Here is a 1,147,855-nt window from a genome sequence, read left to right as displayed (position 1 = left end):
TGAATATATTATATTATCTCCTGAAATTGCTAAAATAATCCCATGGGGGAATGTTTCCATTGTAAAGACAATAACATTGAGGCTCAGGACAGGAGTCCAACTCAAGTCCGTTTGACTACTAAATTCAAGATCTTAATCCTTCTATCAGCTAATCTATTCATGAAGCATTGTTTTGGAAGCCTTAGGAGTCCATCCCACCCCACCCAAAGGTTGAAGTCTTTGTCAAAAACTTCCTCCATTTAATAACATTCACCTTATTTGCCCATTTGTTTCTTACTTCACAAGGCTTCCTGCTTATCTTTTATTTTCCCCATCAAATGATCCTTTTTATTTCAGTCCTAGAAAAAAAATGCTGGTGAGGTGAGTCATTGTTGCCAGCCTCTGTGGCAATTCTCTGTACTCCTCCTACAGAAACTTATCTAGCTCCTTGGGAAATTTTTTTCCATTTTCTCCAACTTGATTGTCCCTTTTCTGCCAAAGAATTTTCTGTTCCTACACAGCGAGATTAGAGGGAATCTCCTCTAAATTCCCTCTTGGGTTCAGGCAGAGCTGACAATATCTGAGAAGGTTTGGAACTCCTGGGAATGATTTTTAAGGAGGAGATTTGCTTTAATAGTCCTTGCTTGTTCCAGCTCTATCCCCACATCCAGGGCTTTTGCCCCCTCTTGATGGCCAAATACTCTCCTCTGGCTGCCCAGCAAAGCCTTGTTGGCAGGGTGTGCCCAGTGCTTAGCTCACGTCCTCTTTCTCCATCCCAAGTCACATATTCCAGATGTCATAGGATGGTCAAGGTGTTTGTAGGATGCAGTCAGTTAACTGGAGGACTTTTTATCAGATGGACCCTGGATAGCTCCTGATCTCCTCCTTACCCTAGGTCCTTCCTGGCCTAATTATCTCTCTCCAGACCTCAGTGCTCAGAGGTGTTACCTTAGGAAAGGTTCTGATTGAAACAATGGAATAGGTCTTGCTATGGGTTGAACTGTGTCCCCCACAAAATTCATGTGATGAAGCCCTTGCCCCCAGTACCTTAGAATGTGACTGTACGTGGAGACAGGGTCATTGTAGATGTAATTAGTTTCATTAAAATTAGGTCATCCCGGAGTATGGTAGGCCCCTAATCCAATATGACAGGTGTTCTAATGAAAAATGTCTTGCGAGGAGATAGATACACGGGAAGAACACCATGTGAACACGGGAGTTATGCAGCCACAAGCCAACGAACTACCAGAAGCTTGGAGAAAGACCTAAGACAGGTGCTGCCCCAGAGCCGCAGAGGCACCATGGCCCTGCTGACACCTTGATGTCAGACTTCTAGCCTCCGGAACTATGAGACAATAAATTTATGTCGTTTAAGCCTCCCAGTTTGTGGTATTTTGTTACAGTCTCTGGCCTTGTCTTCTCTCTCAGCCGGGGTTCTCCCAGTGCTCAAGATACATGAACTCAGACCTATAAGGGCGTTGGCTCTTGTTTCATACACTGACATCTTTACAGACTTGCTTTGTTTTTACCCATTATCTTCATAAACTGACACCTCCATTCTTCCTCAAGCCTCCACCAACAATCCCCAAAACAGTTTTAAGTTTTTGACACCAAGGTAATGAGGAGGAGGGAACACGGAAGCACATTCAAGAGCTTCCTTCTCAAAGACATCACGCCAAACGAAATGAGCCAGACATAAAAGGACAAATATTGCATGATCCCACTTACACGTGGTGCCCAGAATAGGCAAATTCATGCAGAGAAAGTAGTGTGGAGCTCCAAGGCTTGGGGGAGGAAGGAATGCAGAATTACTATTTAATGGGTGCAGAATTTAGGATGATGAAAAGTTCTGGAAATGGAGAGTGATGATACGACATTGTGAATGGGCTCAATGCCACTGAACTGCACACTTACACACATCTAAGAAATGGTTAAAGTGGTAAGCTTTATGTTGTGTATATTTTCATGTGATGGAAAAAAAAAATCACCAGAGGTAAAATCAACATTTTTACTGATCCTACATAATTACAATTTTCTTTTCTGAGTTACCAAGACTAATACCTTTGGGCATTTATATTAGATAATTTGGCTAATATTTGTACTGGTTGTTTTAAAATAAATTCCCTGCTTTCTTTTGAAAAAAAAAAATGAGGGGGGAATTCTATTCTCAAACCTGCTTCCTCTAACAGTGACGATAATACCCCAAAGATTTTACTCTGTTGGGTTCCAGAGTCTGTCTTTTCAATTCCATCCCTGGAGGCAGAAAGACACGTGATGCAAGATGCGGGGAGTAGATCTGGGAGAATGTGGGGTTGGAGGTGACCTGGTGCTTCAGGCCACTCGCAGCTGCCAAGTCTTTCCCAAGTGTGTATCTCCTTTGACCCTTCTGACCTACTGCTGACCCCCCTGACAGTCACTCTGCTCAGGCTTTCAGGTGAGATGGGATCTTTCTGGGTCACCCATAGCTACTGTCAGGCTGTCCGCACCAAACGCAGAGTGCTGGGCAGGCTGCAGGGGGAGCCCGCCTGCAGACACAGAGGGCCGCCTCCTCCATCTGCCAGGCTCCCAAGTGACTGATCTCACCGGGGTCAAGCAGCAATACCCAGCTTTCTCTCCAACCACCGTTTGGTTGGGACAATTATTATTATACACTGAATTATAAAAAAATATAATGAAAACTAAGAGACAGAAAGAACTCAAGGTACCAGGTGACTGAAGAGAAAGCGACATAGTGGGTGGAGTAAATCAGGGCTGCAGTGGGCGCTCTACATGCTGGGGAGTGGGAGAAGGAAAGCGAACTAGAGAATAAACAGAGGCTTCCCCTAAGCATTAGTGCTGCATGTCTTCCAGGAAAAAAAGAAGGGGGGGGGGGATGTGTTGCAATGCAGGGAAGGCTAAAATCATTGATTCCAGATAGTGGAGACTTGAAAGTGAGGGCAGTTTGATGTAGAACCAAGAGTGAGAGGACCCGAGGACCAGAAAGGAGGTGCCAGGTGAGCTAAGGATGGTGGCAGAGGGGATGCCGGGTGGGCTGACGATGAAACCTGGGACCATGGACCATCCAGAGTCTGGTTATTGTGTCTGATGGTGCCAAGCCAGAGACAATAATGAGACTTTCTTTACAACCACCTATCTTTACACAGCTTGATCTCTGGATAGGGTAGTGACTTCTGTGGGTCCGAGCAGGTGTTGCTTGGGAGGTCTTTGGAGGCACAGTAAAGATTAAGAGCTCTGGATTTCTGGGACAGAGGTAAGATCCTTATCCTTAGGGAGGGAGTTTTGTCCCCATTGCCTTTGGTCTTGCAAAGCAGTGGAAAGTTACCCAAGTGGGAGCACTGAGCTCTCTCACGTAGGACTTGTTACAGATCTAGTTTCAGTGATGGCTAGACTAAAGTAACACAGTCCCCTCTCACTCTGTCCTAGGCCCGACCAAGCGCCCACAACCTTCAGAAAACATACAAGCAAAGACCTTGGATCACTGATGACTTTTGTTCCTCACCCCCTCCCTTTCAAAAATGCAAAACTTTTAGTGTATTTCAAAGGCAGCAGAAAGATAGCGACTCAACTTACCTCCCAGTAAGGTAACTCTAGGTCAGAGAAGGAATTTCATACAATAGGCTTCATGCGCCCAGAGATCAGGAGGGTCAACTGAAGAAGCATATAGGCAGAAATGACAGGAGTGCAGAGTAAAGGCAACAAGTGGGGGGCGGGGGGCACTAGGAATTTCCTAGACTAGAACTACTGAACTCAGTCAACAGATAATGGTATTACTTACTGGCATACAACCGTAGTGGTAATAACAGTAATAACAATAATAATATAATACTCATATAGAATGTTCTTTATGTATATTAACTTATATAATACAACAGTCCTACAAGGTAGGTACTACCATAGTCCCATTTTAAAGATGTGGAAACTGAAGCACAGAAATTTTTAAGATGTAAGCCAAAAAAAAAGACACGTTCCAAGAGGGCTAGGATTAGTCTTTTTCTTTTTTAATTTTTATTTAAAGTTTATTTCTTTATTTTGAGAGAGAGAGCACGCGTGATTGAGGGAAGGGCAGAGAGAGGGGTAGCAAGAGAATCCCAAGCAGGCTCTGCACTGTCAGTGCAGAGCCCAACACAGGGCTCGATCCCACTACCCATGAGGTCAAGTTCTGAGCCGACATCAAGAGTCGGATAATAAACCTACTGAGCCACCCAGGCTCCCCTATATTCTTAATTTAATTTAATTTAATTTAATTTTAATTCCAGTATAGTTAACATACAGTGTTTTATTAGTTTCAGAACCACAATATAGTGATTCAATAATTCCATACATAACCCAGTGCTCATCACAAGCGTACTTCTTTTTTCTTTTATTTCATTTAAAGTGTGTTTATTTATTTTGAGAGAGAGAGCATGTGGGGCAGCGTGGGAGGGGAGGGGCAGAGAGAGAATCCAAAGCAGACTCGAACTGGGAGCTTGAACTAATCATGAACCATGAGATCATGATCTGAGCTGAAATCAAGAATCAAAAGCTTAACCGCTTAACCGACTGAGCCACCCAGGCGCCTTGACAAGTACATTACTTAATCCCCCATCATCTGTTTCACCCACCCCCCTTTCTCTCCGGTAACCATAAGTTTGTTCTCTGTAGTCTGTTTCTTGGCTTGTTTCCCTCTGTCTCTTTCTCTTATTTTCTTTTCCCTTGCTCGTTTGTTTTGTTTCTGAAATTCCACATATGAGTGAAATCACATGGTAAGGGTCTTTCTCTGACTATTCCCTGCCACTATCCCCAGTGTCTGCCACATAGTAGGTGTTCAATAATCATTTGTTAAATTAACAGTGAATTGGTCCAAGATCATGCCGTTAACATAGCAGGGATAGGATAGGAATTGAGGTTTGATGGATATAAAGGTCCCACTGTTAATTACTGAGTCGAACTGCCCTGGATGCACTTACAGGAGACGAGCTTTGTGTGTCTCCTTCAGCCTGAGTTACATCCGCTTAACAGACTATGCCTTCATTCTCAAAGTTGGCTATCTGAGGGAACACCTCCTAACTCAATGTATGAGACCAACATTAATTACCCTAACACCCAAGGATATAAAGACATGAAAGAAAGGAAAACTGAAGACCAATATGTCTTATTAACATATCCTCAACAAAATATCAGCAAACTGAACCCAATAATGTATAAAAAGAATTGTACACCGTGACCAAGTGGATTTATTCCAGGTATGCAAAGCTGGTTCAACATTTTAAAGATTAATCAATATGATCCACCACATCAGCAGGCTAAAGAATAAAAAAAGTTGTACCAACTGATGTAGAAAAAGCATTTAACAAAATCCATTCATGATAAAAACTCTCAGGAAACTAGGATTACAGAGAAACTACTTCAACCTGATAAAGAATATCCACACAATCTACAGCTTAGGTTCATCAGTTGTAACAAATGGGGGATACTGAAAATAGGGGAGGCTATGCCTTGTGGAGGGTAGGGGGTCTGCAGGAAATTCCTGTGCCTTCCTCTTAATTTTGCTGTGAACTTAAAACTGCTCTAGGGGCGCCTGGGTGGCACAGTCGGTTAAGCGACCGACTTCAGCCAGGTCACTATCTTGCGGTCCGCGAGTTCGAGCCCCGCGTCAGGCTCTGGACTGATGGCTCAGAGCCTGGAGCCTGTTTCCGATTCTGTGTCTCCCTCTCTCTCTGCCCCTCCCCCGTTCATGCTCTGTCTCTCTCTGTTCCAAAAATAAATAAACGTTGAAAAAAAAAATTAAAAAAAAAAAAACTGCTCTAGGGGCGCCTGGGTGGCGCAGTCGGTTAAGCGACCGACTTCAGCCAGGTCACTATCTTGCGGTCCGCGAGTTCGAGCCCCGCGTCAGGCTCTGGGCTGATGGCTCAGAGCCTGGAGCCTGCTTCCGATTCTGTGTCTCCCTCTCTCTCTGCCCCTCCCCCGTTCATGCTCTGTCTCTCTCTCTCCCAAAATAAATAAACGTTGAAAACTGCTCTAAAAAAAATGAAGTCTATAAGTATGGTGATATCTTTTTAGATACAACATCTAAAATACGATCCACAGAAGAAATAATTGATAAACTGGATTTTATTACAATTGAAAAGAAAATTTTCAATTTTCTTGTCAACAACATCGTAAATTTTGACAATGTCAAAAAATTAGAAGATAAGCCACAAACTGTTAGAAAATATTTGCCAAAGACACATCTGATAAAGGGCCATTATCCAAAATATCCAAAGAACACTTAAAACTCAACAATAAGAGACAATCTGATGAAAAAATGGGCCAAAGACCTTAACAGACTCCCCCCCCCCACCAAAAAAATATACACAGACGGCAAATAAGCATATGACAAGATAATGCACATCATTATCTTGGGAAATGCAAATTAAAACAATGAGATACCACGACACCGAATTGCCAAACTCTGGACCACTGACAACACCAAACGTTAGAAAAGACGCAGAGCAACAAAAACTCGGTCATTGTTGGCGGGATGCAAAATGGTACAGCCACTTCGGAAGGCAGTTTGGCAGTTACTTACAAAACTACTCTTACTATATGGTCAGGCAATTGTGCTCCTTGTTATTTACCAAAAGGAGCTAAAAGTTTACGTCCACACAAAACCCTGCACATAGATGTTTGTAGCAGCTTCAGTCATAATTGCCAAATCTTGAAAGCAACCAAGATGTCCTTCAATAGGTGAATGGATAGAGAAACTGTGGTATATATAGACAGTGGAATATTATTCAGCACTAAAAAGAAATAAGCTATCAAGCGGTGAAAAGACATGGTGGAAACTTAAATGCATATTGCTAAGTTAAAGAAGCCAGTCTGAAAAGGCTATATACTGCACGGCTCCCTTACACGGCATTCTAGAAAAGGCAAAACTATAGTGATAGTAAAAAGATCAGTGGTTGCCAGGGGCTTGGGGGCAGGGAGGAGGGTCGAATAGGTGGAGCACTGAGGATTTCTCAGGGTGGTGAAACTACTCTGTACAATAACTGTACTTGTGGATACATAACAGTATGCATTTATCACATACTATAGGACTTTCTAGCACAAAGAGTGAACCTTAATGTATACAAACTTTTAAAAAATGATGTAGAAGTCAGGGGCTCCTAAGACGAAGTCCAGAATGTGACAAAATAATCTAACTGTATTGCAAAGGTGTGGAACAGCTTCAGTGAAGGGAGTGGGGGAAAAGGTGCTGATTTAAGTATCTTTGGAAATGAGTGGAGTCTGTAAGACGAACAGAAAGTAAGTTGTACATCAATATTATGCAAGAGTTCACAGAAACTAGGAGGGGAGGATCCATGTAATAATGGATCAGAGCTGGAGACATCACATTTAGTTGAACGCGTGTAGTTTAATACAGATTCAAATGCTTACATATAGAACTATTTATAGACATGTCTATAGACACTGGTTAGTCCACACACATTTATTTCTCTGCTCTGTCACCTGAGAGAACCTCGAAACACTGACACCCCAATAGCAGCAAACGTTATCTAGTACCAGATCTTTATTTCTCATACCATTCTTCAGCAAAAGGTGCCAGGATTCCTGGAGAAATGGCTGAGTCTAGCCCTGAGGCAGGAAATATACAAGATAAGCCTGGATCCTCTTCCAGCGCCAAAAAGTAAGGAAACACACACACAGGCTCGAGATAAAAACCAAACTCCACAATAATGGGGCTATGCCAAAGGGATACAGGGGTCAAACTGAAAGAGCTCCTAATGGCCAAAGTTGGAACAATTTGAGCAACAAAATAAAGTAGTACGCTGGATTATAATGCAAAGAATAAAATAATTATCCACAAATCCACATTGATATGAAGACATTATTGAATAAATAAATGAGAGGGAAGAGAGAAATCTCCCGGGCAGCAGAAATCCCAACGATTTATGTAGATACTCCACCCTTGAGCTGAAAACGTAACTCCCCCCTCAAGTGTGAGGACTTTCTTCAGAAAAGCACTGTACGGAAAGGAGACACATGAGTAACTTCAGTGGAGACACCTGACAAACGCTACCTCAGCCAGGTGATCAAGGTCAACATCAACAGAGAGCCGTCATTTGACAGCATGTACCCTTTTTTAAAAAATTAAAAAAATTTATTTTTGAGAGGGGGGAGAGACAGAGAACAAGTAGGGGAGGGGGAGGAGGGGGGAGGGGCAGAGAGAGGAAGACACAGAATCTGAAGCAGGCTCCAGGCTCTGAGCTGTCAGTACAGAGCCCGACGCGGGGCTTGAACCCACAAACTGCAAGATCATGACCTGAGCCAAAGTCGGAAGCTTAACCGACTGAGCCACCCGGGAGCCCCTGACAACATGTACCCTTACCATAATGTGATGAGAATGGCACTTACCTTTTTTGGTCTTCCTCAAAACTCATAAGCCCAGTGTAACCATTAGGAAAACTTTAGGGACTCCTGGGTAGTCCAGTTCAGCTCAGGTCATGATCCCAGAGTCCTGGGGTGGAGCCCGCAACAGGCTCTGTGCTGAACAAAGAGGCTGCTTGGGAATTTCGAGTGCGCACGTGCGCGCTCTCTCTCCCTCTGCCCTTCTGCCTCTCTCCCCCTCTCCCCAACTTGCACACACCCATGTGCACACCCTCTCTCTCTCTAAAAAAAAAAAAATCAGACAAATCCCAATGGAAGGAAGTTCTACAAAATTTTCAAAGTTACCAAAAACAAGAAAAGAAACAGAAATTGTCACAGCCAAGAGAAGCCCAAGGATACATGGCAGGTAAATGTAAAGTGGGGTCCTGGATGGCTCCCGGAAAGAGGAAAACCTGAGGAAATCTGAATACAGAATAGGTTTTAGCTAATAATAACATATCAATGTTGGTTTATTAATTACCACAAATATACAATATTAATGTAAGATATTAATAATCAGGGAACCTGGGTGTGAGGTATATGAGGACTCTCTGTATTATCTTTGAAAGCTCTCTGTAAATCTAGGACTGCTCTAAAAACATAAAGGTTATCAAGTGTACTTAAAACCCTGGACTGCTATTCTGCCTTCCCAGATCCCCTACCCCTTGCAACCTGGGGGGAGGGGGAGGGAAGCTTTGGGGAGCATGGAGCTGCCGGTCTCCTGGGAACAGACTGGATTTCAGGTTCCTGGGTGGGTGTGAAGGCCCAGCCCGAGCGCAACGCCTTCCCCAGGGCTGGTGCCCTTCCCCACCGGCAGGGCTGGTGCGCATGCGGACCCGAGCACGCACTCCACAGGCTGCGCGCAGAGCATTGTCTGACCGCCCGGGTGGGCTGGAGTCTGAGGCGCGCGCAGTGCTGGTCCTGGTGGCTCTGGGCTGGGCTCTTCCTCGCCTGCCCTTCACGTCCCCGTGGGTTTCCTTGCCTGGCCTCCCTGGGCACTTGGTTCTAACGTTTGAACTCTCCGGCTCTCTCCAGGGGAGTGCAGATTCCCCACCCTACCCAGCGAAGCCCAGTCCTGAGAGAAACATGGGGAAGGGTTGAGCTCAGAAGCTAGGGGCTCATGATAAAAAGGAGGCTGGGCAAGGGGGGCATTTTCTGTGCCCCAGTTCAAAGCCACGGTCGGGAGGACGGGCTTTTTCACAGGCGCATTGGGAGGGAGGGAGGGAGCCAGATAGCGTTCTAGAAACTGAGCGAAAAAGAGCAGGGTCTGGGTGGGGAGAGCAGGATGACTACATCAAGTTTTGAGGGTGAGGAGGGGTTGCAAATTCAATGTCAAGCCTAGGAATATCCAGAGCACTTGAAGATTCCCCATGTTTTTGTAGCAAGGAAACTAGTGACCTTAAACCAGGAGGCAAGCGCTGCCAGAGAGGGATTTTGGAGAGGTGGCGGTTAACAGTGCGCTCTGGAAAGCTGAGGGTTGGTATGAGATGGTGCTTGCTGGAGAGAGGGAAGATGCGAGACAGAACCCCACAGCCTACTAACAGATGCCACAGAGAGGGGTGGAAACAGCCTGGAATCGGTGTCACCTCCCCCCGTGAGTGCCAGAAACCCCCGGTGAGGCGTCAGACCAAAGCCGCCCGCCCGCCCCGGACTCCGCACTGGCTGCGCCCTGCCCTCTCCAGCTTTACGCACGAGCCTGTCTTGTCTTCTGGCCCCTTGAGGAGGGCAGGGGACTTCCTGCCACCTTTCCTGAGGACAGATCTTTTCCCACAGCCACTGGGCTTTATACTCGGAGGTCCTGAGGGCAGAAGAAGCCAGCAGTTGGGGCTCTGCATCAGGGTGAGGGACAGGCTGGAATGGCCACGGGTGGCCTGGAGAGGGGCGCACAGCCTGGCTGGCGGGTGGCAAGGACCTCTGAGTTAATGTATAATTTCGAGCAGATGGCGGGGGCTGGTAGCAGCCTGGTCCTAGCTAATGAGGGACAATTAGCCCCAAACCTGGTGGGGGAGGTTGAGAGAGTCAGACGGTGAGGGCAGATATTTGCTCCTCAAACAGTCTGGTGCGCTGGGCAGAGGGCTGAGTGGCTGAGCCTTTGGGCAGGCTAGGCCCCCCTGCCAGGGCCCTTCCTCTCTTTTCCCTCCCCTCATCATCTCTGGGTCGAAAGACTCTGTTTGTTCAGACCCAAGAGCGTGTTGTAAAGGTGGGGGGGGGGGGAGAGGGTAGTTTATGGGGGAAATCGCTGCCACCACCATCTGCCAGGGCTTGTCCCTTCTCCCCCTGATACCCCTATCTCCACCCTCATGCAGCTGTCTATGAGAATAGCGGGTCAGGACCTGGAGACTTGCGCCCCCAGATCAGGGGCAGATGTGGGGGGAAGGGATGAGGCAGAAAAGGAGGACTAAGGGCAGGACTTCCATGGGACCCTCTCTCACCCAGGCATGGCTGAGTAGAGTGAGGAGCCGACCCAGCTGCCCAGAGATTGAATGGGCTCTATGGGCACTAGAGTATGTGCTGTCCTACCCACGATGCAAAAGCCACGTGCTACAGTCTCCCCCCATGGCCAGGGGCTCTAGGCCAGCCTGAGGGTGCTGAAGGAGGCTGGAAGAGGAGGGGAGTACAAATGGGGGTAAGACAGAAAATCCATTTCTGTGACACATTTGGCCCTGTTTTGAGAACAAGTGTTCTCAATCCTAGGATCAAGCTGAATGTACAACAACCCACCCCATTCCTCCCCCAAACCAGAGCACTGGCCAGCGAACTCTATTCTTCCACCCTCTGGGGCTACTCTTATTGCCCTACACCCTACTTACTTTCAGCCTGACTTCTGAGAGGGTTTCACAGAATCCAAGGTATGGAATGGACCCAAAGGACTTCCCATGTTGATTCCTTCATGAAGGATCTGCCCAAAACTATGGTGGCCATGAAGCTTCCATTGCTAGGGCTGTGTTTCTCTCACCTGCAGCATCCCACTCCAGGAGAACCACCTAGCCAACTACTGGTTTCCCCCACCCCAACAATGATCCAGATAACCTTTGGTGTCCTCTGTGGAAACAGGAGTGTCATTTATAACATAGAGTTTAATAGCACCAAATCCCTAGTAGAATGGAGCCTGCTGACATCTAGAGATGAAGAGAATAAAAACCAAGCTGCATTCCTCCTCATAAACACCCCACCTGCATCCTAACTACCCTTAGAGGCTCATTACCATCACCACTGTTGCCAGGGTTCTAGAGTCGAGGGTCCCCCTACTTCTAGGCAAAAATTCACCCTTGGTGTCACCTCAGTCAAGGAGCCAATTGGAGCATTGGTGAAGATGCTCTGTGGAGAGAGCTGGTGCTGTGTGACACGTGCTTTTCTATATGTACCATCGTTTTCTCAGAGAGTTAGAGGTCAACTTGGCCAGTATTCGGTATCAGTCTATATACCCATTTATCTTTGCTAGTAATACACACAAGACCCAGGAGTTGATCCCAGACCCCTGGCGTGTGCATTCTGGCTGGGAAGCTGTCTGTGGTTCTGGAAGTCACCCTTGGGCTTCTGTGCATTCCAAGCCTTGAGGATATAGTCTGAAATTCCCCCATCTCCATATTCTCCATTCCCTTCGGGAGTACTGGCCCCTGAGTGGGTGCACTCTGGGTCCAGGGGGGCCTGCATGGAAGATGGCTCTGTACCTGCTTTATGGTGGCAGGTAGACACAAGGTGGGCTCTGAGGACTTCCCATGGAAGGACAGAATGGGTCGGTGGCTGTGGTTTGCTCTGCCTCGGGGCCGGTGTCTGTCAGCCCCATGCACACCTCCCTCCTCCTCTCTCCTCTGCTCATGGCCTGTGACATCACTGGCTGCTCCCAGAAGGCCGCCCTCTGTTCCTGAGCACGGGCTCTCTGTAGCTCTGGACCCCCTGGCAGGACTGAAGCAGGAGCAGAGTGGAGGCTGTTCCTAGGACCAGACCACCATCACCCCTGGAACCTGCAGGGGTCTCAGGAGCCCAGCACAGGAGACTGAGACCCTCCCACTGAAGCACCCACCTCATTGCCTCCACACAGGTAGCTCACCTACAGGCTCATTGTCTGCTCTGCCTCCCATGCTGTCTCCATGTCTTTGTGTGACCAAGCCAACTTCTCTCCCCTTCTGTCTTTGCAGCCTAGCGCCTTCCTGCCTCTCCAACTCCTACCCTGCTTTTCCAACTTGTGAGCACCAGTTCTTTTCCCAGACAAGTTATTATGAGTGCTGGGAAGGAGTGGGTGGCTGTTGGGAAAGGTTGGATGTGGATTTAAGTTTGGATGTGGAACCTGAGTCCCCACTCCTCCTCTGAGTTCTGGTCACTTAGAGGGCACACAGTCATTTCAAAGGCTTGGCTGATATCCTGAGCTCCCATATCCCACTGCCCCGACAGAGCCCTTTGCATTCTTGACTCTCCTCTCTCCATTGCTTAGCTGGCAATCGCACCTATGGGAAGCAGGGTTGGGGGCAGAGAAAGAGCCCCACGATGAGGAGTCGGAAATGTTGTCTTCTCGTGAGGGACTGGCTTCTAACTAACCCTCCTTGAGTTTTGTTCCCTGGGTGGTCCCTGATTTGTGGGAATGCCGATCCGTGCCTCGGCTTTCTTTTTGGAAAGATCTCTGCCTTCTTTCCTGACTTTCTGGAAAGATGAGAGCTCAAAGGGGAATGTGTCTCTACCTGTCCGGAGAGGAGTGAGTAAAAGCCAATTCAGCCACCGAGTTGAAAAGCGGCTCCGGATGCCATAATCTGTGAGTTCCCTGTTTCCCCCCTGCGCTTCTCTCCTCTTCCCGGCTGCACTGTAATCTCTTGGAGGGCAAAACCTTTGTTCCTTTCTTTTCACTCCCTTCATCCTGAACAACCAGCAATGTGCTGATGGTTAATACTTTATTCAGCAAATAATTGCAGATTAGTTAACTGAGCCAAGATGGCATAGTTATTACAGGAAAGTTCTATGCACAAGCTATTTCCTGGGGTGACCTCTAGCCCTGCCAGGGTTCCAGGCATGAAAAGAGGTGGTTTCAACTCCTGTTACTTGCTGAGGAAAGCAAGAGAGACAAAGCTTCCCTTGCTGCTCAGAGACTCTCCTGTCCTCACAATGTATTGTGTCACCATGCAGCTCTCTCCTATTCCTCGCTCTCTGCCTTCAACATGCTTTCCATAAGTGTTAGTTCAACGAGTGAGTGTCTGATCCCAAGGAATTGGTCTCTGAGAGTGAAGCTCCTTCTCTGTGAGATCTAGAACTCTCCAGAGTTAATAAGAACAACAACCCCAGCAGGTTAGAAGATGCCAGGAGATGTGTCTTCTGAGAGAAGCCAGGAATTCATGCTTGTTCGTCAATACTTCCAGTGGGTGGAACCAGAACCTCGATTCCCCAGGGCGGGGGGGGGGGGGGGGCGAGGACGGAGCCCCTGTGTTTCCCCAGAGGTCCCTGGAGAGTACAAAAAGAGTCAGGAGCAAGACCTCCCAGGGGAAGTTTTCTGAGGAAAGCTTTCTGGTTGGTGGTTTGGAGAAACTAACCTTAATAGCTTCCTGATAGTGAAGGCAGAGTCTTGAACCTGGTCTCTAACCTCAGACCAAGGCAATTGGGATCTTTGGTCACTGATTGCCCTCTTCTGGCTAGGCAGAATATTCTAAGGTTTGGGTTTTGACCCTATTGAGACTGAATTTAGGAGGCCCAAGTGCTGAGAAGGCTTTTGAGGGATCAGAGACAACAGGTGTCCATTTGCAAAAGGGAAAGGCATGAGCGTTTGGGAGCATAATCCTTTTCCACCTCCCTGAATTCTTATAATGAATGTGTGAGAAGTGAGAACCCTCTCACCCTCCAGGCCCTTATCAGGTCATCCAGAAAGATCCAGTCCTCTGCTGGCCCTGTGATGTATTAGTTCATCACAGAAGGGCGTAAGTAAAGAGAATTTGGATTTTCTCAGCCAACCTTCTGGCAAATTTTAGAAACATGGCCCTCTATCACAAAACACTACAACCCAAGACGGTTCTGAGCAAGAGATTTCACCCAAATAACCTCAATCATTGTAGACCGAGCTCCAAGACCAAAGAAGGAGCTCCCAGGAGGAACCCCTCTCCCCAGTCTTCCCAGTTCCTGCCCTTCTGTGAGAAGTGTCAGCCTGGAACATGCCACAGGATGGTAAGACACCTGGGAGAAGTGGGAAGAACAGGTTGGTGCAAGGAGGGAAGGTATATCTCAGGGCCCTGCTTTCATCCACATGGTTTCCATGCCCTTGGCCAGTGTTCTGGGGGAGTTTGGTTCAGTCACTCCCTCTCTGCTCCACCCTGCTTCCCTTAGATCAGTGGGGTCAGTGCAAATGGCCCCAAAGCAAAGACTCAACTATGAGCCACCTCCCAAAGAAAGTGAGAGCTGGGGGACCCTGGGAGCAGAAGGGGAGCAGTCCCCTGGGGAGAGGACTTTCTGTGTGGTGGGAAACCAGACTTGAGGGGCCTGAGTAACCCTCCCCAAGAGGGTCCTCCTTGCCACAGGTGGGCCGGGGAGAGGGGAGATGTGTGGATGCCTCCTTCTCATGTCCAGGGACCAGCAGTGTGAATCAGCTGGGGGGGCTTTTTGTGAACGGCCGGCCCCTGCCCCTGGACACCCGGCAGCAGATTGTTCGGCTGGCAGTCAGCGGGATGCGGCCCTGCGACATCTCACGGAGCCTTAAGGTAGTATGCTTTACCAGGTGATGGGGACAAGAAGCAGGAACAAAGCACCCTCTTAAGGCAAGTCTGAGGCTGTTGCAGACTCTGAGGGCTTTCGAGGCTTGGGCTACTTCCTAGAAGACCCTCTTGGGGCCTGGGATGGGGAGCTTCAGGCTCCCAAAGGTGAGGCTGAATTCTTAACTCTGCAGCCTGGTCCAGTAAGTCTCACTTTGCCTTGGAGCCTCCTGCTGCCCTAGGGACACTCACCCTCTGCCCATCATGCCTTACCTGTCCTTGCTTCTTATCTGACCCAGGTATCTAATGGCTGTGTGAGCAAGATCCTAGCGCGTTACTACCGCACAGGTGTCTTGGAGCCCAAGGGGATTGGGGGCAGCAAACCCCGACTGGCCACACCCCCTGTGGTGGCTCGAATTGCCCAGCTGAAGGGTGAGCGCCCTGCCCTCTTTGCCTGGGAGATCCAACGCCAGCTCTGTGCTGAAGGGCTTTGCACCCAGGACAAGACTCCCAGTGTAAGTGCCCTCCCCTCCCTGCACCCAGTCTGGTGAACAGGCCGTCTGGGAAGAAGATCCCTTCTTACTTGGCAATGAGGCCATTCCAGCCTGGCAGGGCAGGGTTGCTGGGCCCCCTTCTGTAAAGTGGGAGTGGTGAGATAGGAGAGAAGAAAGGAGGCTTCCCTGGGAAAGATGTGTGGGCCAGGACGGAGGAGAGAAAGGCTACTGGGGAAACATCCTCAGGATATAACCCTGGGTCTGTGCACCACCTCCCCTCTCAACACCTTGACACCCCCAGGTCTCTTCCATCAACCGAGTCCTGCGGGCACTACAGGAGGACCACCGACTGCCCTGGGCACAGCTCAGGTCACCAGGTGGGTCTTGGAGCTGCAAACGTAAGCATTTTACAGGGATGATCAGAGCAAACATAAGCATCTTACAGTTGGCAAAGCCCTTTCTTGTTCTTTCTTGGATCACCCTCACTGACAACAAGACAATAAAGAGGGCCTGGCAAGGAGTATTGCTCTCTCCTGGCAGAAAAGAACTGAAGCTTGGAGAAGAGAAATGGCTTACCCAAGGTTACCAGCTAGTTGTTGGCAGGTCCTGTGACAGAACTCAGGTCCTCTGGCCCCTAGGTTCACAGGATCTGCCAAGGAAGAGGCAGGGCTGGACCTCCCACACCCTCCCTATGCCTCATGCACAGCCTCTCAGAGTGCTTTTCACATTCTGTGGAATCAGGCAAACCTGGGCCAACCTTGCTGCTGTTTCCCCAAACATGAAGCATGCACTCAACCATGGCATTGGGAGTGCCTCCCACTAAGTGCCCCTTTAGTAACCTCCAAGAAACTGTGAATGCCCTACGAGCATGGCTCTGCTCTTATATCCATGTTGTCCCTTATCCATAGCCCCAGGGCCTTGGGAACCCCATCTGATGAGAAGAAACATCACAAACCGCTACAAGCCACTGTCCCCCTTTACAGATGTTTTGACTCCAGTTCCTCACACTCCCCGCAGTGGCTGTGAGGTTCCTCGGGGTCCCCACCCAGGGACTGGCCACCGGAATCGGACCATCTTCTCCCCAGGCCAAGCTGAGGCTCTGGAGAAAGGTGCCAGGGCTGGGGCAGACAGCAGGTGAAAGGGTGCTTGGTGTGACACAGGCAACGGCCCTGTGGCCTGTGGGCAAAGGCTGAGAAGCGGAGACTGTGGGTGGCCTTACCTTAAGGAGGAGGGTAGTTTAGGGTCATAGCAGGTGGGAATGGGGCCTGAGGGGGAGATCCATGCCTTGCTCCTCTCCCTGTGACCTTACTACTTGAGCCTCGATCTCTGCAGAGTTCCAGCGTGGGCAGTATCCTGATTCAGTGGCCCGTGGAAAGCTGGCCGCTGCCACCTCTCTGCCTGAGGACACGGTGAGGGTGAGTGAACTCTGCCACACAAGGTGCACAAAATGCAAGAACAAAGACTCTGTGCTGAGGTGGTTTTGGGTTCTGGTGAGGGGCAGATGGCGGGGAAAAGGTGGAAAGAGATTCGTTTGTAGAAAAAAGTCAGACACAAGACCCTGCTTGTTCTCCTTCTGCTCTCTTCTCTTCCGCACTCCAAGCCTTTGAAGTGAGGAGAGGGACAGAGAACAAAGGCCAGAGCAGGGAGGAGGGACATCAGGTCTGAGGAAGGGTCTGTGCTCTGGGTCCAGACCAGAAACATGTGATGAGAGCAGTAGGTGCCAGGTAGCGAAGGGCACAGCCAGCTACACCGTTCTGCTCTCCTTCAGGTCTGGTTTTCCAACCGAAGAGCCAAATGGCGCCGACAAGAGAAGCTCAAGTGGGAAATGCAGATTCCAGGTAATTTTCCTGCACATCCATCCTTCCATCCACTCATCTACCCACCCATCCTTCCATGCATCCATGCGTGCATGGATCTATCCATGCATCCATCCACTCACCTATCCATCTATCCACCCACCCACCTGTCTGTCCCTCCACTATCCATCCATCCATCCATCCATCCATCCATTAAACATTTACTTGGCATCTTCCATGTGCCAGATTCTGTGTTAGATGCTCGGCATTCAGAGTCTCTGCTCTTTAGGTCTGCACTGCCCCGTTTACCATCCCTGACATTTAATCCTTCTTCCCCAGTCTCCCAAGGGCCTGCCTTGGGGAGGAAGGCAGTTTAGGGTTATAGCATCCATCTCCTCCCATCCCTGCCAGAAGTTGCCATCTTTCTTAGAGCCTCCCCGCTACTCCCCGCTCCCCAAACATATTTCTCCTTCTGAGTGGATCTACTCTCACCTTGTAGGTGCTTCCCATGTACCAACTGTGCCCAATGCCTCCCCTGGGATCATCTCTGCACAGGTATCCAGGAAGAGAGGGGAGTTTGTGAACTGGGAAGACAAGGGCTCACTGCTTCTCCCAATTCCTGACTGCTCCTGGTTCCTACAATTCACATTTCAGAAAGCACCATGCTCACAGTCTACTATGTGAATGGTGCCCTCTAGAGTTGTGCAGGAGACAGTTGGAGGCATGGGGGCAGCCTTGGGGCCCCAGTTCTGCTAAATAGGAGGCATCACTGACAACTGAGGGTCTCCTCTTACTTTTCGTGGCAGCCCCCTGGGAGTGTGTCTTCAGCAGTCCTGCCTGCCCTGGAATCCTTGGGTCCCTCCTGCTATCAGCTGTGCTGGGGGACAGCACCAGACAGGTGTCTGAGTGACAACCCACCCCAAGCCTCTCTCAAGCCCTGCTGGGGTAAGAATCCACAGGCCAGGCCTCACTCCTGCAGGGTGTGGGGAAGGCTTACTCCTTGACCCACAAGAGGGCATGGATCTCCAGTTGGGGTCACCAAGGGAACCTTGATACAACTTTCTTCATTCCTTCCATGGCCTACAAGGTTGGATGCTAACACCCGCTGAGTCTATATTTCCACCGACAGATGTAGAAGGAAAAGGGGGTTGGATTGGGATGTGAGTGTATATATCCAGGGTAGAGAACTGATATCTGTCCCTCTCCCCACCAGTGACTTTGAGGGGTGGGGTGACAGCAACAAACCCAAACTCACCCTCTCTTTGTCTCTGCAGGCCACCTGCCTCCTGCAGCTGAGCTCCCTGGATTCAGTAGTGCTTTGCCATCCTTACCCTTCCTTCCACTGACTCCGTGGCCAGTGTTGGTGCCCCTGCGGCCTTGCTCTGGTCCAGCTCCCCACCCCTGCAAGGCCTGGAATGAGGGAGGAGGGCCAGAGTGGAAAGGAGATGTGGTGGGGAGGATCTAATATCATCCTTCCCAAGCAGATTACTGGTTCCTCTTCTTTCCTGTGACTCTTTCTCCTCATCTGTGGACCCGGTCTGGTCCTGTCTCGCTGCCCCTTCTATGCGGCACCTGTTTGGAGGGTCTGGGAAAGCCGTGCCCACTCACGCTGGCCTTAAATGGCCTCTAGTTGGCAGGAATAAAAGCATTTTTTTAATTAGCAGTACTTCCTGTTTGTGTTTTTCCCATGAACATTCATACTCCCACCCCTACTTTTAACAATGATATAATTTGCTCTATATCTATCTAGCTAGCTAGCTAGCTGCCTTTTATCTTCCTATCTTCCAATCTATGTATCTATCTGTATGATCTCTTTATGTATGTAACTATGTATGTATCTAGCTGCCATCTATTTATCTATATGTTTATGGAACTGTCTACCCAATCTGTCTAATCTATATATTCATCTACCTGGGTGTATATCTACATATGTATGTAGATATGTATCTATATTAGTGTGGACACTCAGGCACTCATATTGTGCCCACACACACACTGATAGTACATCATGCCATGTCACTTTTAAGTCCCAACAGGTATCTCCAAAAATAAGGGACTTTTACATAACCACAGTATACAGTAATTCCTTAATCTAAGGAAATAGACATTACTTCCTTAATTGCATGTGTATTTTTTGCAAAGTAGCAGAGTGGAAATGCCATTTTTCATACTCTGTCCCTTTATACACACCCCTGGGGCATGTTTGCTTGCAACTTCTTGGCAGTAAGTTTCACATCTTCTCAGTTTTGTCTCTCTGCAAAAAAAAAAAAAAAAAAATCTGGCTCCCCCTGGGAAGCCTTGGTATGTAGAGAAAGAGGGGGAATATGGGGAGAATGGGGTGAAGAATGGGATATTTTGAAGAATAATATCCAAATTCTTTCCCTTTTGAAGAGCAGGGGCATGGACTGATAATGGCTGATGGCACAAAGTGGGATAAAAGGAGTGGGGGCACATTTGTTTTCTCTCATCTGGGAGTGCTACTCATCCAGAAGCTATCTTCATCAAACACTCTAGAGCTGTGCTCTGCAATAAGTAGCCACCAACCACATGTGGCTATTTTAATGTGACTAAAATTAAGTAAAATGCTGGGGCACCTGGGTGGCTCAGTCGGTTAAGCAACTGACTTCGGCTCAGGCCATGATCTCATGGTTCACTAATCCGAAGCCCTGGGTTGGGCTCTGTGCTGACAGCTGAGAGCCTGCAGCCTACTTCAGATTCTGTGTCTCCCTCTCTCTCTCTGCCTCTCCCCCGCTTGCTCTCTCTCTTTCTCTCTCTCTCTCAAAAACAAAACATTTCAAAAATTTGTGTAAAATGAACACCCCAACTCCTCATTCCCACTAGCTACATATCAAATGCCCAAAGGTCACGTGTCCCCTGGCTGCCGTATCAGACAGTAAACATTACAGAACATTTCCATCAGCACAAAATGTTCTATGGGACAGCATAGCTCTAGAATGAAATTCCAAGGGTGACGGAGCATACCCTGCCTCTGCCCTGCTGACAGACGGCCTAGGTAAATGGGTAAGGTTTTGTGGGAAGACAATCTGCACGGCACAGTCTGCGAACAAGCCATTCATTCAACTACAGGACTGATGTCAGCAATGGAGGGAGCTGTCAGCTGAGGCCCCATGGCCAAGCACGATCAAGCGGAGGATGGATGGCCACCTGGGGGAATGGGGCCCAAGAGACTATGAGTGGGGGGTGTGTGTGCCTCCATGCACACGCATACCTATGCATCTGAGTTTGTACATGCGTTTATGGAACGATGAGGAAGAGATCCTGCCTTAAATGACCCCCAAGGCCCTATCTATCTCTCTGAAGAGTGTATTCCACTCCATATCTTTGGCCTGTTCTTAAAGTTCTCTGGGAAAGAAATGCCCTAGTCTCTAGCGTTCTCAAGCTTCACTTATTATATTAAAATTTTTACAAAATTCTTTTATATCTCTTGAGGAGAAACATACTTACGAAAACCTGAGGCCATTTTCCTCTGTGCAGATGGAACCTCTCTCATGTTGTGGTTTTAGCTTCTTTTCTCAACAGATTTAAAAACCAGGCACTCATTATAGTGTGGTGCAATTCCCCCAAAGTGGGGGTCAGGCATCACTGTTGGTATTTGAGAACATTTTAGAAGGCATGTAGACACTGCTTTAAATAAGGGTGAGTCAGATGGGGCGCCTGGGTGGCTCAGTCGGTTGGGCGTCCGACTTCAGCTCAGGTCACGATCTCGTGGTCCGTGAGTTCGAGCCCAGCGTCGGGCTCTGGGCTGACGGCTCGGAGCCTGGAGCCTGCTTCCGATTCTGTGTCTCCCTCTCTCTCTGCCCCTCCCCTGTTCATGCTCTGTCTCTGTCTCAAAAATAAATAAACGTTAAAAAAAATTTAAATAATAGTGAGTCAGAAATGAGAAAATTATTCACCTTTCCACTCCCTTTCAATTCAATTTGATTGCATCAAACAGAAGCTTTCATTTTGGTCCTAGTATTTAGTGCCTCTATAACAGTTGTTAATCTTTTTGTTTTTAATGTTTATTTATCTTTGAGAGAGCGAGAGAGACAGAGCATGAGCAGGGGAGGAGCAGAGAGAGAGGGAGACACAGAATCTGAAACAGGTTCCAGGCTCTGAGCTGTCAGCACAGAGCCCTGAGATCATGACCTGGGCCAAAGCCGGATGCTCAACTGACTGAACCACCCAGGCGCCCTGCCCACCCTCCCTCCCCCTTTTTGTTTTAACAGAGGGAAAGGGAAACACAGGTTCTGAGCCTTGGACAGGGGAGGGAAATCTAATTAGGATTTGATAATCATTTTGTATTTATTTTATTTATTTATTTATTTATTTATTTATTTATTTATATTTGTGAGAGAGAGAGAGAGAGAGAGAGAGAGAGAGAATCCCAAGCAGGCTCTGTGCCCACAGCACAGAGCCCAATACAGGGTTTGATCTCACGAACTGTGAGACCATGACCTGAGCCAAAGAGTCAGATGCTTAACTGACTGAGCCACTCAGGTGGCCCTGATTGTATTTATTTTTAAAGTCACTTTCTATTTATGGCAAGTGATTCTGATCTTCCATTTTATGACAGTGATTAAAATATTCCTTTCTAAATAAAAGTACTTAAGAGTCTATGTCAATAAAGACATTGATAGAGCATATGGTAGGTAGATGAAGGCCAAAGTTATACAGACAGTACAAGAACGATGGTCATTTTGGAAACTCTGTTTTGATGGAAAGAGTAGTGGACATTACAGTCCATTCTAGTTGAGGAAATTGAGTCAGAAACCCCAGTCGTGGGACCTTGGGCAAATCACTTCAGCTCCCTGTAAAAGGTGGGCAGTGATGGGGAAAGTACCTGTCTTGCCCAACTGATGAGATCAAAGGTAATGATAAGGTGGGATAATTGGTAAACCTCCAGGGTGGTGCTGAGGGAGTGTGCTACACCAGCATAAGGTGTTATTACCATTGCCCTGTGCCCATAGGATTAGTAATCATTCTTTCAAAACCAAAAGGACAGCTAATCATATTTGGATTCTTAATCCTTCAGGGCAAAACTGGCTCCTTATGGAATCACTGGAAAAAGTCTAGCGATTCTGGTGGGAATGGGAAAGATCATTGTAAGAACTGGTTACCATTTGGTGCCGCCTCTTCTGGATAGAACTTGGAGTGGTCTGGGGCCTCAGTCTCCACCCATATCCAGACCCCTATTCTGTACTGAGTCAGATGCACACCAGGGTCTTGGGGGTGGCCTTTTGTGATGTATTGTCACTCGAAACAGGTGTTTTGCTAAACTGGGTAGGGAAAGTTGTGTAACAGATATTCTCATGGATTTGGACTCTGGGGTTCCTCTTGTGTTTAGCATAGTAGTTTCTCCTGGAGGATTTGGATTTCTGTAGGTAGCATCCCATTGACCTGGGAAGGGAAGAGGAAATAGAAAGCTTCAGTCAGTCATTTGCTGAGCTTAGGCTTTTAAGAAAAATCTGGTAAGACCATCTGTGAAAAGAGACAATAAAATGATTTGTTCCATTCTTGATGAGGGATCACATAGATGCATGTGAAGTTAATTGATAGGAAAAGACAGTAAAACTTATTTTTTAAATCATATTAATGGCATAAAAATAGCATCAGAGTTCAAAGGGATACTAAATTCAAGAGAAAAGATTTACTAAGAATTCAACAGGATTGGGGAAGACTTCTGATAGAGTAGAATGCACTAGGTGCCAGGCTGTTTACTGAGCATTTTATAATCATTATCTCACATAACACAACAATCCCAGGAGATAGATATTATATTCCCATTTTATCCACATGGAATAGGCTTTGTGAGGTTCATTTTTCCATGGTCAAACAACAAGTTAAACTGATAAAAATCTAATTTTATCAGAACCCAGTTCTGAGTCCAAAAATGAGCTCTTAACCACTATGATACACTGTCTATTGGAATGTCAGGCTGGGAGGAGCCTGAGAAATTTAGTTAAATCAAAACCCTTCAGGTAACAGATAAGAAAACAAGCCCAGTGTGATTTCATCCAGTTTGGCCATAGTAAAGGGTTTGTGTAGAAAACTGGTAGAAAATGGAAGAAGGGAGTGAACATGTATTAGGGGTCTATATCTAGATTCATACTGTCACTTGACCGTCATACCACCCTATGAAGTAGATATTATTCTCACTTTACAGATAAGGAAACCAAGGCCTAGAAATGTTAAAGCAATTTCCCTAAAGTTCCAGGTTTATATGATACAAAAACCAAAGTTCTTCTTCTTACAATATCCTCATAACTTTCCAAGTTGAGAAAGCGAGGTCAGCTATGAAGAAATGGGGCTAAGAGCAGTGAAACGTCCTGAAGAGGTGTGAACAGGGAATGATGGATTGGAGGCAGCAATCCTCCAATTGCTTTTCCTAACTTGGAAAAGCAAACTTGGTGTGGAGAGGAGATTGAATAGGATGGACCTGAGGCAGGGGAGTGATGCTGGGGCGGGGGGTTACTGCGGTGAAGGCTTTTGGTGACAAGCCTGGAACCAAAGGTACCAAAGGTAGTTAAGAAAGAGTAAGCCCTCAAGAGGCATAGTTAAGGGAGTACTCAAGAATTTTCAGGGTTTGGTAAAGGGAATGAAAGGGAGGAAGGAGACATGGTGCTGAGGTCTTGATCCAGAAGCATTTGAGAGGGCAGCCATGCCCTAGATGGCCATGGGGAGGGCAGGAAGGATCATCTTTGGAGAGAAGGGTGAGTCGGCTGATTTTGAGGGGATAGCAAGACAAAGTCAAGTCAAGTGCCCATCGGGAAGTTGGAAAGAGATGAAGTTAGAGTTCGGGAGGAGGGTCAAGGCTGCAGATGAATATTTGGGAGCCATTAGCACTCCAGGGATCCAAGGGTGTAGGGATAGAAAGTGCATGGGATAGAAAGCATACCCTCAGAGTTACCTGTCTCCCCGAAACATGGGACAAAACTGCATCTTAACAAACAAAGATAAACACACACGAGTACACCCAATTTTGTCCCCTGCAAGTTTGCTTGCACACTCGTGTCAGTGTGGCATAATAGTGAGAGATCTATATCTGATTGCCCCTCCTTTCTCTAGCAAGGCTGGGTTTAGAAGCCCTAAGAGGAAAGGCACATATCTGGAACAAATGTCTGGCATTGATCAAGTTGTGGGACAGACGTCAGCCCAGGGGAGGTGTTTTGGTCTCACTCTCACCCACCTCCCTTCCTTTCTTGCCCCTCAGTTCCTGCTCCCCCATCTCCAGGTCCTTGCCCATTTTGTCTTACCTAAAATTCCCAAATACACTCTTTGGTAATCTCCTCGCTGTCTGCCAACAGGGTGCCGCTTCGGTCGGATCGCATGTAGAAGCCATTGGGTGCCAGTACTGTGAGCAAGTTGCTCCCATGAAGCTCTATACAGAAGTTGAGAGCGAACTTTCCCCAAGGGCGAAAGGTGCCAAAGGACGTTATTGACCAGAAAGATCCACCCTGTGCTGAGGAGGGAAGAGCTCAGGTCAGTGCCCTATTCAGGACAAAGTTCTCCAACAGTACAGCCTAAGGAGGCTCCCGGGAAGCATGCCAACCCTCCCTGACTACCCTGCCCTGTCTGTGTTGGCAGGTCCCCCTACGGAAACACAGGAGGGCTGGGTTTTGTTCTGCCGACCCATTCTGGGGGGGGGGTCTTGAAGTGTGAAAACAAACAGAAACTCTGTTTCTCCTTTTATGGTGAGTAGGGTCTGAGCAGCAGGCTCTGAAGTCTGAGTTGGGGCCAAGGCAGGGCTAGACTCTGACCCCAGGGATGAAGAGGAGCTCCTCACCCTGGAAGTGGTAGATGCCTTGGCGGCAAGGCAGCAGGTGAATGCAGTCAGGCTGATCCATATTGCACTTCATTAGGTCGTGTTCTGCTGAGGTGCCCACATACCCATAACGACCTCGCAATACGAGGAAGGGACGGTTAGCTAATCGAATCCCAAATTCCTCATTTGGGCCTAAAAGAAACCGAAAGGAGTTATTTGGATGAGCTGCTTCTAGATGCCTTCACCGATAGAAGCAGGAAGAGGGGCCCTAATTGTAAGGTGTTGTCAATACTTAAACAATTATTGAACACCCACTATGTGCTGGATTGTATGCTAGGTGCTTATGAAATGTTTATGAAAGGACTTGTGGAACCCGAGAAATGTTGATGTTCTTCCTTCCTTTGAGATGTGTGAGACTATTTAATCCTCACGATAATCCTGTGAGGCAGGCAGGTTGGATATCACTTCCATTGATAATGGAGCCAATGAAACTGAGGCTCAACGAAGTGGTTTGCCCAAGCAATGACAAAAAATCAGTGACTCAGCAAATATACAGACCCAAATCTTCTGGTTCCAACTCCAGTGCTCTTTCTGTCATATCTCAGCTCCCTCTGAAAGCATCTCTGACTTGGAATAACCTGGCAGGAAGGCTGTTGTGCTTACCTGGAATGGTGGCTTTGGCCATCAGCAGGCCATTGTCTATGATGCCCAAGAAGCGTCCATTGGGAGCCTGCAGGATAATCCTGCCACAGTTCCAGTGCATGTGGAAGAAGGTGCCAGGCTCCATTGGGTGCCCATTAGCTACCACCGTCCTGTGGTGCCTCTGGAGAGATGATAGGGAGCAGAGAGGGGAAACAAGGACTGAAAATCTCAGCTTTCTTCCCAGCGTTTCTATTCCTAGACCCTTTCCCACATACCACCCACTAGCTTTCTTCATTCTCCCTACCCTGGGAGGGTATGCTTTATGCTTTCCCATCCTTTTTGGAAAACGTATTGTGGCCTTAGCTCTCCCACTTCCCCAGTTTGCTACTTCCCAGAGCCCATTATTAAAAAGGGACCTGGATATCCATATGGAGAGAAATAGTCCTCAGCCCAGGCTCCAAAATCATTTCAAAATGGATCATAGATTTAAAAATGAAAGCCAAACAATAAAATGTCTACAAGAAGACACGGGAAATTCTTTGCAACTTTGGGACAGGCAGTGATTTATTGGGATGAAAACTCACTAACCATTTATAAAATGGAGAAATTGGTACCTCATCAAAATTAAAAATTTGCTGCTCTAAAGACACTTGTAAGCAAATGAAAAGGCAAGCCACAGATTGGGAGGAAACACAACACATATATTTGGCAAAGAACTTGACTTCAGAACATAGAAAGAACTCTCAAAACTCAATAATAAGATAAACAACCCAGTGACAGATGGGCAAAAGATGTGAACAGACACCTCACAGAGAAGATCTACAAATGGCCAGTAAGCACATGAAAAGATACTCAACATTATTAATTATAAGGGAGATGCAAATTAAAGCCACAGTAAGATGTCACTACATACCTACTAGAGTGGCTAAAATTAAAAAGACAGACATCACGACGAGGATGTGGAGTAATTAGAACCCTCATACATTACTGGCAAGAATGTAAAATTGTATATTCCCTTTCAAAAACTAACATTTTCTTAAAAATATAAATGCACGTTGATCACGTGACCCAATATTTCGACTGCTAGGTACTTGCCTTAAGATAACTAAAAATACAGGCCCACAAAAAAACTTGTACACAGATGTTCATAGTAACTTCATTCATAATAGCCCACACTGGAAACAACTCAAGGGTTCATCGGCAAGCAAATGGATAAGCAAATTATGTTTGTGTTTATAGTACTAGTATGGAACACTACTCAGCAATAAAAAGGAACAAACCAGTGGTACACAGATCATGAATCTCACAAACGTTATGCTGATGGAAGAATACATACTGCAACCCCATGTGATTCCATTTATATGAAATTCTAGAACAGACAAATCTAATCTATAGTGACAGAATACATAAAAGGGAAAAGAGGGAATTTCTGTGGAGATAGAAATATTCTCTAACTTGTGATTGTGGCATACTTGCATAGGTATATATATATTTGTCAAAACTTATTGTATGCTTAAAAGTGGTACATTCTATTGTAAATAAATTCTGCCTCAAGAAAGTAAATTTTTTTTAAGAGGCCCTATTGGATAAAATTGGGCCCATTGGTTGAAAATTGATATGGGCCTCCATTGTTCACTTCAGCATCTAGTCACTTGCCTTGAAGAAGGAGAAAGTACGTCTAGAATGAGAGAACTCAGGGATCAAGGGTTCTCTTGCTCAGAAGACCAAGGTCTTACCTGGGCTAGGTAGCAGCCATTTGCTGCACGAAGCTGCAGGGTGAGGCTCTCGTTGTCACATTCAAACTGGAACAAGGACATTGGGGTTACGTGCTCAGAGGCAGCATATACCTCAACATCTGCAGAGAAAGAATATGTCAGAGGGAGAGTCTGGTCTCACCCTCAGTGTCAGCCCCTCCTCCACGATTTATGGCTGGGGTTCCCTCTGTTTGCCCCCCTCAGCTTTCATCCCCTTCTGGACCATAGGAGCTTGGAAAGACCCAGGCTACTTTCCCCTAAAGCCCATGACCCTGGCCTTATCACCCTGCTCCATGGCACAAGAGATCTTCTTGGGATCCCAGCACATTCAAAAATCTTTGCTGATCCCAAACATATTTTTCTCTTTTCAGCAGCCAGCTCTCCCTCCCTCCACAGCAGTGTTGAACCCAGCACTTGCCATAGATAATGGAGAGGAACTTCCGAGTCTTTGACCTGAGGCTGACCCACGTCGGACAGCGCTGTAGGATGAACCACTCCTCACCCCTATGGGGACTGGAGCCCAGGCCCAGGAGCAGACGTGTGCCCTGTGGATACAGTATGCCTCCTTCTCCATCGCTCAGTGCCACGAGTCCTCCAGGTCGCACTTGCATGTGAAAAGCTGTCTGTGATGAGGGTTGGGGGGCCAGCCGGTCTAAGTGGGACAAAAAGAAGTGTGTTGAGGTCTCCAGGTGGTAGCATCCATCTTGGAAATGCAACAGGAAGCCACATTCCTCCAGGCAGGGCACTGGCGCATCCACCCAGACGCGGCCTGTGGTAGGGTCAGCCCGGGCATAGCAGTGGTTAATGGGGCTGTAGAGGATCACATGGACATGCAGAGCTGGCCGGGGGGTCCACATGTGGTAAGCCGAGAGGACCCTGGAGTTGCAGAACACATCTTCACCATCAGACTCCAGATAACGACCACTAATAATGCACTGGAGAGTCCACTTGCCATTTCGGTGGAAACGCAGTAGGAAGCATCCATGGTGGCTGGTCCTTGGCCGGCCATAGGATAGACTGCCATCTGCCTCGCATAGGAGGTAGAGGCCCTGAAAGCTCCTTAGTCGTACAACAGCCTGTGCGTCGTGTTGATTGCTCACCAAGATCTCCCAGGTCTAGAGGCATTGGGAGGAAGAAGGAAATCAGTACTGCCACATGACTAGGCCAGGGAGCCCTACCACCATCACCCCTGGCATCACCCTAGAACCTTCCTTGGGACCAACCACCTTCTCCTCCCCATCAGCCTCCTTGCGGTCAGCTCTTCCACCCTCTCATCCAACAGTAATCAAAAGATTTCAGGGGGCCTCTATTCCTGGAATCAGAGCGCTTCTCAAGATCCCAAGAGAAGCTCCAAATGCTTACTTCTTCCAGGTACCAGAAGGTAAACTTCCCTCTTTCTTACTTGGTGGCTTCCTTCAATACCTAATTTTCCAAGAAGTGTTTTGGTTTCAATGTTCCTTTCCTCTTCCTCACTGTTGCCCCTGGAGAGCACACTAGCCACACTCCCATCCCCAAAGCCCACCTTGCCAGCATGGCAGGAGAAGAGTAAGACCTCTTACAGGTGGGTCCAGGCTCCAGGGATAAGGATGGGAACACACACAGTTGAGATGCAGTTGTCTGGTTCAGCTGTGATCAACCCTGTTCTAAACAAGGACCTTGCTACCGCCTCACTCTGTTGTACTGTTGCAGGGCTGCCTATACCCCTTTCTAAAATGAGCTCTCCTAGGCTTGTAGAGTACCCCATCCCTGAACTACAACCAGAACAGAATCATAGGCCTTGCCGTCACTCCACTTGTCCAACTTCCCTTGGACGCCCACAATTTTGCCTTCCAGCCTGGGCTGTTATCTCGCCTCTTTGTGATGATGCAACCACTCTGTATTGGGATGGCCAGGGAAGACTAGGAAGGAAGGGCTAACGCTTTGTCTCTCAGAACAGGTTTAGAGAGGGGGAGACGGAGCAGTGGAGACCTGTGACCAAAAGCCTGGGGTAGAAGGCTCTCAGCCTGACAATGTCAAAGGCTGGGAAGATGATTAGGCTGAGAGTGTACCCCTGCCACCACCGCGTGTACACACACAGACACATGGACACACGCACACGCTCACGAGAGCTTGGCCATTGGGAAAAATGGCTCCAGTACAGGTTTGCTTTGTTACCTGTCTCCGGCCCAAACCCCTCGCAGTAGCAGTGACTATATTCTTATACGTCTCATAAGTGAGGTAGGATCCTGCCCAGCTGATGAGCCCAACCCTTAGCTCCTCAGGCTTGGGGCTTTGCGTCCACTCCACGTCATCCATGGGGCCGGCACCACAGGTGATGACTCTGTCCGGCCCAGCCTTCCCCCCAGTGGTGCGGTTCCACAGGCCATAGGGCCTAGAATCAGGCCTGTAGTACCCACCAGAAGACGTTCCCAGAGGGAACTTCTCAGGCAGAGGCTGGGCTAGGGCCCAGCGCCTCTGTGACCCGGGAGCATTGTGACTGTGAGGGCTGCCTCTTATCCATAGTGGGGAAAGGGCACTGGCACAGCAGTGTCAATCTACAGCCCAGAGGAAGTGGGTCTAGGGCCTTGGGCATTAACCTCCTCACGTGACTCCAGGCACCGAGGTCGGCTGAACGAAGACTGGGCATCAGAACTTTGGCCTGTACCAGTGATAGCCCATGACTACAGGCAAGTCCTTCTCCTTCTTCATGTCTGTTCCTCATTTTAATGGCAGGGTAAAAACCAACCTCTTTCCACCCTCCGAAATGAGTTCTGCTTGGCTCCCTTGGGACTCAAGTGTTTTTAAAGTTCAAGATATCCAAGAAAAATCGATTAACTTTTACAGCCCTTGGGAGGATGAGGCCAAAATGTCTCAGAAGGTGCTTTTCAGGAAGTGTGAGGAAACCCTAGACAGATAACCAGCAAGGATCAAATTACTCATATTAATCAGAAAGGGCTGGCTTAAAGCAGGGTAAGGAAAATGCCCTAGATGGGGAGAGCACTGGGCATCTTCCTCATAATCCCCAGCTGCACTGCTGCTGGGCAGCCAGCGAGTGCTGGCCCTCAGGATATGAGCCCTTGCCCTCAAAGGGTCTCTGTTGGCCAACGGCCATTTCCTCTGTAGGGAAAGCCCTACAGGGCTCATTTCCTACAAAACTCATGGAGAAAATCAGTGAAGAACATGGAGGAATTGACAACATCAAAGGAGAAAGGCAAGAGGAAATAATGGTGGTGATGGTGGTTTTTGCTTAAGCTTTGCTGGGATTCAAAGAACGGGCAGAGTAAACCACACTTGGAGACTAGCCCACACTCCTGGTTCCATTCATATGCTTTCTTATTCCCTGTGGTGGGAGTAGGGGAATAGAGGGCAGGGTCATCTTCCCAGGTAGAAAGAGTTCCAGTGCAAGGTGAGGAACTGTAATTTGCAAGGCCCTACCAATGTTTTACAGAAGAAGGCTAATAGACTACGGGTGACAGAATCACCTGGGTAATTTTTAAGATGCATATTCTTGGGCTTCACACTGGTCCTGATGAATCATATTTTCTAAAGGTTATCTCGGGACCCTCTTTTTAATAAATATCCCCTCCCCCTGAATTTTAATGTGCACAGTAACCATGAAGAGCCACTGCTCTAAGTAGCTAGGAGATGGAGAGGAACAGGAAGTGTGTGATTTACAGAATCATGAGGTAGAGGCTGTTATCCTCAGCAAAGGCCCCCTGGAATTGGGAAGGGAGTGGAATTTCCTCCACTGGAACCCCCGAAGTACTGTATCCTCAAGAACAAGGAGGGAGAGGCTGAGCTAGGGGAAGGCAGCGATGTGTGTGTGCGCGCTGGGGGGAAGGGGTTGGCTGTGCAGCCTTAGCGTTTTGAGCCTCCCCCTGTCATATTGTCCCTTTGTACCCAACAACCCAGCCTCCCCCCAAACGCCCGCTTCTAGGCTACAGACAACACTGTGTACAAACCACAGCAAATTTATTACTCAATATCCAGTGCCACATCATAGCACCACCCGGAGCCCTCACCTTCCCTCCCCATCTGGCCCCAAGGGTACACCCAAAATGGAAAAAACAAAAGTAAACCCAGATCCCTGCTCCTCCTCTGGAAAAAGGGGCCTTAGCCCTGGAGGTCCCTTCCACAGGCTCCAGCAGGCAGGAGAGTGGACCCCTCCGTGCCCGGAGAGCGAGGCTCCAGGCTCCAACGACAGAGAGAACATGCAGGCAGGAGCAGGAGCAGAGGCCTGTGTCTGTGGGAGAGGAGGAGTGGGAGGGAAGGGCACTGCCTGAGGAGTCCGGGAATCTGGTCATCCCGGGATGCACGCGGGAGCTTCCGGGCAGCAGGGGCCGGCCCCTGGTTTGCTAGCGCTTCGACAGCTCATGGGACAGCCAGTCCAGCCCATCATACAGGCCTGTGCCTTGGGTGGCACAGGTGGCCTGGACGTACCACTGTGGGGAGAAGGAAAGAAAGGTCAGTAGCAGGGACGACAAGGGGATACCTTTCCTTCTGGCCCCAGCCTGTGGCTCCCCCGGGAGAGACAGGACCCTCACCGTGCGGCTGCGCAAGTGCTGCAGCCCCAGCTTGTCGGTCAGCTCGCTCACGGGCATGGCATTGGGCATGTCCTGCTTGTTGGCAAACACCAGCAGCACCGCATCCCGCAGCTCGTCTTCCTGCAGCTGAGAGAGACGAAGGGGATGGAATCTGGAGCCCTAGCAGGGTCTCCAGGCTTCCTCTTCCCTGCTGTGGAGGGAGCCCCCCCTTCTACCTTCCAGCATACTTGTGGGGAAGAATGTAATATTGTGCAGTCTGCTGCTGAACACAAGACGCAGAGTCATAAGTCAGCTTGAGGCCATCTGGCCCAAAGTCCAGAGCCTTTTTCTAATGACTTGCCCTAGTCAAAGTGACAACATTTCCAAATGGAAAACCAAGAATGAAGAATGTAAGATGAAGTTTCTCTCCACGACATATAATCCTCCTTTCCCTGCCAACTTCTCAGAGGCAAAGCCATAAGAAATCAGTTTCCTGACAAGGAAAAAGTCAGTCCTATACTTTTCACCTGACTCAAATTCAAAACAGGGCGAGATACTCCTTGTGTTGGTGTCACAAAGAGAAACACGTTCAAGGCCTGTGAGGCATTTCCTGACTTTCACACTGGCACAGAGATCTCAGAGCTCTGCCTCCAAACCAGGGCTCAGTTCCCAGTGCTCTGGGGGCTCACCATCTTCTGGAGCTCATCAGCAGATTCCTGGACCCGCTCTCGGTCATTACTGTCCACTACGAAGATGAGGCCCTGGGTGGGAAGGAAGAAAGAAAGGGCGAGCAATTACTCCCACCTGGGACATACCCTAGTCTGGCTTTCTTCTTCCCATCTTTGTGTCCAAACCCTTCTCATCTAAACTTTCACAAGGCTCTGCAAACATCCTGGCACAAACTGGAGACACCCTGCCCAGGATACAGCCTCTGCCCTCAGGCAAGCAGTGTGGCTAGGAGAGGTGCAAGGGAACAGGGAAAGACTTGATGAGACTTAAATGAGGCAGTATGAGGGCGCCTGGCTGTTTCGGTCGGTAGTATGTGCGACTCTTGATCCTGGAGTTGAGTTGAAGCCCCACACTGGGGGTAAAGCTTACTTAAAAAAATAAAATAAAATAAAATAAATAGGGGCACCAGGGTAGCTTAGTTAGTTAAATGTCCACTCTTGATTTCTGCTCAGGTCATGATCTCACCGCTCCTGAGTTTGAGCCCCTTGTCTGGCTCTGCACTGATAGCACGGGTCCTGCTTGGGATTCTCTCTCTCAAAATAAATAAATAAACTTAAAAAAAAAAAAAAAGTAAATAAGACAGCATGGACCCAGAACCCTGCTTGTCAGGAGAGTGTAGGGTGGTTAAGTCTCAGAAGACTAATAATGCCAGTTCTGAAGGACGAGTAGAGGCAAGCCTACAAACACAGATAGAAGGAGGTAAAGGGTTTTTTTCCTGGCTTGGGGGCCCAGCCTAGGCCAAAATCTCAGTCTTTGCAGTCCTAACACCTTTTCTCGTGGGGTTGGAGAGCCCCATCCCCACCTGAGTGTTCTGGAAGTAGTGTCGCCACAGAGGCCGAATCTTGTCCTGGCCTCCCACGTCCCAGACTGTGAAACAAATGTTCTTGTATTCCACTGTTTCCACATTGAAACCTGGAGATAATTGGAAAAAAAAAAAAGAAAACAAAGTCCTGAAAGAAAGGAACTCACTAAATCTATGTAGAGTCATCAGAGACCTAAAACCAGGAAACGATCAAGTCTGCTGGGAACAGAACCCCAGAGGACCTGCAGTCCACAGACCAGGCGGGGCTAGGTCACATTCACCCAGCCTCAGCACTATCCAGCAAGTAAAGGTAACTGTGACCCACTTCTCAGGTAGCCGTGTCTAGTGTCAGGGTCAGCCCCTGCACAGAGATAAGGGCCTCAGGCAGAATCGCGAGCAGACTCAGAGAAGGCCTGCCGCCAGCCTCCCGCTCCTCCCGGCCTCGCCTCAGAACTCACCTATGGTGGGGATGGTGGTGACAATCTCCCCCAACTTCAGTTTGTACAGGATTGTGGTCTTGCCAGCTGCATCCAAGCCAACTGCAAAGGAGAGGGGCAGAGGGCTGGAGACGGGAGCGAGGGAGCCCTCTAGAGACCAGGGAAGGGGAGAGGCCAGGACAGCCGATGGAGACGGGGGCGGAGAGCCCCTGCGCCTGCAGGTGCGCGCTGTTATCTGCCTTCGAGGCCTTGAGGGCGGTCTGATGGTGAACACCAACTCCAGCCCCAAAGCGGGCGAGGGGCTGAAGAGGGCTAGTGGGTAAAGGGCCTAAGAGGAGGGCCACGCTCCTTTTAAAAGTCGTCTCCAAGGGCGGAATCCTCCCTTCTTACCAGCCGGGCTGGGGCGTAGGGAGCTTCACCCCACCCAGGCCCGCAGCTCCCAAGCTCAGGCCCCGGGGTCGGCGCTGCAGACCGCGAGCCGCCCGAGAACAGTGACCCCAGCGGGGGTTGGGGGTGGTTAGGAGGTGGGTGACTCAGGGTCAGAGACCAGGCTGAGCCGGGATCGGAGGGATGCGGGGGCGGGAGGACTCCGCGGGGGCCGACGCTCCGGTCCGGGCCGCGCGCGCTTGATCTGCCTCACCCATGAGGATCCGCATCTGCTTCTTCCCGAAGATCCGCGAAAAGAGCGCGGACACGGTGAGGCCCATGGCGGGGCCGGGGGAGGGGGTGCGGGCACGGACGCGGGGTGCGGGCTGGAACCGGCCGGCTGCTGGGGGATGGGGCGCAGCAGCAGAAGGAGGAGGCTCCGCCGCCGCCTCCGCGCGTCCCGGCCCGCCCTACGTCATCGCGGGCCCGCCCCCGCCAGGGCCCCGCCCCCTCCCCGCCCCTTCCCCACCCCCACGCTACCTCTCCGGCAAATTCTGAAGCTGAGCGAGTCTCCGCATCCTTGCTGAATCCGGCGCCGGCTTTAAAGAGTGAGGGGTCTGGGTCTCTCCGTTTCAAGAGCGCTGGCAGGTCTATGGCTGCTTCACCGGCAGCCCGAGCGGGGTCGAGGAAAGTCTACAGTGCTCCACACGGCCCCCGACCCCTAGCTTAACTGGCCGGCCTTTCGGCTTTGGTTTGTCGCGTCCAGCCCACCCTGCGCTCCGGTGTAGCTTTTGCGAACTAGCATTATCGACTGTATGCACCACCCTCCGAGGGGAGCGGAAGGTCGGTGCAAGTATCTTATTCCTCTATTTGGCCCTCTCAGCGCCCAGAGAGAGGCTTTGAGCGTGGCAGGTGGTTCAAGTGACCCTAGAATCTCGAGAGGAGTGCGCCGGAGGTGGAAAAAGAAGGTGCCCTAGTGCTAGCTGGACTTCTTGGTTTTCCAATCAGCAGAACCTTCTCCTGCGTGCTGGAGAACTCCACCTTCGCCTCCATGGTTCCAGACACAACACCTTTCAGTTGATCCACGCAGCTTTTCTGAAGCTTCTTTACTTTCCCACAGACCTGAGAACCGGGATTTTTAATGTACACCTATCCAGGATTTTATGAGACTCTTGTGGCCCTAGACTCCAAGAGCTTCAGAAGTAATTTCCCCACTCAGCAACAGAGGGGAAATAGCAGGAAAGGAATTTAAGTTTCTTCTATGAGAGAGGCTGGGTCAGTGCCTGGCACATAATATATGCTTAGCAAATATGATACTTGCTGGTTTGAACGGACTAAAAGGATGCTCACTGGAGCAAGGACAAGCGATTTGAAACTGGATTGCCAGTTGGCTTCTGGAATCAATTGCTTATGAACTGGACATGGTGAGGTGAGCTGAGAATCAGAGAACCTTCATTAATTCACCTATTCCACAAATATTGAATGCCTACTATGTACCATTGTTCCAGGTCTCAGTTCAAATCTCAACCCCCGCGCCCCCCTTTTGAGGGTTTGGCTTCAACAATCCTCATAACTTGTTATTTTCTGGAAAAGGAGACCAATATCTGCCCTATCTCATGAGGTGATGGTGAATATTAAAATTATGAGACTATCTGAATGTTCTGTATGTTTCAGGTGGATGTTATCTGGGCCACTAAGAAATTGGGTCTGAAAATACCTCCAGGGTCTGTCCCAAACTGACCTGAAAAGTCTGTAAAGAGAATACACTTTGGGCACCAGGTAGGAGTGAGTCTAAGACTTTCCTTTACTCTTTAGCCATATACTTGCATTCCTAAGAAGGCTTTTTACAAGGTTGAAGAGTGCATTTAAAAGAGTTCCAATATAATAACACAACTAGAACTGACTGAGTCAGGTCAGTTTTACATCTTGAACTTACTTACTTATTTATTTATGAGGGGGTAGGGGCAGAGAGAGAGGAAGAGAGAGAATCCCAAGAAGGCTCTGCATTGTCAGCACAGAGACTGATGCAGAGCTTGATCTCACCAATAGTGAGATCTTGACCGGAGCTGAAATCAGGAATCAGATGATTAGCCGACTGAGGCACCCCAATCTTTAGCTCTTTTAATTAGACTTTTTTTTCCATCCCTGTTGTCATTACCCTATTTCACTATCATCTCTTCCTCAGGATAGAAATAGCCTCCTTACCAGTCTCCTGCCCCTTGGTATCTTTACCCCGTCATACAAGTCTTGATGATGCTACTCAATATTAAAATCCTTTAGTGTCTTAGCACTCAAGATAAAAATTGAAATGGCTTGGGGTGCCTGGGTGGCTCAGTCGGTTGAGTGTCTGACTTCGGCTCAGGTAATGATCTCAGAGTTTGTGGGTGCGAGGCCCATGTGTGGCTCTGCTCTGACAGCTTAGAGCCTGGAGCCTGCTTCAGATTCTGTGTCTCCCTCTGCCTCTTTGTCCCTCCACTGCTTGTTCTCTCTCTTTCTCTCAAAAAGTAAATAAACATTAAAAAAGTTAAAACATAAAAAAAATGCCTTAATTTAGGTACCTATCCATTGGGCCAGCCCCATCTATTGCCACCTCCTTCACCCTAAGCTATGGCCATGAAGTGATTCTCAATGCTTCCTGGGTGAGCCAGGCTTTCTCATGCCCTAGGAGTCCTTGCAATCATTTCCCTCTGCCTGGAATGCTTGTTTCCCTCATCTTTAGTCAGATCACTACACATGCTTCAACAACCCAAGTATTTTCCCTGAGAACCTTCTCTTCTTCCTCTAGACAGGCCTCCCTCCTAACTCCCATACCACTTTGAATAAACCCAAACATACAGTCATGAGAGCAGGACTTGTGTTTGCTCCTCTGGTTTTTCATTAGATGGGGGATCCGTGAGGGCAGAACCTTGTCTCTTCATGGTAATCACCAGGAGCAGCGCTTGGTATGTTGGGAGTTGGACAGATATAGATAGAATTCCTAGCTGTGTGACCTTGGGCATGCTATTTAGCCTCTGTGTCTCATGTTTGCACCCACTGAGCAGAACAATTTTAAGGGCTAAATACCAAAACTCTTGTGAAGGTCCTGAAATATACTTGGCACATAGGATGGAGGTCTTGGCTATAGGGTGCCGTCTACATGTATTTGTTGAATCAACACAACAGAACTCAGGAAGGGTGATAATAATTATACTAGATGCCTAGGAGTTGCCAAAACTGTCCCGTCAAGGGTTGAAGTTTTCGTGTTCTAAAAGGGAGTCTTAATTGTTGATCTTTAGAGACAAAGGTGCTGAGCCGCAAATGCGGGGACGCGTCGCTCATCCGGGTGTTTGGTAAGGACTTAGTGCCATGTTGCCCACTCTCTCTCGCTCATCGTAACCCTAGGGGTACTCCACCAAACCATAATCACTCCCGAGTTTTTGACTTCGCGGGCCCTGCGTTCAAAGCGCAGCTACGCTCTGTACCGGCTCTCTCCCACTCCCCCGGCGAAATAGCCCCACCCACCTCGCGCCCACTAGGGGCGGAACCTGATGCGTCGCGGTGTCGTCACTTCCAGCGGACCCGGAAGCGTCGTTCTCGGGCAGCTCTGCTTAGGAAGTCTTGATGGGGTTACGTTCGGTTTAAACTCTTGGCCGATCGTGGGCTGAGGGCCGTCTGGGACTGCTGTGACCCGGGCAAGCAAGGAGCTCGGAGCAGCCTCTGAGACAGTACAGGCGAGCCCTCGCCGTGTGCTGCTCTCGTCCCGGCGTCGCCCCGCCTCTAAGGTAGGACCCGCCCCCGCCCTCGGTGCCTGGGACCTGGCGGGCGCTTCTGCTAGGCTGCACGGTACCCGGCATCCGGTCTCGGACAGCTAGGAGGAGCGGGCGTGCGGCTGTGGGGACAAGTCTCTTTTTGTAGTTTACTGTCCCCGCCAGGGTCTTCGCGACCCTCTTCTGAGCTGCCAGAACGCTGACGTCGAGTAACCCGTTCTGAACATGGAGAAGTTTGGGATGAATTTCGGGGGCGGACCGAGCAAGAAGGACCTGTTGGAAACCATTGAGACGCAGAAGAAGCAGCTTCTCCAGTACCAGGCACGTCTCAAGGATGTGGTCCGTGCCTATAAAAGCTTACTGAAAGAGAAGGAGGCTCTAGAGGCCAGCATTAAGGTGCTGTCGGTATCCCATGAGGCGGATGTGGGCCTCACAGGTGTCCAGCCTCCAGGTCTCACTTTTCCTGACTCTGTAGATGACCGATGCTCCACTCACAGCGAGGATAGCGCTGGGACCGCCACCAGCTTGGATACTGCGGCCAGTCTCACCAGCACCAAGGGTGAGTTTGGGGTAGAGGATGACAGACTGGCTCGTGGACCACCACCTCCAAAGTCTGAAGAGGCCAACGGGTCGGAGAGTGGCGTCAGCAGTAGCAGTGGGGATGGACCGTCTGGGGGTGGGGAAGTGGACAAACGACTGCACCAGCTGAAGACTCAGTTGGCTACTTTGACCAGCTCTTTGGCTACAGTCACCCAGGAGAAGTCTCGCATGGAAGCGTCTTACCTGGCAGACAAGAAGAAGATGAAACAGGACTTAGAGGATGCCAGTAAAAAGGCAGAGGAGGAGAGGGGCCGTCTGGAGGGAGAATTGAAGGGGCTGCAGGACCAGATCGCAGAAACCAAAGCCCGGCTTATCACCCAGCAGCATGATCGGGCCCAAGAGCAGAGTGATCATGCCTTGATGCTTCGTGAGCTCCAGAAACTGTTGCAGGAGGAGAGGACCCAGCGCCAGGACTTGGAGCTTCGGCTAGAAGAGACCCGAGAAGCCCTGGCGGGGCGGGCATATGCAGCTGGTCAGATGGAAGGGTTCGAACTGCAGACCAAGCAGCTGACCCGTGAGGTGGAGGACTTGAAAGGTGAGCTGCAGGCTCTTCGAGATGAGAAGAATCGGCCTGACCCTCGGCTGCAGGAGCTTCAGGAAGAGGCCGCCTTCCTGAAGAGCCATTTCCAGGCTCAGTTGCAGCAGGAAATGAGGAAGGTAATTATTGCTCCAAACATTAGTCAGTTAGCCTGGAGTAGGAAATATTAGGGTATTTTCCTCTTTGGTAATTAGAACCAAGGGGCTGTGCTGTCAGGTTTTGATGCCATTCAGAAGGTTCCACCTTGAGCCCTGGGACATCTGTTCTGTGTGGTGTTGACGGTGTCCACAGAATGTGCTTCCAACAGGATGTGGGGTTTCTCAGTGTAGGCTGGTTTGGAGCCAGACATCTCTGAACCTCTGGGCATTGGCGTCTTCCCAGCCCTGCTCTGTGAAGCAGTGTCGTGGCAGCCATGCAGTGAAAGGTAGTGTGTCTACCATAGGTATATGCCTATATTTAGATAGGCCGTGGTGTATGCCTATAGGGAGGCGGGCGGGGGGGTGGGGCAAAAGGAATTTTTGCAGAAGTCACCTCTTGTAATTGCTTCCGGTCAATTTGCCTCTTCTGGAAAGGTGTGCCATTTTACAGTGCTCCTTTCAGTGTGGAGACAGAGAGAGAAATCCAACTGAGTTTTGAACTGCGGGAATATTGGGAGAGGAAAAGAATGTCCTGTAATTTCTTAGTAGGATCTGGGGAAGCAGATGATAAACAAAAGTCACACACTTCATATGCGAGCTTGGTGTATGATGGGGGAAAGTGGAGGCACTAAAGCAGAACAACAGCAGATACACACAGGTTCTTAATACTGTTTGGTTTATTGTTGGGGTGAGCACTGGGTGTTGTATGGAAACCAATTTGACAGCAAATTATATTAAAAAAAATACCGTTTGGTGGAATATATCTCTGGCAGCAGAACCCAGGCAGGTTATAGGAACTTTGGTTAGCTTCTGCATCAACAGAAAAATCCCCGGTTCCCATTCTTGCCAGGCCATCCCCATCCTATGACCCTTTTGCTCCCTTCTCTTGCTTTCTCAAAGATTGCCGTAGGGCTTTGTGACTTTTCTGGATGCGTTTCCATCTGCTCCGTTGTTTTCCAGACAGCCCTTGCAGAAGATCAACTACGCCAGCAATCTCAGGTGGAAGAACAGAGGGTGGCGGCCCTGGAGAATCAAATATCCGAGGTGTCGGAACTGCTGGGCACCTATGAGAAAGCCAAGCAGAAGGACCAGCTGGCCATCCAGAAGCTAAAGGAGCGCATTCTGCAGCTGGACCTGGAGAACAAGACCCTGGCTCTGGCAGCCTCCAGCCGGTCCCCTCTTGACAGCCATGGAGAGGAGTCCAGTCTGGATGTCAATGTCCTGAAGGATAAGATGGAGAAGCTGAAGAGGCTGCTGCAGGTTGCAGCCAGGAAAAGCCAGGTGACCCTGGATGTGGAGAAGCTCTGTGACCTGGAGATAATGCCCAGCTCAGAGGCTGCCGACGGGGAGAAGGCCTCTGTGCTCTACTACCAACAGGAGCTGAAACAGCTGAAGGAGGAGTTCGAGAGGTACAAGATGAGGGCCCAGGTCGTCCTCAAGAGCAAGAACACCAAAGACGGTAATCTGGCCAAGGAGCTGGAGGAAGCCCAGGAACAGCTTGCGGAACTGAAGGAGAAGTATATCTCCCTGCGGCTGTCCTGCGAGGAGCTCGAGCGCCAGCACCAGCAGGAGGCTGAGGACTGGAAGCAGGAGCTGGCCCGGCTGCAGCACCTCCACCGGCAGGAGCTGGAGCGCAGCCAGCTGGACTTCCGGGACCGCACGCTGAAGCTGGAGGAGGAGCTGCACAAGCAGCGGGACCGGGCCCTGGCCGTGCTGGCCGAGAAGGACTTGGAGCTGGAGCAGCTGCGCTCTGTGGCCTTGTCCTGCGGGCTGCCAGGGCGCAGGAGCCCCGTGGGTGGCGGGGGGCCCGGGGACCCGGCTGACGCGTCTTCCCCAGACAGCCTGACCCAGGCGCTGCAGCTGGCTGCGGCCAACGAGCCCACTTTCTTCCTGTATGCCGAGCAGTTGGCCCGCAAGGAGGTGGAGATCACATCGCTGAGGAAGCAGAGACACAGGCTGGAGGTCGAGGTGCATCAGCTGCAGGACCGGCTGCTGGAGGAGGGGGAGCGCCATCGCGAGGAGGTTGGAGCGCTGCAGAGCCACATCGAGAAGAATATCAGGGACCAGAGTAGGGAGGGAGCCAACCTGGAGTACCTCAAAAACATCATCTACCGCTTCCTGACCTTGCCTGACACCTTGGGCCGCCAGCAGACGCTAACGGCCATCCTGACTATCTTGCATTTCAGTCCAGAGGAGAAACAAGTGATAATGCGTCTCCCAACCAGTGGTAGCTGGTGGCCTTCTGGCAAGAGATGATGCCATTTTCACTGACTCCTGAAATTTCTGTGCCTCTTACGTGGGAAGGGACAGACTGGTTTCTACTGCCTCTTCTCTTACATTATCATTTTTTTCTTCACTGTGTATTGAAATGGGAGAGTCTTAATTGTGGGACGGGATTTTTCTGCCAAATGCCATTAATGCCACATTATCCTGGGGCCCTAGAGATACTGGAAGAGTCCCAACATCTTGGGGTGGTGTGTTTGTGAGGGGAAGAGGGGGCGAGAGATGAAGGTTGAGAAGTGCCAAAGTTGGGGAAGTGGTGAGAATCTTTTAAAATAAGACTTTTTGTTTGAGTATTATGCTCCTAGCGCAGAACCAGGAGTAAATGTGACTCCAAAGGGAGTTCAGTTATTTCTAAACACTCTCGGGACCAGCCGTTTACTCCGCATCTCATCACAATCTGAGTCTGGTCCACCGCTGCCCCAATTTTCTGGGGACGTAAATCCAGGCTGGAGAGGGATCAAGAAGTTTCAGATAGTGACAGATTGTCCACTATTATCCACACATTCTTCAGTCCTGGAACTGGGAGGCTTGGTCTAGTTGGGACTGGATAACGACCTAATCTGGACAAAACACATCACTGTGACCATCCTGTAGGGGGCGCTGAGCACCATTTCAGTCTTCGGGATTTCCTGAGTAGCCTGCTTTTGGCCTGGATAGGGATATGTTAGGTCTCTCACATTTGACCCTGCCTTAACCTGTCTGCCTAAGAGTGGGCTGAGATGAATGACTTTGCTGTCTTTTCCTCAGCGTCGAACTTTGATTAAGAAAAAAACTTGAGCTTCTTATGAGAGGGGTCAGAGTGGGAAACTCTGACCCTGTCTGGATGCAAAGAAATAGGTCAGAGATTTACAACCTCCCCCCTCCCCAGCTGTTTCTGCCCTTGTAGGACAGGGAAGAGGAGGGGGATTTGCTGATTCCAGAAGATTGCTGTGACTCTCACAGGAAAGTGGTGGAAATTCAGCCAAGGGCCCGGAGTGCTTGCTGCCCCGTGGATAGCATTCTGGCTAAGTCTCCATGTCCCTGCAGCCAGGGTGTTCATGGGTTACTGTCACCAGGGTATTTTGCCTTTAGGGGTTAATATAGTTACAGTACACAATCCTTGTCTTTCCTACATGCGTCACTATAATTTTCCCTCCTTCCTGCAATTTTTTATATTTGGTCTTGTGTAAGTAGGTTTATTCTGCACTTCAGGAAAGGGGGCTTCAGGCATCTGGAAAGGGGGAACTCAGAAAAGTTGGGTTCAAACAGTATCAGCTCCCCTATTTTTTCCTTTCCCCATCTTCTCTTGCTGGTTATAGAGATCTTTGGACCCCAAAGACCGGTGCTTTGCCACTGACTGGACTAATGTATATCCTTCTGTTATGTCATCATAGAGATCTGCTTTGTGAGGGTTTGGGATGCAGGAGACTTTGATGAAATGTTCTCATTGGGAGGCTGGGTGACCTGCACTATCTATAAACAGCAGACTTAATGAAACAGATGCAATGTGTCCAAGTGATAAACTGTGGAATCATTAAATCTGAACAACCTGACCTGTGTGCTTTCTTAATGGTATACACACACACACACACACACACACACACACACACACACACACAGTGAATGTAAATAGTGAATGAAAAGGATGGAAATAACATGTCTCTATGCTTTACCTCAATTACAAAACACATTTTTTAGCCTGGAATTACGGGTGTTTGTGTGTAAGCAGCCACACTGGAAAAAGCTTTTTCATGGGTTTAGTGGGCAGGCTTAAAGCTTCCATAATTGCTGCTTGAAACTTTTTAGAGTTAATCCGTTTATTGAACGCTTTATTATGCTTCAAGTTAGGGTTCATGGTATCCTGGGAACGTTTCTCAGGATTGCAAACTAAAGTAAATCATCATCGTCATCTTTTAATTGATCCCCTTAAATGTAGCCTATATTCTGGTTGCTCTCTCTGGTGGTTTTGGACAGCATAGAAAGATCCATAGTCCCAGCTGCTTTCCTAGGACTAGTAATTCTGGGGCTTTTGACTTTTGAGTAGATACCACATGGAGAAAGAAGCAAGTCAAGTTTTGATTAATAATTAAAAAATAATTTTTTTAATGTTTATTCATTTTTGAGAGACAGAGCACAGTAGTGTGGGTCAGAGAGAGAGGATCTGGAGATCCTCTGAAGAGAATCTGAAGCAAGGTCCAGGCTCTGAGCTGTCAGCACAGAGCCTGATGCGAGGCTCGAACTCACGAACCGTGAGATCATGACCTGAGCTGAAGTCGGACGCTTAACCAACTGAGTCACCCAGGCGCCCCTCTGATTAATAATTTTTAAAGTATTAATATTCATAAGCCTGTAAATGCTCCCAACTGAAATGGAAAAAGCTTGCTCCCTTCCTACCCTTAAGAAGAAGTTCATTGTCTTCCCACATTTTCCTCCCAAATATGTTTTCCAATTACTTGACTGGTTTTCTGGTGCTAGATACTCTAAGGAAAGGGAGAGAGAAAAAGAACTGAGATCAGATACAGAGAAAAATGAGTTTTCTCTTGGTCTCAGTTCCAGAATATCGGTGCACGAGGTGTGTCAATAAAGTAAGGAGACAACCTTACTTTCATTTATTATCACACAAATCAGGAGGATTGCTGAGAATAGATGCAGGGAGAAGGGCAGGAAGGCAAGTTGATGATTCTAAGGCTTTCTGCTTTCCTTTTTTTTCCTCTTCTCTTGTTGGGTACCTCCCCTCTGGGAAAAAAATCGCCATATAATCACGCCCTGGATGTAAGTCCCCCTCTCTTACCCAGTACTCTAAGGCTCTTGGCCTTGTCTTGAGAAGCTGCCACTATAGGGTTGTGTTTGCTCACTCTCGCCAACTGCCAGCACCACGTCGAGCCATTGACCCCTGTTACGCCACACACGTGTTGTTATCCTCCATTTTACAGATCAGGAGAGTGGCTGAGATATTAAATTTGTCCAAGACAATGTAAATGGCGGATGCCTGAACCAGGTCAGGTTACCCAATGCCTATTTAATCTGGGTGTGTTCCTGTCTTCTCAGGACTTGGGAGGGTCAAGGCCTGTCTCCACAGATGACTACTAGGGATGGAGAGACTGACCTCTAGGTTGAACTGGGCTGGTTCAAATGGAGAGATAATCTCCAGCTATAAATTTCAGCCAAGAAAATTTGCTATGCTGTAGAATTAAACAGGCAACATTGGTTCTTTATAAAAAGCCCTAAAAGCTGCCCTGTTCCCCAGGTTCCAGACGACAGCTAATATTTAGGACTCAGAGCACTCTAACAAAGCAAAAGGAGGGCTGAGTACCAGCTGTTGCCCTGGTGGGTTCCAACTATAGCCTCTTGTAAAGTTGGGGACACAGCTTGGGGAATTAAAAATAGAACCCTAACGAATGGGTCACTTTACCTCATCTTCAATCCCCTTTGCCTCCTCTCTGTTTTCGGGGGCCTTGCTAGGCAGCCTTACCTCAGGCTGATGGTTTTGGAGCAAAGAACTAGGTTCACACATTCTGGGTGGAAGTCTCAATCCAATCTTCTGCCGGTTCTGTGACCTTAATAAATTAATCTTCCTGAACTTAATTTTCTTAACATGGGGATAATAATACCTTTTCAGGGTTTTTTCCTCATCTTAGAGAAAAATTAAGTAAGTAAAGAACCAGCATAGTACGTACCCAAAACAAAGTAGGTTCTAAACCGTGTTAGATTCTTTTTTCCCAAGAGTATTTAGGTGGCAGAATGGAAGTTAGACTGAGCTCTCTGGATTTGAGTCTAGTGATTCTTAGCCACAAATGTTGCTGTAAGCAAAAAGAAATAACAATGGCCTTTTGTGGAGTGCCTGCTACAAAGCAGACTGCTAGCATTTTCCTACATTACTTAATTATCACAACAATCTTGTGAAGCATATCTATTTTGCAAATGAGGGCATGGAGGCTTGGCAAAATAAAATGAATTGCCAAAGGCCCAGGGCTAGTAATGACAGACTCAGGATTTAAACACGTGTGGCCCGGTCTCTATCTGTTCTGTGTCCCAGCAGAGGGCAACGGGGAAATACTGGAAATGTGTGGCTCGCTGAGAAATTTAGGGGGCTGTGTTTCTGGAGGCAGGGGAGAAGGTTCACCCTCTCTGCACTGGCAAGTGACTGTCTTCTAATTTCTTAGAAGCCTCATTCTAGCCCTGCAACGGAGCCCTTTCACCCCGAAAATCATGAAATGGGCTCGTGTGTTACAACTCAGTTTTATGTGAGTTTGGGTAGTGACGGCCTGTTTTTCCTGGGACCCTGATCTCCTGGATAACCCAAATGTCGAAGGTTCTGACAACCCACAGTGCAGGGAGTCCCAAAAAGCAAAAGCCACCAAGAGGCTAATGACCCACCTAACGTGGCAAACTATGTCTTTTCACTTAAAAATTTTTTTTTGTGTTTATTCATTTTTGAAAGACAGAGACAGAGCACAAGCAGGGGTGGGGTGGAGAGAGAGGGGGACAGAATCCGAAGCAGGCTCTAGGCTCTGAGCTGTCAACACAAGTCCCGACGTGGGGCTTGAACTCACAAACGGTGAGATCATGACCTGAGCCGAAGCCGGATGCTCAACCGACTGAGCCATCCAGGCGCCCCTCTGTCTTTTCATTTTAGCAGGTAGACCTTCTCTGGTTCCCTGTACATTTGTCTGTCCCTATAGGCTCTGGACAAGGGACTAAATGTTCCCTTTCACGTTTGAGAGTATGACTCTGAAGACTGACACCACTTCATACAAATGTTACTTTTTAAAAATGTTTTATTTGTTTTTGAGAGAGAATGAGAGAGAGCGAGGATGAGTGGAGGAGGGTCAGAGAGAGAGGGAGACAGAGGATCTAAAGTGGGCTCCATGCTGACAGCAGAGAGAGTGCTATGCGGGGCTCCAACTCACACACCCTGAGATCATGACCTGAGCTGAAGTCAGACTTTCAACCGACTGAGCCACCCAGGAGCCCCTATACAAATATTACTTTTTATTAAAAAAAAATTTTTTTTAAAGTTTATTTATTTTTGAGAGAAAGAGAGATTCAAAGTGCAAGCAGGGGAAGGGCAGAGAGAGAGGGAGACACAGAATCTGAAGCAGGCTCCAGGCTCTGCGCTGTCAGCACAAGAGCCCAACACAGGACTCAAACCCATGAATAGTGGGATCATGACCTGAGCCAAAGTCGGCTGCTTAACTGACCGAGCCACCCAGACACCCCTACAAACATTACTTTTTAAATGTAGATTACACATACATTTTTTTATTAACCGGGGGTGTGCTGTCCACTCTCAAAATATTTTGGAGGTTAGTATTTAGAGTAAAGCCCATTGTCTTTCTAGCACCCCGGGACTCACATTCTTTGAAAGAGTAAGCTAGGAAAGGCTGAGGACCACTCCTGAAAGAGATAAAAACAACATGCCGATTCTGTTGTCACCTGTCTTTGGGACCCTGGGGCCTTTGCAACTCACTGTTTTTAATCTGTTAGAGAAGAAGCAATGCATTTACGTAGTTTTTCAGTTATTCTAATGATCAAACCAAACAATGTGTTGCAAGTTCTTGGAAAAGTATAAAGTACTATAAATTGCAGTTAATATTAATGTCTGACATTTTTTACACTAGATAACACAATGCAATGATAAATTAACTACATGTTGGTGAAGTGTCACCCACCCCCCAGCCTGGCTCCCCCATCCCACTGTCTCCCTAAGAAATATAGTCTTATTCTCAAAAGGATGAAGTGGGGGAAAATATTAATATAAGTACTGATTTGCTACTGTTGCCATAACAAATTACCACAAACTTAGTGACTTCAAAATAACACAAATTATTATTTACCAGTTCTGGAGGTCACAAGTCTGAGAGGTGTCTCCCTGAAGTAAAATCAAGGTGTTCACAGGCCTCCGTCCCATTCTGGAGGCTCAAGGGAGAATCTGTTTCCTTGCCTCTTCCAGCTTCTAGAGGCTGCCTGTATCCCTTTTCTCATGGTCCCCTCTTTCCATCTTCAAAGCCAGTGATGTTACATTTCTCTGTGCCTTTCTCCCATAGTCTCTTCTGCCTCTTCTACTCTTGATTGGCCTTGTGATTGCATTAGGCCCATTGGAATAACCAGGACGGTCTCCCTATTTTAATTCCCCTTTGCCATGTAACCTAACAGGCTCTGGAAATTAGAACATGAACATCTGTGGGGGGACATTATTCTGCCGACCACAGTATATATTTGGTAAGTATTTTATCTGAAAATAATTTTAGCAAAAGCAAAAATGGAAAATCCAAACTCTCTCTAACTTCTTGGTAATAAAGCCTTCCAGTACTGCTGGATAATTCCTAGTGATATTCTTTTTCATGGGAAACCAGCAACACCTAGTGTCTCTCCGAATAAATTTCAACAGAAAACATAAAGCTTCCTGTAATTAAAAATAGACTAGAAGGTACAGCTCAGTGACTGGTGGTGGAGAAAGGAAATTCTCATGACTTCATAGAGGGAAAAGGCTGGTGATTCTCTCTTCTATCTGTTCTTTGGACCTAGTTGTGAGCCCCCACATCCATGCAGACATCCAGAAGTATTTAAATTAATTCTGTTTGGGGCATGACACAATATTGGGTTCTGTGATTGATGGAGAAAGATAAGAACACGATCCCCATCCTCAAATTGCTTCCAGTCTTATTGGGCAGACAAGCCACACGCTGGCAATAAAAGCATATATATGTACCCATTTACTCATAGATATGTACCCACTAGAGACTTAATGGCCAAGGGTACCAGTTATAATTAGGTTTAGTTGTACATATATCAAAACCCGAAAGAACACTGGCTTAAATCCCGGAGAAATTCACTTTCTGTTCTTGTAAAGTAATTGGTATAGTCACTGGCATCACCCTGAAAAGTTAAACATAGAGTCACCACAGGACCCAGCAGTTGCACAGCTAAATACACATCCAAGAGAATTGAAAACACACTTCCATACAAAAACTTTTACACTAATGCCTATTAACACATATAATAGCCAGAAAGCGGAAATGACACAAAGGTCCACCAACTGACAAATGGGTAAACAAAATGTGATCTCTCTATACAATGGAATATTATTCAACCATAAAAAGGAATGAAGTACTGATACATGCCACAATGTGGAAGAACCTGGAAAACATTATGCTCAGTGGAAGAATCCAAACACAGAAGGCCACATAGTGTATGATTCTATTTATATGAAATGTCCAGAACAGGTAAATCCATAGAGACAGAAAACAGATTAGTGGTTGCCAGCGGCTGGGGAGTAGGAAGGGAAGAAGGGAAGTGACCGCTAGTGAGCAAAGGGTTGATTTTGGGGGTGATGAAATGTTCTGGAATTAGTGGTGATGGTCGAATAGCTTTCTGCATGTGCTAAAAGCCCTAACCACCATTGAATTGTACACTTTAAGTGGGTGAATTGTTTGGTATGTGAATTATATCTCAATAAAGTTACTAAAAGCATGCTAGGAGGATCAAGGAGGCAAAAATGGGTGAGGAATAATTAGAGGACATGGAGAAGAGATTGGAAAAGTACCTCCTGTTGGCTGTTTGCTCCCCTCCCCCCAGCTCCTTCTCCAGGCCTTAGAGTGGTTGCCCTTTCTTTCCCATGTATTGGGCCTCCTTCCTCTCCTCCTACCCAACTACAAACAGCAGAATGTTCACTGGGTGAGGCTGACCTGGCCCCAGACAGGGAGAGAGATGGCATTTCTGATCCCTATGGAGATAAATAGAGAATGTGCTGATGGAAACGGAATGGAATAGGGTTCATGCCCCCTGCTACTGATGGTGTCCCCACATGGGAGGCACTTCTGGTTCAAGAGAACAAGTGTCCTTGGGAGTCTCTGGCCCTGATGGGACAGGGGAGGGGCTCTGTGAGCTTGATACATCCCTGTGGCCCACTGTGCAGTTTGCTCATCTGTTTGGAGGATGAAGAATCTTAGGGCTGCCTGTGTCCCTAATCTCCATGGGGGATGTGAACTAGCAGTGCCCGTCCCCCGCTCCCCTGGCTGGCCTTGCTCTGGGCCCTCAGGCTATTCGTCCTCCCTCCAGTCCCCACTTATAGAGTAGAACATACGTTCTGACACCTCCTTCACAGACATGTGGCTTTATTATTGATCTGTCTCCTGTTAGTCTTGTGCGGTACAAACCAAGTACCCTCCCTTACTCTCTCCCTTCCTTCCTTCCTCTCTCTCTCCCTTCTTTCTTTCTTTCTTTCTTTCTTTCTTTCTTTCTTTCTTTCGTTTTCGTTCTTTCATTCTTTCTCTTTTTCTTTTTTTGGAGTTGTCACACAAATGAAACTTTATTTGTGGCAAATAAGGAGATCACAGAGAATAACTTCCAAAGCCATGACTCCTCGAGTACTGTTTCTGACACCACTCTAAGAGTTATTTCACTCTAATAGACATAGATTGGATTAAGTATAGATTGGATTAAGCTCTGTGTGTTAACCTCGAGTGACTCCTGTCTGCCTCTGTGAACTTTGTCCCCATATTCATGGCTTCCGGGGGTCTAAGTAGGGTGGAGATGCATGAACTTTGACTCTGAGGTGGAGAAACCACCGTACAAGATAGAGTCCCAGCTGTCACAGCCAGGAGAAGTGTAAAGAGACATGATGACTAAATGTAACATGGTATCTAGGATGGGATCCTGCGATGGAAAACTGACATTAGTTAAAAATTAAGAAAATATGAATAAAGTGTGGACTTTGGTTGATAATAATATATTGATATTGTGTATTAATTGAGACAAATGTGCCATACTAATGTAAGATGTTCCTCACAGGGAAAACAAGTTTGAGGTATATGGAAACTCTCTGTATTATCTTTGAAAATTTTCTATAAATCTAAAATTATTCTAAAATTAAAACTTCATTAACCGCCCCCCCTCCCCCCAATACAGTGTCCTGATCTCCATCAGAGCATTTAGCTCTGGACTAGACAGACCATTTTATTTTATTTTGTTTTGTTTTATTTTATTTTTTATTTATTTTTTAAATGTTTTTATTTATTTTTGAGAGAGAGAGAGACAGAGAGTCAGAGCACAAGCGAGGGAGGGGCAGAGAGACAGACACAGAGAGGGAGACACAGAATCCGAAGCAGGTTCCAGGCCCTGAGCTGTCAGCACAGAACCCAACGTGGGGCTCGAACCCATGAATTGCGAGATCATGACCTGAGCCGAAGTCAGACGCTCGACTGACTGAGCCACCCAGGTGCCCCTAGCCAGACCATTTTAAAGGAAGCGTGCCATCCCATGTGCCTTCTTTTTTAAATCTATTTTTTAAGGGTCTTTAAAATTATTTTTAGTAGTTGCTGCACCCAGCATGGGGCTTGAACTCACAACCCTGAGATCAAGAGTCACAAGCTCCTTCAACTGAGCCAGCCAGACGCCCTCCATATGCCTTCTTTAAAGGGTAGTTCTCCATACTACTTGTATCATCAGTGCAGCCTGGAAAAGATCCATTTATCCACGTATAAAGGACAGGGTTTTAAAGTCCTGGGTGAGTGGATAGGAAGATGAGCTGAGGTGCACATTCTGGTCCCAGGGTGAATGAGGCCTTAAAGGACAATGAGTGACTGTGGTAACCCTGGGCCATGTCCAAATGGCTGTTAGGAAAGAACTGACCCATGAAGACACATCTCAGGGCACTGAGGTAAATTTTGCATCCATGGCAGAGCCAAAGGTCAGGAGCTGAAAGTGCAGCTGGGCTCTGTGCCAAACTCGTGAGCACAGTCTGAGAATGAGCAGGGGCTGAGGGGTATGTGTAAGCCACGTAACTGGGTCATTCAGAAGTGGGTTCAGGAGCTCTGGTTCCCAGGCTTCCGATTTGGGTGCACAATGGGCCAGCACACTTCTCATGACAAACAGTTAAAGATAGGTAGCCTGGCTGACAAAATGCCTCTGTCCACTCCTCTGGGGGACACTGCTGAGAGAAAAGAGAGATTGAAGAGGTGGAGGGAGGGGAGAGAAATAACTTGGCAGCCTGTCCTACTCTTTAAGCAATGACTGGTTTTCCTAGGGAGGTGCTTATATATTCAGTGTGATGGGCTGAATAGTGTCTCTCAAATTCACATCTACTTGGAACCTCAGAATGTGACCTTAGTTGGAAATAGGGTCTTTGCAGATATAATTATTTAAGATGAGGTCATTCTGGGTTCAAGTGGACCCTAACCCAATGACTTTTGTCCTTATAAGAGGAGACACAGACACAGGGAAGAAGGCCATGTGAAATCGGAGGCAGAGTATGGAGCGATACGGCCGGAAGCCAGGGAACAGCATGGATTGCCAGGAGCCACCAGAAGGCAGGAAGAGGGAGTATGGCACTGTTGGCACCTTGATTTGGGACTTGTAGGCTCCAGAATTGAGAGAGACTACATTTCTGTTGTTCTAGGCTACCTAGTTTGTGGTTCTCTGTTATGGCGGCCTGAGGAAATCGGCACACCTGATGGGGATGATGATGGGAAGATGTGCAGCACCAGCTATACTTGGAGGGCCTGAGGCTGTGGTGATGCCTGGTCCCTGGCAGATCCAAAGTCTGGAGCTGGAGCCTCATAATTGTGAGCCCCAACATGGTCCCCAAATTAATGAGAAATTAGTATGGGTGATAATGTGGGTTACCCTTGCCTTCTACCCACCCCCTCCCCTACAGTGAAGGCTTGCCCATGTGGGGTTTCCTTGTGAAATCTTTATGTAAACTCCTCCTGCAAAGTTTTCCCGGTGGTTCTATGGGATGTGACCACAATTTCTTCTCTAGGAGTTACCTGTCCTGCACTTTCAAGCAGAGATGCCTCTCTTTTCGGCTCCTTGGTCTGCTTGACCATTGTGGCCTCTGACCGCACTATGGTCATAGTGTGGCCACAGTCTCTGACACTATGAACCATCCCTTCCCAAAACTTCTCTCCTAGGTAGCAACACCTCTGTATTCTTTCTTCTGTGACTTCCTCTCTTCTTACCTCTGTGACTTAGTTGTCTTCCCCACTCACTAGAAAATGTTGACTTGAGTTCTGTATTTGAACTTCTCTCATTACTTCACAACTCTCTTGGGGAACCATCCAGTTTCCTAGCTTTAATTGCCACCACCATGTGACCCCTAACCCCGTGTTCTAGTTCTGGACCCTTCCTTGAGCTTCAACTTCATATACCCAATGCAGGGTTTCTGTCTGGTGGTACCAGTCACTTGTGACTCAGAGTGTTCTACAAACCGTATTGATGTGTCTCTTCCCTCACCTAGAACCACAGAACCATCTCTGGTGAGATGAAGAGTTCATAAAGAGTTTTCAGTGAAGATTTAAAAGATAGATGTTGAACAGTTTTGAAGGAAGTGAACACACACACACACACACACACACACACACACATCACAGTTGGTACCAGTGTAAGAATTACCCAATCAATAGACTGTCAAAACTTGTCTATACTCACTTTTATTATGATGCAAGAGGATTTTAGACACAAAGTACACATTTAAGGAAACCATAGGCTAAAGTATAATACATTTAATAGCTCCTTCCAGCCACGTTGTTCTCTCCCCTTTCCAGATCTTAGCCCCGACTAAGAGGCCACTCTTCTTGGTAACCTGGTATTGTCTTCAAGCCAGGCTGAGCCCTTTGAAGTCTCTTAAGTGGATGGAAAAGTACTTTTTCCCTGTCTCCATCCTCCTTTGTGCAGGTGAGTTCTGCCCTTCTTCTCTGAAGTGATGTCTTTCTGGCCTTGTTCTGGTACACCCAGCAGGCTGATGAACCTAGACCTCCTGTGTGAGCCATGGTCCTGAGCCTTTAGACCGCCACACTTCTCTCTGTAACCTGTCACCGCTTGCATTAACTGCCTTAGGTCAGAGTCCAGGCCAGCTAATACCTCTATGAAAGCATAAGAAATATCAAAATTCTGTAATGGTCCAAGGGCCATTAAAAAAAAAAAAACTTTAAAGGGTTTGTGAACCCAGAAATGGCCTGGGGAGTTGCGAGATGGGATGAGAACCCACATAATAAGGTTTATTTCCAAAGGTGGTATAAAGTTACCCAAGTCCAGCATCCCATTGATAAAGATGATAAAATCCTGACTCTAGAGGCCGAGAAATATATAGGTGAAGATGTTTGAATGGATAATGCTGGCCGTTCCCTTGGTATATGAATGCACAGTTTGTTTTTGAGACATCCGCAATGATTAGAAATGTGCCCCTGAGCTGCTCTGGGCTCAGCTATGGCACACATGTCTTAATTAGGTGGGTTTTGACTCATCATTATTTAGGTACCTATTTTTCCTTAACAGGGTGCTTTCCTTGTTTTATGCAATTAGAAGGAGGAAGCTCACAAAAGTCATCACATTACAGAAGAGATATGACAGAAAAGATCATTAATTCCATCTCACTGTACAAATCCCAGCAGTAATTAGGGACTTACATAAACAGCACCGCTTAAATTATTTAGTTGACAATTGCTAATAACAACTCCAGCTGTGTGGTGGTGCATTTTATTCTTCATAAAAGCAAAAGTGATTAGCTTGCTATATAATCTAATCATTGGAAAAATGTAATTCCCATAGCAACATCTGTTATTACTGCCTCGTAAAAGGGCAGGCAGAATTTTGACACATCCAGTTGTACTGCAGCCTGAAAATCAAAGTAAATGCTTCCTCCACTAGAGGGCTGGTACCCATGCTGTCCTGGGGAGCACCCCCCCACCCCGACCCCCTGCCCCAGGGGCGGCAGGCAGTGTGGACAGAGTGGGGCAGAACCTAATTTTCAGTAATTTCTTACTTTTTATTACCTGGATGAATTCTAAGAATAAATGCCTGCAGCAGCTAATTCTTTTGAGACAACAGTAGTTCTAGAAAGATGATTGAAGCTCACATGAGAGATTTGGGGGGGGGATTTTTAAACTTACAATCACAAACAATTCAATTTAAACATTTATCGGGCTCCTTGGCTGTGTGAGGATGTGGGCCAGCTGCTAATTACCATGCAGGGAGACACCTGGTGTCAAGGAGCTTCTTTCTTACTTGGGCCATTAGTAACATGTTTCCAGATCTCTGGGGCAACTGGTCACCTGCTAGAAGCTGGGTGTGGTCATGTCCCTTCAATAGGTCAAAACCTATAGAAACTCTTATATGATTCCTTCACTTCCCTATCTCCTGGCCAACAAGTGGCCAGCGAGTTTTCTTTTTAACTGCATCAAATCTAGCCCATCTTGTTACAGAAAGTGAGACTTCCTGCCACACCGGCTGGTGGACAATCAATGAGAGCACAGATACAAAGGCACAGCGGTTGGATTGTAATACGCCTTGGTGAAGGCGTTTTTCTTCCCCCCTCTTCCCTTTTAAAATCTCATGAAAAATGGGAATTCTTACTTCTCAAAAGAGCGCTGAATTCATGTGTATTTTTATACAGCAACGTCTAGAAATGTTTATATGAGAGATTTCTTCATTTGAGGTCTGGGTAATGGCTGGCATGATTTTACAGTTATAATATGTGGTAGAGTCTGCTGATTGTCTTCCAATATTTATTCTCTTCTTCTCCCTTAGCAATAGCACCTCAGTATCAAAATGGGCATGTTGTGCCTCAAGCTCAAAGACATTTGCTAAGGTCCGTTGCAGCTATGCAAGACCATGTGACTAGTACGTAAGGAAATGTTGAAATAAAGTACTGTTTGGGATTGCTCTTTTTTTTTAATTTTGTTTTTGTTTTTGTTTTTGAGAAAGAGATAGAGTCGAGTGGAAGAGGGGCAGAGAGATGGAGACACAGAATCTGAAGCAGGCTTCAGGCTCTGAGCTGTCAGCACAGAGCCCAATGCAGGGCTTGAACCCATGTACCATGAGATCATGACCAGAGCCAAAGTCGGACACTTAACTGATTGAGCCACTTAGCCACCCAGCCACCCCGAAGGCTCTTTTTAAAGGGAAGAAGTACCCCTGTCTTTTCCTTTGCTCTATTCTGCTGCCTGGAAAAGATATTCAGTGGCTAAAGCTCTAGCAGCCCTCTTAGACCATGAGGAGGAGGGCCCCACACTAGGGATGGTGGAGAGTGAGCTGGAAAGCACCCTGGGTCTTTTGTTACTTACTGGAGTGTCAAGTATGTAATGGATTGTCTACTTTTTTTTTTTTTTTTAGAGAGAGAGAGCATAAGAGAGAGGGATAGAGGGGGAGAGAGGTAATCTTAAGCAGGCTCCTTGCTCATTGTGGAGCCCAGCACGGGACTCAATCCCACCGTCCTGGGATCATGATCTGAGCTGAAATCAAGAGTTGGATGCTCAACTGACTGAGCTACCCAGGTACCCCTGTAGTGTCTACCTCTAGATTTCTTCTAGATGGAAGAAAAATAAATTCCTAATTTGCGTAAGCTACTGTTTTTAAAATTTTAACTGATGCATTTGGTCATTTTAAAATTGTGGTCAAGGGGCACCTGGGTGGCGCAGTCGGTTAAGCGTCCGACTTCAGCCAGGTCACGATCTCGCAGTCCGTGAGTTCGAGCCCCGCATCGGGCTCTGGGCTGATGGCTCAGAGCCTGGAGCCTGTTTCCGATTCTGTGTCTCCCTCTCTCTCTGCCCCTCCCCCGTTCATGCTCTGTCTCTCTCTGTCCCAAAAAAAAAAAAAAAAAAAAAAAAAAAAAAAAAAAAAAAAAAAAAATTGTGGTCAAAAAGTGAAATACATTTCTCATCTTAACCATTTTTAAATGTATATTTCAGTAGTGTTCACTATCTGCACACAAACCACTGTTGCTTTGGCTTTTGTTTATATGAAGCCAAACCTAACCCTAACTAAAACACAATAGAAGTTCTTTAACTGACCTCCAATTAATACCTTGTTAAATGAAGGGCTCTCTCCACTTGTCCATCATGTGAAGGCTCCTGGCTACTATATGCTCTAGGACAGTGCATCTCAATGTTTTTTTTGAAAGAGAGAGAGCGAGCGTGAGTGGGGGAGGAACAGAGAGAGAGGTGGACACAGAATCCGAAGCAGGCTCCAAGCTTTGAGCTGTCAGCACAGAGCTCGAACTCACAAACTGTGAGATCATGACCTGAACCGAAGTCGACCAACTGAGCCACCCAGGCGTCCCTAGGACAGTGCTTCTCAAACTTGCCTGTACTCAGAACTGATTACCGAGCTCCACTCCCAGAGTTTCTGATTCAGTTGGTTTGGGGTGGCCTGAGACTTTTGCATTTCTTAAGTTTTTGTGTGTTTTTTTTTTTTAATTTTTTTTTCAACGTTTATTTATTTTTGGGACAGAGAGAGACAGAGCACGAACGGGGGAGGGGCAGAGAGAGAGGGAGACACAGAATCGGAAACAGGCTCCAGGCTCTGAGCCATCAGCCCAGAGCCTGACGCGGGGCTCGAACTCACGGACTGCGAGATCGTGACCTGGCTGAAGTCGGACGCTTAACCGACTGCGCCACCCAGGCGCCCCTTTGTGTGTTTTTTTTTTTTTTTTTTTTAACATTTATTTATTTTTGAGAGACAGAGAGAGAGCAGGGGAGGAGCAGAAAGAGGGAGGCGCACAATCCAAAGTAGGCTCCAGGCTCTGAGCTGTTAGCACTGAGCCCAAAGCGGGGCTTAAACCCATGAACCTCGAGATCGTGACCTGAGCCGAAGTGGGATGCTTAACCAAATGAGCCACCCAGGCACCTGGGAGAATTTTGCATTTCTAATTGGTTCCCAGGCGACACTGATGCTATTGGTCTGGGGACACCACAGTCTTCTGTCCTTGTAGGGAGAGCTGAATGTTGCCAGGAATCACTTACGTACATCCTGAATCCTGTGTATGTATCGTATTTTTGATCGTCTTTTCAATTGTAACGATGTCAATTTGTTTATACGGAATGTACTTGTGATTACAATTTAATCAAATATCACATCAACCTATGAAAAAGTAGCTGCAAAAAACGATTGTTACTATGAAGCCATGCTGAATGTTTTTGGAGGGACTTAATATAGGTGCTCACTAAAATAATGTTTGGTTTGGTGGGGCAACTGTTGAGACCAGAAAAAAAAAGTCTGTAAAAATTTAGAGGAATTATGCATTTAAGCTGCTTTAACAGGGTCTTTAAATTATTGTTTTACTTTAAATAAACTAGGGATGGTGGAGGCTATGAGTTGTAAATGATGTGCGTTGGTTGTGATTTAGTCAATAAAAACAAAATAGAACTTTAGTCTCTGGTTCCAGTCTTTAAAGAGACAAAAACCTTTGGAGAAATTGCAAACGAATGCGTGCTCAAACATTTTAAATTGAAATAACATTTTAAATTAAAACTGAATGTTTAAATTAAAATAAATATTTAAAGTATGTTCCCTGCTTGCTTTTTGAGTGAACTGATTGTCTTAGCCTGAGTTACCCAGAATGCAGAGCTTGTGAAAATGGCTTATGTGCTATTACTTTAATCAGGAATGCAATCCAAGCAGGATGAAGAAAAGGGGAGTGAGGCAAGGAAAGAGGGAGAGCCAATATGAAAACGCCAAGCTGAACTGGCCCACGCTTACAATCAAGTGTGACCGATTTCTTGAACTTATGGGACTATTTTCTGAGACACTATATAAATGGTTGCTTTTTAGGACAGTATGTCTAGTGAAAAGAGGGAGAAGAATTTACTAGCTACTTCCCGCCTCCCATTGGTTAAAAGTTTGCTCCATGGAGTATTAACTTTCTTACACTCCCATTTAGACATGTATGGGCACTAGGGCTGGCTTCTTGGGCATGTGACCAATATACAGGGCCCCAAGCTCAGGAGGGGGCTGACTCCTGGGGTTTAATGTTCTGTATTACTGTCTTGAAATTCTTTTTTTTTTTTTTTAATGTTTATTATTTTTTGAGAGAGAGTGAGAGCGAGCGTGAGTGGGGAAGGGGCAGAGAGAGAAGGAGACACAGAATCTGAAGCAGGCTCCAGGCTCTGAGCTGTCAGCACAGAGCCCTAAGTGGGGCCCGAACCCTCATACCATGAGATCATAACCTGAGCTGAAGTCGAAAGCTCAACTGACGGAGCCACCCAGGTGCCTCATTGAAATTCTGAATAATTTTATCTCTGAATGTGTGTTTTGTAAGAGAATTTGAGAGACAATGAAGCCTGTGCTTGGGGACTTAGGATTCCTGCTCACAAGATGTCCTGTCTCTCCTCTTTCCCTGATTCCCTGGGATGGGTTCTCAGCAACCTTCTTCCCCCCCCCCCCCCCCGCCCCCGCTGCCGCTGCCCTCTGCCCCATGGCTTTACACTATCTATTAGCCTGAATGTGTCAGAGTGATGAGGCATACGGTGAGATAGTGGAGTCCATAGTCATGTGTCCCTTGTTATACTTTCTCTTTTATCAAGTGGGTCCCTTGGACCAAGGCAATGTTATATGTGATATAATGTCAATAGAATAGGCATTTGTAAACCCTGGATGGTGGTGCTGTTGGAGGCATTGTGGAGAGAAAAGGCAAATCTTAACCAGGCAGATGTCAAAGTCTGGAAAGAAGACTACTGTTCCCCATCTAACATAGAAGGTGATGTAAATGTAATTCCATGAGGAATAGTGGTACGTTAATAAATATTTCAGTGCCAGTCTCTGCTGTTGGAAGATTGAGCATTCAGCAGTGGTACGAGCTACATCAGCCTTGGTGAGAAGTAATTGCGTGTGACTCTTGATCTCGGGGTTGTATGAACCCCATGTTGGGTGTAGAGATTACTTAAAATCTTTTTTTAATGTTTATTTATTTTTGACAGAGAGAGAGAGTGCAAGCAGGGGAGGGTTGGAGAGAGAGGGAGACACAGAGTCTGGAGCAGGCTCCAGGCTCTGAGCTATCAGCACAGAGCCTGACGCGGGGCTTCAACTCATGAACCATGAGATCACGACCTGAGCCGAAGTCGGATACTTAACCGACTGAGCCACCCAGGTGCCCCAAGATTACTTAACATCTTTTTTTCAAAAAAAATTAATGATTTCTCAACCTTGTGAGGTCATTTTCTGACAGGCCTTGCTTTGCTGTGTTTTGTTTTCAGGTCAGTTCATATAGAGTCTGATGGAAGGAAGAATTGATCTGTCAGCTGCCATTTTGCCTCGGTCAAAGGTCAAAAACTTGCCCCATTGGGCATTAATTTCCTCGCACTTCCCAATTGCACATATGCGGGCAATGTATATACATGTGGGCAGGTCTTTCCTCCAGGAAAACCTGAAGGGGGAAGTGAGAGAAGTGGGGCGTGGGCACAAAGGTGGGTACTGTCAGATTGCGGCAGCTGGGCCCGGAACAAATGACCAAAATCCCTGGATTTGGGTAGACCAAGAGTGCCGAAGCAAAACACAAAAGGAGTGTTTGATTTATTAACCAATGACAAATCCCAGATGAATTGGGTTGGAGAGCTTCTGCTACATTTATCTGTGAGATGAAGGGTCTTAATCAGAATAATTGACTATTGATGGTCATTTACCCTATCCCAGGGACTTGCAGATCTCATGGCAGCTCTGACCTTTCCCTGCACCTCCTAACTCATGTGTCCAACTGCCTAGTTGATCTTGGCCACACACACATTTAATACGGCATTTCAAACTTAAAGTTGCCATACCAGAACTCGTAATTCCTGCCACCCCACTAGACTTGCTTCTCCTCCAAGCAGTTGCTCAATACACTTGTTCCTCTCTTTCCCTCAGCGACCCCTCCCGTGACTCATCTCCATTTGCTCCGGTAACAAGTCTTCCAAGGCATATCTTGAATATGCTCACTTCACCACTACCTCCCAGTTGAAGCCGTTTTTACATTTACTTGTATTATTGAAACAACCTCCCTTCTACACTTGCTCATCCGTTCTTCACAGAGCAGGAACACTTTCTAAAAATGGAACACAGATCATGTCAGCACCCTGCTTAAAACTCTCTGATTATGCTCCCTCCTATAATTAGCATAAAATCCAATCTTGTACGTGGTCTGGCTCCTGCCTCTCTCCCTGACTATCTCATACCACTCACTTCCTCCACCACTGCATTCCAGCCACACTGGCTTTCTTTCTGCCCATAGCTCTTCCCTCTGCCCAGAGGGCTTTCCTCCCTGAGCCGTGCGTGGCTAGTTCTTCTGAAGAGTCCATCAACGCAGTGTGGCCTACCCGTTTCCTGTCCCACACCCTATGCTGATATAATTTTTGTTTATTTGCTCTCTCTTGCTGACCTCCATTAGAGTGTGAGGAGTGGAGAGCTTATTCTTTTTCACTCTTTTTTTTTTTGTTTTGTTTTATTTTATTTAAAAAATTCTTTTTTTAGTGTTTATTTTTTTTTTTGAGAGAGAGATAGAGTGTGAGTGGGAGAGGTGCAGAGAGAGAGGGAGACACAGAATCTGAAGCGGGCTCCAGGCTCCGAGCTGTCAGCACAGAGCCCGACACAGGGCTCGAACCCACAAGCCGTGAGATCATGGCCTGAGCTGAAGTCGGCTGCTCAACCGACCGAGCCACCCAGGCACCCCTCACTCTTTTTTTTTTTTTTTTTTAATGTTTTGGGGCCCCTGGGTGGCTCAGTTGGTTAAGCGTCCGACTTTGGCTTAGGTCATGATCTCGTGGTTTGTGAGTTCGAGCCCCGCATCAGGCTCTGTGCTGACAGCTCGGAGCCCGGAGCCTGCTGCAGATTCTGTGTCTCCCCCTCTCTCTGCCCCTCCCCTGCTCATGCTCTTTCTCTGTCTCTCAATAATAAGTAAACATTAAAAAATTTTTTTAATGTTTTAAGTTTATTTATTTAATTTGAGAGAGACAGAGACAGCATGAGTGGGGGAGGGACAGAGAGAGAGAGAGAGAGAGAGAGAGAGAGAGAGAGAGAGAGAGAATCCCAAGCAGGCACCATGCTCAGCGTGAAGGCCAATGAGGACTCAATCCCACAACTGCGAGACCACAACTTAGGCTGAAATCGAGAGCTACCCAGGCATCCACCCCCCTTTTTTTTAAGTAGGCTTCATGCCCAGCACGGAGCCCAGTGCCAGGCTTGAACTCACAACCCTGAGATCAAGACCTGAGCTGAGATTGAGACTCAGAGGCTTAACCGACTGATCTGCCCAGGCGCCTCAGTAATTTTTTTTAAGTGGCATCCTGTTTTTCATTTGACTGAAGAAAACCTAGAAACTGTTTCTAGAGGACTAACAGCTTGGGCCCCATGGCCAGATAGGTCAAATAGGCTTCCCTATGGACAATTCAGACTGGGGATCAGTTGTGCAGGCAACTGCCAGAAACTCTGTGACTAATTTCAAATGGACCTCCCTGAAGTTAATTCTTATGCACAGCCTAAGGATGACCAGAGCCTTTAGGAGGCTAAGATGAAATCTTTCAAGCCCCAGCCTATGCCAGTGAAGCTATTCTGTTACCTAGATAGCACATAACATGAGAAACTCATTTTAGACCCATTGTAATTAGTGTTGTCTGCGTTTTCCATAGGAATGCTCTCAACACTCTTTGATATTATTTCTGGGATGGCCCTTGGAAATCATCTAGTTTAGCCTTATTTTATGGATGAGAAAAGTAAGATCTAGAGAGGGAAAGCAACTAAGCTAAGGTCATTTCGTTAGTCAGAGGCAGAGCCAGGACCAGAATTAGATCTCCTAACAGAGAGTGGAAGCTTTTACAATATTCCCTGACACCTGTTCCTTTATTCTCCTTGCCTCCTAAAAAAATGGCCTCAAGGGATTTACCTTAAACAATGTCCTTGTGAGTCCTGATGGGATCGCCTTGGGTCTCTGAACACTGGCAGTGGTGGTAATCTGAGAGGTGCTGATCTTCCTTTCTTATTTTGCTTGGACAATTCTTGACTCATTATCAAACACATCTTTACCACCAAGGGAAGTAATTGTGTATTCATTTAGGGCTCAGGCAGCGAGACCTACAAAAAGTCACAGAAACATTCTTATTCCAACTAGTTAACAGGCTACTGAAATTTACTAGAAAGAAATTACTGTGGGTGTGTTTTTTCACAGTGATTCATTCAGTTTGTCTCATCACGAATCAGATATAGTGGTCTTTCCTCTGTTAAGTTTAGGTTGCAGAGTTTCAGAAAGTTTATCCAGATCTCAAAAATCCAGAACTGTTTTTTTTCTTTTTTTTTTTTTTTTTGGTACTGTATTGCTGTAGTTAAAAGTTAGGACCACCAGGGAATGAGTTTGAATAATTTGTTTTGAAGATTTGGGAGGAAAATAGAAGGTTTTCCTTCCCAGAAAACAACTCGATTCTATATTCTCTTTCCTGTATATGTATTCACCATTTACTTCTTTCTCTGTTTGCCTGATTTCAGGGATGGGAGGAGGAATAACATCCAAATTTGCAGTTTTCTATCCATATTTGTTTCCTCCAGATAATTTTCAGGAGGATGAGGATTTGGTTGTTGGGGGTGGTGAACACCTCTGAGCAAACTGAGTAACTTAATAGCCCTGTGCATTTCTAGCTGAGCATGCGACCAGGAAGTTCAGGACTGCTGTTTTATGGTTGGAGCCTCTTGGTGAGCGTGCCCTTTCTAAACATTTTATGAGATGTGATTACAGCAGCACGATGTTCTTTTGTTTCCAGGGTGGGTTTGGGGAAACAGCAGACAACTCAGGACTTTTGAGTTCGTCCCTCCCGGAGCAAAAGCTTGAACCGACACAACCGGCTGAAATCCTCCCCGGTTCCTCCCTCCTGCAAACGACTTTGATATTTATTGCAGCTGCCTGTGTTTGCAGCGCTCTCCCGGCTCTGCTCCGTCCCAGAAGAGGCACCGGCACGTCTCGCTGCCCGCGTCCTGTAGCCCTACCTCTGTGCAGCCCTTCCCTCCCCAGTAAAATGTTCTCAGCGCACAAAAGCCGCCGCTGAAGGGAAGGAACAGCTTCGGGCCGAGAGGGAGGGAGCTGGCCGGCTGCACCATCTGCAGTGGAAAACGGACGCCGCTCACCCCGCCTAGGAAACTAATGGAGCGTCCCTAAGAGACCCAAACTCCAGCTTGGCTCACCCCAGCTTTCTCCCCCACCTCCAGACCCCCAGGTGAGACAGCCCCGTCAGCCTGCCTGTGGAAGGGCGCTTGCAGCCAGCTTCCGATCCCGGAATTCGACCGGAATCTTGAGCAGGTTTTGTTTTGTGAAAAGAAATGTTGTCATCACCGGTTTTTTCCCCCCTTTGTTTTCCAGCATTTTCTTTTCTTGTGGTAACTTAAAACATTTCCTCTGGGGATGGGGTGAGAAGAGTCGGACATAAATGTTTGCCAGTGCAAAGTCCTTTGGCTGAATGTGGTGTCTGCGACTTCAGAAAAGCCTCCTACTAACCGGGTTACCCAGGCAAGGCTTCGAACTGCCTCCGAAGAATGGTGGCCGAAAGCCAGGGGTAGGAATGTGATGCTGCGGTTTGTGGGGGTCTGTTTCAGCATTTATATTTAAATATCTTTCCCTCTAAGAATTTTTAATTGGCGATTTCGCCTTGAGGTGCTCCAGTAAATCAGAGAAGGAGCCAAACCTAGTTATTTCGCTTCGTAACCAAGCTTTATTTTCAGGGCTTTCTTTCCCCTGCGGTTCTTGCCCCGAAGCGATCTGTAAAGCGAACCCACTCTGATACAGTTTGAAAAGTGCATTTTGTACTTGGCTCTTTCTTTGATCGAATTAATCTGGGCTTTTTTGTAGTTCTAAATGAGGCCTATGGGCTGACAATGTAGCTGTTTAAAGGGGATTTTAGGGGATAATAGCCAATGCAAATAGTGCCATGAGAATGGCAACTTGCTTTTGCACTTTCAATCACGTAATAACAGCAAAGAAAGCTTTTAAAATGAATTGAAATTTTGTGGCATGCCATCTGGGATTATTTGGGGAAACAGTTCTGAATACTGCAGTTGGGCAAAAGAATGGTGGTTCGGTCTGCTCTTAAGCTGACATGTTTCAGATGGCAACCTTATGCTAACTGGTGCAAAGTTGGCTAGCATTTTTTTTTTTTTTATTTTATTATTTTCTTTCTCTCGGATTATCTGCAAAAATTCTCTTTGATTGCTGGTATTTGGGTCTGAAAAACTTTTCTATTGTTGAAGAATTCAATTCAACCCCTTGCAGCTGCTGATCCCCTCATTGTTCCACTCGTTATGTGTACGCGTCTCAGATGAATGTAGCCAAGCCTTTTAGCGCCTTAATAGGTGTCTACATAAAGGTCATTTATTCTGCCGTACTTGTTTTAACAAAAGTTTATACACAAACAACAACCACAGCTAAAACATTCACATTAATCAATTTCCTCCTGATGCAGAATGCAAAATCTGCTTCAGGCCACGGTGCGGGCATGAAAATTGTTTTCTGTGTATGATGTTGTAAAGCAGAAAGCAGTTTAAGCAATTTCATCGAGGGCAGAGCATAATTATTTCAACACAATCTCTGGCCGAGAGCACCCATTCTGTGCTTCTGTGTGTGTGTAGCTACGGTCAGGTGACACTGTAGGCAGAGAGGTGCTTCGCCTGGAATTGAGGCTTTAGCTTTTCCCTTGATGTTCACCCTGATTTGGGGGCTGTTCTCTGTGTGCTTCAGCTATCGTCTCCGCAGGGAAGGACACAGAGGTGATACTAGAATCTGGGGGAAATTGCATAAAGTTATCTAGAATTTGCAAAAAAAAAAAAATTATGTCCTCACAGGTGTAAGTCCTCCTGCTACACAAAAGAAAAGACAGGCACCTCTTTCCATCTGCAAACCCCGCAGCGGCTGCTTTCAGGATGAAGCAAATGATGAAAATAATGGCTTCCCACCGTAAAACGCTGGTAGGATGCCCCTAGGCTGACCAACTTCTAGTTGGGGAATTATTAGAGAGGGTTTCTAAGGGATCTTGGTGAGTGTTTGTGTGTGGGGGGGATTGCCCAGCACAGTGGACGTCACGTGGGAATTATAAAACTCTGGCCACGTGGGGGAGGGAGCGAGGAGGCCCACCCACCCTGCCTCCCTGAGCAAACCTTAAAGAGCTTGCCTCTCTCTCAGCAGGGTAATTCATGGACAGGGCCACATTCTTTGATCCATCTCAGGATGGTACTTAGTAACTGATCACAGCCCTAAATTCACTCCAATCCATAAACAAGTACACTGTTCAGTATCTACAGGTAGTTCTCTGCTGTGTCAGTTTACCTGCTCAAGGTTTAGACTTGGTGAGTTAAGGATTCAAGTCCTTAGATGCTTTGGGGGTTTTGTAAAAGTCAAAAAGCTCTGAGATTTGGCCTCTGGGTGTGGCTCCACCCCTTCCCTCAACCTCTCCTGAGGGTCTCTTCCCTTCATATGCTCTCCCAGGGGCCGGAGTGCAGCCAGCTGGTTCTCTCCCACAGGGACTTCTCTGCCTGGTGGGTGCTTCTCAGACTTTAAGGAGCTGCGGCGAATGACCTGGGGTCTTGTTAAAAAGCACACTGTGTTTCTGTTACTCTGAGATGGGGCCTGAAAATCTGCATTTCTAACAACTTCCTGGTGACACTGACACAGCCTAATTATCCATCTGTAAAAATGCCCATTGAGGCAGTCAGGGATTTCTTGACTTTTCAACCTTTTGGGAGATTGGGAAAGGCTTGGAGACAGTCTAGTTTTAGGGAGGCTTATCCTACAGTTTATCTTGTATCTCATTTGGTCCTTCAGTTACAAGCAGGAGAGACAAAGTAAAATGATGTTGGACCCAGTCTTTGATCACTTCTATATTATTTGCTCATTTAAAAAACTTACCAAATGTATATTGGATGCCTGCTATATGCAGGCACTATGCTGGGTGCTGTGGGTGCTCTCATCCATGTCCACAAGCAGTTCACACCCCTGGAGCCCTGCAGCAAAGGGTCTCACCCCAGCTGCACACTGGAATCACTTCGGGAGTTTTTGTGGCTAATATTGACTGAGCCCCACTCCCACTTGGAGAGAAGCACATTTAACTGGTCTGGGACAGGGCTCAGTCATCCGCATTCTTGAAGTGCTTTTTGGGGGAAATCTAGTGTGCTCAGGACTGGGCATCCTTGGCCCAAAGTGTTGAACTGGATGAACCAGAGGTGGGAGCCACCTCAAGTACAGGCTCCAAAGCGAGGGGAGGACAGTGGGATGGCCGTGTAAGGTAAGGGGACCTCTCTTTCCCTGCCAGCCTGCCTTTTCTGAAAAATCTTGCCCATCGTCGTGAGAGAGGAAATGGCAAGGTTGCCATGTGTGCCCTTCAGAACCTTGTGGCATCACAGCTACTCATGTGTCAGTGATATCATGTCTTGATTCTCAGGCCCAGGATGAGTGTCTCTCTGGCACTGGTCCCTCCACTCTCAGCTGAGGCTGTGTCGGTGCAAAAGAGGGGCAGGACTCCATCGGCTCTTGTTTGAGTGACCAACTGTCCCAGTTTGTCCAAGACCGAGGGGTTTCCTAGGATGTGGGACTTTTGGTGCTAAACCCAAGAAAGTCCTGGATAAACCCGGGCGAGCTGGCGGTCACCTTAGTCCTAGTGTCCCGACTCCTGCTGCAGGGTTGTCAAGCTTGACACATAAGGCATGAATCATGGAAAGAAAACTTGACAAATTGGACCTCACTAAATGAAACACGCTTGCTTTGTGAAAGACTATGTGAAGAAGTTGAAAAGATAAGCTACAGACTGAGAGACAATATTTGCAACCAAATATTTGATAGAAGACTATTAGCATCTAGAATAAACAATTGTCGAGACCCAATAGTAAATACCAAACAGTACAATTAGAAAATGGGCAAAAGACATGGACAGACATTTCACTGAAGAGGATATACAGATGGCACATAAGCACATGACAACATGTTCAACATCACTAGTCACTGGAGATATGCAAATTCAAACCACAATGAGGTATATGCCTATCAGAATTGGCTATAATGAAAAATGACGACGCCACCAAATGCTGGTGAGGGTGTGGAGCAAATGGATCACTCATATGTTGTGTGTGGGAATGTAAAATGGTACAGCCACCCCGGAAGACAGTTTGGAAATTTCTTATAAAATGAAACACGCATCTACCATATACCCACGCAATTGCACTCTTGAACATTTATCCCAGAGAAATGAAAACTTATGTTCACACAAAAAGCTGTTCACAAATGTTCATAACAGCTTTATTTGTAATAGCTAAACATTGGAAACAACTCAGAGATCCTTCAACAAGTGCATGGAGAGCCAGTGATTGCATTTCAGTAGATAAAGTCTCCTAAAACATTTCTTTTGGGGAAAAAAAATAAAAGGAGGCGAAAATGTTGAGAACTCCTAGTTCAGTGCTTGCCAGGTCTGGATATTTGACTTTGGGGTTCTACGTTCAGAGGGTAGTCAACCTGTGTGGTGAGCTGAGAAGAACCCTCTGAGGGGCTGGGTAAGAAGCAGAAAAAGACACAATGAACTGGAAAAAACAAACAAACAAACAAACCAAAGCCACGTTGTAAGTAAGAATACGCATATCGAGGATATTTAGTTAAAAAAAAAAAAAAGAGAGAGACTATTTCTAGGATATAGCTGATGCAAGGTCAACTTGATATTCTTCTAGGTCTATAGCCCTGTAGTTTAGGGATAACAAATGCTCATAATAATGATTGGATCAGGAAGTGCTTTCTGACTTGGAAAACTGCTTTATAAGTGTTATTATGAGTAGATACAATAGCATCACAATTTTCTGCAATGTGGTAATCATGGAGGGTCTTGTCATGGCATCTCTTAGTTGATTAAGGTTTGCTGATCCAGATCATGGTCTTTCCCATCGCTTGGATGTTCAGGAATTGAAGGGATCTGGACAAAAGAGAACTCACGAGTGCTTCCTTACATTGCTAATAGAAGGGCTTATTCATTGGTTCAGATCACCAGGTTGGATTTGGGGGCCCAAGCATCCAGAAGTACCAAGCCAAGGGCCTTACTTGTGTTTTTCATGCTAAAATAGCGCCCTCCTGGACCCCTCACCTCTAGTACCGTAGACATAATGACAACTGACTCCTATGTAGTACTTACGTCCCCTGCACCAGACGTTGCCGTTAAGTATTTTACTCATGTTAACTCATTTAATTTGCCTTACAAGCCTGTGAGATAGGTACTATTTCTATTTCCATTTTACTAATAAGTTAACTGAGTCACAGAGAAGTTACACTGCCCAGGGTCATGCAGCTTAGCAGAACCAAAGTTCAAACCCAGTTCATCTGGCTCTGGAGTTCATTCCCTTTCAAAACGAATATGCAAATACACAGGTTTTGTGATAGGTCTATTTGAATGCCAAATATTTTTATTTTAATATACCTTAAATGTTCTAGAATTTGTTTTGGTTCCCTTTTCTTTCTTTTAAAATATTTATTTACTTTTGAGAGAGCTTGCGCATGCACACGAGTGGGGGAGGGGGAGAGAGAGAGGGAGACACAGAATCTGAAGCAGGCTCCAGGCTCTGAGCTGTCAGTGCAGAGCCCAGCTTGGTGCTTGAACCCATGAATCGTGGGATCATGACCTGAGCCGAAGTCGGACACTTAACTGACTGAGCCACTCAGGTGCCTTTTTCGGAATCAGTTTATCTATTAAGAGTCTATATCACAAAGCCCACGGACTTAAACGCAATATTCCAATTTGACAAAGTGGTAACCCATGGTAGGTTGCATTATTTGTGGAGTCTCACAAATGGCAAAACAAGATCAAGAGCAATAACATTATTCTAAATGTCATTGTGCATGTCACCTGTTTTGATGAGGCCTGCATAATTTAACAGTTGCTGGTGCTATGGAATAATTGGTTGGATGGTATCACTTTCACTTATTTAAAATTATGATTCAAAATTGTGATTTGTATTCATGGATTGTCATTTTCCCCGTGGGCACCTTTGAAGGCGAAGGACAGCTTGCTGTAGAAGCCCTGATATCTTTTAAAGGGATTATCTCAAGTGTGTATCTGCCCTCCCCCTCTCCCATGTTGGCAAATCTACCGCAGATGGGCTGACCTATGAACATCAGGATGTTTTTTATTCTATGATACGTTCACAGGCTTGGAGGGATTTGAATGGCTCTAGATTTAATCAACAGGCTGCTGTTTCTTAGTGTAGCGCATATTCCTTCAAAAATGAAATGAGACCATGTTATCTTGCAGCCAGGTCTAAGGGATTTTTCTTGCAGGAGTTTGTTGTTGTTGGTACTGTCCCTTAGTATTGCTTCTCTTTCTTTTTTTGAGAAAAATCAGTGGCTGCACTAAGGATAGCTTACATGATTTCCCCCTTTCTTCACTCTCAGACTGCTGGGCTAGCTCAGTAGGGGAGCTAATGGTTGGTAATTAACTTTTAGATAAATTACTGCTTGAGGCAAAGAGAAGACACCTTGAGAGTTAGAAGTCAGTCCATCAAAGCAGTCAGTGGAGACATCCCTGTAATTTTGTCATTTTGCCAATGATGGCAATAATGTTTGCCTGACAATCTAATAGCATCTCAAGCACCCAGGCGTCCAAATTAGTAGGAAAAAACCCCATGTCATCATCTAAGCATCTTCTCTCTGACTCAGAACATAAGGGGCAGAGAGAACAGTGTCACCATGGTTTAACATAAGACTTAAACTTGTGCATCCATCGATTGGGTGACCAGATTGCCAGATTGCCAGAGCAATCTTCAGTATGATAAGAAAGTCATGGCCCAGTATCTAGCCGGACTATGGAAATTCTACTTTATCTGAGCCATCAGGCAACTGGCAAAAGGTGGAAAGAAGCATCAAGTACACACTGTTGTCATGGCAGTATTTGGACAGAATGACAAGAGGACTTCAGCTTTTTCTTATAATTTTAACCTTTATGCCAAGTCAATTTAAGTCATAATTCTGTCTTTGTTACTATTTTCCTCCTCATTTAGTTTTCACTTGATTAGTTCTTTAGAACTACAGTTTATAATTATGCATGCTAAAAAGGACAAGTTCTATTGGCGAAACAAACCACTTTTCCTATATAGTCCCTCTTTTTTGCCTCAGACTTTACTAAATTATGAAAACCTTCTCAACTATTTGAAGTGGTGTTACTATTTTTATTACATATACTACTTAAATTGTAATTCTATTGATATCTCAGAGACTTTTAGAACTGGAATGAGGGGCGTGTGGGTGGCTCAGTCAGTTAAGTATCTGACTGTGGCTCAGATCATGATCTCAAGGTTTGTAGGTTCAAGCCCTGCATCGGGCTCTGTGCAGTGTGGAGCCTGTTTGGGATTCTCTCTCCCTCTCCCCACTCCCTGTCCCTCTCCCCCTCTTCCTCCCTCCCTCACACTTTCTCTCTCTCTCAAAAATAAATAAACTTAAGAAGAAAAAAAGAGCTGGAGCACCTGGAAGGCTCCGTCGTTAAGCATCTGACTTCCGCTCAGGTCATGATTTCACAGTTTGTCACTGTTCTCGTTCTAGTCCCACATGGGGCTCACATCGGGCTCCCCTCCGAGTGAGCCCAAGCCCTGCTTGCAGTAAACCAAGCCCCACTTTGGGTGAGCCCTGCTTCTCTCTCTCTCTCTCTCTCTCTCTCTCTCTCTCTCTCTCTCAAAAAACAAACAAACAAAAAGAACTGGAATGAGCCTTTGAACCAATAATAGCCACGGCTGCAGAGTACTTAGTCCCTGTCAGCGATCCCAATCAATGTATGTTTCATTCTCTGCAATCTGTGGGGTGAGTACGAATTATCCCCATTTTACAGTGAGGATCAATGAGGCCTGGCAAGGTTAAAAAACACGGCCAAAGTCTGCCATCTGGTAGGGCTGGGAGGAAAAGAGTAACTGCTCTGACTCCCGTGTGTGTACTCTTAATGTCCAGGTTCTAACTCTGGGTGACTACCTTAGAAAAGAAAACTGAAGTCAGGAGAAGTTAATTTAGCTCAAGTAACATCGACAAATGGCTGATTTTCTGAATTAACTAAGTGAAGAAAAAAAAAAAAGGGAAGGCCAGGTGAAGAACCTGGTGTTCTGGAATGGAATTCTCTCCCTTTTAGGTCTTAGACACTTCCTCTTCCCCATCTCTGCAAACTTCTTCACAGATCAGAACACAGAGCACATTCTATCAATAAGGACTTATAAAGAAATAGCAGCTTGTTGAGATATAATTTACATATCATAATGTTCAGCCTTTAAAAATAGACAATTCAGTGGTTTTTAGTAGATTCACAGAGTTGTGGAGCCATTACCAACCACTGGCAACCACTGATCTGCTCTCTGTCTCGATGGATTTGCCTGTCTGCACATTTTAACTAAATGGAATAATTCAGTATGTGGCCTTTTGTGTCTGGCTTCTTTCACTTGGCATGATATTTTCAAAGTTCTTGCATGTTGTAGTATGAATTAGTTGCCTTTTAATGGCTGAATAATATTCCATTGTATGAATATACTACATTTTGTTTATTCATTTATCAATCAGCGGACATTTGGGTTATTTCATTTTTTTTTTTTTTTGGTTATTGTGAATAATACTGCTATAAACATTCACGTATGAGTTTTTGTGTGGATGTATGTTTTCATGTTTTGGGGGTATTCTAGGAGTGGAATTCCTGGGTCATACGGTAACTCTCACGTTTAACTTGTTGAGAAACTGCTAAACTGTTTTCGAAAGTGGCTGCATGGGGCGCCTGGGTGGCTCAGTCGGTTAAGCGTCGGACTTTGGCTCAGGTCATGATCTCACGGTCCGTGAGTTCGAGCCCCACGTCGGGCTCTGTGCTGACAGCTCAGAGCCTGGAGCCTGCTTCCGATTCTGTGTCTCCCTCTCTCTCTGACCCTCCCCCATTCATGCTCTGTCTCTCTCTGTCTCAAAAATAAATAAACATTAAAAAAAAAAAAAAAGAAAGTGGCTGCACTATTTTACATTCCCACCAACACTGAGGGCTTCGGTTTTTCCGCATCTTGCCCATACTTGTTATTATCTATCTTTTTGATTATAGCCAACCTAGTGTGTGTGAAGTGGTATCTCATAATGGTTTTTGGTTTGTATTTCCTTAATGACTAATGATGTTGAACGTCTTTTAATGTGCTTATTGGCCATCTTTGTATCATCTTTGGAGAAATAGCTGTTCACATCGTTTGCCCATTTTTAATTGTGTTGAGTTCTTTATATATTCTGGATAGTAGACCCTTATCAGATATATAATTTGCAAATATTTCACCCATTCTGTGGGTTGTCTTTTTGCTTTCTTGATGGTGTCCTCCAAAGCACAAAGTTTTTAATATTGATGAATTACAATTTTTCTGTTTTTTCTTAAATTTTTTTTTAACTTTTATTCATTTTTAAGAGACAGAGAGAGACAGAGCACAAGTGGGGGAGGGCAGAGAGAGAGGGAGACAGAATCTGAAGCAGGCGCCAGGCTTCGAGCTGTCAGCACAGAGCGTGACGCGGGGCTCGAACCCACGAACCGTGAGATCATGACCTGAGCCAAAGTCGGACGCTCAACCTACTGAGCCACCCAGGTGCCCCATCTATTTTTTCTTGTATCACTTGTGCTTTTTGTGTTGTATCTAAGAAGCCATTTCCTAATCCAAGGTCACAAAGATTTACGCCTGTATTTCCCTTGAAGTGAAATATGTACTTTTAGTTCTTATGGTAAGAACTAAAACCTTAGGTTTATAATCCATTTTGGTTTTTTATACATAGTATGAGGTAATAAGCATTTCTTTAAAAATTCTTTTTTAATGTTTATTTATTTTTGAGAGAGAGAGGATGAGCAGGGGAGGGGCAGAGAGAGAGAGGGAGACGTAGAATCTGAAGCAGGCTCCAGGCTCTGTCAGCACAGAGCCCGACGCAGGGCTCAAACTCACAAACCATGAGATCATGACCTGAGCCGAAGTCAGATGCTTAACTGACTGAGCCACCCAGGCACCCCAAGGTAATAAGCACTTTTGATGCAAGTTTATGGGAGTTAATCAAGTTGGCAGATAACACTTTGATTATTAAACTGATGTGTATTAAAGCCATATAGTCCATTACTTGAAATTATGTTAATCTGTTAATGTGATTGTGAAGAAATATTAGAATTTTGGCTTCAAATTTAAAATTGATTCTAGCCGTGTCTTTTCTAACTTTAATTTTCTTGAAACTAATCATGGTAAAATGTTCTATGATTCTTTGATTCCTATCTGTTAAGCCACTATACTGGGGATGGGAAATAATTTTCTGTTAAGGGACTTCTAACAGAAAAAAAAAAAGGCAATTCATTGAGCCATAGGAGTAAAACATAACTTTAATATTAGAAAGTACTATGTAAGCACTAAAGAATTAAGTATTTAGGGGCGCCTGGGTGGCTCAGTCAGTTAAGCTTCCGACTTCAGCTCAGGTCATGATCTCATGGTTTGTCGGTTTGAGCCTCGTGTAAGGCTCTGTGCTGACAGCTCAGAGCCTGGAGCCTGCTTTGGGTTCTGTGTCTCCCTCTCCCTCTGCAACCTCCTCTGCTCATTCTCTCTCTCTCTCTCTCTCTCCCTCCCTCCCTCCCTCCCTCCCTCCCTCTTTCAAAAATAAACAAAAAAAGAAGTATTTAAGCACGCTATAGTTCAATATGTTGGCCAACTGCTGAGGAAGAGAAAAAGGAGCGCCGGGATTGGGAAGGAAGGATGAGGGAAAATGAATCCAGGAGAGAGACGAATAGTCAGGAAAGCCATATGGAGATGGCACTTCATATGGAGTGAGGGGGACTGTGGCAGGGTGCAGAAGACCCGCCTAGATGAATGACACTCAGTTGAACATGTAAAAATTCTTATGCTGTTAAAATACAAAGAGAAACAGATTAAAAGAGGAAAGGAGGAGACTGGAGTAAACATAGAAATTTATCACAGCACTGAAGAGAAAAGCAGGTTTCATGAAGTAATAAGCATTTTGAGAGACTGGGATTAAGTCATTTTAAAGGGGGTGTGTGTGTTCCCTTTATACAATCAAAAAAATGAAAGATAGCCCATCTTGGTACCCTCACCCTGGGTAGGATGACATTAGGTTAGAGGCCCACCCAGCTTCACAAACCACATCTTTTCTCTTGGCCGCATCTGTCTCCTCAATCACAGCTAGCCCCGGTGTGGGAGACGGAATTTCTTCTAGTGAGTTCACAGGCATCATTGTTGTATATTATTCTGCTTATTTAATATATTTCACGCAGCCTCAGCACACCGGCCACTTATTAGAATCATATATATGACTTGTTTTTTTTTTTTTTTGTTTTTGTTTTTGTTTTTTTTTTTTTTCGCTTTCAAGGAACTCATAGCTGTAATACAGGTCGGTAGGCAACAGATTCTGGGTCTTCGATATAACATTAGACATATAACATTGTTATTGCCAACTTTAATTCAGACTGTGAGCTACTAGAATTCAGTTGTACTGAACTGACACGAGCTCCAGGCTCTGTACCTTGATAAAAAGGTTTGAAATGATTAAAACAAAATGTTGATAAATAGCCAACAATGTGAGACTCTATCAGCGTGTGTGACAAGTTTTTAATTTAAGAACATTACATGCTTTTGTATTAAGTCCTTCAATAATATTAATTTTCAAGAACATTAAATTCTGTCTAGTGTACTGAAGCTGGTAATTATAATGCATAAAAATAGCTGAATAACCAGGGTAGTGCCAATTACTCTGTCACTCATAAGTAATCAATTATTTTTGTGCAGCATAACATATATGGTGGCTGCACAGAGTGATAAGGTACAGCTCATAAATGAAAAATGATTTTTCAGATGCACGGTGAGGCACGCCTGAAAGCTTTAACAACTGTATTTGAGGGCTAGGTTATGTCTCTTTGAAGGGCGCTAAACTGAAAAGTTTGGAGGGATTTTGGTCCTAGGCTGGCCCGTGTGTCAGCCTACTGGGAGTTATGATAGATGCACGCCTTCCATGTGTGTAAGATGACCCATGTCACTTGACCGACCACATGTCTGATGTTGATGTGTAGACTGTGTGAGGAGCGGAGCATATGAACTGGGTGGATTACGGTGGTGGTGATGGTGTCTGTATGATGACTGGGCTTCGCGTCGCCAGGATTCCCCTGTCACTTCCCAGCAGCCACCCTATGAAGATAGGAGTCTTCTCCGAGGCTGATCACCCCTGGTGCTTCTTCTCGAGCTATGTTCTGGCATGCCCACCAGACCCCTCATCTTTTGGAAGGCCTCACCAGTGAGCCGTCCAGGTATCTCTGGTATAGCTCCCTTCCTCAGTTACGGGCTCCCTCAAGAAAGGAAGCTCAGGAAGAAGTTGATAAAATTCAGAAACAGCAAGAAAACGACTTGTGTGTACTGTGGGCCAGACACTGGTTTAATAGACATTAAATTGTAACTTTTACTATTAATTGTTATTAATGACAACTATGCATTGGACCTAATAGCTTATTTCATACTCTAACAATCTATTTCCCCTCTATGGAAAACTACATAGTCACAAAGGAGGTAACAGAGAGATGCTTTTCTTTGTAAATGCTGTGTTTCCTTTTAGATTTATGTAGAATTTAGTTTTATGTAGAATTTACGTAGGATTTATTAAAATCCCTCTAATTCAAATATGGGAAAAAAAAAAAAAGGTTTGGATCCAGAGGCATCCCAGAAGATGCTACGTAGAGTATGTATGATACAAAGCAAATTATTGGATTCGGTGGGTGGCGTTTATCGAGCATTTGCTGAGGAGCTCTGTGTGTAAGAGTGAACCTCAATTCTTCCCCCAGGAGTGTGTAAGGTAGCACAGGAGATGGGACAGAATACATGCCACACACACACGAGGAATTTATTGCAAACGCAAGGGGAGGTCTAAGACAAGGTACATAATGCAATGGGATAGGTAAATGTTAGCATGATCATTCCCAGTGAAGTTACAGAAAAATTCACAGAAGCTGAGCTAGAAGCGACCTGAGAGGAAAGGGCCTTGGTAGGAAGGAATGGGATGTGAGGACTAGAAGGAGGGCTCAAGTCGAACCTTGGTGAGTGTGTGTGTGTGTGTGTGTGTGTGTGTGTGTGTGTGTGTGTGTGTTGGGGTAAAAGGGAAAGGGGCATGAGGTAATAGAAACCAAGAGTGTGGGCTAGGGAGAGATTGGGAAGAAAGGATCCTAGTCAGTTTTACTGCATACCAGGTGCTGTGCTCCTGATGGGGATACGCTAACAAGCAGAGCCAGCCTCTGCCTTCATGGAGCTTGTACTAAGCAAGAGAGGCATGCAGACCAAGGCTAAAGGCACAGATCAGCTGAGAGTCACCTGCTATAATGTGGGGGAGAAATGATGGGGCCCTGAACTAGTTAGTGTCAGAGAGTACTTTTCAGGCTATAAAGCCCAGAACTCTCAGTGGCTCGATACAACAAAAGTTCGTTTCAAGTGGTATCACAGCCCAATATGAGTATCCCTGGTAGACAGCGTTCTAAGTGCTCATTCAGAGTCCTAGGTTCCTTCTATCTTGTGGTCCCATCATCTTCCAAGACCCAAGAGTCCACTCCATTCTGCTGGTAGATGAGGAAAGAGCCTTGGAATGTATATCTGCTTTGTAAATACTAAGTAGTACAAGTAACATCAGCTTATATTCCATGGGCAACAATTAATCATATGCTGTCTTCCCTATCCCCAGATACTAGGGGCTAGAAAATATAGTTTCCATCTGGATAGGTGACAATTCCATGCTACAGAGGAGGAAGGAGCACACATCTTAAGTGTTAGACTGTGGTGTCTGCTATAGTTGGGTTGGTGAGACATGAATGAAATAAAGAGTAAACCAGGAGCTGGAATCAACAGGTGAATTAATTAAGCTTCTGTGATTGATTGGATATTGCTATCTGAGGGACAGGTAAAGCTGTGGGTGACCCCAAGGTTTTTGGCTTGGATAGCGAAGTCAGCGATCAGAGATATAAGGAACAGAGGAGAGGGAGCAGTTTGTGGGGGAGGGGGGAAAGAATAGGGATTTGATTTTGGATATGTAGAGTTTCAGGTGCCGGGGGATAGCCGAGTGAAGATGATCCATTGTGGACTATGTGGATTACATGGGTCTGGAGTTTAGGGGAGAGGTCTAGGCTGGAGACGGGATGTGGGAGTCATCAGTACATAGATGGTAATCGGTGTCGTGGAAAAGGAAGAGTGTCTTGTTGTCTCTATCTAGGTGAGAGGCAGTGGGAGGGGGTCAGGCCTCCTGTCACGGGAAGGGGTCAGGAATGTTGTGGGGAAGAAGGGAGAGGAGGCAACCACGACACCACGAAACCATGTCCAGCTGCAGTTGAGGGGCTGGAAGGATAGTGCTGCATTTGGTAGATATGGGGGAGTTGGAATGGGCTGTTGATTCAGAAGGGGAGACAAAGCTCAGTTTTTATGGTAAAGCTATAGATATTGATACCGATACTGATTGATAACTGATGAAATCACAGCATTAAATAAGGGGCTTTGGAGGTAATCCCTCTTACTCTTAGTCTTTGAAACCTCAGGAGATACAGAAGAGGAAAGATCAAGGTGTTCTTCTAGTATGCAATATTAAACCATGTGCTTAGATACAATTCCCTAGACACCGCATGTTAGAAGGCCCCTGGAGGCCTGGCGAGGGAGTCTTTGTGGATTCTCATAGTTCAGTGGGCAGAGGAAGAAAAGAGGAGTGCAAGATCCTGGGGAAAAGAACACAGTGGAGAATGGGGTCAAGAAAGGAGGAAAGAGCAGTTAACATGGTGAATAACAGGAAGCATTCGTGTGGGGGGACATGCTGATGTGTCAATAAACATGTTTGCATCATCTTCCTCATGACATACGTTTCAAAGTTGTATCAGTAAAAGGACAGTTCCCTCATTTGTGTAGCTTATGTTTGGATTAGCGCGTATGCTGCATACACGAATGTCTGCTTGGTTTTAGAAAAGAATTAAAATGACAAAGTCTTGTGTCACGAGAGAGTTGAAGGCTAACACAAGAAACTGAACACAAGTTTGCAATCTATTGGGAATGAAGCACGTAACATACCTTAAATGGCTGAGGACCCTGAAAAGATTTGGTTTAGAAGCTGTTCTGTGGCTGCAGGGAAAGGAAGAACTAGATGATCCAGTACACTTATAGCCAACAGATGTCAGTGTTGTGATGTGATACACAGCCGAGTTTGGGAGCCTTCTCTTGCGCTGCACTTAAGGCTCTGATTTAATGTATGAATAATGTTAGCTCCCTCTCCCCTTTAAAAAATGCCAGCAAAAGTACGTGATAATGAAAGCTTTTCTATATACAGAGAACTGCTTCTCACACCCATTTATCTGATCGTGAGCATGGACAAGAGCTGATGGCATTTCAGTGCATCTCTTGCAACAAATGGTAGAATGATAGCATTTAGGCAAAGCTATCTGATAATGAATGTCTTAGAATGGACAGGGAAAATAGTCAATGGTGAGGAATATATTGGCTAAATGTTAGCACATATCTTTTTTTGTTTGTTTGTTTGTTTTTTTACATAGTCACTGGCTCTGAGGAGTGCCGTATTTATTCTTTCTCCAGGCTCCATTGTATCGTCTGAAAAATTATGTTCATTTAAAAGACACAGGAGCTCTGCAGTGTGCCCATCCTTCTCGTTTCATGTCTAGGTGTCTCGGAGGCTGGGACCCAGTTGCTTTGTGGGGTGTCTGCAACCTTGAGAGGGCTCAGCAGTTGATTCCTTCTTGTTCTTTGGAGAGCCTGCTACTGTGACCAAAAGCATTTGTTAGAGGCTGAACAGAGCTGTGTGTCTCACCAGGCTGCTGGTTTTTAGACCATTACCCAAAGCAGTGGCTTGGATATCAAACTTTTAGATCGAATGGGGATGAGCTTGCAGACTGAAGTCTAACTTCTGTTTCTCTGTGGATGGGACAGAGTTGCTGATATGTAAGCAACTGTCTGGTGGAAGCACAGGTAAGACGGAATGACACAGGGGTCAAGGTCAGGGGGAGAGAAGCTGTACTTCCAACACTTGTAGCTGCCTTGCTATCCTGTATTCTTAAGTCTATCCAGGGATTTGGCCTTCTTTGTTACCTGGCTTCCTAGATAAGACAAACTGCTCTTTTTTTTTTTTAATTTATTTTCAGAGAGACAGAGACAGTGCAAGTAGGGGAGGGTCAGAGAGAGAGGGAGAAAGAGAGAGAACCCCAAGCAGGCTCCGTGCTGCCAGCACAGAGCCGATGTGGGGCACAAACCCACGAACCGTGAGATCAGGACCTGAGCCGAAATCAAAAGTCGGATGCTTAATCGACTGAGCCACCCCGGCACCCCAAGACCAACTGCTCTTTTGAACAACATTGTATTTGAAAGGAAAGAAACTTCGACTCTATTGGTACTGGAGAAAATAATGCTGGTCTCCAGGACTTAAATTTATCTAGTTACAGTGTAGAGATAGTACTGACTGCTCAGCAGTTGGAAGGTGTGATGTTGTAGTTTATAATAATAAATGTAGTATATTTGGTCTTGTTCCTGTTTTGGCACAGAGCTCCTAAAACCCTCAGAATTTCCTAGGTGCTGAGGGCCATACAGGGGTCTTTTTTGATGCAAATGAGGCAATTTTTGGAAAGCTTCTAAGGACGGGGGGGGGGGGGGGGGGGGGGGGGGGGGGGGGGGGGGGGGTGGGGGGGGGCACCAGGGAAGCTAACTATGTGATTAGAGGGTTGGAACTTCTTGCCCCTCCTGACCTCTGGGGTAGGGAGAGGGGCTTGAGATTGAGTTTTATCAGTTGTTATGTAATGAAGCCTCCATAAAAACCAAAAAGGTTCGGAGGACTTCCAGGATGGTGAACTTGGGGAGATTGGGGAGAGTAGTGTGCCTGGAAGGTCGGCACATCCCCCCCCCCCCCACCCCCCCGCCCGGCACCTTGCCCTGCATCTCTTCCATCTGGCTGTTCCTGAGTTTTATCCTTCTATAGTAAGTTGGTCATCTAGTGAGTAAATGGGTTTCCTGAGTTCTGTGAGTTGCTCTAATTAGTCAAACCTAAGGAAGGGTCTCGGGAACCTCAGATTTATAGCCGGTCAGTCAGAAGTACAGTAACAACCTGGAATGTGATTTGAATCTGAAGTACAAGGAAGGGGGTGTGGAGACCTCCAGTCTCTAGTGGTTTGGTCAGAAACCAGGTAACGATCTGGGCTTGCTACCCAGATTGGGTGTGTGAAGTTGGGGTGTGTGTGTGTGTCTTGTGGGACTGTGCCCTCATGGAATCTGATGCTATCTAGGGATAGATAGTGTCAGAATTGCTTTTTAAATTAAATTACATTAAATTTCTTTTTTAATTCTTATTTTTTAATGTTTACTTTTGAGACAGAGACAGAGCATGAGCGGGGGAGGGGCAGAGAGAGAGGGAGGCACAGAATCCAAAGCAAGCTCCAGGCTCTGAGCTGTCAGCACAGAGCCCAACATGGGGCACCAACTCACGAACCGGGAGATCATGACCTGAGCCGAAGTTGGACACTTAACTGACTGAGCCACCCAGGTGCCCCAGTAGTGTCAGAATTGAGTTGAATTCATGGACACCCCATTGGTGTCCCAAGAATTGCTTGTTGGTGTGGAAGACGCCTGCCCCTACCTGGCCCTCACCACATTGCAGTTGGGTCCAGGAACCTAAAAAGAGAAGGATTTGCACATGGTAGTGGTTGAACATGATGACTGTAAAATCGCTTCATGTAGTAGGAGGATTCAAACTTAGAGCGTAAGGAAGCAAATTCTATCAGCACACAAGGTGGATGCTGATGACACATAGTGCGTTCTGAGATATTTGACTGGATATGGTACATTTACATCGTGTCATTTTCACTGTTCCTGGTTGAAGCTAACTTAGAAACCAGAAATATGGTAGCCGGATGCTGAGGATAGATCTTTAACTTACAATTGCACATATCCAGCACCAGGAATTGTGCTGGGATGATGCTAGAAAGCCTAGCAACTTGCCAGAAGTTGTGGAAGAAGTGCCCAAATTCTGATTATGACTCAGAAAGCAGGGGTGCTTGGGTGACTCAGGCAGTTACCCGTCCGACTTTGGCTCAGGTCATGATCTCATGGTTTGTGGGTTTGAGCCCTGCATCGGGCTCTGTGCTGACAGATCAGGAGCCTGTTTCAGATTCTGCGTCTCCCTCTTTCTCTGCCCCCTCCCTGCTCACACTCTGTCTCTCTCTAAAAAATAAATAAACATTAAAAAATTAAAAATAAACAAAGTTTGTTTTCATGCTCTTGGAGACCTTCCTTCATTGTTGTCCTAAGAAGTTACTTAATATTTCTATAGGGTTATCTAGTCATGGATGAAGTGGATAGTATTTGAAAACTGGTTGGAAATAGGAGATAAAAAAAAAAAAAAGTGGAGTTTCTGGCTTGGTCAATAGAGAGGAGAGAGAAGCCATTGACAAAGAACATAGAGTAGGTCCTGGATATAAAGTGCTGATAAGGCGCTGGAGGGAGAAACAAAGAAAGCTTTAAGACTCTGTCCCAAACCTTGCTGCATGTAAGAGCCATTCAAGCTGCTGACATACTTAATTATAATATTTATTGACTCATAATATTTTTAAAAATTCACTCCCATTTATTTCTACCTTCAAAGTTGCATTCTTTTAATATCCAGAACACACAAAGAAGTCCTGCAACTCAACAAAAACCAAATAACCCAATTAAAAAGTAGGCAAAGTGCTTGAAAAGACCTTTCTCCAAAGATGACATACAGACGACCAACAAACATGAAAAGATGCCGTACATCACTAGTCATAAGAGAAATACAAATACCACGGTGAGATATCACCTCATGCCCATTGGGGTGGCTGCTCTCAAAAAACCAGAAAAAAGCAAGCGTGGGCGACCATATACAGTGTTGGTGGGATTGTAAAATGGTGCAACCACTATGGAAAACAGTATAACAGGTCCTCAAAAAATTTTAAATCGAGGGGCGCCTGGGTGGCGCAGTCGGTTAAGCGTCCGACTTTAGCCGGTCACGATCTCGCGGTCCGTGAGTTCGAGCCCCGCGTCAGGCTCTGGGCTGATGGCTCAGAGCCTGGAGCCCGTTTCCGATTCTGTGTCTCCCTCTCTCTCTGCCCCTCCCCCGTTCATGCTCTGCCTCTCTCTGTCCCCAAAATAAATAAACATTGAAAAAAAAATTAAAAAAAAATTTTTTAAATCGAATTACCACATGATCCAGCAATCTCACTTTTGGGTATATATCCAAAAGAATTTTAAGCAGAAAAAAAAAAAAAAGAATTCAAGGAAGGGTCTCAAAGACATGTATTTACATGTTCACAGTGGCATTATGCACAATAGCCAAGAGATGGAAGCAATCTAAATGTTCATCGATGGGTAAATGGATAAAGAAAACGTACCATGGATATGGAATATTATCCTACCATTTGGCCTTAAAAAGGAAGGAACGACATGGATGAAGCTTGAGGACATTATGTTAAGCAAAATAAGCCAGTCACAAAAAGACATTTACCTTGTGATTTTACTTACGATGTGTCTAACGTAGTCAAACTCATAGAAACAGAAAGTAAAATGGTGGTTGCCAGGGGCTGGGGGAAAGGGAAACAGGGAATTTTTTTTTTTTTTCTTTAATGGGTATAGAGTTTTAGTTTTGCAAGATGAAAAGTTCTGGATATCTGTTGCACAAAAAAGTGAATATGGTTAATGCTACTCAACTGTAGACTCAAAAATGACTCAAGTGGTAAATTTTATGAAACCTATTTTTTTACCCCAATTTTTTAAAGTTACAACTTTTTGCCTTTCCTGTCATTACAAACCTAAGCCATCTCGTCTACGTTCAAAAAAAAAAAAAAAAAAAAAATCAGGCTACAAACAAAACATGGAAACACAATCTGTTACTATTTACAGGTACCCTGAATTCAGTTTAATCAAAGAGATGAGTTTGTGTCACAGGACTGTGGGAGCGTGGACATCAAGAGAGAAACAGAGCAAAGTGGCTTTTTAGTACAGAGCATAAAGAGATTTCCAGAGTAAGTCATTCAGCTGCCAACAAAGGGCGCCATTCGTATCACAAGAATGGATACTCCCTCATATGGCATGGCCTTCACCGTAGTTTCTCCCCTTAGGTTTGTGAATCCCATCTGTGTGTGGCCATGGTCACCCTGATGGTGATAAAACAGCAGGAATAATGTGTGTACTGGAATAGTAAGTAATATTTATTGAGCATTTGCTCTGTATAAGGTTCTAGGTCAAGTCTTTATATGCACATGTGAACTCATTCAATTGTCATGATGACCCTTTTAGGTTAGTATTACTTTTCATTCCATTTCTCAGTGGAGGAACCTGGGTCATGGAGAACTTAAGCACACATAAATCATAAATTTATGTGAAACTTGGGTTTGACCCAGATAATTGTATTTTAAAGACTGAAGCTTTAGCCACCATTCTACTTGTGGTAGAAGATAGGGTTTATTAGAGTAGGGCATGCTGAAATGTATACATGGCAAAAATAAAAGCAAATATTTAGAGTAGTGAATCATATCTGACTTAAGGGTAGTTTTCTTCTATGACTGAAAAAATCATGTACCAATATGTAACTATTTGTAATAGTTATAAGAGTACTTCTACTAAAATGCTAACAGTATTCGGTTGTGTGAGGGACGTAAAACTCCTGTTAGAGAGGAAGATACTATTTTAGTATGCTGATAGTAAAGAATGCCTTTTTTAATTGAACATTTATTGAGATAATTGGAGATTCCCATGAGTTGCAAGAAATAACGCAGAGAAATCCCACGTACCATGTACTCACTTTCCCCCAATGGTAGCCTCTTGCAAAACTATAGTACAATATCATAACCCAGATATTCAGATTTTCCCCATTTTTTTTAAGTTTATTTATTTATTTTGAGAGAGAGAGAGAGAGGGAGGAGCAGAGAGAGAGGAGAGAGAGAATCCCAAGCAGGCTCCGTGCTGTCAGTGCAGAGCCTGACAGGGGGCTCCAACTCACTAACCTTGAAATCATGACCTGAGCCAAAATCAAGAGTCAGGCGCTTAGCCGCCTGAGACCCTCAGATGCCCCTGCTCATTTTCTAAAGGATTGTTACTTTTTTTAAACTGTTGAATTCAGAGAATTCTTTATATTTTTTAGATCTTAGTCTTTTGTGGGACATGTGGTTTGCAAACATTTTCTTCCCATTTGTAGCTTGCTTTTCATCCTCTTCACAGTCTTTTGCAAAGCAAAAGTCCTCAATCTGATGAGGTCCAATTTATCGAGTTTTCCTTTAATGGATTATGCTTTTTGGGTCAAGTCTAAGAACTTTTTGCCTGTTCCGAGACCCAAAGTTTTTGTATATATTTTTTTGTTTCTAATTATAGTTTTATGTTTTCCATTTAAAGCCATGATCCATTTTGAGTTAATTTGTTCAGAAGGAGTAAATGCTTTTAATAGAAAAAATTGGGTGATATGTGCTGATTTTAGTTTTTTGGCTCCTGAAGATTGTATTCATGGTATCACTTATTTAGTAAGACTGTCAATGGATGTGAAAATAGACATCGTCTTTGCAGATAAACTGTGCAGGTTTTAACAGCAAAACAAACGTAAAATGTTTCTGATTCCCCTGGGCAGAGCTCTGGGCTCTTTTTCATGTGAACATCAAAAAAAAAAAAAAAAAAAAAGAAAGAAAGAAAGAAAGAAAGAAATTCCTTAATTCCTTACTTCGATTAAAAAAAATAATAAAAGACATTACCTCAGAAGAGAATTAAACTGGAGCTTCAAGGGAAAAAGAAAAAAAAAAAAAGAATACCTGAATTTGTAGTTCTTTTGAAGAAAGATAATGAAAACAGATTCTATGACATCTTTCTTGCTCAATTTATTTGTTGTGGGCTTGAGTAATTTTAACTGATGCCTTATACAGAAAAGAGCTCTGTGAACTGGTTTAATGCTCTCGGTATTAGCTATTTCATTACATCTTCTTCTAGTTTCAGAAGCACGAAGTGCCTTTTTCAGGGCTAAGTTTCTAATTAAGTTCCATATTATATTGTTGGACTATGGCTGGGGAGTACTGCTGAGGCAAGGAAGAGAGTGAATTTTGGAAAGGAATTAGGGAGATATTTGTAAAAGGTAAAGAGCAGCATTCTGAAGGATGGGACAAAAACAAGGATTATTGGTATTATTGCTAAATGGTAATAAGAGACCCATGGAGGGCCTTTCTCTCCATCCTAGATTATATACTGAAGAAGTAAATGTAAAATTGTATCTCCCTCTGAAATATTCAGAAACGTTCACTCTCATCAATTCAGATACATTTTTGTTCTGGTAATTTTATATTACAAATTTCATGATGGATTTCATACTCTGCATATGGAAGGAACAAATTCAACAGAATATAATATATGTACTTTGCGTTTCCAGAAGTCAATATGGAAAGTGAAGTGGCTTTTGTAATAACTCTAGCGACTGGATTGGTAGAGATAATTATGGAGTGATTCTATTCTTGCCCCTTGAAGATAGATTCCACTGAAATCGATGAAATTACATGCATGGATCAAAGATAAGATGTTGATTAATTTTCACATGTCAAATTAAATCAGCTCACGAACTAGTTGCTACATGTGCTGGAAGAGAGATTTTAAAATATAATCAGATGTTTATATACTTTTGCAAAAATTATTAGTTTTAAAGAATATATGTTATACATGTTATTTGGTTGTCAAAAATACGATCAAATGATATGAATGTTCTTGCTGCACACGTATCTTGGAAATGATGAATGCATAATTTCAAGGACCCCTTGGTGATATATCTGGTCTCCACAATTGTAGCTTGATTGTAGATCATCGAATGAAGGGAATAAGGCTCCAAAAATAAAAATGGCACTGTTATAATTAGTTTTTCTTCTTTCAAAGCAAAGACAGAAGCGAATATTCTAATGGAAAGTGGAAAACTTTGGTCTTTTTGGGCTAACAGCGTAGCGTGTCTTCTCTACCCACTTGTGGGCTCCACACGTGTGCTTGTTCTTCATTCTCAGCGTCTGACTGGCCATGGACATGTCACATGACATGCGTGCTCCTGCCTCCCACGATAGCTCCCTAATGCCCAATGGCCAGATCACAGCTTCTAAAATATCCTATTTAAGCCTTGGATCTAGAATTAAAAGGGCCCAGTGTAAAAATACATGTGTCAGGCTAATTACTTGAACAGAATCCTTGCTTTTTGTCTCTTTGGATCACCTGCTCATGTTTTCTGACCTTGCCTCATTCTTTTTGGCTTATGGACAATTCTCTGATACGTGTACCTTTATTTAGTCTTTGAATAGCTTATGCAAACATTGGTGAAATGGGACTGCATTCCTGTCCAATGATTGAGTGTGATACATGCTTACGTTAGCCTGAAAGGGCCCCTCTTGCAGCCCATACACTTTCATGGCTTCACTTGGCCATATGGTTGAGGGCTGAGTTTGCTTTCTTCAGTCCCTCCATGCAGAAGTAATAGCTCCCTTATGTGAATTTCCTCAGTACTCCATCTGATTCTTCTGATTCTGAGAATTTCCAACTCTTTGCCTTGATATAATTACCTATGCACCGGTCATATCTCTCAATAAGCTGGGAGCCTCTGGAGGGCTCAGGATGTGTCGTGGCTACCTTCACTTTTGTGGTTTCACATGGCCTCTGGTTGGGGCCTGAGCAGACCAGGCACAGGATAAAAGTGTGCGGGTTGTGTCAATGTTTTGCACGTATTCTGCAGTCTGAGTGAGGCATATTCATGATATTTAAGCTGAGCTATATATGCCGTAACACTTACTGACAAAGCTTTTGTTGGTCTGGATTATAGCTTTTGAACCAGTGGGTCTGGTGTCCTTATGACCAAATTTTCTGCATTTATGTCTTCAAAAGGAGAAGTAGCTATCTCTTCTCTTTGTTCCCTGTTTTTATCTCCTAGGACATGAAGCATGCTTATGCATGCATTTCTTGCTAATCACTACTTTGTGACTAATCATCAGGGACCTTAAATTTAGAAGAAAATATGTAAAATTCATGACCTGAATTTGTTTTTAGGGAGCCACTGAGATATTTTCCTGAAAAAAGAAAATCCCAGTCTTAATCCTTTCATTATTAATATTAGATTATCTTTAGAACATGTTATATAGTAAGCATGAAGAAACAACATGATATTTTTACAGAGGTATTTATCTTACATGAAAGAATGCTTCCAGTTTTCATGCAGAAGTACTGTATACGTCCAAAGTACAATTATTATTATTTTATGTTTTTAATTATTATTAAAAGTGGCTCTATAAAGCCAGGAAGATATATGTTTTCCAAGAAAACAGGACACAAATTTGGTTTTACTAGTCATACCTAGTGGAAAGTCATAAATTTTCTTCCAAGAATAAAATAGAATTGCAAGTGGGTGTTTAAAAAATGCATTAAAATGGCAATGTGCACATAATTTAAATGAGCCAAGAGCTGCTAATTATTCTGGTATGTATTCAGTTACTTTTGTACTATTTCTCCTCTAATGTAAACAAAAGAAATCCTCTTAATTGTCAAAAACAGCTTTTAGTAGAGGTTGCTTTTTTCTGTTTTTTTTTTTCCTATTCTTTTTGTACAGTTTGCACATTTAAGAACTAGTCACAAAGTGTGATTATTTAGAATATTTTTTTACAAAGAATGTCCTATCACTTATATTTTTCAGCTCTTAAAATCAAATTAAGGAGCTAATTAAGCTATTCATTTACTAGAGCGGAAAATAATTATGCAATGTGTATCTGGAGGAATAAATAGCCTCATGTGCATCCAAATGAGGTAAAAGCGGGTTGAGACTTAGTCATGTAACGGGGTACATGGAGCACGTTGCCTAATGAAGAAGGCAGGTCCTTTACTATAGTATACTTGATCATTATTTTCCAGAAATGACATTGATTTGTGGCTGTGACTACACTGTTCTTCACAGCTCAGGACCTTCAGTGTATGATTAAATGCTGCAGTTTTATTTTTAAGGCATTTTATCATGCATTTACAACATTTAAATGAGTTAAGTTTATTAGAATATGCTTCTGCTTCCTCCAGTTTGGTGAACTAAATACTCAGCTAGTTCCTGGATAAAACATACTTACTGATGAGTAACAGAATGTTGGGCCAAAATTCTTCCCCCTGAGTTTTGACTGAAGCGCCAATATGATAGATACCAAAGAGAGAACATTCTGAGAACCGTGTCGATGAGGCAGTAGATTAAGGACATGCAAAGGTCACTGCATGGGAGAGGAAAGGATCAGTGGGGAGGATATCTTTGGAGAAAACCGTGCGATAAATCCCACAGCTTCTCCCCACACAGAGGGAGATATTCCTTCTTCATCTCAGGTCCAGGGAGACTTCCATGGCACCATCTGCGGAGCTTTGATATATGTGGGCTGGAGTCTGATTCTGGTGTCGGAAATCCAGAGGACAAGAGAAGGGCTGATCAACCACCCTGTGACAGACATCGGGAGGGATTGGCTTTGAATTTTTTTTTTTGAAAAAGCTGTCTTTATGGATTCAGAGACAAGATACGATATGTGGGCACTTGGGTGAAAAAGCCAGTGTGGTTTCTCTTAGAGCCTCCCATCTGCAATGGGTGAAAAGATATCAGAAGATAGAGGCTGGTTATATACCACTGGTGTACAAAGACTAAGGGCGGGGTTGGGAGGGATTATGAATGGCCACTAAGGTTATTAAGGCACCCATTTGGGGCTAGACATTGTGAGAGAAAGCTGTCCATTGATATAGTAAGCTCTGAAGAGCTCATTAATCCTCAACTCATGAGGGCATCCATTCAAATAAGAATATTTGTCCCATGCCTCTTTGCCATCCTCCTGCTTTGACCCTGAAGACATCAACACATCAGCTCGGGAGAGGGAAGAGGAAGGAAGAGAAGAGAAGCCGAAGGCAGTGAATTAGGGAAGAAGCCAATCAGCCTGTCTTTCTCATTGTGGGCTTTCAGCTTGAAGCAGAAGGGAGCTGGGAGAGGAGGAGATTTACTGCTAAATCAAGCCCATAGTTATAATTATTATACAGAATTGGACATTCTAGTTTCTGAATCAAGACTGTTTTTCTTCCAGGCGTAGGGAAACATTACCCCTGCTAAATAAAGCCTAATGGAACAGTGAGAGGCAAAAATAAAGTTGTGTTTTGATTACATTATGATGTACATGTGCTTGAGTAACATCGTGATTTCAAATGCAGCGCTGTTTGTAGGAAATGAGGGAAATATCTAACAGTGTAGAAAAAAGAATCGTTTGTCGAAATTTGAGTAACAGATGCAGTGAGCAGTAAGGAAATGCAATCAGGAGACTAAGCCTTGTGCCCAATGAAGGTGAGTGAATGCAACATGAGACTTTTATTTTATTTTATTTTTTAAAATACGTTTGTTTATTTTTGAGAGAGAGAGAGGGGGAGAGAGCGTGCACCTGCGAGTTGGGGGAGTGGCAGAGAGAGGAGAGAGAGAATCCAAAGCATAGGACCATGGGACCATGACCTGAGCTGAAATCAAGAGCTGGACTCTTAACCAACGTGAGCCACCCAGGTGCCCTGAGACTTCTATTTTAGTTTAGACCCTGGAAGGGAGATAAGGCAGCTCCAGGTCTAGTGCTCCGTGACCCCCAGCAAAAGCAAGGGAAAACCTGCTCTGGAGGAGGGTGACCTCCGTTGGCCCTCGAGCTTCCTATAGATTAATATCTACCAAATATAAACTCACAGTCAAAGATCACCAAAATGACAGAAGAGAAAGCCTCTGTCTCACCATGAGAAGAGTCAGCAGAAACAGTAAACGAAGGATTGAGAGTCCTAATAAATTCAGACTTCAGAATTATGAGATACAAAATGTCAAATGATTGTATATGAAACGTTTAAAGAAATAAACGGGTATCTCACAGAAATGAGAAAGCAACAAGGAACTATTCACAGGAAGCGGGAAGATTTGGAAAGAAACCAAAAAACAAATTTCAAAATGGGAAAATATAATTGTTAAGTTTTGAAAAATTAATGAGTTGGTTAAACAGCAAATCAAACGATTGAAGAGATAATCATTGATAGATGGATTGAAAGAAATTACCTAGAATGCAGCACAGAAAGACATGGTGATGGAAGGTATGAGAGTTTATCACCAATAGGCCCTCAACGAATGAACTGCTAAAGCAAACATTTTTGTTTGTTTTAATGTTTGTTTATTTTTGAGATAGAGCGTGCCAGTGGGGGAGGGGCAGAGAAGGGGGGGGGGCAGAGGATCCGAAGCGGCTCCATGCTGATGGCAGTGAGCGCAACGTGGGGCTTGAACTCACAAACTGCAAGATCATGACCAGAGCCAAAAGTCAGACACTCAACGGATTGAGCCGCCCAGGGACCCCCTAAAGCAAACACTTTGGTCTCAAAATTCCTTTACATTCTTAAAAATTATTGACGACCCCAAAGATCTTTTGTGTACGTGGGTTATATCTATTTGTATTTATCATATTAGAAGTTAAAATTGAAATGAAAATTTATTTTTTAAAAAAGCCCATTTGATGTTAACATAAATTACTTAATAAAGAATAACTTATTTTTCATACACAAAAACATTAGGGAGAAATTGTTTTACATTTTTGACAATCTTTATTGTCTGGGTAATTAGAAGACAGCTAGATTCTCATATCTGCTTCTGCGCTCATTCTGTTGCTGTATGTTGTTTTGGTTGAAATATATGAAGAAAATCTGTCCTCGTACATATGTGTAGATGCAAAAGAGAGAAGTATTTTAATAGCCTTTTCAGATAATGGAGGATATTATTCTTGGTATTGTACCAACATTCAACAAATGGCAGTTTCCTAATGGTTAGTTGCCGTGTGGAATTTGAAAGCCATATCAATAAACGTGTTGCATTTTGTTACATTAAAGTTTATTTGCCTATCTTCAACTTTAGATGGATCTTTTACCTATGTATGATTTTGTCACATCATGGACTGGTAATTTGGAAAATACTGGTTCGTTGAGTAATGCAGGACTTCCAAACATTGATATGAAAGTCACATTCATTAATAACATCTGCGCGGATCTTATTAGAAAAGCCCACGTATTGAGAAGCTGTCAAGTTCATGGTGGGAAATATAAGTTTTCTAAAATTCTAATTTTCCTTGAAAACTTGAATTTTGTCATTGGCAACAAATTCTGTCAGTTGTTTTCCTTGAGGTAACAGGCTTAGTTCATTCAATTTTAAGAAAATGTCTGCCAATTATCCAAGTCTGAATAGCCATAGTTCATCTGTCAGTCATTCTTTTAAGTAAAGATGGTGTTCCATGAAAAAAGTGGTTACGTCAGCTTGCAACTCAATCACACAAGTGTTTTCCTTGAGACAACCATCATACTTCAGTATTCAGCAGAAGTGCTTTTTGTACTTCCCATTTGGTCACAGAGAATATTAAAAAGACATTGTGTAAGGGCCAAGATTTAAAAAAATTAATATGTTTTTTTTCTGCTTCACCAAGTATACCGTTAAGGGAACTAGCATTTCAGAAAATTTACTATGAGTGGGTGACAGAGAAGAACATGATTCCTTGCCTAGTTTGGTCCACTGCCTTGATTTGTGCTAAGGTAACAGCAATTTTACCCACCATTGCTTTCGCACCATTAAGGTGTGTGTCAATGCAGTGAATAAGACAAATAACACCTTACTATTGTTATGAAAGTAGTTTGACCTTGTTGGACTCCTCCTAAGAGGGTCTTGGAACCATAAAGCACACTTTGAGACTGCTAGTCCAAAGGAATGCGAAGAATCTCCAGAAGTAAGGTCTGAAATAGAAGAAGGTCTAGTGAACAAAGAAACTGGGAATCTAACAAATCTTATGTGTATAAAATAATAATGTCTTATTTGTTGGGGATGAAAACATTAGAGTTAAATTAGATGGGATGGTGGCATGTAGACTGGAAGAGGTGACCATAGCATGTGAATTGGGAAGGGTGTTCAAGGGAGGGTTAGGGCACTGAATAGCTTTAGAATTTAACTTAAATATGAAGGAAACGTTTTAAGAATGGGGAATATCCAATTAAACATTATGGATTGCATGTATGCATTTATTTTCACTCCCTTCCCCAAATCACAAGCATGGCAACAAATGGATATTTTTAAAAGATAGAAGTCTGTAGACCCAAGTGAGGAGACAATGGCAGCCAAATGTAGAAAGCTCATTTAGGAAAGCAGGTGGATGAGTGGTAATTGTCTCAGACAGCCTGGGAAAGCTAACTCCCAAGCTGCATGAGGAGTCAGCAGAGACAATGAAAAATGATTTAGATTCCTAAGAACTTCAGATGTAGAATTACCAGATGCAGAATATAAATTAATTATGTACAAAATTGCTTAAAGAAATAACATATGCACTCACATAAAAAGGAAAGCAACAAGACACTCTCAGAAGTGCAACGTGTACCTGGAAGAAATAAATGGCATCATGTGCATCCAGATGGAGAAAGCTGAGGAGCAACCTGGTGAGGAATGCTCCGATAGCTCCGGTGTCACCAGGCGGGTCCTGGAAGTGGGGGGAGGTGAGGCTATCAAAGGAGAAGTGGACGAAAGATTTTCCACCGAGTGGCTGGCCTTCCAGCTTCCTTCTCTACCTGAAGATTTCCTGTGGGTGGGATGATTCATGACTTCTGGGCTGGCAAGGGGCAGACTCAGCTGTGAGTGGGGTATGGTTAAACTTATAAATACTGAAGGGTAGGTACTGAGTGTGTGCAAAACAGCCGTCCCTATCTCAAATTCAAATAACTGTGTTGTGCAGATTGAGGGATGGTGTTTGTGCGTGTCTGGTAGCTTGTAAGAGGAGATGGGGTATGTGTGAAAGTGTGTTAAATCTTTGTTTTCCAGAATGGGAAGGTAATAGACAATGCCTAAAACAGAAAAATCAAGAAGTAGCAATGGAAGCATGTTATGTAGAGACATGGACATAAATAGTACAAGATTCATTGAAAACATTGGAAGTATTTACCTCTGGGGATCAGGAAATGAGGCTGCGTTTGACTCAAAAAATTATTTGCCTCTAAGCTATGTCTACACGTATCTTTGATAAAAATAAGAATGAGATTTTAAAATTATAAAGGTAACTACTGGGGTGCCTGGGTGACTCAGTCAGTTAAGCGTCTGACTCTTGGTGTTGGCTCAGCTCATGATCTCAGGGCTTGTGAGCTACAGCCCAGCGTCAGGCTCTGCGTTGACAGCATGGAGCCTGTTTGGGATTCTCTCCCTCTCTGTGTCTCTCTGCCCCTCCCCTGCTTGGTTGCACAGGCTCTCTCTCTCGCAAAATAAATAAACATTAAAATGATTTTTAAAAAGGCAGCTAGTAAAAGAATAGAAACAACTTTTATAATTTCAAACTCATCAGAAGGAAGCAAGCAGAAAAAGTAATCTAAGTAAGTAGTTAAAATCTTCCCAGAAAAGATACCAGGCCCAGATATTTTTTATCAGACTTTAATGAATAAATTATTGCAGCCTTATACTAATGCTTCCAGAATATAGAAAAAGAGACAATACCTCCCTACTCATTCTGTGAACCTTACATAAACTTAACACCCAAATTTGGCAATTATAGTACAAAAAGGAAAATTATTGGCCAGTCTCATTCTTGAACATGTAAAAATTAATGTTCAAATATTTATAAATGCCATTCATTGTATCAAGAGATTAAATGAGAAAAAAATCCAATAGATCCAGAAATTTTTTTTGACCAATTCAAAATCTATGATTTTTAAAAAGAAATCTGAATATTGGAGGACATTCCCTTAATATTGAAGCTGAATATTGGGGGACATTCCCTTAATCAGATAAAGGGCATTAAACAAACAAACAAACAAAACCAGCACTATACAGTGAACATTATTCTTAATGATGAAATCTTGGAAGCATTCTTTTTAAGATCCAGAAAAGGCAAGAGCACCCACTATTGTCAGTTTTCATTAACATTTTATTGGATTTATAGTAAGGCAAGAAATAATTAAGAAGCAGATTAGTCATTATTCGCGGATAATATGATTCTCTACCCAGCAAGTTAAAAGAATCTATAGGCTTCTTAAAGAATTAGTAAGAAGGTGGTTGGATATCATGTTATTACATAAACTATTTGCCATCAACAAGTAGAAAATGTAGCAGGAGGAAGAATATCTCATTTATGATAGCAATAAAAAATGGTACTTATGAATAAATCTACCAAAAGGTGTACATAATCTTTATGAAGTAAAATTTAAAACTTTATAGAAAGGTATTAAAGAAGATCTAAATAAATGGAGAACTATACTGTGTTGATTTGGTAGAAAATTAATATCTTGGACCATTGATTCTTTCCAAATTAATGTATAAATTCAATGCAATTCCAATTAAAATATCAGTAGGGATTTTTTTCTGTTTTGGTAGAACGTGGAAAAGCTGACTGCAAAATTTACATGGAAGGGCCATAAACCAAAAATAGAGCCACAATACTCCTGAAGAACAGGAAGAAGAGAAACTTGACCTACCAGATGTCAGGAACGCTTATAAAGCTACGGTACAATTACAATTATTTCAAAAGTAGCTAACCCAGAGTTAGTACTCAATAAATGTTAGTTATTATTACTATATGGTTTCCACATTTTAATATTTACATTCTTTGTGGTAAATATTTGTAAGGATTGTTTCTTTCCCTTATGAGGGGCATTTCAAAACGTAAGCCTTAGAAAAATTTTAAACGCTTTCTAAGGCCTGGGTTACAGCTGTACTGTACGTGGCTCCCGTTATGGAACTGAGTTCTCTATTTCCTTTGCCTCTCCTGCCAGCTTCCTCTCCTTCTTTGAGTCTGAATGGAAATGTAAGGTGTCAGGACAATGTCTATCTAAAATGGAATAAGGAGGTAAGAAGCAGTATCCAGATGCTTGTAACAAAAAAATGAAAGGGGTAAACTTGTAAAGAGGCTTACTTAGTGGACAAGGCAACGGTTGGTCAAAAGTGGTAAACTGGTGAATGAAAGTCATTCATTCATTCATTCATTCATTCATTCATTCATTCAAGAAAACTCTGTTACCTGTGTATGAAACACCGTGTCTGGCGTGGATATAAAGATGCATTAGACAGATCCCTGTGCATGAGCACTCACAGACTAGCTGGCAAGACATGCCTGGAAAATACTAAGATATAGGACGCCGACTACTAGAGCACGGTCGATACCAAACAGAGTTCTGTCAGAGCAATGAGGCTGAAGGACGAACTACAGAAAGCAGAAGCAGTTTTCTCGAAGGAAGTATCATTCATACTTGATCTTGGTATCTGTGTTGTTGAGGAGGGAGATGGCAGAGGCATATACCATAGGGCTAAACATGCAGAGTTTTCAAGTATGTTGAAGCAGTATCAACTTCTATACCGTAAGAGCTATGGAGATTTTATAAAGGATGTTCATACCACGCGGTTTACTGTTTGTGAATTTTAAACTCTCGCCTTCTTTCTTCCTACCTCTTGTTTGAGGAATTAATAGCCAAATTACCCCAAACTGGGCAGTAGTGGGGAGGAGGCAGAGAATCAGGATCCTGAGTAACAGCGTGGCTCTACAGAGTGTGGAGTAAAGGAGAATTCAGTGTTTCAGCTTCTTTGATTGGCATGGAAATGTTTGGAGAGTGAAGTAATTTTGAAGTTCTGTGGTTCTACCTGGGATTTAGTGTGAGGCTTCTTTCTTAAACTGTATGGTCCTAGTAAATGTTGAGGCCTAGCCGAAAATCAGTACAAGTTTTATCAGTGACCTTTTGTGAATCCTGCTCTGGTTGGCATAGTTGTTTCATCTGATCACACATTCAACAGAGTGGAGCTCTGAGATGGAGCAGGAGGGTGACACGGTGACAATTAGCACTGCTCCTAAAGAAGCCCTATGACTGACGATAGAACTCTAAAATGTGAATAAACTCTGTTTTGAGAAGGGGCTGCTCTTACAGAGAATGTTACATGACCCCGGAAGTGTAGGAAATGGGCTCTGAGCAAGAAAAAAGTGCCTCCACAAGAGGCATTGTTCTTAGAACCAAAATTTTGAGAGCATGATAGAGGAAATCTCTCCATCAACTGTCAAATTCCGTAAGTTCCAGAATCTTTCCTTAAGACAAACACCTTCCACCTGGAATGAAGGATGCCACAGGCCCCATCAAAATCGAAGAGATGGACAGGATGGTAAGCGTGAGGTGTTCAGAGGTTCATCTGAGTTTCCCCACAGGTGTCACTGACAAAGTGCACAGGTCTCTATAGTTCAAGGGTTCCTGCCTGGAGGGTACAGTGGGTACGAAGCTTCGTTGTATTTGAGATTCCTACACTTGGGAATCAGTTGCTTGGGGAGCTATGGCTGAGTTCAGGCTGAGATAATGTTTGTTTCAAAACCTGGGATAGCTTTTAATGTTAATTGAACTTCTTAGAGTTAAAGGGAGAAACACAAACCATATGGAAATAAGTGGGAAAATTTAATGGCAAGAGCTATAAACATGCAGATAAATCTTCCTGAAGTCATTGTAGTAGTTTATAATTTCTTCTTATGTCCCCTGTGAAGTCCTACAGTGCCCCTCAACCTTTTCCCCACATCACTAACTTTGAAGCTCCCCCAAGGGTATGACCATGGTCAGAGAAGCATTGTTGGTTTGCCACCACTTTTGCTGCCTTGGGGAACTCATCATACATGATTTACGTGCTAGCTTATATGGATAAATTGCATTTCTACACCTCCTGCCCTAGTATCTCCTATTTTTGCAGACCAAGGATTCGGGATCTCTAAAGTACATTTCTCTGTGTGTAACATTCTGTTAATAATAACAGAATGTAATAAACATTACGTTGCCTTTTTTTTTTTTAAATCAATGTAAATGATATCAACAGATTCTCAGTGCTTTAAAATCACTACATTGTGGTACTTTGAACGGACTATGTGTCTTCCTGATAATTCTTCATCTGGAATTGTACTGCCTACTACTGTAGCCCCTAGCTATATGTGGCTATTTAAACTTACATGAATTAAAATGACTAGAATTAAAACTTCAGTTTGGCAGTCACACTCGCCACATTTCAAGTGTTCAATAGCCACATGTGGCTAGTGCCTACTGAACTGGATAGGACAGATGTAAAACATTTCTGTCATTGGACAAAATTGGACAGTGCTGATCTAGGACATTTCTTGTATTTTTCTTGAGCTTTCACTGTTCTCTACCAGCTAACCCAGGCAACACCCACGGTGTGCCTAGACTTTTACAACAGACATCTTACGGTCTTCTCTCTCCAGTTTCTCAGTCCTTCCAGTGTCCTTCCATGACATCATCCTGAATCTGAGGGTCACGCCTGGGTCTTGTCATCACCCAGAATCACTGCCTCTGACACTTAAATCTAAGAACTAAGAACTAGTTTTGAGTTGCTTTGCTATCTGATACCACCGTGTCTGTTCTTCAGTTACACTGAGACCTCCAGTTCCTGGACCCCTCTGTTTATTTTCATTTGACTCCCTTTCTTGTTTTTTTTTTTTTTTTCAATTTTTTAAAAATGTATGAAATTTATTGTCAAATTGGTTTCCATACAACACCCAGTGCTCATCCCAACAGGTGCCCTCCTCGATACCCATCACCCACCCTCCCCTCCCTCCCAGCCCCCATCAGCCCTCAGTTTGTTCTCAGTTTTTAAGAGTCTCTTATGCTTTGGCTCTCTCCCTCTCTAACCTCTTTTTTTTTTCCTTCCCCTCCCCCGTGGGTTCCTGTTAAGTTTCTCAGGATCCACATAAGAGTGAAAACATATGGTATCTGTCTTTCTCTGTATGGCTTATTTCACTTAGCATCACACTCTCCAGTTCCATCCACGTTGCTACAAAGGGCCATATTTCATTCTTTCTCATTGCCACGTGGTACTCCATTGTGTATATAAACCACGATTTCTTTATCCATTCATCAGTTGATGGACATTTAGGTTCTTTCCATAATTTGGCTATTGTTGAGAGTGCTGCTATAAACATTGGGGTACAAGAGCCCCTATGCATCAGTACTCCTGTATCCCTTGGGTACATTCCTAGCAGTGCTATTGCTGGGTCATAGGGTAGGTCTATTTTTAATTTTCTGAGGAACCTCCACACTGTTTTCCAGAGTGGCTGCACCAATTTGCATTCCCACCAACAGTGCAAGAGGGTTCCCGTTTCTCCACATCCTCTCCAGCATCTATAGTCTCCTGATTTGTTCATTTTGGCCACTCTGACTGGCGTGAGGTGATATCTGAGTGTGGTTTTGATTTGTATTTCCCTGATGAGGAGCGATGTTGAGCATCTTTTCATGTGCCTGTTGGCCATCCGGATGTCTTCTTTAGAGAAGTGTCTATTCATGTTTTCTGGCCATTTCTTCCCTGGATTATTTGTTTTTCTGGTGTGGAGTTTGGTGAGCTCTTTATAGATTTTGGATACTAGCCCTTTGTCCGATATGTCATTTGCAAATATCTTTTCCCATTCCGTTGGTTGACTTTTAGTTTTGTTGGTTGTTTCCTTTGCTGTGCAGAAACTTTTTATCTTCATGAGGTCCCAATAGTTCATTTTTGCTTTTAATTCCCTTGCCTTTGGGGATGTGTCAAGTAAGAACTTGCTGTGGCTGAGGTCAGAGAGGTCTTTTCCTGCTTTCTCCTCTAGGGTTTTGATGGTTTCCTGTCTCACATTCAGGTCCTTTATCCATTTTGAGTTTATTTTTGTGAATGGTGTGAGAAAGTGGTCTAGTTTTAACCTTCTGCATGTTGCTGTCCAGTTCTCCCAGCACCATTTGTTAAAGAGACTGTCTTTTTTCCATTGGATGTTCTTTCCTGCTTTGTCAAAGATTAGTTGGCCATACGTTTGTGGGTCTAGTTCTGGGGTTTCTATTCTATTCCATTGGTCTATGTGTCTGTTTTTGTGCCAATACCATGCTGTCTTGATGATGACAGCTTTGTAGTAGAGGCTAAAGTCTGGGATTGTGATGCCTCCTGCTTTGGTCTTCTTCTTCTTCAAAATTACTTTGGCTATTCGGGGCTTTGTGTGGTTCCATATGAATTTTAGGATTGCTTGTTCTAGCTTTGAGAAGAATGCTGGTGCAATTTTGATTGGGATTGCATTGAATGGGTAGATAGCTTTGGGTAGCATTGACATTTTGACAATATTTATTCTTCCAACCCATGAAAACGGAAATGTTTTTCCATTTCTTTATATCTTCTTCAATTTCCTTCATAAGCTTTCTATAGTTTTCAGCATACAGATCTTTTACATCTTTGGTTAGATTTATTCCTAGGTATTTTATGCTTCTTGGTGCAATTGTGAATGGGATCAGTTTCTTTATTTGTCTTTCTGTTGCTTCATTATTAGTGTATAAGGATGAAATTGATTTCTGTACATTGATTTTGTATCCTGCAACTTTGCTGAATTCATGTATCAGTGTTATAGCAGACTTTTGGTGGACTCTATTGGGTTCTCCATGTATATTATCATGTCATCTGCAAAAAGTGAAAGCTTAACTTCATCTTTGCCAATTTTGATGCCTTTGATTTCCTTTTGTTGTCTGATTGCCGATGCTAGAACTTCCAACAGTATGTTAAACAACAGCGATGAGAGTGGACATCCCTGTTGTGTTCCTGATCTCAGGGAAAAAGCTCTCAGTTTTTCCCCATTGAGGATGATGTTAGCTGTGGAGTTTTCATAAATGGCTTTTATGATGTTTAAGTATGTTCCTTCTATCCCGACTTTCTCGATGGTTTTTATTAAGAAAGGATGCTGAATTTTGTCAAATGCTTTTTCTGTATCGATTGACAGGATCATATGGTTCTTATCTTTTCTTTTATTAATGTGATGTATCACGTTGATTGATTTGCGAATGTTGAACCAGCCGTGCATCCCAGGAATGAATCCAACTTGATCATGGTGAATAATTCTTTTTATATGCTGTTGAATTCGATTTGCTAGTATCTTATTGAGAATTTTTGCATCCATATTCATCAGGGATATTGGCCTGTAGTTCTCTTTTTTTTACTGGGTCTCTGTCTGGTTTAAGAATCAAAGTAATACTGGCTTCATAGAATGAGTCTGGAAGTTTTCCTTCCCTTTCTATTTTTTGGAATAGCTTGAGAAGGATAGGTATTATCTCTGCTTTAAACATCTGGTAGAACTCCCCTGGGAAGCCATGTGGTCCTGGACTCTTATTTGTTGGGAGGTTTTTGATAACTGATTTAATTTCTTCACTGGTTATGGGTCTGTTCAAGCTTTCTATTTCCTCCTGATTGAGTTTTGGAAGTGTGTGGGTGTTTAGGAATTTGTCCATTTCTTCCAGGTTGTCCAGTTTGTTGGCATATAATTTTTCATAGTATTCCCTGATAATTGCTTGTATCTCTGAGGGATTGGTTGTAATAATTCCATTTTCATTCATGATTTTATCTATTTGGGTCATCTCCCTTTTATTTTTGAGAAGCCTGGCTAGAGGTTTATCAATTTTGTTTATTTTTTCAAAAAACCAACTCTTGGTTTCCTTGATCTGCTCTACAGTTTGTTTAGATTCTATATTGTTTATTTCTGCTCTGATCTTTATTATTTCTCTTCTTCTGCTGGGTTTAGGCTGTCTTTGCTGTTCTGCTTCTATTTCCTTTAGGTGTGCTGTTAGATTTTGTATTTGGGATTTTTCTTGTTTCTTGAGATAGGCCTGGATTGCAATGTATTTTCCTCTCAGGACTGCCTTCGCTGCATCCCAAAGCGTTTGGATTGTTGTATTTTCATTTTCGTTTGTTTCCATATATTTTTTAATTTCTTCCCTAATTGCCTGGTTGACCCATTCATTCTTTAGTAGGGTGTTCTTTAACTTCCATGCTTTTGGAGGTTTTCCAGACTTTTTCCTGTGGTTGATTTCAAGCTTCATAGCATTGTGGTCTGAAAGTATGCATGGTATGATTTCAATTCTTGTATACTTATGAAGGGCTGTTTTGTGACCCAGTATATGATCTATCTTGGAGAATGTTCCATGGGCACTCGAGAAGAAAGTATATTCTGTTGCTTTGGGATGCAGAGTTCTAAATATATCTGTTAAGTCCATCTGATCCAATGTATCATTCAGGGCCCTTGTTTCTTTATTGACCGTGTGTCTAGATGATCTATCCATTTCTGTAAATGGGGTGTTAAAGTCCCCTGCAATTACCACATTCTTATCAATAAGGTTGTTTATGTTTGTGAGTAATTGTTTTATATATTTGGGGGCTCCCGTATTCGGTGCATAGACATTTATAATTGTTAGCTCTTCCTGGTGCATAGACCCTGTGTTTATTATATAATGCCCTTCTTCATCTCTTGTTACAGCCTTTAATTTAAAGTCTAGTTTGTCTGATATAAGTATGGCTACTCCAGCTTTCTTTTGACTTCCAGTGGCATGATAAATAGCTCTTCATCCCCTCACTCTGAATCTGAAGGTGTCCTCAGGTCTAAAATGAGTCTCTTGTAGACAGCAAATAGATGGGTCTTGTTTTTTTATCCATTCTGATACCCTATGTCTTTTGGTTGGTGCATTTAGTCCATTTACATTCAGTGTTATTATAGAAAGATATGGGTTTAGAGTCATTGTGATGTCCGTAGATTTCATGCTTGTAGCAATGTCTCTGGTACTTTGTCTCACAGGATCCCCCTTAGGATCTCTTGTAGGGCTGGTTTAGTGGTGACGAATTCCTTCAGATTTTGTTTGGGAAGACCTTTATCTCTCCTTCTATTTTAAATGACAGACTTGCTCAATAAAGGATTCTCAGCTGCATATTTTTCTGTTCATCACATTGAAGATCTCCTGCCATTCCTTTCCTACCTGCCAAGTTTCAGTAGAGACATCAGTCATGAGTCTCCCTTTATATGTTAGAGCACGTTTATCTCTAGCTGCTTTCAGAATTTTCTCTTTATCCTTGTATTTTGCCAGTTTCACTATGATATGTCATGCAGAAGATCGATTCAAGTTATGTCTGAAGGGAGTTCTCTGTGCCTCTTGGATTTTAATGCCTTTTTCCTTCCCCAGATCAGGGAAGTTCTCAGCTATGATTTCTTCAAGTACACCTGCAGCACCTTTCCCTCTCTCTTCCTCCTCTGGAATACCAATTATGCGTATATTATTTCTCTTTAGTGCATCACTTAGTTCCCTAATTTTCCCTTCATACTCATGGATTTTTTTATCTTTTTTCTCAGCTTCTTCTTTTTCCATAATTTTATCTTCTAGTTCACCTATTCTCTCCTCTGCCTCTTCAATCCTAGCCGTGGTTGTCTCCATTTTATTTTGCAGGTCATTGATAGCATTTTTTAGCTCCTCCTGGCTGTTCCTTAGTCCCTTGATCTCTGTAGCAATAGATTCTCTGCTGTCCTGTATACTGTTTTCAAGCCCAGCGATTGATTTTATGACTATTATTCTAAATTCACTTTCTGTTATATTGTTTAAATCCTTTTTGATCAGTTCATTAGCTGTCGTTATTTCCTGGAGATTCTTTTGAGGGGAATTCTTCCGTTTCATCATTTTGGACAGTTCCTGTAGTGGTGCGGAACTGCGGGGCACTTCCCCTGTGCTGTCTTGAATAACTTGCGTGGGTGGGCGGGGCCGCAGTCAGACCTGATGTCTGCCCCCAGCCCACCACTGGGGCCACAGTCAGACTGGTGTGTGCCTCTCTTCCCCTCTCCTAGGGGCGGGATTCACTGTGGGGTGGTGTGGCCCATCTGGGCTACTTGCACACTGCCAGGCTTGTGGTGCTGGGGATCTGGTGTATTAGCTGGGGTGGATTGGTAAGGTGCACGGAGGCGGGAGGGGCAAGCTCAGCTGGCTTTTCCTTCGGTGATCTACTTCAGGAGGGGCCCTGAGGCACCGGGAGTGAGTCAGACCCACCGCCGGAGGGATGGGTCTGCAAAAGCACAGCGTTGGGTGTTGGCGGTTCCCTTTGGGATTTTGGCTGTGGGATGGGCGAGGGAGATGGCACTGGTGAGCACCTTTGTTCCCTGCCAAGCTGATCTCTGTCATCTGGGGCTCAACAAGTCTCCCTCCCGTTGTCCTCCAGCCCTCCCGTTCTCCATGCAGAGCTGTTAGCTTATAACCTTCCAGATGTTAAGTCCCGCTCGCTGTCCGAACACACTCCGTCCGGCCCCTCCGCTTTTGCCAGCTAGACTCGGGGGCTCTGCTTTGCCGGTGGGCTGCCCCTCTGCCCCGGCTCCCTCCCGCCAGTCTGTGTAGCGCGCACTGCCTCTCCACCCTTCCTACCCTCTTCGGTGGGCCTCTTGTCTACCCTCTTCTGTGGGCCTGTTGTCTATGCTTGGCTCCAGAGAATCCATTCTGCTAGTCTTCTGGTGGTTTTCTGGGTTATTTAGGCAGGTGTGGGTGGAATCTAAGTGATCAGCAGGACGCGGTGAGCCCAGTGTCCACTTAGGCAGCCATCTTCCTCTTTTTTTTTTAAATTTTTAAAATGTTTATTTATTTTTGAAGGTGAGTGGGTAAGTGGGGGAGGGGCAGAGAGAAGGAGACAGAGAATCAGAGGCAGGCTCCAGACTCTGAGCTGTCAGCACAGACCCCGACATGGGGTTTCATGAACCATGAGATCACGACTTGAGCCGAAGTCAGATGCCCAAACAACTGAGCCACCCAGGTGCCCCAACTTGTCTGTCTTTCTTAGCCAGTCTGGTGTCCATCTTCACATGCTCCTCTTGCCATTATCCTAGACTCTACAAATGCTTATCCTTCTAATATATCCTCCTTAACTTCTCTGCCCCCTATCAGGTAAGTGGAGCAGGAAAACTGACAAAATTATACACAGCTGAAGTCGGTTAGGTGCACTCAACTAGTGTTTTTCCAACTGAGTCACAACCCACTGAGGAACTCAGTCTAGGGGGTTTTTGGGGGTGTTTGTTTTTTAGGTTAAATAGGATGGAGTAGAAAGCGTTCATCTCAGAAAGGAAGTGTAAATATTGTTTCACGAATCTTTTGTGTTAGTTATATACACACACACGCACACACACACATGTATTGGGCCATAATATAAAATGTATTTCTTTTTTAAAAAATATTTATTTATTTTGAGAGAGAGAGAGAGAGTGAGCAGGGGAGGGGCAGAGAGAGAGGGAAAGAGAGAATCCCAGGCAAGCTCCGCACTGTCAGTACAGAGCCCGACGAGGGACTCGTTCTCACAAACCATGAGATCATGACCTGAGCTGAAACCAAGAGTTGGACGCTTAACTGACTGAGCCACCCAGGCACCCCTGTTGAGTTTTTTGTCTTAACGTATCTTAACACACTTTCTATCTCAGTATATACACGTCCACATAATTCTTTAAATTGCTCTATAATTTTACATAGGATAGGCTTAATTTCCTTTTCTCCTACTATTGGGCATTTAGATTCTTTTCAGATTTTGGCCATTACAGAGAATACTGCTGTAAAAAGCTTTCTACATATATTGGATCATAACTGAGAGTGTATTTCTGTTGGATAGATACTTAAAAGTGGAATTGCTGGTCAAAAAGTATATGCATCTAAAATTTCAATACATACTGCCAAATTGTCTTCCAAATAACTGTAGCCAACTTATATTTCCATACAGACCTTTTCCTGATACTCTTACACTAACATTGAATGTTTAACATTTGCAAATCTGATTGTAAAAAGCATCCAATTGTTGCTTTTATTTGCATTCTTTTGATCATTAGTAATCCCAATCATCTTTTCACAAGTCTAGTGTGAAAAGTTTTGGTGAAATACTTGTTTTATCCTTGCCTTTTTTTTTTTTTTTTTATTTTTTATTTTGAGAGAGAGAGCGAGAGCGGGTGAGGGGCAGAGAGAGATGGAGAGAGAGAGAATCCCAAGCAGGCTCTGCACTGTCAGCACAGAGCCAGACATGGAGCTCAAACTCATGAACTGTGAGATCATGACCTGAGCTGAAACCAAGAGTCAGACTTTTAACCGACTTGAGCCACCAAGGTTGTCTATCCTTGTCTGTTTTTAAATTGTGTTGTCTTATTCTTACTGATTTGTAGGAGCTCTTAAAAATGTTTTCTCCCAGTCTGTTGCTTTTTCTTATCTTTTAAAAGGTACCTTGTTTTATCTAAAAGTTTAAATTTTTTATATGGTGAAATGGTCAATATATAGCCTTGGGTCTGGTAAAAAAAACTATTCACTCCAAGATTATATTAAAAGGGTCTTGTATTTTCTTAGGACACTTTTATAGTTTTGTTTTTACACTTAGCTCTTTAATCCATGTGGAATTTATTTTTGTGCAACACAGGAAGTAGGAATCTAATTTTGTTTCCAAATGGTTAGCTATTTGTGCCAATGCCATTTGATGTAAAATGCTGCCTTTATCATGACAGAAAGTATAAATATGTGTCTGCTTCTAGATTCCCTCTGTGTCCTCTGTTGACTATACCACATGTTTTAATCATTAAAGCTTTATGTTTTGAAACCTGGTATGGTAAATGCTCCCTTGTTGTTCTTTTTTAAATGTATTCTTATATATTTTTCTCTGCCAGGTGAACTTCATAATAAGCTTATAAATCCCATAAAGAACCACGCTTGGATCTTTTTTTTTTTTCCATGCTTGAATCTTGATTGAGATTATATTTTTATATTAATTGGATAGTTTTACAATTTTGAATTTTTTCATCCTGAAATATGGTATATTTCATTTACTCAGGTCTTCTTTAGGGCATATTTCAGGTAAATTTTATTTTTACTTACAAGAGTATTATGCATTTCTCATGAGGGTTGTTCCTGAATATTTCAAACCTTTGCTATTTCTGTGAATGAATTTTTTTTCGTTTAATGTTTATTTTTGAGAGAGAGACAGAGCATAAGCAGGGGAGGGGCAGAGAGAGAGGGAGACACAGAATTTGAAGCAGGCTCCAGGCTCTGAACTGTCAGCATAGAGCCCAACATGGGGCTCGAACCCAGAACCCAAGAACCACGTGATCATGACCTGAGCTGAAGTCGGATGCTTAACCGACTGAGCCACTCAGGAGCCCAGATGTTCTTTCCTTACATTTTCTAATTGATTATTGCTGGAATGAAGGACATTTATATATATTTTTTGTATTGATATTGTGCTTAGCCACCTTAATGAACTTCTATTAATTATTTATATATTAGGAGCGCCTGGGTGGATCAGTCAGCTGAGAGCTCAGTGCCTGGAGCCTGCTTCGAATTTTTGTGTCTCCCTCTCTCTTTGCCCCTCCCCCACTCATGCTTTCCCTCTGTCTCTGTCTCTCAGAAAAAAAATAAAAAAATTATTTATATATTAATATTTTTTCAGTAAATGCTAATGAACTTTCTAGCTTGACAGTGACATCATCTCCAAATAATGATTGTCTAATTTCTTCCTTTGAGATCTTCCCACTTATTTCCTTTTTCTTAAAAACTTTCTTAAAAACCTACACTGGCTAGGATGTTGTGGTAGCACTTTTGTTTGTTTCCCAGCATCCCTTTCTCCTAACCACATCTCGATTGATTATTTGTTTTTGTGGAATTACCTCTCCCCCATTGTGGGCAGTCACGGAAGAATGGTAAATCCAGGGACCCTACGTTCCCATGATGGAAGTAAAAGAAGCCCTTGGATATTTTTTCATTAGGTCATTCCCATTAGATGCCCTGCATAGTCAAAGGGCAAGTCCATGACTGAAGCTTAGCCAGTTAGACTTACTATTCCTAGGACTTTGGCTCTTGAAGAAATTGAACCATATGTAAGTAAGCAAGAAAAACTGCAATTCATTGATTCCAGAGACCAAAGAATTCCTGTGTTTCTGAACTAGGTTCTCCAGTCTTCTGGTTGATGCTGTGAACTTTCTACAAGCTTTCCAGTAAATCCATCCTCCCTTTGGATCAAATTAGTCTGAATCGGTTTCTGTTGCTTGGAACCCAGAAACTTTAGTCTGATACATTTTCTTGGTCTTATCTTTAATTAGAGTACCTTTAACAGTTCACCATAAAATAATTTGCATGTTTCTGATGGTTAACTTCTATCTAGAAAAAGGAAGTTTCTTTCCATTCCTACCTCATAAAAGGTTTTCTGAAATCTAAAATGGGATTTTTGCTTCAAAAAGACTGCTCTCTTCTATCAAATGCATTTTTTAGATGTATCAAAATGGAGAAAATCCTGATATTTTCTCCTTTGTCAGTGAGATTTCCTAACATTGACTTTCCTTGCATTCCTACAACAAGCCTTATTTTGTTACACACACACACACACACACACACACACACACACACTGCTGTATTTGATTTACTAGTAATTGGTTTAGGATTTTTGCACCTATATTTTTGAATAATATTGTCAATAACTGTCTTATTTAATGTGTAATTTTTGTCTAATTTTGATGACACAGTTATGTTTATTTTGTAAAATAAAGTGGGAAAACTTTCTACCTTTTCTATGATAATCTGGAATTGTTTGCCTAAAATAGAATCATTTGGGTGCCTGGGTGGTTCAGTCAGGTAAGCGTCCAACTCTTGATTTCAGTTCAGGTCATGATCTCACAGTTTGTGGGATTGAGCCCCCTTTTGGGCTCTCTGCTGACAGCAAGGAGCCTGCTTGAGACTCTCTCTCTCCCTCTCCCTGCTCCTCCCCCCCCCCCAAAACCAAAACAAAACAAAACATTTTTTTTCCTTAATTTTTTCTAGAACTCACTTGTAAAACCATCTAGATCTTCGTGATGCCTTCTCAGGGATAGATTTTTTAAATTACATTTCTCTTTTCTCCAGTGGTTGTTGGTCTCATTGTGTTTTCTATCTTCTCTTGACTCAATTATACTAAAAAAAAAATACCCACTTAATCTAGGTTTTCAATTTGCTGATAATAACCTGTATGTAATATTATTTTAAAAATAAGAACTTTCTGTTGTTATGTTCCCCCCCCCCCTTTTTTTTTGTCCTAAAAGGACAAAAGGACTTTTTTTTTGTCCTTTTTTTTTTGGTCCTTTTTTTTTGGTGTGTGTCCTTTCTCTCTCCTTAATCAGGCATGATAAAAGTTTGTCTACCTCATTGATCTTTTCAAATATTAAGTCTATCCTATTTTTCTTTTCCATTTTGTTAATATTTGCATTCATCTTCATTAATTGTTTTTTTCTACTTTCTTTGGGCTTATTTTGCTTTTGAGTTGTTAAGTTTCATGGGAGACCAAGCCTGACTTCTCTATAAAAGCTGAAAACATCAGTCTTTCTTGTCACTTGGACACAGGCACATGATCTGGGCTCTAAATAAAGCCAAGCTACCTACCCCAGTGTTTGAATTGGCAGCCAGCAAGGCACAGAAGTGGTTGTGGTGGCATTTGCAGCAAGATCAAGTTCTTGGGATCAGGCTGTCAGGGTCAGTGGTGCCAGATGCAGCTGCTGGCACCTGGTGGTCGCAGTAGCCTTGTCCTGTGCAGACTAGTCTGGTGACACTATGGTGGGCATTGTCCTAACTGTGCGCCTCTAAGCTTGGTCCTACTGCTAAGCCAGTGTTTCTGTGAGCTAATCTGTGTCCTTTAATAAATTCATTTTCTGCCTTAGTCAGCCAGAGTTGGTTTCTATTGTTTCCACATAAGAATCTTGACTCAATACATGCTTTCATTATTAGTACTTTCAAATAAATCATGTTTCTAAACAACATTTTAGTTTCCTCTTTATCATAGGAATTATTTAGAAGGATGTTTAAAATATTTCCCAGTTCCAGGGCACCTGGGTAGCTCAGTCAGTTAAGCATACGAGTTTAGCTCAAGTCATGATCTCATGGTTTGTGAGTTTGAGCCCCACGTCAGGCTCTGCGCTTATAGCTTGGAGCCTGGAGCCTCCTTCAGATTCTGTGTCTCCCTCTCTTTCTCTTTCTCTCTCTCTCTGCCCCTCCCCTGCTTGTTCTCTCTCTCACTCTCTCTCTCTCTCTCTTTCAAGAAAATAAAGAAGCATTTAAAATATTTCCCACTTGATAAATATTTGTTCTTTGTTGTTAATTTCTCTTTTTCTTGTGATATGGTCAGTTAATACGGCTTGTATGATTATCTTTTAAAAACATTTTTTAATGTTTATTTTTGACGGGGAGAGAGAGACAGAGAGAGAGTGAGGAAGGGAGAGGGAAAGAGGGAGACACAGAATCTGAAGCAGGCTCCAGGCTCTGAGCTGTCAACACAGAGCCCGATGCAGGGCTCGAACTCACAAACCATGAGATCATGACCTGAGCTGAAGTCAGATGCTTAACCGACTGAGCCACGCAGGTGCCCCTATGATTTTTTATTTTTGAAATTTGTTGAAAGTTTACCTGTGATCTAATATATGTCACATTTCCTTACCGTCCCATAGTATATTTTTCATTTGTAAGTAGGAAGTTTCCTCTCTGAATGTAGCCATTCAAGGATTCGTCAATTTTACCTTATATTTCTGAGAGTCTTCATAATCAATTATATCTTCTTTAGTATAAAATATTCTTTTTGTTTCATTTACTATTTTTCTTTTTTAGTCTTGAATCCCATTTTGTTTCATATTAATATTACTACATTTGCTATTTTTTTCTTACCAGTTGTATTTTCCATACTTCTATTTAAAAATTTTCTTCATAATTCCTTTCCTTCCATCTTTCCTTCTCTTATTCCCTCCTTCCTTCTTCCTTACCTCCTTCTTGCCTTCCTTCCTCCCTGTCTCCCTCACTCCCTTTCCTTCCCTCCTTCCTTCTTTTTCTACTACTACTTCTTTCTTTCTTTCCTTCCTTCCTTCCTTCCTTCCTTCCTTCCTTCCTTCCTTCCTTCTTTTTCCTCTACCCAATCTGCAAATCTCTGTCTTTTAAAAGGGGAATTTAACATATTTGTGTTTATTATGATTATAGATATGGTTGATTGTAGCCCTACTACTTTATCTTATATTTATCATTATCTCTTGACTTTTTGTTTTCCTTTTGGGTCTTTTGCTGGATTTATTACCTTCATTTAATTTTTATTTCTCTTTTCCTGATCATTCTCCTTTAAGTTTTTATCCCAGATATTTAAAATTAAAATTTGCCTTCAGATTTTAGAGCAGCACTGTCTAATAGAAATTAATGTGGTGATGGAAATGTTCTATATTCTGCAGAGAAGACTGCTTTCTGTATTATGGCAGAGTAATCACTAGCTGCATGTGGCTGTTGAGTACTTGAAATGTGGCTAGTGCAATTGAGGACCTGAAGTTTTCATTTTCATTTTAATTAATGCAATTAATTTTAAGAAATTCAAATCAATGCAAATTTCAACAACCACATGTAACCAGTGAGTGCCATTATATTAGCTTGCTACAACTGCCATTCAAAATACCACAGACTGGTGTCTTAAACAACAGAAACTTATTTTCTCAAAGTTCTAGAGGGTGGAAATTCAAGATCAAGGTGTTGGCAGGCTCCATTTCTCCCGAGGCCTCTCTCCTTGGCTTACAGATGGCTGTCTTCTTGCTGTGACCTCACCTGGTCTTCCCTCTGTGTACACGAGTCCCTGGTGTCTCTCTGTGCATCTACCTGTCCTCTTCTTATAAGGACACCATCAGATCAGATTAGGGGGCCACCCTGACTGCCTCATTTTAACCTAATCACCCCCTTAAATGCCCTATCTCTAAATACAGTCACATTCTGAAGTGCTGAGGGTTAGGGCTTCAACTTATAAATTTTACAGGGACACAGTTCAGCCCATAACAACCATATTGGAGGGTACAGGCCCAAAGTTAATCTGTACTTTTTTTGCATCCCAGATACACAGCTACTCACCTTAGGATACTTTGATTTTTCTCCTCCTCATCCAGTCCCACCATCTGCTATATGGTAATCATCTAGAATTCTACTTCCAATTTTTTCTTGCTTTCTGCATGAGGAATTGTTAGAATTAACTAGAAATTTTACATATTTCTTTATCATTTTTTCTCATATACCATGCATTTCTCTTTCTTAAGCTCATTTATCTTGTTGCTATAATATTGCTCTTGAGTAATTCTCTCAGTGTACTTTGAGGGCCAGGTATAGGATTCTAAGTTCAAAATTAATTTCTCTATTTGACGATATTGTTTAAACTGCTGGTGTCTCACTCAGATCCCCTTTAGCAGGCTAGGGCCCCCTCCCTCAACTCTTGTGAGCATTGGTTACTAACAGTTCACTCCTGCCCACCGTTGCATGAACTGTTCTTTATTCAATGACCGCTAACCACCACCCCCCCTTTTTTTTTGACAGCTAACCCTTTTGGTAAATTACTCACCACTACTCCTGGGGGAGCGTCCAGCCAATTATTGCCTGATAGGGGAGTATAAAAGGCTTTTAATATTGCCTCAAGGTGGGACCAATTCTGGGGGACTGTTCATGCCCCAGGGCTTTCCAAGGGATCAAGCTGAAGCCAGACTCCTGCTGACATATCTTAGTTTAGTTCCTTCCCCAGCCCTATTCTGTTTCTCTTATTCTCTCTCTCCTTCTAGCACTCCCTTAATACATCATGTGCAGCCAAACCCCTGTTTCAGGCTGGGCTTCTAGGGAACCTGATCTAAGATACATTGTCTCAATATTTTATATTCTCCCATGCCCTCATTCTTAGCCCAGGACCCAATGTCAATTAGACCTTCAGAAAATGTTCACTGAATGAAAAAATGGAATCATTTTCCTTGGGCAGCATGTTGATTATAGTACACTTTCTTTCTAAGTGTAATTTCTTTTTTTTTTTTTTTTTTTAATGTTTTATTCATTTTTGAGACAGAGAGAGACAGAGCATGAACGGGGGAGGGGCAGAGAGAGAGGGAGACACAGAATTGGAAGCAGGCTCCAGGCTCTGAGCCATCAGCCCAGAGCCCGACGCGGGGCTCGAACTCACGGACCGCGAGATCGTGACCTGGCTGAAGTCTGACGCTTAACCAACTGCGCCACCCAGGCGCCCCTCTAAGTGTAATTTCTGATCATGAAATTAAAATTCCTGATTTTGGCATAAAGCCTATTTCACTGGCTTACACACATTAAGCCCACCTGCCTTTATTTATTAGTCTACTCTGATTTTTTGTTTTTACTGATTTTATGATCCCAAACATTATTTAATTTTTACATCTGAATTATATATAGTACTACATTGCTTGTACATTGTGTTATGTGTCTTATTTCCTCAGCCGGAACACAATTTTATGGATTTTATGTTTCTCTGAATTGCTTAGGACCAAGCAGCTTGCTAGATACATAGTGCTCAATTAATAATTGTACAATGTTTATATAACAGTTTAGTTTAAAGGGATTGTATTTGAACACAAATTTTCTCTTAGAAAGTACTTCTTTTTTCTTTATTACTCTTGGATCATTTAATCCCTGTTTGAAAACTCTATTTCCATAGTAACAGATTGTCATAAAAGAAAGATTATCATAAAAGAAAGAAAAGTGTGGTCTTTACTTCGAATGGCCAGAAAGAGAAGCATGAGAAGGAAAGTGCAAAATTATAAATAAAATGAATGAATCAAGCAGAGGGAAATAGTGCAAAGAATGACAAATCATTTCTAACACTGTTAATGGTATTACTGTACTTCAAGATGATTAAACTAGCCAGCAGAATCCAGCAGCTCAAACATTAGTAATGTGATAAACTTTAGAAGCTGAAGGCAAAAAGCATTAGGCCAGTCCCGGGGGTCCTTCCTGGCTTCAAAGCAGTGCCCTCTATTTGATCAGTGACGGCACTGTAGTAAAGAACCTACGCTTTGTAATGATTTACAGTATCATCAAGTTCCCAATAAGCCTGTATTTAAGAGTTGCCCGAGGTGACTTTGTCTTTAATTTGCAAAAAGTGGTCAATACCCAAGTAGTGACAAACCGAATCTGGCCCACAAATGGGAGAGAAAAATAACGTGACACAAAACAAACTTCTTTTTGGAGAACCTAAAGAGAGTTCATGACAACCTTCGGTGACTGGAATTGGGTGGGTATTTCTTTGGCTTTAAGTGGCAAGATATTTTAAAATACACTTAGTGGTTGTTGCTGTCAACCAGACTTTCCTTGCCATTGAGGATGCTCGTCTCTTCTTGAAGTGGAGAATTTGGGGTTGAAAAAAGGACCGCCAGAGAGGTGTCAGAAGTTGAGGGGCTCCTGGCTGGCTCAGTCAGTAAAGCATGCAACTCTTGATCTTGGGGTTGTGAGTTCGAGCCCCATGTTGGGTGTAGAGATTACTTAAAAATAAAATCTTACAAAAACATTCAGAAATAGCCAAAGTAAAACTAATGAATCACTGAAGTAGTAATCAGTAAAAGTTTATTGAGCACACACCAGTAAGACAGTTTGTAAACTGAAAGGACTCAAACCAAGGCGCAAAATAAGGCTCAGGGGTGTAATGTTATAAAGCAGCTCGTGTAATGAGAAAGCACTGACTATTCTTCATAGTAATTATTATATTGGTTATAATATAAGAATTCTCTCAAATGATAGGGAACTGGTCAGTGGTTACCTAATATCAACCTTGCAGTTTAGGTTTTGCATATGATTATCAGAGGCATAAGCGAGAAACGACCCAGGTCAAATTAGTCTTGCAAAATAAGCTAAATTAAACTTTGTATGACTAAACTGGTTTGGTCTGCTCAGGGAATTTTCAAAGATTCTCTCTGTTTGTTTTTTATTTTAACAAATGAGATCACACCTAAAGCTGAAAACTGACCCAGTCTTGGGGGTGCAAAAATTCAGATAAATGTCTAAACATGGATTTCTGTTTATTAGCTTGGGATTCATTAGGCTTCTTCAGCGGAGGAGAGATGTCCCATCATTTCTGAAAAATTCTTAATCATCAATCCAAATATTTTTTCCTATTCTTTTTCTCTCTTGTCCTTTAAAAATTTTTTTAATGTTTATTTTTAAGAGAGAGAGAGAGAGAGAGAGAGAGAGAGAGAGAGAGCGCGCACAAGCAGGGGAGGGGCAGAGAAAGAGGGAGACACGGAATCTGAAGCAGGCTCCAGGCTCTGAGCTGTTAGCACAGAGCCCAACACGGGGCTCAAACTCAAGAACCATGAGATCATGACCTGAGCTGAAGTCGGACACATAACCAACTGAGCCACCCAGGCACCCCTCTCTTATCCTTTTAGAGCTCTGGTTTGGCATAATCTTTTGGTCTCTTTTTTGTAATTTCTATCAAGATCTCTCTATGTTACCTTCTGGATGATTGTTTCTGTCTTCCTGTTTCACACTTCAGCTTTTTTAGCCTATTAAAATTAAATTTTTTTTAGTTCTAGAAGCTGTATTTTAGTATATATGCTGCAAAAGTGAGCACTACGTATATATTTTTTGTTTATTTAAAAATTGGCTTCATCATTTCTATGATGTCTTTCTTTTTCCTCATATTTTATTATTTTTTTTAATTTTTTTTTCAATGTTTATTTATTTTTGGGACAGAGAGAGACAGAGCATGAACGGGGGAGGGGCAGAGAGAGAGGGAGACACAGAATCGGAAACAGGCTCCAGGCTCTGAGCCATCAGCCCAGAGCCTGACGCGGGGCTCGAACTCCCGGACCGCGAGATCGTGACCTGGCTGAAGTCGGATGCCCAACCGACTGCGCCACCCAGGCGCCCCTTTTTCCTCATATTTTAAACCATTCTTAAATTTATTTAGATACAAAGGCTTTTAGACTTTTTCTTCAGGTCTTTTCTGTTGGCTTTTGCACATGGTACTGGTTTTTTCCTCTGTGTTTTATGTAGTTTTGGGAGAAGGTTTTTTTTTTTTTTAATAGCGTGACCTCATGTTTTTTGGAAACTTATTTGCATAAACTCTTTGAAACTGTGATAAATCTAATACTCCAGAGAGGATTTGAATTTGTTTCTGTCAGGTACCTGGAGGAACTACCAGCCCAGGACAACTCTAAATTGACTTTATAACTTGTGATTTATTGGACCTCCCAGGTAGTGTGAATGTGGCCTATAAAACTGCATGAAGGCTGGCTGTGGTTAAGAAATTTTAGGGAAGAGTCCCACCCTCTCTGAGACTAAATTTCTGGATGGGTGATATTGTTTTCAGTTCTGTGAGTGCCAGAATTATTTTCTAGTTCACTCTCACACTGGGGGTGAGGCCCTTGGCAGTCTCGGCTTTATGAAAGGGGATCTCCTATTAAACCACCCATGTTGTGTGAATCCTGGGCTTTATTCTGTGGCTTTACTGGACTGGGAAAAACAAGGAGCATGTTCATTCAGTTTGGCAAATGCCCCCCAAGCCAAAACTAGCTTCATTTCTCTAATTACCCCTCTCGGTTCCTACTTTCACTGAATTCCCCATATACTCAATAGCCAGGTAATTTATTTTATTGTATTTTATCTTGTATTTTGTTTTCTGCAGGAAGGTCAGGTAGGGTACTCTTTTAACCCGAATTGCTAGAAATAAAGCCCAGATATCAATTTGATATTATGTTGGGGGAAAACTTTCCTAATACTGAATAACTAGAAGAGCATTTGATGACCCCAGAATGAAACACATGACAGTGCTTTTTATAAGTATAGCTAGCAATAATATTATAATGACATACATAGAATAGTGAAGTGGTATTTGATAAGGGTTTTTTTTTCAGTTTATTTTGAGAGAGAGAGAGGGCATGCACGCGAGCGTGCACGTGCTCAGGGGAGGGGCAGAGAGAGAAAGAGAGAGAGAGAGGAGAGAGAATCCCAAGCAGGCTGTGCACTGGCAACACAGAGCCTGATGTAGGGCTTGAACCCACAAATCGTGAGATCATGATCTGAGCTGAAATCAAGAGTCAGGTGCTCAACAAGCCACCCAGGTGCCAGATCAGGATTTTAATGCAAACATGTATATTTGATTTTATCATTTAATACTTCACTTGTGTTAATGATTGTGTAATAGAGCTAGGGTTTTATGGGGGTGAAATATTGTATTTTCCTGCCTTCCACTCTTCAAAGACCCTCTAATATCCTGAATGCTGGCCTGGCAATGAAGGCTCTTCAAAATGACAAGAGCTCATTTGCTTCATTTTTCCCTTGCTCCCTTTGTAGAGGGTGATACTCTCAACACCCAGACTTCACTGTTAGTAGCCCCTGACTGTGTTCTTCACCATTAGTAGCCCCTGACTGTGTTCTTTGCTTTGCTACCTCAAAGCCTTTGCATTTGTCCTGCCTCCTCTTCCCACCCATGCCTTGATTATTTTTGCAAATAATATGGTTTTGGGGAAATAATGCATCTTTTCTACCTCTATTTCTGCTCGGAGGTTTATTTAGAAAGCATCCTTCTGAAGCCTCATCCTGACGAGACAAGATGGGATCTCTTTCTTTACCACCCAGAGCCTTTGAAACCTGTCTTCAAGCTCTTCTATTCTGGCTTGCATTATCATTTTGATTTTTTCTTACCCTCTCTGTTAGAGTAAGCTTCTTGGATGCAGAGACTTATTCGTAAGTGTGTGTTCCCCTCCAGATGCCAAAAACAGTGTCCAAAACATGTGGAGTAGGTACAAGAAAAGCACCAGATGTAATATAATCAAAACCCATCTATTTAATGGGATGAAATAGACTGGCTTGAGCACAGAGCACTCTTCTTTCAGTGTCAGTGCATGTGAAATTATGAAAGGCGATAATAAGATGATATGGGAAAAAAGTGTGGCTTGTATGTAAGCAGGATTTGGAGCCCTTGTACTATGCAGAAGAAAGAGAATCATTATTCAGGAGGTAGGTGGAAAAAATGATTGATTTATTATCATTGACCTTGTGCATAAGTCTTTGTAAGCGGATCCAAGTTAAATTTTGCAGGATTATTGTCAAGAATGAGAATTAGAGGAATTCTTCTAGGATATAATTAAGCGTGGGCTAAATGCAAATTGCATAGTGTGAAGTCACCCAAGGCTAGCTTAAATTTAACATGACAGTTTTTCAAAATATTATTTTCTTATGTGAGGACCCCAGAATAAGCACAATCATTTTTTTGTGAGCAGCATATCTTTATTTCTGCTCCCTGTTAGGTCTTTTGTGTTTTCAGATGCCTCTGCTTTCATGTGAGACATCATCGCAGCCTCATGGCTGGCTGGTGGGATCGCTGCCTTTTCATACCCTTCACCAGGTACAAAGCCCTTTGTAGCCACACGGCACTTTGAACTTTTTCAAAGCATAGTTATAGTTACACCTTTTATGCCTGCAACTCTGTGAAGTAGGAAGCAGGAGTTTCACGACCCACCTTTTACTGAACAATGAGCCACAGAGAGGTTGAATGATGGCTTAAAGCAGTGGTGCTTCCTCACCAGCCTACTCTGCTTTCCTCCCTTCAGTGAAATTGTGTGGGCACACGAGCTCTCCTGGAACAAACACAAGCTGGGTTGTGTAGGCTACTTGACACACCTGTGTGATTGCTTGCTCTGCTGCGTAAACAGAGGGCTGCAGGAAGATGGATGTGTTCTGAGAAAGCTTGTTTATGAGTTCACATGTGTCATCCACACTGACGTGTGAACCCTGTGGGTGAGCCAATTTTCATAATGACTTCACATCATCATGCTAAGAGTTGACAATGATTTGGAAATTGGTTCACTTAATTTATGCCAGATACTTTCTTACTGTTTTATCACTATAGGCAAAATAACATTCAGATGTGAGAATTTTCATTTTGAAATTAACTTTTGGGCTCCCAAGCCAAACACTCATAAGACTGGTTAACCTGTCTTCTGGTAATAGCAAAGTAAGCCCATCTCTAGCCAAGAAGCAGGGAATTCTTCCAAATCATTTGTTTCACCTGGAACTAAATCCATGAATTAGCCCAGTGGGCATGATGACGTTATTTAAGAATTTACAGAAGAAGTGAATGAACTTATTCATATCTCCTCACTCTTTTAGTAATTCCTCTACAGACTTCTCAAAAGGCAAGTTTTTTTTTCTTAATACATTTATCATGGCTTTATTTACCCCAACATTTCCATTTAAAATTTTTATTCAGTTTTGTGGCACATTTTCACAGTTTTGCCATTTAAACCCATTTCATTCTTCAGGTTTGCATTAAAGAATTTATATAACTGTAGTGTTCTCTATGAATAAGAACTTTGATTCCAAAATCTGTTTTTCACTAATATATTTCTTCTAATCCTTAAGTGATTCTTATTGTTTTCCTCCAGACCAGATAAGTTTATTTCTCTCTTCTCCATTATGATCACCTATGTCAGTGCTGTAGACCAGAATATTCATTTTGCGTGTGAGGTAGGTCTCGCCTTTTAATGCTTCCACTAGCTGTATTCAAGTAGCTCCCTTAAAATAAGTCCCGGCCTTAGTTTTTTTGCAGAATGAAAGTGACAAAGTAAGATCACCAGCAGGCCAAGAGAGAGAGCTGATGGACTCTTATCCTCAATAAAGGGATGCTGGAGGTTGGGGACTAGGTTGGCAAAATGCAGTCTGGGGAGGACTGGGGTCATTGAAGACCCTTTACTAGTTGAATGGAGGTTGTATGGGTTCAGCCTAGCGTGCAGAGGTGCTGAACTTGGGGAAAGACTGAAGTTCTAGATCCTCTTCTGCTGCTTTGTAGCTCTAAGATCTTGGATAAATTACCCAATCTCTCTGAACTTCATATTCCTAATTTATAAAATAAGAATAATGGTTGGGGCGCCTGGGTGGGTCAGTCGGTTAAGCGTCCGACTTCAGCTCAGGTCACGATCTCATGATCCGTGAGTTCGAGCCCCGCGTCGGGCTCTGGGCTGATGATGGCCCAGAGCCTGGAGCCTGCTTCCGATTCTGTGTCTCCCTCTCTCTCTGACCCTCCCCTGTTCATGCTCTGTCTCTCTCTGTCTCAAAAATAAATAAACGTTAAAAAAATTTTTTTAAAAAGAATAATGGTAATATCTCTTAGGGTCAGTCATCTATTGCTAGGTAACAAACTGGCCCAAAACTTGATGGCTTAAAACATGATAATTTATTTGCTCGCAATTTGATCTGGGTTCAGCTGGGCAGTTCTTCTGTTGGTTTTTTGGGGTCACTAATGCAGGTACAATGATATGGGGGTTTGACTGGAGCTGGATGACCCCACACAGCTACCCCCTCACATAGAGGTCAGCTGGGACTCTCAGCAGAGTGCCTCCATTCTCTATGTAGCTGCTTCAACAGCAGAGCCTGGGTTTCTTACATGGCAATGGCAGTAATTCCAAGAAGGCAAGTCTCAATGTGCAAGGGCTTACCAAGTCACATGGCTAAGCTCAGGGTCAATGAGAGAGGGAACTATGCCACAATGTGGAGGCTCTATGTGGGATGATTTAGGTAACAGTCTATATATTCTTTCAGTCAAATATGGTGATCCATGGAAAATGATTTTTTTTAAGTGTACAGCGTACATTCTATGTCGTGTGTATGTGCACGTATCAGTGGAGATGGTGGTGGGGAGGAGATAGGAAAACTTTAACAGATATTGAACTCACAGTCCTGAAAATAATTATTTAGTTTTATCTTTGACCTCCATTATTAAATTAAAAATATTTAATTAAGGTGGGCTTAGAGGTGTAGCATGCTGGAACCTGGGTAAAGTGATCAGTATGTGAAGCTTAGAGAAATGGATTTAGCCACAGAGGATTAAAGACTCTGTGTTTCCAAAATATATCAGATTTATGGATGAGTTGGTCATTCATCGGAACCTGGATGTTCATTCTAACTGAGTTTAACTTGAAAGTCAGAAGGGTAGTAGTCAGGTGGAGAGTCAATGAGAGCTCTCCACATATCCTGACTGTGAATAGAGATTGTGGAGATGAAGATTCGTTTGAGACAGACTGGTGGGAACTAGGAAAGCACCATCCTTACAAGTAGAGGGAATTAGGGAAAGGACAGGGGACTTAAGGAAGAAGAAACCAAGAGAAATGCCTGCTTCTCTGGATACACAAAACTATATGGGTAGGGAAGGCAAATGGTATATGAATTTGGGAGTTCTGTGACTTAGGGCAGGATCAGACAGGAGCTTAGAGTTTCCATATGATACGTGTCCTTAATGGTAGCCCTTAAGTAATCTTGGGATGAAGAGGGAGGATGTGGAAGCTCAACAACCATCCTGAGCCACTGGGTCCCAGGTATAAAGGCAGGGGTGACAGTGGGGTTGAGTCTTTTAAATTTTCTAAGTCAGGACAAGCTCAGAAACTGGTGAAAGTGGCTGGCATCAGTGGGCTCAGGGGAGAAGTTTTGGAAGGCTGACCCTGTATGATAGAGGGTCTCAGGAATTTCCTTGTTAAAAGTGCACATCCCTGAACTCATCCCAGAGATTGTGACCCAGTACATCTGGTGTGGTGCCCAGGAATTTGCATTTTCAGGAAACAGCTTGGTGCTGATGATCTAATCTGTATTGTCCAATATGGTACACATGTGGCTGTTTAAATTTAAATTAGTTAAAATTAAATGAAATAAAAATTTGATTACTCATCTACTAGCCATGTTTCAAGTGCCCGGTAGCCACATATAGTTAATGGCTACTACATCGAAAGATGCAGGAGTGGAACATTATCACCATTACAAAAAATTCTATTGGATTGTGCCAGTTAAGCCATCTACTCTATGCATCCTTTTCTTCGGACCACACCTAGTTCTGCCAGACTTTCCCAGGTTTGTGCCTTGTGCCACATCCATAACCACATCTCTTCCCAGAGGAGCAAACCTAGCATGCATGACATTTCAGGACCATGGACAACGGCATACAGGTCCATCCCTCCCCTCACATAGGTTTTGTCACTCTGTACTTAAGTCTAAACAGTAGAGAAGCTATCAATGGCAGTCTAAAGTAAGGAATCCAAGGCAGCAAGCCATGTTGACAAGAGACTTTGACTCATACTGAAAACTTCAGTCTATAATCCCATAGCTCAATGGTAGTGATTTTGGCTTCTGGCCACATCAGTTTTTCTTAAAGAGAAATAAGGGGAAGGAGCCTTGAGCTGCTACTTAGAATGTATCACTAACAAGCACCATACATATTGATGTAGGGCAGAAAGTAAGAGATGAGCATGGAAGATTCAAGCAGGATTAAATTCTGGGCTGCCACTTACTTGTGGTGCCACCATGGGAATGTTACTTAACCTCTCCAGTCCTCAGTTTTTCAATCTGTAAAATGGCTATAATAATATTAATGTTATTAAATGATAAAATATATTTAATATACCTAGTGTAAGTACTAGGTATCTAGTAGGCATTCAATAAGTATTAGTTTTATTTCCCTTGTTGGTAAATTGAGCTTTATACTCCCTAACGTGGCAAGCTACAACTTATGGTACAGGGTCTCTACTCTCTGGTCGTGGTATCAAAATTTAGGGACAGAGATGATTTGATAGGCCATCTTTTAAAAATCTGTCCCCAGGTAGGGTCTAGTAGATCTATGTGCTTCAAGTACCCAGAAAACTGCAATATGGAAAAGATCACAATCTTATTATTTATCGGAGCTAGTAAGTTTTGTTAATGCAATCCTTTTCAAAATGTCAAAGTGTAGTGTGCCCTCATCTATTTGGGAACATAAATAAATGGTCATATCATTTCCCAAAGATCTCTCTCTTACGTAGGATCAGGTGATTTAAACTCCTCAAATAGAGATCAGTTTGAAATTATGCTTTGATACTATTTTTATTTTTAACTTTATTGAGTATAATTGACACAATTGCAAGACATTTAAAGTGTACAACGTGATGATTTCATATACATGTGCATCTAGTTAACTAACTTCTGGTTAATTAACACATCTGTCACCTCACATATTTATACCCCCTAGCTTTTTGGGTGAGAACATATGATTTCTCTCTTAGCAAATTTCAGTTATACAAAACAGTATTATCCACTATAATCACCATGCTATACATTAAATCCTCTTATGGATCTTATTTACCTTTAAACTGAAAGTTTGTATCCTTTTACCAACATCTCCCTATTTTCCCCACCCCCTCCCCAGCCCCTGGCAACCTCTTTTCTACTTCTTATTTCTATGAGTTCACTTCTTTTTTTTCTCTTTAAATTTCACATGTAAGCAATGCCATGAAAGATTTGTTTTACTGTCTGACTTATTCCATCAGCGTAATGTCCTCCAGGTTCATCCATATTGTCACAAATGACAAGATTTCCTACTTTTTTGAGGCTGAATAATATTCCAGTGTGTGTGTGTGTGTGTGTGTGTGTGTGTGTGTGTGTGTGTGTACACTAGGTTTTCTTGATCCAGTCATCCATTGATGGACATTTACATTGATTCTATACCTTGGCAATTGTGAATAATGTTGTAGTAAACATGAGAGTACAGATATCTCTTTGAGATAATAGTTTCATTTCATTTGGATATATACCCAGAGGTGAGATTGTTGGATCATATGGTAGTTCTATTTTTAATTCCTTGAGAAAATCCATGCTATTTTCCACAATGGCTGTACCATTTACATTCCTGCCAGCAGTACACAAAGATTCCTTTTTCTCTACATCCTCATTGGAATTTGTTATCTTTTCTTAAAATTTATTTTAATTTATTTTTATTTTTTATAAGAGCCATCCTAACAAGTGTGATATCTCATTGTGGTCTTTATTTGCATTTCCCTGATTATTAGAGAAGTTGTGGACCTGTTGGGTCAGTTGTATGTCTTCTTTGGAAAAATTGAATTTCCTTGTCCATTTTTAATGTAGGTTAGTTGTTTTGATTTTTTGCTATTGAGTTATATGAATTCCTTATATATTTTGGATATTAACTGCATCAAATATGTGGTTTGCAAATATTTTCTCCTATTTCATATGTTGCCTTTTCATTTTGTTGATGGTTTCTTTTGTTGAACAGACATTTTTAGTTTGATGTATTCCCACTTGTTTGCTTTTGCTTTTGGTGTGAAATCCAAAAAATCATTGCGAAGACCAGTTGTCAAGGTCTCTATGTTTTCTTCTAGGAATTTTATAATTTCAGATTGTATGTTCAAGTCTTTAATACATTTTGACTTGATTTTTGCATATGGCATAAGATAGAGGCCTGGTTTTATTGATTTGCATGTAGCTATCCAGTTTTTCCAACACCATTTATTAAAGAGACTATCCTTTCCCTATTGAATATTTTTGGCTCCTCTGTCATAAGTAGATTGACCATTTATGCATAGGTTTATTTCTGGGCTCTCTATTCTGTCCCACTGATATGCGTGTCTGTTTTAAATGTCAGTGTCATACATTTTTGATACTATAGCTTTGAAATGTAGCTTGAAATCAGGAAATGTACTGTTTCCATCTTTGTTCTTCTTTTTTCAAGATTGCTTTGGCTTGAAATCATGCTTTGATTCCCAATGGATGTAATATCTTCATTGGATATTTCTTTTCCAATTAATTGTAAACAGTAATATTTAGAAGTGCCTGCTTGTCCAGGACATTTATCTTTATCAACCTTAGGATAATGTGAAGGTTAAGTATCTATATAACTCATAATGAATCTATGTTCTAGTTAAGTTTCAAATAACAGAAAAACACATGTTTAGAGTAGAACCTTTTTTAATGATGGTATTTTAGTGACATGTCAAACATGGAATTGTCCATGCCATAGCAGGCATTGCTGTGTTAAAATTACTGTAATCCAAAGGCCCTATTTTAACTAACATGAGTATAAGAATGAATAATAGCATGGAAGCAGTGGGACACTTAGATTCCAATCCCCATCTTACCGTTTACCAGTAATGCAGTGCTGAACCACTTGCTTGGTTTCTCCAAGACTCACTGTCCTCCTGTATGGAATGGAGATAATAAGAATCTGCATATGAGTTGTAAGGATTAGAGATAATATACAGTGCTCAGCATGAAAATGGTAAAATTGAGTTTATATTACTTATATTTACTCTTGTCCAGGAAAGATTTAGGGGACATAGTATTGTATTAATAATGATCATGAGTGTTACCAGGAACTCCTATTAATATTATTAAAAGCAAACATGAACCCACACTATATAATGTTGATTTCATTCTTTGCCTTGCAGATAGTTATTTTAAGCATATGTATTAGAAGGTCACATGATTCTGGAATGTATTACTCATAAATTTAGAAAGAAATGGAATATGTGAAACTACCAAATTAAAAAAAAATTTTTTAAATGTTTTATTTATTTTTGAGAGAGAGACCATAAGCAGGGAAGGGGCAGGGAGAGAGGGGGACAGAAGATCCAAAGCGGGCCCTGAGCTGATAGGCTGACAGCAGTGAGCCGGATGTGGGGCTCAAACCCATGAACTGCAAGATCATGACCTGAGCTGAAGTTAGGCGCTCAACCAACTGAGCCACCCAGGTGCCCCTCCAACTACCAGTTGTTAAAAAATATATTGTTATAAAGTTTCACAACTGGAGAAAAATACTTCCCTTTCAAATTGCCCTCAAAGTGTTGTTTTTCATACCGGATGCATAACTTACTGTCTCATTTTAATCTGGTAAAAAATGTGCCCTCCAGAGAATTAATTTTAATTTACCTTTTTTTTTTGACCTAATATGTTACCTATTAAAATAGCTAGGAGTAAACCTTGGCTTTGACATGAGAGGAAAAAAAGATTATAATTTGAAGTTTTTTTTCTTTAGTTACTTGGACATTAACTTATTGTTAAAGGAAAGAAAAAACCCTAAGAAGTCTTTCTGCTTTGCATGTATGCCAACAAATAGAAATAAAATATATTTCACTTGGATTTTTCTAATTATTGTATTTATTCCTTTGTGACAGTGGAAACATTTGAAAATTTAAAAGTACTGTTTTCTTCCCTAATGATGTCATCTTTCCACACTGAAGCAGTAAAACTTTTCTTTGTCTTTCATTACATCTACTTCAATATCAAGGTACAAACACATTTTTGCTGTTCTTTGTGCATAATAAACTTAGACAAATTTGCTCATAATAGAGACTATGGTTACCTTTTCTATACAGCAATGATGAGCCTTTTGTTTCTAAGAAAATATTTCATAGTGGCATGTGGTGGTGATTTTTTAAAAATTACTTTGTTGCGATATGATTGACATGCTGTCCATATTTAACACATATAAATTGGTGAGTTTGGAGATATGTATATGCCTATGAAACAATCACCAGAATCTATGCCATAAACATATCTATCATCTCCAAAAGTTTTCTCCTACCCTATTTATTATTATTATTTGTTGTTGTAAAAACGCTTAACATAGACCTACTCTTTTAGAAAAATTTAAAATACACAATACGGTTTTGTTAATAGTAGGAATTATGCTGTATAGTTGATCTGTGGTGGTGATACATATTTGCACCTTAATGAGGTAGAAATAATAATGTTTTTTCACAGAGATTCATTAGAAAGGCAATAACCTCTTTTCATATAACAGATTTTCGAACACTTATTAGAGCCACTTGCCCAGGTGTACTGATAGACTACAGAGTTAGCTGGGGTGGTGTGGGGGCAGGGACATCAATCAGGTTAGCTCACCCTGCCCAGTCATGCTGGGAGGGGTGATGGGAAAGCCATCAATGGAAAACTGCAGTGTGGCAAATTAGCTGCAGGTACTGAAATGTGCTAGGAGGGCAACTGATAACGGTTAGTTGTGTAAAGGAAGCATTTTTAGTTAAAGAAAACTAACAAAATGAACTCTCATCCAGGCCGAGAGGTAGAACTTTGCCATATTCCAAACGCCCCCTCTGTGTTCCTGTCCGATCATATTCCTGTTCCTCCTGGCTGAATTTTACACGATACTGTCTTATTTCATTACAATTTTACCCCTTGTATGCATTTTAATAAACATATTGTTCAGTGTTTTCTGCTTTCTATAAATGGAATCATACTTAGGTATTCATCTGTAACTTGTTCCTTTTCCTCAGGTTTAGATTTTTGAGATTCATCCGTGTTGATATGTTTTATTCTAGGTCATTCGTTTTCACCAGTGTATGTTATTGTAGTATATGAAAACACGACCACTTAGCTCTCTGTTTTACTATTGATTGTTATTTGTGTTGTTTCTTGTTGTTGTGTTATTACTAACAGTGAGGTTATAAATATGCTTGTATATGTCTCCTGTACATGTGCATGAGTTTCTCTAGGGAATTTAACTAGGGGTAGGAATATTAGGTCACAGACTATATGCTTTCAAATAATATTTTGCAGATTGGCTGTAATAACTGTACCAACGAACAATCCCACCAGCTCTCTATGTTTGAAATGTGCTAGGAGGGCAACTGAGTTTGTGTTGTTTCACTTCTTTGCCGACACTTGTTATTTCTCTACCACATTTGTAATGTGACTGTAGGCTTTAGAGCTATAGTGAACTGGGGTTCAAACCCTAACGATAGCTTGTGACCTGGGGCTAACATTGTCAGCTGGTAGAGTTCTTGTAATGATGAAATGTGTCTTTACACTGGGAATAATCATTGTTATTGCTAATATCGTATAGTCCTTGGGATAAGCTTTAAGACTTTTTAAGAAAACTAAGTTGAAAAGATTCATTCTCTATCATATGTTATTTAGAACCATCCTAACTTCCTTTCTAATAGTCACTTAATGAATGCATATAGAATAAGATGCATGCATATTTTACATATACTCACCCACATATGGGCAAACTGAGAAAAAAAAAAACCACTTCCATATGTGACTGAGAATATTCTGTTGGTCTGGCTAAGAACAGGAATACTGTGGTATGTATAACCATTTATCTTTCTTATTGTATAAACATTTAGTCCAGGAAAAATTCCTTTCTGGCTTTCTTTAAAGGCAGACAGGAATATTTTTCTGTTCCTGATGGTTTTCTGAGGACATCTGTGATAGATTAAAAATTGTCTCAAATTCTTGGACATTCCTTCCATTGAGAGATCCATTTCTCTGCATTTGAATCAAGGCTGGCCTGGATTGCCTTGATCAATAGAACACAACAGAAGTGATACAATACCAGTTCTGGGCCTGTTCTAAGAGGTCTGACAGCTTTCTCCTTTGTCTCTTGGAGTCCTGATCATAAATCAGCCGTTAGTTAAGTAGTCTAACTACCCTGTTAGAGAAAACACATGGAGAGGTCCTGAGATTACATAGTGAGGGAGAGGAACTCAACTGAACCCTGCCATCTGCAACACCATCAAGACATTGGGCTTGTAAGGGAAGTCACCTGGGACCCTCTAGCCTAGCCCAGCCACCCGCTGAATAGCACGAGTGACCCCAATGATACCACACAGAACAGAAGAATCACCTAGCCTTGCTGTTCCCAAATTTCTGACCCACCACATCATAAAATAGAATAAAATGGATGCTGTGTTAAGCTACTGAGTTTTGAGGTAGTTTGTTACACAACAGGAAATAACTGGAAGAGTAGCTTTTCAAGGCTGGTGGCTGGGGCGGTGGAAGCTGCATTATTCTGCTTCTGGCTAAAATGTTTTCACATGTTTGACTGTAGAAATGGAGAGTGTTTCTATTTATCAAGGACCAGGAGCCATTGTGGCAGTGACTCATGGGTTTTCATCAAATCTTGAAAAGCTAAGAACTGCAGTATTTGGCAACATGGATGATTTGGCCAATTCTGTCTGGGAAGTAATACCAATGCATAGATTGCAAAAACGTAGGTGACTTTCATGGTGTCTCAAATGTTTAGTTTGAAAATGTTTAGGATTTGTCTCTCAGATATCTTCCTTTACCTTAATTACATTTTATTATTTACTAGTTAAACCCTGCATAATCATCTTCATGTGCTTGACTAAAACATTTTTATAAAGTGTATGTCCTTTTATTTGAACTTAATCTATTATCTTTTAAGCTTAAGTGGCATCCTCTGGTTCTAGCATGCTAGGATTTAGTGAAAAGGCCCCAATTACACTATTTCTGCCTCTGAATTTATAACCTTCAAGTCTCCAATGTTTTCTTTTGCTCTCTTGTTTTCATTGACTTTCCTTGAGTTTCTAATAAAATAATTAATTCCCCTTCTCTGGATTTTTTTTTGAATTTCCAATAGTATTTTTTTTTTTGGCAATTAATATATAGGATGGAATAATTTGTCTTCTGTCCTCTGTCTGATCCTAGGATTCTGTTGGCTTTGTAATTTAACTGCCTGTTGGGATAATATGGTGAAACTCTGCCTTCCCACTGATTATAGATATTCCCCAAATGATTTCTCATTGGTAGAAGTCCTGGAAGTTCACCTAGCCTTTTCTTTTCCTCTCCCCTGGGGATTGAGCACTGTCTTAAACTCTCAGTTCCTAAACTCACCATTCAATTCAATCAAATCTTCTAGAGAGGCTCTTGGCATAGAATGGATGAGCACCCTTGGTGATTCTGCCGTATCTTTGCCTTGACTTGAAAATAACACTTTAAAGAATGTATTTTCAACTTCTTATGGACTATGTAGCATAATCCAGGATGACTCCAGGACAAGTTCACCTATGTTAAGATAGACTTTTTTATACTTAGGAAACTTAAAAAAAAAAACCAAACACCTCTTTATTATGGAAATGTTTAAATATACACACAATAAAGAGAATAGAAAAGTAAATCTCTTGTACTCATCACTCAGCTTCAGCAATTATCAACACATGTCCAATCTTGTTCCCTCTATATTCCTAATCCACGCTCACCTCTTAACTTCTCCCCACCTCGCTGGATTATTTTAAAGCAAATCCCAGATATCCTATCACTTCATTGTAGACTTTAGTATTTGCTTCTAAAAGATAAAGAATTCTTTTTTTTTTTTTTTTTTAAAAAACCATAATACCATTATCATGTCTTCAATAGATATCAAGGTTTCAGGAAACAAAGTATCCCAGGAAAATAACTTGAGCCCATATAATATTATTAATGTATGTTTGAATTTCTTGTCTTAAAATGCATTATCTATCCTATTTATACAGTATGAAATCATCTAGCAATTCATCTTCATTCACTTAGCATGCACTATTAAAAGACATTTAAGGGTCATCTATAAACTTTGGTTCCTATACAATCACCTTCTTTACATTAGCATTGAATAAGATCGATTTGAATACTAATCTCTGGGGAAAGAAACCCTCTTGTTGACACATCTCCTCCCAGGGAAAGGTGTACTCAATATTCACCCCTTTGTCTACCATCTTTGTGAGACAAATTCCTCATCTACATCAAGATATTTCTTTCAGCCCCAGTTTTTAAAAATGAAAAGAAACTATTATTAAATAGTGTTTTATTCAAAGAGTTTGAATCGGTTTTGTTGAGGTATAATTTACATACAATAAAACTCACTTAAGTGAATTCAGTGAATTAAACTGGATTTTCAGTTTTGAAAAATGTATGCAATCCTGTAACAGACACCACAGTGAAGATGTAGAGCAATGACATCATCCCAAATGGTTCCCATATGTTTCCACCAATACTCTACCACTTGGCCCATGGCAATGACCAAACTGCTTTCTATCACTACAGTATGCCTTTTTTGGAATTCATATAGGATGGAATCTTTTGCATCTGGCTTCTTTCACTTAGCATAATACTTTTGCAACTCATTGCCTGTATCAGTAGTTTGTTCTTTTTGTTGTACGTTATTCTGTCATGCAAAGATGCCAACATTTATCTGTTCACCAGACGATGGATGTTTGGATTGCTTCCAGTTTGGGCTATATGAATAGGAGATCATGTTTGTGTAGATCTGTGTTTTCATTTCTCTTTGGTAAATACCTAAGAGTGGAAGTGCTGGGTCATATGGTAATTGCATGTTGAACTTTATTAACAAACTACCAAATTGTTTTCCATAGTGGCTGAACCAATTTGCATTTCCACCAGAAAAGTATGAAAGTTCCACTTTCTCTACATCCTCTAAAGCTATCAATATTTAATTTTAGCCATTGTAGGAATTGTGTGGTAGTATCTTGTGATTTCCCTAATGACTAATGACCTTGAACATCTTTTAATGTACCTATTTGCTATTCATGTATCCTCTTTTCTGGACTTTCTGTTTTGGGTCTTTTGCTCATTTTTAAAATTGGGTTATCCATCTTCCTATTGTTGGATCATAAGGGTCCTTTATATTCTGGACACAATACTTATCAGGTATAAGTATTAATATTTTCTCCAGACCTGTGGCTTACCATTTCATTTTCTTAACACTGATTTCTGAAGAGTGAAAGTTTTACATTTTGATGAAGTCTAATTTGTCATTTTTTTCTTTTAGAATTTATGTTTTTATATCATATAAAAAATTATTTGCCCAACCTAAGCGAAGATTTTTCTCTGTGTTTTCTTCTAGAATTCTTATAGTTTTAGCTTTTATATTTAGGTCTGTGACCCATTGTGAGTTATTTTTGTGTATGATGTGAGGTAAAGGTTAAGGTTCATTTTTATTTTTGCATATGGATATCTGGTTTTTACAGCACTCTTTTTGAAAAGGTAATCATTTCCTTATTTAATTGTCTTGGCACCTTTGGTGCAGATCAATTCACAATATATGTATGAGTTGATTTCTGGACTTTTTTGTTTCATTGTCAATTGTTACATTTATCCACATTTTCTATATTGCCATTCTGTATGTCTGTCTTTGTTTTTAAATTTTATAATTTTTTTTAACATTTATTTATTTTTGAGAGACAGAGAAAGAGCACGATCAGGGGAGGGGCAGAGAGAGAGGGAGACACAGAATCTGAAGTAGGCTCCAGGCTCTGAGCTGTCAGCACAGAACCCGATGCAAGGCTTGAATGCACCAACCATGAGATCATGACCTGAGCCGAAGTCAGATGCTTAGCTGACTGAGCCACCCAGACTCCCCTAGTACTATTTCTTCTAGAATCGATCTGAAAAAAATAGAGATGTCAAAAATGGTATAAAAATGTTTATTTCAGCATTTATGGTAGCAAACTGGGAAAAAAAGCTATATACTTAATGATAGGGGAATGATTAAATAACTAGTGATATATTGGTTCGATGAAATATTGGATAATCATTAAAAATGTAAATTTTAGAGACTATAAGATCACAGGATAGATAATTTAAAATGCCAGAATCACTTTATTTTTCTCTCTTTTTAAAGAGAGAAAAGTAGAGAGAGCAGGGGAGGGGCAGAGAGACAGAGAGAGAGAGAGAGAGAGAGAATCCCAGGCAGACTCCATGCTGTCAGCACAGAGCCTGATGTGGGGCTTGATCTTATGAACCGTGAGATCATGACCTGATCAAGAGTCAGATGCTCAACCGACTGAGCCACCCAGGCACCCCCCCAAATGACTTTCTGGTAACATTGAACCAAGTTACATTTATCAGTCATATTTGAGAGTATCCATCTAACTTTAGCCTTGCTACAACGAGTAATTTGAAAAAACACAATGTGGTATAATCCTAAATGTGTGTGAAATATGGAATTATACAATAAAGCCAATTTGGATGGCAAAAGTGGTATCTTGTTTTGATTTTTAATTCTTTGATTGCTAGCAACACTGAATATTTGTTCATCTGTGTAGACTAGTTGTGTAGGCTAACAGTTTTGTGAATTGATTTTCTCTTTGAATGGAATTTGGGGAAATTCTATCAGTTTGATTTGTTGAGAAGGCATCTAGTTAGTGAGCTTTTTGTTCTTTTATGAAGAGATCTATTTATTGTACTACAGTGTAGTTTACAAAGCATACTTTAAAGTGTTTAAATATTCTTTAGGTTTCGTGGGGAAAAATTCACATCAAAGTGATTTGAATAGTAAGTATTCATGATTCTTTTCTCATATTTCTTTGCTGTTTAAAAAGCTTATTATTAGGTAGGTGTAACTTGTGTTGTTAATTTTGCTTATTGTTTTAGATATTTTAAAATATGTATTTTTTTGCATATTTAACTGCTCTGCTCTTTCTGTGTTTGGAAGCATCTGCTTCTGTAACTTTCGATATTAAAGTTTCAATTTGAGAAATAAAAATAAAACTAATAAGCCAGGGCCAAAAGAAAATTGTTAAGTGTACAACTAAGAAATGAAAAGCATTCACCATCTGTCACTAAATTGCTTTTCTAAAATATAATGCCAAGATGTAGAAACGTACTAAATCGCTGTGTTCAAACAAGTGCAAAGAGTTTGTATGGGAGTGAGTATGACATGTTTGGAAGGCAGGAGAGATGGCTCACAGGGAGTGTGTTGGTATTGAAGAAAGGTGGGAAAAAGCTGGGGGGACAAGGTGGGACCAGATAATAGGAACCCTAGATGCCATGCTGAGAAGTTTGAAATTCTTTCTGTAGATAATTGGGAGCAATAAAGGATACAAGTTTAGAAAAGTGACATAATGAAAATAATATAAAAAAATTTTGTCTAATGTGTAACACGGTGACTATAGTTGATAACTGTACATTTAACACTATATTGTATTGTATAAATTGAAATTTGCTAAAGGAATAGAACTTAAAAGTTAACGCTTAAAAAAAAAAAGGTAAATATATGAGGTGATGGATGTGCTAATTAACTCAATGGGGGAAATCCTTTCATAATGTATACATGTAATCATGTTGTATACTTTAAATATCTTATAGTTTTATTTGTAAATTATACCTTAATAAAAAGAAGAAAGAAAAATTTTTAAAAAAATTAATGTTTATTTATTTATTTTGAGAGAGAGAGAGAGAGAGAGAGAGAGAGAAAGAGAGAATCCCAAGCAGGCTTCACACTGTCAACACGGAGCCTGACACAGGGCTTGATGTCATGAACTGTGAGATCATGACTTGAGCCAAAATCTAGGGTTGGACACTTAACCAACTGAGGCACCCAGGTGCCCTGAAAAAATTTGAATTGTAATGGTAGTCTTGAATCTATTCAGAGCCAGACGGTGAAGGGTCCTTACTTTAGTATCTGAGATGGTCCTTCTCTCTCCAGGCCACTTCTGTTTGCTCCAACGAATTTGACCAAAGTAAACAGAATGATTCCAATCAGCACTCATTTAAGCAAAAGGAGACTTAATGATTTTAATGAGAATGGTATATGTTACAGCCAAAAATATTATAGAGGCCAGCAAAGATGGGTTCTAGTTTGTGGTGGCTTCAGTGGATTTTCCGTGTCTGAGCCTTCATCCCGCCATGCTCACTGCAGCTGCATGACTCTTGATGGACTGTCATCTGCTCTCAGTGTTCATCCAAAGAAGACCTGAAAAAAACAAAACGAAACCAAAAACAAGACGTGGAAGTGTTCCGATGGTGTGGTGACGAGAGCCCTTACCCTGGTGACTCTTAGTTTCTTTCGATCATTATAAGTTAACTTCTGTAGGACTAAATGACTCTCTCTTAAAATAATAAAAGAATTCAACCATGTGTGTAATGTTTGTTCTTTGGGCATTAGGGAAAGGTATAGGATGGGTATTCTATTGCTACACTGATTAGCAACTCCTCTGTAAATAGGAGGGCGTTAGTCAAGATTAAAGACTAGAAGGAAGGTAGGTGATCCTGCTGTTTGTGCTTAGCTGAGTGTCCCCTAATATTTCACTGGGCTGACAGCCAGGGTCATTTCTGTGGTTTCAAAAGGCCACACTGGGGGGTGCCTGGGTGGCTCAGTTGGTTGAGCATCCGACTTCAGTCAGGTCATGATCTCACGGTTTGTGAGTTCAAGCCCCGCGTCGGGCTCTGTGCTGACGGCTCGGAGCCTGGAGCCTGCTTTGGATTCTGTGTCTCGCTCTCTCTCTCTGCCCCTCCCCTGCTCACGCTCTGTCTCTCTCTGCCTCAAAAATAAATAAAACATTAAAAAAACAAAACAAAACAAAAACAAAAACAAAACAAAAGGCCACACTGGAACAAGATGTGGGGTATGTTCCCAGAAAGATTAAAATTTGAGTGTATGTGAATGTTGTACATTCATTCATTCAACAAATATTTATTTTTAAAAATTTATTTATTTATTTTGGGAGAAAGTGTGTGTGATGAGTGGGGGAGGAGCAGAGAGGGAGAGAGAGAATCCCAAGTGGGCTCCATGCATCAGCCCCGATGTGGGGCTCAAACTCATGAACCATGAGATCGTGACCTGAGCCGAAGTCCAGAGCCAGATGCTTAACCGACTGAGCCACCCAGGCACCCCAGTTCAACAAATATTTATTAAGGGTATACTATGTACTGGGTACTGTTTTAGGTGTTGGGATTACAGCATTTATCAAAACAGATGAAAATCACTGCTATTAAAAGCCTATATTCCAGGCTTGTGTAGAACCACCAGTATATAAGATTGATTAAGAGGAAAAAGAGAGAAAAAAGAAACCAGTGGGTAAGAAAACTCTTGTGCTTTTAATGAACACCATTAAGAAGGGAAAAAATGACCCATAGAATGGGAGAGGACATTTGCAAATCATATGTCTGATATCATATATCTAGCGTAAAGAATATATAAGAAACTCAATAAGACAAATACCCCAGTTTAAAAATGAGCAAAGGAATTCAGTAAACATTTTCTCAGAGAAGATCCACAAATGGCCTTCTGGCACAGGAAAAGATGCTCAATGTCAGCAGCCATTGGGGAAATGCAAATCAAAACCACAATGAGATAACTACTTTATACCCACTAGGAGGACTAAAATCAAAGAGAGATAATAACAAGTGTTGGTGAGGATGTAGAGAAACTGGAACCCTCATATATTGCTGGTGGGAATGTAAAATGGCACAGCTGCTATGGGAAATAGTCTGGCAGTTTCTCAAAAGATTAAACACAGAATAACATGACTTCCTTCCAACAATTCCACTCCTAAGTATATCCCCAAGAGAAATGAAAATATACATCTGTACAGAAACTTGTACACAAATGTCTATTCATAATGTCCAAAAGTAGAAATAACCAAATGCCTGTTAACTGATGAATGGATCAATAAAGTGTGATAAATCTATAAAATGGAATTTTTTGGCAATAAAAAGGAATGAAGTACTGATATGTAGATGAACCTTGAAACCATTATGCTAAGAAGTCAGACACAGAAGGGCATATATTGTATGATTATACTTGTGTGAAATTTGCCTATTTCTAGAATAGGCAAATCCTAGAGACAAAAAGTATATTAGTGGTTGCCTGGGGCTGAGGGGAGAGGGCCTGTTGTTGGGGAGAAATGGAAATGACTGCTAATGGGTTCAGGGTTTCTTTTGGGGGTGATGAAAATGTCCAAAAATTGCGACGTTTGTACAACACCCATGAATGTACTAAAAACTATTGAGTTGTGCAATTTACATAGCTAAATTGTGTTTATGTCAATAAAGAAGAGGGGTAGAAAGGGTAATGGGCGAATGTGTCTGTCTCAGCCCTGGGTTACTGGCAGCTACAGAAACGAAACGGTTCTGGAAAGGAAGTTCCCATCCTGTTTGATTAGTGGGCATGGCAGCTCCGTGTCAGGCCTGCTGGGTTTTACCAGCAGCCCCAAGACCTAAGATCTGTCCTCCACTTCCCTAAAATAGCTCCGGCTTGGTAGTCTGGACACGGCCATTTGTGGGAAACACCGATCTTACTCCTACCCCAGATTAGATGGCTCAGTTCCCTGCTGCAGCCTGGGAAATCCTTCTCACTGAGGGCCAGGGGCCACGAGAGGGCCACGGTGAAGAGGGGTTAGAGACAGGCTGGTGGCTATGGAGGGGAGCAGAGAAGAATGCATCCAGTTTTCTTTTGAGGGAGGACACTATTTGAGAGAGAGGAGATAATCTTTGGCTTCTTGTGCAGAATAAGCAAAATTATGTTTGTTTTCAAAAGCCAAACTCAAAATATTGTATGCTTTTCAAGTGATATAAGCTTCATATTGCTTTTCAAGTCACTTCCAAATTCATGTACTTAAATCACTTTATATATGTTGTGAAAATTACAGTGATTCAAGAGACAGCCCGAATTATTATGTGGGAGAATATTAATAGACACGATCAGAAGACAAAAACAGAAATGGAAGTAATTCAAAATGGTTTGATATTCTGAATGAAACCAGTATCGATTAGGGATGAAAAAATTTTAATGCAGTTGTCTTCAAATGGTAACAGAGCATACGGGCTCTCAGTTGTTATCCATAGAAAGGGATGGAAAAACACACTGACTTCAGTGAGCATGGAGGTAGTCCTTACGACATTCCAGCAGAGGCTCCTTATCAAGCTGCACCTGTGGTGCAATTCATGCTTCTGTTCTTGGTGGCCGACTGGCTCAGCGCGACACTGTTTTGCCCCCAGCATCAGAGTTCTCGCCTCTTCCTATGTTGAAGTTATATGATTTGACTAGGCTGCTAGCACTTGTGCAATGGGTTTTTCTTAAAATATTTTCACCAGCAGAGGGACACCTGGATGGCTCAGACGGTTAGGTGTCCTACTCTTGATTTCCGCTCAGGTCATGACTTCATGGTTGGTGACTTCGATCTTCACACTGGATTCACTCTCTCTCCCTCTACTCCTCTCCCCCTGCTCATGTTCTCTTTGTCTCTAAAATAAATAAATAGACAAATAAATAAGTAAGTATTTAATCAGCATGAATTCTGTAGTCAGTCCAACTTCCAGTATTTGTCTCTGCGTGGTAGGCCAGTAATGCCCAAACTTTGCTGTACATTGATTCTCTTGATGATCTCTAAATATGCTGATGCATGGCTCCTACTCCCAGGTATTTTGGTTTAAGAGGTATGGTATACAACCTGATCATTGAGATTTCAAAAATTCCCCAGATGGTCCTCTGCAGCAAAATTTGGGCACCACAGTACTGTACTATTATTTAAAGACTCCATGTAAGCCACTCCCAGACCAAAAGGGAAGAGCATTAACCCTGGCAAGTCACCGTATACGGAGAATAAGATATCATATTTTGCAGTAGCATGTAAAGGCAAGTAGTAAGAGATGTTCCAGTGACACCATTTAAATACTTCTTACTACAGTTTTTTTTTTTTTCAGTTCTTAATTTTATTTAACGCCATTATTCTTAGCTCCGGGCTAAATGCTTTCTCTTGCTTCTTGGCATTAATAGCTTTTACGTATTTTTGTAACCTTATCTCTTTATTCTGTCTTCTCGTGGCAGGTTCTGCATATTTAATTTAATTTCTTGGTCTTTTTGATGAATGGATCCCTGAAGGCTCCTATTTATATGCTTTGCTAGCCATACCGTTCACAGGTTTCTTTCTTGTGTGCCCAGCTTGAACGTGACGTGGGACTGGATGGTCTCAGCGAGCAGGGAGGAAAGGCAGTGTTCTGCCTCCATACCCAGTCCAAATCAGCACTGACATGGTTTTCACTCACGTCACTGGAAACCAAATCTCTAATTTGTTTCCCATTATCATTCCAAGGGCTCTCCCGTTTCTCCACTGCTGTTCCTCCTTGCCATTTATTGCTTTCCAGGCTTCTCTATGATTGAATAACTATGCAGAAAAGAATTCCCCCGGAGGTATTAGATTGAATTTTTTCTCAAGATTAAAAAAAAATGTCCTGTTTATTAATGAATTGTACAGGCAGTTTGTATCTGGGTTGGCCTGTTTTTGCAGCCCTCCCTCTTGCTTTGCCAAGATACTATTTGAAATATGACTTAATATGCCTTGAACTTCCTTTTGGAAACTATTAATATATTAAATAACGTCAGAACCAAAGTAACAATAGACCAACATCCCTGTTGCCTTAAATGGGTAGGCTTTTTATTTTTTTCACTCACAGTTCTACCTAATGTCTGTATTTCTTTTACTCACTTTTTCTGATTACAAAAATAATATGTAATCATAAGAAAAAAATTTGAAATTACAGAATAATATTTTTTAAATTGAGATGGAAGTCACCTATAGTTATGTTGACATAATTACTGCCAATATTTTGGTGTATTTATTCTTAACCTTTCTCCTATATATATCTTTCAAAATTTTATGAGGAAATTTTTAAATATATAAAAAAATGGAAACACCAGCACAAGGAACACCTATCTATCTATACATATACTTACAACCTAGATTTGACTGTTTTTAGAATTTTGTAATAAAAGATTCATATCCCTGCATTTTTCCCCCTGTGTAATTGGCAAGAGTAATTATGGTATGAAATTTTGGCTCTTTTGAATATCATCTTTTCATCTTAATGGTTTGCGCATCCTCTGAGATTCTTGCCTGAATAAATGATTTCATTCGGGATTGCAAAATGGTGTTTTCTAATTCTGTTCCCTCTACATTTATTAGCTGGAATTATTTTGTAAAGAGCAGCTTTTCTTCACAAACTTTGGTTCCTCCTAAAAAGGCAGGGCAAATGCTTACTAATTTCCCTTTATTTACTAATTTTCAGAGTAAACAATGAGTGTGATATTTCATAGTTGTATTAAAAGCCATGAAGCTGAGATCCTAATGCATCTATGGTTTCTAGCCTTCTTTTTAGTTACTATGCTAGTTTATTGGAGTTAGCATTTTCCTGTACTTAAAATGATTTGTCAATATCTCCTTTAATGGCTACATATAATTTTTCTGTGTAGTTGGATCAAAGTTCTTTCCTATTAAGTATTTAGAGTGTTTCCAGTTATTCATGGTCACCAGAAATGTTTTTGCAATATTTTGTGCCTAGATTTTTGCTTAACTTTTGGATTATTTCCGTAGGATAGAGTCTATTTTCTTAAAACCCAGATTAAGCATGTAGCTATGAAGAACTGGCTCACATGTATAATGGACCTTTGTTAAAAGCTGGTTTCCTCCTTTAAGACCCAATGCTCATCAGTGCTGTAGTTTCCCTCAGGATTCCTTGTGTTTTGTTTCACTTGCCATGTGTATGTTCTCTTTCTAAATGATTCATAAGCCCTCTGAGGTCAGGTATTATGTTTTCTTTCTCTGTGTATCCCTAGCATCATGCGTTATGTTTAACTCACCATAGATGCTGAAGAAATCATCGTTGATTAATGATGGTGATTTTGTGATTTTTTTTTCTTTTTTTGCCATATTGTGGTAAATTTAGTAGCCTTAGCGTCGCTAGAGCTGGCTGTGATTTTGAAGGCTTCTGTCTGATGGAAGGCTCACTCACGTAGGTCTATCCTCCTATTGAAATTGTTTTGTGGAGGCCTGGGTGGCTCAGTCGGTTAAGTGTCTGACTCTTGATTTTTGGCTCAGGTCATGATTTCCCAGTTTGGTTTGTGAGATCGAGATGTCCGTCAGGCTCCCTGCTGAGGGCACAGAGCCTGCTTGGGATTCTCTCTCTCCCTCTCCCTCTCTGCCCTTCCCCTGCGTGTGTGCACGCCCCCTCTCTCTCTGTAGATAAATAAATAAACAAAAAATAATTTTGTGTATGAAGTACAGGATTGGCAAAGGTGATGCTATTGTGTTTCTTAAATTACTCCTATGTCCTAGATAATATATTGTAACGTTGGTGCTGACGATTGTTTATGATAACACAAAATTGACTACATCTTCTGTAGTATGCTGCTGAGAGCTGCTAGGTGTGGACCAATTAGTGAGTAATGTGGCTGGATGTCCCTCTCCATAGTGTGGCAGTATCTTCTCCTGCGAAGATTTCATTGACAGATGAGTCTGCATAGAAGGGGGGAGCAATTATTTTCAGACAGCCAAGTTAAAGGAGATAAAAGCTTTATTACCTACTTCGTTATTATTTACTTGGTATCGCTAGACATCAGCGATGCCCCCCAAACGACTACTTTTTAATGACTGATTTTTATGAAATGATTGTTTATCAGTGGCAAAACTTTCTCTTTGAGGATCCTTTGGTTTTAGTCCAATTAGGTTAAAGTTGATATTTAGATCAACATTATTACTTATAACCTATTTAAATAATCTGTCTTTGTTGTACTTCACATATATTCTCTTTTTAAAAAATTCACATTTTTTTTTTTTTAGTTTGAAACATTTTATATTTAGGAATGTCTAGACCTGAAAGTATGACATGTTTTTTAGAGTAACATTGGCAGATGGACAGAATTATTCTCTATGCGCAAATTATATCCCTGTTGTATAGACCACAAAGTTTTAAAATGCATGATTATATTTTCCTTTTTCATTGTTTTGAAATGAAAGTGAATTTCTTTTTTAAAAATTTTTTTAGTGTTTATTTTTGAGAAAGAGAGAGACAGTGCGAGTGGGGAGGGACAGAGAGAGGAAGAGACACAGAATCTGAAGCAGGCTCGAGGCTCTGAGCTGTCAGCACAGGGCCTGATGCGGGGCTCAAACCCGTGAATTGTGATATCATGACCTGAGCCGAAGTCAAAAGCTCAACCAACTGAGCCACCCGGGTGCCCCTGTAATGAGACAGAATTTCTTACATAGACTGTATCTATAGTGAGGACAGGAATCATGTCTTACTAATAAAATTGAATCTCTAGAGCCCAGTGTAGCACATCATAGTTGCTCAATAAATTTTTCTTTAAAAAAATTTTTTAAATGTTTATTTATTTTTGAGAGAGAGAGAGAGAGAGTGCGTGCGTGAGTGGGGGAAGGGCAGAGAGAGAGGGAGATACAGAATCCGAAGCAGGCTCTAAGCTCTGAGCTGTCAGCACAGAGCCCGATGAGGGGCTCGAACCCACAAACCATGAGATCATGACCTGAGGCGAAGCCAGACGCCTAACTGACAGAGCCACCCAGGCACCCCTCAATAAATTTTTCTTGAGTCGAAGAATGAATTTGTGTCTGTTGCTGTCATTGGTGCCTAAATAAAGAACAAATAAAGTAGCTCCTCTAGTCTCTGAACAACCTAAAATCCTTTGTGGTTCTTAGAATAAATGATGAGCGATAGGTGATGGGGACTGAGGAATGCAGTTGTGATGAGCACGGGGTGGTGTATATAAGTATTGAGTCACTGGATTGTGCATCTGAAACTGATATTGCACTATTTGTTGACTAACTGGAATTTATTTATTTTATTTTATTAAAATTTTTTTTAACATTTATTCATTTTTGAAAGACAGAGACAGAGTGCGAATGGGGAAGGGGCAGAGAGAGAGGGAGACACAGAATTCGAAGCAGGCTCCAGACTCCAAGCTGTCAGCATGGAGCCCGATGCGGGGCTTGAACCGCAAGATCATGACCTGAGCTGAAGCTGGTCCCCCAACCGAGTCACCCAGGTGCCCCTGACTAACTGGAATTTAAATAAAAACTAAAAAAGTGTAAAGTTATAATTAGAAGAGCATAAAAAAATAGAATAGATGGTAGTAATGCTTTCTTTTAAGTTAAAATGAAGTACTCTAATCTGTCTTTTGGGCCAAAGTAGATACTGCCATTTTTTTTTTAAGGAGTTTTACACAACACATACACACATCATGGAAAAACACATCAAAATTAATTAAACTGCAGTATTTTCTATGCTTTATAAACATTAGCCCCATTCATTATCATAATATCCTTATAAAACAAATATTATCATCTTCTGCAAATAGGTGGTTAAATTGAAGGACCATGTCTGCAGTGAATACGCTGAGTCATTTAGTGTCCTAAGAGTTTTCTTGTTCTTATATTAGGTACACAGAATCCATCTGTAGTTTTGATGAAATGCTATTTTCCATTATTATTAATTATGGTTAGGACAAATAATTTTTTTAATTCTGGGAACTATCAAACTTAAAAAAAAAAGAGAGAATAGGAGGTAGATGAAATATCCTCTACTGGACAAAGATTATAATTAGCAAAGCCAAAAATGCAGTGAAGTAAGAGAAACTAACCACTAAATTGCGATCCCTAGTATATTTGTACTTACCACCAACCACCTTGTTGATGTTACGTATCAAATATTAGTGACCTAGAACTATGACTTCTGTTCCCCTCTCTAGTTACCTGAAGACTCAGCTTTCCCTGTACACCTGTCTGACTTGTCAAACTCCAAAAGGTGGCTCTGGAACTGTGCTTTTCATCCATTTCACATAGTCCATCTTCCTTAACTGACTTACTTCCAATACTCCATTTATCCCCGTGAAACCAAGTGACCCTATGTGTACCTAAATGCACACCTGCATAGCCATCCAGCTGTCTTTATCCCTGTTTATCCCCAAAATGGTTTTGACAGAAGAATGTACCAGTGGTTTCTGGAGGGAAACTATATAGGTTGGACAGATGGTTCAAGTGCTAGATCAGATTTTGTTTCCTTCTAGGATTTTTTTTTTTTTTTTTTTTTTTTTTTTTACCACTAGCCTCCAACCACCCCACTCTGGAAACTCTTTCAGGACAGAAACTCCTCCTAGGCCTAGTTTAAAACCTCCCCAACCAAGCCATCTGGAAAAAGATTGTGAGCTGAAAAAAAAGATAAGGAGTACGTAGGGGAAAGGTGTGTATGTGGCAGACAGAATGTGACAAGGACAAGTTCTAGGCTCAATTCTGAAGACAAATTGTAATTCTTTGAATTACACTTTTTCCATTCCCTTCTTTAGTTACTTCATGCTACCTGGGGCACTTGCGTCAGGAGAGAAAACAATAAAAGTAATTACTCTAAAATTTTATGGTCTCACTATGATATCATTTCTTTTTATATAATATTATTTCTTTTTTATAGCCTCTGTGATGTAGTTAATAGTACTTACATTTTACAGCTGAAAAAAGTGGAGTTCAAAGCAGTTAAGTGATTCATAGAATCAGTAAATGGCGGAAATTGGACTTAATCCAGGGCTTTTGATGCTAACTAAACCACAGTGCAAAGACAATAAATAGCACTGTATATGGGAAATGACAAAAATGAACATAAGAAAAGAGGCCATATTTAAGATTTCAAAAAGTTAGTCTAACAACATTACAGAGTCATTATTTGGGTAGGAGATTGTCGAGAAATGAAATGCCAAACTTTCTTCTAGCTCACTAGATTGGTACAAGTCAACCCTGTAAAAGGTTGTGCTTCATTGATTTCAGAAATGACAACTACTGCAATAATAAGAATGGAAGCCCATAAAATTCACAGGAAGTACCTAAAGGAAATCTAAATGAAAAACATTTAAAAATGGAAACAATAGATCTATGTTAAGGAAAACACATCGTGAAGAATCAAAGTGAGGAAAATAAAAGAATTTCAATCTCAGTTGCTCCAAGAGTAAGTAACTAAAGTATGGCTCCCTTCTCATTAGAGCGTAACTGCTAATCAACCAAACTGCCATCAAAAGCCCATGGAACTGAAGACCATTAAGTATGATGAGGGGTTACATACAATACCTCCATGTATTATAAAAAGAGTCCTCTATATATTCCAAAGCATATTCTTTGCTTAGTGTAAAAAACATTTTGGGGCGCCTGGGTGGCTCAGTCGGTTGAGCGTCCAACTTCAGCTCAGGTCATGATCTCGCAGTCGGTGAGTTTGAGCCCCGCTCTGTGCTGACAGCTCAGAGCCTGGAGCCTGTTTCAGATTCTGTGTCTCCCTCTCTCTCTGACCCTCTCCCATTCATGCTCTGTCTCTCCCTGTCTCAAAAATAAATAAACGTTAAAAAAAAAAATAAAACATTTTGCCATCTTAAAAAACCCTATTACAATTAAAATAAATCTTTCTGGACTGCTTCCCTAGAATATTTCCTAATTTCCATGTGATGCAGTCAGTCCATCTGTGACTTGTTAGAAGGAAAAGATGAAAAACAATGGGAAAAAAAAGTCTCTGTTCAATCCTGTTCATTGAAAATGCTTTCTATGTCAATTTATTAAAGAAAAAAATTTGTACCTGTCAAGAGTCAGAGGCTTAACTGACTTAGCCACCCTGGCACCCCTTATCTTAATATTTTAAAGAAAAAATATTAAAACTAAAATATAAGGACAAGAATAAAATACATTTATAATTCTTCTGCCCAGAACTAACTACTGTTAACATGTTGGCATATTACTTATTTCGATTTCAAAATGCTAAATGGAATAGGTTATGCTTCAAAACGATTATTTTCATAGAAATGGCACTTTTTAAAAACAATATAAGGTCAAAACTTTGAAAAAAATTAAAGTGCCAATTATTTGTAATTACATAATTGCTCAGTTAGGATTGTTCTCTCTCAATGCTCACAGACTCTTGGTATTGAAAGGTACCCAAAAGACCAAAATACAGGAATCACTTCAATAGGTGGTATTGAATCTTTGACAGAAGATGATTTAATAATTGGCTTGGGTCATTCTGACAACCTTCCCCTTTAAATCATTTTACTTATTAAAGATTTTGGACTCAGTATTTAAAGACTCTTTCAAAATTGAAGCAAATATTTGTTATAGAGCAGAGCTAAAACATAGGTGTGCATCAGAATCACCTGGAGGGCTTACTAAAACCCAGATTGCAGAGTTTCTCATTCAGTCTGGGGCTTGGATGTTGCATTTCTAACAAGTCCTCATCCCATGTGGTGCTAGTGCTGCTTCCCCGGGGATCACACTTTGAGAATCACTGATATAGGGCATACTTATGTAAATGCAGCTTAGGGGGCACCTGGGTGGCTCAGTCAGTTAAGCCTCCGACTTTTGATTTTGGCTGGGGTCATGGTCTCCGGGTTTGTGAATTTGAGCACCGCCCCCTCTTGGGCTCCTCACAGACATCTTAGGATCCTGTTGGGGATTCTGTCTCCCTCTCTCTCTGCCCCTCCCCCACTCGCTCTCTCTCTCAAAATAAATAAAAATAAACTTAAATACATAAATAAGTAAATAAATGTAGCTTAGAAGAGGCAACTTCTCCTAACACTGCAAAAAATAGTTTCGTGCGTACAATTAACACGTTCCATTTCACACCATAGAGGTGAGCGGTAGGTTTTATTTAGGGGTTTTAAAATGAAATTTTAAAACTGATTTTAATGAGGACGCAGGAACAAACTCGAATATAAAGTAAGAGTTCAGTTTAATGCTGTATAGGTGTGAGAGGGAAAAAAACCCCACAATTCCTTCAAAAGAAAACCTCCCAACTCCTAGAATTTCCTACTTTTGTGCAGGTTGTCCATAAAAGCATGGAGGGTGTATGCCAGTTTATGAATCTGTATGTAGGGTGAATACTTCTGTTTCTTATGTGCTAAACTCCTGCTCTTTGAATTTTCCTCTCCAAACCCTAAACCTTATCAGCGTGAAACTCTTTCCCTTCTCTTCCCTGTGATCAGTATCTGGCCACTCTCACAGATACTCCTAGTCCAGAAGACTCATACATTTTCTGCTTTATAAAATATCTGCAGAGCACAAGACAAGAATGAGTTTCAGGGGGTCTCAGATCTTTGCCAGACAACCATGCACCAGTGCACTACCTCTATAAAACTTTGTATTTCTTTTTTTTTTTTTTAATGTTTTTATTTTTGAGAGAGAGAGAGAGAGAGAGAGAGAGAGAGAGAGAGAGAGAGAACGTGAGTGGGGGAGGGGCAGAGAGAGAGGCAAACAACAGAATATGAGGCAGGCTCTGAGCTGTCAGCAGAGAGTCCGATGTGGGGCTGGAAACCATGAACCATGAGATCATGACCTGGGCTGAAGTCACTTAACCGACTGAGCCACCCAGGTACCCCAAAACTTTGTATTTCAAATTGTCATTAATGAATGTCTTTATGGCCGTTGAGGCAGGATACTGGTTTGGGGATGAAGTGACCTCCATTCCAGCTCTAGTCCTGCTGTGACTCAATTGTTAACTTGAGGCAAATTGCTTAACTCCTTCTGTGTAGTGTTTAAGAGGTCATGACTTTGGTGCCAAACAGACCTGGGTTTGAGTCCAAGTTTCTGGTACTAACTGGCTTTGGGAATCTGTAAAAATGGGGATAATCACAACTAACAAATATGAAGGGCAGGGTTGATATCGACATTAGAATATATATATATACACTCCTCACAGTGTCTGCACACAGTAGGCACTCAATACTGCTCATTACTATTACCATCCATAAAATGGTAGGGCTGGATTGGATAATGGATGCTTGGGCACATTTCACCCCTACGATGCTATGATTTTAGCCTGAAATATATCGTTGAAAAATAATTATGGCTGTATTAGTCTTGCCATGGCTGCCATAACAAAGAATGACAGACTAGCTGGCTTAAATGACAGAAATTTATTTCCTCACAGTTGTGGAGGCTGCAAGTCCAAGTCAAGGTGTCAGCAGGGTTAGCTCCTTCTGAGGCCTTTCTCTGGTGCGTAGATGGCTGTCTTCTTCCTAAGAAGGTCTTCACGTAGTTTTTTTTCTCTGTGTATATATTTGTGTCCAAATTTCCTCTTCTTATATGGAAACCAGTCATGTTGAATTAGGGTCCACCCTAATGACCTCAGTTTAACATAATTACCTCTTTGAAGACCCTGTCTCCAAATACAGTCACCTTCTGAGGTATGGAGGTGAGGGCTTGAACATATGCATTTTAAGGGGACCCAATTTAGCCCATAGCAATGGCTAAGCAAGGAATGTGGGTTGTGGTTTTTTTTTTTTTTCCCCTACTGGGGTTGATGAAGAATTAGGAGTTTTATTTTTGCTTTGGTGAGTCGTTTTATGGTGAGCCTTTGGCTAGCCAAAACCAAAACACAAAAGAAACCCAAACGCCATGACCATCACCACCAGCACGATGTAGAGGAAAGCAGTGGCATTAATAATGTATTCTGTATTGTTTTACACTTTCCAAAACATTTTTAATACATATGTTGAAGTAGTCTAAATTGTGGTGACAAATGGACTCGAGCCGGGACTCAGTGCAACAGAAGTTTATTCCTCTCGCCTCTAATAGCCCTGGGCCGCTGTTGAGGTCAGCGTGTGACTCTCCTCCACGTTGTCCGAGAGACTCCTTTCATCTGTGATTCTGTTCTCCCCTAGGAGTGTTTTTGTTTTTGTTTTTTTAAGTCAGGTTTATTTAGATGTAATTTAACATATAGTGAAATTCTATCCCTGCGTCCTTTTTTTTTTTTTTTTTTAAGTAGGCTTCACATCCAGCACAGAGTCCAATACAGGCTTTGAACTCATGACCCTGAGATCAAGACCTGAGCTGAGATCAAGAGTCAGATGCTTAACCGACTCAGTCACCCAGGTGCCCCTGAAATTCTCCCTTTTTAGGTGTATAGTTCAAATAGTTTTCTATGAACATATACAGCTGTATGGCCGTCATCGGCTTTGAGATCTAGAACATCACCAGCTCTCCAAAAAGTACCCATGTACCCCTTTGCAGTCAATCTCCTTTCCTCCCCCCACTGATTTCTGTCCCTATAAATTTGCCTTTTCCAGAATGACATGTAGATGGGATCACATAGTAAATAGGCTTTTATGTCTAGATTTTTTTCACCTTGGCGTAATCTGGGGTCTTAGGCTTTTTGTGTCATGGGCTGCTTCGGCAGTCTGGTTGAGCCTCTAAACTTCCTTCTTGGAATAATGTTTACAAATGCATAGAATAAAATATTTACGATTACATAATGAAAATTATGTTGAAATGTAGTTATTAAAGTTTTAAAAGAGCTAATTTGTGATATAGTATTATAGGTACTTTTTATGAATACCTTAAATAATAAGATCTAGACATGAGTCTAGTAACCACTATAACATCAAAGTAGTGATGAACACACACTGTATTTTGAGATATCTCCAACAATTGTAATGAAATATGACAATATTGCTGATTTTTATTGGTGAAAGAGTCAGATGTTGGTCCTGGTGATGTGCTTTCTTGTTGCCTTCATTACTAATGACAGGAAAAAAATAATGCAAGGAAATGCAGCGTTTTAAGTAGAGGTTAGGGGAAATAAAGGTTTAAAGATTTTTGTCATTTGTATCACAGACTCTCTGAATTCTATCCATAGACCCTTTGGGGCTCCATGTACCCCAGGTTAAGAATTCCTATTTCTAGGGCCTCCTCATCACTTACAACCAGCCTATAGAATGGGAAGGGAATAGAGAAGTAGTTGAGGGAGATGTTTCTGGGCCTGGCTGCCAGTGGCATATGTCATTTCTGCTCACATTTTGTCACAGAGAACTTAGTCATATGGCTCCACCTATCTGCAAGAAAGACAAGAAACATAGTCTAGCTGTGTACCCAAGGATGAAGTGAAGGGATTTTGGTGGCGGGCTTGTCGTCTGTCAGGCTAACTTATTTAATTTAACCCTTATAGGATACCACCTTACACGATAACATCATAAATGATAAAAGCATGCTTTTGAAAAGTTTAATGATAACATAATTTAGTTAGTAAGTTAGAAACTCAGGACAAAAATCTGGATCTTCTTGTTCCAAATCCTAAACTGTTTGTGCTATGTCTTGGTGTCCTTATGACGCCATGGGATTGAAGGATCACTCCAAAGATCTATGTGCATGAAAATATCGCCTCCTTTTCTAGGGTGCCACTGTGCTTGGGGCTTAATGCTATGTGGCTACTGTCTTGAAACTCAATAATTTTATCTTTGAATTGGTGTTTTGTAGGTGAGATCTGATGGGACAGTGGAGCATTCACTGGGGTTTTGGAGCCTTGGTTCACATGCAGTGCCTCCTGCCACCCCCTCCCCTAGGTTCTTGGCTACCTGCTCTCTGCCCCCTGGGACCTGGGCCCACCTTGCCTCTTCCTCCCCACTCTTGCCCCAAGATCATCACTATCCTCTGCCTGGTCCAGCAACCAGGCAGCTTCAGCAGAAAGGGGGAAACCTGCATTCTCTTCTTCCCTTCTGCCCCTGGGAGTGGCCTGGGTACAGGTGCAGGTGGGGCAGAGTCTGGTGCATGTCCTTGTGGTGTCTCGAGTGGCAGCACCCCAGCATCTTTGGCAGGTGCATCGGAGGGACCGTCCCTCTTGAACAGGCACTGAGTGTGTACTGGTGTGGAAGTTATAATCTTTTGGGGGTTGCTTGTCCTCTTTGTTTGGGGCACTGGTTCCAAGCCCCTTCATTTTCATTTTGCACTGGACCTTGCAAATGATGTAGCTATTCCTGTGTGGGGATCCCAGTGAAAGGCACTATGCTGAATTATACAACAGAGGCATCTGCCATTGTTTCAGACGTTTTTTGTTTCTTGTTTTTTTTTTTTTTTTTTTTAATCCAACACAGATTTACCTAGAAGGGATGGAAGGATCCTTTATCAGTCTCCCACAACCACATTACCATGGATCAAGTTCATTAATTTTGCAAATTATGATCAAAGATCAAAGCTTAGAAACTGATCCTGAGGAAATCCAGAACTGGAAGATTTCTGCAGGTAAACGCCATGATAATAAACCCTGACAGGTAGTCGCAGGATGGGCCAAACAGCAAGGTTGGCAGGCTCAGGCAAAGTGTCTACAGGACTCCGGAGGATCTTGGCCAAGAAAGGCAAAAAAGAGACAGGGAAGTATGTGAGGCGGGCTGTGCAAGGGGAAGAAGCAGGACAAGGAAGAGAAGGGAAGAGCCAAAAGGCAATTCTCCTTTACTGCATAATTTTGCTTGGTCTGGGTTTTGCTTTGAAGACTGTTAATCTTGAGGAAAATGGCAGCAGGAAGCTGAGGTGTATGTCAGCAGTGTTTATATGCTCAAATCTAAAAGTAGCAATTTCTTGACACTTTGAAGTTTGGCTGGTAGTTTTGCACATTCTTCCAAGATGAGTAGTTGTATCTCTATTGCTATTATATAGTCTCTCACAAAAAAACATTCACAGTGACTTATGGACGCTTACAATTGTCCAAGACTTTTGTTATTTTTCTTCCTTAGTATCAAGGAGAAAAATGAGCAGGAGGACTAGAAATTGAAACTAGAAGTCGTGGTTGCCACACCACTATTCAAAACCACTCTTTTACTTCCTTTCCCACAACCATAATTTCACAGACAAAGCATTACTGCTTCAAGCAAGAAGGTAAATGCTATGAGTTGAATTGTATCCTCTCGCCTCCAAATTTATGTGTTAAAGTCCTAACCCCCAGTACCTCAGAATGTGGCCTTATTTGGACATAGGGTTGTTGCAGAGTGATTGGTTAAGATGAAGTCATACTGGAATAGGGTTGATCCCTACTCCAGTAGAACTGGTGTCCTTATACAAAGGGGAAATTTGGGCACAGATACAGGTACACGAGGAGAGCATCATGTGAACATTGTTAGGCTTTCACAAGACAAAGAACTATCAGAAATTAGGAGAGAGGCCTGGAACAGATCCTTTCCTCATGTCTTCAGAGGAAATGTGGTCCTGCCGACACCTTGATCTTGTATGTGTAGCCTCCAGAAATAGGAGACAATAAATATCTTTTGTTTAAACCACTCTGTGGTTACTTTACATGGCAGCCTTAGAAAACTAATACAGTAAGCAAAAGGATTGCTGAATCTGTGCAATAAGAAGTCATATTTCATATAGATTCTCCATTTTAGGGGCACCTGGGTGCTCAGTCCACTGAGTGTTTAGCTCTTAATGTTGGCTCAGGTCACGATCTCAGGATTGTGGGATCAAGCCCTGTGTAGGGCTCTGTACTGACAGCTCAGAGCCTGCTTGGGATTCTCTCTCTCCATTTCTCTTTGCCCCTCCCCAGCCTCCAAATAAATAAATACACATTAAACAAAGATTCTCCATTTTATTAATTACTTGTGAAACAAGAAGAAACAGAAAGCATGTATTACCAAGATACACAGAGTAAACTAAAAATTGCAATCAAGTAATCAGCCAGCAAATGACCCCCAAAACCCTAAATTGTTTTATTTTAGTTATAATTCTTAATGAATCACAGAATCTTCTGTCTGAAAGGGACAAAGAAATCCATCCTTGGTTCTTCTCTTTGTTTATTACCAATAGGAACAGATGTATTTTTTCTTATTGAATGTTTCCCATGCAAAGATTATGATCCTTCTCAGGAATCTTTTTCTTGGCCATCTTGATGTAGGTATTCCATCCCATACAGTTTATATCTACAGGAGGTAGATATAAATAATGTGAGTCAGTTGATGACTCTTTCCTCCTCTCTGATCTGGAATGACAATAACCATATTGGTGGTTGGATCTATAATACGATGTTCATTAAATAATTCACATCTCACCAATGAGACTCTTATTGCTGTAATACTATGTGATAATTATAGGTGATGTCTTGAGATTGGGCCTAATTCAACTTTGTCAAATTATATATTTAAAATAAAATGGGAGGATTCAGATTGAGAGAGCAAGAATGCATAAAGCCTCCATATTTTCCAGTTCATGCAGCAGCAACTGCACTCCAATTCTAAGACCTGCCTGCCTTTATTAGCTAGAAACTGTAGAGACCCAGTCCACAGCTAAGTACCTATGTGGCTTGGAGATGGTCAGTACATAAAGTTAGAATATAAAGGAATTAGATTCGGGGTGCCCAGGTGGTTCGGTCGGTCATGATCCCGGATTGAGCCCTGCTTTGAGCCCTCCGGCTCCCTGCTGGGCATGGAGCTTGCTTAAGATCCTCTCTCTCTCTTCCTCTGCCCCTCTCCCTTGTTCTTGTTCTCTCTAAATAAATAAATAAATAAATAAATAAATAAATAAATAAATAAATAGATTAGATTCTTAAGATCACTAAGCCACTCCCCAATTGTATGTTTCATGTCTTTGTAAATTATACTATTTTATGCTGTTAATCCCTTAAGGTCCCAGATGACTCGTAGTGACAAAGGATGAATATAATGATACCTTGTCCCCTGGGGGAACATAGGGGAATATCAGCCATGTCCTCACTAGATTTCAGAGAAAACCAGAAAGGGTTTTATGTTTCTCTTGAGTCAGTACATGAGCCTCTCACAGTCCATTATCTACACTATCAGCTGTAGTTTATAAAACCCAAACATGACTATGTTACCTTCTACCCTGCTTAAAACATTTATAGTTAGCAACCATTAAAATACCAATTTTAATTTGGCCTTTAAGTCATGAGTTTATCATCTACGTTAGAAGGTAAGCTTTGAGGCTTACTGCCCTGGGAAGAGAAAGAAGTTTCCTGACTTTTTAACTCTTGAAACCAGGCTTGGGCTAGAGATGATTATCTAAATTTCTGTAGCGTGTAAAGAACCAAGCTTACTAATTTGAGATCACAGAGTGTGCCAAGGTGTAGAGAGGCTAACCCATCCTCCTATGATAGGATAGCCAGGCCATGAAGCTTGCTGTCCTATGGTGGATGAAGGTATGGTGTAGAGCAGTGGTTCTCAACCTTCTCAGATCTAGTGTCCCATTTTCGTAACGTTTTATAATGTTTCGTATAACGTTTCGTAATGTTTTATAATGCTTCCCTTATCATCCTGAAATGAGAGGCATAGATAATATAAATTATCTCCACATAGAATTCCAAAAAGTCAATATAATAACCTAAGCCTAATATAAAGGAGAAATAAAGGGAAAGTAATTTATTATAAAATAATAAGTTTTTCTAGCCTAGACATGTCTAGACCAGAAGACATAATGAGGGGGTCATATGCTTGAATCTTGTTACAGTGAAAAAGTTTGAATTTAAGAGAAGTAAAAAACTCTTCTGTATAAGAAATACAAGAAAATGAAAGGGCAGAAATACAAGTGGAAATGAAAAATAAAAACCAGAATTAGGATATGTAATACCAAGAGACACTTACTTATATATGATAAGAGAAAGGGAAATAACCATAATTGAAGTGTGGATAATAGCCAAGACAAATTATAGATAGTTGAAATGGAGAAAATGAGGAAATAAGATATTGGTACAAATGAATTTGGTTTTATTTCTTATACAATGTAAAATAATTCCCTTTATTATGACATCAGTGATCAAGTGTCACGCACACACAAAACCTATCTCCTGTCTTAAAATTCCTCTGCATCCCATCTCTGGTCTTTTTTTTTTTTTTTTTTTTTTTAAATTTTTTTTTTCAACGTTTATTTATTTTTGGGACAGAGAGAGACAGAGCATGAACGGGGGAGGGGCAGAGAAAGAGGGAGACACAGAATCGGAAACAGGCTCCAGGCTCTGAGCCATCAGCCCAGAGCCCGACGCGGGGCTCGAACTCACGGGCCGCGAGATCGTGACCTGGCTGAAGTCGGACGCTTAACCGACTGCGCCACCCAGGCGCCCCACATCTCTGGTCTTTAAAAAGACCCTGGATACTGTATTCTTAGGCAAAGAGGAAGAAGGCAGATTGAAAAACAATACCATATCAGAAGAAGGTTGTTTGACAGTCTTCTGGGAACAGAGTCAAAGTAAGATTAAAAAACAACAGGCTGTTACAAATTAAAGTACCCAATTTTAATATGTAATTTTCACAGCACAGGCAATGGTGTGTTATACAACATTTAAAAAGTTAGAAATGATGTGAAATATTTTTAAAAACTTATTATTAACATGTAGTGAGATCCTTGTGTTTCAAACTCTGTTAAAAGGAGTCTCAAACTCCCTCGGGTACGTATTTGCATGTCATAGGAACACACGGAGACTGATATAGAAAAGCATGTTACACCAGTAATTCAAATACCATGAGGGCACTGCCACTGGTGATATGTTCTGAAATAAGGAAGAAATCTTGCTAAACTTCCAAAGAAAACAAGGTATAAGCAACACTCAGTTTACATGGTAGTTGCATTTCTTGAATTCACTGTATTAAAATCATGAAAAAATACTTCATGATTACAGCTGACTGTTGAACAATGTAGATTCTTTTTGAATAAAAAGAATCTGCTTATATGCAGATTCTTTTTGATAAATACAGTACAGTACTGTAAATGTATTTTCTCTTCTTCATGATTTTCTTAATAATATTTTTTGTTCTTTAGCTTACTTTATTGTAAGAATAAAGTATATAATACATTTAACATACAGAGTATGTGTTAATTGAGTGTTTATGATTGGTAAGACTTCCCATCAACCATATGCTATTAATAGTTACATTTGGGGGGAGTGAAAAGTTATACGTGGATTTTCAACTGCGCTGTCAGCACCTAGCCCTAACCCTTGTGTTGTTCAAGGGTCAAGGGTATATGTAAACTGGAATTCGATTCTAGGCTCAGATAATAAGCAATTTTTCCACCTTTCTGTAAGCCTAGTGGGTTGTTAAAACATCGGGCATATTTCTCCAGAGAAGATATACAAATGGCCAATAAACACATGAAAAGATGTTCAACATCATTAGCTATATTTGGGAAATACAAATCAAAACCACAATGAGATAGTACTTCATATTAACTAGAATGGTTATAATACAGACAGACAATAACAAGGATTAGCAAGGATATGGAGAAATTGAAAACTTCATCCACTGCTGGCAAGAATGTAAAATGGTGCAGTTACTTTGAAAAATAGTCTGCATTTCCTCAAAAAGCTAAACAGTTACCTTGTGACCCAGTAACTACACTCCTAGGCATATACCCAAGAGAAATGAAAACATATCTCCACAAAAACATGTCTATGAATGTTCCAGCAGCACTATTTATAATAGTCAAAAGTGGAAAAAAAAACCTAAGTGTTCATCAACTGATGAATGGATAAATAAAATGTGACATATTCATACAATAGAATATTATTTGGCAATCAAAAACTTGAAGTACTAATACGTGTTACAACAGGGGTGAACCTTGAAAACATTACACTAAGTGAAAGAAGTCAGACACAAAGGATCAAATATTATATATGGCCAATTATACAAAATATTCAGGATAGGCAAATCCATACAGAGGGGACGTAGATTTATGGTTGCCTAGGGATAGGGGGTTGAGGTGAAATGGGGGGTCATTGCTAATGGCCACAGGATTTCTTTTGGGGGTAATGCAATGTTCTAAGATTGATTGTAGTGATAGTTGCATGACTTTGTAAATATACTAAAAGAATTGAATAACACTTTGTAAGTTTTATCTCAGTAAAGCTGTCATTAAAAAAATGTCAGACTGGGGACACCTGGGTGGCTCAGCGGTTAAGCATTGGACTTGTGATTTCGGCTCAGGTCATGATCTCACAGTTCATGAAATTGAGCCCTGCATCGGGTTCTGTTCTGACAGCCCAGAGCCTGCTTGGGGTTTTCTCTCTCTCTCCTTTCCCTCTGCCTCTCTGTCTCTCTTTCCCCACCCCCCCTCTGTCTGTCTCTCAAAATAAATAAATAAATAAACGTTAAAAAGAAATGTCAGATGGAATGCTGCACCGAGTGTCCTAAGCACTGTGAGACGTCTGGTATCTTCTATACTGTTCTACTAAATGCTAGTTGCAGCTGCCAATCATTGTGACAACCAATAATACCTCCACAGAGTTCCAAACATCCCCTCTAGAGAGTCACTGAACTGTGGAAGAAGCAAAAATAAAGTCTACCCATGTTGGTGGACTAGATGGGTAAAGCAGAAATGAGGGTGTGAAGATAATTGGACCAATTCTCTTTATTCTGAGTTCCCGAAACTCTGGAGAGGAGATCACACATGATACCCTTCTCCTGGCCTCATCCATTTTGGGCAGGTATGTTCAATAAACTGGGAGGAACAACAGGAGTGGACAGATTATTCATCCACTCATTGTTTGGGATCCTGGCAGGAAGCTGCAGCACAGGGCAGTCCTGCATCCACTTGGGGGAGTACACACCATAGTTAAAGGATGCTGTGGTGTGTTTAGTCAGAGAGGTTTAGTTTGCATTCCTGGTTCTCCCTCAGTTCCATGTGGCCTGGATGCTGAGTTTAGAGCTGGCAGGCCTGTTATGGACAGTCTGCCAGAAGCTGGACAAAATATGTGGCAAATATACAGCTTGATCCCAGGAGAGGCTGGGCAGGGACTGAGGGGGGCACTACTGGGGCTCTGGCTATGCAGAGTGAAGAACAGTCCAGATGTTCATCTACTACAGATGTTAACAGTGAGCATTAAGAAGACATCCATATGACCCAGCGATTCCACTCTATGGTATATATCCAAGAGATATGAAAATAACAGGGCACCTGGGTGGCTCAGTTGGTTGGGCGTCCAACTCCAGCTCGGGTCATGATCTCACAGTTCATGGGTTCGAGCCCTGTGCCCTGCATTGGGTTCTGTGCTGACAGCTCAGAGCCTGGAGCCTGCTTCAAATTCTGTGTCTCCCTCTCTCTCTGCACCTCCCTCACTGGTACTCTGTCTCTCTCAAAATAAATAAACATTAAAAAAAAAAAAAAAAGAAAAGAATATGCCCACACAAAAACTTGTACGCAAATTGTTCATGGCAACATTTAATCGTAATAGCTCAAAATGGAAACAACCCAAAGTCCATCACCTGATGAGTAGATAAATAAAATATGGTGTATCCATACAATAGAATATTATTTAGCAATCAAAAGAAATGAAGTACTGATCCATGCTACATGAATAAATCTTGAAAACATAATGCCAAGTGAAAGAAGCCACACATAAAAGACCACATACTATATGATTCCATTTATGTGGGTGTCCAGAAGAGACATATCCATAGAGACAAGAAGTAGATGAGTGGTTGCCCTAGACTGTGGGGAGACAGGAATAGGGAGTTGCTAATAGGTACAGGATTTCTTTTTGGTCAGTGAAAATCAGGGTATGAATTACGTAGTGGTGATAGTTGCACAATTCTACAAGTATACTAAAACTGGGTTTCACCACTGAATTGTTCATTTTAAAAGGGGAGTTTTATTATATCAATTATATAATGTCAATGATATCTCAGTTTCATTATATGTACATGTAAACACATACAACATAATGACAATACATTTTGTGTGCATGTTTGAATGTAATGATTAGATCTCTAACCTTGACTACACATGCGGACGCTTTTTCTTTGCTCTGAAGATAAAGGACCTGTACACATGGCCTGCAAAGGTCTTTCCATCCTTATGCCACACCACGTCCACTGTGCAAAGTCACACTCGCCATCATTCTTCCATAAGAACTTTGCACTTGCCAGGCCCTCTTTCATCCTCACTTCATTCTGGATAATTCCATGTCACTTCCTTTTGCAAGCCTTCCCTGACCTCCCTGACAAGGTCAAATCTCACTATTATATTCTCTCATGGCACCATGTGTCTTATATTATGCACATTATATTTACATTGTCATGAGTGATTTTTGGGTTAATAGCTCTCTCTTCAATTAGTCTGTAAACTCCTTGAGGGCTAGTACAATCATGTCTGGTTTTGCTTCCCCCCCATACACCCTGGAGCAGCATCTGACACACCATGCCTGATCTATTTATAGAGATCAATACATATTCATTGAATGAGTTAATAACTCCCTTTCTCTCTAGTCCCTTTTATGCCGCTTCTGAGTTTATTTCCACTTCCACCCACATGTTCATTTAGTCAAAAATGTCCATTGAGTGCCTACTGTGTGCCAGACTGTATATGGTTGCCTGTGACTAACGAAATGATAACTAGTTTAATCAGTTGTGACTGTAAAGGTAGGAGTCCATTTACCTACAAAAGATTCTGAATAGGCCTCATGGATACAGGAATTCATTTGCTCATAGCATGACTATACCTATAGCGCCAGTGGAGGGTTTGGTAGACTTTTCCTTCAGAGTTTTCAATATATTATTCTTGGTAATGTCAGTCACCTAAATCACATAGTCTTGACTGTTTTTTTCTAGCTCCTAACCTAGTCCTGCTACCAACATCCACCTCATCTGCAAATTTAATTTTGTAGCGAATTGAACTATTGGAGTATGTAAGAACCAGGCACACTAACTACAAAAGTTTCTATCCTATCTGAAAACTGCAAAAAGTCAGCTAATTGACTGTCATGAATGATTTTGATTATTCAAGTAATTGTATTCTCTTAATGAATCATATTCTATGCATTTTTTAAATTTATTTGATAAATAAATCATAGCAAATGACATTCTTATATACTATGTATATCTGTACTAGCTCCGTAAGTATAAGTAGTAATGTATTTTTGGTAGAGGTATGGTTCCTCAGTGTTGACAATTATGAGTTTTCTGCTGAATGCTTACTAGAAGGAATTTTTTTTCCTTTTAAGGTTGTTTTAGCATCTTTAATCAGAAAGTAAATTAATGAAAGCATGTGCGTGGAAACAGTAGATTTCATATAATCTGGGGGAGATAGCGATTGTACAACTGTAAATTCCATGAGGGTCAGGTCACGGTTTTTGTTTTAGCTCATCGTGATATCTTCCCATTCCTAGGACTGTTACTGGAATAAAGCAAGTCCTCACTAAACACTGTTACATGAGTGAATCAAAATACTCTAACTCAATAGTTGATATTTTTAGAGGATGAAGTAATGAAATTTCGCCCAGTCAGCAAACACTTCAAGTACATATGGGGGATGGAAGAGGAATTATGTCTGTCCCATATACTCATCCTTGCTGGGTATGAAAGGCTCAGGAAGGCCAATTTCTTTTCTTTTCTTTTCTTTTCTTTTCTTTTCTTTTCTTTTCTTTTCTTTTCTTTTCTTTTCTTTTCTCTTAAGTTTATTTGTTTTGAGAGAGAGAAAGAGTGAGCATGAGCTAGGGAGGGACAGAGAAAGAGGGAGAGAGAGAATCCCAAGTAGGCTCTACATTGTCAACAGAGCCTGATAAAGGGCTCAAACTCACCGAGCTGTGAGATCATGCCCTGAGCTGAAATCAAGAGTCAGATGCTTAAAAGACTGAGCCCCCTGGGTGCCCCAGGAAGGCCAATTTCAATGCAATTGAATAAAGTGGAATGTATTATCTCAGGAGGTGGTAAATTCCCTGTTACTCAGAAATGTTCAAACTTTAGCTGGGCCTTTGATAGGAATATAGTAAGGGAGATGCAAGTTTTAGATGGAAGGTTAGAGCTTAAAAAGATGACTTTGAAGGTATTTCCAACCCTGACATTGTGCAAAGATGATTGGTAATTGAGCCAAATCTTTATTCCTCTAACCTCATATAGTACAAAATACAGTAAATTTGAACAAACTTTTCTCACATGAGCCATGTAATAATAAATCAGACTTATACTCTCTTGCTTCTCCTAATTCAAAGTTAGAATATATATTTTACTCACTGGTTTCTTTCATAAACGGAGACACAAACCAACAACCTACCTATTAAAGCCAATTACTTTTCCTTTCTCCTCACCACCTCTTTACATTTTTTTCTTGGATCCCCCCCCCCATTTTTAACACAAGGATGATGTAGGGATGAACAAATAGACTACAAAATATTTTCTGTAGACTCTTTTTTAGTACTCAGAGGACATGAGGTCTTTGTTTTCTTTAAGTGACATCCTAAGACACAGTTAGATGAGATACAAATATCTCAGATGTTTTCCAAATAAAATATAGCACTGGAGTTGAAGAGTCTTTGGACATTCACAAGTGGTTGGCTTGTGCATTATTTGCATCTTCACTCATCTGGCTAGGTGCCATGTTTAAAATGACCTTCCTATGACCAGAAAGACCACAATTTAAAAAAGGAAGGATTTTGGGGTTCCTTGGTGGCTCAGTCGGTTAAGCATCCAACTTCAGCTCAGGTCATGATCTCACTGTTCACACGTCTGGTGCTGTGCTCACAGCTCAGAGCCTGGAGCCTGCTTCAGATTCTGTGTCTCCCTCTCTCTCTCTGTCCCTCCCCCACTTGTGCTCCTGCTCTCTCTCTCAAAAATAAATAAATATTAAAAAATAAAAAATAAAAAAGGAGGGACTTCAATGAGATCTTCTCTCACATTACTGTATAACTGTTCTCAGTTTCACAAGTGGTGAAGAAAAGAGAACTAACATTAATGGGGGATTTTTCAATTTTCTATAGCAATTGTTCCTTTTTTAAAAAAAATTTCTGAGAAATGCAAAGCAAGTTTATTCCAATAAATGAAACTGTCATTCCTGACTGTGTTGGCACATTGTCTCTTCTAGCAATAAGATGTTTAGAAAGACAGTAATTTGACCCACTTTTTTTTCCCCTTCAAAGGCATTTCTTTGAGAAAAGAGAGTGACAGTAGATTTAGATACTCCCCCACAAAGTACTAAGAAGAAAGTGTCATTCTGTGGCATTGAAAACAGTGATATTAACTCCAGCATGTAGGTGTCATGAGCTGATTTAGTCCTGCCTGGCAACACAGGTCTTACCGAGAATCTTGCCACTCTGGATCCTGTGGTGCTTTCTCCTAAATAGAAGCTACTCTGCTTGAGTGGAGGGAGTAATTTCTCAAGGTTCTTTTCCAAAATTCTTACCAATCTAACTTTTTCTTACTCCATATATGACAATTACAATACTGAAATTGCTTTATGAACAGTCTGTTCTGATGACTCGAAAGTAGAAGAAACATTCAGCAAGCTTCCTGACTATATAAAATACCATCTACTTTCATATGCTCTAATTTTAGAGATTTCTCATATTCAAGGTATGCAACTTTCATCTGAAAAAATTAGAAAGTTTGGGGCGCCTGGGTGGCTTAGTTGGTTAACTGTCCAACTGCGGCTCAGGTCGTGATCTCACGGTCCATGAGTTCGAGACCCGCTCTGTGCTGACAGCTCAGAGCCTGGAGCCTGCTCCGGATTCTGTGTCTCCCTCTCTCTCTGCTCTTCCCCTGCTCATGTTCTGTCTCTCAAAAATAAATAAACTTAAAAAAAAATAGAAAGTTGGAATGGGAAAATTAATGTTAATTTAAGATATGAGTGATAGTTTTGTAGAAATTATTTTAGAAATTATTTAACATCTTGGATAAATATAAGTTCAGAAACCAACCATTTACTTAAAGTGTTTCACTGAAATAGTATTTTTTGTAGGTTATGGTCTGATTCATAGTAGTCTATGTATTCAGCTGGAATTAAGACCTGAGACATATGTATGGATTTTTAACTTTTGATTCAGTTTCTATAAGCCAAAAGCGTACATTTTTCCTGATACTCTGTCATTAGAGAAGATTTTGGATTTGGTAGTTCCAATCAATACGCTAATGAAGTGAGAGTTACATAAAGAAGTTAACTTCATTCTGTTCTACAGTCTTGAACTACAGCCTTATTTACTCAGTCTTGCAAATAAACCCCTTTGGCCATAAGGAAGAGCATTTGGGAGAATGAATGAAAACCAATGCCTTTTTAATGATGTAATATCAAGTGCAAAACTCTTCAATGACTATCTATTTATTTTTTTAAATTTTTTTTTTCCAACATTTATTTATTTTTGGGACAGAGAGAGACAGAGCATGAACGGGGGAGGGGCAGAGAGAGAGGGAGACACAGAATCGGAAACAGGCTCCAGGCTCTGAGCCATCAGCCCAGAGCCCGACGCGGGGCTCGAACTCACGGACCGCGAGATCGTGACCTGGCTGAAGTCGGACGCTTAACCGACTGCGCCACCCAGGCGCCCCAATGACTATCTATTTAAATAGAATCATAAAGCATTTACAATTTAGAATTTAGAATGCATTACCTTGCAAATACATAGCAATAGATAATCTATTAGCCAGCTATCCTTAAGGAATAGGTTTTGGAAACATCACATTTACTTGGGAAAAACCAACACATTAGTATTATTTTTTAAAGTTTATTTATTTTGAGAGAGAGAGAGAGAGAGAGAGAGAGAGAGAGAGTAAGAGAGTGTGAATGAGTGGGGAAGGGACAGAGAGAGAGGAAGAGAGAATCTGTGCTGTCACCACAGAGCCTGATGTGGGGCTCAAACTCAGGAACTGTGAGATGAGGACTAGAGCCGAAATAGAGTCCGACGCTTAACCACCTGAGCCACCCAGGCACCCCCAAACCAACACATTATTATTCATCCTCTATAATGCTCTCTTCTCTAATTCAAGTGAGTTGAAAAACTGTTGCTGCAAATGCTCCCTTGCCTTGTGCCCCTGTTGTGTATGACACCTTATAATTCCAGGGTTTCAATCATCTCTTCTGTGTTTGTCTTATGTGATTATTATGAAATAATATACTTTTTTACATGTATCATTTAGATTGGGAACCTCAAGGCGCCTGGGTGGCTCAGTCGGCTCAGCGTCCGACTTCAGCTCAGGTCACGATCTCACAGTTCTTGGGTTCGAGCCCCGTGTCAGGCTCTGTGATGACAGCTCAGAGCCTGGAGCCTGTTTCGGATTCTGTGTCTCCCTCTCTTTCTGACCCTCCCCTGTTCATGCGCTATCTCTCTCTGTCTCAAAAATAAATAAACGTTAGAAAAAATTAGATTGGGAACCTCAATAATTAGACTAGAAACTGCAAGAGGATAAAAACGTCCTAAATTATTCATGGATGCATTCGTAGGACCTAGTGTATAGGCACTAAGTAAATTTTGACTACAGGGAAGAAAATTTGTCTTACTATATATTCTCAGTTTGGCAGGATGTTTGAAATATAACAGATACTCAGTAAATGTTGGTTGAATGGATTTTCCAATAATAAATTAGTACACAGGATAATTATAAACTTTTTTTTTCAACTTCATATAACGTAAGAGTAAGCCAGAAAAACAGTTTCCAGTTACACAATTGATTATTAGTTTGTAATTATAAGATTAGAAATAAAGATTCAATTCAATTAACTTTTATTCTTTTACTTTTGTTTTGATAATTTCTAAAACCTACATAGAATTCTCAAGAATACTGGTTAAAAGGAGTCTCTATAATAAAACCATTGCTATATCTTCACAAATTACTTATTCATAACAAAAATAGAACTGTATAGTGGAGAAACTGAACAACCACTTAAACCAGTGATGAAGGTTAATATCAAACAGATATCACATGCTTCTGGTTGTGATACGCGGGAGAAAGACACCACATCCCTTATGTTGTATTCCATTCAAAATATATAAAACCTTAATCTAATCATGAAGAAACATCAGACAATCCCCAACTGACTCTTTCTATAAAACAACTGGCCTATATTCATCAAAATGTGGTTGTCATGAAAGACAAAGACTGAAGAATGGTTCCAGGTTGAAGGGAAGTAAAGAGATACAACTAAATGCAGTATGTGGTTTTAGATTGGGTTTTATATTGGAGCAAATAAAAAAGATTCACAAAAGGCATTATCAGGATAACTGACATAGTTATAATAATATAACAATATAATATAAATATCATATATAGTAATAACTATAGATGTAATAAAAGTATAGCTGTCCCTTGAGCAACTCAGGAGTTAGGGGTGCTGACCCCCACTTACCCCTCACAGTTAAAAATCCACATATAACTTTTGGCTCCCCCAAAACATTACTCGTTGCATGTTGACCAGAAGACTTATCAATAGCATAAACCATCAATTAACATGTTTTGAGTGTCATCTGTATTACATACTCTATTCTTACAATAAAATAAGCTAGCGAAAAGAAAATGTTAAGAAAATCATGAGGGAAAATACATATATAGTATTATATTGTGTTATTGAAAAAAGTCATGTATAAGTGGACCCATGCAGTTGAAACCTGTATTGCTCAAGGGTCAGCTGTATTGTATCAAATCATGAGTGTGTGTGTGTGTGTGTGTGTGTGTGTGTGTTTTCAGTAGGCTGTATGCCCAACATAGAGTTCTGACTCATGACCCCGAGATCAAGAGTTGTATGCTCCACTGACTAAACCAGCCAGGCTCCCCAAATCATGTTTAATCAGATCAAATCAAATCAAATTTAAATAAAATCAAATTTATCATGTTAAATTTCCTAAATTTGATAACTGTACTGTGGTTATGTAAGATAATATCCTTCATTTTAGAAAATACACCCCGAAGTAATAAGGGATGTGAAGGGGCATGATGTAGGCAACCTACTCTTGGATGGTTCAAAAATCAAATATGTGTATAGACAAAGAGAAAGAAAACAAATATGAGAAAATATTAAAAATTGATGAACTTTGTATTCTTGCAATTTGTGTCTAAATTTGAAATTATTTCAAAATTAAAACTAAAAAAAATCTAAACAGAACAGCCGCCACCCCTCAAAAAAACAAAAACAAAGTCATGAATGGTTTTACATGATGAATGGTTAATAGTTCCAAGTATCCAGCTGTGTGCTACATATTCTACAGCATTAGTACACAGTATACAATAGGAGTTCCTTTAATTGTCTTTGTATGATTGTTCTCTACATTGGAAATGAGTGTCCTTTTAGGCCAAGGGCCTTACTAAGCCAAACTCCTAAAATTGATTTTCCCCACTAATTTTTTCTTATTATATTTATTGCTAATCCAATCAAGCGCATCCAGTAACTTTTTATGGTTGCTTATCGTGTGACAGTAGTGTGCTAGATGATGGCAAAACAAAGAGGAGTAAGTTATGGTCTGTGTTCTTGATGAATTCTAAATGATGTGAGAATCAGATATTTAATCAGAATGGTGTACCACAGGAGAAGTAATGTGGAGCAATTATTTATCTGTGGAAACTGGTTTCATGGAAGGAATGACATCCGAAGTGGGTCTTGAAGGAGGAGTAAGAGTTTTCTAGATGGAGAGAAAACATATTTCCAGGCATAAGGAGTAGCATGTGCAAAGGCACAAAACCAGTCCAGTAATCGTTTCTAATTTCTGATTTCTAAGTATAGTTCACAGGCATTGAAACCTAGGTCAGCTACTTTAAAAAATATTTTTATTGTGAAATATTATACACATTCACAAAAATGCGTGAAACTATCGGCTGACTGAATTATTATAAAGCAAATATATATGTAATGATCATTGAGGTAAAAATCTATAAAATGGCCAGTAACGCCCAAATTGGCACCCTTTGCCAATCTTCTCCTTCCCCCCAAAGGTAACTACTATTATTTAAAAATTTTTTTAATGTATATATATTTTTGAGAGAGAGAAACAGAGTGTAAGTGGGTGAGGGGCAGAGAGAGAGGTAGACACAGAATCCGAAGCAAGTTCGAGGCTCTGAGCTGTCAGCGCAGAGGCCAGTGCGGGGCTCGAGCTCAAGAACTGCAAGATCATGACCTGAGCTGAAGTTGGACCCTTAACCAACTGAGCCACTCAGGTGCCCTATACTATTCTATTATTTTAATAGTTGCTTTAACAAATGGATATGTGCACACAACTGACACCTCTATCATCTCTCTCTAAAATTCCCTTGTGTCCTACACTCCTTCCCCACCCAGTTTAACTACTTTTTGCTTTGTTGATTTCTGAAAAGGGTGAGAAATACAATGTGGTTAGAGCATAAAGTTATGAAGTTGTGGGTGGGCCAGGTATAATAACGAGTATTTATTATTATTATATCTGTACTGTATTCCCGATCCTGCTGGGTGCTTTATTCATTAACTGATTTCTCACTACACTGAAAATAGCATACACCTGAGGAAACTGAGGCTCAAAAGAGGTTCTCACTAGCCTACAGACACAAAACCCATGAGTGATGGGTAAGGCTAACTAAAATCCAGATTTTTTTGACCCCAAAGTGCATGCAGTTTTCATGCTTCTTGTTAAGATTTGACTCCTTGTAGACAATTGGCAGTCAACAGGGATTTTAAATTGGAGAGTAGTACTAGATTTGTTTGGACCACAATTCTGTTGATAGTGTGGAATAATTGAGGGAGAGAGAGATGGCCAGTAGGGAGACCATGGCGGTAGTTATTGCAATGGTTCAGAGATGAGGTTTTAGACTAGAGAATTGGTGGTGCATATGGAGATAGGAAACTGTATTTGCTTGACCTTTCTGAGGTATAACCAATTGTTTATGGTGATGGGTTAGACATTGGGAATAAGCAAGATAAGAAACCTGTATACAAGTAACTTTCATTACTTTGTATTTGTGCATGTGATCTTCTTTATGACTCCAAGGCTTCTGTCTTGAGAGCCTAAATGGACAGGATGTTGATTAAAATTTGGAAGAGGAAGAGCAGTTTGGTGAGAAGTTCGGTTTTGGTCTTGTTAATTTTGAGATGCTGGGGGAAATTTAGATGGTCTGTGTCCTGTGTAGTTAAGAGTTTAGAGAGGCTCCAGGGACAGGTCTGACCTGGAGAGAAAATTTTAGTAATAATTAGCATATATGTAACTTGAAGCATAGGACCTGGACTCATACCTATATTTAAATCTTGGCTCAGACACTAATTATCTGTTTCTCTTTATGTAAAATGGGATAATATCTAACCCAGGATCTTTGTTAAGGATTCAGTGAAAAACTAGAAAGCACTTAGCACATTGTCTGAGTTCAAAAAGTGACAAAATTGTCATTAGCTATTATTATTAGATTACAACACAGACTTATAAACAAACTCCATTATAACAAAAAGCAGTTTTTAAAAATGGGACTCACTTAAATGTTATCTGAAACGCATTTGAATGGCAGACTTGTTTGTCAAGGATGGTTTGGTGCCCACGAGGCAGCATGGTGCATGCATTATGCCACCTGGCTAGCGAGACCTAAATGTGCATTAGTGCCAGGAATGAAAGATACAAGTCCATGTCAGAGACTTTCTGGTAGGCGACTTATCTCCAGGGCAGCAACCCAGGTATAAATAACCTACTCCTTCCTCTCCTTAAAATAAACATCTTAGGAAAAGCATTATCTTCTTTTTTCATATTATGTTGCTGGCCCAACACTTAGGTGTTAAATTCTATATAGTTGATAATCGTTTAATATTCCTTCCTCCAAATCAATTTTTCCATGACTCTTCTTAAACTTAGTCTCTATTTTGGCTCAAATGTTTATTTTTGAGAGAGAGAGAGACAGAGGGGCAGAGAGAGAAGGAATCACAGAATCTGAAGCAGGCTCCAGGCTCTGAGCTGTCAGCACAGAGCCTGACGCGGGGCTCGAACTCACGGACCGTGAGATCATGACCTGAGCTGAAGTCGGACGCTTAACCGACTGAGCCACCCAGGCACCCCTTGTGTTGCTATTCTTAAAGGAATCATACAGCATTAAAAAAATTCAGCAGCTTTAGCTAGTATCATTCTTGAAATGATCTGTGAGTGTATACAAAGATCTTCACAATAATTCTCCCATTCCTATATGCATGTCCTTTTGAAATGGGACTTTGCTGTTCTTCCCACCAAGAGGGGACTCTCTGCTGTCCTTTTGATCTACTTTGACTAATAGAATGTGGTAGAAGTGAGATCATGTAACTTCTGCAAGAGGTCTTATAGCTTCCTGTTTGTACCTGCCTGACATGCTGCCTACATATGAAGAAGCCCAGGCTAATCTCGAGGAAGAAAGGCTAGGGGGTAAGTACAGACAATAATCAATACCAACAACCAGTCAAGAGTGTGCCCAGTTAAGATGCCAGATGACTATATGCATGATCCCAGACAAGGCCAGTCGAAATCACTGATCTATAGAATTGAGAGTACATAAAATGGTTTTAAAGAACTATTTCTGGGGTGGTTTCTTATGCAGTAATAATGTGTACATGTGTGTGTGGATTTATGGTAGAATTTTCCTGCCTTGAAGATGAGACAATAATTTTAAACCATAAAATGGTCTTGGGTTAATCATTGGGATGTACTTCCAGACTTTAGAGATCAAGAAGTTCCGTAAAGCTGTAATAATGTGTCACGTAGGTTGTTGCAGTGAACAAGGAAAGGGGAAGACAGATAATTTTTCTGGGATGATTTGTGCAGAGTCGTTTTAGAGGTAGGATGATAATTCTAGATGTCCAAAGTCTAAGCTCTAAAGCCCTGTGAAATTTCAATTAAATTCTTGTGATTTAGCAACTCCATTTCCACTTCATAAACTTGTACATAGCATTTTAATACATTTCACAACTGACAGGATCTACTGGTTCATCTTTCACATACAGTGTGATCCAAAAATGGCTATGATGTGGAGGGGCACCTGGGTGGCTCAGTCAGTTAAACGTCCAACTTGATTTCAGCTCAGGTCATGATCTCGTGGTTTATGAGTTTGAGCCCCACACCAGGCTCTGCACTGACCTCATGGAGCCTGCCTAGGATTCGCTGCTCCCTCTCTCTCTGCCACTCCACGCTTGCTCTCTTGGGAATAAACATTAAAAAAAAAAAAAAAAAATGGCTATGATATAGTGTAGGCAACACAGAATAGGCAATACAGCATAAAGGCTAAGGTCATGAATTTCAGAGCCATACTGCTTGGGTTCAAATGCTGGCTCAGTTGTCTGTCAGCTGTATGTTTTTGCCTCAGTTTCCCTACCTGTAGAATGAAAGGATAACAAATCTCATTGAATTGTTGATAGGATTAAATGAGTTATTCTTGAGCTTAACACACTAATTAATAAATGTTGGATACTAGTATTGTTACAGAAGGCTCTGTTACTCTGTTACCTTCAGCAAATCAGTTAATCTCTGTTTCCTCACTTACAAAATAAGGTTTACAAGATAATTTCCATGGTTTCTTTTTATATTTAAAATTCTATAACTCAGTGTTCAATCTTTTACCCAGTGTCCAATATTTTACCCACACAAACATTGCAATTGTGTCCATAATTCTAATTTCTCAAAAATTGTTTAAAATTTATTCTATTAGCAAGCAGTTTTGGGGACCCTCTAGTACCAGGGTTACCCTCTAGGTTACTCAGGAAGCTAACCATTCTTTACTCATATGTGGTCTGCAAACATTTAGAACTCACATATCTGAAGCAGTGACTTTTCAGGTTTATGGCAACTTAAATTGTATATTCATTTTTTTTTTCAACGTTTATTTTTTTTGGGACAGAGAGAGACAGAGCATGAACGGGGGAGGGGCAGAGAGAGAGGGAGACACAGAATCAGAAACAGGCTCCAGGCTCTGAGCCATCAGCCCAGAGCCTGACGCGGGGCTCGAACTCACGGACCGCGAGATCGTGACCTGGCTGAAGTCGGACGCTTAACCGACTGCGCCACCCAGGCGCCCCTTGTATATTCATTTTTTAACTTGTGCGAAGTGTGCTTATAAAAGTAGGAAAAGATCCTCTGAAAATGAAAATATTTCACCTTAAATTTTACCAAAGAACTCCAATGTTAAAAATTACTGTTCAGGTGTCACATTTTTTTCGATACGCCTAAGTATACTGGATACAATTAAATATTACACAAAATGATTTTTATTGGCTGCATAACAAACACCGTCACATGGACGTACCATAATTTCTTTTACATATAAGTTGTGGCATTACATTTTAGTTTGACGTTGTGTGATGCTTCTTGACAATGGCACAGAAAAAAAATGATCCAACATAACACTCATGTGGCTGGTGTGTAAATGTACAGTACCTGGAATTCCTTTAAAAAGGTGGATCGCTTTCCTTCCTTTTCCTGTCACCCCTATAATCAAGCTGCTACAATCGTTCAAGACCTATGCAGATGCTCCGTTCAGTATTTTTACAATAACAAGTTTATCAATTAATTACTGGACCGACCACAAACTTTCCTATGCATTTTGAAAACAGATTTCAGCCACAGTTTGCTCTTCCAAAATACACACTGAGCCTACCTACTGCTAAACTGCTCTTTCAGGACCCAGCAAACCGACAATTTCGGCGCGAGGAGCTAACAATGCGAATGGGCTTTTTTCTCCCTTAAAATTTCCCGACCGTCGGTGGACACGTATTTGCTTGGAGAACCAGAATTCCGTTCTGGGCGGTGAGGAGGCAGCCTCTCCTGCCCCAAGAGGCGGCCACACGGGTTTGCGGAATTTGACAGACGACCTCGATCTTCGGGGATTTTCCGAGCAGGACGCGGGCACCGAAGAGGAGGGAAAGTGCATACTGCCCATGTGACGCACCTTCGCCTTCAGGTCCCAGAAGCGCAGTGCCGCTGCAGTCCATGCCGATCCTCCACCACTAGTTTTCCTCCCAAAGACCTGATGAAAACCACGGAGTTCTGGGAGGCACGCTTCGAAAATTGTTGGTTTTTCTTTTTTTTTTTTTTTTTAAATCGGCTTTTACCATTTTATAAGTGTGCTGACAATCTTTTCGGAGTCACCACTACTTACGGCTCACCCATTTGCCAACCTTTCCCTACAGTTCATTCCCGTGCTTTTCCAACCCTCCCAGGTTTGGTTCCACTCAAAGGAGAAAAGCGAGAGCAACAGTTTGGTCGCCCATCATCAGCCCGTCCGTCTCCCGGGCACAAACGACCCGGGGCTTCGGCTCTCCGTCGGCCCGCAGGAGGACGCGCGTACGAGGGGCCGGCCCGGGACACCGGTCGCGGCCCGAGGGCCACCGGCCAAGGTTCCCTCGCCTGGCCCGGCCGCGGCGCGTAGCCTCCCCACAGGCCCGGGCGCCCGGCCGGGCGCATGCGCGCGGCGCTCCCGGGCGTGCCGGCCACACTCCCCCCACCCACTCGGAGAGCTTGTCACTTCCTGCCCTCGCCCCATCTCCGTCCGGGGTCAGTCAGTCGCTCCCTGTCGCTGCGGGAGTCTCTGCTTCCCCCTTCCTACCCGCTCCGCGGCGGTAGCTCAGGCTCTTCGGGGAGGGGGAGACGGAGAGAGAGAGAGAAACTGACTTAATAAAGTTTCCTGAAACAACAACTACTACCAAAAAAGGCCCAAGGTGGGGGGGACCCCCATTCTTCCCCGCCCTCTCCAAAAGCCTGAGGGACCGTTGCAGGTGGAACGGCGCTGGGGGGAGCCGGGCTCCGGCGGCAGCCGTTGCCCCGGCGAGGGGCGCCCAGGTCCTGCCCGCTGTGGTTCCGGCTCCTTCGGGGGCGGCTGCGGCTTCTGCGGGGCGGTTCCTCCTGTCAACTGCCTGCGCCCGCGCGCCACCCGCCCGCCCAGCTCCACAGCGCGGAGGGACGCCGTGAGCCGCCGCCTCCGTCGCCGTCGCCTCGGGCCGCGGAGGGACGTGGTGAGCTGTGGCGCTTCCGCGTCAGCGCCGGCGGGGACTCTTTGGGAGCGCGTCGGGCCCGAACCCCGGTTCCCTTCGCGTGGTCCGCCGAGGCTGCGCCAGGTGGGGCCCGAAGCCGCCTCCCACGCCAGGCTGTCCCCGCGGCTGCCCGGCCTGCCTTCCTTCCTTCCGCCGGCCCGCCCTAGGAGTTAAGTAAGTTGGGCGCACTTGGTTATGGGGACGGGGGCTCCGCCGGAGAGACCCCAACGCACGTGCGTGGCGGGAGAGCGCGGCGAGGGCCGGCCTCCGGCGGGAGTCGCACCTCGGCCGCCCCTGTCGCCGCGCCCGCCGCCCCGCGGGCCCCGGCGCCGGCCGTGCCCGCCGCGCTCCGCGCCTCCGTCTCCGCGCGCGCCCGCCCGGGCCGGCGAGGCCGCTGCCGCCCGCGCAGCCGGCCAGGCCCTCGCCTTGCGCTGCGCGCCCCGGGCTGCGTTTCCGGGTAGGGCGGTGAACCTGTGCGGGAGTTTGGGCTGGAGAAGCCTTCGTGCATGTTTCTTTTTCAGCTCTAGAGGAAGGTGCGGGTCCGTGGAGGGAAAACGGAGCGCGCGGGTGGAGGGAACGTATCTGGAAAATAGAACCAGAGCCCCCCCAGGAAGTTCAGGCTGAGTGACGGGTTTGTGCTTCTTTCAACAGCCAAGCCGCAATGAAGAGCTTCTTACAGTGAAAGGAAAGTAGGTCTCGCCCACTGAAAATGCCTTTAAGGGACAAATACTGTCAGACTGACCACCATCATCACGGATGCTGTGAACCAGGTATACTCCTTTCTTCTCCAGTTACTTTGCCCTCCGTCAGGGTCACTTTGCCTTATGTTTCCTTCCTGCCCAAGAAGTCATTGCTAAGGAAGCAGGCTATAATTTTCCTCAGCATAAAACTAGTTATGAAACTAAAAGCTTGTACAAACAAGAGGTTTCCCCTGCTTGATCCCTTAAAAAAAGTACTGCAAGTGTCACCTTAAATCTTTTCCACAAGATCAATCACTCAGTCCGTTTTCCTGCTTTCAAGGCAGCCTGCAGTTAGTAGTATACCCCCTTGCCCTTTGAATGTTTCAAACTGAAGAGAAAGGAGAAAATAGGTAATAGAATGCTAGCATTTGTCTTCGTGAAAGTGGATTCATTTAAACTTTTGAAAGTTAAAGTTTCTCATGCGTTTTTATCAGGGAATGGCGGTTAGAGCCAAAAAATGAGTTTCGTTTGGGCTAAAAAGTTTGTTAAACTCAACTTGTTGGAAGAATCCGCTTTTTGCTCACTGCAGCCTTTAAAAATTTTTTTGGACAGAACACAGTGTATGGCAGAATAAAAAAGGCTGATTTTTTTAGGTAGAATACATAAGTGTTTTTACTTAAGGATCCATAAGGATAGTGTACTCAGTGGAACTGTTTTTAGTTGGATTTATGGAATGAAAAAGTTCCTTTTTTGAGTCTCATGAAGAATATTAGAAAACTTTGATAAATGGAGCATATAAACTGTTAAGTTTTTCTAGTTATTAGAAGTTTGATGTGTTTTGTCACAAACATATAGAGGTACAACTTACAAGGGAATCATTGAATACATATGTGACCAGACCAGACAGAGGCTATTCTAGTTTAAAGGCAGGTGTTTATCATTATTTTTGACCTAAAAGGTATTAGAACTTTTTACACTTGTGCTTGTTTTTTGTTGGAGTATTTTAACGGCTCCAGTGTACTTGGTCCTATATCACAGTAGACTTCATTTCAAGTAGTGAACTTTTTTGACTAATGGGAAAAAAAATGGTAGTGGTAAAGAGGAAGAACTCCTATTTTCAGAAAACTTTGGTACACATGAGAATAAAATTTGCTGTGACCCATCCCCCCCACTGGCTTGCTGGAAATCAGTAATAACTTACTTCTGCTAATAAAATAGTCCCAGGATGGGACCCAGTTTCTGTTCAACTGTCCCTGACCTATGTAATTTTCGGCACCCCTCCATACTGCATATTTTGTGTGTCATTTATGTTTTACTAAATATTGGAGTTTGCTAGTTTTGAAGTAGAAGGCTGTGAATGCCTTTTATAATTGTGTTCTACTGACCTTTTATTCTAGTTTTGGTGTTTTTTTTGTTTTTGTTTTTTGTGTTTTTTTTTTTTTTAAACATTTCAAGTCATTTAAGTTGAATTAGTTAATGAAATCATTTTGTTAAAGCTTCTTATTTAGGAAGAAGTTTATGTGTTCATTTTGTTTCTTTATTTCTTTGACAAGTTATTATTGAGCACCTGTTAGGTGCTAGGTACTGTCCAAGGCAATGGGGATGTAAGTGGCGAACAAAACAGATAAGGTCATCCCCTTATAGAACTTTTGAGTGGGAGGAGATGGATATAAAGTAAATAAGATAATTTGTGGCTGTACCTTATTTAGTGTATTCTGATAATTAAAGTTTCCTAGAGACTTCAGTGTCTTTTTAAAGATGTTTTTCACAGTTGAACTTTTTAATATGTATTGGAACCTCTTTGCTTTTTCTCCCTCATTAACAAATCATCTAAGTTGCATTAATTTTAAAAGTTAAACTTTCTTCTATGAGAAACTTTTTCAGTGACCAGGTCAAAAGTAGTTAGTGTCTCTTTGCTTTCTTAGCTAGAATTAAACACTTTCCAAAGGCTACTGTGGTGGAAAGCTAAAAGTTTGTTAACCTGTAGAGTAGTTAATTGTCATTATTTCAGAGGAAGTTATGTGCTGAGTGGGAGGATATTTCCAGTACCAAGAGGAATATGTTATGATGTGATAGTTTTTGAAAGAAGATGCCTTCAGTTGGAGGGAAGAAGATAATATGGTGTTTGAGAAATTCTTCTAATGGCCAATTACCAGAGGTCTATTCTCTTGAATTATGAATGGGGGGTGGGGGGGTGGGGGTGGGGGAGGGTTCCTGGATGAGAGCACTGTGTTCCTGAGGAGGCCTTGAGAGGATGGTCAATTCGTAGTGAAGGGTGGTGTTATAAGCCTGTCAGTGTATGTGAAGTACTTTTTTAGTTATGTTTTAAGAATGTTCCTGACAGAAATTTTCAAACATTCAGAAGTAGAGAGAATGGTATAAGGAACCTGATATAACCGACACACAACTCCCATCAGTTATTAATACATGGACAATATCTTTTCGTCATGTATTCTCCCCTTCTCTGCAGTTCCCTTCTCCACCCTCCAGCTACTTCCCTGTGCTCTATTGTTTGTAAGTAAATGCCAGACGAAAGATCTTTTAAAGCACTCGTTTTAAGCTAGGAGAGACTGTTGCAAAAGTAGGTATTTGATTCTGGGAAATGTGTTCTTGGAAGGATGTAAAGACAGATGTTAACTTCTGAGTGTTTGGGTGTTTTGATTTGAGGGTGATGATGGTTTTTTTCCTAATGGTCATGTAAACTGATCTTGGGAGGGATGATGGGATATATGAAAGGAAACTTTTATAAAGTACTAATATATAAACTTTTTTAGGGTTGAGAGTGTATTTTCAAGTGAAGAAGTTTTTTGTTTGTTTTGTTTTGTTTTTTTACAATGGGAACTACACAGATCTGTATATTAAGTGGATGTATCTGGATAAGTAAGCTAACCCTGGGGTTCTTACACACATGTTGATGTGTCTCGTGGTAGCAGTGTTCTGAAGGTGATTAGGTAACAAAATTTTGCTCTGGCTTTGAAATCAGATGTTGTCATGTGGAAGTGGAAGATGATGTATTATAGAAAGTTTTCTGGAGCATTTTTAAATGAGGAAAGGGGACTCTCAGGACGAGTTATCATTTTTTCCCCTTATCCCTTCCTTATTCATTACTGTTTTTTTATTGTCCCTTTCTAGATTTCTTGTCACTTATAGAGCCAAGCCTTGATGCTTTTGATTCTTTACAACTATAAAATTTTTACCCTCTTTTTGTAGTTAACTACTATTTTTTTGTAAACTTTTGTCACATGTTATAATGTACAAATAGTGAAAAGAGATCCATCTAATCCCAATAAATGGTATCATCGATTTATTTACAAACTTCTGCTATTGTATCTTTAAGGGGTTGAATTCTCCTTCTCTTAGATTTTGGAGACAATTTTTCAGTTTTTTGTGTCAGAAAGCAGTTGATTTGTACATGATGATGTTGGTCGTGGTGGTGGTGATAGAACATTTATTGAGCACTTACTATAACATAGGCTTTGTTTTAACCAGTTAACTAGTTTACTTGCATTAACTCATTTAATCCTCATACAACCCTGTGATTTGGGTACTTTTATTATCCCCATTTTAGAGATGAAAAAGAGATCAGAGAGTTTAATTTGCTTTAGTCGTATCTAATAAATGTCAGAAAAAAAAATTTGGTGCAGTAAGTCCAAGTCTAGAGTTGGACTACCAATTGGTAGAACACTACCAGTATCAGTGTTCTCAGAGTGAATTGTGGGTGATTCATTTAAAATACTCCTAGAGTATCTCTTAAAATTGGGAAAGTGTACTTAATAAAATCACTTAGTCCTGAGACATAGTCCCTCCCGTTTGGTGACCACTGAGCACCAGACTTGAAGACTTAAAGAGAATCTAAGGCTGTGTGTATATACTGAGCACAGCAAGCTTTAGCCCCCTTATCAGAAAGCTAAATGCTGTCCAAGACCAGGTCCTGAAGCAGTAGCAGCACACATCATTGTTTTCCCTCTTAATTTTCCCACAGACTGGACGATCCTGGGTTTAAGATGGTAATAGTTGAGTAGAACATTATAACATATTGAAAAAAGAGTTAATTAAAGTGGCTGGTTTTTTGTACCACAATCATGTCTTTATTTGGTATCTGATGGGAAAACTCAGTTTTCCTTCGCAGTTACTTTTTATCATAATCTAATTTATTACATAATTACACTGTGAACCTGAGAATTTTGGAAGAGACCTTTGTATATGAAAATGAAAAAATTTATTTTTAAAGTGGAAATATTATTTTTATTCATTATAGAAATGTGTTTTTTCTAGCATGCACTCTTCTAAAAGCCCAGGCAGGCTCTGAAGCACTAGTGAAGTATGAGGTAGAAAGTGAAAATCTCCCCTGTAAAACCCGCCGACAGAACCCTTGTTTTGTTGGTATCCCACCAGACTTTTTGTGTTTATATTAATGTCTGTACATACACACATGTACATTAAACTTCTTTCTGTATTTATTGAAATACACATTAATATGAGTGAGATCATATTCCACAACCTGTTTTTGTTGCTTAATCTATTACTGACGTTCTTTGTTGTTAGTATATGTAGATCTAGCTCATGCTTTCTAACAGCCATGAAGGATTCCATTGTAGGGATATTTCATAGTTTATTTAGTCTGGTTCCTGTTGAAAGACTTTTAAATTTGAATTTTTTTCTGAATTATTTACAGCGCTACAGAGTGCTGCAGTGAACATTTTTGAACATCTATCATTGTGCACTTCACTAGTTCTTTCCTTAGGCAGTGGTTTTTGAGTTTTGCTCTCATAATTGCCTGTACATTTGTACTAGATTGTCCAGAGGGTTTTGGAATGGTTTATGAGATGTGGCTAGGCCATGATTGCCCTAGAATTTTGGTTAAATACAGTAGTTCTTCTTCAAGGGGAATAAAAAGGCAGACATGACAAATAGGTACTAAGTAATACCAAAATAGTAAATCTTTGTGTTTGAAGCCTTATGTAGCTTTAATTTAGCCTTGAATTGAGGGTAATTTTATTTTTTTGCATTATTTCATTTTGCCTTACAAAGATGCTGGTGAAATATATACAAACAAGTGTGATTATCGTTAACATGATTGTAGCAAACCATTGTTTTACTTTAATAGTAAATGATTTAAATAACCCTTTTTTTGTGGGGATTGGGGTGGGTGTTTGTCTTCCATGTAGTTTATATCCTGGAACCTGGAGATGCTCCTTTGTTACAGCAACCACTACAGACATCCAAATCTGGTATTCAGCAAATAATTGAGTGCTTTCGATCAGGTATGAATGTTTTAGGATGTATTTTTCAATCTTCACATCGTAGTTAAAAACTACCTAGAAATCCTTAGAATTAATTTTTTTTAAATATTAAAATGTATACATTGGTTTTATAGAATACTTTTAATTGCCATATTTTAAAAAAGTGGATGAATATTGACTTGATCTAGATTCTTTTTCAGTACTATGTATTATGTATTAATATGGAAATAAGCTTGTTTATTATAAAGAAATACATGTGGTATTTTTATTGGTAAAGTGCCTCTTAATGATTTATTTTTATTTTTTGGCATATTCTTTATAAACTCTCAAAGGTGAATTCTACTGGGTCTTTAAAAGCATTGGCAGAGTAGACTTTATTCACAGCGTCTGAGATGTCACTTATCTTAGATTAATTACTTTATCATCACTCTTTATGTGACTCCTCTTCTTTGGCCTAACCCTGGAGTTTCAATATCTTAAATAGAGCACAAGATAGGAAAAATACTCCAGCCCTGGGATCTTCGGATGCAAGTGTTTAGCTTTTCTTTCTATTAGATTATTATAGTAATTGCATGTATAATAAGGGTACTTGTGCAGGTGCAATCCAATGCTTTAAAATAGTTGTTGCTTACTACATATACATAATTGAGAACTGTCAGAACTGTGTTATCAGTAAGATCTTAGGTTGCTCTGATTCTTATAATCCACTTATCCACCTTTTGTAGATTTGGCTTCTTTGACGTCGTAGACTGTTGAGTTAGATATAAATAAGCAGACACACATGATTGATGGGACACCTAACCGATGGAAACTTAGAAGATTAGAATATCTTTTGTTATTATTCTAAAGCTTACTATTTTAATGAAAAATTTCTAAGATTCAAAGGAAAAGATAATTTATATGTAATAACTTGTTTTGTGTTAATAAATTCTTTGAGGTGCTTGTTTTTAAGTCATTGTAAAGAGAAGTGGCATCTATTTGTTTTATTTTAGGATCTAAGAAATAGATTGTTCCTTAATCTAAAATAAAAAAGGTTTTCTGACTTTATAATATCTATTTCTTGGACTTTTCATCTATAGTCCTCATGGCATTGCTTTTATTTATATTTAATTTAGTTAAGTATTGAGTGTATACACATGCCTTGCTCATGTTGGATGGTGGTAAACCTATTTAGGTTTACCTAAATAGGTGGTAAACCTACTTAAAGATGTTTTTTGGTTTTTTTTTTTACTTTTGATAGTTGCCCTTCATTAACAGAAGTAACTGATGAGTCAGATTTTCCTTTAGTAAAGACAACTACAATTTTACTTATTAGGAGCCGTATTTATAATATATTTCTGGCGTAACAGGAGAATGGTTAGTTTTTGTAGTATCAGAGTTTTTGTTAGCTACTTTTAATAGAGAAATAATTCTTTTGCACTTTCTCCTGGAAATGAAGATAATAGCTTTTCCCATTTAGTTATATTCTTTGCTGTAGGTTTTTCAAATCCAGAATTTACAGAGAAAGACAAATCCCATATGATTTCACTAATATGTGGAATTAAAGAAACAAAACAGATGAACTGTGGGGGGCCGGGGAAGAGAAGAGAGGGAAACAAACCACAAGAGGTTCTTAATGGTAGAGAACAAACTGAGGGTCGATGAAAGGAGGTGAGTAGGAGGTTGGCTAGATGGGTGATGGGTACTAAGGAGGGCACTTGTGATGAGTGCTGGGTATTGAATTCAAGTGATGAATCACTGAATTCTACTCCTGAAACCAATATTGCACTCTATGTTACGTAAATAAAATTTGAATAAAATTTAAAAATCCAGAATTTGAAATTAATAAGGTTATTTTTTACTACTTCAATTTATCATAGTCTTATTTGATTAAGTAAGAATTGGTTCATTCATAAATGCTTTGTCTTGTAAAATATCCCTTTCCAAGAAGATCCTGTTTAGAATCTGTGTTTAACTGTGGAAGGTAAATATTTAAAAATGAAATTGTTTTCTTTTGCACTGTGGTCATATCTGTTTTCTGTGTTTGCTATTTCTTTACAATCAGAGCTAAAGAAAAGGGTCCGTGAAATGGGTAACATGTTTTTTTTTAAATGTCCCCAGCAGATTTGCCTTCTGAGTTATGTTTTATTTAGGCAAATTTTGAAAGTACTATAAATTTAAGGTACCCGCTAATTTATATTAGAAGTGATTTAGAAATATGCTTAGCGATACAAAGAAATTAACTCTGTATTTAAAAAAAGAGATTTTTTTTTACTTCGTTAACATGTCTCAGTACTAAGCAATTTTAATTTCCTCAAGATTGTAATCTCTCACATATCCGTGTAATCTAAAATCTACTAAGATAGCTCTTTAGCACTGAAGTATCCAGGTCCTGGCTGACCGAAACTTGGGGTGGATAGAATGGAAGCTTGGCCCGCATGACTTAGGGGCCAAGATCCATTCTCACCCTGTAAGTTTCTCCTGGTTCCATTCTACTCCCAACCACACCTTCAGTGACTCATTTCTTTCTAGGCTCTTTCCTTTACAGCTGGGTCACACACATTGCATTTAAAGAACCATCTGAAGTCCATGCTTTTGCTCTTGTTAACCTATAGAAACTAAATCAGGTTGGGTATTAGTAATGTCTTAGGATATCTAGCTTAATCTTTAAGCTCAGTTAGTTGTCTTCAGCTACTGTATCATCTCTAAGTGACTCACCTTCTTCAGCCTACACTGGACTGTCTATGATCTGATATGAATTCCTGCCCAAGCTGGAAGTTCATAAAAGGCTGAGGAAGGAGTTCTCTCATTTTTCAAGTCCACAGCCCCCTGTGTGCTATACTGACTGCTTGATCAGGTTTGACTTGTTCTCTTTGCCTCACACTTCAGTTTTTGCTTTGGACTGTTTTGCTGGCTTTAAGTTATCCTTCTTGACCTCTAATATCTCTTTATTTCTGGCTGCTTCACTTGTAAATTAATTTGAGTAGATTTTTTTTTTTGGAATTAAGTAATATTCCTATATTGGAATAAATAATGTTACTGGATTAAGTCATAAATGCCTGTGGTTTAAAAAAATAATGAAGTACAAAAGGATATAAAAAATATAAAAATGAGTCTCTTTGCTCAGGCAACCACTGCTACATGGTTTGTGTGTTTTCTTCCAAGGCTGTCTATACATATAGCCCTCATTTTCCCCCCCGGTATGAGTAATAGCTGACTCTGCACCCTGTTATGCATTTTTGCTTTAACAGTACATTTCACTGTTGTTTGACATCTGTTCGTAGAGAGATGCCTTATTATTTTAGGCTGCCTATTTTGCTCCAGACTATAGATTTTCTACTCTGAAATCCCTAATGGTTGGGTGACTTTGAGACATACTGTTTGCTCTGAATCCTTGGCTTCTGGTACTGCCTTGACTGGGCCCTGCCTTTTGCCTGAGTGCTGCCTTAGCTGTGTTGGTTCTTCTAGGATCAATCTGTGTGACTTGGCATCCTCAAATTTCCTCCTTTCTATTAACACTTTTAGCTTCCTTCCTTCCTGATCTCTCTCCCCAAACGGAAGCAGAATTTTAAGTAACAGCAACAACAACAAAAAGATGTACTTGCATGAGACGTTTATTAAAATTGATTTAATTGAGCTTAATAGTCTTTTTTAGTCTCTCAGCCTTCTGCTAGAGGCAAAGGAGCTATTGAATATCCTAAGGGTAGAAACAGAAAAATGGAGAGAAAAGAGAATGATAATTATTTAGTTTGGTATTCAAAACTGGTCTTTAATATGAAGTTGATACCTTTTTTTGAATCCTTGTAATATATAATATTGAAAAAAGAGGTAATATATAATATCGTAGAAAAAAGATTCTGCCTATAGAATACAGTACTGTGCAAGGAAGGGCATCTTTTCTGAATCTTAGGGAGGAGTAAAATTGTGGTGAAAAATGAGAATTAGCTTTTGTGATATTTGCTATTGCCATTATCATCTTAAGTTTAGGTTTGGTCATTTAACTTCTTAGAAGAGTTTGTTTTGTTTTGTTTTTGTACTATTTAAAGCAACATTATTTGTATTTAGTGTAAGCTGTGACTGGATGGTGATGCCTCCCTCAGTCCTGACTCTGCAAACAAAAACTTAGCTTGCAAGTATGATTTATCATAGATACATAAGAGAGTGCCATGGATTTTGTTTTTGTTTTTTGGTTGTTACATAACAACTGTAGGAAATTTAAAATCAGACTAGATATTTTTTTGGATAAATAAGAAAGGTGTAGATTTATTTGTTTGATTTGTTGTTCTTACATTCTTCTTCAAAGCATATCATCTGGGGCTGTGTTCCTAGGAGAGCAGTCATTTATATTAGTTTGGAAATTTCTTAAGGGCACAGATCAGATCCTTCACTTCTGTGTTTCCAGTGAATAGCATTGTGACCTAATATTTAATAGGTGTTCAGTAAATGTTTGTTATACTAAACTAAAAGATTCACCAAGTAGGCACTAGAATAATTTTATTCTACTTATGAATTTACTGTAGTGTATGGCAGTGTTCCATAATTAACCTAGTAATTTTTTTTTAACCAGCTGGTTTTAAGATAATAATTAAAATTTTCTTAAGTTTTCCCTGTTTTTTACCTTCGAGAACTTTTGTTAAGAGAAGATCAGCTAGAAATTTCCTTTGTATACCGGCCTTGAAAATCAGTTTTGACACAAATTATGGATTTGCTTGCAGTGTTGAGAGATGATACTGTGTTTAAACAGTCATGCTAAAAAAGATTGAGCTCATGTGTGGATCATCAATAAAGCAAACAGTATACCACTTAAAAATAATTATTGCTACAATTTAGGGACGCCTGGTGGCTCAGTTGGTTGAGTGTCCAGCTCTTGATTTTGGCTCAGCTCATGATCTCACAGATTGTGCCCCGCATCAGGCTCTGCACTGACAGTGCCCAGCCTGCTTGGGATTCTCTCTGTCCCCCCCTCTCTCTCTCCTCCTCCACGTGCGTGCATATGCACACATGCTCTCTCTCACAAAATAAATACATAAACATTTAAAAATCCATTATTGCCACAATTTAGAATGGTCATTGACCAACATATTCATATATTAAGAAAAAAATGAAAGCTTATCTTTCTAGCACAGAAGAGTTATAATTATTATCACATCATGTAAGGTGAGTGCAATCTACCCTACTGTAAAACTGAATACTGATTTCTTTTGAAAAAATCTTGTAAACATTTTTCTCAGTACACACAGAATATTTGACATTAAGGAATAGCACATGACTAAATCCTTGATGAGGTTTAAGTAATTTTTATGAGCACCTATTATGAGAATCTGAAATATTCACTAATTAGCTAATTTCTAGGCATCAAAAACTTACCCTTTGGAGGGCTGGTTTTTTGGAAGGATACTGATTAATGATCTATGTAAGCAGTAAATAGTGCATCCTACGATAGTTTTAAAACCTGAGGCAAGAAAAAGTTATTAATATCGGAAAAGGAATAATGAGGAGTAAGATACCCTGGCTCTTTCTGAATCAAGAGCTGTGGAAGAACTTTATGTTGCTGTTTAGATGACCATGTCTGTTGTTGTCTCAGGTGGTAGAAAGTTTTAGCTATTGACAGAGGCAGAGTTGATTGGCTGTGCCTAATTGTTAGTGAGCAAAGCAATAAGAAAATAGTAGCTGATTAGACCATTATGACCGCATGGGAAAAACAACAAAACCTTAAATGGCAACTGCTAACTTAGGGAAAAACTTCTGTTGTCTGTATTTATGGAATGGATGACCTCTTATTTTTCTCATTTGTAAAATGTAGAAGTAGAATTAGAAACTCTTTGAGGTCTAGGGGCGCCTGGGTGGCTCAGTCAGTTGAGTGTCTGACTTTGGCTCAGGTCATGACCTCACGTTCATGGTGAAGTTCAAGCCCTACGGGTTCTGTGCCTACAGCTCAGAGCCTGGAGCCTGCTTTGGATTCCTTGTCTGCCTCTCTCTCTGCTCCTCCCCTGCTCATGCTCTGTCTCTCAAAAAATAAAATGAAACATTAAAAAAAAAATCTTTGAAGTCTCTTGACTTCCCAGTCAACTTTACAATAGGCTAAAAGAAAGTTTAATTTATAGAGAAGGTTTTCTTTAACATAGAGTTCTCCAATATGTCATTTGACAAACATCAGTCAGGCATGGTTCTGAGGGCTGGGAATACAGTGGGAAGAATAAAGATACCTTCTCTTTCCTCTTTGAGCTTCCACTTCAATGGGAGTACAGAAAAGTAATTACAAGATAGTGGAATAATATAGTATAGATGTACAGTGTGCTATGGGAGTAGGGGTGAAGAATTCTTAAAAAAACAGGAGCCATCAGAAGGCTTCCTGGAGGAAACAACTAACTTGGAATTTGAAGGATTGCTGGAAGTGAGCCAGACTAGGGAAATGGAAGATTGTTATAGACAGAGAGAAAAACCTAGGTGAAGGCCTGAAAAGTGAGAGAGCGAGAAATTGGTGAACCTGTGGCTCTGAAAGAAATTTGATGTACCTGGATCAACACGACATGCTTGTGTCTGTGCATGTGCATGTTGATGTGTGTGTGCATGTATGTGTGTAGGTAGGGTGGGGTGGGGTGGGGGGAGCATTTGTGAATGAGTATTAAGATTGATTCGTTCAGGTTAGAGCTAGAGACTTGTTTTAGGGGGATGTTTATTGGGAACAGATATACACTCTACTGAATATAACTAGCTCTATAACTAGGACTAAATAAGAATCTATACATAGGTATAGACTTTTTTATGGTTGAGAGAATCTTACAGACAAAGTGAGAGCTCTGATTTAAGGATGCAGTCTTATATTTTTAGCAGTAACTTTTTTATGTATAACCTCATACTTTCTATTTAAATCTTCAACTGAATTCTTAACGTTAAACCTAGTTCAGGTTATTTTTGCATTGCTCTTCAATCTTTTTTGACTATCTTTAAAGGCAGAATTGAATCTTTAGTATGGGTCTAGCAGGTAATTTAATTTAGAATTGAAGTGTGCAAAAACTTTCTATGTTTTCTTTTTACTTTACTACACTTAACCGTTCTTGGGAATTATAGGTAGATCAAGTAGAGAGGTTTATCTAAAATATTTTTATCATTAGTCTGCCTCTCATAGTTTGTCCCTTAGGAGATTGTGAACTAAATATGTTAGCAGTCTATTGTCAATATATTTTGTAATGTGAAGTGGATAAAGTGTGTGTGTGTGTGTGTGTGTGAGTTTACTTTTATATAAAGAATATACTCAAGCTGTCCTCTGAATCTTTTTAAATTTGTGTTTTCTGATTTTGTGGTAATATGGTTTAGTGCAGTAAACATTGATTTGAATTTGAGAAATGGTGGAAATAATTTCATTATATATATATATATTTTTCCAGTAGAAACCCAGATGTGTAATTTAATTTTTCTGGGATTTAGGTTCATGTTTTCTTTCATGATTCTGTAAAATACGTTTGGTTTGGTTTGTTCATTTTACAAGGTGGATAGTAAAGTGTGTTTGCTCTTTAGTAGTCCCAGAGCTTAACAGAGTGTCAAGTGCTTGCTGAGTGATAGAACACTTTGCACCTAGATAGTCTTAAAGTTGTTTTTCTTTTTTTTTTTAATTTTTATTTTTTTTTATAACGTTTATTTATTTTTGAGACAGAGAGAGACAGAGCATGAACGGGGGAGGGGCAGAGAGAGGGAGACACAGAATCGGAAGCAGGCTCCAGGCTCTGAGCCATCAGCCCAGAGCCCGACGTGGGGCTCGAACTCACGGACCGCGAGATCGTGACCTGAGCCGAAGTCGGACGCTTAACCGACTGAGCCACCCAGGCGCCCCTTAAAGTTGTTTTTCAAGACACTTTTGTTTTTTCCTCTTTAGTTTAAGTCAATATCATTATCATCTTTTTTATTTGAGGAAATTAAAGGCTAATTAATTAGTAATGCACTGCAGATCAATTTTGTCAATTTACCTGTGGCAAAATCTTGTAGGAAATAATGACAAAAGATCTTCTGTTTGTGTTTTATTCCTGGCGGATATTTTTACTTTAAAGATTAGATGCTTATTGCCATTTATTTTTTTTTCTTGCCTTTTGACCTTCTGTCATAATGCTTAGGTTCCCTAGATCTGTGGCATTTCTTCAACTTATCTTTATTGAGCATTGTGAGAGCTGAACACTTTAGTTGTAAATAAGACAGGTTTGGTTTTGGCTGCTTTGGTGTTTATAATCTAGTGGGGAAGACAGGCTTTAAGTTAGTTTAAAGTGTAGAACTATCAGTATTTAATTAATTGTACTTGAAGTGAGTTTTTGAGGGAGAAAGAATTTGAATAAATGTATAGTGGTCTCAAGAGGCCTAAGCAAAATTCATGTTATGGATAAGGATTCTGTACTCTCACACTCAATGGCCAGAATTCCATATTGGCCTAGAACCTGAAGTAATTTGAGTTTTAAAAAAGTCACAGGCAGTCTTGGGACACAGTTCTGACTTTCTTTAAGGAATCAGGGGAAAATGTATTACAGAACTCCATCTTCATTTCACTGCAGAAGAGAGCTGTAGGAACCAGCCAGATACTTTGGCAGGGAGTAAAGGGGTAGGGGAGGAAGGGGCATGTTTAATTCTTCTTTCCCATTCCAGATCTATTGAATCAGAATCTCTGGAGGTGGGTCATGTACATCTTTATTCCCAGGTCATTGTGATGATCAACCAGATGTTGGAGTGACTGTTGGAATATCCTAAGAATTGATTGGCTGCTGAATTAGAAAAAGAATATCAGTTTTAGCTGTCATAATATTCAAATGATGATGCAATTTTGCTTAAAATTTAGTTTATAACTTAGTTCCGAATACACTATGGTGTATTGGCAATGTCTGTATTTTATTTTCAAAGAGTAATTGCACTTTGGATTGTCAACAGTGGTTGCCCAGTTAAAAGTGCGTGTTAAAGTTATCTTTTGTGTTTTCTTTTTTTTTTTCCTTCAGGAACTAAACAACTTAAGCATATTTTATTAAAAGACGTGGACACTATTTTTGAATGTAAATTATGCCGCAGTCTCTTCAGAGGATTACCAAATTTAATTACCCATAAAAAATTCTACTGCCCACCAAGTCTCCAGATGGATGACAGTAAGTTTTATTCATATATTCAGTTATGCATTTTATAGTTAGTTAAGTATTCCTATACTGTAGCTGTATGTTTGTGTTAAAATGGTATTGATAATTTAATGATGGAGAATAAAATTAAACACTTGACTTAATGTTTTATTCATTTTCTTAGATAGGTACTTTCATATGAGCGCTTTTTGCTTCGGTTTTTCTAAAGATATAGGAGGCTCGATTTATGAGTATATTTATTTGTATTAAAATACTGGGTATTGTTTTTGAATGTTTATGTAGACCAGATAGTATATATTCAGGATTTTTCTAAGTTAAAATATGAGTGCTTGAAGGGACTATTGATATTTTTCATTTTCACTTCTTTAACAACTTTTTACATATGACTGTTAATTTACTAAGATTACTGTTAAGTAAATGAGGCTAGAAATAGGGCAAAGAATGAGTAAATGAGTTGATTTCTTGGGGATGGTGAAGAGCGTTAAAAAATATTAATCTTTCCATTTTTTTCTGGGTCTTGGTTTGAAGATTAGTTTTGTTCTCAGTTAAATTTATTTATAGATCAGTCATTTTACCAGAAATTAGATTGTCTTATAGGCTAGCTTGAGATCTGAAATAGCTTTATGTGACAGAGGCAGGTTGAGGCTAATAATGTCTTTGTGGAGCCACATGTTTGTTGGATTAAGTATACCGACCATGTACGATTAAGTACGCAGTATACATAATGGTATTATTTTCTTGCTATAAAGAACCGGTACAAGTTCCTTAAAATATTTTATTAAGTAATAGGTTACATTCATTATGTCTTGTTCAGGGGTTTAACTCTTTGCGGACTTACAAATTTATAGAATTTGTTTTCTTGGTTTGATACTATAGTTACATTATAGATTTTGTGTACTTTTCAATTTAACTTTTTTGGGATGGGAATGAAATGAAAACTCCAAATATCTGAAGTACCACTTTAATTACTAGCATGAAGCTGATATAAAGTATATTATAGCACATAATTGAAACAAAAATTCCTCTATTTGGAAATTTTTCTTACCACTGTTATATCTTGCTATACTTGTTTTTAATCATTGAGATATAAATGAAAAGGCAGTCTATGGGGATAAGTTTTAAACCTGACCTTTTAATAATTGAATTACTAGTAGAAAATTAGTTATTTCTGATAGTTATTCTTTGCAGTTTTTTAGTGTAGAGTTGACTTTTAGACATATAGATAAATGGATTTGTTGGATTATTGTGTACTTCTCTTGGCAATACTCACTCTAGAAATACTTCTGTGAAAGTGTTATCCTTCCTGTAGACACTCCTTTATCCATTTTAATTAGGAAGATCACTAGAAGAGCAATAGTGAATCATTTCTTGATTTCTAAATGGATAGCCAGATTTGATGCTGTATTTGTGGCCAGATTTTAGAGTTGTGTGTGGAAACATAACTAGTGTTAGATAGTTCTGGGATATATAATAGGAATATTTGGTTTCCCATAAGGGATGTAATTATTGTACAAATAAAATAGCTCTGTTTTTTGAGTAAAAATCTATAGTTTTTAATCACTTGCTTTAATGGTATTGTGTCATGTTAAGAAAACATTGAATAGGACTGAGTTTAGCACTTCTATACATGTCATTCATATTTATATCCTACAGATTTTTCTTTTCCAATTCTATCAGATATCTGTACAAGTAGACTAGATTATTTATTATGGATTAAGTTAATAGGACTGCTGTTATGTTTCCTAAAAAAAGAATCACTTTATATAGAATAGTACATTCTTCATGATGTTTTATCCATCTTGGGTTGTAAGAACTTTGATGTGCCTTTGCGAGCCTAAAAATTTTAGACTAAAAATTTGAAATACTGTTTTTATTGTTTAGGACACTCATGTATTTGTATTAAGGGCACTTAGAAGTGGAAGTAGCTCTTTAGATTGCATTTATTCCTTAACATCTGTGTGCCATGATGAGATTTTAAATTAATTTTAGTTTAATTAATACTAATTTTTGTAAAACTACATTAAATGTATAAATTATAAAATACAGAAAAGTAGATAATGCTCTTATAAAAAAATACAAACCAGTAATGTAATAAGTTTTAAGATAGAAGTTCATAATACAACTTTAAATATTAGAGAGCTAGAGCAGGCTAATTATTTCAGATTAAAATGTTGTTTTTTTTCTTAACAGACCTTCCTGATGTAAATGATAAACAAAGTCAAGCCATAAACGATCTCCTAGAAGCCATATATCCAAGTGTGGACAAGCGAGAATATATTATTAAGCTAGAACCCATAGAAACTAATCAAAATGCAGTGTTTCAGTATATTTCAAGGACTGATAATCCTACTGAAGTCACAGAGTCAAGCAGTACTCCTGAACAAACCGAAGTTCAAATACAGGAAACTAGCACTGAACAGTCTAAAACAGTACCCGTTATAGATACAGAGGTGGAAACTGTAGAGCCCCCTCCTGTTGAGATTGTTGCAGATGAAGTTGCACCTACATCTGATGAGCAACCTCAGGAATCACAGGCTGACTTGGAAACTTCTGACAATTCTGATTTTGGTCACCAGTTGATATGTTGTCTTTGTAGAAAAGAATTCAATTCCAGACGAGGCGTTCGTCGTCACATTCGAAAAGTACACAAGAAAAAGATGGAAGAACTAAAAAAGTACATTGAAACACGAAAGAATCCAAACCAGTCCTCTAAAGGACGCAGTAAGAATGTTCTAGTTCCATTAAGTAGGAGTTGTCCAGTATGTTGTAAATCATTTGCTACAAAAGCGAATGTAAGGAGGCATTTTGATGAAGTTCATAGAGGACTAAGGAGGGATTCAATTACTCCTGATATAGCAACAAAGCCTGGGCAACCTTTGTTCCTGGATTCTGTTTCTCCTAAAAAATCTTTTAAGACTCGAAAACAAAAGTCGTCTTCAAAGGCTGAATACAATTTAACTGCATGCAAATGCCTCCTTTGCAAGAGGAAATATAGTTCACAAATAATGCTTAAAAGACATATGCAAATTGTCCACAAGATAACTCTTTCTGGAACAAACTCTAAAAGAGAGAAAGGCCCTAATAATACTGCCAGCAGTTCAGAAATAAAAGTTAAAGTTGAACCAGCAGATTCTGTAGAATCTTCACCCCCTTCCATTACCCATTCTCCACAGAATGAATTAAAGGGAACAAATCATTCAAATGAAAAAAAGAACACACCGGCAGCACAGAAAAATAAAGTTAAACAAGACTCTGAAAGCCCTAAATCAACTAGTCCGTCTGCTGCAGGTGGCCAGCAGAAAACCAGGAAACCAAAACTTTCAGCTGGCTTTGACTTTAAGCAACTTTACTGTAAACTTTGTAAACGTCAGTTTACTTCCAAACAGAACTTGACTAAACACATTGAGTTGCACACAGATGGGAATAACATTTATGTTAAATTCTACAAGTGTCCTCTTTGCACTTATGAAACTCGTCGGAAGCGTGATGTGATACGACATATAACTGTGGTTCATAAAAAGTCATCCCGCTATCTTGGGAAAATAACAGCCAGTTTAGAGATCAGAGCTATAAAGAAGCCCATTGATTTTGTTCTAAATAAAGTGGCAAAAAGAGGCCCTTCGAGGGATGAGGCAAAACATAGTGATTCAAAACATGATGGCACTTCTAACTCTCCTAGTAAAAAGTATGAAGTAGCTGACGTTGGTATTGAAGTAAAAGTCACAAAAAACTTTTCTCTTCACAGATGCAATAAATGTGGAAAGGCATTTGCCAAAAAGACTTATCTTGAACATCATAAGAAAACTCATAAGGCAAATGCTTCCAATTCACCTGAAGGAAACAAAACCAAAGGCCGAAGTACAAGATCTAAGGCTCTTGTCTGGTGAGGAACAGTTACAGAGTTTTGCTTTTTTCCCCCCCATCGAACTAAAAAAAATCATTTGACCATAATTTATAGCTGGTTCCATTTTAATACATGTTTGCTTCCATATATCTTATGGCATTGGGAACTGCAAGAGTAATGTGCATATTGCATTTACCTCTTCAGTGACCTTTATTCCAGTGGCTTGGGAACAAAAGTTAACTTCAGAACTTATCTTCCACAGGACAATGCATTATAGTTCTAGGTAGATGGCACAGGGTCAGTGCTTTCCTCTCAATGTTGTAAAATATATACGTTTATATTGGCTTATGTTTACAATAGAAGTCTTCTGTTTAACTAACTTTGCACAGGTTTAATTTGATTTAGTGACTTAGTCTACTAATGAATACATTGTAGGAAAAGTTAAATATATTAGAATGAATTTGTGAAGGCGATAATTATAGGAAAAAAGTCTTTTGAGGCACTGTAATTATTGTAAAAATTAATCTGTGATGGCTAAATAAAGTGCTGCACTAAGAAAAAGAAAATCCCCAAATTGAATTTAGAACAATTAGCATTTATTACTTATGTTTAACATAGTGCTTCCAGTCAAAGGGGGGAACTTGATAAACAAAAGTTTGGATTTTTTTTTTCCTTCTCCTTAGGAGTGTGTGTTAGTTACTGTTTTTAGTTTTGATCTGCGGAAAAAGTGATTATTTAGGTTCAAAATCTTACTTTTCCCTTTTTGTTTAAACAGACTTTTTGTGATCATTTCAACATAGTTAATATTATTAAGTAGGTTTTTTTTTTTGTTTTTTTTGTTTTTTTTAATCTTTTTTTGTGGTTGTGCGTTGCAAGAAAAGGAAAATCCCTATTGGGAAAAAAGAAAAAAATTTACTTTTTTAGAAGGTTTTGGAATAAATGTAGATTTTTAAAATGCAATATGAAATAAGGAGTAGACTCCCTCTACTTGTTTTTGCAAGTCTATCTATATTTTTAAAAGTTTACCTTCAGTACCTGTGTCCCCTGTATTAAGGCATTTAATATATTTAATTAGTATTAAATTAGTTTGGGATTCAGGTTCTAAGCAGTATACTTAGTTTGAGTACTGAGTAGGTTAAATGTTGTGATTTGAGTATCACACATGTTTTTATTTGTGTGGAAACTTGAGGTGAAACCATCCTTTAGAAGTGATTTACTGTTGTATAATTTTTAAAACAAGGTTTTACTGGTAAACTCAAAAGTGTTCATTTATTCCCATTTCTCCTCAGATAACTTCAAGTGATGTACGAAAAGGTTTGGAGTTCATTTTTGTGGAAAGACTTTAAATTGGTGTTAGAACCACTAAACGTCTTCAAATGGTACTATGAGAAAAAAAGGAAAAACATTTTCATAAATATTCGACTGTAACTGCTGTTTTCTGACTAAAATAATAACCATCTAACCACTTGTTTCTAAGGCACTGCCTCTTCCAGCACTTTCAAGTAGCTGTGACATTACATATTGTCATCACAGTCCATCAGCTAACCACCCTTGACCTTGTGCATTTGGTCTGCAGTTCCTACAAAAATGTTGCAAATTTTGTTTTCCAAACAATTTGTTGATTAAAGCGATCAACAACCTGAAGAATATATCACCACTGGTGATTTTTAATTGACAGAGACTTTATATCTTAGTGACTTTAGTTTTGTTTCACTTTATTTGGCAAAATTTTCATCTGAATTGTACAGATCTATTTCCTAGTGAGTGTATGTTAGGACCAAAAGAGAAATTAGTATCAACATATTATAAATATTTAGCCTACTAAGTATTTGTAATTATTTTTACATTCATTTATTTCTAACTTGTTCTCCAGCACTTAAATGTTTGAAAGTTTCATTCTAAAATATATTCAGCAGAAAGTTCCAGTTCATTTTCGTTCATGGATCATTATTTTTATTTGTCAACATCTGAGGTTTTTATGAAAATTAAACATTCCCCTTTTTTTCTTTAAATTTTATACAAAGCACTTTAATAATAGATGCAACTTAATTTTTCAGTTTCTGTATATTTTTTTTTTAAAGACCACACATTTACTAATGTTAGTATGAAGGTAGTAAATAGCTTACTGATATTTTATGGATGCAGACAATCCATGCACAACCACTTCTTATGATATTAGTTTAATTCTTTAAATATTGCTAAAAAAGGAAGATGGGAGTATAAACCCTGAAGTTTTTTCTCCCAAGTAAAATCTTAAATGACTACTTTAGATGATATTTGATTCCTACTGTAAAATTTGGAAAATAATGAATTCTTGTCCATTTTTGTAATCAAGATTTTAGGAAAAACAGAAGTACATCTATCTTTATGAAATATTGGGCAGGTTTTTGTGTATCAATATTTTGTACTTTTTAGGGAATATTTTATTTTTTAGTAATTTTTGTCAAATTATAATTTTAAAAGGTACAGCAGAGAACATACCATGTTTTTATATAGGTTCATACCTGTACTTAGGAGGGACCCTGTCCATCTATATACTTCTTGTAAAAATTTTAAAGTGTTGAAGATCCACAAGGTCATAATAAAATGCTTCTATAGCTAGAAAAACATTTACCCTTCCCAGTGCTTTGCACTAAAATATACTGTGAAAGGAAACTAGAAAGACTGTAACTGTTGCTGGAAATGTTCTATATTGAATGTACATGCTCTTGTTGGAAAAATGTACTATATGTGATGGAAATAAACCAGACTCAAAATATTTCAGCTAAATGTGCTTCAACAAAGGTGCATTGGTTGAAACTTAAATGTTTTATCAAATTTAAATTTATTCAGTGACTATGAGCAGCTACACTTGAATTATACCCTAATAGTTTTATTTTTAAGGATTAGAGTGATAATTTCTCTTTAATTTAAAAACAGATTTACTTTTCCACATATGGAAAACTTGTACTTATATACCTAACTTTAATGATTAATATCATAATATATTTAGGGAACTAAATGTGTAGGTGGTATTTCATTTATAAACCATCTTCATTAGTTGCACATTATTAAATCTGTATGTTTGACTTTTGCAAGGTGTTATCTTTTATACATTCTTACACACAAGACATCTTCCAAAGATACATTCCAGACTTAAGTACCTACAACCAGTGGAAAGATAGGAGTATTCCTAAAAAGTTTGGGGGTAGTTCTTTGCTACAGCCTCTCATCTATATGTCAGCCTATTGTTCTCTACTTTACTTGTTAAATACCGTAAGGAATAAAGAAAAATAGCCTGATGTTGATGGAGGGGAGCCCAATTACTGGAATTCCTTTATTTCAACTCCCCTATTTCCACAATACTATTCATAGTTTGTCTCCACCCATAACTCTAGGCCCACAGAGCAGGAATTTAGAAGGAGGAATTGAGGGTTCCAAGGACTGTCAAAAGGTTTCATCTGGGTCATAGAGGAAGAAATAGAACTATGTCAGGAGGCGTCTGTCTAAATTAGAATTGCCTAGAGAGATTGGGAATATTTTATCATAGTAGCCAAATCAATGGATCATGGCAGAGAGGAGTTAGAAGCTAAACAAGTTTAGAGAGGTGGAATGAACAAGTAAGAAGTTATTAGATGTTCTTTGTTCTTCCTATTTCTTTCTGGTCTTCATCTTTATTTTTTGGTTTTATTTAGATTCAGGATCTGTCTTCTCAGAGGCTGAGGCTTGAGACTCTTAAGGAGAAGAGTCCTAGGAAATTTGTGGCAGAAGCTTTTCTGCATGCAAATATAAGCAAATATTTGTAGCACTTTTTGTTGTGGGGAGGAGTAGTTAAGTAGGTAAAGAACCATCAGAAACTGCTTATTTTATATTAAAACCTATCTTTGGCTACCAATTATATCTACCTTTGCTATTATTTGATCAATCAAGAGTTTTCCTGTAGAATTCAACTCCTTGTTTCCTGAGATACCTTCCATACGTCATAAGTGGGGTGGAAGAGGAAAAACAATGAAAAGTATGGCTTGCATTTCAACTTTATAAGTTTGGGTAGTACAAGTGAGAGCTGGATGAGGTATGGCTGACACTGGGCAGGTGTTTATTAGAACATGGAGATATATACCTTGAATGTATGATAACTTTTTTTTTTCATGTCTCTGTTTCCCCCTCTTTCCTCCCAACTTCAGGAAGAAAGCCTCCTCTTGAAGAATATATATATTCTTTATTCTTGTAGAATATATAAATTCTTGGCCTACTTTTGTACATATGAGCTGAGTTTTTGGCTTGTATTATTGAAAAGTACTTCACTTTTTTTAGGGATATGTATTTGTTATATTGCTTTATGATCAATAGGCTTTTCTACTCATTTTGCTTGAAAGAGCCCATGGATGCAGTAGCAGGGAATTTTGTGGTCTTTCTAGGGCTTGAGTTTACCAATAGGTGTTATGGCAAGAAAGTATTGAGATAGACACAAGTGGCTATCATTTCCTATTGTGAAGTTGGAAAAGATGTTTTCAAATAGCATGACCTCTGAAAAAGAAATGCTTCTTAAACTTTAGAAATTAGGTTTCCAGGTTTCCTACAGTGGCCAATGGAAGTATTCTCGATCTTTAGTTAGGAGTTTTAGAAGTTACTTTTTTTAATGGAATCCATAGATTACCAGGATTATGATTTAGCTGTGACTCTAAGAGTTGATCTGAAGCTGAGCTCTAAGATACGTGTAGCAAAATGTTGGCTGTTGTATTATGCAAAATCCTTCTGTACTCTGTGCTATTCTTTCCCTCTTCTTCAACTTTAGAAACCTAAGGATTAGAAAGAAGTAAGGATCAGCAGTCTTAAGAATGGCTGTTGTTTGGTTTCTAAGGAATTAGGCACATGATATAACGTAGAATAAAACATGTTTCACTTAAACTCACCTGCAATTATTTTGACTTTTCTAACTTTCAAATTCACTCCTGTCTCCTAGAATTTGTTTCTGTACTATTTTACTCTGAGTTCTCTTCTGAATCTCTGGCTTTTCTTTTCTTTTTTTTTTTTTTTTGCTTCTCTACCAAGTACCAAGATAGCAAAAATGTTTTTTGAGAAGGTAAGAGGGTGGAAAGTCAGCTCATTTCTTCCTGAATATTTGTCATTCTAAATTTGATTTGTCAGGCTTATTATTTCTTTTCAAACTGCTTCTTCTGCATATATTCACCACCATGCACCCCCCAAGCAGAGGTGAACTTAATGAAGACCATAGTTGTGTCTGGTTGGGAAAATGCCTGAAGTTGGAGGTTTTACTGTTTGTGCCCACTCAGTAGAGTTAATTTGCTTGATTGTTTATATTTGAAGTCAGGGACTATGTCTTGATAATTTTGTTTAGTGCCTAGCACATTTTCATGTATACGCAGGCACTGTGAATAAAAACTTGATATTCAAGTGAGTGGTAGCTTTTTCCATCTCAGAATCGTGCTGTCATATACTTTGAGACTTCGGGTTTTAATTTCATAAACTTTTAATGTTTATTTATTTTTGAGGGAGGGATGGAGAGAGAGAGAGAGACAGGCAGACAGGCAAAGAGGGAGACAGAGAATCTGAAGCAGGCTCCAGGCTCTGAGCTGTCAGCACAGAGCCTGACGTGGGGCTTGAACTCATGGACTGTGCGATCATGACCTGAGCTGAAGTCGGACGCTTAACCGACTGAGCCACCCAGGTGCCCCATCATTTCATAAACTTTTATTATTTCAATATTGATTTTACTCATTTTAGAAAATGCTGCCAGTACTAAGATGATAGTTTGTAATAATAAACAGAACTCTTCATATTAGATAATAATAATGAGTATTCATGGAGTGCTGACTATATGCCAAGTACTCTGCTATCCTTTACATGCATAATGCCCCTCATCGACCAAGAAGACCCACCAATAAGATCCACCAGTAAGAACTGTTACTTCATTATCTCCATTTTATAGAATTCTGAGTTTCAGCGTAGAATTTCAGTGATTTACTTAAGTTCACATAGCTAGGGAATAACAGAATTGAGACTTGACACTAGGTCTTGACTATGAAGCATGTGCTCTTAATCCGTGCACGTTACATTTGCACATTGTACTGTTTACAAAGCACATCTACCACATTACCTTTTTGGCAGCTTAGTGTAATGATCTGGAGCTAGATTAGTTGGTGAAATTTTTGTATCCGCACATTATTTCCTGTGTGGCTTTGTACTAGTTACTTAATCATTCTGTGTCCTAGTTACCTCATCTGTGAAACGGGGATAATATCTACCTTATGGGGTTCTGAGGATAAAATGAAAAATACGTGAAACATTTAAAGTAGTGCTTGGCATGTTACAATAAATGTTGGATATGGTTACCGTAAGTGATTTTCATAGCATTGGAAATGTGTAATGTTTTTATTACCACTTAAAGTTTAGATTGAAATGGGTGCATTAGAAGAGAACTTTATTGCTACACATCAGATTTTAACTCTTGCTTTGTATTTGATTGGGACAATGAAGACAACCGACTGTATTATTATTTGCTGTCAATTTTCTTCTGATCAGATATTACTAGTTTACCATTCTCATAAATTTTTCACTCATCTTGAAAAAAGGTATTAGGTAGTTTTAAGCACATTCATTTTAAGTTTGGCTTTGTTTTTATGGTTACTCCCCAGAATAATCCATCTGTCTTAAAATTCTTATTAGTATCTGTCCCATCACACAAAAATTTTATTGTTGGTCATGTGCAGAATATTGACATGGAGCTAATATTAATTGATTAACATAGCTGAAACATTTCTGTAAAAGTATATATGCAGTACTATTTGAAAGAAAGCTTCAGTTATGGAATGAGTAGATTCTTCAGGAGAGCATGATTTGGGCTAAGTCAGGAATTTCTTGGGTAAATGTGTCATGAAGAGGTAAGAAGTGGTACTTTGAAAAGTCTTGCCCCTGGTAGTCATTAGTGGCAGTACTCCAAATTTCACTGAGGCCCAAGTACTGTTAGATTATCTGCCGAAAGGGTTTACGCACATACCCAATTGTTCCTGCTTTTACTTTGTTAACAATAAGATAATGATTTTAGAAACTTTTGTATTTAGGGACTTGTATAATTTGCAACACCAGAGAACGTTTGTCCCTAGGTTTGGATGAACCTTCGTATTCTGAACTTCAGATCAAGTGCTGGGGTTCCAGCGCCTGTGTTGTATGGCTTCTTAGTGATGCTGATACTCAAATACTTGTGTCAGGTATCTGGAGCATATTCCTGGCACACAAAACACTGTGATATGTAAGGCGTAGAATGATAATGCTTGAAAAAATAGCCAAACCAAAATAAACCAAAAAACAAAAACAAAAAAAACCCCCTCACTTTGAATGCTTGAGCAATAATAACATGAAGCTATCCGGGTGTCCTGCTTTATATAATCTCATTAGCACTTTCAGTACAAGAGTGTGTAATGATGTTACGTCGAGAGGAAAAGTTATTACACCAAAATGAACCCTAAGTGCATGGAACTGTTATTACAACTCAGGTTTTGAATATTCGTTTTTAATCTCTGCTATCTGTGGGATTATACTGAAAATAAATTAGCTCTGAGAAATGGAACTGTGGCTTTTAGTCAGACTTTCTAAGCTGTGCAAAAATATTTTTTTAAAGAAGTTTGAGACTCTTCTTGCATAGATTGGGCCTTTGGTAAACCTGAACACCAAAATACCTGTTAGGTGTGACTAGTAGCTTTTATTTTGGATGGAAGGAAAAAGCTAGGGATACTTTTCTTCTAAGAAAAAAATAGTGAAGCACTAGGAAGATATTGTATGCACAAGTGATTGAATTATGTGAAAAAATACTTTTAGGGATAGGATTTTTATGTCATTTCCTTGAATTTTTGACATAAGTTGTTAGGGGCTTTTTATAAAAGCTTCTGTAGGAGAGTGGCTATGTCATTTTCAAGCCTTTTGATCATTGGAGATTTGTTGAATTCCTTGAAGTTTAATGTGCTGGGCATTTGCAGATGGTTGAGACTTTCTGAGCTTCTTTGTCCTTTCCTTTGAATGGGCAGGCTTCAAGGTGATAAGATAGTCTAATGAGAGTGTCATAAAGATGGTCAAAAACATACTTAGTGAAATTTATGCATAATTTTCAGTATATCGTCAAGTTAAACTTTTTCTGAAACATTTTCACATTTTTCCAATTTGCCCTTTCTTTGCTTGTCCATCGTGACTAGTCAACTGTTGTTGCATATGATTATGAGAGAACAAAATCACTTATTTGCCATAAAATGTGGACATAAACAGATTATTGTACACACAGGAGGAAGAGATGATTTTGTTTCCTGTAGCTCCCTTGGATCTCTTTTTAATCTTTAAGTGCACAATTGTAATGATATAAATTGTTAAATTTAAAGGTTTAAGATACATCTCTGAAGCCCCACCCCCCCTTTTTAAAGACGGTTAACTAGAGCAAAGTAACAGTGTAACACTGTGTCTTCAAATCACAGATGCTACAAGATGGAACTAAGACCCACAATGCTTAGATTACCACCCACCCAGTTTGCCTTGTCATCTAATTGCAGCTCTGTTGAGTGTATGTGCACTCATATATAAAAATACTGTGCCATGCTTTATTTTATTTTATTTTATTTTATTTTATTTTATTTTATTTCATTTCATTTCATTTCATTTCATTTCATTTCATTTCATTTCATTATTTATTTTTGGTTGCATGCAGAGTTTTACTTGGTCTGTAGCTAGTAATGAAAGGCTTATTAGAAAGCTTCATGTGGGAAAATAAGGGAGATTGAAACTGGCTTCACCATATAGATTTCAACTAGGTGTTAACAGAACCTGGAAAAAATCAATGCAGCTGTAGCGACTGGGTATGGTCCTCTTCACAGCAGCAGTATTCTCTGCTGTTATTGCCCTTCTCAGACTCTGTTTTTACTTTTTATTTTTAAACTAATAACCTTATTCTGTATCTTTTCAATGTGGTTATAACTGCCTCATTACTTCTGCTGCCTGCCTTCTCTGCTTTTCAGCTACTTTCCATATAGCTCGTAAGAAAAAAATCTGATTAAGTTAGGTTTATTCCCTGTCGGGCAAATCTCCCATGCCAGGTCTTTTCATTGGTTGCTGGCCATAAGTTGCTCTTCATAGATTGGCTGCTTTTGGGATATGTGCTCCCCCATTGCTCCTGTCATTGGTGATCACGGTGGCAGAGTCAGTGGCATAAAACCTATTCCTGAACCCAATAAAAGGAATCTTGGTGGGAATCTTTTAAAAGAGGGATCTGGATAGTTCTGGAATGTAATCTTTCCAGTACACATGATTAGATAGAATTAGATAAAGGGGATTAAGAGTACTCTTCCTGAGGGGTGCCTTGGTGGCTCAGGCGCCTGGGTGGCTCAGTCGGTTGAGCGTCTGACTTTGGCTCAGGTCATATCTCGCCGTTCATGAGTGCAAGCCCCACGTCGGGCTCTGTGCTGACAGCTCGGAGCCTGGAACCTGCTTCGGATTCTGTGTCTCCCTCTCTCTGCCCCTTCCCCACTCATGCTCTGTCTCTCTCTGTCTCTCAAAGATGAATAAACGTTTAAAAAAAAAAAAAAGTACTCTTCCCGGGATGAGCACTGAGTAATGAATAGAATTGTTGAATCATACTGTACACCTGAAACTAATATGACACTGTATGTTAATTATACTTCAGTTAAGAAAGTCAGAGTTGGTAGGTACCAGATTTGTGGTGTTAATCTGTCTTGCTCTAAAAAAAAATAAACTAAAACTAAAAAGGTGATAGAATTAAAAGTAACCTGGGACTTTGAGTGTTCTGTCAGTGCAGCATCAGTCCTTTCCATCCTGAGAAAATGTGGAAAAGAGTTTTCTAATCAGCGTCTGCAGTTCCTTTTCTGAACTGTCTGGTGCTGTCTCCATTTTCACCTTTGCAGATTCATAGAAGTTTTCACTCTGAAAGCACCATTACATCTCCTGTACCAGCGTATTAGGCCATTCTGTCAATTGCTGCTGCTTTCCACACACCTCCAATTATGCTGTATGGTTTGAGTTGGTGATTTAGTGAGCCCTTTAAGTATTGCTTCTGTTTTTCTACTTGTATTTTCCATGTTTGGGTTCACTCTGCAATAGCTGTTTTATGTCTTCTCATTCATTCCTTCAATGACACATACCATTGGTTGAGTGGCCATCATGTGCCTGGTACTATTCCAGTCTTTTGGGGAAACAGAATTGTAACAGTGGTTAAAGCATGGATTTTTAAGAATGATGCAGACCTGAGTTCAAGTCCTGGCTCCTTTACTTGCTAGTTACTTAATCTTTCTAAGCTTGAGTTTTTGTCTGTAAAATGATAATATTAGAAACTACCTTATAGGTAGGTTTGTTGTGGGAATTTATACAAATTTAGTGATATATTGTATTTTATATACTCAGCACATTGCGTGGCTCAAGTAAGAGCTCAATAAATTTGCATTATTACTGTTGTAGTAATCACTAAAATTATTATCAATTTGCTCTGAAATACTTTCTAGCACTTGGTGTCTGGTTATCTTGCTTTGCCATTTGTGGTTCGTTGCCTTTTTGTTGGCATTAATCCAACCGTTTAATGAAAAGTCAGATATAACATCCGTGATAAAGCCAAGATACCCAGCAGTTTATTAAGGTAAAACATACTATTTTATGGTCTTTAATCTGCTGCCACTTTTAATAGCACCTTCTGCTGATTGTTAAAGAATTTGTTGAACCTTTCATATAATTTTGCTTCTCTGTGGCTGTTTTATAGAAGCATGTATAGTTTGAGTATAGAAACTCAAAGCAGCTTTTGGTTTTATTCTTTTGTTGTAAACATTAGGCTATGGGTACATGAACATACTCTGAATTTACAAGCAAGAATTATGTCTTCTATTTGCATCACCAGTGCCTCACAGTGTAGTTGGCATATAACAGGTGCTTAGAGAATGTTGAAGGAAGGAAAACGGAAGGCAGGAACAGGACATCAGGGATCTTCAGGCTTATCATTAGTCCACAAATATACCTTTGCTTTTAAGCTTCCTTCCCATTACATCATCTTCTGATCTATATAGTTTCTCTGCCTGTGAGCTCCTCTTTGTTTCTGTTACTGCTGGCTTCTGTTGCCTACCTTCTTTGTGTGAACCTCTTAGGTTCTGCCATTGCTACTCAGTGATGGTGACAGATTCAAACTCATGGCAGTGCTGTATTGACTGTATATGCTGTAAGTAATCCATAATCAATTGCACACTGTATGGATGCACATTTAGTGATTTTTTGGCTGGTTCTTTTAAAGGTTTACTTTTGTTTAATTCATGTTTATTGAATTCTTTGAAATTCAGCTCACATTTCACTTCCTATTCCATTCCCAGATCTCCACAAAAAGCAGGCAACTAATTGTTGATATTAGTTGTTGATATTGCTGCTTCTGTCATTTGTGTAATCTTAGAAATTGGGATTGATTAGTTATTTTGTTTATGTAATTCTCACATTGCCTACTTTAGAACTTTTGCACTGTCCTTAAAGCCTCCAGCTGTATTTTTGTTCCCTTGGTAAGAAGCAGCTTAGCCTGTATCATGGCAAAAGGTAGAGGCATTTCTTTATGCTCCCCTTCTGCATCACACTTACTTTCTTGTCTTCTATTCCTTCTTTGATTCTTTGCAGAAAGAAGTGTTCTTCTTTTCCAAGTCCAACACTTCTGCCCTTTTTCCCCCAAGACCTTCCTTCAACAACCCTCTTCTCTTTTCCCCTCCCCATCTTCTGTCTTCCTTTCCACAAGCTTCTCCCCCTCAGCCCACAAATATGCTCAAATTCCTTTCAGCCAGAAAGTAAACTTTACCTACATACTACCTTCAGTCTAGTTACTGCCATCTGTTCCTGCTTCCTTTCACTGTCAGGCTTCCACGTGCTTTCATACTGCTCTGTTTTAGCACCACTTTCACTATAACTTTGTATGTCCTTGTCCTCCTTCTCCTTTAGACTATAAAGCTCTTAGATATGTGTGTTGATCACCATTGATTCCTCAGGGCCTAGGACAGTTCCTGGTCCATAGTAGGCATTCAGTAAATATTTGTTGAATGAATGAACAATATAGTGCCATGCCTATACCACTCACTTGTGAACCATCTGCAATTTTTTTCTACACCTACGTTTTTATTAAAAGTTCACTTGAAGGACATCAATGCCCACATAAATGCTACATCTGGTGGCTTCTCGCTTTTCATCATTCTTGACCTCTTCATGACCATTAATACTTATAAATTTACTTTTCCCAGATTTTTACGGTCACTTATAACTGGGTCACCTTGGGATAATCTCAGCATGGTATTGCATCAAAAACAAACAAACATCTTTGTTTCCAAAAATCTTTGGAAAATAATGAACCTATTTACTATTTTACAGAAATTTCATGAGATAGAAAGGTACAATTACATAAAGCTTAAATCCTCATACAACTTGGCAGCTTCCTCCAATCTCTCTTCTGTAATATTTCTCCCAAAACATTCTGTGAACTTCCTATCCAAAACCCCTTGACCACTTTTCCCATCTTTATTTTCGTCTAAGAATAACTTTCCAGTTTAAATCACTTTAGCCTCTCAGGTTTTTCCAGTTCTTTTCATACCCATTATCCTGCTCAGGATTCTAAAAGTCTAGGAACATTCTCTTGATTTCATCTGGTTTGCCGTTACTAACTTTGCATGATTTTGCTTAATCTTGAAGCTTTAGATCAGACACTATGTCCTCCAGTGAGTATTTCCTGACTTCCAAAGTTTGGCTAGGTTTCCCCTGAGTATGTTTCTATAGAACCTCATCAATAACTATATTGAAATGATCTATTTGTGCCTCTTTCTTAGACTATAAGCATCTTAAGGGTAGGGCTCCTATCTTTTCTTCATACCCCTGGCATCTTATAATGCATCTGGAACATGGTGGATGTTAATAAATATTTATTGAACTGATGCTTCTGTGAACTCTGAGCCTTTCTTGCCTTTGGCATTTGTTAGTAGGCCTTTAAATGTGGATCAAACTTTCCTGAGTCCTTTTTCTTTTTTTTATACCGTCTCGGTGATTTCTTTACTTCCAGAGCATCAGTTATCATTTCTGTGAAGATGACCCCAAACCTGTTCTCTAGCCTGGCTGTTCTCCTGATTATAAGACCATTTGATTTCAAAGTTGCATGTCAGACATCTCTATAAAATGTTTCTCCAGTATCTTAAATGCAACAAAAACTCAGTAAACCAAACTTGTTATCTTCCCTTTAAACTTGTTCCTTCTTTATGTGTTCCCTGTATCAATTCTTCACACTCCTACCCTCTCAGTTGCCTAGACTAATTAGAATCCTAGGAAATACCTGGATTTTTTTTTTTTTTTTCTTTCTCTCACACTCTTCACGTAATCAGTGATCAACGCCTGTTCATCTTTCCTGTGACTGTTTTTTACACTTGGCTCTTCCTTGCCATCTCCATCTTTAGTAGTTTAGTTTGGACTCTTATCTCTTACCTACACTATTGTATTAGTCTTGTAACTGACCTCCTCTCTAATCTGTCTTCCATGCTGCTGTCAGAATTATCTTCCTAAAACACAGATGTGCTGTTACTGTATGTTCCTTACTTGACTGATTTATTCATTCTCAGGTGTCAGCTTGTCACTTCTAAAGAAAGACAACCTAAAGTATGTCTCCCTTGTAGTTCTGTTTCATATTCCTTTCCTACTTGTCATCTAATACAGTTTGTAATTATGCTTGTATTTGTGCATTGACTTGTTTAATGTCTGTCTTCCCAGTGGAGAAATTTATGTAAGAGACTGAGTGAGGATAGTTATGTAGACCCTGCGCCTAGCACAATACTCAGGACATGGTAATGCTTTAAAAATATTTGTTGAATGAGTGGATGAATGATAGCTTATCAGTATAGGCAAATAGGAGATAGCAAAGGCAGAGAAGTTACAGGGTCCTAGAATCTTCTACATCCTCATAGGCCTTCGTCTGTAGTTCTAGTTTTTCTGTAATAGTAATGGGCTTCTCCCTTCTGTCTATTGCATTTATTTCCATGAGGATGGGAGTCAACAATTACCCCACACTCACACTAATGCTGATGTGACTGCAGTTGATTTGGGGGCCACTGGGTGGTGGCAGCTAGATTTGTTTACCCGGTATTGATGCATAGGTGGTGTCCTAGGCATGCAGGCAAACAGGTATTTGCTAGGTTGAATTAACCCAGATTCCCTTTTAGCTCCTTGAGTGATGCAAGCCTTTATACCACATGTTAATTAAAGTATTTATTACTTGTAGGACTAGTTGTATTTGAAATGAGGTGTTTATTTGCCTTTTAAAGATTGAAGATTTCAATTGAACGAACTTTCATTGAATAGAAGCTGAATAAATCATTTGAAAATACTATCTAGGGGTAGGTCAGTAATAATAAGCAAATTAAACTTTTTGTCCACCCTGTGAGGCCTGCCCAGGTATCAAAAATCAAGGAATTTTATAAGTATTCTTCAGATTTTACTATTTCATAGATTGACTAGCTTCATCCATTCAGTAGGCATAAAGAGCTCCTGCCTTGTGTAAGGCACTGATTTAGGTGCTAGGGTTGCAGAGGTAAGAAACCGCTCTTCCTCTTTTTTTTTTTTTTTTTCAGTATATGAAATTTATTGTCAAAATGGTTTCCATACAACACCCAGTGCTCATCCCAAAAGGTGCCCTCCCCAATACCCATCACCCACCCTCCCCTCCCTCCCACCCCCCATCAACCCTCAGTTTGTTCTCAGTTTTTAAGAGTCTCTCATGCTTTGGCTCTCTCCCACTCTAACTCTAACCTCTTTTTTTTTTTTTTCCCTTCCCCTCCCCCGTGGGTTTCTGTCAAGTTTCTCAGGATCCACATAAGAGTGAAAACATATGGTATCTGTTTTTCTCTGTATGGCTTATTTCACTTAGCATCACACTCTCCAGTTCCATCCACGTGGCTACAAAGGCCATATTTCGTTCTTTCTCATTGCCACGTAGTACTCCATTGTGTATATAAACCACAATTTCTTTATCCATTCATCAGTTGATGGACATTTAGGCTCTTTCCATAATTTGGCTATTGTTGAGAGTGCTGCTATAAACATTGGGGTACAAGTGCCCCTATGCATCAGTACTCCTGTATCCCTTGGGTAAATTCCTAGCAGTGCTATTGCTGGGTCATAGGGTAGGTCTATTTTTATTTCTGAGGAACCTCCACACTGTTTTCCAGAGTGGCTGCACCAATTTGCATTCCCACCAACAGTGCAAGAGGGTTCCCGTTTCTCCACATCGTCTCCAGCATCTATAGTCTCCTGATTTGTTCATTTTGGCGACTCTGACTGGTGTGAGGTGATATCTGAGTGTGGTTTTGATTTGTATTTCCCTGATAAGGAGCGACGTTGAGCATCTTTTCATGTGCCTGTTGGCCATCCAGATGTCTTCTTTAGAGAAGTGTCTATTCATGTTTTCTGCCCATTTCTTCACTGGGTTATTTGTTTTTCGGGTGTGGAGTTTGGTGAGCTCTTTATAGATTTTGGATACTAGCCCTTTGTCCGATATGTCATTTGCAAATATCTTTTCCCATTCCGTTGGTTGCCTTTCAGTTTTGTTGGTTGTTTCCTTTGCTGTGCAGAAGCTTTTTATCTTCATAGGGTCCCAGTAATTCATTTTTGCTTTTAATTCCCTTGCCTTTGGGGATGTGTCGAGTAAGAGATTGCTACGGCTGAGGTCAGAGAGGTCTTTTCCTGCTTTCTCCTCTAGGGTTTTGATGGTTTCCTGTCTCACATTCAGGTCCTTTATCCATTTTGAGTTTATTTTTGTGAATGGTGTGAGAAAGTGGTCTAGTTTCAACCTTCTGCGTGTTGCTGTCCAGTTCTCCCAGCACCATTTGTTAAAGAGACTGTCTTTTTTCCATTGGATGTTCTTTCCTGCTTTGTCAAAGATTAGTTGGCCATACGTTTGTGGGTCTAGTTCTGGGGTTTCTATTCTATTCCATTGGTCTATGTGTCTGTTTTTGTGCCACAGTTCTTCCTCTTAAGTATCAAAGAAAAGAACAAATTATAAGGATACACAGAAGTGCAATATTAAGGCACACTGAGGAGTTGGGGAAGGCTTTTCATAATTCCTAAATTCATTCTTGAATTGCGTTTTGAAAGAGGCAGAAAAACTTCCAGGTGGGTACAGACACATGAGACCACACGTAGACCAAGGGAAGATGAGACAGAGTGATGGCCAAGTCAAGAAAGACCTTATGTACCAAGTAAGTAGTTTGAATCAAATTTTCAAGATTAAGGGTAGTTATTGAAGGATTTTAAGCAGGGGTATTTGATAGCATTGAGGAGATTGAATTGGGATAGAGAGTAAGATTTGTGGTGGGGAAATCAAATAGAAGCCACTTTTAGAAATCTAAATAGGAAGTGATAAGGGCCTAAATTTAGGTAAGGCAATGAAACTGAGGAGACAGATATGGACACTATAATTATTTCAGAAGTGTAATTTTCCAGGCAGTGGAGATGAATAAGGAATGTGACTGCCAGGTTTGGGAATATTGGTTGGGCAGGTGGGTCAGTCCATTCTTCAAGGTAGGAAACATAGGAGGAGGAACATTTTCTGGGGAGAAATGTTGAATAAAAGTTTAGATGTGTTGAGTTTGAGATGCTTATGGGACATCTCACTGGAGATGCTTAGTAGGACTAGGAGATACAGACTGGAGGTCAAGAGAGAGATTTGTCCAGAGACTTGAGATTTATGAGTCATTAGTGCACATATATTTTAAGCCATAGGTTATGAAGAGGTTGCAAAGAAGGATAAATACACTCCACATATCATACTATTTCTCACATTCTTCTGGTTTAGTGTGTAAGTTAGGTTGGTGCCTTTCTATTTCAGTTTTTCATTTGGGAAATGATGTTTGACTAGCACTGATTCTCTGCTCCAACCGCTACCACTCTCCACTGCCATTTATACAGTCTATAATGTAACTTATATTTGATATTACTTTAAGAAATGCTGGATAATTAAATTGTAACACTATTAGGCAATGTGAACTAATTTAGAGGACTTTAAAAAAATCTGTAAGACCTATTTTAAAAGATTATTTTTAGAAAGGAAATAACCTTCTTAAAATAATAAAACAACCTGTTAGTGTTCTGAGACTGAACAAGATGTGTTTGTTGAGTTCCATACCTTTCATATGTTCGGGATTTGTTTGTGATTTAGTCCCTGTGCTTCTGATCAAGGCAGAAACTATTTCTGAAAACTAGGAGGAAGCCATGTCACTAAACTAATAGAATCTGACATAATCCATATGATAAACTTAATTTAGTATCCACAGCCAGATTCTAAGGGGGAAAATATGCTATTAAATATTGAACAGATGATTTAAATATATTGATTTTATTTTGCCAAGCTACATTTTTTTGGATGGGTCAATATTTAAGATAACAGTTAAAAGCTAGGTCCTGCACTGTCATATATGTTCCTGTGGCCCTCACTGGTTTCTCCCAATTTCTTTTCACTTCTTTCTGAAGGGAGAACCTAACAATGGAACTTTAGATCTTGCCATTTAGATAGCCGCTAGAATTCTCTACAAGTGGAGGTTTTTGTCCCTTCAGAACTGACATGGAACAATCTGTTCACCTGGCACGGACCAATGGATGTTGAGGAGAGTGTGTAGAATGAGTTTTAAGAAGTCAGCGCTGCTTGGGGCTGAAAGTAATGACGTTGTACTGTAAACCATTTGAGCTATCTAACTTTTGATTAACTTTTAAAATCTGCCTTTGAAGGGAAGGATTCCTGGGAGACTTTCTGTGTCAGGTTTTAATAGAGTAAATTTATGGATGAGTTAGGACCCTTAAAAACTAAAGTCAATAATAGAAATGCTGACAGACTTGAACTAGAAGAGGACAGCTATAATAAAACAACATTTTATTATAACCTTATAATCTATAGTAAAATGGGGGGGGGGAATTTAAAGTTTTCTGTTCTAATGTTTTGAAAATGGTTTCATTTTCTTGTTATTTGAACTTTAATAATGGCCATTAGCATAAACTGAATATCCATGTCAAAACAAGGTACATTGCCATAGCTTAGAATTATTTTAAAGTGGTTTTTTTTGTAATGTTTATTTATTTTTGAGAGAGAAAGACAGGGTGAGTAGGGGAGGGGCAGAGAGAGAGGGAGACATAGAATCTGAAGCAGGCCAGGCTCTGAGCTGTCAGCACAGCCTGACGCGGGGCTCGAACCCATGAACCATGAGATCATGACCTGAGCCGAAGTCCGATGCTTAACCGACTGAGCCACCCAGGCGCCCTGTGTAGAATTATTTTAAATCATAAACTTTTAAGACTTGTTTCAAATCTTTTTTTCTAAATAAATTTGTTTCTAAACATTGCTTTTTTTTCAATATACCCATTTTCACCTCAGTAAGTCACTAAAAGATTATTGAATAAAGGTATTTCGGCACTTGAAAGTTTGTAACAAAAATGCAGAGTAGAATAGAATTTTAGAATACATATTGTCTGCACTGAGGACTTCATTTGTTTAATAACCTTTATATTTGTTGCTATTCTTTCTTGCCCCGTGCCAACATTTTAGACATTTTGTGTAGAAGTTTCTTTTTTTTATTAAATTTTTTTCTTCAACGTTTATTTATTTTTGGGACAGAGAGAGACAGAGCATGAACGGGGGAGGGCAGAGAGAGAGGGAGACACAGAATCGGAAACAGGCTCCAGGCTTTGAGCCATCAGCCCAGAGCCTGACGCGGGGCTCGAACTCCCGGACCGCGAGATCATGACCTGGCTGAAGTCAGACGCTTAACTGACTGCGCCACCCAGGCGCCCCTAGAAATTTCTTACAAGATTTATCATGTTACCAAAAACACACCCAGATTCTTTATCCAGAAGATAATGAATACCTTGAAGTTATGTATTATGCCAAAATTAACATATTAAGTGGTTAAACATTATTCTTTTAAGCTTTACGAGATCACTGGGAGATAGAAGGTAGTGTTTTGCTTTGTTTTGTATTGTTTTGGCATTCCTTCTGATGCAGTAAAATCCACAGCACTTTATTTCATCTGCTAGCCCCAATTCACAGACTTAATCGATAGGAAAGTAAAACTGGCACCTCTTGATTTCCCGGTTTTGTGTATCTTGGGTGGAGCTGACTCCTAAGTGTGTGAAGGTTGTGATAGGAAATGATGCTAGGTACTTGCAAGAAAATACTGGAAGAGGGTTGCCAAACATTTTCTCATACCTCAGCGCCCTGCCCTATTAAAAGTTGCATCTAGATGCATAGTGATCTTGTATTTAGCCTGTTCAGTCACTTTTGATACAGTGCTAGTGTGTCGTCACTCCTACGTAGTAGTAGTCTGCAGAGAAAATTTAGCAACCCTGATTCTCACGTGTTTTGCAAAGTTACCATTTAAAATCAAAGTATGATTAAAACTAAATTCATCATCCTACTACGAGCGCCGACTTGGTCCATGCTGCCATTATCTTGTTGCTTATCACACAGGGTTCAAAATCCTCTTTCTTTTGTGACTCTGTTCTTGACAGCTCCAACCCATGGTGACCTCTTCCTTTGATGAACTCACAACATTTACCTTACCAGTTATTTTTCACTCTCACCCTGTGTGTTACTATTGCATCATTATTTAACTAGAGTGTCCCCCACGATTAGACTCTAAGCCCTTTGAGGCCCAACAGTTTTTCTCCGCAGCATGTGGGATAATGAATGAACGGATCCCCAGGCCTCTTCCTGTTTTCTGTTCTCCAGCTGTCAGTTTGGGTGTCTTTTCTGTCACCTCTTTGTGTCCTACTTTGGTCTAAACCTTCTATTGCTGTCCTCTTGGCTACTCTGGTTCTGTTAGTATCTTGTTTATGAAGATTATCAATGATTTTGGGAGATTCTTGGGCTAACTTTATGGGAATAGGAGGTGATTTTTCAGCTTTTTTTCTTAGGATCCATTTTTAAACTCTACTGCAAAAATTGTACCTTTTTACAATTATTTTTAATATTCATGTATCAAGTATATTCTAGGAGTCTGTATCTTGGAAGCCATAGTTTAGATCTATAAAAAAGGAGGATTAACCTGAAGGAAAGAAGAGAAACATTGTTGCCAAACAGAAAGTTTATTCTCAGACTCTTTTGCTTGCTATGTTGCCTTTTTTTTTTTTTTTTTATATAGCCTCATGGGAACAGAGCAGGCGGAAGTGTAACTAATTACAATATTGTGTTATATAAGTCACTGCAAAGTAAGGCTTATAGTTATTTTTTTTTTTTAGCCACCTGGCATTTTGTATATGCTGTTTTTTGAGCCATAATTCTGTTGAATTGCAGATGGGGACTCTAGAGATTTAGCATACCCTCATTCTAAAGTGGAAAAAGTTGAGGTAAGTGGTTGCACAAGGTCACATGTGTAGTTAATGAAGAATTCAGGAATAGAGGCCAGCTATCTCTTAAAGATTAGTAGGTAATAACACATACATAAAAAAAAAAAACAAAAAAAAACACGGTACTATGAGGTGTTCTGTGAAAGGTAAGTTTTCCTCCTATCCCATCTCTCATTCTCTACCCCAGGGTCAAATTACCAGTTTCTTGGGCTTTCAAGAGTTGTCCTATGTATATATAACCATATAAATGTATAGCTTCCCCTTTATGCAAATGGTAGCATGTTTGTATACACTTTTCTGTACCTTGCTTTTCCCCCCCAGTTTTTCACATGGCAGCATGTCTGAATTTTGTGGACACTGGATATTTTTATTCTTTGGTCCATGAACTTTCATGTTACTATATTGTCTATCATTTAAACAAATAGTTTTTGTTCATATGAATGGACAAATTATTAAATCATTTTTTGTTTCTAGTATATATTGAGTTTCTTGTGTGACCATAATGTAGTATTTCACATTGCTTTCAGAAAGAGATCATGGTTATTGATTTATTTTATGGTATATGTTGAAGTTAAAAGATAAGTGAAATATATATAATAATTATTACCACTAGTTACCAATAACAGCTGATTAGGAAATTTTCTTTTTCATTTGAAAAAGAAGTGACAGGTAGAGTTTTCAGGGAAATGATTTACTTTTAGACTTGTATAAAAATCTTTCTGGTATGTACAAAAATCTTTCTCAGTGCCAGTGAAAGGCAACAATGTTATAAATACCAAACCACAAATGTTTATTTTCTAAATTTTTAAATACCTTTTTTTCCATTTTTTAGAAAGATTTTATTTGTAAGTAGTTTCTGTACCCAACATGGGACTTGAGCTCACAACCACAAAATCAAGAGTTGCATGCTTCACCGACTGAGCCAGCCAGGCGCCCCTATTTTCTGAATTTTTAAATCTCCAACCTCATATGCAAATAACAGAAATAATTTTTCATTTGTTTCTCAAAATGGATTGTAACTATATGTGTTAATCTTGATATGACTCATGATCATCTGTATAAAAATGTATTCTTAATTTTGATCATTCTGGGTTTCTCTTGGCTAACTTATGTATCAGTGCAATTACTGCTTTATTTATTAGAGATTAATGGGGCCTAAAGAACTCCTTGATTTTAGATCTTTTCAACCAAACCATATCACAAAAGGCAAACCCACTAAAAAAAAATGTGTCCCATGCCAGATGTCCGTGATAGGATTTATAGAGGTTAAGTATTTATATTTGGATTTTACTTTAGATAGACAGTAATCCTGCATTCTCCCTAAAGGTGGCAGTACTTCTCAATGCATTATTTACTGAGTAATTCTGTTTGAAAACAGTATTAATTATAATTCTATTACTGATTGGAAAAAAGTTAATCATACTAAAAGTATATTTTCGTAATGCTTTCACAATAGTTAAGATTCAGTAGTAGAACAAATAAGATTGTATTTTTGAGGTTTATAGCATTAGTGCAGCTTTTATGTGTATTATCTTCAAACCTGGACAGTTCTAATTGCATTCTGACTTTGGAATTCTTGGTGTAAGATTGAGAGCTAAAGTCTTGTCAAAAATTGTGATTAAGTCATGGTAGAACCTTGCTATATTTCTAGGTCTCTCTTCTATGGAGATATTATCAGGAAACAAAAACTGACAAAACACCCCAAACAAAAACCAGAACCCTTAAATAACTGTGTATTGTGTGAGACATGGGAATTTTTTTTTTAGTGTTTTTTTTTTTATTTTATTTTAAGAAAGAGCACACACAAATTGGGGAGGGGCAGAAGGAGAGAGAGAGAGAGAGAGAGAGAGAGAGAGAGAGAGAGTGAGTTTCGAGCAGGCTTCACGCTCAGCCTGCTGCAGGCTTGAACCCACAACCTTGGGATAATGACCTGAGCCAAAATCAAGAGGGGGATGCTCAACTGACTGAGCCATCCAGGCACCTGGGAAATGTTTTGATATTTATTGTTTGGTATAAATTTATATGTCTAAATTTTACTTGAATTTTTTTTCCTTAGGTGGCTAACTTATTTTAACAAGTGAAATAAATATTTATTGGTGCTACTAAAAAAAAACAATCTTGGGGCACCTGGGTGGCTCAGTTGGTTGAGCTTCTGACTCCTGATTTTGGCTCAAGTCATGATCCCAGGGTCATGGGATCAAGTCCCATGTCAGGCTCCACACTGAGTGTGGAGCCTGCTTAAGATTCTCTCCTTCTCTCTCTCTCTCTCTGCCCCTCTCCCTTGCTTGCACTCTCTCTCTGTCTCTCTCTCTCTCTCTCTCTCTCTCTCTCTCTCTCTCTCTCTGTCTCTAAATCAGTCAATCCTCAATTTTGAGGCTTTTCTGCTGTAAAAACAAAGCTCTGAATTCACAAGGTGGTGCCCTGGAGTCTGGAGAAACACTATGTTTTGTCCTCCTTTTTCCATCATTTTCATTCCTAAATGGTTCGTGTGTGCGCACATGCGCGTGCGCTGTATGCATGTGCACGTGTATGTGTTTAGTATGTGTTTGAAATCACATAGCATTGTAGTTTGAAGATGGTGAACAAGATAGAGCAGGCCAGCCTCCCCTCCAGGCCTCACAGGTCACTTTGACATGGCTATTACTTTCTAAGGCTGGCCTTGATTATTGGTTGATCTAGCAAGGTGACTGGGTGCTAGAGAACTGTGTCATCTAATGAGCCTCCTAGATACTGGTGTATAAATATTATAGTGCTAGTTTTTTAATTTGCAGGGAGAGGTATCAGACGCACTGGCTTCTCATGTTTATGGCTCAGTGTATTTTCTCCAAACAGGCAAATCTACAGTCTACTAAATTGTAATCAGAAGGTTGCTTGATGGGCATTGAGTCAGCTCACAGTGACCCAAATCAGCAAGTTCTGGTAGTGTGATGCATTCATCTTTCCCAAGGAATATATTTGCCACTCAGACCAGATGTTCAATTTTCAGAACATCCTTTTTACTAGACCAGGCTGCAGACAGATGGCCAGCTTTTGATTTCTTGATTTCTTTTCTTACATAGTTACCATGGACTATCTCCTTTAGCACATTTTTTTTCCATTGGAGTTTAACAAATTTGCATTAATACCTGTAAAACACTTAGCCCAGTGCCTGGCATACAGTAATTAAATAATAACTAATATTAATAAGTATAACTGGTGTTGAGTTCAGGTCACATTGATACTTGTAATATCACAGTCTTTTGGGCCATTTCTTTAGATGACTGATCTGTCTCATCTTTTACACTTTGAGCTATTTTCATTCTTTATTCTTTAAGTCTTTTAACTCCTTAATTTCATTTACCCTTAATATGGAATCCATAAGCTAATTAGGACAATCCTTTTTAGCTCTGAAAGACTTTGCTACCATTTTGTTTTTGAGACTTTCTTTTTCAAGTTTCAGTTTTTTGCTCCCAAATACCTCATTCTCCACAGTTCCCCATCTGCAATGTGAGTCTATTAAAAGAGATGATCTTCAAGTTACTGCTTAGCTCTAGAATATGTATAATTTTATATCTTATTTGAACAGATGATGTTTCAGTTATAGCCCTTTCCCTCTAATCATGCTTACCTTCATTTCAAGCTCTGCTTAAATTCTTTCTCATAGAATGTAAAGTTATTTTGAAAATGGTAGCAGCATCTGGATTCTTAGAATAGCAGGATTGCCATGGAATTGGGAGGTAATGGTTGAAAAACCCAGAGGTAGAGGAATGATGGTGGTGAATTCAGCAGTTGACAGTGACATTACAGGTAGGACACACAGCTGGCGAATCAAAATGTTTTGTATGGAAATGGGTACAGAAAGGAACAGATGAGTTGGTCACTGCAGCAACAATGAGCATTGTCAGCCTTCCCCTCTCCATCCATCTGGGGATCAGTTATTCTTTTAAGAGTGGCGGAATGGATTTAGGAAAACAGTGGAGACATTGCCATAGCTTTTTCTGGTATTCATAAAAATACAGATTATGGTGCATGTTTGAAGCTGGTGGTCTCAGAACCACACTTGGAGCCAACAGTCCTGGGTAGTTACTGTTGTGGGAGTCCAGAAAGTGGAGAGATCATTTCAGACTGTAATGATCGGGGAAAGCTCGTCGGGAGTGGCTTCGGTCTGGGTCTTGAGGGGTGGGAAGTGTTTGAATAGACGTAAGGAGGGAGAAAACATTTTTTTGATGGGTGAAATGCCAAGAACAAAAGCATAGAGGTGAGAAATAATCATACATGATAGGGGAGTGGAGTGGTATAGAGTTTCTTAAATATGGTCCATGAAACAGAATTGAAGCAGTGCTTCTGTCAAATACCACTAACTCCAGAATTAGAAGAAAACGGATGCTGTGCCATTATTGTTCAGCATGCAACTGGATAAACTATTGATGCCTCTCAGTGCATCAAGCTTCATGTTTTCATGTGCTCCCTGATGCCCTCAAGAAAGAATTCCATTTTAGGACCCTTTTTGGAAATTGGAAAGACTGTCAACAGTTTCAAAATAATCCTGTCTTTTTCTCTCTCTAATATTCAAATGGAAGAAAAAAATACTAGCACTCTGAGGGCAAATGTGCACCCATCATATCAGGCATACGTCATGGTTTTCCTGCTTTGATGAGGGAAGGCTAGCCACACGTGACTGTGTCTCATTACTTTCCGTATCAGCTGCTGTCACTACCTTTCCAACAGGTACTACCAAGAAATAGGAAAAGAATATGATGTTTTTCTCTACTAGGCAGAGGTTTGCTGCCTTTCAAGAGGTCTTAATTTAATTTGAAAGCAGGGGAAATAACATTACTTGACTCTAGGTTGAAAGCCTTGGAGGAGGGGTTCGTGGGTGGCTCAGTCAGTTAAGCATCTGACTGTTGGTTTTGGCTCAGGTCATGATATCACAGTTGGTGAGTTTGAGCCCCGCATGGGGCTCTGCACTGGCAGTGAATAGCCTGCTTGGGATTCTTTCTCCTTTTCTCTCTGCCCCTCCCACTATCTCTCTAATAAATAAACTTAAAAAAAATTTTTTTAAAAGTGTTGGAGGAATTTAGTGTTGCAGTACAGAGGTAACCTTAACCTGACAAAGCATTCTTTGGAATTCTGCTTGGGTTCTGTGTACCTTTGGGAGTCAAAGATTTCACTGCTTGTTGCCATGGAGAAAGAAGTTCTAACTGATTATCAAAGAAGACGTATGTGTTGCTGTATCAAAGACCATATCATAATTTTACTTCAATAAGCCAAATATAATTGAAATTTACTACTGAGCAGTTAGAAGCTTTTAAATTAATTTTCTTCAGGAAGCCATTTTTCTTTTACGAAAAATAACAATACGAGGGAGGTATAATCCTTTGTAAATACTGTTTTTTATACATTGCTTATGTTCAGGAAATCAGTTTCCAGTGCAGTGAAATAAAGTATATGGTGTATGCATTTCTGTGCATAATTCTGGAGGACAAAGCCCATATCTTTAATCAGAATCTCAGACTGGTCTTTGACTTTCCTGAAAGGCTAAGAACTAATAATTTAGCTAGTGTGAAGACAGTGGGATGCTGTGGATGAATCTGAGCAAAGGAATGATGGGAAGTTAGAAAGCTCATGCGAAGAATGTGAGAAATAAAGCTTTGGCAGGACTGAAGGGTGATTTAGGGATTCAGATTAGCTCCAGGGTCTGAGTTACCCTAATAATCTGAAGGCAATTTTCTAGATAGAGCTTCTCAAAGGTAGGAACCCTCAGTAATCTTTTGGTCTTCGTGTCTAAGCACAGTACTGAAACAAACAGTACTCAAAAACGTCAAATTAAATAGACTCACTGTATGGAGAATGAAAGTTAGACGATAGCACCAAAAATAAATGCTCTTCCATATCTGTATTCAGTCCTGTTTATGTTAACTGATTTGGTGAAAAATAAGGTTTTTGGAGAGGAAATGCTTTATAAAAAAGCTCATACACCATCTTTTTGTTCAGGAACAGTTAGTTAATACAAACTTTTTGGCCTCTCAGGATTTGTTCTCTGTAAATTTTATTTCTGAAGATCTTTTACTAAAAGTATGCCTCTAGACATGATAATTTTATCCAGTACCTTTAGAGAGAAGGAAACTTGCAGTATGGTGTGGTTGAGTAGGTCATCACTGATTTAAGCACTATTGTAATAAACATCTAAACTTGGATTTGTTCATCATTAAGTAAAATCAACCTGACAACTCTGAGGTCACTTTGGCTTAAAATATCATTGGAACTTCTCTCTCTTAAAAATAAATAAACATTAAAAAAAATTTTTTTTTTAAAAGGGGCGCCTGGGTGGCTCAGTCGGTTAAACGTCCTACTTCTGTTCAGGTCATGATCTCACGGTTTGTGGGTTCGAGCCCCACGTCGGGCTCTGTGCTGACAGCTCAGGGCCTGGAGCCTGCTTCAGATTTTGTCTCTCTCTCTCTCTCTCTCTCTCTCTGCCCCTTCCCCGCTCACACTCTGTCTCCATCTTTTAAAAATAAAAAAAATTAAAAATATCATTGGAACTTATAATGTATCTTGTATCAAATTAACAACACAGCCCTGGAATCCCACCCCTATATTATATTAATATAATTTTATGGTCATCTTTATGCATTTTCCTGGGACAAGGTTTAGCAAAAACCAGACTTCCTAGGTATTAATGACTGCTAAAAATTTAAATGTATTATATTGGAAGACCAAGATGTTTAGACTAGTTCATTGTAACATTTTAATTTGGCTCCCTAATTAATTTGGCTAAGTTCTTTGAAGTCAAAGAGACAATTATTGAATATGTTGTTAAAACGTTGGTATTCTATAAAACATTTGTTCCAAAACTATAATTGTTTTTTTCTGTTTTTAGTAAACTTTGTGTTCCCAAGTCTAACAAACCAAATTAGCTTTGTTAGAAACCCAGAAAGCTTTTTTCCCTCCCTTTTTTCTGAAGTAGAAATGATTACTAGAGTAAAATAAGGTATAACGTCACAAAAGACACTGCTTATGGTTAACTGCGTAATATTTAAGGGACAAGCTGCTTTGTAATACTCTGATGTACTCAGTACCTTTCAGGAAGATAAACTACTGGGGACCATCCATTCATTCTTAAAACCTGATGTCCACTAGTTTTCTAAACAATACGATTATTTTCAGAAATTTGACTTGGGAGAAAGAATGGGAACATAAGAAGGAATAAAGTTTTATTAAGTGTATTGTTTATTATAAAAATAAAATATGCTTATTGTATACAATTTGGGAAGCATATCAAGATTACCTGCGGCCTCATCACCTGGAGATGACCATTTGGGGTTTTTGTCTCCATTATTTTATACACGTGTGGTGTGCTGTGTATGTACACACATAAGTATACACCTCTCCACACACATTACAAATGGGGATGAGAACTGATTTTTTCATTCCGTCTAGTATACTTTCCCATATGATCAGGTATTATTTCCCAGCATTATTTTGATAGGCTAATATCTACTCTAAGAAAGAGTATAATCTGACTGACCTCTTACTGTTGGATATAGGATAGTTCCCGTTTTTCTTTAAATTTTTTCTTTAATTTTCTTCGCCTTTGGTTTTGTTGGTTTTTTTTCCTGTTATAGATACTGTACTGAACACCCTGTATGGAAATTTTGTATGTATTCATAATTATTCCTTAGGGGAAAATTCTAAAACGAGAATTGGGTCAAAGTACGAAACGATTTAAGGGTTTTGATACGTTTTCTCTAATTGCTAAAACACATACGCGACTTCAGCCGGAGGCCGTTTTCCTCCGATCGACACAGGTTTCTGTGCGTCTGCGGGACGGACAACCTGTTGGGCGGAAATGGCATCGCGCGGAGTTCGGGTTTGCGGCGCCCGGATTAGCTGGGAGGAGCCGGCGCGTGTGTCCCGTTTCTAACCGGCGTGTCTTTGTCTTTCTCCATGGGGACCGCTGCCGCCCGTGCGGGCCGAAGCCTCGGGAAGCCGTCGCCCCGCAGCGCCGCCGCCCTGCGCCCGGCCGCCCCGGGGAGCCGCTGCCCGCCCGCGGGCGCCGTCACCACGCGCCAGGCCGCCGCCAGCTGCCGCGCCAAGCTCCGCGGCGGCGCCGCCCGGGAGCGCCAGCACGCCGCCCGCGGCCTCGGGAAGCCCGCGCCGCCGTGAGCGCCGCCGCCCGGCCACCGGCGGGACCACGCCAGCGCTCCGCACCGCCCGAGTACCTCAGGCGCCCCCGCCGCGTCCCGCCTTCTTCCCCGCGCGCCCTGCAGACCGTCCCGGGCTCGGGCAAGTCCGCTCCGACGGCAGCGAACTCCGCGGTGTGCTCAGCTGTTCGCAGACCTCCCTTCACCCGCTCGCTGTGACCGAACCTGGCTCGCCTCACAACTCTTGCCCACGAAGCCCCTCAGGAGGACCGTGTGCCTTAGGGCCGGCGGGTCGGGAGGATGGCCTCCTTGCTAGTCTTTGCTGCTCTCCGAGCGTAACTTCCTCATCCTGCCAAAACCCCGGCTTTTTTTTTTTTTTTTTTTTTTTTTTTTTTTTTTAAGAATCTTCCCACTGGACAGTAGCAACCTCTTTCCCTCCTTGTAATTTATCCACTTCCTAGGCAGTTTCTTTCGTTATTAGTTCTTCAAAGGCCATTTCCCGCTTTAGTCTTCTTCACCTCAAATCCTATCATCAACAAGCTCCTCCCCACCCCTGCCCCACTGTCTGCCAGAGATTGGTTTAGTAAGTGTGCAAATCCCCGATGCCTGCGGGGTCATCGACACAGTCTGGAGTGTGTAATGCGTAACTGTGGTTGAACTCGAACTCCAACATCCTTGTAACTTCCCTCCTTGTAACTTCATCCCCAGTGACCATTTCTTCCCCTAGGAATCAGTCCTTGCCCCCATGGCTCTAGACTGCATCCCGGGAGATCCGCTACCGGGTTTGCACTGAAGCCATGCTCCTCCTGGCTACTCCCAGTCCCTAACTGAGCCTCGTGTGGGTATTAGTGATGGTCCATTCATGTGACATGCAGGACTCCTCTAAGGAGCAACTTTGTCTCGGGGACTCCTCAGCAGCCTGGTTGAACTTTCTTAGAACCGGGCTGCATGCAGTCTAAGGCTCTTCTTGCTGGATCCCCTTCTCCTTTCATAGGTGTCAGACTTGCATTATGGTATGAAGTCCTTCCCCTCCCTGCTCCTGTTTCCTTACCTTTCTCCTTCACAGATGTCCCCTCAATAAAACTCTTGCAAATTGAAGCCTGCCTTGGTGTCTGCTTCTAGAAGGACCTGAGCTAACAGGTTATCAAACATTCCACTCTGATCATCTTCCTATCCTTCTGGATCCCTTGTTTACTGACAGCTAATTCATTAACTTCATTTTCCCCGCTATCAGCCCCTGTTCTAGATTCACTTCCTTCCTTGTCTAGCCTGGATGCCACAGTCCATCATTATAATCCTTGAAATATAGTGCTCTCAGCAATCTTTAACCTCAATTTCTTCCAATTTACTTTCCCTGTAAACTCCCAGCTCTGGGGAAACTTTACCATCTGCCTTCCATGGGCTTTATTGGGACAACTGAACATTTTCTTTAAGAAAACCACACAATGCAGTTAGTTTCACTTTCAACTCATGTTTTCCAACCTCAAATTGGTGCTGTTGTTCCCACTGTAGTTTCAGTTTCCCACTTCTAATGCATATACCTTTTCATCTCTCCTCAAATTTTCTGATCCCTTCCTACCTGTTTACTTCAAACTTCTCTTGGAAAAGAGAAGATAATTGCATAAAAACCTCCTCATCTTCCCACCACAAAACCCTCCTACCCCCCAACCTCCCAACCCAGCTACCTTGGTAACCTCCTCCTTCCTTTTTGTGACTATGGAGGAAATTTCAAATTCCAGCCCCTCTTCTTGTGCTCTGGATCCCGTTCTCTGTCGCCTTTCCAAGGACTTTTCTCCTTAGGTTTTCCCCTTTCTCTCTTCTACATCATCAGTCCCTGTCTTGAATGGATCATTCTCATCTCCCTGCAGACACGTTCCAGCGTCCTCAATCTAAACCACGTCTTTCCCACCAATAGCCATTTCTCAGCTCTCCTTCGTAACCAAACTCTGTGGAGTTATCTTTATATATTGTCTTCATCTAATCTTCCAATTGCTTTCAATCCACAATGTGACTCCCCCTGCCCCACCACTGAAAGTGTCCTTGTTAAGATTACCAGTCACTTCCGTGTTATCCTAACAAAGGAGGATACCTTTCTGTCCTCACCTTGACCACTCTCTGCTTTTTAAATGTTCTGTCTTCTTATCCAAGGCACTGTTGTCTCCTGGTTTCCCTCCTCCTTCACTGATCAGTGTTATACTTCTGCCTGGCTTTGAGAAGTTGAGGTCTCTCACCTCCATTCAGCTCCCTCTTTTCTTTCCATGTACTTTCTCAGGACAGTCTTAATTTCCATCCATTTAAGCACTGTCTTTGTGCTAAAGGGTTCAACTTTGTTTCCCCCCTTGACCTGTAAGTTCTAGACTCATATCTAGTTGTTTGCTTAATATCTTCCTTTGGATAACTCAGATCTTTCAAACTTAACATGTCCAAAATCGAATTCCTCATTCTCATCCCAAACCTGTTTCCCCTCACCTTCTCTATTGCAGTAAATAGCACTGCCATCCAACAACCAAGCACGAAACCTAGGAGTCATCCTTGATTCTTTGATGACTTCTTTTTTACATCAAATAGGCCAGCATAATCTATCAACTTCATCTCCAAAATACACCTTTAATCTGTCTGCTTCTTTCCATTTTCAATGCTAGTATTTAATCCTGATGAGTATTTTTTCTCACTTGATTACTGTGATAGCCAGTCATACCTATTCTCTCTGCTTCTACTCTTGACCCACCACCCACTTCGGCGCATTCTTGGTAGAGTGGAAACAATGATCATAACTTGAGTTGAGTAAATTGTTGCTCACAGGATAAAAGCTAAACCCCCTGCCATGGCTTACAGAGTGCTGTGTGAACTGAACCTTACTGTTCTCTCCACCCCCAACCATGCTCCCCTCTTTATTGCCCACTGTGATGCAGCTGCACTGGTTCTTCCAACATGCCAAGATCTATTTTGCACCTCAGGGGCTTAGGAAATGCTGGTATCTCTGCTTAAGCTGCTCTCCTTGGCTATCCTTTATGTGACACTTAAATACATCCTGAGAAAGCCCTGCCCACAGCATTGCTTGAAAGTAGTTCTCACCACTCTTCTCCCAGTTTTTTGTTTCCTTCATTACTCAATCCCTCTTCTCAATTTGTAACTTTATTTATTTGTTTATTTACTTTTTGTATGTGTGTCTGTTTCTCATTCTGGAATGAATGAGGGAAGAGACTGTGTCTGGATGTCTAGATTCTTCAACACTGTATGTCCAGCCCCTAGCACAACTTGGCACATATCAGATGCACAATAAATACCTGTTGAAGGAACAAATAAACACCTTTGCTAATTTTTTGGTTGGGAGTTCACTTTTTATTGATTTCTAAGAGCTCTTTATATATTAAAATAATCAACTATTTGTTCAATATGCTGCAGACATTATGCCCCTTGTCATATATGTACCAATTTAATTCATGATGTCTTTGATATATAGAAATATTACATTTTCCATTTAGATAAATCTATCTTTTTCTTTCATGATTTCTGCTCTTGGTGATATGTTTTAAAAAAGTCTTCTCAATCTCAATGTTATATAAATATTTGTTTATGTTTTCTTTTCTCTTAATTTTTAAAGATTGAAATCTTTACTCCAAATGGAATTTATTTTTGATATAGATGTGATTAAGGCTCTAACTATTTATTTAGTTGTTGCATCATCGTTTATTGAAAACTCCCTCTTCCATTGTTTTAAACCACATTTACCAAATATTAAATTCTTAAATACACTTGGAGTGTTTTCTGGATTTATTGTTTGTTTGTTGGTTGCCTGGTAGTCTTCTCTATTCCCGAGCCATGCTGTTTTAATTACTGTCATTTCATAATTTGCCTTATTATGTGATTAACTTTTTAATGGGGCAAACGTTACTCTGGGGCAAACATTACTCTTCTTTTTCAGCTCTATTTGTGCATTTATTCTTTCAGATAAACTTTAGCTGTCTTTCAGTCAAGTTCCAAGAGAAATTCTATTAGCATTTTGTTTAGAATTGCTTTAATGTTATAAATTTATTGGAGGAAAATTGCCATCTTTGTAATATTAATTTCTCCATTCAGGAACTTGTCACATGTCAAGGTTGTTGAAGGCTTCCAAGGTATATACCAAGGTATACCAATATACCAATATACAATATACCAAGGTATATTCCTTGGTAATTTTGTAGGTCCTCCATATTTCTTGTTAATCATTAGATATGCCATATCTTTTTTGGGGTCATTTTCTCTTTATGTTTTATAACTGGTTGCTCCTTGGAGGCTCAAGCTATTGATTTTTGGTAATTCTTTTGAACTCTTCCATTAATCCTCCTAGTTGATTCTCTTCTAAGTAGACAATCATTTGAAGTGTAATTAATGATAATTTTCTCTCTTCCTTTACAATATTTATACCTCATATATTAAATAAATGATGGTATTAATTTTGCTTTTATTCCTGACTTTTGAGGAATGTCATTAATATTTCACCACTTTTAATGTTAGCTGTTGGATTGAAATAGAGGTCTCCATTAGGTTAAGGAAATGGTTTCCTGGCTCACGTATGCTAAGCATTTTATTGAAAGTTGTTGAATTATATTAAACATATCCTGGGAAACTAGAGATGATCATATGGTTTTACTTCCTTGACCTATTATTACAATAAATCATTAATAGATTTCTTAATGTTGGATTATTTCTGCATGAGATGCTTCCTATTTCATTATGGTGGGCTTTTTCCTCTTTCAGTATAATATAATAATGTTGAATTCAGCTTCTTACATTCTATGTAGGATAATTGCATTTATATTCATGGATAAGATTGGATGGTAGTTTTACATTTTTTAATTCTATTTTTGTCAGCTTCAAAAAATCATCTTCTCCGCTCTAGATTAGTATAGAGTATAGGAATACCTTATTCTTTGAGGATTTGGAAGAACTCACCCATAGTACTGTTTAGACTCCAAACTTTTTTTCAGGGTAGGTGAGTGGAAGATTACTCTGAAAACATTGAAGTTTTTCTTCCATAACTTTGGCCTAGGGAGGTTAACTACTATTTCTTGAGTATCAATTTAAAAAATAATATTTTTAGAGAAAATAATGCATTTTCATAGAATTTTAAAATCAGCAGACTTTTATATGTAATTATTGCAATTAAAAATATTTTTCTCTATATTTATAGTTATAGCTCCTTTCTCATTTCTAATTTTTTAGCTGCATTTTTCTTTTTTTTATTAGATTTGCCAGTCTTTTAAGTGAACCAACATGTAGCTATGTCATAAATTCTATTTTGACTATTTTTTACATCAGTAATGTAACTTTTACTCTTAATTCCTTCTTTATTATTTTCTTAAGTTTGTTTTGTTTTCTTAATGTTTCTTTGTAATTGATGACTTAGTTCATTTATTTTTATTTCTTTCTTATTTAATAATAGGATATATAAGGCTATAAATTTACCTGTGAGAACAGCTTTGACTGCATCTCAAAAGTTTTGGTATGTAGTCTCTTAATTGTTGCTGTTTTAAAATAATGGATTATAATTGCTGTTTTTATTTCATTTTTGACTGGTGTTATTTAGGATAGTGTTGTCAGGTTTTGTTTTTGTGAATCCTGATTTCTTTTTAATAAAGAATAAATTTATTAATATTTATGTTGCTATTTTAATAAAGAGCTAACTTTGTTTGGAAAAAGTGAAGCTATCTGTGAAGTGGTCTTATCTGAAGTTATATGCAAGCATTACCTAGAGTTCCTTCTTACAAGATCCTCCCCAAAACTCCCAACTAGTGGTGTCTATACTAATTATTGACAAGAGGGATTTTGCATACTAATACCAATAATTTACTGGAATTGTGATTTCTCTATAATGTCCTAGTTACTCACATAAAAGGCAAGAAAGAGCTTTCAAAATATTTATTGAACCCCAAATCCTCATAATATGGAACTTAAATGATCATTTAATAATTAGAAAAACTCATTATCAAAGTATATGAACTCAAGAAGGATTTGAAAACTGTGAGTATGGAATTTGTCACAAAATTTTGGCATTAAGAACAATTTTCCTTTGGACTTGGAAAAAGTAATTTAAAAAACATTTATTTTTATAATTAAAATGAGATTTATGTACATAAATAAAAATTATCTGTAACTCTATCACTCAGAAAAAAACACTGTTAACATTTTTTATATTTTTTTTCTAGGACTGTTTCTGTACATTGCTCTTTCTTTCTTTTTGATAGAACTGGGATCGTATTCCTTTGCATCTTGGTTTTGTGTCTTCACTTGTTTTTTGTGAGAACTTTCCTATGTTATTGGAAGTGTAGATGATTGGGAATTAATTTATTTCACTATTAGCAGTATAAGGATTGGGGTCTTCCTGCTGTGGTTTCCACTGCCCAGACTGCTTGCTTTTCCAACCTGGTCTTTGAAGACTCTCCTGGTAGTCTTCTATGTAATTTCTTTGTTTCTTAAACTGGAATGAGTAGTTTTTGTCACTTGCACTCAAGAACTTTGATAATAAGGTTTTGTTTTGATTGATAGCATTTTCAACATTCTTGTGCTGAAAGAAATCTCATGCACTTGTGTGCAGGCATGTGCATGTGCATGTATGCATACACCCACACCCGCACACCCATACTAATTTGGGGAATATTGCCTACTTTATTGGTGAATCTGGAGGTTCATGGCCATATTCTTATACTGAAGGCTCTGAAAAGTTCTGCATTAAAGTCAAAGGTTTGCTTTAAAAGTATGTATTTCAAACATTTCATTATAGAATACTTTTTTAAAAAAAAATAGAACTGTTAATATTTTTTATAAAACTTCAGGAAATACTGATTTTGTTTATTAGCTAGCAACATTTTGATGGCACTTTCTCTTGGCTTCCACACAGCAGTAATAATTGAATTAGTATGGATAGTATAATTCTCAATTGAGTTAGAAAATAGAACAAGTTTATTTTCTGGTGCCTTTATTGTTGCGTATGAAGGAGGTAGTCCCAGCTAGGCCTGCGGATCTGATCTCAGGATTGCCCTCAGATCCAGGTAAGAGAAGCCTCTGTTTTGGGACTCATGCTTTACAGGGCCCTTGTTCGGTTACTATTACTTTGCCAGGACAAATGAGTCTGGGGAGCCAAGGGAATATGCCCACCTGGACTCGGAGTCCTCTTCTGTAGAGTATATTCTGGGTGCCCGGAACTCCAAAGTCTCAATCCACACAGCTATCTGGAGCTTCTTCAGGTCCATCCTGTTGTGCCATCAGTTAAACACTCATAGGGCCCAAAAGTGACCAAAGGATGGCATTTGCAGGGGTGTGGACACAGCTTGGTTCTGCAGGCTGGAGAGTTCATACAGGTGCATGTGAGGCCCCACACAGTGTGGGATGCAGCTGGGACTGTGGGATAGGGACTGGTTATGACTAGGCCACTGTGCTCCAGTATGGGACTCTGAGGAACCCAAGAATTCTTGATTTAAATGTGGTCTTCTAGGAAATTATGAAGATATATGTGTGAATAGAAGAACAGAACTCATTTCATAGTTTTTTCTTGGTGTGTAACTTTAAAATATTTGGATGTCTGAGACACAAGTCTCCATTTTACTCTTGCCCCTGCAAATATTAGGGGTCAGACTGGTGCTTGGGGGGCTAGGAGCAAAAGTTGCAATCCTGGGAGCAGTGGCACACTGGGAAGTCTTAGGCCCTCAGAGGAAAGTGGCTTCTGGTGCCACTTGGGTGATAGAACCTGGGTGCCATGACATTCAGCCTGATGCAGCCCTAAAGCTCGGCATGAAGCACTGGAGCTTTTTGTCTTGGAATGAACCACAACCTGGCCAGTATCTCAGTAGTGACCATAGACCTCAGGGGGTTAGCCTAGAGGCCCTTGCTCCACTTAAGGGTCTTAAGCACTCCAGAAACATCCAGAATTCTGGGTTCCAAAAGCCTTCCCAAAACATGATTCCCCTCCCCGCATCCCCGTCGAGTGAGAAGTTCAGAATCAGATTCAATTTTACTTGGAAATTAAAGAAATAGCCCATCTTTTATGCCTGACTGTGGTGGCATGAGAGCCACACTTTGTAACAAGTGAAAAATGGTGCGAAAAGAAACACAGAGTGTCTTGGAAGAGTGAATCAGAGGGGCCTCCCTTGGTCTGGAAGTTCGGGTGAAGTTCTTGGAAGAAGTGCCATTTAGCTGAGAGGTGGACAATGAGCAGTTTCCAGGGACAGCATTCAAGGCAGGATAAGAGGAAGGACATTGCAAAGAGGAGAGAAGACTGTATGGGGAGGTTGGATATGGGAGAGAACGTGATGGATTAGAACTGAATGGAGGTCTGTGTGGTGTGGGAGTTGGAAGCAAGATGGACACTGTGGCAGGATAAGATCGGGGAAGGATTCAGAGGCCTGATCACATAGGGGTCTGTAAACCATGCCATGAGCTTCTTCAGGAAAACAACCAGACTGTTTTTTTTGTTTTTGTTTTTTTTATCTTCAGTGAGCTCGTGGTCTAGTGGAGAAAAAAAAATCCAGTAAGAAGATTATTATTATTATGTTTAATGTGTTTTTATTATTTGTTTTTGACAGAGGGTGAGCAGGAGAGGGGCAGAGAGAGAGGGAGACACAGAATCCGAAGCAGGCCCCAGGCTCTGAGCTGTCAGCACAGAGCCCGACGTGGGGCTCAAACTCACACACTGTGAAATTATGACCTGAGCCAAAGTCAGACACTTAACCGACTGAGCCACCCACGTGCCCTATCCAGTAAGAAAATTATTAAATACCGAGAGGAAACTGCTACGCTAAAGATACACGCACTGTTATCTGGGATCATGGAAAAAGGAGCACTTAAATATTGCTGAGGGACTCAGAGAAAAGTTTATTTTCAAGGACATAAGTGCTTGAATAGAACCAGAAGGACTGAGTGGGAGTTTCCCAGTGAACAACGGGTTGGTGAAAGAAAGAGAAAGGAAATAGCCAAGGGCACAAAGACTTGGGGTACTGAAATTATTCCCTATGGATGGAATTAGGGTGTGTGCCTTATTACATTGCTTGGCTGTTTTTCTCTGGGTGATGGCAGGTATTTACAGACCTCCAAGTAAGGACATGGCATGATTAGAAAGATCATTCCGAGGACAATGTGAAGGGTGGGTTTGCGGGACATGTAAGTGGTGCTGGAGGATATAGTAAAAACTTACTGCCGTAATACAGGTGTGAGGTGAGATTCCTGAAAGAGAGAGTTGGTGGTACAGGTGGGAAGAAGATGGGGAGAAGAGATGATTTGGAAATGGAAGGAACCAACAGGCTTTCTCAGATCTTTGTGTCTTACTCATCTCATCTCGACTTTAGACAACAGGCCATGAAAAACAGGCCATTCTGGGGTCGCCTTGGTGGCTCAGTTGGTTGAGTGTCTGACTTGATTTTGGTTCAGGTCATGATCTCACAGTTAGTGGGTTCAAGCCCTACATGAACTGCTTGGGATTCTCTCTCTCCCTCCCTTTCTACCCCTCCCCCACTCATTCTCTCTCAGTCTCCGTCTCAAAATAAATCAATATTTAAAATAAAAATAGGTCATTCTGTGATGACCCCATTCACAGTAATGTTTCAGTGACTGATGACAGCTGTCCTTTCTCAGAGGACTTTGGATTTAAAAGAGTATGCCTGGAATGGGCAAGGAATATGTCGAATGATGCGATTTCAGGTGCTTTGAATCCTGGCAGAAAGGTAATTATTGGATGGGGAAAGGAAGAAGAACTTATTGCTTCCTTTAGTTCAGTGGCTCTTAACTGGGGACACCTTTGCCCGGCCAGCAGACATTTGGCAGTACCTGGAGACATTTTTGGTTGTCACAACTTGGGTTAGGAGTGCTGGTGTTTAGAGGTGGGGGATGCTGCTAAACATCCCATGATGCCTAGGACTTCCCCCACCCTCCACCAAAATTTATCTGGCCCCGTAGGCAATATTGCTGAGGTTGAGAAACCTGCCTTAAATCATTACAATAATGGCTCTATATTAAGACTTGTCCTATATCTAAGAATTACACAATTATTAGGTCGAACAATTATGACTTGAGGGATGAAACCGTAAAGTGACTTCTGTTCTTGTCAGCTCTCCCTTTACAGTGGTTCTGTGGGGCTTATTCTTGTCCTGGCCTTGGATAAAAACTTGGGCAGCTGTCATGAATTTTCTGTTCACCGTTACACAACGAAAACAGTCCTATATTCATTTTTAACCACAAAGTACGTTCTCAAGTCAGTAATCAAAATGTCTAGTCCCCTGTAATAATCAATAATCCAAGCTTGATTCAAAGTTGAGCCTTCCCCTAGTCTCTTCCCCAAAGGCTGTGGTGGAGGAAGAGGATGAGGAGGCTTCTCCCCACTTTCCAGGTTTACTGCTCCTACCTTCTCCTAGCTTGCCCAGCCTCTAGGGTCAGAGCACAGGGAGTGAGGAAGCGAAGGGGGCCAGGAAAGTTCTTAATGAGCTGAGAGCGTCTTGAGTTGGTGTGGAATTTACTGGGCCTGGCAGGTGTTGACAGTTGATTCTAGCTCCTTGGATATTTCTAGGGGCCTCTCACCTAGAATTCCCTTCTGTGAGTCATGCACTCTCCCCTAGCACAGGGCTTCTTAAAAAGCCATCTGTGGGGGCGCCTGGGTGGCGCAGTCGGTTAAGCGTCCGACTTCAGCCAGGTCACGATCTCGCCGTCCGTGAGTTCGAGCCCCGCGTCAGGCTCTGGGCTGATGGCTCAGAGCCTGGAGCCTGTTTCCGATTCTGTGTCTCCCTCTCTCTCTGCCCCTCCCCCGTTCATGCTCTGTCTCTCTCTGTTCCAAAAATAAATAAACGTTGAAAAAAAAATTAAAAAAAAAAAAAAGCCATCTGTGGTGAAGAACCAGGAGTTTTGGGTCTGTGAAAGAAAGAGAAAGGGAACCATAGTTTCCAATTATTTCCGATCTGCTGTGGACAGATTGTTTTGAAATATACAATAAAAATGAATTGCAGGTAAAATAAAATGAACAGAAAAAAGACATACAAAATGAAACAAAGACAGAGAAAATATAAACACGCCTTTTAAATGACCACATTCCACAGACATTAAATTACTCGGTCAAAGTGCTATACAATTTTCTGAAAGCTTACTTTCGATTTCCGTACTTTTTCAACATCATAGACCAATAACAAGCAGTCTGTGGACCAGCACCAGTTCTCAGACTGAAGAGCACTGATGTAGCTCGTTGTTGACTGTTTCCCTAGTTGCCTGAGAGATGGCAACATTTGACTTCTCTCCTCTGCAGCATGTCTGCTCCCTACACTGTCTGACTATCCTTCCTCCATTACTCCCATTGTCCCTGTCATTTGGTCAACAGAAAACATTAAGGCATCCTTTGCTATGACGTGGCCCCAGGGCACAGATTACCCAACAGGGCTGCCTCCTTTGGCTCATGCTCCCAGCTGCTGGCCAACAATTACTCTTTGGGTGCGGTCAGCAGAATAATGTGCCTCCTCACCCACCAAGGTGTCCACGCCTGGTCCCCAGAATTCATACATGTTACTTTACGTGCCGAAAAGGGTTGGGCAAAACAGACGTGATTAAGTTAATGGTTTTAAAATGGGGAGCGTAGCTTGGATTCTCCAGGTGTGCCCAGTGTAATCCTAGCCGTCCTTATAAGTGGAGGTGGGGGGGGGGGGTGGGTGCAGGAAAACGGGGGAAGATGTGATGGCAGAAGCGGAGTCTGGAGTAATACACCAAAATAGGTGAGCAGCCTCCAGAAGCTGGAAAAGGAAGGACATTGATTCTCCCGTAGAGCCTCCAGAAGGAATACAGCTGCACTGACACTTTGATTTTAGCCTGCTGAGACTTCTTATCTGCAGAAAGGTAAGATAATCAATTTGTGTCATTTGAATCCACTAAATTTGTGATAATTTGTTACAGTAGCAGCGAAAACAAACAAGAGTCAGACCCCAGCTCACTATAGTGCGGAACTTGGGTGGTGTGCTCAAAGTACCTCTACTTTGACCTGCCTGAAGTCAGACTGCAGTTTCATTTGTAAACAGCCCAGTGCTTAGATGCTTGGCGGAACTCCCCTGTGAACAGCTTCATTGCTTGTTTGTGAAAGAAAAAAACAAAGCAAAACAAAACAAAAAAAATTTGAAGTCTGAACTGTGGTGGCAGTGCTTAATGAGCAGTTTATCGGTTTTGAGCTGAATGAAAACTATTCCCCAAATTATAAACCTTAAATCTGCAATTTTACTTCTATGCCAACTCTTTAACGGCATTGTTTCTGTCTAAAAGGGATATGCAATTGGCAATTTAATTTATTTGATTGCTTGATAATTTTCTCTTATACTATTCTTTCATTAAAATACTGTCAAGCGTGGGGCACCTGGGTGGCTCAGTTGGTTAAGCATCCGACTTCGGCTCAGGTCATGATCTCATGGTCCATGGGTTCGAGCCCTGCGTCGGGCTCTGTGCTGACAGCTCACAGTCTGGAGCCTGCTAAGGATTCTGTGTCTCCCTCTTTCCCTGACCCTCCCCCGTTCATGCTCTGTCTCTCTCTGTCTCAAAAATAAATAAACATTAAAAAAAAATACTGTCAAGTGCTTTGTAGAAATCAGATTTAATGCAAATAATATAATTAATTCTCCTCCGTTGGCTTTTGCTTGTAGTGTTAGCAGAAATCTGAAAATGATATATGCAAACCCAAGTTTCTCAGGATAAAGCAACACTTAAAAGTAGTTTGCTATCGTTTTACTTACCCGACTTCTCACTATTCTATGCTATAATGATTATTAATCATTGTGCACAAGAAATCAATCGCAATGGCCTAATGCTAATCTTTCAAAAGCACTTTGGCTATTACATGGTTCCATTTTTTAAGTCAGTAGAAGGTCTGTGTTTAGTAAAGGTAGACTGAGGCTCAGAAAGAACAGTGAGGCTAAGACTTCAAGTTCACAGCCCTCAGAAATATTCCTATTCATGCTTCATAATTTAGATATTTGCTGACTACTTAGAATATAAGTCAGTGCATTAAATTCAATAGAATGTCAGAAATTATTTTTCTTGATTAATTGCCCAGGAGATATCTCTAGGTAATTGGGTGATCATCCTCTCGCATGTGACTATTTCCAGGAGATGCCCACCTCAGCAGTATATCATATATATAAAATCAAGAAACCAAAGGGAGAAGTAGAGATATGTAACTTGAGAAAATCCATCATGAAAGAACTGATCTCCTGGCTGATGCAAATGCTTTAGAATCATCAAACTGTTAAAAAATGTCATGCTTTAAAAAAGATTTTTTTTTTTTGATACTCTGGGTTCCCGTGTAAGTTGAAAAGATGATAAAGGAACTAAAAGAGAAATGGTTTGCTTTTGAGCTGTCACTGTTCTGGGGTCCCCATCAAAGAAACTCAGTTCATTTTGATTGAGCAAGTTAATAGAAATGAATGAAGAGAATGGAATTGAAAATGGAAAGCGAGTGTGGTTCAATAGGATAAGCAAAAGGGGTCTCCTGGGTGGCTCAGTTGATTGAACATCTGACCTCGGCTCAGGTCATGATCTCACGGTCTGTGAGTTCAAGCCCCGCATCAGGCTCCGCGCTGACAGCTTAGAGCCTGGAGCCTGTTTCAGATTCTGAGTCTCCTTCTCTCTCTGCCTCTCCCCTGCTCATGCTCTGTCTCTCTCTCTGTCAAAAATAAATAAACATAATTTTTTTTTTAATTGGATAAGCAAAAGACTGGGACATATCTGACATCTAATAGTTTTGGCCACAGACACTACCTTTATCTTTTGATGCTGACTCCTTGATTATGAATAAAATGGAATCCGTGGGACTCCTTTAACTCTGTGTTCTTGGAGAACATAAGTTAATAAAAGCAAAATACTTACAATATAATGGGGCATTGAAAGTCCCACTACATTATATATTATGGTTAAAGACAGAAAGAGGGCCAATGTTGACAGAGAAAACAAACTGGACCTATCAGTTAGGGTCCTGTTTGAACTTCTATTATTCAAGGCTAATCTTTTACTGGTTTTTGGTACGAGTTTTTCCTTTAATTAATTAGAAGCTTGGAGTAATTCATAATCTATTTAAATATCTACTCATAGACTAGAGCTTCACATGCTTTTATTGCAGAAATGCAAGTTATCAGTACTTCTCTAGGCTGTGACCAGAAGCCACATTTTAAGTTGTCCCTTAAACAAAAATTCTCATTAAATGAGCAAACATAAGGCCAATTAAGACCCACTGTTCTTTTCAGCAGTATACACTGGTACTACTCTTTAAGCTTCCACTTACATTAAATTTATTCCCGTTATTTTAGCCGTATAGCAGAAAAGGGAATTTTATTTTATTTTATTTTATTTTATTTTATTTTATTTTATTTTATTTTTTTCAATATATGAAATTTATTGTCAAATTGGTTTCCATACAACACCCAGTGCTCATCCCAAAAGGTGCCCTCCCCAATACCCATCACCCACCCTCCCCTCCCTCCCACCCCCCATCAACCCTCAGTTTGTTCTCAGTTTTTAAGAGTCTCTTATGCTTTGGCTCTCTCCCACTCTAACCTCTTTTTTTTTTTCCTTCCCCTCCTCCATGGGTTTCTGTTAAGTTTCTCAGGATCCACATAAGAGTGAAAACATATGGTATCTGTCTTTCTCTGTATGGCTTATTTCACTTAGCATCACACTCTCCAGTTCCATCCACGTTGCTACAAAGGGCCATATTTCGTTCTTTCTCATTGCCATGTAGTACTCCATTGTGTATATAAACCACAATTTCTTTATCCATTCATCAGTTGATGGACATTTAGGCTCTTTCCATAATTTGGCTATTGTTGAGAGTGCTGCTATAAACATTGGGGTACAAGTGCCCCTATGCATCACTACTCCTGTATCCCTTGGGTAAATTCCTAGCAGTGCTATTGCTGGGTCATAAGAAAAGGGAATTTTAAAGATCACTTTCACTTAGGTGTATAAGTGATCCCTGAAATGACAGTGGAACCGACTCTTTTCAGACAGCCTATAGGCTCCGAGGAGATAAACCCTGGACTTCCTGGAGTCCTCTACAGTTCATTCCTTTCCAGATGAGTTTTTTGTTTGTTTTACATTTTACACCCCGACATGAGTGGCAGTGGTGACATGATGTCATTGGCTTTCAGCACACACACGGTCACAGTTTCTCATCCAGTCCTCTCGACGATCAAGTGATGTACATTGTTGGCACGACACGTTGAGTTTGATTTAAAATTTTTTTTAATGTTTATTTTTGAAGGAGAGAGAGAGACAGAGCATGAGCGGGGGAGGGGCAGAGAGAGGGAGACGCAGAATCTGAAGCAGGCTCTAGGCTCTGTCAGCAGAGCCCAACTGGGGGCTCAATGCGGGGCTGGAACTCACGAGCCGTGAGATCATGACCTAAGCTGAAGTCAGACGCTTAACCGACTGAGCTTAACCGACTTGCCGAGGTGAGACCACGGGCACCTCACCCGCATGCAGGACAGCAGTTTGTGGGCCCCGTGGAGGCTCACTCTGCCTGGATACGAGGACGTGGTAGTCCGTGGCCTCCACTCGCAAACTTTTCAGCACGCGGAGGTTGGCTTCGAAGCCATGCTGCAGCAGGACATGTGGTGTGGACAAGTTCTGTGAAGGCCGAGTGAGGTGCAGGTGGCTGGAGACGGATGGAATGTGGGAAGCACAGATTGTCAGCCTGCTGCCTTCACGTGCTGCTCAGGTGTGGACCTTTGCCTGACTCCTTTAGGGACAAAGTTTTTGGGCCTTTGAGGGGGCTGTGGTTGGGGAGGTGTTCTGTCTTTCCCAATCACCAAATGATTCCCTGGTTACGATTCGGAAGGAAATTAATTTCATGCAGAAGTACATGGTCAACATATTATGGGTTGGGTGCTTAGAAGAGATAATGATTTCCACACTTGAAGAAAAATGTAAGCCCAGGCTTGATGAAGAGCTGTATTAGAAAGTTCATGCTGCTACATGAGAGAATCCTGTCTCTAAGAAGAAACTTAACAGAGTTTAAAAGAAAAGATAGAATTCTCTTAAAATGTGTCTTGTCTGGAAGAAAGATCAGGTTGCTCAGAAGGTAGCCAGCACCCTCAGGGTTCAGGAATAGGCCTAAACTGACCAGTAAAATCTCAATTCTTCGTGAAAAATTCTTTGGCTAAGAATAAATTTATTGGTCAAGAAAAAAGAATTCTTCAAAAACATTTCTCTATGATTCAGCATTGAAAAGCTATGTACAAAGAAAGGCACACAAACAAAGCGATAGGACCTACATTTGGAATTAGGGAATCAAGTATTCATTTTTAGGGGAATAACTGCAATTCTACCCTTTCATACAAAGTAAAACCAAATGCTCTAAGGTACCCAAGAAGAACCCTTAAGAAAGCAAGCAGATGAAGCTATGGTATGTTTCTTCTTTTGGTATGTGCAAAATGACTACCTCTTGTAAGCCAAGCAAAGTCCCTGAAGGCAGAATTTGTCACATCCCCTGGACTAGGTGACAGATTTTTAAAGCAGTGAGGGAAGCTGGTGGGGACAATCAGGCCTGGTGCAGGCCTGCCGTGAAGACATCACACATGAACTCATCAGAAGCTTTCTGCTACCTTTGAGTAGAAACTCCGTAAGTTCCAGTAGCTTCTGATTTTATGGAGGGAGACAATTAAAGTGTGAGTTTAGTCAAAGTGGTTAGTAAATTCTAGTCAAACCCAGGTGTTCTTTGACCTGTCTTGAAATTATTCCATCATTGAAACAGTGCTAGGAAAGATCAAGATCCGGTGAGCATAGGTTTCTTGACACCTGTCTCTGAGTATAAAAGGAATTCTTTCAATAAGTATAAAAGACAAATTCCACCTGATAAGAAAGCAGTGTTACTTATTTTTCTGTAGTCCCTACAAGGGTGGCATTTTAGGTTCCATGAAACGCGTTAGTTTCTCTGGAATTCTGAGTCTCACACAGCATCAGGCACCCTGGGGGAGGTGACTCTCTGACTGGAAGAATGAATGGTGCCGTGGCCCCTGGAACTGGTGGCATTTTTCATGGGCACGCAGGTGGATTAGCGGTGTCTCTTTGAAGTTTTGAATTTGTTCCAGTTATTGCACACACTAACCAAAGTGGGCTTGTATGCCTCATGGGAGGAGACTTAGTGATGCAGAAGAAAGGAGAGACAGTAGCTCCGAATGTGAAATCTTTCTCTGTTCTAGCACTAGTCCCGGGATGTGCTATTGTAGAGGACGTTAAAACCACGGGCTTGGGGTACCTGTGTGGCTCGGACGGTTAAGCGTCTGACTCTTGATTTAGGTTCAGGCCGTGATCTCATGGTTCATGAGTCCAAGCCCCACACTGGGCTTTGCACTGACAGTGTGTAGAATCCCAGAGCTTGGGATTCTCTCTCCCTACTCTCTCTCTGTTCCTCCCCCTGATTGTGCTCTGTCTCTAAAAATAAATAAATAAACTGAAAAAAGTGAAACCATGGGCGTTAGAGTCAGGCAAGTACAGGTGGTACCACTGGCTTGATGTGTGGCCTTGACAGAGTTACTAAGTAGCAGTAGTTTCACGAATAAAACGATAATAATAAAGGAAGCCCTATACACTGGGGCCATGTGCTTAGCACAGCATCTGGCAAATACTAAGTGCCCAAGGGATGCTATTATGAGTGTTAAGGTAAAGACAGAAGGAATTATTGTTTCCCCTCTGTAAATTAGGGAGAAGAAAATGGATGGAACACGAAAGGCTGGTGTGCACATGGAGCAACCAGAACTCTCTTACATTCGTGGTTGCGGGGGGTGTATAGTTGTACGATTGCTTTGGAAGAGAGTCTGGCAGTTTCTCATAAGATTATATAGACATCTGCCCTGTGACCCAGAAATTTCACTTCCAGGTGAAATTCTAAGGGGAATTAATATGGCTACCCAAAGACTTGCAGAAGTATATTCACGTCAGCTTTCTTCATAATAGCTAAATATTGGAAATATTTGAGGTGCTCTTAAGAGGAGGATGGTGGTACTAACTGTGGTTAGCAACATACATATATTATCTATGGTATCTAACTGTGGCATCTGCATCCATACAGATGACATGCAACGGAACACTACTTAGCAGTAAAAAGGAATGGACTTCCAGTACTCACAAAAACATGCGTGAATCTCAAAAAACGCTATACTGAGTAAAAGAAGCTTTACACAAAGGAACACGGAAAGTATGATTCCATTTTGAAAAAGGTTTAGAATAGGCAAAACTGATCTATTGTGAAAAAAAATCAGAACAGTTGTGGCCTCTGGTGTGGGGCTGGGCATTGACTGGAGGGAAGCCCGAGGGCACTTTCTGGGGTGATGTTTCTGTCCTAGACCTTGACAGGGTTTTGGGTTAGCCAGGTGTGTGCATTTGTTGATAAAGAATAAATGAATTAAAATTTGTGCATTTTGGGGCGCCTGGGTAGCTCAGTCAGTTGAGTGTCCGATTTCGGACTCAACTCATGATCTCACAGTTTGTGGGTTTGAGCCCCGCGTCAGGCTCGGTGCTGACAGCTCGGAGCCTGGAACCTGCTTCAGATTCTGTCTGTCTCTCTCTCCTTCTCTCTCTCTGCCCCTCCCCTCCTCGTGCTCTGTCTCTCTCTGTCTCTCAAAAATAAATGTTAAAAAATGCAAAAAAAATTTGTGCATTTCACTGTATGTAAACCGTATACCAAAAGGAGAAAAGAGCTATAAACGAATACTGAAGTCTAACTGACAGTATGCAGGCTGACGTGCTCAGGAACGTACTAGTTACAAGTGTACTAATGCCTGCAATTTTGGCACGTATCAAAAATAGGACAGGTTGATGGACGGGTAGAAGGATGGAGAGATGGATTGGTATGTTATAACGCAAATATAGATAAAATGTTCATTGTTGGATTTACGGGGGGAGTGTACAGGTATACAGTGTACAATGATTTCACAATTATTTCAACTTTTCTCTATATTTTAAAAGTTTCATAACAATATGACGGGAAAACATGGCATATTTACACTTGTATAGTGATCATGTTCCTCTTCCTGGAGTTGGGAGATCAGGGCATTCATGCTCCAGTTAGACCTGGTACTCTTTAGCTTTTCTTCTTCCCACAAAGTTCTGTTCTACTTGCAGTTCCCTCTTATCGGGGTTTGATTTCTGGATATTTCCTATGCTCTCTGAAGCACCTGAATGCTCTGGATGTTTCAGCCTCTCAGCTTCTCAGCTGTTACTGATGGCGGTTCCTTGGGCCACTCCAATTCCTGTCCTTCGTTGATCTCACCTGTTTCCTTGAGTCTGCTGAATTCTCCCACTGCTGCCCTGCAACCTGGTTCTGTCTCCACAGCCCGCAGACCTCACCTAAGAGGGCAGGGGAGGGAAGAACCCAGTCCTCCCGGCTGCTCGGTTTATCCAATCTCACTTCCTAATGAACGTGTGTCGTGTGTGCTTGAGGATGTTAGGTGCCGGGGCAGCTCTTCTTTTACTCTAGGAGTTGGAATACGAGACCCACCGCACAAGGAAGGGGCTGTTACACTGGTGTGGTGTTGTGTAAGGGACACCCATCTGGAAGGGGCAACACCTGACTTCTTGCCTTGCTCTTTCTTCCATTAACTCATCGTGCAACCCTGGATCATTTACACTCTAGGCCTCGGCCCCTTAATCTGTAAGATGAGGGATGAGAGGAGAGACCCTGCAAAGGCTGCTTCAACACCAAAATTCCGAGTCCAGGCGGTTAGGTCAATGCCCAGTTTGAACTTTGCCCTACGTGACCTTGGGAAAGCTCCCCATATTTTTTGTTGTTTCAATAAAACTTTATTTACAAAATAGGCAGTGGGCATAATACAGTGAATGTCCCTTTTTTTTTTTTTTAAGTTAACATATTTGTTGAAGTCTTATTCTCCTTATTTGCAAAGTAGGAGCAATAATTACAATAATTATTTATCGCTCAGAAATTTCCTTACAGATTGAAGTAAGTAAGCATGGAGAGACCTTGCACAAGTCTGGGCACACAGTACACGCCTCAGTGCTACTGGCTCCCGCTGCTACTACCTTTGCTACTGGTTCTCCTCCGGCTCCTGTTCCTCCTCCCACTCAGGAAAACCGGAAAGCTACCACCAATGCAGGTAGCTGCAAACAGCTTCCAAAGGCTTCCTGTTTCTTTTTCTCTGTTGGAGAGAACATTATTGTTATTTTTTTCCGTTTGAATAAAGTTAACGGAGATATCCTGTCTCTGATTTATGTTTGCTAGCTTTATATTTGCAGTAACTTTGGTGGGGGGTGTGCTCTTTTATTGTTTGGCCGTGTTGATTTTTCAGAAGGAGTATCATATTAAAACTAAGTACCCGTTTTAATTCCACATTCTCTTCGTAATCTTTCATCTTCTAAAGGCAAAAATCTTCATATTCTTTCTTCAGCAAATCATAAGGAGTAAACTGAAAAATCAATTCTTCTGAAGAAAGGAGAAAAAGAAGTGTTATTAAGAAGTAAAGAATAGTCTAAGGATGACTGAGGAGATCAATGGAACCATCGGAGATATTGTTAGTTTCTAACTAAAAACTAAACCATCCCCTCAGGCTGCTGCTGCTGAACATCTGTTCCCATTGGAATCAGTCCGCAGAAATTAGGCAGTGCCCATTAGCCTCAGCTCTCGGGGTGTCTGCCTTTTACCTTTCACTCTGTTTTTTGTTTTTTTTTTGTTTTTTTTAATGTTTATTTTTGAGAGAGGGAGCATGGGGGAGGGCCAGAAAGACAGGGGTCAGAGGATCTGAAGCAGGAACCCCCTGTAGTGCTGAACTCACAAACCATGAGATCATGACCTGAGTCAGATGATTAACAAACAGCCACCCAGGTGCCCCAGCAAGAACAACAACTGAGACTATTAATCCAGTTAGGTGAATGCAATTAAAAAAATAATTCTAGGGGCGCTTGAGTGGCTCAGTTGGTTAAGCATCCAACTTCAGCGTAGGTCATGATCTCATGGTTTGTGGGTTCGAATCCCACGTTGGGGTCTCTGCTGTCAGCATACAGCCCACTTCAGATCCTCTGTTCCCTCCTCGCTTTGCCCCTCCCCCACTTGCACATGCTCTCTCTCTTAAAAACAAATAAAACATTAACAAAATAATTCTAGCATAAGAAATGAGCTACTTTTAGCTATCCAATATTCTATACTATTTAGAAGCATTTGAGTAGAAATTTTAGAAGCCAGAGAGTACAACTTTTAACCCAAAAGATGAATTATACTTCTAAAATAAATAATAAAATTTCCAGAATGCTAGGAGTGTAGAATCATGAGTGAAAATAAGGTGGTAGTATTTGATCAGAAGTCCCTGATATATATAACCTTTGTCTTGGGGCAATCTGCCGTCTCTTCAAAGAGCTTGTGGGAAATATGGGCACAGAGGACAGAAAACTGCAGGTGTCCACTTATAACTTTGGTGCCAAACCCTCCAGTGCAGGATCCCCTTGGCTGCCACCAGAGGCAACTCTGTATCTAGTACAAGGCAGGCTGAAAGCCTACTCTTTATCTGAAGCTCATTTCCAAGTCTCAGTCTCACCACCACTGGCAAGGAAAGGCCAGTTTAGAGCAAGCCAGCCACTGACCCCTCCTTAGGCCCTGTCAGGCTGGCACAGAAATTCCCTGGCTGGGAGGTAGGGTGTATTTCAACTTGGGAGATACCAGACCCCAGGTTTCCCCCAGCACACTAGAGCCAGTTGGGAGTAAAGAAAGCATGGGGTGGGGTTGGAGATAAAGATGTAGCCAAGAACCCTACAGCTGTTGCTGGGCTTCTGAATCTTGAATGAGACTGAAACGCATCCTCCAGTGAGGAAGAAGGGTTGCAGCTAACGCTATTATTAACACAGCTCTGGACACTTCCTGAACTTACAGGTGAAGGCTCTCAGTGAGTCAGCTGTGGGAAGGGGAGAGGGAAAGTGAAGCAGGCGTGAATCCTTTCCAGGGATGAATCTTTCTCTTCATTTTCATGACTCCCCCAGGAACTTGAGGGTGATGATGGCAGTATTCTGCAAGGGACCCCAAGAAGAGCCTCGTAGAAAAAAAACCGCAGGATTTCTCTGACAATCAGTCTGAGGAGGTATTGTCTCAGCCAAAGAGACCTTACTGACATCAGAAGGCTAAAAAGGGCCACCTGGTTACATGACTCCTAGGGCTAGTGGGTCAGATTGGGAACATCAGCACCTTTTCTGAGGAGACTGACACGGGTATAACATATAAGTTTGCAAAAGTAACAAAAAAAATGAGATTTTTTTTCTTTTTTAAAAGACTTAATATAGGATATCTTTCAGAAACAAATCTCCTAAGTGCAGATGAAATTTGGGTCGGTGTATCATCCAGCGTTTTAGGAATGAATGTATATCACTATGGTGGGAAGTATTCCTATGAGATACTTGTTTTGAAAGCAGACTGTAGGTCTTGTGAAAAACAACAATGACTAATGAATCAAAATCTACATATATGTCTCAGAGAGGTCAAATGAAAGCTTTGGCTCTAACCACAGATATACTAACTAGACCAATTTTCCTGGAGACATAATCCACCAGGAAATCAGAATATGGAGATCTCTGGTGAGAGTCTTTTGTCAAACTAGTTATAAAATGAGAGGGTTTGTGTTAAATCTACAAAGAGGAGAGGTGACAGGAATTCCCATATTATTCCCACACTATTTCTGAAAGCTAAGTCCATCAATCTTTTTTTAAATTTTTAATATTAGAGAGAGAAAGAGAGAAAGAGCGAACAGGGGAGGGGTACAGAGAGAGAGAGAATCTCAGATGGGTTCCACACTCAGCACAGAGCCTGACACGGGGCTCGATTCCACAACCCTGAGATCATGATCTGAGTCAAAATCAAGAATAAGATGCCACCCAGGTGCCCCAAGTTGTTATGATTAAATATAAGCCTGTAAAATGAAGCATTTCCTATTTTTAAATATTTATTTTTGAGAGAGAGAGTGTGAGGGGGGAGGGACAGAGAGAAGGAGACACAGAATCTGAAGCAGGCTCCAGGTTCTGAGCTGTGAGCACAGAGCCCAATGGAGGGCTTGAACCCACAAGCTGTGAGATCATGACCTGAGCCAAAGTCAGACGCTTAACCCACTGAGCCACCCAGGTGTCCCAAAGCGTTTCCTCTTGTATTTCTCAAGTTAAAAAGTACACACCAGAGACTCTGTACTTTACCCAGCCACTCTCACTGTGGGAAAGGACATTCAAGAGAGAAGAACCTTGTCCTTCCACCATGAATATCTCAGGGTGATCAGGGTGAAGCCCCCAAGACTGTTGTGATGAAGCCATCTCCCCCCCCCCTTCCCCCCCCCTTCTGGCTGCTCCCTCACTGTCACGTTGGACACCTGTGGCTGGCAGAAGGTCCTCTGTTGTTTATGGCACACTGGGAGCACAGCTTGGTTACTACTCCCTTTTATTCCAATTTTCTCAGTAACGCTTTGTGATTAGGGTTTTCTAAAAATTGTACCACTAGTTACTATATGAGAACAGGCAGGATAAAAGAAATGGGGAAAGTTCACAGTTAGAAAGAAAAGTCTGAAGTTTTTCAAGGTGAAATGTTCATCTTGGCGCTATGAAATCTGAATTCCTAGCCTGCAGCTGAGAGGGGGGTGGGAAACAGGGAGAAAGAGACATCTGAGAAATATATAGTGAGTGTTTTGTTTGTGGCAGCCATGATATTCAGGTAGTTACAAATTTCAAGTGGTCAAAAACATATACATAGCAGTCTTGAGAATCAAACAAATCCGTTCAAGGTAACTCAGTCACTGTCAGAGTCCTCCTTCCTCCACTCTTCCCCTTCTCCCCCACTGTTTACCTCAAGGGGCTTATCCACCATCCTGGCATGGGGGAAGGCTTCTGGGCTTTCTCAATTCTCTGTGGGCATCTACATTTTTATGGCTCATCATCTGTTCTCTTAGGCACAAGCCATACATGGCAAGTTCCCCAGAAACTCAGTATCTCCCTCTCCAGATCTGGTCCCAACCAGGGCTCTTTTTGGGACTTGCTATTCTGAGTGTCGGCAACATCCTCCTGGTCCCTCCTGGTTAATCTGTGGCCTCAGCTAGGAGTCAGCTTGCCTGGAACACAGTTACTCCTCAGTAGCTTTGCTGACTTTCAATCCTCAGCTGCCTTTAGTGCCTCTCTGGGTTTCTTGGAGGCCCCCGGAATTGAGGTAGGGGAGTGGTATTTATCTCAGTCTAGCTCTGGTTCAGATGGCCACCTGCTGCTTCCACTCCACTGCAGCTGCAGGCTAGTGAAGGGTATACCGAGCCCCCCCCCCCCCCTTCCAAAGACGATGGCGAGCAGGGCCCACCTCTGACTCTGGTCTCAGATCCCCAGCCTACTGGATAATTTCTACAGCTTGTCCCTACGGTGTTTACCGAGGGAGCAGGCAGAGACAGCGTATGTCCTCTAGGCCTCTGTGAAATGGTTATGTACTGCACAATGGTGTCACATCTAAGGGAGCTCTATTCACATCATAGACATCACTGATTTGTACATTTATTATGACAATCTTCTGGAAAATAAAAGCCATGTGTCTTGAGGAATGAGCACTTTTTTCTAATTCACACAGGCATCACATGGACACATGGTGGTTGTAAGTACCCAGCCCAATATGGAAACCCTCCTTCTCTCTCCAGAGTGCTTTCCCTGACCCGTATCTCCCCTGCATGTGGTAGCAAATTGGCTCTTAAATCAGTACATACCCTTTCCCATTCTCTGGCTTACTGTTACACCTAGAGTCTCTCAGCCTAGCTCTTGGTATTCAAACTAAGATCTTGAAATCCACCCCCATCAACCCCTTCCCTCTAAACATTCTTTCTCACCAATGCCTGGCTTTCAAAATGAAAAGTCAGAGCTTTCAAAGCTCTATTTGGAATTCAAAGCTGGAGATTTGAATTTGTTCATGCTGGATTTCATGACGGATAAAGAGAAAAATTTCTTGGTGGATGAAAGACAGGGAAGCACAGGTCTTGGCTAAGGAGAGATAACAAAACCATCACGGCTCTCTGTGCTTGTTGAGCTAACAGGACAGAAGGGGTGGGAGAGACACGGTCCAGTGACAATGGCAAGGTGCCGGTGGCCTTGGGATGGCAAGGGGGTGGGGGTCCTCTGTGCTGTTCTCACAAGACTTCATTCAGAGCGGGATAGATTCGGACCAAGGATGGAGAGCCACCACAACGATCCCATCTCAGTTCAAGCTCTGTTTATACCGCTCAGGTTTGAGACATGGCTTCTGGGAAACAGCCCCGTATGAGAGACATGGCCACAAGAAGCAGGCTCTTTCTGAGCACAGGGATGAGCGGTGTGAGACCATAGAGGAACAGCCATGAACAGAAACGGATGGAGCTTGTAATAGCCTCCGAGGCTCGCCGAGGGGCACATCAAATGCGCACCCAGGGTAGAACAGGCAGCAGGCTACTATGACTTGGATTCCTTCTAGCCCATCAGAAACCACATCGCCGGAAGTGTCTTTCGCCAGAGGAGGACGATGTGCTATAATCACCTCTCCGTGGTACCTCCGCACAAGCGCTCCGCTCCCGCACCCGCCGCTGGGCTGGCCTCCTTGGTTTCTGAAAAGCACAGTCCTGCTTCCCGCCTCTCTGTTTTCTCTGCTTTGTTCCTACCCAACCAGCTACCGAGGCTCACAGCTGAACTGCATTTCCTGGCCTCCCTGCCCTCACGCCAGCCTGGGAGGGAAGTGAAGTGTGAGAGCCTCATTATTACCTATAATTCCAGAGAACTACAAAACCCTGCTGTGTTGCCACTAGGTTTGCTGTCTGGTTAGAACAGTCACTTTAAGAACGTGAGATTTAGAAAAGAAAAAGGCGAAACAGCAGAAAACCTGTAATATTTTTACTATTGTTGCTGCAAATTTTACTCTATAATCTATGGAAACAAGCTCTTAACCACAGGACTTTTAAAGGTATGTTTTTTCAAGAGCAGCTAGCTAGAAGGTCAAGGTTAATTTTCTACCTTATTTAGGAATGCTAAGTATATAATGAACCTTTGCAAGTACAACTTCCACATATGGCTGTCATCTGAGTTCATGTCAGTGAAGTCCCTTATTGGTAAGTGTCCTCATGTGGGCCTGATTTTATTATCCTGGTTAACTGTGTCGGCCAGCTTCCGTGGGGAGGAGAGAAGGGAGGAGAACAGATAGGTATGGCGTGCCTAATGTGTGTGAGCTGCTGTGCTAGGTGCTTCACGTTTGTGATCTCATTTATTATCCCTAACAGTTTTGTAAAGTATGGATTACTCTGCCCATTTTATGGGGGAGGAAAAGGAGGCTCCTCCCAGAACTGATGTGACTGGATCAAGGTAACACAGCTAGGAAGTAGGATTTGAATCCAGGACTGTCTGGCTCCAAAGCCTGGGATCACTTGGTCAGTATGTGGCCCTGGGTAGTCCAAAGAGGCCAACCTATTCCAGATTCTAGCATGTCATGACATTTTAGCACAACTTTGGAAAAACACTAGTCCCCCCTCCCCCCCCCCCCCCCCCCGTTTTACTTGGTTCCTAACGTTTACACCAGCCCTGTTCTAGTAAGTGGTGTTACCCATACATCTTCCTAGACCCTCCCACCAACTCTTTTAAATACTAACCTAAGCCCCTATTTACAGCAGACACAATGTCACATCAAATAGCTTTAAGGGATTATCTAGAAAACGTCATTAAAGAAACCTATTACTTCTTTTTCAGTTTGTTTTATAATGAGGTCACTTATCTTTCTATATTAACAGGTGGACTTCACTAATATTTTTTTTTCATTTCTTTCTTTTTTTAATTAAGTTTATAAGTTTTAATTCCAATATAGTTAATATACAGTGCTATATTAGTTTCAGGTGTACCTTCACTAATATTTCTTACACAGTAGAAACATCTTTAGGTTTCTTCAATACATTTATAGTGATTCTCCCACAACTCACCTCTCAATCCTGTTCATCTGTATCACCAGCAAATGGTCAGCTTTGAAACATTACATCACAAAGGACACACATGTATATTGCTCAGGGGACAAATGCTACCCACTTAAGTGAACTTTGATAACACCTTTAAAAAATTTTTTTTTAATGTTTACTTTTGAGAGAGAATGTGAGGGGGGAGGGGCAGAGAGTGAGGGAGACACAGAATCTGAAGCAGGCTCCAGGCTCTGAACGGTCAGGGTCAGCACAGAGCCTGACGTGGGGCTCGAACCCATAAACCGCGAGATCATGACCTGAGCCAAATTTGGGTGCTTAACCGACTGAGCTACCCAGGTGCCCCAACAATACCTTTTTAAATATATTAATAATGATTTGTTATTTGTTAAATTATCAAAAAGCAAATGGACTTTGATAATAACTTTGATAGCATTTATCTTTGATCCATGTAAATGAACTTTGATAGTATCTTTTAATATGGATAATGTCACTTGTAGGTGGTAGTGCCTCCAGAGAGATTTGCTAAGTCAAATGGTAAATTGTGAGTTATTTCTGTGTATGACTTGTACATTTTATTTGCTTGTTCTTTCTTTCATTCACCCAGTTAGCTATTTTATTTTCAAAGGCAAACATGGTCTGGAATACTGGCCAGTACAGTATAAACTTCAGTTAAATAAGCAAGCAAAAGATTAGAGCTTTTCTAATCAAGTGGTTACTATTTAATGGCTGGTTCATGTGATGGGATTAGAATACCACTATTAATATCCTGGACTAAAACTCAAAAGAGCCAGACTGAAAGGAAACACCTGTGTACATAGCCTTCCCACAGTACCTCTTTCTAGAACCCTTGCTTCAGGGAGCCATACTCACGTGCTGGCTCTGATTGTCACTTACATGGGTTGGAATGACAAGGGTCCCACTGGACTAGCAAGAAGGGCCTGTGTGTGTGACTTATTGCCGCTCAGAAATCAGTGTGTTTTTCTTGTAGGAGCTGACACATGGTGTAAGTCAGTAAGTTTCCAGCTTTGATGCACACAAAAATCACCTGGGATACTTGTTGAAAGTATGGATTCCTAGATCCTACCATAGAATTTGGATTTGACAATGTTGGGGTGGACCCAGGAACCAGATTTATAACCAGCATTCATGATCCCAAAGCAAATACCCTGGACTAACCTCAAAAACCAGCATTTTAAGCCAGAGATGACTCGAGGTTGGATTACTAAGATCTAGATCATGGTTCTTCCACTTACTCTATGACTTTGGGTGAGTTACACAACCATTCTATGCCTCAGTTTTCCAAATAAAAAGGGTGGAGGTAATTCATGGGGTATAAATTAAGTGTGTTAATCTACTTAAAGCTCTTAGGGATATGCAGGTATACAATTGATGCTAAATAAGTTTTTTTTTTAAATTTAATTTTTAAAAAATTTACCTCCAAATTAGTTAGTATAGATGCTAAATAAATATTAATTGTTGTTAAGAACTGGAGGAAGATTTCATTGCTCTGGGACTTTTTTGAAATTTCTTTGAACTTATATTCTGAGATTTCTCAGCCCAGAATAGACCAGAGATCTGGTCATACGGTGCTCATACCTGCCGTAATTGGACCACCACTTGGGTGCTTTTGCTAAGGTATTTTTCCTTAGCTCAAGATTATCAGGGAGAGGGGCAACAGGGGTCCATGGGGAAGCACATACCTCTGAGCTATCTGATGATGAGATACTTCCCAAATACATTATTTAGGCAAAGCAAAACCATGTGAACTATGTACAGAGCAAGATACTGCAAAGTGAATCTTGAAACAGGGGTCAGGTTAACAATCTCTTTACCTTTCAGTGTCTTTTTGTGTTGATTTCATATATAATGTCTAGGTTCCTCACAGCACCCATTGGAGGACTGGAGAAATATTCCTACAAGCAGAGATCTTCTAAAATTATTATTTTTTTAAATTATTGTATGTTTAATGCACTGAGTGGCTAACATGCTCCTTAAAGCATCACTAAGGAGTGAAAAGTCCCAGTTTCTGGCAAGAAGGCCAGTAGCTATGCAGCTTTCTACAGAGCAGAAGCATCTCCACCATAAACTGTTTCATTAAACATGCTACATACTTACATTGCCTGTTGCTTAGTTTATATAAGAACATACGGCCATAGTCCATCTTGAACATACTGCTAGTAACTAATTTTAACATTATTATTCATGTATTTTTCTTGTGACAGAAAGAAAGAGTTTCTGCTCTTCAGGTTTCCTAAACGTGAAGACTTAGAATAGGACAGAGTCCCCGCACATGCTTCTCTGCAACTTCCCCACTCATGCTCTGTACTCTGACTCTTGAATAGCAAGGCCCCATAACACATGGGGTTTCCTCTTCAGCTGACCACACAAGAAACAAGGATTAAAAAAAACAAAACCCAAACCCATGGTTCTTGGCCTTCCTGTCCATCTGCATGGCGGTGGTCCTGCATCAGTAGTGAATTTGCAGTGTTCTGGACAGAAACCTCACCACTCTTCATTTCTCACAAAAATAAAAGTTAGGGGATGTGGTGAAATTTTTCTGCAAGCCTCTCAGAATACAGGATAGAGTTCATAACTTGTAAAGGATATGTTAACCTTTTTTTTTTTTTAAATAATGGTTAATTTGAAATGTACTATTGATGTGTCTCCTGTTCTTTCTTTCATATTAGCAAGTAAATTTTTTGCTATCTTGGTTTATCAGTGATTATACCTCAGATTGTATCTCTAGAATAGAGTTCATCCAATAGTATAGTCTTTTAAGATTGTAAACTAGGCAAATCTTATGGTACAGTTTAATCACTAGGCATTTATCCATGATCTACAATGTGTTACAGGGTGAGGGGATAAGAGAACAGGGTGTATTCTTTAAAAAAATTTTTTTAATGTTTATTTATTTTTGAGAGAGAGAGAATGCAAGCAGGGGAGGGGCAGAGTGAAAGGCAGACACAGAATCTGAAGTAGGCTTCAGGCTCTGAGCTGTCAGCACAGAGTCCAACGCAGGACTCGAACTCACAAACCGTGAAATCGTGACCTGAACTGAAGTTGGACACTTAACCAGCTGAGCCACCCAGGTGCCCCATAAGAACAGCGTGTATTCTTGCCTTCCAGGGGCTCCTAGTGTGGTAGGCAAGATAATGTGAAACTACTCAAATAATTCTGAGACAAGGAAAGTTTTGATAAATGCCATAATAGAGGTAAAAAATTATAATAGAAACATGATTACAGTATATGCTTTACTGTAACAACGAGCGTTTCCAATTAATTTAAGGTTTTGTAGTCTCAAAATTATAAAGTTAGAAGGATGTTTAGAAATTATCTAGTTTAAATCCCTCTTGTACAGGGTGGGTCTAGAATATCTTGTCATACCAAACAGTAAGACGGTTCTCAAAGGCTACTTTGGTAGTGTCAAAAGGACTCAGGAGTCAACTTGAAGAGGAATCCATTGGCCAAAGATGGGACAATTTGAGGTTTATTAAAGACAAGAAACTCCATGGATTGAAACCATATGTTTCAATATGTTTAAATAATATGTTAAACTAATGAGTTCATGATGATATAAAATTATTGGTAATATTCAGAAGATGACAGGGAGGTAATTATCTTAGAACTTTTTTTTAAAAGGAAAGAATCAAGCATTTCTCATACAAACTATATCAGTGGGTACACTGGGTGACTAAATAGTAGATGCACTAAGCATCTGTTTATAAAAATATGCCAGCTGATAAATGAAGATGAAATGTAGAAGTTAGAATATCACCATTCTACTACTCCCAATGAATTAATGGATTTGGCAATGAGTGTCAATGGCTGCTAACATCACAAAAAGAGAGACAACATGACCACCTACAGACTGACCGAAGGGATTGAGCCCAAGTCTGATCAAGTATTTGGATCCAGCTGCCATATGCAGGACATAGAGAGGACAGAAGCACATGTTGAACTGCACTAGACTGTGGGAAACCAGACTAACTGGTATGACTTCTCCATCGGATAACATGTGAGGGGGGAGAAAACCCCAGAAGGGAAAATCTATAGACTGAAAGAGAATTTAAAAGACATTTAAAGTTTTTGAAAATGGGCAAGACTAAATTATTGAGTCTAAAAAAAAAAAAAGGTATCTAAGGCAGTGCTAACTATCTAAGGGAAGATAGAGGTTACTTTTGGAGGGAAGGAGGAGGCTGTGATTGGGATAGGGAATATGGATAAGCTACTGGAGTGGTTGGCAACGGGCAATTTCTTGACCTAGATGATAGTTACAAGAGTGTTTACTTTCTAATATTCATTAAACAATGCACTTGTGTGAGGTTTTATGTATCTGTGTTTCATTTTATAATAACAAGGTAAAAGAAAAGTCTAAAAAGCCTAAAGACTAAGCCTGCCCATCAATCACAGAGTGTTACTTTTCTCCCTAAATTTCATTCTGTGCCTATTTTTCAACATCTCAGCTCACTCGTAAGCTCTAATGAACAGGGTGATCACGTACCCAGTTTGCCAGGGACAAGTCCCGATTTGTTTATAGTCTGGAGTAATTATTAAATAGTGTTTTCTTTCTCAGAAGTGTCTCAGTGTGAACAGTAAAGTATATGGTCACTCTACTAATAAATAGCACTATCTCTTTTCTGTCTAGGTTCAGATCTATTGAGAATAATGCAGGAATAAGACTGATAGCAAAATGTCAGCTTAATAACTGATAAAGCTATTGGAGAATATAGCTCTAGGTCTTGCCAATGGTTTTGTTCAGGATTAGGCAGATTTACCACCTAGCTACAGGCACCACAGAACAACCTTGCTGCCACTGTTCTTGCCTCCCATCCACGGCGGGGCGGTGGGGAGGGGGAGCTGCCCATACCATGGACAAGCAGAGGAATTAAGAAAGGCCAGTAGTGTTGCTCCCATGGTGCATCCTCTAGTTTCTTTGGTCTTTGTCTTTTTACCTTTCATTGACTTGAACACTTTTGAAGAATATTGACTTGTTATTTTGTAGGATGTATTTCAATTTACATTTTTCTGATTTTTCCTCATTATTAAATTTAGATTATGCATTTTTGGCAAGAATACCACAGAAATGATATTGTATCCTTTTCAGTGCATCATATTGTGAGGCACAGAGTTAATTTGCCCCATTACTGGTGATGTCAACTTTAATCACTTGTTGAAAGAGATGTCTGTCAAGTTTCTCCAAAAAGTTACTCTTATTGCCATTATAAGTAATACAAATCATATGGAAAGATAGATACTTTGAGACTCTGTAATTATCCTGTCTCTCATAAAATTTTCACTCTCACAAATTTTAGCATTTGTCGAAATGCTATATTACTGTGGTGTTTGCCAACTAGATTTTCCCTTTCTTCCTCCCTCCCTTCCTTCCTTCCTTCCTTCCTTCCTTCCTTCCTTCCTTCCTTCCTTCCTTCCTTCCTTCCTTCCTTCTTTTTAAAGATTTTACTTTTAAGTAATTTCTACACCCATCTAATCCATGACCCCAAGATCAAGAGTTGCATGCTCCACTCATTGAGCCAGCCAGGCACCCCTCCAAATAGATTTTCTATTTTCACGATCCCTTCACCCAATATTTGCTAGTTGAAAATCCATTGTACAGAAGAGATTTCATTTTACGTATGTTCATATGTATGTATTTAATTTATTTATATCGCTCTGAACTCTGGACTTTTATTTTAGTCCATGGTTATAACCAATTACTCTCCTTTTTTGTTGTTGTTGCTCTAATTGTCTCAGATCTGACTATTAGGAGCCCCTTCAAGTTGGGTACTGTGACCTTTTAACATATTTGAAGTTATTCCTATTTGAGACTAAAATGCTAAAAATATTCATTCAAATCCAAAGGGGCTCATGCCTGCTTTTTGGGACGCTGACTCTGTGGTCCAAGACGGCTCCTTAACAGAGTAGGCTATGCCAGCAGCTGAACCCAGGAGAGTCCCCATTTCTGACAGGCCGTCTCACCTACCATAGCATTCCCATCGTTTCACAGGTATTTAGATCTTTCCTGGCCCCTTTCAATGACTCTATAGCTGTGCCAAGTGGCAGAAGCACAGGGTCCTTCCTTTGGTGCACTTCCCATGGCCGGTCTGGCTATGTGTAACCTAAGATAGCCTTCTTGGCAGGATAGCAAGAGGATGAAGCTTCTATAACCTCTGCTACTTCTTTGCCTATAAGTTGTTCCTAAAAACTTCATTTTGCACTTACATCATGCAGTGTCTATGCCCTGTCCATGCCAACTCATCCCCTAATGCAATCCTATCATTTAGATATATTCATGTAATAATTTTAAAGAATATCAAAAGTTGCCCCCCTGGTGAAATTAATTATTATAAGTACCTCACTAGACTTAAGCTGTGGATGTTTTCACAATATTATATGTGACGTTTTATACTGGTTTATAGTGTTTCTACATTTTAATGGCATAAAAATGAACACTACCCAAACACAATATTATGAAAGAGTAAAAAACGGATGAAAGCAACAGTAAGTCAACACTGAATCCAAGTACAATGTACAATAAAAAAATCACCCAGTCCAGGGGCCCCTGGCTGGCTCAGTCAGTTATAGCATGCAGCTCTTGATTTCTGGGTTGTGAGTTTGGGCCCCACATTGGGTGTAGAGATTACTTAAAATTAAAAAAAAAATTACCTAGTCCAAATTAAGTTTTGGGAAACTCTAAAAATTAGATTATTTCAAGCATGGGCTATTAAGAAGCAAATATTAACTGTACAAAATTAACTGTTTTTATGACACAATGTTTTGTTCAATTTTATTTTATTTATTTATTTATGTATTTATTTATTTATTTATTTATTTATTTATTTTTTCAACGTTTATTTATTTCTGGGACAGAGAGAGACAGAGCATGAACGGGGGAGGGGCAGAGAGAGAGGGAGACACAGAATCGGAAACAGGCTCCAGGCTCTGAGCCATCAGCCCAGAGCCCGACGCGGGGCTCAAACTCACGGACCGCGAGATCGTGACCTGGCTGAAGTCGGACGCTTAACCGACTGCGCCACCCAGGCGCCCCTGTTCAATTTGATTTTAATTTTTTGTTGTTTATATAATGGGGCTTCACTTTTTATAAAAGAATTTTTTAAGAATTGAGAAGTAAGGATTACTTACAATATTCTTTTATAATAATTTTCATATTTTGTAAAGACTTGCTTTAATTTTTTAAATGCCTTACGGACCCTAATGGATATGTTATATTATGTTGGAGGTGTTCTGTGATGAAGGAGATTGAGACTCTTGACATCTTTTCAAGGAGGAAAATATAACACCTATTCAGAGTCAAAATCATATTTGGTTTTGTAGGGACTAAAAGCATAAAATGCAGTGTCCACTTTTGATTCAATTATGTAGTCTATGTGGAGGTATAGCCGGGTGGGGTTGAGCAGAGGCTCTGAAATGAGACCTGAATTTAGTTCTAAATCCCACAATCATGAGCTGCGTGACCTTAGACTATGTTCCCAACTTTCATGAAACTTGTGTAAAATGGCAATGTTTGTAGGACCAAACTGGATAATATTCATAAACAGCTTAGCACAGTGAGTAGACCATAATGAGCCCTCTGTAAGTGTGAGCTGTTACCATGATCTGAAACCAAACAATTGGGCAGGCATTTAATTATACATTTAATATGGAAGTGACGCCAATGAAAATGATCAATAGTTTAGTGGTTTTACAGAAACCTGGGGCCGGCTCCCTTTACATACATCAATGAATCTGAGATTTTAAAAGCTCCGTGCCTGGGGCATTCTCAAGGATCTTGACTCTCATCTATCATAATTAACTCCGTTGTAACCACTGAACTGACACAGTGGATTCATCAGTGCCTGGAAAGCTGATATAAAAAACACGTTATGGAGGCGTTCAGAAGGTGGAAGAACGTTATCCTGAGGTAGAGCAGAACTGTTGAGAAAAAGGTGTTATCTTTTCTCACACACGGTTTGACCACTTCAAGTTCGAATGCATGCGGGTTGATTTAAAATGCCTGGTAGTGTCATTTAGGTGTTTCTTAAAAAGGCTTTTGAAGACTTTACTTTAAGCTGTAACTTTAGAGCCTGTGGAGCCAAACAGATGTTTTCGTGGACTCAGGGTGAGTAATGTCCTCCTGTGGCCTGAGTCATAACTCATCAAATATTGCTCTAGTGGCCTGGAAGAGGCCATATATCTCTGAGTATGCACTGGGGATGTACTTTAATGCCACAGGATCTGGTTCACTATCCAAAAACATATTTAGAGCTTAAAATGAAAACCCCAATGGGAAACCCATGCTTTAAATACATTTCTAGAGGATCTTCCTTAAATCAGCCAACCATTAACTCTCAAGGTGTCGATGCCATTTGTGCTCAGAACAAAGCTCTTGTGGGAACAGAATTGTTACTAATTTTAATTTTTCAGTAAATCCATTAGCACCTTTGTCCTAACGGTAGTGATAGCAGCTGAATCTTGGTGGTATGGGTTGTTTCTGTGTTGTTGCATATGGCTCCAGAGCACTTGTTTTGGTGTGTTTTTGCATTTTTCCATGAATTGCCTCAAGTAATTAGTTTAGTGGGATATTGCCTTGGCTAGTTTAACTGCTCTCATAATTCTCGGAAATATTTGAAGCATGGAATAGGTATGGCCAGTCTAGCCTCCTTGTTGTTATTCTCCCCACAAAATGATCAGACTAGCAGGTCAATGAAGAGAAATGCTAACTTTTTAGCTTCCCATTTTTCCATCAGATATCCTTGATCATGGGGCTCAGGGTTATTATCTTAGGGGAGAGAAAAGTGCAGAAACAAATTCTTGACTTTGAACTCACAAACACAATAGTTCCTTGATGTCTACAAAAGAGTGAAGGATTTAAATTGCAGAAGCCCAGGTTTTTGAAAGAGAAGAGGTATTTTGAGTTCCAGAAGGCTAAGCGATGGAAGGATTCAGAGCATCAAGTTTATATAATAGACAATAGATTTGGAAAGACAGCATGAGAGTGAGGGCTAGTTCTCCTAAAGGGCTGGGTGGGGGTGCTGATATGGCTCTAGGAGCAGGGATGCCCCATCCCAGCCTCCATCATGGACTACCAGTAACACCATTACCTAACGCATCTAGTAGTTACTAGGTGGCAAGCATCATTCTAAGTGCATTACATATTTAAGTTCATTTACTCTTCTCATCAACCTTATGAGATAGATCCCATTTTCAGGTGAAAAAACTGAGGTACAGAGTGTTCACAGTTTGTGTAGATAGACCCAAAGTCACAGCTTGTGTCAGAGCCAGTGTTTGTATTCAGGCGGTCTGGTTCTGGGGTCCTTGTTTAGCAATGACCAGTCCCTGGGGGAGGATGATAGCAGCTCAGTGTGTTGTGGAGGGTTCCAGGAGAAGGGAACACCTGTGCCTTGCTTCCTGGGCGAAGCCTGAGTGTGCAGCAAACCTCATGAACTCACTGTGAAGCAGCAGCAAAGCAGAGACAGCAGCTGGGCCAGTCTCGGTGAGAAAGGTTCTGATAGTTTGGAGTCTCCTGAAGCCCAGAGAACGGCCCACAATAAATTTCAGTGTCCCTGAGAGGGTTGTGGACGTGGCTGAGAGAGGTTAGTGGTAAGGGTTCAGTGTAAGCAGGAGCAGTGCGGAAAAGCTGGAGGCCATAATGCACACTTGCACAAGGGCAGGGGATGCTGTGGAAAGAGGCCAATTACTAAAGACCAGCAGGTGGCGGTCGTCCTCATCGGGTGCCGGTGGAGGAGCTGCCTCAGTCCTCAATGCCTGCCGCAGGCAAACTCACAGAACTTCACTGCCATTTCAAGAGAATGAAAGGGAGACTGTGAAATCCTGAGTTTGTCTGATTTTATCCATGAAATGACTGAAGAATTAATTTCAATGAAATTAGGAAGATTAACTTTCCTGTTGCAGAGAAGGCTAGGAGCTTGAGATAGAAGTTCAATTACAGGAAAAGTAAAGGCTATATTTTTGCACCCCTGATCATTGGCTTCTAAAAGCTGTATTCAGTATGATTCCACTGAAATCATACGCATTCAACACAAGAAGCTACCAGGTGAACTTTCTGTCATGTTTTCAAGTGGAAAGTGCTTGGTGTTGGGCCTCGTTTGATGAGATGGACGCTCAGTCCCTAGCTTCACATTTCTTGTGCAGACACAACTCCTTGAAAAGCAATTTCCACTCAATTGCATTTGCTTTTCTACGGGCCGGAAGCAGTTAAGGGAAATGAAGGACATTTCGATGCCAATGTTATGTTGGTTACTGATACCAAATGATTTCTGTATTAGGAACACTGTGGTCCATATTGTGGCAGTAAAACTACGTCACACCCGGCTATGGATGAGGCTAATGTGTCAGTTTATAGACCTTGTATTCCCCAGAGTGCCTTGTAACTCTGTGAGCTGTCCCCAAGTGCTCTCGTTTAGATTGAGATCCCTGAGAGAGCTGGAAAATCAAATGAATAAGCACACAAGCATGTGAAGAGGTACCTGGTTAATTATGCGTCTCAGGAACTAGACGTGCTCCATTTCTTTTTTCTGTTTCTTTCATAAAGTTTTTTTTTTTTTTCTCTTGGTTGAATTTTTGTCAGAGAGACAAAAGGGGCTTCTGTTTTCTGAATAGAGGAGAACAAATTACTTCAGTAGGAATTTATTGGCCTTGGAAAGAAGGTTAAATGGCCAAAGTGGGTCTGGGATGGACTCCTAAGTGAAGAACAGGCAGATTCTTATTGTTACCACAGCCATTTAATGTTTGCTGAGAGTCAGCAACGCAGAGAACTCTGTTCTGGGTTTAACACACAATTATGTCTTCATTTTGTTGCTAGTAAATCATCGCATTTGAAGTCTTTTCCGTCAAAAAGCTCTTCTCTGAACTTACATGCGTGGTCCTTTGCTAAATCAACATGCTGCCTTGGAGCCAGGAGAGGCTCCAAGTCGTTCCATCATTCTATACTTCAATTTCTTCCTCCTTGCTAAAATGGAGATAATATCTGCCGCAGACACATATCACAAAGATGTTAGAGTAATTTGTGAGTTATTACCTGAAAAGTACTTTAAGTATCTTAGGAGAAAAGAATCATAAAATGTCGACCAGCCTTACTTTCACACTGCCAACTAGGAGAGATTTCACCACCTAACAGGTCTCCCCAGGAACAGGATCGGAAGTTGTGATTTACAGGTCTCTGAATACACCCCCCACCCCCAATACACCTCATCCTGACGCATGGAGCCGCAAGACCCAGGAGTGCAGGCCCTTCCACCTGTGACATAATCTGTTTCAGTTCTCTTGTCTGTCCATTTAGAAATGTAATTCACAGGATTGCCATATGGACTAAGTAATCAGGGTGCTTGCAAAGCCTTTTGCAAATAAAAAGTGCTACATATAAGTGAAGAATAATACTCAAGCACATGCATTTTGAATGCAGAGATATGGGTATTTGTCTGTTCAACCCTTTATTTGCAGGAAATGAATATGTTGGTTGAACTAAAGCCGACTACAGCTTTTAAGACGACAGCTGTGAGATACTTAAAAACATATGCTGCTTCACATTTTGTCTGCTTGACACCACCAGATTGAAGATTTAAAATGAGTTGCAAAGAATTTCCAAGGTATTACATATTTTGAAGGCTTTTTCATAAAGGACACATCTTTGGGAAGTATAATTGACATATAACATTATATTAGTTTTAAGTGTACAACATAATGATTTGACATTTGTATACACTGAAATGATCACCAACAATAAATCTAGCTACCATCTGTCACTATACAAAGTTATACATATTTTTAAAGGGCACAATTATTAATAGTCTATTTTGCCAAGCTACCCCTCTGTGATGTGCCTGCCACGGAAGGTCCTACCAAACAGTGTGTCTGGTGGGTGACCAGAACTTCCCTGGACATGTAAGGAAGTCTTCAGTCTACAGCAGGGACCGTCGTAATCCCAGATCAGCAACAGGGCCCCGAAAGTCGCACAAATCTGAATGCTGTTAGTTTGGTAGGACATGGTTCATTTTTAATCCCTTTATGGTGTTATAAACACAATATTTTTCTGTTATTTTTCTTAAGAGTTGGGGGCATACATTGTGTGCATTCTGGAGAGCTAATCAATGCCTGAATGTTACGGTTGCCTAGTAAATCCTGAAGAGAAGACCATCGTTGATAAAGAGTAGATACAGACAGGTGTTTCTTTCCTTGTGTGCTTTCCAACTTCCCTTCAAAACCCAGTGTCACTGAGGAAGATATTTTTACTCCCTAACTCTGAATTAGGAATATGTCTGACATATCATTGGAGCTCCAGAAGAGTTATTTTTTTGGTTATGTGTAGGTGGAGGTTCCCTGGCAGCAGACTCTGAAGAGCCAAAGTTCCAGGTCATTCCCTGGAGGTTCCAGGCCATTCCTACCAGTGTTCTTCTTGTTGGAGGACCACAGCCCTGAGCTTAGGAGAGGAGGTACTAACCAGTCATTGTGGCAACATTAAATCAGCAGGGAATAAAGGGAATGAAATAGCAAGCGAGGAGGCAGAGGGGCAGGTAAACTGGGGTGTCAAAGCTGACATCAAGGTGTGATCAAATGTGGGGATGGGAGAAGACCCTGGAGACTTGGTGCTGAGATTGGGAGGAGGTGTGGGTACAGGGTAGGAGTGGTCCAGTGAAAAAAATAGACACCAAATGCATTAGAAACATGGCCAGTGGTGGGAGAGGGAGATGGAAACAGGAATAGGCAACAGGGACAAAGTTCAGAAGTAAAATAAAAGTGAGACCTTTCTTGGAGCCAGGGAAAATGATGTGCCATGAACTGTGGAGTATAATTAATTCAATCCTCTGCTCCTGCATGTCACCAAGGACAGACAAAACAACCGCGAGGCTCTGGGATTTTGGCCCCTGAATCTTAGTATATGAATCTAGTAGTGTTCCCCAAGAATGGGGATTTAGCATTCTGGATTCTGCTGTACCAGATGTCTCTTGAACTCTTCTATCAGTTTCTGGCCTTTTCTCCCTCAAAGCATGGAGAGAAGGAGTGAGAGGCAGAGGCAGAATAGATCCCTTACCCTTTGCTCCTTCCTCCTTTTAAAACTTCTCCTCTCCTACTACTACTGTCAACAGTCTCTCCCAAGTAGAAAACATAAATTCTATGCATAATATATACAAGTCCATGGAAACAGGTATTGAATGGGGAGACAGTTTAAGAGAAGGGGGAGTAGAGAGGTGTCTATGTGGCTTTGTTGGTTAAACCTCTGACTTCGGCTCAGGTCATGATCTCATAGTTCACAAGTTCGAGCCCTGTATTGGGCTCTGTGCTGACAGCTCAGAGCCTGGGGCCTGTTTTGGATTTTGTGTCTCCCTCTCTCTCTGCCTCTGCCCTGCTCACACTCTGTCTCTCTCTGTCTCAAAAATAAATAAACATTTATAAAAAGAAAGAAAAGAAAAAAGAAAAGAAAAGAAAAGAAAAAGAAAGAAGGGGAAGTAGAGATTTGACTGCACTCAATATTGGAGGCTCCACTAGGCCAAGAGAGAATATTATTGAAATTAATTGGCACATAGATGGACAATTGCTGGATTCCATCATGCTTCTCTTTCTCTCTGTTTTTTCTTATTTTATAGACTGTGACCTCTGTGTTAAGATGGGTCTGCAGGTGCCCCTTGCTTTGGTCCCCTTAAAATTTTGAAGCTGCCAGTCTGGCAGATTGAATCATCCATCTCCTTACCAGACTCAAGAAAAGAAGTTCTGTATCGCTTCTGCTCAGGCCCAGGCCTTGAGTGACGGAGAATTTCTGAGATACTTACACAGTCCAGGGCAGCCCAAAAGGGAGCTCCTAAAATTGGGCTTTTGAGAAAATAGGGTGGACATTTGGCTATTGGGTCTTTGGCAGCACTTTACCCAGAGGCTAGTGGCTACCATAGTGTCCAAGATCCCTTGATGAGATCTGGCAGGCACAAATAATATTTCAGAGAGTATGTTGAAACTACTTAAATAAACTTCTCTAGCATTGAAGAAATGCTCATTCACAGAAAGTCAATAGGCTAATTATCCTTAGCTGTATATAGAAAGGCTCCCAAGGGCAGATTTGTACTTGACAGCACTTTGTCAGTTATTGTATTTATTTAACGGTAAGGAAACAAAATTTCTTTTAAAAATATCTTACAACTTTAATGGTCCCTCCCTGAATGAGAGAAAAACTGTATAGCTGGGATTAACAGCCCATCTTCACTTCTATGGAAATTTATAGTTGGCAAAGAATTGTCCAATATACCATCTTGTTTAGTCTTTACAACCGCCCTGTTCAATGATAAGAAAAAGGGCTGTTAAGGGCTTTGTCCAGGGTCACGCAGCCAGCATGGAGCAGAGTAGGTAGGATCGTCAGCTTTCAAATCTTATTTCCTGGTTCTTTGGTGCATCTTACACTTAGAATGAACTTGAACAAGGTGAATGTCAAGTCCTCAGCTCTCCCTAGGCTCCTCAAGCTGTTACATGCACAAACTGTGACAGTTTGAGCTCCTTGAATTTCCTTTGGGAAACTCCCCAACATTTTTCTCTCTCATTATTCCTCTCTCCCTTTCTCTTTTTGTAAGAGTCTTGAGAGATTTTTATAATTTTGTTTTGAGTTATTTGGCTACGAATAACTTGTTTAAAGGCTGACTGTGATGTCTTAGCAAGCACAGTAAATATACTCAGGAATCCCTGTAAGTGAGAATAATCTATCCTACGAGTTTTCAGATATAATAAAGATTTTAAGTATATTGGATTCAATAATTAATAGAACCCATGTAATGCTATATATGGTAGCACTTATATGTTTGTTTATATTTATATAGCTACATACTAAGCGTTTGTTTTCATTTTGCAGTTTCCTTTCCCTATATTTTTTAGGGATCACATATTTTCATAGGTCTTCAGAAAGCATATTTTCAGTTTTCTCATCCATAAATTGGATATAACAATGGTACTTTACTCATAGAGTTGTGATGATGACATCAATTTCAGTTAATAAGCTTGAAGTTCTCAGAACAATACCTAGCACATGAGAATAATGATTAGCTGCTATTATTATTATTATTATTATTATTATTATTATTACTCCTAGTAGACAAAGGAGCTTCCATTATATACCTCACCACAGAACATATTTGTAGGGAGCCATTAATTCGACAATTTGAATCCTAAAATAATCTGTGACTACTAGTTTATGCTGCATATCCAAATAATTTTGGAATATAGCTCTGAAGAAGTGACATGATTAAAGAGAAGAGACTGTATAAGGTAATTATAGTCAAATATAGCATGGATATTAATGGGAATGTTTTAAGGAGAGGCAAAAATCCTCTCTTCCCGGTAGAGTAAGATGATTAAAAGTATGGATATCCCGTTTCAAATATTGGCTTTGCGTTCACTCTCTGTGTGATCTTGGGTAAGTTATTGGAGCCCATCCATGGCTTTTATCTATCAATGGAGATATGAGTAGTGTGTACATTGAGGGCCAGGAAGGAATAAATGAGATGGTGCCATAATGCTTCGCCCAGCACCTGGCACAGAGTGATGGTCAAAATATTGGTTGTTAGAATTATGATTGTAAGCTCAGGGTAGGAGCCCCAACAGCTGTGATTTTAATATCTTTATATCTTGCTTATGCCAGTGTTTTGCAACCCTTAAAATCCTTGCCCATGCATGGCTAATTCTTTGTCTTCCTTTTTTTTGAGATTCCCATACCGACTTAGGGGTGAACCTCCATTTGAGAATCAGTGTACAGTATATTCTTCATATTTCTTCCAGCCAAGCAAATGTTGTCAAGTATTGGTATGCCCTTCGTAGCTTCTATTATGCAAATATATATACATATATACATGATATATGTATAGTTTCTGTAATATAGAAATATAATATTGAATAAATTAAAAAAACTCTAAGTCACATTTTCTGATTTCTCTATCCAGTTTGTCTGAAATATAACCTATGTGCAAATAGGAGACAAAGTACAGCAGTTACTGTTTGTACTTTGTGTAAGAAATATGTAGTTGGTCTTCATCCCCATTCTAGTGCAGAGCATCTAAAATGCTTGGAATTTTTTAAGTGATGACAGCCATAAAGGTGTCTTTTTTTATGTTAATTAGGTGACCTTGGGAACCCCACTTAAGGATGAGGGCTGGTTGCCTGTGGAATCAACCTTGTTATTAGAGGATTGGAACTTTCAGGCCTACCCCCAGAGGGGGTTGGATATTTAGTTTGATGGCCAATGGCCAATGATTTCATCACTCATGACCATGTAATGAAGCCTTCATAAGAACCCAAAATGATGGGGTGTGAGAGCTTTCGGGCTGGTGAAAGCATGGGAATTAGGAGAGAGTGGAACACTTGGAGAGGGCATGGAAGTTTTGTGCCCTTGCCCCATACCGTGCCCATACCTTCTTCCATCTGGCTGTTCCTGATTTATGTCTGTTTATAATAAACCACTGATTTTTTAAGTAAAATGTTTCTTTGAGTTTTGTGAGCTGTTCTAGCAAATTAATTGAACCCAAGGAGAGGGTTATGGGAACCTCTGATTTTATAGCCAGTCAGTCACAAGCACAGGTAACAACCTGGGTTTTCAACTGGCTTCTGAAGGGAGTGGGAAGTGGGCACTGTTGTAGGACTGAGACCTTAACCTGTGGAATCAGCTGCTATCTCTGGGTAGATAGTGTCAGAATTGAGTTCAACTGTAGGACATCCTGCTGGTGTTCAAGGTGCATATGTGGAAAACTCCCTTGTCTACATTAAAATTGGGTCTCAGAACCAAGCCACAGCTTGGGAAAAAGCCCAAGTTTTCTGAGACAATTCACTAGTTGTCTATGCCTGTGTGTGTGTGTGTGTGTGTGATATTTAATGCATAATACTGTTGTAAGTCTCTTGTTTGAAAACTTTTGTCAAAAGATATCTATTTTCCTTTTAAGAGAAATATACCCGTCCTTGATAATTAATGTAATTTCTATTATTTTTTTTATCATGTAATACTTTTCTATTTTAGCCCTAACTTCTTTTGTTTAAATGTGAAATTTGTGAGTCAAATATGGAAAATGGTATAAAAAGCAAAATTATCTTTAATTCATTACTCTTCAGTTGTATTCATTTCCATAATAGGCTTCATGGTGAGAAAGTATTGACTTTAAGTCAGTTAATTTAGAAAGTTTTGTAAGAACTGAAAATCTGAAAATGGGGATAAAAGAAACAGGTAGAGAGAGCTGTACTGGGTAGGGATTGGTCCACCACCATGGGAAGAGCATATAGGACAGGTAAAAGCAAGTGCTCTGGAAAGGAGGAAAAAGTAAGTCATGGTTTCTTGCAGTTGAGTGGGTAGAAATAAAGGAATGTTGGCATTAGAGGCCCCAAAAAGCATCACTAGATCTCAGTCACACAGACATGGAGATTTTTAATCCATGTCAGTAATTCCAGGAAACAATCAAAAGTGGCTACCTGGTTCCAAAAAGCCCTCTCTGCTTAAAAATCACTTTTGTATTGGGGCACCTGGGTGGCTCAGTTGATTAAGTGTCCAACTCAGCTCAGGTCATGATCTCATGGCTCTTCATGAGTTTGAGCCTCATGTCGGGCTCTGTGCTGACAGCTGAGAGCTTTGGAGCCTGCTAAGGCTATGAAAGTAGCTTGTATAACAATGCTTGAAATAGTGATTTTATTGTCTCCTCCAACCACCAATTTTTCTTCTTTAGGGTAGGTCATAAAGAGGGCCATGTGATTTTTGATTTTTTTTCTGTTTATTTAGCAACTTACCACAGGTCAGGTACTGCTCTAAGCACTTTATATATTAATTTGTTTTATCCTCTTAACATCTTTATTGGTAGTCCCATTTCACTGACAATGAAACTGAGTCCTAGAAAGGTTAAACAGTTTGCTCTCAATCCACACAGCTGGGGGGCACAGAGTTGGGTTTCAAACCCAGGCAGGTTGGCCTCAAAGTTGATGCCATTATTGACTATTTTGGCAAAGGAATACATTTAAACTTCCATATTTTCCATCTCAAATGATTTCCACTCAATTTTAGTACTGATGTAAACACTCTCAGGAAAATAATTTCACCATAGTGAGTACCAGCATTTAGATTATATGGCAATTAGAAGGGAGATGAAGAAGGAAGCGTATTAGCTTGTATGTTCAAGCAGAAGATTTGACCCAGCTTAGTTCAATTTTCCAGATGAATCAAAAATAAAAGGAATTAACACAGGGTAACATTTTATTGCACTCATTTCTTATTAGATAAACATGTTAATATAGTGCAGTTTTGTCCTTTTTGGATATGAAGGTTTAATATTTAAAGGACCCATCAACCTCATACAAGTATAATAACACAGCAGACAAAGGGTCCCCATTCAATAGCCTGGCATTTGTCTATTGCACGGGAGAAATTTTACCTTATTGCACCATTACACTTTATTCAGGCAATATTAGCAAGTACAATGGCCCGTAAAGAAAAATTAACTTTCAATAAAAATATCAGGAATGTAGTAAAATATGAGAAGTTAACACCCTTGCTGCTAGGATCTCTAAAATGTACCACAAAGTTCTAGTAGTAAAACTTCTTTGAAATACGTGGTACCCAATGAGAGAGTTTTTGTAGAAAAATAAAATGTGACAGATACCTTTGTGCCCTTGCTAGCTGTTCCTGAACCCACTGAAGATTATGTGGTTCCTCCTAAATGCCTACCCATTTCCTTCATGCTCATATCTAACATTGTATCATTTCTCATTTAACTATGCAGAATTGAGAAAATGCATAATTTATAAAATCTTTCACTAGAATGTCAAGTGGCCTGAGCTGTGTGTTTCTAGAGCTGAATTTTCATTTCATGCATGGGTATAATGGCCTGTTACTGGAGGTCTAGGGCTACTGCTTTTTCTTCAGACCCTGGTCCACATCCAGCAACACAGTTTTTCACCTAAATGTCAGTAGGGTGGGACTTGGCCTACGATCCAGTTAGGGCTGCATTCAGGTGTTAGCTTGGGAGTGTGTGTGCACACACCCATTCTCACACACACACAGAACACACACAGTGACCTCCAGAGAGATCATACTGAGAGATGGTTACACAAATGTAGTAGAGCCCTTTGGCAAATTTTGTCCTGTTTTAAACCTCTGTTGTAAAGAATAATCACTATAAGCCCAAGAAGAATCTATTCCTCTTGAAAATGATTAATCTGTTAACATGTTTTTGGACTTAAGGTAATATCTTAGAATGTGTAATTGAAGCATATCGTTTCTAGTGATAGGTAAGGAAACATGATGCTGTGTCACTCCTCTGTTCAAAATCCTACAACTACTCTCCATTTCACCCAGAATAGAAGCCAAGTCCTCAAGACGGCTTACAAGGCATCCCGTCTTCATTTCCCCATGTTACAACCTTTGCTCTGGTTGTTCCCTGCTTGGAATGTTCTTCCCCTTGCTCACTCTCTCCTTTCCATCAAATCAGTTGAAATCCTTCTTTCTCAAAGAAGCCTACCTTGACCCACTTCCCCACCCCTGCTATCCTGATCCCATTTATCCTGCCTTTTTAAGTGTTATATTTGACACTTTTACCCTAATGTATAATTCATTTATTTTATTTATTGTTTACCACTTAGCTCCTTTTTCTAAAATGTAAGCCCCATGAGGACAGGGATCTTTTCTTTTTCTCACGGATGGATCTCAAGGGCCTAGAAGGACTGCCAGGTGCACAGCTGTTGCTCAGTAAATATTTGTTGAGTGCATGATTGAATTAATTGAACGATATCACAACAACAATCCTAAACACTATGATACCCATTTTCTAGATGAGAAAGCTAGAGCTCAGATTAAGTAATGTATCCAAAATAAAAGGAGTTACCAAGAGCCAGTGACAGGATCATGACAGGTCTGCCTGCCACCAAAGCCAGTGTGCTTTCTTCAGCACCAGCTTCACATCCTTTGTCATAATAGAACTATACTTGATAAAAACAGACTGAGTTATGGTTTGTCATGACATGACAGAGGCAATTCCACACAAACTGAGAGAAATTAGTAGTTTTTGTGATTCTAGTTTTGAACATGACCTTTTATGTAGTTTTGAAGTCTTGGGGGACCATGTGATTGAGGATCAGAAAGAGGGGATGATTCCAGAAAGCTGCATTATAATATTCTTGAATTTGCATATAAAATAAACTAACCTAGAGAAGAAGGGAGAGAGATTAAGTAGATGTAATCAAAAGGGATCTGAAGTTAGCAATATGGTGTTCAATTTGGATTTTATTTTTAGGGTCCTATTCACCCAACACGTGTTAGAAATTTTCTGGGGAGTATACTAAAAATACAGATTCCTAGGCTCCATTCTGGAAACACTGGTTTAGTAAATCTATAGACCTAGAAATCTGCATTCTCATCAAGCTCTTCTGTGGTTTGGAAGCAGGTAGCCCAGATCACAGCCAGAAATCTGTCTTTAAGGCTTGTAAGTGAAAAAAAAAAAGTAACTTTAGAGATTTAGCAAGTCCCTAAAATATTCAGTATTTCAATTTTAATCCCTTTCTTTAAAAAAATGGAGGAGTCTGTCATATTAAGATACTCAAATTGGCTTAACTGCTCCCTTAAGGAGCCTTTGCCATTTGGTGGGTTAGTGATTGGAAGCTACTGACAGGGGTGGTGATTGAAATGCATAGTTCTCGTGTGCAACATGCCTTATGAAAATATTTGTTGACTTGAAATATAAGTGCTCTGCACCCTCTCTTGAAGAGCTCTCTAGAAATAAAATATAACAATTATTTTCACTACTGTAGTTAAGTTGAAATGTTAATGTCTTAAGCATCTATATCCCTAGGCTGCTCTCCCAAGTTCTACAACTTATGAAGGCCCTAGAGGGGTAGGAGTATTGAATCCATGCCTTTCACCATATAGAAAATTCTTCCTTTTTCTTGAACTCTTTGTTGTCACCATGGAGCTGAGAGATGTGCTTCAATGAAGACATGATTAAAATGAAGGCTAATCAATGAGTTTCCTAATAGTATCCTCCTATTTACAGTGACGTTCTGGTCAAAGCCCTCACACATGCACTCTCATTGCAGGTAAGGGTGTGGTTGGCTCCCTGTTTTAAGTAGAATCTCATGGGTTTCAGTTTTGGAATTATATTACCATAGCCCAGAGTGAGATCTTTATTTTAAAGCCATGAAATTTAATTTGTCACTTCATGAAGTTTAAGTGATCTTGGGGCTGATTAAATCAAACTAGATTCATAGGATGTTTTATTAACAAATAGGAATCCCAGTTCACCAAATTGCAGTGGAGGGACCACCACCCCTAGCTTGTTGAATGAGTAGTATGTCATCTTGGTGAGCACAGAGTTAGAGGGAGGAAATAGGGTGCTGCTGAAATGACATTTGATTTAGGTTAATATTAATTGCTGTGTTAGCTTTCTCCAGGTTAGGAATTTTTGGTCTAAGTAAGTCCTGACTATATTTAGGGCACTCTCTGCTTTCTTCTGAGCTGGTACCTGTATTTATTTTGATGACTCCCTTGATCAGTTACTCCAAACTTTTTTACAACACCACTTCTTAACAACATTTAACAACTTTTTTACTGCTATATTTTGGTGATTTACTTTCTGACCTTTAATTTTATTGGGAAACTCTGTCTAAACCATTCATAGTAATAATGACAGCACATGACCTCATAAGGGACCTCATCTTGACATGATCCCGAGGATCAGAGTGGACACTTGAAGATATCTAGCTGTTAGTGGTAGACTCTAGACTAAAACCCAGTCCTCTGATTCCTAGTTATGAACTCTTTAATTCATACTCTCCCATACTCCTATGTCTAACTGAAGATATGGAACCAGTTTTCAGCTGTGGAATTAAGTACAACTAAGTAGCTCACCTAGGAAGAGAACTACCATCCCAATCTCGTTAACAGTATTTTAACCAACGTAACCAAGTCTGAATGGGTTATCTCAGATTACAAGTTCATTGTAATTATTAGAGGGATGAGGAAGCAATATGTTCTTTGTGTAGACGTCAATCTAATTACTATAGCTGCAGAGATTTGTCTAAGAATTTTCAAAAGTTTTTATTGCCCATTTTCTTGAAATTTTCAAATATTAGTAATTGGCTTGGGTTTGGGAATTATTTCCTTCTTCAGTCTTAGAAAAGCACTGGCCCCTTTGAAGGCATATTTTTAGTATAGGTATAGAATTTCCAAGTTTAGTTTCCTTCAAACAGAAAGAGAACCATTACATTTCTTTTTTTTTAAAGTGGTAAAAAGGTGTACAAAGGCTTTTCATGTCCCTAGAATTTGAAAACAACTGAATTGTCCAAAACAGTATATTTCCCCATATTTCCTAGTACAGAGAATATATAATATAGGCACTTAATAAATATTGTTGAATGAATGAAAAAATATTTACTTTGGCCACTGGAAAGAAGTATATGAATTATATTACTTCCCACTTCTTTGGTAGCACAGGATGAAAATAATGAGTCTCACAGATGAGAAGCCAGATGTCAAAGTGGCTGGTTGTATTCTAGAGCCTGAGAACCAGGCAGAACTGTAGGTATTCTAGTCCCTAAATCACGAATGTTTCCCTAATGATGTATCATGAAGATCTTTGATACTTTTTTTAAAGAGAAAATCAGGACTCTCATGCATATATAAAATCACCATTTACCAAAGATTTTATTTAATTCATTAATGAGGGAACCAGTAAGATGTTAAAACTGGTTCAAAGAACATTTGAGTAGCTAGGCATTTATAGGCAATACTAAGATAAGATTAAGGGGTTATATACAAAACTGGTTAATATCCAACAGAACCATAAACCATAGCCTCTCTGGTTATCTATTTTACCAAACAAATATCTACAAGTTAACCTCTGCATCTGCAGAGTTGTAAACTGGCCTAGACAATAAACAGCCAAGCCCAGCACTTTACTAAATGGGTTCCTAGTAATCTCTTTTTGCCTATTTCCAAGTTTCAGATAAATTTCTGACACCCAGTACACCAAAAGTTTCTTACCATCACTGCTCTCTTACTGCCCATGCTGCTTCTTGCAATGATCCTTTCTTCCTCCTTTTCTCCTCTCTTTTCTGTTGCCAATATATATATTTCCTTCTAACTGAAACTCTATGTAAGTTTTGTCTTGAGTGACAGTGAATTGTGGCATTTATCTGTGCCTCCCCTTCTAGTCCATTGATACTCTTTTCTTTCATTCATCCCTCCATCTATCCATCCACTCATCCTTCCATCCTTCTATTCATCTGTTTTCCTATCTCATTTTTATTCATCGGTTCTCATATTTATTCAGCAAGCATCTGCTGAACTCCAATTATAGGTAAGGCATGTGTCAGGAGCTGAGAATAAGTCCTTAAGATATCATACCTATGTCTTCTCTGAATTCAAGTTTATAAACTAGTTGGTGAGACAAGCCATCCACTAAAATTATTTCACAAGAGTTATTTTGTTTGCCAAGACGAAAACAACGATATTTTAATCAAACATTTTTTCAAATGACTACATGGTCAACCCCAACTCTAGTGCTCTCCTATATGAACCTTTATCAATAGAAAGTTATCACTTTGAAAGCAATGCTATAATGAAGACAGAGCTTGATTTGAAAATATATTTCCCACTGAGCTATATATATCAATTGAACAAAAAGAGAGTCTATTATGCCCTGGAAACAAGATGGGTATTGGGTATATATCTTCACATAACTTTGCTAAAATGCAAATCCTTCCCTGAGAAATGTACCTTTTTAAGCTGTGGGTAGTCATTTCAATTTTAGTGTAAGGGTTTTCAATCTTTTCTTAAGAGTAGATTGAGATAGAGAAGGTAGGATTATTTGAGCACCCAAGAGATAAAAAGAGACTCCCCTTGAAACAATGTAATGGACAAAATGGATGATAGAATTTCAATCATTAAAAGATTAATTAATTAAATAATAAATAAATAAATTTATTTTTTAATTCCAGTATAGTTAACATATAGTTTTCAGGTGGACAATATGATGATTCAGCAATTCTACACATTACTTAGTGCTCACCATGATAAATATACTTTTAATCCCCTTCACCTGCTTCACCCATCTCCCCACCCACATCCCTTATGATAACCAACACTTTGTTTTCTATGGTTTAGGGTCTGTTTCTTGGTTTGCCTTTTTTTCCTTTGCTTGCTTTGTTTCTTAAATTTCACATATGAGTGAAATCATATGATATTTGTCTTTCTCTGACTGACTTATTTCATTTAGCATTGTACTCTCTAGATTCATCCATATTCTTGCAGATGGCAAGATTTCATTCTTTTTTATGGCTGAGTACTATCTCATTATATATAACACCTATCTATCTATCTATCTATCTATCTATCTATCTATCCCACATCCATTATATATATACTACATCTTTATTCATTTATCTATTGATGGATACTTGGGATGCTTCTATAATGTGGCTATTGTAAATAATGTTGCAATAAACAGAGGGGTGCATGTATCTTTTCAAATTAGTGTTTTCATATTCTTTGGGTAAATACCCAGTAGTGGAATTACTGGATCATATGGTAATTCTAGTTTCACCTTTTTGAGGAATCGCCATACTGTTTTCCACATTGGCTGCAGCAGTTTTCATTCCCATTAATAGTGCATCAGGGTTCCTTTATCTCCAAATCCTTGCTGACACAGTTTCTTATTTTTGATTTTTGCCATTCTGACAGGTATGAGGTGATATCTCATTGTGTTTTTGATTTGCATTTCCCTGATGATGAGTAATGTTGAGTATCTTTTCATATGTCTGTTGTCCATCTGTATATCTTTGGAGAAATGTCTGTTCATATCTTCGCCCACTTTTTTTTTAAACATTTATTTATTTTTGAGAGACAGAGAGAGGCAGAGTGTGAGCAGGAGAGGGGCAGAGAGAGAGGGAGACATAGAATATGAAGCTGGCTCCAGGTTCTGAGCTGCCAGCTTATGGCCCAAGGTGGGTCTCGAACTCACGAACTGCAAGATGATGATCTGAGCCGAAGTTGGACACTTAACTGACTGAGCCACCCAGGCTCCCCTCTAAATTTTTTTAAAATTTTAATCTTCTGCCCACTTTTTAATTGGATCATTTGCTTTTATTTTTTGGTGTTGAGTTCTATAAGTTCCTTATATATTTTGGATACTAACTCTTTATTGGATATGTCATTTACAAATATCTTCTCTCATTCAGTAGGTTGTCTTTTAGTTTTGTTGATTGTTTCCTTCGCTGTGCAGAAGTTTTTTATTTTTATGTAGTCCCAATAGTTTACTTTTGCTTTTGTTTCTCCTGCCTTGGGAGTCATGTCTAGAAAAACATTGTAGAGCTGATGTCAGTTACATTACTGTCTGTACTCTCTTCTAGGATTTTGATGACTTCAGGTCTCACATTTAGGTCTTTAGTCTACTTTGAGTTTATTTTTGTGTATGGTGTAAGAAAGTGGTCCACTTTCATTCTTTTGTATGTCGCTTTACAGTTTACCCAACACCATTTGTTATAGAGACTTTTTCCCATTGGATATTCTTTCCTGCTTTGTCAAAGTTTAATTGATTATATAATCATGGGTTTATTTTTGGGATCTCTATTCCATTCTGTTGATCTACGTGTGTATTTTTGTGCCAGTACCATACTATTTTGATGTTGCAAAAAGCTGATGTTACAGCTTTGTAGTATATCTTGAAATCTCGGATTGTCATACCTCCAGTTTTATTCTTTTTCAAGATTATTTTGGCTGTTTGGGATCTTTTATGGTTCTATGCAAATGTTAGGATTGTTTGTTCTAGTTCTGTGAAAAATTCTTTTGGTATTTTGATAGAGATTGTATTAAATCTGATCTGTAAATTGCTTTGTGTAGTATGGACATTTTAACAATACTTGTTCTTCCAATCCATGAGCATGGAATATCTTTCCATTTGTTTGTGTTGGCTTCACTTTCTTTCACCAATGTTTTATAGTTTCCAGAATACAGACAGGTCTTTCACCTCCTTGGTTAAGTTTATTCCTAGGTATTTTATTATTTTTGGTGCAATTGTAAATGAAGATTGTTTTCTTAATTTCTCTTTCTGCTACTTAATTATTGGTGTATAGAAATGCAATGGATTTCTGTATATTAATTTACTGAATTCATTTATCAGTTCTAGTAGTTTTTTGGTGGAGTCTTTAGAGTTTTCTATATATAGTATCATGCCATCTGCAAATAGTGAATTTTAATTCTTCCTTACCAACATGGATGCCTTTTAGTTCTTTTTGTTGTCTGATTGCTGTGGCCAGGACTTCCATTACTATGTTGAATAGAAGTGGTGAGAGTGGATATCCTTGACTTGTTCCTGATCTTAAGGGAAAAGCTATTAGTTTTTCACCATTGAGTATGAGGTTAGCTGAGTGTTTTTCATAAATGGCCTTTATTATGTTGAGATATGTTCCCTCTAAAATGACTTTGTTGAGGGTTTAAAAATTTTTTAATGTTTATTTATTTTTGAGAGGGAGGGAGAGAGAGAGAGAGAGAGAGAGAGAGAGGCAGGCAGAGAGCGAGGGAGACACAGAATCCAAAGCAAGCTCCAGGCTCTGAGCTTTCAGCACAGAGCCTGACACAGGGCTCGAACCCATGAACCAGGAAACCACAACCTGAGCTGAAGTCGGATGCTTAACCGACTGAGCCACCCAGGAGCCCCTTGAGGGTTTTTATCATAAGTAAATGTTGTACTTTGTCAAATGCTTTTTCTGCATCTATTGAGATAATCATATGGTTTTTATCTTTTCTCTTGTTGATGTGATGCATCATGTTGATTGATTTGTGAATATTGAACCACTCTTGTATCCTAGGAATAAATCCCACTTGATTGTGGTGAATGATTTTTAAAATGTATTGTTAGATTCAGTTTGCTAATATTTTGTTGAGGCGAAATTTCAGTCATTCTTCAGAATGTGTGGGAGAGTTGAGGGAGTTAGTGTGGAGTTATTTTTTGGAGAGATAAGGATTGGTTAGTTATTTGTTGTCTGGTTGGTTGGTTGGTTAAAGAAAAAGAGAAAGGGACAGAATTGAGAGAAGGACACTGCAGAAATTCTACTCATACCATAGCTATCTGGGCCCTGGTTGAGGAAGGGAGTAGGGCAGGTAGAGAAAACAAGTTCTAGAAATGCAGAGGGTCTCATTGTCTTAATACAAACAGGTACTAACCTAAATATGTCAAGGAGGTTGTAAAATAAGTCACTTAGGAGCCATCCTTGAGAAGCCAGGTAGCTTAATCCTAGTTGAGGACAAAATCTAGGAAATCATATTTTCTTGTCTCTCTAATTAACATATAGCTGCTTTCAGCCCTGATTTATTTGGTTTGATGCAGCTTAGTGATTTGAACAGTTCTACAGAAGTAGACTGCATCTATTAAGCATTAAGAGTTTCCATTATTGTCCCTCCATTAAAATGTTCCTAATTTTGCTCCTGGAGGAGAGTATGTTGGAGGCCTGGGAGTAGGAAGACTGGGATTAAGATTAGGTTAGTTTGGGAAGATGAGCTTTAGAGCAATCTTTGTCAGTTTGTTGGCATTGCCAAGAATTAATCCTATTCTCAAGGAGGAGTCTAGGTTGTTACAGGCTCCAAACCTTTTATTCATGTGTCTTGAAAATAAGATTGAATATAGGAGGCTGTAGCTAGGATAACTCTGTGCTCAAGAATAATACTTGATAAATGCTTTTGGGAAATGTAAATAAATTGCAATATTTACTTTATCTTCTTCATTCAAATGTACTTATGGTTAAGACTTTGGGTCAGGTAAATTTAAATACTCAGTAAATGATAGAGTGTGATTTAGTAGAAAACATATTACCTTATATTTACCCAAAGGATACAAAAATACAGATTCCAAGGGTATGGGCTAGATGGCTGATGGCTATTAAGGAGGGCACTTGTTATAATGAGCATTGAGTGTTGTGTATAAGTAATGAATCACTGAATTCTACTCCTGAAACTGATATTGCATCGTATGCTAACTCACTGGAATGTACACATTTCTTTGAAAAGAAAAAAAAAAGAAAATATATTACCTTGATTTGAAAAGAACATTGCATAGAATAATTTACAAATGCAGAGAAAGAAATCTACAACACGCACACACACATATCTTATATACATCTTTTTTTTAAAAAAAAAATTTTTTTTTTCAACGTTTATTTATTTTTGGGACAGAGAGAGACAGAGCATGAACGGGGGAGGGGCAGAGAGAGAGGGAGACACAGAATCGGAAACAGGCTCCAGGCTCTGAGCCATCAGCCCAGAGCCTGATGTCCATCTTTAAAAATGTAAATGTTCTGGGGTGCTGCACAAAGAACTGGGCCATTGTCAGCAGACCAGTCTTCTACCTCTTTCTCTAACTCACTAGGGGACTTTGGGCAAGTCCTTGCCCTGCCCTGGACATTAGTCTCCTCACTATGGTTTGAAGGGTTTGAACAAGACAACCTCAACAGCTTTTTCTATCTTGGTGATTCTAGGTTTGGCTGAAATTTAAGTACTTTAGAAACAATGCTACTGTGTTTTGGGTGACCTTAATTCTTTTCCTTCATATTGAAGTATCCGTATGGATTCCCTCCCTGCCTTCTTACCCACTTGTTTCCTCTTCCTTTTTTGTTTCCTTACCCCTTTGTCTCTTCTCAAAGTCCAAGGTGAGAGTGGTTGTCCTCACTGAGAGAGGAAAGACTCAAATTTCTTCCCCCAACAATTATGCATCTTTATAAAAGAAAGTCTTAGGCTTTATACACTTAATTTTAGCTTCAGAGGTGAATGTGTGAGTGTATTCTTCTGAAAACAGTTCCTCAGAAGGAGCCGCACTGGCAAAATGGCTGGTCTTATCAGATGGTAAGATGGCCACCTACACACACTGCTGGTTGGGCAGAGCACCATCCCCAAGACATGCTACTCTTGTCTATTACCTAGGGAGCTTACAAAATCCTCACCTGATTAACTTGGACTTGAGCACAGTGAACTCTCTAAATGTCTTAATGGTAGGACACTGAGTGTGCTTGAAATGTTTTCTGACTAGAGGGGATGTTTTGGCCTTGGAGGGTGTGGGGGAGGTGTGAGCCCTTTCTTCACTTGTGGCGGCCAGAGCACCGTTCAGTGACATTCAGGTATCTCTGGGAGTTTTCCTAGTCAAGGCACTGCCGTGACATAGTCGTCCTTAAGCTGTGAGTGATAGGATCACACTTCAGAGTTTAGCAGCTGGAGGCCCTACACAGGCTGCCAAAACAGTATCAGAATTGAGGTGAAAAGCTTAATTTTAGGCTTTTGAGAACTAGGCCTTTTTCTTTTCTTCAAAGTCTGAGATCAAACTGTTGCTTATCATCTTTTTTGTTTTTTTCATTGCTGCCAATAAAACTCTTTACTGCCATTCATTAGGATGTAACAATATATTTGCAATATAGATTACCGGAAACAGTTTAACCTAAGTCTTTGTACTGACTTTATAGTGTAAGATATTTTGAATCCACAGGTCACATGCAAAGATTTTAAATTTAGTTCAGATTTTATGGTCATGCTAATGTCCAGTTGGGAATCTTAGACTTAAAAAAGAAAGACCCCTTTCCTCTCAAGTGTGCTATTTTATACTCAAGCATAACCATAGAGATTCAACCCAACTATTATGTATGGTTTGATGTAGGGACTTGAAAACTTTTTTTTTTTTTTTTTTTTTTATCAAGGGTCAGAGAAAGTAGTAAAAAGTCTATAGAAGGTTACACAAATTAAAAATAGAAATAGGGGTTTTTAAAAAATAACCATCTGTTAAGGTTTTTAACTTAGAGCAAGGAACAGGAAGTTCTATTCTTGAAGTATTAATATATAATAAATATCCTTTTCTTCTGTAATAAGATCACTTAAAGAGTAAGGACTGAAAGAGAGAAAAAGAAAGACAAGAAGAAAGGAAGTGGACAAAGGGTAGAATTAAGAGGTAAAGGTAGAGAAGGCTGGAGAGGGAAAGGAGGGAAAAATGAGCAAGTCCTGCATACAGGGATGGAGATTTTGAATATGGGAATACGGATCCCTGTTCTGATCAACCGTTAACATGTCCTTGGGGAAAGATTACTCCTTCTCCACCTCTTAAGTTCTTGTTTTCATATCCCCTTATTGGGACCCGGCCCTGCTCACCAGCTAGTATTCTGCACACAGTTCCCTCTCCTGCCCTTCCCCAGGCCCAATACCCTGTCCCACTGCTCCCCTTGGCTGTTGGACAGCCCTCCCTGTCTACAGCCTGCATATCTGCCTGTGCCACCACTTACTTCCCCACTCGAAAAACTGCACCCAGAACTTGCCCCTGGAAATGCTCCTGGATTCTGCTTTTCTATCTCCAGCTGGGAAATCCTCCCTCACTTCTAATTTAAGGCAATAAAACCCCAGATGGCTAGAGTCTTTCCCAGAGCTTCATTTTCCCTCCTCTCTCGCCTTCCCTCTTTGATTCCTTTTCTGCTTGCTTTCCTGCCTCCCTCTTAGTTTGAAATGGGAAAAAAGATGAAGAAGTGCAATAATTCTTCCAAACGATGAACATGTTTTTCACTCTTCTTCCCTCCAATGAAGCTACCAGTAGGTATCAGAAAATGGAAGAAGTGAGAAGGAAGGAAGAAAAGGAGAAAATAGAAAGTAAGACTGCTGTTGGGTACAGGAGTACAGGCAGGAGAAATCCATTAGTTTTGTGACCATCCAGAAGAAAAATAATAAAATTAAAGGTGTTACAAAGCAGTGGAATCTCTGCCCACTGTTGTTTCTCTACTTCAAAAACATATTCCCTCCCCACCGGGCATTAAATACAACAATGTATTAACACTGTCAGTTGCAGAGTTTATACAGTTATAAATGGTAGATGCTGTCCCTTGCTTAACAACTGCTCTGAATGCCTCATGGCGCCATGGAGGCACGGGCAGGCATATTCAAAGCTCTGCAAGCCTCACTGTAATAAGATCTTCAAAGCAACAATGCCTGTAGTAGGCAGACTTCTAAGATGGCTGGCTCCTGGAAGATTCCTGCTTCCTGGAGTTTGTGCCTTTGTGCAATCACCCCCTTTGAGTGGGGGTTGAGTCACCTAGTGACTCACTTCTAATGAACAGAAGAATAATGGCAAATGTGATGGGATGACACTTCTAAGATTAGGTTACAGAAGACTGTTTCTTCTATCTTGCTGGCATTCTCCCGATTTCTCTCTCACTTGCTCACTCTGATGAACTACTTGCCAAGTTGTCATCTGCTTTGTGGAGAAGTTCATGCAGCAAGGAATTTAGGGGTAGCCTCTGGCCAACAGCCAGCAAGGAACTGAAGCTCTCAGTCCAACATCCCACAAGGAACTAAATCCTGCCAACAACCACTGAGTAAGCTTGGAATGCAGATCCTGTCCCAGTCAAGTCTTGAGATGGCTAAGGTCTCAGCCAACACTTTGCAGCCTTGTGAAGGAGTCTGAGCTGGAGACTTATGTAAGCCAGGCTTGGATTCCTGAGCAGTAGGAATTGTGAGATAATACATATGTGCTGTTTAAAGCTGCTAACTTTTAGGGTAATTTGCCATACAGTTGTAGATACCTACTATGCTGCCTTGTAAAACTGGGTTCTTGTGGTATCTCCGTACACCTGAGTGAGGTTCATGGTTTGCTTACCTAATAAGCCACATTTTTGTACTTGAAAATAATGTTTTAGTAAGATTCTTTTGGACAATGGGAAAAGGAAGGCCGTATTTCCTAGAAGCTCTGGAACATACTCTTTTCTTCTCTACCCATCCTTCCTAGACCAGCTTGGTCCTATCTTCTCAAACTCTTAGAGCACCCTGTTTTGACCTATATAGTTTAGCTGTTGGTTGTTTGTTTTCCTACATTTTCTCTCTATCACATAGGCTAAACTATGTCATTTTATGATGTAGTGGCTGTAACTTTGTAGTTTCCTGGGTCAAGTAGTTAATCATGAGTTACTTGATTATTAGCCTTGGAAAGAATCAAATAGCTTATCTGGACGCATCATTGTATAATTTTATTTGGTTATTACTTCCCGGTCAGTTGGTAAGTAGCAAAACAAGCCAAAACATCCTGTCACTGGGAGTCTCACGAAACTAATGCTCATTTCTGACATCAAATTGTCACAAGAAGTTTTTGTTACAAATTTAAAGCCATATGAAATGTAATACAAGTTGTTTCTTGGACAGCAGCATCCAGTAGCTAACATTTATGTTCTTTCTGTTTGCCAATCATTGTTTTAAGTGTTTTTCTTATCAGAACATAGGTTTCTGAGATTCAGATAAAAAATTTAATGAATAATTAAAGAGTAAGGTTTCAATAGTTTTTAAATCTAACAAACTGAAATATAAGACTCAAAGTCACATTAGGGATTGAGTTACAGCCAGCAATTTTTACAGAGTGATTTGAAAATATGGTCTATATTAAGCTTTCCCTATATAGCCTTGGAGGGAGCTAAGGTGTGTGTGTGAGGAGTGATGGTAGAGGACTGGGAGACAGAGGTGGTGCAGGTGGTGGTGTAGTCAGTGCTGGTGGTAGTGATGCAGGTGGAGGAAGCCATGGCGGGGTAGGTGGCAGTGATGGAGGAGGAGGCAGGGGGTGGTGTGGCTGGTAGTGGTGGTGGGGCAGTGGTGGTGGTATGAATATTTGATTCTTTCCAAGGTTAACAGCCAAGTAACTCATGTTCACTTACTGTATGCCCAGGGACCCAAATGAAGATACTGCTACTACACCATGAGAGAAAACAGTCCAGCTTGATAGAGGTGTGATAAGAGAAAAATGCATTAGGAGCACTTGGGTGGCTCCGTTAGGTAAGTGTCTGACTCCTGATTTTGGCTCAGGCCTTGATCTCATGGTTTGTGAGTTTGAGCCCCATGTCAGGCTCTATGCTGGCAGTGTGGAGCCTGCTTGGGATTCTCTCTTTACCTCTCTCTCTCTCTGTCAAAATAAAGAAACAAACATTTTTTAAAAAGAGAAAAAAATGCATTAATATAAACAACAGCTAAATTTTGCGGGTCATATTAGGGTGTTCTAGAAATTTGGGAAAGGTTTTTGAGGAAAAGATAGGACCTTGCTGGTCCGAGAAGGATGAGTGGAGATGAAACACTGAGCATGTTTCCGTGCCAGGAAATATGGATCCCTTTCCCCAGCAAGTTCAAAGGAATATATATTTTTTGATACTTAAAGGAGATCATATAAGAGGAAGTGAAAAGCAATTCTCTTATCAGTAATAATCTCCTTGGCTTGAAGATGTCTCTGGACCCAGTAAGTGGCTATTCAGGGAGGAGGCAAACACTGCAATGTGCTACCTTTTCCTTCTCTCAGGTCAGGCTATGCCAGAGATAGGGAGGATTGGGCTTGGGAAGGACATGGACGTGGCCCTATGCCTCTGAGTGCACAAATGTTACTAAGGAGGGGCATGTAATCACGCTGAAGTGGTTCTTGGAGAAGCAGGGATATTGCTCTCTTGTGTCTCCTAGGTTAGTGGGGACACACTTTACCACGTCCACTTATTGGTTCATAAGCTTGGGAGTTCCCTGGGTGAAATCTGAAAGTGGTCAGATTAGCAAGGGGCAAGGAAGCCTAAGAAAGAGGCAGAGCACTCCAGATTGTAGGTGGGAGGTGTAACAAGCAAGAGAACTTATGAGGCTTGTCTTGGGTGGTTACAAGTAGATCTCTGTGCCCGCATGCCAGAATCTTAAAATTTACACAGTGGCCTTAATGGGGTTCTGTCACGTATCCAGTCCAGATGGTTTCAACAACACATTACTCTCTCAAGGCTGTGTCCTTGAAACAGCTACCAGTGTGGAAATAGTAGGCAGAATGAACATTCCAAGGATAGGGGAAAGGGTAAGGAACCACTGATTGCCTGGGTCCAGCTCATGGGTCAAAAGCAGTCATGTTCTTCCAATGACCTCCTCCAATACCACTTTATTAGTTAGAATAACAGCTAAGCGCTACAACAAACGAATCCTCAAATTTCAGTGACTCGACACAGTGAAAGTTTCTCACTCACCTGACAATTCAGTGTGGATGTTTTCTGGTAGGCAGGCAGCATTCCTCAACTTGGCAGTTTGAGGCCTCAGGGTGCTTCCATCTTGAGCTGCCAATCTTAGGACCATGGAGGTCTCTGCCTCCACCTGGAAGAAGGGGAAACAGAGCTATGGAAGCATCCGCTTGTTAATTTCCTCAGCCTAGAACTGGCACACATCACTTCAGTTCAATGTACAATGAGATACCTAACAACAACTAGGTGCAAGGGAGGTGGGGAATGCTATGCCTGTGAGTGGTGTGTGTGTGTGTGTGTGTGTGTGTGTGTGTGTGTGCATGTGTGTGTGTGTGTGTGTGTGTGTGTATGTATGTGGTAGCTCCTTTCTGGTGACAACACTACACTATTGATAGAGGAGCATGAATCTTAGTTGAACATGTGGCTGTCTTTCCATCCCCACATTACAGGTAAAAATTGATATATAGAAATGTTAAAAGTTCAAGATGTTATGACTTCTCTATCAGCAGAGTTAGGGCTGAAACTTAGCTTCTTTTCCTCAGAAAACACTGATGGAACCGCCTCAGTTTAAAAGGAGTTTTAAAAGACAGGACAAGGAGCTTCTGTGACCATGGACAGATGTGGACAGCACTAAGGTCTGCCTCCTTAGGCCTTGCAAGTAGCTTTTTATATATCTAAACACTGCCTGCTGATTGTGTGGAGAATATTTTCCTAAAAGCGGTAGATTTCAAATTCTAGTAAAAACATCAGAATCACCTGGAATGTTTGCAAAACATACACATCCTCTGGCCTTAGTGAGTCTGATGCATACAGCTCTGGATTGGGCCCAGGAATCTGTACTTCTCCCTGGCTCCCTGGTGATTCTGAGGCAGGTGGTCCCTGGACCTCATGTGGAGAGACATTGCCTTGATCCATGTAAGCTTTGTGTGGTTTTCCTAATAGCAGATGTTGCAGATGCTGTCACCTGCTATATTTTCTCAGACTTCTGGATTACACGCTGCCTGCCTGCTAACTGCCAGCACCTGCATTTCTTTGCCGGCGGGCTTTACCTGGCCTCTGGAGGCTGGCTGCCACCCATGTAGTAGGCTGAAATTGCCAGAAATTAATACCATCTGTGAGCGGTTCTTAGCAACAAAGGACAGGAGTGGGTGTATAGCCTCTTTACCCCTTGGTTGGGCAACTCAGGTGTGTGTTCTACCCTGGCTTCCAGAGTTCTCCACTGGTGTTAAGTTCCATGGGCCCACAGTGGTCACTGGCTCAATAATGCACCCTTTATTGGCTCACTTCCCCACCTGATTACTGGGGCTTCCTTCACCTCTTCAATAAACTACTTGCCCTTGAATCTTTGTCCCAGGTTGTGCTTCTGGGGGAACCCAAATGAAGCCAGTTAGGGACTCATGTGCACTGGGCCATAGGTACCATTTCAGGAAATCCCTCCCATGACTCCTGCACACAGGTGTGAGCTGACTGTGAGGGTGAGGGGCACATCACTGTCATGAAGCTCATTGGCCTGATCAGTGTCACATGTCTGATCTTGCTTCCATAGCCAGTGCTTTAATAAACTGAGCAAAACCAACATGATACACTTACCACCACCTGCAGATGGTTTAGCAAGAAAAATATCGTCTTAGTTTCCGAAAGAAACAAATCCCATTCCCACTTTCCCCTGTCAGTTTTGCTCCATGTGGGAGCTTCATGCTGTCAATATTCCTCCTGGGTGAGTAGCCTGCAAAGGTTCCGAGTCTTAATGATTACCCCAAAGCAGGAATTGTGGCATAAATCTCCATGTGTGGAATACATATCACAGCTTGAGTTAAATGGACCCCAAACATATGGCATTGTTTTTTGCATTTTCTAACACATGGGCAGTTTCTCACATTTTAAATCAACTGAAAATGAGAAGATTATAGGCAAATCTTCTTGGAGGATTAACCACCAGGAAATATATTTGGCTTGCATAAATATTTGGGGTGGGGTGGATGATGAGGTCAGACACCTTCTGAAGATACATTTCATATCCTATGTGATAGCCCAAGGAGAGACCAGGTGGATGACTCTGGAATTACCTGCCGTCTGGACTGCCCGGGCTTTAGACACTTTCCTCGTACACAGGCTGCAGCAGAGGGCAAGCAGAGCCATGGGGTTTGAGCTTGATGAATGGGGGTTGCACAATCTAGTGCCTTTTTTGTGTGAATGTAACTGACAGGGACCAATGACTCGTGGAGATACCCTCTCTTCCTCTGCCCTGATGCTGCTGTCAGTCTGGGTAGATTATAACCTGTGTATGAGCTTATGTCACTTGCTCTGGGGCCACCACATAAACTCATTGAAAACACTCCGGAAGATGTACAATGGATCTGTTGTCTATTGATCAGATTCCATGTAGAATTGGGATGATGGTCCCATTCTGAGTTTCAAGAATTAAATGTGGTGCAAAACAAATGTTCCCTAGGAGAGATCAATTCTGCTCATCTCTCAGAGGGCTGCATCATAAGAGGCAGCGAGGGGCACCTGGGTGACTCAGTTGGTTAAGTGACTGACACTTGAAGAGGCTCAGGTCATGAGCTCATGGTTTGTGAGATCGAGCTCCGAGTGGGGCTCTGCTGACAGCATGGAGCCTGGTTAAGATTGTCTCTGTCTCTCTCTCTCTGTCTCTCTTTCTCTTTCTGCCCCTGTCCCCTGCTCATGCTTTCTCTCTCTCTCTCTCTCTCTCAAGATAGATAAACATAAAAAAAGCAACTTAGTCGTGCTTATTAAAAAAATAGAGGCAGTGATGTGCCTGTAGGACAGCAGTTCTCCGCAGGTGACAATCAATAGGCAAAGGGGCAAAGTAGGCTCATTAGGCATTTCTCCCCTGAGCAGCTCACTTAGCCTTGCCAGGCCTCCAAAGCCACAACCAGCTGTGCTCGTCTCATTTCTGAAATGGGCCCGCCAGAGTGCCAGGGTGCTGTCCTCCCTGCCTGCCCTGGCGCAACAATCTGCTGGACCCACAGCCGGCCTTTAGCAGACCCTGGAGATCATGGTGTGGTCAGCCCCTCCGTGGGCTCAGAACATTTTTAGGCTTGCTCTCGCTGCCCGCTCCTTGATGTCTCCATCTTCCAAGTGTATTAACGCACACATAGTAAAGGGTTTAGAGACAGACTCCTACACCCGCGTTACCTGTGATAACTGCTAAGACGTACATCACTGGTCTGCGGTTTGGTGTGGGGTGGCCTGTCTACTACAGAAATCAGGCTGCTGAGAAGGCACACTTCTGGAAGAGAAGGAGGGAGTCCTGCCTGTTGCTAAGAAAGTCTCCCCAGATTCATGTGCCGACATGTGACTGATGAGCCTAGCCAGCCCCTAATCTGATCTTTGTATCAGGGCTTCTCCCAACACCTCTGCTCCAGGCCGTACAGCCTGCTGGTCACTCCCTTCAAGGCTGTGCTATACATTCATAGTAAATTGAGGCTCCCTGTATAGCAAGTTGAGGACGGGGACCCAGCCTTCTTTCTCCACGGCCGCCTTCTTCCCTCCAGGTGTTTGTGATCATAAAATAATGGTTCTACAATCACATCGTCCTCATGTGAAGATGGGGAGAGGGACGGGAAGGGAAGGCAGTGAAAGGGGAAAGAGTTCTGAGCTGGAAACCTGTAGACTTTTCATAAAGCCACAAAGAGGGTGGCTTTATGAAACAGGGAGGGACAGCTGTCTCCTCAGTGGAAACTTCACACGCCAATGCAAGTTTTGGGAAAAGCAACAACCCCCTGGAGGAAGTGTGTGTGGGGTTTGGAAGCCAGGCGGCTTTGATTTCTGGCTCTAGTACTTTCCAGCTGTGTCTCTAAGCCTTGGCTCCCTTCTTCGTCTGTAGAGTGGACTTAATAAATTATCTGGATCACCTCACGGAGTCGGTGTGAGAATGAAAAGACGCCGGGACAGGATAAGCAACATAACAGGATACTGCAAGGTACTTGCGTTGCTCACGAAGTTCCTTACGCTGGGGAAGTTGAAATTCCTTGCAGGGGTGCCGAACGGGGGAAGCGGGGCTGCCTCGCACGGGTCTGTCCTCCCCTTCTCCTTCCTCCCTATCGCCCGCCGGCGGCTCTCCCTTCCCGGAGCGTTGCCACGCCGCCCGCTGGGCGGCGGGGAGAGGCTCACCTGGCGGCCTGGGCGCGAGCCCCGGCCTGGGGTGTCGGCTGCAGTGGCGCGCGGCCGCCTCTAGATGGAACTTTCTCACCAACACAAGGCGGCGCCGACCGCCGCTCCCCCGGCGCCCGGCGGCCAGGGGCTCCCGCTCGCGCGCGCCCGGGCAGGTGCGCGGTGCCTGGGCGATAACTCAGGGGAGGGCCGCCGGACTGTGCACGTAGAGCCCGCGGGTTTCCCTCGGCTGGAGGCGAAGGGAATCCCGAGGTTCCCCCTCAGAAGCCGAGGAGCCGCGCGGCGCGGCGCCTCAGGAGTTTCCCGCCCCGTATCTGCGGCTGCTAGAATCGGCTCCATAGCACGACGGTCCCCGTGACCGCCCGCGCCCCCCTCCTGCGCAGTGCCCGCAGCGGGACCGTCTTATGTCCATGCTCGAGCTCCTGGGGCTCGGTAGAAGGCGGCCCCCGAAACCCTCGGGGGCGGGGGTGGGGGAGACGATCGCCGGAGCTGCGGGCAGGACAAATGGCCGAACGGCAGCGCCGCGTGAGGTAAACTTTGCAGGGGAACCGCGCGGCTGGCGGGCTTTACTTTGAGCATCCCCGAAAAGAAAGCGTGTGGCGGGACACTCGCCATCGACCACGTATTCTTCCCGGTGACCCTTTTCGGAGCTGTGCTCCTCGAGGCGGACCCCAGGCTCGCGGTCCTGACTCCAGGCTCCGCGTGGCCGTCGTGCGGCGCCTTCCCGCGCGGGTCCGGGCTCGCCAGGCAGTCGGAGCTGCTCAGCTCCCTCACAGCCATATTCCTCCTTCCATCCGCCCGCACTTCCACCCTCCCCGCCACTCCCCACCCCGTCTTTGAGTCCTCCCTTTTTTTTGTTGGGGGCGGGGCGGGTGGGGGTGGTTTTTTATGAGAACTATTGACATTTCTGGTCCCGGCGTCTCCGCGGGCTGAGGTGATGTAGCGCGGAGGGGAATCCGTCGGCCGAGCGTCCCTCTCCCTGCCCGCGCCGGGGCCGCTCGGAGGCACCGAGTTCCAGGGGCTCCCGCCCCTCGGGGTTCCTCCTCCTGCTTCTGGAGGTGACTGGTTGGCGCGAAGCGATTGGCGATCCCGGACGCGATCCCGGCCTTGGCTCCCCGCGCCGCGCCGGGTGAATGGCCGCGGGCGGAGGATCGGGAGGCGCCGGGCGCAGACCAATCGCGGCCGCCGGTGGGAGTATTTGTTATTCACATGGAAGACACTTGGCGCCGGCCGGGCCAGCTCAGCCCCCTCAGCCCAGAGACCAGCCACAAGTGCGGCCGCGGTGCTTGCCTCACGCGGCGGCGGTGGCGGCGCTGACATGGAGCTGCGGGCCCCCCGCGGGCTTCCTCACCGCGCCCTCTGCGGGGAGCAGGGTAAGACGCGCCGAGCGGCAGAAAGAGGAAAAAGCGGAGCAAGTGCCGAACCACGGGAAGAAACGCCCCCCACCCCCGAACTCCCCCCAAAGATGGTCCTGGCGGAAAGAGGAGATCCCCGCTGCTTTATTCCCCTTTCCGTTTTCTCCTTTAAAACCGTTCAGTGGACCGCCAGCCAGGTGCACCGTTTCTTCTCCGATCACTTTGGCGATTTGTTTTTCCTGGGCACAAGTACATGGCCTTGCACACCGGAGTCTGGGAGAGAAGTGGCGGGCGGAGGTGACGGGAACTGGGGGCGAGGGAGACTGGGCACCAGGGGGCGAGGGGCTGGCCGGGCATTGGAGCTTGATTGGGTATCTGTTGATTTTACGTTGCAAAGAACCAGGCAGCTACTACCCCTCTAGTCCGCCCATGATGACATTCCAGTGAAGAGGTTCAGGAAAGAGGAAGGCTTAGCTGGGAACTCCCAAGGCTTGCAGATGTGATCCCCCAAAAGTTTAGTCGGCGAATGAGAGACTGAAGGGTGTCGGTTAGGGGGCAGGAGCGTCTAGGGTGCTCTGCTGGGGCGCGCGGCGGCAGGATTTTAAAGCGCTCTTCCTCGGATTGCCTGCCCTGGGTGACCTCCTGGACCTGCCCTGGCGGAATCCGGACTTGCCCCACCGAGATGACGAGGTACCTCCGTTCTGCAAATCTGGCGGGAGGGGTTTCCGAAGTTAGAGGCTTCCGGGATGAGTTGGGGTAACCCCCGCCTTCTTGAGAGTGGGGCTGGACGAATGTCTACCCATCATCTAGGGAAGACGCGAGTCGCGGGAGAAGCCGGGTGGTTTGGGGTTCTCCAGAGCCCCTCCATCCCCGCACTTCTGCCTTGACTTCGTGTTCTCCGAGTTAGCCCGACGAGGTTGGGATTTCCGCGGCCCCCCTTTTGTGGCTTTTGGGAAAACACTGGAGTTCCCTGTCCTGTGGGGGGGGGGGGCGGTGAAGGAGGAATGGTCTCTAGGATCTTGAGTTTAAAAAGCGAAGGCAAATGCGCCCGACAGCTCCTCCGAAGCACCTGAAGCCAGCGTGGCCCCAGTTTCGCGCGGGCCCGCGCGGGCGTGGGCGCTCGGGGCAAGCCAGGTGGGGCGTGGGGTGGGGGGAGGCGCTCCCGGCCGAGCCGCGCGCGGAGGCTGGATCCCCCCGGCGCGCCCGGGGGCTGGGGCGGCGCCGGAATACCCCGGCGGCGCGGGAAAGGCAAGAGAAACCCGGTACTTCTAAGGCCCTGGGCTCTACCGGGAGCCCGGGTTCAACAGCCTAAGGAACTGAGAAGAAAGAGGAAGATGCAGCTGGAAGTGGCGAGCGGGGGCGGGGTGAGTGGCTGCAGGCGGAGATCTAGGTAGAGACAGAGTCGGAGGTAGAGAACCCTCTGAGCCACGCCAGTAGCGAGCCCATCTGCTCTGCCGAGCAGCTCAGAGATCCCTTGAGGTTCGTACAGTTGGTGAAAATATAACAGAATCACACACACACACACACACACAACCAAAAGCAAACAAAAAACCCGTCTGTATGACATGCTCCCTTGGTGCACATGAAATGCAGAGGGGTGTGAGAGTTGCCCAATTGCGCAAGACGGCACCCCCACGCTTCCCTGAAGAATTGTTTCCCTAGTGGCCCAAACTGCAGGGCCTGGGGTCAGACAGTGTCTGTGCTCCCGGGATGGTGGGGGTGAAAATAGGCCCACCAGCCAGCTACAGTAGCCCAAACCCCTCAGTCCCCGAAGCTAGTCCTGCTTGGGAAGGGAATGCCCTGTTTGCCATTTGAGGGTGATCCTTTCCCACAGACCTGATGGCATGGGAGTCTCTTGGACACCCAGGAGGACGGTACGATCTGGGCCACTACCGCGATTGAGTACAAAGCCAGAACTGGAAAACAGGGTTGGTGGTGGAGATATTGACAAGAAGTATCATAAACAGTAGAAATGCTTGTTTCTGAAATGATAATAGCTTGTATTTTGCTGGAAAGAAAAAAAAAAAATAAAAAGAGAAAAGAGCCACCGGCAGGTAGATCTTGGATAAACAGCTTATTGCACTTGACTGTAATTTCCATTTTCCGTTATGAAATTGTTTGTCAATAATTGCAAATGGCTACAGAAACCACTTTACTTTACCTTGGTCACTTGCTTGTGAATAATGTCTTGAAAAATCTCTGTAGGAGACAGAATCAGCTGTGTGAAATTCATTGCTTGGTTCTTGAAAATATGTGGTTTTATAATTTTGAAGAGAAAAGCCTTATCCATCAGGGAAAATGAAGTAAGGGTTTTAAATGTCATTTTCCTATTTCAGAGTCAACTACAGGTTGCATCATACCTGAGATAAAGAGCTTTCTTGCTTTTAAATCGGGAATATGGGAAGCAATAGCTCAGGAGCAGCTTTCTTGGAGATTTACCCAGAATAAAAAAAAAAAAAAAGATGCTAAGAACACAGGTCTTTGCTGTTATTTAGGCCCTATTCTGTTTGGTTTGTGCTGGCTAGTTCTGCCCTACCATGCTTCCTTTGCAAATTATGACTACTTGAATAATTCTAAAAACATCTAAATACAAAAGGAATAGATAAAAGGAAGAGTTGAACTCTAATGAGTACAAGAGAAAGTTAGAGGTGTGGAGAGATTGTACTCTTTTCAAAGTTAGCTGAGCAGGTTGGAGCTGCTATGGGGCTCGTTTAATTGGTATTTATGCAGCAAACAACAGGCTGGCATTCATTTTGGCAACACTGTGTGCCAATCTTTGTGTAACAATGTTCCATTGTCTTCAGGCATGAGGCACAGTATACCCACTGTACACACAGGTTCTGGCTCACCACTAGTGGTAGCAATGATGTTTTTCCTTCTAAGTTTCTTTCTTACCATCTTCCTCGTGTAGTTAGAATGCCCAACATAAAGAGGACCTTGGACTTTAATCTGGGAAGTGGAGTTGCTCTGTCTCAGTATCTTAAAAAGAAGATGCTGCTTGGATTTATCTTTTAACTGAACCCATAGCAAAAACCTGGCCACATCTCCATGCCTGCAGAATAGGCTAGCTTTCAAAGGTTCAGGAAACTTGCTGCTTTCTTGATAGAATCTGATTGTACAGCATCAGACTCACACATGTAGTTTTCTCAGGAGGGACAGTCATGCCATGTTGTTCCAGGAGAAGATGTGAACAGAGAGTCAGCTGGATCACATTGTTTCTATCACAAGAACAGGTTTTCTGTCTGCTAGGAATTGAATTTAGATTTGATTTCCTTTTCCTTTCCTTTCCATCCCCCCCTCTTCCTTTTTTCCTTCCTTCCCCTCTCCCTCCTTCCTTTTTTCTTCTTGGCTCAGAGAGATGTTTTGATTTTCATTTCTACTTGGTGCTTTGACAAGTTGTGATAAATTCACTGACTAAGAACCTTGAGCATGATGTATTCTTATCCCAGGACCTGCCTTCTGAGTGGTAGGTACTGCTAATGGAGTGATGTGAGGGACACTGCTGAGAGGCTCCTGGTTCATGATAACTCCTGACTTTGGTTTGTTACATTACCTATTTTAACCACTATTAGATATGTTTCTTTGGTAAAGAAATTATGGATCTCTTGGAAATTGTCTTATAAATGTAGATGTTCCAGTTGCGGGATGACACTAATGCATCTTTAGGTTTTGATACCTGTTAATGAATCAACTCACTCCCTGGGGAGGGCCAAGGTAACGGGAGAACCAGGTCTTAAGAGTGTAACCTGTAGGACACATCAGTCCTGAGGGAGGGAGGAGATACAGGTCTGGGAGAGGAAGGAACAGGTGAGCACAAGTGAGAAGATATAGGAGAGCCCAAGAAGAGTATGTGGAGATTATTCACGTGTGTTGCCAATTTCACATTTTCCAGGCATGACTATGTCTAAAGATGGAAATCTGGCTGTTTTTTGGCTAACTTTTCCAGTGATAATGACTTTCATGTTAGAAGCTGGGCATTATATCCTGTATACAACTTAGGAAGGTTTCCTATTGTCCTCTTTTCACTGCTGAAGAATATCTTGTCACCACTTCCTTCAGAATAGCCCTTTTGATGCTTCAAGTGTCCACGACCTTCAGTTCTCTAGGTCAGATATTGCACTTCCATTGACTTTCCCTCTTGGGTCTTTCCAGTTTTCCTTTGGTCTCCTTTGACTCCTTAGACACATGACTTCTTAGGGTCTGGCCAGCTCTGAGTGTGATGGCAAAGTGGTTTTCCAGGTCTTCTAACATAAAACACAAGTAAAATATTTAAGTTCTAGGACTGATTGTTCAACTAATAGTATCCATGTACATTCTTAATGGCACTTGGCAGTTTATGAAATACTTTTATGTACATTACTATGTCATTTGACTTCACAGTCTTGGGAGGTGGCCGGGAATCATTCCTCAGTTTAGAAACAAACTAGTCCCAGGTTAAGTGACTTGCCCAATGCCATATAGCAAGTACAGGGGGAGAGGGATTAGAATCAGGGACCTCTTGGACCCCAGGATACCACTCTCATGTCCACAATATCCATCATGGTCTCCTGAACCCAAGGGGCATGAAGTAAGGGAAAGAACATAGCAGCAGTTCTGCACTTGAATTCTGGCCCAAGATTTTGGACACATTCATATAATCTTTCTGTTTTTAGGTTCCTCATATCCCAAATGGGGGCCGTGATACCAGTCTTACAGGTGTATTTTGTGAAGGAAATGAGATCATGTGTGTGAGGCTCCAGGTGTACTGTGGGCATTCCATAAGTGTTGGTTTCGCTCCCTTTCCCTCTTCTTATAAGATACATACTATAAAAGTGGCTTCTCATTAGTTTAACTGTGGTCTTTTTATGCGATAGCTGTGTTATTGAAAAAACCTGCACAAATTGAATTCTGCTAAATCAGATTGCATTTTAAATGCATGGGGGATTTAGCTATTTAAGGGAAACCTGTGGTGAATTCTTTTGTAATGCAAATAATCACCTTCTAATTTATCTGTTTAGTAAGTTGAGCTGCTCATGTATCAGATTTTCTTAATATGGGGCTTGCTTGTACAGAAGAGCTTTCACAACCCTCTCTCACTGATGGGAAAAAGTCACTCAGCTTGCAAACAAAATCAGTTATTGTGTTCAGCTGGCAAAGCCTTGCTCTGGTGTTTGAGCGTAATCTCATTCCCTTATTATTAAATAATAGAATCTCAGAACGGGAAGCTGGAAGATACCTTAGAGATCACATGGTCCATCTCACTCATTTCACAGATGAGGAAATGGAAGCACACAGAGGTGAAGTGACATATTCAGTGTCGCCAGCCGGTGACCGTCAAACAACGATCCAATTCCAGGCCTCTGTTGCCAGGGGAGGGCTCTGCCTGGCCCATCCGTGCTCTGGGGCACCCCCAAGATTCCAGGGCCACACACACATGCCGTAGCATGGGAGACGATAGACAAATGTGATGCATTTTCTAAAGCAACCTAAGAGAGCTTGCAAGTGTGGGCAGTTTCAACTGAAACTGCTAGATTTGCCATTTTGAGTTGATGACAATATTCAGCTTAACCTTTTTGTTAAAGAGCTGAATGGAATCCAGCATAGGGATGCTGTTTGGCCTTTTTAGGAGTAAAAAAATCACAATTCTTGGCTAATGATATTCCTCAGTGAGGATTTTACCATACCGTGTCTTAAAAGCACTTGCCAAGTGCTGGAGGAGGACGTGCTGACAGACCTGATGGGTCCCATGTGGGAGGGTGGGTTTGTTCTCACCCTGGCGTCAGGCTCGCCAGGAACCCTGGTTGGAAGCAGAGGTTTGGACAAACTATACTTGATATTCTCAACCCTTTGAGAGATTTGGAAATCACCCTGCCCTGAAAATGCCCCCAGATTGTCTCCTCCTAATTAGCACATTATTTTTCTTCAAGGGCTACCTGTTGAAGATCTACACATTTCTGTAAGCTTTCAGTGGAGGGGAAGCACCTTCATCCTCACCGGTGCTTTCACAGCCAGTCTCTGCAGCACTGAGGGCTTTCTGAAGGACAGGACCCGTCCTGGGGGCCTGAGGATTTTGACTGTGGTGCCATTTACTAGCTCAGGGCTTTGGGTCATACTCAACCTTTCTTTTCTCATTTCTACCAGAGCTAACGATGGGTGTATGAAAATTCATGAGCCACTGTGTTACACACTTGGGACTTTGGTAGAAGAGAAGGTGTGTAGACAATAAAGAGAAGCAGAATTCAGGGTCCTGGCCCTTGAGGAGCTGTCCTTACTGCTGGCCTTTCAGGAAACAGAGCACTCTTAGGTAGTCATAGACTCAAGTTCCAGCCAGAGGTCTTCTCCCTGGGCCAGCAGGGACTTTTGGTGAAGTGCTAATGATGTATGATGGTGTTCCTTAAGACTGGCTGGAAGGGAGTGAACAGAAAGGGCTTCGGGGGTTAATGGTTCAGCCTTCTCAAAGATCTTGAAGCCCTTCTTGTGGGCTCAGAAATAGTGCAAGGCATCTGCTCCCCTCAGAGGTTGATTTCAGGATTGCAGACCTCACACCTCCTTGAAGAAGTCCGTCAGCCCAGGTGAAGTTTGTACCCATTCCCAGAGGAAGGTCCGTTTGAGAGAAAAACTGTTTTATTCTAAATCTAGCACAAAGCATGAAGTAGAACTATTTAGTTTTATAGTACAAAAAGGTCATTATTTCTTTAAAACTCATGGAGCCCAAGTAGGATGAGTTTAGATTGAAGCTCACAAGAATTGCATAAGAGTAAGATTAGGCAATGTAAGATTATACAATGAAACTGAATTTATGTGGTTTTCCACAAACTTTGAAATAGATTTTTTCCTTAGAATTTAAAAGGGAAACTAAACCTTTTCAGCTGTCGAGAGTCTGATTTTTATGACAACATATCAGATTTTGATATAACTGCAATATTTCAGTATTTTGTAAGTAGTTCTGATTTTAATTTTAAAGTGACAAAATTCAGTAGAAACCTCACCAACTAGGCAAATATAGAAAAAGTTGCTCTGCATTGTGGAAAATGAGTTACAGACTAAATCAGCAATGACAACTCCTGTTTACTGAGCACGTACCCTGTGCCAGGTACTGTGTCTTCTGTGTGTGCTGCGTGACAGGTTCTGTCATCCCCTTACAGACAAGAAAGCCAAGCTTTAGAGAGGTCTTGTACTAATAATTCTATGCTGCAGAGGAGGGAACTTAAGCAAAAATTCAAGTGAGCTGTCCAATAAATAATAACCAAGATGGAACCTCTTGTTTTCCATGTAAGTGCATTCATCCACTAAATAAAATGAATTCTTGCCTCACTGCTGCTCATCCTCAACCTCTCCTTAACTTATATCTCTAAACAGACTGATGAGATGCTGAAAAGACTAGAAATTATTACAAACACAAATACTTTTATAAGAAACTCGATTTTATTAATTCCAGGACTGTACAGCCAGTGGAACTGGGTTAATGCCACAGGAGCAGGGAAGGATGATTTGTAATTAACAGATGGACTGTTTTTATGTTTGTGTAATTGAAAACCGTTTATTCTCTTAAGTACTTAGGAGTGGCTTGGTGTAATGAAGAAAGGCTGGTCTTTGGAGAACAACAGGTGCCCTTCCCCTTCTTTTTCCCTTTAAACATTTATCCTTCACATATCCATTTACTCTGTGCTCTGTCAGAAGGGGTACGTTAAGGGTCAGCCTAGCCATGTGGACTTGGTCTCAAGCTCTGAATTAGTGATCGGAGTTAATGAGGTTTTATTGTCTTACAACGGGTCTTCCTTGTGTAACTGTAAAACATAATCCTACGTCTCTTAATGGGTGGCTGATGTAATTTATGGTCCCTCACTTAAATGGTTTTATCCAGGAAGTCAAGCTAACTTTCTAAGTGTTTCCTTTTGTGGAATGCCTGAGGTCAGGCTATTGTCAAATCACAGAATTTCTGAGGGAGAAGCAGCTGCTAGGAGAATGGAGCATGAGGGAATATCATTCAAGTGGTGAGAAAAATCAGAAAAGGACTAAGTATTTTGGGGCAGGATAGAGGGAATCTAGGGCTTAGCCTGTGCCAGGAGGCAGGGGATGCTTGTCATAGGCAGAATAGAACCCTATCAGCAGAATGGGCCATTGGCTGTATTTCTGAGTGTACTCCACGTACATGCTCAGAAATCCAGGGCAGTGGGCTATGACGAACCCCCCTTTTCTAATCTGAAATTGAAGAAAAGTACAGCTTTCTCTGAAAGCTTTTGGACATATGTTCAGTTATCCTCTAGGGAGGCAGTATACTTTCCTTTGGGACAGGGAGTGTGGAATGAAAATTTTATGAACTGGAAATTAAACAAGTGAATGGAAAATACAACCAGATGTTGGTTGGCTAGGTTAGAGGAGAGTTGTCCAAATTTCAGGCTTCAAACATATATACATCAGAAACGAGCCTTCAATTAACCATCCTGCCAAAACAAGTTAGTGTTGTTTATTCTCTTAATTATACGTGTGTTTCAAATATCAGATTCCCTTATGTTAAGTCAGTTTTTGCTTTCAGTTAAACCTCCTCAAAAGTCCTTTGAAAGAATCTCGTGGAATTCTTTAGGATTGAAGGTCCTAGAACAAACTTTTTCTATAGATTTGCTGGTAGATGTTTTCACTTTAGGTTATTTCTAATCTTGATGAAATAACTGTTTTCCCCACTGAGTCAGACAAAATTAAGAAGCTCTTCAATTGATCTCCAGCTCTGATTTGCTCCTAGTGATTCTAGGATCAAAGAGTGTTTACTTCAGAACTATAAGCATACCCATTGTTTCCACCCCAACAAATTCATAGGAATATCTTCACACATAACCCTCCCCATGTATTTCATTTTCAAGTCTTTGTTTTGTTATTAGAGAACAATGAGATAATTTATATGAAATAGCTGACGTTCTATGTTAAATCTTTTCACAAGCTATAAAACTTATACATTTTGGACTCCTCGGGTGGATTTCTTTCTTTCTTTTCTTTTGTGTTTGAGTAATCACTTTTTCCCATTGGGCAATCTGAGGCACCAAAAAAACGAAATTAACAGATGACTGGCTTGTTGAATACATCACAGAAAATAAACTTTCATTATGATTTTGTGGACAATATTTAAATGCTAAATTCAGACAGCTGTAAAAAGTAAAAGCAGATTTGAAAAGAAATAGTGCCATCAATCACAGGATTTTTACCCTCATGGAAATTGGATTTATTGAAATAAAATGGTAAATAAAAATACTTTCTGGCTTGGGAGAATCAACCTAGTTTCTGATACTTTTCTGTTTCCCTTGCTCCAAAAGTGTCATCAATCTCTCTGTTTAGATGCAGTGCAGCCAGGTGTTCAGAATCATAGGGGGACAAAAAAAAATTAGTTTCTCACTGAATAGGGGAAATGAAACAACAAACAAAAAAAGAGGTTGGTGTAAACAGAACTTAAAAATATGAAAAATGTAGACCCGTTGAACTGAACCCTGTTTTTCCCTCCCCCTGCCCCCCAGGAATAATTCTGCTACAGGGCTGACTTCAAGGACGTGAATTGTTGACCTCATCCCACCTTCAGAACCTCAGCTGTTATTCTAATTTTTGCACCATTCCAGGCAAGTTGACTTTATATGGAAATAAAATTGAACCTTAGGGGTCTGATGGAAATTCACTGTGACATTGAAATCAAGAAAACTTGCTGAAACCCACAGAGCCTTTTCCCCCATGGGCCCTGATGGTAGCCTCCAGAAGGTGCAGCCTCTGGTGGTGCCCCTTCTTCTGTGGCAAGAATAAACTCTGGGTCTTGGGTTGCAACACCACCTGTGGAGAAAATGGTATGCGAGGGAAAGCGATCAGCCTCTTGCCCTTGTTTCTTCCTCCTGACGGCCAAGTTCTACTGGATCCTCACAATGATGCAAAGAACTCACAGCCAGGAGTATGCCCATTCCATACGAGTGGATGGGGACATCATTTTGGGGGGTCTCTTCCCTGTCCACGCAAAGGGAGAGAGAGGGGTACCTTGTGGGGAGCTGAAGAAGGAAAAGGGGATCCACAGACTGGAGGCCATGCTTTATGCAATCGACCAGATTAATAAGGACCCTGATCTCCTCTCCAATATTACTCTGGGTGTCCGGATCCTTGACACGTGCTCCAGGGACACGTATGCTTTGGAGCAGTCATTAACATTCGTGCAGGCATTGATAGAGAAAGACGCTTCCGACGTGAAGTGTGCTAATGGAGATCCACCCATTTTCACCAAGCCTGACAAGATTTCTGGTGTCATAGGTGCTGCAGCAAGCTCCGTGTCCATCATGGTTGCTAACATTTTAAGACTTTTTAAGGTAGGTGAAGGCATTGTCTTTCTGATCATTGTGACAAGACAATAAACTGTTCTGGCTCCAACCACAGGTGTAAGAAGAACGTGAACATGGTGAAGATGCTCATAGACCCTCTCAGGGTCACCAGGTTACTCAACTAGAGGGTTCTGTGTCTGGGTTTATACATGTGTTGATTTAGCTCCATTACTTAATTGGATTAATTATGAGTCTTTTTTCCTCCCTGAACAAACAGGTGATAATTTCTGTGACATGTTGAGTCCTTAACATCTTGGGATATCCTCCTTATTGATTCTCATTTTAAGTCAAAGCAAGTATTTTTAGAGAGTATAATGAAATCTTAGCACATTTTTCATGTAAAACATTTCTATGGTGTTTGAGATATAAGATAATTTACTTGGTGAAGCTTCTTTAAAGTGGAATGCTCTGTTATGACAAGAGTTCCTGTATGAAGAAACAGTATTTATTACTAATGTGTGGATGGAAATGACACCCTGGGATATAAGATGGCCATAAAATTGTCAGGTTTATAATAGCTACAATAGAGCAGAACCTCATTAATTCAGACTGCTCTGATGCAGACTTGGAATAATTATATATAATTCATATTGAGTTAAAAGTTCAAGTTTAGCAGAATAATTCAAGCCTTTCTGATATAGGTTTGATGATCTATTACCTATAAATTGCATTTATATACTGAGTAAAATTGGCAAAATAAGATGGAATAATACTTTGAAAAGTATAAAGTGCCATAAAAATAAAGTTGTTGTAACTCACCATCTTTCATTAACTTTATCATTTTGTTTATCAATATCTATTATGTAGTGTTCTATAGGAGACAGTTGTTTGAATTGAAAATACTTTTTACTGGTTTCTTAGTGGGACATGACTTTTCCAACTTATTCTGAATTAATGAGGCTTTGTTTTATATTGTGAGAAACTGTTCCTGTGCATATTATATTTAAAGATATTAAAAGAATATGGAGAAATTGGACAGGTGACTGATACAGTGACAAAAATGAACAAATTGATGGAAAACTTACTTCACAAAAAAGATGACAGGAATTGAATCGAAAGCTCTTGGTTTGGGAAATATCTTGGGGGACCATCTAGTCTGGTTCACTTTGTAGGCTGGAATCTTCTTTGTAACCTCCCCCTAAGTGGCCGTCCAGCTTTTGTATGAATCACTTTAGTTTAGAAGACAGAATGCTAAGAGGCAGCCTAATGACCATTTTCAGGCTGATGAAATTTTCTGAAATGAGGATGCTGAGCAGAAGCTCTCTGTGTCTAAGGAGTATTGAAGAGGCACAAACCAGGCTTCAAGGAATGCTGGAGACATTTCGAAGGACATTGGGAAGAGCCTTTTGGCAATGATAAGGACACAAGATTAAAATAGGCAGCCAAAGGTGCTCGAATTTGTCATTTCTAGAATAATTTCTCTTGGGCTAGCTGACCCCTTGCCTGTACAGGATTTTCCAGATTTCTCACCACATCCGGGGATCTAGAATTTCTCCTCAAAGTCTCAAATCTGAGCTGCATGCCATTTTGTGCTCTGTGATGGTATCCAGTTTTAGCTACTTTCCCAGCATCTTTTTCCTTTCTAATTTGATTTGTCTTCCCAGTTGCTCCTAAGCATCTTTTTTCTGTTCTTAACTCAGCAGTTGTGGCTCAACAACACCCACATGTTACATTATGTTATGTTATGTTATGATGTTACGTTTGTTATATTATTTTGTTTTGTTTTTATTTTGTATTTTGTTTTATTTTGTTTAGTTTTTAGAAGTTTTAAATTTTAATCCCAGTATAGTTAATATATAGTGTTATATTAGTTTCACGGGTAAAGTATAGAGATTCAACAATTCTGTATGTTACTCAGGGCTCATCATGATAAGTGTACTACTCTTAAATCCCCATCACCAATTTCAACCTCCCTCCACCCTCTGGTAGCCATCAGTTTGTTTGCTATAGTTAAGAGTCTTTTTCTTGGCTTCTCTCTCTCTCTTTCTTTCTTTCTCTTTTTTTCTCTCTCACTCTCTATTTCCTTAACAACACCCACTTTTTGAGAAGAGGGAAACCTTCATGAGCATCTTTTCCCTGCCTTCTGTTACCCTCCCCTTATATACTAAATTCTGGTTCCCAGCAATCCCATCATAATTCCTATGAATCCTGTCTCCTTCCTATAGTCTGGTGGCCAGCCAAAAGTAGACAAGGATTTGAGAAGTGGGGTATTGGTGATAATTGCTTATTTGAACCTTCTAAAGATTGTGAACATTAATTTTACTATAGAATCAGCTTATCTATAAAATGGGGATAGTAACATCGTGTTAGGTTTTGGGATGGATTTAATGAGAAAATACAGGTGAAGGGTTCCACCGGTACCCATGTCCTTTGCCTCCTTGAGCTGCCAAAGGGACCTTCAGACCATCTGAAGGTTTTGTTTTTATGCGGTCTCAACCTAACTTCCCTCTGCTCCATTCTTCTTCATTGGCTGGCCAATTCTTTCCTTACTGTCTTGAATAATTCCGGAGGGACTTTATTTGACCAGGTGGGAGAATTACCATTGATTCCTTGGGCAGAGTCCAGTACTCCAGGTCAACTCTTAAGATAGTGGTCAGCACAATAGAGGACTGTTCTTGCCACCCTTGACCAAATCCTAGGGAGTGGGTGACTTTTAGCCACGAGGGGTGTTAGCTATGGTAAGTATCATAACTAAAATGAGTACACTGGCACAGAGTGAGCATTTATTATGTGGAAGCAAATGTATTTATCAATCAAATTACTGGGGCCTAAAAATTGTATCTTTCAAAAGTAAGTGACAGAATGTAGGTACTTAGCTTATCTTCCAGCTGAACCTAGAACCACATGAATGGGAACTTGATAATTGTAACTTATATTGTTTTGCTACTTTAATTTGCTTTGATGATTTATGTGAGACTTCCAGTCAGCACTCTACACTGATATTAATCATGAAATGATGAAGTCGTTGGAATAGAAAATGTCTCACTTTATGTGTGAATGTATTCTGTTTAAACACGTATGTTGGGACTGCCATGAAATGTTAGAATAGTTAGCAAAGGAATGGTTAACAAATTAATGCATTGGAGATTGGCTTACAATTTCTTTTTGAAAAATAATAGTGTGATTAAGCCAAATGCTATGACTTGAATAAAAGTGAACATTTGGGACAGTTTTATGGCTCTTGGGCTGCTTCAGGACAGCGTAAGACCCACAGAATCTAAAAAGATGTACAGATATCAATATATTGCCACTTATTCCTAGATTAATGGAGTTAAAAAGAGGTAGAGCATCATGGTTTGAAAACACACAAACAAAAGTGATGATAAGGATGCAAAGGCCTTAATTAATGAATTCACTCACTGTCCTGTTTAACAATAAACATTAGTTGAAGGTTTTAGAGTGCAGCCAGAACCTGTTTTAAAATTGTATAGAAAATACTTGTGCTAAAAGTGGAAGTAATATCCAGATGTATTAGTTGTCTTTTTTTTTGGACAACTCTGGAATAGCCTTGTCTTCACCTGCTGTATCTGCCCGGGCTAAGTCAGGTGGGAGACAAAGGCCTCCAGGCATCTCCCTCTTCAGCCTTGCTCCTCCTGTGGCAGCTTCTCCTGTACCCTGTATCCTTCTACGTTCTAATCAAAGCCTGGTTGCAAGAAAGGAGCTATGTATCATCAGTCATCTGCATATAGTATGTCTGTGTTTAAGCCAGGAAGATTCTATTTTCCGCAGGATCGCTAACAGCGGGATGAGATAAATTGTCTTTGTGAAGGGGGTTCAGGCAACTGTTGGAGAGGTTCATTTAGCTCCTCCACCAGAGACTATACCTCGTGGGTGGCCACCTCCTTTGCCCAGGAGCACAGCTGGCCCTACTCCTTTCTAAAGGGAAGAGATGTTGTTCTATTTTTGCTTCTCTTCCTACCAAAACCCAGAGACTAATGAAAAAAAGAGCCTTCTTAACTTCAGAGGCGAGTTGGACAGGAGGCTGGAGCTAGAAGCTGTCCTGTGGTCTCTGCCCACAGGACAATGAATGCTCTGCCAAACCAGTGATTTTCATCCTCCTGAGGTGAGGTTTACACGGCTCTCTCTCCTTATTGCCCTCTCGGGGTGTGTTGACTTATCAAAACCAACTCAGAGGCTTCTCAAATGACAGGACCCAGTGTGTGAGTATAACCTCCCCTTCACCCCCAGGATCATTTCTACGGATTGAAGCGTTTCACATTTCTTAGGTGTGTTGGGAGTGAAAACAAGTTTGATAGCCACAGATGAAGACTTCAATGATCTGAACTTTTTAGAAGCACTGCTGTGCCTTAAAACACACACATGTCATATATGGGTTAATATGGGGGCAGAGTGGTCACTTCAGTGATTGTTTAATCCTTACAGCAAGTTAATGGTTTTAGATAATAGTAGTATCAATTAGGATAATGTGACATGTAACTGCAGAATAGCAAACCCAGAACTGCTTCACCCCATGTATCTAGAGGTGAAAATGCCACCCTAGTGGCTCTTGTATTGCAGAGACACCGATGAAAAGAGGGGCCGGGCTCTCGGAGATTATGTAGTTTGGAAAGAATTAAAAAAGAATTAGGGGGCCTTTTGGGAATGTTGACTGAGACGCCCATAATTTAAATTATTTTTTAAAAAGCAATTTTGAGGAATTTTCATATGTTTTATAAAGAGCTTAGATTTCCCCCCTTTTCTAGAACATTTTCCAGCCTTTGCCTTTAAATTAGAGCAATTCTGTTCCTCAAAACACTAATCATATACTTACTTTGAGCAAAGATTGAACATTCTAAGTTAAAAATAACATCGATGCTTGGAGGTAACCATTCACATTAATGTCCATGTAGATGCAGCTGGGTAATAAAAGGACAATGTTAGATACAATTTCTCTTCCTTTTGTTTTTCTAGTTAACTTTACCTAGAGAATGAACTTTCTACTCTTGAAGGATAGTTAAGTAGTCTTTAGTATCTACTTCCCAAAGCAATAAAATGAGACTTAAATAGAAATCCTCTTGTGGGTGGGATAATTTCTTTCCATGTGCAAGTGTTCTGGTTATAAATGGCTAAAACTGACTTTAATGTTAAGTAAATGAAGTGCAGTGAAATATCCCATTGCCCTGGGAGTCTTCACCTACCTTGCTCTGTTTACAAAGGTGTTTTCTTCCAAGAGACTCTATGAATGGTAGCAACCACTTCCATAAAGACAAGCATTTTGCAAGTTTTTTTTATTGCATACAATGGACTTTATTAACTGTAAACTCAGACGAAATAAATCTGCCATAGTTGGGCTCATCTTAGTTAGATGGACAGATATATGTGCCCAATCAGTAAACTCAGCAGGAGGTAACATTTCATGTTAAATATTACTTGATGGCAAATAAATTGAAAGATGAACTCTTTAAGCCAATCCTTTGCTACTGTAGGAAGCTCTAATTTAACTTTGTAAGGAGCCCACTCACCTCAAATGAGAGATGATGGGTACTCTCTCTTATAGTGGCTCTAAGTGAGAGTGTTGGGGGAAGTGAGCATTGCCCCTGGTCACTGGCACTTCAACTTGGAGTCAGATAATAAATATTTATAAATATAAATGTAATACAGACTTGGTAATATCAGTTCCCTTCTTAAAACCCCTTAATGGCTACCATTAACTCCAGGATGAAGGTCTACATCTACTTTGGGAAGTCTTTTCTCACTTCTCTTGACTAGATTAAGTTTCCTTGTTTACGTGTAACAAAGCTCCAGTAGGGCAGGATATATCTATGATATATATGAAGGCATGGATCTCTTGTTTGTTGCTATATTTCCAGCACCTAGCATGGACCTGTATGGGAATCAATAAATGTTTGCTGAATGAATGAATGAATGAATGAATGCATGAACTGTATCTCTCTACCTCCTCCATCTATACTCTCTCCCTCACCCCAGGCCCAAACATTGGAAATAATCTGTGTTGGGTAGATAGGACAGAAATGGAATTTTATTTGTTTTTTATACTCTTCGAGAGAAAGGAACAGAAGGAGGAAGCAGTGCGGAAAGTAGGAGACATAGTATATTTTGGGAGTTACTATTTTCATGTGCTTCCTCATATTCCTACAAATCCACATTTTCCCTAAACAGTTTTTTAAAATTAAAAATTTAATAAGCAAAAGACATTAGCACATTCTCATTTTGAAAAGTTTAAGCAATGGATAAGTAAATAGTGTAAAATGGAAGGAGATCACATCTAAACCCATATCTATTAGTAAAATTATATACACAGACACATAATTTTATTAAAAGATATATGTCTTATGACTTTTTTCATGGAATAATAATCTGGGAGACATTTCCATTTTGTTAATATAGTTCTGTGTCAGTAATTTTCAACCGTGGCTGCACATTAGCATTATCTGGATAGCTTAAAAAAAAAAAAAAAAAGGATGCTCACACTCTATCCGAGACCAGTGAACTTGGGGTGGGGCCCTGGCATTGGTATACTTTAAATAACTGCTAGGTGATTCTAATACTTGTGTAGGATTGAGAACTAGGAACCCCCCCTTTTTTTTTTAACAGCTGCTTGGGTTTTGATTATATGAATAGACCATAATTTATTTAAAAAATCCCTTAGTGATAGGTTACTTCCCTTTGATTTCTTAAGATTATTTGACATTTGAAAAAAAGTTAAAACAGTACTAGAGGCTCATCTCAACACAACAGGTCAAGTGAATTTTGGAACCATAGGGCCCCTTTATGGAACAACAAAGGGGCTGAATTAATAAATTACCAAAACACCTTGCTATAAGACAGACTCACAGGCACACATCACAGACTGTGGCTGTTGATGACATTAAGTAAGAGAGTCAGGGGGCGCCTGGGTGGCTCGGTCGGTTAAGCGTCTGACTTCGGCTCAGGTCATGATCTCACGGTCCGTGAGTTCGAGCCCCGCGTCAGGCTCTGTGCTGACAGCTCAGAGCCCAGAGCCTGTTTCGGATTCTGTGTCTCTCTCTCTCTCTGCCCCTCCCCTGTTCATGCTCTGTCTCTCTCTGTCTCAAAAATAAATAAACGTTAAAAAAAAAAAAAAAAATAGCTTTGATTCATTCTCAAAAAAAAAATAAGAGAGTCAGTGTAGGGGGTCATGTGCTTGAAATGCTGAAGGAGTATGATGACTCTTGTTGGGTGGAGCAGATTTTAAACTTGGTGAATTTAAGTTAATCTTACTTTCCTTTTTTCTAGCTGTGTAGGGTCTGAAATCCTACAGTGAATTCTGAAGATATCTTAAGAGCTTGCTTAGTGATTAATGCCTAAATTTTGAGTATTTTAAATAATGAGGTTTTGAAAATAGTGAGGAATCTTTCTAAGAGAATGGCTTGTGACTGGATGCTGTCTCTCTCTCTCTCTCTCTATCTATCTATCTATCTATCTATCTATTCATTCTGCTCATGAATATTTGTTGAGCGGCTATGATAGGCCAGGTTAAGGTTAATCTTCACTGTGGGGCTAGAGAAGGAGCGAGAAAAATCTATGTCCTCATGGGAGTTTACATTCTGGTGGGTGTAGAAAATATGAGGTGTACAAATAAATGTAGACAGAGAGTGACCATGTCATAAAGAAAATAAAGGAGGTGGGCAAAACAGGGCATGAGCTTGGGTGGCAGGGAGGGCCCCTCTGTGAGGTCACCATGGAATGATAGGACAAAGCCAGTCAGTTAACAACTAGGAGAGAAGCATCCAGATAAATCTTTCTTTTTCTCCAAGCTCCCCCTCAACCCAGGCCCTGGTCTGAGAGTATCAAAGGAAACCAAGTCTTGGAGAATGAAGCCCCTGTCCCACCCCCTCTCTCCCCACCCTTATTGTCTAGGTATTCAGAGCCAGGATAGACGGATACAGGAGACCGGGATGGGAAAGGATCTACAGGGCCTCTTCTTTCCTGACTGTGGCACCAGGGACACAGGTCTGATACCCTGCCTTTTTTTTTTTTTTAATATTTATTTATTTATCTTTGAGACAGAGATAGAGCACAAGCAGGGGAGGGACAGAGAGAGAAGGAGAGAGGGAATCTCAAGCAGGCTCCACACAGCGCAGAGCTGGATGCTGGGTGGGATCTCACAACCCTGGGATCATGACCTAAGCCGAAATCAAGAGTCAGATGCTTAACTGACTGAGCCACCCAGGTGTGATTCCCTGACTTTTGAGAAACCTGGCCCCTACCCCATCTCCCTCACTCAACTGTCCCTAAAGCCTCAGGCCAAGCCAGACCCCAGGGCTAAGTCAGCAGGTGCCACCATGTCGGGTCCTTAGGCCTCTTGGTGTCTCAGGAGCACTGCCTATATGGGTGAGGTCTCCTGAGCATCCTTATTGATTTGAAGTCCAGGTCCTTGGGAATCCCAAGGGTGGGACCAGTCCTCAGGATTTTGGAGAACATGACATCACCAAAGAGGCTGACCCTTCTAGCAGGCTGGACAACACCGTAGGAAGAAGGGAGCCTGGGACCTCGCAGGAGGGAGAGGGGAGCTGTGTGGGCACAGTGAGACTTCCAGAGTAGGTGGGCAGTCAGGGGTTGGAGGTTTCCAGGTCACTTCTTCCTGTCACCATTCCCTGTGTCTAGGCCAGCCATGTTGTGTGCGGCTGTGACTAGATGGACAACACTGATAAGAGACTTGAGCACAGCTATAGGGGCGGTGATCCAGAGGCCCACTTGGAAAAACCCACAGAGCCAACTCAAGGTCCCTTGGAGAAATTGAACAGGTGGAGGGAGCAGTAGAAGAGCTCATTTCCAGCACAAGGGATAAACAGAGCAGGCATGAGGCTTGATTAAGGGTTCGAGAAGCGTGTCTGTGGAAATCATCCAGAAGTCCGCTGAGTGAGTAGAAGGAGGAGGTCGTGAGGGGACAGCAGGGCATTAAGTAGAAAGAAACGATGGCTAAGGCAATCCTGCATAGCCTTGGGATGGATAGGGCAGACAGGGTGGAATCAGGAAGGCTGCCCAAGGCACCTTGCCCTCCTGTTTGATCTGGAGCCACCGGCAGCACTCACGGATGAAGTTAGGCACAAACAGGAAGATATTTTCACCTGGTGTCATGGCAGCCCCCTTGCCGCCCCTGGGCCCCGTCTGGAGGTGGTGTCCGAGTCCCGGCCCTGCTGCACCCTCACCCTCCAGCCCGGTGCCTCAGGCCAAGCCAACAAACAGTGCACAGGCCTCCATTGCCCCTCCCCTGGCTGCTATTTATTTTTTAAGAAGTTGTCTGTAAACCTCTCTAGAGCAAGTCAGGATACACACACACACACACACACACACACACACACACACACAAGGAAAGTCCTATGCTCTTCTTTCTACCTACCCATTCAACCTAATTATTGCAGTGGTGGTTTAAAAACAATTATTGGCATTATTTTTTTAGGAAGTTTTAGGTTTATAGCAGAATTGAAGATGGCAGTGGTTTTATTTGGTTTCAGAACAGGTTCTTCCTAGACTCTTGTCAAGATAACTTTTTGCAACCAAAGGTGTACCTTCCTAGGGAAGACTTACAATCCAAAGGCTATCCCCTGGCTCCTGCCCAGTAGTTCTTAAACTTTAGCATGCATCAAAATCACCCAGACAGCTTGTTAAAATACAGATTGCTGAGCCCCACCTTTCGAATTTCTGAGTCAGTAGGTCTGGGTTGGGGTCTAAGATTTTGCATTTCTAACAGTTCCCGGTGATGCTGATGCCGCTGTTTCGCAGACCACACTTTGAGAACCACTGCTCCATATAAATCACTTGCTGGCTGACTTAGCAAGTAAAAGTACACAAAACAAAAATGAGATTTAACAATGTTCTGTCTGGCAGCAGACTTTTTTCTTTTGACTCATGCCTGGTTGGATTTCTGTTCATATTGGTCATAATCACAGCAGCTGCTATATGGATCCACTTTTAATTGTGTGCCCTTTTGGAAGTTGTGTTCCTTATTAAATAATGCATAGCTCAGGAGTAATGATCAGCATAATGGTCACTTGAACATGATTCCTAAAGCAGGGTCACTCAGATTACCACTTTTACTCATTTTTACTACCTGTGACAGTAGAACAGACTGATTTAAGAAACTTAGACTGTAAGATACACATTAACTGGGAATTGAGAACAGTAAAAGAAGAAAGAGACTATGATTTGTCTCAGCTACCAGCAATTTGTCTTCAGAAACCATGACAGCTACCTCCTGATTCCCATTATGCAATGAGATTGCAAATAACATTCCACAGCAGTCTTAATCAATAGAGGGTCACAAGAGGCCCTTCTTTCCCCATGGTGGGAAAAAAATGGCCTTTTTACCAATTTAAGTGATAGAATACACTCTCTGGCAAAAGACAGAGACATCTCTTTTAGCTGTAATTGGGGATTTTCCTTATCTCTAAGCACTCTTCCTAACATAAAACATACACATAATCTTTGTGTATTTTAAGTACATGGTGAGCACCAGGCTGGTGGGGTGGGAAGGAGTCCAGGTATAGCATCATCCAAAGCCGCCTTTATCTGTTTCCAGAATGAGGCCAAACTCTGCTGCTTTACTCCATTAGGCCCAGCAAGCTAATAGGCATGTGTTCTCCACGTTGGTCATTAGTTTCCTTCCAAGACTCTCCTAGGCTTCCCTCTGTGCTTGGGAGGCGGGGTTCCTTGGTGTAACATAGCCCCAGATCTATTGGTTATGTCCAGCTTCTGAGAATTCATGGGTCTGTCTCTGTGTCCCCCATAGTGCCACACTGGGCTTCCTTGGGATGTGAGGATGGTGATGTATTTTTGCTCCGGCTTCTCACCTTTGCTTCCTTTCAGGTAGACTGAGAGTAAACTCTAGCTTTGATTAGTGCTTGTACTATTTCTTACACTTTAAGTATTTACATTGTGACAATTCTGTAAAAGTTCTCAAAGTAGTTTATTATCTTCGCTCTGAGAACGTTTGAATTTATATTGTTTATAAAGCAAATGGCACTTCATACTTATGCAGATTTGTTGTGCAGATATTTGTGGCTTATAGATATTTATTACAAGGGGCTGGCTATTCACATTATAGATTATTATAATATGCTTATCTAGTGGTGCTGACACTCTTGAGTAAAACAGATTAATATGAATTATATAAAATAGGTCAGGCTCTGAAGTCAGATTGCCTGGGTTCAAATTCTGATGTAATGCTTATTAGCTGTATTACCTTAAGCAAGCTGGTTAATCTCTCAATCTGTAAAGACTAGATACTAATACTAATTCCTTCATAAGTTTTTAAATGAAGATAAACAAGATAAAGTGCATGGAGTCCTAAGCAAGATGCTTGGAAAATAGCACCATAAATGTTTGCTATAATGATAATGAGGAGGAAGATACTGATGTCCACCATCAGTAGGATATTCATTTTGAGTTATACCTTTTTTTCCAATTTCTCAACCGTTCGTCCTGACTTGCCTTATTTTGTGAACAATGGGAGGTTAGCATTAGAGGTGTAGTCATTGACCAAGAAACAACACAATTAATAGGTCCAAATAGGCTCTGGCATGGAGCAAGGCTATCTAGTTTTTCTGAAGGCTAGACATGAGACTGGGACCTTGCCAACTCCATGCTCCAGCCAACTGAGCTAAAAAAGTAGTGGTACTGTTATTCTTTGCAAATCCACGTGTTAGGTGGTAGGAGTCAGTTTTATTTAATAATCAGAAAACCAAGGGAAAGATTGGATGACCCAAAGATAAGCTGTGCTAATTTTGCTGTTGTTCCAGCACTCAAACAAAAATGCTACTAGGTTTCAATAAGAAAAATGAATTTTTCTCCTTTGGATTCTTTCCTGGTACCCCACTTTGAAAGTATAAGAGGTGGAGTTGTGGTTAAGGAGAAGCAGCTGGCTATGCTAGAGCTGGGTGGCAGCCTTTAAATCTGTCTTTCCGGGGGCGCCTGGGTGGCGCAGTCGGTTAAGCGTCCGACTTCAGCCAGGTCACGATCTCGCGGTCGGTGAGTTCGAGCCCCGCGTCAGGCTCTGGGCTGACGGCTCAGAGCCTGGAGCCTGTTTCCGATTCTGTGTCTCCCTCTCTCTCTGCCCCTCCCCCGTTCATGCTCTGTCTCTCTCTGTCCCAAAAATAAATAAACGTTGAAAAAAAAAATTAAAAAAAAAAATCTGTCTTTCCGGTTAGAATTCCCTTTCTTTTCTGTGTTTGATACAATGTCCCAACATAGAAACACAGGCTCACTCTGGACCAAGAACGCTACCTTTTTATTGAGAGTGTATTTTTTCTTTCTCCTAGGGATGAATTGCATAACATTTGTACCTATCACCTTCTGATACAAATGTCAGAAATGTAAGCACTGAAAGAATTCAGAGGTACTTTCTTTTGAAGTCATATTCATTTTTGGATAACCAGAAAAATAGAGTGGAACTAAATATATTAAATTTGGACTCACACTATGACCTATCTTTTTCCACCTATTTAAAATGTGAATAATTCAGTCAAACACCTATCAATTATGCCCCGGTAAATTTTCACTTCAAACATGGATAATTTACTCACATGTGAAAGGACTTCATAGGGAAAAAGAACTGAAATTTTCATAATGCAGAATTCTAGTGAGGTCTTGTTAGGAAGGACAGAATCCTATCAGAGTGTTGGGAGATAATGCCAAATAGTTCTTGGTTTAGTTCTTTAAACTTGGTAAGCGCTAAATCTCCTTTTTTCCACCAAGAGAAGCAGAATAAGATGAAGAAATGCCAGCATAGTATTCACTTATTCACCTCCTTTAACAGGTGAAACAGGTAATAGTAAATCAATCCCCCAGCAGGTGTTTATTCGTGTATTTATCTTGTAGGTATATGCATCATGTTTGATACTCTAGGGAACAGCTATGAAAGTAGGTTTTAAGCTTTTACATTGCTTAGATCTAGTTGGGGAGAAATACATAAAATAACAACAAACGACATAAAACAATATTGTAAGGGCTATAGTGTGGTGCCAGGGTTTCAAAGAAAGGCTGACCTCGCCTGAAGAAGTTGCAGTTATCCGTCAAGGGTTCCTGTGGTAATGTGGGGTTTGGCTGGACAGAGAGGGATGAGTAGGAGCCTCTCAACCAAGAGACTAGGAGAGGAGGAAGGCTCTTCCAGGCGTGGGAAATCCCATGAACCTTTGACCTGATGCACGGCCCTGTTCAACTAAGTGAAGACGGAAGTAAATGAAAACCATGTTCCTTCCTCATAGCATGTCTCTCCTATGATGATAAAACCTGAAAGGATCACTTTAAGAGTCTTCTGGGAGGATTCAAAATGAGGAAGCTTGAAGGGCTATTTTCCCTGCTCCCATTGAATACAAAATTTGGGACCTCTATTAAAATCCAAGCAAGTGTGTATAGAGCATCCAGAGGGCAGAATGCCCAGCCCCCAGTCAGGGGTAGGCATAGATAAAGGGGCGAGTTGCTGTGGGATTCAAGGAGGGGGCTAGTGGACCCAGGAAAACCCTTACCCCCATCCCCATTCTTTGTACTTTGGAAATCCATGAAACATCAAAAAAATTTTTTTTTCATTTGTCACATGCATATCTTTTTTTTTTTTTAATCTTTATTCACTTTCGAGAGACAGAGACAGAGCATGAGTGGGGGAGGGGCAGAGAGGGGGACACAGGCTCCAGGCAGGCTCCGAAGCAGGCTCCAGGCTCCAGGCTCCGAGCACTCAGCACAGAGCGCACTCAGCACAGAGCCCGACCCAGGACTGGAACCCACGAACTCTGAGATCATGACCTGAGCCGAAGTTGGATGCTCAACCGACTGAGCCACCTAGGCACCCCTGTCACGTGCATATCTTGACTGTTTATATTCTTATTAAGCATAGATATATAATTAATTGTTGAGAGAGAAATTAAATACAGTATCAGTGAATCAGTTTTATTTGCCGCATTCCAATAAGGAAAGCCACCATCCTTGAGAGGCTCACAGTTTCTTATTTCTATCTTCTTGACCCCTCACTAAACTGAGAGTAATCATATCTGTACTTCCTCTGTTTCACAAAGTGGTCATAGATCTTGACAATGTAAAAATTTGGGGAATTTACAGTATTCTAAGTGTTAAGTGTTTTGAATGATTGGGATGTAGGTTCTAAATTGAAAATGGCGTAAGTGATTATTTTTCTTCTTAATGCTGCAGTACTTTAACTCGTAATTTCTACTCTTGTAACCCCACTGATTTAAATGGGAGCTAGATGTGAGATGTTGTGTTGTCTTTGAAACCACTGGGATAGAATTTTAAATCCTTGGATTTTTTTCCCCCCTCTGCCCGAGGAAATGAAGATACTGGAAATTCCATTTTTTAGTTTGGATTACTTTATTTCATTTATATTCATGCAGCTAAAGTACCTAGTGAAGTATTGCATGTGTATAAATTAGTATTTACAGGTAACACCTTGCTGAAAATAAAATAGATTAAGTGGAGAATATTTTTCCCACAGCTTCCTTCTCTAACGAAAATAAAATAACCCAGCACCACTTCTTAACTGAATGCCCCATCTGTCACCTCCATGCTGCTCTGAGCCAACACTGTCCTGGGAGTAGCGTGGGGCCAAGGGTCTACATGCGAATCAGGGGGGGTTTAAACACATGCTGGGAGAATTGGGATTTGAAGCTTCAGGCTTATATTTACTTTTATGTATTTCTCTGACTTATGGGGAACTAAAAGGAAAACCTGTATTTTTGGACTGTAATTACAGTTAAATTTCAGCCTGTACCAATCAGTATTAGGCCTAGCATATGAAAAAAAAATTATTAAATTAGTGATCTAACATACAGTAGTGGTCCAAGGTTGATGAAGAAATATTATTTTAACCCCTTATTTTTAAAATTTCATGATGTTTAAACTAATAACCTTAATATTTCATTCTAGTAAAGTGGTACAAGTTTAGGATTTTGAAGTTAAATAAATGTAAAACCTATAAATATGCTGATCACATCTACATGATGGGAATTATCCTTAAAGAATCTATTTTCTGTTAGAAAGTGATTCTTATTGGGGCACCTGGGTGGCTTAGTCGGTTAAGCATCTGACTTTGGCTCAGGTCATCTCACGGTTCGTGGGTTCAAGCCCTGTGTTGGGCTCTGTGCTGACAGCTTAGAGCCTGGAGTCTGCTTTGGATTCTATGTCTCCCTCTCTCTCTGGCCTTTCGCTGCTTGTTCTCTCTCTCTCTCTCTCTCTCTCTCTCTCTCTCTCAAAAAATAAGTAAACATACAATAATAAAAAAAAAGGAAAATGATTCTTATGAAGGAAAAAGGATAGTTTTGCATTGTGCTTTGTTTTATGTAACTCAGTTAAATTCATTAGTGGGGTTCCACTGTTTTCAAATATCGTACTCACTAACCAACATTTAAAACATGTTTTAGGAAACTTGGTGCAAAATATTTTTTTCTGAAGTTGTTTTTCCTAGTTCTCCTTTAAAAAATTTTTTTTTAGTTTATTTTTTGAGAGAGAGAGAGAGAGAGTGCAAGCAGGGGAGGGGCAGAGAGAGAGGGAGAGAATCCTAAGCAGGCTCCACATTGTCAGCACAGAGCCGGATTGCAGGGCTCGAACTCATGAACTTGTGAGATCATGACCTGAGCTGTAATCAAGAGTCGGGATGCTTAAGTGACTGAGCCACCCAGATGCCTCTTCCTATGCTCCTAATACTTGCCATTATGGAACCTTAGAGATGGAAGGGATTTCTGAGATCTTCTATTACAGCTTTTCATTCAAAGCAGAATCTAATCTATTAAGATCCTTGGTACATAGTCATTCAGTGCTGCCTTTTGCTCCTCTTAACTGTGTCACATATGTCTCCACCCAACCCCTCTCTAGAATATAATGTTCTTGACAGTAAGAAAGATGCCGGACTCATCTTTATGTTCCTGAGGGTTCCTGGCATGGTCCTTGGCACATAGTAGGTACCAAATGAATGCATCCTTAACTGACTTAACAATGTCAGTGAGGGGATGCAATATTCTCACCAACTGTCCACTCCATTTTGTAATGGAATAATTTTTTTCTTTATTCTGACCTGAATTTCTTCTCCCCTGTGAATAGTTTTCAGAATGATTTAATTCCATAAAGCATGGGGAAGCCTATCTAGCCAGTTGGACCAGATGAAGCAATCCTGGTGCTTAAGAGGGGGGCAGATGTCATGGTCAATCACTTCTACCCATTGGTCCTGCTCCTGTCTTCTGATACATCTCTTTTTCATGAGACATACAGTCCTTCAAATGTTTGCAGATCCCTGTTGTTCCTGAGTCTTGAGTTCTTTAGGCTCAAAGTTCCTATTGTTTACCTGCTCCTACTAGTAACAGCATAAAAGCTAATGTTTGAAAGCTTCCTATATACCAGGTGCTGTGCTAAACACTTAGCATGCCTGATCATATTTGATCCTTATCACAATTCCATCAGGTAGCTATGGTTTTCAGATGAGGAAATGAGGCTTATTAAGGTTCCTTAGATAACTGACTTAGAAAGTAAGTGGCCACGCCATACTCAAACCGTGGTCTGACAAATGCAAAAGCTCGTGATTTTAACCACTGTTTTGTATAGCCTTTCATACAGTATGATTTTAAATCCTTTCTGTTATGGCTTCCTTCCCCCTGAACACAATCCTGCTGGTAGTTTAACTCTGTTTTAAGTTAAATCCATTTTTCCTTGCTATTCTAAAAGATTGCTTTTGAGCAGAAGAGTTAACACACAGAACCTCAGCTCTGTAAGCCTTACACTTGAAAGCCTCAGTGTGGAGTGGCTGGAATGGCAGATGGGCTGGCCAGCACATCCTCAGTGGGCAGTGACCTCAATACAAGGATCAAGTCTGACTACCCATGGCCTCATATGGCCTCCCTGCTCCTGGAGTGGTCACACAGCTCCTTGGGAAATGTTGGGAAGTGTGTACTCCTTTAGCAGTGTTGATGGGAGCTTTCTATTGTTCCAGATGTTTTCCAAGGAGGATACTGGATGGGAAGAATTTATATTATTACAGGTGGCCATAGCACTTTATGTATCAGGAAGTTTTCCATGGAAGGATGAATGTATACAAAATTATTCTTTGAAGTTAATGGCAGGATGTGGTAAAACTACTTGGACTTCAGGAAAACACTGAGAACATTAAAATAAATACATGGTTTGCACCTACTCCTTTCCCAAACTAAAATATGATGCACAACAGCATTTCCTCAACATGTGGGATCAAGTTCTAGATCAGATGCAGAGATGATTAAACGAACGTATTTGTATTACGGTTCTTTGATTTACTCCTCATTTCCATTGAGTCTAGCTTTGAATGGTTGGGTAGAGATATTGGGACCAAAGTTTATGATACTATCAACATCAGAATAACAGACGATACATTTTCATATATGTGGGGAGGGAACAGAGTTCCCATCCTATTTCCTGTACCTTGGCAGAAGAAGAGAATTGTTTTTTTTCAGCCACTTTTGGGGGGTAGACTTGGTCAGCAGCCCCTCTTGTCCGTCAGGTAACCAGCCCCAGAGCCTCCTGATACTGCTGCTGTGTATTCATGGCTGCCCCCACCCCCTTTCTTCTTCTGTTAACCTGCCTTATTATTCTACCCCAAGGCTTCTTTAACCATGCTAGGATGTATTTGGTTATACGTTTACTTTGAAAACACGTTTGATCTTTTTAGAGTTCCTCTAGATTTTCCTATTAGATAAAAACAGATTTTTATACCTTTTGTTTCCATGGTAATGGATTCCAGGACTACTTTAGAAAACGACTAGCTTCGTGTGCCAGTGGAAAGTTGGAGCATTATGGCCTAACACGATAAATACTAGCCCACCTGTAAGAGGAGAGCAAACTAGATAGAAACACTTAGAACCATGGTCGTGAGATAATGTGAGCATATTTTAAATGAAATCAGTGGAATTTGGAAAGCGAGTCTTGGCATTGCAGGCAAATGGTTTGGGAGCATTAGCATGAAATTTAGTGTTCACTAATCAGCTCAAGGCAGAAAGAGCTTAATTAACTTGAGGCATTAGTTTTAAATTTAACAGTTTAGAAGAAGCCATAGAACCCCATTTCTAAATTTTCAGAAACTTTCCCAAGTTCTTGCAAGGGTCAGTTCTGCTCTTGGGAAGTTGGAGGAGGATGTAGGCAGAGAAGAGCCTTCCTTGGGCTGTTTGCCTTTTGGTTAAAGGAAGATTATTTCCAAAACCTCAAGGGAGACTACCTGGTATTGTCGGCAAATGTACCTTTTAGGAATCTGGGGTACAGACTATAACTCAATAGAAAATCTATTAGAGTTGGCTAAAGACAGGGCAAACATAAAAAGCAGATATTTTTCCTGGGAAAAATAGAGCTACTTTTATAAAGAGTCTTAGGTTTCTGAGCATGTGGAAGGGAAAGGAATAATAAGATTTTTGAGGTCAACCCTGACTGCCCCTACAAGCCTGCTTTTTGTTATAAGGAGGAAGAATGAGAGGGAAGAGGAAAGGCAGAGGGAAGAAAAGAGGAAGGGAGAGTGGAGAGGAAGATCAGAGGTGTGCACCAAGCTGACTGTGCTTATTTGGAAGGAGAGAATGAAAGTCCCTTTTGTCCTAATGCGGACTTTAATATTTAAAATTACCCTTGCCATTATTGAGGATATTAAGATGCTTTTATGTTGAACTGATTAAAATTACATTTGGAATAATAAATGGCATGCAATGTACAAATACCTTCCCCAGACACCTTTAAAAAGTTTTTTTTTTTAAGCATAAAAATCATAAACAACTGTAATGGAAAGTTTCCAGAAGCATTCTTCTAGGAGACATAGAGTTGGGGGGCCAGGAACACAGGGACAGCAGGTCTTATGAAATGTTTTACTATAACACTGGGGGCTCTCCACCTGCCTGGAAGGATTCAGGACATTGCTTCTAATGAAATTAAAGGGAGGTTGAACTACTCTGGAACTCTATTCATTTTCTTCTTAATATTTCTAAGATTGAAGACCTGTTAATACAGGTCTTTTATGTATCTGGTAGGGAGTGTTTACGAAGGCTGATTGATTTTGATCTAGCTCATTTCTTTCAGCATTTGCAGCAGTGATCCAAATGATCACACTTGTTTTTCCCCTTGTCCACACTGCATTAGACCTTTTTCAAACCCACTTTATTTCCATTTCTCCTCCCCAGCAGCATGGGTTGCACACAAATGGCTTTTGTAATTGGAATGTAAATGTACCATCCTCTCCAAGGAGGGAGCCTCCACTTTACTGAAGGTTAGCTGAGACCCAAGGCTTGGCGAGGAGTCCCTTAGGGTATGCTGGCAGGTCAGCCTGCTGGCTTTGAAAAGAGCCTTCCATGAGTACTACTGCAAGCATTTACCAACCCACTGTAATTCCCAAGGGAAAGCTCTGTGGCTTCCTGGAGGGTTCCTTTCTTTATCTCCACCCCAAATGGGTACCCAAATGGCAGACAGACTGCTCCCTCGTGAAAAGGTCTAGTTAACTCCAGATGACCCTGGTGTAAGAGAGGGAGTTGCCTCCACCCACTCCCACTTCTCCTCCGCAATCTCTCCTTTGCCCTTTTCCTGCTTTCCTGTGGGTTGCTTGAACATTTTATAGAATTCCAATTTAATTTAGAGTGGTGTTATTTTGATTTGATTTCTATTTTAGGGTATGTCTCTTTAAATAGCTTTTTTTTTGGTGGTTCTCCATATAACATTTATTTATACATAATTTTTCATAGTCTACTGGTGTTGATATTTTACCAGTTCCATTGAAGTGTAGGAACTTATGTCTCTTTACCCTCCCCCTTTTATCATTGTTTTAAATATGTCCTCTGCATACTTGAGAACCATAATAGATAGTATTATGATTTTTGCTTTATTCTTAAACCATATTTAGAAAACTGAAGGGAAATAAAATCTTGTATTTATCCATACTTTTGCTCTGTTGTTCTTTCTTCTTTCCTGATGTTCAAAGATTCCTTTTTTAATCTTTTCCTTTGTTTAGAGACCTGTCTTTAGCCATTCTTTTGGGTAGGCCTGTTACTTTTCCTTCTGAGAATGTCCTTCCTGAAGCATATTTTCTCTGGACATAGAATCCTGGATTGATTATTCTTTTCTTCCTTTCTTGAAAGCTGTTGCACCATTTCCTTCAGGCCTCCTTGATTTCTTATGAGAAATCCTCTATAGTTAATGTATCGTTTCTCATTGGCTACTTTCCAGATTTTGTCTTTGTCTTTAGTTTTCAGAAGTGTAATGATAATGTGTCTTGGTATGGATTTCTGGGTTTATCCTGTTTGGTCTTTACTGAGATTCTTGGGTCTTCTTTTGCCAAGTTTGTGAAGTTTTCAGCCATTATTTCTTTAAATACTTGTTCAGCTCTACCCTCTTTTTCCTGTTCTTCTGGGAGTCAGATGATCTATATTTTAGGACTGTTTTTGATAATCCTACAGTCTCTGAGACTCTGTTCTTTTCCTTTTTTTAAAAGTGGTCTACTTTCTCTCTATTCAATTGGGTAATTTCTATTTTTCTATCCTCAGTTCACTGATTCTTTCCTCTCTCCTCTCCATTTTGCTGTTGAGCCTGTCAATTAACATTTTTTTTAAAAAATTTCAGTTATGGTATATTTTAGTATCAAACTATTATTTGGTTCTTCTTTATATCTTCTCTCTCTTTGCTGATAATTCTTATTTCTTTGCCAAATCTTTCTAGTTTTTCCATTTGTGTCAAGAATGTTTATAATTATTTATTGATACCATTCTGGCTCTGGGGGGGGGGGGTGCCTTGATACTGCTCCATGTGACCTCCACTTACATTGCTGGGAATTAGCACTGCAGAATGGTGATGGTAAAGTCCTGACTCTCCACTAGGCTCAACTAATACCCAACAAAGATGAAAATCCAGTCTCCCCATTCAGACTTCTCTAAGATCATCCTGGTCAGGGTATTGGGATACTTTGCTATAGTGTTGGCCTTTGCTGGTGTGGGACTAAAGTCTTTTCTGCAGTGTTTAGAGGTAGTAAAATGTTTATTACCTAAAAGTTTTCTTCTATCTAAAGCATCTAGGCTGCTCCTTTCCTGGTTCTTTGGAGAGAGGGCCTTTTTATTTTTTTCTATATGTGTTAGAATTTCCACGTTCCTGGATTCTCTAGTATTTAGTCTAAAATAAATGAAGAAAAAAAGAAAATCTAGGAACTCATCGCCATGTTATTCCTTGGGTCCTGAGGTCCTTAACCTTCTTTAAAATTTTTTTTTTTAATGTTTATTTATTTTTGAGGGAGAGAGAGAGAGAGAGAGAGAGCGAGCATGAGCAGGGGAGAGGCAGAGAGAGAGGGAAACACAGAATCTGAAGCAGGCTCTAGGTTCTGAGCTGTCAGCACAGAGCCCGACGCGGGGCTCGAGCTCACAAACCATGAGATCATGACCTGAGCTGAAGTCGGATGCTTAACCAACTGAGCCACCCAGGTGCCCCAAGTTAACATTCTTGACTTCTCTTTACCTTTCAGAGTATTCTTATGTTTGTTCTAGATGTAATGTCCATGTTTTTAGCTATATCTAAGGGAGGAATAGGGAATGGTATGTTTACTACTTCTTCCTGTCAAAGGTCCTTTTGATCCTTTTGATCTGTATCCATGCCAGAAAGTCTTTGTATTGTTGCACTCTCTCAAGGTCAGGCAACATGGTATAGTTTTGAGAACACCCAATAATTCTGGTGTTCTCAAATTCAAGGAAACTTGGCTTGGAACAAGAATTGCTTCAGGATAGAACCAGCCTCAAGCACTACAGCAATGGCAAGGACATTTTGATGAAGAGGCCCAATCACATGTTTTGTGGTTAGATGAACCTGGGTTCAAATCCTGTTTCTACCATGTAATTATATATAATTATATAATTATATAACATTGATATGTTTTTTACTCTCCCTGAGCTTCATTGTGTCTACCTGTTGGGAGTAGAAGTGGCATATTTCTGGTGCCTGGTACACATCAGCTGCTATAACAGAATAGCTACGATTGCTACAAAGCAGGTTATAAATTTTCTGGGTATTTTGTCAATAATCTGACCTCTACCAGAAGAGAAAAAGCTGAAAACCCAGTGAGGATGCTGTTTTATGTAAACAAGTCATAGTTAAATGATCTCCAGAAATGATGTCTTCCTGTACCAAATACTGTTTCCAATAAGAACTTGGAGAAAGCACAGTGGTTCCTCTAAGGAAGTGGAGTAGAATCATTTCAAAAGCAATGGGTGGCTTGTTGTTAAAGTTAATGCTGTGATGTATCCCCATTCTCTGTTTAAAAGATTTTACAATGCAAGAAGCAAATTAAGGGAACTTGGGGAAGGTTCTTCTGCTCCCTAAGGAGCAGAGCTGGAAGAATGAGTCATTGATAGTATTTTTAGACAATGTTCTGTTGCTGATAACTTCAGCTTGATTGTTTACTGACTTCAGAATGTGTCTTTTAGCTCCTAACTACAAGTCAGGTGAGAGCTGAGGGGCAGGAAGGAGGGGCTTAGTGCTTTTCCCAGGGGAAGGGTAGATTTCTAGGCTGGAAGGGACAAGGAGGCTATTCTTGGCTTTCTGAGTCAGTGGATTTAATGTTGATGGGCTCTAGATAAAGACAGTCCATGGAGACCTTTTGACCATTGTGGACGCTGAGCCAGTATGGCAGCTTGGAACACTCATGGAGGAGTACAGCATCTGGTCAGTTTCCCAGACAGGAGATTCTTATATAAGTGATTTATTAAAGAGCATTCTCAGGAGAAAGGATGTGGTTTCAGGTGAACCTAGTGTCAACCTGATCCCATGAGATGCTCTGTAACATTAATCACATCAGAATCTAATCTGTCTTGAGGCACAGGAGTGAGGATTTAATATCCTTGCACCAATCAGTTCTTAGCTAGGGACAGCCTTGCCCTGAGTTAGGGATGATTCCCAGGCACCTTTGGGCAAAGTGGCTCTATTACCTAAGATCAGTTCTCTGGAGAAGGTTACAGGTATGAGGATAGAAGTAGCACTAGCAGCTGCTGGGAGAGGGATCCCTGGGAATATGGGCGTGACTCAACAGAGCTTATCATGGCACCAGGTAAAAACCGTTGACTTGGGTAACAGAAGGTTTGGTTTCTCCCTAATTTACAGTGTGACCTTGAGTGAATCATTCAATCTCTCTGCTTTATGTGTGAAAAAGAATTGGCAGAGGTGGACTCTTAAGGTCTTGTTTACTCAGGTGAGTTGATTGAGAACATTGGATTTAGTAAGACCTGGGCCTTCTGGCCTGTGGTCCATGGAAATAAAACCTTGAAGAAGACAAAGCAGGCAACTGTGATATTATTGCCACATAGCCTGAAACCCAGGGAGGCATCTTTGGGGACCTGGAAGGGAAGAGGCTTCCTTGCTTTGGAGGCTGGGACCCACACAAGCTTAGGGTCAGGGGCAGAAGAGCTGTATGGCTGGTGACCAAGGGGACAGCAAGGACGTATACATTAGAGACTTAGTCTGGAAAGCAGATTCTGGGTGGAACCAAGGCTCCTTGCTCCCTAAGTGGTTGCAGTGGGAATCTACTCTAGTTAGAAGTTTAAATAAACATATTTATCCTTGTATTTTGTAAACTTTTTTTTTTTTTTTGGTGTGTGATTTTAATTCCAGCCCTCTAATAAGAGCACTTTTCATAATTTGAGTACATTATTAGCAACATTTTGCAATAATTCTTTGACATTACTGAAGTTTGTATGTCGGTCAGGGGAAAAGGCAGATGTTTCTGGATTTTCATATGTGCCCATATGCAGAAACTGGACAGCTGTAGGGAGCAGCAGGAGCAGGTGAGGTTGGGGTTGGGGTGGAGTGAAATCTCAGTAGTGTAAGTTCTCAGGCTCTCTCGGGACAGTGGAGCTCCTACCTGTAATGCAGACAGTTTCCTTCTCTAGGATAGAGGTTTCTAATGAGGATATGTTATTGTAATATGACACAAGTGGTTGATACTTTGCCGTTACTCTTGCTGAAATATGGCATAGATTCTGTGTTGGTCTCTGAAACTGATGGTTTCAGGAAATTATGTCAACATCCAACAAAATAAATTTCTGGGGAGGCTCGTTTTTTTCATGCAGGTCCTTTGATTACAAACCTTTTACCACTCTCAAACTTTAGCTTACCCTGCATACCCTCTCAGGCTGGAAACGCCTTCACGTGGAGTTGAATCTCAAACCAAATTGATTGGCTTCATAGTAGGTTATGGAAGAAGCCTTCAGCTGGCATTTTTTTGGGGGGCATAGTCACCTATGTTGGCTTTCACCCAAAGCCAAGCATTTATTGTCTGGAGTTGGATGTTTCTAAGAACTTTTCAAGCTTGGGTATTTATTAATAAAAAGACTGCATTGTTATGGGACCAGTATCTTTTCTCCATTTTTCAAAGGGTTCTGCATCTGAGAAAGCTTCAGTCCCTTTCGGAGGGAGGAAGGTCTCAGCTTGGTGCAGCAAAAGGAAATTCTGCCAAGGAGTGAGCTGCCTATTTGCATGGGTCCTGCCAAATTTGGGAGTTGCTTAGTAGATTGGCTTTTCCAAAGGAGAAGTCAGTTTACAGCCTGGTCAGCAGATCTGTGGTCTGCTGGGGCTTGTGTACCTCAGATGTCTCATCTCCTGTGGGTGGAGGTTTTGGGATGGACTTGGAAGCTCACAGGCATATTATTGGAATTTGTGTGAGGATGGTGTGGCAATGCTGCCTTTTCTGCTGACTCTCCTTTCTCTGGGCTCTTGAAATATCTGTGTTCATAAATAGTGGCTTACTTAAAATTCAAGGCACAACTGTAAAAATCGTTTCATTTAGAAAGAAAAATTAATTACTTTAAGTATCTCCTTAGGAGATTTGGTAAAAACATGACTTATGAAATAATTTTTGCCACAGAAGAAAAAGTCTTTACTGTATTTCTATAATTCAGTCTTGCTGTAGTTGACATTTTAAGGATGAAACTTCCTTGGCTGAGATGTCACCTGGACAGATATCACCATTTGCTACTAATGATGATTGATAGTAGTCAAAAAAGTTCTTCTGTGTCAAGAGGGCACTTGGAAGGCAGGTTATAAAGAGCAGTTCTCACCATCTAAAAGCATTTGTTATCACTCATGCTTTGATGCAGCAACACATTGCAGTTCTTGGCATAATGAGAGCCGGGTTTCAGGAGTTACTGCTGCCACCAAGTCTTACCTGCCAAACTATAAAGACAAACTATTTTGAGGATTAAAGGATGGAATCCCTTTGTGCTTTGTTGAAGCAGAACTGAAAGGTTTATAATGACAGACTGAATCATTAGGAGGCATGAAAGAAAAAGAAGCAGCAAGGCTGAAAGTATTCTGTGCTAGAAAAGAGTTGACGCCCTTTGAACATTTAAGTTCAAATAATGTGCCATCCTTTATCTCCAGAGAGCACACTACTGACCCACTGTTGGTGGAGCATGTGCTATGGGTTGTTTTCCAGCAGAGAGGATATATTTTCTTCAGATCTGCCTCCGCATACTTGCCAGAGATCTCCTGTGGGACCAGCGACAGGCACTGAGGAGCCTGAAGGCTGGAGAAAGGGGGGGGGGGCTGGATCGTAATGGCTAATGCTTATTGAGTGCTTGTGATGTGCCAGTTTCCTTCTAAACAGTTTACATGGATCCCCTCAATTATTCTTCACAACTGACCATCTTATGGGGTAGGACTGCTTAATAGTCCCACCTTACAAATGGGGAAATTGAGGCTAAAGAACTTGTCCAAGGGCAGCTAGTAATCAGTGCAGTTGGGATTTGAACTCATTGTGGATCATGCCAGGGCAGCAGCTCCTAAGCAGCATAACCTGCTACAGTCTAGTGAGCATTTGAGAACATGGATTCTGGAGTCAGAGAAACATGGGCTCAAATCCTGACTCCCTCAACTGGTTGGTCTGTGAACTTGGGTAGGTTATGTAACACAGTGAGGGCAAGAAAGGAGGTCAGAGAAACCTGCTACAGATCATGGCATATAATAAGCACTCAATAAATGCTAGCCACTAGAGTTTCGTTTTTGCTACAGAACAGAGTGAAGCTAAGGGGTGGTGTTTCTGTACTTGAGAGTGCCTAAGAGAGAATTACCTGGGCATTCTTATTAATAGATTTCTGGGCTCCACTCACAACAGATCCTAAGTCAGTCGGGTCTGAGGGAGTGGTGGGTGGTTTGCCCCAGGGACCTGAATTTGTCTTTCTTCTCTTTCTTTGTTTCTTTTTGTTTGTTTGTTTATTTTCCTTTCCTTTCCTTTCCTTTCCTCTTCTCTTTCTGTTTTTTCTTTCACTTTTTAATTTTAATTCCATTGTTGTTAACATATAGTGTTATATTAGTTACAGGTATATGATATAGTGATTTAACAGTTCTATACATTAGTCAGTGCTCATGATAAGTGTACTCTTTAATCTCCATCACTTGTTTCACTCATCTTCCCACCCACCTCATCTCTGGTAACCATCAGTTCTCTATTGTTAAGAGTCTGTTGGTTTCTCTCTCTCTCTTTTTCCCTTTGCTCATTTGTTTTGTTTCTTAAGTTCCACATATGAGTGAAATCATATAGTATTTGTCTTACTCTGACTTATTTTGCTTAACATTTATACTCTCTAGCTCCATCCATGTTGTTGCAAATGGAAAGACTTCATTCTTTTTTATGGCCCAATAATATTCCGTTGTGTATATACACCACATCTTCTTTATCCATTCATCTATTGATAGACACTTGGGCTGCCTCCATAATTTGGCTATTGTGAATAATGCTGCAATAAACATAGGGGTGCATGTATCCCTTTGAATTAGTGTTTTTCTATTTTTTGACTAAATACCCAGTATCACGATTCCCAGTAGTGTGACTATTAGATTATAGGGTAGTTCTGTTTTTAACTTTTTGAGGAATCTCCAAACTGTTTTTCACAGTGGCTGTACCAGTTTGCATTCCCACCGACAGTGCATGAGGGTTCCTTTTTCTCCACATCCTTGCCAACCCTTGTTCCTTGTATTTTTTATTTTAGCCATTCTGACAGGTGATATCTCATTGTGGTTTTGATTTGCATGCAGGAACCTGAATTTTTCAAAAGACCACTTGATATGGAACAAGTGGTCTGCAAATCTCATGTTGTAAAGCCCTGTCATGTGGGAGTCACAGACCTGAGTCAGCTTCCTGCTCTGTGCCCATCCTGGCAAGGCTGACTGGCCACAGGCAGTGTGCACAACAAGGCCTCAGAATTGACCAAAATCCAGAGCTGCATTTTATCATTGATTTATGCATTGAGCCATAATCCAGCAATGGACTGGAACACAGATATTCTGTGGACTCTCTTAATCGTTAAAAACCAAAAATAAACCACACACACAAAATGTAACCATCAAAAGGACTTTGTGTTTCACAGTTTCAGTACTGGCCATTTTATAACATGTCCTGAAGCAAACAGAGGAGTAACTGATGGATTTTGACAGCTGAGAGGGATCTTGGAGACTCGAGTCAAACTCTGATTACCCCGATGCTGAAACTGAGGACTGGAGGGAAAAGCAGCTAACTGACAGATCTCAAAGTTAGTTGGCAGCAAAGTCTACAATAGGACACTCTGGCCACCTCTGGATGAGGGGGTCACACTTGAACCCTTTGGGAAGTTCTACATTCTCTGAATTTAGGGTGACAGCACAAAGGAAGGAGGAGTATGTCATCTGCTTGCCACTGCATGTGGTCTTTTCCTGTCTGGATGCTTTTTTCCACCATGTCTAGCCAGCACCTGCCTACTCATTCTTTAGGATCTTTTGCATGCTGTCTTTTCTGGGACAGTTTCTCTGATGTCTCCCACACTTGCTCCCAACAGAGTTCATTACTCTCCCTTTAGCTACTACTGAACCTTATGGCATTTACTGCACTAACTGGAATTTTTTTTGCTACTTGTCTTATTTCCTGGGATGTAATTAAGTGGCACAAATGGAAGGAACTCTCCAATTCTTCACACTTGCAGACATCCCTGATCATTTATTCACTCATTCTCATCTATGAATGGAGCCCCCACTATATGTACCAGGTTCATGTAGAGAATACAGAGAAAAGCAAAGAATGGGCTTCATAAATGAGAAGATGCATAAAAAGTTAGATAATGTAAAATACCACTATGTACTATGAGAAAACTAGAACAAGGATGATGTAATAGATAAATGATACTGGGTGGTCAGGGAAGGAACTTCTCACAGGGTCTCTCATTTGAGCTGAGACCCAGATGCTGGGACTTGGGGTCCATATAAAGATCTGAGAGAAGAGTCAGTATTCTAGAGGAAAGGAAGAGTGTGTGCAAATGAGTTAAAGTAAGAATGACCTAGGTATCTTTGAAGAAAAGAAGGAAGCCAGTGTAGAGAGAATGGAGTGTGCAAGAAGAGTAGTGTAAGATGAAGAGTGGGACATAAGTAGGGGCACATCCCATAGGGCCTTGTAGGCCACAGTGGAGTGTGGTTTATAGTCCAGAGACAATGAGAAGCTGTTAGAGGTATTTAAGCAGTAATGTGGCATGGTGCAATTCACATTTTTAACAAGTCACTTTTATCTACCAAACTTTGACTTGTCCTTAGACTCTTAACACTATATGCAGGGCAGTCTGTACTTATTGATCAGGAATTTTTAAGGAAAATTAAAAAAAAAACTCTTTAAAACACTGTTGCTAAATTCTTTGAGGGCCTCCTTCATGTTTTAATCATTTTTGTGTGCTGAGTACTTTGTACTGTGCCTGGCAAAGAGTAGATTCTTGGTGAATATTGGTTGTATGAATGAATGGTTTCCGAATTATTTTATGCCTTGGAATAAAAAAGGAGTAAGTTTCTATTTGGTGATTAAAAAAATTTTTTTAATGTTTATTTATTTTTGAGAGAGACAGAGACAGAATGCAAGTGGGTTGGGGCAGAGAGAGAGGGAGACCCAGAATCCGAAGCAGGCTCCAGGCTCTCAACTGTCAGCACAGAGCCCAACGCCGGGCTCGAATTCACGAGCTGCTGCGAGATCATGACCTGAGCCGAAGTCGGACGCTCAACCGACTGAGCCACCCAGGCATCCCTGTTGGGTGATTTTTTAAAGTAAGTCCACTAAGTGGTAGGTGGTAACATAATGTGAACATTAGTTGGCATCCCAGCTTATCTCAGTTCACGTCAAACATTTTTTAGTTCTATAAAATTCAGGTATAGTTAAGCTGGAAGGTGACCAAGAGGAGGCTTCCAAAGCCCTGGAAATCACAACCAGATTGTCCCACTAGCTTTTAAGTATCAGATAGAGAAGGCCTGGTGTACTTCTGCCTCTGGTATTATGACAGACTGAATGTTTTGAGAAACTCTCCTGATTACACACACTGAGGAATGCCGGGTATCATATAAAAATGTGTAGCTAAGCTCATAGAAATTTCAGATAAATTCACAGGGGCTAGAAATGGAGAGCTGATATCAGGGTTGGCTACCTTGGGGGTGGGTGAAGATAAAAGGAACCTGCAGACTTGGTTTTGAACTGTCACACAATAGGGGGTGATTGGGGTAGATGGTGGAATAGGAGACAGAGTCTTGGGTGCTACAGGGTAGTGAGTCAGGGCTGATTAAGAGCCTACAAAACTTGGAAGGCTTGAAGATCTGTATCTTTAGTGAAAAGATGGACTGAAAGATCCATCTGGCAAAGAAATTTGCTGTGAGAAGTTGCTTGTTCCAGCCTTGGCTGGAAATAGGGTAATAAAAAGAGTTTCTCCTGACAATTCTGACCTCATGAGGATTTGGGGTTTAAATTTACATAATCTTCATATGCTGTCCAGGAAACCTCAAGTGAAAGAATTGGGTTAAGATGATTTCTAGTGTGAGAGTGACTCAGAAGGCCTGGCAAAATCAGATGAGGCTCCTCTTTTGGAGGAATATACCCATAGTTGAGGCTCTTTAGGAACCCCACAGACTGAGATCAGCCATGTATGAGTTCACAGTAAAAAGCTACTAATTATAGAGTGCACAAGCTATAAGTAGAAACAAAAAACAATAGAATTAGACTTCCCAAGGACTTCAATATAAGAATTATCAGAGTTAGAATATAAATTAAGTATCCTTAAAATATTTATAGAAATAAAATACATTTAAAACATGAGCAAGAAACAAGAGGCTGTTAAAAATGATTAATCAAGGGGTGCCTGGGTGACTCAGTTGGCTAAGCATCTGACTTCAGCTTAGGTCATGATCTCACGGTTCGTGAGTTCGAGCCCCGCATTGGGCTGTGTGCTGACAGCTCAGAGCCTGGAGCCTGCTTTGGATTCTGTTTCTCTCTCTCTCTCTGCCTCTCCCCTGCTCACACTCTGTCTCTCTCTCTCAAAATTAAATAAACATTAAAATTTTTTTTAAAAATGATTAGTCAGAATTTGAAAAAGAACCCAAATGAAATTCTGGAAATAAAGAATGTTATATTTTAAATTGAAAACTGAAAGGGAAAAAAAAGATTTCACCACCAAGTTTTTTTGAAATCTGACTGATAAGGAGTTTGAATTTATAATATTATTTAAAATATTGAATTTATAATATTGAATTTATATATAACATAGGGGTGCCTGGGTGGCTCAGTCAGTTAAGTGTCCGACTTCAGCTCAGGTCATGATCTCACAGTTCCTGAGTTCGAGCCGCGTGTCAGGCTCTGTGCTGACAGCTCCGAGCCTGGAGCCTGCTTTGGATTCTGTGTCTCCCTCTCTCTCTTCCCCTCCCCTGCTCACACTCTGTCTCTCTCTCTCTCAAAAATAAATAAACATTAAAACAATTTTTAAAGGTTTTACACATAGAAAAGTATAAAAGCCATCATTATATAGCCTGATGAATTTTCACAAATTAAATGCACCATGTAACTAGTATTCAGTTTAAGAAAAAGAAACTCATCAGCATCTTAGAAGCCTTCTTCATGTGCTCTTCCAGATAATCTCCCTACTCCAAGGGCAACCACTGACCTGAATTCTAATACCATAGTTGGTCTGCCTGTATTTTTAATGTTTGTTTGTTTGTTTATTTTGAGAGAGAGAGAAAGAGAGAGAGAATGTTCAGAGGAGGGGCAGAGAGAGAAGGAGAGAGAGAATCCATCAGGCAGATTCTGTGCTGTCAGCGCAGAGCCCAGTGCGGGGGCTTCATCCTACAACTGCAAGATCATGACCTGACCCGATGTCAAGAGTTGGACGCTTAACTGACTGAGCCATCCAGAGTCCTCTTGCCTTTTTTTTTTTTTTAACATTTTATAAATTTATATAGGATATGCTCTTTTGGATATGACCTTTATCTGTCAACATATGAAAATAATAAAAAATATAAAATTCATTCATATTTTTCTATATAAAATATTACACTGTGTAAATATACCACAATCTATTTACCCATTCAACTGCTCATGGGAATTTGGGTAATTTCCAGTTATTATTTATCTATTTCTGTTGGTTTATACCTAGGAAGGAAATAGCCAGGTCACAGAGTATGCATGTGTTCAGCATTAGTAGAAACTGCCTAACAATTTCCAACTTTTTTCTAACCCTGGTGAACTCTTGTGTGGAAATGCAACAAATAAAACCATGTTCAAAATGTCAAAATGAACATACAAAACCTGATGGAATGGATGGATTAACAACAGATTAGACCCAGTGAAGAAAGAATCAGTGATTTGGAAGATAAAAATGAGAAATACCCAGCATGCAACTCAGAAAGACAAAAGGATCAAAAAAGAGATTAAGAAACATAAAAGGTAAAATTAGAAGACTAACTTATATCTAATTGAGGAAGGCTCAAGGGAATTGAGACAGAGAGAGGCTAAACATCTCTAATTCACCGTTATCAAACAAATGTACTACAGGAATGTAAATTTTAAAAATTTCTACTATATATGTTTTATTTAACCTAATATATACAAAATAGTCATATTTCAATGGGAAATCAATATAAAAATTATTATTGAGATATTTTACATTCTTTTTTTCCTACTAAGTCTTCAAGATCTGGTGTGTGACTTTATACTTAGGAACATCTCAGTTTAGACCAGCCACGTTTCAGGTGCTCAGTAGCCGCACGGGGCTAGTGACTACCAGGTTAGACAATGCAGGTCTAACTAATGAAGGTGTATAGGGAAGTGAAATTGACCACAGGCCACTAGGTATTTGGAGGAATGAGCCAGTTGAAGCAGAGTGATGTTTTGTGAAGGTGGGGGAATGTGGCTTAGTGTAACATCAGAGTGCTGGCATCAGGCTTTGAGTTTACACACATTCAGAGCCCTCTGTACACTTATTCTACCCTTCAGCATCTAGTGAATTGCAAAATTACAGCTGTTGAGTAATTCAGAGCAATAGTAAACAATAGCTTAGTACAAGAAAAGAAATATATCATATCTGTTGAATTTACAGGGGGGATTTGGAAACTTGGAATTTAATTATCCTCATGCAGATTTGACCAGAAGCCTAAAGTGAGCATGTCTGACATTTACATCAAAGTTCACTGTGTGTATTAATAGAAGCAGGCAATTGGATGTGCTTTTCATTTCTTTAGCTGTAATGATACGAAAACTTGACAATGAATACAAGTTTTTGTTGTTACCTTGGTTTTTGTGTCTCAGTTAAAATATAGCTCCATGACCTGGTGTGCTCATACCACACAAAAGCTGTATTATCAGGCTCTGAATCAAATACCTTATGAACTTGACCCAAATAACCTCAGACTTCCTGGGAAATTCTATGTTTGGGAAGATACGTGGTTGTAGTTAGTCAGTTGGGTCACTGTTGAAACAGCTTCAAAAGCAGTGAAGCAAGGTGCTTAGAACATCTGTCTAGATTCTGGTATTTGAAAAGTAGTAATAAAATTGAAAATGTATTTTTGTCTTTAAAAACACCTTTAATGTGGTGTATTTATTTGTATAATAATAACACTTTTTATGCTGGCTCTGCCAGTCCAAAAATAGGGGTATGACTGTTATGCAAGGGACACCATTATATAAGGTTGTGATCTGTATGATGGAAAAAATCCTTGTTTTTCCCATAATCTGAGACCGACTCAGCCAAATAAGTGATGCCATATGTTTGATTACGAGGCTCACAGTAAAATTATTACTTTAGTCCAATTATCTAGAATGTTCGGTACTGACTTTGAGATACTCTTTACATTGTTTTCAGAAGTTTATGAAACAGTTTCAGTCTAATGTAGAACCTATACTAAGTTGCTCATTTTACAAAATATGTGAAAGCATAGCCATCAGATGTTGAACTTTCTGTTTGTGCCCATTATCTATGCAAAGGGAACTTTTCATAGCCAGTGTCCTCTTGAGGTATGAGGTTGAGTTTACTGGTGGTGCCGAAGATCATCCAGTGGAAAGTATACTAGGAGTTAGAGTATCCGATTGTGTGACTGGAGGAAAGTCACTGATCATTTTACTTTTGGGTGCTTTTGCAATAAAAAAAGATTCCTCATATACATTAGGATTGGTAGAAATCATAGGGGTCATTTATTCTTACCTCACACCTAAATTATTAGAACTCTCTAAAGCATCTGTGGCAGATGACCATCCAGCTTTGGCTTGAATGCTGGACTGGTGTTTACTCCCTTATAACACAGTTTGCTCCATCACTTGATATTTCACAAGTCTAGATCATTCTCCTTTGTATTGAGAGCTAAGACCATTTTAGCAAATGTCCAACTCATAACATGCTTGGGAGGTAAAGCGTTATACACTTTGAAGTTTTTTTTTTTTGAACTTAGTTAAAAGACAGTATATCAATCAGATCTATGTGTCTCTATGTTTACAGATGTGAGCCTACGTGAATTGAGCTAGTCTAATTCATGATGCCTGAATTCTTGCTGCTCCTTCAGCATCTCCCCAAACTGAAAGAATCAACATCTTTGTGGTGTGGCTTCATAATTTAGGCATTGAGCTACTTGGGCTTGTCTTGAACGTAGGGAAAAGAATTCTGACTCTCTAAAGTTGACCAGGAACCTTCATATTTTTTTAAAGCTGTTTACCTGCTTATCTTCAGGATCTAACATCTGAACTCTTAACAGGGTCAGGAATTCTCTCACTTCTATTGAAGGACTTGCCAGGATTCCAGAGCCTTGTAGGTTTTTTTTTTTCCAGAGTAGAGATAGTGGGTGAATTACATGTGTGGGATCTCCTTGGTTCATTCTACACTTTCCACCCTGGCAACTCTGAGTCTAGCTCTGAAGGTTTGGAATTTAGACTCGGGCAGGATGGGACGTAGCAAATAACAGAGCTGCAGAACCAGACAGAGGATACTGAATTCTCAGGGTTTCTGGTGGGGGAGGGTACCCTTCTGTGTCTCCTCAGTGTTCCTCTTTCACTGAACGTTCAACAGCTGAGATTGCGGCTGGGCTTCATACTGGACAACGGACATACTTGACTTTGGAAAAGGCGGTGGGATTTTAACAAGCTTCCCTTCTGATTTGACACTTAGTGCTGGTTCTAGGATAATTTCTTCCTAACAGCTGCTATGTATCCCTGCTCCTTTTCAAATGAAGTTTCCAGGTAGATTTACTTCCTCGGCAGTCCCAGAGTGCAAACTGAAGACACAGTGTTTTGTTCTAGGTGCTAAATCTTGTGGGAGTGGAGAGAGGGGAGAAGCCTGAACTATATTTAAATACACATGGTAAATCCCTTGGCTCATGGTTGGCTGGCCCTTGGTTTCTTGAAGCACCGAGCAAAACCTCCATTTTAGTATTTATATCCCTGATGTTGAAACAGACACACTCTATTAGATATTCCAGGATTAAAACTTCTGTGGGAAATGGAATTGGGAACTATGTATCCCCAAGGAAAAGTTAGGCATTCAAGGCAAAAACTCAACAGGAAAAAGAAAAGAAAATCAGGCGGCTTACAAGCTGGAAAACTCCATGAAATGACTGAAAACCAGTGACTGCTACTATTATAGGCAGAGTGGGGCTCAGGAAAGGCTGGTCATTATAGATCATGTCAGGTGTACTGACTCCAGTGGCTATTAGAGGCCTGCAGAATGACAGAACTGTGCGGTTGGAAGTGAATAAGCAAGGTGATAATTATAAAAGCTTTATAATCACTTACTTCTGGGTCTGCCTCCTGAACGGGTCTTGAGTTCTGGGAGGGAGGTGGTATAGCAGGGTCTCAGTGTTGGGCACAAATCCTGGCTGTCTGCTTGTTGCTTAAGTTAGTCTACATGTCACCATCTTAGTTTCATTATCTATAAAACAGCTATTCCATTAGCATCTTCCTTGCAGGGTCATAGCGGGGGGCAGTTTGTTAATGGCAGGTCAAGTGATAGTATGGTGGCTGGTGCTTCTTACATGTAAGGCATTAGTATTATCTATGTTTCTGTATCTCAGGACAGTATTTGGCTCATAGCTGGAATTCAGTAAATGTTTTTTGAATAAATGAGTGAGCTTTTATGATTAGTGTTTTAATACAAGTTTCATCTAATTTAATTACTTCATTTAATTACTTCCATCTCCTGCTGGTTAATATTATTTGGTGTCCTATTAAGGCAAATAGAAAACTTTGGAATATTTTTCTGAAAATAGGTCGAAATGCATAGACAGTAAATACATTTTCTCTTAAATAAGAATATAAGCATTTTATAGAAAATGTATGCTCTTCTATGTGCTTCATCATTTTGCAAATATAAATTAGTATGCAGTTAGCCATATTTCTCTCCAGCTCTGCTTCTCATCCTATTGTTGAATAAAAAATGGCAGCATTCTCTCTGGCATGTAAGCCAGAAATCTGGGTGTCATCACTGCCTTCTCTCCTTTCCTCATTGCCCATACCCATGCATGTTTGTGGACATATGAGCCATTTTATCTCCTGGTTAGCTTCTGAATTTGTCCTTTGTGTTTATCTCTGCTATCATTGCTATTATTAGTCCAGCTATTGTCATCTCTTGTCTAAATTAATGTCATAGTGCCCTGAAGGATTAAGAAAAAGTCTTCTAGGAATGTCCAAGGCAACCAGTGTTTGAACTTCCTGCTGGCAAGCTCTCTGGTGTTCATGCACACAGGATTTATGAAACTCAAGCAGCTTGGATTTCTGTGGGCTTGCAGAATGTTGGAGGTGCTTGCTTTCTCTCCTATTGAATTATGTACAAGATGACTGCTGCTGAAGCTAGTTGGACACGGATTTGAGGTGCACATGCCTTGAAGTTTTTCTGAAGTTTGCTGTTGTTTTGCCATATTAATTCCAAGGAAATCAAAAGGCTTCTCAGGATTACAGAAGATCTGGCTGTGAAAAAATTTACAAAGATAGGAAAATAATTTTTATGTGTATTAGAAAAACACAACTTATTTAATCCAAATTTAGTTAGCAAAGCCCATAGGTATCTTGAGGCTACTCTACTTAGGGCAGTTGATAGGCAGGGAAAGTCATATAGGACTATAGAACCCATCTATCAGAATTCAGAGGCTCAAAGTTTCTATATTGACTAGGAAAGCCCATGTTAAATGGATCAGTAGTCTCAAGTAAGTTGTTTTAGGGGATGACTTTACTACATTTGGGCAAGATTATTGATAGCCTTACCAGAATGGTTAGAGAGTCCAGCTTTGCAAGGAATCATAAAGCATCTTGGTGGATCGCCATGACTGCACCTCACTCATGAGATCCAATTATTCTAACTCTGTAGGTGGCAATAGGAAGATGCTAGGATCTAGCAGTTGGGTGGAGAAATAAATTTGTCAGGAAATCAAATTGAGTGGTTTAAAGACTGGTTCTGGTGCTGATGTCCTTGATGCCAATGGCTCTCAGTTTTCTCATGTATCTGTAGCTGGCAGAATTTCCTAACAGAGTCCAGCATGGATTATGGCTTTTGGAGCATCGAGTTAGTCACTCCTATGGGGATGTGGTTGTCTAAAATGACGGTCACAAAATGACTGTTCTGATGGAAGAAGAGGCACCTGTTTTGTGCATGAGTGCCTGGAGAGAGGTAGGGAAAGATACGAGAATAAAGATGACCATATGGAGTCTAGCTAGCTGGAAATGGGTAAAGGTCAGAAGGGGAAGGAGTAGTGTTTGTGAAAGACCATGTGAAAGTGGGCAGGAATGAACTGTAGTGCCCAGGTGACCAACTGTAACATTAGCAGGTGGGTGAGCCTTCATCTTTTTCTCCTCACTGCCATAGACCCCAGGCAAGATTTGACACCCTGGATGCTCCTGGTGCCCCCAGCAGAGCACACTGGATTGCTGTATAGCAGCAGTGGAGAGGATAGCTCCAGAAAGTCAGTGATCTCATGGCGACCCTGGAGACATGGCAGTGTGCCAGCTCTCTTACTTCCTCACAAGAAGAGGACTAGCAAAAAAGGCCAGGGTGGAAGAACATAAGTGTTTGGTTTTGTGCTTATTGAATGTAATTTGACATCTGATACTACCCCCAAAAATAACCGAGGGAGACTTCAAAGGAAGCCTGAGCCCTAATAATTCACGCAGTAATGGAAATGTGACTACATTCATGTTCATGGACATGGTGAAACTTGAAATGTTTGGAATATAGACAGTGCATTAGTTATTTTACTATATTTTTTATTTCTGTTTTTGTTTGAGAGAGAGAGAATGAGAGAGAGTGCAAGTGGAGGAAAGGGGCAGAGGGACAGAGAGAATCTCAAGTAGGCTCTTCACTGTCAGCACAGAGCCTGATGCAGGGCTCCATCCCACGACCCTAGGGCCATGACCTGAGCCCAAATCAAGAGATGGATGCTCAACCAACTGAGCCACCCAGGAGCCCCTACAATGTATTAATTCTAAAATGCTATGAATATGCTATGTTTACTAACATTCAAACATATGGGACAAAAAATTACTTAGCACTAATTTACAAATGGATCACAGAATTTTTATCCTGAAGGAACTTTAGGAATCATCTGCGTCAACTTCCATATTATACAAATTAGAGCCAGAGAACAAAGGATGGGAAGTGGGTGAGCTCTGTGATGTTGGGCATGGGAGGGGCGGAGATAGCACCATATCCAGAGTTCCTGGGTCCTAGTACCCCTTGGTTTCAAATCAAGTTAGAATTCCAAAAAATTACTTAAAAAATTTTTTTAAGTTTATTTATTTAATTTTGAGATAGAGCACAAGTTGGGGAGGGACAGAGAAAGAAGGAAACACAGAATCTGAAGCAGGTTCCAGACTCTGGGCTGTCAGCGCAGAACTCCACATGGGGCTTGAACCCGCAAACCATGAGATCATGACCTGAGCCAAAGTCGGATGCTTAACCAATTGAGCCACCCAGGGCTCTCCCCCACAAAAAATTACTTTTTAACTATAGTTTTATACCAGACACATTAGTCGTTCTCTGGATAATAGTGTATATTTAAGAAAAAGGTTCTGAAATTTCGGTTCTATGATTAGGTATCAACATAAATTGTGTGTTTGATCACTTTATGTTTGGCATCTCCTTCCTGGTTGGTTTTTGTTATGAGAGAAATTTAGTGGTGGTTTTGCTGCAGAAGGGGATGCAGGCCTCAAATGTGCCAGCTCACTCCCATCTAGAGCCTTGCTGTGGCTATTTCCTCTATCTCAAATACTCTTCCTCTAAGTCATCTTAAAACTGTCTCCTCATCTTTTGTGGTTCAGCTCAAGAGTCATCTCTTCTTAGAGACTGTCCTTCATCACCTTCCCCTCCCCAGGCTGGTCATATCAATCCCAGTGGTTCTTAACTCAGGGTGATTTTGTCCCCGAAGAAACATTGACCAGTGTCTGGAGACATTTTTGACTATCATGACTTCATTGTGGGGTGCTAGTAGGTGGGAGCCAATGATGATGCTAAACATCCTATATTGTACAAGATAGCTCCTCACAACGAAGGATTACCTGGCCAAAATTGTCAGTAGTGCTAAGGTTGAGAAACCTTGCTCTAACCCATTCTCTTAGCTTTGTTTTTTTCAAGGTTGTACCACAATCTTACCTTCTTTGTTTACATGCTTTTCTATCTGTCTCCTCTCATCCCACCCCCTTGAATGAAAGCTCTACAAGTCCAGGAACTGGGTTTCATTCATTACTGTATATGCTTCCAGAACAGTACCTGTCACATAGTAGGTGCTCCATGAATATGAGTTATATTGATTGAATGAATGAATGACTCTGTTGCTACTCCTGGAAAAAGAATACACAGGGCCAGCTGCACTAGTGATGTAGCCTTTTCATTGAAGAAAGAAACCAAGGCAAAGCACCAGGTAAAATGAAATGGCTTTTTCTTTTTGGCTTCATACAATCAGGATCAGCACAGTTTTGTCTTTCAGAAAGCCAACAAATGAAAAAATGGCAAAGGTTATTGAAAGCCAGTGGGTACTGCCTGTGTGACAGCTGTCAGTGCAATCCTGTAGCTCCTATAACTGGTGATCTAGGCTCAGACTGCAAAGAGGAATGGAAATGAAGCCGTTAGTACATGAGCTACATTTGGCAAAGAGTAACAACTTATTGATTCAGGCTGTCCAGGAAGGCCATGTTTCTTCTCTATGCCTTTTCATTCCTAGTCTGGGTTGAATTGAGAACACAAATTCTACTCAAATGTAGTAAAAGCCTTGTAATGTAAGCTTCTGGTCATGAAGAAATGAAAAGAATTATTTGAAGTACTCACAATAGGCCAAAGTTTCAAGATGATTTATTTTACCTGATATGTTACACACATACACACACACACACACCCATAAGACAAAAGAGCAACCCTGAGCTAATGCCAAATTAGAGCTGCATCAGTACAATTTTCTCAATAGAACTGAGTAACATTGAGTGCATCTAACTAGCAAATGTGATCAGGAGCATCATGGAAATAAAGACTGAAAAGTGCCTTAACAGCTTTAAAATTCACAGATGGCAAATCAAGTAAAAGATCTGTTTATCACCCTCTGAGCACTCTGTAAAATGCACATTCGAGGGCTAGGAAGTTTCTAATGGCAACTGCTGCACTTTTAGAAACCTCAGTGGAACCCTTGGCTCTCCAATATTAAGCTCTTCTAGTGTCTTGCTGCAGAACGAGGAAGCTGCTTTCCTGACCACACAGCTTCTGTATGACAAAACCACAAAGCCTTTGTGCTTTTCTAGGAGTGTCTGAAGGCAAAAATGAGAGTCAGATATGTATCATAATGCATTGGTGGTATTTGTGCCATGTACTATGTTTCATGAAGTCTTGCACAAACAGCTTGATATAGAATATTCCAGACCAGTGAGAGCTGCTTTCCAGTGTTTGCTTTTTCTGTCTGCAATTCAGTGGATGTTATGTACATTATCTGCACAGCTTGGCTACCACATTTTTTTTTATGCCATGAAAATACAAATTAATTAATGAACTCCATAATCAATTAGAACTCTAGTACATTTTGACAACGACTCATTTAGCTATTTTACGTTTAAAAATTAATTCAATTTAACTCATCTTTATTTGTTATTACATATATTTAAATAATTTTATAAAGATAAAAATTTAAAAATTCTGCAATTAGGACATTCCTCTTCTAGTCATGAGAAGTTTCTTCTGTTCTTTATCATTCTCTCCCTCTTCTGCCTTCTGTACTCTCCTTTGCCTCCTTTCTTAAATCTTCATGCATGGTTCAACCCTTTAAAATCTCAAACTTAAGCACCTGCTTTCTTAAATATTTGTTATCTAATATAAAAGTGTCCAATGTACTTGATAATATTTACCAATTTATAAAAGAAATATAATTTCATTTATAACATGGATCTCTATTAGATGTCCAGTTACAATACAGATCGAACCACGTCTCCTGAAATAAAATTTATAGTGAAAATCCAATATGAAGCAGACCTCTAAGACAGGTCTGTCTTCTAACTGAATATATGAGGAAATTATCTAAAGAGTATAGGCCCAAAAAGCTTAGGCTTCTTTGAGCTAAAAAGACAAAGATATACTGAAGATAAGGATTCTTGATCCTACCTCTGTTCACCTCCATTAGGTCAGAGCAGATCTCAAAAGAAGGGAATGGGCGATTAATTTTTAATAAGCCTAGGATGAAAGGGCATACTTGAAGAGGTTCATGATCTTATATAAATGAATGAGTGAACACTTTATTTGTGTGGAGGCAGGCTTCAGAGTCATGTGAACTTGAGTCCAAATTCTGGCTCATCCATTCATTAGGACTTGAATGACTACCCACTTAAATTTCTCGGAGTCTGTATTGGTAAAATGGGGATTAGTAACTAATGATTGCATGATGATTGTAAGGGAAAGGGATATGTACAGAAAGTGCTTACTTTTCTGACACCCAATAGGCATTAACAGTAGCGATTAGCAATATTTATTTGTAAACAAGTAAAATAGAGTGCATTAAGAATCCAGAAAGTTCTGTTTTTGTGGTGATGTCTATAATATTTGTGAGATAGAATTGATGATTAAGTATAATATACCCACACAACGCACATGCACAATCACATACATCACATTCCCAGTCAGAGTTTGTTCCTGAGACGTCAGATTCAAGAAGCCATCTTTCAGCAACTGATTTTGGCTTCCCAGTGAAGGTACAACTTTTTATTAAAAAAATTGTTTTTTCCTAATGTTTATTTATTTCTGAGACAGCGACAGAGCATGAGTGGGGGAGGGGCAGAGAGAGAGGGAGACACTGAATCCGAAGCAGGCTCCAGGCTCTGAGCTATCAGCACAGAGCCCAATGCTGGGCTCAAACTCATGGACTGCGAGATCATGACCTGAGCCGAAGTCGGACGCTTAACTGACTGAGCCACCCAGGCGCCCCCCACCCCCGCCTTTTTAAAAAAAATTTTTGTTTTTTAATGTTGAAGGTACAACTTTTTAAAGTCAGTGTCCAAATGGCACATTTTCTCTAATCCTTCATTAGATAAAAAGGATATACTTAACAAGTACTGGAAGATTAAAATATGTTCCCAATGGGGTGCCTGGGTGGCTCAGTCAGTTGAGCGTCCGACTTCGGCTCAGGTCATGATCTCACAGCTCGTGAGTTCAAACCCCGGGTCAGGCTCTGTGCTGACAGCTCAGAGCCTGGAGCCTGCTTTGCTTCTCTGTCTCCCTCTCTCTCTGCCCCTAACCCACTCGCATTCTGTGTCTGTCTCTCTCAAAAATAAATAAACATTAAAAAAACAGTTCCCAAATAATGTACATTTGGGACAATGTTCATTCCCCTTTTTATTTTTTAAGGTGATGACAACTCCCTTTTCATCCTTCTTATAAGTTGGGATACAAAGAGACATGTGCCTAGGACAGTCTTTATAGCCTCTTTCACACATACACGGAGCAGAAGATAAAGGGGAAGATGAGTTCCTGGGTGGCCTTTTTTGCATTCCCAGTTTGCTTTTCTTCCAGGGGAGATGGACTTATTTCCTGATTCCACCCTCTTGGCACTCATGGAGAAAAAAGAATGAAAATTCCAGAGGGTTACTGTTTTGGAGGCTGTTTAAAAATGTGTAAATGTTTGACTGTTCTTACCACCATAATGCTTCCTCTATTTTCACTGTTGGGAAAATATGTATATTTTATTTGAACATAAAGAATAACTACAAAAGGAAATAAAACCATGGTCCCCTACATGTGTCATGATAAGTGGCTCTGGGTTCCTCTGTGTCAATCCTCTCATCAGATCATGGAGTTTATGCCTTGATCAATAGAATCATGTTAAGATCACCGAACATATTTTAGCAAATCCTGGCTCTGAATAAAGTCAAAGACTTGCTAGAAAGGCTTAATTAATAGAGAAGCATTGAAAAGTATAGATTTGGAACACAGACTCACTTGAGGTGCAGTTCCAGACTAGCCACTTAACTAGCTATATGGCCTTGGTTAAGTTATTTAGTGCTGTTTTCCTCATCCTTTTTTTTTTTTAAATTTTTTATGTTTATTTAGTTTTGAGAGACTGAGAGAGACAGATCATGAGCAGGGGAGGGGCAGAGAGAGAAGGAGACACAGAATCTGAAGCAGGCTCCAGGCTCTGAGCTGTCAGCACAGAGCCCGACGCAGGGCTCGAACTCACAAACCGTGAGATCACGTCTTGAGCCAAAGTCGGATGCTCAACTGACTGAGTCACCCAGGCACCCATTCCTCATCCTTATAATGGGAATGATACCACTTACACTTACCTTAGAGTTTTTATATGGATTAAATGAGATAACCCATGAAGCACCAAGAACAATATTTCACAGAGTAGTTGTTTGATGAAAGGTTAACTTACTCTACTCTCCCTCATTATATCTGTAAAAAGAGACTGTTTCAGGGTGAATATTTGTATTTGTCACTGTCAAATGAGACAATATTAAAGCAATTTGTAAATATAAAACATCAACATAATTAATAGAGATGACAGGTTTTATGATCTTAGATAAGACAAAACTGTGCATATGTTGAGAACTTGTTGAAGATTCCAAATTAACTTTGACTCCCTTTGGAATTCATTAGTGATGGAGAGGTGAGTAGTTTTTTTGCACCCCTATATCCTGGGTCTGTTGCAGACTCTGAGCCTGGCATTCTCTCTTGTCCAGCAAGAGATTGGATGCAGAATTAAATACAAGAGAGGCTAATGTTTGGGAGGAGACAAGAGCCCTGAATAAGGGTCCTTGCTCCGTGTTTATTAGCATCAGAAGGCTTACACATGTGATGGACGTGCAGAAAGAGACAAACAGTGATCATTAACTCAAGTCTGTGAGAGAAAGGAAGTTTTGAAGGTATGCAGTGTCGGGGGTTTGGGTTAATACAAAACAAAATCCCAGCTCCGAGCAGATGGCTGTTTACAGCAGGCACCAGGCACTGCATTGGTTTATCTTTTTTTTTTTTTTTTTTTAAATTTTTTTTTTCAACGTTTATTTATTTTTGGGACAGAGAGAGACAGAGCATGAACGGGGGAGGGGCAGAGAGAGAGGGAGACACAGAATCGGAAACAGGCTCCAGGCTCTGAGCCATCAGCCCAGAGCCCGACGCGGGGCTCGAACTCACGGACCGCGAGATCGTGACCTGGCTGAAGTCGGACGCTTAACCGACTGCGCCACCCAGGCGCCCCTGCATTGGTTTATCTTAACTTGCCTAGGGGATAAGACAGACAGAGCATGCTACCTCAGAGTCAATAAGGTACCTTTCTTTTGCTAATTAGCTCTGGGCAGTTTCACCTTGCTGCGGTGGTCTATCACCCTGTTTACCTGTGTACCTATTCTGGACACTTTCATCCTGTGGAAGCATCTCTGTGCTTTTGTTCTATGCTGGGGGCACTTTGACCCTGTTTACCTATTCTGGATGCTTTCATTCTATGGAAGCAGCTCTACACTTTTGTTCTATGCTGGGGCGCTTTCGCCTTGTTTACCTATTCTGGACACTTTTCCTCTAAGCCTTGTTAACCCATAAGTGCAAGCTCAGGGAATTCCTAAACTTATTCACCACATGGGTCAAATAGTGTTCCCTAAATTAAAGTCCACTTGGAACCTCAGAATGTGGCTTTGTTTGGAAATAGGGCCTTTATGGATATAATTGGTGAGGTGAAGATGAAGTCATGCTGGATTAGAACGGGCTCTAATCCAATGACTTCTATTCTTAAGAGAAAACAGAGACACACACACAGCGGGGAGGGCCATTTGAATATGGAGACAGAGATTGCAGTAATCCATCTGAAAGCTAAGGAGTGGCAAGAATTGCCAGCAACCGATAGAGGCTGCAAGAAGTAAGGAAGAATCTCCTCCCAGAGCCTTCAGAGAAAGTGTAGTCCTGTTGACACCTTGATTTCAGACTTCCAGCCTCCAGATCTGTGACAGAATCAATTTCTGTTGTTTTAAGACACTGAGTTTATGGCACTTTTTTGCATCACCTCTAGGAAACGAATCCACTGTACCTCCTCTCCTTTTATTGATTTGAATTTTTCAAAATTTAAAATGATGTAGAGAGTATTGCTTTAACTTGCACATAAAGATTGGTAAAAGGTCTTAGAACTTTACTGAAATTCCTCTGTGGTGGAAATTAAATCCGACATTATCCTCCTGTGAAAGCTCCCAAAGGATTTATTATTTTCAGGATGAACTCTGAGTTGGGGCAAATCTTTGAACTTCCAGATGGTCAGTCCTATCCCATTTGCTAAACAGGTACACTTACATAGATCAGAAATGGTGGTGGTGCTTGTGGGGTGTCTAATGAAACTTGACAGGGGGATATTCATAATGGGATTCTCCTTTTTAAAATTAAAATCATGTTCAGTGTATTGGCCATGGCCACAGAACTAATCTGAAAGTTCTATTTTACATCCCAAACAATTTTGAGCTATCATGTAAGTTGTAGAAGGTAGGGAACTTAGGCAAGTTTAGCCCATGACTGTGCTGGCGCTTCCAGGGAGGGATTCTATTTTCTTCGTAGTATACCCCCCAAACCAAGTGCAGGGCCTCCCCCAGGCCTCTGGTAAACAGTTGTTAAGTCAGTGTGTGGTTGGATATAGGGAATGGCAATTGAATTGCATTGATACTTCCTGTGGGAATTGAATCACACATCCAGAACATCTCAATTACTACTCAATTTTAAATTGCTATAGAAGACTAAATAAATGCACACATTTTGGTGAGATTTACATTTGTGTAGTCTTTCTAGGTTTCCCCAAGCTCTGGCTCACAGTATCTGTGATTAGTTGCTACCAAAGCTGTTTCTCTTAAGAAAAGTGTACATTTGCTAGAACCTCTACATGTAACTTAAAGCATTCCTGGTTATTTGACCTATATCTACGAAAAAGCAAAGCTGAAGTTAAATATTCTAAAAATCTCAGTTGTATAATGAACTGAGTAATAGTTTGTCTGAAGCCTTTTTTGTTTTTTTGTTTAGAGGATCTTTCTGCTTAATGTAGGCATTGCCACCATCATCATATTCCTCTGGCTAATTAAGATCCTGTGCAGAGCTTGGACTCAGGGAAAACAGGGGAATGGTTTGTGTTTTTCTAAATGGAGGCACAATTTATATCTTTTTTTTTTAATTTTTATTTTTGAGAGAGAGAGAGAGAGCAGGGGAGGGGCAGAAAGAGGTAGACACAGAATCTGAAGCAAGCTCCAGGTTCTGAGCTGTCAGCACAGAGCCCAGTGCGGGGCTCGAACTCAAGAACGGCGAGATCATGACCTGAGCTAAAGTCGGAGGCTTAACTAACTGAACCACTCAGGCCCCCCACCATTTATTTCCTTTTAAACAGTAGGTGGTTTCAGACAAGGCTGCTACAAGGTGGAAGGATGGTTTCAGGATGGAATAGGAAGAAATCCTATCCTCATGTGCCTCTATTCTCTCATAATGTGGCACAATATTTGGGAAACCAAGGCCTGGAACTGCCAGCAGTTGTGATACTGAAGGGCAGATCAACATTTAAAGGAGCAGAGCCTGACCTTTTTTATGCACAAGTCTCTGTGGAGACTTTATGAAAAGGCCTTGTTTCTCATGTTGCATAGAGGTGTCCATCTGTAAAAAAGGGACTGTCTAACTATTAGAAGGGTTTCAAGGTACTTTGGTCACTTTTGTAAACTTGAAACAGGCCAAACTTTCTTCAAAGATGTCATATATTCTCATATTTTTAAAGCAAGTTTAATTTCTACTTCATAAGCATTGAACAGGTTATCCATCAGCTATCATCTTTTTTCAAAAAAGTTTTTATTTCCAGTTAATATACACAGTTATGTTAGTTTCAGGTGTACAATACCGTGGTTCAATACATCCATTCAGCACCTGGTCCTCATCACAACAAGTGTATTCTTAATCCCCATTACCTATTTCACCCTTTCTCCCACCCACCACCCCTCTGGTAACCATCAGTTTATACTTAAGAGTCTGTTTCTTGGTTTGCCCCTCTCTCTCCTTTTATTCCCTTTGCTCATTTGTTTTGTTTCTTAAATTTCACATATGAGTGACATAAATCATATGGTATTTGTCTTTCTCTGACTGACTTATTTCATTCATCATTATACCTTTTAGCTCTATCCATGTCCTTGCAAATAGTGAGATTGCATTCTTTTTATGGCCAAGTAATACTCCATTGTGTGTGTGTGTGTGTGTGTGTGTGTGTGTGTGTGTGTGTACCTGTGTGTACACACCACATCTTTATCCATTCATCAGTTGATGGATGCTTGGGCTGCTTCCACATCTTGGCTATTATAAATAATGCTGCTGTAAACTTAAGGGTGCATGTATCCCTTTGGATTAGTGTTTTTGTATTCTTTGGGTGAATACCCAGTAATGCGATTGCTACATTGTAGTCTAGTTTTATTTTTAATCTCCATACTGTTTTCCACAGTGGCTGCACTAGTTTGCATTCCCACCAGCAGTGCAAGAGGGTTCCTCTTTCTCCACATCCTCGTCAACACTTGTTGTTTCTTGTGGTTTTGGTTTTAGCTATTCTGACAGGTATGAGGTTTTGTAGTTTTGATTTGCATTTGCCTGATAAGTGGTGATGATCATCTTTTCATATATCTGTTGGCTATCTGTATGTCTTTTTTGGAGAAATGTCTATTCATGTCTTCTGTCTACTTTTAAATTGGATTGTTTTTTGGGTGTTAAGTTTTATAAGTTCTTTATATATATTGGATACTAACCCTTCACTGGATAGGTCATTTATAAGTATCTTCTCTCATTCTGTAGGTTGCCTTTTAGTTTTATTGATTGTTTCCTTCTCTGTGCAGAAGGTTTTTATTTTGATATAGTCCAATAGTTTATTTTTGCTTTTGTTGCCCTTTCCTCAGGGGACCTATCTAGAAAAAAAGTTGCTATGGCCAATGTCAGAGAAGTTACTGCCTGTGCTCTCTTTTAAGATCTTTATGTTTTCAGGTCTCACATTTAGGTCTTTAATCCATTTTGAATTTATTTAGTTAGTTATTTGTTTTTTATTTGAGAGAAAGAGTGAGCAGGGGGGAGAGACAGAGAGAGAGAGAGGGAGGGAGAATATCTTTTTTTTTTTTTCAACGTTTGTTTATTTTTGGGACAGAGAGAGACAGAGCATGAACGGGGGAGGGTCAGAGAGAGAGGGAGACACAGAATCGGAAACAGGCTCCAGGCTCTGAGCCATCAGCCCAGAGCCTGATGTAGGGCTCGAACTCACGGACCGCGAGATCGTGACCTGGCTGAAGTCGGACGCTTAACCGACTGCGCCACCCAGGCGCCCCAAGGGAGGCAGAATATCTTAAGCAGGCTCCATACTCAGTGCAAAGCAGTGTTTTGACCTGAGCCAAAATAGAGTCTGATACTCAACCGAGCCATCCATGTGCCCCCTATTTATTTATTTATTCTTCCAAGATTTTATTTAAATTCAAGTTAGTTAATATATGGTGTAGTATTTGTTTCAGGAGTAGAAGTTAGTGATTCATTACTTACATGTAACACCAATGTTCATCACAAGTGTTCTCCTTGATGCTCATCACCCACTTAGCCCATCCCCCACCCACTTCCCTTCCAGCAACCCTTAGTTCTCTGTGGTTAAGAGTCTCTTATGATTTGCCTCCCTCTCTGTTTTTACCTTATTTTTCCTTCCCTTCCCTATGTTCATCTGTTTTTTTTTTTTTAATTCCACATATAAGTGAAATCATATGGTATTTGCCTTTCTCTGACTGACTTATTTCGCTTAGCATAATACACTCTAGTTCCATCCACATTGTTGCAAATGGCAAGATTTCATTCTTTTTGATGGCTGAGTACTATTATATTGTAAATATACCACATCTTCTTTACCCATTCATCAGTTGATGGACATTTGGTCTCTTCCCATTGTTTGGCTACTGTTGATAGTGCTGCTATAAACATTGAGGTGTATGTGCTTCTTCGAATCAGCATTTTTATACCCTTTGGACAAATACCTAGTAGTGCAATTGTTGGGTCATAGGGTAGTTCTGTCTTTAACTTTCTGAAGAACCTCCACACTTTCCAGACTTTCTTACACAATACACAAAAATAAATTAAAAAGGGGGCACCACTTTGAATTTATTTTTGTGTATGGTATAAGAAAGTGGTCCAGTTTCATTCTTTTGCATGTTGCTGGAGTTTTTCCAACTCCATTTGTTGAAAAGACTGTCTTTTTCCCATTGGATCTTCTTTCCTGCTTTGTCAAAGATGAACTGACCATATAATTGTGGGTTTATTTCTGGATTTTCTATTTTGTTCCATTGATCTATGTGTCTGTTTTTGTGCCAGTACCACACTGTTTTGATTACTACAGCTTTGTAATATAACTTGAAGTGTGGAATTGTGATGCCTCCAGGTTTGCTTTTCTTTTTCAAGATTGCTTTAGGTATTTGGGGTCTTTGTGCTTCCATGCAAATTTTAGAATTGTTGGTTCTAGTTCTTTGAAAAATGCTGTTGGTACTTTGATAATAATTGCATTACATCTGTAGATTGCTTTGGGAAATATAGACATTTTAATGGTATTTGTTCTTCCAGTCTGTAAGCATGGAATGTCTTTCCATTTCTTCATGTTGTCTTCAATTTCTTTCCTCAGTGCTTTACAGTTTTCAGAGTATAGGTCTTTCACCTCTTTGGTTATGTTTATTCTTAGGTATCTTATTATTTTTGGTGCATTTGTAAATGGAATTGTTTTCTTAATTTCTGCTGCCTCATAGGTGTATAGAAATGCAAAATATTTCTGTACATTGATTTTGTATACTGAGAGTTTACTGAATTTATCAGCTCTAGTAGTTTTTGGTGGAATCCTTAGGGTTTTCTATATATAGTATCATGTCAGCTACAAATAGTGAGTGTCTTAATTCTTGGGTATCTTAAGAGAACATGAAATGAAAAAGAAAATATCTCTTTAGCACTGGAAATATAAGTCAGATGTCAAAACCTGGAATAGGATAATATACCAAAAAGCCACAGCAACAACTGAACAATGATGACAACAACAACAACAAACAAAAAATTCAAAACCCAAAAGCTCCATATAGTATCTGACTGAAAAAAAAAAAAAAACCTAATAACAATAGCTAGCATTTATTAAGGGCTTGCTCTGCACCTGTTCCCTGAGTACTTTACACGGATCAGCTCATTTAGCCTTCCCAGAAGCTATTGAGGACATATACTACAATTGCTATTGTTTTTATTTGATAGGAAGCTGTTACTCAAATTGGTTCAGAAATTTGACTAAGGCCACAGAGCATTTTTCAAATTCGGCACTGACTGCACACAGTTGTGTTCATTGTGACATAACGATGTCCAATGCGTTATGGACATACTTGTCCAGTTTGCGTGAATCATGTTGTGACCTATGCCTGAAACTGCATAAATATTGATGAAACAAACTAGCTTTTTTAAAAAAATCAAGAATCAAGGAAAACCTCGTAAGGCCCAGATAAACAAAAATATCCCTTTAGGTGATTCCACATCTAGAAAGCAAAAGATATATAGTATGCGTATAGTTCAGAGTTTGGATTTCAAATGCTTTCTGCTAAAGAAATAGTGCTGAACCTACACATGTTATTGCCTGGAGGAAATGGATTTGTCAGTGTTTCCTTTGCCAACTTTCAGTACCCCAAATCTTTTAATATTAGATGCAATGACAAGTCATGTTGTTGTCTTTAGTTATGCCAACTTTTTATTCTATTCTCCCTAAGTGCTCAAAACTTTGTTTCCACAAATAAATGGGCAATATCAAAAAGTACCTGGCATATTTTACTGTTTTCCTTCCTATTGTTTGCTTCTTTCTCTGAGAGATGCTTTACTTTTGCTATTTTTCTCCTTTTCTTTTTCTGACAGGCATGTTTCCTTTCTCACTGAGGGAGTTAAACTGTTTTGTTTAGTGACAGCAAAAACAAAACAAAACAAAACAAAAAAAACCCAAACCAAAAAAAAAAAACTAAAGAAAGCAAAACAAAATACATACATAAATCCATGAATTTTGAGTTGTCAAGCATGTTAGGAAAAAGGAAAAAAATTATTATTTCTTTGTTCACACCATCTCTCTCTCACTAGGATGTGCATAGAGATGGTTAATTCACAACTTCTCTGAGATGCAAAGCTTGAAATAAACCAAAAGTTTGGGGCCTTTGCAATTTCTTTGACAATTGTCTATCTGCACAGGTTGTTGAGGTTTTGTGAAATTATCTTCTTAAAAAGTAGCTTATAAGTGGGGCGCCTGGGTGGCGCAGTCGGTTAAGCGTCCGACTTCAGCCAGGTCACGATCTCGCGGTCCGTGAGTTCGAGCCCCGCGTCGGGCTCTGGGCTGATGGCTCAGAGCCTGGAGCCTGTTTCCGATTCTGTGTCTCCCTCTCTCTCTGACCCTCCCCCGTTCATGCTCTGTCTCTCTCTGTCCCAAAAATAAATAAATGTTGAAAAAAAAAATTAAAAAAAAAAAATAAGTAGCTTATAAGTAAACATAAAGTTAAGTAATTTTACACTTGAGCATTTAAAAATTGAATTAAAAGTCTTTTTGGAAATGGGCTAGAAATCCTGGGAATTTGTTCTAAGGAAGTAATTCTATTGAGGCAAAACCAATGAACTAACCAAATGACCATCCTCAAATCCATATGTTTAAGGTGCTGCTGGGATAGAGATAAGCAATCTAGGAACAACCTAAATGACCATCATACATGAATTTATGATTACAATGATAATATTATAAAGCAGATACTTTTTTTATTGAATGCTTCCCATATATCAAGCACTCTTCTAGTCACTTTATATTAACTCATTTAACTTTCACAAAAACCTCGTACAATGGGTACTACTATTACCATCCCTATGTTGTAGATGAACAAATGGAGGCACAGAGAAGTGAAGTGACTTGTCCAAGGTCAAACAGCTGCAAATGCTAGGATTCAAACCCAGGCTGTCTTTCTTGAGGCTGTGCTCTGAAGCACTTACTTTATTGCCTTCAAATGATGATAAATTAATACACAGGTTATTAGCAACACTAAAGATGGTAATTCTGAAAAAGTGTAATAATGTGGACCATATACAAAATCCTATGTTAATAGCCAAAGGATAATTGGCTGTTGTGTACATACACAGGCTCTTGATAAACAATATCTGTATGGACAGGGATTGAAGAGTATTATGCGATAATAAAGTGGTGGTTTCAGGAGATGGGAATTGCCCCTCAAGTTAAATGCCATATTTCTTCATAAATAATAAAATTATATTAAAGCATATTTTTTGTATTTTTTATTTTTTGTATTTGTATTTTTATTTATTTTGCTGCCAATCCTATTGGTGATAACATTGCATATGTTTCCCACTAAGTAAACATTTCTGATAATATATAGAGATTTAGAAAGTGAATATCTTTTTTAATTTAAGGGTTTTTGGGGGAACCTGTGTGGCTCGGTCATTTATACCTCCGACTCTTGATTTCGGCTCCGGACATGATCTCAGGGTTTGTAGGTTTGAGACCCGCCTCAGGCTTCCTGCTGGCAGTGCAGAGCCTGGTTGGGATTCTCTCTCTCTCTCTCTCTCTCTCTCTCTCTCTTTCTTTCTTTCTCTCTTTCTCTCTTTCTCTTTCCCTTCCCCTCCCTAGCTCACTGGCTTTCTGTCTCAAAACAAATGAATAAACTTTAAAAAAGAGTTTAAGGTTTTTTGTTTTTGTCCATTTGCCATTCACTCGTTTATTCAACATTTATTGAATATTGGGTTTTTTGTACCAGGTCCCATTTAGGTGCTGGGAAGACAAAGATGCATAAAAAAACCACACATATGTGCTTTCAAGAACAGTCACTGTTTTGGAGGGAGGAGTGGATAGGCAAGTACATGAATAACCTCAAAAGAGTAGCATGAAATATTAGGAAGAGTGAGGTTTAGAGTTAGGAGCCTAGAGAAGTGTTTTTCACCTTTTCTGGTTGGGTTTATAGAAGGGATCCCAGAGGAGACAGTTTGAGTTAAGTGTGGAAGGAGTAGAGTAAGAAGTGGTCACAGGAAGATGGCAGGGAATGGCATTTTAGGTAGACAAGAGAGGGAGGTGAAAGTGGGAGAGAGAACTCTGTGGGAGAGAGAACTCACTACATTGAGGACTGTTTAAGTAATTCGGTAACTCCAAAGTGAATAATGAGGATTGCTGAATCCAAAATGGTTTGTCTCCACAGAGTAGAATTCTGTTTTAATTTTAAGGTTAACTAATTTTATCCAATCTGAGCATGGGAATCTTGACTAACAATTAGTTATTAGGTTTTCTTCAGTCCATATCTAGATTGTAGAATTTCTGAGAATGACAGAATTATTATTTGTTTTGCATCACTGATGTCATGCTCCATAAAGAAGACTACATATAAAATGACATTTTTGAAGTTTATTTTGGATTCATAAGCAATAGACAATGGAACTGTTAATGAGTTCTGTTGAACATACTGTGCTAGGCAGAACAGTGGCCTCCCAAAGATGTCTATGCCCTAGTCCTTGGAGATTGTGAATATGTTACCTTTCATGCCAAAGAGGACTTTGAAGATTTAATTTAGATTAAAGACTTTGAGATGGGGAGGTAATCTGGTGGGCCCAGTGTAATCACAGGAGTCTTTAAAAGCAGAGAAATTGTCCTGGCTGTAGTCAGAGAGAGATTGATGGAATAAGAGATGCAATGTTGCTGGCTTCAAAAATGGGCCATGAACCAAGGAATGTGGGCTCCTGGAAGCTGGAAAAAACAAGGAAATATATTGTCTTCCCAGAGAGGAACGCAGCCTTGCTAATACTTTGATTTAATCCCAATGAGATCCATTTTGGATTTCTGGTACAGAACTGTAAGGTAATAAATTGTATTGTTTTAAGCTACTAAATTTGTGGTAATCTGTTACAGCAGCATAGAAAACTAATATGTATGCTGAAAAAGAATATCCTAGAGATATGTTTAGAATCCTGTCTTCTCAAGAGAAATACTTCATTGATTATCTATAGTTGATCAGATTACATAATTTACAATTAATTTTGTCAATGAAAAAAATCAATCTCCTGCCCTAGTACCTTACATATTAATTTAAAAGTTGCCACTTTCTTTTTTTTAAAGCACTGATATATTATTTATCATTGAAGTATATTTGTAATACAATGTTCTATTAGTTTCAGGTGTACAACATAGTGATTCAACAATTCTATACATTAATCAATGCTCACCATAAGTATAGTCACCATCTGTCATCATTCATTGTTATTATAATATTATTGACTATATTCTCGATGCTGTACTTTTCATCTCCATGACTTATTTATTATAATTGGAAGTTTGTACCTCTTAACCCCCTTCACTTATTTTGCCAAGCCCTACCTCTCACCTCCCCTGTGGCAAACATCAGTTTGTCCTCTGTATTTAAGAGTCTGTTTTTTGGTTTGTTCATTTGTTTTTTAGATTCCACATGTAAGTGAAATTGTATGGTATTTTCTTTCTCTGACTTATTTCATGTAGCATAATACCCTCTAGATTTATCCATGTTGTCACAAATGCTGAGATTTTATTTTTTAAATGGTTAAGTAGTATTCCACTGTGTATGTATACCCCATCTTCTTTATTCATCTTTTGATGGATACTTGAGGGCACCTGGGTGGCTCAGTTGGTCAAGCATCCGACTTTGGCTCAGGTCATGATCTCGTAGTTTGTGAGTTTGGGTCCTGGGTTGGGCTCTGTGCTGATAGCTTGGAGCCTGTAGCCTGCTTCGGATTCTGTGTCTCCCTCTTTCTTTGCCCCTCCCCTGCTCATGCTTTGTCTCTCTCTGTCTCTTAAAAATAAATAAACGTTCAAAAATATTATTAATGGACACTTGGGTTGCTTCCATAACTTAGCTCTTGCAAATAATGCTGCAATAAACATAGGAACGAGTATATTTTTTTGATTTAGTGTTTTGTTTTCTTTGGGTAAATACCCAGTATTGGAATTACTGGATCATATAGTATTTTTATTTTTAATTTTTTGGGAAGCCTCCATACTGTTTCTACAGTGGTTGCACCAGTTTACATTCCCACCAACAGTGCACAAGGGCTCCCTTTTCTCCACATCTCCACCAACACTTGTTATATCTTGTCTTTTCCATACTAGCTATTCTGACTGCTATGAGGTGATATCTCATTCTGGTTTTGATTTGCATTTCCCTCATCATGAGCGGTATTGATCATCTTTTTATGTGTCTTTTGGTCATCTGTCTTCTCAGGAAAAATATCTATTCAATTCTTCTGCCCATTTTTAAATCAGATTTTTTTTTGGTCGGTGTTGAGTTGTATAAGTTTTTAAATTTATTTTGGGTATTAACCCCTATTGGATATATCATTTACAAATAGCTTCCCATTCACTAGGTTGCCTTCTTGTTTTGTTGATGGGTTCCTTTGATATACAAAAGCTTTTCATTTTGTTGTAGTCCCAATAATTTATTTTTGCTTTTGTGTCCCTTGATTGAGGAGACATGTTCATAAATATATTGGTGAGGCTGATGTCTAAGATATTAGTGCATATGTTTTCTTTTATGAGTTTTATGGTTTCAGGTCTCATTTAGGTCTTTAATCCATTTTGAGGTTTTTGTTTTGTTTTGTTTTGTTTTGTTTTGCATAGTATAAGAAAATGGCCCAGTTTCATTCTTTTGCATGTAGCTGTCCAGTTTCCCTAACACCATGTATTGAAAAGACTGTCTTTCCCCCATTGCATATTCTTTCCTCTTGATCATACAAGTGTGGGTTTATTTCTGGGCTCTCTGTCCTGTTCTGTTGATCTATGTGTCTATTTTTCCCAGTACCATACTGTTTTGATTACTATAGCTTTGTTGCTTAAAATCTGTATTGTGATCTCTCCAGCTTTGGCCATTTGAGGTCTTTTGTGGTTTCATACAAATTTTAGGATTATCTGTTCTAGTTGTGTGAAAAATGTTATTAGTTGTCTGATAGGGATTGCATTGAAAATGTAGATTGCTTTTGGTAGTATGGGCATTTTAACAATATTTGTTTGTCTAATCCATGAGCATGGTATAGCTTTCCATTCATTTGTGTCATCTTCAATTTCTTTCATCATTATCTTATAATTTTCTTTTTTTTTTTTTTTAATTTTTTTTTCAACGTTTATTTATTTTTGGGACAGAGAGAGACAGAGCATGAACGGGGGAGGGGCAGAGAGAGAGGGAGACACAGAATCGGAAACAGGCTCCAGGCTCTGAGCCATCAGCCCAGAGCCTGATGCGGGGCTCGAACTCACGGACTGCGAGATCGTGACCTGGCTGAAGTCGGACGCTTAACCGACTGCGCCACCCAGGCGCCCCATAATTTTCTTTTTTTTAATGTTTGTTTATTTTTGAGAGAGAGAGAGAGAGAGAGAGAGAGAGAGAGAACACTCAAGTGGGGGAGAGGCAGAGAGGGAGGGAGACACAGAATCCAAAGCAGTCTCCAGGCTCTGAACTGTCAGCACAGAGCCTGATGCGGGGTTTGAACCCAAGAACCATGAGATCATGACCTGAGCTGAAGTCGGACGCTTAACTGACTGAGACACCCAGGTGCCCCTCTTACAATTTTCAAAATACAGATCTTTGCCTCCTTGATTAAATTTATTCCTAGGTATTTTATTCTTTTTTGGTGCAATTGTAAATGGTTTTTTTTTCTTAATTTCTCTTTCTGCTACTTTATTAGTGTATAGAAACATAACAGAGTTCTGTTAATTTTGTATACTGCAACTTTACTGAGTTCATTTATTAGTTCAGTTTCTTGGTGATCTTTGGGGTTTTCTATATATAGTATTATGTCATCAGCAAGTGGTGAGTTTTACCTCTTCCTTGCCCATTTGGATAGTTTTTATTTCTTTTTCTTGTCTGATTGCTGCAGCTAGGACTTCAAGTACTATGTTGAATAAAAGTGGTGAGAGTGGGAATCCTAGTCTTCTTCCTGATCTTAGAGGGAACACTTTCAGTTTTTCACCATTGAGTATGATATTAGCTGTGAATTCTTCACATATGGGCTTTATTACATTGAGGTATATTTCCTCTAAACCCACTTTGTTGAGAGTTTTTATTATGAATGGATGTTGTATTTTGTCAAATGCTTTAACTGTATCTAATCATTTACCTGTTATACTTTTGTTAATGTGATGTTTCATATTGATTGATTTGTGAATATTGAATCATCCTTGCATCCCTGGAATAAATCCCATTGATCATGGTGAGTGATCCTTTTAATATTATCATTGAATGTGGTTTGCTAATATTTGTTAAGAATTTTTACATCTGTGTTTGTCAGGGAAATTAGCATTTGTCTCTTAAATCATCTATACCAACAAAATCTAACAATACATCATTAAAAGACTATTTCTCAGCATCACCATTTCCCAATTTAAAATACTTTTACCTTTTGACCCCTTTCACCCTTTTCTTGCACCTCCATTTCCACCTCTGGCAACCACCAATCTGTTCTTTGTATGAGCTTGTTTTGTTGTTGTTGTTTTAAGATTCCACATATAGGAGAGAAAATAGAGTAATTGTCTCTCTCTGACATATTTCACTTAGCATAATGCCCTCAAGATTAATAGAGAAATTACACACTACGAGTTTGGATGAGATGAAATATAATCTTAAGCAATAGTTTGCCTTCACTCTTATCCATTTGCAAATATAAATACGACTTTTTTCTCTTTAAAATTTGATTAATTGGGGCACCTGGGCGGCTCACTTGGTTGAGCATCTGACTCTTGATTTCAGCTCAGGTCATGATCTCAAGGTTGTGGGATTGAGCCCCACATCTGGCTCTGCACTGAGTGTGGAGTCTGCTTGAGATTCTCTCTGTCTCCTTCTATCCCTCTCCCCTACTTGCACATGGTCTGTTTGTCTAAAATAAAACTTCAAAAAAATTTAAAAAATTGATTAATTTACTTTTTCTCTTTAAGAGATTATTCTTTTTCTCCTTAAGAGGTAATGTTAGTTTGGAAACTATATTCTTCCATATTTATCTCAGTGCATTGACCATTTCAGTTTTTTGGGTGGGTTGCCATAAACTCAAAAACATCTACCTCTAAAGGGAACATGTCTCTTTTGGCTGGTTACCTCAATTCCACATGGTCTTTAGTGATGGCTTTAGGACCCACCATATCCCAGAGCCCTAGATACCCTCTCTAATGGTTTTGGCTTCTGGGCAGTCAAGATTAATTCAGGCACTGGGATATGGTATGTGGTTGATTTAATAATCATATTGTTGACCTCATTTCTGGTACTATTCATTAATACATAGAGTCTGATCTATCACAGCTCAGAATGTATTTTTTTCCCCAAAATAACCACACATGATAGGATTGCATTTTAACATAGTTCTACTACAAGGCAGGTGTTAATTCTGAATCCTGATGTTAGCATCACAAAAGGTTTTTGTTGATTTTTCTTTTCCAGAGACCATTATTTTGCCTGAAGCTTGTCTTAATTATTTCAGAATTTTTGATTTTTTGACACTACAACGTACCAAGAATAATGGTGTTTTCTGGGTTTGACATGCAAAATTAATATAATGTCAACTACAAAGTAAATCTCCTTTGAGAGGACTTTGTCATTATCATAATGATCATAATTGGCCATTATTGAGTAGAAAAATGTAGCCCTCTCATCTATTATTTAATTAATTAATTGATTTCTTTATTCAGGAAGAACTCAAAGGAACATTGAAAGCATTGTGGTGGTTTCAAAGAAGCAACAAACAGTTTTTATCTTGTAGAAGGTATATTTCTGTTGGAGGAGAAAAATCACATTGAAATAGAATATAAATGAAATAATGTATGAGCAAAATCACTGATACGAAATTTCACTGTTGTGAAATTAGAAAACTGGAGACAGTATTGTAGGACAATAAAGCTAGGTGGGCAGAGGTAGCAAGACAAGGATTTTTATAGGCAAAAATCTTGAAGTAGGTCTTAAAGAAAGTGATGTGTTTTGAAATCAGGAAGTACATTGCGTTTTCTGATTTTAAAATATATTACAAAGCTACAGTAGTTAAAACAATATGGTACTGGCATAAAGACAAATGAAACAGAATATAAAGCCCAGAAATAAACCCTTGCATACATGAGCAGCTGAACTTCAACAAGAATGCAAATGATACACAATGGGGACAAGATAGTCTTTTCAACAACTAGTGTTGGGAAAACTGGATATCCATGTGCCAAAGGATGAAATTGGACTTCTATCTTACTTCATACATAAAAATCAACTCAAAGTGGATGAAAGACTTAAACAAAGGACCTGAAACTGTAAAAATCCTACAAGCATATATAAGGTAAAAGCTTCATGACATTGGCCTTGGCAATCATATCATGGATATGACACCAAAAGCACAGGTAATACAGGAAAATATAGACAAGTGGGATTATATCAAACTAAAAATCTTCTTCACAGCAAAGGAAACAATCAACAGAGTGAAAGGCAACCTATAGATTGGGAGAAATATTTGTAAACCATAGACCTGATAAAAGGCTAATCTCCAAAATATATAAGAAACTTCTACAACTCAATAGCAAATCCCCCCCAACCCCCCCCCCCCAACCATGACAACAAACAAACAAAAAATACCTCAATTTAAAAATATGGGCAAAGGACTTGAATAGACATTTCTCCAAGGAAGACATTCACATGGCCAAGAGGTATATGAAAAGGTGCTTCAACATCACCAATCATCAGAGAAATTGAAATCAGAACCATGATGGGTTATCACCACACACCACTTAGGATGGCTATTATCAAAATAAGATATAACAAGTGTTGCAAGATATGGAGAAATTAGAACCCTTTACATTGTTGGTGGGTAAAATGGTACAGATACTATGAGAAACTGAGTGGAGGTTCTTCAAAAATTAAAAATAGAACTACCAGGGGTGCCTGGGTGGCTCAGTCGGTTAAATGTCTGACCCTTTCAGCTCAGGTCATAATTTCATAGTTCATGAGATTGAGCCCTGCATTGGGCTCTATGTTGACAGCACAGAGCCTGATTGGGATTCTCTCTCCCCACCTCTCTCTGCTCTTCCCCTGTGTGTTCTCTCTCTCTCTCTCTCAAAGTAAATAAATAAACATTAAAAAAAATAGAACTACCATTTGGTAGTTGGGAAACAACCCAAATGTCCATCAGCAGACATAGGCATAAAGAATATGTGGTATATATGTGTGATGGAATATTATTCAGCCTTAAAAAGGAAAGAAATCTTGCCATTTGTTACAACCTGGATAAACCTGGAAAACATTGTACTAGGTGAAATAAGTCAGTTACAAAAGGTCAAATACCACGATTCCACTTACATAAGCTATCTAAATAGTCAGACTCCTAGAAGCAGAGAACAGATGTTTGATGCCAGGGTATGAGGGAAGAGTGAAATGGGAGTTGTTCAATCAGTATAAAATATAGTAACACAAGGTGAATAAAATAAAAAGATCTGTACAACATAGTGCTATGATATAGTGCCTAAGTATTGCTACTTAAAAACGTGTCAAGTGCGTAGATCTCATGCTCAGTGTTCATAACACACACACACGCACACACACACACACACACACACACACACAAGGAGACACAAGAAATCTTTTGGAGGTGATGGATATGTTTATTACCTAGTTTGTGGTGATCGTAACACAGGTATATATATGCATTTGTCTACGCTCATCAAAATGTATACATTAAAGATGTGCAACTTTTTGTATATTAAGTTTACATCAATAAAGTGGAAAAAAAGTGAAAAACATGAATGAATAGAATGGAGATTGTGGAGACAGACAGCAAAGAGATATAGGCAAGGAGAACCAAGGTCAATGTGGGGTTTATGTGCCAAAGACAAAACTGGGAACTATCTACAAGGAGATCACTATTTGATCCCAATAACTGGAATGCCTAAAAAGATTAGGGAAGTCAAAAGTGAAGCTTTATTTTGACATTTTTATATTCCATTTATCATTTCAATTGGGATATGGGAGGGAAGGAGATTTAGACACTTGTGTATAAATCACCATGTTACCTGGAAATCCCTGGAAAACATAGCTTGACTTGTGTTTATTAATTCTTTTGATATAAAGTCTCTAAAAATGATTTTTCTTATGTGTGATAAGGAGTAACTTATAGTGACTTCCCTGGACGTCTTTCTAAAATCAGTCTCAATGCTTGGTATTTGCATTTTCTATATCCTATAATCAGTCTATCAGGAAAGCTAGTTAGATGAGGGAGTTAAGATTACTTCTTGTATATTAACCATCAAGAACTTTGTTGAAATGAGACTATTTTCGAAGTGTTATTTATGTTTTTAATTTTACAAATGTAATGTATTTGATGCTTGAGCTGGGATGCCCCAAAGTCAACTAGGGGTCTTGCATTTTCATTATGGTGCAAAGGAGCATTAAAGAACAAATTAATCTTACGGCAATGAAAGCTACAGGCTGAATGGGGGCTTTCTCTGAAGTCTTCAACTATTATTACATAAACTGTTAGGGGTGGAAGATAACCTGATCTAACTCCTTTATAGTAACTGATAATGATGATGATAACAGCTGAAGTTTACTGCCACCCATACATTAACTTATTAATTTTCACCATAATCCCATGAACATTACTCTCATTTTACACATGAAGAAACCAAAGCTTAGACTGATAAAACTGTCAAGGTAATATAGGAAAGCAATGTCAGAGAGGATGTTTGAACTTAGGTTTGTCGAACCACCACTCTGAAGCCCACATTCTTCACTGTTATCCTCTACTGCTACATTATACCCTGAGGAGATTGAGGCAGAGAAAAGCTAATTACATTACTAAAAGCATAGGACTAGTGGTTTGCAGAGCTGGGGTAGAAGCTGCAACTTTGGACTAAGAGTCCTTGGAGGAACTCTGAGCCTGGGAATCAGCTGGTGGTAAAAGCTGGTCTTGCTCCTCCCTGGGTACCCTCTCACACCAGTGGGGACTGCTCATCTTGAGATGGGAGCTCATGTGACTTGATCATACTTCAAGTATAATTCATATTATGACAGAGATAGGATGTTAATGCTTTTGGGATTTTAATTACATTTAATTCTTTCTCTGTTTTTGTTTTATGATGCTTGGATTGATGATTAAAATCCCGAATATCCTAATGTCCTGAAAACAGATATTGAAGAAGAGCTTTTTGGATGGGCTGGGCTCTGACTTTAGAGATGCAGAAGCTTATAGGGGCAGCTTCCTAAACTATGGCAGTATTTTTTTTTTTCTCCTGTCTTCTCTACAAAGACTCTGTAATATTTGAGAAGGTGATTATGAGGATATATTCCATAACCACTGTTCTTGACCGTAAGTATTAACAATTGCTCAGGAAAAGCCACAACCTCACTCTTTAAGCCTCCGGAAAACTTGGAGCCTTTTGAAATGTCCTGGGAGTATGACTTCAAATTAAAGTTGACATGGGGTCATATAGTACTCCATCTCACACTCTGGAGTCTTAGTCTGTGGAGTTAACCCACTCAGGGATCCACCACTATAAAGGAAAGTAGGTTTTGACTGAGTTGGGTTCTCCAGAAAATGATATGAAAATTTTAAGTTTCACTATAGCCTGAGTAAATAGTCAAACTCTTCCTCTTCAATCAATTAACACTTTTAAATGGACATTGATGGGGGTTATGCCTTACACATTTTCATTTACATTTGAAGGTTGTATATATTATGACCTTGTATTATTTTTGTAAGACAAAAATATTAAAAATTAAAATATAAAAATATATTGAAAGCACACAAATTTATGTTAAATATTTCCTTCAAGGAAGACTCAATGTTAGCCATTTAGGGGCATAGTTACACATTCTGACATGGTTTTATTCTTACAAAATATATAACCTGTTAGGGAAATAGTATTTGCATAAGTCATATATAGGTATGTGGATGGTAGGGAAAAATAAAACCTGTATTTTTGCTCAAGAGAGAGCACTGACTTCGGATGGGAGTACTCAGGGAAGTGGGAAATGAGTTGGACTCTAAAATATGGCTAAAATTTAGGTATGAAAGGCTTGAAGGTGGGAAGCACAAGATATATTCAGGGAATACGTAGGTCAGTCTGGCCAGAGCAGGGTCAGTGTTAAATGTTCACAGGGGAGGTAGAAGTGAAAGTGGGAGGTGTATACCGCCTGGGCTCACCTCATACCTCTCCTCCAACACAGGGCTTTGGGAAACTTCAAGAATGAGTAGACGTTTTGTTTTAATAACATGAAGAATGTGAGGATGGCAACCCAGTCCCCATACTTGTTCAGACCATGACCTTCATTTTCAGCACTTCCAGGGGTTCTTCCCATGCTGTAAATAATATAAAATGCTCCCTGGCTTGGTGTCAGTATTTTTTATGTCTCTCAGACTTCCTTTCCTTTGTAAGCCCTGATGGGCTCCCTGAGACTGGTGATAAAGCGCAAACCTAGCGGGTGAAAGCAGATATGTCATAAATTAGTGTACAGGGGCTCGGAGAGCTTTGTTTGGAACAGTCTGGAATCTGAGACCACAGTTTGCAGTATCTCCCAGGAACAGATTTTAGAGTTCAGCTCCCTTGAGAAGTCATTCCACCCCACCCCATCTGCCTTGGGAATTTGAAAAAAATTGCAAATGGACTAAAATTTAAATGAAGCTTTAGTACCTATAATACACTTTGGTTAGCTATTCAAAATAACGATGCATAATTTGGTAGCATAAAACATATGTTCCTCTTTTATGCATTTGTTCTATTTACTTCCTCTGAGTTTTTATTTGAAAAGGTACTTCATATATATTCTGTGCCCCTGCTAGTATTTTCTGATCAGAATATTGTGCAGATCTTTTCATGTTGAGTTTACCTATGATGTGGCAATACATTAATGGTAGCAGCAGTTGTTAAACACTATTTTACAAAAAAGGGGAGAAATGCATTTCATCATTCTGCTACCACAAATTGAAACATACATGCAAAACCATGAGTTTTAATAAATGTGACATAAGTTAACAGAGCATGGAGGACAGAAGAATGGAAAATGGTGTCCTTAAATCAATTTAATGTGGTAACAACCCCAAACAAACAACAGATTGGGCTTCTTCAGCAAAACACGCTAGAAGAACGAAGGTTGTCAGAAATTGTTCACAGTACATTCTTCATCAAATTGCAGATGAGATTATCTGACAGAATTAAGTACAGAGTCAGTTATGAGAAATTTGTCCTCTTGGTAGCTAATGTGGAAAATATTATTTATATTAACAGGCAAAATAGGCTGGCAGTACACAAGCAATTATCTAAATTTTATGGATGTGGTTCTGCCCATAAATCTGGGTAATGATGGCATATCTCTTATGGGACTACATTAACTTATGGGTTACCATAATTGTGTTGAATCAAGGGAATGTCCACTTGAAGATTAAGGCATTAGAGTGATAGCCAATAGCTGATGGACAGGCAAAAAGGCTCTGGTCATCAACAACAAAAGAAACTTTCCAATTAGCTATAAAGGAATATAATTTGAACACTGACCCCTTTTATATTCATTATATTCTCTAGAACTATTTCATTGCTAGAAGGTTAAAGGATGTGAAATTAAAGTGGTCTCCTTTTTCATATGATAAAAACAATGTAGGTAGTTAAACTGTCAAGTGCACTGAACCCAGAAATAGAGATTCTGATTTTTGCAGAGATGTAATGTTATTTCAACCTTCTTTGAGTTTGAAGCTTCTGATATTGCACAGTGATTTAGTCTGGGTCCTGATGTGAGTGAGTTGGTAGTTCCAAAATGTAAACGTACGTAACTGAGTCAGATGAAAAACACAGATCTAGGAATCAGATAGATTTTTGCCTTTGTTTTGTCAAAACTGTGAAAATATTTATTAATTTTAAAATACTGAAATAAAATTTTAATTTACTCATAATCTTTGTTATATCATATGGTTATTTCAATTCTCCTTTTCTCGAAAAGTTAGGAAAATTTATCATTGCCATAGACTTACAAGAATGTTTAAAGTTTTTTATTAGTTCATAAAAATGTTTTACCAGGCGCCTTGAATAAAGAATAAATACCCAGAGAGGAAAGAAATCAATTCATTCTCAGCATAAATGTTACTTACCTCAAGTGAATATTTAGCTAATTGTAATAACAAGATTGGAGTTAAAAAAATAATGACTGAACTAGATATTTATTAGAAAAAATAAGCACCTTCTTTCAATTGGTTTCCTAGTTCAATACTTGCAAATATGCCTGGCTTCCATCTTTGTAATTAGAAATGCTGTGGTTTTTATTTTTATATAAACATACCTGTCCTAGACTGCATCAGTGGCCTCATGTCCTCATCTCTCCTTGCACTACTCCCTTTGCCATGCATGTAACCTTATAGTCCATTTCTACTGAAGGTGGGACATAATTCCCTGTCTTTGGTTTCAGCCATATGGCTTGCTTTGGCCAGTAGAATGAGATAGAAGTGAGGACCAAGATTTGAGCTTAGGCCTTAAGAGCCCTTGTGTTTCTGGGGGCAAGCTCCTCTTCCACTGCCATGAGCCTGTGACTAGGATAGCCCACTGGAGGACAGTAGACATGTAGAACAGGGCTGAGTAGTCCAAGTTGTCCAAGCCAAGGCCAGCTTATAACAGCCAACAGCCAGTGACTGTAGATACTGTAGACATATGAGCAAACCTGGCTAAGACTAGCAGAGCTATCTGGCCAACCCCAGCTGACTGGGACATAAACAATAAATGCCTATTGCTGAATGCTATGGAGGTGTTTGTGGCTGTTTATTATGCAGTAGTATTATGACAGTAGATAACTGCTGTATTACATTACTTAAGCCAACCTTCAGAGGTCAAAATGTGTTGACTTGTATTTTTCTATCAGTGCGGATGAATTGCTCTAAACTGTTGCTTCCTTCCTTCCTTCCTTCCTTCCTTCCTTCCTTCCTTCCTTCCTTCCTTCCTTCCTTCCTCTCTTTCTCTCTTTCTCTTTCTTTCTTTTTCTTTCTTTCAAGTTTGTTTATTTATTTTGGGAAGGGGAGAGGGGCAGACAGAGAGGGTGAGAGAATCTCAAGCGGGCTCTGCACTGATAGCACAGAGCCCAGTGCAGGGCCTGACTTCACGAACTGTGAGATCATGACCTAAATTGAAATCAAGAGTCGGACGCTCAACCGACTGAGCCATCCAGGTGCCCCTGGTTGCTCTCTTTCTAAAGGTTCTCCTAGTAGTAAAATTCAAGAGGGGGTTGTTTAACCCTTGGGGTCACAGAAAGGTGTTAAACCCTACAGGGCTCAGTTGCACATGAACCAGACAGGTGTAGTCTATGACATTGTCTTCTTTTCACCTACAATTATCACCTTCACCTCCCTCCCTTTTTTGCTTCTATTTTTTAACTTTGCTTTTATTGCTTATAAATATTAATTAAACATTTATTTAATATCTCCTATGTGTCAGGCAGCCGTTGTGGGGCCTCACAAACTAGACTGAGGGAGGGTATGCAAAGTGCACTTTTTTTGAACCAATTAAGAAGAAATAATTTGGGTAAAGCATCAATCTGGGGATATTTGCTTAATATTTAGGCATGTGATTCTTATAGCAGGTTAAAAGAAAAGGGATAAACTGGACCTGGTACACAGGGCAAATGGGACAGAATTCTGCAGATCCTCTAGCAAATGGAATATAATGATGCCCCTCCTCCACTGGCCAATTCTAAATAAAGCCACTTCTCTGTGCTGGAGATGAATCACTGCATTCATGATAAGGCCCTTGAGAATTACTGTTGTTTACTGAAAGCATCACTAGCAGAAAGGTTTAAGAATACTCCACAGTTAAAACACAAACACATTTACAATGATGAGTGATGGAAAATAGCTTAAATCTGCTTAGGTCTGCAGGTCTTCCCAGCACATCCAATGTACTTGTGTTAGGTAGTTGGGGAGGGAATTCTACCGCTAGTAAGAGAACACTGAAGGTAAATGTTTGACCACAGTCCAAATTCCTATAAAGGCACTTTGAAGCTTCTAACTTTTATGGCAGTTTTGGATTTACAATATCATATAAAAACCTGGGCAGTGGAACCATGAGAAAATAAAAGTTTCTTTCACTACTTTGGAGGCTCAGTGTTTATATTATCATTTAAGACAAGCTACAATTCAAGGGGATAGGAGTGTGGAGTGTTGATTGGAACATTGTTGTCAATTTAGCCCTGGTGGATTGATGGGGGAGGCTCTGCCAGGTCAAGGTGAGTGAGTGTCCTCAGACTGATCTGGATGATTTTGATTTGACTCCCTTGATAAAGTGAATTATTTGATTTATTAACAAACTTTGCTTGCTATTTGATAAGCACTGTACCAGGCTTGGCTGGAGGTGCCCTTGATAGATTGGTTGGAGAGATTAAACATGGCAATGAGAACAAGTTAGAAAAAAATGATGTCAGATATAGTATATGTACAAACTAACAATCTCATCATGTACAAAATAATAAAGCACAAATAGGAGTCAATTCAATGACTCCGGATGGCTCTTTGGAGGTGAAAGTTGGGCCTTCTGACAATGCTGGCTGGAGATTGAGATTAGTTGGCTGAGAGTATGTAATGAAGACTCCAAATGGGGCCATGACACTGGCACAAGAGGAGGGGGTGAAAAGCATCTTGGAGCTTATGTCACCTCTCATGCTGGAAATCTTAGCAGAGCTAAGATCTTCTTATTCAGTATTTTATTCATATTTTTAAATACAAAGTTTTCACTATTACTGTTTAAGAGGCAGTATCATATAGGATCAAATTATCTAGGTTTCATTCTTGGTTCTGTCACTTACTAGTTATATGTCTTGGGCCATGATAACCAATGTGTCTCAGTTTTCTCATATATAAAATGGGGTTGTCAGTTGTGCCTTGTCATGTGGTTGTTGTGAGTATATAATGAGCCCTGCTTAAATACCCTATGTAGAAGTGCTCAGAAATGGTAACTGCTATTACATGTCAAGGGCCTGGACAATCACTGTGCTCTTCCTATTTTAGGCACTCAGTAAATGCTACTAGATATGAGAGGGCTGACACCAAGAAGCCTAGTGACAGGGGGTTATTACATGAGATCAGATGAGTTCAGGGGAAGAATGATAAAATCAGAGCTAAGGGAGCCTGGCGGTTTTGCTTAGCCCCATTCTATTATCATTTTTACAGATGAGCCACAAGTCTAAGTATATTTGTGTTAATCTGAGCCATTTGGATATTAAAGATAGGCGAAGGATGTGAAGCTATTGCACTGGAGAAAAATTGGGCTTGAGTGTAAAGATGAAAGGTGTCAAGGTAGTGAGAGCAGAAGCTGTGGGTTCCAAGGCCTGTGACAGGGAGGCCTGACACAGAAGGGGCTCTCAGGGAGTGGCATGTTGAAGAATCACACAGAGGAAGGTCCAGGTAAGAGAGAGAGAGAGGGAGAGCGAGAGAAGTGTTCATGACGCAGAGGAGAAAAAATAACACCAAATGAGGATTTTAACAAAGGAGTTGGTGCCAGTAATGGTTCCTTAGCTGATGGCTTTGGAGGTCACCTGGGTGTACTGCTATTTGCTATTTGTATGGAAAACCCTAAATTTAATGTTATGACTTTAGGGGCTGGAGACACACTTTGATTTTATGGATAGACATGCAGTTCCTCTTTGAAATCAGATGTAAAAAAAACACTCCTGCTTGCTTTGACATGAGCATTCTTCTTTAAAAAATAGATCCTCGCTCAGAATAGTTTGGTCTCAGCAATGGAAAATACAAGCTTGTATGTATAACATCTCAAGGTACATGATGTTGGCGTTAGTATAACCTAGATGCTTTGATATTAAATGATGTTCTTTTATTTATTTATTTTTATTTTTTTTTAATATATGAAATTTATTGTCAAATTGGTTTCCATACAACACCCAGTGCTCATCCCAAAAGATGCCCTTTTCAATACCCATCACCTCCCCTCCCCCCCCTCCCACCCCCCATCAACCCTCAGTTTGTTCTCAGTTTTTAAGAGTCTCCTATGCTTTGGCTCTCTCCCACTCTAACCTCTTTTTTTTTTTTTCCTTCCCCTCCCCCATGGGTTTCAGTTAAGTTTCTCAGGATCCACATAAGAGTGAAAACATATGGTATGTCTTTCTCTGTATGGCTTATTTCACTTAGCATCACACTCTCCAGTTCCATCCACGTTGCTACAAAGGGCCATATTTCATTCTTTCTCATTGCCACATAGTACTCCATTGTGTATATAAACCACAATTTCTTTATCCATTCATCAGTGGATGGACATTTAGGCTCTTTCCACAATTTGGCTATTATTGTGAGTGCTGCTATAAACATTGGGGTACAAGTGCCCCTATGCATTGGTACTCCTGTATCCCTTGGGTAAATTCCTAGCAGTGCTACTGCTGGGTCATGGGTAGGTCTATTTTCAATTTTTTGAGGAACCTCCACACTGTTTTCCAGAGTGGCTGCACCAGTTTGCATTCCCACCAACAGTGCAAGAGGGTTCCCGTTTCTCCACATCCTCTCCAGCATCTATAGTCTCCTGATTTGTTCTAAATGATATTCTTTTAAACAGCTTATATTTATCAGGAATTCAATGTGGAAGGAAGGTATTTCTGAGTTCATTAATAAACACCGATTGTGTCCTCATTGTGTGTTCTTAGAGTAGGAGATCAACAAATGTTTATTAAGCAATGGGCTGGAAATGGGACTAAAAAGACTATGAAAACTATGTTCTTGATCTCACTGAGTGAAAAGACAGATATATTAAGAGAGGCCTCACTGAATTGTGCAACACTTGACATTTCTTGGTTGTGCACAGACATGGAAGCCAACTAGAGGGGCTTGAGTTGACATAACTCCACGGGTCAGACCTCTTGGCATTCTTGTGCTTCTCAGATAGCTCACTTCGTGAAGTTCTCCCCAAATGAAGCCCCCTTGTGTAACCTTCTTTCATGCCCACCACAATCTCATGATAATTATAGGCTGTGCATGAAGCAAGGCCTAATCAACTCTTGAGTTGATAACTCCACAGAGGTCAATCCTATTTACATTTCTTCTGTGTAAGATCTATTCTGTTAAAACTAAAGTCTTTGTCAGCAAATATATATGTACATATAAGAAAATATAAAATATATATACATACATATATTTATATATGTGTATATTGCATATTCTCATGTGTACATATTTTATACCTGTATCAATAAGGATCTAGGCAGGTAGCAGATGGGGAGAAATAAATAAAGGGACTCTTGCAAGGATGTGGGCAGGCTTCCTTGAGGGAAGCCAATAAGGGATGCTGTAAAAGTATAAAATGATATCACTCCTATTATGGAAGGTACCTGGAGAGGGCCTATAGGAGATGGCTGCTTGCCGGGAACTATGAACTTTGGTGGAGGAATATGGCCATTGTTCACCCACAGCATAGTAGAGAGTTAAAAAAATAAATACTCTTGTTTCGCTCTCTTCTTGCCTTCTTATCTCCTGTGACTTGGACTTCACAGAAAGCCACAGTGAAGGTACCCTTTAATGTAGACCATAAAGGTCATACCCCTGGAGCAGAGTGGAGAAGGTGGACAGTGTATCTGGAGAGGCAATGGAGAATATCTAGCACAATACTTGTTATATTTCTTGGTTTCAAATTTCATATGTGGCCATATCTAATTAAGACATAGGGTCATTTCCCCAGAAGACAATAATAATTTGACATATTTCTGATTTATAAATTATCTAATTGTTTTTTTTTTTTTTTTTGCCAAGATATCTGCTCCAGTTATCTCTTTAGCCATGGTTTATCCAATTTCCATGTTTCTGTTCCTCACATCATCCCTTCTCGTCTGGCCCAGAGTTCTTTTCATTTTATGCTGTTACAGCATATTTATCATGATATTATATTCTCTATAGTACCAATATATACATAAAGCATATTCTTTAGTTTCCCCCCTCAAGGCTCAAATCAGTGCACATTATTAATTAAGCCTCAATATGCCCCAGTGAGATAGATAGTAATGCATACATAATAAGAAAGATGACAAGAGACAGAAATTTTATTAAGATGATTAAATGGGTAATAATTTCCATGTGTGCAGGCATAAAAGATTAAAACACCCACACCACACTGTATACATAGATTCTTGTTGTGGTCACTTATTGCTTAGACACTACATTGCCAGGGATCTCGGATCTTCTCCTTCTTGGTCCTTCCATTATAGCAAGGTCTCTTGAATGTTTTCAGTAACTGAGCTAATCAACTTGCCTAAGCTCAATGCATGGGTGGTTCTTTGGATAATGGAATGGGATGGGGAATTCCTCAGAGATCTGGCTTGCACAAGTATGTAGTGGTTTTATTTCATACTTTTTTTCTCTTTGCATATCAGTTTGGGAAGTTTTTATTTACGTATCTTCAAGCTCACTGATGCTTTCCTCAGTCATGTCTTGTCTACTGATACAACTATCAAAGGGATTCTTTATTTCCATAATGGTGTTTTGATTTCTGACATTCCTTTTTGATTATTTCTCAGAGTTTCCATAGCTTTGCTTACATTACCCACCTGTTCTTGCATGTTGTCTAACGTTTTCATTATAACCCTTAGCACATTAATCATAATTATTTTTAGATTCCCTGTGTGGTAATTCCAAAATCTGCACCATATCTGAATATGGTTCTGATGCTTGTTTTATGTCTTCAGACTGTTTTTTTTTTCTTGCCTTGTAGGATGCCTTGCAATTTTTTGTAAGCCAGACATGATATATCGGGCAATAGGAACTAAAGTAAATAGGCTTTTAGTGTGAGGTTTTATGTCAATCTGGCTAGGAATTGGGCTATTTTTAATGTTTTCTGTAGACATAGGTGCTAGATATATAGAGGAAGGAAAAGTCCATCCAGACAGATGAATCATGAAAGGCATTAGGAAGTATTAGGGTAGTTTTGTAAGGTGAATAGGATTTTGACATGTGGATTTAGGGTTAGATACTCTGGAATAAAGAATTATAACAAAGGTCAAGAATTAAGAAAGGGGAAGATTTAAATACCCCCAAATGTTCCCATTTGGCTATGTAGGGGAGTAGTGGGAATAGTAGGGCAGAGTAGGATTGCAGGGGGAGTTATGGCTAGAGTCAAATTAGACTGAGGGCTCAATTTATAAAGGGTCTCGAAACACAGGCTGAGGAATCTCTATGCTGCACCCATGCCTCCTTGAACAGTTACTAGGAAGGTTATACTTGGGTAGTTGAAAGAGCTTGGGGTTGAGCTAATGTCAGAGAACATACCCCAACGTCAGCCAGCAAGGAAAACTAGAGGGACCACCAGGCCTGACATTTCTGTTATAGTGAAGGTTAATATGTAATCAGAAATGTAATATGTAATCAGAAAATGTAATCAGAAATGGCTACATTTCTGATTTTTAAGTAGAAATTATGAAAAACAAGATTTTTTCTCTTGACTAATATTTAGAAGTTTGTAATATAGTTAACACCATAGGAATACCCCATCCTTTATAAAGTTTGAATAGGAATGAGGATGAGATGGCAAGTATTTTAGCATTTAAGTGCTGATTGTGGTGACAAAGGGTATCCTTAGGAGATATCCTCAGAAGGGTTCTCTCCATTTTACCTTTCCCAGTGGGTCTTAGGCTACCAGGGGCTTGTGATCTTACTTGACAATGTTCTTCCCTTTCAGAATCTCCATCTCCTGGGCTCTTTCTCCTCCGCTCTCTGGTAACAAACAAACCTGTTTTAAGGAAAGGGTAGGACATTAGTCATTTACAGTAACATGTAAACTAATTTTCCTTCTGGCTACATTACTTTTACATTTTAAGGGTCAACTCTCATTGTACAATTTTTGCTCCATGTTAATGATGTCAAGGCATCAGTGTTCAGGTGGAGACATTTAGTGGGTGATGGAGTCAAGGCAAGCTTTGTAGTGTCCTTAAATAATATCAAATAGGGATTTGCCATCTCTTATGAGACTTCCTTGGATGGAAGCCGTCAAGTGTGGTAAAGAGGCTAATCTATCACACGCAGTACAGAGCTCCCTGTGTGCCCATAGCTGACTGTCCTAATGGAAAGAAGGCATCAGTAATACACGTATTCAAATCTGGGTTTCTGGAATATGAGTTGATGACACCGGGAAGTTGTTAGCTCAGAACTGTTGGCACTGGCAAGATACCTGGTGCTAGCAAACATCAGAGAAAGCTTTTGAAAATTAACATACAATGTCATATCAGTTTCAGGTGTATAACATATTGACTTGACCATTCTATACATTACTCAGTGCTCCCCATGAATGTGTAGTCACCATCTGTCACCATACATTATGACAGTATTACCGACTACATTCTCTATGCTGTACTTTTCATTTCCATTGCTTATTTATTTTATAAGTGGGAGTTTGTACACCTTGATCCCCTTTATATATTTTGCCCGTCCTTCCCCCTGCCCCCTCTGGCAACCACCAGTTTGTTCTGTGTATTTAAGAGTCTTTTGTTTGTTTATTAACTTGTTTTTTAGGTTCTACATATAAGTGAAATCATATGGTATTTGTCTTTCTCTGACTTATTTCACTTAGCATCCATGTTGTCACAAATGGCAAGTCTCTAAGTCCATCCAGTTGTCACAAATGGCAAGATTTCATTCTTTTTTATGGCTGAGTAACAATCTATCATACGTATGTATATATATACGCACACTGCATCTACTTTATCCATTCATCTATCGATGGACATTTGATGTTAGAAAATAGCAGGGAAACCATTTTCTATACTGTTAAGAAATAATATTTCTTGTATTTGCTCAATCCTAGCCTCAAAGTCAACTTTCCATGGGAAATATGGGTAAAAATTGGTACCCATCTGATGCTTTTCGTCTTGTTTCTGACAGTCCTATTTTTGGAGGAGACATTAAAAAACAGTTGAGAAGTTAAAAGCCTTCCATTGTGACAAAGAAATGTTAAGAAATTTTACTGACAAAAGATGGAAGTGGAATGAATGTAATAGTCTCAAAAAAAAAAAATCAACCAAAAAACAAGCATGGACCAAGAGGAGCAATTAGGCTACAAAGAGACATTGTTTAGTCATCTCTCCTGAAGGTGAGGTTAGGGTTAAGGGCAGGGCCTGAGGGCAAAGTTTTTCCTTTTATATTCAGAGTGGGTTGACTAGAGGTAGGAGCTGGCTGTGGCTGAAATTTTAGGCAGACGGATCTTTCTCCAGGAATCACCTTGCCTCTGCATTTCCCACTCCAGAGCATGGCTGCCATGCACATCTTCTGGCATTCCGTTTTCTCTCTCTCCCCTCATATCATCCTTATTCTGTACTAAAATACAAAATAAGACAAATGAATGGAAAAGATATTATAGCAGGACAGTCTACATACCTTCAGGAATACATTCAGGACCTATTATCATTATAGTCAATTGTGGATAGAATGTGAGTTAATAATGAATATCTAAGTATTGAGGAATATGTGTGTGTGTCTGTGCATGTTTTTGACATTCATTCCTGCCTTATTGTGAGCTGGTTAATTGTCAGTTAACAAGGGATAAGTTGATTTAAAAAAATTTTTTTTAGTTTATTTATTTATTTTGACAGAGAGGGACAGCACAAGTGGGGAGTGGCAGAGAGAGAGAGGGAGAGAAACAATCCCAAGGAGGCTCACAGAGCCCAACACGGAGCTTGAACTCACGAAACTGAGATTATGACCTGAGTTGAAACCAAGAATCATATGCTTAACTGACTGAGCCACCCAAGTGCTCCAGGGATAAGTTGATTTGTATCAAAAAGTTAATTTTCTTAGATTAAACGTCTAAGAGCAATTCATAGTTTTAGAAAGAAGACTCTTAAAGATAATCAAAGAATGCAAAATAATCTCAAATGGTAAAAATCTCAGCATCAGGGCGGCATCTCTAGATTCTTAACCTCAAGAATGCCCCCCCCCTTTTTTAATTTGTTTTTAACGTTTATTTATCTTTGAGAGAGAGCGTGAGCCAGAGCATGAGCAGAGAGAGAGGGAGACACAGAATCTGAAGCAGGCTCCAGGCTCTGAGCTGTCAGCACAGAGCCTGACATGGGGCTCGAGCCCACAAACTGTGAGATCATGACCTGAGCTGAAATCAGACGCTTAACTGACCGAGCCACCCAGGCACCTCTCAAGAATGCCCTTTCTAAATCCAAGAAACTTGATGTGGTGTTCATCTTCAGGAGGGCTGCAAGATAAGTACTAAGGGAAGAAAGGAACTCTTAGCCAGTTAAATTGGGTGGATTCATCTTGGAGGTGAATGTGGGACAGATGTCTTAGCTGGATCACCCCCATATCCTTCCAGGCTGCCTGAGGTGGTTGTTTCACTTATTTTAAGACTATGCGTTTACAGATTGTAAATTGGATTGTGTCATTCCTCTGCTTAGAGCCCTGAAATCCCCTGTTTTACCCAGAGTAAAAGACAAAGTCCTTTTACAGTCTGACCCTCCTGCCTCTTTGGTATCATCTCCTACTACCTTCCCTTTTACTCTGCTTCGGCCACACTTGGCCTCATTGCTCTTCCTGGAGCAAACCAGGCATGTTCCCTTCCCATGGCCTTTGCACTGGCTGTTTTCTTTGCCCAGGTTGCTCTTTTCCCAGATGACCACACAGCTAATTCTCATGTCCTTCATGTCATCTTCCCAATGACAAATAACTAAACCACCCTATTTATAATTGCAACTTCCTGGTGCTCCTGATCTATACCATGTGACATTTATTATTTTCTATAGAATGCTCAATCACCTTCTAACATACTACATAATTTACCTGTTTGTTATGTTTATTTGTTGTCTGTGTTTTCCCATTACAATATAAGCTAATAGGGAGCACGAAGCTCACCCCAGCTGTATTCCTAGGACCTAGACCAGTGCTTGGTGCAATTCTGGGTGTTTAGTAGCCACTGGTTGAATGTATTTGCTGAATATATGAATGCAGATCTAGGTTGTTATTTTCCCTCTTTTCTATACCTTTCTAGGGGTTGTTTTCTTCTAGCTTCCATAGAATCTGCCACCCTAGGCCAGCTCACAATTTTGATGTAAATTGTGTTACAACTGAGACTCAGACAAAAAATTAGAAAGTCAGAAAGAATGTAAAAAATCTCCAGAAAGCCTGTGGTGTATACAGCGTGTTTGCACTCAGAGTACATAATTTTTAACCCTTTCTGCCTCTATGTGACAACATTATTATTCAAAATTATTTCATATGAAATGAAATGCATGATAATAATGGCTATCAAAGACATACAGGTGGTGGGTATATTTTTATTAGACTTCATGTATATAATTGTGCCGGTAAAAAGTAAAAAATAGAACATAAAAAAGGGTTATATATGAAAAGGGGAAAATAATGGATTTTAATTACATTAATATACATTTAAAAGAGGGAAATAACTTTACTTATTCATTGGTCTATGACAGTAATGAGTAATAGTAGAGTTGAATATCAAGCAAGTGACAAATCATAATAAAAAAGAAATTTTGACTTAAAAGATAGTATTGAGATTTAGTAAAATAATTTGTGTATGAACTAAAATTTGCACTTAACCAAAGATATTACATCTCATATTTTGCACTCTGTTTGAATTTGTTTTGAATAAAACTTAAATTCCAGTGATCCCTTGAAGTGATGAATTAATGTAAACTTTTTTTTTTTTTTTAAATTTTTTTTTTTTCAATGTTTATTTTTGGGACAGAGAGAGACAGAGCATGAACAGGGGAGGGTCAGAGAGAGAGGGAGACACAGAATCGGAAACAGGCTCCAGGCTCTGAGCCATCAACCCAGAGCCTGACGCGGGGCTCGAACTCACGGACCGCGAGATCGTGACCTGGCTGAAGTCGGACGCTTAACCGACTGCGCCACCCAGGCGCCCCACTTTTTTTTTTTTTTTTAACTCGGATCCTATCATTTTTATTTCTAATCTGTTTGAATGTAAGAATATGGAGTATCTCAAGGGTTGGAGGGTTGGAGACACAAATTGTGCCCAAAGTGAGCCAGAGTGGTTCCTGAATCTTTATGAATTTACTTATGGAATGAATGTGTGTATCTGGACTGCATGTGTTTGGAGTCACCTATGTAATTGGGAGTTATCTGAATATCTTGCTTGTACGTTATAACGTATATTAAGAGATGAGTAATAAAAATATGTTAATGTAAAGTTTGCATACATATTATGAAAATCCAGCAATAGCCATAGCAAACGTTAGAACGTATATAAGCAATTTTTGTTTGTTTGTTTGCTTTTTTTCTTTTTTGTGGAATGGAATATTTTATCACTTACATTATTTAGAATTGCTGGCACGTGGTGATAATAACAAAGCAGACCAGTGTTTGGTCAGTTTTGATGTTTTTAAATTTTCACACCCATTTTTGCCTTCAACCCACGTTGTTCCCTTTTTTCCACCTTTGGTGTGCCACTGGAAAAAACATCTTTTTTTAAACATTCAGTCCCCACATTTATAAAAGATATTTAGGGGCGCCTGGGTGGCTCAGTCAGCTAAGTGTCTGACTTCAGCTCAGGTCATGATCTCACCATTTGTGAGTTTGAGCCCCGGTTGGGCTCTGTGCTGACAGCTCAGAGCCTAGAGGCTGCTTCGGATTCTGTGTCTCCCTCTCTCTCTGTCCCTCTCCTGCTCATGTTCTGTCTCTCTTTCTCTCAAAAATAAATAAACGTTAAAAAAATTTATAAAAAAGAGTCAGTGATTTCCTTCTTTTAGTAAACTTTCAATTTTGTTCAACTCATGGCTGCAGATCATAATTTTTAATTTAAACACCAAAGGAGAAAAAAATCCTTTCTTTTCATCAGAGTGTTGTCCGGAAGATTAAAATGTGTCACACCAGAGGGCACTTAAAGGTGAACCAATATTAATTTAAACATGTCATTTTAGAAGAAATATAAAGATCCTTTTTATGCAAAGAACTTAAACTAGGACAACACAGGATATTTTTATGAGGGAAATCTGTGTATGAGGTTGTGAGAGAGAAGAAGGCTGGAACTCTCAGGTATCTTTTCTCTGTGATGTTTCAACTTGTGAGATTATGAAACTGTATTTTTGTCATTACTGAAAAGAAAACAGTGTTTCTCTCATATTGCCTTTTTTTTCACATTTAGAATATTCAGTATTGCATATGCTAGAGTGCCACCGGCACAGACGGTTACGTTGCCTCCTTTTCTGGCATCTGGGAATGTTCTGGGCATAAGCCAGTGTTTGGACGGCAGCTCAGTTCTAGAGCTCGTGTGGAACATGCAACAAAATGAAAAACAGTCCGATTTTGTGTGGACCTCATTTATCACAACTTTAGCAAGCAGTAACATTAATCTGAGTTGCTGAGTTTCTGGCGAAGAAAGGCTCTACATTTATGTGGTCTTAGGTGAATTCCTTAGAAGTCCATCTTAAGAATTTAATTGCTAAGCTTTTCATGTTTCCTAATCTTGAGTGACTTTGGACCCTGTGTATGATGAAGAAGAAGGAAAAAGAAATCATAGCAAAGGAACAGGAAGTAAAGAGGAATTTTGGATAGCCAAGATGGTTGCCTGTGTTTATTACTTCACAAGGGAAAAGCCCAGGGACTCAGAGTTAACTGTCCACTATTATTTTATATAGGTAGAAATATGTACATTTTAAAATTCATTCCATTAACCCACTTACAAAGGACTCACAAGGTGACAATTTTCATCACCAGAGATTTTTTTTCCCCCTTGGTGGAAATAAGCATCACATTTATCTTCCTAAACCTTCTGGCATTTTCTAACACAAACCCTTATTGTATTGATTCTTAGAATCTGAAATTGTCAGGAAAATGATAGTAAGGCTCTTGTTACTTCTCACCCACATCTTGTTTCTCTGAGTCCTCCATTCCCACCAGTGAAGCCACTTACCTCCTTCCAGACATACACCTCCCCCCAGATTAGCAGTTTGTTTGGAATCTCCTCTCCCTTTGGCTATTTGTGGGAGAGAAGAGATCAAGGAAGAAAGAATGCAGAAGTGAAAGATGATAGAATTCAGTGACAGTGACTCTGATAGAGAAGGAAAACGGGAACAGTAGCAGGAAAGCAGTTTAAAGGTGTGATTCAGACTGAAGGCAATTTCTTAGGAAACAATTAAAGGTGAAGAAATTAAAAGGCCAAGTCTGTGAAATAGCAGCAAGAGAAGAATCTGTCAACAGTGTGTAGAAGAAGTTGTGATGACAAAACACTGTGTTTGAAAAATTAGGTCAGTATGAAAAAGACAGTGTAGGGGACATGATAATATTTAAAATGGTAGCGAAATACAGCTTTGGAATGGATAGTTAGGTTTATAATGCAAATTTCTCTATTGACAGGTTGATAATCCAAGTTGGGATTCTAGATTATCTAGTTGGAAAATATGTAGTTCCCAAGTATTCGCAGTGTTTTGATATTTAAGAGTTCTTCCTTAGGCAGTGAAACTGGTTTAAAAACTAATTTCAGTATGTTCCTTTTCATCAAAATGTCACCTTCTTGGAGAGGACATTCCAGACCCCCTTATCTAAAAATGATGTCTTCCTCATTTTTACTGTTTTAGTTTCTTCAAGTACTTAGCACTATTTGAAACTTTAATATTTATCTTTATGTGTTTATTACCTATCTCTCCTGCTAAAAGGAAGCTCCATGAGGTCAAGAACTTACTTTTGTTTATTGTTGTACCCCCAGCACTTGGAAAAAGCCATAGTGGAAGCTCAATACATATTTTTTGAATAAATAATAATGTTAGCTAACATGACTGAATGCTTACTATCAGCCAACCCCAAATAAACTCACTTAATGTTCTTGTAAATCCCAATAAATACATACTTTTACAAATGCCATTTTACAGATGCTAAAACTGAGGCACTGAGAGGTTAAATACTTGCCCAAAGTTACCCAGTGACTGGCGAAGCAGAGAGAGTGATCCCTGAGAGGGAGAGGTCAATATGGTCAAGACAGACTTTACAGAAGAGATAGAACACACTGAGTTTTGAGATGGCTGAGTTGTTAAGTGGAAAGGGCCAGTTGTTGTTAGTATGAGGAAGAGCATGTGTAAGGCAGCTATAAAAGAAGTTTTCCATAAAGATTTGCCAAAAGGTACATTGTGAGATAAGATTGAGAGTCCATGAAGGCCAGTTTGAAGTTGAAATAAATTGTTTAATATTTAAAAAAATTACAAAATAATTTATTACATAGATCTTTTCTGAGTCGGGTTGACTGGTTCTCCTCATTAATGAAGGTGAATTGGTGAGGTTTCACTATCTATTCCCAGTTTAGAAAGGACTGCAAACACATTATTTGAAAACTGCTTTTTAGGGATAGTTCTAGGCAAAATTACATAATAGGTGATGCTCATCTTGCTGATGTTCTCTGCTCCTCCTCTTCTCCTGTATCAGACCAGGTACATATGGGAAGCAGATAGCATACACTTTTAGGAAACAATTAAAGGTGAAGAAATTAAAAGGCCAAGTCTGTGAAATAGCAGCAAGAGAAGAATCTGTCAACAGTGTGTAGAAGAAGTTGTGATGACAAAACACTGTGTTTGAAAAATTAGGGGTGGTTAGAAAGAGGTTTTCCATTAAAAATCTTTTTACAATGTAAAAATTTAAACATGTACAATGGTTAGAGAAAATTATAAAGAAGACCCATTGACCAATCTCTTAGCTTTGCCAGTTATCAACTCATGGCCAAATATGCTTTATTTCAGTATCATTTTATTCCTAAATATTTCAGGCTGTATCTCTAAAAGATAAAGACCACTTTTTTTTCTTGTCACATTAAATATGGCTTGTACATTATTACTAAAATTGATTGGTATTAAACATGGCTTTTAAAAAAAATATAATTTATTGTCAAGTTGGCTAACATACAGTGTATACACTGTGCTCTTGGTTTTGGGGGTAGATTCCTGTGATTCATTGCTTGCATACAACACCCAGTGCTCATCCCAACAAGTGCCCTCCTCAATGCCCATCACCCATTTCCCCATCTCCTCCCCCCCCCCCCATCAACCCTCAGTTTATTCTCTGTATTTAAGAGTCTCTTATGGTTTGCCTCTCTCCCTCTCTGTTTGTAACTATTTCTCCCCCTTCCCTTCCCCCACGGTCTTCTGTGAAGTTTCTCAAGTTCCACACATTAGTGAAAACATGATATCTGTCTTTCTCTGACTTACTTCACTTAGCATAATACCCTCCAGTTCCATCCACGTAGCTGCAAATGGCAGGATTTCATTCTTTCTCATTGCCAAGTAGTATTCCATTGTATATATAAACCACATCTTCTTTATCCATTCGTCAGTTGAGGGACGTTTAGGCTGATAAAGACCACTTTAAAAAGCAGTCACAATATTACTATCACACATGAAGAAATTAATAATTCTGCAGGGCCCATTAACAAACGGTTAAATGTTGAGGGAATTCAACAAGGGATGGTGAAGCACCCAAGGGTTAGCAGGAGGAAGCTGGTACTACTTCCCTGTAGGCTTGAAGAGATTACTGAAATCCACGGAGCCCTGTAGCTGTAGAAGAGGTCTTTCTGGCAGAAGCTTTGGCTTTCGGTAGAGAGACAACTACTGACTACCCAGCAGAGAGTGGGGGCTGTGAATGTCTCAGTTTTACTCTGTCTTGCCTTCTCACTCCTGGAAGTCCTTTCCATTGACTAAACACAACAGGAAGCCAGAGGGTAGGCTAGTATGGTTTCTAGAAGTCAGCCTCCCAGGCACACAGCACACAGCATGTTGGAGAAGGGTAGAGAGTGGATCCAGAGCTGCATTTCATTGCCACCTAGCATTATCCATCTCTTTCTCTGTCACACACCTTCTTCTAAGGATGCCTTTTGAGGCTTGCCTTTGACTCACTACACAACAGACCCAGAATCTGTCACTTTGGGCCCCACCCTCCACCCACATAACTAAGGAAAATAATCTACTCTCTCATTCTGGATAAGCTAGCAGGGTTAGGTATTTTGGTAAAGAAAGTTCTTTCCTGTCCTCTTTTAAAGGCATTCCTATTTTCAAGCTGATCTTGATGCTGTGAAACAAGAGATCTATTTCAATATACCACCCTCAGCCATTGATAAATCAAGGCATAAGGGAGCTAGCTACTCTCTTTTGAACTTGCTTTTCTTTGCTGTGTTCCAACTAGGTTTAAAATATTTAGATGAGAAAAAGTAGTTCTGGTTCATTTAAGACAAGCCTCTAGTAAGAAGCAGTTTGGGGTTTGTTGTTGGAAGCCAGCAGGGGTTGTAAAATGCAGAGTCTAGTTAAATAAATCCTTTTACTATTAACTCCCTAGTAAGACAGGAGGGAGGGACCAGAAGAATGGCTAGTCTAGCAAAAGGAGAGAATAGGAATTACTTTAGTTAATTCTTGGTTACCCAGGCAACCATTCCCTGACTGGCAGAAAGCCATCTGGAGTCTTTTTCTGTTTGTTCGTTTGTTTGTTTATTGAGAGAGAGGGAGATACTGCATGTGCATGCAAGCAGGGGGAGGGGCAGTAGAGAGGGAGAGAGTTAATCCCAAGCAGGCTCCACACTGTCAGCTCAGAACCTGACACAGGGCTCGATCTCATGACCCTGAGATCATGACCTGAGCCGAAACCAAGAGTCTGCTGCTTAACTGACTGGGCCACCCAGGCACCTCTGGAGTCTTGATTAGATGAAAGAAAGAGATCTCAGGTCTTCCTTTCTGAGTCTTTATCTTCTGGCCTGGGAGAAAAGGGAGCAGGGGATAGATAATAGGAGAAAGCAAGTGGGGACCACCCCTGAATGGAGGTGCTGGTGAAAGAAGGGCAGTGGCTGAGGGAGGATGGCTACCTTCTCACCAGCACCTCCTTGTTGGGGCTGAGGGGGGATGCCAAAAAGGCTCGGAGCTCCTTGAGGCTGTCCAAGCAGCAAATGCCACCCAGAGCTCCTGTTCTTCACAGCTCAGAAGGTCTCAGGGCCTGAGAATATTCTAGTTCTGGGAGAAAACCAGAGATGTGGAACCACAGAATTTTACACCATAAGGGAGTCCTACAAACAATAAAAGTCCAACACGTTTCTAGTTGAAGAAACAGACCAGGAGGCTTAGGGACTCTTCAAGAATCATAGTTAGTGACGGTGTGTGAATGATGAGAGGTATTGCATTTCACTGACTCTAGGATACACATTTGAACATCCCTGTGCCCAGAACTGTCTGCAGTTGATATGATAAGAAAGAATTGAGTTACAGTTTGCTTGGTAGCACTCTCTGTTTTCCTTTTATAATGGCACATAAAGTAATGGTGCATCATTTACTCAGTGATACCTTAGATCCCCTGAAATATGGTAAGTAATGACAGAAGAGTGCACCATTCTGCTGGATTCCCTTTAAATCTGGCTCATCATTATGATTGTCTTGTTTATTCACATCTTGGAGATTAGTCATTTAAGTTATTAACAGATTTTTTATTGGTAGAGAAAGTACATTCAAGTAAAGACTATGTTTTCTTTCAGATATCAGCTGTTCATGTTTGGAATACATCTGTTCTGCTGAAGTAGCACTACTACACACACACACACACACACACACACACACGCACATAATGAGCTCACGCGTGCACACACACATGCATTTCATAGTACCTTAATTGTCACTTCAGCCCCCTTCAACTTCTGCCCTGACCGTAGATGACTGAGACTGGATGTCAGGATTTGGCGATGATTGGGGTGATGGAGGGGTTGTGGACCATCTCCCTCAACTGCTCCAGGGTTGTCCAGGCTGTCTATATCTCTGTGTCTACATCTCTGCATCTCACAGATCAGTTTTCTCCTTTGCTCTTCTCGTTTTTTCTAAGTCTTGATCTTTTTCTCCTCTTTTCTTTCTTGTCTCTTCTGCTCTCAAAGGTCAAAGACCAAATGGGTTGGGCTTATTTTATGAAGATGGGAACATTGTATGGTTTGTTATACCCCTACCTCAGGCTCATGGTTCTTCAAATTCTGTGTGGGGAGCTAAGTGCCACAGTCATTATTTTTTAAAGAAAAAAAAAAACCATTTTTTTTTGTTTTATACAAACATGTTTTATACAAAGTATAAAAACTAAGCCAATCAGCAAACAGAGAAGAAAATGAAAACAATTACCCTAATCCCATTATCCAGAGAGAACTACCATATTTGATTGGCTTTCCCCCATGTCTGACACCTGCTTGTTTCTTTCTACTAAGGAAACACAGATTGGGCTTCGCTTTTTGGGGGTTGGATCTGTTTGATTCCTGAGAACATGGTGGAGAGCAGGCAGGCTCAGTGAGGTGGGTGCGGTAGTAGGTTGTCTAGACCTCATTCTCACCTCATGTCTACCTGATTGGGAGGTGACCTCCATTCCCATGAGGGGGTCCCCACATGCTTCAAATCTCCCTCTAATTCATCCTGTAGCCAGAGGCTCCTCTTTCACCAGATCACTGGTATTTCTAGCCCAGCAGCCTTTCCATAGCTCCCCTTGGGGGGGGGGGAAAGACTAGCCCATTAACCTTGCCTCTCTCCAGATATATTATTGATGTGAAAGCTCAGAATTTTGCAGCTCCCCAGTATAACTTGTGAGGGCTGTGTGGGAGTGTGTGTTTGTGTGTGTGTGTATGTGTGTGTATGTGGGGGTGGTGGTCCTGGCTGAACCTCCTTACACAGTGCCACTCAACTCCACTCCAGAATCTTCTCTTTCTTTCTTCATGTACTATTTTCTGAGGTCCGGCCTTGGGTTGTAGACTTTTGTTTGTTTGCCATGTTTTGGTCAATTTTTGTTTTTCATTTTTTGGGGCTAGTTTTTGTTTCATTAAGTTTGAGTAGAAGGAGATAGATGAGCCAGTTTATTCTGTTGTCCAGACCTGGGAGTCCTGTTGGCTGGTTTCCATACCCAGTTTAGTGTGAGTTTCTCACCAACCACCCTTTTCCTGTAAGGATGAGCTCTAAGTATCTGAGAGCATTTAATGTTGGCTGGCAAGAAGTGTATATATGCTGCTTCTCCTTTGCTCTAGTATTACAGTAGTATTTTCTTGGAAGAAATATATGTTAATAAGCTTTAAAATGCCATTTTCTAGTTTTCTCATGCTTAGCCATTGCATTTATAAGATCTCTTTATTAAATATGTTCTTTTACATTCCATTAGAGTATTTGTTCTTTAGCTTTGCTTTCCAACTGTGGAAGTAAAGTCAATTTTCAGAATCATCTTTTATTTGCAAAAATAACAAATTAGTATGCTTTAGCCTTTCAAGCATACTACAATATCTGTACATTATCAGTCCTTCCGGGGGGAATCTAGCATTTGGATTATTTTGTTTAAATTTTAGAATGCGCTAATTTAATAAAAAGGCCGGTCTTCTTTATCTTTGATCTATTTGACATTTAAATAGTTTTAACTTTCTTGAAAAAAACAATGTGAAGATCAATGAATGGCCCTATACACAGGTACAGTCGGGGAGGGGGGAAAGCATGTGGTAAAATCACTACAATCTGATTTACTAAATGAGGAGTATGTTAAGGAGACACACATAGATTAATAATTATTAAAAAAGTTTTAAGGTCACTTTCAATCCCATCCTCTGCCCCCACCCTAGCCCAGAGACTTAAATGGTTTTCTACCCTCATGTATTCATCCTGGCATGTTTGACAACTATATTAAAATCGTGCCATAAGCTTTTACAGAACTGTTTTAACAATGCCATACATTTAAAGGCAGTGATGGGTTTGTCTAAAAGCTTTGCCAGTGTTTCTTTTTCTTCCCCCCATATTCTATGTAACAATGAATTCACTCATGTTTAAAAATAGATGCTGGTGACTAAACTCAGCATACACTCAGACAGTGTTTCCTTTCCATTAATTTTTTGTGTTCACAAGTACTTTATCTTGCATCTAGATATTACCAAACAGTGACTAAATGGCTGAACTTAGATAAGTAATTTTAGACAAGAGCACGTGTATATAGATTAGATCTGTTATTATTAGTTTACAAAAAATGACTTGAAGAATACCCAGGAGAGCTGAAAGCAACGGCTGCAGTTTCCTTCTGCATGGTTTGCTCCAGCTAAGCAGCTATATGCTCACAGTCTACCGTCTATTCTTACCAAACCTAAATGTAGGAAAAGCAGGTGTCGGCAGTATTGCCATATGACCTTTCTATTATGAAGTTTGCTTTATGGCATGTTTGGACACCAAGAGGACTTGTTTACAGAGTTTGGTATGCTGTCACTCTAGTTTTGGTTAGAACCCTTCAGAGAGGTTGTGACAAAGTTAACAGAAAGAGACAGAGGAGAGAGTGTCAACTAGCTTTTTATTGCTGCCACTAGGGGATGGTGACAAGACCAGAACAGTACATTTAGCCATCTCTTGGGTTTCCACCCAAGTGTCTGGACAGTCACTGGATTCCTGAGCCTGCCCTGGGTCCTACTGATAAGAGAGTGGACAGTGGGTTGCCATATATCTGAGCTGGAAAGGACATCTGTGACTAGTCTTTCAGAGACTGGTCTCAGATTCTGTCTTACGTCCTTTCCAGTCTGGCAGGCTGTTAGCCCTGACCTGGCTTCATCAGTATCCTGAGATGGGGTAAGGGCATTAAATTTTTTTTTTTAATGTTTATTTATTTTTGAGAGACAGAGCATGAGTGGGGGTAGAGGGAGAGGGCGAGGGAGATACAGAATCCAAAGCAGGTCTAGGCTCTGAGCTGTCAGCACAGAGCCTGATGCGGGTCTCAAACCCACAAACTATGAGATCATGAGCTGAGCTGAAGTTGGATGCTTAACCGGCTGAGCCACCAAGGCGAGGGCATTTCTGAAAACAGCAATTTTAGGGCTATTAGACCTTACGAAGTCTGTGTTTATTTGTACAAACTCTTTAATTGCTGTCTTAGAGTTTTTCCCTATCTATTCCAATAAATACCAATTACTTCTTACTTTCAGCCTCCAATCATCTGTAATGGTGGTGTTTGTTTGTTTTAACTAGATCTCAGGTACAGAAAGTTAAGTTAACCATTCTCCTTAGTTCATAGCACATTGTCATCATTTATTGGTGCAAAGCCCTCTTTTTGTTGTATTTTCTTTTTCTTTCATCTTCCGTGATCGCTGCTCCAATTGCCTTCTCTCTCTTAGCATTCACTCTGGTGCCCTTGCTCTATGTTTTAAATGGGTGGCGTCTTAACCGTGTGTGTATCCTTGTTAAGTCTCCATGTTGTTTTGCATGTGAGTGTGTTTTTAGTTTTCATCACTGTTATTGTACTATAAATCTTGCTCTGTTTTCTACTTTATCACTCAGCTCTATCCATGTAGCTGTGTGTTTCATTAATGTTTGGCTATGCTGCAGTTACAACCAGTCTCCTAAATTTCAGTGTCAGTAACAGCACAGGTTTTCTTACTCATGTTACATGCTTATTGTGGATTGGCTGTGGATCTCTTCAAAATTACAGTAGATTTTAGACCTTCCACTAAATATTGTTATGTAACACATTAATAAAGGAGAATATGCATTACTGGCCAAAGCCAGATCCTACCCTGTGTCATTCCTGGTGGGCTTGAGGAGGGGAAGTTAATGATGTGCCCCAAGCTATAGAGGGGGTTCATAGCACCAAGGCCTGGACTTGAGCTTCACATTTGCTCTCTCACTAAAACGCTGCCCCTGAGTGAACCTGCCTATGCCTCTGCTCTGAGCCTTCTGTCTCCCTAGATCTTTTCTATTTTTAGCTACCTAGTTCTAAGCTAGGGCTGTGGAGGGGACAGGCAGGTGGAGGGACCACTCAGGTGCGGGATAATCAGCCAGATTCCAGTTTTGCCCTGAAGTTACCCCATGACTGCTGCAGGGTGGGGTGGTGCTGCTGTTCATCTGCCTCAGTAGTAAGGGACAAGTAAAGTTCTATAGAGTAAAGAGAACACAACTCACAGGCACAGCGCCAGCCTATCTGTTCATACACTGCCCCTCCCTCCTCTGTAACAGCTGCCATTTTCTTCCACACCTGGTCACTATTAATCTTTTTCTTCCCAGAGTTTCCTCACAGGCTTTATTTGAGGTATGCAGATTCATATACTTTTCTTTTTCTTTGTGGCTTCTCTAAGGTTGGGCTAGGGGAGGAATTCAGTAGCTCTTGCATTCTGGAAGAAAAACCTTTAATGTTTACACATAGTAGTCATTGTGTGGTATTTAATGGAATTTCTGACTGTGTGTGCCAATACATGATTCTGTCAATGAGAGGTGAAAGATCTTTTTTTTTTTTTTTTTTTTTCAACGTTTATTTATTTTTGGGACAGAGGGAGACAGAGCATGAACGGGGGAGGGGCAGAGAGAGAGGGAGACACAGAATCAGAAACAGGCTCCAGGCTCTGAGCCATCAGCCCAGAGCCCGACGCAGGGCTCGAACTCACGGACCGCGAGATCGTGACCTGGCTGAAGTCAGACACTTAACCGACTGCGCCACCCAGGCGCCCCAAGATCTTTTTCTTTTAAATGTTTGTTTATTTATTTATTTTGAGAGAGAGAACGTGCATACATGTGTGTGCACATGCGTGCAAGTGTGGGGAGCAGAGAGACAGGGAGGGAGAATCCCAAGAAGGCTCCACGCTCAGCGTGGAACCCAACGTGGGCTCAGTCTCACGACTGGGAGATCATGATCTGAGCTGATATGGAGAGTCAGAGGCTTAACTGAGATACCCAGGTGCCTTGAGAGGTGAAAGATCTTAAAAAATGGTTACTTTTTCTGAGAAATTCCTCTTATGACATGGCAACCCTATAAACATAAGTAACCCCTGCTAGCATTAGCCACATGGTATAACAATGGTCACTGGTGGTTATTAAACATTATTCAGCCATCAAGAAAGGCTAAGCCCCCCGTTTTCTACTACCTTCCTCTCCTGTGCTGAGCCCCAAGTCCCCCATGTTATCAAGCTAAGAGATCCCTTGATTTTCTTTCAATTGCACAGATCCCACATTAAATTAAAATGAGCATAAGAAGGACAGGACTAATTTCATTGTCTTTCTCTACTTTCAGACATGTGATTCTGGTCCATTCGTATGCATGCTTTATAAACATTATGTTTATTGAGTGGAATTTTGAAGACTCTACATGACAAAATTTGTGAATAAAACTTTTGTGAACCAAACTTGCCATTTGGTTCTAGATAATTTCTTTCTGTTTTTTTTTTTTTCTTTTACTTCCTACATAGGTCAATAGGGCTCAACATACCAAATATCTACTTTAGTGCATTTTGTAACTCAGTATTACCTTGCTTAAGTACAGATGGTTTAGAAAGACATTCAGCTCATGACTGGGGTACACCCTTCTTTGATTCCCCTTGTGTACTTATTCAATGGATTAACTATTTTGGGAGGTATTTTATTTTAAGTGGTTCAGGAGAGTTAATTTATATATGACAAATCAAAGAAAGAACTATATCCCATTTCAAGAAAGCAAATTTTCCCAAACAACAGAGCTGAGATTTTAGAGTATAAAAACACCAGAAATTCCATGCTGGGTTAGATCAGACCAAACTAGATGTATCCTGTTCAATGCTACAGCTATGACAAGGTTGCAAGTGCCACTTTGTGGGTAAGTGAGGGGTGGCTGTGCCCTGCTGACAAGGTAAGTAGCTCTAATTTCTGCTCAATGATATGTTGGAACCATCGTCCTAGGTTATAGCTAAGTCCTTCTTGGAACCTACTTATACTTTCAAGTCTGTACCAATTCTCAGAATAAAGTTTCATGTTTGCCACCTGCTGTGTAAAGTGGCACTCTCTTTTATTTATTTTAAAGCCACTTTCTTCAGGCTTCGAGGGGTGCCTCTAATTCCAATATTTCTGAATTTGGAGAATGATCAGAGTCGTATTTCTTTTGTAATACTTTTAGGCATCTTTAAATGCTTATGTCTTTAAATCTTTCAATGCCTGTGTCTTTAAATCCTCATGTCTTTTGTAATGTTTTAGGCATTTAAAAATCAATACCAACCATCATGTTTCTAGATTGTTTGAGTTTTTAAAATGTGATAGAAAAAGTAAAGAAATCAGTGTTCATTTAAAATGTTTCTTTCTATCAGAAGTTTTATTCAAAGCCCAAATAGGGAATATATGCAGTATGAGGTCCTGAAATGAGTGTACAAGAAAAAAGATTTAGTTCATGGATTGGAAAATGGAAATGTCAAAATGAATTGATACCTAAGAAATAGCCATTTCTCTGCAAGGTGAACGGTACACTCAATTCAACAAATATGCACTGAGCATTTTACTATGTGCCAGTCACTTTTCAAGTCACTGGGAGCAAAGGTTAAATCAAATGTGGTTTCTTGGGGTGCCTGGGTGGCGCAGTCGGTTAAGCGTCCGACTTCAGCCAGGTCACGATCTCGCGGTCCGTGAGTTCGAGCCCCGCGTCGGGCTCTGGGCTGATGGCTCAGAGCCTGGAGCCTGTTTCCGATTCTGTGTCTCCCTCTCTCTCTGCCCCTCCCCCGTTCATGCTCTCTCTCTGTCCCAAAAATAAATAAACGTTGAAAAAAAAAATTAAAAAAAAAATGTGGTTTCTTTCAGGCCTTCGAGTGAGAGGAGACAGCCCACACAAAGCTGGGAACTTAAAACCTGTGGTGTTTCAAACCAGGAAATAAGGTGGAATAGCAGGAACATAATGTACCAGGATGCAAGCAGCAAGAAGGAGCTAGAAGGGTTGCAGGTGGGGGAAGGAGCTGGATCCTGAGAGAGAGAGCAAGGCATGCGGTAGTATTTTTGAGTTTCAGGGAAGAGTATTCTCTGCAAAACTAGAAGTCTGGACTAGCTGAGTATTGGTTTCCTAAAAAGCTTTTCTTCAAATTCCAGCCTGCAAAGCATAGAACCAGGGTCATGTAGTGGCACTGTTGATTCCCTTGATCCTGTTTCTGGAATCCTGCTGCCCTCACGAAGGCATTGAACAGAGGTGACTGGGAAGCCATCTGATCTTCACACCCATGCTCCCCAGGTCCCCTGCACTTGGAGCTCTCCTCACCTGACCTCCCCTGTATCACTGACTGGCCTTGAATGCAAAGTTCAGGCCTTGGGTTTTCCTTTCATATATACATTGGACTTCACTAACAAATCAATTATATTTTTAAACTTTAAAAAAATTACAGTATTTAAAATTTATTTGTACTCAGGTAATACAGATGTTTGTCATATCTAATTGAATTCAGGTAATATTTATACATAACTTTGTGCCAGGGGCTATGCTAGGTGCTGTGACACAAAATCAGGTAAGGCCTTCAGGAGTCTAGTTGAGTAGGAGAAATGGACATAAGTGGCTTGAGAAGTTTGAAACTCCTCTTAGTTCATGCTCACCAGTTTCAGATTGACTAATAGTACTCCGTGTCCCAGTTAACTTGCTCTGCAACATCCACAGTGACTGTTTCAAGTCACTACTCTCCCCACTTCCTATCATTTAACAAATGACTTTCTATTACTTTGCAGAGAAAATAGAAGATATCTTTCCAGAACCATCTCAGCGTCTACCAAACCTTTAAATCAGCCTACAGCCAAACCCACTTTTGCTCTTTTCCTCCTGTTATGGTGGCAAAGGTGTCCCTCCTAGGAAAGTTCCAGCTATCATCTGGATTTGACCTTCTCCCACATTCTCATAGTCTCTCTGCTATCAATTTTTAAAAAGTGAATTTCTCTCTCCTTTACTATGTTTCTGATTGGCAGGAACACCAGGATTGGACTTACACTAGCTTCGCATGGCACTTGGGTTAACTGGGACTTCTTGCCTACAGAAGTGCTTCTGATGGCTGTGAAATATGACTTTCCCATGGACTATAAATAAAATGAACCTCACAGTTCATTAATGAATTCTTCCTTTTCAGTGTCCCAAGCGATCCAAATGCTAAAGATACAGTATTTCACAGCAGGTTGTGTGACCTTTTATGTAATATACCCTTTAAGTAAGTGGGTTATGGTCTTGTGATTAATGTGAATTGATGTTCACATTGAGAACATGGGAGGTGTTAAACTCCTTAAGAAACCCAAGAGCTTTAAGGGGATTTTTGTGATTCATGCTAATAAGACTGACTAATTTGTTATTCTACAAATGGAATGCCTGTAATTTAATTTTGATTGACAAATGTTGTCCAAACTGTTAAGAACATAAGTATCATACAGCATTTGAACTCTAGTTCTATAAAGAATGTCTGAAAAATTATTTTATTCATGGTTTTCTTCTTTAGAAAATTTCTTCAGGGATCTTTTCATTGTTTTCTCTAAGTGTCATCAGCTATGCTCCCAATTGAAAGAAATAATTTCCGTCTCATAATACCTACACCCACAAAAAGAACTCAAAAATGTCTTGGAAAGGAAAAGGCCACCTAAAAACACTTCAGGCCAACTTTCCCCTGGGATCAGTTATTGAGTACCATGGAGTCTGAATGTGGAGTTAAACAAATCAGATTAGGTTATATGTGGGTCTCAGTGGAATTTATAATCTGGCTCAAGCATCTTTCAAAACAGAATGAAGTTGTGGTTGATTAGGTTGGTAGAATATTTCTTTTTTTATAGGTACTCAATCATGATCATTTCTTGATTTTAGGGTAAATTGTATCCAGTGTTATTTTCTCACTTTACCCTCTCTGTCTTGTCACTTTTGCCCATTATCATCATTATCAGCCTCACTACCACCATCATCATCGTCATCACCACCACTGATGCCATCATCACCACCATTACCACCACCACCACCACCATCACCGCCACTGCCTTCACCATTACCATTACCATCACCACCATCATCACCATCACTATCACCACTACCACAATCACTTTTGTCATGGTTTGAATTTCTACATTCTTCCCAGTGTTTGTTGTCTGTTACCCTTAGACCAGCTCTGCAAGATGAGTTTTGTGCTTATTTAACAAGTGAAGAAAACAGGGTTCATAGGGGTTGATAAACTTGTTCAAGTTAGTTGATAACTGCTAACACCTGCATGGGAACATGGGCCTGAATGACTTTAACTGTCTAGTTTGTTTCCTTCCTGTTGCTTCCATTGTATCCCACCAGTCTTTCCTCTTCCTTCCTGTAGTTTTTACACTATATTTGTTAACTTTTTTCCTAAGGTAATGGAAAGTGGAGAAGAGATAGCAGTTTCCTTATTTTCAAGATTAAAAATAAACATGAAAATTCAACAATTAGCAAGTGAGAAGTAGTAAGACTAATTTAAAAGTGGCCTAGAAACATGTGATATTAAAACTTTTTTTAAATCTGCTTTGGGATACAGATGAGAAATGATAAACCTTCAGAATATAAAATAAAATTTACATTTAATACTGCCAACAAAAGAAAAGGGTAGCATGTAAACTTTTATTTACACCCCCCAAGGTGCACACATACCCTTCCTTCAGGTTTATCATCCATAAACTAAGTGGAAGCAGTCTTTCCCTCTTATGTGCTTCCAGACCTCTTACCGTGATGAAGAGTCTTTTCTTCTCTGTAAATACACAAGCTCAACTTTTGATGCATATCTATTTGTATTCCTTTTTTTTTTTTTTAAGTAGATTCAATGTAGATCTTGAACTCATGGCCCTGAGGTCAAGAGTCAGGTGCTCTACCAACTGAGCCACCCAGGCAGTGATCTATTTGCATTTCTTAAAAGCACAATAGAGAGCTATAAACTCAGAGAGTCAAGGAATATGGGATGATGATGATGATGATGATGATGAATGGCAGAAGTTGCAATGAGATTGAACACCTTTCAGAAGATCACCCGAGGTGTTTACTATGGAAAATGTTGATGGCCACTTAGTTTCATGTGCCTTTTCACAACCACCCATAGTTGGGTTTTTAGGTGTTTTTCTTTTGTGATATGTGCAGATCTTTAGAAGGGAGAGCTTACTTCTTACCAGGGTGCTGTAGTGGGGAATTTCTGGAAGCATATGGTCTGTATACTCAGAGGTGACCAGAATCCTTGGGTAATTGAGTTTATTGTAGAGGCATATAAGATAAAATTTTTCTAGGCAGGCCATGGCTGGAGAAAGGTCTGGGACAGCACAGACTCTGAGGACTAAAATAGATCCCACAGGTCAGGCTGAGAGACCTTCAGAATATGGAGTCTGCAGTGCTGCCCTAATGAGACCTGACCTCCCACAAAGTCCTTCTGCACTAAGGGAGCAGGTGACCACACACTTAGTCATGCCAGCATATGTTATTCCCCAAGGAAGGAAAAGTGCTTCATTTTTGATAAAACCTGATGTTCATTGTGATGCATAGCACATACCAACTGGGAAAGAAAAAAAACCCACCTTGTTAAGAGGGCATTTCATAATGCCAGGCTCCTTACTTACACTCACTATGAAGGCTGTCTTGTTTTTAAGGTAGGATCTACCTATTTTGGACATGCGTGTGTAGTAATATCTGGAAGGCTACTTCAATTCTGGACTTTATGAAACCCATCAGTGTTAACTGGGAATGATTGAGTTCACACTATGTAATAAAAACCGTATCTACTTTATTCACCTTGAATAGAAGGAGGCAGTAGGGCACACGTAGTTGCAGAGCAGGCTGGGGAGCCAGACTGCTTTAGAATCCCATGTGGTCACTTTCAGTGGTGTGTGTTAGATGACCTACACAACCTTTCTGGTTTTTCAGTTACCTCATCTGTGAAATGGAATAATAACACTTAGTGTCCATTATACTTGAGCTTGAATGATGTAGTATAGGTGGAGTCCTTAGTTTAGTTTCTGGCATACCAGTGCTAGGCACAAAAGAGCCAGTGGGGCTGTCGGTTAAATTTCCAGTTCTTCCACATTAAGACCAGGGATACTCTGTGCTTTTGTTTTCTGTACGCTCCCAGCCTCTGCTGGGCACTACTGTATATCCATGTTCTACTGTCTGAGGACACTCCCTGGTTTCGTGGACCTGCCTACCTTTGAGGTTCCTGCTATTGCAATGCCTCCCAAGTCAAACACCAAGTCTTTATTGGTTGTTTTCCAGGAGGTGATGTGTTCTTTCTCATCTGAGCCCTTTGCTCTATGTCTATCTTCTTTTCCATTTCACTGAGGCAATGTGAAGTAGATTTTAAACTCCTGTGACAGAAGAGTTTCTTTCTAACTGGTTGGTTTGATTGGGTAGAAATAGAGACACTTGAATTGACTCCTTGGTTATAGCCACTCAAGAGATATTCCTTGTAGATTACTTTGTGGCTGATATGGCAAAAGTCAGTGCTTCTCAAACTTTATTGTGCATTCTAATTACTTGGGGAATCTTATTAAAATGCAGATTCTGGGTCACTGGGTCTGGGTGAAGCTTAAGACTGCATTTTCAACAGGTTTCCAGGTGATGCTGGTTCAGGGACCATACTTTGAGTAGCTAGTGGATGGGGACCTTAATGTATTGAACAATTGAGTTCCAAGATGGGTAAGAGTAGACACATTATGTCTTCTAGAAACAGAATTTTCGGTAAGTTTAATTTATTTAACCACTTTTTAAAGCTATGTTTTGGGAGCCAATAATATGTAAAGCTCTGACATTCTTTCTCAGAGTAAATAAAAAATATACTCTAGGAGCGCCTGGGTGGCTCAGTTGGCTGAGCATCCAATTTCGGCTCAGGTCATGATCTCACAGTTCCTGAATTCCAGCACCACATAGGGCTCTCTGCTGTCAGCGCAGAGCCAACTTTGCTTTGGATCCTCTGTCCCCTTCTGTCTCTGCCCCTCCCCTGCTCATGCTGTTTCTTTCTCTCTCTCAAAAAATAAAACATTAAAAAAATATGCTAAAGTCTTGACATGTAAGTGTGTAGGGGTTTAGCATTACAGATAAAAAGAAAAAAAACCCTGTAGAGTTAACTGTGTGAGTTAGTTCAGAAGTACTTTTAAAAAGATGTGTTTTGAGCCCGCCTTGAAAGATACAGTAAATGTGGATTGAAGGACATAGGAAATGTGCTAAGTTAGGGCACTTGTAGGAGGCAGAGGGTGGACTTAATCCCTAGGGACAGCTGAAGAAAGGCAGGGGTGGGCTGGAGGGGACTTGTCCAAATAATAGACCAAGAGAGAACTGCAGCTCATCTGTTCTTAACAGAGAAGTTGCCCACCAAGCTAGCAGAGAACATTATGAGAGAGTTTAACAATAAGTATTAGGAAACAAGATCTCTAAAGTAAATCTAACCTTTCTACCCTTGTTAGTGGGGCCTATCAGAGGATGCTCATCCACAACAGTAGGAAAGCAGCATCCTTACTCTGCACTTCTGCCAGGACACTTCAACTTTCAGTTTTGCCTGGTACCGGAGGGGGGGCTTCAGACCACTTGAGCAGCATTGATTAGCTCTTTCTGAGGGCTTCTGTGGGCTGTCCATCTTTAATTCATTGGTCTGTTCATTTTACATTTAATATTGTTGAATTGTGTGACTATTATATTTGAACTTCGTACTAAGGGTGTGCTGATTACATGTTTGTAATTAAATAGCAACAATAACAAAGAAAAAAAAAATAGCATCTATCTAACTTAGGGACAGATGCTTTCTCCTTGCCTGCCAAAGACCTTCATATATTGCAGGTAGAGAGTGGTGTGAGGTGATTAGTTTCTGTTCCCCTTTTGTCTTCCCAAGCAACCTCTCTTTTAATCTGGAGGCCGTTTCTCTGAGTTGAAGACAGTCAGGGACCTTCTTTTAGGCCATGGAATATTCTTCCAAGAGATGTGGGGACTGCAGAGATGGGGTGGGGTAGAAAATTACTATACATTGAGTAAACCCTCAAATGATAATGGGATTTTTGAATAACTGGAGGTTAACAGAGGGATGCTTTCTGAAAGGGAGGGGTTTAGTAGCCCTAGTTGTGTCCTCCTAGAACTTGTCTTTGGTGAACTACCTGGATAACTGAATTCAGTTTTAATCTTGCCAATTAAAAGATAGGGATTTCGAGGAAGCCACATGTCCTGATCATCATATCCCTTCTGAATTCTCAACTAGGAAGAAACACCAGCATTTCCAAAAACTTGTTCTTCTTCCTCTCCCTAGTCTTGGTCTCTCAGTCTGTGGATGTCTGTCTCCTTGTTCTGCCTCCCTGAGCCAAGAGACCCCCCACTCTTTAATCTGATGCTCACTTTTCCACTGGAAAGCAGTTGTGAGTCTTGTCAAGTCAAATCTCTGGGAACTACATTGTCTTCCAGGGATTTGATTTCCCTGCAAGAAATTGTAGAGTGCTCCAAGCGTCCCCAGCACTCTCTTCAGTGACAAACACCCCCAGGCTACTCACTGTCCTCAGAGACCTATTTATTACTCAGAATTAAAAAACAATTAAAGCAGAGCAGATTAAACAATAGATCAATAACTTTTAAACTCCAGATATGACTTACTTAAATAAACAGGGTGTTTGTCTCCCGGACATGCTCTCTGATGCTGGCTAGGGGCCTATCCTAGGACCCTCCCAGGGCCCTGTGTACCAGGGTGTTGTCTACCACCAGATTTCTCCTCTTTTTTTCATAGCTCACCCTGTATCAGACAGTGTAAAATTGTTTCTCAAAGTCAATTTATCTTACAGATACTCCTTATTTAAAAGTAAAGTTGCCAGATAAAATAGAGGACACCCAGTTAAATTTGAATTTCAGATAAATAATGCATAATTTTTGGGTATAAGGATGTTCCATGCAATATGGGATAAAAAACAAAACAAAAAAAGACAAAAACAAATTTATTTATTTATTTACTCATTTATTTATTATTTACTTATTTATTTGAAATCTGGCAACACTGAGAACAGGGCTTACTCTATTTTCTTGACGAGCCAATGTCTGTCGATACCTTATGTGTATCCTTTTCCATGGTATCACTCTACTTTGCTTCAAAGTGTTGAATGGCTCATATTTATTTTAAAAAATAAGATGAATTAAATCTTATTTTGATTTGAGAAATTAATAATGCCACTTGGCACAATTAGCTACTCCTACTGTGTTGCAAAACCAGGACAAGTCTCATTAACCTGTGGCAATATGAAAGCTGGAAATCACAGAACTGGGTTGTTAAGCTTGGAAAAATGGCTTATCTGGATTTAACAACCAAGCATAAATCTTTAACTGTTGAATCCAGCCTATAATTACTTCATATTATGTTTCTACACAAGACATAAACTACCGTCTTGAAACATGTAATTGTTACATGACTATGCTGCTGCTTGCATACCACATGAAGAGAATATGGTTCATGACACTGAGAAACTTTACATGGAAGCTTATTTATGAATATTACATGACTATATATAAATACAGAAAAGGGAAATATTTCTGATTATGAGTAGCTTTTCAACTGTGTTTTCAAGGAGAAATATTTAAATCAGATTTAATAATTTCCATCAAGCTATTTACAGTTGAGAAAATTAAATAAAATGTCATCTGTTTAATTATTGTTAACCTTAATTAAAATGTTAATTGAGTACACTTGAATGTGCAACATATTTAATGTGTTGACTTTTTGACAAAGGCAATGACAATGTTTTCTACCTTCTATATTCAAATGCTTAATTGTTCACTTAAGTATATTGGAGAAAAGACAAATATATTTCAGCAACAGAGCAGCATAGATTGAAAGGTCATTTTCCTGCTAGATCTGTAGATAGCAGTTCTGTAGGAAATCAGCACTTTAATCACCAGAAAGGAAATCTACCAGAAGTATGCATTTTGGTCTTTTATTTGCATGTGAGAAAAAAAGGACAAAAATTAATCAGCCATAAAATGTCCATCCAGAATGACATTTTTAAGTAAAGAAATTGATTATGAGGAGATGCATTTTAAACATATTCTTGCCTCACCAACAGTCAGAGCAGGCTAAAGGATGGTGAGGACCTTTATATTCTTTTATATTGATGTACACTTGACCTTTTCATTTGACAACATTTGAGACATTTGTTTAAAACAACATATAGACCTATGCTGCAAAATGGGTTTGAATTTTCTTTTAGCAATGGTGATGATTTCTCTTTCTATGCAAATCTATGGTACTGACCTCTGTTCAGTAAATAAACATGCTGGTTGTGTTTTGCAAAGCAAAGGTTTCTTGTATATCAGCATAAAAACAAAATGGTTCCTTTTCAAATAATTTATGAAGTGCAATGCTTTCCAAAAAGAACATCAGTTAGGCAGTAACATCCACTGTGCGCCTATCAGCTACCCAAGCAATTTGGGGATTAAAGAAACAGATGATGGAATAGACATAACTCTCTGTTCTTATAGAATTTAGAGTTTCAAGATTTCTTCTCCCTTGCTCCCCACCCCCAAAAAACTTACTCTTTTTTTCTTGATAAACTGTAAGACTTTTATACCTAGTAGAATGAGATAAGTTAGTGCTTTTTAGGAAGGAATAACCATAAGAATAACAAATAGTGTTTATTTAGTACCTACACTTCTAAATGCATTACTTATAATATCTTATTTAATCTTCAAAACAATCCTCTTTGTAAGTACTATCATTATTCCCATTTTACAACAAATAACTGAGGCACAGCTTTCCCAAGGCTGTATAGCTAATAAGAGATGGGGTTGGGAGTTGGGACCAGATATTCTGGACCTAGAGTCTATTCTTTTATCTCCCCACTATCCTTATGGATATTAAAAGGGTTTAGTGCAAAGGGGTACCTGGGTGGCTCAGTCAGTTAAGCCTCTGACTTCGGCTCAGGTCATGATCTTGCAGTTTGTGAGTTCAAGCCATGCATCAGGCTCTGTGCTGACAGCTCAGAGCCTGGAGTCTGCTTCAGGTTCTGTCTCCCTCTCTCTGTTACCCTCTCTCTCTCTCTCAAAAATAAATAAACATTAAAAAAATATTTAAAAGGGTTTAGTGCAAGAAATACCAAAATGTTTTGTGCAATCAGATGTTTAAACTTATTGAAGCAGAAGTAGGAGAAGATACTTGTGTTGACACTTGAGTGTTAAACTCAATGGTTTGTTTTATAATCTTCATCAACGATCATTAAAATATTAAAGTATGATAAAGAGCAAACAAGGGGAAGCATAAGTTATAAGGTAAGTTTTCTAAGAGTTCATCATTTTTTCATACATAATGGACCTTCTGCTGTTAATGAGGATACAATTAGGAATTTTGTGGACCTCCCTAGCATTTGTTAAAATTTCACCTTTGCCATTTACTAGGCAAATGATCATGGACAAATTATTTAACCCTGTAAGTTGTAATATCTTCTTTTACAAAATGCAGACACGAATTCTTCCCTCACAGGGTCACTGTGAAAATTAAAGACAAGCACATAACCCAACATTGGGCTCATAGTGGAGACCCACTAAACGTGAGTTACAGCTGCTACAAATTAAATAAGCAAGTCATTATGTTGAGAAGTGCCAAATTGGACATGACTTAGTACCTACTAGGGTAGCTCTGAAGAGATTTAAGAAGAATATATATAGATATGTTGTTTAACTGACCTAAGAGAATAAGCTATCACAATTTCGACAGTTTGCCTGTTACTAGCAGTGAATATTTATCAAAAATTAAAGTGAAACTTCTTTGTCTGTTTAGGAAATATACCCAAAGAGCTGGTTCATTTTGCTGTTTTCCTTCCCTTGCAACCACTTTATCTATTAAAATTGTGGGAAAGAGACACAATTAAAGCAGGAGATGCAAAATGGAGCAAAGAGAGGATGGCTTCAGGAAGCCATGCTTGACCTCGAAGGCAAGCTTGGAAGGCGCAAGGGGGAATGATTTGGACTATTCTTTCCACTTCAGCCTGTCTAGGACTTCCCAGTGTGGCGGGGTGATTATTGGGTGCATCTGCCCTTAGGGAGTGGTGGAGGGAATGCTTGGGCATCTCTGTACTATAAATGGTGGCTTTCAAACTTAAAAAAAATTCCAGGATGCACTAAGAAATACATTTTACATTTCTATCTAGTCTACTAGTGTGTAAGCATCACAATTGCAGGGATCTTTATCTTTTGTAGTCAGTGATGTATTTAAGTGTCTAGAAAAGTACTTGGTGTATTGTAGGTGTTCAATGAATAGTTGTTGAGTACCTCTCTATCAATCATCTGTTCACCACTTATCTACCTAGGCAAAGAAGTTTTATGGAACATTCTTACACTTACTATTTGCTTATAACATATTCTGAAGTTTTCTATTCCATAAAAAGAAAAAAGTGAATTCAAGACCTACTAAGTTAATTTCAGTACATTTCCTGGGGAGAGAACCTTAATAGGTCTTCTTTCCAGTTCTCTGGATTATGATCGGTAATTGGAAAAGCACTCTATCATTGGAGCAATTGGCTTTGTGTGTAAATTGGCTTGTGTCATTTAGACTTACATTTCTACCTTTCTTGCTGTCACAATGCTTCATTTAGCTTGGGTATTTCCCCTGTCCATACACTAGTGTGGGTACTTAACTCTAATCACGCTGCAGGGTAGTAGAATAAGTCAAGTAGCATTGAAGGTTGTTGCCCAACTTCTGGGAAGTTCTGAAAGTATTTGCTGCTCTCTAGTGGGTTTCGTTTTTGTGAAGTCTCCATGTAATTATTAATTGTGTAAGTGCTACAGCCCAGCCAGGGCCAGTGGCTGACTAGAATGGTTTGGATGCAGCTGTCCATAGAAGCAGAGGATTGGAAAGAGTGACCTAGTAAGATTCTCTCCACAGTGAACATTCTTTCTGTCCATGCAGTTGCTGAAATTAAAATTAATTGTTGGGTGGATTTTGACACTTTTAAAGTCTTTATTTTTGATTCTCTTTCTGAATTGTCTATACTTAAATTTTATACTCACTGTAATTATGAAGAAGGGAGGAGAATGAGGTAGAAAAATTGATTCATTTAAGTGTTTTGCTAGGAGTGAGACTCGCATGTCTTTCATTTCCTGAGAAAATGTGTGGAAGTAAAAAAGATACTGTATTCAAATATTACATTCATTGTGAGAGGGGCACTGGAGATTTTATTTCTGTTAGTTTTCTTCACCCCTAGAAAAGCAATCTAACTAGATTGATCTAACTAGATAAGGAATATTCTTTTTTTAAGCATCTGTTTTATTTATTTATTTCTATTATTATTTTTTAATATAAATTTATTGTCAAGTTGGTTTCCATGCAACACCCAGTGCTCCTTCCAACAGGTGCCCTCCTCAATGCCCATCACCTACCCTCCCTTCCCTCCCACCCCCCATCAACCCTCAGTTTATTCTCAGTTTTTAAGAGTCTCTTATGGTTTGGCTCTCTCCCTCTCTAACTTTTTTTTTCCTTCCCCCTCCCCCATGGTCTTCTGTTAAGTTTCTCAGATTTCAAATAAGAATGAAAACATATGGTATCTGTCTTTCTCTGTATGACTTATTTCACTCAGCATAACACTCTCCAGTTCCATCCACGTTGCTACAAAAGGCCATATTTCATTTTTTCTCATTGCCAAGTAGTATTCCATTGTGTATATAAACTAGAATTTCTTTATCCATTCATCAGTTGATGGACATTTAGGCTCTGCTAGGAATTTACCCAAGGGATACAGGAGTGCACTTGTACCCCAATGTTTATAGCAGCACTTTCAACAATAGCCAAATTATGGCAAGAGCCTAAGTGTCCAGCAATATTCTGTCTTAAGGTTTAAATAAAATTTGAGTGAACTAATTAGAAGAGCTAACTGGATATTCTAGTGTCTACCCTAGGTTTGAGTGTCATGGCCTACTTAAGGTAACTATAATGTTGTGGGGAAAAAACCTAGACCTGGAAATCCTCCAATTGCATGTGTAGGATGGACACTGGGGAGGGGGCAGGGTTGCAGAATGACCGGCTGAGGATGACATTTAGAGGGGTGGGTGAAATCACAGGTGGTAGCAGCCTAGTGCCGCTACTGGCATCCTGTAGGTATAACAAGGTGTAATGGGCATTGTTGGCTGGTTGTGGAAGCTCAGTGATAGCCAACTCTAAAGTAGATGATATATGTGATTCTAGGAACAGACAAAATAATATTAGACTGACAATTCCATCTGCATGCAGGTAGTCACAAATTTTAAGTCAGAACTGGTAAAAATAAATTCAGGATCCTGATCATAGAGGATCATGGCTTCTGAGACCAATTATAAAAGTATAGGAATAAGGCAGAACTTAAATTATCAACACTGCATGGTGAGTGGGGACTTTTTTTCCCCCAGTTCAAGGCATATGCCTCATTTTCAAAGCTGAGTTACAAGGATGTGGTTTAGTGAGACACAGTAGGAGTGAGAAGACACTGACTATGAGAACATTAGGTTAATGTCCATCCTTGAACAAGATCAGTCCTTGAGAGATCAGGTTGGAGGTGAGTCCATAGCTGGGTAGAGTTCAAGGGTCCCAGGTGTTCAGAAAAGGAAGATGGAAAGATAGGAACTAGACAGGGCCTGGTACTTCATTCAAGGACACTTAGTACACCAACACCAGAATAAGAAAGGGCACTTGATGTCAGAATAAGTAAAAAACACAGAGACCTACAGTAACATGAAATATCTTTTAAATAGTTGCAATTGTATTACATTTGTACATGTAAGTTTTACATTTGCCTCTTAAAGACCCTTGATATGGGACAAATTGATCAAATAGAGCAGTGATTCTCCACTAAGGGTGATTTGCTCATCAGGGACATTTGGTTGTGTCTGGAGATGTTTTTTGATGGTCACTACTTAGGGAAGGAGTTTGCTATTGGCATCTAGTGATGTTGCTAGACATCCCACGGTGCACAGAGTAGTCCGTTACAATAAAGAACTACTGAGTCCAAAATGTCAGTAGTGCTGAGACTAAGAAAACCTGAAATAGAGTAAGATTACTACTCTGAAGTCTTAGTTGAGTATTGAATTTTTATGAGCAACACAATATTATAGGTACAAATAAATTAGTTCTAACTTTGTTGTTGGCAAACCATGACTCTACCAGAGAGTAAGTCTGACTGAGTATATTGCCTTGAGGTGCAGAACCACCCAAGCAGCAAGCAGAGTGGCACTAGCCTAGCATTTGAACATTTATTTATCTAGGGGTCTGTGAGGGAACCTGCACTTCTAGCACGAGTGGTGAACTGTCTCCAATTGTAGCCTTGTGTCTATGGGATTTTGTGTAGTGTTTACCAGAGGTCACTCAAATCACTTGACCTTTCCAGATGCTCTGACTTTTGCTTTCTTTGTAACTTTTGATGGAAAGAGACTGAGGTTAAGGACTTGTGCCTTTCTTTTTTTCCACAAACCTCTGCCCAGTGCCTCAATCTTCATCTACTCTGACATGGGCTTTCCATGAACTGCAGACAAGGGAAAATAATAGTGGATGGTGCTGATGAGGGGTTGATAGTGATGTCCAGTATGGTAAGTTTAAAACAAGCAACTGATTCCAAAGCTGAAACTTAAATTCATTGTCCGGAGTGAGTGACTATTGCTTGAAGAATATGTGCCAGGATTATTTCTTAACCAATAAGTCTATTTAGCCTTGATTTTTAGGCAGTTTGCTCATTACTGTTACCTTGCTGATATTGTTGCTTTCATGGCCCCATTGTTCAAGATGGTACCACACAGATGTGACAATTGCAAATTACAGTGACCGGTAAAGTTCGCCTTGTACCTGATGTCCTCATGTCACATTTTGTAAGTTTTCTCCTGCGGAACTAAAAATGAGCCCCTCAATAGGTTTGTGAGACATTCAAGGCACTGACAAACTTAACATTCAAACTGTAGTGTCCTGTTTCATAGGAAATGTTTCTAGATAACTCACAATCATGAAAGTACAAGAACACATTACTTTCTCACCGCCCACCAAATCTGGGCTGATGGGCTGGAAAACAGCATGGCAAGGTAGTTTGAGTTTGTGGTTTTGGAGGGAGACACATATAACCTCAAGTCCCAACCCTGCCATTAAAGATCTATAAGAACATGGGCATGTTGCATCACATCTCTGTGCCTCAGTTTCCTTATCTGTGAAATGGGGGAAGTTGTTGTGAGGATTAAATAATATATGTGGCTCAGTTGGCACAGTGCCTGTGTCATTAAGAACCAAATAAGTGTTTTTGTCATCACTGCTGTTACTGTTAATTGTGTTGAGCCATTCGCAATGGCCATTCTGATTTTCTTACTGTTAAAGACACTGTGATCTGAATTGGGTTTTTAGGTGGGGCTGTTGGACACTCTTCTGTGCTTTCCTCACTAAAGATGTTTTGCCTTTTTCTTTTGGGTTTTCCCTTCAGACTGTCTTGATGTGTAAAGGTGTGTGTGATACAAATAAAATTTAAAAATGTATAGTGAGGTAGTTCAGATTCCAAGAAACAACTGCTTTATTCATGTAAATATTAGTTATCATGACATGGAAGTGTTAGGACTCCATTCAGAATTGTGCTTAACCACAAAGTCGTTCAAATCCTGGCCTGGGGATCAGCAGATGATTGAGGATCTAAAGCATGTTTATAGAAATGAAAGGCCATGAAGATTTGCCTGTCGGGGCTCCACATTGTAGGGCTGGGGCAGAGGTTCTCAGCCTCAAGTGCACATACAGCAGAAGTTCTCAGCCTCAAGTGTACATACAGCCGGTTTGCCTGGAAGGCTTGTGAAAACTCAGGTGTCTGGGCCCCCTGTAGGGAAAATAAAGGTTCTGCAGGTTGCTAACTGATGTGGCTCTTTCACAGATGTGAGTTGAAAGTATTCAAGTCTCTGGATGGATGAGCCTCCTTATATAAAAAACAAAACCAAACAGAGAGAGAGAGAGAGAGAGAGAGAGAGAGAGAGAGAGAAATATTTCAGAAGGAGAATGAGTGGGAGTAGGGGATGGAGGTTAGATTACATGCCTTATTTGTTTGGAAAAAGTAAGTTGGAGAAGGGCTTTGCAGCTCTAGACTGAAGGTATCATAGAGGTTCAAACTAAGGGTCTTGAAACCTCGTCTATGCTACCTGTTTTGTGCACACTGTGTGGTGAGGAGACTGAAGGTGCTGATTATACTTTTGTATGAGATTGGGCCACCAATTTGGAGAAGGGAGAGAGAGAGAAGGAAGGAGGAAATACAGAAATAATCTGATTTGTGCCAAATAGCTGCTCTAATTGTGGCAAGTGTTGAAAAATTAGGATCTCATTTTTCAAAAAGGAACGAACTTGGGGGCGCCTGGGTGGCGCAGTCGGTTAAGCGTCCGACTTCAGCCAGGTCACGATCTCGCGGTCCGGGAGTTCGAGCCCCGCATCAGGCTCTGGGCTGATGGCTCAGAGCCTGGAGCCTGTTTCCGATTCTGTGTCTCCCTCTCTCTCTGCCCCTCCCCCGTTCATGCTCTGTCTCTCTCTGTCCCAAAAATAAAATAAACGTTGAAAAAAAAAAAAAAAAAAAAAAAAAGGAACGAACTTGAACAGTCAGTGAAAACTCTAATCTTTAACTTCCTGTAAGTTTACAATCTGGCAAAAATATTTTCATTTCTTTACTTTTTAATAAAGAATCATAAATGGGGAATCAGTTATCTAAATTTTTACTCAGAAAATTTATTGTATTTTGAACAAAAAAAGAAGCTCATCTGGTATTCAGGACCACAATTCCATTACTATTATCTTTTTTTAATAGCAAAGAAAATTAAATTTTTGGAAAGGTACCCAGATGAACCAAGAGAGTAAAACAATAGGGGAATTTTAAATTTCAAATTTTAAGTAGAAAAACAACAACTGATTGTCACAGCTCAGTAAGTTTCCACCTACATAAATTCAACAAAAACAGAGGGAGAAAATTTAACAGGTTAAGAATGAGCAGTCATCATTTTGTTTGATCTACTTAATAAAATATGTTAATATTTAGGAGAAGCCAGCTGCTGTCACCAAATATAAGTAGCAGTTGGCTGGGTTCTAGAAGATGCCAGGTATGTGTTAGGTCCTGAAGTTATAGAATTGAATATGACACAGCCTCTGCCTCTAATGGCCCGTAACGTAGAGAGGAGGAGAGAACATGAGTAAATAATGCCTATATAATGTGGGAGATGGGGCTGTGGAGATGTCCGCATGTTATTATGCATGATTAGCTGCAATTCAGAGTGCCTGATCTGTGCATTGTAACAGAACCCAAATTCTTCTGCCTGATGCACAGCAAAGCCAATCACTGAGACACTGAATATGCAGCAAGGAAAAGGTGTAAATATGAAAGGCAGCCAAATGAGGAGATGGGAAGGCAAGCCTTAAATCCACCTTCTTGAAGGAGGAGATGACAAGTTTTTCTTTTAATCATAGGGGTTGGGATTATATACATATTGATGAAAATGGTGGGGAAATTATAACTATTCATGAGGAAATATGGAGCATGTGCATTGAGCAAACAGGTATGTAACATACATCCCATGTTCACTTTGGGGTGGAGGCAACACATTGAAATGAGGCAAAATGAGGCTCCTGACATTAGTCAGAAGATCATCTTAGGAGAAGGAGAGGGACTATGCACATGCTCGGAAGAGCTGGTACAAACTGGATGGGGTCTTGGGTTCATTATCTCCGGTAAGGAATGCAGGGCCTTTCTTGTTCATAGACTGAAATCATGTCAGTGACCTTCAGTCCAGGCTTCTGCAGAAAGAGCGAGCAGATTTGTTAGTGGGGCCTGAAAATAAACAATAGCTGATTAGGGAGAAATAGGTCTCTGAAAAACAAGCTTTAAATTTCCTGTAGTTGCAACCTCATTAACCCCATGGGGCAGGGTTTCAGGATTGTGCTGAAGATGATATATGTGTTGTGTATATGTGTGTGTGTAAACTCCAACTCCCACAAAGGTCTTACTTTTATCCCCATTTTACACATGAGGGAGTCAAGGCTGAGAGACATTAAGCTGTCTAAAAACATAGTTAGTCTTGTCAGAATCAAGATTTGAACTTGGATTTCAGAATGACCTTGAAACCTCTTTGCATTGTAATGCTGTATATTTTACCCTCTGATCTAATTCTATATACCTTCTGTCAAGCTAATATGCAATTATTCATTTTTCCAGGTAGATCTGGAAACCTCCTTAGATTGCAGATATTTTAGAAATTGCTTACATGTGATGGGGAATTTACTCAGGAGCGAAATATTAAAAAGGAGAGCTAGAACACATAGCATTTGCAACCCAAACTTCATTGCCTAGTACACGTTTCCCTGGAAGAAGAGATGTGAACGTCCATTACATTCTCAAATGCAGATACATCCTCCACATTAAATGAATGATATATTTTCTCTTTTAGAAATGTTCATTGCCTGTGCACATACATGTTTATAGAAATAGTGAGTTGAGACTCAGAAAGACACAGCAGAGGTTGACATATTTTCACACAGTTCTGGGTAAGTTTTGTAGCTGATCTCAGGTACTAGGATTTGAAAGATTTGAATCAAAAATATATCCCTTTAGTGGAAAGAGAGAAGTCTCTGGTCTGCCGCAACCTACTAAATTTATGTTTTAAATATCTTCACATTTTATATTATAAAAGTTCTGCTGGGCTGTACTTTATAACACATAGTTGAATGCTACTATTATGGATGCTAGCTTCTTTCCTGGAGGTGGAATGAATACAATATAATCCATTCTGCCATAACATGAGCTATTAGAAGTGATGCTTCTGGCTATTAGGGGTAAATCATATCTGTGGAATGAATTAAGAGTTGAGCTGTTTGCAGTAGATTGGATTTGCCCATTTCACAACTGCATTCATTAAATCCAAATTTGATGAAAGCTGTTCATATTAAATTTGATAACCCCAATTCTAGCAAGTTACACAAATTATAAAGCTCTTTGAAAATTCTGTGACATTTGTGTTATTTTTGTCCTTTAATAACTAAGTCATTTTAAAATTAGGTACCCATACTTAACCACATGTTGGTGGAAACACTTCATAATTTATGACTGTTATTGAATTAGTTCAGAATTCAGTGCTCTTTTCTGATTCTATCTTTATGCTTTGACATTGAAGAATCTAAGATTAGTGAGTAATTTGTTTTTCAGTGGAATTCACTGAACTGTTGAGGAATTCCTACGATGTGCACAGCACTGTGCAAGGTGTAGTTTGAAGAGGAAAAAGAACTAATCCTCACTTTCTAGAAATTATTGTCCACTGAGATAATAATAAACAAGAGATTTATTCTGGATATTTCCTCTGTTATTTGTCAGAGAGAGGCAACCTCTTTGGATCTCGCCACGTGCGGAAAATGGCCTATTTTTATCATATTTAAATTCTCCTGAAGAATAAGAATAACAATTCTAGATGAACAGAGTTCACTGTGCCCAACTACTTCTAACAACACCCTTGTCTCTGGTTCTTGTTTAAAAAAAAGTAAATTACCCATTAAAGTCTTTATCTCTCAACTCTCTTTTTTTTTTTTAATTTTTTTTTAACATTTATTTATTTTTGAGACAGAGAGAGACAGAGCATGAACAGGGGAGGAGCAGAGAGAGAGGGAGACACAGAATCTGAAACAGGCTCCAGGCTCTGGGCTGTCAGCACAGAGCCTGACGCGGGGCTCGAACTCACGGACTGTGAGATCATGACCTGAGCTGAAGTCGGACGCTTAATCGACCAAGCCACCCAGGCGCCCCAACTCTGACTCTTAAAGTGAATTCTTCTCATCTATTTCCCTGATCCAGTCCCATCCTGAACTGCAGAACAAAATTACTTCTAGAGGGAAGGTTAGGGAAAACTTAGTTGAAATTAGTAAAAAGTTTTTATTATGAATATTTCAAAACTTAGTTTCATTATTTTCAGAATTCTATAACAGCTTAAATAATACCTTGAAAGAATTGCTTGAAATATTTTCAGTTAGAGGTTTCTGTAGATCTGCTTTCATGAATAGTTAAAAAAATTGACTTGTAATTAGTTTACCTAGTATTCACATTTATTTATATGAAAATCGGCATGCTAGATGCCTCAAAATAATTTTTCTTCCTTTGAATGGGTTAAATACTATTTTCTAAAAATGTTTCCATCCCATTAATTTACTGAGTAAACTTCTCTGTTAGAAATGGGTGATAAAAGCATAAACCCCAATTCTGCTAGCCCAACATCTTATCTGATTCAGTGATTTTCTTTAATACAACTGGTAGTATCATTGGTAAGTTAGATATAAAAATCCCTCTGCCTATTAAATTTTCATCATGTTAACTTTCTCTATTGGTCATCTGTTTAATGTTTTTTTTTTAAATTATTTCTGAAGTTTGCAGAAATATTAGCCTATTTACAACATCTTTGTGAAAGTTCAGACCCATGTTTAATGGGCCCAGAGGAAAGCTAGCTGAAATTTGGATAGACCTTTTACTTAGCTGAACATTTTATGCACTTAGAAGATACATCTTTTGCCTACATTTTATAGTTAAGAGCTTAAAATTTTTTTCATATTTAAGGAAATGCTCATCAGTTAACAGTCCAGGAAATGTCACAAGCATTTCTCTGACAGTTATAATGTTTCAAAATATTATGGTAGCAAGTAAACAATATTCATTTTATTTTTTATTTCTTCTCTTTAAAATTGTTTTGACTTTCTTTTTTTGAAAAAATGTTTATTTATTTTGAGAGAGAGAGAGAAAGTGCATGAGTGGGGAGGGGCAGAGAGAGAGAGAGAGAGAGAGAGAGAGAATCCCAAGCAGGCTCCAGGACATCAGTGCAGTCAGATACAGGGCTCTATCCCACGAACTGGGCATGACCTGAGCCAAAATCAAGAGTCTGATGCTCAGCGAACTGAGCCACCCAGGTGCTCCCTGACCTTATTATAATTCAGATTCTATTTTGGCTGCATTTGCTTTTGACAGCAACATGTTTTAGTTCATTCTTGAAATAATCCCACTTGATTCTCATACCTCCTTCACTGAATCATAGCAGATTTAATGGCCAAATTAGGTTCATTGGAATTTGTGTAATGGGAGTTTATCAAGTTGAGGTGATATTCTATGGAGTGAGCTCTGTAGCAAGGTATGACTATGTTTCATATTGATCTTTGAAGTGTTGAATAAGTTCATTGGAACATTGTAGGTATTTTTTCACCGATATTTCCTCAGTAATGTCTGTCAGTTTTTCTTTTTTTAAAAAGTTTGTTTATTTTGAGAGAGAGAGAGAGAGAGAGAGAGAACACACACGAGCAGAGGAGGGGCAGAGAGCGAGAATCCCAAGCAGGCTCTGGGCTATCAGCACAGAGCCCAATGTAGGGCTTGATCCCATGAACTGTGAGATCATGACCTGAGCCAAAATCAAGAGTCAGATGCTTAACTGAATGAGCTACCCAGGCACCCCATGTCTGTCATTTTTTCTTAAGGAATGAAACTTTCTGAGTAGAATGTCTTTAGCAGTGAGTTCCTAATTTGCCCACGAGTTAAATCATTAATAAAATGTAATTATAGTAGCAGCTAATGTCCAGTCGGTACTTTTATGTACCTGGTTCTGTTTGAAATACTTCACATATATTATTTCATTTGCTCTTCATAGTTAAACCTGCTTTCTGGAAAAATGGGAAGCTAAGGGTTAATCCTGTGAAGATGAATGGAGAAAATATCCAAGTCACATAGATGATATGAAACAGAAGTAGGATACAAACCCAGAATTTGCCTGATGCCAGACTTCATGTGCTTCATGATCATACCTCAGTGAAACTACTTTCCTTGGAAATCCTTCTTCTTAGCTGGAAATTTTAGGGGGTCCTACGTCCTAATAAATCTCTGCAAAATGATTCCAATATAGACTGCAAAATGGTTTCACTTCTTTGAAGCATTAGAAGGTAATGATTATTTTTTGACTAGGTTATTATTCATTAGCATATACATCAAAGACAAGAAAAGGCAAAAATGATTTTAAAAAGGTCAGTTTTTAAATTTTTTTTAAGTTGGCAGGGGTTTATGGAGTAAATTATATTTTTAAAATATGCCAGTATTACTCTAACAAGGGTCTTTCTTTGGATATGTGGGTCTGGGGACAAATCATGCTGTGTGTCTTGCTTTCTTCAATAAACATTTAGGACTCATCTTGTCAATCCGTTTACTGCAGTCATAGAGGAGTTTCCCGTAGGATCTACACCCTGTCCTTCCTCAGGGCCTTTGTACTGGCTTTTTCCTGCACTTGGAAACCTCTTCTGCTGGTACTTGCAAAGCCAGGCTCCTTCTTGTCCTTGAAATCTCAGCTTAAACGCCATCCCCTCAGAAAGTCCCTTTCTGACCCTCAACTGAAGTGTGACTCCTCATTATTACCTATCCCACATTCTCTTTATTTGTTTGTTATGTTTTCTTTAGCTGTTGTCAGTTTGCTGATTCTAAGCTTCTTGAACCAGGTCTGGTTTATCATTGTATCTCCAGCATTGAGCAAGAGGCATGTAATAATAGGTGCTCAGTAAATATTTGAGGAATGAATGAATGAAAGAACAAACGAATAGAGTTTGAGAAGGAAAAGAAATAGGTAAAAGGAATAAAAATGTAGTGAAATTAACTTTTTAATTTATAGACTGGGCAGAGTGAGTAGCATCAAAACGTGTGGTGGGGGACTCTTCCTTACCATGTGAAGTACAGACTTGCCTTTCTCCTTTGAAACTGAACAAGGAGTTACAACATTATCCTCTGAGAAATAGCTGTGTCCCTGGTCACTTCCTTTAACAAGGCAAGACCTTAATCCAAATTCCAGGCTTCAGATTTGCTGTATCCCAGAGAAGGCTGGTTGTATCTTGCCATAGATGATGAAGACTGGTCCAAAGTGTGTAATAGATTCTACTTTGCCCCTATTTTTTTTCCAAAGACTATAGATTTTGAAATCAATGACATGTCATAAAGTGCCATTCTTTATTTTGAAAAAAGCCATTATTATAGTTAAAAATTAAATTCACATTGCTCATTCTTTTGCATTTAAGAGTTCAGAGCTGCATAGTTTTAGGGAGCAAAACATAATTAAACATAAGTAACAGATGACAGGAACAAAGGATAAAAGGAGGAAATGTTAAGTTATAGCAGTAATATGGCAAGAAATAGGCAACACATGTCTTTTTACCATAAAGTCACTGTGGATGGGGCCAATCCATTCCATCTTTAAATTCTGGATTGGAGAAAACACAGAGATGAGAATTATGGCGTACTGATTGGATAAAAATATGTAAGTCATACTATTACTTTAAGAAAACGGTGTAAGGAGAAAGTTGGGAATTTGAGGTGGTGAGATTCATTAAACTAGAGTCCTTGCAGGTGGGTAAGAATGGAGAAAGTGACAGGAAGGAGGCCCTCACTAACGGAAGGTCTCTGACCCTTACCTGTGAATCTATTTAAAATGGGAAGCAACTTTTTAAGGTAAACAGTAGAAAAAAATTGATTGGGGCTTTATCTTAAAAATAAAAACAAAAATTATGAGAATAATTTCCCCTGAGACCTAGATATTGTGTACAGTTGTCTACACTTGGCCTAACTGTCCCAGAGGTCAAAAGCCAATATTAGTGGTATTTTCATGTTATGACAACCTTGCTTCTCCATGCAACACCTTTGTGGAGGGAACTTGGATAACACATGCTCAGTTAATTAAGAACTCTTGTAATTCTCCTAAGTCCAAACCTGCTGTCCTCCTTGTTACTAAGAAATGACTAGAAGACCAGGGATCTTCAAAATTATCCTGACTGGTGACAAGAGCATTGCAAATTCAGAAAATTGCAAAAAGCAGAAAATTGTTTGAGCCATGTATTAGTCTGCCGGGGCTGCTGTAACCAAGTACCACAAACTGGGTGGCTTAAATAACAAAAGTGTGTTGTTTCACAGTTCTGGAGTTTAGAAGCCTGACATCAAGGTCCTGGACAGAGTTGGGTCCTTCTGAGAGCTGTGAGGGGTCTGCTCTGGGCTTCTCTCCTTAGCTTATAGATGGTCATCTTCTCCCTGGGTGTATGTCTCTCCTTCTTTGGATGTCTGTCTCTGCGTCCACATTTCCCCTTTTTATAAGGACACTGGTCATATTGGATTAGGGCTCAGCTCGTTTTAATTTGATCACCTTTGTAAAGACCCTGTCTCTAAATATAGTCCCATTTTGAGGGACTAGGGCTCAGAACCTGGGAGTTTGGACTCCAATATATCTTCTTTGGGAGTACACAATTCAACTTATAATAATACACTGTTCTTTTTTTTTTTCCTGCATAAAGCCTGTGTCTATAGAACTCAAAATCAATTTGAAAGGAGTTAAATACAGTGAATTGCTAATGTAATGATTTATGAATGAAATGAATGCTTGTTGTTGTTTTAAGCCACTGAGCATTGAGGTGATTGGTTATATAGCAATGGATAACCGATACCATGATCACAGTAAAGGTTCCTCTAGAGATTTCTCAGAGTTTGGAGAAAAGGGATCAATGTTTCTGTGCTATTATATGTTACAAAGAAAGGTTTTGGAAAAAAACAGCATTATTGAGGTATAATTGATATACAAAGAATTACACATATTTAATGTGTGCAGTTTGATGAGCTTGGGCATGCGCAACCTCCTATGATACCATCACAATTAAAGTAATAGACCCATCTAATGCCTTCCCACAAAAACAAGGACAAAAGCAAACAAGGGGGTTTTCACAGGCTGAGTTGGAGCTCAGATGTTGCTAGTGTTACAGCCTTCTTTCCAAATCAATTTCCAGTCATTATTATTTTGAGAAATCTTGTTTTGAATATGGGAGAGGGTTCTGATTAGAGGTAGTGCTTTGTAGAAAAGAAGAGAGTAGAATTAATGAAGGTGTGGCATTATATCTTTTGCTTCCAGTCCCTTGCTTGAGTTTGAGCTGACAGAATGCAAGTCTTTATGTAAGACTTTGCAAGATTCCGAGCATCGGTATATCTTTTTGGGACCCTAGCTAACACAGGGGGACCCTGAGTTGGTCCTAGAAATTTGGAGGACAGTGGTTTGGCAGTATTGGGAGAACAAAGGCATTGGTTTTCTTGAGGTGGGCACTGCTTCAGGGGCATGAATGGTGGTATTGTGTGTTCATAAGTGGGAGCCAGGACAGAAGGAAAGACATGGCAGTTGCCTTGGGCTACTTCAAAGACTGGTTTGTGAGTGTATATGAGACATTTCTCTGGGGACTTCTCCAAGTCTGGTCCCAGGAACAGCAGGAACTTGTTAAGAATATAAATTCTTAGTACTTTCCACAAAGCCATGGGAACATGGTCTAGTATAGAATCTGGGAGAATGGGAGAGTCAATGCCTTGTTGGAGACCTTCAACCAATGAAGTAGGGAGTTGGCAAATAAGTGTCCTAGGCTTCTGTCATTTAGAAGGATAATTATGAGGTTGGTCCCTTGCAGAGTGGAGTCCCAGATCCCCACAGTTCTAATCAGGTAATAATATATCCTTTAACTTCTTCATCTCACCTTCCCAACTAATTTATTCTTGCTTTCTGGACTCACCTCTTGAAAAAGCCACCTGCACCCAAGTTCTTGTCTCAGGCTGTACTTGAGGGATAATAATAATCTGACAACAGTAAAGATACCCACAAACACTTGCATTAATCTCTGAGAATATTCTGATTTGTGCTAAGTATATGGATTCCAAAACAATGTTTAGGTTCCATGCCAAACTGAGCAGCTCTATGGGAGGAAAATGGGCTCTCTTTCACCTTAGTGGATGTCCAGAGTGTTCCTTAAGGGAGAGAAAAAACTCTCTACCAAGTTTCTGGCACAGGGGAAAATAACTACATCCATGGCTTCCAAGGCTAGTCTTCAGATTGATTCTTTCATTGGTTTAGCTTCTTGTGGCTTGGGAATTAATTTCCCCACTGTGTGCAATTTTCACTTATTGAGAAAGTTAGTCTCTTAGCAAACTGTTCCTTGGTGTGTCTGGATAAGGTTGAGAAATGAAATCTTTAGCAGTTTAGCGAAAGTGTTTAGGAGTTTGATCTTTGGTTCTTTTGAATATTTAATCTGCATGAGTGTTGTAGGAGGTCATTGAGAGGACATGACTGTCGGTTGATCTGGGAGCTAGACTGGGGCTCGTCACCCTGTCCCCTGTCCTTGAAATGTACATTCTTCTCACCATTCCCACACTAGGAACTGTTTCAAGGACAAGTCTTGAGAGAATAGTGTGTTACTGACAGCATCTTGACTGAATATATGATAAACCCCATTTAGGCCTCTGTCTCAACTTTAAAGATTCTGGAAACAGGAGTGGAGATCTACTTGTCTGTGGCTGCCAAAGACGAGCCTCCTATATAAGTTCCCTTGCTTATTTAAACCTGCTGATATGGAGTGGATAACCTCTTTCTTTGGTCTCTCCTTGACCTCCATGTACTTGGGCCAGTTTCAAATTTCACCCGGGGAGCTTCCAAGGTTGTGAACCAACAACAAGTGTATATATTTTTCAGTGTATAATAAATTGGTGGTTAAAATTATTCTAAAGAACATGGAGTTTGATTTTATGCCCAGTAATTTAGCTTCTCAAAGATATTAAATACTTCTGTTTTGATATGGGTGAAAACAGTTCAAGGGAAATGAATATCTTTTTTATAAAGTAAGGATATTAGCTAATAGCTGCAGCAGGGAATGGTAAATGAAATTCTTAAGCCTTGTTTATGCTTCAACTAAAAGAATAATATTTTTTGTTTGTACCTATGATTCTATAGATTTATTAAAGATGTCAGGATTTGAAAATGTTGACTTTACCTGTGCTCCTGTTATGAAATGCACCATGCATGAAGTTATGGCATACTTATGGACATTTTTACACGTCATTTCTTTCTAGGAAGAAACAATTCCAATTTATCAAGTTGGATTTGGTGAAGAAGGAGTCATTATATATAACTATATTATTATAGGACCTAAGTTCCTATGGGTATTTTTCCTTTTTTCCAGTTTCCCCCCCTTCATTCAGATTTTAACAATTATTCAGGTCTTTTCTGGGCGTTCTGCTATGGCAGCTGCCATTGATAATCTGATTGGGAAAGAAAAAATTCTGAATGTAAATATAAACGATGCAGTGCATATGGCAGGAAATATTTTTTCCTACTTGTTCCTAGGAAAGTTATATAGTATAATGGAAAGAATGTAGTCTTTGGAACCCAACAGATTCTAGCTTAAACGTTAGCCCTTCATCATTAGCTGTATATGATCAAAGGACAATTATTTAAATTTCAGTTTTCTTACCTATAAATTAGAGATGATATCTACCTTATAGGATTGTTATAAGACATAATATATATAAAGTGCCTAGAAGACCTACAACAAATGGCAAACACTATTATTGTTACTAACTGCATTGAAAGGAGCTTTCAGATAAAGACAGTTCACTTGGTAAGAGTGAATGATAAGCCCTGTCCTTGGCCAGCAGGTTTCCAGGCTGTATAGAAACAGTGGTATAAACAAAACGACTCAGTTTGAAGGTCTTGACATCGGACTTTCCTCCAAAGAACTCTACTACTAACTTTATAGTATGATAGTCAAACCTGGATGTTTTTAGGATGCTTGGAGGAACTGTTTAGTGTCATCCTAGAACAGGGAATATGAAGTTTTAAAAGTTGCCTAGGTAATTCTGATAATCAGAAAACTTTGGGGACCACTTCTTAAGATTCAGACCCAGCTCTTCCAGACTAACTTTAGACATCACTGGGTGAGCGGCTACTAATTCTTCTTAAGACTTTTATCTTTTGGGGCGTCTGGTTGGCTCAGTCAATTAAGCCTTCGACTTCTGCTCAGGTCATGATCTTGTGGTTTGTGAGTTTGAGCCCTGCATCAGGCTCTCTGCTGTCAGCACAGAGCCCTCTTCGGACCCTCTGTCCAACCCCCCTCCCCGACCCCATCCCTCCCCTACTTGCGTGCACTCTCTCTCAAAAATAAATACACAGACTTTTTATCTTTTCTAACTATGTTAACATAATTCCTTAATATCATCTAAAGCCCAATTCATATTCAAGTTGTCTAAATCGTCTCAAAAATGTCTTTTGCAGTTGGTTTATTTGAATCAATACTCAAATGAGGTCCACATATTGCATTTGGTTAATATGACCCTTAAGTCTTTCTTCTTTTTTTATATCATTGATTTGTTAGAGACTCTGTGTCATTTACACTATAGAGTATTTCACATTTTGAATTTCTGATTCCTTCTCATGTGTTCTAAAATGCGGAACTTTTGCTCTATCTTAATATTTAACATAAGCTGGTAGTTTGATATAGAGGCTTGATTAAAGTTCAGTTTATTTTTGGATTATTATATTTTTAGTGTGTTCCAATTTATTGCAGTTATTATTCTTTTTGATGAAAATTATCGCATATTAGGTCAGTAAGAACTCCTTCATATTGGCTCCAGTGTCTTTTCATACAACTCAATTAATTCTTGATAATATCCTTACTTTGTGACACAATATGTTGTTCCAGGTTTATCTTGTTGTATATTAGTGAATCAGTGGTTCCTAGAAGGACCCTTCTTCATTTCCGTGAGGAATGGTAGTTAGAGACCACAATCTGAGTGGCCAGGAGAGTTCATTGCTACTTCATTGTCATTTCATTTAGCATTTTCAGTAGACATAATTAGGAAATACATATTTAAAAAGAACTCATCAGTGTAGATCAACATTTCCAATTCAAATTTAAGATTATAGAATATTTACTTAATATCCTTGATTTTATACTTGTACCTCTAGTCTTAGGCTGGAAATTTGAAAGCTTTCACCCTAAGCTGTATAGTTGTGCTGGCTCTCAGTTTATCTGCTTTTATATCCATGCTTCACCCCTCCTTAGGTTTGCCCCGTGTTACAGGAGGTTGATCCCTGCAGTCTGTATTTCTGTGGTTCTCTGTCAGGTAGCTTCCAGTTGATTTTTGTTAGTGGGGGCACTGGTAGGAGATTGGCATGTGGGAAGGAGAAAGAGTTCTAATTATTTGTCTCTTTCCATATCTGCCTTGAAGTCAAATGATTAATGTTGATAATAAGGGTCTCCTCTGAAGGCTCAGCTTCTCCTGACTAGCTTGCTGAAGGTTCACCTTTTATTGGCTGACCCTGGCCACTGGCTCTTCTCCCTCTCTGTCTCGCTTTGGCATGGTAGTAGCTTCCTCTTGGTGCCAATCTTTGGGTAGTCTCATTGTCCTCTGGGTTTTTACCTCTCCTGTCACCTATGTAATGAATTTCCTTCACTATAGTCTTTCTGTTTTAAATACTCAAGTGGTTTCTAGTACTTGGTTAGTTTCTGATGCAGTAGTGTTGCTGAATTATTTAACACTTTATTTTACCAACACAGTGCTGTGAATTTTTGACTGCTTGGAGCTTGCAAACCAAATCCTGACAGTCATTATTATCATTATCAGAAGTCATTCATTAATCATAACACTGTGGGTATCATTTTATACATTTATGATTTTCCTTTTTAATCACAACTGTTAGCCTTTGTCTAATTATACTTCCCCTCTGGCTCCTGAATCTGCCATTCCCACTGCTATCACCCCACCACAGGCCATTATGACAGACTCCTTAAATTTTGCAATAGCTTCACAACTCTCTCCCCACCTTCAGTCGGTGTATTCTCCAGTCTATTTTAAAATATGCTGCCAGATTTATTTTTATAAAGCACATCTCTGATAATGTCACACCATCACTAAGAAAGAAAATCTCTTGTGGCTCCCCATCAACTACCAAATTAAGCACAAAGTCTTTGTGCTGGCCTTCAACACTCTCCATAAAATATTCCAAAACTTACTTTTATATTGAGTCTGTTATCATACAAACCATGCTTCAGCTTATCAACCCATTGTCATAGAAGATCCTTGGAAGTAAGAAAGATATCCCTGATTTTGCCATATGGAATGGGCTGTTTGAAATGTCTTACAGAGCAACCAAGTCAAAGTGGGATTAAGGGTAGTAAACAAATTTGGGAGTCACCATTTAGAAATGATTCCTTCTGCATTTATTAGTTGTAATTCTTCTATATAAAGGACTTTCTTTAGTTCACTATGTAATTGCTCTGAAAAGGAAGATTAAATATTCAATTTCTATACCATTTATTATCAAATTTCAGTGTAGTGATTTGGTGGCCAAGCAACTTCCAATGGTGACCAATGTTTCTGAGTATTATTAGGAATTCATGCATCACTAATATTTTATATATTTACATTAACTTTAGTTATTCTTCTTCTTGATGCACATTGTCACATCCTAGGTAATGAGTCCATCTCTTTTAAATTTTAAAACATAGAGACTACAGTGAATAGGTCCTTAAAGATAGAATGACATTCACCTTTTATAGGTTTGTTTATTCTATTCTGATTGCTGGGTCCCTCTGGACTCATTTAGAAGCAAAATGTCAGTGATTAGAGAAGCTGCTTACTCTTAGAGAAGGTCATCATTGACACTTTATTTTATCATTACTATGGGCTCACTTGGTCTAATTTTGTTCTTTATTGTAGACTATATTCATTCACTTATTCATATTTGTTGAACTTTTTATTACTAGGTACTAGGGATATGGTGGTAAACAAGATGGACAGGGCTACTGTTCTTGTGAACCTTAAATTCTACAGGGGATATACAAATTAAGCAGTAAATTATAGAAATAATAATACAATTCTAATAGAAGTAGCTACTATTGAGGAGAAATGTAGAATGTCATGAGGCTTTCCTGAAGAAGTGATGCTTGAACAGAGATTTGAAGGATGAGCAAGGATTTAGATGATGGGAGTATATGAGCATAGAACACAGAAAGTAAGAAGGCCTTAAAGAGGGAAGTAATAGTCCCTTCAAGGACTGAAAGAAAGAAAGGCCACTGTGGCCAAAGTGTGGAGATGTACAGGATGACTGAAATAGCTTGGAGAGGAATGCAGGGACCAGGTCATGCAAGGTCTTCTAGATCATGGTAAGGACTGCATAACTTTTTAAAAACCTATCATTATCAGATCTGTATTTGGCCGGAGCATGGAAAATACACCAGAAGGACACAGGAGTGCCGAGATGCCATACAGATTTGGACGAGGGATAATGAAGTGTAGGACCAGAGAAGTGCCAGTGGAGATAAGATATATCAAGACGCTGAGATATTTTGAAAGTAAACATAACATGGTGATTATATGAATATGAGTGTGGAGGGAGATGGAAGTGGGAAAGTATGATACCAAGGTTTCAAATAACTTGGAAAGGACTCAATTTTGAAGGGTATGGACTAGGGTGGAAGGAGAAACTGGGCACTGATTTAAGAAAAATCAACTTTATTAAAGAGTAGTATGCATTTGCTTTAAGTGGATAGTTTGGTGCTTGCTTCGGCAGCACATGTTTTAAATGTATAGTTGGATGAGTTTTGACACAAATCTGTATACCTGTTTAATCACCACCACAATTAAGATAGAGAATTTTCCCATCAATTAGTAAGTTTCCTATTGCCCTTCACAGTACCCCCACTCTGCTAGGGTCCTGGCCAATCACTGATGTGCTTTCTTACTAGAGATTCGATACGTCTTTCTAAAATTTCAAAAATAGGAACCATAGTATATGCAGTCTTTTGGGGCTGGCTTCATTTTCTCAGTATAAAGGTTTTGAGATTTGTCTAGGTTATGATGTATATGAATAATTTGTTTCTTTGTATAACTGACTTGTATTCTATTCTGCTATACCACTATGCATTTATCCATTCATCTGTTGATAGACTTTTAGGTTGTTTTCAATTTTTGGCTATTCAGAATAAAGCTACAATGAACATTTGAGTCCAAACCTTTATGTGAACATATATAATATATTTTTTTTAATTTTAATTCCACTATAATTGCAATACAGTGTTATATTAGCTTCAGGTGTATAATGTAGTGATTCAATAATTCTATATGTTACTCAGTGCTCATCAAGGTAAGTGTACTCTTAATCCCATTCACCTATTTCACCCATTTCCCTACCCGCCTCCTCTCTGGTAACCATCTGTTTGTTCTTCACAGTTAAGGGTCTATTTCTTTGTTTGTCTCTTTTTTCTTTGTTTGTTTTTTTCTTAAAGTCCACATATGAATGAAATCATATGGTATTTGTCTTCTCTGGCTGACTTATTTCAATTTAGAATTATACTCTCTAGATCCACCCATGTTGTTGCAAATGGCAAGATTTCATTCTTTTTTATGGCTGAGTAATATTCCAATTGTGTGTGTGTGTGTGTGTGTGTGTGTGTGTGTGTGTGTGTGTGTGTGTAGTATTTTGTTTTTTCATGTTTATTAATTTTTCATGTTTATAATTTTAGCCATTCTGACAAGTTGGGGAGGGGCAGAGAGAGAGGGGGACACAGAATCTGAAGCAGGCTCTAGGCTCTGAGCTGTTAGCAGGGAACCCATCATGGGCCTCAAACTCACAAAGCACAAGATCATGACCTGAGCCAAAGTCAGATGCTTAACCCACTGAGCCACCCAGGTACCCCTGGTATTTTCTTTATCCATTCATCTATTGATGGACACTTGGGTTCTTCCATAATGAACATATATTTTTATATCTCCTGGATAAATATATTTAGTAGCAGAATTCCTGAGTTGTATGGTATGTGCATATATTTAATTTTTATAAATATATATTATACAAGTATATATACACATATTTACATACATTTATTAAAGAAACTACCAAATTATTGTCAAGAATGCTTCTATCATTTTGCACTCCCACCAACAACATTTGAGAATTCTAATTGCCTACATCATTGACTACACTTGGTATTGTTGATTTCTAACATTAGCCATTCTAGTGGCTATGTAGTGGTATGTCATTGCTTGTAATTTTAATTTCTATCTCCCTGAAGATTTTTCCATTTGTATATCTTCTTTTCTGAATTTCTGTTCAAATCTTTTTCATTTCAAAATTAAGGCTGTGTTCTTACTGAGTTATAAGAGTTTTTAAAATTTCTGTGTAAAGTTTTTTCCCCCTTTTTTTAAAAACTTAAATTTTAGTTATTTAACATACAGTGCAATATTGGTTTCAGGAGTAGAAATTCAGTGATTCATCACTTACATACAACACCCAGTGCTCATCACAACAAGTGCCCTCCTTAGTACCCATCACCCTAGTACCCCATCTGCCACCCACCTCCCTCTATCAACCCTCAGTTTGTTCCCCATCATTAAGAGTCTCTTGTGGTTTGTTTCCCTCTCTTCTCTTTCTCCCTCTTCCCATATGTTCATCTATTTTGTTTCTTAATTTTCACATATTAGTGAAATCATATGATGTTTGCCTTTCTCTGACTTATTTCACTTAGTATAATACATTTTAGCTCCATTCATGCCATTGCAAATGGCAAGATTTCATTCTTTTTGATGGCTGAATAATATCACTCTGTGTGTGTGTGTGTGTGTGTATACACCACCTCTTCATCTATTCATCAGTTTATGGACATTTGGGCTCTCTGCATAGTTTGGCTATTGTTGAAAATGCTGCTATAAATATTGAAGTGCATGTACCCCTTCAAATCTGTATTTTTGTATCCTTTGGGTAAATGCCTAATATTCCAATTGTTGGATTATAGGGTGGTTCTATTTTTAGTTCTTGAGGAACCTCCATACTGTTTTCCAGAGTGGCTGCACCAGTTTGCATTCCCACCACCAGTGCAAGAGTGTTCCCTATTCTCCACATGCTTGCTAACATCTGTTGTTTCTCATTTTGTTAATTTTAGCCATTCTGACAGGTGTGAGGTCATCATGGTTTTGATCTGTTTCCCTGATGATGAGTAATGTTGAGCATCTTTCCATGTGTTTGTTAGCCATCTGGATGTCTTCTTTGGAAAAGTGTCTTTTCATGTCTTCTGACCATTTCTTAACTGAATTATGTGTTTTTTTGGGCATTGAGTTTGGTAAATTCTTTGCAGATTTTGGATACTTATCTTTTATCAGATATGTCCTTTGCAAATATCTTCTCCCATTTGGTAGGCTGCTTTTAGTTTTCTTGATTGTTCCCTTCACTGTGCAAAAGGTTTTTATCTTGATGAAGTCCCAATAGCTTATGTTTTCTTTTGTTTCCCTTGCCTTTCGTGACATGTATGGTAAGAGATTTCTCCAGCCAAGGTCAAAGAGGTTGCTGCCTGTGTTCTTCTCTAGGATTTTGATGGTTTCCTGTCTCACATTTAGGTCTTTCATCCACTTTGAATTTATTTTTGTGTATGGTGTAAGAAAGTGGTCCAGGTTCATTTTTCTGCATGTCGCTGTCCAGTTTTCCCAACACCATTTGTTGAAGAGACTGTCTTTTTTCTTTTTTCTTTTTTTTTTTGAGACTGTCTTTTTTCTATTGGATATTCTTTACTGCTTTGTTGAAGATGAGTTGACCATAGTTGTGGGTTCATTTCTGGGTTTTCTATTCTGTTCCATTGATCTATGTGTCTGTTTTTGTGCCAGTACCATACTGTCTTAATGACTACAGCTCTGTAATATAGGTTGAAATCTGGCATCTTGATGTCTCCAGTCTTGTTTTCTTTTTCAGGATTGCTTTGGCTAGTCAGGGTCTTTTGTGGTTCCATGTAAGTTTTAGGATTGTTTTTTCTAGCTCTGCAAAAATTGCTGGTGGTATTTTGATAGGGATTGCATTAAATATGTAGATTTATGTGGATTACTTTGGGTAGTATAGATGTTTATAAATGTTTGTTTTTCCAATCCATGAGCATGGAATGCTTTTCTATTTCTTTGCATCCACTTCAATTTCTTTCAGAAGTGTTCTGTAGTTTTCAGAGTATACATCTTTTAACTCTTTAGTTAGGTTTATTCCTAGGTATCTTACTATTTTTGATGCAATTGTAAATGGGATTGATTACTTGATTCCTTTTTCTGATGTTTTATTATTGGTATATAGAAATGCAACAGATTTCTGCATGTTGATTTTATATCCTGCAACTTTGCTGAATTCGTGTATTAGTTCTAACAATTTTTTTTGGTGGAGTTTTTTGGGTTTTCTACATAGTTTATCATGTCATCTGCAAATAGTGAAAGTTTTACTTCTTCCTTGTCAATTTGGATGCCCTTTATTTCTTTTTGTTGTCTGATTGCTGAGGCTAAGACTTCCAGTACTATGTTAAATAGTAATGGTAAAAATGGACATTCTTGTCTTGTTCCTGACCATAGGGGAAAGGCTCTCAGTTTTTCCCCATCAAGGATGATATTGGTTGTGGGTCTTTCATATATGGCTTTTATGATATTGAGGTATGTTCCATCTATCCCTACTTTGTTGAAGGTTTTTATAAAGAATGGGTGCTATATTTTGTCAAATCTGTGTAAAGTTTTATGTCAGATACCTATTGCAAATGTTTTTCCCCAATCTGTGACTTACCTTTTAATTTAATTTAATTTTTAATTTTTTTAAGTTTATTTATTTATTTTGAGAGAGAGAGAGAGAGAGAGAGAGAGAGAGAGAAAGAGAGAGAGTGCATGAGCAGGGGAGAGGCAGAGAGAGAGAGAATCCTAAGCAGGCTCTGCACTGCAAGCATGGAGCCTGACATGGGGCTGAACCCACAAACTGCGAGATCATGACCTGAGCCAAAACCAGGAGTTGGATGCTTAACTACCTGAGCTATCCAGGTACCCTGCCTTTTAATTTTATTAATGATACTTTGTGAAGAGCAGAAGTTTTTACTTTTGATGAAGTCCGTCTTAGTCCATTTGGGTGCAATAACAAAAATACCATGAACTGAGTATGGGTGCTTTATAAATAACATACATTTATTTCATATAGTCATGGAGGCTGGGAGGTCCAAGATCACTGTGCTGGCAGATTCAGTATCTGGTGAGGCTGCTTCCTAGACGGTAATATTACATGGCAGAAGGGATGAGTTAGCTTTCTGGGGTCTTTCTTATAATCCCAATCATGAGGGCTCTGCCCTATGACCTAATCACCTCCCAATGGCCTTAGCTCCTAAATAACATCGTGTTGGGATTGACATTTCAACATATGAAATTTGGGAGGACAGAAACATTCAGACCATAATAAAGTCTAACATAATTTTTTTTAATGGACTATGCTTTTTGTGTCTTATCTAAACATCTTTGCTTTACCCAAATTTACGAAGATTTTCTGTTGTTTTATTCTAGTAGTTTTATAGTTTTATTTTGTATGTTTAGGTGTATTATAAACTTTGAGTTAATTTTTATGGATGGTGTGACAGTGAGGTTTATTTTCTTCTCATAGGGATATTCAGTTGTTCTAGAACCATTTGTTGAGAAGATTATCCTTTCTCTTTTTGGTCTTGTCACCTTTTTAGAAACTCAACCTACTATTTCTGGACTCTGTATTTTATTCCATTCATGAAAAGACATGATGTATTCACTTTGTTGATCATTGCTGTCTTATAGTAAGTCTTGCAATTCTTCAAGTATGTTCCTGTTTTTCAAAATTATTTTAATAATTGTAGATCCTTTACATTTCCATGTAAATTTAATTAAAAAAATTATTTATTTATTTTCAGAGAGAGTGAGAGAGAGAGAGAGAGCAAGCAGGGGAGGGGCAGAGAAAGGGAGGGAGGGAGGGAGAGAGAGAGAGACAGAGAGGAGAGAGAGGAGAGAGAGAGAGAAAATGAATCCCAAGCAGGCTCTGTGCTGTCAGTGTAGAGCCCGATGTGTGGCTCAAACTCACAAACTGTGAGATCATGACCTGAGCTGAAACCAAGAGTCAGACGCTTAACTCACTGGGCCACTCAGGTGCCCAATCTCCTAGACTTTTGATTGAGATTGCATTGAGTCTCTATATCAATTTGGGGATAATTGACATAATTATCAATTATTGACTAGTATTTAGTTTTCTAGTCAATGAATACATCATGTCTTTTTATTTACTTCTTTAAATTTCCTCAGCAATATTTGTAGTTTTCAATGTTCATGTTTTGTATATATTTTGTCAAATTTATCCCTAAGTATTTATTTTTCAATGCTATCACAAATGATATTTTTTAAAAATTTCATTTTTCAATCTTTTTTCTTGGTATATAGGAATTCAATTTATTTTTCTATAATGACCTCATGTTCTGTGATATTGCTAAGTTTACCTACTCATTTTTTAAGCTTTGTTGTAGATTCTTTATGATTTCTGTGTAGATGATTATGTTGTCTGCAAGTAAACACATGTGTTACTTCTTTCTTTTCTCTCTCTATATCATCTATCTATCTATCTATCTATCTATCTATCCATTCTTTGCTTATTGTGTTGGTTAGACTCTCACATAATGTTGAATAGAAGTGGTGAGAAAGACACTTTCCCCTCCTCTTAAGGGAAAAGCATTGAGCCTTTCAACACTAGGTATGATGGTAGATATATTTTTCCAATTGACATCTCTTAGCATGTTGAGAAGATTTATGTCTAGTCATAATTTGCTGAAAGTTTATGATATATTTATTTAATCACATATTTATTTTTCTTTGTATCCTGAATAGGTATTAAAATGCTTTTACTACATCAGTTGAGATGATTATATGGTTTAATGTTTATCCTGTTACTATGGTAAATTGATTACATTCTTGGGATAAACCCTGTTGGTCATTGTTTATTATCCTTTGTATATATTCCTGATTTGGTTTGCTAATATTTTATTAAGGAATTTTGCATACATATTTATAAAGAGTATTATACAGTAATTATAGTTTTCTTGATGTGTTTAGTTTTGGTATAAAGATAATGCTGTCCTCATAAAATGAGTGCCATCTCTTTCCATTTTTTGAAAAAGTTTGTGTAGAATTGTTTTATTTCTTTCTTAAATATTTAAAAGAATTTACCAATGAAGCCATCTGGGTCTGAAATTTTCTTCATGGCAAAGGTTTTAATTATAAATCCAATTTCTTTAATATTATGGTGCTATTAAAGTTATCTATTAAAATTAAAAAAATAATTTGTGTCTTCAAGTTATAAACTTGTCCATTTCATCTAAGTTGTTGAATTTATTTGTATGACATTGTTAATAGTATTTTTTATAACCCTCACTATGTAGAATCTATAGTGACATTCTCTTATTTATTCCTGACACTGGTAATTGATGTTTTTTTTCTTAATTAGTGTAGCTAGAGTTTATCAACTTTGAGGGGATTTAAAAAGAAATATGTTTTTTTCTTTTTAAAAGTATAATTTATTGTCAAATTGGCTAACATACAGTGTATACAGCGTGCTCTTGGTTTTGGGGGTAGATTCCTGTGATTCATTGCTAAGAAATAGGTTTTGATTTTATTGATCTTTATTGTTTGCTTCCTATTTTTATACCCAAAGACATGATTTATGCTCATATCATTGTTCTTTATTTCTTTCCTTTTTCTTTCTTTCTTTCTTTCTTTCTTTCTTTCTTTCTTTCTTTCTTTATTTCTTTCTTTCTTTCACTTTGCTTTTAATTTTGTTTCTGTGGCAACTTAAGGCCAAAATTTATTTAATTGATTTAAGTCCTTTATTTTTTTCTAATCTTTTACTCATTTAAAGCTATAAATTTCCTTTAAGGACTACTATATCTGTATCCCCCAAATTATGATCTGTGGTGTTATCATTTTTATTCAGTTCAAAATGTTTTCTTTTTTTGTTTAGATTTCTTCTTTGACCTGTGAGCTCTTTTTGTGTTTAAATATCCAATTATTTGAGGGATTTAACAGATATCTGCTCATTATTGATTTCTAATTTAATATCATCATGGCCACACAATAGATTTGATATAATGTCAGCCCTTTAATAATTTTTGAAAGGTGTTTGCAACCCAAAATGTGGTCTATTTTAGTGAATATTTCATGCACACTTCAAAAGAATGTGTATTGTGCTATTTGTTGGGCAGAGTGTTTTATAAATGTATTTTAAGTAAACTTGGTTGATAGTATTATTAAAATCTTCTGTACCCTAACTGATTTTCTGTCTTCTTGTTCTATCAATTCCTGAAAGAGGAATGATAAAATCTCCAATTGTAATTTTAGATTTATTTACTTTTCCTTTGAGGTCTGTCGGATTTTGCTTCATACATTTTATAACATGTACTTAGTTTCATATAAATGTAGGATTGTTATTTTTTTATTATGTTTCTGTCATTATGAAATGTCCTTCTTTATCAGAACATATTCCTTGTTCTGGTCTTCTTTGTCTAGTTATAGCTATTTTAGCTTTCTTATGATTAGTGTTTCTATGGTATATATTTTTATTTTATTTTTTTTACTTTTAACCTCTCTGTTTTTGTGTTAAAGTGAATTCCTGTGTTTTCTTCAGCTTTATTGAGGTATTATTGACAAATAAAATTGTAATGTATTTAAAGTGTACAGTGTATTTAGTACTTAGCAAAAGAGTCCAGGGGAAAGCTATGCAGATTTCTGGAGCCATTTCTCTGCATAGCTTCCTCTTCTCTGGTTCTTTGACCTACACATTTCTGTCACGTTAGCTTATTTGAACTCTATTTACTCAATTCAGTGTGATCACCTTGTCCTGCCTGACATATCCCTTCTGACTCCACAGTGTAGAAGGTGGCTCCTGACAGAAAGCCGGGGCAATCATATGGCTCAACTCATTTTTTTCCCTTTCTCAGAGATTATAGTTTTGAATTGCCTATTGTCTAAAAGTAGTTATTTCATATATTTTGTTCAGTTTTCTAGTTGTTTACAGTAGTGGTGGGGTACAGCTGGTCCCAGTTATTTCATCATGCCCAGAAGCATGAGTCTATGCATTCAATTTTGATCATATTGAATTTAAGGTAAATTTGAAATTTCTAAGTGGAGGTCCATTTTCCGTTGGTGTTAAGCTTTGCAATTTAGAGAAGAAATCTGGGCTGAAGAGATAATCATTAGGATGATATCACCTTGAAGAATGCAAGTATGTGAAGAAAATTGAGCTTTGGGTCAGGCTTCAAGGAACTTAACTTTTAAACTCCAGGCAGAGAAAGATGAATTAGTGGACCTGAGAAACAAGGAACATCTAAAGAGGTAGGAGAAAACTGGGAGAACATGTTACAGAGGCCAGGAGGGAATTGTCAAGATTTTCATGATGCTGGTTCAAGTGAAATGAGACTGAAAATTGGCCATTCAGTTTTGTGACGTAAAAAGTTTTAGTGACCTTATCCACAGCAGTTTCAGGAGAGCACTGGGACATCCCGGAGCCAGATTTAGTGTCGAGAGGAGAGTGGGAAGTAAAACAATGAAGAGGGTAAGTTTAGATAATTTTTAAAAGTTTAGGGGCGCCTGGGTGGCGCAGTCGGTTAAGCGTCCGACTTCAGCCAGGTCACGATCTCGCGGTCCGTGAGTTCGAGCCCCGCTTCAGGCTCTGGGCTGATGGCTCAGAGCGTGGAGCCTGTTTCTGATTCTGTGTCTCCCTCTCTCTCTGCCCCTCCCCCGTTCATACTCTGTCTCTCTCTGTCCCAAAAATAAATAAACGTTGAAAAAAAAAATTAAAAAAAAAAATAAAAGTTTAGTTGTCAAGGGAGACAAAAGTTAGCTTGAGAACTCTAGCTAGATGAGAATTTCAGAAAAGGTTACTTTTTTTTTCTTTTAAAAAATGTTTCCTTTTTAGATAGAGAGCTTTGAGTAAATAGAAATGTAGGCGGGAAGGACCCTGTTGAGAGTATGAAGTTAATGATTTGAGAGAGAGGTGATATTCTCTACTGTTAACAGCAGAAAGCCTAAGCACAAGCTGAAGCTTGATATTAGATAGAAAAAGTGACATGTCATTTTGTAACAGAAGGAGGGGAGAGGGAATAGGTGCCCATTAAGTCAGGTTTGTAGGTTTGGTGGTGGGAAATTTATCTTTAACTTCTGGCCTTTATTTGTTATGAGAAAGAAAAAAGATGTATTCTAAAAAAATATTTGAAAAATACTTGACCCATATTGACATGGAACAGAAGAACTTTTGAAGAAAATTTGATAATGTTTAGTCAGAAACCATGGGCAGAATAATGCAGGTAAGTTTGTATAAGTCTAGATTTGTTGATTACAACATATGCCTGATGGTTAGTCAAGAAGGGACTCAGCAATCCAGGAAACTGGTTGGGTGGAATGAAACTACCCTGAACCAAGTCTGTACCAGTCTAAAAAGGTGATTACCACATAAGTAGGTCAATGGTAGCCTCTTAGCAAGAATGGAAGATTGGAGAGAAAACAATGGCTTCTTTGACTGTTCCTTCCCTTTCTAAAGGCTCCCACTTCTGTCTCTCCTCTTTTCAGGTTTCTTTTCCTGTTTCTGGTGTTTAATCCTCAAGCCCCACTGCTGTCTCCATCCACCCTCTTCTCCTCAGTCTCTAGCCTTATTACTTTAATTATGGTTTGTAATCCAGTATTTAACTTTCTTCTCACTCTTCTTTTTTTTTTTTTAATTTTTTTAACGTTTATTTATTTTTGAGACAGAGAGAGACAGAGCATGAACGGGGGGGAGGGTCAGAGAGAGGGAGACACAGAATCTGAAACAGGCTCCAGGCTTTGAGCTGTCAGCACAGAGCCCGATGTGGGGCTCAAACTCACGGACCGTGAGATCATGACCTGAGCCAAGGTCGGCCACTTAACCGACTGAGCCACCTAGGCGCCCCATCTTCTCACTCTTCTTGACCCCTCTCCTGAAAATAGTCTCTTCACTACTTAATTGAAAAATCTTTTTCCCCCCATCTTTCAGCATTTCCAATCTTTCTCTTCTTGTGTGTTTTTCCTCCTTTTTTTTTTTTTTTAAAAAGTCACCTTGAATCTGACTTGTTGTTTCACTCTTTGTATGTTTAAGAAAAAAAAAAGTCTACATTTTCAGTATTCCCAGTCCTAATTTAAGGTAGATTATATTCCTTTTTTTTTTTTAACATTTATTTATTATTTTTGAGAGAGAGAGAAAGAGAGCAGAGGGACACACAGAATCCGAAGCAGGCTCCAGGCTTTGAGGTGTCAATGCAGAGCCCGATGCGGAGCTTGAACCCACAAACAGTGAGATCATGACCTGAGCTGAAGTTGGATGCCACTCAGGTGCCCCAAAGTAGATCATATTCTTAAATGTCATTATGAACTGCTTTAAATGTTCCCAAATTTTATTCCTTAAAAATAAAAAAAAATTAAAGGGCAACTAAAAATCAATGTATAAATCTCATCTAGTTTGAGTTTGAAAATAGTATTATTTTTAAAGAAAGAAATGCCTGAAAGGTTTTTTGTTTTCTTTCTTGCTTCTTTTAAAAAAAATGAGAGCCCAATGATATTTACATACAGTCTCTGGCAAACCATTATGAAAACATTTACATATTTAGATTATTTAGAAAATTAGAGAGAATTGGAAAGGCAATAAATGTCTTCATATATCTAAGTTATGGTCTATGAAAAAGGAGTTAGCTCTTCATAAAAAAAATGAAAGTATATTTTCATTTAAGCACCAAAAATGTGGGAAGCTTTTGAAAAGCAATGTTACCAGGTAGGCTGCAGATATTAAAAATCAGGCATCCTGAGTTGTTTTACTGTCACTACTAGGCAATTAAGCAACAACATATATAGATCATCTACTGTGTACAAAGTACTTTCCTAGAATCTGCTAAAGAATAACAGTGTATCCCAGAGTCTTAGCTCTCAAGTCCATCCTCTGATAGGGTAGTGGTTGTAAGGAATAAATTTGTTCTTTAAAACTCAAGTGCAAGAAACTTTTTTCTTCTATATTAAATATCCAGCACTGAGCCACATTGACTAGTATGTCTAGAAATTCAATCATTGTCATATTTGGGGCCTATAGTTCAGTTTCCAGTGCTATAAGGATGTTCACTGGAGATGCTCAGTGTAGCCCCCATGGGCTATTCAAAGGCAGTGACTCTGTTCCTTCCATGGCAAGCATAGGTAGAGGGCTTCTTTGATGAGGTTCCTGGGTTCCCAGACACTGGAAGGGAGCAAAATGAAGATCTCCATCATTCCCAGTCCCTGATAAAGCACTACTCTCTCCCTCCATTTCCAATTCCTTCTCTTCAAACCTTGGGTGATCCTCCTTCTCTAGATAATTCAGATATACAGTCTCTATAAGCTAAGGCTTCTGAAAACAAAGCCTGTTCATCTCTAGGGAACACAGGCTTGATTGCTTTTGTGGAAGGCACAAAAGGAGAAAAAAAAAAAGAAAAAAATTCTTTCATGGTTCTCCTAGAGCTACAAGAATCAGATAAAAATGAATGTCACTAAATTATCCTGCTGCATGTGAATGCTATGGGAAGTTCATTGATGACAAGGTACATTGCGTCTTATATTTGACTTTCAATCATGCAGCCTTTGTCAAATTTTTATTTTTCAAAAACCTATCTGTTATTTTCAAATAAGTAAGAAATATATTTAAAAACTTCTTACTGACTCAACATTTGACATGGTGTATTCACTGGTCTATAGATTTACCATGGCACTAAAAAAATAAACTTCATGCCAGCATTTGATGCAAGGATTGAAATATAATACTCTTAAAATATGATTATCACAAAATACGATATTATGATAGCATATCATATATTATGATATCACAAAATAATTTGTGAGTAGTGGGACATTGTGAAAAGACATTTCTAGCTTGTTAGGAGATGTTGTTCACCTTAGGGTAAGTGAACATCATGTTCAATGCACCAACTTCTTCATGAAGTGAGCTTAGAGGGAGCTTTTATATCTCCTCATGATGATAGCATTAAGATATACCAAAATAATCCTTGCAATGAATGCATTTAAATCCCTTTGAGTGTGATGTGGAAAATTTTCAAAAGAAAATACAGTGCTCCTGAGTACACATTCAATGCTTTAGATTAGAGCAGTGCTTCTCCAACTTTATGTGCACACAAAACACCTGGAGATCTTGTTAAAGTGCAGATTCTCTTTCAGTAGGTCTGGGATGGGGCCTGCAGTTCTGCACTTCTAAGCAGATCCCAGGTGATAGTGGTGCTGTGCTGACAGGACTGAGCAGCAAGATTGTAGAGAAAACTTCATTGACTACAGATACTTTAGTCAATGCTGGTAAATCAGCCTTTTGCAATGTGGATATATCTTTCATACCAAAGCACATGGGTATTTGTTTTTCCTCTCAAGGAAATTAGGACCTTAATTAATAAACATTTTTTAGGACCTAAATTTATTTTTTAAAAATTTTCATTAATGGTGGCTGACCTGACCACTGAAAGACACAGGAAAGATGAGGGCCAGAGAAGGCATATCAAAGTCACACATTGTATGCTATAGGAGGAAAACATTCAGTACTGCATTGTTAGAAATTGTTACATACAATAAAGTATGTAGCACTTACATAAATTTGGAGCCAGGCTGATTGGCTCAATTGGCTGAGGTCATGATGTGATTTGAGATCTTTGGTGTACCAGTTGGTTTCCAGTTTATGCTGGTAAAGATGTGGTAAGTTTTGGACATGTTTTGACATACCAGTTGGACACTCAAGAAATTTCAAGGACATGGGTCTGGAGCTCAGAAAAGAGATTTATACTGAATGTATAGATTTGGAGTGGGTGTGAAGTGAAAGGAAAACGGGATAGGTCATATTCTAAAGAAGACTAACATTTAGAGGAAGAAACAAAGGAATAATAGCCAACAAAAGAGATAGAGATTCGGGAGAGTGATTTTTCATAGAAGCCAAGTGATGATACTGGCAAATAGTAGGTACTTAACAAATGCTTGTTGGAATGAAAACAAAAACCAAGAAAAAACCAAACAAACAGAAAACCAGACTTAACTGGGCTCATGAGCACCTTGTACAAAGACCACTGAATTGTTTGCTTTTCCTAAGCATATTCTTTCATATGTTTGTTTTCATCAAATACTGTTCTCTCTGCCTGGAATGCCCTTCAGTCTTCTACCTTTCCTGATTTCTGACTCTGCTAACCACCCCCTGTTATTCTGTACATGTTTTCTCTGGCCTTTGGGCCTCAACTATCCCCTTTGCTCCTGACTGCCCTTGTGGACCTGGATGATTGCTGCCCAAACTGCTCAAACTTTACATGTGCCCACATCATCTCTGGCCAATTTGCTGGTACCTAACTGGGCTATAAGCACCCCCCTCCGCGCCCCTCCCCCCCACATAAGGGACTATAGCAACTGAAAGAAACCAAAGGAGGGATCATATTTACTGATAGTAAATGTTAGTATTTCCTTTTCACTATGATGCCCTATGTGGTGATGGTTGGTGGTGTCCAAACTCTACCTGAGGCCCTGAGAGACTTGTGTATGTGACCAGAAGAGGTGTGAACAAGAAGCTGTGGTTGCATTTTTAGGAACTTGAGCAGTCATGGAAAGCAGAGCTACTGAAGAATCAACATTTTAAAATAGATCTGAGGTAGTAGAGTGTAGAGGTGTTCGAAAGATGAGTCAAGATTCACACTGCCTAGGTATGAATCCCATTCTACCATTTACAAATTATGCAGCCTCAGGCAAGTTACTTAACTTCTCCAGATCTCAGTTTTCTTATCTCTAAAATTGGAATAGAACACTTAGCAAGTTCTTGGCTGCACAATATGTTAAATAAATGTTGGCAAAACCAGCCAAACACATACACATGTATAGGTGTGCGTGCATACATGCACATACACAGAGTTTCATTAGTTAGGTGTGCAGGTGGGATATGACACGTAAAGGAGGTTTATCAACAGCAGTAAGCTAGCCTCCTCAAAAGAGAATTGTGGATGGAGCAGAGATGTAAAGAAAAGGGCTAATCAGTATACTTTGAAGAAACTTAATGTGTTGCCCTTTGGATACTAAGATGATAATGATCTTGCTTGGCAGAGGAACATGTGCTTGGCACATTCTCCAATATGTAGTGGAATAATAGAATATGAGTCATTTACATTCTTTCACCTATTTGCTATTTTCCAATGATGGCCATTTATGAAATCAACTATTAGGACTTTGGAATGTGGTAGGTTTTTTCCCTATGTAAATGGAACTACGCTTAAGACCTTTAACCTCTTTTGCACCCTCTTCTGACATACTGAATTGACCAGCTTAGACAGCATAAAGGAAGTGAAAATTTCCAGTCGTATTTGGTGTTCAGAATCAGTACTTGAATGCCAACTGGGGGATAAATAATCAGTTGAAAACCTGATATCAGTGAACATGGGTAATCACTGAAAATATAAGAAATTGTCTACTGGGAAGCTTATTTGCACAGACAAATGTCCTTTTCAACATTCTACATTATGTTCAGAATTCAAATAATATATTATTGAGTGATAAAATGCCAGTCTAAATGGAATATTTGCCAGCGTAAGGTTTATTGACTTCAATTTGTTGGTTATAATTACTAACTTTTAATTTTTTTTTAATGTTTTACTGCTGATATGCTTGGGGGAAAATTTGAACCACAGTGGTGATTGCATAGCAAAGAAATCAGCAGAAGAGGAAAATTAAATCCTAGGTGATAGTTTAAAGTCAACAGTGTTGGGAACAAGTAGGTGGGAGAGTTAAATTTTTAAGTGAGTTAGAAAATGAAGCTAAGAACGTGCCATGGCATTATTTTGGTTTTTCTAATGTAACAAATCATAATATCAATTTTCATACTCATAAAAAAAAACTTCTTTACAAAAATTTTCACTGTCCTAAGGAACTGATTGAGAAGTTTTCCCTATCTTTTATTTAAAAGGATACTTAGAAATAGATTTCATTTCAAAATCCCAAATTGTTTGAAAACTTTTTCGAGAGGTATCTTTTACTCTGGCATACAGTGGAATCATGGCAGTAGTAGTAAGATATAATGAAATCAGAGAATGATATTCTCTTTGTCTCCCTAGGATGCTGGGTCACTGAGCAGAGTTTTCAGAGGTGGACAGATCCATTTAGTTCTTTTTCCTCCTCCTGAGAGGTGCTGAAAATGTATATTATCTTGTAAGAAAAAAAAGCCCAAATTATTCTCCTCCTGGGTTATTTCTAACCTATTTCTCAGGTCTTTTGAAATCCTATCCCAAAGACTTCACTGCCTAAGTAAAAATGAAGTGTTTCTTTTACTTTTCAATCACTTATTTTCTTTCCTAAAGGAAACAAATATTAGAGCTTATAACTAATATAAAGTATGCATTTATTTTTTCCTGGGCCCTTGCCTTAAAGTTGTTTATTTTTCCTGTGTGCTTAGCTTGTGCTGGATTTATCCATTCTTTCATCTCCCATCTATCCATTACTTTGTTTATTCATTCCTGACCCTTATAAGCCTCAGAGTCTATGAGAACATAATGCAGTTTCCTGCTAATAATTACATAGTTATTTTCTTAAATAGTTCTGATATACGAACCCAAATTATGCATATACTGGTTGAAATAGTATGTGTAAAAAGCATGGGGAGTAGTGGTCTTTGTTATAATGTTATTCAGCTTGTGGCAAGTTTCTAAATTGAAGTACCTGTTAGTTGACTGCCGCGCATCGCCCCCCCTCCCCACCTCCTCACTATACGAATTGGGTGGTTTACACAGCTGAAAGAAGGCTGAAGTGAGAGACAATCTGTGGCCAGTGTTCAGCGTTTCTTCCCTTTTCTCCCTCACTTTTCATGTGTCAACTTACTGGCATTTCCTCAGGGAAGCCTTCCCAGTCTCCCTCAGAGCAGATGAGCTACCCTGTTACTCTTCGCAGCCTGTACTTCTCATTCGCAGTGCTCATTACAGTTGCCGTTAAGTGCTTTATTTGGGTGATTGTTTCTTTAAAGCCTGTCTTTTTCATCTGACCATATGCTTCGTGGGGGTGGAAGGACCGTGTGTTATTTACTGCCCTATACCCAGAGCCTGTCATGGTGTCAGGCCTGTAGTGGGAGCTAGTTTACTGAATGGACTAATCAAAAAGTAACCATTAAAAAGACATTGTATTTAATTTAACCACTAATCAGAAAAAGTGCGTGTCTGAATTAACCTTTTTAATTTGCAATTTTGCGTATGGTTATCATTTTCTAGAAATTACAGTGTGCTGAAATGTATGGAAATAAGAAAAAAATAGTGTTCACTTCTTTTTTGAGTAAGGAGAAACTGAAGGCCAGGGGAAGCCATAAATTAAGGGAACTATAGAACTAGTTGGAATATTAAAGTCCCTTCCTTAAAAAGTGAAGGTTTTAAATCCAACTTGCTGTTAGAACTTTTGGATGAATATATGCAGGGTGGTTAGGCTTAAAAATTCCCACACTACTAGTGACTTGATAGATTATAACAACTCTTTCCCTTAGGAGCTACTGTGCTTTCTCATTGTAAAATGTAATTAGCAGATGTAGAAAAAGTTTATTAATCTTATAGGGTATAATTATGGTTGTTTATATGTAAATTCTTTCATGTTCACGGATTGCTTGTCTTTCATTTTAAATAAACAGGTTAGAAGTCAAATGTCATTACCAATTTGATTAACATCATTACAGTTCTTTTTCAAACAAGGAATTTCTTCTTTTTCTTTTAGCATCTTTCTTGTTTTTTTAATTTTATTTATTTATTTTTGAGAGAGTGCGAGCAGGGGAGGGGCAGAGAGGGAGAGAGAGAAAGAGAATCCCAAGCACTGACAGTGCAGAGCCCAGTGTGGAGCTCGAAGTCAGGAACTGTGAGATCATGACCTGGGTTGAAATCGAGAGTGGGATGCTCAACCGACTGAGTTACCCAGGCGCCCCTACTTATTTTTCAAAAGAAATTCTAACTTAACTGGCTAGTTTTAGGGTTGGAATTTCCAATAGCCAAACCAAAATGTCCTAGTAGAGATGTTCTGCCAAAACTATTTGAAATCATCAAGTTATAAAAAAACAACATAATATAGGAAACTGGAAATCTGCACAGTTGTATGTAAATGTACTTAAAGTGTATAATGATCAATGATGAATGATACCTGGCATGGATAGCATCTGCTTGCCCCTCATATCCACCTTCTTTCTCTCTTTTGCCTTCTGTTCACTGTCTTGGGAGAAAATTCTATCCAGACAGGATCAACAGGTTCTTTTTCCCCTTGATTTTCAGTGAGTTTGGTCAAGGAGAGGGCCAGCAGGAGGTCAGAATATAATTCTTTTGAATCTCTTTCTGTGGAATTATCAGGGACTGGCTGTGTCTCCCCTGGGAAGCTACTGTTTTTGTTGAGATGGCTTTCATTCCTGACTCCTTCTGGTTTCTGTAGCTCGTCGGGCCCAGAGGTAGCAACTGCTACCTGACTTCTGACTTTTACTGGATTATGGCATTAACTGCCATTGTCTATATACTGCCCCTGCCTTGAAAATTGTCCCTTTATGAACCCTCCTGGAGTTACCCCAATTTGAATGTGTCACTTCCCTGACTCATACAATACCTTTGAAAAAGTGGGGAGAAAAATGTACCCTATTACAATTAGTAGGATATCTAAATGGATTATCTGAAACCAAGAAATGACTTTTTAAGTGTAATATATATATATATATATATATATATATATATATATATATATATATATGTATATTTTCAAGTATACATATGTACAAAAATGCACTCTTTTTGTTTTGAAGAAAGTGTGCCTCCTATGACTGGCTCTTCATATATGCCTCTGAAATTTCAGATTCACATCAGTAGCAAGCCATCTTTGAATTATTTATCTAGGACTGAGAATGAATTGACTTTGTCTCTCCTCTCTCCGGTTGGCTTTGTTATTGATGCTGTACATTTGTGAGGAGGAAGGTTCTGGTAAGGGGTACAGTCTGCATCCTGGCCCATAATGGAATTAAACTTGTGACCTTAAACCTACCAGCAGCATGCTATACTCAGCTATGTTAATTAACCACAGGCCCCGTCAATGTGGTGTGTAGGTAGAGTTTGCTTATTCTGGAAGAGCTGATATTGTGGAGAAGGATAAAGATAGAATACAGTGAAATCTCTCTCCTTGTCTCTTTCTTTCTCTCTCTCTCTCCATGGCCTCCACAATTTCCTATTTCAATAGACTTCCTCTCCTTTTCTTTTGCTAAGCTCCACTGTGTATCAAAACACAAAAGTTTGTGTCCTTTTTTGAATTGACTGGGAATTCAACTGAGAAGAAAGCCAGGAACTGAATTTCACATTTGGCACTAACTTATACAAATAGGAAGATTACCGTCTGTCTACTGTGCAGGCAGGATTGCTTTGAGTGGGTCTTGGTTTGGGAGAGAAATAGTACTTCTTCATGTTTTGGGAAAAGCAAATAGAGGGTGGTCATCACTCTTCACTATTATTCCACTCTTTGGCTCTACTTTTCTTTTCTCCTTTTCCTTCTCCTTATTCATTTTTGTGAAATTGAGAGGAGCAAGACAGCTCAGGACAGTGTGAGGAAAGGAGGGTCAATGCTAGACATTGACTTCTAGCTTCAGCTTCTTATTTTTATGTAATTTCTGATTATAAATTCATGTTTTGTCACAAGGAGCTAGTGGCTTTAATACCAGCAAAGTAGTCACATCTGAAATGACAAAGTTAAATGGCCGTAATCATTATACTTTTCTGGACCTAGTTCTGTAAAACAATAAATCCATCCCAAGGCCAGGTGGCAGGAAGCTCTCATAGTGATGGCTGCTGTTGCTAAGGCCAGCATCACTGAAGAAGTGCTCAGACAAGCACTACCCCCTGAGGAAAGAGCATAGCTTCAAGCTGATCTTTCACTGGAGAAAACCAATGATGCTATTGAACAGCACGAGGAACCCACCCCACTAACCTTCTCTACTATTAAGTTCAATAATCAATGGGCAAGGTTGTTTGTAGAGATAAACAAGAACAAAAACCTTTTTGGCAGGAATTGATGATGAAGAGGTGTGTGACTCAGCTCTTAAATTGTCTTCTGTCTACAAACCTGTTTTTAGATGTATATGAGTGTCTTATAGGAAGACTTAAATTTACCAGGATTCTGAGGGACTTCCTCTGAACTGTGCTTCAGGTGGTTCATTGCTAGTCTTGTTGGGGTTGTCGTGGCCCTTTAGGGATCTTTGACGAACCAGGAAATGAGAGATATAGATGCAAGATTCATAGTGTTTTGAACAGACAAGGCAAGTTTTATGCTAATCCACAGTATTTTGATATGTGAACAATGGGAAACACCCATAAGGCAGCTGGAGTGGAATTGTAAGCTTCTTGGAGCATGAATGAGTATTTATGGTGTCTTAAAGTTCCTCAGCCCCTTTGCATCTCGACAATACCCCATCATACCCTCTCAGTCATGTATAGTAAGACTCAGTGATGACAACAGGGAGAGACACAGGCCTTTAAGGGAGATAGAAGCATTTGCCGCCCTGTCTAGAATATCCATCTTACAGATGAAGATAAGCAAGAAGGGGCAAATGATTTTAAAATCTCTGACTTTGGTCCTTGATTAGAAGTGTGATTTTTATGCTTCTTTAATGACAGATTGAAATGTTAGCCAAGATAGTTATGAAATTTTCATGGCCATTTTCAGCATTTCAAAAAGCTTGGTAGCAGTAGCCTGCCTCCCTATGATGAGCCTGCACACCTACAGCTGAAATGGCACTTGGTTGATTTGACCTGGAATTTTATCACCTCAGCTTGGTAACAACAAATATTTCATGCTGATCAGAAGCTTTAGCAAATGAATAGATCTTTAAGTAATAAAGAAAATGGGAAATGGATGAATTTTTCCTTAAATAGTTCTATAGAAAAATATTTCAAAATCATAATGCTTGGAGAAAAATAATAAAAGTGGTCCTTGATTGATAGATGGATGGGTTAGTTTTTTCAATATATATTTATTGAACTTCTACTATGGGATAGAAGCTCATGTTACAGTTGTAAACAACACAAAGAACACCCCTATAGAATCTACATTTTAGTAGAGGAAACAGTATACACAAATTAACACAAGTTGTGATCAGTATAATACAGGAAATAAATAGGGTAGTGAGGTACTAATGGGGGTGGGAGATCACCATGGAAGTGGGGGGTCAAGGGAGGTTCGTTTGGGTATGAGACATTGGAGCTAAGGCTGAATGAAGGATGAGGAAAGCCTGGAAAGACTTGAGAAAAGCATATGGAGCAATAAGCATGAAGTTTGGAGAGCAAAAAGGGCTTGGCCAGGTCAGGGAACAGAGAGGAAGCTCCTGTGGCTGGATCAGGGGAGTGAGGGGAAAGATGTCAGATGCTAAATCTACAAGGATTCTGTAGCAAGAATTTTAGGCTTTATTATAAGAGCGATGGGAAGATATTGAAGGATTCTGAGCAAGATTTTGATATTATATGATTTTTTTAAAGATCAGTTTCATTACTGGTGTAGAGTAGATTTAAGAGGGTTTAGGAAGGAAGCAGGAAAAATAGTCCTGTAGTTTTAGGAATCCAGATATTGTAATGCCTTGGACTAGGGTGTGGCTTTTTAAAAATATTTATTTTGAGAGTGGAGGGGAAGGAAGGCAGAGGTGGGGTGGAGGGGGAGGGAGGAGAGAGATTCCCAAGCAGGCTTTCACTCTACAGGGGCTTGATCTGTGAGATCATGACTCGAGCCTAAGTCAAGAGTTGGATGCTTGGATGCTTAACCGACTGAGCCACCCACACGTTCCAAGAGGTGTGGTTTTTTGCTTTGCCATCACTGGGGCATGACTTGAAATGGCTAATGGAATTTTAGAGGTCCTGTCCAAATTCTGGCCAACAGGAAAGAGGGAGGTGCATGAGGAAGACATGCCTTTTTCCTTCAAGTCCATTTTTCCAAAGTTACCCTCAACCACTACTAATGATCATAGCAAAAAAGGCTGGAAAAATGTAGTCTTCTGAGCAGCCAAGTCCTAGGCAAAAATCTGAGATTCTGTCTAGAAATAGAGAACAGTCATGAGAAGACCAAAATCTCTGCTGACTTTCATTTAAAATATGTACTTTCTATATATATTTGTTTATTTTTATCAAAATATCCAAGAGGCTGTAACTGAATTTCTTTTTTCTAGAGTAGAACTTTTGTTTCCTTGAGTTCTAAATCAGACTTTTGGTCTTTCTTAGGGTTTATAAGGCCAAGATTCTTAGAATGACTAGCTTAACGTGGACTGAGTAACTAGTTTTATTAACAGCTGGGCAAACATCACATAGCTTCCTCAGACACATGGCTGTCTGTTAAGAACTGGACTAGAAAACATTTAGTGTGGACTTGAGGCTAAAATGGTGCCTCCTAATTACACACTACATCTCAACCTTAGGACTCATTTCTACCTGCACAGAAATCTTATTAACCAGTGACATGGGCTTTGGGCCTCCTGCTCTGCCACACAGCTGGTTGTCTGTGGAATATGGAGAGGAGGGGTGGGCTTCTTTCCCAGAAAGGGAGGCCTAGCCTGGTCTCCTTGCCATACAGAGAAAAGAAACCTGGGATGTGTGTGGGCAGGTCAAAGAACGAAGGCAGAGCCTGTTCATGACTCTTGTCCCACTAAGTGTAGAATCTGACCTCTTGTTCTGTCTTCTCTCTCCTTTGGGGAGAGTAAGTAAGAGGTAGAGATCTAGGTAGAAATATGCATTTTATAATTCCCCAAGGGTGAGGTTAGGGATAGGAATCTCCTCTTCTTTTTCTTTTTTAAAATGTTTATTTATTTATTTTTTTAATTTTTTTTTTCAACGTTTATTTATTTTTGGGACAGAGAGAGACAGAGCATGAACGGGGGAGGGGCAGAGAGAGAGGGAGACACAGAATCGGAAACAGGCTCCAGGCTCTGAGCCATCAGCCCAGAGCCCGACGCGGGGCTCGAACTCACGGACCGCGAGATCGCGACCTGGCTGAAGTCGGATGCTTAACCGACTGCGCCACCCAGGCGCCCCTAAAATGTTTATTTTTGAGAGAGAGAGAGAGAGCACACGTGTGAGTGGGGGAATGGCAGAGAGAAAGGGAGACAGAGGATCTGAAGCAGGCTCTTTAGTGACAGCAGACAGTTTGATGCAGGGCTTGAACTCACAAACCATGAAATCATGACCTGAGCTGAAGTCAGACACTTAACTCACTCAGCCACCCAGGTGCCCTAGGAAATCTCTTCTTCTGTGGGCTCAAGTGAAAATGTAGTGGAAAAAGAAGAGGTTTTTTTCTAACTAAATCAATATTCCTAACAAACAAATCTTGAGTTGTGCAATTAATTGCCCCAGATATCCTTTATTTGAGTAATGGAAATATGGCCTTAATTTAAGTGCTACATATTCTTATGAAAACTCATCGCAAGGAAAATAAATGATAAAAAGCAAAATGAAAAAAAAAAAGCAAAATGATAGGTGTTTTCAAGCGATGCAGTTTCATGTGATGAGGCACTGAAAGATAAAGGAAATAATTGTGTAAGGACAGTGATAGAGAAGGCTGGAAGGGACAATGGATGGAGAAGGGCTGAGAAGTTAGGGCAGGGCTGAGGGTAGGGAAGCGTGAGAGTGGATGTCTCTTCTACAGAGACCTGGAAGTGTGGGTGTATTAGTCAGGCTTCTGGCACACTGAAGGGGTCATGGAAGAAAGGTTAATAACAATACTATATATAAGGTGTGGGCACAGTTAAAGGATCCAACACTGGATAGGAAGTACTCAAACTAGCAACACTGGGAAGATCTAAAGGGGCAAGAGTACATAATGGTCACTAAAACTTTGCAAGAGCTTTAGCTGTAGATGAGGGCTTAGGTAGAGAAACACCAAGTTGGTGGGGAAGGAGTTGGGGGAATCAATACTCTCACTTCTGTCCCCTGCCCTCCCAACTCTGTTGGTGTCTCCTAATGACCATACTCAGATGGAAGCCTGAGGTGAAGGAACTCAAGTGAGATAGTCACAGAGAAGATTCCTAGGACACATAGCAGGAAGGAGAAGGAACAGGAAGGACAAATGGAGAATAGCCTATCCAATATTTTGATGGGATTCAGGGTAGAAGGCTGTGGGGGAAGAGTCTGCATCAAAATTCTGCCACAGTTCAATTAACTAATTGTCTCCAAGCATTCGTTAAGTATTTTCTCTGTAAGATGCTAGGGATACCAAATTAAGCAATAGAGAATTTGTCCGCGGGAGGCTTCCAAGCCAGCACACAGTCATGGTTGTATTGTCAGATGATGGAGGCTATGAGAGTGAGGAACAGCAAAAGACAGCTCTGCCTGAGAGAATTAGCAAAAGTTTCCCAAGGAAGAGGTGACTTTTGAGCTGGATATTGCATCTGGGCAGAATGGGCTATAGAGGGAACAGCATGGGCAGAAGTGCAGACACTGTCAGGACATGACAGGGAAGGTAAGAGGTTGGGAAGAGGATAGGACAGAGTCTGATATCAGGGCTTGGTGATCCAGAAGAGTTTGGATAGTATCTTTTGAATGGGCAAGTGAGAGTTAACAGAGGCTCATGAAGGATGTTTTTCTTCCAAAGAATGAGCTGATGCAGAATGCTTTCCCTAACACCCTGTTTTCTTGGTACATTCTCCTTGTTTTGTTTCTCATTTATCTCTCTACTTCTGTCCCTCATCCACTACTTGTTTTTTACTGTTTTTTTTTTTCTAGTAGATGAAACTCCAGGGTGAAGGGATTCATTAGGATAGATTTAGTGTAGGGAAAAGAAAAAGTAACATTCCATGTTTTAAAAAAAGTTTTCACTTCAGTTGTCAGTAGGGGGTTAATTTGAGAATAATGCACAGAAATTAAAATGTTTAATGAGCCAATGCTTAGTGGTCAGCCACAATAAAATTAAAATGAGATGTGACTTCATGACAACATGAAAAGCTATCTTAAAATATGATCAGTATGTCCTGATGTCTATTATCGTAGACTGCAACATAGCCAAAATTGAACAAGTGGAAAATCAAACATGTACTCTCACATTACTTTTACACACATTGATCTGCAAAGAGAAAACTCCTCAAGACTTTGGGGGAAAGTCCTTTACCTAATTATTCAAACAACCATTTTCTATCTGCACTTTTATTTTATATACCCTTTACACCTGTTTAATTAATCCTAAAAATGATGCTGACTGCTAATTAAACAGCCCTGAAAGTGACTGACTGAAGGTAGTAATTTGAGATAATTAGTTTTGGTTTCAAACACTCAATTTTCACACTTTGTGCTCATTTTTAGAGAGGGGTGGCTCATTCTGATAGGCCAGGTGGGGGTTGTGTAAGTCATTTTACTGCTGGACTCTGAGTAGCTGAGGAAGTGGGAGGATTATTATATACCCAACTAGGGTATATATCCAAATAGGACAAGGAAATGGTATAGTGCTATAGAATTTGCTATAGAATGTTCCCCTATGTCCTCCTACACACACACACACACACACACACACACACACACACACACACACTCTCACACATGCACAGAATTCCTTCTAAAGTGAAAGTCAGGCTGCCGAATCTCTTTCATTAGAACACAGAAATGCACATGCTCCTGATCTTTGCGAAAGTTTTATTCAGTAAAAGATAGATCTCACCGAGTCATTCATTGTCTCTTTCCAAGGTTATTTATAAGCAGGCAATAAAAGGTGAAAAGGGCCCAGATTTGGTGTTCAGTTTGAGATTTGAAGGGGTGTCCTTGCTGAGTAGTCATGTACTAGAAAGGCACAAAGTCTAATCAAGGGAACAGTCTGCCAAGATAGGGCCAGTGTATCTAGCAGAGAAAGCAAAGGGGCAGGAGGAAGGCAGGTCAGACTGTTTTTTATGGTCTCACGATGTTAATAAGCAAGTTAACATAATCCCACCAGAACAGGATCGGACAGAATTGGGAGTTAAATAGGCTAAATCATTGTTACAGTCAGTATGGATAGATACAGGTTACACAGAAGCTGATTGGATCTTGCAGCACCCTGGAGAGCTCCAAGCACATTGTTCTAACTGCTCCCTGGGTAACTGAGGCTTTTATATCTTGGAAAGTTTAGTTTTACTTAACTGGCCATTGATATGGAGTAGGACTCTCTAGACCTATGAAAGGTTTTTCAAATGTTGAGGGCTTTTCAAGGATGTCAAGAGGAGAGTCAAAACCTCCATGTGGACTGGGAATTATCTGGCCAGGGTGTGGTGGGTGACAGATTCCAGACTATGCAACCCTATGTGGGAAGATGGAACTGCAGCCTTTTTGATATCTTAGCACTCACGTTAATTATGGGGTCTGATGGATAGCACAGTTAATTGCTTTATGTACTAGTCAAACCTGAGTCTTTAACCAAACAACCTGAATTGGGCACCTTGGAGTCATTTTGACCTCTGAATTTTCACACTACGGTGTGGCAGCAGAGGGGTGGTGAGATGCACTGTTACATAGCTCATGCTCCCAAATAACCCTTCTTTCACCCTTTGTACTTTCATTGGGTGATCCCATGCACTGTCATGGCTTTCACTACCTCCTTCACTACGCCCCCACCGTTCTTTACCTCCAGTCTTGAAGACTCTTGAACTCCATATCCTCAATATTATTGCCTACTTTTTAGTTGCTTTCATTCATATCATAGGAGGATCCAAAAAAGCAAACACAAAATTAAACTCATCATTTTTGTCTTCCAAATCTCCTCTTCTTCTGTGTAGCTTGGTAAATAGCAAACATCATCTGCCCAGTTACCAAAGCCATGGAACTAAGAGTCATTCCACATTTCTCCTCATTACCTACACTTTTACTTGATTTTTAGATACTTACAGGTTCTACACCCTCCCCCTTCCCCACCCCTCTCCATCATTGCCTTAGTTCAGTTTTCATACTTTCTTTCATACTTACATACTTTCTAACTGGTTGTCCTGCATTTAGCATGGCTTTCCTTTAATTTATCTCTGAGCACAGTGTAGGCTCACCTGCATTAGATTGTTCTGGAGAGCATAGTAAAATGCAGATTTCTAAACCTCTAGACATACCAAGTCAGAATTTGCTGGAATGTGACTACCTAGGTGTACGCTGAAGTTTGAGGGCCGCCACTCTCTCCACTGCTGCCAGGTGAACTTTCTAAAACAAAAATCTGATTCCGCCACTAGCTTAGTTACAGTCATTCTGTGCTTCCCCATGCCTTGTGATAAAATCCACACTTTTTGTCATACCTGACTAGCACTTTATCTGTCCAGCTTTGCTGTTTTATTTCCTGATGTTTCTCCCTTGCTATCCTGCATTCCCACCATGTGAAACGCTGCAATTCCTGGAATCTACCATGCCCTTTCTTGACTCTATGCCTCTGGACATGTGGTTCCTTGTGGCTAAAATGTCCTTCCCTTCATTGTCTGCCAGATTGCTTGTGTCATCTGTGCCCCATCTAGCCTGAATGTCCTTCCACTGTGCTGCTTTAGCGTCCATGTGCTCTTCTATACTAGCACTTTTCATTGGTAGAGTAGAAGTCCTCACTTGGATATATGAGTAAATGTTATATTTTACAAGTTTTTTTTTGGGGGGGGGAGACTTGTGGCATGTAGTTAATTTGTTACTCACTTTGAATTTATGTAGGATGAATGACACAGGATTCCTAATTTTGAAAATCTGGCAGTTCACCCTGTGTATGTCAGAAAACATTCTCTTTTCCTAAAGCAATTACAGTATAGATTCCCGTTTTGTGATTTTGTTTGGGTAGGGAACTGGAAAGATTTTTCTATTAGAAAATACACAGTTTGTATTCCCAAATCTTTTTGTGATACTCAATGATTATATCAGTAAATAGTGAATAAACTTGCAAAACTATATATTTAAAATAATTTACCAAAAGCAATAATCTTAAGACTGAAATGGTATCACGTGTAAAAAAAAAGTCTATTAAATTCTCTGTTTGTAGTCATGTAACCTTTATGACCTAAAGCCAAAGACAATTTCAGAGGTGACCTTTCAGATATGTGTATGTATTATACCTTCATTTTGGCCGCATTTCTGTACCAAAACTTATCATTTATGATGTAAAAAAGAAGCAGCAAAAAGCACACAAATGTTTTGCTTTGGCTTCAGAACCTGAAGCAAAACTAAATTCATTCTTGCTGTTTAGAAATGTGTTGTGAAAGAAAGTGATCCTACAGACATTTATATAATACTTTCTAATGAAATCGGTGGTCACAAAACCATATTTTGGCTTCCAGCTGGTATGTTTAGGTTACTGGCTATTTAGTCTGTTGTGTCTTATTTAGTCTCATTGTTTGACAAGGTTCCTCATGGGTTGAAATGATCTGTCATTTGTTTTGCAGATACCTCAAATCAGCTATGCATCCACAGCCCCAGAGCTAAGTGATAACACCAGGTATGACTTCTTCTCTCGGGTAGTCCCGCCTGACTCCTACCAAGCGCAAGCCATGGTGGACATTGTTACAGCACTGGGGTGGAATTATGTGTCAACACTGGCTTCTGAGGGCAACTATGGAGAGAGTGGTGTGGAGGCCTTCACTCAGATCTCAAGGGAGATTGGTAAGCATATATTTATCAGATGATTATATTTGGAGGTGACAGACTGTGGAAGTCTGAGCATCTTTAAGTGCTCTCTGATCTGTATGAAATAATTAGAGTTCCTATAGATGCATGGCCTAGGCTGTCCACTGTCAGGGGAAGTTGGGTTTATTATAAATGATTTTGTTGTTCATGGTCTATCAAGGTGACACTTTGGTGCTAATTTAGGAAGTAGAGCTCCTGACTCAGGCGAACATTTTTAAAAGTTGTCTGTTTTGACGAGGGAGTTTGCTGGCACATTAGAGCCACTGTAAATTTGAATAAATGACATACTATTTGATTGTTCTAGATGGAAGTTTACATTAGCAAGTCATTAAATTAAAAAAAAAAAAGGCAGTGGAATTTAACATCCAACACTAGAGGGATTAAGACTGGTAATCATCTTAAAACAATACTGAAGTAGCCCCCAAGGCTATACTTCAGCAATATTCTTATTGTCATATTTGACTTTGTGCATTTTTATTCCTACCTTATACTCTGTAGCTTACATTGGAATGAAGAGCAGTATGTAAAACGTTGGTTAGAACAAGGTGCTGAAGAGCTCTGTCCTGGGCTTTTTTCAAGGTGCTTATCCAAATCTCTATAGGCATTTAACTACGTGTGTGTTTAGCCACGAGGTTGTAAATCCATTCCATTATGTGAAAAAACTGGAACCAAACAAAAAACAACTTAGAGCACAAACCTTATTGCTCACTGGTCAACAATATAACTTTGTGGGTGAAAGGAGACATATTGTTACTTAAAAATACTATCATTCTTAAGAGACTAAATGTCCATCAACTGATGAATGGATAAAGAAATTGTGGTTTATATACACAATGGAGAACTACATGGCAATGAGAAAGAATGAAATATGGCCCTTTGTAGCAACGTGGATGGAACTGGAGAGTGTGATGCTAAGTGAAATAAGCCTTACAGAGAAAGACAGATACCATATGTTTTCACTCTTATGTGGATCCTGAGAAACTTAACAGAAACCCATGGGGGAGGGGAAGGAAAAAAAAAAGAGGTTAGAGTGGGAGAGAGCCAAAGCATAAGAGACTCTTAAAAACTGAGAACAAACTGAGGGTTGATGGGGGGGTGGGAGGGAGGGGAGGGTGGGTGATGGGTATTGAGGAGGGCACCTTTTGGGATGAGCACTGGGTGTTGTATGGAAACCAATTTGACAATAAATTTCATATATTGAAAAAAAATACTATCATTCTTATTGAGAATTACTGAATAAAATGTAGGTGTTTTTCTATGAGAGTACTAACAAAATTTTGTGGAAAAATTAAAGTGCCCCCAGCTGTTTTTGAGTAACTGTTTTTGAGAGTTTGAAGGAAGAAATTATATTGATAATTCGTTGTCTTTCTTGGAGACTTCAGCTCAGGAAAAGACCATGGAAGTGATTTGGGCTTATCTAGAATTAGTAAGGACAGAGTCTAAAGTTATATTATTGGAATAAGGTTTCTCTGGAAAGACGTGAAGATAGCTGAGATCTGTTCTTCTGCATATAATGAGGCATGAGAGTTTATTATACACAACGGTTAGTGTGTTTAACATTTGTCCCAGAGTTGTGCTATTGCAGAAAATGTAGAAAAGGCCTGGTGCTGTTGGACAGATTGGGTTAATTGATTTAATCAGAGAACTGTCCACACCTGTTGTTAGTGTCCATGATACCATAATCTTTTTCTGTGACATTTTAAATTATGTCGTTATTGCTATAAAAATGATTCAAGCATTCAATTGAACTTCAAATGATGACAAATTATATTATCTTCTTGGACTAGAATCCCAAGTTTATCTTTAGAGGAAATGCCCACTCAAATGAAAACAACAGCTTCTGGAAGCAGGGTTGATGCATTATTTAAGCAGCTGATTTCAGTACGACCAGAGTGATAATTCTACAAGAGAAGGAAACTAATAGAGTATGTATTGGAATGATATATTTTTTGCAGTGATCCTGTACATTCTTCAACTACAGGTCACATTTTCTGTGCATGAAACAGATTGCTATGAAAAATTCAATACAGGACATAATTTGCCAGTTGTTGCAGAATCTGATAAAATGCATTGTTCCAAAAGTTAAGTGAGATCGCAGTTTTATTCTTTTGACTAAAAAAAGAAATACTTAGTTTTCACTTTTGGGGAGCATTGCTATACTTTGGTAATACTGTCACATAAAAGGATTCAGATGGTACGTTCATTATTCCTGTTTCTATCTTAGTCATTAGTATGGGAGAAAATAATTTTAGTGCCTTGTGTATGCTCCTGATTAGAGCAACACATTTCTTCTTTATCGATCCTTTCAGTATTCTGTGACTTGATTGGTTGTCCATTCTATTTCAACACTCACTTATCTGGGGAATGGAGGAGGGCTGGATTGTCAATTAATATGCAGAATACTGAAAAGGGCAAATTAGTACCACACTAGAGTATGCCATGGAATATATTACATATCAAAATCATCCCTCATTTTAATGACAAAGATTTTTATCTAGAACAAAAATAGCTGAAAATTAAACCTTTTACATGACAATGATATTAATGGGAATAGCAAATGGTAGCAACTTAACCCATTCTGAAATGATCTGATGACTCTGATGGAAATTCATTAGTTCTGTAACATTCTCTTCTCTTACTACAACATTGGTGACATTTCTGTCACCATGTTAGTAGTGTGTTTTTAAAAATCTTAGTATCTTGACTGAGAAGGAGATGTATAAATTCATTTGGTGGAGTGTCTGCCTATTAATAAAATTATATATTTTCCCAACTCATAAATTTTCCTTTACTCTGCTGTTCAGAATTTCTCTCTTTAGAAACATTGATTGCTAAGAAATTTCAGTTTAAATTGGGGCTTCCAGTGTTTCCTATCTTATTAATTCAGACAGATCATAATGGAATGATAGTGAAATGAAAATCTGTTTAGTGATAAATTGCTTGTATGGTTTGATTAGAATATTTTTCATTTTAACAAATCGGAGACTTGGGGGAGGTATCCGTGAATCTCTAAGAGTGAAGAAAATGAGTGAATGATGGTCATGAACACAGACATCTGTGATGGCTCTTATCTAGCCAAGATCCTTCTAAGGGGAGTGTGACAGGAGTTACTTAATAAAATAAAGACAAGTAGTCCGTTGATGTCCTAGCTGTTATAGTCTCAGCCCAAGGCATTCCTGACTGTAGGATTTTTTTGTGGAGAGGGGAAGGCAAAAAACATTTGAGATCAGCAAATAGCACAATTTGATTGGTGTGTAGTTTTTATCATGAAGTATGGGATACAAAGTTGGAAAGCTTGACATGGACACATAATTGAGTATTTCACCTCATAAGGAGGTAATTTTATTCTTTATTTTCTAGACAATGAAGGAAACTGCTAAGGAGAGAGTGATGTATCAGAATGTGTATTTAAGATTGTATTAATGGGAAATGGAAGATGGGGAGACCAATTGAGAGGACTGTGCAATAGCAGTCTTGACTTGATATAGGGCAATGATAATGGAAATGGAAGAGACAGCAGACTGGGAGACATTTGTGACATGGGGTCTATGGAACTTAGCCATTGATTGGAAGTAGAGCTTGAGGGTAAGAAAAAAATTAAAGTTGAACTTGAAATTCTGAACCTGGGCAGTTGGGAGAATGCAAATGCCACAAATAGAAAAGAATCAGTAAAATGGAGAAGTTGATTTGGGATAGGATGGGAATAAATACAATAAATTGTAGGCACAACACATATCTTTTTGGAGAAAAACAACAAAGAACATTTGTCTAGAGCTTAGGAAGGAACTGAGATGTAGGCCCAGAGCTCATTCTCACAACATTTATTATTAAAAAAAAATTTTTAATCTTTATTTTTGAGAAAGAGAGAAAGAGAGAGGTATGTGATACTAAGAGTTGGTAAAGATGCAGAGAAAAGGGACCCCTTGTACATTATTGGTAGGAGCGTACATTAGTGCAGTTGTTATGGAAAATAATCCAAAATTAAAAATAGGACTACTATATGATCTAAAACTCCTACTTCTGGATATATATCTGAAAAAAAAAAAAAAGAAATCAGTATGTCAAAGAAGTACCTACTCTCATAGTCATTGTAGCACTAGTCATAATAACCAAGATATGGAGAAACCTGAGTTGTCTATTATGGATGAAGGGATAAAGAAAAAAATATAAGGGTAATATTATTGAGCCTTAAAAAAGAAAGAAAGCTTGCCATTTGGCACAACATAGATGAACTTAGAGGACACTATGCTAAGTGAAATAGTCAGATACAGAAAGACAAAGAGTGCTTGATGTCACTTATATGTGGAATCAGAAAAAGTCAAATTCATAAAAGCAGAGAGTAGAATAGTGGTTGCTAGGGGTTGGAGAGTAGGAAAAATGGGAAGATGTTGGCCAAAGGGTACAAACTTTCATTTGTGCCAGATGAGTAAGTTCTGGAGATGTAGTGTATAGAATGGTAACTGTAGTTAACAATACTGGTTTGTATACTTGCTAAGAGAGTTGATCTTAAGTGTTTTCACCATATACACACACACACACACACACACACACACACGTGCGCACACACACATAAATAGTAACCATATGAGGTAATGGACATGTTAATTAGCTTGATTGTGGTAATCACTTCACAGTATACACATATTTCAAAATTTTCATTTGTCAATTACATTCAGTAAAGCTAGGGAATTGGTATAAATGGGGGAAAAAAGTATGGGAATAATGGCCTAGACTTAGCAAATCTAAGAGTATGACAGAGTATGACAAATCTAAGACTTAGCAAAGTCTAAGTAAGACTTAGCAAATCTAAGAGTATGACAGAGTCTCTTCTCTTGTTAGGTTTGTAGCTGTTGGGGGACTCTCAGTCTCCTTTGAAGAAGATTTCCATGATGGGAGATGGTAGGGATTCTTGAGGAAAAATTCAAGGATATTGGGCAGATTTTCATATGAGAATAAGAACTTTTGCCAGTGGGCATAGCTGAACACGTATGGTACAATGACAGAGAATCAAGGAGCGTCCTTGAGAGGGGGGTGCATTAGTTCCCTAGGGCTGCCATAACAAATTACCATGAACTAGATGGCTTAAAACAACAGGAATGTATTGTCTCACAGTTCTGGAGACTAGAAATCTGAAATCAAAATGTTAGCAGGGCCATGCTACTTCTGAAAACTGTGGGGGAGAATCCTGCCTTACCTCTTGTAGCTTCTAGTTTTTGCTAGTAATCCTTGGTGTTCATTGGCTCATAGAGGCATCTCTCCAATCTCTGCCTCCATCATCATATCACAAGCTTCCCCTTTCTTGTTCCTGTCTCTATGTCTTATCTTCTTATAAGGATGCCCATCATATTGGATTAAAGGTCCACCCTACTCCAGTATGGCTTCATCTTAATTGCATTTGGGATCACCCTATTTCCATTTTGAGCTCACTTTCCATTCCAGTTAACATTCTGAGGTACTGGGTTTAGGATTTCATCATATGGTGTTGGGAGACACAATTTAAAACCCATAACAGGAGTGTAATAGTGTAGATGGGTATACTTAGGGAGATAACTTGCAGTGAAAGGAATGGGAGGTAGACCAAGAGGTCAGTAGGTTAGAAATGAGGATGTGAGGGGTGCTAAGTAGACAGAATTTGGTTAATGGAGTAGCCCATAATAAAACCAGTTCAGAAGTTCCTTTTGGAATGTTATATACAATTTTACTCTCCCTATCCCAACTACTTGGATGGATAGAATGATCTAACGGATAATTCAGGGTTCCAGAATGGGGTAGGTGGTAGCATCTAAGAGTGTGGCTTTCCTAGGCTTCTAGGTAGTTAAGAACTTTCTAGTAGGATCACAGGGGGCACTTCTGTCTTTAGACAGGCTTTCACTTGTCTTATTATATTATTTTAAAAAAGAAGACAGGATAATAAATGTTAATGCTACCACTATCATTATAAGGGGCAAGAAAGCTAAAGCTTTATCTTTGAAGATAAAAGGAATTTGTGAAAGCATTATATCTTTTCACTGTGGATTTTTACAGTATGGCAAACCCCCTTCTTTAATCAGTCATGTTTATGAATGGCTTATTGAAGGTGACAGGCTAGTGAGTCGTCATCACACACATTACAAGGGGCAGAATAGACCTGATTCTGTCAAATCTTTTACCATACGTGACTTTTTTTTTCCTAATTTGCAAATGCTGGAAGCTTCTGACTATTGTCTGACATGTGTTTGGAATCTTAAAATCTCAGAATTGGAAGGGGTTGCAGAGGTTGTTGGACTGGCACAATCTGTTTGAAATGTTAATGCAATAAACCAATTTAATTAAATTTTTTTGTATATAAAATAACTGACACTTGCCAATAGTGATTTATTTTTTGGCAGGGGTCAAGCAATAAATTCAGGGAGACTTCGTTCCTAATATACAATTGAAAAGTGCTGATCATATTTTTAAAGTAACTCAGTAGTGTTTTAAAAGAAAGCATTTTTTTCCTCTTGGGTTATAAACAAGAACCAAGTTTCTATTAGCTGAAATGGATTCACTTCAAGATTAAAACAAAGTATTTTCAATGACAGAAAGAAAGGAATACATAAAGAGCAGCTTTTTTCCCTCAGATGTTCATTGCTTTGGAAAAATGACTTCCAGCAGGCAAAAATCAATTTGACAGAAGTATTAATGTTGTAAAATACTATGAATGAAAGGAAACATTTAAATTCAATTGAAAACTTTACTTTATATTCCTACAGCTGAGTTCCATTGATAACACCACATTTCAAGTTGCAAATCATATTTAATTAATATTAACACCAGGTAATTGGCAAGAATAACTTCAAAGGAGGGCTGAGGAAATTGTAAATTGGAACTGCAGGTGCAGTGATCCTGCAGAAGCTTTATAGGGATCCAGAGAAAGTGTATATGATTTTAACAATTACTGCAAAACCTGGTCAAATAGAGCATCATTTCAAAGCTGTTCTTCACCCTGGCCTTTCTTAATATTTAGGGCTTAGGAACTGCTAACTAGCAGCAGCTGCTGTTAATGTGAAATAGCAAATAACATTCAATAAGCGCTTTCAAACCTCTGGTTCTGACGCTGTAGTTGAGTGTTTAGTAAACACTGGCAGTTTTATGTAGTGGAACCCACCTTGGAGTTAAGAACTTGTTTAAATCTGTCTTTTTCATTTATGAGACTTTGTTTCAGGATTAATTTTCTTGTCTGAAAAATGGGTGCCCTCTTCTCAATGGTCATCAAATGATATAATACTTGTGAATGCTATTCATAAACTCTAACACGCTATTTGATATCAGGTGTTACTGGTGAAAGGAATGGGGATAATATGGATTTTTTTCCCCCAATGTGTGGCAAACCTATAAATCATGAGAGTGGTAGATGTATTGTCTGGTGTGTAGGATAAATAGCCAGAGAGGGCTTGGCTTGATTGGTTAATCACCCTCAAACTTATTCATATGCTTCCTGAAGGACCAGGAAGATCAGAAAGGAGGATTTTGTTGGGGTGCCTGGCTGGCTCAGTCAGTAGAGCATGTTGATTCTTAATCTGAGGGTTGTAAGCTCAAGCCCTGCATAGGTGTGGAGTCTACTTAAAAAAAAAAAAAAAAAAAAAAGAAATATAGGAGGCTTTTGTGTAGCTTTTCCTCTCTGTTCTCTTTATTAGTTCCTCACAACCACCATGTAAGTCTTCTACCCTGAGTCTTATTCTTGTTACTCCTGTCACAATATTAATTATTGTGTCACCTGGCAGTTGTCTTTGCTTGGGTCTGGTTGTTTAGTTGCCACTTAGAAGGGTTGAGATATCAGGATAAATTTGGAATATCTTGCCTCGTCCTCAGCAACTTGCTCCTGTGGGTCCCTGTGGCACCACTTGGCACTCTGACCATAATGCCAGTTTCTCTGTTGATTTGCCCCTGTGGGTCCCTATGGCATCACTTGGCGCTCTGACCATAATGGCAATTTCTCTGTTTGTCTTCTGCTAAATTGTGCTTTTCTCAGGGGAAGGACCACCCTCCCCCACCCATCCATATCCAGCAGAGGGCCTGGAACATAACTGATGCTTCAGGAATTCCTGTTGAGTGGCCATGTTACCATATTCATTGTTGTGTTGGTTTTGTGAGCCTAGAGGTCAGACTTGCTCAGGCTCTGGGAACTGAAAGGCAGAGATGTTTCCAATAATGGCTTATACATTTTCTTTGCTGATGTGTAACCTATATGGGAAACTTAAGGGGCTTCCATACTGTTAAGCCACTCAGAATTTAATATTTTCTTATTGGCAAATACCAAAGCCTATAATTTGTAGGTACAGACCACACCCAGTCCCTTAGGACAGACAGTGCTAGGGAGTGATTAAATGCTTCTTTCACTCTTGGTTTGAGTTCCAGATTTTTCACATCATAGCTGTGAGACCTTGGGTAACTTAATCTTGTTGTGCCCCAATTTTTCATCTGTGGAATGGGTTTAACAACTGTACAATTGTGAATGAGATCATGGCAACGTGTGGCACATGGTAAATGCTCAATAACTGTCAGCTTGTATTGTGTTAGGAACTCATTATCAACAGTAGGTGACCTGGAAGTGGTCTTATTGCCCTGAGCCTATGTCCTTTTTGCTCAATGAACAAATACGAAGGCACAGTGAGGTCCAAATAAGTGTTCAATTAAAGGCAACCAGTACTCCTTATTCTTGAATCTTGCTTTGTACCTCCTGGCAGTGACCAACTTACTATTATTTTTTGGCCTAATATGTTACTTACAATAGTATTGGCACTAGTTGAATGCATGAATTAATTAAATATCAGCATTGGAACACTGCTCATTCCTCTTCCTTTTTCAACCTACACATTAGTCTCTTCAGCCTGCATTTATTGTGCACACACCCTGTGTCAGGTCACACTTGTGCTAAGCTTTCAGGATACAGAGATGAATCATGGCTTCTGCTTCCATGCTGGGCACTGTGTATCAGAAGACTCAGACAAGCAAACAAACAATTACAAATGGATGTGATCATTGCCTTCACAGAGGCATCATTTACAGGCATTGCCCAAGAACACAGGGCCCAAAAGAGGGTGTCCTGCAGTTCATGTAACAAAAAGACCTTGTGTAACATAGCAGAGGGTGGCAGTCTGTGGACTCCAAGCTCCAAGAAAGTTAGGACACCATGTGATGTGAAGTGAAATGAAGTTAGATAACTTCAACAGAAGCATAGTTTCCCATGAAAGAGGCAGCACAAAAAATTGAATGTAGACTATGATACCAACTTTGTAATGAATGTTGTGTGTATTTGTGAGATGTTTAATATGTATAAAATGCATATAGTTTTTGAACAATTTTTATTTCTTGATCTACTGATGATTACTTAGATGTATCCATTGATGACTTGCCTTCTCCTGTTAGCTCTTCTTCTCCCTGATCTCTCCTACCCAGCATCACCTATGCCTTTGGTAGTGTTTTCATTTTTGTTCAGTTCCTGAGTCTGAACCGAAGGGCCAACAGTTTGTCCTCAGCCTCAGCCCACAAGCATACAAGCTTTATAATGTTTTGGCCATGATGGACCCTGGTGGTGGTCCTGGGGTGAGCCCTGAGCCTGTCTCTAGGTCACTGCAAACTTATAGTGTTGTCCTATCCTTGATTCACGCTCTGGATCCTTGGGACTGGGGCTCTGCCCCCGACTCTGGACTCTGAGGTTTGGGTCATGACACACTGCCAACTCCTTGTCAACTCTTTCATCTGACTGGTTGGAGGTGTTCAGTCCTGCCTGTATTCTCACCCAGCTGCTGAGGTCTGACTCTGCACAAAGCCATTGAGGATAGCCCTGCCTATGGAGTGAGCCCCTGCTATGTGCTGGGGTCCTGACCCTCTCTAGCTTGTTACTTTTACATTTCTCACATCCTTTTAGCGTCACATAACTAGAATAAGGGAACTTAGCCTCAAATGATGGTTTAAGGTTCTTTTTCAGAGACTCCCAGGCAAATGATTGAAAAGGGCCAGAATCTGTCATATCAACAGTGTGGTCCCTCTTTTGAGTTATTTTTTCCTGCTGCCTAACTCCCATCACCGATTATATTAGTTTTCTGGAGCTACTGCAGCAAAGTATAACAGACTGGGTGGCTTAAACAACATCAATCTATTGTCTTCTGGTCTGGAGGCTAGAAGTCCTAGATCAAGGTATCTGCAGGGGTGGTTCCTTTAGAGTATCAGAAAGGAGTATTTGGTCCATCCCTCTCCCCTAGCTTCTGATGGTTTGCTAGCAATCTTTACTGTTCCTTAGCATGTTGGCATATCATTCTGATCTTTGCTTGCATCTTCATATGGCATGCACTCTGTGTGTGTGTGTGTGTGTGTGTGTGTGTGTGTGTGTGTCCAAATTTCCCCTTTCTATAAGGACACCAGTTGTGTAGGATTAGGGGCCCACCCTAATCCAATATGACTTCATATTGGGTGACCTCATATGATTATGATCTCATCTTAACCACATTTGCAATGACCTTTACTTAATTACAACTGCAATGAAAATAAATGAAAATTGGGAGACACAATTCAATTCATAACACCAACGATAGCTGCTGAATTTACGGAGTTCTTTCTGAATTGAGCCCACATTTGACCTGGTCCTTTGGATGGATACTGGGCTTTGGGCTACTCAAGTTTCTCCTTCTGAGAATCCTCCTGATTCAGCTTCTGTAATCTGGTTAGCTAGCCTTGTTTCCCCTTGTCCTTGCCAGCTGGTCTCTACATGCCTCAAAACTGAATGCCCAAGTCATGGCAAGAGTGTGCTTCTCCTCCTTTGCCTAGCCCTAACAAAATCACATTCTTTTGTTTCCTTTTCCAAAGTCATTTTCTCATTAAAGCCATTCTGCTTGGAAACTCCGGCACTAGATGGGAGCTTTAAGATGCAATTTGTACTTTACTGTGTCGATAGAAGAACATAATATAAAAACACCCTTCTGCGGATATGAAACAACATCAGAATCAATTTATGTCATTTTTGAAGGTCTGAAAGAGAGCCTGAGAATTAGGAGTGTGTTTTCCCAGTTTATAACTTATCAACTAAGCAATAATTATGGTTTCCTTGAAAATAAATGGCTCAAGAATAGTACAATCAGAAGGCTATGAAATGAATAGTTTATTGAAATAGGTGCCAATTATTTCAGGGGTTGTGTCCCTTGGCAAAACTGTGCTGCACAGTCTTTGTTCTCTAACATCTGCATGTTTGACAGATACTGGGCTTCTTTCTTCGCTTCTTTCAATGTTACCTGACCAGAGCCATTTCATGACTCACTGGGGGCCCCACAAGGGGAAGACAGGGGAAAAGAGAGAAAGTAAAACTCAAGTCAGCACATTTTGTTTCTTGTTAACAGCTCTGGGAAGAGGCTTGGTCGGGAAAGGAATTTTAAGTAATGATTTAAACATATCTTCTGGCATTGTGGCATTGAGAGAGGAAAAAAAAAAAGCCTCTTGTAGCAGTTCAGATACACTTCCAAGACTGTGGTACTCAGGGCCATGTGACTCTGGGGCCACATTTGCATCATGTATCATGGCTGGCATGCGCATAATGGACTATTAAGGGAAAATGGGATGTACAGAGTACATTGCCAGCCTTTTGTGTTTGATATCATGAAGGGCAACCACTATGTTCTGTTTCAAAATGATGCGTGATGCTATTGCCAGAAGGAATCCTACGTTAGATGGAACTACTTATGTAAGCTGATCTGGCAATTTATTCAATAAATACTTGGGCACCTACTATGTGTGTGGGCCCTGTTCTAGGAGGTTAGGGATATGACCCTGGACCAGTCAGACCTGGTTCCTGCCTTTGTAGGATTTCTAGTCAAGATTACTGTCTTTACATTTCTCATGTCCTTTTAGTCTCCTATCTCTAGGCTCTGGGAACTCAGCCTAAGCCAAAAACAGTGTGAGATGCTTGGGACTGGGGCTCCATGAAAATGATGAGAGTGGGCCTGAGTCTGTTATATCAATAACTAGATCCCTTCAGTGTTCTTCAGGTTTCCATAGCATGCTGGGAGGGAAGGGACATGTGTTTGGAGGAAAAAACACACATGTGTATGTTTGTGTAGGTAGGAAGAGGGATAGACCTGGACAAAGGAAGGAGACAGGCCCGTTCACTGGGGACAGATGTTCAGGAGTAACACCAGATGTGGGTAGGGTGAATGCCATTCAGGCATGCAGAACATGGATCAAGAAATTATGGTTCCAGATGAGTAATGTGAACTTCCTGCTGTGTGGCATGCCTGGGATTCCTGCCTTCCTTACATTGGTCTGGTTAATGTTTCCTTGTTCTGACAATGTTCTCAGATTCTTTCCTGGAAGTCTTCTCTGGTCTCCCTCTCCTCCTCCCAGTGAAGTTTGGGTTCTTTTCTCTGTATTCTGTGGAATAAAAATGAATCCAGACATAGATAAGGAGAGACTTCAGAAGAAAGACTATTGCAATAGAGAATGCCCCTATTTTAAAAGTAGAAAAAGTCTTTGCTTTTACAGGGTAGAGAGGAATAAGAAAAAGCTTAATGGAAAATTTTAAAGGGAAGTTTGGGTAAGCAAAGGAGAAATGACCAGTGAGGGCTGATGGGAAAGGGTCCTGCTGTGGTCAGCTGATTCCCAGGAGAAGCTAATGAGGGGACATGTTCCGTTTTTCAGTGCTTGCTCAGATTTGGGGGCAGATAGAGGTCAGGGGTATGTAGGAAGGAGAGAAGCCTGGCCTATGTTTTGTCAAGACAAAGTAGAAGGTGAGAAGTGGGCAACTACGAACACTTGGTCAGTTTCTAGATACCTAACAGATAGATATCATACCACTTTGTATTTTAATTACTTCTTTGCCTTCCTTCAGAGGTAGAGAGTATACCTTATTTATCTTTGTATAGTACTATAGTTGCAGGGTCTAGAAGATACTCTGAGAATCCTTGTTGAATGAATAGATAAATGAGCACATGTCAGGTGAGTGTATCCTGGTGATAGGATATCAGGAAGGAGGTAGTTTGGAGGACATAGGTATATGGACAGACTAGCCGTCCACATGGGAGGGGATGGGCCTTCCCCAAGGTCAGGATTCAGCATCACATCCTATCTGCTGGCACTTGGGAGACTTGGAGTCTGGGGCTCAGGATTAGGTCTACAACAGGAAATTTCATGGGAAGGAAGGAGAACTAGGAAGCCAGAGTTAAAGCCAGTTTTAAGTTGGGAAACAGAAGCAGTAGCTTAGGTAGATGACAGCAGGTCTGATGCCAAGATTGATAAATTTGATTCTGAGAACCAGAACCGGACAGCGGTTCTGGTGGGGCAAAGTTGAGTTAAGGCCCAAAGCTCTGTAAGGTATGACAAATAGGGCAGATGCAACATCAGAATATGTTGAATATATTACTCCTCTTTCAACTGCCTTTGAGTGTTCTAGGTATGTAAGTGTATGGCATAATTTATGACTGTAAGATGTCCTAAATATGAATTCTAGTATTCAGAGCCATGACTTTGGGCCCTGGGGAGCTTGTTTATTGATGATTCATTTTACAAATGGTTGGAGCCAATATGAGGTTTCAAGGACTATTCTAGGTCCTGGGAATTCACATATCTGGTCTCTGGCTTTAAGGGGCTTAGATTCTAGTAAAGAGATTGATCTTAAAAGGAAACCAGTAAACAAGCTAATAATTATAAATTCAAGATAATAATTATAAATTGTGTCTTATTAAGAAAGAAGCAAATGCACATTTATAGTTTATTTGTGAGATATCTGGGAAGCTGGTGTAGCTAGAACCCAGCAAGGAAAAGAATAGCAGCTCATGAGATAAACATCAGTCAAGGGTGTGGTTGACTGGTTTTGGAGACCATGGCAGGATATGTGGATTTTATTCTCAAACATTGGAAAACCTTTGAAGGCATGATTTGGAGGATGGCATGGTATAACTGAAATTTTAAGGGGATCATGTGTAGAAACTGGATTGCAGGGCAAGACAGAAGCTAAAGATGAATTAGAAATTTATTGAAGGCAAGGCCTGAGGTTGGCTTGGACTAAAGTGGTGGGGGTAAAGGCAGGGATATGTGTGAAATGGCTTAGGTACCAGTAGAGTTGAAGTCCCAGGCCTGGGGGGAATGAGGTGGCTTGCTGCTATAGGGAATTAAGCCATTGAAACAAAAGTCCTTTGAGACATGTTGGCCAGCATCAGGGTGTGTTCTGGAGAATTGAAATTGGGATGGGTGTCCCAGATGACCTTGTGGCTCCCTTAAAAGGATATTTCTGTGGCGGGAAGTCAAGTGAATTATTTCCTGACAAAATTTCACTTCAACTAATACTTAAGTGAAAAAGAACAAAGAGGTAAGTGTCCCTCAGGTTGCTATTATCTTTAAAAAAACAAAAACAAAATCCATTTAGAGATCTTTATTGCTATTTTTCCTGAGTGCTAGGAGGACCTGAAATTTAGAATGTTCTTGTTAATAGTTTCAAACATTTTCCTCTTAATTCATATTTCTTGTTGCTCTTTTACTCATATTACTGATTCATTTTAAGACTCATTAATCATTATGCAGTTTTCTGAACATTTTTATGCTCTTGTAATACAGTGGTGATTCTGGAAACACTCCTGGGTCCACATAGTCAAGGATCATAGTAATGGGTGATTTGACAATTTGGTCTCGAAAATTAGGCTTAGTGCATCTTTTATTTAGAGTATACAAAATTATGATTTGACCTAATGACTTTTTATTTGCAAATTCCAACATGCATCATATATATTAAATGTGAATATTTGCTTACCAAAGTCTCAATAAAGCTTCAATGGAAAGTGGAGCCTCTCTTGCACACTGCCTCCACCCTATCTTATTGTCCCCAAATCCAAGACTCTCCTTAGATAATTCACTGAAAGGAGAAGGAACTAATATTTATGAGTGCTCACTTTACATGTCATTTAATTGAATTTTCACTATGCCACAAAGCGTATATTATACCTATTTCATAGATGGGAAAACCAAGGCTCAGAGAAGTATGTAATAGCCCAAGATAGCCTAGTTAGTAAGTGGTAGCACAGGATATAAACCCAGGGTTCTCTGACTCCAAAGTTCATGTTCTTTTTACTACCACTTGCTATTCCTTTTTTGAGGTTGCAGACTTTGATTTCTGTAGTTGTGTCTCCCATCTTTGCCTTGCCAAGCTGCAGGGAGAACAAAGAGCCAATGATCTTCAAATGGCCTAATTTCTTACCTTTCCTTCTCTCTCCCCTCACTCACTGTGTTTCATGCCACACCTTATGACCTGAACATTTTCTAACGTCCCTGTGTGGATTCTCTTCTATTTTCTGGAAATGCTGCATCCCCAGTGTCTTCCTGTAGCTATTTTCATTCTTTAGGACCCAGCATTAAGATACTTAGGGAAACCTTCCTAGATTCCCTTAAGCAGTGTTAGTTCAGCTCTTTTCTGAAATTGCAACCCTTTGTACACATCTTTAGTGAAGAGAGCATTTATTTCACTGTCTCAGTCTAGACTCAAACTTAAACCAATGAGGGAATTTGGGGTTCAGAAACTTAAAAAGTCTAGGAGTAAATCTGACTTCAGGTAGGCTTAGCTCCACATTTTAAAATGAAGTCAACAGGAACGAGTTCCAGCTCTGGGCTCTGCTTTCTTTTGTGTTGGCTTTATCTTCAGGTTTCTTCCATGTGGTGGGAAGATGGCCACCAGCAGCTGTGGGCTTACATACTGCCAGCTTAGCAATTGTATTAGTTTCCTAGAGCTGCCTTAACAAATTACCATACACTATATGGCTTAAAACAACAGAAATTAATTTTCCTACAGTTGTGGATCCAGAAGTCGGAAATCAAGGTGTTGGCAGAGTTGGCTCCTTCTGGAGGCTCTGAGGGATAATCCATTCCATGCCGCTCTCCAAGCTTTTGGTGGCTGCCAGCAATTCTTGGCTTTCCTTGGCTTGCGGCTACATAACTGTAATCTCTGTCTCCCTTGTTACACTGCCTTTCTATGTGTTTGTGTCTTCTTTTCTATTTCTTATAACAACACTTGTCATTGGATATAGGGCTCACTTTAATCCATAATGATCTCATCTTGAGTTTCCTTTCTTAATTAGATATGCAAGGATACTTAATCCTAATAAGGCCACATCCTAAGTTCCAGATGGACATATCTTCTGGGAGGATACCATTCAACCCATTCTGGCAATGCTAGTGGAAATGGTGTACTTCCCTCCCATTAGTTCCAGCAGAGGTCCAGGCTTGGCCCCACCATGTTGGGTTATACTACATCACTCTAGCAACCACTGTAGTCTAGGGGAGGCACTATTCACCTTGGCCAGACATAAGTGACATGCCCATCTGGAGCTGGGGAGAGAAAGGTGGGGTAAGCTCCACTTGAAACATATGGTCAAAGCCAGAGAGAGGGGTCATTCCTCAAAGCTAAATTGAGGTGCTCTCCTAGAACAAGGAGAAAAGGCTGCCAGGCAAGGGAATCACACAGATGTTTGCTGCACACACTGTGTGGTGCCAGTCTGTTGACATCTTTGCCTCCCACCTAGACTGTGACCTTCTCAGGGGAATCAGCAACCTGGTCTGATTCATCAGTGCCTGGGGCATGATAAAACTCTATCAACAAATGTTAAATTAAATTACAGTAGCTAAAATTTCCCTGAAAAATAGGACTTAAATGTAACCACGAATCATAATATTTGTCAATAATAGGTTTGGCCTCCATCTAAATGAAAACAAACAAAACAGCTTCAAGGACAAGAAAAGGCTTCTGTTGAGGTGTTCTCCTCTACTTTGAAAAAAGATCTGCATTTTGTCCTGCCTCTCTTGGCTCTATTATATTGGGAACTAAAGGTTTAACCTGGGGGTGCCATGCTTATTGATGGGAGTCATGTCTACCTACCCAGAAGTTGTCTGTGGCAAGATATAGACTGCCCACCACTATCACTAATGTATTACAATCTGTGAAAATAGCACAAATCATATAACAGCCAGAGAGCTGCCCTAATAGTGCCTCTTAGCTATGGGCCAGTTGTGAACACCAACTAATTAGACCGAAATCAGAGGAGCTCAGGTCAGAAGGAAAGAACTAGAACATTTTGTCCGACTATTATAAACATGGCTCAATCCCCTATTTTCAAAGAAGATATTTTAGTTCTTTTTATGGTTTATAAATCAATGACTTTTTAGTTTCTTCCTTAAAAAAATGGAATTTTCTGTGGAACTGTCTAGAAGTATGGAAGCCTTTTGTGTTCTAGAAGTCTTGAGGAGAGAAAGGCCTATTATTGAGATCTGACTTAAAACATGTAAATATAATTGGCATATTAAATATGATCCATTATGCACTTGTTTTAAAATCGCAACTTCTTTATTTTTATCAACTCCCTTATTTTTCTTCTTCCTACTAATTCTTTAGATGTGATGGTCTAGTTCCCCCTGCACTACCCTTTGGAGGGTATCTTGGCCTCATACTCTTAGTTCTGTAGTCACTACTAAATATATGAAAAGTCTCATTTCAGTTATTGAAATGTCCAGTCCAATGGAATAAAACTCTGAAATTCAGCCAAACTGAAAGTTTCTCCCCTCCAAAAGCTTGGAACTGCTTTAGGCTAGACCCCTGCAGTAGAGAAGGTGGTGGGGCTGTGGTTGACTTCTTCTCTGCTGCCCTTCTGTACTTTTTCTCCCTGTGCCCCAGCTTTGACATCCTGGAGTGGTTAATAAAGCACCAGCAGAGGTAGGTGTTCCTGGCTTGGGATGGCTATAGTACCTGCCCTTAATTCATGGTGTTTTTTCCCCTTTTCCCTATTTATATTTTCCTTGGAGAAACATTGTTTCTCCCTGGCTTTTGGTATAGAGCCCTCTATGTGGGCCACCATATGCTTTGGACCTTGATCTTAGCAGCATGAACTTGTGAGTTCAGCTTTTCTCTCCCTTGCTTGTAAACAAAAATCTGGAGGTAGGACTTGATTAATGAAGGTGGAACAGGAAACCCCAGTATCTTTTATGTATGCTACAACAGGAGATGTCCCTTGGTCGCATTGGATAAGATGTACTGGGCACTGGCTGTGAGTAAGGCACTGGGACAGGCACTGAGGAGGGACACAGAGATGGATGTGATATGAGGTAAGATTCCAAGAACTTAGAGCCAAGATGAGAGAAAAATGTTTTCTGGAGAGAGATACAGGTCATGAGCTGTGTAAGTGCAGAGGATGAGGTGGCTGCTTCCAATCAGGAATGTTACGGGAGGGTCTTATGGAGGGGATGCGTTGGGCTGGGTACTGAAGGAAGAAGGCATACATGTAGGTGGAGACCAGGGGCAGACATTAACATTTCAAGCAATATGTGTTTCATAGAGTTAAAGATTTCCATTGATAAACATACAAGATTGTGTTGGAATTCTCACTTATAAAAATAAAGTCTACTTTGCTTCCTCTGGCATACATACTGTTGTTTTTTCCTCACTTCATTTTTATGATCAAGAAGAACCTGGTCCATCAATGGGATTTATGTTTCTGATTTCCCAACATTCCTGATATGCATTGTTTTATCTTATACCTTTTCCATGTTTGTTGTAATAAAGACTTGTTATTCTATTCTTACTTTGAAACATTCAGTAGTCTGAATGTCATTGTCACTGGAACTGTGGTGTTTCCTTCACTAGCCTTCAGTAACAGCGATTCCCAAACAGGGACCAGGATGGGTGGGTGTTAGTGATGGAACAAAAACACTTAATGTCTTCAGAATTGGCCATGGTGATTAGGGCCTGCAATCACTGTTTTCCTCAATAATTACCTTCTCATCCTTTCTGTAGCTGTGACACAACTATGTCATTTTTTTATTTTAATGACTTACAGAATCTAAGGCTTATTACAACAACTTCATGTCCCCAGATTATCAGTGGCTTTGTGTTTACAGAGAACTATAAAGCTTTCTCCTCTATATTGAAGGTGACTGGTGGTTTCATGTGTTATTATAACTAACATGGTCTAGAGTATACCTAAGCTCCCCAGTCTACTCCCACAGTTCAAGTGCTCCAGTGCGTAGTTGTTGGAGACAGCAAGAAGACCACAGTTCAGCCTATTTCTTTAAAAGAATCTACCCCCTAACCTGTTCTGTCTGACGATCCTTGTCTTTGCAAGTGCAGCCAGTACTAGCTCTGTACATTTTCATTGTTCTGGGAATCATTTCTTTCTTGGATAGTGACTCTCCTTGGAGGTTGGGAAACATTTTTTTTAAAATTAACTCCTGAAAGATAAAAAATATAATCCTTTCCAAGGAAAAAAGGGCTAATTGCTGTGTCTAGATACCTTCAATGATTTTTAAGCTCTGTATTACATTATGAGATTATGAGATTATAGGCTTTTTTTTTTTTTTTTTTTTTTTTTTTGCTAAGAGGTGAGGGGACCACAAATGTGATCTGCAGAAGGTGATATTTCTACTAAGGACTCCCATTACTTTTATAATAGTCTCATATATCCAGGTACTGTGTTGTTAGGTGTGGAGGTTACCAACATGAACAGAACACAACACTGTCTTCTAGGGATTTATATTCTAGAGGAGGAGTTACTTTCAGTGGTTGGCAAAGTGTGTATTGAGGCTCTGGGAGGGCATGTATGAAAGTACTTTATTTTGCCCATAGATCTCAGGAAACTCTTTCATGGAATGATGATATTTGAACTGATTTGGGGATAAAAGGGGCTGGCATTTGAAGCAGAGGGAAACAGCATTTGCAAAAGTGTAGAACCAGGGAAGAATTTGGCAATTTTAATGAAGTGCAAATGCTTGTGCAAAGCAGGGTGTAAGGAATATGGGGGTTTATGGGTGGATGACGGGAGATGAGCCTGGAAAATAAATTAGAACAGATTGTAAGAGACTTGTTTACCAAACCAAGGAGATAGTGCCATTGAAGGATTTAAAACAGGGCAGCAACATGGCCAGATTTGTGTTTTAGGGAGGCCCCTCTGACAGCAGGTTGAAAGATGGACAGGGAGACACAATCCATCTGTAGGCAGCAAGATGAGTTAGTACGTTATTGTAATAGTCCAGGCAACAAGTGACAAGGCTTTAAATAAGGTTGTGGTAGCAAGGAGGGATGTGAGGTGACAAATAGGAGTCCTGTTAGGAAGTAGAATCAGTAGGTTTTTACAAACAATTGAATGTACGAGTGAGAGAAGAAAGATTCAGAGATAACTTTCAAACTTCTAACAATTATGTGGATAATTGTTATTAACTAAAGTGAGAAAAACAAAAGGAAATGTTTTAGACTAAACTAGTATTTTTAAAAACATTATTGAATAACTCACTTTAGTAAATGCATAGATATAATGGCCAATTTTATGTGTCACCTTGGCTAGGCCATGGTGCCCAGATATATGGTCAAACATTACTCTGGATGTTTCTACAGGGGAGTTTTGGATGGGATTAACATTTAAATCAGTGGATTTTGAGTAAAGCGGATAGCTTTCCCTAATGTGGGTAGACCTCATCCAATCAGTTGAGGGCCTGAATAGAACAAAAGATGGGCTTCCCCCAAGCTAGAGGGAGTTCTGCAGTAGTCTTCAGACTTGAATTGCACCATTGGCAGCTTTTCTGTGGCCAGCCTGCTGGCCCACCCTGTAGAATTTGGAATTGCTGGCTTCCATAACTGCATAAGTCAGTTCCTTAAAATAAATCTCTATCTAGTTACCTGCCTGCCTGCTTGCTTACTTACCTACCTATCTACAAATCCTATTGATTCTGTTTGTCTGAAGAACCTTGACTAATACAACAGGCTTTGTGTCCATTGGTCTGGCATTTGCTCAGTGATACCACTGTGATGACATTAGGCAAGTGACTTCTTTAAGACTCACTTGCCTTATCTGTAAACTGAGAATAACAAAAACCTATGGTTTTTGTGATTATTAAAAAAGATAATCCATGTAAAATTTTTTAAACTTAGGGTCTAGCATGCAGTAAGCTCTTAATAAATGTTTGCCATTATTATAATCAAGGAAACATCTCCACATTAGTGTTAATGATAATAACAGCTCAGATTGTTACCTTTCCCAGGAGGAATTTATGTGATAATAGGGATCAGAATTTCCCATTAGAAGAATTAGCCTCTTAGCTTAATGCTTTGCACATTGAACTAATAGGTAAATATTCATAGAAGGGTTGAATTATTTCCTGGTACCAATGAGAGGGATCAGAGAACCACAGCAGATTCAAAAGGGAGAAACTGAGGGCCAGAGAGATGAATGACTTAGTAAAGGCCATAGTGTGAGTTAGTGGAAAATTTAGTACTGGGACTCAGGTGTTCTGTCTCCTCTCTAGTGCCCTTTCTCCTGGAGCAAGGGGCCCACCCTTGAAACCAGACCATGTAGCTAATATCCAGGCTGCCAAGCCAGCCCAATTTAGAGAGAGGACTGCATTTTATTTTCTCCTTTGTGTAGACAGGATAGGCAGGATAGGTACCTGATGGCTCATTTGATAAAATCCTTAAAGGGCCTATTCCTGAATGGACCAAAATGTATAAAGGCATTAGTATTTTTTTTTAATTAAATAAAAATGTTCTCAGGCCTGTCAGCCTGTATAAGTATTGAACAAAAAAGGGCAAAGAGTCATTTTTTTTTCTCTTCCTTTTCTGGTGAAACACTTGCACACACAGTGTGTGCTTACCATGGACACACCAAGTCAATGTTTACTCTCACTTTAAAGTTTATTTATTTATTTTTGAGGAGCAGGGGAAGGGAAGGGGAAGGGCAGAGAGAGAGGGAGACAGAGAATCCCAAGCAGGCTCCATGCTATCAGTGCAGAGCCTGATATGGGTCTGGAACTCATGAATGAACCATGAGATCATGACCTGAGCTGAGATTAAGAGTCAGAGGCTTAACTGACTGAGCCACCCAGGTGCCCCCTACTCTCCCTATAATTTCCTGCCATTTGTCCTCTTCTCTTCTCATTCTAGTGAAATTACTTTGCTGAAGATTATCTCTCAGAGGCCAAGTCCAAGGCCTTTACTCAGCTCCTTTCCTTCTTGAGCCCTCTGTATCACCTACCAATGCCAATCCCTTCTTCTGGAAACTGGCTCCTTTAACAGCATGCAGAACTCCCTCCTGACACCTTTACCTGACACTCCCTACCCTAATGGTAAATGTTTCTGAGGGATCTGTTCTTGGCAATCTTGTCCAAGCTTTCACTTTCAGCTATCATCTGTGTGTGGATGACTCCCCAAATGGTATCTTCATTTCTTTTTCTTTTTTCTTTTTTAATTATATAGTTAAAAAATTAGTTTTACTATGAAACTTATTGTTAAATTGGTTTCCATACAACATCCAGTGCTCATCCCAACAGGTGCCCTCCTCAATGCCCATCACCCACTTTCCCCTCCCTCCCTCCTTCCCCTTATTCTCAGTTTTTAAGAGTCTCTATGGTTTTCCTCCTTCCCTCTCTGTAACTTTTCATTTCTCATGTCTCATCCAAGCTGTAGACTCATGCTTTCTCATTCATATTCATCTTCCCACCCTCTTTCCTTTTCCCTCCTCCCTCCCATTCTGTGCCAGGCACAGTACTAGGGGCAGGCGTTGCATACGAATGCTGTGGTTTTTTTGTCTTTGGAGCCCAGGTTAGCAAGGGGACAGTCAGATGTTGGTTCATGCAATCACAGCAGTTCTAACAGTTTGAAAAGTGCAGATGAAGATGTGCCTGGGACTCTGTGGGAACATAGATAAAGTAAGATTGTGAATGATTAATTCTGTCTGGGCAGGAGTGATGGCAGGATTGGTTCCATAAAGCCAATATAAGTTGAATTATGAAGAATGGGAAAGTATTAGCCAGGTAAGAAGGGCTCTAGGGACCATTCAGTTGCACAGGGATTGAGAGGCATGTATTTGCCTGGCAAGTTGTTCAGTGTGACTGGGCTTCAGGAATTCAGGATGGGGGCTGGGGAGATGGGTAAACAAGAGAGAATAGGCTGGGAATATGGGTAAAGGCCAGCTCAAAAAGGACCTTCTGTGCTGTTCAAGGGATATTTAAGTGTCTTTCAATGTCTGTAATTAGCATTTTATTCTTAGCTCTCAGACTGAAGTGATACTTTACTTCAAATGTTTCTGTTGACCATATTAAATTTCAGCTAATGAGAGGATACCTACTGGTGAGTATTTTGTTTTACATACTGAGTTCATTTCTGGTAAAAGGAAGAAAGGCTGCTTTTGATAGCAAGCCTTGGACCAAATCTAAAGTTGGCTTAAATAATAAGTGCATCAGTCTTCCTACCTAACAAGAAGGCAGGAGGTAGGTCAATTCCAGGGTTTGTTATGTCAATGCCCAATGAAAGTAGCGAGGATTTAGCTTCTTCCATTTTTGTGCTCCACTATCCTTAGCATATGGGCTTTCTCTTCTTCCTTCTGTCTTCATTGTCTCATTGTAACAGATCAAGGTATTTCATGTAAATGGCAACATCTATAGAGAAACAAAGGGAAATTATGGATATTTCCTTCTATTTCTTTTTCAAGAGCAAAAAAATCTTTCCCAGAAACCTCCAGAAGAATTCCTATCATGCCTTTTTGACCAGAATTCTGTCACATGCTTCTTTACAATTCAGTACTTAAGTAGGAAAATAGAAATACAATGATAGAATTAGATCATGCATTTTCAGTGGTGGCAGAATTGCCATAATTGGGACAAAAATTGGTGTGGGTTGTGGAGGGGTTTTGTTTTCTGTGCTATTACAAATCACCACAAACTTAGTGACTTAAAAACAACACAGACCTATCTTACAGTTCGGGAGGTCAGGAGCTTAAAACCTGTCTCACTGAGCTATAATTAAGGTGTGCACAGGGCTGTGTTCCTTCTGGAGGCTCTAGGAAAGAATCAATTTTCTTGCCTTTTCCTCCTTCTAGAGACTGCTTGCATTCCTTGGTTCATGGCTCCCTCTGTCCATCTTCAAAGCCAGGAATGACCAGCTGAGTCTTTTTTATGATCCCCTCTTTCTCTTTTCTGATCTTCTGCTTCCCTTTTCCCCATTTAAGGACTCTGTGATTGCATTGGAGCCACCAAGATAATCCAAGATAATCTCCCCATCTAAATTTCAGCAAAATAGGAATCTCGATTCCATCTGCAGCCTTAATTCCCCTTTGGCATATAACCTAACATATCCACAAGTTCCAGAGATTAGGGCATGGAAATATTTGGGGAACCATTATTCTGCCTACCACAGGGACAAAAAAAATCTTATATGTTACAATGGTTTGTTGTCTCCAAAGGCCACAGTACATAAATAGGTATACAGTAGATCTGTGGTATTAACATTTCATGTGGAGGGAGCTGGGGAATATTTGAGGAAAAAAATGTCTACAGAAGTTTCTATGGGTGGGCAATGAGGGAACGAAGGCTGAAAAATATTGAGTTAGACTAACTAAACCAAGATTTCTAGCAGGGCTCAGGAAGGGCTAGTGTGCTCTGAAGTCAGTGCTACCTGAACAATCTATCAGCAAAGAGGAAAGGGAAATAGCTTTTGGGTATACAAGTAAGCAAGAGCTGCTTCAGGGGCATGGTCTAAAGCTGAGGCAAGAAAAAGGGTAATTAGCAACCAGGTAATCAGCAGAAAGCCATTAACTTTGGCAGGGATGAAGTCATGCAAAATCCAGATGGTTTCTGCCACTGTTTATTCTTTCTCCTCACTATGTTTGGTTTGCTTTTATTTTTATTTATTTTAAAGTGTATTTATTATTTATTTTTTGAGAGAGAGAAAGAGCATGTGTTTGTGAACAGGGGAGGGGCAGAGAGAGAGAGACAGAATTCCAAGCAGGCTTCACATTGTCTTCACAAAGCCTGATGCAGAGCTCGATCCTACAAACATGAGATCATGACCTGTGCTGAAATCAAGAGTCAGATGCTTAAAAACTGGGCCAACCAGGCACTCCTGTTCTTATTTTATTTTAAATTAATATTTATTTATTTATTTATTTATTTATTTATTTATTTATTTATTATTTAAATCCAAGTTAGTTAACGTATGGTGTAATAATGATTTCAGGAATAGAATTTGATGATTCATCCCTTAGTTATAACATCCAGTGCTCATCCCAACAAGTGTCCTTAATGCCCCTTGCTCATTTAGCCCATCCCCCCATGCAACACACCTCTGGCAACCCTCAGTTGGTTCTCTGTATTTAAGAGTCTGTTATGGTTTGTCTCCCTCACTGTTTTTATATTATTTTTGCTTCCCTTCCTTATGTTCATCTGTTTTGTATCTTAAATTCCACGTATGAGTGAAATCATAAGATATTTGTCTTTCTCTGACTGACTTATTTCGCTTAGCATAATACTCTCTAGTTCCATCTGCATTGCTGCAAATGGCAAGATTTCATTCTTTTTGATTGCCAGGTAATATTCCATTATGTATATATATGCCACATCTTCTTTATCCATTCATCTGTCAATGGACATTTGGGATCTTTCCATAATTTGTCTATTGTTGGTAGTGCTGCTATAAACATTGGGGTGCACATGCTGCTTCGAAACAGCACTCCTGTATTCTTTGGATAAATACCTAGTAGTGCAATTGCTGGGTCATAGGTTAGTTTCTATTTCTAATTTTTTTGAGAAACCTCCATACTGTTTTCCAGAGTGGCTGTACCAGTTTGTATTCCCACTATCAGTGCAAAAGCGTTCCTCTTTCTCTCCATCCTCACCAATATCTCTTGCCTGAGTTGTTAATTTCCCTTATGATGAGTGATGTTGAGCAGTTTTTCACATATCTGTTAGCCATCTGGATGTCTTCTTTGGAAAAGTGTCTTTTCATGTCTTTCGCCCATTTCTTCACTGGATTATTTGGTTTTTTGGTGTTGAGTTTGATAAATTCTTTACAGATTTTGGATACTAACCCTTTATATGATATGTCACTTGCAAATATCTTCTTCCCAATGGAATGTCAGTTGCCTTTAAGTTTTGCTGATTGTTTCTTTTGCCATACAGAAGTTTTTTTTATCTTGACCAGGTCCCAGTAGTTCATTTTTGTTTTTGTTTCTCTTGACTCTGGAGACATGTCAAGTAAGAAGTTGCTGTGCCGAGGTCAAAAAGGTTGTTGCCTGTTTTCTATTGGATTTTGATGGCTTCCTGTATTACATTTAGATCTTTCATCCATTTTGAGTTTATTTTTGTGTATGGTGTAAGAAAGTGGTCCAGGTTCATTCTTCTGCTTGTCACTGTCCAGTTTTCCCAACACCCTTTGCTGAGGACACTTTCTTTTTTCTATTGGATATTCCTTCCTGCTTTGTCAAGGATTAGTTGGCCATACGTTTGTGGTCCATTTCTGGGTTCTCTATTCTGTTCCACTGATCTATGTGTCTGTTTTTGTGCCAGTACCCTACTCTCTTGATGATTACAGCTTTGTAATACAGTTTGAAGTCCAGAATTGTGATGCCTCCAGCTTTGTTTTACTTTTTCAGGATTGCTTTGGCTATTTGGGGTCTTTTCTGGTTCCATACAAATTTTAGGATTGTTTGTTTTAGCTCTGTGAAGAATGCTGATGTTGTTTTGATAGAGATTGCATTGAATATGTAGATTGCTTTGGGTAGCATCAACATTTTAACAATATTTGTTCTTTCAATCCATGAGCATGGAATGGTTTTCTATTGTTTTCTATCTTCTTCAATTTCTTTCATCAGCTTTCTATAGTTTTCAGTGTGTAGATTTTCCATCTCTTTGGTTAGGTTTATTCCTAGGTATTTTATGGTTTTTGGTATAATTGGAAATGGGATCGATTCCTTGATTTCTCTTTCTACCGCTTCATGATTGGTGTATAGAAATGCATCTGATTTCTGTACATTGATTTTATATCCTGGGACTTTGCTGAATTCATAGATCAGTTCTAGCAGTTTTTTGGTGGTGTCTTTTGGGTTTTCCACATAGAGTTTCAGGTCATTTGCAAAGAGTGAAAATTTGATTTTCTCCCTGCCTATTTGGATGCCTTTTATTTCTTTTTGTTGTCTGATAGCTGAGGCTAGGACTTCTAACACTAGTTGAATAACAGTGGTGAGAGTGGACATTCTTGTCATACTCCTGACCTTAGGGGGAAAGATCTCAGTTTTTCCTCAGGGAGCATGATATTAGTGGTGGGTCTTTCATATATGGCCTTCATGATCTTGAGGTATGATCCTTCTATTCCTACCTTTTTGAGGTTTTCATAAAGAAAGGATGCTGTATTTTGTCAAGTGCTTTTTCAGTGTCTATTGAGAGTACCATATGGTTCTTATCCTTTCTCTTATCAATTAATCACGTTGATTGATTTGTGGATATTGAACCAGCGCTGGATCCCAGGAATAAATCCCACTTGATCGTGGTGAATAATTCTTTTAATGTATTGTTGGATCTGGTTGGCTAGTATCTTGTTGAGAATTTTTGCATCCATGTTCATCAGGGAAATTGGTCTTTAGTTCTCTTTTTTAGTGAGGTCTTTGTCTGTTTTTGGAATCAAGGTAATGCTGGCCTTGTAGAATGAATTTGGAAGTTTTCCTTCCATTTCTATTATTTGGAACAGCTTCAAAAGTGTAAGTGTTAACTCTTCTTTAATGTTTTGTAGAATTCCCCTGGAAAGCCATCTGGCTCTGGACTCTTGTTTGTTTGGAGATTTTTGATTACTGATTCAGTTTCTTTACTGGTTATGGATCTGTTCAAACTTTCTATTTCTTCCTTTTTCAGTTTTGGTAGTTCATATGTTTCTAGGAATTTTTCTGTTTCTTCCAGATTGCCTAATTTGTTGGCATATAATTGCTCACAACTTTCTCTTATTGTTTGTATTTCTGCAGTGTTAGTTGTGATCTCTCCCCTTTCATTTGTGATTTTATTTATTTGGGTGCTTTCCTTTTTCTTTTTGATCAATTTGGCTAGGGATTTATCAATTTTGTTAATTCTTTCAAGGAATCAGCTCCTGCTTTCATTGATCTGTTCTACTGGTTTTTTGAGTTTGATATTATTGATTTCTGCTCTAATCTTTATTTCCCTTTTTCTTCTGGTTTTGGGCTTTCTTTGCTGTTCTTTTTCCAGGTCTTTTAGGTGTAAGGTTAGGTTGTGTATCTGAGACCTTTCTTCCTTCTTTAGGAAGGCCTGGATTGCTATATACTTCCCTCTTATGACCATCTTTGCTGCATCCCAGAGGTTTTGGGCTGTTGTGTTTTCATTTTCATTGGCTTCCATGTGCTTTTAAATTTCTTCTTTAATTTCTTGGTTAAATCATTCATTCTTTAGTAGGGTGTTCTTTAATCTCCAAGTATTCATGGTCTTTCCAAATTTTTTCTTGTGGTTGATGTTGAGTTTCATAGTGTTGTGGTCTGAAAATATGCAAGTTATGATCTAGATCTTTTTGTACTTGTTGAGGACTGATTTGTGTCTCAGTATGTGATCTATTCTGGAGAATGTTCCATGTGCACTTGAGAAGAATGTGTATTTTGCTGCTTTAGGATGAAATGTTCTGAATATATCTGTTAAGTCCATCTGGTCCAGTGTGTCATTCAAAGCCATTGTTTCCTTATTGATTTTCTGTTTAGATGATCTGTCCATTGTTGTAAGTGGGGTTTTGAGGTCCCCTACTATTATGGTATTATTATCAATGAGTTTCTTCATGTTTGTGATTAATTGATTTTTATATTTGGGTACAATCACATTGGGGGCATAAATATTAACAATTGTTAGATCTTGGTGGATAGACCCCTTAATTGTGATAAAACACCCTTCATTTCTTGTTACCGTCTTTATTTTAAAATTCAGTTTGTATGATATAAGTATTGCTACTCCAGCTTTCTTTTGACAACCATTAGCATGATAGATGGTTCTCCATCCCCTTACTTTCAATCTGAAGGTATCTTTAGGTCTAAAGTGAGTCTTTTGTAAGCAGCCTATATATGGGTCTTGTTTTCTTATCCTTTCTGATACCTTATGTGTTTTGATTGGAGTGTTTAGTGCACTGACATTTAAAGTGAATACTGAAAGATATGAATTTTGTGCCATTGTGTTGCCTGTATTGTTGGTGTTCTCTTTTCCTTTCTAGTCCTTTTGGCCTTTTGTTTTTGTTTTGTTTTGTTTTGTTTCATATTTTCTCCCATCAGAGAGTCCCCCTTAAAATTTCTTGTAGGGTTAGTTTAGTGGTCATGAACTCCTTTAGATTTTGTTTTTCTGGGAAACTCTTTATCTCTCCTTCTATTTTGAATGAAAGTCTTCCTGGATAAAGAATTCTTGGCTGCATATTTTTGTGATTCAGCATGTTGAATATGTCCTGCCACTCCTTTCTGGCCTGCCAAGTTACTGTGGATAGGTCTGCTGCAAACCTGATCTGTCTTCTCTTCTAGGTTAGGGACTTTTTTTCTTTTTCTGTTTTCATAATTCTTTCCTTGTCTGTGTATTTTGTGAATGTGACTATGATATGCCTTGGTGATGGTCAGTTTTTGTTGAATCTAATGGGAGTTCTGTATGCTTCTTGGGCTTTGATATTTGTGTTCTTCCCTAGATTAGGAAAATTTTCTGCTATAATTTGCTCACATAAACCTCTGCCCCCTTTTTTCTCTCTTCATCTTCTGGGACTCCTATAATTCGGATCCTTTTTAATAAGTCACTGAGTTCTCTTAGTCTTATGTCATACCCTTTTGCTTTTGTTTCCCTCTTTTTTTCTGCTTCATTATTCTCCATAATTTTGTCTTCTGTATCACTTATTTGCTGCTTTGCTTCATCTACCCTTTCTGTCATGTCATCTATTCATCCAACCATTTTTAATTTAGTCCTGACTAGATTTTACTTCTTTTGTCTCCTCAGAAAGGGATTCTATGTTTTTTTTTCAACCCAAGCTGGTATTCTTATCATGGTTGTAAATTCCAGTTCAGACATCTTCCTTATATCTGTGTTAATTAAGCCCCTGGCTCTCATTTCTTCCTGTTCTTTCTTTTGGGGTGAATTCCTTCATTTTGTCATTTTGGAGGAGGAAAGAAATTAATAAAATAAAAAGTTAAAATTAAAAAATTAAAGACAAAACAAAAACTCAAATAAAGGAAGCTAAATCCTAGGTGTGTTTTGGTCTGTTTGTTGAAAGAAGCTTGATAGAATAGAGAAAGAAGTGAAAGAAAAAGAAAAAAAAGGTAAGAAAAAATTTAAAAATTAAAAAAAAAATTGTACAGTAAAATAGAATAAAATGAAATAGAATAAAGTTAAAAAAAATAGAAAATAAAGTAAAAAATGAAAAAAGTAATTAAAAAATATTTCTCTTTCTGTATCCAAGAAAAGGAAAAGAAAATAAAAACCCAATTTATTTTTTATTTATTTATTTTTTTAACGTTTATTTATTTTTGAGACTGAGAGAGACAGAGCATGAACGGGGGAGGGTCAGAGAGAGAAGGAGACACAGAATCTCAAACAGGCTCCAGGCTCTGAGCTGTCAGCACAGAGCCTGACACGGGGCTCGAACCCATGAACTGTGGGATCGTGATCTGAGCTGAAGTCGGACGCTCAGCCAACTGAGCCACCCAGGCGCCCCTAAAAACCCAATTTAAACAAAAACAGAAGGAAGAAAATGAACTAATAAATGAACCAACAAACAGAATGAAACCTGAATGAACTTACATCCAGTTTACCCCAGAACTGAAACTATGAAGTACTTTATAGTCTGTACACTCAGCAGGGGAGGGATTTCTGCTGGTCTTCTAGGTGATACACTTGGAGGGCACAGTTGGGAGGGACTTGGTGTAATGGATCCATTCTCCACTAGGTGGTGTTGCTTAGCTTACTGGCCAGGTGGATCAGTGTGTGCATGCGTATGCACGGAAGAGGTGGAAATGGCTTCACCCAGCTTCCTAGTCTCTGGCACAAGAACTCCGTGCCTTACTGACTTGTGATCAAGCACCCTTACTTTGTCTCAGGCCTCTGTCCACTCTCCACCTCTACCCTGTCCATGTCCAAGCCATCCACCTGCAGGTGGCACCTTGCTCCAGAGTATCTCAGATGGGGTTGTGTTTCAAAACCCCACACTTCAGAGACTCAGCAGCTTGGACCCACATCAACTCTCTGGGGGAGGGTTTTGCTGAGAAATGGCCCATGCTGGCTTGTCCCAGAAAACATTCCTGTGGTCGTGCAGTGGCAGAAGTTTAGAGATTATGGAAAATCACAACACACATAGCCAGTGCCAGGTTTCACAGCACTTAGGTGTCTTTGCCTCAAATTCCATCAAATGTGGTGGCTCTCTGGAATCCACTGGGACCTTTGCCTGTGGTGAGGCCATGTGGCCTCTACCAAATGCTCTCCAAGTAGGGTAACTGCTTCTCCCTGTGTGGCACACGGACCCCTTGTACGCTGCTGCCTGCTCCTGAGTTTTCTCCTTACTTCCTTACCAGAACACTGCCAGACACTCTGGAACTTCAGATTCTGTGCCCCACTATTTATAGAATCCTGATGGTATTGAAACCCTCTCCTGTCTTCCCGCCAGTGGTTTTGAGGAACAGATTTCTTGTTCAGTCTCCTGCAAGTGTTTTCTCTCTCTCTCTCTCTCTCTCTCTCTCTCTCCATCTACCTTTGGGGGAGTATTTTTCCTGCACTCTCCCGATGTGCCACACTCACCTCCTTTCTCCCCACAACAGCTCCATACTCACCATGGCTTTTCTCTCTCCCAGTTCACCTCTCCTTCCAAGTTCTGTGGCTCAACTTATACAGATTGTTGTGTTTTTCCTCAAATCAGTTTCCTAGGTGTGCAAAATGGTTTGATGCTAATATAGCTGCATTTCAGGGAGGGGACAAGCTGAGGATCTCCATGTTGCTCCGCCATCTTGGTTACAGTCTATTTTTATTTTTAAATAAACAGAATGATGAAGTATCTATCTTTAGAAATCATCAAAGTTTGATTGTCAGTGATTTTCTTAAAATATAAATGATATTTCATAATACTTCAGTTGTGCTTACATATGTCATGGTTGGATGGCTTGATATAACAATACTTGCTAGATGGGATCAAAATGGTTGATTAGACATGTTTTAACAATTTTATTTTTAAGTAAGTGCTCTTCTTTCTATATGGGCATAATTCCTTTTTTCTATTTTACTGATTATTTATCTAAAAGTTACCATTTGAAATTCTATTACTTCATGAACTGCTCACAAAGCTTTGGAAAATTACTGCTAATTCTAAAATAATTGTACCACTTATCATTACTCAGTCAAGAAAAATGGGCATTTATGTATGCTTTAGCAATATTTAGATAGGCTGTTACACCTCTTTCTTTAAAATAGTCCTGATTGCAATGCAAATTGCAAGCTGTGATACCGTCACTGAAAATTGGAATAGCAACAATCTTGTCTGGTAGATATTCTCTGTTGACAGTGGTACTTCTGATAGCTGTGCTTAGTCATCTTTGGATCTCTTTACTAAGAGCACCAGTGAGTGGTCTTTTCAACTAAGGCCATATCCTGCAGTGTCATATAGTCATTCCCATTGCACGTGTGCCTTCTCTGTTTAACAGGAATTATGGTTGCCCTCTGCTGCCAATGCAGTCTCCACCATTTAGTCAGTCTTGGTGCTGAGATTGGGGGAGCTTCTCTTTGAGCATTGAACCCAATTCCACAAACATTATTAAATGCATATTCTATGCCAGGGTATATACTGGTGGGACTAATAGGGAATGATCTATACTGCTAAGCAACTATGGTCTGACAAAATGGACAAATAGAATGGTGGTATGAAAGCCCAGATGGAGGAGTGAAAAGAGGGATTAAGGAAAGCTGCAAGAGGAAGTGATGTTTGATCTGGATCTCATTAGGGAGACTGAAATAAAACATGCTATTTTAAACTATAGCCACTTTCTAAGGAGGGTGGAAGAAATTTGGATAAGCCTAGAACTGCATTTGGGAATAGAACTGGCTACAGCCAAGTTCTCTAGCTAAGAATTTCTCAACCCTCAGGATTCTCAGTCCCATGGCATTTTGGGCTGGATAATTCCTTACTGTGGGAGTCTGTCCTGTGTACTGTGGGATATTTAGCAGCATCCCTGGTTTCCACCTACTAGATTCTAGTACAGGCCCCTCACTGTGACAACCAAAAATTTCTCTAGTCATTTTCAAATGTCCTTTGGGGGTCAAAATCACCCCCAGTTGAGAATCACTGTTTTAGATAGCAGAATGAGAAGAATACAGAATCCCAAGCAATCCTAAAAGGAGGAGGAAGGGAGAACAATGGAATGGGAGAGAGGAGTAAAAGAGTCAAGGAGATGGTGAAAAGTTAGGTTACCAAGGAGGGTTACCTGACAGTTAAAAAATTTCTGGGGGAGGAAAATTAAAAAAAAAAAAACAAAAAACCAAAACAGGTATGTCTACTGGCCTGTTTGAAGTGGTTTGCATTGTTTGATGTAAATGGCCTCCCTGAAAGCTTCTTGTACACATGTCAGTGTTGGGAGGGTGGTTTTGTTTGGTGGGAATATTCAGAAGGGACTTGACTTCCGTGTATGGTGTAGAACAGGGAATGTCACATTTCCCCCGTAGCTAACCCATAACTGGAAGTATTTGTTAGAAAAGAAGCTAGAACCATAGATAACCTCAAGGCTGGAAACTGCTCTAGAAATCACAGCAATCTAGGGGAAGTCCATGAATGTACATAGAGAATCAAATGGAAGTTTAGGCTAAAACAGTTTAGATCTCAAGGAGGGAGGAGCACCTCTGTTTGAAGTCTGGGTTATATGGGAGAACATATCAGTTAGAGGAATATTACTTATGATAAACTCTGGCACTTTCCTGGTGGAACACCGGAGGGCCAGAGTGAGCACACAGACACTCCCCAGACCTCTGTATGTTCTTCTTCTAACACAGGTGCCCTGCTGAACACAAACACACACATACACAGGCACATACACACACTCCATTAAAGGTTTGGCCTGGGAAAAATAGCATGGATAGAGAACAATTCAGAATAACAAAGGCTATTTAAAGGGAGAACAGCACATGCGTATGACGTGTATGAATAGTGGTTGGAGCATTAGATGGGGAGTCAGGAGACAGGACTTCTGTCCTGGTTCACTCTAATTCTCTTTGTGACTTTAGGAATCACCTCTCTGGATTTTAGTTTCTTCCTCTTCAAAGACCTTGGCTGGACTAAATAGTTTAACTATAGATCTTTCCTGCTCTAGCATCCTATAAAACCATGAGAAACCTAAAGCATAACTGATGTGACCCCTGTTCTCCACTTGGATGGGATGCTTGTTTATAGTGCCTGAGCCAGACCAGATCAATTAATGCCAAACTCAGATTTGGGATGGACACAATGGCCAAGAATGGAGTAAAGAGTCCTGTTATGGCCTGAAACTTCAGTCAGCTACCAGATGCCTGGAGGATCCCTATCAGATACTGTTCTTTAGGGACTCCTTAAAGGACATTAAAATCTGAGTGTTGTCATGGGAGAAAATAGGAGAAACAGAAGAGAGGAATAGAAGCTGCTTCGTCAGCAGGCACTAAACTTCCTGAGATGGGTGTCTCAGAAGCTTCCTAAAGCTGCTCCTGCCTACTCTCAATCTTGTGGATTCTCTCTCTTCCTTATGCTTTCCTGGGCTTGAAACCTCACTCCTTTCAGTGTTTATTCATTGTTGATAATGATGACTCAAAAACTGGCCTTGTCTTGATTCTCTGACCGTTTGCTGTGCTTTCAAGATGGGTCTGAATGTGGGACAGAAGTAGAGGGTTTCTGTTCCTGTTCCATATTAAAGTATTAAAAATCTATGCTCAGAACACAAAGTATTTTTAAGGCAGTGAAAGTATTCTGTATGATATTTTAATGGTAGATACTTATCAGTATAAATTTGTCCAAACCCATAGAATGTCCAACACCAAGAGTGAACCCTAATGTAAACTATGGACTTTGGGTGATAATGATGTGTCAGTGTAGGTGCATTAAGTATAACAAGTATACTGGTGGGAGATGTTGATAATGGGGGAGGCTTCACATGTCAGGGGGTGGGCAGGGGTTATATGGGAACTCTCTGTACCCTCTGCTCAATTTTGATGTGAGCCTAAAACTCTAAAACTCTCTGAAAAAATAAGATTTATTTTGTGAAAGTCCATTTGCCTCCTCCTTTGGTTTTTCTCAGCTTTTTCATCCCTCTTTGGGACTCAGAGCTGCCTTAATGAAGCTTTTACCATACTATGGGAAGTTGTTTACCAATTTATGCTTTTAATGCAGCTGTCAGACGCTCAAACTGTCTGTTAGCCAAACTGGCTTTCTACCAACCACCTTTTCCAAGCTTCTGTCTCTTAAATACAATGTTTTTGACTAGACTAAGCATATCAAACAGTCTTTTAACACTTTTAAAGCATGGTATTTGCCACCACATATTTCAGTTCAATAAATGTCTTAGCACTTCTTTGCATAAGGCCTTCTGCTGGATACTACTGGGTTGTATAAAGATGAGTAGGGTGCTATGCCCTTTTTAATTTGATCTCCAGTAGGAGCTTGGGAGGTATGTTTGGGTGAGTGAGTTGTTTTGCTCTTGTTTCATGAACACTGGCACAACCAGTTAGTCAGTACCGACTATTCACATGTCCTGGTCCCCTGCTCCCTCTCTGAATAATGGGGGGAGTTCCCTTGGCTACTGCCTCAAAAACAGGGCAGGATTATATTCATTAAGTAAATTCAACAATTCTTTAAAGGCTCTGTATGTCATTGGTACCCACTTTACCTTATTCCATCCCCAAACCAAGAAGGTGGATTTATCTCATAGATGATGAGACAAACAACCTCATTTGTTTTTAATTTCTCTGTTGTTATCATATATACTCCCTACCCCATTGCTTTCCAACTAAAACAACACATGAATGCATTTATCAGGTAAATGCATTACTGTATTCACACCAATTTTCTTTTAATCACTTAATTTCGTTTTACTAAACTAGTACAGCTACATTTCTTCATTGTGATCCACTGGCTACATTATTGGGCTATCTAATTCTAATGCATTTAAGACTTAAGTTGAAGTAATGCTACATTTTATTGTGGAAAACAATACTTGTTGCCCATGATTTTACTGTGTTAGGGATCATGCAACTATTGAATGAAGTTACAGTGTCACCTGGTAGAAATGTAAGATGCTGGCTCCCACCATTCCATCTCCCACCTCTACTACTTAGGGCTTTACGAAGAACTTGACTGTGGTCAACATTTCCTAACCTAGAAATCTTTAGAAAGATAAAGTAAGCCCTTCCTACAAAATGGGCAGGGGACCATACTTTAGGTGTGGCTATCTGGGGGTAGGAAATACACCGATAATGCTGAGAGTGAAATGAATTTTAAGAATACACTAAGGGTGAGTTTGAGTTTTTTGTTAAAACATCCCACCCAGAGAGTATTTATAAATGGACACTGACAAGCACCTGAAAAGTATCTGAAACTTCAAAGTTTCTAATCAAGAGGTCAGGGTGTGGCCCTAGACAGAGCTTGACTGTGTCAGTGATTCAAAACTATGGCAGGGTTGAAGATGCTAACATCTAAGAGAAGAAGGTGCTAAGAGAAGATGGAATTAATGTAACATTTAAAAGGAGGGGGAGAGCATATAGAAGGCAGTAGTGTATATCCAATGTTGTTAGGAGAGGACCAGTTGACTGGATGGAATCTTATAGCCCCATAAGCAAGGCAACTTGTATAATGAGGAAGGATGCTTTATGGTGTTTAAAAAATTTGCTGGATGTACAAAGCTGAGGATCATCACCCAGAGAAGGGCAAGTGGGGACATCCCAGAAGCTTTGTCCCCAGAGGAGGAGTAACACCCTGCCTCATTTCCTTCCAATATTCACATCTGTGACCCTCTGCTGTCCTTGTCCTCTGCCTATATTGTACAATTTCATGCTCAGATGTGATGCATGAATGAAAATTGGAAATGTAAAAAAAATGGACTATGTGGAATTAAATTTTCATAAATGGCAAAAAGAGTGAGTTTTACATTAAAGTCCTCAAAACCTCCCTCCTACTCCACCACTGGTGCCTGTACTCTAGATTATAATTAATCAGAATACTATTTTATTGCTACATTCTATTATTTTATAAGTCCAATATTGTTGAATATCAGATTAATTCAGCATACCATTGTATTGCCATCTGGGCTTATCAGTAGCAACTACTTCCATTTCCAAGTCTTATTAAACCAAACACATTACAGCAATTTGTATGTGAAACTTTCCAGCATTACTAAAACTTTCATAGTACTGGAAACACAAGTTACATCAAAGCATACTCCTTTGGTTACCTAAGGTTTTACTAATGTTACAGTCCTATCTGCAGAAGACTTTTCAAGGACAAAAGTTTGTTACAGAAACTTCAAATTATTTAAGAGCTAGTTACTTATACTCAATAGGATTTTCTGTCTAGTTGGAGGAACACAGTCTTAGCACATGCATGAAAAATGTGTGAGGGAAGACTTTGTACTCAAGAATCTGGGCTGGTGTTTCCTCTGGTCCCTGATCTGGTAGATTTTCCCCTCCTCATGACTACTGAGAGACTGGGTGGCTCATAAAACTTGAACTCCAAAATGCTTTCCTGCTGATTCTACTGAAACCAGTTTTTGCTGGGTCTGCTTTAGTTTCATAGACTTCAAGGAAACCAAGCCATGCAGCCTATACAATCAGACAATATAAGATCCCCTGGCCTATATTTATACCTCTTATGGAAGAATAAGTAGAAACTTCTAAGCTAATAGCAACCTCTGAGCCCCTTTGAAAGTGTTCATCTTCTCAAAGTCCATATCCATCTTAAGTATCTTGAATAGCCATCTTTGGGGTTTTACTGATGGAATGAAGACTCTTTTTTCTGTACTTACTCATCTGCCCCCTTTGGAGTTATGGTCCATTGCTCTGTTCTTCTTGTTTACGTAGTCAGACTGACCCAGAGGCATTTGGGTTTCCACCCTGAAAAGCTTTTGTGTGGCTGACCCTCATCAGCTGTCAAGTGATTTCTCCTCTAGTAGGTCCTTTCACCTCTAGAAGCTCTATTCCTTGCAAAGGTTTGCTCAGTGGCCTGGAATGAGTGATATTTGTTCCTGCCTTCTGGGCAGAGGAAGGCTGCTTTCCTCCAGCTGTGGCAGTGATGAATGACTGACTTCTCTCTCCTTATTTTTCTTTCACCTTGCCTCCTCTCCTCTAGAAGTTGTCTCTCTAGAATACTACTTTTTGAGAGAAAATGAAGGAGATAGCTTATTTGTAAGCAGTTGGTGGGCTTACTTAACCTCCTTTGGTCCCCTGCCAAAATAAAGGAAGGGGACTAGAATAGCATCTAACCTTATCTCACCCAGCTTTAAGAACTGGCTAAAAGTAATATTTAAGATTTATCATGTGGGCTGGGAAAACACCGAGAATTTTCTATCCTAAATTGTGCTTTTTACCTCTCTATGAACATTCTTTGTGTTTTTTTTTAATGTTTTAAGATAGCACTATATTTTTATTCTTCCATTGATTTATTCAATCTTGCTGAATTAATAATCATCTCCTAGGTATCTATGAAATGTGTGGTGGTAAGGCAGATGCTACAAAAGAAATATAATATGAGGTTCAGGATTTAGTTGCTGATAGTATGGGCCAAACACACATAAACCCCTTTTGAAATAGTACAGGGATTCAGCTCAAGGACAAATGATACAGATATAAATGCTAAAAAGTTTCAGAAAAAAGGAGATCAATATAATCTGGAGTGATTGGAGAAAAAAAATCCACTAACACAGTGAGACCTTCGAAAGCCTTAAATGTCAGGCTCAGGGGATTGCACTTTATTCTATAGATAATGGGAAACTTTTTGGAAATATGTTAGCACTCTCAAAGCATCTTGCTGGGAGGGGTGAGCACACAAGTACACTGTGGCTAGGAAGGAAGTGGCTCAGCAAAATGTGAATGAAGACCCTATCCAGACAGGGACAGCCTTTTGAGATTCTCAAATACAAGTGTGATGAAAATGAAAGGGAAGGGAAAATGCTTGTGTAGCTGAGATTAGAGGGTTCATTGGGTAGACATAGATTATATACAGTGATGGTTGAGTGAATCAGGTATTGACTAGGTGAGCATGTCCAGGGAGGCATGGATACATCAAGCAGAATGGGGGAAGCCAGGTGAAAGCCCTGGAAACAGAGCAGAAGCCTCACTATGTTTCAAGGGGCAAAGTGGCAGCTTGAGTAAGAACTGGGTGATCAATGGGAATGGACAGAAATTGATGAATTCAGGAGATAATTTATCAGCAGTATCAGTGGAATCCAACTCAAGGCAAAGCTGGGCATGTGGAAACAGAAAGGAAAAATCCTGAATGAAAAGACAAGTGTTTCTATTTTTACCATACTTTGTTTCACTTGGGGGTCTGATATTCAATTTGAAAACTCTTTAATAGAGAGGAGGCCAAGGTGATTTATTTCTGCCAAAAGAAAAAAAGAAGTCTAGAAAAAGTCATCTGTGAATCTCAGCTGTGTCACCATATTTTAAATCTATTAATTTGATTTACATTCAGAGACAGCATTCTCTTTTGAATTACAGTGTTTTCCATTGTTTCTGAACTGAGTTCCACAAATAAGAAGAGGAATAGGAAAGACGTCTGAGTTGCCAGGCAGGGTTATTTCCACCTCACTTTTGATCGGTTCCAACTAATGAAGGCCCTGTCAGGGGCTAATAAAGGAGGCTTGTTGTGGGTGATGCAGAGTATGTAGCTCTAAATGGTCTTAAATTAATATCTGTTCACCTTCATGCTTGACTTTAAGCCTAATGACATCAACGTACAAAGAAGGCAGAATGAGATGGTCTTAAATCATTATCTGAAAACCAAGTCTGTAAGAAAAAAGTCCAGTTTTAAGCTAATTAAGGGATACTCCTGAATACTCTAGGATATCAAATTAACCATTAAAAACCTTTGAAAGTTGAGTTGAAAATGAGAACTTTTTTCCCAAATCTTTTGAGATTCAGTTTTTGAAGTGAATAAAACTCAGAGCTTTTTAGTTTTTCCCCTAGTCATGATGAAGAGAACATTAAAAGACATTTGCTTAAACTACTTACATCAAATCTAAGAAGTTAGTTTGGAGAAAGAACTTCTTTGGCAGCGTTGTTATTTTCTGTAGGAGAGTTAAGTGTGGTCCAGAGCCTGAAACTTGTAGAAAACACAACCTACAGATCTTGGTATATAGGATAATCTGGAGGGTAAAGTCAAAGTACTTAATATGATGCATCATTTAATGCTTTTAGAGCCTTAAGACAAATTTAACTGGTTCAACATATTTCTTGGTTAGAATTATAAAGTTACTGAAAAGGACAAAACTTCCCTTTTTTCTCTTATACAGCTTAATGGCTAAGAGTATGGGATTTGAAGTCAGGTAGACACAGGTTCAAGTCTTATCTCTGCTGTTGCCACCAGCTCTAGGACCCTGGGCTATTTTCCAAGTCTTAGTTTTTTCATCTGTAACATGGGGATAATCCCAGGCCCCATAGCACAGAATTATTGTGAGTGTTGCACAAATTTATCTGATCTATCTATCTATTGATCTATTGGCCTATCTATACAAGTATAATATATATCTAATAGATTAGATTAGATTAGATCTAATATATATTAGATAAATTTGATATGTATTTGATATATTAGAGAGATGTAATATATAATATATATATTTATATATATATAAAATATGCTTGGGTCAGTCCCTGGTATATGGTAATAGCTCTTAATTTTCAGTAGTAATAAACATCAAAATTAAAAATAATCCATCTGCTAAATTGCGTTTTTTCAGCAAGTTCTGATGATGCATTCTGGTTAATGGTGACTTGGAAAGTTGTTACATGGACAAGATATGGGGAGAATTATTGACTGTATTGACTTTTATACATTATTACAGAAGGAACTCCTGATTTTTGTCATTTTTATTGTTATTCAGAAATGGTGAATCTGTCATCTTCTGCTTGATGCTTATATTAATGATAAAAATAAAAATCAACTTCAGAGGTGTTTAAGTATAATATTCACCCTTCTATCTGACAAATCATGATTTTGTTTAGAGGATAATCAAATCCAGTGAGGTGCTCAGAATGGGGCTTGTTGTATATAATGATTCTTGTGTAGAAACAAGCTTATTTATAGACACACACACACACACACACACACACACATAAGTGAGTAAATGGATTCATTGTCCAAGTGCCTTTTAAAACTTTTCAAGTACAAATATCAGGTTGTCTCTACCAGCTATCCACTTATTTTGATAAGTGGAATTTAAAAAATTTAGATTTTGAAGGTTAAGGTAAATGTAAAAGACAGAGCAAATGAACAGAATTAGTTCCCTGATGCTGCTACTGAGATTAGTAATCGATGGTGATAACGAACATTTTTTTCCAAATTTGAGTGACCTATTTTTTCATTTGCAGACAGGATATTGAAAGGGGAAAATGAAAGGGAAATAACTAACATTTATTGAACATCTACTAGTAACAGATATAGCACCCTACATTTGTTATCTTATGTAATTCTCATAAACATCCTATGACTTCTGAGCTATCCTGCCCATTTTTCAGATGAGAAAAGTTGGTCTCAGGTTGCAAAACAAGTCAAGATCCTATATTTAGCACATGGAATAAATGGGTGCTTCTAACCATGATATCATACTGATGCTCATTTGTGAAGGAATATCATCTCCTTTAGTGAAATGAATCAGTGTATTAAGTATCACTAATGTTGAGTTCTGAGAGAAGAACCTTCTGATGGAAAGAGGTGAATATCAACAGCTCTACTTCTCTCCTGGGGTTTTCTCATCTGCTTATGCTGATTGTACAACTACTACCTGGGCAAGTCATATTCTCAGCTTCCTGTCCTTACAAAGCAAAAGGATTTCCTAAGTACAAGGGGATGTTTCTTAATATTTGTTATACTAGATGTAGCAGTGTGGACCGGCTGCCTGTGGATATTTGCCTTCCAAAGAAAAGTGCTTCAGTGTTAACAGAAACTCAACAGAGTGCTAAGTTTATATGTTTTTAGTAAAAGGCGAAAGATTTATGTGATCTGAAGAGAAACCAGAGTATTAAGTTTATATGTTTTTAATAACACATAGAGATGTGTCCCTCTCAAAAGCAGGAAAGCCCTGTAACTCTGCTGTGATCCTTCACTCCTTATGCCAGTGTTGCAGTGGGAGCTCTACTCTACCCACACATGTTCAAGTATAAAGTGGTGCATTCCAGCTTAAATGAAAGCAAGGGAACAGCTGATCACTCAGGCTAGCAGAAGAGCACAAAGACAAGACAGGTGAGGAGGCAAGGTCTTCTGGGTGTCTTCTTCCCATATTGCTCCAAACTCTTGTTGTGTGGCCATCTGTGCCCCAACTGCAGACTCATCCGGTCTCCTGCTCTGGGGCCAATCTTATCCTCAGTAGAGGGTCAGTAAAAGCTTTAATTTAGTACTCCTGGGTTGCACATCACAGCCTCTAGTCTAGTTTTGACCTTGTGTTCTGACTCCAGTGATGCAGCTTTTGCTCTGTTCCCGGGAGCAAGTCCTCCTCCATATGTGCCCCATTTCCAGTGAGAGGGAAACCTCAATCCAAACCTAGGGAAACCAACCTGATTTGTCCAAGACTGTCCTGGTTTTAGCACCAGAAGTCCCATGTCCTGGGAAATCTTGCAGTCCCAGGCATCTGAATGGCCAGTCACCTTGCAAGCCCCCATCTGGATAACAGGGCTAGAATCCCCTCGGCACTAGACCTGTCACTCTTATTGTTTCTTGTTAAGTTTGAAACCTCAGACTGAATTGCTAAAATGCTCTTTAGTTATTGGTGAGTACATTAATAAATTGGATTTGGGATTCTGGCTGCAAGTTCCTTTAAAGAATGTGATTTTGTTATTAATTTTTTTTTTCAACGTTTATTTATTTTTGGGACAGAGAGAGACAGAGCATGAACGGGGGAGGGGCAGAGAGAGAGGGAGACACAGAATCGGAAACAGGCTCCAGGCTCTGAGCCATCAGCCCAGAGCCCGACGCGGGGCTCGAACTCACGGACCGCGAGATCGTGACCTGGCTGAAGTCGGACGCTCAACCGACTGCGCCACCCAGGCGCCCCAAAGAATGTGATTTTGAATATCAAACCACCAATGTCTTTTGAACATGAATTCTAAGTGATGAAAATTTCAATTCATGAAAGAGTGGTGTTAGTACCAGTTTTTTTTTGGAACTTATTCTTGATGAATATGAGGAGGTGGAAGGGATGGGGAAAACTCACGTTTGACCATATTAGGGTAAATGTTTCATTTAGTTAAAAAGCATTCTGCTCTGTTGTTTGCTTTCACTGGTCTAAAGGGATCATGCATGTACAGTTATCTAAATATGTACAATTATAAATCATATCTCCTCTTGTTCTCCCTAAATCACAAGGCACTTTTGCTGGAGCTTTGTCTAAGAGCATGTTTTATGTGGTCCCTAGAGTGTTGTTATTTGTAAGCAACAAAATTAAATAATAACGATTGAGATGAAAATAAAGATTATTTTAACAAGATGATTTATTATGTAACTGGTAAAGAAGGGACCTGACATACATTCTAAATTGAATGGAGTTTACTTTTGCTGTGAAAGAAGTGTCAGCTTTATCTAATGACATGTTTAATTGCTTGCATCTAATGCAGGATAATGTCCTTTAAAACAAAGGGGAAATATTTAAGCATAATGAAGAACTCTGAAGAGCAGATTATAGAACTCAAGCATTGCTTTTATCCATCATAGGCAGTCTTGGTTAGAGGAAGAGAGGGAGTGGGGGATGGGGGAGGGAGAGACAGAGAGACAGAAAGAGAGAGAGGAAACTAATAAAGAATATTCCAGATAGTTTCTCAAATCAAGCTAAATATTGAGTGGGCAAAACTAACTCTCACAAAATTAGCTTACAGTGAGACAAGGCTCTTTTAAGAATTTGAAATAAAGAGCAATTCTTGATTGGGTAGAATTCTGTTTGCTGTTTACATGAACTGTCACATGGCAAGAATCATCTTAAACAGAATAAGTACAGCACCTGTTACTACCAGATGTGTGGCTTCGTTGGCTACAGAGATGATGGGTATGCATTGCAGAAATGCTTGCATGTGCTTTGGTTCATAAGAAAATGAGCATTTTTGCTCTAGAAATGGTAGCCTATGATCCTCCTCTAGCAAGGGCTTACATGGGAAGCCTTGGCCACCAGTGAAGGGTGGCCAAGAAAGATGGAGAGGGGAGCAGAGCCATAGCAAAGGAGAAAGCCTGCTTGAAAAAGCCTAAGGTAGCATCAGATTTATGATGCCACAAGAGAACTCTAGGTGTGGAACACTACAGATTTGGGGGGGAGAATCTCAACTCCATTTAATACTTAGGCAGCTTTAGGCAAATCACTTCCCCTCTTTGTGCCTTGTTGTCTTCACCTATCAAATAGGTGGGGTCAATAATACCTCTCTCACGGGGTTGTTCTGAGCATCAGATGAGATAATGTCTGAGAAAGTACTTTGTAAATTCTTAAATGCTACACAAAGGTTAACTATTTTCCCATAATGTGGTTTATAATTGCATGTGTTTAGTTATTCCATGAGTCACTCTGTTACCTCCAAAAGCTAAGGCCTGATATAAGTTATTCTGTGACACGGATATTAGTCCTCTCCCTGGGTAGAAGCATTATAAAAGGTTAGCACTATATTAAGTAATAGATCTATTGCTCCACTAAATTATTCATGATTATGTGTTCAGTGAATGATCAGTTTGATTGAAATAATTGTCAGGTGTTCTCAGGGCTCTGGAGAGGAAGCTGATAAATGACATAAGGTTTCTTCATCGTGATGACTTTGCTTCTATTAAACATTAAGAAAAACCAATTAATGAAATCTGTGAAAAAAAAGTTATAGTCTGGAATGTTAAAGGAACTATCCTTTCTTTAAAGTATTTTTTTTTCAACAAATCAAAGCTTTTCAGTAAAAGTTTTAGAGTGGTGAATGATTTCAACCACTTTCTGAAGATTAGTTTTTGAGTGAGAAAGAGGAAAACCCATTCCTTTTTCACAAGAAAAGATGTGTTAATTTTGTTGTTGTTAAATGAATGAATGAATGAATGAATGAATGGATTTGAGTCATTTTGGCTAGGAATTTCAATAGTTGTTGAAAAGGCTCTGTTGATCCTTTTCTCAGAAAATAGGTGCCCTCCATTTCTATCTCTGACTTCTCCTGTGGGCTCCAGAATCATGACAGTGACAACCAACATGGCAATTCTACTTGGATATTCTGTTGTCGTCTCAAACTGCTCACGTCTAAAATGAAAGTAATTTTCCCCTCTACTATCTCCATCAGCACAAACACCTGACATCCCCATTTGTGTTGGTAGCCTAACATTCTGCCCATGTCTCATGCAAACATTCTTTGGAGTTGTTCTCGTCTTCCAATACCCTCTAATATTTCTTATATCCAATATGTTCACAAGTCCCAACTTTTATCCTGCTGAAAATATCTCTAGTTGGACCCACATTCCCCTGCCCACATCCCTTGCTATCAGCCTAACTCCAGCTTTCATGCTTATAATGTCAAGACAGCTTGGACTCCAATTGCTGGCTTCCTCAAATTCCTCCTGAATCTTTCCATAATACCACTTTCATCACACCATTACTTCTTGTATAAATAGCAATGACCCTCTATTGTGCACTGCGTCAAACTCAACTCCTCTCTTGGGGTAGCTTTCTTTGTCATGTGTTTCACCGGATTTGCTAGGACTCTGCTCACACCCGGGCTTAGACAGTTTCATACATTGCCTGTTCTCCCTTGCAGCTCTGATTATCTAAACTCTTGGGATTGGCCTTTCCCCTACAGGGACCTTGGGAAAAGCCCCATACAGGGGGCAATATGGTGTTTCAAATATTGAGGTTCATCAAGGCCCCTAACTTCAATTTGTGCTTCTTTCCTCAGTTTGTCCTAGTCTGGGACACTTCCTCCCTATTGTGAAAAAGCAATTACATCCTGTATGGAAGTGCAGTATGCCATTTCCATTATGGTGGTGAAAACATTTTCTTCAGCAGTGACATATGCAGCCCTGGATCTCTGCAGACCAGGTGGGAGCCAGGATAACATTGATAAAGTCCTAGCCATCAGTAAAGGTATCAGACAATTGGCAGTGAACAACCCAGATGGCAGAGTAGGGTCTGGGGGACACAGCAGAATTTGAGTCTCCACGATCATTAGCACAAGGAAGAAGGGTGTTGGGAAAGTAAGATGGAGTTGGGGCTAAGTATTCCCCTGGAGAGGGTCCCAAAGCCAGAGATTATTAATCATGTTGGTAACTTGATCCATACCCACTCACCTAGAAACTGCAGGAAAATGATAGTAAGTTGGGTTAAAGCAAACAAACAAACAAACAACACAAAAAGACAGAAAACAACCAGTGCCCAGCTCATAGAAACACCTAAGATTAGTAATATTTCTATTGTTTAAAAATGATGCGTTATTGGCTTAATTCAAACAGCTGAATTTTGTGATTTGTGTTGGTTAACAATCACGTTCCTCTTCAAGATCATTAAAGATGTTACTGAATTAAATAACATATATAAAACACCTAGCTGTTCTAGTAGCTAGCAGGTCTATAATAAATGAGAGTGCTCTTACCCTTCCCTCTCTCTGAATTAAATAATTCAAAGAAAATTATTCACATAGCTAGTTAAAATTAAAAAATCTCCCTGTTGACTATTTTGTTCCAATTTACATTAATCTGAAAGATCCTCAATAATTAGAAGAAAAGATATAGGTAGGAAGATATAAGGGTATAGAAAAGATATAGGGATAGGAAGAATGAGTACAAGTGTTTGTTATACCTGTCTCAGATATAGGTGCAGAATACATATCTCAATGTAGGTATAAAATATGGAGGTAGATAGGTTCCATGTTAACACTTCCAGCCCCCACTCCCAGGCTTGCTCCATTGCTATATAACTGAGGCATATTTGCACAAATGAGCCCCAACTTGAGAAAACTAGTATGTGGAACTCTGAACTTGTAAAACAGACAAGTACTACAAAAGATTCTTTGCACTGAAAGGTATAAACTGAGTGTAAGGTTTCTGCCACATATATCCGTTACATAAAAGGAGTTTTATCTGAATGAAAATGCATTAATATCCATCTGAATAAATCTGCAAAAACAAAGAATTTCTGCTCTTGCTCTTGCTTTTCTTCTGGATTTGGAATTTTTAAAAAAGGTATACTTGGGATTCTTAGAGAAACAGATCTTAGGTTCATTAGCTCCATAGCCTACTGTTGTATCCCATTGGGTTCTCATTCCATTGGGTTCTGCAGATCTTGTCCCCCATATTCTCTATATTTTATTTTCTAAACTGTATCATTTATCTAAGTAAACTTCTCATTACATCTTGTTTCTTTACTATCCTAGTATGATAAAATTTTGTATGTTTTATACATGAGAATGAATTGGTATTTGGAAATTTTCTTCTTTCTCACCACTTACTCTTTATTGCATGTCTTTGGGAGTCTAGGTGCTAATCCTCTGCTTTTAATCATTGTATAAAATAGACATGTTAATAAATATATATTATATATGTATATTTGATATGGTTTAAAAACTACATGTTAAAGCCTTTATCAAATTTTAATTAAACAATTGCTGATTTCCAAAAGGATATGTGTATATCTAGCTTAGAAATGACATTTTAGAAATGTGTGTGAAAACTTGCCTCTTAGCATCATGTAATTGTCAGAAAAATAAAAAGGCAAGTCTTTGGGGGCTGAAATCCCCTAGATTTTTTATTGTCTTATCATATCTTGTTTTTAAAAACCTTTTGAGGATTATGGTAGCAGGAGAAAATACTTACCAGTGGCCTTCATGTGGGACCAAACATCCACTTACCATTGACTGGGGTAAGGCATTTCTTCCATAGTGTATTAAAAAACAAATATTCTTCAATGCTTATTTTAAAAAGGTGAATCATCAGTAGGGATTTTTCCAATCCATCTTTATGTACATACCAGAAAAGAAGTTACCAAGATCTTTGTGGCTAGTCAAATGCTTTCAAGAAAACACAAGCGACTTTGATTTCCAATTTTTATTTGGTTATGAAAAGAGAATAACATATTTAGCCTCACGGATAGAAAATTCTCCTAAAAGATAACTCTACTGCATTGATGTAGTGTGTTTAACAGTCATCTAGAAGCTGTTTGTAATTATGATGAAAGATTATGGTAATGTTAGTGTGTGAGTCAGTACCCCTCAAAATATCATTTATATGAATGGATCATTTTGAGAAAATATATACAAAAGGATGAATCAGTCTAATACTTTAGGGTCTCTCATATGCCCAATTTTTTGCATGTGAATCAGAATTTTTTTCTCCTCTGCCTACTCATTTTTCAAAATTCAAAAATGTTACCTCCTTTGTAGGATCCTCTTGGCAACTCCGGATATTCCTTTTCCTTTCTGAGTCTCCAGAATACTCTGTCTTATCATCATTACAGCCCTTAGCAGATTGTCTTGAAATCTTGTTGCTTACCTGTCTCCATTATTGCTCTGTAGACTCTTCAAGGTGACACTTTATTCTGCTTGCCTTGAGCTGTTGTACCTAGAACAGTATCTGGCACTTAAGGACTGAGTTAATGAAAGAGAGGCATTGAGATTATGCACACAAACTGCATGTGATATTTAATGAACTGGTAACTATATCTTTTTGGAAGAGTTTATAAGTAAATTCAGATAATGTTCAGATATAGTCTGGATATGTCTCATTCAACTGCCCTATGTTTATAATGGATGCTAACACTGAGACTCCCCTTGTCATCAGGCTGTGTCCTCCAACCTTACATAAATGTTCCTAGTCAAAACTACTGGTTCCATTTGCCTCCTGTCCTCTGATTACTTGCTATTTCAGAATGTTATAGAAGAAGAATGTGGGGAAGGAGGAAAGAGAATTGGAAGAAGGTGGATGATGAGTGCAAGAAATGAGGAGCCAAAGAATTAGTTTTCTTTTTTCATCAGCCCATATGCTATCCTATCTTATGACCTGAAAAAAAAAAGAGACTAACATATGCAAATATTAATCTCTAAAATGTGATTCAGGTGTTTCTAGTTATGGGCCAAAACAAGTTAACAACCCATGAAAACCAACCCCATAAACTCTCCCTCGTAACTTTCAAATACTTCTACGGTAGGATCCAGTAGGTTTTAGGAGACCAGAAAATGATTTGTGAAGTCTGCTGTTTTCTGCTACAGACCAGGAGTGTTGACAAGAGCAAAGAAAATCTTTTACTCTCTCTCGCCCTTCCTGGGGCCAGGCTGAGGGAGTGCTGATGAATTTAATTTGATGATATTATGCCATGACATTGTGTCAATATGCGATGATGTGTGTGATGGCACAGCGTCATCACGTGGTGACGCAACATCATGACATAAGACATCACAACGCCAATTAAAGACATGACTCCAGGAGGGTTTTTTAATTGAGCAACAGATCTACAGTTATTTGACTGAGGACTTGAGGTACTATAAGGCAGTGAGGAAGCTGAACTGTGAATTATAGACTAGAAAATGTTTCTTTGCATGAACCATGGCTCTTTTTTTTATTTGTATATGGCTCCTTCCAGAAGTTGTAACCCCTGTTCTTGCAAGGCAGTTTTAGAAATCAAAATATAATTTTGTTTAATGGACTGCTTCTATCATAGGTTGTCCCTATATTAGTTTTCTTTTGTCTGTAGAATATGAGCTGGTGCTAAATTTAAATATAATTTCAGAATGAGATTAAAAAAATAAAAATCTAGTCTTCATTTGCATATTTGTTAAAAGTTTTTTTAGTACTTCATAGAGCTCCAGGTAAAATGATTTATAATTGAAATTACTTTGTAACTAATATCTTTTGTAGGCATACATTTCATAATAATCTTTCACTGAAATTCTCATGGTATGAAAATACTAAAGAGAAGAAATAACTGGCAAAATATGGTTTACTTTGCGTGTCTGTGTGTGTGCACGCACGCACATGCGTGCATATGTGTGTGAGCATGCATGCATGCGTGTATGTGTGAGATCTTTGGCAAGCGTTTATCTATTTCGTACCTCAGTTCTACCATTTTAAAAATGAGGATAATGTATTTTTTCCCTGATTTTAATAGGGTTATTGTATAGACAAGTTATGTGCTCTACGTGAATGTTCTTTGTGCTCTTTGGAACAAATGTTGTTATATAAATCTTGGGTATTATGAAATACTTTCTCTAGAGCTACATAGACTCTACTTATGAAGTTGAAATTAAATGGGGAAACATTTGTTAAGTTAAAACTGAGATGGGTTTTACATGTGATACTTCATCTTGACTTTTTTCCTGATTGTTTCATTTCTAGATTTATGTGTTCAGAAATGAATCGGATTCTGAAGTAGAGGTGATAGTGATATACACAGTTTTATTTGTGATATTTAAAGTGTTGGGTCACTCCCTCTGTCTGTAAATGTGGATATAAAGGTGTCTGTTTTTCACTGGTGAAAGGAACTTTACACCCACATCAGGGAGAATTAGTTCCAACAGAGGTTCACAATTCCCTCATTCACGTGTGTTTTGGCAGTTTACAATCCACAGAATACTGAAAAAGCTGAAGGTACTACAGTGGTTCTTTGCCACTTCTCATTTTACACGGTAAAGTGAAGAGATTGTTTGTTGTCTTAAAATTCACACTAGCTTCATCACTCCTCTGTAACTCCAGTAAAAATGTACTAAAATTTCATGCCTTCTGAAAAATGATACATGACTTTTAGATGGAGTTTGAAATGGTGGCTGATTACTTTTGAATACTCCAGCTCCACTGGTTGCCAGCTCACATCTGCAGCAGAGGAAAACAATTAGCAAATTTGTGAATTAGCTTTAGTTTACACATTAAACAAGCAAAGTAATTCTTTATAACTTTAACCAACAGTCTGTGTCTTGATTACAGGATATTGTTGCTCATTAATAAATGGAACTATATTTAGATTTTGCCAGTGTGTATGCATTTCATTTGCTTGCATTTTGTATCTTAGTCACCATTTTGTACCAGTCTCCAGGACTACCTACATAATTTGTAGGGTCCAGTGTTCAAAAATTATTGACTTTCAAGACATTGACAGTAGAACATTAAACCAAGTGTGTAACCAGTCTGGATATAGAGCCTTGAGTGAACTACGCAGATCACATGCCCATGTGGCCCTGCCAGTCATGCATTTGACAACATTGAGTTCTATGGGCTGACCCAGTTTTTGTCATTTATGGCCAGTTTGTGTGATTCTCCAGCTTTGGTTGGATTTTTTTAAATGTTTATTTATTTGTTTTGAGAGAGCGAGTGGGGGAGGGGCAGAAAGTGAGGAAGAGAGAGGATCCCAAGCAGACCCCAGCACTATCAGTGCAGAGCCCAAAGTGGGGCTCTACCTCATGAACCATGAGGTTATGACCTGAGCAAATTAGGAGTCAGACGGCTGAGCCACCTAGCCACCACTGGTTGGATTTTTTAAAGATTACTTTTGGACTATTCATAATACTCACTTTTGTTTCTCTCTAGATTGTAATTACTTTGTTATGGTTAGTAAATCTCTATTGTAATTTATTGCTTATCTGTAATCAAGAATTCAAAGCAACATGTTACCAAAGAAGTTCCTTAATAACTTGAATTAGTGTGGCCTAATTTAAACTTGGGAAATGCCCAGGTCACATGAAAGCTGGATTTGTCAACATTAAAACAAAAACTATTATGCTCAATAGTTTGTACAATACAACTATGCACTGAACAATGTGAGGTTACGGGTGCCAAAGCCCTGCACAGTCAAAATCTGTGTAACTTTTGACTCCCCCAAAACTTAATTACTAATAGCCTATTGTTGATTGGAAGCCTTACCAATAACAGTCAATTAACACATATTTTGTATGTTATATAAGAATATATATGTATTCTTACAATAAAGTAAGCTAGAGAAAAGAAAATGTTGTTAAGAAAATCATAAAGAAGAGATGAGGAGCCTGGGTGGCTTGTTTGGTTAGGCATCCGAGTGGACTGTTGATTTTGGCTCAGGTCATGATCTCATGGTTTGTGGGATTGAGCCCCATGTTGAGCTCTGCATTGACAGCACAGAGATTGCTTGGGATTCTCTCTCTCCCTCTCTCTCTGCCCCTCCCTTGTGTGCATGTGCTGGCTGTCTCTCTCTCTCTCTCTCTCTGTCTGTCTCTCAATAAATAAAGTTAAAAAAAATAAAGTCATAAGAGAAAAATTATAGTACTGAACTGTATTTATCAAAAAACCTCTATGTATAAGTGGACCTGCACAGTTCAAATCCATGTTGTTCAAGTATCAGCTGTATTCAGAATAAATGCTGCTAACAAGTACTTATAACTGTTAAATCCTACCTGACTTAAGGTAAAGAATGGATCATTCAGAAGTTGGAAAGATTTCTTTGTACAGAAATCCCAGACTAATTGTTTTATTTTATTTTAAAAAAATTTTTAAATGTTTTTATTTATTTTTGAGACAGAGAGAGACAGAGCATGAGCAGGGGCGGGGCAGAGAGAGGGGGAGACACAGAACCTGAAGTGGGCTCCAGGCTCTGAGCTGTCAGCACAGAGCCCGATGTGGGGCTCGAGCTCACGGAGTGTGAGATCATGACCTGAGCTAAAGTTGGATGTTTAACCAACTGAGCCACCCAGGTGCCTCCCAGACTAATTATTTTTAATGGTATTTTCCTGACTTTTGATATAAGGACAAGCTTTCCTCCCAGAATTTTTTTATATTAATAATTTACTTCACAAACATCATTTTCCTTGGAGATCGCAAACTGATCCTATTCCCCTCTGAATTACTTCAAATTTCAAAGAGTAAAAACCTGAAGTAATGAGGCTTTGGTGTTTATTCCTCTTTGAAAAAAAAAATCCTGTTTTTTTTTTTTTTTAATTTTTTTTTTCAACGTTTATTTATTTTTGGGACAGAGAGAGACAGAGCATGAACGGGGGAGGGGCAGAGAGAGAGGGAGACACAGAATCGGAAACAGGCTCCAGGCTCTGAGCCATCAGCCCAGAGCCCGACGCGGGGCTCGAACTCACGGACCGCGAGATCGTGACCTGGCTGAAGTCGGACTGCTTAACCGACTGCGCCACCCAGGCGCCCCTCATGTTTGTTTTTTATATGTGTGTACATGTATTGGGGAGGGGGTGGGTAGTAGATTTAACTTCAAACCATATCTTGCCAAGACTCATTAGTAATATGAGTCTTTAAATAGTCACCTTTTTAGGCAACTTGTAGATGGTGAATTTATTTTTCCTTCAGGTTTATAAGGGGCTTCAAAATTCATTGAGACAAAACTCCCACTGATGTATTAATCCCCTATGCAATATCCCACAAATAGATGGTTCAGTCTATTCTCCCCTTATCTAACATGGAGGAAACTCACAATCTCATAATCCTATCCCATAAATGTCCTTGTTATGCCAAGTTGCAATCCGTTTTCTTTGGACCTATTGATTTTCGTTTGACGTCTCGGGGTCTTTCAGAGTAAGAGTATTTTCATTCCACATACCACTTTAAAAATATTAAAAAATAGCTATCATATCCTTCTTTAGTCTTCTTTCCTCCAGATTAAACATACCTTTTCTAAAAAAAATTATTTTATATGTTGAAATGTCTCTTCATCTGCCATGGGGCCCTTCTGGTGTGAGAAACTGAATGTCCAGTTTGCCTGCATCTTTAAAAAAATTTTTTTTTAAATACTTATTTATTTTTCAGAGAGAAAGAGACTGTGTGTGAGTGGGGGAGGGGCAGAGACAGAGGGAGACAGAATCCCAAGCAGGCTCCAGGCTCTGAGCTGTCAGCAGAGCCTGACGTCAGGGCTCGAATCCACGGACTGCAAGATCATGATCTGTGCCGAAGTTGGATGGTTAACAGACTGAGCCACCCGGGTGCACCCAGTTTGTCTGCATCCTTAAGGTTCAATGCCACTTTGTCTGTTATCTTTAAGGTTCAACACCAAAACCATATGCAATGTGGAAATACATCACCAGTGTCAAGAAGAACAGGCCCATGGCCTCACTTCTTTTAAATACTTTCTTTTCTGTTATTGCAGAAACTCCTTATTTCTAATATTGTCAAAGGTGGTACCAGCATTCAGGTAGTCATACTGTATTGCTGATTCATACTGAATTTACTGTCAGCTAAAGTTCCTATGTCTCTTTTAAGGGAGTTGCTAAACCATTTTTTAAGAATTCTGTACTTAGGAAGTTTCTTTTTGGATCTTAAACTTATCTAAACCATTTTTTAAAAATTTTGTACTTAGGAAGTTTCTTTTTGGATCTTAAACTTATCTTTGTTAAATTTCAATTTGCTTGACTTGACTCATCTCTTCATCCTGTCAAGTCTATTTTGATTTATAGAATCCATTTATTATCCCAGTATATTTTTTGTCTCTTCACATTTTAGAACCTTTCTGTCTGTTTGTATAAACCATTGGTAATACTTGGGAACAGAAGAAGGTCAAGAAGAGAACCCTGTGGCTCAATTCTTTGTCCAGGTTGAGAATCCTTTCTTAATCACTAGCCTTTTGAGTACAGTTGTTCCACTAGTTCCTAGGTGTCCTAGCATCCAGCCTACATTCTCCATCTTTTCCATTTGAGTATGAGAGACCCTTTCAGGTCTCCCAACACACATTATTGACTGTGCTTTCTGACCAGATTAATAGACCCTCAAAGGATGTTATGAAGTTGGTGTACATAACTTAATATATTAAGAAGTTTGGTGAAGATAAAATAGGTACCACAGGTAATTCTAGGTACCACAAGGTGGTAAAATTAAAGTGTGTTTATCTAAGTGAGAATAAGGTCTGGATAGATCCCACTGACTAATTATCATTCCAGTCCCCATTATTTTAGCTTTGTTTTTAATCACCTGAGAGGTACATCAAAACAATGAATAATACAAAATGTCAGGGGAGTACTGAAGTAAGAGGTATAAAGTTGTAGGTAAATGTTAAACGAAGGCTAGAAGTTGTTAGAGTGATACACAAGGGTGAAGCTCTTGAAAAGTTTATTTACAAAGCATGTGTCTATCTTTTGGGTATTAATATTGTCACTGAGATGCACCATGACAGACTTAGAATCCTAACTAGTATTTATAGTACTATGATTCATACCAGGTAGGAAGTATATGCCTTTCAGTAAGAATTAAATAAGAAATTGTTGTAAGTACCTAGCATAGGCTCTGACATAGTATGAACTTAATAATTAACCCTATTAATTAATTCAGCAAGCATTAATTATATGCTATTATGTATAATAATAGAATGCTGGGCACTTATTTATTGCATGACAAATGTGCAGTGTGTATTGTTTCTTTCTGTTAAAATATATTATTATATACAAATAAGTAAATATGTATACATGCACTACATTGAATATAGCTGGAATCTAAATGATTCATGAAAGAATTTTTCATTTTTCCACCAAAAATTTGAAGATTTGGACTGAGACTACTTATGTAAGTTTAGAACAATTGGTTTATTTGGCCATTCCATAGAACCAAAGGATTTCAGAGGTTGGAGGGATCTTATAATTAACAAAGTCTCATTTATACATACCATAGATTAGTAAACCAAGGCCAAGAGATGATTTCTTAAGACTATTTAGTACATGTTAGGACTAAAACTAGATTTGCTTATTTTTGACTTACATTACTTATCAGTCAACATGAGGTATGTTTCCTACCATATCACACTAATCAAATGCTTCAAAAGAGTCCTGGAACTACACTTGTGATATGGGTCACAAACCACAGGGCAGAAAATGCCATCCTTACCTGGCCTGCTGATTTGAATATGCAAATTAGCAAACTTAAAAAACATGACAAATCTTGGTGGTGAGTATAGTTGTGTATTTGAAATATATTGTAGTAAATAGTAAATTAGTAAAATTGGTCACCCTTTGTAGGCATAGTTCATCAATATTATGATATTCATGTTACTGGAATGACTGATCACATTCAAAGGCTCAATAAACAAACCTAGTTGGACATGGAATTAATTGCCCTTGTAAGGCATAACTTGAGGGAAGCTCAGGTGAATCAATGGACAATGAGAAGCTAAGCTCTCCTTCATGTAAAAAGTCAGCTAATTGGTTGTGTTGAATTGTATCTGATGTTGAGGTGGGGAGAAGAAGTGGGGATGATGCTCAAAGAATAGGGATAAAGTAGTGTCTGTTGTTGTGAAGTTGATTCAGAATTCTCCTCCACTTGGTAAAATCCACTACTTAGGAAATCTTAGGGAAGATTCTCCTTCAAGGAAAGGTTACTTACAAATTCAAGGTCATTTTCTAAATCCCACACAGCTTGTCTGTGTGCCAAACTTTTCTGGTTTTATTTTTATTCTTTTTGCCTTAAAATATATCTTAGAACACGGGTTTTCTGAGTCCTGCTTTGTGATATGTTATTAGCTCCCATCCCAGTTGCTGAGGCCATTGTAAATGAGGGGGCTATTAGTGGGGACAGATGGACAAGGAACAAGGGCTGAAGAGGTGAGGCTGCAGCCTGTGTGTGGAGAGGAAGAAGGCAAGGGGCTTGAGCTTTTTCTATCTGAGCACCAAAATAGATTAGAGAGGGTAAAAGAGGCAAATAGATTTCAGAGGTCACAGAATTCAACTTCCTCTGTTTTGCAAATGAGGAAACGGAGGGCCTGAGAGAGAAAACAATCTGCCTGATACCAAAGATCTGGTGTTAGAGTTGGTCTTAAAACTCTAAATAAAAACATTAAAAAAAAAACCTCAGGTGGTTTAAATAGCATATTCCAATTGATTTTTAAATTAAAAAAAATTAATGAAATATTTCATTTATACAGACAAATATAAGAATATATGAAATGTCTGTGTACCCATCTCTCCTCATGTCAAATCTTAACTCACTGCTATATTTTGTTTAAATAGTTTAAGAAATATTAAGTCCTGTTAATACCCTGATCCCCTTTCCTCTTGCCATGTTGCTCCAGAGCTAACTACTGCCCCAAATAGGCTGCTTATCATGTCTTTTATCTCACTCATTATTATGATTTCACTGCATGCAGACATGCCACAAACAATACCAATATTTTACAGCATGTTGTAAACATTATATAAACATCAAACTATGTGTATTCTTCTAGAACCTGCTTTTTTGCTCAGCATAATTTTTTTTTTTGAGATTTCTTTGTGTTGAAACATGTAGCTTCAATGAATTCATTTTAACTCTGAGTTTGCAAGCATGCTACAACTTATCCATTCTTCTCCATTGCTGGGCATTCAGGTGAGTCCTGATTTTTTGTTATTAGAGACAAAACCACAGTGAACATTCATACATATTTCCTTTTGCACTGGTGTGAGTATCTCCAGGTCAGTGTCCCTGCTGGTGGACTGTGAAAGGGTTATAGTAGGTGCTCAGGCCAACACTACTGAACAGAACCTAGGGCAGCTGGAGCTCTGGGCTGATGGCTTCAAGCCTCTAGCAGTTTCATCCTCTTAATATGGGGCATTGTGCAAATACCATCACTTTTAAATGTGAAAAGATTAGGAAGAACTGTTCTAAGACAGTGGTTCTCAGACATTCGCATGTGTCAGAATCATGTGGAAAACTCATTAAAAATTACTGGGCTCCACCTCCAGAATTTCTGATTCAGTAGGTCTATAGTAGGGCCCATGCATTTGCATTCTTAACAAAATTCCAAGTGATGTTAATGCTCCTAGTTTGGGGACCACATTTGAGAGCTACTAGGGTGTATATATTTAGGAGTTGAATAGGAAATTCCAATTGATTATTCAAATGTCTTTGCATTATTGCAAAATATTTTACCATAATTAGCATATAATATGATCTAGAATATAATTTAAAAATAGAAATGATATGATTCTGTAATTGAATAGCTTGGTATTTGCAAGCTTTTGTGTGAAGAAAGATAAAAAGTGTTTACTCATGCTCAGAAGCAACTTCCCCCATAACTGTAAATTTTGTATTTCGAGTGTTTGGAACCAGGGAGAGGGCTCTAAAAAGACAATTGAATGAGAAAAGCAATCCTCCCTTCCTTCTCCTGTTATCTTTATGGTGTAATCAATAGGGTACATCACCATTCACCAAGGAAGGAAACACAAAGGGAAATGTTACCATTAAAACATTGTCAGTCCTCAGCAAAGTTATAAAGTACCAGAATGTTCTTTGATGTGTTACCTCCTTTGGGTCAGTCATGTCTCTCTTGAGGTCCACTCCAGTTCCTATCTCTTTTGATGTTCTGAGCACCCAGTTTCAATATGAGGGTTGTGGGGGTTTCCCACACAGCACCAAGAAATTTTAGGGATACCAGCTGGGTGTCCTACAATTCAGCTCAATTCAGACACTACTCTGAGATAGCGTCAGATCCCACAGGTTAAGGGCTTAGTCCCATAAGACTGCCTCCCCACTCCCACTTCAGAAACCAGTGGCAAGCCCAGATTATTATCTGTACTTCTGACTGACTAGCTATAGATTAGAGGTCCAAAGACCCCTCCTCTGGTTTGATTAATTTGCTGGAGTGGTTCACAGAACTCACAGATTGGTTTACTCCCTAGATCACAGGTTTATTATAAAATAACTCAGGAACAGCCAGATAAGAAGGAATGCACAGGGCAAAACATGATGCTTCCATGCCCTCTCCAAAAGCATCACTCTTTCCAAATCTCCACGTGTTTACCAACCCAGAAGCTCTCTGAACCCCATCCTTTTTGGTTTTTTTATGGAGGCTTCATTATATAAGCATGATTGATTAAATCATTGGCCACTGGTGATTGAACTCAAACTCCAGCCCCTTTTCCTTCCTTTGGAGGTTGGGGAGTGGAACTGGAAGTTTCAACCCTCCACTCACATGGTTGAAGGTCCTGGCAACCAACCCCCATGTGTAAGCCTGGGTCCAAAAGTCACCTCATTAACATAACAAAAGACACCTTCATAGTTCTCATTGCTTGGGCAATTCCCAGGGTTTCATTTCAGAAATGGGGATGACGATCAAATATAGATTTCATATCTTAAATTATAATATCACACTGTTCCTCCCAATTCATCCCATCCCAGTGTTCAGGCTTCTCTGGAAAGCTATCTGCAGAACTTTTCTCCCTCTTCCCCCTGTGTTCCTTAAGAGACATTTGTTTCCCTCTTATAACTTCAGTAAAAAGAGACCAATGAAATAAAATTTTTTGCAACCAATAATTTAGATTGATAGGCAGAAGTGGTGTGGAAGGGATCTCCACCCTTATCTCCAACCCCCAAACATACTTGAAATGGAGTCATATTGTGACTTTCCTGGTTCCCCATCTTAGTGAATGACTGTTATATCTAGCCAGTCAGAAAATGAGGGTTCATTGTCGGCTCTTGCTTCTCACTCATCCCCTACACTGTCCATATTGATTTGAATCTGTTCACCGTTGCCTACCCCACAGCCCATACTTCTGCCTACATCGTCCCTGTCCTCTGCAAGATTACAACAGCCTCCTAAGTGTGCTTCATTCTTGTTCCCTTCTGATCCAGTCTTCACATAGCAGCCCTACTGACCTCTATAAAATGAAAACTAGATGTCACTCCACTACTAAAAATCCCCCCTAGTGGTTTCTCTTTGCTCTTAGAGTTAAATGGAAACTTTTAGCCAGACCTGACCCAGCCCCTGCCTGTCTCCAGCTTCATCTCACACTGGTACCCACTTTGTCCTGCTTTCCGTCAGGCACACCAAACTTTTTTCTTTCCCCAAAGCATTAGATTCACTTCTGTATCAAGCCCTTTGCTGTTTTTTCTCTTGAAAGGGTCTTTCCTTCTCCACCTATTTGCTGTTCTTGCTAACTAGCTTGTATACGTCCTTCAAGTTGAGCTGAAACATCCCTTCCACAGGGCAGGCTTCTCTGACTATCCTCTCCCTCCCACACTGGGTTTAGTCCTTGTTAAGAGCAGCCCTGCACCTTCCCTTTTCCTTCATGGCTCTCCTAATACTTCTAATTATGTATTTATTATTTGGTTTTCCTACTAGGCTGTAAGCTTAATGAAGGCAGGGGTCTTGACCTTTTTATTCTCAGCACGGAATCCCCAGGGCCTAAGATAATGCCTAAGGGCCACTCAATACATGCAATAAATGTCTGTGGCTGATTGATTTAAATTCTTTACTGGTATATTGATTACATACTGTTAAAGAGCAAAAGTCAACTGAGTAAATTTGAAGATCTAATTGACTTTATTAAACGATTCATAAATTGGGGAGAATCCCATCTAGCCAATAGAGGGTAGCTCCCAGGAGTTGTGCAAAATGGAAGGTTTTTATAGGAAGTAGAGTAGGGCAAGGAAGTTTTTAGCAAAAAAAGAGAAAGGATTGTTCCAGGCAAGGTCACTTTTCCTTAGGGGAAGAGCAGTGGGTCCTATCATGCAGATTACCTCATCTTCTTTTGGGCAATGGAGAGGGCCCATATGACAGAGTAGTTCATTGGTACTTATCAGAAAATTCCTGAATGGCCAGTGGTAAGACTTATATTTCTGGGGAGGTTAAAATAGCAGTTAGGGTGGGTATTAAGCCTTGGTTTCATGACTTGGTCTAAGACCTCTTTTTTGGGCCTGTGGTTTTCTTTTTAACAATAAACACATATATATTTAAATTTCTCAAGATTATGTACTTATAAACCTGGGACAAAGTGGCTGGTTTAAAAGCTCAACATCTGGGGTGCCTGGGCGGCTCAGTTGGGTAGGCATCCGACTTCGGCTCAGGTCATGATCTCACAGCTTGTGAGTTGGAGCCCTGTGTTGGGCTCTGTGCTGACAGCTGGGAGCCTGGAGCCTGCTTCAGATTCTGTGTCTCCTTCTCTCTCTGCCCTTCCCCCACTTGTGCTCTGTCTCTCTCTCTCTCTCTCAAAAGAAATAAACGTAAAAAATTAAAAAAAAAAAAAAGCTCAACATCCATAGAATAGAGATCAAATTTGTAGGACCTATTTTTATGTTGTTTATATTTTATGTTGAATGTCTGGAGCCACTCAATTTGTTACTGAAGAATAAATAGAAGCATTTCCATAGGAAACTCTTCTCTGGCTGTCTTTCTTACCAGTAATACTACAGAAGACAACATTTCAGTATGTAAGACAGGATTTGAACTTGGGAATGTGCCTATCAGTCAGGAGATTTTAAAAAGAAAACAACGCTCAAGTGGTAAAGTGACTTTTAGAGAATACAATCTGACATTTTATAGGAGAGTGGGAACATGATGTTGGCTTCTAATTTCTAGGGCTAAAGTAAGTAAATCTCCAGGTCCTCAGGTTTATTTGAAGCAAACCTAATATTTGGAAATCTAGGTTTAACCTTTTTTAAAATAAGTAATTCAAGAACAAAATGTAGGAGTCTGGATCTATAGCATCTAAGTTCTCATTAAAAAGAAATATGATTTATCTAAAAATCTATGAAATATATAATAAATATAGAGGCTGCTTTTATAGAATAGTCTTGAGCAATGGAAACTTGATCAAGGCAGAAGGGCCCAAGGTCACACCAAACCCCTGGCTGAATACAGACAGACCCATCAGGCAACCCACATCAAAATATCGGGGGAAGGGAAGGGGAAAAAATAGTTTCAAACAGAGAGGGAGGCAATTTAAGGGACTCTTAAATACAGACAATACACTGAGGATTGATGAGGGGAGAGGGGGAAAATGGGTGATAGGCACTGAGGAGGGCACATATTGGAACAAGCTCTAGGTGTTGTATGTAAGTGATGAATTATAGGAATCTACTCCTGAAGGCAAGAGCACACTGTATATACTGCATGTTAGCTAACTTGACATAAATTATATATTAAAAAATATATATCCATAGGCCCTAACTGACCAATGGGCTATTTACAACCAGTCGCAGTTACCAAAGAAGGGAAGATTCCATATGTCTGTCACCATACCTCCTCATCTTCCCCCTTTAAAAATAGCCCCCAAGCACTGCCTCCTGGCAGATAGCCTCTCCTCTGCTGTCTGCAGCTGCTCCCTTGTGGTGTATTCAGTAAACTTCTGTGGCCTTTGTTCTGCCTCAGGTGAATTGTTTCACTGCACTGCCACTGGCTTCCACCCATCGTTGCCCCACGTTTGAGGGCTCGTGGGAGACACACCACATTTAGATACTACGTATGTGGTTAATTTAAAATCATGCAACTCTTGAAATAATTATGATATAATATCATACATTAAATAATGATTATTTACAAAGCACATTCCCATAGTGAAATCCATGCTGATCTTGTAACCGAACTTTGAGGCGTTTGTGGCTTAGGGTGCATTAAATTGAACACAACGCAAGGAAATGTTGAAAGCAACAGACTTTGTATTACTTCTTACAAGTAAGGGGACAGAGAGCTCCCAAAGCTCTGTCTTTGGTGGGGTTAGTACAGGAAGCTTTTATTCAGTGTATTAGGTAGCAAGGGCAGGGAACTTGGCTTGGGCACTAATGTTCATCTGTGCATGCCTTGTGTTTTTTAAAAAAAATAGTGGAGGGGCTCCTGGGTGGCTCAGTCAGTTGAGTGTCTGACTCTTGATTTCAGCTCAAGTCATGATCCCAGGGTCATGGGATTGGGCCCGCCTCAGGCTCTGTGCTGAGCATGGAGCCTCCTTGGGATATTTTCTCTCTCTCTCTCTTCCTCTCTCTCTCTCTCTCCCTCTCCCTCTCCCTCTCTCCCTTCTGCCCCTCTCCCCCACTCGCGTGTGCATTCTCTCTCTCTCTCTCTCTCTCTCTCTCTCTCTCACTCAAATTAAAAAAAAAATGGAGGAAAATTCTGCCCATAGGAGATTTTAGTATTATAATAAGCTAAAGGTAACTTCAGGACAACTCAGGGGGGCTTCTGCACAGGTCCTTTGCTCCAGTCCTGCTCAAATTGGCTTACATAAGAGGCTATCAAGCCAGGCACACCTAGCAAGGGGTTATCAGGTAGAACACATAGACACCTCCTTGGCTGGAACTGTCGGTTCTACAAAGCACAACACATTCCTTGCCTGCTTTTGTACCTTCTCCCCCATCTCTTTCTGCTGATAGCTTCCAGCTGTCTTATTTGAATAACTTCCCCTAGCAGCCTAGCTGACAATCTGACTCTGGATAACACCCATTGACCTTGGACAGACTCTAGGTTTGAACCAGCTTGCTTTATAGTAGCTGTGTGACCTGTCAAGTTATCCATTTGCAGCCTTAGTTTCCGCATGTACAAAAAGGATATAATACCATCCATCTCATCCAGATGTTGGGGCATTGAATGATATGAACTCTCCCTCAATTTTGCAGTGGCTCCCTGAATGGCCTTGTAGCTTCTACAGCTGGTTGTCACCATAATAGTCAGAATGATCCTTTTTAAAATTTGCCAAATCACTTAACAACTCTGCTCAAAACTCTCCAGTGGCTCCTCATTTCCATTAGAATAAAGCCTACAAGGACCTCCTCCATCATCCAGCCCCTGTAGTATTTTTGATGTTATCTATTCTTTCTATTCCATCTGTCCCAGCCATGCTTGCTTCCTTGCCTGAACACCCCGGGAACACTCCTGCCATGGGCATTTTGGGTTCCCTCCCTCACCTCCTTCAAATCTTTGCTCAGATGTCACCTTCTCAATAAAACCTGCTGACTGCCCTGTACCACATTGTACTCCTACCTCTCACCAACCTCCTTTCTTACACCTCCTCTATCTGCTCTTTCTCTATCATTTATTATTTGTTTATCTTTTATTATTTGTTTCCCTCCATTCAGTTGTAAGCTTCATGACAGCAGGAATCTTTGTTTAGTTCACCTTTGCATTTCAAGCTCCTAGAATAGTACCTGGCATATAATGTTGAATATGTACTAGTTGAGTGAATGAATTTTGAATGAAAGTAATTTAGTATAGCACTTGGCATATAATAGATATTGAAGAAATACTGTCCCATTTTCTTTTGATTTAATCAGAGGAAGAGATTTTTGTATTGCTTTTAAAAAAAATATAGAAGAGTAAGGTGAAAAAGAATAAGGGAAGAAGAAAGGAAAAAAGAAAAGGGGGAAAGAGAAAAAAGAACTATTGACAGGAGGTGGAAGGAATGGAGATTAGGGAGCTAGAAAATATACTTTTTCAAAAAGCCTCTTTGTCCTGCTTCTCTGCTTGTTGCTCAGCCCCCCAATATAGAACGTAACTTGTAGGAAGAGGGATTTAATATGGTGTACACCAGGGTGGGCAGACTTTTTCTCGAAAGGGCCAGATGGTAAATATTTCAGGCTTTGTGGGCCATTTGGTCTCTGTCAACTACTCATTCCTGTCTTTATTGTTTGAAAGCAACCCTGGGTAATATGTAAATAAACAGGTGTGGCTGTGTTCCAGTAAGCTTTTTAAAAATTGCATTTAACCTTTTTTTTTTTTTTTTTTTTTTTTTACAAAACAGGTTGTGTAGGCTGTAGTTTGCTAAATTCTACCCAAAGTATATTGTTGCTAAATGTTTAGTGTAAACTACAATGTAGGGATTAAGTTAAGGAAAATCTAAATATCTACATCAAAACCCATTTACAATAAAAACTCCCATCAAATTGGGAATGCAATGGGCCTTCCTTAACCTGATAAAGAGCATCTAACAAAAAATTGTGGCAACATAAATCTTAAAGGCGAAAATTTAGCATATATATTTTAAAGGGAGTTAGACAGGAATGTTCTTAATTCCTGCTCTAATTATCATGATACTGTAAGTCTTGGATAATATAGTAAGACAAGAAAGAGAAATATTTATAGGAATAGGAAATAAGAATGAAGAAACTAAGTTTGTTCTTACTTGCAGATTGTATCATTATTAAAAAGAAAATCTAAAGTAATGTACAAACTATTTGAACTAACAAGAGAGTTTGCAAGGCTGCTGGACATAAAATCAATTTACACAAATTCATTTTTCTTATAATAATGAAAACTAACATTTACATTTGATTACTATGTGCCAGGCACTTTGCATATATGTTAAATTATTTTCCTCTCATAACCACCTCATGAGGTAGCATAGTTATTATTCCCATTTGGAATTTGAGAAAACTGAGTCACAGAGAGATTAAAGAATTTGCCCATGGTGACAGTATGTGATGAAATTGGGGTGAACTGACTCCAGATTTGGTAGCATTGCTTTTCTTCCTCTTATACACCAGAAATAGCCCATTAAAAATGTAATAGAGAAAATGCTTTTCATGCTATTAACGAAAGCTATATGATCCTTAGGAATAAATGTAAGAAAGATCTATATAACCTTATGGAAAAAAAATATATTGAGAGACAGAAGCAGACCTGAAAATTAGCAAGATAATACTATTTATTTAAATGCATATATGGATGTTTCAGTATCACAAAGTTGTATAGTGTGTGTGTGGCATTGTAAGAATGCCAATTTTGAAGTATACAAGTAAAAAAGCAAAAAGCAAGGATTTGCCTATATATTGATTTATAAACATTTTCAGTACATGGCACAATTTAGAATTTGGAGTTAGCACAATGATAGACAAATAGATCAAATAGAACTGAATAACCAATCTGTACAGAAAGGACTCTTCATTGAATTTTTTCTATTAAAAAAAATGAAATTAGGCCACTACCTTACAACATTTATAAAACTACATTTAAGATGGATTAGAAGACAAATGTAAGAGTGTTATAACTGTATATAGAAAATATAAGATAGATAAATAGATAGTAGGAAATACACTTATAGTAGGAAATATACTTATAAGATGATAGAATATCTTTATGACATCAGGGTAAAGAAAAACTAATGGATTGGACTACATAAAATTAGAAATCTTCTGAATGACTAAGACCTGAAAACAAAGATAAAGCTGGACTATATCCTGGTAGAAGCTATTAGTATATATGTCAGGCTAAAGACTCCTATAAGTTATTTTTTAAAAGGCAAATAATAAGTTAAATAGAAAAATGAGTAAAGAATATGGATAGGTCCTCCATAGAAGAGGAAATCCAGAGAGCCAGGACATGTATGAAGATACACTCAATCACACTATAGTCAGGAAAATAAATTAATAGAAAACTGAGATACGTGTAACTTTTATGTGATTGGAAAAAGGGAAAACAAATCTGATAATGCCAAGTGTTAATGAGCAAGTAGGAAAGCAGTAAGAGTGAAAAGTGGCAAACCTCTTTGGAGAGTAATTTGATAATATCTAGTAACGTTTAAAGTACACGTATCCCATGACCTGGTAATTCTGCTCTAGGTAAATGCCTTAGAGGGACTCCTGGATGTATACATAGGGTTTCATGGGATGTTGTTTACAATATCAAAAAATGAGGAATAGCTCAAATAAACCCTAGTGCAGAAATAGATAAATAAATTCTGAAGCATGCATAAAAAAGAATATTCTAGAAGTTAAATAAATTAACTGAATTCTATTACTCATTCAACAAATATTTGTTATGCATCAGCTATATGGCCGACACTGTTTACGTGCTCAGGATACATTATTGAATAAAACAGAAAAAAAATCCTTTGTTTCTTTCGTAGTCTAATGGTAAGAAAGCAACATATTATAAACAAAACAACTGAGTGAACTTAACAGCATGTGCAAAGTTGATAAGTGCAGTGGAACAAACTAATCAACGCTTATAGATTTTGAAGCCATATATTTGAGTTGATAAAAGAAGATTTTGGGAAATAAAACAAAAATCTAAAGCAATCCTCTGTAATATTTACAGGTATGTATAAATGTGGTAAAATGAAAATGTACTGAATATGCATGAGATTCATGGTGTAGTGTCTGACTCCGAGGAGAGAGAAGAGGGAATGGGATTTAGGAAATATAAATGACTCCATCTGTAACTGTTTTAAAATTTAAAAAATCGGAAGCAAATATGACAAAATGTCATTTGTTAACTTTGGATGCTGGGTACATAGGTGTTACTATATTTTCCTTTGTACTTTTTTGTACATTAAAATAAATTATCGAATATAAAATGCCCCCAACTCACAGAAGCAGTCAGTAGAAATCTAGCCATTGCTGGGGCACGTGGGTGGCTCAGTCGGTTAAGCCGCCGACTTCTGCTCAGGTCATGATCTCACGGTCCGTGAGTTCAAGCCCCGCATCGGGCTCTGTGCTGACAGCTCAGAGCCTGGAGCCTGTTTCAGATTCTGTGTCTCCCTCTCTCTGACCCTCCCCCGTTCATGCTTTGTCTCTCTCTGTCTCAAAAATAAATAAACGTTAAAAAAAAAATCTAGCCATTGCTGCTGTCATTGCTGTAGTGGTTCTCTTTCCCTCATGGCCCACAGCAGCCTTAGACCTCAGCCTGCCTGACTCCAGTCCTGGCTGGATTTGGCCACTGCATTAGCTCTGCTGTGCTACTTGACAGGGAGGGATTTGGAGTTCTGAAACTAACTTTGTTACTTAAATTAAATTCCATGACAACTGCTTGGTTTTTAGCTAAATTCTAGTTCTCATGCATAATTTAGGTAAATTGCTAGTAAAGAATTTCTTTTAATTACTTTTAATATCTAAATTGTACTAGGACTTTTAAAATTTTTTTTTTAACATTTATTTATTTTTGAGACAGGGAGAGACAGAGCATGAACGGGGAGGGTCAGAGAGAGAGGGAGACACAGAATCTGAAACAGGCTCCAGGCTCTGAGCTGTCAGCACAGAGCCCGACGCGGGGCTCGAACTCACAGAGTGCGAGATCGTGACCTGAGCCGAAGTCGGCTGCTTAACCGACTGAGCCACCCAGGCGCCCCACTAGGACTTTTAAATAGACTCCATGTAAAGTCCCACATGGAGAGGTAAATATGTCTTTCTAAGCTTGCTTACTCTAGGGCAAGGCTTGTCAAACCATCCAGAGTCATCTCTTGTAGGCAGGTGGAGTTGAATGGAGGGTAGGCTGCCCTCTGGATACTGGGGAATGGGAAATCTACAACTCTTGAGCTTGCTTCTGCTTCAGAGATGTAGTTGTGTGTGTGTGTGTGTGTGTGTGTGTGTGTGTGTGTCTGTGTGTCTGTGTGTGTATGTCAATGTGAGCATGACTTCTGCTTCAGAGATGTAGTTGTGTGTGTGTGTGTGTGTGTGTGTGTGTGTGTGTGTGTGTGTGTGTCTGTGTGTGTCTGTGTGTGTCTGTGTGAGCATGGCAACCCAGGAGGTAATTTCAGAGGCATGTCAATGACTCTGGGAACAGATGCCCTCCTCTGCAGGTGCTGTTGTTGAGTTCTGAATTTCCCCTCCCCACAATGCCATCACGCCATCACAGAACCATTGTGTGCCTCTCCATGCCTGAACAAGGGGTGGGGCCTGGCTTGAGAAACTTAGGTTTTAAGAAGAGAGTTAAAAAAATAAATTTAACATGACATATGAAAAAGGTAATGAAAAGAAATCAAGTTTGTCTTTCATATCTTCCAACTTCCCTTTCAGAATGCTGTGCCCCTTCTCTTGCAGCTTTTGGCCACTGTTCTTCCAGAATCCCAGTGCCTCACTGTGCCCCACATTACCTGGAGTCTTTTCGAAATGACTCCAGAGCCACCTATTTGTAATAGATTTTATCTTTAAAATTATTTTCTTCTTTCCCTTTCCACAACCCTATTGCCCCTTGTACCTTTGCATTTTATCTCAATCAAACCTGTTGCCCCTGTGTCTTTGCACTTGCTATTTCTTTGCTCTTCCGTCTGGATAGAATATGCTTCCTTGCTTTCTGGTGCTTCACTTGGCCAGGCTCCAACTTGTTGTGATCCCATTACTTACCCTGCAGCCACTTATTCTTCTCTGGCTCTGCTCTGGAAGCTCTTTATACATAGCCTCTATTACTACATCTCACACACTGTGCTATGATTGCCTGTTGATGCATTTAACTTCCTCTTCAATAGTAGAGAATATGTTTTATGAATTTGTGTTTCTCCAGCAGGTGGCATAGTGCCCAACTTTGGGCACTGAATGAATGAATGAGTGAATGAATGAATAACGAGAGAACAGAAACTTCCATTTTATCAGTATCAGGTAAACAGTGATAAATTCTGAACTGAGATGATGCTGGTTTGGGGGAGTCTGTATGTCATATATTTCAGCCCTCTCTTTCTAAATACTGCACTGTACTGGTATTGTAAGTGGAAGTGAAATGAAATGCCTCACGCTTCTCCTTCTTACAGAGCAACCTTGTCCTGAAACCTGCTGATCCCAGCCCTCTGTGCCCCATTTCCTTTCCCTGCTTTTGGGGTTCACTCTGGATTCTGGGGACTTCAGAAGAGCCTCATTGTGACTTTCTCCTCTGGGTAACTTACTCCCTCCTTACGTGACCATAGACATGCTAATTACAGTCATTTACAGGAACTACTTCCATTTATTATTAACCACCATGAAACTCTATAATTCAATACGTGTGCAATTATTTATTTCTGTAACATGAACTGAACATCTACTCTCAGTCACTATGCTTGGTAATGAAGATGCAAAGGTTGGATTTGCATGGCAGATTAATTTGGTTGCATTTTGGTTTTGATTTGAATCCGACAAATTCTGTATTCATGCACACTTGTTTTTTTGTGTTCTGTTTCTCACACAGACATCTCATAGCTTTAAACAAGCAAACAAACAAACAGGCATTTTGATCCTCTTTCCAGAGGAAGGCAAGCTCAAAAGGTATGGGCTGAGTGAGTCTATGTAATCTTGGGTCCAAAGCCCAAAGAAACACCTTTGATCTCCCCACTCCAGGGTCAGCCTAACTAGGTTGTACCACCTGTAGCTCCTTCCTTTGGAAGCTTCTTAGCAGGATCATCATGATCTTTTTTTTAACATTTTTAACTTGGGTAGTTAACATGTTTTTTCTTTCCACAAAAACTTCAGTAGTAATTTGCAGGACAGTTCTCTTCCATGTGACCAGAATTCTTCAGTCAATGGGGTCTGACTTCATTGATTTTTACTTTACAGAGCATAGAACAATATTTGTGTCTGAGGGCGAACAAGAATGTCCTAGAGCTTCACACAGTAACCAAACTGCAAAACTGGTTCATTCAGTGGAAATTCCTGTGGGCATTTATGTTGTCTGAAGTAAAGTCCTTCTAGAACTGTCTAGAGCTGTGGAGGTCTTCCAGTGTGGACAGCCATGAAATTCACTTCACAGATTTCCAGATGTAAGGAATGTAATAAACTGACAAATCCAACTGCTGTGCTGTGAAATCCAACACTAATGCTCTCATGAGCAGTTCTCAGCCAGTGACTGAAGATGGCAGGGGTACCAAAGCATCCCATTTTGGGGGGGATATAGTACTCTTCTATGACCTTGCCAAACTTGCCTTAGACTTGTACTACTGTTTCAGATTTTCCATCCTTCCTCTCTCCTTCCTTCCTTCCTTCCTTCCTTCCTTCCTTCCTTCCTTCCCTTTATCCTTTACTCAGGATCAGACCAGTTTTGTGGGTTCATGGTTCTCCCAACTCCCTCTTCATTTCCCTTCATAGGAGTTTCCTAGAATGTATGAGTTTGCTAGGGCTGCCATAACCAATACTACAGACTAAGTGGCTTAAACAACAGCAATTTATTTTCTCATAATTTTGGTGGCTGGCAGTCCAAGACCAAGGTCTAGGAAAGGTTGCTTTTACTTGAGCCCTCTCTCCTTGGCTAGGAGATGGCCATCTTCTCCCTGGGTCTTCATATGGTCTTCTGTGTTTGTGTTCTGGTTTCCTCTTTAAAAAAAATTTTTTTTAATGTTTATTATTTTTGAGAGAGAGAGAGAGAGAGAGAGAGAGAGAGAGAGAGGGAGGGGCAGAAAGAGAGGGAGACACAGAATGTGAAACAGGCTCCAGGCTCTGAGCTGTCAGCACAGAGCCCAAAGCAGGGCTCCAACTCACAAGCAGTGAGATTATGAACTGAGTTGAAGTCTGACATTGAACTGACTGAGCCATCTAGGTGCCCCTGGTTTCCCCTTTTTATAAGGACATTGCTCACATTGGATTAGGACCCACCCTGATGACCCCATTTTAACTGAGAGAACCTCTAACCTCTTTAAAACTTTTTAACGTCTTTAAAGACCCTATCTCCAAATGCATTCACATTGTGAGGTAATAAACATTAGGACTTTAATATATGAACTTGGTGGTGGGGGGGAACACAATTCAGCCCTCAACACCTAATAAATGTCTTTCACTTTTAATCCTACTTTGGTGTTTGGGGGCATGGACCAACACACCCAGACTCCCTATCTGGTCTCACAGAGTTCAGACTGCAATGCAGTGAGTTTGTTAATCCTGTGGAGCACTGAAGCAAGTGCAGTGAGGGCTTTCCTTGCCCAGTCGCTGTTTGGGTGAGTTCCCAAAGTCTTTACCTTTAACTCAGACTTTCAAACATTTCACTTGCTTTCACCATATACAATATGGCAAGTTTCACCTATGGTTATTGTAATTATATGAATTTACTAACAACTGTCACTATTTTAGTTGTCATCTGATCAAGTATAGTCATTATTTTAGTAGGCTCAAACCAAGAAGGTGAAGAAATACCTCTCCTTAACTTAAGTACTCTATTTGAGCAAGGAATATAAAGTTTGGTTGTGTCATCCACTGTTGGTGATTTCATTGTTCTATTTTTACAATAAATCATTTTTATTACTTAAGCTGTATATGCAGCTTTATGGTTTCTGAATTTTTCCTTTGCTTTCTTAAAAACCAACAGTCAAGATATGAATATATATTTCTGTAGGTAAATAAATAAAAATCATGTTTTAAAGTTCTTTTTTGTAAGAGTTCATTCAAAGCTTGTCTTATTTCATTATAATGTAATAGGTACATTAATATGAAATAAAGAGTTCTTTAAAAACTTGAATATCTTCTATATCACAGAAAACCATTTTTCTGCCTGGACTGGAATGCCCTTCCACCAAATTCATATTCTAAATTTTCTTTAAGGCCAAGTTCAAAACCCACTTTCTTAATTTAGCCTTCTTATTTTGGCTTATTGTTGTTGCAAATCCCCTCATCTTTCTATAAATCATGTGTACTGTAATCTTCTTACATATTGTCTTGGATTTTTTTCAAGTGGTTTCAGATATGTGTGCAAACTCTGGTCCTCATAGTGAGATTATCAATTTCCAGGCATCTCTTGCTTTGTTATTTAGATGATAAGGAAAAAACAAAAGGAGTATAAGATATGGTTCCTGTCAATGTCTCTCTTAATGTTGGAAATTGTGAGCAGCAAATCTTGAGGCCCAACTGACAGGAACCAATTTTTAGCATGCAAATCAAATGCAATTTATAATAAAGTTATATATATATGTATAATACCATGCTAGTTATTTTGCATATGGTAATTAGTCATAAATGGTAAATATATTTCATATATAACTGTAATAGCCATTTCTTTTATATAGTCAAACCATGTTTTCAGTTTTTCTTTTCTTCATTAATTCTTAGGTCTATATTAAAAGCATCAGAGTTGGCAGGGTTTTTTTTGCTGATATTATATATAGTGCAATTTTAAACACATACACACACACACACACACACACACACACACAGCTGGAATTCAGCATCTGTCTATCCATGGTTCCTTGGGATATTTGTGCCCTGATGGGCTGAAGTACTACTGCTTCAGACCTTGCTTCTGGAAGCTCCTCAGTCTGCCTTTCTGTCCCCTCATTTGCAAGGTCCTGATCGTCCCTGCTCCTTGATCACTTCTGCCCACTATTGAAGTTGTGGAGCATAAAACCTTGAAGCTGAGGCTTGGGCTGGTGGATGCAGCAGAAAGTTATACTTTGAAAAAAAAGGAGGTGGGGGTAGGAGTGGGGGGGTTGATTAGGATGCCAGTTAAGGTTGTGGCATGAAGTGGGGCACAGACATAGCAAGGGGGACTGAAAAGACCATTATTTCACAGTCTTTGGGCAGAGAGGGAAGAAGTGGGGGTGTGGGTGGGGGGACTCAGATGGGCACGAGGCCTGGGCCTCTGCCTTCGTGACAGGGGCTTGGAAAACTCAGTGACTTCTCATTCTGCTGGGCTTGCAGCAAGTCCTGGGATGCAGCTCCAGGGGCCTTGTGCATTTACTCGAGCAAGGGTTTGTTCCCTGTAATCCATGGACCGTAGTCCATCTTCAGATATTTAAGAGCTCCTAGATATGTACTCAAACATGTTGGATGGGAGTGTATATTTTTCTGGAGAGAAGATCTATGCATTTACCAAAGGGGGTCTACGACCTAAGAAATGCTTAAGAATCATTTCACTATCATGTAAAATGAGTTTTCAAAATCCATTTTTGAGCAGATGATGCTGGGGGAGAGGTGGGGGAAGATATGAAAGCACAAATATTTGGAATGGAGAGGTTGAGAGAAGCTCCTCTCTGTTGGTTTATCCTTTCATTTATCTATTTTAAATTAAAAGCAGGGGGAGGGGCACCTGGGTGGCTCAGTCAGTTAAACGTCTGACTTCGGCTCAGGTCATGATCTCACAGTTCGTGGGTTCGAGTCCCACATTGGCCTCTGTGCTGACAGCTCAGAGCCTGAAGCCTGCTTTGGGTTCTGTATTTCCTTCTCTCTCTGCTCCTCCCTCATTCATACTTTGTCTCTCACAAATAAATAAAAGTTAAAAAAAATTTTTAAAAAGCAGGGGGAAAATAATACAGTAAATGTGGGTCATTAAGTAGGATCTGGAACAAGATAAAGATGACTATAAAATTTGTCACTCAGGATAGGTCACAAATTCAGTTCTAATCCAAAAAAAAAAAAACAAAAAACAAAAAACTTGTTAGCTAAAAATGCCATAGGGTCCATAGGAAAAGAGAACAATTGCTTTGGAAAAATTCTGTCCTTGGTACTAAGACCAGACAGGATTCTCCCCCAAGAATCTTCAATGAAGGGAACTTGGCAACGTAACAGTGTCTTCACCTTTTCTTAACTGTGGACCCATAGTTGAATCCCACAGATCTGGCTATTTGTCAAGTTCCCATTTGGCTTGATCAATAAGAGAGCCAACTTTGTGGCTCTATAATGGGCCAGTACGATGGGGGGTCCAACTGCCCAGTTCTTTGCTGCTCTTAGATTCACATTAAGATTATAGATTCTATGTTAAGACTCACATACTTTAACAATAATGCTGGGGAAAAGGTAAACATCTTCTTAGGAAAACTGAGGAGGCTTTGTTAGAATATGTGCCTAGACAGAAATCTAAACCACTCTGAGGGATCCAAGAAAGACTTTCTGTTTGTATCATCATAAGTAAGTTCCTTAACTTCTCTAGGCCTGAGGTTTCTAATATGTTAGATGTAGGTATTAGAACTGTTGCTATACTGAGTGAGACAAAGCATAGAACACTGGATAACTGGTAGATATCATTTCTTATTTAATTGATCACAAAAAAACCCAGTTGGACACAGCTTAACAAATGTATTGGCCGAAATCTCAAAGAGTTTAATAATCTTTGTAGTAGGTGATACAAAATATATACTGATAAATACAGAGCAAGCCAGCAGTTTGTAATTTAATGCTCCAATATCTGGCATAAACCATAGAGGAAGTTAGAAGAGGGAAATAACTGTCAAGTTGTCAGGGAATGCTTCATGGAAGGTGTGGCATATGAATTGGAAGTGGAAAAGGCTCCAGTGGAGAGAGCAGGGTAGAGAAGCTGTCTGATAGGTAGGCATAGCAGTGTAGACATGGGAAACTGGCTCCTTTGGGGGAAGCACTTAACTAACCTTATTTATAGGGCCCTCCAGACAGGATGAAACAAGTAACATTTAGAAATTAAGAAATGTGACAAATTCCCATCACACCACAAAGGCAACTTGCCAGGAGCCATGCCGTTAACTGATTGCCCACACTATCCAGACCTTGAGACTGAACAAAGTAGAAGATGGGTAGGAGGCTGCCCCTCCCTTTTGAGAAGCTTGGTGTTTAGTGAGAGAGAATAGATTTGTAAATAAGTAATTATCCTGCAGAGTATAGAAATGGGAAGTGAGTGCTGTGGATGACTGCTCCAGGTGGCCAAAGAGGATATGGGAATGCAGTGTCCAGCAAAGTGACCAGCCAATCAAACAAGTCAGTCAATCACTTGGTTAATGTAGGCAAACAACATGGGCTTGAGTAAATGTTTCACTAAATTGACTGACTACTTGAACGCATCAACCTAATCAAATGTTTGCTGGCATCATATAGACATAGCCTTAACAATGCAAATGTTATTATAATCCCTTGCCTTTGAAATGATTTGGTAGGACTTTCCAAAGAATCTGAGCTCCTAGAGTTGTCTGGTCTTATTTTGACTTTCTGCCCCAGGGTGAGAAGAGAATTATTTTTTATGGAATATCATACACTGTCTAAAATACAGCTCTGCAAATATTTCCAACACTGACATTATTTCTATGATTTAAAAAGTTGGAGTTGAAATCTTTTTTTGAAGGCAAGAATTCTTTGCCTGGTTGTTCATTGGGAACTGATCTAAACCGAGCTGCTTTAGTTTATGACCGTAACCACCTTCCTAGGTTCTGCTTTTAAAGCTCAGCAGATATATTTTTTTCCATGTCCACCCTAACCAAGGACTTTTAAAATGACTTGAGTGAAAGCTCCGAGTTTTATGGGCTTTCCTACAGTAGTGCTATTTTTAGGATAGAAAGCAGGATATTCAGTTCTTTTCTTTATCAAAAAACAAACAAACAAAAAAAACAAAAAACAATTTTGTCTCCATGATCCACTCTACAGCAGTGTGCAAGGTTATTTGAGGGATAGAATGAGTGCAATTTTGTTTTATTCCCTGGAGCTTGTGCCATACAGTGGAAACAGTGGATTTGTAGAAGGTCACAAGTGTACCCCTATGATGTAGATTGTGTAACCGATTTTGTAATCTGACTGTGCAGCCTCCTAGTCACTCCGGAGTGAACAACAAGCACAACTAGACAGCTTATCATTTAGGGTTGGTATGGAAAGGGAAAGAAGGCACAGGGAGAATGAGGGTTAGGATAGCAGAGTGACTGTTGGTTGATTGTACAGTAGGATAGTGGCTTTATCTCTTAAATTTCTTTGGGGGGCAATGTGTGGTAGGCTCAGATTATAGGGTCTCTACTAGGGGCTTTTGTCTTACTGTCTTTGTGATCACAGTAGATCTATTAAGGGACCGTAAACTCAAATGCCTATAGAGGCGGGGCCAGATTACATAAATGTATCACATCAGGCCACGTGTGACACAGTACAACAGGGAATAGTATTGCCTTTGGCAAACTGGGGAGCAGATACTCATTTGTGTGGAACAATGAAGACTTTTCTGCAGGCTGATTTTGGCCACTGAGCATTACCAGTTTGCAAGTCCTGAATTAAAGAGTGTGACAAGAAAATATATTTATATTTCACTGGTGAGGAGATGTGCAAATTAATTATGCAGTAGTGTTCCTGTGTAGTTTGCCTTCTGTGTCCATCTCTAATTTGATTAACGAAATGAGCAAACAGTGGATAGGGATATTCCATCTTGGAGATTCAGAATTTTCATTCTCTCAGAAAACTATTCCATTAGACCATGGCAATGAATCTTCCAAGCTGTAAGTTTTGTTGTATGTCTTCTAGACAGCATAATTTGTGATGCACAGTTAGTGCTTATGGGGAAATAATTGAATAGATTAAAAGCAATGTGTTTATACATGTGATCTTAGCTTTCATTATTAATGAGTCTATTCTTTTTAATGTATGTGTACAGAATTTATATCAGAGAGGATTGTTCTGTGGGTCATCATTGCTATATATTTTAAAACCTAGAGGTTGTGATTTAATGTTTAGGAAGTCCCTTGTAGCTAGAGGTCTGTGGGAGAAATGTGCATAATTTTTTTTATAGTCAATAAAATGCCATGATTATGCATATGGGATTTAGAGCAGAAAACCCAACTTCCCAAGTTTGAATTCTGCTTCTAGCATTTCTGACTTAGAATACTGTGAACAAATTATTTAACCTCCTTAATCTTCAGCTTCCTTATCTATAATTTGGTGTTTTTGTAAGGCTTAAATGAGATCGTACAGATAAATAACTAGATCAGTCGATGGTCCATAAGAATTCAATAAATATTTAGATATTGTTATTATTACAATTATAATTAATATTATTAGTGATATAGCTGTTGAAATCTGATAAAAGCCCATTGAGACTATTTGGAGTAAGTCTCAAGGGTATATAAGTCTTAAAATATAGAACCTTGGGAAAAACTGGAAAAAAAATTTAAGATTTTTAGACCAGAGAAGATAAGGCTGAAGAAAGAGAACATTGCTTTTCAATCTGACCAAAGCATATGGTATTCTATGGGCTAAAAGAATTAGAAGTTGACATAAATATTTTTACAATTTTTGGGTAGGGAAGACATCATAAAAAATCAAAAGACAAGCCAATAGACTAGGAGACAAAAAGCATAACACATAAACCAAACAGAGGATACTGTACATAAATAAACTATCTTTACATTCAATTAATAAACAATATCCAATGAATAAAAGCACAAAAATATATTGAGGCAGTTCATACATAAAAAGATGTTTAACCTCACTGTGGTCAAGAAAATATAACTACAAGATACCATCTTGGCAAAAATCGGGGCACCTGTATGGCTCAGTTGGTTAAGCATCTGACTCTTGATTTTGGCTCAGGTCACGATCTCACGGCTTGTAGGTTTGAGCCCCACATTGGGCTCTGCTGACAGCTCAGAGCCTGGAGCCTGCTTCAGATTCTATGTCTCTCTCTCTCTCTGCCCCTGCCCTGCTTGTGCTCTCTCTCTGTCAAAAATAAACGTTAATTTTTTTTTAATTAAAAAAAGGATACCATATTGGCAAAAATCAAGTGAAGGAACGCTTAAGGTAATTTCTAGAAACCCACTGATACTTAGAATTGCCTTTGAGAGAAATTTTGAATAAAAGCTCTCCAGATTGCATAGCAAAGGATCTTCCCCAATTCAGCTTTCAGTAGAAATAAAACAACAATAAAAAAGAAAAAAATCAAAATTTAAAAATAGAAAACTCTTATCTTCCTTATCTTATAAAAAAAAAAACACAAGCTCTTTCTCTCATCCTCTCTCATTCCCAAATCTGGATGCCATCCAGATTGGGAAAAGTGGAGTTCTAAGAAGGGAACAGATGATTTGAAGGCTAAACAGTCTTTTTATATTTTCTTAAATTTCCTATGTTCATGCATAGTTAAAGATTTGGGCTATTTATCTCCAGTGGGAATTAAGATTGCTATTGATTTTTTTAAGTACCCCAAATTGAGGCAGTAAATGAACCTTTACAAAGTACAGGGCTTCAATTTTCTTTAAGGAGCATTGCTAGAAAGATGGTAGGGACAGTCTTTTTTTGGCATAGCTTACAGAACTCAGGTGTCCTGGAAAGTATATCCTGGGTGGGTGAAGGGCAGAGGTGAAGCATTGCCCTTTCTGAAGTGCTGCTAGCAGCCAGACAGCCACCAGTGGAAATGAGCTGAATGTGACAGAGTTGCAGGGCAGAAATTCTGGGGTAAATAGTGATACATGATTAGGGAAAATGCCAAAGCAGAAAGTGTGAGACCTGTTGAAGAATAAATGATAACTCTTTTATTTTAAGTTTATTTATTTATTTTAAGAGAGAGAGAGAGAGTATGAAAGAGAGCGAGAATGAGCAGGGGAGGGGGCAGAGAGAGAGCGAGAGAGAAGAGGCTGATGCAGGGCTCCATCTCGAGAATGCTGAGATTATGACCTGAGCCTAGCTCAAGAGTGGGACACTTCACCAAGCTACCTAGGTGCCCCAAGGTGATCTTACTGATAGATCATGGAACTGTTGTAGATGTACCATTTTTAAAATTTCTCTAGAGCATTTCTTAAAAGCTCCAGTTTTGCAACAGCAGGAGAGAGAGAGAGAGAGAGAGAGAGAGAGAGAGAGAGAGAGAGAGAGAATGAATTAGAATGTGGGCTGCGTGAGGGTACCATTAGGCAGATTTAGGTAGATTTGCATTTGGATAAGCAGCCATATTCACAAAGTGCCAGTTCGGAAAGGGAAGAACCCCCTAGGGCTCTATGATTGACTCCCTTCTCTGTAAATCCCTGGGGGAAAATGTGGCTTAAAATGAAGATAGAAAATATGTTTGTCAGATTTGCAAATAATGACAAATTGAATATCTCAATATACTTTCAAGGTTTTAAAAACCTCTAGGGGTGCCTGGGTGGCTCAGTTGGTTAAGCATCTGACTCCGGCTCAGGTCATGACCTCAAGGTTCATAGGTTTGAGCCCCGCATCATGGTCTGTGTGGACAGCTCAGGGCCTGGAGCCTGCTTCGGATTCTGTGTCTCCCTCTCTTTGTCTACCCCTTCCCCACTCATGCTCTGTCTCTCTCTGTCTCTCAAAAATACATAAACATTAAAAAAATTTAAAAACCTCTAGAAACTAGAACAAAAGGACAAAAACAAAAGGAAGAAATGTAATAGAGCTAAATGTGAGTTTCAACATTTATGTTTGAAAAAGCCACTTAAGCCAGTGTAGGAGGTGAAGGCCTGACTTGACAGCAGTACATATAAAGAAAATCTGAAGTTTGTTGGCTGCACATTTAATGCGAGCCAACTATGTGGTTCCTTCACTGAAAAAATTAACCCCATACAACAAGTGCCCAGATCTCAATGCAAGTGTAAGCTGTTTTAACAGAAAAAGAGTATCTAGCTCTCAGGAAGCGATAGTCCCACTGCTTGTCACTGCTAGACCACATCCTAAAAGTAACATTAGTGCTTTGAAGAAGGGCAGCCAAGATGGTTAAGGGGTCTGGAAACCATGTGTCATGAGAATCCTGGAGAAGGAAAGGAAGGAGTCAGGGTCATCATCTCTATTAGGGAACATTTAAAAAGGATGCCATGTAGAAAAAAAATAGTTGTCTGTTGTATTGGGGAGCAATACAGTAAAATGGATATGTATTTTAACTAACTTAAAATGAGATTCTTTGATTTTGAACTACTGAGGCTATTCAGCCTGCTGTGGGCTTCATTATGCTATAGTTAAGTTCTCATTTAGTAGGTTTCAAAACAGGATTCATTTAACAAATCTTTAATGAGCACCTATTATGTGTCAAACACTTCTATAGGTGCTGAAGGTAGACTGGGATGGTGGAGATTAAGAAAAGAATGAGTGGAGCTTGACAGAGAGTAAACCAATACATGGCAATGTTATTTTCCCCCTTAGCCTTGGAATTAGGGTTTCAGCTCAAAGCTGAGGACCTGAAGAACTAAGTGCACCTCCAAGTTCAAGGTGCTGCTGACCACTGCAACAGCCCTTCTGCAGTAAGTCCTGAGAGGCATCAAGTAAGAATGAGCTTGGCCACTAAACCCAGTCAACATAAGAAGATGACTGAAAGGATGGGAGTCAGCATTTTGGGGAGTGCATATTCAGAGCCTGGCTATTCCCTTTTTCCTCGTGCGATGAGAAAAGTCCTTTGCCCTCCTTGGAGCCAAGTGAGTGGGATGTGAACCAATATTGGGGGTGCTGCCAGAATCATAGACTAGCATTTCATTTCCTGGAAGAATCTGTAAACCTTTCTTTGCTGCCACTGGAGTAGAGTGGCAGAGGAGAAGAATTTTGGAGAAGTAGTCTTGGAGCCTAGTAGTAAATCTTGCTGTTCTTTTCCATCCCTGATCCCTCTCTAAGGAGAAGAAAAAGTGGGTATTTGTCACACACTTCTGAAGATTAAGGGGGGGGGGCTGTGTCTAAAGATAGACTCTGGAAGTCCACTGGCAGAACCCAGGACAGGGGTGAGTGATGTGCCTGGAAAGATGGAACAGTGTTTACTCCATCCTCGTGACTGGTAACCTTCTAGGTGGCAGGGTGGTGGTGGTGTGTGTGCAAGAGGACTGCAGGCGTTAGGGTGGCTCCACTTATAGTCATCTGGAGAGTAGCCAAATGCAGGAGCTGGACCATGTCTCGGGGCTCTTAACTTGGAGAAAGACAAGGTGTCAGGGCTGCTATCTTGGAAAGGTAAAGGAGAGGGTGCTTCCCTCAAAAATGTCACACCCCTTTTCAGCAGGTTCATAGATTCACCTTAAATAAGAAAAAGACACAAAACTTTTTTTATCACCAGTGTGTGTTCAGACACATAAAAAGATTTTGTGAAAATAGTGGGGAAGGTTGTGCATGTGTGTGGGCAGGGGCGTATGGGAACTCTCTGTTCTTTCCGCTCAATTTTGCTGTGAACCTAAAACTGCTCTAAGAAATAAAGTCTATTAAAAAATGATAGCTTGTCTGACAAGGAGGCTTCCTCTCTCTCAAGGTTGTCTAGAATTGATATGATTTTAATTGTTAAATGAAAGCAGCTATAGCTGTTTCTACTGGAGCAAGGCTAGCTCCTGTATTTTTCAGAATGATAAAGATTTAGCTAAACAGAGATAACAGAGTTCGCTTCTGGCCAACTATCTTGTGGACTGTCTTTGAACAGGATATTGACTGCCAGAGAAAATGACTTGCAAGAGAAAAAATAAGTAAATGTTGCAGATAAAAGAACTCCAAGAAATGCTTGCACAAACATGTGCCTCCATAGTGCCTGGCATGTACTGAGCTCCTAGTGCATGGGGGCTCATATGAATGAATGTACAAATGAAGTAGTGAACTAAAAGGGGCAGCTCTTGATCCCTAAACCAGCTCATGATGGAACTAAAACACCATACTTTAGTGGGGAGGAGGATGGAAGAAAAACATGGTCATATCCCAATAGTCAACCAGAATAGAATAAAGGAGAGAGAGAGTCTCTTTATTTGTACAGAAGCTCTTGTCCTGGGTGTAGAGGGTGAGACTGAGGTTCCAGGAGAGTCCAGTGTCTGAGGGGAGAAGGAGGGAAGAAGTGGAGAAATGTGTAAAAAGAATGGATTTCACTCTATTTTCCACCGTAAGACACTACGTCTAGCCAGTGATGGGGAAGGGGAAGAGAGTGGCTTTGAATTAACTTTGTGGTGGATATTTGAAATGAAGAGATTTGAGTCTTAAATACTGAAATGAGACTGCTCTTAGTCACCAGTGGCTGAAAAGTGGAGTTTGAAAAGTGGCACAAGTGGAGTTTGGCTAAGATGCCATATGGTACCAGTTTCCTCTCAAGAAAGGAAGACTGACATGATATTGTTAGGGGCAGTGTTTCATGTTTGTGTCCCAATAAGTGGTGATTTCTCCACAAATAGGTTACATAAAAATGAAGTCATAGGGAGAAGTGAAGGAAATGAAATAGAATGGGTAATAGAGTATAATGAGGGAACAATGGATGGAAAGATGGAGCTTTCTAGGGAAAGGCATGGGAGGGATTTCCCTGAGGAAGTAGTCTCTGGGCTGAAATCTTTGTGGAAACAAGGACCCAGCCCTGTGAAGATGCAAGTGGTGAGCTCTATAGACAGAGGCGCCAAGGCCCTTAGGTGGGAACAGGTTTGGCCAAGGGCAGAGAACATAAACAAGACTGGTGTGATGAGGAGGAGGGAAGACATCCCATAGAATGATGTGATGGATGGTTCCTGGGGGGCCTCGAAGGCCATAAGATGAAGTTGGACTTCCTTTTCAGTGTGAAGTTAAGTCTTTGGAGGGTTCACTCAGGAGAGGGACATGGTCTGATGTACGTGGTAGATGATTTGAGTGCTGTGTGGAGAACAGAGAGAATGAGGGCAAGAGTAGAAATAGGGAGACTAATTTGACAGCCACTAGCTCTATTTTCTCAATTAAAATAGAGAAAAAAAGATTTAAATCTCAATTGCTAGTGTCATCATTAATGATGAATAGAGAAGAGCCCCAGGAAAACAGTGGAAACTCCTGCTGGCTACTGATGGATAGATAATTTTCTCTGTCCCTCTGTTTAACTGTAAAATAACTGCTATTAAAATAATAACATCTGCCACACTTTGAGTGCTTACTATGTGCCACACCTTGTGCTCGGCATGTTAATTCATCTTACCTTATTGAATCCTCACAAGAATATGCACCAGAAATGCTGTAGAGGAGGTGGCAGCTGTTAATAATCAAATATAAGACTTGACAAGCTATCAATTTAGTCAAGCAAATGATTAACCATGCAGTGATTTGAAACCAATTCCATATTTGACTAAATTCCATCTTTTCTAAAAATGACTTTATTTACAGGCTTAGCCTTGGAGAAAAGACTTTCATATCAAAAGGAACACTTGAAATATTCTTCTCTAGATGCAGAGATATTTTGAAGTCACAGGCATTGTCAGGAATACATCTCAGAAAAATTACCAAATCATTTTCTAAAATGCCCTTCAGATGTTATGGTTTTTAATATTCTGAAATTTTGTATGTAGAAAACCCACATTGAAACTCACTATTTATAGAGGGTCTCACTTTAATGAACAAAGAAGATCTCATGGAGCTGTGCAAACACTGAATGAAGGATGACCATGGATTTAAAATTGGAAATTTTTGTCAGTCAAGGAGATTTTTTTTTTTTTTTGGTTTGTCTCTATGAATTCAATTTTACAGTTTTTACTTGATGAAATGATCAAAGCCTTTTGCTTCTGAGCTAACATCCCTTTGAAATGTAAAATTAATAGTTTAAAACTTAAAGGAGAAATAATCATAGTTTTAGGTTTCAGAATATAGCCAGTTGTGAATATTTGGAAAAAGCAATTCCTCCTTAAAAACAAGTTTCCAGGTTTAGAAATTAACCTCTTTTCTCTACAGGTGAAAGTCTTCGTGTTTGTTCCTTTTGCATAGATCTGTGTGTTTCAACCGACAGTGTGAAGGTTGTTGGCACTAATTGATAATGAAAACTTAAGAAATACGTTATGCCATAATAAGAAACTATAAATAATGGATGAATAAATAAAATTCATAAACATTTTGATTTCATTCTAAATAAAGAAAAAACATCATGATAAAAGCATAGAAAGCCTGTTATGAAGGAAATGGCTTGGAAAGCCAATGCACTACTGACAACATAAAGAAGTATTCCTTCTGAGTATTAGAGAGAAAATGTACCCTTGAAGCAGAGGGGTGCAGTCACGTATAAATGGTGGCACATTCAAGAGCAAGGGACACAGATGCGTTTCTAGAAAGTCAGTGAGTATTTTTATATCTAATATGTTATTACCATAAATTGAGTGCCTACCTTGTGGCGGGCTTTTTTCAAGGTACTGCAAAATATGTTATCATAATATAGATATTATTATCCCCAGTGTATAGATGAAACATTAAGTGGGAGACTTAGGTTTTGAACTCAGGTCACTATACTGCACTGCCTTTTAGGTGCTGTAAAAAGCTATGAAATTTGGGTGGTTGGTGAAATAAAATGTATAGAGAGGTATAATATTCTGCCGTTAAAATCAATGGGATTTTATTAACTAATAAAAAAGATTCTTAGTCACTGATATCTTCTTTCTTTCCTGGTTTACATGCTTCCTCTTAGAAGAAATGATCTTGAAAACCAGGCTCGTTCTGTTCTTAGTTGCCTTTTTGTCAATGACTGAATCTTTTGCTCTCCCTCTATCTCTCTCACTCCGCAAAGCCTCTTCATCTCTCTTCTCCTGCCAAGGAAGGATGAAGGGAGCAGTCTGAGGAGATTTGGGTTGGATAGCCATGATGGTCATTAGAATTTTAAAAATTTTTTTATTTTATATTAGAAATTGACATTTGCAGTAGAAACTTTATTATATACTTGACTATCCATTTTTTAATGAATTAAAGTTTTGGACTGATCCCCCAAACATGTAGACAATCCTTATAATATACAGTGGAACCATACAGTAGTTTGAAGAACTACTACTTCAAAGATTGCTTAAAATTTTGATATTTACCATGCAGTAATCCATACAGCCACAAAAAAATTTGTTGAAAAAAAGAAACACCATCAAAACAGAGAAAGATAATAAGTGATACTGTTCCAAGAAGATCCAAGCATAGTATTATCTATGAATTACTATCATGTTTGGGTTGTGAGCCAGCTAGTTCTTGGACAAAAAAAGTTGGAACTGCTAAGTACAATTTTAATATTGTTGTCACTTATTAAAGGCCTAAAGCATAGGACTTAGGTTCGGATGACATATTGTTTCACCAAAATTCAACTCAATTATAAAGCTGGTATAGAAGGAAACAAGGTATATAAAAACCAGAGGGTTTTATAAAAATTGCCCATATTTTTTCGTTGTATTTTGAAGTGTTCTTTTTAACCTGAATCTAATCTTGTAATGTATTTACAACCTCAAAATGGTCGAATTTGGTTCAACACACTTAATAAGTAGGAATTAATGTGGCTAAATTCATCTATTTTCTAAGAATATTTTTGTGTGACTGAGGTCCCTGTGTTATAATACCATGCAAAGTGGTAGGTTTTCTAGTGATATTATGGATGAGTATTGCCTTTTTCATTTATTTAAAAAAAAATTTTTTTAAAGTTTATTTATTTATTTTGAGAGAGAGAGCAAGAGGGAGGGGGAAAGAAAGATAGGGAGAGAAAGAATCCTAAGCAGGCTCCATGCTTCAGTGTAGAGCCCAGTGCAGGCTCAAACTCATGAACCATGCGATCATGACCTGAGCAGAAACCAAGAGTCGGACTCTTAACTGACTGAACCACCCAGGTGCTCCAATATTGCCTTTCTCTAAGTAAATTCTACTTAGGGATATTTAATTTTGGTATAATTTCACAGGTTTAGAAGATCTACCACTTTGACTTGTTGATTGAACTGCATTGTTAACAATTAGATTGATTCACTTTTTTCTTTTATACCACCACTATATAGCTATAGTGACTAAATTGACCAATAGTATTTAGTTGACACTCTGGAGGTTTGCCTCACTTTGTTTTCACCTTTATTAGTAGAAAAATTGCCAAGGAGAGGAAATAATTTAATAGTTTAGGTTTGAGCTTATTATATTTCTTAGAAGTTCATTTCTGTTAAAAAAAAACAAACAAACCCAAAAACACCTAAACCTGTCTTTGTAGTACTTCTCTGCTTTCAGGTCCTTGAAGGAAGTAGTTGGTGAGGTGTGGGGCTTTTAGACTGGTGGTGAGGGCAGGGTTTTGTTGGAAAACATTCCTGGCCATGGTGCTCTACAGTGTGGAAGCCAAGACTTCAGTCTCTCTGTTTCTCTTAGTCTCTGGCTTTGGCTCTGTCTCTGTCTCTCTTCTTTAAATAATAACTGCTGCATTTGCAATGCTTGTGAATGTGAATGTAAGTGAGGGTAAGTGGCTTTTGCCTATAGCAGCCTTTTGAAAAATATGAAGATATTATTCCTTGTAAGCATTTAGAACTGAAGTTGAAAGACTAGAAAGTGTTGGCAATTGTACATCACACAATTGCTTATCTATTTTTCGATAATGTACTGTTCAGCACAGCATACATTCCCTTAGGAAGCTCAGTGGAATTGCCCTTTCTTCCACTTAGAAAGGGAGCTTTAATTTCCTTCCTGTATCTCCTCTGAATGGTAATTGGACATTGAGATTCTTGTTTCCTGATTTATAATGATGATTAGGGCAACAGAGGAATAATACAAATTTGGCCACTCTAACATAAAATGAAACATCCTCTGAATAATTACAAGGCGATAATGATGGTTCTCCTCTCTCTCCCTGCCACCTTCTTAGGAGAGAACCAAAGAAGCAGCACGTTTAGACTAACAAATGGATTGATGTTTTGAGACTGACCAAGGAAATGCTACCATTCATAGTTATTTCAAGAAAAAAAAATTCTCAGTATCCATAAATAGTATTACTGTTTCAGCACTAGGATCCTACTTACAATTGTTTTACTCTCACTGTCCCTTATCTGCCAGATTGCCCTGAAAGGAGTGAGATAATCAGAGAGACAGCTCATCAGACTCGTCAGGGAGGTGATGCTTGGTAAGGGACTCCCCTCTGGTCTCCCAGGGGAGATTTTTGCAGTGCTGGTTCAAGCAGAGGGAGACCGACAGCTGAGGGGCAGACAGCTGTAAATGTAAGGGTCACAGGAAGATGAGAGCAGGGGGATTCATCAGGAAGTATCGATACCCTCATCCTTAGCATTCTCTGTTCAGGGCTGTGCCCAGAAATATCCTCCACCCCATGTCTATAGGACAAAGAAAGTGAGTCCTCAAATTTCTTTTCTGTGAACTGTGCTTTACGCTTTATGATTATGTAATACTAGCTTAGCCTTTTGAAAATGGGAACAGTCCTTAAAATATTTTTTATATAGTCTGCATGATGTTCCAATAATGGCTGCGATTGATTTTTTACCATCCTCTCCATGTTTATAAGCCTTGCTTTGGAATTTAAGTGGAAACCTTCTCTTCATGTTGCACTTAATTAGGTCAGGATCTTTTCTGTAGGAACAGATTTTACTAGCTTTTGCTTCTGTTCCCTTTAATGAAAATTCCTCAAATGCAGTTCACTATAGGATGTGGGCAAAAGAGAAAGGAGATAATGTTTGTAGAGAGCTTACATCAGTGAAGGCCTTTGTGTACACTGTGTTTGTTTATAAAGGATCTCGCATAATACACAATGTAGGTATTCAGGAAACTAAAGCTTAGACAGATTGGGTAACTTGCTTTAGGTAATACAATTAGCATGTGATAGAGCAGGATTCAAATCCTAGGCTGGACACACTTGACAGTGAATTCTGTGCTATAGTGGACAACACTGTAGAATGTGCCAGTGTAATGATTCTTGGTCAAGCTGGCCAGAGCTGACTTCACATATGCTTCAAAGTGGGAGTGTCATGACAAATCATTGTGTATAATTAGGAAAAGGAAAATGTTCAAAACCAATCCATGCTTTAATAACTAAAAAAGCACTGGTCTTCTGCCAAATTGACATACATTTTTGGAACCAGAGACTCTAAGATCCTCCTTTATATGCTACTTATGATAAATAATGCCATTTAAATGTCCACCACCTGCTACAGCACATGGCTGAGTTGTCAGAACAACAGTTCCATTACTTCCTCAGATGGTCTTGATTAAAGTACAACGATGGAGAAAAAAATTTTTTTCAAGAAAATGTTATGATGTGACAACTAGATGTCTTTAAATATACCAGTTTTCTGTGGTTTATAGAAACAACTTCCAGGGGATAATTTTTACAGTTCCAAAGCATTATCCTAAATCATGCAGCACTTATTTCTTTGTATAGCTTGATTATCCCACCTATTTGTGGCAATAACAATATCCATTCTGTAAAAAGGGACTAGAAATGGTCTTATATCCCTATTTCTGTCTATGTCATCTCTACTTTGATCATCCTTGACGTTGATAACTTCCCTCTCCTCCACTCCATTCCTGTACCTATTAGGGATTACATTTGACTGCAAGTAATTGAAACTAGTCTACACTAGCTTAATCGTATGGGATGTAGCTTTCTCTCGTAATACAACGCCCACAGGTAGAGGGTCTGGAATGGGTGCAGTGGCTCCAGGATGTCATTGAAGTTCCAGGCACCCTCTAGCTTTTGGTTCTGTCACCCTTAGTATGTGGCTTTCATTCTTATGGTTGCCCTACATTACAAGATGACATGGCTGCTTCACTTCCGGCCTCACAGTGTCAGTCAGGGTAGGGAAGAGAAAACCAGGTGCCCACATGAAGAAGCTGTGCTGCTAATTGGAAACCAAAACTTTCCAGAAAGCCCCAGCAGCATTCTGCTTATGTCAGAATTGTCGTAAAGTTACCCCTAGCTGCAAGGCAGGTTGGCAAAGTTAGTATTTTAGCTGGACTCATTGCTATCCTAAAAAACTTAAGGTTCTATTTAGTAAGGCAGAAGTGGTGAATGGATATTGGGTAAACCATTCATTAGCAGAGTCTCCAACCCCAAATCCCACCCTGAACTGCCTACTTACACTTGGCTTTGGGATTCGAGTGGAAAGAGCAGGAGAGAAGGAAAGGAGGCTCCTCTCCAGATTGCCAGGGCGTCTGTATTGCCCTGCACTGTGTGTCTTATTCTTCTCTTCCTTATTGTGTGACATCTTCACTCCCTCTGACTTAGGTGATCACTTTTCTTTCTTTTTTTATTACTCATTTGCCAGGTAATGTCATTTTCTCAGGGCAACCTTCCCTAACACTTCATACAACATTACACAGCTCCTTTTTTTTTTTTTTTTATTCCCAGCATCTGGACCTTGTTTTTTTCTTCTTTTTGGAGCTTTATCACAATTATTTGTATTTGTGGAGTTGGAGGGGGGATGTAGGGAAAGAGAGGGTCATGCTATCTGTCCAATGTCTTGTTCTTCTCTCTACTAGACTGTAAACTCCATGAAGTCACAGGCCAAGTTTATTTTGCACCTGGATACCCCCTTCCCCTCCTTCAATGTCTAGCACAGAGTAGATGCTCAATAAATATTCGTTACATTAATACAATAAATTAATAACAAATGAATAGATTTCAACGCCCTTCTTTGACCTGCTGCTGTTCCTTTTTTTAAATGCATCTTTTTTTTGTCGTCATCCTCCAGTTCTGATTTTAAGTGTACTATAACTACTCTCATTCACATTTACCCATTCATCGATACTTCTTTTTGTCTGTCCCCGCCTCTGTCTCTGGATTCTTCTCCCTCTCTCTCAGGGATGTTCTCTTTACTCACAACTCTGCATGTGTGCCAGTCCTTTTACTCAGATCTCAGTATCCCACATCCAATTGCCTACTACTGTTTAACTGGAATGCCTCTCTGTCACCCCACACTCAACAAATTCCAAATGACACTCATCAGCTCCCCATCTCAATTTTCTACATTTGGAAAGTGATGACCCCTTCATCTAGTTACTGAAGCTTGAAATCTTGGTGTCACTTGTAGCATCATTTATTTGTATCATTAAGTTGCTGTTCTCTTTACCTGGGCAAATAGCTCTAGCTGTTCTCTATTCTCACTGCTGCTGCCCTGGTGCACATTGTGTAGGCTTGTGGTTACTGGTACATGTGAGAGGGCATGTCAAAGGTGACAGGAGTCAATTGACCAAATGCTCCCCACCAAGCATGGGGCAGAGTGGAGGCTTTTGCCAGCTCACATTGCAGTGTATGCATTTAAGCACCATGTTCTGGTGCTCATGCCTCATGGCACAAACAATTTGATAACCTGAGATGACTCTGAAATAAAATTTGAGTGGATTTAGCTACTTAAAATAGGTGGTACATTTTAGGATGATAGGTATAGACAACTTCAGCAGTATTGATGAAAGATCACAAAATGATATTAAAAAGCTGCAGAAGTGTAGTTGTGGTAAAAGGATTTTGTAAAGACAGATTAGATGTTCCCACTCAATCAATTTCATAATGCAGAAATTAGTGGAAATTTATTGAAATTAATAGGTATGAAATTTAGAAAAGTTAGCACAATTGCTTTACAGATTATCTCATTAATCAAGATGTGCATTTTTCTTTTACAGAAAAGTAGTGAATCATGTGGATGGATTGGATGAATGAATGAATATGGCAGTGTTTCTATGATGCCAAAATAATTGGTTCAAACGGAAGAATTTTGACAAAATTTTTATTTAGCCTTTGCAGTCTAAAACTGTGACTGTTGTTGGGGAGCAAAAATAGTATATGAAACACCAATGAGAAAACAAAGCCACAGGTTAACATGAAACTTGGGAAAGCATTTTGCTAAACTTTCATGGCTTTAGTTTGATTACTCATGCAGTATTTTAGAAATTTAGTGAACACTTTCCACATTACCCTACCAATTTCCTTGAGAATGTAAGTTTCTTTAGGATTTTTTTCCAGTTTGGATTGAGAAAGAGCAATGGTTTATGATATGGTTCATTTTTTAGTTCACTGCATTTGTCAGATTGAAATTCATCTCTGTCACCATGTTGTTCTTTAGGATATGTTCTTTTGATAGATAGAGGTGTAGATATATAGGGCATGGAGGCAAAGAGACGTAGCTGGTATCAATAACAGGCTCACATCACTCTTAATTTCCCTGACTTTATTTCTTTTCCCTTGCTTTACCATTCAAGTATCCATCTGATTATAGGGATTTCATGTAGAGAAATGTATTATACATGGGATCCGTGAAACATTTGTTTTCTTTAAGATTTATTTCAGCTGATTCTGGTTCTTTTCAAGAAACTAGCATTGGAATGTACGAATTAAAACCATGCTCAGATTCCTGCCATAGTCTTACTCCCATTGGAGGAGTAGTACTTGAAAAGGAGACCAGGGACCAAGATTCTATTCCCCTTTATTGGTGAATGTATTTCATTTATTACTTTTAGAGATTTTTGTCCTCTGGACATTTTCATGTTTTTTTCCAATAGGATAGAGTAAATATTATTTGGAGTTTCATCCATCATAATAATAGAAAGCTACTGTCATAAGGAGAAGTTTGCTGTTTGAGAACTGGGCAGTGTTAAGTCAAAATCTAAGCTTGTTTGTATGACAAAAAACAGTGAATAAAAGCCTTGTAAGAGGTGCCTAATTTTTTTCTTTGGACCTCACCTTCATGAATGTCTCAAAACAACTGGTTATAATTCAGTCAGTCAATTCAACTACAGTCATGCAAATTGGTTGTCATTATTTGGCAATAAAATTGCTTGAGTAAATTCTTCCCTTTTTTAGCTTGTTGGGCTGTTTTTTTTTTTTTTATATTCACAGCTAACCTTCTGTACCTTGATATATGTCACCATAGGAAATCTATAAATATTTCCTACGTGAAACAGGAAAATTGGCTCTATCAAAAAAATACAGTAGCAACCAATACTGAAGCTAGTAAAACATTCTGTTTATAAAGAGTTTTCCCTACTGTTTTTATGGAGGTGGAATATCCAAGGGTAAGAGTAAATAGCAGCCAATATGATCTTTGAAATGTAATATGGTACTTACCAGTACCAGAATTATAAGCAATCAAAATTTAAATCATGTCTATTGCTGAATAACCCATTTCTTATAGTTTGAGGTCAACAGATGAGAGGAAATTGTTTTTGAAACTATAGGGTCCTTTTGTAGGTTACCCACCTAGTATCTACCTCCTTTCTTCTCACCCAGACCTCTAATTCCCCAAACATCCCAGCGCCATCCAATCAGCATATCCCAATCCTCTGGCCACAGTAATTGGTGTGAGGATGATCATGTGACTTGATAGGAGACATGATCTCTCCTCTGGTTTCTCTCTCCCTCTCTCTCCCTCTGTCCAGCTCTCCCTCTCTCCATCCATTTCCATCCTTCCCTTCCATGTTGGATGTACATGAGGTATTTAACAGCTTATACTGTTCAATGGACTTTGAATCATAAGAAGGCCAGTCATAAGGTGAAGTTGACACTTAAGTGGTCAAAAAAAAAAGCATTTAGCTGATTTAAAAATCATCTTATTTAAAAACAGGTGGTAAAACTAATTTAATGGCCTATAATTTCTTTTCTTTTAATATAATTTATTCTCAGGTTAGCTAACATACAGTGTATACAGTGTGCTCTTGGCTTCAGGAATAGATTCCCATGCTTCATTGCTTACATACAATACCCAGTGCTCATCCCAACAAATGCCCTCCTCAATACCCATCACCCATTTTCTCCTTTCCCCTGTCTCCCCCATCAACCCTCAATTTGTTCTCTGTATTTAAGAGTCTGTTACAGTTTGCCTCCCTCTCTGTTTGAAACTATTTTTCCCCCATCACTTCCCCCATGGTCCTCTGTTAAATTTCTCAAATTCCACATATGAGTGAAAACATATGGTATCTGTCTTCCTCTGACTGACTTATTTCACTTAGCATAATACCTTCCAGTTGCACATGGAAGGATTTCATTCTTTCTCATTGCCAAGTAGTATTCCATTGTATATATGAACCACATCTTTAGTCACTCATCAGTTGATGGGCATTTGGGTTCTTTCCATAATTTGGCTATTGTTGATAGCACTGCTATAAACATTGGGGTACATGGGCCCCTATTAATCAACACTCCTCTATCCTTTGGATAAATTCCTATTAGTGCTGTTGCTAGGTTGTAGGATAATTCTATTTTTAATTTTTTGAGGAAACTTCACACTGTTTTCCAAAGTGGCTACACCAGTTTGCATTCCCATCAATAGTGCAAGAGCATTCCCATTTCTCCACATCCTCACCAACATATGTTGTTTCCTGAGTTGTTGATTTTAGCCACTCTGACCATTGTGAGGTGGCACAGCAAAGGAAAAAATCAACAAAACTAAAAGGCAACCAATGAAATGGAAGAAGATATTTGCAAATGACGTATCGGATAAAGGGTTAGTATCCAAAATCTATAAGAACTTACTAAACTCAACACCCCAAAACCAAATAATCCAGTTAAGAAATGAGCAGAAGACATGAATGAACACATTTCCAAAGACATCCATATGGCCAACAGACACATGAAAAGATGCTTAACATCACTCATCATCAGGGAAATATATTTCTTTACTATATATTTAAGAAGACTTTAAAAAAAATTTTTTTAATGTTTATTTCTGAGACAGAGACAGAGCATGAGTGGGGGAGGGGCGGAGAGAGAGGGAGACACAGAATCAGAAGCAGGCTCCAGGCTCTGAGCTGTCAGCACAGAGCCCGATGCTGGGCTTGAACTTTCCGACTGCGAGATCATGACCTGAGCTGAAGTTGGATGCTCAACCTACTGAGCCACCCAGGCACCCTTAAGACTTTTAATCCAAATTTTGAATGGAAAACTTTTCAAATTAATAATAATAACATCATCAGCTATTGAGTTATAACTACGTGCCAGGCATTGTACTAAATAGTTTATATGTTTTAATTTATTTAATCTGAAAAATCATATTATAAGTTAATATGCAGATGAGGAAACTGAGGCATTTCAATTTGCAGATGAGGAAACTGAGGCATGACATTTAAATTTTTTTAAAGTTTATTTATTTATTTTGAAAGAAAGAGTACAAGTCAGGGAGGACCAGAGAGAAGGAGAGACAGAATCCTAAGCAGGCTCCACACCATCAGTGTAGAGCCCAATGCGGGGCTTGAACTTACGAACTGTGAGATCATGACCTGAGCCAAGATCAAGAGTTGGATGCTTAACCAGCTGTGTCACCCAGGCACTCCAAAGACATGAAGCATTTAAATTACTTGTATAAGGCATAGAGCTACCAAGTGTTCAAGTCAGAATTCTGTCCCAGAGGCCATACTTTTAACCTACTAAGTCATACTAGACCTTGAATTTGGGGGATCCTATTCTGAAGACCATTTAGGTCTTTGTCCTGAATATCCTAAAAACAATGCTTAGAGGATAGTTTTGCAGATGCAGCTTTTGAGACATTAGAGGAATTACAACTGTACTAATGGTTGTATAATAAATGGGATGAAAAAGGTAGTGGTGGTGTAGTAAAAAATAATTTGGCCATGTGAACAAAATTCACTCCACTGTCTTGAGGTCAGTGGTCTCTGTTTGCCGTTCTGTCTTCTAGTATCCCTAGGCATCGTGTCTTTCCATTTTTGACCTTGTCATTATCAATTACCATGTTCTGAGAATCCAGATGTTGCCTTGTCTGATTAGCCTCACTCCACTCTATGAAGAATAATCCTTTACATTTCTGTAGAGGCCTATAACTCACCAAAAGTCTTCTCATCCATGATCTCATTTGGGCCTTTAAACCACCCTATGTGATGGCTACTGTACTCATTTTCCTTATGTCTTAGGTACTTAGATGTCAATTTGCTTTAGGTTAATTTGCATTTGTAAGTGTGTTGCCCTAGGAGTGATTTTTGGTTCTATGTTGCAAAGGCTCCTGAACTTACCACAGGAGTACAAGCTCCATGAAGAGAAGAGTTGATTATGAATTTTATGTGCTTGACTTTCCTTTAGCAATGTGTCCTATTGGTACAAAAAAGATAACTTTATTAAGTTAATATCTGAAATAAGCAAACATACAGTTACTTTTAGTGATGTGGAACTGGCACTGGCTTTCCAGAGGTTTTTTTTTTTAATTTTTAGGTTTATTTATTTATTTTGAGAGAGAGAGCACAAGCAGGAGAGGGTCAGAGAAGGAGGGAGAGAGAGAATCCCAAGCAGACTCCATGCTGATTCTGCAGAGCCTAGTGCAGGGCTCAAACCCATGAACTGTGAGATCAGGACCTGAGCTGAAGCCAAGAATTGGACACTTAACCAACTGAGCCACCCAGCCACCCCCTGAGTTGATTGTTAAATACTGAGGAATTTTGTTAGCCAGTTGTTAAATTGTTAGTAGTTTGAAATCTATGGTGAGATTATTTATACTATGAAAATTGGCAGACTGCGTATTAGGGCTTCCCTCCATCCACTCTCACCTGCAAGAGAGCCCATTTACCTTGAGACCTCTGTGTACAACCATTCCTTTGGTCCACAGGCAGCTGTCCCAATTTCTGCTTTGTGGATTAAGCTAATGACCATGGCCCCTGGGGAGAAGGTAGAGGTGAAGTCACATGGAGATTGGTCTCCATGTCTTTGCTTTCCTGAGACTCTGAGCAGAAGATGACAGTTTATGTTCACTGTAGAAAATCAAACTATAGGAAACTGTCAGAGAAAACTTGGTCAGGAAGCTCAGAATAGGCTTCATCAGAGGTCTGTCTCCTTCCCTGCTCCAGCCTGTGACTCTCTCCATTCATCTTTGATTGAACCAGTAAACTGATCTAGCTGTGGTAATAGGGGTCTCAGAGACTGTAACAGAATGCTTTGCGTTGTAGGTAAAAGAATTCCTGATTAAAAGTGGTCTAAACCACAGGGATTGTTATTCTTTACTTAGTAGAAAGTCTGGAAATAAGAGGCCCAGCCTTATCAATGGCCTTGATGATCTTGTTTTGTTTTCCTTCTCTGCCACCCTCAGTGTGAGTAATGTTCCCCTTTTGTCTACAAGGAGGCTTTGATAGATCTGAACAATAGGAAACTAATTAACCACCCAAACCTTCAAGAACATCCTGGATTTGTGATAGAAAGCCCCCCTTTCTTCTGCTTTTGCCTTAAATAAAGGGTTTAAGGAATAAGAAGGAAATGGCACATCTTATGGAATATTAAAAAGAGCCTAACAGTAAAAATAATTTTGAGGTATTCATTTCCAATTAGCAAGAAATTTTAGTGATTCTATGTGATGAGAAGTTAATTAAGGAAGCCAGAAACCCAAGACCATCATAGAAGCTGTAGTAAGAACTCAAGGAAATACACTGCAAGAAGAATAAGCAAAAGCTTTCATTATAACATTTGAGACAGTAAAATGCTATTTAAGTGGAATTGATGACTCAAATGGCTGCAATTATGTAATATTGCAAGTTTTTTCACATTAAAAAGGTTTTTGCTTTTATGGGAAGCAAAATCAGATGAAGCTGCCACATGGGACAGGATATCTAAAATCATAGGAATTAGTGAGCACCCCTGCCCTAAGGGATTTGTTCTTTTTTGTTTTCCATTGCTAACACAGTGCCTGACATACCATTTAAGTGTTGACTGAGAAGAAAAGACAAGGAAGGATGTAGATAGTAACTATGGTACTAAGTGGGGATTGGTCATGGCAGAAGGAGACCAGGCACTGATTATCAGAGCTGAGGTAGATAGGCTTCAGATGGAGTTGGGGGATTGCAGTTGTTTGGACCTGTATTTGCCTCATTTGCTGCAGGAGGAGCAGGATTGGCCCCAGAATCTGGTGAAATAACCATGAAGGCAGAGGACGTCAGGTATGGATCACTATCCCCACTTCCTTTGTAGGGCCAGCTTTCTGGCTTTATCTCTTTGACACCAAATATTACTTTTCCTCCCCTACTACTGGTGGAAATGAAGTAATGAACCAATTAAAGTTGATTCCCAGGGTCTGGGAAGCCTGCGTGGCTCAGCTGGTTGAGCACCTGGCTCTTGATTTTTGGCTCAGGTCATGATCCCAGGGTTGTGGGATCAAGCCCCACATCGGGCTCCATGCTGAGCCTGGAGCCTGCTTACGACCTCCCCCACTTCTCTTTCTCTCTCTCTCTCTCCTCCTCCCTCTGCCCCTCTCCCCTGAATACGCACCCTCTCTCTAAAATAAAAATGAAAATAATAATAAAAAAAAGAAGTTGCTTCCTGGGTGACTGATATTTGTATTTCCTGGCCTGATCAGCTCTTTTGTAATCCTTTTGAGAAGAGGGAGCAGTCCATACAAGTGGAAGGCTGAGTTAGAGGGTTGCCATAGCGTTTATGCCCGCTGTACCATCAGCTTCAAATGCATTGGGGAGGCCTTCCATGCCAAGGTGGTACGGAAAATGCCACTACATAGGATGTAGAGTACAAAGAAAATCTTGTAATCTTTCTGTAAGATTTTTGGTTTTTCAAATGAAAAATGATATGGGGTGTGTGAGTACATATGGTACAAAACTTTTTTTGGAAATCAGCCTTCAGTGTATCAGAAATGAAAATGTCCTTTAAGTGTTGAACATCAAAATCCATTTTCATATCAAGAAATGACCCTTTCTTGGAACACAATAGATTTTCTCTTTTTCTGTAGAAGTCCTCCTAGACTTCAGTCATAGAGTAAAGAGGAAGAAGAGGGGCGCCTGGGTGGCGCAGTCGGTTAAGCGTCCGACTTCAGCCAGGTCACGATATCGCGGTCCGTGAGTTCGAGCCCCACATCAGGCTCTGGGCTGATGGCTCAGAGCCTGGAGCCTGTTTCCGATTCTGTGTCTCCCTCTCTCTCTGCCCCTCCCCCGTTCATGCTCTGTCTCTCTCTGTCCCAAAAATGAATAAACGTTGAAAAAAAAAAAAAAAGAGGAAGAAGAATATAAATGCAGGTCGTTTACTAAGTATATTACAGTTTCACTACTCTACTCATCCTAAGGGAGATATACACATCTAGTAAAGATAAGAGGCACCATCTATGTGAAGGATTGCAGCTTCCTTCCAACAATTTTAATTTATATAATTAAACTTCAAGTTATGTTTTGTGTGTGGGCTTTTATATTAAATGCAAGTGTTCAAGTTAGTACTGTGGTAGTACTGTGACTTTATTTTACAGATTTGGAATTCTTTCCTTTCTGGAGCAGCATCACCTCCATCACAAAGAATATGTGAGAGGCCAAGTCTGCAGAATTTTATAAACATTGCTATGGGTTTAAGGTTGCGCTGTTTTGTATTCCATGAATTTGTTATTGAGTTTCATAGAACCTGACACTCAAAGGAAATGTCTCTTAAATATTACCTCTTACTGAATAATACATTGCCTTTTCTTGAAAAGGCAATATATGAGAAAATGAAACAGTATCTAGGACTGTAAGTAAAACTCAAGGACAATATTAAGTAATAATAACCAGAGGATAATCTCCTTCAGTTCAGAATCTTTGTTTAATAATTATTTCCCTCCCTATCTTTCTCTTCCTCCTCCTATTCATCTTCCTTTTTCTCCTTCTTCTCTTCCTTTAATTAAATCCTACACAGCAAGTGGCTTTGCATATCATAGCTACTCAAGAAATAGCTTTTGAATAATGAGTGGATACTTAGGTCTTTTTATCCTTTTCCAAGTCTGGCTCACCATGGCGGATGTACAGAATGATTGATAAGCATTTGTTGAATGAAGTGTTTGAATTATAGACTTATTTTTCTCTAAGGGATTTAGTCTTATAACTTTCAGGCTTGTATTGTACTGAACAAGAAGCTGTCAAAATATTGTTGAGTTAAGGTTTCGATGGAATCACCTCAATAAATAAAGAGGAGCCATTTAGAATTGACACAATGATATGCAAATAAATACTAGGAAAGGGATTGAAACTAATTTGTTCACCCAAGTAGATGGTTTTCCTATTATAGTTTTGTATTTAATTTTTTATGTATTGGTTTTATATATATTTACTTCCCAACACCTAGCCATTTTTACCACTGTCATGATTTTTAGACATACTTGCTTACCACCTGTACAGTTATTACTCAATATTTTCTTTAAATTGGTTCACTTTGTATTCTAAATTTACTTAAAGAGAAAACTTTATATTAGTGCTGTGAATAGAAAACCAGCATTCTCTGCTGAAAACAGAAGGCAACTATAAAAATAAATATAATGTGATGAAAATTACATTATTAAATTATGGTCAGCTCCTGTTGCCTGGAGAAAGCGCCTGTTGCTTGGGATAAATTTTCTTAAAAAGAGAGTTGTCAAATGTTAGAGAAGTGTTAGAGACATATAGGCACTGAACTGAGACTTTGTCTGTGGCCATGTTATTTATAAGGATTGAAAAACAATCCAGAGAAGAATAACTTCTGTCTACATTGGGTCAAATATAAACTTCAAGAAATAAAAAAAGTCAGATTTTTCATAATTCCAAATTAGTGGGGCTGTAATTTGTGAAATTTTAGTACAATACAATTTCTGTGATAAAGTTAAAATATTCTCTTCATTTTAAATTTCTTTTAAAACATTTAACTTAATACAAAAAAATTAAGGATATAATTTTATAGTGAAGCTTCCATTTTCCTTCCATGATTTTTTTCCTGGTCATATTAGTAATGTTTAGGTTTTCTATGAAGGTACCATGTACTGAGTTAGGTTTATGCTTCCTGTATCATTGGTATTTCATAGGCAATGCCATTCTAGGTAGTGCCCATGAAATTATGATGTTTGGGAGAGTAAATTTTATCAATACTTTAGAATCATATGGAACTCGCCCAGCAGAGAATAGGTCTAAATTACCAAAATTCCAAATTAATGCAGTCATCGGTAATGAATTTTAATATATAGGTTTTGAAATACTTTATTCTTTAGTGATTGCTTTGGACTGATTATCTCAACATTCATAAAGATCATTTTAGGTTGTATCTAAAAAACAATCAGATTGCCCTCTGGATTGAATGAATTGATTTCTTAACAGGTAAAGTAATAGTCTGTCAATTCAGTCAACCCCCTGGTGGTCAGTCACTTTAATCAAAGTCAAAATGATTTTGTGCAGAGATGGAAAAGAAAACTTGTAAGTTCTGTGTTGTTGATCTCTCCTGTAACTTCAAGAAAAGTTATGTGGCTCAAAACTCGGCCTGGAAAATTTAAATAAGGAAGAAGGCAAATGAAAGATATGATTTAGAAATCTCAGATATGATGGTGACATGTGTTATGTAATGCTTTCTAATGAGAGTTGCATAAATGATTTATCTGATGCATGTAGAAATATGTTTGGAATTCTGAAAAAGTCAAAACAGTTGATTTTCAATTGCTTTTTTTTGGATGAGCGATAAAATACTCTACCTATGCTACATGAAAGATATCCTACAAATGTATGGGAAATACTCTCATGACCAATGACTGATGCTTTATAGTAACTGGTAACAGAGGCTGTTTTTAAAGTGGTCTTGGAATTTTTAAGTATTATTTTGCACTATTAACAGACTGAAAACTAACAAATGAAATTTATATCAAGCACAAATGCTATTATAAGACAAAAACAAGGGTTAGGTAAATGTTTTACTTTTAAGAGTTAATCAGAGCAAACACTGAGAAATTAAATTTCAACATAAAATGTAAATAGTTTTAAATAATTTAGAGAACAGCAGCACATAGTTTTTACAAACAGGGCACCTGGGTGGCTCAGTCAGCTACACATCTGACTTTAGCTCAGGTCATGATCTCATGGTTTGTGGGTTCGAGCCCTGCGTCAGGCTCTGTGCTAACAGCTCAGACCCTGGAGCCTGGGTCAGATTCTGTGTCTCCCTTTCTTTTTCTTTTTCTTTTTTTTTTTTTTTTTTTAACGTTTATTCATTTTGAGACAGAGAGAGACAAAGCATGAACGGGAGAGGGTCAGAGAGAGAGGGAGACACAGAATCCTTAGCAGGCTCCAGGCTCTGAGCTGTCAGCACAGAGCCGGACGTGGGGCTCAAACCTACGGACCATGAGATCATGACCTGAGCCAAAGTCAGATGGTTAACCGACTGAGCCACCCAGGTGTCCCCTGTGTCTCCCTTTCTATCTGCCCCTCATCTGCTCATGCTCTGTCTCGCTCTTTCTCAAAAATAAATAAACATTAAAAAATTAAAAAAAAATACATCACAATTTAGTACCCAGTTCCTGAGAAATGAGGGAGAATTTTAATAATGCCAAAACTGTAAGCATGAATTTGTTTTAGTATGTAGATAGTTGAAATTTTGGCCCGTTTATCTTCTTCCTTCATGTCCTCATGTCCAGTGTTTCTAAGAGTTTCTAGAAGGAAGCTTATTATTTGAATCAGTCAGATGTAACGTGGAGCAAGATGAGGTTTACAGTTAAAATTCTTCTTATCTGTCATTTTAATGTTAACAGGTTATGTTTAACCCTACCTAGAAATTTGTGCCTATGTGAGTAGTTCCAGAAAGAAGCCATTTACTCTTTATACCATACAATCAAATGCATCTTTAAAGCCTCTGCCTGAAAGATAAAAATGGAAAACACAGTAGAAACTGTACCTCTTAGTTTGACTTTCTTTGCTTGCTTGTCTTTCTTTGCTTCTTTGTCTTTATATTTCAGATAAAATCCAAAGAAACAATTAATCTTGACAAGCAGTGTGGGTGATCTTCAAAAATTGGGTGCCTACTATAAATTTAAAAGAATTTGGTGAAGTCACTCCTTTAGGTATAAAAACATGTTTTATGGCAATGTAGAAGCCTGGCAATGCTCTGAAAATTCTTTGTTAAATCTGCAGAAGCTACTGGAAGTTAGAAACTTTAACAATAGCTCTGTTATAATGAATTCTCTATTGGGACATCTTTGACTTGAGTCCTGTATTCTTTTTGGAGTTGCTTGAGCAATAGCTATGTGTATGGATTTCTGTTAAGGAGATATTTGATAACATATTTTAAGATATAGTTTCATTTGGCATCTTTATAAAAACCATAAGAAAGCTTTTCTGAACTATGATTATAAGAAAATTATCTTGGCCTGGAACTTTCTAAGAATGCAAAAAAAGTTATTCTCCTTTATTAAGATGTTAATCCTTACCATATTACCCTGTGGTTGTCTGAAAGAATTCACTAGTGATAAAACATTGCTAGAAGTCAAAAGTTAATAGTAAAATTAATGAAAAAAGTTATTAATATAAGTAAAGCAGAGTGATGGGAGGAATCATGGATTCTTCCTTAAGGGATAAAATGTTTTCTTGTGGGAGGATTAACATTTTTTTTTAAGAAATAAAGCATAAAATAGCACTAGAAACCTTCATATTTTTACCACCCATATTGAGATAAAATCTCTCTTATAGTCATGAGTGATCACTGTATTCTGTGTTTTTTAAAAAGTGTGAGCGATAATTAAAAATGGCAATCCATTCTCTTAAGTGAAAACAATTGCTATATCTACCACATAAACCCATAATTTGTATTAATTTCATATACAAATAGTTTTGAGATCATTTGGGGAAAGTGATAGTCCTTAAAATAAGAGGATAAAGAAAAAAGAAGATAAAGAATTTACAGCTCTCCATATTTGCTAGAAAAAGGAGTTGGAATTGTTTCTGTCTGAGATAAAATCTTAGGGATCTACCTGATACCAAAGATCCTACTCTACTTGACTTAAGCTGGCCAAACACAATGAAATGGTAGATAGAGAGACATATAGGTAGATAGATTTAATGTAAGGGATTGGCTCACAAAATGATCATGGAAGCTGAGAAGTCCCAAGATTTGCAGTCTGAAGGTCTGCAAGAGAACAGCTGCAGTCTGAGAAGCATGAGAGTCTTATGGTGTAACTTCCAGCTCAAGTATGCCAGGCAGAGAGAAAATTCTCTCTTGCCCAGTCTTTTGATGCTTTCAGGCCTTCAGTGCACTGGATGAGGCTTACCCACATTGGGAAGGGCAATCTGTGTTACTCAGTCTATCAATTAAAATGTCAGTTTAATTCAGAAATACCTTCACAGTCACACCCAGAATCATGTTTAACTAAATATTTAGACACCCTGTGACACAGTCAAGTTGACATGTAAATTTAACCATTGGAAATGATGATAAATATTGGATTTGCAATATTTTGAAGGTAAAGCCCATAGGACTTTCTCATAATTCAGATCAGGTTGAAGAAAAGGGATAATTAAAGCTATTTGATAATCAAAATTATAAGTAATCAAAAATTACACTTAAATTTTTGTTCTGAAAAACAGTAAATGGTACTACTTGTAACTGTGATGAGGGTGATTGGGAGACGTTCAAATTTATTGAAGCTAGAAATACAGTTTTTCTTTGGCCATTAGTTTAAGATATCTATTAGACAACTACTAGAAATATTAAATAGCCAGTAGTAGGATATCAAGAGTTATGAGCTTAGGGCACAGATGAGAGCCTGGAAATGGAATACAAAGATTAGAATATGGACTATAAAGACTATATAATATCTATATGGTTTGGGAATAATCAGCATATTGTCAATTATATAATACCATGGAACTAGGTAAGATTATCCAGGAAGAAATAAACATAAAGAAGATAGGGCAGCCAAGGACTGAACTCCAGAGAATGCTAACTTTGGGAGCAGGAGGAGTTAGCAATGGAAACTGAGAAAAAGTGCCAAAGAATTAAGAGGAAAGCCAGTAAAGTGCTCTTCACTCTGAAGTGAAGTAAGTAAAGTAATACTTACAAGTGAAGTATTTCAAGAACAAGGCTATTATCCAGTAAGTTAATACTTTTGAGAGGTTGAGTAATCTGGAGACAGATGGGGCAAGAAGAAGGTTGTAGATGATCATGATTTGAGCAGTTTCATGGGAGTGGTGGAGACAGAGCTTGATTGGAGTAAATTAAGAGTGAACAGGAACAAGTAGAGACATTCTTTTCCCAAAGGAGAAGCAGAGAAGTAGGGAGAAGTTGAAGGGACAAATCAAGGAAGTTTGTTTTGTTTGTTTGCTTTTCAAGTTAAGAGACTTTTTAAATAGCATGTTTACATGCTAATGAAAATGATCCAGTTGAGAGGGTAAAACTGAGGAGGGAGTGGAAAAAGAGGAGAATTCCGGGAGCAAAATTCTGAGTGGGTAAGAAGGACAGAATCTGGTGCACTGTGGAGGGTTGGTTTAAATGGGCCAAAGAAAGGTTGGCTGTTGAATCTGGGGGAAAGACAAAGTGGATGGGCCAGATGCAGTTTGGTTAGAAGATTCAGTGATGGGAAAATGAGCACTTTTTTTTCTGATTGTTCTTAGTTTTTAGTAAAATAGAAGTCAAGGTCATCAGCCAAGACTGAGAATCAGACGGAGGAGGGAGTTTTGAGGGTTTGAGGTGAGAGGAAAATATGTAAGGCAAAATTTTGGCAGAGTGGAAAAATGAATTTACCATGGAAAGATATAAAACTGCTCGGTGGTGATGAGATCTTTCTTGAGATTTGTGATCATAAGTTTACTTCAAGAAAATGAAGAATTTTCTTAAAATTCTTCCTTAAAACGTTTATATGAGATTGGGTAACTCAGGTGAGTGTTCTTCTCCAGCCACTTTGGCTGTCAGGGTGAAGCAGGAAGTAGATAGAAACTTGGGTTTTAAACAGTTTGGGTTTTGCTAGGTGAATACAGTGGAGAAAAAGAACAAGGAGTATTTGAGTTGCTAAAAATAGTGCCTGGAGTAGTGGTTGAGAAGCTTACAGTGAGCCAGTTGCTAAAATCCTAATGAAATGCAAGGGAGTGATTGAGAAGAGAGTAGATAATTGTAAGAGACTCATTGCAAATACAATTGTACTTGGCAAAGTCGCTTAGATCTGCAACTTAGTGGAAATTATGTCTGGTCAAGAGAGTTTGCAGCCTGGCCTTAGGGGGTTTAAAGCAATATCATTATAACCATCAATTAGCTTACAGTTTCATTGTTTATTATTAGTACTTACACTGTGCAAAGCCACACATTATCTGGAGGAAAGAGAAAGTACAGTCTACGTTTTTGGGGAATTGACATTCTACTAACAGTGTTCTGGCAGAAAAGATAATTATATGTAGAAAATGATCCACAATTGTTTTGTTGAGTAAAGTATATTTGTTGAGTAGAGTATATTTAAGTGGGAAAGCAACAGGCACACTAAGTTGTTTCCCTGCTCTTGTGGAGCGGGATGTAAATATTTATGGAATACAGACCTTTTTTAATCAGTAGCACAGTTGGGCCTCTGCAAATATAAAGTTCTCTTTCAAATACTTCAAATTAGAGACAAATATCAGGCAAAATCACTGACAGTAAAATTCCCATATATCAGGTATTAGCAAATATACTCAAGAATTCATGTATCTGATTTGTGATCAATACAAATGGATGGTGATTTTTCTCTCTCTTCTTCCTCTTCCTTCTTCTTTCGTAATGATTAGGTCACTAGGAAAATGATAAAATAGTATCTTGGCATATCCATGGTCCCTTTCTCCTTCCCTCTGTCCCTTCCTTTTTTTTTTCTTCATATTAATGAAGCTGTATTGCTTTTGTGAAAATAAAATGTGAGAAAATGTGTTTACCTTTTTTTTTATTTCATGTGCCCTTTATTTTCTTAATACAAGAGAAGTTTGTACTATATCCTTGAATACTGTTTTGGTGCATTTATTGTGTTATCTACCTTTTCTAAGCCTTCTATTTATGTTACTTCTCTTATAAATGGTTTAGTTTCTGTATTTTTTTCCTCTGCATTCACTGTGATTTTCTCAAATGTTTCCTCTAGTGAGTAATTCAGTTTTCAACTTTGTCTATTCAGCTCTTTGATCTTACTAATTTATTTGTTATTTTGTTAGCCGTGTTCTTTTGACCCTCACTTTGTTTCCTTACTTCTGCAATCTTTTTGTTTCATTTTGTTGTTCCATCGTTCGGTTCTTGAGCTTGTTTAATTGAATTCATATTAAGATAATTTATTTTATAGCATAAAGTACTCACAGTGAATTTTCTGAAAAATCTTTCTTAAAAATTAAGAGCCACTAATAAAAAGAGGTGCTCATATTGTAATTGCAATTGTTGATTGAATTCACCTAGTTTGAATACCTTTTAAATCCCTAAAAATATTTACTGAGAATGAGGAGTCATACCCTCAAAACAAATTGTTTAAACTCAACTAAATAGTTAATTAACTTTGGCATATATAGAGATAAAAAGCTATAAATAAACATTATACAGATATAACCACAATGTATTCTGGGATTAACTGTCAATTCCACTCATTAAGGCATTGGTGAAACCCTTAATCAAGAGAAGCTAAGAGGGTATTTCTGGCTGGTTGTGGTTGACCCTCCTGTTAGTCTCCCAGTTCCCTAGCAAAGACTGATCCTTTCTTGCATCTCATGCAGACCCATACAAACTTATGTTAGATTGGTCATTTTCAAGACCAAAACCAGATATAGTTGTGAAAAATTGTCAGTCTGTCTACCATTGTTGAACGTTTAGACTCTGATATATTACTTCTCCATCAGCTCAATTTCTGTAATTCAGTTATCTGTTCTATTTGACACTATGCCGTTCCACACATGGGACGTTCCACACATGGGATTGCTCCCAAGATTTGCAGTACTCTTTCAATGTACAAATTGCAAGATTTCTTGCCACAAAATGTCTTCCCTTTCTTTACATTGTGGAAGAGGTTTAAAGACCTTCTTTGCGTGGGTGGGAAGGGACTAATTTTCCATCTGGATGCCACCTGTAAGAGTTTACACCTTTTCTCAGAAGAAATTTAATCTATAACAGCAAACTATTTCATGTTCTTTTAAGCAATCTGAGTCTTCATTCTCCAGGAGTTAAGTGTAAAGATTCTTTATGGGTTGCTTTTCTTGGATGTTAACTGTTTAGAGAATCAATGCCACTTGTATTTAAAATGTATTTAACAGGGGCGCCTGGGTGGCTCAGTCGGTTAAACGTCCGACTTCAGCTCAGGTCACGATCTCGCGGTCTGTGAGTTCGAGCCCTGCGTTGGGCTCTGGGCTGATGCCTCAGAGCCTGGAGCCTGCTTCCGATTCTGTGTCTCCCTCTCTCTCTGCCCCTCCCCCGTTCATGCTCTGTCTCTCTCTGTCTCAAAAATAAATAAAACGTTAAAAAAAATAAAAAAAAAATAAAATGTATTTAACAGAAGCAAGGTCAACAACCAGTTATAAATTGTCCCATACTCATGAGGGACAGTTTGAAGAACGTATATAGTGACTAACTTGAATTTGATTATGTATTTTATTATTATCAGCCTGTCTGTCAACCCACTTCAAACTAATTGGAGAACTAAAAAAAAAGTGTCTCTGGCAGAGCAATGAAACAGTGAATCCATTAGAGCAATATTTCTCAAACCATGTTTGAAAGTTATCTGTACTGGAATCATCAGGAAGGTGTTAAAAGGCATATCCTTAGACTCTAATTCCAAGCCCATCCAGGATTTGGGCTAAGATCATGAAGTGTTTGAGGACCATAGCAAGATCATCCGAGAAAATGGACTTTATTAAGAAATTTAGAAAAGTTTTGGGATGAATTTTTATCTGCACAAAGAACAAAACATAAACCACCACTTTAGTTATGCTTTTCTATGTTTTCAAATCATTTCTGGTTAAAACCCAAGGTTTTGAACAAATTCCTAAGGGACTATCTTGGAGGGGGTTATTAAGAATTAGTACGCTGTCCTGGTTACGGAAGCAATGCAAGTGACAAAAATACACAAACATCTTATCACCCACAGATGATAATTTGTACTAAATAATGTGTCTTCTGGAGAGCTGTCCATGGTATCGGCTTTCTGAGTCCTGTTTCAAGGACCAACTGCAAAGAATACCCGTCTTCTTTCAGGAGGAAGATACTGCATAGATATTCTCCTGGCTGTTGAGCTCTTCACCTGGAATACGTACACTGATGGTAGGAAAAAAATGCGAATATTTCCCAGCTGGGCATGAGGAAGAGATTGCCCCTGGTGCTGCCAGTGACTCAGAATTCTGTTTATCCTCACACTGAATTTACACCCACACTTCAGCTTACCTGTGGGTGTGCTTGGCTATGTTGCTTTGACAGTCCATTTTGTCACAGCCTTGGCAAGTACATGCTGTGGGTTTAGCAATGGTTGTAGGTATTTATTTCCACTTTTCAGACTTTTATTGAGGTGTGATTTACAATAAAATGCACCTATTCTAAGTATAGAATTAGATGGGTTTTGACAAGTGAATACATTTATGTAACTACCACCACAATCAAGACATGGAATATTTTCATTACCCAAAAAGGTTCCCTCATGCCACTTTGCAGTCACCCCCCTCTTTTACCAGCCACAGCCTTGGGCAACCACTGATCAGTTTTCTGTCATTATAGATTTTTTTTCAGACTTCCATGTAAATGGAACAATACAGTATGCATATATTCTTTTGCTCAGTAAAATGTTTTTGATATTTATCCATTTAATTGCATGTATCAATGGTAAAATGGCCTATTTCTTCTTATTGCTGAGTAGTAGCCCATTGAACGGATATATCACAATTTGGTTATGTATTCCCTTATTGCTGGGTAGTTAGGTCGTTTTCCAGGGTTTTGGGCTATTATGAATAAATCAGCTATAATTATGGGATTTAATTACTCTTGGGATTGTGGGGTAATATGACATTTATATGTTTAACTTTGTAAGAATCTACCAAACTGCCTTAAAAAGCCATTACAACATTTTGCTTTCACACCAGTATGGTGTGAGATTTTTACCTGCTCTAGTATTTTTATTTTTAGTCATTTTAGTGGGTTTGTAATGATATCTTACTGTGATTTAAATTTGCATTTTCCTGTTGACTAGTGTATTTTTATATTCTTTGTTGTACTTAGTGGCCATTTGTGGATCTTCTTTTACAAAGTGTGTTCAAATCACTTGACAATTTTTATGTTTTTAATTTTAGAAAAATGTTTATTTATTTTGAGAGAGAGAAAGAGAGAGAGTGTGAGTGAGAGAGAGAGTGCATGAAGGAGGGGACAGACAGAGAGTAAGGAGAGAGAGAATCCCAAGCAGTGTCTACAGTTAACACAGAGTCTGATGCGGGGCTCAAACTAACCAACCATGAAATCATGACCTGAGACAAAATCAAGAATCAGACGCTTAATGGACTTAGCTGCCTAGGTGCCCTTCATTTGACAATTTTTTAAAAAAGTTTATTTATTTACTTTGGGATAGAGTAAGACAGTGTGCATGAGTGGTGGAGGGGCAGAGAGAGGGAGAGAGAAATCTCAAGCAGGTTCTGTGTGCTGTCAGTGTGGAGCCCTACATGGGGCTCCAACACACAAACCATGAGATCATGACCTGAGCTAAAACCAACACTCAGACGCTTAACTGACTGAGTCACCTAGGTGCCCCAACAATTTTTGAAATGAATTTTTGTCTTCTTGTTAGGTTGTAGGTTATTAAATTCTGGATACAAGTTCTTGTATCCCCACATACACATACTCCACACCACTTTATATATGTGTATGTATTCATATGTGTGTGCATATGTATATTATATATATAATATGAGCTATAATAAAATAAAAATATGTATTAAATATGGATAAATTATATATGTATATATGGAAATATATAAAAATATAGATAAATGTTTAATCCCAGTTCCTCCTGGTTTGTGGCTTATCTTTTCATTTTCTTAATTGTGAAGATCATATTTTAATTTATGTGTAGTTCAACTACTCAACTTTGGAGTTTTGCAAATTATTCTATTTAGGAGACTTACAGTTTTGGTCTTTACAATTTTTACAACCATAGGTCTATGATCCATTTTGAGTTAATTTTGTGTGTGATGTGAGGAAAGATCAAAGTTCATATACAGATGTTTTACACCATTCATTGAAAGATTTCTCTCCCTATTGAATTACCTTGGCACTTTGTTGAAAATTAATTGATAAAATATGACTCTATTTCTGTACACTTTGTTCTCTTCCACTGTTCCTATATCCACTCTTAGAGAAATACTACACTGTCTTAACTGTTGGAGCATTATAGTGAATCTTTAGGTCAGGTAATGTAAGCTCTCCAACTTCTTCTTTTCAAAATGATTCTGGCTATTCTAGGTCTTTTTTTTTTTTACATTTTTATGTATATTTTACAATCAACTTGTAGATTTCTATGGAAAAGCTTCCTAGAATTCTTTTTGGAAATAGTTTTCTTTATAGTAGTAGATATATATATAACATAAAGTTTGCCATTTTTCCCATTTAAAAAAAAATTAAGTGTTTATTTTTGAGAGAGATAGAGACACAGAGTGTGAGCAGGGGAGGGGCAGAGAGAGAGGGAGACACAGAATCTGAAGCACGCTCCAGGCTCTGAGCTGTCAGCATAGAACCCAACGCGGGGCTCAAACTCACAGACCGCGAGATCATGACCTGAGCCGAAGTCGGACACTTAACTGACTGAACCACCCAGGTACCCCCATCTTGCCCATTTTTAAGTATTTAATTCGGTGGCATTAGTTATATTTACAGTGTTGTACAGCCATCACCAGTATTTCCAAAAATTTCCGTGACTTCAAACAAAAACTCTGTACCCACTAAGCAGTAATACCCAGTACTTCCCAGCTCCTGGTAATCTCTAATCTACTTTCTGTCTCTATGAATTTGCTTACCCTAAATATTTCATATAAATGTAATCATACCATATTTGTCCTTTTGTGTCTGGGTTATTTCACTTAGTAATAGTGTTTTCAAGATTCATTCATATTGTAGCATGTGTCAGAATTTCATTCTTTTTATGGCCGAATAGTATTCCATTGTATGTATACAGCATATTTTGTTCATCCATTCATCTGTTGAAGGACACTTAACTTGTTTCTACCTTTTGACTGTTCTTAATAATGCTGCAGTAGACATTGGCATACACATATCTGTCTGAATCCCTGTTTTCAATTATTTTAGGTCTATATCTAGGAGTGGAATTTCTGGACCATGTGGGCCTGCTGGGGTTTTAATTGAAATTATGCTGAATTTGTAGAACAATTTGGAATGAATTGATATCTTAATCTTAACAGCTTTGAGTCTTCTGATCCAGGAACATGGTATATCTCTGTCTTGGCTTGGACTGTCATAACAAAATATCATAGACTAGATGGCTTAAAAAAAAGAAATGAATTTTCTTACAGTTCTGGAGGCTAGGGAGTTCAAGGCCAAGGTGCTAGCAGAGTATATTTCATGGTGAGGCTTCTTCTCTCTTGACTTGGAGGCAGCCACCATCTTACTGTGTGCTCACATGACCTCTTCTTTGTGTATGGAGAGAAACAAGCTTTCTTATGTCCCCTCTTTTAAGGGCACCAGTTTCATCAGGAGAGTCCCACATGCATGATTTCATATAACCTAATTGCCTCTCAAAGGTCACATCTTCAAATACCATTACTTTGGGAATTAGGGCTTCAACACATGAATTTTAGTGAGATACAATTCAGTCTTCAGCAATCTCTGCATCTAAATCTTGTTTAATTTTCCTCAGTAATATTTTGTAGTTTTACGTGTACTACCTATGCACACATTTTGTTAAATTTGTTTCTTAGTATGTCATGGTTTTTAGGTGCTGTTTTAAATGTATTTTTTTGTCTTATTTTCGATTGTTGTTTGTATATAAAAATACAAATCAAGTTGTCAGTTGATCTGATATCCTGCAATCTTACTGAATTAACTTATTTGTTCTAGTGGATTTTTAAAAAATTATTATTCTTAAGATTTTCTATATAGCTAATCAGGTTGTTTGTGAATAAAGATAGCTTTGTTTTTCCTTTCTTATCTGTTTGCTTTATATTCCTTCCCCACCCCTGTGCTTTATTGCACTGGCTGAGACCTGATGTGAGTAGATAGATATCTTTGTCTTGTCCCCAGTCTTATGGAAAGACCATGCAGTCTTTTACTATTAAGTGTTATATTAGCTGTAGGACATTGATTTGCATTTTTATATTTGTAGCTAATATGATCAGCTTATTGGCTACATAGGCCTTTTCCTTACCCAGATTCTGTAATCAGTGATTATGGTAGCTTCAGGCCCCTTAACTCAGTTTCAGTTAGAGAAATTCTTATTTATGTATTTTATATATTGAGCTGCTGTATAATATTTTATTTTCCAGGTTTCACGGCTAAAAATAATTTTAAAATTACTGGCATAATGTCATGCTATTGACTTTTATTGAAGTTCAAAGCAGCCACTGAACCTCATTGATGAAAATACTGTGTATTATGAAACTCAATTTTCCTTGAAGAAAGGCCCAAAAGATAAATTCCTACTGGAATTTAGTACCAAGACCACACTTAGAATTAGTATATAAAAATATTACAGATCTGCTTTATAAAGTAATGAAAATTGCTTAATCAATTATATTTTCATTTTTGCCTTAGTCTCATGGAAGCTCAGGGATAAATTTTGTGCATAATCACAGTGATTTTTATATTTGCATCATCTCTTCCAGGGCTTTGATATGTTTTGATTTTTTTAACAATCTTAATCTATTTATGTCTTTTGTTGTAGGTCAACCCAAATCCTATTAGAAAGGATTTTGAAGTATAAATAATTATCTCTTTTTGAATTAATGAAAAAGCCATTTCATAAAAGAACCTACCTTTTAAATATTTAATTAGAATAAATACCTACCTTTAAGAGGCTTAATGGAAAGCTATAAATGGAAAGTCTCTAGGCTTGGGAACACAGTCTTTTACTGGCTTGGCGAGATAAGCTTCCAAAGAAACAGTTGGAATGATGATCATGTTGAAGTGAAGCTAAAAATGCTTATGACTAAAACAAAACAAAGCAAACACCAGAGACCTGCTGTTTTCTTCAGTGATCCCAGACACATGGTTGAATGCCCTGAAAATAACCGAATAATCAGACACTAAAGATTCACAATGCCTCGGGTTTCTGGGTGATGTGGTAAGAGAAAGTTATGGGGAAACTGCAGGCCATTTCAATCTATCCTTGTCCTGAGGAAAATAGTTTACTTTTCTGTGACAAAAATTTAAATTATAATTGTTATTAGTTGATATTTGTACCACTTACTTTAATCACACATGAGTATTATTTGTGCATTTTAATGCTAATTGTAGATGTCTTGACCTAAGAGATATAACAGAGTGAGGATTAAAAAGAATTGAATTCTCTGACACCCTAAATATTTAATTTTTGTATGCAATTATTTGGGAGAAAGTAAGCAACTTTTACTTTTTAAAAATTTTTTAAAGTAATCCTACACCCAGTGTGGGGCTCAAACTCACAACCCCGAGATTGAGAGTTGCAACTCTACCAACTGAGCCAGCCAGGTGCCCCACAACTTTTATTTTAAAAACATTCCTGGGGGCTGATGGGGGGTGGGAGGGAGGGGAGGGTGGGTGATGGGTATTGAGGAGGGCACCTGTTGGGATGAGCACTGGGTGTTGTATGGAAACCAATTTGACAATAAATTTCATATATTTAAAATAAATAAATAAATAAAAAATTCCTGGGTATGTATATTATAGTATTGAAGTGTGCTTTTAATGTTTGAGAGTAAGACTGTGTGCCAAGTACAATCCAGTTACTTTACATGCATTGTTTCATATTTTTTATTTTTATTTATTTATTTATTTTTAAAATTTTTTTTCAACGTTTATTCTTGGGACAGAGAGAGACAGAGCATGAATGGGGGATGGGCAGAGAGAGAGGGAGACACAGAATCGGAAACAGGCTCCAGGCTCTGAGCCATCAGCCCAGAGCCTGACGCGGGGCTCGAACTCACGGACCGCGAGATCGTGACCTGGCTGAAGTCGGACACTCAACCGACTGCGCCACCCAGGCGCCCCTCATATTTTTTAAAACCATAATTCACAACAGTTCTGTGGGAGCAATTATACTTATGCCCATTTTACAGCTGAGAAACTGAGCTTAGAGATACTTAGAAAATTGACAAATGTTGTTATTAGAAAAGGGCAGAACCAGGATTTCAACCATTTCAACCACAATTGTAGTTGGAAGGCATTTAACAAACCTTTTTATTTTTTCCCCCTCACATCAAGCTGTATGAAGGTAGGTGATTGCTTGCATTTGTTTAATTGCTCAATAATGCTATTATTTATCCTCTGTTGCACTGTCCTTGGTAAGTTGACTTTTCATGTTCATACTTTTTGCTTCACAAAATGTACCATGCAGTTCCAGGCATCATATGTTCAGGATAGGAAGAAGGGGGACGTGGCAATGCTAGCCACACTGTGTCACATGGACACCCTCAGCTCCAAGAGAGGCAGGAAAAGTAACCTTTAGTATTCCTAACTGCAGAAGAAGGTGACTGGGGCCTGAGAATGCCTCTTTGGTTGGCCAAACAACAGTGTCTGACACAATGAATATTACATGATGCCAGTGCTGTCAGATTAGCACTAGTGGAATTTGATTATGTATACATTTTAAAGAGATAAAGAAGAGTATTTCACTGGAAGTTTTAATTCAATTTTTCAGCAGAGGGCTTTGGGATACTTTTCTCTGCCTCCTGTCCCCCATTTTTACAGTACTATATTATCTCTCCTAAACATGCCCTTCCAGTAGATATAGAAGTGGGTATCCTGCCAGGGTATGAGAGCAGCAAGAAAGGGGTGGGAACCTGGCCCCTGCTCTGGCTTATAGTTTGTTTGTTTGTTTGTTTGTTTGTTTGTTTATTTATTTAAAAATTATATCACATTTTATTTTTACAGATTAGTTGAAACCTATTTATTTTATTTTATTTTATTTTTTTTAATTTTTTTAACGTTTTATTTATTTTTGAGACAGAGAGAGACAGAGCATGAACAGGGGAGGGTGAGAGAGAGAGGGAGACACAGAATCTGAAACAGGCTCCAGGCTCTGAGCTGTCAGCACAGAGCCCGACGCGGGGCTTGAACTCACAGACCGCGAGATCGTGACCTGGCTGAAGTCGGACGCTTAACCGACTGAGCCACCCAGGCACCCCTGAAACCTATTTAAATATAGTAAGTTCTTTTTTTAAAAAAGGTTTTTATTTTTATTCCAGTTAATTGACATATATGTGTTATATTAGTTTCAGGCATATAATACAGTGATTCAACAATTCCATATATCACCCAGTACTTATCATGACAAGTGCACTCCTTAATCCCCATCACCTGTTTCACCCATTCCCCCCTACCAACTCTCCTCTGGTAACCATTAGTTTGTTCCCTGTAGTTAAGAGGCTGTTTCTTGGTTTCTCTCTCTCTTTTTCCCTTTGCTCATTGGTTTATTCTTAAATTCCACAAGTGAGTGAAATCAGATGGTATTTGTCTTTCTCTGACTGTCTTATTTAGCTTAGCATTATACTTTCTAGCTGTATCCATCCATTGCAAATGGCAAGATACCATTCTTTTTTATGGCTGAATAATATACCATTATATGTGTGTGTGTGTGTGTGTGTATATATATATATATATGTGTGTGTGTGTGTGTGTGTGTGTGTGTGTATAAAGAAGATGTGAGATTGTGTATATATATAATATATACACACAACCTCACATCTTCTTTATACATTCATCAGTCAATGGACACTTGGGCTACTTCCATATCTTGGCTATTGTAAATAATGTTGCCATAAACATAGGGGTGAGCGTATCCTTTTGAATTAGTATTTTTTAATTTTTTGGGTAAATACCCAGTAGTGTGATTACTAGATCCCAGGGTAGTTCTATTTTTAATTTTTTGAGGAACCTCCATACTGTTTTCCAATTTGCATTCCCACCAGCAGTGCAAGAGGGTTCCTTTTTCTCTACATCCTTGCCAACACTTGTTGGTTCTTGTGTTTTTGATTTTAGCCATTCTGATGTGTGTGAGGTGGTATCTCATTGTAGTTTTGATTTGCATTTTCCTGACAATAAGTGATGATGGGCATCTTTTCATATGTTTGTTGTCTATCCGTATTTCTTCTTTGAAGAAATGTTCATGTCTTCTATCCATTTTTAAATACAATTATTTGGTTTGGGGGGGGTATTGAGTTGTATCAGCTCTTTATATATTTTGGATACTAACCCTTTATTTCATATTTTGTTTAAAAATATCTTCTTCCATTCCGTAGGTTGCCTTTTAGTTTTGTGGACTGTTTCTGTCACTGTGCAGAAGCTTTTAATCTTGATTTAGTCACAATAGTTTATTTTTGCTTTTGTTTCCCTTGCCTCAGGGGATCTATCTAGAAAAAAGTTGCTATAACTGATGACAGAGAAGTTATTGCCTGTACTTTCTTCTTGGATTTTTATGGTTTCAGGTCTCACATTTAGGTCTTTAATACTGGCTTACAATATGGTTGGGAGATGAGGCAGACATGTATTATAGTAGAAAGGATACCATGCAGCATGATTGGAGGTGGAGATCTCATATTTTAATATTATCAAATGTATAAATAGGGAATAAGCTTGAATAAGCATACATTGTTAATAGAATTTAAGATGGTAACAAAGAAGCAGAGTTGTAATTTATCATTTTGTTAACCTCTAACTTAATCATCAGAATAGCCTACGGGCACCTGGGTGGCTCAGTTGATTAAGTGTCCAACTTTGGCTCAGGTCATGATTTCACAGTTTGTGAGTTTGAGCCCCATGTCTGGCTCTGTGCTTACAGCTAGCTCAGAGCCTCAGACTGTCCTCAGATTCTGTGTCTCCCTCTCTCAGTGTCTCTCCCCTGCTCTTTCCCTCTCTCTCTCTCTCTCTCTCTCTCTCTGTCTCCCTCTCCCTCTCTCAAAAACAAATAAAAAAACATAAAAAATTAAAAAAAATCAGAATAGCCTAAAAGATAACAAAATGTAAAAACAAAAAACCAGAATCAGTCAGAAAAGACAAATACCATATGATTTCACTCCTATGTGGAATTTAAGAAACAAAACCAATGAGCAAAAGAAAAAAAAAAGGGGTGGAGCAGGGAAGAGAGAGAGGAGAGAGAGAGAGAGAGAGAGAAAGAAACTCTTAACTATAGAGAACAAACCTCTGGTTACCAGCGGGGTGGTGGGTGGTAGGATGGGTGAAATAGGTGATGGGGATTAAAGAGTGTACTTATCATAATGAGCACTGAGTAATGTATAGAATTGTCAAATCACTACATTATATACTTGAAACTAATATAGCACTGTATGTTAACTATACTGGAATTAAAATAAAAACTTCGTAAATAAAAAATTGTTAAAAAAAGAATCAGTCAGGAAAAGTTAAGGCAGTTAAGGAAATCTCACTGAAATTAATAGCCATTAGTAAAGTTATAGCCTCTCTTGGTTAATTGATCTAGTTAGCTTTAAATTTTTTGCCTTAAGACCCTCAATATAATCCCTTCATTTAACAAATTCACTTAATATTATAAGGGTAGTAACCAAATGCCCATCTTCATGTCTATACCTCTGGAAATTTTTATAAATGAGATATAAGATATAGTTTTATGTGTTACAGAGAGTTACCTGGGGTCATTCATTCATCAAACAATCATATATTGATGCAAAGTCAATGCAAGGAAATATATCAGCCCCAGAGCTACAGGATTCATGGTTCTTTTCTTTAGGAGCTTATAGTTTAGGAAGGAGTTGATCTTCTAATGACTATGCAGCTTCTCATTTTATGGACCTATGGCCAGCCCTATGCCAAAGTCCGTTTGACTATTTCAGTGAATTGATGCTCAAATTAGGCAAAAAATGAAAAATGAACAGTTAATCAGAACATTCATACTGCATGTTTAAACTGACATATACCTATGTATGTTCTTGCTATCCAAGCTAAGATATAGAATTATTTATGTCCACTCTAATTCTGTTCTTCCTTCCCATGCATACATTACTGCCTAATGCTGTTAAACTTGGCAAAAATATCTGGAAATTACTAACTCAATTTAAAAAATTCAGTTTTATTGCCAGAAAAAGGACTCATATAAGTATAATCAATAGAGTACCTAGCACATAATAGGTAAATAATTAACAATTTGTCAAGTAAATGTTGCTGAATGAAAATACATCATTGTTTCTCTGTAGAACTGTATTTTCCAAGAGTAGTAGGACTTTTCTAAGAAATTCACCCACTTATAAAGAGGTAAACATTTTAGAAAAGTTATAGTTTGTGTTCATTAATAAGGCTAGTTAGGTTCAAATTATTGTACCTTGAGAACTTCTAAGGCAATTTTCCTGGAAACAAAGTGGTATGTGAAAGGTTTCTCATGGTGTATCGAAATCCTGTTAAACTGACAAGGTGTTTTGAGGTCTTTTGCACAAAATGACATAACATCATTCCTCATGGAGAGCAATGTGCTAGCTGGCAATTGTTTTCTTGCTGCCAGGTTTTGATGGAAGTGTTTTGTTATAGTAGCCTGGTATATAGTCTTTGCCTTTGAGCTTGACATGCTCAGTGCAGTTGTTCTGGCAGTTGTTCAGATGAGGGACTTTAGTGTCTTTAAGTTTCAAACACCCCAAATTTTGAAAGCTCTATGCCAACATGGGGGTGAACCATCCATTAACTTATTTTTCTGCAGTATCATTCCCTTTAAATCACAAGCCAATTTCAACACACTTGGCTATTTTGAAATTGGAATGTATGCCTACTCCCATGGGTAAAGAGAATAAATTTATTATAGGTGCCATAACTTGATAAGAAATCAATTTAACTCTTTGTCTGCTGGAGGATTTATAACAATGCTTTATCAGCTCAAGGTACATGTTTGGAGCTGCAACTGTGAACAAGACATATTCCTTGCCCTTAAAGAACTTAATATTTAGCATGCAGAAATCATGGTAGGTACAGCCATAGAAGGCTCAAAGCTGGGTGGGTACACAGTAGGAAGGTACCTTCAAGCCAGGGCATGGGGGGATCAAGGAGACCTTTGGTGTTTGCGTGGGAACAGCCACAATATTTCTAGGTTCAAATTCTGACTTTGCCATTTACTAGCTCTAGGGACTTGAGCAAGACACTTAACGTCTCTTATGTTGAATTTCCCCGTTTGTAAAATGGGGATAATGGTATTACTTAATTCACAAGGTGTTTATGAGGATTAAATGAATTAGCATTTATAAAAGACTTAGAACAGTGCCTGGCATAGCAAGTGTTATATGTGTTTGTTAAATAAATACTGTCATACAGATACAGAAGCGTTTAAGCACAATTAAGACTTTGCCTGTGACCTGTGATAGAACATACGTCTTCTTTGTTCTCCTAAGTCAATGCAATTAATTCCGGTGACCTGAAGCTCCTGTAAAATGGTATTGGGAAATGGGTGAAACATTGCTTTGCTCTGATCTAGTATTGTTTAGGAAAATTGTTTATATTAATTTATATTATGTTGTAACATGTGTGTATATTAATAATTTTGAACACTTTTCAAGGGATCTGAGTAGCAAATATGAAAGTCTATGTAGCTTCTCAGAGACTAGTACATTTATGATAACAGGAACAGTAATTGTTATGCAGAAAAAGTAAAAAGAAAGGGTTTTAGTAACTTTATTTTTAAAATATGTTTATTTATTTATTTTGAGAGAGACTGCACATGTGGTGGGGAGGGGCAGAGAGAGGGAGAGAGAATCTCAAGCAGGCTCTGTGCTGTCTCGTGGTATATTACATGAGCCTGACACGGCACTTGATCTTGTGAGATCATGACCTGGACTGAAATCAAGAGTCAGATGCTTAACCAACTAAGCCACCCAGGTGCCCAGAGTTTTAGTAACTTTAAGCATCAGTTAGCTAGCATGGTTAACTATAGTATAGTTGTAAGGACATACTATATATAACTATAAGAATTATTCAACTGCAATAACATATGACAGAAACATAAGATAGAAAGATTAAAAAAAACACTTCCTTTTCCTTGATTGCTAGAGCAGGTTATGATAATAATAAATGAGACTTGACTTTTCTTTTACACATTTAACCCTCATAAAAAAGGAAATAGGTATTTCTGAAAGGTGACTAGAACATTCTAATAAGGAATCTTTCTTTCTACTCAAATCCCAGTTTTGCTGTTTGGAAGTTTAAAACACATAGAAGATAAGTATTTCATTTGAGATTACAATAAAGTAGTGGGTTAAAGACTCGAATGTGAGACCTGAAACCATAAAATTCCTAGAAGAAAACATAGGAGATAAACTCCATTATATTGGTCTTGGCAGTGATTTTTTGGACCTGGCTGCAAAAGCAAAAAGAGCAAAAATAAACAAATGAAACTAACAAGCTTCTGTACAGCAAAGAAAATCATCAACAAAATAAAAAGTCAACCTATTGAATGGGAGAAAATATTTGCAAGTCAAATATCTGAAAAGGGGTTAACATCCAAAATGTATAAAGAGCTCATATAACTTAATAACAAAAAATCAAAGAATCCAGTTAAAAATGGCAAAGGACCTGAGTAGACCTTTTTCCAAAGTAGACCTATGGATGTCCAATAGGCACATGAAAAGATGCTGAGTATCACTAATTATAGGAAAATGCAAGTCAAAATGCAATAAGATAGCACCTCATGCTTGTTACAATGACTATCATCAAAAAGACAAATAGCAGGTGTTGGCAAGGATGTGGAGAAAAGGGGACTCCTGTGCACTGCTGGTAGAAATGTAAATTGAAGCAGCTACTATGAAAATGGCATGGAGGTTTCTAAAGAAAATGGAACTGCCAGATGATCCAGCAATTCTACTACGAGGTATTTATCTGAAGAAAATGAAAACACTGATTTGCAAAGATATATGTACCCCTATGCTCACTGTAACATTATTTAAAATAGCCAAGATATGAAAACAACCTAAATGCCCATTGATAGATGAATGGATAAGGAAGATGTCATACTTATATACAAGGGAATGCTACTCAGCCATATAAAAAAGGAAATCTTGCCATTTGCAACAACATGGATGGACCTTGAGGGAATTATGCTAAATGAAATAAGTCGGAGAAAGACAAATGCTGTATGATTTTACTTATATGTGGAATATAAAAAAGAAAACAAATGGACAAACAAAACAAAACAGAACTTATCTCACAGGTACAGAGAACAGAACAGAGGTTGCTAAAGGGAAGAGAGGCTGGGGAATGGTCAGGATGGGTGCAGGGGGTCTAGAGGTAAAAACTTCAAACTATAAAATAAGCAGGTTGTGGGCGTGTAATGCTGAACACAGTAACTACAGTTAATAATAGTGTACTGCATATTTGAAAGTTGCCAAAAGAATAAATTAAAAAAATTTTTTTTAACATTTATTCATTTTTGAGAGAGAGAGAGAGAGTGCAAGCAGGGCAGGGACAGAGAGAGGGAGACACAGAATCCAAAGCAGACTCCACGCTCTGAACTGTCAGCACAGAGGCTGACATGGGGCTCAAATCCATGAACTGTGAGATCATGATCTGAGCTGAAGTTGGACGCTTAACCAACTGAGGCACCCAGGTGCCCTGCAAAAGTTCTCACCATAAGAAAAAAAAATTGTAGCTTTGTATGGTGACAGATAGTAACTAGACTTATTGTGGTGATCATTTCCCAGTGTGTATAATTATTGAATCATTATGTTGTACACCTGAAATGAATATAATGTTATATGTCAATTATACCTCTTTATTATAAAGAGTTTGATCTTTCTATTTTATATCATCCTAGCTAGTGGTGAAATTACTAATCACCACTAGATCCTTTGGTTAAAAGCTGAGATGATTTTGGTTTGTGGATGTTGATCCAAAATTTGCCTGCAGAAAGTCATTCAGTGACTTACTCAAGCTTTGAGCTTGGGACCTGATGGAAAAAGACACAGTGTGGACTTTACTTCATGTGGGTGGCAAGGATATGAGAAAGGTATATGAAATTGGCCAAAATAATGCTGAAATAGTTTGCTTGTGCTTCTTAAAACTACCATTTGTTCAGTGAACTCAGTAAATTATCTCTAAAAGCTTCCTCCGCTCCCGCCCCCCCGCGTTTTGTGTGTGTGTGTGTGTGTGTGTGTGTGTGTGTGTGTGTATGTGTGTGTGGTGAAAGAAGAGTTTGTGGGTACTGTGAGAGGAAAATGATTAGGAAAGTTTTAAGTAGGTAAAACAAAGAGACATAGGCAGGAATGTAATATGTCATAGGAGCTGAGTGGTATGTCAGCCTAAAAAACCTAATATCATTTTCAGAGATTAAACAGGTTACAATTCTTACTCCCAAATGAATCTTCAGTTTTAGCCTTATCTTTTCAAAGTAATAAGTTCATGAAAAAGAAACTTGATTCTACAGCCAATAGGGAACCAGTGTGAATTCTTGAGTGGAGTAATTACTGGTCATTATTTTTGTTATTCATATAGTATTTATTTGTCTTTCTTCTATTGAACGCTGAGCCAACCACTTGTCCTAGGCTGGTTGGGGAGGTATAGGAAAAAGAATTCACATGGCATGGGAGATGTGGAAGAAAGAACTATGGGAGGTAGAGATGGCTCCTCCAATGGCAAAGAGGATGAGAAATGTTACGAAAAGACCCTCAGGGCCTCCAGAATGGCATAGGAGAGAAACTGCTGCTTCAGAGAAGGGTTCTGGGCATAACCAATGGTGAAGCTCTCAGACACAGTCCCAATCCCAGCCCTATATCCAGCACCTCTGACCATGGCAGCTCCAACCCCAGTATATTTAGCTGCTGGGTCAGTGTCCCTTGAAATGGTGCCATTTTGGAAGTTGCTACTGGAGATAAGTGAGATTGGGGAAGATGGGGCTGCCAGGCTGTGGAGGCTCTCATTTGTCGTTGTTAGTTCTTTTAGCACCAGGAGTAGGTAGTCTCAGCAACTGGGAGATGATCCCAACCAGGGAGGAGAAGAAGATGAACTTGGCATAGGCATACATTTTCAGAGGTGGGGGCCATGGCAAGAGAGCTGTTATCCAGTGCAGAGAAAACAGAGAGGGGAAATCACAGGCTATTTTATGATTAATCATGATTTAGTGTGAATGATTAATTGCAAGGAAGGGAAATTGAGACATATTTCGGCGAGGCTGTTTTAGTAATTCAGGTATGAGTAATGACAGTTTAGATTGTATGTCCCACTGGAAATAGAAGAGATACATTAGTTCAAGAGACATTCTGAAGATCTAATGACAAGATTTAGGAAGTTGGGAGTGGAGTCTTCCAAGAGGGGATGTGTAGTAGTTTGTTGTACTATTTGGGAATATAAATAGTTAAGAGCAGTCACACCAAAAATGTGATAACTGAAAGTATAAAGCCTGGAGAACCCTTGGTGAGGGAATCAAGGACATGGGCAAGAATTAGGCTGTGGGCAGAAATTCTACAGAAAAAAAGACCAAAACAAACAAACAAACAAACCCACTAGACTTAAGTATATCCTAAAACCATCAGTGTTTGCCATCTGAAGAATGTGAAGAGAAAGGCCAACTGCTGAAGGGATGGGCTCACTTCAATGAAACAAAAGCACCTTGTTACTTTGAGGCTAAAAGAGAGATACACTAGCACTGAAATTCATAACAAATAATCTTTTCTACTTGCTGTTTACTTGTTTATTATTGGTTTTCCCACTAGAACATAAGCTCCATGAGAGCAGTACCATGTCTGTTTGTTCAGGATTATATACCAAGCAGCTAGGAAAGGAATGATAAATATTCGTTAAATGAATAAATGAGTAAACAATTACACACTCAGACCTTTAGCAGAAGATAAAGTCTGCTTAATTTCAAAACCAAGGTTTGCCTAAGAACAAAATGGGATCCTAGAGTAGCGCTGTTCAATACAGCATGATGAAAATGTTCTATACACTAACCACTGGCCACATGTGGCAGTACAATAAGGAGCTGAATTTTAAATTTTATTTAACTTAATGTGTTAAGTGAATAGTGGCTATTGTTTTAGATAGTACAGGTGTATAGAAAGCCATATATGAACAGTGACTATTGTTTTGGACAACACAGGTGTATGGAAAGACTTTACCAGCTAGGAAAACCTGCCACCTGCCAGAACAGAGGCTTTGTCAGGGGCTAGAATCAGACTGAGACTTGGAAAAAGAATCAAGAACTAGCTGTTGGGGCTATTTTTATTAATCTGTAGCCCAAGGGACAAGAGGAGTCTTCCAAGCTCATATGAGGTCCAGGCCAGTTCACCAGGGAAGGAGACCAGGTGGGTATTTGGGGCCAAAGCCCTAGTTAATAATAAAGTTGGGTTTACTGTAATGATCTTTATGAATGCATCTGTTAGGGAACATGCTGTGCATGGTAGAGACTTCTGTATATGGCTGAAAAGAATTCAGGATTTAGGGATTTTGGTCATCTTTCTTTGTACCACAGTAAACATTAATGTCATTTGATCATTAAAATATGGGCTAGGTGTATATAATAAACTCAAAGCAAACACTCAGACATTCAAGAACTCACAGTATGGAAAGCAACATTAAAAAAAAATTATATTCAAGTTAGTTAACATACAGTGTAGTCTCGGCTTCAGGAGTAGAACCCAGTGATTCATCTCTTACGTATGACACCCAGTACTCAGTCTGGAAAGTGCCCTTCACTCGTTTAACCCAACCCTTGCCCCCTCCAGCAACCCTAATTTTGTTCTCTGTATTTAAGAGTCTCTTATGGTTTGCCTCCCCTCTCTGCTTTCATCTTGTTTTTCCTTCCTTTACTCTATGTTCATATGTTGAGTTTCTCAAATACCACAAATGAGTGAAAGCACAGGATGGCTAACGGACACATGAAAAGATGCTCAACATCACTCATCATCAGGGAAATACAAATCAAAACCACAATGAGATATCACCTCTCACCTGTCAGAATGGCAAAAATTAACAACTTAGGGAAAGCAACATTTCTGAATATTAAGGTGCAACTGATACTAAAAAATACTTACATATTTTAAAATATTTATTAAATCAGAGAAATATTTATTATACTATATCTAATTTATACTAGATTTTTGAATGTTCTGTGGTTTTTGTTTTAGTGGATCTACCTGGTTAGTTACAGCTTGCTTAGGCAAGTATTAGAATTATTCAGATTTCCTTGAGCTTCCTGTGACTGGGCTGTGGGAGGAGGAAGGATTTGTTCAGGAATGTGTTAAATTTGCCTTGTATTCAGAATTCACCCAATAATAATACATATCAATATCATGTATTGAACTGTGTGTAGGAGCAGATGTTTGGCATGTTTTCAGGCTACTTTTGGGAATAGTTTCTATTGAAGAAAGGAGAGTACACTTCAGATCCATTCACATAATTTATGAAAGTGAATAGGGATTTCTCATAAACGAAGAATGTTGGGCATACTATTATATTTAGTAAGATAAAGTGTGCTGTGCACAAATTCCCAAAGTCAGCCAGTATCGCAGAGGACAAACAGATATTAATACATTCCTGGGGAAGGAGATTAGTTCTCTAAAGAGCAAACATGCAACAAAATAGAAGATTCTCTTAGGGTTTCCTGAAAACTTGGATCACCTCCTGAGGCTAACCATTTGTTTTCATTGTTTTTATAAGGGAAAATCTTTTGCAAGAACCTACTTTGCACCACAGAAAAATGTTTGAATATTGGAATCTTGAGGTTGAGAGGGACTTTCAAAGATTATCTAGTCCTATCACCTATTTATGCTTGAGTTAATTTTGTACAAGCTGCGCCAAGGTCTTCCAGTCAGGGCTTTAACATCTCCTGGAGAAGGTGGTCAGTAGCTCCATCCTTTGAGAATTGAGCCATTCCATCTCTGGGGAACTTTGACATTGAATTGCCTTTACAGAATCTATTCTGCTGCTGTGTTGCTATGTGCTTTCCCTTCATTTGTCCTACTTGTAACATTTTTCTTTTTTCTTTTCTTTTCTTTCTTTTTTTTTTTTCAACGTTTATTTATTTTTGGGACAGAGAGAGACAGAGCATGAACGGGGGAGGGGCAGAGAGAGAGGGAGACACAGAATCGGAAACAGGCTCCAGGCTCTGAGCCATCAGCCCAGAGCCCGACGCGGGGCTCGAATCCACGGACCGCGAGATTGTGACCTGGCTGAAGTCGCATGCTTAACCGACTGCGCCACCCAGGTGCCCCTCTTTCTTTTTTTTTTTTAAGAGAGAGAATCTTAAGCATCTCCAAGCTCAGTGTGGAGCCCAATGTGGGGCTTGATCCCACAACCCTGGGATCATGACCTGAGCTGAAATCAAGAGTGGGACACTCAATCGACTGGGCCACACAAGTGTCCCCTATTTGTAACAAATTTTATGATGACCTCTCTATAGTCTCACCCAGGACGTTGAGTAAAATGTTAAAACAGAACGTAGGAAAGAATCTTTCTATGATGCTTAGAACTTAGAACCAGACTGATGTTGCTCCATTAGTTAGCACCCTCTCTCTGGGGATAGCAGTTGAGACTGTTTATGACTAATCTTCCTTAATATTCATGCACTCGGCTTATTTACTTACCTTCTAATATTTTTTCCCATTAAATTTCTCAGGATATTTGAACATGATTATCAGATCTCCAAGGCTAAATATACCTGATTTCTTGAAGAATTTCTTAGCTGTTACTGATTTGTTGATTTGACTGTTTGTACATCTCAGGTCACCCCAGTTTGTCCATACTTATACTGTAGTACTTCAGAAGTGGTCTGGACTGCACAGAGGCAAGTGGGGCTTTTGCTGCTTTTCATGCAGTATGTTCCCTCTTCTGTTCCCTCTTCTGTTCCCTCTTCTGTTCCCTCTTCATGTTCCCTCTTCTTCCCCTTCTTTCTTTTTCCCTCTCCTACCCTTCCCTACTTTCTTCTCCTTTTCCACTGATTCCATACTACCTTTATTCATTCATTCAATAAACATTCCATCTACTGTTGATTCATATTAACCTTTCTATAGACTAAAATCTATAAGCATGGATTGCTACTAAACCATTGCTACTGTTCCTTCTGTACAACTGTCCTTTTTGATTTAATCACCTCATTTAAAATTTATTTTGATTACTTTTCATCTTATTAGATTTAGTGCTTGCTTCTAACCTGTCAGCTTCTTTTTCTAGCCTATTTGAGTCATCTAATGTGGTCACTTTTGCTTCTACAAATTTTATGATGTTCTCTTTATATTCTCACCCAGGACATGCAGTAAAATGTCAAAACAGATGGAAACTAGGAAAGAATCCTATGATGCTCAAAACCTAGAACCAAATTGATGTTCCTCCATTAATTAACACCCTTCTAGGTATAGCTATTGAAAATGTTTGTGACTAATCTGCCTTTTAATTCATGCACTCATTTTACCTACTCCATTCTGTCCACAAGGATATGTTGAAAGATCTTCTAAAAGTCTGTCTAAAGGTGATGTGTGCTAAGTGCCTACATTTTCTGTAAACCTAGAAATTATACTAAAGAAGGAAAGGCCATTTGGCTGTTATTCTTTCCTTCTGAAATTGTTGTGTTGGCCTCTTTGTAGTATATTTTTCTTAGGCTAGCAATACCTTAACAGACACAAAAGACTGAGCGAAGGATATTGGGAAAAGTTGAACATTCAGATAATTATTAGAGATGGTAATGGCATTTTATGGGAGTGTAAAACATAATATCTAAATGCTTTGACGTATCAAGTGAGATCCTCTACTTTCTAATCAGCAGAGGATTTGAAATAATTGCTGTTTTGTTAAAACAAATCAGAACCTCCAAGCCGTTGCCAATGCTTAGTTCTTAAGACTTTTCTTATGTCTTCCAAAGAACTGAAAATATTTAAAGTCAGCAAATACACCAATGACATGAAGCTTCAGGAAGTTTATACACGTTTTGAGAAAAATAGATGAGGTGCACAAAGATTCCCTCAGTAATGATAAATCCTGTGGAAAGGTCAAATGAGTCAGTTGGATATTACAGCTGGTAGATGGAATTGAAGAATTACAAGATCAATCTTTGTTTTCTTGTATGGAAAATAGGAGTTGCATTCATTGTGCAACTAAACCTTTAAGACAGAATCAGTTAAAAAATACTGTCTTCTAGATTTATAGTAAAACAGAAACTAATCTCCTATAAAGATATTACTGCTTCCTCCCCTCTTACATTGACAGATATTCTCAATAACCAGTGTGACTTGTGTCTAAGATGTCATTATTCAGGTGGCTGAGTTTCATATTAAATTATATTTTACATGTGCAATTATTTAAATTATGTAGGCATTTTTGTTGTTTCATGATATCCTATTCTGTAACTAGAAACATGAAACTTTAAGAACATCACAGTTTTAAAAACATTATTTTGGTAAACCTTTAATATATAACAATATGAGCCAGGGCCAAGAGAGGTTTTCAAGGTACAAAAAAGTATTTTTGGAAATATAGATTTCATTGATTGTGTGTGTGTGTGTGTGTGTGTGTGTGTGTGTGGTTCCAATACAGTGAGAAAATGAGAAAAATCATCCAAACTCATGTATTTTTCAATTGCAGTTATGATTGCTGTAGTTTGTTACTATTTGGACCTTTAAAAAATGTCCTTTGTACTCCCTGACTTATACATCTTATGTATGTTTGTGTATCTGGATTGAGTCCTAATTAGAAAATTAATAGTTTTGGTGATCCCATTCATTTAAGGAGACACTGGGTAGCCATAAGACAGGAAAGAGTTAAAATGAAATTTTCATGGTTGAAAATTTGCAAATACAGCTATGGTTTTATTTCAACGTTTCATTAGAGATTTACATTCTTAGAATTTTCAGGAGCTAAATTAATACTATTTTATTTTATTGTTATAATTTACTCGTGCATGGAGACTACTAGAGACCATTTACTAAAGTTATTAGAAATTGTAAGCTCTCAGAGCACCTGGGTGGCTCAGTGGGTTGAGCGTCCAACTCTTGATTTCAGCTCAGGTCATGGTTCCAGGGTTGTGAGATTGAGCCCTGCCCCGGGCTCTGTGCTGAGCATGGAGCCTGCCTAAGATTCTTTCTCTCTCTCCCTCTGCCCCTCTCCCCTGCTGTCTCTCTCTCTAAAATATATATAGAAAGAAAGAAATTGTAAGCTCCCAAATAAAAATGCCAGAAGATTTTTCCCTGTTCTATGTTATGTTACAGTATGAATGCATTTCCTGTGGGTGAGGGCATTAGTATAAAGTTGAAGGAGGTCATATGCTACTAATTTTTCATCCTAGGTTTTTAGAGTGAAGGGAAATTGCAATTACCATAAATATGATTAAACAATCAGATTATACAAAACCAGCCTCTTTTCCTCAATACTTTACAAAGTACAATTTAAAAATCAAGATGGAAAATAAAAACTTACTACAGCAAGTCCCAGTAATGTGTGGGACCTTGACCACCTTTCCTTCTCTCCCAAATGTTTTGTCTTTCTTGAAACTCTCCCCAATACTCCTTAAATCTCAGAAATGGAATTTATGTTTATGAAGAAAAGTCTCTCTTGGCCTGATACCTTCTTGCAGACTGTACTACAGTCTCTTCTGATCTGATTGGCCCTACCAATGGATTGCTTTGTTTTCGTCATGTGAGTAACTGCTATTCAGTGGGAGAAGGAGGGTAATATCAAGTGGCAATATTTTTGTTTCATCAAACCAAGTGGCAATATTTTTGTTTCATTAATAGCCAAAGGAATTATATGATGGGTCGTGATATAACTGTGTTATAGATCCAGGGCTTCCAACTGTGGGGTCTCTTAGCTTTGAGGCATCTGAATTTTGAGTTCCCTCTGCAGCTATCACATTGGGAGGGGGCAGAGAGAGAGGGGGACAGAGGATCTGAAGTGAGCTCTGCACACACAGCAGAGAGGCCAATGTGGGGCTCAAACTCACGAACTGTGAGATCATGACCTGAGCCAACGGTGAACACTTAACAGACTCAGCTACCCAGGTGCCCCAACTAGGTCAGTGTGTTTTAACCATAATCGCACATCACAGTAGTCTGGGAAGCAGCCCAAATTCACATCTGTACCTAATGTATTTTATCACTTCCAGGATGAACATTTTTTCACATTTTCTCATTTCCATAATATGGATGTACTTTCTATTATCTTAGTCATGGTATAATTGCAAAATTTCTTTCTTAGTACATAAAATAATGGCCCATCTTACATTAGTGGTATCTTATATTCTGATATCAGAATCTCTGAGGGGGACAGTAGCTCATTGTGTGAATTTAAACAGAAATTTTACCTGTTTATCAGCTAAGTCTGATACACACTGTTAGCTATAAATACTTTGAACTAGCTCATAACATTTATCCAATAACAATAATAATAATAACAATAATAATAATAAACTTATCATTGTCATGTATTGATTTTTCCTCCTGCCAGGCACTGGGCTAAGCACTTTCCATGTTTTTATCACATTTAATTCTCACAATAAACCTATTGGATAGGTATTATTATGTCCACTAAGTGGATCAAGAAACTGAGGCTTAAAAAGATGAAATAAGCTGCCGAAGGACATAGAGATATTAGTAAGAGAGCCATGATAGGAACCCAGGAGGGTTTGACTCCAAAGCTCTAACAAATACATTGTATGAGGTTCTTAAAGTGTGGTCTGCAGACCTGCATTATGAGCATGCCCTAGGGCCATATTAGACATGCAAAGTTTGGAGCCCTATCCCAGACTTAAGGAATGAGAAACTCTGGGAGCTGGTTCAGCACTGTTTTAACAAGCCCTCTAGGTTATTCTGATGCATCCTAATGTTTGAGAACCCCTGTTATATAGTACAGAAGTCTCATACAAAAGGAGTAGGCATTGCTAATAAAGATAGGACCTAATAACGTTTACTGGATAGCTGACTGGCTCATATTGTAATCCTAAGATAATGCCATATTTGCAAGGTTGACTAAGCTCTTAGTTGCTTAATAACAAATAAAATTGCATTTGCTTAAATGTGCTTTAATTATAGTTCCCAGTAGGCAGAACTATGGTAACAAAATATACTAGGCTCTAATGTTTTTTGCATAATGAGCATACTCAAAGCATTTAGCACTAATGGATTACAATTCCCCATATATGATGGGGAGACTGTAGAAGGACCACATGCCTTTTCTTTGGTCTGACATCCTCATGTCCTCAATCTTAGTCTAATCCTATTATTTCTTTTCTTCAAAAGTACAGAACACAGTATCTTGTTCCAGAGAGGAAAGGAGGAACTGACAAGATTCCTCCTTGTATTATCTTGGGTTGATAGATTGGTTAAATCTAGCATTTGTAATGCAGATAGAAATAAACAGTTTCTGAACAAAAGCTGATTAAAGAATTTAGTTGAAAAACAAAGAACTTGCTTGCATAGTGAAAAAAAAAGTGATTGACATTAAGGAATTAAGTATCCCAAAAGGATAAATAAATTTGATTCCAAGAAGCAAAGGCAGTTTAAAAAATAATATGCCAAAGAGACAAAGTATGGAGATGCCTGGTGAATATGATTATGTATGCCCAACATCAATACAACTATTTGAAAAGCACAACATTCAAATAGTAATTTTTTTTTTTGCTCTGCATGATGCAAAATAAGCAATTTAATTTTTCTTTTTCCACTAAATTGACTGGCTCTTGAATGCATTGTTTGACCCATAATACTGTATAATCCATGGTATTTCCCAGATGACTGAACTAAGTAGATGTCTTACTGTTGTTGGTTTTGTTTTTTGTTGGTTTTTTTTTTGGCTTTTGTATTTTTGTCCTCTAATATGGGGATGAGGATAATGATAATTGGAAAAAAGGAAAGAGAAAAGCACAGCATTTGTAACTTTGTAGTGGAGATTTTAGAAGCATGAGTGGTCCTCAGCCTAGAAGACCTGGTGTTTAGCTGCAGTGACCTGTTGCTGCCTCCTCGGGCTGATATGCACTTAATTAGCACCGATTGGTGCCTTATAAGTAGGGCCAAAGGATCCTGAGCTTTGGTTCGGATTCTGAAATGTTTCCTTTTTTATATCTGTTTCTAACTTTTCTCTAATGTGAGACTTGAATCTCAACGTACACCTTGATTTAAACCCAAGAACTGTTTCCTCCTGCTCATTGTGAGGTTCCTCCTTTTTCTGCCTTAAATCTCTAGATCCCTGCCCTGTATACCCTGATCCTGTGGCTGCCTGTGCTTCTTGCTCAGTTTGGATCTCAGCACTGGCAGTCCAGAACACCTGTCCAAGCCTTGAATGTTGCCTACAACCTCCAGTTTGAGCAACCTCTTGGAAATTAGCCCTTTTCATAGACTTATGGGGGAGAGGGAGCAGTGTAGTATACTGGTTAGTGCATCTGCTACAGATGGCCTGTAACTGAGGCTCCTATTGGCAATTTGCTAATTTTGAGATCTGGAGTAACTCCACTCTGGGCCTGTTTCCTCATCTACTTCATTGCCAGTAGTGTGTGTGTGTGTGTGTGTGTGTGTGTGTGTATATATATATATATATATATGTAGATATATATTCATATATATGTGTATCTATGAATGCATTTGGATGAATGAATGTGGATGAAAATAGAATAATGTATTTAAGACACTTAGCAAAGTCTAATACATCAATTAAGAGTTCAATGCATATTTCCCATTAGTATTATGGATTTTTTCCCTACCCCTTGGTTATTTGTTTTTAGCATTGTTACCACCCAGTCCCCATGTATATAAACTGGTTGCTGGCCATGATCTCTATCCTGTTGACTAGTCTTGGCTATCCCTATCCCACAACCTTCCACAATCTGCCATTGAGAGGCCAATGCAGATTTAGCATAGATCAAATAATTTTTTAGAAAAATTTATTGGTGGCAAGTAAGGGTTATCTGCATTGAGCCATTGAATCAAATGGTTTCCTCAGTCTGTACAATATGAAAAACATTTTAGGAGATTTTCTTCTAAAATTCTTTGAGAACCTTTGTGGGAAGAATTGCAACACAGTCCAAATGTTTAATTCCATTGTTCTGGCTTCCTGGGTTGAGTAAATAGAACTCAGGAATACTAAAGCTTAACTATTTACTGTGGAGTCTTGCCTGCTTCTTAATTTGGGCAACTCTATTGATTTAATCATTGGTTTGGGTTTTCAAAGGTTGGCTTTGGCTTGATCTTGCAACAGCAGTCAGCCAATCTAAGCAATTTGTCATCATTATAAAAAGGATGCAGAGGACGACCCAAAAGTGGTAAATGGGTTTGGAAGTCATTGCAACTAAAACTTAATGGAGTTGGATGATTAGATTATGATGGATACAGAACTGTTTTATTGAACATGATTTAATGGCTTCACAATTTTCTTTTTATTTCTAGAGCATTTACAAACTTCTGAGTTATCTAATAGATAAATCTTAGACAATGGTTTTATACCATGATGATGACACAATGGTAAACTCATATATTATATCTAATGGATATCAAAGTGGTAGTTTCTCCAAGACCAATATATGTCTATAAGACATTTTCATAAGCTGAAGTCATAAAACACATTTACATCTGCATATGTATCCTGTGCATTTATAGGTGCACATTTAACAATACATGAATATTTATATATTCACACACATGAATTGGGATTTATTATGAGTGCTGAATATGAAATTGTAAAGTCATGGAGGCTTAAGGCAGTTTCTTCAAGACCTACTTTTGCTTGATTATGATTTATTAGTTTAACCTTAACCAGTTATATATTAACAGTACTGTTGTCTCTGAAGAGAAGACTATTATTTCAAAGCTTATTAGGACTATATGTGAATTTGGACCTATGTAAGACTATGCATTGGATTAAAGAAATAGTATATGAAATACTGTAAGTTTCTAAACATGAAGGTTGTTTTCTGTTTTGTGAATAAGCATGTTAAGATGCCTTTAGGCATTTTTAGGGATGCATTTGTATTTGGGAAAAGAGGAAGAAATGATTTTCTAAATAAAGAGAAAATGAAGAAGGCCCATGTAGTGTGTCTGAGATTGCTATTTTTTATTTTTCCCAAGGAAGATAGATTTAAAAGGTTTGCAGATAACCTTAGCTTGTAGAGTTCTTACTCTGGCATAGGTTACTGTTATTTGTTGAATTTGTAGAATTCATCTTTTATTGAACATGAATGGTTATATATGGGTTATATATGTGTTATACGTCTGTGTGTGTGTGTGTGTGAGAGTGTGTGTGAAATCTCAAATATCTTGAGCATTGTGAATAAATGAGGCAATACCAATACCTCCCAGACATCTATCTCACCCATGGCCCCAGTGTAAGGTATGCTTATGGTCCAGACATTCTGTGTTTCAGGATGAATCAGTCCAACAGCAAATGTAGTGTGAAGGAGTATCATGGAGCAGGGCTCCACTCTGTAAGCCCCTATTTTTTTCTGTCCTGGGGGAGATCAGGGTGGTAGGGTTGGACCGTAGAAGTGACATTAAAACATTACAATAGACACTTAACAGCTCTGGTTTGTGAACAATGGGTCCTTCACCACTACTTCCAACTCTTGTTCTTGCCCCATCACTCTTGTTCTTCAGAGCAGACCAGAGCCACACTGGTCTGTCTCTCCCAAAGGCAATTTATTTCTCATCAATTTATTCTTTCTGAAGATCTAGGGAGGGCCTTGGGCAGCACATTATCATGTCTATTGGCCCAATTAGCTTGTTTTACTTAGGAAGATAAGTTTAGCAAATCAAAAGTTTCCTGGCTCGGTCAAATATATTAGTATCTCCAACTATTTTGCTATTTGAACAAAACACGTTCACTCCTAAATCCTCAGTGTAGCACTCATGATATATATGTTTCTCTCTTTCAAGGGGAGGTAATCATAATATTATTTTGTAGGAAGATTTCCAGTGTACAAGCAGATACCTGCTGTTTCCCTTTCCTTTTAAGGTGAAATAATCACAGTTTTAAGAAATCTCTGTGCACCCTTACTTAATGCATAAATCTTCTTTCTTTCTTTTTTTAGTGCATTAATCTTTTCTTTTATTCTTGTGGAAATATATTTTGGCTCTTTGTTTGGTCCTACAAAGTGCCATTTCCTGTTTTAATTTAACTTGAAGATTATTTGGAGTACTTACTATGTGCCACACATTGTGCTGGGTCTGGAGAGAGGAAACCAAAAGACATGAAGCTGCCTGAAAGCAGCTCACAGTACTGCAAGAAGAAGATTACCTTTTTGTGCTTAATTGTCCATAAGAGTAAGTGTAATGAGAAACATGTCCTCAATTCACCAGGTAACACAGACAGAAGACCCTTGGGGGATTGTCACGAAGAGCTTCATGAAGGAGGACCATTCTGAGCTCATTTTGAGCAAATAAGGGAATGAGGATATATTAGTTAGAAAAACAACTTAAGATGGGGGGGGCCTGGAGGCCTATTCTTATTTTACAACTATAGTAGATAAGTAGGAAAAAACTTCCTCGAAAGTTTTCATACTAAGAAGTATATTCAACAGTAGAAAAACAGATTCAAGAGCATTTGTACTCATATCACAAAAAGACTCATAAACTTGGAATAAGTCTGAATTACTACGCTTTTCTCCACAAATATAATTGAATAACTAGGAAAACATTTTAATATATACAGTGCATTAAGCTACCAGATTAAGAGAACTTCACTTATGAATATGTCAGTTATTTTTATTTATTTAGACAGTGTATTAAGAATTTAAAATTTTCTGTTAAAATCTTCTTTTCTTTAGTAGACTCCCCCCTATACATAGAGCAAAAGCAAATTGTGGCTCAGCATCTATTAGAAATTCTAAATTCTGAATTAGGTTCTGATTAATGAGGTTTTCATGGTATTAACTAAAATACCTTTTGCTCAGGTCACTGAAAACTGCTTAATTGCCCCCATTCAAAAAATACTCTCCAGTCTTGATCTGACGATATTTAACAACCTCTACCAGCTAGCACATGAATAGTACCTCTTTATCAGGCTACTGATTGTTATTCTTCCCATCTCTGTTATTCTGCTGCATTTTGTTCACATTTTTATTTGAGCACTTATCACAGCATTATGCATACTTGTTGTAATGTCTCTCCCCATCTCATACAAGTTGTGAGCTTTGCGATGTTATTTATTGTTGCGTCCAACATTCAAATGAACAAATGGCAACATTTCATGTTTGTTAACATTCTCAGTACTGTTTTTGATAAGTTGTTGTCAACTTTGGCTGCTCATTGAGATCACCAGGGGGCTTTAAAAAATATTGATGTTTGGGTCTTACTCCCAGAGATTCTGAGTCATTGGTCTGGAGGTGTCTTGAGCATCCACACTTTTAAAAGCTACCTAGGTGACTCCACTGTGCAGTGAGGTTAAGAACCACTGATCTAGTCCTGTGCTGTCCAATACAGTAGCCAGTAGCCACATGTGGCATTGAAAACTTGAAATGTGGCTTGTCTGAATTGAGTGTAAGTATAAATACATACACCAGATTTTGAAGATCGAATACAAAGGTATAAGATATATCAATTTTTATATGATGACATAACAGGATTGATAATATTTCAGATATGTTGGGTTAAATAAAATTCATTTAATTTATATTAATAATATAAATATATATATAAAATAAATATATAAAATAAATATATAAAAAAAATATATATATATATATTTTTTTTTTTTTTCTTGAGAGAGAGAGCATGAGCAGGGGAGAGGGGCAGAGAGAGAGAGAGAGAGATAATCTTTAAAAAAATTTTTTTTAATGTTTATTTATTATTGAGACACAGAGAGAGACAGAGTGTGAGCAGGGGTGGGGCTGAGAGAGAGGGAGACACAGAATCTGAAGCAAGTTCCAGGCTCTGAGCTGTCAGCACAGAGCCCATCACGGGGCTCAAACTCACGAACTGCAAGATCATGACCTGAGTCGAAGTCTGATGCTTAACCGACTGAGCCACCAGGCACCCCAGAGAGATAATCTTAAACAGGCCCCATGCTCAGCGTGGAGCCCCATGCAAAGCTCAATCTCATGACCATGAGATCATCAAGAGTTGGACACTTAACCAATAAAACCACCCAAGGACCCCTAATTTATATTAACACTTTAATTAGTAATAATGATAACATGAATTTAATTTCACCTGTGTCTTTTACCTTTACTAGAAAATGTAAAATTACATATGTGACTTGTATCATTTTTCTATTGAGCAGTGCTGAGCTGTATGAGAAGTTTCTTTTTTTTTTTTTAATTTTTTTAATGTTTATTTATTTTTGAGAGAGAGACAGTGTGAGCAGGGGAGGGGCAGAGAGAGAGGGAGACACAGAATCTGAAGCAGGCTCTAGGCTCTGAGCTCTCAACACAGAGCCCTACGCGGGGCTCAAACTCATGAATCTGAACTGAACTGAACTGAACTGAACTGAAGTGAACGGACCTGAACTGAAGTTGGACGCTTAACTGACTGAATCACCCAGGCACCCCGTATGATAAGTTTTTTAAGTGGAAGGAACAGAGATGTTTAACAAAATACATAGTTAATAAATGGTTTCTGGCAAGTTAATTGATAGTGTTCATGGTTTGTACAATTTTTGGTACAACAGTTCCTCTTCCTAACTATATATATTTAAAGTAATTCAGTCAATTGATAGTATTGATTGTGTGAGTCGTAGAAATAAATTACTGTGCTGAGAAGAGAAATAATGTTTGTGATTGAAATGGAAATAAACTAGGGATTCTATGGTATCATGGTGTAAAAATGAAACAGAGTTGTTGAAAATGAGATAGTCATTTGAAACTGAACAAAATTAGGGGGAATTGATAATATAGAGTGCTATTTTTGTTATTACCATTGTGTCATTACACGTAAAACTATTCTTCCTAAACTGGAGTCTGTCTGATGTTTAAAATAAACAACAACAAAACCCTGAGTGAGTTATTTGGCTTACATACAGGAAAGATGAATAAATTATACATAAACATATGCAAACATTTATGTATGTTTACAAAGTTTTGAAAGCTGTATACGGGAAAAGAAGTTAAAGTCAGAGATGTCCAAAGTTTTCAGGAGTAGATAGATGGCTATAGAATTGAGACCTTAGACACCATAACTATCTTGAGTATTGGGCATGAAACTCAATTTTGGGGGAGAGTACAAAGGGACAATTTGACCTATAGGGCAAACCACTGGACAGAGCAAACATGTGCGTTGTTGGAATAACACATTTACTGCAGGCTTAGATGATCGGGTTACCATGGTGGGCAACATTTGCTCTAGCCCCAGGTATTCAGAGTAAACTATGTTAAGTGTTTTGAGCAGGCTCTTATTGAAGGGGATTGGTTAAAATTGGAAATTGCTAACTGTGAGTTATTAAGAGACACAGTATTCATAAATCAATTGTGGTGCATTATATTCTAGTCCATTGCCAGCATTCATTTAAACATAAACTACTGTATGTTCTATTCACAGTAGTACAAATCAAAAGTTTAGACTACTTTAACTTGTTCTACAGTGTTTGCATTTTGTTGAAAGAAATTAAATACTTCTTTTGGTTTGGTTTTTGATAAGCTTGAAGGGTAACAAATTTGTATTCAACAAATTCCTAGGGCTATAATCTTATTTTTGCTTTGCTTCTCACATTCTGACCTTATGGAGCAGCATGGGGTGTTTTAAAAAGCCAGCCTTTGGCATCTAAAGTGACCTGGTTTGAATATTGTCTCTATCACTTGCTGTTTGACTTTGGTTAAATCATGGGTTGACCTACACAACCCTTAATTTCCTTGACCTTAATACCTACTTCACAGGGCCATTTAGGAGAGGTAATGTAAAATGCATCGCCTACCATATGGCAAGTCTTTATAAATACTATAGTTGTTATTGCAAGGTTGAAAAGCATTTTGAGAAGGATAGTTTTTGTATAGTTAAAAATTGTAATTAAGGGGTGCCTGGGTGGTTCAGTTGGTTAAGGACCTGCTCTGACTTCGGCTCAGGTCATGATCTGGCAGTTCGTGAGTTTGAACCCTATGTCTGGCTCTACGCTGATAACTTGGAGCCTACTTCAGATTCTGTGTCTCCCTCTCTCTCTGCCCCTCTCCTGCTTGCACTCTGTCTCTCTCTCAAAAATAGACATTTAAAAATTATAATTAAAGTTAGTATTTTATATGTCAACAACCTTATTTCTACTTCTATCCCCCAGAGTTTGGAAGGAGGAGAGGAGAGGTGTAGAGAAGGGTTGAGAAGGGATCAGCAAAAAAACTTCTCCATTTATAGTTGGACACTGGAGAGTTGAATATCCTCTATGGTGGATCCAGAGGAATATTTAAGACCACAACAGTTGAGTGAGGAGGTAGAGCAGAGCTGGGTGATCCTCTGGTGACCAGGCAGCTGAGTCTAGCAATGCTTGATTAGCAGATGCCCAAGCAAAAAGGGCTTGTAGCTGGGGGTACTTCTCCTTCCCCTCCCACCAGCCTAGGGACAAGTGTTTTCCTTCAGGTTCCTGGGATTCTATTAATGTGCTCCCTGATGGATAGTTTGTGAGCAAACATTACAAAGCATTCATCCTTGTGATTTTCAGAGTTTGAGACATGTCAGGGAGCACCTGCTGTGTGGTGTTCAGAGGCAGGGGTAAAGCCAGCACCAGCCTGCTTACCCAGAGTCTGGCACGTAGTAGGGATGCCGTAAATGTTGATAGAATCTGAATGAATGCACACATCCTGCACTTTACAGCCCCCGTGAGTTCTGAAGCATGAACAATTCAAGCTAAATTCTAGACAAATGAGAATCTTGTTGTATTCCCTTACACATGGTGATGGTGTAAGAGAGGAAAAGAGAATGGAAATCAATGATAAATTAAGCAAAGGGTATTAACTTCCAAAAGACAAGCCCTTTAAATGCCTCTCAAAATTCTGCATTTGCTTGTTTTACAAAATGCTTTGATCAATGAAATTCAGTAGGTGAGGAGTTTCACACTTAGCGATTCTTTCTCCAAAGCCTATTTAGGATGAACCAGAAAATCTTTCACTTTTTTTTTTCTGAGCTTAACCTTTTTACATAGAGAAAGGATTTCTGTTATCTTCATTTAAAGCAAGACTTAGATAACTAAGATCAATTGAGTTTTGAGAGCTATATACTTTGTCCTTTAGCTATGATAATATGGTCAGAACTGTCTTTATGAAAATGAGGAAAGAATTGTTTGATGTGTGAATATTTGCAAGAGAAGAACTGGCTCCAATTCTAGGCATCACATTTGTTTATGTGTCCGTCATCCATAATAATGAAGGAGAGGTATCTCCTGGAGGTGGGAATGTTCTTTGCTGAATTTTAAGTACTGCTAAACTATTTAAGAGGGGGATTTGGAGTATCACTCAATTCATATAAAAAGTGGGAGCAGCAGGAAAAGAACAAAGTTAAATGGTACTATTTTCAAAATAAGAATAGTTTTGATTTTAAAATTTATCTGCTCAGAAGTGACATAGTCCAATGCATTTATATATTTCAATTCAATTTCTTTTTTTATATGTATCTGGGAAATATCATACACAAATAATTTTTCTGTGTCTAGAACAAAGCCAAATTTAGGTCCCAGTGTAAAGCTCTAACATTTTCTTGGGTCTTCCCAGAATATATTAAGATGATTGCTTCTAGTCATCTTAGGATATGTAACTTCAGTAACTATAAAATAATTTCATTTTTAATTCTGAACGAGCAGTCTTTTTTAAATGTTTATTTGTTTATTTTGAGAGAGAGAGAGAGAGAGAGAGAGAGAGAGCAGCATCAGGGGAGGGACAGAGAGAGAGAAGGAGAGAGAGAATTCCAAGCAGGCTCCATGCTCAGTGCAAAGCCCAACGCAGGGCTGGTTACCACCATGACCCTGAGGTCATGACCAGAGCCAAAATCAAGAGTCAGAGGCTTAACCGACTGAGCCACCCAGGTGCTCCCTAAACCAGCATTCTAAGAACAGTGTTGTCTTTGGACAAGAATACTGTTTTTAATTAATTTTTTCCACTCCTATTCTAATAAAAAATTGTTTACTTTTGATAACTAAAGCTATGCTTTCTGGTTTATGAATGCATTTCTTCAAAAGCTAAGGGATCTCAATTTTTTTTAGGAGGAGTTTTTCATTTATTTATTTACTTTTTGCTTGAATCCTTGAAGAAGCTGAATGAAATAGCATTGTATTAGTAGAGTTGTCTTTATTTGTAAAGACTTCTGTTAACTGTGACACCATCTCTGTTCTGAAAGCAAAGATGATGCATCCCTGCAGCAGATTTTTTTCCTCACCACCAGTTGCCAGGTACTTGTCAGGGTAGAAAAATTGGAAGATTGATTGGTGTCCTTTTCTTATTCATTGATTTACTTGGGTTTCTCGCTGACTGATGTATGTGTAGCATCAGACACCACGGATTATCTGTGTGAGAAGAAAAAATAAAGAGCTCAGTAATAAAAATTATAAGGACTATCATTTGTTAAATGCTCCAATTTTCTAGGTACTGTGGCAAGTGCTTTAGACACATTGTTGCTTTCAGTCTTCTTAACAATTGCATCTTACAGATGAGGAAGCGGAGTTTAGAAATAATTAATTTATTCAATGTCACTCAGCTAATGAGTGATGAAGTTGATTTCAACCTAGGTTTATCTGACTTTAGAACTCAGACCAGATGGCTTCTGATCAAATTATGATTTATGATCAAATTAAGCTCAAGATATTTGAGCCAAGTACTTTACTAGGCACCATGGAGTATGCAAAGACCACAAGTTTAGAGTCCCCTAGAGGAAAAAGATGTAACAATTGCAAGCAATTTTTAGGTTTTTCCCTTTTGCTGGAAATCTCTGGATCTTTCAGCCCCAGGAAGTATACCTTTTCCCTCCAGAATTTGGGTTCCATGCCCATTAGTTCAGATGGAATATAATGGAAATATAAGTTTCTATGACTTTCTCCCAAGCTCAGGACAGTGTTGTCATCTTTTAAACAGGAATTGAAAATAGTCTTTAAATGATTTCCTTTGTTCTTCAAGTTCACTTTTGTCAACTTTTGCCTGTAAACACTCCATCATTCCTTCTCTTCCAGGCCTCTGACATGGCTTTGCTTGGGAACTTTCCATCTCTGGTCTGGTCAGTTGTAGTTTTCCTTCTAGCAGCTGGCATCATTCTCTGTAGTCTGTCCTTATTGCTTCTTATCATTGTGGCATTTTTCTCTCAACTAAGATCAGATCAAGCCAGTCCTTACAGCTCTGTGGATTCACAAGACTTTGTGAATTAGAGCCCACAGTCTCCACTCTCCTTCAAAGTCTCTTCCCAGGGTTATTCCTACAAGCTCACTGCCCCCATCACCTTTCATCTTCCAGCTTTCTCCTTCCGTCTGCCCACATTAAATTTCACCGTGTTTTGGAAGCTTGTTGAGGAGTCGATAAAGTAAATTTTGAGTGTAAGTGTATTCTCCATGTAGGCCACTCCTTCACAGTTTTGATGACATTGGACAACTTTACTGAATGTACTTTGTGAAATAAACTGGGTCATATGCTAAATATTTGGTATTTTAGTGCATGGAGTTGAGGGTGGGGATAGGTAGAGAAAACCTTCAATGCTATAGACAATGGCTCTTCCCCATGTAGATTCTTCTTTAAGAGAAGAGATCCCATGGTTATCCAATTCTTTGCAGGAAGTGGAGGGGACTCTTCTATTCTAGGTTTTCTACTTTTTATTTTCAGCTCGTATGTTTCAGTGCTTACTAATTTTGTTCAGCTCTCTGACTAAGAACTTCCTTACCTTCTAGGCACAAGCTCCCTCTACATCAATGCGGTAGTCTAATCCTTCTTAGGCACCAGCATCATCTGTGGAATGTTTAAAAAGTGGCCACACAATAGTTCCTCCCCTGTGCCTCTGATTCTGTGATTTGTTACCCAGGATTGAGAGAGATGCATGTCTTCATTGGATGGTCTTCCATTGCATTGATTATTTTCCTTTTTCCAGATCTATCATCATGATTCATTTTCACAGTGATAGTAAACTCTGCCTTGAGTGAAGAATTCCATTATTAGAGAGAGGAAAAGATAAACTTTGCAAGTTTAGTTAAGCCTAAGAATATACTTTGCTCCTAGTGTATTCTATGAAGATTTCTAACATGATTCATCTCTCCTCATCAGTTATTGATCCTTCCTACGACGTGCTTGTCATTTTCCCTGTGCAGGTTCCTGTAGGGTTTAATAAAGGAATCACGATGTGGCCTCTTCAGTTATATTTTCTTTTCAAAAGGGAATGAATGCTGAAGAGCACAATGGAAATTAGCATTTATTGAACATCTACTAACTGTCAGACACTATTTTTGGTAGTGTTATATACACTATTATGTTTAATCAAATAAGAAACTCTGGGGTAAGCATCATCATTTGCCTTTTGTAAATGAAACTGAGACTCAGAGAGATAAAAAAAAATAGTAGAAGAGTGGAGTCCTCTTAACTCTACAATACATTGTTTTTTCTCTCATCATAGTTCCTTTTTAGAGACTTTGAAACCTCAAAGGTGGCTGTCCATGTATCTTTCTCCTCTTTCTTCTCTAAATAAAACGAATAATACCCTAATTTTATAGTGATAAAGCTTAAATTTTATAAAGTATTTTCACATGCACATATTTGTTCCCATAGTTTTAAGGTGGCATTTTTGTTCTTAGATTATTGATAATACCACAAAATTGTCTGAACTTGCTTCTCTCTGCTGAGCAGATCACGTATACATGTGCAAAGGCTGCTGTTTAATCTACTCAGCTCTCAACTTGACTGCCTCAGGTTCCTTTGAAAGATCATTATTAAAATGGGAGTGTGATGACTAGAACAGAGTTCCTATAATTACTGGGAATCTCCTACAACAGACATTAGTGTATACTTTTGAAGTTGATAAAGTTGCCAGTCTGGTCTCTTATTAAGGAAACTAGGAGGGAAAATTGAAGACCCTACAGAGAGTCACATATTTTTTAGAGGTGGCACAATTAAGCAGCAATGTAATGCAGAAAAAAAAAATTCCTTAAAATGTTGGAATCTGGAGTTTATATGTTTGACTAGGGAAAAGGACCCACTGAGAGTTGGTAACGGGAAGACAGACTTGCATTGACAGGAATAATTAATCTCTGGAGGCCAGATAAAGAAAAAGAACTCATTTGAGTCTGGGAACACCCTCAAATACCTATGAATACCAGCTATAAAGACAATGAGTCATTTATGTTGATCCTGGCTCCAGGGAAAAAAGGGATGGTCTTTGGATAGTGCTGGTGTAACTGGAGACTTAAAGCCCCCTTTATTTATTAATTTTTTTACCCATCTAGTCAGCAGAATGAGTTGATAGTGATTCAAGCAATTTTTGTTGAGAACCTTTCTGCTGTTCTGGTTTTTGTATCCAGCCAAGAGGAAAATGTTATTTTACAGCCTTTGTATTGGTGTTGATGGGTTCTTAGGAGAGACTTCTGGAGAACATGAAGGTGGAAGGGGCAGATAGGACACTTTGAAGAGAAGAGCTTAAATATTGGCTGCTGTCCAGGCACAGGTAATCTTGGAAGTGATTGTAAACCAGCCTCTAGACAGAAATATTTCACTAGAGGTCCCTGTCAATTCTTTTTTTTGTTGTTTTGTTTTTTTTGTTTTAAGGACTAGTGATAAGTGTGTTCTTAATTTACATACTTTCCTTTTCCTCATTTTTGTTTGGGCTTATCTCACTTGTTTCACTCCAATTCTTTTGCCTTTTATTCTGAATTGAAATGAAAAATGAAATGTATAAAACATTGGAAGAAAATTCTGTAAGTGCTCCTCATTCTGAAACCTGACAGTAATTATTATTAAGGCATTACAGGAAAATCTTACAGTGTAATTTAGGGATTCTCAATTTATTCACAGACTCTTCTTCTCTCTCTACCTTGCTTAGCAAAGACATTTTCTATCTCTCTGATAAAACCAAACTTTGCTTTTTGACTTGTTTGCTCTTTCAACAAATACTTTGCTCAATGTGAACATAATAATAAAGTATTACAATAATAAGAGTAAGCATTTATTGGATGCATAGTACTGTGCTAGGTACTGTATAGACATATTTACTCCCCACAACACCCCTATGAGAAAGTTACAATTATTATTATCCCATTTTATAGATGAGGAAACAGAATTAGAGAAATTAAATAAATTGCTTGAGCACCACAGTGAGGAAGTGGTGTATCTATGGAAAAATCCAGGCCTGGAAGTTAAATTATAGAATCATTTATTCATTTCTCAGAAGGGGGAGGGGGAGTTGGCAGATAAAATATAGGATACACAGTTAAATTTGAATTCCAGCTAAGCAATGAATAATTTTTAGGGTAGGTGTATCTCAAATATTGCATGAGCATGGACATCCTGTATTTTTATTTGTTAAATCTGGCAACACTAGGAACACATGACTGCAAAGTCATTTTTGAACTGGAAAGTTCATTCAAGGCCATCTAGCTCCAGTGTCTTAGTATACAGGTCAAGATTTTCATATTCCCATGCCTGGCAACAAAGTGAGGTTTAGGACTTTGCCACGCTGCCTCTTTTAATTCCTTACAAGTTCTTAATTTGACTACCAAGGGAGATTTCCTCTGTTGTTTTGAAGAGTGTTTTATCTCCTGTCTTTTATTCTGAATTGTTGTCTGGAAAGCAAATCTTTGCAAACACTTTGCCAATAATAACATGAGCAACAGTGAAGGCAAGGAAGGAGGAAGCAACAAGTAGAAGTTACTGGCTGCCCCTGTGTGCCAGTAACACACAAGATTCTTTCCATATGGTATCTGCTTCAGTAGAAACAAGAGGCATGAGTATAATGGCATATATTAAATATCTACTTGTCCTAGTCAAGTTTCTTTTAAGACCTTGGCCAGGGGGGTCCAATTTGAATGACTACTAGTGTTATCAGAGAATGAATAAATAGGAATGCATTTTATAAAGTAGTCTTCCTTTTAGCAGATAGTAAATTAAAATGTTGTATAATCCACTGGAGTTCAATATTGGGTCATTTTCTTCAAAGAAGAGAGAGGTATTAATTAGTCTGTTGCTTGGAGGCTTCATTATATATGCTTCATTCCCTTTGCTGTTGTAACAAACAGTTCCTGGGCACTTGGGTCCTGACTGATTAACTTGCATAGCTGCCTCTTGATAGCTCTCCTTCTGACAGACACTGTTAAATAGGGGAGATGGGATAGAGGAGTAGAAAAAAGAAAATAAAAACAAAAATCAAACCTGGCTTTTTCATGATGTGAGAAAGCAAATAAGTGCAACATTTCAGCAGATGGAAGTGAAATGAGCTGCCCCTAGTTGTCCGTCTTAGCCATAAGATTCCTTTGGGCCCCAAATCAAATGTTAATAGGGGCTTTTCGTAGCTGGAGCTGTAAACAGCTAAGAGATGACAAAGAGCTTCTTGAGGTCCCATCTTTGGGAGGGGGAAAGATAACTCTGCTGAAACTGGAATGTTAAGATTGATCATAGTTGAGGAATAAATCTCTTAAGCTTGTTGAATACAAGGGGCAGAATTGTTGATTAAGTTATAACTGCCAAAAAGTAGGAATTTTGGACCAAATGTAATTTTCCTGCTATTATTTTCACATTAGAGTGTCCCCCCACTCCCTGCAAATTTGGTCTTTCTCCTCAAAATAGATTTACTTCTTCAAAAGCATTTTCAATTCTGTTGGAGTAAAGACAGTATCTTTTCTTGTAACTTTTGATATTGAACTGTCTTTAAACTTAAAGAAAAGTTGCGAAACTAGTACAGAGTTTCCATGTATCCCTGCCCTAGCCTCCCACAAAGTTAAAACCTTCCTTAACCATAGTCAGAATCAAGGAAGTAACACTGGTGTAACACCAATAGCTAAAATAAAGACCATATTCAAGTTTACCAGGTTTTTCACTAACGTTGTTTTTCTGGGATTCCATTCAGTATCCACATTGCATTTATTGCTTTTCTTCTCTATGGTCCCCTAAAATCTGTAACAGTACTTCACCTTTCCTTGACCTTTATTTTTTGATGAGTATAGATCAGTTATTTTGCCAAGTGTCCCTTGATTTGGATTTATATAGTGTTTTCCCAAGATTGGTTTGAGATTATTTTTCTCAAGAATATCGCAGAAATGATGTTGTGTCCTTCTCAGTGCATTGTATCATGGGGTTCATGATGTCACTATGTCTTGTCATTGGTAGTGTTGACATTGATTACTTGGTTAATATGGTTTCTGCTGGGTTTCTTCGCTTGACAGTTACAACCTTTTCCCTTGTTATTAACAAATATCGTGGGGGAAATGCTTTGAGACTATGGAAATCCTTTTTTCTCTTCAAACTTTCACACACTGATTTTAGCATGCAATGGTGGATCTTGGTTCTGTATCGATTGTTACTATGCTATTTGCTTCATGGTTATTTTCTATTTCTCTCTTTACTTTGATATTTATTTATTGGAATTCTGTAGCAAGGAACAGCTTTCTCTCCCGTCTATCTAGGTAACTGATTATTTATATACATGAATATTTCTATGGGCTATAATCCAATATTAACATGCATTTATACTGTTACCTCAGGGTTCACTTTTGTCTTCCCCCTTTATTTGTAACTTCTTTCTCCAATAGTGAGAAATCTGGTTCTTGTTTTCTATAATACATTTACCTACTTAATTCTAGTGCACACATAAAATCATTTCAAAACTGTTGAACTATACCCATGTAAGAAACACACTTACTGACTACATTATGATATTTATTTAGTTATTTTTGTCTTTAGCCTTACAGTATCCAGCCAAGATACTGTTTTCCAGTTATTTAGATTAGTTTTATTATTCCCTACTCCTTGAGTGTGGTTTTGTGATTCATTTGTGATGGAGTTACATTCATTTGTTAAGTTTTGTATTTTTGCATTGCATTTTGCTCCTCATCCAGGTTTTAATTTTTATTGCTTCGGGGTTTGTGAAAAATATGAACCATAACTATGATTCTTGGAGCCAGAGCTTTAGAAAATGATATAACCAGAGAAGTGTCACTCTATCCTTGTTCCTGCTATCCTATACCCATTCTCCCTTCTTTCCAATCCTTTCATACTCCCTGTATATAACCAATCTCCTTACTTTCAGGTTAATCTTTTCCACATTTCCTTTGTACAAATGGGTACTTTCACATGTATTTTCTTATAATAACTTATTTCTTTCACAAAAGGTACTATAGTAGAGATACTCTCTTGTACTTTGATTTTTCATTTAACAGTATATCCTGGAAATTGCTCCATATCAATGCATAGAGATCTTCCTTAATATTTTTTACAGCTGTGTTGTGCTTCATTGTATAGCTATATGACAATACCTTCTTCATCTACCACTTTCTGTAGGAGAAAGGAATGCCAGTTAACAGGGTTAACGAGGCTTAATATTATAACAACAAGACATGAAAAGGGAAAGCTTAAAAAAAACTTTAAAATGGAGCAAACTGGGCAAAGTTGGTAAATATAACTGCTGTATTTATATCAACCCAAGTGGGACAAAGCAGAAGTAATAATAGTTTACTAGTTTAACATTATTATTAGAGGTGTCTTTGCACATGTCTGTGACTTTTTGTTTGCACCTTAGCATGATGATTAAGAACAATCTCTAGGGGCGCCTGGGTGGCGCAGTCGGTTAAGCGTCCGACTTCAGCCAGGTCACGATCTCGCGGTCCGTGAGTTCGAGCCCCGCGTCAGGCTCTGGGCTGATGGCTCAGAGCCTGGAGCCTGTTTCCGATTCTGTGTCTCTCTCTTTCTCTGCCCCTCCCCCGTTCATGCTCTGTCTCTCTCTGTCCCAAAAATAAATAAACGTTGAAAAAAAAAATTAAAAAAAAAAAAAAAAAAAAAAAAAAAAGAACAATCTCTGCCATTTTTGTTTGGACCATCAAAAGTTTTAGACTTTTACAATTAACTAGAGACATAAATTTGTTATGAAGTTTGGTATGAAGTTTGCTATGAACTTCATTTTGTATGAAGTTATTTAATATCCTCATATCTGTAGATATGTTTCTCTTATCTGTAGAATAAGAATATAAGAATGACCACCTCCCAGAGTTAAAGTTAAACCATGGGAAACAGTACAGCATATGGAGCATGGTGAGCCCAAAATTGGGAATGATAACCATTACTGTGTTGCTAATTGCTCTTATATGTTATACTGATTTATGCTCTAAGCCGAAGTTCTTAATGGTTTGGTTTATATACACAGCTGGTAACACTAGGTATCTTTTAGTAGTTAATAGCTATTTTTATGCTAAGAGAGGGCAAGAAAGAGGAGGGAAGGGAGAAGGAAAGGCAGAGAGAGAGAGAGAATACATTGGAAAAATGAAGTTATTCTTAATGCTACTAAACAGAGAAAATTACTGCTACAACCTTAGTATAAATACCTCCAGATAATTGTCTATGCTTATGTACACAGTGTCTTTTGATAAAGATGTGTATATTTTAACCAAACTGATATTGTACTCCATAGGAATACTTGTGTCTTTCATCATTTAAAATTTTATTGTGAATATTTTTCTGTAGTATTATTCTTCTTATCAGAAGATTTGACCAGATCATTCTGTCACTTCTTTCTAACATCTCATCAATTGAATGTGAAACAAAATAGAACAAGTAGAGGGACAAACTAACCAGAAAATACATACATACATACATACATACATACATACATACATACATACATAAAAGCTCAGTAAATTTGGATGTCTGAAATACCTGGCCCTCAATTCAACCAAGTCTGTATTTTCATAAATGTAACATTTGCCAAATACTTACCTATAAAAGATATAGTTAAATTCAATGAATCAATCCCTTGCTTTTTAAATGTTTGTGATGTTAATTTTAGTGGTATTACATAGTGGAATTAACCTCAACTTTAAACCCACGCCTTTGATCTTAAAAGCTTGACCAAAGCCTCCAGGCTTCCTTTAAGGTTGCAGTTCTAAAAGAAGCACTTCCATCACAACTATAGTTTTTAAAAGTTGTAAGTCAAGTTTCAGAGTTTTGAGGAAGAATTATTTAGGTAAAAGTCCCTCCTCCCTTAGCTCCCCTCTGCTCTGTTCCTCTTTTCCCACCCATCCTTATTCCTGTCTCCATTATATAAGAAGTATTGCAGGTCTATGAAGATTTCCAGCAACGTAGAAGATTTAGCTTTACTTTCATCTTTTTTTTTTTTTATTTATGAAGACAAGAAATGAGTGGATAAAAATTCAGCAAAGTTCCCATCTAAAGGGACATTCGTAACCCCATCTCTTAGCTCTTTCAAAACCACCATGAGGTAGGAGGAATGGTGGCAGATATCTTATTTTTTCCATATGAAATATAAGCCTGTAACATGTATTTTGATTCTAGTATTCCTTAACATTTTAAAAGAGGGTCTACTTGGTAGAAGGAAGAAAATAATTTTTTAAAATTTTATTAGTTACTCCAAGGGTAGATCTGACCCTTTATTGAGGTTAGACTAAATCTGCTTCATAAGAATGTAAGAAATGCTGCTATGGAGCAGAGGAGAGGGCCTTTAAGTTTAATATTTTATCATTTGAGGTCTCTAAGAGGGGAAGGAAGGGGGTGAGATACCAAGAAGAATGCTTCTAGGACCATCTGTCAGGTTCCAGACTTCTTTAGGAATAGACAAGGTGCTTGATTTCATGACACTAAATGATAATAATCATAGTTATGTATTATTGAGTGCCTACCATGTGCCAGATCTGTTCTGGGTGCCTCACATGCATCATTTCATTTAATATAAATCCATGACAGGAGGCAGTTACCTGAGTCTTGGAGAAGTCAAATAATCTTGTCAAAGTCACATGGCTATTAAATTAGTATAGCACTAGCTAAGATTTCACCCAGGCTTGTTGGACTCTTTACTATTTCAGTGCTACCTATGATTAGTCTTATGGGTCTCAGGGATTCCCTAGGCCATGCTTCTTTTAGGATCAGCACAGCTTTTCCTCACAGATCCAGCTGTGAACGGCAGTGGGCTCTGGCCTTAGGCTTGGCCCTGCTGAGAACCCTGAGAATCTCCAACGCCTTCCCCATGGGGTCAGGTTTTGGTGGAAAATGGTACTTTGGGGCTTGAAGAAACAAAATCCAGCAGAGACAAGTGGAAAGAGCAGTAGACATGTGTTAGCCTCCCACTGCTCTCATTCCTTTCCTAATCAATTGTTTCTCTAACTCATTAGCTGGATCTGCTTGTCTCCTCTTCGTTAGGATCATGCTCTTGGTCGAAAGCAAGGATAACTATGTCCTTTACCTGTTTTGGTCTTTTATTGGCTCACTCCTCACCTCCTTAGGCAAAAGCCATAGCCTCTTTCCTTGACATGATCTATTCTTGCCTATTTCTTCTCTCATGTCTCCTGACGTTACTGACCGGTATCCTAGGTTCAAGCTTATCCAGCTTACAGTCTCCCAAACGTGTGTGTGTGTGTGTGTGTGTGTGGTGTGTATGCGCATATGTGTGATGTATGTTGGTGTGTATATGTGTGTGGGTATGGGGTGTATGCGTGTGTGTGTTTAATTTTTTTTAATGTTTTTATTTATTTTGAGAGACAGAGCAGGAGTGGGAGAGGAACAGTGAGAGAGGGAGACACAGAAACAGAATCAGGTTCCAGGCTCTGAGCTGTCAGAACAGAGCCTGATGCAGGACTCGAACCCACGAACTGTGAGATCATGACCCGAGCCAAAGTCAGATGCTTAGCTAACTGAGCCCTGTGCCCCTGTGTGTGTGCGTTTTAAATGCCTTTGCATATGCTATATTCTCTGCTCTATCCTTCTCTGCTCTGTATGCCTAAACTCTTTATTTTTAAAAGTGCATCTTACTTGTCTCCTCCTCCATGAAGCTTTACATGTCTCTTCAAATAGATATTATTTTCTCTGGATTCTCAGAGCATCCCACAAACACCTTTGCCTTAGCACGTGTGACAGATTCTTTCATCCTTCACTTGCACCAGATGGTGGGCCCCATGAGGGCAATGAGTTTGTCTTAGGACTCCTTGGGTCCTTAGTGCCTAGCATAGTATCTAATGAGTGTTCAATAAGTCTTTTTTGAATGGATTCATGGATAGACCAGGAATTAGAAAACATAAAATTAGAACTTAGGCTGCCTGAGAAGACTTTGTATGGCTTTTGGTAAATTATAGGAGCTTTCAGGGCCTTAGTTTCCTCATCTATGAGGTGAAGATGTTGACCATAATTACAACATCTCTTCCTTGGAGAACATACAATATTGCCAGTTTAACAATGAAGAATAAAGGAGTTTCTGATGGCAACTTCTTTTCAGTTTGCTTTTGGCTAAAATCTTCATCTCAGTCCAAATTTTTCAAATGAGTGGTTTGGATTGAGAGAAAGGACACCAAAATCTATGGGGACTAAGGAGGAACGAAAAGGTTACTTTTATGATTGGAAGGCCTCGGGGTTTGTTTCACTGTCAGAGGATCATGGGACATTTAAATTGGGAGAAACCTAAAAGATAAGTCATTCAACCTCTTTATGTAGGAAGGAAGGAAGGAAGGAAGGAAGGAAGGAAGGAAAGAAGGAAGGAAAGAAGGAAGGATAGAGGAAAGGAGGAAGGAAAGAAAAAATTAAGACCTAGAGAGTTCAAATAACTTGCCCAAAGTCATAGCAGGAGTTTGTAACAGAATGTATCCTCTGGATTCTCAGGTTCCCTCTGTCACACCAATCACTTGATCTATGTAGGCAAATAAGATGCAGAATAATACTGTTTGCTAAGAAGGGCTCTGTGCTGTAGTTGACTCAGTTTGGAGCAGACTTAATGACTTGATTTCTCTTTCTATTCATGTTGGCTCAGACTTTACTGCCAAGAACAGCACATGTTTATGAACAATCTGTTGTTTGCATCAGTTAGAGAAACTTCATGAAGGGCAAACGAAGGCATATAACACACTATGCTAGATGATATGCTACAAAATTCCACTTGAGGCTACATTGGTGGGGCTCCAGCTTCATGGAAGATAATGTGAACATCTTCTAAATAAGAAGCTGGATAGTTTGTGGGAAAAATAGAACAAATCCTGATGTCACACCCTAATAATGACATTAATAATATCATTGGAGTTGTTACATGTTGTGTCTAGATATGAATCAGCAGGTTACTTTTGCTAGAATGGATGGACCTTTATTCCATTCCTAAAAATCTCATATATAGTGAATGCATGTATTCACTATTAAGGCATGCCCAAACTACTGCAAATGTCAGTGGCTTAAGACAATAAACATTTATTATTGTTCATGAGTTTATGGGTCAGCTGGACATTTCTTCTGGTCTCAAGCTTCTGTATTCACTGTGAGTCCAGTAGGCAAATTTCTGATTTTGATTTGGTACTCTTGTATGTTTGGGGAATTAACCATCTGTGGACAGGTGTAGAAAACTTTTGGTTGGGATAACTAGACTCTCCTCCACCTGGTTAATCATCCTCCAACAGTCTAGTCAAGGCTTTTTACAAGAATGCAAGCCCAGGGGCGCCTGGGTGGCGCAGTCGGTTGAGCGTCCGACTTCAGCCAGGTCACGATCTCGCGGTCCGTGAGTTCGAGCCCCGCGTCGGGCTCTGGGCTGATGGCTCAGAGCCTGGAGCCTGTTTCCGATTCTGTGTCTCCCTCTCTCTCTGCCCCTCCCCCGTTCATGCTCTGTCTCTCTCTGTCCCAAAAGTAAATAAACGTTGAAAAAAAAAATTAAAAAAAAAAAAAAAAAAAAAAAAAGAATGCAAGCCCAACCACACAAGAGTAAGATCAAGAAGTATGACAGTCTTGGGGCGCCTGGGTGGCTCAGTCAGTTGAGCGTCTGACTTCGGCTCAGGTCATGATCTCACAGTTTGTGAGTTCGAGTCCCAAGTTGGGCTCTGTGCTGACAGCTCGGAGCCTGGAGCCTGTTTCAAATACTGTGTCTCCCTCTCTCTCTGACCCTCCCCCATTCATACTCTGTCTCAAAAATAAATAAACGTTAAAAAAAATTAAAAAAAAAGAAATGTGACAGTCTCTTGAGACCTAATCTTGTACTTGGCACGTCATCATTTCCTTTGCATTCTATAAGCCAAAGTGAGTCACAAGCCCAGCCAGAGTCAGGTGGAAGGAAACCTCAAAGTTATAGGAAAAGGCTATGGATGAAGAAATATCATTAACTGGGAATCAATGCAATCAATATACTAGAACATGTGAGTACCTATTCATAAATATATGAACAGCACAAAATCCAGTAGAGTAATACAGAAAAAAATCCCTCTTGATCCTCTTTTTCCAGTCTATTTTCTCCCCAGGGTTAACACTATTAAAAATTCTCTGTATTCTTCCAGGCTTGTATGTGTGTATATCATATATAATATACTATATATACATATGCATACAGTGTGTGTACATATACCTAGTGTAACACATAGTGTATATACCCTATACAAAATTGTTAATAGTATAACTATTTTTTATGTAATTTATTTGTTGGTCATAAGCTTGATTATATTTTAGGGATATATATACTCCATTAACAGTATGTGTAGCTCTGAATAGACTTTATAATACACTTTTATTTAAAAGTTAATTGTAAGAGGGGCGCCTGGGTGGCTCAGTCAGTTAAGCGTCTGACTTTGGCTCAGGTCATGATCTCGTGGTTTGTGAGTTCGAGCCCCGCGTTGGGCTCTGTGCTCTTTTCTCATAAAGGGAAAGAAATAAAATACTGCAGATAGAACATACCAACATTTATTTATTGCTTTCTCCAACATTTAGGTTTTCTGTTTTTCACTGTTCACTGTTGCAAACATTTCTGCAGGGAACATCCTAGTCACATGTCCATGTACATGTGTCAGAGTTTCTCTAGGGTCAACACCTGGGTGTGCAATTGCTGGCTTTTAGGTCATGTGCATCTTCATCTGTATTATATATTCTTAATTTGTTCCCCAAAGGGTTGGTACCAAATTTGTCTTTCACCAGCAGTGTATTAAAATTTTCCCTATCTTAACCCACAATTGGTATCAGACTTTTTAATATTTATCATCATGATAGATGTGAAATGTCATGTTGTTAGTCATTTTACCTTTTTTTTATTATTATCGAAGTTGAGCCAATTCCAATATACTTAATGGAATTTGGGGGTCTTACTTTTGGTGAAATACCAGCACGTATCTCATTTGGCTTTTTCTTATTGATTTTGTAAGTCCTTTGTATATTCTTGATACTGTCTGTATTTTATATACATTCACTTATCCTCTTTCAGTCTTTTAGCTTTGTTTGTCTTTTAGCTTTGTTTGTGTTATCCTTTGGGTATCAAGATCATAAAAAGCCTGACTAATTTTTTTTTCTGTTTGCTGGAATAGTTGGAATTTAAGATAGTAATGGCAAATGTCACTTCTGAATTTCCTTTTCTATTGTTTTAACATCTTTAATAATTTAAATCTATTTAGAGTGGAAACTAAGCTTTACTTCAGCATGCATGGGCAGGGGTGGAGTTTTTCCTGTCTTTTCTTCAAGACAGGGGAAGACCTGGCGGGCCAGGTGCTCAGTTCTGGTTCCCCACTGGGTCAACATCCAAGGCCAGGACTCTAGGCCTGACCTTTCGAACCCAGGATACACTTTTCACCTTTCCAGCCACAGCTCTAGCTCACAGCCCTGAATTTGACTTCCCTATTTGTTTATGAGTCCTGAGAATCTTCTATCTTTCCTTCAAGTTCAGATGATGCTATAATATTCATTTAGGTTATGTCTGATACAACTCTCCATGTGTTTGTAATCAGAAGGTCCATGTCAGCTTAGTCTGTCATCATGTTGCTGGGTGTTCTCTGGAGAGGCTTCATGATTCTGATGGGGGCTTTTAGTGTTTTGTGGATACAATACTAACCTAAGGACCTCAGTTTTATTGGCATGCTAATAGTATTTAGCCCAGGAAGGGGATCCACTGAGCTAACCTGGAAAGATACAGAAAGCGGTAATGTACCTTTTCAGCTTAGACGTTTAATCTTTAAACTTTTGTTAAGCTCACCATTGAAATGAGTCCTTTAGAGAGAAAAGTGCCTTCCTTAGACAAGGGAAAAGCTCCTTTGGCAGATAGTTGAGTAATGTCTAAATCAATGCATATGTGCGTGTGAATTTGTCTATTTACTCTGTTGAGCTCACAGTTGATGCACACTTGCTTGTGGCACTTACTGTGAACATGACTCTGTAAGCCTAATTTCAGCTGCCCCACCACCTTTTATATAGAGACCTCAACTAGAGAGGGGAAAGGTGGATAAGACTTCACCTTGGATTTCCCCAAGAATGATTCCACACTGTTAAAGTCAAATGAAGCCCAGGGCAATGGTTTAATGTATTTGAGATGGAGAAAACTGCAAAGCCATAAGTATCCAACAACTTTTGGGTAAAATGATCTGTAAGGTTTGTGCCTGACTTTGACCAATAGCTGTATAATTCTGGTCTTAGCCTTACAGCAGGGATCTGAGATTTGAGTACATTTTACTTCCTTGCCTCATCAATACCACCACACCTTTCTGCTTAAGATCAGCGGCAGTGACTTCTCTCTGCCAGTGCCCATGAGACCAGGCTCCTGCTCTGTATCCCACAGCTTTTGGCTGCCTGCTCTAGAAGCAGAGACAGAGGAGCACCTGACTCAGAGCTTTCAGCATTTGTTGAGACTTACTTTTGACATTCCTTCTGAGTGGTTGTCAGGTGCCTGATATCTGGATTCCTGACAATTTGATGACCCTGACTGCTAGTATTTGTCAGTTTCTTCAAAACTTTCCTGACCATTTAAGTGTTCAAGGTTCAGGATTCCTATGCACATACCAACCTGAGAATCTCTCAAATCTTGCTACTTAAAGTGAGGACCAAGGACCCAGCATTGTTGACATTACTTGTGAGTTTATTGCCAATGCAGAATCTCAGGTCCCTCCCCAGACCTAGTGAATCAGAAATGGTATTTTAATGAGATCCAAAATGCATCATATACACTATTTCAGTTGACTTAATTTCAGTTCAGTACCTGGGTATCATTATCTAAGAGGGTCCTTTTTTTCAAAATATGTACCCCACAAAATGATGGGGATAGCCCCCTTCACCTGCCCAGTGAGTGTACTCTCGGTTTGATGATCAATGTCACAAGTCCGTGTTCTTGATGGAAGCATGGCTCCCACCTGAATGTGTGAAAGAAACAGAAGTGAGAACTAAAGAGTCTGATCTTCACTGTATGTGCTTCTGACCTTTACCACAATCTGATTCTTCTGAGTTTAACAATATTTGATTGTACCTCCCCAGCCCTGATTGCAGTAGGGACTTGCACTAGAATGTTCACATTCTCTTCGTGGTCCATACTCTTCATCCCTTCCTCCCAACATAATGGTTGAGCAACAGCACAGACCCAGACATTTGGCTTATTGTCATAGAGCACAGCAAACATCCACCTGTGTCAGGTCCAAGACCTTGGCCTTCTTAGTACTGACCTATAAACTAAGCTTGCTATTGCAATGTTCCTCATCAAGTAATGAGTGCCTAAGCACCTACTGCTTCCAATTAAAGTGAACTATTGGCAATATGGTCTCAGCCTTTAGGCGGCTTTTGCAGTCTGAAATGGGGAAAGGATATAAGGAAGGAAGGACAAAAGGCATGTAGAATGAAAAAAAAAAGCATATAGGTTATCTTGACCACATGGTGACTATTTCATTATCAAGAAATTTTGGATTTTTAAAAATAGACATATTCTAAATAGAATAATGATGGATCTCAAGGCTATTGTCCTCAGTTGGGAATGTGGATGTTTAAAGATTTGTTTGCTCATGTAATCAAGCTATCCAGAAAGTAGTTTTCCAACATAAAAAATTTTTAAAGTCTAGAGGGATCTCAATGTCACTACCTAGAAAACAATTCGTGAAATTAACAGGCTTTACTAATTGCCTCCATTTTTTACTCCAATCCAGATGAGAAGTATTGCAGAAAGATATGACAAAGTGCATTTTAATTGTAAATCAAATTTCAGTTTTTAAAGAAAGGGAAGTTTTTCACTTATCCTATGTATTTAGGAGAAAAATCTATGTCTTATCTGATATGAGGGAAGGAACTTAATAACTGTTTTTTTAAATAAATGTTTCTAGGTAGATGTAATTTTCATTTTTAATATTGATTATTTATAAATCCAACAAACTTTGGAGTTTATAACTTCTGTCACCACAGTCACATTTGATTGTTATCTTGTTTGCTACTTTTCTGGAAGTAAAAATTAATGATTTAAAAAAATTATATGAATTTGTCCTGGTAATAATACAGATTCATATAAACATAAATGAGGGCCCTTTCTAGGAAGGGCTTTAATTTACTTGTTTTGGTTATAGAAAGACTGTTTTTTTAGAGACTGAAGAATTAGAATTGGTCCTGCTCAGGTTGAAGAGATCCACTGAATCCCTATTGTGTGTCCTTTGGTCCAGTGTCTCCTGAGCATATGGTGAAGGCAGTGCAGGGCCTGGGAAAGTTTCACCAGTGAATCAGGCAAAGAGGTTGTGAGTGAGTAAGGGAGACGTAACATGATGTGAACCATTTTAATACGTGGTTAGAAATAACTGGCATGGGAGATATAGGGAGAAGTGCTGTGGCTTTTCAAAGAAGGAAACAGGAGTGAGGGATTGAGGGAAGGCTCAGTGGAGCAGGGACAAGTAAACTTGGTTTGGATGGATAGGTAGAATTTGAACATGGATCACATTCCTATATAAAAATCTCCTGCGGAGATGGTGAACTAAAATGTGTGAAACTCTGTGCCTCATTATCATTGCCTTTGTTTCAAGGTAAATGCAAACAAATAGCCTGAAACCTGGCCAAGCAAGCAAATAATGATATACAAAGCCCCCTTTCAATCACATAATCTGCAATGATTACACAGTGGGCACTGGCTCTAGCCTGGGCTCCTAGCCGTGACAACCAGCCAAGCAGCAAACAATCCAACTGGACAAAGTCGAAGACATCCTCAAAGGAAGAGAGAAGGGAAAAAAAATAAGACCCCAAATGACAATCATAGAAGACAGACAAGACTTTATAAGGGGATATTCCAGCATAGACAGAAGTCCTAGAATAAGACTGTGCCTACATAAGGCCACCCAGTAGAACACTTTAATTGAAGTTCTTTAATTTCTGTTTTGATATACTGTGGATCAAGGGCTCTTGTCTGCATGGTGACAACAAAGATGATGGATTCTGGTCTTAATTTTTCTCCCACTAAGGAGTGTGACCTGGGTCCATACACTGCTCTGGGGTCTGAGTGAAGAAGGGCACCAGTATGGACCGTTTCATGAAGTGCCCACCACATGCAGCCAAGGTGGTTCTAGGGACAATGGCATTAGGAAACGGAAGCAGATGAACTGTGAAGCCACTCAGCAAGCAGCCCCACAGAGGAGCAAAATCAGCTTAGAAAATTGGGTCAGACTGAATGGTGGCTATAATCAGAAACCTGCAAGAAGAAACACTATAAACATGTTTCCCTGGGCAAGATTGATTGTTTTAAAAATAAAGATGAAACAATGGATGAAAAGAAGCGATGCTAAATATTTTCTATGCTGATGGAAATGGGATGAGGAATTGGAATTATAGGTGGGTGAAGAAAGGTTCTATTTTAATCCAGACAAGAAAAATGTCATTTTTTTCTTCAAACATGCTTTGTAATTTTAGGTTTATCTCCATGTTACGGGTGGAAGATAAGGACCCCACTCCACCCTGGATGTTGGGTTGGCCGATGACACTAATTGTCCTATTCGGCTCTCTGAAGGCTAAGAGGCCACTTTCTCTGCAAACTTAATTTTAGTTTTGTGAAATCATTACGTCTTGGAGGCTGCTGGGTGACACAGACTGCTGTAATTACTAGTTAGCCAAACTTGGAGTGGTCAGCTATAGACTGTGGCGCTAATAAGAAACAACATTGCAGATACAGTTTCATGTGAGGCATTTAGCTTTGCAGAGGGGAGAATCTGTGTTGCACAAATGCATCCCATCCCTGGACAAGAGACTTGCAAAAAAAATGTTTTGGCATTGATGGAGATTGGGAGGGAACGTGCTTGGGTGATCAGTGTGACCCATTAACATGATAAAAACATAGCACGAAATGTGTGCCCCATAATCAGTGGGTCTCAAACTCATGTGAGGGTGCCATTGTTTTATGATATGGAAAGTATTTTTCTATTTTGTATATTGTAGCAATATGTAAACCAGTAATAAAGTTTGCATTGTCTATGCTTCCTCTATGCTAGGCATTGTAGTGAACATCTTATGATTATTATCTCATTTAATACTCATAGCAATCCATGAGGTAGAAATTACTGTCTCCAGGTTACAGGTGGGAAAACCTAGACTCAAAGATGTCTGGGGACTTAGCCAATATCACACAAATAGGAAACAACAGTTCAAAGACCTGATGTTTCTTATTTAGGTGGTTGCAAACATAGAGAAATGAGAGTTTGCTTCTCAAACCTAGAAGCTGTTTTTAAGAAAACCTGTGAACCTGATTTTTTATCAGTATATTTTAATACATTGATCATACATGCCATGCTAAGATATAAAAACACTTGGTAAATAAATATAAGTAAAATATAATACAAATAAATTACTGATTGAATTACTGCTTTTCCTTGAAACCTAAGGCACATTTGTGGCTTGCCAACCTGAAAAGGAAGTCAGTCTCACAGAAGACTGAAGGTTAAGATGCCTGGCTTGTAATTGTGACCTTTTCACAATCAGGTGGTAATTAATTTAGACCATGTCTATTGCAGTCTTACAATGAACTGGGTATAAACAAAAGTGCTTTGTGCATTGTTTCTTTTTGTTCACAGGAAACAGACACAGGCAGCTGAGGCTTGGGGAGTCTAGGTTAGAGCTCAAGGTCAGAGAGCTAGCTATTGGGGAGTTAGGATGCATAACTGATCTTTTTATCTTCAGGAGCAGACCTCTTAACTATAAAGGTTACTGCCTTCCTGGTATGTGATTTTCCTTTCTGATATTTTGTGCCAAATATTGGGACAAAATTCATTTTTGAAGTAAGTTACCTCCCCCCCCCCTTTTTTTTTTTCAACGTTTATTTATTTTTGGGACAGAGAGAGACAGAGAATGAACGGGGGAGGGGCAGAGAGAGAGGGAGACACAGAATCGGAAACAGGCTCCAGGCTCTGAGCCATCAGCCCAGAGCCTGACGCGGGGCTCGAACTCACGGACCGCGAGATCGTGACCTGGCTGAAGTCGGACGCTTAACCGACTGCGCCACCCAGGCGCCCCATCCCCCCTTTTTTTGAATGGAATTTCTTCTTGAATAGATCAAATGGCCTTCTATTATTACCTTTAACTTATTGAAATAAAAACGAATGACTTAATTTTATAATTCCTTTTATTTCTGTAGGTAGAGTATTGTCAAACCGTGGTTTCACTTATTCACATGGATTTTGTTAGTTGTACTCTGATGAAGGCTACTAGGTTTCAGTATACTCCCTACTTCATCTTAGGACCTCCTCTTTTTAAAATAACAGTTACTATTTCTTCCCTCTTAGCTCATGCATATGGATACACAGTTTATACTTTGTACTCAAATCACTCTGATTCCCAATTTTCCACTAGATTAATTAGGATACAGGCTTTCCTGCTATAAAAACAAGACTATTATTTTAACAGTGCCTCAACAGTATAGACATTGTTTAGGAAGGCAGTACAGAACGAGTAGAAGGCTCCACATGGCTCCAAAAAGTCACCCAGAGACCCAGATTCTTTCTGTCTTGCTGCTCTGCACCTCCAGGGCACTGTACTCCATTGGTCACAAGTCACATCCCATTAGCTGAAATCTAGTCATGTGGCCATGCCTTGTCAGCTACAAGAAGGTCTGGGGCAGTGTAGGCTCAGGCTGAGAGAGTTCACAGCTCTCTGGGAGTTCCCAACCTAAAAGGACAAGAAAAGAAGGGACACTGGAGGTAATTAATGGTCTCTGCCATAGTTTGCCTGCTAGCATCCAGGTACCCCTTCTCACTCTTCTTCCCATTGGAAGACATACTTCCTTCCTTCCCAAAGGAGACAAACCAAAGTCCATCCAATTACTGTACTCAGCTGAGAATCCAGGAACTCTGGGATAGGTTCAGCCTCCCTGTCAGTTCAGATGTGGATCTGGTGAGCCCTGCATTAAAAGATGAGTTATCTGCTACACAATCATCAGTTGGAAAGGACAGAACGAGAAGTACCTAGCTGAGTCTAGTTCATAGCAAGTACCACATTTAGCTTGGCAGTCCTTGTTAGGCCTTCTTGGCCACCCCCACCTTGCTCTTTGGGAGCAGCCCTTCTGTCCTTTGTTTTTGGTGGCCCTGTCTTTTGTGGCCACATCTATGGTGAGTGTTGGAGAGTATCCCCTCATTGGGAGATGTTCTCGTTTTACAGCCTGCTTTCTATGGGTGCAGATTTGGGGACCTGAGATTTGATATAGTAAACAATCACTGGCTTTGTCAGGTAAGCTTTTGTTTTCTTTGGCAGTGCAGTTTCCTCAAATATTCCAGTCATTTGCTTCTAGTCTGTTCCATGTGAATGCAACCTTTGGCTGTAGCTCTTAAGCTACCTTTTTATTTACTGGCTCCAGTGCACAGCCCATTTTAGCTCTCCCCCTCAGTTTGGGGCTGCTGCCGTGAGATCATCTGATGCAATGGGCTTGAGTTGGAAAGCTACACCTATACCATTCGAATCTTTGTGGCTGGGTCAGCTCCCATTGTGTGGAGTTTCTTGAAGTAGACTTTGAATGACAATCTTATCTTCTACTACTTGGAGAAGAGAAGCAGTTGACTTTACTATCAGGGGTCGGTCACTAGCTTTTCAGCTTTCAGTATCTGTGTCCACACTACCTGCTGCCTGGTCACTAAGCCGCTGCCAGTTATTTTCAGTTTTGTTATGATAGTACCCTGTGTCTAGGTAGCAACTCTCTATTAGGATACAAGCTAAGATACTGTAATAAAGAGACCCAAAATATAGACAAGATACAAGTTTATTTCATTTTCACTTAATGGTCTCAAGGTTGGCAGGTAGTCCAGGATGGGTCAGTACTTCTGCTCTACAACATGGATTAGACACCTAGGTCATTCTGTTTGTTTCTCTGCCCTGTCCCAAGGGGTTGTTCTCAGCTACCACACTGAAGCTGGCACACACCATTCATCCCCATTTCAGACTTCAGGAGGTGGGAGAGTGGGACATAAAATGGAGGTAAACAATGTTCTGATGGAAACATGTACTGGAGTTACATGATCCTTCCCAGTTACAACTCATTGGCCAAAAACTTAGTCCTGTGGCCACACCTAGATGCAAAAGAGGTTGGGGGAGAGCAGGGCAGGGTGATAGTTTCTAGCAAGGCAGCTACTATTTTTTTTATTTCTGGATTTTTTTAAAGATTCTGCCTTTTGAATACAAATACGTAGTATGTATAAAATGAAATATACTTTTTAAAATTTCTTTATTGAGGTATAATTGACAAAGTTATAAGAGATTTAAAGTGTACATGGTGGTAAATATATATATATATGTGTGTGTGTATATATATATATATATCTATCTACATATATATATCCATATATGGATTCTTCCCATTAATTAGTATATCCCTCACCTCAAATATTTATCTTTATAAAAATCCTTATGTGAGAGCATTTAAGTTCTACTCTCTTAACAAATTTCAGTTATACAGTGCAGTGTTATCAACTGCGTAAAATGAAATACACTTTAAGCCCCTGTGTTGGTGCTGCTAGCCAGAATTAAAGTTCTACTCCTTTAAAATATGAGATCAGTTGAAATTTACTTTATGTTTTTTTTTTTAATTTTTTTTAACCTTTATTTATTTTTGAGACAGAGAGAGACAGAGCATGAATGGAGGAGGGGCAGAGAGAGAGGGAGACACAGAATCGGAATCAGGCTCCGGGCTCGGAGCCATCGCCCAGAGCCCGACGTGGGGCTCGAACTCACGGACCGCGAGATCGTGACCTGAGCTGAAGTCGGCCGCTTAACCGACTGAGCCACCCAGGCGCCCCTACTTTATGTTTTAAATGCATGCCTCTAGGATATGTAAAAATGGGAGAGGATTTGGAAACCTGGGCTAAGGAGGATGGGAAAAAAGATTCCCCTAAATAAAATTCAGAGGATTGAGCAGGATAAGGAAAGAATGGATCCTAGAGAGTCAAAGAATCTCTACTACGATCCTGGTAAATATGAAACAAAAATAAAATGTGGCCAAACTTCTGGCATGCTCTTAGATACTTTCTCCTTCATGAGGAATCTATCTATTGTGGAAAATGATAGGAAAGAAAAATGTCCTCCTGGTCTTCTTTTTTTTTTTTTTTTTTTTTTTTTAATTTTTTTTTTCAACGTTTATTTATTTTTGGGACAGAGAGAGACAGAGCATGAACGGGGGAGGGGCAGAGAGAGAGGGAGACACAGAATCGAAAGCAGGCTCCAGGCCCCGAGCCATCAGCCCAGAGCCTGACGCGGGGCTCGAACTCACGGACCGCGAGATCGTGACCTGGCTGAAGTCGGACGCTTAGCCGACTGCGCCACCCAGGCGCCCCTCCTGGTCTTCTTATTCATTCATATCTCTCTCTGTGTTTTTACAAATATTATGTGAATTGAGTGTTAAGGAAAAAATACCATAGGGTAGGTAATCAACTGTTTCAGTTCAAATATCCATTATTTGTTGAATTCCTTCCAGCCAACCACATTATAATTCCATCACTGAAACTTATTCATGTGTCTGGAAAGGTGCGGTCATAATTATAGTAGCATGATTTAGGTGTGTGTGTGTGTGTGTGTGTGTGTTTGTGTATGTTTTTTTCATCTTTTTTTAATGCTGACATTGTTGCCAACCCCCAAGGAGTGATTCAGACTTGGTAGTAGTCATATGTGCACGAAAGCAAACATGCTTATATTCTGTTGCATGAAGATGTAAAAATAATGAGCTAGGTGGCCAGCTTACTCAGTCTGAATCTCTGTTGCCCCTGAAAACACTGAACCTATAGATAAAACTGCTTTCTAAGTTTATATTGGGGAACAAGATTTATTTAAGCTCAGAGGAAAAGGAAAGCACAGAAGACTCGTAGTACCTAGAAAGTTGTAAGTTATACACATGTATTGTTTTCTGATATGGTAAATCCATCTGGATGCCTGTAAGCAATTTTCTCTTCACCCTAGTGGAATTCTGTTTTCCTCCCCTACACACACAATTGTAAAGATTTGTTTCTGGATCTTTATGAGTGTGCACATATGAGCCTTTGCTTTCCTCTCTTCATTCACTGAGTCAACAAGTAATTGCACTTCTGATGCTCTGGCCCTTGTCCCACCCCAACCTGGAAATTAATCTCTTCTCTATTCCCACACCACATCTCCTTGGCTCTGATGATATACTTTGCTAATTTTTTGTCAGTTTTAGTTGCTGCCTTCCTGCTTGGGTGTTGAGGATTCCTTGTTCCAGTATGTCTGGGTTTCCGAGATTCCCTTGCTTCGGAGCAGGGATGGGTCTCAGCTAGATCGTGAACCGTGCCTTTATGACCTCTCTTCCCTTTCCTCTTCTTTCTGAATCTTTCCCAGTCAAGTGTTCCTCTCCAGCACAAACTCCTGTGTGGTTTAAGATGATCTGCCATGAGCATAATACTTCTTTGCTGTTAAATGTTTTGTTTTTAACATGCATGCAAATCTTGCATTCTACATCTCAGTTTATCCATTTGTTTAAGTAAACAAATAATTTAAATTACTACCAGTTAAAACATTTGTCTCCTTCTGCCTCAAATGTTCAAGTAGAACTTAATTTGCAGGCAAATAAGCCATGTTTATCCTATGGCTTTGCACAGTCTTTTGGCACATGGCTCCAAACCTCCATGGAATCAAAAAGTATTATAGTCTGAGGAGCACATATTTTCTTCATCAAAGAAATTTGATATGAGTTCAGGGATGTAAGTTCAGGGATATATTTTTTTATTATATCTTATTATTTATTTTTTCAGCTTTACTGATTATGATCGATAAGTAAAAATTAAGTATAAATTAAAAATGAAAACTGTATATATTCAAGGTATATGTTTTGATTATACACATACATTGTGAAATAGTTACCACCATCAAGCTAATTAACATATCATCTCACAGTTACTATTTTCTTTTTCTTTCTTTCTTTCTTTCTTTCTTTCTTTCTTTCTTTCTTTCTTTCTATTTATTTATTTATTTATTTATTTATTTATTTATTTATTTATTTATGTTTTTGTTGTGAGAACATTTGAGACCTATCCTCTTAGCAAATTCCAAGTATATAGTATAGTATTATTACCTATACTCACATTGCTGTACATTAGATCTCCAGAACTTGCATAACTGAAACTTTGTACCCTTTGACCAACTTCTCCCTGTTTCCCCCTCCTCTCAGCCCCTGGCAACCACTGTTCTACTCTCTGTTTCTATGAGTTTGACAGTTTTAGGTTCCATACATAAGTGAGATCATTCAGTATTTGTCTTTCTGTAACTGGCTTATACCACTTAACATGATGTTCTTCCGGTTCATTCATTTATTCACAAATGGCAGGATTTATTCCTTTTATAAGGTTGAATAATATTCCATTGTGTATGTGTGTGTGTGTGTGTGCATCTTTATTCATCTGTTGACAGATATTTAGGTCGCTTCCATATCTTGCCTATTGTGAAGGTCAAGGCTCTTTCAGAAGCCTAGGAATCATACCACAGAAGAGATGTCTCATAGATTCAGTTCAACCAATTCTAGTCTCTTCCCATGTCTTGTGTGGCCCATGTAAGTGTAATTGCCTCCTTCCTGACCCTAACTACAGACACAAGGGACCTGAGATCTCTTTATCTAAGTCCCAAGAATAACCTCATATTATTTAGTGGTCTGTTGACTTTAATATATCCTGTCAATAGAAGATATATTTTATTTATTTACTTTTCAAAATTTTTGGTATTGCTACTTTCTCTGGCCTAGAAATTACTTGCACGTTCATTTTTAACTCAGTGGTTTAACCTCTGTGTATACCATTATAAAAATCAATTTTAAAAAGTCACAAGCATGCTGTGGAGACCCATCACTAAATATTTTTTATGAATGATTTAGAGAAGGGCTAAATAATTACATTTTGTGGCCCAAAGACCATCAGTTGATTAGATAGAGGAATTGAACATTTCTATGCCTTTCTTAAATTATGAATTTGTTATACATTTATAATGTAAAAGCATTTTGGTAGCATAGTTGAGACCTCTGGGGGATTTTGCCTCCACCCACAGTTCTCTAAATTTGGCTTCTTAAGTATTGGGAAGGTACCTGGTTAAGTGTAAGTATGATCATCAAACAAAGGGAATATGTCTTTCTCCTAGTACTTGAGAACAAGGGGACAGAATGAGCATGTGTTGACATATATATCAAGGGCTTAATGAGTAACAAGGGTTAGAGTGATTTTTTTTACTCATTCACTCCACATATATTCACCAAGCTCCTCCTATATCTCAAACACTGTGCAGTGACCAGAAAAATGATAATGGATAAAATAGACAAGGTCCCTGCTCTCATGAACCTGATGGGGGTTACTCCATATTTATCAAAGAGTTATTCCATGGCAGACATTGCTCTGCCACCTTCACGTATACTAAGTATTCATCTTTTTTCTTTTAGGAATGTCTGTTATTTTTATTTATTAATATTTGTTTATTAATATAATTTATTGTCAAATTGGTTTCCGTACAACACCCAGTGCTCATCCCAACAGGTGCCCTCCTCAATGCCCATCACCCAGTTTCCCCTCTCCCCCACTCCCCATTACCCCTCAGTTTGTTCTCAGTATTTAAGAGTCTCTTATGGTTTGCCTCCCTCCCTCTCTGTAACTTTTTTTTCCCCTTCCCCTCCCCCATGGTCTTCTGTTAAGTTTCTCAAGGTCCACCTATGAGTGAAAACATATGGTATTTATCTTTCTCTGACTGACTTATTTCACTTAGCGTAATGCCCTCCAGTTCCATCCATGTTGCTGCAAATGGTCAGATTTCATTCTTTCTTATCTTTACGGTAACCTTTGTGAGGAATGGAATATATTTATTTATAACTATTTAGTGTTGGAACCAAGATTTGAACCATAGCAACTATCTCCATAGAGCAATGTCTTGGCTACACACTGTCCTCTTACATAATCAGCCAGTATGGACAATGTTATCAGCCTATAAACTATGATAAGTGTTAAGAAAGAAGAGTACCAAATGCTAACTGGGAGTAGTAAGGGATGTGGACTTAGAGAAGAATACATGAAGAATGGTTAAAAGTTGCCACTGAGGTATGAATGGAAGAGAGACTGGCCAGGTAAGAGTATGGTGTGTTCAGCTGTGCTTTTACCACTAGGGTTGTTCTCCAGATAACCTTGATCCAATCATTAATCTCTATACTTTTAATTATTTTCAGGATGCACTACAGACAGTCCCTGACTTACAACAGTTTGACTTATAATTTTTGACTTTATGATGGTGCAAAAGCAATACACATTCAGTGGAAACCATGCTTTGAATCTTGAATTTTGATATTTTCCTGGACTGGCGATATGCCGTACTATACTCTCTCAAGATGCTGGGCAGTGGCAGTGAGCCACAACTCCCAGTAAGCAATGCAGTCATGAGGATAAACAACCAGTACCCTTATAATCATTCTGCTCCCAAACTGTTGTTTTTCATTTTCAGTACAGTATTCGATAAATTACATGAGATATTCAACACATTATTATAAAACAGGCATTGTATTAGATGAGTTTGCTCAACTGTAGACTAATGTAAGTGTTCTCAGCACGTTTAAGGTAGGCCTGGCTAAGCTACAGTGTTCAGCAGGTTAGGTCTATTAAATGCCTTTTTGACTTAGGATGTTTTCTTTTTTTTATTTTTAATTTTTTTTTTTTTTTAAATTTTTTTTTTCAACGTTTATTTATTTTTGGGACAGAGAGAGACACAGCATGAACAGGGGAGGGGCAGAGAGAGAGGGAGACACAGAATCGGAAACAGGCTCCAGGCTCTGAGCCATCAGCCCAGAGCCCGACGCGGGGCTCGAACTCACGGAACGCGAGATCGTGACCTGGCTGAAGTCGGACGCTTAACCAACTGCGCCACCCAGGCGCCCCTATTTTTAATTTTTTTAATGTTTATTTATTTTCGAGAGAGGGAGAGAAAGAGAGCACAAGCAGGGGAGGGGCAGAGAGAGAGGAGGACAAAGAATCTAAGGCAGGCTCCAGGCTCTGAGCTGTCAGCACAGAGCCCAACGTGGGGCGCAAACTCACGAGCTGTGAGATCGTGACCTGAGCCCAAGTCAGATGCTTAACCAACTGAGCCACCCAGGTACCCCAGGATATTTTCAATATTTGATGTGTTTATTGAGATATAACTTTATTGTAAGTGAAGATGATCTGTATTTTCTTACATTGCCCTTAACACATATGATTACAACTCAACTGAGCCCACTACTTTCTTTCATTTAAAAGCTTTTCTGGGGTGCCTGGGTGGCTCAGTTGGTTAAGTGGCCGACTTCGACTCAGGTCATGGTCTCACGGTTCACGAGTTCGAGCCCCATGTTGGGCTATGTGCTGACAGCTCAGAGCCTGGTGCCTGCTTCATATTCTGTGTTTCTGTCTCTCTCTGCTCCTCCCCTGTTCACGCCATGTCTCTCTCTCTCTCTCTCCCTCTCTCAAAACAAACAAACAAAACAAAAACCAAAAAAACCCCAGAAAAACACACACAAGAAAAACACCCCCCAAAAAAACCACATTAAAAGCTTTTGAAGCCTGACTCCTTTACAATGTTTTCTTGGGAAGAGGTAGAGAAGTATGTTTCCATTACTTGCATCCTGCTGGGAGTTAATCCATGTTGCAGCTGTACTGGTGTCCAACTTGGCGTCCAGGTTTGATTCTGAGGTTCTCATCCTTGTGACTGTGAGAGAATGGGTCTTTCTAAAGAGGTCACAGAACCTAGTTCCTTAGGGAAAGAACCTTGGGTTTTTCATGATCAGAACTGTCCTCACCCTGGTGGCAAACCCTTTTCTGGATAGAAAAAGGGGTTCCCACAATTGTGACAGACCCCTTCATTTATTGTTTTTTACTATTATACAACTCCAGTACCTGGACTCTTTCTTTAATTCATTTCATAGCAAATCTAGTTTTAGTCAAATATTCGTAGGATCTATCTCTTCCTCTTCTTGCCTCTCCAATCTCAATTGTATGAATTCATTTTTGATAGTCCTTTTGAATTTTTCTCCATTATATGACCTTACAATATTCCTTCCTTTCTGGACACAGGGCATTGTCATTCTTTTAAAAAATATGTCCTAATATTTAAGGCTTATACCTCTTCAAGAAAATCTTCCTTGATTAACCCAATTCATTAAACTTCATTATGTCTCTAGGCACTCTTGTATGCTATTTACATAATATCCTTTGAACTCAGTAATCTACCTTTATACACATGCCTGTTATGCTCCCTAGCTGGATTATGTACTCTTCAAGGGTGAGAACTATGCCTTTTCTTTATAATTCTTCCACAGAGTACTGTGTGTTGACCAACTGTGAATACTGAAAAAGATTTCCTAAAAACAGATATTATATTCTTTATCAGTTGTCTGTGATTTGCTCTGCATGGTGCCAACCTTGACTTTAGTTTGTCAGCTAAAAATCACCCTTGATTTGGTATTAACTAAGAATACGCAGTTTGTTCATTGATTGACTTTCTTACCTTCCAGTCTGTGGTGTTGGCATTGAAGAGTGTTAACCTTTACATACTTTGGATTTGCACTGCCTTTAAAAGTCCAAATGCTGCCACGAACAGAACAGATCCTTAAGAAAAGACTCAAAATAAAGCCCAACCAAATAGCTGACCTAGTGCATCAGAGATGCTGAGGAAAATAGAAAAATCATTTATAGCTCTCTGTTGGAGATGCTAAAGAGATTCCTACATTGGGAGGGTTGACCCTAAATAACCCTGAAGTTTATTTCCAACTAAGATGCTATTTTAAAATTTAGAAGAGAAATTAAAGAAGAGGGTTAAAAGGAATGTTAACTAAGTGAGTATAAAAATGAGGTCTTTGGAATTTGTTGTGAGGAGGTCAATAGTTATTTTCTGTTGTGTTAGATGCTAAGTGCTGTGTGATGCTTTCAAAGCAACCATGATAAATTATTAAGTATCTGTAATTTATTACCCACATCAGGGAATAATATATTGCATTGTGAGCTGATGTCACTAAACAGCGCTGGCAGAAGCATTTGGCTACATATTGCACAAGATTGTCTGAAAAGCAATGGACTCATTAGTATCTCAGATTGTTGCAGGAGTCTGTGTTTTCCTTTTTATGAGTTTTTCAATTTCAAACTGGAAAATGAAGAATTGTAAAGACATATTATTCCAGTATCCTGGTGAGACTTCTGCCCTCTGAAATTATTGGAATAATCACCAGTGTTTTCCAAGTGTAAAAAAAGAAGGACAGAATGTGGCTCCTATTTAAGACAAATGTTTTATGAACTCTTGATAAATATATATTTGGGCTTTTGACTTTTCGGTTATCTATGGCTGACATGAAATGCTATTAATCTATTGTTTGTTAACCTAGTTACAAGCTGCATTTTCTATTCTCCTCAATATAATTTTACAAAGAATAATTTACACGGAGCATGCAAAAACATGCCTCAGGTAAGGATTAATTCATAAAGCCCCTGGAGATGACCATTTTTCATAGCATCTTCACAACCTGAGTGTTTTCTTCTGCTGATTCAAAGCACATCATTGAATTTGTTATTTGGAGGAGAATAAAAAATATTCTTGCATTTTCCTTCCTAGCAATTATATAGGAACCCTTGTCATCTTCTGTGGCTTGTTACCTCTGTAATAACTTGGAAAATCTTTAATTTATTTCATATCACTCCCCAAAATTGTATTTATTTATTTATTTATTTATTTTTCATTTATTTATATTATTCTCCAGTTTAATGCTTTTCTTCCTATGTATTCTAAATTTCACCAGCATTCTAATGTGTTCAACATCAGCTCTACTTACAGACAAATTATTCTCTTGCTCTGGAGAGTTTTCCAGAAAACTTTAAAAGCTTCTAACAACCTCTCCAAGCAATGAGCTGGCAGGAGAGATGAGGAAGGAGAGGTGAGGGGTATATGAGTGACAGATAGAAGGGGACAGTGGAGGCTTAGAAGGGCAGAGAAGTTCAGAAACGGGCCAGAATGTCACCAAGAGCAAGATTAGGAGTTTAAGACAAAGCCCAGTTGCCAGTTGAAAAGTAGGAGACCTTTAGGAATTCTGACTATGAATATCATTTATAATGCTCTGTTCACATGAAAACATTCAATAATTGTTAGTGATCAGCTCAGAATCTTTTTTTAAAAAAATGTTTATTCATTTTGGAGGGGGAGAGAGAAAGAGAGAGAGAATGAGCACATACACACGTTGAGGGGGGCAGGGACAGAGACAGGAGGAGAGAGAGAATCCCAAGCCGACTCTGTGCTGTCAACACAGAGCCCTACACAGGGCCTCGATACCACGAACTGTAAGATCATGACTTGAGCAGAAATCAAGCTGGATGCTCAACTGACTGAGCCACTCAGGAGCCTCTCAGCTCATAATCTCAACTATAGTTTGTAACCTGTTAGAATTTTGAAGGGAAAGTAGCCATGCAAACAAGATAGAATAACAATTAGGATGATAGGGTGATGGAATTGGCTTATCAGGATGGAGTGAAAACTTGGTTGAAGACCATCTATTATCATTTAATATTGCACTTTCCTAGTCTGGGACCTCATCTGAGACCTCATCTGATACTCATGAGGCAAAGACATATATCACAGTGATAAGAAGGACTGGTCAATACTAGAGCACTGTGTCCTTTCAAAAGAGATTTCTCCATGTACTTGGAGACTGCTGATCCCTGGGTGAATTGCTAACCCATTATGAGCAAATTATTTTCTATATATGCCAGGCATTGTTCTAAATGTTTTGCCTATGTTAACTTGTATCAATTCTACGAGGTCAATACTATAAGTTCCCATTAAGTTGAGAAGGAAAAATGAGACACAGAGAAGTTAAGTAATTTGACTAAGGTCAAACAGCCAGTAAATCATAACTGGGCAATTGGGCTGCAGAATCTGTATTCCTAATCACTATTTTCTCCTGTCTGTCCAACATAGCCCAGTAGGGTCTTTGCTCCACACGAGTCACGTTCTAAGTAGGTGAGAACACAGGGCCCTGATTCCTTCCGTACTGCTTCTGTCAATAGAGAGTCCACATTCATCTTTAGCTTTTATACTCTTGTTAAAATATATAAAAGTGTGTTATAAATTGTGAAGAACAATGACAGTATTATTTCATTATCTCCCAAACAGGTAAACTTGCTCCTTAAGTCCTCTTCCTCCTTAAATTTAAGTTTTATTTTTTTTAAAGCTGTAGGGGTATAGAATCTGCCCAGCCCTGAAGGGCACTAGCCACATGTGGCTATTGAAATTGAAATTATACACAATGAAAAATGGGGTTTCTCAGTCACACGAGCCACATCTCACATACTCAGTTACACACGTTGCTAGTGGCAGTGCAGCAATAGAACGTGTCCATCAGTGAAGAAAGTTCTACTGGGTGGCACTAGACAGATTACAAAAGGTAGTGTTTCCTTTTCTAATGAAGCAACAGAGTACTTCTATCACTTTAATATTGGACCATCTTATTTTTTAATCGTTGTCTTCATGCTTATAGAATAAAGAGGATATGATATCTCTTCCCTTCACTTCTCTTGCTTACTTCTTCCCTTAAATAAATACACTTGGTCACTTTCCTCTTTTTCTCTGTGTCTCTTGTTTCAACTCATTCTTCCATTGTGAATATGTGTGAAAACAAGTGCCAGAGCCCATTAAGTGTGTCAACACCTTTGCCCCTGGGCAGCCTCCTTGCAGACTTGCTTCCTTCAGACAGCCTTTCCTGACCGCAGGAGGACCCTCTGAGATGGGCAGATTGGACCTGAGACTCTGCACCACCCTCAAATTCAATTTTTCCTCGAAGGCATTCACACTTTTTTTTTCTTTCTTTTTCTTGTTTTTTTATCTGCTATGTATTTGTCTATTATTAGAATGGACCTCACATTTAATGTACACGACAGAGATAGTATCCAGTATTCTATTCAGTAAATCACTCAAAATCACCAGTTTCATGGATGTTTCAGGCCACCAAATACTTTAGCAGTATCTTAGATATTTAATAGGCCCTTTGCCCAGTCGTATGCAGCAGAAATTTCATAATAGCTCTCTAGCTTTTAAAGGTCACAACAAACAGAATGGACTTTTTGATAGGTACTATCACTGGAAGACACTGAGCACAGACTGGACCATTCATTCATTTGTTTATTTGTCCAACAGACACAAATTCACCATCACTAACAACTCCCTGTTGCAGGGCCCTGAGGATCACTTAAAGGCACATCTATTTTTTTTTTAATGTTAATTTATTTTTGAGACAGAGAGAGACAGAGCATGAATGGGGGAGGGTCAGAGAGAGAGAGGGAGACACAGAATCTGAAACAGGCTCCAGGCTCCGCGCTGTCAGCACAGAGCCCGACGCGGGGCTCGATCTCACCGACCGTGAGATCACGACCTGAGCCGAAGTCGGACATTCAACCGACTGAGCCACCCAGGCGCCCCTTAAAGGCACATCTTAACCTTAAGGAGTCAATAGGCTACTTGGGAAAATCAGTAGCTAAATAGGTAATCATAATACAGTGGAATAAATGCTCTGACTTGAGGTTTCCAATCTGTTAATGAGATTATGAATGACCAACCAATACTGACAGGATGTGGGGTTAGGGAAGTGGTCCCCTTACATGAGTCTTACAAGATATCTAGGTAAAGACCTTCAACCGAATGACATTTGGGTGGTGAATGGGTGTGGGGTAATGGTGAGACAGGAGACTAAAGGTTGAGCTAGATTGTGAAGAGCCTTGTATGTATGCTATGTCACCAAGTTCAAATTTTGTCTTGGAAAAAAAAATGGCACACTATTGGAGTATGTAGGCAGAGGAGTAACATCCATCATCAGATTGATATTTTAGACATACACAATGCCACCATTGAACTAGAGGCAGAGATACTGGAGAAGTTATTGTTGTCATCCAGGTAAGGTCTACAGAGGGCTTGAACTAAGGCCATGCAGGGGAGACAGAGAAGAGTGGGCAGACTTAAGAAGGATTTGGGGTTTGAAAGGATTTGGGGCAGATTTAAGAAGGATTTGGGATTTGAAGGACTTAGTAAAACATTGAATTAGGGCAATTAAGCACAATGAGGAGTTGAGGATAATCAAAGATTTTGCAAAAAGTTCTTCATGGATGAAAGAAGAGGTGAAATTATATCGATAGTCCTTTATAGGACTATTGGTCATAATTTAAAATTTTATTAACTTTCAGGACTCTGACAACTCTTACTAATTATCATAAAATATAAATATAACACTTCAGTAGTATGGTGGGATATTCTTTTTCAGGTATTTTGCTAGCAAAACATTAAATATAATATTTAATATTGGCGAGGCTGCTGTGCAATCATACATTGCTGGTAACAGTATATGTTGGTATAAATCTTTTGGAAAACAACTTAGCCATATATACCAAAAGGTATAAAGCATATATAAATATGTCCACTTTGCAATGAAGTCATATCAAGAATATTCTTCAAAAGATGAAAAGAGCTATATCAAAGTAGCGTGTATTGCAGTGGTGTTTAGACTGTGAAATATTGGTCATGACCTAAATGTCCAGGAACAAGAAGAGTGAGTGAAATTGGTTTTGTCAATTCCGTGGGGAATTGGATAACTAAGAAAATAATGACTATCCTGACCACCCAAGAAACTAATGTGTGCTAACACCGAAACCACATCTTCTTGCTCAAAAACTGGTGTTCTTGCTGCCACTGTTCTTAAAATAGCCTGCAGGAATACTCACAGTACAATGCTCCATGGGAAACCAAACACAAGAAGTATAGGCACATTTGTAAAAAATGATGATTATGGATTTATGTGGATTAAGACTGAAATAAATCATAAGTTTTTATAATGCTAGGATGGTAAGGTGATGGGCAGTATTCCCTTGCATTTTTTTTCCTGTAAACTTTGCTCTTTTGGTTTTCATGCTATGATGCCACAATGATACTAGAACAGTAAAGAAAAATAACAAAACAGTTTTATTTTGGTTTCAGAATTGTACTGTTTAGGTCTTCAGCTTTTCCACAAGATTGCTTGTTATTATCCTTCCCAATTTAGAAGAGTTGGGTATTTAATAATAGAACACATGTGCAGCAATTCTAGTACCGCATTCTGCTTTCTAAAAATTCATTCAGCACAAACTTCACAGAAGCCCACCTACACTTTTTGAGCTATTTAGTTTTTCACAGTTTTATGCCCATGTTGTGCTCTAGCACCCATGCAAAAATAAATGGAATGCTAACTGTTCTGCAGAAAAATAGACAAAATGTGTGCGATGAGCTCCAAAAATGACAAACCAAGTGTTATTTTTGGATATTTTTCATGCTTGTTAATAAATGTAAAACAGAAAGAAAAATATTCCTGTATTTGAGGTCTTGCTGTTGTCCTATGTCGCATACCACCTGCAGTTATTAAGAACAATCTCCCTTTCCTTCAGATGCTTCCATGCCTCTTTTCTTTCCTTCTCTCTTCTTTGCCCACTTTTTCCCATTTCTCACATAAATTGTGATCTTGCCTGAGTCCAAAGACATTTGCTGGAGACTTATTTTCCTGGAGTACTGTGAAGTAGTATTTATTTGGATATGGATTTGGTCCTCATGAAAGGCATTGACCTCTTTTTCCTCATTAAACTTCTCACATAAATTGTAAGCTTTGAGAGGCTCCCGTGTTCATTAATTTCCTTTGCACAATGCTGTGTCCAATTAGAGCCTGATAAGAACCTGGTTCTACTAACACTATCAGTGTCTAAGAAGATTAGTGATTTTTTTTTCTTAAAAAAAAAAAAAAAGATACACAGATTCAATTCAATAGGACAAAAAGGAAGGAAGGAGGGAGGGAGAGAGGGAGGGAAGGAAGGAAGAAAAGAGGGAAGGAAGGAAGAGAGGGAGGGAGGGAGGAAGTAGTATGTGAGGGTTATGGATATTCCTTGGTAGAGTGAGAAAAGCCTGTTACTAGAAAACAGTGTAACAACCTGATTACACTAAATTACTGTATCTGGGATACCCAGGAGACCTGTAAGGATTCCATAGAATAATCCCCATTGTACAGTGACATAATGCAGGGAAAGAATTTCACATTTTTGAGTTACATGATGTTCCCAATTTTATGCCCAAGTCAGTTGGTACAAAATCCATGAGATTTAAAATGAATATTTATTATTTGATATTAAAATGAAAGAATGACTGATGAATCCAGTTCTTTTTATTTATTTCACCCCTTAGGTCTCAAATTCTCTGAAAATCAGGGTCTGGTTTCCCATGCCCCATTCCTGGTGCATAGTACTCAACACCAGACGTTTCTCCCCATTGCTGATGTTTGATCTGCCTTCTTCCAGTGTGAGTGCTAGAGCGAGGGGCCTCTTCATGCACCATGTAGTCTAAAGGTAGGCAACCCATTGCTGTTGGAAAAGAAATCACTGCAAATCTTTTCTGAAGAACTGAGATACAAATTAATTCCCAGTGCTTCAATGCCTAACATATATTTTAAAGACACACATACATGTATATGAGTCACAGATTATTGAAATCTGTGACTTATTTCCCACATAGGATTCATAAAATTTCAATTCTGGATAGATTAGCTAAAATTTTTTTTTCTTTTTTTTTTTTTTTTCAACGTTTATTTATTTTTGGGACAGAGAGAGACAGAGCATGAACGGGGGAGGGGCAGAGAGAGAGGGAGACACAGAATCGGAAACAGGCTCCAGGCTCTGAGCCATCAGCCCAGAGCCCGACGCGGGGCTCGAACTCACGGACCGTGAGATCGTGACCTGCCTGAAGTCAGACGCTTAACCGACTGCGCCACCCAGGCGCCCCTAGATTAGCTAAAATTTTGCCAGGAAGTTCCTTCATACCTTCTCATCTTTTCCCAAAAGCAACTTTTTGATGGCTTCAAACCCTATTAGAGGAGTTTGGAAGACAGCCACTGGTATGATTTTTATTCCTACCCTCCTCTCTTATGAAATACTATTGAACAGCCACTAAAGTTATTATAAACCCATGTACCTGATAGCTGGAATACTAGTGGAACCCCCACCAATGCCCACAGCTACAAATAACAACCTCTGGGCCTTCCTGTGTTCCCCTCTACACTGTGGCCACTTTGCCTGTAGAGTTTAATTCCTTTGTAGTCCTTGAAATAGTCAAATAAGATTACCTGAGTGATAATTATGTCCTTATTTGAGAGAATTCATTTTCTTTATCATAACAACAAACATATTAAATTGCTAATAGGATCCAGATAAAGTGTTAGTTGTGGTTTTGTTTATTTTTTAAAAAAATGTCTTATTTATTTGGGGGGGGGGGGGAAAGAGAAAGATCATGAGTGGGGGAGGGTCAGAGAAAGAGGGAGACAGAATCCCAAGCACAGAACCTCACATGCGGCTCAAACTCAACAAACCATGAGATCATGACCTGAGCTGAAACCAAGAGTCAGACCCTTAACTGACTGAGCCACCCAGGCACCCCAGTTGTGGTTTTGTTTAAATGATAGGTCCTTTATGTCATTAAAAACAGCTAGTGCTGTATCTGAGAAGAATCTTTGGAATTTGGGTAGGAAACAGAACTTATGGACACGTTAGCTCTGACTGAGATGGAGGCTGATGCTTTAAACCCTGGCAGCATGGCTTGTCATGTTCTCATTAGCTATTATTTTTGTCAGTGTGCATTACTGCATAAGTTTTGGTCCTAAGAAGAGGAAACAAGCATCTGTTATGTCACCAAAAGCAAACAAAACAGACAAACCAAACTCCAAGTAAGTAAGATGATGCAGGCATACGTATAAAGATGCAGAGACATTTTGAAGAGAAACCCAGTTACAGAAGATGCTTCCTTTAACAGGTATGATTGAAATCATCTTGCCATCTTCAACTGTTTTTTCTTCCTACTTGATGACCTTAAAAAGCAGAGCCCCAAGCATATATTTTATCTAAGTGATATCATATGTAGTGCAGCTAGGCTTAACAAAAATCAACAGTTACTCCCCTCCCACTTTTGAATCTTGATCTTGTAGAAGATTTGTTTTCAACTCCTTTGGTTGTTTCTCTTGTATTTGTCTCCATATTTCCATATGCTACTATCTTGATTTTTTAGTTTTCATTTTATTGTCTCCCTACTATGGAAGATGCTGACTTAACGCCCAGCCCCAACACATAGATTGCACATGAATGTGCATGTAGACATACATACACTTCTCTAATTCTTCCAGTAGGATTGTGTCATAATTTTGGTCCAATTAATATTCAGTGTTTGTGCCATCATGACTGTACACATGATGTCACAATTGATCTAGATAAGGTACTAAAATAACATGTCTCTTTTTCCACGTATGTTGTTTTTCCTGGAATTAATAATTCTTTGCTTTGCCATAAACTTGGTTTTTTATATATTTATTATGAATCCACCCTCAAACTCTAGCAGAGCTGTATATATTCTTTCTGTACAGTCAAACACATCTAACAGTCCATCAATTATTTCTTTTTTCTTGGAGATACTTCTGGAGTCTTCCATCTTTCTGCTCTAATCTGGATTGGATGATCTATAGACCAGTTGATCTGAACAACTTCTTCAAAACTTTGAGAAATCCTTTTAACTTTCCTGTGTTCGAGTACCTGTTACCTGGATTTGGAATCATCCTCTTTCTTGTTTCTTCCTTGTTTGGCTAGTGTACATCCTCCAGAAGCTTCCTTGAAAGGGTACACGGGAAGTAAATTTTTTTTGAGATTTCTCCATGTCCAAAATAAGGTTTGTTTTACCAAAATAGGGTTTCATTTATAGCTTGGGTCGTTCTATGTTCATCTTGAATAAAACTCATCTTCCTCATGATTCTGACAGTGTTGCTTTGTTTTTTTCTGACAAGTAGTACTGCCACGGAGAATCCAGAAGCCATTCTGAGCCTTAATCCTTTTTCTGCACTGTGTTTTTACTCATAAGTGCTTTAAAATTTGTGCTAATATTCCTTTACGTAGGTTTTCTCCCTTTATCTTTCTTCTTTTTCTTTTGGTTAAGTAGTTGGTGTTTTTAATTAAAAAACTCCTGTTCTTTAATTCTCAGAAACATTCTTTTATTTTTTTGGTAATGGCTTCCCTTTATTTCCTTTTTGAGACTTCAACATTTGAATGTTGAATCTTCTAAATGAATTCTCTTATGTCATGATTATTTTTTTCATTTGTTTTACTTTCTAAATATTTCCTCAACTTTCTCTTACATCTCATTTATTAAAATATTTCTATCTCACTTATCCTTTTAATTGCTAGGAGCTCCTTCTGACAACATTAATGTTCTTTTTTTTTTAATGTTTTTAACGTTTTTATTTATTATTGAGAGACAGGGAGACACAGAGCGTGAGCAGGCGACAGGTAGAGAGAGGGGGAGACATAGAATCTGAAGTAGGCTCCAAGCTCTGAGCTGTCAGCACAGAGCCCAACGTGGGGCTTGAACTCACCAACCGTGAGATCATGACCTGAGCCGAAGTCAGTCGCTTAACCAACTGAGCCACCCAGGCACCCCTGATGACATTAATATTCTTGAAGTCATCTTCTGCTTGTGTTTTGTTTCTGTGTTCTCCGAGTTCTTCTGTTCTGTTTGGCGAGATGTTAAGAATGTGGTGCTGCCTTGCTGTTTGGAAGCTTAGGAAGTGTGGCAAGGTTTGCTGACTGGTGGCCTTACTGTAAAGTAAGCTGCTGGACATGGTTATTTGGTGGGAAGACATCCAAATGAGTGTCAATGTGTTGTTACCTTTTGGCCAGTTTCACCAAAGAAGATTCCTCCAATTTTCTGCCTGGAGATGAACATTAAGCTTCTGAAGTCTGAGTGCCCAGCAGGGATAGAGGCCCAGGGGCTCCCCATTCAGCCTGCAGGCTTTCACTTTATAGCAACTTGCTCAGTCCTCAGCTGTGTCTGGTGTCCCTGAGTTCATCCTCTATAGAAAGTGACACTCTTATCTTCTGTGCAGAGGGACTGGAATTTAAAAAAAGGGTCTTACAACTATTTCACCTGATTTGATTTTCAACCCCAACTCTGGAGTCTCTGGACCTTCCATTTTCAGGGCCTTTCTCATGTTGGGTAGAGTGACAGCTTTGTTTCTGTTGGCATCGGCCCCATCCCCACGCCTTGTGGGCTTTTGTTTCATTTTTTCTGCTTTGGTAAGTCAATTATGACTTGGCCATCATCTACTTTGTACTTTCATAACACTGATGACATTTGTTTTCCTCATTTTATACTCAAAAACTTAGTTGGATATTTGGAGTTGGAGGAAGTGGAGCTCAAATGAACGTGTTCTGTGTTCATACTTAACCAGATGCCAGGCCACACAACAGTTCTGTGCTGCTACTGCTGTCCTTTAGTGAGTCGGGTTAGCAACAGTGGAAGGGCATGTATCCACTGACCTGGCACAATTTTCTGGTTTTTGAAAGGGGAGAGGGTGGAGTAAGAGAAGAGAAAAGGAGAGAAAGGAAAGGAAAGTGGAGTATGATAAAGAAATACGAGAGGAGAATGAAAACATGAGAGGAGAAGAGTTAGCTATCACTAAATAGTGATAGGTGAATGGACAAATCGGCAGGAAGATGTCCCCATCTTCTTCATGCCTAGGCCTAACCCTCACTCTCATTTCATTCTTATTGAACTGACAAGGAATTGTAGTGCTTCCATGAATGGCCTACAGACCCCAAGCACCTGACTAAGGCTCTAATACTTTTGTAAAATACTCAGTGTTTTGTTTTGTTTTGTTTTGTTTTGTTTTTTTGGCTTAGCATCTCTCTCTCTCTTTTTTTTTTAATATGAAATTCATCATCAAATTGGTTTCCATGCAACACCTGGTGCTCATCCCAACAGGTGCCCTCCTCAATACCCATCACCCACCCTCTCCTCCCTCCCACCCCCATCAACCCTCAGTTTGTTCTCAGTTTTTAGGAGTTTCTTATGGTTTGGCTCCCCACCTCTCCAACTTTTTTTTTTTCTGCTTCCCCTCCCCCATGGTCTTCTGTTAAGTTTCTCCGGATCCACATAAGAGTGAAAACATATGGTATCTGTCTTTCTCTGTGTGACTTATTTCACTTAGCATAACACTCTCCAGTTCCATCCATGTTAAGTTACCCAGTCATGCCCTGACTCATGACGCCAGGCTTCATAGTTTTTATTTGAACAAGTTTTGTGTATCCTCTAGTCTTTCTCTTGTAGGCTTTTAACAAAGTGATTTATTGTATTTTACATGATGTTCTATTCCTGTATTGGAACTTACATAATTCACAGTACTCAGGAGAGGCAGTGTATGTGGTATATTCATAGAAACACAAAATGTCAAAATTCAAAGGAATCTTGAGATCATCCTGTTGAGCACTTTTCTTTTTACGAATGAGGAAACTGATAGCCAGAGGGGCTAAGTGACTGACCAGGGTCAACTACAGAGGGAATGTAGGCACGGTCCAATATAGGGATGGGAAAACTATATCACATCATGAGTGAACTTGTTATTATGATAGAATCAGGTCTTCTGTCATACTGTTCATATATCAGGACTTTCTGTTCACAAGTCAAACTGCTTTTCATTTTATAGATTTCACATGCTATATATGGTTGAAAAATAATGCATTTGTAAGGAGCATGAGTTTTAGCTGGGAGTCATTGCCTGAACAGAAATTGTAGAAATTATATCACAGAAATTGATGAGGGAACAAATTGTTATCCTTTTGTCATTTATGGTTCTGATTGGTTTTCATTTTTGTGCTTGGAAGATGTTGGGACTATTGAAGGCTTAATGTTCTTTTCTAAGAACCCCCATAGATAAATGATATAATTTAATGCAAAATGTTATAACACCCCTGCCAAATTTTCTTTATAAGACTGAGGATATAGAAGTTTTTTAGTTTCAGTGAAAGACTGTTAGTGAATCCCTAAACGATATAACTTTGCCCTGGCTTGTACATTTTCATAGTTTGCAATAATAAGAATAAAATGTTTAGAAAACTATTCTCACAAGTTCTGACATTTTTTTTTTTTTTTTAAACGTTTATTTATTTTTGGGACAGAGAGAGACAGAGCATGAACGGGGGAGGGGCAGAGAGAGAGGGAGACACAGAGTCGGAAACAGGCTCCAGGCTCTGAGCCATCAGCCCAGAGCCCGACGCGGGGCTCGAACTCACGGACCGCGAGATTGTGACCTGGCTGAAGCCGGACGCTTAACCGACTGCGCCACCCAGGCGCCCCATGACATGTTTTGACATTGAAATAAATAATGCCATGTATTTAGCAATTTGATTAGTTTTGATTAAAATTTATTGAACCCAGCTGAAATCCTTTGTTCTTAGGATTGAGGCTTTGCTATTTCCCCTTCAAGGGGCCATTTTAATTGTTATTTATTTATTTTTTGCTGTATTCTTTCCACCCCAAGATGAGTTGTCTGTTTCTTATTGTGAAAAAGTGAAATTCAATCCCCTTTTGTACATAAATATGGGGTGTTTATCAGATCATATTTAAATTATTAATGACAATCACATTTTCATGGGAAATACCAAACTTTTCTGCTGATAGGTAGTGTTCATTAGAAATAGATTTTACTGGTTTCTGGGGAGCTAAATCAATCATAAGCTCACTTCTGAAATGTTTTCTGACTTTCTGATCCCGGTGTGTATCGATGTGCTATACAGCTACTCTTTATACTTCTCTGACCGTCTATTCCCATGGTCACTTGAAGGAGCCAGTGAATCTTATTCAGAGTTACTAGATTCCATTCTCTTGGTCCTGTGTCCCGAGGTTACCCTGTATTTATTTATATATATATATATATATATTATATATATTTTTATATAATTTATATATATAATTATATATAATATATACGTTTATATATATTTATATACATATTATAGATTATAGATTTATATTTATATATTTATATTTTATATATTTATATTTTATAAATATAATATATTTAATATTTATATATTATATATATTTATATAATTATATAAACATATATAAATATATATACACACACCCTGTATTTCTCAAGTCAAATTGTAATTTTTGTTTTTTTTTTTTTCTTTTTAAATTTTTTTTTTCAATGTTTATTTATTTTTGGGACAGAGAGAGACAGAGCATGAACAGGGGAGGGGCAGAGAGAGAGGGAGACACAGAATCGGAAACAGGCTCCAGGCTCTGTGCCATCAGCCCAGAGCCTGACGCGGGGCTCGAACTCACGGACCATGAGATCGTGACCTGAGCTGAAGTCGGACGCTTAACCGACTGCGCCACCCAGGCGCCCCTGTAATTTTTGTTTTTATATTGTGTTATTTACTGTAAGTATGTTAAGACCAGGGACCATGTCTTATTCATTTTTGTAACTCCAGATTCCAACAGATCACTCAGTATGTAGTAAGGGCTCAGTTAATTCTCTGTGAATGACAGCAGACATGGCTGGGTTTGTGGGGAATAGATGCATGAAGGATACTTTTTTGAGAGGGTGTTAATGAATGAAATTTCAGCCTGACCTAAACCAGACCAAATTCTAAATTACTCAGTCCTGATAGTATCAAACATTGGAATTTTCATTTTGATTATACTACCTTACCTATTGATGCTGTGTTTAGTTATATGTATTGAGATTTAATGACCAAGAAGACAATTATTGAGAGACAATTGCAAAGTACAGTAAGTATTCTTAGCTATTAGAATTAGGTTTATGAGGTCTTCACTCTAGCTTCCTAGCTGTGTGATCTTAGGGACAGTTCCTTCAATATAAAAAGAAGTTTCTAATGTTTACCTTATTCAATAGCACTGGGATATTATGAGGGTGAAATGAAATATTAAAACATGGTGAACTAGGGGCGCCTGGGTGGTGCAGTCGGTTAAGCGTCTGACTTCAGCCAGGTCACGATCTCGCGGTCCGTGAGTTCGAGCCCCGCGTCAGGCTCTGGGCTGATGGCTCAGAGCCTGGAGCCTGTTTCGGATTCTGTGTCTCCCTCTCTCTCTGCCCCTCCCCCGTTCATGCTCTGTCTCTCTCTGTCCCCAAAATAAATAAACGTTGAAAAAAATTAAAAAAAAAAAAAAACAAAAAAAACATGGTGAACTAGTGTTCAGTGAGTCATTATTATTTTCTATACTAAAACGGATTTTTTGGGGCACTTGGGTGACTCAGTCAGTTAAGCATCTGACTCTTGATTTTGGTTCAGGTTATGATCTCATGGTTCCTGAGTTTGAGCCCCACATAGAGCTCTGTGCTGACAGCATGGAGCCTGCTTGGGATTCTGTCTCTCCCTCTCTCTGCCCCTCTCCTACTTGTGTACACGTGCGTGTGTACTCTCTCTCTCAAAATAAATAAACTTAAAAAATAAATAAAATGTATTTTTCATTAAGGAAAAAGTAATAATTGATTTCATTTGTGTATAGGGGAATCTTGCATTGCAAGTTACTAATTGTCCTCTATTTTAGGAAAATCTAGTCCAAAATTTAACAAAAGTGCTTTAAGCTTTTACAACTCAATAGCAAAAAAACCCAAATAACCCAATTTAAAGTCAAATAACTTGAATAGATATTCCTCCCAAGAAAACATACAAATGGCTACTGTGTATATGAAAAGATGCTCAACATCACTGATTATCAGAAAAATGCAAATCACTACTACAATGAAATATTAATTCACACCTGTTAGCATGGCAATAATCACAAAACAAAACAAAAAAAACAACAAAGTATAGCAAATGTTGGCAAGGATTTGGAGAAACTGGGAACTTGTACATTGTTAGTGGGAATGTAAAGTGGTACAGCCATTATTTAAAACTGTGTGTAGCTTCCTCAAAAATATTAAAACTAGAACTACCATATAATTGAGGAGTGTCATTTCTGGGTATTTATCCAAGAGTTGAAATTAGAATCTCAGAGAGATGTCTCTCCCATGTTCATTGCAGCATTATTCACAATAGCCAAGGTATGGAAACAACCTGAATGCCTATTGACAGATAAGTGAATCATCAAAATGTGTAATATACATGCAGTGGAATATTATTCAGTCTTAAAACAGAAGGAAATTCTACTGTTTGTGACAACAGGGACTAACCTGGAGGATATCATGTTCAATGAAGTAAGCCAGTCTCCGAAGGACAAATCCTCTATGATTCTGCTTAAACGAAGTGTCTAAAATAGTCAAACTTGTAGAAGCAGAGAGTGGAATGGTGATTTCCAGGGGCTGGGTAGAAGAAGAAATAGGGAATTGTTCAATGGGTATAAAGTTTCAGTTATAAAAGATGAATACATTCTAGAGACCTGCTACACAATATCGTGCCTATAGTTAACAACACAGTATTGTGCACTTAAAACTTTGTTGAGACAGTAGATCTCATGTTACTTAAGTGTTCTAACTACAAAAAAAGGTGTGTGTGGGGGAACAAAAGGAAACATTTGAAGATAATGGATAAGTATTATTATCCTGATTTTGGTGATAGTATCACAGTTATATACTTATGTCTAGACTTATCAAATTGTGTGCATTAAACATACACAGTTCTTCTGTATACTGTGTATCAACTATACTTCAGTGATGCTGTTAAACTTTTTAAAAGAGAGTCCTTTAAAAAATTAAAATGTAAATGGCTTGCTATCAAGAACATGCATATTCCTTCTCCTCTCTTTGTAGTCCTATTTGAATCCAGGAAGTTAAATATATAACTATATTTTTAACCTTTTTATAACTCAAACACATAGATCAAATCCTGCTCTGGAAAATAATCTTCTATTACCTAGAGAAACAAGTTCTTGCATTTGCTTAAAGAGTGAGTTTCTAAATGCTTTTGGTGCTTATTTTTGTTCTCAGAAGGCCATTTCTTAGTTTAGTTGCCACTGTACATTGGTTGTGGTAAAACTCTTGCTCTAAGGAGTTATTTCGCTAAAATAATGACAATAGAGCTTTCAGTTCCTTCTTCCTTAAATAGAGAATGTTATCCCCCTTTGAATATTTGTTGAAAATGATGCTTTGAGTAAAGACCACTGATTAAAAGCCAATACCAGGGATGCCTGGGTGGCTCAGTCAGTTAAGTGTCTGACTCTTGGTTTTGGCTCAGATCATGATTTCGTGGTTTCATGAGTTCGAAACTCGTGCACTAGCAGCATGGACCCTGCTTGGGATTCTCTCTCTGCCCCTCCTCTCCTCGTGCTGTCTCTGTCTCTCAAAATAAATAAATAAACTTAAAAAAAAAGCCAATACATAATACAATTCAAGTATGCTAATAAGTAGAATAGGATATTACTTGGGTACTTGATAGAAGAATGCTCATGGTTTGCAAGTTCTGATAGCTGCTCTTGAGATACTTTTGAGAGTGTACTATTGGCAGAAGCTATTTGGAAATGACTTTATGCTGTATACACATATAGATGCAGAGATGTTTTGTAAATGATGGTATTTTTAATAAATATGATTATCTCTTTATTAGATCACTCCACTACCTTATGAAATAGGAGCTTCTTGTTCACTCACTTATTCAATCATGCATCCAATGAATGCCCACACATTTCAGGCTTTACTAGACCCTAGAGATATAATGAAATGTAAGCTCTGTGAAGTCAGGGGCCTTCTCTGTCTTGTTTACTACTGTGTACTCTATGTGTAAAAAGCATCTGACAAGTAACAAGTGTTCAATAAATATTTGTTGAATAATTTAAGAAGAGTGGATACCACTGATGTTCCTCCTCCCCCCTCAGTAATTAAATTTAATAGCTGTAATTCTGTAATGAATTCCTAATCTATAACTGAATGACTAGTGTCTAATTTAACTGTAATGGGCTTAATTCACAGTCCAATACTATTTTTTTTCCTAGTCCAGAATGGGTGAGAAATTTAAACAGTGCTCACTTTGATTCCAGTAATTTTGGCCTGAATGTTTTTCCAGGAAATGGCCTGGAAAATATGAAATTCTCTTCTCTCATAGAGTCTGTTCGTATTGTACCTTTGAGCATTTACAGGGAGGTAGTTTTATCTTTTGAAACCTTCTTGTCAAATTGTTGGCCCCAATATCTGGTCATCTACTTTAAAAAGCAAAAACAAACAGATAAAACAAAATAAAAATGCCCAAACACTCCAAAAATAGTACTAAGAAAATAATCCAAAGAAATACAAATGTGTACAACTCATTAGTAAAACTTATTTAAAACTAGTCAAGTCCTCCTTCTTCAACTGTTTCTAACCCTACATTTGCTTTTTTGACCCTACAAAAAATCCTTTTTTTGCCTAGCTCCAGAGATCCTTCCAGCCTGGAGGGTGTGCTCTCTGGTCTCCCTGGGTTCTTCTCCTGTTCTCTCTCTTCTTCCCTTCCCCCTCACCCCCCATGTCATTTCTCTTCTAACTGCCTCTACTTCCTGGTTCTTTTCTTTTCTTTTCTTTTCTTTTCTTTTCTTTTCTTTTCTTTTCTTTTCTTTTTTTTCTTTCTTTTTTCTTTTCTTTTCTTTTCTTTTCTTTCTTTCTTTCTTTCTTTCTTTCTTTCTTTCTTTCTTTCTTTCTTTCTTTCTTTCTCTGAATGTTTCCCACATACTGTACCTATATTGCCTTAGATATTTACAGCTTTTAGGAGTAGGAAAAGAACACATAAGAAGTTTAGGTCTAGCTTGTGATGGGCATGAGTTTCCTTTCTGACTGTAAGACTTTCTACAGTTCACAGCCCATCAACTAGAATCTCAGGTAAGAGTTATTATTCTGTGTACATTTGGGGAGTGAAGTTTGAGGTGTTTTGGAATAATATAGGTAAATATTGCTTGATGAAAATGAGTTACCATTTCTGTTTGGGGTTTGTCAATTTTTTTTTTTCAACGTTTATTTATTTTTGGGACAGAGAGAGACAGAGCATGAACGGGGGAGGGGCAGAGAGGGAGACACAGAATCGGAAACAGGCTCCAGGCTCTGAGCCATCAGCCCAGAGCCTGATGCGGAGCTCGAACTCACGGACCGCGAGATTGTGACCTGGCTGAAGTTGGGCGCTTAACTGACTGCGCCATCCAGGCGCCCCTGGGGTTTGTCAATTTTGATTTAAAAAATATAAAACTGATGTGTTTTCTGTGACAAAAATTAATCTGTTGAGTGCTTATTCAATTCCTTATTTACTCATAGTAATGCATTTGGAAGATAGTAGCATCCCCACGATGTTCAGGTGAGGGACAGAGGCACAGAAATGTTACATAACTTACCCAGAATCACTAGTCAGTAAGAGATGTGCCAGGATTTAGAGCCAGGAAATCTAGCCCCAGAGAAGAGATTCATAACCACTGTACCACTGTGTTCCTTTGAGCAAATATTGGGATCTGTGATGAGTCGTGGCTGAGTTAGAAAGCCAAGTATGTATGGTCACTGACCGTGTGAGACTCTCTCAGCCCAGTCCTCCTGAGCATCAGTGTCTCTGAGATACCATAGACAGGCAGGTGGTGGGCAGGAGATGGCTATCTGTGCCAGTCTTTTTCAGAGTGGCTTGTCCCTGTTGCTAACCTCGATGGGACACATAGGAAGTAGTATTTGGCTCATGCCTTTTTTGTACCAGAAGTTTCATTCCCTTATTTCATTGCTTCTCAGAGTCCCTTTAAGAGTCTACATGGCATTTGATATAGGAAAAAGGATAAAATGTTTTACAGAGAGAAAGAGAAGGAGAAAAAGATAGAATGAGCACAGATTTAAGTACAGTTTTGCTGTTTTAATCCATGTTGTTAAAAATAACACTTTTTCTTTACTGTGATGTGTGAGATAAATCTTCTCTTTCCCAAAGTGCACTTCAAGCTGACAAACGTACACACTCGGATCATACTGTGCACTTTTCTGCGAAGTCCCAGTTGTGCACCACATGTGGAGGTGAAAATATTGTTACAAAAAGTGTGATTACACTTATTTGAACCTCAGAACAAATTTTAGTCAACTATCACTAAAGGACCAGTTACATTAGACCAAGTTGCTATTTTACTTATATCTCCAGAAAGATGGAAAGAAATGATACCAAGGGTAATTAGGGTGGAGACTTGTGATAGTATGATTTATAATAAATATGTATTTGGTTTTTCTCCTATTTTGGGGACAGAACTCCTAAGAATCATGGAATCTTCTAAGTGATGAAAGTAATAGAGGTGTCTTTCATTATGTTAATGAGGTAACTCTGGGAAAGCCCTTAGGTCACCTGAGGACTGGGGCTGGTTTCTGGGAGAACTAACAGTGTGATTAGTGGGTTGGAACTTTCAGTCACATTCCCCCACCTCCAGGAAAGAGAGAGGGGCTGGAGATAGAATTCAATCACCAATGGCCAATGACTTAACCAATCAGGCCTATGTAATGAAGCCTCCAGAAAAACCCAAAAGGACAGGATTTGGAGAGCTTCTGGGTTGGTGAACATCTGCAGATTGGGGGAGAGTGGCACAGTCAGAGAGGGCATGGAAGCTTCGTGCTCTTTTTCCGTATCTTGCCCTATGCATCTCCTTCATCTGGCTATAGTCTTATAAAACTGGTGATCTAGTAAGTGCAATGATTCTCTGAGTTCTGTAAATTGCTCAAGCAAATTAACTGAACCCAAGGAGGGGTCTTAGGGACCTCTGATTTATAGCCAGTTGGTCTGAAGTAGAAGTAACAATCCAGATTGTGACTGGTGCCTAAAGCGAGGTGGGAGAGCAGTCTTAGAGGACTGGCCACACCTGTGGGATCTGATGCTGTCTCTGGGTAGATAGCATCAGAATTGGGTTGAACTGTCAGATAACCAGTTGGTTTCCAGAGAATGGATTCCAGAGAATGGAGACTCCTCTCCTCTCAGGAATTGAAACTGGGATCTGGACACTTTGGAGAGTTTATGTGTTTTTATTGTCTTTAAGGAAAAAACAAAAATTGGTTATTTGGTTTTGTTCATTGCCATTATCTGGAGGCACATTCATAAGAAATAATTATGTAATAGTTTACTATGTCACATTTTTATTTGACCCAAAATGGTCAATTACAGGTAATTTTTTATGCTCAAAAATTTTGACCAGTCAACTTTTACCAAGAGTCTAGTCATTCTCTCTGACAGTTAATAAAATGGTAATTTTGTTGATTTGTTTATGCGCCAAACTGAAGTCTGTCATGCAGATCTAACAGGTTAGACAACCAGAGACTTGACCTAATTTGCTTAGAACTTAACTTGACAGAAATTGTGAACCAACCAACACTGGTAATAATCATGTTGTTTAAAAGAAATCACATTTTATATTCTGTACACAGCTTTGTAAGTAATTTCATTCCTAATAATTTAATCCTCCTCGATTTTCATCACAGTTGGAACTTAGTGCTGTGACATTGTTTCTTGTTTTATTTTTCTCCTTCCACATTATTAATAGAGATTTTGTTCTTAAAAATAAGCAACAACTGAAAATGTGATACTTTATCCTTTCAGATTGCTTTCACAAAACTTCTCTATTGAAATACCAGGGAGTTTTATGATCCTAGTTCTGTTGTCTAAGTTGGCCTATAATTCCAGTTTTGTGCTATTTATATAGATTGCCTTTGTGCAGTACATTTCTTTGTGCAATACAGTCTCTTTGAAGAGGAGTTTTGAAATTAAACAATAACATTTATTAATTATTTGAGATATACTATCATTTTAGAGATGCAATATCTTCATTTCTCTGTAAATTTTAATTTGTATAAATGGTGAATGCCCCTTCAAATCCCCACTTAGCAAAGGCCTGCTGACCTTGCCATTGGGAGGGCTATACTGGCCCTTGAAGATTGCCTGGCTGTAGAGAGCTGCCCTGCCCAATTTTCTAACCCTACCCCTACCTCCACCACTTCAGGACGGGGCCCACATTCAATGACTGATTCGTGTGAAAGTATAATGTCTTGGCCTTCCTGCTCTAATTTAAAACAACCCTGGGAGCCATTCTAGCCTCGGAACTCCCTGTGATGTTGGGAGCTTGTCACTGGGCCATCGCCAGCTGGACTTCTCTGCTCAGTGCTGCTTCCTTGTTGGGCCCTCCATAGAGTGGAGGCCAAGAGCAAATATGCATTTCAAGCTCCTTCTAAGGGTCTGCTTCCTGGGGTACCCAACCTGTGAAAACACTGTCTCAGACACTTTAGATTCCAGCCTCTCAACAATCTATAGGCAAATGTTAAGTGAAAATGTGGTTGTTTCCATAGCAACCTTTGCTTCTTAATAGTTGCTACCACTAATAGTTACATAGTTTTAACTACCGTGTTATTCTTTTAAAGAGTTAAACTCTAATTTTCAACCCAGGTCTTCAAAATACTTATAGACTCTCTTTGAAAAGAGACTTGGATCAATAGGGTGGGAACTGGGGGTTTGAAAAGGAAAATGTGAGTAACTTTTCCCATTCTCTCACGTTGAAATTGCCCCAGTCACATTGTGTTGACCAATAATAGGTGACAGGTGAAATGTAGCCATCTTATCTATTGGCATAGACAAATGGACAAGTATCATTTCTCAGAATTTAGGATATCTGATAATATTATACAAAGAGTGGAAAGGATTCAAGAATGTGATTGGTTGACAATCCCATATTTTAAGTCTGAATATCAACTGTCTCCACTGTCAGGTTCAGTGATGGTGCTTATCTGGTCATGATGATGAGGATTATTAACAACACTAATAACGTACCACATCTGTATAGACCCTTGTTAGATTGCCTTTTTAAAGTTGGTTCTCTTGATATCTCTGGGAGATGGTTTTTATGAACCTTATCACAGAAATGAGGGAACTGAGAGATGAGAGCTTTGTCTCAGGTCACACAGAATCCACTCTTAGGCCTTCTGATGCTAAGTCTGTTTTCTTCCTCACTCCAGTATCTTCCTGCACTGGTGAATCAACTCATGAATGTACCTTTCATCTCTCAGACCTGAGACATCAAGCTACTCACCCATGAAATAAAGAGATAAAACTTATGAAATGGAATTATTTACAAACTTGCCCTTGAATCAAGGAGAGCAAATTATTGTGCCACCCTACAGATGAATACACTAAAGTTAACATGGTATTCTAATTCTTGGAACCCTCATAAAAATGGTTTTGGGAAACAGACCCATTTCAGTGGCAACTTGCTCTGAATTATCATGGTCCACGTTTTAAACTTCTTTTATGTCACTTATTTTTAAACATATATTTACATGCATCCTTTTGTTTCCTGACTTGGCTGAGAGATGTTTGCAGGCAGAACTATCTCATTGTCTTTCTCTATACCATCAGTGCCTATTACAAATCTTCCATCTATTCATTGAACAAATATTTGTTGAAGTCTCTATGTACCAAACATAGTGATAGGTGATAAGGATATGGTGGTAAATGTGAAAGACAAGGTTCAGTACGCATGGAGTTTATAGTCTAAGATGAGAAAAAATAACAAAATAAAAGAATACAATTACTGCAATGCAAAGGAGAAATGGAATACAAAGGACATCAGCAAAGTCTTTCTGAAGACAGGCATTTGCAGGGATAATTGGAAGGTTTTGAGGGTGGACTGGTTATATACTGAAGAAGATTAAGTCAGTTCTAAGAAATCTGTATAGATTCTAAGTATCTTAAGTTCTATTTTTTTTTTAATTTTTTTTTTAACGTTTATTATTGAAAGACAGAGAGAGACAGAGCGTGACCAGGGGAGGGGCAGAGAGAGAGGGAGACACAGAATCTGAAGCAGGCTCCAGGCTGTGAGCTGTCAGCACAGAGCCCGATGCGGGGCTCGAGCTCACAAACCACGAGATCATGACCTGAGCCCAAGTCGGATGCTTAACTGACTGAGCCACTCAGGCACCCCAGTATCTTAAGTTCTTAATACTCAATAGAAGTACTGCATTTGTGTAGCTATAAATTGACTTATAAGGGGCAACCTGCTGGGTTTCTGGGTTTCTTAATGAGTCTTTAAATTTGCTTTATTTTATTCATCAATCATTTGTATCTACTAAACCATTAAGCAACATGTATAGTTAATTCTGGATAAGCAAGATGATGGGAAAAGTCTAGACTTGGAGTCAGACAGACCAGGATCTGAACCTGCGCTCCAGCCTCTTACTGGCTGTTTACACCCCTGTTTCTCATTGTCCTTGTCAAAAATATGGTGATAATACCAACCTTAGAGTGCTGCCATTAGGACTAGTGAGGTATCAGTGAATGAGACTGAGAAAGAACGGTTGTGTATGTTACAAAGTGTATGTAAAGCGTTCAGTTCTACAAATGATCTTCCAATTATTATTAAATAATCAAAAGAAAAAATTACACAGGCAAGGAAATCAAACAGCAAATTCCAGAGAACAACCAATTATAAATTCCTCCATGCAGCATTATTTTCCTACACTTCAGGAAAGTGCTAAGCTTTAGAAATTATTTCATGCAGAACTGGGCACACCTGCAGAACAGGAAAGTTGGTGTCCCTTGAATTGCATGCAGTCAGAATTCTCTCAGGATAAGATATGGAAAAATAGATGTAATAGACATATTCTTTGATGGAGGGCAACTCGTCTTCCTCCTGCTCATGCCAGGAGTCTAAGTCAAGTCTGAGAGTCTCTTTAAATATTAAAACATTAGATAATGTAGGAAAGGTATTGTAGGTATTATAGGTACAGGTATTGATTGTAGGAAAACATATCTTTCACTAAGCCTGAGTGTTTGACTAAATTTCACTGGTATTTGACCAAACTCTCAACAGTATATAATGACTTCTTATGAAATCATGGGCCTGTTTTGAGGGGTGATGATAATTACTACTGCCTTTTGATATAACCTATGCAATTGTTTTTCATCATTAGATAATTTTATATTCTTATCTGGCTTTTCTTATGTGTACATTTTGTCGTTCAATTATATTACAAGATGCTGAAGACAGACAATCTTTGAATGTCTGTAGCTCATGAAACATAGTAGACCTTGAGTGCTTATGAATGGATTAACTGTCGGGCTTTTTGACTGATGTGAAGATAGAAAGTGTGAATGAGTTTCAGAGCTAAGAAAAGAATCCCAATCTTCTAAATGCAATCACTTGGGAAGTAATACAGTCCACAATTTAATAAAATATCCATAAGGCATCAAACAGCAAAATGCCATGTGGAGCAGTTTCCTTATAAGTATTTGTTCAGCTGAAATAAATTAATTGTGTGGTCCCTCTTTCCAGGAAAACAAATTGACCAGGCTGACAAATACGAGGCAGAGACATAAAAAATATGAAATGAATTTAGACTATGTAAGAATCCAACCTAACTTCGCTTTTTACGAACAAAAAGTTTAATAGATCCTTAGTGAATGAATAAATCAATGAATTCAGACTAAACTATGTCTGGATTGCCTGTTTGTCTCATCTGAAATAGTCATAATAAAATTTTTTTCAGTCTTCATTTCTTCCAGCTATGGAGTCAGTAGTAATCTCAAATGATACTTAGGGTATGACATGTCTTTAATGGGATGCTTAAGTAATCACAGCAATTTAATTAAAAGGGCAGTCATGTTTTAAAACAGCTATTGTTCCCTAGAGTGTTACAGTTTTGTTTTCACATTCCTACAGCTACCTAATCCTTCCATTCATCACAGTTTTTTGTTTATTTGTTTTTTTATTTTTAAAAACATTATGCAGTCTTCAGCTTACCACTAGACTTTGTCCTAAAAGTTTTCTCCTCCAAATATGTGGTCACTCCTTTCCATTCACATTTGCTAGTTCCCTCTCCAATGCTATGGTTTTTCAGAGCTCCATCATTCACCTTTTCACCTGTTGTTGATTTAAATATTCCCTCTGAGTGACCTGTTCATTCCTGACACTTCAACTACCTACTGCATCAGCACCTGACAAAACTGTAATTACATTTTCCATCTCTCTTTAGTTCCAGACCAACGTCTTCAATTTGATGTTCCATGGGTCCTTCAAAGACAACCTGTCCTGAATCAGAATCATTCTTTTCTCCTCTATGTACCTTCTCACCCTCCTGTATTGCCTGCTTGTTTAATGGTGGCATCACACAAACTGGTCACAAAGGCCAAAACCTTAGTGTCATGCTTAGTGGTTCCCCACAACCTCACTGCTTAGATAAAATCAGTACAGTCTAAATATATACATTTTTAATTTGTAAATCCTCCCTCAATAAAGCTGGAAAAAATAGTTTGAAGCTTCATTGATTCTAACTCAGATTCTAACATCTCTGTCTACTCCTCCTCGGCACCAGTAGCATTGTCTCAGGCATCATTCTCTGTGGCCTCTTCCAGTAACTTCTTAATGGGGCTCAATACCTCCTGTTCTTTCCACTCCAGTTTGTCCTCTGCATAAGTGACCCTCATCCATTTTTCTTCCATGAAAGGCAGTGTTCACAGATGAGACCTATTTCTATGGGCTTCTTAAAAGGTGAAGAAAGAGAAACATTAAGTGAGGTAGTTAATCACTTTAATTATTCATAATCTTCCACAGGACCTGCACAAACTATGCATGACGTGGCCCCTGTCTACCTCTCATCTTTGTCTCACATTTCTCTCTCTCTCTGTCATTCATTAGCTCGGATGGCTCTTTCCTGCCCTTTCACATGCTGTTCTCACCCATTGTGTCTTCTTTCTGACTTCAACAACATTTTAGGGAGACTTTTCCTGAACACTCCTCCATGTAAATTAAATGCCCTTGGTCTTTCTCATAGAACTCACCATAATTTATAATTATATACTTACTTTAGTTGTTGTTGTTGTTTGCATTTAAGCCTGTTTTACCCACAATGTTTCTACACTCTGAAGGCATAAACTGTGTCTATTATATTCACCATTGCATCCACAGCCCCTGTGCAGTCAGTAGGGGCGTGCAATGAATATTTAATGAAACAATGAATCAATCACCACAACTATTAATGGCATATTAGTAGGCTAGCTATCTACAGGCTCTGTCTGTGGATTATGGGCAATTCCTACTCCTGAAGAGTTTAGTAAGAGCATTGCTATCATAGGGATAACTTAGACCATGCTTTAACTTATAAGAAATATAACCTTCAGTACTCTAACACTGTTAGCATACATTATTGCTACACATGGTAAGTCTGTCCACAATGGCCGTTGTCTGGCTACCAGACATTTCTTCTTTGTTTGGCTACCTGAGGTTTCTTCCCAAGGCATAAAACTCATCATGCAATTCTCCTGCTTCTGAATATTCAGTGGGTTCCCATTGTTTTCAAGATAAAGTCCAAATTATTTGGCATGTCTAACAAAGTCATTCTCAAGCTGGGCCTGGCCATTCTTTGCAACCTCAGCCCCAGCCAGTCTTGACCATAGGCCATGATCAAACAAGGTTCTTTCATACTTTTGCCTATACCAGAAATGCCCCACTTTTGTTCCTAGATGGATGTATATTTGCTCTTTAAAATCTCTTAAGCACTTTAATTACCTCTTCCTCTGTGTTCCCATTATGTAGGTATATCCTCTTAATTGTAAAATTTACCTCATATTCTATGATAATTTATTGGAATGACTATCTCCCAGACTAGATGGTATAACTCCTAGATTAGATTGTGCATCCCCAGTGTCCAGCCCAATACATAACCATATAGTGGAACATAATAATGTTTGGGTGACTGAATGTATTGGCAATTGTTTGGAAGTAAAAATGTCATTACCTACTGAAGCAATGTTATAAATGGTGCTTTCTCATCTGACTCAAAAAAAGCCTATGTAAGCCATAATGCAACTGAATCATATTGCTAATATTCATTTTTCTTCTAATATTAGAATATGTTCACTTTCTACTCTACTGTAATTGAGGAACCCTGACAGGTGGCAGAGGTCATTTCTAAACTTTTCTCTTTGGTTTCTCATTGCCTTAGAAGGAGAGACCAAAGGAAGAACTCTTTTTTTCTTCCTTCCTTCCTTCCTTCCTTCCTTCCTTCCTTCCTTCCTTCCTTCCTTCCTTCCTCCTCACCTCGCCTCTCCTTGCCTTCCCTGCCCTGCCCTCCCCTCCCCTCCCCTTCCTGTCCCCTTCCCCTCTTCCTTCCTTCCTTCCTTCCTTCCTTCCTTCCTTCCTTCCTTCCTTCCTTCCTTCTGTGATAGAGGGATGGGATTGCTGCCATTATGATTTTCTTGGTGGAGACATAATGTCAACTGAGGGTCTGCATCTTTGGAACTTGCCTGCGTCTCAAATAGTCTTGAAGACTGCTTGTTTCATAACATATCATTTTGCTGATACATAAAACTTTCACTGTAATACTATGAGCTGTAAAATGAAATTAACTTTAAAGCAGGTCTACAAATAGATAAAATAGCAAAAGGATCCTTTTACTTAATAGGTGGTCTCACCTATAAGACATACTCACACTTTTTATTAATCCAGGCACTTGTTTTTTAACTTAACATCAAATGAATCAAAACAGCCATTCTTCTTTGCACTCCTTGACTGTCATTACACATTTTGTACACTTTAGCTTTATTATAGACATCCACAAAAATAATCTTTAAGCTTGGAAAATAAAGCAATAACCCTGATGTATGATTAAATAATTGATGTCATTTATTTGATGTATATAGTAATGCAACAAACATGATTGCTTTTAATAGGTGAGAATGAAAGGTCTGAAAAACATATACTGCATTGAATCATTCGTTTTTATAAAATAGCTAACCTCATTAAATTGGTTAATTAAATAAGTCCCATTTCTGAGTCACTCTCTCTTTTTAAAATAGGTGGTGTTTGCATTGCTCAATCACAGAAAATCCCACGTGAACCAAGACCTGGAGAATTTGAAAAAATTATCAAACGCCTGCTAGAAACACCTAATGCTCGGGCAGTGATTATGTTTGCCAATGAAGATGACATCAGGTGCGGATTAATTTTCTTCTTGATGTTGGATCAGATGTGCAATCCACATCCTTTTTTTTTTTTTTAACATATTTCATGTTCAATGTAAAATCTTGTGAGATTTCACAGGAATTGCAGCATTCTCATGCAATTACAGATTGCCTTCTGCTGCACAGAGACACAACAGCCTTGTAGTTCCTAAGTCTGAAATGTCTATAAAGTAAAACTTGGGGGCTGAAAGAAATGAGACAAGTAAGGATGATAGACAGAATAATGTGAATGAGGTTAAGGATAAGGCTAACTAGCAGGTGTCAATATGTTTCCTTTAGAAATGATAAGACTCAGGCAGTTAGTGATTGACTAATTGTTTAACACTGACCTACTGAGTGTATATAATTCAATATATCTGGTCTTATAACATTCATAAGTGTAGTGTTTCTTGAGAAATATGGTATGTTTTATTTCTTTTTATTCCTGTAGGAGGATATTGGAAGCAGCAAAAAAATTAAACCAAAGTGGTCATTTTCTCTGGATTGGCTCAGATAGTTGGGGATCCAAAATAGCACCTGTTTATCAGCAGGAGGAGATTGCAGAAGGAGCGGTGACGATTCTGCCCAAAAGGGCATCAATTGATGGTAAGGACAAGCCGTAGAAAATTTGTTTCATTCCAATTGAATCAAAACTCCAAGGCAAAACCAGAATATCAGCATATGATGAAATGTACCCATGGTTGATGATTCTGGATAGAATTTGTAATTCTGATGGTAGAAATGCCAAGACATTAACTATTTAACTCAATATATATTTTTCATTAGAAAAGAATACCCATTACATTTTTTCTTTAAAAAAGGGAGTTATAGTTGGCCTTAGATATTTCTATGATGTTAGCCCTTTCCATGATGTCGCCCTCTAAGCTTGCGCATTTCCATGGCATAGATGATGGTTACAGCATTGTCATGGGGAGAGTATTTGCTTTCTATAGAATGGAGATGTGAGACTGGGCTGACCCTATAGATAAGTAAATGCAACAGCAAAGATATGGAGCTTCCCTGAGAGGAAGTTTGTCTCCAAGGTATCATTTCCAATCATCTTAGCAGTGACTGAAATTCCTACCTTCCCCATTATCTTTTGGAGGAAAACATTAGTTCCAGGTGATCTCTCTTCTATGAGGTGTCACCCGAGCAGGCTAACACATTAGCCCATTACCCATGACTGCATAAGACTACATCAGAGCTGGTTAGTTTATTGGATTAGCTGAAAAATGGAACATCTAGGACAGATACATTTTGAGTCAGGAAGAAGCATAGCAACCTGGAACATTGACTCCTGTTAGGAGAGAGAGAGAAGAATGAGAAAAGTCTGAGTTGGTTCTGAATATATAGCAGAATGTCGCTGGTCACTGTGATGTAGAGGAGAGGGGGAGGTTGTGATGATGACATTAACAACAGGCCCTCCTGTTATGTTCATCTATACAGCCAGGTGACTCAATGGTGAAGAGTGAGGGTGATGATACTATCTGTTGATTACCCTTGGCTTTTACCATATGGGAAGACTAATTTCTGGGCTATTGGTTCTTCCCCATTTGTTAATACGTTTTGGGTTTTTTTTTCATGCAATAATCACAACATATTCATTCAAATGTCTGACATAATAGCCATTCAAAAGCTCTGACAGTATTTGGTTTTGATTGTGAAAGAATATTAAAATCATACCTTTTCTGTCTAAAATAGGGTTTGATCGCTACTTTAGAAGCCGAACTCTTGCCAATAATCGAAGAAATGTGTGGTTCGCAGAATTTTGGGAGGAGAATTTTGGATGCAAGTTAGGATCACATGGAAAAAGGAACACTCATATAAAGAAATGCACAGGTAACCAGTGAAATGTTTCCCTTCGTGCATTTGTTTTATCATTAACTGAAAAATGAAGTTTTTCTATATGGACAATGATCAGAGTATCTCCTATTTCTTCAAGTTTCTTATCAGTTTCTCAGCAGGATTGAGCATACACTGATCATTCAACAAACTTATGTGTGTTCATTGGTTCTTACAGTCAACAAGTATTTCTTGATCACATGCGACGTGTCCAACACTGGTGTGTTTGAATTCTATTTAGAAACATTTATTGAGTTTCTACTATGGGCAAAGCACTTTAATAGGCTTGGTGGGATATAGACAAAAAAATCAAGAAACAATAGTGGTCTCCAGGAACTTAACATGTAGTTAAGATGAAGATCATAATACATTGCTCTAAGACAGCGGTTTTCTTGCACTATTTCAATCCATGTCCCCTGTAATACGATTGTCCCCCATATCCTGCATAGCTCTTGCAGCTATGATTTTTTTTTATGCTTTACCTTCTGTATCTTGTGCTTAAAAATAATAGTGATATTAAATGCGCATATTTTGAATGTAAGAACGAAACATTTTTTAAAATTTTTAGATAACATGATTGTGTACATAGAACCACCTATGGAATTTTAAAAATTACTTAGAACTTAGTCAATTTAACCAAACCACAGATACAAGGTCAATATAAAAAACCTTTTTATATATCTATATCTATATCTATATCTATATCTATATCTATATCTATCTAGCTGTCTATAGTTTTTTTTATAGAAACTAATATGTGGAAAATGAAATTTAAATAATACTGTGAATAGCAGGATCAAAAACCATAAAAGATTAGGGATAATTTTAACAAAGATGCATAAATCTTCTGCACTGAATACTACAAAACTTGAATGAGCATTTTATAACTATATACCCCTCCCTCACCTACTCGTTGTTCTCATGTTTTGATATATCCTCCTTTCCCTCTGATTATTTCATTTGGCAATAGCTGCTCAGTAGAAGACATAATATGATAAGTGCTAGAGCAGACATAGAATGAGGCTGGGGATGTGAAAAGTAGGCGGCATGCTGTGGAGAGTCTGACTTTAGGTTTCCTGTGTGCCAGGCCCCCTTCCAGGATCTGCAACAGAGATGAGGTCTGTGCTCATGGCGCTTACATTCTAGTGTGAGGAGACAGACAGTAAAGAAGTAAACATATAAATGAAGAGATACTTCCAGATGCTGAGATGTGCTTATGGGAAATACAAGGCGGGTAAATGCGAAGGGCTGACCAGGTGGTGTCGGCAGGGAGGGTGGCCATTAGTCTGTGCAGTCAGAGAATGCTTCTCTAAGGAGGTGACATTGAGATGAGACCTGAATGGCAAGATGTTGTCAGCCATGTGAAGATATGATGGCAAGCCATTCCAGGATCTAGGGCAAGGCTCTTGGTCAAGCCATAGTGGGGGATAAAAATCCCCCACTGGAGTGGGGGCTGGAGTGAGTGAGGGAGGATAGTAAGTAAGAGGGAGAGTGGCTGGGGTTGTGTCATGCAAGTTCTTCAAGTTCTTTCCAGAAACCCCAGAGCTGGGGATTTTGGGTTTTATTCTACCTATAGAATAGAATTATTTGAGGCTTTTTGTCTAGGGCGTTGCTCAGATACCTGTTTCAAACAGATTTTTCTGGCATAAGTATGAGGAGGATTGCAGATCAGGAGAGAGGAAGGTGAAAGATTAGTCAGGGCCCTTTCAGTAGTCCTGGTGATAGGCAGTCACAGCCTAAACAAGGATGTGCAAATCAGGGCAGAACGAGGAAAAAAGTCCTGGAAAGTAGTATTTACAGCAAGTATATGGTGAGTGACTAACAGTGGGGTGGGGGTAAGCAATGGAGATTCTGAATGTAAAATCTCTACCAGCTAGGACTAGGAAAAAGGTAATGTAATTAGTTCGCAGAGAAGACAATGAATGGTAGGTTGGGAGGGGACAAACTTGAATTTGTTTTTGAGATAGCCCCATGGAACTGTCCAGCAGGTGGCAGCATAAGGTCTGAGACCCCACAAAGAATTCAGTACTAATAATACAGGTTCGTGTGTGGCAGATGGAGACTTGGAAGTTAAAGGCAAGGGCAGGGATGCAGTTGCCAGAACTTTTTGGAGCAGAGCTGAGGGATGATAACTGAAGATTCTAGGAGAGGAATCAGGAAGGGCAGCAGAACATGATGGGTTTCAGGAAGGACATGCCCTCCCAGCGTGCAGGAGAAAAGATGGGGTGCGTGCCGTTTCAGTGCTGCGGAGAGGTATGGCTGAGGAATCAGGAGTGTGACAGACTCAGATGGTGAGGTTCTGAGATAGAGCTGGAATAGAGGAAGGGGAGGAAAGAAGGATTTTTTAAAAAAAGTTTGGCAAGGAAAGAAAGGTATGGTAAAACCCTTCAGAAAGAAAGAAGTGGGGTTACAGATATTTCGTTTAGGATAGGGCACATTTGAGCATCTTGTCAGGTAACAATAGCAATCAGAAGGAGTAAAAATTAGCTGTGGGATAGGATCTTGACAGAAACTTTAGGAGAGGCATCAAGAGGGAGGTGTTACCTTTAAATAATGTGATTTAGTTAGGGGGAAAAAAGGTACATGTAAAATCGTATATGAGCAGAGGAGGAAAAATCCCATCATTAAAAGCTAAATTTGGACATAGATATTGTGGAACTTCAGAAGATGTATGACTGTAAGTTCAGGTTGGAAAATTCAAAACTTCACGGAAGAGGTGAGAGTTTGATAAGAAAGATTTAAGAGAGAACATCAAGATGAGGGAGAAGATGGGCCAGCAGCAGGGCAAAGACACAGAGTAGCACAGGCCATGGAGATGTGTACGAAGGACAGTGAAGAGGTCCAGCTTACTGGAAAGAAGGGTGCATGTTAAGGAATAATGGGAAATAAAGAAGGTCCAGTTTATAGAAGGATTTGAAAGGGGAGTTTATGGAGTACCTTCTGTGTTTTCATTCAGGTATATTTTACACTGTGCTTAATTCTGACTTCTGAATGTTACTGTCTGTGTGCAGTCACATCCTATCATTTAGATCATACTAATGAAAGTCTACCATTCAATGAAGTAATGAAGTGGATGAACTTCGTTTTATGTATTTATAACTAATAACTAGGAAATTAGTTATAAAGTAATCATAACTTTTTAATAGACTTGTTTTCAGAATAATAAGTTTCTCTAAACTCTTATTAGGGGCTTGAGGGGTACCTGGGTGGCTCAGCCAGTTAAGCGTCCAACTTTGGCTCAGGTCATGATCTCAGTCTGTGGGTTCCAGCCCCACGTCCGTCTCTGTGCTCAGAGCCTGGAGCCTGCTTCGGATTCTGTGTTTCCCTCTCTCTGCCCCTCCCCTGTTCTCTCTCTCTCTCTTAAAAATAAATAAACATTAAAAAAATAAAAATAAATAAAAAACAAAGTTGATGTATGTTGACATCCTTTTAGCATCTGTAGATGGTGTATATCTGATACTTATTTCAGGCATAATACTGACTGAGGTTGTGGTATAGTCCACACTTGATGGCATGTCTGCTTCATATTCCTTTTATTTATTTGGCTAAAATTGTAAAAGTCTGTCAGTAAGACCTATGTCCCGTTCCTTTAAAATGGTGTTTACTCCAAGTGCTAGGGCAAGTGCACCCTTAGGAAACAGGATCAGTAAACAGATTTTCCTGCAAATTCCATTGTGAGTGATACTGAAATAACTTGTCTCTGGGTGGGAAAGAAATAAATTATGCAATGTTCTAAGTTAATTTTCTTGAAGTGGTAACACGTGAATATTTCCAGATGTTGAGAGAAGATGTTTGTGCCCCAAATTACCATCAAAACGCAGTTTTCATCTCTGTTTTGGGGGAGGAAAGATGATCTAACACGTCAGTGGTCAAATTAAGAAGGAAAATCTATGGGTATTCACGGAGTAGAGGTGTCCAGGGTTCGAAAATTATTTATATTTCCAATTTGTCCAATCCCACCAAATTCAGAAATGAATGTATACAGATGTCTGTGTTTCAAAATTTGGCCTTTACAGAGTTCGTGTTTAACCATCCACAGTGAGTCAAAAAGTTAGAGAACTGTGTGAAAGAGGATATCTATGAGGGACTTTTTGCTGCATTTAGGGTATCATTTGTGGGTTATATTCTGAGTAAAATTTTACATTAGGCAATGATAATCCGTGAACATAATTATTCGCTTCCATTGGGGGTGATACTGGCAATGTATTTACATGGATAAAAGAGTGCTTCCCAGCAGGGTAGGGCTTCTGTCTTATCAATTTTCAGGAGATAGAATGTCTTCAAGCAGTGAGGAGCATCCTCTTCCTAACATTAACTTGGTGCAAACAGTTTTCTGAGATGATTTTCCCCCCTAGAATCTCAGGAAAGCTTTCAGAAAGATGTGATATTACTGTTAACTTTGATATGCTGGCCAGATTCCAAAGTGAAGTGATTCCTACCATCCACTTAGCTATTTATGTGGTTATTATTGCTTCTGAGAGCTGCTGAGTTCGGAAAGCTACTACTACTTAATCCTACTTAAAATTCCCTTTGTCTTTCTCAAGAAGAAAAAAAGGATTCTTTTGTACTTGTTATCAGTGGTGATGGGTGTTGTTTTATAGACATTTATCTGACCTCTCTCTCCTTTTCCCCCTCCCTCTCTTCTTCTACTCTCAGCTTTAATGCCTCTTCACTCCTCACAACCCAGATGCCCACAGCCTCCCTGCAAAAATGTGGGTCTTCATCATCTCTGCCTGTCCTTGCACTGGGTTTCACATCCCCGTTACCCCACTCTGGCCTCTGCCTAAGCTCCTCTTCCACTTTCCCCTCCAACACCTCACTTTTTTCTTTTTCCTATCTTCTCTCTGCTTAGTCCCCAATCTGCCTGTTTTTTTTGGTCCAGCAAGAATTTCATGGGCAGTGGGGAGTTTTTCTTTTGAGGTCTTGCTTGACTTTTTTTTATGGCTGTCATTCTGATTTCTCATCTTCATAGTGAGGCCTGACAGTGAATATTGCAGGGACCGGGGTACGTACAGTCGAGCTGCTCCCCAAAGGCAGGCTCCCTCTTGGCTCATACTGTGTTCTGGCCTTCATTTCTTCACTGTGAATTGTGGATAGCTCTCTCTGCCCTTATCAAAACAACATCCGTGACCAGGCCAATAAATCCAGTGGGCCCCATGTAGCATCTTCAAACCTTCTTTTGCCTCACTCACCCCTTCATTCACTTGTTTATTTATTTTGGATGACCTGTCTTGTGCCAGACGCTGTGCTACAGATACAGAGACAAAGAAAGGACCGCTTTTGCCCTCAAATTGCTCGCACAGACATTCACACTGTCTCCCGGCATTTGAAGTGCTTTCCTTGTCTGTTGGGTTTTAATCCTTAGCCAGGAGGTTGGGGCACTGCTGCCTAGCCTGCATATGGCTGACACTCCAATGCTAAATGGTGGTGAACATATGCTACTTGAAATGGCCTATTGATTCTTATTTATGATGATAGAAATAGTGGTAATGGAAAAAGCAATGCATAAATATGTTTCTTCCCACAAACAAGCAATTCTGTCAGTGAACCAAATAGCAGGCTCAATAATTAGCTCCCTGAAAGGCCTGTCAATTTCTTTTCCTTTTTTCTTTTTCAGTTTATTTTCTAGTGCCAGAATAACTAACTAGGTAACTTTTCAGGTGTAACTACCTCTCCACAGTCCTGTATTTGCTTTGAGAGGCTATAGAAGGTGGAAGCTTTTACCCATTCACCCAGGACTCATGGAGACCATGTGAGTGAGTTGGGTGGTTAAGACGAAGGATGGATTTAGACAATTTGATTTGGTGACCCAGAGTGAAGGGAAACTAAGATAACTTCCCCTGTGTCAAAATATGTTCTGCCACCCTTGTATGCCCCTTGCTTAGAGGAAAACTCTTTGGGTGGCAATGTCTTTACATTAGCACCATGAGGTGGCTGTTAGCCCATATGCTCTTGTTCTTACTGAGTAAAATAGCAGAAATCCCAGGATGACTTATTTATACCACTTCTGAGCTTCCATATTAGAAGTGTGTGTGTGTGTGTGTGCGTGCGCGCGCGTGTGTGTGTGTGTGTGTGTGTGTGTGTGTGTGTGTCCTCATTAGGAAATTTGAAAGTGGGAAGCTTAATTACTAAATTTAAAGAAATGTACACAGATGCACCTGTATCTCCAAAATCTGTAGTGTAGATTGCAAAGTTTGCCAAATCAGGAACCAAAAATACTCTGAAAACTTAAAGAAATTATACTGTCAGTTATAAATGCACATAGAGTAAAGGAGTTGGAAAGGTCCATACAGATCATTTTGCCCAATTATTTTTTTTCAGAAAAGAGAAGGAAATTGAGGCCCATCTGGTCTAAGTGAGTTGCCCAAAGCCCTATAGCTATCTGTAGGTGATGGTAGGACTTAAATCCATTTGACACCTGTTTCTTTCCTCAATCCTCTCCTGCTCAGAACACCTTTCCTAGTGAGGGTCTGGGTTGTACAGATCCAGTCCACTATTTTTCCTGGTATAGTAGCCTAAATGTTTCCCCAGTGATCACTGAAGCTTAATTATTTCCTCTTTGTGAAGCTCCTTGACTACTAAGGAGCTCAGACTGATGCTCTTGGTCTGAGAAGCACCAATACTACTGGAATTTCTATACTTCTATAAAAGTGTAACAAGTACCCTCTGATTAGAGTAAACTTCAAGGGCACATCAACTCTCACATTTTTCAGGTAATAACTTAAGACAGAGAAACACCCATTCTACAGAGCCAAAATGAATTTAGAAGTCTAGGAAACCCTTTCTGCAAAGCATACAATGGACTCTGACCTTAGCTTGATCAGTTGAGAGTCACACAAATCTGGATGAACATGATCTCTGGAATACTGCCCTGAAGGACTCAGAAATGGAAAAGAAAATCTAAACAATCAAGGGACAGTTAAGCGCTTTTGAGAACCAATTATTTGAAACATTACAGTAAGACTTGGGTCAGTGAAGCTGAGGGAGGGGGAGAAAAACACAGAAAACATTAGAAGAAACGATCTTTCCCTCAATGATTATTAAACTTCAATTGAGGGTCACTTAGGTGGCTCAGTTGGTTAAGCATCTGACTTCAGCTCAGGTCATGATCTCATGGTTTGTGGGTTCAAGCCCCGCATTGGGCTCTGTGCTGACAGCTCAGAGCCTGGAGCCTGCTTTGGATCTTGTCACCCTTCTCTCCCTGCCCCTCTCCCACTCACCTCTGTTCTCTCTCTCTCTCTCTCTCTCTCTCAAAAATAAACCTAAAATAAAAAAAAAGAAACTTCAGTTAAGGGAAACAATTCATTACAACAAAACAAAAAAAGAAAGGATATACAGATGGCTCAACATTAGGAGAATTTAATATCTTTCCCCCTGCTCCCTGAAAAGAGTACAAAACAGTTACATGAAAGGGGCTAATTATTTGTATTATAAAAGGAATATTTTCCAAGAAGCTTTACCTTGGGATTCCTTTAAACCCATGGGATTTGAGGGAATCACATGGCTGTTATGACTTGATGAGATAGAAGAGATTTACCATAAACTCCTAGGAACACATCCAATCAAGAAGAACTATCTAGCTGAATAATAAATTGGATACATTAAGACAAAAGAGACATAAAATGAGGTGTGATCAGAGTTTACTAAGGCTCATTGAGAAGACTTCCTGGAGAGTCTTATTTTTGGTTAGTTGTGGCATTTATTAAAACTGTATCATACTAAAAATCTCCCTCCCTCTCCTCAAAGAGTTTATATCTTATAAAAAGATAATGAAAATATTAAGTGATTAATCTATAAATTTTTAGTAGACAGGGCCTGTATCCTCAGGACTAAGAATATGCTTAGCATTAAACATTTGTTAAATTAGTTAAATGGTCAGAAATGATGGTCAAATTGTTCTCTTGCTCTACATTCATGTAGACATGTTGCTGAGGCCCAATTTGGCATACATTTGGCTGGCAAATATTTTAATTGTTGGAATTACTTTTTATGTATTTTTAATGAAACAAAAAATTCAATTCAAATGGATATATTAAAAGGGTCTTTACCATAATTTAAGAATAAAATTAACTCTCCATTCATGAGTTTGGGACCTATGTCTCAAAGAGCCTGCTTGGGATTCCCTGTCTTCCTCTCTCTGCCCCTCTTTCTCTCTCTCTCAAAAATAAATAGTAAATAAATATGTTTAAAATTTATATTATGTGGGGGGAAATATTGTGTATGTGTATTACTTCCAATAAGGTAACAGAAAAAAGATAATTTGGAAAACATGATAGAGAATGTCAGTTGAGAATACATTTGTTTATTCAATGTAATCATATTTATTAGTTTATTAGTGTGTTGTTGGTTTTCTTTCTCCACAAGAACACAGGCTTCATGAAAGCAAGGACTTTGTTTTTTCTCTGTTGCATCCCATTGCATAGGATGGCATCTGGAAAAAATAGGGCTTCCTTAAGGTATTTGTTGAATGAAGAATGAATTCAATTCAGCTTATGTATTATCTACTCTTTGTCAGACACTGTCTAGTAGATGTCCAGGGCAGTTGGTGAACAACACAGAAATGGTCTTTGCCCTCATGGGGCTTACAATTTAATTGAGAAAGTAAATAATTGAGTCATGTCCCTGCAATGACATGTGTTGTGGTTGGTGAATGGAGTGGATATATCAGGGAGACCTAATGTAGTGTAGAGAAGATGGTGTCATTTAAGTTGAGAGTAGAACATGAGCAGAATTTAGACAAGATGAAGAGGTGATCAATAAGATTGTTGTTTCAAATAGAGGGAAGTACAAAGGTCAGCACACAAGAGAAAGGATAGTAGTCTGAGGAAATGATAAGTTCGGTATGGCTGTGGTAGAAAGTAGGGTGGGAAAATAGTAAGAGAGAAGGATAGGGACCTAGCCAAGGGACTGGTCAGGTAAGATTTTATATGCCTCATGAGGGAGTTGAGGTTTGTTTTAAGAAGCAATGAGTAGGCACTGAAAGTTTTTTTTTTTTTTTTTTTTACATTTTTTAAAGTTGATTTGTTTATTTTGATAGAGAGCAAGAGTGGGACAGGGGCAGAGAGAAAGGGAGACAGAGAATCCCAAGCAGGCTCTGCACTATCAGTGTGGAGCCTGATGCAGGGCTTGAAGTCACAAACCATGAGATCATGACCTGAGCCAAACTTGGACACTTAACCAACTGAGCTATCCAGGTTCCCCATGGCACTAAAAGATTTAAATCATATCAGTGAAATAATCAGATTCCCACTTTGTAAAGATTATTCTGGTTTTAGCCTAATGCTGGTGAGGCATAGCACTGAGCAAGGGAAACCAGTTAGATATTATAGTACTTCCTCTAGAGATGAGAATGGCCCAGGTTATGATGGCCACACTGCACTGGGGATGGAGAGAAGTGGATGGACATAAAAGATATCTAATTAGTTGGTTATGTGAGGCTGAAGCTGAGAAAAGAGGTCTTGTTGTAATGAGAAAGTTGGGACTATTAGCCTTTAAGTAAGACTGGGTGAAACAGACCCAGCAAGTATCTGGAGAGCAAATTGTAGAAGGCTGGAGTTGGAAGCCAAAGGACTCGGCCTTTAGAGATTGACCTAAATCTCTAGGGTTGAAGAAATGACCCTAAAATTCCAGGTTTTCTGGTAATTGTTCTCAGACTCTATAGGTAGACCCCCTTAGGACATATCTCTGATCTACAACACTAATTCCTTCCCCAGTGTCTCTGTAGCTACAATTGATTGGTTTAAGGTTGGATGCCTGACTCAATCTGGACCATCAGAGTCCTTCCAAGGGTTATTTAAAACTGGAACTGAAGGAAGAAGCTCAGTGCCTCTTGAGAGAATGGTAGGAGGCAGCACTCTGAGATATGAAGCTGGGGAGATTGTCACCTTGAGGAGAAAGTTGTTCTGGGAGAATGATACTGGCATGTAGACAGAACAGAGATGGCAAATGGAAAGAGTTCTGACTGTGATCAAGACTTTAACTGTGCCCTTCCTGCAGGTATGTGAGCTAGTTCAAGATGCCTCTAATTGAGTTTCCCCATCCTTACTTAGCAAAACCAGCATGCAGACTAGCATATGATAATAATATGGGGGAAGATATGAGGAGATCGTATGCATAAAGTTCACTACCTACTACATAGCGAGTGCAGCAGGTACTGTTGCTTACTTATCCAAGAGCAGTTTCCCTTTCTCCTAGGATAGCACCATCCAGTAGACCTTTCTGTGATGAGAGCAGTTTTCTATATCTGTGTTGTCCAAAGGGATAGCCACTAGCCACATGTGACTACTGGTTACTTGAAATATGGCTAGTGCAACTAAAAAAATGAATTTTACACTTTGTTTAATTTTATTTGATTTACATTTAAATGTCAATAGCCACCTGAGGCTAGTCTCTGTCATATCAGACAGTAGAGGTTTAGATTGACAGACGTATAGAGCAACAATTTTGTTTTAGTGTAACTCCATGTAGCCCCGTTAATTCTGACTGGCCTGGTCTAATTATGATGGTCCTATCTTGCTTGCCAGTGCTTGCTTGAAAGAGTAACTTGTAATATGATTTTGGTCAAGGAAATAGAAAGGGAAGTCTTCCAGGACCCTTCGGGGAGTAGGAGCAGAGAAGTCCTTCTGTTCTGGTTATTGTTATAACCAATTGGTGCCTGGGCGTGCAGAAGGAAAATCATGTTGATGATAGCACAGTAGGAAAATAGAGCCTCATCACTGCTGACATCTTTGAACATCTGAATTGGCCAGCCCTGGAATGCCCTTCCATTCTTGTGATAGGAGATAATAATAAATCCTTCAATTTTAAAGCTATTTTGCATTGCATTTTCTATTTGCATCTGAAAGCATCCTAACAAATATAATGTATTATCAATAAGTGAAAATGATTTATTTAACATGACATGAACATCCCTCATTTGAAGAAGATATGAAAAAAATTAAAATGCTAAAATCAGAAGGTTAATATTTGTAATACAGACAAATTGTTTATATTAAGTGGATTCACCACAGGTTTCTTAAATACTAACTTCCCAGTCAGTGACTTGTGATTTGATTTATTAAAATTAAAATGATACACAGCTTTTCAGCAATATTTCACCAACATATTTCTATGAGAATGCTCCTTAATTTATCAAAATAATTCGCCTCTGAGTTCCTTTAAGCAACATGCTCTCTAGTCTACAAAAATATTATTTTACAGATGGTGGTGGTGTGCTACTTGCCATCCAGACAGACAGTACTTTAGCAAAGATTTTTCTTTGCAGTGTAAGTGAAAACCTGTTCAAAGGGCTTGCAACTTTATCAACTAAATCATAAGACCTAAGAGGAAGTAGATGTTCTATTATGTTTTCTGTGTCCAGTAAAATTCTCAGCCCCATTGGTAGACACTCAAGCACTGCATCTTAGCTGTGTGATCTTGGGCAAGTAATTTAACCTCTAAGAATTCTTGCTGAATGCTGATTTTTCCTGTCTCTGGATAGGAATTTTACCGTCTCTAGTGGTGGTTGTTATCAGTGGACCTTTTATGAAGTCCATTCCTATGGCTCTGGTTCTCTCTTATGTTACCAAAATGCTTTATAGCTAAAACATTGAGCTTACATGTAGAACTTGTATTGTTTTTAGAAAATTCTTTTCTTTATATACCTCTCCACTGTGTCACAACAGTGAGCTGACTTGGCTGTTTGCTGGGAAGGGAGGTAGTATTCTAACCAACAGTGATGTCATTTTACCCCTGTATTTCTTTCCATTAAACCATTGACCCATACAGAACCTTTCAGCTATGGGTTCATTTGCTTACATCACTGATCAATGGTTAGAACTATAGATTTTCATTTGGGAAAATGATTAGTATCTTTCATTAAGGGTATTAAAATATTGGTTTGAATTTCCCTTTTGTTCATGGTTCATGAAACACCAAAGCTTTCCCTAGCTTTCTTTGCTATGGGAAGTTTTTTTATTTTTTTTTTTCCTTAAAAAAGTAGCTCTACATCTGTTTCTTACCCAGATCTTTTTCAGAAAGAATATAGGCAATATTAGCTAAGCAGTGAGACAGGAGCAATATTCAGTTCTTTGCCAAGAGAGATCCAGGATTCCAAACATGCCGATTCAGCAGACCACAGTGAGATTATCTAAAACAGAAGAAAGGCTCAGGAATCCATCAGAGTATGTGATAATTTAAATAAAATTCAAATCCCACCAGCCAACAGAGAATCAGGGGACCTTAGAGAAGGAAGGAAACTTAGAGGTCATTGTATCCAACATTTTGCTGAGCTTCACCTCTCATAGTGATGTAAAATGAGGACAGGGAGTGCATAGAAACACTTGGGTTTTACTGATTCAGTAGAACTCATGAAGGCTTTTATTGGTGCAAAATGAGGCTTTCTCAATGACTCTAAATAGGCTTATTAGCAGCACATAGAAGGATTTCCATCGTGATCTTCTCTTTGTCCCTAGTCAGAGTGAGGGTGCAGGTCTGAAGCAGCCTGATAGCTGTGAAAGTGAAAAGTACCAGCAGATCGGAGTGCAGAGAATGGGCTGGTTGCCAGCTTTGGGTTCAGCACACTGAAGAGTGTCATTTGTCTGAGCTACTTTTATGGAAACAAAAGCCGTCTTTTGTGTAGTTGTACCTATGAAAGAGAGCAGTGGTGTAGCTGATTCGCAGTAGCAGAAAAACAAATAATTCATATTGGTTTAGGATGCCCACCTACCCCCTCTTTCTTCAGGAGCATTAGTGTACATTTCAATACATGGCCAGCATTCTGGGAATTTAGGCTGGTTGCTTCCCAGAGGATTTTTATTAATTGGTATGAAGGTTTTATTCAGTGCAGTCCAGAAAACTGTTTAGCTTTTTCTCCTGGGCCTACTGACAGAAAATGTCCCTGCTACCGATTTTTTTTTTTTTTTTTTTTTTTGGTGGGATCAGGCTACATCATCCCTAAGACTGACACAAAGCTCACTACAGCCCGCTATGCTGGCTGCGTGACTCACATCCTTTCCTGAAGGGCCTCAGGTTTGATTAAATGTTTAAATGACCTTTTAGGACAGATGATTATGAGGAAGGGCAAACAATTTGTTCTTCCAACTCTTAATAACTTTACTATGTATTTGGGGTAAGTATAGACAGAGTTAGGAAGTGTGTGAATACTCAGGTATCATTGTAGATGAGGGTCACGATGATGATAATACTTTTTATTTGTTTATTTTTAATTTTTTTTACATTTATTCATTTTGAGAGATAGAGACAGAGTGCGAGCAGGGGAGAGGCAGAGAGAGAGGGAGACACAGAATCTGAAGCAGGCTCCAGGATCTGAGCTGTCAGCACAGAGCCCGACGTGGGGCTTGAACCCACGAACAGCAAGATCACGATCTGAGCCAAAGTCAGATGCTTAACTGACTGAGCCATCCAGGCACCCCAGTGATGATAATAGTTTTGATATATTAGCAGAGACTAAGATTTGTCAAAAGAGAGGCAAACTCAGCATAGTTTCTCATCGCCACCCCCTCCTCTCCCTCTCAAAGATGGACACACGGAGTGTGTTCTGTCACTGGTGACTTTCCACGCACACAAGAGCTCCAGTGTTTCTCAAGGACCACAACCCTGTGGCCAGGGAACTTTGCCCCCTCAGGATTCTCTGGGAAGCTCAGTACTTATTATCTTTCACATGGCCAGTGTAAGTCTAGAGTCAGTTTACCTCAAGGATATCTCCAGGCAAACACTGTATACATTTGTAAAGTACACATAATCCCATTATTCAGTCTGTCCTTATAGAATAAGTCGTAAGGCTACAGGTTTTACTTCCTAAGTTTTAGGTATCTATCTCCAGTTGATTTTTTTTTTTTTCCTTAAAAAAGTAGTCTCTCTTGGATTGATTTTCAGGTATATCCCATCCTCATTTCAGGGTCCAGATTGAAAGCTTCTTTTTGGAGACACCCAAATAGTCTTAATCCACTAGGCTCTTAGCATCCAGATCTCTTGAATGTCTTTGGCCCTTTTCTTACTTCTCTGGGACACTCATTCATTGCCACTCAGAATAAATGCTAGGCAAACATCAAAGTTTAACTTCACATTTTATGTATTTTATTACCTAGGAAACTGGCAGCATACAAATTGTGGTAACCTAGAGATGGGAGGGTGTTACTCAAGAAAGTCTCCATATGTAATATATATGTATTTTTGGATAACAAAATTTTGACTCTATAAGACAAACTATGAAGTTTTTTAGAAAAATAAATATTCAGTGACTTTGCACTTATGTTACCATGCTATCATTCTGTAGGCATTAATGAATTCATGTGGCCTACTCAGAAATTAATGAAATCTGTTTATACTACATATTTTTCTCTAAGAAGTATAAAATTATACTTCTCTGAGAAGTATAATCTGGCATTTTACTGCTCTGTTTTCTTCATTTGTTGGTGTGAGTACTTAACTGATCTTAGGAGGAACTAATGGGTATCACAAAGGGTATATGCAATTCTTGTCAATAATGTGGAGAAGCTCAGATTTAATTTTACAATTTATGTTAACATGCAACATGACCCTATCATCAATGTCTCTGTGTTACAACATCTGCTGTGGCTTCATGATAGATAGAGACCCTGTTTTGGAATGATACAACTTACGTAAAGCAGAACATCATTGTACCTGAACAGGGTTACTTGTGGTTATAGAGAGTAGGATGAAGACTGTACCATTATAATCACCCCATGCTATTTATAAGGCACCTTGAGAGAAATGATATTGTGCCAAGTGCCACAAAGGATAAGAAAATGCAGCCCCCTGCCCTTCAAAAGCTTACATTTCCAAGGGAAAAAAAAACAAGCTTGCCTTTGGATTCATATAAGAACCTTTATTATTATTACAAATTAGGTTTCCTCATTGTGTTTCAGAAAAGCTATATTTGAAGATAGATGATAGCTAGAAATGCCCCCACACCCCCATGCCACTCCTAATCCCTGAGGGTTTAAAACCATTCTTGAATTAGTAAATGTATTCTATAATTAAAAATTAAATCCAATTTGCTTATGAAATCATCACCTAATTTCTCTATTAAGGCTAAGTTTGCTCTCTGTTTCTTATGCTTAAATGTCCCACGATTTCCTGCTATGGAAGACAACAACAGATTCCCCTGCTTATCTTGAAAGAGTTGGGCTCTTTTTCTAGCTCTTTATCTCCTAGATCTGTGAAAGATATTTAAGTGCTGATTAAGACAGTTAGGGCTAGGGTACTTGCTCCTCTGGATATTCTAAGGGTACAGAGGACAGGAAGGAGCCGGGTGGGATTGGGGGGTAATCTAGGACTTATTTTATACTCCTTTCCATGTTGATGGCTACCTCTTGTTAGGAACTTTTATTTTTATTTTAAATATTTTTAAAGTTTATTTATTTTGAGAGAGAGAGAGAGAGAGAGAGAGAGAATGAATGAATGAATATTCCAAGCAGGCTCTGCACTGTCAGCACAGAGCCCAAAGCGGGGTTCAAACTCACAAACTGTGAGATCATGACCTGAGCCAAAGTCAAGAGTCAGAAGTGTAACTGACTGAGTCACCCAAGCACCCTAATTTTAATTTTTTTTAAGTTTGTTTATTTTTGAGAGAAAGCAAACATGAGTGGGTGAGGGGCAGAGAGACAGGGAGAGAGAGAATCCCAAGCAGGGTCTGTACTGTCAGCACAGAGTGTGACGCAGGGCTCAGTCTCAGGAACCTCGAGATCATGACCTGAGCCGAAATCAGGTTGGACAACTGGCCAACTGAGCCACCCAGGTGCCCCCATTTTCCTTTATTTAAAATGATGAAGAAAGACAAAAGGAAAAGTGAAACATTTATTTAGCTACTGATATCCAGTGGTTGGTTGAAAAAGTATTTAGGTTGCTTAGTTTTTATTTATTTATGAATTTCCTATATAAGTATTTCTATCTTTGACCGATCAATCTGCCTATTCAGTTTTTTTTTTCTTTAATTTTCTTTATTTAATCCACTGGTGAGTGGCATTCAGGGTTGGTTGTGCAAAGTGTTCCCACTATCCATCTTTTAAGGACATATTCCTATATGACTCAGTCAATTTAGATACAGTTTTTGTGTATGTGCATTTTGTTCTTAATATATTGCATTAGTAAATGACTGCTTCCATATTGTTAACCAGTGCTTATGAGGTTGATGATTTTTAACCAAATTCTAGGGAGTGGAGTGTAAAAATCATAGCTTATTTTCTTGCTGTGTAGGATCTTATGACAGACACACTTGATCTTTCTTGCTAAACTGTCTATATTGTCTTTAATCTGATTTTTATTTTTTCATTAGATACATATATTTTCATACAATTGGATTTTTAGAATATATGGTTGAAAAATGTCTTACCTTTCCATATCTCTATTGATTCTCTCTCTCTCTCTCTCTCTCTCTCTCTCAGCCAAGTTTTTGGATATATATCCAACAGATAGGTGTGGAATTCATCAACAATATAATTTCAGACATGATTTATTTTTTGTCAAAGAATTTCTTTTGTCTCTCTGAGTTGGCTTCTTCGACTTGGCATGATTCTGGCTGAGTCCTTCTTTTATCTGGTGTTAGAATTTTTGTGTACTCATTTGGCTGCTGCAAATCCACCTGAAATGCAGCCTCATCAGAATATAGGTCTGCAATTATCCTTCTTGGTACATAAAACACTAACTTTTTTGTAGATTTGGAGGAAATATAACAGATTATTTATCCAGTATCCATTTTTTACAGGTTAGGAAATTGGAATCAGTTGGAATAAGTAATTTGTCTAAGGCCAGAGAAAGGAACCAGGACCAGAAATCCCATATATCTCCTTATCTTACTGTATATTGCTGTTAATGCGGTCTACTAGTCTGAATGATGTAGGGATACCATTCTATTTGTCTTTCTGCCTTCAAAATAAAAGAAGGCCCAGTTTGTTTACTTTCTTCTATCCATTCCACGGTTGAAGTGAGGCTCAATATTCTATTGTAAATTCAGAATATTTATCTCGGTTAGAATAATCACATCTAAGAAGATGAAGGGGACTTTGAATCATCTATCTAATCCAAACACCTAAATTAGCTGTGTAATTATTTGTCTATGAAGCTTCTTGAGTTTTGTTGTGGTGTTTTGGATTCAGGCCAATCAGAAATGACCCTTGGGTTCTGATTCTATCTAGTCAGTCCCTTCTTGACCAAGGAGAACATTTGGGCATGACATGTAGTTTTTATTGCCCTGTGACTGACTCTCATTAGAAATAGCTACCTGAGGCCAGCCTTCGGGTCCATTTTGATCTAATTATCTTATGGACATAGCCTTTAGTGTTCTCTTTGACCTTTGAAGACTGCCCCAGGGCATAGAGAAACTACAAATACCATCGAGATTGGACAGTGTCTCAGTAATGAGGATACTGTTTTATATTCTTAAGGATAGATGCTTTTTCTCTGTGGGATGCCTGAGTAGGAAATTTTTATTCCCAAACGTAGCCACAACATTCAAACATCAGGAAAGTCTCCTATTACAGAAATTCTCCTGAAATTGAACTCAGAAGGATCAAATTGTTCCCAGTACAGATACTTGACCTTCTAAGAATAAAACCTTTTCCTTCCTTCCTTCCTTCCTTCCTTCCTTCCTTCCTTCCTTCCTTCCTTCCTTCCGTCTTCCCTTCCTTCCTCCCTCCCTCCCTCCCTTCCTGCCTTCCTGCATTCTTCCTTCCCTCCTTCCCTCCCTCCTTCTCTCCTTGTTTCTTTCTCTTTCCTTCTTTCCTAACTTCCTTTCTCCTTCCCTCCCTCTCTCTTTCTCTCTTTTCCTATTTATTTATTTATTTATTTATTTATTTATTTATTTGCTTGTTTGTTTGTTTATTAATACTTCTTATAGCAGAGATCAGTGTAGATTCTTGTTCCTTTCTACTAAATATAACATACAATCTTTATAAATGTTCTCCTCTCAGCTTTTAAGTTCCTTTTTCTAGTGGAGTCAAATTGCCCATAGATTTTTATAGGCTATTCCTAGTATTCTTATATCTTATTATTTAAAATATTCAAATGCTAACAATTTGTAATCAGAAGAAGTTCAAAAAGCAGAATGGCTTCTTCCTAACATGTTTAGTGATACAGAAATGACAGCCAGAATACTTTTGCACATTTTCTTGTGCCTTTTTTTTTTTAAATCAAGGAGGTTGAATTAGAGACATAAAGCAAAATAAGCAAAAACATAGAGCTGTAAATTTCTGGGTTAATCCAAATACATAAAGCATTAAAAATGTCAGATACAAAGCTAGATGCAAACTGACAGGGAGGAAAAAAAATCTGTTTGTGTACTTAAAGCCCCAAACCAAAAACAAAATTAAAATTTGTGCTGACCCTTCTCCCTTGGGGCTGCAGATGTCACTGCTGTCTTCTGTCCAGGGCACCGTCTGTTACTGAGCGGAGGAAAAGAAATGGCATCCAAGTCACTAGTGTAAAATAAAATAGTCTGCTTGCCAAGTTCTAAAGATGTCCTGCCATATTTTTTAAGGCAAGATAATGCAGGGTGGAGGTGAGCTACAAAGGTGACCACTAACATGCATTGATTCTTATCTTTGATGGTTCATTCTTTTATTATGAGAGGTTTTATGAGTCAGTTTTATTATACTGACTAGTTTTCATTTAGTCAGTAATAGTAGTTACCATTTATTTAGTGCTTATTGTACTCTGTATTTTTTATACATTTTTATTTTAATATTCAGAATAATTCTATAAATGGAGTATTATTCTCATATTAGAGATAAGGAAGCTGAACCTCTAGGTAAATGAAATTGCTCAAAGCAACACATAGCTGCAATTTCAATGAGGTTTGTAGCTGTTTCCTCACTCTGGATGCTGGTTATCTCAGAAATTGCCACCCTTCAGCAGGCGACAGCTTAGCTGGAGAGCATGCAAGTTCTCCACCTGAATTGTTCCCACCCATTTGCCACCTTTCTGTGTCCTCTCTGAGTCCTGGGAAGCTGACCTTTGAAGACTGCATGACCAAGATTCTCTTTCCTTTGTCTTTATCTTGGGTTTGGCCAATGGAAGGCACTAGAAGGATATTGGAGGGTGAAAGGAGATAGATGTGGGATGTTTCCTATCTATGTCCTGCTTTGACCCTGTGCCCTGGCTGTGGTGGTGCCCTTTCAGGCTATCATTCTCTCTAGGCCACCCTTTTCCATGCTTCCTGCTTCCCCAGCTCCTGGGGAAATGCTACCTCCTTTCCTTGTCTCTCACCCCTGTCAGTAGTATTGTCATCTCACTGTTGCTGGTCTCTGGATGCTTCACCATCTTGTTTGTTCCTTAACTCTGTCTACAATTTGGTAAACAGCTCCTTCATTAATATCTCTTCATTTGAACCATCTGGGATGAATTTTGGCTCCTTCTGGGACCCTGACTAATACACAGACTGATAGTATACCCAGATGAAAATATGTCAAAGATAATTTGCAAAGCAGGTTTAGCAGCTCTAAATTAGGATCACTACCGTGCCAAAAGGCACAGATAAGAAATTTGATTTTTTTCTTTTATTAACTAATGTAGAATCCACCCCAAGGAGACATGAGAGACTAGGGTGGTGAGAGGAGGAAGACTTTAAGAGTCTGTTTATATACCAGGCTTTAGGGAATTGTGATAGGTTTTGAACTTGTGATAAAAGCTGTCTTTGGGGAAGATTTTTCTAGCAGCCATTTGCAGGAAGAGTGGAAGTGGGAAGAAAAGTTGATGGCAGGGAGAAGAGTTACAAGGCTTTTAAAATAAGCCAGTGGTAAAGTGACTGGAGCTAGATTTGCGTTGTGGCTGCAGGTATGGGAAACAAGGAACGAAAAATAGCAAAAGAAATATCACTAGTATTTGAGTTTGCATTCTTGTCCATATGATGCATTTGCTTTAAGTTAGTGTAAGCTCTTCACATGTGGAGGGCCCATATGCCTTGATGTAAAATTAGATCAAATTGCAGAAGTTAAATTTGGAATTAAGGTAATATTTTGTTGTAGTGAACATCATTCTTCTTTCTATCTCTTGGACTTTATGTGGAAGCACTTAAAGTCCTCAGAGGCTAATTTCAGTTCAATCTATTTATTTAACAATATTTTAGATACTTAATTTTCTGTTTCCAGATAATCAGACTCCTCAACTTGAAATCCAAGGGCACTATAGGCTTCAAGCAAATTGCTTCTGCATTAAGACTATTGAACTTGGGAGAGTAATCCTATAAAAGCCCTATCATTGCTGAAATGTTTTCCTAATCGTGTATTCCTTCTGAATGTTTATTTGAAACTGTTCTCTTTTGGGGGGGGTGGTAAATGAGCTAATATGTGTTAAATTCTAGCCATTCATTCATTCATTCACTTAATAAAAATTTTAGTGAATAGATATCAGGCACATTTATGTTTTACACAAGAGGACTTTCATTTAATATTCATCCATTCAATCATTTGGTCATTTATACTGAAAAGGTTATAGACTTTGGAATTAGGCAGGCCTGGATTTGAAACTGACCTTTGCCATTTTCTGGCAGGGTTGTCTTGGACAAATTATTTTTAAGACTCCTTTTTGGGTTATGTAAGATAATTTTTATAAAGAATCTGCGTCATGACAAAGAAAAGGCATTCAAAATAGGTGAATGTAATCCTTCTATATCTTATCCCTAATTTAACTTTATATATACACAAAAATACATGAGGCTCCAAGATAGATAAATTATTAAATAAATGGAAGTATGATACTCACTCTTAAGTGTAATTGCAAACACAAGACAAGATGGAAAACTGTTTAAGTATATTAGAAAATTAATATAATAAAGAAAATACAATGTAACTTTTTCTTCTGTTGTCTAACTGGTATAAAATTAATTCCTTGAATCTCACATTTTGTCAACAAATATGATACTGTATGTTGTGATATATTGCTTTGCCTTGAGAAGGAAAAAATAATTATAGCCATAAAACATTTAAGAAAATTCTGGAAAATAAGAGTAATAGAATTAGTTTTTCAAACATTTCCCAAATGCACTTTAAATGGCTTTCCTAAAGGAAAGAGAGGGGGGAAAAAAGAACATGCAGATATAATTACAGATAAGACCCATGCATATTATTAGTGGACTTAAAAATAATCATGCATATTCATAGCTAAATTGCTAATTAACATTCCCAGAATTTTTGTTTAATACAAGCAAGTTATTTTAATGGGGTTAGGGCAAAAACAATATGATAAATATCTAAATATGTGGCTATTTAACCAACACTGAAAACTTAACTAAACTGCCTCTCCCCCTCTCATAGACATAAACAATTAAGCCTCATTATCATGTTTTTTAAAGAATAAAAAGGGCAAGTAGAAAATAGTAGATTGAGATCTGATGCTTTGAATCTTTGGTGATTATTGATGAGTTTTGAAACCTCAGGGGGTTCGAAAGAAAGGTTGATAGAACTTGGAGGCAGAATGGTTCCAGATAGGGCTGAGGTCCTATCCCTGTCACTAAATAGCAATGTGAACTTTAGGAAGTCTCTGAACTCTCTCAGCCTCTGTGAAATGGAGCTAATGTTTCCTGTAGAGCAGCCTCAGAGCTGTTGGGGGAAATCAGATGGAAATGAATTATGCCTATCAACAAGTTTTATGAACTATAAATTACCTTATACACTTAAGGCATTTATTCATGTATTCACTCACTCACCAATGGAGCTATGCCTAATATTAAGCATATGGGGTGGGCATTGATATGGTGAATGAGATGGAGGAAGCAGTGTGTCCCAGTGATCAAGGGTATGGACTTTGAAGTTAGACAGCATGGACATGGAGTGATTCAGAGCTCATCACCCTGTGACCTCCCGTCTCAAACTTTCATTTGGCCAATGACATCATCATCTTAAATCCAATTCCTTAACGTTAATATGGTAAACACTATCTATTTCACAGGGGAGTTGTAAGGATCTGAGAAACATCAAGCACTTAGCTTTAGTACATGGAAAGTACTCAGTGACAGTTGGCAAATATCAACTCTTCAGACATTTTAATCTTTAATCAGGGAGAGCAGACGTTCACACCAATAACAATAGAACAAAGCAACATGGGCAAGAGTGGTGCAAAGAACGTTTGTAATAAAGCTGTAGCACCTTCAGCTGGAGTGATTGGTAAAGATTTTGGAGACAGGCAAATATTTAGCGTGAATCTTAAAGAAGGGGTCTTATTTGACTAGGAAGTGATAGAGTGGGTGGACAGCATTCCAGGTAGAGGGAGAGGAATGAACTAAAACTTAGAGGTGAGAGAGACAAGTAGTCCAGCTGCCTAAATTAGCATTGCCAGATAGAACTTCTTGTCATAATGCAAATGTTCTATAAATGTGTCATACAATATGGTAGCCACTGGCTATATATGGTTATTGAACACTTGACATGTGGATAATGTGGCTGAGGAATTGAATTTCTAATTTCTTTCAATATTTATTAATTTAAAATCTGCATGGAACTAGTGCTCATCTAGACCATAGGACACATGGAGAGGAGTATTGTGTGGGAAGATCCAAACAGCTTGCAAATTTGGAAGAACTTCCAGACAAACAAGTTTAGATTCTAAAATGGAATCAAACATATTTAGAAGCAGGAGAAGCAATGAATGAATGAATGAATGAATGAATGAATGAATGAATAAATAAATAAATAAATAAATAAATAAATAAAAAATAGCAAAGCAGATGCAAAAGTAGCTGAGTGGGAAAACCAGGAATGAATGTTGAAGAAAGACTTGCCTTGCACTGTTAGTTCAGAGGCAAACTGGTACTGCTAAGTTTGTTAGATTTGACAATTCAGAGATTATTAGTGATCTTTAAAAGAAAAGTTTCTTTTCAGTGGTGGAGGTGAAAAGATTATTGCAAGGATTAAGGAGTTAAGTATGCTGAGTAGGTGACAATATGGAGCATAGTCTTCTCTTTGAACAAGTTTATGTTCCTAGTGTTAAAGAGTAAAACATTGCACACTAAGTTAGTTTCAGCAAGTACTGTATAATCATCAAGTGGAGTTCATGCAGGCAAACTAGGTAGTTTCAATGCCAGGTGTGAAATTACAGTGGTTTAGATAAAATTTTAAAGCAATTCTACAAATAACTACTCTAAGTCATGACATTTTTAGGCCACATTGAAAACACTGGCTGAAAGAATACAAACAGTGTTGAAATCATAATCAAGCCCCTTGCTGAGCTTATATTTTGAACTAAGGATAGATTATTCTCATGCCCTTAATTTTGTATGATGAAAAACTTATTTTTTCAACTTGCCCAACACAGATAGGTACCAGGTAAATGGGGAGGTATGTTCCCATGGATATTTCAAAAAGAGGCAAACCAAGGACAGATCTATTTTGTGAAAGACATAGATTTTCTTATTTCTCATGATTAAATGACTACAATAATTCTCTCATTTCCTCATTTATCGTCATGAAAATCACTTGGAATACTTGATAAACATTCAAAATCTTTTGCCCCATTCCAAACTGATCAATATGAATCTCTAAGGGATTAGTTTAGGGATCTGCATTTTTAATTAGGACCCAAGTGATTCTTAAGTTCAGGCACTTTGGGGAAATACTAATGTATTTCATTTATTCACTATTTCAACAAACATTGATTGAGCATTTTCCATGTGGCAGGCATTGAGCCAGATACTGGGACATAAAGATGAATAAGACAGTCTCTGGCCTTATGAAATTGTCCTGTTGGGGAGATAACAAATGCTGTTATAGACTAAGTGGTTTGGTAGTATTGCAAAGGGAGCACAGAGGAGGAGCAACTTCAGCCTGGGGAAGGAAGGTCATGGAAAGTTTTACTTGAGGGGGGGAGGGTAGATAAAGTATGAGTAGAGTGTCAAAGGAGAAGTCCTCCAAATGGAGGAGGAAAGAGGAACATTCTGTTCAGGGGAAACATCACACAAAAAGGGAGGAGAGTGTGTTGGATCTGGGAGCATTCAATTCACATGGCTGGAAAGTAGGCCTCCCATGAGAGAGTGGCCAATGTAACTGGAGATGGAGGCAATGGCCAAGCACAGAAAGGAGTTTCTAGTTATTCTCAAGGTGATGAAAAGTCATTAAAGTGTAATGTGGGGTTGATGAGATTGGAGATAGGGAGACCCATTAAAATACAATAATTGAGGTGAGAGGTGGCATTGTCTGACCTAGGGCAATATCCACAGAGGAAAAGATGGAGACATTTTTGAGAAATAGTTGATGATTTATTATGCATGATATAACCAGACAATAGTTGACCTAATTCTTTATTAATGCTGTCTTATTGAGATGAATTGGATTGCTGAACAATTGATTGTGTAGATGGCCCACATGATGCATTTTGGCCATGATGAGGAACATATAATTGTTTGTTCATAGCTATAGTCACTGCTTAAATTGGAGTGCTCTTGGGCAAGGTTTCTAATATTAGGGCTACATCAACATGGAGGAACTATTGAGGTTTACACAGCTGCCTCTGTGGTTATCTCAAATTCTTTGAATTTACGTAGGTGAGGAAGTTCATATTGCTTACTACCTTTAAGTTCTTCCTAGTATTCTGGCCCTTTAATGCTTTTTCCTGTTGGTTTCACCCTCTGTGGTTACTTATAGTTGTAATACTATTCTATTTTAAAACTTACTTTACAGCTCTTTTTAACCCATCACAAATTTAAATTAATATACAGAACATGCAGATTTCCAAAATAAAAATGAAATAAATGAATTATTTTTGAGATTTTTTGACACCAACTAAAATATTTGAAACAAATTTTGAAAGGTGCTGGTTTATAGTGATAATATCTGTGGTGATTCAGGAAAAGAGGCACCGGACAACTTAATAAACAGTTTGATAGAGTCCAAATACATGGAATCCAATTACGGACACATAGAACACAAAGCATAACAAAGTGCATGGCTACCTTATGATTTGTAGATATAGTTTACAAGTTGGAACTATTTAAGGATTCAAAGCATTTCTGCAAAGTATGTGGTTGTTAAGCATTTTAATACATTAATTCTATTGTGGAAAGCACTATAACATGAAGTATTTAATAGTTAAAATGGTCAAATGTATTTCTGTGTTTATACAGTTTGCATTCATAGCAGGAAAGTGAGTGCCATAGCAAGAGCATTGCTCTAGAGAAGCTGACTAAAACCAGGGAATTCAGAGTGAAGAAGGCATGTGTTGGGATTCTCACGCTTTCAGTGCATAAACCTAGATGAATGGGTTTGCCACCCTGAGCTTCACTTTCCTCATTTGTGGGATAATGCTTACCTTACAGGATTTTTTTGAGGATTAAATGAGATGATACAAGTAAAACACTTGCTATGGTGGCTGGCTCATAGTATGCTCAGTATAAAAATAACAGCAATTACAAAAAAATCAGGATTCAAGATTCTAGTTGGACAAGTCATGTTTTTTCTCAGGGTCTGAGCCTCTTTAACAGTAAAATTAAGCAGGTGGGTTGGGTGACTTCTAAATTTGATGATTGGGGTTAGGATTTGATGAGTAAAAGGAGTCACATCTGGATTTTTGTCAGAAAATGTATCATTTATTTTTAAATTTTTTAATGTTTATTTATTTATTTTGAGAGAGGGAGAGAGAGAGCGAGCAGGGGAGAGGCAGAGAGAGGGAGAAAGAGAATCCCAGGCAGGCTTTGCACAGTCAGCACAGAGCCCTATTCAGGGCTCAATCTCAGGAACCATGAGATCATGACCTGAGCTGAAATCAATAGTCAGAAATTTAACTGACTGAGCCACCCAGGGACCCCAGAAAATGTATTATTTCAAAAGTTGTATTTTACCCTGAGCCACACATTCCTGTATGGGCACTGAAATGTATTTAATCTGAACAGATTTAAAAGCTTCAAGAATGGTGACATGTTAATTTTGAAAGCATGCTAGCTATCCAGCTAAAGAATTCCATGTGACTGTCAGAGCTTAAAAGAAGATAATTTAACAATACAAATGATATTTAAGGAATGAAAGTGACTGACACTTCATCAGAAGCAAACAAACAAAAAAAGTATGCAGGCAAATTTTACATTTATATTTATGTATTCATTTATTTTCTAATTATCCTAACAGGGCTAACCCATTATAAATCAGTGCCCAAATAAGACTGTTAATTGCAGAATTTTTACAAACTATTGACTTAGAAGAAATGTAAAGCTTTGAAAACTATTTGAATTTTCATATATTTGTGATGATAGTTGGCAAATGTTTGACATATTTGGAATAGGTGAAGCCAATTATTTTTTGAGAGTATGGAAGAATTTTTTTTGTCTCAGAGAGGTTGTTACGTTGAGAACCTGGACATAGAGACAGCTGCTTAAGACAAAACACAGCTCTGGAAAAGGTGAGGTCAGGAACTGACATATTCACATTGTTGGCTTATTTACCCTTAGTTACATCCCATTAGGTTGAATTAATGATAGTTCTCTGCTCATACTCATGTAAGTGTGTCTTAGGCTTAAGTGTGTATTACATTGGTTGGGCATTTGACTCTGGGTCTGGACTTCTGGCATTCAGATCCTAGCTTTGTAACTTTGAGAAAGTTACTTTACTCTCTGAATGTTGGTTTCCCCAAATGGGAAACAGAGATAATAGTACTACCTTATAAGGGTTTGTGGGAGTTAAGTAATATATACAAAACATTTGGGCTAATACTTGGTAATGCAGTTTATAACCATCATCTGGTTTTCCCACTCAGTTATTAATGTCAGTTTTGCTTTTATTAAGCTAAGATATAATAGAGGTTTCTCTGTCTTAAAGGAAACTGATACACTCAGTAGATTTGCTCAGATAAAGGAAAAAAAATGCAGGTTGTTTTTGAATTGACTTGTCATTTTCATCAAAAAGCCAAATTGAGTGCACTATGCAGACACAATTTAGGTTGAAAGTGCTCCTCAATGAAAGTTATCACAGGTGAAACAATAGTAATATATGTCAGAAGAGGAAAAATTATCTCTCAAACTCTGTGTGCGTGTGTGTGCGTGCGTGTGTGTGTGTGTGTGTGTGTGTGTGTGTGTGTGTGTGTGTTTTAAACCATAGTAGAGAGTCTAAATATAGAGCATGATAGTAGGCACTTGGTAACTACTTGGTAGATTCTTTTTATTACTCTGAAAATTTTTTATAATCTGAGTACTTTGTAATTGTGTTTAAAGAATTTTGGAAAAGTTATCTTAGTTTTCTCCCTCTAAAATCTCTGACATATGCCTGATGGATATAGATTTTCATTTTAAAAATTAAAGAGGGGCTCAAATGAGTTTAGTTATTTTCTTCGATGATGAAATGCTCCCCGGAGGTGGACCAAGAAGAGTTATAAATCTTTGATGCACCTGTGTAATATATGCAGTGCACTGCTGAGAATATCTAGTTTTGAGGTTTCAGTGGCAGAAAACCAACTGCAGGGAATCTGGATATTCTAGCACAGTTCTGACCTTAAATGTTTTATCTGCTGAGAAGAATAATGCAGTTTCAAAATGTTAATGTGGTTTCAAAAGAAGATGAGGGTCTTCCTTTTTCTTTCCATATAACTTTAATAACACTGTACTAAACAGGTTTAGGCACTGGTATCCTTAATTTTAAAACAGAGGGTCCTTTACAGTACTGCTGCTTCGGGTGACCTAAACAGAGTCTTAGCAGTAAAAAGAGTTAATGCTCCTAATATTTCCTTTGGTGCTGAGAAATGGCCTCTGTGGAAGATAAGGCGGGTCTAGACTAAAGAGGCAACGGAATGGGAATGACTTTTGTCCTCCATGATCCTAACCATGTGATCTCTCCTTTCCCAAACCACTTTGACATTTCAGAATGAAAAGGGAAAGAAAAGGAAAGTAGGAAGAAGAAATGAGGCAGAACAACACTTAGAAGAGTTTGCTTGTCTTCAGACCTAAGGACAGGGAGTTGAAGTTTCCCAAAATAGCAGCACCACTTTTCTTCCCTCCATCCTATGCAAACAAACACCAAGACCATGAACAGAAGCAGGTTTTCATGCCAAGTCACAGACCAAGCACCCAGGTCACTTAAGACCTATACAAGTTTACCATATGAATGTCCTTTGGTCTGAGCTGACAGTGATGGTAAATGATTCATGCAAAGAATAGAGCGTAAAGGATAATGTGGATCCATGAACACATCTTATGAATCATATGTATGAGTGTTTTAGTTTATCATGATCAACGGCAAAATTGTCTTTTCTGTTTAACGCTTCCCCTTTTAGTGAACACTTCTAGTGCTTACTGCATGGACAAGTGTTAAGTATCTATAATATTTAGAGATGAATTTAATTTCACTTTACAAGTAGTTTTTAGAACCATCTTTCTTATAAACTGTAACACAAAACAAGCAAAATAATTTAGTAACTCTTCTTTTATCATATACTGGCAACATCTTTAACATCTAGAAAAACTAGATGTTGCAATATTAGGACTTGGTTGTCCATTATATACACCGCAAAGTGAAGCAAAATGGATAGAACGTATAGAACAGTGGTTACTTGTCTTACCATAAAACCATTGGCACAGAGCCCTTTGCACTCGCTTCTCCTCCCTTGTCCGCTGAGTCAGTGCACACACACAGTGCATACTGCTCAAAGAGCTGGTTTGGTCATTCCATTTTCAAAAGACACATTTCATATGAATTTTAACAAAAGGGTATTTATAAAATGTGTTATTTCATGATCTCTACTTTAAACATAAATCAGGCACTTCAGAACATCTAGAGTGATTAGTTGTTTCAAAAAAGTACTTAGTATTGTTAACTGGACAGTTGTGAGGAATAAAATGCACATGCAGAATGATGAGAAAAATATGAGAGTGCTTCCTAAGTATGACAAGAATGGCATAGTGAACCGTATTATTCCTCTCCATTGTCTTTGGCTTCATCACCTCTAACCTACTGAACAAATGTGCACCTGTGTGGCTCCTGGCATCTCTTGTAGAACTGGTCCAAAAATTCCATTTCCAACAGTCAGTTTGAGAAGACATTGCTTTTCCATGATTTCTTCTTACTTTTTATACTTTCAAAAGGGCATTTTTAAGATGTGGGATTTTTTTCTACCATCCATCAGAATGTCTCTTTTTTTTAATTTTTTAAAGTTTGTTTATTTATTTTGAGAGAGACAGAGACAGTGTGAGTAGGGGAGGGATAGAGAGAGAGAGAGAGAGAGAGAGAGAGAGAGAGAGAGAGAGAGAATCCCAAGCAGGCTCTGCATTGCCAGGACAGAGTTCCACTCGGGGTTCTAACTGACGAAACTGTGAGACCACGACCTGAGCCAAAACAGAGGCAGAGGCTTAGCTCACTGAGTCACCCAGGTGCCCCAACTTTTTTTTTTTTTAAAACAAAACAAAACAAAACAAAACACCCACCATTAAATTTGTTTGACAGTTACATATATCTTGGGCTGGGGAATATAATGCTTGTGTGTATAAATTTCTTTTTTGTTGTTGTTTCAAGTTTTTATTTAAATTCTAGTTAGTTTACATATAGGGTAATACTTGTTTCAGGAGTAGAATTTAGTGATTCATCACTTACATATACATTTAAAGGCCCAGATGTTGCAAAATAAGGGTCTATCAAAAAAAATGTCAGCTTTATAGAGGTATAATTGACAAATAAAATTGTAAGATATTTAAAGTATATATAGTGATGGTTTGATATATCCATACATTGTTAAAGGGTTCCTCCCATTGAGTTAATTAACACATCCATCACTATACACACACACACACACACACACACACTTACACACATACACATATTGGTGAAAACACAAATTCTACTCTTTTAGCAAGTTTCAGTTATACATTACAGTGGTTTTTTTTAATACAGGGGAAACCTGAGAACAGCTGTTTCATATTATTCATTTTATATATGTATATAATGAATATATACAGACCATATATATATTATGTGGAATATTTTATAGATATAGATATATACATAGACATAGATATAGATATAGATAGCCTGTAATTGTTCCCAAAGGGTGATGGGCACCCCCTGTTGGCCACATGTGGTTGGCTGTTTTACCACTTCTCTTTTCCCGTGTCAGGTCTAATGGAACAGTCTGGCTCTTGAGCTGTGTTTCTTCCCCTCCCCTTGTCTGGGGAGCTGGTCAGGGTGGCTTCTTCTTCACTAGGGACACTGGGATCACCCCAGGTCCTGGATCTGCGTGCCTCTGTGGTCTGAGGCTGAGGAGGCTGAGGTGGCTGAGCTCTCAAGGCCCAGTGGCCATTCATCTTGGCCAGGCATGCCCCGTGAGGGAGGTGCCATTTCCTCAAGGCCAGTGGGGGGCTTGGGTGACCTGTGGCTGCAGGCGAAGCTGGGGCCCAGAAGACAGAGGCCACAGGTTCATAAGGGCTAGGTCCCAGGCAGGTCCCGGGAGGAGGGTGGGGTGCTGCTGCCTCAGGGTCTGGGCCTGCCCTCCGGCTGCACTGCGCTAATTAACCACACTCTCTGCCAGAACACTTTTGTTTTCACATTTCCTTCTTTCTCTAATGAACATTTTCAGATGGTAAGTACCTGAGTCCTGATGGTAGGATTTTGTGCTGCAAACTGTTGCTAAGATTGAGACCCTTTATAAATACTTCCAGATGTATTGCTGATTGATTCCTACTCTTGAATTCCATTTAAGATTGTGTGCCTGGTTGGCAAACTGCATCCTTTTTAATACAGGAGCATAATAATATTTGTGTCTTGTGTGGTGCCCCCCCCACCCCAACCCGTTCCTTATCTTTGCTTCTCCCTTCACCTCAGTTTCCAAGTCCCCATAATCTCTATTCTCTGGTTTTCTTCACTTCCTTTCTCTCCTCTCATTTCTCTGTTAGCATTCTTACCATTTTTTGCCCCCATTGACCTTTTAGAAAGGGTCTTTTGTCTCACCCCTTAAATCTCTCATTTCCCACCCCCCCCCACATTGCAATATAGAGAGAAATGCAAAGAAGAATTATGAGGATTTACCATGTTATGAAAAAATTTCATCCTTTCTCCTTTGCCAGGGATTCATTACTTTAAAATATTGACATCAATTTCCAGAAATTCATAAATGTCTCCAGTCAATACATCTAAATTTCAAATAAACCTCCAGTGGTTTGGGTAAGAAAGTGTCCAATTTATTAGTTTCCTTCATTTCTTGCAAATAATGTCAGTGAGTTTGGAACAAGGCTGCATCAGGACAGTGTAAGAAATCAGCCTATGTAATGAGCTTTTTATTTCCTCAGGACCCATCTAGTGACTCAAGTTGGTTAAAGCTTATGGAACTTTGTAGTTCCTGGTGCTTCAGGACTGCCTCCTTATCTTGTCTCAAAATTGGAGTCATGATAGCTACTTTTAGTTCCGTTGACCATAGAAAAACATACACACCTGGAAATATGTAAAAGAATCAGCATTTCTGAACTAAGATTTTATAATTCCATGCTTTTTAGAGAGATCAAAATATCAAGGAGCCTGGTAATCACATCATCTAATATTGCTATGATAGCAATTATGAATAGTAACCCCAGATGTGTCTTTTTCTGTTTTTGTTTTGTTTTGTTTTGTTTTGTCAGATCATTCATGCTCAGAGAAGAACTTTCCAGGTGGTAGCCGCCTTAATGCTACTATGCCTATAACATATGAAAAAGTAATTCAAAATGATCAAAGACTTAAATGTAAGCTCTAAAACTGTAAAACTCTAAAGCAGGAGTTACAGAATGAGAGAATAGAAAAATATAGCTATATAGAACAAAATGGGCCCTTAGACTGAAGGAACAACCAGGTCCACTTAGACACATCACAGGAAAGCTGTGAAATGCAAAGACAGAAGAAAATCTTTAAAGACACCAAAGAGAAAAGACATTATCCATGATGATACAGCAATAAAGTTACTGGCAGAGTTCTAATTAGTCAAATAGATGCAAGAAGACAGAAAAAAAACTTTTTAAATGTTGAGGGAAAAATAACAATAGTTATAAGTCTATTCTCAAACTATCATTTAAGAATAAAAAAATGAAGATATTTTATATCATATAAAGAGTTAGAGTTTGCCTCTTACAGCCTCTTCCTGAAGGAACTACTAACTTTAAAAGAAGGAAATTGATTCTCAAAATAAGCAATAAATTGTAAGAACCAATGCTTTTCAAAAAGTGGCTAGCATTGGTTTTAAATAAAGTGGAAATAAAGCTATAGACAACAAGGATGTATTTGAGTGCTTGGAATTACGTGGAATTAAGGATGTATTTGAGTGGCTTCCTAAATTCTTTGCATTGCTCAAAATAAATATAATAATAATAATTTACTTAACTTGTCATTATATAATTGTGTATGTTAAAAAATTAAGGTTAACAGTTAAAAGAATACAAGTACAATCCATAGCTCATAAATCACTAGAAGCAAAAAAGAGTGTGCTATACTAAAAAGTTGATCAAGCTGATGAAAACCAGAAAAGGAGAAAAACTAGAAGCACCCAAAAGAATGGAAATAAAGAATACAAAATAAGTTGGTAGAAATAAGTATAAAATATCAATAGTTACAGTATAACTCAGCCATTAAAACATAGAAAATCTCAGATTGTGTAAAATGTTAAAACCCAACAAAAAAGCAGTGTATTACAGAAATACATGCACACACATTCATATACATGTATGAAAATGAAAAGTGATTTGCTACCAGTTTGAACAAAAAGAAAATGAAAGATGGTATAGTAAAAGCAAAAAAAGAGAATTTATTGGGGTGCCTCAGTGGCTCATTTGGTTAAGTGTTCGACTCTTGATCTCAGCTCAGGTCTTGATCTCAGGGTTATGAGTTCAAGCCCTACTTTGGTCTCCACACTGGGTGTGAGGCCTACTTTAAAAAAAGTAGAATTTATTGTAAAGTATTAGTAGAGATAAAGAGAAATATAAATTAATAAAAAAAATAATTCATCAGAAGATAAGGCAATTTTGAACTGAAATGAACTTAGAAAGTAAAAAGCACAGTAAGATGAAATAAAAAAAAAAAACTATAATCTAAGTAAGAGATGTTAACACATCTCTCAGAAGTTAATATATTAATTAGACCAAAGTATGTAGAAGATTTGAATAACTCAGTTAGCAAGATTGATCTCATAGGTGTATATTTAATTGCACATTCAACTAATGTGAACATCTGTTCTCTTTGAACATGCTGCATTCAAGGCAATCTGTTTTGGAGGTTATAAGTGCAGATTCTGGAATTTGACTAAGTTTGAGTCTTAACACCATAACATACTAGGTGTGCAAGGTGGTTAAGTTACTCTGTTTTGCTATGGCTCATATTCCTGATTTGCAAATTATAGGTAATAATAATACTTAGGACTTTTGTGAGCATTAACAAGTTAAAACATGGTGAACTGTTTAGAATAGTGCCTAACACATGGTGAATATTTGACTAATGTTGTTGGTATTATTATTATACAAGGTCTCAAAAAACCCACAAAATTCCATGAAATAAATTCAGTAAAATTAGTCACCAACTATAAAAAAAAATAGCTCAAACTCTCTCATATAGCTGGAAATTGAAAAATAGACTTCTAAATAATTCATGAGTTAATGAAGAAAGTAAAGTAGATATCATACAATATTTATAATTGAATGACAGTGAACGTAGTACATATAATAACTCCTGGGATGCGGTAATCACTTAAAGGAAGGTTTCCGGTTATAAATGTATATATTAGAAAATAAGTCATTTGAAAATAAACAAATGCAGATTTAACTTAAGCAGTTAGAAAAGAAACAGCAGAGAACCTACAAAGAAATGGAAAGAGGGAAATCATATGAAAAGGAGCACAAAGTAATAAAATAGCAAACAAAAACACTACAGAAATCATTAGCAAAATCCAAAAGATGGTTTTTTGAAAAGGGGGTTAAAATAGACAAGACCATGGCAAAATTGATCAATGAAAAAGCATACGTAAACACATATAGCACTATGAGCATTAAAAATGATAAATTTCCCATCTAGTAAAGATTTTTAAATCTTCAGAGAACATTCTGAACATGCTATGCCAAATAACTTAAATAACATGCTATCTTAGATTGACTGAACACTTTTCTAAGAAAGTATAAATTTTCAATATCAACAGAGGAAGAAAGAGAAAATCTGAATATACTAGTAACAGTTTAAAACATTGATGGTAAATATGCTGTCCTCTTCTTTAAGGATGCATGCTGTAGGTTATTTATTATAGCTAGGTCCTAGCCTATACAATGAGACAAAAGGAACAGATACAGATTAGAATATAAAAGAACATAGAGGGATTAGAAAATAAGTAATAAGATAATTGTTTACAGAATATAAGTGTATACGTTAGAAAATCCAAGAGCATTTACTGACAGATTTTAGAAGTAGTAATTTTGTTGGGTATAAGAATTATTTAAGAATCTTTTTATACTATAGAAACAAATATCATTACATTAAAAACTTCAAAATGGCAATGATAGATACGAGTTGCTTATAAGATACCTATTTATTAATTTATTTTTTTATCTTTATTGTAGAACAGATTAGAGATCACAGGAACTGACCATATGGGAAATTAAATGAATAGGATGGTATTAAAAATCAGTGAAGCAATAATAGATTATTGATTATTTGGAAGTAATTTGATATATAAATGGACAAATAAAATTAATTAGGTTCATACCTCATATTTTAAAACTGAAATCCAGACAAATTTAGAGATATACATTTGGAAACAACATTTAAGCAAATTTTGTAGGAAAAAAAAGTACACACACACACACACACACACATCCCTGCCTTGGAGTAGTAAGTGATTTATTTGAAAACATCTGTCACCCCCCCAAAAAAGGACACAAACCAAAAGGGAGAAGATGGATGGATTTGAGAACAGCAAAACTACTTAAAAAGTACTGTGTATTAAAAGAAACAGGGATGCCTGGGTGGCTCAATCGGTTAAGTGTCAGAATCTTGATTTTGGCTCAGGTGGTGATCTCACGGACATCTCTCAGTCCTAAGATTGGGCATGTGGAGCCTGCTTGGGGTTCTCTCTTTCCCTGTCTCTCTGCCTCTTCCTTGCTAGCTCCCTCTCTGAAAATAAATAAATATTTATGAAAAAATGAACAGTTAAAAGGCCAGCTACAGGCCAAGAAATGATAGTTGCATTATATATATTTGAATCTTTTTATGCAACAAACGAAACAAAAAAAAAAAAAGAAAGAAAGAAAGACTAGGTTCCAGTCTATATAAATAACTCCAAAAATCAGTAGGAAATGAAAAACAACTCACTTAGTAGAATAAAAAAACAAAAATAGGAGCCAGCAGTTAATAAACATGGATAAATAAGTGGCCAGTGAACATGTAAATGCTCAAGTTCACCAGTAATCAAGATAATACGGATTTTTAATAATCAAGGACATGTACTTCTGTACCCATCAGATAAGAATATTTTTTTAGTATTGGCAATAACAAAGACAGGAGAGGTTGTAGGGAATTGGAAACCCTCACACACCATTGGTGGGAGAATACATTGGCAAAACCACGTTAGAAGGCAATTTAGCAATATCCGGTAATGTTGAATATTTGCATTCTATACTAGCGCTAATAATTCTTCTAGGCATACAATATAGGGAAATTCTCATATAAGTGCCCGTGGATATTCATTGCTACATTGATTTTAATAGTGAGAAATTAGAAACAAAATAAATGAGCATGTATGGGGGAAAGGAAAAATAACTTGCGGTATATTGCATAAGACTCAGGTAAATGAACTAGATCTTCATATATTGGCCAAATCTTGAAAGCATAATGGTGATAGGAAAAGTAAAAGTATGGCATGATACATACCATGTATCATGAGTATATATATTATGAGTAGATACATATGAAGGAAAATAAAAATACGGATGGGGAAGGATATATAGCAACTTCAATACTGTGTGTATATCTGGGGGAGGACAAAAGGGGATTGTAAATGCATGGTGGTGGGTATGTGAGTATTCATATAACCTTCTCTCTATATTTTTGCATGTTAAAAATTTTTTGCACTAGCAAAGTCCCAGCCAGTGTGGCGTCCTTATGGGCTGCTAAGATCAAACAGCAGGAAAATAGCTGGCTGGTGAGGAATGAGAAAGACATGTCTGAGCATGGCTGAAGGCCATGGAGGAAAATTCACCGATAAAAGATTTATAATAATTGCTGCAGTCACAAGCCATAGAGCAATCTTAACATGTCTACCATATCAAATGGATTCTTCATTATTTATAAGTCTTTTCAGTTATATACTAATATTCACAGGTCATGAAGACTGTAAGTGATTTTATTTTCAGAAAAGCAAAAAGATATCAATATATTAAAAAAATACAGTTAAAAAAGCAAAAGAGCACCAATATATTTTTAAAAGTATAGCATTGTCCCAATATCCCCAACTTAAGTTACATGTTTTGGCCAGTAAATGTGTTCTATAGAATGGAGTAGAATATTTGAACTCAGTATGCTTCTAATTTCCATAAATAAATCCGTTGCAGTTTAAAAGAATTGGAGTTAATATCTACAAACTGGATAAAATATTAGTACATTTTTTAATGAGGTTATGTTTATGCTTCTGTTATAACAATATTTGTTCTGTAGTCATTTTAGTCTGTGATTATTTATCCATAATTGATTATACACTTTAATTTCAGAACTACATCTATATTACAAGTATCTTAGTTGAAGTAATCCTCTTCTAAATAAAACTTTTACCAAAATACATGTCTTAAGAAGGAATAGATTCTTAATTATACATATAAATAATTATATTTCACAGTAGTACTACCAAGTCTATTAATTGCTTTCATAGCTGATTTTTACTTAAGGCACTTAGTTTAAAGAATAGCAAGAAAGCTCATGTGCCTTGCATGAAGCAAGCAAAGGAAGAGAACAGAAAATGAAGTTAGAGGGTTAAGGGAGTGCCAGATCAGTAGTCAAATGAAATAGTGAGTGAACCGTTTTAAAAATAAGAATAGATGGCACAACACAGAGAGATGGGAATTTATAATTTGGGTATGAATCTAGGCTTCATCATGGACTTCTTACATGGAAGTAACTTAACCTCAATTTTCCTGTTTCCAGTCTGCAGAAATGGAGCTCATTGACCTCACAGGGTTGTTTTGAGAATTCAGTGCAGTAATCCACAGAAAATATTTCAGAGTGCTGGTGTTAGGTGCCAGTCTCAGCCTGTCACCACCCAGTGTTGTGGCTGGACCAGCCCTTGTGGTTCTTACAATGAGTATAAGTCACCTTGTAGTAATCGCTCTTAGGAAACTTGGCAAAAGTAAAAGGTTTTTATTACTTACAAGCCCTCTAAATCCATGGCACATCTGGGGCCACATAGGAAGGGGAGAGAGAGAGACCAAGAGAGAGGGAGGTGGCTGAGTTTGTGCTTTTATTGTGGTCAAGTTTGGGGCCTAGGGTTCCTCAGGCTCACTTTTTATTTGGTAAATTTGAAACATAAGACTGGGAATTTAACGCTCAGGAAGAAAAAAACAAAACAAAACAAAACAAAACAAAACAAAACAAAACCCAAGGCCTAAACTGGTCAGTTATTGACACCAACCAAGATCACTAAAACAAAGGCGTCTGGGGGTGAGGGGAGCAGTGTGGCCTGGCTCTTTATCTAGTGTGTGGCTGGCAGTGTGTTTATTTGAGAGACAGCTATCTTTGAAGTGGATGCCTGGCAATGGAAGCCTAGGTCATGTACTTGCATTACAAAAAAAGGGAAAGCCCATCTGTCAGGGCTTTATACCACAGCTGGACTTTAATAGTGTCCAATACATGTATTACTTCCTTTCGTTCCTCCCAGTTTACATATTGTTTCTCCTCAATTTGTAAGGGCAATGGGGAAATTCATATTACTTAAGGAAGAATTATAAGCAAAACCAACAATGATCCGGGATTTATGATGGGAGACAATAGAATCTTATTATCCATGTGGTAAATAAAGGATTTATGTATTTATTTTGGATCCATAGTCTTCAGAGTGCATAATGGGTAGACCTCACTCAAATTGTACAAAAAAATTTTTTTTTGCATATGTAATTTTTTTCCAGATGTTTCCATCCGAACGTGCTTCAGACTGTCAAAGAACCCACGATCTCCTAAAATATTAATGTGCACTGGCTCTTAAACATGAATGGAATGTCCTTTATAAAATAAAGAATGTTCTATTGAGGAAAATCTGTGATACCTTTCACATCAGGATAAATTCAGGTTTCCATTCCAAGATGTTAATTGCACATACATTAAAAAAAAAAAAAAAACCCGTTTCTCTGTCCTTCCCACCATTAAAGTGCAAGTGACTTAGGCAGGTCAATTAGTCTTAAGCATGAGTTAATTCACTGGGAGTGTGATGTGACATGATAAAGGGCTTATGACATGGAACTGGTTTCATTTTGTCCAATTTGGTCAGGACAAGCCCAGCTTTTATTCATTTATTTAATAAATTTTATTTAAAAACCCACTCTGTGCCAGACATCTGTGCTAGGCACTGGGGCTGCTGTGTATCAGAGAGAAAGGAAACCAACAAACCAAGAAGATTTTAAATCGTAGGTGTGGGGGAGTTGTTGGGTGGCAGAACTGTGTTTTTTGGGAAATGTGTGTGTGCCATGATGGAAACCAACTGAGCTGTTGTAGGAGAGGCTACTTATGATGTGGTGTCAGGGAGAGGGGGCCTTATATGCCATGTAAGAACAGGGAAGTACACCCAAGGCAGAGGACATGACAGAGGCCTTGACTAAGGGGGAAAGTATATGACACAAAGAACAGAAAGGAGCCAGTGTGTCTTAAGCATCCTGAGTGACAGAGAGACAGGGAAGAGGTGAGTTTTGAGGGGCAAGCCAGAGTCAGAGAATGCAGATACTTATAGGCCAGGATTAGGAATTTGGGTTTTGCTATATGGCTAATAGGAAAGAATTAAAGAATTCTTGATAGAGGAGTGACCTGATTTAAGTGTTGAAACTATGACTTGTAGTGCTCTGTAGGAAATGGAGTAACTATTATAAATAGCCAATAGTAGGTGTAGGGAGACCAAGATATCATGTAAGATCTATCACCACCAAATATGTAACAGATCCAGCTTCATCTCTGACAGTGAGGGCTGAGGGAAAGTGTTAATTATCAGGTTTTTGGCTTTAATAGCTAGGCGATTGGGAGTACTATTTTCTTTAATGGAAAAGACTAGGAAGACTCAGATTTGAGTGTGTGGAGGGTGGGAAATTCTGTTTTGCATTTATTAAGTTGTAGATACCTACTAAACATCCATGTAGTGACAGAGTTTAATATAGGAAACTAAGGTGCAGAGGAAATGTATGACCTGCAGATGAAAATTGAGAATCAACAATATACAGTTTGATTGAAAACATGGGACTAATAAGGCATAGAAGCAAAGACGGCCTGCATAGTGCCTCTCACCTGATGAGTTTTGCTCTGAAGGAAAGTAGAAATGATGTTGTGGGTAGAAGTAGGTGTTAGGTCAAGCCTGGAAGGTGTTGTTGTTGTTGTTGTTGTTGTTGTTGTTGTTGTTGTTTAGGTGAACTGTATAAGAACATTTTTGTAGGAGTATGGAAATGACCAGATTTTAGGGAGTAAATAATGGTACTAAGGGAAAATGGCTCACTACTCTTATCAGAATTGAGGAATTTCTTTTATCAGTGGGTCATACATTATACCTCCTTTTTTTTTTTTTCCTGCTAAGTATCTTACAAACTCAACATCTTGACTCTCCTTACTTGGGTAACTAAGTAGAAATGGTGACTTATAAATTCAGCTGCCACCTCTGCCTGCAGAATCACAGGCAATAGCACCATTTGGTTCAGAGGCTTTATAAAGCTTAGACACACTTCTCCAGGCACCAACAGAAGCAGATACCATCCCATGTGGTTGGGTTGTGGTAGCCAAAGAAGTGTTCCTATTATTTATATTCTCTCTTGTCTCTTCTTGTAGAAAAGGCATAGTTTCTCTTTGGTGAATATTAGGTAAATTTTCAAGATCCTTTGAGTCAAGATCTCCCCGTTCAAGAAAGTTTACTTTGCTTTTGCCCCAGAGTAAATGTACCATGCAATTACAAAGGACTAGCTTATCATTAAGACCTGTGCATCAGGAATCTAGTCAGAGAGAACTTTTCCAAAGGAGAGTAAGAAAAGCATGCTTATTCCCCAAATACCGTAAGACAAGAGCTAATTGACCCAACTAAGAAGAATACCTCCTATAGGACAGAATGAAAGAATGCATGGATCTTATAGAAGCTAATATGTCATGTTTGATGGGTGTTTCCCATAACAAGAATCACACAGCAGTATGAAACTTTGGGTTTTGGAATTTCATCACTGCCTGGTTTAGGTGGTGACCGAGTATTTGTATTTGCTCCTATTTCCAAATTTTTGCATAAAGAAACCACCCTCCAATGAATTAGCTAAAATGTTTCTAGTTTCATCTACATCATGGGGCTAGGCATAATGAGTTTATTCACTAGTGTGATTGACTTTCTACACTTAGTTGTATAAAGGAAGATATCATCAATAACAGAACTCATCCCTGAAGCTACCCCAGACAAGATTAGGAGAATAACAAATAAATGCAAAAGAGAAGCAAGCAGAAATAGCACTATTTTCCTCTGAGTTCTGATCACTGAGCTCCAATTCCATATTTCAACTGCATCTACTCAGATCCATTAGAACGGATAGCTGAAAAAAATTGTGGCAATGTTATTTTCATTATTTGATTTTTTAATTTACAGGCATTCCCTACGGATATCACAGTGACAGCAAATTTATAGAGTGCTAATAAAAAGGATGCACTGGCTGAAAATATTTTAAGATATGATATTTCTTGAAGTAATTACTCAAACCAGTAAGGCCCATAGCCGTTACATTCTGTATATTAGCCTGATCTCTCATTAATTATTTGAGTTCAGAAAAAAAAAAACTGAGAGGAAATTTACTTTTGGTAGGTTTTAGTCATATTTAGGAACAAATTTAAAAAAAAACTGGAGAAAGTCCATGCTTCTTAATCTTTAAGACCATTTTTCTCATTTAAAGGAAGATTCTTCATTCTCTTGTTCTGAAATGTTTTAAATTTCTTGAGGTCATTGCATCTTTAATTCAATTAAAAATATGCACTATGGGAGATGCAAACATAAGGAATATTCTTAAGGAATATTCACTTAGAGATAAGCTCTAACGCAATGGTCTGAGAGAACTCTGGCTAGCTTCAGAAGTCTAGAGGAGAGAGAAATTGCTTTTAGATTAACAACTAGGGAAGACTTCACAAGACAGCACTTAAGAATGAAGTAAGTATGGCATTTGCATAAATATAGATGAATGAGTAGAAGAGCGTTCCTGAAAGATTAAACCAGAGATTCTCCAAGTGTGACCCAGGACTAGGAACCTCAGCAGCAGCACCGGGGAATCTGTTATCAGTGTAAAATTTTGGTCTCTATCCCAGACCTACTAAATTACAAATTCTGTGAGTGGTTCCAGTGATCTGTGTTTTAATAAGTTTTTCAGATGATTCTGGTGCATGCTAAAATTGAAAACCATTGGATTAAACTCCAGTGAAAATAAGGTAGGAAAGATAAAGTGTAGGAGTGTTGACAATAGTGACTCCATCTTTGGCCCTCCATCTTATTCATTTCCTCAAAATGGCCTCCCTCAGGGCTATGTGTTCCAGGCCTCTTGGAGGTTAATGTATGCCCTGCCCAGAATGTAGTAAAGCTTGTTCTGATCTTTCCTATAATGGTTAGATAACTAGTAGAGGTAACATAATTTCTTCCCCTCCCTCTCCTCTGGCACACAGATGGGGCAACAGGTGTGTTAAATGTTAAACCCTTTGATCTCACCACAGTGACCTCTGCATATTCCCTCACCTCCTTGCTTTATAAAATCTGTGGATTAAGTTCTGGACTTTGCAGAGGGTATGTGCTTAGCACCTGGATCGTCGTCCACATGATTCCCCTTGTCATTAAGTTACCCTGAATAAAACTCTGTGTATATGGTATGGAGTGGCTTGCTTTCTTCTTCTTCTTCTTCTTCTTCTCCTTCTCCTTCTCCTTCTCCTTCTCCTTCTCCTTCTCCTTCTCCTCCTTCTCCTCCTTCTCCTCCTTCTTCTTCCCCTCCTCCTCCTCCTCCTCCTCCTCCTCCTCCTCCTTCTTCTTCTCCTTCTTCTTCTCATTATTATTATTATTATTATTGGTCTCAAAGTGCCTTCCCAGCTTGGAGGATACTTTACTGTTCCTCTTCTACTTTCTAACATAAAGCCATTTCAGAGATGGGAGATACCTTTATTTTTCTGGGCTTTATGGTATAAGAGGGGCAATAGTGAAAGAAAAATGTAGATATAATGTAGATTAGAGTTATTTAGAGCATTAGTGTTAATGCTTTGGAGTTCTGGCTTTATTAGCAGGGGGGAGCCATTGAGTACTGATAAGGAGAGTGACATCAAACTTGAAATCAAGAGATTTTACTGAAAGCAGAGGATAGGATGAAGAAGAGATTACAAATGGAGAGACCACTTGGGAGGTAACTGCATTTGTCCTGGTAGAGATGGATTATGGTGAGAACTAGTGTGAAAACAGAAATGGAAGGGACTCCAGGGAGAACCTGTTCTGACCCTTTTCACAATGGTGAATAATAGAGAGAGGGAAGTAAAATAGAAATTAAATGAATACAGTAAAGGGAACAGATATGAGTGGATATCATTAATTGGGTTTTGGAAAATTTTTTAAATGTTTATTTTATTTTTGAGAGAGAGATAGAGCATGAGTGGGGGAGGGGCAGAGAGAGGTGGACAGAAAATCTGTACAGAAGCCAGCTGATAGCAGAGAGCCCGATGTGAGGGTCAAATTCACGAACCGTGAGATCATGACCTGAGCCCAAGTCGGATGCTCAACTGACTGTGCCACCTAGGTGCCCCTGGTTTGGGAAATTTTAAGTTGTCCTTGCAGATATTGAGGTAGAGGTCTCCTGGGGTCAATTAAAAATGAGCCTAGAGCTGCTCTGTCCAATAAAAACACATATGGCTTGAGCACTTGAAGTGTGGCTGTAAGTACGTGCTGCAAGTATAACATACACACTGAATGATGTGCTGTCAGTATAAAACTTTGAAGACTTAGCACCAAAAATGTAAAATATCTCAATGACTTTTACATTATTTTTGAAGTAATATTTTAGATATATTGGGTTAAATAAAGTATATTAAAATTAATTTTATCTCATGTCTTTTTACTTTTACTAATGGACTTCTAGAAAGCCTTCAGTGACACCTGTTTTTCTCATTATGATGCTACTGGTCAGTTGGTGCCCTGTTTCCGTGAGAGAGTATGTGTTTAGGGGTAGTTTACCCTAAGTCTGTAATGTACTTGAATGCATGTGATTGGATGACATCCCAAAGGAAGAGAATTTCAAGGGGTAAAGAAGGGCACCTGTGGAGAGAATCTTAGGGAATTCTCAATTACAGATGATAGGAGTAGGCAGTTAAGGGGCAGAGGCGTTCATAGCTTCCTCTCCTACATTTACTAATATGATATGTTATATTTATGTAACTTTTTTGCTGAAGGAATAAGTACATGGATAAATGAATGGATTAATGAATGTTCACTTACTTCAAGTGAACTCTTCATGCTGTTCAGCAATCATACTTTGTGTCCTTAGACCCTCATTAACTTTCATTCTTCTAGACAACTGTTCCTTCTCTCTCTCTCTTCAAACCTCTGACCTCCAAGTTTTTATGTCCCAGCCTCACTGTGAGCTGTCTGCTGATGATCTTTCTTCCCCTTTCAGTGAGAACCAGAAGTAATCAGGAGAGAAAGAATGCCTTCCCCCAGGCTTCATCCCCACTCACCTCCTTTGGTCTGCACACCCCAATAGCTGTCTCTTGTCCCTTTCCTGAGGAGGAATCGTCCATGCTCCTGCTAGCCAGCCTAGGCCACAGCCCCCTCACACAGGACATGGCTCCAGCAGTTCATTTGTCTCCTGCATCGTAATTTTCCCCTTTCTACTGAATCCTTCCCAGTAATGCAGAAAGAGTGGTATTTCTCCCATCTTAAAAGGTTTCCTCTTGGTCCCACCTTATTCTCCAGTTATTGCCCCTTTTTATCTTCTTCCCTTCACATCAGAATATCTTGAAAGTGTTGACTGTGCATGCTGCTTCCAATTTCCTTTCCTTATTGTCTCCCGAATCTGCAACAATCATGATTTCCACCATTCAGCTGCCCTTACCAAGGTCCCTGATAACCCTCAACTTGCCAGATCTGTTGGTCAGTTCTCAGTTCTCAGCTTACTCAAAAGTGCTTGACACAGCTGATCATTCTCATCTCTCCCCTCAGCTTCCAGGAGTAAATGGCAAGTTCCTTTCTGTGACAGGCGTAATGTGGACCTTCTGTCTGACCTCATTTTCTCCTGCCCCCACTCTTACACCCTTCAGCTACACTGGCTTCCTTGCTGTCCTTTGAACACACTAGAGAATCACCCATTTATTGTTCAGGCCTTTGCGATTGTCTCTTCTGCCTGGAATGTCCTTCTCCCAACTATCTCCATGTATTACTTCCTCATTTTTGTTTGTTTTGATTACTGCTGTATAGACAGGGCTCAATATTTATTGCATGACTGCTGTATTGACATCCCAGGGATGGTGGACACTGGGGGCAGCTAGAGAAAGGAGTATGGCAGGCTGGAAGATTCGGCTGAGCCCCCCCTCCACAGGCTGGAGGTATTGATGTTAAATACTCACAGGTGTGATGCTGTGGGTGGCAACACATCCCCTTTCCGGTTTTGTCCTTGTTTGTGGATGCAGTTCCCTACCTCTGGTGTATGCTCAGGCCAGTGGAAGCCTATCCTTCTGAGTCACTCCTCCCCACCTGCTCTGGAAAGTGGCCTGCTCTGGCCATTCTGTGTGCTTGCTTTTGATTGTCACAGACCCTAGGCAGCATGGCTTTGCATGACCCATAATGTTTTCCTTTGAACTAGACATCAGCACATGGCATTTTGTGTTTCCTTTCCTAGACGTCACTAGACTGAAGTTGAACTAGGGAAATGGCAGAATGTACCATTGAGTGAGGGTGGGGCGAGGTGCATCTAACTAAGGTGGTAGTAGTTCCTCTGTCAGTAGCTTACAGGGCCGCAGGGGCAGGATGGCACCGAGTAAGCGCTACTCTCTGATCTCTTTTTTCCCCGCTCACACTAAATTGTCCTAGTTTCTCATTAACAAAAGGAAAAAAGTGAAAAGAGCTTAAAGTAAATAGATTTATAGAACCAAACTAGAAAGATCAGGCCTTGCTTTTGTTCTAAATTGTGACATTTAATAAAACTTTTTAGGGGTGCCTGAGTGGCTCAGTTGGTTAAGTGTCCGACTTTGGCTCAGGTCATGATCTCGCAGTTCGTGAGTTTGAGCCCTGCACTGGGCTCTCTGCTGTCAGCATGGAGCCCCCTTCAGATCCTCTGTCTTCCTCTCTCTCCACCCCTCCCTGGCTTGCTCGCATGCACTCTCTCAAAAATAAGTAAACATTTTTTAAAAAATAAAACTTTTTAGAAATCTAAAAGCGTACTGAGAGTACTTTCTTTAAAAGAATTTTCAGCTGTTGTGTTTGCAAAATCCAGTGTCATGTGATTTATCCCTCACACAGTCCAGCTACTTTACCTAATCTTTGAATCAGGCTATATGTGTGTTATGTGAGCATACTTCTATATATTTCTATATTTATTTTATATATTTATATTTCTGCATTTGTATATTTAAACATTTTACGTTTATAAAAAATTAGTTAAAATTGCACCTCAATGAGTTTTTTTTTTTTTAATTTTATTTATTTTTGGGACAGAGAGAGACCAAGCATGAACGGGGGAGGGGCAGAGAGAGAGGGAGACACAGAATCGGAAACAGGCTCCAGGCTCTGAGCCATCAGCCCAGAGCCTGACGCGGGGCTCGAACTCACGGACCGCGAGATCGTGACCTGGCTGAAGTCGGACGTCTAACCGACTGCGCCACCCAGGCGCCCCTCAATGAGTATTTTTAAGCTTTGGATTGATCCCGATAATGATTGATCGGTTTTAAATTTAGTTCAGATGACCTAATGTTTCTCTAAACAGCTTAGAAGTAAACTGATTGACTTCGCTAACATCTGCATTTTTTTTCCAAGTCAAAATATCAAGAGGAAACTGCTCCAATAGTTGGAACATTTTGTGAGTGTAGGCCTCAAGTAGAGGTTTCTGAAAAAGAATGAATCACCTGGAGGAGTACCAGTACTTCCTGCCACCTCTGTTTCCTTCAGCTGTTTTAGATTAACAGTAATGTCACTTGACTGGCCTGAGAGGCCGTAAGGATCTGATCACTGCAGACAGTGCATGCTGCATTTGCCATAAGTTTTTCTCTTCATCATCAGTTACCGGTGCATCGTTTGATCTATAATATGTAATAACAGATGGATTTTTTTTTCCTTTTAACTCTGTTCCCTTTCCTTACTGTGGTGCGTTTTTACCTGCCTGGTGTGTATCTTAAGAGACCTCAGATCACAGAAAGAAAAGGTGAGGTGTGCAGAGACCCACTTTCAAAGAAAGGAAGCCTGTTACTAACTGTTAGAACTCATTCTGGATTCAGAAAAAACTTAAAAGGTGACCAGTCCCTTTAATGCATGGTCTGTTGACACAAGTAATCTTTGACACGAAATCATATATATTTAAATTGATATCACTGTGCCTTGGTGGGTCTCTAGTAGCTTCAACAAAAAAGGGAGTTTAGTGTAAGGATACAGTGGTGGTATATTGAGCTTAAGGAGGGCACTGGGCTCAGGAATGGGCAAGAACCAGAGGCAGTGCACCAGCAGGTGGTACTTCTGTTTTCTCTTATTCCCTTCTCTTTATCTGCTGTCTGTCATTTGCCTTTCCCCTTGCCCTTCTCTTCTTCGCTTTGTCTCCATTATAAAATGCTTTACCATGTTGTAATAAAAAAGAATGGATTTTTACTGGTTCTGGTTGAGCAGGCACCCATGCTTATCCATAATCTGGGGCTGTGGCTGATTAGGCAAACAAACAGAGCTGTCAGGGCCTTACAGCTGTTAACATGGAGCCGATGTGTAGACATTGGTAAGAAGATTGGAGAAGGAGATGTGGATACTTCTCAAGAAAGGAACTGGGAGACATTATGTCTGCTGTAATACCTTTCTGGTTCAGTGAGCATTATGGTGGGCAGGAAATGAGCAGTTCCCAGGTTTGACCACATCTCATTGTGCCTTTGTCCCTGTTCCCTAAGAGTTGCTGGAAGGATATCTGTCCAGGTTATAGTTTCCAAAGATGAGCCCACCAATATATCCTATCACACATGCTCTCCCTACAATGTAAATTTGATACTTCTCCATGTAGAGGTGAAGCCCACGTTCTCTCCCTTGAAATTGGGAAAGCTTATAAACACAACAGAAGCAAGGCATAGTTTTTGACCTAGGTAATAAAAGCGATATGACTTCGTCCTACCTCTGTCTTGGACACATGTCTTGAGAGTCCCGAGCCAAAATGTAAAAAGTCCAGCTATCCTGAAGCAACTATGCAGGAGAGATCATGTGGAGAGACTGCACAGAGGTAGAGATGCCCAAGGATCCCAGCTGTTTCAGTCCTACTTTGAGGACTTCAGATAACACCAGCCCCACACCTCAGAGTGTCCTACCTCATGCCAAGTGAAACAGGGATGAGGCGTCCCCTTCAAGTTGTACACAGATTACAGACTCAAGCAGAATAAATTTTGCTGTTGCCTTTAACCTCTAAGTTTGGGGAGTTTGTTACATAGCATTAGATATCTGGAACACTTTTCCTGTCACCTCTCACTTTTAACCTTTCTATATCACCAACCTGCCTTAACAGTTGTCTGTCGCCCCCCCCCCCACCCCCCATTCTATTCCCTTACTTATACTGCATAGAAAATGAGAATTAGGGTATATTAGACAAAGCAAGGGAAGATTCTCCAGTGAATGCCAAGTGTGAAAGATACCATCAATTTTATATTATTGACTTCAACCAACCTTCTATACTAAATAGAATCATGTTTTCTTTTTTTTAATATGAAATTTATTATCAAATTGGTTTCCATACAACACCCAGTGCTCATCCCAAAAGGTACCCTCCTCAATACCATCACCCACCCTCCCCCCTCCGACCCCCCATAAGCCCTCAGTTTGTTCTCAGTTTTTAAGAGTCTCTTATGCTTTGGCTCTCTCCCTCTCTATCCTCTTTTTTTTTTCTTCCCCTCCCCCATAGACTTCTGTTAAGTTTCTCAGGATCCACATAAGAGTGAAAACATATGGTATCTGTCTTTCTCTGTATGGTTTATTTCACTTAACATAACACTCTCCAGTTCCATCCATGTTTCTACAAAAGGCCATATTTCATTCTTTCTCATTGCCACGTAGTACACCATTGTGTATATAAACCACAATTTCTTTATCCATTCATCAGCTGATGGACATTTAGGCTCTTTCCATAATTTGGCTATTGTTGAGAGTGCTGCTATAAACATTGGGGTACAAGTGCCCCTATGCATCAGCACTCCTGTATTCCTTGGGTAAATTCCTAGCAGTGCTGTTGCTGGGTCATAGGGTAGGTCTATTTTTAACTTTTTGAGGAACCTCCACACTGTTTTCCAGAGCAGCTGCACCAGTTTGCATTCCCGCCAACAATGCAAGAGGGTTCCCGTTTCTCCACATCCTCTCCAGCATCTATAGTCTCCTGATTTGTTCATTTTAGCCACTCTGACTGGTGTGAGGTGATATCTGAGTGTGGTTTTGATTTGTATTTCCCTGATGAGGAGTGATGTCGAGCATCTTTTCATGTGCCTGTTGGCCATCTGGATGTCTTCTTTAGAGAAGTGTCTATTCATGTTTTCTGCCCATTTCTTCACTGGATTATTTATTTTTCGGGTGTGGAGTTTGGTGAGCTCTTTATAGATTTTGGATACTAGCCCTTTGTCTGATATGTCATTTGCAAATATCTTTTCCCATTCCGTTGGTTGCCTTTTAGTTTTGTTGGTTGTTTCCTTTGCTGTGCAGCAGCTTTTTATCTTCATGAGGTCCCAATAGTTCATTTTTGCTTTTAATTCCCTTGCCTTTGGGGATGTGTCAAGTAAGAAATTGCTGCGGCTGAGGTCAGAGAGGTCTTTTCCTGCTTTCTCCTCCAGGGTTTTGATGGTTTCCTGTCTCACATTCAGGTCCTTTATCCATTTTGAGTTTGTTTTTGTGAATGATGTAAGAAAGTGGTCTAGTTTCAACCTTCTGCGTGTTGCTGTCCAGTTCTCCCAGCACCATTTGTTGAAGAGACTGTCTTTTTTCCATTGGATATTCTTTCCTGCTTTGTCAAAGATTAGTTGGCCATACTTTTGTAGGTCTAGTTCTGGGGTTTCTATTCTATTCCATTGGTCTATGTGTCTGTTTTTGTGCCAATACCATGCTGTCTTGATGATTACAGCTTTGTAGTAGAGGCTAAAGTCTGGGATTGTGATGCCTCCTGCTTTGGTCTTCTTCTTCCAAATTACTTTGGCTATTCGGGGCCTTTTGTGGTTCCATACAAATTTTAGGATTGCTTGTTCTAGCTTTGAGAAGAAAGCTGGTGCAATTTTGATTGGGATTGCATTGAATGTGTAGATAGCTTTGGGTAGTATTGACATTTTAACAATATTTATTCTTCCAATCCATGAGCACGGAATGTTTTTCCATTTCTTTATATCTTCTTCCATTTCCTTCATAAGCTTTCTATAGTTTTCAGCATACAGATCTTGTACATCTTTGGTTAGATTTATTCCTAGGTACTTTATGCTTCTTGGTGCAATTGTGAATGGGATCAGTTTCTTTATTTGTCTTTCTTTTTTTTTTTTTTTTTTTTAATTTTTTTTTTTTCAACGTTTATTTATTTTTGGGACAGAGAGAGACAGAGCATGAACGGGGGAGGGGCAGAGAGAGAGGGAGACACAGAATCGGAAACAGGCTCCAGGCTCTGAGCCATCAGCACAGAGCCCAACGCGGGGCTCGAACTCACGGACCGCGAGATCGTGACCTGGCTGAAGTCGGACGCTTAACCGACTGCGCCACCCAGGCGCCCCACTTTATTTGTCTTTCTATTGCTTCATTATTAGTGTATAAGAATGCAACTGATTTCTGTACATTGATTTTGTATCCTGCGACTTTGCTGAATTCATGTATCAGTTCTAGCAGACTTTTGGTGGAGTCTATCAGATTTTCCATGTATATTATCATGTCATCTGCAAAAAGTGAAAGCTTGACTTCATCTTTGCCAATTTTGATGCCTTTGATTTCCTTTTGTCGTCTGATTGCTGATGCTAGAACTTCCAACACTATGTTAAACAACAGTGGTGAGAATGGACATCCCTGTCATGTTCCTGATCTCAGGGAGAAAGCTCTCAGTTTTTCCCCGTTGAGGATCATATTAGCTGTGGACTTTTCATAAATGGCTTTTATGATGTTTAAGTATGTTCCTTCTATCCTGACTTTCTCGAGGGTTTTTATTAAGAAAGGATGCTGAATTTTGTCAAATGCTTTTTCTGCATCGATTGACAGGATCATATGGTTCTTCTCTTTTCTTTTATTAATGTGATGTACCACATTGATTGATTTGCTAATGTTGAACCAGCCCTGCATCCCAGGAATGAATCCCACTTGATCATGGTGAATAATTCTTTTTATATGCTGTTGAATTCGATTTGCTAGTATCTTATTGAGAATTTTTGCGTCCATATTCATCAGGGATATTGGCCTATAGTTCTCTTTTTTTACTGGGTCTCTGTCTGATTTAGGAATCAAAGTAATGCTGGCTTTATAGAATGAGTCTGGAAGTTTTCCTTCCCTTTCTATTTTTTGGAATAGCTGGAGAAGGATAGGTATTATTTCTGCTTTAAACGTCTGGTAGAATTCCCCTGGGAAGCCATCTGGTCCTGGACTCTTATTTGTTGGGAGATTTTTGATAACTGATTCAATTTCTTCACTGGTTATGGGTCTGTTCAAGCTTTCTATTTCTTCCTGTTTGAGTTTTGGGGGTGTGTGGGTGTTTAGGAATTTGTCCATTTCTTCCAGGTTGTCCAGTTTGTTGGCATATAATTTTTCATAGTATTCCCTGATAATTGCTTGTATTTCTGAGGGATTGGTTGTGATAATTCTATTTTCATTCATGATTTTATCTATTTGGGTCATCTCCCTTTTCTTTTTGAGAAGCCTGGCTAGAGTTATCAATTTTGTTTATTTTTTCAAAAAAACAACTCTTGGTTTCATTGATCTGCTCTACACTTTTTTTAGATTCTATATTTATTTCTGCTCTGCTCTTTATTATTTCTCTTCTTCTGCTGGGTTTGGGGTGTCTTTGCTGTTCTGCTTCCATTTCCTTTAGGTGTGCTGTTAGATTTTGTATTTGGGATTTTTCTTGTTTCTTGAGATAGGCCTGGATGGCAATGTATTTTCCTCTCAGGACTGCCTTTGCTGCATTCCAAAGCATTTGGATTGTTGTATTTAATAGAATCATTTTTAAAAATGAAAGCAGTATGCTAGTTATATAAATATCATTTTGGGAATAGTTACAAACCATGCATTTATTTTTTAGGTTAATATTTAATAAATAGAGAATATGGGTTTCTTGCATTTTAATATGTGGTGCAGTAAGAAAAAACACCAGAATAAGGATTGTGTTTTTGATACGTATGTGGTCCTAGCTTTGCCATGCATGGCCCTTGAGAGAATGGACTTAACAATGTATACAGCTCTCCCTCCCTTTATGAACTAAACTACTATGGCCCTTATCTTACTCTACTCTTTTTTATTTTTTCCTTCCTCCTTTTTTTTTTTTTCTTTCCCCTTTTTATGTCTCTATATAGCTCACCTATGCTTTTGATGTTTTTGATTAAGAAATAATTGGGAAGTCAAATTTCTGATGTTGATGTTGATAAAATATGATCTCTGATTGAATTTATGAATGTCAAACATGTAAAAATGAGCCTGTTCAACCCCAGGACTATAGAGGTCTATGCTCTATACCAGAAATTTTATTATAGAAAATTTTTGTTATTTCCTTTGAAGAACATACTGTTCTTCCTGTAGGCTATATATTTCAGTAGCCAAACTTTTCCTTCTGTTACGTTGCTTAGACACACAGTTTAAAGATAAGATGCCATTATGCTTAAGTTAACACTATGTTGTTATTTGGGGGAGGAAATGATTTTGTCTATCTGAGTGAGAATTTTCAGTGAAATACTAGGAGAACACCTTTCTACATTTGATTTATTGGTAAATGTCCTTGTCTCTGAGTTATCTCTTATGTAGTTAAGTTCTTGAGTGAAGGAACTTCATGTGAAGTTTGAGTTTTAATAGGTTTGCAAAGTTTCCTTGATAAATTCCTGAATGTTAAATATCATGCCTCACTTCTCCATGGTTTTCTGTGATTCCTGGTTCCATATTTAATATCTATATGACTTGGGCAACTTAACTGATCTTCCTGAGCCCTAATTATCTATACAACAGTCAAGATTTTTATGGAGATATATAATACATATATAAAATATATATTTTATGTATCACATTTTTTATGTAGGGAATGTTTAAATATTATATTGAGCTAGCCATATATTAGGAGATAAAATTAATAATTATTATTTTTTTTCACAGGAAGAATAGTAGAGTCAGTGATAATAATCTACCCTGTCTATACCCATCCACTCTGCACTTTTTCTTCCCATCTCCCTCCCAATAGGGCCTCAACCCTCAGCATAAACCTCTATCCAATGCATGCCTACTCTTTCATGATATTTTGAAGTCTAAATGTTTTCCATGAGAACAGATACTTCACTAATGATAAATTAGCAGGAATAAAGTAGTCATGGCCAAAAGATACAATGTGGTCTTCAAAGCTTAATGAAATAATGTAGATTGTGTTAAAATCAACTTTCAGGTAATTGATATCTGATTATTCATCCTTGTTAGTCCCCATACTCCTATCACTGAGAGGTCCAGTAACGATTTCTTGCCAATGGCCCAGATGGAAGGCAAAAGTGTCAAAGTTGTGTAGAAATGGTGTGGCCTGTGAAGTCAGGCCACTTTGGGTGCAAACTTTGGATCCCAGTTAATAGTTATAATAAGCAAGTGCTGTGGACTGAATTTTATCTCCTCTGTTAACCCCCCTTCCCACCAAATTTACAAATTCTTATGTTGAAGTCCTAACCCCCAACATGACTTATTTGGAGATAGGGCTTTTAGTGAGATTATAAGGATAGGGTCTACATCTGATAGGATCAGTGGCCTTATTAGAAGAGGAAGAGAGAGAGATCTTTCTCTCTTCCTGAACACACTTGAGGGAAGGCCATTTGAGCACATAGTAAGAAAGCAGCTACCTGCATGTCAGGAAGACAGCTCTAACCTGGTACTAAAAGCAGACTGTGCTGGTATCCTGATCTCTGGCTTCCAGCCTCCAGAACTGTGAGAAAATAGATTTCTGTTGTTAAGCCACCCAGTTCATGGTATTTTGAAATGGTAGCCTGAGTAGACTAATACAGCAAGTGACTTAACCATTTACCTCCTCATCAGAGTGGGGATAATAAAAATACCTAAATCACAAGATTATTATGAGAACTGTAAAAAGTAAGTACATAAGGGCTTGGAAGTTTAAAGGAAGGAAGAAAGGAGTTTGAGCAATAATATAATTGTACATATTTTTACACGATTGCAAAACAGATCTGGTTACATATACCCAATCTGGTGGATCAGAGTCACCCAGAATGCTTGTTAAAAAATATAGGTTCCCGGGGCGCCTGGATGGCGCAGTCGGTTAAGTGTCCGACTTCAGCCAGGTCACGATCTCACGGTCCGTGAGTTCGAGCCCCGCGTCAGGCTCTGGGCTGATGGCTCATGATGGCTCAGAGCCTGGAGCCTGTTTCCAATTCTGTGTCTCCCTCTCTCTCTCTCTGACCCTCCCCCCGTTCATGCTCTGTCTCTCTCTGTCCCAAAAATAAATAAACGTTGAAAAAAAAATTTTTTAAAAAATAAAAAATAAAAAAAAAATATAGGTTCCTGAACCCCATACTGGACCTAGAGAATTAAAATCTCTGCGATGGGGCCCAGGAATCCAGAGTCCCGGGTGATCTTCTGTATACTAAACTTTAGGGCTATCAACTCAAAAGACTGGTATGCTAATCAGAGTCTCAAGATGTTGTTCTACAAATGCTTAATGTCAGGAACTCAGATTAGAGGAATCTATGTCATAGATGCCAGTTGACAGAGAGAAGATTAACAGAAGTCATATTCTGGGAAAACTGCTATCAGAGTCTGCCTTTGCTATTGTTAATCTACTCGTGAATACTTTAGATAAGCCATGAAGGAGAGTGGTTGAGTGCTGCTTATAAAATTAATTAAGATAATATAGCAAGATTACTATGTAATTTTACAAATTGTTACCCTATTTAATATCACATTTTTGATCAATATTATATGAGAACATAGTGTGTTCAAGAAAATGAACTGAAAGAAGTTATTGCTCATGATTCTTTGTGCTGTATTGAATAAATCACTAGCAGGTGAAGTTGACTTTTGGTAGACTGAACAGAAGAAAAACATCAGTACTGTTCCCTCCCTGGCTCACAGAAATATTGACTTCTTTTTTAGTGATGCTGAGTCTCATCTAAATGATTAAATCTTTAAAAAGAATACCCAGCAAATGGTAATTACAATGCCTAATCCACCTCCTCACATCTTCATGCAAGACAATATTTACTCTGGGTTATGTGTTTGCCAGAACAATCATAGCCCAGCTTTAGCTGGTGGGTGTTCAGCTGTCTCTTTGCCATGCATTTTTGCAAGACGTCGTGAAGACCCAACAGAAACTCAGAAGCTTTGTCAATGGTTAAAAATGTCTCACTAAGAATAAATTTCATATATTGAAAAAAAAATGTCTCACTAAGAAGGCATTAGCATTTCCACTTGGATTTCAATTTTACTTCTATTTTTATTCCAATTAATTTTAGCTTCCTTCTCTCTTCCTTCCTTTACTAATGTACCCAATCTCACATGCCATATGTGATAGTGAGCTTTGTTATTTTATAGCCCCATTTAGTTTATATAATATAATGGGTTTATTTTTTATTGAGCTTCTACTCTGTATCAGACGCTGTGCTAGTTACTGAAGTCCACATCTGCCAGAATCAACATTAACAAAATAGGAGGAGGGCTGATATTCCAAACAATACCTGGAGCATATTTGTTATGCACTTGATATGGTTATGTCAAGCATTATGTGTTATGGACAGTTACCTTCTTTTATAATATATCTGTAAGTTTCAATATCACTTTTGTCCTCCTTGAACAACTGTTTGCAAATTAAATGCTTTTATTTTTCTCTTTCAAGCTGCCCATCCATTTTTCATAATTGTATTAGTGTCCTATTGCTGCTGTAACACATTACCACTACTTGGTGACTTAAAACAGCACAAATGCATTATGTTACATTTCTGGGGTTCAGAAGTCTGAAATCAGTCTCATTGGGCTAAAGTGTGCCATCAGGACTGCATTTCTTTTTGGAGGCTTCAAGGGAGAATCTAGTTTTTTACTTTCTTCTTCTTCTTCTTCTTCTTCTTCTTCTTCTTCTTCTTCTTCTTCTTCTTCTTCTTTTTTTGCCTTTTCCTACTTCTTATAGGCTGCTTGCATTCCTTTGTTCATGGCCCCCTTGCATCTTGCAATGACCAATCAAGTCCTTCTTATGATACCATCTGTTATGACTGAATGTTTATGTCACCCCAAATTCACATGTTGAAGACCTAGCCTCCAATGTGATTGTATTTAGAGATGGAGCCTCTTAGGAAATAAGGTTAAATGAAGTTGTAAGGGAGGGCCTTGATCTTGTAGGTTTAGTGTCCCTATCAAAAAAGACACCAGAGAGCTTGCTTCTTCTCTCTCTCTTTCCTTCTCTCTCAATCTCTCTCTACTTGCATGCAAGGAGGAAAGGCCATGTAAATACATAGCAAGAAGCTGGCTATCTGCAACCCAAAGAGAGAGCTCTCACGAGACACCAGCCATGCTGGCACCTTGATCTTGGACTGCAACCTCCAGAACTGTGAGAAATAAATTCCATCGAAGACACCCAGACTGGGGTGTCCTATTATGATAGCCTGAGTAGACTAATACACCATCTCCCTGGTTCTGGTTCTTCTGCTTCCCTCTTCCCCGCTTAAGGACACTTGTGATTATATTAGGTCCACCCAGATAATCCAGGATAATTTCCTTCTTAAAATTCAGCTGGTTAGCAATTTTAGTTCCATCTATGACCAAGTTTTCCTATGTAGTGTAATATATTCACAATTTCCAGGGATTGGGGTGTGGACATCTTTGGGGGACCATTATTCTTCTAACCACAATATGTGATTTACTTTCATCCTCTCTCTCTCTCTCTCTCTCTCTCTCTCTCTCTGTTTGCTTTCAGAGGTTAAGTGTTATTTACTAAGTCTTTTTCCTTTCATCGTATTGTTTTGGGTGGGAGTGCCTCTTCTCAGCAGTTTGTGACTTGAAATCATCTGCTTCCAGGGTTAGATAGATAGTTGGGATAAAGGCCCATCCTGGTTTTCAGTAACCTATAACCTCTTAAATACCTTTTTGATGACTCTCATCCTCATTTCTCTTTCTGCATGAAGCTGTCCTGGTTCCACACCCCCACCCCCACACTGGGTCTGTTGCTGTGCCTTTGTAGCCTCTCCTTGCCTTTTAGAACCTTTTGTTCTCTCTAGAGAGTGTTCTTTTCTCTATCCCATTTCAATATAGGCATATAAAACTACATTTCCATTTTTTTTCTTCAAATTATTGTGTTCTTTCTTTTTAGCAATAAATCACAAAAAGGTTTAATGGTTAACAATTTGCTGGTCATACCTAAATTTTTCTGTCAACGTAGGTGTGTAAGCTTCCTTCTTATAGTAATTATCTATTCCCCCCAGCAACATTTCTTTTTAAACTAAAGGCCACATTTCATTCATAGTTCTTTGGTTTTACATAGTATCCATTTTCTGTCCTGACCTCTACATTAAATATAGTTGTCATGTCCTCTTCTAGATGGCAACAGTTTCTCAGACTTGACTTATTTTCGATGACCTTGACAATTTGATGAATACTGGTGAGGTATTTTGGAGAGTGTCCCTCAATTTGTGTTTTCCTGACGTTTCTTTATGATTAGTCTGGGTTATGGGTTTTCAAGAGGGAGACCATGGAAGTTAAGTGCCATTCCCAACATCACTAGAATCAGTAATTTCTCTGAAGAGCTCTGGTTATTTTCATTGGAGAATGAAATTTAAAACCAAGTTCTGGTATTAGGGGTGCCCACTGCTACTGGGGGTATCGTTCTAACCCTCCTAGTCAGTGGACCGAGCTTGGAAATATATGGATATATGCAAATCTCTGTACATATATGTATCTATAGTTATTTCTATATTTAGCCATCTGCATCTATATTAAACTGAACATGAGTTCATATTGATGCCTCAAACTTCAATCTATCATCACATGGATCATTCTAGCCTCCTCTCCTTGCTTATCTATAACTTTCTACTCCAACAGTGAGCTCACACCATCTGTCATCCATGTATAATGATTTCAGAATTGTTAACCTGTACCCCATGAAAAACAACTTTATCACCTAGAATACCGTGTTTAGGTACAGTTCCTTTTTTCTTTAGTAATTTCCAAAGTTACTTTTATCACCATCAGTTAACCTCACCCTCTTCAGGGAGCCTATATAGTTGTAATACAATTAGATTCTCTTGTTACAGTCTGCATTCCATACTGGGATCCCCGACCTCCTTTTTTTTTTCTTTTTTAATTCATACATTAAAGTTTACTCTTTAATGCTATAAAGTTCTGTGGGTTTTGACAAATGAATAGTGTCATGTGTCTGTCACCTCAATATCATACACAATAGTTTCACAGCACCAAAAATACCTCCTGTGTTTTGCTTATTGAACACTTCCTCCTCTCCAAACCTCTGGTAACCACTGATAGACTTTCCAAGTGTCATGTAAATTGAGTCATACAATACATAGCTTTTTCAGACTAGCATTTTTCATTTAGCAATGTGCATTTAACATTCATCAAGGTTGTTGTGTGGATTGATAATTCATTTCTTTTTATCTCTGGAGAGTAGTCCATTGTGTGGATGTACTAAAGTTTATTTACCCATTACCTTTTGAAAGACATCTTGGGTATTTCCAGTTTTGGGTGATTATGAATACAGCTATTATAAACATATATTTGTATGTATGTTTTTATGTACATAGTTTTCAAATCATCATATTGAATCCAGCAATTGCCAAATCATATCCTTAGATTATTTTTAGTATTATAATAAAGCACAAAACTGTCTTCCAAAGTGATTTTATAATTTTGCATTCTCACTAGTAATGAATGAGAGTTTGTTACTTCACATCCTTGCCAACAATTGATATTGTAAGGTCTTTTTTTTTTTTTTTTTTTTTTTAGCTATTCTAATAGATAGGGTATAGCATCTCATTGTTATCTTCCTTAGCAGCATCTGAAAGATGTGCTAAGCAGCTACAAATGGCCAAAAGAAGAGAAGTAAACTAAAAATGGATAGTGGTGGTGATATATATGCTTTTAACATGGATGATTAGTTTGGGGATAATCAATTTTCTATTCTGTATTACTTATTCAACTTATTTTCCTGGCCTGGACTCAATGAGGGACTTACATTTAGGAAAGAATTTTTTTTAATTAAAAAAAGGTTTTTTTTAAGTTTCTTCATTTTGAGAAGGAGAGAGAGAGGAAGAGAATGCACTAGCAAGAGGGGGAGGGGCAGAGAGAGAGGGAGACAGAAACCCAAGCAGTCTCCATGCTGTCAGCACAGAGCCTGATGAGGGGCTTGATCCCACGACTGTGAGATCACAACCTGAGCCGATATCAAGAGTGGGGCACTTAACAGACTGAGTCCCCCAGGTGCCCTGGGCCTACTTTAAATCATAATAAATTAGAGATTTACTCTGTTATATGTGGGTGTATATCTGTATTTATATTTGTACTCCCCTTGTCTTTCTTTCTATATGTACTATGTATATATGTGTGCATATATATAATATCTTCAGTTTTCTTTATTTAGCTACACATCCGACTCCACTTATTAAGTTCGACAAAGAAGGGCATAAAGATCTAAGTGGTTACCTGTGGTAAATTAAAGACGTCTGCACAGGTGTTGCTACTCCTATTATTGAGGAGTGGAGTTTAAATTCATTCCCTTTGAATTTGACCTGACTTTAGTGACCTGTTTAACCAATAAATGTAGTGGAAATAGCATTCTGGGAATTCTGAGGCCATCAGAAGAAGCCTTACACTTTCTGTCCACTCTTCTGTACACTCTTAGGACATTTTCTCTGGGAACCCTAGCCTGCCAAGTAAGACGCCTGATTACTCTGAGACCACCACATTGGAGAGGCCTCATGTAGATGCTGCAGTTAACTGTCCAGCACAGCCTGCTCCTCTAGCCATTTCTACCAAGATTCCAGAAATGTACACGAAGCTGGTTTGACCTCTCTGGAGCAGGCCAGCCAACATCTGAATACCATCCAGTGACTTCTGTCTGTGTCTCATGGCACAGATGAATTGCTCAGATGGGCCCTTCCTAAATTCTTGACCTATAAAAGTATAAGAGATGATAAAAAGATTGTTATAAGCCATGAGACTTTGGGAGTGGTTTGTTATGTAGTAGGGGATGACCAGAATAGTACCCAATGGCCTTCTGGGTCTGAAAGTTAACCACACAGTACATGCTAAGGCTCATGCTATGAGATTTTAAAGCAGTCATAATGCCAATCAATGCATGTGTTGTTCTATTACAGAAAATAAAGGACTTCATTTGCAGGCACTGCCAATGCCTTTAATCTTCACATACACAGATACTTACCCCAAATGAAATATATCGTATTTATTAAATTTTCAGATCTTCCTGATAGGAGTGAGAGTGAATATTGATTATATAAACAGAAGCTCTAATCTCATCTGCTCTGATCTCATTTGTGACATAAAATTAGTGTATACTTTCCACTGTTAGAATGAAAGTATGGTGAAAAATTATAATTTTCCTTTCAAAAATGAGTTGCCCAGTATTCTGTTTCATTTATATTAAAAATATATGTGGTATTTGGAAAAATTTTCATAGTGAAAAGCTGTGTAACCAAAATTTCTTTTTTTTTTTTTTCTTTTTTTTTTTTTCAACGTTTATTTATTTTTGGGACAGAGAGAGACAGAGCATGAACGGGGGAGGGGCAGAGAGAGAGGGAGACACAGAATCGGAAACAGGCTCCAGGCTCTGAGCCATCAGCCCAGAGCCCGACGCGGGGCTCGAACTCACGGACCGCGAGATCGTGACCTGGCTGAAGTCGGACGCTTAACCGACTGCGCCACCCAGGCGCCCCGAAATTTCATTTTTAAATAAGCTCAAAGGTATAGATATTGATACAATACAGGTGTCTCTTTGAAACACGTGGTTACAATAACACAATGTAATGAACAAGAAAAATGCACTTAAAAAATAGTACTAAATTCTCCTCCAAGAAAAAATAAAAATATTGTCTCATTAAAGTGTTAAAGAAATTAGGTACTATAAAAGTCACTAAATATTCTAGTTCAAGAGGAAGGAAAGATAATAGGGTCTAGTTTTTAATGAAAAGGCAATAGAAATAATGCTAATTATGATAACTTGAATTGTGGATGCCTACAATATACCTTTCTATTCTTGGAAATAAAAAGATTTGCTTAGAAAGTTTGATAATATAAGACTATAGCAGAAATGCGTAACGAACTTAAGTTTAAGGGACATTTTTTTAAGAGCAGTTGCTAATTCACATAAAAATAACATATGTTGATTACTTCTTAGCCTTGAATTCCATCACAGCAGATCCCAGATGGATGCTTGATTGGTTCCTATAGTTTGATTTATTATACATAGTGGAAAAACTAAAATTGCATTTTAAAAAATTTCCCGCTCATACAGATATTTCCATTTATCAGATATCATGAAGTAGTTGGTATCTCTAGAAAGCTCAATGTTGGACTGATTGTCTGATGTAAGAATCTGAACAGTAAGTATGTACATTAAGCCAAGGAATGTCTCTGGATTCTTATGCACAGGCTATAGAGCGACTTGGTTCATGAGAAAGTGATCCTGTGCATAATTGAATTAAGGGCTGCTTGAGCTTCTTGTTAGAGTTATTCGATGTCAGAGATCACTTTAGGTGAGCTGGAAGTTTTACTAAAAGAGTCAGCCTTTAGTCCTTAGCCAAACTGTGAAATGGACAAAGTGTGCTTTTAGCCCAGTGAGCTTTCCCAGTGGTTCTCTTGTACTCCCCTACCAAGGGTATCTATTGTCTCTATGATTTCCAGGTTATCCTTTTCTCCTCCAGAATTTATAATTCTCAGTATCAAGTTTTGTCAGCTAATGAAAATATCATGCCTAAGTGTAAATGTACTCCATGCTTTTAATCCTTTAGCTGTAATTGCATCATCAAGAAGAGACTACTTTAAATTTTTTGAGGGGGGGACAGGCAGAGCGAGATGGAGCGAGAGAATCTTAAGCAGGCTCCACACTCAGGGTGGAGCCCAATGGGGGGATTGATCTCATGACCCTGAGATCATGACCTGAGCCAAAATCAAGAGTCTGAGGCTTAACTGACAGAGCCACCCAGACGCCTCAAGAGGAGACTATTTTAATATCTGGATTTTTGGGGGGCACTTAGGTGGCTCAGTTGGTTAAGCCGCTGACTCTTGATATTGGCTCAGGGCACAATACCACAAATCATGAGTTTGAGCTCCACATCAGGCTCTGCACTGACAACATGGAGTCTACTTGGGGTCTGTCTCCTTCTCTCTCTGTCCCTCCCCTACTTGCTTTCTGTATCTTTCAATCTCAGTGATTCTGTTTATCTAGAGAAATTCTTCTCAATATTCACATGCATATAAATTATCTGGAAAATTTTTTAAAATCCTATTCTCATTCAGTTTCTGGGTTGGACTGGAGATTCTGCTTTTCCAACAAGTTCAGAGGTGGTGGTATACCTGCTTTTCCATGGACCATGGTTTAAGTTGCAAAAACCTAAGAGCACGTTCCCTGCCTCTGTTTTCCCATCTATCAATTGAAGATAATGTCAAACTCATATGGTTATTGCAGGTGTTATATGATTTGCTTTACATAATGTGCCTGGTACATTGTGCTTGGCCAAGACTTATGCAGTATATCAGGGTGGGGAGGAGTAGTGGTACTACTATGATGATTGTAAGAGTTTTAATAATATGTTGGAGACATATTTCAGGCTGAAGACCTTGGAAATAATTTTCAGATGTAGACACTTACTTGGATGCTGAACACTATCTTCAGGGCAGCCTGCCAAAAACACCTGAACCTTGGGCTTTTCCTGAGGGACAGAGCACCACCTGGGTAGTTGCTCAGTACTCCAATGACTCAAGACCATAGGGCTTTCTGAGAATCCATGTTTTAGGCTCTGTGGTCTAGTCAATACAAAATGCCAGCTGAGTTAACATTTTCTTTCACAGCTTGACTTAGATGTTTTGAGTGGAGATTTCAGAAGAGGGAAGCTTGGGAGAGGGTTTTGTTTTATTTTGTTTATTAGTATCTATAGGGTAGGAGCACTATTTTTTGAATATTTAAGGAAAGAGAGATATTTAAGGAAAGTGCATTATTACAATGGCTCTAGTGTTAACACAATTGTATGTGGAAAATAGAAGTACAGTATGATGTTCATCTCATCTTTATCTCTAGCGATCTCTAAGAACTTGAAATGGAGCAGTTTCTTTCCCCTTGGTAAGAGATAGTGGCTGGGGAAGGTTATGAACCACTTTTTAAATGTCTTTGGTTGCTTCCATTACTCTGTAATTCCAGGAAATTCTTATAAGTGCAGAAAAAACTGGAGTTTCGGTGCCTCAGTGCTGAACAAGCAAAGCAGAGAAACAAAAGAAGAGAGGTGATATTACCAATACTTGGCCGTGTTACTGGAGTCTTACTGCCCACATTTTATTGGCTGATTTTTCAGGAAAACATTTTTTTCTTTTGGGCCTTTTTTCCAAGATGCTATTTCTAAAAGGTCAGTTATTTGGCATATCACTACTACTGCATTTTAGAATGCAGACTGCATCAAATTAGAATAAGCTAAAAATTACTCCAGCAATTCACTCAGTACATATTTTTAATGATATTATTTTTAAGATTGTCTGTTTAAGGGTACAGGTAGTATTTATGATTGAGCATCTATCAAAATTTTCACTTTTGCAGCAATGGTTATCTTTCATAATCCATTTGAAATAGCCTTCACGGTCCCTTTAACTTTAAGAGGATATGGTTTCCTTCTTGGATTTTTTTTTTAAGGAGGCAGCACAAGTCTTTGATTTTCTGCAGTCCTGCTTGAAAGATGAAGATGTCAAGACAGATGACAGCTAATGAACTGAATGCTCAATAGTTCATCACCTTGGTTTTTCCTGAAACCATTTCTTGTCCTTGCTTGGTAAATTGAAATCACTTGACTTTGTTGCAATACCTGACAGGAGTCAAATCCCCAAAATATCCAGGCAGGAGTAAATTCTTTTAGCATCACAAATCTTTTGCTGTCTGGGGCTATTAGGCCAGTGGGTTGAGGTATAGAAAAGATGAGACCATGGTCATGTTCCGTCTGGCACTTGTTGGCTCCCTTCACTCTGATAGAAGTGCCCTAGGACCATAGATCCTCTTACCTTGCCATTTGAAGAGGGGATGAGGTGAGAATTGTGCATAGATCAGCATAAATCAATCTCCACTCTTAGAAAAATAGCACAGACTTATGATTGGCCAGTCTATTTATGATTGGCCAGTCATATCATTTTGATATGTAAAGTATATGTATAATTTTCATGTTCATTCAAATAGTTGTTCATGTAAAGGTTTATTTGAATTATAGAGCGGCATGCACCCTATATTGTTTTCTAAGCTGGTGAAATAATCCACATAAATAGAAATTTAAGTAAAACCAATTGATTTCTTTTTAAAGAAAAGAATTGTATTAAGGGAAATAAAGTTAATCAAGGTTTTGAGATACCTAATGTGATATCAACTTTAGATATAAATTACAAAGAATCATTGGTTTTTATTCACAGTCTATAATATTCCTTAAATACCAAGCTTTATTAGTACTAAATATGAGGCCTTTCTGGATATGTCTATACAGTGTTTTAGCAGCTAAATGAAGACTATAATGGTCAATTAAACACTTCTTTGGGTTATGATCTTAATGTCATAAAAGTAATAATGACTTAAATTTGAATGGCCCTTTCCAATTTTGCAAAATGTCTGTGTAAATATAGCCCAGATAAAAGATGGAGAGGTTATGGTGTCATTGCCCATATTTATAGATAAGAAAACTGAAGCTCAGAGAAGTTAGATGGCTTGTCTAAAATAACAACACTATTAAGTGTCAGACCTGGGATTTCATTAATTTAACATCATTTATTAAGTGTTTATGCTACTCACCATACGTAAGCCCTCAGGAAGAGAAAAATTAAATAATTACACAAATGTATAATCACACATGCTAATAAATGTTTCAAAGAAGAAGTAAGGCATGCTCTGAAAGAAAGTGGTGCCTGATTATGTGGCTTAGGCAAGACTAAATGTAAGGAGTGACAGCTGTGTGGTCTGGGTCACATGATAGAGGGAGCCAATGGGTGCCCAGGCTGGGGAGGTGGCCTGCACAAGTTTGAGGTAGGAGAAGAAGGAGCAAAAAGCTCATGTAGGGCAATGTGGTACATGTCCTGGACTTTTAATTTCATTGTAAGTTACACAGGAAGCAGGGGGAATGCCATGATCAAACTTGAATTAGGAATTCTGCTTCAAAGTTTAGTGGATGTTTTCATCATACAACATCTTTCTTTTGTAGTGCCCCAATGAAATTCTTGTTTTCTTGTCTTTATTTGCCTAATGTTTATACTATTTTTTTAATATGCAATCAGTATATGGGAGTTTGATATATTGGCTCTCATTATTGGTGGTTTCTGCAGTTAAAAAAAAACTCTTGCAGGGACATAATTCTGGCTAGGAAATTAATATAAGGTTCTAGGGAGGCTATCTTTCATTCTCTGTGAACTTCAGTAATGTGGAATTCAGCTTAGATTTTGATATCATTCTTTCATTATATTAAACAAATGGTTGTATAATGCTTTGGATCAAAATGGAATAAGCTGACCAAAGAAGGAATGTTTTTAAAGCCATGGGATGATGCCCTTGAGTGGTTGTGAGCTTTATCTTTTGCCTCCACTCTCATTCATCAGTCTTAACAGCCTGTATCTAGATGTTGAACAAGTATTCTGGCCTGGAAGATCGCCCAATCCTTTTAGAAATGAGTTTATGGGTGTGTTTTAAAGCAGAGAAGTGCATTGTGTTCACTTTGAAGTTGTTTGCTTTAAAGCAACCAAATTTTTGTCCTTTGAATTAATTTCCTAAAGTTTTAAAGAGACATTTAGGACTCATAGATGGGATTATCCACCTAATTTTTGTTTTCCTGAGGGAATCTGTCTCTGTGCTTTATGACATTTTGAGACCAGTACTTACAAATAACCTGGGACCAAAATCCAAAATAAATCTAAATGTTTGGAAAACTTCACATTTTCAAAGAAATTAAATAAAAATTTAAAGATATAAATATTCAGTTTAATTTCAACAATAATTTATGATTGCAAACATTTTTTATGTTTATCAAACTTTTCCCCCCTCCCCACCCCCGCCTATATGCCAGTGATAGCAAGTTCCTAGGCACCTACAACTTGGGTAATAAATTTTTATTGTATTACCTGAGTCCTACCTTTATCTTAGAACATTTTGCTAGAATCATCAATAGGAGCAATTTAGGTTGATATTTAGGAGTACTTTACTTTTTTTCTGGTTTTATTGAAAAGTCATTGACATATATCATTGTATAGCTTTAAGGCATACAGAACGATGGTTTGATTTAAACATATTATGAAATGGTAAATACATACGATAGGTTTAGCTAACACCCATCTTCTTATATAGGTACAATAAAAAGAAAAGAAGAAAAAAGGAAAACAAAATTTCTCCTTGTGATGAGAACTGTTAGGATTTACTCTTAACTTCCCTGTATATGCATAGTTTAGTAGTGTTAGCTATAGTCATCATGTTGTATATTACATCCCTAGTACTTATTTATCTTCTAACTGGAAGTTTGTATCTTTTGATAACCTTCTTTCATTTCCCCCTCCTCCCACCCTTTGCCTCTAATAACAAGTCTGATCTCTTTTTTTATAAGTTTGATTTTTTTTTATGATTCCACATATAAGTTAGATCAGATCATACAGTATTTGTCCTTCTCTGTCGGACTTATTTTACTTAGTGTAATGCCTTCAAGGTGCATCCATGTTCTTGCAAATGGTAGGATTTCCTTGCTTTTTAATGGCTGAATAATATTCCACTGTATTTATATACCACAACTTCTTTATCCATTCATCCACTGATGGACACCTATGTGGTTTCCATCTTTTGAATGTTGTAAATAATGCTTCTGTGAGTATGGGGTGCAGGTATCTTTTCAAATTAGTCTTTTTGTTTCCTTTGGCTATATTCTCAGAAGTGGAATTGCTGGATTATATAGTGGTTCTATTTTTAATTTTTTGAGGATCCTGCATACTGTTTTCCACAGTGGCTGTACCAATTTATAATCCTACCAATGGTGCACAAGGATTCTCTTTTCTCCACATCCATACCAGTATTTCTTATCTCTTGTCTTTTTGATGATTGCCATTATAACAGATGTGAGGTGATATGTCATTGTGGTTTTAATTTTCATTTCCCTAGTCACTCGTGATGTTGAATATCTTTTCATGTATCTGTTGGCCTTTCATATATATTATTTGCAGACATGTCTAATCAGGTTCTCTGTCCATTTTTTAAACTGGGTTGTTTTTTTGCTATTGAATTGTATGAGTTCTTTGTATATTTTGGATATTAATTCCTTATCAGATATATGGTTTGCAAATATTTGTTTTCATTCCATAGGTTGTCTTTTTACTTTTTTGATGATTTCTTTTGCTGTGCAGAAGTTTTTTAGTTTGATGTAGTTCTATTTGTTTATTTTTGATTTTGTTGTTTATGGTTTAGATGTCATATCCAAAACATCATTACCAAGACCAAGGTCAAGGAGCTTTATTCCTGTGTTTTCTTCTAGGAGCTTCATGGTTTCAGCTTATATTTAAATCTTCAACTGTAAGACTTAATTTTGATTTAATTTTTGTGAGTGGTATAAGATATTGATCCAGTTTTATTCTTTTACATGTGAATACAATTATCCCAGCACCATTTACTGAAGAGATGATCTTTTCTCCATTGAGTATTTTTGGCTCCCTTCTGAAATATTAGTTGACCACATATGCTTGTGTTTATTTCTAGGCTCTTGATTCTGTTCAATTGGACTATTTGTCTGTTTTTGTGCTAGTATTGTACTGTTTTGATGACTATAGTTTTATAGTATCACTTGATAGCAGGAAGTGTGATGCCTCCTGCTTTGTTTTTCTTTCTCAGGATTTATTTGGCTATTCAGGGGTTTTGTGATTCCATATATATTTTATGAGTGTTTTTTTACTTCTGTAAAAAAATGCCATCTTGATATGGATTGCATTGAATTTATATTTGGATTTTGGTAGTATTGACATTTAAAAATTAATTCTTCCAGTCTATGAACGTGAGATACCTTTCTATTTATATGTACCTTTTTCAATTTCTTTCATTAATTTCTTGTAGTTTTTAGTATAGATATCCTTCACCTCCTTAGTTGAATTTATTCCTATGTATTTAATTATTTTTGATGCTCTTGTAAATGGGATTGATTTCTTTATTTTTTTCAAAAAATTATGTTGTTTGTGTATAGAAATGCTACTGAATTTTGTGTGTTAATTTTGTATCTTGCAACTTTGCTGAATTTATTGTAGATTTAACAGTTTTTTTGGTTGGCTCCATAGGATTTGCTACATATAAAATTATGTCATCTATAGATAGATACAATTTTACTTCATCCTTTCCAATTCTGAGACCTTTTATTATTATTTTTTCTTGCTTGATTGCTCTAGCTAGGACTTCCAATACTGTATTTAACAGAAGTGGTAAGAATGGTACCCTTGTCTTGTTTCTGATCTTAGAGGAAAAACTTTTAACCTTTCACCATTAAGTATGATGTTACCTGTGGGCTTGTCAGAAATGCCCTTTATTATGTTGAGATATGTTTCTTTGTTTGGAGATTTTATCACTAATGGATGTTAAAAGGAGGTCTTTACTTCTAAACAGGAATTGTCTGTAGGAATTATACTTCATTATTTTACTAAACATAGCTTGAGTAGATCCAGTAAATGATTTAATAATAAGCAGCATTCCAAAGGCATTCATTTTCCTTTTACTTGAAACATCAATAAGGACAACTTGAACTTTTGTAGGGAAATATACAATAAACTAAAAGTAAATTTAATTTTCTCAGCATTATAATTCTGTTTTTTTTTTTTTTTGGTCCTTCCCTCTTATGCTTGTGAACAATAATCGTTTTAAAAATCATCATAATATGGGTGTTGCAAAATACTTTGAAGCTGTTAAGGTTATGATTTCAATGTTTTAAAAATTAAGCTCCAGCAGTTAAATCTTTTAAAGGCTTGTCTATTCAGGATTTTTACCTGATCATACCACATTATCTTTAGGACAGTTGAATGAGCAGTTCTCCTTGTGACTTTTTTTCTGCATGTTATCTTTTTGTTTGTTTGTTTGAACCACTTATGACTATAGCTTTCCCTTCATGTTTAGCTGAGAAGACAAAGTAAATTAGTAAATAAAAAAAATCACATGTTCTTAAATATAATCCTCACAAGTTTTTTATTATTGTTTCTCTTTTAAGAGAATTTTTCATGGTATCATACTGTAAAGGATATGATTTCTTGCTCAGAGTGAGCTCTTTGACTAGACTGACCCCATTAGCCTACACACAGCTGTATTTACCCAACTGGCAGTCAGTTCCCATCTACTGCTCCTCTTGAAATCCATCTTAAAAACTCATCTTTAGATTGGATATGAGGATATGATCTAAGTTTATTCTTTTTTATTTCCGTTGGCTCAAAAATAGTTTTCCAAAGGTCATGGAAATATAGGTGGTTGTGGAGATTGGACAATGAATACATATACTTTAATCAAATCAAACAGCATTTTGCATTTATGCAGATGGGTCTATGTTGGTGTTTCCTGGCTCTGGCACTTAGCATCCATAAGACAGTCTGTCTGATCTCAGAACATTTCCGCTCACTCCTTGAGGCACGGCACAGGGACTTGCAAGCAATCCCTTCCATCTAAAGGTAACCACAGTGTGGTCAGTGGCCCCTTGCATCAGAATTCCTTGGCCTGCTTTTAAAAGTTTTCCTTGGTCACCTCCCAGATAGAATGAATCAGAACCTCAAGTGTTGTAGGACGGGTGATCTGAGTATTTCCTTCATATTCCATAGTAATTCTTAGGCACATTAAAGTTTGATGACCAGAATTACAGACTGAATATTTATGTCACAACCAAATTCATATATTGTACCCATAAACCCCAGTGTGATGGGTTAAGAGGTAAGATTTTTTGGGATGTAATTAGGTTTAGATGAGGTCATGAGGGTAGAGCCCCCATAGTGGCATTAGTACCCTTATAAGAGGCCTAGACACCAGAGCTTTCTCTCGCTGTCATGTGAGGATTCAACAAAAAGACAGCCATCTGCCAGCCAGGAAGAGGACCCTCTCCAGACTCAGATCATACTGGCACCCTGTCTCTAACTTCCCAGTCTCCAGAACTGTGAGAAATAAATGTCTGTTCTTTAAGCCACCCAGTCTATGGTATTTAGTAATAGTAGACCAAGCAAATGAAGACAACCCGTGTCCTAGGGGAAATTTCCTTTATCTGGACATTTGGGTAGCTTTATCCTTTAGGATGAGGATGAAGATTTGGAGTACAAAGAATGATTACTCAGAGATTAGTTTTTGCATATAGTAGTTGCGTCAAGTTTTCATGGTAGCTATTATCAGGTGTCTTCATACCCCTCCTTTATTACCTCTTAAACTGCTCCTTTCACCAGCTGCACTTGGTGTAAAATGTTTTCAAAGCACATCTTAGGTGGGATTTGAGCTCCTAAATGTTTCTTGATTCCTAATCTGTCTTTGGGCAGCCAAGAGACTAATTGTGTAAGAATCCTTATGTTTCTGCAGAGTTAACTGAATTTACTTTACCATTAAATTTGAGAATATCACATGACCTCCCAGTATACATTAAAATTAACAACATTCCTTTAGTCTTCAACACAAAATTGTGGCATATTTTTTTGAGATTCTGCAAAATTCATGAACTGTCATTGAATTTTCTAAAATTAAAGCAGCATGTTAACAAATGGCAGTAAATATGATTTATGGGGTGATATAGACATTCAACATATGCTGTAGCTTTTAATTTTTGGTTATTACCATTAGCTGGGGAATCACTGCAAAGTGTTTGAGAAGAAGCACTGCTAGAAGAAGGTTTTTTTATAAAATGAAAGTACCAAAAGTGCATATTTTTTCCTAAGTTTTTTGTGAAGGGTAGTTGTGTGGTTAGGAAATTGAAAGTCCACAGCCACTTTCATATCCCTTTTTATAATAAAGGTTTCATATTGAATAGCTTCTTAGTTAATGTTATGGTTATATCTAATTACATGACATGTAAATCTAGGTGAAAAAATAAAAAGATGTAGGCAAAACAGTTATTTAAGTGTCAGTAAAGAAAAATAGCTTGCTATTTCAAAAGCTTTATAATGTTTAGTATATATACAGTTATGTTTCTTTTTCTTTTAACCGAATAGGGATTGAATTTAGATACTAAATATACAAATAGGTTTTAGAATGACCTAAATAGGGGCACCTGGGTGGCTCACTTGGTTGAGCATCCGCTTCTTGATTTCAGCTTAGGTCACCATCTTAATGGTTTGTGAGTTTGAGCCCTGCGTCGGGCTATGTGCTGACAGCACTGAGCATGTTTGGGATTCTCTCTCTCTGCCTCTCCCCTGTGCTCACTCCCTGTCTCTCAGAATGAATAGATAGACAATTAAAAAAAAGAATGACCTAAATAAATTCAAGGAAAATGCCTTTATTACAAATTGTTAAGGTAGGTGGAAGGTGTTTGGCTGCCTCTTCCTAGTTTTATAAGGTTGATAGGCTATGGCAATCATCCTTTCCAATGTGTACCATTATCATGACAGAACACAGGTCTGAGTGGGCCAGGGATATGATCCACTCACTATGGAAATTTTTGGGAAGACAGCATGGTGTGTGTACCAGCTTCTGGTTAAAGAGAAGCAATGATCTGGGTTCTAGTGGTGACTATGCCCCAGGCTTCAGGTTCACCAGGCTTTTGGCACATAAGAGGTACATGACAAATGCTTGAACATGAATTTGTGCAGTTATACAAATCTGCACTTACTGAGATGGCTTTCTCATCTGTAAATGAATATAGAACATTTAATCTACTAAACTTCCAGAGATATAGACTCTCAAAATGAAATAGAGGCTAGGTTCAACCAACCAAATGTGTAACAGCCAAGGGCTTATTTTATCTATGAACATTTCATTTCAGTGTAACAATTTCAAAGTTTTGAATTTTTAAATTAATGTTTATAAGTTGTCACTTAATGGTACAAAGTCAGAGTTTGTTTTTTTAACATAGTTCTCTTATTTTACCAGGTCCTGTGTATTTAAGTAGACTTCTAAGAGCATAGCATTTTTGCAATCTTCTGAGGCCATTTGTGACAAGAACTCTGGATTTGAATTGAGACATAGGATAATCTGCCAGTTATTAGCTGTTTGAGTCTGGACAGGTTGTTTAATGTCTCTAAACCTTAGGTTTCCTATTTATTAGGCATAATAATAATAATAAAGAAAATAATAGCACCCTATTGAACTACTGTACATTTTAAAGAAAGTCATGTTTAGGTAATCACTTTGTAAACTCTGATGCAGTAACACAGTGATCATCCTAAATTCTGCTGTTTTTTAAATGCTGTCCTGAGGAGGAAGGGCTTCTTTGAAAGTGTTCTGTAGCAGAAAAGTTTCTATGAATTTTATTCCTAATGCTCATTCAGCCAGCTTTGCTATCTTCTTTAATTTAACTACATATGGTTTAGGGAGGAAGGATCCAATATAATGGGATTGCTAAGAGTTGATGAAGGCTGAAATATTTCAAAATATTTCTTACTACCCAAGAAAGTAAATAGAACACCTTGTATTCCTGTGTTTTTTTTCCTAAAAAAGATACTCCCACTCGTATCTCAAGTTATAAAGGATCCTATGGGGCTCCTGGATGGCTCAGTCAGTTAAGTGTTCGACTCTTGATTATGGCTCAGGTCATGATCTCATGTTTTGTGAGTTCGAGCCCAGTGTAGGGCCCACACTGACAGTGCACAGCCTGTTTGGGATTCTCTCTCTCTCTCTCTCTCTCTTCCTCTCCCTCCTTCTCTTTCTGCCCCTCCCCTGCTTGCACATGCATAAGTGTGCTCGAGTGCTCTTTCTCTCTCTCAAAATAAATTAAAAAAAAAAAAAGAATTCTATACATTTGGGACAGGTGCTATAGCAGTCATTATTGTGACATGCCAAACAGAAAGAGTAAATGAATGACCCACCCCTTCAAGCCTGTCAGAGGCTAAGCCACAATCTGTGGCTAATGTAGCCCTTTAATGAGACATATTGGGATGCCAATGAGTCCTCTCCTCCCATTTACATGGCACCTTTCTCCTAATCAACAAGGGGGAGGTAAAAGAGAGAGCTGCCATCTTTAGACAGCAGTGACTGTCTGGAAAATGAGTCAGTGAATTTTTAGAGTAGAGTATGTTTTATTTATTGATTTCTTATCTGCCCATTGACTTTGGCCACTGATTGATTCTTTCTTTCTTTCTTTCTCTCTCTCTCTCTCTCTCTCTAGATAGATAGATAGATAGATAGATGGCAATGATTGAAACTAAGGCAATGATTGAAACAAACTCTGCAACATCTCTTGTTATTAACTCACATAGATTGTCTACCATTGGAAAATGTGAAGTGACTCACTGAGGGATGAGCACTGGCTATCCCAACCTAGAACATATTAATGGTAATAATGATAATATCATTTTAATACAAATGGAATTTCTTGTCTTATGTAAAAATGAATGGAAGTATTTTTAGAAATCTTATTTTTTTTATTTGTCAGATAGAACCTAAACAAAGAACTGTATTCTTTTTATGCAAATAGAGAGTTAAGACAGGTTCCCTTGTGTATCCCTTACACCCTGCTGTTTTACACTCTCCTTTCCTCTCTCTCTCTCTCTCTCTCTCACACACACACACACACACACTCACACACACATACATGACATAAATACATTCTACAGAAATCTTGGAAATCCACCAATCACTAGTGATAAAAAAAAAAACCTGGCATTCTTAATTTCTGCCATACTGTAAGGAGTCATGACAGTGACTCAATTGTTTAGGCACTATTAGATTTTCTTAGATGAGGGCAGAAGGTACAATGTAATATCAAAAACACTTTCAAGTGATTTTTGGGCATTGATTCCCTAATAGGTGGCAGAATAAGCCCAGAAATGTTGGAGCTGTACTAGAGAGGCTGTGGGTCCAAACAAAAATCTCCTAATTCCTCAGCCATTATGACAGGACAGAATGAACTGTAGGTTGGATGCAAAGACAATTAAGAAGATGAGTAACTAGTTGAATGACTGTACTAGCAGGCTGCTGACTAACAGATTGTTATAACCTATGCATGTAAGCTTCCAGTTGTGTGTCACAGAGCTCTATCCTGTTTTTTCCTGCTTTTTCATTGTATTTGGGTCCCTCATGTAGATGAAGATTAAGAAAACATTCTCACTGAATTTGCATGTGGGAGGGATGCCAAACTCAGGGCCAAGATGTGGTTGCTTGTTCAAATCTTGTGTTTTCTAGGTAAAGGCTTAAGCTGCTGAACCAGAGACTCTGATATACAAGTCACTTTCTTTTAAGCAAATGAGTAAATTGCAAGTGCAACTCGTATTCACACTCCACTTACAGGAACATGGTTACACCTCTTCTACCTCTTGACTACCCAGTACAGTAGCGATGGCCATTCGAGGCTACTGAACTCTTGAAATGTGGCTGGTCTGAACTGAGATATGCTCTGAGGGTAGCATTCACATTGACTTCAAGAACTGAGAATGAGAAAAGGACACCTGCTATCTCATTAATACTCTTTATATTAATTACAGGTTAAAATTATGATACTTTAGATAGATTGGGCTAAATAAAATATGTGATTAAAATGAATTTTACCTCTTTTTACTTCATTTAACATGGAAATTAAAAATCCAAAAATACACACGTGGTCCTCATTGTATTTCCGTTGGGCAGTGTTGCATCCAGCTGATGGCCAGGAGCCCAGGTTAAACTGTAATACTGTGCAAGAATAGAAGAATGGATTGAGGTTACAACTAAAAGTCTGTCTCACTACTGCACTTCCAGTGTCTCACAAAATGTTGAGTATTTAATGCTTGCTCAGTGTATCTTGATTTAAGGAATAATTGAATTACTGTGTTTGGATCCCAGAATATATCAGACTTGAGTGATGGGCCAGATTCAACAGAGTGACGTAGTGTGTCCTAAATTTTATCTGTACTACTGTAGAACTGGGGAACGAGCCACAGCAGTATGTTTATATAAAAAACATGGAGATTTTTCTTTTGCAGTCAGCTCAATATATGTCAATTATGTGGTGTGGCCACCACAAACTCTAATGGCATCTTAGACTACAATAAAAATTTACTTCAAAGGACATATAACATTCTTGACCTACTCTCTACTTTTTTGAGTTTATATCTATAATGGCTTAGTAGGTTTGAGGGGGTTTTCTGAAACGTAAAACAAATCATATTTCACGAGGCTAAGCTTTAGGATTGGTTGGGGGATATGTTCAGTTTATGGTTCCTGTAGGGTATCCTATGGAGATATCTGGAATACAGTTGTATTTATAGGAATGAAAATGAGGAGAGAGAAATGTGTTGAAGGTATAAATGTGGGAATTGTCTGTATAAGGATGTCAAGTAATACCAGAGACATAGATGCCTTCCTCCAGGGAAAGTGTCTAGTTATTACTAAGCACTCTGACATTGAGAGGAAGGGTAACAGCAGAGGAGCCAGGAAAGGGGACTGAGAAAAGCACTCAGGAAGGTCAGTGATAAATCAGGCAAGCGTGGCATTGTGGCAACTGAATGCACGTGCTGAGAAGGAGAGAGCACTCGGCAATGTTGAGGCTACCGTGGGGCCTAAGAGTGAAGGACCAAGAAGTTTTTTTTTTTTTTTTTTTTTTTAAATCAAACCGCTGAAGAGTTGTTGGTGTCCTTGATAAGAGTAGTTTCAACAGACTGATGGAGACTGAAGTCAGTGAACAGTGGATTGAGAAGCAGGTTAAAAGAGACGAAGTGGGAGCAGTGAGAGGAGATAATTCTTACAATTTTTTTCCTGATGTACCGATATCATGAATCTCTTGATATGTCCTGAGAAGGACACTGTCATTTCTGTGGAATTTTACTAAAAATGCAAGAGTTTTTCAAATTGTAGCATTAGAAAACATCAGACATACCCAAACTGAAGGACACAAAATTCTACAAAGTAACTTAATTGTCTTCCAGAGTGTTAAGACTCGCAAAGATAAAGGAAGATTCCAGGAGACCAAGGAAAAATACATCTAGTTGCATGGTGGGATCCCAGATTGGATCCTGGCGCAGAAAAACACCATTAGTGGAAAAACTGGTGAAACTTGTATAAAGGCTGTAGGTTAATAGTGTTGCACCAATAATAATTTCCCGGTTTTGATCATTGAGCTGTGGTTATGCAATGTGGCTGACATTAGGGGAAATTAGGCAGAGGTTACACGGGGGCTCTGTACTACCTCTGCAACTTCTCTGTAAGTCTAAAATTAATTCAGAGAAAGAGTTTTAGAAGTTTTGCTCTAAATAGAAGAAGAGAGATGGGGGATGGCTGGAAAGAATATGATGCCAAGGAGAGTTAAAATAATTAGCAATGTGGTGAAAATAACTGATATTTTCTAAGAGCTTAGCATATGCTGAGCACCATGCTAAGTGCTTTGTGGAAATTTCTTTCATTCAGTGTTTATGACTATACTATCGACAGACTTTACAGGTAAGGAGAAAGAGACATGAATGAGTTTGATCATGATCATACAGCAGTGAGTGGCAGAGCTGAGATTTGGAGCTGATTTCATAAGCCAATGCATTATATGTTCTCTACAAAATCAGAGTGAATTTGGTGTGTTTGAATGCGTCAGGGAGAGATGCTATTATATGGGGAGAAATAGAAAAGGCAAGAGAAAGAATGGATGTAAAATAGAGGGTGAAATCCAGAATGTGGGTGGAATATAGACTTGGATCTTGAGGAATCCGTGGTAATAATAGCGGAAGCATAACGAATAGGTAGAAAAGGAGTAAATGTGTAGGTTATACTGACTGGAGATTGGGACAGTTATTGTTGGGTGGTCTTTAATTTCTTTTGTGAAGTAGGAGCTGAGACCAGAGGCTGATAGGTCGGAGATGGCAAGGTTGGAATTTGGAAATAGTGGAAAGTTTTTAAGATACCCAGTGTAGAAAGAAATAAGGGGGGGGGGGGTACTGGTAAAGGGCACAAGCAGGATGGCCAGGGTGTGCTGAGAATGAGCCAGTGAGACCCCACACCCAGGGGTCCACCTTCTCTGCAAGGGTCCAGCTTTCTGTGACATGTTCTGTAGTCTGTGCTGTGGACTGTTGAATTTATCCAAGACTGAGTTTTTAGCCAGGTGGGTGCCACAAAACTAATTGATCAAGGAAGAGGAAGATACATTAAAGTCAAATTTATCTGTGAGAAAAAAAAAAAAGGTACATTCATCTCGGGTCACCTGGGTGGCTCAGTCAATTGTGTCCAACTCTTGATTTCAGCTCAGGTTATGATCTCTTGGTCGTGAGATCAAGCCCCACATCCAGCTCCATGCTTTATGTGGAGCCTGATCAAGATTCTCTCTCCCCCTCTCCCCAGCTCGTGCTGTCTTGCACTTCCTCTCTCTCTTTCTCTATCAAAATAAAAAAAAAAGAGCACATTCATCTTGATGAGCACTGAGAAATGTATAGAATTGTTGAATCATTGTATTGTACACCTGAAACTAATATAACACTAATTTACACTGTATGTTAATTATACTCTAATAAAAACTTTTAAAAAGAAAAAAAGAAAGAATGAATATACACAAATCTGTCTAATGGGAATGAGGTGAAAATAGGAGAGGGCTGAGAGGGAGAATAGAGTTGTTGTCAGTATGTTTCAAACGTTTGCATTTTTCCAGTAACTAGTCAGTGATGAATGGCTTTCATATATTTATTGGCTGTTTCTATTTCTTTTTGCATGTTATCTTTTTTTCCAATAGGGACTTTGTTTTTACTATTATGTAAGATCAATATATGTTTTAACAGTATAATGTAGTTATTCAATCAACAGATGTATTTCTTTCAATTTTGTGGCTTATATTTTTATTTTCGTTCTATAGGATTTTATTTAAACCTATAGATCCATGCTGCCCAAAATAGCAGCCAATAGCTACAAGTGACTACTAAATTTAAATGCAATTTGAATTTAAGTTAATGAAAATAAAAAAATTTAATCCTGTAGTCTCACTAGGTAAATTTTTAGTGTCCTTGTGTGCTGTAACTATGTGTGGCTGGTGGCTTCTGTATTGGACAGTGTAGCTATGGAACATTTCCATCAATGCTGAAAGTTATATTGAACAGCACTGCTATAGATTTTTTTAATTGGAAAAGCCAGCACTGCTTTCCTGATTGAGGCCTGCCTTTAGAGGTATACTTGGAAAAATCTTTTCTATCCTCCAATATAATATAAATGTCGATTTTTATTTTTGTCTCGTATTTCTATAGTTTAAAAGTACATTGACATTGCTAATACGTTCTGCAATATATATTACTGTATTGTATGAAGTAAGGTCTAACCCATATTTTCTTCAAATTTTTGACTACAAATCCCAATAAAGTTAAATGAAGTTGAAATGACATCTGTATCATTTAATGAATACTTATATATTTGTGGTTTATTTATTGGATCTCTATTATATTACATTGATTTGTCTGTCAGAATCAATTTCACATCAGTGAATATTTATCAAGGAGATTAATATGATTAAGACTAGACATGATAAATAGTTTAACACAGAGGTAGTTGACAGAATAAATATTTATAATACTATGTGAGTTTGTTCATAGGAATGGGAAATAAAACTCAGTGTAGTTACAAAGGTTGTTAAAGTGGGCCATAATACTATTTATTAATAGTAAATATTAATAGTACTATGATAATACTATCCAAGTGTAGTTGCAAAGGTAGTTAAAGTGGGCTATGTGTTCGGGAAGTTGGGAGGAGATTAGGATTAATGTGATGTGATGTGTGCGTGAGTAGGGAGGAGGAGGATGGGAAAGTGCAGGAAGACTAAGGGGAGAGAAGCTGGTAAAATGTGGGGAAACTAAATTGTGAAGTATTCTGTATGTGACACTAGCTTGTCAGCCATCCTGACATTTGTTCCCCAGGAGGATGGATCTCCTGGTTGTTCAGTGAAGGATCAGTTATTCGGTAGGTGGGCACAGAAGCAAGGGAACTCCCTCAGACCACTACTCCAGTTAAAATTCTGCTGAGAGTTGAGGAGGGCCCGAACTAAGGTGTTAGGAACAGGGCAGATTACAGAGACTTTTAGGAGGTTGAAGTGACAGGAGCTGGTAATAATTGGATGTGGAGGGAATCCCTGATTGAGTGATATTCCAAGATATACCTGTAGACTAGAGTAAAGCTTGCCTCAGATTCTGCCAAAAATGAGCCAGTTTCCTGACATGAGGAAGCTGAATATTAGGCAATATGCCATTCACCTTATTAGTGTCATTTCCTTGTCAGAGTTCTCAATACCTGAATATGATTTCCTTCAATTTGAATATAGTTGGAATTTAGCTTGTAAGAGTGAGTATCTTAATGCTAGAGAAAAATTTACTTACTTTGGTTCATCATAGTGCCAATATGAATTCTGATAAGAGTTATGAAAATTTACAACTTTTAACATTTTGGATGACTGAGAGAATCTTTTATAGAATTTATTTGAGGCAGACTGAATAAACTAAGAAGAATGGTATTGTTATAGTTCAAAGATTTGACATTTGATATTTTCCATTGTCAGTAAGGGTCTAAAAGTTAGTTTAATGACAACAAGCCAGAAAAGATTATCTTTTCAGCCTTCAGTTACATCTTCTGGTTTTTCTTCCTGGAAAATATTTAACAGAACAGTTGATGTTATTCACTTAAAGAAGATAATCAAATTCTAAGTCAGTAACCCAGAAATTTAAATTTAGACTTAACTGGTTTTAGGGCATGCTTACACTAAGGGTCTTAAATTATGTCTCCTAAGATTTGTGGGAGGAAAATATCTAGAAGCCAATTTTATTATTTTTCAGGTGAAAATAAGATATTTCTATTAATAATTATATTTGACATTTGACTAATATATTTTCTATGAAGAAATTTAAAATGTCATAGTTTTGGGGAACAAAAAGATGGTTACCAGAGGTGAAATAGGTGATAGGGATTAAGGAGTGCACTCGTGATGAGCACTGGGTGATGGAATTAAAATAAACACTTTTTAAAAGTCACATTTTTAGAACATTCTTCTCTTTTACTATCTTTTTATTTCTGAGAGGAAAACAAAATTTTCTTAAGGATTTTTTGTTTCATTTCATCATTGCTGTTATTTCCCAGACAGAATTAGAGACTATGATTCACTAGTTGAATGACCTCTGGTTCTAAAGTGGGTTTTTTTTTTCCCCATAAGCTTGTGAAGATTTTGGGATGCTGTGGGATTTACTGTAGTTTGGGAGGAAAAAAAGGGGGTGTCAAGAAGAACAGAGAGAAAAAAAATCTAATGAAATACGTATATAGAATGAATCTAAGATACTTTCTTTTTATCCTTTTAAAAGGACATTTTACTTACCTTGGTGAAATTAAATCTTTTTCATTGAGGTGAATTATTGACTCATAAAAACAGGAATGCTCAAACGAGTTCCCTTCATCCACTCCCCTCAAATGTTTGCTTCTGAAAATCAATTGCTCAAAACTGATGATGGCAAAAGTGGTCAGGATGTGTTTAGAGGATGATAAATGATAGGGAAGGACTTTTCGTAAATATGCAACCTACAGGATATTTTCTCAATTTACGGGTAACTGTACATCGATAATCTTCAGTAAATAAACTGAACCTTACAAATGAACCAGACAAGCAAAAATTCATCATCCCTTGGGTAAATTATTTCTGAGGGAACTGGTAAATATTTTGAAAATATTTAAACGTATATTTACGGCACTGATTAAGTGAACCCTCATACATATTCTCTGTGGTATCATTTTGCTATAATTCTTTTACTGTATTAAAATGAACTAAATAGCAAATATTATACAGTCTACTCTGGGTTGTTTGGATATTAAGAAATTGTAAAGAAAACTCACCTAAGGCAGTGAAGATAGGTATTAATAGAGACAAAATTCTGTCCTATTTCAAATCTTCCCTCTTGACAAAAATATAGAATTCAATTACTGACCATCCATTTTTATGAACACCATTTTAAACAAAAGTAAAAATGAAAAAATGAGCCATAAACGTGTGGCAACAATTGAAGTGTGTATAAATCAATGTTGAACTTCTCACCATATTAGATTCGAAGTACAAGCAAGTAGTATTATATAATATTAAGGAATTCTTTAGCAGTGATAATGGTATTATGGTTATATTTTATAGTAGAGTCTTTACTCTTTAATGATGCATAATGGAATATTAAAAATGAAATGACAGATGTTTGGGATTTGCTTCAAGTAAAATAATATGGGAGGGAGAATTGTAGGACTATGGATGAAGAAGATTGTGCATGAGTTGATAGTTGGTGAAACTTGGTGATAAATACATGGATTCATCATACTCTGTATACGCTTGAAATTGTGTGTGTGTGTGTGTGTGTGTGTGTGTGTGTGTGCGCGCACTGATGTTAAGAAACGGCATTTGCAGTGGAGTGTGAATGTGTTATATATATTCCACTGTAGATGTAGTTTCTTAACATCAGTGTGAGGTAGCAAATAGCAAGATATGATTACAATCTGGATTGCAGAGTATAGCAAGTACAAAAGCCATCGTCTTCATTATCATCATATCAGTGCTCATTGGACACCCTTGTGCCAGACCATGGGACAGACATGTTCTGTTTTATCAGATTTAATCATCACACTATATCTATTTAGGTAATAATGTTATGCTCACTTTCCAGATGAGAAAACTGAGGCTTAAAGATATTTAACTCCTCCAAGAATACAGATATCCTAAAGGGCTGAACAAATAGTTCCTAAGCTATTATTGCATTTTCTACATTGCAAGTATACTTGCTAAAGTTTGGGGTGCTGGATTGCCTGTGGACAGTGTACGAGTGTGTGAAAATAAATGAAAACCACCCAAATGAGAACAAACAGGCTATTTATTCAGAGCTGGTTATGGCTTGAGCCACCACCACTTGTCTTTGTCAGAGATTCAGAGATAGTCAGGAGAGTGGTCAAACTTTATACTGAAAAAAAGAAAAGCGAGGGCTCTAGGTAATTTCTGATTGGACATTGTTGGCATGAAGAAACTGGGGGTAGGGTAACTAGAAGTGGGGTATCTGATGTGATTGGTTTCAGGAGCAGATCTGGCTTTTTTCTGGTTGGCCCTGAGTTGGAAGTGAGAACAAAAGCAGGGAAGCTGGCTGAGGCTTGCTGCAGACATTGTAGGTCAGGGTTCTGTTGTCATTATGGTCTGATCATTGTCCATTTGTATATTCAGCCCTTCAGCCCCTGCTTTGGGTTATTCTCTCACATACAAGCAGTTGACAAATTTGTGGAGAGCTAGAGATCCAGATTTTCATCATTCAGGGATTGTTTGGCCATTCCTATAGTCATTGTATCCGAAGATCTTTAACTTTTTGTTTCTGTATCATTATGAATATCATTTAATGATTTAATGCAGAGAAACATTTAAGACTCTAGGTAGAATGCAATAGACCAGCATCATGATCACTCTGACAAAAACAAAAACAATAATTCCTGTGAGATGTTTTGGGACTGGGAACTTTGATTGCCCAAGTCAGGCCATGAGAAAAGATTCTGTAAGACATTAGCATCACATTAGAGATCCAGGTACATATCCCTTAAGACGAAGTATAGGCTGTCTACCTTGCCTGCTTCAGTGACCTATGTACAGCAAGAAGGATTAGCAATGGCTTAGAGGCCACCGTGACTAGAAATAAGAAATCTAAAGCAATGAAATTGTTCATTACTACTTCTTCCAATGAGTTGAGACTGATGTGTATTCTATCTGGGGCAAAGGTGATATTGTAATAACTTCTTCTAGAGTTAATGTTAAGTTTCTTACTTTCTTTGCTATTTGTAGAATTTCTACTTTGGGGAGCAATGCCCTGATTGTTCATCTAAACAGTGAGTCAGTGATTCTCCTAGGTAGAGTGCTTGAATAATCAAAGGTGGCCTCATTTTGGAGCTAGTGTTTGAGTTGAAATTTTAAGCCTTAGTGGTTTTTAGAATTAGGTCCTCCATGTACAGAAAAGTCTAGGCATACTGTTCTGAAAGTATACGAGGTGTTGGTCTGAGGCAAACAGAACCATGGTCACAAATGAAGTATTAACAGCAGGAGTATGTGAAGAACCATGAAAAAAAAGATTTTTTCATTGCATGAGGATGGAACCAAGACCTTATGTTAGCTGGGTTACAGCCTTGAATCCCTATTGCTCTCTTCCAGGTAGCAAGTAGTTGGCTTATCATACAGTGAAGACTATGAGGTTCAAACTTAGACTTATCTAGGGTTTGATCAGCAGATGATAATGATTGGTTCCTTTTCTGGATAGAGGGACAATAGCCAAGTCATAGGTTGATTTAAGGTCATTTATCCATGTGGGTACAAATGCAAGTGCCATCAACTATAATTCCTTATGGTCTCATTTAATTGCTCAGAGGTTTTTATCAGGGGATCTTATTATAGATGACTCATCTGGTAATCTGTAAGATTTAGGGTAGTGCCTACCGTTTGGGAGAATCTAAGAATGTCAATAAAATGATTATGTTTTACTTACCAAATTTCATTATAATTTTAATAGCAAGTTTAGTAAAGAGACAAAAAGGATATAGAGGGCCATTGTGAGTGGATGACAAACAGGGGACTATGAAAAATGAGAAGAAGAATGGTTATAGGCAAGAAGGTGAAACAAAACAAAACAAGAATTAGAGTTCTTGGTCAGAAGAACTGTCTACTATTTGAGGTCATGTCCTTTTTATTAAGGTTTTGGGTCAGCTGTTTCCAACTCAAGACTGGCTGCTTCCATGAGATCTTTGAGAATCTTCAGATTAAGGACCCCCATTGGAGTAGCCTTCCAATTGTGTTGCTTAGAAGCACTAAGAACTGTTTCTTTTGTTGTTAAGCATGAACCCAAAGATTGACTTCCTGGTGTTTCACTATTTTTTGTTAAGAGTATCTGATAAGATCCCTCCTGATGAGGATCAAGAGCATTTTCTTCTCATGTCTGTTCCAGTAGTCAGAATCTCCTGTGGAAGATCATGAAGAGGCTGTTTAGGAAAATGTTGTAGGAAGACAGCTTTAACTTGTTGGTGATAAGGCTGGGTTTGTTGTCATGAGTCACCTGCAATGTTTTGTCCTTTCTTTGTGCCACAGGTCTTAGTATCATAGACCCCTAAGTGAATGGGTCTTTAAGTTGTCAATTCACAGGTGGAAAGTGATATGTCCCTGAAGGGGCTGGACCATAAAGCCATAAATGCTAGTGGAAGTAACTTTGGCTTCCCAAAGGAGGTTTGTGGGTTCCTGAAAATTTTGTTAATTATAATTTAAAGATGTCATTTTTTCAACCTTTTTAGAAGTTTGTGGTGGTAAGGGCAATGCAATTTTTGAGTAAGGGGATAATGCCTTACAGATTTCTTTTAAAATGGTTCCCATAAAGCATATGCCTTGGTCACTTATGTAAAAGTTGGTATGCTCCAGGTTATAAACACATAATAAAGGGGCTTTTCAGTGACTTTAAAGATTGTAGCTTTTTAGCAAGGACATGTTTTGGCCTATGCTAAAAATAAACGTACATTAACTACAATCTATCCCAATCTCATGGAGGATGGACGGAGGATTAGTTGTATCCTACCTTTATAGTTTTTACAGGATTGTGTTGTTAACAGGTGACACATGACCTGAAAATATCCTCAACTGCCTTTATAAATTTTCTCCAACAACGTTGATTTAAGATAGTAACCAATTTGTCTCTACCGTAATGAGTAGTTTCATACGGAAATTTAGCTAACATCCATTTGAAATTATTTTGTGCCTCCAAGCACCTATATGGGGAGTGCCAGAGATGATCTGAGTGAGAGGTACAACCAGATTTTTCCTTTCTTCTTTTTTAGGGACTTTTAACATTGATATTGCACAATGGCCTTTTTGAGTCCCTCGAGGGACTTATCCTTTGAGGGTTTAATTAGGATCATAGCCTTGGTGAAGGCTGCCTGTTTGGTAGAATGATCTATTACGGTATTTCCTTTAGCTTCCATATTATCTGTCTTTGCATTGGCCTCAACTTTTATAATAGCCACCTCTCTAGGAAGCATCTAAAAGTTCCCTAACTTGTACATTTTTGATGAAGTTCCAGCAGAAGTGAGAAACCCCTTTGGTCCAAAGCATTCAAAAGTCATATATTATTCCAAATTATTCTCTGTATATGTGTTTATTTTCTGGTCTTTGCCTGGATGACAGGCTCTAGTAAACATAAGGAGTTCTACCACCACAGTTTATTTTATGTTGGTTGGAAGATTATATTCTAAAGGAGAATTTAAATTAGTCACAACATCTCCTTGATAACCTCCAGTTTTTGTTTTGAGATATAATCCATCAATAAATAATAATAGGTCAGGGTTCTCCATGGGAGTCTCTACTAAATTTGAGTAAGATATAGGAAGTTCCTTACCTTAGATAAGATAATCATAAAGTTTCTTTTCTGGTGGGTGCAAGAGAGTGGCAGGATTAGGATATTATAGTGGTGAATAGTAATGTGAGAAAGAGTAACAGTCTCATCAGCAGTTAATTGGCTAAAAAGTATGGTTTGCTCTCTGTCAGTAGCAAGGCCTGTGTTGTGTCAGGAACCACAAGGTCAAGATAGAAACCTGGAAGTAATTCAGCAGAAGCATTGGCAAGTTCTGCACTGGCAGATATTGTCCTGAGACAAGGAGGTTAAGCCTTTGCCACCAGATCAAGGGTAAGCAATAGACTTTTGATGGTTCTCATAAAGTTGAGTTGAAGTCTCAACTTGTCCAGATCTCTCATGAACAAATAGATAAAAGATATTTTAGTAGTAAAGAATACCTAGGGAAAGAGGATTTTAAAGAGCCTTGTTTTAAGGATTTTAAACAAGGCTTATTTATGTTTGGCTTCTCAAAGGAGAGGATCTGTTTCAGAGGCCTTCGTCAATTCATAGAGAGTTACTGCAATCCCAGAAAAATTTGAAACTTATTATCTGCAGCATCAGTTAAACCTAGAAATCTTCTAAATTGTCATTTTTGTGTGGGGGCTAATGTAAGCTTGCATAGTCTTTAGTCCATCAGGAGTGTTTTCCCTTCATAGGTAACTTATACCCTAGATAATGGACTCTGTTTTGACCAAACTGTAATTTATCTTTTGAAATGTTATGTCCTTTTCTGCTAAGACTGAGAGCAAGTAAAATGTATCCCTTTTTATAGACTTCATTGTCCTCTGAAAAAAGTAGGAGATCATCTACATACTGTGTCAGAACTGAATTGCAAGAGGAATTTAGATCTTTAAAGTCTTACTTGAGAATCTGGAAAAATAGGAGGGGGTTTGGTGAAGAACTGTCCAGGTGTTTTGTTATCCTCTGCATGTGAAGTCAGAAAAGTATTGACTTTACTGGTCTCGAGGCACACTAGAAAAGGTAGAGCAGAGAGCCACCCTGAGTGAAGCAAGTGTTTTCATTTGGAATTGATAATAGGATGGTATTTGGGTTATGTACTAATGGAAAGTAAAGGATAATAATTTTGTTGATGGCCCTGAGGTCTTGAACAGATCAATATCCTGTCTTGTTTTATTTCTTTACTGGCAGGACAAGTGTTACAAAGGCTAGTGCAGTATGTGAGAAGGCCTTTGTGTATAAGACTTTTGTCTGTAGACCTGAGGCCTGTCTTTGCTTCTGGCTCCAAGGGATATTGAGGAAATTCGGATAACTGTGTGGTTGAGTCCGTCTGAGCTTCAGTAGGTTCTCCCCCAATAATTTTTCCTGTGTCAGTGGAAATTTTCACCCATACAGTGTCAGGCACCAGATTGTCATAGGTAGAATAATAGGTCCCCTAAGATGGCTGCATCCTCATCTCTGGCACCTGTGAACATGTTGCACTATATGGCAAAGGGGAGTTAAGTTTGCAGGTAGAATTCAGGTTGCTAATTATCTAGTCTGGCGATGAGGGTAGCTGAGATTATCCAGGTGCTACCAGTGTAATCACAAAAGTCCTTATGAGTAGAAGAAAGAGATTTGAAGATACTGCATTTCTTCTTTTAAAGGTGGAGGAAGGGGCCATGAGCCAAGGAATTCAGGTAACCTCTAAAAGCTGGAAAATACAAGGCAATGGATTCTCCCCTAGGACCCTCTGCCAACACTTTGATTTGAAGGAAGACCCCTTTTGAAAAAAAAAACAGAACTGTAAAATAATAAATGTATATTGTTTTAAGCTTGCGGTAATATGTTACAGCAGTAATTGGAAATTGAAATAATGCATGTGTCAAGACCTTTATCTGGAGCTGTGCATCAAATATAATGGAGGAGTCAAAGATACATCTAGAGTAGACACAGCTTGATTATAAATAGAGGAGTCCTCTGGAACCTCATGAAATAGCCACTCTGGTTTCCATTTAATATTATAATTTCATTTTCAAAGTAAGTCTCTTCTTTTAAATTTGGAGAGGTAGTTTTGCAAAGCAGGAAGAAATGTTATTCATTCAAAGGCCCAAGGGTTACAGCTAAAGACTGAAAGATAAGGAAAGCCTATGCATTTGTTGAAATATCTACCACCTGCGTGGTGTATTTACTCTGAGGAAGAGGTTGAGCAAAGGTGGTGGGGTTTTATAGAGTAGTTTGGGATACCTGGGTGGCTCCATCGGTTAAGCATCCAACTTCGGCTCAGGTCATGATCTCACAGTTCATGGGTTTGAGCCCCATGTCGGGCTCTGTGGTGACAGCTCAGAGCCTGGAGCCTGCTTCAGATTCTGTGTGTCCTTATCTCTGCCTTTCCCCTGCTCACTCTCTGTCTCTCTCTTTCAAAAATAAATAAACATTAAAAAAATAAAAAAAAAATAGTAGCTCCTGTATCCACTGGGAGGTTGACCATACATATTTACAGTTAATTCATCTTGAGTGTTTAAAAGGTAAGGCAGAATGTTGGGTACTTTTTCCTTCAGAGCATCCTCACTTATCTGAGTTGAGGGATTATTCTTTGACTTGTTGTTTCTTTTAGAAGATGGGACAATCTTTTTCCCAGTGTCCTTGTCAGTGGGTGATCAATCAGAAAGTGGGCTACCTAGCTCTTTGATCTTCAGGACCATAAGTTTATTTGGATCTTGTCTCGTTTTTGCTCTTAACCCTTTCGAAGTGTTCTGTGGGATATTGTAATTCAGGTGTCTCTATCTCCAATTTCAGGTGTAACTCCATTGACAAAATTACATAAAAAGATTGATGTTATATCTGCATCTTTTTTTAAACTCTCAAATGTCATCAAAGATATTTTCTAGTTTATCCTGAAAATGTCCTAAGTTTCATCTTTTCTCTGTTCACATGATTAAATTATGGTCCATCATATCTTATTGGAAATGTTCAGGTATGGCTATCATGAGTCTTCGCCCTATTTTTTCATCCTTTTTGACTTTCAGGTTTACTGTGGAAAGAGAGATCCTCTTGGTTGCTTTTTGGGTCAGTCCAATCAGTTTTGCCACTTAGGATTTAGCATCTGAGGGAGGTTCTGGCTGACATGTTTTTAAAATGATATAGGTCAAATATCCATGGGTCATACTCAAAAAATTCTAAGTTATTCTATGAATAATTTCTGGTCTTGTCTGGGTTTAGGGAACTCCTTAATGAAATTGCTTTTAATTCAGCTCCTATTTGACATAAAATTTCTAGGGTTGCCTGCATACCTAGCTCTGAAAGGGGTAGATCTTTAGAGGCAACCTGCCTTTTAGGATCTTAGGTGAAGCATTGGGAAAGTGAGGGCCTCTGGATAAGGGGAACAGGAGGGAGGAGAGGACACAGGAATTGAAGGAGAGAGAAGAATAAGGAGGCAGAAGGAAACCTAGATATAGAGAGGCAATGAAGGACAAGGATTTACCAGGAAATGAGTCTAGCGTATTGCTTAAGTCTGTCAAATTACTCATTCATTCTCTCCAGAGAATCTTTTAAAGAAGCAATTTTTGAAACAGAATTTTATTTGGAGGCCTCTGCACACCATCCAAGAAATCCTTCTCATTGGGCTTGAGAAATCTTAACTCCTTTTTTCCTAAGTCACTTCTCAGATGAACAATTCTGTTCAAGTCAAAGTTTCCCTAGAAAGTCCTCTGAAGGCCCAAATAATCCTTGGTGAAGTTATGCCACTTAAAGAGATATGCCCAAGAATTAGGATCATAAAGAGAGCACATGGATGAAGCAGAAGTTTTTCTTAGAGGAGAGGATTTAGATTTGCTCAAAAGCTAGGCTTGTGTACTTCATGTCTCAGGCCCCCGACCTGTTGGCTGCCTTTAAAAGCAGACCTGAAAGTCTTTGCCTCCTGGCAGTCGGAAAAGCAGACAGAACACCCTCTGTGGATGAAAGCCAAGCTCTCAGGACAAAAAACTGAAATGGAAGCAGGACCTCATCCAGTTTTATCAGTGACCCACAGCAAAGTTTGTCCTGATGGAAGCTGGTCTAATGAAAACCTAAAACTTTCTGGTCTATGATGCTTGCTCAAATAATAGACTTCTAAGGTGTATGCTTGTGTTCTGCCCTGTGATTCTCCTTCACGGGATGATGTAGTGTTGTTGTAATGTTGTTAAGAGTTTATGATAAACAACACTTTTAGACAAACATTTTAAGATGGCACAACACAAGAAGCACAAAAGAAAGTAGAAAGGCATGAATAGTAATGACCTGCCAAAGATGTCAAACAAATGGGAACTAATAAAAAAAACTTGGATACCAAACACAACAAATAGCTGAGGAACTCAATGCAAAGAGAGCAGAGTTCAGAGCTTGGGCTAACTTACCACATTTGTCTGTAGTCAATAAACCAGAAGCAGCAAAGCACAAGGGATATCCATGGGTGCCGCCCCTGAAGAAAACCTAGGGTCAGCAGCAACAAGCAGGTGGTATCTCAGTGGACCCTCCAGGAGTTCTGTGGAAATGACAAAAGTCTGTCCAAATGTGAACAAACAGAAGTATTTATTCAGGATTTGCTCCAGCAAGGGTGTCAGCCATAATCACTTATATGTTTTTTTGTCAGAGACTCAAAGATAGGGAGGGGAATGAGAAAGCTTTATACTAAAAAAAAAAAAAAAAAAAAAAAGGTGTTTCTAGTTAGGCCCTGATTGGGCATTATTAGCATGGAGAAGCTGAAAATAGGCTAACTAGAGGCAGGGCATTTTGTGTGCTTGGTTTAGGGAACATATTTGGCTTTCACTTGATTGGTCCTGAGTTGAAAGCAGAGCAGGGACCAAAAAATAAAAAAATAAATAGGCACCCCAGTCATTAACTTGGTCAAGTTCTGATCTTTCTGGACCAATTCCTGCATAAGGTGTGGTTTAGCTTCCCAGGCTGATTACTATAGGGCTTGTGGATCAGAGTTCTGTTGTCATTTATGGTCTGGCCATTGTCTGTTTGTGTACTCAGGTTCTCAGATTGAAGAGTACCAGAATAGGTTTATTGTAGAATAGCAAGCAGATTCTTTGCAATATGGGCAAAGAATCCCCTCTTGCCATCTATCTATCTATCTGTCTGTCTGTCTGTCTACCTATCTATCTATCTATCTATCTATTTGGGGTGGGTCCTTATAGAATAATTTCTAGCAGAGCAGGATAGAGCTGGGTAAGTTTCCTAAAGACCTAAAAACTGTTAATAGACCTTAGCATATGTAGAGTAGATAAACTTGACTAAGCCAATTCTGTCTTCTCTCCCTTGTATAAATACATGGAGGCAATTCAGCTACGACAGCCAGGTTGTTGCAGTGCTCCCCTAAAGAGAGAGGGTCACTGTTTCTAGTTCAGACTGTGATGTTGTTGGCTTCTAAAACAGAACAGCACATTTACAATGAAGATAAGATGCAGGCATTTTTGTTAAATGGATTGTGAAATGGAATTACATCTAAGTTTCCTGTAAGCTGGGACCATTACATAAAGGGGTGGATAGGGCACCAGGGTGGCTCAGTCAGTTAAACATCTAACTTTGGCTTAGGTCATGATCTCACAGTTCATGAGTTTAAACACATCAGACTCTGTGCTGACGGTGCAGAGCCTGCTTGGGATTCTCTCTCTCTCTCTCTCTCTCTCTCTCTCTCTCTCTCTTTCTCCACCCCTGGCTTGTTCATGATCTCTCTCTCTCACACACAAGATAAATAAATAAACTTTTATTTTTTTTAAAAGGGTGGTAGGGTTCTGAGATCAGTAGCTTAATGATATAACTTTTACTTCAACTGGCTAACTAACCCAGCCATCTATGGTAGGACAGTAAATGGAAGAAGGAGGCAATGAAATGGAATAGAGTTGGAGAGGATTTGTAGAAAACAAAATGCTCGTGTACAGTCATTTCAGTATGTTTTGGTCATGTTTGGCATATGTTTGGAAAGATAACTAAAAGAGAAAATGACCCCACTAGGTAAGAATTTCCTTAAAGTATTAGATATGGAACGGGAGGAGAGGGGACACTAATCTGCCTAACAGTGCAGGAAAAGCCATGGGGTTGGTAAACCAGGCCAATGGAAAACAACAGAGTCAAGAGCTGTAACTGCAGAGTGCTGACTGAGAGGGCAGGGATGAAGTTGAAATCAGTTGTAAAAGGGAGAAGGCGTCCCCTTGCTAATGGGATAGCCTTGTCCTGCAAGGACACAGAGGTGTGATTAGGTTGGGAAGCTAAGGTGGGTCTGCTGCTGCCATTTTCCCATCTGAATGTTCACATGGAGGAAAAGGTGCCCGCCCAATCAAGGGCTTGTTTTGAGTAATGACAATAGACAGCATTCCTGAGGGCTTACTATGTGCTGAGCACAGTGCTTTACATTTAGCACTTCAAACACATATTCTCTCATTTAATCCTGAGTCAGGTATATTGTAAATACAATTTTACAGATGGAGATACTGTAGTTTAAAGACATTAAATAATCTGCCCAAGTAAATGGTAAACGATTTAAACCTGTGGCTTTTCAACTCCAAGAACATAGCTCTTGATCACAGTTGGTCGGCATCTTCATTGAGGGATAATTAAGGACATCGGCTTACATGGCTGTGGTGGCCATAGAATGATGCTTAAATATTAATAACTAGAAGATGTGGGGTTGGAAGTAAGGTGATTAAAAAAGGCTGCGTTTTAGGATGTAGAAGAATATAAATTCTGGTTATAGAATTTATAAAAAATATTAGTTGAAAATAAGGTATTGGGTAACTGGGAAACTCAAAAATACCTATAGATTTTTTTTTCAACTTTGATTTTTATTTGAAAAATGCAACCTCACTTTTTTTATTGAAGAATAGTTTGACACACAAGGCGATTTTAGTTTCAGGTGTACAACACAGTGATTTGACAAGTCTATGCATTATGTTGTATTCACCACAGGTGTAGCTATTGTCTGTCACCATACAATGTTATTAAAATACCATTGACTGTATTCCTTATGCTGTACCTTTTACCCTTGTGACTTATTCATTCCACAACTGGAAGCCTGTATCTCTTACTCCCCTTCCCCCATTTTGCCCATCCTCTCTGCCTGCCCCCATCTGGAAACCACCAATTTGGAACCTCACGTCTAATCAACTTCCTATGGTACTTATATGCACTTATTGTTAGAAGTCCCTTCTTTCCTCTAAGTGCTGGTATCTTCACAGATTGTTTTTGTGTTTAGAAAGAATTAAACTAGACGTCATAGGGAGAATATCTATGGGGGTACCTGCAGTCTGTCTAGGGACACTTACCTGCGAGATTACTCATTAAACCAATGTTGCCATCTGCTGGTAACTTCCCTGAACTGCAGACACAAGGTTCCAGGGTCCTTACAATATAGTGGGCGCTCCAGGGATGGCATCTTAAAGAGAAGCAAATCATGACACCCCAAAAAATTCACAATGAAAAGCCAAAATAATTTTGGGCCTCCTGGGCACCAAGACAACCACCAACTTATTTGAAGAAGATTTTCATTTAGTAGCAGGGAGTTGGCCATTTGGAAACCTGTCTCTTTGACCTGCCTCTATAAATATCTGTCTGGATCTCCTGTTCAAGGTCAGTAAATTCTGCCAAGAACTACCTGAAAATTTATTCCTGTTCACCAAGTTCATGGTCCACAGTCCATGAGTTTAATTCACATGATGCTTCGATTATATGAACGAGCACTATTCTTCCTTGAAGGGAGTAGTTATAGTCACCATTATAGTCTCTGCACATTTTGACCTTTGTGATTTCAAATGACACAAGGTTTTTCGTTTCTAATTAAAAATTTTAATTTTATGATTCTATCCTGGTTTGCAGCACGCCTTCCAGTGATGCTGTTGTTTCTGCTCCAGCTCTGGAGGAGAATGGCCACATTTAGGAGTAGCTGTAGTTTGAAGGGGTTCAGGTGCTCTGGCAGGCCAAGTGAAGAGGTTGGCCAGAGAAACCACAGGGGTGAGGCTCACTCAAAAGTTCTTCTAACATAACAAGGGAAACTCAGAAATATCATAGTCCTTTGAATATATTGCTTATGTTAGCCAAATAAACCATTAGGAAACTTACTTGCTAGAAGTCAGTTACAACCCATGTTGACATTTAATTGTCTATATTTCCTTGAATAGTTGAGAAAGTGGACCAGGCAATGGAATCAGAGTCAGAGCAAAGGAAATGATACCACTGTTGCCTGTCTTTCCTCCCTCTGTAGAGTGGGTCCTGTCTACCTAACAAAAAGAGAGGGGGCCTCTTTTTAACATTTTGTATGCTGGCTCCCATTCCCCCCACCATGTAAATATTTATTGCTTTAAAAATTTAACTAACGTGTGTTATAATTACTAACACATACATATTATATGAAATTATATAATACAGACAAGAAAAATTTAATATCCCATTAAATGCCACCCAAATGTTATGCTGAATATTCTAGTGTCCTATGCAAACATAAGCACATTGTTATGTTCATTTTACATAAAACTATAAGAAAAATATTATGCGTTAACCTATTTTATTCTAATATAACAATATATCATGAACTACCTTTAAGTTAATAATTATAGATGTAGCTCATAAATTTTCATGGCCACGAAGTATTCCATTATACTGTGTCCTCTATTTCTGGTTGCTTTAATAAACAACAACTTTATATCTGATTAAGATATATTTTTACAGGTGGCATTGCTAGGTGAAGCATATGAAACACCATTAGCATTGTGTGGGATATTAATAGGGGAATAATATAGTTTTAAGTGTGGCTTTGAATTGTATTTGACATATGTGAGGTTGAGCACGTTTTGTAAACATATTGGGTGAATGTATTTCTTTTCGAACATCTTTTCATAACTTTTGCCATTAAATCTCTAAAAATTTATTTCAGACCTTTCTAATTTTTTTATTTCAGCTTTTTCCATAGATAATGTTATATCTTTTCCTCATCATATGTTGCAAATATTTACCCCAGATTTTTATTTGCCTTTTAATGCTGCTGATAAATGTGGCTTTTTTTGCATTTTACAAGTTTTATATTCAGGTAAATATACCAATTATTCCTTTTAAAGTTTCTGACTTTGGCATAATGCTTTAAAAGGTTCTCCCTGGGGCACCTGGGTGGCTCAGTTGGTTAAGCATCTGACTTTGGCTCAGGTCATGATCTCATGGCTCGTGAGTTCAAGCCCTGCATTGAGCTCTGTGCTGACAGCTCAGAGCCTGGAGCCTGCTTCACATTCTGTGTCCCTCTCTCACTCTGCCTCTCCCCTGCTCATACTCTCTCTTTCTCTCTCTCTCTCAAGAATAAATAAACATTAAAAAAATTTTTTTTAAAAAGGTTCTCCCTCAAGTCAAGGTTATATTAGCACTCTGTTTTTCTTACATTTATTTTTTACATTAAAATCATTAATTCATCTAGAATTTATTTTGGTGTACATTTGAGAGAAGGATTTAACACTTTTTCTCCCTAAATCATTAGCTTGAACACCACTTAAATGATCCCAGAAAGCTGGATATTCTGTAAGGCTTCAGGCCCTCCAAGTATTAACTATACTCTGGTGGCAGATTAGGGATGATGCGAACAGCAAGCCCAGAGGCCAGCTAAAGCAACAAATCGGCATGTAGTGAGAGAGACAGAAACATTAACTCAGTATTTAATGTTCTACATTTCTCTGTCTTTAAATATAAGAGGAATTACTATTGATGAACCAGGGCATGGCTGCGTTACACTTATAAATATTTAAATAAGAAAAACAGGGGGGAAATCTACTAAAGGCAGTGATTTCATAGCAGAGGAGTGAGAAAGAAGCCTGCCTGGTGAGTAGATTGAGGGACTTCTAAGGGGAACCTCGAGTGCATTAGGAAGGACACTTTGATGAATGACAGAGGCTGGTCTCCTTCCTGGGTCTGTACAAAACAATGCATTAGGATATGATGAGATCTGTAGAGCTTATGGTTTTTAAGGTACCACAAAGTAATTTGGTGAGGCAGAATATTTTCAGCAGCGTTAGTCATCGTTATCGTCATTGCCATCATGTACAAAAAAAAAAAAAAAAAAAAAAGAAAAATGGAAACAATTTGAAAGTTGGAGCTTGTATTTGAGGATGACCATGTCATTGAACCTAAAAAAGGAATATGACTTTATTTTCTGATTTTGTACCATATGAAATGATTCTTCCAATTCTGGGTATATCTTTGGAAGAGACATCAGGGTTCAATCTGCTCCTTACCTTGGCTTCTATTTCCCTGGGTTGGGAAGGAGGAGAAGACTGGCTTCTGCAGCTTTGGGCTGGTTTGTCTCAAATTCTGATCTGCCTCACGCAGGTTCTTAAGTCTCATGGAGTTAAGGAAACCCAGCCTACAGGGAGCAGTTTGGATAGGTGAGGAGGCACGATGAAGGTATTAGTAATAATTATTCCTAATATAATAACAACAACCACAGTTATGGAACACCTACTAAATGACAATGTTCTATTCTACATAAGCAACAGTACAGTTCCTAGTAGCTGAGTCTCCTACCTGGGGAATATGCCTCCTGCGGTCCAGGAAGGAGGAAGAAGGGATTGAGGTACTACCCTTTGGAATGCATTTCCTAAGTACAAAGAAGTCTCCTTGTTACTTTACCTTCCTTTTTTCTTGTGTGCCAAACTGGGAATCAAAGAGGTACTTTTAATTAGGTTTGGATGACCCTACTGCATGGGTATAATCATGACTACATCATTGTTATTGTTACTGCTTCTTGTTCCTTTACCCTTATATCCATCTTATTCATTTTCATCAGATTAATGTTCCCACACCACTGCCTCAGTATTTGCCATCCTCTTATTTGTCTTATCTGGGATGTTTGTTGAAAATGGAGATTCCTGAGCTCACCTTCAGCTTTAGCATCCCAGGTGATTCAATTAAATACTGGGGCAGTACTTCTCCAACATCAGTGTCTACAAGAATCATAGAGTTTGTCAAAATGCAGATTCTGACATAAGAGGTCTGAGGGGGTCCTGAAACTGCATATCTGTGGGCTCCCGTATGGTGTTGCTGCTTCTGGTACCCCGATCACACTTTGGGTAGCAAACAGCTAGATTGTCTAAACTAGTTATTCTGGCATTTTGGGCCTTCTGTGTACTTGACCCCTTTTCAGCTCTCTTTATGACTTCTTCTTCCTCCCCACCTGGCATCTCTGAGGCAGTCAAATCAGTCTCTCAAATGTTCTCCAATAATACTAGACAGATTGAACTTTTGCTTCAAGTTCTCATCACTGCTGTTCTTTCTGATCTCCATCAAACAAAACCAGATCTTTCTTGGAAGACCTTCCCACTCTCACCTGATGGGTAAGGTCCTTTTCAATAGCCCCAGGTCTCTGAAGTTCCCCAACCTCTCTAGGAATGCCAATTGTCTGCTCTTGGGGCAACAATTATACAATTTCACACTTGGATAAATGAGGAATCAGTTAAGTAAAGCTAGTCTTGTTGAAGTGAACTGCTTATTGTCCCTTGGTCTCCACACAGTTGCTACTAGGCAGGAGCCAAGGTTGACACAGAGCCAGTTCAGCCATATTTCTAAAGCCAAAGCTCTCTTTATCATCCCTGCTGATGCATAGGATGCCCATCTCTGTAGTTACCTCCAACTTGAACTTGTCATTCAAATTAATCCTAGGAGTGGGGCATGGAGGACATACAGAAATGACCTATCAGTATGAGACAGGCATAACTAATGTGCCCCTCTCCCCAAAGTAAAGGAAAATATTCATACTTTTACTCAGTTTTCCTTTGTTTTATAGTTCCAGATCAACTAATCTGGATCTGTATTTTGTCCATCAGGACTTTCCTTCATGTCTTTGTTCTGTCTTGGTGAGAGGCAAACACCGAAGTCCTTTTTCTTAATCCCTTGTTATACACTTTGAATTTGTCCTTGGCCATTCCTTTTGCATCTATGAAGGTGATGAACACCACACAATGGGAGAAAATGCTCTAAAATATTAATCTCAATATAACGCATAACAAGTTGAACTTGGCACTATGTAAATCTGGAGAAAAATTCTGAGACATTCTTTAATGCAGAGCTTAGAGTATCATGATGTCATTTGTTCTCATAGAGGCATTTTCTTCTTATATTGTTTTTGGGGATGTAAACTTATCTCCAGATAAGGCAATCCTGAATCTCTTTCAAATGCTGTTAGTGTTTAGATATACTTTTATGCATGAAATAGACTTGTCCAGTATTTGTTATTTCCTTATTCCTCCTTTTAATGTGGACATAAAAATGTATCCTGAGATAGTATTGGGCATAGGCAGACAAAAGTTCATGTTGGTGTTAAGGGAGAAGAGAAAGGGCAGTAAATTTTGAGTTGCTTTGTTGTTTTACACTATCTTAGTGCTAGTTATGGATTTTGGAATAATATTTCATGTTCTAGGAGTAGTTTTTATCCAATGATTAGACCTTCAATTTTTCAGCACTTTTCCCCAGAATCTCTTAAGGTCAAAAATCATGAATAAATCCATGCTTGATAGACTGAAAGGTTTTAGCTTCAGAGAGTTGTCAGTAGACTTCAAATTGGAGCAGTCTTTCAGTTCTGTTACTTGCGAGTTATTGATAAATTTTCACACCACTGGCTGCAGACCTCATGAATATATTCATGGACCATGGAGCATGGCTTGGTATTTAGAAGAATCCAAAATGTGATTCTTTAAAAAAAATTAAATTGAGCTGGGAATGTTATTTATGATTGAATATTTAAAATAAATAATTGCAAATTAAGAATATGTGCCATTGTCCTTTTAATTCCAGATTAAATGTGAAAATGTAAATAATAAATTATAAATCACGAATGATGTTCTTAGGCCATTCAGCTTAAGCCATCTTTACTAATGCTAATCACAACACAGATGAAGTATTTATAAAAATTAAGAGGTTTAGCATGGTAACTCTGATTAAATTCTAACCTTTATACTGATAGAAAAGTTAGGGGAATTATAGACTGTGAATATCTAAAAATTAATGAACTATAATTCTGATAACAACTGATAGGATGGGGGATAGGAAACCTTCAGATTTAATGACCATTTCTGTAGTTTACAGTTCCATTTGAATTTTTTGTTCAGCAGACAAATTGTAATTTTAAAATGTCCAATTCATCTCTCCCACTAAGAGAGAACACAGCACTTCCTTTTATGAAGGTATGCCTTGAAGAGTGGCAAGATGGTGAACTCATGGCAGGACCGAGTAGAGATGAGCTATACCCCAACTGATCTTCCAAAAATGTTTGTTGGAATGTGAATTGAATGTTTATTTGCTATTAATGAATATAATGCCCATGAGAGGGGAGTTACTATTTTTGAAGAGCACTTTAAAAGGAGAATGTTAGCTAACTGATTTTATGCTATGTATTCCCAGAGATCACCATGTTAATGCTCTCCTGGACCCAAAATGGAGAAAGGGGCACACTGTGAACCTGAAATGAGGTGGCATCTTACATATAGTTGTTGTTTGTTTGTTTGTTTGTTTTTTTCAACTTAGTTGTTTGGTGTATAAACTAAGTCAGCAAGTTTCTATTAGACAGTGTATTGTAATTATTAGTGGAAATAGTTTACCAGGAGTTTTGATATGTAATCATCTTAAATACTACCATTATAAATACCACCAAATCCTGGGAGACATGTAGGTCAATGTGATGACTGGCTTGCCCAGTGTATTATTATTGTCACAGACCCAACTTAGTGAAGGGCATTTCAATCATCTTCTAGTCATTTATGTTTCCTCCTTTGGTAAACACTACATTTTGAAGACATGGGCGGATTATTACCAAATCTGGAGCTATTATAACAGATATAAAAATAACTTTAAAATTCCATTTTTGTTGTGGGAACTGAGATGACTGCTGATAAGTGTTTGCTGGACCTCTACTTTTTAATAACATTTCCATGAAATTTGATATATGGGGCAGTCTTATAAATTATAAGGAAAAAAGCTTAAAATGATCATATGCCTTTCCACTCATCCATTTGGCAATTTCTTCCTTCATTTAAAAAAGTATATAACAAAGATATGGTCTGATAAAATTTACTTAGCCCCTGAAATCAGTTATTTGATTAGAATTCAGCTTTGTGTAAATTTCAGTCTTTACAATATTAACTCACTCATGTTGAGAAAACTTGCAAGCTGAAATTATTTTTAAGATAATGTCATCAGATTAATGATGATATATTCATTATTTTATTTTATTTTATTTTAAATTATTGTTATTTGTGGATTATGTTGGCGTTTTAAATTTAGAGTGACTGCAATGAGGGAATTCTACCTTTCCAGAAATTTTGGAATTGTTCTTTATCAGCCTTTATTGTTCCAACTTCACCAGCTATAGCAATATATATCATCAGTAACCTTCATCTTCCTCCTCACTCTGTAACCCTGTTACAAATACAGATAATTTGGTATCTGTGTTTATTCCATCTGGATCCCCATTTATTTGGACAACTGGGAAATTCTGAAGGCTTCCAGCTCTTTTTTTTTTTTTTTTTTTTTTTTTTTGAGGAGCAAATGGCATCAATTTTTCTGCTACTTTATAAATGCTCCAAGTTAGAGTGGTATCAGTGAGAGATGTGGCTGTTATTTTTGACTTCCCTCCTGCTGGGAATCATGGGGATCCAGAGAGGAGTTTGTGACTTCAGAAAACAACTTACCAATTACGAAAGAGTTTAGCTGACCATGGAAACCAAGTTTTAGGGCCCCTCATGTTATTTAATATTTTCTAAGTGTTTTCTTACAGGAAATTCCATCTTAAAAATGTAGATTGTTCCATAAATAAAACCTAAGTTTTATGTTGATGCTTTTCATTTATTATGTACCTAATTTAAAATTAGTCAATTCCTGTGAATTTTTTTGGGAAAACAAATGAGTCAGTGTGAAACAGATATGTCACTTAATGTGCCTGCTTTTGAGCTAGAGAATCTCAACTCTGCCCCTGTTGTCTGAGTGTTTCTGTAGTTCCCTATTACAATGTCTTTTAAGCCTTGGTTTAGAATCCATTGTTTTTAACCTCAACTGCTCAATTGACTCAGAGGGGAGCCTTTTTTTTTTTTAATAATTTTTTAATATTTATTTATTTTTGAGAGAGAGAGACAGAGTGTGAGCAGAGGAGGGGCAGAGAGAGAGGGAGACAGAATCAGAAGCAGGCTCCAGGCTCAGAGCTGTCAGCACAGAGTCCGATATGGGGCACAAACTCACGAACCTTGAGATCATGACCTGAACCAGAGTCGGATGCTTAACCGACTGAGCCACCCAGGCGTCCCTCAAAGAAGGAAGCTTTTAAAAATTCTTATGCCTGGGCCTCATCCCTTGGACTGCGAGATTTAATAAACAAAAATACAAGATACCCAATTAAATTTAAATTTCAGATAAACAACAAATAGTTTAGTATAAGTTTGTTAAATAAGCATGTCCTGTATTTTATCTGGCAACCTTTCCCATAGCTCATACATGTTGGTTTAATGGGCTTGGGGTGAGGTCTGGCCATTGGTGTTTTTATACATTCTCCAACTGAACATAATTTACAGCCAACTTGGGAACTATTGGCTAAGATAAACAGTGTTTCACAGACTGCAGTGGGAATAAGAGTCCATGGCAGTCTTTGTGAAAATGCAACTTCTCAATTCCCCTCCAGTCTGATTCACTAGGATGGAGTTGAGGTACTTGAACAAGTATCCTAGCTAGTTCTGTTGCAGGTGGTTTGTGGACCACACATTGAAAAACACTGTTTAAGGGCATATTAGCAAGCACTGATATTTCTTTTTCTTAATATAAGAGTGTAACATTTTTTTAAAGAAAAATCTCATAATAACAAAGTTTCAGGGTACAGCATAATATACTGGTTACAAATGGACACTCTTTATATATTAGAGTAAGTGATATGGATTAGAAAGATGTTTCTCAGAAGAAAAATAAAAATCAATGTGAATTGTGTTCTGTTTGCTATCATTTCTTATGTAACAAATAAAAAACATTTATCTTCTAAATTGGAAAATAAGTCTTTGTGATGACAATATGTTAACCTTAAAGAGTCTGCTTTGCTAAAGGACTCTAATCTTTGCTAACTGGAAAAAATGACCTTAGGAGACTCTGAACCCGAGGAACTGACACTAACAATTTGGGATTGGTTGTAAACTCATGCTGAGCAAAATGTCTATGAAAATGCACTCTACAAGGTTAATAGACTGATATTTTCAAGATTACATACAAGGAAAAATAATGTAGATAATTAACACTGCTGGTGCCAAGGGCTGTATTTTTCATTTCTTAGCTAGTTTCAGTAATAAAAGAGCAGAGACATTCAGCCTTATTTTACCATCTTTGTTTTGGTGATTTCTGAGTTCCAAATTGATATTTTTTTCCTAAGACTTAAAGTAAACCCAGGGAAATAAATATCATGTTTTCAAGGACTATATAAATTGATATAAATCTATGCTGCTGTTAATGATCCAAATTATTTCCTATGGGTGTGATTTTCCCCTCATAATCTCTTAATGCATTATTGATTAACCTCAAAACCTATTTTATATTAGTGAGCATTTTCATATAGGATTGACCCCCAGTCACTTTCCATGGTTCTTTTAAGTACTGTGGTCTTTGGTAGGTTGACTCCTTTTTCCCCCAGCTTTCTTCAAAATATGGAAATATGGAAATCTAAGGATTATATTTTCTAAGTTTCTCTACTTTGAACTATTTTAGCAAAACTGAACAGTTATTAGTTGCTTTTTATTACAAACATTTACTAGCTACTCAGCTCAGCCTTTCTAAATTGTGGCATTCTGACTCTGCGGATTAAAAGGCTACTGTTATTCTTTTTGTTTGTTTGTTTATTTATTTTTGAGAGAGAGAGAGCAAGCTGGACAGTGCAGAGAGAGAGAGAGAGAGAGAGAGAGAGAGAAAGAGAATCCCAAGCAGGCTCCACACTGTCAGTGCAGAGCCTGATGTAGGGCTTGAACTCATGGATTGTGAGATCATGACCTGAGCCAAAATCAAGAGTCAGATGCTTAACTGACTGAGCCACCTAGGCACCCCTAAGGTCACTATTATTCTAAGGAGACTTGTGATGGCTTTTGGGTCCCAGTTGTGTTTGCGTTCACTTTGAGTCTGGTAAGTTCTCTCACTGATGCTAATAACTCACACTTATACAGCTCTGTACAGTGTTCATGATGACTTTACATACATTTTTTTTAATTTAGTCTTTTCAAGAGTTGTTTGGAGGGTTGCCTACGTGGTTCAGCTGGTTAAGTGACTGACTCTTGATTTCAGCTCAGGTCATGATCTCACCTTCGAGACTGAGCCTCATGTCAGGCTCTGCACTGACAGTGTGGAGCCTGCTTGGGATTCTCTCTCTCTCTCTCTCTCTCTCTCTCTCTCTCTCTCTCTCTCTCTCCCTCCCCCCCTCTCTCTCTGCCCCTTCCCCTGCTTGCTCCGTCTCTCTCTCCCTTTCTCAAAATAAATAAATAAACATTAAAAAAAAGAGTAATAGGGAATGCACAGGGAAGAGGTAATTATTAATCCTGTTTTCTAGATCAGGAGACTATGACTCAGAGTTTTACCTGGCAAGCGCTGATAAGCCTGTAAGTGCTAGCATTGTCCCTTGAACACAGTCCCTCTAACCTGCAGTGACCTTTCCACTCTACCATATTATTAGAACAGACCAAACTAGGCAGAAGAATATAAAAGGGCAGTGGGTAGCTGTTACCAAGGAAACTGTTACTTTAATTTTTAAAGTATGGATCAGAAAGGAAGTAGAAGAAAAGGACACTTTTTATCATAAGTAGAAAAAGGAAACAATCAAGTAAAGATTTAAAAGCTAGCTGATGGGAAAACTGCCTCAACAAAGCTTCGCATGGCGTGATTATGTACAGTACACTCTTCCCAACTCCCTTCTGTTTCTGGGAGGCAAAAAAAGGGTACTGGTGGATTAGCATGAACAGGAAAGAGTGTTCTGTAGTTCAAATTATACTGCAGGGAGTAACATGATGTAAATTCTATAGAGCGGACCTCAGTAGGAAAGAAGATGGAAGAATGAGGAATGAGGAAAGAGCTCGTATCTGCTGTGGCCAAAGGTCAGTACAGAATGGGCCAAAGCAAAAGTGGGCCCAGTCTGTGACTGGACATTATATTGACAATTGGTGGATATTGTTCTGTTTCCCTCAGTCACTGGAATGGCTTAGACAGAATGAATATGCTGTTCGTAACCTGAACGGAAACATCACCTGATAACTTACATACAGGGCTTTGAAAAAAGAAATCAGAAAAATGGCTTTATTTTCTAGGACTGTGGATGTGTTTCAGGTTGAAAGGGCTTGAACCCTAAAGGTTGTGGTAGTAAAGTCTGGGCAGACAATCAGGTTCAGAGTAATTAACGATTAAAACTTGAGAGTAACATCGAATAACTTTCAGATGCTGTCAGTGTAAATGGGAAACTCTAACTTTTCAGTGAATCAGAATCACTTTGCTAAAACACAGATTTCCGGGCTGAACCCAGAGTTTCTGATTCTCTACAACTGGGCTGAAACTTTCTACTACCTTCCCTGACAAGTGGTGCTGCCATGGTGGTCCAGGGATCATACTTTGTAAACCGTTTGAGCATTGCTTTGATTACTTTGGGCTTGCAGGGGCAGTGGATATTGGTTAAAAGAGAACAACCATTCACTGTAAAAAAAATGTTTTTTAATTCCTATCAAGAAAACAGATACGGTTCAGATGTGGAGAGCCTGCCAGGACTGGAACAACCTGAGATCCCCATTCAGGCCTTCCCTTGTTCCTTGTTACAGAGGAGCACACTGTGGCCATGACCTTGGCCCTCCAGAACAGCATACGGCCAGACACTGGAAAAAAGAGCAGCATTTTCCACACAGATCTTCTAAGTCACCACTTTGGAAACATTTCACTTGTAATCTGCAAGCTCCTTGGAAAGTATATTTGCGAATACGAGGCATTCCTGATTTCTGCAGTGAACCCAGCATCAGCAAGCCTGTGCTTGCACTGAGAAAGAATGCACAATCCTCAGGTGTGCCTATGCAGTACCTCTGGATCCGTCTCTCCATCTTTCCAAAAAAAAAAAAAATGATTTCCCTGAAATTATGTGTTCAATTTCAGCATACTGATTAATAGCCTGATTAAAATTGAGGTTTACCTTTAGAGTCTTTTTTTTTTCTTTATGGAATTCAGTTAACCACCCCTATAGTTCTTCTGCCCATGAGCTATGCCCGAGGGACTATTTTTCACCTGATGGCAACAAATAATAATTATGAACAAAACAGTTTGATCAACTGACGAATGGATAAAGACATTGTGGTTTATATACACAATGGAATACTACTTGGCAATGAGAAAGAATGAAATAATGGCCTTCTGTGGCAACGTGGATGGATCTGGAGGGTGTTATGCTAAGTGAAATAAGTCATACAGAGAACGACAGATACCATATATTTTCACTCTTATGTGGATCCTGAGAAACTTAACAGAAGACCATGGGGGAGAGGGAGGGGAAAACAAAAGAGAGGGAGAGAGCCAAACCATAAGAGACTCTTAAAAACTGGAAAAAACTGAGGGCTGATGGTGGGGTGGGAGGGAGGGGAGGGTGGGTGATGGGTATTCAGGAGGGTACATTTTGGGATGAGCACTGGGTGTTGTATGGAAACCAATTTGACAATAAATTTCATATTATAAATAAATAAATAAATAAATAAATAAATAAATAAGAGAAAGAAAAAAACAGTTTGAAAGATCATTTCGGGCTATGATTTTAAACACAATGCTGTGAACTGACAGTAGACATTACAGGTTGGTTTCTCCCCTTGAGCTCCTAAGCAAGGAGGGAGAATGTCTCTTCCTCAACTCTGTGCTTAAATTGAGTGTATTCAGACCTCAACATTGAGTTACCACCTTGAGTTAGCAGCCTCCCTTGTTACAGCAGTACTTTAAAAAAGGCTGGTCTGGGAGAGCTGCCTCATATGAAGCAATACAGTCAGTGTTTTGCATTAAAACCAGAAAGTAGAAAGGTAATAATAACCCTAAAAAAGAAGGTCTGTGTAGAGAATGTAAGTCAAAGAAAATGTGGACAAAGAAAGCTGGTAGCAAGTGAAGATATTCCATTATCTAAAGGTGGCATCTCAAACTAAGTATTTTTTTTAAAATTAAGAATGTCATAGTATTCTTATGAACTGTTTGCTGTACTAAATAGGTCTCCCCTCTCTCTCTCTCTCTCTCTCTCTCTCTTTCTCTCTCTCTCTCTCCCTCTCCCTCCCCCCTCTTTCTCTGCTTCTCTCTCTCTTTAACGTAATAATTGCTTGTATGAGATGTAGGAGTCATTGATATTCAGACACATTCTTTGGATAGGGATAACACTCAACATGAAGAAGCAGGGCACTTTAGGATGCACATTTATTCCAACAGATGCTTGAGCTCCTTTTAGAACACTGGCACTGTCATTTATCAAATGGCACCCTAGTGATCTCAAAGAGTTAATGAGAATCTCAAATTTCGTACTTACTTCCCCACAGGAAAGGCATCTGACTCACATTCTGCAGTCTAGCAAAGCAGTTGGAACCCCTGACATTCACATCGGATCGTCCTCCTCAGAGCCCCAGATCCTCACCTACCAAGTCACCAGTCATGCCTGTCTTGCTCTTTGCATCTACACCTGAAGGGCATCACTGCTGCTCTTCCCCATTCACCTTCACCCGTTTGGACTCTGGACCATTCTTACCATATGTTCCCACCACCATTAGTGTAGGCCTGGCTCCAGAGGTGGTCTCTGACTTGGCAGTTTCTCTTTACCCTGTGATTGCCTTGGCACAACCATCTGAAAATATAGCTGGTTCACCTCTAGGGTATATAATCATAATTTTCAATGTAAAACAGTCTTTTAAATAAAATAGTGATACAATGATTTAGTACAATGACTAATACAACTACATGAATAAATACTAATGCCAACCCAAATATCCAACATTTAATTTAAAATGTTGCTATGACTGGATATATTATCTATTACATCTTTATGAAGCCGTGGAAAGGTAGATTCCTCTTTAGGAAGGACAGTATTTCCATATTTATTAAATAAAAGTAAATTTCAGTACGCACTTTGATGTTGTCAGTCATCTACTTTTTTAAAAAAAAGGTAGAACATCATTAACAATGTCTTTAAGGATATTCTCCTCCGCACAGTTCATTCTATACTCCAGACTTCAAGTTAGGAAACAGGTTAGTTATTTAACTCTTTGGCCAAATTAAAAGAGAGCCTTCATCTTTTGCCTTTTCCTGATAAATTGATCTCTGAGGCTGTGTGACATAATCTATATAGCAGATCTTCTCTAGAAAGTTACTATATAGAAAATGTAAATGGCTTAAGTAGCAGAAAGCAACTCACACTTTCTATTCCACTAAATGAAATAATTTCAACAAATCATGATATCAGATAATATCCACATAGCTTAGAGCCGTTTTCATATTTTTATGTTTCTTTAGGCTCGTTATTCATTGTAAATAAGAAGGTACTTTCTCCTAATGCTTAGCTTTAGTTGTTTTAAGCCTGTGTTATTTATCATGCTCTATGGGATTTTAACATTTAGAAAAATAAATTAGCTTCTATGGAACAATAACCTATACACCTGGTCTGGATGCCGGTGCTGATGAAGGGAGCAGCCACCTAAGAACCATGGGGTCTCCATCATCTGTCAGGGCTGTGCAGATAAAAAGCTTGACGATCCCTTACATTTATAACACAGAAGCTGACTGGGAGTTTCTTGCTGTTTCTTTATGTGTTGCCGTGTTTGCAGGGCCACAATTATAAACTGATTACAGCTAGAGAAAAAATGCTTCCATTGTTCTCCCCACTGAATAGTAATTAGTCTGTTTATTGTGTTTCATTGCCATTTTTTTGGTTGTTGTTAGTCTTTTGAACATTATTAGGCTATCTTAGATTTCAGTATGGCTTCTGGAAAGCAGGAAATGCAAAATAAGTGCAACGTATGTAAGATATTTATAGTGATATCTTATTGTATGTTCTAAATCATATTGTAGAGAAACTAAGTGTGTACTAGAAACAAGACGTTTTGTTTTCCTGTCTGTAGTTGTTTGAACCACATCTGATGCTCTTCTCTCTCTCTTCCTTGATCACATAGGTAGTTCAGAAAAGGCTGTTTCAAAGTTAGAATGCCATATGTTACAAGATTTTGAATATGATCTGGACAATATGATTTCTATTTTTACGTAAAGAACAGCTTATCTTGAAGGCTGCATTTACATCAGCTAAAAAGGAAAACTATTGGCAGGTTTTTTGGTCTATGAGTTGATTTATTTACTTATTTTTTTGTTTTGTTTTAAATTGACCGCATCGACCTGATTGCTGTCTAACAGACATAATCTGTGAACTCATCTCCTAGACTCTAGGCCTAATTAGTCTAAATGCTTTCTTGGTTTGCTACTAATTATATGCTTAACTGTTTAGTTATGATAGAGCCCATTTGAAGCGTAAAATAGAATTCATTCTTCATGTCCTTTAATGTAATTGTATTTTATTTTATCATTGCAACAGACAGGGATAAAACAATTTTTCCCCATTCTAGAGCATAGGAAATATTTGAGTGACTCTGAAATAGGAGGAATATTCAGGACAATGTAGTATAAGCCCATTAGGAAATGTCAAAAAGCATATAAAGTTTTGGGAACCAGGAATGACATATATAAAGAATATCTGAAAGATTAAAAAAATTTTTTTTTGTTTTTCTGAGTTTTTTTTCCAAATTTTCTTTAAATTTTCGTTAGTTAACAATAGTGTAGTATTGGTTTTAGGAGCAGAATTTAGTGATTCATCACTTAGGTATAACACCCAGGGCTCATCCCAATAAGTGTGCTCCTTAATGCCCATCACCCCTTTAGCCCATCCCCCCACCCACCTCCCCTCCAGCAACCCCCAGTCTGTTCTCTACAGTTAAGAGTCTCTTATAGTTTGCTTCCTTCTCTTTTTCCCCCTTCCCCTATGTTCATCTGTTTTATGTCTTAAATTACATATATGAGTGAAACCATGGTGTTTGTCTTTGACGGACTTATTTCACTTCACATAATACACTAGCTCCATCCACGTCGTTGCAATGGCAAGATTTCATTCTTTTTGATGGCTGAGTGATATTCCATTACACACACACACACACACACACACACACACACACACACCCCACATCTTCTTTATCAATTCATCGGTCAATGGACATTTGGGCTCTTTCCATAATTTTGCTATTGTTGATAATGCTGCTATAACCACTGGGGGTTCATGTCCCCTTTCTAATCAGTGTTTTTGTAACCTTTGGGTAAATACCTGGTAGTACAATTGTTGGGTCGTAGGGTAGCCACCCTGAATGCACCTTATCTTGAAAGAGATTTTTTAATGAAAATAATTATACACTTTGCAGATGGCTTTTGCTCCTTTTTATAGATTTGACCAAAGAGTCACTGAAGAAAGTAAATAGAGCAAGTGCATTTTCTAATCTGATACTTTCAAATAGAAAGAATTAGATCAATATTTCCCCCTCATCTTTAGTCAATTTCATTTGATTTTCAGCTGACATCTTTTGTTTAAGAGAATGAAATTGATAGCAAAATAAAATTTTGGGGAATTTCTCTGAAAATTAGTGAAGCTACTAAAAATTATATTTTAGTAGAATTTACCTCAGTTGAATAAGTTGCATATTTGGGGTATGATCTACAAAATAAGCAGAAGAGATCAAATATCCAAAAATAGAACTAAGATATCTACCAACTTAATAAAGCACACAAGTATGTGCCACAGCATGTAAAAGCCAGGGATGATTATGAAGAAGTTAAAAAAAGAGCAAAACCAATAAATAGCAAATTAATTAGGAAAGAAGATGAAATACCACTTGGAAAATCGATCACAGAGAATGGAAATTTCTCTTTATTTATAATTTTGCAAATATAATAGGAATAAAAGATCTTGAAGGGCATTTCTTTCAATTAGATTAAGAAGAAAAGACAGTAATTGACTTGATTTTTTTTCTGTACTTATTTTGTAATAGTGAATTTTTACTTCTGAAGAAAGGTAGAATTTTTATTAATAAAATAATATGTAGGGGATTTTTTTATTTTTTTTAATTTTTTTAAATTTTTTTTAACGTTTATTTATTTTTGAGACAGAGAGAGACAGAGCATGAACGGGGGAGGGTCAGAGAGAGGGAGACACAGAATCTGAAACAGGCTCCAGGCTCTGAGCTGTCAGCACAGAGCCCGATGCGGGGCTCGAACTCACGGGCCGTGAGATCATGACCTGAGCTGAAGTTGGATGCTTAACCGACTGAGCCACCCAGGCGCCCCAATAGGGGATTTTTTTAAAAGTTAAATGTGCTTACACATTAAATTTCAAATGTGTATCAAAAAGGAGTATTGTAAAATTCGGTCAGAGTTATTATTACTCCCTCCACTCTTTTTGTGGACTCCTGGAAATCTGAGAAGAGGGTCATCATTGGGATAATTGAAATAAATGGTCATCTAAATTAGGTGATTGTTTCCAACCTACAACCTACTGATGATTTACATTAAAGAAATGAAGGCATGTAAACAAAGTCCACTCAGTGTGGAACACCTTGAACATTATCAACTATTTAATATCTCTTTGCAAACCAATTTATCTTGCTGATGCTGGGCACTTGTGGACAGGGATGAGGGGAAAGGATGGTTATTTAAAGGAAAAAAAAATGATCTAGAAGCCTGCAGAGGCTTGAGGCACTGGATACTAACTTAGTCTCCTTCATAAGTTGGTTAGAGTCCTAACTATGCAAGCAGAAAGAGCCAATAGTGTGAGCAAAATAGTATTTGCAAAATAAGAAAGATACAGCACTGAAAACTACTCTGTCTGTGAACTTAACTGAGAAAAAAAATGAAAAACAGACATGCAGATCAAAAACACTTTGTCAGGTTAATCTGATCTTCTAAATTAGACCAATATATCCAGTTGATTGACAAAATGTCTATACATGTTAATTATAATAACTTTAGTGAGCTCTTGAGTCCATTCATTTATTATATTTATTATTAGGCTATACAAGTGTGGAATGGAATAATTAGTCTTTATCAAGGAACATAATTGGCTGTAGGTTTGTATTTACAAAGCAAAGGACAAGAGGCTGCCACAAGAAGTGGCTTGTAGAGGTAGGGCCTAAATCTACTCATAACTTTTCATGGCCCTGGGAAAGACCCTTTGCTATGGGAATGACTAGCATGGAAAAGTGGATAGAGGACACTAACATATACTGAGATGTTATCGGGCACATGGAAATAAAATGACAAATGAAAATAAACTGGTCCCTGCTCTTGCAGACCATTAATGACATTGTCTTAAAATCAGCTAGGATACAGAGATGATTTTAAAAACCACAAAGAGGAGAATGCCTTGAAAGGTTTTCTTTTCCCCTTGTTTATTTTATAAACAACAATTCATTTATTTGAAGAACATCGGAATATTCATTAATTCCGTGAGTAGGTGAAACTAGAAAAGGTGTACTTGGGTTAAAAGGTATTTTAAAGTCAAAGGTGTAAAATCTGTAATCCTAAATTACCTGCATCTATAAAAGGGGACACAGATTGTAGTTTTCATTTGATTGACTGCTTGTAACAACACTCTGAGGTAGGAGGTCATTTCCTCTTATTCACCAATATAGACGCTGAGACCAACAGAGGTTAACTCATTTGCTGTAGTTAACAGAGCTAGTAAGTAGAGGGATTTCTATCATAAATTTCATATTTTTCCTACTGTTTCATACTACCTCATAAAGACCAGTATAATCAAAATTCAAAATGTGGTGAGTGGGTTATTGTCCTTGAGTTTAGACACAAAGAGATCATGGTTGTATATCATTTAGGATTATGTCCAGCTATAAGTAACAGGGAAAATAGCACTTGTTTAAACAAGACAGAACTTTATTTTTCTGTCTGATAAAATCCAGAGGAGGCAGTCCAGGAATGCTGCAATGGCTCTTCTTTACTCTGGCCTAAGGTACCTATGCTTTTTAATACTACTCTGTTATCTCTAGGATGTTTTTCCTGGTTCCAGAAGGCAGGTAGAACTGCAGTTACCACATATGCCTTTTAAGTGGCCAGATGGAGAAAAGGATGAAAGTAATAGAGACAAAGGGTTCATATCCATGTCTTTTAAAAAATGTTCCTGAAAGTTACCACCCTGTACATTTGTTTACAATCCTATTGGCAGCTCTTTTTAGACAAAGGAGTTTGGAAAATTAAGTCTATTCTGGTCAGCCACATGCCTACTAAAAATCATGAATTCTAATACTGTGGAAAAAGTGGTGAATTAGTACTGAGGTACAGCCAATGGTCTCTTCCCAGACAGCGTTGATGTGTGGGTGGGCTAGAAGACAAATAGCAGTCAAGATGTGAATGGCAATGAGAGAGTAGAAGCCAAAATGCTCTTCTAAGAAAAGGTTGGCTCTGAAAGAGAGGGTGGTTTACCAAATGACTCCCATACCTGAGTCTGTCTCATTCGTAAAAGCATTTGATTGAAAGACTATCATAAAACTCACATATTAAAAATGACTACTTCATACAGAAGATGAGCACACAGGACTGTCATAGAAAGTCAAAGGCCAGATGTTTACCAAGTGCTTAGAGTCATGTTAAATGAGATAGGTCTATCCAAGGATCTGGCAACAGGTTTATATCTTAATATAAATTCATTATGTTGTACCTGGGCACATTCTTTTTTTGTTTAGACCTGAATTGTAATGCAAGACAGTTTGAGTAAGACTATAAAGCAAGACACAGTTTGGAGTGTTGGCTTTACAACTTACTATGTCTGTGACAATGGGCAGGCCTTTTAAACTTGAGACTCAGTTTTCTTTTCTGGAAAAAACAATGGGAATAATATAACTTGCCTCATGGAGTTATTGCAAGAATTATGTAAGAACATATCCAATTTGTCTAGCATGGTGGTTGGCTCATAATAGAAATGAGAAATGTTAGGTCTCTTCCTCTCTGCTTCTAAAAAGAAGACTGTTTATGAACATTTACACTTGAGCCATTATGTCTAAATGTTTCCTTTATCATAGCTCCCTGTTTCTATCCAAGTCCTTGATGGTAGTAACATAATTTGGGGAGTAAAAATAAACCACTGAGAACAGAATCCAAAAAGCAGATTTGTTAGAACTAAATTTAAAGAGCATCTCAGGCTATGATTTTCACATTGGTTCTAAATATATCAAATTTCTATTTATAATTTTTCGCACAAAATGTGTTTTGATATTCAAAGCATGCGATAAAAGTTTAAAGATGAAAATATTTTCAATTCTTTTTTGCATTTGCATGTATTGAAGGTTTAAAGATGAAAATATTTTCAAAAAAAATTTTTTTTGGCATTCGTATACAGGAGTAATAATGAGAGATTCCAAAAGGTCATGCTCTATCTCTCAAGGTGAGACCAGGGCTTGTGGCCAGAACAGACCCTTGGTGGTTAATTTGCTCCTTATGGGGCCAGAATTCCACTTCTGTTTTGGAAAGTTTCTAGGTCTAGTGTGAGATAGGACTCACACTAAATCATGAGTGATAATTTAGTTTATATGTAATGCTTAAGGACATCACACTTTATATTAGTTAGATTAAAAAAAAAATAAAGACTTGTCAAACAGATCTACTCCTTTTCCACTGTAAGGTAAGTTCCTAGTCAAAAGCTACAATTTTTTTTTATCTTAGGCAACAGTGTGTAGGAGTTCTGCTTAATAAATACTGATATTTTATTGTTTAGGGAGTGATGAAATACAGCCACAGTTTCCTGATTTATGAGGGTTTTGAAATGAGTACTTACCTCATCTTGGATCTGCTGTTTTAACACTGATGCAGTTAGTCTCAGATGGTCTGTTTTCTCTATTATGGAAATTATCCTACCAGCCCATGTGGAGAGAAGCAAGAAGCAAAACACCCTTACCGATATCTACCTTTTATGCACATTTATTTGAACATAAAAATAGAAGGCATAGCTTTTGTTTATTTGAAAAAAAGTTTTCCCAGTTGTACTTTATTATATCCCATATAGTTTCCTAGAGTGGCACTTCACAAAATATTAAAAAGGGAAGGCTTTATGCACAGCTAATTGGGATTATCTTATGGATATGTCCTTCTTTGGAACGAAACACAGTTCAGATTGGTTTAACAAACATTGATGTTAACCTAAGACAGATTTGGGCACCATGCTATGCCCAGTGGGTACTCAGAGGATGCAGAGCCAGCCCCTGTCCTTCATGAGGTTTCAGATGATTGAGAGAGAAAATAATATTTAGAAACAAGTTGTAAATCAAAAATGATGACTGAAAAATGAATCCTGCTGATTCACTAAATGCAGTCTGCAGCCTCTGTGTTTACTGATTCCTGATGAAGACTTGAAATGAGTGGACGGTCTGCATCCGTGAAGATGTCTGATAGAAGCAGAGGCTGATTGAATTAATTGGAAGGCAACAAGAGAGGTCATCTTGTCTGGTCCCTGTCCCTATGAAGGATGGCATAGAAACTCTCCCAGACAGATTGTGACCTGCTTTAATCAGCCACTGGCATTATACCCACGCCTGTGCTGTGACCCTTAAAATTGGGAAGAAAAGTGAAAGACCCAGTCAGTCACCCAGAGGATTGACCACATTGCACAGAGGCAATGATTGTTTTCCTTTTTCATCTGGGTGCTCCAGTATTACACACAGATGCCCTAAAATTTTCATTTAAAGAATATGCATCTTATACTTACGGTACTTCTGGTTTTCTTTTTTAAATTGAAATCCCTGTTATAAAGCCCTTTGCTTTTCTAGTTTTGACACTTTCAGCCAAAAAACATGGTTCTTTGAATGTTGTTGGTTTTCACCGATAATCGTTTTCATGGTGGCATGAGAGAACGTTACGGTAACCCACACCTTCTTGTTATTCACTTCTTCTGATAATTGATTTAATTAATCTCTTTCAAGGCTTTCAATTCCTCATGGACAAAGCCACTTTGAGATACCCTCAAGGTTTACTTATCCTCGATGGAACTTAGTTACAAAGGGAGAGAAAATGCAGCTGAAAAAGGCAACATGATATAAAGGGAAGAATCGTGGAATTCGGTGGTAGGGTTCTGTTTCTAGCTGTGCCTCTTCATGATATGTCAGACCTGAAAAATCCCTCAATGTTCCTCTGCCTCAGTTTCAACATTTGTAAAATAAGAAGACTGGACTAGGTCAGTGAGTTTCAAACTCTTTTTGATTAGTGATTTATTGTGTATGGTAACCCCGTACACAGGTGCCTTTGCAACAGTAATGACAGTTTCAAGAAACAACACTTCCCGTTACTATGTGCAATGCACGGATTTCTGTTTTCTAAAAATATGCTGTTTGTGATCCACTACAGTGATTTTAAAACCACTAATAGGTCATGCCATGAAGTATAAAAAGAGCAGACAGGATCATTTTGAAGATTGTTTTAATGCGAGCATTCCTATTTTATTAATTGCAAGTTTTAGGGTCTCATTGTATGTGTTCTTATAGTGGCATTATGTCATTGTTGACAAAATTTTAAGAGTGAGAGAGTAGGGGAGTGGGAAGGTAGAACTAGAGAGAGTGGAAAGGGGGAAAGTTCTGTTTACCTATGTGCATGCTTAGTGCAGACTGTCTTATTTACTGTTCATCTTTTTTTTTTTTTCCAAAGAGAATGTCTGAGAGAGTATGATTAATGACTTGCAAATAGAATGACTGAAGCCAGTTGCTGACCGGTAACATAGTCTTGGAAATAATTCCTGTGCCATCTCTTTTCCCAGTTCCTGGGTTGTAGTTCACATCCTAGGGAGTTTGTAAATAATAATAGAAATAATGAACCCCAGGAGAAACCTTGACCTGGACTTACAAATGCCACAAATCAGGCAGGGTACATTCCTGATGCACTAAGGGAGCAGACAGAATTTTCAGGTGCAGGCTAGCGGGGTTTCCCTGGCCTATCTTAGCAGGAACAAATCCACCATCTTCATCACCCATTAGGCAAAAATGTGATTATCTGGTGGGAGGGACAATATATTTCTGGCCTAGACAGCATCGTTGGTCTCATTGAGCAGCAGGGTCTGCCCAGATACATAAGCCAGAAACCTAGAAGTCACTCTTGGCAGCACCCTTTTCTTTAGCTCCATCCAAATCCTTTTAATTATGTCTCCTAATGTCTCAAATGCATTTATGCTTCTCCATCTTCATCATCACCTTAGCCCGTGCCACCATATGCCCTTGTTCAGATTATGAAACAACCTCCCAACCAGCCCACGCTAACTACTCTTTCTTCCTTCCTGTCTTCTGATCCAGTGCTCTTTTTGAACCGGAAACCCAATTATTTCACCTTCCAATGGCCTCCCACTGCGCATAGGAAGAAGACAGATTGATTCCAGGTAGCCTGCAAAGTCCCTTAATCTGCTCTACCCGCCTCAGGCCTCATCAGGAAGGCCACACTCCTTCCTGCCCAGCTCCAGCTACCTGGGCATTATTTCAGCCCCTCATACTCTTCTTACCCCTTTTATCACTAGGCCTTTGCCACTGCTATCACCCTGTCTCTTGTGCTCCCCCTGCTTCCCTTTATCCTCTAATTCACAGCCATTTTTCCATTAGATCTTAGCCCCAAGTGTCACTCCATGACATCAGCGATGAGGTGAGTTTTAGGTTACCATTGTATCTAGCTCAGTGCTTAATATATCACACAAGCTTACTGAATGATGATAATAAGGTAATAATAACAACATCCCCTTATACAGTATTTACTGTTTTCAGCACACTCTTCAGACTGCCTTATACAATTAACTCAATTATGACAACAATCCTATGGGAGAGATACTTATTCCCATTTGACAGATAAGGAAACTGAGGCATAAGAGATTAGAGACTTTAAGTCCCATAACTAGTACATGGTGTTATGGATTTGAACCCAGGCAGACTGACTGCAGAATGGTTGTTGCTAATCATTGAACTAAGTTGCCTCTTTCATATTTATTGAATGAGTATATGAATATATATCCTGGGTTCATGTTGGGATTTCTTTTGTTTGTGTAATTGGAAGAGTATTGCACGCTGTAGAAGCTTAAGTATGTTGTAGCCCCACAGAACAAATAGTTGTGTTTATTCACTATATAATGAGCTAGATGCCCTGCATTTTCTCACTTAATTCTCACTACAGCCATGCGTCATACGTATAAATTCCCATTCTGTGAGTAAAGAATAGGAGATTCAGGAAGGATCTCAAGTCTCGATCTGTTGATATCAGAACTCCTGCTTTTTTTTTTTTTTTTTGCGTTTTTCTTGTATTTCTTTGTGAGAGATAGAATTTAATCTGGGCCTTCTATGTTGCATAGAGTTTAAATAAGGGGAGAAGAAAATGTTGAGCATTAAGAATGAATTGAAACTTAATTATACCAAGATTAACCAGTTAAAAATAAAATGAAAAAATAAATTGTTTCATAAAGCTAGAAAACACAAAATATTGAGGGGTTTTAAAAAGAAATGCATGAGTGACATAGGATTCCAGAAGGAGATTTGAATAAATGGAGACACTGTGTCCCCAAATGGGACACTTAATATTGCAGCTATTTCAAGTCTTCTGCAATTAATTTTAAAAACCAATACAATTCTAATAAAAGCTCCAGTTTTTTTGGAAGTAGCTTAAATAATTCTAAAGTTTATTTGTGAGAACTATCAAGAATTTCAAAAAATAAGAGTATTGATAGAACTTTCATGAACAGATGGTAGAGCTTATTATAAAATTACAGTAATTGTAACAAAAAGGTAGTACTGTATTGGCATGTCAAGAGACAAGTGGCCTAGAGCAGAAACTCCAGCCATATATCCAAGAAGGTATAAGAGTTTGATACGTGTTAAAAGTGACATTATATAAATTAATGGGGAAAAGAATATTCATTCAATAAATAGTGTGGAAGAATTGGCTCATAATTTGGAAAACAATGTTAGATCCCTACTTTGCACCAAATATCACATTGAGTATCAGAAAACAGTTAAATGCAAAACTTGAATCCTTTGAACAAACTACAATGCAAATATCAAAACCATGCTTTCCTACAATATCGGGAAATTCTCACTATGGGTGAAGTGAATATAGCATATTAAAAATATATACACAGAATCTTCTTAATTTTTAAAAATAAAGAGGGAAAATAGAGAAATCGTTAACATGGTGGGCTAATAAATATTCTTTATTTTCTTCATGATACTTTTTTCTCACATTTCTACTAATACTGATTAGCTTTTGAAATCAGAAAAAATAATTTAAGGCAGATTCTAAGCCACATTTTAAGGTCTGCAATGACTATATAACATATTTTGGGGTGGGAGGGGGCATTATAAGTCCTGTCTGCTAAAGGAGATTTATGGAGGGAAAATTGGATTCTTCTATGGGAGAGTTTTAATATGCTTTCAAGAGGGAAACTCTGCTACTAACTATTGAGTTAACTCTGTCAATAATCTTGTACACTCTTGAATCAAAATTTGTTTCTGATATGCAGGATCTAAGATAATTATGTAGAGAAATGCAACTATCTGAATTTAATCAAATGCCTTTTCTTTGTTTGGGGACTTAGGGATATATCTATGAAATAATTTCCTCTTCTGAGCATCTTTTTTTAAAACTGGTTGTTTTGCCTGAAGATACACTCTTAATCTTAGTTGCCTCTTACCTTAGGTTTTTCAGGGTTTTAAAAACCCTAGGGCATTGCATGGAAAATTTAACACCTGAAGGGGACACCTGGCATGTGCCTGAAGCACTTTCCATTTCCTGCCAGGCACACAAAGGAGAGAAGTCATTGTGGGCTGCTGGAGCACTCTTCAGGGGTTGATTTACAAGTGTCTCGGATGTGTCCTCAGGCAGCTAAGAGCCTTCAGTTCTTGGGACTATATTTAAATTACAGAAGAAATAGAGAGCAAGTGACTTTCAGCAGAGGACCCTTATCTTCTCATTTTCTCTGCCGTTTGTAAATAGATAAGGTATTGGCTCAAATTAGTTCATTAGTCCAATACATCTGTTTATACAGGTCCTTGACAAAGCCTGCTGCAGAATGTACAAAGCAGAATCTTAGGTGTAGAATTCTCTTTTGAGCTTGATGTTACTTTCTCGGAGAAATCTGGCAGACACGTCCATGCATATACACTCTCACCTTCCAGAGCTAAATATTCTATTAATTTTTATAATATTAATTTATAAGTTTTATTAGCTTTGGTTTTCACCACAAATATCTAATCATCTTGCTTATGAATTTCAGTTGTATTATGCCAATTTTATCTCATGTGTATGGCTGAAATCTATAAGCAAGATGGATTGTTTATACTTCAGAAAAATAAAGTTATATAAATGTATTTCCCCTTTTTGCATATTTTAATGTAAATATTGCCATTTGTTAATATTTATTAGTATTTCTGTAAAAGTGTGTATTATTTTATAATATTCTTTAATTCCTGTTCACTACTCTTTAAAGGTACACACACACACACACACACACACACACAACCTCTACCTGCTGCTTCACATAGGATACAAATCAATCATGGGTTTAATGGCTAGAAGTTAAGCAGAGAAGGGAAAGTTAAGCCCTAGTTGGAAGAAACAAAATTTCACAAAGAAGGAGGAGGTGTAATAGTAAATGGCCAAGGTTTTGAGTCAGACTTGACTACCATTTACTGCCATAACTGTGTGATCTTGGGTGAATTATTCAGCTTTTTGAGGCTTAGTTCATTTATTTAAAAAAAGGAGTAATAATAATTTAGGATGAATGAGATGCTATTTGTGAAGGATCCTGTCCATCTTAATTATTTGCATCCTTTTACTATTCTGACCTTATTTCCCATAATTGGTTTCTTTAACCATTGGATCAAAAGAACTGATACTTTTCTCCTTCATGAGGAAATAGATTTGATATATAGCTCAAGTCTAAGAGGAATGAAAATGTAGTGACTCAGTTAACCGGACTGACAATACAGGAAAAGAAATCCAGGCTGACGTTTGGTATTTTGTTAGTGTGGAATTTCCAGGTCTCAATGGGAGCCCAGTTACTTGATATCCCAAACTGTTTTGAATCATTTTTACTGGTATTTTTTCACTCATACCATTATGCAATCTTGCAGTGATCTTAGTGAGTATAAAAAGAAACAAATAAGAGAACATACCCTAGGATCCAGAACCTTAGAACTGAAGGGACCCTGATTGATTATCTCGTTCAGTCATCTAATTTCTACTGAGAAGTAAACAAATGCCAGACAGTTCATAACTTGACCAAGGACACAAAGTCAGCGGGTCATTCTCTCAGAACTGGATTGCAGGTCTTTGACTTCTCATACCATTGGTCTCAAGACAGTGCTGCAAATGGTACTTTACTCCAAAGCAACTTAAATTCTTGCAATGTCATAAATAAATGATCAGCCGTATTACTGTTACATCATTACTCTAAACATTTGGATCTTTTGCTTTTTAAATAATTCAACAAATTTATATAAAGTCTATATACTCCATTAGAGGATATAATAAATACTGCAGAGTATTAAAAATCAGTTATTTTAACTGAGGTCTTGATACAGTAGGAGAACTGTCAGAAACAAACCTTGTTAACCTGATTTTCCAAATTCTGTTAATGCTGCCAGTGTTCTACTACCTAGCCTCAAAACCCCTGGGTTGTTGATTGCCTTCAACCCTTACTCCCGTATTTAATCAGGTGCCCAAATACTATCAGTTTGACATCTGAAATATATTTTCTCTCATTATTTTTTCCCCTCCTGTTTCAACTTATATCTGCCCTGCCTCCCAGCTTGTATGTCTGCCTTCAAATTACATTTGCTTCAATTTATTACACACATACTCCCAAAAACATTTTAAATATTGGTCATGGCTCTCTGTTTCCAACTGAACAATATTCAGTATTTAAGCATGGCATTAAAGATCCTCTAGGATTTGATCTGGAATGCTATATTTTTAAAAATTAAATATCAGTGCTCCAGCCTAATTTGGTTTGACAGCTTACCTGAAGTTTGGAGGCTGAGAAAAGAGGCATCCAGGAAGGAGTGAAGAGAGTTACAGAGTGAACATCGAAGTGAGTCCAGCGGTGGGAGAATTATGTTACATTCAAGGACCTACAGTGGAGCTGGGAGAGGCAGGGTGGTACAAGCAGAGGAAGCTGGAAAGATGGGGTGTCCCATCACAGAGGTCCCTAGGGCAACTTTCCCAGCTGAAGGCCCAGGCTTCGTGAAGTTCAGGAATGTGCCCAGGGCCAATTGCCTTGAGCCATTTAGCTGGAACCTGAATCTAGGTCTGCCTCACTGGCCGGTCTTCTTTCTCCGTAGCCAGCTGCCTGTCTCAGTCAGTTTGTCTTTCTGCCTCACCACGGGGCCCATGTTCTCATCTCCTGCAGTCTGGGGTTGCACACACTACATCTGTGAATCCTACTGCTTTGGAGATATTCCCGTGTAATTGAATATGCTTGTGTTTCTATCCCATCCTTCCCCCATTGTATCCTTGAAACCAAGTCAGTTTAAATTCAGTAAAAGGTGTCTTATGTTGGCTGACTTGATAGCGACTCCTTGTGCCATTCTTTCTGGTTCTCGCTGATTGTCCCTGGTGTGGTTCACTGATTTCAATCACCCACTGTGCAGTTAGTACATACGTGTGAGGTATTAGGAAAGCTTGATGTAGGACATGACAGTCTTTTCTCTGGTGCATCAGGTAGCGAGGCATATGGGGTTGTTGTGGAATTCAGAATGACTTGTAAATCTAGTCCTAGGTGCATAAATGTGTTCTGAGCAGCTCACAGATTCTCTTTTTCTCCCGGCATCCTCTCAACAGTGACTGCAAGAAAACAATTTAATTCTTTAAGATAGTTCCTGCATACTTAAGAAAAAGTCAAGGGAGAAACTAAATAAATACTTTCTAACCTGCAAGTTTAGAATGTGGGATTATTTCTGCTAGGACTATAGTAAAAGATGAACCAATTGGATATTTGGGTTCTCAGGAATAAAACAACTGAGAGGACTTCCTTTTTTTTTTTCTTTCTTTCTTCATTGAATCGACTGGTTTATTGGCTCATCATTACATGAACATACTTTCAGGAAAATGAAAATAACCCTAATTTCAATCTGTAAAACTAAACCATACCCTGAGAAATGAGAAATTTTAGAAAACCAAGCTCAACAGCTATCTGTCAGTCAAAGAATTTAAAATTCATGTCAAGCTCATCTTAGGAACTCACATTGTCATAGATACACACTTTGCAAACGTGAGCAGACTTGCCTTTTCAAAACCAAGAAAATACACGGTGATGTTCAAAAGACCTTAATTGAGGTGCATGTGGTACTGCTTAGACCAGTAAGGACTTACTCTGTTGTCCAGGATCATGAGATACAGTCAGATGTTTTAAATTTCATTAATGAAAACATAAAACAATCTTGCTATAAAATTTATGAGGCTGACTTCATCTCTCGCCATGCCAAAACTTTGCTATATGCTGTTAATTTTAAGCTACACACTAAAGCACATCACAACTTTACAGTGTTTTAAATAGATGGCTGACATATAGCCTTTGACAATATTTAGCACTTTATAGCAATACATTAGAGCTAACTTTAGAAACTATAGCATAATGAAACTTTACAGCCAATTAAGTTGATGAGTCACTGTCAGCCTCTTAAATTCCTCTTTAAGATGAATAAAAAAAGCAAATATAGGATGCAAGGAGCACACTATAGCTCTTGTAAAATCTTTAAGTGTCGTCATGGAGTTGAAATGTTAGGGAATAAAAAAATATATTGTCTAAATGGCCCGGAAATAAATAAAATTATTTCTTTTAAAATTGAGAAATGGTGATAATGTTCAGTCTTTTAGTTTGTCACCATGTACTTACATAGATTGATGGAGTCTTACAATGTTCATTGACTCCCTTGACAATGGTCGCTAGACAGCCTTCTGAACTTTTATTAAAAAAAAGAAGTGCCAAGTTGGACATATTTAATCTCCACCCATACTACTCGTTTATAACTAGTTAAGGATAAATAGGTTGACAAGTGAAAACTTAAATACATCCCTTTCATAATATGCATGGTATTTGAGAATTAATTATAAATCCATTATGTATGAAGTTGAAATTGTTTCAGGAAAAATCAAGCAAGAATATGCTAATAAATTAGGGTATCTCCATTAAAATTTATCAGGAAAGTATTGTATATAACTTTATCCCAATTATTGAATGTTGAGAAATATCTTTATAAATTGGTAGTGAGGTTGCAGTAGCATTAAAATAAAATCATAATATGTTAAATCCAGAACTCTTTGGAATAGAGTAAATTTAAAAATATAAAACATTCGTATACAACTATCTCTTACATGTATTGCATGGATTGTGAAAAATTTCCAAATTCTTTAATGTTCTCACAGCCATTTCTTTCTTTGACTCAATTTGGCTTGGGCATTTTTGCCATTTCTATGCCTGCTGTTCATACTCCACCCAGTGGTAATAGAGATAAAGAAATTCTCTCTTTTCTTTAAGGTACACAAAAGAAAACAAATCAGAAAAACAATATTCACAGAAGTGTGGTGTGTGGTGTGGTTTGTGTGTGTATGTGTGTAGCAGAGGGGTTTACAGAGCAGAATTACAAAAAACATAACCTGGAAATTTAATGTTACAGACTTAATGTGTCCCTTCCAAATTTGTATATTGAAATTCTACCCCCTAATATGATGGTATTAGAATGTGGGGCCTTTGGGAGGTAATTAAGATTAGATGAAGTTTTGAAGATAGAGCCCTCATAAATGGGATTAGTACCCTTAAAAGAAGTCACCAGAGGGATGCCTGGTGGCTCAGTTTGTTGAGCCATGCTCTTGATTTCAGCTCAGGGTGGTGATCTCAGGGTCATGAGATTGAGCCCTGTGTCAGGCTGAGCATGGAGCCTGCTTAAGATTCTCTCTCCCCATTGCTCTCTGCCCCTCTCCCACTTACTTGCTCACATGCACATGCACTTTCTCTCTCTCTCTCTCTCTCTCAAAAAAAAAAAAAAAAAGTCAACAGAAGTCTGTTCTCTTCCATGTAAGGGTATAATAAGAAAATGGAAAATGGCTGCCTGCAACCCAGAAGACACCCTTCACCGGCTGTTACCCTGAGTCTGAACTTCCAGCCTCAAGAATTATGAGAAGTAAATTCTGTTGTTTATAAGCCACCTGGTCTTTGGTATTGTTATTGCAGCTTGTACTAAGGCAGTTAGATGTCTGTATTTGCAAACTACAGATTAGTCATGTCCCTACATTGGGAGATGCTGATTTGGTAAATCTGGAGTGACCCTAAGGAATCTGCACATAAGAAGATAATCAAAAAGTGAACAACTGCTCTAGATGCATATCTTCATTTCCAGTTATTAAATCAGTGATGCAACAAAAGGCCATATTTCATTTTTTCTCATTGGGTGATGGGTATTGAGGAGGGCACCTTTTGGGATGAGCACTGGGTGTTGTATGGAAACCAATTTGACAAAAATTTCATATAATAAAAAAAAATTAAATAAAAATAAAATAAAATTAAAAAATAAAGAAAGAAAGAAAAAAATTAAAAAAAAAATCAGTGATGCAAAAGAAATGAAACTGGGATCTTCTTATAGACCTAAGGACCTACCCTCAAAGTAGTTTTTTCCATCTTGTATCATTACATTTCTGTGTCATTTTGCCTCTTTTTTTCTTTTTTTTTTTTAATATACGAAATTTATTGTCAAATTGGTTTCCATACAACACCCAGTGCTCATCCCAAAAGGTACCCTCCTCAATACCCATCACCCACCCTCCCCTCCCTCCCACCCCCCATCAACCCTCAGTTTATTCTCAGTTTTTAACAGTCTCTTATGTTTTGGCTCTCTTCCACTCTAACCTCTTTTTTTTTTTTCCTTCCCTTCCCCCATGGGTTTCTGTTAAGTTTCTTAGGATCCACATAAGAGTGAAACCATATGGTATCTGTCTTTCTCTGTATGGCTTATTTCACTTAGCATCACACTCTCCAGTTCCATCCACGTTGCTACAAAAGGCCATATTTCATTCTTTCTCATTGCCACGTAGTATTCCATTGTGTATATAAACCACAATTTCTTTATCCATTCATCAGCTGATGGACATTTAGTCTCTTTCCATAGTTTGGCTATTATTGAGAGTGCTGCTATAAACATTGGGGTACAAGTGCCCCTATGCATCAGTAATCCTGTATCCCTTGGGTAAATTCCTAGCAGAGCTATTGCTGGGTCATAGGGTAGGTCTATTTTTAACTTTTTGAGGAACCTCCACACTGTTTTCCAGAGTGGCTGCACCAATTTGCATTCCCACCAACAGTGCAAGAGCGTTCCCGTTTCTCCACATCCTCTCCAGCATCTGTAGTCTCCTGATTTGTTCATTTTGGCCACTCTGACTGGTGTGAGGTGATACCTGAGTGTGGTTTTGATTTGTATTTCCCTGATGAGGAGCGACGTTGAACATCTTTTCATGTGCCTATTGGCCATCTGGATGTCTTCTTTAGAGAAGTGTCTATTCATGTTTTCTGCCCATTTCTTCACTGGGTTATTTGTTTTTCGGGTGTGGAGTTTAGTGAGCTCTTTATAGATTTTGGATACTAGCCCTTTGTCTGATATGTCCTTTGCAAATATCTTTTCCCATTCCGTTGGTTGCCTTTTAGTTTTGTTGGTTGTTTCCTTTGCTGTGCAGAAGCTTTTTATCTTCATGAGGTCCCAGTAATTCACTTTTGCTTTTAATTCCCTTGCCTTTGGGGATGTGTCAAGTAAGAGATTGCTACGGCTGAGGTCAGAGAGGTCTTTTCCTGCCTTCTCCTCTAAGGTTTTGATGGTTTCCTGTCTCACATTCAGGTCCTTTATCCATTTTGAGTTTGTTTTTGTGAATGGTGTGAGAAAGTGGTCTAGTTTCAACCTTCTGCATGTTGCTGTCCAGTTCTCCCAGCACCATTTGTTAAAGAGACTGTCTTTTTTCCATTGGATATTCTTTCCTGCTTTGTCAAAGATGAGTTGGCCATACGTTTGTGGGTCTAGTTCTGGGGTTTCTATTCTATTCCATTTGTCTATGTGTCTGTTTTTGTGCCAATACCATGCTGTCTTGATGATTACAGCTTTGTAGTAGAGGCTAAAGTCTGGGATTGTGATGCCTCCTGCTTTGGTCTTCTTCTTCAAAATTACTTTGGCTATTCGGGGCCTTTTGTGGTTCCATACAAATTTTAGGATTGCTTGTTCTAGCTTTGAGAAGAATGCTGGTGCAATTTTGATTGGGATTGCATTGAATGTGTAGATAGCTTTGGGTAGTATTGACATTTTGACAATATTTATTCTTCCAATCCATGAGCAGGGAATGTCTTTCCATTTCTTTAAATCTTCTTCAATTACCTTCGTAAGCTTTCTATAGTTTTCAGCATACAGATATTTTACATCTTTGGTTAGATTTATTCCTAGGTAATTTATGCTTCTTGGTGCAATTGTGAATGGGATCAGTTTCTTTATTTGTCTTTCTGTTGCTTCATTGTTAGTGTATAAGAATGCAACTGATTTCTGTACATTGATTTTGTATCTTGCAACTTTGCTGAATTCATGTATCAGTTCTAGCAGACTTCTGGTGGAGTCTATCGGATTTTCCATGTATAATATCATGTCATCTGCAAAGAGCGAAAGCTTGACTTCATCTTTGCCAATTTTGATGCCTTTGATTTCCTTTCGTTGTCTCATTGCTGATGCTAGAACTTCCAGCACTATGTTAAACAACAGCGGTGAGAGTGGGCATCCCTGTCGTGTTCCTGATCTCAGGGAAAAAGCTCTAAGTTTTTCCCGTTGAGGATGATGCTAGCTGTGGGCTTTTCATAAATGGCTTTTATGATCTTTAAGTATGTTCCTGTTGTCCCGACTTTCTCAAGGGTTTTTATTAAGAAAGGGTGCTGGATTTCGTCAAATTGCCTCTTTTTTTCAAAAGCAACCATGTTGGTCTACATAGGACTATCTAGGGTTTGGTCCTGTATCCTGAGACCAACCTCAATTCTGGACTAATCAGAGTGGCTGGTCACCAGATAAGATCATTAAAGAAACAACTGCATTTTTTTGGTTCCTGTGACCATTCTTCAATATTTATTTATGAATTGTCTACTTTGTGGTTAAAACTACAGGAGAGAAATTTTTAGCAGAAGCTGAAAGGGCTGTTTTCATAGGTCACTTAATGACATTCTGGACATAGCTGTGCTGTCCTAGTACCCAGGAGACAAAGTGCCACACAGAGATAGGGAGAAGATAGTGCTCCCATACCTGCACGGATCTTAGTTTAGATCATACAGCTACTGCAGGTTGAAGGAATCAATATACCTTTTGGCACCTTGTATGTGCTCTTTGTGAGAACTGATCTTTCCTCACTGCTTCCAAACTTATATAACCCTCAATTGGAGGTTTTAGGAAAATGAAGTAATTCCCTATAATGATAGCCTGGTTTTAGATCTATTGAGATTGACATAGAAACAGACTACATAGAAATATGATAGGCAATTGGAAATGTGGGCTAGCAGTTAGCTGACAGGAAAGTCCTAGAAAACTAATTTATCAGACTGCTAGAGTCTATTATGAATTAAATTGATTACTATAAGTTGATCTAATGTTTTGGACTCTAAAACCAACCTTTTGAATTCAAATATATATATGTCTAGACCATAGAAATAGTAATAGTTAAGGTGTTGAAAATGAATGGATTATGAGGTTGGACAGAAAAAGGGGACTCAATCTTGGGGAATGGAAAATTGAGTCATCAAAAAAATCTGAACAGATTTGTCTAAAAAGGAGGAACAGAATTCAGCATTATGACAGACTGCAGAGAATAGGGAACCAACCAACAGCATCTAAAGGATCAGCATGGGGGCGCCTGGGTGGCGCAGTCGGTTAAGCGTCCGACTTCAGCCAGGTCACGATCTCATGGTCCGGGAGTTCGAGCCCCGCGTCAGGCTCTGGGCTGATGGCTCAGAGCCTGGAGCCTGTTTCCGATTCTGTGTCTCCCTCTCTCTCTGCCCCTCCCCCGTTCATGCTCTGTCTCTCTCTGTCCCAAAAATAAATTAACGTTGAAAAAAAAAATTAAAAAAAAAAAACAAAAAAAAAGGATCAGCATGTAACAAGTGATTAAGACCAGAAGAAAAGATGTTCAGTGATTAGATGGATAGAATGAAGGAATTGACTGTCACATTTATCTACAAGAAAATCAGTGGTTTTATCAGACTATAAAAACCCAAATAGAGGGGCGCTTGGGTGGCTCAGTTGGTTAAGCATCTAGCTCTTGATTTCAGCTCAGGTCATGATCTCATGGTTCATGGTTTGTAAGTTGGAACCCTACATGGAGCCCCACATCATGCTCTATGCTGACAGCATGGAACCTGGTTGGGATTCTCTCTCTCTCTCTCTCTCTCTCTCTGCCCCTCCCCTGCTCATGCTCTTTCTCACTCTATTTCAAAATAAATAAATAACCATAAAAAGATAAAGAAAAACCCAAATATAAAACAGCCATTTTAATTCAGCTGACTAGTTTTAAGAAAAATATTTGTCGAGCTTAAAGACTACTTATTTTTTAAAGGTTACCAAGTGACCTCCATGGGAAAGTTTCAAGTGTTTGCTTTAGGTCTCTTCAAGCGTTAGTGGATGTATAAAGTTTGGTAGGGTGTGGAAGTGCTGGGAGATCCTTTTTGGTTCTGACCTCAATATCATTTCTGTAATTTTTTCTTGTGCACATTCTTGCCATTCACCATACTTTTCAGGGGAATGAATGAATATTGGGCTCCAAGTCTGAGACCTGGGAAGGCTTCCATACCTGCCCTCTGTGCCCAAAGTGAACTTCTCCTCCATGAGTCTCAGTTTCCTCATCTTCAAAATGAGAATGTTGGATTATAACTAATTATACATTTTCTGATTTTAATATCAAATTTACATTCCATTTTAAATTGTAAGCTTTTATTAAATATTAAATGATAAACACCATGCTAAAGGCAATCCCCAAAGCCAATTCTCAGCCTTAAATATGCCCAAACACAGGTACAATTATTCTGAATGACAATTAATTTGAGAGCTCCACATCCTTTTAACAGAAAATTAAAATAGGAAATTGATGAGGATTTAATGTACAGCATGGTGACTATGGTTAGCAATACTGTATTGTATACCTGAAAGTTCGTATGAAGGAAAGAAAAGGAAAGGAAAAAAACAAGGGAATAAAAGGTTAGTTTATTAGGTAGTAGATATGTTAACTAACCTTATTCTAGTAATCATTTCTTCTTGAACTGAGTTCAAGAAAAAAAGTTAAATTGAATGATTCTTCTAAAGATAGCTGGTTTACTTAAGGAAATACTGTCATTTAATGTATACAAAAAGGGCACCCAAGTAAATGAAGCACATTCAAAACAAGAATAGATATGGGAGGAGGGAAAAAAGACCTTACTTTGAGACACTAATTAAATGATGATCCTAGAATTGAAGTAGATGAAAAGGACAAAGTCTGCACATTTTACTTAAAAGATGAAGTCACAACCAGAATGTTATGCAATTATTAGAATGTACAATGTAATAGGACTCAATAAGGTGGAAATAAAGATAATGAAACTATATGTTTTTATTTAGTTAATATCTTTTTGTTGCTAATGGAATAGTTTCTGTTCTTTCCAAATAAAAAATTCAATACCCAGTTTAAAAGCCTGACTCAGTAAGTACAGGATTAAAATAATTGGGAGTAAAATCAAATAGTTGTGTCTCAATAAGTGTGCCTCATATGTGGAAATCTTAGCCCTAATGCCATATTTTAGTGGATCTAATACCAATTGATGTTTTTTTTTTTTTAATTTTTGCAGGGCTGGAGAGAATTGCAAGGGATTCATCTTATGAACAGGAAGGAAAGGTCCAATTTGTAATTGATGCAGTATATTCCATGGCTTATGCCCTGCACAACATGCACAAAGATCTCTGCCCTGGATACATTGGTCTCTGCCCACGAATGAGTACAGTGGATGGGAAAGAGCTACTTGGTTACATTCGGGCTGTCAATTTCAATGGTAAGTTACAACTTTTTTTTTTGTCATTAAATACTTTAGAAGTGACAGAATCTGTCCCCTCCCCCCACTAAATATAGAAGATACACAAACAGTGGAAAGCACAGGATTAGAAGCAGTTCCCCTTTTAATCAGAAGTGTGAGTTTTTCCACCTGCTTTTAAATCTCAAACATATTTTCTGTGCTCCTGAAAGAAACATTAATCTGCTCCTGAAAGAAACAGAAGTTAAAAATAAGCCTCTATCAATCAAAATATTCTACTTAAATATCACTGTTTCAGAAATAACTTAGGAGACTCATTTGGAACCATTGACAACAGATTAGATTTCTTCTAAAATGTTTTGTTTGTGTCATTGTTAGAGAAGGAATTGTAGATATTTTGTTTTGAAAATGATTTTAAGCTTTTTAAACAGTAAGTTGACCTGAGGAGAGTAGATGATTTGGAGTGGCTATACGTTTACATTCTAAAAGTGCCATGTTAAGTTTCTGCATTTTCTCTTTCCTTGTATCACTTTCAATGATTTGGTCAATTTAAAGCAATGAGCTGCATTGTGTAAGATAGAACCACATACAACACAGGGTAGATGGGATTTGCCTCCTGCTGAAGCAGAAATGCTGCTTTCTGTAAGTGTCACAGAAACTGATACAGAATATGCTGGACCCATAGTATTCGGCTAAGAATAGCCAAATGCCTGTCTGAAGTGATGGAATTATTGAATGCTGCTGCTCTTTCATGAAAGTTGTAATGGTTGCTGCCCATGATTTTGACCATTATTTTCAAATGAAATGTTAGAATGCTCTGAGCTGTCTAATTCTTTCTGTTTGGCTGTAATCCACACAATGGACATGCCTCCGAGCCATGCATGGCGCTGCACTGTCCATCATAATACACTCCAGTGACCTCAGCTGCCAGCCTTTCTCAAAAAAGCACAAGGTCATCTTCAATTTAGAATTCAAGTGGAAACTTCTTCTTTTGCTTTGTGCAGGCAACATGAGGCAAAATTTGGTTTACATTCAACACAGAGTATCCTCGTTTTCAGCAGAATTTTTGTGAGACATTACATAACCATCCTTTTGTTATGAATATAAATATTAAGGGAATTTGAAAATAATTTTCTTGCAATTATAAAACTGAGCAAAGGAGGGGTATTATAATGCAAGGTTATTTATCCTTACATGAGGTTGGGAACACTCCATTTATCCATGTAGTTAGGAAGTGTGAAGAGGAACGCAAATGAATGTTTTCCTCAATAACTGAAGCTCACCTCCAGACGATGGGAAAATCTTTAAAGAAATACCAGATTAAAGTATTTCAAAGGTAAATTACCAGCTTCTCTCTTATCTTAATCATAGATAAAAGCCAAACCCTTCCTTGATGACTTCTATTATTATACCATACTGTAATATAATGATGCTATTAAAGACTATTAAAAACATCTTAAAGCCTAATGATTATTAAGACAATTTGCCTCTAGACTTCAGTGATTTCTGAGTTCTTCTGTCCACTTTTTAGTCTTTTTCCCCCTTTCACCTTACCAAAGTGCTTTTTTTGTGATTGTTTTGGGGGCTGATTTCTTCCGTAATTTGCTTCTTCCGACCTACTACGGACAGAGAAGTACATATAAAATTTCATTAATTTAGTCGAGATGTATTCATTGAGCATGTAGACTGTGTTAAGCATTCTGATAGGTGCTAAAGATACACTACTAGTAGTCAAAGCAGATATGAGATTTAGAATTTCTTGGGGGAATTTAGATGTGAATCAGAAAAGCACACAAAGGGATAGTAATATAATCTGTAATGAGGGCTAAAAGTAGAGGTGTGCTGAACTGAGAGTTTGTAATAGGGAAACATCCCTCCCTACTCTAGGGAGTTGGGGACAGGTGAATCTGAAGGAAATGAGTGTCAGAAAGAAGAGTAAGATAGAGCATGAGAGGTCTTATAGGCCATTCTTTTCTTTTTTAATTTTTTTTTTTAATTTTTTTTTTCAACGTTTATTTATTTTTGGGACAGAGAGAGACAGAGCATGAACGGGGGAGGGGCAGAGAGAGAGGGAGACACAGAATCGGAAACAGGCTCCAGGCTCTGAGCCATCAGTCCAGAGCCTGACGCGGGGCTCGAACTCACGGACCGCGAGATCGTGACCTGGCTGAAGTCGGACGCTTAACCGACTGCGCCACCCAGGCGCCCCTAATTTTTTTTTTAACATTTATTTATTTTTGAGACAGAGAGAGACAGAGCCATGAACGGGGGAGGGTCAGAGAGAGGAAGACATAGAACCTGAAACAGGCTCCGGGCTCCGAGCTGTCAGCACAGAGCCGGATGCGGGGCTCGAACTCACGGACCGCGAGATCATGACCTGAGCCTAAGTCGGCCACTTAACCGACTGAGCCACCCAGGCGCCCCTTATAGGCCATTCGTGAGATTTGTTCTTCATCTTGAAGCAACAGGAGCCCACCGAAGCATAGTAGAATTGTGTCTGATACAAGAGTAAGTATACTCCAGATGTGAGGATCACATAAAATATATGAATTTTAGTGTATGAACTTAAAATAGAATCTCTTTGAGCTCCCTGGAGATTTATTTTGCTAATGGCTTGAAACTTGTCTGTATTCTAATAACTGATGATACAAGGTAAGAGACCTGAGCATACACAGATTATCATGGATTACATAATCCTTCTGAGCTTTAGTACTTTTCAGGGAGTTCAAAATTTTTTTTTTAACATTTATTTATTTTTTTTTTTTTTGAGAGACAGAGACAGACTGTGAGTGGGGCAGGGGCAGAGAGAGAGGGAGGTACAGAATCTGAAACAGGCTCCAGGCTCGAGCTGTCAGCACAGAGCCTGATGCAGGGCTCAAACTCACAGCCTGTGAGATCATGACCTGAGCCGAAGTCAGACGCTCAACCAACTGAGCCACCCAGGTGCCCCGGGAGTTCATCAATTTTTAAATTTCATTATTGGCTTATCTGTTAGTGTTCACTAATTATTAATTCCCAGCCTGTTTATGATAAAAAAAGATATACAAGGTGGTTCAAATAGAAGTATACTATCTATCTATCTACTATCTATCTATCTATCTATCTATCTATCTATCTATCTATCCCCTTTAAGGAGGAAGAAAGAAGTATGGTAACCAGAATACAGGACTACATCAGGTTCTGAGCTTCCAAAGCAGCCAAAATATAAAGAGACATTCAGTGGGATACGTAACTGTCATTATGTGATGGAAACAAGCCTACCTATTTTTTAAGAGAGAATTAATTCTCTTGGAAACTATTTCTAAATGAAATGTATCATATGGGATTTTAACAGCCTCATAAACAATGTTATTTAACAAAATTTTACTGCAAAAGCAGAAGCTTTCTCTTTGGCTGTTTTGTACTTATACCCACAATCAAAGCCAAGAATGTAATGCTTCTAACACTGAAGGGTATTTTATTAAAATAGTTTTCAGGAGGAGGGAGATAATCTTTGATCTAGATTTGCAATTCTTTCGAGCTCAGATGATATGGGGATTACCATATTCTATTAAGAATAAATGAAGAGCTTTTCCCTTATAATATGCTTTTCAAACTCTGTGTTCAAAAGAATGCTACTCAGAAGTCTAACATTTCAGCCAGTCAAAATAAGAACCACTGGGTTGAAGGAGAAGCCATAATCTTGGACTCTCCACTTCCCCTAGTGCTACTTGCCTGTCCTAGAGGTACTTTGAAATGTACCAATAGCTACATGGAGTGCACATCAAATCCACAGACTGAAATATCCTTTTTCTTCACAGGGCTTTCATAGAAACTGAAAGTAGACACCTAGAATGTGTGCTGGGAGCTTAGCTAACAACTATTATATAACGCTGATTGAGTGGTTTGTGTTAGTGATGGTCAGTGTTCTCACCTAGTGAGATAGCCAACTCACTTCCCAAAGCCTGGAAGTAGGAGGGGAACCTTGGCCAAACCCCAGGTTCCTTGAGATCAGTTTTGAATGTTCTGAAGAGTTGAGAATGTACTTGACTAGACCCAGAACTGCTTACTGTACATGACAACAAAAAATTACTACATAATAAAAGTTTTCTTAGCATAACTATTACCAGTTGTCAAAGAACGAGCTTTGTAAGGCAACTGTCACTTTTGTATAGTGTAGCCTTCCAGGTTTTCTGTCAGGATCACTGAGCTACAAAATGTACTCTCAAGTTATTTAAAAAACTGACCCACTGGATGGAATTATTTAGTAATGCCCCTTTCAATATTGGATAATGTCTACCCTAAAGTGTAATTTCTGAGTAGAAAAAAAAAGTTGTTGTTAAACTGGTTCTTTCTGGCATTAATGAGATACTAAGGCAAGTTGCTTTTCCTGGTTCCTTTTGATTTGAGACTGTAAAACACTGTCATTGGTATGTAGGGAGACTCTTCTTCCAGTTGTAATAGCAGGAGGTGAAGGACCCAGAACAGCTGGATGCTGCACAGACCATTGGTATAAAATTAAAGGGAACTGTTTAAAACTCAGTCTTGCTGAGATTGTAACCTTGTGTGTGGTATGCCTAATTAAGCAATGGTTTAAAGATACTTGGTTTAAAAGGTCATGCTTCTTCCAGTCTATTGTTAACTGAGAACATAACAATCATCTTGGAATTTCGAATGATGAATGATTAGTATTTCAGGCCAGAATGATTCTAAACACAACTAGTTAAGGGTGAAAACCCTTAGTAAAACTATTAAACTACAAAGTACTATTTCCATCAAAGACTTAAACAACAATGGTGGTTTACCTGAATTTAATCACTCAAACTGATATTTTCTCATCAATAGAAAACCTGAACCATATTCTGCATGTGTATTTTAAGTACATTCTGAGTCACAGCATATCTGTAATTACTCATGTGGTCGTTACAACTTTTCTCAACCTATCCTCTGTACTCAGGGAGCCAGAGGGAAACAAAGATCTGCCTTTTGGATTACTTTTATTGCTACCATTTGAACAAAACACTGTTTCTATAAATTTTTAAATCCAAAGATTTATCAAAAGAAAAACACAAAATAAAGAGAGGAGTTCAGATTTTTCAGGAACTTAAGCAACGATGTCAATTCCTTCCGTCTGGTCTATAGGCAATAAAATATTGATACTTACATCTTGTATAGAATCAAGGATTTTTCTGTTGCCATGAGAACCTTATTTATCATAAAGAAAAAGTGTTCGATAGAATTCCAGTGGTATCTCCTAACTCCTTTTCTCTGTATTTGAGCTCACATCAGGGGCAGGGCAAGCACAGCGGCATACTAATCAGGAATCTTTGATTGTAGGTAACAGAAGCCCCTTAAACTTGCTTAAGCTAAAAGAAAGAATTTATGGGGCGCCTGGGTGGCTCAGCCGGTTAAGCGTCTGACTTCAGCTCAGGTCATGATCTCACAGTCCGTGAGTTCTAGCTCTGCATCAGGCTCTGTGCTGTCAGTTCAGAGCCTGGAGCCTGCTTCAGATTCTGTGTCTCCCTCTCTCTCTGCCCCTCCCCCACTCACGCTCTGTCTCTATCAAAAAAAAAAATGAATAAACATTAAAAAAAAATTAAAAGAAAGAGTTTATGAAGGTATGTCAAGAAACCCCCTGGCTGAATACAACAGGGCCTAAGGAAAGGACTGGTTATAAGAACTAAAAACTGGCCAGAAATCCTAACATCTCTCTGTCTGCTTTGTTTCATTCTGTTTATGTTGGTCTTCCCCATTTTTAGGTCCATAGGGTAGGTAGCTGAAGGCCATCTACATTTCTAGAATTTAGCAGCTATTTCTTTAGGGCACCTGCTAAAATTAACATGTACATATTTCTAAGTCCCAATTCTAACTTCTTGGAACCTTGAATCTCATTAGCCATACTTAGGTTGGATGTCAGATTGGTTCCAAATTATCAAGGAGCAAGTAGGACAGACTTGGTTGTCCTGGGGCACTCTCCATGCTTGAAATACTTATTTCTAAATCCCAGTTATAACTTCTTGGAACCTTGAATCTCATTAGCCAAACTTAGGTTGGATGTCAGATTGGTTCCAAATTATCAGTGGCAAGGAGCAAGTAGTGCAGACGTGGTTGTCGTGGGACACTCCCCGTGGTTGAAAGGGACATTTGGGAACTTTCTGTAAGTGACTTATGGGGAAAAGTTGAGCAAAGTGAGCAGAGAGGTGAAAACCTGATAGTGGTGATGCCACTGCGATCTCAGAATCTCATTGCTTCTTTAAGGGTGTGTCTTTTTGTTAGGCTAGAGGAGACACAGTTAGGAATCACATAGAATCTGTGAGAATCTGAGAGAGGAATCGACTCTGGAACTTTGTAATGCTAGTCTTTGTACTGTGGTTCAATTTCCTGACATGAAGAAGAATGGTCAGCTTCTCCGAACTCACCACTGAGATGGTGGTCTAACCATTTCAGTGCTCAATATTCTAAGGAAAATGTGTGAACACTTGCCTGATTACAGAGACTAGGATAGAGGTGGAATTTACCAGCGTCTTATTTCTTTTTTAGAAACCTTATTGATTTCAGGTACTTAATGCAAATATCTATTACAATGTTGAGTGTCTCTGAACACTGTAGTCTGATTCTGAAGCAAATTTGTTTGCATAAAATACCTTTAAACTATCTAAAAGAAATAAGTATGACTTTATATTAGGAAGTGTACTATAAACACACTAATAGGTTAAATAAGACAATGATGAATATCTCCTAAGATTCTGTAAAGCTATTTGATTAAAATACATCCCTCATTTCTGTTAGAAACACAAAAACATTAACTAGTAATGGAATAAATGTTTAACATGATAAAGTTAGACTCTTAGACTTCAACCAATTATATACTTATAGTTGTTATTACTATTAAAGAAATGGATTATTCCTATTACCACTATAATTAATATTCTATAAATTTTTACCAAAGTGATAAAACATGAAACAAAAATAACAGAGATGACTACTAAAAATGAAAAAGTAGTAGTATGATTATTTTCAAATGATTCGATCTCAAGGTAAGACACTGAAAAAAATATACTTACTTCAGGAAGATGATCAAATAAAAAATTAATATTAAAAACCTGAAGAGCATTCCTTTATACTAGTAAGAAATCATTGACTAATATGTGGAAAATGAAACTCTGCTTCCTTTGCAGAAATATTTAAAATACTTTGCAATAAATTGAACCAAAAAATATGAAAGACCTATATGAAGACAGCTTTATTGAAAGACATTCCTTGTTTGTAGACAGAAAAACTAATTATAAGAATAATGTTAAACTTTTCTGAGTAATCTGTAGTCAGGCTTAGTATAATTTCAACCAAAATGACAAAGGAGTATTTTCTGGAATTTGAAATAATATTTAAAATTTTAATTGTGAGAATAAATTAATAAAAATAACTGATTTTGAAGAGAAATTTATTTCTACCAAACATTTCATATTTAACCCTAATGATGAGCTATAATAATCAATCCAGTATGGACCGAGTGCTGAATAGGCTTATGGTATATGGAACCAGACAGAAATAACCAGAAATATATAATGATAATAAATAAATCAGTTTATACATGTATATGTACATATTTACATATGAATTTATGATGTGATAAAGATGAAAAAGGGAAAGGACATTTTATTCATTGAGTATCAATTTACAGTAAGATCAAGTGAGATGATTCCTCCACATAGGAGTATTATCCACTTGGAACTTATTTTATTTTTTATTTTTTTAAATGTTTATAATTTACTTTTGAGAGAGAGAGCTCACACATGTGCATGTTTGTGCGCAAGAAGGTGAGGAACAGAGGGAGAGGGAGGGAGAGAATCTTAGGTAGGTTCCACGTCCAGTACAGAGCCTGACCTGGGGCTCAGTCTCATGGTTGTGAGATCATGACCTGAGCCGAAATCAAGAGTTGGATGCTTAACTGACTGAGCCACCCAGGCACCCCAGGATTTATTTTAGACTTCAGTGAAAAAGAAGCAAAAGAAAAAAAATAGAAGACAGTCCATTAGATTTGAATGGGGAAGCTTTTTGAGTTGGACAGTGAAGGAAATTATAACAGGAAAATAGACATGTTTGATTTAGTAACATTTTAACACTGTCAGATGTTAAAAATGATCATAAACACAGTTTTAAAACAGAATATAAAGTAAGGCATATATTTGGGTTATTGTGTCAAAGGATAATATCACAAATATAAAAAGAGCCACCAATGATGACATCTTGAAGAAGTCAGTTGGCAAAACTCGTAAACATTAGTAAACATTTGAAGAAATGTTAACCTTCACTAGCAATCAAATAAAGAACATTTAATCAACAATAAAATATTGTTTTCTACCTATCAAGTTTACAAAGACTTGAAAATTATAATAGTAATTATCAAAAGGTAATTATATTGGTTCTTCCAAATATGCTTGGTGAGGGTGGTATTAGTGTAATTGTTTTTCAGGGAGTATTTGCTCAGCACATATCATTACTTCTAGAAATACATTCTAAGGAAAATATTTGAAATAATTGTATTTACAAGAATTTATTAAAAAACAAGAAAGCCAAATCACACTTTTGTTCTGTTTCTAATTGAATCCACCAACAATATGTCACATAGAGTCATATTCCTGTGTGTTGGAATCCCAGGCTTTTATCTGAGCTCTGCCATTCACTTTTCTACTGTGTTGTGAACTTATCTTGACCTCTTAGCTTCACCTTTTAAATAGAAGGATTATCCTAAAATATTCTAATCTTTGAAATCTCTTCCAGCTCTAAATTCTCTACATACTCTTTTAAAGGTAAAGGTATATTTTTAAAACACAGATGCCTATCAGTGTTCTTATTGTTGTCTTTTTTTGTTGTCACGTATACTCATTTTCATCTTTATGAATCATTTATTTATTCACCTACATTTTATTGGTAATCTTATAAGGTTTGTAATAAAAGAGTTCTGTGTTAGACATCAAGAATACAAACAAAGACTAAGAGGCGCCTCGGTGGCTCAGTCAATTATGTGTCCAACTTCAACTCAGGTCATGATCTCACGATTTGTGGGTTCGAGCCCCACATTGGGCTCTGTGCTGACAGCTCAGAGCCTAGAGCCTGCTTCAGATTCTGTGTATGTCTCTCTCTGCCCTTCCCCTGCTCTGCACTAGTCTCTGTCAAAGATAAATAGGTAAGTTAACAACAACAAAAAAGAATACAAAGACTAATGAAACACGGTTCTATATGTTCTCAGATGTCATAATGTAACAGAGGAGGGAAACAAACATGTTACCAACAAAAATTCAACTTGGTAAGTGATATGATAGAGGCATGAGCATATAAGAACCCAATGTAAAGCCGAGATTAGGAAAATATATAAGGAGAGCCTCAAAGAGTACAACACATCTGGTTTAAATTTAAACACAGATGGAAAGTGACATTTCTTAGGTGGACAAAATGGGGAGAAGGCATTCATGGCAGTCCATCAACTGATAAATGGGTAAAGATGTTAGATATATATATATATATATATATATATATATATATATATATATATATATATATATATATAAAATATTACTCATCCATAAAGAAGAATGAAATCTTGCCGTTTGTAATGATATAGATAGAGCTAGAGAGCATTATGCTAAGCAAAAATAAGTCAGTTATAGAAAGACAAATACCATACGATTTCACTCATATGTGGAAACAAAACAGACAAAATAGGAGGTAGGAAAAACATGCATTCTAAAAAAGCTGAGCATCTACAGTGTAAGAATTCAAGAGTGTGGCATGAGAGCAGCCTGGAAATGACCAGATGAGCTTGCTCTTGTTTAGAAATCTCTGTCATTCTAGTGTTTGAAGGTGACACAGCAGGCAGTAGGAACCTGAAGCTTTTTGAAGAGGACATTGAAGTGGTAAAATTTCTGTTTTAGAAAAATAACCTTGGCAACAATTTGCAGACTTGAAGAAGTGAGATTGAACACAGGGGTGGTTAGGTTAGGAGACAGTTCGAGTAGTCCCTATGAGAGAACAGTACCTGAAATGGGAAAATGAAAACACAAATGAAATGGAAAGAGGGGGAAGAGGGATGAAAGGAACATAGAATTATTTGAAGGCTGTCTCTGTTCTAGGCACTGTGCTTTGACTAAAAACCAAGAGATTTTTAGAGATATATTAACCTCCCCAAATGATCTTTCTTTGTAACTGTAATAATTGCATTACTGGAGTTAATGTAGTATTTTAGTATATATGTTATTGATAATACTGGCTTTTTATCTATTTCTGTAAGTAAAAAATGAGATATATAACATGTCACTATGTGGAAAAACTGACATGAAATACCATCTCTAGAAGCTTTACCACACAATGTCCTTGTGATTAAATATTATTTATTTAGTAAATAGAGATAAAACAAAGTCAAACATGATAAAAGTCAAGTGTGTTTATCTTAAATATAAATATCCTTTTTGATGATTACCTCATTTGAAATAAAATTAAGAAAATAACTACTGTAAAAGCATGGATTGCGAGTAACTTGTCTACAAGTATTCCACAAGGTGAGCAAACCTTTCTAATAAATTTTAAGTTGATAAACGAGAGATGTCTTGCAATACGAGTAGTACCCCAGAATGAATTATGCTTGCAAACCAAGGTTTTACTGTATTAATAATTTTGAAGTACTTTATATAATTTATTTTTGAAGGTGAAAGTTTGCAGGTAGTAAAGTATTCCTGGAAATACTGTATATATTTTTTTCAATATATGAAATTTATTGTCAAATTGGTTTCCATACAACACCCAGTGCTCATCCCAAAAGGTACCCTCCTCAATACCCATCACCCACCCTCCCTTCCCTCCCACCCCCCATCAACCCTCAGTTTGTTCTCAGTTTTTAAGAGTCTTTTATGCTTTGGCTCTCTCCCACTCTAACCTCTTTTTTTTTTTCCTTCCCCTCCCCCATGGACTTCTGTTAAGTTTCTCAGGATCCACATAAGAGTGAAACCATATGGTATCTGTCTTTCTCTGTATGGCTTATTTCACTTAGCATCACACTCTCCAGTTCCATCCACGTTGCTACAAAGGGCCATATTTCGTTCTTTCTCATTGCCACGTTAAGTACTCCATTGTGTATATAAACCACAATTTCTTTATCCATTCATCAGTTGATGGACATTTAGGCTCTTTCCATAATTTGGCTATTGTTGAGAGTGCTGCTATAAACCTTGGGGTACGAGTGCCCCTATGCATCAGTACTCCTGTATCCCTTGGGTAAATTCCTAGCAGAGCTATTGCTGGGTCATAGGGTAGGTCTATTTTTAATTTTCTGAGGAACCTCCACACGGTTTTCCAGAGTGGCTGCACCAATTTGCATTCCCACCAACAGTGCAAGAGGGTTCCCGTTTCTCCACATCCTCTCCAGCATCTGTAGTCTCCTGATTTGTTCATTTTAGCCACTCTGACTGGCGTGAGGTGATATAATACTGTATATTTTTTAAAGAATTGAACATGTAAAAATAAACAGACTTATTTGAAATTAGGTAATTTTTCAATTTCTGAATAAGGAAATTTTAGACTGGTTATAAAATATTAATCCTACAAGTTAAGTCATCATGAAATTTAACAGTATAAATGTACCTGTCTGTGTTTTCTAACTGAATAAGGTTTGATAAACCTTTTATAGCCATAAAGATCAAGGTTTATTAATCTCACATTTCTTCCTTTAATGTATAAAGAGTTAAATGGGGGCCAAGATGGAGCCAGCATCTAGTAAAAGCTTGAGACAAATCAATAGCATTGCCTTTGTTTTTCCTATGGTCCTCCATAGCTTCACCTACTTCACTGGGCTTCTTTTACTCATTCTTTGTTCTTATAGTTCCTGAACTTCTTCATCATGTGCAAAAAAATTACAAATAAATGATAAGTAAATCCAAGAAAGAGATGAGATGCTGTGGGCGTAGCAATTGAGGATTAAGGTCTGGTCTTGGGTCTAAACAGGGATATAGCAATAATTCTTGAATGAAGAATAAAAAAGTAGATGAAGGAGCAGGAAGGATTTGGAGCAGCAGGAAGTTTATACTTAACAGTTTGTATTTTACATAGTGATTAGAAGCACAAGCTTTGTACTCAATTTGAATCCAGTGTCACACCTCTCATTACTTTGTGATCTTGGTCAAGGAGCAAAATCTCTTTAAATCTTTGTTTCCTCATCAATAAAATGGGGATGATAATATTTTTCAGGGTTCCTGTGAAATCTAAAGGTAGGGTAATAGTACATGGAAAGTGCCTAATTAAGAGATAGATATAATATATTATATATGAAGGATATTTTATCAATAGAGATATAATGATTAGTACTTAGGTCATCTTATGAGGATGATGAGGTGGGTGGATTGGGACTGAGCACTTGGGAATCTTCAGAAAGAGACAGAATTAAAAAGCACTATATACAAGGATCATTATGGGAATGAACAAGACAGATGGAAATGATGCTTCTCACCATGGCATCAATCAACAAGGTTTCCCCAGCAGTGTCACCTTCTTTGATATAGGAACAGAAATGTGATTGTGCTCACAACATTCTCAAAGTAGATGGGAAAGTGCTTTACTACTGATATGGGCATCTGATGAGTATAGAGTGGATCAAATGGGGCTCATTCTCTCATTATTTCTTCTGTTTCCTTTAAAATTATGTATTTTTTTAATGAAGGAAAGAACTTAATGGGATAGCTCCCATGTTATTAAGGGTAATTATTTTCTAGTGGTATTTTGCTTCAGAAAGAATCTACCCGAAAATTATAATGGAGGCTTGATTATTTTTCTCTTTAAGGTTATTAACTCTTATAATTACATTAAAGTTTAATCAAGAAGTTAGTTTGAAAGTGAAGGATATGAATGAGAAAATTCTTTTTAATTCGGGTGCCTAATTGTTAACACTTTTGGGATTTGGGTTTTCTCAGTCTTTGGAATGTGTTTGAAAACCACAACTATAAAATATCTTGTCTTTTGGACCATATAAACACCTTTGACTGTAGCTAAGGGAACAATTACCAAATTTTATTTAAAAAATATTTATGGAGTGTATATTAATTACATTTATTTGAAAATGTGATACACATGCATTTAACATTTATTGAGTGTCAATTATATACCTGAACTATGCTATTTGTATTTTGTCCTTCTTCCATTTTTCACTTCTTTTCCTTTCTTCATTTTCCTTTGTATCTTAAACTTCTTTCCCACTCCTTTTATCCTCTTTTCATCATAATAATTCTCTATTTGCTCTTGTGATCATTCACTAATCAATATAGTGACAAGTAGCTAGGAGCATGAGCTTTTGAGTTGAGATAGAGATGAGCTAAAATTCTAGCTCTCCCACTTAGGTGGTAAGTCCTTGGGTAAGTCATTTATATTTTATAAACCCTTATATTCTTATCTTTGGATGGGAATAATAATCATACCTACCTTGTAGTGTTACTGTGACCATTTACTGAGAGAATTCACCCTTAAGGGCTTGGCACAATGCCTGGCACATTGTGAATAATCAACAAGTCATAACTATTATTTTTTTCCTTCCACCACCTGACAAGAATAAAGCCTCTGAATATGTTCGCTGATTTTCAACCATACACACTTAACACCCCTCAGATCACACCCATTCATACACATTCCCCCACACTTTAGATTTCAAAGCATCTGGTAACTCTCTTATAGTCAGTAATACTGCGTTGTCTGAAATTAATTAACTTCTTATTTCTTCAGGGCTTAATTAACCTATTTTTAAGGATTGTTAGGTTTTTTAGTTTACCTTTTCTCTCTTCTCTTGGAGTTACCTTCTGAGTCCATCATTTCTTATTAGCGCCATAGGGTGAGGTATAGGAAAAAGAGGACATAAAGCCCATACTAGTCCATTTTGTGCAGAGCAAAACGACATAATAGGTAAAGGGGTGGAGGCTGTTGCATGAAATTGTGTTCAGAGAATGTGTTCGGGAATATACCTCCTATGTTAAGAAACTCTTCAGAAACTCGCTTTGACATAGGCTGTAAAGGAGACACGTATGACCTGCGGAAAAATTTAGCTGGAGGTCATTGGGCACACTCAACTCCACTAGAAAGAGCTGTTGTACAGTGAACAAACCATTCTGTTGTCTGTGCCCACAAAACACAGAAGGATGGACTTCACATTATAGAAGTAGTTAAAACTCAGAAGCCCTATTCACTTTTAATAGTAATTCAAACAGGAATGAAAATGCACATTTTGGCAGGTAGTAGGGGTCTGGTAAAAGTCTCCCAGAAAGATATTTACTAATTCCTACCTTACTCTTCATCCTGTTTAAGAAAGCTCTAACACTCCCCAGGTCATCTGTTTTCCTTGCTGGATGTCTAGCTTACATAGATGTCCCTGTGATTTATCCTAGCTCACGAGTAACACTAAGAAATTCTGGCCTGTTGAGTGATACATCCAAAAGGCCATTCCTCCCGGGTCCTTGGAGATCTCTTAATTTCCTTTTAGATCTCTATCCTTATACTAACTGCAGTCTTATGTAAACATTTCTGTACCCTCATTTCTATCCCCTCTTTGCTTCTAGCAAAACTTAATGAAGAACTAAGTTTACTGCCTTCTTTTTTTGACTTTTGAAAAGGCATAGCAAAAAGTCTACAGCTCCATGAATTTTCACAAACTGAGAACACCCAGACCAATATCCAGAACACCCAGCCAAACCCCAGAATCCTCCACTGGTCCCTCAAAACCCTCCTGTGCTCCCTTTAGTCACTTTCCTGACTAGACAAAGGTTACCTGCCTTTATACTCCTATAAATGAAATTATGTAATCTGTACTCTTTCACATTTGGCTTCATTTCACTGCAATTTTTAATAAAGAGGAAGTAAAGCACATACCTATCATTATTTCTCTCTATTAACATTAGAGTCAGTTATTTAAATTTACTTTGTAATATATTCAGTATTTAATTTTTAAAGCCCAAAGAATTATTTTATAAAATAATAACATTTGATATCTATTAATGAGGTTTAAAATATATGAAAAATTAAAATTTTAGTACAATACCTATAATCTCCTAGAAAGTGGTAAAGAAAATATTACATTCAAGAATCTTATGTTGGTCGTGTTCTCATAATTTTTTGAAATAGTAGACTTCCAGAAGTTAGGTTCATGGCAAAACAGAGTGGAAAGTACAAAGAGTTCCCATTTTGCCTTTTGTGCTCACCCATACACAGCTTCCCTCATTATCAATATCTGGAACAGAGTGCTATATTCGTTACAGTCGATGAACTTACATCGACACGTTATTATCATCTGAAGTTTGCAGAGTTCATTTTTTTTCTAACAGAGAAATGTGTAGTAAAGGTTATATTTCAGAGCTTAGGGAAACCAACAAGGAAAGGTGCTATCCTCCCGGGCTCATAACAGTGGGGAGATTTACCACCCTAGACCTAAAGGAACAGGGTAAGAAGTGGTTACTAGAATCTGAAGAAACCAGATATACCTATAGGTGAGGGTTGCCAGGTAAAATCTGTGGCATTTAGTTGAAGAATGTAGTCAACTGCTCAGACCACACAATGAAGGAAGCAGAAGAAATACTTCTCCCTCCTCTCTTCCTACCTATCTATCTTTTGCTCTTCTCTCTTGTTGTAGACAAACAGAACAGAAATCAAGAGCCCAGTTGACACAGTCTATAAAACTTTTGCCTCCCAGGTCCAAAGCAGGATGAGGGGTATTTTGGAAGGATAACAGGAAATATCCAGCAGAGTGAATTTCTCTATTAAGGAAATATCTTTTGCTCCTGGAATAGTTTTATACAAAACTGAAATTGAAACTAAAAATAGCATATGTAGCAAGTTGTTAAAAAAGATTCCTTTTTTTCATTTTTTAAATTTTCATTCCTTTTGGAAAGGAGCTGAACTTTTGTAATTGCCCCCCCCCCCCACCCAACCCCATATTGTTTGCTTAGTTAAATCTCTGTGACAAAAATGTTTGTATGTGTTTGGGTATGTAAATATAACTCTGTGGATAAAAGCCACATTTTGTTCCCAGTTATCAACTCAAGAATAGTGATTCACCTTCAGGCTATTATGTACAGTTATCAAAATACATGTAGAGTTCATTCTTGATGTGTATTCTATGGGTTTTGACAAATGTATAATAACACGTATCTGCCAATATAATGTCATACAGAATGGTTTCACTGCCTTAAAAATCCTCTGTGCTTTGCCTGTTCATTCTTCTCTTCCCCCAACCAATGGCAACCACCAATCTTTTTACTATTTCCATAGTTTTGCCTTTTCCAGAATGTCATATAGTTGAAATTAGACAGTATGTAGGCTTTTCAGATTGGCTTATTTCACTTAATAATATGCATTTAAGCTTGTCTTTTCATCATTTGATTGCTCATTTCTTTTTAGCACTGAATAATATTCCATTGTCTGGATCTACTACAGTGTTTTTATCTATTCATCTATTAAGGGACATCTTGGTTGCTTCCAAGTTTTGGCAATTATGATCCAAGCTGCTATAAACATTTATGCACAGGTTTTTGTGTGGATCTAGGTTTTTTTAATTATTTGGTTCAATACCAAAGAACAGGATTGCCAGATCATATAGTAAGATTACATTTAGTTTTGTAAGGAGCTGCCAAACTATCTTCCAAAGTGGCTGTAGTAGCTTTGATATCTACCAGCAATGAATGGGAGTTCCTGTTGCTTCACATGCCTTGCCAGCATTGATTGTTGTCGGTGTTCTGTATTCTAGATATTCTAATAGGTATGCGGTGGCCTTAATTTGTAATGGCTTGTAATGTTAAGCATCTTTTATAAGATTATTTTCCATCTGTAGATCTTCTTTGTTGAGGTATCTTTTCAGGCCTCTTGTCCAGGTTTATTTGGGTTATTCATTTTCCTATTGTTTACTTTTAAGAATTCTTTATGTATTTTGGATAATAGTCCTTTATCAGATGTATCTTTTGTAAATATTTTCTCTTAGTCTGACTTGTGTTCTCATTCTCTTGGTGTTGTCTTTTGCAGACAGGAAGTTTTAATTGTAATGAAGTCCATCTTATCAATTATTTCTTTTATGGATTATGCCTTTGGTGTTATATCTAAAAGGTCATCACCATATACAGGATCATCTGGGCTTTCTCCTGTGTACGAGTTTTATAGTTTTAATTTTATTTTGAATTTGAGTTTTTTTTTTTTTCTGAAGGGTATAAGGTCTGTGTCTAGATTTATTTTTTTGCATGTAGATGTCTGGTTGTTCCAGTAATGTTTGTTGAACTTCCTTTTTTTTTTTTTAATTTGGTTAGAGGTCATATTTTTGTATTGGCATCAGCCAAAATCATGGTTCTAAAATATTATTATTATTTTTTTTTAATTTTTTTTTCAACGTTTATTTATTTTTGGGACAGAGAGAGACAGAGCATGAACGGGGGAGGGGCAGAGAGAGAGGGAGACACAGAATCGGAAACAGGCTCCAGGCTCTGAGCCATCAGCCCAGAGCCCGACGCGGGGCTCGAACTCACGGACCGCGAGATCGTGACCTGGCTGAAGTCGGACGCTTAACCGACTGCGCCACCCAGGCGCCCCTAAAATATTATTTTTTAATTAATCTTAGAAAATTATTATAGAAAACAGTTTCAGCTGACTCCTTGAAGATTTTTGTTCATACTCAATTGTTTAAATGTCATTAGAAGTAAAGTCAAACATTCTTTGTGGCCCAAATGTAATTGTGTGTGTTATTATTGTTATGGTTGTTTCTGTGATTATTGGGGCTGAAGGGGCACAAATATAATATTTAAAAAATGGTGAAAGAAATAAAATCAGTAAAATTGAATTGAGAAACTACCCAGTGAAAATATTGATACATAGGACTTATACACTGTTCAGATGTTGGGCATTTGAATAAAGAATATGGGTATTAACTGTGACTCCTGAAGTATATTTTACCTTCCAGGAAACAGCATTCTCAGGACTGTTTCCATTTTAATCAGGATCATGAAAAAAATACTCCTCAGTTGCCTAAATCCATCCATCTCTACCCTGGGAAGTGGAGAGAAGGAAATTATACTCTCCCAGCTACTTCTCTAGGATAATTTCAAAATATACAGAACATCAATGTAGGGCCTAGCAATTTTTTTTCTTTAGTGTGTAATGCTTTTGTTTTACCGGGGAAGAAAGCACATTTCTTTTCCTGATTTAGCTGTTAATGACAACATGTCAGAATTGTCACAAATTCGAGAATCACTGTATTCTAGAATGCTAAGAGGCATTTGAGAAAACTTTCAGTGCTTTGCACATTGTACACATTTCCGGAAATAAGTGCTCTCTGATTTTTCTATCCCCATGTTTATCTTTTAAAACAACACTGGTCCTCTGTAAAAAAGCGTCAGACTACGTTTCAGGACATTTGTTTCCCTGTAGTAGTTAAATTAGAATTAGCTTGGCATATCTTTTTGATCCTACGCAATATACTTCAACCAAAACCAAAAAGAGAACTGACACTTTTTATATACAAAGTATTTGGGATAAGGCAGGGGAATGGCATTTTCCCACTATTAAAGTCTGCAATTAACTAGTACATTTGGGAGAGAAAGATTTTCTTTTCTTTTTAAACACGCTGTATATGGGCACAAACTATCAGATATTGTTAAAAAATAATGAGATTTTTATTGCAATGTTTGCATAATATTTTCTTTTTATACCTTTACAGGTTGTGTGCTTCATCAGTTTGAACCATCTGAGCCTTTAAAGTGAGCAGCAGATGCGTAATTTAAATAATACTTCTTTGGACAATTATATGCTAATGTATGAGTAAACAAACTCCATTTCCTGTTGGATTTTTTTTTTAAGCATTACTTGAAGTCATCTTTTGGCTTTTGAGCATGATAGCAATGTGCTTCACTGGTATTGAAGCAGAAAATAACCAGTCCATAAATTTTCTAGTAACCTCCACGCACAAATGTTTATGAAAATTAAATACCACCTTTAGCAAACTCAAGGATGGTTTCAGCTGAATAGCTTTAAGTTCTGCAACAGATATAACTAGAAAGTAAATTTCTAATCCCAAAAGTTTCTAAGTTTACAGTGGACTACACACACACACACACACACACACACACACACATGCACACACACACATACATACACACACTCCTCTTTACATAGAAATAAAGAAAATAATCAAAATATAATAAAGTGACATGGTGGAAAAAGAAAGGATATGTTTCCTTGCCATTGTCAAAATAAACTTTCTAACTCCATAGAGGTTGAGGAAGAGTAGAATTTTTTAATTGCTTCATATCTTTGAACAAGGACTCAGATAAATCAAATGACATTTGACCTTGTGTTAACTTTGTCTGGCATTTACAAAAAATGCTTCCAGAGCCATTTCACTACCTATTTTATTATTTTTTGTTAATCTTAAGAATTGACAATGCTAAGAATCAGAAATGTTCAGAGTATTGTGATCAACATTCATCTTCTTTACTACATTTTTAAAGTGTCATAACTTAGGCATGATGTGTTTGTAGATGAGTGTAATGCACTATTTGAAAATTTTAGCGATTTACTGCAGATTTTAGATACTTCATTCTTAATGGCCCATATGTTCAGCTTAGGTGATCTGTGGCCTCATTTGATAGTACGAGGCACCACGCTTAGAAATTCAACCTAACATAAAAAATTAACCCTGCACATACAAGAGTTCTTTGAAATCGTAATACCTGATTAGCTTCTCCATCTCTGTCATTTGATATGAATTAGGAATCAGATGTTGAATGCCATGGTGTTCTCCAGTGATATTTCCTAAGGTTTCAAATACTTCCTTTTGTGAATCAAGGAATATGATTTCTTAATCACTGTGATTAAAAAGACTTTTCATGGTTTCCTGGCAAAGACAATGTCACAGAGACATAAAATTGATTAATTCCAGCATGGGTTCAGATCACTTGAAATGTAGAGTAGTAGGGGTCAAATAAAGTGAGCTATGTACTGGTTAGGGAAAAACAATTTAAATGCTTAAAACTTTTGCATATTTTCTGTCATCAGGGACTTTAAATCACCAAAATTCTATTAGTTTTTGGAGGTGAAAAATAATTTTTGCATTTGAGATTTATATTCAAAGAAATGTATATGTGTAAAGATGATAAGCCCGTAACAATAATTTCTCAGATGTTTTATTTTGTATCTCAGTGGAAGTTTTCTTTTGATGATAAATTTTAAGTTTATCCATATTCAGTTTTTTTAGGGCTAATTACTTTGAGTTGAAATAAAATAATAATCCTAGGCATCTTAATGCTTTTTATCTTAAAGTACTTTTGTATACATACGAACAGGATATATATATACACATATACACACACACACACACACACACACACACACACACACACATCTCTCATTAGCCCTAACAGTCATATGTGGGAGGAAAAGTAAGTGGGTGTTCTTATGCCATTTGATAACATAAATGTATAAAAGTTAAATATTCAAAACTTGCAGATAGGAAGTTAAGGAATTGGGACTAGACTGAGAATTTTCAATTCTATGTTAAATCCTCCAGATATCAAAGGAACTGAAATAGGTCATTGTTCTCAAGGCAGCCTATTAAAATTGCTCATTCTTCATTCATTTACCAGGTTATTTATTCAACAGATTGCTAATGAATGCCTACTCTGTACTATCTTTATTAGGATCATCACCAGCAGTGGCACGCAAAGGGCAGTCCCTGCCCTCAGGAGGATGCAGTTCAGTGGGGCAAGCAGTTGTTTACAAATAACTACAAAATGTGAAGTATTAGGGTGCTGACCTAGAGACTATCTTGGAAGGAGGAGGGCACGGCTGATTAGATAGAGAAGTCGGTGACTTGATGACATCACGAAAGTGGTGGTACTTAAACTGAGACCTGAATTCTGAAAAAGACAAGAACCTAGGAAAAAACTAATATAAAAGTCTTAAGACAGAAAAGAGACTTTTTGTCACTACCATGCCGAATTCTTCTGTCAATGGACTCAGATCCTTTTTGCTAGAAAGTATGTTACTTCCCCCAAATTCTCAAAGTGGCACATGTAGTGTAAACACTTAGTAGAAACTCAGGAAGGCCTCCCAGGGTGTAAGCATGTGCTCTACATGAGCTTGCACTCCATTCCACTGAAGTTGGGAAGTACTGATTTTAAACGTGTTTTCTTTAAAGTTCACACTGTGAACATGCTACTACTGAAGAGTGAAGAAATATTTTGTCTTGCAAATATTTCCCAGATGATAATATCAGTGGTTGGCAAGTATGCTATAGCAAACTCTATCTGGTAACGATTAGTCACATGTTAATTTTCACAGCAATTTCAACAACTGCTGTGAGCTTATATGGAAAGTAAACTGTCTGCACTCTGTGTCATCATTGAGTCTCATGTGCCCAAGGAGAAAGAGGTTGGTTTGGATGGATCAGATTTGAACTTTGATGCTGTGTTCCTGGGTGGAGTCATCCTCTGGCCAAAAGCAGTAAACAGGGCTCTCAGTGGAGGGTTCCCTGAAAGAGCAGTGATAATGAGGTGCTGGGATGATCTCTCTAAACAGGCCAGAGCCATCTAGCTTTCGTTCTGTAGATGTGTTTTCTTGCTATTGACAAAAGATCACCATCCTGGTCTGAGAAGGATAGGGGCAGGTTGGCCTCCTTCAAGGCAAACCAGACCTTGCTTGTGTAGCTGGTTCATTTTCTCAACTAACATATGGACAAGGATTCCTCCATATCATATTGTCTTCCCTAGTTTGTGAGGTTCCACCATGGAGTTTGTGGCCAAAGTCACAGCTAATAATGCAGTCTAATCTAATCCAATCCAATCTAATAATAATAAGTGACTTCTTTTGTATACTTTATTCACGTTTCCTTGGAGGCCTTTATAGGAGGAGGATAGGTTAAGCCAAGGCAGACCTTGTGTATTCCCAGTTTTCCTATCCAAATAATCTCTTCAATGCAAGTCCTTTAAAGAATCTCAAACTAAATTTAGGTTAAAATAAATTAAAATACATACACCCATGCATAATGCAAACATAGATACATGATATAGAAGGTTGTAATAGATATAAGAAATATCCTTCTAACATAATGTTTAATTTATCTCTCTTCATTGTAACATAAACCAGGAAATTAAGAATACAGCAATAACAAAAAATAAAGAAGCCTTACAAAACTGAGAAGTAGAGGATGACTCTGTTGACTTTTTAAAAAAAAATTTTAAATGTTTTTATTTATTTTTGAGACAGAGAGAGACAGCATGAGCAGGGGAGGGGCAGAGAGAAAGGGAGACAGAATCTGAAGCAGGGTCCAGGCTCTGAGCTGTCAGCACAGAGCCTGACGCAGGGCTTGAACTCACAGACCGTAAGATCATGACCTGAGCCGAAGTCAGATGCTCAACCAACTGAGCCACCCAGGTGCTCCATACTCTGTTGACTTTTAAAGTTATAGTAAAGTATAACTCCTGGATTTAAAATCTGAGTTTTGTATTTTATTCAATAGCATTTTTCTTATTTCTCCTGAAATTTCCAGTGGAAAAATAGGCTAATAGAAATACTAACATTTATTGAGTCCTTATGATGTGCCAGGCATATTTTTAAGCATCTTTTGTGTATTACCCCATTTAATCCTCAAAATAATCTGATGAAGTAGGAGCAATTTTTATCCCTATTTCTGCAGATGAGGAAACTGAAATATAGGCTCTAGTTTACCTACCGAGTAAAGTGGTACAGCCAGGACTTGAGCCCTGGGAGGCTTACTTAGCCTAGAGGTGCATGGCTAATGACTGTGGTGGTTATGGCAATTACTATGGTAACCACCTGTAATGATAACTGCTATTGTAGAAACAGAGGGAAACTTATTAGTGAAAAAACTGTGTATTTAAAAGAAAAAACAAAGAACATTTGTAGTTTCAATAGAACAGTGGGACTCATGGAGTCAGATTAGTTCTCTGTGGCTATGCAGGTGACGTGAGACAAAATGAAAACTGACTGAAGGAAAACCAAAACCAAAAAAGGTCATTTCTGGGACCCCTGGCTGGCTCAGTTGGTACAGCAGGTGACTCTTGATCTTGGGGTTGTGAGTTCAAGCCCCACATTGGTGGAGATTACATTAAAAAATAAATTAAAAACCAACAAACGTTGTTTCCAAGAGTTGGAAGACAATGAATAAAATAAATGTGAAGTCAAGGTAAATCTTTTGGAAGTTCATTACAGTCATTTATGAGTCTTGGATATTAACATCCATGACTTTACTGAGGCTGAGAAATGGGCATTAAGGTTCCTTCCAGCCCAGTAATTTTTACCCTATAAGCTTCATTGCTGTAAAATGCACATACAATGAAGCCAACTAGTTTTAAGTGTACAATTTGATGTGTTTTTTATGAATGAATACAATTGGATAACCACCCCCACAATCATGTTATTGAACATATTCATCACTCTTGATGGTCCTTCCTGCCTCTTTCAGTTCATCCCTCCCTGGAAACCACTGATCTGCTTTCTGTCAGTATATTTTTGCCTTTTCAAAAATTAATACAAGTGGAATTATACATTTTGCAGTTTTTGTATCTGGCTTCTTCTACTTAGCATAAAGCTTTTGCAGTTTACCTGCGTTGTGTCTGTCAATAGTTCATTGCCTTTTTTCTTCATGAATATATCACAATTTGTGTTTCAATTAACTGGTGGATGGAATCTGGATTATTTTCAGCTTCCTCCATTATGAATAAAGCTTCTACAAACACACAAGTACAACTTTTGTGTGGACATATGCTTTTGTTTCTCCTGGGTACATAGTTTGGAGTGGCATTGCTGGAATGTATGGGAAGAATATATTTAACTTTATCAGAAATTGTCAAACTGTTTTTCTGAAGTGACTGTTCCATTTTGCATTCCTAACAGCAACGTATGACTGTTCCAGTTGCTGCACTCTTCTCCAACACTTGATAATGTCAGTCATTTTAATTTTAGGCATACTAGTGGGTGTATAGTGATTTCTCACTGTGAATCTACCTGCATGTGTTCATTTCTCTGATTACTAATTGTCTTATGTATTTTTCCATATGCTAATTTGCCATTTCTGTATCTTCTTTGATTGTTTCTTCAAATCTCTTACTCATTTTAAAAACTGATTTGATTTATTTTTTAAAGTTTATTTATTTTGAGAGAGAGAGAAAGAGAGAGGGGCAGAGAGAGGAGAGAGAACCCCAAGAAGGCAGCACAGAGACCGACGCAGGTCTCAAACCCATGAACCAGCCGTGAGGTCATGACCTGAACCAAAGTCAAGAGTCCAGGGCTTAACCAACTGAGCAACCCAGACCCCCCTGAATTAATTTCTTATTATTGAATTGTAAAAGTTCTTTATTCTAGAAATGAGTCTTTTATTTTATATAAATATACACAAATAAATATGTATATATATTTCACACAAATATTTTTTCTTTTCATTTTTATAATGGTGTCATTTGACAAACATTTTTAATTTTGGTGAAGGCCAGTTTATCAACCTTTTATTTTATGCATCTTACCTTTTTTGTCCTAGCTAAGAAATTTGTGTCTAACTCAAGATTACAAAAGTTTCTCCCGGAAGTTTTATAGTTTTACCTCTTACATTTAAGTCTATGATCAATAGAAAGGTAATTTTTGAATATGGTATAAAGTAAGGTTTGGGGTTCATTTCTTAAAATATACTCATCCTGTTGTTCTGCCACCATTTTTTGAACAGACTGCCCATTTCCCATTGAATATCCTTTTGCTGAAAATCATTTGAACACGTATGTGTGAGTATATGTCTGGACTTGCTATCTTGTTCCATATGTTTATATGTTTATGCTTATGCTAATTTCACACTGTCTTGATTACAATAGCTTTAGATTAGGTTTTGAAGTCAGGTAGTAAATTGTTTTTATTTTTAAAAATTACTTTGCTAGTCTGTCTTTTGCATCTACATATCAATTTTAGAATTTGTCAATTTGCAAAAAAAAGGCTATGATTTTAATTGGGATAGAATTGAATCTGTAGCTCAATTTGGAGAAAACTGACATCTTAAAAACACTGAATCTTTTCATCTATGCACATGATATATCTTTCCATTTATTTAGATATTTTTAAATTTCTCTCTATGGTGTAGTTTTCAGTGTAAAGATGTTACACATATTTTGTTAAATTTACAACAATAATTTCATATGCTTGATAGTCTTTCTTGTAAATGCAATTAGTTTTTTAAATTTCCATGTCTAAATTCTTGTTGTTGGTGGAAATATTGTTTTTTGTATTCTCACTTTCTATGAAGCAATCATTATTAACTCACATTTTAGCTATTTTTTTTTTTTAGTTTCCATAGGCTTTTCTACATAAACAATCATATTGTCTATAAATAAAGACAGTATCACTTTTTCCTTTCATATATGTATGCTGTTCAATTTTTCTTTCTGCTTTGTAATACTGACTAGGACCTCTAGTACAATGTTGAATAATGGTAGCAAAATCAAGCATCCTTGCTTTTCTTTATCTTTGTCTGAAATAATTCCATCTTTTACCATTTGGTATGACATACCAACCTGGATAAATCTAGAAAACATGAGCTATATAAACTAGCTGCAGTATAGTGTGACATATGATACAATAAAACTATAATTATATAAACATTAATACATAGGATATATTTCTATACAGATAGACAGACACATGTATAAAATGAATTAAAACATACATAGGAGTGACAGATACCTAGGATGGTGGTTATCTCTGGGAAGCAAAGAGGAGAGGAGAGGAGAGGGGTTGGAAAAAGTTCACTATTCTTCAATTGCATTTGTATTTCTTTCTTTTTTTTTTCACCTGAAACAAAACTAAAGGGAAGAGAAAAGAACAAGTAGTGTTTCCATAATTGGAGAAAATAGGAAGAACTTTATAGGCATGTAATTAGTATCATAAGAAATGTAAGCATGAAAAAACTGGACAGGATATTGTAAGTATTTTTTTTTTTTTTTGGTGAGTAATGAGAAATAAGATTGGCTAATATGTTGGCATGAGAATATGGATAGTAGTGAAAACCAAGTAGAATAATTTAGATCTGCTACTGTAAGCAAAAGAGAGTCGTTGTAGTTTCTTGCTGTGTTATGAGGATTATATTTCTAGTAAGTTATCATCAAATGAATTATTTGGTCCTGATTGTAAATCTTTATCTGAACCAAGGGATCTGAACTTTTTAGAGGGACTAGCTGAACAGGTCACATAAATGTATAAAATTGGAAGGAGATTAAGACCACAGAAGATGGGGCTAGTAGCTAGAAAATGTATGCCTTTCAACATTTTTAAATTCAAATGTAAATGGTTTGTTTGCCCAACAAAATATTCTTGCAGAGGGAGTTATAATGAAGACAGTAAGAGCGTATCATACACAAGTCATCTGTCTCTGTAAAAGTAACATCAATACATAACGACTATCTTTTGTTACCAAGCATTCCGAGGTAAACTGAAGTGTGATTTAACATTTAATCATGCTGAATGTGTACTGTGTGGAGAACAGTGAACACACACATTGGTGTTCAAAGATATGATTCGACTAGCACGGTGCTCTATAAAAGCTTATATTTCAATTAGGAGTTAAAAATATAGGCATTAAAACTTAACAAGCAAAACAAAATAGTATGAATAAACATATGTGTTCTATGTTTCCTTTATATTCTTTGTTACAAAATATGTACAAGTACAGAACTAGAAAATAGAAACACAATTTTGATTATGTATACCTTGTGTGAAAGATAACTGCTCATCAATATATTTCGTGTTTTATTGAGAATTTTAGATGTTAAAAATGTTAATTTAACTTTCTGTTACTAATTATAAAATTTTTAACTTTTAGGGCAGTAGTTATGATGTCTCAGTAAAGCAATAATATCTAAATCAGAAAATTTCATTGTTTATTCCATGCAACACTGAGTGAATTTCCTTGTTATTGATAAATCTATAGCCTTCCATTCTGAAAAATGTATAATCTTAGGTAACATTTAATAACTCTTATGATCTATTGATATAATTTTTGTAATGTGAATGCTGTGTTAAAATAGGGAAGTATTTCTGTGGCTATGGACATACTTCAAAGGTTAGTTTTTATTATTTTTGTCTAATTCACAGGGAGTGTAGTATTTAAAATATGACTCAATTCTTCTAGATTTTCCTTTTGAGGTTTTCCATGGTAAGTTTAAAAATATATGTACCTCGTCTATTTTAAATAACCACATTACAACTCTGATTATAGCATTTTATGATAAGGGCCTCTTTGCCATTTTAAGAAGCAGTCCTCTCTTAGCTTTCTTTAGGGAGATGAATGTGTGCAAATCAGTAAGAGAATTTTCAGAAGATTCAAGTGTACAATCTATCTGTTTCTTAGTTTTGCTAATGAATTACAATGAAGTCTTAAGTAGAGTATATACTGAATATATGGAATATAGTCAGAATTGCTTTTTATTGTGAGGATGACATTTAATTTAATATTTGGAAGGAGAGAAGTAGAAGATAAGAGCAACAATTTATGACAATTCGGTGTACAGGAAGAAATTCAATAATCATGTGTTAGGGAGAATAGGTTTACAAACAGAGGTTGTACCATGGAATAAAATCAAAAGGAATGAAATTTCACAGCTATGATTTGCCATCACAAAAGTTAAAAAAAAAAAAGCTCTTCATGTTTTACATCTACCTAGTGTTAATGTTAGGGGAAAAAGCAGAGCATAAGGGCAATAATCACCATTAATTGAGCATATGCAGTTTAGTGAATGGTTTCAATTTTGGACATATTAGAGTTCTCTGAGGATCATCCAAGTGAAGATGTATAGGAGGCAGCTACCAAATACACCCAGGCACACAGACACAAGTCAAACACACATCTTTCAATGTGGAAGAGAAATGGGAATATATAGAAAGATATATCATTATATGTATAGTGATGGAAACTGAGTGTTCTGATGACAGGACCCATGTCTTATGTTTTTATTTTTCCCTATTGCACCTGGCCCATAGCAGGAACTGAGAAATAGTTGTTGAATACATGGCATATAGATCCTTGAATCTGTATAGCAAGATTCCTACTCAACAGAAAGAGAAATAGCATTGCCAGAGAATTTGTCTCTTTTCTATCAAGTTATGTAGATTCCTAACATATATTTTCTAAATCAGAAGTTTGCAAACATTTTGGTCCTAGCACCTTTTACACATAAAATTATTAAGAACCCCCAAAAGCCTTTGTTTTTATGTATTATATGTATTGATTATCCACATTAGAACTTGAAAATGATAAAATTTAAAATATTTGTTTATTAATTCACTGAAAATCATAATAAACCAACTACATTTTGATATAAATAATGTTTCAATGAAAATGATTATTTTACAAGAAGAAAAAGTTTTATGAGAAGAACAGTATTTTTGACACTTTTACAAATCTCTTTAATGTGTGGACTAATAGAATAGAGCTTGCATTCTCATTTCTATTGCATTCAATCTGTTGCAATTTGAAATTCTAAGTGAAGAATATTGAAAACAAATCTGGTCTCTCACAGATAAGTAGTGAAAGGGAAGAGTATGCTTTTTATTATTTTTTTAATGTTTATTTATTTTTTGAGAGAGCATGAGCCCTAGAAGGGCACAAAGAGAGGGGGATAGAGGATCTGAAGCAGGTTCTGGACTGACAGCCCCAAGCCTGACACAGAGCTCAAACTCATGAACAGTGAGGTCACGACCTGAACCAAAGTCAGGTGCTCAACTGACTGTGCCACCCAAATGCCCCGAAAGAGAAAAGTATGTTAATAGCTTTTTTAGATTATCATTGATACCATACCACAATTTGACAAATATTATTTCACAAGGGTTAGTTCCAATCTAGAATCTGAGACTATATCATTCAACTTAAAATCTATTGGTCTATGTTGTGCTTTGAATGAATCCTGTAACTATGAAAGATTTTGAAATTTTTCAATAACATTGGCTCACTGAGTTACACATCTGTTTCAACTGTTGGAACACTTTATTACATAATACCAAAACATTATATTTGTGTTTTTAAATAGAGTTTATTTATTTATGTTGATAGAGAGAGCATGAACAGGGGAGGGGCAGAGAGAGAGGGAGAGAGAGAACCCCACATAGTGCAGAACCCGACGCAGGGTTCGAATCCACGAACCATGAGATCATGACCGGAGCCAAAATCAAGAGTCTGACACTTAACTGACTGATCCACGCAGTGCCCCAACATTATATTTGTTAATATCACCATCAATATAATCAGAAAGTCTGATCAGAAATAAGTCTGATAAGAGTTGTGGGGGATACTGATTTTTACTTGAAAGCTCAAGATTTATCATCGGCCAAAATTTCTAACAGGTTTACTTTGTTCATTTTTGAGAAAAAACTTCCAAATACCCAAGTCCTGTAATTGTGGTTAATCTGTCAGTAGTTTTCCAAGTAAAAATGCTGTGCCATTTACAAGGTGCCTAGTTCCACTCCCAACTGGAATGATCACATTGGTGCCCCTGTCACCTCACCTTCCTGGAGTCAAACATCATCCTGTCTGTGACAGAAGTGCTCTATGTGTACTTTACATTTCATCATGCAAGTTATTATGAAGATTTTTATTCCAGTCAAGACATTAAAAATCAATAAATTTTACTGCTTCATCAAAGCTATTCCTCAGCGAAACTGTTTTTTGGTTTTTTGGTTTTTTGGTTTTTTTTTTTTTTTTTTTTTTTTTACTGCAAGTGTGTAGCAAAGAGGAATATACCGACAACTAGTATAGCTTGGCTCCACCGCCTTCTTCATACTAAGATATCAGCAGTTTTACCCTCCATTGCCTTTTTTTCCCTTTTATTTTAACCATCAGTGCAAATATCAATATAGTAGAAGAGGCAAATACAGCTTTAATAATGCTATGAAAATAGTTTCTACCTAGTGGATCACCTGAAAGGGGACCCTGAGAGGCATTTGTCTAAATAATATCTCTGCATAAGTATTATTGTATGTAAGAGGAAGAAAAAAGTATTGTGCAAGTAAGTAAGTAAATGCTACTGTTAGAGAAGCAGCTCAAACATTATTTCATTATATAATTTCTTTAAGGAATATCAAGGTAGAGAAGATGTTATGTTTAGCCATGGTTGGATTTCCTCTTCATTTTCACACCAGGTTTCTTCCCTTCCCTTCCCTTTCCTTCCCCTTCCCCTTCCCCTTCCCCTTTTTGTTTGTGACTGAAATCTAGTTATGTATAATTTTAAAAACTTGTCAAAAGGGTCAGTGTAAGGTATCATATGAAAAGTGGATAATTTTCACAGCACCTGCACTGAAAAATTAGTCTCTGTCCTGGGATATTACCCTGTATGTCTTCAAATATTAAAAAATGAAAATGGTAGGGATGTCTGGATGGCTCAATCCGTTAAGTGTCTGACTTTGGCTCAGGTCATGATCTCGCAGTTTGTGGGTTCGAGCCCCGCGTTGGGCTCTGTGCTGACAGCTCAGAGCCTGGAGCCTGCTTTGGATTCTGTGTCTCCCTCTCTCTCTGCCTCTCCCCTGCTCATGCTCTATCTCTCAAAAAATAAAAGAAAACGTTAAAAAAATTTTTTTAATTAAAATGATAGACATTTTATTGGATCTGCATTACAATACATTAAACTATAAAATCTTTATATGGGAGAATGGCTTTTTAGACTGCCAATCAGTTGCATCCGTCCACTAAAATCTTACTACATATGACCTAGACTCAGTTTTGCACTAGTCTATTTTTCAGATACTAAAGATTTTACACTTTATTTTTCAGAGCATATTTTCATTTAGTGTGTGCCACAAACTGAGTTAAGGGTGTCATGACACGCATCACATGTTTGAAGTGGGTTTTGTTTTGGGCTCTATCCATGGCCATGGTGATCTGCAGTGTATACATATTGTTTCAACAAATTTGTGTTGAATATCCACTGCATGCAAGAGGGCAGTTCAGTCTCTGTGAGAAAAAAATGAAGATATGTAAGATAAATTCCCTCCCACCAGGCAGCTTGAAACCTAGTGGAAAGTCAACCACTAAAAATTGCCAATTATCAAGATATATCAGAATGAATTAGTGACTAGGATTAGTAATAGAAGTATACACAGATAATTGTTCTGTGGGAGCCCAGTGGAGGGAATGATGCATTCTGACTGGGAAATTTAGGGAAAGGAGAAATAGCATTTGGCCAGGTTTTATAGGAGCAAGTTAGATTTCACTGGGTGAAGATCGGGTTTGTGGGTTACATTCTAGGCAGAAAAAGAGAGCAGGAGTGTAGGCACAGAGAAGCAAAATACTTGGCATGTTTGGTAATGGCAAGTTGTCAGTGGGACACAGTGGGACACAGTGGGAGAGGTAGTTGAGAGGGTGGTCTTTTAAGTAGTGGCATGTGTGGTTCTGGTAGGGGCTATGATAATGAGCAGAGGTTAATCCTTGAAATGTTCACCCTAGATCTTTTTTTCTTTCTCCAGATTTATTGAGATATAATTGTGTACATTTAAGGTGTACAGCATGAAGATTTGATATATGTATGTATTTCAAGGTGAAGACCATTGTAAGATTAGTTAACACCAGTTTTGTGTGTGTGTGTGTGTGTGTGTGTGTGTGTGTGTGTGTGTGTGTGTGTAGAACTTTGAAGATCTACTCTCTTAGCAACTTTCAAATATTCAATACACTATTGTTAACTTGGTCACATGGCTATGCATAAACACCATCTTAGGGCACAGGGCAGCTTAGTCTATTAAGCTTCTGACTCTTGATTTCTGCTCAGGATGCTCAGGTCTTGATCTCATGGTTTGTGAGCTTGAGCCCCATATCAGGCTCTGGGCTGACAGCTCAGAGCCTGCCTGGGATTCTCTGTCTCCCTTTTTCTCTGCCCTTCCCCATCCCCACCCCCCTCCTGTCCCTTGCTCACATGCATGCGCGTTCTCTCTCTCTCTCTCTCTCTCTCTCATAAATAAATAAATAAATAAATAAATAAATAAATAAATAAAAAGAACTTATAACTGGATATTTGTACCCTTTAGATCACCTTCATCCATTCCCTCCTCTGCCTCCAGCAAGCACCAATCTACTGTTTCTGAATTTTGTTTTTTTCAGATGCCACATACAAGTAAGATGATACAACATTTGTCTTTCTTTCTCTGACTTATTTCACTTAACATCAAGTTTCATCCAGGGTTATAAATGGCAGGATCCCCTTCTTTTTTAAAGTTGAATAATGTTCCCTTATATATTATATATTTTATATTATATATTATATATTATATACATACCACGTTTTCTCTATGCATTTATCCATCAGTGGATGCTTAGGGTTGTTTCCATGTCTTGACTATTATAAATAATGCTGCAATGAACATGGGAGTATATCTCTCTGATATAGTGATTTCATATCCTTCAGATATATACCCAGAAATGGAATTGCTGGATCATATAATAGTTTTATTTTTAATTTTTTGAAATACCTTATATTGTTTTCTACCTAGGCATTTAAAAAATACCAACTGTAGGGACACTGGATATTTTAGGATTATTTTACAGTTATGAAACATGCCTTCAAAATTCTCATCTGTCTTGGCTTTTCAATCTCTGATGGTATATGGGTTTCTGAGCACATCCAGTGTGGATGCTTTCTAGCCAGATATAAGGTTAAAAAATGAGAAAGTAATATTAAAAAATTTTTTTCTTGGGTTAGTTTCATTATAAAGGTTTGATCTAATCACCACAGCAATCCTAATACTACTGGTGATAATGCATGCGCTATCTCATTTACTCCTTACCTCTATCTATTGTGGACAGTCTTGGACAATCCTCTTTTCAAAGATGAGGGAGGAACTTCATCTCAGAGAAGTAGGTGGCAGAGCTGAGATTTAAATCCACTCCTAGCTCTCATGCCATACTGCTTCCTATAGTCTTGTGGAAGTAGTTCCTATTATTATATCCTCTGTTGATAAATAAGGAAACTAAGGTACAGGGAGATTTAAATAATTTGCCTGTTTCATATGCTTTCACAAGTGGCAAAGCTAGGATTTTAGCTTCTGTTTGCTGTGCCTGCAAAGCCTTTGTTCTTTTCATGACATTATGCTGTCAGCTTGTGTTGGACTCGTCTTACTTCCTGAGGACATTTCAGTTCTCCCACATATGAAACTACAGTCATAAGAAAAATCCTGGCTTTTTCTCAGGGTTCACAGAAAAGCAATTGATGCTTACAAATTGTACAAATACACAAATTGTATATTAAGTTCATCTCTGAATTACACAAAGCTATTGTATGATAGGTCTCTCATCAGAAGACCAAATGCTTGGACATTGATTTCTTCCATTTGCAATCAGAGTTTTTTCTTTTTTCTTTCTTTCTTTCTTTCTTTCTTTCTTTCTTTCTTTCTTTCTTTCTTTCTCTTCTTTTCTTTTCTTTTCTTTTTTTTTTTTGGTAGTCTAGTTTAGTGATCTCCATGCATTGAAAGCAGCCCCATTAGAGCAACTTGGGAACATTGAACACACACACTAACACACACACAGACATGTTCCTGGAATTGTGATTTTGCAGGTACCAGGTGGTGCCCAGTAATCTATTTTCTAAAAGCTTCTTGGTTGAGGCGGTATAGTGTAGCAGTAAAAAGCTGGTCTTAGAGCCAGATCTAATTAGCTTTATTCCCAGCTATATAACTTTGGCAAGTTGGGTAGCCTGTCTGTGCTTCAATGCACCATCTATATTTGAGTTCCCTAAATACTGTGGTTGTTATGTGCAGCAGGGTTTGAGAAACACAGATCTAGAAGATACGATAATTTAGATGGATATCAAGAGGTGGGTGAGGAAATTGCGTGAACTTGAAGTATTCTTCCCTGTTTACGTGAAGAGAAAGAGAACTATAACTGAATATACCCAGTGCTGTTGCAGAGCCCACTTATATTCAGTATTCATTGTTCAAATACTATAGTAAAGCAGCTTAAGTTTAGCCCTATCAAATTAAAATCAGGGTGATTTACGTGTAGAATAAACTGAAGTTCATTCTTAAGATGCTTACAACACAAGTGCTTAGTAAGCACATTAATATTGCAATCCAACTGCATGAGGGGCATTTGACCGAATTAAATGAAAAACAACACAACAACAATTCTTAATTACCTTGCAGCATATACTTGTATGCAATTACACACACAGCTTTTCCTGGCAGCGAATCTATTTAGCAATGCTTTTATAGACTATAGGACCTTGGAGCTCATTAAAACCTGACAAGTGGTTCATTTCTATAGTGAAGAAATTGAATACCAGAAAGGTTAAGATGACTATATAAAACCTCACAACTGGCTAGTTGCCAATTCAAGGCTAGGAGTCAGACTTTAAAATTTTTTGTTCTAATCAAGATTATAGTAAAATTAGTTTTTATTAAAGTAGTTCCAACAATTCAGACCATTCACTCTGCCAGACTGGCTGGGAGATGCTGTGTTGTAGAAGAAAGAAAACAGGCTTGGAGTTTTTCAGACCTCAGTTGAAAGGCTCTCTCATTTACTAGACGTGTGGCAGGGTACATAACTTTGCTTTTCTGAGCTTCAGCTTTCTCCTCTGTAACTGTAGATTACAATAAAATTCACCCTTGTTATTCATGGGTGTAGCATTTGTATGTTCCTATATTTGAGAGCAACTTCCAAGTTCCATGATGTGTAGCAAACCATGCACTTCAGAGAAGTGAATTCCTTAGCTAATGACTGAGCATAATCAACTCTGCAGATTTTCTTTTGAAACTATAAAAATCTCTATCTCTTTATTTAAAAATAAGCTTGAAAAGAAAGTCAACTGGTGGTGATGATGGAAAAGAAGAGAAATGAGAGGAGATCTAATAAAGTCATGTTCCGTAGCAGATAGAGAAGGTTGGCATGTATTAAAGAGTAGAATATCAAATTCTATACTGGTTCAGATCCAAGGTATGACTGATTCTGCCATAAGTTCCATATGCAGAAACTAAAGGAAGTGATTCCTGAAACTGTTTCAGTAAATGCTGTCATCTTTGCAAAATAACTCAAAGAAAATCAAGCTTGAGTGCAAATTGAAATTTAGGTTATACTGTGAAGATACACGCAGGAAACAATTGAATTAAACATGATGTGGTTTTAGAAACCAGAAGCCTGCCCACAAATTTCCATATTTGAAAATGTAGCAATTTGGACAAGTATTGGAATATATTGCTAAAAAATGTAACTACTACAACTACCTAATAGTTATGAGGATCATGAGATAAAAAATATACATCTAGCACATTGTCTAGTATATACCTTTCATCAATAATAATTATTATTATTTCTCTATTTAATCTGTACAAATAAATTTTACCGTATAGGCAAGTATAAAGTTTATATTTGCTATCATTTTCTACATAAAGGATTAATCAACTGCCCTTATTAGTTTTCTCACTAAACTAACTCATAACTTCCCCCACTTTCAACTTCTCATTTTCATAGTAAAAGTTAAAGCACACTTCACTATAGGGAGATGTTAGAGTGGTAAATGTTTAGCCTTAGTATTATCCTTAGAATTTTCTTGAAAAAAATTCAGTTTTATCTAACTGTTGCTTTATTGGTGGCCAATTAAAAAGTTCGGTATTTTCACTACAACAGCATCGCTGCTTGAAATTTTAAGTGACCAAGTGTGATAGCTGGTCAGTGTACCTACCTGCCGTAACAGGAGGCATCAGGACAAATCTACTCTGCAAAACTCACCTGTGGCAACAGGAATCTTTCAGCACCCTTTCCTGATCTTTCAAATCAAGAATCGCTGAGTTTGAGTCAGAGATAATAGAGTTTTCCTTCCAAACCTATCAGACTAAGATAGGCAGTATAAATGACTTGTTCAAGGTCATGGAAGGAGTGCTTATTTGAGTCTGGACTTGTGACCTGGGAGCCACCATTAGTGTTAGATATTAAGCACGGAGTTCCCTGTTTAGCAGTAAAAGCTTAGTTTAAGAAAGAAAGACTTTTTTTTTTTAAGTATGCATAAAGTACCTGCATTTTATTCAAACATTTGTAAACGGCCATTGATCTTTTTGGCAAAACTAATTCAATTTGACTTGATAGGAGTTATATCCTAGTGAATAAAAAATGGCCTGTGTTAATAGTCAGAGATGATGATATCAGCCTGTGGCATGGTGTTCAGTGAAGCATCTCATATGATTGATATCAGCTCAGGTCTTGGGAAGCATCTTTATTGTTCAGGAGTTAGGTAAACAGCATGTTAATTGTGTGACTGGTTGTTTTCATCATCCTTAACGTTGCCTGGCATTTATTTATGTGAGCAGTGTATAGTTTGGAAAGGTGCTTTGGGATCTCTCAGGGTGAACAATGCTGTATAAATGTAAGTCACCATAATTATTAAAAATATATAGGTCGTATTAAACTAGAGTTAGAAACAAACATCAATAAAAACTACAAGTAATTATATAAAGTGATTATATAAAGCAGTAGTGGGAGAATTAACAGTCTGGAAAGGCAATGGTGAGAGGTGATTTCACTACAAAAATTGAGAGAAATAGTTTAAAAAAATTTTTTAATGTTTATTTATTTATGAGGGGCGGGCAGAGAGAGAGGGAGACACAGAATCCGGAGCAGGCTCCAGGCCCTGAGCTGTCAGCACAGAGCCCGACGTGGGGCTCAAACCCACGAGTAGTGAGATCATGACCTGATCTGAAGTCAGATGCTTGACTAACTGAGCTACACAGGTGCCCCAAGAGTGATAGTTTAAATCTCTTGGGAAGAATTACTCTAAAACACCAGTGTTAAATATTAGGTGACTAAGCAGGACACCATGATCTTAAAAGAAATGTAAGATACAATGGGGTGAATATTACATATTTACACTCTAGTAGGACACATTGTGTTTTCATGAATGGCATGTATGTGCAACACGATTTTGAGTAACTTTGGAAGTAAACTTCAAGGGGATTCAGTACAATTCCCAACTGCTGCTCCTATTGCCAATATTTTATTACAACTTGTGGCATCAGAATAGAAAGGGGAGTGGGGGATAATATATCTTCTGTTTCAATAAAACTGTTTCCAAAAGACATCATTTCTTTTTCTTTTTTCTTTTTTCTTTTTTTGTTTATTTTTGAGAGAGAGAGAGAGAGCACGAGCTCAAGGGTGCAAGTCGGGGGAGGGGGGTGGAGAGAAGGAGACAGAGGATCTGAAGCAGGCTCTGTGCTGACAGCAGAGAGCCTGATGTGGGGCTTGAACTCAGGAACCCATAAGATCATGACCTGAGCTGCAATGGGACACATAACTGACTGAGCCACCCAGGCACCACTAAAATACTTCATTTCTGTTTGAAAAGGAAGTTGCCAAAATATGCATTGTACAAGAATTAGATATGATAATAATGAGTCATTTTAAAATTAGTGGTTGATATGGAGCATGTCCTAATCCTTCTTACCTTCCCTTGACAGACTCTTTGGAAAATTGGTATACACTGTGTCCACACTCTCTATTTCCCTCCTTAGTGCCTAGAATCTGGTTACTTCTCCTTTCCTTTCATTTCCTACCACTGTTTCCTTCAGATCTGATTTCCACATTGCTAGAGGCTATCAACGTTTGTCTTGCTCATCCAGAATGACCTCTTTGAAGTATTTGAAATGCTTAACTTTCTTTGGTGTTTCTCTTCATCAATTTCTTTGGATCTCCTCTTCTCTCCCTCTTCCTCCTTTTCCTCATCTGTTCCTCTAGCAATTTTTTGTGGTCTGCCTTCTGCTCTCCCCTCAATTTAGGGTTTCGCAGGATTCTATGCCAGTACCTCTGTTCTTTCTATATAACATCCCCACCCTACCCCCACCGTAACCTTGACCATTCCCATGGCTTCAGTTACCTCTTCTATATAGTTAAGTCCTGTATCTCTGACCTAGACCGTTCTCTTATCTAGCTGCTGTATTCTGCACGGATCCACTTAGATCTTGAACCCATCAAGTTCAAAATTAAGTTTATAACTTCTCACTCCAAACCTATTCCTTTGCTCAAATTTCCCATCTACAGCATCCGCCTAGTCCTCTAAATCAGAAATCTTGAACCAGTTTAGATCCCATTCCCTACATGCAGTGTTTCACCAGTACTGAAATATATTCTAAATCTGTTCTCTCCCATAGATCTCTCCCACCTTAACTGAAGCTATTAAAATTTCTTGCCTGGATTATTGCAATAACATCTCATTTCCCTATTTCAAGTTGGCTTTCTTGTCAGTGTATCCTCCATAGAGCAGCCAGAGGGCTTGTTTTCAAAACATTTATCTCATCACAGTTTTCTCTTGCTTAAAGTCACTAAATGGCTCCCAACAGCTTTTAGCATCCTGTCCCAAATCCTTGGCTCGCACATCACATCCTCCCTGAAAAGGTTCTTTTATTCTTTTTCCACAAGTGCCCCTCACTCTGAGGATGCTGGACTGTGATTCTGTAGATTAATCATGTTATATCACATCTTTGTGATCACTCATATGTTGTCCACCCCCCCCCACCATTATTTAAAAGAGAATTCTCCTGTCTTTGACGTGTTACCTTTTCCTCCTCATTTCCAAATTCAGTTCAAGGGTCATCTCTAGAAAGCCTTCCCTGATGTGGGCTCATCCTCATTTGCATTAGTTTGATTTCAGTGTTCCTCTTCCATGTCCCTTAATCAGTAGGTTACACTCACTCTGCAGCAGTTGAATTGCAAATTTACTTGTTTGCCTCTTCCTAGACTCTAGTTTTCTTGAGGATAGGAATCATGAATTATTTGACTTTATATCCCATGGTTTGGTTTAGCGCTTCATAAGTACTATCCAATAAATGTTTGCTAAATGAGTGAAAAAATTAATGGGCATTGGGAATGACTGTTTTGTAAGTCTGGCAATTGGTCAAGAAGGGAATGGAGAAATTACATGCTAGTGAATATTTAGTGTTAAATTTAATATCATGTGAGTGGTTATCTTTAGAGGGAAATGAGAAAGACTATATTTTATTGAAGTGGTACTAAGTTGGAACATAATTATGAATCTCTAAGAAACTTGACAGCATTGCTGTAATGACAACATTTCCCAATCAGACGAATCTTTGGATATTTGTAAATATGAACATATTTGTTTTCCTATAGAAAAGCTATTTAGAGTAGTGATGGATTGCACTTTTTCGTTTCTGTTAAGATATTTTGACATCATGTAGCCTCAGAGATAAAGAGTAGCGAAGGTTAGAATTATTTAGGACACTTTATCCCCTAAATATAATGGGAGGGACATAAAAACATCCAGATTGCAATTATAGACTCATAACATTGACACACATAATTAATGAATGACCTTGTCCAAATTACAGGATGGACTGAATATATCAAACACAGCAATGGAAATGCTTTTGCTTGGTTCAGTGGGCTATGTTTACAAAGTCTAGGACATTTTTGAATCCTGTTTTGGGGGGTTATGTTTACACATCATTTAAGCAATTGAAGATAAGCTAGAATTCCAATAGGTGCATGGCTGTAAAGGTGTTACACATTTCCAATAAATGAGAAGAGCCCACACGTGCACACGTGTTGTACATTAGGTTGTTTTTGATTTACCACGGCACATTTTGGTGGAGGCCTTCCTGGACCCTGGTTCCCAAAGAGATCACAGAATTGCTGTTCATATTGCCCAAAGTAAGCAGAGTGGGGCTCCATGTGTGAACATGCTCAATTTGTGCTGAGCCACAAGTCTTTTGTACCCAGAGCTTCCATCAGCCTTCTGGAAGAACTGAACATTAACAATCTGTGCACTTCTGTTTAAGGTATTGTGTACAAACATTGGGGTCTTCTGGTTCTTGAATCAGATTTAGCATTCGCAAGGCTTCATTCCCATCCAGGGAAAGAAAGACAGTTAGTGCCCAGGTGTCCCTGTTTCTGCCTCAAGCTTTTTAGTGTTCCTGAGAATCCATTTCCCCGCAGGTGCACAAATGGGACTCACGTTGTCTCCATCTGTGTCTTTTATTCTATGTCTTTCTTTGTTCTTGTGACTAGAGCTTTTGAATTGTGGGTGCCATCTAAAAAAGAATCTTTGCTATTTCTTGATTTGAGTATGTTGTGAGGGTGGGGCTTTACAATACTGAACAGGTTTCATTCTGAAAAATAAATAATTCATTAGAATCTTGGTAATAATATGGTGTCCTTTGTATATGAAGAAGATGACAACAGTCTGTTTATTAATCAATTATTTTCTTAGGAAAAATTCTTAGACATGTAATCACTGCTTTTAAGATTCTTGATAGATGTTATCAAATTGTCCTACGTTGTTATACACACAATAGTGGTGGGTAAGTTGACCTATCTTTTTGTACATTATCAAAACTAAGTATTATTATTTTTTATCTTTATCAATACCAGACGTTGGGGCGCCTGGGTGGCTCAGTCGTTTAAGCATCCGACTTCAGCTTAGGTCCTGATCTTGCGGCTAGTTTGAGCCCCGCATCGGGTTCTGTGCTGACAGCTTGGAGCCTGGAGGCTGCTTTTGATCCTGTGTCCTCCTCTCTCTCTCTCTCTCAAAAATAAACATTAAAATTTTTTTTAAATACCAGATATAAAATTTATTTTATTGTTTTAGTTTGCATATCTTTCCTTCCTAATGAGCTTGAAGGTTTTTATATACTAATTAGCCAATTGTATTTATTATTTTGCAAATTGCTTGTTCATTACTTTGCCTATTTTGGGGGGTATTCCCCTGTTTCCTATTGATCGGTAAGAATCTCTTTTGGACTGAGTACATTAACCCTTCATCTGGCATATATTTTACAACTTTATTTCTGTAGTTCATTCTTTCATGTATGGTGTAACTTGCCCGACAGCACCTGAAACAAATTATAAGGTAACCTCCATCAAGATTTTTTTCTCTACTTTCTGTCTTTGTGTTATGCCTAGAAATGTGTTTTGACAGTCCTAAGGAAAATCTCCTGGGAGAGGCCTGGGTTCTCCAAAAATATTATCTTTCAATGAGGCTTTTCTTTTTGTACTCCAAACTCTCAACTAAATTATTTGTAATCTGAGTACCTCAAATTGTAAGTCAAATGATGCGAATTTATTGTAGTACTCTAGTTTGAATTAAGATCAGTGTTATTTTGGATTAGAATTAGATTTTAGTGGAACGGTTTCAGAGGATTGTCCATCACTTGTACATGTAGGGGCCAGCCTGTGAATGTTTGATAGCTTATAGGAGGCATGGCTACTCTGAGTTAATTCCAGGAGGCAGGGAAATAGCTCTCTGCTCTTCTTTCTGGGACCAACAGAAACATACATGTACACATGCATGCATGCGTACACACATGCGTGTATTCTGATCTCTGCCATCACAATTCTGGAATGCTATTTCTCGTCTCATCTAGTGAGATGAACCCAGCCTTTCTCCTAGATGTACAACAACCTTGTACCTACTTGTATTCCATTCCTGTTTTTCCTACATTCTCCAGCTCGTATACAGTAATCACTGCTTGAAGACTATCAAAAATCTTTCTCTTTGCTGAGGCTGGAGACTCCCACCGCTGCCTCTAGGGGTGCAGATCTCAGTAAGTCCTTTTGTTTTACTCATATCTGATGGGTTTATAGTCTCCATCATGTCTTGTTCACACTGAGATCTTTCAACTAGGAAATTAGTTTTAAACTAGACTAAGTCTATCTATTTTCAGAATTACCAAAAAATATATTTTTTCTTGTAGCTTTTTCATGATTCATTCTTTTATAATAAAGTGTTGAATTCATCCTCGTTTTATATTGTAAGATATGAAGTAGACATCTAACTTTTTAATTTATGTATAGCCAACATCGTTTATAGAAAAAGCCATCAAGTTTTTCAGTGATTTGAAAAGGCCATTTTAATCAAATTCTATATTATTACATTTTCTGGATCTGTTTATAAATTTTCTGTCCCACTGATCTGACTATCCATTTTTTTTGTGCTAGTACAACTGCTGTTTTAAATATTATAGTTGAATTTATGTATGTTAATATCTGGTAGAATGAGTTGTCATTAGGATGAGTTTCAAAATTTTCTTGGCTTTTTCTTATATAATTAGGTACATTGCATAAAGTTGCTACAAAAAACTGAATTAAGATTTTCTTTAGAAATAGGTTGAATCGGGGTGCCTGGGTGGTTCAGTTGATTAAGCATCTGACTTGGTTTTGGCTCAGGTCATGATCTCGCAGTTCATGAGTGTGAGTTCTGCATCAGACTCTGCTGGAGGAGCAGAGCCTGCTTGAGATTCTTTTTCTCTTTCTCTCTCTGTCCCTCCCTCTCTCTCTCTCAAGATAAATAAATAAACATTTTTTTAAAAAAAGAAATAGGCTGAATTTACAAATTGGCTTGGGGAGAATACTGGATCTGTACTAGGTAGTAATGCAAATTCTTTTTATTCAACTTATGTGGGGCTCTCGATAATATATTACCAGTTTTTGATATAGTTCTGGAAAATTCTCAATAAGTTTATTTATGAGCATTTTATATTTGCTGATGTTATTATTAAAGGGATCTCTTCCCCATAGTATTTTAAGGTGATTATTATAAGTGTATTAGAAAGTTATTAATTTTTTTTACATAAGGATTTTGTAAGTGGCACTTTTATTTACTATCTAAGTGCTTCTAATGGAATTTCAGATGATTCAATTATCTTTTCAAGTCAAAATTCACGTTAGAAAATGGGGATAATTTAGTCTCTTCCTTATTTATATTATTTTAGTTCTTTTATTTGTCTTGTTGCATTGGTTAGGACATCCAGAATGGAATGCAACACTGATTGTAATACTGGGCATCTTTGTTTTGACCCTGACATAATGAGAATGACTCTAATATTACATTTTAGGGGGATATAAAGCTTGTTTTTGATCTCTGATAGTTACTGTTGACTAGGCCAAAAATAATTTCTAATTTAAAATATTTCTGAAAACATTATCCATATGAATTTTGTCAAATGACCTTTGTGTCACTGACTTACAAAACAGTGTATATTTTGACTTATACTTTATTAATGAACTTATTAAAGTAATTTTTTCCTTTGTGTCTTTTTGTGTAATAAAAACTCTTTAGATATTTATGGTATATTGTTCTTTTATTACAATGCTAGATCTAATGATTACTTAATATTTAGTATTTTTATATTTAGTATTTTACTGAGAATTTTATACATTAATATTCATAAGTGAGATCTAGTTGTAGGACTTTTTTTAATGTTTATTTATTTTTGAGAGAGAGAGAGAGAGAGAGAGCGAATGGGAGAGGAGCAGAGAGGGAGATACAGAATCTGAAGCAGGCTCCAGGCTCTGAACTGTCAGCACAGAGCCCGACATGGGGCTTGAACCCATGAACAGTGTGATCACAACCTGAACTGAAGTCGGACGCTTAACCCACTGAACAACGTGGGCTCCCCATGACTCTTTTTTTTTTAATCTTTTTCCTGGGGCACTTGATTCTTGATGTGGGGGTTGTAAATTTGAGCTCTGTGTTGAGTTTAGAGATTACTTAAAAATAAAATTAAAAAAAAAATAAAACCTTTTTCCTAACAAGTCTTTTTTTTTAGCTAGGAATAAAAAAAAAAAAAAAAAAACAAAAAACATAGCTCATCTCAAAACGTATAGCCTGACATTAAAATACATTATTATATTATGATGTCAATTTCATGTGTATTATATATAATAAAGTGAAGGAAATAATTTAACAAAGTAAAAGCAAGAAAAATATGTGCTTTGTTAATCTTTCTTTTGTTACACTTCCACTCAGCCAAATCAGTGTAAAAATGTTTTTTAATAATTCTGATATTTTCATTTCACTTTATTAGAAAGGACATTGCCCTTTATGGGTGAAGAAGAAGAAAAAAGACAATCACTAAGGTAATTTAAACATTACTGATTTATCTGGCATATGCCTTTAAAATAAACTGGCTTATTCTTCACTGCTTAATTACTCTTAAGAAAATTCCTATTTTTCATCTCTTGACACTTTGATATGGAAGACAATGATTCAATGGAAAGTAGAAAGCTGCTATGTAAAAAGACAATAATTCCTCATTTAAAACAATTAACAATGATAAAGCAATAAAGGTACTTTACTCATATCACTACTTTGCATGTGTAGCTAAGCTATGATACATTTGATCAAGCTTTCAACTAAGCAGAAATACTAACTCAAATGAACTGCACAAAGTAAGATGGATAAATTTTAAAATTGTATTTTATAAAAAAGCTCTCTACATACTATAGTGATATTTTTGATAAAACAAAAGAAAAATGTTTTCTTCCTTCATGATTTAGGCCATTATAGATAGCTTAGAGAGGATGACTTCATTAATATATCTTCCTTTGAATTGGGATATGAGTAGATTTTACTACTAACTTTTAAACTGAAACTCATACATGATGTAAAATTCAAGATAATAAGTAGAATTTGTTCATTAAAGATTGAATTTTTCTTTGAAAGCTTAGAGATAGTTGCTGTTGCTCTGAATAGATACAGAAGATTTAATTATATAATTTCTTAGATTTCTTAATGGAGCTTTTAATTTTTACAACACATTTTTTTATAATTGGTCTTTTATCATCCTTAATAACCTACCTACAGTTATTCAGTTACACTTTTAATTAGTTTATTTTAAATTATATTAAACATCTAATATGGTGAAAAAACATGATGGTACTTATTCTGGCTACCTACTAAACTTGGTTAATGACTGTATAAAAGGAATAACTTCTGACACACTTAACTAATTAGGGTTTTGGTACTTTTAGTATGAGGGTTAGTCCTTATGGTAGCTTCCTAGACTTTATACCTTATGACAATTTTTCTAATGTCAAATGAAGTTAGGTCCCAAATATGAAATGTATATTACCTCTTATGCAGAGAAAGCTTTTACAGTATTGCACTAAGAATCCCTCATTTAAAAAGAAAACACTCCATTTTTAACAATACAAATGATATACCTAATTGATTAGAGTTATTTTATTTTTACAAATATTTATTAGAAAAAATGAGAAAATAATGTATTCTCACTGTGTTTGGGAAAATACTTGTATTCACGTTTTATGTGAGTATATACGCATTTATCATAATACCATGATTATATAATGATGGTGCCTATTCTTAGTGAAATAAAATAATCTAAATTTGAGTGCTTCCAATGACCTATTACTGGTATGAAATTGTGGAATATGAGAATACTATGTATGAAATAAAGAAATCTTAAGTAGAATATTGGAATACCTAGAAATAGTCTATATTGATAATAAAATGTCAGAGAATGCCTAAGTTCAAATGAGAAACTTCTGGAATGGAATTTATTTCTCCTCTGTTTACTACCATTGGGAATATCCAGGCAATATTCCTTTCATTTCTTCTTATTAAAAGTTTAGAAATTAAGGATTAAAGAAATATTGCAAGGTAGCAGGTAGAAATAGAAATCAGGAAACCCATAAAGCGATTCTTCATATTTCTGAGATCATTCAAGCCCGGGGGTAAATATTTAGGTCAAATTTGGGTCTGCACTTAATTCAGTTCTACAGTAAGTTCTCAGGATGTCTAATGGTTTTTTTCATATCCTACTCATAATGGCCAAGGCATCAGACCTAATCAAATGTGATCTCAATGTAATTAATCAGTAATAAGCCTTACCAGCAGAATGTTAGGAGAGCACAGGTTAAAGAATGATGAAAACATTTTTACTTTTACAAGTGTTTCCAGTTGGCGAATTTGGTTTAATATTAAAAAATAATCTAAAACCTCTGTTCTTTGGGGTCCCTTTAAGCAAATAAATGTATTCTAAAAAGAATATTTTTAATATAAGCATAGATGTATAATTTAAATTATAACTTTTAATAGTGTTTATTAATAAAATATTATAGTGTTTATTAAGTGATTATATTCAAGACAAGAGACATTATATGTAACCATCAAAAGATGAATTTGGTAACTAAATTAACTACATAGCTATTACCGTCAAATGTACATAGTTAGTAGATAACATCAGTTTTTCTGTGCTCCGTGCCTAAAATATACTGTTTTCTTAATTTTATCATTTAATTAATAACCTCAACATTACCTTATTTTTTTTAATGTTTATTTATGTTTGAGAGAGAGAAAGTGCAAGCAGGGAAGGGGCAGAGAGAGGGGGGGGACAGAGGATTTAAGAGGGCTCTGTGCTGCCAGTAGAGAGCCCAATGTGAGACTTGAGCTAAGGAACTGTGAGATCATGACCTGAGCCAAAGTCAGACACTTAACTGACTGAGCCACCCAGGCGCCCCAACATTACCCTACTTTTGATACTTCAGAATAGTATCTTTCTCCATACTGAGTCTCACATTTAAACAGTTATCAACTATTGCATTTTCCATCACACTATTTCTTGCCATTTTCCCTTCTCTCCTTTTAAAACTATTGTGATAGCTTTCCATTTTGCCTCCCTTTTATATAGATAACACAGGTTAATGCCCCTTAGCTACTTCATTTTTTATGCTCAGAAGTTTTCATTCAGTTCTTCATTACTGACGAAAACGTTTATCAATTTCCTGGACTGACATCCAGGGTTCCCCATGATGTACCCCCAATTCACTTTTCCAAATTTACTTTCTAACATCGCTAGGGTGATTTTTATAATTCCAATCCAACTAGTATATTTATTGTTGCACAAATTTTCCTTCATCCTATATCTTGAATCATTGCTCATGCATTTTCCAACTTCAAAAGTGTTCTTATTTTGTATTTTCTATCCATTTAAGTCTTCATCTTTTATTTCCAAACCTCTGGTCAAGCTATCCAGCCTTCATTTTGATCGTAACTTCTTCCTGCTTCTAAATCAGTGCATTGCCAATACCATTTCTTTGACATAAATATGGTCTATGTGTAGATCTATTGCTTCTCAATAATTTCCATGAGTGTTAGATCATGATTTGAACTGAATAGAAAAGACTCAAACATTGCTCTTACGTTACTGCTTCTAATAAGTCTTTGCTTTTGACTCTTCTCTCATTTGGTCTGTATGTTCCATTTTGTTTCTCCTATTGAACTTTTTTAGTAGAAAGGTAGTCTTTCTAAACTCTTATGGATCTGAGACTGTATTTCTGTTCCCTTCGCTTAGCTGGGTATAAACCCATGGGTCTTGGACTTTTGCTTCTGAATTGGTTAGACTTGTTACATTGTCTTCTGACATTTAATGCAGTAGAGTCTGATTTTTCTTAACTAGAGAGTTAAGGTCTTTTGTTTTGCCTCAAAGCTTGAGAGATTTAGTTTCTTATCCCTGTAATTCTAAAAATAATTGCCAGTTTGTTTAGGTGTAAGATGTTAGAGGTTCTGTGGGATTTCAGGGCTTGAATTCTTGTTTCTGAGATCTTGGGTGGGGAAAAATCACAGATAAAATAAGGCAATCACATGCAAAGTGATGCATCACTTTATTTAGGACTTCTCCAGTACTCAATATCCTCCAAATGTGGGATTTCTAAACTGGGAAACACAGCTTATACTGTGGGACTTAGTGAAGTTATCTGCTTACCAGAGTCCACATACCCAGCCAGCCACACAGACGATAGCAGCTTCCACAGAGGGCCAAGCTCCAGGAATCTCCCACTACATGGGAATGGGAAATGAGCATTTGGTAGGCTTCCTCTCTTTTGAAGAGCAGGAACCAACTGCCTTTTCCCATTAGTAAAATGTGCCAAAGAATGTCCTGGGCTCCATCCAAACCAGGGAGTGCTTACTTTTTTGTGGAGAGCTATGAAGTAGATGAAAAAAGTAGAAATGGGGGCAGCTGGGTGGCTCAGTCCGTTAAACATGTGACTCTTGATTTCGGTTCAGGTCATGATCTCATGGTTCATGAGATGGAGCCCCGCTTGGAATTCTCTCTCTCACTCTCTTTCTGCCCCATGCATGCTCACTCTCTCTCAAAGTAAATAAATAAACATTTTTTTTAAGTAGAAATGACCTCTTGCATATTTAGACTCCCTCCCCATCACACTTTTAAAAACAACATTTAGCCTATTTTTCCGTTGGTAATTATCACGATACTTGAAGAGAACTTTTGATTTCTTCCTTAGGAACTCCAAACATTTTTAGCTTTGATTTTTGTTCTTTGCCCTCCCCATTCATCATATTCATTCTAGTCACTTCCAGCACTTTTGTCTCTTTTCTTTCTATTCAGAAATAGCCTCTCAAGTCTGCTTCTATATTCTTAACATGGTTTCTCTTCCTGCCCTTTCAGGCCCTCACTACCCTCTAATTTGAATTATAATAGTGCGGACACGTATTTTTTTTTCTTACAGTTTTTTATTTCTCTCATCTCTTTCTCTCATACTATTGTCCTTTTATCCTCTTTTTATTCACTCCACAAAGTGTTCATTAAGCATGTATCTTTTACCAGGCATTGTTGTAGGCCCTGAAATATAACAATGAATTCCTGAAATTAATACTTGCTGAATGCTTGGTCTGTTCCAGGTACTGTTTTAAGTACTTGCTTATATCAACTCATTTAATGTACCCCATTACCCTATAATGTAGGTTTCATAGATTGTCAGAGGCAAACCCTGAGAGAAGCATTTGCGTGCAGACACTTTAAATGGGAAGGGATCTCAGGGAGGACTGGTAAGGGAGTGGCGGACGGAGATGGAGAAGGAAAGGAAGGAAAGAGAGCCTTGACAGGGTGTGTAGACTATGGGCAAACCTCTGGTATAGAGATGGCTTCAATGTTCTGCCCAAGGGGTGACTAAGTGGACATATTTATCTTCAGACTTTCACTCAGTATAGTGTGGAGTTTTAACTCCTTGGCACCTCTGGCCTACCCTGCACAAAGGTTGAACACTTACTTTCTCTAGGCCAGAGGACACTTTCCGGCTGAAGAGTGTAGGTGCTGCAGCGTGAAGCCATCTGACGGTGCAAGAATGGTGCATGCTGAGGCATCGGGATGCTAATCACATCAGCTACATTTAGTACTGAATGAGAAAAATAAAGCAAAGAGAGAGTAAGTAACTTGCTTAAACTCACACAGCCAGGAGAGGTGGTAGATCCAGGATGTGAAGTCAGGCCTTTAATCACCGTGATACACTGCCCTTGTGCTCAAGTGCTGTTAAGATTATGCCTACTTTAAAGCATGGGCAATAAAGGGCAATAAAGAGTGAAGGAAGCTGCTGTTCAACAGGAGGAGCCTTTCTGAAGAGGGCATCTGTGTACAGAGCCGTGCTCAAAGTGGGACATGAGCCTCAGGACCTCAGGATACCTCAGGAGAGAACCTTACAGTGTGGAGAGTGGCATATTTAAGTAAGCGTATTTAAGATACAGCAAGGAGAGCGGGGTCGCTGGAGCAGGGTGAGTACAGGGAAGAATGACAGGTAGCCAGGGGCCTTATCTTGTAGGGCTCAGATGCCTGTGTAAAACTTCCTGTGTTTTAAGCTCCTACATCACTAATGCTGTTCTTTCTGTTTCCTGTTGAGTACATCAGTTTTCTAAGATGTTCGTCTAGTACCGCTGTCGAAATGTTTTCAAAGATCTTCTCTTCCTATGACTTTTAAGAATCAAGTTCTTTTTTCCTTGTTTTGGAGTGTTTTCCAGAGGCAGTGTGTGTTTTCATTTTCTTGTTTGTACATTTGTGTAACAGGGACAACCTCTCCAGAGCCAGGACGGGTGTGTTGCTTTTCTCTCTACTCCTTTGTTTGGCCTTTCACAGCCAGAGAGTACGACAGGGGAATACACAAAGCTCCGAGCCCGGTTCCTCATATCTAGAAGGCTTTCCTTTTCTGCAACATTACTGCTCTGCAGTGGGATCTTTTCTTCTGCTCCCCACTATGAGCGAGCCAGCTGGGGTCCATATTTCTTCAGGAAGTAAAGGGAAATTAGTGGTTATGCACAGATGGCATCCTGGGCGGTGCTGTAGGCAAAGGCACAGAGAGGAGGAGTTCTGTGGCAGGGCCCTGGATCTGTGAAGAGGGGCACGGACGTGGGGGTGTGCAGGGCAGTAGTGGTGGACAGAGATCACTTCTGCTGCCTCAAAAGGCAGTGGCTGTGCAGCAGACAGCTTCTCAACAGTTATTTTCTTCCTGGCATTTTGTAGAATGCGATGGTGTTCATGAGCACGACCCATTTCCCTGTGGGTCTGTAGGGGTTTGTGCATTTCCTAATGCGCTAGAGGTAACTCTACTCCTTTCCGAATTAGTAAATCATAACAGAATGCAAGCACTCGTGTAATCTTAGATGTAATTGTACTCAAATATATATAAAAGAATATTAATAAGAAACCACACGTTTCTTACCTCACAGCTGGCCTCAGTGCCCAGACACTCAGTTTTTACGTTGTCAAAAATCTGTCATGTCTTCAAGGTAGTGGGGGGCATATATGGGGTCTAGGAAGGCAAACAGCAGAGGGAGGACCAGCGGTCATTTTGGCAGCATTTCAGGTGAGTAGATGTATTTCACGGGCATTCCACTGGGTATACTTTTAAGGCCACGTTAGGCCATTTAAAAATTCTTTCCAGATCCTAGACTTAGACTTACTGTAAGTACTTTCATTAGCTGATATTATTTGTTTTTCATTTTTTTTTACTTTTATGTTTTTTAGTGTTCATACTTATTTTAGTGGGAAATCGGAAAGGCCCATATCGGAGACATCTGCCTAGATGGCAGTTTATCTCACTGACTTTTTTTTTTTTTAATCTCACTGTGCCAATTCAATAAAACTAGATTTTTTATTTAAAGTGCTTTGGTTTCAAAAACCATATTTAAAAACCTATATTATTCTGAGGCAATAAAATGCTGAATCAGATATTGTTCCTGTATTTTATAGCTCTCATATATTAATTTATGAATATCAGTGATTAGAAGTTTGTTTTTTTTTTAAGGTATGTTGTCAATCTACTTATATACCTCATACCCCAATCTCCAGAAGTTTATAGAATATTTTAAATACTGTCATCTTAGGGGCACCTGAGTGGCCCATTTGGTTTAGCGTCTGACTCTTGGTTTTGGCTCAGGGCATGATCTCACGGGTTCACCGGTTCCAGACTGCGTTGGGCTATGCACTGGCAGTGCGAGCCTGCTTGCGATTTTCACTCTTCCTTTCTCTCTGTCCCTACCCCGCTCTGTCTCTGTCTCTCTCAAAATAAATAAATAAACTTTAAGAAAAAAATACTGTCTTATTGAACTTACGTGTTGATATTCATTAATATGGGAATATACTTTGTATGTATCACAATGAATTTCATATTACAATATTTTACTTGAATACATTTAGATGCTAGCTAAAATTATTTCACTTTTGTGATTCAATAATTACATACAAGTATGTGTATATTTGTGTAGTTATATTATTAAATAAAATATTAAATATATTAAAATATGTGTGTATGTTTACTAATAGTACATATATTTAAATAATGTTTTATAGATTTTATATTATACAGTAAATGGAACATAGATAATTAAATACTGTGATATACTTGGAGGAAATATTATTTTGTTAAAAAGGAAAATGATACATGCAGAATATATATATTTATATTTTCAAGTGCTTAACAATATATTTTATGAGTGATGACCCATTACTCATGCAAGCCAGAAACAAGTTATGTCTAACCCTCTTGGAGCAGATTCTTGGGTGGCCAGTCCTGATTTCATCAGTATTTTCTTCAGAATGGGAGGTTTGTCTGGCTTACACTTACAGTTTTGTTTTAAACTTATTTCATAGTTGTATAGCTCTGGTGTGGGATATATCGATTTTCATAAAAACCTGAGAATTTTTTCTGAGAGGCAGGAGAGATACTTTCCAAAGCCTCCACTGTATTCTGAAATAGAATGGACTCAGGCCCAGAGGCAGGAAAGGGCATGGGATTCCTGAACGGAGTTCCCTGGAAGGTTACGACAACAGAACAATTAGGACTGGAGCCCAAGCCTGGTTCTGGGACAGAAGGGAGAGTAAATGATGTAAAGAGCTGGTTGGGGGACCGCCCTGCCTGGGGGAAAGCCCTGCACCTCAGATTATTGGCAGAGTAGGAAGTGCTCGTGTATACAGACACAGAGATGCAACAGGCCCTCTGGAGTCTGGATCGCTATGCCTGTGAAAGGCTTTGGTCTATCAAAGAACTGTTGGCTCCAAGTAACCGGTCCGGTCTAGCAGGTAAGCCACTGAAACCTACCCTCAAGGAACCACAGACCAAAGGATCCCTGATAGCCACCAAAATCAGGAGCGGGCTCATCTCCTACTTTTTTTTTTAAACTTGATCTGCCAATGATGACGATGATGATGATGATGATAGCGGCTGGCATAGGGTTTACTTTGTGTCAGGTGGTCTTTTGAAAGTGCTTAATATGCATTAATTATATTACTTCTCATAAATATGCCGTGAGAAAGTATGTCCATTTAAAAGGTGAAGAAATTGAGGCACAGAGAGGCATGTTTAAATGCGCAGCATAGTAGTTGGATGAGTTGGCCTCCTCAACTTATATTCTGACTTCCAGGTCATCCCCTGTGTCTATCCAGCAGCCAGTGGATCTTCTGCTGCAGTCTCAGTGCATTAAACTAGGAACGAGCCACATTGAATTCTTCTGTATTCCCCCTACTCCTAGCCATATTATTAAGCAACATAGAGATTGTGGATCTTTAGCAGGGGTGGGGTAAGCCTCAGAAGGGACTAACAGGGCTTCCTGCTGTTATCTGTGGGGTCCTGAGCCTCACAATCAGGGGCCTGACTGTTGCATGTGCTTTGTAAAGAAAGTTGCCTTAGACTGAAATATGCATGCATCATATGTATTTATGCCTGTGATAATTCGCGATCTAAGTTAAAGGTGGCACAGAGAGCAGATAACTTTCTTTCATGATCGAGTATAATGAGATTACTCTTGAAGGGACCAACTTTGTTCAAGATGCAAATCTAGAGGTGTGTGACTAGCTACAATCTGCCTGGCTGTTGATAACTTGTAGACTGTGTGCTTTGATGCTTTCACAAAATCTCCAGTTGTCTTGAGCAAACATCTGCTCTTGTCATTTCCTTTGCAATTCTTTTTCACAGCATGTTACCTCATCTGAGAGAACCCACAGACTATAAAGGCTGACATGAGGTACTATCTGTTTCTAGCTACATGTAAGAATGTGCATCAATTTAAGTAACTTTGGATATCTTTTTATTTCGTTTATTCTCTTCCCCAAGCCCCATTATAAGCTGCCAATGATTTTTCATTTCTTTTTAAAGTGCTGCTGAAAATCAGTTTTGGAGACTATTATCGGAGACTTGTATTAAAACAATCAGAATCCCAAATCATTTTTTTTTTCTAAAATAGAAGCTTATTCTGCATATGTGCATATTTCCAGCTTCTCCTTTTCAGGCACATTATTTTAAGATGTGCTTTGAGCAAATATGTCTCTAAGTTATACACATACACACCCGTAAAGGAGGCAATGTAAGAGGATCATCATGAGGCATCCCTAAGATACCCGTAGTTGTCAGGATGGCCAATTGTTGTAATAAGCATTGACAGCATTGCTCAGTGGATTCACATGATAAAGGCTGATTTCTTCATAAACATCGCAGTCCAGTGCAGGTTAGTGAGGCTAAGGAAGGACCATTTGCCCCATGGAGTCAGCCATTTGGGGACTCGGATTCCTTTCTCACAGTGACTTCGCCATCTCCTAGGGCCTCTCAGTACTCTGCTGGATCTTTGCGCCTGGCTAGTCAATAAGGGAAGACAGTAAGGGAAGAGCACATGGGAGATCCAGCAGGATGTCTTTCAGAGGTGGGCCTGGAAGGGTCATGCAGCACTGCTCACATTTCACTGACTAGAACTCAGTCATGGCTGCACATAGCTGCAAGGGATACTGGGAAATGTAGCTGCCAGCCCAGGAAGAAAAGAGATACAGTTTAGTGAATAAGCTAGTGCGATATGTCTCATGAAAGAGAACTCATCCTAGTGGCTGACTTGGTTCCCATCCTCTAACCCTGGAAGGTAGGTCTCTTGTGAAGGAGGGATATAGAACATATTTCCTTAATCACCTCACATAGACACCTGTGTAAACATGTATTCCCTTCATGTAAATGTGAATGCTTAGAGGCCAGAGGTAGCATCGTGTCTAGAGGCCCTTCTTTTAGTAAAATTAATAGTTCTTGTTTTTTTTTTTTTCCCTCTCATCACCATTTCTAATCACTTGTATTTTTCATCCTGACTCTGATTTCTTCAGCATTCTCACATTTTTCCCTACTGTCAAGGGTGGCTGAACGTAGGTAGGTGTTAGGAGAAAGGCGCTTTGGTTAATTGTAAAATTCTCGTAAACTCCCAGATGTAAAATCCTGCTGACATTCATGTTCTTATTCCTCGTTCAGACATGTTCCAAGTGCCCCTGCAGATCACTGTTTTCAGGGCAACTGCACTTTCACTTGCCCGTCCCTGTAAATCCAAGGCTGAACACAGTGTGGCTGTTGATACAAATGCTGATTCCCTTGATCTGTTGTTATCCACTTGTCTAAAGTGAAGCTCTTTCGGTTTGCCTCTGAGCATTAATAACTACAAATTCCTGGGCCTGTGTTCTGATTCCACAGCCTTCTGATTTCTAGTATCCATGGGGCTCTCTAATGCGTGCCTTACTCATTCTTAAAATGTTTATCTATTTTTGAGAGGGAGAGTGGGGGAGGAGCAGAGACAGAGGAAGACACAGAATCCAAAGTAGGCTTCAGGCTCTGAGCTGTCAGCACAGAGCCTCACACAGGGCTATGAGATCGTGACCTGAGCCGAAGTCAGATGCTTAACCGACTGAGCCACCCAGGTGTCCCACGCATTCTTTAATCCAGATTAGTTTGAGGGGCTCCCATTTTCCACCCCTAACCTATGCTGCTGGCCACCAGCCAGATCTAGAGTAACTTTTCAATTGAAGCCAACAGTTAACAGCAAAAGAAAATTGCTAATTGACAGAATTAAAAAAAAAAAAAAAAAGTAAGTGGAGAGGAGAAATGTAGGCGGCTTCATGAAGGAGGCATAATTGTGAAGATAATTCCTGTACCCCTTCACATCGTATTCTTGACTGCCACCAGCAGTGTCCTGCTAGACCTTTCATGTAACACATCCCCAGCTCTAGAAATGGGAGCAGGGAAAGGAGAGCTCTTACAGTCTTTCAATTTCTATGTCTTTCTGTGGAAACAAGGGAACCTTTTCTGATAAGAGGGCAAGTGCTCTCCAAGGAGAGCACTGTAAGAGGGGCAGCCTGACCTAACTTTACGTATCCACGTGTCATCATCCCAGTTTCAGATTTTATATCCAGGGGAAGTATTCTTGTGAAATGGACACCTAAGGGGCCCCTGGGTGGCTCAGTCAGTTAAATGCCTGACTCTTGGTTTCAGCTTAGGTCATGATCTCACGGTTTGTGAGATCGAGCCCTGAGTCTGGCTCTGCACTGACAGCACAGAGTCCCCTTGAGATTCTCTCTCTCTCTCTCTCTCTCTCTTTGCCCCTCCCCCTCTCATGCTGGCTCTGTGTGTCTCTCAAAATAAATTTAAAAACAAAAAAGGAGACCTGACTCTTCATACATGTGGATTAGAGCCATTTGCTGGAAATTGGAGGAAGTCCAGCCCCTACATGCTCCAGGGATCTTAAGAGAGCTGCCAGTCATGATTAGTCACTAATTATTTAGTCAAGAATTAGTTACCTCATTCTTCCTGGAACTAATTTTAGAAAGTCCTCCATCATTTCAGTTTCTTTAGACCGTCATCTCCCCCATCAGTCCCTGTCCTTGATCTGTTCTTTCATGCTGTATCAGGGACCACTAGCTGTCAGCTAATTTTTTCTTCTTCATGGGCACAGGCTACACTCTGTTTCCCAGCCTCCCTTGTATGTAAGTGTGCCCATGCCTCAGTTTACCTTCAGTGGAAGTGAGTACATGCCACTGAAGCCCAGCATACAAACTTCTCTCATGCTTTTCTTCATGCTTTTTCTCCTTCCGGCTGACTTGCCTACTGAACACCAGATGACCTCGGAGCCACATAATGAAGCAGGCAAAGAATCATCATTCTGGGTCCCTGGATGACTGTGAGAGCTTCCCCATTACTCTAAACTCTGGCCCTAAACTATTACACGAGGAAAAATTGTTCTTGTTCTTTAAGACAAAGGAATTTTGAGGTTTATTTTATTTCAGTCTGGCCTATCTTAATTAATTCAGAAGGATTGGACTGGGCTTAATTTGGTGATTTTGATACCAGGAAATAGCCTAGATTAACCGTAGCTGTTTCTTCTAGAACTATCCAGTAAAGGTAATTTTGGTTCAATCTGGTCTTGGGTAGGCTTCAAGTCTGTCATGGATGTACTTCTTGGGAATTGAAGTGATTAAGTAGACATATAACTTGTGATCCATTTTCATGCCACCATTTATTCTTTCTTTGTGTTTGTCTTCTTTATTTCTTGCCCATGTGGTATGGCTAACTACTTAAAACTTAAAAAAAATCACTGAGAAATGTATTTTAAACATTTCTACTCTTGAATCTTTTTAAAAAAAGTTTTAATGTTTATTTACTTTTGAGAGAGAGAGAGATGGAGAGAGTGCAAGCAGAAGAGGGGCAGAGAGAGAGAGAGGGAGACACAGAATCCGAAAACAGGCTCCAGGCTCTGAACTGTCAGCACAGAGTCTGATGCGGGGCTTGAACTCACAAACTGCAAGATCATGACCTGAGCTGAAGTCGGACACTTAACTAACTGAGCCACCCAGGCACCCCTCTACTCTTGAATCTTATATCTATCTATCTTATCTCTGATGTCTATGCCTTATGAGAATCTGAAATTTACAAAATGAACAAACTTAAAGAAAATGTTATTCATGCAAAAATGTGCAGTTGTTGCATATATTTTTATATATGCATTTTTACTTGCATTTATTAATTATTAATTAGCATTAGTAATACGTATTATTATCTGAACCAATGGGGTAGATGAGTGACGTATGTGTTGTTTATGGATGCTGTAACAAGTAACCACAAATTTAGTGATTAAAACCACACAAATTTATTATTTACAGTTCCTGAGGCCTGAAATCCAAAATGAGTCTCAATGGATTAAAATCAAGGTGTCAATAGAGCCACGTTACTTTCTGGAGGCTCTAAGAAAAATTCTGTTATCTTGTCTTTTATCAGTCTTGGAAGCCATGTACATTCCTTGGCTCAAGGCCCTCTCCCTCCATATTCAAAGCCAGCAACGATGGAATCCCTTTCATACTGAATCACTCTGACCTCCATATCTGCCCTCCTTCCGTATTTTAAGTACCCTGTGATTACACTGAGCCCACCTGGATAATCCAAGATAGTCTCTCAGTTGATTAGCTTCCTTAATTCCATCTGCTACTTTAATTGCTCTTTGCCATGTGATATAATATATTCATAGTTTCTGGGAATTAGCACATGGACATCTTTGGGAGGATACAACTGTTCTGTCTACCACAAGTCCTGTACCAAAAGTACTTGGATGATAGCCATGTCCTTAATGATTGTAAAGTCTCCACAAAAGAACAACTATGGAATGATAATACTGTGATAGAAATGTATCAGAATTTATTGTAATACATAAGAAGACCATTGAAAACAGACTGAGGTCAAGAAGAGAGAAGATATTGTCATGGATTCATTCTTGGTTAAGCTTGGTTGATTTAGTGAGAAAGGGTTGGATTAGCTAAATATAAGCAATGGCAAGAAGAGCGTGAGAATTATCTTGAAGGCCATGAGAAGCAACAAACAAAGACTTTTTAGAGTATAGAGTGGCACAAATAGTTTGTCTTTTAGAAGGATCATTCTTATAGCCCCTGGAGGGTTGGTTAGACAGAGATAAGACTAGAAGTAGGGAGATCTAAAACACTTTGACAAACATCCAGTGACTGATGATGAGAGAGTGGCGCTGGAGACAGAGTGTGGGGCACATTCAAGAACTATGTAGGAGAGATTCTCTGGCAGTTGGTAATGCTTAGCTAGACAAAAGAGAAACAAAATAGGTTCTAGTGTAACTTGTTTTTTGTTGTTTTGTTTTGTTTTGTTAGGACATGGAAGTGTTAAAAATAAATATAGAAGGAACAATAGCTTTCTAGAGATAAAGACTTTTGTTTTAGATGCGTTGAGTTGAATTCCCAATGGGCCATGGGCCATTCAGGGAGAAGTCCAGTTGAAAATGAAATAAATAAACATGGCGCTCAGGAGCAAAGTTAAAGAAATATAGTTTAAATGAAGATTTGATGATCTGGTACCTTCTGATTCATGATACCCCATCAAGGGTGGGATATTGTCAGACACATGTGTCAATTGGCCATCTCCTGATTTGGTTCTCCCTAGGTGTCCATTGGTACAATTCATTCTTTCACATCTAAGATTGTAGAGGTTTGGGCCTAGCCCATTTCTCAGAAAAGCAAACAGGAAAAAAAAATCAAAACAATAAGATACATAAAATTAGGTGAGGATTGGACCTAGAAAAGAGGCTCTATTGCTAGTATTTTCTCTTCAGAAATTGGAGAGTAGGGTAGAGGTAGAAAGAGGAAGCACGTGACAGGGCAATTTAACACAGGTGTAGGGACACCCTGCTCACAGATGGAACTTATCTTTACATGAATGTTTGTTAAATGAAAGTGAATCAACAGGCAGAGGAGTGCACGAGAGGACAAGGCTAAGTAGAGGGAGACAGAAAAAGAGAATGAGAAAAAGAAAACACTTTAGGCCAATTGAATGTCCTGTGACAATAAACTGGTGATGTTGATTTTCTGATGGATCCAGGAAAACTGTGTTCAAAGTCACTTCCAAGGAGGAATTCCAAAATAGTGTTCTGGGCAATGAGAACAGCACCAAGAAAGTGTTTAAACTCTCAAAGGGTCACAAAAGGACATGTTTCATTAAATGCATGTATAATACAGTACACCTGGTACAAGAAATCTGTCTCATTTCTTTATAGCCTCATTATGTTCATTTTTTAAAAGCTTAAAGGACAAAGCAGTGCTTTAGTGATGGCTGCACTTCACTATTATAAGGCCGAGTGCAGGGTTTAAGTCTGAATTTAAAAGATTTTTGATTGTGTAGATTCAGGATCAGACCCCAACTTGTGTGCCTTTGAGTTTGATCACCATTCAAGCCAAGCTCTGAGGCTTTTGACATTGTGAAGAAATAGTGACAGATCAAAGGATAAAGAGAAAAATCACTGCAGATAAAATTCGGTTCACACATTTTAAAGGCAGGTATATCCTATATACCATTGAGGTGCAAGGTCAAGCTGTTAGTGCTGATGAGATGGCAGCTCAAGAGAGCAGAAAACATTTTATGTTTTGATGACAGTGGAATGACCAACACACTGATCTTTAATCCCTGTGTTTGCTAGAGGGGAAAGTGAAGGAAGGCAGCAAAACAAACACAAAGCAGTTTACCAAAAAGCCATCTGTACGTAAGCTTTGAGTCTCCTCAGACTCTTCTTAGAGATGCCAATGAAAAGTCCATCCCCTTCCAGTGAAAGTGTTCTTTTCCCTCATTTGTAAAAATGAGGCAAGAATTATAAGGACATATCTTTGGTTGAGGCAGCATTACTATATTATGTTAAATTCCATTTTTATTATATATCTATAATATGTTTTTCCTGTTTTGTTTTATAACCATTAAAATGTTTATATTAATCCTTATAATTAGAATTATGAAACTTGGAGTTTTAACAAGGGTGGTGAATCTTAGAAGCCATTTAGTTATTCTGTGCCATTTCCTAAATAATCACACAGCAAGAGTTATGATTAATACTTAAACTTTCTGAGTGGCTCAGTCATTTAAGCATCAGACTCGATTTTGGCTCCAGTCTTGATATCATGGTTTGTGAGTTTGAGCCCCATGTTGGGCTCATGCTAACAGTGATGGGCCTCCTTGGAATGCTCTCTCTCCCTCTCTCTCTCTACCCCTTCCCTGCTCTCTCTTTCTCTCAAAATAAATAAACATTAAAAAAACCTTAAACTTTCTTTGTATTGACATAAAGTGCCCTGTCAGGGAGGGAAGCTATCAGGAGAACGATGTCGGCACTAATAACCACTTGCTTATTTCAGTGATAATATTTGAGGATCAGATGAGTTAAATAGATGGAAGGAAGGAAGGAAAAGAAGAAAGAAAGGGAAAAAGGGAGGGAGAGAGAAGGAGGGAGGACAGTGTAAGAAAGGGTATGTTCATGAGGAATAGACAAAAACACTGATTTTCTAGGGGCACTATAAATTAGGGAGAAGTAGAAATTATGAATGTTGCTTTAAAAATATAATATTGGAATTTAGAGAGAAGAAGTAAAGGAAGAGAAAAAAAATAGAACTTGCTGTAGAAATCAGTAAACACCTTGTATTTCTTGATTTCTTTTTTAAAGATTCAAGATTGCCTTTTATCCTAACAGCTGCTGCTTTGAAGAAAAAAAATCCACCCACTCCTCAAGTCTCTATCTATTTGTAATTTCCCAGCTCCCTGGAGGCCTGGTGAATTGTGTGGCATTTTTCCAGAGAAAGATTGCCCAGCTAAAATCTGTAGTGTATTGCAGCCTGGGTAAACTTCAGCTATCACCGGGCTTTTCAATAATACACCTCTGTAAGGTATCTCAGTGGTTCCAAGGTATTGTCATCTTTCACACATGTTGACTGTCACGGACTACAATAGTGTACTTTCATGGGAATGGACTGAAGCCTTGATGAAATCATTTACAACCTACTTCATGACTCCTTTTAGTACAATACCTGAACTACGCCACTCAAATCACCTGTATTTGATTGCAGCAGAATTTCTACAGGTTTAAAACTATTCATACGCCTGAATGCTTCATTGAGTAAAGATTTCAACTTTGACCAATTCATAAAGTATAGAAAATGAAATCTATGTTTACTTTGCATTAAGACTGACTGTTAAAATATGCTTATATATTGAAAGGATCCAGTAAGTTAAAAATGAGCAATGCATACTGTGACAGTTTATTGAATTGTGTGCCAAGAATTATGCAAAATGCTTAAATACATTATTTATTGATTTATTCTTTACAATAACTTTGTAAAATACATATTACCCACCTTATAGGTAAAAATTCCAAGTTTCACAGAGGTTAAATAACTTTCCTAAAACCTCCTACCTCTTAAGTGGCTAATCTAGGAATTGGACTCATGTCTGTTTGACTCCAAAAGCCAAGTATTTTCATTCTGTCACAATGGATAGTATCCGCTATATATTAATTTTCTTTTGAGGCACAGAAAAGTAACTGTAGGAAAGATTATCCGGAGAGGCTAAACATTTTCTTTAAAAGAGGTAGGGAGTAAAATCATCCGTGTGGTTAAGTGAAGCAGGTTATGAAAAAGGCTTAAGGCCACCTCCGTGAGAAATGTCTTTGGGCATCTATAAAAAGTTAATAACTGTGGTGAGAGCCCAAATGAAAGTGGATGATGGCACAAAGATATAATGTTGTAGTCACTGGAACCCTGTAGCTGTCGTGTAATTCTGGACAGGAAGCATGTACAAAGCATGGACAATGGAGCTGATCCCAGAGGCAAATGATTCTGGAGACTGGAAATGGAAGATCTAAAGTTTGCATCTTGTTGCATCTACTTCTGACTCTCACTGGAACATGATGCTCTTGCAAAGGAGCAGAGAAGACACTACCCAGATGAGTCCTGGCCTCCACCTCAAACCAGCAAAGGAATTCACAAGCAAAGGGGCACATCTCATCACTGCACATTCTTTTACCTGACCCACTCCAGGCTTTGGAATTTCTAAATCAAAAGCCAAAACCTCTGTGAATCAAATATTTCCCCCAGTTGATGTCCACTCTCACTGCTGTTATTTCACATGGTACTGGGGCCACAGCAATCAGACAACAGAAAGAAATAAGTCATCCCGATTGACAAGGAAGAAGTAAACTTTCACTATTTGCAGATGACGTGATACTCTATATAGAAAACTCAAAAGATTCCACCAAAACAAAATTGCTAGAACTGATACATGAATTCAGTAAGGTTTCAGGGTACAAAATCAATGCACAGAAGTCTGTCGCATTTCTATACACCAAAAATGAAGCAGCAGAAAGAAAAATTAAGGAATCAATCCCATTTCCAATTACACCAAAAATAACAAGAGGAATAAACCTAACCAAGGAGATGAAAGCTTTATACTCTGAAGACTATAATACACTGATGAAAGAAATTGAAGATGACATGAAGAAATGGAAAGACAGTCCATGCTCATGGAAAGACAGTCCATTGGAAGAATAAATATTGTCAAAATGTCTAGGCTACCCAAATACCAAAAGTATTTTTCACAGAGCTAGAACAAATAATACTAAAATGTGTATGGAACTGCAAAAGACCCCAAATAGCCAAAGCAACCTTGAAAAAGAAAAGCAAAGCTGGAGGCAGCACAATTCCAGGCTTCAAGTTATATTACAAAGCTGCAATGATCAAAACAGTATGGTACTAGCACAAGACTAGACACACAGATCAATAGAACAGAACAGAAAACACAGAAGTGAATGCACAGCTATATGATCAGTTAATCTTTGACAAAATAGGAAAGAATATCCAATGGGAAAAAGACAATCTCTTCAACAAGTGGTCTTGGTAAAACTGGATAGCAACATTCAAAAGAATGAAACTAGACCACTTTCTTACACCATACACAAAAATAAATTAAAAATGGATTAAAGACCTAAATTTGAGGCCAGAAACCACAAAAAAATCCTACAGGCAAACATAGGCAGCAACCTCTTTGACATCAGTCATAGAAACTACTTTCTAGATATGTTTCCTGAGGCAAAGGAGACAAAAGGAAAAATAAACTATTGGAACTTCATCAAAATAAAAAGCTTCTGAACAGCAAAGGAAATCATCAGCACAACTAAAAGGCAACCTACAGAATATGAGAAGATATTTGCTAATGAAATATATGATAAAAGGTTAATATCCAAAATATATAGAGAACTTATAAAACTCAATGCGCCTCAAACATGAATAATCTGATTAAAAAATGAGTAGAAGACATGAACAGACATTTTTCCAAAGAAGACATGCAATGGCCAACAGACATATGAGAAGATGTTCAACATGGGGTTCCCGGGTCACTCAGTCGGTTAAGTGTCTGACTTTGGCTCAGGTCATGCTCTTGTGGTTTGTGGGTTTGAGCCTCACATCGAGTTCTGTGCTGACACCTCAGAGCCTGCTTTGGACTCTGTGTATCCCTCTCTCTCTGCCCCTCCCCTACTCACACTCTGTCTCTCTTTCTCCAAAATAAATTAATATTAAAAAAAATTTTTTAAAAGAAAAGATGCTCAACATTACTGATCACCAGGGAAATACAAATCAAAACTACAATGAGATATCACCTTGCACCTGTCAGAATGGCTAAAATTAACAACACAGGAAACAACAGGTGTTGGCAAGGATGTGGAGAAAAGGGGACCCTCTAGCACTGTTCTTGGGAATGCAAACTGGTGCCGCTATTTTGGAAAACAGTATGGGGTTTCCTCAAAAACTTAAAAATAGAACTACCCTATAATCCAGCCATTGCACTAATAAGTATTTACCTGAAGAATACAAAAATACTAATTTAAAGGGATACATGCCCCCAATGCTTATAGCAGCATTATCTACAATAACAAAACTATGCAAACAGCCCAAGTGTCCACTGAATGATGAATGGATAAAGAAGATGTGTTATATCTATACAATGGAATATTACCAAGCCATAAAAAAGAATTAAATCTTGCCATTTGCAATGATGTGGATGAAACTAGAGAGTATAATGTTAAACAAAAAAAGTCAGTCAGAGAAAGACAAATACCATATGATTTCACTCATATGTGGAATTTAAGAAACAAGCCAAATGAGCAAAGGGAAAAAAAGAGAAAACCACACCAAAAAATATTCTTAAGTATAGAGAAGAAACTGATAGTTACCAGAGGGAGGTGGGTGGGAGAACAGGTGAAATAGGTAATGAGGATTAAGAATACACTTCTTGTGATGAGCGCCAGGTGTTGTGTGGATGTGTTGAATATTGTACATATGAAATTAATATTACACTGTATGTTAAGTAAGTGGAATTTAAATAAAAATTCAAAGAAAAAAACAAGAAAAAACAATTTTTTTTTCCCTATTTCAGAAACTGATCCTGAAATATTCAAGTATAAACACAACTGGTCTCAGAAGAATGCATTTTTTTTATACTTCCTAATATGGAACAAGCTTAGCCTTCCTTGTGGAAAAATGAGAAAGTACAAATAACCGACTGCAATTCTGAAAGGCATCACTATTCAAATTAAGGGATCTAGTGAATTATGTTCTTATAAAAGAGTTACTTCTAGAAATAAGAAAATAGATATCTTAAATTTATTTTCTCAACATGATTTCTTTTTTTTTTTTAATTTTTTAATGGTTATTTATTTTTGAGAGAGTGTGAGTCGGGGAGAGGCAGTGAGGGAGACAGAATCCAAAGCAGGCTCCAAACTCTGAGCTGTCAGCACAGAGCCTGAAGCGGGGCTCGAAACCCTGAACCATGAGATCATGACCTGAGCTGAAGTTGGACACTTAACTGATTGAGCCACCCAGGTGCCCCTGATTTCTAAGTAAATAGAGATTTTCATGAAATTATCCAGATATTAACTAAAGGAACTGGTAACTTAAGATCTATTATTATTTTTATTAAATAATTGCTTTGTAAATTTTTAAATAAATATGTAAATTGGTAATATGTAGTGCGGGGTAATGTGTATTTTCAACGTTTATTTATTTTTGGGACAGAGAGAGACAGAGCATGAACGGGGGAGGGGCAGAGAGAGAGAGGGAGACACAGAATCGGAAACAGGCTCCAGGCTCTGAGCCATCAGCCCAGAGCCTGACGCGGGGCTCGAACTCACGGACCGCGAGATCGTGACCTGGCTGAAGTCGGACGCTTAACCGACTGCGCCACCCAGGCGCCCCGGTAATGTGTATTTTCAAACATTAGATGTCACAATCCTTTCAAGTGGAAATAAAGGCTACATTGAAAAGGATAACTCCTCAAAATTGTATGTAGGGAATGCATGGCTTTTGACCTACTTCATTTTTATTAATTATCTCTTTTTAGGCAAACTTGTTCATTGCATAAAGGAGGACAATGGATGGCTGTGTCCACTGAGCTCTGTCACTCCTATCGCTCATGTCCCTGGATGGCTCACTCGCAGTTCTGTGCAGCCCAGGAGGCTCCTGCTTCTCCCCCATCCCACCAAGCCTGGACCTCTTAGTTAATCACATGAATGCTTTCCACTTCCACTCTCTAAAATCATGTGCCCCCTGGGATCAGCTCCGTTGTCCAGGCTTTGTACCTGTTCCCCATTCAGAATTACATGACAGCCACAAGGTTCCAGGGACTACACCATTATCTCTTTGTGCCATCATGCATTTTCATTCAATCTCTCACCACAGTCGTTATGTTTTTATCAATACCCAAAGACATTTCTCACAGAGGTGGCCTTAAACCTTTTTCATAACCTGCTGCACTCCCAAGCCGATGATCTTACTCCCTACTTCTTTAAGGAAAATGTTTAGCCTCTCCAGGGTCATCTTTCCCGTAGTTACTTTTCTCCACCTCAAAAAAAAAAAAAAAAAAAAAAAAAAAAAAAAAAGTAAGAAACTCTTATCTTCTTCCTGCTCCCCTTGACATGTTTATTTCTCTTCACCAATGGAGGAAGAGCTCACTGGCCTTGTTTGGAGAATAACCCTTCCACTCATGTTTATGTCCCTGCCTCTTCTCTTCCATGCTTTTGTCTCTCAATTGCTCCCATCTCTTTGGTCTCTCCCTCTTCACTAATACTTTATCCTCTGCCTACAAATATTCTCAAATACTCGGTCTATGCATGAGAGGGAGAATGAAGATTCTTGGCTCTTGAAGTGTCTGGGGACAGGCACAAATGGAATGGAAGTTGTAGTAGAAGTTTTGAACGACAAAGGGTGTGTGACGGAGGGTAGAGGTGAGAACCAAGGAAACAGGGGCACCTAGGAAAGGATTATCGGAATGTTGGGCTTGATGCATCGTGAAATCATACTTTCTAGCAGCACGCACCTTTGGGACTCTGGGAGAATAGCATAAGCAGATGCCACAGGGAGGAAAGGGAATTATAGAAAAATAGTATGTATTACAATCCTAACTAATCTCTTTCTAAATTTCAGTGCATTTCTATAGAGAAGTAACTTAGCTGTCAGATACACTTCTCTGGCTAACTGCTTCATAACTCCAGATAGTTATGGAAAATGTTGCTGCCAACTTGATTTTTAAATTAGGCCAATTAGACTGAACAGTCAGGAGTCTAAGACTGACTATATATAAGAAAGAGGGAAAAAAATCTGTTTTGAAAAAGAAATCAGGCTAGCCTTTTAGGAAGGAAACAAAAATATGTTTATTAAATTTGCATGTCTAAATTTAAATGTTTCTTAATCCAATTCAATGGTGTCAGATTATTTTTAAAGACCTACTATGTGTCTAGCTATTTAGATAATGCAAATATAATTATGACAAAGTGATCTGTTTCAGGTGGTAGGATTTAGGCACATGAAAAAAATTAGAGAACAGAGTTGAAGCATAATCAATTGTGAAAATATATGCTCAGTTAATAACCTGAAAGAGTGGCCAGAAGAGAGAAAATCAGTGTTGGCTGGAATTATCCATAAAGGAAATGGAAAAGAAAAGCCAATGGAGGGGGTAGGAAGAGTATTAGAAAAGAGAAGAGCTATTGCGTGTCGGCCTGGGAGATCCAGTTTTCAGCTGTGGGCATATGGATAGCGTCCTCTTGTCATTAGATTTGAATATTGGTATTGGGGAAATACGAATGGAGGCAAACAAATACTTTAAAAAGAGAGTTATCTTATCTTCAAAGTTACTTTCTAGGACACTCTTTACTCGGGACCCCAAACACTTCTGGGCAAACCTTTCTATAGTACATTTCACAGTAGAATTTCATGGTCAAAAGCATAGGCTCTGGGGCCAGACTGTTTGGGTTCAAAGCCTGGATACACCATTTAGTGAGTTACTTTGAGGAAATTATTCAGTTTTTCTGTCCCTTAGATTTTTTCGTGTATACAATGGACATCATGAGAGAACCTACCTGATAGGGCTACTGTGAAAATTGAATGACTTGATATATGTAAAGTGCTGAGCACATTGTCTGGCACAAAGTCAGCACTAAGTGGGTACTGCCATTGTTGAACTACCTTTGGTGCTTTGAATGCACCCCCTATGTACCATTAGAACACTCCTATCGCTTCCAGTTTGCTTACAATTTTGACTCATACTTAAAATTCTGAGAGTGAATATAAGGACTTTAACTCTTATTTTTTTTTTTTTAAATTTCTAATACAGCATGACTATAGTCTCTTCGTAGGGGTGAAAATTAATCTGCCTTTGCTGCCCTGGTGAGCCACCTACTCTAGGTTCCTGGTTGGGGAGGGTTATGAAGGTATGGTTGTGAAGATTTATTTACTAATTGCATAGAAATTGATTGTTATGAAGAGATTGATAATAGGTCTGTCAGGTAGGCATGATATAACAAGGACCAAGGTCTTGAACATTTTATTTACTTTTGCAGTAGACATGGAAGATATTGGGAATGGATTGAACATATTGAATAGTGGGGGCCATTGGAAATAAGGGTATGAGGAGAATGCATATGATACTTTTTGGAAAACCAGGCTTAGAGTAGTTTATGCTCTCTAAGGCAGTTACTATTCATGTTCACTTTTTTCTTTAGCATGGAGTTTGAGTAAGGATAGATTCTGAAAAAAAATATTGGCCTATTGTGATGATCAGTTTTATGTGTTAACTGGGCCACGATGTGCCCATGACTGGTCCACCATTATTCTGGGTGTTGCTGTGAAGGTGTTTTTGGATGAGATGAACATTTAAATCAGTAGACTGAGTAAAGTAGATTACCCCCACTAATGTGGATGGGCCTCATCCAATCAGTTGAAGGGTTGAATTGAACAAAAATGCTGACCTTCCCCCAAGTAAGAGAGGATTTCTCCTGCCTGACTACCTTGAAATTGGGACATTGGCTTTTTTCTGCCTCCAGACTTGAACTGAAATATTGACTCTTCCTGTGTCATGAGCCTGCCAGCCTTTGAACTGGAGCTAGACCATCAGTTCTCCTGCTTCTCTGGTTTTTAAACTTGGACTGGAACTACCCCATTGGCTTTCTTGGGTCTCTAGCTTGCTGACTCACTCTGCCAATCTTGGGACTTGTCAGCCTCCATAACTGCATGAGCCAATTCCTTATAATAAATCACTTTCAATATGTATATTGAAATACATATATATGTGTATTTATACACACGTCCCGTGTGTGTGCGCATGTGTACAAACATCCTATTGGTTCTGTTTCTATGGAGAACCTTGATACACCTACTTTATAGATTTTCCTAATGCAATAGGCGATTTCTGTCAGATCCACATGAATATCAAAACAAAAAGAAACACCATCCAAATGTTACTTGCATGAGTCTTCTTTGTACTAAATATTAGCAAACTTAAAATTAATATCAACCCTTGCAATTATGTGTTTTCTCCTATCTTAAAATAACAAAACTTTTATCTAAATTCATTTTCTAGTGATATATTTAATGATTACTTGGCTTTTCTTTATTTGCATTAGATTTTAACAAGCTGGACAACCTGTACAATAACAAATAGTTTGAAGTTAATCTAGTGAAAATTCCTAAAGGAAAAAACCCCTCAGTTACTGCCATTCCTAAATAAATATGCCAAGACATTTATTTTCTTTCTTAAAATAAACAATTTCATCTTAAAGTCTGAATGTTTAAATATTTTGAGGCTCTCCAATATTTTCCATTAGTGAAATCTTAAGAGTTTCACATGTTTCAATGGCTATGAATTCAAATAATACATTCATGACAAAATTTTAGTATAACATTTATATGTATATGTGTATATATATTTGTTTAGGCATGTGCACAAATATCTATATATGTACATATAAATATAGCGATAGGTGTGGCAACACATATAGCTATGTGTATTCTCTCTGTAAAGATTTCAGGCACACAAATATATTTAGGTGGAGATAAAGTATATGTTCAGAGAATGACTGATATAGCCAGTTTCCAATATGTAGTAATCATAAAAACAACCACTGCCGCAACAATGTTGATGGTTATGGTGACAAAAGTTGCAAAGGGGATGGACCTGGCAAGTTTATACAGCAGCAAGGAGGTTGCCATAGGGGTACATGGTGTCTAGTGATATTGTAAATGTGTTTATAAAGAAGCGCAAGCTGGCTTCTCTGGGTGGTTATAATAGCAAGTTGAGAAGACTGGAGCTGATCACCTCAGGGTTACTGGTCTGGGTTGGTAGTATGGAGTAAATACAGAGCAGAAGGTTTGTGGATGACCAGACTGTCTGATTTAGTTATTTGTTGGTGATAGCTAGGCAGGGAGGTCTAGACTTTACTGGGTCCTAGGGAAGTGTTCATGAATCCTGGGGAAAGCACAGGGGCCATGGTTGTGGGGTTAATAGAGTAGAACTGCCAATGGTCTTTGATAATAGCCAACATAACAAATAAGTGCTTGGATGCACTGTGCTCAGAGGGTTTTTTCCTTGACTCTTGTGCTAAAACAATTTGACCTGGTTCAGATGAGGGTTTCTAGATGGAAAACTGTTCTTTTATAGACTCTTATTTACAACTTTTCCTTGACATCGCCCCTTGGATGTCCAGTTAGCATTTCAAATTCAGCTGTGAAAAAAAATCTTGATACCTTGAACACAAACTTATTCTATCCCAGGAGTCCCCATTTCAATGAACTGTACCATAACTATTCTTTGATTCAGCTAAAAGCTGTGCACTCACCTTTAATTTCTCCTTTACTTCACTCCTCCTCCTCTTCCTCTTTGTCCTCATTTTGTCCTCTTTCTCCTCCAACAGCTCTGTAACTAGTCTTCCTGCTTTCTTTTTGACAAGGAATTCAGAATAATACTCTCATTATTCAATCATGCCTGATTGAAACTCTTCATTGACTTTCCAGTATGCAAGTTCAAGTATGAACTTGATCTCACTGACATAGCCCTGATCTGATCTGTCTCCCACCCCACATCGTACTTTCTGTTCCACCAGTTCACTATGCTCCCCCAGCAGCCACTGTTTTATTCTTTGACCATGTTAAGCCCTTTTCCAGCCTCACTACCCTCTTCACCTCCTGTTTTCTCCTGCCTAGAATTCTTTTTTCCAGATTTATCACATGGCTCCTTTTCATCCTTCAGGTGTTTATCACTTAGCAGTCTTTGACAGACAATTGAAAATATTCCATGTTTAGCAGAAAGGAATCTAACATGATAAATTAGTGCTTACAGTATTTTTGGAAGGGCTTGGGAAAGGAAGCTCCAGGTTAGGCCTTCAGAAGTGACTCCAAGAACACCATCCCAGAACCGGCCCACCAGATCTGCAACATCAGGAAGCCACTGTGACAATTAGTAGCTTTAGGATTGCATGACCATAACCACTAGCAGGGGAAGGAATGGGACTAGCCAAAAGAAACCAGGGCATACAGTCAGCCCTGTATTTGCTATGATCACTATTCTCTGACAGGTTTATCTTCTTAGGTTGCCTCAGAGAGTTCTAGATGTCTCTACCCTGGTATACTCTTGTTTACTTCTGTCGCCTTCCTGGGAAGGGGTTTTGGTTAGGGGGACTAGAATAGCAATTCTCTACTTCTGGTGGCATTTCTATGAGTAAACAATTTTTCATAAAACTTGACTATTTGGGCTTGATTTTAGATCTTGAAATAATACAAAAAGCAAGGTTATAGTCTTAAGATTTCCAATGCCATTTTAAACAGGCTATACTCATCAATCCCTGGGAGAGTTTACTAAAAAAAGAAGATTTTTAAAAAATGTTTATTTATTGTTGAGAGCGAGAGAAACAGAGCATGAGCAGTGGAGGGCAGAGAGAGAGGGAGACATGGAATCTGCAGAAGGCTCCAGGCTCTGAGCTGTCAGCACAGAGCCTGACACGGGGCTTGAACTCACGAACTGTGAGATCATGATCTGAGCCGAAGTCAGACACTCAACTGACTGAGCCGCCCAGGCTCCCCAAAACAGATTTTTTTTAACTTCCTTCCTAAACATACTGATTTCCATGGTAGAGCTCAAGAAGCCATTCATTATAAGAATGACCCGTGCCTGTGGAGATTTGAGAACCATGAGACTAGAAGTCTCTGAGGTACTTTCCATATGTGGTACAAGGATTAATAAGTACCTTTTACATGTATAGTCACTGGCATTAACTAAGGTAAAAGCTATAAATGGGCCAGCAGTGGGAATTGACAGGTCACCGTGCTCCTAAGTGGTTTGCATGTGGTTGCAATACAAGGTGGCCCAACCCAACATTCTAGGCCTGCAGCTGGGATCAGCTGTGACTAAGCTGATCCCCAAAATAGCCGACTCATTTCGTTGCTTCCTGTTTCCCTTATTGTACTTCAAAATGTTTGCAATGGAGAGCCTTCCACACTGCCCAGTGCACTGCAAGTGCTTGGTAATTACTGGTGATACCTACATGGTTAGTAAAAAAAAAGGAAGGGAAGGGGGGAGAAAGAGAAGGAGAAGGAAAAGAAGGAAGGAAGGAAAGAAGGGATCCAGTAAAGAAATAGTGTGGAAAATGTAACGTAGAAACAAGTGTACTATTCTTAGGTTAGGATGCAGTTTTTACTTAGGAAGATAAACACTTAAAGTCTCTTGGGAAGAAGATGGTGTTATGTCCTCCGTTGTTTTATGACTGGCCAAAAAATTAAATTTTACTGGAATGTTTTTCAGGCATCTGAGAGCTTAGGTAGTTTCTTTTTTGACTGAACATAACTTAAAAATAAATGCAATAGACATTTTTATTTTGTCAAATACTGTTATAGCTTGATGTGAGAACGGCCTTGGGCAGGGTGAACTAAATCAGGACTGGGGTTCTAGAGGCCTCTTTACCACACTTATCAAATTATGTAATTTATTTCTCTCAACTTCTTAAACTCTAAAATATAGATCATAGTAACTTTTTTTATTATAAGGTTGTTAAGAGATTCAAGTGAGCAAATGAATGAGAAAATGGTAAGAATTATTTACAAGTGAGATATAAAATGATTACTTGGCATTCTTGCAGAAAGAAGTTTTCTTAAAAATCAATCATTAATTGCTAGAATGTAGAGGCATGCTATATTCAATTTTATAGTCTTAAGCCTCATTTTCATTAAATTGAATTCTTGATTTCCTTTAGATCCAACATGGTTTATTTCAGATACTGATACATGAAACAGCTTTTTATGTTATTAGGGATCTAGAAATTATGAATTTCCACTTGTTCCATGCTCTATACACCAGCCTCCTACATACTGTAATCACCATGTATGTAAAGTTAAATTGGATGATCAAAATTACCCTACTAACTATCTTAACAAATGTGTATCTTGATTCTGATGTTCTTCTGTCTCACTGTGGACCCAACATCAGTTCAGTTAACATCCTCCACCCCCTTGTGAGTGATGCTTACTTACTTTGAACAGATGTTACAGTGCCTGGGGGAAAAAATCAGTTTTTCAATAGACCTAGACCTAATGTCTTTTAGGTATACTTTCCATCACACTACTTTGAGCCAGTATTTATCATTGCCCTGAAAAATATGCATGTCAGTTAGGAGGATACAGCTAACTCGGGCAGGCAAGCCCCCAGTGGGCTTACAGCATTTCTGGGGCACGCTGGCTCTTTATCTGGAGCCTGCAAAGATTGTTTGACGTACACAGAAGGGAGAAGCTCAGCAGACACTGAAAATGGCACCCTGGGGCCTGCAAAAACCTTCCAGTTGCTTTAGGGATGGAAAAATACAAAGATGCAGAACCATAAAAGTCAAATTCAAAATGTAACAGAAAAATGAAAGAGGAAATAGAAGAGGAAGAAGGTGATAACAAGAAATGGATGAATTGCTCTTTATTTTGCAGTTTTATCAAAATCATGGCGGGGGGAGGTTGTCTATCAGCGTCCAGATTCCTTGGGCATCTAATGAAATCATCGTGGATTTGCAAAGTGCTTCACAATTTACGTTTTTGAAAGCAAGGGGATTTACATTTGGCATCAACCCAGCAGATACAAAATTGCAACTACAGAGCTTTCATAAGCTTATTTTTATTGAATTCAATCGTCATAAAAGCAGTACAGTTACATGAGGGAAAGTATGGAAAAATGGCTTCACCATGAATTTTGATAGCATTGTTGAATCTTTAAATCTCCTGTCATTCCGGTCATTCTATCATTAGTCTTTTCCTCTCAAGTCCTTTGATGGCAATCGCGTTTTACAGATGAACCCATTAATTCACTGGAAGTTAAGTGATTAGCTCTGCTTGGCGGTCAGGTGCAGGGTTAAGATTAGATAAAAGTCCCTCGGGTTCTAGTGATTACTAAACCCTGAGGACAGTGACCTGCCTTATTATAAAATCAGACATCCAGAAATCATCCACAAGTTTCTTCCATCACGTTCAAAAGAAAGTTTATTACCTTTACAGAAAAAAAAAATGCCTATGAAGATTTTAAAGAGTGTTGCCGAAAATATGCTTTTCTCTTCAGAAGATGACATTATGATTCAGAGAGAATTTCTTGTTTTTTAAACTTATTTAATGTTTATTTATTTTTACGACAGAGAGAGAGAGAGAGAGAAAGAGAGCGAGCGAGCACATGAGCAGGAGAAGGGCAGAGAGAGAGGGAGACACAGAATCTGAAGCAGGCTCCAGGCTCTGAGCTGTCAGCACAGAGCCTGATGCGGGGCTCGAACTCACAAACCGTGAGATCATGACTTGAGCCGAAGTCAGACCCTTAAGCAACTGAGCCACTCAGGTGCCCGTATTTAGAGAGAATTTCTTGAAGTAAATGTAAATGTATTTCATGCATGTATTTCATTTCATGTATTTGTGCAGTACACATATAATTAATATTTCAATATTTATTTGACCTGCTAATGTTCCAGGAGCTACAATAGGCTCCGTTTGTGTTCCAAAGATATGTGGCTCATAGACTCTGTCTACTGTTATCGATTAATTCATTGCTTCATTGTTTTAGTCATTGATTTATGGTAGTCAGTAATTATTACATTGAAAAAAAAGAGTTTTGTCAGGAAAGGTTTAATGTTGCAGTAGCATCAGCTGGATAGAGTATTAATATGCAGAGAAGCCTGGGTCATTCAGGTATAAGGAAAAATATGACTCTCTCCCAGATAAATCTCACATATAGAAAAGCTTAGTATATGTTTAGTTATTAGTATATACACAGATAGGCCTGGAGCGTTTTGTGACACAAATGCAACTGAAAAACAATTATAATATAAGTCACATATTGATAAGTTAAATAGGTTAAATATTAATAAAACACTATATTATAAAGGATAAGCATTCCCTTGTTAATTTCCCTGCAAATTTATGCTTGTTTGTTTAGTGTTTCTTGTGTTTGCTTAGTTTTTAAAAACTTTTTCCAGAACAGTTTTTTTTTTTTTTTAATTTTTTTTTTCAACGTTTATTTATTTTTGGGACAGAGAGAGACAGAGCATGAACGGGGGAGGGGCAGAGAGAGAGGGAGACACAGAATCGGAAACAGGCTCCAGGCTCTGAGCCATCAGCCCAGAGCCCGACTTGGGGCTCGAACTCACGGACCGCGAGATCGTGACCTGGCTGAAGTCGGACGCTCAACCGACTGCGCCACCCAGGCGCCCCGAGAACAGTTTTATTACATTTCAATCGTTCTAACATACTCTTCTAAAAACATGGTAACAAAGACCAAGCCACTACATATACTTGAAAAATTCCCCTTCCTTTAACTGTAGGAGAAAAACAACTCTTTAGATTAATTGTGAGGGTTTCACCAGAGTATTGCCTGATTAAAAATGACCAAAAAAGGACCAGCCTCGGAGACTCTAACTTGACAGGCTGGATACTTAGCATGTTGGCGAAGTAGTTCTCTGGGGTAGTTCTCCATTCTGTTACATTAGTATAAACCTCTGGAATTTAGCTCAAACAATAGCTGTGCACAGAGGAATAACTTGCTTCCCTGAATAACAAACATTTACTGCATTTGCCTGCATTGTTTGTCACCTTTTTTAGTAGGTATTTTATTACTAAAATAAAAGAACTGTTTTATGGAAAAATTGCTCTGAGGTGTAGACCGTGGTGATCTCGGGGATCCAGCCATTGCAGCCTTGAGTATAATTTCCACCCCAAGGTTGGGTAAGAGCACTTTTGAAGCGATGTGAGGGGCACTTAAGCACCGTTTCTATTATTTTCATCAAACAGTGTTTGTAATGCTTCTTGGTTCCTCCCTTGTTAAAGCTTCACATTAGTAACTACTGATTGATGCTCAAAAGAGAGGGAGATTACAGGGAGATAAGTATTGCCTACTAATTCCTCTAAATTTGGGGATGGGGAGAAAGGTGTGAGTAAATGTTATAAACGTTTCAAAAGAAAAAAAATGACCTGCAGAGAGGAGATGTGCCGATGCATTTTCCAGACAACAAAAGCACTTTTCTTCATGTTTAGTTCTTAAGTGGAAATCCCCTTAGTTCTGCAGACCTTTCCTCACTAGCTCAGCTACAGTTAGTCCGTCCCAGTCAGTCACCACCTGCTTCCGTGAGCCCCCAGCCTCCCACCCCTGGCTTCTCTTCTTGCTGTCGACGCCCTTCCTCCATTATCAGCTCTTTTTGACCTCAGACAATAAATGTGCTCAAGTTTCTTCTCTCATAAAAGAAAAGTAGAAAATAAATAAAAACACCTCCTTTGGTTTAATTCACTAGACGGGAAGAATTTTTTCACAATGTACACGATGTACACTTTAAGTATCTTACAATTTTAATTTCTCAATGATACCTCAAAAGCTACACACACACACACACACACACACACACACACACACGCACACCTTCTTTAAGCCTCCTGCCTACGTGGGTACTGTCTGACCTTTCTCAGTCACAGTTATCTTTAAGGGATGGGGGCTTCAGCCACCTTCTGCTGTCTCTGCTGCACCAGATGCTGAAATAGGTGTTCCCAGTTTTCCTTTTTCTCCTCATGGTGGCATGATACTGTTACTGATCCTGCTTTTATTTAATATTTTGATATTTTGTTCATGGAATTTTGATTTTTTAAAAATTTTTCATTAAAGTAGTATTTATCCTGGTCACCGAATTTTTTTTTGCCCTTTAGTATTTGCATCCAATTGAGAGTCCACCTCATTCACCTCACTCCAGTCCCTGCCCTGCATGTCCGCTTGAACATTTGGCAGGTCACTCAAACTAATTATATCTATCTTCAATCAAATCTCCCTCACACTGTGAATGCCATCCCATTTTACCTGGCTGCCAAAGCCAGAAATCTGGGAAATCCTAGACATGCCTTCACTCTTTCCCTTCTCCCTGTCTCCTTAACCGTATAATCTACAGTCAGATTTTGCCTCCTTTAGTTCTTCAGTAGCTTTTTTCAGAGTAAGATCATTTCTTTTCTGAGTTGCTAGAATAGTCCTTTATTCTTTTTTTGCCTGTGTGTCCCCCATCCTTCTTCAATGACAAGGTTGCAGCCAGAGAAATCGTTCTAAAATGCAAATCTGAGCATACTCTTTGACTACTTAAAATCCTTCAGTACTTCCCATTGGCCCAGAATGAACCCAAACTCCTTAGCAAGACATATAAGAACCTTAATCATTTGACCCTGTTAAGCCCTTCATTTTCCCATCTTGCCACTGACCAATTAAGACCTTCGCTAGAATATTTGCAGGGCCCTTAATGGGCTATTTTCCTCACAGTTTTGAGCTTTCTAATGTGCTAGTTCATCTGTTTTCAATTCTCTCCCCTTAACATTCAGTTCATAGCTCGCAATCGCCAGGAAGTCTTCCAGATGTTTACAGTCTGAGCGAGGCATTCATTCCATCTGCTCCTATCATTCAGTGTTTCCCTCTCATAGCTCTTACACTGCTTCCTGGTCAGTCTGCTCACCATGCTAGGAGCTGCTTGGGAACAGAGGCTATATCTTTTAACCTTGTGTCTCTAGTACATAATATAGCACAAATCTTGGCACAGAGTAGGTATCTCCCAAATTATAGAAGATATCAGTCTGGGTATTGTTTTTTTCTTATTTCATTTAAATGATAATATACTTTCCATAATATAGCAATATTTTCATGCATTACTATTGTAATGCGTCATGCTGTGTCTCTCTACCTAGAACTTGTTATTCTTGGATAAAGTCATCTCAACCCCTCTCCTCCCTACCCCACCCTTGCTGCTCCTGGAAAAGTCACCCCATTCAGGCAATAGAATCTAGTAGGAATGGAAAGAGATCCTTAAAAATCATAACTTTTTCATAGGAGATCCATGAGGCAAGACTTGTGATGCAGGCAAAGGCTAGAGTTCAGCATTAGATAGGGCCACACAGATTGTTTCTCAGTTTTAAGCTTAGACCTCTAGACACATGACATTGTCAAGGCAAGAGACCATTGTTGGTCAGTTGAAATGCTTCTGGCTGGACTTTGGAGCTAGACAGGAATTGTATGGACCTCTAGTTCAGGTAAGGAATCTAGAAGGACAGACATATCTCAAGGATCTGATTGACCCAGACTAATATAATTTGCTAGCAAATGCATGATACCGTCATTAAATCTAACCAGGTTTGCATAAGCAGAACCTGGATGAGAAACAGAGATCTAAAATAAGACTTAATACATTTCAACACTCAAGAGCTTTCTTGATCACTTTAAGGCATGCTAAGAATTTTCTGTAACTATGACAGTTATGAGACAATTAATGGAATACTTTGCAAATCAACTGCAAAAAAAGGAGGAAAAAAAACTGCATAAGAAACAGCTGAAGTAAAAAACGAAACTGCTATAAATACAGATAATAGCTCCCATTAAAAGTGTCTTCCAACATTGGAAAGTTTAATCATAGTTACACTCAAATCATTGGTTACACTCTATTTCACAGTTATCCAGCTTGGGAAAATCTATGCACCATTAAATATGATAGGTTCAATGTTTTTTTTTTTTTTATAATATCTGGTCAGCAGTGGAAAATTTTGTTAGCTAATTTCATTAACAAGTTTCAGTTTCATGTAATTTTAACAATAACAATTAAAAAGCAAGTATTATAAATTTTTCACTCTGTAGACAACATTAAAAGTAAAATTAGACTGGCTTATACAGGAATAGATCCTGGAATATACTAGAATTGAATTTCTGAAAAAAAAAAAGTAGTATCACAAACTTGTGTGGAAATAATGTATTTTCCTGTTTGAAAAAGGCTCAAGCTTCACTCTCACCTCAAGCCATAAACCAATGTAATTCCAGCGGTATCAGATCAGGGTCTTATGTGCAATAACAAACCATAAATCAACTATTAAAAAAAATAGAGGTTGTGCATTTCTAATCTGTAGAAGGGAAGGAAGTTTTATAAACTTAAAGGAACCGAGAAAAATAACAGTTTTAATTAAATAAGAAGTTTAAACACTATGAACAAAGTTAAGAAAAAAATAGCTAGGAGAAATATTGCTTGAAATAAGAGAAAAAATTAATATATTGAATTTTTACAATGGCCAACCTGTCTCAAAATCCCAAAATATCAATCAACAAAGAACATATTCAAGGGGTTCATGAAAGAAGCTACAGGACTATTTGTGAAAGCTTTTAAGCTTTAGAAGTAATCAATCAAACATATTATAACTTGAGACACCATTTTTCACCTATGGAATTAGAAAATATACCCAGAAGAAATATTTTGGGTTGACGAACAGGTACAGAGATGAGAGCCCTCTTTTCGATGCCTGGCAAAAGATGAAATAGTTTCTAAAATAAAGAAAACTTTCTGGAAAATAACTCGTCAGCTATTCTCTTTTTACCTTTTGGTTCAGAAATACTGCTTCCAGGAATTTTGCTTTAACAAGTAACCTGAAATTAAAAAGTATTTGTGCATAAAGATTCTTCTTAAAGCTTTTTATGTTAGAAAAAAGGGATACACCGGTGGCAATAAATTGGAATGTAATGCAGGCATTAAGGTTACAATAATTTAATGAGCAGAGAGCATCCTTGTAAGTATAGAATGCAAAGCATGAATGTGGGGTATGTGTAGTACTTCTATATACCCAAACACTGAAAGAGAAATGTTGATGCATTACAATGAGCACACTATGGCTGGTAGCTTTATTGTTAATTATTATTGTTTTCTTGTATTTTTCTCTATCTCCTTGGTTTTTCAAAAGGGATGCTTATTACTTTTTCAAATTTGGAAAATGAGCATTGCTAATGAAAAGATTTGGTCAAAAATGGATCACAAAGGAATAATGTTACTATAACCCTCACTATTATCCACCAGCCTCCAATAAATTAGCATATTTTTTGTACTTGTGTTGACAACTTGTTTTTCTGTTTTGTCATTTGTTATTCCAGTAAATGGCTGTTGTGTTCTTTAAGGGAGGTGGCATGTCTAATTAATGTTAATGAGGTTTGAGGTGATTATTAAGTTATTTACTTTTCCCCTCAGCTCTTCCTTGTTGAGGGTTTGGATGCCGAGGTAGGGGGAGGGGAACACCATTCTCTGTGCTAAAATAAATTAATGAGAATAGTTGAATAAACAAAGCATTAGGCTGTAAAAGGAATTCATCCATAAAGTATGACCTACTAATTTTCTGATCTTGTATCTGTTTTACAAGATGATATTTAGAAGGTGATTATTTTAGCTTTTCAGGATTTGACATTTGATGGGAATCAACTCCTGAAGGAATAACCCCGTTAAAGTAACCTTAACTAAATTCAAAGTTAGTAAGGAACTCTTCCATGGTAGGGAATGGAGAAAAATCGCAGTTTTGTTTTGTTTTGTTTCCAGTTAGAGCAGTGTAAAATTCTATACTCTGCAGTTCAGAGAAGCAATATTGAGTGTAGTCTTTGAGATTCTGAAATATTCTCAGTTTACTGCTCAGTGCCATAGTATTTTTCCATTATGTGCTGCTGGAAGAGTTCAATCTTCCCAGGATGGCATATTGAACACACCTTCCAAGTGGAGAAGTAATACTGTGCCCTGAAGACAGACACCTCCCTTCTCAACACCTTTGACACATGTCACCTCATGTTGACAGCAAGGCCATAGAGAGTGGCCTTTGCAGTCACTATCCTTGGTGGATGACATGTAGAGGCCTTTGGGATGCAACAATTGGACACTTCCTCACCGTTCTTTTTACCACTTGATTCTATAGCAAGTCTGTATATTTGCCATTATTCCAGAGTTTGACCCAATTATAGAAGAACTTCAAAGGTTGTGGTGTGAAAATTAAATTCTGTACTTGGAGTGTTTTCCTGACTTCAGTGATACACAGTAGACATTCCCATCAAATGTCAGATCTGACCACTGTTCAGAGAGTGTTAGCTGTCCCACTCCTATGTCAAGGTCCCCCTCATAGGAGAAGCCTGACTCCTCCATGTTGTGATTAGGCAACGTTGTGCTCCAGTCCCATCTCCTCCCCATCCTCCACCGCCATCTCAGAATTCCAGACCTCTGGTCTCTCTACACTACCTACTCCACAACTACCACTGAGAAAAGGCTTTATACACTCCTTTACACGTAGAGCTAAATATCGGTTAATTTAGAAGATTTCGGTCATTCTTGGTTTGTATTTGCATTTAAAAAGCCCCAAAGATCTGAGCAGTCTAAAGGATTAAATTCCCATTGAGTGGAATTCTTTGAGTTGCCTGTAGAGAGTATTTCAGGGGCTAGTGCCTCTTCCTCCTTAGCCAGCTCTGTTCTTGAACAAGGGCAGCATGATGTAGAAGCTGATAAGCCCCATTCACTCTCCTGCTCACATGCTTGCTTTCCTCCTTGCTGGGCCCTGGGCTCATCCCTACAGGTGTACAGAGGGCATCACTGTGTGACCACGTGAAGTCTCATTTCTCTACTGTTGTCTTACCCATATCTGAAGTTTTGGTCCTTCTGGCCAGCCCTAGTAGCAGTGGCAATAAATTCAGAAGCATATCTATCCAACACAAGAATTGGCCCCTGCCTTGACTACTTTATACAATTAGGGTGTATCCTTTATATTTTCCTCCGGACAGCTTCCTTATAATAACCAGTTACTTTCCCAGCTCACAGTTCTCTCTCCCTGTCACCATAAACAGAAGGAGACAGACCCCCACCTCCCCAATATTTAATCAATCCACAACTGTTACAGACAGATACATTATTTCAGAGTTCAGATGTACAGCAATAGGTTTATCCATGACCACTCAGAGACATCTACTCATACATTTGGTATATTCATAAATTGTGTATGTGTTTGTGTGTGTTTGTGTGTGTGTGTGTGTGTGTGTGTGTGTGTGCAAACATAAAGAAAGTAGCTGTTGGGTTATTTTTACCAGTAAAAATGCAATCTACAATTGTTAGTGGGATAAATTTGCAGAGGTAGATATACCTCTGGCCAGCTCCTCCCTTTTTGCTAACATCCATTCCAGCCACCCTACCTCTGATCAACCTTCCCCTCCCCCCATGGCACTTTCTATTCAGTTATATAAAGGGTGATTTTGGTTGAGGCCAAAACCATGGCATTATTGTTTAATTGGGAAATTGAGTCTACTTGGTTTTAATTATTTCAGCCATAACTAAATTTTCTTCTATTAGCTGTATAAAATAAGCCCTGTGGAAGCATCTTAAACACATTATCTTCCTCAGTCTTCACAATAACTCATTATTGTAGTTGGCACAATTCCTATTTTACAGATTAGGGTATCAAAGCTAAAGATGGTTGTTACCTGTCTTGGATCACTGTTGTACTACAGGTGGAGTCTGTAGAATCACACGGGCAAGGAACAGGGCTTATTGGGGAATCTTACTTGCTAATGTCAGTAAGAGAGGTATACATTCCCAGAGTCTTTCAACATCCCACTAGAGAAGTGGATAAAAGGCCAGCCCTCTGCTGGATACATAGTGGGTTTATGTTCTATTGGAGGAACATTGCCCCTAACTGCTCTCTCTTTTTAAGGGGACGGGGAATGAACAACCTGTCAAGGCAGTGCAAATTGATTTTTTTGGATGACATTCTGCATTTAGTTGTCAGCTATTTATTGTAGAGAGAGAATGGGGGAGGGTCAGAGAGAGAAGAGAGAATCCCAAGCAGGTTTTGCACCATCAGTGCAGACCCTGACACAGGCCTCAACCCATGAACCATGAGATCATGACCCGAGACAAAATCAAGAGTCGGATGCTTAACCAACTGAGCCACCCAGGGCCCCCTATAGGATCTGTCAAGCTTCTATTTTCTTCCTTTCTTCCTTTCTGGACAACCACATTTCTGTCCTTAAGCTTTTCCTTAAACCACAGGGAATATTTATTTTAAGTGAAAATATGATTCTAAATCTTTTACCTTTCCTTAATTATACCTATTCAGTGATCAATAGAACCCTAGGTATAACATTACAACTGAAGCCAAAATCAAGAGTCGGATACTTAACTGACTGAGCCACCTTTCTTGAAAACTTTCTTCTGTCAAGAATACTGCTCTCTCAGCTTTATTAGTAAGAAAGAGGAGCCTCTGTATTTGTTTCCATTGAGACCCTTTCCCACTACCATCATTCAACAATTACTCTTCTTGGAAGGTCCATGCCCTCCTTCTATAGCACTCTCACCCAGGTCTTATTGGCATCATTTATTTCCTTTTAGAATACTTATTTTTCCCAGTAACTTCAATGATAAACCACATGATTTCTCTCATTATCCTCAATGATTCTGAAATTAATAGAAGCATCATAGTTACTCAATTTTGTTAATTCCAAATAAACTTTGTTTCCACCTCTGTTCAGCCATTTGTTGCCAGGCTATATTTAGAAACTCTGGGTCATCTGGTGTATTGGTCTCCTATTTAAGGAAGGTGAAAAGTGTTCTTCAGAGAAACAAAACCAATAATGTGTAGAGAGATATATATACCTTAATGAATTGGCTCATACAATTATAGGGGCTGGTGAATCCAAAATCTGCAGAGCGGGCCAGTGAACAACAGACCCGGCAAGCTGGAAAGGGCTAATATTGTGGTCTGGCATCCAAAACCAGTCTGGAGGCAGAATTTCTTTGTTTTCTGGGGGTCTCAGTGTTTTCCTTTAAAGCCTTCAACTGATTGGATGAGACCTACTCACATCATGAGACATAATCTGCTTTATTCAAAGTCTACTGATTTAAATGTTAATCACAACTAAAAAGTATGTCACAGCAACATCTATATCAGTGTTTGACCAAACAACTGGACCCCATAGGTTAGCCAAACTGACACATGAAATTAAACGTCACATCTGTTATGGTTCTCAATGGTTCTGCCATTGAGATCATTAATGATACTCTCTTGATCTGAGTTTCCTGCTTCAGGAACCACTCTTCAACATTTTATCTCATTTTTCTATATATATTTTTTGGACAGCTGCTCTAAATATGGCTATCAAAGTTTGGTCCTCTTCTATTACCCATTCTTCCTTTACAATCTCATTTATTTCCAATGTATGATCTGTCAAGTTTTGATTGATATTTAGCCTTGTTCTTTCATTCTGTTCATTGGAAGACCCCTTAATTTCCTGGAAAAAAATGAACGTATATTCAAAATTTACCTTTACATGACATTTTCTGAGTTCCCATTTCTCCTAGGTATAATTAACAATTCCTGCTCTGTGTTCAGTGGTACTCTGAATATATCTATCAGAGAACCTGCCACAAGGACTCTAACATAAGTCTCCTCCTACTGGACTTAGGAAAAGTGAAAAGGCAAGCCAGAGTGTGGGTTGCCTTGCAATATATATAACAAGAGAAGTGCCTGTATATAGTCTGGAATACCTATTAAGAACAGAATTTGACAGATCGTTGAGAAAAAGGCAGACAAGCCAATAGAAAAAAATAAGCATGTAATTTGAGTGTATATTTCAAAATTATTTTATTTTTTTTTTAATTTTTTTTTTTACGTTTTATTTATTTTTGAGACAGGGAGAGACAGAGCATGAACAGGGGAGGGTCAGAGAGAGGGAGACACAGAATCTGAAACAGGCTCCAGGCTCTGAGCTGTCAGCACAGAGCCCGACGCGGGGCTCGAACTCACGGACCGCGAGATCGTGACCTGGCTGAAGTCGGACGCTTAACCGACTGAGCCACCCAGGTGCCTCATCACAATAATTTTAAATACCATTAACAATCTAGGAAATACAAATTAAAACCACAATAAGATAGCAATATCTATCTATAAGAATATATCTATAAATAAAACTGAGAATATCAAGTATTGGCAAGGTTCTGAAGTTATAAGGATTCTTATATACTGCTGGTAGGAGTGTGATTGGCTCAGCCACCCTGTAAACCAGACAGGCATTACCTATTATGTCTGAAGACAGGCATACCAACTGACGTACCAATTCTATTCTTAGTTACATACTTAATGCAATACACATCTCTTTGTATCAGACATATTTAAAAGAATAATGTTTATAGTAGTGATGTGCATAAAATCAAACTAGAAATAACCCATATGTTCATCAATACTGGAATAGATACACAAATTACAGTGTGTCTATAAAATGGAATACTATTTTTTAAAAAAAAAAATTTTTTTTCAACGTTTATTTATTTTTGGGACAGAGAGAGACAGAGCATGAACGGGCGAGGGGCAGAGAGAGAGGGAGACACAGAATAGGAAACAGGCTCCGGGCTCTGAGCCATCAGCCCAGAGCCCGACGCGGGGCTCGAACTCACGGACCGCGAGATCGTGACCTGGCTGAAGTCGGACGCTTAACCGACTGCGCCACCCAGGCGCCCCTAAAATGGAATACTATTAAGCAATGAAAAGAAATGAAGTACGTATAACCATAACAGTGAAAATCAAAGTAGCCAAATCAAAAGTAGCCAAACAGATAAACTGATTCCATTGGATAAAGTTCAAATAGGAAAAAAAAAGTTTGATTTTATTTACATGAAGTTTAAAAACAGGAAAAATTAAACAAAAAGGCTTAGGGATACACACTTAGGTAGAAATGATAAAATGTAAGTAAAGGAACATATTATCTTAAAAGTAAGAGCGCTTCTCTTTAGACAAGAGGAGAGAGTTGCGACTGGGGAGAGCATAGGAGGGTCCATGAGGGTCCATGGGGTGCACAGCGGTCATCTGAAAATGCCAACAGTGTTCTGTTCTATCTCCCAACCCATGTGGTGGTTACACAGATGTCTATTTTGTAATTCATTAACGTGTATGATTAGGTTTTGCTCAGTTTTCTCTATGTGTATTATATTTCATAGTAAATACATATTATTTATACTTAACTATATATATCTATCATATTTATCTATAATATATAGATAGTATTATATATAGATAATATGTCTATTATATTTATCTATATATTACATATAGATAAAAACAGGTAGAGGTGAGCTACTAGAATTATAGGGGTGTAATTCTCGATGGGGACAAGACAAACCAATGATTTCTGGCTTCTTTGTCACATACCTTTGAGCTGAAGGAATTGACAATAGATTCGTTGGGATGTTGGTACATTGTTTTCCACTGAGATCCCATGTAGAAAGGCAATTGAGGGTGATGTGAAAGTGCCAAGCTTTTCGACTTCAACAACCTGTGACTAACACAATAAAGCTCACAAATTGCACAGAGCACAAGGTGCATGGGCTCCCAATTCTCAAACTAGTAGAACACCCAGGCTTTTCCCAGACTCCCTAGCCAGATAATCCTGAGAATCCACAGTACTGGTCATGTTTTACTGTGAATCTGTTCCTCTTGTCACAGATCCGCTTCCATGTGCTAGAAAGCAGCAAAGCCTCTCCAGGCCAGACTCTTCACGTGCTGCATCTGGGCAGGCCACTTACTAGTTTTGCTGCCTCTGATGGTGTCCCCATGCAGTTAGTCTGATAAGCCTATAGATACGGGGGACAACCAAGCCGTCCTCTGATAACTTCAGTGTGTTGCTAGAGGACACGTCCGCCGCATGTGCAGAGTTCTGCCACTCTGCCTAAAACTTCATCTATCAAAATGTGAACTAGAGTATTCTCTTGCGTAGGGTCATGTCAGAAAGAAACAAGTCGTAGCAAAAGTTACTGGGAACCAAGGGCGATAATACACAAAATGGGCCGTTTCCTCCCTCCCGCTCTCCTTTCTTTCGTCCACAAATATTTACATGCCAGGCACTGCACTAGGTAATGTAGAATACAGTAGTGAAAAAATTCAATGCCTCCCTTCTTTCATGGAGGTCACAGTTTCCTGCCTTTTGACCTTATTTTGGGTTATCTAAAAATCTCAGAAATGTTTTAATAATTATCTTACAGAAAAGAGAATGCAGTCCAAATGTATTTTCTCCCAGGGGGCCTTTAATCTACTACTAACTCATCATTCATAAATAAAAAGAGCAGTGGGAGAGAAGGAGCTACCCATCATCTGAAGACCATGTCTTTCCAACAAAAGCAAGTAACCTCTAGACCCTTGCCTGGGCAAATATATCTATTTTGTCTGTGCAACTTATGTCCAATGTAACATATTTAAAGCTTGGTTTAATATCAAGAAAGGAGCATTGACTTTTATTTAGTTAATACAACAAATACTTGACCGTCAATAAGATGTGTATATGAACAGGTAAGTGGAGATATGGGGGGAGGGAAGACAAGATATAAGGGAGAAAGAGACACCCAGGAGGAAAGAAGAGAAGAGAAAGGCTTACTAAGTTCTGAAATGTCTTCACACTTCACACTGAGAACTGAAGAATGTGATTACCTTATCGCTGCCCTTTGAAAGTCTAATTAATTGTTTAACAAGAGTTTCAGCTCTCTACTGCTGTCCTCTTGGAATATCGGAGGTTTCAGTTAGCCATTGCACCAAACATGGTGGAGGGATATGAGATAAGGCGGTAGCAGAACAGACAGGCCAAACGTTAACCTAAGCCTGGTTGAATTTAAATTAGGGCCTTGCTGGGAGTTGTGCAAGCCCCACAATAGGCCAGTTGTGGTTGAGTGGAGAGTGGGAGAAAATTGTGGATTTGGTGAATGTGGAAACTGTATCTCTCACAGGGGCAGGGAGCACACACTTCTCTAAAGGACCAGGTATTAAATCACTTAGTCTTACAGGCTAGACAGTTTCCATTGGGACTACTCGACATTTGCCCCATAGCCCCAAAGCAGCCAGAAGTAAAATGTAAAGGGATGGGTGAGGCTGTGTTGCAACAAAACTTCATGTGCTAAAACCAGCAGGAAAAGGAGTGCAGATTACACTTGGCTGAACCCCATCCTAGTGAATAAGAATACAGGAGAGTTCAAGTTAAATCTGCCATTTATGAGATCTGTAACCTTTGCCGAGTTACTTACCCTCTCTAAGCAGAAGTTTTCTCAAATTGGGGACAATAACGCCTATTTTATAGTATTATGAGAATTAAATCCAATCATTGATAAAAATCATCTAACACAGTGCCTGATGCATATTATGTTTTCAATAAAGGGAGACTATTGTTGTTAGTCATTCACAAATTCATTCGTTCATTCAGTCATTCAGTTGGTCCTTCGACAGGTATTTAGTGAATGCCTATTATGAATCAGGCATATGGTAAGGTTGGGATACAGCAATAGATAATGTCTATCCAGGATCTGAGAAATCACATAGGATAGGAGGGGAAATGGACATATGCACAGGTACTTATAGGGTAAGGTGATCAGTGCTAAGAAAGACGGTATAATTCAAAACTGTTTTGGGAATTAGTAAGGGTGTATCCAGCTTAGTCTTGAAGCTTCCTGGCTTTGAATGATGCTTTTTATAATTGGAGTATTTACTAATTTATTTCTAGATATTGGGTTTGGGATAGCTCAAAATCAAAGTAAAACACATTAATAAAGCAGGGGTAAAATTATCCATGAGAATTTACTAAAAACAATGAACATGGTAAATAATGGAGAAAGGAAAAAATTATCTCCAGAGTGAAAAAAAAATAATTGTGTCTTTGTGGAATATCTATCTGGATACATAATCATTTACGAGTAGAAATATGGATTTGGGGAAGGGGTGATCATTCAAGCTAACTTACCATTTGAGAAGGATATTCCTACATCTGCCTCTAAAAATATGTATCTAGCAACTGAAAGAAAATACAAGTCAGTGTGACACCTGGGAATTTATATCCTCAGAATGAGGCAAGATCCCTACTCTGTCATAGGTGATTGGTCGGTTCCATTTGGAGGAAACTTCTCAGACCTGCACAGCTTTGAGTGTCAGCCTAGTTTTTCTTTTCCTTGATAAGGAATAGGTGCTGGGATAAAATGTATGCACCATATGTTCTGGATACTTTGCAGTCTTACGCTCATGTGTCATTGTCAGGGAGTAGCACCTGCAGCTTCGGGGTCATTGGAAGAGCACCTTTGTAGATTCAGCTCTTGCAATGGGCAGATGACTGGAAGTGGTGGACAGATCTCAGGGGGTTGTGGACATAGAGGACAGACTCCTCTCTGAAGGGGGCCAGAGCTGGTGATGATGCCAAGGCTGCTGCCACAGAGCGGTGGAGAGCAACTTCTGTTAAATAATGAGACACCTGGTGGAGAGTCCTAAAATAATAAGGGGAGGGCAACTTATTGGGGTTTGCTGTTTTGCAGAAGAATCAGCTGAAGATAAGGCATAAAAAATATAGGGATTAAAGAGTCAGTGAATTGGTTGCCTAACTCATTTATTTTCTCTATGTGCTCACTGTTCCTTCAAATATTTCTAAAGTACTTATTCATTCTAAATTCTAAATTCTAAAAATAAATATATATTTTTTTCTTATCTTAAGCAACCATACAGGGAAAAAGGGAAAAGATGGTAGCGTAACCCATACAAATGTGTGTGTGTGTGTGTGTGTGTGTGTGTGTGTGTGTGTGTGTGTAGGAATTAATAAAAGCAAATTGATAGCATAAAAAGGAACACATATTTCAGGTGTCAGATGACTGGCCTGTTTTGACAAGCACTGAGGGCGTTGCTCATTATCACAAATGATACTGAATTTCACCCAAAAGTTGGAGGTAACAAATATATCTGGGTGAACAGCACAAAGTGGGCTATCTTCGCATCCTCCTAAGCAAAGCACACTACTAATAATGTTAGTCAGCAGTATGCCAGGGCAGATAGACAATGATAAAATGTGTGTATTAGTGATAAATAGGTTATTTATAGGAGTTATAAATCTGAAATGCTCCTTCCTTCCTTTGCAATGTTAAATGGATTGTGTTGCATGGCACAGAGGGGCACGACCTCACTATCAGAAAGAAATTCTTGGAAAAATACACATACCAATATTTAATGTGTGTGTATATACTGCATTTCCTCAATTCTGTTATCATCTCCTGCAAATTAATTAAATTAATTCAAATTAAATTTGATTTAATGATCATTTTTCTATATATAAAAAATGGCATTAAACATACAAAATAACTAAAAAGCAAGTTCTACTTATCTGGAAACTTGAAAATGTGGCAATAAGTGCTTCTTGATCCAAGAAATGGGGTTTATATATATGTTGTCAACACTGTTGTTGAAAGATGAGCAGACGGTCAGGCAGGAGCGAGCGAAGCTTATAAACAAAACAGACAATCTTCAACCGACAATCTCATTGTCAATGTTCAATAGATAACCACTCAGTAGAAGACTTGCCAATTTATAGCAGAGGGATAGTCCACTCATGCTGTAAAAGACTTTAGTTTCAGTTCCAGGGTGCATCTCACTAGCTATGCAACCTGGGTGAGCCTCCTGCTCATTAAGTCCCACCTTTAATGAGACCTTCTTAAGGAAGTAGCCTCAGGAGGTACAGATTAGGTTTCATCACCCCATTTTGTGTTTTTTTTCAGCATCTCCTGCTTCTCATTTATAGCAAATGCAATGATAATTAAATTATGTGTGTAATTATTTATAAACTGCATAGTCAAGTAGTGTGGATCTCATTCATTACTGTATTTCTAGCTTCTACCTCAGTGCCTGGCATATGGTTGATGCTCCAATTATATTTATTGAGCAAATGAAACTATTTCGCTCTCTAGGCACGGGTGTTTCATTAGGAAGATGAGAACATTACACTAAAAGATCTCTACAGAGCCCTTCCTGCTCTAAAACTCTGTGATTAATTTTATTTTAATGTATCCTCATTTAAAATTCTATATCGGAGGAAATTCTAGGTTTTAATTGTAAATTGTTTGTCCATGCATTCAAAAATAATAGTAGGTAGAATATCAGTTTGGGAGAGATTTTCTGTGAAACTTTCAGAGGTGTGAAAATCAAGTTTTGAACTAATTTAAAAAAAATGGACTAGCAGAGTATTCTCCCTTGGACTATAAGCCTCTCGAGGGGAGGAGCCATCTTTTTAATTCTAGTACCTAGCATGGACCCTGGCACTCAATTTTTATTGAACTAATAAGGGAGACTGAATGAACAGAATCGTAGGAAAATAGGAAGAAACAGTGTAATGGAGAACTTTGTGAACAGAAGCCTCAGGAATTTGAGAGAAAAACAGGATTTTATTATTATTTGTTTAATGTTTATTTTCTAGAGAGACAGAGAGAGAGAGAGAGAAAGCAGGGGAGGAGCAGAGAGAGGCGGGGACAGAGGACCTGTAGTGGGCTCAGAGCTGACACCAGCAATCCTGATGAGGGCTCAAACTCACGAACAGGGAGGTCATGACCTGAGCTGAAGTTGGATGCTTAACTGATTGAGACACCCAGGCGCCTCAAATCTTTCCTTTTTAAAGTTCTATTTATTTTTGAGAGAGAGAGAGAGAGAGAGAGAGACAGAGAGAGAGACAGAGCGTGAGGGGGGGTGCAGAGAGAGAGAGAGGGAGACACAGAATCTGAAGCAGGCTCCAGGCTCTGAGTTGTCAGCACAGAGCCCGATCGAGGCTCAAACCCACGAACCGTGAGATTATGACCTGAGCAGAAGTCAGACACTCAACTCACTGAGCCACCCAGGCTCCCCAGAAAACAGGATTTTAGAGAAAGGTGCTCATCTGGGAAGCTTTAATAAGAATGGTTTACAGAGTTTCAAAGACATCTCTGAATTTAAAAAGTTTTCAAATTGTTACAATAATATTTGTATCATCTAAATTTACCACAGCGGAGGAAACCTAGTGTTGGATTGGAGGCCTCTCCAACCCTCACCATGAGTCAGTTTATAAAAACTCACTCTCTTCCTGAAATCGAGACACTTTGCAACCAGAGGGGTGACCCAGGGTATCAGTCAGAAAGAAGGCAGCAGCAAGCACAGGGAAGACGAATGACATTTTCCAGGTAGTGGAGTGCCTCTTACTGGAAGATCATTTACATGACAGAAGTTGTTGGAGTTTTTTGTATTTTGTTTTTGTTTTTTTGTTTGTTTATATAGAATACTTCTGAGTAGTGCTCTTAGTTTATCAGAAAGAGGGGAACTACCTCTTTAAAAGTGCTTCATGCAGCTCAGCTAAAGATATTTCCCTTTTGTTACATTGTTATTTTTCTTTGGCTTGCCTGGAAATCTTTCAGATGATTCCCAGCTTCACACAAATGTAACACTCCATGGCAATTTAGGGTGGAAAGCTTCAATTCAGCTACTCAACAGTTGCAAAGAGAATTCAAAATCAGATTCCTCCACCATATTATTTGATTTTTCTTCCTTGAATTCAGGACACTAATCTAGAACAGATATATCTTGAATTAAAAAAAAAAAAACAAATATAGGGGTGCCTGGATGGCTCAGTTGGCTAAGTGTCTGACCCTTGTTTTGGGCTTGGGTCATGATTTTGTGGTTGTGGGATCAAACCGTGAGTCGGCTTCACACTGGAAGCCTGCTTGGGATTCTCTCTCTGCCCCTTCACTGCCCGCTTGCGTGCTTTCTCTCTCTCTCTCTCTCTCTCTCTCTCTCTGAAAATAAATAAATAAACATTTTAAATATATGTAAAGAGTAGAATTCAACATCTTTTTTTTTAAAGATCTACATAAATCTTATCCCCAAAAGCAATTTTCAAAAAGAAATGAACAAATCACAAAGTTATATACCAAATCTTAGTGTTGCTCATGTTTGGGTTTCATCAATGTTGCTGCTTCAAACCAATGACATCCACTGATCTCTTTATCAAGGAAAAAAAAATCAGTCAATCAACTAACCAGTTTAATTTTAATCATTCCTAAACGTCTATGACTTATTCTTCCAGTGCCTTCTATTTCCCACATTTCTGTCATGGCATGTGTAAAAAATGATGACGTAAAAAAAGAAAGGAAGGAAGGAAGGAAGGAAGGAAGGAAGGAAGGAAGGAAGGAAGGAAGAAGAAAAGGAAGGAAGGAAGGAAGGAAGGAAGGAAGGAAGGAAGGAAGGAAGGAAGGAAGGAAGGAAGGAAGGAGGAAGAAAAGGAAGGAAGGAAGGAAGGACAGAAGGAAGGAAGGGAGGAAGAAAGGCTGTTTGAGCCTGAGGTGCTTGGCCTGGAAGTTTCTTTCCTGTCCTGGTACCACCACCCTGAAGATGAAAGGATTGACCCACATTAATCTTTTCACTTATGGTACATCAGTCTACTTTAGATCTCTGCCTGGAAGTGTGACCAGAACTCCGATTATTTATTTTTTTTTCAATTATTTTTCATGACCCAGGTTTTGTGCTCGGGTATGTAGAAACCTAATGACAATTGCTTAGATGACTTTCACCTATGTAATTTGGCTAAATGGTCAGCAGCTGTTCTCGTTGCCGTGGTAACTTGCTCAAATGATGTTTCCTCCTGTCTGGGGATCACATGACCCTCTTGGGCTGGCCAATCGTACCTTCCTTCTTTATTATACTTATTACATTAAATTATAGTTATTTTGTATTTTATATCGTGAGCTCTTGGGGGCAGGAACTACATCTAATTATTTTCCCATTATCTAACACAGTGCATAGCACCTAGTAGATTTCCTAGAAATCTAAGTTTGGCCCACTCCAGAGTCTGACTGAACATAGCTGATGTGAAGCTAGCAAGCACTGAGATGCTTAGAGTGAGCATTTCTGTAGATACAGATTAGAGGGTGTGAACACCCACTGCCGGAAGACAATATACCCTCCTATTTAAGGGAGAAAGAATCCCAAATAGATCACAGAAGATGTTATCACCTGCATTTAAGGATTATGACTAGGGAAAAACACACTGCCTTTTATATCCCTCAGTTGTTATGACACAGACAACTATAAATCTACCTAGTTGCTATTTGGGGATTATCAAATCTCTGGTAAGCAGTACAGTAGAGCTGGAATATGGATTTTGTTGAGTCTGAAGCACAAGCAGGGGAAGGAAATAGATGGGAAGAGGCTGGCAGGTTGAAAGATGGAATGAGAATCAGAAAAGATTGAATTATAGTGTTTGAGTTAGGTAGAAATGATGTTCAACCTGAGTGCAGTTTATATTACATTGAATCAGTTAATAGAATTGAGGACAAAGGTCTATATTGATACATTTAAGTCCTCTATTCGCTGTGCAGTATCAGTGAAGAACGCTAATAGAATGCCAACTAAGATTAGAGGAAATATTAATAATACAGAATACTTCTCCAGAGCATCTAGTAAAACCAAAGACGCTCTGAGTTGGAAAGTATCTTAGAGGTCATATAGTCTACTCTCCCCACTAATGTCTCTTTAAACTTTTATGTTCAAGACATACTTCTGAATGTTAGAATCCAGAACAGCACATTCAAAAGAATTAAAGCACTCAAAATAATAACTGATAAGTTAGCAGTTATTAAAACTCAGCATCTACCCTGACAAATTTGACAAGCATATAAGCTTGCCCTTTAAAAGGCAAAGAAAAGCCCCCCACACTGTATCTAGCAGTTCACTCAAGCCCCACATACGTTTCTATGAAGACAGTAGGAGGAGGAGAGTCCTATGTCCTCTTCTGATCCTTTCTTTGTAAGTTTCCCCTTCCCCCACCCAGTGAAGCCTACTCAGAGGGATCCACCTTGCAAAACATCCCTGAATGTCCTAGAAGTCCATTACCTCCCATTCGAGGTCTTTTCCCTACGTTGTCCAAGGATGTAGGGGGTGCACAGTCTACAGTTGGCATGAATTCTGTTTCCAGCCGCAGGTGAAGAGAGAGGCAGAAGTCTAATTGTCTTTTTATTGCTTTTCATGGCCACGTGTTGCACTTGGGCCCTGACCTCTGCTATGGTGATATCTTTGCTGGTCTGGATGCTGTAGACATAGCACTGTTCACATATTAGCTATTGCTATTGTTATTATTGTTATCGTTATTATTTTAATGGTATATTATGTAATATATGCTATTATATATTGCATTAATATAATAACTATTATATCAATAATTATGATAATTGTTATTTATCATTGTCATTATTATTAGTTCACAGTTCTTTAACCTAAGTCTTTGAATAGATTTTGAATGTTTTGAAAATATTTCTACATTCCTATTATTGGAGTTTTATTTTAAAGGCAATATGGAGATACATGGAAAGATAATGTAATACTCCCAGTGGGACATAGGGCAGAATACCATAACAAGTACATTAATATTTCTTCAGATAAATATATGAATATTCATGTGAAGTTGGAATAGATAAAGACTATAACTAGTCTTCCCTTTTTATTTCAGGTCAGGATTTGGCAACAAATTAAACATTTTTTGGTTTTCTAGCTTTTTGGGTTTCAGAATATAGATAAAGGATTGCAAATCTGTGTTATTAGTGCTATTGTATAATAGCAATAGGGGTGCCTGGGTGGCTCAGTCGGTTAAGCTGACTTCAGCTCAGGTCATGATCTCGTGGTTTGTGCGTTCGAGCCCTGCATCAGGCTCTGTGCTGACAGCTCAGAGCCTCGCGCCTGCTTTGGATTCTGTGTCTCCCTCTCTTTCTGTCCCTTCCCTGCTTGCACTCTGTCTTTCTCTTTCTCCTTCGTGAAGATAAATAAACATTAAACAAAGATAAATAAACATTAAACAAATTAATTAAAAATTTTTAATTAAAAAAATGACTGTTACAATTCACTCTCCTGATTGTTCTCTGCATGGTTCCCAGTTTGTCACTATGTTGCTTAAGCTTGAGGTATCCAGATTGAAACATATTATTTTGGGTGTGACACGCTAGGCTCAATGTAGAATTGCTGTGTTACCCTCTTGATTTTGATATTAATGTTTTTGTGGCCAACTCACCACAATATGATTTTTAGCCAACAAAACCTTTATTTCTTTTTCACATGTGCTACTATATAATCCCATGTCCTTTCTTGTTTTTGTGCAACTTGCCTTTGGAAAATAAATTTCTCCCTGTGAAATTGTTTCTCCCCATGAAATTTAATATTAAGTGTTGGCTCATTTTCCCAGTCTGATGAGATAATTTTGGATTCTGACTCTGCCATCTCAGTCTCTGCTATTGCCATGCATCAGATGTAACTTTGATCAGCAGGTCTTAATCCAATTTGGTGAGAAAAATATTGAAAAGGACAGTGCCAAGGGCAGAGTTAATGTTGGTCATTAGTGACCATTAGTCAACACTATTTGGAATAGTCATTCGACCAATTAAAATTCAACAAACTGTATGGCAATTCATATTTCTATCCTCGCCTCTAAGAATATCAAGAAGAACTTTGTCTGAGGTCCTGTTAAAATCCACATTTGATCTGTCTACAGAAATCCCATGACATGCACTACAGTCGCTTGAATAAAGAAGGAATTAAGGCGGAGTTCACCTAATTTAGTCTTGATAAATTCATGTTCCCTCTCAGTGGCTGCTTTCTCTCTCTCAAAGTCATCACAGAAATCTGTACAATAATCTGTCCCTCAGATTATCAAGTCTGGTCTATTCTTTAGTCTAGATAAAATAACATATCCCTTCTTCCCACTTTTGAAAATGAGAACACCTGCTCATCTCAACTTCACAGCACCACTCTGTTCTCCACAGATTCTCAAAAGTTATTGAAAACAATTAAATGTGAAATACCCTTGGCATTCTGATATATGTGCAAGATGACCATATAATTTATCATTCCAATAAAGATATTTTTTAAAAGAGAAGGGAGGTCTATTAATAAGTATGCCAGAAAGGCAGGCATAAATGGGACTGTATCAGGGAAACCAGGATGTACGGTCACCCAAAAATGAACATGGCTGAGAGTCTTTGATGCATTCAGAATTAGAAAGAGTCTTTTACTGTCTCCTCTGCCAGCTAGCTTCATGCCAATGGTGACCCTAACCATCTTTAATTGACACTTGTCTCCCACTCCAGAAGAGAATGGGAGGTAAAACAGCACTCCACCCACAAACACTCATTAATCATGCCCTCTATGAGGAGCACAGGACATTTGCTTTTCTGGCCCTTCTTGAACTGGATGGTACTTTAAAAGTAAGAAGAAAGTGGAGGAGGAAGAGGAGGCAGATGGGAAGGAGAAGGTGTTTCCTGCCACATATATTTTTCCAAGTCTTAGCCTTTTATGCGCTTTAGCTTTCCTGAGTCTGTATTTTACAAACATTCTTCTTTTTATTATTTGTCCTTCTGTCGTGTGCACTAATGCTCATGAAATTGGAGGTCATTGCAGATTCCTGTTGATCTCTTTAGATATGTCTTCTTTCTTCTTCCTGCCTTTTTCTTTGTTTTGTGAATTCTTCGCAGAAGGAAAACTGAAATTTCTTCCTGAATAGCCTAATGAATCCCTTCAGCTTCCCTCCATTTCAGAATCTCAGCTGTGATTTCATCCTTCCCTTTATCAGGACTTTTTTGAAGTCTCCCCTCTTGACTTCTGTATTGCTGATTAAACTTACCATCCCTGTCGTCAGCTCTCCTGAGCCTTAAAATGTCATAGACACATTTTCATATGGTTTTTGTCACATTCACACTCCCAATCTACTTGATGGCCAGAATTAATTTGAAAAATGGCAGTTTTCCTCATTGCTTATTCTATCTTCAGCATAATTTACACATTTGTATTAAGAGATCCCTTTTTAGTTTTATTTTCCTTCAAGCCTCCCAATCCCTGGAGAAAGTAAAAGCACCCAAGGAACCTGTTACAAAATGTAAATTTAGAGTAATTTCCTTAAGGTATTTACTGTGAAATAAAAACCCAGTAAGGTAGGAACATGAACACGGTATTTTAATAGTTAATGACAAGGCTTTCCAGCGATCTATCAAAACATATACTTTGCACACAGAATCATTAAATAGGGGATGGGCCAGAAATCAGGCCACTGTGAAGGTATGGCAACTTTCTGTCATTAAAGTGGTATGTATTGATTTGAAACAAGGTGTTAAGGAACTCCTTTTTTCCTTCTATTTCTATGAGGGGCTTTCTACTCTGTTGGAAAGAGTGGTATAACAGTAGCACTTTTGGTATCTCGGTCTTCCCACTCACTTAGCTTCCTACTGGACAGGAATGATGACTGACTGGGTGAGACAGGTAGGAACCCCCTGGCCACCAAGCCATCCACTGCAGGGCAGAGGCGCTATGGGGAATAGTTGTTGGCATTTGGCTACCATTCTCAGCTTCTAGAGGGGTATGGTTTCTTCCTCCTGTGGTAATTAATGGATGAAGCAGGGTTTGCATGGGTGGACTGACCATCATCCTGTGATGAATCAGGGTCTCATGGGTCTGGGGGGCTAGGTTTAGGGAATGATTTAGGGAGGCTCAAAGTATTCATCAATGTGGTCTTCACAAAGAAGGTTTAAACACATGCCTTTCTTTCTTTCTTTTCTTCTTTTCTTGCTTCCTTCCTTCCTTCCTCCCTCCCTTCCTCCTTTTCTTTCTTTCTTTCTTTCTTTCTTTCTTTCTTTCTTTCTTTCTTTCTTTCCTTCTTTCTGACATTTGGTGCTGAACACTTATACTCTACTGGACAGTGATTAGGGTTAAGATAGGATTTAGACAGAAAAGTTCATCTTGGACTTTCTCTACAAATATTTGCAGGGAACACTTGGAGTGCTCTTTAAAAGAATGACATTTTCATATACTTTTGCTAATTCCCTCTTGCAACTTTAGCCAGGAGTTTTGGCAACCTGATTAGTCAAGGGCATTTTCTGAAAAAAAGAATTATTCTGGTGGGATGGTTGCACTGATAGTAATTAAAACAGTATTCAGCCATACTGATTTTAATATTGTAGCAGTGTTGTATTACTAGCCGGGCAGATCAGTGGATGTCAATGAAAAGTCTAGAAATGTATCCAAACACGTATAGTCACTTAGTGCATAGTGGCGGCATTTCAAATTAGTGGGACACAATAGGTATTTTTCAAAATACAGTGTTCAGGCAAATTTGGAAAAATTTAAATTTAGGTTTGTTTTATTGTATTCTACAAGATTATATTATTTGTAGTAGGGAGTTAAATGATCTCTAGGGTTTATTTAGTATTTATTATATGCTAGGCACTATGCCATGTACTTTACATGGATTACCCCATTTATTACTTTTAGCTGTCCTACCAGGTAGATACTAATATTAACTATATTTTATGATGAAATTAAAGCATAGATCGAATTAACCCTCAGATCAGTGGGGGCAGAATATAGCACTGGGTTAACATGCGGATTAGGAATGGCTTCCAGCCTCTAAGCCCCCAGCTCATTACACCTTGAGAGAACTAGAAAAAAACTACTGGTGAATATGTATGTGTGGTTGTAGCATGCAGGAGATCTTTCAAAACTTGACACCGAAACCAGAAACCATGAGGGAAAACATTTAACTCCATAAAAATTTAAAGCCTCCTGTATGTAAGAAAGTACCATAAATGAAATAAGACAAATTAATGGTATTTTAAATAGCTATGGCAGAGGATGGCTTAATATAGTTAATACATAGAGAGCTGTTTCAAAAAGCTTAGTACCTCAGGAGAAAAATGGACAGGAGACTTGAAGGCAATACACAAAAGAAATGCAAACAGCCCAAAACATGCAACATGATGAATCTTACCAGTAACCAAACAAATGCAAGTAAAACCAAAGACATTAATCCACAACTTTATTTGGAATAGTGGTAATTTCAAGACCCAATTTTTTAACTTCAGGGGATTTATTAAAAGTAATAGAATTTCCAATAGACTATAAAATAATGTTTTAGGATTACAGTCTGAAATCTTGTAAATCTTGTATACAAATGTGCAAGTAATGACAAGTAAAAAAAGAAAGCATTTGGGTCCCAATTTTATTTATAAGCAAGACACAGATGTACATATCCATAAAGTCTGGTATGTAACACACCAAACTGTTAACAGTGGTTGTGTCTAAGTGGAAACTTTAAGATTGAATATTTCACTTTTGTTTTTATCTTTCCATTTTCCAAATACTCGGTAATGTGCAGCTGCCACATTTATATTCAGGGAAACATATATATATATATATATATATATACACACACACACACACACACACACACACATACACACACATATTCACACACACACATATACATATATACGTACAAACACACATACAGTTTGTGTACAGTTCATGAAATAATGGCTTAAATCCAGGGCCACCTCAGTATTATTTCCCTTTTCTAGCTCCTTTTAGTTTACAGAGATCGATCACATATATTTTCTGGTTTAACAGAAATGCTACCCCAAGTAGGTTCCCGCTGCCATTTGTATGTAAAAGCTTAATTTTCTGTTCCATAGATTTGGGGAATAAGAGAGTTCTTTTTCAAAGAATCCATTATTAGAGTTTCTGGTCTCCTTCTTTGTTTAAAATGGATCCCTCCCTTCCAATATTAGCACACATCCTCCACAGATTCCCTTTTGGGAAGAACCAAAGGATTTTACTACAGTTGATCTAAAAAGCAGCCTTCACACAGAATAGCTTGGTAACTCAGTGCCATACTGTTGACTTTAGCCCAGGTTCGAAGCATTGAGGAGACTGTGGACAGAGCTGATAGGCAACCGGTGTGCCTCAAACTTCTCAGATTAGAGGATGCTCTCAGGTCCCTTTCAAGTCTGACAGTTTGAAACCCTGTTCTCTACTCATCCAGTCCTGCTCATTGGTTCCACTCACTAGTTCCTGTCCTTTTCTCGAATTCATTTTACTTCCTCTCTCTTGTCCAAGGCCAGGCAATTCTCTTCAGATTTCCTTTTGTCCCTGGAGAGGCATGACCTTATCTTTTCTGGGATCTGGTTCACCACATTTAACTTCTGTTGAGAAGTGCTTCTGTGACTCGGTGACCCATGTCTCAGCCTCGGAAATTGTATGGTCTCAGCACACATGCCGTCAAAGACAACGGGCTGAATCTCACCTGATCTTTCTGCCTGCTTTTCTCTAGGTTTTCCTCTAGTTCCATTAAATCCTTTCACAGCAGAGGAGACAGTTCCAGGCTCCAGGTCATCAGCTTCAGGCTATTGCTTCTTCTTAAAAAATTAACATAACTGTTAACATCTCTTTACTTAATTGTAGTTGGTTGTTTCCTGCTGGAAAGAGGACAGATCTATAAAGAGGATGAGGAAGGAGCTTTTCCATAAGCCACAGGTCTTCTTTCCTGCCCCCTTTCAATCACACTTCATAGCTGTCTCTGCTGGTGGTTCTCCTCGTCTCACTCCACCTCGGACTGGACAGTTGGCTAAGTGATTGAACTGAAATGTTCCGACACATCCCCACCTCACACATTATCGCATGTTGATGCGTGTGTAACAGTTCTATTGAATTTATAATTTTTCACGGCTAGGTTAAGTAAACATTTACCCCCTCTACCCAGTGGTCCTAGGTCTGTGGAGTTCAGGGGTTCTGAAATTCCCAGTTGCTGAGGGTAATAGAGCCTGGAACTATGTTTTCATGCCTTCTGATTTTATATCTTATATTCATAAAAACATTTAATTACCCTAATAATAAATGTTAGAAATTTATACTTAAAATTTTTTTGCAAATACAACATAGTTATTATCTTGTTTATAAATTGGAATTGTAACATTTGGGAGAAAAAAATGGAGTTTTACTACTAAGAAAATATTTCAATATCACTAGTCTGTTTAATGTCAAGCAAGCATTTTAGACTCATTTTTATTTTCCAAAAGGTTGTTTCTGTGTGTACAGACATAGCTTAACTAAATCTCCATGATTCCATAGTAACTATTCAATGGCTTATCTTCCTTACCTAAAAAAAAAAAAAAAAAAAAAATGGAGATAACACCTCAGGGATCTGTCCTGAAGAAAAAATAATGGAAAGCACTGTAGCACTCCGTAAAATATAAATTGCTGCGTGAACATTACTAAATCATAGCCATCGCACTGTGTGCATAAGCACTTTTCACTTGGGTTCCTGGCTAATGCATTAATCTGTTAATGCCAAAGGTTAGACACTGCAACCGATGTCAGATGTGGATGAATTTGTTTCCCTAAGTACATGTAGCCTCCAAAGGCAATGCTTACTGATGAGAACCAGCACATTTTAATTTTTTAAATAGAAAAACACAGCTTGTCCATGAAAGCAAAGCACCTCCAACAACCAAAGATATCCCTCCTCCATTCCACCTATTAACTGTCAGCCCCTTCTCGTGGCTGCTATTCTGCCTGGTGGGTCTTGCTTCCTAGATGGTGACATGAGGAAAGGATCACAGTTCTTAGATCTCTCATTAATTGGCATGTCAGTCGATGCCCCCAGGAGATTATGCTGGCCTTTGACTATGCCCCTCTTTCATATTCCTCACTGTTTTGAGTGCCAGCAGAGATTAAGGTATGGGGGCACAATTCCTAGGCAACCCAGTCTGACTCTCACGGTTGTCATTAACTTTATGTCACTCTCCAAATCCCCCAAATGTGGGCATTTAGTACCCATTCATATTATTTTATGATTATTATTTCTAGTTTGAATTTGGGACCCCCACCTCCCTCCTAAAAAGGAAGCCAATAATAAAAGTTTAGTCGGCAGTTCCCTGATTTTGATAACTGGTAGACTATTCAAGATAGCTTTTATTATTTATGTCATACTGCCAACCATAAAGAAATGGTTGAACACAATATTTATGGCCTGTAATAGGAGAGAGTACCAAGGTTAGCCCATTTTCTGTGCATTTCTGTAAATACAGTTACTCTGTTAGGTGCTTTTAATGCTGTATTTCTCCCATGTGCCATGCTTTGGAAATGTATCAATTTGGGATTCAATTAAATCACATGTAATAATTCTTGATATTATTCTTTTTTTAATTTTAATTTTTTTAATGTTTATTTTTGAGAAAGATAGAGGGACAGAGCATGAGCATGGGAGGGGCAGAGAAAGAAGAAGACACAAAATATGAAGCAGGCTCCAGGCTCTGAGCTGTCAGCACAGAGCCCAACGTGGGGCTCAAGCTCACGAACCGCGAGATCATGACCTCGGCTGAAGTTGGATGCTTAACCAACTGAGCCACCCAGGTGTCCCCTCGATGTGATCATTCTTATAGTGACTGAGCAAAAGAAAGTGGCTTTTTTAGATTTGGACCAGCTACTTGATTTCTAGTCCCTGTTCATCTCAGATATCATTTGATAAATTAAAACGACACCACTGATTCAAATGCCTGGTATGTATTCACAATAATATATTCCAGAAAATGTTATATTACGTGTTCATTTATTGATAGAATCGGTCAGGGGTAATCCTGGTTCAGGATGAGTAGCCAGTAAGTGGGACCCAGAAGGATGAGGTTTTAAATTTTACATTTTATTTCATGCAAATATGAGATGCAGTTGCAATCTAGTCTCATAGGGTAGGTGGGTAGTGAATTTAGTGGTACAGAACTATACCAGGTGTTCTGACAAACTGAGATCCAAATATAATGTTGAATGAATGACTGAGTGAGTGAATTTGAAAAGCTATGGATATTCCAGTTGTCTTTATGATGATATGAAAGTTAGGAGAAGTACATTTAAGCAGAATCAATATTCCACTTGAAAAATAAAATCTTCATTGCATCCTGCATTTTTTTAATGTTTCTTTATTTCTTTATTTTTGAGAGAGAGTGCGAGCATGAGCAGGGACAGGGCATAGAGAGAGACAGAGACAGAACCCGAAGCAGGCTCTGCACTGTCAGCACAGAGCCCGACGCGGGGCTTGGACTCATGAATTGTGAGATCGTGACCTGAGCTGAAGTCAGGCCCTTAACTGACTGAGCCGCCCAGGTACCCCATTGCTTCCTCCATATGACACAGCTCCCCCACTTTTCCTTTCCTGCCCACGTTTCCAGAGCTCGGTTTCTCTGAGTCACTCCCTGTACTTGCCAGAGTCAGTTCCTTCAATCGATGATGATTTAGCATCAGTCCCTGTGGCTCTTCCTGGATTTTTTTTTTCAACTGAATAGTAATTTTTTCCTTTAACATTTCCTACTGCTTTAATTTTCACTCCTATTTTAAATTCTTCATTAACTTTAATTAAGCTTTCTCAAGGCTTAAATACCTGTAAAACTTTTAAAAACTTAATCATTTGATTTGCCTGCTCAGCTTTCCTGGTCTTGCCTAGTTTTAAGACTGTTAAACCTAAAATTGTACCTGGGAGATGGTGTGATCACAGAGGGGAAAGGAGATGATGGCATTGTTAGTGAAAGTTTAATGATGAGTTTGGCTGGAAAAATTTCACACTTCAGTGTTCTTTGTGTTTCATGCTGATAAGCAGCTAATAATTTTAAATGCCTTCATTTTGGAATTAATTTATTTAAAACACTTATAATTTTCAAGTCCACATAAATACTGGGTACAAGTTTACCCAGTCTAGAAGGAAATGAACCTTACATTGTCCTTTGAAAATTTTGTTGCTTACCTCAGCAAGTCTCTTTGATTTTAATTCTGTAGACCATTAATTATTTTCTTACACCTGCCATAATTTTTCTGATTAAGAATTTGGAACTGGAGGTTGATCTTATGGACAAAGCATTCCATTTTTCTTCAATTTATAGAAACTAAAGCCAAGAGAGGTTAAATTTGCAGAAGCAGGTAGTAGCAAAGCCAGACCAGAACCTAGGGATTTGGCTGTTTTGGGGTCTGTTTACACACCGGTCACCAGGGATGTTCACTTTACCATAAACCATGTAGTCATGCCAATTGATCTGAAAATTACCCTTGTCACCTCACATTAACTCAAGTCCAGATATAGAAGAAGCATTAGAATGCACGTGCACCTGCATAGGGCTCTGGTTATTTCTAGAAATGGTTATGAAGAGAGTTCACTTTAATTCTAATGGATGGCATTTTATCTTGATTCTAGGGGAAGTTGTAACCTTCTTACAATCCTGCAATATGAACTCTAGGACTATGCCATTGTGACTTTTAAATCTAGCAGTTGTTTATAGTCTGTGTTATAAGATTTACTGAGAATTATCAAAGGATATATTTTGTATCATTATAGGATAGCCCTGGGTCCAATTATTTCCCCCTTCATACCCACGATGGTTATTACCAAGATAAGTTCTGTTGCTATTTCTGAGGAAGATAAATAAAAAATACAGATTGCTGTTTGATTAGAAAGCAAACAACCCTATTGAACTGAACTATATTAAAATAAATACCAAGAATATTCATGGGTATCCTTGTTACAGATTATTTGCCCTAGACTATTATTTTTGTTTGTCTTGTGGCTTATGAGGTTTCCATATATCAGATAAGCCACTTCTTATTGTGAGCCATAGAGGCAGCTGAAAGTGAGCCACTTTGATATGAGTAAGTATATTCTATGGTAAGATTTCATGCTTGTAGAAACTGAGGTTCTTATCTATATAATCGTTACAGTTGTCTTCTTATTTCTGTTGGAGTTACCTTATTTAATGTAATTTGAGGTGAAATCAGTTATTTTGATGCAATTGGAAAAGAGTTCTATCTTCTTGACAAGGCCACTTAATTGGCCATTTTGGTCAAATTAGTGATTTGAATGGCTTTTACCCCAATTGAATGCCCTATTTTGGTCAGATTCACCCCTCCACTTCCCATACACACGCCCACAATGCGTGATTGCAAGGGGTTGCAGTGGAGAGAGATGTAATAAAACCACATTGGCATCCCTTGCCTCTCTTGACCACTTTTAAACCCTTTTGATCCTTACACATATTAAGAATTATCCCTGGAGAGCCCAACTTTCTATTCCTCAGAGAGTTCTTAGTGTCCTTGAGAACCCCCACTGCACTGGGGCTGAGGTCAGTGTTCCTGTGACTAATCACTAACTGAGATGCATGTGTCACCGAGGAAAGCTGTTCTTCAAAGTGAAGTGATTCCTGACATTGGGAAGAAGGAGTTACAAAGCACTGACCTTAAACCTGTAAGAGTAAGAATGTAAGCCCTCTTAAGTAGTTCTCCTTCCTTTGTCTCTGTCATCACATCCAGATATTCACATTTAGGACTCACATTTATAATGTAAATGAAAATAGTAATGATTTACTTACATAAGAAATGCACCAAGGGGCGCCTGAGTGACTCAGTCATTTAAGCATCCAACTCTTGATTTTGGCTCAGGTCAAGATCTCAGGAAAGAGCCAGGAGCCTGTTTGGGATTCTCTCTCTCCCTCTCTTTCTCTGCCCTTCCCCTGCCTGTATGCAAGTGCACATGTGCCCAGGTGCATACTGTCTCCCTCCCTCCCACTCTCTCTCAAAATAAATAGATGAACTTAGAGAGAGATTGAGAGAAAGAGGAAGGAAGGAAGGAAGGAATAAAGAAAGGCACCAAATTAACATGTTAACATGGCTTCTAAAAGCCTATCACCCTGAGGGTGTCTTCCCACAACCATTTTGTAAGTAATTTGCAGATGAAGTCCCAGATTTATATTGTCACTGTAGGTATAAGACAGGAATAAAATATTCCAGTAACTATGGTGGGAATACAGAGTTTCCCTGTGTTTTCCTTCGAAGGATTACATCATCCTAATAATCAGGTTTTGAACATCACAGTCATTATGCAACATTTGTTAATATAAAGATAGTGTTTAAGTGACAGTAATTCTTTTCCATCTAAGACATTATCTGTATGTTTTAGATAACGGGGTTTGAAATACCCAACTTGTTGGTATCCACCAAACAAATTCCTCCCTGATCCAGAGGCATTGAGTAATCTGAGAAAATAACTAGATTTTAAAGAGGTGAAGTGAGGTCAGAGAGTTCAGGCCTTGGTGAAATAAATGGCAGAGTAGGCATATGATACAGTTAGAGAGGTAACCAGAATCCAAATCGTTCAGGGCTTTGGAAGTGATAGTAAGGGTTTTGAATTTTTTCCCATGTGTAAGCAATGAGACACCGTAAACACCTTTTCAGCAAGGGAGCGACATTACTTTTGTTCTGAGAAATTTACTTTGCTATGAGGAGAATGCTTTGAAAGAAATCAAAGTGGGAAAGGGTGAGAAATTTTAAAATCAGATGTTTTGGTTCATTTGTGAGATAGTAGCAATTGATTTAGGGTGGTAACAAATAGGAATAGAAATGAGTAGACAAATTCAAGATGTATTTTGTAGGCAAAACTGACCACTTAGAAACTGTGGAGGGTAACAAAGAGAATATGCAGTTACAGCTTCCAGGTTCTGGATTTGTGATGCAAGCCGTTTGGGATGGGGGAGAGGGAGATCAGTAGTTCAGTTCTGCACATGTTAAATTTGAGGTGGCTCTGAAATATCCAAGTGAGAATGACAAGGGCATAGCTGAATATATGAATCTGAAATTTGAGAGAATAAGTTGAGTTAGAAATTTGACTGTTTTATCAAAACTTTTAGTTGCAGCAACAAAAGTCAAACATGGCTAGGCTAATTCACCCAAAAAGAGATTAATTTAAAGGATATGGGGAAGTTCACAGACTTTCTAGGTGTACCCTTTGGCAACAGCCCCCAAAACACCCTGCAAAAGTTGTCTAGGAAAGACAGCAAAACTTTCACCTGGGACAAAGTCATGGTGGCTTGTGACATGGGTAGTACCAGCCTGTACGTGCATGCAGGGGACTAAGCAACAGTCTTTTTCCCTCTGACAAGTGTTTTTTCCTGAAGTACAAAGTAAGAGAATGATTAAGGGAGAATTAACACCAATAATATAACCAATTATAAAAACTGACAATTTTTTGCTATATGCCAGGTATGAGATCAAGCACTTCACAGGGTATATCATGTAATCAACACACACACACACACACACACACACACACACACACACACACACACACACCATTAGAGGGAAATAATTGCTATCCTCATTTATAGATGAGGAAGTTTAAAAGGGTGACCCATCCAGTATGTGGTAGAACTGTGATTCCAATTTACATAAAACTCTGAACTCATTTTCTGAAGCACGGTGGGTGTTATCAAACAGCTGAGAGGCCATAGAAAGTAAGAACTGGTAAGGATCTTGGTTAGGCAATGTGGATGCAATTTCTTGACTTTTGAAAGGGAAGCTTCAATACCGGGGGACAAGCATATGGAGGAAGTAATGATCAGAGTACGTAGAGTGGAGTTGACCTCTAACGGAACACACACTTTCTCTCTTTTAGCTAGAGAGAAATAAAGGGAAAATTTATCTGTGGAATAAAAGTGGCAACTAAGCTTTATGAGTTTTGTTTTTGTTGTTGTTGTTTTCCAGTGAAGTATAGAGTAAGATCATCAGCTGAGGCAAGAGGAAGGTGGGGATAGTTGGGGACTTAGTAGAGGGGAGAACACAGGCAACAATTGTTGAACACAATGAGAGAGAGCCAGATGACAGAAATGTAGGGAGGTTTCCAGGCAGTGGTGAAGTCTTTTGAATGTTCTGATCATGAAATTAAAGTGAAACTAATCAGAAAAGTTGTTTTATCCCTCTACCCCCAGAAAGAGATTTAAAAGCTGTAATTCTGGGTAGAGTGTGGTGAATGGACTGGGGACTGAGTAAGGCTCACAGCAGAGAGATATCACCATCTTCATAGAGAGTAACTCTGTGCTTTGGGAAAATGGCGATTTATTACGACATTGTCTGGGTGTGATCCAGTGGACCCTGGTCATGGCTATCATTGTACAGAACATATGGTTCAGACACTGAGATAGATGCTCCCAATTAAGTGGCAAAACAGGAACATACACAGGCAATTATAGTGCATTAAATGAAATGTACTCACTGGAGAGAGCTTGGGGAGTTTTCTTTGTGAAGTTCTTCCCCCATTTACTTCAGCATCTATCTACTGACATACGCCCATTAGCCAATCATCCAGGCTAGTTCTCTCATCACTTGGAGGAATTCATTTACTTTGCATGTATAGAGGTATATTTTAAAAGTACATTAAGTACTTGGTATTCAGTGTAATGTAAACATTTGGTTAAATAAATAGTGTCAGCTAATATCCTTAGCGGAGAAGTAAGAAAAATAAGCAAATATTTCCATTGTGTTATTTTCCCTTTCCCGAGGATAATTAAACAAGACATTTTGCTTTGATTTAAGTGTTTAGAATCAGAAAAAAAACCCTATAAAATACTTCTGAACCTGAAAATATTTGTGAAATCTGTTCACATTTTCGTTCACGAAGGATCATCATCAGTGCATAATGCTTGCCTTTAACGACCAGCAGTTTGTCTTGAGAACTGAACGTTAAACTGAAATAATTCACTGTGTTACCAATTTGTCTTTCACCACTGTGGGAGTTAGAAGGCATTTGGATATTGGCTGCAACATATAATATTTGTATATACAGCTTTGCAGAATAAGGACGATTCAGGCAGCAGTTGACTCCAAGTGGAGTGAGCTATACACAGAAAACCAATAATTGTTTCCATGAGATTTTGATTGAATAGACTAATTTTCAAGAGGAGAAAAATCATGCTCTTTTGCAGCATGATTTAGGTGCTTGGGGATGTATCGTTTCTGTCCACGGGAAGCATTGCCATATGGCCATGGCATCAGACATTTTTAATCTTTGAAAATTAGATCTTGAAGTAGAAAAGCCAAGGGATGAAGTGAATTCTCACACTTTGTCTGCATTTCTTCCAAAAACTCAATCAGATTATGATGAAAAATAAAGAACATTAATTAGTGAAGAATGAGGCTGCTGTTGATATATACTAATCAGAGTAATTTATGATTAAAAATTTTGAATTCAAGGGGTACCTGGGTGGCCCAGTTGGTTAAGCATCCAACTTTGGCTCAGTTCATGATCTCACAGTTTATGGGTTTGAGCCCCACATTGGGCTGTGTGCTGCCAGCTCAGAGCCTGGAGCCGCTTTGGATTCTGTGTCTCCCTCTCTCTCTACCCCTCCCCCACTCACACTCTGTCTCTCTCAAAAAAATAAACATTAAAAAAAGTTTTAATTCACAACATAAATTTGTATTAATATTGGAATTTTTTCTAAAAATAAAGTTATTCACAGTGAACCCTTAAGGACAAATTTTGGAATTATAACATTGATCTAAGATACCACCTAATGTAAGATCTACAATTGACTTAATAATACTATTTTTGGGAAAGAAGAACCACTATGCTAAATGTACATTATGTTTTTTAACTTATCTCACTTTTCTGTTCATTCATGCACATGATTTTATTTGACTTGATTCTTCTGTATCACAATTAACATTTGAGTCTAAGCCTTCATCATATTCACAGCCTAAATATTCTGCATGATCTTTGGCCTTGGACAGCACAGTGATGAGCTGCTCTCCAAAACCGATGCTTATGATCTTGGTCTCTTTACTTGCCTTAGGACTGACAGAATAATTTTGACGCATACTGAAGAACACCAGGTTTTGTTTGCATTTCCTATTTGGTTGTACTCACAGTTTCGATTTTTTTCTAATAGAAGTATGTATTGCTGGATATTAAACAGTTTCTCTTGAATATCTGCCAGAAGCTTTAGATGGTTACTGAGTTTTCGTCTCTGATGAAATTCTATGGGTATCTAGAGCTTCTCTTCGTTTTTGAAGTCTTATGGTATATTCCAAGATATTAGACAATTTCTGTTGTCTTTAATTTTCCTTCCTCATGTGTATTACTGATTTTCTTTGAATAACTATTCATATACATATGTATGTATATGCATGTACATAGATACACAGTTTTATTTACCTGTGTATATCTTTTTTTTCTTAGAAATTAGAAAGCACTTGATTTTGGACTTAAAAGATAACGTGAGAGTACATTTACTCCCCAACAGTGAGGCATTGCTTCCAACAATGTTAATAGTAATGACAGCTACCATTTATTGAGCACTTGTTATGTGCTGGATACCTTAGCTCTCTATCAACATTAACTCATTTAATCCTCACACAGACATTATTGTCACCGCCAGTTTACAGATGAGCCACAGGGAATAAAATAAGTTCCCCAACATCACATGGCTCCTGAGTGGGGGAATCAAAACATGCTTCAGAATCTAGCACCTGTATTCTTGACCACTAACAATACTGCTTCTTAAAGAAAATGTACTTCCTTCAACTCTCTCTCTCTCTCTGTCTTGTTTGGTATAACAGTGATTTGCTTGAGTGGTTATCATTACATCATCTCTTTGTTGACATTTTAAGTCACAACTAGAAATAAAAATTTAAATTTAAGTTCAAGTGTGCATGGTGCTACCAATGGAAACAACTTGACTGTGGTGACAAATGGATGAGTATCAAATACTTGTAACACAAAGCCACGGTGTGTAAGTTTCTCTTAACACCAATTGTAGGACATCTACTGATTTAAGGAATGTTAACGTGTGGGAAATGTGTGTCTTAGATGCAGCAAAACACAGTAATAATAATTAAGAGCTACCATTTATTCAGTGCTTTCTATGCATGGCACATAATGCCACTGCCTACCCAGAATCCACTCATCTGGTCCATTTTCATATAACCCAGTTTACCTTTGAGATAACAATGTGCTCACAACTTCCAGCTAGAAGGGTCATGTGATAGTTCAGACCAATGAAATATAGCTAGGAGTCAGGAGGTTTAAGCCTGGGGAAGATTTTTTTTCTCTATATAAAAAGGAACAATTTTGCCACAGTAGACATACATTCTACATCCTAGAACAAGTCTCAGATTCTCTTACCTTTGTGCCTCAGTTCACGCTGATGTTTATTTCACCTCCCCAAAACTCACCTACCTTCCAGCCTCTGCTACAGGATCTCAGGTCATAGTGGAAAGTGCCCCGGTGAGCAAGTGACCAGGGTATGTTTTTCCAAATCAATTAATCTTGCTAAGCTTTGTTTTTTTCTCACCAGAAAAATGGGGATTAAAACTATTTATTTGTCAAGGATGTGAGAATTAAATGGAATAATGTCTGAAAACTGCCTCATATGGTACCTGGCACAAAAAGCAGCTTCTCCAAGAAGCTTTCCCATGTATTGAGCTCTTTCTCCCCCAGGGCTTCTCTGCACCATGCTTATTCCTTGTCTCTTATTATTTTTTTCTTTATTTTGATTAATAGCATCTGTGTTTTCTTTACCAAATAGAGGATGCTTCTTGAAGGCACAGGCCCTCCTCGCTCATAGTATTTATGTTTTTATTGAACTAAAAATATTGTTGTGAGACTTCTGGTTTCCAGTTCCACATATAAGGAGATTGGAAGCCAGAACTCTTTCCTAACACTAAGTAAAAACATGAACAGACAGAAAATCAACAGTGTTTCTATAATGCATAAGAAAGAGGGGGGCATTGCACAACGTGGGGCCCTCAATTGGAAAAACAGGCAAAGTGAAAGCAAAATAACTTTTATTTTTCTTATTGTTAATTGATCTAAGTGATAAAGTTTGTTCAAAATAATAATAGTGACAATATGTATATATGTATACATATACACATAATATATATACACACATAAGCACACATATAGAGCATATATACATAGAGAGAGAGAGAGACAGAGAGGGCAATTGTGCATACAACCCAACTTGAATTTACTTCACAGATTTGCAGACCTATCATCATTTGTTTGGGGTTCAGGATAGTAGATGATCAGTTTAAAATGTTAAAAAAAAATTTTTATTGTTTTAAACATTAAAACGTTTAAAGTTTTTTTAAAATGTTTATTATTTCTGAGAGAGAGAGAGAGAGAGAGAGAGAGACAGAGCACAAGCAGGGTAGGGGCAGAAAGAGGGAGACACAGAAGCAGGCTCCAGGCTCTGAGCTGTCAGCACAGAGCCAGATGCAGGGCTCAAACTCACGAACCATGAGATCATGACCTGAGTGGAAGTCAGAAGCTTAACTGACTGAGCCACCCAGGTGCCCCTTAAAAGGTTTTATTGAATAGTCACAGATCATTGCTCTAGGGACAAAGAGAGCAAGTGAACAGATCTAAGCTAGAGAAACTCTGATAAAGTATTTCCAATGCTAACAGAGCACTGTAAAAGTATGATTGAGAATTAACTACAAATTGATGTTGACTATACAGTCCTTCTGCAGTGACAAGGGTAATCAGGAATAAAGCAGCTGATATGACATTTTATGTGCATTTACATCAATTTTCTTTTAAAATTAATAATAATAATAATAATAATAATAATAATACAATGTATTGGTCCACACTAGACAATGAAAAACCCTCCTGGTTAGAAGTGATTAAACTTTATGATGACACATTCGGCGGCAGTATGTTGTAGTTATTATGAAGTTGACATGAGAAGAAGGGAACTAAAATATAACTTGGGGCCTTTCTTTTCCTCATGAGCTTTCCCCACCTGTATATACCTGAGGTAAGAGCGCAGGAGAGAGGGAGAAGGAAAAAAGGGAAGGGGGAAAGCTGTGTGGGAACGTTGTTCCAGAACAACTTCCCAGTTTCAAAAGATGACCGGGATGGCAAAGAGAGTGAATAGTGGGGAGTAGGAGGGGTGCCTGGGTGGCTCAGTTGGTTAAGCTTCCGACTCTTGATTTCAGCTCGGGTCACGATCTCACGAACCACAAGATCATCAAGCCCCGTGATGGGCTCTGCGCTGACAGCATGGAGTCTGTTTGGACTTCTCTGTCTCCCTCTCTTTCTCTGCCCCTGCCCCATCCATTCTCTCTCGCTCTCAAAATAAATAGATAAATAAACGTAAAAAATTAAATAAAAAGAAAAAAGAAAAGAGGGGAGTAGATACACTGGAGAGAATTCAATTCAGAGAGTTTTACTATTGATTTCCTTTAGGCTCAAAAACTACAGAAAATATATGTGTGCATATCTTAATACCTATCCTCTTATATCCACACTGAGAGGAAGACATAGAGAAACAGACAGACACATAATACAAATACACAACTTTATACTTAATATGCATAGATATCAGAATGGTTTATTTCTTCTCAGATATCAGTTTACCCCATTGATGTGATTCTAGAAAATAGACTAACTTACTTTAATCCCAGTTTGAAATAATATTTTCTTCTTGGTTTTCCTGGTTCTCACAAGATTCTCAATAAACACTTTTCCCCCCATGGCAGATGGACTCCAATGCCATAGTAAATATTTTTCACCTCTCTTCCTCACCATCCTGTACACTAGAATCTCAGCCATTAATTGCACAAAAGGCTATCTTAGGTTCTGATCAATTTTATTGATATGTTATGAAATTCTTTAAAAATTTTTTTCTGTCTCAGTTGTACTTTTCTGATGAGTACTTAGGCTCTAAGTGAGGCAATTGGAAAGATTTCATATCCCACATTTCTTCAACTGCTCTATTACAGCCTGTGTGCTCTGGTTATGTGTTAATAGTTTTCTGACATCTGAAATCACAGCCCCATTTGAGCCACATGGAGTGCTTTTATCTCAAAGGGATTCAGCCTTAAATACAGATGGGCTTGTCGGCATGGTCTAGATGACATTTTTATAACCTATAATGTTCTTCAGCAAGATGTGGTTAATGATCCTTCACATCATCCAACCAGAGAGCCCTGGGTTCCTGGCGGAAGGTCGCATTCATATCACAGCTTCTGAGACTGCTCAATGCAAAGTTATTACAGGAAGAACGGGCTAATGAAAATGCAGGTATTGCTACATTATTAATTTTGCCATGATTGGTGTTAATATTATTGTCTCCTGTTTGTGCCCTTGTCATGCTACCTTATTTTAGCCTAGTTTTATCTTTTGCTTTTGGAACACCAACCTTGCTAGGCTTGGAGGGAAAGGAATGCCCCCTGCCAGTGCTTCCTCTTGCTTGGCTATAACTCCAAAATGAGCTAGTCCTTCTGGAGAATGACCTGCAGAAGGTTTATTGACCCCCTACTAAGGTAATGAGGCTATTCAGAAAACTATCGTGGGACGTACATTGAAGCCAAGAGATAAGCCTGTGGAATACCTGTGATACATTGTCTCTAAGTCCTTTCTATTTCTCCTATACTCTTCTCAGATTACTCTTCACTGGGCCTTTGGACCACACACTGCTAGCAATAAATTCAATAAATGGCTATTAAGCATCTGCTTGTGTAAGGCACTATGCCATGTGACGAGGGGAATATATCCTTACTTCATACAGTTCATAATGTGTGAGACACAGATGTACTACATGGTCAGTAGATATTCTTCCATGCAAAATAAAAATTGATGTGATAGAGATGCAAGCAAAGTGCTAAAATGGTATGTGTACAAGAACTTGAAAGATGATTAGGAGTTTGGTAATAGAAGAAAAGACAGATGTAGATTTCAGGCTGTTTGAAGAGCTTGAGCAAGTTTGAGAGACTGGATGCTCTGCCTGGGGACTCTAGTGTGTAGTCCGAATGGACAGTGTGGCTAGAGGACATTGTGCATGAGACTCAATGACAAGTGAGGTGGAAGGGACAGTGAGGTCAGCCTAGAGTACAAAGGTGCACATGGGGGTGCTTGCGATGTCGGGTAAACAAAACTGCCTTCATCCTATTGGCAGTAGGGAGGCTTTGGAAGTTTTGAGTAGCATGATCTGAGTAGTGTTTCAGAGGCATCACTCTGGTTGGTGGAGGATGGCGGGCCACAGTGGCCAATTAGAAAGTTCATGTGCTAGATCAAGTTTCAAAGGCTGTAGTCAAGGTATTGGAAAGAAGGAAAGATATATGAGAGAATTTTCAGAAGCTGAAGATCATGCTTCATGAAGAAAGTGAGATGAATATTCAGAGGAAGAAGGAGAATAATTCCAGAGTATCTAGACTGGAATGTTGTGGACATTCTGTAGTGCCACCTATAAATACAGCAGAGAAACAGAGTTATGAGGCAGGTAAATGTCATCTTAGGCAGATGCTAATGGTCAGTACTTCACAATTGCTCTTTGGTCCTGCTGGCACTATTTATGTTTCCCATGTCATTTTGTAGTGCCTTCTTGCCCACCCAGGCTGCCCTTTTAATACTCTGAACTATCTTTCCGGGAAAACTGACTATTGGGGCACCTGGGTGGCTCAGTTGGTTAAGCGTCTGACATTGGCTCAGGTCATGATCTCGCAGTTTGTGAATTTGAGCCCCACATGGGGCTCTGCTCTAACAGCTCAGAGCCTGGAGCCTGCTTTGGATTCTGTGTGTGTGTCTCTCTCTCTGCCCTCCTCCATGCTCTCTCTCTCTATGTCTCTCTCAAAAATAAACATTAAAAAAATTTAAAGAAACTGACTGTCCATATGCACCACACTGCCAGAATCCTGCACTGAGCTAATTAAAGATAATTATCCAGGGGCGCCTGGGTAGCTCATTTTGTCAAGTGTCCACTCTTGATTTCGGCTCAGGTCATGATCTCACGGTTGTGGAACTGAGCCCTGCACTGGGCTCTGCAGTGAACGTGGAGCCTGCTTGGGATTCTCTCTCTCCCTCTTTCTCTCGGCCTCTCTCAACATAAATAAACATTTTTTTTAAAGGTAAAATTACATGTGCTGATTAACAAGTTCGTAGGTTAGCCTCTCAGAGAAGTCCTACTGCATTTTACATGTAACCTTCTGCTTAATCCAAATAATGATGCCAGTCGTGGGAATTTTCTACCTTGTGCTGGAGCAGTAGGAAGATAACTGGAAGAGTCTGGGTCATATAAGGTGCATCATCTCTTTTGTTTATGAATGGAGTTGGCCCTTTATAGAGACATAACTGAGGGAAAGGAAAGTATGAGTAAAATCGAACAGTGGTACTTAGGCAATCCAGGATTACAAAACAAACAAATATATTTTAGCACCCGTTAACAGCTTATTTTCAAAATGGTAAACGTATCATTCCTTTTAAAATAACATATTAGTTTCTTTAAAAATAACATATTCATGTTACAAAAAGGAGCGTGATGTAAAATGCTTCACTTTTTTCAATGTGTACTTCCGTCAGGCAAAAGTGTTGATTAAACCAAACATGAGGAGATAGGAGGAAGAAGGGGCTAATATTATAACTGCTAACTATGACCTACTTTTATAAAGATTTTCCATTTCTTTCACAGGTGCTTCCAGGTAAATTTGCATCATCAAACTTCAGGGGAATAATTGTTCATGTTGGATACTTTTGTAATAGAGGAATCATGTCCTCTCCTGCTGAAATGCAGCCACCTTAGGGGCAGACAGTAATGACCACTTGAAAGAGCATAGACTGCTGTAAACAGATTAAGCATAGAAGTGACATGGATTATGAGAGACTTTAGGGGACTTTGAGGCAGCTAGAACATAATTACCCAAATTAAATTTGGCCTAAACAACAGGCTAATGCTTCTTTTCTTGCCACACATTTCAGGGAGACATTAATGTTCTATGTCGTAATTTTCTATACAAGGAAAAGCAGGCATTTTTGAAGAAAGCAACAATTTCTAAGCCATTATTGTATTGCTTTTTGGCTATTTGGTTTCTGGAAATGTCCAAAGTCCTTGTTTATTTATTTGTTTATTTTTTTGTTTGTTTAAAATTGTGATAAAATATACATAATAAAATTTATCATTTTCATCACTGATAAGTGAACAGTGACATTAAGCACATGTGCATAGTTGTGTGACCATCATCACCATCCATTTCCAGAAAGAGTCCTTTCTTTTGTTCCATAGTCATTTATGTTTGCATGATCATGTATATTTAAGGAACTATGGTTTTCTTTCTTTTTTTTTTCCTTTCTTATTTTGCTTTTTTGGTAATCACAGCCTTTCCCCCACCCTGGATTTTGTGACTGCTTCAAAAATAGGTTCTCCGGGCACCTGCGTGGCTCAGGCTGTTAAGCATCTGACTCTTGATCTCAGTTCGGGTCTTGATCTCAGGGTCGTGAGTTCAAGCCCCGTGTTGGGCTCTGCCCTGGGAGTGAAGCCTACTCAAAAATAAATAGATTTTCAATTCAAAATGTGTTTCTCTCAGGAGAAACATCTTCCTGAGAAAAACATAAATCATACATCCCACCATTCTCGATAGAACTGACCCCGATTTGAAAAACACAGGAATGCATGGCTTCTTTAGGATTGTGCTGCTAATGCGTTAAATATGAGCCAGTTATAATTCTGGCAATTTCTACTCAACAGTGTTGAGCTGACATCCTTCTGCTTCACAGCAGCTTCAGAGGAGGCTACTTTTCGAGCAATTTTAATTCTCCCAAATGTTTTTAAAATTAGTTTATTTCCTAAGCCAGTAAACATCTATCTTTAGATAATCTGTGTTGTGCCCCATAAAGTGAGCATAGACTAGGGCAGTGAGTCAACTCCCATGGTATTCCTTTGGAAAAGACTTTTGGAGGAAGGATCTAGCATGTAGATGGGAAAACAGAGCACAACTTGATCAGTCTGTCTATTCATTCCATAAAACACAATAAAATACCATCAACAAGAATTTTAGTGTCATGATTCCTATGAGTTTTGAATTAAAGTATTTATTTCCTCCAGAATAATGCATTTCTACATGCACACTGTCTACTATTATAGGTGGTGTAAAAATTCCATAAAGCTCATTTATAGACCCCTCAAGAGACTACGGAATTTAGGTGACTATCCGTGATGTGTAGATGTGAAGGTGCAAACTTTCCTTGTTGATATTATAACAATACATTGTTAGACTTGTAGGCTCTTGCTGCACAGAGCATGGTCTTCAGATCAGCAAAATTTTCATCACTTGGGAGCTTGTTAGAAATGCAGACACTTAAAGTACAGTCCAGACCCTCTGAGTTAGAATCTGCCTCTTAAAAATATCCCAGGGTCATTTGTGTGCACATTAAGCAGTGTATGCAAGGAGGGGAGAGAACAAAGTGTGTGTGTGTGTGTGTGTGTGTGTGTGTGTGTGTGTGTGTGTGTGTTTGCATCCTAGAATAAATCTTGGGGCTTTTGCATATTATAAAAATATTAGTGGTTATTCATAGACAGTTGTTTTATTTTATTTTATTTTTTTTTAATTTTTTTTTTTTAACGTTTATTTATTTTTGAGACAGAGAGAGACAGAGCATGAACGGGGGAGGGGCAGAGAGAGAGGGAGACACAGAATCGGAAACAGGCTCCAGGCTCTGAGCCATCAGCCCAGAGCCCGACGCGGGGCTCGAACTCACGGACCGCGAGATCGTGACCTGGCTGAAGTCGGACGCTTAACCGACTGTGCCACCCAGGCGCCCCTAGACAGTTGTTTTAAATGTAAACTTCCTAAAAGGAAATTATTTCCATCAGAATTTGAGATATGTGTGCCCTTTCACACAGTAAATCCAGATGAAGAAAATTTTAAAACAGACTAGTATGCAAAGAAATAAGCATGAGATTTTATGACCAAATAATTGGCAATGATGTAAGTATCCATCAGTATGCAATTGGTTAAGTAAATTCGTAATATATGGACATAATAAATGTATAGCCAATGAAGTTATATTAGTGGTCTTTATGTATTGACATGTAGAATTTTCCATAATTATTGTTAATTGAAGAAAGGAAATATTTAAAACTGCATAGATAGATACTATGACCTGATTGGTTTTTTTCTTTTTCTTTAAAAAAAATTGTTAATGTTTATTTTTGAGGGAGAGACAGAGTGAGAGTAGGGGAGGAACAGAAAGAGAGGGAGACACAGAATCTGAAGCACACTCCAGGCTCTGAGCTGTCAGCACAGAGCCCAATGCGGGGCTCAAACTCACGAACTACAAGATCATGACCTGAGCTGAAGTTGGACACTCAACTGACTGAGCCACCCAGGCGCCCCAGTGATTGTTTTTTTCAATATCTGTAGACATATTGAGAAAGAATGTAGATCAAACAATAAGCCACGGTTGTCACTAACTGGTGATAGGTCACTAAGTGGGCAAATATTTCCTTTTTTATTCTCCTCTTTTTCTTTCTTTTGCTTATCCCTACTTTAAAATTTTCTTTAGAGTACGAATATCTCTATAATGAATATTTCAAGTTAAAAAGTAAAAACATCAGCAGTGTTTTCTAAGACAAATATTCAATTCTTTTCATCTGATATATGATGATGTACTGCTTCCTCCTATTTGTGATGACAAAGATGGACAGTTACAGGAGTTTGGTTTTTATTTTATTTTATTTTTAATGTTTATTTATTTTTGAGACAGAGAGAGACAGAGCGTGAACAAGGGACGGGCAGAGAGAGAGGGAGACACAGAATCTGAAACAGGCTCCGGGCTCCGAGCTGTCAGCACAGAGCCCGATGCGGGGCTTGAACTCACGGACCGCGAGATCATGACCTGAGCCAAAGTCAGATGCTTAACTGACTGAGCCACCCAGGCGCCCCAAGAGTTTGGTTTTTAAAGGGCAATAAATAGGTGAAGCATGTCTTACTGGATATTGGCCCTTGGGTATAGTTTGCTTCTGTTGATACCACAACAGAATATGTTATGGACCAAGAAAATGTAAGCATTAATTTTTTCCCCTTTCCCAATGAAATCTGATTATTGGTTGTTGCAAAATAGCATTGCAACCTACCCTTTAGGTTTGGTATAACTGTATCAGTAACGTCATTATCGCTGAGATAGTGAGCAACTTTAAATTTTTTTTTTTTTCAACGTTTATTTATTTTTGGGACAGAGAGAGACAGAGCATGAACGGGGGAGGGGCAGAGAGAGAGGGAGACACAGAATCGGAAACAGGCTCCAGGCTCTGAGCCATCAGCCCAGAGCCCGACGCGGGGCTCGAACTCACGGACCGCGAGATCGTGACCTGGCTGAAGTCGGACGCTTAACCGACTGCGCCACCCAGGCGCCCCATAGTGAGCAACTTTAGAAACTAGTGTGGCAGAAGTTAAATGTAATGGAAAATGAAAGCACAGAAATGTAGTTACAAAAGTTACATATTGTTGAAGATAAAAAATCATAAGGCACCCAGTTTTTGAAAGCTACTTTCAGTTATTAGGCTTTTGTTATTTTTTCTAACTTCCCATTTTGTATTTGAATTTAATTAGGGTATAAAGAACAAATTAATTCATTATGAGGTAGCCAACAGGTACAGATAGAGTTTCTAAGATGCCTTCAGATGATAGGAAAAGGAGAAGTATACCTTCTGATTTTTTCTTTAGATAAAAGGGACTTGCAGGATCTTGCTGTCTAGTATATATTATATACACTATTCTCCTAGGCTATTCTCAAGGTTTAAAATGCAAAATATATATTGTAGATATCTAAGTTTCTGAGGGTATTTTAGTCATAAAGTTAAGTGCTTCTATCAACTTCTTAGAGCTCAATTTCAGAAGACATTTAAATTCGAAAGCATAAAAGCATTTAGCAATTTCAAGGGAAGCAAAACAGAGCTTCATAAAATTTCCAAAGACCATTTTTGTTATTGTTCTTTTCAGACATTTGTTTTGGAACATATAGAACTTTTCCTTATGAATTAAACAAAATTGGGGAATGCCATCACCATTAACCTGGAATCAGCTTTCTAAAAGAGGAAATGTTTATGGTTTCAGTGGTGAGTTTTTTAAACCACTTCATCAAGGTATGATTAAGATACAAAAAGCTGTACATATTTAATGTATACAACCTGATGAGTTTGGAGATAAGTATACACTAGTGAAACCATCACCATAATCAAGGTCATAAACCTACCCATCACCTCTGAAAGTTTCCTCTTGCTGCTTTTCATGCTTCTTTTTTCTTTTTTTTTTTAAGTTTTTTTTTTCTTTTATGGTAAAAGCACTCATAAGAGCTACCCTCTTAGCAGATTTTTAAGTATGCAATGCCACATTGTTACCGTCGGCTACATGTTGTACAGTAGATCTCTAGAACCTATTTATCTTGCATAACTGAAACTTTGTACTGTTTGACCAGTACCTCCCCATTTCTGCCTCCCTCCAGCCCCTAAAAACCACTGTTCAGCTCTCTGGTTTCTGAGTTTATGATATGTAAATGCTTGTATGTATTTAGGAAATCTAACGTTATTTCAATAAAGCAGAAACTTAATTATTTCCTCATCTTATTACTAGAGTGAGTGGACAACTCATGATTGAGCTGAATGGCATTAGTCTGATGCTCTGTCAGGTGTGTCTGTGATCCCAGTGTCAGCCAGTACAATGTGAGGGATCGGGTCTCTTCCCTATATGTGAAGGGATGAACAGATACGTCACAGGTGTTAAATATTTGGATATGCGACTTTACCTACTGTGCTAATTCTGGTAATGTGCCAGAGTTCTTAGGTAGAGGTATTTTTAAAATGTGAGATTCATAACAGGAAATTAAAAAAATATATATTTTCCTCATAGTTTATCTGATGTAAATTTTTTTCTGGTTTTGAAGGAATATATTTTGTCATGTACTGAAATTTTAGTTTTATTCATAGGAACAAAGTTGGGCCTCAACATAAGGCAATAAAGCCCAAAGTAAAGGGTCAAGTGGGTTTAATGCTTTTGATTATTACATTTTCTTCAGTTTGGTGGGATTCAACAGATCAGTTTCTCAATTATCTAAATACAGAGTGAAATGCAGAAATTTGATGTTAATTGTCAATATGAACATAAATAGCTATAAGTCATTAACTCTTTTCAAATGGGAATTCATATTGGAGAAAATGAAATACCAATGCGATTAAATTTTTCACACCCTTGATTAAATCAATGGAGGGGAAAGATAATTTTTTTAGTTAATTAGTAATTTGGCTGAACAACATTATTGATCTATTTTACATTGATAGACATGGCACTGAGGAATGAAACTATAACGATTATTGACAACATACTATGTTTTTCAAATGTTATATTTTCTAATCTTTCAGCCACCTTATGATGTAGATGATACTTCATTCAGAAGAGGGAACATGCACAGTGATAGTTTCTCAGAGATCTCATGGCTGTGGCATGTTTGATCCAAAGTCTTTGTTCTTTCTAACACTATACCCTTCTTCCTTCAGATAGCTCTTTGGTCATGACCGTCATACTTATCATTTAACATTCTGTCATGAAAAGTCAACATTAACATCACTGCCTTAAAGATAAAATCACTAATATCTCAGGGATCATCTTAAGTAAAGGATAGCCTTATGTTTGTGCATATCTACAATGTCAAGCAATTAATAAGCGATGATGTCAATGGAGCTGATGATAATGTGCAGTCTCTCTGGATGGGCAGGAAGGCCAAAGGAAGAAGGTTGACATGCACCTGGTTCTAGCTATCTAGAAGAACCAGGCTAGGTTATAAAACACTGTCCTATACTAATTTTGAGCTTATACTCAGTAGTAAATATGAGAGGCAGATCTCTATGGAGCTTTAAGTCAACACTGAGATTAATAGTCTGGAGCTGAGTTTTGAAACACAAAGGGAACAAGAGAAATGAGATGTCAAGATTCTCAGTCTGTAGGATTAGGAAACCCATTCCAGTTGATGAATGAGAAAGAGGAAATAGGCAGTCTAGAGAAATTTCCAAGGCGGGGGTCAGATATTCCTCGTGACTTATTTTTTGTGGTGCTCTGGACTTGGATATGGAAATGCTAGGTGCAGTTAAAAAGAGAGACAGGTGATAATGGCCTGGGCATAGAACTGACTTTTTATTTCCCCAGGCATATTCAGAACCACTTTAAAACACTTTACTTGTTCTTGATTCCTTAATTAGTTTTCAATCCAGTGTCTTTCCATAAAACAGAATTTTAGAATGGTAACAGGTTGTTTTTCTAATGGTCATGAATAATACACCCTCTTCTCTTTTTGAATGGAACCAAAGAATTTATTCCTAATTAAAGCAATTCCTAATTATAGCATTCCAGTGTAAGACTATAATAAATAATATACTGGCAGGAAAAAACCTCTATAAACATAGCTTTAAAGCCTACATTTCTGTTTTAAGGTAAAAGAGTTACCCATTTCTATACTTGTAATAAACACACTAGAAAATATGAGAAATTTATTCTTTTGTAATTGACATAAATGCTAAACTGGACTATTTATAAAATGGAGACACAAATCCCTGAATAATATGGATATACTACATGTACCATATAGTTATTGGTTCAAAAGTTGTTTTTATTTTAATCAGAAAGATTTTGTCATTCAGGTGTTCAAGTAGCTTATATTTGCAGACCCAGAGAATATAATAGAAGACCCAGGAACATCAGTGCTGGTTATCATTAATTATTTTTTTTCCAGGTGCTAACATCTTTTAGACAAAAATAAGGCAATAATATTGGGGGTCTTCTCAGAAATAAGCTATCTGAATGACCTGATGGTGAATTGCTTTTTTTTAATTTTTATTTTTTAGAGAACCAGAGTAACCGAACTAGACTTTACATTATTTCTTTTCAACTGTGTAGGAGAGAACATTAGTATCAGCAGGCTCTGAGAGCTGCTACTTTTTAAAAAATTTTTTTACATGTATTTATTTTTGAGAGACAGAGAGAGACAGAGCACTAGTTGGGGAGGGATAGAGAGTGAGGGAGACACAGAATCCGAAGTAGGCTCCAGGCTCTGAGCCATCAGCACAGAACCTGACACGGGGCTCCAACTCACGAACCATGAGATCATGACCTGAGCCGAAGTCGGACACTTAACTGACTGAGCCACCCAGGTGCTCCTGAGAGCTGCTACTTTTATCTGTTAATATCTGTGTATGTTAGCCATTGATATGAAGTGTAGTATTTACCAAAATATGCCTTTATTTCTTTTCTCCAGGTCTTCTGTCTTTCCCATATTTTAAGGAAAACAGGGTTCTTTTTGTTTTTTTGTTTTTTTGGTTTTTTTTTTTTTTTAATAAAAATAAGACATTTGGGCAGGAAATGAAGAAAATAATAAAGAAGAACAGGTAGATCGGTATTCTTTTCACTAACCAAAGATAACTTTTTTTTAGTGCTTTTGTTTCAAAATATATATATATATAGTCTATTCTATCTGTATATTCATCATCAGTCTCTCATCCATCCATCTATTCATCTACCTATATTACACATATATAGGATAAAGCAAGATGATGTTATAAGTTAACCTGTAACTAAAAAAAAATTAATTCCAGTATAGCTAACATATGGTGTTATATTAGTTTCCCCTGTCCAATATAATGATTCAACAATTCTATGCATTTCTCAGTGCTCATCGTGATAAGTGTACTCTTTAATCCCCATCACCTGTTTCACCCCTTCCCCCACACCTCCTCTGTGGTAGCCATCAGTTTGTTCTCTATAGTTAAGAGTCTGTTTTCTTGATTTGTCACTCTCTTTTTTCCCTTTGCTTATTTGTTTTGTTTCCGAAATTCCACGTATGAATGAAATCGTGTGGTATTCATCTTTCTCTGACATATTTCACTCAGCATTATACTCTCTAGATTCATCCATGTTGTTGCAAATGGCAAGATTTCATTATTTTTTTTATGTCTGAGTAATATTCCATATATATATATATATATATATATATATATATATATATAATCTCTTCTTTATCCACTCATCTGTCTGTCCATGGACACTTGGGCTGCTTCCATAATCTGGCTATTGTAAATAATGCTTCAATAAACAGAGGAATGGATGTATCTTTTCAAATGAGTGTTTTCATATTCTCTTAACCTGTAACTTTTTAAAAATTAAGACATAATTCACACTCCATATAATTCACCAGTTTAAACTATACAATTTAGAAGTTTTTAGCTTATCCACAGGATTGTGTGACCATCATCAATACCTAATTCCAGAATATTTCATCACCCCCAAAAGAAACCTTATGCCTTTTAGCAGTTCCTCCCCATTCTCTGCCCCCTCCAGCCCCTGATAAACACTTAGACTCTATAGATTTACCTCTTGTGGATATTGTACATAAACGGATCATACAATATGTGGCCTTTTGTGACTGTTTTCTTCACTTCCAGTGATTTCAGGGTTCATGCAGATTGTAGCATCTACCATCCTTTTCATGGTTGAGTATTGTATGAATATATCACAATTCATTTATCCATTCATCATAATGTCCATTAGGGTTGTTTCCACTCTTTGGCTATTGTGAATAATGCTGCTATAAACACGTATGTTCAAGTTTTTGTGTGAACAAATGCTTTCAGTTCTCTTAGATATATACCTAGGAGTAGAATTTCTGAATCATATGGTAACTCTATTTTAACTTTTTGAGGAATCGGCAAATTCTCTTTCACAGCAGCTACACCATTTTACATTCCCACTGGCAACATATGAAGGCTCCAATTTCTCCAAAAACTGACCAACATTTGTTATTTTCCATTTTTAAAAATATACTCATCCTAGTGGCTTTGTATAATCCTTTTTAAAGCTTAAAAATATGCTGTTGAATCTAAATTAATAGTATGCCTTTCTATTATAATTTTAATGGCTACATTGTATTCCATTATATCCATGGGTCATTATTTATCCTTGCCCTGATTGAAATAATCTCATATTGTTTTCATTTTTCCTATAATAGAGAACACTGGACTAAAGATTCATATATTTGTGTCCATTTAGGTTATCAACTTTTTTCCATTATTTGAATACAGAAACAATAGTACAGTTGACATGTTTATAATATGCCTGCCCATATAATATATCACCTGCCCAAATTTATAACATAAATTTCTATTATTGGATCAAATAATAAATGTACTTTAAATCTTGAAAATTAGCTTCCAGCATGGTTGTATCGACTTAAATTTTTATCAGCAGAACATGAAAGTGTCAATTTTATCCTACCTTCATCTATAATATTTATTCTTGGACCAAATGGGAGCATTATTATCCCATTAATGTCTTTTATTACTACTTAGATGGAACATTGCATATATTCTCACTGTAATGGTTTATATCACAACTGTTTGTATTCTCCCAGTTGTGCCACAGTGTTAAATTTTTCTTATATGCAAGAGCTCCTTGCATATTAAGAATATTAATCCCTTGTCACATTTCTATAAGTTGATTCTTTTAAAAACTGTTTGAAATTCAGAAATTTTTAGGTTATTAAAATTATCAATTATTTCCTTAATATTTTAAATATGATGTCATGCTTAAAAGACCATTTATTCATTTCAAGATTATAATTTTTTATGTAATGGAATTTTTTATGTAATACAATTTTTTGTGTAATGATAAAAACTTTTCGTTCTCTAAATTTCCCTCTGACGGCAGCCTTGGCTATATACTTCAGGTTTTGAAATATCTTGCTACCTGTATGTACTACTCTATAATTTTAGTTTTAGTTTTCTCTTTATCTGAAGAGTTAGTTAACATGAGTGCTTAATTGTTTTTTCTAAATCTCTAGGAATTTTTAAAATTTTTATCTTCCTTGGTGTTGTTTTAACTTTTCAATCTTTTTAAAGCTGTTGCTAAGGATTTTAAGTTTTATTGAATAGTAGTTAGAGAATATGAATTAAGATTTATGATAATTATCCATATTTTATTTGGGCAGAAATAATACTGTTGTAAGTGTTTCATATGTATTTGAATGTACAATATCTTATTTAATAGTTATTGTTTTTATCTGTTTGATAGGTCAGCTTCGGAAAGGGATATATGAAAGTCAGACCATACTTTTTAAATTTAGAGTTTTTTATTTACTTATATGTTTTACTGTTTCTTTTAATTATGCTCCAAATTGTTATGCATGCAGCATCAAATGGAAACACCTCTAATCACCATGGTAACATAGACAATTCACATCTATCACAGTGGCCTAATATACACTGACAGTTTGTGTAATTAGAGAAAATCAGGTCCATTATACATAAATGATGTGGTATCCTTTCTTTAATTCAATACACAAATTATTGTCAAAAGTGAGTAGCCCTCTCCTAATTTGATATTTTATCCATTTTTTAAGCACTTAGACGTCTGTTCCTATAGAGTTGTCTGTATTTGATTGGCTCATAGTAATTCTGCAAATATTAACAAAATATTAATTCTGAAATACATGGAAAGGTGGTACATTAATGATATTTCAAACTAAAACCTGAGATAAAAGAACAATTTGACACTGAGCAAGAAATGAAGTAGTGACTCATCTGGTAAGAGGTGAATTTTAGCCTTATTTTACTCCTCCAAAAAATCTTCATGATGAAAAAATGAATAAGCTTCTTGGCTTAAAAATATGTGATCCTAATCCCAGACAGTTATAGCTTATAAACTGGGAATTCTGACAGAAGTTTGACTAATATAAAATCTAAAAATATACAGAAAAGCTGCTTTGGAGAACTGGGTTGAGGCAATTCTGTATATGACCCATTTTGTTTGGGTACATAAACCTATAGGCAGGATTCATATTCCCCAAGGGCATAATAACAAGGCTAAGTATAGCATTCAGTTAATTCACAGAATTACACAACAGTTGAAGCCCTTTCAATAGACCCTTCCTTTAAAGATATTTTTAAATGTGAATCTCTCCTTTTTCTTTTCTTTCATTCTTTTATCTATTACTTCTACCTGTCCTTCCTTCTGCTCCCTTACTCCCTGTTTTCCTCCCTCTCTCTCTTCTCTCTTTTTCTCTTTCTTCCTTTTGGCTCCCTGATTCATGATACATGCTCATTATTAATCTATGCAAGGTCCATTTTCTTTTATTTAGTTAGTTGCTGGCTATTTCAAGGGATGTAATAAGCATTTATGAAAATACTGCCCTGCCCCCCCCCCCCAAAGCTAGGATTTTGGCAAAAAGCTACACTCAAACATATATTCCCGTCACCAACTTATCCCATACCCCCATCCCTCCTGAACAATCAATATTTCTACCTTTTAAAATGGGTTTGTCTTGCTTATATATTCCCAAATAGCACAAAATTTTAAGTTTTAATCATTTATACCTTTGTAAAATATATTTTTGGTACTTACTTTTTCCACTTAATATTATTTTGCCAAAGTCCATCTATATTTATGATCGTCTCTGTAGTTCATTCATTTTGACTGTAGTATTATTTTCCATTGTGTGAATATTCCATATACCACAATTCATTCACTTTCTTGAGGGTATCTGGGGTGATTCCAGGTGAGTTCTACAAAATATTCAAGGAAGGCATTATTGCAATTTTATATAAACTCTTGCAGAGAATAGAGAAAAAGGGAATATTTTCTAGTTTATTCTCTGTGGCCAATATAAACCTGAAATCAAACTAAAAAGGACGTTCTAAGAAAAAAAATTACAGCTCCACCTCACTCATGAGTATGCATGTAAGGATTCTTTTTTTTTTTTTTTTTTTTTTTTTTTTAATTTTTTTTTTCAACGTTTATTCATTTTTGGGACAGAGAGAGACAGAGCATGAACGGGGGAGGGGCAGAGAGAGAGGGAGACACAGAATCGGAAACAGGCTCCAGGCTCTGAGCCAGCAGCCCAGAGCCTGACGCGGGGCTCGAACTCACGGACCGCGAGATCGTGACCTGGCTGAAGCCGGACGCTTAACCGACTGCGCCACCCAGGTGCCCCGCATGTAAGGATTCTAAACAAAATATTCGCTGATTGAATTCAACAGTTTGGAAAAAAAAAAATTGAAATCAAGTTGTATCTGTACCAAGTTTCCATGCCATAATATTGAATATATATACATGTAACTCATTACAGTAACAAATTAAAAGAAAAAAAAATAGATTATCACAAAAGATGCACAAAAGACATGCCTAACATTAAAAGTGCATTCATGATAAAATTATTAATACATTTATTATAATGAAAGGAAATTTCCTAAACTGATAAGACGCACCTATAAAATGCCTAGATCAAACATAATCTTAAATGAATAATGTGAGAAATATTCTTTAAAAAATGGGAGAAGTACGGGGCACCTGGGTGGCTCAGTTGGTTAAGCGTCTGACTCTGGCTCAAGTCATGACCTCAGGGTTCATAGGTTTCAGCCCCGCTTCATGCTCTGTGCAGACAGCTCAGAGCCTGGAGCCTGCTTCAAATTCTGTGTCTCCCTCTCACGCTGCCCCTCCCTCTCTCTCAATCTCCCTCTCTCTTTCAAAAATAAACATAAAAAAAAAACCTCTTACCAAAAAAAAAAAAAATTAGAAGTACAAGAATGTTCACTATTGTCACTTCATGTCAAAATTGTATTGAAGATCCCAGGTAGTGCAATAAGAAAAGGGTGGGGCAGGGTTGGAAGTATAAGAATTGTTAAGGGAAAAAGGAAATTATAACTGTTTGCAAATAACATAATACTTTACATAGAATTTTTTTTAATTTAGCTATAAATCCGTAGGTATAAGAACAGAGTTTTTCAGAGGTTTTTCAACCTCAAAACTATTTTAACATTTTGAACTGGATCGTTCTTGATTCTAGGTGGCTGTCCTGTGCATTGTAGGATGTTTAGTAGCACCCCTCGTCTCTTCCAGCTGTCACTCGTAGCACCTCTCCTCCAACTGCAACAACCAAAAATGTCTCCAGGCATTGCCAAATGCCTTCAGTTGAGAACCTCTGGGCTAGATATGAGACTAATATAGAAAAAAAAATCAGCTGCCTTATATATACTAACAGCAAAGCAGTAGATAATATAAATTTAGTGGTATCATAGAATATTAATTACGTAGGAGTAGATCTACAAAAGATGGTTAAGTGCTATGAAAGGGAAATGATAAGGCTATGTTAAAATTTACAAAAGAAGACCTAAACAACTAAGAGACAACTCATGTTCATGGATAGGAAAATATTCTAGAGATATTAAATTTTCCCCAGTTGATTTCTAGATTCCACATATTTTCCAAAAATCTAACCTAAATTGTTCATGGAACTTAAGATGGTTCTAAATTGTATGCAGAGGAGATGTCAGAACACTTCTGAGAAGAGAGAATAAGGAGTGCCGACCCGCCACACCAGCATCAGTCTTATTATGAAACTTTAGTCATTTATATAGTATGATATTAGGTCAAGACAGACAGATGAATTAATGGAGGAGGAGAGACGGACCAGAAAAAGACCCACTTCTCCATGTAACTTAGGTATATCCAGTCAATTGGAAAAGGAGAGTATTGCTAAAAACTGATTATCAATATACGAGAAAAGTGACATTTCCAGCTTCACCCCACCAATCATCTATGGGTGGATTAACAGTGCAAATGTGAGAAACAAAATTTTAAAAGTCTTAGTAGACATTATCTTAAAAATTGACAAATTTGCAAATTTTGAATCTAGATGGCAAAAGTATCTTTCTTTTCCAGCAACATTGGACTAGACAGTCAGAGACCTCCTCCTAGCACAGCAAATTTGAACAGGCAGGACTGTATGTACTCAAAAACTTCTCTTTCATAAATGTCTTCATCACTGTTAGAGATACAATGATTAATTAATAACATAATGGAATTTATGTGTACAAATAAGTATATATAAGGTATTAAATACTCCTGAAAAGAAACAATAAAGATCTTCAGTTGTTCAAGGTAAAGAAAGGTTTTCTGCGTCAGAATGAAAATATACTGAATTCAGAATATTGCAATACACTGGTTTGTTCCCAAATTCCCCTTAAGATGCATTTATCTTGCCTAATTATTACATTATCCTTTTCATCTTTTCCCTTTAATCAAACATTTGATATTTTAATAGTTTCTGGCCACTTTTTTTTTAAGAGATTTTATTTAAACTTCCTAATTTGTCTGCTTCCCTGAGGTGAGTATCTCTAAATAATGGATCTTTTCTTATTTTGAAAGTTCAATAAGCTTATTTGAAGACTACCAAAGCAATTATAGATTGTATTTCTATTTCTCAAATAGTGTTCATTAATGATAATGACACTTTGCATTCTTAAAGCACCTTTAATGCAAGGATCTTAAAGACATTTCCACAAGAGAAAGTGCCGTTGTCAGTTTAATTTCTTAATGAAAAATCAAGAAGGAAGGTTTGGCTGAGAGACTTAGAAATGCTATTCAGCCATGTTTCTTGTCCTATTTATTTCATACACCAAAATAATTAGTTAAAGAAAATAATTTTCAACACAAAAAATTGAAAGTAGGCATGTATTTTTCATACTTTTCTATTTAGTTTTTATGAAAGCATCCAATTGAGTGAGTACTTTAGCCAGGCTAAATGAACATGGAGGCTATACAGTGAAAATCTGGAGTATGGCTACACATTCTGGATTCCACCTTAATATTACACATGTGCACACTGCATTAATCAATATTAACTCTAAAGCAGAATCTGAAACAAGTTACTCTTCCATGCCAATATCTTTGATACTCAGTTGTAAAAATCTGTATTGTCCTTAAAGCTTTTGTAGTGATATGAAGGGAAGCATTTATTTCCACCTTTAACATAGCAGTAGTTATTCATTTACTAACTATTGACTGATAACCCACTTTTCTAGAAATGGTATATTTATAATTGCTATAAGAAATAGACTCACACACTGTAATGGCTCAAAAAGGAGAGAGGTTTGTTTTTTAGCTGGATGAATGGGTTACTAGTGTAGACCTTCTCCAAGAACCCATGCAGGAATCCAGGCTGTTGCAAGCTCTGCCATCTTTAACCTGTAGCTTTCCCGGTTGCCCAGCATGGTATTTCCATTCTAGCCAGTCAGAGGGTGAAAAGATCATAGAAGACCACTCCAGAGGCTTTTAATGAGAGGCCAGAAGTATCACTTGTGTTCACATTCCATTGGCTGGAGCTAATCATTTGGCCATACCTAACTACAGGGAAGAGTGGAAATGTAGCCAAGCTATGTTCCCAAGAAAAAGAGAAAATGGATGTGGGCGCTTAGCCAACAGTCAGTGCTACACATATAGTAGTGAATATAATGTAAAAATGCTCCACAATCATGAAGCTTACAATCTAACAATATGTAAGTTAAACAAACCACATATTTATGATATTTGTAAGAGCTTTGAAGGAAATAATGTGTGTAAGAGTGAGTGGTAGGGAGAGGAAACAGGCTAATTGGGGTGTGGTGATCTGACAGAACATCTTGATGTGATATTTGATGTGGGATATAAATGATGAGAAGGAACCAGTCGTGTAAAGATTCAAGTGGGAATAATATTGGAGAGAGAGAAAAAGAGAGAGGGTGAGAGACTGAGAGAGAAAGAAAGAGAGGAAACACAAAAGTCCCGAACTAAAGCAAACTTCATGTGTTTGGACAGAAAACCCAGTGTGGATGAAGTATAGAAGTGAGTAAGATTGGAGAAATAATAAGGCCTTCAAAGCCATGGTAAACATTTTGTGTTATACTCTAAGTGAAATGGGAAGCCACTACGTGATTTTAAGAGGAGCTATATGATATGATTTGTGTTTCAGAATATCATCACCCTGGCTGCCAGGCAGAGACTGGGCTGTTTGAAATCCTGGATATGTTTTGGAGATAGAACCTGTTAAGCTTTTGTTTGTTTTTACTACCAAAGCATTTTGGATCTTATTTTAGGATTTTATCTCCAGATCTGGCATCCACTGAGCCAGACTTTGGTGGATCCATGCCTCCTTAGGGGAGAAACTAGTCAAGGGGGTTCAGTTTAGTTCAAGTGGAGGCGAGCAGGGTTCAGTGCATTTGAAGTTGAAATGGAGATCAGAAGAGTTCAGCAGTGTACTTCTCCAAAGCTTCGAGGGTTAGGGCAATGCCTGCTGAAATGACTTGTCTTTTAAAACTCTCCTGTTTGATATGGATGGCTATGGAACACTTGAAATATGACTAGTCTGAATTACAATGATCTGTAGGTATAAGGTATACACAGAGTTTTGATGATTTGCTATGTAAAATAATGTGAAATACCTCATTAATATTCTTTATATTGGTTACATTTTGACATAATATTATTTTGCATATGTTGGGTTACACAAAATGTATGATTGAAAATAATCTCATCAGTTTTCTTCTACTTTTTTAAAACTTCTTTAAAGAACAGCTTTAGATTTCCAGAAACACTGGGCAGATAGTATAGATGGTTCTCATATTTCAGCCCCCCTATACACAGTTACTCCAATTATTATTATTTTATTATTATTATTATTTATTTTTGAGACAGAGACAGAGAGAGACAGAGCATGAATGGGGAAGGGGTGAAGAGAGAGGGAGACACAGAATCCGAAGCAGGCTCCAGGCTCTGAGCTGTCAGCACAGAGCCCGACGCGGGGCTCATGAACTGCGAGATCATGACCTGAGCCGAAGTCGAATGCTCAACCGACTGAGCCACCCAGAGGCCCCCAGTTTCTCCAATTATTAACATTTTGTATTAGTATTGTACATTTGTTACAATTAATAAACCACTAATGATACATTGTTATTAATGAGAGCCCATACATTCATTCTTTCTGTTTTGCAGTTAGGTAAGGGTTTTAACTTAGGTTTTGGCTTGATTGAATAGATGGGCAGTTGTTAGCTACTTACTAGGAGAGGAAAGACTGTGAAGGATATGTTTGGATGAAAAAGAATCAAATGTGTCTAGATGCATGAAGTTTAGGATTATTATCAAACAATCAATGGAGTTGGATAAGTCTGCAGTCAGGGATAGATGTATAAATTTGAGACTCATCAGTGGAGGTATGAGGTTAAATTTCAAATTAAAATGATGTGAAGGGGTGCCTCAGTAGCTCAGTCAGTTAAGCATCAGACTCTCGATTTTGGCTGAGGTCATGATCTCATCGTTCATGAGATTGAGCCCAACATCCGGCCCTGTGCTGACAGTGCGGAGTTCTTGGGAGTTCTCTCTCTCTCTCTCTCTCTCTCTCAAAATAAATAAATAAACTTTAAAAATGGTGTGAAGAGTTAGCAGGAAATAAGACAATGGAGAGAGTGAGGACAACTCAGCTAAAAATTTCTGTTTTACAGTTAAGGAGAGTGGATAAATGAGGCAATAACGTCAATAATGGAGTTTTTGCTTGCCTTTTTTTTTTTTTTTTTTAAGATGAGAGCTATTAGAACTCATTTGTAAACTGAATGGAATACTATGGACAGTCTAAATCTGTTGATGTCAAAGGAAGAAAAGATGCCTGTGTACGTGAAGGTGCATGGAGAGTGAGCCATGAGGTCCTTGCACCAGGAGCAGGGCATGCCTGTGACTGGAGGGATGTGTCCTCAGTAGGAGGGAGGTTAATATGAGTGTAGATGCAGGTACCTCATAGGTTTTGTGGTGGAGTTATGAGGGAGTTTTTGTCTGACTGCTGCTTTTCCTCAGTGAGAAAGTATGAGACCAGCTGAAGTGACAGGGGGAGGGAGGTGTTGGGTATGGGAGGCATGAAACAGTCTCATCCAGAGCAGGGAAGTGGACTCACTGGCAAAGTGTGGAAGGATTGCAGAACAATGTTGACTGCACACTTCGGATCTGAGGTCATGAATTTAAAGTAAGACCAGACAGCAGGTTGGGACTAGATGAAGCAAGTGAGGTGCCTAATGTGCAGCATTTAGGGAGGCAGTCACTCTCATAGTTGTGCTTGAGGCACCTGACCTGCCTCAGTCTAGTCGTGGCCTTGCCAGACATTAAAGCTTTATGATTTTCTCAAACAATATTCAGGTGCTTGAATATAGGTGAAGAAGTTATACAATTGAGTTCAATCATGATTGTGATTTGGCAGAGGAATAAAATTGGTTGGAAGGAGATCATAGAACCTGTGTGAGAATAAGAAGGAAGGGAAACTATCATGGTTGGGGGGAGTATAATGACAAATTGGGTTGATAAATGAATCAATAAATTTAGGGGATCATAGAATTGTCGCAGTGGGGGTGGAAGGTGGTATCCAGGGAGTGAGTGAAAGTTCGGAGATGATGCAGTTCCTGGCAAGGACAGCTTGTAGACTGTGATCATGATAGCGGGTGGTGAGATACATGACAGGGATGACCACTGGAAGTGAGGAATGCCTCCGCTAATGCAGAGGCCAGGATGTTGAGTCATCCAGGTGGATGACGAGACCACCAAGAATGATAACAAGAATAGGGATGGAAAAGGATACGGAGTCAGATCTAAAGTCTTCAATGAATAAAGGCTGACTGATATATGTAAGAGTAATATGACTGATTCCTAAATAATTAACATATAATATGATTCTAATTCAAAGGCCTAGGTCTGTTTATTGATTGTAATAAATACTTGATAAAATAAATCGGATAAAGAAAAGGTGAGCATGAATAATTGAGATTCTGTTGAAAATTGCTATTTCCTATGGCATTTTGGGCAATGACTTAAGTCTCACATATGCATTCTTTTAAGGGAGCCAAAGCTCACTAAATCAACTGATTTCATTTTTCACTTTCTCATTTTTTTCGTGCTTACCCGGTAGTGTAGGTTGTTATGAGAAGGAAAATGGATAAAGTTTTGTAGCAAGAGGGAGGAAGGAAAGTAATAAACATGACAATAAGCTGAGTGGCTTACACTTATAAATATATTTATAATATTTGCCCATAAAGATGAATGAATTATTCTTGCATTGCATTTGGCATTGTGGAAATAAGCTAATGTAGATCAAGGAAGCATAAGTGTAGGCAAAGGAACGGATAATGATGATGATGGCTTCCATTTATTGCACACCTATCGTGTGCCAGCCACGCATTAAGTGCTTTACATACATCATCTCATGTAGCCCTCTTAATAACCCAGGGAGGTGGAGGTTATTATGCTCCCTTGATGGTTGAGAAAACAGATTTAGTGAGGGTAACTTGCCCAGATCACGCAGGTAATTGGCAGAGCCAGAAATCAAACTCAGTCCCCGAATCCCAAGCTTATAGTCTTCCCCAGAACAATGTTCAACAGAGCCAACATTTGCAAATAAAATCTTCATTGGATGTATCATTTTTTTCCTACAAAAACATATCGAAGTGCTTGATATGCCTAGTAATAAAAATAGATAGTTTTTTCCAATGCATTTCTTATTGAGCAGAAAATATTCCAGGAGATATATAGACTCTGAGAGTGGGACCTGACAAGTAAAAGTTACCTTACAGCTCCACATTGTTTGTTTCCATTTCTCTGCTAGTGCACATCACTTAAAAAGTTTTTTAAAAAATTAATACACTTAAAATTTTCTGAAATAACTAAGTCTAGGGGATGAAGTCCGGGAGATATATATCTAAATACATGTATATCTAAATATATTTCTTACCTGTGTTGTTGGTAAATCATAATAAAGTGATCGATGTATTGAGATCAATGTATTTGTCATTTAAAATTTTCTTCTGGACAAAATGCCAGCTGTTTCAGGGGTGGTCAGATTCATACAAAGGATATTTTAAATTTCTTCTTATAGAAATTAGTAAACAGCATGGCCCCTTGTAGCTATCAAAGGTGTTGTTGGTTACATAAACCACAGAACCAGGGTAATCATTTGAGACGAGCCAATGTGTAATGGAATCATTCTTTCTGTGAAAGGGTTGAAGTAATTCAACTGCAAGCCTAGCCCCAGATCAGAAATCAGATTAGTAGAACAAGTTGCAAGAGTGGTTTCTAACATCAGACTGATAACAATGTGAAAGAGACTCATTTGGCCCCTTCCTTAGTGACTATAAAAGATGAGAAGTGACATACATGCATTTCATAATGTTATGGAGAGAGTAAGTATGGATTTACTTGGGATCATTAGTGAGGGTCTGATTTACGCTTTACTGTAATTTATTGATTGCTCACTCAGTATGAAGCACTGTATTTGGTTCAGAGCCTACAAAGATTAGAGATACACTCTGCCTTTGTTAAGGAGACCTCCTTTGTAAGGAAGGCAGAGGGTCTACCCAGTGTTGAGCACATAATAGGTTCTCAGTAAATATATGTTGAATAAATGTTTTGAGTGGGTATGAGGGTGAATAGTAAAAGTGTGTGGAGAGTAGCGAGTGATATGTTAGAGCAGGATAGCATGCAAAGAGGCACTTGGGCTTTTACTCCAGGTTTAGAAGATCAAGCTTCTTTAGGTGTGACCTTTGAGCCACATCTTAAAAGGAATTATATAGAGAAGGTATAGGAGGAAGGAGGAAGCGAATTTATGAATAATAACGTGTACAAAGACAGGATGGTAAGAAGGAGCATGGTGAATTTAGAGAACTGGGTTTTAGGTATAGGTGGCATTCTGCTGAAAGAGGAGAACTAGTGGGGCACCCAGGTAGCGCAGTCAGTTAAGCGTCCAACTCTTGACCTCAGCTCAGGTCATGATCTCGTGGTTTGTGAGTTCAGCCCCACGTCAGGCTCTGTGCTGATGGTGCAGAGACTGCTTGGGATTCTATCACTCCTTCTCTCTGACTCTCTCTCTCTCTCTCAAAATAAATAAATGAACTTAAAAATTTTTTTAAAAAGAAAAAGGAGAATGAAGATTAGTGAGGGTGACTTGAAGAAAGCCATATATGATCACTGAGAAGTTCCTATGTTTTCATATGGGCACTGGATCTCATACACAGCATTGCCATAAAACCATAAAGGAGATAATAATTAATACTTATATAATACCGTGTACTAAATATTTTACATATTTTAACTCACTTCATCGGCACATAGTCCTCTGAGATAGGAAGTACTATTAGCCCATTTTAAAAATGAGACACATGAAATACAGGGAAATTAAGTAAGTTACCTGAGATCATACACCTAATAAGTGATGGAGCTGAGGTTTGAACTCAGTGATCTTGCTCCAAGTCCAACACTCCTAGCCATTTTAGTATATTACCTCTTAATACAATGTCAAGTTCAGTGTGGGTTGTTGTTAATGGTATTTGAAGTATTTCAGTTAGTCAATTATTATTTTTGTGATAATGCAGCTCTCATTTATTTGCTTTCTGATAGACTTTCTCAGGTTGGAGAAAAGAGATGTAGAAACAGCTGACGTACCAGGAATTATATGCAACTCAGAGTACATTCATGAGAACGTGTTACATGAGTGGCTTCCTTCTACCTTTGGTATCATCATGGTTAAAAAGATTGAGACTGCTGTTGTAGAAGATTGGAGGTCATTCAGTAAGGGGTGTAACATTGGGGATTTTAGTTAGAGAAGTCAAATAGTCCTTTATTCATGAAGAATACGGCATGATAACTTTTTGACGTGGTATATAGATGTCAGGAATTGTTGATGACGTTAGTGTGAAATCCATACAGATACGTATTTTTCCATCCAGGAATCTCTTTCCCATTTGAATTTCCATTATCCTCTGTCTAGATATCACTTAAAGAATTTTCAGCATCCTATCTATTCCTCTGCATTGGTGCATACTGGAAATACTGACGGGGTGAATAGTAATCGTAATAATAGTACCTCATTACCCCATGCATTGTTCTGTGCACTTGACAGGTATTTGTTCATTTAATTCTTACAACACCTCTATGAGAAAAGTGTCACTATCACCTCCATTTTTCAGGTGAGGACACTAGGATTTAAGGGTTAACCTGCTCAAGGTCACTAGGAGTTCTGTTTTGGTGACTTGAGGTCACTAGGAGTTCTGTTTTGGTGAGGCATGGCAAATGGGTTTCTGCTTGAGTGTCTAAGGAGTAGCTAAGATAGTACCAGTTGATTAGACAGCTCCTATTTTATTCCCCAATTTGTCTTTTCTTTCTTGATTTATATATAAAGCCATTTCCCATATGAATTAATAATAATAATTTAAATGCATACAGCTCTTCTAGGACTTCAACACATGCTCATGTTCATTGTTAAGTCCCCACGTGACACTGAATAGAAAGAGAGATACAAAGTCTTGGAAATAAATGGGGAGGTGGAGTTCGCATGGTCATGCAGCTCTTGATTCTCAGACTAGTGCTCTCTCCTCCATGCTATACCATCTCTTGTGGCCTTAGCAGTTTTGCAGATGCTAGGTATCTGTGATCCTATCAGAGATTTCATGCTGTGTCCAATTTTATAAACATTCCAGAGAATAGGAAATTGGACATCTTTCCATTAAATACTTGGAAAGTACCCTAATGGCTGCTGTGTGACTGTGGTTGTATTTATTTGCAACTTATTGTCTTAAGTCATCGATGTTGCTTGATAGGTTAAATGTTTTAGAGTTTTGTGATTACTGGCATTTGTTAAAAATTCTGCAGGTAAAGAACTCATTATAAAATGGGAGTGTAGAGAGTTGATATATGTAATTATTTGTAGTGTATATTTTGGGAGAGAATAGGAAAAGAGATAGCGAGAAGGAGACACTTTCTAGCACAGCATAGAAATTAAATCCAATATGCTATGACAAGCAATTCAGGGAGAGAAGACAGGCACAAAGAAAAGGGATTGGTGTTAGGTGAATTTGTTGAGATAGCAACAAGTAATCCAACAAGATGAAACAGGGAAATGGGTGAAGCTAAAAGCTGTTACAGAACAGGAAGTTCTATTCAGATTGTGAGGCTACTCAGAATAAGACATGGAAATAGCAATCCCTTTCTACTGTTTTTTTTAATACTTATTTATTTATTTTGAGAGACACAGAGAGAGAGAGAGAGAGAAAGAGAGAGAGAGAGAGAGAGAGAGAGAGAGAGAGCTAGAGACAGCATGAGCAGGGGAGGGGGAGAAAGAGGAGGAGGGAGAGAATTCCAAGCAGGCTCTATGCTGCCAGGGCAGAGACCCAGGTGTGGCTCAATCTCACGAACTGTGAGATCATGACTGGAGCCGAAACCAAGAGTCGGTTGCTTAACTGACTCACCTGCCCAGGCGATCCACCTTTCTCCTCTTAAAACCTGTGATTATGTAACACTTAATAAGTGGAAAAGGAAAAGTGAACAGAAGCTATTAAGAGAAAAGTTGAAAGCTTCTTAGAGAAACAAGAGTTTAGAATATACTAGATCTCTTAAGTCCTGCTACCCTGCCCCAGTGAATTGGGGGAACTTTTACGATCCAGGACTTGCCAGCCATCACTGTCTTGCCCATTGAGAGGTTCCCAACGATGGCCCACACTGATATACTCTTGGGCAGAGGTAGCAGAAGCTTAGAAGAGAAATTGAATGGGGAACTGCTTCCAAGCAGAGTTCAGGCCAGACTGAAGCAAAACTCCAGGGAATTTGGCTAGGACGTTTTCCTGCCAGAGTTTGAGTTGCTGTTTGTAGTTCATGTTATATAGTAGGTGTTATGCTTCAGGACATTTACACTCTTCTCTATTGACTGTCATTCTCTGTAGCAAGGATGGAATATTCAGCCTATCAACTTCTATTTATTTAACTGTTATGTACATTGCCTAACTTGGATACTCACCATTTACTTTCTAATGTGCATAATAAAGCATGTCTTCTCCCTGTATGTACATCTGGGCTTCTTTTTGTGTAGAAGATATTATGCTATCAAGAATGACCTTGTATGGATTACAATCTTCGTATCTCTTACTACACACAATATATTTTTATCTACCATTCTTTCTTAGAGAAAAATAAGCTCAGTGGGCTATCTTACTAAAACTTTATTAACATTGTTTTCTAAACATTTATAGGTAGTGCTGGGACACCTGTCACTTTTAATGAAAATGGAGATGCTCCTGGACGTTATGATATCTTCCAGTATCAAATAACCAACAAAAGTGCAGAATACAAAATCATTGGGCACTGGACCAATCAGCTTCATCTAAAAGTAAGTATCAATATAAATTTGCATTAATGGATATAATTCTCAGATAGGCAGGCTTTATTTTTAAGTTTATAATACAAATTTTGTTAGAATTGATTCTTATAATTAAGTTTTCAGAAAATGTGTGATTTTATCCTTCCTTCAACTTTGAAATGTTATGGAAAATCTTAAATGTCTGTAGAGAAATCTAGTATCTATAGGGATTTAATGAAAGAGCTCATTTCCTTTTAAGTGACTGTATTAGGGAAATTTTGTCCTTTTTTGAAAAACTCACTTGTTTACATGTTGGTACACTCTGTGTGTGTGTGTGTGTGTGTGTGTGTGTGTGTGGTGGTGGGAAGGAATGACAGTGTGCCATGAATAAGTTTAGGCCTAAAAATAAGTGTATTTTACCTTTGCCACATCAGATATTGAGACCTTATGACCATGTCTGATTGATGGAAGTGAATCATGACCTATATTTACATTACGTCTTTGAATCACAACATCAGAGAAAGTTAATGTACCTACAGGTGATGGTCAGATCCTTTAACAGCCTTTTGGGCTGCCTGCTGTCCCTACCTACCTGGCGTGCTATCAAGGCCCAATGCCCACAGATTTGGCATTTCCTAGAAGTGGCCATGTGAGGAAAACTTGAAGAACTCAGCTTAAGCAGGGTCCCAGGGCCTGGGGGTGGTGCCGAAGCTGGCTGGGCATTTGCCTGCCCTGGTGTCACCAACACAGGGGGCTCTGTCTCCTCCTGCTGGGTCTGGTGGGGATCTGGTGGGGGCGGCGTGCAGGATGGCTGTGGGGTGCAGGAGCTTCATCAGTTTTGCCTGGCTGGTGGCAGCCCTTCAGAGGGGCTTTCCTAGGGGAAGGGTCTGCAGGGACATTGGAGAGAGCTATGTGGTGCCAGCACCCACCAATTATAAGGGGCTCTGGAGCAGGAAGCCAATCCTGAACCTGAGAGATAAGGGGGGCCCAGAAAGGGAGCAGGACTGTTAGTGGCTGCATGGGGAGGGTGTTGGGGTGATTGGAATAGCATCTGTTTACCACTAGGTAAAGAATTATTTCACATTTTAACAGCCATGATGTGATAGCAGTGCATTGGCTTCTTCCAGTATAGAGAAATAAGGAACGTGCCCTATAGTCTCAGCTAAGGATTGGCATTCATTCATTCAGCATGTCTTTGACAACTGTAATATAGGACTATTTACAGGGACTTAGCGTTTCCTCTGTAGACAGTCAGGGGCTTTGTAAATGCCTCAAATAAACTAGAAACATATTCATGTACTGTCTTATTGTTCTAATATGTATTTCATTCTTTCCCATAATGAAAGTATCTCTTCTTGATCCTCAAAGCCATCATAACACTGTGAGAACTGAGTTTATTTCCTAAATGAACAATTAAGTTCATTTCCTAGCCATCCCTTATCCTAGCTAGAAGGTAAAAGCTTATGATGTACACGAGGGTGGAGATCATTCTTGTCTATATGTGTGTAACATGTTCACATGTGTTTTCTTGTGTTTGAACCCACTCAAAAGACATCAAGTTGGTAATTTTTAATACAGCTTTTTACTTCTGTATCTCCAAAGAGAGCTCCTTAAGTGGCATGCTTATGCAGCATCAGTCACCAAAGTTTTCAAAAAGGAAGCAGATGATGAGAAATAATAAAACTAGGATATTTATGATCTACTGTCTCTGAAATGACTTCCTGATAATTATCATGGTTCAGCTATCAATAATGCACAAAGACAGCTTATATTTCTAACTATTGTTGTGCTTTGTAAGACCACGTATCTGCAGTTAACTACATGCAGCAGCCTGAAGAAACCTTATCTACTGTTCCGTAACCCAAATTAACATATATTGAAGCATAGTTTTTATAAGTCTACAAGTCATTAATGCCAATCTGAAAATCAAAAGATTTTTGTCAAAAGGTCTTTTGAAAGTAAACCTATGTGAAACAAAATAAACATGACAAAGAAAATTTGATATGGGTTAAAATAGGTTAGCTACTTTTTATCTGATATTTATTAATGCTAAACTGCCTATTACATTCTTATGACTAAGGATGTACATAGCAAAGTTCAATGGTTGAAAAACATGTCCACTATACTAAGATACCTAACACATTTACACAAAAAGTATATATACACACACATCTCTCTATATATGTGCATGATATATTTGTTATAAAACTTCATACTGAATCTCAAGCTGTTCTTTAACGTACATTTAACAGTGCATGAGAGTTTTATGTTTATTATTGTGTAACTATTCATAAAATATATCAAAACAATTTGTAAGAGTTATTTCTTATGCATGATTATGACCATTTATAACTAGATAGGAGTACCAGCTTTACTGAAACAGAAAGAATGTATCTCTGAGAAGAAAAGTAAGTAAATTAGACTGTGGGGAGAGGTTGTAAGTCAGGGTTGACTTCTGGAGTATAGCAGGACAAATTGTTTCCCCTTGGATCAGTGACCTGTTTGAAGGCCGAGTAGGGGGTGCTTGGAAAGTGACCAGTTTATTAAAGTCCTGCTTGGACATTAGTCAAGGCATCAAACAAATGCTTCGCTTCAGTTTTATCATCTGTAAAATGAACACATTAGTAGCCCCTGTTTTGTATGGCTGTAATAAGAATTAAATGAAATAATATAATGAACCATTTAGTTCAGGACTTGGCACACATGAAATCCATAAACATTACCTATTCTTAATCCAGTGTCTCGTGACTCTACATGGCCAGTGGGAGATATGGTAATCGATGTGAGTAAAACACTGCTCATTACAGAGGCACTTGAATTTGCTTTAGAAAGTTATGAGAGAATCTCTTCATCAAAATGCTGACCATTTGTCTCCATAGCCCAGTGTTTCTTCTTATCTTTATTATTGGCCTTAATACTTTAGAAAATCTATCTACACTTAAAAAGTAACCTTTAAATGAGATAAATACAAACTTTCTATATGGTAGCATACGGCCAGGTAATGTCAGCTAAGCAATTGTTTTTTGAATGGACTTGATAAATTCATTCTGTGCACATACACTGGGCTAAGTTTTGGGACTAGAGTGAGTATGTAGTTCTCAGGGTGCTCATAGCCTGGAAGGATAGACCAGCACTCAAACCAACAATGCTAGCGTAGTGAGGCAGGTGCATGGATGAAGGTGTGTGCAGTGTCTCCAAGCAGCAGCCCAGAGAGACTTTCCTAACCCGGCCTGGCTGCTGATGACGGTTGTGTTGAGGTCCAGGGGAGGATACTCTCCCCTGTGTCCTCCCATCTCTCCTTAATCTGTTAAACCAGATTTACAGTAGATTTTACACTCTGAGTGGTAAGCATTTATCAGTCAGTTATTGGATGGAATTCTGCTTCAAAGAGCCAGTTTTTCTGGCTGAATTCAACCATGGGATGATTTTGTACACAGCCTGTGTACGATGAAGCATGTATGAATGTGACAGATTTGCCCTGAATGTACCTTAGTGGAGTGAAAGAATTTTTTAAACAAGTAGGTTATTTTTTTTCTTTTTCCTGGAAAATTATGAGGTGTTTTATTTCCTCAAAAGCATTGTCTTTATTGTTCCAAATATTATTGCTTCTTTTTCTTTATGATGGAACTAACATATGTTCTTAATGTAGCAACTACAATCAGCTAGTACAATTGTTTAGTTTGATTTAGGCTTTCTATTCAGTTGCCTCAGTCCGTGCGTGAAGGGCGTGTTGTCTGAGAACGAATTTGAACAATTAGGTCTCTCCATTTTGTTAGACTGAATGTCTCAAGAGGCAGGTGGTCCTTATTAGTGATTACAAAACATATTGTAACCTCGAGGTTCCGAGTAAACAGCAGAGCCTGAACTGCGGGGAGAACAGCCATATGCTGCTGTAAGTCCATGGGGAGAAGGTATATGGAGGTTAATGGATGTACCTAAAATAACTCTAACTCAGGGCTCACTTTTTTATACTTCCAACCAGAGCTTACTGGTTTTTATTTATTTTTTATTGTTTATTTTTTGATTATGGTGGGAATGAGGCAGATGGTTTTGCTTGTTTTATTCTGTTTTCTTCTGTTTTTATTCAATTAAATAATTTGGAGATAAATAATAGTAGTAAAGGATAGCAACTCTATAATGTCTCAACCACAATTATTAGTGGCACAGTGTCAATTGGGAAGGGTGATTTGAAGAATGGCTTCATTGACACTGATTTAATTTTGAGTGGGTCACTCCATAGAAGAAAGTAACTCTTCACAAGGCACTGAATCCTGAACCTCAGTTATCTCATCTGTTAAGTGGGGATAACAAATAGGCATTATGAAGATTGAATGCATTAGAATATAGTGGTGAAGAACGAGACTTCAAAGTCAGAAAAAGGTTTGAATTCCAACCTTCCATTCATGAGTCTTAGAGCCCTGCGCATGTTATTTTAGCTCTTTTAGTCTCAGATTCTTCATCTGCATGGAAACAATCATAACTACTTCACAGAGTTCTTGAGATAATTAAAGGATTAATCACATACACAAAGATCGTAGAACATTGCTTGCCAGATAGTCAATGTTAAGTGAATATGGTAATAATAATTTGTTTTGTTTTGCCACAATAACTAGTCTACTACTGAGGACCTATAGTTTCAATCTAAAATTCCATACATGCAAAGTCTTTTTTGACTTTATTTTGATGTTTTGAGTAGGGATTAACTTAAAAAGAAGTACATACATCATGATAACTTTTCTGTGCCTGTACAATAAATCCAAAATGTTTACTTTAGTATTAAAAAAATGGGCTGCATGCTTTGGGGACCACCAGAAACTTGAGCAAAATTTTTGGTGTTTAGCCCAATTAAATCTGTCTTTCCTATGGACATGTACTATATGTCATTTATAATATAATATTTTAATTTAAATATATTTTAATATAATATTTAATTATATGTATATCTATTTGCCTGTAGATGGTTAGTCAGTTACATGCTGTACTGGAGTTCCTCCACTTTCTTGGAATACAGATAGAAAGAATTCCTCAGTGTCCTCATTTGCCTTGTGGGTATGCTGTTTTGGATAAACATTACAAGTTTTTAACCAAAACCATTAGATTCATTAAATAGAGGAACAGCTTTTCTATAGTGAAGGATATTGAGATAGTCTTGAAGTAAAGATGGATTGAATGGAGTTGGAACAGTGTTTGAGGGGAGACTTGACCCTTTATTTGCTTGGGCTCTGAGAAGTCATGCATTTTCTCTTTGCCTCGATTTCTCCATTTGCAAAGTTGCCTACATTTAGAAATGCTCTTTCATATCACGGTCAGTGCTTATGAAAGATAGCTCACCTGTGAGGCCAGCTCTCCCTTTCCCACAAACCATGAATGTAGAGTCAATTCTCTGAGATCTTTCACTACATTCTGACAGAACTTTAAATGCCACTGGAGTTCCTGTCTTCATACTCCATCCTGAAAAGACTATTCTGCTTCCATTCTGTACAACAAGATGACTAATGGTCAAACTATATTTTTGTTTATTAGATTCAAATATATTCTTTTTTAAAAAAGTCATTTTGGGGTCAGTAGTTATACCTCTGTTTATGAGAAAACAAGCATTTGGCAAATTCATGTTTTTGACATGTTGCGCAAATGCCAAGGTAATTAAATTTTAACTATGTTCTTGCTAGCCCAGGGTAGGTGCGCAGTAAGTATTTGTTAAATGTCATGAATAATATGCTGATATTTTCTAAATACTGACTGAATATGGAACAATGATCCGAGATTATTGATTAGGAAGTAGACTTGTACACAGTTTATTTATTCAGTGGCTGCTCCCTGCCAGGCAGGATGCTAAGCTGTTGAGGAGTACAAGGTTCAATAAAATAAACTTCCAGATATTAAAAGATTCGCAATTCATTAAAGGCAACTATATGCTTGAGTAACTACAATAAAAGCATAACTAGGAACAGATTAAAGAATAAACTATGAATTCAGAAGGTGTAATGATTACTTCCAACTATGAGGAGGATAAAGTTTCTTGATTCATGAGATTCAAACTGATCTTCAGTTACTTTGGTGGCCAGAAATGGTTGCGAGAGTGTACAGTCCATGGAAAAAGCATCCGTCCATCTCCAACCATTCATTCATCCATCCATTCCAGAATAAAGTGCCTCCAACGTGCCACTGCTGTGCTAGGTGCTGTAATGATATAGAGGTATGTAAGATTCAGTTCATAGGGTCACCCCTAAACTGGTAGCACTAAGTAGGAGCAGAATCCAAGGAAATGTCTCGTTTATGAGTCCACAATGCATCCATCCATGTTCCTTTATTCTTGTCTATCTTGAGCACACATTCTTACTGGTAAAGTACGATTAGTGTTCACTGAGGAACATTCTGTCTTGGCCTGGAGACTGGGAAATTGGGAACTGTTTTGATCCAACTGGTTTGCGATATCCCCATGGAGACAAGTTGGGAAGATTCTAGTACTTGGACGGCCTGACGAGAGAAACCTGACTTCAGAAGGCCCCTACCATTTGTCCTCAGAGAAGCACTGATAATTTAGGGCAAAGAGCATGTTGTACTTGTCTTTGAATGTTTAACAATTGCCACAATGTGGGTCTCACTCAATATTCATGAAATAAATTAAGGAACTAAAAAATAAAAGTACTGTTATTTTTGCAAAACCATAAAGGTGAGCTAACCATAAAGTACTAATCTGGAGATAAGGTATAACCTAGAGCACATGGGGTAAGGGTAGAGTTCAGAGCCGTAATAGTAATCAGGAGTGAAATCAGATACGAAAGCCAGAATGGAGAATCTAGTTCAGGGTACATCTAATCGAGCCCCATAAAGAAGAAGGGAAAATCCAAAGTCACGCACAAGAGCAAGAGGAGTGTGAATAGGGGGCCCACATAAAATTCTGAAGGACTTACTGTTACTATTACCACTGGCTTTTATTCCTGCCGTGTCATTTGCAGAACTTCCTATAGCCTGTAGGACCTCAGTGTTGCTTAGTGGCTTCAATACTTACCTTGAAGGGACAATATCCATTGCTGCCTGTCTGACAAATTATCTCTGCCTTATCTGTCCATGTACATGGTTTGAGCCTTGTTCCATAAGATATTTAAAAGGATGTAATAAGATACATTACATAGTAGAATAGACAAACAAACCAGGAAATTATGAAGGAAGAATAAAGAGAGTTAATAAATTTTAGTTGGTATTCAAGTTTGATTTCCTCGTCAGTAATTACAACCAATAGATTCACCTAGTCTGCTCAGTAGAGTAATAAATAGTCATGCTGATATTTTAAGAACAAAATTATGCCATATAAAAATATGGTTTCCCAAATAAAGTGTCTCCAATGTGCCATTGCTGTGATTTTTTAAGAATACACAAATATATGCCATATAAAATATGGTTTAATCAGATTAAGATTTGAGATGCTGGAATCAGTTATCTCAATCTTGTTGGAGGCAGATTCCTGGAGTAACCTAATAGTATCCAGGGAATCTAGTAGTTTATCAGGGAAATATAAGCAGAGCATTAAAAGGTCTATCATTATTGATGAAAAATAGAAGTCATAAGCGCTTAAATAGCTATTTTTATAAATAATTGTGACAATGACACAGAAAAGGAGATGAAAACTAAACAAAATGATAGAGATCAAATTAGAAAAGGAAAATCAAAAAAATATGATGCAAGTCAAAGAAGGACATAACATAAAATACAAAATGCTTCTTTATACCAACACCAAAGATGGGCAAAGGAAGATGGTGATTCTAGACTTTTATGGGGATAATAAAGTAATAAAAATTATAATAAATGGCATTTTAATCCCTATTCTAGCCTTGGGAGGAGTAAAGTAAGTACAATTTTAACATGATGAGTAGAATAGGAAAGGTTAAAATAAGGTTATAAACAAAATGATAATATAGAATAGAGGAATAACTGGTAAAAAAAAAGTCATTTTCTTATGGTAAATTTGCTAAAATATATGTGAACCCTGTATGCTAGGGTACTTTTAAAAAGCTCAATGGACACATCAGTGTTATTTAAAATCTACAATGTGCAAGAGAATTACAAGTAAGAACTGAAAAGTATTATATATGAATAAAATATGTTGCCCCCAGATATAGATAGAGGTCAGTAGCTGGTAAGGGCATGAAACTAAAAAGAATAAAGTTAGTGTGTCTGTTGACTGAATCAAAAGTTTAGCATGGCATCTTTCCTCAAAATTTCCACTATTTAAGGAAGGAAAATAGAGACAGAACCTGGATGTTCCCCAAAGTCCCTATACCATTTTACTGAGGTTATTGATCATTATCACCAAATGAAGTTCTAGAAATGTACAGTTCTATATCAACTCGGAGGTTGAGACATCAATCCATAAATAAATGACAGAGGGATACAACAAAGACACATAAAAGTACGAAATTTTACTATTCTTTGATTGCTTTTGTTCTAAAATCATTTTTTTAATTTTTTAAAAAAAATTTTAAATGTTTTATTTATATTTGAGACAGAGACAGAGCATGGGGGGGGCGGGGCAGAGAGAGAGGGAGACACAGAATCCAAAGCAGGATCTAGGCTCTGAGCTATCAGCACAGAGCCCAATGTGGGGCTTGAACCCACGAACCGTGAGATCATGACGTGAGCTGAAGTCAGGCGTTTAACCAACGGAGCCACCCAGGTGCCCCTAAAATCATTCTTAATTAGACTTATTTTAAGATGATTGCAGATTCACATGCAGTTGTAACAAATAATAAGGAAAGATCTCATTTCCCCTTTGCCTATTTCTCCCCAACAATAACATCTTGAAAACTATAGTGTTATATTACAACCAGGACATGGACATTTATATGGTCCAGCAATTTTGTTCAAATCTCCTCAGTTTTATTTTTACTCATCTAGTGTGTGAGGGGGTAGTTCTGTGCAATTTTGTTACCTGTCTTGGTCCTTGCCTCTCCCACTATAGTCAAGATACAGGACATTTTCATCACCACAAGGATCCCCATGTTGCCCTTTTATTGCCAGATCCATTTCCCTCCCATACACCTCCCCCAGTACCTGGCAACAACTCAAATGTTCTCTATTTCTACAAATTTGTCATTGCAAATAAATGGAATTATCCTGTATGTAATCCTTTGAGTTTCAGCTTTTTTCATTCAACATAATTCCCTCAAAATTTATCCAAGTTGTGTGTCCCTTTTTGTTGTTCAGTATTATTCCATGGTATGGATATACCAAGTTTGTTTAACCATTCACCCTTTGAAGGATACCTGCAAAATAATTATGAATAAGTCTGCTGTGAATATTTGTTATTTTATGTAGAGAGAAACAAGGAAGAGTGATATCTTATCTCGGAACTGAATGAAATTCATTTTTATATGACAGTTTTAGACTTATAGTTAACCCTTTAATATAGAATATTTCTTGAAAATAAGAAAGGGAACATTACACCTTATCCTTATACCTGGGATAGTGATGTCTTAGATGTGGTAAACCTACCACAATTGCAGTAAACGTACCTAAGAAGAAAAAGTTCTTGTTTAAAACAGACCTATATGCTTTCTTCTCCTGCTTCTACTTTCCATCCCTGTCTGTTGTGTTGTGTTGCTGTCTGTGGAACTAAAATGAAACTCTTAGAGTTTCCAAGAATTTCAAAGTTGCCCCTGCTCTCTATTCTCAAGTTGTTTTAACACTCTGGTAGGCTTTGCTGTATTAGTTCTCATTTGACTGCTTTGTAGCTATCAGGTCAATTGGTATATGCATTTCTCTGCATTCATGCCATGTTTTTAGATTCCAAATATCAGACATGACTTCTAGATTAAGCTATTTTATGATCTTCAAGACTACTGATCTAAACTCTTGTGAAAATGTTTAGAGGGAACCCAAAGGGACAGATTACAATGGAAATCTCCTACTACAAATATACTTTGAGCTTTGGTATCTGTGAATTAAGTTTTTTAAATTTGTGCAACGAATTACCCTATCCTTAATATTAGTTAACCAAAGAACCAGTTGATTTTTATAAATGGTAGCTATAAAATATTCTATAGGGGTGTGATTTCATGTTGTCCGAGGCACAAATGGACTTGAAGAACAGACCCTGCCATGCCCCGTGACGTTGAAGGATATATCACCAGAGTTTAGGAGACTGGTTTTTAACCTGGACTCTTACTAATCCTGAGACAGATTTGTGCTTTATGACTTAATGTTTGGGGCCTCAGTTTCCATGTTTATAAAATTATGAATTAAATATAGCTTTTCACTAAAATTTCTTCCAGATCTATTACTTTCTAATTGAATACTTCAGAGTGTGAATGTAATGTTATATGTATTTTCCTGTTTATTTACTTATTGTTTTTTGATGAAAAAAGTACTGTAGGGGCACCTGGGTGGCTTACTTGCTCAAGCAACTGACTCTTGATCTCAGCTCAGGTCTTGACCTCAGGGTCCTGATTTCAAGCCCCATGTTGGGCTCCACGCTGGGCATAAAGCTTAACGAAAGAAAGAAAGAAAGAAAGAAAGAAAGAAAGAAAGAAAGAAAGAAAGAAAGAAAGAAAGAAAGAAAGAAAGAAAGAAAAATATACTGTAAAAAGTTGTAAGGCCTCAATCATTCATCTATATAGAAGTGATTCTACAGTGTAAACCTCACTAATCAGAGGTCTTATGTGATTATTTTCAATTTGGGGTACTTATTTAAAGAAGCATGGCTGCTTATGCCTACAAAAACTATAACTGAAATGGGAAAGTTACCTTTGTTTTAATAAAAATGTAAATATTACTAATTAATTAATTATATTAATTAATGATACTCATTGTCTTTTGAGTTTGCAGATACACGTTTTTATAATATGCTTGAAAAATAGAACTGTGCTATAGGGAAGCTAAGTTTATTCTATTGAATGGACCCAAAATCAAACAGGGCTAAGTAGAAGTAACTAATGTGATTTGAGAAATGCTTGTTTATTTGGAAAGCACTTTTCAGCAAAGATAAAAGAGAGCTAAGTTCTCTGTGAAGAATTAGGGGACGTCACAGTAGAGAGGAACAGGCCACATCTGAGCAATAGATGGGAGCTAGGCTTATTTTTGCTCCCATAAAAAGGGGGAAATAAAATGATTTCAGAATTCCCACTGCGCTGTCTCAAATTCTGTTGCATTCAGCTTGTGACATTGAGACAATGAGCCCACGAGCATTTATTGCCCTTCTACCTTGTACACAGTAAGCAGCTTTATGTTTAGAGGTAGATGTATCGGGACTCAGGCACAGTGATCATGTCTCCATTCTGCTTTGTGCCTGTTTATCCATTTCCTGGGTCTCCCTGGACTTCTTCCCACTCTTTATCAGGTTTTCACTATTTGTATGTTCAACTTTTCTCCTGAGATGAAGTTTCGCATCTGTTACTAGCTGGATAAGCAATTACTAGGCGTTGCATGAAAAATTTTTTCATATCCTTTAAGAGATGCTTAAGAAATAATTGGCCTTAGAAAGTTAATACCATTCTACTATCCTTGTGACACAGCCTCCCACCGGACAGTTGGCTCATTTTTCTGGAGTTTGTGGTGACTCTGAAAATTAAGATAGTCTCTTACAAAAAATAAAAAAAAAATAATTTTTTTTTCTAAAAGTGTTGGAAACTTGAGGCTGAAACAACTTCCAAAATGATAACTGTGGGTCTTGTCCAAGTCAGCGTTTTCTCAAATGCCTTCCTGGAACACTGGTTCCACAGGATTTTAAATAGCTGCTATATATGCACACAAAGGCTCTCTGGTCAAATAAGTTTAGGGAACATTAGGACAACTGTTTTTGTTTTGTTTTGTTTTCCTGCAATACTTGTGGAGCCTTTAATATGCTAATGCACATTATGGCTGACTGAGAAGGAGGCATCGAATGTACTGTTGAATAAATTGATTTGACCGTGAATCCCTTTTTTATTTGAAGAACATTTTGTGGAACTAATATTCCTTGAAGCTCACTTTGAGAAATGTTGGCTTAAGATGAATTTTCCACCTAAGTCGACATTTACATTTATTAACTCATTTAATCCTTATCATAACCCTATGAGTTAAGTTACTGGTAGAATGACCATTTTTAGAAGAGAAAACTTAAGATTAACAATAAGGGGCTATATTGAAGTTCGCTCAGCTAGCAGAAATGTAAGTGAAATTCACGGGCACACACAGCCTACTCCAGTGTGAGGGCTTTTAGGAATACTGAAGGGAATCAAGATGACATGGTGAATGATTGGACATATGGGAAACCAGGGAAAGGTGGACTCATGACGCCTCTGAAGCAAATGAGAATGCAGGAGAAAGATTTTAGGGATAAGGCTGCCATAGGAGAAAGCTTCAAGGAGGAAGTCACCCTGAATCTAGTTGGAGCTTGAATGTTCTGGGCATGGGACATGAAGGAAGGCACAACATGGAGAGGGGGTAGACTGCACATAGGCAGAGAGGGGGAGTCTAGGAATTTTCATAAAGAACAGAGACAACGGGGGCCTCTGGGTGGCTAGGTCTTTTAAGCATCTGACTCTTGATTTCAGTTCAGGTCATGATCTCACTGTTAGTGAGTTTGAGCACATTGGGCTCCTGATCACAGTTCAGAGGCTGCTTGGGATTCTCTCTCTCCCTCTCTCTCTGCCCCTCCCCCCCGCCATGAGTAAACTGAAAAAAAATAGAACAGAGGAAATAGGAAGGGGAATCATAGAAGATCTATTTTAAAAGCGAATTTTCAATTTGGATCTCAGCTTTTGAGTGTGGGTGTCATCAGTCACTGGAAGGAAATGACCTGATCACACTTGGGCATTAAGAAGATTAAATGCCATCAGTCTACAAAAAAAGGTGGCTTTCAGTGACAATTGTAATTTAACAATGCCACTTGACCATTTACATTTTTAGTACATAGGCACACTTTAGATTTAGGGCTTATTGGCCACAAAAAGAAAATTATCCTTTATTCTAACCACAGCTTTCTTTGTAGTTTCTCAAGTGGGCTAAGCAGGTTAATAATTATTTCTATAATGTTGGTTGATAACAGAGTACTAAGCAGATATCTTATAGTTTAATTTTTATGAATTCCCGCCTTTTTAGCATATGTAAGTGAATAGTACAGTGAACAAACTCAGGAGACATTGTGGCAGAGATTTTAGTGCAGTTGACAAATTCTAGACCCTCTTGTGGCATCCCAGAAAATAGACAAGTAAAATTTCTTTTACTAGAATACCAACTGATTTTGCCTTTTCCACACAAAATTCCAAAAAAATCTAGTTGGCCAATGATGAAACATTCCACCAGCATCAGAGCAAAGCCTTGTTGTAATGTCCATTGCCTGCCATATGCTTAATAAAATGTCACTGCTCCAGGATAGGCACTGACCCAGTCAGCACAATAACAGCTCTGAAACCTTTCCTCATCTGGGAAGCGGAGGCCTCTATTATGTACCAGATCCTATTTTACTGAATCTTTTTACAGGTCAAAAAGGTTTTGTATGTGAAAATGCCTTGTAAACTTCAAAGTGCTGTAGAATCATTAGCTCTTATTTGTGAGGACCATAATCATTTTGTGTAGAGGATAACAGTCACACAAAGTCAATTTGGGGGGCGTCTGGGTGGCTCAGTCAGTTAGGCTTCCAACTTCGGCTCAGGTCATGATTTCACCATCTGTGGGTTCGAGCCCCGTGTGGAGCTCTGCGCCGGCAGCTCAGAGTCTGGAGCCTGCTTCGGATTCTGTGTCTCCTTCTCTCTCTGCCCCTCCCCTACTCATGCGCGCGCGCTCTCTCTCTCTCTCTCTCTCAAAAATGAAACATTAAAATCAACATTAAAAAAATTTTTTTTAATTTCAACTTTGTCACTTTCTCATTTGGAAGAATTTTTGACATATATTGAGGTACGCATAAATTTAGTCAGAATTGGATTTGCATAGACTTCAACAGAACTGAACTAATATTTAGATTCTTCCGGTTTTTGTGCCTCTTTTGGGTGTGTGTGTGTGTGTGTGTGTGTGTGTGTGTGTGTGTGAAGTTCAGTCTTTTACCCCAGGGCCCATGGAAAATTCTGGTACTGCAACTGGCACACAGAGTAGGTTCTCAGTAAATGTGGGTTGAATCTGAAAAATTTCATTGTAGGTTTGTCACTTTGCCATTTCTCCCTTACTTCATGTGGGTAAGGCCAGATGGAAAGAAAACAAATACATTTTTTTAAATTTTCTTTTTGTTTTAAGCTTACTAATTGTTCTATAGCCGATATATAAAATAAAATACTCATAACATCAGAGAGCTAAATTAAAGACCAAAATTAAAAACAGTAATTGTTCACGAATGTGCCTTTTTGCAGCCTTTCAGCAAATCATATTTATTGGCATGTAAGAAATAGCTGCCCTTTGTAAGGGAGCCCCCACCGTTCAGGAGCGTACCTCTGGAGCATGGCAGCCATCTGCCACTGCTCCCTAGCGGCTGCCCTAAACTGCCCGGTTGTCTAAATGTTGAGTGGAAGAAGAGAAAGGAGCAGCTGTTCTGGAGCTTTGTGGCTGCCTCTGCCCTCCTCCTCACCGAGCAGATCTGCAGCTCGGCTCTTGGAGCAGGAGATGCACTAAGGCAGGCTGTAGTCCTCTCCAAGCTCACTCCTCGCGCAAACCACAAACCTCTTCTCTGCCATCCTTTATCCTTCTCCTGTCTCTTGTTCCTGTTCCTCCTGCAGGATGCTAACTGGGAATGGGGTCAGGAGACTGAGGGGCTGTGCCCAGAGTGGTGTGGGATTCGGGCGAAACTGTATTCTGCTTCTCCTGTTGCTTTTATTTTCTTTGAATCAAAAATTCTTCCTGTGTCAGAAATATATGTAAATACCTCATGTCATGTAGCTTCAAACCAATCCACTGTGATGACATTGCTTCTTTTTATGTAACAGAAACAGTAGGAATAGAAGACGATTAAGAGTTTTTCACTCTAGTCTTCTCTTTAAGGAGAATGATTTTGCTGTCCATAATCAGGTCTGTGAATGAGGGGGGAAGCAGGGAATCATTGAAGTAAGCTTGATTGACTTATATCGAGAAACCAGCGAAAGAAATGAATGTATCTAGCACATGAGAGGTAGAGGAATAAAGAACGGAGCACGGGCTGGTTTGGTGGGAGATTTGAAAGTTAAAAAAGAATAAGAGAGTTTTTTGAGTAGCTGCTAAATGTGAAAAGTACATCCACAGAGAGACAGAGAAGGGTGGGAGGGAGGGAGAGGGACAAGGCAGAGAGAGAGAGTGAATGAGTGTTTGAGATCAAGAAACCTGTAGAAGAAAGCATGCTTAAGGGGGTACAAAAGGATTTTAAGAAATTGTGCTTGGCTAGATGTGTTACATAGAGATTCATCTTTTGGAATTGCTGAGGAACTTCCATAAATCTTTAAGTTGCTTCCAAATTATTTTTTGAATATTTAGTCACCATGCTGTAGTGCCATGAGGCAGCTGAGTTTTCTTTGGTGATAGTCTTTGAATGTAAAGTGTCTTGCCTAGTGTTTTTTATAGAGTAAATCATTACCTAGAAGGTAGATTGGAATAGGATTTCAGTGTTTTACAGCTTGGAAATTTCAGAGAAATTTCCAAATGATCAGATGTCATCTTTTGTTGTCCTGGAACACTATATCAGAGCTAGAAGGAAACTTGAACTCTTTCTCTCATATTAGAATAATGGTTTGGGATGGTAATCTGCTGTTTGGCTTTGGACTACTGTGTGGATTCTTTTTGTTTTGCTTTGTTTTTGTTTTTTTGTTGTTGTTGTTTTCTTTTCTTTCTTTCTTTTTTTTTTTTTTTTTTTGACTCAGTATTAAGTAAATTCACTAAATTGAGACAGCATAAGAAGTTCCTTTAGGTAGTTTCAGATTGGAAATTAGCTCTTTAACCTCACCTCGTAAGATACCAAATACCTTAAGAAATGAGAGACCGTTTAGAATGGATGCAGGAGGTCTGGCAGCCAAGTGTGGATTGGCTTATGGCTTAAAGACCTGCACCACCGAGTCTGTACTCGGAGGAGTTAGACTTGGATACCAATAGAGATAGTAGGGATCCTTTCTGTCCTTGATGGCCAAGGGCAGCAAAATAGGCCTCTGAGTTATGGGGAGGTTTCCTACTGAAATAGTACAGTTATGGTAAGCCATGGATGCCATAGAGCCAGCAACTACAGGATTTGGCTCTAGGATATTTTCCTGGATTCAAAGACTGCACAACCTATGCTTCTGAAGAAGACTGTCCTGCTGATCTAGAAAGGGAGCTGCAGAGTCAGTGGGGGCTGGGGGTGGGATTAACTTGTAATTAGGCTTTGATAATAAGTATTGATGTCTCTACCATCCATTCAGACTGGAGGGAATTTATACCCTGGGCCTGTACAGTCAGAATCTTCACTGAGTTTTTAAGGAATAAAAAAATGTTAAAAATATCAAAAAAAGGTGGGAGCAGAGAAATAGAGACAAGAAATAGTGTGGGCTGATGTTTGAGGAATTTCTAAAAAGTTTTTAAAAGAAGGAAGAGACTTAGAGATAGTTGCAAGCACGAGAGACATTAAAAACTGGGGAAAGATGACCTCATACATTGTGCTCCAAGTTATGAATTCAGCCCTCTTTTAGTACTTGTGAGTGACATCAATACATATCTCAATCACTTTTCATTATTTTGGTGGAAATTAGGTTTTAAAAATGACATAATATTGGACCCAATTCACATGGTGCATTGACTTTGCAACTGTTAAGGATATTTAGAGCAGAGGAAACTGAGGCTCAGGAAGTAAAAATGACTTACTCATGAGTCTTTAGCTATAGCCCTTGAACAAGATTCCAGCAGCTTATGTTGTACAGTGGCTACCCCCATTGGCCTCCGTCATGTGTCTTATTATTAACCACTCTAGGAGAAAAGTAGGTGGAGGCCTGGAGATGAAGGGCTAATGGTTGGGTGATGAGAGAAATATATTTGGTGCAAGACCTAAAATTCCACACGGCAATTAAGGTGCCAGAGTAAGAGAGACATAAATACAAGAAAAGAAAAGAAAACTTACCTTACTGCCTTAAGACATAGAATGATCTTTTAAGGGGTTGGTGCCTCATAAGTGTAAGAGTATCATAGTCAGAAATGTAAGGGTATCATGGGGCCCCTGGATGGCTCAGTCAGGTGAGCGTCCAACTCTTGGTTTTGGCTCAGGTCATGATCTCATGACAGTGCAGAGCCTGCTTGGGATTCTCTCTCCCTCTCTTTCTGCCCCTCCCCTGCTCATTTTCTTTCTCTCTCAAAATAAAAAAATAAACTTTAAAAAATGTAGAAGTATCATAATAAAAAATATAGTGTATGTATTTAAGCAAATATAATGTTCCTGAGTCTCATATTGATATTTGATTAGTCAGTCAGGGTGGTTTGGTTAATATTTTTCTTTCTTTCCTCAGCTTTGAAAACAAGACTCATGGGTCAGGTAGCAGATTTTGTTTCAATCCCTAAAGTGTCTGCTTTCTCTCCTTACAGTGTGTGGTAGCTCACAACCAACTGGGGGGAAAAGAACCACCAGAGAATTTAAGAGGATAGCAAGTAAGCTGGTTCTGAGACAGCTTGGAATTCAATAGGGCTGACAGAAGACAGTGAGTCATGTTATGCTATCCTGGCCTAATCGAGTCAGTATTCATCAGGGAACCTCTGCACAGGAAGTGCCGATTCCACGCCTTAACAGCCAGGGCAATCGATAACATCAGACAATAGATGTAGTCTCTGGGCCAGCCAGCAGAACAGTTCAAAAAAAAAGAGGCTGCTTGAAACAAACAAACAAAAAAAAGTGCACTGCACTTTGTGAGTGTCTAATTAAAAAGAAAGAAAGAAGGAAAGAAAATGAAAATGAAAGAAATGGAGTTCTAGTTGTCCTGAGGAATTTCAGGTCACCACACACTTAAAGACTTCACTGTGTAGAAAAAAAAAAAAAAGGCAAGGTTAAAAAAAAAAAAGCAAGGGGAAAAAACAGAGTTAGAAAATACATCTGAAGATTCAGGTAGTTGATTTCAAACAAAGGCCAGGCCTGAAGGAAGGTACAGCTTTATCACTGAACATGCGATAGGTGGGAAAATCCTAAGAAAGTGCCCCTAAGAAAAGGCACTTTTACATCCGGCATCAGAATGTATTCATGGTGAATACGTGGCTTTCCAAATTTATCACATCCTTTTCTTAAATCGCCTCGGTCTGTGCTCACAGTTCCTTGACTTCTTGCCACGCCTTCACTTGATCATGATAAACTCTGTGGTTATCTGCTAAAGAGCTCTATACTCCATCTGAAATCCGTGAGTTTGCTTATGTCCAGCAATGATGAGATGTTTAATATTCTGCCAGTAACAATAGTCATATTTTTGATGTAATGGTTTATTTATTAAACCAATAGTTACTATTTGGTGTTAGCACACTGAACAGCATCATTGTCTGAACCCAGAATTATGAATTTAGTTTCCAGGTATTTGGTGATGATGGGGATGCCATTTGAAATGGTGTTTTAAGTTTGGCTTTTAAATTTATTTTGAAGTTTCTGTTTTAGAAAACTGCTTGAAGTGAGAAGTAAGAATGCCTGATTGTACCTCTCCAGACCTTGGACCCAGTGTAAAGAGACAATCTCTTCTAGGTGTTTACCAGTTCTTTGTGCTTGCTCTTGTTTTTTGTTTTTTGGGTTTTGTGTGTGTGTGTGTGTGTGACAACTCCAAATATTATTTTTATATCTTAAATCCTTCATTTATAAAGTTATCTATACATTATGATAAGAAAGGTAAGGACTCGGTTCACTTTTGCTACCCTTCACTCTCTCTCCTTCTCCCTGTGTTGTTATGGTATTCTGTTGAGATTCTGGTTTTCCTTCTGGTAAATTTTATGACCATGGAAAAATATACTTAAGCCTCTATTTCTGGCTCCAGTCTTTTGAGGTATATCTTATGACACAAATCTCAACTTTCTGCTTTATAAGAAAAATATATGAAAACGTGCACCCTTCATTATGCTTTTTCTTCTCTTGTATACAACCCATTTTTTTGGAGCCCCACTTTCACTTTCACACCATTAAGTTGTTAATATTGACATTCTGTTCTGTGAGGACAACCACTGCTGCTCTTTCTTTGTCCCTAGATTGACTCCAAAAGTAGAAAAGGAATAAACATTTACATTATTATGATCCTGTACATATTAAGACTCCATTTCCTCCTCCAAAAGATCTGATGCCATAAAGCTGGGCCACCTGGAGCAGAATGTTCTGGCATCAAGGTCAGATGGGTCCTCTTTTCTTATGCTCAGTCTATTGCTTAACACTCAAATGTATTGTTATTTGCTTTATATTTAGACTTCAAAAAATAATTGTCCTGCTTTTCCAATCACCATTTTGCTTGTTTTCTCTTGCACATTGTTCTCCCTCTTCCCCTCTCTCTCCTTCTCTCTCTTTCCCACTTTCCCCCTTCCTCCCTCCCTCTCTCTACATTAAAATCATGAGTCTTTCTTCAACCACCTTAGAGATTTCCCTTATGGACTTCTCTGTCTCCCTGTTCCCAGCTTTACTGGTTACTTTCTAAGTTTGCTGTATAACTGCCCTCCCCTGAATTCCCTTCTTGGATAGAATATCATCTCATGAATTTCATGTTTTCCTCTCACATAATTTACTTCCTACATTTTTAGGATATGTCTTCAAATAAATTCCCATGCTAGGGTCCAAGGGAAGAAAACTCTCAGTAAATGTCTAAAAAATGGTTTTATTCTGCCTTGTACTTAATCGATGGCTTGGTTAGATCTGGAAGCATTGATAGAAAATTATTTTCCATCAGAATTTTGAAGGAATTACTTGTTTTTTTTTTTTTTTTAATTTTTTTTTCAACGTTTATTTATTTTTGGGACAGAGAGAGACAGAGCATGAACGGGGGAGGGGCAGAGAGAGAGGGAGACACAGAATCAGAAACAGGCTCCAGGCTCTGAGCCATCAGCCCAGAGCCTGACGCGGGGCTCGAACTCACGGACCACGAGATCGTGACCTGGCTGAAGTCGGATGCTTAACCGACTGCGCCACCCAGGCGCCCCACTTGGTTGTTTCTAATATTCATTATTGCCAATAAGAAATACCTGGGGTGATTTGGTGTCATCTGTCATTCCTTGTATAGGGACTCGGTGCACCCGTGCAGTATGAAGATTCATATCCTCAGCACCGGAATATTTCTTTGTATTACTTATTAGATATTATACCACCCCTCAATCTTCTCTGATTTTTTTTTTTGCAATTCTGTTAACCAAACATCGTACCCAGTGAGATGACCCTTTATTGCTCTTACATTTTCTCTCATATTTATCTTTTTGCTTTATGCATTCTACATGTTCTCAATTTTATCTTCCAGTCTTTCCAACTTTTAATTTCAGCAATGATACTATTATCTGTAATAAAAGCATTTTTGATCCCTGGTATTCTCTTTTAATAGCATCCTATTTTGTATTCATGGGTGAATTTTCCTCTTGAATCTCTATAAATACACTATTTACAGTTTTTTAAACTTCCTTTTCATTCTGTGGAATTCCTCCCTTTCCTCCAAGATCACACAGAGACTTTTCGGTTTGTTTATGTTCTGTTCTGTCTTTCCCTTTTCTGCTATTTGGTGATAGCTGGTTTAGGAAATTCCTTGATAATTGGAATGAGTTTCCTCTGCTGCTGTGAAAGAAGATTGACTTTCCTCCTCCTGAATCTCTGATCTGAAGAAGTCAGATCAGGAGTTCTGTGCAGGTGAGAAGGGCCGGGGGGTGGGGGGCAGCATATCTCTTGGTAGTTGAAGAGGGTTTTTTCTCCTGAGAAGGGCCAGTGCACACACTAGAGGTCTTAGTATTCCCGGATGTTTGTTTGGTTTCTTTAAGGAGAGCCCTCTGGTTTCTTGCCTATAAGTAGTTGCCAGTGGAATGGAATGGACATCTTATCCTGGTTCTGTAACATAGACCGTCAGTGATCCTGCACATCTACTATTTTCAGCACAGTGTTTTAATATCATTTAACTCTTATAAAATTCAAATGACTTGCTGTATCTGGGTGTGATATCTTCATGGAGTTTCCTTTGAGCAAGTTGGTTTTCTTTGAAGCACCCTAGCAGTATATCTTAGGTTGTGAATTCTCCGCTTATTTTTATCTATCAACCAATCAACTTCCATTTTCTATATTTCTGGTATTTATTTAAAATGTCCTCTGTTGGTGAAAACTCTCTTTACGTTTTGTGAGATTACATAGTCTCCAATGACTTTATTTTTTCTTGCATATCCAGAGGGATCCTGCAGAGGGCTCCTGGAGTGATGGATTGCAAATTCATGGCCCACTCCTTTTCCTAGTCCAGCAGTATGAATGTGATTTGAAAGCAACCTCATGAAATGTTGTCTTAGTTGTGAAGAGATGATTGTCTATTAGTTGTGTAGGTTATTAGATTTGGAAAAGAAATGACAGACATCACAGGAGTGATATTTAAATCTGGTCATAACTTAAGCAGCCAACAGTCTAAATATGTGTTGTTAAGACAAGATTTTGTTGGGATATTCATGAATGAATATATGAATTAACTGGACACCTGCTTTCCAAAAAGAGTGCTGGATTGTGTTTTTGCTCTTCCAAATGCCTGGTTTTCCTAAGATGAGGTAGCCAGAGGAAGTGGTAACTTATGGAAGAGGATATGTAGCTTTATAATTTAGCATCAGTGGCATTCAGGGAAAAGAAGATGTTTTTCAAGAGCTCTTTAACCTTCCAATACACAGATAATAGGAATAGTTCTAGATTAAATTATTCATTACCACTTATAAAACTTCTTTAGAGACTTCTAGTCTTTGACAGTGGGCAGATTGCTTCCTAGGAGTGTAGAAGATATTTTGAATTTCTAATTTCTAGTTTATTTTATATTCATACAATGAAGTTGGCTATTGCAGCTGGAGTGGCTTAATGCTTTGAGCCCTAAAGTTATAATTCAAGAAATATCCTACCTGACAGATGTTTAGGACCCATATCTCACTCCATGCTCACTGATGCAAAGACTTTTCATCCAACATTATTCTATACTGTCTCCCAGAGGGGGAATGCAGGTGAACGCTAATCAAATATAAGATAACTAAAGGCCAGAAAATATAAATATGTGATGTAGAGAGTAAGCATGAGGCAAAGTGCTGATTGAAAAGAAATGAGATGGGGAAGAAGTTGTGGGTGGCAGGGTGGGGGGAGCAAATAGAAACCAAAAGAAATATCAAGTTAACTTTAGGAATCAAGGAGATTGGAAAAATGTGATGCAGTCTGGAGCCAGGAAAGGGTTAAGGGGAAAATCAGAATTTTCTCGTCTTGAAATCCAAGTAAATATGCAATAAATTCACATTTCAGGTGACTAGAGAGAGAGAACATTTTATCATGTGTGTGTGTGGGGGTGGGAGTGGGGGTGTGGGGAGTTGTTCTTAGAGCCCTGATTGAAAACTGGAAGCATTTTTAAGGACTGGAATTTAAAAAAGGATAATTTCTAGGATTGATGTTGTTTAGATCTGGAAACCTGGACAACCTGGGACTGACTTGGGTGCCTATAATTTCCCTTTCTGTGTTCAGCTTGGAGTCCTAAAACTTTGCAGTCAATAATAGAGTAGATATTTCTTTCTAAATGGATAGGCTGTGTTTTGGGGATAACTTACATTGTCAGAGGACTATAGAAAACACACTTTACCAGGGATTAGCGGGAGAAACCACTTGGCCCGTGCCATCATCACGCAGCAAAACAGACTGTCACTAACTAAAGAAAGCTTCCTCCACCTGGTTTCATTCAACTTGTGACAGCATGTTAACCCTACCTGAGAAGTAGTGGCCTTTCAGTATTTGACTGGCATCTCTGAGCTGACTGCAAAGTGCTCCTTTCTTCTTGCAGTACAATAAAATTAAAAATAAAATTCACTTTCAGCAGTTTTGTCTCTTTTTGAACCAATTCAGTATATCTTGGGAGAACAAAAGTTTCATTCCATGGAACCTGTCAGGAGTATTAAATACCTAAACTGGAAAGCACCCCGTTGCAAACAATAGTTACTTGGTACTTTTGCCTGCTTCATTGTGGGGAGCAAATTAGGGACAGGTTGGCTTGTGGCTACATTATGTAAAACAAAAAATAGAACTAGATTAAGAAACGACTCAATCTTTAGATGACCCACTGTTTTGAGAGAAGAAACAGCATTTTCCTTATTAGGTTCTTGTGACTCTTTTATGTGTTCATTTGGAGCAGCTAACATTTGAGGCATAAATGAAAAAAGAATAATTTTGAAAAGTATGATAGAGTGGCATTTTGAAGAATCATGAGTAAGGTGCTGAATCACGGCTGTTTCACAGCTAATTTGCAAAAGCATTGTTCTCTGGTTTATTTTCAGGGATTACACGTCTTGATTTGCTCTTCTCCCTGATTTCCCTTTCAATACTGTCAACCTTGACAGAGATTTTACATTTGCTTAGCACGTTTCATCGAGCCAGATCCAAACCCCTTTGTCATGATTTCCAACTGATTAAAGAGCTACAAACAATCGTCATAATACCGAAGCCACCAGATAGGCTCTAGTATTACCCTTCTTAAGATTTAATTTTAATGTTATAAAAACCCTATGGAAGAATGGTTCCATTTACTTCTTAACCTGATCAACATTTTTAACTTCAGGGTAGACATTATTAACTGAAATGAGGGAAATTTTTATAATAGTTTTTTAGTAGGCAACAGATCCATGATCTTCATATGAATTTAGGGGAGTTATCATTTACCCCAAAGTCGACTTTTCATTTAAAAATCTTCAAAAATTTGTAATTATATGAAGTTAAAATGATAGTCCACAGAGGGACAAGAGAGAGAGCCATGCAGTTTTCATGGGGAAATGTAAACCAGAGAACTGTATGTTTTGTATGCTGATCAGATAACCCTAAACTGTTTTGTTTTTAAAATTGACATCAGCACTGAATCACCTAAATTAACAGAATTTTTTTCAATTAAAAAAATGAAATCATTTAGAAACATTTTGTTTATTGGAATGTATCTTTTTTTATCAGTGTAAGTATGAATAATGTATTGATGTTATGACAATTCACAAAATCTTAAACAGAGTCATGAACTCATGTTGGAAAGATCTGAGTCAGGAGAAGATAATACTGTTTTGAAGCTTTGTTCTTTTTTTGCCTTTTAGGTCATCTCTGTTCTGTTTCCTTGTTCTAATTTCGAGACCCTCAAACTGATATACAACAGCAGCCAAATTTCTTCCTTTCTTGTTTTTATAAATGGTTGACTAAATAATTTTGATTTATGGTGTTATAAATAAAACATTGTTTACTTCTTTTTTTGTCCTTTAGAAAAGTTGAGTACCAATTCATAGCTTTCTGATCATTTTTGTCTACCAAAATGAACTCAGCATCATTTGGAATGCAGTTCACATCCTATTCAAAGCTCTACCACTCACATTTCCAGTGTAGGCTAGAGCTGTTATTTTGGTCAACTTAAGTGTGAGTGAGGGCTTGTGGGCAGGGATTGGAGCAGGTTTGTGTGTACAGGTTGCTGTTCTCCTTTTGGACATCTTATTTCCCTCTCTCTACAGCTGATTAGGGGCAGGAAGGAGAAATAGGTGAGACTGAGTTCATCTTATCTAACTGGAGGTCCATCAGTAGTGGGGAAATACCCTTGTTCTCACTCTGGTTCAGTTTGGTTCCATTCGCTAGTGATGTTGGCTGACGGTTTCCAGATCAGTGGTATGTATGATTTCCTTGAGTTGAGTTCAGCCTTGACCTCTCACATCTTCTTCGATGAGGAGCTTTTTAGAAAACAACAGCCATAATATCCCTTCTTCCTTGTTATTGATCAAAATCTCCAATCAAAACTCTTTGACCAGGAAAGATGCGACTTGGACTCATCGTGTGACTCAGAGGCTGCTGGAAAAGCCTATGGTTCCTGCCTATTATCTAACGTCTGTATATATATTTTTTTCACATAAAAGTGAAGCCATTGGAACTAGTAAGTCCTTTTCTCCATCTCTAAGGTCTTGGAAGCCACCCACTATCTCTAAATATAACCATAATCGTTGCCCTAACTTTTTACTCTGAACTGGATGAGATACTCTGTTACTATAATTTTTTATCCCATTTGTTCAGGCTCCTCCAGCAAGCCTCCAGCCAGCCTCCAGCCTTAGAAATTTCTAGCAGTAAGCATTCTCTCTGTTGACATATGCCTCACATTTGTTGGGACATACATCAAAAGATTCCAAAAACCTACCACACCATCCTTCTTTCTAGTGGTAAACCCAGGTGTACCTGTCAGATCTGTTGCTCAGTGAGCATCCACTCAGAACATATATTCATGCAGATACCAGTAGTCTCTACAAGTGGTTTGGTTGGCAAACCATCATTCTGAGGAGGGGAGCCAGTAGCCTCTACTGTGCATATTGCCTTTCTCTCGAAGCTGGTGAGTCTCAGATGGATGCCCTCCCCACCAATTTTTTTCCCCTTATGAAGATAAAAGGTTTATGGTTAGGGATGAAGTAGGGGCATTCTTCCTTAAAGTGGGGTGCTTCTGGAGCGTCTTGGTTGATCTTCAAGATAGCTCACTGACTCTTTTGCATGTAAATCAAAGGCAATTTGGGGGCAACTCTTCTTGGACCTTTCAGCTTCGGGTCTTGGAGAAAAAGTTGCATCCAATATTCTGTTACAATATGATTTCTTAGTCTTTTCACTGGTGGCATGAGAGGCAATGAATGTTGCTGGCTAAATATGCTCCTTTTAACTTCATAGGGAAAGCAGAAATTCTGATATTATAAAAAAATTTTAATGTTTATTTTTGAGAGAGAGGGAGAGACAGAGCATGAGTTGGGAGGCACAGAATCCAAAGCAGGCTTCAGGCTCTGAGCTGTCAGCACAGAGCCTGACATGGGGCTCGAACCCACAGACCACAAGATCATGACCTGAGCCTAAGTTGGACGCTCAACTGACTGAGCCACCCAGGTGCCCCTGAAATTCTGCTATTATAAATAAGAGACTTAAGAGAATGGCTCAAAATATCAAGAATTTTAAAATACCACTCATTGGTGTCATAATTAACTGAGGGTGGAGTGCAATGCCTGTGTACTCTACAGGGCCAGATGCCTTATTAACTGCATTATAACAAAAGGAAGTACACATAAGTGACCAGAGGGCTATAGGACTGCCACATTAATTATAAAGGGCTTTTAAGCCTAAAAGCAACATGCCCATGCATTGCACCCTGGGAAGTGCTGTAACATTTTGAATATTTGTTAGCCACTTACTTAACCATACATTTCTTTAGTAATTCTTTGTTTTGATCATCTTTTTGAGATTTAGAGCTCATTCATTTTAAGATTTTGCTTATTTTTTTTTAATTTTTTTTAACATTTATTTATTTTTGAGACAGAGAGACACAGAGCATGAGCAGGGGAGGGTCACAGAGAGAGGGAGACACAGAATCCGAAACAGGCTCCAGGCTCTGAGCTGTCAGCCCAGAGCCCGATGCGGGGCTCGAACTCATGGACTGCGAGATCATGACCTGAGCCGAAGTCGGATGCCCAACCGACTGAGCCACCCAGGCACCCCAGATTTTGCTTATTTTTAAGATAAGTTATACCTAAATTTTATTTCCTAATTTAGATTCTTAAGTTTTGTGCCATGTGGAAACTTTAGTTAACTTTTACTGAGCATTTCTTCAGCAATAAACACTTGGTATTGCATTTCTTTGAATGAAACTCAATGCAGTAAATGTTCCACATGCCAGGACTCTCTGGCCAATCAAGACTTAAACAATTGATTAGAAAGCTAACCAGCCATAACCAGTCACCCAAAGTAGTTTAAGATAAACTGGAAGTTAGCACGTTCCTTTTATCACAAGAAAATGACAAAGTCTTAGTGATGCCTTTGACACAGATAGAATCTTTTCTCATTTTTAATTATCAAGAATTATAAATACTTCTATATCTTTGGACAGCAAGACACTTTACCTCTCAACTTTAGTTTAGTTTTTTTTTTTTTTTTTTCAGGGCCCATCCAGTTTGACAGTTTATGGCTTTATTATCAACTTTTTTTTTTATATGCACTTTATGGATCATATTGCCCAGTTTCAGGGCTTTGAGAAATATTTTTTGTAATGCTAAATCAATTGACTACATTATTTAAAAGTGTAAAAGAAAATGCCTTATACATTATACACCCATTTTAAAGAAGAATGAAAGAAAATCCACGGATAGGAGAATTTATCAACCATTGCTCTTGACCAGAATATTTATATTATCATTTTGCTAGTGATATGGTAGAACATCCTGATTTGGGTTTTGTTTTACTACTTTTGTAGTTTTTTTCCCCCTAAGGAGGTACAAGATGGAAGATGCCAATAATAGAAATTATGGTGGACCAGGTGAAATCATGGAATATATACTCCAATGTGTGGACAAATGGTGGGATCAGTAGATCATGCAATGAGTCTGTCAAGAGGAGGAAAGTTGACTAATAAAGTTTTAGATGGGGCTGAATTCTAGTATTGAAACTCACATTAAGGAGAGGAGCTGGGGAAGCTCTCATAACTTCATTGGCCACTGTAATAATTAAGTTAAACACAAGATTACCATTTGTTGATGTATTTTGTTAATATGTTTATTTAACAAACTTGGCAAATACACAGTTTATCCATCCTCATTGAATATCACACTGTCTTCATCCTGTTCCTAAATACTATCAACCTCAACATTGTTTAATACTGTTTTCGAAACTGGAATGTTGATACTTCAAAATGGTACCTATAGAATTATTGCAGTGCTTATTTGTGGTTTCCTTGAAGAAACCTGCGAGAAAGAAATCTATTCACTATATGAGACCTAACTACGCATCATGTTGTTTTTATCCAACGAGGACATATTTTGACCAATAAATCCGCCCTGTGCTATTTGTTTTTTGACACTGTACTCTTTGATATTTTGCTGGTTCATTTCATCTCTATGCAGAGAATTATTTCCATTTATTTATTGACTCATTTATAAGTAACAACAGAAGCTGGCTGAAAGTACTTCTGCCGTTTGAGATCTTGAGATGTAAACAAACATCTTTCTAAAATGCGTGAATCAAGAATGCGATAGTTTTATATAATTTTTTCTCTATTACTTTCTACCTTTCCATTAAATAGATCAATATTATTTGGGGACTTTTTAAACGAGATGGAATCCTAGCAACTCATTATAATTAGAAGCTTTTCTACTAACTTGACGTCTAGTTACAAATCAATGACTTGCATAATCACTAATATAGGCTAAAAATTATATGGGTTTGAAAACTTCACTGCCCAACATTTTTATATTCTTTCATCTGAAATAGAAGTTCAGTCATGCCTTTAAAAAGGAAACAAAGGCAGAGCAGGATGTAAGTTGCTGCTGATAAGGTAAGTGCAGATTAGCTTTAACCTCTGACAATGCAACTTACTATCTTTGGTTTAGATTCCAAGTGGCAATACATTTGTTGCTTTAGCTCTCTCAGAGCATAAAATGATCATGTCTGTTGACATGATTACAGATGATGCTATTCACGACTATCCAGAATTTCAAAGAAAAGCATAATATATCCAATTGCAAGTGGAGGCACATGTCAGTTTCAGAGGCATTAAACTCACTACTCCTACATGGAGGCTATGCAACAGAAAAAATAAGACCAAAATTTTCAGTTCCACTTTAAAATAATGGTTTACACTCCTACCATGTGGAACCCTGATGTGTATCCTCAAATATTCCTGTACAATTGGGAGAATCACCAAATCATTTGAGCATTTTTTAGTTCTGATGCTAACCACATTCCCTCGCCCCACTCTTGTCTCATTATAAGTTTTTAAGTCACCGAAATGGCATTTTAGAAGGAACTGAGGCACAACCAGATAATTTGATCCATTCAAGAATTATCCAGCATGACAGTAATTGAGATGGGATTTGAATCTTCAACTGGTGTTGAAATTACTAGTAACTGACACTTGCTTCAAGATCAGTATGGGACTGACTTTGCCTTTCCAGCTATCTGCAGCCCGTTCCTTTGTGAGCACTACTCATGCCACTTACCCACCATGATTTGCTCTGGCAAAATGCCTGTAAGGGGGCCTTGCATCAGTACCATTCCCTCTTTACAAAGGTGGCAACAGGGCATCTGAACCTGGCTTTGTCACACATGTTAGATTTTTTTTTTTTTTTTACATATTTGCTGTCCTTGTGACACTGGACTCTGGGCATTACCTAGTCTCCCCCAAATACAGCTGTTGTGGCTGTCTTCAGATTTCAAACTTTTCCTCTTCAAAACATCCTAACACGGAGGAGATCACCAGTGAGGCATTGCCGTAGTCTACTGTGCTTGCCACTCTGTCTAGAGATAGCGAATGTCACAGGAAGAGATCTGTGATCCCTTCTCTAGGACACAGCCTCCCTGCAGGCAGCTCATTTATCAGGACAAGCACAGGGCTCTGTTTTGTCTTTCTCTTTGTACTTCTTCTTTATGCTGTCCTCTAACGCGGTCTCTTCAAAACAATACCTATTTTTTTATCCTTTTTTTTTCAGGTATATATATATATATATATATATATATATATATATATATATATATATATGGATTCTAAATAAAGCTAAAGACCCCAATGAAGCAGCCTTGGCATTTATACCTGATTAGAGAAAGAAACTAAGGGGAATGCAACGGAACTGACACTCTCTTTAGAGACAAATGCTTTTTTGGAACAACAACAACAGCAACAAAACACATTACATTAGAGTTTTTCTTTCTTTCTTTCTCTTTCTTTCTTTCTTTCTTTCTTTCTATACTCTCAAGCATGAGTGATGTTTGCAAGACTGGAAGTTCCCTCTGAAATTGAGGAAAAGTTTCTCACTAAAACTTAGAAAAAGCATGTACACTTTTTTTCTTTTTGAGAGAATTGCTTCTCCCCTGTAACTCCAGCTGCATTGTCCTCCCTGAGACCTGTTTTGAAGCTTTACAATCCAGGTGCCAATCTGAAAACCACAAAACAGTAACTTTGTTTTTAACTGCTTGCCTCACTTTGAGAACTGAAATTATTCAAACATGCATCTGCTCTCATGAATAATTTTGTTTCATGGATACAAAGTGTTTTGTTTCTCATTCAAGTGACTTTAGACAAAGGGTGTTATTTCTCCAGCTGTATGTATCTAACGCAAAAATAATTTATTACTCGGAGAAGAAAGGGTAAGAAAGCACTCAAGCTGGGTTTTGTGTGTGTGTGTGTGTGTGTGTGTGTGTGTGTGTGTGTGTGTGGCATTTCCAAGATGAGAGTTATGCTCACTTTTCAAATGGATGTGTTTGGTTCCTTATAGACAGAGACATTGTATTTTATTTTCATATTCTGAGATATGACTTTTCCTTGGCATGTCCTTTTACAGCAAATCAAATTGCTTTTCATGGGCATTACCAAATTTTAAGCAGAGAGGATTCAAATGTAGTGTTCCAAGTGGAATGCATTTCTTGAGAGCATTTGTATTCCACCCTTATTTTACTCTAAGAGGAAGAAAGTATCTGGGCATTTACCGCTGTGCAAATAAACAAACATCAAACATAAAAACAAAGCAAAACTACAAAAGCTGAACAATCGTTAACAAACTGCTAGTAGGGACTCATTTAATGACCCAAAGTGCCGAATATTAAAACCCTCAGAATAAATTATTTGCCTTCAAATTATTGTAATAATTATAATAATTAGAAAAATTATAAACAATTAATAAACTGATCATTTGAAGCATTGACAAGATATGGAACATAGCAAGTGTGGTAAATGCTGGTGTTGTGATCATTATTCATTTCTTTTTAAAATTTTTTTTAAAGTTTTATTATTTATTTTTGAGAGTGAGAGAGACAGAGCACCAGTGGGGAAGGGGCAGAGAGTGAGAGAGAGAGACACAGAATCTGAGGCAGGCTCCAGGCTCCAAGCCATCAGCACAGAGCCCGCCTCGGAGCTTGAACTCACGAACTGGGAGATCATGACCTGAGCTGAAGTCGGACTCTCAACCGACTGAGCCACCCAGGCGCCCCATTCATTATTCATTTCTAATAATTAATGGTCATAGCCCTTTAGAGTGGTTTATGTGTGACAAGGCAGGGATTCTGGTCTTTTGATGTTCCCAGCATTGTATAAGCTGATAGTAATGAAGTAGGGTAAATCTAGCCAGATCCTGTGGGATTCTGCCTAGCTTTTAACCCAGGCTATGAAGATCATCTCTTGGCCTGAAGTTTCTTTCGTCATTTACATACTTGGCTTCTTAGCAGCTAGCTATGAATACCCTGTTTGCAACTTGGCACAGCATTGGGGGATGAGGCTGTAAATTGTTCCTTAGTCTGTTTTATTCACATGGACCAGATTAAGCTTCCTTTAAATCTACCAAGAAGATAAATTGCATCTGTTTTATTCTATTGGTGTTTCTGTTCTAAATAATTTTATTTATATTCATTGTATTTGTTTGGGTTTTGGGTGTTTCCTTGAGCTTTGAGATCATAATTTATTCTAACTGCTCCTACCCCTTCATTGTGAGTTATAGATAATGCATTCTTCATTTCCATGATGCTCTTCTAAGAATAAGAGTGATCTATGTCCACAAATTGGAATCTCAAATTCCAATTTAGTCTTTTCTTCTTGCATCTATTTTATTATTCTTGGAACAGGAAATAGAGAATTGTTTAAGAAAGTCAGATATTAAGCATGGAAGGTTCTTCTAGTATTCTAAACAAAATTATATAATTCAGTGCCTTGGAAAATAATCCATATGACAGTAAAGAGGAAGACTGAAAAAAAAGTCAGAAAAGAGACAAATGAAAAACTACTTCTGAAGACTCATAAAAATAATTTTAATTAACTCTATTTTCTATTCTGATTTCCTCTTTAAAGTAGAGACCTATTTCCAAGTTGTTTTATACAACTTGTGCTTTGTCTTTTTGTTGTTACTGTTGGTCTTTTCTCCTATGTCACTCCTTCGATTTATTCTTTAGTGGTTTACCCAAAACTTAACCTTACATGTTTTTATTTTTATCTACAAAATTTTTTGTATCCTTATGCCTGTACTCATACATTACTGATTACAGGGACGCAACTCTATTCCTTCAAACTGAAACCAAAAAGCTAGGCATTTTTAAATGCAATTCATTTTAAATCTTATTTGAGAGAAGATATATGTATGCTTATGTAAATATAAAACATTGCCCAATTATTGTATATGGGCATGCCCAAGATAAGCTTTGAAATTGAAAAAAAAAAATCAACAACCAAGATGTACCATGAGATCTGGGAGCAGGAAAGGAATGCCTTTTTCACATCATCTGTGGTTCAGTGAGTAATGGAGCTAACTGCCCTGCCATTGGCAATCCAGGATGCATTCAGCTTCTATCTTGAGTTTATGTGTATTCTTATATTTTTATTGATAAGCTGTCATTGATTTGCTTTCCAGCCATAGCCATAGTTACATGTGTGCAATTTTCAGGAACATTATCACCTAGCAAACCTCTGGAGATAGTAAAACAAGCTTGTATGTTGGAATGTGATGGAGTCATATTTATATTGTAATCAATACAGTTGGGTTAACCTCTAAGAGCTTAATATTTGAGTCTGGGTTCAGATTGCTAGGCTGGGCTGATGTATGAGAGAGTCCGTGTCAGGCTTTGGGAGATAGACACACATTGTAATCCACGGAAAGCAAAGTACCACAGTGAGATTCATTCATTTATATGGGAAATTCACCTTTCAGAATTACTTTTGATCAAACAAAATATTGTTTCAGGGAACACAGGGTAACAAAGCTGACATTTTAATATTCTATATCCACTTTTGAAATGACAAAAAGGATATATTTGTAGAAATGCATCGCCAATGTAACAAGTGTACAGAGATCTCTGAATCACTGAAGCTGTTTGACATCAAATACCAGTATCATTGTGCTTATTTAATTAATATCACCAAAAAGAAAACAGCCATGGGATTTGTCAGTCACATAGTAGTGAGTCTAGAGCAGTGATATGCCAGAGCTATACATATTCTGGAAGAGAAAATTTATGCAGAGGATGGAACATTTGAGTTTTTTCCCAATAATTTGTCTGTTGTTTTTATAGTTATTTTAGAGTAGGACATATAAAATAGAACATCTCATTCAAGCGGGAAGTAGGGGAGATGTGAAATAGATTCGAGAAAGAGGAGTGGCAGCAGCCACAGCGACGGGCGGAGCAAATAGATACTTGAAGAGGGTGACTGATGACGGTAGTTGGTGATGGTGCTCACCGTGCCCATGAGACTTACCCTATTTTAGGACTTCTGTGGGTATTCATAGTCAGTCCTCACAACATCACTTCAAGTAAGGTTATTTTTTTCCGATGGGAAATCATTTTTATTGACATCCCACCAGCTGCACAATCTGCTCCTGACATTAAGCTTCTTCTTCCTTTGCAATTTGGCCCACGAGTGCTTTCTTCTCCACAGTCCGGAATCAGCCATGGCCAAACTTGGAGGTGGTGTCGATGAACTTAAGGTCAATTGAAGTAAGGTATTATGGACCTGTTTTCACAAATGCAGAAACTGAGGCTCAGAGAACTATGTTTAGTGAGTTATAACACAGAGGTTTTAATCCTGATCTGATTCCAAATCCTGGTGTGGGATCTGATAATTTCAACATCTCTGCCGTGTCTGGTTTTTGTACTTGTTCTGTCTCTTCAAGTTGTGTTGCCTTTTGGTTTGCCTGGTAATATTTTCTCGATAGCTGGACAAGATGTTCTGGGTCAAAGTTGCTGCTATAAATAGGCTTTTCGTAATGTGGTAGTAGGGTGTGGGGAGGGGAAGCGTTGTATGGTTTCAGGATTAGGGCCCAGTCTTTTAAAGAGCCTGTGCCTCTGGATTGTGAATTTTACAAATGTTTCTCAGTGCCCCCAAGAGCCTTTTAGTGTGACAAAATGGCTAGAGTGGGCTGCAGGTGGGTACTCCCCTTCCTCCAGGCCAGTTAGGCTCTGATAATACCCCAGCAGGTTAGGCTCTGGTTAGCTAACCTGGTTGACAGTTTCTATCAGGGCAAGCCTTGTTAAAACAAAAGCAAAAACAAACAAACAAAAAAAAAACAGTATTCTGGCATATTTAAAAATCGTTCCTTTTCCCCTTCTCCCTTCAGAGAGGATTTTTTTTTCTGCTATTTACTGTGAGAACCTCACAAATTTTGTGAATCTCACAAAATTGTGGGGCCCCCTAAGACTGGGTGCTGCTGAATTTTAACTCTTAGAGTTGTCCGCCCTCAATCTGTAACAATTATAGTTCAGGTTTCTCTAGTTCAGTACTAGTCCCCAGTGTAGTTTCTGTGAGGGTGTCTCTGGTACCATAAGCTGTGAATTTTCTCTGTTTGCCTTTTTGTCACTCCAGTCTCGAGGACAGTAATATGCCCTGTGTCCTCACCCGTCTTAGAAGCATTGTTGATTGCTCAGTCTGTTAAGCTTTTTATTTATTGTTAGGATGGAGTGGTAACTTCCAAGCTCCTTACATGTAGAACTGAATAGTAGTATTTTGATAGCCCGAAATAGAAAGGTAGTATTCTAGGCAGAGACAAAACAGGACTAAATAGAGAAAGAAAGCCAAAATATATTTTCAAGAAAAATGAATACAAAAATTGAGTGAGGCATCTAATTCCTGAATGGGCCTTTTATGTAACACTCAAAAGGTAGATTGGGACAGACGGTTTGGGGGCTTAAAGTTGGGTTACCAATTTTTATTTTTGCTTTGTGTCAGTGAACAGTCATTGTAGTTTTCTATCAAGGAAGGAAAAAAGTAAAAAAGGATGTTTAGGGTATTATTACTTGGCCCTGATTCATATGTGGAAGATGGATCACGAGACAAAGGATGGCTAGTTGCAAGCCTATTATGGTGGTCAGGAAATGACATTATGATAAATGACTGTGTAGGGCTGGACAAAACAATGGGTGCATAAAAGAAAAAAAAAATACATAGTGGCTGATGCTGGAGATGAAACTCAACTGAACAAATTTAAAGAAATCAAGAAGGAAATTCCTTAGGCCAGCTGAAGATTACAGTTTCAGACATGATAAGCTTTATGTCCCATGCTTCTATTCTCTCACAGCGATTGGTCAGCAGGCTATTGGAAATGCAGTCGCTGGCAAGGAACAAGCTCAGGATTGAAGTAGAACAATATGATATTTGAAGCCAGGGGAAGAATGGGGTTGGGGAGGGGGCATCTGATAGAGAAAGATAAGTTGGAAAACTTTAAGGATAGAACTTTGTACAGAGTTAAGGGAAGCAACAAAGACAGAGAACCAACATTTATGACAATGAGAGAAACAATAGAAATAGTGTTCAAGATGTCAAGAAAGGAGGGTTTCCAAAAAGAGATGGGTTGAGGAGAGGTCAGTGGACTTGAATGCTGATGTTTTCTCATGTAGTGTTTAAGGTGAGTACATCGTGAAGGCTGGTTTGCCTGGGGATGATGGTGCACAGGGCATAAAACATTGTACAAGATTAATCAAGAGAGAAAGGAGAGAAAGAACACAGCAGCTGGAGAATACAACTATGTCACAGACTATTTTCAAGGTCTGGGAGATCAGAGTATGTTTATAAAGCAGTATAGTGTTATATTACGTTATATTATACTATATGTTATTATATTATATATTAACTATAGTATTTTCTTATCACACCCCCCTTTCGGTTTCTTTGATTACATCTGTAATCTCAGAATTAAGACTGTGTATTTAAGATTTTTCCTTTTGTTTTTCCCCAAAATTTAGGCTTGCCAGCTATCTGTAAATTTTATTGGCTATCCCATAAAAAATCTGTTCTTAGATGTTGGTTTTAATTAATTCACCATTATTCTGTCTTCTAAGTCTTTAATGTGTGCTTTTATTGTTATTAATTCTCCACTCTACTTTTCTTAGTTTTATGTTACTATTTTTGCTTAGCTTTTAGAGTTGAATACTAAGTTCATTTATTATTTCTTATTTTATAATAAAAACATTGAAGAATACACATTTTTGTTTTAAGTACAAAACACTGTATGCAGCATTCTCACTCTCTTTTATTTCTAAATGGCCCTAATTGCAGTTTTGACTTGACTTTTTGAAGAGAGTTATTGTTTCATTTCTAAGTGGTTGCATTTATGTTTATGACTTTATCTCTAATTTTGCTAGAAACTGTCATCAGAAAATGTGATCTAAACAAGGTCTTTTCTCTTAACCTATTAAGAGTTTATGACTAATTTTTTAAAGTTTTTATTTAAATTCCAGTTAGTTAACATACAGTGTAATATTAGTTTCAAGTGTATAATATAGTGATTCACACTTCACTGCAACACCCAGTGCTCATCACAAGTGCTCTCCTTAATCCCCATCACCTAACTCATCCCCCCACCCTTCTTCCCTCTGGTAACCATCAGCTGGTATGGAAGCAGCCCAAATGTCCATTGACTGGTGACATGAGTGGATAAAGAAGAATGGTATATATACATGCAATGGAATATTATTCAGCCATAAAAAAGAATGAAATTTTGCCATTTTCAATGACACAGATGGAGCTACAGGGTACAATGCTACATGAAATATGTCAGAGAAAGACAAATACCATATCATTTCACTCATATGTAGAAAGCAAACCACATATTTTTTTAAGAAACAAAACAGATGAGAGGCACCTGGGTGGCTCAGTCGGTTCAGCGTCTAACTCTTGATCTTGGCTCAGGTCATGATCTCATGGTTCATGAGTTCAAGCCCCGCGTCGGGCTCTGCTCTAACAGAGAGGAGCCTGCCTGGGATTGTGTCTCCCCCTTTCTCTGCCCCCCTGCCCCCCTCCCAGTCACACACATTCTCCCTTTCTATCAAAATAAATAAATAGGGGTGCCTGGGTGGCTCAGTTGGTTGAGCGTCCAAGTTCGGCTCAGGTCATGATCTCACTATTTGTGAGTTTGAGCCCCACCTCAGGCTCTGTGCTGACAGCTCGCAGCCTGGAGCCTGCTTTGGATTCTGTGTCTCCCTCTCTCTCTGTTCCTCCCCCAATCACACTTTGTCTCTCTTTCTGTCTCTCAAAAATAAAGATTTAAAAAATAACAATAATAAATAAATAAATTAATTAATTAATAATAAATACTTTTTAAAAATTAAAAAAAAAGAAAATAAATAAACCAAGGGAGGGAAAAAGAGAGGCAAACTAAGAAACAGACTATTAACTGTGGAGAACAAACTGATAAGTCATTTTTAAATACATGTCTTCTGAGCTCTAGAATTTATCAATCTGCCATTTTCCTAACATTTCTTTTTCTTGTCGTTGTTTGCTTTGTTGCCCATAAAAGTATGTCTGTGTTATATTTTCATTGAAATATGGGGGTTTGGGGTCCATATTATTGTAATTGTATTTTTTGGTTTATGCTCTTATGTTTTTTAAAGCTGAACAGTTGTATCCAGTTTTATAACTAGATTTACTCACATTTTTGTAGATTTCTCAAATGCTTCAATAGTCAGGGCAACGTCTTTTATATTATGATTCCCTTTCTGAACTTATCAAGTTTGTTCTAATTTTCTGCAGACTGGATTACACATCAAGCATAAGTTTTCCAATGAAGTATTTATTAAAATGCCATGCTTTCTCAGTGATAATATATCTAACAAAATTTTCCTCTAGTTCTAAAATGTGGAAGAAAACTTTGCAGGTTATTAATTATATGATCATAAGTTTCTCCTAAAAATATTATGCTTTTTTTTATTCTGCATTTGTGTTGTGGTGGAAATGTTTGAGACCATTCTCATTTTTATTTTTTACTAGATAAGCTTTTTTAGTCTTGTTTGATTTGTTTTGGGCTTTTCTTTAATCTTGTACCTCCTTCCAAAATGGCTTATGTTTAATCAGTGTCCTTTGCATTAATTTTCCTTTCAATTTATTCACATAGAGGTGTCTTGAGCAGAGAAATCTTTTCCTTCCTCATACCTTTGATTATATTTTAGCATAACAATTGTTTTGGTTTCTCCAGTAGATATGTTAGTTACCTATAATTTTCTCATACGTTCTGTCTTCTCTTTTCTTCCATATTTTCTAGCATTGTTTCTATCTCTCTATTTTTTTTCTTCAGTGGTTTCAGGAGTTTTACAAGTTGTTCTCTATGTCATAATTTGATTTTGTGCAAATTATACCCTTTACGTCAGTGTTTCCTATATGGATTTTCTGTTGGCATTTCATTGTTTGTTTGTTTGTTTGTTTGTTTGTTTGTTTGTTTTTGAGAGAGAAGAGAGAAAGAGAGAGAGAGAGCGTGTGTGCACATGTGAGCAGAGAGAAGGAGAGAGAGAATCCCAACCAGGCCACACATTGTCAGCCAAAGACTGACACAGGGCTTGATCTCACAAATTGTGAGATTGTGACCTGAAGTTGGCATTTCATTTTTAGCTCTCCTCTGCTTCTCTGTTTCTCATCCACTTTTTTTTTTTTTTTTTACAGTTAGGTTTGTTAACTTTTCATTCAACTTGTTCTTAGTTAAAATGTTTATTAAACTTTTCTTGTACACAGGATTTTTTTAAAAGTCCATTGGTCTTACAAGGCTTATTTGTATTACAGCATCCCCCCAATATACTGCTCCTATGTTTAGATGACCAAAGGAGCTACATTCAACACTTTCACTGTTCCTTGATATGTTTTACTTTGTATTTCTAAATAACATGCTTACATTTAATTTCTACTTCTTATTTTTCTGCCAAGTCACTTTACTGACTTCTCATTATGGCATAGGAGGAATTATCTCCTCAAAATAAAATTTTAAAAAAGGAGTTATCTCCTTTCTACGTCTTCTGCCATAGAACACTTCCTGTTCTATCATCTTCCCAGTATATTTATACCATAATGTGTATGCTGTCTATATGCCTTGAGTGCTTTTGCTTTCCTGGAAAAAGTTTTTGTTGTCCTTGTAGCTAATAATCATCATTTTAAAATTGTTTAGTTCCTTAGCATTTGGGGTTTTTATTGTGTGTGCTGCTTTTTATATACTTAAGACCAGTTCATTCCCAAACTTTTCTCCAGAGGACACGTGGTTAGCTACATACATGCTCTTAGAGACGTCTCTCCTGCTTCTGGAATTCAGATGGGTACCTAAGAGTACAGCATAGTTTGCATCTCTGAATATCCCTTTATCATAATTATGGTGATTTTCCTCACATTTCTTTTGTGTTGTGTGTCCTGTTTTCTGTAACCCAACTGCCCCCTGCCTTCTTTACTTGTCTTGTTTAGGTTTAGCACATCAACTGATAGCTTCTTGAGGCTGAAAATGGAAGTCATATATTTTGGAGAACTTGCATATATAAAAATATCTTTATTTTAACATTGTGCTTAAACAACATGTTGCCAAAATCTAGGTTGGAAATCATTTTACTTTAGAATTTGAAGGCACCACTTCATTTTTCCTTCCTCTCAGGCCATTCTGATCTTTTGATTCTTTGTAACTTTTTCTCTTTTCCTTTTTTTTTTTTTTTCATGTACAGAATCTTTTAAGGTTTCCTTTTTGTCCTCATTATTCTGAAGCTCAACAGGATATACCCTAATATGTGTATATTTTATTTATTGTGCTGGGAATTTGGTAGGACCTTCTAATCTAGGATTTCACATACCATTTCCTTCTAGGAAAATGTTTTGTTTCATAATCCCAACTTCCCATTTTCTTTTCCTGGATTTCTTATTATTTAGATCTTAGATCTTAGGGCTCCTGGATTGATCTTTTAATTCTCTCCTGATTTCCTTCTCTATGTCTTTTTGATCACTCTCTAGGAGATTACCTTCACCTTCTAATTCTTCTGTTGCCTTCCATTTCTGAAATTATAATTCAGAATTATAATTGTATTTTATATAATCATAATTAATTATAAACAACTATGAATTATAATTAATGTAAGTATATTTCTATAATAACTATTATAGTTGATGTATGAGAGTTTTTATACCCTCTGAATGTTCCTTTTTTCCTTACAGAAACAACTTTTTGTTTTACTCATAACATTAAAAAAAATCTCTGAAGCTTTTAAATTTTAAATGGTCTTCTTTCCAGGCATAGCCTCTATTTTCTCAAATTGGGTTTTTTTCCTCCTATTTGTTTGATTAAATGTCTATTTTACATGGTAGGAAATTTTTCGTGCCCAGTGATCCTTGAATTCCACTCATAATTAAGGGTGCATTAAAAGGCTGATTAAAAACTCTGCACAAGAGTATGTTTGCCAACAGTGGACATCACTGGGAAATCACCTAGTGTCAGAATGTTTAGATCTTTTAGACTGATGGATCTAAAAGTCTCCCGAAGATGGATCTTTTAAAGCCTCTGATTGGAGCATGTAAGCTAGGCTGGCAGTACTCATTGAGCCAGGTAGGGGAACAGGATTGGAAAACTCATGATTCAATATTCCTGTTTTCACCAGCCACTCAGGCGCCCCAAATGTGTTACCGGATTCGTTGTGCCAGGTGTCCTGTATCCAAGAGACCCTATGTTTTACCTTCTTCAGAGAGTAAATCTTGAGTCTTCTGCCAAGTTAGGGGGAAAGAAAGTAGCCCAGCTTCACAAACATCAAATATTTGATCACATGGTTTTAGTGTTGAATTCTAATCCCTTTTAAATTGGCTCTTTGTGTGCATAAATGTTGCTTCATTCATTTTTACATTCCTAGTGCCTACTCTGTTGATTATATTGTTATTGAAATTCACATTTTTGAATAAGTGAATAAATTATTACTTTGTAAATTGAGGAAACCCTTAGCTAGATAGGGCTGGTTGGAAATGTTTCTCTTCTGATGTCATAGAGCCCCTTTTCTTATTATGTTGCCCTAATTCACATATATTGTTTGTCACTCGGTTTTGGAATAAGCATGTCTTAATATCATGTCGGCTTTTCCTACAAATTTCAGATAATTCAGTTTTTATGTCTGCTGTTGTTCAGAGTTCACATTTTAAACAAGTCTTTACATTGTATTTCAAAAGCTGTAGTTACCACTTGATCCTATTAACTGCAGCACAGATACAAACAATTCTGGAAAACATTAAAGTGTGCCATTGTGAGTCATATTCCCCAAATATGCCATCCATAGTCTCCTATTCTACCATTCAATTTCTCTTTCATTTCTGTTCTTTTCTGCTTGGTCACTCTGCTCCTGCTGAATCCAAGTGAACTCTGTCTTAATCTCTCTCAGTCTTTGCATTCTCCTCCGCACTCCTCAGGAAGAACCTTTTGCCTCTAGGTTTGGGGCTGAAAGGCAACATCAGGTTCTCTCCATTTTTCAGAAGTCATTTATTTTTATACTGTGTCTCAGTTGTGATAGCTCTATTTCTCTCTGGCTGCAGGAGCCTTTTTTTGTTGATGTTTAGCAGTTTCATGTCTATCTCTATGAGGGTAGAATATAGAAAGAGCCATGCAATCCCTAAGAATTCGATGTGGAATAGTAATGTTTTTAAGTGTTGTCTTCCGTTTTTAATTCAAATAAATGACCAAATTTTGCATATATTTATGGACTATATTATACGCACCTTTCAGGCAGGAAGAGTACTGTTTAAGTAGTTTGAATAAAGTATGCTAAACTGATAAATTTTATGATGCTCTTCTTTGGAATGAAATAGCTGGAGATAGTGTTTCACTGTAATGATTCTGAGGGGATACGATTCAGTAGGATTAAGTATAGTTAAACCATGAGACAAATGTTTATCTTTTCTTAATGTTTATTTTTGAGAGAGAGAGAGAGCGTGCACACTTGAGTTGGGGAGGGGCAAAGAGAGAGGGAGACAGAGCATCCTAAGCAGCCTCCATGCTGACAGCATGGACCTCGGCATGGGCCTCAAACTCAGGAACGTGTGAGATCATGACCTGAGCCAAATCTAAGAGTTGGATGTTCAGCCAACTAAGCTGCCCAGGTGCCCCAAAACAAAGGTTTATCTTATCCCAAGGTCTTTGCATTGGTATGGTGTGAACAAATACTTTAAATTATCACCAAATACTTTTGCCTCTTTTTTCTCAGTCTGATTTAGACTCACCTTTTCTTTTCTATTTCCAGTAAACTGACTGCCCTGGTTTTGCTCATTCATCTCCTCTTCTTGTCTAGGGCCTCTTCTGTCTCTGTGCCATATTCCTTCCACGTGGACTATTATTTCAAACACTGCCCTTGGAGGTAATAAATGTGGAGATAATAAAATGCTGTGATTGAATGTGTGGTTTCAGGCCCCCTCCATCATTTAATAACTATAATGTGGGTGAGGCCAGTTACCTATCACTCCGTGACAACTTAAACAAAATGGGATACCTAACATTAAACATTTAATTGCTTAGGATGGTTCTGGCACATAGTATTCTCTCAATAAATGTTAGCTATCATTGTCACCATCATCATCATCATCACCACCACTTTTTTTTTTTATAGAGTGCAAGTGGGGGAGAGGGTTAGAGGGAAAGAGAGAGAGGGAGAGAGAGAGAGAATCTTAAGCAGGCTCCACGCTCAATGCAGAGTCTAACACGGGGCTCAGTCCCACTACCCTGGGATCATGACCTGAGCTTAAATCAAGATGTGGATACTCAACCTACTGAGCCACCCAGGTGCCCCTCATAATTAGCACTTTTGTGTTTCTTTTGCTTAGCAACATGAAATGGTGTATCACTGAAAATAATTCACTTCAAACCCTTCACATTCTGAAGACATTTAGTTCCTGGAACTTTCCATTGGTTGAGTTAAATATACATTGAGTGATATGGGCTAAGATGGAAATAGAGAAGTGTTTTGTACTGAACATCTATTATATTGTTCAAACTATTGCAAAATGCTTTGTAATAAATTATCTTAGTTGCTGCATGCATTAATAATCAGCTTAGTGTAGGAAAAATAAGAAATGTAAATAATTAAAGGAATATTCTTCAAGTTTACAAAATTGCCCATAGAGAGTTTTATTCCTGAGCTGATTTTCATCATATTTACTTCTACTTAGTATTGGCAATGAAGGATCTGCTTAATTGAATTTAGTCATCACAAAGTATTGGCATAATGTATTTAATGTGGCTATCTACATATGACATCTAAGTCACATTTTAAGGTCTTCCTAACTTTTACATTAATAGTATGAACGGTTTTAAATAATACTAAGAAAAGAACTAACATACCAAATCATCTGAGGAGTTCAAATAGTCATTTATGTAAACATTCAGGTGAATTAATCCTATATGAAGAGAAACCTAACAAAATTATTTGAAACTAATTCTGGTCATCTAAAATATAATTATAAATATAGTAACACATAGTTGTAGGTCCATGGTTTATGATTAAACCATAGAAGTCAAAGTAAAATTTTTATCACAAATTTAAAACTAAGAAAAAAAATCGTTCAATACTATTGCTACAAATACCACATTCTACCTGTATATTTGCATATGCACTATGGAGGGGTGAAACTCTGTCATAGGGTTAGTGTATCTTATTCATCCAAAGTATTGTGGGTCTGACTTCCTATACTCTTCCCTGAAACCATTCATTCCACAACACACACCCCAACATGCACACTTAAAGATGCCATCCTCTCCAAGCTCAGAGCCCAGGACAGAAAGCACTCACCTGGCTGGTTTTGTCTGCATAGAGATGGGTGAAAGATGGGCATCTCATGTGGCAGTTACCAGGAACTGCCATTAAGAGTTGAGATTGTGGGTGGGGGATGCCTAGGTGGCTCAATCCGTTAAGTGTCTGACTCTTGATTTGGGCTCAGGTCATGATTTCATGGTTCGTGAGTTCCAGACCCCCCATCAGGCTCTGCATTCACAGTACAGAACCTGCTTGGGATTCTGTCTCTCTCTCTCTCTCTCTCTCTCTCTCTGCACTTCCCCTAGTTGTGCTCTTTCTCTCAAAATAAATAAATAAACTTAAAAAAAAGAGTTGAGATTGTGGGAAAATAAAAGCAAGAAATAGCAGAGCTGGATGAAATCCAGATATGGTGGCTTTTTGTTTGTTGCTGCTAACATAATTTTTGGACAGAGCAGCTATATTTAATTATAGGTAGAGAATGAGGACCTTTTTCCAGTGCTGCCTCTCAGTCTTAAATTGAAATGTATGTGGGGTTTCCACCTGTCTTTTACATTTTCTGTTCACAAAACACTTTCACAGATACTAACTCATTAGATCTTTCCAATATGCCTGTGAGGTATGTGTCAGAGTGCATAATTCCCCCAAATTAGCTTCTCTAGGGGTATGGATGAAATAGACACCACACAGATTGAGGAAAGAATAAATTTACTACCCACATCTGCCTACTGCCTAAAGCCATGCCTATTCAAAACACTGAATGGAGAGTAATTATAATCATAGCTGTATTTATTGTAGATTCTATTTATTAATCAATTTATGTATTATGAAACATTGACTTTCTATTGACTACTAGGTCTTAAAACTAAAAGGAGATTAAAAAATATCTGACCTTAGATTATTGTGCTCTCAGTTTAGTGGGGAAATGGACACATGAACAGATAATCACAATATAATCTCAAAGAGTTATGATAAAATACATAATGAATTATAATGAAATACAAGGGAGAAACATACCTACCTGCCTGGTATGGATTAGATAAGAGAAGACTTCACACAAAAGCTGAATTTTCTCTCGTGAAGGTAACTAGGGACATTCCCTTTTCAAATCCTATCCTCAGGAAATTTGTGTCTTTGGACATCACTAACCATGTCTTCATTCGTTAAATTATCTATTTGGTTTCATGCACCTTGGACTATATTCTTACCTACTTTCCATCTGGCCATGTTGTTTCATCCTCCTTTACTGATCTTGCTGAGTCTGCTCCTTAAAAGTTAGTTGCTCTTTCCGGGGCTCCTTTTGTGCTGTCTTCCCTTCACGTTATCCCTGTTTCTGTGGATGAGAATTCACTAATAAATATTCATGGTCTCAACTGCCTTGCACATGACTGTGCCTTTGAAATCTTTACCTCCTGCAAACCTGACTCATGAATACAGCTCAAGTGTTCATCTGATTTGTGTGTTTCTTGGCTTGGAAGCCTCACTGGGATTTTGAGCTCCTAGAGAACCAAGTCATAATCTACCTTTTAAAACCAGTCATTCCTCTGGATGCCCCTATTCAATGAAAGGTACCATCATCTGCTCATTCTTTTGTTCCTTCTTCCTTCACTCAACTATATTTTTTCATACCTATTGAGAGTTAGTCACCACAATTGACTCTGAGATGCAACAGTAGAAAAACAGACTTGGCTCTTACTCTTCTGAGGAAAATAAATTTTAAATTACTGCTTAGCAAAGTATGGTTTACTAATTACATCTGTCAGAATCACAGGAAGAAGGGCTTTTAAAAATCCCAACCTGAGGTTCCTTCCCAGACTTACTGAATTGTAATCTTTAAGAACTGGGGCCCGGGGATCCATATTTTAAGTAAACCCCTTAAGCGATTCTGAGGAACATAACCTAACATTTATAAAACCACTTATTTAAATAAAAAGAAAACCAAACAAATAAATATATAATTACATAATGTAAGCTTCCACTGAAGGAGACTACAAGATGCTGTGTGAATGTGTAATGAGTCGGGAGGATTGATACATAATGGTCAGTCATTACCTGGGAGTTAGGGGCAAGATCATGCAAGGCCCTGTGGCTGGTGATTGATTGGACATGAGGGGTGGGAGTCAGCGAATGCTAAGAATGACTCTTTTTTTTTTTTCCAACGTTTATTTATTTTTTGGGGGACAGAGAAAGACAGAGCATGAACGGGGGAGGGGCAGAGAGAGAGGGAGACACAGAATCAGAAACAGGCTCCAGGCTCTGAGCCATCAGTCCAGAGCCCGAGGCGGGGCTCGAACTCACGGACCGCGAGATCGTGACCTGGCTGAAGTCGGACGCTTAACCGACTGCGCCACCCAGGCGCCCCTAAGAATGACTCTTAAATTAGATGCCTGGATGCCATATAATATATGTATGTATATAATGCCATATAAATATAAATATAAATATATAAATATATATATATCAGTGAATACTAAGAATGACTTTCAAATTGGATGTCTGGATGCCATATATGTATGTATATAATGCCATATAAATATTATATATATATATATATATATATATATATATATATATACCAGAGAATGCTAAGAATGACTGTCAAATTGGGTGTCTGGATGCCATATATGCATGTATATAATGCCATACAAATATAATATATATAAATATATATAAAAGCATATATATATATATATATAATCATGCCATATATTTGCTTAAAATCCTTTAATCGCTGTCTATGGCCTAGAGAGTAAAGTCTGAAAACCAGCTTACAGAGCCCTTCCTGGCCACTCTGCACCCTCAGATTCCTGTTGCCCCCACCTGTCACCTGGAATTCTGCAGCAGCCGCAGTGTGACTGGTCTGTCTCGAGTCCTGGACTCCATCAGTCTTCCCTCCACTCTGCAGCCCACGATTCTTCTAAACAGTGAAACTCACTACCCCTATCTTTGTTAGAATCCTCCAAAGGATCCCTTGACCACCTGTAAGATAGCATCCAAACTCTTCTTGGTGGCTCATGTCCTTCATGATCTCACATCTTCTTTACCACTCCACCCCATGCTTTAATCTACACGTCTGACATTTTTTGTACCTTTAGTTTCTCCGATTGATGTGACTTCTTGCCCCTGGGTCTTAATGACCTTTTTCTTTCTTTCTGACCCTGCAGGATGCTCTTCTAGCAGCACCATTTCCTCACCCCTTTTTAGGGAGTCTCATATGGAGCTGTGACTTGCTCTTCGTGTATCTCTTTCCCTACCTACACTGTCTCTGGAGGTCGGGGACCATGTCCTTGTCACTGTTGGATCCCCACATTGAACCTGTGTCTTAAACAGAGTGAATCTGCAACATGTTTTTTTATGCAACAAATAATACCCAGCATTAATAATACCTGAATGTATCAAGTTAAATAATTTGCATATTTTAAAAAATAACAGCTTTACCGAGATCACTCACAGGCTATGAAATGTGTCCTTTTAAAGTGCATAATTCAGTATTTTTCAGTATATTCACAGAGTTGTGCATCTATCACCACTACCTAATTTTAGCCACTTCCATCACCACCCAAGAAATTCTGTACCCTTGAGCACTCACTCTGTTCCCTTCTCCCTTTAACCCCTGGCAGTCATCAGTCTATTGTCTGTCTATGGATTTGCCTCTTCTGGACATTTCCTATAAAGTAAAATCACACAATAGGTGGTCTTTGTCGTTAATTTTTCTCACTTACCATATTTTCAGTGTTCATCCATTTTATAGCCTATATTAGTACTTTATTCTTTTTATTTATTTTTAATACTGTATTCCTTTTTTATTTTTAATATTTGGTTGTATAGATATAGCACATTTTGTTTATCCATTCATCAGTTTACGGACATTTGGGTTGTTTCTGCTTTTTGGCTATTATAATAATGCTACCCTGAACGTTCTTATATAGATTTTTATGCGAACATATGCCTTCAGTTTTCTTGGATTGGAATTGTTTTTAGAAGTAGAATTGCTGGGTCATATGGCAAATCTATGTTTAACTTTTCAAGGAACTGCCAAACTGTTTTCCAAAATAACTGAGCCATTCTAAATTCCCATAAGCAATGTAAAGGGTTTTAATTTTTTCACATCTTCAATAACACTTGATACTGTCTGCACTTTTTATTATAACCATCCTAGTGGATCCTTTGGTTGTATTTGCATTTCCCTGATGACTAATGATGTTGGGTACTTTTCATATGCATATTGGCCATTCATACATCTTCTTTGGAGAAATGTCTCTTCAATTCTTTAACTCATTTTTGTTTGGATTATTTGTCTTTTAACTGTTTAATTCTAAGAGTTTTTAATATATATATATATGTGTGTGTGTGTGTGTGGTCTATAAAAATATATGGGTGATAAGTATTAAAGAGGACACTTGTGATGAGTACTGGGTGTTACATGTAAGTGATGAATCACTAAATTCTTTTTTTTTTTAATTTTTTTAATGTTTCTTTATTTTTGAGAGCTCAGAGACAGAGTGAGAGGTGGGTGAGGCAGAGAGAGAGGGAGACACAGAATCCAAAGCAGGCTCCAGGCTCCACACTGTCAGCACAGAGCCCAACACAGGGCTCGAACCCATGAACCATGAGATCACTTAAGTCAGATGCTTAACCAACTGAGCCATCCTGGTGTCCCATGAATCACTAAATTCTACTCCTAAAACAAATATTACACTATATGTTAACTAACTGGAATTTAAGAATTTGAAAAAATTCAATATATACTCAGATGCCTTAAAAAAAAAGTAAAATTTAAATTTCATCTCATGATATATATATGTTCTTATCAGATACACAATTTGGAAATAATATTGCCCACTCTGTGGGTTGTCTTTTCACTCTCATAAAGGCATCTTTTGAATCACAAAAGGACTTACTATTGATAAAGTCCAATTCATCTATTTCTATTTTGTTTCTTAAGGTTTTGGTGTCATGTCTTGTCCCCGCACCTTTTGTTGAAAAGACTATTTTTTCCTCATTGAATTTTCTTAGCATCCTTGTTAACAATCAATTGCCCACACATGTGAGACATTATTTCTGGGTCCTTAATTTTATTTCATTGATTGGTCCATCTTTATGCCAGTATCATGCTGTCTTGATTACTACAGCTTGGTAGTAAGTTTTAAAATCAGGAAGTGTGAATTCTCCAACTTTATTTTTCACTGTCAAGATTGCTTTGTCTATTCTGGGTCCCTGACATTTCCGAATGGATTTTAGGATCGGCTTGTCAATTTCTGCAGAGGCCAGATGGGATTTTGATAGAGATCATGTTGGATCTGTCAATTAATGTTTAGGGAATGTTTCTGTCTTAGCATCGTATCCATGAACATGGGGTTTCTTTTCACTTATTTAGGTCCTCTTTCATTTTTTAAAATGATATTTTATAGGTTTTGGTGAAAAAAAATTTCCACTTTACTTGCTTATTCTGAAGTATTTTACTTTTTTGATGATAAAATTTTATTAACTTTATTTTAAATTGTCCTTCTAAATAGGATGAATCTGCATTTTTTAATGTTTATTTATTTTTGAGAGAGAGAGAGAGAGAGATCATGAGCGGAGGAGGGGCAGAGAGAGAGGGAGACACAGAATCCAAAGTAGGTCCGAGATCTGAGCCGTCAGCACAGAGCCTGACGCAGGGCTCAAATCCACAAACCACAAGACCATGACCTGAGCCGAAGTCCGTTGCTTAACCAACTGAGCCACCCAGGTGCCCTGAGAAGTCTGCATTTTTAACGGTTATATGGATATGTAATATTATATAAAATCAGCACTTTAATATAGGGATCATCTCACATGTAAGTATTAGATTTTCAAAGGACCCTAATAGTACTCACCACTTTGAAAATGAGTAGAAAGCTATGTGTGACCCAAAGGAAATGGATGAATATTAAGGAAGCAATATATATTCATGTATTAATATATATACCAATATACTGAGAAACTTTATTTTGAGGTGTATTATCAGGTTAACTATGGAACATGTATTCACTCATATGTGAATCATGATTCACAAAATACACGAAAGTTTGACATTTTAAATACTTAGGCTAATTAGTGCACTTGTTAAACCTACAGATTATGTGGAAATTAGTAATTAAAGCTTTTTTAAAATGCCCAGTTTCACTGGAAATATTTGCAGATATGACATAAAGTCATATGAAGAGTTGGGTGTTTGAATACTGGGGTGGCAAACTAGTCACCAAAATGATTATTGATACTGTGCTTAGGTATAGAGCAAAAGGAAAAGAGGTAATTCAGAATGGTATGACTGGTTATATCAGTTATCTGTTAGTATTTAAAATGTTCCCACATGTATAGTAATCACATCAGTGAAGATGCCACTTAAAATATGGGGAAAATACTATAATAGAGGTATATTGAGTAAGGATTTTATAATGAATACTGGAAATTATTATTTATAATGGAGCCTTTAATTTGGAAACATAGTCTTTTTGTTTTTTGAGAGATACTAAAACTACACAGAAGAAAATTGTTCTGAAAAATAATGTATTTAAAGAATTTATGAATAATTACTCTAGGTTGATTGGTCTGAAAAGATTAAAGGTTAAAAAATAGAAGCACAAGGGGTGCCTGGGTAGCTCAGTCAGTTGAGCATCTGACTCTTGATTTCAGCTCAGGTCATGATCTCACAGTCGTGAGATAGAGCCCCGTGGTGGGCTCTGTGCTGAGCATGGAGCCTGCTTGAGATTATTCTCTCTCTCCCTCCTCCTCTGCCCCTACCCTACCTGCATTCTTTATCTCTCTCTAAAAAAAGAAGAAGAAGAAACACACTCAGAAAGTTTTGGGTTTTTGGCTGTTGGTGTATTTGTCTGCAGTAATAATTGGATTTGACAGCAGAAACCAGTTGATGGCTCATATTCTATGAGATGTACTGGCTTGGAACGTACAGAATCAATCACTGTTGGTAAACATTGTCAAGACAGGAATGGGTTATGGTTTTGTCCCCGGAGGTCTGTCTATATAACTATCATCCATTTGTTAGACTATATATTTTAGAAAGAAACCCTAATCTAATATCAGAATAATGTCAAAGACAAGGAAGACAAATTTTAAAAATGCACGGACACTCATAAGAAAGATGGTATAATCTGTTAATAAAGTTGCGCAAAAGGGCTGAATGATCTTTATTTATGCTTTATAGTACAGCTGTGAAAATTAGAGGTTGTTTAATTTACTCTCAAGTAGTATTGTTTTTAATCACTGTTTAACATATGCAAAATACATTATTTATCTCAAATATTTAAGTATTTATAAGATCATGATTCAACTATTTGCTATTTATCCTTCCCTGAGGTATTGGTTGGTTCCCAGACTTCAACTATGGCATCAAAACACAGTGCAGTTATATATAAATAGATTACTTGATGAAAATGGAGTCATGTGTATGTATCACATTAAAAAAAATATAATTAATATATAATTGTATTATATATTAATTATATTATAATTATGATATATAATATAATTAATATATAATTATATAAAATAAATATAATATATAATTACAAAAATATAATTAATATATTAAGAAAAGTCATATGTAGTGTTTGACTGTGGGTGTTTTTCTTAAAATTCTTAACTATTTAAAGTATTGCAGTATTTCCCATTATCTTATAACTTTATTTTTTATTTATGAAAAATAATTTTCTATTCGTTCAGTACACAGAAATTGATCATGGAAAATTTAATATTTGGCTCATAATGATAAATATTTATCCTATGTATTGAGGCTTATCTTATATAAGTGTATCTCTTTGTTAACAAGTCTTATTTCCTTGTGGAAAATGAAATGTATTAAGAATTAAAGAATTATACATGTGGTTAGAAAGCTGACCTTTAAAGTCTCTACCAGTCTTGAAGTTTAATGTTTTTGAGATATTTGGCTGCCTTTTTTTTTTCAATAACCTCATATGTCTATAGAAACCCCAAACAAAATGCAATTTTGGTTTTACAATAATTAGCTTTGAAATATAACCTTCACAAAAGTATTTTATTATCTTTTAGGAGTCCATTAGAGTATAAAATCAATACTTTTGCCATTCTGTGGAGCATTTCATTTTTCTCAATATTTTCAAGAGAAACCACTATATGTTTCCAATTTAACTTTTTTTTCTTCCCTAATGGAATTCTATACATAAATAAAATAGCTTTTCTAAATCTTTAAAACCTAATAGAAAATTAGCTGGGTTGTGATAGATTGCTTTACCTTGTGGTGAAAAGACAGGGTAAGAGCTAATGGTTTTGAGTGCCCTTATGACACATCAAGTACCACTATTTTCTCAAAGGAGAACATTTGAAATTAAACAGGCATGAATTTTCTACTCCACCTCGAGTAAGGCAGAAGCCAAGGTACTGTTTATGACCTCATCTCAGAAATTACATGTAATCATTTCTGGTATGTACTATTGTTTACATAAATCAGCCTCTGCAAGTATTGAGCTTGGAGATTATAGCTCTCTATCCTCAATCATTCACCCCACATTCAAGAAAAGAAAACATCCTGAAGTGATAGATCTATTCATGAGAATAGTCTCAGTTGCATGTTCCCAAAGAGAGGGAACCATAAGGTGATGAAATTATATTGCCAAAATGAGCCAGTTTGGGGCATATTTTTGGTAAATGACAGGTGTCACTGCCTTCTGAGTAGATTCTCAATAGAACGTTACACTGGTGGTGGTCACAGAATGGGGGGATAAGCTTATTTTGAGTAGTATTAGTTTGCTATTGCTGTGTAACAAATAACTATAAAATTTAACACCCTAAGACAGTAAAACATTTGTTATCTTACACAGTATCTATTCAGAAGCAGCTTATTAGCTGAGTGTTTCTGGCTCGGTATTTCTCACGAGGTTGCAGTCAAGGTATCATCTGGGGCTGCAGTCATCTGAAGGCTTGAGTGCAGCCAGACAGGTTGTTTTGTAGGTGGTTCCATCACATGCATGACAAGTTGGTGCCGGTTGTCGGCAGGTGGCCTGAGTTCTTTACATTGGGCTTCTTGAGAGTTCTCATGACACTGTGGTTCTTCCCTTGGGGTGAGTGATCCAAGAGAAAGCAGGGCAGAAACCAGAATATTTTTCATGACCTAGTCTCAGAAATCACATGTAATAATTTCTGGTATGTACTTTTGTTTACATAAATCAACCCTATTCACAGTTGGAGGTGAAATACATGAGTTCACGAATTCTAGGAGGTGAGATTATCGGGAGCCATTTTGGAGCCAGACCACCATAGGATATGGTAATTCTTCTTTTGGGTTGTTAATAGAGCTGGTCTTGGGGAAAATAAGTTGTGTATTGTTTTGTTTTGTTTTTTAAATGTTCTTTGGGCTCCCATTTCTGTGCTTCTTTGAGCAACCTTCTGTTACTGGGTCCCAGTACTGTCAAGTTGACCCCTTCTTCCTCAGGAGGTCTGCTGTGGTGTGCTTCCTATTGTTAACAAACAAAATTCGGATGAGTAAATTAGAAGATTTCTTTGGCTTTATTCAATGATTCATGAATCAGGCAGCATCTCATCTAGCAAGTAGAGGTGTGTTCCAAGGAGTTGTGCAAAATGGAAGATTTATATCAGAAGGAGGGTCAGGCAAAAAATTGTAAGCAAAAGAAAAGAAAGGATTGTTCCAGGCAAAGTCACCTTCCCGTAGGGGGAAGAGAAGGTCTTATCTTTCAGATTACCTCATCTTCCTTTGGGGAATGGAGAAGACCCATTGGCAGACTCCTTGGCATCATCCATCAGAAAATTCCTGACTGACCTGGTTAAGACTACATTACTGGGGAAGGTTGAAACTGCAGTTAGATCTAGGTAGTAAACGCCAGTTTAAGACTTGAGGCTTTAACCTACACGATGCCATTTGGGACCTTTGGTTTTCTTTTGTACACTGTCCTTCCTTTCTCACAAATTCAGCAAATATTTGAGAGCAAATTGTGTGTCAATACTGTTCATAGAACTTACCATTTATAGTAGCTACTTTTCGTAAGAAGTTCTCTCCTATGATCTATAATTCCAGTTTGTACTATTAGTGTCCTGCTAAAATGATTGTGTTTCTAATAAGGTAAATGTGGTATTATGATTTATAATAAGAAACATGGTCTTTGACCTTATTCCTGACACAAACTCCTAAAACCTTTGGAATTTTCTGTGATAAGAGCAATAAAGGTGTCTTAATTATGTTAATGAGGTGACTTTTGGAAACCCTCTAGATAACCTATGGTTGGGGGCTGGTTGTCAGAGGAATCAACCATGTGAGTAGGAGATTAGACATTTCAGTCCCACCCCAGACTTTTGGGAAGGGAGAGGGGCTAAAGGTTGAATCGATGCCAATGGTCACTAATTCAATTAATCATGCTTATGTGATGAAGTCTCCATCAAGTCGCAAAAGGTGGGAGTTCAGAGAGTTTAAAAGTTGGTGAACAGGTGGAGATTTGAGGGGAGTGACATAATCAGAAAGCATTGGAGTTCTGTGCCCTTTCCACACACCTTCCGCTATGCATCTCTTCCATGTGGCTGTTCCTGAGGTATATCCTTTTTATAATAAACTGGTAATCTAGTAAGTAACGTGTGTCCTAGTTCTGTGAGCTGCTCTAGCACACTAATTGAACCCAAGGCCGGTGTTGTTGGAACCTTCAATCTATAGGTCTTTCAGAATCTGCACATGTAACAACCTGGACTTATAGCTGATATCTGAAGTGGAGGGGACAGTCCTGCAGCCCGAGCCCTTAACCTGTGGGATCTGATGCTATTGCCCGATAGCTAGTGTCAGAATTGAGTTAACTTATAGGATTCCCGGCAGGGGTCTAAGATTGCTTGGTGGTATGGGAAACCTCCTCTTCCCTACCCCATACATGTTGAAACTGGGTCCAGAGCCTTTAGTAAACAATCAAAGAAGAGGTCAATGATTGGCAGAATACCCTTAAAATAATATTTTATTTTAGTAGAGGTATTCTGTGATTTAATCCAAAAGAGAAAGGTGGAACGTGAAGACTGAGTAGATACCAAGCACCTTAGGGTGACTTTCTCATTTATACCAGTTTCACTGCTTTAAGCCACTTATAAGACTACTTTTGTTCGATTAGAAACATTGCCATCAAGCTATCTCATTCAGCGTGGGCTTTTTCACAGTGTGGAAGTGCAAAACTGGGGGAAATAAAAGTCTATTTCATGCTTAAATGGAGGCAAAAACATTAATATAGTTATCACCATGAGAACATGAGGATTATCAGAGATTAAAGTAGTGAATTTTCCCATTTCCTTTCAAAACTGACACAATGTGATTTGAATTTCCCTAAATATGGTGAAGAGCCTTGGATCACTCTTTTATATGTATGTTTATATCCTAAGCCAGTGTTTCAGGGACTCTGGCATTTAGATTTGTGATTAACTCTAAAACCTATTTCCATGGGGCTTTTTTTTCCTTTCCCTTTTTCTCTTTCTTTCTTTCTTTCTTTCTTTCTTTCTTTCTTTTTTTCTTGAGTTTCAAAACTGTTTGGGCCAATAAATCTTTCTACGAATGTCAGATTGGTCAACATTGAGGAGGTAAATGGAAACTAATGACACTCATCAAGTTGATGATATGAATGATTTATTGGACCCAATCATTTAACACTTTCAAAAAGTCAATATTGGGGAAAGAAATGGGGCTCTTATTATGGTAAACTGTATTTGCGCTGTCAGCATTCAATGATTTATTACAAACCTGTGGCTAGGATTAGGATATTATAAATGGGGGGGGAAATGGAAAGCTCATTAATTTTTTATCCCCACAGGTGGAAGACATGCAGTGGGCTAATAGAGAACACACTCACCCAGCGTCTGTCTGCAGTCTGCCCTGTAAGCCTGGGGAGAGGAAGAAAACAGTGAAAGGAGTCCCTTGCTGTTGGCACTGTGAGCGCTGTGAAGGTTACAACTACCAGGTGGATGAGCTCTCCTGTGAACTTTGCCCTTTGGATCAGAGACCAAACATCAACCGCACAGGCTGCCAGCTTATTCCCATCATCAAACTAGAATGGCATTCTCCCTGGGCTGTGGTGCCTGTGTTCGTTGCAATATTGGGAATCATCGCCACCACCTTTGTGATCGTGACCTTTGTCCGCTATAATGACACACCTATTGTAAGGGCTTCGGGACGAGAACTTAGCTATGTGCTCCTAACAGGGATTTTTCTCTGTTATTCAATCACCTTTTTAATGATTGCAGCACCAGATACAATCATATGTTCCTTCCGCCGGATCTTTCTAGGACTTGGCATGTGTTTCAGCTATGCAGCCCTTCTTACCAAAACCAACAGAATCCACCGAATATTTGAGCAGGGCAAGAAATCGGTCACAGCACCCAAGTTTATTAGTCCAGCATCCCAGCTGGTGATCACTTTCAGCCTCATCTCCGTCCAGCTCCTGGGAGTGTGTGTCTGGTTTGTTGTGGACCCCCCCCACATCATCATTGACTATGGAGAACAGCGGACTCTAGACCCAGAGAATGCCAGGGGAGTGCTCAAGTGTGACATTTCTGATCTCTCGCTCATTTGCTCACTGGGGTACAGTATCCTCTTGATGGTCACTTGTACTGTGTATGCCATTAAAACAAGAGGTGTCCCAGAGACTTTCAATGAAGCCAAACCTATTGGATTTACCATGTATACCACCTGCATCATTTGGTTAGCTTTCATTCCCATCTTTTTTGGTACAGCCCAGTCTGCAGAAAAGGTAAGTACAAGAATGCATATGCCAACCCTTCTCTGGATTTAACTTCTTTCTTTAGGATGCTTTCCCACTTTTCTTTTGGCTTACTTATATTCTCTCAAGATGATTCAGTCTATTTTTTCTTATTTAGTGTGTGTATATGTATATATATATATATATATATATATATATATATATAATTATGAAATCCCTCAAGGTCACTTAACTTTGAATATGTGTTGACTAAGGTTGATTTTCCATGAAGAATGCTTTCATGTGTCCACCTTGGCAGAACTGAAAACTGAAAGATCTCACATTACTTTCTGGGTTTCTCTTCCCAGGTCTGTTATCTACTAAGATGACTGTTTTTTTTTTTTCCTAATGTTAATTAAAAATGAATGGGAGAAAAGAAAGTCAGACATAATTCATAGGGATGAGCTATCCCAGAGATATCCCATTGCATGACGAATGCCTCCTTTTCTGGTTGTAATGTGACTCTGGGAAAAAGCTATTCCTTAATAATTATGATGGTTTTAGTTATGGAGGCAGGGCTTATAGTAGAGCAACAACCACTACAAAAAAAAGCTGAAATGGCTTAGTTCGATCTGTGCCATCTTGCTACTTCCCTTCAGCCTCCATTGTTATCACTTTTCCATATGTGAAAGGTGATGTTGAAGGATTTAAAAGAAGATAGCAATGGGCAGTTTTACAAAAAGCAGTTTCTAATTTTTCAGAAGGTGAAGATCAATTAAATCTCTTAAAATAATTTTCTTTTGTCACGAATCTCCAATTATGCCACGAATCTCACATAAATCACTGCAAGTAAAGAACATCTATATGAAAGGGAATACGTGCTGAACTGGATACATGTAGTTTATGTCCAGAAAAGCAGAGAACTAAAGTTAAACATGAATTCCAAGCTTTGGGTAGTTTAACGGAGACAAGCTGTTTTATAAAACAAAGGCAAATGCTATCTTTCTGAATGAATAGTCCTTCAGCCCTAATGTGCATATGAAAAAGTTATTCTCTCAGAATGAGGGTTTAAAGATTCTTCCACCCTCTGTCATCAGAAGTTAGGAGGAAATCAAGCATCCTGGGGGCAATTACATTCCCTAGTCTCTAACATTCCAAGTGAGGTCATGCATGACTCTTAAAATCCCAACTAATTCAGAGGAAAAAGTACTCAACAAGGGCACAGAGAGCTCATTAGTATGAGCATTCATCCCTTACTAGATCAATGTGGCTTTCAACCATGTTTGGACAAAAAAAATGTACTTCAGCAAACTTGCTGCTGAATAGAAAAAACTTACCATGGGTTCCAGACCTGTGACCTTTCATGAGTGAGATGGTCTGATAGAAGTCCATGAATATTTTATGTAGGACCAAGCACATGGCAGGAAAATAAAGTAAGGCAGTTTGATGCTCTAAACCCAATAAACATTATATTTTGACATATGTAGATAGGAATTTATTAGGATCAAACTTGTAAATTTGACTTAGGAGAGAATGCATGAGCTGGAAAATAAATCTCTCAATGTCTGTTGGGTCTGTTTTGATATAGTTAGTTGAACTAGTCAGGGCAAAACAATATTCTTCAGAGTATGGAAATGTCTGCATTAGGTGAATTATTAATAACATTAAGTGGTACTTGTATTTGTATTTGAACCTAGGACTGCCTTTTTCAATATACTGTTTTATCTGAAAAGGGGCCATAAGTAGTTTATTTTGCTTTCTGGGTAATGAATACTTACCCAGACAAAATCTCCTGAGTTCTGACATCTAACTTCCTTTTCTGTTTCTCTCTCTTGCTTTACATTTTATAAATGATCCTCTACTCTTACTTTTCACATTGTGACTTTCAAGGGCAGTGGGGGTAGAGCAAATACAAATAAGATGATATGTCTATTTGCATAAGTCTTTCAGTGCCTCAACTTTTAGAATAAATAAAATCATGGTACGACATTAAGCGATTAGTATCATCACAGCAGTGCAAGCATGCATTATACGAATAAGCATTCTTAAGGTAGTCGAAAAAAGGTGACCATTGTCTCTCCGAACTAGAATCCTGCTAAACTGGGGCTGTCCCTCAGCAGCAGTGCCGGAGGAAGGAAGAGTTTCAGGGTAAAATGGGCAGGAGAATACGCTGAGGGCGGGGAGAGACGGCTGGTGCCACCGCGCCCTAATTGCCGCTGAACACGTGTCTGAGACCTGGAGTTTGTGTGTATATTTTCAGGGACAGACGTTTCCATGCCTACAGAGGTCTGACTGAATGCTAGACACAATTCATTTTTTTCTTTCTTAGCTTTGTGGAATCAAAGGAAGTCAGAGAAGCACATTGTGAGACAAATTAGAAAATGTGTTAAGTGGATTTATTTTGTTTTCATGATATAATGGAATGTGGAAAAGACTGAAGAACTCAGTAAGAAACACAAATTGTGGGAATCTTCAGAGCATTGTAATGTCCTTAGATTATTTAGTCAGTCTTAGGAGCTACTGAATTTAGACCGGCTCTGCATCAAGAGCTGTAAGAAGCTAAGATTTGGCTACTGAGGTATTTTATAGAATACAATTATGTGTCATCCTAAGCCTTCACATAAAATTTGCTACCTGCTTGCTATTCTCTGTCAAAATATCTTTACTATTCAAAACAGTACACAAAATGCACAAGAAGATTTCTTTTTCACGTTGCTAAAATAGTTGACACCAATATTAAAAGTGAATAAAATTCTCTGTCTCTAAAAAAAAAAGGCTTTATATAAGTGTTATTGACTTGGAGGACCAAAGAGCTGGTCAGTCCTCCATTCTCATTTCTAATGCTCAGCCAATTAGCCCACGTTATCAACTTGAAGTGTTTGTAGCAGGCAGTACACACATCCATTAATTCAGTAGATCCTTATTGAGCATTGTGTCCAGTATTGTGCTAATTATTGAGCCCGTGTCAGTCCTCTTCCCGGAGCCTTCCTTGTAAGGCTCAGTCTGGCTCCCGGCCGATGCCTGCCTGACGCCTGCCAGCACGAGCAAGGTGCCAGGCTCAAAGGCAGGAGAAGATGAGGCTCAAGGGCAGGGGAAGATGGTGAGGAGTCAGATCTGAGATGAGAAAGCAAACAAGAGAGCTATGCATCCTGTAACTGTATGTCAGTGACATAGAATTCATAACACAGGAGACAGCAGAAGAGCAGAATTTCTTTCGGTATGCATTTAATTATGCTTCTTAGAGTAATCTACAAAAGAAAACTCATCTAACCATACAGGTCTCTCTGAAATTGTAACAGAAGTAGGAATAAAAGCTAAAATTAGTTGAATAATTTAGACAGATGTTTTGGAAAACCCCTGGGTAAAATCAAATTATAAAGGTACATTTTAGCATTCATAAAGACAGACAGCTCTGTGAAGTAAGTCTTTATTCAATGATAAAACACCATTTAATTTCCCCACTTTTTTTTTTCAGATTTTGAAATCAAGTTGAATCATGTTTTTCCAATAGAAATTAATGACATCATTTATTAGATTTGTACCTACGGCTGCATTCCACTAATTCCTAGTGGAATTTTCTTTTCCTATAGAAAAGTGGTGTGAAGGAAGGGTTGACACACTGAGGCATGTTCATGGACTCACGCAAACTCTCATAATTGTACTGAAAAGACAAAAATAATAAAATAGAATTAGTGCAATAGACAGGAAAAGAATCCTCAGGGATGGTGAGGAGCTGTTAGGATGGCAGAAATCTCTTGAATACGTATTTTACCACCTCTAATTGCACTCATAAAGCCAAGGTAATCAGACAAGGGTTATGACATTGCCAAGCTCCAAAGAGCACAGTGCTTCAACCAGATCATTGGGTGGAAAACAAACAAAACACCCTCAAAGCAGAAAAGAAAGCAAAACTCAAAAATTTCAAAAACCCCTATATGCTAAAGCAACCTTTCTTCCCTTGGTGCATCATGGTCCAGTGGCTCAAGTCAGAAACCTGGGAATTGTCTTAGACTCCTCCCTCAGCACTCTCCCACTCTTTTATTTCTTTCTCTCACCTGCAGGTGTCATCCTTGAAAAATTCCTGAGGGGAAAGAGTATCCATTTGATGTATATCTGAGTGAATATGTGTCTTAACACAGAGGCTTTCATGTAGTACCTTCTCAGTGAATGCCTACTCAAGGTGTCCACAGAGTGCCTTGCACAATAGCGATCTAATATAATACTGTAATGCTTATTTATGATTTCAATTAGACTGTGATACAATGGGAATCTTATATCTTCATCTTATTGTCATCCCCATTACAACAACTTTTTTTTTCAGGAAAACAAGTTTCCTCATTCTAATGATGGGCCATATGCATTTCTTTTAAAAAATGTTGTCATCACTTATTCTGAAATAGGGCTGCTAAATACGTAGGGAGAAAGGCAAAAAGGAATTATAGTTGTCTTAGTTCTGTCTAGAATACAGAGAACAAATGGGATTTGGTGCAATTAATCAAATACTTTTGTCTTATCATCCTTCCCTCGTTCTTTTACCGCGTCTGTCTGTTGAAGGGCAGAAGAGTATGGGGGTACAGAGATGGATAATGGGAGTAAGGAAGAGCTTAAGCTCTGCAGAAGGTGGATTTGGGTTCAAATCCTGACTCTGCTAAATTGGCTGGGAAAATGTCGGCAAGGGCTATACTTCTGAAGGTTGTAATAAATTCTCCTGGAGAATGCAAATTCACATGGAAAGCAATATAAAGCGGTCACTTGCCATCTGTACCCAGCCCTACTCTAGAACTCAAGCAGACTTGAGCTCATATCCTCTAGAAAAGGCAGGAAGAGGGGTGGCTTCAATAAAAACAAATGCTTCTTTTGTCTCATTATGGTGTGTTTTTTGGTACTAATAGATACCTCAGGGTAGTTTTGCATGAGAATGATATGAGTCATGACAGGTGTTTAGCATGTAATAAGTTCATTCCTTGTTGGCTGTTACTATTATTAGGCTATAATTTATGAGGACAGGGATCTTATTTGGTTTTGCTCACCATTATATCCTCATCACCTAGTTGAGGACTGGGCCAGCATAGAGTCTCAAAAAAAATGTGTTTAACGACTGAATACATTCATATTTATCCAGATAGTTGTCTCAATTTCTCCAGCCTTTTAGACCATGTCTGTGCAGCGCCCCCACTCAATGTGTTTTCTAAAATATTAGAGATTTACACCAGGGTGTATATCATCTGTATTAAGTAAATTAAAGAAGGCAACAAGATCTGTAGGACCCAGCGAATGGGAAGAGAGGATTGTTCCTGCGGCAATGCGTAACTGACTTCCTATATTTAGCCAGAAATACTGGAAAGTATCATCAGAAATCAATTGCTGAAATATGTTAAATTTGAAAAGTGAGTAACTCTAATAAGAGTTGTGAAAGGTAGTTCTGAAAAGAATGATAAAATTACTGCTGTAGGGAAAAGTTGAGATGAGAAAAGAAGAGCCTGAGAACCCTGTCAATATCACCTAAACGACGATGGAAGTGATTTTTGGAATAGATCAGACCAGAGTAGTTCTCCAGCCACACCCGTCTCTCAGCATTGCTTCATTTCCTTCGACAGGAAGGAAGTGGAAACAGGATAGATTTTTTCTTTGCTAGTCAATGTACTGTCATTTGAAGCAGATGCCTTTGAAGGCTTCAAATAGATGCCGCGGTTTCATGGCTCCTATTATCGTGATACCTATTTCAGGTATGGTGGAAGATTGTGTCCAGACGAGATGAGTCATACCACACTAGCATACCAAACCAGAGTTGCAGTCAACTCCAGAAGGGGAAAACCGAATAGAAAAGGGAAAAGGAAAAGCAACCAGAAAAGAAAACATTTATGTAATCTCATTTACGCACTCAGTTAAAATGATATGCTTGTGAAGACACAGAAGGAAAAAATGAAATAAGAAGATTCTAGGGCACAGCGTAGGCAAGCCTGTTAAGTGGCTCTCCTAGAGAAGGCTGCCTTAGCCAGGCTTATTACTTTTTTTCCGGTTGTGCTCCATATTACCACTGCAGAAAATTGCCAACTTACACATTTAGGGCAATTCTTTTGGGGATGCCTATCTTATCTGACAGCATGAAGAAATATTTGCTCAATGAACCTTGCTTAGATTCCATGATCCTACTTTTTTGGGCTCTGAGGATGCTGTGAGGCCTCGGGCTACTTAATTTAAACATTTGGCTGTTAGTGAGACTGTGGTATTTACACATTCATCTTTTTTTTTAATTGAAATTGAATTTGCAAAGGGTTTGAATTTTCTATGCCCAAATTATAATAATTTAATCAACTATACAATTAGATAGTCAACCTGGGAACTTAGTCCTACAGCTAACTCATCTCATTAAAATGGTTTAGCTTTCTTAATATGTTTAAAAATCTAGACTACTAGATTTGATTAAGACTAAAGTGTGAATTTTTTCAGTCATAGTGACCATGACCTTATTTCAGAAATGTTCTGGGGGAATGCCGTACAAATAGACTTAATTTTTCTTCTATATAGACAGAACTTTAATGATACCCCAGACTGTTGATAGTACAGAATGCAGTGACTAATTTACTTGTATAACTTCAGATTGCATTTTCCGTGATTCAGTAGATGCTTATATCTTATGGAGCACACAGGGTGCCAGGGAGAGCAGATTGCAAGCAAATAGTTCCTTTTGGCTGTAACCATATCACATTTGTATGTTATGAAATTATTTTTTAAATCTCTAAATGCAGCATCATATGGGTTAGTACCACCCACCCCAAAAGTGTAGAAAATATTTAACCAAATATTAGTATAAATTCCAGGTTATCAAAAATAAATGCAAAGCAGAGTTATTGGCATCATTAAAAGAAATATAAAAGAAGAAACTTAGTCTGGCTTCTGGTTCACAATATGGGCTGGCATGAACATATATATCCCTTCCCTCTAAGGCAACAGTGAAATTTAAAAAATAAGAAAGAAAAAAAGAACGAAAGAAAAGAAAAAAGAAAAACAGGAAGAAAAAGAGGACAGGAAAGAGAGAGAAAATGGGAAGAAGCCATTATATTTTTAGAGCCAAGATAAGGTAGAACAATTTGGGAAAAGTCTGAAAAATAAAAGTCAAATGGGTATGATTTATAGAGAAATTAAAAGAAGGAAAGCACAACCCAAGAGACACAAATGGTTCTTACCATGACAGTTTCAAATAATTCCTAACCCTGGAGTCAGCATAAAGACCTGACATGGGCATGGGAGTGACCATCAGCAAAATTATTTAAAAAGCTACATTTCAAAATAGCTAGTCCAAGTGAGCTTCTCACTTTTCCTTTCTGTTCCAACTTTTTAAAAATGTTTATTTATTGGGGTGCCTGGGTGGCTCAGTTGGTTGGGCGACCGACTTCAGTCAGGTCATGATCTCACGGCTTGTGAGTTCGAGCTCCATGTCGGGCTCTGTGCGGACAGCTCAGAGCCTGGAGCCTGCTTCGGATTCTGTGTCTCCTTCTCTCTCTGCCCCTCCCTCACTCATGCTCTGTCTCTCTCTGTCTCAGAAATAAACATTTAAAAAGTTTTTTTTAAACAAACATTTTAAATAAACATTTAAAAAATTTTTTTAATGTTTATTTATTTTGATAGATGGAAAGTGAGCAAGGGAGGGGCAGAGAGAGAGGGAGACAGAGAATCCCAATGAGGACTCAAATTCATGAACCCTGAGCTGAAACCGAGGGTCAGATGCTTAACTGACTGAGCCACCCAGGAGTCCCCTCCTTTCTGCTCCAATTTAACAAGGAGAAAGATTACAGGTATTAGAGAATTCTACTCTCAAGAATGGGAATTATCTGATGGTAGGATTATGTTAGTCTACTTGTGTGGGTATAAGGTACTGAGAAAGAAACCACGCAGAATTTGAAGTAACTTTATTTCAGACAGACATGAACAGGTGGGCAATAAGAAATGCATCTTCTATACAAGATAGAGATATGATAAAGGTCTCAGCTCTTAGATAAAGTTCCTCTTGTGGTAGGTGGTTTTGTGTGCCTTTATCCATGCATCTTCAAGAGAAGCCAGCTGGGTACAACTGTCACCAACGTACACAGGTGTGTGGTCAGCCCTCCCATCCAAGGAAAATGGACCCCACCAATAATCCTTATCAACTGACCTGGCCCTACATCATAATCATACAACAGCCAAGGGTGTCATGGTAACTGAAGACCCAATGTCATTGTTTAAAAAGACACATACACACATACAAACACACACATACACACAACAAAACCAGAGGTAATTCAGAAAACGCAAGAGAATTTTTAACAACAGAATTTTAATGAGTGTTCCAGAGAGAATCCAGAGAATATTGAACATACACACATGCATAGGTTGCTGTGGAAAAGATCAGTCAGAAAATAAGAAAATGATCCTAGAAATTAAAATATGAATGTGAAAATAAAAAGCTGAACAGTTGAATGTAAATACACGATAGCTGGGGTTAAGAGTGGAGATCTGAAGGGTGAAATCAGAGGAAGAACCAAGAAGAAAAGGAGGAAAGTGAAAAAAGGAAATCTGAGCAAAAGTTAGCACACCATGGGGCGCCTTGGCGGCTCAGTCGTTGAGCAGCCGACTTCGGCTCAGGTCATGATCTCATAGTTCATGAGTTCAAGCCCCGCGTCGGGCTCCGTGCTGACAGCTCGGAGCCTGGAGCCTGCTTCTGATTCTGTGTCTCCCTCTCTCTCTGCCCCTCCCCCACTCATGCTCTGTCTCTCTCTGTCTCAGAAATAAACATTAAAAAAAAAATTTTTTTAAAGCACACTGTCAGAATGGATGCAGGATTCTGAAATATATCTAATAAGCATTGAGAAGAAGAAACAGACAAAGAAGGGAAAGAAATGGCCAGATAAAATAAAATAAAATAAAAAACTAGAAGTTTCACAAATTGAAGAAAGACAATTTTTAAAATCGAAAGGCCCACACATCTCAGTAAAATTGCATTAATTGAGGGAAAATTCTAAGAACTTTTTGAAGGGAGAAAAGATACATACAAGATATGAAAACCAGGCCTCATATGCCTCCCTGGATTCTAGAAGGCAATGAGCAAAGACTTTCTAAGGGAAAGTATTTTAAACTTACAATTGTATAGCCAGCCAAACTATCAATCAATGTGAGGCTAAAAATGTATGTGGCTCAGAAAATCTGATGCCTACATATCTCATATATGAATTATTCTAGATGTTATCCAACAAAATAAGAAAAGCATATCTGATATGAGATGAGTAACAGTGGCATTTCATATAACCTCGAAGAAACGAAGGTATTTAAAAAGGGATTATAAAAGGATCTATTGGACCCTACTGTCTAATTACCCTTTAAAAGGTAGAGTTTTAGTAATTATGGTTATTCCTTCTCTGCAAGCCCAGTCTTGCTACCTGGATGAATCTGAAGGGAATAACATTCAGTAGCCATATACAAAAATCACTTACTTTGTTAGAAGAAATCTGGAAACGAAATACAGAAATATGGAAGTGAATATTAACAGTGTAAGCCCTGTTAAGTTAAAAATATTAACACAACTTTAAAAACTTGGGTGATGACTAAAGACAGACAACAGAGAAGTTGTGTAGGCATATTAAGGCATATTAAGTCACTCACAGATACAATCCAAATTGATAACCCAAGAGATAAGTGCATGATTTAAACCACAAGAAAAAACAAAACAAAACAAAACAAAAAACATCCTAAAATGTGTTAATTCTCTAGAATAGCATCAGGATATGGGAAGTTGGGTGATGGAGGGTTTTTATTTGAGAAATACTTAGATTTTATTTCATTTAACAAATTTACTTGATAAACATAGAATTGACTGCATAGAGAAAGGTTTAAGTGAAAGTCTCAGGAAAAACCTTTCTAAGACAACATGAATGCATATTCTCATATTGGGGCTTTTGGTATGTAATGTGTGTTTTGTGAAAAATCTTTCAGATGCAGAAACGAGTGAGGGATTTTGAATTTGTAAAATGACGTGAGAGTTTTTGATCGTCACAGTTTATAAATTCCCTCTTTTTTAGGATTTAGTAATGCCATTACTAAATAAATATTTTTTAAGGGCCACAATTTAAATATTTGTTTACAGTCAGTGATTACATTTGGTTAGAAATATTTGTTAAATGGAGTGCCTGGGTGGCTAAGTCGGCTAAGCATCCGACTTCGGCTCAGATCATGATCTCATGGTTTGTGGGTTTGAGCCCCCGCATCAGGCTCTGTGCTGAGAGCTCAGAGCCTGAATCCTGCTTCAGATTCTGTGTCTCCTTCTTTCTCTGCTCCTTTCCCACTTGCTCTGTCTCTCTCTGTCTCTCAAAGGTGAATAAATGTTAAAAAAAATTAACTTACAAATATGTGTTAACTGCTATATGAAGGGACCTTTGCTTGGTGTTTAAGAAAAGTAAAGATGAGTAAGAAGTTTGCTATCAAGTTGTTTAGGGTCAAGAAGGGGCCAAACCAAGCACATGGATGACCAATACAAGGCAGAATAACATAAATTGAGGCAAAGTGCCTACTCTGAGGTCTTGGGGCCACAGACAGAGAAGGAGGAAGGTAGCATATCCTTTTGAGGGATCAAAAAAGTCTGCATGAAGGAGGTGGAAATGAAACAGGTTGTGTGTAAAACCTGTGACTGAAGGGAGTGTTCACCATAGTCACAGGGAGAGGTGGGTGACCTATCCATCCCAACGTGCCCTGTTGTTAATATCACTCCTGTTACTCTGAAAAAGTATTTTGGGCACTAAATTATATTGTTACTCATACAATACGATCAGATAACTGGCAGCCATTTTGTGGTGGGACTTAGGCCAAGTTTGTACTGCATTTACTAGGAACTGAAGTATATTTGAATGTTTCTGAGCATGGATGTATTCTCAGCACAATTCCATTTTGTCAGATTTGTCTGCCCAGTGGTGAGTCAGATGAACTGTAGTGTGCAAGGATAAGAGAAAAGACAATAGCAAGATTATTGAAGAAATCTAGGCAAGATATATTGGGGGCTTGACATGTGGCAGGGGAAAATAGGAGAGACTCATTTCCAATTGAATTGGGAACGGAGGAAGACAGAGTAGGAGGTGAAGCGTTGGCACTGTTTGGTCTTGTGATTCCTAACATTCTCTGTGGCTGCCAGTAGGACTCTGTCTAAAAAAACTTAAAGCAAGAGTCTGTGGTTTTTCCTCTGGTCTGAGCTAAAGGAGAGAAAGCAATTCTTTTCAATTGCTAATGACTGCATCTAACCAAGTATGGAGAAGGATATTTGGGCCAAAATAGTGAAGTTGGGTAAAAAATCAGTTTGTGGGGATAAAGGCAAAGGTAAGGATACAAGGAAAAAAATCTCTGGTGGACTATGATTTTCAGTAACCAAATCTGCTACAACATTCAAATGAATTTTGATAGTTGAAATGAAAAAGCAAATTTGTTAGAAATAAAAGTTAAATCATTTCTAAATGACTATTACTCAATTTAAATATATCATCACTTTTGTCATTATGTAAATTTGGGTGTTAAATGGATTTTATATTCCAGTAATCTTGGGCAAATTTTAGGGTAATTTTGGTTTTCTGTTTGTCATGGTTGTGACCAGATTCAGTCAGTAGTTTTTCCTTTACTATATATCCCCTTTTTGTATAACTTTGGGCACTTGCGTACAAAAATCTGAAGATGCCAAATTTCAATTATATGTTTTTCTCTCTAAAATCATTCTAAAATGTGATGTGGTGAATCCATGTGGTAATCTGCAAGGTTCTACATTGCAGCAGTGTTCTAAATCTTGTTCACAGGGAGTGATTTTGAACCAATCAAAACCGACACCACTAACTGTAAGTTTATTTGTGTGTTTGTTTGTTAAGGATGACTAGAGGTTGTTCTCATTTTGAAAAAAAAAATCTTCTTAGTTCAAAAATTGCAATCAGTTGAATGTTCTCATTGGAATTTTAGACTCTCTGAGTTATTTGCTCAGTCAAGTTATCTCCAGAAAAGTACCAAGGACTGTAATGTTTTCATCTGTCCGTTGGCCCAAATCCTGTAGAATACAGCTCCTAGTATAACCTTTGCGAGTGTATACCAACACACAAATTTCACACACCATATACACACAGCTTTGTAGATTTCATGTTCTCAGGCAAGATTAAATGTCATATGTTTCTCCTACCAGCTGTTTTTCTCTAAAATTCTCATCCACACAAATTGAATTGAATTGAAAATAGTATTGGTGGATTGTGAGCCTGTCATAAAACCCTAAAGTGTTTACATCAGCAGCTTATCAGTGTAGTACTGTCCTTTCTTCAACACAACACTTTCCCCGTGTTAAAATGTCCAATCAAACTGCAACGTATTGAACATTTGGTTAGGAACGGAAAGCATGAAATCAAGAATTATATTTGGAATGAAAAAGAAAAATATGTGTAGAAGGTGGCAAGAAAAACAGCAATGACTAGAGACAGTCCATACCATAGCATCATAAAGAATATATCTCCAAAGAAAGCTCTCAAACTACTTCTACCACACTTATTATTTTATAGTGCATTTATAGAGAGAGCACGCAAACATTTGTGATTGCAATGATACCACCATCTTATGTTCTATCCCCTCCCCTGCACTCTGGGAAGCCATATCGCCTGGAATCTCTTTGTGTTTCTTTGCCTCCTTGATCTCATCTTCCTTCTGCTCAACTTGCCCCTGCTTTTGGCCTTTCTCCCGGGCACCATTCCCGTGGAGCACTCGTCATTCACATGGCTTCTGCTATAAAAGCTACACTCATGTTTTTGAACGGCTTTCTTAGTGCCTGCTCTTTTACATGCACGCAAATGTTAAATTAAACAATCCCAAACCCGAATCTGAAAGCAATCCAAAACCCAAATTGTGAAATTAAGATAGCTAAAACCCAAATTTATCATGTTTGAAACAATCGCTATTTAGTGAATGCCTCCTATGTGCCAAAAACCAGGCTAAGCGCTTTATGTATAAATGATCTCCTTTCATCTCTAAGAGAAGCAGAGAAGTTAAGAATTTTTGCGACCATGAGGTGTGCCTGAGGCTGAACCTATTGTGTTTGACTACAAGTCTCATGATTTTAGCTGCTGCTTTATATTCTCCATTATGCGTAATCTTCATGTTTATTCCCCTCTTGTATCAACATTATCTGTTTTTCAGAGCTCCAAACTTGAGAGCTAGCACAAGATTTCCTCTTCCCTTTTCTCATTTATACTCTGTCAACAAATTATATTACTCCTTTGAAACTGCTCCTAGATCCATTCTTTCCTTTCCACTTCTAAGGTCAAATCCTTACTCTAAGGCTTCTTCAGTGACATAAGCTGACCTTCTGGACTTGTACCTTGAGAGTGCCTTCTAGATTTCTGCCGTCTGATGTTATTCCATATGCTTCTTCTGCTTTGTCACTCTTTAAAAAATATTTACTCAGTCAGCCAATTTTACTTAACACCTTTATTCTGCTCAATGCTGAGAACATTGAGGGATGTGGCCTACCTTCATGCATCTAATAGGGGAGACCCCTTTTAAACTGGTAATTATAGAATAGTTACTAAATAAAAATTGTTATAGTTGTTACCAAAGATGCTAGGAAGGGTTCTTTTTTTTTTTTTTAAGTTAACATGTGCATAAAAGGAGACTGAAAAACACAAAAAGCAAAAAGCAAAGTCATCCATAATCACAAACAGTTTACAGTTTGACTTCTAGGTCCCAGAACTGGGCTATGAAAGGGTTCTTAAGCTAAAATTATTTCCTATTGTCCATTAACTTTTCAAATCTTGTCTTTCTACTACAGCCTTTCATTTCAATGAAACCAGTGTTCTTACCAAATCAACCAATCCATAAAAATCTTCTTTAATTTACAAAACATTACAGATTCTGAGCATATATGGACTCTCTCTGGGTATCCATTATTTTATGTTTCCAAATTTGTGTTCTGTGTTCTTGGAGCATTTATGCATCTATGGTTGTATGTATGATTGTATTCCACAAACCCTCTGGGCAGAGAGAATAAGCGTAATTCTTTTGTGTTCTTCCTGATTCTCACTTCTTGCTAGCCCCACAATGGCTGTCAAAGTACGTTGTGAATAGTTGTCAGCTAAAAGGTTGTTGTTGAATTAGATGAACAGGAAAATGATACACATTTTCAAGCCAATTCTGAGTCAGTATGTGCCAGAAAGTGAGTTAGACAAAAGTGGGGATATATTTGGGCTGAAAGATTCGTCTCTCCTTCACATCTCTGTAGCCTTGATAAAGCAAGTTATCTCCCTGAAACTCAGTCTCCTCATCTATAAAATGAGGGCTTGACTAGGCGACCTCTCTTCCAACCTCATTTGGAATGTTAGAGCCTAGGGAATAACTGCCTCCAGGATTTTCTCACATTTCTCTGAGGTCCCTAATTCTAAGATGCTCTCATTATAAAAGAAAATTGCCAGTTACATAAGAAATGGCCAAGCACTTGGAGGAGTGACCTAATTTTTAAGCAAATGCATGTGAAAATTATTATGTATATGTAGTGAAGGATGCAGATTAATGCATGAAGCATTTCAGAAAACAAATGTGCTTGAGGCAGCCATCGGTCTCACAAACCTTAATCAAGTGCATTCACATCAACATAGCATGATACAGAAGTATGATCCAGAATCTGAATTACTTTTCCAAAAAGCCCTATGGGGCATGTACTCACACCATATGTTTCTTTCAGTTTTACTGAGATATCTTAGGCAGGAAAATGAAAAAGGCAACTCAATACTCGATATTCCACACATTAATTTATAAATTTCTTTGCTCTCTAGTTGAAAAAACAAACGAAGGGAGAGCTATAAGATACAGCCGACAGTAGACATCTTCTAGTTCATCTGATTTTGCTAGTTTAGCTTTTATGTACCTCTTCTTTGGCACATTCTATTCATCATTACTCCTTGTTTATCATTCAAATCATTTCCCCAGCTAGAAATACATGAGCCACTGGCTGCAAGACTTTGATGTGACCCCAGAGAAGTTAATGTGTGAAGTAATCTCTTGTTAGAGATTGATTTTGATTTCACCTCACATTAGTGAGTTCCTTATCCCCTTCTACCACATTTTCTTTGTACTTCTAGTCAATGCAGTATCATAAATCCCTCTGCCACAATGCCTTAGGAAGAGAGAAGGAAATTATGTCTACTAAGCAGCCCTCTTGTGACAAATTATAGCGTTGGTAGCAAGAGTCAGTTAAGTTTCTTTGTATACCTGTGAATTTTTTTCCCCATTTTATTTTTTTCCCCTAATTTCACTCATCCTGTGGACAGTGGAAGAAAGCTGATGCTTTCAAGTTCTTTTGTAACTGAAAAATATAAAAGCTCTTATTCTCTTGAAAAGTAATTTATGATAGTTTAAAGACTTAATTCAAGTATGGAAACCATGTAGGTGACAAGAGTTTTCTTCCTATTGGTGGTGAATCTTATAAGACCAACAGAGAAATATATATACTTGTCTTGAAACATAAAGGACATATTTCTAGAGCAGAAAATATTTTAAGGTCAATTCTAACTAACCACAATGTGTAATAGTTAGAAATTGGGCGCTAATTTCAGTAACATCCTGAGAAATTAAATTGCATTCAGTCTAGTTGCATGGGGGCAGCATGGTATGGTGGTTACATACAAGTCTTTTTTTGACATTCTGCATCTTCTTCCTTCTCTACATTTTGTGCTAATGCATTTGGGTGCTTGAGACATTTTAAGTTTATATTCTTATTATGTAAATCTGCCCTAACTATAGCACCCTATCCTTTTAGTGTAGACCTAGTCCCAAGCAGATAATAAATGTTTCATATTTTCCTCTGGTTTAATAGATTGGGCCTAATTATTCAATACCAATTATTTCATGATTTTGTATTTAAAGTCAAATTATTTTTATGACTGCAATATGACTCTAAATAGTACTAGAGGAGATGTTACAAGTTTGTTTATAAGTTGTTTTTATTTTTGTTTTTGTTTGTTTGTTTGTTTTGGTCCTATTCCCCACTCTTTAATAATATATTCTATCAGGAGATACTCATTAACTGTGTGATTTAAAAAGAAAATTGCGGGGTGCCTGGGTGGCTCAGTCGGTTAAGCATCCGACTTTGGCTCAGGTCATGATCTCATGGTCTGTGAGTTTGAGCCCCGCATCAGGCTCTGTGCTGACAGCTCAGAGCCTGGAGCCTGCTTCAGATTCTGTGTCTGCCTCTCTCTCTGCTCCTCCTCCACTCGCACTCTGTCTCTCTCTGTCTCTCAAAAATGAATAAACGTTAACAAAATTAAAAAAATAAAGTATATACTTTGTTTTAAAAAAGGGAGATTATCACACTAATGAACTTAGAAGATATGGAAGGCAACTCATATTTCATTGCCCTTTTCTTTTTATTGTTATATACATTTGTGGAATAAACACATTTTTTAAATTTAGTATTTCTTTACTACTCAAGAAAAAGTGTCAGTAAAGAATATAAGCCAATCTTGTATGTGCCAAATAAATAAGATATTTAAATATGAAAAAGAATGCAAAGATAAAGCAGCTTCACTCACTATGCACATGCGTTTATGTAAATTAAAATGTTTAATGTACAGCATATCAGCTTAATATACTATGTTTCAAAGTGTGCATCCCTATACTTTAAAAATATTTTAATATTAAACATACTTACATATTCATTATTATGAATATTATAAGAAAATTGGTTTTAAGGAATGGTATGCCATATCTGAAAACAGCAGAAAATCACCCAAGGAGTCACCGACTATACATAATATTTACCTACTGTATTAGTTTCCTATTGCTGCGTGACGAATTATCACAAACCCAGTAATTTAAAATAACATAAATTGATGCTGCAGTTCTGGCAGTCAAAAGATAGAAATGGTCTCCCTGGGCTAAAATCAAGATGTCAGCAGGGTTGCTTTCTTTCTGGAGGTCTCTCACTATCTTCTCCAGCCTTTAGAGGCTGCCTGCATTCTTTGGCTCAGGGTCCCCTTCCATCCTGAAAGCCAGCAATGGCCAGTGGAACCTTTGTCAGGTGGCATTACTGACACCATCTCCCTCTCCGTATTTAAGGACCCTTTTGGTTACATTGGACCCACTTAGATAACCCAGGATAATTTACCTATTCTAAAGTCAGTCGATTAGCAAGCTTAATTCCCCTTTGCCATGTAACATAACACATTCATGGGTTCCAATGATTAGAATGTCCACGTCTGTGGGAGGCCTTTGTTCCAATCACCACAACTATTAGTCGTCAAGCTTTAAAGTCACCTATCCAAGGAGCACTGGTCTATTTTGATGTACTTTTTCTTGTAACTTAAACTCATATTTGCACTGTTAATTAATGTTCTTGTGCCTTAAATATACACATAAAGCTTTACTAAATTCTACAGCAAATAATTTGAAGATTTTAACTTCGTGTTTATTTATCTTTGTTTCATAAATCTAGTCTAATCAACCTAGTATAGAGTTGCCTGACAAAATACAGGACACCTAATTAAATTTTAATCTCAGCTAAAAATAAATAATATTTTGGGATGTCAAAATATTGCACAGGACATATTTATACAAAATAATTATTCATTGTTTATTTGAAATTAAAATTTAACTGGCTATCTGAATTTTTATTTAATTAATCTGACAACCCTATCTTATATTTTTTTTAAAAAAAGTAAGTTTAGGAAATGACTTAATATATACTGAGCTAAGATATAAAATGGAATAGATATATTTTTTGCTTATCAGCACTCCATACAAAAACAGAATATTTAATATGATAAATATTTATAATTTTCCTTCTACACATATAAAATTTTCCAAATTTGCTTTACTATTCGAAGGCATTGAGATTTCAGGATGTTATGGTACAATTATATTTTAAAATACAGGTATATAGCTCTTCTTTTGTTGTTATTATATGTGTGATTTCATTTGAGCAGTGGGAGAGATTAGTTGAAATGGACAAACTATTCCAAAACGAAGGGAAAATATTGAAACTGTGGAATAAAATATGAAAAAGGGAATTTAAGCTATTCAGAAAAATAGAATCCCTTTGTAAGCTACGGTTTGCTAAAAAAGCACTGATAAAAGAAACTCTGGACATTGTTCCCCTGGAGAACTGAGAGAGAATTTGTGGAATCATCTGGTAAGACCTCTTACAGGAAACTAAAACCCAAATATGAATGCAATTGATGATATTGGAATGGTTTCAAATAAAAGCTGGAGTTTGTTCAGATTTTAAATGACTGAAAATCAATATTTGGTTAACAGGAATCAGAAGGAAGCATGCTTCTTTGGCATACGGGACTAACCTAAGCAAGCATCCATGCCTTCCTAACACACAGTAGGAAACCAGTAGTGAAGTGGTAAGAAAAAGGACCCTTTGGTATAATACCAGATCATATAAAAGGGTTTTAAATTACCGTAATATTCTGAAAAAGAGAATGTGAAGCAATTTGAAAAAGAAGTAATGCTTAAGGAATTTATAACATGAGGGTTGTAAATTCAAAAATGGTTTGACCTTTATATACTTTATCTAGGAATTATATCAAAGTGAATTTCACTATCAAGGTATTTTCCATTGACTGACATTAAACTGAGGCTGTTTTCCTCCATAAAATGTATCATTCATGCTTTTAATCATATATTACAAATACAGCAATTTTCTTTTTATTTAAAAAAATTTTTTTTCAATGTTTTTATTTATTTTTGAGACAGAGAGAGGCAGAGCATAAGCAAGGGAGGGGCAGAGAGAGAGGGAGACACAGAATCTGAAGCAGGCTCCAGGCTCTGAGCTGTCAGCACGGAGCCTGATGTGGGGCTCGAACTCACTGACCGCAAAATGATGACCTGAGCTAAAGTCCAAGGCTTAACTGACTGAGCCACCCATGTGCCCCACAAAGTATATATTTTAGTTATAAATATAAAACACCCACCTTATAGGAAATGGAAAAATGGAAAAAAGAAAAACAAAGGCACTTAAATCCTACCATCTAAAGTAATTGCTGTAATCTGAGAGAACGTTTTCTTCCAAAAGTAGGTTTTAAACACTTTTGAAAGAAGATTATGTAACATAGCATCTATGGATCCAGTAATATACCAGGTATATTTAAATTTTTTCCTGATAGTAGACATTACTTCCTTTGAATTTTCACTATTATAAATACACTGGAAACAAATTCCTTATCTAAATATGATTTTCTACAATTTTCATTGTTACTTCAGGATAAGTTCCTTAAATAATTATAGAATAAAACAATAGGGCAATTTTGTGGATCATAATGTTCTTTCTCAAGCTAATTCATAAATTAGTGATACTAATTCAAACTGGTATCAACACTAAAGAAAGTTACAGATTTGGTGCATTCTTAAAAGCCTTTGTATATATAGTATTGACTTTGGGTATGCATATCTGGCTTTGAGGCCTAAAGTTTCCGAAGTCCGAATTGTTTAAACTTTATTGTACACCTTCCTTTTAAGCATCCTCTACACCTTCATTGAACTGGGCAACTATAAAACCACACAGAAATGGAAATACACCTTACCCCACAGGGGGTGAAGTCCTATGGCTTGTTGGTATTGCAATTCCAAGTCAACCAGAGAAACACAATCAGATGGACCACAAACTCCTCTGCAGCACTGCTGTTTAAATGACTAACTACTGAGCTCCTTGAGGCCTGGCATCCTCTTCTCTTTATCTCTGTGTTCCCTGTACCCAGCACAGTGCTTGACACATAGTAGATAGGCAGGTCATTTTTGTGGAAGTAATGAACCAGTGCATAAGTGCATGAACAAGGCCAACTCCATTCTCCCCATGTTGTTTCTTTGTAGAACCTGATCACAGAAATAGTGTTCTCAACACACCCTGAGAGAATGTTGAAAAACACTGTACATGGGCACTTTTCATTTATGAAGAGAGTTGTACATTTCATAATACACACCTCTGACTGTGATGGATTTGGCATGGTATGTAATCTATTTAGGTTGATTGAGAATTCATTGTGGACCTACCGGCCTCTAAACCTCCTTCCTCTCACTACCTGGTTTCTCAGTGTTTTCATTCTTTTTCTTTATTTTATCACCCGGAAAACAGGTTCCACCTGAGTTCAGACCCATTTGTCTAAGGATAAAAGCAAAGAGAAGAGAAGAGAGGTGCTGATCAAGGAAAGCACAGACCGTGACCTGATAGTGCCGGTCAGTTGAGGGACTGGAGGTGAACATTATACTGACAGTGTTAGTGCAGACTGGGAAGCGGTTCTGGGAACCTGCAGTTCCCAGCTGCATGGTTCAGTTCTGTCATTCCCAGCCCTGAACTTCCCTAAGAAGTCCTGGTTTAAGAAATACTAAACCTGCAGCGCCTGGATGACTTGGTCAATTGAACATCCAACTCTTGATTTTGGCTCAGACCCTGATCCCAGGTGATGGGATTTAGCCCCACAGAGGGCTCTGCCTTGCACATGGAGCCCTCTTGAGATTCTCTCTCTCACTCTGCCCCTCCCCTGCTCGCACACGTGTTCTCTCTCTGTGTCTCTCTCACTGTAAAAAAATAAAAAAATACAATACAATACAATACAATACAATACAATACAATACAATACAATACAATAAAAATACTAAACCTGAAATGAGGCTGGTAAAGCCAGTGATGGGAAGTCAAAGCTTTTGAGTTTGGGTATTCTGAGTTTCCTCAGGCTTTGACAAAACAACCCATGTGGAGCTTCCTGTTTTGATGCCTCCACAGACAGGTGCCAGGGTTCCTCATGGAGAAAATGACCCAAAGCTTCAGGATGGGGACTGCACCCATTCATTCAATAGCAAGTTGTTCTTTTTTCCCCTAAAACAAATTCTGTCTCCACCATTTGCCAGCTATGAGAGTTTTAGTAAGTGATGTAAATCAATTAAGCCTCATTTAAAACGACCTGTGTATTGGAGGCAATAATTATCTACCTCAAAGGGATGTTGGAACATTGAATTAGATATCTTTCAAGTGGCTGGGAAATATTAAGCACTCAATTAATGGCAATAATACTTACTTTTAGTATTACTTGGTTATATTGTGGTTTCCACACTGCATTTAACTTCATAATGTCCTCAATTTGTAATTGATTTCACAACTTAATGTGGGGTTTTATTCAACTCCCCCTTGTATGTCCAGTTTAAATTATTTATGATTATATCAGCCATTCTGTGGACAAATACACACTTTGTGAATCTCACAAAATGATATACTCTGTCTCCTCAAGAGTCTATCTTTCTGGTAGCATAAGCAACATCTCAAAAATAAAAATCCTATAATATCACATTAGCTATGCAGCTAACCATTCTCTAACCAGTCATGTATCTATTCTAATATTGTAACCATAAATTATAAGAAAAAATCATTAAAAATAACATTTTTTCTCAAATATTTATTTTCTTGCCTCTGTTTTCTGTGTCCCAATATGCTTCCCAAGTTTATTCTGAAGTCATCATTTGTCTCCCCACCCCACCCTCCCCAGGATAATTAGGAGTCAGTAGCAATTGGTTAATTTGTTAAGTCCCCACATGTAGGTTTGTGTCATGAAGAGACAACCATATATAGATCACCTTGGTCAGGTCTGTGTAGAGCCACTTGCATTGGTTCCCTCCACTCATATGGTTTTGGTGTGTGCAAACACAATTATTGTCTGATATTTATTTACTAATAGTACTGATTCACTTAATAGAACAGAATTCCATATAGTTCATGTCATTCTAGGATCACAAAATTTCTTTTAACTTTTCAATGTTAATTATATTAGAGAGAGAGAGACAGAGTGTGAGCAGGGAGGGCCAGAGAAAGAAGGAGACACAGAATACGAAGCAGGCTCCAGGCTCTGAGCTGTCAGCATAGAGCCCAACATGGGACTCAAACCTCAAACGAGCCACGAGATCATGACCTGAGCCAAAGTTGGACGCTTATCTGACTGAGCCACCCAGGTGCCCCTATTTTTTTTTTAATATTTATTTGAGAGAGTGAGAGACATAGCATGAGTGGAGGAGGGACAGAGAGAGGGAGACACAGAATCCAAAGCAGGCTCCAGGCTCTGAGCTGTCAGCACAGAGCCTGACGCAGGGCTGGAACTCACAAACCACGAGATCATGACCTGAGCTGAAGTCGGCCAACTGAGCTACCCATGCACCCCACAAAATTTCTTTAAATTTTCCCTATAGATGTCATCCGTTCTTCAAAACACATGCTAGATCATTTATTTGAGAGACAACTCATTTCATTTAACCAACATAACCTCTCTAGTTGATGACAGTAAACAAATCTCATTCATTTATAATACCAAAAAAAATGCATGTATACAAAGATATAATGAAACATGAAATTTAGGCCAAGAGCTGAAGTTAGAAATGTGTTCTTCCTCAATTACAACTAATGGATACTCTAAGGTGAGGGTTTATTAAACATGCTTATGTGTTGCAGTCCTATACTTGCCCTTTCTGTACAGATACTTTTCAACAATGATTAAAACAATAACAATGAAGGAGATTTCCTACTGAAGAGTGACGACGGAGAGAAGGAGGACCCAGAGCCCAGAAAAGATATCTGGATTGCTAAAACTGGGGTTATTGTTGAACATATTGTAAACTTGGAAAATTTGGGGGTGAATCACACACCAAGTAGAGTCATAAAGGGGGAGCGGTTAGGTACAGCAATGTTTCTTGCAAAGAGAGGCATGCCTCCACAGAAGGAACTGTTACCAGGAGCAGATGCTTCATTCAGGCCGTGGCTATCATTCAGAACCTGGTCAAAGGAAAGTTGATACTTAAGTACTGCCAGGAATGGAGGGAAAATGTAAATAAATCGGATTTCAAAAGAGAAGAATGCAGGAGGGTAGGCAGAGAATGTACTGATCGAGAAGCAGTTATTGACCCCCTGCTATTTGCGTTTGGGCAACTCAGAGAAGTTCCCCAAAGGAAATTACAATGTATTCAAGGTTACAGTCACTAACAACAATCTCTAATTATGTAAGAAAAAAGGATATATCTATAGCCAATATTTATTGAGTATGCCAGGCACTGATGTAACAAAATGTTCTAAATGTATTAACCCAATGCATCCTCACACTGCTGCCATAAGATGTGTGCTGTTATTATTCCATAATATAAGATGAGATGGGTAAAGAAATTGACGTGTAGAGAGGAAGGGGTGAAGCTAGGTAAGTGGCAGAGCTGGGATCTGAAGCCATGCTGGCTGGCTTCAGAATCAGTTTCTTAATCACAGTGCAGTCTGCCATGAGGAAAATTGTGTGGGGAAAGTAGAGGCAGGAGAAAGACTTATTTGATCTTGGGTGATTTGGAAGACTCCATTGAGAACCTGTTAGGGTTGGACTAGCTCCCTCTCCTGTGCTTCTGTGATGTCTTTTGTATGTCTTGCCCATGTAATATACTGCATTATATTTTACATACTGGTTTGCGCCTGTCTTCACCACTCGATTGTTATTTCCTTGAAGGGAGGAGTTGCTTTTCCTTTATTCATCCTTGTTAACATCCTTGTTAGTAGAGGCCACACAGAAAAACATTCAGGAACTGGTTCTTCCAATAAACAAATTAGTGAGGCTTTAAAAGACGAGTATGGTTTTCAGAAAAGGGCTTACTGGGAAAGAAGAGTCCCTTCTGGGAGTTTTCAGTCAGAACAGTCAGAAGATCTAAAATCTATATTGCTGGGGAACCAGGTTGCTCAGTCGTTTAACCATCCGACTCTTGATTTTGGCTCAGGTCATGATCTCATGGTTTGTGAGTTTGAGCCCCAAATTTGAGTTTGGGATTTTCTCTTTCCCTCTCTCTCTGACCCTCCCCCTGCTCTCTCTCTCTCTCTCTCTCTCTCTCTGTCTCTGTCTCTCTCTCTGTGTGTCAAAAATAAATAATTTAAAAAATTAAAATAACATTGCCAAAGCAAAGATTTTGCAAGGGACACATTTGAAAGAAGCATCATAAAGTGGGACAAGGGGCACAGAAAAGAAACAGATTGAGACGGTAAAGCTCTGTTTACTTAAGTTTTCCTGGCTTGACTCTACTTACCTTCACCTACAGATTAAATACAATTTGCAAAGGTTTAGAAAGTGCCCCTTTCTTGCTCCATTTATCTTGGGGAACACTGGTCTTGTCCAAGGTTCTGAAGGGTTCCCAAGCCACTACAATCCTGGACTGCCTTTGAGCCAGCTTTAGATTGGGGATGTGTGGGGAAAACCTAACAGCATATAAATTCTATTAGGGAATTTCATGGAAATATCTGCAGCCTGTCTATTCAAGAAGATACTGAATGTGTTGAATTGGGGCCCCTCTAGTCAATGTGCATGTTGATTAGTGGCTAGATTAATTAGTAACCCTACACAATTAAGACACTAGGAGAAATTTAGGTGATGAGAGAAGGAAAACAGAATGGCTGTGTTTTTTATATATCTGCGAGTCTGGTTATACAACAAATCCATTTCAGTCCTAGTCAGGGTCTGCTTACATCCGTCAACCTGAAAACCTAACGGGTTACAAGGGTTGCTTCTCCTATTCCTTATTCCACTTTGGAAGTTTGAAACTGAAAAATTACTCCAGCTACACAGCTGAAGACCTTTATTTTTCCTTCTTCACGCGAAAGACCTCTATAATTTGGCTCTACTACCAGTTATCATTACTTGCCAGCTTGTGAATTTGATATTTTTGCACTGTATTTAGTAACAAAAACTTAGTTATTTGGAAATCAGTGAGCAAGAAGCTCTTTCCAGCACACTTTTGCAAAATTTCAGGCACAAAATCCCGTCTCCTTTGTAAACGCTGGCAAATGTTTTATTGGGACAAATTAACCAGGAACAATCAACTGATGCCATAGTTAATTCATTTTTATTACATACACGTATAATTTTAGCAGAATAATTGGAAAATAATTGGTGAAATGATTGACGAGCAGCATAAAGCTTTATATGTCTACTGAGACATAAAAAATTAAAATAGTTATTGGCTGCAAAGTCATCAGTACACCGATGCTGTTGTGTAGACCTATCATCATTCTGAATGTCGTGAACAGGAAAAAATAAATCGGTAGGAAAAAAGTTCATGTTCCAAGAAAGGAAAAATTTGACTCATACTACCAAAAGCAAACCTGGATTAAGATGAAAACGGAAAATTTATAGTGAATGTCAAAATGTTTCATTTTAAATGTAATAAGGTGTGCCTGGTTAAGATGTAGTATGAAGAGATTGACCAGTAATTAATTATGAGGCACTGACAACCATAAACATCTATATGATTCCTTGAAAATAGAATTTCCATAAATCACATCTACATTTCCAAAATGGTACTTAGGTCAAAAGTTTTTGGGCCTTTTCTTTTTGGAGATGCCTTACTCAGATAGTGTCGAACGAAACCCCATGAGCAAAATGAAATGGGAAATGACAAAGGGAAATACTAGTGAAGAGAGGCTAAGGTACATTGTGGTAACAAAACAACCCCCAAATTTAGTGGCTTCTCAAAACAGAGTTTTAGTTTTCAGTCCTGCAAAGCCTGCGGTGACCCTTGAGAGCCACTCTCCTCCATTGGTCACTCAGCAATGAAAAATGCTCCACCAGGTGATCTGCCATCTCAGTGTGTTACCTCCACAGTCACTGTGGCAGAGGAAGAGAGAGCTGGAAGGTCAAGCGCTGGTTCCCAGATGCTGCAGCACGGAAGTGATACATGCCACTTCTGTTCCCATCAGCAGTCTCACCTAGTCATATTGTCCCCTCTCTGCAGGGAGCCTGGGGAAGGTGGGCGACCACAGCACTGTTTGGTGAGTAGTAACTATCTTGCCATGGTGGTTAATTTTACAATTCCTTAATGTATAGTGGTTTTTCCCCCACCTTAATGTATAGTTCCTATCAGAAGTATATATCAAGCTAAGAGATTTTAAACTCTAGTCTGTAAATATGCCAGGTGTGGAATACTTATGGATAAAGGGCCATCATATTTGGTTGCTAAAAAGAAGGCTTCTATGAAAATAAAAAAGTATGATTTGGTCATTATTTTCTCTCCAGGTATTTCTAGCTTTCTAACAGCATGCCTGTGTCAGTATTTGATGTTGTAATAAGTAATGTGATCGACATCTTTTGCTTTCTCAACTTCCATTAAGGCGACATTAGGCTAATTAGTTATATGAACAGTCTCATACCTGGTCAGTTGGTCAGAGCCCTAGCTCATGTTTATCTTATATTCCTGTACTCTGGCTCCCCTTCCTCCATCTTGTCCCTCTCTTTGTTGTTTTCTTGCTTTCTTTTGCGTGTGGGCTTCATTCTCAGCTGCAGATATGCTTTCTCTTTATGAAGGAGAAGAGGAAGGCTAGTAATCGCAGATCACACCCTCTTACCAAGCCCAGCAGAAGGAGAAATTCTTTCTCTGAGAATACTATACCAGTTCCTGGGTATCACCCTGACTGTTCCTGCTTGAGTCTCACTCCCTAACTCTTAACCAGTTTCACTTGCCAGAAGAATGCAGACCTAACGAAGGATTTGGGGCCCATGATGATGCCTGTGGTAGATGGCCGCAAAGGGCCTTTGTCGTGATGTGCAAACCTAGAATGCAGATCAGGGAACTGTTCCCAGAGGAACGAGTAGGACTCTTCAACCTATGTCTTCTGCATCATGTGTGATAACTACATCTACTCTTGTAACTCTGTGTTTACGTCAGACACTCCAAACTACCTGTTATAAAGTATACATTCAAATAGCATTTCTATGTCTTTAATTTTTAAAATATATTAAATAAGCATCAAATTGGGGATAAGAGCATTCTCAAATTATTTATGAAGAGGGGCGCCTGGGTGGCGCAGTCGGTTAAGCGTCCGACTTCAGCCAGGTCACGATCTCGCGGTCTGTGAGTTCGAGCCCCGCGTCGGGCTCTGGGCTGATGGCTCAGAGCCTGGAGCCTGTTTCCGATTCTGTGTCTCCCTCTCTCTCTGCCCCTCCCCCATTCATGCTCTGTCTCTCTCTGTCCCAAAAATAAATAAACGTTGAAAAAAAAAAATTAAAAAAAAATAAATAAATAAATAAAAAAAAATTATTTATGAAGAATAACTCATAAGGAATAAGAATCTGAAGGTCTATTTTTGGCTGTTACATATATTATAATTATAATTTATATACCTTGTATAAATTATAAAATATAGAAAATATAAGTACATATAATATATAATTATATGTAATAATTTTAGAACACTAAGAATCTGCAAAGGGTTTTACTGAAAACGGTCTCAGTACATGAACCAATGTTTTCTTCTTCTGTCAACATTTTACCAAACTTTCTTTTTTAAATCAAGTACAAATATTCATTTTTTCCCTTTAAAATGGGAGTTTTTTGGTATAGGCTGTAGTGTTTTATGTACTAGAAAGAGAATGTTTGCAATGAGTTCTATCTCTGACACCTTTAAGTGGATACTTTTGGAAACTCCCTTCTCTCTCCCGTACACAAATCCTGTAGGAAGGCTTCTAAGCAGCATTTGCTTTGCTAGCACTGCCCTTGCCTACCTGATGAACAGGCTTCCATACTATGTTATCACTTAGCTTATAGAGGTAGACTGTGCCTTTCACTGCCAAGGCATTAAAGAAAGGGCAGTTAGATCTTTTCCATTTTCTCCCATTCCCCACTGATCATCAAATTATGAATCTGTTCTTTTTTCTTTCTTTCATTCTTGGAAGGAACATTCGCAGCCCCGGCTGCCCAAATATTTAAAGGCAGTCACTTACTCTTATAATGGCAGCTTCTTCATCATTAAGACAAAGAGTTGATAATTAATCCCAACAGGTTATATGGTAACATCAGTCCAGCCTTGCTACTGGACTTGCTCTAAAAGTAAACCAGTTCTAGTCATCAAATCCTGAAAACACTTTAGGAGCCTCTGTTATTTTCCACAAATTGATCACCCCTGTCACAGGCACCCTGCCACTGCGCCCTGGTCTTCCCAGCTGATCCAAGTCCAGACTGCTGACTATTTCTTGCCCAGACCTAAGATCAACCCATCCCAGACCTCACTGATGCAGCACACTCCCTTCTTCATTAATTGTCACACTGTGATACACACTCCCAGCCTGCCTTACCTGCTTCCTCGCTTGGTATTTGGATCTCCTGATGAGGTCACTGGGTCTCTAGAACTTTCCCAACCTGATCTAACCTGGTCTGAGTCATCCAGACCCCAGGATGACAAGTGCTTGTTTTTTCATTGAATCTGCCTTTTACTTACTGTTTTCTAACACATATTATCTCTGCCACTGCTGCTGACCTGTCAGCCTTCCCTTCTTCCTTTTTTTGGCTTTCCTATTTGTGTTTTTCCCATTGACTTCCCAACATTTTCCCAATGATTTCCCATCATTCCTTTCTCTGTGCTTCTTGGGCTTCACAGATTAACTAATTTTAGTGTACCAAGTGTTACTTTTAGGGTCTCGGTTCTCAGCTATAATCATATATGTGGTCTGATAAGAGATGAATCCTTTTGTTTCCCTTAAAAACGATTTCTTTGTCTGAAAATTCTAAGGCTTTGGAAGGTTGATTTTTGGATAGCCAACTTTTCAGTGCACCTCCATATAATGAAGCCATGTTCCTTCAATAGTTCGATGAGTTTTAAAACATCCTTTTCCAACTCTGTACTCGTTTTTTTAGAATCTGTAAAATGGAAATACTAAGCATTTACTTTTCTTACTATCCCACAGTCAAAATAAATAATTCATGGAAAACTTTTGGAAATCCTTTCATAAAGAATGTGATGTGGGGGCGCCTGGGTGGCGCAGTCGGTTAAGCGTCCGACTTCAGCCAGGTCACGATCTCGCGGTCCGTGAATTCGAGCCCCGCGTCGGGCTCTGGGCTGATGGCTCAGAGCCTGGAGCCTGTTTCCCATTCTGTGTCTCCCTCTCTCTCTGCCCCTCCCCCGTTCATGCTCTGTCTCTCTCTGTCCCAAAAATAAATAAACGTTGAAAAAAAAAATTAAAAAAAAAAAAAAGAATGTGATGTGAGTACAAAGTCTTACCATTATTCAAATAAGTATATTGCTACCAGTTGGATGTAAACAGAATAGAAAGCATTCAGAAAGGAATCATAAGAATAGAGTACAGTACTAAAAATGATTTATTTTTTAAAGGTTAGAAAAATTAAATATGGTTTGATAAACAACAACTAACAAGGCATAACAGATGACAAATAACTTAATGGTCTACAAAATAAGCAAATATTCACACAATGGTACTTTGATATAATGCAATTAAATTAAGTCTAATCCCCTTTGGGTTGATATAGTACCTCATAATTTATATTATAATGCATTAAAAGCTATATAAGGAAGACCTTCGGAGATGAATAGCAAAAACTGAGCTTCTAGTATATAACAATTGCTAATGCTTACTTGCACTTATTACTATGTGCCAAATGCTGTTCTGAGTATTTTTCATGCATTAACGTACTGATTCCTCACAATTCCCCTAGAAAGTAGTTACCATTATGCCATTTTACCCTGAGGAATCTGAGTGCAACTGGTCCAGGGTCACACAATCTTAGGTGGTAACTAATGGAATCAAACCCAAGTTGTCTGTCTCCAGGATCCACACTCTTAATCATCCAGCCATACTGCCTCTGTAACATAAAACATCATGCTTTAGAGGTTCTTCTCCAGCCTCTATGAACATTCCTTCTCTGTGACTTTTGCTGGCTCTTCTCTCTTTTCCTTAGTCTTAAATTTTGGTGTGCTTCCTTCTAAGTTCTCTACTTTTCTAACTCAATATTCTTTGCTTGGGTTTTTTTTTTCCCTCCTTCCTGATGTTGTTTCCTAAATGTATTATTTTGATCTCTGACCTTCCCTTTAAGCACCAGAAGTGCATCTTCAGTTGCCACTGAACATATCAACTCATATGTTTAGAGGGTATTTCAGGAAGAACGAATCAAAAATGGAAATCATTGCTGTCCTTCAGTTTCTAATCTCTGCTAATGGCCCACCCGCTGACCCCAGGGACCCTTAACTCCTCTGTCTCCTCCATTCCCCACATTGATTATGTTACCAGAATCTCTGAGTTCCAAAATTCTCCAGAAACCTCTTAAATCTGGACTTATTTCTTCATTATTGCTGCATCCAGTAGGTTCAAGGCTTCTTTATCTCTCACCTAAACTAACAAAAATCTATCCGTCTCCTGACCACTAACTCCCTTTGCCTCTAAAGTCTGTCATCCACTCCACATCCGGTGTTCCTTTCTTAAAAATAAAACAAAAGAAGAAAGAAAGAGAAAAAGAAAGCCTTCTGTATTAAAAATCTTTATGGATTTCCTGTGGTCCAAACTTCCTAGTGCTGTCTCTCCTAAGTCCACATCTCTCTTGAGGCACCAGGCATTCTAAATTTTTTATTGCTCCTGAACATGCTTTTTCTAAAAGACATGTTCCCTATTCTTCTTGCCTGGAAAACACCAAATTTATGGCCCTCTAGCCTCTTTCTTTTCTTTTCTTTTTTTTTTTCCTTTTTCTTATCCCTATCAAAATTAAACTGTACCAAACTTAGGTGCATATATTTGCCACTTGACTGAAGCTACACTCAGTGCAAAGACCATGTTGGATTCATCTTGATAACCTTAATATTTAACCAGATGCTAAGCACAAAAAAGAAGTTTTAAAAGTTTTTCCTGAGTAAAAGAATGGATGGTGTTTCATGATTTCCCTTTCTAACACAATTTGTTGTACCTAAACACTGTGGCCATAAGATACCAACAAAGTTGGGGGCACCTGGGTGGCTCAGTTGGTTTTGGCTCGGGTCATGATCTTACAGTTTTCTGAGTTCAAGCCCCACATGGGGCTCTGTACTGGCAGCATGGAACCTACTTGTAATTCTCTCTCTCCCTTTCTCTCTGCCCCTCTCCCACTCGTGCTGTCTCTCTCTCAAAATAAATTAATTAATTAATTTTTAAAAAGATACCAATAAAGTTGTTTAACTTATATGGGGAGGGAAAAGCAGTCATATCAGTTATAATTTTTATTTAAAATGGTCAAATTATGGGGCACCTGGGTGGCTCAGTCGGTTTAGCATCTGACTTTGGCTCAGGTCATGATCTCACAGCGTGAGTTCAAGCCCCACATAGGGCTCTGTGCTGACAGCTCAGAGCCTGGAGCCTGCTTCAGATTCTGTCTACCTCTCTCTCTGCCCCTCCTCCACTCATACTCTGTCTCTCTCTGTCTCAAAAAGTGAATAAATGTTAAAAAAATAATTTAAAACAACAATAAAAGCAACAACAAAGCTGTTAAATATTGGGTAAATCAAAGTTGTTAATTTGGGGCATTGTTTACCTAATTATCTTAGAGGGAGTTTTTTGTTATATGCATACTATGTTCAGTCTGGGTCCAAAGAAAGAAAATCGAAACAACACTAAGTGGCAAAGAAAATTTTAAAAAGAGAGCTGGTTACAAAGATGTTTGGGCAATAAAAAGTGAGAGGGAACACTAAAGAAATAGAATAATACATTCAAGAGGGGGCTTCTACTCCCTGGGGCTGGAGAAATAAAGGGGAAAAAACTAGGGTTTTCAGAGCCTAGAAGCTGGGGGAGGGGTCCTGTGGATTTATGATTCACGGTTTGGGTTTGCTACTTGGTGGTTCAGACTCCTCAGGACTCGGAGTTTGGTCCTTCAGAGCTGGAAATCAGATCTCTGAGAAAGGAGCCATGCCCCATTGCTGTGGGTACCTCAGGAGCTTGGAGAAGAGCTCCCTGGACTTAGAACTCATTCCTTGGAGGAAGAGTGGTGCCCAGCTGGCTAATTCTTATAGGGAATACACAAGATGACTCTAGAAGCGAAGATGAGAAATGGAGACCAAGCCAAATGTTGCTGTTGGTAAAGGTCACTGCTGGTCACTCTCAGGAAGGAGGAAGTCTCCTCTTCTCTCACCTTGTTTTCCAGTCCCCCTCCCATACCCACTGTTGGCACAGCAAATCAGAAATCCAGAACAAGGAGAAACAGAGTTTACAAAGTTGCTCCAGCATCACAGACCAGAGTTATAGACGGGTGGGTTTGTGGCTGGGAGACAACTTCATAACCTGAAAAGGTATAAATCTGAATTCTGAATAAATCTCCCCTAAATCCTCTCAAAACGGAGAGGTCTACATTTGTTTTCCCAGAAACTGAAAAAAAAAGAAGATATATATCTAGTAACAAAATAAATATATATGCATTTGTATTCATGTCATGATATCCTATTTTACGCCAACAGTAAATGTAGAAGAGATTCACTATAGGTCAATAACTTTGATTTCTTCTAATTAGCAAGTTACCTTCATCACTTAATGCAAGATAAATACATAATTTATGACCCATAATCAAATTTCATGTAATAAAAGGCCTAATTTGACACCATAGCTACATTATGTCCATTAGAGCTCGTCTTTTATAGGTATTGCCAAAGTGAAGCATGTGTGTATTAGTGTAAAACAGGGCAGAAGGTGGAAAAAGAGAAGTAAATTATTCTATAAATTATTTAATATTAATTGCCAACTCATTAATCAGCCAAAAACAGTAGAGCCAGCCAACAGTGCCATTTACCCCCACTTTCCTGGAGACACGGTGTCTCCTGTGTGGATGAGTGTTTTCTGCAGAACGGTTTTTAGTTTCTCTGGCAGTGAGCCAGAAAGGGGCTTCTTAAGATGAGGTCTAATTCAGTGGGGCCCTGGAAACCAGGCACTCCTGCTGGAAGCTGATCACCTGAGGCCCCCACCAATGCTCAGAGGTCAAGATGCTAATAACTCTGCCATTGTGGTCTTGACCCCAAGACTGGGCTTCTCTTTGGCCCGGGATTCCATCTTTCTTTTATTTCATCCAACACAGTTCAGCACGCATGCACAGTTAAGGCTTTGTTTTGTTTTTAGAAAACATCCCCGGCAAGAATCAGAAGCATCAGAAAAAAATGAGTTTCTTTTTTCTTTTTTAAAGATTATTTATTTACTTGAAAGAAACAGAGACAGCATTGGTAGGGGAGAGGCAGAGAGAGGGAGAGAGAGAGAATCCCAAGCAAGCTCTGTGGGGCTCAATCTCATGAAACCATGAGATCATGACCTGAGCTGGAACCAAGAGTCAGGTGCTTAACCGACTGAGCCACCCAGGTGCCCCCCCCCAAAAATTGAGTTTCTCAAAGTAGCTGCAGCTTCAGTATGCAAAGCTGGCCCTCTCTGTACTCAGTTCTCTCCTGTCCTGTGGTAAAGCCTGAGAATGTTTATGGCCTCAGAACCCACCTCTCATTATGAAATCCTCTAACCCTTGGGGGGTCTGTGTCTAACTTCTTTAAATTTACAGAATCTGTCTCTTATCTTCTCTAGGACACATTACAAGGTCAAAGGACTTCTTTGTCTTAGCCTTGATTTCCTGGCCCTCATCTAGAAATCTATTGCATTGTGCTCTGATCATTTCCTTGAACTTCGTGTTCCTCTCAATGATAGGAGGTTCCTACCTAAACTCTACCAACAAATGCCCACTTGGGGGTTCTCTCTCATGACTGATCTGATTGCAGGTCTGCCCTTCCTCTTTGATAGTCACTCTCAGCACCAAAGTTTACAACTGCCTATCATTGAAGACTCTTATTTCTACTTCCGTACATACAGATTTAACCCCACATTCTGGTAGAAACTCTCACATATACCAATTATAGATATATTGTGATTTCTTCAGAAGGGATAGAAAATATCCCACCCAGAAGAATTTTAAGATTTTAAACCAATTTCCGAGTTGTTGAAATGATGGAAATGGAGCAGGGACATCAAAGCTAAGGAGACACCCCAGGAGAGGCAGTTCTAACTGGGCCTGTCTGATGAAAAGAGCTGCTTACCCTCTCTTTGTAAATGAGTAAATTCAGACTGATGCAGCTTGAAAATGCCAAGTTAGGAGGCAGTGTGCTAAGGAAAAGGGCCTGGATTTGGGAGATCAACATACCTAGGTTTAAAGGATGGTCCCTTCATCTACTGTTTTACATTAAGAATCCCATTTATATTGACTGCACCAGGTTTCCTCGTCTTTAAAGAGTTTTATAAGATTCTTACAAAAATGAATGAGGTAGCAAATGTAAAATTCAGGGCACTGCTAGCCTAGTACACAGTTATGTAATTAGGAACATTTCCTACCTTCGTGCCTCTGTCTTCTTCCCATGTGCTGCTACATTTTTTTTTTTTTAATTTGGGGGTATTGTTGACACTATGCTGTTCTTTATTCTATCCTTACACTGAAATTGGCCATAATCACTATTCTCACTACTCATTAAATTCCTTCTATGTACCTGGTATTTAGTATTGTCTTATTTAATGCATTCTCAATGGAGCAGAAAGACAGAAGTACATTTGCTGATATTCATTAACAGGATATTTGCCAATAATTGTCACATGAATGGGCTGGACTAATCTTCACCCATTAGTTCTCAGTATCATGATTTAGCTGATGGTTGCTGTCTTTGCTAACACAACTTTTGGTACTTTAAGAATCCCTAATTGGGGCGCCTGGGTGGCTCAGTCGGTTAAGTGTCTGATTTCAGCTCAGGTCATGATCTCACAGTTCATGAGTTCAAGCCCTGCATTGAGCAGCTGAAAGCCTGGAGCCTGCTTTGGATTCTGTGTCTTTCTCTCTGTTCATGCTCTCAAGCCCTGCTCATGCTCTCTTTCTCTCTCTTTCTCTCTCTCTCTCTCTCAAAAATAAATAAGTATTAAAAAAAATAAGAAAAAAAGAATCCCTAATAAAGATAACTGAATGAGAAACTAATTTAAAATTTTTATTACTCAGCAAGCCCTGCCTATTCATACAATCCCTTCTTCAACTTGGAGATCCCAACTCTTATCCTACTTTTGAGTCCTGGATACTTGGTTTCTACTCCAAATACAGTCAATTACCAAACTTAGAATAAAAATTATCAAGAACTGTAATCCTTTTTGATGTGTCAAATCTATTCTGATCACTATCATTACTGCAGCTTTAATGGTGTCTCCTGATTAATAGATTTCAATCTATCAACCTCACGTAGTTCTAAAATATTTGGACCTTCTTCATTCCTACTTAAATTTCCAGTCTCTAATTTTGCCATTTAGTTACGAGCAGACTTTAGCTTGCTAACCTAGCTCTAACCCAGCTTTCTGTTCTACAGCCCTCTACCAACTGACCTCTGCTTTGGAGACCACATGTTTTCAGATGGCTCACTGAGTCCTGCTGTGAGACTGTCCTATTCTCACTTCTTTCCTGACCTTTTGGCAAGAGCCACAGTCTCTGCCCCAGTGCTGTGGCACAGTTTGCAAATGTTTTTATTGTTAATGGTCCACATCCACTTGAAAGAAAAAACACTTATATCATATATAAAGGCTGCATTTTTCTGTTTGTTTAATGGATTTGTCACTTAGTGTTTTTGTTATTCTAAAAGGTCCATTATAAATGCTCACTGGAAATTATTTATGCTGTGAACTTAATTGAACAGTCACCTATTTTAACCAAGTGGATAGTATTTCCCAGTTTTCGGTTTGCTGAAAATTCAGGAACTGGATTTTGTACATTCTTAAACATTTCATTTTGTGATTTTAGTAACCTAAGCCAGCAGAATAGCAACATGTTTTCAAGAGATGTGTAGTTTTAAATTCTGTACTTTCAATCATTGGCAGTGGCATTCAAATGCATACTGTTTTGGAAGACTTCAGTCCCTTCTTTCCTTCCTACCTTCCTTCCTTCTTTCCTTCCTTCCTTCCTCCTTCTCTCCCTCCCTCCTCTCTCTCTCTCTCTCTCTCTCTCTCTCTCTCTCTCTCTTTCTTAATTTTTTTTTTTTGGTGATGCATTACAAAATGTACTAAGGGCTCCTCTTTGACATGAAAGGAAAACAAAGTATAGTACACATTTACCTGTCTTCCCCAGGCATTTTCTTAAGGAGGGCTTGTCTAAGTGCTTGCAAACAATTCCTATGCTACTGTACTATCAGTTTATATCTTGCTGATTTTGTTTGTTTGAAGAGATACCAGTATAAATTATGAACACAAAGGCTTGAGTATTTATGATGTGGTAGATGGATGGGCTATTAAAGGTACCCTGAAAATCATTAGACTCAAGTGTATGACATTGACATGCTACATGTGATTAATTAGCAGACAGTCTCTGAGAGTGTTTGAAATGATATTTAGATTACACAATACTAAGTACCGTCCCTATCTATCTGACCTAATGTTTAGATTGCTTCTTTAAAAAATTATGACAACTTACGATACTTTACATCAAAAGACTTGTAAATGTCTGAGAATCATAATTATGTTGCTCTCTTCCTATAGATACTAAACCAGTTGCAAGATTAGTACAGAGTTATAAATAAATAAGAAAATTATCATCTTCATTACTAGTAAATACGGGTTACAGAATGCAGCTTGGATCTGAGAGCTGAATGCTGGCTTCCTAATATCCTTCCCTTCCCCAGTGGCCAAGTCCGGTTCTGGAGACTCATTAGAAGAGAGTGGGCAGGTCTGCAGAGCTGAGATTTCCCCTGCCAGTCATGCTGTAGGAAGTCATTCCTCATGACAGCAGTCACAGAGAGAAGAATGTGCCTCCTACAGCCAACTGATTCCAAAAAGAGAGCCTGAAAGTAGCTGAGCTGTGCATTCTTAGTGCTTTTGCCTAATCTCATCGATCAGATAAATCACTCCATCTTTCAGAGGGAGACATAGGGGAGGTATCTGGGTTAAAGAGAGATACATTAGGGAGACCTCCATGTAGAGTTAGTAGTTAAAAACTCGAAGGTGTCCTTTATTATTCTAACTTAGAAAATGAAAAAGCAGCCTGATAGCTGCCTTAGTCAAAAGCAGCACACAAACATTACTAATTATCAGGGAAATGCAAATCAAAACCACAATGAGATATCCTTTTATACCTGTCAGAATGGCTGGTATCAAAAAGACAAGGAATAACAAGTGGTGAGGATGTGGAGAAAAAGAAATTCTCATGCACTGTTGGTGGGAATCCAAACTGATACAGCCACTGTGGAAAACAGTATGGAGGTTCCTCAAAAAATTAAAAATAGAATTACCATATGACCCAGTAATTTTACTACTGGGTATTTACCCAAAGAAAATGAAAACACTAATTTGAAAAGATTTATGTACCTCCAAACATCCATCATCTAATGAATGGATAAAGAAGATATAATATAACATAATATAATATAATATAATATAATATAATAATATAACATAATATATATTTATATATAGTGACATATATAAATATATATTATATTATATATATATGAATATGCACAATGGAATACTACTCAGTGATAAAAAAGAATAAAATCTTAGCATTTGCAACAATGGGATGATACTAGAGCATATTATGCTAAGTGAAATAAGTCAGAGAAAGACAAATATATGATCTCTCATATGTGGAATTTGAGAAACACAACAGATGAACATAGGGGAAGGGAAGGAAAAATAAGATAAAAACAGAGAAGGAGGCAAACCATAAGAGACTCTTAAATACAGAGAACAAACTGAGGGTTGCTGGAGGGGCAGTGGGTGGGGGAGGGGCTAAATGGGTGATGGGCATTAACGAGGGCACTTGTTGGGATGAGCACTGGGTGTTATATGTAAGTGCTGAATCACTGGGTTCTACTCCTGAAGCTAGGACTACACTATATGTTAACTAACTTGAATTTAAATTAAAAAAAAGAAAAAAAACCCACCATATATGCATTTTATTGTGTTTATTGAGGCATTATTTACAATAGCCAAGATATGGAAGCAACTTAAGTGTCTTTATATGCATATAGCTTAATAATATTCCATTGTATATAATATAATGTATATAATACAATGGAATGTTATTAAGCTATATATATATGTATGTATATGTATATATATAGAGAGAGAGAGAGACACTTAAGTTGCTAACTTAAGTAATAACACACTGTATTATATACAATGGAATATTATTAAGCCATAAAAAAGAATAAGCTCTTGCCATTTGCATCTACAGGGATGAATGGACTTAGAGGGTATAATGCTAAGTGAAATAAGTCAGTCAGACAAAGGCAATTACCATATGATTTCACTCATATGTGGAATTTAAGAAACAAAACAAAGAAAAAAAGAGACCAAAAAAGACTTAAATACAGAGAACAAACTGGTGGTTACCAGTGGGAGATGTGGGGGTGAGGGGTAAAATAGGTAAAGGGGATTAAGAGTACACTTATCTTGATGAGCACTGAGCAATGTATAGAATTATTGAATCATATTGTATATCTGAAACTAATATAACACTGTATGTTAATTATACTTTAATTACAAAAGAAAAATAATAAAAAACAAAACAAATTAAATTTTAAAAAGCAGCACAGCTATAAACCTGTGCTAAGGCACACATCTGTTCATTTTCTTCTCACACAGAGGCTGCCGTAGGATTTTTTTCAATGGCTCAGACCCACCTTCTGCTAAAATCTGTTCTTCAGAGAAAGATGATCATTGCTCACTTAGCACATCACTATTAATTTTGTTGGTACATGCTACTCTTTTCCTTGCCTGGGAGAAACTTCACTCAATGTCTCTGACCCAGTGTCTCCGTAGTCTTATGGTCACTGTTCTCCTCTGCCCCTCTGCTCCTCTGGCCTTGCACCACGTGGCAGACATTCTGTGTTCTATACCTGGACTGCGGCCCCCAGTCTCTCCTGGTGTTAGTCTTACTGGTGGATTTTGTAGCATAGCCCCTGGTTTCTTAAAGTCCTATGCTTTTTAACCCCTTTTTTCTTGGGGAGGAGAGTGGATTTTATCATAGAACAATTTTATTAGATGAAAATATTTTTTCCACTTTCTAATAAAAAGAAAACAAACAAAGAAAAAACCCTCAACGACCTTCTCCAGCAAATCAGTAAGCAAACAGAACTTCCCAATACTTCCTTCTTCTCATACAGACCGGTCCTTTTCAGACACACTTTACATTTATGCTAGCAAAAATATCTTTATGGATGTTAAGAAGCATTTCAGGCAGTGTTCAAATGGATTTATCATTAAAATCACTCATTTGTAATTTCTGATTGCTAATATTTTGGCTCAACAGATACTCAGAATTCTAGTTTGCATGTCAGCTTTGCCAAGGAAAAGAGGTCCACCTGACAGAATTCTCAATTTTGAGATTTATGTATAAGGAATACCTATCTGTAAGTCTGTCTATATCTTGATCTATAAAATCAATGATTGGCCTATCATAAAACTTCCTAGGTTCAATATTGGTTAAGTCTAATGTTTAAGAAAATAATTTTATTTAGTTAAATATTGCCATGTAGTTGCTAAGACCCAATCATATTAATAAAGAAGTAGCAAGAGCAAAGCTTCAGGAGCAGGAAACCTGGGGTGGAGGCTGACTGGTAAGAGTCGTTGTGTGACGCTTGCTTTGTGTAAGTCAGCTCTCCCCTTTATAGCTCAAATTTCACCAGGTATAACATGTGAATAAGACCTGACTTGTTGGTTGTGTTAGGATTAAACTAAAAGAAGATAATGAATGTAAAGTTTTTAGTATTGTTCCTGGCACAAAAAAAGTGCTTTATAAATGTTAATTTGCAATTATTGTATTTTTAAGGCTTGTGGAGATCTGGCATAATTAATACGATACAATGAAAGAAATGCCAGTTTGTTTTGTTATTCTTCTCTAAAGCCAACTTATTTATTTGTTTATTTTTTTTAAAAAAACTTTTTTTTTTTTTTTTTTTTTTTTTTTGGTGAGAGCTCAAGTGGGAGAAGGGCAGAGGGAGGGGGATAGAGGATTCGAAGCTTGCTCTGCACTGGCAGCAGCCAGCCCAGTGTGGGGCTTGACCTCCTGAACCTTGAGATCACGACCTGAGCTAAAGTCACTCAACCAACTGAGCCACTCAGGTGCCCCCAACTTCTCTATTTAGACATCAATTCAAAGAGACAAACAAACGAGGAAGTGGGTCTTGTGGAAACATATATAATCTGGACACATGATTAAAATGTTCTGAAATTTACTGAAGGCTAGACTAGAAACAGAATCTTTTCATATCAACTGATTTATTATCTTCTTATATTTCTGAAGTTATTACCAATCATTATTTTATTCTATCAATGGTCCTTCTGATTGTTAACCTTATTCTACAAATAAGACATTTGTAGCTAAGGATACATAAAATAAATTGACCAAGTGTTTATGGACTCTGTAGGAAAGGAATAATAATAAGAATTCACATGCTTTTCATTTCCAGTTGACCGTTGTTTGTATGATGCCCCATTACTTCTAACAGTATGAAACTTCGTAAAAGTTACTAAGTTCTGTACATTTACATTTACATACTTATGAAATGCAAGCTCTCTAAATTTGTGAGTCATCCCTTTCCTAAACTGAAGCTTCTTGAAAAAGCACATAAAGTATTTATGATAATTTAAATGACAAACAACAATATGCATTCCATTGTACTTGCCTGTAAAATGAAGATAACAGAAACACACTATTTTAAGACTTGTTTCTTTTTGAACATTTATAATAGTGCTGAATTAGGTTTTGGTAAAATAAAACAAGAAGATGGGCTACATTGAGAAAATTGTCTATGGTCTATGGAGAGGGAAATTATGTTTCTGTGAATAGGTATGTAATTTTATGAAACCCATAAAATGAATGCTAGTACTTCTAGAACAATGCTTACTTTTGGACCCTCAAAGTGAACTAATCTGGTTAGAAACTTCCAACCTCAGACCTCACAATGGATAGGATGCACATAGATTTAAAAAACTTCCTTAATCATTTGAACTATTATTCCCAAGGGTATTGCATAAAGGAGTTCTTCGATTTATGTTTGTGACTATTGACAAAATTGGTGTCGTATAGAAGAAATAGTATAACTTTGGAGTTGAATGGTCCAAAGATACCCACATCCAAGTCTGTTATACATTAGCTATGTGGCTTTGGGCATATTAATCTGTCTAAAACATCATTTCCTCATCTTTAAGATGAGGACTCTACCAGCATTATTTCAGGATTTGATGTCATCTGTGTGAAGATTCTGGAATGTAGTGCATGTTTCATAAAAGCTGGTGATTGTCTGAGTGTGGGTTTCCCTGAAAGCAGAACCTGAGACAAAGACTTGAGTGCAGGCAGTTTATTTGAGAAGAAATACCAGGGAGTGTAGGAATGAGGGAACATGGTGATTGAGACAGGCAAGGGAGCGGAGTAGAGTATGTGTAGAGTCCATGACGACCCATTCCCACCAAGACTCTGAAAATGCAAACTACCTCTCCTGCTTATCCATTTGCATAAAAGGAAGGTCAGAGCACTTGTCTACTGGCATAGTTCATATTCTCTAAAGATATTTTTTTCCCAACTTCATTTTAAGAACTCACATGCTTATACTTTTTTTGGTCCAAGTGTGTGTTTATGACCACAAAAACTCTAAGTCTTGACTTTCCACTGTTTAGTCTTCAGGATTTTATGTACAAGATGGAACACTTTATTCAACAGGCTACTGCTGTCATCTTCAAGAGGACAGTAGTCAGAATGGGGGAAAGTGCTCTTAGTAGGGACCTGGATGAAGTGAAGGGGTGGTCACATTAGAGAACCTGAGTATGGTAAGAAAGAGGACACAGAATGCTTTTAGAGAGAGCTGGGGGTTGTAGAGGATGAGGGTAAAACTTTAAAGGAGAAAAGATAAATCTGATGATTTTTATGATATCTTTGTGTGTGGTGCTCTGTATAAATCTGTATCATCTCTTCAGAGCCTTGTCATTCCTGAAGGCTTTCAAAGTAAAGGCTCTCTGCTTTATATGGGTTATGTGTGAGCTGTGTACATATGTAGTTCTTAACCAATATTCAAGTCGTCTTCTAAGTGGAGTGTTGTGTACCTCAGCTGTTTTTGGACTGAACACTCAGATATCTCACTGATGTGTCAAGTCCTCCTATAGGAGGATGTGTGTCTAGTCATCTTATACCTGATACTAATTTGCAATTAATGTGCAAGTCTCAGGGTAATAGTTAACACCAAAAGATTGCATTTGAATGCTACTCTGCTTATAAGAAAAAAAATTTCATAAAATTTCTCATTTAAATATCACAGTAAAGGGGGGCATTTTGCTGTTAAAGATACTGGGACCCAAGTTTTGTGGCTGCTCTAAGTCCCTATGGTTTCCTCAGTCCATTATGTGTGGACTCTTAAAGGTAGATTTTCTATCTCCCAACACAGTTTTCTTTCCACTATACATAGCTACGTTATCATAATATTTGTATGCCATGTCCTCTACATTGCTTTGTAAATTGATATTCCATATCAGCTAAGCACATCTCTGATATTCCTTGATTACCCAAAGAACATATTTCAAAAATAATTCATATTAAATTTTTTTTGCATAGACACTTACATACATAGTGTACATACCATGTACAATACATATATGTATTTGTGATCTACCCTAAAAATATTGACTTATAAAATTCAAAATATTATTAATATCTTTATTTATTATATGCTCAACTCTGGGCCGCGTACTATAGTGAAGTAGGAGGAGTAATAAAGTGTCTAGACCTAGATCTAGACCTATAGGTCTACAAAGGGATTTATTATAGGAATTGCCTAACCCAATTATGGAGACTGAGAAGGCCCATGGTCTTCCATCTACAAGCTGGAGAACCAGGAAGGTCAGTTCCAATCCAAAGAACCGGGGGGGCCAGTGGTATAAGACTGAGTCCAAAAGCCCAAGAATTGGGGGGGCTGGGGGCACAGGGTGGTATAAATCCTGGTCTGAATTCTTAGGCCTAAGAACCAGGAGCATTGACGTCCAAGGGCAAGAGAAGATAGATATCCCGGCTTGAGCAAAGACATAAAATTTGTAGTTCTTCTGCCCTTTTATTCTATTCAGGCTCTAAATATATTGGCTGATGCCCACCCATATTGGTTAGGGGCATCTTCTTTACATGGTCTACTGATTCAAATGAAAATCTCTCCCAGATGCACACTCACAGACATACCCCCCCAAAATAACATTTATCTGGTCATCCCTTAGCCCGTCAAGTGGACACACAAAATTGACCCCAGCATACAATTATTTGTCTAATCCAATAATACAGAAATACATTCAGAAATGTGGAATGGAAATGAATTAGACTCGATGTTGAAAGATGGAAAGGTTTACATATAATGAAGACAGGGAAAGGACATGGAATTAAGAAGTGAGAAAAAAGGTGGTTTTTCAAAGTGATAAAATTAGTTTAATTCAGTGGTAGGATGGAACCAGATGCATACATGAGGCTTTGGCAGAACATTTTTCCAAGTGTGGCCTGAGGACACCTGGGGGTCCCCACAAATATTTTACGTATCTGTGAAGTAAAAACTATTTTTATAACAATACAAAAATACCTTCTTTTTCACCGGGTTGACCTTTGCACTATTGATGCAAAAGCACTTGTGGGTAAAAGTGCTCATTCCTTAATATGAATCAAGACACTGACACCAAAACTATGCTATTAGTCATTATATTCTTCACTTATATTTGGGGTGGGGGGGAAGCAATCTCAGTTGATTGCTATTGATGAAGTAGTCAGAATTCCTAATTTCATTAAATCTCGACTTACCAGGTTTCTACATGATGAAAACGAAGCACTTCTAAACTTCCAAAGTTGGATGGTTGTCTCAAGGAAAAACTCTTATGAGATTGAGTTGCAAGCTGAACTAGCTGCTTTTTTTCATGGAATGCCATTTTTACTTGGAAAAATGGCTGACAGATAAATTATGGTTATTCAAACTTGGGTATATGGCTGATATTTCCTCAAAAACGAATGGCGTAAGCTTGTTACTTGAAACAACTGATGTTATTTGTTGCCAATAATAACATTTGAGGTTTCAAGCAAAAAGTAGAATTTTGGAAAACATGTACTATCACCGTGAGCTTGATAGCTTTTCAATTCATAAAGAATTTTCTGACGAGATAAATGGTGTTGTTAACAAATGTAATTTTTTTTTTAATTTTTTTTTCAACATTTATTTATTTTTGGGACAGAGAGAGACAGAGCATGAACGGGGGAGGGGCAGAGAGAGAGGGAGACACAGAATCGGAAACAGGCTCCAGGCTCTGAGCCATCAGCCCAGAGCCTGACGCGGGGCTCGAACTCCGGGACCGCGAGATCGTGACCTGGTTGAAGTCGGACGCTTAACCGACTGCGCCACCCAGGCGCCCCCAAATGTAATTTTTTAATAATCTATAATGAAATGTGTCAAAATGAAAGACTAGTATAGCTTGGTGAGCAAAGTTTTTCCCAGTAATAAATACACGATGTTACAAAATCATACAGGGATGAAAGATCCATTCAAAATGCAAAAGAGACGAATGGATTTTAATGTAATAGTATATGGAAAGTTTATTGACATTGTTTCAGATTCTGTGTTACAACTAACCTTTAAGAAACTACTATGGTTGAGTAATAGGGTAAGATCAAAGAAGAATATCGATAATTATCTGTAAAGGTTATTAAAATACTCCTCCATTTTCCAACTGTATTATCTATGTGAGACTGAGTTTTCTTTATATACTTTAACCAAAACAACATGGAACCATAGACAGCATATAGAAGAAAATAGAATCCAGTTGTCTTCTATTAATCTGGGAATTAACGCTATTTGCAAAAATGGAAAACAAAAGAAAACAAAAGCCACTGCTCAATGTTCTTAAGTAATATACAAACAAATTTACTTGTGTATTTATTTATGATATTTGGAATAAATACTTTTCAAAAAATATGTTTACTTTTGAAACATATAATGGGCTAAACATTTTTTTTAATTTCATAAATACATATTCTTTTAAATTTCTCTTTTAATTTCAAATACTGCAAATATTGACAGCTAGAACCCACATAAACAAAAGCACTTAGGTACCCTCAAAAATTTGTAAGATTTTCAAATCTTGAATCCAAAAAGGTTGAGAATTGCTACTTGGGCAGAAAGGTAACCATGAAAGGTTTTTGAAACTTCAGTTTTGTCTTACTTACACCCAGCCTTTATACTACAGTAGGGAGCTGTGGTTTTAATTCCTTTTTAAATCTCCTTAAAGACCAAGCTCTTTAACATTCGTTTCATATAAAAGCCCCAATGAAAATCCCTTAGCTTTCTTCCCCAGACACCACTAACCATTTTGTGTATTACAATTACTTACGGAGATGAAGGGCAAACTCTGCTATGCTATTACACACCCTCGTGCCTTTGCTGCCGTTCTTCCCCTTGACTGGAAAACTCTTCATACCACCCCCCCCCCCCCGCCCTTCCTATCTTTAACTTGTCTATCAAGATCTATTTTGGGCACATCTCCTTCAGGAAACTGTAACTGAACTCACAATCAGGGTTCCGTGCTATTTCTTTGTGCTTCTATATCTCAATTTTAGCATTTAACATATTACTGTGGCATTTTTGCTTCTGTATCTGTTTTCTCTTGTGATTAATAAACTTCTTGAGGACACAGGCCTGGTGACTAATACATCGCTGTCACTTAAAAATGCTTGCTTGCTTTAAATTTTCTTGCTTAATAATGCTTAATAAATGATAATAAATTATTGCTTTAAAATGATATAATAAAATGCTAATTAGGAGAGTTAATCGTGTAACAGCCTTCAAAATGGTTTTAAGTCAAGAGGATCAACAATATGACTTAAGAACAATTCTGATGAACAAAGTGCATAACTCAAACTTTCTTTTTCTCCTCGTTGACACGCAGATTAAGTAACTTAGTTTTGTAAAAAAAAAAAATCTTTAACAATAAATTCATGCAAACACAACTTTACTCAGCTTTCCAAAGAAGGAGGTAATTATTTAATATCTTTAATAACATATTTATTTTACAAAGGCTAACTCTGGCATTTTAAGGTCATTGTTGCAAATTTGATTTCATGAAAATCTGTGCAAGAGTTTTTAAGGGAATAACAATCATATTGACTTGTTATAGGGATCATGACTGTTTCAACCACTATGCTAATATTAAATTAACGAATAAGCTAAATTTAATTTCTTATTTGAATTAAATGTGGTCTTTAAATAGTAGTTACATTTTACAATGAGCACTTTCTAAGTGCTCACCGACCTACAAAGAGGCAACTTTACTTTTATCTGGACACAGAAAGGGCATTTGACTGCAGGACTGATAGATAAGTGCTTATCATTCATATTTCTACACATTAATGCCATTGGACTGCATGCAAGGAGCGACAGGTACTTGTTTAATCGCTTTTCCAGGTGTCTTTCTATTTAAGCTATTACCTTTCGTCATCATGAGTGCCTGTTAGCATACTGCCTGGGTTGAGTTTCCTCAGCTTTTTTGCCCAGGGCTGCCCTGCTGTGGCTCCATCATTGGGGTAACCAGCTGTTACTTATTTAAAGCTTCCATCACTTTGTATGACAGAAGAACTTAATTATGCCCTGCTTTGGAGATGTTAAATGAAATTATCTTCAAAACAAGTGCACTTCATTTAATATTTTTCTCCATCAAGTACTTGAACTGTGACATTTACGTCATAAGCACTAGGTAAGCAGACACTTTATAAATTGAGGCCTTCAGATAGAGTAATTATCGTTGAGGCAAGAGCACGGCTCTAAAGTACCCGAGATAAAAATTGTGGTGGCTGATGCTCAGGTCTGTATAAAAGGGTTTGGGGAAAATGAAAATGTGATAAACAGATAATGAGCTGCAGTTATCTACACTGTGGACCAAATGTTTTTCAGATATGGGGCGGGGTCGCCCTTGCGGTTGTTGTAGTCCCTTTGGTGGATCAGAAAATCTGTTGAGGATGAAGATGGAAGGTCAGCTGACGGTTAATAATATATGCAATGTTCGAATGGCTCCTTTGAAAAGTCTGTTTAGTTGGAGGACTACATTTCACTTGGGAAGGTGGAAAATAGACTATTCCAAATCGTCTTAGGAGAGCAACTGAAACGGATTAAATGTGTTTGACGTTGCTGAGAGGGAAGGACTGAGCAACGGTCATTTGGATTTGCCAACACGGAGGTGAAGTTAAGTGCAGTTTTCATAGAGCCTGAGTGGACTGGGTTCAACAGACACTGGGAGAAAGGCAAGTGGATTCAGCACACAGAGATAACAATTTCACTGAATTTTACAGCAAAATGACGAAAATGACGATTTCTAACGGTTGGGAATTAGAAAGGGAAATCATCAGAAGTGCTGTGCCTTAACAGGTGAAAGAGATGGACTCTTGCTCACAAATGGTGAGTTGGCCTTAGATCGTGATAATAGAAAAGACAGAAATAATTGTTACGGAAGCCAGTAGATTCAAATGTGGTTCAGAAGTATGTGCAGGTTCTCTGTCTTTTCTGTTTTCTCAGTGAAATAACAACCAGTTATCAGATAAAGGTGAGAAGAGAGGGTGTTGCATTTTGAGGAAGGAGATGTAAATTAGCCATGTTCTTGAGAAGTGGGGCAGTGATTTCACAAGAGTCTAATAGCATCGAAGGAGGCCTAGTTGAGGCCTACCATCAATAATTTAAAATGAGGCCAATTTACAACAAGCTCACTTTTAGCTTTCCAGTGGGTGCAGGCATAAAAGCCGCAGCAAGTTATATTTAAACAGGCTTGGGATTCAGTATTCTGGAATAAGCAATGACAGGAGAGAGGAATAAGGGAGTGGAGGATGTTTGCCAAGCAATGTTTTTGATGGCAGCCAATGAAATCCAAGACATAAGGAAGGACTAGAGGAATGGGAGAGGGCTTAAATACCGGTGTATTGTTGGAAAAAGTCAGGTTGAAGAATGATTAGCACTGGTACATACAGAAGGAAGACGCTTGAAAGAGTAGGACGGTGGTCAGAGCTTAGAATGCTATAAGCTGGGACTTTGGCAAACGTGCAGTTATTATGAAGGCAAATGGGATGAAGAGCACAATTATTGCAAGCAAGGGATGCAAGAAACTGAAGAGGCCATGGAATTGGACCAATGTAGATTTAGATACTGGTATTGACAATAGTGGGAGAGAGAGAAATAATTAGTCTGATAAATCTTCAATATTACATAAAAGGTACTTTGTCTCCTTTCTTGTTATTCAGCATTTTTATTTTGTTTGTAGCAGTTGTGTCTGATTTTAGGCATGTGACATGGGCAGATATTGAAATTTTATGGTCAATACCACATATCCAAAATGTCCTACAGCACTTTATGGTCTTTATGGTTTATGAGACGATTTCACATGCATTATCTCATTTTATTTTCATAGTTATCTAGTGAGACAATTAGAGATGGTATTGTTGTAACAGTTTTATAGATGAGGAAATTGAAGTTTGATGATATTAAATCATTTGCCAAAGTTGGTATGGCTAGGAAATGACAGACTTTCCGTGGGAATACATTCCACATTGATATGTTTTGAGAGCGTTAAAATGGAAGAAATTTATTAAATATCAAAACCAAATAGATTTATCTCATCCTTTGATGGTTTTATAAAAGCCTGGCCTTTGCATGAACATTTTTATGCAATGAGAATTTATGCTAAGAAAATGTATTATTTTTAAATTCTAAGACACACTTTGGTGATAAAATATACTTTGATTTTTTTTTCTGTCCTTTCCTTAAACACTGGATGTTTTTATTTTTTAAGAACTTATAGTATTCTTAAGATGCCTTGGTTATTATAAGGCAATATGTTATTAAGAATGTACATATTACTTAACAGGTGCTACACTAACCATTCTTATGAATAAAGATATAAAAGTAAGTAAAATACTGGAAGCAGCAATTCAACAGAACATTAAAACACTTACAAATGGAGACGATAATAAATATACCAGGGTATCTAGTTAACTGGTCAAATCATAAAAGCCTTAAGATCCTATCAGTGGACCATGTAAAACAAAAACAAAACAAAACAAACAAAAAGACAACCCATGAAACTTTCAGTACCTGTTATTTTTTAAAAGACAAAAATATCTTTGAGAAAAATAATAATAGAGAGATGTTCCCATTTTATAATGAAGTGTATGCATCTTAAAAATTTAGCATCATTCATAATGATGAGATTCCAGAGGGATTCTTGACAAAATCAGCAACAAAAGAAGGATGTTTATTTGCATCAGTTTTATTTAGAATTTGTCCAGAAATTTAGGCTAGTGCAATTAGACATTAAACAGAATTAAGAGTCCCAGTTCTTGACAAGGAAGAGGGAAAAGTATCTTTCTTTCCACCTACCATATCCCTAGAATATCAAAAGACATCAAATAAATGCTTCTTACATTAATAAGAAATTTTAGGGCACAATACAATGACCACATACATTATAAATAGCAAACAAAAAATCAACATCTTTCTTCTATCCTCCAGTTAGAAAATGTAATGGGTAAAAAAAATACCCCATTAATAATGGAATCATTAAATTCCAAGAATAATTCTAATAAGAAAATCTAATAAAATCTAACTTCTTTTTTTTTTAATTTTTTTAACGTTTATTTATTTTTGCGACAGAGAGAGACAGAGCATGAACAGGGGAGGGGCAGAGAGAGAGGGAGACACAGAATCTGAAATGGGCTCCAGGATCTGAGCTGTCATCACAGAGCCCGATGCGGGGCTCGAACTCACGGACCGCGAGATCATGACCTGAGCGAAGTCGGACGCTTAACCGACTGAGCCACCCAGGCGCCCCAATAAAATCTAACTTCTAATAAAAATATAATATAGGATAATAATTCTAACAAGAAAATTACAGGATTCCGTTCAAAGAATGAAAACAAGATTTGAATAAAGTATGCATTCTGTAGACAGGAAGACTGAAACAATGTAAAAAGCCAATTCTTAAAGTAACCAAAATTCATTAAAATTAATATCCTATAACTTAAAAATCACTGTTATCAAATTAGGAATAGAAAAAAAACTTTCTTAGGGACACCTGGGTGGCTTAGTCAATTAAGCGCCCAACTTTGGCTCAGATCATGATCTTACGGTTCAAGAGTTCAAGCCCCACCAACAGGCTTTGTGCTGACAGCTCAGAGCCTGGAGCCTGCTTCAGATTCTGTGTCTCCCTCTCTCTCTGCTCCTCCCCTACTCACACTGTCTCTTTCTCTCTCAAAAATAAATAAAAATTAAAAAAAAAAGAAATAAAAGAAAAAAACTCTCTTAATTTGATAGCGAATAGTTAAATAAAATGCAGCGAAAATCCTACTTAATGGTACATTATTGAAAATTTTCTCCCTGAATTCAGGGGGAAAAACAAAGATACCCAATATCACTGTTACTCAGTGTCATGATCGTATTCTTACCCAGTGTAACATACCAAGACAGACAAATAAAAGGCATAAATTTTAAAAAGGAAAAAAACTCTCATTATTTACAAGTGACATGAATTGTGAATATAGATATTCTAAAGGACCCTACGGCTAAGCTGTTAGAATTAATAAGTAAACGTAACAAGGTCACTGGATATAAGCCAATATATATAATTAATTGTATTTCTATATAGAAAATGAACACATAAAAATGAAATTTTATAAAGAATTTCTAATAACATAAATACCAAATACCTAGAAATAAATCTGACAAAATAAGCACATGATCTCTATACTGAAACTACTAAATAATATGGAAATATATTAACAAGAGGACCTAAGTGAATGGAACTATATAAAACATTCCCAGATGGGAAGACTTAATTTGCAAAGATATCAAATATGCAAATTGATCTATATACTAATGCAATCCCAATCAAAATTCCAGTAGGTGTGTGTGCGTGTATGTGTGTGTGTATGAAAATTGAATTGGAATTGTAAAGGACAAAGGGTATCCAAGGAGATTTATCATCTATTAATCTGTCACCATCTATCTATCCATTTACCTGTCTATCCATCATCTATCTATTACCTATCTATCTATCTATCTAGTCTTAGCAGTTGGTTCTGCTTCTCTGGTTGAATCCTGACTGATATGATCTATAAATGTTTTTGTTTAAATAAATCCATTTCTAGTAGTAATTCTAAAGAAATATTATAATCAAAGTAAAAATACCTGAGCAAAAGATATCCATAAAGATGTGGTGGAAGTAGAAAATATGTAGTAAATGGGAGATAAATGTGGGACTAAAAGTTCAGGCTTTGAAATACAGATAAGGAGTGATGAGGAAAGTAATTTTAGATAATATGGCCCCAAATAGAAACAAAAATCTAAATATATAACACCAGGATATTAATTTAATTTGTTGTCAACAGGATTGAAATTATGCAGCTATTAAAATTTGATTAAGAAACATGGAAATTATCTAAGAAGTGCTTTTGAATGTTGCCGAATACTGAATATTTGCAGTATTCTAATTATGTCAAATGTATGTTCATTTAAATATAATATAAAAACATAATTTACCATATAAAATGTAACAACTGAAAGTTTTTGTTACAAATGAGTTAACTTTCTAAAAGGGAAATTAGCCTCATGCAAAGATCACAATTTCCTAAAGTAAAAAGAAAATATACGGTAACACATTGTATGTCTTTTGACACACCAAAATTCACCAAAAACTGCATATTGTAGAACTCTGAGTTATCAATGGACTGAATGCATATAATGTATAGTTCTTTTGAAGTAAGATAAAGTTTATAAAGAATTTCTTATTGGCCTTGTGTAAATACATTGATAAATACAAACTAGTGTTCAAAAGGGTTGCAAAATCAACAGTAAATAAATAGTCCGTAAGCATATATTTGCAAAGAGCTACTCAAGTATTATGTTCCTAAATAAATAAAAAAAAAACTAATAGTTTTAAATTTTTATTTTCTAATTCATTAAGATAATCCCTACTTCAAAGACAGGAGTAATTCTCTATGAGGGCAATTAACTTTACTCATTGTCATGTTCGAAGAGTCATGCAAACCCCACTACAATCATATTTCTATAAATTTGTCTGGTCAACAAGGGATATGGCTTACTCGTTCACTTCATCCACTTCCTCAGTGGCAAGAGGGAGCTACTAAAAGGTGGTCTCATTTATATCCTTTCATTAGTTATTCTCTTTGTTGTTTTAATAAAACACACACATATACATTCATGTACCTGCAAAATGAAGGGCATATCTCCTTTGTTTAGTTTCTCCTTTGTTTAGTTTGTAAAAGCAATTTATACACAGTGTAGAAAATTTTAAAAATTTAGACCAAAAAACCAGAAAGAAAGAAATATTACCCATGACTCTATTGCTCATGAATAGTGAGGGCTAATGTTTTGGTTTCTTTCTAACTTTGGTCTTAGAGGTAAATGTCTTGAGATGGTAGCATAGATTCAGATCTGTCTCGACATATGTTATTCTTTAGATTATTGTTTCCCATGGCTATGCCATTATTTATGTATTCTTCTATTTTTGGTCATCGGGTTATGCCACTTACAAATATTTTAATAATAATTACTAATTATCATCTTTGTAAATAAGTCTTTGTTCACGTATATGATTTTGTTTATTTTATTTTGTTTTTTCTTATTGATACAGTATTTATTTGTCTTCCCTCTGTCAAACCCTGAGCCAGCCACGTTCCCCAGACTGCCTGGGGAGATATAGGAAAAGGAGCAAACAGGGCAGAGGAGACACTGGAAAAAGACCTATGGGAAGTAGAGACAGCTCTGTCACATGGAGAAGAGGACGAGAAAGGCCATCACCATGCAAAAGAGTCCCATGGCCTCCGGGAGGGCAAAGCCCAGAATGGTGTAGGAGAAGAGCTGTTCAGGGAGGGGCTCCTGGCATAACCAATGATGAGGCTCCCAAATGCAGTCCCTGTCCCAGCCCTGGAGCCAGCCACCCCTACCGTGGCAGCCCCAGCCCCAATGCACTTGGCTGCTGTGCCCTGTCCCTTGAAATGACGCTGGTTCGGAAGCTGCGGCTGGGAATACGTGAGGTCGGGGGGGGTGTGGGACTGCCAAGCTGCCAAGGCTCCATCTGTCAGTGTCTCCAGTGGTTTTAGCGACACTGCAGACAGTGACTGGCTCAGCAGCTGAGAGGTGCTCCTGACCAAGAAGAGGCAGACTAACTTTGCACTAAGGGACTTTGGCAGGAGAGTTGCTCCCAGTGCAGAGAAGACAGAGGGGCAGGGGGCAGGAAGAGCAAAGGTGATTTTATTTTAAGTAGAATGTATTCCTAATGAGAAATTACTGTCTTGAAAACAACAGAGAATCAAGTTAATATTTTCATTTTTTTCCTGCTATTTTAAGTATTGATAGTAATAACTTTTCTTAGCAAGGAATGGATAGGTTTACCCTAGTTGATTATCAATTTTCTTTTTTGTTTTCCCCTTGAATACAGTGGGTTTTGTTTTTGTTTTTTAGAATTTATGAAACTTTGCTCCTTTTCCTTTCTTAGAGCTATAGAATCACTGATCTGGTCAAAGGGATCCCAGCTGTGGCACTCACTAGCCCTGTGACCTTGGGCAAGTGTCCTAATACTCTACACCTCATTTCTTCATCTGCGAAGTGTGGATAAGCATTGTACCTCCTTCAGAGAGCTGTGAGAATTCCTATAAAGCGAAAATGCATGAGAAGTGCTTATAAAGAGCCTGGCACATAATAAACACTATTGTAAATATTTATTATTATCCTAGGTTTGGGGGAGCTCTCCTCCCTACTAGTACTCTCTTTGGTTTTGTTCCAGTTAGTAAGGCTCGCTTTCTCCACCCTGACTAGGGTTTTCTGAGTTCCCCACTGAATCATGATTTCCGCAGGATGACCTGATCTTTACCTCTAATTACCTCTTTGGCTTGGTTGTATTGTTTCAGTCTTACTGCCCCTGATCAACCCTTTGTGAAAGCCAGATGTTCCTAAATTCCTTATATTTAACAGAAAAGCTGAAGGCAGGAATACTTGAGGGAATATATTGGTACTGAGTAACATTAACAGCCAACCATTGTATGTGATTTCAGTACTTTCAGAATGCTTTTTTATATGGTATATATAATCAACCCTGTTAGTTTATCAGGTCAGGAATAATTTTTCCTGTTTTACATACGAGAAAAAGACTCATAGAAGTTAATTTATTGGTTCGGAGTTATCATAACCGGGGGTGGCGAAGTCACGCATTTTAACTTTGGCTTTCGGACTCTCTTCATAGGATGGCCTTTCAACTGCACCAAATTGAGTCTCCAGAATATATTAGTTAGGCTTTGCTAGTGAATGCTGCTGTAATAAACAACTCAAAAAAAAAAAAAAAAAAGCAACAGTGGTTTATTTGTCAGCTGCATTGCTTGTCAGGGATTTATAGTTGCACTGCTGAAGGACAGCCTCCATCTGGAATATAGATTCTCTTGGCAGAGAGAACAGCAGGAACCAACCACTCGATGCTTAAAGCTTCCTCTGCTCAGGCATGATGTACATTGTATCTGTTCACAACTTATTGTTGAAAACGTATCACATGATGAGCCTTGATAAAGATGAGATGGAGAAAGAAATCCTTCCCTGAGGAGTGGCTCAAAAATATAACAATAAGCAAAGATGTGTAATCATTATGGGGAAGAGTGGAGTAAATAGTTAAGGGCAATAATATCTAAAAGAAAATCATGAATTAAAAAGGACACAGAGGGAAGTCTATGCAATAGAAACAAAGTATAAATGTTAAAAAAAGAAGTAAGTTATAAAACTTGGACAAAGTTCACTGTGTGAGAGAAGATTTCTCCATAATCCTGTAGCTTTTTTTTTTTTTTTTTAATTTTCAGAGATTGGCAATAGTTGTTTCCAGTGACAAGGAAGTTGGTTAGAGGGAGTGTCAGATGTGGACTAGCTGAGGGAAAGAGGTCAAAAGAGAGAGCTGTACATCAGGCACAGGTGCTAAGTTGCTGACTTTGCAATTTTAAATGATTAATTTGACGGTCCAACTTCCTTTTGGAAGTGCTGAGTTATATAGGTTTACTTTCCTATAAACTCCCTCAGGTACTGAAACCTATATAAAGTGCCTGAAATGATTCTTCCTTGAAAATTTAATAGAAAACCTAGCTTGGTTCATTCTTTCCCTAGCCAAAGAGCAAGGTCACTGAACCTAGGAATAAATTTCATGGCTTGGGATTATATTGATAGACTAGACACTTTGTTAGAACATGGTAATGATGTCCTCAAGGTCGATCATTACAATCCATCTGAGGATATTGTTAATTCATTTTTCTGACATAGCCATAGACAGTATCCTTCACTCCGCTCAGCCATCACACATTAGCCAGAGGGGCTGACTGACCATTTGGTCAGTACAAATCCACCACCTGCAGAGAACTAACGCAGAGTGATGCTCTGAGTACCCACTGTATTTCCCCCTCACATAACAATATGAAGCTGTTTCTGGCTTTCCGGCTGCTCTCCTCCACGTGGTCATTCAGGAATCCCTACTGATTCAGTTTTACAGTCTTACCGTCCTCCAGTACCTCCTTAGCATACACAGCGAAAAGGCGAAAGGGGAAAGGGCTGCAGAGAAAGTACCCATACCCCTTGGTTTCTCATAGTACATTCTATAAAAACACTTTTATGACATTTGTCCTTTATTTTCACGTTATATTGGTTGAAAACTAGTTAAAAGGTCACACTGTTTCTAGCCAGAGTTGCCCCTGCCTGATCAGGAACTTCCCAGAAACAATTCCATAAAATAGAAGGAGGAGCACATGTTTTGATACCTATGTTACCCCCATTATCCCAATTTAAACTATGTGTTTTTTCCCTCAAAATGTTTTCCTTGTTAAGCTACCATATTTATAACTTCGCACCTAAAGCTTCTTGGTAAGAGTAATAAAAGAAAAAAAAAAGGTACAGGACTGTTTTTTCCATAACATTAAAAGAGAGAGTACTGAGAGCCGTTTCCTCCATGGCAATTAAAGGTTTCACTCGGGTGTAGTTATTCCGAAGTCTGAAGCATCAATAGTTTGAACATATTTGGAAATCAGTCTATCAGATTTACCAATGGGATAATTTGTCCACATAATTCTCCATGCCTGCTCTTAGGAACACAGTTTTAATAATAGCTTCCAGATGGTCCTCCAACTTAAAAATAGTTTGTTTCAAAATTCTGTTTATAGTTGGCTTGTGGTCTTTGAGATATTATTTTATACACACAATGGTACATATGACAGTTGTCTTTATGCCATCCATAAAAGTTTATTTAATCTATCATCTAATAGGACCTTGGCAATGAAAACTATAGCAAATATTGTTGTTGGTAATTAACATAAAAACCTACACATGTAAAGTCATTTTCTGAATATAAAATGGTTAATTAAAAATGTTGACACTATAATGTAGAAAACAGCTATTATAACTATGCATACTTTATTTGATATTAGCTCGGTTTACTTTTTTATTATTTAGAAAAATACAAGTTGCAGTACTTTATTATTTAGGATAATCCAGGTATTTTCACACTTGGAAAAGTCCACATTCTACCACGGTGATGTATGATCAAAGTTAACAGCCTTGATTTTAAAACACTTGGAACCAGTCATAATCAGTTTTATTGCAAAAGATCCCTGAACACACTTACATTAATCCTGGTACCTTAACAGGCTGTCTGGCAAGCCATTTCCTTACAGAAACATGCATTGTGAGAAATGAGAAATGCCCATCCCTGCTGGATATTAGATACTTGTCATACCTGGGCAACAGTGCTCACATCACTGAAGCCTGTGAACACAACTCTATATTTATTCTAAGTGAAAAATAGAGTGACTTAAAGAAAAATACAGGCTAATGTAAATAATCTCTTACCCAAAACCAATACATTAAGCCACAAGTGTTTTTTACAACTTTTATTCCAAGAAACTAAAAAGACTATTTAAGATTCTGGCTGTGATCATGAGTATGAGTGGCTAAGATGGATGGAGTAAAGGACAACATCATTGCAAAGGAGGAGGATGAGGAAAATAATCTAAGTAATATATCGGGGGATGGAACAGACATGTACATGGATGTGGAATTTATCCAAAATAACCACATTGCTTGTAAGAGTAAGAGGATGAATGAATCAATGAAAGAGGGCAAATGATGGCAAGTATAGAAACAAGAAGAGAGAGGGTATACGGTTGAATGTTATGACAGTTAATAAGGCAAGATATTTGAGGGAAAGGATGAGTCTGCAACGATCCAGAAACAGCAAAGGGGAGTATGGAATGCCCTAACCTATTGTCTTCCCTGAGGGATATGGATCAAGGAAATAAAAACAACCATCACTTGAGAGACTGGAAAAGGAACAATATTTTTAGGAGGAGAGAAGTTTCAGTGAAGCCTGCAGGGTAGAGGCAGGGAGAAGAGACTGGGGCTATGGAGGAGTTTGTTGGAGAATGGCATTACAGAGCACCGTAAAGTTGGTTACAGGTGAGGGTAGGGTAAAGAGCTGAGTGAGTTTCAAGAAAGTTCCAGTATTCTGCTCGATGGTTCAGCAGAATATTTAATGTCAGAGCTCATCATTTTGGATGCTGACTGACAACTAGAAGAGTAATTTGGTGATTTTACTCTCAACAAAGCAACATAGGCCCCCAAGAGAAGACTCAGTTAGATGCCAGTGAGTCAGGCCATTCAGGACCTAAGCAGTGGTTCAGTTGATCTGTGTGGAGTCAAAATGAATCATCTGCATGCAGTGTATCAATGAAGCCAATTCTGGAACCATGCTTTCTGGAAGGGGAGAAATCTGAGATAAATTCTGGGTTCAGTATCCCAGGAGAGTTACATGCTTGAGATTTCTGATGGATTGATGGCTTTAGAATATGCTCCACAAATTTCATGGTTCTAGCTCATACTTCACAATCTCTTCTTCTAACTTACCTCATTTGCAGGACTATGCATAGGATAATATGATTGTCAAGAAATAGTCCTGGTGGCTGGTTGAAACTACTGTGGAAGGGACCTTGAGTTAGTTTCTAGAAACTTCATTCTAAGTATATGCCTCTGCTAAAGCTGGACAAGGTTTTTCAGCTTTAATGGGATTGTAGAACAACCAAGCTCTCTTTCACACCATAGAGTTTATGGAATAATCTGTAGGAAGAGGAACTTTTAACTGTGATAGAAAAGTGTAAGCCTTCTGAAAACATTCTCCACCTTTCACTGGTTGTTATTTGATAGCCACAACTTCTTTAGGCTGTGATTCCTGGGTGGGTTGATGTCTGAGACCCATTTGAAATAATTCTCTTTTCCTGAAAGCTGTCATTACTACAAATAACTGAGCTTCCAACATGAGGTACTTAGTGCCAATTTGTGTGCTCAGTACACAGTGAAGCAGATCACTGGTCTGATATTAGTAGCATGACTTCACCATGGCTAGTCATGAAGACTTGGGGAGGTCACCATATGTATTGGTAAAGTTCTGGTTTTCCTGAATGCTTCTGCCATTGCTAGCATTCAGGCAGATCCACGTGTCTGTGTCAGGCATGACAGGCAGTAATACAAAGTATAAAACAATATTAGATCTGAAGTATTTCCTCCATAGAAATCTGTCTAGGACACCTGGGTGGCTCCTTGTTAAGCATCTGACTTCTGCTCAGGTCATGATCTCATAGTTGGTGAGTTCAAGTCCTGCTTTGGGTAAGCTTGAGCCCTGCTTCGGGTGAGCTCATGCCCCACTCCGGATGAGTACAAGCCTTGCATCAGGTGAGCATGAGCCCTGGGTGAGCCCCACTTCTCTCTCTCTCTTTCTCTCTCTCTCTCTCTGCCATTCGTTCACTTGTGCCCTCTCTCTCGCTCTCAAAAAAGAAAAGAAAAAAAGAAAACAAAAGAAAAGAAAAGAAAGGAAATCTGGCTACTTTGACATTCATCTGTATCTTCTGGAGGCGTCAGTTCTAGGAACAAGATTTCCTTACACTGAAAGACACTCCTCTCTGGATTGTCCCAGAAATGGTGATATGATGAGGTCAGAACAAACAGAACATAGGCATTGGGCATGTACATGACAAAAGTAGGCAAAAATATTGCTGGAGCAGAGAAGCCATCATCCCAGAGTTATGGAAGATGCCATTCATCAGAGCTTGGGCCACAGGGAAGGTTTCGAGTCTTTGAGGCTAAGTCCCATATGGAGTCATAACCCTTTCAGAGAGGGCTATATTTATCCTTTCCCCAACTCACCTATCTTAAGGCTCATCTTAGTAAAGCAGCCAATCTTAATATTCAGGCTCTTCATGGGGCGCCTGGGTGGCTCAGTCGGTTAAGCGTCCGACTTCAGCTCAGGTCAAGATCTCGCGGTCCGTGAGTTCGAGCCCCGTGTCGGGCTCTGGGCTGATGGCTCAGAGCCTGGAGCCTGCTTCTGATTCTGTGTCTCCCTCTCTCTCTGCCCCTCCCCCATTCATACTCTGTCTCTCTCTGTCTCAAAAATAAATAAACGTTAAAAAAAAATTAAAAAAAAACTATTCAGGCTCTTCAGATCCAGTCCATGGATAAGGGGTGAGTGAAGACCCTGCTCTGCAACTGTAATTAGTCTCTTCAGCTCTCTGGAGAAGGGTGCTCATCACCATTTTCCTCCTTTCCAAAAAGCAGGGAGACATGATAGATTAGAAGAGGATATGGGATATCAGGAAAACTGTTTCTGCCACTACATTTCCTGAGAACTTGGATCTCTAATCTGAAAGGGACAGCACTTCCTAAATTCTTAGGCACTACCTATCACAAGATATGATTTGCCTCTCTCTCCGTTTTTATCCTATTTTTTCTTCCTTCCCCTATGTTCATCTGTTGTGGTTCTTAAATTCCACATATGAATGAATATTATATTTGCCTTTCTCTGACTGACTTATTTCACTTAGCATGATACACTCTAGTTCTATCCATGCCATTGCAAATGGCAAGATTCATTCTTTTTGATTGCCGAGTGGTATTCCACTTGGTGTGTGTGTGTGTGTGTGTGTGTGTGTGTGTGTGTGTGTGTATCACATCTTCTTTATCCATTCATCAGTTGATGGACATTTGGGCTCTTTCCATAATTTGGCTATTGTCAATAGTACTACTATAAATATTAGGATGCATGTGCCCCTTCGAATCAGCACTCCTCTTTCCAGATACCTAGTAGTGCAATGGCTGGGTTGGAGGGTAGTCTTATTTTTAATCTTTTGACGAACCTCCATACTGTTTTCCAGAGTGGCTGCATCAGTTTGCATTCCCACCAATAGTGAAGTGTCCCTCTTTCCCTGTATCCTCACCAACATCTGTTGTTGCCTGAGTTGTTAATTTTAGCCATTCTGACAGGTGTGAGGTGGTATCTCACTGTAGTTTTGATTTGTATTTCTCTGATGAGTGATGTTGAACATCTTTTCATGTCTCTGTTAGCCATCTAGATGCCTCCTTTGGGAAAGTGTCTATTCATGTCTCCGTTTCTAATATATATTAAGTCTGCTTTAGCTATATCTCACAACTTTTGATATGTTGCATTGTCATTATTATTCAGTGCAAAATATTTTCTTATTTTCAGCATACATTCTTCTTTGACCTACAAGTGATTTTGAAATGTGTTGGTTAATTTGCAATCATTTGGTGCTTTTCTTGTATCTTTTGTTATTTATCTCTACCCTAATTCTTCTTTTACCCTAGTTCCATGTTAGTCAGATTAACATACTCTGTATCAAAACTTTAAAATTTGTTAAAAGACTACCCAGAATATGGTCCTGTGGTAAATTTCCTCTGTACAATTTAATAGACTATCTTTTGTTAGTCTTTGAAAAATTCTTGACCATTATCTCTTTAAGTTTTTTTCTTTTTACCTACTATATCTCTCTTTTCTGGGACCCCAAATTCATCTACATTCAAATTTTGTATCTTCTTTTATATATCTCTAATAATGTTTTCTGTATTTTAAAATTTTAATTGTGATCTCTTTGCTTCGATATGGACATTTTCTACTGAGCTATCTTTCAGTTCACTAGTCATGTTCTCTACTGTATGTGACCCATTGTTAAACTCATCTATAAAATTCAATTATTACATTTTAAAGTCCCATCATTCTTTGACTCTTAAAATACATATGTATATATTTCAGTTTTTAAATATACATATTCCAGTTATGTGTTGTTTTCAATATATTTATGTTCAAGTTTTTGTAAACTTTTGTCTGAGAAGTTTAGTATCTAGATCACCTGTGGCATCATTACTACCTTGAGATTTTTTCCCCCTTGGTTTTGGTCATTTCTTCCTGTATCCTGGCATGCCTGGTTGGTAATCTTTAAATGAATACCTGACACTCTGCATTAAAAACAATGTAGATGTTATAGATGTTTCTTTTTCCTCCAGAGAAGCTTCAACTCTTTATTAGTCAGCAATTAAAATAGAGGCATTTCACCTTGTTATAATCTGGGACCAGGATAATTTGAGCCTACGTTTTGGTCTTTCTATGGGTTTGTCTATTTTTTATTTTTCTTTTATCCTGGAAGATATCTCCTCAGATATATTAGCTAAAAGTCCAGGATGCTCATGATTACCCATCCTAATTAATGGACTTGATTTCCAACTTTTATTTCCCTTGCACCATGATATGGTTGCATAGTCTGTATAGTTTTTTAGCCTCTGAATCTGAATTATGTTTGATTTTTTTAGCCTGTTGGGGTTCAACAAAGTTTCAAGAAAAAAAATTGGTGTAAAATATCAGGTTCATCTCTCTGTAGTACCCTGGAGTCTTGGGTGCTCAAGTCTGGCTGCATTGGTAACCCTGAATTCCAGTTTTTGTCTCCCCAGCCCCATGAGACTGCTGAAAGGTCTTTCTAAAGATTTCTGCCCTCGAACACTCATACATTGAATCAGCACATTTCTTATGGATAAAAGCAGTGGAGAATTCCTGGCTCACATCAAGGTTTGTGGTGCTTTGTTTTTTTTTTTTTACTTCCTAGGATCTTGGCCCCTTGAGTCCTGGCTGCCTTGGTTCTTCTCTGATGCCTCCAAACATATTCTTTCTTATGTTTTTAACTTTATGATTCTTTTATAGTTATTCTTAGTGAGTGGCTTGGTTTGATTATAGCTGCTCCTTCATAATCAGAATCAGAAGTCCTTCACCTATATAAATTTTAATTTTAATGATAAAAATGTTAACTTTTATGATATTGATTTGATACTTTTTCTGGATACATTATTCTTTCAAAACTTTTCAAGGATAATTATTTTTACTTCTAAACTGTTCTTGTATTAACTCTATCAAATCTATTTCCTTGGGTGTTTATTATTCTGTTTGTGGAGCTTGATGCTTCTTTTTCATAGTGTTGGTTCTCCGTAAATATTCGCTAATTCTTGGCTGTCTGTTCTTCCGTACAACTGATTCCCAGTTGTCTGCCTACTGTGTTGTCCATAGCCTGTGTCTGGTGGCTGTGAGATGGAGTGGTGTCTGTGCCAGAACAGTGGGTTGCAATTTGTCTCCTGAAGGAAGGGAATCCTTGTCCCTTTTGGTGGTCGTGGTTCCAACAGCTACTTCTCTGCTCTGGCCACTGCAAACTCTTTAAAAAGATTAATTAATCCAGCTCTTTTGGTTCATATTTCCAGCTTGATGGTTCTGTTAAGTTCAACAAGATCATTATAATCCTAAGAAAGAGCTCTTCTAGGATCAGCAGTGAAGTTTCTTATGAGGAAAGTAGCTGGCTGATAATAGCAGTCTTAAAAAAAAAAACACACCTCTAAATGTTCAGTTAGGTATTAAGTCAAGTGCTTTAATGGAGTTTCTTAATTTTTAAGAAATTTGGCCCAACTCTATTAGAAAAAGGATGATTTTCTGATTTGATGTGGTGAAGATTCAAACCATATTATTCCTGCTCCTTCACATCTCTGTGTATTGATCGGAGCCATTGTGTGTGGTGAGGATATGGGCTTTCAAGTGAGACAAACCTCAGTTTAAGCCTCAGCTTTATCTTCATGAGTTGTGTGACTTTGATAATAGTATTTAAGTTCTCCAAAATAGACCCACTCTTGAATTAATAAAATTATTGTGAGGGAGTAATAGGCATAAAATATTTGGTATAATGCTGATATCTTATCCTCAACAACTAATAGCTATTGTGGTTGTAAATGTTGTGTAGTTCCTAAATTAACCTGTTTAATCACCAGAAATCTTTGAGATGTTATTAGTATGTTTAAGCACAAACTAATTATAATGACAGAACTTTTAGGACTCTTTGAGTGATATTAATTTTCCACTTGTGTTAACATGCTAGGGCTGCCATAACAAAGTACCGTAGACTGGGGGGCTTAATATAAATTTATTTTCTCATAGATCTGGAGACTAGAAGTCACAGATCAAAGTGTCAACAGTCCTGGTTTCTTCTGAGGCCTGTCAGGGGCTTTCAGATGGCCACCTTCTTTCCGTGTCCTCAGTTGCTCTTTTCCTCTGTGCACACACATCCCTGGTGTGATTTGTGTGTCCTTATCTCCTCTTCTTATAAGGACACCAGTCAGATTGAATTAGGGACCACCCTGAAGACCTTATTTTAACTTAATTACCTCTTTAAAGATTCTATCTCCAAATACAATCACTTAAGGTTAGGAATTTGACAAATGAATTTTGGGGAGGACACAATTCAGCCATAACACCATTCCTCTTGGTTCTTAGTTACTATATTAATATCACTAGGAAAAAACAATAGTATTTCTATAATATCTTATGTCTTCACAAAAGTTCCTGCACTGAGGTACTGATTTAATTCTTTTGGCTTTATAAAAGGTTATATGGGAAGTATCTAGTTGAACCAAGATTTAGCACCTTTTACAAAATTATAGTTGAACCACTTCCATACTGTTACCAAATTTCCTTCAGTAATGCAACCTAAATAATAAATTTCTCCTATAATTTAAATTCCAGCAAAGGATTAACATATATGTGTGTGTGTGTGTGTGTGTGTGTGTGTGTGTGTGATTATATAGTTCATAGATAAAGTTTGTTCTTGCAGTAATTGTTTCCTGTCCCTTCTTTCTAAAGAGTTTTAAACTGTTGTTTATTTGTTAATATTATATTTATTATATTTGTATTTGTTCAAATAGATACTGTTCAAATCATTATAATTAAAGGTATCTCCCTTACTGTTATTCTCAGTTCTGATCATGCTGTTGCAAAATGATAAAAGGCTAAACGATAAAAGGCAGCATGAAAACAGGAGTCCATGGAGGGAAATATAGAGAAAAATCCCTGTAAAAGAGAAGCCAATAAACACACAACAAGTAGATGCCTCATATTCATTTGCATATATCACAGTAGAAAATGCAACATCATTGTTTGAGAAATTATTTTTATTATGTTTCTATGAATAATACTATGTAGAATAATTGAAAATTAAAGACTACATTTTATTTAATAACACTCTACTTGAAAACATCTACGTTATAACATGTCTATCAGACTTTAATAAAGAATAAATTACTGTATTTACTAACCCAATATTAAATATCATGTATATTTAATTATAAACACTCATTATAAATCCAATATCTGTTCTTCCTCTTTAGAGGATCATGAGTTTCCTTCCACTTGTCCTTTTCTACCCTTGGCAGAGCTAATCTATTACTTATTGGTTGACACTTTATTATTCTGTGCATCTCGTTCCCACCATTCCCAATAAGTCCAAGGTTAAGGATTCAGACCTCACGTGTGAACCAACTCAGTTCTGCATCCAGAGGCTTTGCCCTTTGATTTGACTCGTGATTTTAACATGTGTCAGGACCAAAAGGGGATGTGATGAGAGACTACAAATGGGTCAGAGCAAACCCATGTTCCTTTCCTCTAATGAAAACACAGGGTAATGTCTCTGACTTGTGGGTGGGTCAGCAACACTGATTTCTACCTGACAGGAGAAGCACAACAACTCAGGATGGTGCTTTTTCTCAGAATGAAACTAGACTATGAGTCTTTGAATGTGCTGACCCTAGAGTTTATCACAAGCATAGGCTTATTTCCATATGAATGGGTATTTTATGCCTGTATCTTGTGTGTGTGCATGTGTGTGTTCTTTATTTAAAAGGTTAAAAATTGTGAAGCTAATTTTGAGAGAGCAGTACTGTTAAATCTTACTGTGTGAGGAATGGAGGAGGATGAATGGAGGACAGGGTCAAGGTTAAGTTATGACAATAATAGGTATAGCTTATTGATACTATATGCTGGGTGTTGTGCCAATATTTTACATCCATTGTGTCCTATAAGTTAGGTCTATGGAAGCTTATAAATCCTGGGAGTGAATTACCCTCAGTTATAATGTTTTATATGGGAGAGGGATCCAGAGCTGAATCCAGAGTTCTCATATTCCCAGATGTAGACCACTGACTTTTAATTTATATTGTCTGTTGTTGAGAACAATATTGTCATACTTACAGTTTAAAAGAACCATCCAAGAGTTGCCATCCCAGCCTAGATGTTGATTTGAGAGGGGATGGAACCCTCAAATTTTCCATTTTCCAGATTTCAAATCTGATTTACTGATCCCTTCTTGAAACTACATTAGTTGTTTCCTTTAACTGCCAAAATCAAGAGTAAGAATATGCAAATGTATTCCAACCAAGTGTTCTTGGTATTGAGTTTATACAGTGAACAAAATGGGTAAAAATCCTTGTACTCACGTAATTTTTGTTCTAATTAAGGGAAACAGACAATACATAAATTAAATTAGTAAAATATAGAGACTTTTGTGCTAGAAAATGTTAGATTCTGAGAAGTAAAATAAAGCTGGGGATTTCTGGTGGAGGGTGGGAGTTATAGTATTTACCAGTGTTTAGAAAACTTGTCACTGGAAAGAACAGTTCAGGAAAGACCTAAAGTAAATGAAAGAGCAAGTCTTCAAATGTAAAAACCCCAAAGCAGAAGCATGGTTGGTATGTTCCAGGATCAGCCAGGAGGCCAGAATGGTGGGAAGAGAATGCATGAGAGAAAAAGTAAAGCCAGGTCTGTTCAGAGGAACTTGTAGGCCATTGTAGGCACACCATCAATGGGAAGTCATCATGATGTTTTGAGAGTAGGGTGACTTAACCTGACTTGTGAATAATGGGATTATTCTGTCTGCTGTGTTAAGATCAATCCAATGATCAGACGGAAGAGAGCAAGAGAATAAGAGAAGTCAACAGGACAGCTCTAGTGATAATCCAAATGAGACATGGGTTTGGCTAGGACCAATGGAGTTGCAGTGGGAGTAACAGAAAATGACCTTTCTGAACAAATTTTGAAAATGGAATCAATAGAATTCTTCATAGGTAGAGTAAGAGTGTATAAGAGGAGTCAGGAACAATTTCAAGGGCATTGTCCCTTGGAAAATTCATGATGGAATCCCCTGGATTAATTCATGACCCAAAAAGCAGGTTTAGGATGGGTTCGGATGCTTGTTAGTTTTATGTATACATCAGATATCCAAGGGGAGGGCCCAGAAGGCAATTAGATTTCCTGAGAGAATCCTGGAATTCGTCAGTACGTAAGTGGTTTGTTAAGGCAGAGCTTGTAGGACCTGGTGAAATTTGAAAATGCAGGTCTACTTGTTCAAAGATTATGAAGAATTTCAAAACAGTGACAGCAGAGCATGAAATCAAGTATGAAGGGACTTCTGAGTGAAGGGGCTTGCATGCAGGTGGTACAGTCAGGAAGCCAGTCCTGGTTTAAGGCCATAATGCCAAATATGATGATCAATAGAGCAATGTGGAGAGAGACAGAAAGAGATACCTAAGGACTGAGGTCTGGGGTGTCAATATAAAAATGACACAGACGAGAAAGATCCCTCAGAATTGGCTGAATAGAAGAAACCAGCAAGGTATTTGAACTAAACAGGACAGAAACAATGGTAAAATGTTTGATAGAGGCTGGTGATCATTTACCAGCATCCAAGGTCGGCCAGAAGAGTTGAATTCTTGTCTCTGGCACTTGCTGTGCCCGGTTGCCAGGGCAGTGTTATTAGTGTTTGGATGTTGCATGGATTGGTTGATTTAGGGCTTTTACCACCACAAGGCAAACCTTTACAAAATTCTTTGTAAATTTGCCTGTTTAATTTTTTTTTAATATTTTTAAGTTTATTTATTATTTGAGAGAGAGAGAGAGAGAGAGAGAGAGAGAGAGAGAGAGAGAATGAGAATGAGCCAGGGAGGGTTTGGGAGAGGAAGACAGAATCACGAGCAGGCTCCGTCCTATTAGTGCAGAGCCCCACATGGGGCTCAATCTCACAAACTGTGAGATCATGACCTGAGCCGAGATCAAGAGGACACTTAACCGACTGAACTACCCAGGTGCCCCTAAAAATTCTTTTTAAATAACTTTCAGTAATGAGACTTTGAGATCCATTGACTGAAGCCTTGCTTTTCAGCAGAAGAAAATCCATTTTTAAAAAATGTTTATTTATTTTGTGAGAGAGAGAGTGTGGGGGAGGGACAGAAAGACAGGGAGAAAGAGAATCCCAAGCAGGCTCTGTACTGCCAGCACAGAGCCAGACGCAGGGCTCAGAACATGACCTAATAAGCTGAAATCAAGAGGTGGACACTTAAATGACTGAACCACCCAGGTGCCACCAGGAAATCCATTTCTGGATTCAGGTGCACTCTGGAAGGGGGCGCGTGGATGAGGGAGAAGATAACAAAAGCAGAGAAAGGCAGGCTTTTACTGTTAACATATCTTCCCAACTGGTCAGACTGTATACAAAGCAGCCAAGTAGAATCTGGCCGACTGTAGCAAAAAGTGAAATTAAACCATCCCAAGGCAGAAATATTCAGGAATAAATAATGAATTTGTTTCTTATCACATGGCACAAACTTGCCTTGGGTTTTAGGTCACCTTAGTTGCTAAGGGGTTCAAAACATACCAGGTGGGATATCTGAGTCTATGGAGTTCTGTGTGCAGGCAGAAGACTGACCTTTTTCTTGAGGTAATATAATCCCCTCCCTCCTCAATTTTTCCTGGGGTTGCTAATAACTCCAGGTCATGACCTACATTCAGTAGACATTGCATGTGCACAAATGACCCCTTTAGAGAATGAAGAGTTACTATACTAGGTCCCAGAAGAAGGTGTCATGTTACTGTGCCCCATTGTACCAGTTCTCCCTGGCTTATCCTGAGATCATTTAAATCTGCTTCAGTGCATCTGACTCTTTCAGGTTCAAAATGTCCATGGGGTGTGGAGGCAGAGGAAATGACAGGCTATCAGTGGATGTAACAGAAAGACACTCCCTTTCCTCCAGGTATTAATATTTTGGAGTGACAGGGGGCAGAAGGTGGGGCATAGAAAAAAGTTGGAAAAAAGAAGGCTACATTAACATATCCCATACCATTGTCAGTATCTCTCAATGGATTTATGTTGGTTATAGAAAGTTAACATTGTTCCCTTCTGCTTTCTGGCGAGCTGTAACTTTGATACAGGGAGCCAGTGTGTTATTCTAAGACTGTAGCACAGACAGTGAATATGGCCTTGGCATCAGCAAATAGAGTTGACTTTTGGGCAAAATTTTATTCTGCCTGCTTTGAAGTAAGATTACAAAAGCCTTTTCCTTGACATTATATAGTTAAAGCATAGCTGTCAGCTATTCACTAAACAAAACTGCTTTGGATAACTGACTCACAGGCCCCTCTCTTATCCTGTATACCTGGAAGGATGCTTTGTCAATGTCCTTTTAGATTCAAAGTTGTAGGGTAAATGATCTTTGTTCAGCTGCTGCTATTTTGCACCTTTGAGACATTTTGTAAAGATTATGTCGTTCCACACTGTAACCCTTCTATGAGAAAAGTATCATTCCCCCCCCCCAACTTCATAGGTAAGAAATTAAAGGTCAGAGAGGAAAATAAGATCACACAGCTGTCCAATTGTCAGGGAAGTTATATTAGAGTTTGGATGGTCACGTGGTGGACTGACTTGCAGCTTTTCCCACCCACAAGGCAACTCCAGAGTTTTCTGTAAATGTCTTTATCTTAAAAACAAGGACAAAAACTGTAAGTGGTGGTCTTCCTTTCTTACATGGCTCAGATAATTGGAATTTTCCATAGCTATACAAAAATCTAGGAGTTTTTTGGAATCAAATGCTCATTTCCAATATTATAATCTAATTTCTCCATTGCTTCTTAAATATGGTAGATATTTGGAATCCAATAACCCATGATGTTGAAGATCGAGTTTCTCTAGAATGAGAGCAGGTGGCATTTTTATTTCTTTGTGTGTTTTGCTGTTGTTGCTTTGGGTTATGTATATTTGATGTTTTCATTTCATTAAATACTCAAAGATGAAGTTCAAAAACAGTTTACTCACAGTGCAGTGAGCTGTAACAAATGGTAGGCCACTGTAAGGTTGTGGATTTTAGAGTACAGTTTTGTATAGATGCTTTTTCTGTAGTAAACTCACATTAAAATTTTTCAGAAGCTGTTTTAAGAGAGAACATAAGTAAGATCAGCATTCTGGTGTAATTTCAAAGCACAGTGTCTGATAGAGAGCTTGGGCACTAAGAATTTTGGTTTGCTAAAAGGATAGACCGCAGTAATATATTCAGTATGGAAACTAACATCCAGAATCTTCTTCCTGCCTAATATTTAGCAAGATTCAATTTATTCTGTATTATAGAAATCATTCTGAATAAAGGAAGAAAATTACCATTTATATGTACGGTAGCAGAGAAAATTTACAACGCTTTCAAAATAGAAAGGTATTTATGTATTATTTAGGCTAGTAGTATACATTTTAGTAAGACCAACATAGTAAGACATGTTAAAAGAATCCAGCTTATCATTGTGAGTATTCTCATCATTTCATGTCTGTTTGACCTCTAGGGGTTTTTTGTTGGTTTCTTGTTTATTTTTTTAAGCTAAATTGAGTTGGCAGGGTCCAACTGGCACAAAACTGATGGTTACCTATTTAAGTGGCTTTGGGATATTTATGTCTGTGGTTTGCATTTGGCGATATAGTTTCCCTATTTTTATGTCCTCTCTCTATAGCCTATTTTCTGTATAGGCTTTTTGAAGCAATGCTAACTGGAGAATAAGTAGAAATTTAGAGAGGATTAACCAACATTTTGAAGTTTAAGAGTATTGAAAATGATAAGTTGCTTAAAAGTAGGTGGCAAAGCACTGCTTTGGATTCTATGTCTCCCTCCTTCCCTGCTTGTGCTCTGTCTCTCTCTGTTGCTCAAAAATAAATTAAAAAAAAAAAAAAAAGTAGGTGGCAAAGCATAGGGAGATTTATGAGGTTTGAAGGCAAATATCCACATTTTATTAGGACCATCTTGATTGTAGTAGATCTTTGGGATCTCAAATTTAACATGGGATTTCACTTATTGGCAAGAGAGGTCATGAAGTATAGTAATTTATCACTTTGCTGAAGAATGTATTTGAATCACGTCTCCATTGAGGCTGATGTGCATGAGCCCAACCTAGAATCTGGATTCATCCCATCACTCTGAGTTTTTTACTTAAAAGGTCTTCAACCATGGGTTGTAGCCATGGCTGATGTCCATTTGATGGAGTGGGAAAATTTGGAAGGCATATTCTGTATGATTTGTGTAAATCAGATCTTGTGTAAACCTGATCTTCTTAATCAGGTTATATACCTAAGAACAATGAGAAGTTTCTCAGGAACTTTTGTGTGTAGAATCTTGTATAATTTCTTAGAGGCTTATAAGGGGAAAAATGTAGGCTACAGTCTCTAAGGAAGTTTATACCCTAGTTATGCATTTCATATAATTTCCTACAAAGTTCACATAAATCACATAGTTATAATTACATAGTTACGCATTAGTAAGTGTTCCATTTTATTCATTTTTCAATACACTAATGCTTTGAAGTAAAATAAGCAAATATTATAGGGGCGCCCGGGTGGCTCAGTTGGTTAAGCGTCCAACTTCGGCTCAGGTCATGATCTCACAGTCCGTGGGTTTGGACCTGGAAGCCCGGAGCCTGTTTCAGATTCTGTCTCCCTTTCTCTCTGCCCCTCCCCCACTCACACTCTCTGTCTCTCTCCCTCTCCCTCTCTCTCTCTCTCAAAAATAAACATTAAAAACATTTTTTTAAAGAAAAGGAAGAAAAAATTATAACATTACAATTAAGATTTGTCATGGAGGACTTCTTGGAGGAAGTCAACTTTGAAACAAACCCATCTATATTCCCTTGTTCAAGGGTATTCCATACTCACAATGAGATCTTAGGCAAAGGACAACCTTAGTGGTAGATGGATTGAACAGTAAACTCAGTAAGCTGCATGGTGTGATTTCACACACGGGGATAGTCTCTTAGTACTGGTGCCTAAGTTCTCCTCATAGTTTGGACAGTTCTTTACCTCACAGCTTTGTCATCTGTTGAGAGAAGTACTGATTCAGCCACTTGCCTTTGAAGGCAAATGTTTTTTGATCTTTTATTTAAAAGGACACAATTACTTTGGCTCCTGGGGATTGCCTGATATACAATGACAACTTTACATTTTCAGAGGCATTTTTAGAGTGAACGGATATTAATGAGGATCATATATATGAAAAAGGGGCTCTCTAAGAGCCTCTTTGTGGCTTCAGTATTCCAAGTTATTTGGGGGAAATTCTATTTTGAGCTCAGGACATGAAAACCGGAAGTAGATGAAAGGGTTTTATTTTTAAAGATGTGATATATACCTACAGTGGAATATTATTCATTCTTTAAAAAGAAGGAAATCCTGCCATTTGCATCAATGTGGATGAATCTAGAGGACATAATGCTACATGAAATTAGCAGGCACAGAAAGACAAATACTAACGGTCCACTTATATAGAATCTTAAATAGTCAGATGCATCAAAGCAGAGGATGGAACAGTGGTTGCCAGGCAGAGGGGAAGGGGAGAGATGTTGGTCAAAACACACACAGTTTCAGTTATGCAAGATGAGTAAGTTCTGGGCATCTAATAGGCAACATGGCAACTATAGTTTACAGTACTGCAGTATGCACTTGAAATTCACTAAGAGGGTAGATCCTACCCTCACCACAAAAACTTAGAAAGAAAGAATGAAAGAAAAAAATCATAACTTGGTGAGGTGATGGATATGTTAATTACTTGATTGCGAAGATCATTTCACAGTATATATGTTTATGAAAACATCAAGTTGTACACCCTAAATACACAGTTTCTGTTTTTCAGTTATAACTCAGTAATCCTGAGATATAAAAAAACAAAGATTAAAATACTATCATGTCTGTTTTCATACCGTAATGAAAAAACCAAAAGCAATGATGTTAGTTTTGGATTTTTCAGCTTGTTGACCTCTAGATCATAGGAAGAAGAATCTACCAGAGTTCCAGAGCAGTTAATTTCACTGGAATAAGTGTAAAGAATGAACATAGGAGAATTTTCAAAATGCAAGATGCTATCCCCAAAGGACATATTTAAATCTTGGAGGAAGGTGTCTTATGTATTTTGTAAGAGCACCCACGTTTATTTTGATATGATGCCATCATTGAGAAACGCTCCGGAATTGTACTTTAAGGGGGCTATTAAAAATCAGCCCTTAAGGCATGCTCATGATTTATCAGGTTTGATGACTGGAATTAAGTCATGATGTGAAGATGCAAATGCTAGCATTATTCAAGCACTGGTGGACAACAGTGATGTTCTGGAATATTCTACTCCCACTCACTTCCACCATAACTTTCTAGGTTAAGTTTGTTGTTAAAAGAATTACACTTGACCCCTTGGCCCTAGAATAACTTCTCTGAAGAAGGGATGTGTAGCATAAAATGTTAATCTTTGGCCAGAATGGCTTTGTTCCCTTTCTTATATATGTTTAATTATAATCTAATAAGGCAGCTAAACTTCATCAGCTTGTTTGTTTTAAAGAATTAGGCTTCATAAACAATACAACTTTACCCATACTTGCAGGGAGGGGGATAATGAATTGTTTGAGTATTATTAAGAGCAATTTCTATAAGTACCTTCTAGAGTACCCTGACCAGAGAAGCTGGAATAATTACAGAAGATGGTTGTGCTATTTGCTTTATCTTATATCAGGCTTACCGACATTGATTCTTTCTGTTTTTCCTCCCCTCAGATGTACATCCAGACAACAACACTTACTGTCTCCATGAGTTTAAGTGCTTCAGTGTCTCTGGGCATGCTGTATATGCCCAAGGTTTATATTATAATTTTTCATCCAGAGCAGAATGTTCAAAAACGCAAGAGGAGCTTCAAGGCTGTGGTGACAGCTGCCACCATGCAAAGCAAACTGATCCAAAAAGGAAATGACAGACCAAATGGAGAAGTGAAAAGCGAACTCTGTGAGAGTCTTGAAACCAACAGTAAGTCATCCGTAGACTTTCCGATGGTCAAGAGCGGGAGCACTTCCTAATAGATGTACGTTGAACATCTTCTTCTTCTAGTCTTGGGGACTGTGCTGCAAGGTTCCAGGAATATGATGGTACTTGCACACCATAAGACCACAACAGCAGTTAGAACCATTTGGTTAGAACCAAATGATTTTAAGGCGAGTGGCCCTTCTTCAGAGTATAACCATGCACACAAAATCTCTTTTTCAAAGCATGACACTCATGTCTCCCTTTTGAGGCATTACCAAGCATCTGAAGCCTAGAACTATCTTCCACTTATTGAATTACCTTTTAGCACTTAGGAACTACCTTCCAGTCTTTGTTAGTTCAATATTGGTTGCTCTTTATGGGTTTATTGGTTGCTTAAAGATCTTACGCAAGTAAGTTATACGCTATGTAGGTATTTAGGGAAATGAATCAATTAGTGAGCCAGCATGTTAGGTTAAATTATAGTTAATACTTATTTTCCCCAAATGGCCCCTTCTTGGACATATTAAGATAATTAGAGCTCTTCTCTGAAAGCCTCATGACCCTGAAAATCCTTTCTGCAGCCACCATTCCACTTGTCCTTCCCTCACCTACCTTCCTCTTCTGTGTAATCACCCCTGAAGAAGCACATGGTAATGATACACCAGTACCAAGCTAACCCAGTAGAGTTTAACTGGTCCATCTTGGTATCTATGGAAGAGTAGCAAATAGGTTGAAGATCTGTATTATAAAATACCAGATAGCTGAGTATAGCTAAAAAATATATATATAATCTTCATATTACATTTCTATAGATGGATCAAAAAATATAAAAGCTAAGGTTCTTGCATTAGACCTTAGATTTCCTGTCTTTTGGAAATACAACATAGGTATCTAACAATGAAGGATAAAACCTTATGCAAAAATACTCTCTTCCTCTCAGATTCTTCCAGGGGGCTGTATTCCCTATTCTCTGTACTTCTGACATGAAATACAGAGAAGATTAAGTGTGGATCTTATTTGATTTAGTGATTCTAACAACATAGAGTCTGCAGTAGATTTATAAGCCTTTCCTTACACCAAGATTTGCAACTAAACATTGTCCACTCTATTGCCCCACATGCAAAAATGGGCTTAAAAGAGAAATATGGATCAATTAGGCTTATTGGCTACAATAATTCCAAGTCTTTTTGGAATTATTGGTCAGATTTTCTGGGAAGATTGCCTTCAGCTCACTAATAACTAAATTTAGTCTCCTTGTAAATAAAGAAGCCTTGTAAGAATTCCACAAACATTCCCCACATATTCACCTTTCTGCAAACATGAAACCCTAAGAAACTGCAAGAGAAGTCATGATAAGGATGGGTTTTTGTAACAAATGGTTATAATCATCTTTGATTATAGGTAAGCAATTTAGTAATAATGGGCCTATTTGGTCTTTTAGCAAAAGATGCACTATAACTACTATCAAAAACGTCAGAGTTCAATGCTTGCGATTTGAGGGCAGAATTTTACCTGTGTTTTTCTACCTTGAAAGCATCAGTGCAGCAAGTTAAAACTCATTGTAGGATGCCAGTAGACTTCTATTGGCCAGCTGTTGGCATTTCCTACTATAACTCATCACCGTCTATAGTCGGACTTATTTTTTAGCAAGAATCCAGAAAACTTTATATAATATGGTTGAAAATGGGAACAACCAAACATACACTGAAATAAAATTGGTTACCCCAGACGGACTTCTGGAAAGGGGTGGGAGAAAAAGTCAATAAACTTTTTCCACACTTTTAAAAAATAAATAGGTTCCCTGAAGAGGAATATTCCCAGCTCTGATAAAGACTAATCCCATATATAATTGAAGTAAGTCTCATATGTTTCGTTGTCCTTCTGTTATTTTCTGTTGATGTTGAAATGGAAATTATGTAGCAAGCATGCATTTCCCTATTTTCTCTGAAATAAGAATGCAAGGTTTTAAATGTAGGGGCTGTATGGAAGGTAAGCCTGTACAATTCTGGAGGAGTCAGGTGCTCACTTTTGGAAGGTAAAAGAAAGTACAAAAGGTGAATCAAGGTAAAGCCAATTGTTACCTGAAAGATGGTTAAACTGTACTTTGTGACTTTAGTATATTCATCTTGTATAGTAGTTTGGATTTTGATAAATTGGGTCCAGATGATGTGATTATAGTGTATACATTCAGGAGAGACAGTGTATGAAAACTTCACAATCCCTCTCCAGGTAACCATTGTTGACCTTTGTTCACTTGCATAAGAAACTTTCATGGACTCCACGTGTTCCCATTACCTTTACTACATGTACTAGTGGTTTTAATTGAGGCAAAAGTCTTCTAAAATCACATTCTCTACAAGTATCAATAACCCTAATCACTTAAATGCAGCGCTTTTCTTCTAAAAGTGTGTCTCATGTCTTTAGAAGTAGAATTGAATATTGGAAAAGCCTTTGTCCTTCAACTCCCTGTAACTCGGACCATACCTCCTCAGATTTAAAATAGCTTCTCTTGAGATGGGTGGAGTCCATTCTCAGGTCTCAAATCAAGGGCTAATTAATCCACTGGAACAGTATCCATGTTGCTGCATTCTCATACTTTCTGCTATGAGACTTGTGATAAGTCACCATTACTACAGTGAGGTGACAGTGACACATGAGAAAGTATCTTGTAAACTACAAATCACCATATAAGCAAGGTAGACATGTCATTGCTGCGTTGAAAATGTAGATTGCTCTGTCGTTAATAGAAAAGACTTAAAATTAAAAAACTACTGTTTTAGCATTCCTCTTTCTTCTTTTTAACATGTGGAGGATTTTGACAATTGTGGCTACTATCCCACTGTTGAGATTTTTTTTCTAATTACCAATGTATTTATGATGTACATGCAATAATGCTTTTCCTTCTGGGGCGCCTGGGTGGCTCAGTTGGTTAAGCATCCAACTTCGGCTCAGGTCATGATCTCATGGTCCGTGAGTTCGAGCCCTGCATTGGGCTCTGCGCTGATAGCTTGGAGCCTGGAGCCTGTTTCAGATTCTGTGTCTCCCTAGTTCTTTGCCCCTCCCCTGCTCAGGCTCTGTCTCTGTCTCAAAAATAAATAAACATTAAAAAAAATTTTTTTTGATAACGCTTTTCCTTCGTGTCAATGCAGTCTATAAATCCATTACACTTAGAAACTTCATCGTAAAGATTATTTGTTAATGCCAGAAATTCTGGCCACATAATTAAGGTCTTAAAGCTTCAAAAGCTATGCAGAGTAAGTATAAGTAATGTGAAGCGTGAAGGGAGACCAACGAGTCCATGTTAATTACTGAATTTGCAGAGTACTACATTTCACAAAGAAGGTCAAGTGTTGTTCCATAAAAGCGTGTGGGAAGGGAGTTAGAAACAAAGTTGACTTATATGAATTTATCAACTGTACCCAATTAACAAATGCTGTTAACATGGTATTCCTTAAGCTATGTTCATGAATAATTCATGAGCACAGCTGCTGCTGGAGGTGGAACTGCTTTCTGTAACTTATGAACACAGTGTGGTGTCCACAAGGCAATTCACTATTGCTGTATCCCCAAACCGATTGTCATATAAGCTTAGTCACTGCCACTGTAAAAACTCCCCAGTAACTCACATGTACATCTCTGATCCATTTCACTCTGTAATACTTCCAGGATAAAGATTCTCACGAGACTTCTGCCTTCCACACTCTGTCCCTCATCATTGTTTTCAAGTTGACTAAATCATCCATGTCCACAGCCTTTTATCTAACCATTAGAAAAATTAAGATGACTTTCCTTTTGTAAATTACAGTCTCATTTCTCAGTAGAATTCTACCATCTTTTTCCCTGGAGATAACTTCAAAGAGTTCAAAAAATGAAGTATGAGTCTCAAAGTTGGAATGGTCCTTGAATGGTCTGATCCAAATCACTTTCTGTTAAATTAACATCTTCTGAATACTATCTTCTTCAAGGTCTTTTTGGCTCTTGTGCCTCTATTTTGGCCATAATTTTTCTTTGCAGCTATCTACACACTTGATAAATATTTCCTACATTTTTAGCTACTGTTGAGGATATTGAAGAGGACAGGAAGTTGAACAAGCATTTTGAGGGTTGTTTTTCTAAGTCTTATGACAATTTTTCTTCATCTTTCTTCAAAGACTATATGAAAGTCCTTCACAAACACAGTTGAAGTACAGATTTCTGTGTTTGTGTTTCTTACAGGAAATTTAGAGATATATGAGAGCATTATGTATTTAGAAATAGGGGCACCTGGGTGGCTCAGTCAGTTAAGCATCTGACTTCAGTTCAGATCATGATCTCGCAGTTTGTGAGTTTGAGCCCCTCATCTGCACCATCAGTGCAGAGACTGAGATTCTCTCTCTCCCTCTCTCTCTCTCTCTCTCTCCCTTCTCCACTTGTGCACACACTCTCTCTCTAAAACTAAGCAAACTTTAAAAAAAAGAAATAAAAAAAATTTAAGCGCACAAGCATGAAAATCATTGTATTTCCCTTCATGCCAAACCCAATGTAACAGACATGTGGTCTTTTAGAAGGGGTGAGTAGGAAAGTAGGATTCCATAGTCATTCTCCCACGCGGCAGTCAGCTGCTTCTCCACAAACCTACTTCACCTCCATCCTCACAAAAACCCAAAGTTGTGGGTTTTGGAACAGTGATGAAACTGAGGCCCAGTGACTTGGTTCACTGATCTTTTAAAGCTCATTTTATAGGGAACAGAATGTATTTTAAAACCAGGTCTAAAACCTCCTTCCTTTCCATGTGCCACAATAACCTAGAAGTGTGAGCAATGGAGATGAGAGAAGCAGATATGACAGCTAAGTTGGGCACAAACCTCATAATATTCAATGAAATAAAAAATAGTAAAAACATGTATGCTTTGGGGCTCTTGAGTGGCTCAGTTGGTTGAGTGACCGACTTTGGTTCAGGTCATGATCTCACAGTTCGTGAGTTAGAGCCCCACGTTGGGCTCTGTGCTGACAGCTCAGAACCTGGAGCCTGCTTCGGATTCTGTGTATCCCTCCCTCTCTGCCCTCTCCCACTCATGCTCTGTCTCTCTCTCGCAAAGAAAAAATAAATATTAAAAAAATATATAAAAAAAAACATGTATGCTTAGCACTTCCTTAGACTCTCTGCATTTATTTTTTGTGACGGTGAACTTTGATCTCAGTCTCTGGTAAGAACTTGTCTGGTCAATTATGATATTGATGTAAATGAAAGTGGAATGAGTCTGATTGCCAGTTGTTTCAAAGGAGGAGCTTTATAATGTGCTTATTTAATATTCAAGAACTAAATAATTCTCTAAAAATCTGTTTCATCCTGAATTGGATTTATGTAGTGAAATATACACATGTTTAGCATCATTTCATATCTTTCCTCTTATGATTCTGCATTCCAGAATCCCACAGAAAAATAGGACATCACATTTGAAATTTAGAACAGAGATTTACTCCATCACATCTTTCAAAAAACCAAAGGAATTATTTGGATTTAAGTTGATATTCTCTGAAAATTTAGGCATGAGTATAAATTTGAATTAGAATACTTTGTTATTCATATTTTTCTAATAATCCTACAATAATAGGTTTTACTTCATAGTGAGTTGGTACCAGAACAATTAAATATTTATTTCCTTCTTTGAGCCTTTTTTATTTTTAAGCATCTCCACTTGTATCCTTTGTTGAAACCAGAGCATAAATATGTATTGGCAATGCACATATTTACTTTAATATTTACAAATATTCCATGTACTTTATATTTTACTATGTTCTCTTCTAGAGTCTAAAAGCATTATTTCTTTTTAAGTGGAAAATACTCATTCTCAAAGCACAACTAGTTACACTTACCTGTTTTTGGTCATCAAATCAGACTCAAAGACTTGATGTCTTTTACTTAGGTTGTAAACGTTTTTTTGACTTTTGCAGGACAGATAATTTATGTGTTATTTCATTTTTCATATTGTGTATCTTTGTTACTCAAAACACACATTTAAATTGAATTTCACCTAAATTTATTAAAGATTAGAACTTTTCCATTTTTAGTTTTCTGCTAAATACTTATACTATAAATAAGACCAGTGGTTTTACAGATTAAAATTGCTGCTGCATTATTCCTGTGATCACCGATTTCCTACTACAGGATTTAAAAAGTAACATGTAAAAACCGAATATCATAAAAGTGATGATTATAGGATGTGAATTTTAAAATCGTTTTAGCAAAATAATTTATTACTATATACTATTAATTTGTCTTACTTTGTCTTAACAGCTTCCTCTACTAAGACAACATATATCAGCTACAGCAATCATTCAATCTGAAACAGGAAAATGGTAGAATATGAAGAAATCTGGTATGTGATCTTAAACAATAAACATGACACCACCAAAACCCACTCCTGGAGATCTCTGTAGACTACAATCAAATCAATAGTCAATCTTGTAAGGAACAAAAAGTAGCCATGAGCCAAAAGTATCAATAAACAGAGTGAAAAAAAAAAAACATTTTATACAGTACAACCAATGAGTGTCAAGCTAAAATATTGCTTACTCATAAGCAGTTTAAAAAAATCACAAAAGGAAAACTAATGTTAGCTTGTGAAAAAAAAATGCTGTTGAAATAAACCATGTCTGATGTTATTCTTGTATTTTTCTGTGATTGTGAGAACTCCCGTTCCTGTCCCACCTTGTTCAACTTGTATAAGACAATGAATCTGTTTCTTGTAATGGCTGACCGGATTGAAGCCCTGGGTTGTGCTAAAAATAAATGCAATGGTTGACGCATGCACTTTTTTTATACAAATAATTTATTTCTAATAATAAAGGAATGTTTTGCAAATGTTGAGAGTTGTTTCGTTCCAGTTTTAAAGACAAGGAACACTCTTTCCAGTTGGCATTTCTGCTGTTAGCTCCTGACGTAGAAGCCTTAGTACTCCATGGTAATACAACTTCCTCAAGGTCTGTGATTTTGTACATTCATGTGTACATGAAGAAGATTGTCTTTTATTCCTCTATTAAAAAGCATTATTTGTGTAAGATTTTGCGAATGTTTCAAAATCGATGTGGTAACTTTACACAGTAATTGCTTTTTTATGAATAATCAATCAATAGCTTGAGGTAAATTGCCTCAAGTATTATAATTAACGAATGAGGAGTTAAACTTCACTACGGAGAATGTAATTTGAAAATCACCATCTAAAAGCATATGGTAGAGGCACTGAAATTCTCCATTTTCTAAGTCAAACCTTTCGCATAACGAAGGGTTATAACCAGGCTCTTACCTGAGCCTGGTATGCATTGAAATCTGTGAAGTAATGGGCCTTACCCAGTACATTCCTCAAAGCACAGAATTAGCATATTTATTCCCTTGGCATCACTAAAGAAACCACAGTTCAGATAACATGTCAATGCTTTCTTATTTTCCAAATGAAAACATTCATTGGTTCATAGAACAGTATCATTAAAGACAGAAAACAGGAAGCCTATGTCCTGCTAATAAACCATGCTAGGATGGGTAAAAGAAGCCTGTTAAAGTCTTTCAAATCTGTTACCACTTTCGTCAGGGGCTTCTCAGTTCTATACAATCCCAGACATCCATCAAGTCAATGGGTCTCTACAATCATTTTGTTAGTAAATGTTCTCTCTGCTGACTTAGCTTGGATGGCTCATTGCACTCCTAATAGATACAAAGAACGATCTATGCTCTGTACCTTCAACCCAGATATTGACAGTCACTTTATTTAATAGAGACTTGAAGTAGCACAGCTCAGGCTCTTTCACCAGGTAGTAACATTTCCCAGATACCTACACAGACGGAAAGCTGCATACAGAAGGAAAAGTATACTTACTGACCTTTGGTTAAGTTTCTCCTAATAGTATTTATTTGTAGACGATATTTAAATCAAGGAGTGACAGCATTATTTTCAAAATTGCAGATAATCTGAGTTACTGATAAATACAATCCTGTAATCAGGATCCTAAACCCACCTCTAGGTGTGCCTTTCTAGATAAACATAACTGAAAAAAACTCATATACTCACATTTAGTATATATTATTGTGCCATGTAGCTGAGAACCAATAGCCATACCAAGAAAAGTAACTGTAGCTGTATTTTCATTCTTAAATTGACACTTTCCTTTGTACTGAAGATTATTAGTGGTTTTTAAAGATTTTTGACTTAATTTTAATTGGTAAGGATCCATATGTTTGGTTGAGAAAAATGCTTGAATGTTACAAGCCTAGCATTTCTTTCAGAGAGCAAAATTCAAGTATGTTTTCACTTACTAATTGACTCTAATCTCGGTAAGTGGATGCAACAGGGTAATTATGAGAGCGGAGCTGGCTCTCAGGCCAAAGGTCAGTTATTTTTTTAAGGGCTTGAGGAAAAAAAATAAAATATTAAGCATAATTCATGACATTTCAAAATTGTTCTTCCTATTACAAACTTACCAATGGCTTATTTTTTCTAGGTACTTTTATAAATAATTGATACGTGTTTGGTGTTCTACAAAATCTTAACTCACAACAGAGTTGAATAATAGTTCTTATATATCCCAATCATCCTTTACAGATTACCTTGGGGGAAATTTTTCTTCCTGATGAAAATGATCACCCTCCCCAGGCACTGGGAGGATAAACACCCACATTATAGCAGGAGCTGGAGAATTCTGACCTCCACTGTGGTTTTTTTTTTTTTTTTTCTTTCTCAGGGATTTCGCTGAGGGCTCAGGAGGCAGTCCTATAGGCTGGAACAATGTAGGAAGGCATCCTGTAAGGGGAAGGATTTAGCATGTGCTAGTAGTGGTTCATAAGTCCTATGCTTTAAAATGAACTGCCTGTGTACTATAGATAAGCAAATGCAAAGTTGCATGGAAAAAACAGTATTATATTCTTCGGAATCGACCTTGTGTTTTATTCTGGCCAAGAAACGTCGCATCTAATCTCAGCATGCCAGAGGGAATGCTAAAAATGTAGCCCAAGGTAATATTCAGCAAATGTCACTAGTAGACAGTGAGCAATATATTAGTGTGACCTTGGGCCAAATCTGACCTCCATTTAAAACAAAAAAATTTAGCTCATACTAGTTAATATTTCAATGTGTCTAAATCACTGATGGTTGATCTGTCCCAAACTACTTTTCTTTGTAAGAACAACTACTCATAAATTTAAACTTGAAGGATGATCATTATGAACATGAATAGGAACTGAATGGCTAACTTAATTTTTAGAATTAAAAAAAAAATTTTAGCAAAAGCATTGTCATTTCAGATGAACAGGATTTTACTTTTTTAAATTTAAATTACCATAATATAGGAAATCTCACTAGGAACAGAAGTTTGTATCTTTTATATTTTCTTCTCCTCTTGACTCTATATTCTCTATTATTTACTGATGACAGTGTCGAAAAACTATTAAAAATCTTCAAGATTACATTAACTGACACCAATATTTATTCAGTCAGCAAGGGGAAGGAACAGCATTCTTAATGTCTATTATGAAACTTACCAATCTCTCATTGCATTTATTTAATTTCCTTTAATGTCCATCTTTTGGAATAAAATTGCTAAAAATAACAATGTCATCCAATCGTGGGAATAAAATTGCTAAAAACAACAATGAAGTTGTATGAAAGGATGAGCGAGAAATAATACCAAATAGTAGAATATGCTTATCATATGTAATCATCTTTCAAAATGCTTCTTTTGCTCTGATTATGGTTCCCCTTTGATCAAGATATGAATAATGAAGAACAACTTGACCATAGCTAGAAGAAAAGATTTCCTTAAGAAATTATGTCTGTGAACGTTTAGAAACTTGCTGGTGGTCACTGTTGGGAAGTGCTACATTAAAGGCACAGCAGCACAAAGCATAAAAATAATTGTTTTTAAAATGTATTTCCTGTGACTATTCTATTTCAGTTTTCTCCTCTTTAAAATTTTTGCAGTATAACCTTTGATGATGTTGCTACCTGTGGCGGCCATTGTTTCTCATTTAATTTAATACTTCAGTAGGACATTCAGAATATTGTTCTCTCTGTTGAGCTCGGTGTAAAGTCTTGTATCAGATTTTGACTTCCATATCTGCTTTTGGAGTGATAAGGGCAGAGAAAAAAAACAATCTGCAAAATATTTTTTTTCTAATTGCCTACTGTTTAAGTAGCTTAGGCAGAGCTAACTTTGACAAATCCTTGTTACACAGTCATGAAAGTCAAGCAGAGACTAGGAACTATGAAGAAACAAGAATGGACTGTGTTATGACTTGGGTGGGAGGTAGGGGTAATGTGGTTATAAAAAATAGGAAAGATAAATGACAAATGTAATATTTCCATTTTCGAAGTAAGCGTAAAATTATTTACCAATGAATTATAAGTCCCATTAAGTAAGCTTACTAGAACACAGAATGGCGTTTGAGAGCTAATGAAGAAACTTAGGATATTAAAGCATAATTTTGAAAGTTAAAAATATAACTCTAATACGGAGGTAAAATTAAAAAAAAAGTCAAGGATTTTACTCAACTCATTAACAAACGAGGGAACCAGTAAGATGTTAAAATTAGTTGAAAGAGCATTTGAGAAGCTAGTAACACAGACACCTATCTGAATATACAGGTGGGTAAGTCCAAGAGCTGGATACATGAGCTGTGTCTCATATAGTACAATAACCTATAAACATTGAGGTTTTCTATTTCATTGGACAGATATTATTTGAACCTACTCAATAAAAATCAACAAATTAACCCCTGTACCTCAGAGCTGGGAAGTAACCACACTGACAAATCTAGTGCTGCACTGAAAGAATAACCATTAATAGCCTTTGCCTATTTCCAAGTTTTGGATTTTCTGATGAGTCATATTTCAGTGTTTTACTTCCCCTAGTTCCAAGCATTATGTTACCAGTAGTTGTATGATAAAGATCATACACACACCTAAAATCATATTAAGAAGAATGATCTAAGTGAGTAACGGAAGAGCTCTGGAATGAGGCTGTGTTTTAATTATTCTTTCCTGTCTTTACTCTTTGGAGACAGAGTAATTCAAAGGCTGGATAGAATTAGATGATATGGAGGATAAATGTGAATAAGTGTGTGGCTGCCTTCAGCTAACAGTTCCCTATCTGACAGTTCTACAAATAATCTGTGAACGTGTGACTTCTTCCTTTTGCCCCCTGGGTGCTGTCCTCTCTAGTGCGCATTTTCCCTCCCTTTCTGTAGTATATTACCCTAAAAGGGGAAATGTGCTTTCAACAGTATTTCTGAAGATGACAAATCACGGATAACCTACTGTGTCTCCATGCCTACCTCCTATTTGTTTTTGGCTATTAAATCTGGCCTATCCTGACAAAGACTCTTTGAGGATCCACTGGCATCTTCCAGGCAGCAAGAATGAAATCTCCTCAGTTAAAGGGTGGGAGTGGAGAGAGGACAGGTGTATGAAGAGAGCTCTGCTTTTCCAAAATATCCTAGAATTTAAGCACCCCATCTACCCCCTCGCTTCCCTCTGGTGCTCTGGGCTCTGCAGAGCAGGTTAACGGTGGGTGTAGGGACTCTCTCCGTATATGGAACCCAGTTTCTGAATGTAGTACTAAAAGCATTGGCACTCAGTGGTCCCTTTTATGGATCTTTACTAATATCCTGGGAGAAGGAAGAGAGGGGGCCGTATGAGGCGAAATTATAAAATAGATGAAATGTGGTTTATTGATTTTTTTCTGTTTTTCTGTTGTTTTTTCTTATAACGTTCTTGAACTTCTTTATACCTCTTGACAACGTCACCCAGGTGACCAATATCCTCAGTGTATCTCCTAGGTACTCAGAGATCCCCTTTTCTCACTTTCTATCTTTCGACTCACTAATATTTTCCCGTGCTCCAGTGCCTCAATCCCAAATTACTTTTCTAGTCAAAGAGGCACATCAAAGAGGCATATTGGAGGCCTCCAGGGAAGCTACTGTAGCTGGATTTTAAGCAATGACTTAAAATATAATTAAAACCATTTATTCATTTTCTTTAGAAACTCCTTACTGAGGATGTGCTATGTAGCCAGTGTTATAGGTGCTGAGAACAGAACAGTGAATTAAAAAACAAAACAAAACAACGACAAAAACAACCCTGACTCTCAAGGCATTTATATTTCTGTGGGAGAGATAAGGAGTGAACAATATAAATATAAGATAAATATATAAATATAGGATGTGTTAGGTAGTGATAATGCTGAGAAGAAAATCCAAGAAAGTGGATAGGAAATAGGTTAGGTAGTAGCATTTGTAGAGCACAGGGTTGAAACTTTAGGTTGAGTGGCTGAGGAAGGTGACATTGATTAAAGGCCTGAAGAAAATGAGGGACTGATGTGAGCAGTGTCTTGGGGGAAGAGAATTCTAGGCAGAGGGGGGCAGCAAGGTGACAGGTCCTAAAGCAGGAGCAGGTCTAAACCAGGGCAAGGTGAAGGGTGGGGGGTGGGGTGCATTACAAGATCTTGTGGGGCCTTGTAGGTTACCAAAAAACTAACTTTTACACTGAGTGACAGGAGTGTTTACAGAGTTTTGAGCAAAGGAGTGACATAACGGGTCCTAATTTTAATTATTTAAAAAAAAATGTTTTATGTTTATTTTTGAGAGAGAGTGTGCGAGCAGGCACATGTGGGTGCGAGCAAGTCAGGGAGGGGCAGAGAGAGAGGGAGACAGAGGATCCAAAGCAGACTCTGTGCTGACAGCAGAGAGCCTGATGCAGGGCTTGAACTCACAAACCAGGAGATAATGACCTGAGAAGTCAGACTCTTAACCTTAACCCACTGAGCCACCCAAGTGTCCCTAATTGAGTCTTTCTGACTATTGAGAGGAGGTTAGCCTCAAAGAGGCAATAGCAGAAGTACAGACACCAGTTAGAAGACTGTTGGATGATCCCAGGTAGGGATGCTCTAGGGTGGGGCAGAGCAGAGTACTGGAGGTAAGGAACAGTGCTTCAATTCCATGTATATTTTGACAGATCTTACGAATGGGTTGATGGATTAGAGAGAGAAAGGCCATTCCAGGGCTTCTGACCTGGGTTGCTGAAAGAGTGCTGTTGCTTTTCACTGAAATGGGGGAGATTTGAGAAAAACGAGTTGAGGGAAATATAGCTCCTTAATTTGCATTTTTAAAGAGGCCTGGATCATTAATTAGAATAGCTCTAGAAATCCTGGGATAAATTTGAGGACAAGAAACACTATGAGAATGAGTGTTCCCTCTGAGATATTTTCAGCAGGGTTTCAGATCCTCTTCTGATGTCACCAAACCCTATTCTCTTCTCTCAGCTCCCCATCTCAGACTAAATCCTGAACTGATTTTTTTCTTCTTCCTAGCTTCCCTCTACAGGCCTTTTGTATCCCAGTTCTATCGTGGTTATTTTCAAATTTGATTATTGTTGTAGTTGTTTTTGATATTGTGTTGTTTTCTCCAAGGAACGGAGTGTAAGCTATTGTGTCAGCTTTCAATCCTTAACTTTCTATTTCCTTGGCTTCTGGTTATTTAAAAATGAATGGTGCTCCTCAGGATCTAGTACAGGAAAAGTATCCTTTACCCCCAATCTTTTATCCTAATCAAGACTCTTTCTTTGTCCAGGAAGGTCAACCGCCTTCTTGAGAAGCATAACTTTCTGCCTGGAGCACAGGATAAGTAAATAAGGGGAGAGTGGCTGAAATTATAAACATGAAGGGCTGCAGGAGTATACTACTTTGGTTATGTTGTCTTCTAGGATACAAGCTTCCTAATTTCAAGGGCTTGCCTTTTTTCTTTTTATTCATTAGTTCATTCATTCAATCATTCACTTATTCACTCTTCCAATAAGAACAATGAGAAAAGTCCTATATTCCTGTGTAGAGATGCAAAACCTTACTAGCTGGGAGGGATGGTAAGATACCTCATAATGATAATTACAATAATTACAATAATTGTTATTATAATAGGTAAGATTAGGATGCTCCTAGTTTATGTCAGACAGCTTGCTAAATGCTATACTAGAATAAGTCCTGCAACAGCCTTGTGGTATGGGTATTAATACTCCTGTTTATGGATGATGTGATGGAGACAAAGGTTGATTATCTAATTTGCTGGAGATTAAATAGCATATAGGTGCAGAGCTTGCATAGAGCTGTATAGTATCAGACAGCATGTGTCGGCTGAGAGGACGTAATAGGGGTCAGCTGGGAAAATTAGGCATAAGTCTATGACAGAAGTTCCTGGAATCCTCTGATTTGATTTCAGATATCAATATGCTGTATGCTACAACCTATTCTAGGAGAGCTATCCAACCTTCTTAGCTTTGGGAAATATATTTAGAGGGAGGGATACCCTTTGGATAAATTCAAGTTAACGGCAACATTTTTTATTTGATTAGGAGTTTTCGTTTTTATTGAGTTGCTTCTAATGTGCAGTTCTTTTTTTTTTTTTTTTCAACGTTTATTTATTTTTGGGACAGAGAGAGACAGAGCATGAACGGGGGAGGGGCAGAGAGAGAGGGAGACACAGAATCGGAAACAGGCTCCAGGCTCTGAGCCATCAGCCCAGAGCCCGACGCGGGGCTCGAACTCACGGACCGCGAGATCGTGACCTGGCTGAAGTCGGACGCTTAACCGACTGCGCCACCCAGGCGCCCCGAATGTGCAGTTCTTAAAGTTATCCATGCACATCACAAGACCAGATATGGAATGTAGCCCTATTTCCTCATGGTTCATGATTCCTCTTGTTAAAATTTCAAATACTATGAAAGAAATTAGGAAAAAAAATGCCAAGACTACTTGGGGGATTTATTTACAACTTAGGGTTAAGTTCACCTGTCAACTTAGTTTTATAGTTTGCTATATTTAAAGTAACTTTATTCAGAAAGTTCATTCAAATAATTTGCAAATGTGTTATACCATTAGGATGGCAAGCCATGATTGTTTCTTTTATGCACAAGTAGTTTCTTGGGTAACTAGTGCATGATCTCCTTCATAAGATATACATCATCATAACGTCTTTCAGATAGAAAGATCACAGATGAAGATTGCTAAAGTTCAGTGTCAAATCATCCACCAGTAATTGAGCCAAGAAAAGAACACAATCCACAATACTGGGCTAATACCCCCCTCTCTTAGACCACATGGACCCAGATTTCATCATTCTGCCTTCAACGCTGTTATTACCTAAGAGCTATTTCCTGGGCCCACAACCTTAGTATCATTAGCAGAAGATGTTTACATTCTTCTTTATTATTATTATTTTTTTAATTTTAGAGAGCGTGTGTGAGCTGGGGAGAGGGGCAGAGGGAGAGGGAGAGAGAATCTTAAGCAGGCTCCACAGTGCAGAGCGCAACACGGGGCTTGATCCCACGACCCTGGGATCATGACCTGAGCAGCAATCAAGAGTCAGATGCTCAACCAGCTGAGCCAACCAGGCACCCCAGGTGTCTATGTTCTTGAAGTCTATTAGAGTGGAAACTCGTGGCAAAGCAAAAAGAGACCTTGCTGTTTTCTTATTGGATGATTGCTTTCTTATTCTTCCAGGTAAGAAGGAAGAGGGAAGTGTCTGCATACTCAGCTGCCAATTACCTTTGCTCATACTATACTGGATTCGGTAATCAATTTGGGAAAAAGGTTTTCCAGGTGTTTTCAAGTTGTAACAGTCTGAATCCATCCAGTCCTCTCCCACATATCCTCTGCACTACTCTCTCTCTCCTACATACATGATGTTTTTTAAGAAGCAAAAACTAGACCCAGTTTGAGTTACGTAAAATGGAAATTTCAAATTCAAAAATCGTTATACCGATTTATGGATTGTAGCTGGATTTTAGAACGTATGTCTTCTATCAGCAGGAATCTGAGATGTGAAATAGATCTTTAATGGATCCCTGGGGCTGCTGGATGGGCACAATGGTCCATAATGACTTTATGGAGTAAGTCAGTGAACCAGAACACAGAAGGGTTTATGTGATAGGCCTTAACCATTAGGAAGAAGCTATAAAGTCTATTGTAGCAAAAACCTCACTCTTCGGAATGTACCTAAATACCAATTTACACAGTAGGGATTTTTAACTAACAGTAACAGCTGTCCCCCACTAAGGAGATATTTTTTTTTTACTCATAACCAATAAGAGAAGAATTTGGCTGCTTAGACATATTTAATTTCTAAGTATATTGACTGCATAGTATTCAAATATAATTACCATATTTATGGGTCTCATTCTGCCTACAGAATATAAAAGTGACATGTTTAATATGAATAATAAAGAGATAATGTCTTCTTGGTATATTCCTTATTGCTGTCAGCTTTAGGAAGTGTGTTCAAATATGTTTTAATTTAATTTTCACCATTAATACATAATAATGATTCCTTCTTTCAATCATTATATGTTCTGAGGTTAGCATTAAAATCCAGGAGGAAGTGACTCGTGCTGAATTAAACTAAATAAATATTTTTAAATCACTTTGAACATGCAAGAATGACAAAATTCAACCATGGAACTGAAATATTTAGTGGAGGGATTTTGTTTAGAGGTTCTACACAGGTCACTAGCATTCCTACATGCTGAAAAAAATTTTTTTGAACTTTTAATAGCTGGATAAAATCCAATTATTATCACATAGACTATACATACTTCTTTTCAGTGAAAAAATTAGCAGTAAATATTTGGAGTATTTTCTAAAATTGTATGACTTTTTTTTTAAACGTTTATTTTTGAGAGACAGAGAGAGAGCATGAGCGGAGGAGGGTCAGAGAGAGAGGAAAACACAGAATCTGAAGCAGGCTCCAGACTCTGAGCTGTCAGCACAGAGCCCGATGTGGGGCTTGAACTCAACAGACCACGAGATCATGACCTGAACTGAAGTCGGACCCTTAACCGACTGAACCACCCAGGCGTCCCATAAAATTGTATGATTTTTAAGGCATAATTTAAATACTATGAGTATGACATAGTCCCTTGACCTACCAAGCTGGCTGGCATCATTTTTTTAAGCATAAAAATATAAGGAAAAGAAGGGTATACACTTCATATGATGAAGATTTTGTAAATGAAAATATATAAAGCCAGGGTGTCTGGGTGGCTCAGTTGGTTAAGCACCTGATTCTTGATTTCAGTTCGGGTCATGATCTCACGGTTTGTGGGTTTGATCCCTGTGTCCAGTGAGCTCCACGCCGAGAGCACAGAGTCTGCTTGGAATTCTCTTTGTCTGGCCTTCCCTCATGCATGCACATGCTCCCTCTCTCAAAATAAATAAACTTTAAAAAATAAAAGCATTTATTCTTTAAATATATATGTATGTATGTATACACACACACACACACACACACACACACACAGAGCGCCTGTATAAATATATATGGGTATGTCATTTTACAGGATAGGCAAGAAGCTAACAGAGAGCTCAGTTCTCATGTTTCTACCACACACGTACATTAACATCTCACCATGCTGGGCACCATCAAAGGACCATTTAAGAACTAGGCCTTTTAAAATAATCTATAAATCTGTAAGTCTAAAATTACTTCAAAATAAAAGTTTTTAAAAATCCATAAATCTGCCTCACCTCTCTTCTTTGATGAGTACTCATGAGCTCCAGAAGTTTCCTTTGAGGGTAAACTGGGGCACAGACATTTCATAAACCAATTAAAATGAAAACACTTTATGGATGGTTTTTACCCAGTGTTTCTCCAAGACTGAGCAGAACACCACTGCATCAGGGGTAACAGGGATGTGGTTTAAAATGTCAACTATGGGGTGCCTGAGTGGCTCAGTTGGTTAAGTGTCCGACTTCGGCTCAGGTCATGATCTCACAGCCTGTGAGGTCAAGCCCCGCATCGGGCTCTGTGCTGACAGCTCGGAGCCTGGAGCCTGCTTCAATTCTGTGTCTCCCTCTTTGTCCCTACTCTGCTTGTGCTCTCTGTCTCTCATAAATGAATAAATGTTAAAAAAATAAAAAATAAAATAAAAGGTCGATTATGAAGTCCTGTTTAAGACCTGCTGAATTAGAATTTCAGGGTATGGGGTTTGAGAATCTGCATTTTAAATGTGTACCTCTGAGCATCTAGTGTTCAGTAAATTTGATGACCACTGGGTTGGATGAGTTGGAGGAACCTTTATCTTATAAATGGCCCATGAACACAATGCATTTTAAGTACAGTTTTTGTTGTCAAATTTTACTATTTTTTAGCCCAACTTCTATAGGTTCTTTGTACTACACTCTAATTACTTATAAGTGTATGAAGGTTTTAACTATGAAATTATAGTAGAGTTTTCAATGGCCATGACCATTTATGGTTCCTATATGACATGAAAGCTCTATCTTGGCTTTTTCCTTGGTCTAAATGAAAAGTCTTTACAATACAGTAGTGATTTACTTTTCTCCAATAAATTCTAGGGCCGATAACATCTACTTTTCAGTCTGGCAAACCAGAGAAGGCTTTCATCTAATCTTACTCTACACCCCCTTCCCACCCCAGACAGTAGAATTACACTTAAACACTCAGTGAATAATAGGGGTCATCGTCCCACCAATAGTTTGGTCTTGTATCTCAAACGAGGAGTAAAAATTAAATACAGTTTATCATGTTGTGGCTTCCTAAGGAGTAAATATGGAATGGCCAAATATGTTGAATTCTAACTATTGGCTATACTGTGAGACCATTTTATGGGAATTACAAATTATTCTTTAAGAATTCCAAAAATGTTGAGCTGTGTGCAAACCTAGGTTTAATATATCCTCTCTCTTCTTTGTCCACATTATTGCCTCATGTTACCAAACTTTTTTCAATGGTCTGTGGAATGCATTTTTGCACAAATAAAAAGAAATGTATATACTCATACTGTGTTTTTTCCAGCACTCTGCCTCTCTTTGACACAGGATAAGAGTTGTTTAGACAACAGAAGCTCCCTCTATGGAGAAGTCAAACTTCAGTAAACCCTTTTGAAGAGGGACCTCTTTTCTAGTTGAATAGTTGGAGAATGGTGTGTGGTTTGGCATACCACTTTCTTTTCTCAAAAACACCAACAGTTACTTTTTCATTTTGGTGATTATAATGCATAACTCACTCTTTGGAGGCAATGGAATCTCATTCAGCATTAAAATAAGCACTGTGTTCATTCAGACCATGAGAGGAAGAGTTTCATATCTGGTAGTAATCAGACCAAATCTATCGTTTAGTATTTGGGGACACAGAGATAGTGACAAACGAGTATAATCAGATGAACATGAACTGAAACCATTATACCATAGGAAATTCTGAAAAAGAAAAAAAAAGTGGGTTAAGTTAAAAGAACAGACTTCTAAGTAAAAAGCAAGAAGACTGACTTCAGATACAGATTGTCCTTAGAAGTGAATCTGGTCGAAGTATCAAGGCAGATGTAAACTGCCTTGCTGTGTGTAGCAAAGTTTCAGATGGAAGCTATATGGCCATCCCTAAGAAATTACGTGCAGAAATTTCTTGTCTTATATCATAAAGTGTGACTAGATGGCCCCTTAGATTATTCTAGCAATTATGAGCTAAACATCTATATAGTACCAATCACCCTGCCAAGGGCTGCAAAGAGCACAGAGGAAGAAAGACATCTATATTCTCAATAGTGATGGAGTTTAGAGGAATGCTAAAAAATCCTATGAGGTTTCAAACTGGAGAAATATTTCATCTCTAAGAACGTCTGATTTGGGTGTCACTTTTGAGATGCACCAGGTGGTTACCATTGTGACACTGATTAAGATAAAACAAGGATTGAAGTTTGCCGACTCTAAATAACCTGGAATCAAATTATCCTAGGTATCAGAGAAGTCCCCTACTATTGAACAAGTAACCCTGACAACAGAGACTGATATGGTGTGTACAGAAGAGTGTAAGGTGTTTCTGAAGGACAATTTAAAAATTATCTGCTCAATGACTAATCATATATCAGCCTGAAGTGGGTCTCTTCCAGGTATACGTGTGCATAATTCACCAATAAATAAAAATAAACACTGTAAAAATGCTAATATGAGCACATTAGAACCTATTAGAAGGTCTCACTGGTTTATATTTTAACAGCAAACCATATCGATTACCTTAAATACTTTTCTGACACTCAGCCTAGTTAGTGTAAGTTTCAGGTCTCTGGAGAGGGTCACCTCCAAATGGTTTGCTATTCTTTTCTTCTCTTTTCTTTTCTTTTCTTTGTTTTTAAGTCCATCTGTCATTTCTGAACAAAGCATCATGAAATGTTTTATAATACCGTCATGTGACTTTTAGTAGATGGATAGTGCTAAGCTAACCCATGACAACCCAGGCATGAGGGAGACAGAGGAAGCCCTACCCTAATCCCACTCTCCTTCTGCCCTAAATTTCCTGTGGATGTCTCCTTATTGGCTGAACTCAAGGGAGCTCCTCAATGGCTTCCATGGGGGTTAGTCTACAATACAAGCCACAGAACAGAGTGCATACAGATAGAAAGTGCTTCTAGAGAGGCAAATGGAATAGATCAGGCACACATGCCCAGTAGTTACAAGGCTGTCTTCTATGTAGTTGGGGTACAATGGTAAAGGGAAGAGTTTCTGCCCTTCGGCAATCAGACAAGTGAATAGTTAACTCCATAGTGCTGGGATGGGCATTATGTTAGAAGCGAGTACGGGGAGATCTGGAAACGAGGAGGTACCTAACCTAGAGTTGCTTCTTCCTCCTACAGACTGTTAGTATTTGAATACAACCACACTTGTCATAAAGATAGCACAGCTTAAAGATGAAATGCGTGGCAAAGCAGAGTTTCTAAGTACCATGTCTGCCTTCACAAAGTTCCAAATCCAGGGAGACTTTTCTGAATATAGCTGATTATTTATACAAAAGAAAAATATACATTAAACTTTTTCTAAGTTGATATTTAATATCTCATGCCTACATCTACTTAAACTGCAAAAAAAAATGAGAGGAGAAAGAAAAAATGTTTTGTTATTCCATGAGTCAAGTATAAGTTATGATGAATTTGCCAGAAAGTAAGTTGAAGTCTCTTTTAGGTTGGGAGATGACAAGACAGATATTTCATACGGCAGAATTTTGCTTTTATTTCTAGATCTCAGACCCTTGACCCCAGAAACACAAGGGCTCTGGATTTTGTGAGACTGCAAAACAATCATTTAGCCTTTGGGCCTTGACTGCTTTATCTGTAAAATGGAAGTAATAAGACTTTCTATCTCCTTCAGAAGGCCTCAATTTTGATAACTAATAAAACGTTTTGAGCTCCTTGGAGATCCGCCACTAGCTGGGATAAAGTGGGTTATTGTAACAGCACTTCTTGAACTATTGGTACTTACAGCAACCAAAAACAAAATATATCACATCCTGTTGAAACTGCCCTTGGATAGGAAGAGTGCAATTATCCAAGGTTAAAATTGATTGCAGAGTGTCTGTGAACATCTGGACCTTTATAAAGTGTGTGTTTGGAGCCTTAAGATATGTGGACTATTTACAAAAGTGCTCTCGTAGAAGAAGTAAGCATAATGCACTCTTCCCGTCCCTACAGCTTTTGAATGTGTGGTAGGGTCAGAAAGCTAAAATTCCTTTTCTCTTGCAGTGTCAGCCACCAGCAATGCTGTCATGTTTACGTGAGAGGATGGAGGTGGCTTTTTTTCTTTGGGGGGAGTATCATCAATGTCACCTAATTTAGACAGAAGTGGCCAATGTAGAAACAGCACATGTTGTTTCAGGCAACTGCATTTCAAACTCAACTATAGCAGTATGTGTGATATGAAATCAATGGCAGGTTCCTCATTTATGAAATGAGACCTATGAATCAAACTCTGGGAGCGAGGCCCAGGCTGCTGTATTTTGAGAAGGCCCCACAGCAGACTGATGAGCGGCTCATTTTCACATGAGTTCTACTGCAGCAGGTGATTATCGGGTTCTCAAAGTTAACTCCCCCTGTGTTCAGAAAATAATCTTCGGCAACCTCATATCTTTCTCCACAACCTCTTAAGACTTCCAATTCAACCTCAACTCGTCCATGCCAAGGAAGGAAGTTTGCTTGGATAGACCAGTCATTGGCCCAGAAACAACCCTTTTAGGCTCTGCCTCTCCCACAGACATGGGGAAAATGGCAATGTCATGGGGGACAGTTCTGTTTTGTTATCTCTTATGGGCACAGTAAAACAAAAGTGTTTGGTTGACTTGTTTCTGTCTTAGCCAAAATCCCTGAGTCTGAAATACGGCTCAGAAAATGAAGTCATAAGATCGCCAAGGGAGAATAGAATTTATAAAAAAGTGGCAACATAGAAAGACGAGAGAATAAAAAAAAAAATAGAAGCAGTATTTGGGTCCTGTTCTTGGGAACCATTTAGGGATTATTTTAAAGGCTGCATTTGGTTAGGAGACTAGGAAATGCTGGATCTTGCCCTTGGCCACAGCTCCTCCTCTAAGAGTTCCCTGGGAATACACACACACAGACACACAGACACACAGACACACATACACACACACACACACACACACACACACACACACACACTACTGAGCTGGCAAAGAAGCCAAGACAACTTATTTTTACCAACTGGAGTTTGGAACCCTAAATTCCAAAGCAAGACCTAAAGCAATTGTTCTCAAAGTATGGTCCTCAGACAAGCATTATAAGAATCATCTGGAAGCTTATCAGAAAAGCAAATTGGAGCACCTGGGTGGCTCAGTCGTTTAAGCGTCTGACTCTTGATTTCGGTTCAGGTCAGTCTTGTGATCTGTGCTGTCAGTGCAGAGCCTGCCTGGGATTCTCTCGCTCCTCCTCTTGCCCTGAGAGTGCTCTCTTTCTCTCTCAAAATAAGTAAATAAACTTAAAAAAAAAGAAAGAAAATAAGTGCAAATTCTCAGACCCCACCCAAACCTACCAAGTCTCACATTCTGGAATGGGGCCATTCAGTCTGTAGTTTAACAAGCCCTCCAGATTATTCCGCTGTGCTGCTCAAGTTTAAGAACCACTGATTTAAGGAACAATAAAAACGGCCACTGGGATCTTCCATCCCTGCTTTCTCCAAAATCTATCTCAGATCTTTTGTTTTTAATTCCAAATGGTGGAAGAGGCAGCTGCAGAGTCAAAAGAACAGGAACAGGAGAGTAAGAGAAAGCATTTACTTCACTGCCTTTAGAGGCTATCGGTGTGGGCCGCCTGCCCCAAAGACCAGGAAGTCTTTTCCAAAACAGGGCAATAGCTGTTGAATTGACACAACCATGCTTGGGGCGGAGACAGGGAATTCCCTGATAACCTAAAAGGCAGACTCACCATTGTGCTGAGTGGTACGGCATTTTTGGAAAAAACTTTGTTGGTTTTCTTTACATTTATTTTACTCTGTTGTTTGCATTTATAATGATAGGTGAATGAAACACCATAATCTTTAATTAAGAATGTAGGGCTTCTAAATATCTTAATCTTGTCCTAGAATAGAGGTGGGAAGGAAGAAGGGAGAGACGGCGCTCCGGGAGATTATGAGAGCTAGCCAGCAAGTCTTCTCCCTTTTGTGCATCAGGCACGTATTGCCTTCTCACCATTCAAGTTTGTGGATATTTACAAGCATTATCTTTGTGCTCCATATTCACTGACAGTACTGTAATCTGTACTCTCCACCCTGAGTAACACTTGATCCCACTGGGTAGGAAGGGCCTAACTAGAAATTGGTTTCCTCTGCAGCATGAAGTGAGAAGTACTCAGAGAAGGTCTTGGGCTCCCCCTAGAGGTGTGCACCTCTTATGTACTCAGATGCCAATTCTCATAGGGCGACACCTCTTGCCAGTCATGCCCTGGAGAGGAAAGGGAGGTTCAACCCACCGTAGTAAATTGCTCAAAGTCATGTAACTTGTGACATTGCCAAGCCAATGACATTGCCAAGTCACAGCCACAGGTGGCTATTCAATTTTAAAGTAATTAGAAATTCAGTTCCTCAGTTGTACCAGACATATTCCAAGTGCTCAGCAGCCACGTGTGGCCAGTGGCTACAATACAGGCAGTGCAGACGTAGAACATCATTATGTGGCTGCAGGTTCAGGAGGGGAGCTACAGCTGAGGTGTAGCGAGAATCTAATGTTAACAAGAAGAAGTCCCATACCAGGGAAGTGACACTACAACATACAGATGGTAGCTAGTGTTTTCAGCACAGAACAGACGCTCCTGAGTTAAAGGTCCAGTACAGGGGAAAAGGAATTCTGCATCCTGAGCCTGACGTGTTTCAGGGACACGGCTTTATAACCACAGGATCCTCCATGATGAACAGCTTCTCTATGTCGCAGGGTTCTTCTGCCTTATCACCCAGCAGAGCCTCTGACTCTTTCTCAACCAGCCCTACTTCCTACGCCACCCTACATAGTTCCTTTACTTTGTAATCCAAGACCCTGCTCACAGGTAAACTCAGTTAAACAAACATAATTAGGTAACAGCCTGATATTCCTATTTACCTCAAGCTTATTGTACTTCTTATCCTGTCTCTCTCTTTCCCTGGTCACTGTACGGATTCACTTTGGAGAAAGAAGGAGCCATTTATCCAATAGGAATGGAAGGTCAACAGGTCTTCCAAGTTTCTTCCCAACCCTTCCCCTAGATGAGCACAGCAGCAGGAGAGTAGACTGAGTGAGGGAGTCAATTTTATAAGTAGACTAGTAAGTGAAAATCATTTAGCAAATACCAGTAGCTTCCCTGGCAGCTTTTTTTCTTCCTTTGCTTATTTGGCTTGAAGGCCTTTATGAGCTCTACCAGTCCAGTCCAATTTAAATGATCCGCTCCTGGAATAAGATGATTGCAAAGCATTATGCCATGCTGTATTTCTGAATTTGCTTATCAGCAACTCTGTTTCTGAAAAGATTGAAGGGCAGCACTCCCTGTAAGTATTAACTATTTTAGGAAAAATGAAATCCATAATCATATAAGGAGTGGTTATAAAATTATAAAACTGAACTCCCAAATCACACACCCAATCAATCTCATTAACTTATAGCTGTATCTTGTAAATACACATGTATTCTCCATGTCAGATTTACATTCCTTGCCATTCATACAGAGTACAATACAATTTAACAGGAATATGTCGGATAAGAATTAGAAGGCCTTGATCATTAACAAAATAATAATTGGCTACAGTCTTCAAATGCAATAAACAAAATACAATAACAACTTCTACAAGTTAGGGTCTAAATCTGTGTGTAAAAATTGAGTAAAGACAGGCACAAACATAGTAAGACTCCTCCATATTGTACTAATGGGGACACAAGGTAATCAAATCTGGGGGAAAAAACCTGAATTATACTTTAAGAATGTGGTCTTGTTACACTCAGAGCAACAGTAATATCAATGACAACAAAATTACTCACAAGAGAGCTCCAGGTACCGGCTGGCTTCTCTTCATCAGCAGATTTTACTGCAAAATGAATACAGGAGTGTTTGATTGGTTACGACCAGAGGGCTAACCCAGACGGCTGTTCAGGATCTTTCCAGGATCCCAGCCCATGATTGCAAGCAGCAGTGTTTAGTTACATAAACTAATGTGATAAAATAATGAAATACTGTCCTTTCAACTAGGTTAAACATATTTTCTATAATGTTCTTTACGTTTTGCTTTTTGAAAGAGAGTAAATTGAGAAATACAAAAAGACCGGGTCAAATGATCACATTTCACATGAACAGAATTGGAATTAATCCCATTCTTCTCTGACTAATGTCTCCAATGTGTATACCTGAGGGATAAGACATGGTTGAGGTCTGGCTCTGTGTCAGGTAACCGTTTTACAACCCCTTTAACCTCCAGTGAGTGGTTCCAAACCTCTCCAATCTGAGGGTCTTTCCTTCTTCAACCTCTGCTGTTACACACACAGTTGAAGTTTCCTTGCAATCTGTGCACAACATGTGGCATTAATCCAAAGAAATTTAGGGATTAGAGTCCATTTCTCACTGAACTGAGTTGCTATTTCTTCAAACCAAAAGCAGAGCAAAATTTTTTTATTTTTCTATCACTAAAGAGACTGAAAAATTTTCTGGTCATGATTACTTGTATATCAACCTGAAATCTTTCATATTGGTCTTTTAATTTTATACCTCAAGGACACAACACGCAACAATTCTGTAATCCTCTCAATTCCACTTGTTTTGCCATTGACACATTGAGATAAGTTGTGGCAAGAACTAGATGGGAAGCCAAAGACCACTCCTAAATATGCATTTCCCACAAAAATCTTAATGACAGGTGATCTGTGGAACTTGTCATACTCTCATAATATTGAATTCTTTCAATACTGGTGGGAGGTGGAGTTCTGTTGTCCAGCATGGTGGGAGTACTTATAAACAAAAGCCAGAGAGCAGAAAAGCAGCATCTTGACTAATTTCTCGATTAAAAAGACTTCTCTGGAGCTTACATTTTTTTTCTTTTGCTCCATGTAATAAAACAGGGAAGGAGTAGAAATGATACTGTAAACATTAAGATTGGAAAAGTTACATACTCAATGGATATCCTGAAAGTCAGGTGACAGTTTTCATTTTGAGGAAAATGAAACAGTAGGTAGAGAAAATAAATCCATTATAGATAACAATTGAAAGGGTACCCACTGTCTATTAAATATTCGGCTTTCATGTGTCACTCAGGTGCCAGATTTTGGAGAAGACTGGATCCAATTCACAAAGGCTGTCTTCTCCATTTCAACTGTTGGTCTGAGGATAAACTGGTCAGTCCAGTCATCAGTCAAACAATTCAGTTAGTATCTATATTTAGATTCAGAATACAATCCTCAAAATACAGAGCAGCATTTCTAGTGATTTTATGACTTTTAATCTGACATTCATCAATGCAGGACACTTCAGTGCATCTTGTTAAAATGGCTGCAAAATTTTGGAACTCTGCCTTAATGACAATGTCAGCTGACCAACAATAAAACTTCTTTTAATTAGGAAGGTTCAAAAAATGCTCTAACCTCATTGTGGGTGGTCTCTCCATGACAGACACTGTTTCACCAGTTTCTCTTCTCCCATATGCTTGTCAACTTTACAGCAGCCTCCACCCACACTTGGTCAAGGTTTATGTTCAGCTGCGTCATTCAAGGAAGTATGCCAGGCTGAAACATGGGGAAGAAAAAAAGAATACGAACATGACTTTGGGGATGAACAAATATCCTATTGATATTCAGCTACAGCTTCTGAAAATGTTCACAGGATGTTTGGAAATTGCATTTCTAAATGTTATGGGCTTCGGGTCTTTCAACCATGTAATGAATATATATTTTTCTCCATTTATTTATTATTGGTAGAAACTGAGTGATGGACTTTTCCACTACTGCCCCGTCCGTGTTTATTTTTCCATTGCCCCAGTCAGCATTGTTATCTGACAATGCAAAACAAGTTACGTTTGAGCTGAATCACAGAGGCAATCCTTCTTTCAAAGAATTTTCATCTGTCACCATCATCTCCACTAAAATGCACAACAGGGAATGACAGAATGATTGGTTTTATCTACATTTTGGTATATTTTTCTTTGAATGGCAGCCCCTGAGAACACAATTTTCAAGATAAAATAACAAAGCTGTGATTATTTCAAATGGCAAGGTCTAATGGAGGATTATAAATTATTGCCTAAAGTGCCAAATACTTTGGGCCAGTAGCTTGAAATTGTGTTCTGGAGATTGTTTGGAATGACTGCTTCTCAGAATCTCTTCGCTTAAGAAAATGAACTGTTTCCTGAAAATGGCAAATGACCAAAAACAGAAACAAATGAACAAACAAGCAAACAAACAAAAACACTGCACAAAATAGCAAGATCCAACTAAATTCACCTAAAATGGACTATATATTTCTCTTCATATTAGTATCACTTAATAGTATTTGTCAAAGGTATGTGCCTTTGTTTTCTAAAAGGAAAAAGATTTGTTAAAGTCTATTTTTGCTTTACTTTTTCAAATGATAAAATTCAAACACATTTGCATACATTTGATAAATTTAAAATATATTTATCATGAAATCCTAACTGGAGGCTCATTATAACAGGAAGTACTTAAAAGTTCATGAAGAAGAACTGTACGATAGATGCTAACAAATTTGAGATTTAGCTACTTAACTATGATGAATTCACTAAATAAGACACCTGTGTCTTGGGCTTGGGTTGAACTGAGCAGCAGCAGTAGGAGACCAGGCCAAAAAGATGATCAAAATGACTCAAATATTTTGGTTAAAATCCTTCTTTGGCTACCACTCACATCAGAACAATAACAATATTTTCAAACCTAAAGGAGAATATTGCTATGCAAAATCATCTTGCTGTTAAAATGTAGCAGTGGGTTGCCTGACCATCTTTCCTTGTAAGTTGCTTTCTAAATTAAAGAAGCAGTTCAAAATGCTGAAGGCAGCTCATAACCTACAAAATCTGATCTGATGACGTCAACCACATACGTCAGCTTACTCCCTGTTGATCTATGACAGAGGACAATATGGAGGGAGATTGGTATGATTGTCTTAAGACTAAATGATCTGACTTCAGTGAAAATATTTTGGAAATCTGAATGAGCAATAAATTACAGACTCCACTGATCCCCCAACTTTTCTGTCCCCTGCCAAGATAAAACATCTTGGAACTCAGCGATGCCAACACTGTCAATATTGACTCTGTCAAAACAGAGGGCTGCCCAATTTCCTAGCGATCTCTCAGCTATAGATTCAGCCAATCTAGATGGGGCAGGCAGAAAAATAAGTTTTGGATCAAAAATACCTAAATTCATGAATTGGATTATTGTGAATTCAGTAGATTCTGCTTTCCTTAGCTAGTGAAAGGCAAAACATTACATTGCTTTTGGGAACAGACACGATTCTTCTAGCTATCTGTGGAAAAATGGCTGTGCAAATTCTGAATGAATGATTGTTGGCTAGCATATCACTAAGATCAAAAAGCTAAGTAGTTGAGTACTTTATGAAACAATATTAAAATTGATTGATGGTCACATATATGTCTGCTTTCTGGGCCTGAGATAAAAGGAAAATGAGGCTTTCTCCTGATTCTGCCTACATTAAGTGTGGCAGCTCTTCATTTCTTACTTTATCTATAGTGTGGGCAGCAGGGAGGCAAGGGAAAAAGAGAAAGAAGGAAAAAATGTAGTGAGAATAGATGTGTCAGGAGAACAAACAAAAGTGAGGAGCATCTTTGAGTGATTTTATTCTATCTGGAGAAACTGAGACATTATAATAAGACCTTAAATGTAATTTCTGCATTTTTCACCCCAATTGAAAATATGCATGCAGTTCAAGAACAATAGAGAGAGAGGAATTTCCTGGCAATGATTTTGAGCATTTGAATGGGCCACTGAAAAATCTTTATGGTAAGAAACAGTGATTTAAGGTGTGCTGAATCTTATAGTAATACATGAAAACTATGGTGATAAAAATGATATATATAATATATACTACATATATATTATATATTATAATATAAAAATACATATTTTTAAAATATATATTTTAAATACATATATTTAAACATATTTTTTAAATATCTATGTTTTAAAATATAAAAAATTATAAAAATATATAATATATAATATATATTTTTATATAAAATAAGTATATATTTTATTTTTATAATATAAATATATATATAATATAAACATATATAATATAAAATAAATATATATGTGTGTGTATATATATGTGTATATATATGTATATGTACACATACACATATATGTGTATATATATATAGAGAGAGAGAAACTAAGATGGTACTATAGAAATCAAATCATCCTGGGGTGCCTGGGTAGCTCAGCAGATTAAGCCTCTGACTTCGGCTCAGGTCATGATCTCACATTTTGTGAGTTCAAGTCCCATGTTGGGCTCTGTGCTGACAGCTTCGGATTCTGTGTCTCCCTCTCTCTCTGACCCTCCCCCACTCATGCTCTGTCTGTCTCTCTTAAAAAAAATAAACATTTAAAAAATGTAAAAAAAAAAATCAAAGTCCTATACAGTTGCCAAATTTTGCCAGTACAATTAAATAGTTCTAAAAAAAGGATCGTTTCTACCAAAAATAAAACATGGTTTTCTTTAAAACTAGGTTTCAAAGAAAAATTGTTCTATGTAGTTAACACTGTACATTTGAGGGCTTTTAATCTTATTCTTCCTTAAGTAATTATTGCTCTTATTTTCTTTAAGAAAAAACGCAAGTTGATTTACTCTCCGCCGGCATAAGTGACAGCACAGAATGTGGCTAGTGACAATCTGTCCCCTTCTCTTTAAAAACATGCTGAATGGAGAAAACAGTTAACTGTAGAGCCATAGCCTATGGACTAAAAGTCGGTGTTACATCTGTGTCTGTTCAAAGACAAGCACCCTTCCGCAGGCCCTCTTTTGTAAGAGGGGTGTTTGATAAAATCAAATCAGTACTGGAACTGAGACCAACTTCTCTGGATAATCTCTGATGAGACAACACCATGATTAGAATTAATGATGATGTGGAAGTTGAAGTTCAAAATTTTCAGATGCAATAAAAATGAGCTATTTTAAAATAAATCAATGAAATCGATTAAGCAAAATTTTGGATACTCAGTGGAACTCCAAGCATAAAACAAACAAATAAACAAACAAACAAAAAACAAAAACAAAAGAACCCACAAAACTTCCCAAGGGCAAAGATTTTCTTCTGTTTTATTCACTAATAAATTCTAAACTAGAACAATAAGTACATGGCAGTTACTTAGGTAACCTAAGGATTTGTTGAATGAGTAAATAAATGAATACATACTTACAAAATATTGAAGTATGTGATAAGAATAAAATATTTTATTTGTTCAAACAATTTATATGGACTGTCTCCTTTAATATAACTATCATATTTGGTATTTAATAATATTACCCTCATTTACATGTGAAAAAAACCCAAGGCACAGATGATTATGTGGTAGGGTCACCTCCCCAAGTAAAGAAAAAAAACCTCAAGGCAACCTGGCTATACGTGTACCTGTACATGACAACATCCCTCATGACCTTGTAACATGAGACCACTTAATCAGGCTACATGTTTGTGTGTTACCATCTTTGGGAGACAGAGAAGTAAAAATCATATAAAAAACTAAGCCACGTGGCATTTGGGGCTCAGTTCTTTGGGTAGGAACCCAACTGAGCGGTGCCGGCAGGAATAAAGTTCCTTCCTAGGAAGAAAGGCCTCGGTGTCACCACTTTTTGTGTGAGAATCCTGCTGCAATTAAGTAATTCACTTAAAGTTATCACCTTTTATTTGTTTTTTCATTTTTTTTTAATGCTTAGGTATTTTTGAGAGAGAGATAGAGTCGAGTAGGGGAGGGGCAGAGAGACGGAGACACAGAATCCAAAGCAGGGTCCAGGCTCTGAGCTGTCAGCACAGACCCCGATGTGGGGCTCCAACCCACGAACGGTGAGATCACGACCTGAGCCGAAGTCGGACGCTCAACCGACTGAGCCACCCAGGCGCCCCAAGTTATCACCTTTTAAAAAATAGTAGTGCCAAGATGTCTGACTTCAAAGCGCTCACTCTTAACCATTTATCACCCAAGATGTGATTCTTCCCTTTACCTAATACTCATCTTTCCAGTACAGGGAAATGTAAGTCAAAGTTGATTGTTAAACACCTTCTCTGGAAATATGTCAAAGCTCAATGATAAATGTGTGTAATACATCTGCCATTAATGATAAGATTTAATACCTGATGCTGGTAGTTCTGTGAATTTTTTTGACATATTCATATAAACTAACATAAAAGCTAACAGAGTTATTGTTGGTTGATCTAACTTCTCAGTCTTCTGCAATTTCAAAAGGATTTGGGACCATAAATATTCATATTGCAATACTAAAAATAGAGCTACAGTCATCTTTCCAGGGCACCTTGAGAATGCTAAGTTATCAGTCTACCCGTCTATCACTCGTGTGAAAGCCTAGTGCACATTTACAAAATTTAACACCTTTCAAAGGGAAAAAAATAATAAAGTAACAGGACTGTCAATTTTTCACACCATGGGTCCTAGGCAATCAGGTTCATCTTTTGACAACGTTCATTCCTTGCTCTAGCCAAGCTCCCATTCCAGCTGCACCTTGGTGCCAAATAAACTGGATGCTGACCAGCCTAATTCTCTCTTGGAACCAGAAAGAACTCAACATGTGATTAAACAGGGAAGAATTTCTAATAACGTTCAGTTGTTCCTCATCCGGGTGAACAATGTCAGGGATCACTTAGGCACCATTTAAATATCAAGCAGTACACCAGCACTACCAGTGAAGATGAGAAAGGGCATGTCCTTGCTCAGCCTTCACAGCTTGGGCCTGAGATTTCATAGTAGAAAAGTGTACTTTCCCTGAGACTGAATCGAGCTTCACTCGCCAACTGTGTCACTCGTTTCTCCCTTGTAACTTTCAGTGTTCGAAGACAGGAGATATGGCTCTTCCATTTGCATAGTTTTACGATGTTTTATCTGAATCAAGAAAATCTCAAGATCTGAAAATATTGAGCTTTGGGGACAAGTTATTGGCCATCTAAACTTGACTAGAATTGAGTCAGAAGTAGAAAGATCACGAACCACAAATAAAACAATCATCTAAAAGAAATCAAGAGTGGAATACTACAGTCTGCATATAATTAAGAAGAGAGGAAGGCAAAGGATTGTATTAAATACCAAAGCTTTCTTAGTGAGGCACGGCAGAAAGCGCCTGGGGACCTTCAGACCCGAAGAGGTCAACTATGTCATTCCCTGCCAGAGTCTGATGGGAGGGAAAATCTGCCCAACTGCTGATTCATGTTTTGTTTTTGTTTTCAAATGACAACTGTTTTGGTAGACTTCTAAATGTCCCTGAATATTCATTATCCTCCTCTTATATAGTAATAGACACCCCAGTTTTTAGCTGGACACATGCTCACCTGAAATAAAGACCATATTTCCTATCTCCATGTAGCTGGTATGAGCATGAACCTTCTCTTCTCTTTTTTACTTTTCCTCTGGTTAAAAAACAGATATGAAAATAAATTTGCCCAGCTGATTTCTGATGGAGAAAAAACAACTGGATGAAAAAAGAGTCCTCTTAACCATCGGCATCAATTTAAAAAAGATATGAACATTGACCTAAGCCCCCACTTTACACAAAAATTTCACTCAAAATGGATCATACATACAAATGTAAAATATTAAAACTATAAAATTTTTTTAAAAAAATATAAGAGAAAATCTTCATGGCCTAAGGTTAAGCGACAAGTTCTTAAAGGCATGATCCTTAAAAGAAAAACTCAATTATTGGACTCCATACAAATTAAATAGTTTTGCTTTGTGGAAAATCATGTTAAGAAAATGAAAAGACGAGTCACTGATTTGCAGAAAACATTTGCAAATCGCATTTCAGATATATGAATCATATGCAGAATATATAAAGAATTCTCTAAACTCAACAGTAAGAAACCAAACAATCCAATTAGAAAAGAAGCAAAAGATCTCAACAGACATATCATCAAAGAATATATACAGATGGCAAATAAAAACAGGAAAGGATGTTCAACAATATTAGTCATTAGGAAATGCAAAATAAACCACCATGAAACAGCACTATATATTTGTTAAAATGGATAAAATTTAAAAAAAAGAACATATTGATAATATCAAATGCTGGTGAGGTTGTGGAAAAAAAAAAACTAGATCTCTCATACATTGGTGGTGGAAATGTAAATGATACAGCCACTCAGAAAATTTGGCAAATTTGTCTGGCAATATGCTAAACATATACTTGCCATATAACCCAACACTTGCACTTCTGGGCATTTATCTTAGAAAAGGGAAACTTATGTTCATACAAAAATCTGTGCATGAATATTCATAACAGCTTTATTTAAAATAGCCAAAAACTGGAAATGACCCAAATGTCCTTCACTGTCAATGATTAAACAAATTGTGTGCATCCAGATAATGGCATAATACTATTTGGAAATAAAAAGAAATGAACTATTGATGCATGAGACAAATTGGTTCACTCTTAAGGGCATTATGCTGCCAGAAAAAAGCCAGCCTCAAAAGTAAACATACTGTATGATTCCATTTAGATAGCATTCATGAAATGGAAAATTAAAGAGATGGAAAACAGATTAGTGCTGCCAGGGGTTAGGGAAGAGGAGGATGGATAGCAGGCCAGTACTCTCTAGTGCTGGAACAGTTCTGTATCTTCATTATAGTAAGGATGGTTATATGAATCTATACATGTGATAAATTGTCATAAAATGAATTACACAGATGTACAAAAAATGAGTACAAAAAATGGTGACACCTGAGTAAGGTCTGTAGTTTAGTTAATTACACTGTTCTAATTAATTTCCTGGAGCTGATAATGTTCAATAGCTAGGTGAGGTGTCACTGTTGGAGCAGCTGGGTGATGGGTACATAAGACCTCTCAGCACTATTTTTGCATCTTCTTGTACGTCTGAGTCTATATTTCAACATTTTAAAAGTTTAAATAAAACATCCCTGGTTGTGGAGTTCCTAAAGCAAATCATAAAAAAATTAAACACACAATTAAATTCCACGATCACACAAATCTTTGTACTACTCATACATACGCTATGATTTTCCTCTCCTTTAACCTGAGAGTGTTAATAATGTGGGATGAGAAGTTTCAATTTCAAGCGCTCATGGATTCTTACCCACTCTACAGAAACCTAACTACTCCTGAGTCTGAGTAACTAGCTGGCTCTGGACTAGGACAGTGTTCTTGATAGTGAAGTGACTTATATCCAATATTCCATCCAGATCTCAGAGAAACCTTTTTCATACATTTAACCTTACACATTTAATATTTTATCATTTTATAATTAGTTCCCCATTTCTTTTTTCTTCACTATTGTGCAATTTAGAAAACTGAGCTCATTCAAAAGACTAGCCTATCAAAATGGCGCTATTTAGGGTCAAATCTTTGGTGTCTTCCTTTCAATACAAAGTGGCTGATCTCAGTGGGTGATGCTGGTTTGTGATTCTGAACATTTTGCACTAAGTAGATTTCATCCTTTGAACGATTTTACATTTCATTCTTTTAACTGGAATTAAATATGACTCTCAAATGAAGGTTTTTGCATTATTATTTTAAATAGCTTTTAAGCGTGTGCCATGCAATCCAGAATACAGGATATAATACTTCATCCCTATATACAGTGAATTCTGGATGTATTTTTGACCCAATAAAAATTTTTCATTAGAAAACTTAAAGATCACAGAAGATGTAAACCTTCTAATTAATAGGTTAATACAGTGTTTTCACAGCATAGGACAGTTTGATTATCTCAGCTAGATACTGAGTTTTTCATCTGCCATAACGGAATACAGGTACCTAGTAGTCATGTCTGTCTACCTATTTGTTGTAATCTATTTTAGTTATAATAAAATATCAGAAAATCATAATTTCTAGAAACAAAGAGAAATGATTTAATGTGTCCCATTAACTAGTTATATTATTAGCATCTTTAATAATAGAATGTTAATATTTTCAGTACAATTAACACATAAAAATTTCAAAATTTAGACCAGTAAGAATCCCTTGGTAAATGATGCCTCTTATCAAGGAGATATGGTCTTGTTCTTTTCATGTTTATTTTCTGAGTGCAGAAAATAAATCCAACAGTACTATCATTCTCATTCATTAAACTTTTGTTGAGTGAATAAATAAATGTATGCATGAAGAAAATAAACGGTTGTGGCAGAAGCTTGCCCCCTGTCACCATGCTAGCTATAACCCCAGCATGTCTTCTATAGAATAATAAACTATTAAAGATGTATGAGGTTTGGGCAAGGTTGGATAATTATTTTCCAGGGAAACTTGGGTATGAGTTGATGAAAGGACTAGCCGTGGAGAGAAAAATTATAAATCCATCATAAATCTACAACAGATTGCTGGAGAAGAAAAGCTTGAGCCGGACTCTGTGCAGACACAAACTAGTTTGAGGAAATTGGCTAAAACAAGTAAGTGGATATTGGGGAGGTATATATGAGTATTTAGAAAACAAACATTTTTAGCTCTTCACCATTAAAATAAGTTGTTCTTTGTGCAGTTGTCCTTTTTGTTATTAATATCTTTAGTCTCTTTGTTTTCCCAATCTGGTTCTTTTTTTTTTTTTAATGTTTATTTATTTTTGAGAGAGAGAGAGCACAAGTAGGGAAAGGGCAGAGAGAGAGGGGGGCAGAGGACCCAAAGCAGGCTCTGAGCTGACAGCAGTGAACCCAATGTGGGGCTTGAACTCACGTACTGTGAGATCATGACCTGAACCAAAGCTGGGCACTCAACCGACTAAGCCACCCAGACACCTCCCAATCTGGTTCTTAATAAATTTCTAAGAGTCATGTTACAGAAAGCAAGTGTTCTGTAAATACTGTCCTATAACTTTGTACTTTATCTATTCAGGGCTTTCACAAATCATAGATATTTTATTCAGTTTTGATGGCTTGGCCATCATATTCTATGCTAATTGTAGAATTTCAAACCAAAAATTATTTTCAAATTTTGGGTTAGAACCCAATTAGATTCTGCATTTTCCCACTGAATAATCCATACTTCATTTTCAAGTTAGAAAATGTAATATCGTGTGGGATGGGTGTATTTCTAGAAAACGAGACAAAATATTTGGCTCTTTTCCAAAAGTATCTAAGGGTTTTAAGAATTCTCTGTCCTACATGGGAAGTTGTGAATGATTTCTTTTTCTCTTTTAGGAGAAAGGATATTAAATGAACAATTCAATGTTTTAAGTGTTTAGAGTTTTTTTTTCTATTCTTTAAGATAATTAAGGTGCTCTGAACAATTCCCACATGGAGCTTTAAAGGTGAAATTCAGTTAGATAATAAATGAGCTGACTAATAGCTCCATACCAGCCATATTCAACTGAAGTCAGTTTATGCATCCTGTGTTTTTTGTTTCTAACATATGGGGCTAAGAAAGGACACTGTCAACTCATCCATAACTCAGACATATTACTGAACTCCATATGCAAATCGGTTTAGATATTCTCTGCTGATTTCCTTCACACAACTATTAATTTTAGGAATAACTGGATACTAACTAGCTAGTAAATAATTTCTAATGTAGTAAGAGTACTCTAGCTGGGATGAGATCCAAGTATTTATTGAAGCCTAAATGGTTAGTTGTAAAGGAAAAACAGCAGCTTGAAAGCTGTCAATTTTTTCCCCATATTCTCTAGACTATCACATTTTGGATTCAATTTTGAAAGCAGATTGCACTTTAACTTTGGGAGAGAAAGGAACAGCTTTTATAGGGCTCCCCCCACCCCACTAAAGTAAAAGTCAATATTTCAGTCTGTAAGGGAATATTTAGAGGTAAGGAAAAAGCCAAATATTAACGAAAATATGCATAATAATGAAAAGTTTGCTTTCTTTTAGATTAAGTTGCAGCTTTGCTATGGTTTACATTCAGGGAAATAAACACAATGAAATAACATAAAACAATGGAAGAAAGCTTTTGTTTCCTCACCAAGAACTTCATAAAGGGTGAGAGTCTAGACTTCAGGCAAGGTAGCCAGAGAGAGGGAGTCCACTCCTCTGTGGTTGGTGAACTGGCTTCTTGAAATTATACTAGGCTTGGTGTTGAGAACATAGCCACCCAGTAGAACCTGTAGAGGTACACGACTAGGAATATCCTTTGTTTGTTGGTTGGTTTTCTTAATCTACTTTTGTATTTCTTTATCTTTCCATCATCTCCAAGATTTTGGTGAGTTTTTGCTAAAAGCGAGAGTGAAGTGTGATAATGTCTTTGGAAAACTAAGACAGGCTTTGATGTTGTCCTTTAGGATGACACAGTCTGGGAGACAGGCAGTATCTGAAATTGGTTTGGCAGCCTATGAAGGCAGAGGAGGAATAAGTGACCATCAAGATGCGTAAAACACAAATGTATTCATCGGGATTTCTCAAAAACAGAAAGAGGCAAAGACTTGGCTTCCTCTGACCAAGGAAGGTCTGACCAAGCCAGAGGCAATGTGGGTATCAAAGAAGGATAATCTAGAAAGGCTGGAGAACTTGAACGTGGGTTTGCAGGAATATCTGGTTAAAAAGGTCATTGCTGAAATGAATAAAGAGCTAGTGTATAGTTAGTTGACATTTAATAGATATTGTTTACTGAGCTAAACTGTTTTTAAAAAATAAATAATCTTGTTGAGCTTCGACATACAGCTTTATGTGAAAAATACATTTTAAGTACTAATGATATTATTTTTGAGACACATCTACTTGAAGCACAATAAGTAAACATTCTGTGATTAATCGGTTCAAAGATTCAGTTTGAAGAGAATGAGACTAACTATATACCCCATGGGCTTAAGGCTTTAGGACACCAAGGCTGTGCTGATAAGAACAAAGCTAAGTGATTAATCAATCCAATGAATTAGATTAATGTAATCAGTCAACCTGGATAATACTCGGAATATCTTTTTCTTTTTCTCAACAGCAAGTATTTTTGTCTGTAATTGTTCTTAATCATTCAAATAATTGAATTAGCTATTTTGCTCTGCTTGTATGAATGACTTCTCTTGACTTACTTAATTTTTTTCTCTTTAAGTTTCTAATTTCTGAAGGTTTTCTACCATATGTCCTGCCTTTGTTGGTGGTCATCCAAAAATTGTTCTTGTGAGGTGATTTTCCCCATAAAATCTGTATCACTTCAATTACCTGATGTTTTTCCCCTTTCTTCATCATGTTGGTATAAGTTCAGTGATAACCGACCATAGATTGTGACCTTGATTTTCCTTTCTTAAATCTCACTTTATCTTCCCCATGTATTTTTCATTTACTTTGTCTACACATTTATCTTAATTAGCTTGCAATTCCTTCCATTAAGTATATCTCTATCAATGTTTGCTGTGACCAGGACAAGTGGTGGATAACAGTGCTATTTTAAGTAAGTATGAGTCAGATAACTGTAGCCCCAGGAATGTTATATCTTTTTTTTTTCCTCCTTGACAGTCCAAGGACCAAGAGAAGGACAAATGAAGTAATTAGAATGAGAGTTATTCTTTCATAGTAGAGGCAAGGTCAAAGTTGTTCTTCAAATTCATTTGAGTGGCCATCAGGAAAGTCATTTGTGGCTGTGATGATAATAAGATAAGTCAAGTGTTTAAATAACATTAAATGAAAATGAGATATTTATGTAGAAACCCTTTAGATTTTGTTGAAATATATCTTTATTTTGAGTAGATTATGAGGTAGACTCATGACCATCCAATCATGCAGAAATTTAAGAAAAAAAGGCAATTGCTTCTTTCGCTAAGATATTGTATTAGACTGGGGAGAAGTAACCCGATATCTTATAGCATTTTATTTTCCTATTTCCCTTGTTTGCATGAACATGTAGAGAGTAATATTAAGAAAAGGAACCCAACTTTTCCCTCCTATGGTCATAAAGCTCCTGTAAGAGAAATTACTCCCCAAATGGATAGATTATGTGCTTCATAGAGGACAACCATTTCTGATAGTAATTCATAAATATGTTTAGACATTCACATTTATAACTTTGTTAATCTAGATAGTTTTTGCTCAGTTCTTACTTTATTTTCCTTGCAATCTGTGTGATTTGTTGACTCATCTCTACTGTTGTACTTTATAAGATTCTTAAAGAAATGTTGTTTGCTTTATTACTATAAATTGTGATTCTATGACTTTCATAAATCCTTTTTCTTACAAAATGAAACTATAGTTCAATATATCCAACTAACTCCCACTGTTTGTTAAAAGATTAAGTACAAGTAATAGGGGGATACAAGAGAAAAGAAATATATAGGCTAAGCAGAAACATCTTTTTGAACAGCAAACTGTGGCCACAGAATTTTTTTTAAAAAGTAAACCTATCATAAGATTTTAAATCTGCAGGAGATATTAGAAAGGATTTTTCACCAATCTAGAAGTTGAAACTCAGAGATCTTATAATACTTGCCTCGAGCTATCGGATCAGAGTATAATCAGTTGTCAGGGTTTGCGCCTGACCCGAGGCTTAGCCAGTAAATGGGTGGAAAAGACAGAGATAGAATTTACTGTATGTTAAACTTCAACCTGAACCTCTGGTTGATGAGGACAGCCTCCTATCAAGGTTCTAAAAGGGGAGCAGGGTCAAAACTCCTCCTTTCCTCTGTTGTTACTTCTCCCTGTCCAAACCAAAGCCAGGTGTGTGTGATAAGTGCGTATCTCTCTCACACCTGCCTCTTTAACCTCTCACTATGCTGTGCCTTAGGGCCAGGGATAAACAGTCCGTTTTATCTTCTTCTCCTTTCACCTATGCCTTAGCCTCCTCCTGCTTTTGATCAGCAGGTCTGGGGACCTCATACTCCCAACCCACCACTTCATTACTGGGAGACTCTGTGAACGGAGTCCTCCAGCTTTAACCTTTCATGTATTGAATATAATAGAAGAGGCTGGACACTCTTCTCTCAAGAAAATGTCTTTGTTTGCAGGGCCATTGTCTCACTAGAAAATCCTAATTTGAATGCCAAAAGTGAAATATTGTTTCATTTCTTACTCTAGGTATTCCTAGAAAACCCTAAGGAAGCCCCAGAAAGATAGATGCTTAGGTTAAGCTCGAAGAGAAATGCAGTAAAGAAAGCACATTAATGATTTTCGAAATAGAATTCTGATAATATTTATTTTGTAAATAAACACAGAATCCAGGAAGAAATCATTAGAGAGTGACACCTAATGCAATATTGCTAGTAGTTACTAAACTAGCATCTCTAAATGCCTTCAATCAGAAGTTACAGTCTAGTCATGGAGGACACATTTGAAAACAGATCATATTGCTACTGGAATTATGCCTAAGAGGCATCAGAAAAATTGGGACTCTAATAGATTTGGAACAGTTGGGTACCTGGGGAGACCGAGAGGGTCTTTCTACCTCAGAAGTTGCATAACCTTGCACAAAGAGCTGAAACCTACTAACTGGATCCAGCCAGGAGGTACTTAAATGGTTCTTTCTAGTTCTGTCATTCTGGGGGCCTCTCATTTTTATGACACTTCCAGGGGAGACGAATTGCAAGAGAATGTTCTCTTAGGATGAAAAATCAAAGACTAGCAACTACTCAAAGAAGTCACAGTCTTGGCCTCACCCCTTCCTACCCTTTTAGCAACTACAAGTAATCAAAGCCATTTTAAGGCTTTTATGTAAGCTTTAATTATTTTCCTTTGCCATGTACTTTTCACTGGAGAAAGCAAAATTTACCTAATCAGTGGGCTGACACATAGTAACCAATATCTAAATACAAATGAACCTTTGGGAGAACAAGGAAAGGCTTAATATGTGAGGATCAGCCCACCTGTAGAGGCTTATTTTTTAGTGCTTAGATCCCCCAAGCCCCTCCAGATGCCAACTAGTATAATTTGTGTTTTAACAACACAAGGTAGTGTGATTTTAACAACCTTGCTTGTACAGTTTTTTTTTTCTTTCTTTCCTTTGTGTGTGTGTGTGTGTGTGTGTGTGTGTGTGTGTTTCTAATCTTTTATGGAAAGATGCTTCTGACATTTGCTTCGATTTTTTTCTTTTCATTTATTTTCCATTTATGCTCTTGTTCTATTATTTCTAGGAGGTGGGGAATCAAAATTTTGAATATGATCAAGGCTATTAAAAGTGTATGTACTTCCACTGAAAATTCTTTACCATTTTGTTCTAGATGTAGGCTTCAGTGTGGAAATATAAAGGGAAAAACTTAATGTTTACCAATGGTATGTTGCCCTTTGTTTTTATTTACTTTTAATAGCCTGGGAATTGTGGCTATAATCCTAATGCCACCTGAATAAGGAAGCCCATATCTATGTAAAAGTTTTTTATATGATATGATATTGGAAATTAGTAACAAAAAATAATGATTTGACAGTGAATAAAATTGAAAATAAATAAGGCATTTATAATTTTTTAATTAGATAATTATACACCATAGATCCTTGGCTTAATGTTGTTTTCTGACCCTGTCATTTGCCAGGATTTCAACTGTAATTTCTTTAGCTTTGAATCAGGGACATCTTGTACCATGATTCCTTTGGTATACCTAACTTTTACAAAAGCGATGATTTAGCCTTTTTTTTCACTTGTACATTCATGAAAACATCTTAATGGCTATCTTATTATGATAAAGAGCTCAGATTACAAGGCCAGCTTCTCTTAAATCTTGCAAAGAACAGTTTATTTATTTATTTTTTTAGCTAGCATTAAAAGAGCATTCTTTTTTTAGATTTAAAAATGTTATGAGATGTCAAAAACTTTGAAACTAGTTACTAATTCATTCAATAGATATTGATTGAGCACCTACTCTGTGCTAGTTTCTGTTCTGATCTCTAGAGTTACAACAGGAAAACTAAAGCAGGCAATCAAGCTGGAAATGAGAGCTCAGTTCTGGGCACCTGCATGCAAGGTGACCATGTCAGCTGGGATAGAAAAGGTCAAGGAAATAAAAATGACAGTTTCCTTCTTTACTTCTTGATCTGACCATAGATTTACTTTTCCAAACTTTCTTTCTTTTTGTTTTTTTAACTTCTGAAGTGTAAGCACAGATACAAAAACATATATAAACAAATATACAGTTCAATGAGTCTAATAAGATCAACACCCTACTACCCCCACTCAAGTTGAGAAGCAGAATTATGCCCAGAACCTCAGAAGCCCTCTATATGCCTCACCCATCACTATCACTTCCCTCTCCACAAAAGTAGCCACTTTCTTTAAAATAATCACATATTTGCATTTCTTTATAGTTTATCACCTAAATATTCAAGCGACTAGAACAAAGCCTTGCAAGTTGCATGAATTCAGTAGGTTCTTAAACAATTTAAGTCCCTGATGGTGCATTCTCAAGTGTGCATCCTCCAAAACTATATTTCATCTCATCCATTTTTAGGTTTTTGAGGTTTTTTCTTTTCTTTCTTTTCTCTTTCTTTCCTTTTCTTTTCTTTCTTTCTTTTTTTTTTTTTTTTTTTTTTTTTTTTTGGTGATTGGTGGATGTGTCTCTTATGTCACTATTACTCTACAATTTTTCCTTCCATCCCTTATTTTCCTGACAATTTATTTTTTGAAGAACTAGGTCCGTTTGACCTATAGTTTTGAATATTCCTCTGTCCTCTGTATTTCCTGCAACTTGGCAGATGATGTAGATGTCTGATTAGACTCAGGCTAGGTCTCTTTGGCAACACTACAAGTTGTATTGTGTTCTTTTATTAGGAGGCATATGTAGTTTGGTTGCCCTTCTTTTTTTTTAATATTAGTAGCTGTGAATGTCATGACCTAGATCCATTAATTTGATGGGTGTTGTAAAACAGTGATATTCTACTGTTATCATTTATTTTTCATTTATTGACTGGCATAATTCTACACATAGAGGCTCTCCCTCAACTATTAATTTGGAATCCAGTAACATTGGTAATGCAGGATAAATATTTTCTTCTTTTCTTTTATTTCCCATATATCACAATGAGAATATTGGACCTATCTATGCTCCTCCTCAGTAACCTGCCTGATGTGCTTTCTAGTGCAACCATGTTGGCTATTAGTTCTCCTGTTCTGAGACCCCTCACGTACCCCTGCTTCTTCTCACATGGATGCTAACACAATGCCCATTTTGAGTCTGCTGATGATGTTTTCCCTTCCACTTGTACTTTGGAATGCATGGAAGATACTGTTTCACCAAGTTAACTGTAAATGTGCATTAATTTGGGGGATTTTCTCGTGGTGATTCTGACTGTTATTACAAAGAGTTTTAGGGAGATACACAAACTACGGGGCCCTGTCACCATGTTCTTTGAAGATTTCCTCACTTTTTTCAGCTTTGTGTTCTCCCACCTTCTGTAGTCCCTTCTCTACGTTAAGCCAAAAGCCACCCAAAACTGCCATTTTTCCCCTTGTTAATTAATCCTTCAACTGAGCATCACAAACTATCTCTCTGAGGTCATAGTCTGTTGTCTAAAAAAATAAACATTTTTATTGATTAAACATTTGTATTGATTACAAATACATTCCTTACAGATGCTTTCTTCTCACTAGCCTAAATCACTGTCTACTAGATGCCCAATAAGAATGACTTTGGATGATTACTGACACTGTGCATGTCCCTTTGGCATTTGTTAGTGTTATAAAAGAGGGCAAAAATTGGTCTGGATACCAGCATCTCAGGAAATTGCTGATACTATATTTCCCAGATGGACAAAATGGGAACTGGGGCATGACTTTCTTTAACCTAGCTCCAAAGTATTTGTTCTGATTAAAGTACACATAAGGAAGAAAAAACCCTCCTTTCCCAGAGCAACATTTCACAGTGGCCTGTTGGTTAAATTCCCATTACAAAACAGCATGAAAACCAAACACATAAAACATGATAGGGCAATAGGAGAACTTTATCTGGGTTAAGGACATAAATTGTTTTCCATAGTAGACTTGGCTTTCTCTTCTTTTTCAAAGGGTTGAGTTTGCATGAAAGGATATAAAGTTTTAGCCCATTCCTCCTTGGGATTAGTCATAATTATTTGCAATGACAAGCCAAGCTTAGGCATAGTGTCTGAAACCATGAAGCAAAGGGAAACTAACTGGATGCCTGACCCTCATGAACACCAAGATCTAACCAAGCAAACTTACTGAAATACAAGTAATTTTTAAAAGAATTATCAGCATGTTATCTTTAATGCAAGAACCAAGTTACTAAAGTCATATTTATTCATTTAAAAGTAAATCACACATTTCTATATGCACCAGGAAAAAGTGGTCCATGCTGAATCAAATTAAGTATTGCAAGCCTCATGTTTATAGATATTTCTTAATTACAAATATTGCCAGGAACCACTCTTTGATCTAAAACCTGTCAGCCTTCATTGAATTACAATGTAATTTACTTCCTCCATCCCAAAATGACCAGTTTGTGTTGTAACATGATCTTCTAATAATGTGATCTAAAGTACCTGATCTAACAAAATTTGATTTTTATGATGAGCAGATATAAAAATAGTGAGGCAATATTTTTGCATTGAAAAAGACTTAAAATGCCTTTCAGCTGATGAACTTGCTTTAGGTATACCTACATTTCCAATGTCCCTGAATCCAAGCAGTTGATGGTAGTGACAATCAAAGTCACAAAGTACTTACAATGATTTCATTATAAGGATCAAAACCATGGCAAAGTCTGTAATATCATGTGGTTTTGGAAACATGCATTTGATAAAGCTGTTTTAAAAGTCAGTATACCCAGAGTCACCTGGGTGGCACAGTCGGTTAAGCGTCCTGACTGCTGATATCAGCTCAGGTCATGATCTCACAGTTCATGAGTTCAAGCCCTGTATTGGGCTCTGCACTGGCAGAGAGGAGCCTACTTGCGATTCTCTGGCCTTCTCCTGCTCTCTCTGCCCCTCTCCTGCTCTCTCTTTCTCAAAAAAAAATTAACATTAAAAAAATTTTTTAAAAAGTCAATATGCCCAGATCCACATGTAGAATCATATCACTTCCTTCCTCCTCAAGCTTCTTAAATGTTGTTATGTAAGGAATTTAACTTCTTAGGGTAACTTTCAAGGTATTCAGTTATTTGGCTTCATCCTGATTTTGAAGGTAAATAAGTTTCTGGAAAGTTGGACAGCTGGGGAGTGGAGAAAGGAAACAAAGGATGCCAGGCATTGAAATTGCTTTTTCCCTAAAATAGAATATGATCTTGTCAATGTTAAGTAGAGCATAGGGTAAGAAAGCCCAGCTGTCTGTAATTTTTTCTATTGAAAGCATAAAATGATTGAATACATTTTTCCTGAAAACTGATGAGAATCCAAATTATAAATGTACTGGGATACAGCAAAAATTTAATATTTTCAGATCTGAAAAATTCCTACTCTTCTTGTACAGAGTCATTGGCGGCTGATTGTCATCCCCACCGCACCCTGGGGACAAGGGTGGCATTTTGCAGGGGTAGTAAAGCCACTGTACAAGTATTTTGTATTCTTTGCCTAAAATAACAACAACAGTAATAGTCATAAGGAACTTAATCTAAATTTATGGGTTGAGTCTTTTTATGTTCCTACAAATTCCCAATCCTTTCTGAGAAGCTGCACCTACCCTGCTTCATCTCAGGATACGGCGTGTTCTTTGTAACCTATCCTCAGTCACACCATTTCCTTCTTCTGTGTTGGTTCATGCTGCTGCCTTCTCTATTAACGTCCTTCTTTCCTTACTTCATAATTACATTTCACTTAAACTTCAAGGTTCCCTTAAAATGCCGCTTCTACAAAAAAGCCTTCTCGTGGTGGTATTTTGACTTTGCCTCTGTTCCTGCATTTACGCGATGCTTTCCTCGTACAGAGGTTAAAAGATTATGTGTCTGGGAGCTGACTGCGCTGTCATTTCTCTATCCTCACAGCTGCTGCCATACAGGTGCCTTTCTCTGGGCAGTTGATTAATTATATTTACAATGCTGGGACTTAATGGGCCAGCATATGCGGGGGCATCTTTCATTGCAATGGGATCCTTCTGGACAGGGATATTTCCCAACGATAAGACTGTGAAAATGCATTTCAGGGGATGCAGGATGGTAATCATGAGAAGAGGTTGTTTGTTTGTTTGTTTGTTTACCATCTTAAGGTATACAACTCAGTGATTTCTAGAATATTCACAATGTTGTGAAACCACCACGACTGGTTCATTTTAAACACCATCCAACACCCCCAAAAGAAACACTAAACCTCCCAATTCATCCTTCACCTCATCCCCTGGCAACCACTAATCTACTGTCTATGTCTGTGGATTTGTCTATTCTGGATATTTCATGTAAACTGAATCATGCAATGTATGATTTTTTTGTGTCTGGCTTCTTTCATTTAGATAATGTTATCAAGGTTCATCCATGCTGTAGTATGCATCAGTACTTTCTTTCCTTTTTATGGCTGAAAAATATTCCGTGGTACAGATGTACCACATTTTGGTACAACAGCTGATGGACATCTAAATTGTTTTCACTTTTGGGCTACTGTGAATAGTGCTGCTATTAACAAGTTTCTGTGTGGCACATGTTTTCAGTTATCTTTGGTATATATCTAGGAGTAATACTGCTGGTCATATGGTAATTCTGTATTTAACTTAGTGAGGAACCCCCACGTTGTTTTCCACATTGCTGCTCATTTTGCATTTCCATCAGCGATGACTGAGAATTTTACTTTCTCCACATTCTCACCAACATTACCAACACTTGTTATTTTTTTCCCTTTCTCCTTCTTCTTCTTCTTCTTTTTCTTCTTCTTCTTCATAGCATCAATTCATGTGCTTATCAGCCATTACATATCTTTTTTGGAGAAATGTCTGTTTAAATCCTTTTTCCAATTTAAATCAGGTTATTTGTCTTTTTATTGTTATGCTGTAAGAATATTCTATATATTTGGGATTCTTGGCCCTTCCCAGATATATGATTTGAAAACATTTTCTCCCATCCATGGGTTGTTTTTTAATATCCTTGTGGTTGGGTTGCCTGGGTGGTTCAGTCGGTTAAGTGCCGGACTTCAGTTCAGGTGATGATCTCATGGTTCGTGGGTTTGAACTCCATGTAGGGATCTGTGCTGACAGCTCAGAGCCTGGAGCCTGCTTCAGATTCTGTGTCTCCCTCTCTTTCTGCCCCTCCCCCACTCGTACTCTGTCTCTCTCTCTCTCAAAAGTAAACATTAAAAAATATATATATATTCTTGTGGTTTTGGTATCATGTTCAAGAAACCATTGCCTAATCCAAAGTCCCCCAAATTTATGTGTATGTTTCCTTCTAAGAGTTTTATAGATTTAGAGCTTATATTTAGCCTTTCATCCACTTTGAGTTCACTTTTGCATATGATGTGAGGTAAGGGTACAGATTCATTATTTTGAGCATGGATATCTAATTGTCCCAGTGCCATTTGTTATAAAACCTCTTTCCCCATTAAATGGGGATAATTTGTATAATTTTTCTAATATCTAAAATTGTCTGAAATCAATTAGGCCATGAATGTGCTTAGTGCCCTTATAAACAAGACCTAAGAGAGCTCTCTCCCTCTTTTCACCCTATGAGGACATAGTGAGAAGATGGCTATCTATGAACCAGGAAGCAGTCTCTCACCAGACACCAAATCTGTCATCACCTTGATCTTGGGCTTTCCAGCCTTCAGAACTGTGAGAAAGAAACTTCTGTTGTTTGTAAGCCAACCAGGCTATGGTGTTCTGTTATAGCAGCCTGAACTGACTAAGACAACTACCTTCAGGCTACCATGATTTTAATGAGAAATCAGCTGTTAATTTTATTGGGGATCCGTGTATATGATGAGTTCCTTCTCTCTTGATATTTTCAAGACTTTATTCTTTGTCATTGGTTTATAGCAATTTGATTATGATGCGTGTGGATCTCTTTGAGTTCATTTTACTTGGAATTTGTGGAGCTTCTTAGATGTGTACATTAATGTTTTTCATTAATTTGGGGAAGCTTTTGACCATAATTTCTTCAAATATGTCTACATCTTTTTCTTTATTAATATTTGATACAGATTGACCTCAATTGCCCCTACTCTATATTCTTGACAGTGATTTTAATTGGATAAAGCCAAACACTCATACTCCAATCCCAGAGAGTGGTTCGTATATAAACAGCCCAGTTTGGTAAAATAGACTAAGGAAGATGTTTTCTGGAAATTTGGCTTATGTGAGCTTCATATCTTTCTATATGAACTACTGGAAGAGATGTTTCTCTTCTGGATAGTATGCTTCCATGTTGCAGTGTTACCATGAGTAGCTTGATTAGAGTGCCCCTGAGGAGGGAATTGCTAAAAGGAAGATAGAAATATGCAATTGGAGCCCTGAACCTATTTGTTTTTTTAAGCCTCATTAAATTGAAATTCAGAAGGGTTGTATGTGGGTATACAAAGGGTGGTAGTTTGGAAGAAAATAGGCTAAAAAGTAAGGTTTTAGCCGAAAAGATGAATACTTGTGAAAATTTACTAAAAGTTTGTTTCTAAGCATTATGGAGACATCTATGATTTTCTGTGTGAGGAACAAATTCTTTTTTTATGACAAATGTCAAATTATATACTTCTGCAGTTAGAGATAAAGGAGACCTAAATTTCGGAGAGCTAACATCCTGAAAGTTTTAATATGCAATATAGTCTCTATAATCACAATGGAAGGTGTAATCGATTGAAGATTGTCAAAGTTAATTGCAATATGAATGGTCCAGAATGCCACACTTCATGTCAAACTGAATCTGACTCTTTTTAAAAGGTAAGTTTGGCTTTTAGTTGGCTTGAAGTCTTCCCCAAAGCAGGACTTTCCAGTTGAAATCTTTTCATTGTGAACAGGAAGAGAGTGATGTGCTTGACACAGCCAGATGAAACACATCACATTGCACCTGACAGCCAAGAAATCTAAACTGACAAGAGCCTTTTAAAAGAGTCATATAAAAAGTGGACTTGGAACTAGGAGTGCAACCAATAGACACTGGTGTGGCCTTGGGCACAACAGGGGAAATTTTCCTTTTTAAAACATCTTCTTTCTCATGTGTCTACTTAAGGAACTAGGTTGTTGCTTTTTTTCCCCCTCTTATTTATAGCTTCTTAGAGAGCTTCAGGTATCCAAACTCGAAAGGCAGAGGCAACGAACTAAAAGCATGCATAGAGTTATACAACCTATTATTTTGGCTTTACTTTCTATAATTAAAGATGAACCTAATTTTCCTTTGCCTCAATGACAGTAAAGAATGAAAGATACAATGTTATGTACCACATTATTTTAACTATACTTTAAAGATAAAGTTGATGATTTGCCTCCCCCTCTGTTTTTATCTTATTTTTCCTTCCCTTCCCCTGTCTATGTTCATCTATTTTATTTCTTAAATTCCACATATGAATGAAATCACATGATATTTATCTTTCTCTTATTGACTTATTTCGCTTAGCATAATTCATTCTAGTTCCACAGAGAAAAAACTGGAGGGGTGTCGGGTGGGTGGATGGACTAAATGAGTGATGAACATTAAGGAAGGCACTTGTTGGGATGAGCACTGGGTGTTACATGTAAGTGATAAATCACTAAATTCTACTCTGGAAATCATTATTATACTACATGTTAACTAACTTTGATTTAAATAAAATTAAAAACAAATTTTCTAAAAAAGATAAAGTTGATTCTCTCCTCTGCCTCAACGAGAACAAAACCAATCTCCCTATCCTTCCACATAATATTGACACTGTTACCTCTTCAGCTGGGATGCTAGAAGAGTCACTTATTCCATTACCTAATCACTGAGCAAATTCTGTTGCTTGTGTATGTAAATATATTAAAATAAAGTTATTTATGTCTATCTCTGCCACTTTCTCAGTCCATATAAACATCACTTCTTAATATGCTAATTAATAGCTATATTCACTAATTATTTTGAACTGTCTGCTTCCCAGGGTATATCAAGAATGTATTTTCCACCCTATTTAAAGTTAGGCAGAGCCATGGGACTTTCTTTGGCCAATAAAATGTGAAATAATATGTGCTATTTCCAGATGAAAACTTTAAAAGTCAATATTTAATTTTCCCTCTTCCCTTTCTATACCTTCACAATTAAAGAAACTCAGAGATGGAGCTTTCCCTGTGCTTGTTCCAGAAAAAATGACATGGGCAGTCCCCTTATTGACCCTTAATGGCCATGTGACTCATTCTGGCCAATGAAATATGAGCAGAAATGGCACATCCCTTCTAGGCTGAGAACAGTGAGTCTTCTCTTACTCTCTCTGTTACTTCTTCAAGAATAATAATGAGCCATATATTAAGAAGTTGTTGCTACGATACTGTAGTGATCTCTATCTCCAAGCAGGAGACCTAATCTGCAATGGACTTTGTATGAGTAAGAGATAAACTGTATAATGATAAAACCTTCAACTTATCAGAATGATATAAAAATTCTAAATGTGAGAGGCACCTGGGTCAGTCAGTCAGTTAAGTGTCCAACTCTTGGTTTCAGTTCGGGTCATGATCTCATGATTTATGAATTGGATTCTCTGTCTCCCTCTCTCTCTGCCCCTCTCCCGCTTGCGTGTGCACTCTCTCTCTCTCTCTCTCAAAAGAAATAAATAAATAAACTTTAAAAAAAATTCTAGAGTTGAATACATCTAGTAAAATCAAAATATATAAAGCTAATATTGATAAAACTTTAAAGAGAGTTGCCAAATTCATGATCATGGTCGTGCCAAGAATCACCTTAAAAGCAACAGCACATATTAGTGAAGAAATTGAATATTTGAACAGAACAATCAGTAAGTTTAATTTAATAGACCTATACAGACCCCTGCACAGGACAATTAGAGAACCCATAGTCTTCTCAAGCATGCAGGAAGCACACATAAAAATTGAGCATGCACTTATTTATAAAGCAAGCCTTATGAAATCCCAGAGATTGGTATCATAGACGCTTGCAGAATATTGAAAATAGAGAAAACATTATTCAGTTGTGAGCTGGCTTAACCTAGAACCTTAAAACCAGGCAAGGACGATGTATGAAAGGTAAGCAGTATAGATCTCCACTTATTTGTAACCTCTTTAGCAAAATACGAAAACAACAAACTTAGCAACTTACACAAAACAAAATCAAGTATCATCACTGAGTGATATATTACAGGAATACAAAGGTGGTTATTTTTAAAAATACTATAAATGACATTCATCATGGTAACAGATAAAAGGAAAATCATCTGTTACCTCAAAAGGTATAGAAAAAGTATTTGATATATTTCAGCACCTATTCTTTTAAAAAAATTTTTTTAACATTTATTTACTTTTGAGAGATAGAGACAGAACACAATTGGGGGAGAGGCAGAGAGAGAGACACACACACAGAATCCAAAGCAGGCTCCAGGCTCTGGGCTGTCAGCACCGAGCCTGATGTGGGGCTCCAACCCGTGAACCGTGAGATCATGAGCTGAAGTTGGACGCCTAACCAAGGCGCCCCACAGCACCTATTCTTGATAAAAAAAAATAATTAGTAATTTAGGAAGAAAAGGAATTTCTTTCCCCTGTTAAATTATCTACATTAAATTATTCTACAGTAGAAATATGTTTACTATTGAAAGTTTTCTCATTCAATCAGGGACAAGCAAAGATACCAACTATCACTGCATCTCCTCACTATTTTACTGGGCACATCAACAAACATAGCAACATAAGTTAAACACACAAACAAAAAAAGATATATGGTCAGTCAAGGAAAAAACAAGACTGCCAAAACTGTCCATTATCACATATGATAAAATTCTTTTCGTTAAAACAAAATGTTCAGTTACAGAACATAATTAATATGAACAAGTTTGGCAAGTTGGCTGCATATACAATCAAAGTAGAAAAATTAATTATATTGATACCTATTAGCAGCAATGACCAACCTTGTACTACTCTCAACCAAATCTTGGACTTCCTGCTCAGTCTTTTGTTGATGAAACCAATCTGTTTTGCAGTCTTGTATTAGATGATCTGTTGCTTCCCCAGTTCCGTCATCATGGCATATATAGAAATAATAATACTTGCTTAGCAACCTAGAGCAAGTGCACAAGGCTCTTCCTGGCAGGAGGGAACAAGCCCAGAATCATCTGTGGCATACACTTTTTCATATTGACAAACCAACATAAAGCTTACAGAGTGCTTTCATAGGCATTTACTAGGCATTTTATCTAGCAGGTAGAAATAGACAGTCATCTCCAGTGAAGTTTCTACTTAATAGACCTGCATAAATGCACATGTATACCTGTCATCCGATACATTCTCCTTGCAACACAGCGGACTTAGAACTGAAAACTATAGTTAATTCCTATGATAACGCCTAACTGACTCAGAAAACCATTATTTGCTCCCCCCAAATCTTTATTTTTGCCATATATATGAAGACAATGTTTGGACCAGGTACAGGAGTACTCTCCAAATGACACAGGCTTCAAATGCTCTTTTCATCTTAAGCCCTATCAGAGTGCTAACTTCAATATTTGTCAACATTAGGCAGTTTCAGATAAAGTGGATAGTACTGAGATCTGCCAATTATTTTGGAAGCTTTGCAACAAAACTTATTTTTTAAAAACACAACTGAACAATTTCCTTTTGACACTAGTTTTTGTCTATGAGTTTATAAATTTGAACGTGCCTTTATGTAAAGAAGCATATGATCCATATTTTAATACCACTTTAGCCGTGACTCGAGGCCAACTGGATGGATAAAATATTAATGTGGAAACAATATACACACTCAGGATTGAAACTCCTGAGGTTTGTAAATCAGTTTCCTCCATTCTCCACATTTCTTACCATTCAAAGGATTTCAACCTATGTCAGAACTTTTTGTCATCTATTAGGAACTCAGCGGCTCTGGTTTGCTTGCTTCATTTATCTGCTTATTTTTGGTCTCCATTTATCATTATTTTTTAACAGTTGTCAGCATTAAATGTGATTTGCCACATCAGCCAACTTACACAGCAAATGCAAATCCTTTTGAATTTCACTTGCAATTTCTGGACTTCCCCAGTCATTTCAGCTTTGCTTTATCAGCATCATTTGATTTTCTGCCATTAGGGACAGTTCTCAGAGATTTTTATTGTTTTAAAGGAAATAGAAACTAAAACAGCCATGTTCAATTAGACATGGTTCTTCAGTGTCACACAACTAGGGCACTTCTGTTTCAACAGCACCATTCCAGATCACTACTAAGACTTTCCTACTGGGGATGGATAATACGAAATAATTGCATTTTTCATCCGATTATTTTTTGATCTAAATTTTGATCGAGTTTTGGAGCACAACATGAGAAGAGTCTATGTAGGCACACCTTTTAAGTTACCTGCATATTGTTCCATTACCGCATTTAACTTCATGTTTACCTTTTAGTTCACTATTGTTTGATTTTTATTCCTGACATTGACAATTCAGAAGACATTTCTCTATGAATGTCTTCACATTATATCATTATTTAGAAATATAGCTTTTTGTTTGGTCAGTATTTCCATTTTTAGCCATATCTTTAGATTCTTAATAAGATGTAATATTTAAAAAACTCTCTGAGCTTCAAAATCAAATTGTTTTATGCCCTTTGTCATAGATCATGGTTATATGTGGTGAGGCATAATTCCAAAGCTGGCTGAGGTATAAAACCACATACGTGTGTGTGTGTGTGTGTGTGTGTGTGTGTGTGTATTTCCTTTAATATAAGCAGTAGCAAACACATTTAAAACTTTATTTAAAACCAAGGCAGAATATCCTAGCTAAATGTGGAGGAGTAAAGCTAAGATCATAAAATCTCTTAATTCAAAGGCCTAATAAAACTCACCTAATTAGAAACACAAGCAAAAGAAATTAATTGGCAACATCTTGATCATACACCCTTAAACCATACACTTCAAAAGTGTTAACCCGTGAAAAGCCACAATTGGGTCAAAAGGGTGAGACTACAGACACTCTCCCTTTGCCTACCTCTTGTCTCCCCTGATATGTACATGTTATACTTGAAGTTGTTATTAGAAAAGCACAGTCCTTTCTTGGAGAGACTGTCACAGACTTGCTTTACATCACTGGCCGGAAGTGGCAGCATGAAGTCTGGGGAAGGGGGATAGACAGCAGCCCCGGGCTTGGCTTTGACATATCCTGAGCCTCTGTCTGGGACCAGGTGCATCACCTGAAGAATCAAATTGGGATTCTTTTAGCAAAGTGGGGGAGGTGCATATCAGGTATGCAACTCTGCATCTATCATACCTCTTTTGTCCTGATTAAAGAAGACAACTACAGTGGTTTATCCCTTCCCTCTTTCTACTAGAGGAACTCAGAACGGCTGCTGCAGGGAGATGGGAACACCAGGGAAATAAACAACTAAGATTCAAGTACAGAAACATAGAGCTTATGGTTCTGGATGGAATTGGGGGAATACCCCAAACAACATATATCTCTGTGGTGAGCTGAAAATTGAACCACCACTTCCCAAAGATATGTACATCCTAATCCTTGGACCCTGATATGTCAAAAAAGAAAAGGACCTTAGTAGGTATGATTAAGTTAAGAATGTTGAGATAGGAGATGATAATGTATTATTCAGGTGGGCTCCAAATGCCCACCTAAATCCTAAGTCCTAAGTCCTAAATCTTTGTAAGACTGGAGCAGAGGGAGAATACACACACACACACACACACACACACACAGATGAAGAAGGCATTGTGACAACAGAGGCAGAGATGTGGGCATAAGCCAAGGAATACTGAAAGCCCCGAGAAGCTGAGGGAGGCACTGTGAACTTTCCCTCCACATTCATGAAAGCACTCTGAAATGACTTAACAGGATTTACCCAGACACATGTAAGGTATATGTGTTATATTAATAAAGAGGAATAAAATCATTATATAAATCATTTCCCATTTTCTATCATAGGAAATTTGCTTTCATTGTACCGAGAACATGCTTCTATATTATGAGATTTATGCTGATAGCAAGAAAAAAAGTTTAAAAAACAATTTTTTTTAATGCTTACTTATTTTTGAGAGAGAGAAAGAGCCAGAGCATGAGCAGGGGAGGGGCAGAGAGACAGGCAGAGACTCCAGGCTCCAGGCTCTGAGCTGTCAGCACAGAGCCGATGTGGGGCTTGAACTCTTGAGCTGTGAGCTGAAGTCAGACGCTTAACTGACTGAGCCACCCAGGTTCCCCAAGAAAAAAAGTTAGAAAAAAAAAAAGGAAGAAAACTCTTAAAAAGACACTCTCTTAATTAAGCAGATGAACTTTAGGCTAATGTGATGGTTAACACAACTGAATAATGCCTTGTTGCCATGTGGGCAACATGGAGTGCCATGTTAGAGAAGGCTGAATTGTAACTACGAGTGGGTCTGCCCTGAGTTGATAAACATCTCCAAGTATCATATAAAGATACTAACTCTAACTGAATCCCATTCAACAGCTACACTGTGTGATACAACTCTCAAAACTATGTAACAAACAAAACAAAAATTATTTTATAGTTTCTATTCTTTTCCATAAGAAAAAAATCTGTATTTTATGGACTTTTCTCTGCTTCCTCAATACGTATTCTTGTAACACATGCATCTGTAAGAAGCTTAGTCTCAATAATCTGTATGTACTTGGAAGTTAGGAAATGGGTGAGAATACCAGAGGACACTTGACAATAAGTTTTTAAAAAACGTTCAGTACCTATTCAAGGAGGCCTGAATAGCCCATCATATTTATTCAAGTATATGTATATATGTATTAAAATACAGTTGTTTTGCCCCTTGTCCGTCCCCCACCGGATGCCTGAAACCACAAATAGAACTAAACCCTACATAGGGGCACCTGGGGGGCTTAGCTGGTTAAGCGTCCAACTTCGGTTCAGGTCATGATCTCACGGTCTGTGAGTTCGAGCCCCGTGTCGGGCTCTGTGCTGACAGCTCAGAGCCTGGAGCCTACTTCTGATTCTGTGTCTCCCTCTCTGTCTGCCCCTTCCCTGCTCTCATTGTGTGTCTCTCTCTCAAAAATAAACACTTAAAAAAAAGAAGAAACCCTATATATACTATGTTTTTCCTATACTCATATACCTACGAAAAACTTTCAAAGTTAGGCACAGTAAGAGATTAACAACAATAACTAATAATAAGATAGAACAATTATAATGAAACTACACTGCAATAAAAGTAATGTGAATGTAGTCTTTCTCTCTCAAAATATCTAAATATCTTATTGTACCGTACACACCCTTCTTCTTGCAATGACGTGAGATGGTAACATGCCTACGGGCAGAGAGGAAGTGAGGTGAATGACATAGGCACCGTGACTGATGTAGCATTAGGCTGCTAGGTTCGAAGAAGGACCATCTGCTTCTGGATCATGGTTGACCTTGCGTAGCTGAAACGACAGATAAAGGGGGACTACTATGTTGTCAAACTAGTGTATTTTGAAACAAGCAAACATCCTGTGTGCCTTGAATAATATTGTTGCTTTAGCAACAAGACTACTTGCCTTTAAATATATCTGACATTTTTAGTCCTATGCACTCCCCAAAAATAAGGGATTTTATATTTATGGATAAATTTATAGAATCCTAGTTAGATATAAAGATAGAATAAAGTATTCGTATTCGGGTATCTTCAAAGTGAGCACCTATTTTCCCTAAAATTTGGAGGTTATATCACATTGCCAATTATATGTGAGCCAGTGAAGCAGTTTGGGTGTTTTTAATTATTATTCCTTGGGAATCTGTACTTAAAACTGTTCAGAGAAACGATTGCCTGACTGAAAGTCAGAAGACTTCAAGTGTAAAACTGCTGAAATGATCAAGAATTAATGGAATATTCTGAATGGGTTTGTGTGCTGGTCCAACCACAAGGGGACGCTGGAGGGCACTCAGCTCTCAGCAGAGGTGGAAGCAGACAGGAAGCAAGTGCAGGACAGAATTCACTGGGGGAACCGAGAGCAGGAAGGAAGTTATACTCAGGGTCAAAATGTTTACAAAGTACGTGAAGAACCTTACTAAATCTAGTGGGAAGGAATCAAAGGAGGAAAAATTAGAGGTGAGAGTGAAGAATTTAGTTTAAAGAGATACTGGTGATTCTGGCAGACTTAAAGCACTTGAGTTGGAGGGAAGAATCAGATATGGTAGATATGCAAGTGTGATTTTTTTCTTCCAACCTTACTGAGATAATAATTGACATGCATTAGTGTGTAAGTTTAAGGTGTACAACATATTGATTTGATACACTTACATATTGCAACATGATTACCACTGTAGTGTTACTTATATATCACAATATGATTATCTCTATCACATAATTATCTTTTTTGTGGGGGGGGGGGGTAGTGAGAACACTTAAAATCTACTGTCAGCAATTTCCAGGTATACAATACAGTACTGTGACCTATGATCACAATGTTGTGCATGAGATCCCCAAAACTTACTTATCTTCTTACTAGAAGTTTGTACACTTTGACTAACATCTCCCTCATTCTTCCCTTGCCCCCCAACTCCTGGCATTCACCCTTCTACTCTGTTTCTATGAGTTTGGCTTTTTTTTAGATTCCACATAGAAGTGATTCGTATACAGGAGGCATAGTCCTCTAATAGACTATATCAGAACTTCTCAGGGTGGGAGGAAAAGGAATAAAAGACTCCATATGCATTGATAAATAATACTGAATAAAATTTCATGTGAGAACAAGCTGAGTAAAGTTGATATGGAGAATATATTTGACATGCTCAGAAATAAAGGCACTAAATGAGATGAGTAATAGAGAGAATGTATATATGAAACAATTATGTTGAGCAATGCATCGTTGATATTGGCCTCTTAGCTATCTCTGAGCAAACTTTGCTGATATGTTTTTCAATGAATGTAAAGTGCACTGGGGTCCTCCACGAGATCTATATAAAGTTTCTCACGTTGCAGTGGACTTATTAATCGTCCAAACAGGAATAGAGTTCATTTGAACTCCCATTTGCTAAGAATGAGACAGCCTATCTATTTTAAACTATATTATGATTGAGTGGTCACAGCTGAGAGAATGGATTAGGAACTACCTCAACGTGGAAAATAAAAAACTCATTATCTTAATTTTCTGTTAACAGGTCTTTTGAGTCCTTTTAATCACCACTAAGTTGATACGGTGGCAACAAAAGTTAATGGTGAACTAGGTGAGAAATCTGACTTTGTCAAGTGGCTAATAAAGTTATTCTTTCACAGAACTGGGTCCACAGCTTTTTGGAGCGTGCAAGGACAGAGATGGTTTTTAATACTAGAGACTTAAAATGGAAGCATCTCCTTAGCTTTCCTGAGGACTGCCTTTTCTTTAGGTGATCTCTGGTGCTTGAGTCTTTTGACTGGGTAATTTATTGTGTTTTCTGTTATGAGGATCATGCTGTGGCTCATCCAGTCTTTGAGCAAAGTCATTTATTTTGATGCCTCATCATGTCATAACAAAAACTACTGCAAATACTTTTACTTTTTAAACTCCAAGCTTATTCTTCATTTTACATGCAAACGACGTAAATATATTCCAGACTGAAAAGCCCAATTCTGTCTTTTTCTTTCTTCTCTTCTGCCTCATAGGAAATGGAGAAATATTTCATGGAACAAGACTAAAGTTTAAAATATGTGCTCTTTTTGATTAAACATTCTTCCTAGTTTGACTGGAATCTATGCTATTAATCTTAATAATTCAGTAAACTGAGAGATGAAGATGTGTTCTTAGTGTCATCCATACATTCTGTATCGGGTCCTACACGCTAAATGTGGTTTATATAACTCCCTGGGAGTGGCTCACAGAGAGTGATTATTCTTAAAAGATCACTCAGGTAAAGGAGATCAAGAGGGCTTAAGTAAAATCTTGAAGGATTTTCTTTAGAAGATGGACATTAGTGTTTACCTAAGGAAAATCAGAAAGATATATCCTAATATAAGCAATCTCACCGTCTTGTTTGGGCTAAGCTGAAGGTCAACTGTATAAACTTTGTGTATACAAAATATGTATTTCTTTTATGGAAGTCCTATATTGCATTTATGATCCTTGACCTATATCATCAGCACAACAGAAAGGCTTTACTGCAAATTAAAGGAAAAAAAAAAAAGCATTTTGTTTAACCCCTGCCTTATCAATTGTAAAGTTGCTGGGTTGGTGAAGCTGGATAAAGCAGGAGCATGTGCCCATACGTTGATACATAAAAATGTAGACTCCAAGGTCTAAAAGAGGTCTTTAGGTCATGTTAATTTCAATGACCCTAGGTAGGAGTGGGAGTTTCAATCTCTGAAGACTATCAGAAAGATGGTGAATACTCTTCCCCTGATCTGGATGGAGCCTACACAGGCTTGTAGAGTGGTCTTCTCAGACTTATCCCATCAGCGCTGGTTCTCAAGGATCTCCATTAACTGTTCCCACTTTTTACCTGCGTACCCTTTGTCTCTCTAGACTGTCAGGCAGGCCACATCAGTGTCATTCCCTGGTACTCTGCTCATTTCTGCCCCTCTAATCTTTAATAATATTCTTCATACTTTGAATGAATTTTCCCTTTTCTATCCCACTAAAGAAATCATAATGGTATTGTATTCACCTAAAAATTGGAGTTAGCGCAGCTAGAAAAATTAACAAAATGGGCCATAAATAAAGCAGAGTTCTGGCAGCACTTATATTCACTTAAGGTCGAGCTCATGACACCGTGGTATCTTCCGAACTAAAAACTGTTTTCTTCTGTTATTTTGATTTTTTAAAAAATATAACCTACATTACCATGTTAGGAATGTTTTCTTAGTCCCTCATTGGCACATATGCAAAGGTTATTTAACAAAATGTGTTTTAAAACTCATTCAGCTATAAAAAATGGGATCATTACCAGTGATAGCATCTATTAAAATTTCATCTCCGTGACTGAAAGGAGATCATTAAATGTCAACAATGATCTATGATTTTGAAACATACCTGCATTATTTTTCAAATTGTACTCTTAAAGTCCCTCAGTGAAGAAAATAAGAGCAATGCTTAGTTTTTCACATTATTATCATTGCAGTCCTAACATCCTTATGTCATAGAATGTATGCAATTTTAGAATATAGGAAACTATAGAAAATAAAAGTCATCTATATTATTATAAAATGTAAGAAAAAGTGTTACAATTTGGGTGTGTACCTCTCAGAAAAAATGTATAGGAATTAAGTTAAATATGTGTTTCTAGGAATTATTTATATTTTATCAAATTTTATAATATGGTGTTAATATATACAAGCTGCTTCTTCAGCTTAATAATTGATGACTGCCCTTACATAATGATATACATTTATAACTTAAATGACTTCCTAGTATTTTTTTGAATGAATATATCATAGTTAATTTACTGTGTCCCCCATGTAGGACTATTTAGTTTGGTTTTATTTTAAGTAAGTTGCAAGGGGCATATTTATAGCTTCATTTTTGTGATATTTACTTCTGTATGATATATTTCCACATGTAGAATTGCCTGATAAATAAGTTTTAGTTTTTTGCGGTATTTTCTCAAAAATATTTCCCACAAAGTGCTTTAATGTATACTCCTAATAGAAGTCTATCAGCATTCATTTCTCACACATTAATACTCCTCTGCCTATTAGGATGGTTTATGAGCAGCTTATACATGTTGTCATTTCAGCATATAATCAATACAAAATTTGAGATACTTTGAAGTCCTTTTTCTTACTCAGTCTTTGAGTCAGTGTGTATTTTTTACATCTACCATGTTTCAATTCAGGCACTGAATTTTAATTGGATACTTGATTCATGTTTAGATTCAATTAAATTTACAATTAAAATATATTCACATACTCAAGTTGTTCGAAACATATTGAGAAGTTTCCCAATAACTGAACTGAGTATCAATTAAAAATTTTTAATTTAAATTAAATCAAATTAGAATTCAGTCACACCAGCTACATTTCAAGTGCTCAAGAGCAACATTTGGTCCGTGACTACAGTACTACACAGCACAGGTCTAAGGTCATTAGTACAGTCAACATGACCCACACGGTCTAGCCTCTCCCATAAATCCTGTGAGCTTGTTTCTACCGTTCCCACCCTTCAGCTTTCCCACTCTTCATGGAACACAGCAGGCATCTCGGGAACTTCGTGGTAGCTATTCTTTCTGCCAAAATGCTCTTTCTTCAAATATCCTACTGAGTTGCTATTACTACTTTACATCTTTGCTGACACATCCCCTCATCAGTGAGAGTTTCCATGACCACGGCTGCTCCCTTCTCACTTCTCTATGATCCTTATCTGGGTTGTTTTTCTCCTAATACTAATTTCCTCTGGTTATTGCCTGTCTCCCCACAGTGGAATTCTAAGCACCGTGAATGCCGGGCATATGCTCACTGCATCCTCAGTGCCTGGCACATAGCAGATGTTCAAATATTTGTTTAATATGACGAAAGATCATTTACAACTCCTAATTATTAATAGGTCTTGCGTGCATGTCTATGTGTGTGTGTGTGTGTGTGCACACGCGTGTGCTCCTGCACACTACTGCTACTTTTTCTCCCTCTCTTCCTTTTCTTTTTCCTTTACTTTTCATTATGATCATGCATCTTAAGAAGCACTTTCCCTTACCATATTTCTTACCATGTCCCCTATTAGCTCTCCTACAAAACCTTAAGGTTTATTGCTGGGCAAGTGGGTGAGAAATACTTTCACTTCAAGTATGGGCTATGTCAGCCTCAGACATTCACATAAATATGCTTAGGAATTAAGAGCTCTTGGCAAGAGCTGTTCAGAACAAGGATTACAAAACAGTATGGCCCACAGGTACGTTCCACCAGATAAATGAGGATACGTGATTTAAGACAATTAATTATCCCTCATGTCTTCTGTTACGCAAAAATCAGTTATTCCCAAAATAGAGCTTATCTATGATTCTGGAATAGATAGTAATTACAACCTCATGCATATATGTATTTTAGCACTGTTTGCATAATGAATACTTGGCTCTGAAGAGATCATATAAACTTAGAAAATTATATCAATAGTATTAAAATAAGGACAAATCACCAATAGCTCTATCAGTCATTTGTCAATCAAAAAAACTTAGATCATGTTTATAAATATTTAGTATAAACACTAATAATTTAATATAATGCAAATTTTTAATTATAATAAAATCATAATTACAAAAAAGCTATCACCATTTTCAGAAAGCTCTTTTCTGTTTTGCTGTATCTTTTACAATCTTCTTTCTGATGTGTTTCCATGGATAATGCAGAAATTAATAAACTAGTTTTAATGAATGAAACACATTTTAAAAATGTTTATCATCCTAAGACAAGTTTATGTATGTCAATACCTTTTGTGATACTGCATAATTACTGTCCTAGGGGACAGTCTTCTCATTTGTCCGTTTGCTTAATAGAACCTTCAGTGAGTGCCCCAACTTCTCACTGGGGTAATGTCTTCCTATGGCTACCACTGCCTTTGTTATTTCAGGATGAGTTTCTTTAATGCTTTCTAATTAAATCTCTATTTGAAGACTCTCAAGGGAGTCAGGTCGTAAAGCTGCTCATTTGTAGTGAAATGGAGCATATGGAATGTGTGATGTTGGTCTTAGTATCCCTGGACGCTCACTATTTGCCATGGTTTGAATTCAAGATCCAGCTAAACTCCATTTCAGCAGAGCTCACCAATAACCAGATTAAACAAAAAATTAGAATTGCATAGGGATTGGTTCCTTGCATTACGTTTCTTGGCATCACCCAGTTGGTTTCTAATGTGTCCTTCCCACACTTCCCTGCCTGGTAAGCTTCTTTTATAGTAAGATGCAGGGCAATTTACATTTCTTCTGGAAAACTTTTCTCCAATTTTCACCAGCAGTTAAGTTTCTCACTCTGAGACATTACTGCCCTTTGCTCATAGCTCTACGTGTCACACTTCAGACACTTGTTATAACCTACTTATCTGTTTCCACCACCATAGACCTATGAATCCTCCCCCACCACTCTTACTCCCTTCTTCCTTGTCAGTCACCGAGTACTAGCACTCGGTGCTAGTACTCTTTGGTACGTGTGGTGGATAGAATAACGTTCCCCTGGAGATGCCTGCACCATAACCTTACGATTTGCATACACACTGTGTAACTCTTCGTGCTTCTCATTCTTCACGTGTAAAGTGGGGGTTATCCAAGCACTTAAGAGAATTTTGGGGAGAACGCAGTGAATGACATATATACATCAGCTCCTGCATCAAAAATGCAATGATTCGGGGCGCCTGGGTGGCGCAGTCGGTTAAGCGTCCGACTTCAGCCAGGTCACGATCTCGCGGTCCGTGAGTTCGAGCCCCGCGTCGGGCTCTGGGCTGATGGCCCAGAGCCTGGAGCCTGTTTCCGATTCTGTGTCTCCCTCTCTCTCTGCCCCTCCCCCGTTCATGCTCTGTCTCTCTCTGTCCCAAAAATAAATAAACGTTGAAAAAAAAAATTTAAAAAAATAAAAATGCAATGATTCTGAATAGTTCTTCACCCGCACTGTCTCATTTGAGAAGTGCAAAACTCCATGAGGTAAGTCTTAACATTATTCCCAATTGCAAATAAGGTCACTGAGGTTTAGAGAAGCTAAGTAATTGTGTGAAGTGAGGATCAGGGCTTAGAATCTCAGCAATCTAGCTCCAGGATGTGTTGGTTTACATTACTTATTTGGATGACATATTATTCTTAATTCAGAAATGATTTTATTTTTAAAATTTGAGATTGATTTTCCAAATCAAAGTGCTAAACCTTTATATATCTAACAAACTGAGATCTCTTAAAGAACGGATGGGGGGGGGGGGTGGAGCACTTGGATGGCTCAGTCAGTGAAGCTTCTGACTTCAGCTCAGGTCATGATCTCTCTGCCATCAGCACAGAGCCTGCTTTGGATCCTCTGTCTTCCCTCTCTCTCTGTCCCTCCCCTGCTCAGGCTCACTATCTAAAAAATAACTAAACATTAAAAGAAGAAGAAGAAGAAGAAGAAGAAGAAGAAGAAGAAGAAGAAGAAGAGGAGATGGAATTTGGAGGAAGGGCAAGGACAATGTAAAGTTCCCAGTGTAATAATGATTGAGCTGTTCACACTTAAGAGTTAGATTCGGAGCAAAAACATTCTCTGAAGTATGGACTCAAAGTGACATATTATAAGGGTGAGTCTGATGTTCACCCTTGGGCCTTGGATTTGTAGCATGAAAGAATCATGCATACTGAGAAGTCAGTAGCTTATGTAGTAAGTAAATTTTCCAAGAACCAGGTAATGTATTTCTTTTAAAGAAAGGAGTTGACTTTTAAGTAAGAAGTTGGACTCAAATAAAATTATTCCAAGGGTCGGGGGGAGAGCAGTTGGCCTAAGTACCTTGGGTGTATTATTTCTCAGAATTTGCATTTGTTCTTAATGAACACATTTCACTCTGTTTATAAACTTTCATTTGGACACAAATAAAAATGTTCTAAACTTACAATTTATGCAAAATATTCTAAACTTATAACTCATGAAGGTGAAAGTGAGACTCAGCAGGTATCTCTCTTTTACTGATCTCTTTCTTCTCTCTCATCTCCCAGGGGAAAAACTATTCTGACTTATGATGTTCACACTTTTACTACAAAGGTTGATAATACATTTTTTTCAGATTTTAAAATTTAATATATAAGGTATTACCATAGTCTGAATTGTGCCTCCCAGCACCCCCATTCATATGTTGAAACTCTAATCCCTAGTGTTATGGTATTTACAGGTGGGATCTTTAGGAGGTAATTAAGTTTAGATGAGTTCAAGAGGGTGGGGCTTGATGAGGGAAGGAAAGGCAAGCTGACAGGCCAAAACCTGCCCCCCCCCACCCCCCGCACCCCAGGTGGGAGATGTGTGATATTCCTCTGGCACTCCTGACTGCCCGAGAACAAAGGAAAGGAGGAAAACAAATGGTTAACTGATAGAGATCGCAGTCCTGAAGGACCTAAAAGTCTCCATCACCCCTCCACAGTGATGTGGGAAACACAGGCAGAAGGAAATGTTAGAGAGAACTAAATTTCCTTATAACCTGCAGCCCATTGACAAATACTTGAGGCTGGCAGAGTAAAAGGTTTCTCCAGGAACTCCCAGCTGTCTTAATGTTAATGCTTTCCTAGAGGGAAAAACAACCGTAGCTTGACAATAGCGAGGCCTCCAGTATCTTGGGAGTCCTTTTTAGCATATGAAAATCTCACTGGAAACTTCCCCTGGACTTCTCCCCACCCTCAACTCCATAGTAATATAACCAGTCTCTCCTCAGGGTCCCGGGGCAGCTCTTCCTGCCCGTCTGTCCCTGTGCTTCAATAAAATCACCTTTTTGCACCAAAGACATCTTCAAGAACTCTTTCTTGGCCATCAGCTCTGGACCCCACGAACACCACTGTCACCCCCCAAAAAACCTCTTCGTGGCTCACCATGGGATTAGTGCTCTTAAAAAGAGACCCCTGAGAGTTTGCTTCCACTCTTTCTTTCTCCACCCCGTGAGGACACAATGAGAAGGTGCTGTTGGAAAGTCAGGAGGAAGGTACTCACCAAGAACCGAATTTGCCAGCAGCTCCATTCTGGACTTCCCAGCCTCCAGAATTGCGTGTTGTTTAAGCCACTGTCTGTTGTTTAAGCCACTCGGTCTATGGTGTGTTGTTAGGACAGCCCAGGCCGACTAAGACAGGCACCAGAATGTAGTCTTCTGCAAGTTGCCTGAAAGACTGCTTCTTAGAGAGACTAATCCATGATGATATTCTTTACTCTTGTTCATTCGCTTTTCCTTGTGATGCAGTACTGCCTTAGAGACTATATTGTAATTCATTTATCTATTTTTACTTTGACGGTCATTTACATGGCTTCTATTATTTTCATATAAAAACCCATGCTGTTTTGAACAATCTTAGGCATCTTTTTGTGGACAAATGACAATGTCATCGGTGCACAGTTGGTGGTGGAATTTCTATATTGTAGTGTATGTATGTGTCCATCTTTACTAATTTTTGCCAAATCGTACTATAGAGTTAAAAGTTCTTCGCATCTTTGCCAACAGTTGGCGGTGCCAAGTTTTAAAAATTGCCCATCTATTAAATGTGAGATGGTGGTTTTTTTTTTTTACCGTGATTTGCATTTAATTTTCACTAACATAGCTGCTAAATATTTCATATGTTTTTAGCCATTTAGACCTCTGCATCTTTGAATTTCCTGCCGGTATCTTTGCCTGATTTTCAATTCAATTACTTGTCATTGTCTTAATGATTGAACGAAGGGACTGAATTCTTTAAATTCTTTACTTTAAAAATATCCCCAGGGGCATCTGGGCGGCTCAGTCAGTTAAGCTTCGACTCTTGATCTCAGCTCACATCATTATCTCACAGTCGTGAGGCGGAGCCCCAGTATGTCGACTCTGGGCTGGGTGTGGACCCTACTTGAGATTCTCCCTCTCCCTCTCTCTTCCTGCTTGCACAGGCACATGCACGCAGGTGCTCTCTCTCTCCAAAAAAAAAAAAAAAAAAAAAAAATCTCTAGTCAATATTAACTGATTAAATCTCCACAGGAAGAACTTTTGCTAATCTATCAGTGGTATTTAGCCTCCTACCTAAAAACCGGAGTCTCCAGGCTAGTTTTTTTTTTTTTTTTTAAAGCTTAATATGTTTCTCACATATTAGGGGAAAATGTATTTACCAGTAAGAGAAAAATTGTTACTTTACAACACACGTGAAAAACATCAAAGAGAATTTGGCACCATAACTTTGATTAACTCTAGAGTTTCAGTCCACCAAGCTTTCAGGAAAAATACTGAATGCAGTCACTGTCGAAGTGATACATGTAACAGTACTGAGACTACTTTAATGTGTTTGCATATAGACACTACTAAAGCTCATCACCCCTGAAACTTCCCTTTGTATGAACAGAGATTAATATAAGTGGAAAACTGTTTTTTTAAACAAGATTACTAGCACCAAAGCAAAATAGAACACAAATGTTTCTAATTAAAGAAACAACAATTCTTATTTTACTAACACATAGCCTGTTTTTCTTTTGTGAGAGCAGTGTATGAACGGTAGCCTGTTCAAGTGTTTAAAACACAAGTGAGGGGCCAACGTTTCCAATTTTGCTTCTGTCATCTGTCTTTTAAAACCAGAGCATCCATCGGTGCAGAGTCTGAAAGGAATAATGCCAATAAAACGAGGGGATCCTCCCTCCCCACCCTTTATTTTTCCCCTGTGGCTGGTTGTAACACAAGTTTCTCTTTGGGCTCTGTGGAATTGCTGACTTAAAAATTCAGGGAGTTCCTAGCAGCAGGGGCAGGTCAACGAGGCACCTACCTCCCGCTCTTCCCATCTTGTATTGGTGGCCACATTCTATTACTGTTCCCCTTGGCTCATTCACCACTGGGTTCTCCTCCACAAGGGTCCTGGGGTGTTTCTAAGCTACATTTATTATTCATCAAATACTAGGGTTCACAGTCCCTGACTGGAATGAAATCAATCTACATGTATCTTCCTTTTACATTTTGCAAAGAGGTTTGATTTTATCCCTTAAAAACATGTAGGTTTTGTAATGATAATAATTTACATGATTCAAAATTCACAAGGTACAAGGAAAATGCTGCCTCTCACTTCTATGTCATCCCTCTTCCTCAGGCAACCAGTATTAATGGTTTTACATGTAGTTGTAGCCCTATTTTTATTTCTTATCATATATATATAATCTTTTCATTTTTTTTAAATTTATTTTGAGGGAGAAAGTGATAAAGAGAGAGCACACAAGCGTGGGAGGGCCAAAGAGAGAGGGAGAGAGAGAATCTTCAAGCAAGCACCATGCTGTCAGCACAGAGCCCCACATGGGGCTCGATCACATGAACTGTGAGATCATGACCTGAGCCAAAATCAAGAGTTGGACACTCATCTGACTGAGGCACCCAGAGACCCCGAATCTCTTCATTTTTAAAGAGACATTAGTGTGATATTCACATGGATATGTATTGCGGTGGGCAGAATAATGGCCCCCAAAGATGTTCATCCCTAATCCTTGGAACCTGTGACTATATTCTTAACACGGAAAAAGGGACGTTACAGATGTGATTACAGGTATGTACCTGGAGATGGAGATATTATTTGGATTATCCGGACGGGTACAATATGATCACTTGAACACTTTAAAGCAGAGAACCTTTCCCAGTTGTGGTCAGAGAGAGGCATGCCCACAGAGGAAGATTCAGAGTGGTGTGAGGTTGCTGCTTTTCAAGAGCAAGGAAGGGAACCATGAGCCAAGGAACACAGGTGACCTCTGGAAGTCGGCAAATGCAAGGCAACAGATTCTCTCTTGGGCCTCCAGCAAAGAATACGAGGAAAACAGCCTGAGTTACCCAGGGAGGACCCAGCCCTCTGTATGACCTATAGAAATGTGAGATCATGTGTTTGTTTTGTTTTAAGCCTCTAGGTTTATATTCATTTGTTATGGCAGCGGGAACAGAAAGCTACCATAACACATTTACCTTGTGGGTTTTTTTTCCATTTCGAAAAACTAAATTCATTCCATATCAGTACATAAAGAACTCACTCAGCTTAAATTTTCCCCCCCACAGGTGCATAATATCCCATCATATCATTAAACCACCATCACAGGTACTGAAGGCCAGTCAAGTCTCTTCTGCTATTCCAAATAGGACAGCAGTGGCATATCCTTGTGTAAGTCCCTATTCTTACACATATCAGTTATTAGAGAGCAAAACTTAAGAAATGGAGTTAACCATTCAATGGGAATGCACATTTTTCTACTTTGATTAATATTTCCAAGTTAGACTCCCTAAAGGTTGTTTCAATTTACATTCTATGTCCTGTTTCTACATACCTTTACTATTACAGTATGTTACTGAATATTTATATTGATCTACTTGATAGCAGATAAACAGAAACCTAGTTTACATGCACTTATCTCTTGGGGTGAGGTGGGATGAGAATCTTTTCATACGTTTAAAAGTTATTTTTATCTCCTGTTCTATGAATCTCCCCCTTCTTCTTCCTTCCTCCCTTCTTCCCTCCCTCCCTCCCTTCTTCCTTCCCTCCCTTCCTTCTTCCCTCCCTCCCTCCCCCGCTTCCTTCCTTCTTACCTTTCTTCCTTCTGTTTGCCTGTTTTTTTTTCCTGCAAGGTTGATGGATGTTTTCTTATTGACATATCAATGCTTTATATCTCCTAAGGAAACAAATTCTTTTTCTTTTGGCTTTGCTTTTGGAAGTTTTATCAATGCAGGCTTTTGTTTGTTTGTGTTTTTAATGTATGTCCTCAGGGGTGCCTGGGTGGCTCTGTTGGTTAAGTGTCTGATTCTTGATCTCGACTCAGGTCATGATCTCACTGTTTGGGAGTCTGAGCCCCGTACTGGGCTACACACTGTCAGTACAGACCTGCTTGGGATTCTCTCTCTCTCTCTCTTTCTGTCTCTCTCTGGCCTTCCACCCATGTTCTCTCTCTCAATAAATAAACTTAATTTTTTTTAAATGTATGTCATCAAATTTATGAATAGGTTATTTAATTTTCTTAGATTTGTGGTTTTATTTCATATTTGTTAAAAAATCTTCAGCAATATAACTGCTTTACACCTCCATGGATTATTTAGTATTTTTATAATTTCAAAATTGACATCTTTCACTTATTTTTTTATGATGCAAGTGATGAAAAAACTTTACTTTTACTTTCTTCCAGAAGGCTATCGAGTTGTTCTAACACCACTTATTGAATACTACACGTTGGCTTTTAATATGATTTTTAAAAATCAATTTCCTTTAAATCAAAGTTTTCAGGTTTAAAAATAGACATATTGCCTACACCTAGAAGATTTTAGCCTCAATTTACATTAATTGCATTAATATTTATTAAGCTCTTATAAAGGACTAATATATGTTCTGTATTTTTATGACTGGATAGATAATTTCACATATCTTAGAAAGAGATATAGTAGACCCCAACTGGGTTGGCCGTTCAGCTAACACCAATTTACAAAGTGCCCATATCTGTCCTACAGCTCTTTCTTCGAGAAATGGTTCCTATTCTCCCTGTTCTAGTTCTGGTCTGATTTTACCGACAATCATGGTATCTTACCACTCTAGACACACATTTAAAAATATAATTTGTCTTGGCCTAGTCACTGAAAGTAATTCATCATCCAGGTAAGCTATTCCTGAGCTCACTCCCAGATGGCCTGAGCTATCATGGCAATGAAAGCCAGGTATGTAAACTCCAGAACCCAAGTTTCTCTTCCCTGTCACTTCTTTCCAGTATATTATTAGAACAAGGTGGGGGGAGAAACTTTCTTCCATAATTCCGTTCCTTCCCTTCCCTTTCATTAATTGAGCTTGATGATTCATCCATAAAACCTTGATCAACCATCATAAGGAGACTTTAGCTTTTAGAGCACAAAACCTTAATCATGCAGTTCTAGGAGGTAGAAAGATTTCCTCCCATCCTGGATAAGAGTAGGCATTATTTTGTTACTTCCTGATAATGACACTTCCAGGAATGGGCAAAAAAGCTTCTTTCTAAAGTAAAAAAACACAAAATATACGATGAATTATTAGCATTTCAAAAGCTGGCCACACCCATTTGTTTGAAGGGTTTTTTCTCTCCCTGAAAACTAGGCCAATTTATCAACTTTGCATCTTAGGGACCTAGTACAAGTACAGAGAAGATACTTGGTAAATGTTTGTTTAATAAATAAATAGATGCATAAACAGCCCCTAGTTGGAACTATTTCCTCTGGGAGAAGCTAGCAGAGATGACTCACTGCCTTTTGCTTAAGTAATTTTTCAAACCATTCTTTGCTATTAGCAGTACACCCTGGGAGATTTCAACTCCATGGCTCTTCCTATTGATGATTCACTGCCTTCTTTTTGTTGTGTCCTCCCTCCATTGCTCAGGGCAATTGGACCATGCTGTCCAAGCCATCCTGGGCTACTTTAATTAGAAGCCACAATTGCCAGGAAGAAACATGAGCTTAGCATCTTCTGGTTTCCCAGAACATTATTCAAGAAAATGACTTTTCTCATCTCTCTTAGAACTCTCCGTTTGCCCAGAAATGTTGATTTTCTTCCTGGATAGAGTAAATATAACTGGGTCCCAACCCTTTGGCCCCGCCTACTGCTCAGTGGTAAAGGCAATAGTTCCTGAACTTATTTATACCCATGAGGCACTGAACAGTGATAAGAACTCTAGCCAGAAGTCCTGCATGTATCCTATGTAAGTGTACATGGCCTGGAGTACTGCTTTCAGCATTATTTGAGAATGGGGACACTGGAGGGATGAGAGTTGTATTCCTTCTCTAAAGCAGAAGATTTTAGTTATCCACACAGCTTATTCAAAAGTCTTATTACAAACTCTGGCTGGAACCTGAGCTATGCATTTTGGAAAACCTCTCATACGATTCTGATCGACATGCTAATTCTTACTGTTGAGTGCTTATCACAATGAGTCAAAAAGTTGACTTTAAGGGTTAGCTTTGCCACCCATAAGTTTTCTATCCACAGACAAGTTCCTTAACCATCATGATCCTCACTAATAAGCCAGAGAAAATACTGCCTCTTTCCCAAATGTTTGTGAAGATTAAGTGATAGAATGCATCTATAGTGCATAGCACATGGGAATTCAAGAAATAAAAATATTATTATGTAACTAAGTGATCTGACTCTATTCCCAAGGAGAAGATGAAAGATGTATCTGTTCATTATGGTAGTGAACAGGAATAAACATCTTTTAGAGAAAGGTAGATCTGATGCTACTTTAAAAATGTTTTATTCTGGAAAACCTCATTTGGTCAAAGGATGGTCTTAGAGTGAAATCCAATAAAATACAGGCTAAGTCCATGGAAAGAGCTATCACAGAACCCAATGAAATTCAATTTAACTCTTTACCTAAGCTTATAAATAAGTGCTGAAGTTGCCTTTCTCCATTTAAAGTGCTTTCAGCTAAGACAAACCACTCAAATCCTTTTATTTTCCTTTAGTCGCCCTTAAATGAACACCTTAGTTATTTCTGACATCTCTAATCCTACCTAGAGTCCTCCATACATTCTATAGCTGGTATTTATTTTCTCCAGAGTCTAATAGTTCCTGTCTTTCTATAAGATAAATTCCGAAGCCTCTTCCAGATTTCTTTCTCTTGTTTTAAGTCAGAGAATTTACTTCAAAACTCATCATGTTTCCAAGCAGTAGACCCAAACCCCTTCATTCATAAAAGGGACATAAAGCTGGAAGAAAACTTGCCTCACTATTTTCTAACTAAAAGATGATAAAGCAACAATTATGGAATCCATACCTGGTGATTAATTGGAAAATCCTGGGCTCCAACATGGAGGGCTGTGACAGAGGAATCATTGTAGGGGTGATAACTTCAGGGGGATTCCGACTTAAAAATATTAATGTCATACGCCAAGGAACTGAATGTTCTCCATGCCATTCCTGCCGCTCAGAGCAGAATCAAGTTGGTCAGGGATGGCATTCACACACCAGAGCTACAGCTTAGAAAGATAAATTTTTCTTCCACTAACAAATGCCTGCACCAAATCTTTCTTTTCTTTTTGAAGAATCATGACTTAAAAGAAGGGTAATAGTATATCAATTAATTGGTGATAAATTAGAAACATCAATAAAGTGGCACATATATAGCTGTTGAAGATTATAATTTAAATATGCTCTTTGAGCACTGGTAGATAGGAGACTGATACTTCTATGAATAGAAAGTTCTAACTCAATGTGGCCACCTTGTTATAGATTAAATGATACATATAACAATATGGTGCACAGTTGACAGAGAAAAACAATGGGAATATACATTTCCCTTAGTCACTTTTGGTTAAAGATTTCAATAATTCTGTAATAATGAGAAATTCAATCTATGCTATAATAGTTTTAATTTTATTATGTGCATGTGGGTGTATAGTAATTCTTTATCACATTCCATAGTACAGATAGTCCCAATTAAATTTCCTTGGTGCTTTAAAAAGTTTCACCCCAAAATAACTTCCTCAAGTATTAGTTTGTATTTTAAAAATTGCATTAATATACATTTTAATTTAAAAATAACTCAAATTGTTACCTTGAATGCACAAATTATATGTTGTCTTCAACAGCACCATTTTTTAAACTTTTAATTTTTGTGTTCCTCCTTTTTTTTAACCAAAAATTAAATCAAAGTAATACATCACATGAATATTGCTTAAAATTTTAAATTTATTCAGTCTTTTAATAATTATTTGAGTTCCTACTTTGAGTCAGTGATTTTTCTAAGCATTGATAAAGTCAATAATAAACAAAACAAAAACATAAAAAAACCTTATCCTGATGAAGCCTATGTTCTAGTTGTGGCTCAGATGATGCAGTTATAAGATCTATGAGAAAAATAAAATGAAAGGGTTAGAGAAGGGTTATAGAACATGGGAGGTTTGGGGGGGAATACAGTAACAGATACCAAATTTAATTATGTCTTTCTTAAAAGATCAAGCCCACAAGTACACTTGTTTCAGATTTCCCTCTTGATAAACCAATTCTGTGTATTTTGTTGTAATTTGATTTCATATACCTATTCTCAAAAGTGTCTGTAATATATGATGATGACTTAGTATTGGCTTCTAATGAATTTAACTTCTGATTGTTTCTGAATCCTATCTATCTTCCCATCTTTTCATTAAGATACCTAAACCAAAGGAGAAAATGCATCTTACAGTTAATGGGTTTCTTTAATCTCTTTAATTCACATTATAACTGTCTAGAATGCACCAGACATTAGGCTAAGACATTAGGTCATAAAAAACCTCCTGCATGGCTGGGAATACATACTGGGTTGCAATGCAGTATGATGAGAACCATAATAGAGAGAAGCATGAAGTCCCATCAAAGTAGAAGTAGAAAGGAAGGAGTGACTCATTAACAGAAGTAACCAGAAAAACAGATAATGTTTTAGAGAAAAGGGGAAGTCTAAACTCTCTGGAATGATGAATAGTCAGGACATTCTAATACATGCTGTGTACAAAGGCATAGAGCGGTTAATTTGGTGGAGGCATCAGGAAAATTCCAATAGTTCTACTTGAATTTGAAATGAAGAGTTTCTGAATGTCATGAGTTTGTTGGGAGGGGAGTTGAGTGATAAAGAGCAACTATCTTGAAAACTTCAAGATTTCTAGGCCTTGACTCCAGTAGCATCTGCCTTGCTTATATCCACTGCCTTGTCCATTGAAAGGGTGCTAGTTTTCAGCACTATTTCTATGTTGCAGGGCCCTTTTGTCCCTGAAGCCTGCTTTGCCAGGGTACAGCAGGTCAGAAAGGCTGGGGAATTACTGCTTCCTGAGTTCACTGCTTATCCAATGCTCTCAGTAGTTGGTGTTAAAATACTTTTACTCCTTTGCCTGTATAGTGGGACAACCCTGAGAAGAGTGTTCTACACTGGCTCTTAGAGTTCCTGCAGCTAGGTTAGGGTCCACTTCCTCGTAGCCAAATCCTCAGGATGGGATGCCAGCACTAATGATAGTAAGTGGCCATCCTGTAGCATCACAGTTATTAAGATACTCACCCATGCTGAACTGTGCTGGGTACAGGTTGAAGTGATGCATTGCTTATATAGTATTTCTGGTATTTGAGAAATACTGGGGTAATGGCAATTTTAAGAAGTGTGAAATACGTGGTTAAGTGTCATTGAAACAAACAAACAAACAAACAAAAAATAGCAGGCTAAAGTCAGTCAACTCCCAATCCAAGGCATAGTGGGAAAGCCACAGGGTCTTTGGGCACCCTTTAAAGAGATTCTTATCTTTACAACCAGAGAGAAGAATGGGTTGAAACCTAAATTTCAGATAGTTTTATGACATTAGTGGATTTTCAAACAAGTCTGAATTCAGAGTCCTTGTTAGTCTTCTCTGCTCAACTTAGGGCCCTGAGACTTGGGATGGGAACACTAGATGGGTGTGGTGCAGAATGCCGTCTCATGTTTATATACCAAGAAACATTTTATGCTCTGTGGTAGAAGCATTTCCATCCCTGGAACTCTAGTCTGGTGAAAACTAAAGCCGTGGAAGAGGAAAGCACAAACTTCCCAAAGGAGTCAGTAGGAAGAATGATGAGATTTCCTCTTATGCCTACCCTTTGACTCCAAACCCACGTCTTCTAATCACGGTTGGTTCAAAGTATATTCTCATCTTGACTGATCGTGTATAATTCCAAAGCTTGCATCTCAACTCTACTTTTAAGGGGACACTCCAGGGTTCTGCTGGATGGGAATTTCCTGGATATAGGGTAGTATTGGTGGATTCTCTGGTCATGTGCCCACTGTTGTATCCTGCCTCCAAAATGAAATGGGTTCATTAATCCAAGACTACATTATGTAAGATCAAATGTCACTAATTAGGCACTCTATGAGCCCTGGGGTAGCAGTGACAGTTGAAGCACTGATGGCAGAGAAGATAAACTCATTGGACCACTTCAGATCCAATTCTGACCCATGTTAAATTCAATCTGTCCCATCAGTGATGTTTGAAATTGGTGGTCACTCATTATTTCTGGAAGAAAAAGGGCAGGGGGAGAAAAAGACTTACAAAGGAACTGTAGTCAGATAAGATATACCTGCACCTACAGTTTCTCCTGAGGAATTAATGTTTATCATCTTCTTTCTCTACCAACCATCATTTTCCTCCAGTCCTCAGATCTTTATCTCTGAGGAGTCTGAGGCTTTGATTAGCATTCTGTTGGTAAGGTGTTGCTGCAGTTGGCCAGCCATGGTTATCACCACTTGTAAAAGCACCAAGATCCTCTGAAGGAATCAATCCCTGAGTTCTATTCTCCACACAGCTCCATTACATAGCAGCAAGTCTACCTCCTCATGGAAATCAGGGTCAACTACTGGTGGCAGTAATTCTGTTCCTTCTCTTCCGGTCTGCTGGCATGATAAGCTCACAATAATAGAAATCATATGCTCTCTTTAAGGTGAATTTGCATACCTCTGCTCTTTTTCATTGTGGTATGATTTTATAGCTTAACTATGAGAGGATAATTTTACTTCCTTTATTTCCAACCATTTGAGACATGCCCTGCAGATCACAGTTCAGTTTCACTGGAGATAATACGTGAGCTGGCAAGAAATAATTCTGGAGAAGGAATTAGAGACCAATTTGTGAAGGAGTTTAGAGTTCACACAGTAGGCAACTGGATGCCATGGAAATATTTTCAGACGATTCAGAGACAGGTCCAGGTATGTGATTCTGAAAGCTAATTGCAGTGGTTTGGTGGGCAGACACTAGAGGAAGCAGTCAAAGAGGATCTCAGTGGTCCAGTTGAAGGGCAATGTGATTGGATAAAAGGGGATGGGGCAGATTTGAGAAATATATTCCAGGAAAAATGTTTAACTTTGGTAGCTAATTGTGTGTGAGGGCTAAGAAAGTAAGGAGAGCCCCAGTGGAATCAGGCTTCCTCTTGGGGGTTAGGTGTTGTCTTATCTCTCAGCTTCTACTGCTTGTCACCCAGTAAGCACCACAAGACTCGGAGAAGTCCCAGGACTCCTCTGAGAAATGAGCCATTTGGCTTTATAAAACAGGATATGGAAGAATGTTAAAGCAAATATTGGTTGAGGTACCAAGATACAATAGAGAGACATCCAAGAAAGGTACCGGAGTCATACATTTCTAAGGCTTTAGCTAAAATTAAAAAAAAAAAAAAAAGTTTCATGGTTCTTGCATACATTCCCCACATCTTAGGTATGAAAACTCCAGAGACTGTTGGGAAATAACATTTATGAGAATGATTTTTAAAATGTGTTTTAGCCCCTACCCCTAACCCCTTGTCACTACCACTAAAGAGGGAAATATGTTGTATGTGGTAAGTTCCAGCTCCTCATCTCAAGACTGTGGAGAGGCAAATTTGATAGATGTCTCCTGAAGGTGGAGGTGGTGGTACACTTGATAGACTGTTGTCTTATTCCCATTACATGTAGAGATGACAGATACACTCACTATAAACAGCAGGACAAAGGAGAAATTGCTGAGTTAGGAATGAGTCATCAGTCTACTCCCAGGATTTGTCAGAGCAAAGGGTTTGAGTGTTTCCTGTGAGTATGAAAGAGAGCAGTCTGAGGCTGCCTTGAAACAGGCTCTTCCATTTAAGGGGCTTGTGAGACTTTGGTGTTTGGATGAAAGAAGGCAGTTGGAATTAAGTGTATGAATTAAGTATATGAATTCATCGAAGCAATGGAAATGAGTGAAATCATTCATTAAAAGTCTGCAAATTGGGGCAGCTGGGTGGCTCAGTCAGTTGGGTGCCTGACTTTGGCTCAGGTCATGATCTCGCGGTCCGTGGGTTCAAGCCCTGTGTCGGCCTCTGTGCTGACAGCTCAGAGCCTGGAGCCTGCTTCAGATTCTGTGTCTCCTTCTCTCTCTGCCCCTCCCTCTCTTGCACTCTGTCTCTCTCTCTCTCAAAAATAAATAAACTTTAAAAACAAAATTTAAAAAAAGAGTCTGCAAATAAAATATTGGGTGCACTGACAATGAAGTGATGAGACAAGACTTAGACGAGGTTAGGAGGACAACAAAGAACTCTCCCTAAGGGGGTAGATTAACACTCCCACAACTGCTTGTGGTTACTGCCCTACTTTATTTTCTCTGCACAAACATACCTTGAAAGAGTTGCCCATAGTTGCTACTCCTATTTATTTATCTATTAATCTCTCCTCAACCCACTCTGATCAGACTTTCCTCTACACCACTCCACTGAGAATCTACTGATGAAGTCCATTACTGTCTATGCGAATGAAGACCACCAGTATTATGGGTGTTGACAAATGCAATGGTTATTTCTCTGTCCTTCCTTATTTGAATTTTGACTCTCCTTCAACACAGCTGACTACTTTTTTCTTCTCTTGGCTTTGGTGACCCCACACTCTTCTGATTTCTCCTACCTCACTGCCTGTTCTTTCTCAGTCTTCTTTATGGGACCTCCTTCCTTTACTCGAAATAGGAATGTAGGAATGTACCCAGTATTTGATCTTGTCCACTTTCCAGTTATGGTTACTTTTTATCCTTAGATAATATTGCCTAGTACCTTGGGTTTGGAGTGTCATTTATGTGCTGATGATTCTAAGTTGTATCTACAATACAGTTACCAAATTACTAACTTGATAGAGCTAGATGGATGGCTAATAGGCATCTCAAACTTGTCATATCCCAAACAGAATTTGTTTGTACTCTGTGTGCCACCCACTCTTCCCTGCCTTAGTTAACATCCAGCCAATAGCCACTCAATTCCTCAAGCCATGTCCAGGAGTAATTTTGATTTCATTCTTTCCTGTTTTATGTCATCCGATAGATCATTAAGGGGATCTTAACAGGCTTTTATTTCTGAAATATATCCTAAATTCCTTTACTACCCACCATCCCAAGTTCTATCCTCCTTGTGCAAAAAACCCACAATATCTTGCACAAATGACTTCCATAGCCTTATACATATTTTTACAGCTTTCACAAATGATTCTCCATAAGGCACTTACTTCCCCATCACTCACTGCACACATGGCTTATGGATCATCACATCACATAGACCTTTTCTGACCACTCAGTCAGGAGTGGTCATGCAGTTTTATTTCTCTGTGTAGCCATTGAATTTTCTTGTTTATTGTTGGTATTTTTTCTTTTGCTTTTTTATTCTCTCCACTCAGTGTAACCTATTAAAAAAAAAACAAAACAGTGATATTGTGTCCCCGTGTCTAAAACGATGTCTAAAGTACAGTAAATACCCAATAAATATATGTTGAGTAAATGAAACAATGGATGAATAGCAGAAATAAAAGGCAATTTGTATAGGATTGATGGCTATGCCAGAAATATTTGAAATGTTAATATTTCAAGACTTTATACTTGAAATGGAGAAAAATAATAATAAAGTGGAAATTTAAGAAAGAGACAAGCTAGGTAAAGCTTTGCTTGTTGGTTTTTAAGAATAGGGAGAAAAAAAGCCTGAATCCATGTGAATTTTATAGGGAAGGAACCAATGAAGCAAGAGTTTAAGATAATAAAAGGATATAGGATGAGGAATGATCCTAAACAATCAGGAAATACCGGATCAGAGCTGTTGATTTTTACTGAAGTATTAGCCTCAGAAAAGGGAAAACATGGAAGATCCTGCCTTCTTCCCTATTTCCTTCCTTCCATTTCTCTCTCTCAACCTTTCTTTCCTTCCTCCCTTTTTTATTTCTTTCATTTCTCCTGCTACAATTCCTGTTTGAGTACTACTATAGTATCAGGTGCTGTGAAATAGATAGAAGATTTAATTCGAATAAAAACAGAAAGCAAGATCTGACAATAGACTAGAAGGAAGAGAAATTGCCTTTGTGCCAGGGAAATTAGTAGCAGCATCCCTAATGGATTTATTATAGCTACTCTATTAGTCACAAATAAAGGAAATGGACTCTGGTTGATTTAAACAGAAAATGAGAGGGTTAGAATTGCAGGGGGTTCTCACAGAGCCTACAAGGCCAGATACTGGTTATGGCAAGAGCCAAGCAAGACAGAGCCAGACAACCCGGGTATCACCTGTCATCAACTTCTGCTTCTGCAACTGGCACCACTCTGCTTATCCTTTTGTTGCTGGGCTGCAGTACTTGTGATTCCTGTCACCACAGCACTGGGCTCTGCACTCTACTGCAGGGACCATCAGAAATCCTTCACTCCCTCAGGAATCAAACGGGGTCACGCTCAGGTCACATAGGACTCAAAGGGGCAAAGAATCTTAAGCCTTTCTTGCTTCTATATGGGGGAGTGGATCTGCCTCTTTTCTTTGGATTTCCACACAGATGATTATGGACCCTGGTCATCCCAAAAGTCAAATACTCCTTAGAAGCAGTTCCAGAAGAGGGACCTTGTATGGTGTGAGGGCAGAAGTGACTCTGGCTTCCTGGGCTCTTGTTCATAGCTTTTCCTGAATCACTATGTGACTTTGTATAAATTATCCTTACTCTCCAGGCCATTGTTCAGCTCTCTATAAAATGTGGGTGCTGTTTCCACATGTTTGCTAGCCCTTTCCAGTGCTAAGATTTTGAGATAGCTTCTTAAAGCTGGAGAAATACATCAGTAAAACAAGTCATACTCAAGTTTGCAGCATTTTATCACTTAAGACCCTTCTTGGCAGGCCCTTGGGGGGGTAACATAGAACGGAATATCTTTATTGGGTATTATAAAGGTAGAAGAATACAAATGAGAAATGGTAAAGGTCAGGCAGATATACACCTATCAGATGAACTGAAGTGGGACTCAGAGACACAAGGTGCCAACACTGTGGTTACATTTATTCTCCCGAAGAAGGAGGTGAAAAAATGCCAGGGGAACCAGATTTCCTTCTTACATAGTTCAATAGAAACAGGAAAAATAACACAATATAACAGGCAGGATATGTCAAGCCAACACAAAACTCAGCTGGAGGTAACAGGCTAAATACAATTCAGGTTTCTGTTCCACAGAGATGTCTCAGAGCCTGAAGTTCAGCTAAGATGCGCACAGACTACGAATGATTCAAGACTCATCCTTGTGACATGATCATCAAAGGCCACAGAGGAAAGCATCAAGAACACTGAAAGTTCAAATTGCCCCGTATGTTTTTCATAAAAGGAAGTAGAAGACAGTGCACTAGAATTATCTTTAGGTCTTTGGTGGTTTAATAAATACACTGGAGAAGTAAATTAAGTCAAACCTGAAAGGCAAAAGAAGACACTTCAACATTGTATTTGTTCATAGTACCCAAGAATGTGATCACTCATTCTGGCTGACAGACAAGGTAGGTAAATTCAAACTGCAACTTTGAATTTATCTGAGATCTTATTGATATCTTCCAACATAGAAGATGCTGATATCTAAGGGGAGAATCTCTTTCTCCTTACAGCAATTATTTGGAGTAAGGTACTCAGTTTAAGAATTGATGAAATGTAAAAGAGACAACCAGTTAGTGATGTACCAGGAGATGATCTTTTAGAAAAGCAGCTACAACCTCTGTTTTCTTACAAAATACTTACTTGATTTATAGCTTGACAAGAATGCTTTCCTTTAGATGAAGAGTAAGAAAAATCTGAACAAATTCAGAGAGATAGGTATTTCCGGTAGGCATTTTCTTGGCCTCTATCTTTTCTTTCTTTTCATAATTGGGGAGTTTTTACTCATGAATACTTTCTGCAAAACCAAATTCTAACAGCAAGCAAGAAAGTGTTTGTTTGTTTTGTAAAACAGTATTCTATGATTGCACTAAGGCAGCCAAGGCTTTGGGAAATATTCTGTTATTCAAGAGAACAGAGAGAGTAAAAATAAAGTGATAAATGCTTTCTTTCATGGCCCATGGACCTTCCTGTTAGGGATTCAAACTTGAACACAACCACATGCATCCTTCAATCATCACAGTCTAGTGGAAGAGAGCGATGAGTTTCCAAAAATCATGCAGGAGCACTGTGAAGGAGTTTCCCTAGGGAAGGTGCCAGGATACTACCATGGGAGGGGGACCCACCAAAGAGGAAGCAGTCAACATGATCTTCCTAGAGGAGGTTACTCCTCTAGGGGAGTTTGACTTTCACATTGCAATGCAAAAAGAGACTAATGTTTCCCATTTCATTATCTGTATTCAGGCATCAGCAGCTCTTACAGTTCTGGTCCCTGCCTATCTTCCCAGTCACATGGCTTGCAACTGCTCCTCATAGCCTACACCCCAGTCTCTCCTAACCCAGCACACACCCTCACATCTCTTTACCTTTGCATATACCAGGCTCCTAACCTTGAATTCATCCCACCCTCCATTGACCTGTGTCCCTCCTAGGGCTATAAGCACCCCAGGACCAAAATCGGCTACATCATTAGCTCACGTTGCAGTATGATGTACACCACAGGTATACTTGTGGAAGACCAGGAAAGATGAAAAGGATGGAGAAATAGGAAAGAGAGAAAAGAATGTTGACTATTCAATCTTGGTTTAGGTGTGGTTGGGATCAGTAATACATTTCTTAAGATAAAAAAAAAAACAACTTAATAATCGCAGTGATATCACATACTTTTTATTTGGGATGTGTTTTGTTTTGTTTTTTCCTATCAGTAAGACTAAAAAAATCTTTTTCTAAAAGAATTTAGAAAAATGAAATCTGACTTTCACTATTAGATTAAATTAGTAAAAAGATATAAAACAAATAATTGCATTTATTTTTAAAAATATTTTCTTAATGTTTATTTTATTTTTGAGAGAGAGAGCAGGGGAAGGGCAGAGAAAGAGGGAGACAAAGAATCCCAAGCAGGCTCTGCACTGGCAGCAGAGAGCCCGATGCAGGGCTTGAACTCATGATCATAACCTGAGCTGAAGTCAGACACCTAATCTACTAGGCCACCGAGGCAGGCACCCCAATAACTGCATTTCTTAAACCTTATTCTGGAAATGGGTAGATTTTTGTGAACATAGGTGGGAGTGGGCCACATATTCCTTTGAAAATATCATTAAAAAAATAGGGACTTTTCCCATAGGGAAAAATGAAGGTGCCCAAATAAACACATAGTTTCCAGGGCTCTTGGACCTAAAGTGACAAAACCTTTGGTTGTGGGTTTCTCTTTCAGATCCTGATTTGAACTATCCAGAAATATCTTGAGAGAAATTCCTTAACAATTTTAATGTATCAGCTGGGCTACCGTTAATAACAGTATGAGCTTCATGGGGAGCGTAGACACCATGAACACTTAAATTAGTATGGGGCACCTGGGTGGCTCAGTGGGTTGGGCATCTGACTTCGGCTCAGGTCACCATCTTAAGGGAGTTTGAGCCCCGCGTCAGGCTCTGTGCTGACAGCTCAGAGCCTGGAGCCTGCTTCAGATTCTGTGTCTCCCTCTCTCTTTGCCCCTTCCCCGATCACACTCTGTCTCTGTCTCTCTCAAAAATAACTAAAAAAAATTTTTTTTTATTTGTACAAATGTTGTGGAGGGCAAATAGTCGATATTCCTCAGATTGAAAAATGGTACAGTCTTTGAGGCAGCAGGTCTATGGATAGGAAGTATCTCTACAGATACACTTGCAAAATTATGCCACGATATATGTTCAAGGATCCTCATTATAGTTTTGTTTTTTATAGCAAAAATACCAGGAAATAATGACCATTGACCAGACACTGGCTAAATTCGTTATAGCACATTCATAGAATATTACTCTGCAGCCACTAAATAAAATGAGATTATTGATATGTATGTAGTGACATGAGAAGATGATCCATTTAGTTCAATAAAGAAACATAACTGTATATATTAAATGGTCTTGTTAGACAATTTTTTATAAGAATGTGTGTGTTATATGTGTGTGCGTGTGTGAGTGTTCTGAAAGAATATGTAGGAAACCATTAGAAGTAGTTACCTTTGATGAGATATATGTCCATACATGACACAGAGGAACACTTAATAAATATGTTTGCATTTATTTATTTATTTATTTACTTAGAGTGAACAAGTAGGGGAGAGGGGCAGACAGAGAAAGAGAGAGAGAAAATCTTAAGCAGGCTTTCCACTCAGTGCCTCAGTGTGTAACCTAACTCGGGGCTCAATCCCATGACCTTGGGATCCTGACCTGAGCCAAAATCAAGAGTTGGACACTCTACCTACAAACCAACCCAGGTGTCCCAATATATTTGCATTTATGTACTATTTACTGAGCTCACAATTCCTCCTTGCTCAACACATTTTTCAATGCTTTGGAAATATAAAAGAATGTGGAAGACAGTTATTACCACTGACTTTTAATTATGCTGTCAATAAGAAAGACAGATATTTGAAATAGTTAGAGAAAATGTAAAAGACAATACACGAGCAAGTACAATTTAAAATGCTAAAAATACTGAATACTAAGTGCTAAACAATGTGTTATTAGACTTGGGAGAAACTGTTTTATCAAACAAAATACTCTCACCTAAGGCAAATGTGTGTGTGTGTGTGTGTGTGTGTGTGTGTGTACTTTGAAAAGAACAAACAAACATGTGAATTATACAATTCACATAGGAAGAACTCAGGAAAGCACAACTTGTAATTCCAAAGGGCTGAACACACACATACACAGATACACACACACACATACTCACCCCTTACAAGGATATTACAAACTTCTTTCCCATAATTTTGGTTATTGAGTGTAGAACAAACACTGAAGATACAGCTTGTTTACCAAGCATCAAATAAGAAAAGAGCACATTCAATTCATATACTGTGTGGTATTTCTCTAGTTGTTTCTAGATGTGTACCATAAGTTCTTACATGACTTCGACGTCTCAGATACCAGCAGCTATATTTGGCAATGTTGGCAGCTTTATTAAGATAGCTGTTAGTGATGCTAAGAAAGTACACTCGTTTTCAACTGAGCCTGACAACATTTGATACACAGCCCATGTTGACAACTACACCAGCTGGATCATTCTGAATTCTTACAGCAGACAAGTCTGTCAAAAAAAAAGTCAGCTGGTCTGTGTGTGTACCTACACAATCACAGGCGTGACTGATATTTTTTTCAGTGATGCTAGGTTCATATCTCTCTGGGAGTTAATCCTGATATTTATAGTGGACTTAAAAAGAAATGCTGGTCAAAACATCCTAAAAGTCACTAATATTTCTATGAAGAAATGTGCAGGCAGTTAAATTATTAGAAAATCTACAATAAAGAGCTATTTTAAGTAAGAGCATTTTGGTTCAAAAACCACTCACTTTGATATGTTGACTAACTGTGATAAATGTGTTATCACAGTTTGTGTTGTTCTAAAATGATTCCAAAATTTCCTTAGTAAATAAAGTAGCATTGATGAGGTCTGTGGGTTGGAAGTTACAGGCACAGAATTGAGAAAATACAGTGGCAGCAGTTTGGGACCAGGATTAGCCTCCAATTTTCCCTGCTATTGACAGAAGATGGGGATACTGGAAAGATCCAGACATAGGTTCACGTTTGCATATTGAGAGTAGTATTGGCTACTCCATAAAATTCTCCATAAAATTCTTCTCCATGGGTTCATTTGCTGGACTAATTTGAGTATAAATTTGTCTGGGAGGTGAGGACAGAATAAAGGGTACTTTTTCTTACATGTGAGTGATTTTTTGGACTGCTTACCTGTGATTGAGTTGACACCTTTCTGTATTTCATCACTTGCCCAGAAAGTCTGAGAGAACCTGTGACAGTTGAGCCATATGCATTAGGAGTGCCTTAATTACACCATGAATCAAGCCAATCTTACCTCTCTCTTCTAAATTCTAAAAATCTCTTATTTAATAGTATTCATTTCTTCCATTTGCCTTAGAAAGTAAAGAAATACAATGTAGGTTATTAATTTAGATGATGTAGAATATCTCAGAGTTTCCAAAAATTTATTGCTTATTTAGGAAAATGACTACTATACTTACCTGGAACAGCTGTGACAAAAAAAAAAAAAGGATTTAAAAACAAAACAAAACAAAATATTATGCTATGCTATTTAAAATGCTCTGATTCCAAATGATAGTCCTTTCCTCGGATAAAGGGGAAGATCTTCAGAAAGTACACAGATAAGCAAATCAGTGAACCTCAGATTGCCTGTGGTGCAAGCAGAAGTATGCATTGTCACTTCACAGAAAGACAGCTCTTTGTTCCTGCACCTGGAGACATCTATTAATAGGAGTCACCTAGACGTTGGTTATACATAATTTAAAAATAGGAATACAAATTACTGGGCTAGGGAGGTCTCCCACAGAAATCAGCAGGTGATACAAGAGAAGAAGAGTTTTCTTAAACACAAATTCTTAGTGCCTATCCAGTGGAGAGTAAAATTGACATGATTCAAGGATTAATTAAGCCATTCCTAAAGTTCTTTTGTAGTTGCTAAACACAGAAAAAAATCAGCAGAATCAGACAAACGCTCCGAGAAATAGAATTGTCTCATGCTAACTCATCTCTCTCACTTAACATCCAGCAGCCTCCTTGCAGCTGCCAAACATGTACTCTGAATAACAGATTCTATTCTAAGTAAAGGATTGTGTTTTCCCTAAGTAGCTCAAAATATATTAGCGATATTTAAAAAAAATATATTGGATTTCTCAAATTTAATGCATATGGGTACCCTCAGTTTTTGAGTGGGCTGAGAATATCAATAAGATTCTGGAGCTTGTTCTAAGTTTCATTGAGGTCTGCATTCAGATATTACCCACAGGTACTGACAGATACTACAGTGTAAGCCTTTTGTATAGCCTCATGAGGGAATGGAATCTCACCTTAAGCTAAGCTAAGAGCAAGATGCTTCAGAATTCAAAAGAGTATCAAGAGGCAGGTATGGTATTGATTCCATGAGATGGTATGAAATCAGACAATAATAACGATATCAATAGTAACAACAATCGGGGCGCCTGGGTGGCGCTGTCGGTTAAGCGTCCGACTTCAGCCAGGTCACGATCTCGCGGTCCGTGAGTTCGAGCCCCGCGTCAGGCTCTGGGCTGATGGCTCAGAGCCTGGAGCCTGTTTCCGATTCTGTGTCTCCCTCTCTCTCTGCCCCTCCCCCGTTCATGCTCTGTCTCTCTCTGTCTCAAAAATAAATAAAACGTTAAAAAAAATTAAAAAAAAATAGTAACAACAATCAAATGTATTTATTATACATTTTTATAATTTTATATGTATCATCTCCCTTATCCTGATAACACTCTTAGGAATTATATGATATTATATTTATTATTATCACCATTATTATTTCATCTACTTCACAAGTAAGGAAACTGACTTTACACATATTAAGAAAACTGCCTAGAGCCACTTTGCATTTAAATGGCAGTGCCCAGGCTCTCAACAACTGTGCTGCCCTGAGCTACCCACCTGCTCAAGGGAACTTTTCAAAGAGGCAAGAGACACCAAGAACCTGACTGAAATCCCATAGTAGGGTCTATTGCAGAGAGACTAAGCCAAGAGCTATCAATAGTAAAAATTCTCTGATGATGGGAGCAATTGCTATTATGAAACCTGCAAAAAGCATCACTGAGAGATGATGTTAGTTACAAAGCCCCTAGACATTTGCTACTCAAAGTGTAGTCTTTAGACCAGCAATACTAATGCTTGTTATAAGTGTGGAATCTCAGGGCTCAGCCCATTCCTGCTGAATCTGCATTATAACAGATCTTCTGAATCTGCATAAGATCTCCAGATAATTCATATACAAAGTAAAGCTTGAGAAGCACTGCCAACCTATCACCCATAAAGTACTGTGGGGTGCCACCTGAAATAGAATGTTACAGCTTTACTTCCAATTTAACAAGATGAACTGGGGGAACGAATTGGCTATACGGGGATTTATTATTTATAGAAAGGTAATTACATTAGTATTAAGATAGGACATTCAATTTAGGGACACATCAGACAGCACCACTCTCTATGATAGGAATTTATAAGACTGCTTGTGTACTGCCTGTGTGGAATTAGCTGCCAATCCCTGAGGTTCAATTCTGTCTACTGAAAATCTTGTCTGAGGGAGCTGATACCCTCGTGCTGCTTTAAGATGTTAGAGGTAAGATAAAGATGCCTCTCCATGTGTCATCATGAAGCAGCATCCTAAAATGTCATCGATTAAAAATAATCTACTAACTTGGAAATTGTAGGTTGACATGTGGGACGGATAATGCTATAATAACAAATGCAAACGGAAAGTTGATAGTCCCCATGGAGTCTAGAAAAGTGATAGCTAGTAAGAATCAGTCATTGTTTCTATAGCACCATCCAGAAGAGAAGGTGTCATCACCAATCGCCAGAAATATTCCCTCCATTGGACAACTATATCTATTTAGAACAGACAATGTCTTACCAAACCTCTAGGGCTTAATGAATGGCTGCTTAAAGCAACTTTACTACCTATGTTCCGATCCCAAATTCAGCTAGCCAACTTTTCTTATTTTAATTCACCTTCTCAGGTCAGTTTCCCAACATAAGATGTATTTACCAGATGGTATGTAAATCCAGTCTTTGTTAATAAATTATATAAACAGCTTTCTGTTGCAAATCTCTTTGGGCAAATTTAGGTGGTGTTAATCTCTTTCACGCTGACCTAAAGATTTGGGAATTGCTAAAATAAGACACTAGACCTTGGATGAGGAGTGGCTGTGATCAAGTTTCAACATTGTAAAAGAGCTGACCTAAAATAATCAACATTAACTGTTTAACCAATTCAACTATTTTTTGGCTAGTAATAGCGTAGAACTGAATTGCTAATTACTGCACTTGATTTGTGCCATCTTTAGGAAAGAAAATATGATGTGCATACTCCAGGTAAAAGTGAACTTCCTCTGCTTCCACCCTGCCCTTGGCAACAGTGGGGAGGGAGGTGGGTGCTCCAGATGTCGTGCGGGAAGTCATTTTCCCTACTATTTCTATGGTGCAATATGGAAATCTTTGTGCTCTGGGATTGAAAAGAGTCAACACAATTACTGGTTCTCCAGATGAGACTATCCCCACCACTGACCTCCATACCACCATCAGAAGGTTGGAAAGGGATGGCCTGCTTTCCACCTCACAACAGTCCCACTGAGCTGTGGAGGTGGAGTAGACGTCCTCTCTGCTGTTGTCCTGGTTTGCCTGGGACCTAAGAGTTTCCTCGGACTTGGGATTTTCAGTGTTAAAACCAGGAAAGTCCCATGCAAACTTGGAAGAGTTGACCAACTCTTGACCATCTCACTGCCACTTTTCAACCATTCTCTATTCTTCATATAGGCTACCGGCTTTCTCATGTCATCCTGGAATATTACTGGTAACCCCTTCTTGATACAGTTAACTATACCAGTGATTATCAAACTATCGAACTATCAAACTGGCCCTGGGGAAGGGCCAGTCTTTTTTTTTTTTTTTTTTCCTTCCCGATCTATTTCAGGTCAATAAATACAATAAAAATTAAATTACACCCCTCCCCCGTTCATGCTCTGTCTCTCTCTGTCCCCAAAAAAATAAACGTTGAAAAAAAAATTAAAAAAAAAAAAAAATTAAATTACAGACAATGAAATAAAATGGGCATAAAACATAAGTTCAATTTTTTATTATTATTAGATTTAATGGATATTTAAAACAAGGCTATCACTTTGCTAAGAAAGTGTGTAAATGGCTACCCTAAATTTCTGCTCTTACCTCACTATGGATGAGTAACAAGTTATGGACCACGTTAGGAGGAACACTTTGTCACATAACCTCAGATTGTTCTTCCTCATCCTTTAAAGACTTTACCCACTGGTTCACTGTTATTTTCTCCAAAATTGCTTCTGTCATGATTCTTGGTGATTTTAATATCCATTTGGGTGATTTTTCCCAATAACCTGGACTCTCAGATATTTGACCTTTAATAATCCTGTTCTTGATCTTCGTGAGACTTCCAACTCTGTGGACGTATTCTAAAACTTGTCATTACCAATCTAATTATCCCATTCTCTGACTACTGGGAAAGTCTAGGCAAACCAGGATGAGTCGATTATCTTACCTCACTGCCATATTTGCCTCACCTACAGTGAGGTAAGAGCAGAAACTGGAAGTAACCATTTACTTACATGCTTTTTTTTTTTTTTTAGCAAATCGATATGTTTGTTTTTCATATTCATTAAATCTAATAATAATAATAAATTGAATTTATGTTGTATGCCCTTTTTCAGGTCACTCACTCCCTCTACTACCTTTACAAAAACACATTTTTCGACCCCACTGAGATCTTCAATCCATTAATTCTACCACATTTGAAATTTTCGTTACATTTTATTTTGACTATGAAATAAAGAGAATCAAGTTCTCACTTCTGAAAATAAAACTTGAATTTTTAAAACAAAATCTACTATCAGTTTTGAGATGATTCTATCATTACAAAAGTGAAACTTTCTGCCTGTGACATACTATATTCTCCACTTATTTCAGTTTTACAAATTCTTGATATACTACATATTTATTTAGTTATTTTGATTGACTGACTTTATCCACTAGAGTGTGACATCAGTGAAGGCAAGTATTTTCATGGTTTGTTCACTGTTGTATATACGGCACCTAAAATTATGTGTCTGACACAAAATAATCCTTTAATAATATTTAATCTTTACATTCATTCACCCATTTGCCTAAACAAATTTATATGCAAAGAATTCTAACAGAAGTCTGTTTTTAAAAACAGAATCTGCTTTTAAAGACTTCACATATTTGGTCGACAACCGTTTAAGCAAACAATTATAATGCAAAGTGTAATATGAAATAGGTTTATACACAGTGATTTATGGGGACACTGAGCAAACGTATACAATTCAGTCTGGGGCTAGAGTAGCTTTGAGGAAGTCATGCTGCTTACTCCAGAGGGGGTGATCAGAGCTATTCAAGGGAAGGGAGAGATGACTGAGGGTGTATTCAAAGTACAGAGGCAGAAACATTAGGGAGCCTGACTGGGTGTTTATGGGCTATGAAATGTGAATTAGGGAGAGGCAGAAATGAGGATTGGAGGACACTGGTACAAGTTTAGGAAACCTAGACTTTTTCCTTCTCTTTTATGTTTGTTACAGGAAATCACTGAGGAGTTTTACATATGGAAGTGAAATATACAGATTCATACCTTAGTAAAGGATGAAACTGAGCATGTTGTAGCCTAGGGAATACACGGTAACAAGTTTGAAATTGGGCATGATTTACAGCAACAGAGAAGATAGAATAGACTTGAATGTTCTTGGTATTTAGGAAGCATTAACGAGAGCACTGACAGATGCCCGGATTTGGGAAAAAAGGGTAAAGAGTGAAGTTAATGATGACCATTAGCTAAAAGCAATCAGTCCTGTGACCAGGTCAAATTAAAAATTAACCAAAAAGCAGCTTTCCTATATAGAAAAGCCTTTCCAAATGACAAGAAAGTACAAAAAAACTTAGGAAGAACCTAGCAGGAAATTTGCAGGATATATGTAAACACAATTTAAATTTGTATTAAGACATGAAAGAGGGGCCCTTGGGTGGTTCAGTCAGTTAAGTGTCCAACTCTTGATTTCAGCTCAGATCATGATCTCATGGTTTGTGGGATCGAGCCACCAATCAGGCTCCAGGCTGACAGCATGGATCCTGCTTGGGATTCTCTCTCTCCCTCCCTCTGCCCCTCCCCAACCCAAGCGTACATGTGCACGTGCTTGCACGCACACTCTCCCTCTCTCTCTTAAAGTAAGTAAATAAACATTAAAAAAAGACACAAAAAACTTTAATAACCAGTGATGCCTTGTGCTTGCATAGAAATAGTGACATTAATTCACTGTAAATTCAAATATAAATTAAATATATCTAAATCAATTACTATTATGATTCTCATCTCTTCCCCCCCTTCCTCATTCTACTTCTTGATTTCAATCTTAAAGGAAAAACTTGATAAAATTTATGTGTATAAATTAATGTGTAAGCATAAGAAGAAAAAGTCAAAGAAGATTTTTTAATGGTAGAGAACTATTCTTGTTAAGTATATACTAAGCTGTGCTAATTAAACCATGAAATAATAGCTTAGGGGTTGACAAATCAATGGAATAGAAAAGAGGACAAAAATAGAACCATGTGTATGGGATATTTAGTACATGATAAATATAGGTTTTCAAAACCCAGTGATGGAAAAACACATTACTCAATAAATTGGATTAAGGTAACCAGTTATATTTTGAGGAAAAAGAACTGGGCTCTTACTTTCCTGAACAAAACAAATTCCAAATGATTCACTGTCAACAAAATTTAAAAACTAAACAATAGGGGCGCCTGGGTGGCTCAGTCGTTGAGTGTCTGACTTCAGCTCAGGTCACGATCTCACGGTCGTGAGTTCGAGCCCTGCATCAGGCTCTGGGCTGATGGCTCAGAGCCTGGAGCTTGCTTCCGATTCTGTGTCTCCCTCTCTCTCTGCCCCTCCCCTGTTCATGCTGTGTCTCTCTCTGTCTCAAAAATAAATAAATGTTAAAAAAATTTTTTTTAATTAAAAAATTAAAAAAATAAAAACTAAACAATAAACTCTGAAAAATGTAGTACATACGGCAAAATTTCCTTAATCTATAAATATTAATGATTTATTTTTTTTAAAAAGGCAACTGCATAAAATGGTCAAAAGATTTGAATAGTCAGTTCTCTCTTTCTGCTTTACACACACTTATATAAATGACTAATAATATACATAATAGCTTATCTCACTTAATTATAATATGCCAATTGAAACAAAATTTAGCTGTTTTTTTGGCCAACTAGACCAGCAAATATCGTAAACATTTATAAAATTCCATGTTATTGAAAGCACGAGGAAATTTGTACTATCATCCCCCTTTGCCAGAAGTTTACAGATGCTTTATACTGATTTTTGTAGGTAAAGTGCAAAATTTCAAAATACAAAATATATATGTCATTTGGAATTTAGTCTGTGATAAGATTTACTCACACAAGTGCTCCTTAAATGTTCACTGCAATAAAAAAGGGTACTGAATTGCGTGCATACATGGGCTACCTACTTCCAGTGCAACACTATGGAGCTATTAATGAAAAGTGAGTTGTAGCTATGAGTTTTGTTATAGGAAGATTATGCATAATCATATATATACATATATATACACATACATACATATATATATATACATACATATACATATATATATACACACTTATTTTATTTATTTTTGAGAGAGAGAGTACAAGCAGGGAAGGGACAGAGAGAGAGGGGGACAGAGGATTCAAAGCAGGCTCTGCACTCATAGCAGTGAGCCAGAAGTGGGACTCAAACTCATGAACCATGAGATCATGACTTGAGCCGAAGTGAGATGCTTAACTGACTGAGCAGCCCAGATGTCCCATGCATAATTATATTTTTAAGAGAAAGAAACAAGTTAGGATCAGTATATGTCATTTGATTACATTAAAACATCATATGCACATGCATTTTTTATTTGCATATGCATGCGAATATGTGCTGGAAAAATACACCCCAACTTGCTAACAATAGTTACAGCTAAGGAAAGAAACGAAGACAGCCATGAGTAGAGGAAGGAGATTTTCATTTTTTGTTTTGAACACTTCAAGATCTTCTGCAATGTTCTATAATGGCCATATATTACTTTTAAATAAAGACTACCTTGTGATGAATTAAATGCTGCAATATTTCACAGTTACTGGATTTACTAGCAATATCAAATTTGGAATAAAATTAGACACATTCCCTCCCCAGTAAAGAATATGTTTCAGTAGACAACTGAGCAGACATGTTGCGCAGGCATAAACAGGACTGAGTAAGACAAATATTAACATGGCCTATCCATATGATTGCACAAATATTACACCCACCCCTGCCTCCGCCCCCCTCCCCCTCCCCCCCCGGCCATATGACTGACCTGCAGACAAAAAAAAAATTGTATCAGGAATTTTTCTGAAGGCGGTGTTAAGTGATTAACATAACCTGATGTTGAATATTTACAGAAAAATCCTTTTACATTCTTGCTCTGGTTTCTTGTTCACCAGGCAAACTTCTTATACCTCTGCCTCCCAAGTACTTCTGCTTGTGTTGTAAATTAATAAATTGATATTCTCATTTATACTTCAGGCTCTGTGAACTTGATTAATGTGAGTCTCAACCTCAGCAATTGACCCACTCTTGGAATGCTGACAAAATCAAATTTCTGAGCATGTGGAACCAATCCTAGGCCCTACACTCTGGTATCATCTCTCCAAGTCAAGTGCTAACTTTGGAAACCTTACATTGAAATAAAACTTCTGCTGAAAATATTCTTCTAACTAAAATGTTCCATTTCTATCAAATTTTACCCATTATTAAAAGCTTGGGGGCGCCTGGGTGGCGCAGTCGGTTAAGCGTCTGACTTCAGCCAGGTCACGATCTCGCGGTCCGTGAGTTCGAGCCCCGCGTCAGGCTCTGGGCTGATGGCTCAGAGCCTGGAGCCTGTTTCTGATTCTGTGTCTCCCTCTCTCTCTGCCCCTCCCCCGTTCATGCTCTGTCTCTCTCTGTCCCAAAAATAAATAAACGTTGAAAAAAAAAAAAATTAAAAAAAAAAAAAAAAAAAAAAAAAAAAGCTTGATCCAAATCTTACCTCCTACATAAAAACTTTCATCATTATAACAGGTAATTTGCTTCTTCTAAATGTTTGTAGAACTTGTTTCTCTCATACTCATTGGGCATTTATCACACATTAATTGCACTTTTGTTCATTGACACTGATTATATCCTGTACAAAACTGAGCTACTGGTATATTTTCTATTATCAATGTTACCTGGCATAATCCCTTACACTCAATGTTTCAAATTTGGAATATATTTGTTGATTCAAACTTTCTCAACTGCCCTCTTCTGCTTCAGTGTCTCCTTCTCTGAATTTATTTCCTAGATCACCATTTAAACAAATGCCTTACTATGTTTCTTAAATTTTATTTTATATTATTAATTTGCATTAAGTGACTATCTCTTCTTTAGTTCACACGTTTGTTGGTGTTGGCAAACATTTATTAGTACACGTGAAAGAAATGCTTACTGAATGAATCTACATGTGTACGCTCCTTAACCTAACCCTAATGCATTGTGCTGTTAATAAAGTAGATTCCCTCTATATGAGTATTAAATAAATACATACCCATACGGAATTATAAGAGCTCCTAACAGGAGTTCTATGAATTAAAATGATTCAGGAATTGTTTTAGACAATTATTTTTACATTTACTTTGAAGACAAACAGAAACATGCAAGCCTTATTTAGAGTTAGGTTCACTTTAAAGAGTGGTACCAAGTAGATGATAAGTTAGCAAAGAGGCCTTCACCCACCAGCTATGCAATAATTGTTTTACTTTTGTGCTCTCTTTCTGCTTCCAGAGCGAAGCAAAATGTTCTGAGTTGATATATTATTTTCATATGTTTGAAAGGCTGCATTAGCTTTTGTTAATTAACTTAATTGCTGTGACTCAAGCAACCCTGGCTTGCCTGAAACATTAGTCAGGTCTGGAATAAAGCAGGGGATGCCTTATGGAAATAATACCTCCTATAGACTCTGTCTGGTGTTCTCACTTTATTAGTATTTGGTCACCTTGCTTTATGGAGTTTGGCTATCAATGACTACATATTATACAGGTTACAAAAGTAGAAAAGTGATGCACTGAACCTGAATAAATAAATAAAACATTTTTATGGCAAGTGTAGATTAGTTATTTCCAAAATTCCATTTAGGAAATTAGTTCTCATACTCATTGCAACTTACCTTGAGGGTATTAATTATCAGAGCTAGAATGAATCTATAAAAGTTACATTTCCTGTTTATATTTGCATATATGATCTCGGCATCTATCTATCCCTCATTTGGGCTATAAAGTCAATTTGTCTCTCCAGAAAGATTCTTCTATTTCTCAAGTTAAAAAATTGGGTACTGTCTTATCTTATTCTTCGACATTTCTGTCACCATTTTTTTTTCTTTTTAAGGACTTTCCAAACCATTCAGAAATAGTGGCCAAACTTTGAACAATCTATCCTGATACTGCTGTAGCAACTTGTCCTCCCACAAGTCAACATGACAAAGAATTGAGAGGCAGATGGCCATCTGATCTTCCTCAGAGAGGAAGGTTAAGGTGAATGAATTTCACAATATGTGGGATACCAATGTAGTGGTATCCCCCTTGCCTCCCTAATGGCAGCCTGTTACATAAGGCTTTGGGGAAGACAGAAGTGGCTGAAAGAAAAAGGGGGGTAGTGAAGTAAGAGGAGAAAACTATGATAAATAGACAATGGATTCTGGAGCAGTGTATACCATTCAAAGTGGAATTACTGACCCCAAACAAGAGTGCAAACACATTTTCACTCCTCCTCTCTTCTGTATCTACACAGATGTCAGAATGGTGAACTTTACCTAAGGTAGTCTCAGGGAGAGGGAGAAATGAATAGGAAGTGAATAGTACGGGAAAGGAAATCTGCAAAATAAGAAAGGAAATCTGCAAAAATATCTCTGATTTTTTTTGGCTTTGGGGAAAGCAGCTAATTTGAAAGCCACAGAGTTATTAAAAGGATGGAAGATTTGTCCAAAATTTGATTTTGTCAAAGATTTTGGGTTTGGCTGAGTGGGAAAGATTTTCTCATGAAAAAAAAAATTTACAGTCCAAGTTATAAAGGGAATTAGAAAGTCATAAGTTGTTTCTGGTTTTAGGGCTACCACCTAAGAATGGGTGTGACACCACATTGAAGAGTTTGCTATTCACATCTTACATATTTACTAACATATATGAGCATCTGGGATGATTTGAAGATTCCTGGCTTCTAGGATTTAAAAAGAAATCTCTTCCACATAAACCCACACCGGTAGGCAAGGCTGTGTACACAGACCATGCCCTGGGCCTCCACTGTTACATCCTTTCTTCACCTACCGGATGTTCTTAAATGTACTGTAATTCCCACCCTCTCCACTCCCTCCAACCAACAGATTTGATCCAGACCTAACAATCTGGTTATCTCACCTTGTGCCAGGGCGGTAGTGGTCTCAGGCTTGCAGGCTGTGTGCTGGGTCCATTATAGCTTAGCTGAGTGTGAGACATTGAGTGTTGGTACAAGAAACTCAAACACATCCATTTTCTTTCTACATGTCCCTGTGTAAGTATTGGCAGATAGCATAAGTTAATGATTCTAATCCTGCCAAATGAATGAAAGACTACCTGTAAATAAATATTTGAAACTCAGAATGGGTGCCTCAAGTTGTACCAAATAATTTGACTTAGCCTCCCCAGTGGAAGGAATACAGAAGGCCAGTGGCTTGGTTTCATCACAAAGTCAGTATTGATACCTTACAGTTCTTTTAACTTTTCTCTCTTCTGTTTCTTACTTCCAATCTGTCTCCATGTCCCATAAATTTTACCTTCTAAATACTTATATTTATTCATACCTTTAGAATTCTACCACTAGAGATTCATTTCAAATCCTCATCATTTCTTACATGATTTACTATATTCATCTACCAGAGTATTTTGTTTACTATCCAATCTTTGTTTACCATCAGTCTCTGACACTTCTCAATAAGCTTGGTGAGAGAGAGGAAAGGGGGGACTGGGAGCCATGGGCAGAAAGAGAATGAATGTTTGTTTTGTTCTTTACTTACTTCCATCATGTGCTACATTGTTCGACATGCAGTAAGTAAGCAAAACATATATTTGAAGAAGAAGCATATGACTGACTGAATGAATGAAGGGTTGCATGCATCACGGAAAAAAAGTATTCAGCTTACCATCCTGTAAGCTATAGACATAACAACCCCTCAAAATGTAAATCTAAACATTTCATTTCCATCTTTGATTTTTATTTTTTACTCTTTGCCTTAAATATGAAGCCTACCTGATGTGGGATTTAAGAACATCTTTTATGCCAATTTTTACCATTCTTTCACATACCTGGTGTACAGCTCACCCTCAACCATTTGACTGTTTGCCCTTCTCTGAAAACACTATTTTGTTTCTCATTTCTGTATCTTCAGGCACAATATTCTTTTTGTTCAGATTCATCCACAGCAATCTTTAGACATTTACTTCAAGAAGGAAGTTGAACACACTGTTTATCTCAGGCCTACTAAGTCTACTATGATTTTTGGTTCAATATTGCCCAGCCATTTTGGAAAGTGAGCCCCTCCAAGGTAAGGATAGAGTCTTTGTGTGCCCAGGGTTTTATACACTTCCCTGCTTTTAATTGTCATCTAATATATATTTAGTGAATGGGGGGAAAATGAATGAACTATGACACACACAACAAAAGGTGCACTGGTGCATTCAGGCACTTGGACAAGGTTCAATTTGGGGTGGACATCCATCATTGGATGGAAGGTATTCTCTTTTCTTTCTGGTACCCAGTTATTTAAGTAAGGAAGCTGATAGCTAAGACTTAAGGAAGTTGAAACTTAATATTTGAACCTTGATTTAGATTGGTAAATAAAAATTATAGGTTTCTCCAAAGTTTGGGATAATGTGGTCACATTTTTTCCCTCAGAAAATAGTATTTACTGCACTCCCTTGTATGTATTTGATTTTTGCATATATTATTCAAAAGTTCTGACAGTTTTAGATGCATATTCAAATTACAAACTAATAATCTGGCTCTACAAGGGTGTAGAACATTTTGACAATTGTAGTGTTTTCTCCTTACAACTATATGAAATTTGATCAGTTAATTAACTTCTCAGACCCTCAGTTTCCTTGAATGTGAACCAGTAATAATAACATCTAATTCACAAAGTCAGTGATGATGATGGTGGTGGTGGTGGAGATGATGATGTTAATGTCAATTATTTAACAATTACCATGTGCAAGTTTCTATGATAAGCACTTTTGTGACCTATTTAATTCCCAAAACACCTGAATGAAATATTGTCTTCCTTATGTGAGTATAAAAAGATAATTGCCTCAGATTTTATAGTAAGCAAATGATGTATACAGTATACAGGTGAGTCAGGTTCCAAAGTTATGTCCTTAACTACTACATTATAGCAAAACTTCTATGACAAAACCTTCCATGCACAATATACTTAATTTCTAGGTAATTGTGCATATTGGGAAGAAAGTATTGATTTTTAAGTAGAAGTCCCTCCTGAGAAGCTAATAAATATGATTCATGAATGGATTGTATAACTGCTTTTATCTCCTCTCCTTGAAGAGGGTTATTATACTGATTTCTTTCTTAATTTACTATGGGGAACTAATATTCTATTATTTATTCAGTTCAGATACCACAATAATGTAATACCATAAAAATAAATTGAAGTATTCTGAGTAGAAAGCAAGTAATTAACATTACTTCAGCTGTGTTCCACAGAGTGAAGGAGTGTTTCATGACTTAAAAGCTCGTTTGGTTTTTAAACATATTCATCTTCTGAAATGTAGTCGTATTATTAACAAATTTCTCTGCTTTTGTTATTTCTTGAAGCACTTTTAAACTGGTTATTTTTCTACCCATGATAAGGGAAATAGTTATGTAATGTTATTCAAGAATGGGCCTAATATCTCCTTAAGATCTCCCTGAGGTACACTACAAACTTTATCATTTGCAATTTCTTTCAGTTGGATTACTGTTTGTGAATCATCAGCATTAGCACCATCATCATCGTCATCATCATCATCCATCTACCTTGTAATGGGTTTTCATTTTTTTGAAATTGTGTGGATTCCAATTTAGTAGTTGACCCCATATTCCTGAACAAGGAGCTGTGGACAAAACATGCTGCTTCATAATGCAGAATAATGCTTACTCTGTATTTTCTTGAGTCTAAGAGATGGTGTGGGGAAGGAAGTGAAGGGACTAAATGAGAAAGAAAAAGGAGAAGAAGGAAAAGGTAGGAGGAAGTTCTAAACTATGTCAGAAATGCTAATTCCAAACACACGGACATTCTCTACTATACAACCTAAATCTTGTCAACTTTTTTTTAAAGGTAAAGTCTACTGAGTATTTCATTTTGCTGTTTTGCGATTAGTGTGTCAATCAAACCAAATAAAACTGAGAAACGATGAAAACTGTATTCATAATTCCACTTAAGAACTAAAACATTAAAATTATAGCGAATCTTACTATCTCTCCGCAATCACATCAGAGCTGATTACACCTGTATATCAGTCAGGATAGGCTAGATAACAAACTATCTCCCAAACCATAGTCATGCAAAATAGCAACAGTTTATTTCTTGACTCATGGTAAAAGTCCATATAGGCAGACACTCAGGGGCGGAGCCACCATTTTGAACTACAATACCTCCATGCTAGCAAGAAAAGTGAGATTTCTGGGGAGTCTCACACTAACAACTAAATGCGTTACCTGAGTAGAAATATTGCTTCCAACTAACATATTATTGGCTGGAATAAATCACCTGGTTCCCAATAACCCAAAGGCATGAGAAAGTATAGAGCTACCATGCGCTTAGAAGGCACAGGAACCAGAAATACTGGTGAACAGCAATAATGACCACTTTATCCCGATATTACTGTTTATCTTTTTTTTTTATTAAAAAAATTTTTTTTTATGTTTATTTTTGAGACAGAGAGAGACAGAGCATGAACGAGGGAGGGTCAGAGAGAGGGAGACACAGAATCCGAAGCAGGCTCCAGGCTCCGAGCTGTCAGCACAGAGCCCCAAGCGGGGCTCCAACCCATGGACCGAGAGATCATGACCCGAGCCGAAGCCGGCCGCCTAACCGACTGAGCCACCCAGGCGCCCCTACTGTTTATCTTTTTAATGCATACATGCATGTGTATTTATCCCCTTTTCCAAATATATGGTTTATAAATTATTAACACTTTATAGAAATTATACTCTACTATTATTCTTCCTGAGACTTGTTTTTCTTTTTGATAATATTTATATTTATGGCATTATCCAAAATGATACATGTCGATTTGTTCATTTTGGTTGCTGCAAATTATTTCATTGTCTAAATCACATTTTTATTTGTCAAGTTTTCTATTGATGGATACTTCGGATATTTCCTTTTTCCTTGGTCCTTCGCTGCATGCATATAAAGTTAGAATCACCTCGTTAAATTCTACAAAACAAACTATCAGCATTTTTTAAATGTTTATTTATTTTTGAGAGAGACAGACAGAGAGAGAGAGAGAAAGCTTGAATGGGAGAGGGACAGAGAGAGAGGAAGACACAGAATCTGAAGCAGGTTCCAGGCTCTGCGCTGTCAGCACAGAGCCCGACACTGGGCTCAAACTCAGGAACCGTGAAATCATGACCTGAGCTGAAGTCAGATGTTTAACCGAATGAGCCACCCAGGTGCCCCAACTTCCAGCATTTTTATTGTAATTCAACTGAATTTATAGATTTATTTGGATGAAATAAGTTTCTTAACAATATTGAATTTACTTATCAATAAAAGTAGACATATCTCCTTTTACTTAAAACTTTTTGGAGAATGTGTCTTTTGATTTTATTTAAAAATTTCCTTACACAATAAATATCTTTAAATATCTTTTATTTAATGGTCTTAAATATCTTTTGCTATAATTATTCTCAAGTATATTCTATATGTTATTGCTAGTATTATTTATATTCTGCTTCTGGTTACATTTTCTAATGCTTTGTTATAGATATACAAGAATGATCTTATTTTTTTATATTAACCATATATCCAGGGAGATTGTTGACACGTGTATCAGCTCAAGTAATTCATTTGTAGAGACTTGAATTTCCTACAAAGGTAATCTTACAGGTTTTCAACATGGCATTTCCTTTCTACATTTCTCTCTTTAATACAGTTGTTTTTCTTGTCACACTACATTGCCAAAACCACAAGTACGATATCAGATAGAAGTAATGATAATGGACATTTTAATATTTCTCTAGAATTTTTACTTCTATTGTTTAACCCTTAAATATGATATTTGTTAATAGTTTTTTACAGATATTCCTTATCAGCTTTAGGAAGTTTTTTCTATTTCAAATGCTTTAAGGTTTTTGTTTGTTTTTTATTTTATTTTATTTTATTTTATTTTATAATTTGTAGTTTGGGTGCTAAGCTGTAATTAAAACTGTAAGCCTTTAACCTAAATTAAGAATTCTCAGGGCAAACTTTCATTTTTACTCCAAGACTTCATCTCAAAAGATAAAAGTCTCTCTGTACTGAATAGCAAATAAAAAAATTCATTTGTCTTTTATTAGAATATGTAACCTTTTTTAAAAAAAAAAAACATATGTAGCATGGGAATGTAAGCTGGTGCAGCCACTCTGGAAAACAGTATGGAGGTTCCTCAAAAAACTAAAAGCAGAACTACCCTACGATCCAGCAATTGCACTAGTAGGCATTTAACCAAGGGATACAGCTGTGCTGTTTCGAAGGGACTCATGCACCTCCATGTTTATAGCAGCACTATCGACAATAGCCAAAGTATGGAAAGAGCCCAAATGTCCATCGACGGATGAATGGATAAAGAAGATGTGGTATATAGATACAATGGAGTATTACTCAGCAATCAAAAAGAATGAAATCTTGCCATTGGCAACTACGTGGATGGAACTGGAGGGTATTATGCTAAGTGAAATTAGTCATTAAGAGAAAAACAAAAATCATATGACTTCACTCATATGAGGACTTTAATACACAGATGAACATAAGGGAAGGGAAGCAAAAATTATATAAAAACAGGGAGGGGGACAAAACAGAAGAGACTCATAAATATGGAGAACAAACTGAGGGTTATTGGAGGGGTGTGCGAGGGGGAATGGGCTAAATGGGTAAAGGGCATCAAGGAATCCATTCCTGAAATTATTGTTGCACTACATGCTAACTAATTTGGATGTAAATTAAAAAAAAATGAAAAATAAAATTTAGAAAAATTTTAATAAATAAATAAATAAAACCTATGTAGCAAACCGTACATTTACACCTTGCTAAGAAATCACAGAGGCCTAGAAACTTAAAGATGAAAGGGAAGACTTTCATTCCAGAAGCCTCATTGTTTCTCATTTTTTCCAATCCTTTTTTTCCTGGCTTTACTGATGTATAACTGACAAATGAAAATTGTATATGTTTAAGGTATACAATGTGATATTTTGATATACATATGCATGGTGAAATGATTACTACAGTCAAGTTAATTAACATATCCATCACCTCACATAATTAGCCTTTGTGTGTGTGGTGGGAAAACTTAAGATGTACTCTCTTAGCAAATTTCAACTATACAATATAATATTATCAACTATAGTCACCATACTATCCATTAGATTTCTAGAACATATTTATCCTGCACAACTATAACTTGTCTCCTTTGACCAACATCCCTTCCATTCCTTCCACTTCCATAAGCAGATTTTTAAAACTGTTTATTTCTAGTTTACCCTTTTATTGAGATAGTTACCATTTGAGAATACAGGCTTTCTGTGTACAACTCATCCCACTCTCTAACTTGAATTAGCCCCAAACTTGTCTCCTGTCTCTTAATTCATGTTAAAACCAAAGCTCCTTTTTACTGAGATTGGCAAGTAATCAACTGAAATATCATTCCCACTTTGTCATGCTTACTTTCTGCTTGCCTTCCATTTTTTCATTTATCTTTATATAGCTATTGCTTTCTTCTGAGCTCTGACATACCTTTAAAAGGTGAATGATATGTTACATTCATAATTTTTCCATGTTTCACAATGGAGTTTAAAAAATGATAGTAAGGTAGTCAATTATTTTTATAAAATAGTCTTTACATAACTTGGATGAGATCAATCATAGTACCAGATAATTTGATTTGGGGATTGATAAGAGAAATGTAGAAGGAAGGGGAGAGAAAGAAAGATATGAGTCAGTTCCTATGCTTTCCATTTCTTGGTATTCGTCTATTCACCCATTCCTTCATTCATCATTCAGCAAAACTGAAGCTTGGCCATCAAGTGAGAATTTTTAATAAGAATTCTTAGATCAACTGATACCTGATTTAAAAAAAAAAAACTGTAGGAGTTAATTAGAAAACTCAATGGAAGAAAACAAGGGCAACAAAGAAAATTATAAATAAAAAAAAAGCATCTTAGAAGTCTGGAGATTTCAAGGCTAACATCTATATAATTATTTTATTTACCTCACAAAACATATCTTCAGTATTTTTAATTTATTGTTTCACTTTATTTCAATTTCAGTAATCATTTATGTTGCTTACCTTATAATACCACTTTAAAAGCTACTGAAATATGTCTCCTTCTCATTTCAGACTTACTACCTCAGAGATTTAGTAGGACTGTTTTTTTTTAAGTATCCTTATTTTTTTGATCCCAACTACAATTAACAGATTTTTGTCAGTTCACTTCTTAAAAAAGTATTTTTTTCATTAAAATTTTTTAGCGTTTATTTATCTTTGAGAGACAGAGTATGAGCAGGGGAGGGGCAGAGAGAGAGAGGGAGACACAGAATCTGGAGCAGGCCCCAGGCTCCAAGCTGTCAGCACAGAGCCCGATGTGGGGATCGAACTGGACCACGAGATCATGACCTGAGCCAAAGTCAGACACACAACTGACTGAGTCACCCAGGAGCCCCATACTTCTTAAAAGTATTAAAGTATCAATATAGGTTTTAGAACAAGCACTTGCCTTTCAATTCTCTGACTGAATTTACAATTTGGTTATCTCTATTTGTATGGTTTCTGATATACTTAGATGGATATGTTTTCCTCAATGTAAACCTATAGTCAGCCATCCTCACATCAGTCGTACACATGCATGCAGGCTTATGTTATGCTAATTTTATCAGGAACTATATTTGTTCTTCATTTGGTAATAATGTGTCCACCCAAACCAGGGATTTGTTGCAACTCTCAAATGCAAAGCAAATTGGCAGGCTCAGTAAAGGCTTCAAGATTTTGTACTGAATTCATGTCTCAGGGGTTGTACTCTACGTTTGGGCTCCATCTATATAGTAAGGCCCTAAATAATTATTCAACGAATGTTCCAAGTTTGTTTGGCTTAATCATTATACCAACAGTGTGCAGGAGTTTGGAAAGCAATTTAAAGGTGACAGAAAATGTATTTTCATATTAAAATATTAAAGCCTAAATATTAGTATAAAGCCAACCACAGGAATTACGTTAACAGAGAATGAAGGAAACTTATAAAATTATAATGAAGGGCATAGGAGATGATCTGAATAAATGCAGGGACACATCATGCTCTTGGATGGTATAAACTGATTTTATAAAGATGTCTGTTTTCATAAAATTAATTTGTAAATTTTTCACTGAGATTGTTTTGTGAAATTTGATAAACCTATTATAAAATATACATGGAAGAATAAAGGTACATGAACAACTAACTAAAAATTTAGCAGGAGTGCTTACTAGATGTTGATGCGGAACGGATTCACTAACTCTCCCCGAATTCCCACCTGACACTGACACAAGAAGACACTAGATTCAACACACTTTAAGATGAACTGTATGGACACCTAAGATAAAACTATGAAGTTAAGAAGAGAAAATGTAAAAGAACTTATTTGGGACTCTCACATCTTCTTTCTATTCTCACCCCCTTCTCATTTTGATTCCAATCCTCTTTCTCTTTCTTCTCCTTTAGCCACTGATTTAAAAAGAGAGGTAAAACATTTGCTAAATCCACTTGCAAAATGTCAAACTTGACTACATTTTTGATGGGTCAAACACAGGTATTAAGGTGGTCCTGGAGTCAGAAGGAATATATAAATGCCTATGTATTTTGTTTCGTCTTAAAATCTAGAATTTGATTTTTTCTTCTAATTATTACATGCGGTTTACATTATACAACTAGGCTAATTGTCT

At 38.6% G+C, this 1,147,855-nt stretch overlaps 6 protein-coding genes, 2 long non-coding RNA genes and 1 pseudogene across 20 annotated transcripts; 6 read left to right on the top strand and 3 right to left on the bottom strand.

Annotated features, from left to right (window-relative positions):
• The first annotated feature begins 14,316 nt into the window (after positions 1–14,316).
• On the top strand, positions 14,317–18,735 carry PAX4 (paired box 4). The gene is given in 12 exon segments (XM_045496402.1): positions 14,317–14,505; positions 14,856–15,035; positions 15,326–15,541; positions 15,822–15,897; positions 16,504–16,629; positions 16,853–16,935; positions 17,289–17,358; positions 17,816–17,871; positions 18,123–18,261; positions 18,591–18,604; positions 18,606–18,659; positions 18,661–18,735. Coding segments are annotated over 12 exon segments (1,278 nt in total).
• A 3,807-nt stretch (positions 18,736–22,542) lies between these two features.
• On the bottom strand, positions 22,543–29,953 carry FSCN3 (fascin actin-bundling protein 3). The gene is made up of 7 exons (XM_045495515.1): positions 29,632–29,953; positions 27,896–28,592; positions 27,460–27,578; positions 25,745–25,904; positions 25,103–25,273; positions 24,573–24,778; positions 22,543–22,716 (listed from the first exon to the last, which is right to left on the bottom strand). Exons 1-6 carry the CDS (start codon positions 29,770–29,772, stop codon positions 24,573–24,575), a joined length of 1,494 nt encoding a protein of 497 aa, XP_045351471.1. The 5' UTR covers positions 29,773–29,953; the 3' UTR covers positions 22,543–22,716.
• A 1,458-nt stretch (positions 29,954–31,411) lies between these two features.
• ARF5 (ADP ribosylation factor 5) lies at positions 31,412–34,780 on the bottom strand. Its single transcript, XM_045495516.1, has 6 exons — positions 34,588–34,780; positions 33,969–34,049; positions 33,511–33,620; positions 32,669–32,740; positions 32,001–32,126; positions 31,412–31,898 (listed from the first exon to the last, which is right to left on the bottom strand). The coding sequence occupies exons 1-6, from the start codon at positions 34,652–34,654 to the stop codon at positions 31,812–31,814; spliced, it is 543 nt and encodes a 180-aa protein (XP_045351472.1). The 5' UTR covers positions 34,655–34,780; the 3' UTR covers positions 31,412–31,811.
• A 1,208-nt stretch (positions 34,781–35,988) lies between these two features.
• Positions 35,989–95,204, top strand: LOC123606811. Of its 2 annotated transcripts, XR_006716507.1 has the most exons (5): positions 35,989–36,092; positions 59,566–59,775; positions 63,091–63,540; positions 94,731–94,860; positions 95,129–95,204. It is a non-coding gene; the product is annotated as an uncharacterized LOC123606811 (long non-coding RNA). The 2 variants fall into 2 exon arrangements; XR_006716506.1 differs by lacking the exons at positions 59,566–59,775; positions 63,091–63,540; positions 94,731–94,860; positions 95,129–95,204 and adding exons at positions 53,143–53,272; positions 55,124–55,258.
• GCC1 (GRIP and coiled-coil domain containing 1) lies at positions 37,847–43,149 on the top strand. Its single transcript, XM_045495505.1, has 2 exons — positions 37,847–39,316; positions 40,295–43,149. The coding sequence occupies exons 1-2, from the start codon at positions 38,285–38,287 to the stop codon at positions 41,588–41,590; spliced, it is 2,328 nt and encodes a 775-aa protein (XP_045351461.1). The 5' UTR covers positions 37,847–38,284; the 3' UTR covers positions 41,591–43,149.
• A 73,479-nt stretch (positions 95,205–168,683) lies between the features above and the next one.
• Positions 168,684–221,555, top strand: ZNF800 (zinc finger protein 800). Of its 8 annotated transcripts, none has more exons than XM_045495509.1 (6): positions 168,684–170,145; positions 171,109–171,227; positions 176,306–176,401; positions 185,332–185,475; positions 187,654–189,346; positions 217,636–221,555. In XM_045495509.1, the coding sequence occupies exons 2-6, from the start codon at positions 171,167–171,169 to the stop codon at positions 217,820–217,822; spliced, it is 2,181 nt and encodes a 726-aa protein (XP_045351465.1). In that variant the 5' UTR covers positions 168,684–170,145; positions 171,109–171,166; the 3' UTR covers positions 217,823–221,555. The 8 variants fall into 8 exon arrangements, with proteins under 8 accessions (XP_045351465.1, XP_045351463.1, XP_045351462.1 ...); XM_045495507.1 differs by having other exon boundaries at positions 168,684–170,439; XM_045495506.1 differs by having other exon boundaries at positions 168,684–170,631.
• A 61,656-nt stretch (positions 221,556–283,211) lies between these two features.
• On the top strand, positions 283,212–1,049,061 carry GRM8 (glutamate metabotropic receptor 8). 5 transcript variants are annotated; one of them, XM_045495503.1, is made up of 11 exons: positions 283,212–283,354; positions 293,662–294,486; positions 442,848–443,064; positions 641,214–641,349; positions 641,809–641,963; positions 643,059–643,196; positions 772,225–772,425; positions 912,765–912,901; positions 968,216–969,151; positions 1,041,970–1,042,216; positions 1,048,491–1,049,061. In XM_045495503.1, exons 2-11 carry the CDS (start codon positions 293,977–293,979, stop codon positions 1,048,538–1,048,540), a joined length of 2,727 nt encoding a protein of 908 aa, XP_045351459.1. In that variant the 5' UTR covers positions 283,212–283,354; positions 293,662–293,976; the 3' UTR covers positions 1,048,541–1,049,061. The 5 variants fall into 5 exon arrangements, with proteins under 5 accessions (XP_045351459.1, XP_045351455.1, XP_045351456.1 ...); XM_045495499.1 differs by lacking the exon at positions 283,212–283,354 and adding an exon at positions 283,740–284,197; XM_045495500.1 differs by lacking the exon at positions 283,212–283,354 and adding an exon at positions 283,740–284,197 and having other exon boundaries at positions 1,041,970–1,042,271.
• On the top strand, positions 302,187–304,295 carry LOC123606805. The gene is made up of 2 exons (XR_006716505.1): positions 302,187–302,430; positions 303,085–304,295. It is a non-coding gene; the product is annotated as an uncharacterized LOC123606805 (long non-coding RNA).
• LOC123606804 lies at positions 1,021,418–1,022,138 on the bottom strand (annotated as a pseudogene).
• Positions 1,049,062–1,147,855: the final 98,794 nt, after the last annotated feature.

The sequence above is a fragment of the Leopardus geoffroyi genome, chromosome A2, assembly GCF_018350155.1.
Source record: "Leopardus geoffroyi isolate Oge1 chromosome A2, O.geoffroyi_Oge1_pat1.0, whole genome shotgun sequence".
NCBI classification, from domain to species: Eukaryota; Metazoa; Chordata; class Mammalia; order Carnivora; family Felidae; genus Leopardus; species Leopardus geoffroyi.
Note: the sequence above shows the minus strand (reverse complement) of the source record. Positions and strands in the feature narration are given on the sequence as shown.

Coding starts and splice junctions, on each gene's coding strand:
- FSCN3 (XM_045495515.1), bottom strand. CDS start 29,772: ATGGATGACGTGGAGTGGACGCAAAGCCCCAAGCCTGAGGAGCTAAGG. Junction 28,593..29,631: donor GGGGTTTGGGCCGGAGACAG/GTAACAAAGCAA, acceptor CAATGCCTCTAG/ACCTGGGAGATCTTGGTGAG. Junction 25,274..25,744: donor GGCCAAAGCCACCATTCCAG/GTAAGCACAACA, acceptor GGTTTCTTTTAG/GCCCAAATGAGGAATTTGGG.
- ARF5 (XM_045495516.1), bottom strand. CDS start 34,654: ATGGGCCTCACCGTGTCCGCGCTCTTTTCGCGGATCTTCGGGAAGAAG. Junction 34,050..34,587: donor GCAGATGCGGATCCTCATGG/GTGAGGCAGATC, acceptor TCTCCTTTGCAG/TTGGCTTGGATGCAGCTGGC. Junction 32,127..32,668: donor CTGATGAGCTCCAGAAGATG/GTGAGCCCCCAG, acceptor CGTCTCTCTCAG/CTGCAGGAAGACGAGCTGCG.
- GCC1 (XM_045495505.1), top strand. CDS start 38,285: ATGGAGAAGTTTGGGATGAATTTCGGGGGCGGACCGAGCAAGAAGGAC. Junction 39,317..40,294: donor TGCAGCAGGAAATGAGGAAG/GTAATTATTGCT, acceptor GTTGTTTTCCAG/ACAGCCCTTGCAGAAGATCA.
- ZNF800 (XM_045495509.1), top strand. CDS start 171,167: ATGCCTTTAAGGGACAAATACTGTCAGACTGACCACCATCATCACGGA. Junction 171,228..176,305: donor TCACGGATGCTGTGAACCAG/GTATACTCCTTT, acceptor TCTTCCATGTAG/TTTATATCCTGGAACCTGGA. Junction 185,476..187,653: donor AAGTCTCCAGATGGATGACA/GTAAGTTTTATT, acceptor TTTTCTTAACAG/ACCTTCCTGATGTAAATGAT.
- GRM8 (XM_045495503.1), top strand. CDS start 293,977: ATGGTATGCGAGGGAAAGCGATCAGCCTCTTGCCCTTGTTTCTTCCTC. Junction 641,964..643,058: donor CAAAAGGGCATCAATTGATG/GTAAGGACAAGC, acceptor TGTCTAAAATAG/GGTTTGATCGCTACTTTAGA. Junction 969,152..1,041,969: donor CAGCCCAGTCTGCAGAAAAG/GTAAGTACAAGA, acceptor TCCTCCCCTCAG/ATGTACATCCAGACAACAAC.